The following is a 1153433-nucleotide window of genomic DNA, read 5'->3' as shown; positions in this document are numbered from 1 at the left end:
ATGTATGAGATATTAGATGAAATTAGGTGGTCACAATGCAGTTCTGATATAATAAAATGAATACCAAATTTAAAAGCAGAAGATCAACCTGGGTTTGTTACTAGGATACATTCTTTGCTATTTATGGAAGTCTCCCAACTTATGTAAGCTTTAGTCCTCATATCACAAAAAGGGGAGGGTTAACATATAATGCCTCCTTCACAACATTGTTTGAAGAATCAAAAATGATGTATTTTAAAATATTTTTGAACTATAAAATCTCTATATAACTGTTAGGGTTTTTTTGACATCCCCCCACCCAGCTCAGTTTCCCCTTGTTTTCTAAGAGGAACAGTCCTCTAGACAATCTTGAAATTCAACTTATGGCTTCAGTGATCACCCGTGTCCTGCTAACTCCCATATTTCCACTTCTTGTTTGAAATTCTGTCCCACTCCAAACCACCTGGCCACCACACATCTCTACTCTAGAGCCATTCTTTGCTTCTCCAAGATCCACCTGTCAAAATCAGAAATTCACTTTTCTCCCTCTTAACATCTGACAATTTTCTTAAATTCCCCTTCTCAGCTACCGGAACTTGGTGACCAAGTTCTCTTTACTCCATCATCTCTTATTGCTGCTCTTAAAATAAGCATCATTAGCTCAGTTGTTTGAAATATTTTAGTGACTTTTCAACAAATCAAAGAATAAGAAAGACAAATGCCTAGGAAAAATGTGCTTCGTCACATTTATTATTAATGTTCTCTTTACTCCATCATCTTTATCCAGCTGGTCACCAGCCTTGATAATTCTGTCATTAATACTGCCTGGTGCCATATTTTTATATCAATCACTATTGATATTGTTAAGGTTCAAACTTTCACCTCTTCTCTCCTCAATTGAGGGAAATATATTTCTAACTAATCTTCTTATTTTAGTATCCTCATTCCACCTACCTCATCCCTTAACAGTACTGCCAAAATTCTTTCACTAAAAACACCATCTGATTAGGTTATCCCTTGCTTAAAATCCTTTGTTAATCTGCAATCCTCTTGAGGGTGAAATTGGAATTCTTCCATGTGGACTTCCCAGATCTAGCTTCCTTCTAGAGCTATCTCCCCTCCAGCTCCTTATCATTCATACCCTAATTCCCAGTCATGGTGGAACTGGAAGTTCTCTAAATGTGCCTCAAGTTCCACTAAGCCTTTCCTTTCCACAGGCCTCTCCTTCTCCATGAAAGTACTTTATTCTCTGCCTCTCTTTCTTGAAGAATTATTAGATCCATGCTCTTGCAAGAAGCTCTGCCTCAGACTGAACTTAGGGTCCCACTCTATGCTGCCAGGTCACCTTTGTCATTCATAACACACTAACAATTTATAATATTTGCTTTGTTGTTTGTCTCTCTCAATTAAAACATTAAGTGTTAATTTTTCTTTTAATATCTAAATTACCAGTGTCATTCTTGCCCAAAACACAGTAGATGTTCAAGAAATGATTGCTGACGAAGCACATTTTTCCTAGGTATTTGTCTTTCTTATTCTTTGATTTGTTGAAAAGTCACTAAAATATTTCAAACAACTGAGATAATGATGCCTATTTTAAGAGCAGCAATAGTACCTACTTGCCTTCACATATCCCAAAACAAAATTTTGCCATTAAGTTCTCATATATTTATAGAGTTAGAAATTCCAATCCTAGGGAAATATGTTGAACTTTTTATCCAATTCTGTCATAGTGATTCCAGTTATAGGACCGCTATCTTATTTCCAGGACATGGAAATGAGAATTACTAAATAACTTTGTCTCATTCTGAGCAGCAGTAAAGGCTGAGAGGGCCTTTCTTTGAAGAAAGATGACTCAATGTACTAAAATCGAATCTGACATTGGAGATTTCTTCAATGCTTAAGAACATTTATCTTTCATCCATTAATCTTGCAAGTCTAAATGATGATAAATTTAAAATGTGATAAGGCCTCTCTTGTTTAAAAAGATGTGTTCCATACTAAATATGACTGTATTGTTTCATATATTTTCAGAATTTCTATACAAAAAAAAATGTGGTTTTTGTTTTGTTTTTTTTGGTTGGTGTCATAAATGGTGGTAATTTCTAACTAATTGTTTCAGAAAAGTGGGTCTATCATAAGGAAGATGCTTTTTAAAAGCAACTCCTTTACTCCGTCAAATGATATTCAGAAAAAAATAATAAAGTAAGGAAAAGGAAGCCAGATAGTATGGAAAATTCTTCTTCAGTGTCACAAACATGTCAGCCGTTACAGAAACAGGAAAGCAACACGTAATTAAAGTGGTTCACAAATTACGCTATAATTGACTTAAACAACTTGAGGTCAAAGCTCAAATTTACTGATTGTTTTCTATAAATGGTTTTCTTTATGTTTCTTCCTCCTTTTCATCCTATGACCACACCCACTTTACACTAACCAGATTTTCCTACTAAATTCTGCCCCCTCCAATGAAAACAAATATATTTATGCTAAAAATATATTTATGCTAATTCAATTTATTCTTTTTAAAGACTCTTTGGGAAAAAGTTCACTTTCTTTTCTTCTACCTTTAGAAAAATAAAAAATGTTTTAAATAAATTATTTTACTATCATCACATGTTCAGGGTTTTGTGCTCATGTAAAAAGCTAAACTCCATAATAACTTTTATTTTGTAGCAATAAAAGATAACATGGAATATGCTGAAGTTTTTTCAGTAATGTCTTTTAGGGAAAGTACAATTAACTGGGTTTTAGTAAAAATCTTTCCAAAGATCCTTTGGCACTCCTGTCACTAGACTTTTTATTAAATTCCCTGCTAGTTAAGCAATAAGCCAACAGCTAGATAGAAAATTGCTCATGTGCTAAAATAATCATCTAAAAGATTTTCTTATTAATAGTCAAAATGCCCTTTGAAGTGAGTTGTTGGTACTACCATTGCCAGTTAAAGATAAAGATATGGGTAATGACCCTAATCCCAAAATATTCAGAAAACTCAGTCCCCTACTTCTTAGTTAAAGATGTAATTATCTCAACAACACTTGCAAAATAAAATAGAATTGATACAATTGAGAAATAAGTCAGAGCATATACCTTTAAATATGTAATTTTTTCTGTAACATTTGTATACCAGCCCATTATTAATAAAAACAAGAATAAAAATATTCACAAAATAAACCTCAACTATAAACTTTTAATAAACACTGTTGTTTTTACACTGGGAATTATTTATGTATAAACTAATTCACTATCTTCATACGTTCAAGTGTTAGTGTTCATGTACAAAACTTACATTAATTGAGATTTTAAATTGCTGTGTTTGATAATGTGGACCTTTGGAGCTTCTGTGATATATGTTATCATAAGCATACAACACGACCTTAGAGAGATCTTGCAACACATCTCTATGATGGCAGAGGAGAAAGGTAGTATAATTCAGAAATGGAAAGAAAAAGAAAGACAGAGGGAAAGAGCAGCCTTAATTGTTTAGATCTCTTTGAAGTGAAAAGCTAAACTTATTCATTGCTTTTAAAGTGATTTGCAGAGAGAGAGCGAGAGCGAGAGCGAGCGAGCGAGAGAGAGAGAGAGAGAGAGAGAGAGAGAGAGAGAGAGAGAGAGAGAAAGAGAGAAATCATGACACAATAAAAACAGATACTGTAATTTCAATGACTCTGGCATTATAAACCCCCAAACACCTGCATATTCTTTGGACTGGAATAAAGGGCATGGCATTACACAGAAATCTAAATCTCTCATAAGATAGCCATTTACCGGAGATTAATTAAATTGCAATAGAAGTAAAAGTCTACTTGTTTACAGAATAGGTCTGATCTAACATCAGTTTCTTGGATTTAAAAATATATATATATTTTATGAGTCAAAGTAAGAAAAAACAAATATATTAGGAGTTAGTCTAAAATTTTTGTTGAAAAACAATCATCATTTTCTGGTAATGATAAACACATATCAGTGGTGCTCTTTCCCTTTTATTGATGAATTGATACATTCAGAATCTTCTTAAAATGTCCATAAGACACCCACAAACATTTATATTACATCTTCTCAAGGAAACATTCCCTGACCATCACATCTAAAATAGCCACCCTATCACCACACACTCTCACCTCACTCTTGTACTTCTTTCCTTTTTCTTATCACTATTTTAAATTTTCTTCTTTCTTTTAACCTGTTTATTTATCCATCTCCCATCCCACAAGAGTACACACACTATAAACCTGAGACAATATCTAACTTGGTAAATTTTGTATCCCAATTCCCTAGTATGTGCCTGCCATAGTAGCAACACAATGAGTTATTTAAATTTCTTTTTCACATATTCACTCACTAATTTAACATTTGTCTTTTGTTATAATATCATGATGAGTCTGTATAAAGTCAAATGTGTCTTCATGTCTGAATGTAAATTCAGACATACAAACCACGGTCCTTGAGTTCTTTTCATTCTTGGTGTTTTTCCTTTATGAAGGTTCTTCCGTGCTGCCTGGAATGAAATTCATTGGCTCCAACAGGCTCTCATGTGAGCCCCAGGTTCCTCCCAGTAGCCAACGGCCAGGCTGACCACTGGAGAGAGGCGTATGCACCGTCATGCATAGGAAAGTAGCTTGTAAACTTCTCCTACAATCAGCACTGAGAAGTGGCTGGGGCTGCTGTCTCCAGACTCCTTTACAGTGACTCTTTCTTCCCTCCTGATCTTAGGCCCCAAGAGAAACATGGAGAAAAAAGAGAGCAGAAGAAGGGGGAAGGAGGCGAGAAAACACAGCTGAGGAAAAAGGGTGTGGTAGCTTTCCCTAAACCATCAATTGCAAGTGTTTCTTTTGTCAGAGAGAAAAAGAAAAAGGGCCAGACTGTGCCTGCTTAAAGCTTAGGTACTTTTGCCCAGACTGAGGAGAACGATGGGATTAAATAAAAATGCCAGCGATAACAAAAAGGAAATCTTCCCAATAGTTTTCCTTGCTTGAAGGATGAACTGCTTGAGGCGCTGACCTCCCTGCCTGTCTCAATGAGGTCAAGAAACTGACTGTCACTCCTACAGTTATGATTAATAATCCTCCCACTGGTGACGTATTTCTAACCACAGTCTCTGGAGCGCAGTGAGACTCAGTTGCCTGGTGGTGTGTTGAGTCATTGCTCTGGCAAAAGATCTATTTGTTAGAGCTACAGGCTTAGCTTTCAACAAGCCACCCTCTTGATTCTTTGCTACAATATCCTATCATGAAAGAACAGAAAGCCCAGTACAAAGAATGACGACTAAGAAGGATAAAACATTAAATCAATTTTAAAAAAGCTTTTGTACTGAACGTCAAAATGCAGCATAATGAATAATTAAACAATTAATAATATAATCCTCTTAAAAGCACAGAACCACTATGCGAGAAGATTAAGTGTTTAACAGTTTCCAGTATAATGCAAATGGTAAGGATGAGCCTTTTTTTCCCCCCCCCACATTTTAGGGTAATAGAATTGAAAGCACATTTCCAGATTTTAATTAAATATTATTAAATTTTCAGTAATAAGCCAGCAACAACAGTGCCGTGATATGGAAGGATTATCAAATACAAAGGTAAGTACATAGTAGCAAGAAGCTAACATTTCTTGGTTCTTTTTATATAAGAGGAGTTTACTTGAAAGGGTGCAGTCTATTTCTAAGCTGCTATGGTGCATATCACCAAACCTCAAGTTAAACGCTAATCTGTGGTAATGACTCTAAGATTGGGATTTAGATTGGTGTATTTCAGTGACAGTCAAATCATGGAAAAAGAACTGGAAAAACAACAGAGAATAGTTGCAGAGCTATAAAACAAAGTCATTGATGCATCCAAATTCCATTTTGCTCTTACATTCTCAAATCTACAGTTAATACTCTCTATGACCTAGCACCTGTGCTCCTATGAGTATATTTTTACTATTTCTTAAAGTACCACAAGTGTGGATTATCTTAACTCAGTTTCCCCAGAAGAACTGCATAACAGGAAGATTCATGTGCAAGTGATTCATTAAGGAAGTACTTCCAGGAGAAATAGTGAGGCAGTTGGAGAAGGAGCCAAGCAATGTAGTTTTTAAATGAACCCCCAGCTCAGCCAGAGTCTTCAGGCAGCTCAGGAGCATAAATTACACCACAGACTCTGCCCTGGCCTCTGGCTAATTAATTGCAGCAGCCCAGGGTTGAAAGCTCCAAATAAGGAGCAGAACATTCAGAAGTGGCCCTGGGCAGTACAGGGGAGTCCAGGGGTCTAGGCGGAACACCAACAGTATCTCCACATAGTTGTACTAAAGAAACATCTTTGCTTATGATTATCCATGAACTAGTTTAAGTGTATAGTCAACTACACTCTAAATTTAAAATGCTGGTTAAGTGAGCCTTGATTCCTGTATTCCACGTGCTTCCACTCCCTATGGCTGAAACCAACATGAAGATTTATCCCCTGGATCCATTCAGACTTCAAGCAAAAAGGATTTTTGAAACTGGTAGTATTTTGCCTGACATTGTAGAATTTGGCCTCAAGTTACCATTCTGAGAACTGAGTGATAGTCCTAAAACTCAACCTTAACATTTCTTCTTTGTTTAGGGTGTATTGCATAGAACTCAGTCCTACTAAGAAGAGAGTTTCACTGCTACCATCTCTTCTCTGCACTCCGACCCTAGACTCTGGACTTATAATCTTACCACTTCCTATTTGGTTACTTTCCATAAAATCCCAGTGGATTTGGTCCACATATAAGTTCTCAAGAATGCAACATCCAAAATCATTGCTGCTCTCCGCTGGCACAGCCTCCAGCTATCAGGTCCAGATTCCAGATTCCTTTCCTCCTGTATCTGTAGCTGGAGCTATAGTTTTAGACCATTAAGTTAAGGCAAAATTCAGTCTTCAGCAGGTGTTTGAAGTCCAGAAAATGGTGGGCAAGATGAAAAAGCCTGATCATTGAGGCAAAAATAATCAAAAACATAGAAAGGACAAGATGCTTAAGAAGACCAATTTGATGGGAATTCATAGACTCTATGGGATAAATCAGGCAAAAAAACCCAGTGGGAACTGAGGAGACAGAAGTAGAGGCAGGAGGTTCTCAGCTGATTAGCATCTTTACAGCTGGAATTCTCTCCAGAACTCATTCCCCTCTAGGACGTGTTTTAAAGTTACAGCTCCCTGAGACCAATCCCCATGTGATGTAGCTGAGAGGTCTTAAACTTCAAATCAGAAAGATCTGCATCCTAATTCCAGTTATGACATTGTCAGCTGCATGAACCTTTCAAAATATTTATATTATTTGAATTGTAATGGGAAATATAATATTCCATTCTTAGAAATATTGTGAGGATTAAATAAAATAATGGAGGTCATGGCACATTGTTGGCTCTTCCTGTGTGCTGTTCCCTCCCTGCCCACTCACCCTTACAACACCTCTGGAGCCCTCTGGGTAGAAAGTATCTGGGTTTCATGTAGTGGTGGTAGGAGAAAACAGTCATATGATGGGAGGTGGGGGGTGTAAAGCCAGGTTGACCTGCTATTCTTCCTAACGTAGCAGGTACTCCAACCAGCTCCAACTCCAGCAGAGTCTGGTACCCACACTTATGAGCATGGAATCTTCCAAGGTCAGGTGAAGCAAAACCCATGATATACAAATTTGGAAAAGAAGAGAAAGAGGAGATATACAAAGCAATCAAGTCATTGAAGAAGTTAATATATATATATATATATATAATATATATATATATATATTATATATATATATGCCAGAGACTGTGCTGGATATTCTACATCTCATTTGATCCTCACAACTCCTGCAAAGTAAGTATTAATATGATCTTTTATAGATGAGGACATTGAGCTTCATAGAGGTAAAATGACTTGTCCAAATTACATAATGAATAAGTGATAATAAGAGGTTTGTTTATATCCACATCCCAGATCTCATCTGTGATTCATCGTGATTCTTGTTTGGACAGGTAGATGGAGCTGAAATGTTGTAAGGACTTTTTTTAACTTTAGAGAAACATTTGTATGTTTGTTTTTAATGGGTGATAGTAAATTTAAATCACTATGATATTTAGATTCCACTGGATACATTTAGAAGGCTGATGGAATGCATTTTAAAATGTCATGATTTAAAATGTACTGGAAATCACATTATTTACAATTGTTTAATCTTGTCATATGAAATTGTTAGATGTCAACTTAAAAATGTGCAAGGAGGTACATAATTTTTCAAAAGAGTATCCACTTCTCTACAACAGAAGTTCTTAACATGGGATGGACATCAGGAGTTTAAAAGTAGTTGTTACAGATGCAGACTTAAGAGCCAGTCTTGCTAATTGAGTGACATTGGGCAAGTGACTTAAATTCAGTCCAGTCTATTTATCTGAAGTGGGGATACCCAGTCTCAGTGGTTGTCAAACATTAGCATACACCAGAATGGCCTGGAGGTTTTATAAAAACTCATACTGCTTAGCCTCCACCCCCGGAGCTGCTGATTCTGAAGGTTTGAGCTGAGGCCCCCAAATTTCCGTTTGTAACAAGCTTCTGCATAATGCTGATGCTAACCACACTTTGAGAAACTTTGAGCTGTCTCATAAGGTCTTCGTGAGGATTTGAGAAGTTAGTACATAAAGTGCTTGGAACGACACACACTGGCACATGATAGGTGCTAATACAAATTAATTAATTAGTATTATCTGCTAGGATTGGATTCACTGTAACAGAAAATTATACTCCAGTGGGTTAAACAGAAAGGAGTTGATATATTTTGTTTAACAAGAGATTCTGAGTCGAATCATCTAGGGCTGGCACTGAAACAAAACAGGACCCTTTGGGGCTCCTGGGCACAGAAAACTTGCCGTGTCCCCCGTTTCTTATAGGGAACAGACTCCAGCCTCCATGATCTTCCCTGAGTTCCAAAGGACAGATTTCAATAGTTATTAACCTGGGAAGGGAAGGGATGCAAACACAAGGGAGGGGCAGCCAAGAAACAGCAGTGCAGTCTTGGGACAGGGTCCTGGTTCCACCTCAAGTGATACACATAATATGTCTTTAAGTTCTTTATAGAATTAAAACTCAAAAAGTGGAAGATGTCAACATTCTTCATTCCAGAGAACTACCTGAGGCCAGACTAAAGGAACCAGAGAAGTTCATCAAGATTACCTGAAACCATATTAGAGGAGTGCAGGCTCTGTGCACACTCTCATCTTGTCAGCAACCCCACCCTTAAACTAATGCTATAAAACGTTTCACTAAATCCTCCCAGGTTGGGACACATAGTTTTCAAAGGCAGAAGCCTGTTGTGTCCCCCTCTGCCTGGCAAAGCAATAAAGCTATTCTTTTCTACTTCACCCAAAACCCTGCCTCTGAGATTCAATTCAGCACCAGTGCACAGAGGCTGAGCTTTTGGCATTAGCACCACTGTTGAAAAATGTCATCAATTCCCTGTCTTCTTGCTCAATTATCTTTGTTCCATGGCTTTCATCATCATGTATACACAATAGCTTCTTCTCTTCCAAGAATCTTGTCTATAGATGCCTGTTGCTATACACTTTAGCCAAAGTTGCCAGGCTGTTTCTCAGTTCTACATTTGCATCTGGAAAATCTTTCCCATCTACCTTGTCCACCTAAGACAACTCTGACATTTGCTGCTTCATCATCTCATTTCCTGATCTCCTTTCTTAGGCAGAATAGAATAACTTACTGGTTTATTACAAAGGATATTAAAAGAAATGAATGAACAACCAGATAAAGAGTTTTTTAAGGTGAAGTCTGGAAAGGTCCTAAGTCCAGAAACTTCTGTCCCCATGAGTTTGGGATGCACCACCCTTCCAGCAAGTGGCTGCATTCTTGTTCACCAACCTGGAGGCTTCCATATAAGGACTTTGATATGGCCGTTACACTAAATGTATTCTTCTACAAGTGACCACAGATTTATCCTAGAATTATGATTGAGGATGCATAAATCCCTCCAAGTTTAACTATATAATGATGTATAATAAACACAACAGTGAACCAATTGGATGTTGGGAAAATATGGGAGAAAACTACCTGAGATATCATACATATGAACATAATGAGTACTTAAGCATCATAGAAATTCTCTGGATTTAGCATGGAGAGTATAGTCCTAGAGTAGGAGAAGTACTAAAAAGAAAAACAAAATTGGGTGGAGAAAGTGAAACCAAGTCCTCCTAAAGCGAAGTTTCCCTGCCGTCTTTATGATTAACTTCTCTATCCAAAACTTTGTCCCCACCCCTGTTCCCCTCAGTATTGAGGAATATCAATGAAGAGGGGGATTAAAACCAAGCAGGACCCTGCGGGACCGTACCAGGTACAAAAGCTCATCTGTATCTCAGTTCCTTGTCTGAAGAAAAAGGCTTTAGTCTCCCAGGCCTTCCCTCAGTTCCAAAAAGAAGACTGAAGCAGTTACTAATTAGAGAAGTGATGGAATTGCAGAAACAAAGAAAAAGCAGTAAAGCAAGATAGTTTGAACAATAGTTCAGTGATGAAACAGAGTCCTAGTAACATAACAGTCTTAGTCTTAGTAACATAATAATCTAATGCATATCTTTGAGCTGTTCTGCAGAAACTAAGACCCACACCCAGGTGGAGAATGGTGACTACAAGCTGATCACAAGCAGTAGATCCCAGACTGGCTGAAACCAGAAGATTCATGATCAAGATCCCAAAACATTATCCATTACCTCACCATCAACCAATCAGAAGAAGGTCCACAAGCTGCAACCCTCACCCCAAATGTTGCCTTTAAAAACCTTCCCCTGAAAGCTATCAGGGAGTTTGGGTCTTTTGAGCATGAGCTGCCCATTCTTCTTGCTTGGTGCCCTGCAAATAAAAATTGTACTTTCCTTCACTAAATGGTGTCTGTAGATTGGCTTTGCCACATGACAGGGGAGTTCTGTTGAATCCAAGTTCTGTTCAATAATAGAAGTAATTTCCAAAATTTTCAACCACGTTATTTTACCACAATATCTGGCGTATAATGCTGAAATCCTCTATCTTCATCCAAAGTTTCCAAAACAGTCTCAATCTCAATTTCTTTTTATTTTTTAAGGAAATGCAAGTCCAATTTCTAACGATAACTAGTAGAGAAAATTGATTTGCTTTTAAGGAACTATTTTTCCAACCAAGTTGTCTGACATTCATCTACACACTAATGAAACATAAAAGTTTGGTTCTCAACATTTAACTACCCCATGTTGACATTTGAAACCACTTTAAATGAAAAGAGTATCATATTTGAATGTGAAGAAAATTGAAACAGGTGTGAAAAGGTTAAGACCTCAGAGCCTCTTTTCTAGAAAATTAGCATTATTCTTTTTTTTTTTTTTTTTTTTTTTTTTTGCGGTACGCAGGCCTCTCACCATTGTGGCCTCTCCCGCTGCAGAGCAGAGGTTCCTGATGCACAGGCTCAGCAGCCATGGCTCATGGGTCCAGCCGCTCTGCGGCATGTGGGATCCTCCTGGACTGGGGCATGAACCCGTGTCCCCTGCATCGGCAGGCAGACTCTCAACCACTGCACCACCAGGGAAGCATTCACTATTTAAAGAATGAATGGCAGAGGACTGTTATGAAATGAAATTTGTACATCAGATGCCAGCAAGAGCTTTGAAGCCTTTCTAAGTAAACCAAATTTGAATGAGATAAGAAGTGGAAGAACCCAAATATCTGTTATTACATCTGGATTATCCCAGGCTTCCCAAAATTCAACCAAAGTAAGAAAGCCAGGAAATATTACCAGTAAAGGATGTGACTATTTTTGCCAGGTAGAGCTGATTAAATTCTTTCCCCGAGGAAAGACTGATATTGAGAGAAAGCTAACACTTTGAGGAACCTAACATAAATAACAAATTTATTCAAGTAACACTCTTTATTGGAGACTCTATTTGGTCTGTTTGCCCCAGTGCACACGTGTGGATGCACTCATGCATGGTCCCCTGGAAGCCAAACCATACAACAGTCCACCACACAGCAAGGCAGAGGAGTCATCCCAGGAGGGAGATAGCTGTGGAAGGAACAGCCAGAAGGAGAAAAGCCCATTGTTTCTCTCAATTCAGCTGCTACTCACTTTCCAAACCTAAACACAAAACTCACTTAATGGCTGTGGAACTCCCTTTTAAATGACAGAGTAGATACCTCAGTCTCAGCTAAATCTAATTTTATGTTCATTTCACTTTGCTGCGGCATTTTTCTCCTTCTATGCTGCATTTTTCTTGAACAATCACCAAACTGGCAGATTCTGACTAGCTTGTCAGAAAGGAAAAGAAATTTATGTTTCATACGAAATTAATCTAATCAGAACATTTATAAGAAGACCAAGCCAGACTAGTTTACAAATGAACAATACCTGAAGGCAAGAAATTTTAATCTGATTATAATATGACCTTCCAAAGCCTAGGACACAATTGTTTAATTCTTTGTTAACTCATTGTGTTTAAAGTTTACTGTGTCTTATCATTTTCAGGGAAAATAAGGAAGCTGAAAATCACCTTATTCCAATAAAATAGGAAGCGGGAGGTAAACCAATAATAACCTTTAATACTGTGACAAAAATAGCCTTCATAAAACAAGGATAAACATCATTGCAGTCTAATTTACCTCTGCATAAAATGTAAGCTAGAATTCAATGTGCAATAAAATATTAGTATCTTTACTGCCAGTATAATCTTAACTAATCATTTCTTATATTATTTCTGCAGTTACAGAAAGTCATCTGCATGAAATTTGACTGAATATTGTTAGCCAAACAATATAAAGGACATTACTGTGGTTTTCCCTCTCTTTCTGATTAAAAATATTTTTTTTCACTAACGTTCTCATGCATTCCTAAACTAGTCCCAAACAGGATCACCCTCTACTCTTTTCAGAATGTCACCAACCCAAAACAGTTTTCTTCTTAACAATCCCCTTCTTTGTGATACAAACCACATTGTTCAGGGGCACTGTAATTATCCAAAATGAGCTTCAGTACTGCAAATTACTTCAGCATCCCTATGATTTATCTTTAGTAAACACACTTTATAATATTTATGTTCCCATTAAAACTGCCACTAATAATGAATCGACAGCACGGAAACATTTATATGATACAACATGGACAAATACCGGATGCGCCAACAATAGTTACATTCCTTGCTCTTCCTATCATTGGGAGAACCAAACCTTGGCTTTTTGCCGTGTTTATAAAAATACCTTTGAAAATGGCTCAGCACATTGTACTTCACATTTGCAACCCTTTCCTTTAAAAAGATGGCATTCGTCTGTACTTACGAGGTCTGGGTTATTGCTTTTTCACATTATGCATCATTACTCCGAGTAGGTGTCTTATCAGCAGCTCCAGTTGCTGTGGAGAAGATTGGAATTAAGCACTAGAAGCTTTCTATTTATTTTACATGCTTCATTCGTACAAGATTTTCTGCATATAAGCTTCTTTGTTCAGCTGAGAATTGGCTACATTGCCAAGGCATTGTAAAATTTACATCTTGCTTTTTCTCCTGTATTCTTTCCAAAATTGGATTGAAAACAAAGTATAGTTTTTAATTAAAGCTCTGAATGACAATAGACATTTTTTCCCCTAAGCATTGGCATTTCTGATCAGTGGTGAGGTTTTATAAAAGTCTAATAGGAGATGCTCACAACTTAACTGCAATCAGCCTTCAAGCAGTTTAGGTGTCAGATAAAACCTATGGTATTCTTGACAATATTCATTTAAAAATAACCAAAACTAAAGTTGATCTAACGATGATTAACAAGGACATGAAGAAATCTGAAGTAAATTTACCTTCACCTTTTAACATCGTGTAATTCAGAGTGATTTTCCTGATGATTTTAACAGAGAAAAACTGAAAGAAATGTTTCAGTTCTTTTTCTTAAGCAATTTCAGAATAGACTCTTGATTACAATTTTATTACTTATTTTGAACTAAGATGGCCTATTTTATCTTGATGTGGAGTCCAAAAATCATCTTTTTGGTTTCCAAAATGTCTTAATGGCCTAAATGTCTTCAGTCAGGCCAATAGCCTGCTCATTTGAGCACAGATTTAAGAAACCCCAAGATCATAGTAAACATTGTTATCTGATTTGAAGCTAAGCTAGTCAAGAAAGAAGGAGGTCCATTCTCCCATTTGTAAAATAAAATTTGTAAACACTCATCTAATATGGAAAAAACTTTACTTTTCTCTTTGCAACTATCTGGTCTTTGACTTCTGTGGCACCATGAGTTTCTCCTCTTTCCCTGGGCTGTCTGCCTTCTGCACCCAAAATTTAGATATTAAAATTCCTCAGGACTCAGTCCTAGCTCTTTTTATTCTCTCATCATACTTTCCCCTGAGCTACTTTGGAAAGTACATTTAAGATTGGTCCAATTATCTTTATTTCTATTGCCACCAACCTATACAAAGGTGCCACTGCTCTTAAAACTTTCATGTCTATCGTCCATCAATTCCTACTCTGTACAATAACAAAAATGATCTTTTAAAAAATATAGTGAACTTGTCAACCTCCTATTTCAATCCTCCAAATGATTCTGCAATGTTACAAATAAAAGCCAAACTCATTGCCAAGACCTACGAATCCCTTCATGATCTGACCCCCTACCTATCTTGTCAAATTTCACTTTCTTTGCTCACTGCATTTCAACCATACTAGCTTTCTTCCTCTCCCAGAACAAGTCATCTAAAAAATAGCCTGAGGCTAAGCTATATCCTCTATCCAGAATACTTTATTTTCTACTCTTAGCCAGCATAGCTCCTCTGAGCTCCTCAACCTGAGCTCAGAACTCCTCTGAGATTCCTTTCCTAACCATTCGGTACGAAGTGGATGCAAACACCCCTCCCACTTTATTCTTCCTCACAATTTATTTTATCCTTTATAATAATTATGACAATTATGTTGCTTACATTTTTATTGTCTTGACATTTTCATTTTGTATTTTAAAGTTTCTTGATTTTATTGTTTAGTGTTCTATCCCTAATCCCTGACATGACATACAAAACTTATAAGTATTCAATGGACCTGCACATTTTTTTTGTTTTGTTTCATATTGTTTGGTTCATGAAATATGAAGAAGTTATTGGCAACCCCTGACGGTCATCAAAAAGTCCTGATTATTATTTCAGTAAAAGAAGTGTCTAAAGGAAAGCAAATAAGGCATTTTCATCAGGCAGAACAAAACTGGTGTCCAAAAATACCCCCAGAAAACAACAAGAAAAAGCTGAGGTGCAAGAAGAAATGAAGAACAAAAGAACAAATAAAAGTGGTAAAATTATAGGCATCTCTACATAAATGTTGACTGTATAAAAGATAAAAAATTAGAATACATGACAAATATATCAATTACCAAATTAAATGTAAAGAAATTAATAATAATTACCGAGAAAAGTAACAATTTAAAATAAGTATGCAATCAATAATGTGATCTCAAAATGTATAAATTTATTGAATAACAAACTACAAGGAGAAAGAGCCAAATAATAGTCAGTTGGAGATGGCACATATAAACTCCAGAAAGATATAGAGAAAAATATTTGACTCAGTGGATATCAGAGCACCCTACACTGTTCTTAAATTCTTCTGAGAAAAGTAGAACAATTATAAAAATGGAACAATATTTCATGCCATAAAGTAAGTGCCAGTAAACATGAAAGGTGATCATAGGTGTATGTTCTTTGACAACTATCAATAATTAAAATATAATTAGAAAATCCCTACATGTTTAGACATTATAAAAATATATGTCAGAGGAAATCAAGAGAAATAAGGAAATATAGTGAACTTACTGAAAATGAAAATATGACATATCAAATTCTGAAAAGTACAGCATGTAAAAGGAAATGTATAGCATACATTTAAAATGAAGAATGAAGAATGACTTAAATGTAATGTTTTAAGCATCCATCTTAAGAAATTATAGAAAGAACAGCAAAAAAGAAAATATAAATAGTGAAATATTAATAAAAAGAGCCAAATTAATGATAATGAAATAAAAGACTAAATATAATAAAGAAAAACAAAGCCAAATTAAAAAAAAATATATACATATGAGAAGATTGATCAAGAAAACAATAAAGAAGGGATAATTACCTTATGTCAGGAATAAAATTGGGAAGAGGGCATAAATAAGATCCTACATATATTAAAAAGATAACATGTATATCTTACAAACAACTTTATTCCCATAAATTTGTAATTTAGAATAAACCTCCTTGAAAACTCCTAGAAAGATACAACTTACAAATTTTCCAAAAGAAATAATAATTGAGATGAAACTGAACCAGTAAAAAATTTTTCTTCAAAACAAACTCCAGGCCCAAGTGGCTTTACTAACAAGTTCAAGGAGAAATTCATATGAATCTTCCACACTTCCAAAGAATCAAAAAATCGGATAAGTTCTAATCAATTTTATCAGGCTGGTGTTTCCTTGATATCAACACCCACTAAGGAACGTATAAGAGAAAAATTTAGCCCAATCTCATTTTGAACATAGGTGCAAAAATCTTTAAAAATCATTGGCAAATTGAAGCTGGCAATTGGCTAAAAAGGATAATTCATCATAATCAAGTTGCCTATACCAGAAATGCAAGGTTATTTTAACATTAGAAAAACAATGTAATTGGCCATATTAACAGATAAAAAGGAACAAAGAAACTGTAAAAGAAAAAGAGAAAAACAGAGAGAGAGGAAAATGACTAGGTCATTATATCCCAAAATGCAGTTAAGTGCAGATGATATTAATTATTTGTTATTACACGGTATATTTGCTTTTAATAACTTTCTTTGAATTATTGCAAATAATCTGGGTTTTATTTTTCATATATTATAATAATATTAGATTTCCATTTCTAATATGTTAATTTTAGTAAAAAAAAAAAGTTGATTTAGAAAAAGGTAGCAAATTAAAGGAAAATAATAGTACCAGTATAACAGACACAGACAGTGTAACTTGTGGTAAATTCTGAACAATGCAAAGAGGAAGAGAAAAAGAATCCCAGCTCTTAGGAAAGAGCTTAGCATGTAAGGAGAACTGAGAGGAGTCAGCAAGGACAAAGCTCTGAGGGAGAAAGGATAAGTGTTGGCAGAGGACATCAGTAAGTGAGAAGAGAAATGAAAAGGGAAGAATGTTTTGAGAAAATCTAATATGGAAGAGGTGGAGGAACAAATGGCAAGGAACTGAAAAGGGATTAACATGAAGGCAGAAGGAGACCAGGGTAGTACTACATCATTGCAGCCAAAGGAAAACATGTTTCAAGAAGAGATTGATCAGCTGTGTCCAACAGTGCTGAAAAGGCAAGATGAGAACCAAAGATTATCAATTAGATTTAACAACATCAATAACGTTCATGTCCTAAGCAAGAGAACTGATCATGTCTAAAGTCTCTGAAACATCTTTGGACTTTAGATGAATGAAAAAATAGGCTTTAGGCAGAAGATAGGCTTTAATCTCTCTCCAGTGTTATGGTTCAATTCTTCAGAGAAGTGTATTCTTCAAAATGTATTTCTCTGAAAATGGATTGCATAAAAGAATCATAATTTTTTATATATATTACTAATTATTCATGATTTCCTTTGACAGCAAAGTAACATCCCTTTACTAGATGTTTGATTCTGGGCAAGTTGTTGATCTGTCTGAAGTTCAGGTTCCTCTCTGCTAAGTAGGGGAAATTATACCTACAGTACATAATTTTTGCTAAGGTTAAGGATAATGTGCAACCAATGACTGACATAAAGCAGATATTACTAAATAGCTTGGATTCTCATTCTGTTCCAGTAGGACTCTTTTCTCTCACCACTGTGTCCCCTTCCCCTTCCCTAAACCATCAGGAGTAACTAAGTCTAAGGATTTCTCCTTCAACATCACATGCTTACCCATGGGGTTACACAATTAATTTCACATAGGATCAGTATTCGACTACAAAGCAGTCTGTTGCATGTCATAGATTTCTAAAAATAATCAATGCTCAATAAAATACCTTTAAAAACTATAGGCAAGTAGCTCACTTCTCCAAAAAGCAGATCCCTTAAAACACACTGCAACTCCATGAAACTCATGAAATTCTATTTCCTGAGATTAACATTCAACAGATGCTTGATATGCTGTAAACATTGTTTAGAATATTACAGTTACTTTAGCTTATGCTTTTTAGGAGAAATCACATTCACAGAAGCACATTTATAGAAGGCTGATTAAGACAATGTCATGTGTAATAAATAGAATTGTTGTTTTTGCTCTTGACAGTGAACACTTATTAAACACCCACTAAGTACTGGAGCTAATGGAAATAAATGTGAGTTAACACATTTCTTCTCTAAAAAGACATTTTTTCAACAACTTGATCTTTTCTAGTATTTGGGGTAGGCAAGGAAAACTGTATCACATAAGAGAACAATCAGTTATCAAATGTAATTTTTGCAACAGCCAACATTTTTAGATTATATGAACACACACACCACTCACAAACACACCACACACACACAAATACACACACACACACACACACACACACACAATAAAAACATCTGAAATAGGCAATCTTCTATTATTCTAAATGTGCTCCCTGACTGAGACCTGGTATGCCAGCCTGAAACAAATTATTATAGCCTAGATATTAACTCCTAAAAATAGAGAGCTAAAATGGAATCACTTGGAGGCTAAAGAGAGGGCAAAACTTCTGTCCCAATAATGGCCCAGCAATGAGACACATTTGTCCAGATTGCCATGTGATGGCAGGGTGGTGGTATGTGGCAGACATCCCTGACTGTGTCACCAACCTGGATTTCCGGTTTGTTTGTTTTTTTATTTTATTGTAAGTTTTAATGTTGTTTTTGTTGTTGTTGTTTTTAACAAGCCTCTTTTTCTGTTTCTTTCCCTTCTCTCCTCTCTGGCAAATTTCTCATGTTCCTTTGAGAGACTGTTCTTCTGAGGCTGTACCAAAGAAAAGGGTGGCAGCATTTGTTGAAGCAGAACCTACAAGTAAAAATTGCTAAAGTGATCTGAAATGAAAATGCCAGAACTGTGGCCCTTGGCAATTTTGCAGTTCTTGTGGAGTGACTATGTGTGAATGCACATTTCCTACTGCAACCTACTGGCTTCTGATCATTTGCCAGAGTCTAAAACTACTTTCTCTGAGTTTTTGCTCGGGCTATAATACATTGCCATCTAAATTTGTGTTGTAATTCAGCTGTTTGCTGTCTTGTAATTAGGTGTGTTAGTAGAATTTGTTTGTGTATTTATTAGACGTGCCTAAGACTTTAAGTAAATCTTTTTGTAGAGTTCAATATTGTTAAAAGAAATTAGTAAAAAATAAATAAATAAAATATCCTATTTAGCCTGAAGACTTCACACAGGTACAAATGGATAACTGCAAAATTCATTGGAAATCACAAAGTGAGGAGAAGGAATTGAGTGATCTAAAATGTGCCTCTATTTTAAATTCAGGTATAATTTTCATACAGTAAAGTACATATACATTAAATATTTAACCAATGGATACACTCAATTTTGTAACCCACAAGTCTATTATAATAAGAAATATTTCTATCATCCCAGCAAGTTCCTGCATACCCCTTCCCACTCAAGCCTCCCTAAACCTGTCCCCACTAGAGGCAACAAGTGTTCTGATATCTCTTACCATAGATCAATTTTGCCTGTTCTAAAATTACACTAATAAGTATGAATAAACACTTTTATAATTGACTTATTTCATTCAGCATAATGGTTTTCAAAGTAATCCATGTTTTTATGTGTACCAGTAGTTCTTTCATGTTACCACTAAGTAGTATTTTATTGTATAAATTCAAATTATTTAGCCATTCAATTGTTGATGAAAATTTGGGTTACTTCCAATTTGAGGCTATCATAAATAAAACTGCTATGAACATTCTTATACAAGGATTTTTGTCAATGTCTGTTTTTATTTCTTTTGGATAAATATTTAGGAGTGGAATTGCTGAGTCATACAGCAATTACAACTTTAAAAGATACTGCCAAGTGGTTTTCCAAATTAGTTGTATCATTTTTACACACCTATTTCCAATGTATTAGAGTTCCAATTGCTATAAACACTTGTCAATATTTAGTCATTTCAGCCTTTTAAAATTTAGTTATTCTAGTAAGTATATACTATCAACGCACTGTGAATTCAATTTTCATAAACTGATCTCAGGTGGCCCTGGCCTGCAGTGGCTTGAAGCAGAGTCTCGGTTCCAGGCCAGAGATTGAAGTCGGGCAGCAGCAGTGAGACCACCAATTCTTAGCCATTAGACAAGTGGTCAGTGACAAGGCCCTGGCCCTTTGGCTTTGCAGAAAAGAATTCCCACAAAGACGGAAAGTAGTGAAACAAGTAAAGCGTTTATTAGGGGGAAAAAAATGCAGTACCTATGGATAGACACACAGGTGGACTCAGAGAGAGAGTTGTGCTCTCATGGTAGTTTAAGTCACTTATATGGGGCATTTCTTCCAGGTTTTCTTTGGCCAATCATTTTGATTTTCCTGCTTCTGAGTCCGTATTTGGTATATCTGAGGAACCTCCCATGTGTGAATGTGCATCTCTTAGCCAAGATGGATTCCAGTGAAGAGGCCTATGGGTAGCTTGACATCACTCCCCTTTTGACCTCCAAGGAGCTTTTTAGCGGGAACGTCTCCTTGACTTCGAGAATGAGAAATATGTTGTCTTTTATGTCTTATCGGAGCAGGTCTTAGCCACTTCTCTCACTCCTGCTGTCTCCATCTTGGAATATTGGTCCACAGGGAACAAACTCCAGCTGCTCTCACCCTGGGACCTATCTCCTGCATCAAAGCCTAATGACTAATGATGATGAACATTTTTTCATGTGTTACTTGCTTATCTTCCTTTGTAAATGGCAGTTCAGTTCTTTTGCCCTTTTACTAAAAAGTGCCTATTTTTGGGGGGGCGAGGGAGGTTTTGGGGGTTCTTTGATTGATTTATAAAAGTTGTTTAGATAGTCTGATGTAAGTGCATTGTATTACAAATATGTTCTCCCAGTCTTAGGCTTTTGATGAGCAGAGATTTTTAGTATTTATGAGATAAAAATGATCAATTTTTTTTATTTTAGTTGTTGCATTTTTGAGTTTCAAATTTCCATTTTTTAAGTTTCTATTTCTCTACTGGGATTTCCCATCTGTGTATTCATCATGTTCATTCTTTCCTTTAATATTTTAAACATATTTAAATTACTGTTTTAAATTCTGCTTGCTAATTCCAACATCTCTGTAATCTCAGGGTCTGTCTCTACTATTCTTGTTCCCTTCATTATGGAACAAAAAATTTCTTGCTTCTATGCCTATGTAGTAATGTTTTATTTTAAGCTAAACATGGACGCTATATTGTTGAGAGTAAGGTTTTTTTTTTTTAATATTTCTTTAGAAAGCATAAAGCATTACTTTGGCAGAAAATTAATTAAATAGTGGATCTCCTTGATTGTTAAGATAGGGCTGTATTATTTTTTATTTACAGTAGTGGCCCACTCCTAATATATAAACTTTCAGAGATCTACATTGAATGCCATGGTGTTTAGCAAGGCTCTAGTTAGTCAAAACCCCTATGTCTCTCAGAAATATGTGACCTCCACAGTCTATATTTCCTTTCACAGTTCCCCAGCTTTTCCTGTGCACTCACAGCTTAATATTTTGTGAAAAACTTTAAAATGATTCCTTGGCAGATTTCTTTCTTTGAACGATTCCTTTTCCTCTGGTCCTCATTTCTACAAATTTCAACCTATTTAGTGGTCCTGAATTCCAATTTCTGTCTCCTAAACTCAGGAAGATCATCATGCTCTGATTGGGATCCCCTTCCCTTCTTTGTAATCTGGAAACTGCCTCTGAGAGAAAGTAATGGTGATTATGGGGTTCACTTGGTGTTTCTTTTCTCTCAGAGATCACAGTCTTGTGTTGCCTCTTGTTGAATGTCTAAAATAGTTGCTTCGTATATTGTGTCCTGTTTGATCACTGTTTATATTGAGTGGGCTAGCCCAGGGCCAGTTACTCTGTCTTGCTACAGTAGGAGTCCCCCAGATCTGTTATTTATGAAAGTTAATATGCATTGTTAATGTAAAGCACGGATACTTACTACTCAGTAAAAGTTAAGACATATATAAGGACTTCAAAGTTTTTAATAAAAACTTTATTTAAAAATCCCTGCTTCCATGAGACTAAATTCCTTGGTTTCATCAAGCCCAACACATAACAGATTCCAGCTGCATTATGCCTTTAAGCTAAGTGAATTTTCAAAGATAATGTAAGCAATTTTTAAAAAAGCCATTAGCAGTTAAGAATCAAATACATTGTATATGTATAAACTCTTAAGAAAAAATCATATGAAATGTGATGTTTGGAAATCAGATCTGAGATTAACTATATATGATATTTAATTTTATTTCTTTTCCTCCATGAGCAGAACAGTTCATGTATGAACATTGATGGATAGATGGATGGCTAGATAGATAGATAGATAGATAGATAGAGATATGAAGTCAAAGGTAGATTTTCTGGACTCTTGACCCTGAATAGCTTAAACTAGATATATGCCAAGTTTTCCTTCACTGAGATCAAGCTGTTTCGCATCCCCCTTCTATGTGTACTCACCGCTAACCCTTACCACACACACACACACACACACACACACACACACACACACACACAGATACACACAAATGGCCTTGTGAAGGCAGACCCACCCATCACTGTCTTTGCCAAGGATATAGATAGGCAATGTACATAACAAAATTTGGTTAAGTGCTACAGCCATTATCATGTTTGTCACAATTTCATCATGGTTTTATGTCAGCTGTTTTATATATTTTTTTATATATATATATAGAGAGAGAGAGAGAGAGACAGATGATAGAATTATCTCTGGACACAATTATCCTTCTGGATTTTGATATTTTTGGAATTTTTTCAAGGTCTTTTAAAATAAATAATCAGATCTTAACTTTCCATGAGTGCTGAGAGGGGTGAATTTGGGATCAGTGTTTCATTCAGTAATAAGTTTACAGAAATGTATTCTTGTTATTGGTACGGAGCAAACTCTGCTCCTGTACCTACAAACCTTGGTAATGGTAGCAGGTGAGGGAGGAGATAGACATAGGGAGCAACAGTGATTACAAAAGCATATAAAGCTTCCTGGACAGAGGACAAAGAAAAAAAATATGTAAAACTGGATCATGTTAGGGAAGAAAATAAATTCCAAATCTCTTTTACTAAGAAACCTTCAAAGGAAGAAATGAATAAACTAAAAGATGAGCAGAAGCCAAAGAACAGAATAGCAGAGAACAAGAAAAAGATAGGGAATGAGGAATCCCTTCATCTAGTTTAAAGTCAAAATGGCCCATTGGGGAGGAGACCTTTAAGTGTACAGCAGTGAACCAAACATATATGCATACGTGAGGAAAAAGAGACGGTGTACATGTCTCCTTAATTTTCACGTACGGTTAACTCAATAATGTAAGGCTGATCACCTACTTCAAATTGCTAGATTAAATACCTTGCCTTTTCTTTATCAGTCTGCAGTCTTTATTTCAGGTGATATACAGATATCCACTCCAGTCCTTGTTCCATGGTCTGTCCATGGTGCCTCCTGATGGTCTTTTATGCTGTCCAAGCAAGGTAAACAAATAACACACTATATATATGTGGACATATAATACACTAAAAAGCTGGTTAATGTCATTTATATCTCAATTTTAAAATAAATAGATAAACTTTTAGAAAAGAAAATTATAACAAGGGAAAGATTAAGAAATTGAGGCTAAAAGAATTTAAATAATCTCTCTATACTCACAGAGCAAGGAAGTGGCAGAGGCACAGTTCAGACCCAGGTCTTTCTGTTGTGCAAGGTCATATTCTTTCCATTGGTCTTATTCTCTTCCCTCATGTTCTGAATATTTTGGAATGGGAGTAGGTGGGTAGGTGACCCTTTCCAAAATTAAACATTGGCTTATGCTTGTACAAAATGTCATATATAACATGAGACAATGTCACATTTGTTATTCTGTAATAGCCTTTAGTCAAAAATGATGAAATCAAATGAAACTAAAGACGAAATCATATTATATCAATAAAATATCTAGTGCTTTATCTAGTATCCTCTTCAACAAGTGTCCAAAATCCTACAGAGCTTTTGTAAACTTATTAGTGAAAGAAATATTTTCCCCAAATTCACCCTTCTTAGGACTCAGAGAAAGTTAGGATCTGATTATTTATTTAAAGAGACCTTGAAAGAATTCCAAAAACATCAAAATTTAGAAGGATATGATTTATCACTGAGAAGGCAGTATAGTCTAAGAGGTGCCGTTGACCTAATTTTGTACTGAGGGGACCAGAATCTTGATGGTAATATTCACTAAGCATGCATCCAGGGCTGATGTTAGCCACTGTGCACTGTTATGATGGTACTGATTGTTTATTTAAATATTTACATTCTGATTGGTAAATATCAGCTGCAATAAACAGTAACATGAATTAATGATATAAATTCCAGCACATCTGGTTGATTTTAGAAATCCAATACAAACTGCAATCCCAAGACATTTTTCCTATGTCGGTCACTCTGCAAAGAGGTGAAGTCGTGCTCCAAAATCCTATCATTTATTTTATTTTATTTTAAAATTTATTTTATTTATTTTTTGCTGTGTTGGTTCTTCGTCGCCACTTGCGGGCTTTCTCTAGTTGCAGCGAGTGGGGGCTACTCTTTGTGGTGGTACGTAGGCTTCTCATTGCAGTGGCTTCTCGTTGCAGAGCACGGGCTCTAGGTACGTGGGCTTCGGTAGTTGTGGAACATGGGCTTTGGTAGTTGTGGCACATAGGCTCAGTAGTTATGTCTTGCGGGCTCCAGAGCATAGGCTCAGTAATTGTGGTGCACGGGCTTAGTTGCTCCACGGCACTTGGGATCTTCCGGGACTAGGGCTCAAACCCGTGTCCCCTGCATTGGCAGGCAGATTCTTAACCACTGTGCCACCAGGGAAGTCCCTATCATTTATTTTAAATATCAGGGAGCTGTATCATAGTAAAAGTGTTTTGGTGTGGATGTTTTGTAGTTTTTATGAGATGGTCAGTCAGGTGCAGCCACAAGAGGAGACAGAGAAGAGGCTCAGGAAAAACAAAGTTTATTGTACTATAGATCCTAGAGACAGAAGGCTTTGCATGTCATGCAGGGCCACATAGGAAAGCACCAGGGTAGTCAGGAGGCAGAAAATAGGAGTGAGGGGAAGGTTTAGATCAGAACTTTTATTGAGTTTCTGTGGGAAAGGCAGGGCAGAGCAGAGTAAATAGTTTAGGACTGGCTAGCTTGAGTATTTCTTCAAAGTGCTTTGGGCTAAAGGGCTGGTCCCTAGTTGCCTGACACCTAGCCCTGGGAGGATTAAGGCAGAAGGATTTTGCCTTCTGGGGTGTCAGAGCCACAAAAAAGAGGTGATGTGGATTGAGTAGTTTACATATCAACATGCACCTGGCTGGGGCCTTTCCCATCTTTAAGAATTGGCTCGCCCTGGGAGAGGCAGTCTTTTCACCAGCCAGAAAGGTTTTTTAAGATGTCAAAACACCATAATATACAAAAAAACAAAAAAATATTTACAATACAGTGAAAGAGAAGTCTACTGAGCCAAACTAAGGAGAACCTGTTTCATGAATCGCCACAAGAAATGGCAGCCCATAATCTTCCCAAGAGGAGAAGCAGGGGCTGTGCTCAGGGAATGAGTGGGGAGTCTACTGGGGTTACAGTGAAAGGCAAGTGCTGCAGTGGGGTCTCCAGTGGAATTTTTTAAAAGCACTGCATTTTTGACAACTTATTTTCTCTTGGGTAGTGGCCGTTCTTTTGAGTTATGAAAGGTCAACTGGGGGGTTATCCAAAAAACCTTTCAAAGCACATTTACTAGTTGGAAGAATAAACACTCCAGGGAGTGACAGTGAATCTCTAGATGTCACACTCTCCTAAATTTGTCTCAGATCGCTCCTGTTACAGAACTCAGGCTCGACTCTTGCTGCTAGAAAGCTAATACTTGTAAAGGAAAGCTAGCTTTAATCAGAAGGTCGGTAATCTGGGGAGAAAGCAGACTCGTGTCCTCAAAACTAACTCCAAAGATTCTGCTCAGTCATGACAGTTTTTAAAAAGAAAAGAGGAAAAGAATCTCAGTGAATCATCAAGGCAGGAGGTCAAGCTCTACGTCATTTTCCATTGTGTGCAGGTTGGCTGAGTCCTCACGATCTTTCTTCAGATGTTATCTCATCCACGGTGGTCTGCCTGCAGGATTGCTAAGGGAGCTGCTGGGAGTAGAGAGCTGGTCCTTCTTTAACTACTTAATTCTTCATTCCTACTTCTTTTAATCTAGGAAAAGAATCAACAGGTTAGGCAAGGCATTGTGTGCATTTAGTAGAGCATAAATCAGGAGTTAGGCTAAAAGGTTAAATGTTACTTAGTGATCTCAGTTTTATAATTAAAGTTTAAGGGGAACAGAAACCGGCAAACAGGAAAGGGACAAAAGAGCTTCTTACATCCCCTTCTCACTTCCTCTCCATGCCTGCCATTTCCCTTATTCCCGGGAATATTCCAAGCCTGCAGGGCTTCAGGCAAAATAGGCCCTCCACCTTGACCATTGGTAGCTGCAGTTTTCACTCTTCCTCTTTCTCTTCTTTCACCTTATATTTATGTCTCAGTTAGTAACTTGGCATCCATCAGTCACCACCTCACCGCTGGAACTAGATTCTCCTGATTCACTCACAGGGTCTACAGCTGTCTCATGCTCCTGGGGAGAAAAAAGGGAAAAAAGCCCAGGCTCCAAAACCCAGTATCAAACTGTTCCCTTGCGCTTCTTACTTGTTCACTCCCTCTTCTCTCTTTCTCCCTCTGGCTCATGTTATTTGAGCATTGTTTATTTGACTAACCTACAGAGAGAGAAATGAGAATAAAAAATGAAGGGGAGAATTGAGGAGCACTGTGGGGAGTGAAAGTTAACATGGGGAGGAGGCTCCATGTGTCTGAAAGGATTTGCAGCCACTGCATGATTATATAACTAAATGGGAAAATCACTGCACCAGATTGAAGCACGACTCTGTCATCATTTAACTAGTAACTATATAAACAAAAGATCGTGTCACAAATTACTATCTCCAAGACTACTTCTGGTATGTTTGCTTTGTCTGACAGTTGCCTCTAACCTCTGTGCTCTTGGTTTTATATATATATATATATATATATATATATATATATATATATATATATATATATATATATATATATATATGCCTTTGACAATAATTAGAGGAACATTTTCAACTCCCCTGATAGAAGCAATCAGTTTCTAATTAGGAATCAGTTTGAGAATCTATTTGGTGAGCTGCTGTGTTCTTGTCACTTGTTGAAGACACATTTGTCCCCTACCCATTAGCTATTTCTAGCCCTTTCCTCCCTAATGTCAAAGCCTTAAAACTCTGAGGGTGAAGAATCTTAATATACTTAATTTTCTATTTTTCCTGGAACCTACTATAGGCGCAAAAAGAAGTGTACTGGAGGGTGCCTGGAAACATTTTTCTCTCTGATGAAAGCATACCTGCTAAGATAAAAGCTTCAACACTCTCTCCCACCCCAATCTTCATCCTTGCTTCCTATTTTTGATACAGTGTAGCCTGAGAACTGAGGCTTGCAAATGCTATAGCTTCCTTAACCAGGAAGACAGACCAATGATGAACTATATAGATTACAAATAGAAAGAAAAAAGAGGCCTGGATCTTGAGCTGCTAAACCAACCAGAAACAAATTACCTACAGACTTCTTGTTACCTGAAACTATAAATTTCTTTTGTCTTCAATGCCCCCCTCCCCGCTTTTTTTCCCCATGATGTGTTGTCACTTGTAGGTGAAGGTATTCAAATTTAAACTTGAAAGTGTCTCATAAGGACCTAGGGCATGGTGAAGTATCCTATCTCCATGCATTCTGTCCTTAGCTTCTCTTAATAGACCATAAATAAGAGATAACAATTACCCCCGGAGTGAGCTGTGGAACTTGAAAGGATCATGGAAATTCAGGAATGACAGGGATTGTTCCCTCTCTTCGGCCTCATCAGCACTCTTTTCTACCATGTTGCTCCTGGGAAGTCACTGAGCTTATGTTCAAGCTTTCTCAAGACAGACAACTCATTACCTCATGAAGCAGCTCAGTTCTCCCTTTCAATTTTACTCAATTTCCCTACCAGACCATAGAGTAGTACATTATAAGAGAGAAAGAGGAATTTGGTGACATTGATTCTTTCATTAATGCACATTTGAAAAATGCACTGGTCTACAATGAAACCAGTTGAGACTTGGGTGAAGATAATGTATTGAACAATTTTATATTTTTTTTGTATTTTATAAATCATTAACACACTTTTTTAAAGATGTATTTATTTTATTTTATTTTTTAATTAATTAATTAATTGTTGGCTGTGTTGGGTCTTCGTTGCTGTGTACGGGCTTTCTCTAGTTGCGGTGAGCGGGGGCTACTCTTTGTTGCAGTGTGTGAGCTTTTCATTGTGGTGGTTTCTCTTGTTACAGAGCATAGGCTCTAGGCACACAGGCTTCAGTAGTTGTGGCACATGGGCTCAGTAGTTGTAGCTCATGCGCTCTAGAGTGCAAGCTCAATAGTTAAGTGCATGGGCTTAGTTGCTCCGCGGCACGTGGGATCTTTCCCAGACCAGGGATCGAACCTGCGTCCCCTACCTTGGCAGGCAGATTCTTAACCACTGCGCCACCAGGGAAGTTCCATTAACACATTTTTAATTGATTTGAAAGTAAAGAAAGTGAACCAAGATTAACATTAGATAGTAAATATAACAACTAATACAGTTAATGTTATTAGTAAAGCAGCCATGCTGCACTCAAATTGTTAATTAATAGGATGTTAACAATAGAAGACAAAAAGAAAACAAAAATAATTCATAAAAGGTAAACAAAATCACTATGAAGGAATTGGAGATAGACTGTTATAAAAAATATCAAGGAAGAAAACTGTGGGGGAAAAACTACATATTTAAAAATGTATATAACTAACATAATATTAAACATAAATATTTGTCTAAGTATCAGTTCAGAACTTGGCTTGGCCCAGAAATTTATGGTCTTAGAGGATTCATGCATTTATTTATTTTTCAAATGTTTTCCAATTTATTCTGACTCAAAATAATCAGAAGTTCAAAATAAAATTTGCTGAATTTCCTTTGTTATGGATTTTATTTTGATGTTTGCTCAAAAGGCCATTAAAATGTGTTCATCGATGGGCTGATTTGGAATTTCTTGTGTGCCTGTAAAGTCACATTGAGATATTGCATTATTCTAAGATTCCAAAAGTTTTTAACAAAACTTAATAGAACTATTCCAGTGTAATTCCATCAAGTAAGAGATCGCAAAATTGCAGTATATCTTTACACCATAGACATGAACCATACTGTATGAAAATAGAAAACAAGCTCAAGAATTGTATAGTATAGCCATTGATCTTACAAAAGCATCTGTCTGCCAGAGCAAAGCTGAACCCTGCACACCAAACAGCCTTATACTTATTTAGTACTCTCTCAATCTTCTAAGACACATGCACCTATCTTTTAAGTCTGGAATAAGACTGTGTCATTCTAGACGATAAAATTATCTCCAAAATACATATTGTAAATTACTTGTTTTGGCAAAGGAATAGACAAGATAACTTGTATTGCATTTTTCTTTGATTCTTTCCTTTTTATACAAAAACGTCCCATTGAATGGGGGAAAAATGCAAGCAACATATTCAAGGTCAAGTATCATTAATAAAAGTTTATTTTCTCAAAGAGATTGTACATGTAAACAAAGCCTTGGAATCCCACTAGTGTCCAGTAAGTACCACAAAATATATTAAGCCATCTGTTTTGCTTTATCTTTTTAGAACTAAAATTTCAAAGCTAAAATCTGCCTCTAGTATCCTCCAGTTGCAAGGCAACTGTTACCATGCTAAGGTTTAATGTGTCTACAATCTGTTTCATGACCTCACGGTTCACTTACATAGAAATGTACTGATTTGTCACAAACTGTGTTGTTAGCTTAGAATTTCCAAAAGTAACATCTGTAAAGTTTCATTTTATCATACGTTTTATGAGAATTTTCATTTTCAGAATTTTGCTTGCCATTATTCCAAACAAAATTAATAACCCCTGGAAAACATAAAGTGGAAAGCTAGGTGCCATGTGGTAGGCATTTTTTGCTCATTTTGTTGACCATACCATGAAAACAAAAAGGTTAAATTTGTGGCTAAGTACTGCCCAAACCAACTTTGAAAAATGTCACCTCCAGGAACATCACTTTTCTCTGGTTGATATCTCTTTACATTCTAATTTGAAAATCAAATGAGCATTTCTAGGCTAATGTGTGCCAGTAGGTTTATTTTTAATTGGAAAAAGAACTCCTCTTTCTTAAAAGTCAGGTAATGATTTCAATGTGTTTCTAAGCAAGATCTGAATAAAATATTAGACAATCATGCTCAAAAGCTATTAGTGGTTTTCTAATCTAATACACAGGGAGGTAGTATTGAAAGTAATTGGAGTTTTCTTTATTTGTAGCTGTAGAACTTGTGGGAAATTTACCAAGTATACCATTTTTTTGAAGTTTTCATTAGGCAAAGTGCTGAGTTTCAAGTTCTTTACATGTGAATAGGAAAAATATTCCGACGTATTAACTGATAAATATAACACATGAAAGATTCTGTAGAAATAAATACACAGTATTCATAAGATAAAATCTAGACCTGCAGAGAGGAGAGATATGCCTTTTTACTCTGTTTCATTTTTCAACTACTAATAATACTCTGTTATTCTAGGGCAGGATCTTATAATCATTTTTATATTTCTGGAGCCAAACTCAAAGGGTAGAATGCAATATGTTCTCAGGTAAAGAGATTTTAATTGAATTAATCAATGGAAGCATCAATTTGGAATGAAACTTAAATCTACACTTTTTCAACTTTGACCGAAAGTCTTCGCTAACCATGTGATTTTCTTGTCCATAGTACATAGCAAATGCTTGCATAGGAAATTACTAAACATGGAGAAATGGGTACGTTTTATGTAGAGAAAGAGCTGCCTGACTTAAACCAAAAAGCACAAACAATCGAACAATGTTGTGTGACAGAATGAGGCACTGTTTCTATCCTCTGAAACCGTAGTACCAAATGCTGAATTTCCTTGCGTATGTAGAGGGCAGAGTATGTTGGGTTCATGTTTTTAGTTGATAACTTTTGACATTTGTGTTAAGTTTTAGGATGAAGGACAAGAATCAGACAAAATGCCAAAACCCCAACTATCACAACCTTAGAAATAGGTCCCTGATCCCCCCAAAATAAGCCCTTTCAAGAATATAAATCCAACTGTACTCTCAAACTGTAGATTTTGCATGGTAGAGGCTCAATTAGGGGAGAATGACTAGGATTTATTTCCATTAGCATACAAAAACTCCATTTAAGGAACATTTAGATGGTGACAAAAGAATTGCTTCCCCACTACATCTTTAAAAGGGCACAGGCACAATATTTCTCGTCCTGCTGATAATCATTTTTTTTCTGCCTGCTGTTCATCCATTCCCTGCTTTTGAAAACTAAATTTTTTCTTTTAAGAAAAGAGATGGGAAATATTCAAATAAATCCTAATCACTTGACCTAGGGACAAATTATACTGACCACCATTTTAAATATCATAAACATAACCTAAAAAATAAGAACTTGATCCATTTTCAATATAAATTGATGTTGTATTTTTCAACACTTGCAAGATGCATTAAAATATGTTCTCCTTAAGAGATTTCAAATTCATTACCAGGCAGTTATGTTTTCACTTTAGTTTTAAAGGCAGAGCTGACAGTGCTCTGAATAAAAATGAAAAGTAAATTCCACAGTCAGAAAAATCTAGTAGATGTGAGCCCTTGTTCCATGGGACTTGAGATTATACATTAGACAAACAAATAGCCTGCTGATTCAGACTCAGTGAGTGCCAGGGTGGTTAAAATAAGAAAAAAAAATGCTAAAAATATAAAAATATATTGGGGTCTGGCTACCAAGAGTCTTATTAGCCAGATATAAAAATCAATATAAAGCTTTTGAATTCTCAATTTTGAGATTTTTAAAGAACCTATAAAGGGAATATTATTTGTCTTCCTGTTCACCTATTAAAATAAAATAGAGGCTGGAGCTCTCCTCCTCTTCTGGCTAAGAACAGTATAAGAATCACTTTAGATAAGGCAAATGCTGCTTCTTCGGATCCTTAATCTCTGAACAATTCTTCATTCATTACCATGTCACCCACTCAGTTAATGGTAAGATTATGTCTGAATTTCAGAACTAGAAAGGGTCTTGGAGATCATTTAATTAAATGCTTAATTTTATATTTGAGTAAAGTGAATCAACATTGTAAGTCAGCTATTTGGTTGGATAGCAGTCACAAGTAGAATTCAAATCTTGTGATTTTTGTGATTCTCCATCAGCAGTTTTTGGGTTTTTTGTTTTCCTGCCCATCCATCATACTTAATAGTAATGTTGTTTTGTAAACCAAAATCAGCAGGCTTCAAACATTTTTGATATAAGGTGAGAAATATATTTCACGTCAATACCACACATACACACACACACACACACACACACACACACACACACACACAAAGAATGGACAAAAGTTTCTTGAAACAATACTTACTACATATGATACATCAAGGAATTCTTGGTTCCTTTCTGTCATATGCTATTCTATTTATTTTTTAATGGTGATCAAGACCCAATAAAATAATCATTTCACTATTCACTAATGATTGACAGAAATTTTGAAACAGTAGCCGTAGTCTAACTTTTCTGTTTTCTTGTCTCCAAAGAGACAAAAGAACTTTACTTGTAACTTGAGGAATTTATGCCAACAGTCTAACAGGCACCAGAGTAGCGCACGTGCCCTCCAGGTGGAGGGAGACCCTCAGCAAAAGTGACTGTGCTGATTTTACTCATTATGCTGCTTCTCTCATATCAATATTCCCCCAGTACTGTTTGTTCAAGTAGCACTCTGGCCCTTCCAGTCAGGAAGAGGATGATCTGTAGAAGAAGGTTTATTTCCCTATAACTAACTGCTTCCACTTTCTCAATTCCCTTTTCCTGGGCAGAAACATTTACATTCCAACCACGAACAACAGAGATGTTGGAAAATCAGAAGTTTTCACTGTAATTTCTTTTCCTCTCACAAGTAAATTGGGTTTCCCACATTCAGCTGGATAGTTCTCTTTCAATAATCCTTGAATAGAAACCCATGTGTTTCTTTTATTTTGTTGCCCCATTCCATGGATCACGGGCAAGCCATTCTTCCACCTAATTCCTCTCTCTAAAGTGATGATGGGGAGCCCCATAGAATATGTACAAGTCCTTCAACTCTGTCTTGGTAGTCACTTGCCAGCTCCTTACCCACCCTGCTCCCTGCATCTCCTCCTGCATATTCCCATTCTCTCTCTGTCTCTCACACACTCATATTCTGTCTGCCTCACATGCAAACATACACATCCCCACAGGGGTACATGCCTGTATCTGTGCAAGCTGACTTGGCTCTTCAGGTAACACAGGTATGTTCACCACCACCGTCACCACATCCCCATTTGCCATACCTCTGAGCATACACATAAAGGCCCCCACGACCACCATGAGCCAGTCCAGAGATCAAGTGACCTTTACATACCTAATTCTTTCTATTGCCTACTTCCGTGATTCTGTTCATTTGCTTTCAACAAAAGCTTAAGCAAAAGCCTAATGTGAGAGTGAGGGAGAGGAGGAATCCTTCTGGTTTAGAGGATGCTGAATTCATAGATTGGTCTTGCGTCTTATCGGCCTACCCCCCTCGATCCTTCATCCTCCAGCACTACCAGGCTGCCTCAGATCCTTGGAATAGTTTAAAAACCTGAGGTCTCTCTCCAGTGCTCTCAGAGGCTACTAGAAAAAAATATACAATATTCTGATGATCTGAAATGGGGATAGAAAGAAGAAAATAAAAGGAAGAGAAGTAAAGGGAAATGAATTTCTCACTAGGTGTTGGATAACACCTGGAAGATCTAAGAACAAAGCTAATACTGAAGACTTTATCACAAATGTCATTGGCTGTTTGTTTTTATCCTCATATCAGATTGTTTTTGGTAGTAGTCACTCAAGTGGTGAAAGGGTCTTCGGAAAGAAAGTACTTTATTATGACAAATATCACTCATGGTTAAGCCATCTCTACAGCCCTGAAGCAGTCATAAGCCCTAAAAAGAACAAGACAAATTAAATTAAAAGGGATAAGCACACATTGGAACATGGTGCCCCTTGGCAAACAAGGCATCCTATCCTCCTTAGCTGAAATTACTTTTCATGCAGTAAGGGAGTAGACTGCTGTGAGGCTCTCTCTCTGCTCTGCACAGCAGTTATAGAGATCGCAGGTGATGATGCTATTCCAGCCTCTGAATGGTCAGAGAAGAATTTCTGCTTCTTCACATTTGACCTCATGAATCGATATCAGTGTAACTGCAGAATAAAAGCCGGTGGTCTCAAAGCTTTCCTACTGCTCCAACCATCCAGATGATCAACCGGGTAATCTTTTTTTTCTTTTTTTTTTTTTGCGGTACGCGGACCTCTCACTGTTGTGGCCTCTCCCGTTGCGGAGCACAGGCTCCGGACCCGCAGGCCCAGCGGCCATGGCTCACGGGCCCAGCTGCTCTGCGTCATGTGGGATCCTCCCAGACCGGGGCACGAACCTGTGTCCCCTGCATCGGCAGGCGGACTCTCAACCACTGTGCCACCAGAGAAGCCCTCAACTGGGTAATTTTGATTTTAGACACTCTAGACTTAAAGTAGCACAGCACCCATAGCTTCCTCCCCATAGTCGAAAGAACCTGTCTAACCCAGTTGTACAGTATTTAGCAAAGACTTACCATTGCTGTGAAAACTACATAAGCAAAGGTGTGGGCAGAAAGGTTTCTTGATAACATTCTTATCTCTCTTATATGCTTTTAGTTAAATATGGATGAAAATGTTTGCGGCAATTTACAATGTCAAGCCATTACCAGGATGGATTCTTCTCATTGAAGGTGGGTGAAAGTTTAAACAGTGAGAAATTTGGCAAGTCTTCTTGGCCAATCTCCTTCAACGATCTGTTTCAGAAGCCCTTCAGTTATCTGTGTTCTGCTTTCAGCCTCACCATTTATTTGAGGGTGGTGAGGCACAATTGTGACAGGTTAGATAAGGTGGCTGTCTGCACATTCCTCAGCTCAACTGAGGCAAAAAAACAGAACCAGTAATGTCTGTCAATCTGAGGTGCTGTAAATAAGTGACACAGAGTCATCTGTGCCCAGGCAGCAGAGATTTAATTTAGGCCTAGGAGCTCTTGGAGGAATGTTGAACAGTCTCCCAGATTCATAAATTGTTTTCTCTAGAATGATCCAGCCAAAGAATTTGAGCTTTTAACTATGGCTTCTTTAGTCCCCTTACCCAGGAAAGAAAGTGCCTTGGATTTGTTATAACAGCAAATTGGTATGTGCTAAACACCTTTAAAGACTTTTAAATATCAAAATCACTTCCACAAGACCAGCTACACTTTAAAGCCAAAGCTTTTATGCAAACACTTCAGAATGTGTGCATTTAGTGTGGCAAACATAATGCAATCACTGCATTTGAGAACAGCAATGTCATTTCCATTTCCCCCTTTAAAATGTGTGCTTTATGCATAGACAGTTCACATGAATATTTGTGAAAGGCTTGGTTCCTGAGCAATGACTTACTGAAAAGTAAACAATTGGTGTCTCGTTGCTTGTGGCATTTGTGGCTAAATCTAAACTCCTGAGCTGAGCAATGGTTGCCATTCTGTGTAGTGTGATAACGCAGATACAGAAGATAGCAACTACTTAGAACTGTCCCCATGCTGGTCTCCAGTGACGCAAATTCATTTCCTATAGGTATTGTATTAATCTGGGGTGGGGGTGGCAAGGGGTGTGGCAGCTTGAAGCAGGACTTCTTTCCTTGTCTTCTTTTCTTCTTTGAAGAAATAATTCAGCAAAGAGACAGAAATTGTGAAGGAGAAAAAGCATTTATTAGAAGCAAAGTATGTGTGGAAGAATACACAGGCAAACTCACAGAGTGAGTTGCACCCAGGGGGTGGCTTAGATTGCTTATATGGGGGCAGCCTTCTGGGTTGTCTCTGGCCAGTCATCTTGCTTGTGCCCCTATTTGGCCTGACTCAGGGCCCTCCCTGGTGAGTGTGTGAGCATCCCTCAGTCAAGATGGGTTCCAGCATGAAGGTTTCTGGGAGGTTGGCAGGACATATTATGGGTTGATAGCTCCTCCTTCTTTTGGCCCCTCTCTAGACTGAGGACCTTCTTTGTGTATTGTCTCAGGCTGGGAAACCCTCTTGACCACAAGAATGAGAAAAATGTGGTTGATTTGTCTTCCACCCAATCACTGTTCTGCTCCTGCTGGTCTCTTATCTCAAGGTGTCAGCAGGAGACTGGTTGCAGCTGCTCAGCCTGGGGTCCATCCATCTCCTACCTCAGTTATGATTCGGCATCACAGTAGAACGTGAAGACATTTATTCATTCAAGGAAAACTTATGGGTTTTCTTTGTTATTTAGTTGTACCACCAACTGTGAGATGGATTTCTCTTAGATGGAGTGAAAGTCAAGAGACACTGATGAAAAAGCGACCCTGGAAATTCCAACTACAGAGTTCTCAAGTTTTCTACTCAATATTTGATATATGTAAATGATAAGGAATTCCATGAATCATTTTCACAAAATAAATCCTTAAAACCAATAGAGAAAATTGTGCTTACCAGGGTTCATTTTAGGAAGAACTGTGTATTTGTTGGAAGAAATAGTTTGATAAGTAACTTGGGTTGAGGGTGATACCACAGGGCAAGTTCAGATAACAAAAGCTACAAAAGTCCAGGGTGAGAATTCATGACAAAATTGAAGAGAGGAATTCATGACACAACTGGGAGATGAAGACCAAGAAGGAAGGAGAAAGAAATAATATGGAGAGCACAGAGAAAGGAGGTGGTAGATTCTAAGTATAGCAATGAGTGACCATGTCATTTTTAAGTAAATTTGACAAATATCCTAAAAGGTTGGTGTGAGTGAATTTCTTTTTGAAACTACATGAGAAGCTGAATTCTACATTCTGTACTAATTTTGAGCAAAATATAAGTGCTAAGTCTGGACTCAGTAGCTGATATGTGAAATGTGATATGATTTGTTGACTCTGTGCCCAGGAAACCAGCAGGAATATTTTACCCAACTTGGAATCCTAAAAAATAAGAGCTCATGTCTAACACACCCAACAGAAATTAAAATCTAGTTAAGTTGAAGAACTCAATATAAAAAATTACTCCATTAAAAACTGATGAGAAATTAAGAAAATATTTTCTGATTACCAGGTGAAGAGAGAATATTTTGCAAAGCAAGGTGAAAGGAAAAATCTTATTAAGATGCTTGAAGTGTATGAATATTAAATATTTTTAAAGTTTAAAAGGTAAAAATTTAATTGGCAAAGATCACTATAAATATGACAAATAGTAAAAAATAATACTCAATAAAAGGGCTTCTGTAAATCAATATGATAAATGCTAACACTTTAATATAAACATGAGCAAAAATATCAATTCTAGAGAACACAAAAAAGAAAATAAGAGTGCGTAGTGAGTGTATAAATGCTGGAATCCTCAATGTGGTGAGAATGTGATGAGATGAGCAATCTCATAAACTGCTGGTAGGCCCATGAGTTGGTCTAGCTTTTCCTGAAGGCATATACATTCATAGTCTCCCAGTAAGCCTGTTCCTGTGATTCTATCTCACTGAGATTATTAGAAATATGAATATATGTTAGTATAAATATACCAGATATTATATTATTTATTATAGAAACAATTTCAAATTATTCCAGGTGTCCCGGAATGGTTAAATAATGATGTCACATACTCATGATGGAACATTATGCAGCTATTAAAATGATGATGCTTTCAAAGCATGATCAATGACATGATAAAAGGCCTATAATATACCATGAGGAGAAAAAATGTCAAATACAAAATTATGTATATACTAGAATTCCTATGGTCTCTCTTTCTTTGTTTATACTTAGATAAAGAAAACAGACAAGATATATATATAAAGAGAAACACAGGAAGCATAAATCACCATTATATGTGGATTCTTAGAATAAGAGGTTTTCATTTGCTTCTTCATACTTTTCCATATTTTTCAAACTTTCAAAATGAGCATTTATTTCTTTTGTGATTTTTACTTTTTTTTTTTTTTTGCGGTACGCGGGCCTCTCACTGCTGTGGCCTCTCCCGCTGCGGAGCACAGGCTCCGGACGCGCAGGCTCAGCAGCCATGGCCCACGGGCCCAGCCACTCCGCGGCATGTGGGATCTTCCCGGACCGGGGCACGGACCTGTGTCCCCTGCATCGGCAGGCGGACTCTCAACCACTGCGCCACCAGGGAAGCCCTGTGATTTTTACTTTTGATCGTTCTTTTACCAATTAAAAAACACTATCCTCTTAAAGCACAGAATAAATAGGAAAAATACTGAAAATTAAGAGATGCTAAAGTTGAGATGTACCTAAAGAATAAAGGCTTTTTTGATTTTCTGTAGAACCACCATACAGTGTGAGAAAAGAGCTGAAGATTGCTATTGTATATATGGTTGCATTAGAATAGAGACCCCACAAAGTTAAACTTCATCATTAAGTATGGAATGGCTTATAAAGTATATATAGCTAATATATATATTATATTATAAATATATATAATATATCTAAAATATATATTATATATAATTATTATTACAGTATATTATTATATATTATATATAATAGGTATTATATATAATATATAAATTTATGTATGTGTGTGTCTGTGTTGCCAAAAAGTACACTACTGGCTTTTAAGTGAATTGATACAATGGATTGAGCAAGACAAAATTATATTGGAGCCTCTTTGCAAGTTCCAAGTTCATTTGTAGTTACCTTACATTTGAAGCACAATTAACCTTAACTGATGGGGATCCTATCATCATAGGCCGTGCTTCTGCAGTTTCTGAAGCCCTAACAGCCTAAGGCTGTGTAGGTATAGAGTATAAAGCTACTGGCATAGTCAAAACCCCAGGCAGAATAAGCTGAGGTCACAATTGTTGGGACTGACATCAATCCAAACTAAGCCAGAAGAGTACAGTCTTCTAGCCTCTGAAAATGTTAAGCCGCAACTAAATCTGTTATTTCCCATCTCTGTTTTCCTCAGCCCATTCCCTCCACATTCTTCATGATTTTATTTAGACTATTAATTTTTTTCAAAGCTCTAACCTTTCACTCTTAAATTTCCCATCAGCAGTTAAGTGGGCTGAATTTTTCTCCCATAAAATCAATACAAAAAATAGTTAAATGCAAAGTCCTCTATTGACCTCACATGCCTTCCAGCAAACACTGGATCGCTTTGCATGCTTTCCAACAAAACATCTCCACAAACTTGTCTATAGTTCCTGTCTACATTTCACTTTCTCCCAATCACTCCTCCATCAAATGGCCTTCATGTGGTTAAATCCAAGAGATATTTTTAGTACTTATCTTCTTATATATTTACTCTTGACGCTCCCCTATCCTTCTTTCTTTTTTGGAAACACTCCCTGCCCTCAGCTTCCATAATTTTGGGCTAAGTTTCCTAAATTGAGCCATTCCTGCTGTCTCCTTTATATGATCAAACTTCTCTGCCAGATCTTTAAATGTTGGCTTGGGTCTGGATTCTTTGCTTTTTAAATATAAGAATCTGCCCTCTTCACCCTGTTGATTTGATTCATGTTGATGGCTGTAATCATTACCCTATTAGAATTTTACCAAATTTTCTCTCAAGATCTAGCCATTTCTCTGAGCTCCTATTTTAACAGGATGTTTAAAAGATGCCTCAGAACTACTCCAAATTCATGATCTATCACACTCACCACACTCACCACCACTACCCATAATTTCACTCTATTCTTAGGTTTTCTATCTCATTGAATGGTACCACCTCATTAAGTTGCACACACCATATATTTAAACATTATGCATAATAGATCCTTCATTATTTCCTTAACCGACCCAGTACCCAATCTGGCTGATTTTTGCCTCCTAAAATGCATCCATTTCTTCCCACGTTTACCATAGCTTGCCTGGTCTCTTTGCCCTCACCCTTGCCTCCCTCCAATCTGCTCTCCATTTTACAACCAAGATGATATTTCCAAAATGCAAGTTTGATCACATTATCCTCTGCTAGAAACCCTGAAAGGGATTTCCATTAGTTCGTTAGACATCTTTTATGTGTTCTAAGACACCATTCACATTCATAGCCCTTGCCTCTCTCTCCACTTCCTCTGTCACCATTTCTGTCAGCTTTCTGTACTCAAGATATGTTAACCTTCTTCTATATCTTAAAAATGACATGCTCCCCCATTTCATACTACATGCTGTTTCAACGCCTAACTGAAATGCCTTTCCAAGACACCTCGTTGCTATTATTTAATTCTTGCTCAACTTTTAAATCTTATCTATATATCATAAGATCTTACTTTCATATATCACTTATGTTGCCTTTTAAAACTAAATCTCCTCCAGCACAAACCAAGTCTCACAATACCCTCACCTTTCTTTCAGGGCATTTCTCACAGCTGTGATTTTAAATTATAGCTACAACCCTTTTATTGACTAAACATATTATGAATGAAGGTGTAAATAATTAATCAATTAATAAGTACTAGGTACTGGGGTGGCAACAGAGATTTTAAGATAAATAAATACAGGTTCCTGCTCTCCTTGCTGATGGGAAAGAAACCTAGACAAATAATTAAAGGCATAATGCAGCATGATAAGTATTATAATAAAAAATGTACCACACAAGTTTGTGGAGAGGAAGATCCAATTAACTTTATGTGGAAGGGACAGGGCAGGCAGGCCTCAAAGAAAAACTGACATCTGTGCTAGACTTTGAAGGATCATCTGGAGTTAGTGAGGTAAAGACATTGAGAAAAAGAGATCCTAGGCATAAAGAACAATATGAACAAAGTCTAAAAGGAACTGGCATGCATGTCAGGTACAAGGGAATTGGCATGAATGCTTCATTGTGTATGGAACATGTGGTGTTTGGAGGAAAGTGATGCAAGTTAAGTCAAAAAGATAGACTAGGATAAAACTGCCAAGGATCTGAAATGGTATGCAAAGGACCTGAGACTTCACTTTTTTTTAACACGGTTGCATCTCCTTCTCTCTCTCTTTCAGGTGATCTGAGGTATTTACAAAAGATAATGAATGGTAATGTGGGAAGTGAAGTGGAGAGGGATTGCAATATGAGAGGCAGAGAGACCAGTAGAAACCTACCACAACCATATGATGAAGTTGTAATTAAAGCAATAGCAATGGAATGGAGACAGTTTTGAAAGGGAGATAAATGTGATCTGGTGACCAACTGGAATGTACACCAGGGAAATGATGAAATAAAGGAAGAGTCAGAGATGTCTAGCTGGGTGACTAAGTGGATTATGAGAACACTTACTGAGACAGTGGACACATTAGGAGGAAAAAGTGTGGGGATGAGTGCCACATTTTTCTGCCTTTTTAGAGCATATAATCTAATAAAAGAGAGACACACTATCACAACCTATACCATGAAAAAAATATGCAGGAAAACCTTATTTTTCTTAGCAGCTGGAGAGAAAGACCATCTTAAGGAGAGCCCATCATTTGTTCATGAAGTGTTTTGATAAGTCTTCTTAGAATCTGGGCTGATAATTAAGATTTTCAGGCCTGGGAACAAACTACATGGAATTTTTATCCAACAGAGGAGGAATGTAGGAAGAAATTTAGATAATTTGGGGAGGTGGGGAAAGATTGAAAAAGAGGGGAACATAGTAACTGGCATCACAGAAAGATAGCCAGTGGATATGTGGAGGTGGAATGTTTGTGTTATTTGTTGGTACAGAACTTTTCCTCAGTTTCTCCTATGAATTCTTCAAAAAATTCCTCATTTCCCACTAATGCCTTGTGAAGTATGTTTTCTTTGGGGAGAATACAAAGAAATACTCAAGGTTGTTTCATGCTTGATGCATGGAGAAATCAGAGGATTTCAATGCAATTTAAAAATCCTAGACCATTACTCCAGGAGGTGGATCAAAGCAACTGACAAAGAATTAATCTCCAAAATATACAAACAGCTCATGCAGCTCAATATCAAAAAAAACAAACAATCCAATCAAAAAATGGGCAGAAGATCTAAATAGACATCTCTCCAAAGAAGACATACAAATGGCCAAAAAGCACATGAAAAGATGTTCAACATCACTAATTATTAGAGAAATGCAGATCAAAACTACAATGAGGTATCACTTCACACTGGTCAGAATAGCCATCATCAAAAAATCTACAAGCACTAAATGCTGGAGAGGCTGTGGAGAAAAGGAACCCTCCTACATTGTTGGTGGAAATGTAAATTGGTACAGCCACTATGGAGGACAGTATTGGAGATTACTTAAAAAACCAGAAATAGAACTACCACATGACCCTACAATCCCACTCCTGGGCATAAACCCAGAGAAAACCATAATTCAAAAAGACACATGCAGCCCAATGTTCATTGAAGCACTATTTACAATAGCCAGGACATGGAAGCAACCTAAATGTCCATCAACAGAGGAATGGATTAAGAGGATGTGCTACATATATGCAATGGAATATTACTTAGCAATAAAAAAGAACAAAATAAAGCCATTTACAGCAACATGGATTGACCTAGAGATTGTCATACTGAGTGAAGTAAGTCAGACACAGAAAGACAAATATCATATGATATTGCTTACATGTGGAATAAAAAAAAATGGGTACAAATAAACTTCTTTACAAAACAGAAGTAGAGTCACGGATGTAGAAAACAAACTTATGGTTACCAGAGGATAAGGGGTGAGGGATAACTTGGGAGATTGGGACTGACTTATACTCACTACTATATATAAAATAGATAACTAATAAGAACCTGCTGTATAGCACAGGGAGCTCTACTCAATATTATGTAATGGCCTATATGGGAAAAGAATCTAAAAAAAAAAAAAGAGTGGGTAGATGTATATGTATTAATATAACTGATTCACTTTGCTGTACACCTGAAACTAACACATTATAAATCAACTATATGCCAATATTTTTTTAAAAAATATGACCTTTAATAAATAAATAAATACCCTATAAAGTTTAAAGTAGTACATAGAAGCATAGAATAGGATAAAGTAGGAAAAGCTCCTATTGGATATTTCCTGAGATGGAAGAGGACTTTCTGTGGAAAGGGATATAGCATGAGCAAAGACACAGAGACCTAAAATGGTAAGTAGTCTGGGATGATTAGGGGTATAAAGCATAAAAGAAAGGGGAATACTGGGAAATTATTGAAATAATAGTTTCAGACCAAAATTTTCTTTTCAAAATAGAGTCTATATTCAATTTTTCCCAATAGTATTTAGGAGTGGATTTATGCTACTTCCTATCTAGTCCTTTTAAATATTTTAAAATAAATACTTACAAAAAAGTGTAAGGAAAAAAACGGTGACCACATATAAGGCAAACAGAAGTTCAACTGTTCTTCACCATTCTATTGTTGAAAAAATGTTTTGAATATGCTGTCTCTTATATTGACATATACCACTAAAGAAATGTTTTAAACAAGGCAAATAAGAAACAACCATGTATATGGTATCACCATGCCCTCCTGGCCTGCACACCACTGATTATTTCCTGTAATAGTCCCATGAAAAAAGACATGCTCTTGGTAAAATTCAATGCTTAATAATCAAAGTGAAAGCTCTGTCTCTAGGCTGAGGAAGAATTTGCAGAATCTGTAGTAAGAGTACTTGTGATCGTGGATTTCCTCTCCCTTTACTCAGAGTTGCTAATGCTGGTATATGCTTAATATGACTTTCTCCTTAGGGCCAAAGCGCAGTCTCCTTCACTTTACAGGGTAGATGAGTAATTATGTGTGACTAATTCTGCAAAGGTCTCATAAAAGATATAAAGTTTAGTATCATTACATTCCCATTATTCTTTAATAATTATTAAAACAAAGGAATATACGTATTGTAGATGGCTCAGTGGACCTTGTGTCTCCTTCCTCTGCATCTGTAATGAATTGAATAGATTTTATATTTTCAACAAATCAATTGCCTATCCCCTAATCTACATTACTGTTCTCGTAGAAAAGATGAAACGCTATATTTCTTCTGGGCAAAGTGTGAGATCACATTGAATAAGTACAGGGCTTTATGCAAATTATTCTACACTCAGGAAACAGAAACATATCACTTAATATCAAAGTTAAATTAGCCAAAAAAAATCATTATTTAAAAAAAATTTCTTCTCTCAATTTTAAAGCCCAAGATTATGAGTGCACTTATGAATATGGTTCTTCCTGCATACATAACATATTTAAGGCAAAAGTATTACTCCATCCACAAGTGTCTCAAAAAATATCTTTTTTACTCTTTTTCAAAACATCAAGGAATATGATATCAATTTTTCATCTTTTCTCTTCACGTTACAGGACTTCTTGGCTGCTGTACATATTTTGGCAATTCCAACACATTGAATCTAACGCCTTCCAAAAATCTTTAGTGAAAGTGAACAGTGACTGTGTAGGAGGTTTTTTTTCACATTTCATTTTGGACCTCTGCTAGCTCACAAAAGATAAGCTGGGTTTGAGAATCATTTTATTAACATTACTTAACCATGTTAAAGAAACTTTCTTTCAGAAAGAATTTAGTCCAACCACACCAAAACTCTGGGAAATCAGTTAGTTAACCTGTGAGACCAGGCTAATCATGGTTTTAAGTCCCTGTGGTCCTGTTTAAAACCTGCATCACTGAAAACAATCCACAACCCTACTATTAAACTTATAGCTGTCATGAGACTGGCTGCCTCAAATACCTGGCAGATACACGTGGAGCTCACAGCTCTCACCAATTATAAATTTATCCCACAGGTATAGCCAGACCACTACAAAGACCACATTAAAAAATAATACTAGAAAACCTTCTTGAATGATTATTAGTTATCCCTGCTACTATTTTTTTTACTTCTTTTAATAAACTTATTTTCATGGCCATGTCAAAATTTATGACTGCCAAGTGTAAAATATACCTGAAGTTAATGGTAGTGCTTTATTCAAGAAAATTATAGTCCTGATTCACACTGAGTTTGCATTAGTTCAGCAAATCTCTCCAAGCACAAATCTAGAAGCTGTTTTGATGCGGTGCCCTATTTCTCAGTAGTAATATGTCAGTTCTCATTACGCATATAACAAAGTGTATTGCAAGACATTTTAAGTCAGCAAGCATTTTGACATAACTTGGTATCAGGATGACAGCTGTTGTAAACAAATGATTCTTAAGGAAAATACAGATAAAATCAACCACTACTGAAAAAGAAAAAAAGAATTATAATATTTTAAAATATTAGCAGACATAAATATCACTGTGTTTATGCGTAGCTGTTAACTATTCTCTTTCCACAAATATTAACAAATCTCTGAGTGTAACGACCCATGTTCTAATAGTTAATGTTCCTTCAAATTCTCCTCCCATCACCTTCGGTAATAAATGTTTTCAGCCATCCAAAAAGCAGAGAAAATATTGACATATATTTTAATTATCATACAAAAATAAAAGCTGTGAAAAAAATAAATAAAAATTAAAACAGCCAGATACAAAAACTTCCAGCTTCTGAATAACTTTTCTTTAAAAAAAGCTTCCTATACTACTGCCCTTAACCCTTCATGTCCCCAAACCTGTTTGAATAAATGTAGCAAAAGACAGCTAAGCCACACAAAGTGTAAGAGAAAGTGTCCAACAAAAGAAAAAAAAAAACTAGAGGATGAAATGAAAATAAAAAGAGAGAACAAAGAGACATCATAGGTTATGTTCATAAAAACAACTGTGCTAATTAACCTTCAATAGATATCAACATTTGCAATTATTTTAAAATGCATGCTGTATAAAACAAAAGTTAAACTATAACTCTAAAAAATACTATTATGAAATTAATTCCTACAAATTTTTTGTTTTTAAAATAGCAACAAGGGCCTCAGGCCAAACAAACAACAGGGAGGGGACCCAGCCCCACCCATCAGCAGACAAATGGATTAAAGTTTTACTGAACTCTGCCCAGCCAAGCAACAGCCAGCTCTACCCACCACCAGTACCTCCCATCAGGAAACTTGCACAAGCCACGTAGGTAGCCTCATCCACCAGAGGGCAGACAGCAGAAGCAAGAACTACAATCCTGCAGCCTGTGAAACAAAACCACATTCACAGAAATATAGACAAGATGAAAAAACAGAGGGCTATGTACCAAATGAAGGAACAAGATAAAACCCCAGAAAAACAACTAAATGAAGTGCAGATAGGCAATCTTCCAGAAAAAGAATTCAGAATAATGATAGTGAACATGATCAAGGACCTAGGGAAAAGAATAGAGACAAAGATCGAGAAGATACAAGAAATGTTTAACAAAGACCTAGAAGAATTAAAAAACAAACAAATAAAGATGAACAACACAATAACTGAAATGAAAACTACACTAGAAGGAATAGCAGAATAACTGAGGCAGAAGAATGGATAAGTGACCTAGAAGACAGAATGGTGGAATTCACTGATGCAGAACAGAATAAAGAAAAAAGAATGAAAAGAAATGAGAACAGCCTAAGAGACTTCTGGGACAACATTAAATGCACCAACACTCGCATTATAGGGGTTCCAGAAGGAGAAGAAAGAGAAAAAGGACCAGAGAAAATATTTGAAGAGATTATAGTTGAAAACTTCCCTAACATGGGAAAGGAAATAGCCACCCAAGCCCAGGAAATGCAGAGAGTCCTATACAGGATAAACCCAAGGAGAAACACACTGAGAAATAGTAATCAAATTGGCAAAAATTAAAGGCAAAGAAAAATTATTGAAAGCAGCAAGGGAAAAATGACAAATAACATACAAGGGAACTCCCATAAGGTTAACAGCTTATTTCTCAGCAGAAACTCTACAAGCCAGAAGGGAGTGGCATGGTATACTTAAAGTGGTGAAAGGGAAGAACTACAAACAAGACTACTCTACCCGGCAAGAATCTCATAAAGATTCGAAGGAGAAATCAAAAGTTTTACAGACAGGCAAAAGCTAAGAGAATTCAGCACCACCAAACCAGCCCTAAAACAAATGCTAAAGGAACTTCCCTAAGTGGGAAACACAAGAGGAGAAAAGGACATACAAAAAACTCCCAGAACAATTAAGAAAATGGAAATAGGAACATACATATCAATAATTACCTTAAATGTGAATGGATTAAATGCTCCAACCAAAAGATACAAGCTTGCTGAATGGATACAAAAACAAGACTCATATATATGCTGTGTACAAGAGACCCACTTCAGACCTAGGGACACATACAGACTGAAAGTGAGGGGATAGAAAAAGATATTCCATGCAAATGGAAATCAAAAGAAAGCTGGAGTAGCAATAATCATATTAGATAAAATAGACTTTAAAATAAAGAATGTTAAAAGAGACAAGGAAGGACACTACATAATGATCAAGGGATCAATCCAAAAAGAAGATATAATAATTATAAATATATATGCACCCAACATAGGAGCACCTTAATACATAAGGCAACTGCTAATAACTATAAAAGAGGAAACCGACAGTAACACATTAATAGTGTAATAGTGGGGAAATTTAACACCTCACTTACACCAACGGACAGATCAGTCAAAAAGAAAATTAATAAGGAAACACAAACTTTAAATGACACAATAGACCAGATAGATTTCATTGATATTTATAGGACATTCCATCCCCAAACAGCAGATTACACTTTCTTCTCAAGTGTGAACCGAACATTCTCCAGGATAGATCACATCTTGGGTCACAAATCAAGCCTCAATAAATTTAAGAAAATTGAAATCATATCAGGCATCTTTTCTGACCACAACGCTATGAGATTGGAAATGAATTACAGGGGGAAAAACCTAAAAAACACAAATACATGTAGGCTAAACAATACATTACTAAATAACCAAGAGATCACTAAGACATTAAAGAGGAAATCAAAAAATACCTAGAGACAAATGACAATGAAAACACGAGGATCCAAAACCTATGGGATGAAGCAGAGGCATTTCTAAGAGGGATGTTTATAGCTATACAAGCCTACCTCAAGAAACAACAAAATCTCAAATAAACAATCTAACCTTACACCTAAGGGAACTAGAGAAAGAAAAATAAACAAAACCCAAAGTTAGGAGAAGGAAAGAAATCATAAAGATCAGAGCAGAAATAAACGAAATAGAAACAAAGAAAACAATAGCAAAGATCAATAAATCTAAAAGCTGGTTCTTTGAGAAGATAAAATTGATAAACCATTAGCCAGACTCATCAAGAAAAAGAGGGAGAGGACTCAAATCAATAAAATTAGAAATTAAAAAGGAGAAGTTACAACAGACACTGCAGAAATGCAAAGCATCCTAAGAGACTACTATAAGCAACTCTATGCCAATAAAATGGACAACCTGGAAGAAATGGACAAATTCTTAGGAAGGTATACCCTTCCAAGACTGAACTAGGAAGAAACAGAAAATATGAACAGACCAATCACAAGTAATGAAATTAAAACTCTGATTAAAAATCTTCCAACAAACAAAAGTCCAGGACCACATGGCTTCACAGGTGAATGCTATCAAACATTTAGAGAAGAGCTATCCCCCATCCCTCTCAAACTCTTCCAAAATATAGCAGAGGGAGGAACTTCCTAAACTCCTTCTATGAGGCCACCATCACTCTGATACCAAAACCAGACAAAGATACTACAAAAAAAGAAAACTACAGACCAATATCACTGATGAATATAGACGCAAAAAATCCTCAAAAAAATACTAGCAAGCGGAATCCAACAACACATTAAAAGGATAATGCACCATGATCAAGTGATTAATCCCAGGGATGCAAGGATTCTTCAATATATGCAAATCAATCAATGTGATACACCATATTAACAAACTGAAGAATAAAATCCATATGATCATCTCAGTAGCTGCAGAAAAAGCTTTTGACAAAATTCAACACTGATTTATGATAAAAACTCTCCCGAAAGTAGGGGTAGAAGTAACCTACCTCAACATAATAAAGGCCATATATGACAAACACACAGAAAACATCATTCTCAATAGTGAAAAACTGAAAGCATTTCCTCTAAGATCAGGAATGAGACAAGGATGTCCACTCTCACCACTATTATTCAACATAGTTTTGGAAGTCCTAGCCACAGCAATCAGAGAGGAAAAAGAAATAAAGGGAATACAAATTGGAAAAGAAGAAGTAAAACTGTCACTGTTTGCAGATGACATGATACTATACATAGAGAATCCTAAAAATGCCACCAGAAAACTATTAGAGCTAATCAATGAATTTGGTAAAGTTGAAGGATATAAAATTAATGCACAGAAATCTTGTGCATTCCTATATACTAATGATGAAATATCTGAAATAGAAATTATAGAAACACTCCCATTTACCATTGCAACTAAAAGAATAAAATGCCTAGGGATAAAACTATGTAGGGAGACAAAATACCTGTATGCAGAAAACTATAGGACACTGATGAAAGAAATTAAAGATGATACCAACAGATGGAGAGATATACCATGTCCTTGGATTGGAAGAATCAATATTGTGAAAATGACTGTAAAACCCAAAGTAATCTACAGATTCAATGCAATCACTATCAAATTATGAATGGCATTTTTTTAGGGAACTAGAACAAAAAAATCTTAAAATTTGTGTGGAGACACAAAAAACCCCAAATAGCCAAACAGTCTGGAGGGAAAAATAAAACGGATCTGAGGAATCAGACTCCCTGAGTTCAGACTATACTACAAAGCTACAGTAATCAAGACAATATGGTACTGGCACAAAAACAGAAGCATAGATCAATGGAAAAAGATAGAAAGCCCAGAGATGAACCCACACACGTATGGTCAACTAATCTATGACAAAGGAGGCAAGGATATACAATGGAGAAAGACAGTCTCTTCAGTAAGTGGTGCTTGGAAAACTGGGCAGCTACATGTAAAAGAAGGAAATTAGAACACTCCTTAACACCATACACAAAAATAAACTCAAAATGGATTAGAGAACTAAATGTAAGACCGGACACTATAAAACTCTTAGAGGAAAACATAGGAAGAACACTCTTTGACATAATTCACAGCAAGGTTTTATTTTTTTTTTTTTTGAGGTACGCAGGTCTCTCACTTTTGTGGCCTCTCTGTTGTGGATCACAGGCTCCGGACACACAGGTTCAGTGGCCATGGCTCGCAGGCCTAGCCGCTCTGTGGCATGTGAGATCTGCCGGGACCGGGGCATGAACGGGTGTCCCCTGCATCATCAGGCAGACTCTCAACCAATATGCCACCAGGGAAGCCCAGCAAGGTCTTTTTTGATCCACCTCCTAGAGTAATGGAAATAAAAGCAAAAATAAACAAATAGGACCTAATGAAACTTCAAAGCTTTTGCACAGCAAAGGAAACCATAAACAAGACGAAAGGACAACCCTCAAAATGGGAGAAATATTTGCAAACTAATCAATGGACAAAGGATTAATCTCCAAAATATATAAACAGCTCATGCAGCTCAATATTAAAAAAACAAACAACCTAATCAAAAAATGGGCAGAAGACCTAAATAGACATTTATCCAAAGAAGACATAGAGATGGCCAAGAAACACATGAAAGCTGCTCAACATCACTAATTATTAGAGAAATGCAAATCAAAACTACAATGAGGTATCACCTCACACCAGTTAGAATGGGCTTCATCAGAAAATCTACAAACAACAAATGCTGGAGAGGGTGGGGAGAAAAGGGAACCCTCTTGCACTGTTGTTGGGATTGTAAATTGACACAGCCACTATGGAGAACAGTATAGGGGTTCATTAAAAAACTAAAAATAGAATTACCATATGACCCAGGAATCCCACTACTGGGCTTATACGTAGAGAAAACCATAATTCAGAAAGACACGTGCATCCCAATGTTCACTGCAGCACTATATACAATAGTCAGGTCATGGAAGCAACCTAAGTTCCCATCAACAGATGAATGGATAAAGAAGATGTGGTACATATATACAATGGAATATTACTCAGCCATAAAAAGGAACGTGATTGAGTTATTCGTAGAGACGTGAATTGATGTAGAGACTGTCATACAGAATGAAGTAAGTCAGAAAGAGAAAAACAAATATCGTATATTAACGCATATGTGTGGAACCTAGAAAAATGGAACAGGTGAACCAGTTTGCAGGGCAGAAATTGAGACACAGATGTAGAGTACCAATGTATGGACACCAAGGGGGGAAAGCGGCGGGTGGGGAGGGGTAGTGGTGTGATGAATTGGGAGATTGGGATTGACATGTATACACTGATGTGTATAAAATGGATGACTAATAAGAACTTGCTGTAAAAAAAATAAATTAAATAAAATTCAAAAGTTAAAAGAAAATTCTTATAAAAAAATGATAACAAAACAAACAAAAAAATTTCTACAAGCTTTCTTACTGCTATAATTTTTCATTATACTCAAGTGACAGCCACACCTACTAAGACAGTCTCTTATTTATTCAGGAAGCATTTTTAAAAGCCTACTATGTGTCAGAATCTATTCCAGGCACTCTTATCAAAAGAAAATATCAACAGATACATATATCTTTTTCTGTAAGATTAAGTTTTGCGTATTTGATTTCCTAAAGAGGGCTCAAAATACATTAATGTGATATACACCAGAAACAGCATTTGCTGAGATAGGCATGTAATGCGTGGATTTATTCACTGTGAATAAGAAGTGAGGAGACCAGAGAAATATAAACCTGGCACCAAGAATCTATACTGGCTGAATGGACCACAAGACCACAAACACAAGCAGAATCAGGAAAGGAAACCGTTCTTAGGTAGCAACACCATACAAGAAAGAGACAGAGCAAAGTACATTTATAAGCATGAAGATACCATCATACTTCCAGCTGTGATAGGACTGTAATTATGGCTGTTTGGTTTAATGTTGTTTTAGGCTTTTCATCTCTTTGTGTGTGCTTCCAAAATTATAATATTAGAAAGTTGAGTCAAACACAAATCTATTGAACATCATTACAGTCATTGAGTAAAGTAGTTTTGCTTCTTCAACAACCACTAAGAACTCTCAAATATCATCTCAATGAATGTAACTATTAAAAGTTGGAGGTTTCTAACTCTCCTCCCCACTGGATATTTGACCACCTCACTTTATGCCCCATTCAATAACACATAACACATTACTGCACTTCTTCATAAATCTGTCTTGTTTAACATGCCATGATCATCTGGAGAGTAGGATCCTTGTCTTATGCAAATTAGTACCCACTATGCATGGCACACAATAGGATTTCCTAAATAAGAAATTTGTATTTGAATTTGATATTTAAGTGATCAAAGTCAGAAAAGCAAATAAGACAAGTATTAGTATATTTTGTTTCAGAAAAATCAAAGTTTGATTTAAAAATATGATATTTCTCATTAGTATGGCTATGGTTCTGTTGGCTAATGTTACAAAGTCTACACCTTTAAATTCTGCCTATATAATTAGTGTTCAGCATGATGCAAAACAAGTCACTCAAACTCTCTGTCCCTTAGCAGTGAAAAATATTCTAATTTACCTTACAGGAAGGTTGGGAAAAACCAACTATGAAGCAAATTATAATATAAAGTCTATATAACGATTAATGGGGAGGACTCTGACTTATAAAAAGTGATTATAATGAAATAAAATCATTCTGGATTCAACAGAAACTTAAAACAGAACAAAGCAGCTGTAGAAACAACTTCGAAGTTATTTCAATTACTATTTATCCTAATAGCATTATATCCAGATCATAGTTGATATTTATTCTTCTAGTTGCTGAATACATTTCTGAGATTACCTGTCTAATATGCCTTATGTTGTAATAATTAATAAATCTTTGAAGTTATTAAGCATATTATTTATTTTAAGATCTACAACTCTGAAACAAGACAATAAATTTATAAGCTAATGAAGAGATATTAGTTAAAGTGGGATATATTTGGAGAGCTATAAATATCCAAGGATCTTTGGTACAAATATCAAGTTTCCATAAAAATAGTACAATGAATACCATATTCCTTTTACCTACACTCACTAATCGTTTTAACATTTTGCCACAAGTACTCTATGTCTGCACACACACACACACACACACACACACACACACACACTTTTTTTTGCTGAGCCACTTGAAACTAAACTGTACATATTATAATATTCATCTCTAAATACTCCACCGTGTATTGTCTAAGAAATAGGAAATAAGAACATTCTCCTACATAGCCACACTACCACTAACACACTCAAGAAATAAATCATTGATACAACTTTAGATAATACAGTGTTTCTTAAGTTACTTGTGGAGAAGGATCAGTATTTCTTATTTCCAGTAAACTGAGAAACAAGAGTTTAATGAAATAAAATTTTAAAATTACGAAAAATTAGCAGGAACCTATATATAACAAAAATGTCAAATTACTATTGAAATTTCTAATTGCTTACTCAATTTTGTACTTATGTCCTTGTGGAACAATAAATATCAATTCACTGATTGGCACCTCCTTAAGGACCAGACTTTGAATAGCACTATTATGATATTGAGTAAATATTCAAATGTCCCCACGTACCCCACCAAGTACATTTATGATGTGACCCAGTCAAAAATCATGTATCTTTATTCTCCTTTAATCAAAGAAAGTGGCACTTCTTTTTCTTTCTCTCTTTTGACATTTATGAGAATGGTATTTAGAAACCAAGATCTGGGTGCTAGATGTGTTCATAGCTAGTGCATGTTATACTTTTCAGGTAAGCACAAAGGAGCTGACATTTTTTTAAATTCTCCTCTTACCACCCCAACAATTATATAAAATTGTTTCACACATGGAAATATCAAATATGAACTCTATTAGAAAACATTTACTAATGAGAAATTCTTTTTTTAATTTTTATTTCATATTGGAGTATAGTTGATTTACAATGTTATGTTAGTTTTAGGTATACAGCAAAGTGATTTAGTTATACATATACATATATCTATTCTTTTTCAAATTCTTTTCCCATATAGGTTATTACAGAGTATTGAATAGAGTTCCCTGTGCTATACAGTATACAGTAGGTCCTTGTTGATTATCTATTTTATATATAGTAGTGTGTATATGCTAATCCCAACCTCCTAATTGATCCCTCCCCCCAACCTTTCCCTTTTGGTAACCATAAGTTTGTTTTCTAAGTCTGTGAGTCTGTTTCTGTTTCATAAATAAGTTCATTTGTATCATTTTTTTAGATTCCACATATAAGTGATAGTGTCTGATAGTTGTCTTTCTCTGTCTAACTTACTTCACTTAGGATGATAATCTCTAGGTCCATCCATATTGCTGCAAATGGCATTATTTTGTTCTTTTTCATGGCTGAGTAATATTCCATTGTATATATGTACATCTTCCATTCATCTGTCGATAGACATTTAGGTTGCTTCCATATCTTGGCTATTGTAAATAGTGCTTCAATTAACATTGAGGTGCACATATCTTTTCAAATTATGTTTTTTTCTGGATATGCCCAGTAGTGAGATTACTGGATCATATGACAGCTCTATTTTTGGTTTGTTAAGGAATCTCCAATGCTGTTCTCCATAGTGGCTGTACCAATTCACATTCCTACAAATAGGAGGGTTCCTTTTTCTCCATACCCTCTCCAGCATTTATTATTTGTAGACCTTTTGATGATGGCCATTCTGACTGGTGTGAGATGATATCTCATTGTAGTTTTGACTTGCATTTCTCTAACAATGAGGGATGTTGAGCATCTTATCATGTGCTTTTTGGCCATCTGTAGGCCTTCTTTAGAGAAATGTCTATTTAGATCTTCTGCCCATTTTTTGATTGGGTTATTTGGGGGTTTTTTGATATTGAGCTGCATGAGCTGTTTTTATATTTTGGAGATTAATCCCTTGTTGGCCCCATCATTTGCAAATATTTTCTCCCATTCTGTGTGTTGTCTTTTTGTTTTGTTTATGGTTTCCTTTGCTGTGCAAAAGCTTTTAAGTTTAATTAGGTCCCTTTTTCTTTTAATTTTCATTATTCTAGGAGGTCGATCCAAGAAGATACTCCTGCAATTTATGTCAAAGAGTGTTCTGCCTAGGTTTTCCTCTAAGAGTTTTAAATGAAAATGTCATATGCACTTAAACACTTATAACTAGACCAACATTGCCATAGTTTTTGGAAATGAAGTTTATTATTCATAAAGATATACAATCTTGTATATATCTTTTCAGGAGTGATATTTTCACACTTTCCTAATCTCCCCAATAAGAAGTGATGGATCTCTCTTTCCTTACAACCCTAAGATGATGTTGTTTTGTAATATCTTATGATACATAGTACACTGTTTCTTAAGCTGTGAATATTTCTGGCTATTGTTCTTCTAACCTCTTATTTAATTTTCACCTTTGAAAAATATATTCCTTAATTTCTAAAAATATCCACATTCTATATGGAAATGGGAGTAACATTATTTTTTCATAGGATTGATGAAAGGATTGAATTTTCATGGACTAACCTTATAAACTATGACTTTAAGTTAAAAAAAAAAAGAGAAATATCCAAGATCTAGTTAGTGGTCTTTTCAATATCCATAAATGTTTGGGATTCTGAGAATACAGAATTCATTCAAGGTTAAAGGTTTTTAGCATAAGGCAGAAAACACATATCCTGTCAAGTTATGACCTTTAGTCCTACTAATGAAGATAGTTAAATATTCTAAGAGAAATTTAAAAAAATGCAAAATCCAATCCAATAAAGTGATCAACTTGGGAAAATTGGCAGACTTCCATGATTCCATCAAGACAGAAGTTAAATTGGAGATTTGTGTTACTTGACCACTGGATTTGTGAAATATAAAGCCTAGGATATAGTCTCTATTAATAAAAATACAGAGTATTTGATAGGGCAGTTAATACAAAGAACACCTTGGACATCTGAAACTCCAGGTTATACAATGGGCCAAATTCTCAGACACTAGGAAACTTCAGTTATCCAAGACAGTAATTTTCTTCCTGGCAGTAAACATCTTTCAAAAGGGATAGAATTGATATTAAATATGGACATGTTTAAAAGTAAATACAGCAGAGACTTCCATTCAGCTCCAATTCTATAAAGAAATGGGAAGTTATAGCTCCTGCACTTATAACAAGAAAACCTGGACAAACTGAGAATCAATTACTGTTCTTTGACCAATAAGAGAACTGAGATTATTGAATAAGCTGCCACCCTGAAATATGGAAAGACAGGCAAAGCATAAAGATACCATCAATTGAGAGCTGCATATCTAAGGTAGAAGCCAGTGGAGCCATAAAATGGTAGGCACTCATAAAGGGTAATTTTTAATGAATTGCAGGAGGTTGAGTGTTGACTGCAGTGAGAATGAGAAACTCTTGGTGGCCACAGTCATAGGAGGACATCCTCACTTTCACGGACTCATCCTCCAGGTGCTCCTCCAAGTTCCCAAAGTGTCTTGAGGCTCTGAGAGGGGAGAGAGGAAGAGTAATATTGTAAATCATTCCCAAAGCTTTCTCCATAAAAAAGCCTACTCTCCAGAGGTAAGAAATTTGCCAAAGCACAATTCTAAAGTTTTATCCCTGCTGGGGGAAAGGAATTCCTCCCTATTCCATGCCTCTTCAACCTTTTAATCTTAGTGAAGCAGGGAGAGAACACAGTCAGCAAGGAAAATATTAAAAGGCTGAAGCCAGGAGAAGAAGTAGGAGTTGGAGGTAGGGGTGGAGGGGCTGAAGGGAGTTACACCACTGGAGAAATGTTCATAAAAGTCACAGAGCCAAGACACAAGCACAGTAAAAAAAAAACTAAGATTGATCAGCTTTAGCTTAAATCATGCAGAAGAAAATAAATAATAAAAACTAGGGCAAAAATCAGTGAAATTGAGAGACAGAGTGGCCACAATGACAGAGTAGGAAGACCCTGAGCTAACCTCATCCTACAGGCACACCAAAATTACAACTATTGCAGAGTAACTATTGCAGCATTGTTTACAATAGCCAAGATATGGAAGCAGCCCAAATGACCATCAATAAATTAATGGGTAAAAAAGATATATATATATATATATATACATATATATCTTATTATATATATACACACACATATATACTTATATATATATAATGGAGTATTATTACTCAGCCATAATAAAGAATGAAATCTTGCCATTTGTGACAACATGGATGGACCTAGATAGTATTATGTTAAGTGAAATAAGTTTGACAGAGAAAAACAAATACTGTATGATTTCACTTATATGTGAAATCTAAAAAACAAAACAAATGAGCATACATAACAAAATGGAAACAGAGTTATAGACACAGAGACCAAACAAGTGGTTGCCAGAAAGGAGAGGTGTTGGTGGAGGAAATAAACAGGTGAAGGAGATTTAGAAGTACAAGCTTCCAGCAATCCTACTCCTGGGCATATATACAGATGTATATCTATAATATAGCACATATCTATAATTTGAAAAGATACTTGCACCTCTATGTTCAGAGAAGTACTATTTACAATAGCCAAGACATGGAAACAACCTAAATGCCTATCAACAGATCAATGGATAAAGAAGATGTGGTACATATGCACAATGGAATGTTACCCAGCCATAAAAAAGAATGAAATAATGCCCTTTGCAGCAACATGGATGGACCTAGTAAGCCAAAGACAAATACCATAAGGTATCACTTATATGCAGAATCTAAAATATGACACAAATGAGCTTATCTACTAAACAGAAACAGGCTCACAGACATAGAGAACAGACTTGTAGTTGCCAAGGTGGATGGGGGGTGGGGGAGGGGTGGATTGGGAGTTTGGGATTAGCAGATGCAAACTTTTATGTATAGAATGGGTAAACAAGGTCCTGCTATAAAGGACAGGGAACTATATTCAATATCCTATAATAAACTGTAATGTAAAAGAATATAGGGTGGGAAGGAGGCTCAAGAGGGAAGGGATATGGGGATATATGTATACATATACCTGATTAACCTTGTTGTGTGGCAGAAACTAACACAACATCATAAAGTGATTATACTCCAATAAAGATGTAAAAAAAAAGAATATGAAAAAGATTATATATATATGCATAACTGAGTCACTTTGCTGTACAGCAGAAATTAACACAACATTGTAAATCAACTATACTTTAATCAAATTAAAAAAAAAAAAAACTTCCAGTTGAAAAATAAGTGATTCATGGGTATGAAATGTACAGTGTGGGGAATATAGTATATAACTATGTAATATCTTTGGATGGTGACTTATCTTACCTAGACTTATCATGGTGATCATTTTGAAATGTATAGAAATACCAAATCACTATGTTGTGTAACAGGAACTTACATAGTGTTGTAGGTCAATTATATTTCAATAACAAATAAACAAACTCATAGAAAAAGAGATCAAATTTATGGTTACCTGAGGTGGTGTGTGGGGAGAGGAAGAACTGTATGAAGATAGTCAATTGTACAAGCTTCCATTTATAAGATAAATAGGTACTAGGGATGTAACGTACAATATGAGAAATATAATTAATAGCTACTGTATGTTACATATAAAAGTTGTAAAAATAGTAAATCCTAAGAGTTCTCTTTTTTTAGGAATATTTTTTTCTATTTCTTTAATTTTGTATCTATATGAGATGATAGACGTTCATGAAACTTACTATGGTAATCATTTCATTATGCATGTAAGTCAGATCATTATGCTATACACCTAAGCTCATACAATGCTATATATCAATTATATCTCAATAAAACTGGAAGAAAAGAGAAAATCTAAATTTTTTTAGATTAAAAAAGAAACGAAATTGAAAATAGGGAACCAATTTATAAAATTAACAAAACAAAATCTAGGTTTTTGAAAAGATCAGTAAAATTAATAAACCATTAGCCATGCTAATGAAGAATATAGAGAGAAGACATAAATTACAAATATAAGAAATGAAAAGGGAATTTAAATGGATAATAAAGTAACACTATGTACAAATCCAGGGCCACAAATTTTACTACTTAGTTGAAATGGACCAATTCTTTGAAAGATACAAAATACCAAAACTTACAAAAAAATTGATAACCTAAATAAGCACATATTCAACTGAGAATTAAATCAATAATTAATGACATTCCAAAAAAGAAAGTATCAAGCCTAGATGGTTTCACTCATTAAATCTACCAAATATTTAATAAAGAAATAATACCGGGGGTGCTGGGAAGATGGCGGAAGAGTAAGACGCGGAGATCACCTTCCTCCCCACAGATACACCAGAAATACATCTACACGTGGAGCAACTCCTACAGAACACCTACTGAATGCTGGCAGAAGACCTCAGACCTCCCAAAAGGCAAGAAACTCCCCACGTACCTGGGTAGGGCAAAAGAAAAACAAAAGAAGAAACAGAGACAAAAAAATAGGGATGGCACCTGCACCAGTGGGAGGGAGCTGTGAAGGAGGAAATGTTTCCACACACTAGGAAGCCCCTTCGCAGGTGGAGACTGCGGGAGGCGGAGAGGGGAGCTTCGGGGTGGCGGAGGAGAGCACAGCAACAGGGGTGCGGAGGGCAAGGCGGGAAATTCCCGCAAAGAGGATCGGTGCCGACCGGCACTCACCAGCCCTAGAGGCTTGTCTGCTCACCCGCCAGGGCGGGCGGGGCTGCGAGCTGAGCCTCGGGCTTTGGTCGGAGCACAGGGAGAGGACTGGGCTTGGCTGCGTGAACACAGCCTGAAGGGGTTAGTGCACCATGGCTAGCCGGGAGGGAGTCCGGGAAAAGGTCTGGAGCTGCCAAAGAGGCAAGAGACTTTTTCTTCCCTCTTTGTTTCCTGGTGCGCAAGGAAAGGGGTTTAAGAGCACTGCTTAAAGGAACTCCAGAGACGGGCGCGAGTCGCGGCTAAAAGCGCGGACCCCAGAGACGGGCGGGAGACGCTAAGGCTGCTGCTGCCGCCACCAAGGGGCCTGTGTGTGAGCACAGGTCACTATCCACACCCCTCTTCTGGGGAGCCTGTGCAGCCCGCCACTGCCAGGTTCTGGGATCCAGGGACAACTTCCCCGGGAGAACGCACGGCGGGCCTCACGCTGGCGCAACGTCACGCTGGCCTCTGCCGCCGCAGGCCTGCCCCGCATGCCGTGCCCCTCCCTCCCCCCCGGCCTGAGTGCGCCAGAGGCCCCGAATCAGCGGCTCCTTTAACCCCGTCCTGTCTGAGGAAAAAACAGACGCCCTCCAGTGACCTACACACAGAGGCGGGGCCAAATCCAAAGTTGAGCCCCTGTGAGTTATGAGAACAAAGAAGAAAAAGGGAAATCTCTCCCAGCAGCCTCAGAAACAGCGGAATAAAGCTCCACAATCAACCTGATGTACCCTGCATCTGCGGAATACATGAATAGACAACGAGTCATCCCAAATTGAGGAGGTGGACCTCGAGAGCAAGATCTATGATTTTTTCCCCTTTTCCTCTTTTTGTGAGTGTGTATGTGTATGCTTCTGTGTGAGATTTTGTCTGTATAGCTTTGCTTCCATTTGTCCTAGGGTTCTATCTGTCCATTGTTTCTTTTGGTGTTGTTTTTTAATTTTTTTCTTAATAATTAATTTTAATTTTAATAACTTTATTATACCTTACCTTTCTTTCTCTTTCTTTCTTTCTTTCTTTCTTTCTTTCTTTCCTTCCTTCCTTCCTTCCTTCCTTCCTTCCTTCCTTCCTTCCTTCCTTTAGACAACGAATCATCCCAAATTGAGGAGGTGGATTTTGAGAGCAAGATTTATGATTTTTTCCCCTTTTCCCCTTTTTGTGAGGGTGTATGTGTATGCTTCTGTGTAAGATTTTGTCTATATAGCTTTGCTTCCACCATTTGTCCTAAGGTTCTATCCGTCCCTTTTTTGTTTTTTCTAAATAATTATTTTTTAATTCAATAACTTTATTATACTCTATTTTATTTTACTGTATCTTCTTTCTTTCTTTCTTTTTTCCTTCCTTCCATCTTTCCTTCCTTCCTCCCTCTCTCCATCCCTCCCTCCTTTCTTTCCTTCTTTTCTTTCTTTCTTTCTTTCCTCCTTCCTTTTTTCCTTCCTTCCTTCCCTCCTTTCTTTCTTTCTTTCTTTCTTTCTTTCTTTCTTTCTTTCTTTCTTTCTTTCTTTCTTTCTTCCTACTTCTACTAATTCTCTCTACTTTTTCTCCCTTTTATTCAGAGCCGTGTGGATGAAAGGCTCTTGGTGCTTCAGTCAGGAGTCAGTGCTCTGCCTCTGAGGTGGGAGAGCCAACATCAGGAACTGGTCAACAAGAGACTTCCCAGCTACACATAATATCAAATGGTGAAAATCTCCCAGAGACCTCCATCTTAACACCAGCACCCAGCTTCACTCAACGACCAGCAAGCTACAGTGCTGGACAACCTATGCCAAACAACTAGCAAAACAAGAACACAGCCCCACCCATTAGCAGAGAGGCTGCCTAAAATCATAATAAGTCCACAGACACCCCAAAACACACCACCAGATGTGGACCTGCCCACTAGAGAGACAAGATCCAGCCCCATCCACCACAACACAGGCACTAGTCCCCTCCACAAGAAAGCCTACACAACCCACTGAACCAACCTTAGCCACTGGAGACAGACACCAAAAACAACGGGAACTACGAACCTGCAGCCTGCAAAAAGGAGACTCCAAACACAGTAAGATAAGCAAAATGAGAAGACAGAAAAACATACAGCAGATGAAGGAGCAAGATAAAAATGCACCAGACCTAACAAATGAAGAGGAAATAGGCAGTCTACCTGAAAAAGAATTCAGAATAATGATAGTAAAGATGATCCAAAATCTTGGAAATAGAATGGACAAAATTCAAGAAACATTTAACAAGGACCTAGAAGAAATAAAGGTGAAACAAGCAATGATGAACAACACAATAAATGAAATTAAAAATACTCTAGATGGGATCAATAGCAGAATAACTGAGGCAGAAGAACAAATAAGTGACCTGGAAGATAAAATAGTGGAAATAACTACTGCAGAGCAGAATAAAGAAAAAAGAATGAAAAGAACTAAGGACAGTCTCAGAGACCTCTGGGACAACATTAAACACACCAACATTCGAATTATAGGGGTTCCAGAAGAAGAAGAGATAAAGAAAGGGACTGAGAAAATATTTGAAGAGATTATAGTTGAAAACTTCCCTAATATGGGAAAGGAAATAGTTAATCAAGTCCAGGAAACACACAGAGTCCCATGCAGGATAAATGCAAGGAGAAATATGCCAAGACACATATTAATCAAACTGTTAAAAATTAAATGCAAAGAAAGCATATTAAAAGCAGCAAGGGAAAAACAACAAATAACACACAAGGGAATCCCCATAAGGTTAACAGCTGATCTTTCAGCAGAAACTCTGCAAGCCAGAAGTGAGTGGCAGGATATATTTAAAGTGATGAAGGAGAAAAACCTGCAACCAAGATTACTCTACCCAGCAAGGATCTCATTCAGATTTGATGGAGAAATGAAAACCTTTAGAGACAAGCAAAAGCTGAGAGAGTTCAGCACCACCAAACCAGCTCTACAACAAATGCTAAAGGAACTTCTCTCGGCAAGAAACACAAGAGAAGGAAAAGACCTATAATAACGAACCCAAAACAATTTAGAAAATGAGAATGGGAACATACATATCGATAATTACCTTAAATGTAAATGGACTAAATGCTCCCACCAAAAGACACAGATTGGCTGAATGGATACAAAAACAAGACCCATATATATGATGTCTACAAGAGACCCACTTCAGACCTAGAGACACATACAGACTGAAAGTAAGGGGATGGAAAAAGATATTCCATGCAAAAGGAAACCAAAAGAAAGCTGGAGTAGCAATTCTCATATCAGACAAAATAGACTTTAAAATAATGACTATTAGAAGAGACAAAGAAGGACACTACATAATGATCAAGGGATTGATCCAAGAAGAAGATATAACAATTATAAATATTTATGCATCCAACATAGGAGCACCTCAATACATAAGGCAAATACTAACAGCCATAAAAGGGGAAATTGACAGTAACGCATTCATATTAGGGGACTTTAACACCCCACTTGCACCAATGGACAGCTCATCCAAAATGAAAATAAAGAAGGAAACACAAGCTTTAAATGATACATTAAACAAGATGGACTTAATTGATATTTATAGGACACTCCATCCAAAAACAACAGAATACACATTTTTCTCAAGTGCTCATGGAACATTCTCCAGGCTAGATCATATCTTGGGTCACAAATCAAGCCTTGGTAAATTTAAGAAAATTGAAATTGTTTCAAGTACCTTTTCCGACCACAACACCATGAGACTAGATATCAATTACAGGAAAAGATCTTTAAAAAATACAAACACATGGAGGCTAAACAATACACTACTTAATAACGAAGTGATCACTGAAGAAATCAAAGAGGAAATTAAAAAAATACCTAGAAACAAATGACAATGGAGACACAATGACCCAAAACCTGTGGGATGCAGCAAAAGCAGTTCTAAGAGGGAAGTTTATAGCAATACAAGCCCACGTTAAGAAGCAGGAAACATCTCGAATAAACAACCTAACCTTGCACCTCAAGCAATTAGAGAAAGAAGAACAAAAAAAACCCAACGTTAGCAGAAGGAAAGAAATCATAAAAATCAGATCAGAAATAAATGAAAAAGAAATGAAGGAAACAATAGAAAAGATCAGTAAAACTAAGAGCTGGTTCTTTGAGAAGATAAACAAAATAGATAAACCATTAGCCAGACTCATCAAGAAAAAAAAGGAAGAAGACTCAAATCATTAGAATTAGAAATGAAAAAGGAGAACAACTGAAACTGCAGAAATACAAAAGATCATGAGAGATTACTACAAGCAACTCTAAGCCAATAAAATGGAAAACCTGGAAGAAATGGACAAATTCTTAGAAATGCACAAGCTGCCAAGACTGAACCAGGAAGAAATAGAAAATATGAACAGACCAATCACAAGCACTGAAATTGAAACTGTGATTCAAAATCTTCCAACAAACAAAAGCCCAGGACCAGATGGCTTCACAGGTGAATTCTATCAAACATTTAGAGAAGAACTAAGAACTATCCTTCTCAAACTCTTCCAAAATACAACAGAGGGAGGAACACTCCCAAATTCCTTCTACAAGGCCACCATCACCTTGATACCAAAACCAGACAAGGATGTCACAAAGAAAGAAAACTACAGACCAATATCACTGATGAACATAGATGCAAAAATCCTCAACAAAATACTAGCAAACAGAAGCCAACAGTACAGTAAAAGGATCATACACCATGATCAAGTGGGGTTTATTCCAGGAATGCAAGGATTCTTCAATATACGCAAATCTATCAGTGTGATACACCATATTAACAAATTGAAGGAGAAAAAACATATGATCATCTCAATAGATGCAGAGAAAGCTTTTGACAAAATTCAACACCAATTTATGATAAAATCCCTGCAGAAAGTAGGCATAGAGGGAACTTTCCTCAAATAATACAGGCCATATATGACAAGCCCACAGCCCACATCATCCTCAATGGTGAAAAACTGAAAGATCAGGAACAAGACAAGGTTGCCCACTCTCTCCACTCTTATTTGACATAGTTTTGGAAGTTTTAGCCACAGCAATCAGAGAAGAAAAGGAAATAAAAGAAATCCAAATCAGAAAAGCGGAAGTAAAGCTGTCACTGTTTGCAGATGACATGATACTATACATAGAGAATCCTAAAGATGCTACCAGAAAACTACTAGAGCTAATCAATGAATTTGGTAAAGTGGCAGGATACAAAATTAATGCACAGAAATCTCTGGCATTCCTATATACTAATGATGAAAAATCTGAAAGTGAAATCAAGAAAACTTTACCATTGCAACAAAAAGAATAAAATATCTAGGAATAAACCTACCTGAGGAGACAAAAGACCTGTATGCAGAAAATTATAAGACACTGATGAAAGAAATTAAAGATGATACAAATAGATAGAGAGATATACCATGTTCTTGGATTGGAAGAATCAACATTGTGAAAACGACTCTACTACCCAAAGCAATCTATAGATTTAATGCAATCCCTATCAAACTACCACTGGCATTTTTCACAGAACTAGAACAAAAATTTTTGCAATTTGTATGGAAACACAAAAGACCCCAAATAGCCAAAGCAATCTTGAGAATGAAAAAAGGAACTGGAGGAATCAGGCTCCCTGACTTCAGCCTATACTACAAAGCTACAGTTATCAAGACGGTATGGTACTGGCACAAAAACAGAAAGATAGATCAATGGAACAGGATAGAAAGCCCAGAGATAAACCCACGCACATATGGACACCTTATCTTTGATAAAGGTGGCAGGAATGTACAGTGGAGAAAGGACAGCCTCTTCAATAAGTGGTGCTGGGAAAACTGGACAGGTACATGTAAAAGTACGAGATTAGATCACTCCCTAACACCATACACAAAAATAAGCTCAAAATGGATTAAAGACCTAAATGTAAGGCCAGAAACTGTCAAACTCTTAGAGGAAAACATAGGCAGAACACTCTATGACATAAATCACAGCAAGATCCTTTCTGACCCACCTCCTAGAGTAATGGAAATAAAAACAAAAATAAACAAATGGGACCTAATGAAACTTCAAAGCTTTTGCACAGCAAAGGAAACCATAAACAAGACCAAAAGACAACCCTCAGAATGGGAGAAAATATTTGCAAATGAAGCAACCGACAAAGGATTAATCTCCAAAATTTACAAGCGGCTTATGCAGCTCAATAACAAAAAAAACAAACAACCCAATCCAAAAATGGGCAGAAGACCTAAATAGACATTTCTCCATAGAAGATATACAGACTGCCAACAAACACATGAAAGAATGCTCAACATCATTAATCATTAGAGAAATGCAAATCAAAACTACAATGAGATATCATCTCACACTGGTCAGAATGGCCATCATCAAAAAATCTAGAAACAATAAATGCTGGAGAGGGTGTGGAGAAAAGGGAACACTCTTGCACTGCTGGTGGGAATGTGAATTGGTTCAGCCACTGTGGAGAACAGTATGGAGGTTCCTTAAAAAACTACAAATAGAATTACCATATGACCCAGCAATCCCACTACTGGGCATATACCCTGAGAAAACCAAAATTCAAAAAGAGTCATGTACCAAAATGTTCATTGCAGCTCTATTTACAATAGCCTGGAGATGGAAACAACTGAAGTGTCCATCATCAGATGAATGGATAAAGAAGATGTGGCACATATATACAATGGAATATTACTCAGCCATAAAAAGAAACGAAATTTAGCTATTTGTAATGAGGTGGATAGACCTAGAGTCTGTCATACAAAGTGAAGTAAGTCAGAAGGAGAAAGACAAATACCGTATGCTAACACATATATATGGAATTTAAAGGAAAAAAAATGTCATGAAGAACCTAGGGGAAAGACAGGAATAAAGACACAAACTTACTCGAGAACAGACTTGAGGATATGGGGAGGGGGGAGGGGGGGCTGTGACAGGGCGAGAGAGAGGCATGGACATATATACACTAACAAACGTAAGATAGATAGCTAGTGGGAAGCAGCCGCATGGCACAGGGTAATCGGCTCAGTGCTTTGTGACCGCCTGGAGGGGTGGGATAGGGAGGGTGGGAGGGAGGGAGATGCGAGAGGGAAGAGATATGGGAACATATGTATATGTATAACTGATTCACTTTGTTATAAAGCAGAAACTAACACACCATTGTAAAGCAATTATACCCCAATAAAGATGTTAAAAAAAAAAAAAAGAAAGAAATAATACCACGTCTCCACAATCACCTCCAGAGGATAAAAATGGGCTAAATGCTCTCTAACTCATTCTATGAGGCCAGTATTACTTTAATACAAAATGAGATAAAAAACATTACAAGAAAAGAAAATTATAGACCAATATTTCTTATGAACATAGATAAATCCTCAAGGAAATATAAGCAAATCAAATCAAAGAAATTGATATATAAAAAGAATTATATACCATGACCAGGTGGGATTTATTCCAGGTATGCCAGGCTGGTTCAACATTTAAAAATCAGTCAATGTAGGGCTTCCCTGGTGGCGCAGTGGTTGGGAGTCCGCCTGCCGATGCAGGGGACACAGGTTCGTGCCCCGGTCTGGGAAGATCCCGCATGCCGCGGAGCGGCTGGGCCCGTGGGCCATGGCCGCTGGGCCTGCGCGTCCGGAACCTGTGCTCCGCAACAGGAGAGGCCGCAGCAGTGAGAGGCCCGCGTACCGAAAAAAAAAAAAAAAAATCAGTCAATGTAATCTTCATATCAATAAAATAAAGAAGAAAAATCATATGATCATATGAATTAATGCCAGCAAAAACACTTGACAAAACCCAACACCCGTTCATGATAAAAATATTCAGCAAACTATAAACAGGGGAAAATGTCCTCAACTTGATAAAGACCATCTACAAAACCTATATAGCTAACATAATACTTAATGGTGAGAAACAGGATAATTTTCTCCTAAGATTGGGAACAAGGCAAGGATGTCCTCTCTCTCTTCTATTATATCTCATGATGGTTTTAATATGCATTTCTCTAAAGGTTAGTATTGTTAAACATATTTTCATGTGTTTATTTGCCATTTATATGTCTTCTTGGATGAAGTGTTCTGTTCTTTCACCCACTTTCTAATCAGATTTTTTGGTTTTTTACTCTTGAGTTTAGAGAGTTTCATGTATATTCTTAAAGTAATTATTTACCAAATATATTATTTGAAAATATTTTCTCCCATTTGGTGGCTTGCCTTTTCATTGTCTTAACAGGGTCATTCACAGAGCAAAGGTTTTTAATTTTGAGGAAGTCCAATTTATCAATTTTTTTATGGATTATGCCTTTGATATCATGCCTAAGAATTTGTCAACTAACACGAAGTCATAAAGATTTTCTACTATATTGTCTTCTAAAAGTTTTGTAGTTTTTTCTCTTACACTTAGGTCATAATCATCCATTTTGAGTTCAGTTTTCCATAATATGTGAGGATAGGCCAAGTGTTATTCTTTTGGCTATTGACATCCAATTATTCCAACACCATTCCTTAAAAAGACTGTCTTTCCTCCATTGAATTACTTTGCATCTTTGTCAAAAACTGTAACTTCAGTTTAACATATAGAATCTTAATAAGTGTTCAATTTAAAATACAGGTCCAAAGCAAGTATGTGGCATATTGGAATATTCAAGAGAACTTTGGTTTGTTACATTTAAAAGAATATTTTCAGGGGGAGGGAAATTATATTTTTCTTACTTTTTTTCCTTTTCTTTTTTCCTTTTGTTCAGTTTTAGTGAGATACGTCATGTCCTATTAACAAACAGGAATTATAAACATTTAAGATGTACAACTTGATGATTTGATAGGTCCTAGAAAGTTTTGTTAATCAGTTAATTGACTAAAGGGAAATTAATCATATTAAATGTATAAATTCAGTTTAAAATGTTAAAAAGTGATTAACTAAATGTGTAAATGATACCAAATACTATTAAAGTCCCCTCAAAGTGATTGCTAAAATTTTCTAGACATATCAATAGAATATTCACAAAAGTTGTAATTACCTACTTAAAGATGAAGTTATGTCATTTGAATTTATAAGTTTGGTAAACTGAATTTTAAAAACAAAAGTAACATCTATTAGAACATCTAATATTAAAAAAAATTATGGCAGTACCAAATTCTCGAGATGATGCAGAGAAACTGAATTCTTCATATATTGCTATTGGGAATGTAAAATAATACAACCACTCTGGAGAAGAGCTTGGCAGTCACTTAAAAACTAAATATGCATTTACCATATGATGCAGCAATTCTACCCTTGCATGTTTATCCAAAAGAAATGAAAACTTAGGTTCATGTAAAAACTTGAATACAAATGCTCATAGCATGTTTATCTGTAGTAGCGAAAAACTGGAAACAATCCAAATGTCCTTCAACCGATGACTGGTTAAACAAGTTGTGATACATCCATACCATGGAATACTACCTAACATCAAAAAAGGAATGAACTATTGATAGATGCAACAACTTGGATGAATCTCAAGGGAATTTTGCTGAGTTTTAAAAAAAGCCAACCATAAAAGATTACATGTAGCAAACTTTCATTCATATAACATTATGGAAATGACAAAATTATAGAGATGTAGAACAGATTAGTAGTTGCCAAGAGTTAGGGACTGGGAGCATGAGTAGACAGGGAGACAATATAGGTGGCAGCATGGAGAATCCTTACAGTCTTGGAACTGTCTGTATCTTGAAGTGGTGGCAGTCACACAAATCAACACATGTGATACGACTGCATAGAACTATATACACACACATGCCAATGAGTGCATGTAAAACGTGAAATTTGAGTAAGATCAAAAGATTGTATCAATATCAACATCCTGTTGTCTTGTTGAATTCTAGATTTACAAGATGTTAAGACTGACAGAAACTGGGTGAAGTATACCCAGAATTTCTCTGTATTATTCCTTAGAAGTGCATGTGAATATACAATTAAAGTTTTAAAAATATAATTAAAAAGAAAAGTAAATCTCTGAATAGTCCCTTCTGTATACACACAAACACACATACACACAAAATCCCTTATGGGCATCAAAAGAAAAAAAAAAAAAAAACCCATACACTAGCATAAAAACTACAGAAATTATTTAGAACAATGGATGAAAATATATTATTCATGGGCTTCCCTGGTGGCGCAGTGGTTGAGAGTCCGCCTGCCGATGCAGGGGACACGGGTTCGTGCCCCGGTCCAGGAAGATCCCACATGCCGCGGAGTGGCTGGGTCCGTGAGCCATGGCCGCTGAGCCTGCGCGTCCGGAGCCTGTGCTCCGCAACGGGAGAAGCCACAATGGTAAGAGGCCCGCGTACCGCAAAAAAAAAAAAAGAAAAGAAAAGAAAAAAAATATATATATATATATATATTATTCATTTAATAGATTATATCCGCTACTGCTGTCACTGTTACTACTATTGCTGTAATGCCTGATACTCTTCCTTCAGATATCTTCATGGCTAACTTCCTCACTTTATTTAAGTATGAGGATTTTAACACAGAAAACATCACTTCTCTGACCAACCTATCTCAAATAACCCCGCCCTGTCTTTCCACCCTTTATTGTTCCCCATTCCATCCCTTTTTCCTGATTTACTTTTCTTCTTAGCACTTGTGATCAAATGAAATATTGCATATATATGTGTTTACTTGTTTATTCTCAATCCCCCTCCTCCTCCTACAGAAGGCAAGCTCTACAAGAGCAGGGTTTCATCTGGTTTTGCTCACTCTTGTGTTCCCAGTTCTTACAAAGTGCGTGATATGGTAGAGGCTCAGGGACTATTTATTATATAAGCAAATGTTGCAATAAACTGATGAGTGAATGCTGATGTTAAATATAATGATGCAAAAGTTAGTTTTTCTCTATTTTTAAGTAACAGCTTCTGATGTATGAGAATGCTAGAGAAGATGTCTTAGAAATCTCTTACCAAATTTTTATTAAAATACTCATAAAACTATTTGAAAAGAATCTCCTATGCACTTCAATGACAAAAAAAAATAAGGTAATGCTGCTTTCTTCTAGAATTTGACACAATTTTCCTTATGCCTTATTCATGAATTAGAACCCCTTTTGGAACCAGCTCTCTCTCCTTTTTTTTTTTTTTTTTTTTTTTTTTGCGGTACGTGGGTCTCTCACTGTTGTGGCCTCTCCCGTTGCGGAGCACAGGCTCTGGACGCGCAGGCTCAGTGGCCATGGCTCACGGGCCCAGCCGCTCTGCGGCATGTGGGATCTTCCTGGACCAGGGCACGAACCCGTGTCCCCTGAATTGGCAGGCGGACTCTCAACCACTGCACCACCAGGGAAGCCCAGGTCCTTTAATTTTAACAAACTGTCTCAAACTCAGAAATAGCATAGAGAAGCCTGATAGGTCCTAAATGGTCACTTCAATTTATTTTAGTCATTAAAAATAAACTTCTAAGTAATGAAAACAAGAAAAGGTAACTCAATCAGGAATTGAAACTTCAAGATCTTCTGGAGCCCCTACTACTTTTATGCCTTGGTCAGTGTACTTCCTGAGCTTCTGTTCCTTCATCTGAAATTGGAATAATAAATAATAGCTGTTTTACTTCTTCAACAGGATGGTATCATAAGCAGATAATTTGTTTACTACAAATATTATAGCAACATAAGCTAGCCTTATTATAACAATTGGATATTTCCTAAATAGAAACATTCCAATGTATTCTGTTTTCTTCTTAATATGTGTGAATTGCTTTGCTCTTGGAAATGGGTGGAATGATCAGTAGTGAAATAATCAGAAGTGAAAACCAAAGTCAAAATTTACTGTTACAACTGACTCATTCAGGCTTATCAGAATATCCACCAAGCATTAAAAAACAAAACAAAACAAATTACCTGTTAACATTTGAAAAAAAAAAAAGACAACTTGTGAGAGTTTTTCTTTTTTAACCAAAATTAGCAAACATGAGACGTAAGTTATCTGAAAACAAAAGCACCTCAAAGCTTTTCTTTTAATGAGCATAAAAGACATTGCTGGGGTTAGATACTTCAAAAACTATTGAAATGAGTTTAGTGTTAAAAGAAGTTTTTCTTTGAAGATTACTGCTTTTATTCAGATTCAGATGAAATTGTTTATTTTAGTTAGACAATGAATTTCTTCCTTAAGAGTAATTTCCCTGTGAAGTAATTTTTATCTGTGGCAATTTATACCTAATGTTAGAACAGAATGATAACAGAGGCAATTTGTTCTAAGTTTTCCTGGCGTGGTTCCCTCAAGCTGGGAGTCCTTGAATGCCCAATAAAGTGCTAGGGTAACTGAGGGCAGAAGAAGTAAAAGCTTGACCCCTGCTGCCTGCACCTCCATCCCTTTTCCATTTCCCTATCTCCCTCCCTCCCCATCTACTCCCTAATAGCGCTGCTCTAGGTACAGATATGAGCATTGCAGTAAGTGTTAAGGTGTGTAATTCTTCCTTGAGGATGAACCTCCATTCTGAGGGGTCTTCAATTCATTGGAGAGCAAATGTTTCTGGGCAAAGTGGCCTCTGGAGCTCCTTGCCTGTTAAAATCTCACTCCCCCACCCCCCCTGCCCCTTGGCACGTAGACCATTCAGTCAGCAAATAGATTTGCCTTGTTTACAGCGTTCACTCACAAGGCATCAGCCCTGCCTTTCCTGCGTTCTCATCTTGATTTACGCAGACATCTTTGTAAAACAGCATAACAAAACAAAGTAGAATTTTTATTCAGGTAGATTTAAACAAAGCAAATATTGAAAGCTGATAATGGTATACCCCCAAATATTTCCTAACAATATTTCCTAATAATGGGGAAATTATATTATATATAATATGTGTAAATATACATATACACACATACATATACCTATCTTTGGAAGATATATATATCTTCAGATAAAGATTAATAAAATAATTTTGAAATGAGAGTTAAATAACAATAGTATTAGCAATGAAGTATGATAGTTCAATTGAACATGAAAATGTTTAGAGTGGTTTTGACAGAATTATACAATTTTAGTATTAAAAAGTCATTCAAAATTATCATCACATCTTGCACATGAGGACCCTGAATGATGAAAATCAGAACAAGAGTTGAGGTCTCTTCACTCCTGGCCCATCGCCTGTATGTGTGTGTGTGTGTGTGTGTGTGTGTGTGTGTGTATGTGTGTGTGTATGTGTTTTACACAAGATCACACACCTCTTAGGTTTTATTATAAATCTTATTGGGAAATATTTGTTGAAATTGTCAATCTGAGACCTAACTGGGCCATTGTAACTCCCTTAAGAATCAAGAGAGATGAACAAGAGCAAAGGTGCCTGGTTCCTTCCTCCTGCTTACTGCATCTTCCCCATAGTATAACTGCTGACACCCATCTTGGTCCCTTCACCACCTCAGGAGTCTCGGCTCAGAGTTTTGACAGGAACTAGAGGACCCCATTTTCCCTTCAAGTTGTAGCACTAACTACTCTAGCCACTTAATTACTGGGTGTGCTTCACTGCTTTACTCCCTGTCCCTCAACCACTGTATCCCCTAAGTCTGGCTAAGCATGTAGGCCTTGGCCCCTGTGTTCTGGAATCAGCCAAATAAGTTTCTCCACAGAAAAAACAAACCTCAGCTTCTCATTAGTGGTCCCACTGCCATTCCCATACATAATGCAGCTTCTTAGAGTAACTGGGCCAGGTGCTACCTAAACACCATAATTGTCATCTCGCAGGGGCAGGGGACCTCTGTGCTGCTGCCCACATGTTGCTACTCTACCCAGGGATTGAGACACTCCTGGTACTTCAGGCTAGAGATACCCACTAAACAGGAAACTTTGGGTCCTGAGGGAGATTCATCTTTAAACCCTGAGGAGAAGCCCAAGTCTCCAAGGCAATTTGATTTTCCCTCCTGATATGAGAGACATGGCCCAATACAAAACAGAGGCCCTATGAAAGGCCATCACCCTGAGGGAACTTAAATTCTTCAACTCAGAATTCCACCTTACTCTTCTCCCCTCCCCCACCCACCTTCCGCTCAGCCCTGGAGCCCAAGGAATAGTCTAATAAATGAATATTTACAAATCTCTTTGTTCAACTAAGTTCTTCATGTGATAATGGTATAAAATTGGCTTCAGGAATAATAAACAGCCATTTTAAGTAAATTTTTTTTTCATTTATATGTCAGATGTATTTTGATATCTCTTTTCATTATTTACTTATGTATCCAGAAATTTTGCACAAATAATATAAAATTATACATTGGGAAAACTAAGAGAAATTAAACCTAAAACTATAACCACATTTAATTTGTTACCAGGGGAAATAAAGGAAATCAAGTCGTAGGAATAAAATCCCCAGAATTTAAACTCCAACTCTACCTAAACTTTGCTTGCTCTGTGACCTGGGCAAGCTATTTAACTTAACCGAACCTAGTTGTTGTCAAGTGTAAAGTGGAGATAATAATAGTACCTACTGCACGGAGTTGTTCTGTAAATAATTTGGTGCATGAAAAATACATAGCACACTATCTGGCATGCATGAGCTTGTAGAAAATGTGCACTACATTTCTAAAAAGAGCATGGAGGCGAGTATTTCAATTATAAAGAAAAGGCTGTTAACTAAACAATCCAAATGTCCTTCAGTGCTTGAATGACTTAAAAAGTTGTGGTCCATCATATGGAATACTACTCAGCAATAAAAAAGAATAAACTATTGATAGAAACAACAATGTGATTGATCTCGAAGGAATAATGCTGAGTAAAAATGCCAATCACATAGTCTTACATACTGTATGATTCCACTTACGTGACATTCTTGAAATGACAAAATAATAAAAATGGAGAAAAGACTAGAGCTTTCCAAAGGATAAGGGAGGACAAGGAAGTAAAGTGATTTTGGCTATAAAAAGATAGCAAAATAGATCCTTGTGATGTGAATATTCTGTATCTTGACTGTGGTGGTGGTCGCACAAATCTACAGATAAGATAAAACTGCGGAGAACTAAATACACACATTGTCACACAAATGAGTGCATGTAAGATTGATGAGATCTGAATAAGTTCTGTAGATTGTATCAATGTCAATTTCCTGGTTGCAATATTGTACCGTAATTATGCAAGACGTTGCCTTTGGGGGAAATTGAGTGAAAAGTCCATGGAGTCTTTGTATTATTTTGTTGAACTGTATGTGAATCTGCAGTTATCTCAAAACAAAAAGTTTAAAAAATGAAAAATGCTGGGCTTCCCTGGTGGCGCAGTGGATGAGAGTCTGCCTGCTGATGCAGGGGACACGGGTTCATGCCCCGGTCCGGGAGGATCCCACATGTCGCGGAGCGGCTGGGCCCGTGAGCCGTGGCCGCTGAGCCTGCACATCCGGAGCCTGTGCTCTGCAACGGGAAAGGCCACAACAGTGAGAGGCCCGCGTATCACACACACAAAAAAAATAATAAAATAAAATAAAAATGAAAAATGCTAAAATAATTTTCTGGGGCTCCCCTTTGGTCTTTTGTTATTCAAAAAGGACACCTAAGAAAAATCTCCAAATTAAAAAAAAAATGGATTGGTAAAAGTTTATTTTAAAGTTATTGAAAATCCTTTAAAAATATAAGCTTAGAAGTGATAGGTAAATAGATGACTTTGTCAACTATATTTTTCTTTTGAAAAGGAAGGAGTAAAATCAGTCTTTCATTGACAATTTACTTGCAATACTACATAGATTGAGTTTTGTTAGTTATTGCTGACTTTTCTTATTTTCGGCCACCAAGTCCAAAAATAGCACATCCTAGACTTCTCACATCTATTATCTAGGTGTCCAGGATCAGTTCTGCTTGGGAACTTTACACACACACACACACACACACACACACACACACACACACACACACACAAATAAAGGGAAGTCAGCCAGAAGTTAGGAGGAAGTGGGAGCAGGAAACAGATTTTGTTTGTAGATGTCTTTCCTGCCCTTCCCACCTCATTTACTTTTAATGTAATTTCTTCTTTGGCCTTCACTTCCCCAAGTTATTTACCAGTTTCTAAGCCTGGGTGGTGTAAGTCATCGGGGAAGGAAATGCTGACTACTGATGTTTACCTGAGTAGCATCAGCCAGGCTGAAGTAACATGTACCCCTGTCCTGTGAGTATTCTAGAGAGCCTGGCATTTGCCTCAGTGCTGTTTGCTGGACAACTTCTATTCCCTTGCTGCTGTGATGTTCTGCATTATTAAACATTCACCCATTTGTTTACAAGTTTTCCATCTCATCTATGACAACAGCAAAAGATCTCTGTATGTCCCTATCTCCCGCAAGTCCCTTATTCAAGCAGTCATAGACAGGCTGGTGCCATGAAACCCTCAAAGCCTCCACTGCCAACATCTCATAGACAATAACAAACTGTGTACATCACTGTTGAAAAACAGGAGGAAATGTGCTGTTAGTTTAGAAAGAAGAAATCACTGTCCTAACTTTTCAACTTTCAATTCGTGGAATTCAAAATGCCTACTAGAACAGGGTTTTTCAAATTACTTGAATTGAAGAACAACTTGCAGATCTGTAAAATTCAATAAAATAAATTATTGGAAAAGTGAAAAGGAAAAACATAAAGATATAAAAAAATACAGCCTCAAAATGTTACTACTAAATTAACCTAGACTTATTCTGTCAAATTGCTATAAAAATTCTCTCTCAATTTCTGTATTAATTTCAGTATAAATATTTTATAAGCCAGCACTGGTCCACCAACTACATTTTGAGTAGCACTGAACTAGAGGACATTCTGTCATCTGGTCATGCTTCCTCATTTCCTTAATCCTTTTCAATACTCACATTTAGACCACTCCTCTCCACTTTCTTTCCTCTGCTGCTGCTCTTGGCAAAGATAGACTATTTGAAAAAGCCCTCATATCTGCATGATCCTCCACATGTGCGTATTGTCTCACTTAGTAAAAAAAAATTGCAGGTCCGGATTTATTAAGCTTGATGTTTGACCTTTACTCTCTCAATGGTTAAAAGGACTCTGTAAGGCAGTAATTATTTCAGGGAAATCAAAGTAAGTCAACTTGTAAGTTGCAGGACCAGACATTGAATCCGAATTTTTTTTCAAAACCTGAATGTTTTCTACAACATATCCATCTTCTACTATCATGTTCTAAGATGATTACTGTGCCTATGTAAATCAATTTGATGTGCATTTTCTAGCATAAAGAGCTCAGTATTTTTTTAGAGTTCCTTCCATTGCTATTTAATTATTCATTTATGTATTTCTTTTCTCCCCCAGAGAAAGCATACTCTCTTCGAAGGCAGAGGTTTTGCCTATTAACTTTTCATATTGTCCACAGCATCTAGCACAAGACATAAATCAACATTCAGTCAATATGAAATAAGGAAACAAGCATTAGTTCTCTTATTGTTAGTTGAAAACATATGCATAATATAATATTTTCAGAGAGAACTGAAATAATACTTCAAAGCAAAAACAATATTTTAAATACAGAAAGAAAAATATGACAACATAATTTTAATTCTCTTTGATGATTAAAAAGGCCTTCCAACATCTTAGAAATCAGTTTTTATTGCCTTGGCAAAATATATGTACCAGAGCAATTACAGTTATTTGCTTTTTCCTTAATTTGGACTATCATAGTTATTTAACAAAGCATTCTGGAGGACCCTAAAGACAGAGCTGAATTACCCCTGGTTAATAAGGACCCTTAGTCAATAACAAGAATACCCGAGCTGTTAGACCAACCTCAAGAAGCAACTGATGACCCAAGTTGGATAGTTTTACAATGTACACTGCCATCTTGGACTTGCTTCTAAGTTGACAGAATCTCTATATCTGCTTTAAAAGCTTTCTACTTTTTATTTTGCCAAAGCCTCTTTAAATATTGCCTATGCGTACTGAAGCTTTTTCAAACAAATCAGAGCTTTTTATATCTTTAAAGCAGCTGTGAAGACTTTACATTTTCACAAAGGGAATAAAAGATGGAGGCTATAAAAAGTGGCTTATGGGAGTCTTTGTACTTACAAATAAAATGTCTTAATAAGCTTATTAATATATACAAAATAAGGGGAAATGATAAAAACCACAAAAAATAATTTACTATCTTGACCAGTGTACTTGTATCAATGAATTCTGTCTACTCCTGTGAAGAAAAAAAAATAAAATAATTAACACTAATGCTCTAAAATCTCACACATTAGAAAACGATATACTTATGTTCCTAATTTAGGTTCTAGGCACATTTTAATGGATCGGGTTGATATATAATTATATAATTTCAATTTTTTCTAATATTCTAGGCAAGCTTGAAAGTTACAAATTATAATATATACCAAAGGTAAGTAAGTTTGTAAAATTTATGATGAACCTATTATGTCTTATAAAACCCTCTTCATTCATAGTCTAAGTCCTGAATAATCATAAGGAACATATGTTTTTAAGAAAAGCGTGCTATTTTGCTAGATATTTAATTGCATGGTAGGTATTTGATCCCTACTCCCAACTTACCAATATTAATATTTATCAGCAAAAATTGACCATTACATTTTATGTTCTTGATGGGTATGAAAAACTCCTCATGACATAATGTATATGTTCAGGAAAAGTAAACATTTAAATCAATAACAAAATATAAGAAAATTCCTTAAAGGGCCCAAACTGTTCATTGACCATATCATGGTTAGATAGACCTTTATCAGTTCTGCATGTTCTACAGCTCTTTCCAGAGATAAATGAAACATTACCTTACTCTATTTCTTCTTATATGAAAGTGTATACCGTATGGCTAAATAGTACTTAATGAATCTCATGAGCGTTTATTGAATGAATGAATGAATGAATAGGTGAATGAAGGACTGAGTAAAAGTACAAATACAACTATGCCTAACCAGGACTCAGTAGAGTATTATGTAGCTTTTTTATTTTCTTGATATCTCTTTCTGTATCCAGCATGGTGATTTCCATACTCCAGGCATTAAATAAGAATTTATTATTTTTATCAAGCCAACATGGTTAACATTCCTTACCCTTCCAAAAAATACCATAAAGAATTTGCATTTGTTCATTTTATATTAGTAACGTTCCCCTGCATTCTCTATTTTTCACATCTATTGCCTGCTCAATTGGAAGGATTTTTAATTTCTTCCATAAGCTTTCATAAAGATCACCTCCATTATGCAATAAGTCTATTTTTCCCTCTTCATTTTACATGTTATAGTTTGAAAGGCTGTGTTTAACAAACAACAACAAACAGACAAATCAAAATAGGGCAAGCAAGTGTAAGTACAGGATTGAAGCCTGAATCCCTCCAAGGCTGTAACAGAAAATAAAGAGCCCAGAAAAGAACATCAACCCTATCACCCCTGGTCTGAACACAGAGGGTAGCACTGAACAGCATGGCTTCTGCTCTTGGACTCCCTGGATCTGAATCCCAGCCTCACCTCTTTCAGCTTTGTTTCAAAGGACAAATAACCTCTCTGTGCTTCAATATTTTCATAAGAGCCACGTGGAAAATAATAGCATCTACCCCATAAGCTTATCAAGAGAAACAAGAACATGCCTACAATAAGTAGTCAGTCAACATTCACTATTACTGTCACTACAGGAAATCCATACTCTTTCTGGGAAATAGACATTTTAAAATTACATGTATTTTTCCAGTATAATTTGCCCTAAAGTTGATTTGTGAATTAAGTACTTTTTCCTTTTCTAAAAGTAATGTAGATTATAATTTTGAATTTAATTCTTGTCGTAGCATTATTTTAGGCATGTCTGTGCAGGGTGAGGGTGGAAGGATTATTCCTAATGAAGATCCCTTCCTTGACAAAAAGGAGTCATTTATTTCAGATGGCAAGAAACTGGCATAGACACCCTTTCATTTGCCTTTTGTTCCGTCTTGCCATCCCTCCATCCTCCATTCCCCCTTCATGCAGGCTTTTCCTGTTCTCATGATGTTACTTCAATAAAAAAATGATTAAAATTGTCACTAAAGTATTATAGGTATGTGAAACTTCCCATAATGCTTGCATTTTAAAAGAAGGCTTTCTGTAACAGTCATAATTAATATATTGTGTACGCCTCAACTTCAGTGAAATTTCAGTCACTGAGGTATCAACTACAATACAAAGAGGTAATCTGAGAGTATATAGGGGCAAGTACACATTTGACAAAAAGCAAGAGACATGAACCTGAAAATGTTGCCCTGGTAAGTCTAATATCAACAGTAAAATAATAAAACAGGCCCAAAGAGATGAAATTTATCAAAATCTAGAGGATGATGGAATCATGAGCAATAAGCAGCATGGTTTTATAAAGGGCAAATCAGGCCCGACACAGTCAATAGCTCTTTTCAGCAGAATGACAAAATTAGACGATGAAGGGCATCAGGTAAATGTTGCCTCTTTGCACTGTCACAATGCATTTAAAATCATCCCTGCGAATTTTAAATTCAACTGTAGATAAAACTGATTCAGCTCTGAATGCTTTCTAAAAAGACCTGAAAAAAATGTAAAATGTCATAGATAATGACAATGGGGGCCATCGTGGGATGCTGGAGTTAATAAGGCTCATTCACTGCATTTCCCACACTGATGAAAGGGAAAAAATACATCAGAATTGTGCATAACATGCTAAGTGAATAGCAGATTTAATGGAACACAATTAAGAAGATTTTAAAATACAATGGGTAATCTAAAAGGATCCTAAGTGAGATCCAAGTAACAGCTATCTCTAAACTAAAATAAAACAGACTGAGCTAAGAGGAAAGCCCTCAGGACAAAGAATCAAGAAATCCTGAGTTGTGTCTCTTTCTACCTTCTCTAAGTGCAGCTTCCCTGACTCATTTACTGTCTGGCCTTCGTTCCCCAGCCTTGACTTCAGGACTGAATAGGATACAGCAGGAACCTGATCATGCCCACTGAGTACACTGACTCTGACCAGAACTTGATGGGACAAATTTATAGACACTTTCTCACTCAGACACCCCTGTTCTCAGTTAAGAACAAGTGCAGTCTTGGCTCAGAGATGCTCTCCTGGCTCACAGTCTGAACAGAGAAGGAGAGAGACAAGTAATAAATAACTACAGGGCAATGAAATAAGAGTCATAATGCAAATGTGTAGAAAGTTCTAGAGCAACTCAAATCAAATAATGAGACTATCAGAGGGAATTGGGTAAACATTCAAAGAGGCAACATTTGAACTGGGCCTGGAAGGCCAGGCAGAAGAGGGGCAGGGATTGACGTAAAGCCGCATAAAGGCACAGCAGACTTGGGAATTCTCCTCATGGATATAAAGGGAAGGATGACTGTTCAGTCTAGCACAGAACACTGCTTTGAAGATTAGATAGAATGGCCCACGTGACAGAATTTTGTAAAACATTATATAAATATAAAAATATTTAATTATATTATGAGCAGTTAAAAATTGCTTTGAAATATTACCCAGTAGGAAAAAGGGAGGTGAGGCTTAAGCCCAACACCACCATAAACATGGCAGCATTAGTATCACCCAGATCTAGCCACCTCTCCGACTGCTTCAAAATCCTGAGTAGGGCAGGGAGAGGCCTCATGCAGAGCGGAGCTGAGTTTTGTTATAGGTACACATCCTCCAAAACAGAGCATGACTCACATGTGGGACATGAAACCACCCACAGATTAGCATTGATTTACAGGCAGCAGTTGCCATCATCCTCCTCTGCAGTTATGTTCCCTGTGAAGAGGGGAAACAGTGTTCCCATCATCTAAGCTAAATGCTTGGAATCACCTTTGATGCCTCCTCTCTGTGCTGTGATTTCACAGTAGCTCATCATGTTTCTTTGTCCTCATCTTTTAATTTCCTTTCATTCCGGCACCAGTAAATCTACCATTGTACTTGAACAATTACAAGGTCCCTTACCTGGGGTCTTCTAGCCTCTCTCCCTTCTCCAGTCCATCCTCCACACCAACTTGGCATATAAAAATGCTGCTTTTGTCCTGTTGCATTCTTATTCATAATTCATCAACAACTCCCAATTGCTTACATCAGTGATTCTCAAATTTCATCTGCATGAAAATCATGTCTGAAATTTGCTTAAAATTAAGATTACAATATGCTCCTTCTCATTCTGATACAATAGTTCATTTTTTAGTGAATAAAAATTTAGTATTATGTTTTTAAAAGTTTTTTTAAATTATTATTTTTTTAATTGAAGTATAATTTACTTACAGTATTGTGTTTGTTTCAGGTATATAGCAGTTATTCAGACATATATATACTGTATATATATATATTCATGTATGTATTTTTTTTATTATTTTCCATTATATGTTATTGCAAGATATTGAATATAGTTCCCTGTGCTATGCAGTAGGTCCTTGTTGCTTATCTATTTTATATATAGTAGTTTGTATCTGCTAATCCTAAACTCCTAATTTATCCCTCCCTCCCTCTTCCCCTTTGATAACTATGTTTGTTTTCTATGTCTGTGGGTCTGTTTCTGTTTTGTAAATAAGTTCATTTGCATTGTTTTTTTCACATTCCACATATAAGTGATATCATCTGATATTTGTCTTTCTCTGTCTGACTTACCTCACTTAGTATGGTAATTCTAGGTCCATCCTAGTATTAGTTTTATTATTAAGTGCTTTGAGGACATGCTTATAAGAGAGATCAGCTCTTCTTAGGTGCTGGACCTGAACTTTAAATACCTGTTACCAGCTGTCATTTACCGTATTTTAAACATATTCACTTTATTTAGGCATAATTATAGAAAATAGGAATATAATATATAGTTTATCTGTGTTCATAATGCATATCTATCTATCCCTTTATCTATCTAAACTCATAGTACTATATGAATAAATTACTAGCTGAAATATCTTTCTGCTGCCCAAGGGGCTACTAACTGGTCCAAGAATATCTGTTGAAATGGTTCACGGATGTTAAATTCCATATAGTCATGTTCAAAGGAAGCTTGATTCATGGTCCTAGAATCTCACAGTTTAAATAAGTCTCCAAAATTAACTTTTCCTGCCAGGAAGGGAGGACTGTCTTCCTGAAGAGAATTAAGTCGTGAGATAACGATTTCTTTCCCCTTTCCTCACGTGCTGAGGTTGGTAGTGGCAGAACATTTAGCTTATTTCTCCCATCATGATGCTCTATGCATCAGTCCCCAAACTGGAGACTTGTCCATGCTTTCTGTCTGAAGGTGGCAAAGTAATCAAGCAGCAAATATACTCTGTGTGGCTGAGAAATTATCAGAAGAAAGAGAGTGAAATGGGAGACCTGTTACATGGGAATAGCTTACATTCCCAGAAATTAGCTCTCAAGTAGTCGTACATCTGACATGGTCAAAAGAATGCCACGTTAAGTACCTGGGACCTATATCAACTTCCCAGGCACAGCTGGAGTGAGAAGGGCCTAAATGCAAGGGTTTTAGGGACTATGCCATCTGTGGAAAAAAGGGAGGAGGCTGTATCTCGGTGAGTTCATCAGACCAGGTACTGAACCACCAAGGTCCCCAGAGAACCACCAAATGAACCTCATGAAAGATCTTGCCTTTGAGGGCCCACAGTCCAGAAAGAACCAAAGGCCACTTTGGTTAGACAGTTGTACGACAATTACCTAAATGGACTCCCCCTCCTGAGGCTACTAACAGAGACTGGGGCTGAGAGAGGCCTGACACTCTCCTAGGCCATCAGCTTTAACAATTTAAAATCAGCTTCTCCACAGTTTGTGGGATCTCTGCTTTGTCTCCTCGAGAGAAGGCATTGAATTAGAGAGATCATTAATACTATCTAAGTTGACTGACCCAAACTAGAAGTCCTAGAGTGTTACAGGATAAGAGTATCATTTATCAGAAGGGATATATGTATATGTATAATTGATTCACTTTGCTGTACACCTGAAACTAACACAACTTTGTAAATCAACTATGCTCCAATGAAAATTAAAAACAAAAAGAAAGTATGGAAATATAGTCAACTGGCAACCTTAAGTCTGAAACATATACATCTGTTTATGATAGTCTAGTTTTAAAAAAGGATCATAAACATAATATGAAATTAAAATAAGGCAAATATAATTCCAACGTATGTATTGATAACTCTTTTCATTTTTGAATTATTGTAAGTGCAGCATGGTATGAAGAAAAAAGCTTTGGATTGCAACCAAATAATTGAATTCTAGTGTCGACCAAAATATTTTTAAAAAACAAGGTGAGTGATGTAACCATTATGAGCCATAGTTATTTTTCTGTGAATTAAGAGCAGTAATTATTGTAGTATCTACCAAAAACAGGTTATTGAAACAAATGAGATATATAACATTATCATCCATAGTATTATTAGACTTTTCAAATTCACTATTCAAATCTCAATTTTTGGTAGAGATTTTTTTTTTTTTTTTTTTTGCGGTACGCGGACCTCTCACTGTTGTGGCCTCCCCCATCGCAGAGCACAGGCTCCAGACACGCAGGCTCAGTGGCCATGGCTCACAGGCACAGCCGCTCCGCTGCATGTGGGATCTTCCCATACCGGGGCACGAACCCGTGTCCCCTGCATCGGCAGGCAGACTCTCAACCACTGCGCCACCGGGGAAGCCCTCAATTTTTGGTAGAGATATTAAAAATGAAAATTGCATACAACACCAAATCTTATTTTACTCATTAAATGTTTTTGACAAGTTGATCTCTTTCACAATATTTTAGGGTATTTATCTAACACTTTAACCTAAAATTTCTTAACCAAATGAGGGAATTGAACTATATTATATGTTTTCTAAATTTCCCTTCAGCTCTTAAGATTTTTGTGATTCTATCTTTTCCCTTCACTCTTAGAATACCTTTTATTAGAACTGTTAACAGTATGAGCATAGTCTCATTTCAGTTTTCCTGGGCTAATGAAAAGTCAAAAAATAAAATGGAAATAAAAATCTAGAAAGGGGAGAAACAAGAGGGCAAAAATTTGAAGAGAAACAGTCTGAAAAATCAGCTAAAGAAGTAACCAAGAGTTACCTTTCTGTTCATCTTGACACAGTATTCTATAAGATATATTTCACATACGTGTTGGCTTACCTGAAACAAACAAAATTTAAAAAAATGATTACAGATGAAGCTGAAATGTTCATGGATAATAAGGCAGGGGGTGATTGTCACTTCCTGATTTAGATATTATATGAAGGAATCACCAGCCAGAGATAAGATAGTTACAGAACTTCACATTACCTTTTGTGAATTTGAACTGTCTAGAGAGAAATGATTCCTGGAAGTCAGTGTCTTTGCAACGTGGTGTTGTGGCATAAGGCATTCTCCACTTTTCACTTTTCCAGTAGGCTGAGCTGAAGCACTGCTGGAACAAATCATGACAGCAGAGCCTGATCCAGCATTTGTGATGCTCCATTCTCAGCAAGTTAGTGTGTCCCTTGGTTCAAGAACAGGTAATGGGTTACAAACACCTGGTATTGCAAGGGTTTTGATTTTGTCCACAAACACTAAATTACCTATGTATACAACCCAAATATTGATGTTAAATAACTTGTAAAGGAAGCATGGTAATGCAGAGATTGCTAAAGTAATCAGGCAGGAAGTGAGGTAGGCCAAACAGAGAATTTCACATCAGAAACCTGTTCACTTTTCCCACTGAAGCTAAAGTAACCACGAATCATTTTAATTAATCTGCCATAAATGTCACAGCCTAAATGAGTTCAAAGGATTTCAATTCAATCCATAGTCCATCACAAATACCACCATGAACCAGAGTCAATGCTGCAGCCTTAAATCTGAGAGACACGCAGATAAGAAGACAGGTGTATGCATAAAAGAATAAAGTATAGTAGAAACCAATTACAACAAAGTCATTTTTCTTCCATAAGAAAAAAATTTATTATAAAAAGAAAAATTACTACAATGAAGGGAACTGATTTCTCTAATGATTGAAGTATCTACATATTTTCTTGATGAAATGAATTTCACTCAGGGTGAATTATAAATAAATTGTCCAGCTTGCCATGAATATTATAGTTCTACAAAGAATTCTGCCACCTGCACTGAAAGATATATTCACCACCTCATGTCCTAAACAATCTGATGTAATTAATGGGGCAGTTATAATTAATATGATGTTTTCATATCTAAGATTAAATAAGCAGATGGTGACAAAAGTCTAGGGTACATCTGGTTCCAAACAAGAGCCTGACAAAGGCTTGCTTGCTTGATTTGTTACTTAAATATTTGACAGGGTACAGAGATCTAATATGTAATTTTGCATGTGAACATCACCACCCAGGTAATCCTACTGTGGATATCCTTATATTTCAAATCATAGTATTCTTTCTACCCTCAGCAGATTGCTTTGGGTGGCAGCTGAACACTTAGGAACAGCAAAGATGTATTATTAGCAAAAGTCTGGCTTATTATTCAATTATCAATGGCTGGTTGAACACTCAAAATAGACTAAGTATGGCTTTGATAAGTATGCAGAAGTTTTCAAAATGTTCTAAAATAGTAACATCACAAAATAAAGCTTTTCAGGATTTTTTTTTGTATGTGCTAAGATATATCTGTCTCTTTCTCATTCAACATAACTGAGACCATATTGTTCCAAAACGGACTTCAGTTTGTTGATATTTCAGGAGTGCTCATGTATTGTGGTTAAAATAAAAATGAGATGCGGTAGAAGACGAGTTTTTTCCTTTTAATTAAAAAATGTGCTAGACAATACATTGGTAGCTAGTATTTGACTCAACATTGTAGTTTATTATCATTACTATGAACTCAACATTAGCTGTATAACTGGGAAAACTCTTTAACTTCTCTGCCTTTCAGTTATGGTCACAGTGATAATAGTATTTCATAATATTTTATAATAATTAAATATGTCAGAGAGCCTAGTACAGTTGTGAACATAAGGCAGATATTCATTATGTTGGTTTTCTTTCTGCTTTGAGTAAACATTTCCTTCTTTCCTTCTTTGCCTTCTTTATCCTCCACTCCTTATTTTCCCTCTTCCTTCCTGACAATAAGTTTTAGACTTTCAGAAGGGCAAAAATAATTATAGAAATTTTTACATGTTTACATTCTTAGATCCTAGTACATTTAGAAGATGTAATAAACTAACAATAAGTACTTGAATAAATCAATATTGGGAATATACAATGTGATCTCTGCCCGTGAATACAGAACATATAAAAATATGACTTTACATAATTTTGTACAGATTACCAAATGCTTCCATGTACACACTCCATTCTTTTAATCTATGCAACAATCTTGAGGTATATGTTAACATGGCGAAAAACTCAAAAGACCTGTGCTCAAAACTTTGTCATTACCAGCCACCCGACCTAAAGCTATGACTCTGAGCCTGTCTTCTTATCTTCAAACAAGATTAATATCTATCCTGCCTCCCTGGTAAGGTTGTGGCGAGAATCAAGTGAGAGGCTGTACATCAAAATGCATGTGAACTTTAAGTATATACACATAAGAGGTGTCTACAAATTCTTACCCAAAAGATAGTTTACAAATAATTAGTTATGAGATGTCACCTTCACTTAACAATTAAAAAAAAAAACAATGACAAAAAGGCCTTATTTAGTACAGAGAAATGTGTAGGTAAGATTGAAATAATGGGAGTAGTTAGAGAAGAATGCCTGTAAGAAGTCATGAGGCATCTGAACCTTGAAGTCTGGTAGAAGCTGGATGGGAAACAAGTGAAAGGAAGGAAGTGGCTGGCAAGAACATTTGAAGAAAGGCTTAAAGTATAGCACAGGCAGATTATTTGGGGAAGAGGAAAAAGATTGTCCTTGTTGGAATTATCGGTATTGGGAAATAAGAGATGAAGTTGAAAAGCCAAAGAATTCAGAGTGTGGAGGACTTTGAATGTCATGGTAATTTTCAACTTTTGCATGTAAACAATAGTATATTTCATGTAGGACAAAACAGTATTTATGTAACAGATAATATGAAGCAACTTGAATTTTAGGAAAATAAACTCAATTATATCCATTGGATTAGAAATGGAAGATTATAGCACAGAGGTTGGTTAAAAGGCTATTAACGTGTAAATAATGGAAGGAAAGGAAAGTTACTGTGGTCTATTCAGAAATGAAGACCAATAAAAGACCTTAAGGAGTAAAGTGCTGATGGAAAGGGAGAGGAGTGATGAATTCAACATCATAAGTAAGGATGGTAGAGTTAATAGAAGTTTCAGATACATAGAGTATGGTCCTAGAACACAAGATTGAGACATGCTTAATTGGCCAGATGCATGGTGGTGAGTCTATGAGTCCTAGAGATGTTTAGGTCTTAGGAGGAGGCCCATGCTATCAAGCCCTTGTTTGGTATGAGTAAGTAAACATAAGTATAGCATTATAGAAGAGGAATTCAAACAGTCTTTGAGAACACAACTTTGGAAAATCAATAACTTATTTATATTTAAATAGTATGAACTTCATAATATTATACCTGAATATGAGAGCCAAATATGTAAGGCTTTATCCCTATAAATTAATATACCATAAGAAGAGTAAAGGGGTCCACATAAGGATAATGACCAATAGTAGGTTATCAACATTTTGCTCTAAAACTCTAAAGTCATTACTAGAGAATTGCTAGATCCTTAACTAATGAGGAGAAAAAAGAGGCTAAAGAATTTGCCAAAAGTTTTTGGAGGAAGCTGATTAACTGGATTTCTAACACCCAAAAGAGAAAAACACACACACAAAGAGAATGTAATGGTTAACTTTATATGTCAACTTGGCTGAGCCATGGTGCACAGATTTTTGGTAGAACATTATTTTGGGTGTTTATGTGAGAGTGTTTTGGGATGAGATTAACATTTAAATTAGCGGGCTTTGACTAAAGTAGATTGCTCTCCATGATGTGGTTGGGCCTCATCCAATCAGTTGAAGGACTGAATAGAACAAAAGACTGAACTCCCCCAAGCAAGAAGGACGTCTTCCAGCAGATGGCCTTTGAACTTGAACTGCAACATTGGCTCTTTCTAGATCTCCAGCCTGGCAGCCTACCCTTCAGATTTGTAACTTGCCAGTCTCCATAACTGCATAAACCAGCTCCTTAAAGTAAATCTCTTTCTAAGATATACATATTGACATAGATATATCCATCCTATTGATTATGTTTCTCTGGAGAACCCTGACTAACAGAGAAGGCAATACACACAGAAGAGCAACATCACCCCACTATTGAATATGCAGTGGGTAAGATATGTGAGCACTCAGCAAAGTGGATATTATGCAAATATTCAATAATGTTGTCTGTAAACAAAATTGAATATTTCTTGCTTGAAATTGACTCTAAGGCCTGAAATATTTTGTATAAAAGATATAAAATTCAACCAAAAGTCAGATATTCTCTTATTTTGGTATCTTATAACCTGTCATAGAAGAACATTGTAGGAAGTAAGAAAGATCATTCAATTCTGGAGTAAATCAAGGTAGTTTTTTAGATATTTAGTATCTCTCTACTTTTAAAATAATAGCATATATTAAAACAAATATTTGAAATTTTAATTAATAGAAGTCTTCATTTTCATAGTTTTACAGTTTACAAAACAAATAAGTGTTATGAATATTTATTGATATACATATATACCATCTCATACCTGTTAGGATGGTTATTATTAAAAACAAAACAAACAAAACATAAAACAACATGTTCTGGTGAGAATGTGGAGAAATTGGAACTCTTGTATACTGTTGGTGGGAATGCAAAATGGTGCAAGCTGCTATGGAAAACGGTATGGATTTTCCTCAAAATGTTAAAAATAGAATTACTCTGTGACCCAGCAATTTCAATTTGGGGTATATACCTCAAGAACTGAAAGCAGAGTCTTGAAGAGATATTTGTGCATCCATGTTCATAGTAGCATTGTTCACAGTAGTTAGAACATAAAAACAATCCAAGTATCCATCAACAAATGAATGGATACACAAAATGTGGTATATACATACAATGGAATATTATTCAGCCTTAACAAGGAAGGAAATTCTGCAATTTGCTTCAAATGGATAAAACTTGAGGACTTTATGCTAAGTGAAATAAGCCAGTCACAGAAAGACAAAAATTGTATGATTCCACTTATATAAGGTATTTAGAGTAGTCAAAATCATAAACACAGAAAGTAGAAGGGTGGTTGCCAGGGGCTGAAGGGAAGAGAGAATGGGGAGTAATTGTTTAATAGGTGAGTTTGCTTTACAAGATGCAAAGAGTTATAGGGATGAATAGTGGTGATCACTACACAATGATGTGAATGTATGTATTACCACTGAACTGTACACTTAAAAATGGTTAAGATGGTAGATATTATGTTACATATTTTAACACAATAAAAAAGTAAATAAAAGAGATGGGGGAAGGATTCCACCTGCTGTTAGAGGAACCTGAAAAGTCACACTGCTAAGGATATGGATATAAGAGGCAGGAGGGACTGAGGGATTCGGTGTTATTTTGCAATCTTTTTGTTAGATGTGGAGCACCTCAGGGCAGAAAGAGAAAAGTCCCAGCATACCCTCTTAGCCTAAGGACATAGCACACAGACAATTCTCCAACTCCCACTTTTTTTTACCCAGTCCTCTGTTTAAAGCGGTAAAAGTTTATGAGGCACTATGTTGGCAATCCTTGGGAGCTTCAGAGCTTGTGGAAAGTGGCCTCAATTTCGGTGTTTGGTTTTAAACAATGCATTTCATTCATATTTCTGGGACTCTACCTGTGGGGTATAGTTGCCAATTCTGAGGCAAAAGGAATACTCCCACTTCATATGCTATTATTATAGCATTATTATATCATTTAATCTGATTGCGTAGATAGAGTTGTAATTTAACTTTATTTATCAGATTGACCTTTGGAAGGATTAGGACCAGAATTCAAGGGCACACAGCTGGGAAGGGGTAGAGCGCACAACATAACACAGATCTTCTGATTCTAAGTCAGTGGCTCCAAAAATTTTATTCTTGAGAGGTATCCGATTGCCAGTCAGGTTGAGAGGAGGAACTAGCAGAGTTTTCTGAAACTTATATGTGCATAGCCTTTCACTAAGGCTGAAAAAACTCAATTGTCCACTTAAAAAATCGGTGGAGGAGACGAAGGAAATTATGAAGAGAGCTAACAACCACCTACTCCCACCAAGCCAATACTTGGTGATGCCTTTGCTCTGAATCTGATGCTTTTCCCACTATACAGCCCTACCTTTTGTAGTAGGTGGTACTGTGTTCTCCAAAACAATGTGTTGATTCCTAACCTGTGGTATCTGTGAATGTGACCTTATTTGGAAATAGAATCTTTACAGATGTAATCAAGTTAAGGACAAGGGTGGGCATTCATTTGAAAACTGGTGTCCTTATAAGATGGGGGAATTTTGGACACAAACAAAGAGACACACAGGGAAGAACATCATTTGACAACAAAGGCAGATTGGAGTGATGTATCTATGAGCCTAGGAATGCAGAGGACTGCCAGCAACCACCAGAAGCTAGAAAGAAGTAAAAAAGGATCATCCTCGAGAACCTTCAGGGAAAGCATAGCCCAGATGATACCTTGATTTCAGACTTCTAACCCCCAGAACTATGAGACAATAAATTGCTGTTGTTTGAAGTTACCCAATTTGTCGTAATTTGTTATAGCAGCCTTAAGATACACTTTTTAACTTCTTCCCAGTTTTTACAAACTTATTTCACGATAAATACCCTAGTACACACCTTGTATAAGCTAATGAAGAGAAAGAAGAATCACAGACAAGTCAGCATTTAATATTTCTGAGAGTGAAGAACAGAGGAGTCAGAAGGATGAGAGCTTTTGCTTTAGAATATGGATTTTTCTCTCCAGCTCTCACAAGGTCAGCCCCCTAACCAAAACAGCCACTTGAAGCTAATCTCAAAGCTTCCAGTATAATTGTACTTGACCTTTACCTAAAAGCCATCCCTACCAAGAAACTGATGGTTCCATCCCCTTGGGCTGTTACAAAAGGCAGCTTTCACAGTGTTCCTTTCATCGCTCTGCTTGGGAATCTAAAACCTGTTCCTCCTAAAAGAAACCAACCTGAAAGTGCCAAGCGAGACAATAACAAAACATATTTCATACACTTTTGAGAAAAAAATATGCAGGGAAGAAAAATGAAGAGGATAAAATAGTCTCCTTATCTGAAAACTATATTTTTTCATGCTAAGTACTATGCTTATGGAGCCAATACATCATGTCCACCAGTAAGTGGAAGTGAAGCATGTTTCTTCCACATGTTGTTTGACACAGCAAGTGAGTATTTTATCGGCATTGGGTAATTTAAACTCACACTCTGCTGTCTGGAGTATATTAGCAGCATACCATGCAAAGACTAGATTGTTTGGCAATTTGTGTACCACAGAGAATCAGTCCAATATAATTCAGGAGAGAGGCAAGGGCAAAAAGTGTGGAGAAGTTGCTTTATATCAGAAAAATATAGCTGTTATTAAGATGATATGGATAAAACCTAAGAAACCTGGCACACAGTTTGCTAAATACTAGTTTATATGGCAGCATTGCAGGCAATGATCTGGAAATACTGATTCAACCACACATGCAGAGCTAATACCTCCTCAGGTAATCTGTTGCATTTATTCTTCCTACTTTATCTCCCCTATAACAAACAACATGTGAAGGTACACACACACCACACTCCCACACACAAACATACACATGCAGATTTATTGCTATGAAAACCAGGGTGTATTGTGGTTTAAATTGTTGGCTCTGGAGTTAGACAACCTAGATTTGAATCCCAGGTTTACCATTTACTGTTGTGCAAGCTTTATTTGTGAAACAGAGATTATGTCGTTCAAATCTCATATATACTATCGTGACAAGGATTAAAAGGGATACTGCATACAAAACTCAGTCTGAGACACAGAGTAGGTAGTCAATAAATGTCAGATATCATCACCAACATCATCATCATCATCATTATCACCATCACTATTATTATAAACATGCATGCACGGTTATCAATGTTTATCTGTACAACCAAAATCATCTATAGGTTTGTATATAAATTTAAGGGCCTATGAGCTTAAGACAGGTTTAGAGGTTGAGGAGATTATATTAATTTCTCCTTTAAAAATATTGTGGTGGGCTTCCCTGGTGGCGCAGTGGTTAAGAGTCCGCCTGCCGATGCAGGGGACACGGGTTCGTGCCCCGGTCCGGGAAGATCCCACATGCCGCGGAGTGGCTGGGCCCGTGAGCCATGGCCGCTGAGCCTGTGCGTCTGGAGCCTGTGCTCCGCAACGGGAGAGGCCACAACAGTGGGAGGCCTGCGTACCGCAAAAAAAAAAAAAAAAAAAAAAAAAAAAAAATATATATATATATATATATATATATATATATTGTGGTGACAACACCAAATGCTGGCAAGGATGTGGAGCAATAGGAACTCTCATTCATTGCTGATGGGAATGCAAAGTGGTACAGCCATTTTGGAAGATAGTTTGGCAGTTTCTTACAAAACTAAACATTCTCTTACTATATGATCCAGCATTTGCTCTCCTTGGTATTTATTGAAAGAGTTGAAAACTTACATTCACACAAAAACCTGCATTTGGATGTTTACAGCAGCTTTATTCGCAATTGCCAAAAGTTGGAAGCAGCCAAGATGTCCTTCAGTAGGTGAATGGATAAATAAACTGTGATACATCCAGACAATGGAATATTACTCAGTGCTAAAAAGAAATGAGCTATAGTAAAGCATGAAAAGACATAGAGGAAACTTAAATGCATGTCACTAAGAGAAAGAAGCCCATCTGAAAAGGCTACATACAACTATGGAGACAGTAAAAAGATCAGTCATTGCGGGGGGTGGAGGAGAAGGGGGTGGATAATAGGCAGATCGCAGAGAATTTTTAGAGCAATGAAACTACTCTATATGGTACTGTAATGGTGGGTACATGCCATTATACATTTGCCAAACCCATAGAATGTCCAAAACCAAAATGAACCCTAAGGTAAGCTATGGACTTTGGGTGATCATAAAGTGTCAATGTAGGTTCATCAATTATAACAAATATACCATTCTGGTGGGGGATGTCAGTAATGGGGGCAACTGGACGTGTGGGGGAAGGGAATATATGGGAAATCTCTATATCTTCCATTCAGTTTTGCTGTAAACCTAAAACTGCTCCAAAAAAATAAAGTCCTAAAAATATATATTAGGAAATACAATTCAGGAAAATGTCCCAGAGCTCAAACTTTTTTTTAGTTTCTACTTATGGCTATGATTCATTACAGTGAATGACTACAAAGCAGGATCAATAAATGAAAAGGGCACATGGGGCCAAGTCTGGAGAGAGCAGGTGTGAGCTTCCAGAAATTCTATCCCGATGCTCTTGTACAAGACACGTTTATTCCTTCAACAGCAGCAACATGTGTGAAGAGTTGTGTGTCCAGGAAAGGTTTATTGGAGCCTAAGGGTCAGAGTTCAAACTTAATCAAATGGCCAGTTAATTAATAGAGAAAGTCTGCTCAATATTGATAAATGTTGTCAGCTACTCAACCTAGATAAAACAGCTTTGTCTCATCTACTCATTTATGAACAATTTGAATTACATTATGAAGGAAAGGATAATAGGATTAAAAACAAAAATTAACTAAAGCCAAAGGTATTGAGGGAGAGTAACAAATAGGTCAATTTGTCTGGCTCACCAGGTCATAATATAAAGCACAGTAGACCTGAGACAAATCCCAGCTTCTACTCTCTTACCTGCAGACGGACATCAGACTCCTCAGAGCTTCAGTGTTAGCCTGAATTTTCATTTCTGCTATAAGCAAATGTTTATGTGATATTAAGTGAGTAACTGTATGTCGAAGTCCTTTCTAAGATTCCTCAAAACTAGTAAATAATAATAATAGGATTTTTTATTAAACCCATTGTCAGAAATCACCTTAATATACAGTTTAAAAAATAAATAAAGCTAGAAATGCCAGTCTAGAGAAGGATTCCCCACTCCAGCCCATAGAAAGCCAGTAAAGAAATTTTTAAAAATGAGATGATCAGTGTTTCAAAGGGTTGATCTTGCAGCTGTGTATGGCCTTATTTTTATTAAGTCATGTTTTTCTTCTTGCAACTCAGATGGAATCACAAAAATATATTCTATAGAAAGTTTTTGGTCCTTAGAACATACTATAAAAAAATATACATCAAAAAAACAACTTGTGACATTTATAAACATGATTCCCTGGCTATCAATTGGCTTTATATTGCCACAAATGAAAACACTTAAAAGAACATGGTTTTAAAATCATATCAGAAATGGATTTTTTTCCACATAATACTATTTGGCTCTATTTTTTTTTTTTTTTTTTTTTTTTTTGTGGTACGCGAGCCTCTCACTGTTGTGGCTTCTCCCGTTGTGGAGCACAGGCTCTGGACGCGCAGGCTCAGCGGCCATGGCTCACGGGCCCAGCCGCTCCGCGGCGTGTGGGATCTTCCCGGAACGGGGCACGAACCTGTGTCCTCTGCAACAGCAAGCAGACTCTCAACCACTGCGCCACCAGGGAAGCCCGTATTTGCCTCTATTTTTAAAGAAACATGACACCTGTCCCGTTGATATAAGTGTGTTGCATTTGCTTTCTACCAGTGCTGTAGGCCATATTATTGTTCAAAATATTTGCTGTCTCGCCCAACCCTGTGGGTTGATTGAAGATTTGTTACTTCATTTATCTCTGTGATTTTCTTTGACCACTAAAATGTGAGTGGAAGTGACATGTCACTTCCATATAGAAACTATAAAAGCCTTCACATGGTTGCACACCATCTTCTCTTTTCTGAATGCCAAGAGAAAATGAAATAATAAAAGTTTCTCTATTCCTGGGAAAAAACTGTTCTGAAGCCATGGAATCAGTTAAATGCCAGAATTCTTTAAAACTATTTAATCAATCAATGGCAGGTCTACAGCCACTGTGACAATCACAACTGCTCGAGAACACCAGCCAAACAGTGGCAGCATTTTGCTTCTAAAAGTCATCCAGTGGGGAATGGACTTACAAAAGAAACATTCTCGAGAATGTCAATTAGTTAACAACAGTTTCACTGTAGTATCTATGCTTCTACAGGGCCTTAGGGTTAGGGTTAGGGTTAGGGTTAGGGTTAGGTCTATCCGTCCCAAAACCTCTGAAAAAGTCAGTTCCCTGGTTTGCTGTAAGAGTATATGCCTGATCCACGTAGCTTTCCCTCACTTAAATAAGCAATAAATTTAATGTTAAGGTTTTTGTTTTAGATGATGGTCTTATCCTTTGACACATGGGAAAAAATGACAAGATAGAGGCTACTCTGTCAGTTTGGGTCCTCCAATGAAAAGAACGTGGAACAGAGCCACCGTCAACCCATAATGGACACAAAACATGAGTGAGAACAGTTATTTATGAAAGCCATTGAGATTTTCAGGTAGTTTGTAAACACAGAATAACTTAGACTAAGCTGAATTATACAGTCTGTAAATTTAAGTTATGGTTGTAGGCCATTACACAAAGGAAACAGGCAGTTATAATTTATCTCCTTGCTCCAATAAAAGATGAGTTTTCCTCTACAGAACCAGACTTCTCGTCTCTCTTCTAATGTAATCATGATAGTTTTCATGCTTCAGGGCGAAATTTATGTTAAAAGCTTCATTATATTATTTCATTAGAAAATTATTTTTTTTCTGTCAAATATATGATTTTAAAAGATTTCTACTGTGCAAAAAGACTTGGCCAAAACAATAACAACGTCAACAACAACATGAGTAAAATTTATAAAGCAATATAAAAATACAGCAAAAGAAATATACTTCATAATACTTTATCTAGCCATAAATGTTCAATTCTTAAGCAATTTCCCCCACAGGACTCTGTATTCAATTTTAAAGTGAAAACAAATACAAAAATTAAATTTGCCTTTAAAACATGTTAAACTTTACTGGAATGTATCTATTACAAAGGGAAATAGTATGCCTATATTTGTATCTCATTTGGTATATAATTATTTTCAAATTTTATCATTTGGTTGTAACTCACATAACTTATTTTGAAGGACAGTTAATCATAAGAATTCAGTTATCATGAAAACCCAGTGAGTCATTTAACAAGTATGTGAGAACATATTATATGTAAAGTACAGAATTAAATGCTATTGGTGTTTAAAAGTTAATAATAAACAGAATTTACCTTCAGGTCTAAAAGTAGAAAACAGAAAATTTAATGTATAACCATGGTATAATGCGAGACTGATAAATGGCATCAGAAAGATATAGATGAAATTATATGCAAGATCTAAAGGATGAGAAATAACAATTGAGGAAAATCAGGGAAGGGTCATGGAGCAGGTGCATTTAAACTGGGCCTTAAAATATAAGTAGGAAATACTCTACACATATGAGTCTGGCTCTAATCCATATAAGCAAGAAGAAATCACTCATCTCTTCAATGTCGCCCTGACCTAGCAAGACAGAGCTTTTCTCCCAATAACAGGACTCATCATGTTCCTGATATGTACATACCACCAATACCCTCTGAGATCTGGCAGAAGGGAAAGAGGAAGGTTATGTTTTAGGTTCTACTCTCAAATTTTCCCCACTCACTTAGGCAGCAAAATTTAGCCCAACTACTTCTTTTAACAAATCTTTGTGAAGTAGAGATTTCAAAGCATACAGGTCATTGGAAATTAATTCAGGGTCTATGCATCTCTCTGAATTGTTGGCCTATGAAGTCCCTGTCTTGTCAAGATCTTGAGTCAGAATCTTTTTCAAAGTAGACTACCTCTCTAGACTTTATTTCTTCCATATGAGTCAGAGCTTTAATCCAAAGCACTGAACCCCAGCCTGGGATTAATAGTGGTGAAAATTGTTAGCTAACAAGATTCCATGGAGCAGCCAACTGATAAGCCTTGATTACAGGCCTCATAATTCACTGGGAAAAATTCATTAGTCAACAGCTTCCCTGACACTCCCTTTCTACTAATAGTCAAAGCACAATTCTATAGCCCTTTCCTACAACTACTTTTCTCACTTGAGAAATTCCGGGACGAAATGATTAAAAGAAAAGTAAATCCTTCACCCCACATGTCACCTACAAAAGTGGGCAGCAACACGATTTGGGGAAATTTCCTGAAGTTGTGATAAAATTTATAGCAGAACAAAAGCCACCTGGACCTATTATTTATTTTGCAAAGCAAAGTAAGACTTTTTTAAAAAAAACCTCATATTCAATTTTATTAAGCAATATTAAAAAGCAATAGCACTTCCAGGACACACTAAAATATAGTGCACATATCATTTATATGCAGTTGTGCATAAATCATTCCTCTTTTTTTCAGATGAATAGAATCAGAACTTCACGGCACTTGCCGAAAATACCCATTTAACTCTCAAGAATAACCCTATAAAAGAGTGCTTATCAAATTCCCCAGAATAAAAATCAGGCCTAAATATGAAGACTTTGCCATTATACAGATATTCTTCAACCCATGACTTAGTGAAGTTAATATCATTGCCATTGTTATTGCTTAAAATAAATGGAATAAGGGCCACCTCCTGGGAAAAACAGTAAATTAACTGACAGAGCCCATGAACGAAATGAAACTAAAATCTCAATGTTTAAAAAAAATGTTTTTAGTTCCCTGGCTAAAAACTATTGTCATCAGCAGCCACTTTTTTTGCGGTACGCGGGCCTCTCACTGTTGTGGCCTCTCCCGTTGTGGAGCACAGGCTCCGGACGCGCAGGCTCTGCGGCCATGGCTCACGGGCATAGCCGCTCCGCGGCAAGTGGGATCCTCGCGGACCGGGGCACGAACCCGTGTCCCCTGCATCGGCAGGCAGACTTTCAACCACTGCACCACCAGGGAAGCCCCTAGCAGCCACTTTTTAAAAAGAGAAAGAAAGCAGCCTTTCAACTACCCAGGTTAATTTCACTAATGAGTCAAACTAGAGGAAAAAATACTGGGCAATTATTCAAAGGACCTTGGCCACACACTCAGTTTACTGGTTGACATGAGGTGATTTTCTGTTCCTCAGTTTCTTCACCTGAAAAATCAAATCTAGGATTGTTCAAGCATCAAATTAAAAAATATAAGTAGGGCTTCCCTGGTGGCGCAGTGGTTGAGAGTCCGCCTGCCGATGCAGGGGACGCGGGTTTGTGCCCCGGTTCGGGACGATCCCACATGCCGCGGAGCGGCTGGGCCCATGAGCCATGGCCGCTGAGCCTGCGCGTCCGGAGCCTGTGCTCCGCAGTGGGAGAGGCCACAACAGTGAGAGGCCCGCGTACCGCAAAAAAAAAAAAAAAAAAAAAAAAAAAAAAAAAAATATATATATATATATATATATATATATATATATATGTAGAATCCTAGAAGTTTCCAAGCATCAATTTGAAAAACATATGTAGAAGCACTCTGTAAACTGTAAAATGGAAGAGGTCACTATTTTCCCACTTTTATCAAGTCTGTGTGACCTTGAGTTCCTGTATACAGGGCTCATCAATTGATCCCTTGGATATTTACTTCTAGACCATCTTGGCATTGACTTTCTTGGTACTTCTAGATGGGTCCTACCCTCTGTTTTCTCATTCTTCCCTCCCATAAATCTGAGTTGATCTCCACTAGTCACAAACATCTGTGAAACACATAAATGTTTCAAAAGTTCCCTGAGAGACTCAGAGCAAAAAGCAGACTGAAAATTCAAAGTTCTAGTAAGATTTCCATGATAATAAAGTATTACCACATCTCTCTAGAATTTGTAGGGCTTTTCTATCCTTAGGACACAAGCAGAATAAATTGGATGAGGGTTACTGGGTCCTTGAGAGCAGTTCCAGACAGCCACCTATGCACACAGACAGGGGCCAAAGCTGAATACAGAGCATCAGAATTTCATTATGAGACTGTTGGATGAGGCTATTTTTCCTACATACATAATGAATAAATTATATCAGGCTTCCAGACTCTTTTGAAACCAGACATATGACACTTAAATTTGGGGTAAGCAATTACTGACAAACTGACAATCTGCACCACTAACAAAAAAAGTTCAGAATGTTTTCTTCTGCAGACAGGTACATTTAACTGTGTGGAGAGAAGAGGAACTAATCTATGTTTCAATTAGTTCTCAGTGACTGCAGCAAGCTTTGATGGATTAATCAAATTCTGGCTTTTGGGGGGAAAGCATTACTTAAAATCAAATTGATCTGTTGTTCTCGTATTATCACTGCTAAATCTATATTTACTCTGCTTTAGGGCTTCTGAAGAGTAATAAATTGTCACCTCTCCTGCAGTCTGCCCAGTCTCAAGTCACACTTGAAATGAGTTTAATATTTAGAGCCCCTTTCAAAAGTACTGTTACTTGCAGACACTCAGTCGTAAACTTTCCAACAACAGAAAACACCATGGTAGAGGCAAGATTTCACGAAGCAGAGTAAGATTGTAAATTTTTTTCTTGACTTTTGGGGACAAGGAAGACAGTTGCACCAAACAAAAGCTAAATTCAAATAAAAGAGGGTGAAAATTGAGTGACGACTGTGCATCTACAGTGTGTGTGTGTGTGTGTGGTGGAGGGATGGGAGGTGTGAAGGGCGTCTAATTGCTTATCCACTATCACTCCCACTCGGGGGAGCATTCTTCCTAGGCTCTGCCTTTCTATTCTTCGATGGGCACTGATGACAGCCTCCCCTGTTCAGAATACATTCTGCAGGTGCTGCTGAGAAAAGCATGCACATCACTCAGTTTCCTTATCATCTTCAGGAGCTGTGGTTCTTTGTCCTTCACAGAGGCTCTGATAAAACTTCAAGGCTCTGAAGTTTAAATACAGATTCTCGCATTGAAAAAGCATCAGTGTGGGTTTTCTTGCCAAGAGAGCTGGACTGCTAATTTGACACATCAAATGAGCCTTTTGGACCATGAGGGGTTAACACAGTCCACCAGCCAAGCCGGGGGAAAGGCGCTGACTCCCAGATGTCAGTGCTAGCAAAATTAATCCTGGAGCTTAACATCTGTATGCTTCACCTGCCAGGCGGGCCCCAGTAGGTATTTTTCATCACTGGACCAGATTAAAAGAGAATGATGAGCAGAAGCGGTTCCGCACCACCAGTGACAGAAAGGAAAAAGGAAAAGATGTCCTCCACTGAAAGCGAGGCCCCGACTGCCTCCGAGTACTAATGTCCTGGAAACATTGGACAGGAGTGTGTGTTACCTTGTCCGGACACCACCTGAGCTGTCTGGTTGCTGGAAGAAGGCTCGGGAGCATCAGAAGCCACAGGGTAGGGCAGACTGAACAAGCCCAAGCTAGCTTCAGGGTGCCACTTTTCAAGTTTTCACCTGAGCAGACAGGATTTTTAAGTATGTTCTTTGGTTTCAGGCTGCTGGCAACATTTGTCAGGATACCCAGTCCCCAACCCCACCTGGCTTTTCTTTTCCCTGCCTTGTTTGCTTTGCACTTAACAGAAAATCAAACTTTCCTAAACCCATGTGTCCTCTTGATCTTCTCATCTTAAGAAATTTTTTAAAGTCCAAACTTCTCTTGTCTTCATAGGCATTTGTTTTTTTATATTTTCAAAATCTAGTATTTTTCATATGTTGTTTTTAAACATCAGAAATACAATTATATGGTCAGTGCTGGAAAAACACTACATTCCACACATCTAGACAAATTTGATGGGAGAGCAGAGGGCTAAAAAAGCAGGAAGGAGGGCCAGGAGGACAGAACTGATTTGCAGGGCAAGAACTTCAAAGAAATAATGAGGTCCCAGGAGAGGTGGAGCTCTGATGTAGGGAATTGAATCCTTTTCCAAAGCTTTCATAAGATGTATTTTTCTTTCTACTGCCAGATAAAGGTCTGTGTAGGGTAGAGGGGAAGAAAGAAGAAGGGAGAGGAAGCATTTGATGAAAAATAGAGTGGATGGTTCAGTGCTTTGCTTAGGTGTCAGGTAAAGTTTCCCTCAAAAGTACCATGAGCAATTTAAACAGTAGAAGTGTCTGGGAATTAAAGAATAAACCAGGATGGATGCATGCATTTCCAAGAGTCATTATGGGGGACAATATTGTTTCTATTTAACAAACACAGCTAAAAGTGGATGGCAAAATAGCACTTTATACATTAGATCTCTGAATATGAAGCCATATTTTCTAAGTTTATGAGCTAATATTTTTACAAATGTAATATCTAATCTTTCATGTAAATTTCTTGAATTTGTGTGTGTCCTCGAAAAGGAATAGCAGCAAGCCAAATCTCAAATTTCAGATTAGTGTTCTCATAGCAAGATAAAATAATTATTTCCAAATGTGAACATCAAAATGCTAATGGCTGGCTGGACCTAAGCATGGTAAGTTCACTCTTCTACAGAGGTAACTTTAAAAAAAATAAAATCAATCTATTCTATAAGGAAATGACACCCTCTGCAACTTCCTCACTCCTGCTCATTACTGTATGTGATTCTCTTACCATTTTAGAAATGATATCTCCCAGTTTGCCCAGGACAATCCCAGCTTATTCTTGTTATCTTGGTGAAATTATTAACAGCACCCCTTTTACTCCAAGCGTTTTGGTTTGGATGATAAATTATATTGTTTTCTTACTCAGAGCGGACGACAATGTTCTCATGTACATAGATTGAGGTCATCGGATGGGAAGGCTGGGGGCTGGCCAGAACAGCAGCCCTATGGTGAGGCAGGGACCCCAGCGTAGGGTCCACACTGGAGAGCCGAAATTGAGCTCAACCGGAACTAGGAAGCCGTAGCTACTGGTGTATCCCTTTCACATGCAGAAAAGTCTGCTGTCCTCAGCTGAGTCAGGCAGAATTAAACAAATGATCAGTGCCCACTTTGAGGCCTGACTGTAAAGAGATGAAAAACACCCCAAAGCCAGAGCTGTGACAAGAGATCAGTGAGAAATCACCAGAGAGGAAGGTTGCCACCTGTAAGGGTCTGTAGCTCTTCCGCCTGGAGCACACTTCCTGAGCTGCTGGCCTTAGAACGTCTGGCATTTGTTTTAGTAAAGAAATCAGTAAATTTTCTCATACTTCTACCAAAACCAAAACAAAAAAGTCAAGATAGAAAGAATGTTTGAGCATTCTGTAAAAGATACTATTCTCCCCCATTATATTCAAGAATGCCTAGATGTTTAAAACTGCAGCAAAGGAAGGAAACAAGAGTAAAACATTTATAATAAAAGAAACTTGACATTTACACTAGTGAGATAAGCAACAAGTGTAATCAGTGTAAAATAGTGTAGTAAGTATACACTAATTTAAATAATGAAGGTTAGAGGAAGTGATAAATAATCAAGAATAATTTTAGGACATTAACACTACTCAAAATAAATATATACAGCTGTGAAAACCTTAATTTATTTCTTGCTGGATTTTATAGAACTTACCTGAAAATCAAGAAGAAAAAATTTCATTACAGTCATTTGAAAGCAGGCTGACAAGTTATAAATGCACTCACTCAATGTACAAATATGCATAATACCATGCACAATGCACAATTCCTTAAATGGTGCTCAAACACATAACATCAGGGATGCTTAAACCTCATAGAAAACAGAAAACATACATGCATTCATAAGCTACTAACATTTCAATGTTATAACATATAAGGCTTTCCCACACCCTTTATTTTATTTGATCTTCTGGACAGCATATTTTATAGGTGAACAAAACCAAATTCAGAGATATTGAGTCATTCAAGATCAGACAGCTAAGTAAGAAACAAAGTAAAAACAAACAGACAAAAACCCCATAATTCTTAACCAAAGTTTCTTTGGCAATAGTTCTATTTCTTATAGGATCAGCTGCACACAGGAAAGAACATGATACAAGATTTCAATACAGCAGGAGGCAGACAAATAAATGAAATAAGGATTCCAGTCACAGGCCATGCTAATTTAGAAAAATTTGTTTAGTTTCTATTGCTTTCCTTGTGAAATAGTTTAAATCAGTGGTCCCCAACTTTTTGGCACCAGGGACTGGTTTTGTGGAAGACAATTTTTCCATGGACGGGGTTGGGGGGGGATGGTTCAGGTGGTAATCAGCAGGTGAAGCTTCACTCATTCTCCTGCCACTCACCTCCTGCTATGCAGCCCGGTTCCTAACAAGGCCATGGACCAGTACCGGTCTGAGGCCCAGGGGTGGGGAACCCCTGGATAGTTATAGTACTCCATGACTTACCTCCTTCATAGTATCCCACAATGAAATACTCTTGAAAACTCAGTAAGTGTTGCAAAATTTTACTCCCACTAAAAACTAGAAATAATTATTGATTCCATCAGTAATTTCAACTAAACAGGCATTTTTCCAAGGAAACATTCTAGGTCAGAGGCCAGGAGTACGTAGGAGATGCCTATACTGGTATGGTCATATGAGTTGGTAAAATTTTGAAATACTTCTCAGTTGATTGATTAATTACCACTTACTCTAGTCCCTCGAGTGCCCCACCCTTCCCCTGGCATCTTCCAGATCTCCCCATGAGTCAGAAAGTAAAGGATTATTATCAGCAGGTTCGTGCTTCAATGCTAAGGGTACCAGCCTTACTGGTACTTGACTTCTGTCCTTACCTCGTTGGAGACATTCCTGACCAATAAAGGGAAAACTCCAGCTATGTGTTTGCAGCTTGCTTTCTCATGTAGCCAGAGTCACGTTGCCAACATCTGCCTGTGTTCCTGTGATTAGTGCTCAAGTGAAAATAATATCACTTGTTCTACCTACTATTAGATAATAATTACTGTAAATATAAAAAAAAAATGTGGCTGGGATGAGATGTTTATCAAAATGTGATGCTTGACCTCCAGGGACATTAGTGCAGCTATAGAGAAGGTCTCAGCTTGAAAGATCTTGGAGGAGTGGGAATGTTGTTGATTGTTTATTCATTGTCTTTGGCAAAGGAAGAACTAAAGAGTGCTTCAATTACCCCGGAATTTATTCCCCAACTCACAGCAATGTAATGTAGTTGGACCAGGAAATGATCCCTCCCAAGCCAGCTTGACCGTATTACAGAAAGAACACCTAAACACCAGGAATTTTTTAACATCAACAACACTTGCCTCCAGTTAAAGTCTGAGACAGCTCCAACAGCTGTCAAATGGACAGTGAGTTTAACCCAAGAGAAACCACCAAAACTGTTTGCTGGAAAATATCATGGTAGGACTTACTCTGCTCATTCAGGGAAAGAAAATAATAAAACCAAAGAAAAATATGCATAGTACTTATGAAAATAGTCTACACTTTAAAAAGGAAGAGGACATAAGTACTAAAAATGCAAAAGAAAAATAAAACTTTTGAAAAAGAACTATTATAGGAAGTGGTAAAAAAAAAATGGTAGGTTTGTTTTTGCAGAAACCTGATTTTCATTCCCAGTGAAATTGAAGAAAACATGGACTCTATGAAATAATATAATGTTAACATTTAGATAGAACTGGAACTGACTGAATCAAGGAGCTAGAATTTTTTAAAAGAAGGAAAGACTGTAATGATAAAAAACTGCCATAAAATTAAATCATTCATTTAATATGTCTTTATGAAGAGAAAGGCAATATCAGGATAAAAAGATGAACAAGATATTAGAAGCGATATTATTGAAAACTAAATTCAATAGGCAACAAACTTAGGAAGCACTTCAAGAATGCAGAAGGTGTTGGTTCTAAAACTGGCTCCTGCACATGGAGGGAAAGCAGAGACCAAAGAAAGATGCAGGCCACTCCAGATTGGTCGGTGGTAGGTTTAATAAGCAAAGGATCTCATATATGAGGCTTATTATGGGAAGCTGCAAGGCAAGTAGATCTCCACACCCACCAAATCTTAAAAGTTTATATAAAGGCCTTAACTGGGTTTAGTCAGGTATACTGTCCAGATGGTCTCAACACCACATTGCTCTCTCAAGTCTGTGTGCTTGAAACAGCTCCTAGTGTGGGCATGGTGGACAGAATGTACATGCCAAGGACAGAGGAGGGGGGAGGAACCTCTGATTGCAGGGTCACAGGCAGTCATGTTTTCTCAACAGCCTCTTCCAACAGAAGGACAAGAGAAGAAAACTTATATGATTAAAGATGATTAAAATGGAAGACAGAAAGTAAAGACATAAGAAATGGATAATTGATTTCCTGAAAAAGAAAAACCAACAAATATGACATAATAAATAACAAATGATATAAAACAATGAAATTTCCTAATAAAGTAAAATGTTTTTATGTTTCTCTCAATAGATTAAAATGTTCCTAACGTTTCCCTAAGTTACATAAGGGAACTTCAAAAACATCTCAAGACCTAAGGCTTAGATTAAAAGGTCCTACCTTTTTCTCATCATATTATGGTGAAGCTGTTAATTCTAAGGGAAAAAGAAAAGAGCAAATTATGCATCTCTGAGACTGGGGGCAGGACACACAGAGGAAAACCTCTCTCAGGAGAAAACCTCTCTCAGAAGAAAATCTCTGAAGTTGTCCCTGGGCTTCTCTATAGCATTAAAAGCCAATTTTAAAAAGGTACAAAACAAAACAACTTAAAGGTATTTTGAAAAAAAGTTGCCACCAAACCCTGTATTCAACCAAGTTATCATTCCAGTAATGATAGGAGAAAATTATTCTTAGTAATGCACAGGCTCACAAAGGATATCTCCCAGAGTACTCCCCCAAAATGTTAACTGTTCAAAAGATCAATCTAAAAAACAGTCGAGCATCTATTGATGAACACTTATGTTGTTTCCATATCTTGGCAGTTGTAAATAATGCTGCTACTAACACTGGGGTGCATGTATCTCTTTGAATTAATGTTTTCATTTTCTTCGAATATATTGCTATATCATATGGTAGTTCTATTTTTAATATTTTGAGGAGCCTCCATGTTACTTTCTATAGTGGCTGCACCAATTTACATTCCCACCAACAGTGTACTAGGGTTCCTTTTTCTCCACATCCTCTCCAGCATTTATTATTTGTTGTCTTTTTGATGATAGCCAATATTTTGCCATTTGCAACAACATGAATGGAACTGAAGGGTATTATGCTTAGTTAGATAAGTCAAACAAAGAAAGACAATACTATATGGAAGCTAAAAAATATGTGGAAGCTAAAAAATAAAACAAAATAGAAACAGACTCATAGATAGAGAGAACAAACTAGTGGGAGACAGGTGAGGGGATGGGGCAAGATAGGAATAGGGGGTTAACAGGTACAAACTACTATATAGGATACAATGTACAGCACAGGGAATATAGGCATATATATATAATATAATGTTATAAATTTAAATGGAATATAATCTATAAAAATGTTGACTCACTACGTTGCACACCTGAAACTAATATAACACTGTAAATCAATTATACTTCAATTTAGAAATTAAAAAATGGGACTGCCAAAAAGTGAGCCTGTGTTGTAGGAGGATGCGCAGAAGGCATTAAATCACTTAAATGTAATAATAATTGTGAAACAAACAAAAAAATGATTTAGAAAGAAGAGTTATGTAATGTCAACATATGATAATTTAATAATATCATCAGAAATCTCATATCATATGAAAAACTTATGAAGCAGAAGGGGTGAATAAAAGTGGGCATGTGGTGGAGCAGGAGGGTGGCAACAGTTTCTGGTTCATTCATGACATTGATATTCAGCCATTTTTTAATTTTAAGGGTACCCCCCAGGACTTCCCTGGTGACGCAGTGGTTAAGAATCTGCCTGCCAATGCAGGGGACACGGGTTCGATCCCTGGTCCAGGAAGATCCCCACATGCCACAGAGCAACTAAGTCTGTGCACCACAACTACTGAGCCTGCACTCTAGAGCTCATGCTCCACAACAAGAGAAGCTACCGTGGTGAGAAGCCTGCGCACTGCAACGAAGAGTAGGCCCTGCCTTGCCGCAACTAGAGAAAGCCCACGTGCAGCAATGAAGACCCAAGACAGCCAAAAATAAATAAATAAAATAAATAAATTTATTTTAAAAAAAAGGTACCCTCTAAAATGTTGTTTTCAGTGATATTTTTCTTCCAAATTGTTAGGCAACAAAATTTTAAATGAACACATTTCATATGACAAAAAGAGCAAACAAAAAAAAAAAAACGTTTTGAGGGGCAAAACAACAGAAAACAAGTACAGAAATCTTCAAACAAAATGACAAAATAAAATCAAACATAACATTTATTGTAACAAACACCTCTGCTAAAAGATAACTGCTAGACTTATCTATAAAACAAAAGCTAGCCTCTCTAAAACAAAATAACAGAGAAATACTAAAAGTAAATATTTGGACAAAATGCAACAGTTAAACCCAAGGAAGAAGAAACATCCAAATTATATTAATAACAGAAAAATAGCCTTCAACAAAAATTAAAATATGTGTAATCTTATTTTTTATGAAGGTACAATCCATAATAATGATACTGGAGTCATAAACAATTATACTTTATAATTAATATAAAATACATGAAGCAAAAACTGTTAAAAATATGAGAAATAAACAGAAACCCAATAGGAGGTAGAGATTTTAGTACAACAGTCATAGGCTTTGGTAAATAAATAAGATTAAAAATTATATGAAAAATCTAAATACTTAACAGTGTTTATTTAACATATTTATATTGAACTCTATATGGAAAACATAAATACCTAAACTTTTTTCTCAAGTGTCCACGGAACTTTTGCAAAAATAGTTCTCCTATAAGGCCATCTTTAAAAAGTATAAATAAATTTAAAAGAAAACTCCAGAAATTCCATGCAGAGTCTTTGATACAAAACAAAACAAAACAAAACAAAACAAAAAAACCTACAAAGTAATATTAAAATGTTAAACAAAAATTTTCAAACGTTTGAAAAATGTGTCAACCTCATAAATTGCTGGTGTAAAAAAATAATTACGGAAAAATTTTAAAGTAACATCATGATAAAATTGCATACTAAACATCTGGGAAGTGGCCAAAGTTATTCAAAAGAGTATTCTTCTCAAACTTAAATGCTTTCATTATTAAAAAAAAAGAAAAGAAAAGAAAAAAAAGAGAAAAATGTTAACTAAACCTTTAATTATATAAATTGGAAAGAAAGCACAACAAAGCAATTTTAGGAAAAGCAAAAGAAACTAATTCTTTTTTAAATGCACAGAAATTAACATTTTAATGTGAAAGTTAAAAAGTAGAATTAATTAATCTAAGAATGGCCTCTTTGAAAATAAATCAATCAAAATAACTATTCTCCAAAAAAGAATAATTCTCCAAAAAAGAAATGCTAATATATAAATACAGTATAGAGGTGGTTAAAAATAATACCATTAATGTCATAATATTAAATATAATATTAATATATAATATTATATAATGTATTATATAATAATACCATGTATTAGTTTATGCTAAAACTTTGATAATATCAATGAAATATATTTTTTTCCTAGAAAATATAATTAGAAAAATTGACCCAGGAGAGGTAGAAATCATGGAAGGAATTTAAAAGTTAGTGAATCACTCAGCAAAAATGTGCCAACTTAAAACAAAGTATCATACTACATAAACCACTCTGGAAAACAAAAACAATTAGCTTTATTTTACAGTTTATCTTATAATGTTTTGCATAATTTAATACCTAAATATAAAAATAGGCAAAGTAAAAGTTCAGACCAACTTCACATATACGTGAACATTTGAAAAATTTAGGTAGACTCTTATGAAAGGTATTACAGAACTATATTTTAAAAATTGTTCACCCCAAGTGCATACAAATTATGCATACAAGATGCCATTGGCACACAGAGCATAGAACAGCTCATTCTGCTGGTTGGGACTCCAGAAGGATTTACACAGGAGGTGACAACTGAGAGAGGCTTTGACAAATAGGTTGATTTTACCAAGCTGAGCTGAAGAAGCTCATCCAGGGTAGGGAAGGGCCTGGGTAAAGGCAGTGAGGCTTAAAGGCAGATCAGAGAGGGGTCATTTTGGAGAAGGAACCAGGGACAGGACACAAGGCTGGAAAAGCTGGGAATGCTCTTTAGGGTCAGGAACCTCAGACAATGTTGACATGACTGAGGGAATCTGGGGCCTAAAGGGATTACAAAGGAGGCCGGCCACTTACCTGCTCTGTGCAAAGACACAGTCTGCCCCTAACCCTGCTTAATCTTCTCGGAGAACATTCTTTTCTTGTAGGGAGGGGACAGGGAAAGAGTGAACAGCTCACACAAATCTATTGCTCCTACAAGAAAAATAAGTAGAAGATACCTTACAGGTATCAGTCACCAATATCATCTTCAGACATAAATGACAAAACATTTTTATTATTGTTTTTCACCCTGCACACTTGAAATCTGAAAGGTCTGAGGTTAACTTGGACCATTATCCTGCTTGACCAGAGGATGATCTTTCTGCCACCTGATAATACCTTTTAATACCTCCTCAAGGTTTATGCTATTCTCTTCCTCCTTTTCAAAGTCTCCTGGGTATTTTTTAAGACAAGCTTTTGCCCCTAGAGCCTCCTTTCCAGCCAGTGTTTGGAGCCAAAATAATCACAATAACTGAGATCTCTCTTTTCTGGTAAATTTTCAACAACAACAAAAAAATTGTTCACCACAATTGCAAGATTGATTGATTGATTAACCAGATAGACCTCTTGCAATATTTATTATTGTAATGCCATAAAAGTTTATTTCATATTAAGAAATCTCTTAAGACATCAAATAATGGAAAAGAAGAAAAATAGTTATCAAAAAATTATCTCAGAATTTCAGAAGTCTCTAATATAAATTTGCTATATTGTGTCACTATATATACAGCTGCATTTTGAACTGAGACCCAACTGACAACTACAGAACCACTCTATTGCCTCTGTCAACTGAGGTTACTTGATCCAAACCAGAATCCTCATCTACATCCATAGAAAAACCTATTCTTATGAAAGCTTATTGAGATAATACTGTGGTTTGCTACCTAGATTCTCCTTCAAGGAAGAATGTGTTTCCCAGACAGATGCTAGTAGTGCTAGCAAAAGACAGCCTTCAGCTCTCAGTCTACTGGGGATTAACTCAAATGCAGAGAACTGCCTCAGACCTTCTCTAAGCTGGCCCACATTCAATGCAGGACTATAAAATGCTGGCCATCCTGACCCAACTCGGGACAACTCTGAAAGCCCACTCTTGCTCTGGAGCTCCTTTGAGATCAGCTAAGGCAACCATCAGGAATGTATTGCAGCTCAACCTCCTCCTCTGCTCAGTCCTGCTTTCCTCCCTTCCATTTCACGGGTGTTCACCCCAAAGGTACTCCTTAATAAACATCCTGCAAGCTAAACTCCATCTCAGAGCCTGTTTCCTAGGAAATACAACCTACAACATTATGACTTATAGTCATTTTATTTAGTGCCTGACCCTAACACTTGGGCCAGACATTAGCTCTTGGGCCAGGGACTTAGAAATGTGTCAAGAACACAGCCAGGGGTTGCTATCTCAGGTTCTATTTCTGAGGAATTGCTGAGAAATGAGATACTGAGCCTCAGTTTCTCATCTATAAAATGTAGAAATCTAGTGGATTTCTAGGCTCTTTTTCAATTCAAAAATGCCATATGATGAGATTTCCAAACATATATATATGATTTAGGACTTTAATATCCATATACCATTATGTTCTTTAGATAATTTTCTAAACAACATAACACTATAATCACTTGGTAAAAATAAGTTGTCAGATAATTTGAGGTTGAACCTAGAATAGTTATTTGGAAGCCAAAAGAATTAGGAGAAGTCATGAACATCATCTTCATTCATTCGTGTATCAACCTATTTCTTCATCAGCCACTTAGCAAGTAACTACTATGTGCTACACACTGTTGTATGATCCTACTCTTGAGAGCTCACACTTTAATGAAGAAAAGGGATACTAAATAACATAACAATAATCTACTAAGATAAGTTCAGTAATAAAATACAATGAGTTCTGTTGTACCATAGAGGGGTAGATAGATCATTTGGTAGCTGTGTAGACTAAGAAGAGTGGGCAATCCAAATAAGAATCTGTTCGGCTGTCCAAAAGAGGATTGATGAAGGCCCTAAATAAGGTAATGAAACAATGGGAAATATTCAAGAAATTTCAAAATTGGCAAGACTTGTGGTAATTAATTTTACAAGAGTGGGGTGAAAGATGTGGGTAAATTATGGAGGATTCCCATGTGTACCTCCACCACTAAAGAAGAGACCCCAGGACACACCACATGAGGAAGAGCCCTGAACACTGAAACACCATGAAGGTAGGCTTTTAGATGATAGTTTCTGTTTCTCCAGCTTGAGGTAAAACATGGGATGACTGTGTCTACCTATCCCATTCAAGTTTGTAAAATGGTAGCCTCCATGCAACACATCACCAGAAAGTCTTTCCTGCTGGGCCCTGGGCTCCTCCCTTCAGTGAGGAGGCCAAAAGCCCCAAGAGGGAGGGAGGGAGGGAGGGGAGGGTTTGCCTGGTGCCATCAGGACCGCGTGTCACCCTGAAGCTAAGGGCAGCAATTGCCACTGCCAGAATCATGCCCTCATTTCCCGGGAAGGTCACTCAAGAAGGCCTCCTCCTGTGTGTTTAGTGTGTCACCTTAACGGTGCTGTCAGGACCAGTCAACTGAGGAAAATGCCCAGGTGAGCCAACCTGCCTGAGAATGTGGCCTCCCTCCTTTAAGAAGCCAAAAATGTGCCCACTGCTCTTGTTGTTGTTGTTGTTAAAGAGTCTATGATAACTCTGTCTATAGGAATTCTTGGCAGTTTTATGTTCTGTATCATTTCTTTTTCTGTCATCGATTGAAAACTCCTTGGATCCTGTTAGCAGTTACAGATTCAAGAAGGCCAGTACTTCATAGGTTTTATCATGTATTTAGAAGGGGAATCACCATCAAGTTGCTGAAATGAGGACGAAGTGTCTTTCAGTCATGGAGATGGAAATAAATGGTGCTCTGCAGGGTGTGCAAGGATAGGCACCCAAGATTCCTTCACCCAGTCCTCCCTTTTCTCCCTCAATGTTTCCTGGAAAATTGACCCCCACACCCCCGCCGCATACACAAAGAGCAAAAAGGATTTAGTGAGAAAGACCAAATCTCTTGCCTACATATACAATAATAACAGCACTTTATTGCACTTATAAAAATGTTCTATTTCATTACACTTTACCAAGCATTTTTAGATTGTTTGACTAAACCCCAAAAATAAAATTATAAAACTGAGAAAGAGAATCATAATGAAGTCAAATTTTACTGGTGTTGTATAAAAGTGTTTAATCACAATTCTAAACCAGGGCACCAGGATGCGGGAAGGCACCTCCACTACCCAAGAGTCAAGTCACTGCATGGCCTGGGTACACCTCTCCATTCAACCAGCCATTATGTCCTCTCCATGACCTCCTCCAGCTGGACTTTAGCTTGGACAAACAACTCTCCCTGCCCCACTGTTGGTCCACCACTGGAAAAAATGATTACCATGTGGCTGGCAGGGTCTTGGTGTTCCAGCTTGGTGTCAGGCCTGAGCCTGTGAGGTGGGAGAGCCGAGTTCAGGACATTGGACCACCAGAGACCTCCCAGCACCACATAATATCAAACAGCAAAAATATCCCAGAGGTCTCCGTCTCAACGCCAAGACCCAGCTCCACCTAATAACCAGAAGGCCTCAGGGCTGGACACCCCATGTCAAAAAACTAGCAAGGCATGACCACAACCCCACCCATTAGCAGAGAGACTGACTAAAATCATAACTTCACAGACAACCCAAAACACATCACCAGACACAGTCCTGCCCATCAGAAAGACAAGATCCAGCCTCATCCACCAGAACACAGGCACCAGTCCCCTCCACCAAGAAACCTACACAACCCACTGAACCAACCTTACCCACTTGGGGAACACAACAAAAACAATGGGAACTATGAACCTGCAGCCTGCAAAATAGAGACCCCAAGCACAGTAAGTTAAGCAAAATGAGAAGACAGAGAACTATGGAGCAGATGAAGGAGCAAGGTAAAAACCCGCCAGACCAAAGAAATGAAGAGGAAATAGACAGTCTACCTGAAAAAGAATTCAGAGTAATGATACTAAAGATGATCCAAAATCTTGGAAATAGAATGGAGAAAATACAAGAAACATTTAACAAGGAACAAGAAGAACAAAAGAGCAAACAAACAGTGATGAACAGCACAATAAATGAAATTAAAAATTCTCTAGAAGGAATCAATAGCAGAATAACTGAGGCAGAAGAACAGATAAGTGACCTGGAAGATAAAATAGTGGAAATAACTAACACAGAGCAGAATGAAGAAAAAAGAACGAAAAGAATTGAGGACAGTCTCAGAGACCTCTGGGGCAACATTAAAAGCATCAAAATTGGAATTATAGGGGTCCCATAAAAAGAAGAGAAAAAGAAAGGATCTGAGAAAATATTTCAAGAGATTATAGTCAAAAACTCCCCTAACATGCAAAAGGAAATTGTCAATCAAGTCCAGGAAGCACAGAGTCCTATACAGGATGAACCCAAAGGGAAACACACCGAGACACATACTAATCAAACCATCAAAAATTAAATTCAAAGAAAAATTATTAAAAGCAGCAAGGGAAAAGCAACAAATAACATACAAGGGAATCCCCATAAGATTAACAGCTGATCTTTCGGCAGAAACTCTGCAAGCCAGAAGGGAGTGGCAGGACACATTTAAAGTGATAAAAGGGAAAAACCTACAACCAAGATTACTCTACACAGCAAAGGTCTCATTCAGATTTGACAGAGAAATCAAAATCTGTACAGACAAGCAAAAGCAAAGAGAATTCAGCACCACCAAACCAGCTTTACAAGAAATGCTAATGGAACTTCTCTAGGCAAGAAACACAAGAGAAGGAAAAGACCTACAAAAACAAACCCAAAACAATTAAGAAAATGGTAATAGGAACATACATATCAATAATTACCTTAAATGTAAATGGATTAAATGCTCCCACCAAAAGACATAGACTGGCTGAATGGATACAAAAACAAGACCCGTATATATGCAGGTCTACAAGAGACCCACTCAGACCTAGGAACACATACAGACTGAAAATGAGGGGATGGAAAAAGATATTCCATGCAAATGGAAGTCAAAAGAAAGATGGAGTAGCAATTCTCATATCAGACAAAATAGACTTTAAACTAAAGACTATTACAAGAGACAAAGAAGGACACTACATAATGATGAAGGGATCAATCCAAGAAGAAGATATAACAATTGTAAACATTTATGCACCCAACATAGGAGCACCTGAATACATAAGGCAAATGCTACCAGCCATAAAACAGGAAATCGACAGCAACACAATAATAGTAGGGGATTTTAACACCACATTTTCACCAAAGGAGAGATCAACCAAAATGAAAATAAATAAGAAAACACAAGCTATAAATGACTTATTAAACAAGATGGACTTAATTGATATTTATATGATAGTCCATCCAAAAACAACAGGATACACTTTCTTCTCAAGTGCACACGGAATATTCTCCAGGATAGATCATATCTTGGGTCACAAATCAAGCCTTGGTAAATTTAGGAAAATTGAAATTGTATCAAGTACTTTTCAGACCATTGCGCTATGAGACTAGATATCAGTTACAGGAGAAAATCTGTAAAAAATACAAACACAAAGAGGCTAAACAATACACTACTAAATAACCAAGAGATCACTGAAGAAATCAAAGAGGAGAGCAAAAAATATCTAGAAAAAAATGACAATGAAAATATGATGACCCAAAACCTATGGGATGTAGCAAAAGCAGTTTTAAGAGGGAAGTTTATAGCAATACAATCCTACCTCAAGAAACAAGAAAAATCTCAAATAAACAATCTAACTTTATACCTAAAGCAATTAGAGAAGGAAGAACAAAAGAAACCTGAAAGTTAGCAGAAGGAAAGAAATCAAAAAACTCAGATCAGAAATAAATGAAAAAGAAATGAAGGAAATGATAGCAAAGACCAATAAAACTAAAAGTTGGTACTTTGACAAGATAAACAAAATTGATAAACCATTAGCCAGACTCATCAAGAAAAAAAGAGAAAGACTCAAAACAACAGAATTAGAAATGAAAAAGGAGAAGTAACAACTGACACTGCAGAAATACAAAGGATCATGAGAGATTACTACAAGCAGCTATATGCCAATAAAATGGACAACCTGGAAGAAATGGACAAATTCTTAGAAAAGCACCACTTTCCGAGACCGAACCAGGAGGAAATAGAAAATATAAAGAGACCAATCACAAGCACGGAAATTGAGACTGTATTTAAAAATCTGCCAACAAACAAAAGCCCAGGACCAGATGGCTTCACAGTCAATTTTATCAAACATTTAGAGAGGAGTTAACACCTATCCTTCTCAAACTCTTCCAAAATACAGCAGAGGAAGGAACACTCCCAAATTCATTCTACTAGGCCACCATCACCCTGACACCAGAACTAGACAAAGATGTCACAAAAAAAGAAAACTACAGTTCAATATCACTGATGAATATAGATGCAAAAATCCTCAACAAAATACTAGCAAACAGAACCCAGCAGCACAGTAAAAGGATCATACACCTTGATCAAGTGGGGTTTATCCCAGGAATGCAAGGATTCCTCAATATATGCAGATAAATCACTGTAATACACCATATTAACAAACTGAACAGTAAAAGCCATATGATAATCTCAACAGGTGCAGAAAAAACTTTTGACAAAATTTACATCCATTTATGCTAAAAACCCTCCAGAAAGTAGGCATAGAGGGAACTTACCTCAACATAATAAAGGTCATATATGACAAATCCACAGCCAACATTGTTCTCAATAGTGAAAAACTGAAACCATTTCCACTAATATCAGGAGCAAGACAGGGTTGCCCACACTCACCACAATTATTCCACATAGTTTTGGAAGTTTTAGCCACAGCAATCAGAGAAGAAAAAGAAATAAATGAAACCCAAATCAGAAAAGAAGAAGTAAAGCTGTCACTGTTTGCAGATGACATGATACTATACATAGAGAATCCTAAAAATGCCACCAGAAAACTACTAGAGCTAATCAATGAATTTGGTAAAGTACCAGGATACAAAATGTGTGCACAGACATCTCTTGCATTCCTATACACTAATGATGAAAAATCTGAAAGACAAATTAAGGAAACACTCCCATTTACCATTGCAACCAAAAGAATAAAATACCTAGGAATAAACCTACCTAAGGAGACAAAAGATCTGAAGGCAGAAAGCTATAAGACACTGATGGAAGAAATTAAAGACGATACAAACAGATGGAGAGATATACCATGTTCTTGGATTGGAAGAATCAACATTGTGAAAATGACTATACTACCCAAAGCAATCTGCAGAGTCAATGTAATCCCTATCAAACTACCACTGGCATTTTTCACCAACTAGAACAAAAAATTGCACAATTTGTATAGAAACACAAAAGACCCCGAATAGCCAAAGCAATCTTGAGAAAGAAAAATGGAGTTGGAGGAATCAGGTTCCCTGACTTCAGACTATACTACAAAGCTACAGTAATCAAGACAGTATGGTACTGGCACAAAAACAGAAATATAGATCCATGGAACAGGATAGAAAGCCTAGAGATAAACCCACACACATATGGGCACCTTATCTTTGATAAAGGAGACAAGAATATACAATGGAGAAAAGACAGGTTCTTCAATAAGTGGTCCTGGGAAAACTGGACAGCTACACGTAAAAGAATGAAATTAGAACACTTCCTAACACCGTACACAAAAATAAACTCAAAATGGATTAAAAACCTAAATATATGGCCAGACACTATAAAATTCTTAGAGGAAAACATAGGCAGAACACTCTATTATATAAATCATAGCAAGATCCTTTTTGACCCACCTCCTAGAGAAATGGAAAAAAAAACCCAATAATAAACAAATGGGACCTTATGAAACTTAAAAGCTTTTGCACAGCAAAGGAACCCATAAACAAGACAAAAAGACAACCCTCAGAATGGGAGAAGATACTTGCAAATGAAGCAACTGACAAAGGATTAATCTCCAAAATATACAAGCAGCTCATGCAATTCAATATCAAAAAACAAAGAACTCAATCCAAAAATGGGCAGAAGACCTGAAGAGACATTTCTCCAAAGAAGGTATACAGACTGCCAACAAACACATGAAAGGATGCTCAACATCACTAATCATTAGAGAAATGCAAAACAAAACTACAATGAGGTGTCACCTCACACCGTTCAGAATGGCCATCATCAGAAAATGTACAAACAGTAAATGCTGGAGAGGGTGTGTAGAAAAGGGAATCCTCTTGCACTGTTGGTGGGAATGTAAATTGATAAGCCACTATGGAGAATAGTATGGAGCTTCCTTTAAAAACTAACAATAGAACTACCATATGACCCAGCAATCCCACTACTGGGCATATACCCTGAGAAAACCATAATTCAAAAAGAGTCATGTACCACAATGTTCATTGCAGAACTATTTACAATAGCCAGGTCATGGAAGCAACCTAAGTGTTCATCAACAGATGAGTCAATAAAGAAGATGTGGCCCATACATACAATGGAATATTACTCAGCCATAAAATGAAACAAAATTGAGTTATTGGTAGTGAGGCGGATGGATCTAGAGTCTGTCATACAGAGTAAAGTAAGTCAGAAAGAGAATAATAAATTCCATATGCTAACACATATATATGGAATCTTAAAAAAAAATGTTCTGAAGAAACTAGGGGTCAGACTGGAATAAAGATGCAGACGTAGAGAATGGACTTGAGGACACAGGGAAGGGGAAGGGTAAACTGGTACGAAGTGAGAGAGTGGCGTTGACATATATACACTACCAAATATAAAGTAGATAGCTAGTGGGAAGCAGCTGCATAGCACAGGGAGATCAGCTCATGCTTTTTGACCCCCTAGAGGGGTGTGATACGGAGGGTAGAAGAGAGCTGCAAGAGGGAGGAGATATGAGGATATATGCATATGTATAACTGATTCACTTTGTTATACAGCAGAAACTAACACAACATTGTAAAGCAATTATACTCCAATAAAGATGTGAAAAAAAAAATCTAAACCAAGATTAACTCAGAGTTTGGGGAACTAAAGATTATAAAATTTTGAGGGGTGTCTTTTTAAAAAGGAATGCAAAATTGGGTATAAAAATAAATTTTGTTAGGAAAAAATATAAATTACATGCTTTAACAATATGAAAATATCACAAACAAAACCCAGAAAATATAAGATATTTGTTAATTACTTGCTCAACGTCTTCCTATATACTTCTTCTCCCATGTAATTGGCTACATCCTTTTTGATCACCTCTTCATAAGACAAGATTTTATATCGTCTTCTATAGCAGGGTTACTCAGGTTCTGAAATCTTGGCACTACTGGCATTCTGAGCCGGCAATTCTTTGTTGGGAGCAGGTAGAGGAAAGAGGGGAGACAAGATATCCTATGCATTGTAGGAATTTTTGCAGCACCTCTGGCCTCTACCCACTAGATGCCAGTAGCATCCCCCAGTTGTGACCACCAAAAATGTTTTCCAAACATTGTCAAATATTCCCTGGGGGGAAAAAATCACACCCAGTTAAGAATCACTGTTTTGTAGCAAGAAGAAAAAGATAATGTCATAGTCGGCTCAGGCTGCCATAACAAAATACTATAGACTGAGTGGCTTAAACAACAGAAATTAATTTTCCCACAATTCTGGAGGCTAGGAAGCCTAAGATCAAGGTTCTGTCAGGTTCAGTTTCTGGTGAGGGCCCTCTACCTGACTTTCAGATTGCCATCTTCTCACTGAGTCATCACATGGCAGAGGGTGAGAGAGATAGAGGGAGAGGGGGAGAGAGAGAGAGAGAGAGAGAGAGAACAATCTCTTCTTATGAGGACACTAATCCTATTGACTCATGCTTATGACCTCGTTTTATCTTAATTACTTTCTTGTAGACCCTTTCTCCAAATACAGTCACATTGAAGGTTTGGGCTTCAACATACGAAATTGGGGGGAAACACAATTCAATCTATAGCAGATACATAACTGTCTTTATTATGGTTAGTCAAATTTTTTTTTTTAGTATTTTGGGAAAGTTTCTATATGTTTTACAACTCTTTATTGGTAATATGTAAATTTTTATAATTGTTGTCAAATTTGGGAAAATATCAAGTTTCTCTCCTAAATGGCCTCTAAGATTTTAGGACATTCTGAGTTTTCTGGAACAGTAATTAATTGTAAATGCTCTTTGAATTAATGACACGTGTTTACCAGTTTGTCACAGATGTCCTCATTGCAGTGGTATATTATGGGTTTTATATTAATGTTGTCAGTGTTAGATTTTCATGTCACATTAGCAAGAAATTAATAAGAAATATGCATAGGTTTAGTTGGGCAAAGGTATTTCAGAGAGAGGAAAGAGCATAAGCAAATGTATGTCTGAGCAATGACAGAGTCTGGGTAGAGTGAGACATAGGAAAGGCAGCAGCTTAAGATGAGAACATTAGAGAAAATACTCTGGAGTCAGGAGGAGAGCTGGGAAATACTGTTACATGCTGGCCAGCAACTAAGAATAGATGACCATGAATTGAACTTTGGGTTAAGGAATCAAAAGTTGGTTGATGGACCACGAAGCACATAAAAGACAGTATCGTGTGAAAATCATTAGCATCAGAGTCAGCCAAACCTCAGTTTAAACAAAGATCTGACACAAACTAGCTTGTGAAACTTTTCATTGCATCAGTTCACATCCTCTGCCAGGCAGACACCAAGATGGAAGTAGGTGTGCCAGAGACTGATTAAGGGGAATACCCTTGGAAGATAAAAAAGAGGGTGAACAGAAAATACAGAGAATCTTTCAAACGTGATGAAGATCTGACACCTGTGAGAAGAGAGAAGGAAAGAGAATTGGGTGGCAGGACCCTAAGACTGCAGAGCAGCTCTGAGAAAGCTGAAGCTCCAGGGCAAAGGTTGCCCATTCTGCACCAGGCAGGAATGGCCCAGCTCTAGAACTCTGGCCATGCTCAGTCATTGATTGAGAGCAGCCTAGGGAGAGTATGGTCGGTGTGATGCCCTGATGGATCTGAAGGTGTGTGGCTGGAGGCAGCATGCTGATATACTCTCTTGAAGGGAGGTCTCAGCTATGAACCTTCAAGACTGCTCCACTAGCCATGGCTTACTTCTAGAAGTAACTGCTAAACATGTAAATCCATTCCAATGTACCAAAGCTAAATGTATCTTATTCACATTCTCCTTGGCCAAATCCAAAAAACTGTCAGGGCCTACTGCAATGCCACCAGCCACAAGTGGAAATATGACAGAGTAGAACTCAGAGTGAAAAGACACAGTGGTTTGGTTCACTGGTTGAAGTTAAACTATCTTACTTTTGCACATTTACAAAATCATCTGTCTATGCCAACACATCGCAGGAGTCCCTGTCTGTGCATCAGAAGGGGCCCATGCAAATGAAAACCCCGAAACTTAAGATTCTTTACCTTCACATAAATCCACTTCTGGTTCTAGAGATGGTGATGATTTTTTATTGGACGTACACTAGCATCGATACCTAGTCCCACTCCTAAATCCCCAAAGCTCTCAGCTAACTAAAACTAGCATAGAGTGAGTACCTCTGGAAGAACAGAAGGGCTGCCCCCTCCTGGAATAAAAAATCACCAAGTTCAGTGGGGTCAGGGAGCTCTCATTTTTCAATTCTGGCCAGAGTCTATATCTAAGGGAGTCAATATTCAAGAGGGAAGGGCAAGTACATATGTGGTGAGGACATTCAAGGTGGGGGCAGCTCTCATTACGATGTGTAGGAGAGACCCAGGTAAGGGAAAACCTATAGGACAATGTAAAACAAAAAAGATCAAAAGTGGGATCCAAACCAGGTTAAGGAGCTGGCAATATCTAAAAGAGGGGCCCAGAGCCCTAGTCAGCAGTTAGGACTGACCTCTAGAGTTAGGGGACCGGGTAGAGGGTTGAGGGAAAGACCAGGAAGCCAGATTTCCTGGTCAGCCGACTGACTTTCTAGGTGTGTAGTGAGGATGGACAAGCTAGACTATGAATCCACTATCCCCAGAGGTCACTGGTGAGGAAGGACCTGCTGAAACCTTACCACAGCTTCCCCGTTACCTCAGGAACTGAGCGAGGTGAGACAGGTCTTTACCCACACACAGGCAGAGCAGGATGAGGAAGACAGGTAATGAATGGGGAATTACCTCCATGCTGGGCAAGACTCTATAAGGCATCCACGCCTCAGAGCTCTAAATGTTCTTCTCACCATCACCAAGCTGTCAAGATACAGTACTAACAAAAGGAAAGCCGGGCCAAGATGAGACCCTGAGAGGCACAGAGAAAGACTTACCAGAGGAGGATAAAAACAGCGATTGTGTTCACAATGGTGTGTAGACTTTACCGGTACGAAATGAGATGCAAGCAAGTCAAAATATTCCTGGAGAAGAAATCAAGGGAAAAGGCAAAATAATAAGAGAGACATGGCAAAGAGTTCCTCAGGAGGGTCACAGACAAATGGCCCTTTGCAATTACAGCATTTGTATAAAATCCAGGTGTAAACAGCAAAGCTGGCACATCCTTAAGTTTAAAAATCTCTTTCGGGGCTTCCCTGGTGGCGCAGTGGTTGAGAGTCCACCTGCCGATGCACGGGACGCAGGCTCGTGCCCCGGTCCGGGAGGATCTCACATGCCGCGGAGCGGCTGGGCCCATGAGCCATGGCTGCTGAGCCTGCGCGTCCGGAGCCTGTGCTCCGCAACGGGAGAGGCCACAACAGTGAGAGGCCCGCGTACCGCAAAAAAAAAAAAAAAAAAAAAATCTCTTTCTTAAACAGAGATAATTTGTGTCCCAAGTTTCTGGTTATTGGTCTCATGTTTCCCCTAAAAATATGATTTAGAACCTCTAAGTGGGTAGAGGGAATTAGGGATTCTCTTCAGCTATAAATTATTCATCACCTTACTCCACTCTCTTTACCTTCATTGGGATGCTTCCAAATTGACAAAGAAACCTATTTACTGTTAATTGATCACCACTCTAAATTCACTGAGATTGCAGCAGAAACAGGCATCTCAAGTATTGCAGCTGAGATTAGCTGTATCACATCACAGGAGAGGAGGCAGGATGTGGCTACAGCGGGTTGTCCTCACTGACAGCAGACTTCCAATTTCAAGTGCACATGCTTCGAAATTCAATACGACAGTCTGAGTTTGTCTGAAAGTCAAGCTAAAGTGCAGAGCCCCATCTTTGCAGCACAAATGATGGTCAATGGGAATTAAGTCGGGACAAAAGGATCCTTACTTGTTCCACTGCATGTTAAAACTTACTAAAAATAGGTAAAAACTCTTGATACCATATCTGTTGATAGCATTGGAAAAGGTTTTCATTTTTTACTCAGTTCTAGTTTCCCAAATATAATAAGCATTAAATTTTAAAGCAAATAAAATAAATGCAGGAGAATCTAGTGTTATATGGGCATAAGGAAAAATTCTACCAAAGAAATGAGCTCTAAAGAGATGCATTTTATTTCACAATATTTTTGCCAGAAATGACTTGTTCATAATATTATCCATTCAATTGTAAGGTTTTACTGTAGAAATTGCTATTCTCCAAAGTTGGGAATATTTCTTATCAAAGCCCGAGTCAATTATACTAAAGCCAGATGTTAGTGGTACAAGAGCAATCAAAGAAAAAGTAGTTAAAATTCTTATACTTAAGAACGTTGACCCAATCTATAAGAATGACAAGTTATATTACAAATATTAACATCAATTCATTCATTCAACAAATACAAATTGAGCTGCTAGTTCAAGTCAAACATTATTCTAAGCAAATCTGAGAAGTCTCTGTCCTCGTGGATTGTACATGGAAAGTGGGATGGAGGGTGTTGTGAGAAGAAAAATGAACAAATATATCCAATGTTATGAATGATGAATGCTGTGGAGAGAACTGAAGGATGGAGAGAGTGTTTCCATTTTATAATGAGTGGTCAAGAAAGACTTTCTGACAAGGTGATATTTTCGCAGAAATGTTAAAAAGAAATGGAATAATAAAATAAGCTATGTGCCTATCTGACAGAAGAGAGTTCCATGCAGAAAGAATAGGAAGTGTTTGCAGGTTTGGGGAACGAAAATGTGGCCAGGGTGGCTAGAGCCAAGAAGGTGTGGGAGACCGTGGCCCATCTTGTTGGCCATCATGTCAGAGCTCAAATCAAGCAGGGCGCGGGAAGCTGTTGTACAGACCTTGGATCCTACATTGTCAATGGACCAAAGAGGCTTGTCTGCAGACAGTGGGAGCAGGCAGATAAGGAGAAGCGAAGGCAGGAGGACCACTTAGGCAGCTGTTGGAGTACTTCAGGCAAAAGATGTTGTAGGAGATGACAGTGGAGGGTGTGACAATTTAAAGACAGGAGCAGCTGACATACATCCGGGTGCTGATCTCCATAGATCCTTTTCCATAGGGAAAGAGGAGTCAAGGATGGCTGAGGTTTATGTCCTGGAGTTGCCACTTATTAAGAAGAGGAAGACTGTAGGGGAAGGTGAGCAGATTTGAGACAGAGGAATTATTCTGATCGTATCGAAACTGAGATGACAGTTAGATATCCAAGGAGGGTGGGTGTGTGTCTTTCCCTGGTCATATTACTGAGAAAAATCATTATTGTTGCTAGTAAGGATTAAATCATGTATTAAAAAAAAATTCTCAAGAGGAGATGCCTGAGATACAGAAAGGCTCTGGAACTGGAAAAGCTAAAACGACGTTAGCTGAATGATCTCAGGGTGTCAGCCAACATTTCAGAGACTGGGAGATCTCTCACCTCTAAAAAAAAGAAATGTGACTAAATTCCATGAATGAATGACTCAGCTCTTACAAATTCAAAGAGTATATAAATCCTCCCAAGCCACTGCTCACAAATAGAGCTCTCGTGTCTACCCCAGGAGCAGAGGGGGAAAGGTTATTCTTTAGATGAGGACAATTTCCTCCTTTGGGACTCAGGACTTGTTTGAAGCCTTAGGAGCTAAAGTTCAGAAAGGCCTGCCTTTTGCAGAGGCTGCAATATCAAGAGGGAGAAATGTATAAGCATCACACCCAGGATGTTCCAATCCTGGCTCTTCTGGCAGGAGCTTGGTAACCTTGCTCAGATCTCTAGAATTCCGCCTAAGTTTCCTCATTTAGAAAAGAAACCAAATATAACACCGTTCTCACAGTGTTACTGTGAAGATGTAAGAATTAAAGAATTGAATACCATGTAATACGGTGTATAAGGTGGTATGATATGGACTATACCATATGATTTAGAATGTACCGTAATTCCTATGTATTCCGATCTCCCCACTACTTACTCCGCAGCTTGAGGGGAGCCTGACGAGAACAAGCCCTTTAGTGTCAGGGTCTGATTAGCCCTGTAGCTGAATGAGTGAACGACATGAATTAATTTACACGGTGGGGAGTCCGAGAGAATACATTTTTAGCATCTACTATATGCAAGGTATTTTGTAAACATTGCTCAAATTAATCTCCATAACAAACATATAAGGTAAATATTTTCATCCTATTTTGTAAATACGGAATCTGAGGGTCTGAAAGGTTAAGTAATTCAAGTAACTCGCACAAGATCATGCAACCAGTAATTGCTTCTCAGACACGCTTGATTCTGCAACCTCTTTTCACTCCATCACTTTGTCTCTCTTGATGCTGCTTCCCACCCTGCCTCGGTGGCCTAGTGAGGTTTTGAAACATGATGATGGGACCAGGTCTCCAGACTAAGAATAGCCTGTGAACATGACATGTCTAGACTTGTGCCTGTCTGTGCCTCTCTCTTCTCTGAATCCCACCTACCACTGTGCTCTGTCTGCACTTCAGTTTTTATGATCAAAGCCCCTCTTTAAATCAATGTTGCTCCTGATCAGTCATCCGGGCATGCCTTCAGACAGCAGGCTGGTCTGCAAAGCTACCAATAATCTCCTTTGACCACTGTTATTCAACTTTGAAGAAACCTACAAGCTGCCTTTAAGTTTTCCCTCTAAGTCACTCTTACTTTCAATCCATCACCAAGATCTGTTGTTTCTACAGTCAAAATATCTCTTGAATCTTCCCATAACCATCCTTCTCCTCCAGCTCACTGATCACCTCTTACCTGTATTTCTGCAATAACCCCAAAGTTCTCCCCATTTTCTCTCTTATCCAACCCCAATCTCTTCTCCACATAGCAAAGATTTTTAAAATAGAAATGGATTATGTGCTCCCCCCGCCACCCACCAAATAATGTCTGTAGCTTCCCATTGCACTTCAAATAGAATTGTCACCTTTAGGTACTGTGTACTACCCCTAAGCCTGCATGACTTACCTCTCACTCTCATCCCTGCTCCCCTGCACCAGTCGTAACATCTCTGTTCACTTCCAGGAGAGGCAAATCTCCTTCCTGTTTGAGGTGTCATGCTACTTCCCCACCTCCTCAAGCTCCCTACACCTTCTCCTCCCTCCAGTTTCTCCATTGCTTTATAACAATTCATAGTTGGCAATTTCAGACGGTTGGCTGCCAAGAGAAAGGAGAAGAGCCTTACAGGCAGAGGTAAGAGCAAATGCCAGCATGTGCAAGGCTTCTGATCAGAGATGGGAAAGAGCTACGTGTGTTTAAGAAGCTGAAATATTTTTTTTTTTTCAAAAGACAGCCTTTGTGTCTCTGTGTGAGACTGTAGACTCCGTGGTAGTAGGGCCTTAACTGTCTTATCCACTAGTTCACCTGGCCTGATACTTACAGAACTGACACAGAAAATTCACCCAGTACACATGTAGGACATGACTTATGGCCTTTGGAATCCAGTGTCACAGTCACTCTGGACATTACTTGATTTAATCTTTTTCTCAACAGTGCAGAAAATATGTGGTACTTTCCACAGAAACTTGTATCTAACTACCTCACATACACAGGTATATTTGTAGTCACTGATACTTACCTGTGCATAATTTTGTTATCTTGATTCAACCTTAACTATTTTTTAGTGAATCCATGACCCATTTTCTTCTCTTTGCTATGTCCTTCTGCCGACTCTGTTCTCCATAGGCTGTGGGTTGATCTCAAAGGTCTTGTGGCCTCATCTTGACTGACATGCAGCTCACAAAAATAAGCATCTTGGCATTTCTTCATCTGACCAGCTATGTTAACAGAGGCTTTATGAATATTTTATAAATATTTACTGATGATGTGATAAAAGAAACAAAAGATCTAGTAAGCCTGACTTTTGTTTAATGAAATTTACTTTAAAAGTCTGCACTTATTCAACCTAAAATTGTTATTTGTACAATGATATTTGTATTAATTTTCAAAAAGCCAAGGTAAAGAGATATTTTAAAGTGGTAAATAGTTCAGAATAAATCCAATGAATTTTAAAAAACAGTTATTGTACACCTATTTAGTGTTTATAATTGTGCTAAATTATTTCACATATATCTTCGGTCTTCTAAAGAAGATATTATTAGCCAGGTTTTACAAAAGAGAAAACTTAGACTTACCTAGGTTAGGAAAATTTTTCAACGGCAGAAGGCTGGTAAATGGCAGAACCACAACTGAAATCATAAACTGCAGTCAGTTTAATGAATGAAGATCTTAGTTTTCCAAGCAATTGTGTTTATGGGACCAGAATGTAAGTAAAGATACCTAGTTTTAAAACTAATCAGATTTATCACCTATCACTGCCCTAACGCTGCAGAAAAACAGCTCCAACATCTCAATGGCTTACAGCAATAAGCATTTGTATTTTTCATGCCTGGGTCTCTATGTCAACTACAGTTTGATTGATCTTGGCTGCTCTCACTTAGATTCCTTTGGGCTTGGCTGGTCTCCAGCTGAAGGTCAAATTCAGGTCTATTTCTACATTTCTTCATCAGCCTGAGGCAAGAACTATCTAGGGCAGGTGGCAGAAACAAAAAAGACTAAACCAAGTGGAAGCAAAGAGCAACACATTTAAAGCTTCTGCTTGCTTTCACATTTCATTGGCCAAAGCAAGTCACATGGCCTGGTCCAAAGTCAAGTAGGCAAGGAATTACGTTTCACCAAATGGACTATGTGAGGTACTACAAAGTTACATAGTAAAAGGCATGAATGTATAAACCCATAATACAAAGATAGTGAAAAATTGGGAATCATGATACAATCTACTACAGCATTCATACAACTGGTCTTTGAGTTCAAGGAGCAATCTTGGATCTAGTTACTTAAAGACAAAATAAAAGAAGTAGAGCAACCCTTTTAAAATAAATTTATTGTCAAAAATGCTTATTTTGAGATGTAAGTTTACATATAAACTTAAAGATAAGTGTATACAACTGTTTTAAGAATATTATTAAACAGAATGTTTCAGAAATAGAAGCTGGCAGTTCCAAAGTTCCCATATCCAAAGAAAAATTGATTATCAGCAAGAGTCATTTCTAAATCTGTCATATCAATAGCCATTAGCTACTAAAATTATCATAAGATGTTAGTTTACAGATCTCACCAGTAGAAAGATATTAAAAATCAATGCAAAAATAATAAAATGTGGGCTTCCCTGGTGGTGCAGTGGTTGAGAGTCCGCCTGCCGATGCAGGGGACACGGGTTCGTGCCCCGGTCTGGGAAGATCCCACATGCCGCGGAGCGGCTAGGCCCGTGAGCCATGACCGCTGAGCCTGCACGTCCGGAGCCTGTACTCTGAAACGGGAGAGGCCACAGCAGTGAGAGGGCTGTGTACTGCAAAAAAAAATAAAATAATAGAATTCTATTTAATATGTGGGCTCAAAGAAGGTATTCAAATTCATGAGTGTAGAAATAGGAAATATCTTGATAAGGTTGTTTATATTGCAGTGTTTCTGAAAAAAATAAGAAAGCTACAATTTATAAAAGATGGCCAAAGATCTTGGGTAAAAATTTTAAATGCTAGAAATAAAGTTAAAAAGAAGAAAACACATACACAAAACTACTTAACCATTTTCTTTACTACAGAGACATTACTATTTTTAAATACTAGGAAATTAGTTCAAATTTTTAAGAAGTTGGGATCATTATGCTGTTTAGCAACATGTATTCACTTTAGAAGCACACACCAATGCCATGCTATTAAAGATGAAGAAATTAGTCCACTTCCAATTCTTTCCACCTCCTGATTTTTTTTAATAGATCTTTATTGAGTATAATTGCTTCACAATACCGTGTTAGTTTCTGTTGCACAACAAAGCGAATCAGCCATATGCATATACATGTCCCCATATTCCCTTCCTCTTGAGCCTCCTTCCCATCCTCCCTATCCCACCCCTCTAGGTCATCGCAAAGCACCAAGCCTATCTCCCTGTGCTATGCTGCTGCTTCCCACCAGCCAACTATTTTACATTCAACAGTGTATATAGGTTGATGCTACTCTCACTTAGCCCCAGCTTCACCCTCCCACCCCATGTCATCAAGCCCATTCTCTATGTCAACCTATTTATTCCTGCCTTGAAACTACTAGGTTCATCAGTACCATTTGTTCTGTTTTGTTTTGTTTTAGATTACATATATATGTATTAGCATATGGTATTTGTTTTTCTCTTTCTGACTTACTTCACTCTGTATGACAGACTCTAGGTCCATCCACCTCACTACAAATAACTCAATTTCGTTCCTTTTAATGGCTGAGTAATATTCCATTGTATATATGTGCCACATCTTATTTATGCATTCATCTGTCGGTGGACACTTAGGTTGCTTCCATGTCCTGGCTATTGTAAATAGAGCTGCAATGAACATTGTGGTACATGACTCTTTTTGGATTATGGTTTTCTCAGGGTATATGCCCAGTAGTGGGATTGCTGGGTTGTATGGTAGTTCTATTTTTAGTTTTTTAAGGAATCTCCATACTGTTTTCCATAGTGGTTGTATCAGTCTACATTCTCACCAACAGTGTAGGAGAGATCCCTTTTCACCACACCCTTTCCAGCATTTACTGTTTCTAGCTTTTTTGATAATGGCCATTCTGACCTGTGTGAAGTGATACCTCATTGTAGTTTTGATTTGCATTTCTCTAATAATTAGTGATGTTGAGCATCTTTTCATGCATATCTTGGCCATCTCTATGTCTTCCTTGGTGAAATGTCTGTTTAGGTCTTCTACCCATTTTTTAACTGTATTTTTTGGGTTTTTTGATATTGAGCTCCATGAGCTGTTTGTTTATTTTGTAGGTTAATCCTTTGTCTGTTGCTTCATTTGCAAGTATCTTCTCCCATTCTGAGGGCTCTCTTTTTGTCTTGTTTATTATTTCCTTTGCTGTACAAAAGCTTTTAAGTTTAATTAAGTCCCACTTGTTTATTTTTGTTTTTATTTCTGTTACTCTAGGAGGGGGGTCAAAAAAGATCCTGCTGTGGTTTATGTCAAAGAGTGGTTTTCCTCTAAAAGTTTTATAGTGTCTGGTCTTACATTTAAGTCTATTCCATTTGGAGTTTATTTTTGTGTACGGTGTTATGTAGTGTTCTAATTTCATTCTTTTACACGTAGCTGTCCAGTTTTCCCAGCACCACTTATTGAAGAGGCTGTCTTTTCTCCATTGTTTGTTCTTGCCTCCTTTGTCGTAAATTAGGTGCCCATATGTGCATGGGTTTATCTCTGGGCATTCTATCCTGTACCATTGATCTATATTGCTGTTTTTGTGCCAGTACCATACTGTCTTGATTACTATAGCTTTGTGGTATAGTTTGACGTTGGGGAGCCTGATTCTTCCAACTCCATTTTTCTTTCTCAAGATTGCTTTGGCTATTCAGGGCCTTTTGTGTTTCCATACGAGTTGTAAGATTTTTTGTTCTAATTCTGTGAAGAATGCCATTGGTAGTTTGATAGGGATTGCGTTGAATCTGTAGATTGCTTTGGGTAGTATAGTCATTTTCACAATATTGATTCTTCCAATCTAAGAACATGGTATATTTCTCCATCTGTTTTTGTCATCTTTGATTTTTTTCATCAGTGTTTTATAGTTTTCTGAGTGCAAGTCTTTCACCTCCTTAGGCAGGTTTGTTCCTATCCACCTCCTGATTTTTAAAAAAATTGTATTCAATTACTTCTTTGTGCTATATAACATTTACATCTTCCTACCACCTCTCACACTGTCTCAAGTCAGCCATGCTGACCCTCTTATTATTTCTCATCCTTGCCAAGATCATCCCTGCCTTGGGTTCCTTTTACTTATTTCTCCCTCTTCCTAGCATACTCTTCCCCAAATATCTGCCAGGCTGGCATCTTCTCATTAGTCAGGTATCAGTTCAAACCTCACCCTCTCTGAGAGGCTTCCCTGACCACTGACCCTCAAGATACTCAACATATCACCATGTTTAATTTTCTTTAGAGCATTTATCACTCTCAGAAACTCCCTTGTTCAGCACTTTATTTTCTGTCTTCCCACAGAATCATGTAAATTCCATGATGGCAGGAATGTTTTGTTTACCACTTCTAGTCAGGACTGTGACACTTTAGAGGAAATCTGTTCTTCTCTCTAGATTGGAGAAGACTTGTGTCATATCCCAGCAGACTCTCTTGTCTCAAGCTAAGCCTGAAGGATTTTAGAGTTTTGTTTAATATTTTGCAGTTGGAGGTTGCTTCTTTATCCTCATTGCACTGATGACAGTTTTTAAATAGTTAACCTCTATTTTTCTTTTTTTTGCTATTCCAGGTTTTGATGCATGCCAAGAGAGGAAATTTAACTAAAATCCTTCCACATCAACATCACCAATTTGCATTCTGCAAACACCGTAAATATCTTAATTTTCCTCTTGAATTTGTTTGTATGAGACCAAACTTAAAAGGAAGAAATGATGATGAAAGCTAAATAGTGGGAACCACCACTGCCATCGTGAGTTGCAGATGCCTTTGGGAGTCTGATAAGAACAAATGACAGGCAGACCTTTATAGGCAGACTCATAAATGCTGTCACCTGAAAACCCGTTCATGGACTCCTTTAAGGACCACAGACCCCACATAATGTGGATTTCCGGTCAGATTTCTCTACATTAACATTTGAACTTCTCAACATATACATAATAAATTTTCCAATAATCTGAATTATTCAAGTCAAAATAAATTCTGCTGTACCCCGCCAGGAATCATCTATCTAATTGATAATATATTAATATTGGTAAAAGTATTAAGAATAGTTCCTGGCACATACAGAGCACCCTATTAGCATTTGATAAATATACTAAAGTAAAACTGTTTTGAACTAACCCCTACTCTCTTCTTAGCTGTTCAAAATATATTGCTGTTACATGGCATAATTACTAGTGAAACAAAATATATGTCCTGGCAACTATATTCCAAATGCATAAGACTATGATAAAAAGAGCATGAACTAAGCTGTCACAGAGTTGTGAGGGATTTTTATGCTGTGATGTCAAGGATGGGGAGAAACCCAACCAGCAACTACCTAGATGTTTCCAAACCCTTCTCAAGACTCCAAGAGTGTGAGCTTCTGCCGTTCTGAGTCCAGGGGGGTTTGATTTCTCTGCTTTAATTCCAGGCATTCATGGTGATAGTAAGTACCAGGGAGGTCAGGTGGTTATAGAGCAGTGACATGATAAGAGTAAGTGGAGTAGCAAGGGACCAGCAGTCCCTGGAGGCCCTCTTGTGCATGCAGCATGATTAATCAGTTTCTCTAAAAGTAATATTCTTTCCATCAATTACATACTATGTAGGACAAAAACCTCCCAAATTACTCCCAGACTTTCCCCAAAGTGAAGGTAATTGGGTACCCCCCTTTTTTAAAAGGTGCACATTTTGTTCCTAATTATAATGTCATTACCATAAGGTAAATGTCCTATTGCCAAGGCAACAGGAATGGGGTAACTTGCATCAGTGGGGAAACTTGGATTAAGAACTTGAACTCCATTTGGTCAGAGGACTTCTTGTATTGACTGCCTTCACACTTGGGTTAAAGTACTGCAAATCCTTCTGCAATGGAGCCATTCCTTCCTAGTCTTGTCTCTCATTCCTCCAAGTCTGGGGGACCTGCACAGATCTCCTCTGACCCACACTTCTTCAACATCTCTCCACTTTTTAAAGGAATTTCTAAAATTTTATCTTCTTATAAAAAAAAAATTTAGGCCCATTGTTGAGTTTTACCTTTAAAAAATTGCTTATTTCATTTTTTTCAATTTGTATACTGCTATTAGAATATAGTATTCTTGAAGAATAATGATACTCTCCTTTATCATAATTCTTATACAAAACTATAAAATGATGTCCAAATTTGGAATTTCTTCTCAATCTACACAGTGACATTCCCCTAACCTAACACAATTCCTGAATACAGAAGCACACCTTTTGACCACTGTAGATATCTTTATTTTTTTCTTTGTTCAATTGTTTCCCATGGGCAAAAAATCCTGAAGTTTCTTCCAAGATGGGTTAATGTATTCTCAGGTGGCAGCTAGGATGTTGACCATAGCACCAAGCCAAAGGAGCCTTTTCTATATATCCTTAGGTCATGAAGCTTCTATGTCTCTATGTGCCTATGCTATCCCTCTGATTGTCAGTCATTTGAGGTTACTGCATTAATATGCAATAGAGATATAAGAGGGATTTTTAACTGCCAGATGCACTAGAACTAGATTGTATCCCGGTCCAATTAATTCCCCCTTGAGCCCATCTTTATACGATAATATTTAACCTGTGTAATCCGTGTGAAATTCGGCAATACTGTCAATCTCTCTACCAGAGATGTTCCCATTACTAGTAGAGCACAGAAATAATGCAAAAGAAGCCACTATGTTTAGCTATACAAAACTCAGCAATGACCACACACTGCACCCACCACATATAAGTGCACTGTCTATATTCACAAAGACCCTACTACAGCATGGCAAAAGAATAGAGCTAAGGCACTGTTCGCATTTTTAAATGATCCATCCTACTCTTTTTATTCCTTCAAATACAGTGTTTTCTACCATATTTATTCAATTGTCACAGAAAACTAATGCAAGTATAAATGTAGCCAGCCATAAGAAATAAATAAATGCCCAACAGCCAATGTAGATTATGTATTAAGATGTGGGTTATATCAAGGCAGGTTATTTCTGCAGGGACTTCATTCCCACAAATCCTCAAGCATATATGGTGTTACACAACAGATTGCTCTGCCAGGGCTTCTGCCTCTGAATTCCAGGTGTGCTCGATTTTGCATCTGTTACTTCACAAACATTGGACTTGAGCAGCAAACCATATGGCTTCCCTTACTGGATCAACTTTTTATCACAAATATGCACCAATTACCAGTACAGAGGCTGTGCCATCTGAAAATGCCAAGAGTGAGTGGTGTTGGGTTGGGTGCATAGACATAACTCAACATGAGTTTACAGCAGCCCTGAATTTACTGTCTGGTGCTTCCCAGCTGACCCTGATCTATGGTATCTGGATAACAAATGTGCACATTTAGAATATTCTGTTCAGTTATAGCTCTGTGCTGGGAATCAAACAAGTTACAAATAGCCCCAAGTCCAAATACAGTAGTGACATGCAGTAATGGTGTCATTATCAGGCAATAATTCTATGCCTATTACTGACTCCTACTAGTGATAAAAAGGGTAGCCTGTAGCAAAGTGGCCACTCACAGACACTAGCAAGGGGATAGCAAATTACACTTAGGGTCATGATTCTATCCTCAATTAGCTCTGTGTATAAATGTGAGTCTGTGTGTGTGTGCCTGCATGTGTATGTGTATACATCTGCATGTGTGCATGTCTGTGTGAAAGTCATGTGTCTGGTCACTAATTCCCTGGCAAAGAAAAATTAAGTAAAACAAAAAGGGAATGTTCATTTTTAGAATCATTTTCTGGCATTGCCACATGACAAGTTATAATGAAGTGTGTTTTCACTGAACAACTCTTCTTTTCATAACACAGTTATGGATCTCCAAACATTCCCTCAGGACAAGATGCTTCTTGAGAAGGGAACTCTCTGAAAGCCAAAAATACGGAAATGTTCTTTTCTATATAGTTCTTCAAGCAATAGAAAGGTGTCTAGAGAAGAATATCTACTTGAAATTCCCAAGCAAGAAGAAAATAGAAATTTTTTGATCCTGCATATTTACAGCACCTTAAAAAAGACTTGTTAAGATCGTTATTATATCCCTCTTATCAAGAACTTATCATAAACTCTGCTTGAGGCAGTCTCAGATTATAAGGGTTTTACTATGCAAGGAAAACAAAAATTCCTGCTGTCCTACTGGTATTTTTATAAATTCCTCATTTATTTTACAGATCATAAAATGGTGACAGAGCAAACGTGTAAAAGACAGCCACAAATTTACATTTTTAACAACATTCAAAAATCAGTCTAATTTTATAATGATTTTAAAAGCTTACAAACATTTAATACAAAGGGAAACAAGAGATCTGAAAGTTCAAAACTGGAGCAAAAGCTAACACTGCTGAAAATGTTAGTTGTGTTGTTAATCTAAGCTTCCAAGTCCTTTGACTGGCATTGCAAGCTTGGTGCTAATCAAAGCAACAAATAACATAGCACCAAAGTTTGCTTGGATCACTTGGCTTTCTCTGTTTCTCTCTACTTCCTAGCGTGTGGTGAGGCTGGCTGTATCTCAATGTTATTTACTTATGTGTTATCAACTTAGGCAATGAATTATATAGTCAAGAGCATCATATGCTTTCTTTCTTTTAGCCAATTGTATTGATTTAGTTCTTTCTCATTGGCAGATAAATTCAGCTTATGTAGCAGCAGTTATCCAGAAGGAACGTTAATATGATCCACAAGATATAAGGAGCTTGCTTAAGCCTCCTGGACCATCCTTAAAATCTGACTTTGAGACTATTTTTTATTTGTCCAAGACAAAAATCTCACTGGCCTCACCTCGTTAATCTTGAATGCAATGTCACAATTTACAGTCTAGAGGTTTAACCTTAATAAGCACAGATCCAAACTTTATCAGAGAGACTTACATCATAAAAAAAATAGCTACTTATGTTTGAGGATCAAAGCCTTGACAGAGACTCATGACTCTCACCCAGGTAAACTCGTAAGGGGCAGCAGTGCTAGGACTCCTGAAACTGGAACTCCACCATAGGGAGCACATACAATATTGCTTTGTGACAAGTTGAGATGGTCTCAATATTAATTGATTCTATTTGATTGTCCCACCTCCTGTCAACTTACTAATTATCATTTATTATGCAGGAATAGAGTGAACAGAATAGACTCTGGCTGTGTGGTGACCAAAATAATGAGTTAAACCAAGGGTTAAAGGGAGGAATTTGCTGCCATATCCTTAATAATAGATATCACCAAAGTTATTCAGTCATTAGATTTAATAAATGTGTATTTACACCATGTCTTACTATTATCTTATTCCAAAATTTCTAAATTTACCATTCATTTACCAGAACAGACAAATTTTCTCTCTATTCACCTGACTTGGTCACTAATTCCTTCTAGCAAAGAGCTGGAGAATCATAAACATTCTGCTGCTTCCAACATAGCTGACTCTTCTGTTTCTAAATTAAAAGAGATATTATCTCACACAGGCATTTGAACTCCATGAAATCGATATAATACTGTATGTCTTTGGCATTCTCAATGGATACATCTTCAGAACTCTACGATCCTCAAAATTATGAACTCCATTAATTGAGATGGAGATGCTGGGAAGCTGGCTAGGCTTTCTAACCAGTAAATTGAATTCATCCAATTTCCAGGCTAGTAGCCATGTAACTCAAATTCACATTTTTGTTTTCAAGGAGTATATCATTTAATGTCTTCAGGAAGTAGGTATGTTTTTCCTTATTCCATCTATGGACATTTGGATCCCTTGAGGAATGTCAGAACTATAAATACTAAATTTACTAATGCCAACAATTGCAAAAATCCTAAACTTAATGTTTTTTGCTTTTGATAAGAGCAAATAGCATTTTTAATATTAAGGCAATAATAAATTAAACCTGATGTTATGTTTAATTAAATGTTGAGTAAAGTTTTATAGATTTCTATTGAATACCAAAATGTAATCCTTCATGTTTAACATGTGTATGTATGTAGATCCATATGGTATTTTTCTACAATGCTTTGGAATCTTTATTTATTTATTTTTTTGGCCTTGCCATGCAGCATGCAGAACTTCCTCAACCAGGGATCAAACCCGTGCCCCCAACATTGGAAGCACAGAGCCTTAACCACTGGACCACCAGGGAAGTCCACCTTGGAATTTTTTAAAATAATCTGCAAAGTAAGAAGTAAATAAGGGTCAACTATAAGTTACAGTGAAGTGGAATGAAACAGTTAATCACACGTAATTTTACCTACAGGTATGAAGTTAAAGGAAACAAAGAGAAAATAATCAAATAGATGATCATTAAAGAAATATAAAGGAAGGAAGAATTTTAGTGTAATATGTGCTAATAAATTGATCAGAAAATAAAAACAGATTTATCAAAGATAAAAGAACTGAACAAAAAAATTAATGCACTTAAAATTCCAACCATCAAATGATTAAATAATCAGGCTGTTATTGTTAAGAATCCAGCTTTTCAAATATGGTGATTCAGTCTTCAACAAGAAATGAAGATTTATGAGCTGATGCCCTTAGTAACAGTTTAGTATTTCCCAAAGTTCTGAGGCCAACAGTAGTTCTCATGTGAAGAATTAGCTGTACCTCAATAGCTGTTCTCTTCTTCTTCATTAATATTTCCTTCTTCCAAATTTTTTTTAAGTACCTGCCTGCCCAGATAATGTCATCCTTCTGGCCTCCCTTGTAGGTAGGTGTGACCATAGGCCTTCATCTTTCTGGCCTCCCTTGCAGGTAGGTGAGACCATAGGCCTATGGCACAGAAGTCAAATGGCAGTTTCCAAATGCTCTTTTAAAGAGTCATCTAATCTCACCATTTACCCTGTTTTTACTTCTTTCTTCTTGATGTTTTCTGGAGTGCTAATGTGATAACAGAAGCTGGACTAACCATTCTGGACAATAAGGTGACCTTAAGAATGAAAGATATGAATGGTAGAGCAAATCAGAAGAAATCCACCTCCTGGTACAATACCAGTCTTGAACCTCTAGGCTTAAAACTGTTGATAATTTGTTATTTGGATAGTGGTCTCAAGTAAGTGCATGAACATTGTTTAGGAAAAGAGGCCAGGCCTACAAAATTGGCTTTCTCATCAATATCTCTGCCTTCTATAAGAAATCCGTCTACCAGCCTGCACTTTTAGGCTCTCTTCCAGTGACTCATTCTGGTAAGAACCTGACTTGCTCTGGCCACGTTTACCTATTGGGTAGAATTAACATGAGGAGGATCTCTGTTCACTCATGGCCCAGTCTCTTGGCTCTGTCCACCTGAAAACAATGGACATCTACTCTCAACCTCCAGGCTCTGAAGAAAGAATAAGTCAGGCTCCTCCATCTTGCTCCTATAAATGGATAGACCAATTCAAGACAGTGTGGATGGAACAGAAAGACGCATTTTAGGCTCAGAGCCAAACCCAATTCTACAATTTAGCTAAACTATGTATGAATAGGGCAGTTACTTTAATCCCTATCCTGCCCTGTTGTTACTGTTATCAATTTTAGGCCTTGAGGAGAAGAGAGGTGAGTAATGAGACCACCCCAGCAATGATATTTTGAGCTTCTCCTCAGTGTATCAGTGCAAAGTCAAATCAGGAAGTGGTCCTTAATACTCCAGTTCTATATATTTGTCCATTTTAAGTAACAATGATTCTAAAAAATATTCCATAGAAATCATATGTTCTTTTTTTCTTCTCCCTCTTTGGGTCTGCGGTTTTAAAAAATATATCCAATAAAACAACACACACACACAAATCATCACCCCTCTATATATTAGTGATCTGAGCTTGAAAAAAAAAAGAATCACAATATTGTACCATTTTCAATCCACTGAGCAATGTCTTCAACAATGACAATAGGAATGTAATGCTCAAGGAAACAAGAGTAAATTCCAGGTATTTGGCATTTTTTTGTGTGTGGAATCTTAGATATTCCTAAGAAAAGTGCCAGGGAATAAGCTTTACACAACCAAGAGCAGTTAGATGTTATCATGCCCCAGTACATCTACTGCTCAGATAAGGAGGTCTGTACCATTGCGGCAGTATCATGCCAACCTATATCAGAGCCTGAGGCAAAGGAAAAAATCAGTTGTCCTGGGCTGTCTTTATTTAAAATTTTATTTAAAATCTAAAGTTTTGATATTTTGTTCATCGTGGATTTTTTTGTGCTACTTGTGGTTTAAATATTTTCTTGGGACATTATTTATCTCTGTTGCTCCTCCTTACATTTGGCACCCAAAACAAAACTGGATGAGGATAGATAAAAGGGTCTTGGGGTCTCATCCTAGTCCTAGCCCTGCATTTCAGAGTCCTGCACTGGCTATCTGTGTGACTTCTGCCAAGTTTATCTGCATTTCTGGACCTTAGAATATCTGAGATGAGTCACCAGCTGATGCTTCCTTGCTTCACGTTATTATTTGACAATAGGAAAAGCCTGTGCCATGCATGATGCCTGAAGAGTTGACATTAAACAACATAAAAACAGTCTTGCTGTTGTCCTCAAAAATACAAGCCCCTACCTGCATGAGGCAGGCTCATAACAGAGTTGGTCCAACCATCCTTGAGGTAGATGCCACATGGACATGTCAAAGAGCTGCAAATGGGGTGAATACTCAGTTGTGAACCCCTTTGGAGGATTTTTCTTCTTTTTAAAAAGAAGGTACACAGAACTACTAAAACCTGCAGATATTCAATAAGAACCAGTATCTCTGCTTTGCCTGCTTCCAATTACACAGCATCATCCTAGCGCCAGTCTGGGGTTTCTTACATGCACTGATGCTTAAAGCACAGCTATAGCAAAAGCTGGACTGACACTCTTCTTTGCCTCTAGCAATTGCTCAGTGTTTTTTATTTTATTTGGTTTTTGGTTGACCACACTACAAGCCCGTCCTGCAGCGACAGCAAACATGGTTCGCTTCCAGGAGACTCACAAGACCTCTCTAGCGATCTTCATACTCTCTGCCTGGTGGGGAACAAAGATGGGACAAACTTCTTACAAGGAGCCACCACAGACATACACTGAGAGGCACGTTCCTCCTCCCAGGCTGAGTGCCGTCTGCAATGCTGAGATTGTCGGCAAAGAACAACGGGTATCTTTAGAGATAAAAGCATTACCTAAATGCAAGATTTTGTCAGGTAATGACCTCACGATTTTCACCGTATCTCACAATTGCTGTCTGGTGGTGATTATAGGGTAGGGAGCAGTGTGTTTCTTGGAAAGATCCAGATTACGCCTGGGAGGGAGGTAAGTTGTCTGGCAGGACTGACATGCAATGAAAGATTATAAAAACCTGGTTTCTCCAGTCTGACAATGAGCATGGTTAGAAAGGAACTTAATTGCACCATTTAAGATTAGGAAAGGTACAAGGGGAACAAAGTTATCAATTCCAAGCTTAAAATGCCATCACACAATATGAGAATAAGTACTCATATGAATGGCACAGCAAGAAAATTTAAAAACCAATAAAATGAAATACTTCTGCACACAGTGGAATTCAGTGCTGCAGGAGATCAGAGAGTCAAATGCAGCAGCTGTATTTTAAAAGGAAGTTGAATAATTTTATGACCACTATAAAAGAGGAGACAGGCTTAAATTACTACAGGAGGTTAGAAATGAGGAAAAACTTCATAACTACAAAAGTCGTAAGATCTGTGTGTAGGCTTAGTCAGAGTATTTTGATTTGCCACATTTTCTTTAGCTTTACCAGGATTTGTCACTCCTATTAGCCAAACCAGAAACTGTTCAACCTCAAAGCCCATGACCTTTTGTTTTGCTCTGTGTGGCTCACCATCTTTTGTCTTCCCCATTTGTAACATTACCAAGGCATTTATCACAGACTCCCTGGTGATACCTCCCTGGAAACACGTGTCCACCAAAGTGACTGGCCAGATGCTGTTTACTTTGCACACAGATTTCTGAAAGCTACTTTACGCCTTCAGTCTCTCCTCTACTTCAAGTCACATTATAGCCCTGAGGAGATACTGGGAGCAGACTCCAAACTACACTGAGAAATGCCATTAGATTTCAAATCAGTTGCTTTAACCTCTTATGCACCACAGACCACAATAATCCATCAGACGATGCAGGTTTAACCACATTCTGCCTCTCCCCAGTAGCCAACAATAGGCTTTTAGATAAATTAGGATTTTCATTCTGTTGACTGTCTATTGTCTCACACTCCCTACGGGATCATTTCTTGGATGGTGGCACCCTGAAATAATCCCTTGCATTGGTGTAGCACTTCAGAAGTTACGGCATATTTCTGTATCCATATCATTTGATATGGAAGTCAGGGTAGGGCAAATATTAACATAGCCTGTTGAAAAATGAGAAATCAAGCTTCACTTCTGCTCAAGCGCTTATACTTTCTGATTCCTGGTCCTTTTCAATACAAAAGATGACTTACTACAGCTAAGAAAGCTGGCCATTTTATTCACAAATCTCCCTCCTTCCTCTGCCACTTTACTTAAATGCTCTACCACATCTAGAATGGTCTGCTGTTTCTTTCTAATAGTTTTAGTTTACTAAATGCAATTTACTCCATGAAAACAACCTTCATTCACTTAAAATATTCTCATACCCCAAGCAATTATCCCTAATACACACATTTCTCTAGGCCTCTTTCCCTAATCTTCTGAAAAATCATGTTTGCATCCATAAAATACCCAGGGACAGTTAAGGTGAATCAAATCCACAATGTTAGTCATTTTATATGCCTCACAAATTCAGGAACATCTTCCATATGAGTGTTCATATCTTCTTTCATTTATTCAATAAATATTTGAGCATTTTCTATGTACCAAGACACTGAGGATATGTAGCAGAGAATGAAACAGACTAACATTCCAGACCTTATTGAATTTAGAGTCTAGTGGGGAAGACAAACAGTAAACAAAGTAGCTAAGAAATTTATAGATGTGATAGAGTCTAAAAAATATAAATTTGGTAAAGAAGGAAAAAAGTGTCAGGATGGAGGCAAGTAGATAAAATTTTGAATAAGTGGATAAGGCTTCACTGAAAAGATGGACTTTTGAGTGAAAATCAATGAAGCAAAAGAGATAGCCATGTGACTATCTGAGGGAAGAGTATTTCATATAAAGGAACAGCAAGTGCAAAGGCCCTGAGGTGGAGGTCTGACTATGTGTTTCAAGCAAGAACAAAGAAGCCTGTGTGGTCAGAGTGGAATTAAGGAGGACATAGTGGTAGAAAGTAAAGTCAGAGAGACACTGGAATGATAATAATACAGGGCCTGGTAGGAGATGGAGACCATGTGTGAAGAGAATGATATGCACTAAGTTATACTTTACAAGATATCTATCTGATTGGTTGAAACTAGGCCAAAATGGGCAAGAGCAGAAGAAGGAAGATCAGTTAGGAGTCTATTGCATTAATGCAGGCAAGTGACTCAGGAGTCATAGTGAATGTGGTAGGAACGGGATAAATTTAAAATATATTTTGAAAGTAGAATCAGTTGATTTTATGACAAATTATACGTAGAATACCAGAGAATGAGTGGAGCCGGGGATAACACAAAGATTTTGGCTAGAACAGGTAGGCAGATGAATTTTCTATTAATGAAGATATGGAAGGCAAGTGTAAGAGCAGATTTGGAGGTGGGGAATATCAGCAGATCTACTTGAGAAACGTTAAGTGTGTGATGTCTATTAGACATTCCTGTGGAACCTCAAGTAAGCATTGTGTATATGGAATATTTGGATGCATTTGGATTTTGAAGTTCAGAGAAGAGGCCCAGGCAGGAGACATAAACACAGACATTAATAAGCATGTAGGTGGTAAAGATAATATTTAGAAATGAAACAGGATGAGATCCCCTGGGGAGTGGGAGAGAAGGGTTAGAAAAGAGAAAAAGTTTAAGGAGTGAGCCTTGCACATTTCAACATGTAGAAATTGGAGAGACAAAAAAAATGGTAAAGATATATCTAGAAAAGTAAAAGAAAATCTAGGTAAATGTGGCATCTTAGAAGTCAGGTGAAGAAAGTATTTCAAAGACAGAGTGATAATCTAAGTCAAATGCCTCTGATAGGTCAAGTGAAATGTGAGAAATAATCTTTAGATTTAGCAACAAGGAGATCATTGGTGACCTTGTTAAGAATGGTTTCACTGGTATAGTGGGGATTAAAGGATAATTTAAGTGAATTAAAAAGAGAGAGGAGAAGAGTAATTGGAAACAGAAAGTCAGCAAACATAGATAACTCTTTCAAGGGAAAATGGGATCATACCTAAAGGAGGAAGTAGGGACATGAGAGGGTATTGTTTTTTTTAATATTGGAAAAATAAGGACACAATTATAATCTAATTGGAATAATCCAATTTAAGGAGGTTTGCCGAGCTACAGAAAAAGGGGGAGAATTGCTGAAGTGTTGTCTCTGAGTAGGGAAGGCAGGATGGGGTCTAATCATTCATGGAGTGTTTAGCCTTAGCCAGGAATATGAAGTTCACTTACAGCAAAAGAAAGAAGGTAGAATTGAGATAAAGGTAGGTGATTAGAGCATGTGGACATTTCTTCTGATTGCTCTTATTTTACCACTGAAGTAAAAAGCAGCATTGTTAGGCCAGAGTTAGAATGGGATGGGGGTGCTTGGGATGATTGACAGAGAGGAAGTACATAGCACGCATCTAGGAGACTGGGAGAATGAATGGATTGGTAGGATGGCTGGCAGCCTTAAATTCTGCCTTGAAAGTAATGATCATGTGTCTAAAGTGAAAACAGTCATCGTGAGTTTGATTTTGTCTCACTTGTACCAGCTGCCTGGATTCAGTCACAGAAGTACTCAAAAGCTTGTTTTAACCAAGGTTGTGATTCAGCCAAGTATAACAAAGGGAAAGGGAACAAGGGAGTTGAGGGTACAGTAGGCCCTCCATATGCATGGGTTCTGCATCTGGGGATTCAACTGACTGCAGACTGAAAATTTTTCTTGTTTTAAATTCCAGAAAGTTCCAAAAAGCAAAACTTCAATTTGCTGTGTGCCAGCAACTACTTACATAACATTTACATTGTATTAGGTATTATGAGTAATCTACAGATGATTTAAAGATACAGGAGGATGTGTGCAGATTATATGGAAACACTACTCCATTTTACATAAGGAACTTGAGCATCACCAGATTTTGGTATCCCGGGGGGGTGAGGGGGGTTCTGGAACCAATCCCCTATGGATACTGGATTTTGACGGATGACTGTATTTGCAGATGACAAGCGAATGAGTATAATGATTGGCCATAGATTTCAAACTAGATAAGAGGTTAGGAGAGGAGGTTAGGGATTTAGAGAAAGTGAAAAAGTAGTAGGAACCGGGGGGTGGCGGGAGTGAAAAATGGTTGCAGTTGAGGTAACTGAGGAAGCAAACTGGGAAGAAGGGGCGGGGTTGGTAATCAGTTAATGAGATGATTGAGGTAAAATGTGTTTGGATAATAAAAAGATCAAGATTATAGCCATAGGAGTGGTTGGCTGAGGTCCAATGAAGGCTAAGAAACTGGGAGTGCAGAGGACTGACTGGAAAGGTGATTTGTGTGGACTTGTAATCACTAAGCATGTGACATGAGTGGTACTGGAGTGAGGAGTAGTAAGATAAATTCTCAAGGGATGCAGCATACTAGCCAAAGGGATGGATGGGACAGTGGATGGTGGCAACAAAAGGTGTAGCAGATGATACTGTAGTCTGATGACAGGGGAATAAAAGTTGAGTCTATTTAAGGAAGAGGAGGGTAGACAGAATGATCTGAAAGTGGTCAAAATGAAACAGCCTAATCCATCTCATCCTTTTTACGAGGAATGTGGGAGATAAATGCTATATTTGAGGGTCTCCAGGGGAAGTAAGCCAGGCTTTAGTTAGACAAGAAAAATGAAAGGAACTTTGACAGAAGAGGTTGAGAATATAGGGATGTTTTTGCAGTTGACCATTTGTTCCAGAAAAGTTAACATGGTTCAGGAGCTAAGAAGTGAGGCAATGAGGATGAGAGTCTGGAATGACTTGGGGTCCCTGGGCTTTTTGTGGTAACTGACCTGAACAGGGGTGAAAGGCATGGTGAGGTTAGTCCTCATGGCTTCAAGGCTGTGAGCTCTCTCATCCTTATAAGTGGGCTCTCATTCCAGCGAGCGAGCTCTTGTTCAGGAACTTCAAGAGTTCTAGACTCTTAATTGTGGAAATGTGGAAGTTGCAGAGGGGCAGTCTTATTCTTAAGGCACAGCTAATCTCCTAAACCCTGCTGCTGTGGCCTGCAGAGGAGTGGCTGTCCCTAGTGTTCTGACGCCTTCTTGACTTCTGTCAATAAGGCTCCGAGGCTGCAGAGACGGCAAAGGCAAGAGTGAGCCCTCCTTCTGGTGTCCACCTCCCACTACAGTGGTAGCCAAGGTCGTCCAAAGAGAGCAAAATAGCTGAGGCGGCTTGTGGAGAGTTTTAAGGAAAACCTTAACCATACATCCACATATATTCGTTTCATTAGAGTACATACATATATTTCATTCATTAGAGTATATGAAATATTTACCAAAAAAAAAATTTGGAAGGAAGGAATATTGAGAAGCCTACAGCTTCAAAGGAGATTTAGCTGGTCTCCTTTGGTTATTTTTTTTTTTTTTTCTGAGTGTTAACACATCAAGCTCAACCTGAGGAAACAAAGATTTGGTAGTAAATTCCATATGTTTCCCAGATAGGGTTGCTAGGTAAAATACAGGATAACCAACTAAATTTGGATTTTAGATAAGCTATGAATAATTTTTCAAAATATAAGTATGTCCCATGCAATATTTCTCTTTATTGTATTTTTATTTGCTATATTTGACAATCTTATCCCAAGGGAATTTTAGAAAATTAATAGAAATGTTCAGATGGCTAATGGTGGTCTGTCTTAGAGTAACAAGCCCTGAATGCATATGTCTCAGAAATAGTGGAAAAGTTTTAAAGCCTCCTTCTCCCAAGTTACCCATTCTAGGTTTCCTGTGTCACCAACTGAGTTTGGAAGTATACAGCTAAAGCTGAAATAAGCCAATAGTCACCTAAGGTGCTTCCTCTCTGTTTTGCCCAATACACTCCATTATTCCCAGCGTCCCCACAATTTCAAATGATGGTTTACAGAATGGAGAGAGAAACAGTACAAGAGATTGGATATGGTAACCATTAGAAGGTGGTTTCAACGAGATTCCATAGTCATGGGACAAAAAGGAGACATTCTTAGGGATGGTCCCCAGGGCAACAACCCTATCCTGTTTCAGGCCTTTCACAGGACTGGCCTCCCCTGTGGGGTCTCTGGCATAGCTCTGGATAAATAAATGTTCTACATCTTTCCACCCTAACAGGTTTTAAAGAAAAAGAAAAAAATGGAAGATGGAAAAAATCTTTTCTAATGAAATGTTTCAAAAATTCCCAATTTAAGTATAAAGAATTTAGAACAGCACATTAAGCTTGCCACCTGTGTTCTATTTACTTAGAGCAAAGATGATGTTCCCTGATTACTGAAGTTCATCAGTGACCAGAGCACACCCTGTGTTATACTACCTACCGGTGAAAGTCACATGGGTGGCTGAAACATGAAAGAAATGCATTATGTTAAAAATCTACTACCAATCCAGGAGGCAAGAGCCAGCTGGATAAATCAGAACAGATTTCAAATAATCACTCTGTATGAACCTGCAAATTTATCCACATCCTTATCTCAAAAGCTAACATATTTCAGGTTCTTTCTCATATTTAAATCTAGATAAGTGAATTTCCAATATCCTTTGAGGATGTAGCTGTTGTTTAACACTGTGATTTCATATTTATACAGCTCTTCTCATTGTAGGATCTTAGACCATTTTGCCAGCATAATTCAGTATTAATAACCGTGAAAAAAACAATAATTTCAGCTACGGTATTCTACTGGGCAACTAATCAGGAACACATTTATTTCCCTGGGCATTTGGAAGTTCCTGTTTTAACCTCAAGGAGAAAAAGCAGACAAATCTTCTGACCCCGCAGAGGAAAATAAAAATAATTAAGGCCAGCCAACAGGATGAAAGAGTGATGTTTCCGAACAAACTCCACTTGTGGGAACCTCTAGAAAACCATTTTATATGTTTCAGGAAAGAAGAAATTGGTTTGGTAATGTGGTGATATTTTTTGACAACATTTATGTAGGAAAGGAAACCAAGATTATTGCATGGATTATACTACTTGGATAAGATTGTATTTTTTGATTAACGTGGCAACTCCCCAAAATCTGACTATAAAAAATCAACTTGGAAATGTGTTTTTCTTGTGAATGAATGATTGGATGCAGCCTCTTCTATGAGCCCTGTACCTAGAATATTTTATCCTCTCCCTTCACTCCAAAATCTTACTCTACCCAACAATGTAGCCAGAATGGTTATTTGTATCACTGATAACTGATGCCTGATGCAGAGAATATTTGTTTCTAGAAACCTCAGTAACCTTTTCTCATCTCAATGGATAAATCCAATCCCATTTTATTTTTCTTACCTACACACCATTTACCTAATTCCATATCAAGCCAGCTTCCTCAGGTACTTACACAGCCTTTTTCCCAATATTTAAATATAGGACCATAAGTAAAAAGGGGTTAGCACAAAGTACTAGTTCCTGAGTCAGGGAATAACCATTGAGAATTTAGTTTAAAACTGATAGAAAGGGGCTTCCCTGGTGGCGCAGTGGTTGGAGGTCCGCCTGCCGATGCAGGGGACGTGGGTTCGTGCCCTGCTCCGGGAAGATCCCACATGCCGCGGAGCGGCTGGGCCCATGAGCCATGGCCGCAGAGCCTGCGCATCCGGAGCCTGTGCTCCGCAACGGGAGAGGCCACAGCAGTGAGAGGCCCGCGTACCGCAAAAAAAAAAAAAAAAAAAAAAAAAAAAAAAAAAAAACAAACAAACAAAAAAACGGATAGAAAGAGCTCCATGCAAGAAAACAAGCAAGTGTATCTATTCTGTCTTGTAACCAAGAAAACCATCCTGTGTGTGTGTGAAAATTAGCTGTAAAACTTGGCAGATTCTTACCAGATGCAGAGAATGATTTTTAAGCAGTTGAAATAACTAGGATAAACAGGCCTCTTTAAATGACATTGTGCATGTCACCACCTTACAGCACAGTTTATTTTAGTTGATTTGCATATCGAAATTCTTGGTACTGCATCATTTGTCCCATTTTAAAATGAAATCTCCTCTTCAAAGTTTCTTTTACTTTCTTTTTTTTTTCTTTTCTTTTTGAATCCTCCACACATCAGACTTCCTCCACCAAAACAGATGTCATTCACTCAAATCAGGTCACGAAACTGAAGAAGTAGCATGCTGGGAAGACAGACCGAGCCCTGGACATCATTAGGCAATGCGGGATTAAGTACCTCCAGAAAGGAATTGCATTTCCATGTCACAGTGGTCTGAGATGGATTTAGGACAAGACAAGGCAAGTAATAAGTATGTTTGTTGAATTTCATGAATCCTACTAAATCAATTAGTTGCTAAGATATAAGAAGATTTTTTCTATCCTCTTCCTCACCCCCAGTTCTACATAGCCCAGGAAGTTATCAAGCACAGGGGACTGGAGTGATCTGCCAGCGCTCAGCTGCTGCAGGGGGCTCCTAAATGGAAAATTACTCTGATTGTGGCAGTACAATTTCAGATGGCAAGCACTGTCCATGATAGTGAACCTCTCTGCTGAAGCTCAGAAAAAGGCCGAAGTGTTTATCCCATTTTAAAGACACAATTAGCTCAAGTTTTTATCTCCACATCTGAAGAGCCTAAATCAGACTAGTGCCCCGTGAGCATTTCTGATGGAGAAAAGGAGAACGCAGTCCCACACTGGGTTAGTTCCTTTTTCTTTCCATTAACTGACTTTTTGAATAAGCAGCAATTAATCACCCTCCTCTACCTACAAAGACAAAATTAGAACTTTGTATGCTAACTCTATTTGATGAGTATTTAGGGTAAAGAAATAGCAATATAGTCAGCATCTTCAACATCAGAATAAGAGCTTATGCAGAGTGTTGTGAACAAGCAATTTTTTTTTATCTCCACAGGAATTTTTCAGCACAAATCATTTTTTAAAAACCAGAAAGTTATTGAATCATCTTTGGAGGTGTATGAAGTACAAATGAATATATTTTTAGTGATTTCATAAAACAAGTGCAAAGAACACACAACAAAAATGCATTGCCCATTAGTGTTACTATAAGAGTTTACACTTAACCAAGCATTCTTCCGCTGCACTGGACCTTTTTGATGTTTTTTTAAATTTAAGTATTAGAGTACATTCACTAACTAAATATTTGTCCCTTGAGGCAGAATGTGATTTTTGAAAACTTTCAAAGCTCACATGGAAATTCTTCTCATCTGACGAATAAGAGCCCCCAAAGTGATCATGTTGAAAAACAATACTTCTTGGTAAGCACCATGTTTATCACATCTACTCAGTGAGGCAACATTTATGGACTGAGACATTGCCCTGTGTAAGGTGCCAAGATGGAGAGATACAAATAAGAACACATGTGCACCCTACCCATTAAGGAGCTTAAAGTCTATTGGGGAGAGAAAAATAGATAACCTTGACAATTGCAGAATGCCTTTAATGACTTACAGAGTGAGCTGAGAGGACCCACAAAGGAATTATTAATGAGAGGACTGGTTAAGAATGTTGAATTTGATCTGGGCCTTGAAAGATGAGTAAAATTTTAACAGAGGAAATTAGTAATGGATGGGAATGGAAGTTCGTGTTAAGCAAATGTGAGAGGAAAGCCACAATACACAAGAAAGAGCAGAGTGTGTTTATGGTGCCACAAGTATCCTGTTGTAAGTCAAGTCTTATATGAAAAATAAGAAGCTAGAAAAGTAGAAATGTGGTCATCAAAAAATGTACCACTGAATAGGACCTGAGAGAACATCTGATTCTACTCTCTTGCTTCATAAATGAAGAAACAAAAAGTAGCTAGCATAACTTGTAAGGTCCCAAGGATCACTAGATCTAGCCAGAACTGAACCCAAATCTTCTGCCAACCAGTTTCCTTTGCACCACTCCATGTGCAGGTTGGCATCACCTTCTGGGAAGTCTGTCTTGTAAGCAATAATGAGTGTGAAGTTGTTGAGCGGGAGAGTGACATGATCAGATATACATACATCAAGGAAAACTTTGAAAGCAGTTAGAAGAGACTGGAGGGAGAAAGATTGATGAAAAAGCTTCTATAGTCATCTAAGTTGGAGATTATGGCAGCCTGCACCAGACCTGTGATGACCGAAATAGAAAGGAAGCAGTGGATTCGAGTGTCATTTCAAGAATGAAATTGCTGCAACTTGGTGATGAGAGAGAAGAAGCTATTACAGATAATGATGAAGCTTTAGAGCTTCAGTGAAGGATATTACCCCATCACCTGAGAAAGGAAAAGGAGAATGAAGAAAAGACTTAGAGGGATAAAATAATTAACTCTGTGTTTTCCTATCTTGGTGAATGGCATTCAATTGCTCATTAGAAGCTAAGAAGTCTCTGTTCAGCTTTCTGGACCCTAGATCATACATGCAAACATCAGTGCACATGAGGCTAAAACATCAACTTTATTAGCAACCGGTGAAGAACAACAACGAAAAGTAAGGTTTGGGACACTGTATTGGAGATGTACCAGAAGAACTTTCCTTTTTTGCCTCAAGTCAAGTTTTGGGGAAAGAGTAGTATGTCCACAGGGCAGACCCTGAGTCAACTTCCCAGGCAGCGTTAAGGGCAGCTTCACCACCCAGATGGAGACAGGATGCAGAGGAGAAGCCCTCCCCATAAGAGCCAACAAAGAAAGGGGAGGTCTTCTGCCTGGCTCTTTATTTTGAGGACACTAGTCCCACCCTCTAATAAATGGTTGTCCAATGAGTATTAAACTCTGACCAAGCTGAACACCCCTCCTCAAAGGGAACAGAGAGAAGCAGAAGCTTCCTTCCCTGCAAAAGTCAAATTTCCAACAGAGTAAAAAGAACAGAGAACTTCCTTCCTCTATTTTCTAAGTCAGACACACGAGAGTCACCTTCAACAACATTCTCTTCTCCCATAGCAGTTGAGTGATGCTGAAGTCTGATCAGCTCTATCTCCTGAGCACAGCCCAACTCTGTCCTCATTTGCCTATCCCCACTGGTATTTTTTTCATATTTCCCCTAGACCAGTTCAGTAGCATCTCCCAAATGATGCCATAATCTGTGGCTTCACAACATTCCATTTCATTCTTTACAATACTGAGATATACTAAAATGCAATGTAATTCTCTCTCCTCTCACTTAAAGCCCTCCACATGCTCCCAGTCATTTGGAAAGCATCCAAATACTTGACAATGTTAAATTTATTGCAACTATTTGTCGTCGTATCCTATTATCCTACTAAATTCTGGGTTCTCTTATTCAGGAACATTGTCTAATTTATTTGTGTATTGTTTCAAAGCATAGCAATGTGCCTTAGTGTTCAAAAAAGTATTCTGACCTGTACAAAACCCTTCCATATCTGACCCTGCTTAGTTCTCCAACTTTGTGTCCTGTCACAGCCTCATCAATTCCTACCTACTTTTCATACAAGTTTTAATTCCAAGTATTCCAAACTATTTGCTGGTAACTGAATATTTTTTGCTCTTTCTCCTCACATTTGCACACAGTCTTTGCTCCCTTCCTTCTGTTCCTCTGTTCCTCTTAGATATATTCCTACATATTATCTATATTTCAAAATAACAGCTCATGCCTCCTTCCTGCAAATAGCCTTCCTAATATTATTTCTTCTCATGACAAAACTGGGCCAGGGTGAGTAGAAGACTCTTCCCATAGTATCTATGCATATTTCTAACTCTGCATTTATCAAACTGCTTTATAATGGTGATTTATCTTTTTTTCCTATATAGATGTGTGAATGAAAAATATTGCCTGCCATATCAGTAAACAAAGGATTTTGCAACCATCAAGCCATCACATTACAGCTGCCCTGATGGTGAGCCCTGAGGGAACCCAGGGTGAGAGAACACAGGATACTGGCCACAGATAGCCGAGGTGCATATTCAAAGGAATGATTTCAGTGAGCCCAGACTCTTGCAACTTCCCATAAATAGAAAAGCACTAAATTACTTAATTTGAGATATCTGGTTTTCTTTAATTAACAATAATCTTTTGATGTTCTGACTACCTGGTCTTTGTTGCAAAAACTCCTGTACATCCTGGCTCCCCTTCTTGCCTCTATGGAGAAGTCTCTCAGAGTTATCTGAGATGCTGTGTCCCAGGCTTAAGTCCTCAGATTTGTGCCCTGAATAAAACATAACTCTCAACTTTTAGATTGTGCCTTTTTTTTTCAGTTTGACAGTTGCTAAGTTTCCTATGCAGGCACAGGTCTTCATGTGAATGATATATACATAGATTCAGTAAGTGTTGAAGGATAAAAGGAAGGAAGGAAGGAAGAAAGGAAAGAAGAGAGGGAGGGAGGGAAATAAAGGAGAAAGCAAGGAAGGAAAAAACAAGTTCAGTATTTTACATATTAAGTTTTTCAACAGAATATTCATTGGGACATGTCCAACAGAACCACAAGGTGGAAAGTTGAGCCTCTATTCCTCTGTCTTCCTGCTAAATACTTTGTTTTACCAAACCTTCAGAAACAATTCAATAACTAGAGGGTTCATTTTAAATTGCATTTTAAGTTAGAAGACAGAGTAAAAACAAATCTTTTAGGAAAAGCCATGTTTTATTAAATATTTAACTTTCTCCTAAGACTTATGAAGTTATGCAAGTAAGAAAAGGTCTGCTCTTCAATTAAATGGTGCAACTATAAAAAGTAAATAAGGTCAAATTTGACTATGTTTATGAAGTATTTGACAATTCCCTCTACTACTAGAAGAGTATCACATCCCTCCAGTACATTGTCTGGTAGCTGCCTTCCCTCTGGGCAACTGCATTTCATGGCCATGGTGAGAATCATGAAAAACAACATTCCAAAAATTAAAATAGAGTCTACTTTTTCTCTGATGAAAGTCAAACGTCCTTCAAAAAATTCTTATAGGAATAAACAAGAACACATGAAATACTCTAAAAGGATAAACCCATTATAGTTAAATAAGTTATAGCAGCAGGAAGAGCTTAGGACAATAAGAGATATCAAGACCAATTTAAAGTACTATATAAGTAAGTTGTAAGAAAACAAGAAACTTTATTCTGCAAAGTTCTGCTTTTAGCACTTCTGCTTCTTTGGAGAAGAAAGAAGAACAAAGAAAATTAAGGTTCTTCTTAATGATAGCATATATGTAACGGGGCTGACACTTCCACTCAGCAGGTTTTGTCTTTTCCTTTTCTATTATCATTTTCATGACAAACCTATGTGACTAATGTTCTTCATTCAGCCAATAAATGTTTATTGCATGCCTATTACATAAACACAACGGTTAACAAAACTCAGTCCTTGCCCTGAAGCTCAGCAGGTAAATTAACCAAAGGCAAAATCAAGGTGTGATAAGGGCTAAATTGAGGAAGCAGGTAGAAAGAGAACATAATTTAGTCTGGGGGAGGGGCTAGAGTGTAGATTTCCAGGTGGAGGTAATTGCTAAACTGACATAATCAAGCAAAGAAGAGTGGCTTAGCAACAGGGAAAAGGAATCAGAGGACAGAGAGGATGTTCCTGTCTGAAGGAACAACATCTGCAAAAGAAAAAAAAAAAGAAAAAAAAAAGCATATTTGTAAAGGATTTACCAACATTTCAATGTTTGTAATTTATATTGTGGTGGAGGAAAAGATAGGAGATGAGGTTGAAAAGATAAACAGCAAAATCATGAAAAATCTGAAAGGACAAGTGAAGGAGTTGGATTTTATCCTGAGGACTGTGGGTTGCACCAGAGTTTTAATCACATAGTTTGGGTTTTAGAAAGACTGTAGGTCATTAGTGTGGGATAAGACAGGACTGGAGACAGTTTGGAGATGGTTCTGATAACCTAGGTAAGAGATGATGATGGCCTAATTCAAGAGAGCAGTGATGCTGTGGAAAGACATGGAGATACTGGGATGGTATTAGGAATGAAGAAGATGTGACTGAACTTGATATGTAGTCGTGGGAAGTTAAAACAGAAGAAATTGCTCTCTAGGCTTTTTATACCATGTCTTTTCCTTTTTTTTTTTTTACATGATCTATGAAAGCTAAGCACTAATGGTGGTTAAACACCCTATGAAGTCATGGAAGGCTGCAGTGTGGGCTGCATCCAGTTGTTTATATTGATGGCCTAGGAACAGTGATAAAAGAAATGAAACATTCTGCCCAGTTAACAGGAATTTTTTCACTGCTCTAGGAAAATGGACCATTCAACATTATGTTTAGGAAGATGAATGAAAAATACTTGAAAAGTAAGAAGAACAAGGACTGAGGTTTATAATCATTATTCTCCATATAAATTACTAGCAGTTTATAAACCATCCATAAATACCTCCATGAATCTGATGTGTTTCAGAATTTAGTTTTGCTGTTTCATAACAAAAGAAGTTTCTATGATTATTATTTCATATGAGTTCACATCCCATGTTTTTTTCTTTACCTACAGTTCAAACAAACCTCAAATCTAATCACAAGACTTTAGGTTTTTTCCTCTAAAATCTGGGAATATATTGAAATTCTTTTCACATTTGCATGAAATCTATATGGAAAGTATAGTTCCCTATTAAGAGCCTTCTCAGCCAAAGATAAATATAAGCAAATTTCAAAATGTTCCAATTACCATCAAGTCTGCTTTTTAAGCACATCAACCATGAGACAAAAAGAAGAAAAAAAAGAAAAAAGGAAAAAGTACTGTGTGCTTTGAGCAGAGAAGAATAACAGTGAAAATCTAAACAGACCACATTGATAGTCTCCTTTAAGGAAATAAAAGTAAACCAGACTCTGAGAAGGGAGAAGTGCCATGAGACACTAAAATGATCAGTTATATTGCAAGAAGGGAGAAGACGGAAGGGAGTTGTTCATAAGCAAAATTCTTCCCCAAACCCCACATAACAAACTAACCAACATAACACTCAAGGGAACTTTATTCTTTTACTGCTCCTTCTCTGAATGGTCAGAAGTAAAATCTAGTAAATACATGTTGATAGGTTTGTGTCTGGGAAAAACAGTATCCTAACATTACAACCCTTGGCTATAACCCAGCAAATATATGACCAAGCCAGAAATTTCTCCAACCATTACAATGGAACCACACAGCAAACACCAGGAATATTTTAAGTTCCTCTGAGTAGTATTTATTGTTACTACATCCCTTAAAAAAGAAATTGCCTTAAATTTTTGAGATGAAACTTTTTAATAAGTATTTTTAGAGATGTTAGAAATTAGACAAATACCTACCTTGATCTAACACCCTGCCTTGGGAAGATAAAGGCCCCTGAGAAGCTTACCTTATGTGGAAAAAGCATCTTGGCAGTTGTGATTAAGTTAAAAGTCTTGAGATGGGAAGATGATCCTGCAAAATCTGGGTGGGTCTTAAATGCCATCATGGTGTCTCTGCAGAGAGGCGACGAGGGAGATTTGACTCAGAAGAGGAGAAGTTGATATGACCACGGAGGCAAAGAATGTAGTGATGCAGCCAGAAGCCAAGGAACCCCTGAGTCACTAGGAGCTAGAATAGACTAGGAACAAGGCTCCCCTAGCGCCTCCAGAGGGACCAGGCCTTGCCAACATCAGTGATGCTGATTTTGGACCTCTGGCCTACAGAATTGTAAGAGAATAAATGTATCTTGTTTTAAGCCACAAGGTTTGTGATGACTTATCACAGCAGCTACAGGAAGTCCATACAGACATCTTGGGTATACTGGGGGATGGAGATGCTTCTCATCACTCACTTTTCCACTCAGCAGTTCTCCTACACAATGCACTCACGGCCTTGGGCATATTACCTCGTAAAGAGGCAGAGCTTTAACTGCTTTAACTGAAGAGAGTCTCCCGGGTATCCTCACACCAGAGGAAGTTGAGACTTCTGTGCAATCAGAACAGCCAAGCCCTACTCAGGAGCAGAGTTAGGCGGTGGGTAAGAGACTATATCCTTTTCAATGCACTCCTGCTGCCAGTTGCCCCTGGACCCATTCTGGTAGCAAGTCAGTTTGTATGACTCACCGACTCACCAGTAGGGAGAAATCAGAGGCCAAGTGTGGGGTGATGGGAAGCCTTCCAGAGAAGGAGGCCCTTGTCTCAGGTCCGGCATTCACAAGCAATGTGACTTTGGGCAAGTTGCTAACCTACTTCACAACAGTGTCATAGGGCAGCTTTGCGATTAATTTGGAAATGCCTTTTGGTCTACAGAAAATCCATTCTGCCTGTGAGATTTGTATCTCCCAGAGCTACTGATTTGCATACCATGCAGCTCTGCCAAGGAAACAAGCATCTGCCTGCAGTAAGTACCCATGCAGAGTTCTCTTACAAACACAGGTTCTCGGCACAATCCAAATAAAAACGAAAGAAAGGGAGAGGGAGTCTCTTCCATTTGTTTCAGTCCTACTGATGAAATCCTATTTGACAGATTCTGATTCTGTTTCACAAACAGGTATATTGGCAAGCGTTAACTTCCTTGAACCCTGTGAAGCTGTTGGCAAATTGTGTTCAAACGCTTTTGGATCCTCAGGAATAGGGCACTGTATAAATCCAGGGAACAATTATGTGAGAGAGACAGAGCCTTTATCTCCCAGTCTTAATAAAGAACTAAGCATAACGCCTATCAGACTTGTAGTTCTGACGCCAAATTGACCCCTCTGGGAGCTGGGAAAGTCTCAATCTCTTTCCTGCCTTATACAGCAGTGGTAATAAAAGAGCATACACTGAGGATTAACTAAAGTTCACATACTGCCTTGAAGAGAAAAGTCTTGATTTAAGTGCTGAAAATTTACATTAGTGGGAGGGGAAAGACTGGAGAATGGAAAAAAGAATGGAAAGTTCCAGAAAGTTATAATGAGAAATATAAATTGAAGCAGGTCTAAGGGAAAGATGAGAGATCAGATGCATCAAGGTAGGGGGTAGGAAAGACTGCCCCCCAAAAAAAGACTTTTCCTCCATCTGTGTTGGCTAAGGCAGGCTTTCCAGTCCTAAAGGGAAGTGTATCCTTTAGGCAACAAAAGAATAATGATTCCAAGTGTAGAAAAGAGAAAGTAGCAGTAGAGTACCAGGGCATAAGAAAAGGGAAAAGAAGACAAAGAACAAAAACGGTTAAGAGAGGGAAAGGGACATGATAAGACAATAGAGAATGAAATTCATGAAGTCCATAACAGGGTCTAAGAAAAGAGGCCTTTAGTCCCCAATCCATTTTAAGGGCAAGCATTGTTGTCCTGATTTTATGAAATCAGAGCTAGCCCATACTGTCACCTTCCTGCTACAAAAGCAATATGACCAAACCAAATAGAGAGATAGTCTAGCCTCTTAGCATATGGCAAAAAGAAATACTTTATTCACATTCAGAATTCCTAACGTAAAATACTCTGACCACCAAAGCTGTATTTGCACACAAAAAAGCAATTTGGCAGAATTTCATTAAAAAGTTGGATACAATTAAATTGGTTTCCAGGCTCCTATAATCAAGTAAATGGTTAGTTTTTTTGTTTATCTGTTTGTTTTTTAACCTAAGTTGACTAAGCTTTCCATAGATGTAGCTGACAATAGTGCCTACAAAAGGTAGCATTTTCAAATTTTCTCTAAATCGTTAGAAGCAAAGTATTATAATGCATTTTGATTTTGTACTGGATAATTCCAAAACCATCTTGTGGTTTTACAAAAAACTTGGCCAAATTCCATCAGATAATAGTCATGTCTCTCTTTGTGATATGAAGGGGAGTAGAGAGGGCAGGTGACAAAATTGGACTGCTCCACAGTCCAGAGAAAAGACATTTCCCCAGCTCATGAGTGAGCAGATCTCAGATTACATGACTACTCTGCCAGACTCTGTTTCTTCAGCAGCGCTCAGCCCTTTTACTCTGTTCCAAATAATTAAACCATATCATCTGTGTAGTATTTTAAGTTATAATGATCTTATTTTCCCAACAGCATCATTCATTTATTGGACAAAAGTATTGAATAGAATTCAGTTAAGGAATAGAAAGCAGACTAGTTATTTCAATCAAGGATGATTTATACAAGGAATGATTAAGTAGGTGTTAAAAAACTGGAAACATGGTTTTATCACAGGTAAGGTGGTATTGTCCAACATGGTAGCCACCAGCCACATTCGGCTTTTGAGAGCTTGAAACGTCATTATTCTGAATTGAGATGAACTGAAAGTGTAAAATACCAGATTTCAAAGACTAAGTGTGAATAAAGGAAGGTAAAGTATTTCATTAATAATTTTTATATTGATTACATGTTGAAATGATAATATTTTGGGATATGTTGGGTTAAATAACGTCATCTATTTATATTTACTTTTATACTGTGACTACAAGGAAACAAAATTTTACAAATGACTTGCATTTTCTTTCTACTGGGCAGTACTGGATTACAGGCTTAGGAGGCCCCCTGGAACTGGAGTCTTTTGAGAGGGCGCTGCAGGTTGGTGTTAATGTGTCTGAGAGAGAGTGATGGGGCTGGTTCTGGAGGCATGGAAGTCTGCAAATTGGAGCTGATTGTTGCTGAATCAAGTGTCACTGCCATGGTGAAGGAATGTTGGTGCAGGGATGCTGACAGGAATAACAGAAGAACAAGTAGGAGGAGGTCTCTTCTTTTCCAGCCTTGTAGTTTTCCTCTGTTGCCGCCAATCGGCAGAACCTAAGAGGAGCCCAACTCTGGGAGAGAAATGTGATTGGCAGGTTCCCAGCCCCAGCAGCACAAAGCACAACATTGAAAGGAGAGTTTGGTGTTGAGAGGCAAATCGCTTAATCACCAGCGTGACATATGCTCCTTGCTGTCAGGCATGGTTTTTAGATATTAGGGATGCAACCATGAACCAAAGTCCCTGGCCTCATACAACTTCCATTCCAGTGAGATAGGCAGACAATAATAAATACATAAATAAGATAATTTCAGAGTGATAGGTGTTACAGAAAGAAGAAAACAAGGTCATGGGTTAGAAGGTGACAAGGTGAAAGAATGAGTTGGGCACTGCTTTAGATAATGAGATCAGGAAATGTCTCTCTGAGAAGATGACATTGGAACTAAAGTCTGAATGGAGGGGTGGAGACGGGTAGGGGATAAGAAAGAGGAAGTATTCCAAGGCCAAAGGAATAAAACATGCATAATCTCTGAAAAGAGAATGACCTGAGATTGTAGCTCAGCAGTCCCCCAACCTTTTTGGCACCAGGGAATGGTTTCATGGAAGACAATTTTTCCACGGATGGGGGACAGGACGGGGGGGTGGCGGTGCTGGCAGGGGTGAATGGTTCAGGCTGTAATGCGAGCGATGGGGAGCTATGGGGAGCAGTGGGGAGCGAGCGGCAGATGAAGCTTCGCTCGCTCCACTGCCATTCACCTCCTTCTGTGCAGCCCGGTTCCTAACAGGCCGCATACCGGTCCGTGGCCCAGGGGTTGGGGACCCCTGTTGCAGCTGAAGCAAAGTTGCCAGGAGAAAAGATGATAAAGGGTGGTTGGGAGTGGATTATGTAGGGTCCCTGTAAATCATGGTAAGTAATAACGGATTTTAACTTAATTGCTATGGGAACCACTGCAGGATATTAAGCAGGAAAATGGTATGATTTGATTTACATTTGTAAAAGGTCATTCTGGCTGCTGTGTAGAGCACTGGGCTCTAGAGGGGCAAGCATACGACGGAGACCAGGAAGCTATCGCAATACCCAGGAAAAAGACGATGATGATGCCTGAGGCTGTGGTGGAAGCAGTGGAGATGTTGAAAAAGTGACTGTATTCAAGATATGGATTAGAGGTTTGAGCCAACAGTACCCATTAAGATCGGGGTGATTCATGTAATTCATTTGAGTAAATTTTCCAAAGAGCTGACACACTTTAAATGCTGAAATTTTAAGAAAATGTTCTTGTTTTTTTTCATGGAAATAATTCAAAATTGTACAAAACGTTTCTTGGCCTTGTTCTGTAGAAAATCTCAACCGAATTTACAAACTGTTATTTCTACTCAGGGGCCTGTTCTCCAATTTTGTCTGCCATCTGACACAGTCTCTGTCAATTTCTTGAGTTCCTCAACTCCAATTACTTAGACTCCATATGTTAAAACTCTGCTTGTTTTGAGGCAGATCTTAATTAGGATGAAAAGATGATTTTTCCAGCTAATCTAAGCCACACACTGACTATGCCATTGAGGTAGAAATTGCACCTGCCTGGCTCAGGTCAGCATCTGCTGCCCCAGTCTGTCCATAAAGCCTCTGCTTACAAAAGCCTTCATCTAACCAAAATTATCCTTGCTTCTGAGATATCAGTCATATTTAGCTGTTGTGACCCACCAAGGTCAAAATCAACATGATGTGTACTTATGAAAACTGAATAACCAATCATTCAGAAAAGCTTATTTCCATATTACTTTAAGTCCCAATTTCCAGTACTTGTCAGTTTTCCAGTGTTCCTAGCTGATTCATAACGTTGCTAGGGTTTTTAAGGGGCCAATAAATGATCTTTCTTTTTTCATCTGCCAAGATGTTAATGGGAGTCCAAACTGAAAATCAAATTATCATTTACTGATGGATCTAAACTAGAGACTGGCTTGGATTTAAGGCTAAATGACTTTGCTAATATGTCCTCCTAAATTAAACTTAACGCCCCATACTACAAACCCACTACCTTCAATGAAATGGTGAAGGTGACAATCAGATTAGAGTTGGGTGAAAAGCAAATAGAAGGTGAGATAGAAAATAAGGCTTGATGAATTCACAAAGGTAGGCTCCTGAAAGGAATGGAGAATTTGAGCTGTAGTTGATGGGGATGTCAGATCAATGAAACACTATATTTTAAGAAGGTAAGTAGTGGGACATGTTTACCTGTACATGGAAATAAGCGAGGGAAAGACTGAGGATGTAGGAAAGTGGATGTATATCAGGAAAGGTGATTGAGAGTCTGTGGATGGGATTCAGAGCAACAGTGCAGAGACTGGCCTCCATAGTAACAGGTGGGAACATAACAAACATGGGGGCAAATGAACTTAGGTTTCTAGATTTAGCTGTGGGCAGATGGAGTTTTCATTCTATGTTTTCTATTTTCTGAATGAAAAATGAAGTGAGGTATTCAGCTAAGAATGAGAGGGTGGGAAGTGTGAAAAGAAAGAGGGTTTGAAATTAAAATCTTGCTGGGGAGCAAAGTTACTGAGGAAACATTTCTGAGTGGTGGTGAAGGTCCATTTGAGGTGTGTGATAGTTCACAGGAAACCAGTCAGCTCAGACAGGTAACTTTCTCCAGCAGTATTTAGATGCTCAGGGATATCCAAGGAGAAGCTGGTCATGTGAACTCAAGTAAACAAGGTTATCACAGGTCAAGGAGGAGGAGAAATGGAGAGTCAAAGGAGTTGAAGACATTTGCAAGAGCATGATTATATTAATTTATTTAGCAATAATCTTCTAACTCCTAATATATGTCAAGAACTAATCAAAAATATATATACACTAATATGTATAAACTGGATAACTAATAAGAACCTGTTGTATAAAAAAATAAACTAAATAAAATCGAAATATTCAAAAAAAAAACACAGTGAGATATCACATTATACCTGTTAGAATGGCTAAAATTTAAAAAAAAAAAAAAAAAAAAAGAACTAATCAAAAATACCCAGCTAACTAATAGGTAGATATAGGTGCAGGCCACTATCTAGGGATTATACCAGAACTGGGTGCAGATTTTTTCTTTAACCTCTTTTTCTTCTTTTCATTTTTCTTAGGGAAAAAAAAAAAAAGGAAAACAACAAAAGACAACATATATTTAGTACTTACTATGTGTCAGGTACTCTACTAGGCACTTTTAAAAATTATCTTACTGCTTCCTATATCAATATTATGAAAAAAATCACTATTATTAGCCCCATTTGCAGATGAGGAAAAAGAGTATGAAGATATTAAGCAACCTATGCAGATAACCACAGCACATTCTGAACTACTGGCTTTAGAGCCCCTTGCTTCCACAGGTTGTCTTCATCACTTGTATTTTTACTTTAACACATAAGCAGTGGGTCCTTTATTTGGAGATCCATTTGGAAGAAGTAAGAACTTTAAACTCTGTTATAAACCGGAGTGAAATTATTATTCCAAATTTTCTGATTTTAAAAACTGAGCAGTCTTGCCATATAAGTAATTATTTTAAAACTTTACAAAGAGGTAAATAGCTACTCTAGTCTCCTTCCTTCCTAAACTCTCTTGTGGGTGATACATGCTGAAGAAAATATTTATGCTTTACCTAATGTTTTCAACTTAAAGGATACAATCTGAATTTCTAAATTTGGCCCTGAAAATAAACAGAACTGTCCCTCCTTAATTCCTCTTCCTTCCTTCCTTGCTAATCAAACCAAGATAATTGTTCTGCCCTAGAAAATGTTCAGTGAGTAACATACTATTGTTTTTTTTTTTTTCTATGCAAAGCCAAACTTAAATAGACACCCCATCCTATTCATCAACAATCACAAAATTAACGAGGAATGAAAGGACTCAGGCTTTAAAGCAAGGATTATGTAGGGGTGAAGGTCACTCACATTTTTAATGTGGAAAGTTTGACAGGGAAATAGGAGGTGTTCCTTTATTACCTAGAAAAAACACACAATTTCTAAAGCTGAATCATACAAAATTCCCTTTGACTATTTTTTAAGACTATGTCATATTTGAATGTATTCAACCATCACTGTCTGGAAAGACAAATCCAGGTCAGACAAACATTAAAAAATGAACACTTCTGAACAGCAAAACTAATTGGTCATGCATGACATTTAGCAAGGTTTGGTAATAGCTATCATTTGCTGAGGATGTACTGCATTCTAATCCAGAGATTCTCAATCTTGGTTACACATTAGAATCACTGGGGATTTTTTTTTAACTTTATTTTGAACTAATGTTAGACTTACGGAAAATTGCAAAAATAATAGAGTGAGTTCTCATATATCCCTCACCTGCTTCCTGTGACATTAACTCCTTACCCAGTACAAAGATCAGAGCCAAATTAACATTAGTACAGTATATTAACTCAATTAAAAATCTTATTAGAGTCTTTGAAGTTGTTCCACTCATGTCCTTTCGGATTTGTCTGGATTTGTTTTCTCATGATGAGAATGGAGTGATGATTTTTGTAAGAATACCCAGAAGTGATGGATCCTTCTCAGTGTATTATATCAAAGAGCTCATGATATCCATGTCTTTTTCCTGGTGATACTAACTTGGATAACTTCGTTGAAATCATGTCTACTGGATTTCTCCACTGTAAGGTTATTATGTCTCCCTTAGTATTTAATAAGTATCTTGATACTTTGAAACTATGCAAATAATGTTTCTCCTCAAACTTTTATCCATGAATTTTAACATTCATCAGTAGATCTTGTCTACAACAGTTATGACTGTGGTCTTATAAAGTGAGTTTTTATTTCTCTAGTTCCTTCTACATTTATTAACTGGAATTCCACCTGATACCGAGTCCCCATCACAGGTCAATTATATTAAAATATACTAAGCATATTATACCTGGTCCTCACAATGTGACTAATAACCAGATGTTATTATCTGCTTTGGGATATGAAGAAACTGATACTTGGAATGACAAAAACTTATATTTTTACAACCAATAAGTAACTGATCAGCTGTCTCCAAAATCCATGCTCTTTTCACTGTCCAATCTTCTTCCAAGTTCAGCTCACTGCTCTTGATGTCAAAATTTGTCCCATTTAAAGCCTACTCTCTCTACTAACTCTAATCATCTGTAATTTTTGCCTAGATCAGTCCAAGGTTGGACACATTTTTTTTTCCCAGAACCTTTTGACATCCACCTGCCTAAAGAGTAGGGAACAGTTGCCAGCTATGTTTTTTGCCTTTACCTGGACAACAGATCATCGCTGAACAATATGTGGGTGAACAAAAGGGTATGTCATATACATATCAAACCATTTATATATTTAGGCTAATAGGCAACCTTTTGAAGAAGTATAATCCAAATGCTCTCTGAAGGAATTAAACTCAGCAAGCATAGAAACCTATGTGTGTAGTGGTTAAGAGTGAGGTTTTGCTCCTACACTGTTGGTGGGAATGTAAATTGGTACAGACACTGTGGAAAACAGTATGGAGGTTCCTCAAAAAACTAAAAATAGAGCCATATAATCCAGCAATCCTACTCCTGGGCATATATCCAGACAAAACTATAATTTGAAAAGACACATGTATCCTTATGTTCATACTGTACTGTTTACAATAATCAAGACATGGAAACAGCTTAAATGTCCATCAACAGATGAATGTTTAAAGACGATGTGGTATGTATATGCAGTGGAATACTACTCAGCCATAAAAAAGAAAGAAATAATGCCATTTGCAGCAACATGGATGGACCTAGAGATTATCAAACTAAGTCAGAGAAAGACAAACACCATATGATATCACTTATACATGGAATCTAAAATATGACACAAATGAACTTTTCTACAAAACAGAAACAGGCTCACAGATGTAGAGAATAAACTTGTGGTTGCCAAGGGGGAGAAGCAGTGGGGAGGGATGTTTGGGAGTTTGGGGATTAGCAGATGCAAACTATTATATACAGAATGGATAAACAACAAGGTTCTACTCTATAGCACAGGGAACTGTATTCAATATCCTGTAATAAACCATAATGGAAAAGAATATGAAAAAGAATATATATATGTTTATATGTATGTATGTATGTATGTATATATACAACTGAATCACTTTACTGTACAGCAGAAAGTAGCACAACATTGTAAATCAAATATATTTCAATAAAATAAATTTAAAAAAACAAAGAGTGGGGTTTTGGAGCCAGGTAGACCTGAGTTAGAGTTTGGCGAATCACTCAATGAATATGTTTTTTAACTTTTTAATATTCAATTTCCTAACTGTTAAAATGCAAATATTAATACTGATTACATAAACTTCTTGTGAGGATTCAATAAGCTCTTAGTACAGGGGGATAAGCAATCAATAACTATGAACTTTAAAAAAAAACTCACTGTAACCAAATTGCCTAACACCTGACAAGAGATGAGTGCTTTTTAGAGGAATTTTTAGGTACAGCAGATAGAGGTAATTTTGGAAGAGACTGCCCTTTAAAAGAGAGCAGATGTTGTGGGCATGTACAGGTATTTTGGAACAGCCCGTGGGGTGCATAAGGATTCTGATGGAGAAAGGGATAAAAGGAAATGGAGAGTGTGAACTATCACCTTAACTCAGTTCCCTTGGTGGGGGTGACCATCAAGTCAAGAGCTAGATAAAAGGGTGGGCCAGGGGAAGAGTTGCCATAGCTGCCAATCTGGAATAGCAGGCAGTTAAAACATCACATGAAATGTAAAGAGAGAAGATTTTCCTCAGAATGTCTCTCAGGAAGGTAGACCTCTCCGGTATGCACCATATGTGTACACCATGGGGATGAGGAATTTTATCTATTTCAGTCACTTCGGTATTCTTGGTGCCTAGAACACTACCTACCATATAGTAACTGTTCAGCAGAATTATTAGACTACTGGATAATGAATGAATACACTAATAAATTCAAAAGTCTGATTAGGAAGCTTAGCTACTTATAGGTCTTCTCTGTTGCTAACAGGGGTAAAAGAAAATTAGGGGGATGGACTGATTTTTCAGGTCTATAGAAGAAAGCCTGGGTCCACCTACCAGCTGCTCTCCTTGTCTCCCTCTTCCTCATTAAGGGTTCAGGGTCTCTTCTAAATACTTGTTGAACAAATAAAGAACAATAATTTTTAAAAGGGTACCAAATTATAAACATGCTCAGGACATCTAAAAATCTGTTAGACTTTGGCTATATGTCACTGAAAATTACAACTGTACAAAGAGAAACAGTCATTTCTTGCCCAACTATGAAAATGTGAAATAAGATGCCGGTGGCAAAGATTTGAAGATGCTTTTCTCCCTTTCATGTTTAATAAGAGAGCCCTGGGAAATGTGCCTAGCTAAAGAACTTTATTTCCCAACCACATTTATAAATAGAGGTGGCCATTGAGATGTAAGTGATCTCCAGGGAAACTGCCTTGTCCGTTGGTCTTGTATTCCTGCCTGCAATAAAGTTATAATGATTAGAGCTCCAAGAGTTATCGTGTGATTTTGAGGATGATGAAGAGAAGGGTATAAGGAAACTGGGTCTCTGATGATTTTCTAGAGCTGCCATAACAGTGTCTATCTCCAGACTTGATTTGTATAGGAGAAAAACAAATTTCTATCCTGTTTAAGTGACTATAGTGATGTAAGTACCTAACACAGTTTTAGTGTTGTGCCCCATCAGATGAAGTGTGTGTTTAGTTGAAATGGTAGAAGAGAGAAAGAAAGCAAATAGAAGTTTTAATTGACAGTTTTAGTAATTATTAACAGGATGGAAGAAACTACAGTGCACAATTTAAATAAATACTTATTATGAGAGCACTGTTATCTACTACAGAATTAAATAACTGAGCTGTGTTTTTGTCAATAACGGGCACATGTGGTATTGAAAAGAATCATAAATCACCTAGTCCAATTACCTGTCTGATGCTCAATTCTTCTCTAGAATATTTAGGTAAGAAGTCATCCAGCTTATGCTTGGCTACATCAAGTGATGAATAACTCTCTACTTCCCACGCCAGCCCATTTTTATCTTTGGACAGTTCTGAAAGTTAGAATGTTGTTTCTTACATTGAGCTGAAAATCTGTTTTCCTTTAGCTTCCATCCACTCATTCTAGCTCTCATCTTTAGAGCCATAATCAGTACATCCAATCCCTGTCCTAAATGATAAGCCTTCAATTATCACACTCCTCTTGAGACAGATGCCCCTGTGAATTTTCATGCCACAAAATCATGCTGACCATGTTTCTGAATATATTGAAATCTGCTTTCCCAGAATCCAGGGAATATGTATGACTACTCTTTTCTTTCCTTGGCATCATATACCTTGAAAGGACATGGCCACATTCTTTCTAGTTTGTAACAACTTCTATTTTGCCAAAAATTTTCTCTGTTACTCAAACACAGATACAAAGTAATCATTATTCCCAGTTGTTTTCAATAACTCTGAGAGATACATTTTGAGACAAAGCAAGTAAAGAACTTGTCAGATGTTTTACTATTTGCTGAATGAGACTACCCCAATTATACTTCCCCCAATTTTTGAAATTCCCCTACTTACTGTGTTTTATATCTAGGCAACTTATATGACTTAAATCAGAAATAAATCATTTATTTCTTACATCAGGTCAAATGACATTTGGTACATTTCACCATAATATCACCTCTGTCCTTTCACCTTTCATACACACGCCAGTGATCTCCAATAAATTTCTGCTTTTAGGATTTTGGATTTCTAAGCAGGCATAAATGATATTGACACAGAGTACTATTGTGAATTTCTCCACTAAACAAAGTCTATTTCTATTCAATTGGATCTATTCTTCTATTACCATATTTCATACAGACCCCACCCACCAAACTTTGGTGACACCCTGAGATTTTTACCATCTGTGTAATAATATTTAATTCAATTGGTTACCTGCTTAATTCAATTGATTACCTGCTAAAATCAAATATATTGAGCTCACAAAATGTAATAATAGGCAAATAAATGTAACCTAAAAACTTATTTTTTAATTAAAAAAACTGAAACTTGACCAACTAACAAGGACATTGTAAATTTACTCTGGAACTAATCTCTGGGTTTGACACCTAAGGGCAGACATCCCATAAGGAACTTCTGCCGCTTTTCTCTGTTTCTACAACCGGTGTTATGTCAAACAGGCAAAATTAAAATGCTCAGGAACTGCAGTTACCCTGTACCTGGAGAGCAGAACTCATTTTTCAGGCTAGATTTTTAAGAGTGTAAAGCCAGGTTCACAGTTTAGGAGAAACATAGTTTCTCATTCACAATCTGTCGCCCAGTCAACCTATTCTACTACCGATATCAGAAAGGTACAGAGATAAAATATACTTTAAACTTTAAATCCCTCAAACCAGGCTGTCAGGGAGGGGAGAGGTCAGATGCTGACATGCTGGAAAAAAGGAAAGCTGATGATGACCACAGTGGTGATATCAGTTTTTCACCAGATAAGTATGAGTTGGGATGGGATCACGTTACGATGTTGACGTGAGAGACAGATGCGCCTAGAGAGGGTTAGGTAAGTGACAGGCGAAGCAATACATGCTCAAAATTGAGATAAATCATCGGCAATCTCTGGGAATCATTATGTTCCCTACTAAACGTAGAAGAGACTGTTTTTGAATTATATGCATCCTGAAAAAGTCTTTTCTTCTGGGCCCAGAAATTTCCTGCCCAAAGCGTAGGCGGGAAAGATGAGCTCAGTCCACAAGCTTACTCACGTCCTTCACTGGCTTTCACTTCAGCATGTATCTATTTTTCCTTCTCATTAAAAAAAGGCACTAAAATATGTTATCAGGATACCATTTGGAATTTTCATTCATATGGCATATTAGAAATAATTGCTTAAATTATACAATTATTATGTGGAAGACAACTTATTTTTATTATTAGCTTTATGGGTTGGTATTGACATTTTACATAAGAGTAAGGATAGGTTTCTTCTGTCTTCAAAGACTCTACAGCCTAGGAAAGAAGACAAGACATTCATAAATACCTAATACATAATTTAGACTGTAACATGTGCCTTAAGAGTGAGCTAGAGTCTTAGAGGTTTAGAGAAAGAAGAGATTAATTCTGAACTCAAGAACACCACTAGCAAAATGTGCTTTGAATGTTTATGTCTCCCTAAATTTGTATGTTGAAATCCTAATGCCTAATGGGATGGTATTAGAAGGAGGGGGTCTTTGTGGGGGGGGTGCTTAGGCCATGAGGGTGGAGCCCTCATAAAGAGGATTAGTGCCTTATAAAAGAGGCTCTGGTAAGATCCCTAGCCCATTCCACTATGTGAGGAAAGAGTGAGAAGGCAAAGGCTATGAACCAGGGTGAGGGCTCTCACCAGAAGGCGACCATGCTGGCACCTTGATCCTGACCTTTCCAGCCCTCAAAACTGTAAAAAGTAAAATTTTGTCATTTATAAGCCACTCAGACTGTGGTATTTCATTATAGGAGCTCAAACAGACTAAGACTATTGGTGAAAGGACAAGATTCAAACATGAGCACGGTGAGTGCTGATCTCAGTCTTACTGCCCTGCCTTGGCCACATCATTTTACTGTGCATTAGTTTCTTCAAACATTAAATGAGAAAGGAAAAACAGCATTCTTGCCCAAAGTACTCATATCCTCTGGAGACAACTCAGAGATGAACAGATCAATAGACAGATTCCAAACCAAGCAAAAACATCATATTGTTCATGGAAAGCTTCACAGCGCTCAGAATAGAGCAGCAGTGTCATCACTCCCCACTGCTGCCATCCTCCAAACTTTACATTCTTTAGGAACGTCCCACAAACCGAGGCTATATTGTCAAGCTGGAGTAAAACGAGATGTTCACATGCAGCCAATCTTAAAAGAAGGTTAATTTGTGTTAGCAAATTGTCAAATAACCTGTCATGCCTAATTATTTTTCTTTACCCACATCCTTTTTACCCCACATAGCATTAAATAGAAAAAAATAAAAAAGGTCTCCAGGATTGTGTGATAGCTGATCTTTCAAGGCTACTTTGTGGCTAGATAAATAAAAAGAAAAACAGAAACATTGCTATTCCAGGATTTTTTTTCTCTCTTTGAAGACACTGAAAAGCAATAATGATGATATAGATTCAAGGGCAAGTGCTTTATCCTTTATAAAGTTGAATTAGTAAGTTGATCCTCTTTATCCAGTATGTTTTTAATGCACAGAGAGATAACATTTGATAAGTTCATGAAAAAAATTACATTAGTACAACAAGTAAGAGAGTATAGGCAGTGAAAATTCATGAAACAAACCAAAATGCAAAGAAAGTGATTGAGTCCCTATTGTAGTACATAAATTACATTGTTAAAATGATGACTGATATTATAGCTTCTATTTCAAAGACTCCCTTTATATAACAGGTCTATTGTCAAAACTGATAATAAGAAAATACTTTCTCAAGAGCATACCTGCCCATAAATTATTCTTATAAAATTGTAGACATGAGAGAGTTATCTGAAATAATGGCACATCTAAATTGAGAGGTGGGGAGAGGAATTTAAAGGAAGAAATGACACTAAAATATATCACCTTAAAGTATTTTTTAAAAAATACACCACATAAAGTTTCTTCATAATTGTCAAAAAAGAGCATGCAGGATTACATTATTTAAATTTATGTAGCACTCCATATTTTTCAATCATCCTCCATGCATGAATTCGTAACAGTGTTCTTCTATAGTTATCTGATTATATATTAGAAAAGTCTCTCTCACTCTCTCTCTGTCTCTCTCTCTCCCTCTATCCCTCCAATGAAGAAATTGAGAAGGAAATGAGTCAAGTAACTTGCCTCAGCTCCTACTGAATAAAGACAAGTTTTTGAACATCTAATAAGAGAACTTTCAAATATGATAAGAGAGATCATGTCTGATCAACTTATCTAAAAAAGGAGAGTGAGAGAGAAAAAAAGCCCTCAATCAGGGCTGACCCCAAATTTGTTCTTTATACATTTATAGGTTGCAAGGAACAGAGGGGGATTTTGGCTATTGTCAAGTAATAGGGATCACTTTCAGTTTCCAGTCCAAGCTTGAGAAATAAAACCTTCTGGAGACCCAACCTTGGGGGTGCCCCCATCACTTGCATGAGTTTTACCTCCAGTAACACTACCAGGTTCTTACTGAGAAATCAGAGAAAAATCTCCTCAAGCTTCTGGAAGAGGAGGGGGAAAGTAACTGTTCTGAAATATAAATAGAACATTTTTTTTTCTCCTTAAAAAAGACTTCCTTTAAAGAAAATTGTTTTACCAGAGCCTAACAGATCTGGAGGAAGGGAAATGCACAACTCCAACCCCCTCTAGCCTTCCTGTCTCACCTAAGGGGGAAAACAGAACAAAACAAAACTGAGACTTAGACATAATCATAGGACTATGGAATGATTCCCTAATTCCCACATGTACCACATCAATAGGGGTCCTGAATAATAACAGGGGATTACAGCTAAAAATTACTGTATAGCTCAGACCTTATTTACAAAGCGGGCTTTAGGGAAACCCAAATACAAGAGAAGACCAAAGCCGGAGAGGACAAAAGACACGACAAAGTTTAGCCTGTGACATCTATAGCAAATAGTGAACAGCCTAACACCTAGCCAGATAAATTAAAAAACCTCATACTAAAGATCTCATTACCTCGGTTCCTTTTACCCAATACACATGTCAGCCTTCAACCAAAAATTACAAAGCATGCTAAAAGACAAAAAACAGTCTGAAGACATAGCAACCATTAGAAGAAGACACAGATCTAGCTGATATTTTGGAATTGTTAGACCTGGAATTTAACTATATCCTTAGGCTGCTAATGGAAAAGGGGACAACATGTAAGAACAGATGGGTAATGTAAGTAGAGAGATGGAAATTCTAAGAGAGAATTAAAAGGAAATGTTAGAAATCAAAAACACTGCAACAGGGTTTCCCTGGCGGTGCAGTGGTTGAGAGTCCACCTGCCGATGCAGGGGACACGGGTTTGTGCCCCGGTCTGGGAAGATCCCACATGCCGCGGAGTGGCTGGGCCTGTGAGCCATGGCCGCTGAGCCTGCACATCCAGAGTCTGTGCTCCGCAACGGGAGAGGCCACAACAGTGAGAGGCCCGCGTACCAGAAAAAAACCCCAAAAAACAAAAAGAAACACTGCAGCAGGAATGAATGTCTTTGATCCGCTCATCAGTAGACAGGATGAAGCCAAGGAAAGAATCAGTGAACTTGAAGATATGTCAATAGAAACTTCTCAAATTGAAAAGCAAAGAGATTTTTAAAAACTGGGGAAAAAAAGGAATGGAATATCCGAGAACTGTGGAACAAATACAAAGGTATAATATTTACCTAATAGGGATATCAGAATGAGAAGAAAGAGAGAAAAGGAGAAATGTTTAAAGTATTAATGAAGTGATGGCGATTTGTAGTGAGGATACAAGGGAAAATTAGGGAGTGCAGAAAACCACATTCAGCTGTCAAGGCAACAAGTTCCTAATCTAGCAGTAATCTAGCAGTCAATATCCTCACAGGTAAATTTTCTACTGTGAGTGGAAATGGTCTGTTTTCTGACTACTTTCTTCCTTCTCTTCCTCATGTCCTTTTTTACATGGCTTCTACCACCTCATGCCTGCTGTGTGTCTCTTAGCTTTGTGATCAATTTATTGTCCGTGTCCCTCTCTGGATGTCCCTATCACTAAGAGAAAATCTGACTGGGTTAATCACCCTCCAGCATCAGAACCTCTACGAGACAGGATTCCTTTATCAAACCACCTGACAGGATGTTGGCCAACCTATAAGATGACTATATGCAGCTCAGGTGCCCATTCCTAATCCAGTCATCTCTGAGCTAAGCAGAAGGATCATGTGATAAGATGAATGAAGAACCAGAAGCTGCCTCCTAGTTCATGTTTGGAAGGAACTGTTAGCAAGGTAGTCTCTCAGTATGTTACGAATTTATCTGAATTACCAGGCATTTTGGTAGCATGTTGCAAAAAGCAAACTAGGTACCCAAAGAAAATGGTAACTTTGATTCAATGTATCCTTTTCTCCTTGAGTTCTATTTCTGGTTTACACCATGTTACATATTCCCCACAACCACCAATGGGGGGACAGGGAGTATGAAAGGTAACACTGCTGATGACAGCTCCAAGGTAAACTCTGAGATTCATCAGAACCTGGACTAGGCTGCCCCTATGACTCAAAGCATTCTGGTGACAGACCAGGGCAGACAGCTACACAGAGAGTACAAATGTTGATCCGATGTCCCCAAGAACAGCTGTGCACAACTTGATGGTCCCGTTCTTTGAGTTATTTCACTGTGTCGCCTGTCCCAAATATTTTCAACCATCCTCTACTAAACGTGGCTGAAAGACATAGAGGAAAATGTGTGTGTGCTAAAACATAGGCATGTGTGTGTATGAAAATTTCCCCTCAAGAGCACACTATGTTTGAAAAGAATTATTTTCCACTTACCTGATTTCGATTTAGGATATTACTTTTCTAAAACAGATAAAATCAATGTAGGAAGAAAGCAGTGTTCTATCAGTAATGTTTAGTTTTCACTGGAATTCAAGTTAAATATGAATGTGCTTTCTCTTCACTAGCTTTCAAGAGATCGTATTCAACTAACTTCCCTATACACATAGGACACAGAGCAGTGAGGGAGAGGTACCAGACACCAGCATCATTCTCTTTAGTTCTTGACTGTGTCTGACTTTCAAGGACATTTTTCTCAGGGAGAGAAAGAGTGTTTTGCTCTACCTCCATGTAAAGTGCTGTGAGTGAGCAAAGGCTACAAGGTAGAAGGTGAGAACCCTGTTCCTGTTCAACTAACTCTCTCTGGCCTCAGAATCAAAAGAACTATCCTCATGCATCACATCCTTTCTATTATCTCTGTGCATACTGTTTCTTGGCAAAAAATATAGTGATACCTTGTGTTTTCCTAGTAGATATCTGTGTTTAAGAAATTGACACAAGGGCTTCCCTGGTGGCGCAGTGGTTGACAGTCTGCCTGCATCGGCCTGCCGATGCAGGGGATGTGGGTTCATGCCCCAGTCTGGGAAGATCCCACATGCCGCGGAGTGGCTGGGCCCATGAGCCATGGACACTGAGCCTGTGCGTCCGGAGCCTGTTGCTCCGCAACGGGGAGAGGCCACAACGAGAGGCCCGCGTACGGCAGAAAAAAAGAAAAAAGAAATTGACACAAAATGCACACCAGTACACTTTTCTCATTTTACCAGTTTTCTCTGATTCCACATACCTTATAGCCTGACTGTTGCATGGCTGTAAGCAGCACATTTTATCCTAATCTGTTTCTTATGATAGATTTTTAGGGGAGAAAAGGCAACTATTTTGAATATTTTTTCTTCATAACTCCTTTGTCTTTACCAAGAAAAAACAGTGGCCACAGTTGTCACTATTCAATTTGCAAAAGAAAATACCAAGGTGATTTATTCATTCATCAAAATATATTGAGTGCCCCCAAGACTCAAACAGCCTTTGTAACGTCTGTGGGAACTTAAATTTGTCAGATACTTTTCCTATTATAAAGATGAAGAAACTAAGTCACAGGGAGGTTAGACGATTTATCTAAACTAAGAAATGGAGTATAATTGCAAAAATGAAGTCATTTTTTAAGTCTGGCTTCATGATTGTCAGCCAAATCATTTCACTTACACTTTCACACACAATTGTTACAAATGTTACCATACATCAGGACCCATGAGATCTGTACTTCCTGTAATATACATGTCATGTAAAGTATATCTCATGTAACATTATGCAATTGTTTGTTTTTACCTGTTACATAAAATTTATGGTGAATTTACACTCAATGTTAATTGAAAAAATGTTCAGAGTCGACTTTTTCACTAGCAAAACAAAACAAAACAAAATAAAAAACGAGCATATCTCTTAAATTAAAAAAGAAAATTGACCAGCCTTACTTTGTTCCCTCTCCTAAGGGCCTCTTGTCCATGAATTAGCATTAATGAAGGGAGTGAGAGAAGTGAACTCCCCGTACCTGGAGAGCAAAGAAAGCCAGACACATATAGAGAGCTTAGTGTACATGCCGCATAATAGTATTTCTGAAGAGTAGTGAATTCTGTATTCAAACAGAGATCGGCAAATAAATCCAGAGTTCCTGAGAGTTTGATTTTTCCTTTTTAAAGACGAGATGCTCTGATGGTTGGAGGTTTTCATTTCCCAGCCCTAACACAGAGTAGTCACATATGCAAACACGGACACAATGCCTGCAGTCTCAATGTAGATTAATTATTTCTGGCTGCCAGGAACCATGAGTGGGCTATGCTGTTGTCATGATAAACCCCACCCCTCCCTCACTCAGAGACAAAAGAAACACACACATGAAAAGGCCAGAGCCTCAAACCATAGTTATGTCACCTTGAATAGACTTTCCAAATGAAGCCTTTCATTTTGCTTTCTATATTAAACATTGAAAACCAAAAAGGAATTTCAAATCTTGTTTCTTCATTCGTGTATCACAAACTGCTAATTAGAAAAGATTTCTTTTACTAAATGATTTAGTTCTTATGTCTTTTTTAACACTTGAAAGGTTACAGCTTCAGGAAAAGAGGAAAGAGGCTTAATTAAAGAATGAATTATTGAATATTCAGTTTTAATTGATGTTGCCCCAGTGCTATTATTTTGCATGTTTATAGATGTTTTATGTGATTCTGTTATCAGAATAACCAGAGAGAGACATCGACTACTGAGCCTAAAAAAGGGGGAGGGTTTCTGCCTGATCACATCCAGTCATTTAAGTTCAAGAATCATCTGAAGAGTGGTTTCCATGACAACGAGTCACTAATTGTGAACATAAAGTAAAAAATCAACCTTCCCTGAATTTGGCAGCTACATGGATGATGCTGAATTTTTTTTGTAAATAGTAAAATGGCACTTTTCCTTAGGCAATTCCTCAAGTCACTTTCCTGAAATGAAGAAGCCACTTCATTGTGGAGTTAACTCTGGTCTGGCAATGGTGTCAGATTAAAGCCATCCAGATCTGTCAGGCTTTGACTGCCAGCACCTAGCTTCTGCTACAGATATGGGGAGAAGGTTGCAATGAGGAGTGAGGGATTTTTGCATCTTAGAGCTGAGAGAGTTGCTGAGGACAATGAATAACCCAGTAAATGCTACCAAACACTGGATTTGAACATTCTCTAGACTGGGGAAAGAAAAACAATTGAGGGGGAAAAGTGAGTTAAAACCCCAAATCAGCCACTTTCCATGGGGTTAGTCATCCATGCTCAATCACTAGCAAAGGTTTCTGGTTTCTCTGTCTGTCAGATTAAAAAAAAAAAAAAAACAGAAAAACAAAAAAGTGAACTCTTTGAGACTTGGAAACCTGTTCAACCGACACAATCACACCATTGAATATTCACCAGTTGATGACTTGCAGCATATCATTTGTAAAAATTGCTTCAGCCTGAGTTACCTTTCACCAGCTCTGTAAGTCTACTCACTGGGTCACTAGGAGTGAGTAAGAACATTTTGATAAATTCTGTTTCCATGACGATGAATCAACCAGTGAAAATGGGGAGGTGGTGAAGGATCTGTATTCTGTAGAATACTCTCAGATGTTTGCCTGTTTTCATTTTTAGCCATTTAGTTCTCATGGCTTTGTTCCAGGACTCTTTAATTTGCCAGTAGCTGTTTTTCCTACACAGATTACGGGAGTAATTCATCAGTGAATGTTTCATTCAGTGGTCCTATCTAATGTAAGAAAACATAAAAAAGAATTTTTCCAATTATGACTTTCTGTTTGTTTAGAAAGAATGTAGTAAGCTTTTTTCCTTTCTTTTTTCACAATCTAGCTTTAGTGTTCTTACTCTCCCTTATTGACCATTACCTTACACAGACTATAACTGCAATTTGTAAGGTGCTGGGATCTGCTTTTAAATACCAATAAATCCCAAAAAGGCAATGATTTTTGAATTTACTGGACTGAAACCCCAGAGGGAGACATAAAGAGAAAACGAACATTAAAACATGTAGGCCCAGTACATGTTACAATGGAACAAAGTGTTTAGGAAAAATTAAGAAAGGAATAGAGCCTTTCCTTTACTAAATTACTTTAAACTGGCTTACTTATTTATATACAATGGAATGTGTTTATGTTATTTCAGCATTTACCCACTTCCTGAATTTAATGATAACACTACTATATCCTTGCAGGGGAGGAGGGGACAATTGATTCTGATGGTTTTGTTTTCCAAATGATGAAAAAAGCAAAAAGAACTCATCTATTTGTACCAGAAAAAAATAGATATGCAACTATTTTTTTCTGAGGTATGAAGTAAGAAAAATGTCTCCTCAAAACATGTATTTTCAATCTAAATTAATTTGTATCTCAACAAGTAACTAATTTATCTCATTTTAAAATCTAAGTTCAAATGGTAGGATTTTTTCCCTTGTCTTTCTTTTCACCTAAAACAAGGCAAATAACCAGTTTTCAATTTTCAACTGTTTATTCTGCCATTGTGTAGCCACAAATTTAAAGGATAATTACATTCTTTTCCAAACTCATTGATTTGCTCAGAGCAGGAAGAAATGTTATGCCTAGATGTTGTAGACTGCCAACAATGAACAAAATGATCAGATATCATCTTAATCTGAGACTAAAAGTGCAAAGGACCATGAGATTCACAGGAAGTAAAGCAGAAAACTATTTAACATTTATTATGCAAAGCTCTGCCAATCAAAACTACTTTTGAAACAATTTCAGTAAATAGTAATGCAATAATATATTTTTCTGTGAAGAACTTTCTTCAGGGTCATATTTGCTTTGAGAGCTTAATTTCTCTACCAAGAACAGAAAGAACTCTCACATTGAAAAGAATATGGTAATTTCCTTTTTCTACCTTTTTAACACATACATACCAAAAATATTATTAATATTAGTGGATCTCAGAGAATGTGCATGATTGGAAATCAAAGTAATTGTTTTAAATGAATAAACTCTAATTGTTGTGCTAATCTATAAACTATTAGAAAAGAAAACCATGCCACTCTAAAATCAGTGTTGGCAGCCCTGAATTTGTTCATCTTGATTTAAAATAGCAAGGGCAACAGTGTCAGTTGACTGGATATGGACAAGGGGAAGTCTAATGAGTTCTTTTGTTCACCTGCCATATGTAACTCCTTCCACTTCTTATGGGCAATGTGCATGGGTTCTGCTAGCAGTGCCATGCTTCCCTTCCTAGACCTAAGGTCGTAACGCAGGTAGCTGGTATTCAGTTCACATTGATGTTAATAGTGTGAGATCCCTCGGCCAGCTGTTGTCTGGGAAATAAAGATGGCATGGCCCACACAAGAGACAGCTGCCTCCACATCAGCGTGACCCGTAGCTGGCACCAGGCAGTGCAGGAGTCAGCTTGTTAATGCTAATGTCTCCGGTGAGATAGGAATAAACAGCCACTCTCTCAGTCCTGTAGATTGAAAGTGTCACAAAAATACTGCCAGTTTAGGCTGCTGATCATTAAAAACGAGTACAGATGAGAGGAATAATGGCTTGTTGATCCACCTGAGTCAAGTTTGACATCCTTGTGACACTATTTACAACTGTATAGAGTCTTTCAGGTATTAGTGGGAGAGATTTTGACAAAGAATATAAGCATGAAATTTCTTGAATTTTAGGTTAAAACTGGTTAATAACAGAGAAAGTATAAAAAGAATATGTATATTTATATATATATGTATAACTAAATCACTTTGCTGTACACCTGAAACTAACCCAACATTGTAAATCAACTATATTTCAATAAAATTTTTTTAAATAAAATAAAACTGGTCAATAACGAAACATACTATATACTCCGATAATTTCTTTTCACAATACACATTAAATGGTGTGCTTAACATCTATTTCATATGACGCATATGCCACAGAACATCTATTACTTAAAATTGTTTTTAGCACTGACAGGACACTACATAAATATTCAGGACAATGACATTTTCAAAGGCTTATTACTTTGCGTGTGAACATAATACATAAATAAATACATAGTATTTATCATAAATATGGTCACATTTAAAAAAAACAATGAAAAGAAATATTGAATGTATATTCATATAGCAATATAAGGATTAATAAGGAAATATATATTTATGAGTCTAAAGAACAGTATCTTCTAATATTTCCAATCTGTTCCTGAAAATGTATCTGAAATACTTTTTTAATCATATAGTATTTTACTTCACTGAGATCTCACTACTTAAATACATTTTGCAGTGAACCTGTTAGTAAAGCCAGAAATATATTTGCATTATGAAATCTATTCTCTCCACATCTGTTTTGCAACTTTATTTTTTTTATAGCTATGATTTTAAAATGATATGTTTAGGGACTTCCCTGGTGGCGCAGTGGTTGAGAGTCCGCCTGCCGATGCAGGGGACAGGGGTTCGTGCCCCGGTCCGGGAAGATCCCACATGCCGCAGAGCGGCTGGGCCCGTGAGCTATGGCCGCTGAGCCTGCGCGTCCGGAGCCTGTGCTCCGCGACAGGAGAGGCCACAACAGTGAGAGGCACGCGTACCGCAAAATAAATAAATAAAATGATGTGTTTAATATTAAAAGTTTAAAGCACATACATGCTTTTGTTGTTGGCATTTTTTCCCACTTTTAACCCCAGAAGTGATACTGAGAGATATAGCTTTAAGGGCAGCATTAAATCTCTTTGGAGCAAAGAGATTTGATCAAGAATGCTGGCCCAGGATCCAATATCCCACATGCCCAGAATCTAATCCCAGTGGCTACATACTGCTCCCTATGGTGCAAGAGGTTTATATATATAGTTGACAGCTTAGGATCTCTGCCCCAAGCCAAGAAAACATCTATTGAAGGATGTTTAGATGAAAGAAAGACATAGTGTTCTACTTAATGTATAAGTCAAGGCTAACCTCCATCGGTAAATAATATAAGATTTTTAACTGCATTGAAAGATTATTTTAAAAAGCCCTTTTAGTAGATTGCTACCAATTCAGTGAGCTAGCTGACACAGTTATTCACTCAACAAACATTTATGGAGTATTCACTATTTCTTTTCCCCATAGTTGGCTAGGTGTGCACATAAGATATATAGAGGTAGAGATAAAGAATCTAATGATTATAAAGCAATATGGAAGAGTAACCACAGAAACGCAACCAGAATAATTGTATTGGAGGATTGTGGGAAGGGAGAGAACAGTAAGGTTTAACAATGTGATAATTAGGGAAAAGGCATTCCATACAAAGGAACAGTTGAACAAAGAAAAGTGAAAATTAATCTATTACATATAGAAACCCACAAACAGCTCAGGGTTGCCTGAGTGCCCAGTCTAAGGCAGATGGTAGAAATGAAGAGTGACAGAGATAGAGAGGGGCCATATCAATGAGGTTCCATAGTCATTAACTACTTGCATGTTATCTTGTCCCAATGACCTTTTGGGAGGTGAAGGTAGCAGTTCTGATGAAAGATAATGACAATGATGGAAAATATTCGACAAGAAGATGAGTTGAAAATATGTTTAGGAAGTAGAATTAACAAACATTGGTGATTGATTGGGCATCTCATGAAGAGATGAGAGATTTCAAAATACTATATGATGCACAAGTTCTACCTGGAGCAACTGGCTGGATGGTGGTGCCAACCAACCGAGGGAAAAGAGCCAGCTTAGGGAAACTGTGTTAAAACAGAAGTGTCTATGGAACATTCTTGTAGAGATGCCCATGTAGTAACTGGGTAGATGAGTCTAGAGCTCAGAGCACAGGCCTAGATTTGGAATCCATTGGTAAATAATGTTATCTGAAACCAGGAGACTGAATAACGTTGTTCAAAAACTATAGAAAGTGAGGGGCTTCCCTGGTGGCACAGTGGTTAAGCATCTGTCTGCCAATGCAGGTGACGTGGGTTCGAGCCGTGGTTCGGGAAGATCCCACATGCCGCGGAGCAACTAAGCCAGTGTGCCGCAACTACTGAGCCTGTGCTCTAGAGCCTGTGAGCCACAACTACTGAGTCCGCGTGCCACAACTAATGAAGCCCATGTGCCTCGAGACCGTGCTCTGCAACAAGAGAAGCCACCGCAATGAGAAGCCTGCACACTGCAATGAAGAGTAACCCCTGTTACCCGCAACTAGAGAAAAAAAAACCTGCACGCAGCAACGAAGACCCAACGCAGCCAAAAAATAAATTAAAAAAAGTATATATATATATATATATAGAGAGAGAGAGAGAGAGAGAGCAAGTGAGATAAGTTATGAATTCAGGATCCAGCCCTGGGACACAACAATTATTTTAGCGATTTCCAAAAGAAAAGTAACCAAGAAAGGAAACAGCAAGGAGCTGACCAAAGGAGGAGAATCCATAATACATTAATATTATGGGAGCCCCAAAAGTGAAAAATGAAGCAGAAGGCTCCAGTAAGATAAAGATGGAAAAATACAAATTAATCTCCCTCTCTACCTCTCCCTACCTTAATACAAATCTACATCATTAAAAAAAAAAAGAACTTAGAAACCTAAAATGAAGAAACATTTGGAAAGGCCACAGTCTGCATACTCACATATTATTTAGGAGTTTTATAAGTTTATTCTATTTATTCATTCTCTACCTTATTCTCAAAGCACTACAAATTTCTTAGATAAAATTCCTAAATTCATTCTTCACAATTAAACTTGTAATAAATGTTAAGCAAAAGTCAGTTCAGTGTTATTCTCATTGACAAGTACCAAGAGTGCAGATTCTATCTCTTGCCAATTATGGGTGGAAACTTTGGCTTTAATGTCATGTTAAGAGTGCAATGGGTATTTTGTGAGAGATGAGAAGCCTCGCCCATCAATTGAGTCCTAATAGAAAAGCATAGCATTCTTCAATGCAGACAAGAGCAAGTTGTAAAATGAAAGGAAACTGGACTATAAAACCAGACAAAGTAAACTCACTGTAGACTCCTGGGTAGAGGACAGCAGAAATGCATTGGACTGTTGACTTCTTGGCATTGTTCACAGGAACAACCCTTCAACTGGAGACATAACTAACATGCCATCAAAGCTTTGTTGTCAGACACCATCAGATTCCAGTAACAGTTCAGCCTTTCCCAGCTGTGTGTCTTAGGCAAATACCTAATGTTCCTAAATTCTACTTTCCTCATTTGTACCTACCCCAGAAGCTTGTTGTGAAAATTAAGAGGTAACATGTAAAGCATTAGTCTAGTACAGCGGTTCTCAACACAGGGTGATTTTGCTCCCCAGAGGACATCTGGAAATGTCTGAAGACATTTTTGGTTATTAGGGCTGGGGAGGGGTTGGCTGTTACTGGATTCTAGTGGGGTAAGAGTTTGGGGATGCTGTTAAACATTCTATAAGACACAGGACAGCATCCAAGAATGAAGAATTATCTGACCCCAAATGTCAACAGTGCCAAGGATGAGAAATCCTGATCTAGTAGTTGTGCACACATTATAATAGCTGGTGTTTCCTGAGCCCTCACACCATGCTAAGGGTTATTTAAGTGATTGACATTATCTCATCTAACCTCACCCAAATACCATGAGATTAGTCCTAGTATTATCCCCTGTTTACAGAATAAGAAACTGACAGACAAAAAAGAAGTTAAGTAATGTACACAGAGTCACATAACTGGTAGTGGTAGAACCAGGATTTCATAAATGTTAACTATTATTACATTTCATAGAAAACTGAAAAATTACTCAGGTATTTTCAACTCTTAGCATCAGATAAGAAAGATTGTTTTTTTTTCAACTTCCATGCCAACATTAATATAAATCCAGGCAAAATTGATATGTTGCATGCTTTGACTTCCTTACTCAAGTTTTTCTTTAAATGTGGACAAAATGAAAATGGAGTAATGGTTAAAAGGGGGGAGGAGGGGAATCTAGCATTTCTTAAGAGCACCTTAAAAAGACAATTGCCAGAGTTCCTTTTAGAGAAATCTTAGTGTTAAAAATCAGTAAAACCTGACTTCAGTAACTGGCATTAGGTCTCCTCTAATGCTGAAGTCAATAGCTCCTCTTGTAATGGTGTTATGGTTTAAGCACTGCTTCAGGCCTATGTGAAACTTGAATGTGGGATCAAAGAGATAAAAGTGACCTGACTCTATCACTTTCACTTATAGCCTGAAATTCCTAGGATTTGTACATTTATGCAATTTTCAGTGATGTGTCATCGATTGTTTTTAAAAATCTTTTGCATCAATGTCTTTTGGAAGGTATTTTTCTCCTTTTTAAATCTCCCTTTAGGGAAGCTGAACTATAAGTTGTTGGGTATACATGTGTGTGGACCTGAAACCCTGAAAGGCAACAAATGCTGAAATGTGAGCATACATATGAGTATCTTGACAATTATAACAAAATGTTTATGGAAATTTGGGGATCCTGAATTTCCAAGATAATTGCATGTTGAGGGAAAACAGTATAGTATAAAGAAGGAAGCAATATGGCATAGTGGCTAAAAGTGCAAGATTTATCCTCTGGTCAGTATTCAAATCCCAACTGTATCATTTAATAATTATGTGATCTTGAAAATCGACTTGACTATTCTGAATCTCAGTTACCTTTCTTACTGAAGAAGGAAGACAGAAGGTTTGACCAACAGAGGTTGGTGTTCAGTGACTTATGAGTTGAATTTGAAAGGTAGCCAGGGATTAAGTAATGCAGAAATTTATATACCATAGTAGGATTTTGGATTTTATTCTGTGATGGGAAATCATTGGACATTTTTTAGTAGGGGAGTATCATGATGGCAATTTATGTTTTGAGAGGATCACTACGGGTCCTATGTGAAGAATAGACTCTAGGGAGCCAGGAGTAGATGCAGGACAACCAAGAAAAGACAATTGCAATAGTGCAGGCAAGATATGTTGGTGGCTTCAAATAGGAAGATGACACCCCACACCTGGCAGCAGCCAAAACCAATTAGATTCATGACTCAACATAACTTCTGATAGATTGAATATGAGTTGTGAGAAAGAAAATAAAAATGATGTCAAAGTTTTGGGTCTAAGTAACTGGATGAATGGAGACAGAATAAGGAACAGGTAAAAAAAGAAGGGGCATTATAGAGTTTAGTTAGAGATAGTAATTAAGCATCCATGTGGGAATATTCAGTCAACCATTGGATATAAAAGTGTTTGCGTTCAAGAAAGAGGTCAAGAATGGATCTTAAAATATAGGCATTAAAAGAGTAGAAATATATTTAAGCTATGAGAACTGAGTGAGATTGCTATAGGAATATGTTAAAATAGTAAAGAAAAGAGACTCTGGGTCTGATCTCTAGGGGTCTCCAATATTTAGAGGTCAAGAAAATAAGAAAAATGCAGGAAAATTATGGGAGGGGAGTTTCTTAGAGTCAAGCAAATAAAGTGCTTCAAGAAAAAGGAAATGACCTACTGTCATATGTTACAGAGGCACTGAGTGAGATGAAGGAAGAATTGACCATTGGCATTGTCAAGATAGAGGCCATCGGTGACCCCGAGAAGAAAACATTCAGTGGAGTGATGGGTCAAACACCTTATTTCATGAAGTGAGTTCAAGAAAGAATGAGAGGAGTAGAAATGGAGAAGGGAAAAGTAATTAACATATGTTTGTGAAAATCAAATAAGAAAATATATGGGAAGCATTTAGCTCAATTCTTGGCACTTTACAAAGTGACAATTGATAGCTACCGTCACTGTTTTTTATAATTTTTATGTAGTCATCCCCTATCATTTTATTAACTGTATCCACAGCCAGACCAAGAGAAATATATGTGTGTATTAATATATTAACATTTTTGTCAAGGTGTTCAATATATATGTATGTATAATTATCTTATTTTTTCCTTATAATATTCTGTGGAGAAAAAATATATAGTCATGTAAGTTTTTCACAGCTGACAATGTTTAGGCTCACAGCTTATGACTTACCTAAAGTCACATATAAACCCAGAGTGAAACCAAGATCTAATGACGCTTGACTCTTTTCTCTTTTCAGCAATAAAGAATAAAAGTTCAGTTATATCACCAAAGGGAAAAACAAAAAATATCAATGAGAATTAGACAATGTAAATACAAATATACCTTGTTTAGTGAGTTTTGCTTTATTGTACTTAGCAGATATTGTGTTTTTTACAAATTAAAGATTTATGGCAACTTTGCATTGAGCAATCTACTGGCATCATTTTGCCAACAGCTGTTGCTCACTCCATGTCTCTGTGTCACATTTTGATAATTCTTGCAGCATTTCAAGCTTCTTCATTATTATTATATTTGTTATGGTAATCTGTGATCAGTCATCTTTGATGTTACTATTGCAAAAAGACTACAACTCACCAAAGGCTCAGAAGATGGTTAACATTTTTTGGCAATAAAGTATTTTTAAGATATATTCATTTTTAAAAAACATAATGATATCATTAATAGACTACAATATAGTGTAAACATAAATTTCATATGCACTGGGAAACCAAAAACTTCATGTGATATTCTCTTTATTGCAGTGGTCTGGAACAAAACCCATAATATATCCAAGGTATACCTGTATCTGACTTGAATAATGAACACCCAAAAGATATTTTTAATTCATAAATCATTTGCACATGTTCTGTTAACCATCTGGTACGTTCTGTTCCTTTTAGACATGGTCAGATTATTCCATCAAGTGAGAAAATGTTCTGCCATAAAGACAGATTAAAGTGTTTTAGTCATAGAAATTATGTAAGGGAAGGTAGAAAAAAGCAAAACATTTCTTTAAGTATACACTTAATCAATCAAGAAACATCAATTTCTTGCAATTACCCGTGTTGGGTAGTTGGTTAGGTACTGGGCATACAAGAGGAAATAGCCAAGCATGATTTCTGCTCCCTTGACATCTATAGTCTAGTGAGATAGATAATAATCAGAGTTAAGAGACAGAGGAATATGTTCCAAGTAAAAGAAAAGGTAACCCCCAGAAAAAGAACTAAACAAAGTGGAGATAAGTAATCTACCTGATAAGGAGTTCAAAGTAATAATCATAAAGGTACTTAATAAATTCAGAAGACTGGATGAACACAGTAGAAGTTTAACAAAGAGTTAGAGGATATAAAAAAGAACCTAACAGAGCTGAAGAATATAATTACTGAACTAAAAAATACACTAGAAGGAATCAACAGTAGATTTGATGTTACAGAAGAATGGATCAGCAAACTGGAATACAGAGTGGTGGAAGTTATCCAAGTTGAACAGAAGAAGTAAAAAGAATTTTTTAAAATGAGGATAGTTTAAGATAACTCTTGGACAATATCAAGCATACTAACATTTGAATCAATGGGTCTTATAAAGACAAGAGAGGGAGAGAGAGAGGAAGGGGCAGGGAAATTATTTGAAGAAATAATAGTTGAAAACGTCCCTAATATGGGAAAGGAAACAAATGTCCAGCTCCAGGAAGCAAAGAGAGTCTCAAACAAGATCAATCCAAAGGGATCCACACCAAGGCACATTACAATTAAAATGGCAAAAGTTAAAAATAAAATAAAATCTTAAAAACAGAAAGAGAAAAGCAACTAGTTATGTACAAGGGAATTCCCATAAGACTATGAGCTGACTTTTCAGCAGAAACTTTGCAGGCCAGAAGGGAGAAACATGACATGTTCAAAGTGATGGGGGAGAAAAAAAAAAAACCTACAACCAAGAATACTCTACTTAGCAAGGGTATTATTCAAATTTGAAGGTAAGATAATGAGTTGTACATAAAAGTAAAAGCTAAAAGCATTCAGCATCACAAACCAGCTTTACAAGAAATGTTAAAAGGACTCCTCTAAGCAGAAAAGAAAAGACTACAACTATAAATATAAAAATTATGAAAGAAAAAATCTCATTAGCAAACATACATAAAGGTATGTTCAACCACTTATAAAGCTAGTAAGAAGGTTAAAAGACAAAAGTGGTAAAATCAACTATATCCACAACAAGCAGTTAAGGGAAACACAAAACAAAAAGATGTAAAATATAATTTCAAAAACATTAAAACATGAGGAGAGGGGAATAAAAATGGTAAAAATGTGGGGTTTTTAAGATGTGTTCAGACTTAAGAGAAAATCAACTTAAAATAATCATATCAATAATATATGCTGTTATATATGAACCTCATAGTAACACAAACCAACAACCACTAACATATATATATATACACACACAAAAGAGAGAAGAATCCAAACAGAGCACTAAAAATAGTCATCAAATTACAAGGGAAAAGAACAAAAGAAAAAGAAAGGAACAAAAGAAAAAGAAAGGAACAAAAGCAAATACAAAACAACCAGAAAATGACAAAATGACATTAAAGACATACCTATCGATAACATAATTACTTTAAATATAAATGGACTACATGCTCCAGTCAAAAGACACAGGGTAGCTAGTTGGATAAAATACCAAGACCATATATATGCTGCCTACAAGAGCCCAATTTAGATCTAAAAATACACAAAGACTGAAATTGAGGGAAGGAAAACAGTATTCCATGCAAATGGAAATCAGAAGAAAGCCAGGTAGCAATAATTATATCAGGTAAAATAGACTTTAAACAAAAGACTGTTGCAAGAGACAAAGAAAAACATTATATAATGATCAAGAGATCAATCCAGGAAGAAAATATAACAATTGTAAATATATATGCACTTAACATAGGACCACCTAAATACATAAGGAAAGTATTAACACATATAAAAGGAGAAACTGACAGTAACACAATAAAAGTAGGGGATTTAACACCCCACTTACATCAATAGATCAACCAGACAGAAATCAATAAGGAAACACTGGCCTTAAATAACACATTAGGCCAGATATACTTAATAAATATATGTTCCATTAAAAAGAAGCAGAATATACATTCTTTTCAAGTGCACATGGAACATTCTCCAGGATAGATCACATGTTAGGCCACAAAATGAGCCCTGGTAAATTTAAGATTGGAATCATATTAAGCATCTTTTTTGACCGCAACTGTATGAAACTAGAAATCAGCTACAAAAAAAAAATGCAAAACCCACAAACACATGCGGGATAAACAGTATGCTACCAAACAACCAATGGTTCACCAAAAAATTCAAAGAAGAAATTTAAAAATACCTGGAGACAAATGAAAATGAAAACACCACAATCCAAAATCTATGGTACACAATGAAAAGAGTTCTAAGAGGGAAGTTTATAGAGATACAAGCTTACCTCAGGAAACAAGAAAATTCTCAAATAAATACCTAACCTTACACCCAAAGGAGCTAGAAAAAGAAGAACAAACAAAATCCAAAGTTCATAGAAGGGAAGAAATCATAAAGAGCAGAAATAAATGAAATTGAGAAAAAAAAATAGAACAGATCACTGAAACTAAGAACTGGTTCTTTGAAAAGATAAACAAAATTGATAAACATTTAGCTAGACTCATAAAGAAAAAAAAAAGAGTGAGGGCTAGGTAAATAAAATCAGAAACAAAAGAGGAACAGTTGCAAAAACACCACAGAAATACAAAGGACTATGAGATTACTACAAATAATTATACAGCAATAAAATGAGCAACCTAAAAGAAACAAATAAATTCCTAGAAACATCCAATCTCCCAAGACTGAATCAGGAAGAAACAGAAAATATAAACAGATTAGCAGTAATGAAACTGAATCAGTAATAATAATAAAAAATAATTCCCAACTACTGAAAGTCCAGGACCAGAAGGCATCACAGGTGAATGCTACCAAATATTTAAAGAAGAGTTATCACCTTTCCTCAAATGATTCCAGAAAAATTTGAAGAGGAAGAAATTCATTCTATGAGCTTCCGTACTCAGTCTACAAGGCCAGTATCACCCTGATACCAAAACCAGACATTGACAACAAACACACACACACACACACACACACACACACACACAAATGGCATGCCAATATCATTGATGAACATAAATACAAAAATCCTAAACAAAATAGCAAACAAAATTCACAATACATTAAAAGAATTATTCACCATGATCAAGTGGGATTTATGACAGGGATACAAGGATGGTTCAAAATCTGCAAACCAACCAATGTGATATACCACATTAACAAATTGAAGAATAAAGTCTATATGATCATCTCAGTAAATGCAGAAAAAGCTTTTGACAAAATTCAACATCTATTTATGATAAGAACTCTCAACAAAGTGGTTATAGAGAGAACATACTTCAACATAACAAAGGCATATATGACAAACCTACATCCAACATCCTACTCAACATTGAAAAGCTGAAAGCATTTTCTCAAAGATCAGGAACAAGACAAGGATGCCCACTCTCACCACTTTTCCCCAACATAGTATTGGAAGTCCTAGCCACAGCAATAACACAAGAAAAAGAAATAGAAGAAATACAAATTGGAAAGGAAGAATAAAACTGTCACTGTTTGCAGATGACATGATACTATATAGAAAATTCTAAAGATGTCACCAAAAAAACTTTTAGAACTAATAAAAGAATTCAGTAAAGTTGTAAGGTACAAAATTAATATATTGCAAATCAGTTGCATTTCTACACACTAACAACAAACTGCCAGAGAGAAATTAAGAAAACAATCCCATTTACAATTACATCGAAAAGAATAAAATACTTTGGAATAAATCTAACCAAAGAAAGTTAATAATCTGTACTCAGAAAATTATAAGATATTGATGACAGCAAACAGGAATGGAAAGATGCACTGTGCTCATGAACTAGAAAAATTAATATTGTTAAAATGACCATCTTACTCAAGGCAGCCTACATATTCAACGCAATCCCTATCAAAATACCAATAGTAGTTTTCACAGAACTAGAACATATAATTCTAAAATTTGTATGGAAATACAAAAAACCCCAAATAGCCAAGACAATCTTGAGAAAGAAGAACAAAGCCTGGCTGTATCATGCTCCCTGGTTTCGAACTATACTACAAACCAGATTAATCAAAACAGTATGGTACTGGAACAAAAACAGACACATAGATTAATGGAATGGAATAGACAGTCCATAAATGAACCCACACTTATATGGACAACTTAACCTACGACAAAGAAAGCAAAAATATAAAATGAGGAAAAGACAGCCTTTTCAATAAATGGAGTGGAAAAACTGGATAGCTACATGCAAAAGAATCACACTGGACTATTTTCTCACATTTTACACAAAAATAAATGCAAAATGCATTAAAGACTTAAATGGAAGACCTGAAACCATGAAACTCCTAGAAGAAAACATAGGTAGTATGCTCTTTGACATCTGTCTTGGCAATATTTTTTTGGATCGGTCTCTTCAGGTAAAGGAACTAAAGCAAAAATAAACAAATGGGGCTACATCAAAGTAAAAAGCTTCTGCACAGTGAAGGAAACTATCAACAAAACGAAAAGGCAACCTACTGAATGGAAAAAGGTATTTGCAAACAATATATCTGTTAAGGGCTTAATATCCAAAATATAAACAAAAAACAAAACTCATTCAACTCAATACCAAAAAACAAACAACCTGATTAAAAAATGGGCAGAAGAACTGAATAGACATTTTTGTAAAGAGGACATACAGATGGCCAACAGGCACATAAAAAGATGCTCAAAATCACTAATCATTGAGGAAATGCAGATCAAAACCACAGTGAGACACAACCTCACACCTGTCAGGATGGCTATTATCAAAAAGGCAACAATTAACAAGTGTTGGCAAGGATGTAGAAAAAAGGGAACCGTTGTGCACTTCTGGAGAGACTGTAAATTGATGCATCCACTATGGAAAACAGTAAGGGGGTTTCTCAAAAAATTAAAAACAGAACTGCTATATGATCCAGCCGTTTCACTTCTGGGTATTTGCTGAATAAAACAAAAACACTAATTCAAAAAGAAGTATGCATTCTAATGTTCATTCCAGCATTATTTATGATAGCTGATACAAGGGTCCACTGATAGAATAATAGATAAAGAAGATATAATGGAATCATATATATAATGGAATAATAGTCATAAAAAAAAGAATGAAATGTTGCCATTTGTGATGACATGGATGGATCTAGAGGGTATTATTCTAAGTGAAATAACTCATACAAAGAAAGACAAATATTGCATGATGTCATTTAAATGCAGAGTCTAAAAAACAAAACAGACAAACAAAACAAAATGAAAACAGATTCATAGATACAGAGAACAAATGGTAGCTGCCAGAAGGAAGGAGGGTAGAAAACCCGGCGAAATAGTTGAAGGGGATTAAGAGGTTCAAACTTCCAGTTATATAATAAATAAGTAACAGGAATGTAATATACAGCATAAGAAATATGGTCAATAATGTTGTAATAACTTTGTATGGGTACAGATGGTTACTAGATTTATCACGGTTATCACTTAATGTATGCAAATGTTAAATCATTATTGAGTACACCTGAAACTAACATAATATTGTATGTCAACTGTATTTCAATTAAAAAAAGAAATAACAATTAAACCAGCAAAATATATTTCATTAGTAACAATAGATGCCAGAAGACAATAATATTTTTAAAGTTATAAAGGAACATCACTGTCAAGCTAGAATTCTATACCCAATTAACCTATTGTACAAAAGGAGAGAAAATAAAGATATTTTCAGAAACATAAAAAAGAAACATATATCATTTGTATGAAAGATAAGAAAATATCTGCATCCTTTCAGCAAACCATGTATAATCACTTCCAGAAGCTTGGAATGAAGAGACTCTCAAAAACTACATGCATTCAGTAAGGCACTTTGGTAAAAAATATAAAAGGGAAATTGGGTTGATTTTCTTTTAAGGAATCCATATTTCTTGTTTCCACATTAATGAAAATAGGGAGTAGTGTACTTCATTTACATATCCTTGTAAGAGACCACTGAAGCCAAGGTGAAACATTAATAGAAATAAGCATTAAACAATTCTGAAATGCTTCCAAAATGTGTGAGCTGCTCCCAAGTCTCCAGGTAATCAGTATGGAACGCTACTTACTGCTCCTACAAGGCCAAAGTTTTCAATCCACGAGAGACTAGGGTTTCTTTGGAGCTGCATCCAATCTAAGGTAATGCATACCTCCTGAGAAACATGCACTTCTCCATCAGTGAGAGAATGGCTAAGATAAATTACGTGTCACCCTTCAAATCAGCTACTTCACACTCCAGTCATCTTTGTTAGCAACCAAACTAATCCTTCTTGTTCACCCAGTCCTTTGACACCCAAACTGCTTGGTACATGTTCTCACCAATCCATGCCTCACTGCTACTGTCTCTCCAAAACCTTTCAACTGTGTTCTCTGGAATTCCAATCTGATTAACCCTTACATCTTTAAACTCTTCCTGAACAATGTCTTCCACCTTGGTTAAGAACTTGGAGCTTCTGATGTGAGGTCCATGAACTATGTTTCAAGGAGTCAGTGACATGCTTAAAAAGACAATTTTTAAGTTTTCTTTCTATTATTTTGAAATATGTCTTTGTTAAAAAAAATTGTCTCTGTATTATAAGGATACTGTGTTATTACAAAAGGTCTAGGTTGCTTAGTTTATATGATCAAGCAACGTGCAATCAACATTAAAACTTCTTATAATGTTTTGAAATGTTTTCTATTGACAAAAATTAAATAAAATGTCTCTGCCTTATGATTAAAGAGAACTATTAGTGTTTACTTTAAGCATAGATTAACTTGCAGAAAACTTCCAAGGAAATAAATTATAAGGATCGTTTTATATCCTTTGGTTTTAACTTTGAAAAGGAACACACAAGCCACAATAATTTTTGTATCAAAAGGTTTGCATGAATGGACACACAAAGCTAGCAAAAGGTTTGCCTTGAATTTGTGGACCTTTATACACACACACACACATACACACGCACCCATATACTTGGATTGGAAACACTGTAACATTACCAAAACCTTGCCAAGCCAGGAATCAAGTCCCATCCTGGACTCCTCACTGTCTTTCACTCTTCACCCCACATCTATTCACTTTCCAATGCCTATGGATTAAAACCCTTAAATATCTCTCAAATCCATCCACTTCTCTCCATACCCACAGCCATCACTCCTGTCCAAGCGAGGTCACCTATTACTACAATTACTGCAATCTTTTCTGTGCCTCTAGTGTTAGTCCTCACTTCCTTCAATTCTGCAGTCAACCAGGGTGATTCTTACATTGCAAGACAAGAGAAAGAGAGAAAACAGATACATCACTATGGTTGTTTTTGAAACTGAGACTTTTTGGAAATTCTGGGGGAAAGTTGTGATGAAGGGAAAATTATTGAGGTAGAAGAAAATCTTAAATAATCACTTTGTTTATTGAAGATTAAAGTCTTTGGGGTTAATTTGTACTATAATTGCAAGTAAAATAATATAATGAAATTAGAGGTTGCTTTTGGACAAATCAGAGTTTGTTGACTTTGTTGTTTTATTTTTAATACAGTAAAGGTTTATTTCTGTCTCAAAGTTTTCAGCCAACATTGGTTGCTGGGGGAGGGAAGGTCCTGCTCCCTCAGTTGTAGGGGGCAAGGCTGAGAGAAACTCCACTATAATGGTGATATATCATCTGAAGTTCATGCCTTCTTCAATTCCCCTCTGCAGGGAATGCATAGCACAAGGGTCTTTACACATTTTTTATCCTGCTTTGGTCTGGGAGTGATCCACTGATCAGAACTAGTTGGAAGTCCCTCTCTAAAAGCAATGGGCTTGGGAAACATGGTTTTCTATGTTCCCAGAATAGAGAACTGGATCATCTCTACAAAGTCTTTCTATTCACTTTATACTTCAGTCAATTTCTTTGTTGTGTAGAGAATTTTCTCACCCACCCACTAAGGGAAACAACCCCATAGTACACTAAACACAGAGCCAGGCTATTTCTTTTCTTATTCAGGTCACATATGGTCCTTTCCATCTCATTATGAGCAATAAAAACCAGGTCTCATCACTTTATCAGATGGCCACCAAGGACAGCTCCCTGGCTCATGGAATGATCTGGGTTTTGCTGCATTTTGGCTGGACCTGGGGAGGCCTTTTTGTATCTGATGATATGAAAGAGGAGCAGTTCCTCTGGGATCTGAAAGTGGAGATGGTAAAGAAAGATATCTGTGTGGACTTTACAGAAAAGCTTCCTGCCATTAAGAGAACATATGAAAAAACTGATGTGACTCCCATGTCCAGAATCAGTTTCATTCACAAATGTGCACATAATGTGTCATGATATAGGTTACTTCATGATCCTGACATGCTTCAAGAATTTTATTTAACCTCAAGGAAGCTGTGGATCATGTCAGTGATTTGTTTTTTTAATGTTAGGGTATGTTAACTTGTCACATGGTTAACCAGAGAAGGGAGTTATTCCTTTATGTTCTTTGGGATGGGATTCATGGGGTAGTTGAGGCTCAGGAAAGGCAGGAGGTGGGATAAGAGGCTCTGACCTGAGAAGGAACAGATCACAGATTGCATAAATCTGTAAGGATAGCTAGAGCCAAGGGAAGAAGTCAGCAAGGACCCCCCGTGACAGCTAATGACAAATGAACTGACTTCCAAGTTTCCTTTTTCTCCTCTGTAATCCTCTTATGAAAGCCACACATATTTAGAAAAGCATGTTAGTATAGCCTTGGAGAAGGAAATAAATAAGCTCTATTTATGCTTGTGGCAAAGCAGTATGGGAGAGGACAGCAGCTCACAGAGCAGTGATGGGAAGGCCAGGAGTGTACGTGAGGGGCCTCAAGCAGTAGTTAGGAGTGAGCAGTGAAGGGCAACAACTGGTAAAAACAGAAGCCTTCCTTTTCTGGAGATCCTCAGACAAAATTTTGTACTTAGAGCTGATGGAACATTTGTTCAACGAACTTATATTGTTAGTTAATAACACTCCTCTAGGCGCCAGGGATAAGAGAAGTGAACAAAACTACCACAGCCTAGGCCTTGTGGAACATAGGTCCCTGTGCAAGAGATGGATAATTTAAAAATACCCTAAATTATGTCCTATGGTTTTAAGAGCTGTGGAAGAAAGAAAGTGTGGTTGATGTGATTGCAGCAGCTGGGGAGGGCTCCATGCCATTTATAAGAGGAGATCAGGGGGACCTCCCGAAGAAGATGGCATTTGAGCAGAGAGCTGAAGGAGTTTGTGATTGATTTATACAGATGTCTGCAAGAGAATGTTCTATGTGAAAGGAACAAGTGAAAAAGACGAGACTCGAGTATGCATGATATTTTTGATAGCTTAGTAAAGAAAGGAACTCGTATGTCCATGTGACTCACTGCTATCCCCATTGGTATATATTGGCATCAAATCTTATTTTCCACTGAGAAAGTTATTAACTTCATCAGAAACCGAACATGACTGACCAGTTTTTCCTGAGGATTTAATCAAGAAATGAAAGCAGAATGTGAAAATATTAACTTTTATACTAGAATTTTCTGATCTTCCATAGGGCAAATCTGGAAGAATTTGATTAACCTCTGGGGAGATATTTCACTATTTGTTTTGGGAGTTTTGTTTTTCACTTTTTGTTTTTTGGAGGTTTTGGGGGGGCTTTGTTTTTTGTGGGTTTTTTGTTTGTTTTGTTTTGTTTTTGTTTTTGTTTTGTGGTACACAGGCCTCTCTGTTGTGGCCTTTCCCGTTGCGGAGCACAGGCTCCGGATGAGAAGGCTCAGAGGCCATGGCTCACAGGTCCAGCCACTCCGCGGCATGTGGGATCCTCCCGGACCGGGACACAAACCCGTGTTCCCTACATCAGCAGGCGGACTCTCAACCACTGCGCCACCAGGGAAGCCCGGGTTTTTTTGGTTTTTGTTTTTTGTTTTTTTGAGAGAGAGAGCAAAAAGGCCAGACAACTCTAATAGTTTTTCAGAACAGAGTTCATTCATGATTTGCCTTATTTGGAAGCCATGTTTGGCCACATTAATGTGATACATCTTTTTACTCAAGGTCTTCCATCATTGTCAGGGAGGTTATTACAAGAATATGTGCATTTGGGTCAAGCTGCTCACTTTTGAAGAGATTAGAGGTAGAGGACTATATAAATGTAATGTTAATGAAGTGTTTCCACAGTTTAAAATTAAGAGTGACAAAGCTTTAATGTCTCTGCAAGCAGAAAGCTGCAGATGCCTGGAAAAGAAAGAAAGAAAGAAAGAAAGAAAGAAAGAAAGAAAGAAAGAAAGAAAGAAAGAAAGAAAGAAAGAAAGAAAGAAAGAAAGAAAGAAAGAAAGAAAGAAAGAAAGAGAGAAAGAAAGAAAGAAAGAAAGGAAGGAAGGAAGGAAGGAAGGAAGGAAGGAAGGAAGGAAGGAAGAAGGAAGGAAGGAAGGAAGAAAGATGTAGTGTGCCTTTGATGTGGGAAAGGCCAAGGATTACTAAAACATTTATCTTTATTTTAATGCCAAGAAATATGGAACACTCTGACTTCAAAGGCTGAGGCAGGAAGTGGAACCAACCCTCTCCTAGTTCACCCTCAGATAACAGTGGGCTTGTGTGGGGAATTCCAGAGATCACCCAGTTCTCCAAGTTGAGTAGTTGAATTCAATGTAACATCATTTGAATGATGAGTGAATGTAACATCATTGAATGATGAATGAATGTAATATCATTTCCCTTGTCTTCAAACAAAAGAAGCTACCTTCAAGGACTATGACACAGACACTCTCAAGTGTCAGCAGGAAAATTATAATAATTCATACTTTGATTTTAAGGTCACCTAAGTAGAAGTAAACCGTAAAGAACTTAGTTTCCCTTCCTTCCTTCCTTCCTTCCTCCCCCCCTTCCTTCCTTCCTTCCTTCCTTCCTTTCTTTCTTTCTTTCTTTCTTTCTTTCTTTTCTTTCTTTTTTCCTTCCTGCCTTCCTTTCTTTTTTTTTTACATTTGCAGATATCTACAGCTTGCTTCCTTCCTCCCATCCTCTCTTTTCTTCCTTTCTTTCTCTTTCTTTTTTGTGAATAAAACTGAGCTTTCTCATTAAGCTTTAAAACACATTAAAATTTACTTTGCAATTATGTTAATTTTTTAGGAAATCCACCATTTGTTGTTGGCATGAAAAAGCAAAACCAAAAGATGCAATTATTTGTAGAGATTGATTTTACATTCTGTCTCTGAAAAGAAATCAATTTTCCATTCAACAGAATACCTTGTATGCAGTTCTTATGTATATGTGTGTTTATATGCAGTTTCCTAGGAACAAGTCTGTGGCTTTCATCAAATTCTCAAATGACTTTCAAAGGAATAAATACAAATTTAGAAATCCAAGGCCCACTGCCTTAAATCAAACCCTAGCTCTACTCTGGGAATAGTCCTTCTTTTCCTGTTCTCTCCAGCAGAGTCTGTTAATTTCCTCAAACTTCACAGATCTCAACACTTGAATATGGTCTCCACTACCATTTCCAAACCATTCCTCATCCACCATCTTGTATAATGTTTATCCTCACAGCATCACTGTCCTCCACCAACTTCCTTTTCATTGTCCCTCACTTACTAAAAACTTTATAACCTAATTCACAGTCTTCCTCTCCATTCCAGGTTCTACCAGCATTAACAGAAAGTTGACCATACAGGTGAACAATATATCCAAAACTGTCCTCAAACATTTCTTTATTTCTATAATTTCAATGACCTTCCCCAACATTCTAATTCTGTTACCCACATCCCATAGATAGGACCTCTTCCTTTGTCATCACTTGAAATGCTCATGTCTGATTTCCTAAATTTAAACATCCCAATCTAATAACCACAACTCCTAACTTTCCAATTCTTTCACTCAGCTACTTACATAATACCTGTAGCTGCAAAGCATCCCAATGGTTACAGCAAGAGCTCTGGAGCAGACACTCTGGGCTTAACAGCAGTTTTACTATGTTTAAGATGTATGAACATGAACAAGTTTCTTAACCTCTCTAAGCCTTTGTTTTTTCTTTTGTAAATAATCGTTGTTGTTGAGAAGATAACATAATCCATAACATTTAGCATGATGCTACTGAGGAAGCATGTAATAAATCATAGTCCTTTTTATTATTATTTGACATTAACAAGATCTCTAGTGACTTCCCTCCTTTAATTTCTTCTTTGTTAACTCACTTCTAAACCGACTTCCCTCTCTACCTATCTTAAAAAATTGTAGTCTTTCACTTTAGACATTCTCCTGCCAACACCCTCAATTCTTTTACCCCACTGTACTTCCATTGCACTCACTGTACAAAATGCCAGTCCTAGATTACCATTAAAAAATAAAAAGGCATATGACTTGGTATGCTGTCCTTGGGCTGGTATAGGTGTTCAGTGAATTATGAGTGAATTAATGAATGAATGCTACCATAAATTCAAGGCCTTCATAATACCTTCAGAATTTCCCAGTAGACTTATTTCTTAGTCATCTCTTTTCTTTTTTTTCAAAGAAGTTATTTCAAATATTCTCTACCCTTCTGTACACTACCACCTGATTTCTCAGGAATTGCAATCTATATATTTTCCTCTCACTCCTGGATCATATTCTTTTGGACCTTCTGCATCAGCATTGAATCACATATGAGTCTCTCTCCTGCCCAGATGCAAACAAAACTATATCTCAAAGTTAAATCCATCCTTCTTCATATTCTCTCCAGTTGTTGCCCTATTTCTCGGTTTTTCCCATCAAAAGTTCTTGAAAGAGTTGTCTAATATTCATGATCTATACTTTCTCACCTCCTGTTTACTCTTCAATATGATTTGAACCTCACCAGACAATTGGAACTCTTTCTGCCAATGTTATTTGTTGCAATAAAAGCTTGACATTTTGGCAGCAATTGACATTGCTAGATATTTTCCTTTGAATACTTTTTTCCCCTGAGGGTTTTTTTTTTTAAATAACAGCTTTATTGAGATGTTATTCACATACTATAAAGTTCACACTTTTCAAAAGTACAATTCAATGGTTTTTAGTGTATTTACAAAGTTGTTCATTGATCACCATGATCTAACTTCAGAATATTTTATCACCTCCAAAAAGCAACCCCATACCCAGTAACAGTCACTCCCTACTCTCTCCTCCCCAGGCAAACATAAATCTACTTTCTGACTCTCTGGATTTGCCTATTCTATTCATTTCATACGATGAAATCATATAATATGTGGGTTTGGCTTCTTTCAATTAGCATATTTTGAAGGTTCATCTACATCATAGCATGTATCAGAGCTTCATTCCTTTTTGTGGTTGAATAATATTCCATTGCATGAATATATCACATACATGTTGTTCATCCATTAATTAATTGATGTGTATTTGAGTTGTTTCCACTTTTTGGCTACTATGAACATTCCTGTGCAAGGTTTTGTGTGGATATGTTTTCAGTTCTCTTTGAGTGTATACCAAGGAGTGGAATTGTTGAGTTACATGGGCACTCTATATGTAATTTTTTGAGGAACCATCAAACTGTTTGCCAGAGTGGCTACACCAGCAACATAAGAGGGTTCCAATTTCTCCACATCCTTAACAACATTTGGTATTGTCTATCTTTTTAATTATAGCCACCCTAGTTGGTATGAAATGGTATCTCATTGTAGTTTAGATTTTCATTTCCCTAATGACTAATGATCTTATCTTTTCATTTGCTTCTTAGTCATTGTTTATTCTCTTTGGAGAAGTATCTATTTTTCCCTTCCCTCAGACTTCTCTGAGATCATACTTTACTGGTTTTCCTCCCTCTTATGTAGGTTCCTCTTCATCCACCCATATTTTAAATATTGATGTTTTTCATTACTCTGCTCCAGATCCTATCCCTAGGTGGCTTCGTTCATTCCAGGAATTCATTAAAATCTAAAGATCAAATATTCCTAAATCTCTACCTCTTGTTCAGTTCTCTTTCCTGATATCCAGATTTGGCTATCCAACTGTCTACTGGACATCTTCATCTGTATATTCTATAAACATCTCATACTGAACATGGTTAAACTTGAATTCACTGCTCTCCACCTAAACCTCAACCCATTCCTCCCAAGATGAAGCCATTCAGTAGATTACCCAATCCAACATTCTACCTATCTTACTCTTCCCTTTCCATTAACTCACACATGTAAAACATCCAAGTCCACCTTATTCCATCTCTTAAATTCTTGAAATAGGGTCCTTCACTATGTCCCTATTATCAGTGCCCTAGGTCAGCCCTGTTCATTAATTACCTGAACTAATCACAAATTAGAGTGGAAAATACAATAGACTGGCTCCCTTACCACCAGGTCAGCCAATCCTGCCAACATGAACAGAGACTGGCATGCTTAAGGACTACATTTCCCAATCTACCCTCAAGCTGGGCTTTCCACACTGAATTTTCAAGCAGAATTATGTTCCAGGCTAGAGGATAGAAGTAAGTATGATGAAATGGCAGTCATTCAGTTCTCTTGAAAGCACTGACAGGGAAGCAAATTTGTTATCCTGTGGCAGCTTTCCTGGAGATCCTTATGCAATGGTTCTTAAACTTGGCTGTGTACAAGCATCACCTGGAGAGGACTTTTTTTGTTTAATTTTTAATACTATGACTGGGCCCTGCTCCAGGTCAATTAAATACAGTCTCTGGAGGTGCAAGCCCGGCATCAGCACTTTGTTAAGCACTCCAAGGGATGCTGGTGGGAAGCCAAGTTAGGGAAAAATTACCTTGATGTCTAGCTGGTCCCTAACTTCCTGGTTGCCAAGCCCAAGCCATGGTAGCAGCCATTGCTCCTGATTCAACAGCTTTCCTGAGTGTGGCCAAGGCAGTGTGATTCACGAATGGGAGGTTGTGGCAGCAAACGCAGCAGTTCATTGGCCAGCCAGCATGGCAATGTGACTTGTGCAATTGTTTCTGGAAGCTCAGACTAGAGTTAGCTTCTCCAGCCCTTCCAACAAGTCTGTAAGCTGCTAAATACTCTGTAATAAATCCCTTTCTGCTGAAACTGGCTAGAGATTGTTCAGTTGTCTGCTACTGAAACTTGACCAATACAGCTACCTAAAATTCAAATCAAACCACATGACATTCCTGCTTTAAATAATTTACTGGTCTACCCTGTTTTTACATTTAATCTAAAATGCTTTTAAATGACTTACAAGATCTTTTGTGATATGACACCTGCCTTTTTTTAGGCATGTTAGAAACATGCATTAAAGTAATTTAGAAATGCATAGCTTCATTGAGGAAATTAATCTTGGAAGAATTTCTTGAAAGGAAAAATTTGGACATATGGGCAACACTAGCTGTACATGAATATACATCACTGAATCTTATATTATTATTTTTAAAAACTGTAACAATTCCATGGATATTATCAGTAGTAATGAAGTGAGACGTGTTTTGGTATACTCATAGGGTGAGTATTAGTTAAAAGAATCTCTGTGTGATAGTCTTGTGAGTGGTTTCTTTTTTTTAATTTTTATTTTATATTAGAATATAGTTGATTAACAATGTTGTGTTAGTTTCAGGTGTACACCAAAGTGATTCAGTTATACACATACATGTATCTTCTTTTTCAAATTCTTTTCCCATTTAGGTTATTACAGAATATTGAGCAGAGTTCCCTGTGCTATACAGTGGGTCCTTTTTGGTTATCTATTTTAAATATAGCATTTTGTACATGTCAACTCCAAATTCCCAATCTACACCTCTCTCCCACCTGTCCCCCTGGTAACCATAAGTTCATTCTCTAAGTCTGTGAGTCTGTTTCTGTTTTGTAAATAAGTTCATTTGTATCATTATTTTTAGATTGCATGTATAAGTGATAAATGATATTTGTCTTTCTCTGTCTGATTTACTTCACTCAGTATGACAGTCTCTAGGTCCATCCATGTTGCTGAAAATGGCATTATTTCATTCTTTTAATGACTGAGTAATATTCCATTGTATATATGTACCACATCTTCTTTATCCATTCATCTGTTGATGGACATTTAGGTTGCTTTCATGTCTTGGTTATTGTAAACAGTGTTGCGATGAATATTGGGGTGTATGTATCCTTTCAAACCGTGGTTTTCTCAGGATATATGTCAAGGAGTGGGATTCCTGGCTCATATGGTAGCTCTATTTTTAATTTCTTAAAAAACCTCCATACTGTTCTCCATAGTTGCTCTAACAATTTACATTCCCATCAACAGTGCAGGAGGGTTCCCTTTTCTCCACACACTCTCCAGCATTTATTATTTGTAGATTTTTTTGATGATGGCCATTCTGACTGGTGTGAGGTGATACCTCACTGTAGTTTTGATTTGCATATCTCTAATAATTAGCTGTGGTGAACATCTTTTCATATGCCTCTTGACCATCTGTGTGTCTTCTTTGAAGAAATGTCTACTTAGGTCTTCTGCCCATTTTTTGATTGTTTGTTTTATGATATTGAGCTACATGAACTGTTTGTAAATTTTGAAGACTAATCCTTTGTTTGTTGCATTGTTTGCAAACATTTTCTCCCATTCTGTGGGCTTTTTCATTTTCTTTATGGTTTTCTTTGCTGTACAAAAACTTTTAAGATTAATTAGGTCTCATTTGTATATTTTTGTTTTTATTTCCATTACTCTGGGAGGTGGATAGAAAAAGATACTGCTGAAATTTATGTCAGAAAGTGTTCTGCCTAGGTTTTCCTCTAAGAGTTTTATAGTATCCGGTCTTACATTTAGGTCTTTAATCCATTTTGAGTTTATGGCTGTGTATGGTGTTAAAGAGTGTTCTAATTTCATTTTTTACATGAAGCTGTCCAGTTTTCCCAGCACCACTTATTGAAGAGACTGTCTTTCCTCCATTGTATAGTCTTACCTCCTTTGTCATAGATTAGGTGACCATAGGTGCATGGGTTTATCTCTGGGCTCTCTATCCTGTTCCATTGATCTTTTTTTTTCTGTTTTTGTGCCAGTACCATACAGTCTTGACTACTGTAGCTTTTTGTTATATCTTCTTCTTGGATTGATTCCTTGATCATTATGAGGTGTCCTTCTTTGTCTCTTTAACAGTCTTTATTTTAAAGTCGATTTTTTCTGATATGAGTATTGCTACTCCAGCTTTCTTTTGATTTCCACTTGCAAGGAAAAATTTTTGCATCCCCTTAGTTTCAATCTGTATGTTCCCTAAATCAAAAGTGGGTCTCTTGTAGACAGCATGTATATGGGTCTTTTTGTATCCATTCAGGTAGTCTGTCTTTTGGTTGGGGTATTTAATTCGTTTACCTTTAAGGTAATTATCCATATGTGTCTTCCTATTGTCACTTTCTTAATTGTTTTGGATTGTTTTTGTAGGTCTTTTTTTCTTTCCTTCCTCTTTTCTTCTTTTTTCTTGTGATTTGATGACTAACTTTAGTGTTGTGTTTGGATCCGTTTTTCTTTTTTGTATGTGTATCTTTTGTAGATTTTCAGTTTGCAGTTACCATGAGGTTTTGATGTATCAGTCTGTATACAAACAAGATTGTTTTAAGTTGCTGGTCTTTTACTTTCAAATGCATTTCCAATATCCTGCATTTGTGCTCTCCTGTTCTCACAATTGCCAGTTTTGATATCATATTTTTGTGAGGATGATTTCCAACATTTACTCTATGTTTGCCTTTACCAGTGAGCCTTTCCATTCGTAGTTTTCTTGTTCTAGTTGTGGCCTTTTCTTTTCTGCTTAGAGAGTTTCCTTTAGTGACTGTTGTGAAGCTGATCTGGTCATGCTGAATTCTCTTAGCTTTTGCTTATCTGTAAGTTTTTTTTATTTCTCCATCAAATCTGACTGAGAGTCTTGCTCGGTACAGTATTCTTGGTTGTAGTTTCTTCCCTTTTATCACTTTAAATATATCATGCTACTCCCTTATGGCCTGCAGAGTTTCTGTTGAGAAATCATTTGATAACCTTATGGAGTTTCCTTGTATATTGTTTATTGCTTTTCCCTTGTTGCTTTTAATATTTTTCTTTGTTTATAATTTTTGTCAATTTAATTACTATGTGTCTTGGCATGTTCCTCCTTGGGTTTATCCTTCCTGGGACTCTCTGTGCTTCTGGACTTGGGTGACTGATTCCTTTCACATGTTAGGGAAATTTTCAGCTATTATATCTTCAAATATTTTCTCAGGTCCTTTCTCTCTCTTCTCCTTCTGGGACCTCTGTAATGCAAATGTTGTAGCATTTAATGTTGTCCCAGATGTCTCTTAAACTGTCTTCATTTTTTTTTTCATTCTTTTTTCTTTATTCTGTTCCATGGCAGTGATTTCCACCATTCTGTCTTCCAGGTCAATTATCTGTTCTTCTGTCTCAGTTATTCTGCTATTGATTCCTTCTAGTGTATTTTTCAATTCTGTTATTATATCATTCATTTCTGTTTGTTTGTTCTTTAACACTTCTAGGTCTTTTTAAAACATTTCTTGTACCTTCTCTATCCTTGCCTTCATTCTTTTTCTGAGATTCTGGATCATCTTCACTATCATTATTCTGAATTCTTTTTCTGGTAGGTTGCCTATCTCCATTTCACTTAGTTATTCTTCTGGGAGTTTATCTTGTTCCTTCATCTGGGACATATTTCTCTGCTGTGTCATTTTGTCTAACTTTCTGTGATTGCAGTTTCTGTTTCACAGGCTGCAGGACTGTAGTTTTCCCTGCTTCTGCTGTCTGCCCTCTGGTGGATGTGGCTATCTAAGAGGCTTGTGCAGGCTTCCTGATGGGAGGGATTGGTTCCTGCCCAGTGGTGGGTGGAGCTGGGTCTTTTCCCTGTGGTGGGCAGGGCCATGCTCTGGAAGACTTGAAGCCACTTGCCTGCTGATGGGTGGGGCTGTCTTCCCACCCTGTTGGTTTTTTGACCTGAGATATCCCAGCACTGGAGCCTACAGACTGTTGGGTGGGGCTAATGGCATCCTCCGGGAGGGTTCATGTCATTGAGTACTCCCTAGAACTGCTGCTGCCTGTGTTTTTGTCCCCACAGTAAGCCACAGCCACACCCCTGCCTCCACAGGAGACCCTGTAACACTAACAGGTACATCTGGCTCAGTCTCTTATGGGGTCACACTATCTCGTTGTGGCTTCTTCTTTGTCTTTGTATGTAGGGTATCTTTTTTGGTAGGTTCTAGCATTTTTTGTTGATGGTCGTTCTGCAGTTAATTGTGATTTTGGTGTTCTTGTAAGAATGGATGAGCTCACTTCCTTCTACTCTGCCATCTTGAGCTAATCTCCTGTTTTTGGTTTCTTATACTTTATTCTTATTTCACATTTTTTTTCAAAGAACATGTATACGTCCATCAGAAAAAAAAAATAAAGACAGTTTCACTATAGGAGGAGGAATTTTACATTTATAACAGACAAATCAAATCAAATAAGCAGCCCTCCTTACAGAGCAATGCCCTAACAAGTCAGAATTCTTTCTGGGTGACTTAATGGACACATGCTCTCCATTGACAGTCTCCTTTCATGCAAGCCACTTTGGTCATTGCTATGGCCTTTCCAGTGTAGAAAAGGTAATTGGAAATATTATAAGGACATGGAGATATTCAAATATCTTGTAAACTGTATTTATCTGCTTTGTCTGTGGGTTAAAAGTAAAAGAGTCTAAACAAAGAAGAAAGGTAAAAGCAGACCTCAGGAAATTAGGAGAAATCATCAATAATTCTGCTATCTGCTTCTGCTTCATCTCTTACATTAATAGCATGTGTTATACCAAAAGGGAACACAATTTGGTATTGACTAATGCACATACTGATAAAAAACATCATCAAAACATGTTCCCAGTCCCTAGCATGCACCAGGAGCCATGGGAAGAGCTTTAGAAAATGATAAATACCATTAAAATTTCATAGAGTATCTCATCTGGTTCCTACAATATCCCTGTGTGATGGGAATTCCTGCATCATCACGTTACAGGTAGGAAAACTGAGGTTCTGGAAAATTAAGTCCCTTGCTCAAGTAAGCATAATTCATAAGTAGAAGGCCAGGTTTCTTAGCTAGCTTTTACTATTCATTTAAGTTCTTTTTTATGCAGCTTACTTAATTTTATTAATTCTATTTTATTGTGGTAAGAACACTTTACATAATATTTACCCTAATCAAATTTTAAGTGTACAATACATATTGTTGACCATGGGTAAAATGTTGAAAAGCAGATCCCTAGAGCTTACACGTCTTGCTTACTTAAAACTTTATGCCTAGGGCTTCCCTGGTGGTTCAGTGGTTGAGAGTCTGCCTGCCACTGCAGGGGACCTGGGTTCGTGCCTCGGTCTGGGAGGACCCCACATGCTACAGAGCAGCTGTGCCCATGAGCCATGGCCACTGGGCCCGCGCATCCAGAGTCTGTGCTACGCAACGGGAGAGGCCACAACAGTGAGAGGCCCGCATACCGCCAAAAAAAAAAAAAAAAAAAAAAACCTTTATGCCCATTGATTAGTAACTTCCCATTTCCCCAGTCCCTGACAACCACATTTCTATTCTTTGATTCTGTTAATTTGACTATTTTGGATACCTCATATAAGTGGAATCACGTAATATTTGTCTTTCTGTGACTATCTTATTTCACTGAGCATAATGTCCTCAAGATTCATACATGTTGTCACATATTGCAGAATTTTCTTCTTTTGCAAGACTAAAATATACCACATTTCCTTTATCCATTCTCTGTCAATGGACACTTAGGTTGTTCCCACATCTTGGCTATTGTGAAGAGTGTTAAAATGACCATGAGAGTGCTAATATTTCTTTTTTTTAATTTTTGAAGTTTTAAAAATTTTTTTATACAGCAGGTTCTTATTACTCACCAATTTTATACACATTAGTGTACACAGGTCAATCCCAATCACCAAATACATCACACCACCACCCACAGCCTGCCATGGCTTTCCACCCTTGGTGTCCATACGTTTGTTCTCTACATCTGTGTCTCAATTTCTGCCCAGCAAACCGGTTCATCTGTACCATTTTTCTAGGTTCCAAATGTATGTGTTAATATATGATATTTGCTTTTCTCTTTCTGACTTACTTCACTCTGTATGACAGTCTCTAGATTATTCCATGTTTCAACAAATGACTCAATTTTGTTCCTTTTTATGGCTGAGTAATATTCCATTGTATATATGTACCACATCTTCTTTATCCATTCATCAGTCAAAGGGCATTTAGGTTGGTTCCATAACCTGTCTATTGTAAATAGTGCAGCAATGAACATTGGGGTGAATGTGTCTTTTTGGACTATGGTTTTCTCTGGGTATATGCCCAGTAGTGGACTTGATGGATCGTATGGTAATTCTATTTTTAGTTTTCTAAGGAACATCCATACTATTCTCCAGAGTGGCTGTATCAATTTACATTCCCAGCAACAGTGCAAGAGGGTTCCCTTTTCTCCACACCCTCTCCAGCATTTGTTCTTTGTAGATTTTCTGATGATGCCCATTCTAACTGGTGGGAGGTGATACCTCACTGTAGTTTTGATTTACCTTTCTCTAATAATTAGTCATGTTGAGTAGCTTTTCATGTGCTTCTTGCCCATCTGTATGTCTTCTTTGGATAAATGTCTATTTAGGTCTTCTGCCCATTTTTTGATTGGGTTGTTTGTTTATTTAATATTGAGCTGCATAAGCTATTTATATATTTTGGAGATTAATCCTTTGTTCATTGATTCATTTTCAAATATTTCCTCCAATTCTGAGGGTTATCTTTTCATCTTGTTTATGGTTTCCTTTGCTGTACAAAAGCTTTGAAGTTTCATTAGGTCCCATTTGTTTTTTTTTGTTTTTACTTCTATTACTCTAGGAGGTGGATCAAAAAAGATCTTGCTGTGATCTATGTCAAAGAATATTCTTCCTATATTTTCTTCTAAGAGTTTTATAGTGTCTGGTCTTAAATTTAGGTCTCTAAACCATTTTGAGTTTATTTTTGTGTATGGTGTTAGAGAGTGTTCTAATTTCATTCTTTTAAATGTAGCTGTCTAGTTTTCCCAGCACCATGTATTGAAGAGATTGTCTTTTCTCCATTGTATATCCTTGCCTCCTTTGTCATAGATTAGTTGACCATATATACGTGGGTTTACCTCTGGGCTTTCTATCTTGTTCCATTGATCTGTGTTTCTCTTTTTTCTGCCAGTACCATATTGTCTTGATTACTGTAGTATAGTCCTAAGTCAGGGAGTCTGATTCCTCCAGCTCCTTTTTTTTCCCTCAAGACTGCTTTGGCTATTTGGGGTCTTTTGTGTCTCATACAAATTTTAAGATTTTTTGCTCTAGTTCTGTAAAAAATGCCATTGATAATTTGATAGGGTTTGCATTGAATCTGTAGATTGCTTTGGATAGTAAAGTCATTTTCACAATATTGATTCTTCCAATCCAAGAACACAGTATATCTCTCAATCTGTTGGTATCATCTTCAATTTCTTTCATCAGTGTCTTATAGTTTTCTGCATACAGGTCTGTTGTCTCCATAGGTAGGTTTATTCCTAGGTATTTTATTATTTTTGTTGCAATGGTACATGGGAGTGTTTCCTTAATTTCTCTTTCAGATTTTTCATCATTAGTGTATAGGAATGCAAGAGATCTCTGTGTATTAATTTTGTGTCCTGAAACTTTACCAAATTCATTGATTAGCTCTAGTAGTTTTCTGGTGGCATCTTTAAGATTCTCTATGTTTAGTATCATGTCATCTGCAAACAGTGACAGTTTCACTTCTTTTCCAATTTGTATTCCTTTTATTTCTTTTTCTTCTCTGATTGTTGTGGTTAGGACTTCCAAAACTTTTTAAAATAATAGTGGTGAGACTGGACATCCTTGTCTTATTCCTGATCTTAAAAGAAATGCTTTCAGTTTTTCACCATTGAGAATGATGTTTGCTGTGGGTTTGTGGTATACGGCCTTTATTATGTTGAGGTAGGTTCCCTCTATGCCCATATTCTGGAGAGTTTTTATCATAAATGGGTGTTGAATTTTGTCAAAAGCTTTTAATGTATCTATTGAGATCATTGTATGGTTTTTGCTCTTCAACTTGTTAATATGGTGTATCACATTGATTGATTTGCATATATTGAAGAATCCTTGCATCCCTGGGTTAAATCCCACTTGATCATGTTGTATGATACTTTTAATGTGTTGTTGGGTTCTGTTACTAGTATTTTGTTGAGGATTTTTGCATCTATATTCATCAGTGATATTGGTCTGTAATTTTCTTTTTTTGTAGTATCTCTGTCTGGTTTTGGTATCAGGCTGATGGTGGCCTCATAGAATGAGTTTGGGAATGTTCCTTCATCTGCAATTTTTTGGAAGCGTTTGAGAAGGATGGGTATTAGCTCTTCTCTGAATGTTTGATACAATTCACCTGTGAAGCCATCTGGTCCTTGACTTTTGTTTGTTGGAAGATTTTTAATCAGAGATTCTATTTCATTACTTGTGATTGGTCTGTTCATATTTTCTATTTCTTCCTGGTTCAGTCTTGGAAGATTATAACTTTCTAAGAATTTGTCCATTTCTTCCAGCTTGTCTATTTTATTGGCAGGGTTGCTTGTAGTAGTCTCTTAGGATGCTTTGTATTTCTGCAGTGTCTGTTGTAACTTCTCCTTTTTCATTTCTAATTTTATTGACTTTAGTCCTCTCCCTCTTTTGCTTGATGAGTCTTGCTAAGGGTTTATCAATTTTGTTTATCTTCTCAAAGAACCAGCTTTTAGCTTTATTGATCTTTGCTATTGTTTTCTTTGTTTCTATTTCATTTAGTTCTGCTCTGATCTTTATGATTTCTTTTCTTCTGCTAACTTTGGGTTTTGTTTGTTCTTCTTTTTTTAGTTCCTTTAGGTGTAAGGTTAGATTGTTTATTTGATATTTTTTCTTTTTTCTTGAGGTAGGCTTGTATAGCTATAAACTTTCCTTTTAGAACTGCTTTTGCTGCATCCCATAGGTTTTGCATCGCCGTGTTTTCATTGCCATTTGTCTCTAGGTATTTTTTGATTTCCTCTTTGATTTATTCAGTGATCTCTTGGTTATTTAGTAACATATTTTTTAGCCTTAATGTGCTTGTGTTTTTTACGTTTTTTCCCCTGTAATTCATTTCTAATCCCATAGCATTGTGGTCAGAAAAGATGTTTGATATGATTTCAATTTTCTTAAATTTACTGAGGCTTGATTTGTGACCCAAGATGTGATCAATCCTAGAGAATGTTCTATGTGCACTTGAGAAGAAAGTGTAATCTGCTGTTTTGGATGGAATGTCCTATAAATATCAATTAAATCTATCTGGTCTATTGTGTCATTTAAAGCTTCCGTTTCCTTATTAATTTTCTGTCTGGATGATCTGTCCATTGGTGTAAATGAGGTGTTAAAGTCCCCCACTATTATTGTGTTACTGTTGATTTCCTCTTTTATAGCTGTTAGCAGTTCCCTTATGTATTGAGGTGCTCCTATATTGGGTGCATATATAATTATAATTGTTAGATCTTCTTCTTGGATTGATCCCTTGAACATTATGCAGTGTCCTCCCTTGTCTCTTGTAACGTTCTTTACTTAAAAGTCTATTTTATCTGATATGAGTATTGCTACTCCAGCTTTCTTTTGGTTTCCATTTGCATGGAATATCTTTTTCCATCCCCTCACTTTCAGTCTGTATGTGTACCTAGGTCTGAAGTGGGTCTCTTGTAGACAGCATATATATGGGTTTCATTTTTGTATCCATTCAGCAAGCCTGTGTCTTTGGGTTGGAGCATTTAATCCATTCACATTTAAGGTAATTATCGATATGTATGTTCTATGACCATTTTCTTAATTGTTTTGGGTTTGCTTTTGTAGGTCCTTTACTTTTCTTGTATTTCCCACTTAGAGAAGTTCCTTTAGCATTTTTTGTAGAGCTGGTTTGGTGGTGCTGAATTCTCTTAGCTTTTGCTTGTCTGTAAAGCTTTTGATTTCTCCATCGAATCTGAATGAGATCCTTGCTGGGTAGAGTAATCTTGGTTGTAGGTTCTTCCCTTTCATCACTTTAAGTATATCATGCCACTCCCTTCTGGCTTGTGAAGTTTCTGCTGAGAAACCAGCTGTTAACCTTATGGGAGTTCCCTTGTATGTTATTTTTCTTTTTTCCCTTGCTGCTTTCAATAATTTTTATTTGTCTTTAATTTTTGCCAATTTGATTACTATGTGTCTCGGTGTGTTTCTCCTTGGGTTTATCCTGTATGGGACTCGCTACACTTCCTGGACTTGGGTGACTATTTCCTTTCCCATGTTACGGAAGTTTTCAACTATAATCTCTTCAAATATTTTCTCTGGTCTTTCTCTCTCTTTTTCTCCTCTGGTACCCCTATAATGCAAATGTTGTTTTGTTTAATGTTGTCCCAGAGGTCTCTTAGGCTGTCTTCCTTTCTTTTCATTCTTTTTTCTTTATTCTGTTCCACAGCAGTGAATTCCACCATTCTTTACTCCAGGTCACTTATCCATTCTTCTGCCTCAGTTATTCTGCTATTGATTCCTTCTATTGTAGTTCTCATTTCATTATTGTATTGCTCATCCCTGTTTGTTTGTTCTTTAATTCTTCTAATTGTTTGTTAAACATTTCTTGCATCTTCTCAATCTCTGCCTCCATTCTTTTTCCAAGGTCCTGGATCATCTTCACTATCATTATTTTGAATTCTTTTTCTGGAAGGTTGCCTAACTCCCCTTCATTTAATTGTTTTTCTGGGGTTTTTTTCTTGTTCCTTCATCTGGCACACAGCCCTCTGCCTTTTCATCTTGTCTATCTTTCCGTGAATGTGGTTTTTGTTCCACAGGCTGCAGCATTGTAGTTCTTCTTGCTTCTGCTGTCTGCCCCCTGGTGGATGAGGCTATCTAAGAGGCTTGTGCAAGTTTCCTGATGGGAGGGACTGGTCGCTTATGTTTCTTTGAGATCTTGATTTCAATTCTTTTGGATAAATATTCAGAAGTAGGATTGCTGGATCATATGGTAGTTCTCTTTTTAATTTTCTGAAGAACTTCAATACTCTTTTCTAGGGCTGTTGCACTAGAGATGAAAGATTTGTGTATTGAAAACTACAAAATGTTGATGAAATAATTTAAAGAAGACACAAACAAATGGAAAGATATTCCACATTCATGAATTGGAAAACTTAATATTGTTATGATGCTCATTCTACTCAAAGCAATTTACAGATTCAACATAATCTCTATCAAAATTCCAATGGCACTCTTCACAGAAATAGAAAAAACAATTCTACAATACATATGGAATCAGAAAAGACAACAAGTTGCAAAATCTATGATGAGAAAGAAGAACAAAACTGGAGGCATCACACTTTCTGCTTTCTAATTATATTAAAAAGCTACATTAACCTAAGTTTTGAAAGGAAAATTCACAGAAACTATCCAGGTCTTAATGCCAGGTCTGCAAGTGGGAGGAGGATGGAGAAGCTGGGGGGCGAGGAAGGGCTGAGGGAAGAGAATAACAAAGGAAATTTTCAAGGAAGTGAGTAACATGGAAAAGAGGAGGCCCCACTCATCACTTCTTTACAAAAGAAAATTTGGAGAAACATGCCCTTTTGGGAAACAAATTTAGTGGTTAACACAATGTCTGTGTTGTGTACACATCCATTCCACAGAGAGAGGAAAAAACGCCTTCTCTTCTGTTGGTTCCAGGAAAGGCCATCCTAAACCGAGGGATCAGCAAGCATCACTGTGTCTTCTTCTTCCTGCCAGAGTGTGTGGAGCTCCCTATACTGCTCATTTTTAATTGAGAAATTCAACTTATAGTAAATTTCTACTTTAAAAACATGAAATGGTGCTGAAGTAAGTAAGAAATACAAGAAAAAGTAAATTCTCACCTCCAATTCCTTCCCCACTCTACCACCTGCATCTTTTCTCTAAAGGTGACTCTGTGGAACGGTAGCATTGTCCCTACACAGTTGAGGTTCCTGCCCAGAACAGAGCCTCCCTTCTGTACTTCCAGGAATTAATTTTAAAGAAACACACACAGGTACATCGTATACATGGATGTTCATTGTATCGTTGTTGATAACTATAAAAAATTGAGGAAAAGATGCCCATGAATAGGAGTATTAAATAAATTATGGAAGAGCCATACCATGGAACAATAAACAACAATTAAAAATAAGAAAGTGGACTTACAACAGGAATGTTTAGAAATAGCCTCCTAACAACCCTTCCTCATTAGGGTCCTGGTTCCTGTCTGGGAGGGAATTTAAGTTTGGGGGGTTCTGGGAGAAGCCTTTTTATCCTAAACAGCTAATAATAGTGCTCTTCAACCCTAAACATTAAAGGGAACTGAAAAAAGTGAAGTGACAGTACACATGACAATATAAAAAGTAAATGACCCACATGGATTGAAGGAGGCCAACACAATAAAACTCTGCTAGTAAGACATTTAAGTTATTTTTGCTACCGCCTCTACTATTTTGCTAGTGTTCCATCCAGGCATCCAAAATATTCATGCTCTCTCTCCCTTCCTGCTATCAGCTCAAAGGCTGATCTGAAATCAATCATTTACAGCTTAGTGGGAATGTGTTGCAGAGCCAATATAGGCCTGGCTGAATCACTCAGGGGCCTATTTCCAGAAGTTCCTGGGCTAGAGAAGTACATGTAGCTAAAGTATTTAAAATAATTGTGCAGTGGAATTGTTTTCTGCTATTTCCCCCATTTTTAATATTTTTATTACAAGTGTATGGTTTTCTGCTACAGAGGTCAGTTGTGTTTTTGAGGACTAACCTGACAAGAAAAGGATTATTTTCTAATATTGGTCAATGGGAGGATGTGACCAAAATTTCAAAATTCCTAACATTCACATTAGAAAGAAATCTGTTTCTAAATTTTGAACTACATGGATGCTAAATCAGAAATTAAAGGTGATTAAACACCACGAACTGCTCTCAAGTAGATATTTTTGCCTTTGGAGCAGGGGTCTGAGTGTCATTGCTGAAGATAATGGAAAACCACTGAGGTCATGAGGAAGAGTGACAAAATAAAAGTGACACAGAAACTCAATTTGTTAGTGGAGTGTAGAATGGACTCAAAAGGATAGAGGTGGAGGCAAGCAGATTAGAAAGCTCCCGTTGTGTACAAGTCACTAAAATGCATATTTTACACGTCTAACCTCATTTACTCATCACGACAATAATCTGCCATAGATATTTTGATACTTATTTTACAGATGAGAAGACTGAGACTCAAGGAAATAAAACAGCTCTCCTAGTATCACATTGTTATTAAATATCAGTGCCAATTTGAGGAAAGAGAGAATATAGAATAAATTTATAACCTCTTAAGGCCTGAGATCAGTTACGTTGATGATCCTCTCTCTAGAACAGTGCTTCCAAATTGGCTGAGCATTGCAATAACTTGAAGAACTTTTTAGAATACCTAGTCCAGCATTGCACACCAGAAAGATGCTGATTATCAGTCAAGTTTGGGAACCTCTGTTGTCACCCAGATGATCTTCTGGTCATTTTACTAAAAGAGAAACTAGCGCAAGGGATGACTAATTCAGCATTAGACCTATTAACTTTGAGATACTGGCAGGGCACCTAGTAGAATCTCTGCATAATTTAGTTGGAATCATGAGACTAGAGCTGGGAAGAAATATCAGGACTAGAGGAATACATTTTGGAATGATCTGCATGGAGGTGGTACTTGGAGTCATGAAAGGTCTCCCAGGAAGAAATGGAGGGGGGAAGAATAGATGCTGAGGACAGAGCTCTGATAAATAGCCACAGGGGTGGAATGGGAGGAGGAAGAAACAGATAGACACAACTGAGACATTCTTCTTTAGATAGAAGAAGAACCAGGAAGATAAAATGCCACAGGAGTCAAATGAGTGGAGTCCAATTCTATAATCATTAAAGGTAATAGTCATTAAGGAAAAATTTGGATTTAATAATTGAAAAGTTACTGACAAACCCTGAGATTATTATTTGGGATAGAAGGCAGGCAAAAAGGAGTTGATGAACTTGGTGAGAAAAGGAAGGAAGCAGATGTAGGGTTCAGGGATGTCTGGCTATGAAAGAAAGGGAAGAAAAAGTAGCAGCATCTGGACCACAAAACTCAATGGAAGGTGTTTTAATTGTTATTGTCACTGGAGTATTTGGTGCATGCTAAGTAAGTGTGAAAGCATAATATTAAATTTAACTATAAAACAATTTACCCAAACCCAGAGGAAGTATCTCCAGTTCTAAACAGGGCTTGGCCATGTTAACAACAAATATTTATTGAATTTGGTATGTTAAATTTGACTAAGAGGTTATCAACAGGATTCAGTTTAAAGTTCAAAAATAAAGTTTGGGATCATGTTGGGATCAAACCAGAGGAGAGGTAGTCCTGGGGTTCTGTATCTCATGTTTAATACTTCAAAGATATGTAAGTGCAGCAGTCTGCTTCAAAGGAGGGGAAAAAAGGCAGATAGCCTACCGTCTCACAAAACTGTTGACAAAAAGTAAAGTATGTATGTGAAAGTGTCCTATAAGCCGCAATAGCTGTTATTCATAAATTTGGTTTAAGCCTATGTGATGAGATATAAGACTAATGAGGGCAGAGAAAGTCTTTAATTCACAGCTCTAACCCCAGTGGGTAGAACAGCGCCTGGTATGTAGTAGACGCTCACTCGTTGCTTGTCAATGAATAAATGGTCATCTCTCATATTAAAATAAGTTAAATCAATAGAAAATTTTGTTGACTGATTTAATCCTACTCCTTGAAATGTCAGACTATCCTTAGAGGAATTTAATTTAAAGGTTCTGAAAGTAGGATAGAGTCACATATACAAAAGGGTATTTAAAAATTGAGATGGTAGAACACACAAATCAATCCTCTAAAGATAACCTCAAGACCTATGTCCATAGTTCATTGCCATTAATACTTGAAAATCAACTCAAGCATCATCTCCTCCAAAAAGCCAGCCTTGACTCCCCAGTCTGGGTTAAGTACTCACCACACCCCCGACACAGATCCACCACACCCGGAACTCCTGTAGTACTGTGGGAATATTTCTTTCATAGTACCTTTCCTATTGCTTTGAAAATCACTTCTCTCTTCCCCACCAGTCTTTAAGTCTCTTTAGGTCAATAGAATTGTCTTATTCTTCTTATAGTTGCTAATTCCTAACATAGTATCTGGCACTTAGTAGATGCTAAAAAAGTTTTCGCTGAAGTGAACTGAATTTGTAAAAGACCTTCATAGATGGTATCAGTTTTATAACCTGATTCACTCATGCATTAGCTTTCAGCCAGTTTTTCAGCTAATCCCTGTTCATACCTGGAAGGAATGATAACATATCACTTCATAAAGACTTTCAGGACCACTTTCAAGTTACCAAATGTCATTTTAAAAGAATTTTGATCAATACTAGTTTAAATTAGATATCAGAAAATCCAATGCATACGTAAGTGTTTGCAGTATTTATATAAAGCTAAATTCAACAATTTCATCCATTTCCTTTCCTCCATTTAGCCTGACATTTCAGCTGACATTCCTGAACTGCTGGGTAAAGCAAATGCATTTCAGTTAGAGCCAGTGTCTCCTGTGAGATTTTGCCAACAGGTGCTCCAGCTTCTTCATTCTATGTACTCTTTCCCTTTACTTGCTGGATTACTAGAACTAGAATTCTGTATTAAAGAATTTACTGTGATTGCTCTAAAGACTGATTTTTACAAATAAGCCTCTTTTGGATTACATGCAAAATGAAAATTTAAGGACCAACTGCACCCCCAGCATTGTATGAGAAGTGGTCAGTAGACAGTGTCCTGATGTTTTCTTTCCTACATCTTTCCTCAGTACTGAAATTCTGGGGGAAAAAAAGATATTCCAGGAATGCATCTTTATGTTCACAACTCTTACTATTCCAAACACATAGAAAATCCCACTCTAAGAAAATATAGCATAACCTTTCCCTTCTGAATATGACGTACCAGCCTAAATCCATATATTCCAAGTCTCTTTGGTAAATATACACTTTGTGTTACCCATCTGTGCAACTGCCATATATTTTTAAAGCCCACAGTTCACAGAAAACTGTCTTAGAGAAACAAACAATGGAAAAGTATAGAAATATCTGATTTATTTCTCTGAATAGGGACCTCCCCAGAAGAAAGTGTACTACAATATCTTCAAGGCATGTGGTTTATCTTTGGGGGAGGAGAGTGAGTGTGAAGAAGGCATCGATTTCCTGCAGTCTTAAATGGAATCTCTAGTTATATTTGCAAAGATAAAACGTATTTATGTTTCTCAAGATTTTTTGAAAGTTGGCTTTGACATGTACTAATTAACCTTGAACTCCCTGGATACTGCTTCATTCTTCTTTACCCAAGAAATTTGCATATAGGCTTCCCTGGCTAATTTCAATTGTTTCATTATCTCCTGTGCTTTTCCCTCTCTCACATCCCCTGCCTCAACAGAACAAACATTCTTGCACATTTTATTTTGTCTTATTCAGATGAACTTCCCCAACTATTATTACTCTGCAGCAGCCCCTGCTGGTAAAAGACATCATCCAATTTATCTGTCCCTTCTCAATCAGCTGTTTTTGTCAAGCCTGGTGGTTAAATCCCCAACGAGCTATGTCACAGTCTAACCCTGGTGACCCACAGGCTCAGGAGAGCCTGGAACAGGGCTGCCAACCATCTGCAGGGGAGCAAATGTGCCTTGTTTCCAGTGTGGAAAGAACGCCAGAGGAATGCATAATTTTTAGGTGTCTTTATTTCCCTTGTTTCTAGAGCACATAAGGAAAAAGGGGATTTGAAACTGTGTGTGACTAAATGATAAAGGAAAATCAATACAGCAAAAGAGACCACCAGAAAATCTTCAGTTGAAGCACAAGTTGTGACATGATGTCAAAGAGGCATTCTTTTCACAGAGAAGTCGTATTAAATTATGCGAGTGCTGACTGCTCTTCCAAGGACTGTTGATAGATACTTAGGAGAGGAAAATCTTCCTTTCTGGTTGACCTTAAAAGCTGTCTTATCTCAGGTCTTAAACGTTTCAATGTGAACATAAAACATTTTTTCATTGATCCTAGAAAAAAAAAATATTCTCAACCTGTCCTCTTTAGTTGTGGCTTATCAACTGTCCATGCATATAGAAAGACCTATGTGTGTATAGATAGGTAGATAAATGTATAGATATATTAATTCTCAGCTAAAGAATAAATACATTTATCATTCAGAATGATAGAATTAGAGTGGAAAACACCCAGGTGATTGCAATTTGTTTTGCCATGCGCCCATGAAAACTCCCTATAGCGGAAAAAAAAATAGAGCAGGCAGGTTATGATAATAGGATATATCTGTTTTTCCTCACATTTGTCATTATATTTAAGCCAATCTTCCCAAAAAGTGTAAAATGTATACATTCGTAATAGGGATACAATTCCCCCTGAGACTGAGATGCATGGGAAAAAATGCTGTGGAACTAATCTACAAGCACATGTAACAGAGCAAACAAGGTGTTGATTGGGAGAAATAAAAAAGAAGAGAACAATGCGAGACAGGAAACAGGACACAGAAGACAAACCGATTTAAAGATTTGGAGTATGTGGCTATTTTGGTATCAGGAAACCCAGCTTTAAAAGGAAGGGTGAATAAGCCTAAAACAATGGGAGATGCATTATTTTTGTGCGCAATCTCAACAGGAACAACATCCCTTCAAAAGAGACACCTCGGGGTTACTTCTAATTCAATAAGTTACTTTTATTTAATAGCAAATAACACCACCAGGTGTGCCAGTTACCAGGAGACTGTTAACCAAGCCAGGTAACCCAGATGGATGAGGCTTCTCAATTAGCACTATCACACAATGGGCACACCAGGGCCCCCAAGGCCAGCAAAGCATGATGGTTGAGAGTAGAATCTATTTGAATGAAATAGAATAATCCCAATGCTTTGTTCTTCTATTTGAAAACCAAAGTTGTCCCCAAAGAGCCAGCCTGATATAACAAAGCAGTGCAATCCAGGCTGAAATAACAGAAACCTCTTAGGCAAAGCTGCTAAACAGTTGTACTTTTTAAAGCAAACAGACAAAAAAAAAAAAATCCAAACAAAACACTGTATGTTCCCTCAATACAAAAGATAAACTATCAAGTTGTGACAAGGGGCTTTGACTTACGGCAAACCTTGACTTCAAGAATCAGTGTGCAGATGAGAAACTGTTAAGTCATCTGACCTTTGTCTGCACTCTGGTTGGCAGACACCCACAAAAATACTTCCCAAGAAATATCACTCCCATAAAGCAATGCAAAAAGTCACTAATGTATTACTGTATCTGGCAAGGGGAACACTCCAGAATTTATTCATTGTTAATGAATTACCAATAGGAGGAATATATGTATATGCCTTTGTGACTTGGGGGGAAAGGCCATGAGGGCCCAGCTTATTAAATTTTGTAAATCATAAGCCTTGTCTGAAAATGCAGAGCACTGTAGCTGATTTAGTTGTCGGCCTAGAAACAGTGCTGTTAGGACCATTAAACAGGTCTAGAGTTTAAGTTGCACAGTAAATTATACTCAAAAGAAACAGACAGAGATTTTGCCTCATGTTTTCTATCTGTGAAGCACAAACCAGCTGCACCGCAGTGGCCCTGTGAGATGGTATCAGATTTTTACATGAATATGTCAAGCTAGTGCACCTTGGTTGAGCTTACCTGAGAGGACTGCGGAGTCCTCCTGTGAATTTTAATGTCAAAAATGGAGAACCAAATTAAATTAAGCTTTTCCTATTTGAAACATTTTCACAGCTGGAATAGATACAGCCAATACTCTTTTTAGGTTATGCCAGCTTTTATAGTCACTTTCAACAAATAGCCATCATTAGAAATAGCAAGGACAATGCAGTTGATCGTTTAAAAATAAAAGGTTGTCATTTTGATTTTTTTCTTAAAAGAAATAATGAATTGCCTATAGCCACTATGACTGAAACACCCCTTTAGAGGCCACAAATAAATGAGGCCATAAAGAAAGCATAGTCATATGTCAAAGAAACCTGATCCAATTAATCATTCTTTGTAGTAATTCTGTCACAAAACTTTCTAACATTTTGTTTCTATTGAGATGTAAACCCTTAGCTGGTAGTTTGCAGCCTATTCAGTTACTTAATTTTATGTTCATTTTTCAAAATGAAAGATTATTTTCCATAAAAGACTAAAATTTTGAAAGTTCCTAATGGCCAAGTTATAAATAGCCAATTATTTCATAAAAAGTGGGAAACAATTATTTTCTGAAATGTAGAGACTAAAGGAAAATGCTTTGGAGTATATAATATAACATGAGTATTTATATTTTGAAAAGGATTACATTCTATAATTGTTGCATAAACATTTAATTGGCTAAGAATAAATATCAAAATTGACCCTGTTACATTCATATAATCTGGGAGTATGTTTTTCAATCATCATAGAAAGAAAACTATGCTATTCAACATCACTTTTAGAATGGAGCCCTACATACAGTAGACACTCAAAAATGTTGGTTGATGATAAACATGATTCTGCCCATTCTATAGACTTTTTAAACATAAAATTCTGACTTAGTTTTCCATGGTAAATTAGGTGAAACCAATCATCATTGGCAATTTATATCTACAAAGCTCTCTTCAGGGCAAAAGAAAATTAGTGTCAACCATTTATTGAGGTCTTCCTACCATCCCCAAGATTCTGTATACATAGAACTTCACAATGTAATACAACAGAACATTGCTTGCTTAAATTCATTAAAAAAAGTTTTTCCCACTCGGATACTTTTTATGTTAAGACACAAGAATCTAGTTTGGAAGATATGATTAAAATGTGGTTTGATATCAATAGAAGAAGGAAAGGGCAGAAATCAATAGTGCAGGAGCTAATAAAGACAAATGTTCTGTGATTCACCAGGGAAGAAATAATGGATGAAAAATTGAATATGATTCAGCAGTGTAACACTGTCACCAAAAGGCAAATGCTATATAGGATTGTATTAATAGACATATCATGTAAAACAAGCAAGGTAATTTTTCAGTAGCAGTAGTTCTCAACACTATAGGTTAGGCCAAAGTTAGAAAAGCGCCTGTTCTTTGACCACAATCATTGCACAAAGTGTTGTATACAGTACACAGGAGAACAAAAAACAAACACAAAGAAAAATAAATGAATTAATATGGATTGTTAGGGAGATAGATACATAGACAGACAAACTATCAGACACAAAGTTTAGAAAACCAGACTTGCTTTCAGAGATCAAGAGAATTAAGTCTATGTTCAGTCAAAAGCAAAGCCAAAACCAGCTAAGAGAGGACATAATTACTATAAAACCAAATACACAAAGGGAACAAGATCCAAAAAGAAGATAGGGACAAGTTGCTTTTATTAGGCAGTGATAGAACCAATAACAAATGGATTCCAGTTGTTTCAGACAATGATTTACATTAAACAGAAAGGAAAATCCCTAGCACATAAACAGGCATGCAATGATTCAATGGTATGCCTGGGATTCCAGTCATTGGAAGTATTCAAAATAATCAGGATACTCATTCATTCAAAAGTGATTTGGTTAATGAGTGCATGGCTGAACACACCTTCAAACATTTATAGTTGTTTTGTGTGCTAAATAATATGACATCTAGTCAGATTGCTTACCAATAGAGCAAAGTTGAAAGAAACAGCTGAGGAAATTCAACCTAAAGTTACAGATTCCAAGGATCACTGAATCCCCACTTTGTCAAAAATAATCTCAGAATAAAAAGATAAGGAAAATACTAGCTAATTTTATTGAAAATTACTATATACCAAGCCCTGTCCTGTATTTTGTACTTATAAAACCTCATTTAGTATACAATCATATATACTATTATTATCATATTACTATAATTATCTCCATTTACAAATGAGAAACTAAAGTATAGGGAGATTAGGTAATTTTGCCCACAAGTTCCCACAGTCAGAATTTTGAACACCATCAGTCTAGCTGCAGGGCCTAGAAGGCTATCCTGACCCTCAGTTACCTAGGAATATACCACAGACTCAAAAGCAATAAGTAGAATGGGCTAAGATGACAGCTAAGTAGAATGGGCTAGCATGACAGTATCAATAGGTAATGACAGTTGGAGACTAAAGAAATAAACTTACGATGAAGAAGAGAAAATTTAAATTAGGAATAAGAAAAAATTTACACTTAATGGATGACATTAAGATTAGAAAACACATTTTAGAAGGCTAAGGAATATTCTCTCTAGACTTTCTAAAATTCTAAGAAGTTTAGATTTTCTTTTAGTGACGATTTAGTGAAATTTCTTTTGGATGTAGAATATTACATTTAGTCCTCCCAAACTCTTTTATAACATATGATTTATGTAAATCATAACATTGCTTGGAAATATTACACTAGAGGACTTCTAAGGAAATATTTAATTTCTAATATAGATTAATTTAATATTTAATTTCTATCTAATATAGATTAATCTAATTAACAGAGACAGCTGGCTACATAACCATACCACCAAATTTTGCACCTCTTGGGTCCCATTGAAAGAACAGGCAGTTAAAAATGGGAATAGAAAAGCAATCTAGAACATAGTCATGATTATGACAATGACCTAAATTGTATCACTCATAGTGTAAGCATACCAAATTTGGAAACATTATTCAAAAATGTATTCATGATATAAGAAAGAATGTCTAGCTGCACAACAGACACTATATTAATGCTGCTTCTTATAAAAATCCAATGATTATAACTAGTTTCTTCTTGCCTTAGAGCTTCCAGGTATTTCAATACGCCTTGTTCTTCTGTTTCTTTTCTTTCTTTCCCCCTTCCCTGAACTGGTCTCATTGAAAGCATATTTCATTTCTGATCAAAACAATGAGCCTACAGGTGACATAGGACTTCCTCCTTCAACTCTGATCTCCATTACCACCTTGAACATGTACGCAGTAGCACCAGTTCTACTGGGAGGGTTTCCCCACCTGTCCCATTATTCTGTTCTTTCCCACTATCTAAGGGTCTTTAAGGGCATTTAGAACAACATTGTATTCTTTCATAATGGGTTCATTCATCTGTCCTGTGTGGATAAAATTACATAACTGATTTAGGAATTTTCTCAATAAAACTCTTATGTTGGAGATTAAAGCTTTCTGTCCAATACAATTTTTAATTCTCACATAAAATACTGGTGAATTCATGAATTGAACACTAGAGTCAAAAATAGCATGCTTCCTCTGGATCCTAAATCCTGAGCCTTCTCAAAAAAAAAAAAATCAGTAGCATTCTTCATAAAAAATGTTGGCTCTTCACTGTTCTTCATTGAATATCCACTAATTGACAAAACACTGTTTACACCTAGGAAGGTTTAGGACAGATAGGATTGGTTCAAATATTGGTTCTGCTACTTACTAGCTGTATAAATTGACAACTCTGCACCTATTTCAGCATGTTTAATGGGAATAACTTTATTACTTTACTTATGTTTCAGGATAACTGTGAAGATTAGAGATGAAATCAAATTACTATGATATCATGCATGTAGCAGATACACAATGAATGATAGTGTTTAAAATTATGTTTATAGTCTAATTACATGTTAAAGTGCATTAGAAAGCCAAAGAATATTCTAAAAGAAGGCAACGGATTTTTATACAGAAAATCTGAAAGTTGGGATTAGAAGTGTCCCTCCCAATCTTCCATTTCTGTGGACCTACCTTGTACCTCCATGAGCTGCAGGAGCACAGTCCTCTGACACTCAAGAAACAGCAGAAATGAGCTTTCAAGTCCTGAAAAGAGTCCTCATCCAAAGACAGAAGTGGTGTTGGGTGATACACACCCCAGCTCCTCACCTCTTGGTGGCAAGCAGTTGAGCCTCAGCTGTCCACCAAGATAATCTGCTGATAAACTACCTCTCCCTGACCCACTACCCTACTCCTCTACCTGTTTTTCTTGGGGTCACCTCCCAAATAAACTACTTACACTCAAATTTTGTCTCAGGATCTGCTTCTAGAAGAACTTGTCTGTCCTAGGCAACAAGTACATTACATAGTAGGTTAAAAGGGGATACACTCTATGATAAAGCACAGAACATATTAAGAAGGATCTGGATTAAAAGGCAAGGGACAAGGTGGTGGAAGGCATTTGAACAAAGACTTGAGGAGATAAAAGGGTAAACCATGGGGATAAAGGGAGGAAAGCTAATGCAGAGTCCCTGCAGCAGGAGTACGCCTGGTGCCTTCAGGACTTTGGAGGAGACCATTGTGACTGCAATGGAGTGTGTGAGGGAGGGAGTAGTAGAGTATGGGATATGAGTGAGGTAACAGCTGTAGGGAGGTATTAAAGATTTTATAAGCTCTTATAAAGACTTTGGGTGTTAGCCTAAGTAATAGAGTGATATGGAAGGATTTGAGTGGGGGAGTAACATAATCTGACATTTTAAAATCTTTTTAGTTACTGTGTTGAGAAAAGACTGTAGGAGGTAAAAGATAGAAGCAGGGAGAACAGTTGGACATCTATTACAAAAATACACACAAAAGTTCATCAACAGGGACTTCCCTGGTGATCCAGTAGTTAAGACTCGGTGCTCCCAAAGCAGGGGGCCCCAGGTTCGATCTCTGGTCAGGGAACTAGAGCCCGCAAGCCGCAACTAAAGATGCTGCATGCCGCAGCTAAGACCCAGCACAACAAAATAAATAAATAAATAAACATATTTAAAAAGAAGAGTCTATCAACAGGTGAATGGATATATAAATTGTGGTATTTACATACAATGGAATATTATTCAGCCATAAAAAGGTATGAAATACTGATACATACTACAAAGTAGGGTAAACCTCAAAAATATTATGCTAAATTTTAAAATGCCAGACACAAAAGGTTACATACCGTATGATTGCATTTATAAGAAATATCCAGAATAGGTAAATCCATAACGACAGAAACATACTAGTAGTTTCCAGGGGTTGGGGGAAGATGATTTGGGAAGTAATTTCCTAACGGGGACAGGGTTTTACTTTGAGGTGATGAAATTATTTTGGAACTAGATAGAGGTGGTGGTTGACAACATTGTCAATATACAAAATGCCACTAAATTATTCACTTTAAATGGTTAATTTTATGTTATGTGAATTTTATCTCAGTTTTAAAAAGAAAAATCTAAAAAGGGGGAAAAATATGTGCAAGTGGGCTTCCCTGGTGGCGCAGTGGTTGAGAGTCCACCTGCTGATGCAGGGGACGCGGGTTCGTGCCCCGGTCCGGGAAGATCCCACATGCTGCGGAGCGGCTGGGCCCATGAGCCATGGACGCTGAGCCTGCGCGTCCGGAGCCTGTGCTCCGCAATGGGAGAGGCCACAACGGTGAGAGGCCCGCGTACAGCAAAAAAAAAAAAAAAAAAAAAAAAAAAAAAAAAAAAATTATGTGCAAGAAATTATGATGGCTTGGACCAGAAGGCTAGTAACAGAGGTGTTGAGAGTGGTATGATTCTGGACATATTTTGTAGGTGAAGTCAAGACAATTTCAGGACCAAATGTCAGTGTGAAGAGTCAGAGATAACTCCAAATTTGGGGGCTTGAGCAACTATTAGTATAAAGTTGGCATTTATAGATACAGAAGGTTGCCATTGAAGCATGGTTAGGTTAGAAGATCAAGAGTCCAGTTCTGAATATGTTAAGTTTAAGAGGTCTGTAGATAGTCAAGTGGAGTTTGAGATTTCTAGCCTTATGGCAAAGATTTAGAATCATATCCATTGTATTATTATGTTCACTGAGCAATGAATCAGTAAACATTTGGTATTTTAAATATGTGTTGTGTTTAAGGGAATTCAGCTTATTGGAATAACACATCAGGCTTGTAATTCTGAGTCAAAATGTGTAACCAGAATTTAAATATATTGATGATTTTAAGTGGAAATTTTGGTTTTATATATCAGATCACTTAAAAAAACAAACTTTTTCATATTTGTAATTTTAATTTATTAGACTCTTAAGAAATAAAATTCGTGAAACTTGCCAATGATATCATTGACACAGTTAAAAAGAAAATATTAAATCTGCTAATGAAGTTTAAATGATTTAGAGGTATATACACTTGCAAACAGATCCAAATGTTATTCAAAGGCCTTTAAAAGTTATTGTAGGCTTACATAGTAAATTTTGTAAAATAAAACTAAAGGCTTAAGGAAGAACTAGGTTTTTAAATCTCTAACTTTAATAGGTTGACTATTATGCCTTAAAAGCAAGTTAACTACTGCATGCTTTTTTTTCTACACCTGAGGGCATCAACAAACACATTTAATAGCTTGCTCTGATGAAAAATGAAGAGGTTTGAATGTCTACTTTCTGAAGACCAAGGAAATTAAATGTGCTACATAAAATTTCAAAGCCTAAATTTCCAGATATTTCCTAATATTATTTATGTCTAAAGGGAGTCATGGTTTAATTGTGAGTTATTTTGGAAGTTTGGGCAATCTATGTTGCATGTCACGTTATTCAGGAAAATGCTTGGAGGCCCAACTTGTTAAGGTGTTTGATGCCTTTTATTACTGCTGTTGTCTTAACTATTCAACACAATGTGTCCAAAATTCCAATCCAATGTACTTTGTGACACAATAGCCCTGTGCATAGGAGAGAATGAAGTTGCCCAAAATGTCCCAATATGTCACAACCAAGGCAACAGCAGATACAGTCAGTGAGCAAAGGGAAGAAGTTACATCTGAACATGTGAAAGGTGCCACGTTCATTTTTTTCTAGTCCGTTAACATATCCAGATAGAGATCATAGCAGAAGTTTAAAATATTAAGAAGAATTTGTGGATACATATAAAACTGTGCTGATTAATTTTTTAAATTATTGTGTATAAGTAATACTGAGCTCTATTGGATTACAGCTATTTCTAAGTTTATAACAAGTGGAGTTTCACTGCGTTTACTCTTTATGGACTTATTTGAATAGTTTAAGTCATCTGAAATTTTGGGTTGCTCCCATAAGTAGAATTAATTTAGGTGGTTTGATAACTGATTATTTATGAGGCCAGTTGGAGGTGGAGTAGTGATATTAAAGTAGAAAATCAGTTTAAGCAGCTGAAGTTTCCAGCCAAGCTTTCCGAATTAGTTTAATTCATTAGGTAATTCCTCATTCCCCTCTGAATTTTATCTTTTGGGGACAGACTATCCCAGAATATTTTTAAAAACAAGAGTTAACCACAGAAGAGTAGAACATGCAATTTTGTAGAACTTAAGATATATGAAAAGATAACCTATTAAAAATTATCAGTCCTATCTGTCATTTCTTGTCCAACTCATTTGGTTTTATATTTAAAAATTTTACTAGTGTATTTCCAAATCTTAACTCTAAATATAAATGTTTATCTTTTAACTTTGTTTAAAAAAATTCTTGCCCATTTTACAAATTCATTTTTTGTAAAATTAGGAAAATACAAGAATGTTTCAAAAAGAAAATAAAAACTTCTCACAAATTTACTACCGAGACTCAACATTTTGATGTATTTCTTTCCAGGTTTCCTTCTGCATGTACATAAAGACTTTTTTTTTAAAATTTGGATTATATTTTTTATCCAGTTTAGCTTCTTTTCTTTCCTAGGTAACTTCACTTTGTGGACATTTTCCCAAACTTATAAAGATTCATGAGAAAAGTTTTTTAATGGTTATATAGTATTTCATTGTACAAATGTATCTTAATTTATTTAACCATTTCCCTATGGTTAAGTATTCTGATTACTTATTACTAAATAACAACCTAATTAATACTTGAAAACATGTGTGTGCCAACAGAATAAAAATTGACTAAAAATATATATTATAGGGAAGTTCCTAAAGAGTTAAAATATTATTTTTAAAAATCTGTTCTATTATCCTTCTCCTTGGAGATACATTTGATTGTATAATTTTAGTACTTATACCTATTCTTTGATTTTCTTCTTTTTGCTCATAATTGAATATACAGTCAGCTTAATTCTATGGGTCTAATGATTCTGAATTGGTGACATGCTAAGTTTTCATTTTTATCTCAGCTATATATCTACAAATGTTTGAGAGATTTACTTCTGATTACTTGTATCAGCATTTTGCTTTTTCTGTTTTCCAATATATTTTTTGGAAATAGTGAGGACAATCCAATGTGATATTCAAACAATTATACAAACACTGCTATTAACACAAACCTGTCATCACTATCAAAGCTGAAATGGTAGCTGGCATTTCATCTGTATATACCAGCAGCAGAAAGCAACTATAGCTCACCAGCCTAAGGAAAAAAAAATATTGGAAAAACATGAGGGCTTTCACAGGACCAAAGGGAAGTCAGGATGGAATCAGGAAGCAGGCAGCTCCACAGGGTCCCTGTGACAGGAAACACTAGAAGTTTGGCCCTGGCACTGCTGTGACTAGAATTAATAAAATCTTTTTTTCTTACATCGTCACACTCGAGGTTCAATTTTCCCAGAAGAAAGTGTCCAATTGGGCAAGTTGCCCTTGATAGTACTGGGGGTGAGAAGAAGGATCTGGAGGGAGGAGCCTACAAGGATGTTTTGGATTCTCTAGTGAGCAACCAGGCACATGGACTTACCTTTACTTTGTTGTCACGAGATGAAGGAGAAGGAATTCCTCAATGGGAATCAGGGTGCACTTAGGAAAAAGGGAAGTGAATTCTAGACTGCCAACTCCATGGGGCAGGAATCTTTAGGTTTCTTATCCACTGATGCTACACATAGTAGGTGCTTAATAAATATTTGTTGAATCAAATAGAACTGGGTAGGCAAAAAAAGAAGAAAAGAAAAGAAATGAGGGAGGAAGGAAGGAAGGGGGAGGGAGGGAAGAGAAAGAAAGAAAAAGGAAAGGAAAGGAAAGGAAAGGAAATGAGAAAAACTAAACTTAATTCAGGGTGAATACTTCCTTAATAAAATAAAGAGCTAAGCTAGATGACACTTTTGCTTTTCAATATGAATAAGGAGTGACTCTAAAGCAACGTGATTGATTTTCCTGGATGGCTTGCATATTGACTTTGAAGGCAATTTTCAAAGGGAAGCTCTAAAATGATCTTAAGCAATGGCAGTAATGTTGGTGTAATAGAGAGCTTCTCTATGGGGGCACTTTAAAGGACTCATTTAGATGTTTAAGTCCTGGTAGGTAGGCTTTTAAAAAATTCACTTGTGATTCCACATTGCACATTTTCTATAAACTAATTGGTTAAGGAAAGCAATATAAGGTAATAAGAAAACTAAGAGAGGAGCAGGAAGAATACTACTCTAAACATGGTAGGTTTAATAAGATTTACAGATCCAGTAAAATTTGGGGACCTAAATGATTTCTTAAACACATGTGTAAGACCTGCTAAAAGCTATACTAATAGTTACCATATATCTAATATTGACTAGGTATAAGGTACTTATACATTAAATTACACCTATACATTAAATTATCTATGATACTTATAACATCCACCCAGCTAAATAGATACCGTTGCTCCAATTTTACAGGTAAGGAAACTGAGGGTCAGAAATTTGAATTGTCCAAAGTCTTGCAGTAAAGAAAAACAAAGCTGTGATTTGAGCCAGTCTGTTCAGGGCCCCACCCTAAGTGTGACACTGAAAGCAACACTCTCCAAAAGCAACTGAGCAAATGAGGCAACATCCCCTGTTCTCCTTGAAGATATAAACTTATGAGCATATTTACTCCCTACCTGCATCTCCAAAACGTTCTCACACAAAACATTTAATATATTTTCTAAATGATGCTAAAGTCAAGCAAGCATTTAATGTTATCAAACCCATCTTTCCATTTTTTTTCTTTTCAACCCAAATTTATCTTTAAATTTATGTTTAGGTTTACAAATCTAATCATGTATTTAATATATAATACTAATTTTCAAAATCAAAGTGCCTGAAACATTACCAAATAGATGGATAGTGATGAACTTTCTCTTAAATGAGAACTTCAGCATATGATTTGCATTTGCACCAAATTCTTATTTTATGGAAAAAAAAGTACTGTTTTCTATAATGACCAAGGAATAGGCCTAGAGATATCCTTTGTAAAGACTCCTTGATGCCAGAGCATATCAGCATGAAAAAGTAATAAAAGAGAGCTCACAGAGATCTAAAAAGTTTATGGAAAGAACAACTACTTCATAATGAGAGTTTCCAGATCACAAAGTAGAAAGAAGAAATCCAACTATAAATCTATATTCAGAGTACAGCAGAGGAAATAGGATATGAGATAATTTTTGCCTTACTTTTTGAGCAGCATAGATCTTATGAACGGAGGTGGAAGCTATTAAATAACATTTATTGCGAGGCCTCGTTCAGTGCTTTCCACGGGTGGGCAGTCAATAAATCTTATCTGGAGATGATATTTATGCAATGATAATCAGTCTACCTCAGCATAGCAATTTGGGGGGAGAATATTGTCTGTAGCAAGGTTAAGCCTTGTGAAGTAAAATGATAAAAGTAAGGGCAAAGACCAGATGTGGAAAGTATTCAAAAAAGAAATTAAGGTTTATGCAATATTTGCGTAAGCATTGGCAACTACAATTTAGAAAAGTAAATGCATTTTCAGAAAAATTTGAAACACATTTTGGTAAATGTAGGGAAAGCATTAAAATTAGACATGATTCTCCACCCCCACCCCAAACTTCACCAACCAACACATATTTATTTCCTCATTCAAACAACGAAGACACAGACACAGAAGAAATTTGACCTTTGTTTCAGGGCAGAGTGGGATCAGTCATATACAACTGAGCCCTTTTATCTTTGTTTCTTGACTCTATGTAGACTAAATTAACAAGTTATAAACATGATCCCTAGGGTTTTGCCACACAAAATATCAAACTAAATAATTTCATACATTGACTTAATGGTTTGGTTCACCTGTAAAAAATAATTTAAACATAGAGTTTAAAATGGTTGATTTTAATTGAGAATCTTTATGTTCTTTGAATGAACTAAAATTCATTACCTCATTTCAACACACACACACACACATGCACAAGAGCACTCTCAGTGGACACTCAGGTGCTAGTATATGAGCTGGTCTCGTGTTTAGAAAAAAAAAAAAAATCCCAAGCCATGCTGACAGTTAATGTAGAAAAAAATCTATACTTTTTCCTTATGAAAAATTTATTTTTACATAATTTTGTATGGAATTTTAAAATAATAGAAATTTCAATTATTCTTTTTTTCTATCTAGTAAGAGAACTCTAGTTTGAGGAATGAGTTATGGTGAGAAATAAAATGAGGAGTAGAGAAGGAAAAAGCTGCTATGACAACGTTTTTCTAATTAGGTGGCACGTAGAGCTATTTCACTCCATTCACCATAAAGTTATACAACATGCATGTTTTAGAAGTTGTTAACGACTCAAAAATAATATGTAAGGTTAAAAATATAAATAATTGGAGCTGAATCTGTCACCTTAATAGTCTAATTTCTCATTTAATGTTTGTATGATTAGTAAGAAGGCAAGCTACATAGCAGACAGTACACTCCGTTACAAACCCAAAAAGGAAAAAGGTAATTGACTGCAAACTTCAGGTTACCCAACCACTCAAATCATTTCTATGTTAGGGTCTAATTTTAGTTTTCTTAGACGTGTCTATATCCTCCTTCTTTGCCTTGTTCATAAACCCAGTCTGAAGCTCTGTGGCTGGCATAAGTCCCCGAGATTTCAGCAGCCGGCTAGGAACAGTAACTTTTACCTGATCTTTTCTTTTTTTTTTTTTTTTTTGTGGTACGCGGCCTCTCACTGTTGTGGCCTCTTCCGTTGCGGAGCACAGGCTCCAGACGCGCAGGCTCAGCGGCCATGGCTCACGGGCCCAGCTGCTCCGCGGCATGTGGGATCTTCCCGGACCGGGGCACGAACCCGTGTCCCCTGCATCGGCAGGCGGACTCTCAACCACTGCACCACCAGGGAAGCCCTACCTGATCTTTTCTTATAGAGAATGTGGGGAAGAAGAAAACACAGGCTGTTCAGTTAGCAGAGACAATGAAACCTAAAACAGATCTCTTTTTCGTAGTTGGAGGGGATATGTAGATGGGGCAGGCAAGGGAAGTGTAAGAAGCAAACTTGTCCCCAGGAGCTGCCATCAGCCAAACAACCAGGAAGATAAACTGAAAATAAGAATAACTTCTTTTCACTGGGGCTTCTCATTTTCCACAAACTCCTCTCTGCATCCATATTGCAACTTCATCTCTGACTTCCTTCTGTAAGGAAGTCTGTTGTCACAATTCAAACGAACAAAGTTTACAGTAAATCTTTACAAAAAGACAGCTGAAGCCTTGGGAGCAAGTCGCTCTGAAAACCTGGAGAGGACAAAACTTCACAGTGCACAGAGACCAAATCAAATAAATTACATATTTGTGCCAGTACCTTTTGGAAACATATTGGACTTCACACACACACACACACACACACACAAATTAGAAAATTCTGAATGTGTCACACTTTCCTCATTAAGCCTGACATAAGAACATGTGTGCGCATACATGCATGTGTGTATGTAATGTGTGCGGGCAGGGGGGAGAGAAAGAGAAAGACAGAGAGAGAAGGAGAGAGACAGAAAGACAGAGAGAGAGACAGAACTGTAGCAAAACCCATAGAAAGAACCCAAAGGAGATGAAAAAAGTTTTTTTCCATTCTTTGTACTGTTCAAGTACTTAGGAATTACTATATCAGGATATACCCCATTCAGGCAAAAAAAATTTCATGTTAGAACTTCGGGGAAAATCTTTTGGAATAGGATTCTATATGAGTCTGGTTGAATTAGAGGTGGTCAAATAAGGAGCATAAATTAAACACCAGTCGAATTTAGGAACATTGGCTAAACAAGGTGCAGACAAATAAGGTGTACAGCAAGAATTTATTAAATATCCACTCTTTGTCCATTCAACTGTCATAAATATTTGTTGAGCACCTACAACATTCTAAATTCAACCTCTGCTTTCAGTGAGTTCACAGATAACCTTATCCAGGTGACCAAAGGTGACACTTCTGGGAGTCAGGCAGCAAGGATCAGAAATTCAGGCTAAAGAGAACAAAGAGAAAAATCAGATACCTGGGCAGAGGAACAAAGCCAAGAGAACCTGGGCCCTCAGACCAGTTGATCTGCCTTGATTAGCAGAGAGATGCTCAATCTCAATTCAGGAAGGCTCCTGAATCGCAGATGGGAAACTAAAGTTGACCCAAATCCTATACAGTCTTCTCTCCTCCCGTGTCAGTCCCCATATCCCCTATTATGACCCCCACCCTCACTTCCATCTTTGTACATTTCTGCTCAAACCCTGTATTTTAGTACAAAAAGACTGTTAAACGCATTCTTTCTGACCATCTCCTGCCTCTTCTCTGCTCTCACTCTTCACCCAGATGATGGAACCAATTTCAGATCTGCACATACAACACGCTCTTTCATACTTACACGCTTCTACCCAAGCCTCCATGTGACAAGTTCTCACATATGCTAGGCATTGTGCCAAGCGCTCAATGTGAATTGCTCATGTAATCCCCATGAAGAGGCTACGATGGTTATTATTCTCTCCCAAGGAAAGCCGACAAGGAAACCGAGACTTAAAGAGTTAACTTACACAATAATTCACAGCCATGAGTTGAGATGAGGTCTGAAGCCTTGAAACCTGCCTCCAAAGTCAATTTCATCATGAGTCAGACCATTTCACACTAACTCCTATCCCAAACAAACTTCCTCACTCCATCATTTGACTTCGATGCTGTTTTCTATATCCCCTAAATAACCTGTCATTTCTCTGTCACAGCACTTATCACACTCACCTTCATAGATCCATTTACTTGATTGTCTTTTCTCCAGTATCTAGAATAAGCCCACGAGCCCCTTACACTTGCAGAATTTAGCCCAATGCCTGGTATTTGAAAGGTAAACAATGAAAGTTGTTGACACTCAAGAATAAATAAATGTCATGAGGTTATGAAATCATGAGAATTGGAAGGATTAAAATATAAATTCATCTAATTTCCAAGCCATTCTTCTTCCAGTGTACCATACTGGCTCCCAGCTAATTGTGGATAAAAGTGGAAACAAAATTGTCCATTCTGTCATCTTTGAATTAAGAGTGGGAGAACCAGAGTTAAAATCTACTGTTTCTTATATCTGGCACACAACAGGAGCTCAATAAAAGTTTGTTGAATAAATAAGCCTGGTCCTGGTGTATAGGTAGCTGCTGACTCCTCACATAGGTTGACAGTGAATGTGTTACTCAGATTGTGATCTGTAGACCAGTAGGATTGGCAACAGCAGGGAGCTTGTCAGAAATACAGAATCCCAGGCCCTGCCCCAGATCTGCTAAAGCATAATTTGCACTTTATCAAGACCCCCAGGTGACTAGTATGCACGGTAAATTTGAGAAGCACTGCTCTAGAATGTATGCTGTGTATGGAGATGTGGTTCCCACCCAAGGGACTTGCAATTTAAGTTAGAGAGAAGAATTCTCCCAGACATAAAATACAGTAGATTAGCACCATAAAAACAATATTAATGTGAAGAAAGAACAGCATTGATGTAAACTGAAAATTATAGAGAAGAAAATAATGCAATATTTCAAGGAGCTCTTCTTAGGCAGAGGACACAGAGCTCTCAATACAGGTGCTGACTGCAAAATTTGGTAGTGAGCCTCCTGCCCAGCACACCTGCCTTTAAATCATAATGAAGACAGATCTCAGAAAACCCATGTGGTTGGCTTCATATTGCAACTCAAGAAGAAGACTTGTATAATGGACAAGGAAGCAGGATCTGGAGGCAAACAGTCTGGGTTCAAAACCCAGCTCAACCATTGACCAGCTCAACAATCTTGACATTGGGCACACTGGTTAAACCTCAGGACAATATGGGTACCTAACTCATAGAGTTGTGATGAGCCATGGGATGAAACGATCCCTGAAAAGCACTTAGCAGAATGTCTGACACAAATAAGCGCCCAATAAAAATAAGACGTAATTACATAAACAAGATAATTCTTGAAATACATAGGCAACTGGTTTGCTTTGGCATGGCTCCTCTGCCCTGATAGGCTTGATGGGTAGCCTGGGTTGTCCCATCCCTCCTTCCAGCTCCCCATCCCCAAATGTGGTCGCTTGGCTCCTAATCAGGGCCCATGAACTAAGGTGCAGTTGAACCCCTTAACCTTATACAAAAATGTTGCATACAGAAGTATTTGTGCATATTTCTTCAAAAAAGTTCATAGCTTTTACTAGATTTTCAAAGGCATTGATGGCCTCAAAAAGTCATTAATCACTATTCTAAATGAGGTGGGATAGCATGTCAAAAGCAGGTAATAATAACAGACATGAATTCGGTCCTGACTTCATGAGTTGAGTGACTTTTCTAAGGTATCGTCTCATCTTTAACGTGGGGATAATAACACCACCTTATTAATATCGTTTCCTGTGAGGGATTGTGTAACTGTCAAGTGAGATGCTGTATGAAATGGTACCCTAGCTGTAAAAGGCTTCCAGATGTTAGGGACAGCTGTTATTATTAGTGATTTCTCAAACATCTTCTCCCACTCACTCCAAGGAACTGTGTTCTCAGGAAACATCCCCCTTTGACAGCCACAAGTCAGGTAAGCTGGTTAGGAGGCTTCAGTGCCCACAGCTTGTGCCCCTGCGATGTTTATAAGGATGGAGATGGCTGAGTGAAGCAAGATGGAAACAGCAGCTGGGATGAGTGGTTACAATGAAATGTTGCTTAAGCAGGAAGAGGGGATGGTGGTAGCGTCTGGCTTGGCTGCCATGGGTTGCTATACTTTGATCTCTGGACAGATGTCTCAGGCAGACATGCCCAGATGTGTCTTCCAGCCAGCGCTGTTTTCTCTTCAGCAACACATCTCCAGGCAGCCTTGCTGTGACATTTCCATTTATCAACAACAAAAGTGAGTGGAATACAGAATGAAGAAATCAAAAGATTCTGCTTCTTTAATTAAAAGAGGTCAAAACAAAGCAGTATAGAGAAAGGGAAGGAAAACAAGCTACATGAGTAGATGGGGACATAAGCCTGGCTTTGAACCTAGACATTTCCACAGTAATCAAGTGGATTGTCAGGAAGCCATAAATGTATAGCTGAGGTGCAAGTGAAATGAGACTGCGAGGGGTGTGATAACAGTCCTACATCGACAAAAATTTCATCTCATAGGACTCTTGTACAGGACGCCGACAGTGGGCTAGCTCTGTGCTGAGCACAAAGACGGCTTCAGAGTTTTTAAAGATGTGTTACAGTCTTCGTCGTGTTCTTGAACAATTCATTCCAATCAACCAGTCTTTCCCAGCTAGCATTCCTTTTGAATTTCAGAAAGGAAAAGGCAGGTTCTCTGTCTTCCCTTTATTGATTTCAAATCAGAAATAAGGATATTAAATCAGTTAATGAAGAAATGACATAGGAGAGCCATGTTTTTTAAAATGTCATATCCTTGATAATATGGAAAAATAGGATGATGTTTGGAGTTTCCTGTCTCTAGGATTGAATCATGTTTGGGTCAGCCCATGACCATATATAACTGATGTCCATGGCCTGGCATTTGTTTGCACTTCTTCTCTCTGAGCTTTACTGCTTGAACAGTGCTAGTAATGAGAGGAAATGTATTTGTCTCTCATAACTGTCAGAGATGACACAGAGAAGCAAAAGGAATGTGGGCGGTGCTGTTTTGTTTCTAATTAATGAGGGTTTTCAAGCATTTGTGTAAAAAAAGAAGTTGACATTCAAAGGGTCGGAATCTATTGCCCTTTTCAATGTTTTCCTTTAAGGAAAAAGAAGACAAATTTTTATGTAAAGAAAATACTGTGTGTGCAATTCAATGGAAATGATAGGGACAGCCAGAAATGAAATACAAAAAAAAAAAAAAATCATCCAGGTACCATAAAGCAATGCATAGCTGAAGGTACCTTATTACTTTGTATCATACCTTCTCATTCTGAATAACTACTGTTATGTAATATGAATCATTGATGTTTAATAATAGAAATAACCACAGTCAGATGCCAAATTAAGGAGAAAAGATCTGCACTTTGAAAAAAAGAACTCTCTTAATATACATGCCACATAAACGTTCAGAGCTTGAGCTCTGAAAGGCATCCTGCAGTGGGGAGCTATTGAGAAAAGCAGTTCTGAGCTAAAGAAATGGGGGGGGAGGGGGTGGGTCGCAAATCTAGTTACAATTCTGGCTCTTTCCCAGTTGAAGTAAGTGACACTATGAAAGTACATCTAGGCCTAGCTCTGTGGGTGTGTATACCACCACACACAGACACCCTTTCTGGTTGCCTAGTAGCAGCTGGCAGAATTCAGTGGGCAGTGTGTCCATCCATCAAATATACCTACTGAAGTGTCTAATGAGAAGAGAGCTCTGTGTTACTCATCTTAAGGGAATAAAAAAACAAACAGGGCTTCCCTGGTGGCGCAGTGGTTAAGAATCTGCCTGCCAATGCAGGGGACACGGGTTCAATCCCTGGTCCGGGAAGATCCCACATGCCATGGAGCAACTAAGCCCATGAGCCACAACTACTGAGCCTGCGCTCTAGAGCCCATGAGCCACAACTACTGAAGCCCGCATGCCACAACTACTGAAGCCCGTGTGCCTAGAGCCCATGCTCTGCAACAAGAGAAGCCACCAGAATGAGAAGCCCGTGCACTGCAATGAATAGTAGCCCCCGCTTGCTGCAACTAGAGAAAGCCCACATGCAGCAACGAAGACCCAACGCAGCCAAAAATAAATTTAATTTAATTTAATTTAATTTAAATTTTTTTTTAAAATTTAAAAAAAACAAAAAAACTAGACTTTATATCTCAAAGACAAAAAGCAAAACATAAGAATATCTCTACAAGGTAACATAGCAACAAATAGAAGGTATTCATATTGCAAAGCGCAAAGTCAAGAAGTAAAGGGATGCCCAATACAGTGTTTAATAATTACCATAAAAAGAAAAGAATATACTTGTGATGCAGATGTGGGTTCAATCATTTATGTCTTCCTGAAAGAGGAGAGTTTTTAACAGACAAGGAGTGATGGATATCTATGAGAATTCACAGGTGAATGGAACATTCTGTTACCATACCCAGAATTTAACTAGCCACAAGTAACAAAAAATTGTGATGGACAGCAGTTCAAAGCAATGGGGATTTCTTTGTTTCACATAATAAAAAGCCTAGAGATAGGCAGCTGCTGGTATTAATTCTGCAGTCTCAAAAGATAAGAGCTAGAATTTCTGTGATTTGAGGGATCCTCCCTCTTGATCACAAGATAGCTGCTGCAGGTCCAGTCATTGTAATTTCATTCAAGGCAACAACAAAGCAAAGAAAGGATAAAAGGATGACAGAGGATGGGAGGGGAGGAAAGGAGGAATGACTAGTACTCATGGTATATGTAGTATATGCCACTTTTACAAGGAAAAGTAAAAGTTTTCCCCAAGCCCCCAACCCCCCTGCAGACTTCTATTTGTATCTTATTAGCTAGAAGTGTTTCTCAGGACAACACAGGGATTCTGACAATGTGAGCCTTGAGTTTTTCCAGTCTCCAGAATGGCTGGCAGAAAGAGCTGGGGAATGTCTAATGATCTACCAAAAATTGGTGCCTGCCACAATTGGACAGACAAATAAGAGAACATATACAGGTTATGGAGAGATTCACTTTCAGGACTGAAACTATCTAGATAGTATTTTGAAAGATTTTACAAAACACCCAAAGAAAGCATAAAAGTAAATTGTGGGTAGAAATAATATCTAGAATATCTTGCTTACAAAAATATTCACACCCTTATTATACACTTTCACACTTTTATGCACTGGAAAATTTCTATCCATGACAGAAGATCAGCCATCTCTGAAACAGGATATGGCAGTAATTGACCATGCTGCACACAGGAATTCTATGACACAGGTTAAACAAGAAAAGAGAAGCCACTTTCACCAGAGCGAAGCTACAAAAACGGGTTGTTAGAATAGAATATATCTACTTAAAGCATCTCCCACTGAAGTTCCACATTTCACCTCTCTTCTCTGGTCTGTTATCAAACAAGTGACCTCTGTTTTTTGTAGCACCTAGGCACTTTGTCTTGTTTGGGGATGTTTTATTTAATTGCAGACACATCCTGCTGGGTACCCTTGTCCTGTTACCTGAAATGAGGAGGAACTGTAGGGGGTTTTGCTCTCTGCTTACTCCCTGTCAATGAAGTCTTTATGCATTGGGACTTTTGAGGCTCTCCACAACCCCATGATTTGAAGTATTACTATCCCTATTTGAAAGTTGAGCAGCCTGAAGCTTAGAGAAGTAAAGTTAGATGACTGAGAAGGAACATCATAGAGCAGCAGCCTGGTGCCAAACCAAGACCGTCAGACCACAGAGCCTGCTGTGGTGCCTCCTGAGCACGCTCTGATTCTGGAAGTCTAAGAGACTAGCCAAGAACTAGCAAACTAGCAAAATTTCTGCATTATGTTAGATGTTGAGTAAGTGAATGAAACCAATTCTACTCTGGCCTCAAAAGAGAGAGTAAAAACAAATGAAATATTTTCCAACTTTGAGAGCACCAGGTCAGTTTGATTCAAGCCACTGTGGTCATCTGAAAGCCATTCTATGGTTCAGAGAAAGTAGCCATGGCATGCTGGGCATGCCAGTAGTTAGGCATGCTGGGAGGTCCCCGACTATTTGCAGGACATGAGGTAACAGAATCCCGTGGAAAGCGTGAGAACCAAACAGTTCTGAATGTAACTCCTCATTCTAAGTATCACTAGCCATTGTCCTCAGTTAATAGCTGAGTTCTCTGAGCCTGCTTTTCCTCTTGCGTACAATAGGGTTCATAATGTCTACCCAGTTGAAGTAATGTATGCAAAGCACCTTGCATAGTGCCTGACACAGACAGCTGGTGCTCTAGAAGGAGAGCAAACATGGGTGCTTGAGCCCTCTGTTAGCACCATGGTCTCCATGTGATGATACTCCACAGGCCAGGGACCCTTCAAGGTATGACCCCAAAGTGGATGAGGGAAACAGAGTCAGCAGGACAGTTCTCCATGCCCCTGCCAGCCCAGGACAGGGCAATCTAGGGCTCAGTGCTACCTAAAAAGCACATTAATATAGTATTGGGAGAGTTTGAGCACACAGGAATGTGATAGAGAGAAGATGTCAGAGATTAGGACTACTGAGAGATTGGAAGATGAAAGGGAGACCCAAGAGAACATAAGGCTTGCTAGCTGCATTGACCTTTTCCAAGTTACCTCGGTTTGGTTTCCTCATCTGTAAAATGGGGCTAATTGATAATAATATCTTCCTCATAGGGATGTTGTGAGCTTAAAATGAAGAAGCACTTAGAACAGTATGCAAGGGCTTCCCTGGTGGTACAGTGGTTAAGAATCCGCCTGCCAATGCAAGGGACATGGGTTCGAGCCCTGGTCTAGGAAGATCCCACATGCCACAGAGCAACTAAGCCCATGCGCCACAACTACTGAGCCTACGCTCTAGAGCCCGCGAGCCACAATTACTGAGCCCGTGCGCCCCAACTACTGAGGCCTGTGTGCCTAGAACCCGTGTTCTGCAACAAGAGAAGCCACCACAGTGAGAAGCCCACGCACCGCAATGAAGAGTAGCCCCAACTCGCCACAACTAGAGAAAGCCCGTGAGTGACAACAAAGACCCAACACAGCCATAAATAAATAAATAAATAAATTTTAAAAAATTAAAAAAACAAAACAAAATAACAGTATGCAAAAAAAGAAAAAAGATCTTCTACCAGGAAGATCAAATGCTCCACAATTAAAGAAGGTGAGGTTTTAAAGCCTTAGAATTTCATAAAATTATGTTACTCCCAACAGCAGAGTGGAGTGGAGTGGAATTGTTAGTGTGAACTAGGAAATGGGTCAGCAAGCAGTGAAAGCCTGGCAGTGGAAAGCCAGAGATGAGCCAGAGTTAGAATGGATACAAGGGTCAAGCCAAGTTTTGGAGGGGGTTGTTTTGGAACAGGGTTTTTTAACCTTGTCACTATTGCTATTTGGGGCTAGATAATTCTTTGTTGTGGGGCTGTTCTGTGCATTGCAGAATGTTTGGTAACATCTCTGTTCTCTACTCACTGGATGCCTGTAGCCCCTCTCACCCCCAAGTCTTGACAATCAAAATTGTCTCCACACTTTGCCATCTGCCTTCGAGGGCAGAGAAAGGAGAGAGGAAGGGGCTACAAAATCACTCAATTGAAAACCACTGCTTTCTAATGCAGAGACCACGTTATGTGTTAAACCACAAAGAAAGAAATATATAGTTTCCATTTCCTGTCATGTCAAGCTTTTCTGTTTCATATCAATATAGAGGAAAAATGCCAAAATTTCAAATGGTAACAGGAAAAGGAAAAATAGCAATGACTGTCAACTTGAAAGGATGGGAATCAGCAGGTTCTTTATTGCTGTTTTTCTATGCAATAGTGCAAGACAACTGGGGGAAAGTATTGAACTGTAATTTTATTTAATTTCAGGATATGACCAAATTAAGAATAAATAATCTCTATTTACAAAATAGAAAAATTTGTATTAGCTTGAAAACAAATTTCCAGTCAAGAGTTTTGAAAGAACTCAATTGGCTTACAGTACCCTTACTGTCTGGACAGAAAGAAGCAATGAATATGACAAGAAGTCCTGATAGCTTTAGTTTGTCTTTTGTTTTTTTCAGACATGATGCACTTAGAGTCTTTCAATTGCTCTTACCTCCCGGCTTTCTTTCAATATGAAAGCTTTAGCATTCAGTCATGAAATACTGCATCCCAGTTGTTCCTTTTTTTTTTTTTGGTTGTTGGGGGTAGGAGTTTATTAATTAATTAATTTATTTTTGCTGTGTTGCGTCTTCGTTTCTGAGCGAGGGCTTTCTCTAGCTGTGGCAAGCGGGGGCCACTCTTCATCGCGGTGCGCGGGCCTCTCACTATCGCGGCCTCTCTTGTTGCGGAGCACAGGTTCCAGACGCGCAGGCTCAGTAGTCGTGGCGCACGGGCTTAGTCGCTCCGCGGCATGTGGGATCCTCCCAGATCAGGGCTCAAACCCGTGTCCCCTGCATTAGCAGGCAGATTCCCAACCACTGCACCACCAGGGAAGCTCAGTTGTTCCTATTTTTAAAGAGATTCCGTAGAGTTGATATTTGTATAGTTTAATGTTTTAGGCAGAAGTTCAAAAAATAAATAATTCAACCCCATATCTTTACTTAGTCACATATTAAAGAAATATAATTTATAACAAACATCTGCTTTCCAGTAATAGAGTAACAGACGGCAAAGAAAATTGGGTGTGAGAAATGACATACACTCATGCATTTATGTAATTAAACCTTAAAAGAATAGCTGAGTGATATTTTTCTTCTAATGCCAATCCAAGAATTAATAACACTCAAGTTAGCGTCAGGTCTTATAAAAGTACCATCTTAAACATAATGACCTGGTCCAATGGTAACACCTGTTAGTTCTCTTCCTAGACAGCTCTCTGATGTACATGCTGAAGTGACACTACAGGGAAACAAAACAACTGGTCAGCTCAGAAGGGGGGAAATCAATACAATTGATTATTTGGCATTGTGAACACACCTCTCCAAAAAAGGTGATCACATTTAATTTTCACTTTCCAATTGTTTGCTTTAAATTGCTTTGATAAAAATTTACAGGAAATTACTATAGCGATTGCTCTGTGTTATCTTTATACAAAAATGTATGCTGTTTATATTTTCTTCTGCCTCTTATCAAGAAGAAATAATGGATATTTGAAAAAGTATTTGCTGGATTATCTGAAAAAGTCACCAAAGATAAGGACTTTAATTTTAAAAATAGCCATTAGGTTAAAACCAATAAACTCTGGTGTAGAGCATGTTGCAAATGAGGCCAAACTCTTGAGTTAATTCTGAAATAAGCTGTTTATTTTGGTTTTGTTCCATGACTATAGGTTGTAGCTTCCAACCAGGCCAGCCAAATCAAAACCACAGATGTTAATCCAAGACTACTCTGTAGTATAAACGAATCAATTCAAACCCGTGACCGTTACTGGAAAAACAACTCAAAATATACAGACCCACCCTAAAACATGACTCAGTAATGGGGAAAAAATCAACCAGTAGGCCTGGTTCTTATGGTTGATCAATAATGCTACCTTCATTTGGGGGAAGAAAACCAATATATTTTCCATTTTGAATTGCAATAAACAAAGGGAAGTTCTACAATTAGCTCAAACTCAACCAAAGATTACTAGTTACAAAGTATCTGTGCCTCTCTATGAATCAGCAAGGTCAATCTGCAGACATGGCCTATAGATTCGCAGTTAAGTTACAGCCGGCCTCAGTCACTCTTTTAAAACTGTTATTAAACAGGATTTGAAATGCCATTTGTTGAGAGATGACTTAGATTATAGGGTTCCAAATGGAAAGAAAGTTATAATAGAGTAGGAAGGTAGAGCATCCATATTCTACAGAATGAAGTTCCAAATGACCAAAAAAACCTTTACTGAAAACAGTGAAGATCAAAATTCCATTCTGTACCATAAACACTAAACCCAGAAATCTCACCCAAACACTTGAGTCTTAAAGCAAGCTGACAATACATAATGTTTTGAATGCTGCAAAAGGATGATGATAAAAACAGAAAAGAAGTTTTTAGTGTCGATTAGAAAACATCTTGGAAATGACTTCATCTGTTGTTGATAATTAATTTTGAAAAAAAAAAAAGACAACCATATTATCTCACCTTCGAATTCTTGCAAGTTGTTCATTCGTCACATTACTTTTCTGAAAACAAGATTAAATAACAAAAGCATATTCTGGTATTAGGGATTCCTTTATAAAAGCAATCTTAGCCTCCAAACAGTTTCAACCCACTTTCTCAACTTACTACAATTACATCTTTAATGTTCACCATAACTGTTGCTTAAAATATTAAACTCAAGGCAGTATAAGAGTCTGAAAAGTCAATTTGTGTTTCATATACCTTGTTTATGAAAGCATAAAATTAGAAAATACCTTTTCAAAAACATATTCAAAATGTATGATTGAAGCAAAGAAATAGAAGTTGGGATGATAGATAGGTAATCAGATGGCTTATGTTCAGCCATGCCAGAAAATTGAGCTGTGACCAAATATTTATTGTTCTGTTACAGAGCTCTTTTTAGTCAAGCTGTCTAAATTTGCTCTCCATCAGTGGTTCTCCACTTCTGTGTATATGTAGGAGGGGAAAGGATGAGGGGGCAGGGTAGGGGACTAATGGGGAGGACATGTCAAATGCCCAACTGCATAGTTCCTCTCAAATAGATCTGACTCTGTAAGTCTGAGGAGATCTTGTGTAGACCTGTATTATAAGTAACCCAGACGACTCTGATGTAAGTGGTCCATGAATAATACTTACATTAAGAAATATTGCAGCCTTCTGCTTAACACTTGAGAAGCCTTGCTTACATCCTTAATGCTCTCTACCAAACACTCTCAGGAAGGCACATTCCTCATAAAAGGTTCCTCCCTACTTCTTACCATTTCCTTGGGGTGTCTTTCCAGTCTTTGCCTCCCAAATCTCCTTGAATCTCTCCCTGCATCATTTCCTTCCACTTGAAACTTGATAATTTGGACTGTCCTTTACTTCCTGAAACTGCGCTTGCCTGATGTGAAGATTCTAGTTCCCCTGTAAATGCAATTTTCTGCAAGGTACAGACAGTTCTGTTCTTCTTTCAGCGTAGCTGCTATCACAAGTTTATGACATTCTTATTTTGAAAAAGGCAGAGTGGTGTAAGACAAACAACTGGGAAGCTGGAGTCCAGAAACTTAGGTTTGCATTTTGATGCATTTTGATGCTGCTAATTCTGACTTAGGATGTTGGGGAAGTCACTTTATGCTCTGAGCTTCAGTCTCCTCACCTGTAAAATAAATCAAATAATGCCTAACTCTTAGGATATAAGTTAGGGTTAAATGAGATACTGTCTGGAAAAAGTCCTTTGAAAATGGTAATTTCCTATAAATTTGGGAAATTTTTGCAAAGCAAGAGAAAGACCTGCCTATGATCATTTTGAAATCCTTGTCTTATGTGGAACAAAATATGGAACTTCTAGCTACTTTTTCATGAAGGGTAAAAAGCATAATCCCTTGATAATAATTTAGTTCTTTAGACATCAATAATGCTAACTCTTTAGCGATCCAGAAACCAACTGTTCTAGATATTTTCCATTTTTCACTTCCTTCCTTTCTTCCTCTGTCCTGCTTTGATGCTCAGGAGTTGGTTCCTGCAGACCACATCTCCTGGAATCTCTTGCTAGCTGCCTTCTGGGTGGTGTTGGCCAACAGAAGGACCAGCAGGAGATGGTTGGCAGGATAGAAGCTGGGCTGTTTCTTCCCTACTCATTCCGTTTTCATACCATATCTGTGGTGGCAACTGTATCCACTCACTATGACAGCAGCCCTCTCCCTCCACAATTCCAATGCTCACTGGGTTCCAGTTACATATTTCCTCCCCTCAGTCCCTCAGCCCGGGGTGTGAAATGGGTTCCTGCTTTCAGCCCCTGAGTGGAGCACCTGTTCATCCTTCATTCATTCTCATTTGATCCCAGCCACCACACCCCTAAAAGTATGCCTTTTATTAAAGTCTTCTCGTTTGAACCATCAGGAATTAATTCTGTTTCTTGCAGGGACCCTGACTGATACACCAGTATAGTAGTAAACCAACTACATGCATGGAATTTTTGAAGGACATGGATTTAAGTTCATTTTTATGATTAGGGTTTTTTGTTATTGTAGAGTATCTTCCATCCTCCTGTTCTTAGTCATAAACAGACATTACTATTAATATTGAATCATTTGCCTGGGCCAACATGGTGAAAAAGATTATTGCCCTAAAGCTAAATAGAAACAAATTCTCTCTCCTGAAGAATCTCTCTGAAGTTTCTATTACCATGGTGGTACTTTGGCTTTGGAATGTTTTTCTTTTCTTTCTTTGTTTTGTTTGAATGACAAAGAAATGGAAGTTTTCTATGGAGTGGTGGTATTTTTTCCTGTTACTAAGGTGGGGTGAGAAATGATCTCTTCTTTTTAAATAAATGTTTATAAGTTTTTATGTGCATTAAACTCCCTCAATATTTTTACGGAGAAAAAAAAATTAATGAAGAAGTTATTAACATTGGAAAATAAGCTATCTCAATTACACAGTAACTTTTTCTCAAAGGTTTTCTTAATATTTATATATTAACATCATAATGACTCAATACAATTTATACAATTTGCAGCCATTATTGTGAAAAAAGATCCCTTAAAATAATACCTCCACCTTATAGACAGATTTGACGTGCCATAGTGACTCACAGAGAGCCAAATGCAGGATTACATGATAAGCCAGAAGCTGTGTCATGGTCTACCAGGCCAGGTAAGTAATACACATTTCGTAAAGGAGCCAAGTAAATAGTTACAGAAACAGGAAAGTCTCTGTAGAGTAAATTGTGCTCAGGCAATTTTTAAAATATGGATTATGGAAGATTCTCTTCTCTCCTTTTCTCTAGGCTTACCTTTTTAATAAGAACAAAAGTAAAACAAATGTGTGTGCACAAAGACACAGAATACATTCTAATAACTTCAGGGACTCTGATTTAATCTACTGAAGATATAGTTCAGAGTAGAGAAATGACATCTTGAGACCCCTTCATTCTATCTGGGTGTTACAGCTGAGATGGGCCTGTGTGAACCAAGCTAAGAACAATATGTGCTGTTCTGATGCCTGAATATTATAGGTGCAGGAATAACTAGCTTGCAGAGCTTCAAAGAGCAGAGACGATTTCAACCTTAATAACCTCTGTGGCATTTTTCAATTTTCCAGGCTGCCAGTCAAATGAATGCATGTCTGGGGTCGGAGAGGAGACAAGAAAGGGAAGAGATTAACCTCTGAGATCCATGATATAAACTCCATTGGCTAAAACTGGTCATGTGTTAGAAACCAAACACGGATAGCGATAACCCTCTCTATACACTGAGCTCAGATGTTAGAACAAAGGTTCTAGGAGGGAAATTGGGATCTTCAGGGTTGCCTGGCTGAAATAATCATGGAATGTTAATCATTCTTATTTTCTTCTTCCCATAGATCGAAAGCAACCCCGCAGTCTCCTCCTGATCTTCAAGCTAATTAGTTCAAGAGATGGTTCTTAAAAAACCGTTGAACGTCTTTTCAAATGAGAAAGGCTTTCAGAAAACTCAGACCTGCCCCTGCCCAAACTCCTCTATCTCACCAAAGTGAGCAAACAAAACTCTTGGTCTGGCACCTTCCTCATACACAACCCTTCCTCAGCCTTGCTTTATCCGTCGGGAAATTAGAAACTCCCCCAAGAGGTGAAGATCTCCTAATTATGGATGCTCTAAGAAAGCTAAGATTGCTACTATTGCCAAAGAAATACAAATTATACGCAGAATGAACTTGCTCAAAAGAAGAAGCCATTGTGCAGATGTCTCACCACACCTTGACTTGTTTCTTACATTTTCTGGTATCAAACACTCTCAAGTTTTCTTTCAAAGTGTATCTTGAGGCTCTGCTTTTACATTCAGTGCTCCTCCCAGAACTTCTGTGCAAGCACTGGGCATTCCAAAAATAAGACGAGGAATCACCCACTTCTGGAATAAGGGTCCATGAAACTAGGGAAAAACCATGAGGAATAGTCTGTTGATTCTGTCAGAAATCACCAGTCCCAGCCCTTGAGTTTGGGATAGTGTCACCATGATACTGCCAAGGGGCTGCTGACTCCAGGGCTGACTTCACCTGAGCTGATCCTTTTTCATTAATTCATCTATTTATCTATTCATTTATTCAACTGTGAAATATGTAATTTGTAGATATGATGTACAGAATTCTGTGACAGACACTAAAGAGAAATAAAAGCAGTCCAAAACATATATATCTTGCTAAGGAGAGTCTGCCCCACATTAATCTACCTGTTTTTTTGTTTTTGTTTTGTTTTTTTTGGCCAGGCCTCACAGCATGAAGGATCTTAATTCCTAGACCAGGGATTTGAACCCATGCCCCCTGCAGTGGAAGCATGGAGTCTTAACCACTGGACCACCAGGGAAGTCCCGATGTAGCTTAGCTCTTGTCTGAATAACTATAAGAGTGTCACACCTAGCCTCCCTTACCCACCCAAGCACACTTCTAATCCATTCTCCACACTGTCCCCAGGCCAGTAGTATTTTCAAATGTAGCTCTGCTGTGTCTTACCCTCACTGCAAGATAAAGACTGCACAAGGTCCCTAGAAATCTTCAGCCTTATCTTGCACCATTGTTCCTTTACATATGAGCTTCTTCCATTCTGGCTTTCTTTTTTAAATAAACTTTTAATTTGGAATAATCATTGATTTGCAGAAAAGTTGCATAGGTAGTAGAGAGTTTCCATACACAACTCACTCAATTTCAGTTTCCCCTAATGTTACCATCTTATGTAACTATGATATGTTTGTCAAAACTTAGAAACTAACATTAGTACATTACTATCAACTAAACGCCATACATTATTTAGATTTCACCAGTTTTTCCATTAATGTTCTTTTTCTATTCCTGGGTCTAATCACCCTTCCCTTCTCTTAAATGCTTATCCCATCATACAGCCATTATGCATGTCATTGTATCACTTAAAATATTCTCTTACCCTCACTCTTCCCCCCAGCTCTCTTTGCTATGTGGTTTCTACTCATTGTTCAGATCTTAGCTCAAAAGTCACTTCTTCAGAGGACTCTCTCTAAAGTCTGAGTCTAGGGCTGGTTTCTGTGTAATGTGCCTTTATACAACTACGTGCCCTTCCTTTGTAGCACTTTTCTCTTTGATGTGATTATTTAATCTTGTCCCTATCTGCCACTAGGCTCTAAAGACCATGAAAGCAGAAAGCCTGTCTGTTTTTCCTAATCATTGTATTCCCCAAGTCTTAGCATGGTGTGTGGCATATCATATGGACTCAAAGAATGTACTGAATTAATAGATGGATAAAAGAATGAAAGAGAAGAGTTAAGTGATAATAGGAGGAAGCACATTATAGAACATCAAAATGAGTGACCCAGACAATACAGATGATCACAGAGCTTCAAAAGAGGGAAAGATCAAAGTGAGAGGCAGAATTACAAGAAAACTTCATGACAATAGAGAGTGGGACTTTACCTGGACCTTTTATTCATGCAATTAACAATTACTGAGTATTTACTAAGTGCCAAGCCCTCAAAGTGTTTTGTTCATTTTAAGCAAGGAAATGGTGTGATCAGTGTGACATGTTGTAAAAAACAATGGAGCAATATGGAGGATTGACTGAATAAGAAAGAACCCAGAAAGTTTTAAAAAACAGTTAAGATAATAATTCAGCTAAGAATTACTGAGATCTCAGACTAAGGCAAATGTGATGAAGAAAAGGAAATACTGAGGAGGTTAATTCAACAAGCACTTGGAGATAACAAATATTAGAAAAAGAAATTCCCAGCAGGTTAAATAGCAACAAGAATGAGTTACAAGTTAAAAATTAACATGGATATTTGGAATACAGTGAGAGTACTTCCAGGTTGAAGTAAAGGGCTCATGATGGAAGCTATGGAAGAGAGACTTGGATAGATAAATTCTGCTTTTGAAAAGTCAAGGAGATTGGACTTTATTCTATTAGTAATGAGTCATTAAGCAATAATGACATGATGAAAGTGAGATATAGGATGAAGAGAATTTAGACAAAGGAAGGCTCATTGAGAAGCTGCTGAAGAAATCTAAGCATTTGCTTTAGAGTGTTAGCGTTAGAAATAAAGAGGAAGTGGCATCCCTATAGCATTTTTTAAAAGAAGATTGATTTACAAGTACCTAAATCAGCATCCAGTGTATTGATAGTACCTAGGGCAGAGTATTTTATCCTCGTTTTATTTGACTTACTCTTCTTTATGGAGAAAACATCCTGGAAGACTAGTAGGTTTTGAATACCCATCAATATTCATTGAAAACCCTTTATATGACAAGAACATGGAGGATACAAAAAAAAAGTACATATGTGGTCTTCCTTTGAAGTATCTTTTTTACTCTTAGCTTTCAGGAGAAATGAATATATGTGATATACTTCTGTGGTCATGTTCGTCCAAGATGACCCCCATGATCTCCACCTCCTGGCATTCACACTCCATGTAGTCCCCTCCTGTGTTGTATTGGGCTTGGTCTGTGAGACCAGTGACCTAGAGCAGAAGTGATGGCTTAGCATTTCCCAGAGTACATATAAAAGACTGCATCTTCTGTCTTGGCTTTCTTTCTCTTTCTCAGATCACTCACTCTGGGGGAAGTCAGCTGCTGTGTCATGAAGACATTCAGGTCACCTGTGAAGATGCACGTGTGGTGGGAAGGGAAGCCTCTGGACAACAGCCAGTGAGGAACTGAGGCCTGCCAACAACCACATGAGTGAGCTTGGAACTGGATTCTCAGGCTCCAGTCAAGCCTTGATTCAACTGCAGCTTTTGCCAACAGCGTGACTGCAGCTTGAGAAAGTAAGCCTGAACCACCCAGCTAAGATGCTCCCTGTTTCCTGCCCCTGAGAAACTGTGAGAGACAATAAATGTTTGTTGTTTCAAGCTGCTAAATTTGGGGGTAACTTGTTACACAACAATAGATAACTAAGGCAACTTCATACTACTAAACATTGAAAACTAGCAAGGAAATCATGTTTCCATCTTTGTCCTCGCTGCTAAGAAATGTAAGCTAAATATGATTCTTGATTTTGGTTGCTTTTCTCAGTCTATAGTTATTGATTTATCTTCTTCCCCCCACCGCTTTATTTTTTGTTTCCTATCCTTTGTCTTCTGTCCACTGAATTTGGTTTTATTCTTCTTACTCCTTTATTGTAAAGCTCCTAAAGTCTTTTTGGAAATAGATGCAGGATAAAACAACAAAGTAAAAATAGCAGACATTAAGATAGGGTTCCAGCCGCCATCAGAGAGATCACAATCTCATGGGAGAGAAAAGAGACCAAGTAATGTGACACAGTCTATTACTAGTGTTCAACCACACAGAGATTGCTGTTAGAATTCCAAGGAAAGGGATACCAGAAAAGTTGTATTTTAGGTCAAGTTCCCCAGAAGCAGACCTTGAGATAGGATTTGCATTACAAAAGTGCCCTCAAAATAAACTGTTAAGGAAATGAAGAAAACAGGACAGGGAAAGGGAAAAAGCCAAGCCAGGAAAATTTTGAAAGTCTCATGGAAGATGGTTTCAACCTGATCCTATATGATAAGTCAGGAATATGAGAAAGGCTTAGAGAGAGAGTCCTGAGCTTCCGTACTTCTGTACCCATTGGCCAAGGGCCTCTGAAAGACAGGGAAGCTCCCAGGCACACCAGCTCCTGGTGGGACCCCTTGAACTGCAAAGAAGTGGCTGCAGTAGCCTGAGGGAAGTCCTCAAAAGACAGCTGCAGTTGTCAGCGGTCAGAAGAAAGAACACGCTGAAACCAAGTGAGAACACAGAAATGGTGAAGAGATCTGAGGTCATCTGCATAGAACACCAAGGTCTGCTCTATTAGGGAAAATTCCATTCAAGGAGAAGGCTCATCACCTGTAAGGAACCTTATGGGATAGCTAGAATTGGGATAGACACAAAGAAGAAATTATTTTACAGAATCTGAGATGACTAACCAATTATAAAACAGGTAGAACCTCTTGGGAACTCTAGAATGATTCAATATTATAACTTAGACACTTAATTCTATTTCTAATCCCAAGGCGGGATCTTAAGCCCACCTCTTTTGGGGGTTATTAAAACACAATCGTTTGTCTTTAGAAAAGAGCTGGTGAAAGGTTAGAAAAATCTCATGCTTCTTCTAAACCTTAGACATGCTATTTTTCACCCATTCTGTTTCTAAAGTACAAATACAGCATAAAACTCTGAGCTAGATCTTAAATAAGAAGAAAGCCTGGTGGAAGAGGATGAGAATCCTTAAAGTGTTTTAAGACTTCCTCTTCTATTATTATCATTATTCCTGGGCTGCTAAAATTTGGAGACCACTTCAAATACAAGCTATTTAATAATATGTCTCTCTCTCTTTCTCTCTCTCTTTCTTTTTTTCCAGAATTTATCACTAATAAATAAAGTGTTGTAATAGCTTTTCCTCCTATATACACTTTATGATATAGTCTAAATTTATCTGGAGTTGAGCATGAAGGCATAAATCACTAAGCCCCTGCTTGCCTGATCAAGAGCCTATCTTCTAGAAAAATCAGATCTCCAGGGGCTACTGTTCACAGAAACTCTATTTTCTGGCTCTCCGTCAGGGTTGCAGACACCTCTCCCCAAGGATTCATCAACTGCCAAACAAAGAGGAAGGCAGGTCAATGATACCAAAATCTGCAGCTTCAGGAGCTTCTGAAGTCCCTGACCAGAAAAAAAAATAATAATAAAGAGAGAGAGAGAGAGAAAGGAAAAACATTTTCAAAGGAACAAAAACACATGGTCTTAGAATTCATAGGCTATGTTCTGGAAAGGAGACTCTCAGAACCCCATAACAAGCAAGTTTCTGGGACTGTAATGATGGGTTACCAACCAGCCTAGGTAGGTACTGATCATTATTGTTTTATTAGATAGAGTCCAGTTTTGCATGCTATTCTATCATTTTGACAAAAGGATTTCTTCATGACATCTTTTGTCATGTTATCCTGACTTAAATGTGGATGAACCATACTGAATGATTCACATTTACAGAATGTAGGCTCTGCCTTCTAACCGAATATTTCTCTTTCAATTTGACCCCAGATACCCTTGTACTTTGGCAACACCAATTTATAGCACAAAATGTTAGAATTCCAACCCAAAACAGGAGCCATTGCATTGAGGGTTGTCACTTATATTATAGGTGAGAAAGCTGAGATTCAGAGAAGTCATATAAACCTGCTTAAGGCCAAGCAAAGCTTGTAGTAGAAGACCAGTTACTTGTCTCTCTAGCCAAAGCTCTTCCAGATATACCACAGTTCAACTAAGAAGGTTAGAGATCAATTTAAACTCCAAAGTGGTGCTGTATAAGGACTTAAAGAATCTTTTGAGGGCGAGACATAGTGCAATGAAAGCTGGATAGATGAGACAAAAAACAAACTCTATCACTTCAGCATCGAATGAGAGAAGGCTATCAGGCAAGGCCACTTAGCGGCTGGATAGAGGAAGAATGACAACAAGCTGGGGACAGAGGCAGGGTAAGTATGGCAAGTGGGGTGGGCTGAGCTAGGTTTTTCAAGCTTCCTGTGGATCAGCTAATTTGAATAATTCCGTGGGTTCCTGGGTATAGGGGCTGCCCTTGTTGTCTGGCATCTGGCTCTGGGGCAATTACAGTGGGTGCATATTAGCCCTGGAGTGTGGAAGCTCCATAAGGGAAATGGTTGGGATATGGACTTGACCAGTTCTGAGAAGGGGAACTGACCAGCCTTTAGCCATGGGTGAGCACAGCATCTCCAAAACAATTACAAGTGTTTATGAAAAAATAGAATTAGCCCTGGGCCAAACCACAGATACTCACAGAAGCAGCTATGAAAAAATAAACAGCACCGTTAAGAATCAAAAGACCTGGGTTTGAGTCCCTCTGTCACTCATTTGCTATGTGGCTTTAGGCAAGTTGTTTAACTTCCTCTGTATCCCAGGCTCTTCATCTGTGCATCAAGAATTCATATAATTCACCTTACAGGATTGTGGTGGAGATTAAATATAATAATGTACATCTAACAAATACACATATTTCGTATGTTTATATAAAATATAAGGTTGTAAACAAAGGGATTTTCACCCTAATCATAGATACCATTCAAATGTAATGATATTAAAATATTTTTTAACATCTTTATTGGAGTATAGTTTCTTTACAATGTTGTGTTAGTTTCTGCTGTATAACAAAGTGAATCAGCTATATGTATACATATATCCCCATATCCACTCCCTTTTACATCTCCCTCCCACCCTACATATCCCTTCCCTCTAGATGGTCACACAGCACTGAGCTGATCACCCTGTGCTATGTGGCTGCTTCCCACTAGCTTTCCATTTTACATTTGGTAGTGTATATATGTCCATGCCACTCTCTCACTTTGTCTCAGCTTACCCTTCCCCCTCCCGTGTCCTCAAGTCCATTCTCTACGTCTGCGTCTTTATTCCTGTCCTGCCCCTAGGTTTGTCAGAACTTTTTTTTTCTTTATTTTTATTTATTTATTTATTTATTTGGCGGTATGTGGGCCTCTCCCTGTTGTGGCCTCTCGCATCGTGGAGCACAGGCTCCGGACGCGCAGGCTCAACGGCCATGGCTCACGGGCCCAGCCGCTCCGCGGCATGCGGGATCCTCCCGGACCGGGGCACGAACCCGCGTCCCCTGCATCGGCAGGCGGACTCTCAACCACTGCGCCATCAGGGAAGCCCCTTTCTTTATTTTTAGATTCCATATATATGTTAGCATACAGTATTTGTTTTTCTCTTTCTGATTTATTTCACTCTGTATGACAGACTCTAGGTCCATCCACCTCACTACAAATAACTCAATTTCATTTCTTTCTATGGCTGAGTAATATTCCATTGTATATATGTGCCACATCTTCTTTATCCATTCATCTGTCGATGGACACTTAGGTTGCTTCTATGTTCTGGCTATTGTAAATAGTGCTGCAATGAACATTGTGGTACATGACTCTTTCTGAATTATGGTTTTCTCTGGGTATGTGCCCAATAGTGGGATTGCTGGGTCATATGGTAGTTCTATTTTTAGTTTTTTAAGGAAGCTCCACGCTGTTCTCCATAGTGACTGTATCAATTTACATTCCCACCAACAGTGCAAGATGGTTCCCTTTTCTCCACACCCTCTCCAGCATTTATTGTTTGTAGATTTTTTGAGGATGGCCATTCTGAGTGGTGTGAGGTGATACCTCATTGTAGTTTTGATTTGCATTTCTCTAATGATTAGTGATGTTGAGCATCCTTATAATGATATCAAAATATTTTAAAGGACCATATTCTTATCACTACATATACCTACAATCCTTCTAATTCTCAGAGAGTGTCTTTTTACTACCAAATAGACAGAAGTATAAATTGTAGATTCTTGATATAATAGATCAAGATAGCTCCTTCCAATGTGTTGTGTTCTATTGCCTCAAAATAATAAACTGACAAGACAATATCATGCATCATATTAGTGGCAGCTTATTCAGTGAAACTCCCAAGGAGAGGAATCTGCAGCTCACAGACAGACGCTAGGTTTCATCCTTTGTTAGCTCATCCTTCTTTGTAAACTCCTGAATTTCACAGAGTAAGAAAAATCTTAACTTATAATGATCAGAAAAAGGCATGATTCATGAAAACACTCCAAGTTCTTGGAAACACAAAACTATAAAATTATCAGGGGTAAAAGCAAGATAAAAATAAATCATTTTGAACTTAGAAGGACTAGTTTGGGGTAAAGATTTATAAGGGGTATCTAGGAATGGGAGTCTGACTATAAAACATTCAGAGTTCTTTTCCAGACTTCAGAAGTTCTCAATGATTCTCAGTTCATTTTTCTCAGGAAGCACAGTTCTTTTGATATCAATAAAAGAGACTCAAATTGACCTCACCGCTGAGTCTTTCTCATTAAAATTTCTTCCCTCATCAGAAATGGGTGGTAGAGCAGACCCCCAAGGAAGGAAACGGTCTGTCAGTTAAAACCCTTGTTCACATTCTCTCAAGAGCTAAAAAGTGTTTTCCAGGAAGACCTCAAACATTTCCAAGAGATAGAGCTTTTCTTTTGTGTCCTTTCTCCACAGAAACAAGACACTGGTGAATTACTCAACTGCATATATTTTCAAAGCATCATAGTGTGTGTACTTTTAAAATGCCTATAAAGCAATAGTCTGCGTAGTGCAGTTCCCAAAGAGTATCACTTCTAATGAAGTCCAGCCCAAACAGGAATTTCCAATCACTACTCACAAACCCCAAGTATTAACTGTATCTGCTTACAAGTGCATAAAACTTCTCATCATGTGTATACTTGTCTATTCTATAACCTTGAAACTCCTGGGAGCCTCCTGCTACCCTAGTCCAAGTTCATGTACTCTCTTACCACTCTCCTGTTTACGAAGAATTCTCCTCCTGTGTCAGTGGCCAGAATGAGGTCATATAATAGGAAAGAACATATCTGACTCCATATTAGATCTATTTCTTTTGCTTTAACGTTGGTATTCTATTGTTTTAGCTTTAGTTAAGAATGTTGCCTATACCCTGAAATGTACAGGATAGACTATTCTCAAGGCTCTGACCTTTAAGGGTGTAACACTTTTCCATTCATATAGAGATAACAAGTTGCAGAATAGCGAATAACATTTGTCTTGTTGGAGGTTTACAGGAACATCTGACCTGACCTACCTGGACAGCTATAAGAGCAAAGGATTCCAACACCAAGAAGTTTGTAACAATCAACCACACCCCCTCCCCTTTCGGCATAAAAGAAGCCTGAATTCTGACTTGGGTACGATGGCTCTCTAGGATGTTAGTGTGCCATCTTCTCAGACTTTCTGAATAAAGTCATTATTCCTTGCTCCAACACCTCATCTCCTGTTTTATTGGCCTGTTATGTGGCAAGCAGAACAAGCTTGGACTCACACATCCACTTCTGGTGACATATCCAGCCACTGGTGAGGGGAATTAGACTACCACACTTGGCTAGGACAAGTCAGGGTTTATTGCTGAATCATGTGGGAAGGGGTGGGCACTGAACACATTAAGTTCTAAAATGTCCATTGGTTAGGAACCCAGCAGGGTCTGTTAGCATTGTCATTTCCTGAGTACTGCATTTGGCATTTTAATACAATATTTTATTTTATCTTCAAATACTCATGAGCTATTTATTACTATTCTCATTTTACATATGAGAAAACAGTTGTGGAAAGAATCAATACTATGCCTAATAGATCAGTGATATGCCCAGTGTCACAGCATTTTTCATAGTGGAGCCAGAAACTACAGCTAAGTTTGATTCTAAAACCTTTACAATTACCTAGCGTGCTGAACTTTTCAGTAAAAACTTCAGCAGCTATGGTTTCTGTTGAATCATCATAATAAGTTGCTGTTGAATCATCAATTTGTTTTCCTTGGAAGTTCTTGGCAAATAACAGATGAAAGATACTGGGCTTGGACACTTCTTAGTTATCCCCAAACCAACCCAGTCAGATTCACCTATGTTGAGATTGTTCAACAAAACAGCCATATGAAAAAATAGAGAGAACCAGAGGCTTGCCATGAAGCTCTGAGAACAATAGAGTTATTAGGAAGAAATACCAAAATATCATTGATTCGCTGGAGAAAATGTTCCTGTTCTGATCCTCACATGCTGATACTACAGATGGACCCAGCTTAGCTGAGGCATGCTCTGTGCTTCAGCTGTTTACTTAAGCAGCACCAGGGTTCTCAGAAATAGTTGCCATGCCAACCAGCTCCAGGACTATATATACATTCATGACCAGGGCTTATTCTTAGGGCTTTGTTACCTCTCTTTCAAAAGTTTGAATCTCTTATTGCTAAACTGCTTGCATTCATGCATTACAGTCTCTGATAGTCAGGCGGTTTCCTTTTCTCCAGCAGGTGAAAAACCCAAGTGGAGGTTTGCAGCTTGTGCAGAGCAATCTTTTGACGCCACAGTTTTATAGTCAGGGACCAGACTGTACTTTTTGCCCAAGCCTCTGAAGATTTGGTGTTTAGATGATAAAGGGCAGTGCCTTTTGTCATCTATTATTAACTGTCACATGTGTGCATTACCACGGAAGTTCTCAAAGGGGAAGTAAAGTGTGATTTTGAGGTACTATGATCATCGTGCTTTTTAAATTTCTTTGCCGCATTTTTAATGAGGCACATTTCAGAATAGCATCAGCCAACAAATTTGGCCAATCAATCCAGCTCATGTCTCCTGCTACTGCTGCATTTAAATAAACCTGCAATGTTGAAAGCTGAAGAGAGAAAGCTCTTTAATTACCTTTTCTCCTGTTTATGTTACTTTGATGGTTTTGTTCAAATGCATCTGAATTTTCAGTCTGTTTATTTTCTAATTATTGGATGACTACATGCAGCACTGCCATTTCAATTAGATTTTGATGGCTGATAAAACCACTGTTGACAGGGAGTGCACAAATGAATTTGGGTAAACCAGATTAGTGATGTTTGTGTTGCTGCATTTAAATAAAACCAAATATCCTGGTAGCAATGTGATCAAATGTGAAAAAAAATTATAAAGAAAGAAAAAGCAGTACTGTGAGAAATCAAGTTTTCAACAGAGAAGCTGTTTCCTGTTGAGACATCATTTTAAATCCTCAAGTGTGCCGCCACTTCTTCAAACAGATTAAAACCCCCCAAAACAATCATATAATCTCTTCTAACAAGAGGTTTGTAGCTAGACAGATTGCTTTAAAGGAGAAAGAAGTAGAAAATCAAAATCTAAATATTGATAATACATGCTAAATCGATCTGAATTGATAAGGTAGAGAAAGCATGGTGATAAAGCTTAAGAGGTTAAGACTTTATGTTCACCCAAAAGATCAATACCTAGGGAGGAAGAAAGCTTGGAAACATTTCCATCTCCAACTAACAACTGAAATATACATAGCAGAGGAGGCAAAGAAGAAACAGACAGGCTATTTCCCCGGGAACAGACCCTGCCCCAGCGGGGCTCAGGCTTGCTTTGTTATCGATGTAATAACTGTGCGAATGATAATCTTGAAGTGCTAAAATATTTGCAAAAAGGAGTGGATATTTGCTGTTTCTCTCAAGTCATTAAAGCAAAGCCAGAGAGTTTAAACAAAACAGAACCATGTGTAGTTGGCCAAACTGAACAGAAACTAACATCCGTGCAGGGTGCGTCACCCGCCATGCCCGCTGCTCTGCGCTGTGCCATGAAGCAGCCTCCCAGCTTGGAACGTGTAGCCCACCTGGCTGCTCAAGGGAAGAGCTGGGATAAGAACCCAGGAGTGACTCCAATGCCTTTGCTCTTGGCCATTTGACAATGGCAGGTTATCTAGTTTGATTTCATCTTATAAAATATTCACTTATTATCTACTATTTGCTCTTCCTTTCCCTCCTCACTGAGTGGGATCTGAGATCTTCACCAGGAAAGCTCAGCCAGGATTGGAAGTGAGCGAGAAGTACTGCCTACCATCTACGTGTTCACAAACAAAGCCTGATGTTAAATGTCTGGGAGAACAAAACCCAGAATGGTTGGCTACACTTCTCACCTTTCAATCAGATGTTTTGATATAATAGACTAATAACAGCTAACAACTATATAGAGCTTTCTATATACCAGGCACTTTCTTAAGCCCTTTATAGAGAACTCTTAGCTACTAAGTAGAAGAGCCAGATTCTGACCTAGGCAGTCTTGCTCCAGAGTCCATGCTCCTGCCTGACAATATTTCCTGAGCCTGAGAGGATGACTGAGTGGGCATGTGATCTTGCATCATGCATATATAAGTGGTGCTTGCATCTAATTTTATATCTCTGGTCCGCTGAACAGTGAAACAAAATTGCTTTTCTATTACCTGTTGTTTTTCTTGATTACTGCTACTGATAGTTGGCCTGATAAAAATGTGTTTCTAATTGTTATAATGTATAGAATTTCTAACATTTCCATATGCCAAACTTATGAATAATATATTTATACCCTGCTTCACAAATAAATTGCCTATATTCTCTACTTTCACACTGAAGGAAACAGCTCTAAGAAACTAACATCTACTTGTAATGCATTCTATACCTACTGTTCAAATGTATACAGAATTTCATTTGGTCCTCACAGCAAGCCCATGAAGTAGCATAGGTGTTATTCTCTCAGAGTGAAAAGGCAAAGAACTAGGCATGGGTAAATGAAAGACAATAATCAATGGGATCCATTCTGAAAAATAAAAGAATACGATGGAAAAATGATAGATGCTGTGACTGAAGAAGTTGACTTGCCCATAATGTCTGTTGAATAAGTCAGACAAACTGCTTAAGATCCTAGGGAGGCTAGGCAGAGGCCTATTAGCCCAGAAATTACAATTATTGTTTTTTGAATACCATACCATGGACTGTGGGGAGTTAGATAAGGAGAACCGAAGTCTCTAACTTTAAACGACTTATAATTTGACAAAGAGATATGCACATAAGTCCATATAAATAAGAAAAAGATTTAACACAGCTTCTTCATTTTGGTTTTTGTTTTTTTTGCTGTGCAGCTTGTGGGATCTTAGTTCCCTGACCAGGGATCAAACCCAAGCCCCCTGCACTGGACCACCAGGAAATTCCCAACACAGCTCCACCTTAGCTCCCAATAAAATATTGATACTTGAAAAAAATAACTGTTTGCTAATCTAATATCCACTAGATTACTTACAGGATTATTGCAAAAGAAAGAATTAAAGTTATTATTGAGAAAAGAATAAAGAGCACAATGAAATCATTGAGTAGGATTCTTGAACAGATGGAGAGGATTTCATGTTGATGGGTAGGATAATGCTGTAGGTGGAGGAGCTGTTGTAACCCAATTTCTGCTGGAAGTTAGAAGTCACGTTAATAAAAATTTCCATTGTATGAACTCAGGACCAAGATCTGAAATGAGAGTAATGATGGAGTTTGAGTGTAGCACATTCTTATCCAGCCAGTCTAAGAAGTTGGAAGAGTAAGCACTGTACTCTCTTGGTTTCTTGTTCAGTAGTAAGGCTGTGTTGGAGAAAAGGAAAGTTTTATAATGATAAAAATTCTAAGGACTTCCCTGGTGGTTCTGTGGTTAGGAATCCGCCTGCCAGGGCAGGGGACATGAGTTCGAGCCCCGGTCCGGGAAGATCCCACATGTCGCGGAGCAATTAAGCCCTTGTGCCACAACTACTGAAGCCCGCACACCTAGAGGCCGTGCTCCACAACAAGAGAAGCCACCACAATAAGCCAGTACACTGCAACGAAGAGTAGCCCCTGCTTTCTGCAACTGGAGAAAGCCGGAGGACGGCAAAGAAGACCCAACATAGCCAAAAATAAATAAGTAAATAAAATAAATTTTAAAAAATATTCTATACTGTATGTCTAACATGAAGATTACTGCCTTTACCTGTTATGATCTTAGTTGCATGTTTTTATACTGGTGAAAGACAGAGCTTATTCATCTACTCTCTTATTTGACCCCTCCCTCTTACCTTCCCTCTCAATAAACATCACACATCTACGATAAAAAAAACAAAGCAAAACGAATCCCAATGGACTGGGTTAGGTTGTACATGCGAGAGCTGTCTGGGGAAAAGAAAGAAAGTTGGCTCTTATCAACATGTTATGACAGAACCAGGAAGACATCCCACCATAAGTACCCAGGAACTAGACCCAGAGGTTATTTCAGGGGTCACACTAAAATAGCTGCTTTTCTGCTTTTAATTTCAATTACATATGACAGTTTACCTCAACATAACCTACAGATAAATTGTGATTCAGAACCTAAGAAGGTATAAAATGTTACACATCTTATCAGAATTTTGTTTACTACAGACTTTATAGTCTTACTGTTAAGTAGTGTATGGCCTTAAGACACTATGCCAATTTCTCTGAATATCTTTTTCTTCATCTGTAAAAGATGGGATTGAATTGGGAAGAGATATAAATTCCAAAATCAGCTAAAACTGGAGTTCTAGGCACTGTGACATAATGATCTTGCAGCACATTGTATTACACTGATGTGCTTCACCCCAGCTCTTCTTTCATCGTGTGATAAAGGGATTCTGTCCAGTAAACAATACTACTGTGTAATACTTTAACTCATAAGCACTTATTTTTGTTGTATTATTACCAGCATTTTTTTAATATTTCTAAAAAATGCTTTTTTCCTTGTCATCAAATATAGTAGTTTCTTCACATTGAATTTTCAGAAGAAATAAAGATGGAGAGTTTTCAGAAAGGAGAAAGATACATTCTGTTTCAAGTCAGTTTCATCTTTTCAGTCTTGCATTGCATTTTAAGTCTCACATGACATATTGATAATCAAACTTCAAAGTATCTAGGAAAAATTCAAATCATCCCCTTTCTCTCCTCTTCTACTCTTCTATTAGAGGAAATGTAATAAAGGGAGGTGAGAAGAAAAGAGAAAAGGAAAGGAGAGGAAACTTTTCAAGATTTTGGACTGTCACTATCAAAATAAAAGTTCTTACAAACACCTTCCCTGTAAACAGAAGGAGTTGAGAGTCTAGCCCTTCTTGAGAACATGTTTCTTGCCCTTCCTCCTCTGTGCTGCTTGCTCTGTCCACAATTTTACCCCTGCTCTTCTCTCTGTAATCTCTCCACTCGGCTCTCTTTCCTTTGTGCTGTCCCTGCCCCCAGCATCTCTTCTGCTCTGGCCCCTTTGGCTGTCTCCAAGCTGCCTCTGCTCCTCCGTTACCCTATTCTATTTCAGTAGCCCTTTCCATGACCTCCTCTGCTCCCTCTGCCCTCCACTCACCCTTGTGAGTGAGCTTCTCCTATGATCACTCTCCTTGGTTTTTCTCTGATTTCTCTGCCCTCTCTGGCTTTCTCAACTTTGTTTAGAACTCAGAAAACCTTAAAAGGTTCAGAGATTAATTTCAGTTTGGATAAGCACCCAAACTTGTGAGTGCTTACGCTGATTCTTTACTAAAACTTTGGATCTAAAATCTCACTGGGAATGTCGGCCTTATAAAAGTTCAAGTTCTTAGAATTTTATCAAGAGAATAATTTCCCCTCAAACACTAGCCTTTCTGCTTCTAATTCTGGGTATGACGAAAAGAGGACCATTGTTTACTATGCACAATTTATCTTCTTTCATGGGAGGTGGACTCTATACATGATTAGAAATCCCAGTAGGGCACTGAGGAGAGACCCAAGCAAACATATTTTTATTCATTCAGTAAAGGTTTATTAAATGCCTGCTACATGATAGAAGTGCAGGAAACTGTGCTTTACTTCAATCTCAATGAAATAATCATAGACTTACTTTTCATAAATACATTTTATAGACTGTATACTTTGTGACCTTAAATTAGATTAGAAAGGTCAAAAATGTTACTGTGTAAGTCTCCCTACTACTCTTGCTTCACTGTCTAGAATTTAAAGATTAGATATTGTTATTTACTTTCTTTACCTTAAAATACATATTTCCATTATCTCTATCACAGAGCAGGTTAGGTGCTTTTAATCAAAAGTTTTCACTGATTCTGTTACCAAACAAAGTTTGTGTGCCCAATGTACAGTGAGGACAAACAAAGTGAAACATCAGATTTTGGAGCAGAGAAAGGTTTATTGTAGGGCCAAGCAAGGAGAAGAGGGGGGTGGCTCATGCTCAAAAACCCAAAGCTCTCTGATGGTTTAGGGGGCAGAAGTTTTTATAGGCAAAATGTGGGGTGAGGGCTGCAGGGTATGTGACTTTCTTCTGATTGATTGATGATGAGGTAATAGGGTGGTGCTCTAGGAATCTTGTGCTCAGCCTCAAGTTGCCATCCTCCACCTGGGTGGGGGCCTTAGTTCTGCAAAATAACTCAAAGGTATTATTATGTATATCCCTTGAGGGGGAACCAGAACCCTGCCCCAAAGCTGCACTACTGTTTCTTGACTTCTCCCTTGTCTCTGCCTCCCCTTACTTCCCTGATTAGCAATTGTTTGAACCTGCCCTTTGGAACTCAGGGAAGATCAAGGAGGCTGAATGAAGCCTATTTCCTACAAACAAGAAGCAAGGGACACAGAAAGGTTTTGACCTGGGAGCCTCACAGGGTCCTGCTCTGCTTCAATTCTCCCTTTCCTGGTCAAGTCCTTACCATAAAGAATGAAAAATGAATAGGATGAAATCATAATTCTTTTTGCTTGCTGTCTCCATCCACTATTTAGTATATTTCTTTGTTTAGCTTTTATTTTTACATTTTTTATGAAAGCTGGAAAACTGAATTTTTATAGTCAACATCAAGCTAGATTGCATAATCTGAAAATATCTGAAATGTTGAGCCAAAAGGTAAATTCTATCTTCTGTCCTACTTACATATGGACATTTGCTCCTGTATCCCTTTGTTATAGGAGTCCCAAACTGGAGATTCATCGGCCATGTCTGCCAAAAGATGTGTTGTATTTGCCTGTAAAATATTTTTTTAAATCTGAACATGAACTCTAGCAGACTGATAATCTCCACTTTGCCATAATCTCCAGTAATATCCAGTCATCTACTTGTGAAATCATGGACCTCAGATTGAGACTTGAACCCACGGGCCAAGACTTGAACCTAGGCAAAACCCAGATTGGGACTTGAACCCACCTTCTTTTAACTGAGATCACACACTTAGTCTCAGGTCTTAATGAAGTTCAGGTTCTTGATGTCTCATCGCAGAAAGAATTCAGTGAGAGACAAAGTGATACGTAAGAAGTGGATTTATTTAGAGAGAAATGCACTCCCCAGATACAGTGTAGGCCATCTCAGAAAGTGAGAGCAGCACCAAGGTATGGGGTTGTCAGTTTTTATAGGAGTGGGTAACTTCATAGGCTAAAGAGTGGGAGGAGTATTCCAGCTATTTTGGGGAAGGGGTGGGGATTTCCAGAAATTGGCTCACTGCCCACTTTTTGACCATTATGGTCAACTTTGGAACTGTCATGGCACCTGTGGGTGTGTCATTTAGCTCACTGATGTGTTATAATGGGCGTATACTGAGGCTCAAGGGCTAGTGGAAGTCAGTTCGTACCATCTTGGACCTATTTGGTCCTAATCAGTTTATGTCAGGTTATGTCATTCTTTTAAAGGTTGTGCCCTGCCCCCTTCCCTCCTGTTTTGCTTGTTCTAGTTCACACATTTATATTACTCACCTAGTTCCATATGCATTTGTATTTATGATTCGTAGCTGAGTGTAAAAAGGGAGGTGAGATATGGAGGGACATGAACTTTTGATAATAGCTCAATACATCCTAACAATAGGTTTGCTTGAAATGTAGTGAGAAAATGCAAACTTCAGGGCTCGTTCTCCCATACGTTCTCTGTATGGATGAAAAAATAAGGTGAACTAAAGAAAGGAAGCATTCTATTTTCTTGATAACTCCCAAGAGACTCTTCTACAGTGTTTGGGATGAGTGAGCCTGCATTCTTAGGCGAATTCTCTTTTAATAGAAGCTAGCAGGAATATTCACTTTCTCCCAAACAGGGGGATGTTGCTTTCCAGTGTTAAATTTTATTCAAGGATCAGGAAGATAATATTGATAAGTAAGTCCTTAAATAAAATTGAATAGATTATCAGGGTACCTTTTATGGTATGGTAAGGTAATGCCTGAGTACAAAAGGGCAGCGAGATTACAAGATTTTGTCCATTTCCTTAATTCTGGCAGAATTGTACCTACATAGAAAGTGTCACTGACAATTGCAATTTCCTTCAGAAATCAAGGAGCCAGAAATAAGTTGAACCTACACTGGATATGCTGCTTCTCAACTTGCTCTATATAGTCACCTCACTCGAATTCTGTATCAGGATCAAAATTATGTTTCTGTATGGAAGGAGGGCAGAGTAGTATACAGTATAGGATTAATTTAGCCCAGATTGAGGTTTGACCTTTGCCCTCAGCTCCTGGGAAGTAATCTCTACACCTTTAGAATGTCCACTGATAAGAGTGTCTTTGTTGGTGGTGGGGGTGGCGTGGCTGAGCCATGCTAGATAGTCTATACTAACGAAGTGACTTATGGTGGGGAGCTTTGTCCACATGGCATCAGCTCAGTCTCTGGATGGGCTGCAGACTAAGGTCAGCCACATGGACAGTCAACTATGTCTATATGACTGAGCCCCAGTAAAACTCTGGACATTAAAGATCAGGTAAGCTTCCCTGCTGGCAGTACTCCAGGTGTTGAGAGAAATAGGCACTGTCCACACAACTCCACTGGGAGAGGAAAACTGGGTGTTCCATTCCGTATCTTCTGAACCCTCCCTTTGCAACTCTTCCCTCTGCTGATTTCATCTGTATCTTTTCACTATAACAAACCCAAACCATGAGTATAACAGCTTTTCTGAGTTCTCCAAGTCTTTCTAGTGAATTATTGAACCTGTGGATGGTCTTGGGGACCCCTGAAATTGCAGGTGGAGAAGGTCAGAGGGATGGGGGAGAATCTGTAATGCTTTAGAAATTCTGCAGTAACTTTCTAAGGGTTCTAGCCCTATAAAGCCAACTATTGTCAGAAGACAGAGCTCCTCAGACTTTCAGCCCTTATCCAGCTCACAGAAATGGGGTCTAGGCATCCAAGAAGGGTAGCCTGAGCTTCTCAGCAACAACATATGGATTCTTCTTCCTCTTTCTAATGTAAGCCCCACCAAGAGAGAGAAAGAAAATCCAGCCAACTCACCTTTCCTTCATTCTCAGCATCTTATTCAATAAGTTTTCCTAAACCTGCTTCTCAATATCATCTGATTAAGGAAAAAGATAATTATGATATTAATGTCTTGCTTCCCAACACTGAGTGAAATCTCTAGCATTTAACTTCACACTTCAAAGAAATGGGTACCAGTGTAGCAGACACCTATTATTCAAATGCAAATCTCAGAGTGAGACTGAAAACTCAGTTTCTTTTCATTTCTGACTACAAAGAACAGATGGCATTTTCACTGAACTGATCTCAAATTGCCTGTGGGACTGGAGTAAAAACACAGGTATGTGTATAGATCCACCTTAGAAAGTAACAAATTATATTTGGAAAAATATACATCTAGACTAATTCACTCCTGATACTAATAACATGCTGCCAAACACTGGAAAAGTTTTCCCCTACCTATAATTTTCCTTCTTAGTATAAAGTTCTAAACCCTAGAGCAGAAATATAGGAAGCCCAATGGTGCACACCCAGGGTTTCCTCTCTCCTAGTATATCTTCCATACTATAAACATAGGGCAGGGCACAGCCAATGTGGAGCATGGTACAGACACCAGGGCTGCTACGACACCGACTCCTACTACTTACAGAACGGTTTTCAAGTTCCTGTCACTGCTGAGCACAGCCATTATCTTCTTCCATCCTCCCAACAGCCCTGGAGGGAGAAGGTGTTATTCTTCCCATTTTATAGAGATGAGGAATCCAAAGTTTAGAGAGGTTCAAGGGCCTGCCCAAGATCCCAAAGCTAGCAACTGCAAAATCAGCCTTCCACCTCAGTTCTGTCCACCTGAAAGCAGTTTTTTAATCGAAGCACATTCGGCGCCCTAGTTAATTAGAGACTGATGCTAGCCATTTATCTTACGGATCATTAATGGATTGCCAATATTCAAATAATTAAAGTATAGTAAAATACCCTTAAGATTAAAAGTACTCAAATTATACAGAATATAATGAAATTTTTCTTGGATGCTTCAGATGATACTTTAAGCCCTGCTAACGTCTCAGGTGCATCTTCCTGCAGAAGAGTGATTGTGCTAAAGAAGTGTAGGTCAGAAGAATAACAGATAAATCAGCTTCCACTTACATATAATCACTACCTTAATTCTCATAAATACTTTTGCAGAGTTCATAATGTAGTGATCTACTAACTTTTTTCAATTCAACTTAACAAATCTTTATCTAGCGCCTTCTTTGTGCCAAGCCCCATGGTAAGCTCTGTGCAGCCGTAATAAGTGTGATATAATGCCTGTCCTTAAGGAGGACACATTCTGACTTTGGAACAGTATATTATCCCCCTTGCAATAGAATTGCCTTATCAATATTTAATTGGCTGTAAGTGGAATATTAACAGCAACAGATCTACATTTTAAAAAATAACAATTGGTATGTCCACTGATTTGTAAAGTGGCTACTATTTTTCTCTTCTCCTCTCCTTTATGTTATCTATTTCAATGAGCTATAACTTTACCTCCTATGTCACCCAAGCTTATTTTGAAACTCTCTCTCGCTCTCTCTCTCTCTCCCTCTCTCTCTCTCTCTCTCTCTCACACACACACACACACACACACACACACACACACCTTACTAAATAAATCATTTGATGGTGGTATTTATGGTATTACCTAGCATCTATCACTGCTGCATATTCACAGGGATTTTGCAAAAATCTCTCTTATGACTCTTGGGAGGGAAAAGGAGCAGGGAACAAAGGCAGAAGAATGAGAGGAAAGAAGCATAACCTTCCCTTTGGCAGATGTCTGAGAAAAGGAGACCCTTTATGAGATCACTGCATCAAAGGGAAGTAAGAAGTTTCCAGGCTGCCAGTCACAAAGCCACCAAAACTCACTTTTAATGAAAAAAGAAACTGTTAACTCCTGCACTGTTGTAAAATACTTACCAAAGACACCTTCCCTGCTAAGTGCCATTCATTTCAGGAGTGAAATGCTGTAACAGAGAAAAATGCCCAGGGCAACTGGGAACGGGGAACTGTGTGGTTCAACTGTCCCTGTAGGGGAGGGAAAGCGTCTCTTTCCTTGACAGCTACCCCACTTAACTACTGTGCAGTCAGCTCTACTTGGCACCAGTGAAAATTCAGCCTTCCAGTAGATTCCCTGCCATCTGCCTTATGACTATCAGCCTACAGTCAACACACCTTGAATGCTTAAAATCCTCAATGACCCCAAGGGCTGCCTTTTGGGGGCAATTAGAAGATCCATGGGAAGAAAATCTTTACTTTGCCACTTGGCTTCAGTTTATGAATTTAATTGAAATTCTGGAAGACAACATTCAACTAAACATTATTTCCTGATTTTTTTTTTCTTCACCTTGGTGCTTTTTTGGTATCCACAGCCAGCAGCCATGGAAGCTGAGGGAGTGACAAATGGCCATCAGGAAGGCTTGAGTCTCCAGAAAATCAGCAGAGATTTTATTCAACTAACAAGGAGGAAAAAGGAGAAATGAAAACAGAAACAAAATAAGCTCAGCTTTTGGCCCCAGGGCTCTACCAGGTATGTGCCAATTTATTCACCCTGAAAGCTGAAGAGATTCCAGATGGAAACATTTTCATTTGTTTTTATTATTTCTTTACTTTATTGGGATTTTTAGTGGTCACTACTTAAAAGTTTCCTTTACAGGGCTAAGAAAGAAGCAAAACAATTACCCAAAATCTATGGAGGGAAGAGAAGTGTTTACTCACTTAGATCACTGGAGTATGGAGTATATGTCTCAGTAAAGCTTTTCCAAAATGCATTTTTCCACAAGAAAAAAAAAAGTTTATTTTTTTTTGTACAAAACACATGACTGGGCTTGAGTACAATCAAAACATGTTTTCCTTATGGGAACATACGTTTATGTATGACTGATTCACTTTGTTATAAAGCAGAAACTAACACACCATTGTAAAGCAATTATACCCCAATAAAGATGTTAAAAAAAAAAAATAATAAGCTACAAGGGGCTTCCCTGGTGGCGCAGTGGTTGAGAGTCCGCCTGCTGATGCAGAGGATGCGGGTTCGTGCCCCGGTCCTGGAGGATCCCACATGCCGCTGAGCGGCTGGGCCCGTGAGCCATGGCCGCTGAGCCTGTACATCCGGAGCCTGTGCTCTGCAACGGGAGAAACCACAACAGTGAGAGGCCCGCGTACCACATAAAGAAAGCTACAAGGATATATTGTATAATGTGGGGAATATAGCCAATATTTTATAATAACTATAAATGGAGTAGAACCTTTAAAATTTGTGAATCACCATATTGTACCCCTGTAACTTATATAATAATGTACATCAACTATAGTTTAATTTTTAAAAGAGAGAGAGAGAAAGAGAGGGAACTAGTTAAATTTTTAGAAACCCAGCAAGCAACAAAAATGAGGGCACTGCAGCCCAGGCACTGGGTTTGGAGCTATAGTGTTCCATAAACTCTTTTATTTCTACAGTTAACCAAAATATGAAATTTAAGTCCTTTGTTTCCTAACAGCCCAACATCCTTATTTTTCTTAGTGCATCTTATGAGGGTCTTTTACACCGTCTAGCAAGCAGTAAACACAAACCGTTTACAACCACAGTGCATGAAAGGATCTGAATTTTTACCGAATGATTGAAACCCAAAGGGACAGATCCCAAAACCAAGGTCATATGAGAACACCTGCCCGTACTGTCCTCATCTGACTTCGTCTGAGACTCAAAGACGTTCAAAAGCCCATCATCCTGGAATCTGATCTCACAGACGGCAGGATCAATGAGAGAGGCTTCAGGGCCGTGCAGTGCATTCTCTGTTCACACAGATTGGAGAATTCATTGGCAGCTGGTATAAAACCTGCAGGCCTGGGGAGCTGTGTCTTCGGAGCTACATGACCTAAGTAAGAAATGATTGCATTTCTCAGGAGTGGGAGTAATGGCCACATACCCCGCACATTCTTCTGCCATAACATGCCTTCAGAGTCATCAGCTTCTACTTGTACAACAGACAGCCAACAACCAAAGGCTTATCAGCCAAACACATACAGCACTTACAGTCCCAGGATATGGAAGCCTGACCTCTAGCTCCGAGACACCAACCTCTGATTCTTCAGCAAATCGATGCACACCTTCAGCCAGTCGGCCCAGAACAGGTTGGACATGTCATATCCAGGAATGGACAGGAAGAGATCCACCTGCACAAACACATGTTGTGCCCATCCACGCCGATGTCACCCTCCCTGTGTTCTCCCTGTCCCTTAGAGGCCTTCCGTGCCAAGTAAGGAGATGGCCACAAACTGTGGACATTCTCATAGCTGTGCCAGGGACTAGATGTCGTGACTAGGCATACACAAGACCCTTCCGATATCCCAAGCACGCCTCCGACAGAAACACTGGAGCTGCGTCCCACTGCTGCACTGCCCCACAGAAACACGGGTGTCCATTCCAGATGTGAGGCCCAAGTTGCTGCTTTAACATCAAATTAAGACTTGCACACCCATGTTCACAGCAGTATTATTCACAACAGCCAAATGGTGGAAACAACCCAAGTGTCCGTCAATGTAAGAATGGATAAGCAAAATGTGGCATATACAGGCAATAGAATATTATTCAGCTTTAAAAAGGAATGAAATTCTGACATGTGCTATAACAGGAAGAACTTTGAGATAACTTATGCTGAGTGAAATAAACCAGACACAAATGGACAAATGCTGTATGATCCCACTTATATGGGGTACCTAGAATAGGCAATATCATAGCGACAGAAAGTAGAGTAGTTCACCAGGGACTTGGAGGAGGGGAGAAATGAGGAGTTATTGTTTAGTGGGTACGAAGTTTCTATTTAGAATGATGGAAAAATTCTGGAAATAGATAGGAGCAATGGTTATACAATGTGAATGTACTTAATGCCACTGAATTGTACACTTAAAAATGATTAAAATAGTAAATTTTATGTTATGTATATAACAATTAAATTTTTTTAATCAAGATAAAATGTCACTGTGAATAGAAGTATCCCACTTAAAAATAAGCTATGCCTTATATACACTATTGATACTATGTATAAAATAGATAACTAATGAGAACCTACTGTATAGCTCAGGGAACACTACTCAGTGCTCTGTGGTGACCTAAATGGGAAGGAAATCCAAAAAAAGGGGGATATATGTATACATACAGCTGATTCACTTTGCTGTACAGTAGAAACTAACACATTGTAAAGCAACTATACTGCAAAAAAAAATAATTAAAACAAAAAGCTATGCCTTCAACACATATTCACTAAGTATCTATTATGTGCTCAATTTTGAACTAGGTCTTTTGGGGGATTCAAATTCTCAGAAATGGTCACTGCCCATAAGCCGTTGAAATAAACAAGAAATCAGCATGGGAAAAATTAAATAATAATGCTTATAGACATATAACAAAGTTTAAAATAACTAACATTTTTATTCTGTTTACTTAAGACTGTCTTATTTCACTTAATCCAAACAACGTGTGGCACGTGAACCAAGCTATGTGCTCAATAAAATGTGAGAAGCTGGTTAAAAAAAAAAAAAAAAAAAAAAAAAATGTCTTCCTGATCCATTTGAGTCCTAACTAAATGACCAATGCTAAATGACTATTCACCGGTTCAGTCCAGGACCTGAAAACTTAAATAATTGCTTGTAACTTCATAGTCTGTAAAGTCTTGTGAACAGTGGTATAGATGGTAGAAACAGTTTTTTAACCCAACTAGTATTGTCCTCCCCACGGTTATGTTTTTATCCCTGGTTATTTCTGTCTAGTTCCTCTCGTTGAATGATTCCTCTAGATTTGGATTAATAGACACCTTAAATTTCTTCAGTTTAGATCCACATTAATTAGATTCATAGCTCTACTCATTTTCCTATGCACATACTTAAAGAGGTCATAAGCCCAAATATAAATAATGCCTCTGAACAAATGCATTTTTCAATACTGTATTTAAAAATACACTAAAGCTGAAACAAAAGCTTCCCAGTTAAAGTAGAAAGTGGTGAAGTTTCAACCAAAAACATATTAACCATTTAACCATACTGCACCTGTGTTCCAAGGACAGTTTTTTTAGCTTCTTAAAGACATTTAAAAATGCAATTTAAATTATTTTGTAGCATCTTAACGTGGTTTTCAATCACTTCCATTTGGAATTAAACTTAGATTGACTTTACAATCAATACTCATCTTCCTTTTTTCCTAGATTTTTTTGGAGACAAGAAGTAATTCTCTATGTTGCAAAGAAGAGTTTTAGTTGCATTAAGAATTTCTGCTTTGAAGAGAAACACAAATACCCTATGATACATCTTATATGTGGAATCTAAAATATGACACAAATGAACTTATCTATGAAACAGAAACAGACTCACATACATAGAGAACAGACTCGTGGTTGCCAAGGGGGATGGGGTTGGGGGAAGGATGGAGTGGGAGGTTGAGGTTGGGGTTAGTAGATGTAAGCTATTACATATGGAATGGATAAACAACAAGGTCCTACTGTATAGCACAGGAATTATAGTCAATATCCTGTGATAAACCATAATGGATATATATAACTGAATCACTTTGTTGTGCAGCAGAAATTAACACAACATTATAAAACAACTATACTTGAATTTAAAAAAATTTTAAAAAAAGAAAAAGAATTTCTACTCTGTCAGAATCTGAATCAAAAAGAACAAGCATGGTACCTTTTTTTTTTAAACTGAAAAGTGAGTGAAAGATCCCAAGTGTATGGCTCACACATCTCAACCCTCAGGTCAGGGTCCTGGAAGAGCAAATGGTGTTTTTCCAGCCTCTAGATCCCTGTTGCATTTGCTGCGATTCTCTCATTAGCAGTTTATGGAAGCTGGAAGTGAGTTCCATAGCCATGACTGATGTTTTGAACTCAATAGGTTTCTTTGGGGTAAAATTTTACACCAGGGTTCCAATTAGAATCTAAGGCTGATTACTTACATTTATAGACCTCCGGTCTAAATCCAAGCTTTCCTCATCAATGAATCGATGTTTCTTCACTAGATGATTGATTGTGGGAGCATTTAGTGGTTCCTCCCCAGAAGTCTTCTTTCTATTGCTTTTGGGGAAGCTCCAATGGCTTTGCTTTAGCAAACAGAGAAACTGCCTACGAGGTAGCTCTGGAGCCTCCCTGCCTCCATTTATAACCCAACAGCACCACTTACCAGCATTGTCACATTGAGAAATTTGCTAATCCTCTCAAGGTCTTAGTTTCCTTATATATTAAATGTAAATACTTAACAATACTGGTCTTAAAGAGTTCCTTTGAAGATTAACTGTATAAAATATTACAGCACTATAGTAAGTACTCAAAATATGGGATATTGTAAGCTATTATTATATATGTTATATATGTATGTTATATATTATTAGGTTTTTTCTGGTTCACTGGAGCCTCACTGGGGTGTAACACAAATTACAGCATAACCTAACATGCCCTTGAAAATCTCCCTAAGGTAGTATGTACTCTTTTGGGTACAGAGCCTTGAAAAGACACAGCATCTATATCAAACACGGTTGGTGCCCTGTTGATATCCTTACTGCATGCAAACACCTGCCAACTCTCTGCTCAAGGACTTTTCATATGTCTGTGGGCCCACCCTCAGCCCATGTTTAGGGTCAGCCAGAAGTCTGGAGAGTTAATGCCTCTCAGAATCTTCAACAAATGACAAACAAGCAATTGATAGGTAAATGTCACTTATTCCTTGGCCATCAGTTGGGACAAATGAAATATGTTCACACTGTCCTCCAGAGTTCCCTTGAGGTGCTGAGCTCCAGATATCCTCAGAGATAACTGTTCAGAGGACACCTTTAATTGTCTTCATCTCCTTCCTTCACTTCTCTATTCTCCCAGTATTTCCTGGGATGACCTCCCATACACATCACTTACACTTGAATCTTTGTCTCTAAGTCAGCTCCTGGGAACCCAAGAAGAGCTCTCAATAAAACTGTTATATTTTCTTTCAATAAAATGTAGAAATAAATTGTTTCTTTTTGGTTGAGGACCTAGTAAAGTAATTGACTTGGCTTGAAGGCTATACATTACTTATATGTATTTATATTACTTATATGTATGTGTGTATTCTTAAAATTGAAATCATAGTGGAACTCAGCAGCGTGGTTCTGCCTTTCCACTCCAACTTCTAGAAGTTTCTCCATTCTTCTGAGAGTTTCCTTTAGAATATGGGTCTTGGCTCTCCTTTTTCTCTTCTATTCTTGAAAAATTGACCTCAAATCAGTAGCTGGGGCCAAACCAGATCCATAGCTTTGCATTTCTGGGGAAGGAGGGAAGGCAAAGCAGCATCAACAGAGGGGATATTAGAACTAAGTAGGAAGAGAAGAGTTGAGGGGTTGGGGAGGGGGCTTGGAGTGGCATGTTGGAACCTGAGTAGAGCATACATAGCATAAAGATCGGGGTTTCTAAACACTATTTGTTGCTAAAAGGAACAAGGGCTGATTCCAGGGCTGATTCCTGGCTTCTAGATGATCTTGTGCCAAGGACAAAAAGAAGTGCTCCAGGAATAATGGGGCTGTGTCAACAGGATACAGAGGTCATCTTGAAGGGGCTCCTACTTGTCAAATCTGGGACAATTTGAGCATCAATAGAAAACTATGTAGCAACAAATTATAACCATTCAACAAAATAGAAATCTGTGAGTTCATACTGATCTTAACTAATGAATTAAATTTGATGAAAAACAGGATATTTACAAAATCTTGAAGCACCTCCCACATAAAACACATCTTAATTACCAAGGGAAAAGGAGTGACATTACTGTGAAGAATCCTGGCAGACACCAACTAACTCAAATGTTCAAACTTAATATAACTAATAACGGATCAAATCAAAATTGTGCACCACCACGTGATAGAATGCAGTAAGAAGTTTACTGCTGTGATATTCCTGCTGAAGACACATAACATGAAAATAATCAGGAGGAACTATTAGTAAAAGGCAAAATAGAAGAACATTCCACAAAATATCTGACATTCAAAAATGTTAAGGTCATAAGTGTTGAGGTAGAACTGAGGAACTTTTCTAGACTGAAGGAGCCAAAGAGATATGACAGCAAAAGGCAACATATGAGACTGGCCTGGATTCTTCCCATAATGGACATTATGGGAAAATTTAAATGAGATCTGAAGGTTAAACAGCAGCAATCTTAATTTCCTGATTTTGGTGTACAATCTGGTTATATAGGGAAAAGTCCTTGTATACAGGAAATACACACAAAAGTACCACGTAGGCCACTTACTCTCATATGATACAGAAAAAGAAAAAGGGGGGGGGGTGTATATTCACTAGTCTTAAAATTTTTCTCTAAATTTGAAATTCTTTCTAATTTGGTAGCCAGAGAAAATACCTATAGATACCAATATTTAAAGATCCTTCCCCTGCCCCCCAAAATTCAGTTAACCAGAAGAAGACCTCAGTCAACAAACTCTATCAACAAAATGCAGATTTCATCAGGTTTTCAGTACCTCACCAAAGTGTGAATAATCAACCAAATATCATTAAACTCTTTAGGAAAGCTTACACCATGCCCAAACAAACCACCAAGGGACAAAGTAATCCAGACAAAAACACACATAAGAAAAAGAGAACATTGATTCATTTTTTTTTTTAAACAGTATCTGTGGGGCATTCACAAAGTCACCACATAAAATAGTGGAGGTTTTTTGAATGAGTTCTCCCATTTTCAACACAAAATTCAACTTTGCCCACATTCTTTTGACATACTCTCCCAGAATAGTTGAAATTTACTAAAGCAATCACTGATGGCTGTTTTAAAGAGAGCTGATGGAGCTGACAATCATTGAAACTCAAGTAGTAGTTTACTACCTAGGCTTTAGAATCAGACAGACTCTGGTTTGAATCATAAATCTGCCAATCATATTGGATGTTCTTCTTCCTGATTCTTCTTTTTTCATCTGCAAAATGAGGACAATAATACCTACCCTCACTGTATGGTTGTGAAGAGTAAATGAGATTATATTCACAACTTTGCACATTAAAAAGTACTCATCAAGTGACACTCTTGATAGTACTTTTATTACTCACCATTAGCTGTTCATAGTCTCAAGATAAATAGGTCTTCCTTCTGGAAGAAGCCCTGAGCTCATCATTTGTCTCAATCATGTTCTGTCAAAGAAATGTCCATGGCCAGTTTCTACTGATCACTCCACTCTCCTTGTGACACCCATTCCACCAATCAGTATGTATGTCCCAGTTTCCTAATTATTAAACTGTTGTCTCTCAGCGTCAGACCCTATTTTCTATACTCTGTTTGGCAACACAAGGGCTGAGACTCTAAAAACCTTCCTCTTCCTTTGCCAGCAGCTCCCTGTTAGGCTCTGACACAAGGGGATGCTAGAGGGAAGTTCTTCCTTCCTGTTTGCATCCTGCTTCCATTTTCGTTTTCTGTTGTTGCTTGACTTTCCTCTTCTGTGTCACTCTGACAGCTTTTCTTCACCCTGATGGTTGGTTCTAATGTAGTCGTTGATCTCAGTCTACAACACTCAGAGAACCAGCCTCAACACACGACTCAGAGGCTCTGCAGAGCCCCTCTCACAGCCACTCAGTGTTAATAATCCCAATCTCTTCCCTCTTCCTGCCGTCCTGGGGTTGTGCTTAGTGTTCCCTTTCGACCTTTTCATTTCTGCAGTACCTGGTAACAATAGGTATCGAATAGTTCTCTATTTTAAATTCTTTCTATTAAAATAATGGGTGTGTATTTTACCTCCTGAGTGGACTCTGAGTGATACACATGGGTTGTACATCCTTCTTAAAGTCCTCTTTAGACTCTATCCCAGGATCCCTTCTGGGAATAATCTTGAGCCATAAGCTTAGTCAGTTCTGCACCAACCTACTCAATATAGGCATTTCTCAAATAACTTTGATCTCCATGACTAACCATGGAGTTCAGGCTAACCATGGCTCTCTGTCAAAGTAACACTTGTCACTACATCTGATCTTTCCATTCACGTCCACTGGCCCCTTAGAGACAGACACATGTGTTTTACCTGAGTGCCACTAACCATTTCCCTTCACTTCCTACCTCCCACCGAGATCACCTGTAAACGGTTTTTGACTCAGGCTAGTAACGTAGCTGAGAAAATTGTTGAAACCAAAGGTAGCAGAGAAGGATAGACAGACCCATACGTATCATGTTTTTATCACATATTCTGCCTCTCTTCCATTTCTCCTACCTCCAGGTCACTCCAAAAAAGCCATCAGTATTTTCCTCAAACATCATTTTCATCTTAGCACTCTCTTCCTCAAGCAGGTACAATGACTCCCTATTGCCTACCAGATCAAGAAAAAACTCCTAAGTTAGACCCTGGGTGTCATTAAGGTGGCTTCAACCAATTAGACTGTAACAGTCTGTAGGTATTCCCACTGGGGAAATGGGATGTGTGGGAAGTGGGCCTGGGGTTCAGCCACTCTCAAAGCAAACACTCTGGAATGTGGTGTACTGGGGAAAGGACAGACGAGAAGCCATAATCTCCATGGAATGTGGTAAAGCCCAAGAGGGAATCCCTCCAGAAATGGAGCAAGTCTTTTGGAAGAGCTTGAAGTGCTCCTCACCTCAGTTACATGCTGTCAGGGGCCACAGACATCTTCAAGACTATTTGAGGGCCAGGAAAACTTCATTCTTTGACACCAGAGGTTGCTATGCCCCTTTGTAGAAGGCCATTTATGTATAGTAAATTGAGTCCTTTACCTGCATTAAAAGAATTTGAATATTTTACCTGTTTCAATGGGTGTTTCCATCAACCACACATATCCACCAGATAAATTTCTATGAAAAGACTGTTTAAAAAATGCTTATTAGGAAGACGAGGGGAAGATGGTGGAAGAGTAAGACGCGGAGATCACTTTCCTCCCCACAGATACACCAGAAATACATCTACATGTGGAACAACTCCTACAGAACACCTACTGAACGCTGTCAGAAGACCTCAGACTTCCCAAAAGGCAAGAAACTCCCCACGTACCTGGGCAGGGCAAAAGAAAAAAGAATAAACAGAGACAAAAGGATAGGGACGGGACCTGCACCAGTGGGAGGGAGCTGTGAAGGAGGAAAGGTCTCCACACACTAGGAAGCCCCTTCGCGGGCGGAGACTGTGGGTGGCGGGCGGGGGAAGCTTCGGAGATGCGGAGGAGAGCATAGCAACAGGGGTGCGGAGGGCAAAGCGGAGAGTTTCCCGCACAGAGGATCGGTGCCGACCAGCACTCACCAGCCCGAGAGCTTTGTCCGCTCACCCGCCGGGGCGGGCGGGGCTGGGAGCTGAGGCTCGGGCTTCGGTCGGAGCGCAGGGAGAGGACTGAGGTTGGCGGCATGAACACAGCCTGCAGGGGGTTAGTGCACCACGGCTAGCCGGGAGGGAGTCCGGTGAAAAGTCTGCAGCTGCCGAAGAGGCAAGAGACTTTTTCTTCCCTCATTGTTTCCTGTTGCGTGAGGAGAGGGGATTGGGAGCGCTGCTTAGAGGAGCTCCAGAGACGGGCGTGAGCCGCGGCTCAAAGCGCGGACCCCAGAGACGGGCATGAGACGCTAAGGCTGCTGCTGCCGCCACCAAGAAGCCTGTGTGCGAGCAGAGGTCACTATCCACACACCCCTTCCGGGGAGCCTGTGCAGCCCGCCACTGCCAGGGTCCCGGGATCCAGGGACAGCTTCCCCGGGAGAACGCACGGCGCGCCTCGGGCTGGTGCAACGTCACTCCGGCCTCTGTAGCCGCAGGCTCGCCCCGCACTCCGTACCCCTCCTTCCCCCCGGCCTGAGTGAGCCAGAGTCCCCAAAGCAGCTGCTCCTTTAACCCCGTCCTGTCTGAGCAAGGAACAGACGCCCTCCGGCGACCTACACGCAGAGGCGGGGCCAATCCAAAGCTGAGAACAAAGAAGAGAAACGGAAATCTCTCCCAGCAGCCTCAGAAGCAGCGGATTAAAGCTGCACAATCAACTTGATGTACCCTGCATCTGTGGAATACATGAATAGACAACGAATCATCCCCAACTGAGGAGGTGGACTTTGAGAGCAATATTTATGATTTTTCCCTTTTTCTTCTTTGTGTGTGTGTGTAAATGTATGCTTCTATGTGAGATTTTGTCTGTATAGCTTTGCTTCCACCATTTGTTCTAGGGTTCTATGCATCCGTTTTTTGGTTTTTTTTTTCTTTCTTTTAAAAAAATCTTTTTTTCGTAATAATTATTTTTTATTTTAATAACATTATTTTATTTTATCTTACTTTATTTTATTTTATTTTATCTTCTTTCTTTCTTTCCTTCCTTCCCTCCTTCCTTCCTTCCTCCCTCCCTCCCTCCCTTCTTTCTTTTCTTTCTTTCTTTCTTTCTTTCTTTCTTTCTTTCTTTCTTTCTTTCTTTCTTTCTTTCTTTCTTTCTTTCTTTCTTTCTTTCTTTCTTTTCTTTCTTCTTTTTCTCCCTTTTATTCTGAGCCATGTGGATGAAAAGCTCTTGGTGCTGCAGCCAAGAGTCAGTGCTGTGCCTCTGAGGTAGGAGAGCCAACTTCAGGACATTGGTCCAGAAGAGACCTCCCAGCACCACATAATATCAAACGGCGAAAATCTCCCAGAGATCTCCATCTCAACACCAGCACCAAGTTTCACTCAACGACCACCCAGCTACAGTGCTGGACATCCTATGCCAAACAACTAGCAAGACAGGAACACAACCCCAGCCATTAGCAGAGAGGCTGCCTAAAATCATAATAAGTCCAAAGACACCCCAAAACACACCACCAGACGTGGACCTGCCCACCAAAAAGACAAGATCTAGCCTAATCAACCAGAACACAGGCACTAGTCCCCTCCACCAGGAAGCCTACACAACCCACTGAAACAACTTTAGCCACTGGGGACAGACACCAAAAACAATGGGAACTACGAACGTGCAGCCTGCAAAAAGGAGACCCCAAACACAGTAAGATAAGCAAAATGAGAAAACAGAAAAACACACAGCAGATGAAGGAGCAAGATAAAACCACACCAGACCTAACAAATGAAGAGGAAATAGGCAGTCTACCTGAAAAAGAATTCAGAATAATGATAGAAAAGATTATCCAAAATCTTGGAAATAGAATAGACAAAATGCAAGAAACATTTAATAAGGACCTAGAAGAACTAAAGAGCAAACAAGCAATGATGAACAACACAATAAATGAAATTAAAAATACTCTAGATGGGATCAATAGCAGAATAACTGAGGCAGAAGAACAGATAAGTGACCTGGAAGATAAAATAGTGGAAATAACTACTGCAGAGCAGAATAAAGAAACAAGAATGAAAAGAACTGAGGACAGTCTCAGAGACCTCTGGGACAACATTAAATACACCAACATTCGAATTATAAAGGTCCCAGAAGAAGAAGAGAAAAAGAAAGGGACTGAGAAAATATTTGAAGAGATTATAGTTAAAAACTTCCCTAATATGGGAAAGGAAATAGTTAATCGAGTCCAGGAAGCACAGAGAGTCCCATACAGGATAAATCCAAGGAGAAATATGCCAAGACACATATTAATCAAACTGTCAAAAATTAAATACAAAGAAAACATATTAAAAGCAGCAAGGGAAAAACAACAAATAACACACAAGGGAATCCCCATAAGGTTAACAGCCGATCTTTCAGCAGAAACTCTGCAAGCCATAAGGGACTGGCAGGATATATTTAAAGTGATGAAGGAGAAAAACCTGCAACCAAGATTACTCTACCCAGCAAGGATCTCATTCAGATTTGATGGAGAAATTAAAAACTTTAAAGACAAGCAAAAGCTGAGAGAATTCAGCACCACCAAACCAGCTTTACAACAAATGCTAAAGGAACTTCTCTAGGCAAGAAACACAAGAGAAGGAAAAGACCTACAATAACGAACACAAAACAATTAAGAAAAAGGGAATAGGAACATATATATCGATATTTACCTTAAATGTAAATGGACTAAATGCTCCCACCAAAAGACACAGATTGGCTGATTGGATACGAAAACAAGACCCATATATATGCCTGAAGTGGAGACCCACTTCAGGCCTAGAGACACATACAGACTGAAAGTAAGGGGATGGAAAAAGATATTCCATGCAAAGGAAACCAAAAGAAAGCTGGAGTAGCAATTCTCATATCAGACAAAATAGACTTTAAAATAAAGACTATTAGAAGAGACAAAGAAGGACACTACATAATGATGAAGGGATTGATCCAAGAAGAAGATATAACAATTGTAAATATTTATGGAACCAACATAGGAGCACCTCAATACATAAGGAAAATACTAACAGCCATAAAAGGGGAAATCAGCAGTAACACATTCATAGTAGGGGACTTTAACACCCAACTTTCACCAATGGACAGATCATCCAAAATAAAAATACATAAGGAAACACAAGCTTTAAATGATACATTAAACAAGGTGGACCTAATTGATATTTATAGGACATTCCATCCAAAAACAACAGAATACACATTTTTCTCAAGTGTTCATGGAATATTCTCCAGGATAAATCATATCTTGGGTCACAAATCAAGCCTTGGTAAATTTAAGAAAATTGAAATTGTATCAAGCATCTTTTCCGACAACAATGCTATGAGACTAGATATCAATTACAGGAAAAGATCTGTAAAAAATACAAACACATCAAGGCTAAACAATACACTACTTAATAACGAAGTGATCACTGAAGAAATCAAAGAGGAAATCAAAAAATACCTAAAAACAAATGACAATGGAGACACGACGACCCAAAACCTATGGGATGCAGGAAAAGCAGTTCTAAGTGGGAAGTTTATAGCAATAGAATCCTACCTTAAGGAACAGGAAACATCTCGAATAAACAACCTAACCTTGCACCTAAAGCAATTAGAGATAGAAGAACAAAAAAACTCCAAAGTTAGCAGAAGGAAAGAAATCATAATAATCAGATCAGAAATAAATGAAAAAGAAATGACGGAAACAATAGCAAAGATCAATAAAACTAAAAGCTGGTTCTTTGAGAAGATAAACAAAATTGATAACCCATTAGCCAGACTCATCAAGAAAAAAAGGGAGAAGACTCAAATCAATAGAATTAGAAATGAAAAAGGAGAAGTAACAACTGACACTGCAGACATACAAAATATCATGAGAGATTACTACAAGCAACTCTATGCCAATAAAATGGACAACCTGGAAGAAATAGACAAATTCTTAGAAATGCACACCTGCCAAGAGTGAACCAGGAAGAAATAGAAAATATGAACAGACCAATCACAAGCACTGAAATTGAAACTGTGATTAAAAATCTTCCAACAAACAAAAGCCCAGGACCAGATGGCTTCACAGGCAAATTCTATCAAACATTTAGAGAAGAGCTAACACCTATCCTTCTCAAACTCTTCCAAAATATAACAGAGGGAGGAACCCTCCCAAACTCATTGTACGAGGCCACCATCACCCTGATATCAAAACCAGACAAGGATGTCACAAAGAAAGAAAACTACAGGCCAATATCACGGATGAACACAGATGCAAAAATCCCCAACAAAATACTAGCAAACAGAATCCAGGAGCACATTAAAAAGATCATACACCATGATCAAGTGGGGTTTATTCCAGGAATGCAAGGATTCTTCAATATACACAAATCAATCAATGTGATACACCATATTAACAAATTGAAGGAGAAAAACCATATGGTCATCTCAATAGATGCAGAGAAAGCTTTCGACACAATTCAACACCCATTTATGATAAAAACCCTGCAGAAAGTAGGCATAGAGGGAACCTTCCTCCACATAATAAAGACCATATATGACAAACCCACAGCCAACATCATCCTCAATGGTGAAAAGTGAAAGCATTTCCACTAAGATCAGGAACAAGACCAGGTTGTCCACTCTCACCATTCTTATTCAACATAGTTTTGGAAGTTTTAGCCACAGCAATCAGAGAAGAAAAGGAAATAAAAGAAATCCAAATCAGAAAAGAAGAAGTAAAGCTGTCACTGTTTGCAGATGACATGATACTATACATAGAGAATCCTAAAGATGCTACCAGAAAACTACTAGAGCTAATCAATGAATTTGGTAAAGTAGCAACATACAAAAGTAATGCACAAAATTCTCTGGCATTCCTATAAACTAATGATGAAAAATCTGAAAGTGAAATCAAGAAAACACTCCCATTTACCATTGCAACAAAAAGAATAAAATATCTAGGAATAAACCTACCTAAGGAGACAAAAGACCTGTAGGCAGAAAATTCTAAGACGCTGATGAAAGAAATTAAAGATGATACAAATAGATGGAGAGATATACCATGTTCTTGGATTGGAAGAATCAACCTTGTGAAAATGACTCTACTACCCAAAGCAATCTATAGATTCAATGCAATCCCTATCAAACTACCAATGGCATTTTTCACAGAACTAGAACAAAAAATTTCACAATTTGTATGGAAACACAAAAGACCCTGAATAGCCAAAGCAATTTTGAGAACGAAAAACGGAGCTGGAGGAATCAGGCTCCCTGACTTCAGACTATACAACAAAGCTACAGTAATCAAGACAGTATGGTACTGGCACAAAAACAGAAAGATAGATCAATGGAACAGGTTAGAAAGCCCAGAGATAAACCCATGCACATATGGACACCTTATCTTTGATAAAGGAGGCAGGAATGTACAGTGGAGAAAGGACAGCCTCTTCAATAAGTGGTGCTGGGAAAACTGGACAGGTGCATATAAAAGTATGAGATTAGATCACTCCCTAACACCATACACAAAAATAAGCTCAAAATGGATTAAAGAGCTAAATGTAAGGCCAGAAACTATCAAACTCTTAGAGGAAAACATAGGCAGAACACTCTATGCCATAAATCACAGCAAGATCCTTTTTGATCCACCTCCTACAGAAATGGAAGTAAAAACAAAAATAAACAAATGGGACCTAATGAAACTTCAAAGCTTTTGCACAACAAAGGAAACCATAAACAAGACCAAAAGACAACCCTCAGAATGGGAGAAAATATTTGCAAATGAAGCAACTGACAAAGGATTAATCTCCAAAATTTATAAGCAGCTCATGCAGCTCAATAACAATAAATCAAACAACCCAATCCAAAAATGGGCAGAAGACCTAAATAGACATTTCTCCAGAGAAGATATACAGACTGCCAAGAAACACATGAAAGAATGCTCAACATCATTAATCATTAGAGAAATGCAAATCAAAACTACAGTGAGATATCATCTCACACTAGTCAGAATGGCCATCATCAAAAAACCTAGAAACAATAAATGCTGGAGAGGGTGTGGAGAAAAGGGAACCCTCTTGCACTGCTGGTGGGAATGTGAATTGGTACAGCCACTATGGAGAACAGTATGGAGGTTCCTTAAAAAACTACAAATAGAACTACCATATGACCCAGCAATCCCACTACTGGGCATATACCCTGAGAAAACCATAATTCAAAAAGAGTCATGTACCACAATGTTCATTGCAGCTCTATTTACAATAGCCCGGAGATGGAAACAACCTAAGTGTCCATCATCAGATGAATGGATAAAGAAGATGTGGCACATATATACAATGGAATATTACTCAGTCATAGAAGGAAACGAAGTTGAACTATTTATAATGAGGTGGATGGACCTAGAGCCTGTCATACAAAGTGAAGTAAGTCATAAAGAGAAAGACAAATACCATATGCTAACACATATATATAGAATTTAAGAAAAAATAAATGTCATGAAGAACCTAGGGGTAAGACAGGAATAAAGACACAGACCTACTAGAGAATGGACTTGAGGATATGGGAAGGGGGAAGGGTACGCTGTGACAAAGCGAGAGAGTGGCATGGACATATATACACTACCAAACGTAAAATAGATAGCTAGTGGGAAGCAGCCACATAGTACAGGGAGATCAGCTAGGTGCTTTGTGACCACCTAGAGTGGTGGGATAGGGAGGGTGGGAGGGAGGGAGACGCAAGAGGGAAGAGATATGGGAACATATGTATATGTATAACTGATTCACTTTTTTATAAAGCAGAAACTAACACACAATTGTAAAGCAATTATATTCCAATAAAGATGTAAAAAAATGCTTATTAAATAAATCTATGATGGCTATCTTAAATAAATAAACAACTACAATCTTTAGTTCTTTGGGTGGTCACTCTTCTGGTTTTATTACATTATATAAGGTTGGCCAAAAAGTTCGTTCTGGTTTTTCCCTAAGATAATATGTTACCTACAAGGAAAATTATCTATGCCTAATTTATAAGTTTTAAAGAGATTGTTCAGGTTATTTCTATATGATTCTAAATAGCCAGCTAAAATTAGAAAATTCAGTCAAAAGTCTGCATTTCTGATCTACATGATATCAAACATCTAGATATTTAAAGATACCTGGATCATTGGCATATCTTATAGATCAGCCTAAGGAAGAAAGATAATTAGGACATGTAAAACACATTTCCATATTTTTAGTGCTCCTACTGAATTTTTACTTAGCTAATTATGATTTGGCTTTAATGTTAAATATTATGTTTGGGGTTTTTTTCTTATAAGTTGACTTGGTACTAAATTATCCTTATTTTGATGTGTCTGTCACGACTTTAAATATATTTACTGTCATTCATTTCACTCAATGTTTCTTCTCAGTTATGCTCTTGCCATTTACTCTGTTTTAGCTGTTTTGTGATTAGGATATGGCATATTTCAAGTTTTTTCACTCTATTTCTTGAGGATTTATAGTTTTAACAGCTTGATTTCTTAGTTAATGTTACAAATCTCTCTGATTTCAGGAATCTATAAAAATACTGAAGGCAAAATGAGGGATATAAGCACAAGAAAGTTTCTGTTACCTAATTTCACCAAAAAATGAAGATTTGATGAACAGGGTGGGGGTGGGTGGTACTGCCTATTTAAATCCATCCGTGGCCCACATTCTGAGCTTCACATGTGGCACATTACAAGATATTTTATATTTTTTGCTTATTTCCATGAAATAAAATATGTTTACTATACATATACTACTGAAACAAGTAGTTTATTCACACTTGAATGTAAAGAACATGCTTCTCTTGATGAGTCATCTGGAGGTGGTAAATGTAAGTAGCAATGTATTTATTTTTGTAAATGTCCTTTAACCCACACTGCTGGCCAAACTTCAGGTTCAGCCTCATTTGATAGGCTGCTTTAAGAAAAATAACTCTCACTTAAAAATAAATAAACATATGACCATCAATAACAATTTCTTCTATTTATATTTCCTTGGAATGCATCATATCTCATATAAATGAATTTAAATACATTCTCAGATTATAAAATGCCACTCATTCCAAAAGTCCTTTGGAACATGCCTACCCCAAGAATACCAAGATGCACTTAGAATAAAATCCAAACTCTTTAACCCTGACCGACAAGGCCTTGCCTGATCTGTCAATTGCTCATCAATTATTACTCCCTTATTTAATATATCCCAGCCATACCAATCTTCATGTTACATGACTTGCAATGCTCATTTTCCCCTCAGAACCCTTGCATTTGCTGTTCCCTCTACCATGAAGGTTGTTCCTCCAAGTCTTTGGATAACCAGTTCCTTCTTATTCAAGTCTTACCTCAAATGTCACATCCTCAAGAGGTCTGCTCTAAAATTCTAACTGCTCTCTACTCCATTTCCTTGGATCATAGCATTTATCTGTATCTGACATCAGGTATTTTCTTGTTGTCTGCCATAGGCTGAGTCTCTGAATAGCCTCATTCTTCCCTGGGGCTTCTCCTCCATTCTGACCATCTAAGTGTGGTCCTTAGATTCTCTCCAGGTTTCTGATTTGTTTTCCCACTCTCTGCTGGGACTGGGGGCTGCCTCAAATCTTGACATGTTTATGTTTGACCCTGATGCCTGTCTTCTTCCTACCAGCACCTTCTGTCTCAGAACTAGATGTGGCTCCCTGTACCCTCATGCCTTGTTTTCACAAAGGGACCTTCCTAAAAGTTATTATCTTTAAGCTACACTCACTAGATCAGAATCTTTGGCTTGGACCTAGGAACTTTGGTTGAATATTCACCTCCTTAAGAAACAGGCTGAACATGAAGACTGTTTTCTTACTCCTCCAACATTCCTTGAGATGGTAAATTTTCTTGACTCTCTCGTATTTCTTGACATTTACAGGAACTTCATTTCCGGAAATAAATGATTTCTCATTAATTTTATCAGGATGCCAAAATATGATTCATGCAGCTTAATGCAAGCAACACATGGTACAGTGAGGTGGCTAGTTGCATGAGTCTGGGTTCAAATCCTAGCTATACCATTTACTAGCGATGTGTACCTGGAGATATTTGTCAAGATCTCTGAGCCTTATCCTCCTAGGTATAAAATGGGGGTAATAAAACAGTCTTCCTGAAAAGGTTGTTGTGAGGATTCAGTGAGATAATGTGAAGTGTTTATATCTGTGCCACACACGCTCACACACTGTGGAGGTGCAGAATGATACAACCCTATGGAGAGGAATTTGCAATATGTAACAAAACCACATGTGTATTTTACCTTTTGGTCCAGCATTGCACCTACAAGTACACCTCCACAAGTAGAGTACAGCATAGACACAAGGTTACTTGTCAAGGCTTTGTTTGTGATAGCAAAGTATTGAAAAAAATCTAAATGTGCCACCGCAGAATGCTGATTGACACAATAGAGCACTATGCAGTTGTGAAAAGAGTGAGAAGTACTTGTATGAACTGATATCAAGGGATTTCTATGATGTACTAAGTGAAAAAAGCAAATGCAAAAGAATATTATGATATATATGTAAAACCTTCATCATAAGACAGAAAATCAGAAATATGTATGTATCTACATGCATATATAGAAACACATACATATACATATGCATGTATACCTATGCAAATATTGATACACATATTCATATGTAACTTATTTGCTCAACTTTTGCAAAATGAAATATAGGAAGAATAAACCAGAAACTAATAAAAACAACAACCCATAAGTGGTAGATGGAAATTGGGAGAAAGATAAAAATAAGGTTTCTCTGAATAGATTTTTTTTATGCAGTTTTGCCTTTTGAACCATATGTTTTACATATTCAAAAATTAAATTTAAATGAAAAAGGATTTACAAAAAGCAAGCTCTAAAATTGAATACAAACAGAAAAAAATGAACTTAACCATATATCAACTTGATGATATAACCACACAGAGAAGCAGAATGTTTTGAACACTGTAGTCTTGACAATACACTTGGTAGGACCTTATCAGGCAAATCCAGATTGTGGGACTTTCTATAGGGTGTCCGTCTTGGAATCTTCAAAAATATTAATGTTAAAACTGAAAAAAATAGGCAAGGGGGACTGTACTAGATGAACGAGGACCAAAGAGACAAGATAATGAAATATAATGTGTGATCCTTTCTTGGATCTTGAATTCAACCACAAAAAATAACCATAAAGGACATTATTGGGACAGTTGGGGGGAATTTGCATATGGACTGTAGGTTAAAATATATCATCATATCAACGTTAAGTTCCTTGGATATGATTATAATAAGATGTTTTTGTTCTTAGAAAATATATGCTGAAGTATTTATAGATGAACTGTCATGATTCTACATGAACCTTACTTTCAAACTTCAGGTAAAAAGAAAGACAGAGAGAGGGAAAGCAAACATGCAAAATGTTTATATTACTCTTTCAACTACTCTGTAGGTTTGAAATTTTTCAAAATAAAATTTTGGGAGGTAACCTCCAAAACAAACAAACTAAAAGTGATCTGTGCCTGCTAGCTATTACTATCTCTGATTCTCCCAATCTGGGAGGCTGTGAAAAGGAAACCTGGAATAAATACGTATGGCTGATAATAAAAAAGAAATCGTGTACTGGGATCTATTTTCAGCTTACTGAAGCATGTCAGTTGATACTTATTCATTTCCCATAACATTTGCCCAAACAAATAAAATTGCTCCAACTTTTAAAAAAGGAAGTGAGACTGTCTCCAAGCCTCCCTGGAAAGAAGCAGTTAAATCTTATCATTATTTTGCCTCCCTCTTATTTAGTGATGTGCTTTGGCGGAAACTCAAGGGGAGTATAGTTCCAGCCAGCCTCTGGGAAAAACGCAGACAACACTGTCTCTCGCCCCTGTGAATTACACTGGGGGACATGCCGCTGCTTCCAGCCTGCCCATCTCAATTATGATGACAAAGCATCAGGCCAAGAGGCAGACCCCTGGGTAGTTGGGTCTATATTATTTCAGATTTTAAATACTGAAAGCAAGACAGAAAACCTTTCTCCTAGATAGGGAGTGGGAAGTATAATTTACAATAGATTAAGCTCCCCTTATCTGGGGGCATTTAAAGATCTATAGGACCTTCCTTTTAAATTTCTGGTACACAATTGACCTAACAAAACACCTTTACACACTCCTAAATTACATACTTTTAAAAAGTCTTTTTCCCAGATATATAATATTTGCCCCACAAGATGATGAAATGACAATTTGCCACTGGCCTTCTATTTTTCTTTCTTTCAAGACTTAAAAGCCTGTTTCATTTCTATTGCAGGATTGTGTCCAGGTATGGAGAGACACCCTTTGTAACTGGTTAAAAGCTACAGAAAGGCTCTATTGAAACAAAATGCTGCTCATATCCCGATCCATGCCAGTAGGAATAAATCGCACAAAAGCACCTAAAGAAAACCGTTTTATAGTTACTACTGTGGTACATTAGCTGACAAGGGAGAGATGCTTACATTTATAGATTTTTTTTTCCTTTTGTAGAGGCAGAATCTATAAGCAGCTGAAGAATTGTGTATTATCACCGCTGGAATTTGAATTCAGCTAATGAGAACTAAGAGCAAAAGGAAGATGCCTTGTGAGGCTTCTTGGTCTTGGCCCTGTACATGGGCCATAAAATTAGGCTGCCTTGCTTCCCTTCGGGACTACAGCACCTCTCTGCAAATGTATTTCAAGATTCCATTTTCACATGCATAAAAATATTAAAATATGCACCTCCTTAAAGTGTGCATCCTAAGCTAATTATGAAGTTGAAGCCATCAATACCAAGGTAATCTTATGATATCTTATATTTACATAGTATTATGTACCTCTGTGCTTGAGAGCATAGTCACAGACATAATCTCACTTAATCCTGGGAACTCTGTGAGGTAGATTGAGTGGTTCGTCTTTCCATTATGCAGTTAAAGCAACGGAACAAGACATTCTCAATGCTGAAACTTTATGTCTACCATTTATCAGAACTGAAAAACTCTGACTTGAGAGAGAGAGGAAGAGAGAAATATTCAGCTCTTTCACTTACTAGTTGTGTGGCCCTAGACAAATGACCCAACTTCTCTGAGCTTCAGTTTCCTCAGCTGCAAAATAAGGGAAATAATACCTACCTCTTAAGAATGGTTTGATGGTTAAATAATTTATTTTTGAACTTACACTCAAAAATGATAGCTATTTATTTATTGACTCATTCAATAACTATTTTAGTGTTTTTAGCATTTGACAGACAAGAAAGATACAGATCTAGAGGAAGCAAGTAATATAACCATACTCTTAAGATACTGTGCTAGCCTTCATGAAACTCACAGACTTGAAGGTTGGTATACATTTAAATAAACCATTAGAATGTAGTGTGATATTATGGAAAGCCTGCAAAGGCCACCATGGACAGTGTGAAGGTTTTACACTGCACAATCCAGGGGGCAACATTCATGTCACAGTGTCTGTGAGTGATGACACTAGCGTTGTGTAATGTACCACCTGAGAAGCCATCCATAGCAATCCTGCTGGTAACAGAAAAAGGTTAATAATAGCTTCATAGAGGTAACATTTAATCTAGGCCATTCCAGAAAAGAGAAAAAGTGCATGAGAATATATGAAGTGAACATGGAATTGCAAGACCACCATTGCCAAAGTAGGTGGAGTACACATATGACCAAAATATGAAGTTGAAAAGATAAAAAGAGACCATGTGGTGAAAGACCTTGTAAACCATGCCAGATGCAGTTAACTCTCCCATAATGTGGGGATTAGGGGCGCCAACCTCCCACACAGTCAAAAATATGCATATAACTATAGTCAGCCCTCCATATCGTGTTCCACATCCTCAAATTCCATGAACCGCAGATCGTGTAGTACTGTAATATTTAGAACTGAAAAAAAAAAAAAGCTGCATATAAGTGGACCCACACAGTTCAAACCATGCTGTTCAAGGGTCAACTGTAATTTGTACTTTACTCTCAACAACAAAGAGCTTTAGTGTAAATATATGACTGCTGCCTTAGCGTAACTTCTCCATTTCCCATCAGCCTCCAATGTCCATTTGGAGATAGTTCCAGGGATTGTCCAAACAAAATGAAACCCAAAAATGTTATTGATAATGCTGAGACCACTGTACAGGATTCACTGTGGCTAAGAGGGAAGACAGCCTTAGAATGAAGCGGACACTCTGGCAGGTATACTGGAGTGAGAAGAAGAAACCAGGCTCCTGATGACTACATTGAATCCCTGGGTCCAGTCTTGTCTGAAGTCCACCTACTTTGGGATCTTTGGTGATGTGAACCAATAAAATTCTATTTATTACCTAAACCACTTTGAGTTTTGCTGTTTCTTTCCACCAAAAGATTTTAACTAATACAAGTGCCAACAAAAGACTCTAAGCAAAGAAGTAGCATAATTGTATATACATTTTATTAAAATATTACTGGGAAAAGAATGTACTAGAAGAGGCCAGAAGTCAATAGAATAGTCTTTCACCAAAGTCCAAGCAAAAAGGGAAGACAAAAGGATGAGCTGTATATCCTGTCATAAAAAAAAAATCTTCAAGGAATATTTTTCACAGTAAAACCAAATTGCAAAAAATTTTGTGTAATATAATCTTGTTTAATTTTTAAAACCTTCTTTATTTATGTGCTTATGTGTCACTTCACATTTTACTACTATATTCTGCCTGAATTTTTTTAAATGAGAACTCTTAGTTGTATAATTTAAAGAAAGAAAATTTAAGAAATAATGACCAAGTGACTCAACTCTGTGGCCTTGAATGGAAAGGATGAATTTGAAAGACATTTAGAAGTCAATCTATCTAAAGCCATCCTTTTAGGAAAAGTTCTAGCCCCACCTCATACATGACTCTTTTCTGGACTACCCCTTCCCAGGCTGATCTTTCTCCTTTTAACTCCTAATATTCTCACTCTCTAGATGATCATTCAGTCTTTCCCACATTCTGCCTTGTACTGAAGATTAACTTTTTATGAATGTATTGATATATCTTCCAAATGGTTATAATCTCCAAGAATCTTGGTTTATGCTATTTTTATAGCTCCACTACGCCTAGTCCTGTGCTTTGTATGTTGTAACTATTCAAATGTCTCCTGGTTTGCTGGGTGTTCTTTCACACCCAGTGTAGAGAGGGCACTACACTGCCCTCTCTATTCCGCATTCCCCTACCAAACTGCAAGCAACCCTTGACCAAACAGGCCTGGAAATCTCCTGAGAATGCTTCTGTCCTGCAACATTAGAACTCTTCCAGGTTCTAGTTTTAGCACTGCCTCTGTATTACCAAAAGGCCTTGGGAAAGTGTCAACTTCGGTGAGTCTCTTTCTGTCTTGTAAAAACCTTAACAGAAATATCTGGAGAGGCCAAGATTAAAGGTCAAGATACAGGGCTTCCCTGGTGGTGCAGTGGTTGAGAATATGCCTGCTAATGCAGGGGACACGGGTTCGAGCCCTGGTCTGGGAGGATCCCACATGCTGCGGAGCAACTAGGCCCGTGAGCCACAACTACTGAGCCTGCGCGTCTGGAGCCTGTGCTCCGCAACAAGAGAGGCCACGATAGTGAGAGGCCTGTGCACCGCGATGAAGAGTGGCCCCCGCTTGCCACAACTAGAGAAAGCCCTCGCACAGAAACTAAGACCCAACACAGCAAAAATAATAATTAATTAATTAATAAACTCCTACCCCCAGCATCAAAAAAATTTTCCATCAGGCAGGACAATCACATACTTTGCTAAATAGCTTTGGCTGGGTCTGTAACTAACCAACAACATCCCTTTAAAAAAAAAAAAAAAAGTCAAGATACATGGGACATCCTTGGTGGCACAGTGGTTAAGAATCTGCCTGCCAATGCAGGGGACAGGGGTTCGATGCCTGGTCCGGGAAGATCCCACATGCCATGGAGCAGCTAAGCCTGTGTGCCACCACTACTGAGCCTGTATTTTAGAGCCGGTATGCTGCAACTACTGAAGCTCACGTGCCTAGAGCCCATGCTCTACAACAAGTGAAGCCACAGCAATGAGAAGCCTGTGCACCACAACCAAGAGTAGCCCCTGCTCGCCACAACTGGAGAAAGCCCACAGCAACAAAATCCCAACGCAGCCAAAAGTAAAAATTAAATCAAATCTTAAAAATAAATAAATAAATTTTAAAAAACAGTGTACATACACCTTAATTAAAAGATACTTTATGAAAAAAAGTCAAGATACTCAGAACTTGTGAAGCACAGAAGGAAAAAGCTGGCTGGTACAGGAAGACAACATTGGAGAAGAAATAACGTATCTGAAGGAAGATAATTAAAGTACATTCTAGAGAAAGTACAACTGATAAAGACATCCATTTGAGAAAAGCAATAGGACGAGAGGACATAGCTAAAGGCTTTGCACCAGAACCCATGATCCAAGTAAATAAGTTGTCCTCAAATGACTACAACAAAATCACAAACAGATTTGATCTGGTTGTGTTTTGTTGTCAAGGTCATTTACTCAATGAGTTCATTTAGTTTCTATATTTATGAAGCACTGTGGTCAGTACTGAGAAGACAGTAATAAGATAAGCATGATCCTGCCCTCATGAAGCTTTAGTTCTAGTGAAGGATAAAGACAAGTAAACAATCAATTGCAATACAGTATGATGAGTGCAGTATTGGGAGGGCACCACTCACATTGTAGTCTGTGTACCTGGACATTTACATTTTTCCCTGAAGGACATTTTCACAAACCGCAATGTGGGTAGTGCTCTGGATAAGAAATATAATGGGTGTTATGGATTGAATGTTTGTGTCTCCCTGAAATTCATATGTAAAGCCCCAACCCCTAAGGTGATTATATTTAGAGACAGAGACTTTACGAAGGTAATTAAGGTAAAATGAGGTCACATGGTTGGAGCTTTCATCTGATGGGATTAGTGTCCTTGTAGGAAAAGACATGAGTGGAGAGAGCTCACAATCTTGCTCTCTCCTCACCATGTGAGGACACAGCACGAAGGTGGCTGTCTACAAGCCAGGGAGAGATCTCCCACCAGAAACCAATCCTGCTGGACCTTGGTCTGGGACTTCCAGCCTCCAGAAAATTTCTGTTCTTTAACCACCTAGTTTGTAGTATTTTGTGATGTCAGTTCTAGCAGACTGATTCAATAGGAAAATCACAGAGCATTATAGGAGCACCTAACCCAATCTTAAGGGTTTATAGAAGTCCTCCCAAGAGAAAATGAAATTTAATACCAGATCCAAGGAATGAGTAATAGTTAGTAAGTCAAAGGGAGAGTTGGTAGAGGGGCTGGGGGAAGGTGTCATGTGGAAATGTTTCCCAGGCAAAGAGAGGAGCAGATATAGAGAACAAGACACAGTCACGGTCCACACTGAGCGAGAGGGGTGCAGCTGTAAAAGGATTAGCAGGACACAGTCACACAGGTCTTTTATAAGCCTTCATAAGAAGTTTGGATTTTACGCACAGATCTATAAAAAAGCTATAATATTCCTAATATCATGAAAATTAACAATAATTGGAATCATTTGTTCTATGTAAAATAATTGGCAATCTGGAAGGAAATTTTCACTTCTCCAGTTTTTCAAACATTTGCTCAGCACCACATGGTTAGCCGTCAGTGACATTTGTTTAATAAATGATGGGTTTAGGCTTTTTCTGAGGTTATTATGATCCTCATCTTACCATTGCAATGTACCCACGGTTCCAAATCAAAGGGTTTTTTAATGACCTCTTATTGACATGGTAAAAAAGCCTTTCTCTAAAGAAACTCATGTAATAACTGCTTAAAATTCAGGCTTGCAGTCAGATTGCCTCCTAAAATTCAGCCCTGGCATCACCAGATCAGCCAACACAGTGCTGGATTTGGGAAGGTCAGGTTTAAACCATCCACTCTGGCCTCCAGAACAATTCTGTATTCTTACTCCTCCTGCAAGCTGCCGATCCTTGGATGAGTATTACCACTACCATTTTACATTTCTTATCCTTCCGGAAAACAATAGCTAAACATCGGAGCATGAAATAATATTTTGTTCTGGGGTCTGCTGAGCATGTCAGGTCAAATTCTCCTTTTTTTGGCCTTCAAGTTGTTTTGTGAACTCCCCGAATAGCATTGCACCATATTTCGTCTTCAGGAAAACAGACATTTTGAAAACAAGAGTTGATGGACCTTGACAGCCAGCTCCTTAGCATGGGAGATAGTTACACTCTGACGTTGGGGTCCTTGCCCTTCTCCAACTTCCTCCCACAGCACTGTGAACTCACAGCTGCTGGGAGTCCACTGCCTACTGGACATACCTTAGTCTCAGCATTTGGAGAAGATGGCCAGCTCTCAGAAATCTTGAAAATACTTTTTCATACTGCCCATTTTTTAGTGTGTATCTGATGCACATAAAAATCTCAATGTGATGAAACTAAGAATTGGAGCCATGGGATGAGGAAGCCATATAAACTCAGGTTAATAACGTGAGCAAACCCCCACCCCAATACAGTACCACTGCTGATTGAGCTGGCAGCAAGAAGTCATTTGGAGGAAAGGTGTTTCTGTGATCAATAATCTTTGAGCATCCTATTCAGAAATATCAGGCTTTAGAACTCAACAAAAGAGTCATCCTGAGAGAGCAATGAGACACCCAAATTGCTTCAGAAACAGAGATGTCACTCACCCTCCTGAAACTCTAGAGGAAGGTCAGCGAGTGCAGCTCACCTGAATTCTTCACCACTCTGTGTAAAGATGGCTTTGGCCAAGTCATTGGATCTATTTCACATAGAAATAATATTAACCACCTACTCTGCCTGAATAACTGTTCTCACCTCAGTGTGGGATTCACTCTTCTAGAATCCTTACAGGTGCTTTTCTTACCTCTGGGGCAGCTACCAGCCCCTTTACCACCAGTAATGGACAGCGTATCTATCGGTCACTTCTTTATTTTCACTTGTCTTTGTCTGCTTGTCTGTCTTAGGTCAGGTTTGCTGGAAACAGATCCTGAGACAGAGACTTGCACACAGTTTTATTGGGGCATGAAGTTAGGACCGACGTGCACACGGAAGTGAAGAACAGAAGTGAAGGAAAGGGGTTCGCGGTAAGAGGAAGGAGATGAATTGGGATGTAGTCACACTGGGGGCCAGACCTACAGAGAGCACTGAAGCTAGCATGGTCCTTCAGAGTTGTCCCAGTTACGGCAAGGGGGCTGGGGCTTTATATTCCTCAGTTGACAGGTTCTTAGGTGAGGGCTGCTCTAGGAAGTGATCCTGGCCTTGGGTAAGGCAGCTCCAGCAGATAGAGAGCGATTCCTGGGGAGGGGCTCAGCTGTGAGTCTTCAGCAGCAACACCCCCCAGAATCTGGGGGACTGATGTCTTTCACTGGAAGGGGGCATGGATGCTGCCCCACAGCATTGACCACACCCCCTCACCCGATAATTTGAGGAGCAGCGAGGGATGGAGAGAGTCTGGCTTAGGGTGATTAAGTCACATTTTCTCCCCTCTTATTTAGGTCAGCATCCCCTTTTCATTCCTCCTCCCTCCTAAACTCTGGTGGTATGTTAAGGAAATGCTCCAAGGGGGCTCTTGTTTCCACTCCTCCAAAAGGATCAGACTAAGGAAGGCAGCTTAGGCCAAGGGTCTTGTAGTTTTAAATTCTGCAGTGCTTAGATAGGTTTAAATACATTATGTAATATTTTTTACAAAAGGAAATTTCTAATACTCACTTCTAATTTTTCTTGCTAGCTTTGAAATGCAAAACGCACAGTATTTCCGCTACATTCTGGTCCAATGAATTTTTGTCCACCATCCAAGAAGGCTTACAGCCATTGTTTCTATGGGAAAATGTGTATTGAGTTCCAAGTACTCAGATCAAAAGAAGTCTTGGAACATTGCCAGCTGGGGACTGCCACACAGGTAGTGGCTGAAATGAGCACGTCATAATTGTCAAACCCTTCAAACACACAGAGGAAGAGCAACCAGCCGATTAGAAGCTGAAGTTGCTCAAACTCATGCTGGAGGGCCAAAATATAGTTCTCATCAATTTATTCCCAACAAATAAATCCAGTAACACACACTCCAAAACAAGGTAGGCTATCTCTAGAGCTCACACGTTTTAATGGAATCGCACTTCATTTCTGGAACAAGCACATCTTGCCCAAGCAGCTCAGCTCTCATTACCAACAGGGTCTGGTCACTGCTCCCTCCATCGCCAGCATGATCCCCGTCATACGAAGGAAGCTGGCGTGAGGAAGGATCAGGGCTGCAGCCTGCAGCTGGGAAGGCGGGCCTGCCCCTGCCCCAGCCTCCGCCTGGGACTCCCTCCGGGCTGCGGGGCCTGAAATGTCCCTTTAACTCTCTTTGGCTCTTTTACCTGTGAAACAGGCCGCAAACAGCCTTTTCCAGGAAGACTCAATGTTCATTCAACGTAATCAAAGAAAAACCCGCCCGCAAGGGAGACACAGAGCTCAGAGCAGTTCCTGAGGAATGACTTACTTTCCTCCTCAAAGGGGGTTAGTATTTCTGAGGTTCGAGGCCCTCTGATTCCTTTGACAGTGATGTTCATAATCGCCGGCTCTCCGCTGGCAGGGCGGCACCACCGAGGAAAGCCCGGTGTGAGATGTGCCCAGTGCAACGATGCCGGTTAAATAAGTACCCTTCATCATCTCCCAACAGTCAAGGAGTTTTAAATCCTGTCAATTCATCCCACGTGAGGGAGATTATGTGATTTCCATGTTCAAGTGCCCCTGTAGTTTGATTTGCATAAGCAAAGACTTTGGGGACATGGAAACAAAGGATCAGTGTGAAGGACTGGAGCGCTGTTAGCATAGAGCATTCTGATTTCCAGACAGCGGGTCCAGCAAATCACTGGCACCTTCCCCCACCCCCGCCCCCCACCCAATCAAATCTAGGATTTGAAGATTTCTCATCTACTATAAGGAGAGAGGTTACGGAGCTGAGGTTTACCAGGAAGGCTGTCTTCTTAAGCACAATAATTTCTTTCCTTAAAGGGCTCCCTTCCTCTCACCACCTCTTTCTCTTCTGATGTTCATTCCAAGGCACAAATATTCTGCCTGATAATACTGGGGGAGGCAGCCACAACCATTTCCAACACTGCAGAACACAGAGGGGAGCTCTGTCTTCATCAACACACACACACACACAAACACACAAATGTATTTATTTTTATCCTGTTTTTTCATCCACTCATGGAATATTGATCCAGCAACACCTAATAAAAAGGACATTGGTTAGGAAATTTGAAGACTTGGATTTGTCCTGACTTTGCCACATTAGTTATCTGGGCAACTCACCTATGTCCTCTGCAACCCAGTTTTCTCCTCTCTAAAATAGAAGGGATGGACCTGAAAACCCTTGGATTCCTTCCATCCCTAACATAAGAAAAATTAATAAGACAACCCAGTGCATGGTCATAGCAGACAGACTGAACAACTGGAATGTAGGGGCTGAAGGCCAAGGGGAGTATCCCAGAAGCCCCACCTTAAGTATGCTGTCACCTGTCACTTTAAGAGTTTGTCACCTACCATCCTTGAGCTAGTCTCTACTTCTTTGAAAGAATATCAACAAATGTGTCTTAGGAGTGTTGGGAAAGTTAAATATAGTACTTCTATGTGAAAAGCACTTTGCAAATTATAAATGCAATACACTGCTACTAATGTGTTAACTCAGGTGAAATTGAAATTCCAAGTACTAACAGCAGGATGTTGTCAAACAGTCCTTTAACCCATTGGTTTTCAGGGGAGTGGACTTGGGAGTGATTTTACCTCCCGGGAGATATTTGGTAATGCCTGGAGACATTTTTTGTTGTCACAGCCAGGAGCAGAGGAGAGGGGCTATTGGCATCAGCAGGACAGCGGCTGGGGATGCTTCTAAACATTCTGCAAGATCAGGACAGTCCTTCGCAACAAAAAATTATCCTGCTTAATAGTAGGCCTAATACTCCAAAATCATCCTAAACAGTGGCTGTCTGTTTTCCCGAGAAGGAAGATAAGTCCAGTCAGAATGGACCATCGATACTTAGATCCCGTGAATATACCTAGACTCCAACAGAGTCCTGTAGTCCCATGACAGAGCTTCAGCTAAAAGCAGTTTCCTTCAAAGATTTCATCACCAAGCTCTTAGCTACAAGAATTTGGATGGAGGTTGTCCTGTGGCCAAAACGTACCCTACATGGAAGGGCAGGAAAATCATGAGCATGTGAATAAGTATGGAAAACATAAGCTCTCTTTTTCATTGTGGTCAGGGGAAGAAAGTCAAATCTCTGTAACACATTTATTACATGTAATTAGGCAATGGGAGCTGGGGAAAGAATATATGCAGATTGGACAAGGCATCTGGTATACTGTGGGCTGAACTCACTGAGTAGCTCATTCTCTCTGGAAATCTACCAATCTAAAGGTCTGCTGTGAACAGACAATATAAGAGTTTAAAATATCTGCTATAATTGATATTTCTTTCAGTTACTTTTTTAAAAAGAGGTTTGATGACTAGCCAGGTGTTACAGAATTTGAAGCGTGAGTAGTTCTACTGAATGTCTGTTGAGCATTTGCACTAGAAACACTGCTTGCAACCCAGGCTGAACAGTGAACATGATTCTGTTGGATCTTTAGTGGGCTGGTAGTTTTAGTCTCCAACTGGTTCAACACCTCAGATGGAGAAAAATAAATAATGAAACCAGAAACTTTTATTCACATTTAAACAGCAATGTTTTTGTCCCAAAGAAAAAAATAATTTTAAATGCATTTGACTTATTTCTCACCATAATGCCTTAAGGAGGATGTTACCATAAATGGGGAAACAAAATTGTAAGGAATAAGAAAGCTTTGAAGGTAGGATTAGAACTCAAAACTTTTAAATCATTGAAACTCATGGCAACGGTTCTGAAAATGCAACAGTTACCTTCTCTATACCTTCTCCTTAAACTTGACATTTTCCCATTCCGTGTTACGCCAATATGTTCTCTAAAAGGCTTTTTTTTTTTTTTTTTTTTAATCACAGTGACTTGGTAGGTGAGGGTATTGCAGTGCTGGCCATTCCCTCTTGACTTGTCACGTTCAGACCAGATTTCAGTCCTTGGGCCTGGTGTTAAGGTCTCTGACACCTCTGACCACACTGAGAGTTCTTCCTTTACCCTCTTGAAATGTTGGTGCAGGCACTGGCACTGACTCTCTCCACAGAGATGAAGAACCTGGAAGTGAAATCGCATAGTGGAGGTGAACACCTTGTAAAACACAGAGCAAAGGCATGATGGTTTTAAGGTGAACCAAGGTCACTGCTCCTGGGAGTTTGGTGAGGTGACATTGACAACACCTTCAGAAGCCCTGGTTTTGTAGTACACTGGTCATTGAGGTCTCTTTGAGAGGAAGTAGCTGATTAAGATATATGCAGATAACATTCCAGATTTTTCCTGGGTCTGAATATAAACTTGGCTGGCCTTCTTGAAATGGCATAAAATCTGTCAAGTCACCAGGCTGCCATTTTTTAAATTCCTGCTACAAAGAACTAAGTGGCACCTCCCAGGATTTACCCCATGTTCAAAACTTGTTCTTTTAATTAAAGGATAAAACAACCTGATAAAACTCTAAGAATATAATTTAGGTTCTAGGAGACTCCAACTATTGGGGGTCTACTTTTGTCTCTGTACTTCCTTTAGGACCTAAGTGAACTCTTAAACTTTTTAATTAACAGTTTATTATAAGAAATTCGTAAAGGTATTATTCTCCTATCATCCTGTAACATGCACGCAAACATACACATTTTCTTTGTAGAGTTCACTTTTGAGGTTTCTGGTTAAAGACAATCCCAGCTTCTAAAAGGCCTTCTTTGGTTTGAGGCAAAGAGAGACGAACAGCTCAGGAGGTGCCTCTCAGAACCTGTAGATCATTTTTATTAAGGATGGGGAGACACAGGAATGGATGAAGGTAGAGGGAAGGAGATTATCTTCCATAGATGTGTATACGTTCAAACTGGAGGAGAAGTTCTCAGTGGCGCATAGGTTAAGGAATCTTAAATAAGTGTCCAAGGAGATTTCCCTGAGAAAGCAGTACTACCCCTGGTAGGATCACCTACACGGGCTGGTTTTGTCAGTACAATTGGAAAAGAAGAACCTCAAAGCCAATCCTCTGGGAGAACAATAGCCTGACAAAGAGATACAGGGAGAAAATTCTTCTTAGTGAAAATGATGTTTATTCAAAAATACTTCCAGAAGCTATCACACTTCAAGGAATAAAGACATTTTTTTTTCTTTCTATAAGGAGGAAATTGAACCAGTCGCACTGTTAGAGCAGTAGTAACAAAGGAAGCTCAGCCAGACCCAAGATGTGGGCAGGTACTTATAAGACCCTCAGGTGGAGGACCTTCAGGATGGCGGAGGAGTAAGACATGGAGATCATCTTCCTCCCCACAAATACATCAAAAATACATCTACATGTGGAAAAACTCCTACAGAACACCTACTGAAAGCTGGCAGAAGAAATCAGATGCCCCAAAAGGCAAGAAACTCCCCACATACCTGGCTGTGTGGCTGACAGGGTCTTGGTGCTTCAGTCGGGAGTCAAGTCTCTGAAGTGGAAGAGCCGAGTTCAGGACATTGGATCACCAGAGACCTCCCAGCCCTATGTAATATCAATCAGTGAGAGCTCTCTCAGAGATCTCCCTCTCAACGATGAGACCCAGCTCCACTCAACAATGAGCAAGCTTCAGTGATAGACACCCCATGCCAAACAACTAGTAAGAAAGGAAAACAACCTCAGCAATCAGCAGAGAGACGGCCTAAAATCATAATAAGATCACAGACACCCCAAAACACACCACTGGATGTGGTTCTGCCCACCAGAAAGACAAGATCCAGCCTCATCCACCAGAACACAGGCACTAGTCCCCTCCACCAGTAAACTTACACAACCCAGTGAACCAACCTTACCTACTGGAGGCAGACACCAAAAACAACAGGAATTATGAACCTGCAGCCTGCAAAAAGGAGACCCCAAACACAGTAAGTTAAGCAAAATGAGAAGACAGAGATATACGTATCAGATAAAGGAGCAGAGTAAAAACCCACCAGACCAAACAAATGAAGAGGAAATAGGCAGTCTACCTGAAAAAGAATTCAGTGTAATGATACTAAAGATGATCCAAAATCTTGGAAATAGAACGGAGAAAATACAAGAAACATTTAACAAGGACCTAGAAGAACTAAAGAGCAAACAAACAATGATGAACAACACAATAAATGAAATTTTAAATTCTCTAGAAGGAATCAATAGCAGAATAACTGAGGCAGAAGAACGGATAAGTGACCTGGAAGATAAAATAGTGGGAATAACTAACACAGAGCAGAATGAAGAAAAAAAATGAAAAGAATTGAGGACAGTCTGAGAGACCTCTGGGACAACATTAAATGCACCAACGTTTGAATTATAGGGGTCCCAGAAGAAGAATAGAAAAAGAAAGGGACTGAGAAAATATTTGACAAGATTATAGTTGAAAACTTCCCTAATATGGGAAGGAAATAGTCAATCAAATCCAGGGAGTGCAGAGAGTCCCATACAGGATTAATCAAAGGAGAAACATGCAAAGACACATATTAATCAAGCTATTAAAAATTAAATACAAAGAAAAAACATTAAAAGCAGCAAGGGAAAAGCAACAAATAACATACAAGGAAATCGCCATAAGGTTAACAGCTGATCTTTCAGCAGAAACTCTGCAAGCCAGAAGGGGGTGGCAGGACATATTTAAAGTGATGGTGATGAAAGGGAAGAACCTACAACCAAGATTACTCTACCCAGCAAGGATCTCATTCAGATTTGATGGAGAAATTAAAACATTTACAGGCAAGCAAAAGCTAAGAGAATTCAGCACCACCAAACCAGCTTTACAACAAATGCTAAAGGAACTTCTCTAGGAAGGAAACACAAGAAAAGGAAAAGACCTACAATAACAAATGCAAAAGAATTAAGAAAATGATAATAGGAACATACCTATTGATAATTACCTTAAATATAAATGGATTAAATGTTCCAACCAAAAGACATAGACTGACTGAATGGATATGAAAAAAAGACCCATATATATGCTGTCTACAAGAGACCCACTTCAGACCTAGGGACACATACAGACTGAAAGTGAGGGGATGGAAAAAGATATTCCATGCAAACGGAAATCAAAAGAAAGCTGGAGTAGCAATTCTCATATCAGACAATATAGACTTTAAAATGAAGATTATTACAAGAGAAAAAGAAGGACACTACATAATGATCAAGGGATTGATCCAAGAAGAAGATATAACAATTGCAAATATTTATACACCCAACATAGGAGCACCTCAATACATAAGACTAATGCTAAGAGCCATAAAAGGGGAAATGGACAGTAACACAATCATAGTAGGGGATTTTAACACCACAATTTCACCAATGAAGAGATCATCCAAAATGAAAATAAATAATGAAACACAAGCTTTAAATGACACATTAAACAAGATGAACTCAACTGATATTTATAGGACATTCCATCCAAAAACAACAGAATACACTTTCTTCTCAAGTGCTCATGGAACATGCTCCAGGATAGATCATATCTTGGGTCACAAATCAAGCCTTGGTAAATTTAAGAAAATTGAAATCGTATCAAGTATCTTTTCCGACCACAATGCTATGAGACTACATATCAAATACAGGGGAAAAAAACTGTAAAACATAAAAACACATGGATGCTAAACAATATGCTACTAAATAACCAAGAGATTACTGAAGAAGTCAAGGAAGGAAATCAAAAAATACCTAGAGACAAATTACAATGAAAACACGACGATCCAAAATCTATAGGATGCAGCTTAGCAGTTCTAAGAGGGAAGTTTATAACAATACAATCCTACCTCAAGAAACATGAAAAATCTCAAACAAACAACCTTACCTTACACCTAAAGCAATTAGAGAAAGAAGACCAAAAAAACCCAACTTAGCAGAAGGAAAGAAGTCATAAAGATCAGATCAGAAATAAATGAGAAAGAAATGAAGGAAACAATTGCAAAGATCAATAAAACTAAGAGCTGGTTCTTTCAGAAGATAAACAAAGTTGATAAACCATTAGCCAGACTTATCAAGAAAAAAAGGGAAAAGACTCAAATCAACAGAATTAGAGCTGAAAAAGGAGAAGTAACAACTGATACTGTAAAATACAAAGGTTCATGACAGATTACTACAAGCCACTATATGCCATTAAAATGGGCAACATGGAGGAAATGGACACATTCTTAGAAAAGCACAACCTTTCACAACTGAACCAGGAAGAAATAGAAAATGTAAACAGACCAATCACAAGCACTGAAAGTGAAACTGTGATTAAATCTCTTCCAACAAACAAAAGCCCAGGAACAGATGGCACCACAAGCAAATTCTATCAAACTTTTAGAGATGAGCTAACACCTACCCTTCTCAAACTTTTCCAAACTATAGCAGAGGGAAGAACATTCCCAAACTCATTCTACAAGGCCACCATCCCCCTGATACCAAAACTAGACAAAGATGTCACAAAAAAAGAATACTAAAGGACAATATCACTGATGAATATAGATGCAAAAATCCTCAACAAAATACTAGCAAACAGAATCCAACAGCACATTCAAAGGATCATACACCATGATCAAGTGGGGTTTATCCCAGGAATGCAAGGATTCTTCACTATATGCAAATCAATAATTGTGACACACCATACTAACAAATTAAAGTATAAAAACCATATGATCAACTTAATAGATGCAGAAAAAGCTTTTGAACAAAATTCAACATGCATTTATGATAAAAACCCTACAGAAAGTAGGCATAGACGGAACTTACCTCAACACAATAAAGGCCATATATGAGAAACTCACAGCCAACATCGTTCTCAATGGTTAGAAACTGAAACCATTTCCACTAAGAACAGGAAAAAGACAATGTTGCCCACTCTCACCACTATTATTCAACATAGTTTTGAAAGTTTTAGCCACAGCAATCAGAGATGAAAAGGAAACAAATGGAATTCAGATTGGAAAAGAAGAAATAAAACTGTCACTGTTTGCAGATGACGTGATACTATACATAGAGAATCCTAAAGATTCTCTCAGAAAACTATTAGAGCTAATCAATGAATTTGGTAAAGTAGCAGGATATAAAATTAATGTACAGAAATCTCTTGCATTCCTATACACTAATGATGAAAAATCTGAAAGAGAAATTAAGGAAACACTCCCAGATACACTGCAACAAAAAGAATAAAATATCTAGGAATAAACCTACCTAAGGAGACAAAAGACCTATATGCCAAAAACTATAAGACACTGATGAATGAAATCAAACACAATACAAACAGATGAAGAGATATATCGTGTTCTTGAATTGGAAGAATCAACGTTGTGAAAATTACTATACTACCCAAAGCAATCTACAGATTCAATGCAATCCCTATCAAACTACCAATGGCATTTTTCACAGAACTAGAACAAAAATATTCATGGTTTGTATGGAAACACAAGAGACCCCGAATAGCCAAAGCAATCTTGAGAAAGAAAAACAGAGCTGGAGTAATCAGGCTCCCAGACTTCAGACTATACTACAAAGCTACAGTAATCAAGGCAGTATGGTACCGACACAAAAACAGAAATATAGATCAGTGGAAGAGGATAGAAAGCCCAGAGATAAACCCACGCACCTATGGTCACCTTATCTTTGATAAAGGAGGCAAGAATATACAATGGAGAAAAGACAGCTTCTTCAATAAGTGGTGCTGGGAAAACTGGACAGCTACATGTAAAAGAATGAAATTGGAACACTCCCTAACACCATACACAAAAATAAACTCAATATGCATTAAAGACCTAAATGTAAAACCGGACACTATAAAACTCTTAGAGGATAGCTTAGGGAGAACACTCTATGACATAAATCACAGCAATACCTTTTTTGACCCACCTCCTAGAGAAATGGAAATATAAACAAAAATAAATAAATGGGACCTAATGAAACTTAAAAGCTTTTGCACAGCAAAGGAAACCATAAGCAAGACGAAAAGACATCCTCAGAATGGGAGAAAGTATTTGCCAATGAAGCAACTGATAAAGGATTAATCTCCAATATTTACAAGCAGCTCATGCATCTCAATATCAAAAAACAAACAACACAATACAAAAAATGGGCAGAAGACCTAAATAGACATTTCTCCAAAGAAGATATACAGATTGCCAACAAACACATGAAAGGATGCTCAACATCACTAATCATTAGAGAAATGCAAATCAAAACTACAATGAGGTATCACTTCACACTAGTCAGAATGGCCATCATCATAAAAAAATCTACAAACAATAATTGCTGGAGAGGATGTGGAGAAAAGGGAACCCACTTGCAGTGTTGGTGGGAATGTAAATTGATACAGCCACTATGGAGGACAGTATGGAGGTTCCCTAAAAAGCTAAAAATAGAGCTACCATGTGATCCAGCAATCCCACTACTGGGCATATACCCAGAGAAAACTATAATTCAAAGAGCCTGGTACCACAATGTTCATTGCAGCACTATTTACAATAGCCAGGACATGGAAGCAACCTAAGTGTCCATCGACAGATGAAAGGATAAAGAAGATGTGGCACTATATACAATGGAATATTACTCAGCCATAAAAAGAAAACAAATTGAATTATTTGTAGTGAGGTGGATGGACCTAGAGTCTGTCCTACAGAGTGAAGTAAGTCAGAAAGAGAAAAACAAATACTGTACACTAACACATATATATGGAATCTAAAAAAACCAAAATGGTTCTGAAGAACCTAGGGGCAGGACAGGAATAAAGATACAGATGTAGAAAATGGACTTGAGGATGGAGTGGGGGAAGGGTAAATTGGGATGAAGTGAGAGAGTGGCATGGACATATATACGCTACCAAATGTAAAATAGATAGCTAGTGGGAAGCAGCCGCGTAGCACAGGGAGATCAGCTCGGTGGTCTGTGACCACCTAGAGGGGTGGGATAGGGCAGGTGGGAGGGAGAAGCAAGAGAGAGGGTATATGGGAATATATGTATATGTATAGCTGATTCACTGTGTTATACAGCAGAAACTAACACAACAATGTAAAGCAATTATAGTCTAATAAATATGTTAAAAAAAAAAAAGCCAAAGACCCTCAGGTGTAGTTTGTGGTCTCTGCTGGAGAGTGAGGGATTCCAGGAAGACAGATGAAACAAACGTTCCTATAGTGTCTGTCTCAGAACAACAAGAAAACCTCCTGAGATCAGAGCATCCTGGAACATGCCACCTCACCCTTGCGCAGATTTTACATCGAAACTAATTATCAATATTCCATTTGACACAAAAGTGTTTTAAAATAGAATGAAACAAGCTTGATTAAATATGAAAAGGCAAGAAGGTATATGTAATTAACTTCTGTTCCCTTTGCTGATAACTTATCCTATGTGATTCCCTTTGTTCCTCAAATCTAAAATTGTCATATGGATCAAAACAAAGTCTTCTTTTAAAAAAGACTTTAAATAAATAAATGAAGAATCTGTTTAAAGAAATATATTCTGAGATACACTTTTTTAGTTTCCTCAGTCACTACCCTGATATTAAGTCAAAGTTACACATACTCTCCTAGTGAAATGCTTAAGATAAAACAAGGTTTAATAAATGTTTCAAGCTTATCGGTGAACAGTCACACTTCTCCCTCTGTCTTTTCATTTACTACATTTTTCCACATAAGGAACGCCATATCTGATCAACCATTTTAAAAATAAACAAAGCTCTGTGGGTGGCTGATCTCAGATTGTGTCTGAGATTCATCTTTGTATCGGTGCTAATCTGTGTTGTCGTCCAGTCTTGATGCTTCCCCAGCCTCCAGTGGAAGGCACTCACCTAGGAAACAGAAGATCCATTTTTCAATTGTCCCAGAAGGTTCTTTCTCAACATGAATGCTTCCATGAGTAGTTTATATCCCATTGACTATAACCCTATTACCTCTATTGGGAACAGATGTTGATATGTTGTAAAAAACTAATATTCATCACAAAAATTTCATTTAGATCATTGTACATGAACACATAGAGATAAATGCAGGGCTAAAGTAATAGAATTCAAGAACATGGAAAAATTCAGAAATAGCTTATTCTTGCTATGCACTTTATCTTCTGGAAGTAAAAGCAACAAACTGTGCCAAGAATTGATTGGGAATTAATTATAAAATTCTCTGACCTAAATCAAATTATAGATTATGTGAAAATAGAATTATTTCCATACATTGCAAAATTATACTTTCCTGAGTATATCTGTTTTACTATGTAGTATTACACACTTTTTCAATGGCACTCTATGCTAATCATTGTCATTTATTTTATACACATTTTTAGCTCAACTCTACTTATAAGGACACTTAGGATTCCAAACATGCACAGTTTTATGGAAAAATACCATTTTTGATATATTGCCCAGTAGACACTGATAATGTCAAATCTTTTGAGAAGCTTACCAGATAGTGGTAGATTTTTTAGTTATGATTAAAGTGAAACAGAATGCCTATTACATATTGACCAACAATGAGAGATTGTTGGAAGATTCCAGAACAGTGAGGTGCTACCAGAGGGTGTTCTTAGATGTCCACCAAAGGCCGTTCATTACTTAAGGCCAGGAAAGATTTATGAGGCTGCAAAAGGAACAGAGTGTAACAATTATTCAAAAAGGATATTTGAATTTAGGTATCAAAAATTTGAACAGCCTTAGTTACACGATATTTGACAAGGGAAATGTCACTGTCTTTATTTTTGAGTCCTTAGAAATGAGTTTGAAACTTGGAATAAGTATAAAATCATCAAAGAGGAGCTCAGCATCTCTTAGTAGGACTGTCCCGGTTCAGCCATGCTGTTATCCGTATGATGTTGTAAAAAATTCAAATAAAGATTGAAAATGTTTTTCCTCACCTGCTCCTGCCTGGTAAAAGTACTCACGAAGAACTTAAGTATCAGAGCCATGCTCAAGTGGTAGAGAATTATGTCACAGAAGTTAATTTTTTAGAATTGAAATGGGAACTAAGATATCTGAAACAACTCCCTTGTTTTACAGATGTAAATATTCACATTTGGAGAAGGTGAATATTTTTTCTAAGTACACGCGGTGAATCAGTGGGAGGCTGTTAAGCTTGAGGGTGGGTGCTCTGGAATTGTACTGCCTGCTGAGCATCCCCCTTCCATCACTTGGTGACTATGTGACCATAGCGTGTTTCTTTATTAATCTTTCTAGGTTTCTATTTCAATTTCTTCATCTGTAAAATAGACATAATAATAGCAGAGTGGAGGCCCTCTTATTCAATGTCATAAAGACAACAGTATTAAAATTTCATTGTAAGCAGTGATACATTAAAAAATACACAATAAATTATTTATTTTAACCTAAAACGTATTTATTTTATTTATCCATCTTTCATGTAGGGCCAAGGCCTTTTCTTTGAGTACAAGCCATCCTACTTTGTTTCCAGTCATCCATAAAGGTTCCATTCCTTGAAAGTACAGCAAGCATTTTAAAGACATTGTAAGTCCATCTAAGCACAGAACTCTTAGATTTTTACAGTTTCCAAATGTATAGCTGTTGTCTTACCTGTACCTAATTCAACACCTTTTTGAAAACTATATCATATTGATTGAATCCTCCCAGTACATTCAAGTTAGTTTTTATAAACATAACCTTCTTTTCTACTGGGATTCTTACTTCATTGAATTGTGTTATATTTAATAAAAATATGTTTTGTTGTAACAAATGCAACTGGTATAATCAGATTTGGGTCCAAATATCTCTGACTCGATAACATGTACCTTGATTTAGAGGAGCAATGGTGGTCAGCTTCCTGAAGATGTGCCTTAAGTATGTCAGTGTGTTTTACAGATGATATGGAGAAAGGTAAGTAGTCTTCTCAATCCAGGTGGCCAAGGAAACTTGTACTGAAAGTTCACAGAACAGTGCCAGTACATTAGCTATTCAAGTTTAGAACTCATTTCTCCTAACTTCTTGTCAAGTGTCAGGAAGGGGAAATTTCTCCCCTACTCCTCTTGAGTTCTTTTGGCTGGTCTAATAATTAAATTGATCAAGACAGATTAACAAGGGAAAAAGAATAATTTAATTCATATGCACAGAGCTCTCATAGAAATAGGGCCCCCGAAGTGACCAAAGTAGGCTGTTTATATATCATTTTTAGACAAAGAAATAAGTATTTATGCAAGGGGCTGTGCTTCGGGTAGCAGGCTAATGAAGAAATAACAAAGTCTGTTTATACAGCTTTCTTAGCCTTGAATTCCCTAACTTTGTTGATAAGAATGCTTTCTATCCTCCTGGTATAGGAAGGAGGCCTTCACATGGGAGATTTATTTCCTGCTTTTAGGGGAAAGTTGGGGGGTAAGAGTGTTTTTTACATATAATTTTTTTTTTTAACCAGCTGTTTCTCATTTAACTTTAATTCAAAATAATAAGTATGCCATTGAGGTATGTGTTGGGGCAGCCTGCCCTTGGCCCTAACACAGGAGATAGATTGATTCTTGTAGGTAAATATTCTTCTTTCCTTTCCACATTTTTTTTCACGTTGGCATTCAAAATTAACTTTGACTCTCTATTTAGTTACATTAATAAAAATTACTACTTGATTACATTATATATCCAAGGTTTGTTACAATAGTAAAGACTGGTGATTAACTCTAGAGTCATGCTAAATACAGTCCCCATAAGAAAAATGTTTTTATTTTTTTAAGAGTTAGTTTCTATTTTTCTCACAATTAAGATACATACAGTTTAAGAGTCAGATACCGTATGACACTGATTCAAGTCTGCACATTTACCCACATTTTAATATCTTGGAGATCTGGATGCCTTCTTGCTGTCCATGACATCTCATAATTACCATGGACCAGGTAGCAGTCATAACATATGACGCTGCCTGAACATTTACACTCCTTAAACGTATCAACATCAAAATGCAGAAGTGACAGCAACTTGGAAGAGAATCACAGAATCAATAGATCAGTCATTTGAGGAATCCCGTGTCACTAGTGATCTCAGTGGCCCAGAGAGCCATACAGTGGTATGGAAAAATACAAGCACTGACAGCTTTGAGCTGAAGTAATTCAAAAGAATTTGAAGTTTTAGGAATAATATCCAATTCATTTCACTTACATTTTTGTTTTACATGTATTCACAGGAGGGATGTATGATCAAAAAAATACTATGTCAAATAAATATAAATGAGCTCTTTCATTAATATTATATAAAGATGAAAATGATCCGGACAATAGTGCAGTAACTAGTACCAAAGTAGCACTCCCATCATAAATGAGTGTAATAACGGGGCAAATATATGAGGCAACTTGGTTCCGGTTCTGGACTACAAACAGTATATAAGGCTGTGCTCCCTGAAAAAGGAACTCAAGATGTGAGTCTCATTCGTAATAGCCCAGGTGTCTGACTAGGGACAAATTCTTGATTACAGTGCAGTGAGCTGGAGTCCAAGCAGATCAAGGCAATTTATCTGAGCTGAGGAGCCAGAGATCAGATTTGGGGCAACTGAAGCAGCTAGAATCTATAGGACCAGGACGCCAGAGGCAGAAGCTGCATGGAACTTTAAAAGTTTGAATGGGGTTTCCTCATGCACCACATGACAAAAGGCTGTGCTGTGCATGGTCAAAATGATATCACATGAGGCTTGCCAGAGAGCAGCTGCTACAGGGTTCAACCTGGAAAAGAGATATTAGTGGTCAAGCAGTGCTTGTTAAAATGTCACTAGCACTTTGGATATCCTCCAGGGCAAAAAAGACTGCCCTTTAGAAGTAAAGCCTCTGTCTTACTCCATACCCACCCAAACAAAACCTAAAACCAAACTCTGACAAGATCAGCTGGAAGACAGAGTGCAGAAATTGAGTCCCATCAAGAGGAGGTTGGAAAACACCTCCAAACACCTTTCCAAACATCTATCCTGACAAAGCATATAACTAAGGCTAAGGTTACAAAATGCAAGGTGATCAGCCAATAATTGAACTGACTGCTAAAATAAAATCAACATTTTCCAGAGTCTCAACAATGTACTATCAAAGATGATGGCTATAAAACCAAATCCAGGGACTTCCCTGGCCGACCAGTGGTTAAGACTTCACCTTCTAATGCAAGGAGTACGGGTTCGATCCCTGGTAGGGGAGCTAAGATCCCGCATGCCTCAGGGCCAAAAAAACAAAACATAAAACATAAGCAATATTGTAACAAATTCAATAAAGACTTTAAACAAACAAACAAACAAACAAATCCATAAAGAAACAAGAAAACGTGAGTCATAGTCAGTAAAAAAGCTGTCAAGGGCTTCCCTGGTGGCGCAGTGGTTGAGAGTCCGCCTGCCGGATGCAGGGGACACGGGTTTGTGCCCCGGGCCGGGAAGATCTCACATGCCACGGCCATGGCTCCGGAGCCTGTGCTCCGCAACGGGAGAGGCCGCAACAGTGGCAGGCCCGCGTACCGCAAAAAAAAAAAAAAAAGCTGTCAAAAAAAAACCATTCCCAAGATGACTCATATGTTTGATTTACCAAACAAAGACTTTAAAGCAGCGACTATAAATATGTTCAAAGAGTAAAGAAAAATTGTTTTAAAAGTAAAGGAAAATATGGTTGGTCGTAATAAGTAAATAGGTAGAAAATCTCAGAAGATAATTTAAAAAATTTTAAATATAAATTGTACAACTTAAAGTAGAACAACTAAAATGAGAAAATGGGGTTAACTGCATATTAGAGTTGGCAGAAGATTTAGTGATCTTCAAGATATATGAAGAGAGATAATCCAATCTGAAAATCAGAAAGAAGAAAATACTGAAGAAAAATGAACAGAGCCCCAAGAGGTCTCAAGTGTTACAATTGGAAAATGATAGATGATAGATATAGACAAAATAAAGAAAGGAAGGGAGAGAGGGAAGGAGGGAGAGAGGGAGGGAGGGAGGGAGGAGGCACATAAAGATTTGAAAAGAGAAATGGAGAAGCAGAATTATCTCTGTTTACAGACCATATGATTTTCTCTACATAAAATTCTTAAGGTATCTACAAATTTTTTTGAAATTAATATGTGAATTTAGCTAGCAAAATTTAATACACAAAAATCAATTGTATTTTTATACACCAACAACAAACTGGAAAGTTAAAATTAATTGAATAAATTTAATTTAAAAAGTACATGATCTCTATACTAAAAACTATACTGCATTATGGACAGACATTACAGTGGACTAACTGGAGAGATATACAATATTACAAGTTCAAGTTCATAAACTGGAAGGCTTGATATTATGATGTTCATTCTCCCCAAATTTGAACTACAGATTCAAGCAATCTCACTTAAAAGTCACAGCAGTAGAAATTAATAAGCTCATTCAAAAGCTGATATACAAATAAAAGAACCTAGAATAGTCAAAACAATTTTAAAATTAAAGAACAAGCTATAATAATTACACCATCTCATGGTAAGACTTACTAAAATTTACACTAGTCAAGACAATGCAATAATGGTGTAATGATAGACAAAAGTATCATAGAAATAGAATAGAGTCCAAAAACCGATATACATATATGTGGCCAATTGATTTTTTACAAAAGCCAAAATGTCATCAAATAAAGAAACATATTCACTTCATCAAGTGGTGCTGAAACTACTAGATACCTGTATGAAAAAAAAAAAAATGAATCTTGACCGCATCTGACACCATATACAAAATTAATTTGATAAAATTCGTACCTAAATTTAATAGAGAAGACAATAAAATTCCTAGAGGAAAACATAGGAGAAAATCTTTGTAAACTTGATATAGGTAAATATTTCATAAACAGAAGACAAAAAATAATTGATAAGTTGGACTTCATCAAAATTAAAAATCTCTGACAGAGCCGGGATCAGGGTGAGGCAAGAGCAGCCAAATCATGCACGTTCAGAGTCAGTCTCTGTCTTTATTTAAAAGTTTGATATTTTGTTCATCATGAACTTTTTATACTAGTTTTAATTTTTAAACTATGGGATTAAAATAGTATTTATCTTGATTACTTAGTTTTTTGGCATCCCTTTAAACTTGTGCTTGAGACAAGTGGCTTACTCTCCTCACACTAGTCCTGGCCCTGATCCTGTCCTTCCTAAATTTTGAACTCTGTATCCTCAAGTCAGTGGATCCACAGGCTTGCTTTTGGTTCCCCCTCCCTGCTGTGTAGCTGGAACACCCTTTCCAGTCAGTAAACTGGGTCAGTTACAGAAAATACCTCATTTGTTTTCCTTCTCCAGGAATCACTGTCCAAGTACCTATCTTCCAATGGGTGAACATCATTTTTTCATATGTTTTGTCCAGTTTTCTAGTAGTTTAAGAAGGGAGGGTAGTTCTGGTCCCTGTGTTCCATTATAGCTGGAAGAAGTACTTGCAAGAGTTTTGAAACGTATTTTTATCTCTAGTGTTTGTATGTTTAAAGTTCAGTGAATACGGCAAGCTCCTCAATATACCTCAATTTATACCGATTTAGAAGAGAGGGTTATCAAAAAATTTTTTAAGTATTATAATTTTTAATCTATATTAACATTTTGCAGGTGGCCTGGTGACCATTGATTTTTATAATGCTGACTTTATTTTTAAGTCTAAAAATATTTGGTAATTACTTGTAAGAATGCTGTGGGAAGTACACTGAACCAAAGTTATGGACAATGTGCAGGTGTGTGACACATGACTGTCTGTAACAGGATCCACAATGAAAGAACCAGAAGTTGCTGGGTTTCGTGACTGACATTGAAGTTATTTCTATCTCATATGTGGAGATGTATTCCATCTGCATGAGACAGGCTAGAAATAAAGAGAACTTTTATACTTGTCTCTAGTCCTATGAAACTTTGAAAGATGTTTTATCTTTCCTTCCCAAAACACGGATAAGGTATTAGTTCCAAGAATGTGGACTAGGCTCAGAGGAGGGAGGTCAGTTGCTCTCAAACTGCAGGTCTCTGGGCTAGAACCAGGAGAGGCAGGTGGGAATGGCCAAGAGGAAGAATGAAGTATTCAGGTTCCTAAGCTATGAAATGAAGACCAGAGAAACCAGCCACAGTAAGAAGGTCTGAATTCGAGAGCAGGAGGTTAGAGGTAGCAGCTTGTATATCCTCAGACCTGAGAGTGGATGGAACAGCTTGTAATCTAGCAATTTCTGTCCCTCCATTAGTGGGCATTAAATACTTCATCCAGAGGGACAGAGCATTTCATTCTGTTGTGATCAGCAGCACGCATTTACTAAGAGAGAGCAGTAATTATACAACAACAACAGAAAAGAAATTTGTGTGCATAAATTATCTCCCTAAGGCATAAGACATTATTTAGATTAGTTTAGATTAAGAAAATTATCTTTTTACTTCCTCTTACTGATCAGACATAGAACAAGTTTTGGCATCTTCTAGCACTGCTGCAACATGTTTACTGCAACAGAAATGTGAAAGAAACTGCCACTCTGCAAGGTGAAAGAGGCCCATTCATTATTTTTCTTTTTTTGATTTTTGAATTTTTATTCTGAGATTCGGAAAAGAAATTTACAATTGTCAGATTAATTTAGAGATTGTTGAAGTACTTAAAATCATGGTTAACATTACTTCTGTGATATTCCTTGTGCCATGGCAATTACTCAAGATGGTTTCTTAAAAGATTGAAATAGTACAGTATATCAATGAACTTTATTTTCTAATTCTTGAAACTTCAATGTAGACCTGTGGAGGAATGTACAGTCAGGCCCATGGATGCAGAGGGCCAATGACACTAGTTATTTTACATAAGGTACTTGAGAATCTCCGGATTTTGTTATCCACGGGGATGGGTGTTTGAGGGTGTCCTGGAACTGATCACCCGAGGATACTAAGGGACAACATAAAATTCACTCTCCTAGCATTTAGTTAACTGGCTTTTGGAATGCATCTAGCATAGTCTCTCCTGGTTGTGAAGTGTGGACAAAGGAACTAGACAGACTCGAGGGTGTTTGAGGGATGACCATGGACAAGCTCTTGGATCCCCGTGAGCCTCTGTTACTTCTGTAAAATGGAGATTACCTTCCTTACTTCTTAGGGTTGCTCAAGAAACATGTCATTGTCCGAGACTTTCCGGGGTGGCCAGCCTTCGGTTACAACAAAGTCTGCTGACCTAGTGGAGCTATGAAAAGACAGGGGGTCTGAGTATTCCTTTGTAGACTATAGTAATTTGAATCTACCACCAAAGTTAAGTTGGTATTTATCTTGGACTAATGGAAAAATTAGGCTTCAGTTTTGTAGACCAATAAGTCAGAAAATGTGCCTGGTTGCCTTTTTGTTCCTGTCTCTCCTCTTCGTTGAGCTTTGTGAAACTTCCTTTCCTCCCCATGACCAGACCATTGTTGACTTTTCTCTCTTATGTATGGGAGGTCCCACAAACTGCTTCTCGCAGTCTGCTGTTTATCTTCATTACTCTGTCTTTAGAGAGATCTTTCTTGTTGTTAGAATAATTGAGTGCAGAGAACTAGGAAGCCATTTTCAATACACAGTACTTTGAATGTGGTTCAAATAAATTGAGGCTCCTTGGTTGGCAGCTCTTTTTAATGTAAAAGAGCTTGAGACTGCAGTACTACATGGTAAATGTGACATGGGATCCATCTCTTCTGTATGATAATGACTCTTTTCATCTGTATCTCCACCCCAGATCCCTCTTTTGAACCTCGTATGTCCAACCTTGCAGGACACCTCCAACAGGTTAGCTTAAAGAATGACTGTATCCAATCCTTCCTGAAGGTCAAAGCAACTCATCATTTCTGACCCAGTACCCAGGGGAAAGCAGTAGCAGGTCGGCTATGAGGCACTGGAATCTGCAGGAACAAAGCCTTCCTTCCGAGGCCCATTCATTCTTAAAATCATTCCGTGTTCTCTTCTCCCTGCTGAGGCTGCCAGCCACCTGCCAATTGTGATGTATTTTATGATGTAGATGGAGGGAGCTAGACAAGGATCACCAATTAATTTCCTTCCCAACAAATGACAAAACGTATCATGAAACTGGTGACCACTGGGTCTTGGCTTCTACCCCAAAGGCAACAGTTTCTCCTCTTTGGCAACTACTTTAAACTTGGAATGAAATCAGCAGTTCTTGCCCCTATGGCCACAACTATCTAAGTCAGGTCTGTAAATAGAATGTTTGGAAAATATGGTAGAGATCCTCTGATCCAGGCCTCCCAGCTTAGACAAGCTAACTGAGGCCCAAGAAGTTATATGACTTATGCAAAATCAGCATAAATCAAAGATATGCAACTCACACATTTATCCAGTTATTATAGTCAGGGATACCTTTCTTACTTGCCTTACCCTGTCTACACAGTTTAAAGATAAGTCTATTTTTATTCAAATTATGAAACTAGTTTGCAAATATGTGGTCAGTCTTCTTTATAACCAGAGTAAACTAAAACTTTTAACTTAATAAACAATTAAATAAAATTCAATAGGTTGAATATTTTAAAAGATCAAGAAAAAATCAGGTACTAATTGCATTAACAAACACTTGAGTGTTTATAATATACAAGGTGCTGGGCTAAGTTCTAAGGAGGCTAATGGGGCAAATGCAAAGAAATTTAAGGTAACCTCCAGCATCAGCTATGTATTGCTGCCAAAAAAAACAAAACAAAACAAAAAATGAATCTGAGCAGGTTAAGACAACAATTTATTATATTTCAGGATTCTTTTTGAATTTTATTTTATTTCTTTTATATACAGCAGGTTCTTATTAGTTATCCACTTTATACATATTAGTGTATATATGTCAATCCCAATCTCCCAATTCATCCCACCACCACCGCCACCACCGCCACTTTCCCCCCTTGGTGGACTGACCAGGCAGTTCTGCTGATCTCAAGTGGACTCTGGGGCTGCAGTAGGCTGGTGGCTTGGCTGGCACTGGGTGCTCTGATGGCTTGGGGTCTAAGTGGGAATGTCTAAGGTAACGGAGATGGCTGGACCTCTCTCTACTTGATCCTTCATCCTGGGCTTCTTCACGTGATGGCAGAGCATTTCAAAGAAGCAAGAGCAAAACCAAAATCTGCAGTCTCCTTGAGACTTCCACAGCATCAAGTCTATTATGCTCTTCTGTACAAAAGGAGAAAAAGACCCACTCAGATGTAAGTGATGAGGAAAAAGAGGCTTCATCTCTTTGTGGAAAGAGCTGTGAAGGGTTGGTGATCATTTTTAATCCATCACTTCTCCCTATCTCAGGAACTTAGAATCTAGTTGCAGAAATCATAAGTATAAATTGCCACCAGACATAGCATTATTTTACTGGTATGTGTGAGGCAAGTTTCTAATGCCTTTATATGTATCATCTATCTTAGTATTCATTATAGTCCTATGAATTATTTTGAGTGATAATAGGTTTTATTAGTACACATGATGAAACCTTAGTACCTAAAAGGTTAAGTAACTTGACCAAGGTCATGCTGTTTGAAGGCATTGAAGCAGAATGCAGGCCCAAGCAGTCAAATCTAAATCCCATTCTCTTGAACACCACAGTTTGTGAAATGCTGTTAGGGTACTGCAGTAATTTTCTATTGCTGACATAACACATTGCCACAAAGATATTGACTTAAAACAATACAAATGTATTATTTCACAGTAGTGTAGGTCAGAAGCTTGGGTTGCCTTGGCTGGTTTCTCTGCTCCAGGTTTCACAAAACCAAAATAAAGGCTGGGCTCTATTTTTTTTTTTTTTTTTTTACGGTATGCGGGCCTCTCACTGTTGTGGCCTCTTCCGTTGCAGAGCACAGGTTCCAGACGCGCAGGCTCAGCGGCCATGGCTCAAGGGACCAGCCGCTCCGCGGCACGAGGGATCGTCCCGGACCAGGGCACGAACCCATGTCCCCTGCATCGGCAGGCGGACTCTCAACCACTGCACCACCAGGGAAGCCCTCTATTTTTTTTAAGCTCTTTTTTTTTGTTAATTGAAGTATAGTTGATTTACAATGATGTGTTAGTTTCAGGTGTGTACAACAAAGTGATTCAATTATATATTCTTTTCCAGATTCTTTTCCTTTTAGGTTATTACAAAATATTAAGTATAGTTTCCTGTGCTATATAATAGGTCCTTGTTGGTTATCTATTTTATATACAGTAGTGTGTATATGTTAATCCCAAACTCCTAATTTATTCCTCACCCCTTCCCCTTTGGTAACCATAAGTTTGTTTTCTATGTCTATGGATTTATTCATTTGTATTTTTTTTTAGATTCCACATATGAGTGATATCATATGATATTTGTCTTTGTCTGGCTTACTTCACTTAGTACGATTGTCTCTAGATCCATCCATTTTGCTGCAAATGGCATTATTTCATTCTTCTTTATGGGTGAGTAATATTCCATTGTATATACATATCACATCTTCTTTATCTATTCATCCATCAATGGACATTTAGGTTGCTTCCATGTTTTGGCTATTGTAAACAGTGATTCAATAAACATTGGGGTGCATGTATATTTCCAAATTATGGTTTTCTCTGGATATATGCCCAGGAGTGGGATTGCAGGATCATATGATAGCTCTATTTTTAGTTTTTTAAGGAACCTCCATACTGTTCTCCATAGGGGTTATACCAATTCACATTCCTACCAACAGTGTAAGAGGATTCCTATTTCTCCACACCCTCTCCAGCATTTGTTATTTGTAGACTTTTTGTTGATGGCCATTCTGACTGGTGTGAGGTGATACCTCACTGTAGTTTAGATTTGCATTTCTCTATTAATTAGCAATGTTGAACATCTTGTCACGTGCCTGTTGGCCACCTGTTTGTCTTCTTTGGATAAATATCTATTTAGGTCTTCTGCCCAGTTTTTGATTGGGTTATTTATTTTTTTAATATTGAACTCTATGAGCTATTTGTATAATCTAGAGATTAATCCCTCATCTGTCACGTCATTTGCAAATATTTTCTCTCATTCTATATGTTGTCTATGGCCATAGCATCCTGAATGCATCCAATTTCATTTGATCTCAAAAGCTAAGCAGGGTCAGGCCTGGTCAGTACTTGGAAGACTGGGCTCTTACTGGGAAGTTCTGGAAAGAATCTGTTTCCTAGTTCATCTGGGCTGTCGGAGGAATTCAGTTTCTTGCAGCTGAAGGACTGAAGTTTCATTCTCTTGATGGCTGTCAGCCTGGAGTCACTTAGCTCCTAGAAGCCTCTCTCCAGTCCTTCCATGTGGGCCCCTATATCTCAAAGCCAGCAACAGTACATGAAATAGTCCTCACACTTATATCTAACTTTTCCTTCTGCTGCATCTCACCTGGCTACTCTTCTGCCCCATCTCTCTTACTGCAGCCAGAGAAAGTTCTCTTCTTATAAGGGCTCATGTGATAAGATTAAGCCCTTATCAATCTTATTACAGGTGATAAGATTGGGTTATCCAGGATACCCTCCCTATTTTAAGGTCTGTAACTTTAGTTACACCTGCCAAATTCCTATTGCCCCATAAGGTCACACATCATGGATTCCAGGGATTAGTGTATGGACATCTTTGTAGGTTATTCTGCCTACCACAGGTATTAAGTACTACTGGAGTTCAGAGGAAAATGAGATAATGAAGACTGGGAGGTTGGAAAGTGTTCAGGGATATAAAACAGGAGTTGGCTTTTAAGAGGATGCATGAGACCTGCTCTTTGTGTTGGGGAGGAAGAAATAAATGCCCATGCGGGAGGCTATTCCAGTTAGTAACAAGAATTGCACAAGTAAGGACACTCAGGAAAGTATAAGGCATTTGTAGTAAATGATAATGATTAGAACAATGGATTTGTGGAAGCAATTAGTGGGAAGATATGTTAGAATACAGATTAAGGTCAGCTGGTGGGGAACCATTAATGCCACATAGAGGAATTTGAGTTTTATTCTACAGGCAGCAGGAAGTCATTATGTTTTTTAGAACGAGTGAATAATAAAATGATCTTCTGAATGAATCCAACCAGTGTATAGGAAAGATAGGACTGAGGAGGGCAAGAAGATGGCAGAGTAAATTAGGGGACTATTATAGTCATCCAGTTGTGCAATAATAAGTGTGGATAGAAAGGAAGGGAAATTGGCAAGAAGTCTCAGGAAGAAAGAAACAGCTGCACTCTGGGATTCATTGAAAGTTGCATGCAAAAGAGGAAACTGTGATCTTAGAGAAATGGTAGAGGGGTGGGACGGGATGAAATCTACTACAAAGAGGAAGGCTGAGTCAGGTTAAGCATTAAGTGTGATTCCAGTCTGGGAAGAACAGCTCTGCCCTAACAGGGAGGGGTTGGGGTCAGCATCCTGTTCAGCCTTCATGTCCATGCTTAGGGTAAGAAATGGACTCCCCACTAAGCGGGTACCCACCTGAGTTCCCCTGACTTCAAGAGCCACAGCTCCAGGCACAGAAATGCAGAGACACTTTTCCCCCTGAAAAGTTCCTTTCAATATTTGGAGTTATTTTCCAAACAGTGATTTAATTACTGTTTATAATTTCTGCACTTAATGAAAAATTTACAGCTCCACGTTTGCTTCTGAGGATTCTATGTATTTGTGAAAGAACTTTTTTCTTTCTTCCTATTTTTTTAATGCAAGATTTTTATAGACTCAAAATCTTCTGAACTTTAATCTTTGGGAGCATCTCTGCATCTCAGAATTGATGTATATAATAATAAAAAATATCCCCACTGTACTAGAGGATGGATTAAGAGATCACTCCTGAAGGCACTTCTTAATAGACATTCTTTGGCAGGCCTGAGATTTACAGGGGCCATCATCAAAGCAGCCATGTAAATGGGGACATATTGACAACTTCCCCAGTTAAAGAGAGAGCAAAAAGGATTTATATGCTTCAGCCACAGCTCTCTTGGGAACTCAACAAGGGACTTATTTTGTTTCTCTTTTAATAGCTCCTTTTGGGTACTTTATGGACCAGTTCTCTCATTGCAAGCATCCAATCCCAAGACATAAATTAATTTTAGATGCGCCTTTTATCCACCTTGTCTGCTAAGGCAATATTCACTATTTGTTTTGGTTGCCATGGAGATAATTGACTTCCTGGTGTGGCAGGAGTCTTATTTGGGGGTATTAAAGGGGTTTGGGTCCAAGGATTCTTTAATTTACACACAGTGAGGAAAGCCATTTCATCAATGGAGCATTTGTATATATCACCCACTTATAATTGGAATGATTTTTTTTATCACCTTGTGAAATTTCCCTTTTTATTTTCCATCACTTCCTTTTTTTAAGGTTTAACCTCTACTCTCCAAGGTGCTGACTAAAACCACAGCAAAGGGCAAACAGTCCATTTATTACTGTTGTGTAAGATGGTTGGACACAGCCTCCCAGAAGAATACTATTTGAAAAAACAGCTGAAGAATCTGAGAAAATAGTGGATTATAGAACCCTATTCAGGTGGATGAAGAGGCTACATTTTATTAAAGCAAGAAACACTTTGAATACCAATTCATAAAATCAATCTCCTAGTGATCAATTCGGGCTGCTAAAGATTGGTCCCTCTGGAGTTTATGTACCAGTTCTGAAATTTACAAAGGTGATTGTTGGATTCTGCTGTAAACTGTTAGAACAGGCAGTATGAAAGCCCTTTTCAAGTACAATGAGAAAAATTAAGAAATGGCAGTTTTGAAACACTCAAAGAGAGGTATACAAATAATAAAATGATAAAATATAACATTTTACACACATTCCCTCTTACCGTCCACATTTTGACTACAACTACAGATCATGAACATTTGCATAACAGATTATAAAAAGACCTTTAAAGGCACTTAAAAATATAACTACCAGAAACATACCATATTTATTGCACTCCACAAATTTGATGTTTGAAAATCATATGATTTACAGTATTTCTACACATATATTTACAACACCCAAAAAAGTCCCTTAACAATTATCCACAGGGCTAATATTTTTGCTAAAATAATTTTTTGTTGTAGTTCAAAAAGCTATTACCGAAAAAAAATTAAATCAATGATCAGCATGAGAATCCTTAGGAGCAATAACAGTGAACAAAACTCTAAGAACCCACTTCAGTTTTTAAGTGCACAGCACAAAATCAATTTGCTATGACCCTGAGAATCAGCCTTCTTCACCACATGACAACAAAAGAAATGGGGATGAAAACAAATTAAAGTATGTTCTTAAAAGTCTTTTTTGCCTTCCAAAGATTTCAGGGACTCTTTGAGCTGTGAAACTTTTAAAGGCAGCTCTTTGAATGTTTATCAATATCGTTATATATTCTTACAGTAATGGCTTTTAGGCTGACCCTAGAAACTCATGATTCACTTTCTGATTCCTCTTTCATTCTCATTATTGGCTTATTCCACAAATATTTTTTGAGGGTGTATCACGAACATAACACTGTACTAGTCAAAGGAGAGAAAGAAAAATAATTGATGCAATCTAGACATGCACTAAGGTAAGGATAACACAAGGCAGATAATTGGGTGTATGCATCCAGAAAAAAAAATGCCAAAGGAATCCAAAGTGGAGGGGACTGCTCCACTACACTGTTCCCATACATAAGCTCCTTTAACACTGCTGATTCCCAAAGGTATTTCACATGTGTAGGAGAGGAAAAGGCATTCCAAAGGGAAAAATGTACACATGGAGACTAGTATGCATGGAGACAAATAATCACTGAGTCTTACATGCACTCACTCGCTGCCCCAACACAGTCCTAAGTTCATTCTATATATTAACTTGTTTCATCTTCACAGTGACATCCTCATTCTTCAAGGAGAAAAGGTACTATTATCATTCCCTCTGTCTAAGGAGAGCTGGAAAAGCACCTTGTGGCCAGGCTGAGAAAGGCCTTCCTTCGATTGCCCTCTCTAGGCTCTGGGGAGCCATATTTTTCTTTCCTTTTTCTTTCCTTTTTTTTTTTTTTTCTTGAGCAGGGATAAGCTCAACTCAGCTTTGTGCTTTAGAAAGATAACCCTGAAGCAAAGAGGAACATGGATTGAAAGGGATAAAATTTGGAGGGACTTTTCTTTCAACAAAAACATATTTATAGATAACCCTGTGCACACATACATACCATTCACAAAACTCACATAATACACTGCACACCCACACACAGCACGTAAATGCACATATACCACATACTCCAAACACACACATGTACACATGCATACACATACACAACAAACACACACATGTACACACAAATACACATCACAGGCACATATATATGTACCACACACAGACATTCACACATATCCCACATATACATATATGTACATATACACTCAAACATAGCACAGAACACACCCACTAGCACCACATGCACACATACAACATGTAAACCACACATATATACATCACACACACTCACAACACCGACACACTGACACATACTCACATTCATTCTCTGGCTTCTATCATGAGGTAAATGAGCTCAAAAGGCAATGCTCATGAAAATTACTTTATATCACTTATTTTCTGTTCTCTGACAGACTGGACATTGTCAGCAATCCTGAGCCTGCAGCAAAGAAATGTTGCAAATCTCCTTCATCTTCTATTTCTAATGACCTGACATTAGAAAGACTTTGTGTTTCTGAGCTCAGTGTCCGTGCCAGGAGGGCTATCTGGAAAGGCAGCACAAGGGACTTTGGGCAGCACTGTCCTCAGCTACTGCAGATGATGTCCTGGCCGCTTATGTCGTAAATTAAGAAAAACCAATACATTTTGGTTTCCTAAGTTTCATCTGGTTTCTTTTTAGAAATTGTCTGTGTTAAACCTGGAGAAAGTCAGTATATAGACCAAGACAGTGACTCCAGCCTGCCAGGGGATCCCCCTGAGTACATATAGACTAACTTAAGCAGTTTTCTTTATGTCTCATTTTCTACATTTCTTTTTATAATTAACATAATATATAATTTCATCATTTATAAGAATAATATATCTGTATCTATAGAAAATAAAAACTTTTTTTTACTCAAAATAACGGCCACCTAGGTGGTAAATTATATTCATATTGTGATTCATACTTAAATTTCTTTAAGCCTTCAGGAAATTCTGGAAAGCAAAACATTTTTGAGTGCACGCGACTTAAGTTTCACTTAGGGACCATGAAAAACACATCCTTTAGAACACACGTAGAACATTTACAGGAAATATGGTCCATGAGATATGAAGCCTCTGTTTGGTCTGAATGGAAGATCACATTTTCATAGTTTTAGGTCAAATTACATCAGTTTCTTTCCAGTTAAAAAAAAAGTGTCATACTAGAATGTTAATATCTTTAAAACCTCTGAGATGCAATATTGTGATCTCTCAGGATAATTTACTGAAGTGAGACCAATAAACTGCAGCAGCTGTAAATACCCGGAGTTGTGCTTAGGAGAAAAGGATTTCCAGAATAAACCATTTGCAGGGAAAATAAAATCTAGCATCCTTTATTTTGAGAACCTACGTTTAGAGCGGAAGACAAAAACCTCCAATATATATCAGTGTAGAGTTTTCACACTTTATCATAAGTATGAATAATTCAAGTTGCTGCAGTAATTTAGGACTTAAGACCAATGTATGACTCTAGGAATAATTTCATTGAAAGAAACAACCAAAGTGATTTCTTTTAGTTTCTTCCCTTTCCTCCCTTTTTCCTATCTGTCAACTGTCCAGTATTATTATTTCTACAGAACTGCATGCAAAATATATACAAGAAGCATTTACTGAGCCCCCTACTCTGCTAGGTTCAGAATGAGACATAAAACTGCAGGAAGCTTTATATTTGCCCTAAGTGAGCCTGAAGTCCAGCAGGAGGGATAAGACACTCATGGGAACGCCTAAAAACAAAAGCCCAGTTACGAGGATGAGCAGGGCGGCGCAAACTGCTTTAGGAGCACAGAGCTTTAGGAGCACAGAGAATCACCAGACTGCAGGCTGAAGAAGACATATGCGTAATTCCAACAATGGGAGATGAAATTCCCATTTCAAGGACCTAAAGTTTAAGTCTGTTGAGGGACATTTTGACGGCAGCAGCAGATGTTTGAGACCCTGTGCTAGAAACAGGGAGAGTTAATGACTACAGGTGGTTATCATACCAAAATGACAAACAACAATAACAAAAAATCCATAACAACCAGAGTGGCTTCTGCTAGATGTGCTGGCATATTTTCAAACACTGAAAAGTGTTGCTCATCAATTATCTTTCAATTTGATTTCCTTTTTCTCTGTATGCTGGTGAAGTGCTTTAATGAACATTCACACCATCTCAGTGGAATTGGGAGATAGTGCTTTTTGGAAAAACAGGTGAGGTTGTTGCTCAAGGATGCCTGAGTGTTTCTGCCCAAGGGGTACAGCAGTGGACTCACAAAGCCCCTGCTGGGCCCAGGACAATCACAGCGACTATCAAAGCAAGAGGTTTTTGGTCCCTGGGGAGTTTTCGAAGTGGGATTTTATGGAAGACTCTGTCAGAGAGCCCTCGAGGCTCTTCGTGAGAGTTCACACACATCCCTCCTCTTCCTCCCCTTGGCACCTGCAACCTGAATTTCCCACACAGAATCACATCCAGATCTACAACGCAGAAGAGCCCATTCGATCAGAGGCATCCCTCCCTGCCCCACCAGTGGGGAAGAGCTCCACTGTTAATACTTCTGCTGAAGTCTGAGCAGCCCAGAGCCCATAGGTTAAGTAAATACATTATCAGAATTGCCAGCCTCCAGGGGAAACAGCAATCTGCCATTTGCAGAATGCCTATCGTGTTCCAGAGCCTTACATATTCTTTTTTCTCTAAACAATAATCCTGTAAGGTTAGTTACTATTATTCCTTTTTCATAGGCTTCAAAAGGCAAAATAATTTGCCCAAGACCCCATGACAGAGAGTGGTAAGACTTTCTGATCCCAGACCATTGCTCCTCTCTGTTCTGGAACTGGAAATATAACCCACAAGTGAATTATATATTGCAGTCTAAGCAGTGTAAAACCATGGTGATCAACTAGGTATAACTATATTGGGCTAACCCTGAGAGAAATTGAACAAAACCCCTGGAAAGCCCAGACCACATTATTCTAGGTTAGAAGAGGTTGAGGAAGGAGCTCAGACTGGGACATTGTAACCTTAACCAGATAAATGAATTCCCTGACCACAGGGGCCAGTGTAATGGAGCCTTGCCCTCTCTTTTATAAGACAGTATTTTCACAGACACGAAACCCTCTCAGAACCTTAAACTAGGGCTTGATGATTTGCTTGTTCACACATAGTGCCTACTGAAGTGTACTGGATGGAAATCTGAACCCAGGCAGGTTATAACTTCATGACTTTTCCCTATGAGTAGTTAATCTAAAAACCAGAGATTTCAACATGGACGTTCCAAGTTGCTGTGCCATCCCTTAGGAAATAAATGGTACTTATTCAAAAATTACTGAAATCTCATAGACTTGAAATGGGCTGACCCCAAGGCATAGGGATGAACAGAAATGAAAGATGAAAGGATCTGTCCTAAAGAACAATCATCTTATTCTCCTACTACCTGTGACTTGGAATGAAATAGATCCTAGATTAGGCAAGTTTTCCAGCGTCTCATAGACAGCATCCTTTCATTTCTCCTCTTCCTTTTCTTAATTGGCAGTGGTCTCTGTGGAGCGGTTGTGTTCATAGTAGGATGGGTGTTGAGGATTATGCGGAATGGAGAGAGATGAGAAAGAGGAGGAAGCAATTAATTCTTTTAATCATTCATTTCACAGTATCCGAGTACCACCTTTGTACAAGCTGGGTATATCATTTAGGAAAATAGTCAACACTCCCTGCCCTTGTGAAGATTCCATTCTAGTGAGGGGACAGATGAAAAAAGAACAAATAAATAAAATGTATTGCATGTTAAACAATAAGTGCTAAGGAGAAAAATAAAATAGAAGGGCATAAGAAGTGTCTGGGAATGCAATTTTACGAGGGGATAATTTAACATGGGAGCACATGTTACTACTCAAAGACTTCTAATTGATGGAATTGTCCTAACCCTGGTACAGTAGACTTAGTTGGTACATTAGTTTCCTAAGGCTGCTTTAACAAAGAACCACAAACTGGGTGAATTAAACAACAGAAATGTATTGCTTCACAGGTCTAGAGGCTAGAAGGCTGGGATCGAGGCATCAGCAGGGCTGGATCCTTCTGAGGGCTGTGAGAGAGAATTAGTTCCAGGCCTCTCTCCTGGCTTCTGGTAGCCACAGGTATTCCTTGGCTTGTAGATGGCATTCTCCCTGTGGCTTCACATGGTCCTCCTTCTGTAAGCATCTGCATGTGCATGTCTGTCTCTGTGTCCAAATTTCTCCTTTTAATGAGAACACCAGTTACATTGGATTAAGGCCCACCCTGATGACCTCATCTTAACTTGATGATCCTAAAGATCCTATTTCCAAATAGGGTTGAATTCACAGGTCCTGGAGTTTAAGAGTTCAATATCTTTGGGGGAGAGACATAATTCCAACCATAAAAATTGGTAAGAAATGCTTAAAAAAAATGTAAAGTCCTTACAATAGCACTTGGAGAGAGGAATCATTAAAGGGGTTGATTGCTCTCATCTGGGAATGGTGATGATGCCTGCTTCTATATTTAATAAAGGCTAGTTTCAGCCCTACAAACATTTGTAATGAATTATTTAATGTAAGCTGGCAAAAATATACCCATTGAACAAAGATGTTGTCTTCTGTTGCTATTGGATTTGTCTATAGAATAAGAAAGGAATTAGTGATCTCTAAGGGACTATAGCAACAGAAAAGGACAGGGAAAGGTCTCCTTAGCCAAATCATAGCAACTCAGCACACATTGGGTTAGTACTTGTGCTAGCAGCAGCTCAGCATTGCCTCCTGGGTTCCCTAATAAGCATATTCTCTGTTCACAAAGGGTAGAAAATATTATCAAGCTAAATTTTTCCCTCTGCCGACAGTTAGGGATAATGTGCACCATGTGAATCAAACTGATCACATAAATTAAGACTTTAAAGCACAATATCTGGACATTTCCCAACGGAACATTACTTTTCTGTATAAATTAAAAATGTCTAAAAGGGGGTTTATTAGAAGGAGACTATCAAAGCTTTTTATGAACATGCTTTCTCTTTTGATCTATATAATTTTCAAAAAGTGTTAGACATATCATGATTTCTAGCACAACTGGAATTTTAAATCTAAGAATCAGAAGGAAAAAATGCAAATAGAAAAGACATGATTTTGAAGCCATGTCTATTCTGCTGCAATTAGTCATTAAGCAGAGGAAATGAATTTCAGTAAAAAGCTTGCATTATCTAACACTTTATCAACCAGAAAGCTCCAGAAAAATAGCGTTTCTAATATCCCCCAACACAAATCTTCAATCTATTAACCACAGGATTACAAGAAGGTTATTATTTGCTTTCTTACTGGTTTAGGGAGGAGAGAGAAAATTACATCTTTGCATCAGTGAGCTTTTTCAAACAATGGAGATTTACATGTCAATCTCCTGATTATTAAATATTATCTATGTGATTTTCACATCCAATAGAAAAATAATTTTAGTCGCAGATGATATTTTAGAAATACTATGTACTTTGAACTTACATAGAGCCTTGGAGAAGATCAAAGTCCTTTCAAGGTATGCTTGTGGATCACTGAGCCAGAACAGATCTGAAGTGGTCATTTATTTCCTAGCCCTCTCTTCAAGCATGTCAATATTAAAATATCAAATATTAGCAGATTTTTCAGGTTCCATTCTTAAAGAACTCAATCCATGTAAGGCAAGTTAATAGTGCCTCCTTGTATTTGGGAGATTACTAAATAGTAAATATAGTGTTCATAATGAGTCCAGGTTGGTGGCCATGGGAGGTGATGGAAAAATAATCCTTGTTTGAGTGGCAACTAAGGAAAAGTAAAGTCCCTCTCTTTTGAAAGGTTAGTCCGTCAAGTTACTGCACCACAGAATACTCAAAGGATACAAAGTCAAGTATATTACTTTGCTAGGACTTCCATATAAAACCAGAGACTGGGTGGTTGAAACAACAGAAATTTATTTTCTAATAGTTCTGGAGGCTGGAAGTCCAAGATCAAGGTTCTGGCAGAGTTGATTTCCTCTGAGGGCCATAAAAGAAGGGTCTGTTCCAAGCCTTTCCCCTTGGCTTGCAGATAGCCACCTTCTCGCTGTGTCCTCACATGGTCTCTCCTCCTTGCATGAACACCCCTGGTGTCTCTCTCTGTGTCCTAGTCTCTTCTTATAAGGACATGAGTTACATTGAATAAGGCCCACCTTAACACCCTCATTTAACTGAACTACCTCTTTAAAGGTCCTATCTCCAAATAAAGTCATCTTTTGAGATATTGGGGAGTAGGACCTTAATGAATGAATTATGGGGGGAAACAATTCTGCCTGTAACAGCAAAAGATGGGGATCATCTATTGAGATCAGTGATCATGACTCTACTGTTCATAAAGTTTTGCACATTATTCTTGCTTGAAGGATGAATGCAGGCATCGTCTTTTTTTTTTCTTTCTTTCTCATTAGTCATCAGTTTTATACACATCAGTGCATACATGTCAATCCCTATCACCCAATTCAGCACACCACCACCCCCACTCCCCCACGGCTTTCCCCCCTTGGTGTCCATACGTTTGTTCTCTACATCTGTGTCTCAACTTCTGCCCTGCAAACTGGTTCATCTGTACCATTTTTCTAGGTTCCACATACATGCATTAATATACAATATTTGTTTTTCTCTTTCTGACTTACTTCACTCTGTATGACAGTCTCTAGATCCATCCATGTCTCAACAAATGACTCAATTTCATTCCTTTTTATGGCTGAGTAATATTCCATTCTATATATGTACCACATCTTCTTTATCCATTTGTCTGTCGATGGGCAGTTAGGTTGCTTCCATGACCTGGCTATTATAAATAGCTCTGCAAAGAACACTGGGGTGCATGTGTCTTTTTGAATTATGGTTTTCTCTGGGTATATGCCCAGTAGTGGGATTGCTGGGTCATATGGTAATTTTACTTTTAGTTTCTTAAGGAACCTCCATACTGTTCTCCATAGTGAATGTATCAATTTACATTCCCAAAAACAGTGCAAGAGGGTTCCCTTTTCTCCACATCCTCTCCAGCATTTGTTCTTTGTAGATTTTCTGATGATGCCCATTCTAACTGGTGTGAGGTGATACCTCATTGTAGTTTTGATTTGCATTTCTCTAATAATTAATGATGTTGAGCAGCTTTTCATGTGCTTCTCGGCCATCTGTATGTCTTCTTTGGAGAAATGTCTGTTTAGGTCTTCTGCCCATTTTTGGATTGGGTTGTTAGTTTCTTTAATATTGAGCTGCATGAGCTGTTTATATATTTTGGAGATTAATCCTTTGTCCATTGATTTGTTTGAAAATATTTTCTCCCAGTCTGAGGGCTGTCTTTTTGTCTTGTTTATTGTTTCCTTTGCTGTGCAAAAGCTTTGAAGTTTCATTAGGTCCCATTTGTTTATTTTTCTTTTTATTTCCATTACTCTACAAGGTGGATCAAAAAAGATCTTGATGTGATTGATGTCAAGAGTGTGCTTCCTATGTTTTCCTCTAAGAGTTTTACAGTGTCCAGTCTCACATTTAGGTCTCAAATCCATTTTGAGTATATTTTTGTGTATGGTGTTAGGAAGTGTTCTAATTTCATTCTTTTACAGGTAGCTGTCCAGTTTTCCCAGCACAACTTATTGAAGAGACTGTCTTTTCTCCATTGTATATCCTTCCCTCCTTTGTCATAGATTAGTTGACCATGGGTACATGGGATTATCTCCAGGCTTTCTAGCTTGTTCCATGATCTATGTTTCTGTTTTTGTGCCATATTGTCTTGATTACTGTAGTTTTGTAGTATAGTCTGAAGTCAGGGAGTCTGATTCCTCCAGCTCCATTTTTTCCCCTCAAGACTGCTTTGGCTATTCAGTGCCTTTTTTGTCTCCATACAAATTTTAAGATTTTTTGTTCTAGTTCCGTAAAAAAATGCCATTGGTAATTTGATAGGGATTGCATTGAATCTGTAGATTGCTTTGGGTAGTATAGTCATTTTCACAATATTGATTCTTCCAATACAAGAACATGGTATATCTCTCCATCTGTTGGTATCATCTTTAACTTCTTTCATCAGTGTCTTATAGTTTTCTGCATACATGTCTTTTGTCTCCCTAGGTAGGTTTATTCCTAGGTATTTTATTATTTTTGTTGCAATGGTAAATGGGAGTGTTTCCTTAATATCTATTTCAGATTTTTCATCATTAGTGTATAGGAATACAAGAGACTTCTGTGCATGAATTTTGTATCCTTCAACTTAACCAAATTCATTGATTAGCTCTAGTAGTTTTCTGGTGGCATTTTTAGGATTCTCTATGCATAGTATCATGTCATCTACAAACAGTGAAAGTTTTACTTCTTCTTTAACAGTTTATATTCCTTTTATTTCTTTTTCTTCTCTAATAGCCATGGCTAGGACTTCCAAAACTATGTTGAATAACAGTGGTGAGAGTGGATATCCTTCCCTTCCTCCTGATCTTAGAGGAAATGCTTTCAGTTTTTCACCATTGAGAATGATGTTTGCTGTGGGTTTGTTGTATATGGCCTTTATTATGTTGAGGTAGGTTCCCTCTATGCCCACTTATGGAGAGGTTTTTATAATAAATGGGTGTTGAATTTTGTCAAAATTTTTTCTGCATCTATTGAGATGCTCATATGGTCTTTATTCTTCAATTTGTTAATATGGTGTGTCACATTGATTGATTTTCATATATTGAAGAATGCTTGCATCCCTGGGATAAATCCCACTTGATCATGGTGTATGATCCTTCTAATGTGTTGTTGGATTCTGTTTGCTATTGTTTTGTTGAGGATTTTTGCATCTATATTCATCAGTGATATTGTTCTGTAATTTTCTTTTTTTGTAGTCTCTTTGTCTGGTTTTGGCATCAGGGTGATGGTGGCTTCATAGAATGAGTTTTGGAGGGTTTCTTCCTCTGCAATTTTTTGGAAGAGTTTGAGAAGGATGGGTGTTAGCTCTTCTCTAAATGTTTGATAGAATTCACCTGTGAAGCCATCTGGTCCTGGACTTTTGTTTGTTGGAAGATTTTTAATCACAGTTTCAATTTCATTACTTGTGATTGGTCTGTTCATATTTTCTCTTTCTTCCTGGTTCAGTCTTGGAAGTTTATACCTTTCTAATAATTTGTCCATTTCTTCCAGGTTACCCATTTTATTGGCATAGAGTTGCTTGTAGTAGTCTCTTATGATGCATTGTATTTCTGTGGTGTCTGTTGTAACTTCTCCTTTTTCATTTCTAATTTTATTGATTTGAGTCCTCTCCCTCTTTTTCTTGATGAGTCTGGCTAATTGTTTATCAATTTTCTTTATCTTCTCAAAGAACCAGCTTTTACTTTTATTGATCTTTGCTATTATTTTCTTGTTTCTATTTCATTTATTTCTGCTCTGATCTTTATGATTTCTTTCCTTCTGCTAACTTTGGGTTTTGTTTGTTCTTCTTTCTCTAGTTCCTTTAGGTGTAAGGTTAGATTGTTTATTTGATATTTTTCTTTTTTCTTGAGGTAGGCTTGTATAACTATAAACTTCCCTCTTAGAACTGCTTTTGCTGCATCCCATAGGTTTTGGATCATTGTGTTTTCATTGAAATTTGTCTCTAGGTATTTTTTGATTTCCCTTTGATTTCTTCAGTGATCTTTTGGTTATTTAGTAACGTATTGTTTAGCCTCCATGTGCTTGTGTTTTTTACATTTTTTCGCAGTAATTCATTTCCAATCTCATAGTGTTGTGGTCAGAAAAGATGCTTGATATAATTTCAATTTTCTTAAATTTACTGAGGTTGATTTGTGACCCAAGATGTGATCTATCCTGGAGAATGTTCTGTGCACACTTGAGAAGAAAGTGTAATCTGTTGTTTTGTGATGGAATGTCCTATAAATATCAATTAAATCTATCTGCTCTATTGTGTCATTTAAAGCTTGTGTTTCCTTATTAATTTCCTGTCTGGATGATCTGTCCATTTGTGTAAGTGAGGTGTTAAAGTCCCCCACTATTATTGTGTTACTGTCGATTTCCTCTTTTATAGCTGTTAGCAGTTGCCTTATGTATTGAGGTGCTCCTATGTTGGGTGCATTTATATTTATAATTGTTATATCTTCTTGGATTGATCCCTTGATCATTATGGAGTGTCCTTCCTTGTCTCTTGTAACATTCTTTATTTTAATGTCTATTTTAACTGATATGAGTATAGCTACTCCAGCTTTCTTTTAATTTCCATTTGCATGGAATATCTTTTTCCATCCCCTCACTTTCAGTCTGTATGTGTCCCTAGGTCTGAAGTGGGTTTCTTGTAGACAGCATATAGATGGGCCTTGTTTTTGTATCCATTCAGCAAGCCTATGTCTTTGGGTTGGAGCACTTAATCCATTCACGTTTAAGGTAATTATTAATATGTGTGTTCTTATGACCATTTCCTTAGTTGTTTTGCATTTGTTTCTGTAGGTCCTTTTCTTCTCTTGTGTTTCCCACTTAGAGAAGTTCCTTTAGCATTTGTTGTAGAGCTGGTTTCGTTGTGCTGAATTCTCTTAGCTTTTGCTTGTCTGTAAAGCTTTTGATTTCTCCAGTGAATCTGAATGAGATCCTTGCTGGTAGAGTAATCTTGGTTGTAGGTTCTTCCCTTTCATCACTTTAAGTATATCATGCCACTCCCTTCTGGATTGTAGAGTTTCTGCTGAGAAATCAGCTGTTAACTTTATGGGAGTTACCTGTATGTTATTTGTCTTTTTTCCCTTGCTGCTTTCAATAATTTTTATTTGTCTTTAATTTTTGCCAATTTGATTACTATGTGCCTCAGTGTGTTTCTCCTTGGGTTTATCCTGTATGGGACTCACAGCACTTCCTGGACTTGGGTGGTTATTTCCTTTCCCATATTAGGGAAGTTTTTGACTATAATCTCTTCAAATATTTTCTTGGGTCATTTCTCTCTCTCTTTTCCTTCTGGGACACCTATAATGTGAATGTTGTTGTGTTTAATGTTGTTTCAGAGGTCTCTTAGGCTGTCTTCATTTCTTTTCATTCTTGTTTTCTTTATTCTGTTCCACAGAAGTGAATTCCACCATTCTGTCTTCCAGGTCACTTATCCATTCTTCTGCCTGAGTTATTCTGCTGTTGATTCTTTCTAGTGTAATTTTCATTTCAGTTATTGTATTGCTCATCTCTGTTTGTTTGTTCTTTAATTCTTCTAGGTCTTTGTTAAACATTTCTTGCATCTTCTCGATCTTTGCCTCCATTCTTTTTCCAAGGTCCTGGATCATTTTCACTATCACTATTCTGAATTCTTTTTCTGGATGGTTGCCTATCTCCACTTCATTTAGTTGTTTTTCTCAGGTGTTATCTTGTTCCTTCATCTGGTACATAGCCCTCTGCCTTTTCATCTTGTCTCTCTTTCTGTGGATGTGTTTTTTGTTCCACAGGCTGCAGGATTGTAGTTCTTCTTATTTCTGCTGTCTGCCCTCAGGTGGAGTAGGCTATCTTAGACTCTTTTGTAAGTTTCCTGATGGGAGGGACTGGTGGTGGGTAGAGTTCCAGGCATCATCTTATCCAACTGCACAAGCTACAACTTTGATCTGCTTGACTAAAGAAGACTTAGCACAATATGGACAGTTAATGCAGCACTCCCCACTGCAGCACATGAAGCTCTCAGCCTCTCCCTTCTGCTCTTGAAATAAAGAAGAAATTCAGTGTGGATTATGAGAGTCAAGGCTTTAGAAACCTCAAAATAGAATACTGGGTCCATTGGGAGATTTTAAAGCCTTGTCTACCACAGTGTCTGATACAATCAGGAGCTATCTGAATAATGTATCTCTAAGTAAGCTGACCTCCATCATACTCCTTCTTGTTTGTATCTTTCAGCAGACATCAACCCCTGTCAGAGCAGAGATGTACCACATTCACTAGATTTCCCCAGTTCTAGTCATGGTAGTAGATACATAGTACTGTTGACCCTTGAACAGCACGAGGGTTAGGGACACTCAACCCTCCACACTGTGGAAAACATACAACTTACAGTTGGCCCTCTGTATAAACCTTTACCCATATCCACAGTTTCACACCTGTGGACCCAACCAACCATGGATCATGTAATTCTGCCATATTTATTACTGACAAAATCCACAAATAAGTTGACTTGCGAAGTCCAAACCCATGTTGTTCAAATGTCAACTCTAATTGAAGCCTGTTGATGAGTGAATATACCTTTTCCTTTAGGGGCAGCTCTAGGGCTACCACAGTCATAGGTGAGGCAAGTTTTAAGCTTCCTGAATCACTGCCTTTGGCTTTTCCAAGTAATCTGATTCAGATTGTCTGCCCATTCTTGATGAGAGAAAGGTAGTCTGAGCTTATCAGTCATTGGTTTTCACTTTTTTCCCCATTGCTCTATGTAGTCTCATTATCTAGCTGAAGGAGACAACTCTAAACAGGATTGACTTTCCATTGATTGGCTTTGCTTCTGGTTTGATTCATCTGAATGGCAATCAAGGAAGGGCCTTCACAAGAGTGCAGCTGGCAGTAAGGGTTTATGTGCTTTTATACTTTACATAATACAGGGTAAATTTTGTTTCTTCTAACTAAACATCTGACATTATCCATTTCACTAAATTTCTCACAAAGTGTCCTCCTAATGAACATGCACTCATTTACAATAAGTCACACAACTATGACTGAAAGGCAGCCATGTCCATGTGCATTTTTATCGTGGTCTATGCAAATTTAAAGTCTGCATGCCTGCTGGGTCCTGTTTCCTAGTGTGAGGACTCCTAGACACCCCTCATTTGCCAGCATTCCTGGGGAAGAAACGTGGACCGAGCATTAGAGACCTCTCCCAACTACAAGAGGAATCTCAGTACCAGCACTGCTTCCCCTGGCCCTCCCCTCTCCAGCTTCCTGGAAATGGAGGTCATTCCTCTTTTCTAGAAGACCAAGGGTCCCTGCCCTGCTCTGAGTGTCACAAGATAGAGAAGACAGAATAAGCAGCAAAATAAAAGATTGGATGCTGTTTCCAGGAATTCACTCCCATTCTCAGATTACAGATTATCTAAAGGGAAAATTTCACTCAACCAAAAAATCCGTTCAGCTCTGTGAAGCTGCAGATGTTATAAATGGACTCTTTCCTAAAGATCACCAAACCTTGAATTTTTCCTGCCAGAGAGGAGCTGATCTTCATGGATACCCATGTTATTACCAGACATTAAGAAGGAAGGTGAACTCTGTTCTCTCCTCACAAAAGACATTTTTTGCCTTTCCCTCTCCTCTTCCACTGAACCCACTATGTTTACAAGTACAAGCTACGACTCTGGAGATGGAAAATCTGATACTGTCAGCACAAGTGGAACAAAATGAAAAGGGAAAAAAACCTACATCCATCTGGACTTCCATATGTTCTGTAGCCAGGAGGCTAATATAATTCCTTGAATGTTGGTTATAAAGCAATGTGATATGGATAACTGCTATGCACTGAGCTTATTTAGACAAGTGTTCTTTCTACTCAATAAACCTTTGAAAGGATTAAAGTACAATCACTCCCAATTATCTACCCATAATTTCTTCCCTTCTATCAGAGTTTAGACCATACCCTACAACTGGTCCCTGTTTTTATCCCAGTCTGAGTCCCTGTCCACTGGACCAGGGGATAGAGTGTAACAAGATGCATGAATTCAGGGAAGGTTGAGAAGTTGAACATGACAAGGGTGCTGGGTGCACAGCCAGGCAGAGGGCTGATGACAGGTCTGCCTAATGAGTTAGGAGCCAGGCTGTACATAGCCTTATATGTTACGGAATGGATTTCATATCTGAGCAACAGGAATCCTTTGCAGTAATGTGATGCTTTTTGTTTGAAAGAAATAATCCTGGTGACAGTGTGGACAATATGCACAAGATGAGAAAAAAGATGAGGGGACAATTTGGTGGGATTGCCATGGTCCAGCAAAGAAATATGAAGGCTAAACTAAAGCAACTCCTGTAGGTATGGAGAGGAAAACCCAAGTTGAATGTTGTACTCAGAATTATACACTGTGAAAAGTTACTCTCCTCTTGTCAAAAAACAAAGCAAAAGTAGAACCCCCAAGGAATCCTTCTGGGGATTTTCACAGCCCCTATTATATAAAGAAGAATATTAGGAAGTCTTCACTCTTGTTGAAAAATACTGGGGAAAAAATTGGGGGAACCTTAAAATTATACACCTTATTTCTTTATCTTATAGGAGCGACAGTCATTAATATTTTATTTTCTCATCTTAACGTGTAAGTTGCCTCATGATTTCTAAAACTCATAGTTTTCTGTATTCTAATTTTATTCTGTTACACTGAGTATGAAAACACCTTTGGTGTTTCTTTCTTTTCATTTTTTTCTGATGACACCTCAGATTTCCACCTCCAAAAGCTCAGTAACAGCCTTGACCATGGGACCTTTAGTACACTTCATAATAAAATTAAAACTAAATAGATTTCAACTTAATGTTTCTACATCCTCTTTTATATATATATCCTTTAAAGTTGGAGACCACACAATGGTCTTTGTGCCAATTATTTTTTAAAAAGAGGGGAGTTATGCAAGATACATTTCCCCCTAAAAATTTAAATCTTCTGCTAAAATCTGGTCAAAATTATTGCTACATGAAAGAACTGAAAAGAGCCACGATTCAGTGTGGGTAGATGAATACTATTATAATATAATTTACAAAGATTGCACCATGCTAACCAAACTCTCTGTTGTTCTACACTTGGAATAATTGTGTATTCCAAAGGTTTTCACCTGTTAGGAAGGATGGGCCGGCTTAGCTGAACACTGTTTTGTAGGTCAGCAGGTTCAAGGTCACCCCTTAGAAGCACCTTCTGAAGAGCTCCAGAGCATGATGTGAATTAGATAACCATACCAACCTCAGCAGAGCTTGGCACTCAGATGCTCAGGGACCCACAGCCTGGATACAGAGGAGTCTGAGTCTTAGACGTTAGAAGTGGGTGGGATGACAGGATTGTGAGACATGTTTTAAAAGAATTAAGGATTCCGAAAGAGTGGGAGGAAATCGCCTCATCTCCTCACTGAAGCTTCTTGTGAAGCCTGGACACTAACCCACTGCATCAGAGAAGCAGATGTTTCTTATTTCTAGCTTTCTCTTTGTTATGAAAATAAGCACAGGTTAAAAGAGAACTGTGTTTGTTGGACCACGATTTGAAGCACGAATCCCACAGGTATGGGAGAGATGGGAGAAATGGCAGCAGAAGCCCTCACCTGTTTTCTGATGGGCTGTGCAGAAAGACAAGCTCTTGAGAAGTAAACAAGTTTGTCAGTTCACTAAGAAAGCAGCGAACCAGCTGTCACTCTGTTGCACAACACTTAGTCTTTCATTTTATCCCAAAGACACAAAAACAGACATCCAATACCACCTCTCCGTTCTCCTAAGTAATACAATGGAATTGAGATTCTCCAAGTCCACAGAGAAAAAATGTAATTGGAGTAACTAGAATAGGGAGAAAATAAACATATATATATATATATATATATATAAGGGAGAAGTAGTCATCAGCTGCTAACTTAGGATTGATTTTTCAGTGGATCTTCCTAATCCTGTCTGGAGTCTTTATAATAAAGGCAGCTTCCATTTTCACCAGTATAAGCCTATATTTCAAAAGCAAATTGGATACCTGCATGAACAAGCAGGCAGTTAGGCAGCTAATTACTGTTTGCAATTCAATTACCTAATTACTGTGGGCAAGTGTAGGGTGTTTGTGCAAGCAAACAGTGCCACCCACAAATATTGCAGATTTGATTAAGAAGGCTTAGGTGCAAAGATCCGTGTTCACTGCTAGTGCCTAATAGACTCAATAATTTTCCCTCTGGGCCCAGGAAAGTCCAGGTTAAACACTCTTCTAGGAATGGAGTGGGGAAAAGCCCACCTAAGCAGACCTCACAAGCTTCTCCCCATGTCAGGCTGATGCTAAGATGGAGCTCTGCCTCACTACTCAAAGTATGGTCCACCTCGCTACTCAAAGTATGGTCCACAGAGCAGCAGTATCAGCATCTTTTGGGAGCCTGTTTGAGAAACAGAACCTCGGGCCCCATCCCAGAACTACTGAATTAGAATTTGCATTATTGTAAGATGCCCAGGTGATTCATATGCCCCTGCGTGTTTGAAAAGCACCACCATAGATAGCTGCTCCAGAAACAAGGTTGGCCTTGGTTCTAAGTCTGCAGAGTTAGGTTGGGGGGTCGGGGGGGAAGTGGGGGGGGGAGTGTTATCCTTGGAGGTTTTCCTTTAAAATGAGAGCCAGGATGGTAGAAGGAGATGACCAGTGTTTATTCAGCCACAATGAGCAAGCTTGAAGCTTCAAGAGAAATCCTAAAGAGGAAACCTTTCAGGAATAAATCCTGAAAATGCTAATACTGAGAGTACTCAGCACATGCCCTGGGAGACAGTAAAGACGATGGAGCTCGTTACCCCACTAAAGGCTTTCACGTGTCATTCCATGAGCATTCTCCTCTCATCTAGGATCCGTTTGCCTGGTAATATTTATCTACATCTGGGACTACATGTTCAGCCACAAAATCATTCTGTGAATGTCCTCAGCCAGGACTTTGAGTCCAATTAATCAGTACAATCTGCCTCCACAGAAGAGCAATATAAGAGGACTCTATTTTGTGGTCTCTGCCAATCTCCACAGAGACCGACCACACTGATGCCTTTACCCAAACGTTGCTGAGACGATGGCCATGCAGCGTCAGGGAGAGGATTTTTCTACTCCCAGAGAGACTGCTTCAACCACCTCATCAATCTTGCTCACTTTGCATGGTGCTGGAACCTGAGAGCATGACATTTTAGGCAAAATGGTGTAGTTTGTCTTCATGATCTAGAGGAAAAGCACTGCACCAGAATCAGGGACCTGACCCCACCACTTAACAGCTGGGCAACCTCGGGTCTCATCATCCAGAAAATGAGGGGATTGAATTGGATGGTTTCATTAACTCCCTTTCCAGTTCCCACAATAATGTGTCTTCATCTCTCCATAATTGGGCTCACAGCTTCTATGCCTACCTCCAGATGCCCCATAGAGCACATGAGACCTTCCATTTCCCAGCGTGGGCCTTTTCAGCTATCTCCCACCTATACTTTCCTACCATGAATCTCATCCAGTTCAGAGCTTCCTTCAGCTATCTGTTCCATTGGACACCTTCCACAAAGCTGTACTCTAAAGTATTAGCAGCTAATTTAAATGTGTGAACTTTCCCATGGTGTATTTAGGCTTGAATGGAAAACTCTTGCCTTAGCGCAGAGGACTCAATTTCTAATGACGAAACTTTAAACTTGCTTCCTTGATAAAGAAACTATGGTGTGTCTACACATAGCCAAAGCACTGATCATGAGGCCAAAAAACACAATCTGGCTCTTTTTGTTCCAGCAACTGAGTCCCAGAGACATGAACTCACTTGCCCAGGGAGTTGTCAGGATTAGAATGAACATTTCCTGAATCTCAACACTGTAAGGAGGTTCATCTTTTTTATTGTTATTATTATTAAAGCAATTACAATTTGAGGTAAGTGCTGATCAATCAGCATGATCATTAACTTTGTATCTCAAAAGGTCAATGGGAGACCAGATCTCAGACAGGAAATGGTTTTCATCTCAGGACTTCTTCTGTAAAGGAAATGAGAAAGTATCTTTCACAATAATGCGTTACAGTAGTTATCCAAATGAAAGTTAGTGGGCTCTTAAAATCAGTCATTCAATAACCCAAAGGGAAAAGGCAACATTGCTGAGAGCACAGAGATTATTACAAGAGACCAAGACAGAGAAAAAGATGCAAGGAAACCTCTGACTGTCAGTCACTGAGGTCAATGACTTTGCATCTTTGTCTGGGGTTGGATTGGATGATCTCTACATTTTTCTCATACTCTGAAAGTATTTTGAAAAAAAGTGTAATAGGTAGGAATAATGAATCAAAAGCCCAAAATGAAGGTTAGTAGGAATAAATAAAAGGTCTGATATGTGGATCCATATAAGTAACTGTACAAGGACAGGATGAAGTGAAGCCATTGTTTAGCAGCTCTATGATTTTTTAAAAGTCACTGATACCAGTCAATCTCATATGACTTTGAAAGGGTTAAGTTCAAGCAACATTAATATATGTTCATTTGAATATAAATTAAGGAAAATTATAGTCCTCCTCTTCTTGGTTAGACCACATCTAGAGTTGCATTTCATTTTGATACTGCATTTAAGAAGCACGTGGATAACCAGAAGAAAGTGGCCAGAATGGTGAAGGGACTCTGAACTTTGTCCCGTGAGGAATGATAGAAAGATGCAGAATGTTTAGTCTGAGGGGAAAAAAGGCTCCATATGACCTGATGAATACTTGAAGGGCTATCATTTTCAGGAGGGGCTGGCATTATTCTGTGTAGTCCCAGTAAGTGGAGTCAGGGTCAGTGCAAAAGAGATGCAGAGGGAGGACTCTGAGAAGTCAGGGGCGTCCAAACTCAGAATGGGTCACCTCAGGAGGTCACTCACCAGAGCAGTCCAAGCCCTTCTGTTTGTTCTTCTTTGGAAAATATCCAAGCATCACATGAGTGGATGAGCAAGGGGACCCTTCCCAACTAAGGGTCTATGAAATGAAGAGAGAAGCTGGACAGAAAGAGAAAGCAGAGATGAGCACGTGCCAGGTGTTTATTACTGCTTTAAATGAAACCATTCCTGTCTAGGGAATAGCACTAAATCACTCATTTTCACAGGGGGATAATTTTAGTCTATTTTGCTAATAGACATAGAAGGCACTCCTACAGCATTACGACAATTAAGGCACTCTTGATGTCACTGATATAACAAGGCTATCACCTATTAGTAAGTTTTATTTTTCGCTAATGAGACACAAATATCTTGTGTTTATAACTAGAAAACTCATTTTTTCTGTACCTAATATGTGAATTCACTACGTGTGCCTTATTTAAGGTTGTCATATCTCATTAGCAAACTGTATTTTTACCTGACCAGTTGAAAACTCATCATGTTAATGGCAACTCTTATTACTTCATGAAGAAGTGTGTTGCCTTTGCTTTGTATTCATTCTAGGTTTCTTTGTTGCTGCCAGTGTAACTATAATTTATTAAGATGTGGCTGTCTTCAGTAGTGTCACCATCTGTGTTATTAATACAAAAGCAAAACAAAATCTGCTCCTTTTATCTTATATCTACCACTGCCCCCACCCCCAAACGCAATGATTGTCTTATTTTGACTTGGCCTAGAGGCATGAATTGTTTCCTGATTTTAAGAGCCTCCACTTGGAAAGTGTTTGAAGTTCACCTCTTCTCTATAGACACAAGAGAAATCACTAAAATTCTGACAATACACATCACAATCAAATGTGCAGATGTCTACAACTATTAATTAGCACAGATATTGAAATTATCAGAGAAAAACATTCCTCTGTGGTTTGTATCACTATAGTCTGTTTTGAAATTGTACTGTATTACTCCCAATAAAAGCTTGGAGACAGAGAAGAAAGATATATCAATTCATAAAAAAATGAGCATTTTTTATAATTAAAACAATAAGCTACTAATTCTTTTTGGGAAAAGGAAAAAAAGGGAGCAGTGACTTTTGGACAGCTAAGGGGTAAAATAAGGCCCCTGAATCCTAGAAAGTAAAGGAAAAGAACCTGTAAGAATGCTGGAGAAAGTACATAAGGGGATGTGAAGACACCAGAGGCCACTTTTTCCTGCTTTTTAGTTTTTCCTGGGTTATAGTGAAGCCAACTGCCAAAGAAAATAGTTATGTCAGCTTATATCTGGGCAGGAGGTAGAAACAGCCTCAAATAAGAGGAGCCCTGGGCCAGTAAGAGTCTCTCCTTTGTAAAGGCCTCTGAAGAGCTACACTATCCCTCGGTAACCCTCCAGAGCCTCCCAAGAAATGTTCTTTGAATGATCATTCTTGGGGAGTTCAGTCCATTAAATGACCTGGGATTTCAAGCTCATGTTTTTCTCTTGATCACCACTATTTTTACCAAGGTTCTGGCACATGTTAGAAGCCGGGGGAAGGAGCAGGAAAGCCCACAACAAACAGGCCACACAACAAGGTTCATGCTCCTAAGTCTTGGAAGCCACTGCCCTTCACTGGACCTCCTCCCCACCAATCATGGTTGTCAGAGAAACCAACCCTCTGTCCAGATCAGCCTGTTCTAACAGCCCACTGTCAGAGCGTTAGTGACCTTTGAAGAAAAGGGGAAAGAATTATTTGAAATAACCAGTATTTCTCAATGCTCTCTGGGGATAGAGGTTGGGGGGGTTATTTTTATATTTTTTATTTCATTTGATTTTTAATACACAACTATGAGTTAGCAAAAGTAAATATCACATTCTCCAATGGACCAATGAAGAAATCAAGGCAAGAAGAAATTGAAACTTTCCATGGTTGTCAGTGTCACTCAACTATGGCCAGTCATAAGGTCATATGGAGATAAACAAAATTAAGATTAGAACCCAGGTGCCCAAATCCCTAATTTAAAGCTCTTTGGTGAAATCAATTTCCCTCTTGCCAACACTATCTAATTCTCTTCAAAAAGAAAAGCTTTTAATTCTGCATGAGTTCCAGAAACTGTTCTAGATTCTGATGAATCAATTAAGTCCACAGAAACTCAAAACTTTTAAGTTAGACAAGTAAGTCAATAATTACATGATTAGTTCTGTGGATAGTAATATAAGCTCAAAGAAGATGCTACAGGAACACAGTAGAAAAAAATCTCAATTTTGTCTGAGGATGTCAAAGGTAGTAATGTTTGAGCTAGTTCTTAAAATGTAAGAGTTTCCAAAGTAGAAAAGAGGTAAGAAATGTCCTGGAAGAAAGCATAGGGTAAATAAAGGCAGAAAAATATACAGACCACAGGTATTCTAAAGGAATGGTCAATGGTTTAGAGCCACGACATTGGGACTGGGTTGGTAAGGGGCCTGTATGCTAGGTTAATGAACTGGCACTCAGTCCTGTGGTCCAAGGGAGCTATGGAAGGATCCTCTAAAACCAGTGAGTAACAACTGTTATCAACAACCTATTAGGAGCAGAGTTCCAGGTTGCAGACACCACTCTACTGGCATGCTGGCATGAATTGAGAACAGCAAGGGTCCTTTTGCTTACACTAACCTTCCTCCCCCAAGCTGATATCACCATTTCACCTCCCCTTCTACACCATCCAGGAGGCATCTCATGTAATTGAACCTCCATAGAAAGTTCTATGTTTGCAGTGAATGGAGTCATTCATCCAACTACAGGATCTTCACTATAATTGCAGGAAGCTCTCACTGTGGGCTGCATTAGGAGAGCATACTCAGGACTGGCACGAGGACAATGGGCTGGTAGAGCCAGCTGCTAATGTCATGTCCAGCTTTTATGCACAAAGTGAATGGGAGTTTAAAAAAAAGTCAACGTCCATTATCATTGTGATTCATCTTCTTCCCATCAGCACCAGGATGTCTCAGATTAGGTTATCTGGCATTTGGGGAAAAGATCTAGAGCCAGGCTGAAGGGAAGGGGTGTCACTGAAGAGGCAGGGTTTCCTCTGAGGCCCCAGCTGCAGACACCACGCACCAAGCTGAGAGTCGAGCCAAAGTTGGCCTGAACAAGGGCTGAAAAGGCCTTTATAAGACAGAACAGGGCTTCCCTGGTGGCGCAGTGGTTGAGAGTCCGCCTGCCGATGCAGGGGACACGGGTTCGTGCCCCGGTCCGGGAGGATCCCACATGCCGCGGAGCGGCTGGGCCCGTGAGCCATGGCCGCGGAGCCTGCGCGTCCAGAACCTGTGCTCCGCAACGGGAGAGGCCACAGCATTGAAAGGCCCGCGTACCGCAAAAAAAAAAAAAGAAAAAGAAAAACCAGGACGTGAACCCTGGAGCCTCCTGCTCCCAGTAAGAGGAGAATCAGGGAATGGTAGGAACTGACTGTAATTTTCTTTTTCTGTGGTAGCAGAGCAAGGAGAAGTGTCACTAACAGAAGGGAGAGGAAACAGGAGATCTTTATGCTGAGCCGCTAAATTCACTGGAATCTGAAAACCGCAATAGGTTAAGTTCACTTCCGACACCATTTGGCGTTTCACCTTGTGTGTTCAAGAACCTCGGGTGCAAGGATTTTAAAAATACAGCCGTCTCATCTGCAGACAGGGACAAATTGCCTGAAACCTTGGGACTAAACTATGAGGCTCTGAGTGCCTGTATCTGTGAGGGTCCAATCAGAAAAGCAATTTATTGTGCGGATTTGACTTACAAAATTGAGGGAGCTGGTAAATAGTCTCTGCAAAGCTGTTGTCTTTGCATCTGATGCTGGAGCCTGATGTGCAGAGGGCAGGCAGCCCAGAAGGGAAGGTGGATGTAAAGTGGGCAGTGAGGGGGGATGAGCTGGAATCTGGGGAGAGTCCCTCACAAGGACAAACTCACACTTGGCCAGGAGTTGGAGAAGCTGCAGAAGGATTCAGGAGAAGACAGAGCAGTTGTAGACCCAGCTGCTGCCCCTCACCCTGGCAGTGAATGAGCAGATGCTCACCTCTGTGTAGGAGTGACAAAAGGACCTGGTGACCCTTCCCGGTCTTCCAAGCATAAAAACAATAGGGTAGTTGCTGTTACAGTTGTGCCCCCTAAAGCTTGCACAAAAATATCTCTTGTACCTGCCTTGATTAGAAACATACAAGGAGGGGGATTCTGGGAAATGCAGCCCAGCCTGGTCAAGTCAACATGCTGCAGAGCAAGAACACGCTTTTAGAACTGACTTTGTGATTCTAACTGAACGTGGATGGTGTATAGGTGTTGTGTCCATTTCTTAGGGCTCCTGTAACAAAGTGTCACAATTTGGGCAGCTTAAAACAACAGAAATTTATTCTCTCACAGTACTAGAAGCTAGAATTCCAAAATCAAAGTGTCAGTAGGACTACATTTCCTTCAAAGGCTTTTCTGGAGCCCGGGGAAGAATCCTTTCTTGCTTCTAGTTTCTGGTGGTTGCCAGCAATCCTCAGTGTTTCTTGACTTGTGGCAGCATAACTCCAGTCTCTGCCTCTGTCTTAAATGACCTCTTCCCAGGTTCTCTGTGTGTCTTCTTCTCTTCTTCTAGGGACACAAGTCATGCTGGCTTTAGGCCCCACCTTAATTCAGTATGACCTGATCGTAATGTAACTAATTACATCTGCAGAGACATGGTTTCTAAATAAGGTCACATTCTAAGGTTCTGCATGGACATGAATTCTGTGGGGAACACTATTTAACACAGTACAAATGTCATAAGGGAGAATCTAGACCAGGAAATAAATGGAAATCTTAGAATAGAGAATTCAACCCAAGAAGAGCAGCCTCATTCCAAAGAATCATGTGTTCAGGAATGCAGTTAGGATCCCAGTTAGACACTAAATCTGTTGACCTTGGAATTCAGGCATATCTAGAAGACTGAAAGGCAAGCACTTACTGTTTTCTCATTTATCTCATTTATTTCCTCATAGGACATACCATATTCTTATTCAAATTAGAAAATCTAGGCTCAGAGAGATTAAATAATATGACCAATATACAACCAAGAAGCAGTAGTGTGGGATTTGAACCCGAGACTATCAGCTTCCGTAGGACATCTTCTTTCATTATCCACATTGTGTACCAGTAAATAATATTTACTGAGTAAATATTAAGAAACTTTTCTGGACCATCTCTTCCATGCTTACATCCTCTCTGCAGACTCCCCTAACTGCCCTGGATGGAGCGACTTCCTCCACTGATCTCCCACATTTTGATCACAGTTCCAAGACTGCACTCATTCCATTGTGCTGTAATTCTCTATTTGCATATCTGTTTCCTGTCTCCTGTGCCAGTTCTTATCATTGCAGTATTCCTGTGCCCAGCCCAGTGCCTGGCACATAATAGGAACTCAAATCTTAATTGATTAAAGTTCTTCAGAGAAGAAACACTACTTTCTAAAAATTTCTGGGAATGTTGTGTCTATATCCTCCCCCAATACACTATTTTCAGACTTTAGAGACTCTGAACTTTTCTCTTATGCCAAATGAAATACTTCTACTGCAATGCAAATTTTTACTTCTCTTCCCTTTTCTGAAAAGGTATAAAACAGCTAGTCTTCTGAAAAACTTCAGAAAAAGTAGCAAGTAATTTTATGTGTCCATTTTTCTTTTTCTGGTTAATAATCTTACTTCCACAACCTAATTTTATGATATTTTTTGAAAACCTGTTGCCTGTACTTATGAACACACATAAATATTTTTCATTTCATTTTTTGTTTTTAGGTCATTTCAGAAACTTAAAAAATCCACATTAATCCCAGCCATGCTTTGGGTTCTATTTCTTCCCATGCATCTTCTCTATTTCTTGCTACTTTGCTCATTTCTCTAGGAAAAAGCATCTGCCTTCATCAGACTCACTCACTTCCCAGGGAAACAGACCACCATGAAAACTATACCAAAGGGGGAAAAAAAGAGGCAAGCCAAGTTTTGCTCAGGGCCACCACCTAAATTTAGGCTCACTGATTCCCCTGGGCCTTGCAGCAACTAAATGTTATTTTTACTTATCTAGTAGCCTTCGGTTTACTCAGGCCTGTATTATCCACAATAGAGGCTACAAGTCAGAAAGGGTCAATTTATTTTAGCTCATGGCCAGCTCTCATTTCCTTAAGTATTTCAATCCATGCCTAGTGAGGTACTAGATCCTGGCTATCAACATGTGCTCCACAGACAGGCAGCAGCAGCATTTCCCAGCAGGCGATTAGAAATGCAGCATCTCTGGCCCCTCCTCAGACCTACTGTGTCAGAATCTACATTTTGACAAGTTTACCAGTTGATTCTTAATGTACATTAATTTTTGAGATGCATATCCCTAGATAATTGGAGGTAACTGTGAGTTAAAAGTAATACAAATAAATGGCATTAAAAAAAAAACAAAACACCTAGGCTGGAATCCTGGCTGTTCTATATTTCTTACCTATGTGACCTTTGGAAAATCACGTGGCATTTCTGACCCCCAGTTTCCTCAACTGTTTATAAACACTGTAAAGTAATCTAAGAGTCACTTGCATCAGAGTCTTCAGTCCTACTCTATAACCACTAAATCAGAATTTCTCAGAGATTTACATTTTAAAAAGCTTCCCAGGTTCTTATGCACATTATAATTTAATGGTCACTGTTGTCAATACATGTAGAGAATAATCTTTTCTATCTTGACATCAATGCTAGTGACATGAGGGAAGAGTACAGTGATTTGAATAATTCTCTCACTAAGTTTGTGTCTGTACTGTGTTTTATCTTCCTTCTTTAGTCTCCATCATAGGTGAAGAAGGGGTAGTCTTCCCTCAGACTGAATCATAGCAGGAAGATTGCTTTATGGAAGAACTCAAAGACTGACAGTCATTCGAAAACATTCCACCAAGACAAAGGCATGTGATGCTTAGTGAGTTATTGTTATTATCAGTGGCTATTCATTGCTCTTCTGATTTGTCTAATACTAAAAAGGTTTCCAGGGAGATGTGGCTTCCTACATTCTCCTTCACAAGATGTTTCTACACCTAGCAGTTAAATAAAACACAGAAAATCGAGCACTCCCTTCTCACTGCTATGCAAGCTTTCCAGATCAAAGAAATCCCTTCAACAGTCCTATACAATTAAGTTAGAGAGCCGTGATGGAAATCAATATTCGGTAAACCTCTCCTATATGCCAGGCACTGTGCTAGTTATCCTCCTATGGCCTCAGATTCAGAAAGAAAAAAACAAAAAAAAAAAAACCTGCAATCTTAAGAGCCAGGGGTTTATTTATTGCATTTTACAGATAATGATGAGAATAAGCATTTGGACACATTACATTCTGTTTTCATGCATAGGTTTGATTCTGAGCTTTAATTAGCTCATTAGAGTCTCAAAAAAAAAACAAAAACACAAAAACCTAAGAACTAATACTCCAGTGGTGCTTAACTTACAATTCATTCACCATCTAATCCTATTCACAGTTTTCACTCTCACAGTATCATGCAACTTAATTCATGAAATATTGTTTAGTGCTGGCTCTACTCCCTGGGCCCCTGATAGGCAAGGTGAGGGTTGGTTAAGTATGAAATGATGATGACACCTATGAAGACTGCCTTGCATCCTACTCTAGAATGGGATTGGTACAAACAAATGAGCTGATACCACATGAGTAAGAAACATTTAATCAGGGACAGACTCTGGAAACTTCCACTGGTATCTGGCTGAGGGGGACAGACCAGGCACAGGAAGGATCTTAACGTGCTGAGATGGAGGGTCGAGCATCGCAGGAGAAAGATCAGATAAGCAAAGGTTGGGCAGCAGGGCAGTTCAGGGTCTATTCAAGCAAACGGGAGTGGCCCCATTTGGTGGCAGCACAGCAGATATGCAGGAGAGACCTGGGAAGGCAGGATGATATCATGGAAAGCCTTGAATGTCAAGCCAAAGAGCGTGTCATATATTCAAAAGGTTTTGGAGCAGAAGAGCACTTGATTAGAGCTGCATTTTAAACATCACTCTGCCAGCTCTGTGTAGAGTGCTTGGAGGAGAAAAAGAGATAGAGGTAGGGAAGGAGGCTGTAGCCAAACCAAAGCCCCTGGTTTAGTGAGAATGGAAAGGGACAGCTGATATGAGAAACCTCCATGGAGCAGAATTGTATGCACCTTGCTGGGGACCGAGCATCAGTAGCAGCAGAAGGCAGGAAGGGCTGAGAGGAGGCCACCTGTGATCCTTGATGTCAGCTAGATCGGCATTTGTACCCCAACTCTGTTCAGCTACCAAAACTCTCTTGAGTCTGAAACCTTATTTGTAACAGGGAAAAATTAACCTTACAGGGCTGTGGTGAGGGGTGACTGAGAGAACTTGTTAAATATCTGGTCCAGAGTGAGCCTGATACCTTGGCTTCCTCCTTTCCCTGTATTCTTGTTATTTAAAGCACAGGGCATGTTGGGGGAGGGATGGAGTGGGGGGTTGGGGTTAGCAGACGTAAGCTATTATGTATAGGATGGGTAAACAACAAGGTCTTACTGCATAGCACAAGGATCTATATTCAATATCCTATGATAAACCATAATGGAAAAGGTAAAAAAGAATGTATATGTATGTATAACTGAATCACTTTGCTGTACAGCAGAAATTAACACAACATTGTAAATAAGCTCTACTTAAATTAAAAAAAAAAGAAAAAAAAACAGGGCATGGACCCGCAGCAGCAGTATCTAGAAACATGTTAGAAACGTAGACCCTCACTCCCCACCCTAGACCTGCTGAATCAGAATCTGCCCTTTGACATGATCCCCAAAGATTTTCATGCACATTAAAGTTTGAGAAGCATTACCCTATGCTTTCCATCCAGGTCCCCCAGCTTCTGTCTGACTTCTTAGCTTTGACTCCCCCATTCTTTCCTCCACCTCCCATTCTCCAAGAAAAACTGGGAAAATGAAGGGGAAAAATACCATAAAGCCTGGAAGAATGTCCTCCGACTCTAACGTAACAACATTAATTTTTCTCTTTTGTTAAAACTGTCACTAGAAGGCATTTTTTTTTAATTTCTAAGAAGTGAATTTCAACAATATTTGAAGAAAAATGACTTCCAAAGACAGATTTAGTTGGCAGTTTTTCTGCTGTGTTTGTGGGGAGTGGGGGCTGTCTCAATATTTCCCTGGTGGTGCAGTGGTTGGAATCCGCCTGCCAATGCAGGGGACACGGGTTCCAGCCCTGGTCTGGAAGGATCCCACATGCCGCGGAGCAGCTGGGCCCATGCACCACAGCTACTGAGCCTGCACTGTAGAGCCCGTGAGCCACAGCTACTGAGCCCGCGTGCCGCAACTACTGAAGCCCATGCGCCTGGAGCCTGTGCTCTGCAATGAGAGAAGCCACCGCAATGAGAAGTCCGCACACCACAACCATGAGTGGTCCCCGCTCGCCACAACTGGAGAAAAGCCCACATGCAGCAACGAAGAGCCAATGCAGCCATAAATATATACATACATACATACATAAAAGAAAAAAGCACACCTGCAGTGAAGTTTTTAGATGGGCTGATAAAGGAAAAGACAGTGCTCCAGTGACAGTACTAATCCAATTTTATAAGGTAACAAGCAGGACCTGTGGCTGAGAGACGAGAACCTTTGATTTTGTGGATTAAGGATCAAGCTCAGTCCTGAATGCCTGTACATTTGGCTACCATTCAAACCAAAGATTTTAGGCTCTCGACACTGAAGCAACAGCATGGTAAAGGATCAAAAGATGGAGATTTCTTCACAAGGGAGGGTTAGTTCAGGTTCTGCCAATGTAGGTATTCTCTGCATAACATCCACAAGCACGGGGAAGTGGCTAAGCTGGCAAGCCAGTGGCTCAAGGCAGCAAAAACAGACATTCTGACTCCAAACAGAGAGGACAGCACCGTGAGCTCTAAGCCCCATGCTTGCAAAGCTGTGTTCATGATGAGAACACAAAAACCACAAAACAAACAACCCTGGATCAACACCTCAGAAATTCACCAGCATGGATCCAGGACTCCTTACCAGAACAGTCCTCCAAATACTTCTCTGTAAATGGGAAAAACTTCTAGAATTTCCTAACCCTGATGAGAATCTGCAACTGAAAAAACATTCCCTGATTTTATTTCAGTCTAAATAAGTGAGGATGGCATGGATTAAAAAGTATATGCAGTTGACTGGATAGTCTACTACATTTAATATAATTTCTTATTATTAGTGACGGCACCATTATGATAGAGAACAAAGATCTAGGAAGGTGAGATTCTCCGCCACTTAGCTGAGTTCTTAAGCAAGTGGAAAGCCACCTTTTAAGTATCCATGTTGTTGTCAATAATGATTATAGTTAATTTCCATTTATAAAGCAACAGACTGTTCTTACAAAATGTTACTGTAAGGGTAGTAGATAATTCCTAAATGTTAAAAATGAGACAGAGAGAGGTTAATATCTTGTCCAAGGATATACAACTGATAAAACATGAACCTGCCCATTACATTTATATCTTTCTGACTCTCAAATCATATCTACTAATTCACATTGCCTCCACTAAGTCAGTACACCTTACTGTGCCTCACTTTCCTTACCTGTAAAATGAAGACTGTATGGTCTCCCATGTCATTTTCTACTCTGATATCTTTTTTTTAACAATTTTATTGAAGTATACTTCCTTTACAATTCTGTGTTAGTTTCTGCTGTATAAAAAAGTGAATCAGCCATACATATACATATATCCCCATATCTCCTCCCTCTTGCGACTCCCTCCCACCCTCCCTATCCCACCCCTCTAGGTGGTCACAAAGCACCAAGCCGATCTCCCTGTGCTCTGCGGCTGCTTCCCACTAGCTATCTATTTTACATTTGGTAGTGTATATATGTCTATGCCACTCTCTCACTTTGTCTCAACTTACCCTTCCCCCTCCCCATGTCCTCAAGTCCATTCTCTACGTCTGTGTCTTTATTCCTGTCCTGCCCCTAGGTTCTTCAGAACCATTTTTTTTTTTTAGATTCCATATATATGTGTTAGCATATGGTATTTGTTTTTCTTTCTTTGACTTCCTTCCCTCTGTATGACAGACTCTAGGACCATCCACCTCACTACATATAACTCAATTTCATTTCCTTTTATGGCTGAGTAATATTCCATTGTATATATATGCCACATCTTCTTTATCCATTCATCTGTCAATGGACATTAGGGGCGTTTCCATATCGTGGCTATTGTAAATAGAGCTGCAATGATCATTGTGGTACAAGACTCTTTTTGAATTATGGTTTTCTCAGGGTTTATAAGAAAGTATATTAAATAATTTTATTAAATAATAAGAATATATTAAATAATATAAATTTAATTAATAATTAAATGATATAAATTTAATTATATGACTAATTAAATATAAATTTTATAAATAATTTAAATAAATATAATAATTTATATTTAAATATATTTAATATTAATAAATTTATTTAAATATAAATAATTAAATAATATAACTTTAATTATATTATTTTTAAATATAAATTTAATTAATAATATAATTAAATATATTAAATAAGAAGAAATTATATTAAATGTGGTAGACTATTCAGTCAACTGCATATACTTTTTAATCCGTGCCATCCTCATTTATTTAGACTGAAATAAAATCAGGGAATGTTTTTTCAGTTGTCCAGTAGTGGGATTGCTGGGGCATATGGTAATTCTTTTTTTAGTTTTTTAAGGAACCTCCATACTGTTCTCCATAGTGGATGTATCAATTTACATTCCCACCAGCACTGCAAGAGGGTTCCCTTTTCTCCACACACTCTCAAGCATTTATTGTTTGTAGATTTTTTGTTGATGCCCATTCTGACTGGTGTGAGGTGATACCTCATTGTGGTTTTGATTTGCATTTCTCTAATGATTATTGACGTTGAGCATTCTTTCACGTATTTGTGAGCAATCTGTATGTCCTCTTTAGAGAAATGTCTATTTAGGTCTTCTGCCCATTTTTGTATTGGGTTGTTTGTTTTCTTGATATTGAGCTGCACGAGCTGCTTGTAAATTTTGGAGACTAATCCTTTGTCAGTTGCTTCATTTACAAATATTTTCTCCCATTCTGAGGGTTCTCTTTTCATCTTGTTTATGGTTTCCTTTGTTGTGCAAAAGTTTTTAAGATTTATTAGGTCCCATTTGTTTATTTTTGTTTTTATTTCCATTTCTCTAGGAGGTGGGTCAGAAAGGATCTTGCTGTGATTTGTCATAGAGTGTTCTGCCTATGTTTTCCTCTAAGAGTTTTACAGTGTCTGGCCTTACATTGAGGTCTATAATCCATTTTCAGTTTATTTTTGTGTATGCTGTTTGGGAGTGTTCTAATTTCATTCTTTTACATGTAGCTGTCCAGTTTTCCCAGCACCATTTATTGCAGAGGCTGTCTTTTCTCCATTGTATATTCTTGCCTCTTTTATCAAAGATAAGGTGAGCATATGTGCATGGGTTATCTCTGGGCTTTCTATCCTGTTCCATTGATCTATCTTTCTGTTTTTGTGCCAGTACCATACTGTCTTGATTACTGTAGTTTTGTAGTATAGTCTAAAGTCCAGGAGCCTGATACCTCCAGCTCCATTTTTCTTTCTTAAGATTACTTTGGCTATACGGGGTCTTTTATGTTTCCATACAAATTGTGAAATTTTTTGTTAGTTCTGTGAAAAATTAGTTAGTTCTGTGAAAAATGCCATTGGTAGTTTGATAGGGATTGCATTGAATCTGTAGATTGCTTTGGGTAGCAGAGTCATTTTCACAATGTTGATTCTTCCAATCCAAGAACATGGTATATCTCTCCATCCGTTTGTATTGTGTTTGATTTCATTCATCAGTGTCTTATAGTTTTCTGCCTACAGGCCTTTTGTCTCCTTAGGTAGGTTTATTCCTAGGTATTTTATTCTTTTTGTTGCAGTGTAACTGGGAGTGTTTCCTTAATTTCTCTTTCAGACTTTTCATCATTAGTGTATAGGAATGCAAGAGATTTCTGTGCATTAATTTTGTATCCTGCTACTTTACCAAATTCATTGATTAGCTCTAGTAGTTTTCTCAGAGCATCTTTAGGATTCTCTATGTATAGCATCATGTGATTTGTAAACAGTGACAGTTTTGCTTCTTCTTTTCTGATTTGGATTCCTTTATTTCTTTTTCTACTCTGATTGCTGTGGCTGAAACTTCCAAAACTATGTTGAATAATAGTGGTTAGAGTGGACAAATTTGTCTTGTTCCTGATCTTAGTGGAAATGCTTTCAGTTTTTCACCATTGAGAACTAGGCTGGCTGTGGGTTTGTCATATATGGCCTTTATTATGTTGAGGTAAGTTCCTTCTATACCTTTCTGGAGGGTTGTTACCATAAATGCGTGTTGAATTCTATAAAAAGTTTTTCTGCATGTATTGAGATGATCATATGGTTTTTATCCTTCAATTTGTTAATATGGTTTATCACATTGATTGATTTGAGTATACTGAAGAATCCTTGCATTCCTGGATAAACCCCACTTGATCATGGTGTAAGATCCTTTTAATGTGCTGTTGCATTCTGTTTGCTAGGATTTTGTTGACAATTTTTGCATGTATGTTGATTAGTGATATTTGCCTGTAGTTTTCTTTCTTAGTGACATCTTTGTCTGGTTTTGGTATCACAATGATGGTGGCCTCATAGAATGAGTTTGGAAGTGTTCCTCCCTCTGTTATATTTTGGAAGAGTTTGAGAAGGATTGATGTTAGCTCTTCTCTAAATGTTTGATAGAATTCACCTGTGAAGCCATCTGGTCCTGGGCTTTTGTTTGTTGGAAGATTTCCAATCACAGTCTCAATTTCAGTGCTTGTGATTGGTCTGTTTATATTTTCTATTTCTTCTTGGTTCAGTCTTGGAAGGTTGTGCTTTTCTAAGAATTTGTCCATTTCTTCTAGGTTGTCCATTTTATTGGCATATAGTTGCTTGAGGTAATCTCTCATGATCCCTTGTATTTCTGCAATGTCACTTGTTACTTCTCCTTTTTCATTTCTAATTCTATTGATTTGAGTCTTCTCCCTTTTTTTTTTTTTTTTTTGATGAGTCTAGCTAACGGTTTATCCATTTTATTTGTCTTCTCAAAGAACCAGCTTTTAGTTTTATTGATCTTTACTATCGTTTCCTTCATTTCTTTTTCATTTATTTCTGATCTGATCTTTATGATTTCTTTCCTTCTGCTAACTTTGGGGTTTTTGTTCTTCTTCCTCTAATTGCTTTAGGTGTAAGTTTAGGTTATTTATTTGGGATGTTTCTTATTTCATGAGGTAGTGTTGTATTGCTATAAACTTTCCACTTAGAACTGCTTTTCCTGCATCCCAAAGGTTTTGGGTCGTCATGTTTTCACTGTCATTTTTTCTAAGCATTTTTTGATTTCCTCTTTGACTTCTTCAGTAATCTCTTGGTTATTTAATAACATATTGTTTAGCCTCCATGTGTTTGTATTTTTTACAGTTTTTTTTTCCTGTATTTGATATGTAGCCTCATAGCATTGTGGTCTGAAAAGATATTTGATACGATTTCAATTTTCTTAAATTTACCAAGGCTTGATTTGTGACCCAAGATATGATCTATCCTGGAGCATGTTCCATGAGCACTTGAGAAGAAAGTGTATTCTGTTGTTTTTGGATGGAATGTCCTATAAATATCAGTTGAGTTCATCTTGTTTAATGTATCATTTAAAGCTTGTGTTTCCTTACTTATTTTCATTTTGGATGATCTGTCCATTGGTGAAAGTGGGGTGTTGAAGTCCCCTACTATGATTGTATTACTCTCTACTTCCCCTTTTATAGCTGTTTGCATTTGCCTTATGTATGGAGGTGCTCCTATGTTGGGTGCATAAATATTTACAATTGTTATATCTTATTCTTGGGTTGATCCCTTGATTATTATGTACTGTCCTTCTTTGTCTCTTGTAATAGTCTTTATTTTAAAGTCTATTTTGTCTGATATGAGAATTGCTACTCCAGCTTTATTTTGATTTCCATTTACATGGAATATCTTTTTCCATCCCTTCATTTTCAGTCTGTATGTGTCCCTAGGTCTGAATTGGATCTCTTGTAGACAGCATATATACACGATTTCTTTTTGTATCCATTCAGCCAGTCTCTGTCTTTTATTGGTAGCATTTAATCCACTTATATTTAAGGTAATTATCGATATGTATGTTCCTATTAACATTTTCTAAATCCTTTTGGGTTTGTTGTTGTAGGTCTTTTCCTTTTCTTGTGTTTCCTGCCTAGAGAAGTTCCTTTAGCCTTTGTTTTAGAGCTGATTTGGTGGTGCTGAATTCTCTTATCTTTTGCTTGTCTGTAAAGATTTAATTTCTCCATCGAATCTGAATGAGACCTTTGCTGTGTAGAGTAATCTTGGTTGTAAATTGTTCCCTTTCATCACTTTAAATGTGTCCTGCCACTCCCTTCTGGCTTACAGAGTTTCTGCTGAAAGATCAGCTGTTAATCTTATGGGGGTTCCTTTTGTATGTTATTTGTTGCTTTTCCCTTGCTGCTTTTAATATTTTTTTATTTGTATTTAATTTTTGATAGTTTGATTATATGTGTCTCAGTGTGTTTCTCTTTGGGTTTATCCTGTATGGGTCTCTCTGTGCTTTCTGGACTTGATTGACTATTTCCTTTCCTATATTAGAGAATTTTTCAACTATAATTTCGTCAAATATTTTCTCAGTCCCTTTTTTTTTCTCCTCTTCTTCTGGGACTCCTATAATTCAAATGTTGGTACGTTTAATGTTGTCCCAGATGTCTCTGAGACTGTCCTCAATTCTTTTCATTCTTTTTTATTTATTCTGCTCTGTGGTAGGTCTTTCCACTACTTTATCTTCCAGGTCACTTATCCGTTCTTCTGCCTCAGTTATTCTGCTCTTGATTCCTTCTAGTGAACTTTTAATTTCATGTATTGTGTTGTTCATCATTGTTTGTTTTCTCTTTAGCTCTTCTAGGTCCTTGTTAAACATTTCTTGCCTTTTTTCCATTCTATTTTGAAGATTTGGGATCTTCTTTACTATCATTACTCTGAATTCTTTTCCAGGTAGGCTGCCTATTTCCTCTTCATTTGTTTGGTCTGGTGGGTTTTTACCTTGCTCCTTCATCTGCTGCGTTTTCCTCTGTCTTCTCATTTTCCTTAACTTACTGTGTTTGAGGTCTCCTTTTTGCAGGCTGCAGGTTTGTAGTTCCCATTGTTTTTGATCTGCCCCCAGTGGCTGTTCCCAGTGGCTCAGGTTGGTTCAGTGGATTGTGTAGGCTTCCTGGTGGAGGGGACTAGTACCTGTGTCCTTGTGGATTACCCTGGATTTTGCCTTTCTGGTGGGCAGGACCACGTCCGGTGGTGTGTTTTGGGGTGCCTGTGACCTTATTATGATTTTAGGCAGCGTTTCTTCTAATGAGTGGAGTTGTGTTCCTGTCTTGCTAGTTGTTTGGCATGTGATGTCCAGCACTGTAACTTGCTGGTCATTGTGTAGAGCTGGGTTTTAGCATTGAGATGGAGATCTCTGGGAGAGGTTTCACCGTTTGATATTACATGGAGCCAGGAGGATTCTGGTGGACCAATGTCCTGAACTTGGCTCTCCCACCTCAGAGGCACAGGCCTGACACCTGGCCAGAACATCAAGACCCTGTGCCTTCTTTGTCTCCACCATCTTCTTGTGGTGCCGTCACCAGGGAGAGCTGTGTTGTTAAGCTAGGTCTCAGTGTCCTTACCCTGACATCTTTGATTCTCTGTGAGGTTAGGTTAGTCAATTCATATACTGTAAGGTATTGTGATGGTTAATTTTATGTGTCAACGTAGCTAGGCTATCGTGTCCACCTGTTTGGTCAAAACTAATCCAGATGATGTAGTGAAGATATTTTTTATAGATGTGATTAACACTTACAACCAGTTGGCTTTAAGTAAAGGAGGTTATCCTCAATAAGGTAAGTGGACCTTATTCAGTCATTTGAAGGCCTTAAGAGAAAAACTATGGTTTCTCAGAGAAAAAGTAATTTTGCCTCAAGACTATAACAGAGAAACCCTGCCTGAGTGTTCAGTCTTTTAGACCACCCTACCAGTTTTGGACTCAAGACTCCAATTCCTACCTGAGTTTTCAGTATACCAACCTGCCCTATTGATTTAAAGTTTGCCCCTACAATCTTATAAGACAGGTCCTTAAAAAAAAGAAAAAAGAAAAAAATATATATATATATATATGTTTCCTGAAGGTTCTAGTTCTCTGAAGAACCCTGACTAAGTGACAGGAAATAATTTGTAACTTTTAAATACAGTGTTTCTCAATCATTTGGCCTAGATGAAAGCACTAAACACAATCAAAATCAAGTATGTAGAAGAGTAACATCAGCAACATGAAAAAATTGATCTGGGGCTTCCCTGGTGGCGCAGTGGCTGAGAGTCCGACTGCCGATGCAGGGGACATGGGTTCGTGCCCCAGTCCAGGAAGATCCCACATGCTGCGGAGCAGCTGGGCCCATGAGCCATGGCTGCTGATCCTGCGTGTCCAGAGCCTGTGCTCTGCAACGGGAGAGGCCACGGCAGTGGTATAACTGGTATACCTATGGTATGCCTGTGGTATACACTAGCCTGCATACCACAACAAAACAAAACAAAACAAAACAAAAAAATTGATCTGCCCCCAGATTGATCTTGGACTTCTGAACCTTCCGAATTATGAGAAATAAATTCCTGTTGTTTATAAGCCACCCAGTCTGTGGCATTTTTTAATAGCAGCCTGAAAAGTCTAAGGTAAAAGACAAAGAACTACAAGACAGAAAACAATTAACAAAATGACAATAGTAAATCCTTTCCTATCAATAATTACTTTAAATGTAAATGGATTAAACTCGCCAATCAAAATACATAGAAAGGCTGAATTAATCAAAAAGCAACAAACAAAATCTTATGTGCTGTCTACAATGATTCATTCTACATTTAAGGATACACATTGGCTGCAAATGAAAGGATGGAAAACATATTATGTGCAAATGGTAACCAAAAGAAATCAAGAGTGGGCATAATTATATCAGACAAAATAGACTTTAAGTCAAAAACTGTCAAAAGAGACAAAGATAAAACATTATATAATGATAAAAGGGTCAATTCACAAGAAGATATAACAATTATAGCTCAACACCAGAGGTATATATACCTAAATACATAAAGCAAACATTGACAGAACTGGAGAGAGAAATAGACAGCAACACAATAATTGTAGGAGTTGTCCATACCCCACTTTCAATAATGGATAAAATATCCAAACAGTAGATGAATTAGGAAACAAAAGACTTGACTAAGACTAAAAGTCAAATTGTCCTGGGACTTCTCTGGTGGCACAGTGGTTAAGAATCTGCCTGCCAATGCAGGGGATGCAGGTTTGATCCCTGCTCTGGGAAGATCTCACATGCTATGGAGCAACTAAGCCTGTGTGCCACAACTACTGAGCCTGTGCTCTAGAGCCCACAAGCCACAACTACTGAGCCCATGTGCCACAACTACTGAAGCCCGCATGCCTAGAGCTCGTGCTCTGCAACAAGAGAAGGCACTGCAATGAGAAGCCTGTGCACCACAACAAAGAGTAGCCCACACCTGCTGCAACTAGAGAAAGCCCTCATGCAGCAACAAAGACCCAATGCAGCCAAAAATAAATAAATAAAATAAATAAATTTATTTTAAAAAGAAAAAATATATCAAATGCCCCTAACAGGTATATATAGAATGCTCCACCCAACAGCAGCAAAATACATGTTCTTCTCAAGCACACATGGAGCACTTCTAGGACAGATCACATGTTAGGTCACAAAACAAGTCTTAACAAATTTAAGAAAATTGAAATCATACCAAGTATCTTTCCAGCCACGATGGAAATCAATAACAGAAAGAAAACTGGAAAATTTGCCGTATGTGGAAATTAAACTACATACTCTTGCACAGTGGAACAAAGAAGAAATCAAAAGGGAAATTAGAAAATATCTCAAGACAAACAAAACACACAACATATCAAAACTTATGAGATGTAGCAAATGCAGTACTAAGAGGGAAGTTTATAGGGATAAAAGTCTATATTAAAAGAGAAAAAAAAATCTCAAGTAAACAACACAACTTTACAACTCAGAGAATTAGAAAAAGAAGAACAAACTGAGCCCAAAGTTGGCAGATGATAAGTAATACTAAAGATTAGAGCAGAAATGGAAAATGGAAAAACAACAGAAAAAGTCAACAAAAATGAGTCCACTTTTTGAAATGATGGACAAAATTGACAAACCTTTAGCTAAACTGCCCAAGAAAAAGAGAGACGATTCAAATAAATAAAATCAGAAATGAAAGAAGTTAATAACTGATGCCACAGAAATAAAAAGGATGATGAGACAACTATAAACAATTATACTCCATAAATTGGATGACCTTGAAGAAATGGTTAAATTCCTAGAAACATACAATCTACCAACACTGACTCATGAAGAAATAGAACATCAAATAGGCCCATAATTAGTAAGAAGATTGAATCAGTAATCAAGACCCTCCCATCAAAGAAAAGCCCAAGACCAGATGACTTCACTGGTAAATTCTACCAAACATTTAAAGAAGAATTAACACGAATTTTTCTCAAATTCTTCAAAAAAACTGAAGAGAAGGAAACACTTCTAAACTCATTTTATCAGGCCAGCTAATGCTGATACTAAAGCCAGAAAAAACACTATAAAGTCAATATTCCTGATGAATATAGGTTTAAAAAAATCCTCAACAAAATACTAGCATACAAAATCTAACACACCTTACAAGGATCATACATTATGACCAAGTAGGATTTATCCCTGGATGTTCATGTTCAACATATGAAAATAAATCTATGTGGGTGATACATCACATTAACAGAATAAAGAATAAAAATTACATGATCAGCTTTATAGACACAGAAGAAGTATTTGATAAAATTCAACACTCTTTCATCATGAAAAGACTCAACAAACTAGGAATAGAAAAATTGTACCTCAACATTATAAAGGCCATACATGAAAAACACACAGCTAACATCATACTCAACAATGAAAAGTTCAAAACTTTTCTTCTGAGATCAGGGACAAAACAAGGATTCCCACTCTCTCTGTTTCTATTCAACATAATACTGGAAGTCCTAGCTAAAACAATTAGTCAAGAAAAACAAATAAAAGGTAGTCAAATCAGAAAGGAAGAAGTAAATTTACCTCTGTTCACAGATGACATAATGTTATATGTAGAAAACCCTAAAGATTCCACACATACACACAAAAAGTAAGGACTAATAAATGAATACAGAAAACTTGTAAGCTACAAAATCAACAAATAAAAATCAATTGCGTTTCTATACACTAGCAATGCATAATCCAAAAGGAAATTAAGAAAACAATTCTATTAACAATAGCATCAAAATGAATAAAATACTTGGGAATAAACTTAAGCAAGGAGGTGGAAAAGCTGTACACTGAAACCTACAAAACATTGCTGAAATAAATTAAAGAAAACACAAATAAATCGAAAAGCCTCCCACGTTCATTGATTGGCAGATTTAACATTATTAAAATGTCCATACTACCCAAAGTGATCTACAGATTCAATTCAATCCCTATCAAAACCCAATAGTATTTTTTACAGAAATAGGAAGAAAAATCCTAAAATGCATATGAAACCACAAAAGACTCTAAATAGCCAAAATAATCTTAAGAAAGAGTAAAGCTGAAGGCCTCACACTTTTTGATTTCAAAACATATCACAAAGCTACAGTAATTAATACAATATGGTACTAGCAGATAGACAGACATATAGATGAATGGAACAGAATAGAGAGTCCAGAAATAAACCCATGCATATATGATCAACTGATCTTCAACAATGATGCCAAGAATACTCAATGGAGATTGCATTATTTCTTCAAATGGTGTTGAAAAAACTGGATAACCACACACAAAAGAATGAAATGGGACCTTTATCTTATACCATACACAAAAATCAATTCAAAACGGATTAAAGGCTTAAATGTAAGATCTAAACTCATAAAACTCCTAGAAGAAAACATAGGGGCAAACTTCTTGATGTTGGTCTTGGCAATGGATATGACACCAAAAACACAGAAAACAAAAGCAAAAATAAATAAGTGGGACTATATCAAACAAAAAAGCTCTGCTAAGTAAACAAAACAATCAAAAGGGTAAAAAGGCAATCTATGGAATGGAAGAAAATAATTGCAAACCGTATATCTCCAAAGGGATTAACACCCAAAATACTTGAAGAACTCCTGTAAGTCAATAGGAAAAAATAATAATAACCTGATTTAAAAATGGACAAAAGGGGCTTCCCTGGTGGCGCAGTGGTTGAGAGTCCGCCTGCCGATGCAGGGGACACGAGTTCGTGCCCCGGTCTGGGAAGATCCCACATGCCACGGAGCGGCTGGGCCCGTGAGCCATGGCCGCTGAGCCTGCGCGTCCGGAGCCTGTGCCCCGCAACAGGAGAGGCCACAACAGTGAGAGGACCACATACTGCAAAAAAAATAAATAAATAAATAAAAAAATAAATAAAAATGGACAAAAGATTTAAATTAAAAAAGACATACATATAGCTAACAGGTATATGAAAGATGTTCAACATTACTAATCATCAGAGAAATGCAAATCAAAACCACAATGAGATATCACTTCATACCTATTAGGATGGCCATTATAAAAATAAATAAATAAATAAAACAGAAAATAACAAGTATGAGTCAGGATGTGGAGAAATTGGAACCCCTACACATTGCAGTAGGAATGTAAAATGGTGTAGCCAATATGGAGAACAGTATGGATGTTCTTTAAAAAATTAAAAATAGAACTACTATATGATGCATCAACCACTTCTGGGCATTTATCCCCCACAAAGAAGCTAAAATCAGAATATCCAAGAGATGTATGCACTCCCATGTTTACTACAGCATTGTTTATAAACCTTCTAGCCAAGAGGTAGAAACAACCTAAATGTCCTTTGACTGATGAATGAATGAAGATAATGTGGTATATACATACAATGGAATATTATTCAGCCTTAAAAAGAAAGGAAATCCTGTCTTATGCTACAACATGGATGAAATTTGAGGACTTTATGCTAATTGAAATAAGCTCCAGAAGGATATATACTGCATGGTTCCACTTATATGAAGTATCTAAAGCAGTCAAACAAAGCAGAAAGTAGAATGGTGGTTTCAGGGCTGGGGGAAGAGGGAAACTGGGAATTGTTGTTCAATAAGTGTAATGTTTCAGTCATGCAAAATGAAAAAATTCTAGTGATCTGCTGTATAACATTGTGCTTATAATTACCAATACTGTAATGTACACTTAAAAATTTAAGATTACGTCTTGTGTATTTTTTACAATTTTTTTTAAAGGTAGGTATATGTTAAAATTGAAAGTAAAAGCGAACTAGTGAAAGGAATTATAAGAAGTGTAATTTTTGCCTCTAGACCTACGGCCAGCCACAGTCAAAACCATGTATAGTTTTGGTTTTTGAAATATATTCCATAATTTTCCAAGGCAACTCCCTCCTTTGTCCTTAGGAAATCTTTCTTTAAAATTCTTAACTCTGTCATGAGTTATGGCATTTGTGTCTTGCCCTAAGTCTAAATGTTTTATTCCATACTTGTCCATGCCCTTAGGATTCTCTGTGTGCCTTTTCCTCCCTGTACTATAAAATTTTTTAAATGACTCTGAGACTTTACCATGCTATAAACCACTAAAATTCCTTGGTATTGACCAACAGATTGACGATCCTTAAACGTCACTATGAAATAACCAACTCAGTCAGCAAGGTAGTTATCAGATTTTATTCTCTTGGCTACGCTTTTCACTTTGTTACCTAGCCCTTGCCTTTCAAAATGCCTAAAATTAGGTTTAGTTTACCTGTGCTAGCTACATGTGGCTAGTTATATCTAAATTTAAATGATCTAAAATTATATAAAATTGAAAATTCCATTTTCTAGTCACACTAGCCACATTTCAAGTGCTCAGTAGCCACATGTGGCTAGTTGCTACTGTGTTGAGCAGTGCAGATATAGAACATTATCATTACAGAAAGTTCTATTGGACGGTGCTGTTCTAGATCCTTTCCTCACCCTCCAAAAACCCCACCCTTAGTTGGCATATTAGCAGAACACTTAGCCTCTAAATAAAGTTCACTTGTCTCTGAAAAGTGAGAATAGCACTTTTCTGATTCAAGAAAGAGGACTGACCCAGATTATAGTGATGTTTCTTACTAGTCTGATAGTCTCGTTTCTGCAAACCCACTAAGACTTGACCCTTGGTCAAGAAAATAACCCCATTATAATAATGTTTCTCCGGAAAAAAATCAAATTTGAATTACATCATCTCAACTCACAGCCTCTTTGCCAAGAATATAACCTACTTAAGTGTAGGAACTGCATTCCAACTTCACGAATTCCTTATTCAGTCCAATATGGCAGGTGGTACTTAAATCGTATTTTTTCACACCCCAAAGGGCCTTGAAAACACTGTGATAAGAGAACCAGCCTCTCTATGAAGGGTCACAGCATCCCTATAAGAAGACATCTGGGAAGCAGAAAATTCATTTAAAAATGCAAACTACATAGTCCTGTAAGTAATTAATTGGGGAACATAAGTTGTATTTGAACTAAAATTGAACCTTTGATTACATTTAATGTCTGGTGGATGATTAATGTTTAAAGTGTTTGTTGTTTACTAAACAAGGAATTTGTCTTTTCTTACCATCTGAAAAATCTTGTTTAAAACACTTAGTTTCAGAGATATGATCATTTCTTTGGCACTTACTGGACTGTTAAATTGAATTCATGCTGTCCTTCCACATTTCCCAGCCTACGCAAGAAGTATGAAAATGGGAACGGATGAGCAAAGCCTGGACATGTTTCCATATCCACTGTGTTAACGTTTATTGATGCAAGTCAGCCCTGCACACAGATCTACCACCTGGACCAAGATAAATGGTGAACAGTGTACTTGTTGCTTGGGCAAATTCACTTCTACATCCAAAACAGAAGTTTCCTAACTTGGAATGTTATTCACTATCACTGCAAACTTTATTGAGATCATCATTTTATCTTAGAAACCATTTTATATCAAAAACCCAGATATGGTTGAAAGACAATAGTTCCCAGTGCAGGATATAATAGGAAAGGTTATCAAACCACCTTTCCTTCTTTGCCTCAAATAGTCATCTTTGCTCTAGGGTTTCCTGAGCAGGGAAAATGAACTGGGGGAGGACTGGGTAATTCTCTCCATCCTTCCATTAACCTTCCCAGTCTTCTATGGTGCCAACTCAACTTGTGTTATTCTTGGCTTCCTGCCCCCTGAAGAACCTGAAAAAAAAAAAAGCCCCTCTCTCATCCCCAAGTTTTAATAGTTGAAATGTGATCAATAAACGTGGATGATGGACTTCAAGTACTGAAAGATTGACCGGTGATGTTCAAAAGCTGATTGTAATAACACCCACCACTATTTGTTATGGGGCCAAGCGGTTTATACACATTCTTCTATTTAATATCAATAATCTTTCAGGTGGGTATGATTTACTGTATTATGAGATGAGGAAAATGAGACTCAAATTGGCTAAATATTGTGTTCAAGATAACAAAGCTAACACATTGCAGTGACAAAATTAGAGCCCAGGTCACTATGATTCAAAAAGCTTGTTCATTAATATTGCCCAGCTAGGAATGTCCTCCCAGACTCTAGGCATGGACTACCAATTCTCCCATCATGCTGCCTGAAACTGAAAAAGTGGCATATCTCATCATTCTTTGGGCAGGGCAAGATAAGGCTAATTTTAGAAGTCTAATGAGAAAGAATTAAGGTACATCCTGTTAGACAGTCAACATAAGTGGCTCTCAATAGCACAAGGAAAAACCAGTTTGTATGGTCAGCAAAGGAAGCAGCCTCAGCTTTCTTTTGTGATTCTCAGCTGGTTGCCCCTTTATGTAGCTTAGCCCACATAGTCACATTCATAGATCCTCTAAATCAAAACCTTTTTTAAAAACACCCATTATTTGGTAGTAATGATTCCTAACTACCAAAGAGTAAGACATACCCTCTCAGGAAAGAACACTGAAGAGGTTTCTCTGAATGCTGGTGAGTTTCAGCTTTTCAAGAGAAAGCCATCTAGAAGAGTGATTTTACAAAATTTGTGAATTTTATTAAATTCCAGCAAACTTTTATTGGCACCTGCTCTACATGGGAATTGTGCAAAATGCTGCAGAAGAAGCAGAGAGGTGTAGAATGAAATTGTTGTCCACTGGAGTTTCACGGTTCATTGAGAAAGACAGATACACACCCAATATGTATAATCTGGCAGACAGTAGTTAAGTTGCAAAATCGATCTCCAACTAAAATGCAAGAGGAGAGTAGGAGAGGAAAAGAGTGATTCTAATGATAGGCAGGGTAGAGACAAGTCTGAGAAGGGATTGTAGAGATGCAGGCTCTTTGGGTAAATAAAGGCAAGTAAGACATGGATAGGAACTAACATCCCAGAAGCATAGAAGAAAGCATGTATGCATCTGAGAAATAGTAATAGCCTGGGAAGGCCAAACAGTAGAGTGACTGTGGGGAATCAAGAATATTAAGGGCAATCAGCCTGGGAAGATGTTGGAAGCCAAATGTATTGCCATAATTGTCGGGCTCCTCCTGTAGACCCTTGCTACTCAGAGTCTGGTCGAGGGAATTCCTTGGAAGTACTGTGGTTAGGATTTGGCGCTTTCACTGCTGTGGCCCAGGTTCAACCCCTAGTCGAGGAACTAAGATCCAGTAAGCCGCCCAGAATGGCCAAAGGAAAAAAAAAAAAAAAAAAAAGAGTGCACTAGAAAGAACAGGAACATCTGGGAACTTGTTAGATGTGCAGAAGCCCAGGTCCCACCCAAGACCAATCACACCAGAATCTACAATTTTACAAGATCCCCAGGTGAATCTTTGCACATTATGGTTTCAAAAACACTGCTGAGGACAATGGGGGAGCCATTGACGGTTCCTTGGGAAGAGGAGTAGTCTGATCTTAGCTGTGCTTGGGAAATGCAACTTTGTGAAGTGGTATGGACGGCACACAAATTGGCCATTGGATGAGCAGTTATTCAATGATCACATTCTTTATAAAAATAAGACCAGTTGTCTTCTGGAATAATAATTACTAAGTGATACCCCAGTAGTCATAGCTCCATCACATTTAACTTTGAGGTAACTTGGATATTAATTTTTTTAATGAAATTTATTCATCGCATGGGAAGATGAAGGGAAATCTTCCTACTGCCAAAAGTAGACATATTTTTCACTTTAATTCATAGGTCTGGAATCTATGTAACCATGCTGTTTGATTTTAGATGGTTCAAATCTTTTAAAGCTATCTGAAATCTAATAGCCAAGGACCCTGTAATATGAGATAAAATTAATCAGGCAGGCTCAGCGCCCTAAATCCAGAATAGTCTGTAGCAACTCTTGGACCCTCCCACTTTCTCCAAACACCCGTTTTGAGATAGCCAGGATAATTTTCATTACCTGCCCAGACAGCTGTGGAGTGTTGTAATTCATTGTTAGATAACTGCAGCATTCCTCCTTAGAAAAGGATACTTATTGTCAAGGATGCAGTTATTCAAAGGTTTAGTATATTTCTTCAACAGTGATGTACCCACCATGTGCAGAAACAGCCTAGCCCTAGAAACCTCAAAGCCAGGCCACAGCTAACATGCTCATCCCTGCTTGGAGGTCGGTACTACAAATACCCTCCCTAGGTTGCTTGTAATCTCTGCTGCTTTAGCAAACAGTCTAAACCACTCCTGTTGGAAAATCCTCTGGACTCCTGAAAATAACTCCTTACTAGCTGAGCAAACCTTAACCCTCCCCTACAAGCAGATAAGAAAATGCCACACATCTAGAAGGCAAGAGGTAGCCAATTTTTATCTTTAACTATCTCCTCCTTCCACATCCACAGAACAGCCCTGCTATCTTATGATCTTTACTATGAAACTGCAGAGAGGAGAGAAGTGAAAGAGCTAAAAGAAGATAAAATCTCTCCACTCTACGTGTGCGTGCGTGTGTGCATGCATGCACACAGTCATGTGGGAGGGACGCAGAGACGACCACATAAAATTGAAAATCACCTCAGATGACAGCGAGGAGACAGGACTTGCAAGACTCTGGGGGCAGAGATAATTAGAGTGAGTAGGTGTGTTGGGTGAGGTCTAAGAGGTTAGACTATGTACTTAGATTACTTGGGAAATGTTGGACTTTAGGTCAAGGGAGATTCATTGCTACACCACTTCCTGTAATCTAGATATCACAAGTGACAAACAGGACAAATATGAGGGAAGCTTTTATACTCTAAAATCACTTTTTCTATGTTCATAATAACCTCTTATTTGGCACTATTTTCATTTTTTAAGACACCTTAGCATTGGCAAAATGTGTCCAGAGGCAATTAAATCCCTCTAGTTTCTTCTGTGAAATTGATGTTTAATAACTATTTGGGGAGTTTCTCCAAATAAAAAATTCCATTTTTCCCCATTTCTATTTTAAAATCTCTGACAATCAGTAAATTTAGTTTGACAAGTAATGCCACAAGTAAAGCTACTTCCTAACTTCATAAAATCAATCACAAACTATATCCCCTGTGGTAGAGAAGAGACAGTCTTTGTTCATTGGCACAGCCTGGAAGTACCCAGAAACCAGGCAGCAAAGCTCAGCTCGTCCGATGCAGTCAGAAACCTCTCTGAATCCCTATGAGTACCTACTGCAGATCAGGTGCTTTGTTAGGGAGAGGTTGAGAGAAGACAAATAAGGCATAAACCCTGTCTCACAAACCTTATATAATATGAGGGAGGCAATCAAGGAAAGGGTCATTGTAATCCAGGTTTATCACTATAAATCAATACGGGACAGCTACCCACAAAGGGATGGGAAAAGCTTCTTGACCAATTAGGGGGAAAATCTGTCCAAAATTTAGTTCTTAGAAATTCATTCTGATGGAGGATTTCAGTCGACCTGGAGATGCCCAGGCAGGGTTAACCAGCTCTGAGAGCAAAAAACAAATATCATATGATATCAGTTGTATGTGGAATCTAAAAAAAAAGATACAAATGAAATTATATACAAAACAGAAACAGGCTCACAGACATAGAAAACAAACTTATGGTTACCAAAGGGGATAGCAGGGGTGGAGGAGGGTTGGGAGAGACAAATTAGGAGTTTGACCTTAACATATACACACTACTATATATAAAATAGGTAAACAAGGACCTACTGTATTTTTTGTTTTGTTTTTTTTCCTTGATATCTCCAATTCCTACCTTTACTACTACTTTCAAATTTGTCTACCACTTATTAGGAATAGTAATACAGTGAAGATTTATTTGACTTAAGGAATAGGCAGGTAGCCAATTGGAGGAGAAAAAAACAATTAAGGGAAACTCAGCTATGCCCCTCAAAAACATATAAATAGCCTGGATAAGTGAGAATTATTTAGTCCATTGTTGCCTTCTCACTTTTTATTGTCTAAGTTATTTTGGTTTTGAGTCTAAGTTATTTTGGTTTTGAGTGTCTTTGATTGTTATCTCCCAGAGAAGAAATCTCTAGTTAGTGAGTTACTTAGTTAGTTAGTTTTTTGTGCATGATGGAGGGTTAAGTTTTATTTCCACAACCTTGAATATGACCATGGATGGATTGCTGACAGTAAAATCCTTTTTTCTTTTTTTTTGAATTTTATTTTATTTTATTAATACAGCATGTTCTTATAAGCTATCTGTTTTATACATATTAGTATATATATGTCAATCCCAATCTCCCAATTCATCCCACCACCACCACCCCACTGCACTTTCCCCCCTTGGTGTCCATACATTTGTTCTCTGCATATGTGTCTCTATTTCCACCTTGCAAACTGGTTCATCTGTACCATTTTTCTAGATTCCACATATATACGTTAATATATGATATTTCTTTTTCTCTTTCTGCTTACTTCACTCTGTATGACAGTCTCTAGGTCCATCAATGTCTCTAAAAATGACCCAATTTCATTCCTTTTAGTGGCTGAGTAATATTCCATTGCATATATGTACCACAACTTCTTTATCCATTCATCTATCGAGGGAAATTTAGCTTGCACCCATGACCTGGCTACTGTAAATAGTGCTGCAATGAACATTGGGATGCATGTGTCTTTTTAAATTATGGTTTTCTCTCGGTATATGCCCATTAGTGGGATTCCTGGGTTGTATGGTAATTATATTTTCAGTTTTTTAAGGAACCTCCATACTGTTCTCCACAGTGGCTGTATCAATTTACATTCCCACCAACAGGGCAAGAGGGTTCCCTTTTCTCCGCACCCTCTCCAGCATTTGTTGTTTGTAGATTTTCTGATGATGGCCATTCTGACCGGTGTGAGGTGATATCTCATCGTAGTTTTGACTTGCATTTCTCTAATAATTAGTGATGTTGAGCAGTTTTTCATGTGCCTCTTGGCCATCTGTATGTCTTCTTTGGAGAAATGTCTATTTAGGTCTTCTGCCCATTTTTGGATTGGGTTGTTTGTTTCTTTAATATTGTGCTGCATGAGCTGTTTATATATTTTGGAGATTAATCCTTTGTCCGTTTATTCATTTGCAAATATTTTCTCCCAGTCTGAGGGTTGTCTTTTTGTCTTGTTTATGGTTTCCTTTGCTGTGGAAAAGCTTTGAAATTTCATTAAGTCCCATGTGTTTATTTTTGTTTTTATTCCCATTACTCTAGAAGGTGGATCAAAAAAGATCTTGCTGTGATTTATGTCAAAGAGTGTTCTTCCTATGATTTTCTCTAAGAGTTTTATAGTGTCTGGTCTTACATTTAGGTCTCGAATCCATTTTGAGTATATTTTTGTGTATGGTGTTAGGGAGTGTTCTAATTTCATTCTTTTAAATGTAGCTGTCCAGTTTTCCCAGCACCACTGATTGAAGAGACTGTCTTTCCTCCATTGTATATTCTTGCCCCCTTTATCAAAGATAAGGTGACCATATATGCATGAGTTTATCTCTGGGCTTTCTATACTGTTCCATCAATCTATATTTCTGTTTTTGTGCCAGTACCATGCTGTCTTTATTACTGTAGCTTTGTAGTATAGTCTGAAGTCTAGGAGCCTGATTCCTCCAGCTCTGTTTTTCTTTCTGAAAACTGCTTTGGCTATTCAGGGTCTTTTATGTTTCCATACAAATTGTGAATTGTTTTGTTCTTGTTCTGTGAAAAATGCCATGGGTAATGTGATAGAGATTGCATTGAATCTGTAGATTGCTTTGGGTAGTATAGTCATTTTCACAATGTTGGTTCTTCCAATCCAAGAACATGGTATATCTCTCCATCTCTTTGTATAGTCTTTGATTTCTTTCATCTGTGTCTTATAGTTTTCTGAGTACAGGCCTTTTGCCTCCTAAGGTAGATTTATTCTTAGGTATTATATTCTTTCTGTTGCAGTAGTGAATGTGATTGTTTCCTTAATAGATGAAGAGATGAGCCTTCTAATGTGTTGTTGGATTCTGTTTGCTAGTATTTTGTTGAGGATATTTGCATCTATATTCATCAGTGATATTGGTCTGTAATTTTCTTTTCTTCTATTGTAGTCTCTTTGTCCGGTGTTGATATCAGGGAGATGATAGACTCATAGAATGAATTTGGGAGTGTTCCTTCCTCTGCAATTTTTTGGAAAAGTTTGAGAAGGATGAATCTTAGCTCTTCTCTAACTGTTTGATAGAATTCACCTTTGAAGCGATCTGGTCCTGGACTTTTTGTTGTTGGAAGATTTTTAATCATGGTTTCAATTTCATTACTTGTGATTGGTCTATTCATATTTTCTATTTCTTCCTAGTTCAGTCTTGGAAGGTTATACCTTTCTCCGAATTTGTCCATTTCTTCCAGGTTGTCTGTTTTATTGGCATAGAGTTGCTTGTAGTAGTCTCTTATGAGGCTTTGTATTTCTGCGGTGTCTGTTGTAACTTCTCAGTTTTCATTTCTAATTTTATTGATTTGAGTCCTCTCCCTCTTTTTCTTGATGAGTCTGGCTAAGGTTTATCAATTTTGCTATCTTCTCAAAGAACCAGCTTTTAGTTTTATTGATCTTTGCTATTGTTTTCTTTGTTTCTATTTCATTTATTTCTGCTCTGATCTTTATGATTTCTTTGCTTCTAGTAACTTTGGGTCTTGTGTATTCTTCTTTCTCTAGCTCCTTTAGGTGTAAAGTTAGATTGTTTATTTGAGATTTTTCTTCTTTCTTGGGGGAGGCTTGTATTGCTATAAACTTCCCTCTTAGAATTGCTTTTGCTGCATCCCATAGGTTTTGGATGGTCACGTTTTCATTGTCACTTGTCTCTAGGTATTTTTTGATTTCCTCTTTGATTTCTTCAGTGATCTCTTGGTTATTTAGTAACATATTGTTTAGATTCCATGTGTTTGTGTTCTTTATGTTTTTTTCCCTGCAATTTATTTCTAATCTCATAGTGTTGTGTTCGGAAAAGATGCTTGATATGATTTCAGTTTTCTTAAATGTACCAAGTGTTGATTTGTGACCCAGGATGTGATCTATCCTGGAGAATGTTCCATGTGCACTTGAGAAGAAAGTGTAATCTGCTGTCTTTGGATGGAATGTCCTATAAATATCAATTAAATCTATCTGGTCTATTGTGTCATTTAAAGCTTTTGTTTCCTTTTAATTTTCTGTCTGTATGACCTGTCCATTGGTGTAAGTGAGGTGTTAAATTCTCCCACTCTTTTTATGTTACTGTTGATTTCCTCTTTTATAACTGTTAGCATTTGCCTTATGTATTGAGGTGATACTATGTTGGGTGCATATATATTTATAATTGTTATGTCTTCTTGGATTGACCCATTGATCATTATGTAGTATCCTTCCTTGTCTCTTGTAACATTCTTTATTTTAAAATCTATTTTATCTGATATGAGTATTGACACTACAGCTTTCCTTTGATTTCCATTTGCATGGAGTATCTTTTTCCATCCCCTCACTTTTGGTCTGTATGTGCCCTAGGTCTGAAGTGGGTCTCTTGTGGACAGCACATATATGGGTCTTGTTTTTGTATCCATTCAACGAGCCTGTGTCTTTTGGTTGGAGCAATTAATCCATTCACATTTAAGGTAATTATCAATATATATGTTCCTATTACCATTTTCTTAATTGTTTTGGGTTTGTTTTTGTAGGTCCTTTTCTCCTCTTTTGTTTCCCACGTAGAGAAACTCCTTTAGTATTTGTTGTAGAGCTGGTTTGGTGGTGCTGAATTCTCTTAGCTTTTGCTTGTCCGTTAAGCTTGATTTCTCTGTCAAATCTGAATGAGATCCTTGCTGGGTAGAGTAATCTTTGTTGTAGGTTCTTCCCTTTCATCACTTTAAGTATATCATGCCACTCCCTCTGGCTTGTAGACCTTCTGCCGTGAACTCAGCTGTTATCCTTCTCAGAGTTCCCGTGTATGTTATTTGTCATTTTTCCCTTGTTGCTTTTAATAATTTTTCTTTGTCTTTAATTTTTGTCAATTTAATTCCTATGTCTAGTGTGTTTCCCCTTGGGTTTATCCTGCCTGGAACTCTCTGTGCTTCCTGGACTTGGATGGCCATTTCCTTTCCCATATTAGGGAAGTTTTCCACTATAATCTCTTCAAATATTTTCTTGGGTCCTTTCTCTCTCTCTCCTCCTTCTGGGACCCCTATAATGAGAATGTTGGTGTGTTTAATGTTGTCCCAGATGTCTCTTATGCTGTCTTCATTTCTTTTTATCCTTTTTTCTTTATTCTGTTCTGCAGCAGTGAATTCCACCTTTCTGTTTTCCGGCTCACTTATCTGTTCTTCTGCCTCAGTTATTCTGCTACTGATTTCTTCTACTGTATTTTTCATTTCAGTTATTGTATTGTTCATCTCTGTTTGTTTGTTCTTTAATTCTTCTAGGTCTTTTTTAAGCATTTCTTGCATCTTCTCGATCTGTGCCTCCATTCTTTTTCTGAGGTTCTGGATCATCTTCACTATCGTTATTCTGAATTCTTTTTCTGGAAGGTTGCCTATCTCCACTTCATTTGCCTATCTCCACTTCGTTTCTCTGCCTATCTTGTTGCTTCATCTGATACATAGTCCTCTGCCTTTTCATTTTGTCTATCTCTCTGTGAATGTGGTTTTCATTCCACAGGCTGCAGAATTGTAGTTCTTGCATGTGCTGTCTGCCCTCTGGTGGATGAGGCTATCTAAGAGGTTTGTGGAAGTTTCCTGATGGGAGGGACTGGTGGTGGGTAGAACTGGGTGTTGATCTGGGGGGCAAACTCAGTAAAACTTTAATCCGCTTGTCTGCTGATGGGTTGGGCTGAGTTCCTTCCCTACTGGTTTTTTGGCCTGAGGCAACCCAGCACTCGAGGCTACAGGTTCTTTGGTGGGGCTAACGGCAGACTCCAGAAGGGCTCATGCCAAGGAGTCCTTCCCAGAACTTCTGCTCCCAGTTTCCTTGTCCCCGTGGTGAGTCATATCCACCCTCCACCTCTGCAGGAGACGCTCCAACACTAGCAGGTAGGTCTGGTTCAGTCTCCTATGGGATCACTGCTCCTTCCCCTTGGGTCCTGTTGTGCACACTACTTTGTGTGTGCCCTACAAGAGTGGAGTCTCTGTTTCCCCCAGTCCTGTCAAAGTCCTGCAATCAAATCCCGCTAGCCTTCAAAGTTTGATTCTCTCGGAATTCCTGCTGCCATTGCTGGACCCCCAGGTTGGGAAGCCTGACATGAGGCTCAGTAGCTTCACTCCAGTGGATGGACTTCTGTAGTATAATTGTTCTCCATTTTGTGAGTCACCTACCCAGTGGTTATAGGATTTGATTTTATTGTGACTGTGCCCCACCTACCATCTCACTGAGGCATCTCCTTTGTCTTTGGATATGGAATATATTTTTTGGTGAGTTCCAATGTCTTCCTGTGGATGATTGTTCAGCAGTTAGTTGTGATTCCGGTGCTCTCACCAGAAGGAGTGAGTGCACATTCTTCTACTCCACCATTTTGAACCAATCTAGGGCCTATTGTGTAGCAAAGGGAACCATATTCAATATCTTGTAATAATGTATAATGGTAAAGAATCTGAAAAAGAATATTTGTATATATACATAAACTTGAATATGTATATGAAATTGAATCACTTTGCTGCACGCAGAAAACTAACATAGCATTGTAAATTAGCTATACTTCAATTTTATTTTTATTTTTTTTATTTTTGACTGCGTTGGGTCTTCATTGCTGCATGCAGGCTTTTCTCTGGTTGCAGCAAGCAGGGCTAGTCTTTGTTGTGGTGCATGGGCTTCTCATTGTGGTGACTTCTCTTGTTGTGGAGCATGGTCTCTAGGTGTACAGGCTTCCATAGTTGTGGCTCGCCGGCTGTAGAACACAGGCCCAGTAGTTGTGCTACACAGGCTTAGTTGCTCCGCTGCATGTGGGATCTTCCCAAACCAGGGCTCAAACCCATGTCGCCTGCATCGGCAGGCAGATTCTTAACCACTGCACCACCAGGGAAACCCTATACTTCAATTTTGAAAAAGCATTTAAAGTTAAACTATTGTGTTCTTGCACAAGATGAGCTACCCCAGCACCACATGCAGAATTCAAAATGGATTGAATCCCGTCGTCAGGATGACCCCTGAGCATCTGTAGAAAGTTCTTGTGTGCTAAATCTGTGGTTGGTTCACTGGGAAAGACTAGTTAGTCGGGGTTCACCACTATCAAGCACTTTAGAATGAGCAAGGACCACAGAGCTGAATGGACTGCCTGAGTTTGAACCTGGCTCCCCATTTACCACATATTGGACCTTCGGCTCAACCTCTCTGTGCCACAGTTTCCTCATCTGGGAAATGGGGATAATAATAGCACCTACTTCATAGGGTTGTTATGAGGAGTAAATGAGTTAATATATGTATAGTTTTCAGAATAGTGCTTGGCCCTTAGTAAGTGCTTTGAAAGGTTATGTTAAATAAAAGTCAGTATCATGAGCCCCTTCCCCATTCAATGCCTCTCAAGACAGGGTGGCGAACCATAATTCATTCCAGATAATATCTGCTTTTCTATAGATGAAATGACCTTTCTCTGGGGGAAAGAGAGCATCTGTCTGAAGCAGCCTTTCTCTCTACCAAAAAGATTCACTAGGATTATATTCAAATCATGTCCCCTTCCCTCCAGTGAATGAATGGCATACATTTTCCCAAGACACTGGCCATAGTGGGGCCCAACATCTCCTTCTTGTATGAAATAGATATTCAACCAAAAGTAAGAGGTGGTCTCAAGGGAACAGAGATCTCAAGATCTGATAACAAGTTAGCATTGAACTATAGTCAAATCCTTTATTCTTTCTTCTCTTAAATTCAACATTGAAATTAATTCCATTAATTGGCTTTTTTGTCTTAGATTATAAAATTAATTATCATAAATCTTCTGTTTTTCCTATTGTTCTCCACAGAAGCTGGCAAATAACCTTCCTTCTCTAGACCCCTCAAAAAAATTCTTTTTTAACAATTACACTTAGGCATACACATTATCCTCAGACTGACAGACTTCTACAAAACTAATTTCCCCATCGTCTTATCAGAGGTCTGCACTGAAGCAGCAGCCACATGGAAACTGTTTATAAGCTGCACAGGGCAAGTAAATGCCAGGAAGCAAAATTGGCTGCCTTTAAGATTTTACACAGACATTCCAAGTCCCAGAGCTATTTCTTTTCCAAAATTTTAATAATTAGTCTTTTTCTTAAGCTTCGACCCAAAAAAAGAAGAAGAAAGAACAAAAGCTTCCTTCAGAGGATATTAGGATTGTATTAGCCTTCTTTGTCTGGCAGCTTAATAAGCTTCCCACTGAGAGGGTCAGGAGCCACAGACACAGCCCCTCTCAGGCTCACTGCAGATAAAAACTCCACTGATACACAGTTGAGTCCCTGACCCGCAAGTTAACACTCCCTGTTTGTCCAGACGGCCATTCTCCCGAGTGCAGGCTGACAATCATGTCAAAGGAGGCTAGGACCTGACCACCAGCCTCATTTTCGATTGTGAGTAAAATCAGGGTTTGAAGCCAGGTCTCTGAAGATCTGGTGCAATGACATGAACTTGGTCCCCTAATAAATCACAGCTGAAATCACTGTGCAGGAGACCAAATGCTATATGATGCTGCTGGCAAGATGAATTCTATTATAGTCTCACTTGTCCCCTTTTGCCTTGGCTTAAAACTTTCAAAGAAGTTTAATCAGAGTTTCCAAAACTCCATGTTTATCCTTTGTTTAAAAGCAATTTTTTTGTTCTTTTGGGGAATCATCTTACAGATGACCTCAGGGGGAAAATTACATATTTGATATTTATCCTGAGGGCTGTGGTCTCTCACAGGAGCAGAGTTTAGAACAAAGACCATATGTGAATTTAGAAATTCTGAGTGAAGAAAGAACAAAAATTACACATCAAGCCATTTTTGAAAGAGCAAAAATTACATATCAAGTCATTTTGATTTATTTTTAACATTTTACATTTTCTATTAAGAAATGTTGAAAATAAATAATAATGCCTGAAAATTACTATTTACCTTCTGAATTCAGCTTCATTGGAGCAGGTGATACTTAAGAAAGCATTGCCAGTAAATATCGAAACATCACAGAAATATTGATGTCTTACCTCTGTTTTCTTCTCAGCAATTTTTAAATGGGCCAAGTGGTATAAATTCAGCATTAAACACGTAAAGCACAAATATTTTTTCTTGATTCTTAACGCAGAGATGTGTACTCACAAAGAAAAATCAATTTGGCAACCTTGTGTGTACATGACAGTTTTCATTTCCCCACTTGCTGAGAAGAAATGCAGACAATGGGCACTGCTGAATGAAGTGACATTTAGAGAATTGTGATTTTTTTTTCATTACCACCTTAGTCACACTTAAAATTTTTATTTCAATTACGTGAATAAACCTTTCCTACATATTTGAAATTCAACCAGTAAAATTCTTTGCAAGGAAGCAAAATTTTCACCTACTCAAATCACCGTTTTATGCTTATTGTCAAAATGATACATGTAATGGCATCAAAAGGCTGAACAAGTAGAAAACTCAGGCTCTTTGGGCAATATTTTACAAATTTATCCATGTCTTCACTTGCCCTAAACTGACTTCTTTTAACCTTAGACTCATGCCTTCTGGATCTAGCCCATCCTTAGTTTCATGACCACATGATTCTAACTGCTGAACTAGAAGCAGCTAATTTACAGTCTCACATCATAAAAGAATCAGTTTTCGTCTTTAAAAAGATAGTTAATCATTGATGGTTATGCCTTCTATACTTAGAATATTCTCTTAGTCATATCCTACAATTTGGAGAGTGAGTTTTGGGGGAAGTAGACTGTCTGCCCTGCTATTTTGCCAGATGAGCACTTTTTCCTAAAGTACCTTCATTTTCCTGAGTAAACCCATTTCTCAGCTTCCCTGATGTGGAGCAACAACAAATACCCCAGCCATCTGGCTTCACATGTTTCATACTCTGGGAAACAAAGGTCTTTTTCAACATCAGGCCCATTTAACATCCATGCCAGACCCTGATCATTATTTCATTTGTTTCTTCAAAATAGCCTTTCAGGATTGGTCATCTTATCATATTTTCTAGTTGAAAAAACAGAGTCAGAGAGGTTCAGAGGAGTTAGGCTCACTTAGCTATCAAGAATTTGAGTCTAAGTTGTATAGCCATGTGTAAATCAATGAAGTTAGACACACCCTCTCACCATACACAAAAATAAACTCAAAATTGCTTAAAGACTTAAACATAAGACATGATACCATAAAACTCCTAGAAGAGAACATAGACAAAACATTCTCTGACCTAAATCATACCAATGTTTTCTTAGGTCAGTTGCCCAAGGCAATAGAAATAAAAACAAAAATAAATAAGAGGGACCTAATCAAACTTACAAGTTTTTGCACAGCAAAGGAAACCATAAAACGAAAAAACAACCTACAGAATAGGAGAAAACATTTATAAACAATGCAACCGACAAGAGCTTAATTTCCAAAATATACAAATAGTTCATACAACTCAACAACAAAAAAACAAACAACCCAATCCAAAAATGGGCAGAAGACCTAAATAGACATTTCTCCAAAGAAGAAATTCAGAATAGCCAATAGGCATATGAAAAGATGCTCAACATCCCTAATTATTAGAGAAATGCAAATCAAAACTACAAGAGGTACCACCTCACACCAGGCAGAATGGCCATCATTAAAAAGTCTACAAATAACAAATGCTAGAGAGGGTGTGAAGAAAAGGGAACCCTCCTACACTGTTGGTGGGAATGTAAGTTGGTGCAGCCACTGTGGAAAACAGTATGGAAGTTCCTCAGAAAACTAAAAATAAAATTAACATATGATCCAGCAATCCCACGCATGAATATATATCTGGACAAAACTATAATTAAAAATGATAACTTGCACCCCTATGTTCATAGCAGCACTATTCACAATAGCCAAGACATAGAAACAACCTAAATGTCCGTCAACAGATGAATGGATAAAGAAGATGTGGTACATATGTACAATGGAATACTACTCAGCCATAAAAAAAGAATGAAATAATGCCATCTACAGCAACATGGATGCAACTAGAGATTATCATACTAAGTGAAGTAAGTCAGAAAGAGAAAGACAAATACCATATGATATCACTTATATGTGGAATCTAAAATATGAACCAAATGAACCTATCTATGAAATAGAAACAGAATCACGGCATAGAGAACAGACTGGTGGTTGCTGAGGCGAAGGGGGATGGGGGAGGGTTGGAGCGGGAGGATGGGGTTAGCAGATGTAAGCTTTTATATATAGAATGGATAAATGAAAATGTCCTACTGTATAGCACAGAGAACTATATTCAATATCCTATGATAAACTATAATGGAAAAGAATATTTTTTAAAAGTATGTTTATATAAGTATAACTGAATCACTTTACTATACAGCAGTAACTAACACAACATTGTAAATCAACTATACTTCAATTTAAAACAAAAAAGAATTTGAGTCAAAGGGTCTGCACTCAGAACTTGGATTCCAGTAAGGAGTCATTTTGCTTCTGTTTCTGGACACAAGCAAAATATAATGGTGAGGATTTGAAGCTTGTATTCAAATCCCACCTCTGCCCCTTCCCAGCTTGGAAAAGTGAAATAAGGCTAGAGATGGACAAGGCCCATAAGACGTTAGTTTGTGAAGTTTAGAGAGTATGTAAAAAGCACTTAGCACAGTGCTTCCCATGTAGCGAAGTGTTCAATAAGGAAGGGGTTATCAAAGCATGGCAAGTCCCAAACTGATTTAAGATACTCCAAGTCACAGTAAGTGTCTTCAAGACATCTCTAGAGTTAAGATACAATAGGCTTGGCCAGTTTTTTAGTCATCCAGGCTTTAATAATAATAATTAATAAAAATATCTTTTATTAAAAGCTTACTACAGCCAAGCACTGTGATTAGCACTTTCTATACAACATCTTCACTGATTCTCACAACCATGCAATAAGCTAGAAATTAAACTTGTTTTATAGATGACAAGCCAAGGACTTGGAGTGGTTCTATACATAGCCGGCTAGTTATGTGAAGGAGTGAAGCTATAAACCGAAGTTTTTACTATAGTTCTGTGAACTACCCTTTGATTATCTCTGTGGCAGGATATGTAGTTGTTTGTCTAAATGCTACTGTTTTATTGGCTTTTTTTTCTCTGCTACATTAAAAAGATGGAATGAAAACATTTCTACTCATCTCCTAGAAAATGTGAAGATTGAGCTCTCCCTGCCCTCCAAGAAAAAGAAGCTATCTTACCGATTGCTAACAATTTGGGTTCCAAAAATGCTGAACCCAATAATGGGTCATCCACTCTGCAAGAACATAGGAAAACAGGGTTTCAAGAGAGCTGAAGTCCCTCTAAGAAAGAAGGAGAGATCCCTCCAAAATGAAAGTAAGTCAGAAGGCAGCAACTTGGAAGGAGGAGGTGAAAAAAACAGTCACAGGAACAGGAGCCTCATCTCCAAAAGTAAGCCTTACCAAGGACAGCCCTGAGGGCCTGGGTGAAAGGCAAGAGCAGGAGTGGTGAAGAACATCATTCGGAAGCCAGCCTGCCTCTGAGCAAACCCCACTTCCACTTAACTTACTTGTGACTTTTGACAGGGGACTTATCCTCTCTGCTACTCAATAGCTACCTCAGTTTTCCCTTCTGTAAAATGGAGATAATATTACTATCTACGTTATAGGGTTCTGAGGATGAAATGTTAAGCCATTAGAACAGTGCCTGTCCCAGAGTGTGTGCTTAGTAAGTGTAAGTCATTATTTATACAATATTTGCAAGCTCTGGAGTTGTGTGGAGCTATGTCACCATATGACCAAAATAGAGCCTTTGCATGGACGGCACCCACACCCTATGCTCTCGCCAGCAAATTCTCCTGTTGGGGTTAGTTCATTCCTAAAGAAGGGGGACATTTTCCCCTCTACTCTTCTAGGTTCTTGGCTGAGATCCCCCATTGTAAAAGATAGATGAACAGGAGAAAAAAAACCCACAAGTTTAACAACATGTATACCTCCTGTATACATGGGAGAGACCCAGGAAAACTGAGCAATTCTCCAAAATGACCCAAGACACCACCTTAAATACCATCTCTAGCTAAAGACAAAAGATGTTGGGGAGTACGGGGAAGGCCAATTACAGGCCGTTACCAGGAAAAGTGCAGTAAACAAGGGCATGGTAGTTATGCCTTCTCCATTGATAAGAGTTTCTAGAGATCTGGTTATCCTCTTCTTCCTGGTACAGAAAGGAAAACACGCTTAGAAATGGACAGTTCCCTTATGCATGTAAATGTCTCTTAGAAAAGGGTAAGTGCTACTCAGTCTTCAGAGCTTCTCCGTTGTCTACTGTTTCTTAAAAATAATCAGCCTAAAATAATCTTTATGCCAAAAAGGAGTATTTGGGGGTAACAAATCCTGTTCTCCCTCAGATCCAAAAGTACCCCTGTGGTCTCCCAGCAGGAACAACTCTGCTCTGCCCCTTTCAAATGCCACATGGGGCCACTGTAATGCTGAGGTCAGAAAGCACAGTAAAGTCAGAGCCCAAATGACTAAGAACTGGAACCCCAGTTCCTGGTGCTTCTGCCTCCCTCGCCCCCGCCACCTACTACTTAGTTCTATTTTACTCATTTCCCTCATCTGTAAAACAAAAACACCACCCACCTCACAAGATTGTTATGAGTATTCACTGAGATAACAAATAAGAAGCAGTTAGCATAACACCTGACACATAGTAGGTTGTTTAAAAGATTTATTTCCTTTCTTCTTTCCTTAAGCTAAAGACAGCATTTTCTAAACACTGTTAAGGGACTAATAATTTAAGGTTAAAAGGCTAATGGGAAGCAGGGAATCAGTTCTAGCATTAAGACACTGCTGCCTATACAATATCTACTGATTTATTCCTTCCCCAAATATTTGTTTCTCATGATGTAGGTCAGAAAGAATGACTTCTATGTAGGAATAAAATGAGGATGACAATAATAATGATTATTAATAATATCTAACTTCAGATCATAGGCAAAGTGCCTTCTGTTTCTTTAATAGAAACATCTATGTTTTTCTCTTTAGGTCCCTAGAAAACGTAATCATAATTTACTCCTGTGTGTTAGGAGGAAATCAGCCCTGCTGCAGTCATTAAATTCATTTAAGTCCACACAACAGAAGGAGACACTCTGGAGGTCCTCTTTCATCGTTAAATGAGCACCTAGGTGGCGTGGACAGAAGTGAAGGAGATAAAGCCACTTTGAGTAATAAAAGAGAAAAGCACTGATTAATAAAAATTAATCCGATTTTACATATTAATGGATACAGACCCGCCATCTGTTTACTATACCCATTGTGTGACAATGCAAGGAAGGTAATGAGGAAAACTACTGGAAAGGCCCCACGGTTTAAAAGACCAGAAAAGACTAGAAAAAGACTAGAAACAGAGGCTCACTTGAAGGACCGATTATGATGCTACACCTAACTCCTCAGCAGGACAGCTAATTTCTCACACCAATCAGTCCATTGCTAGAAGTGCTGAAGAGGAAAAAAAGAAGTCCCTGCTGCACACTATCCTGTCTTTCCCCAGATTCTAAATCTTCACACACAAATAATTTGCAAGCACAGACATCTCTGAGATTCGGTGAATTGTCCCTCCCACCTCTCTTTGTTCCCTCAATCCTAGAAGAATGCTCCCAGCAGACAGGAAATGTGACCCAGAAGTGTGGCAGCATGTTTGTGTCTTGTTTCAGGAAGATGAGTGGTTCCCAGTCTCCTCCAGTTGAACTCACACGTTCCATCTTTGATGAAAAATTTAAACAGTCCTGGCTCATTTGGAGCTCTTTGTTCTCAGGACCAGTTTAGGAAACAGCCCTCAGGACACAGCCAGTAAACGGCTTGGTGGTACCCACTGTGCTCTGAGTATGTAACCTCAGGAATCAAGACAAGCTATGGATATTTTCATATTGTGGCTTTTTAGGCAGGATTCCTTGCTACCAACCAGTAATATCAATCCTGATCTAGGTTAGATTTCAAGAATCTATTTCAGTGGTCAAATGCTGGTTAATAGAGTGGATATAATATATGCCCATAGCCTTCTAATTAGTTCCAATGTTTCTCTCTGAGTATAAAATGTCATTGGAAGTATTCTTAAAGAAATAACTGGGAGATATGTAGATAACCCACACAAATATCTATATGTAGCTGGGCTTTACCCAAGTGAACCCAGACAGAAATTGTATCAATATTAACTAATAACAACAATCGTTCATTTACTCTCTTATTGTCATAGGATTGAAGGCTAGGGAAGTCAGGGTTGATTAAAGTAGAGGGTCTTGGGTTCAAACTGATACCAAGAGCACAAACATGCTGAGAGCTGCCACTAGCCAATACAGAAAATGTAGACGGATCCCTGCCCCAACCCTGAGCAGAGGCAGCCCTGTGGGCCCAGAGTTTGTTGAGCAGAAAAAGGGGGTCTGAATTTTAGATCCCACTTGTGACTTCAGTGGTTGTTGTATGTTTCACAAGCAGCACAGTCACAGAGAGCTGCAGCCTCCGTGTGCACGGGACACCTCCCACAGCAGAGTGAAAGAAGGCATCTGGATGGGTTGGTGCTGGTAATAGGGACTGTCCCACAGGTGAGTCTTCAAAAAGGTAGCCTCTGCCTCTTCCTGTGGTTATTCAAGTGAAAGTGAAAAGTTCTCCCATCCATGGCATAAAAGCAAGCAAAAAATAACCACCATATCTCTTGCCAACTTTGTCTCCTTGACCGGGGGGATTTTGAAGACAGAGGGAATGATCACTTGGTTCTTTGCATCTGTAGCAAACCAGCCTCTCCTTCACTGTTGGATTAATGGTTTGGGACACCTAGTGCTGCCACGAAAAGTGCTAGCACACCAAACACCTTGACACAAGCAGCTCGTGTAGGAATGGCTTTAGTTTACAATCAGATGTAAGACATGTACGATTATATTCTTTAAATACATGGGACATATTTTACCTTTTCAAATGAAAATTCCAACACATTACCGTTCATAAATGAAACGAACAAAAAAATCATAATCAGGAAAGAAGTTAGAACCCGCCCAAATAATTTCTTCTGAATTGTCTCTCTATCTGCTCCATTTCTCTTTTCCCCACCCTCCCAGAGTCTGTTGTTGCCAGCGAGGAAACATGAATGCTGAAGCAAGAACAAAAGGAAAACAGAAACATATATTTATGTAAACTTGTATTGATTCAACTAGGAAGAAACCCCACAGCTTTCAAGGTCTGAATCACAAATCATTATGACGAGAAATGCTGATGTACTAGGAATACGCAAGGACTTTTGCTTGTTATCATGGGTCAGGCCTGTTGCAGTGCTAGAGTTAAGCTGAAAAACATTAAATATAGTTTTAAGCCTCCATTTATCAGGCGATATTTTGGGAAAGGGAGGACACAGTGGCTGTGAGTCCAGGCTTGTATATTCAGCTCCACATGTAGTCACAGACAGATCCACATTCAGGAAAATCAGAGGGAGGTCGCATCACCTTTCCAAACATGAGAAAACTCTGTTCTTCCCAAGATGACCTGAAATGTTCTAATTATTGGTTATTCCCTCTGGTTGGTGATGCAGCCAACAAGCACGTAGAGTTCAGTGAACCCACAAGTGCACAGCTGTTATCTTTGACTTGTGGCCAAAGCAAAAATTGGAACAGAATTTACCCAGACAAGTATAAAGGCTTCTGTTTAAAGCAGCTATTTTCTAAGTCAGATAAACAGCTTTGAAATGGAGAAGAAATGAATTCTTTTGTAGAATGTCTGAATCAAAGTGAGGTCAACGTCTTGAAGACAAGATGTTAACACAGATTACCCACACAGGCTGCACAAGTCTCCCAAAGAATGAGGCAGCCTCCATGCCTCCAGGCCGCCTGTAGTTCTACCTGTTTCATCAACTTGTTTTTGTGTTTGGAAACAACCTTCTGCATTCAGGAAAGGTAGCTATGTTGATTTAGTTAGTTCATGATATAAAACAGCAAAGGACAGCAAACCACTGTGTTGAAAGCTTCCACGAGCTGGCAGTGGCATAGGCCAGTGACCTCTTTTTCCAGTAGCTTGAGAGGCTCTTATCTGGCAGTAGGAGGGCAGAAAGAAACAGAGTAGTTTCACTTTGGGCTTGCGTCAGTGATTCTGCCCTTTGAATTTCCACTAAGAAATGACATTAACAAATACCTCATTTTTTGTAGGAAGCAAAGGGACTGGTAAGAAATAGCTGGTGGGAGAAGCAGGGGAAAATCACCCTCCCTGTTCCTTACACAAACACCACATGCCTATGCTAATCTGGCAATCCATCTTGCAATCACCAAGCAGTACCCAGCAAGGAAGCAATTTGCACGGCAACAGTGGTCCTCAGAGCTTTTCATAGCTTGACGCCTATTGCGGCTGCTTATACTGGAGCAGCGGGTGGGTATAAAATAGCAGAATCTGAGCCTACAGAAGCAGCATCCCAGGGTAGAAGAAGAGATTTTTTTTTTCCAGTAGAGCGAATATGCGTATCAATGTACCTGAATGGAGAGCTGGGTCCTGGTGAGCTGTCATCATCAGCAAATCTGTCTGTACTTCCATCTCAAGTGGTCTATTTTGGTGATAACAATGCTTATGCAGCAAGGGTTTGAAAAGCCTGCTTCTCTTGAATCCAAAGGGGTTACGGACCATGTCTGCAGAGCAGACAGCCCTCAGCCTACTCTCAGCTTTCATTCATTCCCAAAATCTCCCTGCACTCTTCACTTGCAGCAGTAGTAAAATGGCACCATTTTCCAAGGCCTTTCAGCACAATGCATCCACACATGATAAGGAATGACCAAGCATCGTGGGCTGTTCTAAAACACTCTATTGTGAAGGTGGTCAGACGCATAATTGGTGTCGACTTCATACTAATTTGGTCAGGGATAGTTATCAGAAGTCCATTGAACAAATGGATGGGATGTTTCAAACCCATGAGCGTCAAGCTTCTCCAAAAAACAAGAAGTGACAGCTGAAGTCATGCTTAACAGAATTGGTTTTAAAATGTGAAGTGGGTTTTAAAAGCAGCCCTGCCTTCATATTGGGTGTGAATGAGGCTTAGCATGAAATATCAAAAGAGGAGAAATCCCTGTCAAGGCGGAGACTCTTACTTTGTTCTCTGTGGATGACAACAAGATACCTCTAGATAATACTTGAAAGGACTAAGTTGTGTGGGCAGCAGATGGGTGGGCGGCCAAGGCTGTGTGAAACAGCATTCCAAGAAAGCAGTTCAGCCAACTTCACAAGCAGCACATTAGGAACAAAGCCTGTAACAATTCCTGACCTGTTGTTTCTCTGGTAATTTGTTCACCAGAAGTCAGCAAGGGAAATTCTGCCTCCACCTTCCTTGGACTGCATGTGTCCTGCTGCTGGTTGTCTGGTTCTTTTACCCTACTTCTACTCGATTCATGGCTTTCTTGTAATTCTCGAACACTGGAGTTGGCAAACTTGTTCTGTAAAAGGGCAGATAGTGGAGATTGGTTCAAGATGGTGGAGTAGAAAGACATGCTCTCACTCCCTCTTTCGAGAACAACAGAATCACAACTAACTACTGAACAATCATCAACAGGAAAACACTGGAACTCACCAAGAAAGATACTGCACTTGCAAATACAAAGGAGAAGCCACAATGAGACGGTAGGAGGGGTGCTATCACAATAAAATCAAATCCCATAACTGCTGGGTGGGTGACTCACAAACTGGAGAACACTTATACCACAGAAGTCCACCCAGTGGAGTGAAGGCTCCAAGCCACACATCAGGCTTCCCAACCTGGGGGTCTGGCAACGGGAGGAGGAATTCCTAGAGAATCAGACTTTGAAGGCTAGCAGTATTTGATTGCAGGACTTTGGCAGGACTGGGAGAAACAGAGATTCCACTATTGGAGGGCACACACAAAGAAGTGTGCACATTGGGACCCAGGGGAAGGAGTAGTGACCCCATAGAAGACTGAACCAGACCTACCTGCTAGTGTTAAAGGGTCTCCTGCAGAGGTGGTGGGTGGCTGTGGCTCACCAAGGGATAAGGACACTGGCAGCAGAAGTTCTGGGAAGTACTCCTTGGCGTGAGCCCTCCCAGAGTATGCCATTAGCCCCACCAAAGAGGCCGGGTAGGCTCCAGTGTTGGGTTGTCTCAGTCAAAACAACCAACAGGGAGGGAACCCAGCCCCACCCATCACAGACAAGTGGATTAAAGTTTTACTGAGCTCTGCCCACCAGAGCAACACCCAGCTCTACCCACCACCAGTCCCTCCCATCAGGAAACTTCCACAAGCCTCTTAGATAGCCTCATCCACCACACTAGAGACAGCAGAAGCAAGAGCTACAATCCTGTAACCTGTGGGGGAAAAAACAAATTCACAGAAAGATAGAAAAGATGAAAAGTCAGAGGGCTATGTACCAGATGGAAGAACAAGATAAAACCCCAGAAAACAACTAAATGAAGTGGAGATAGGCAATCTTCCAGAAAAAAAATTCAGAATAAGGATAGAGCAGATGATCCAGAACCTCGGAAAAAGAGTGGAGGCAAAGATTGAGAAGATGCAAGAAATGTTTAACAAAGATCTAGAAGAATTAAAGAACAAACAGAGATGAACAATACAATAACTGAAATGAAATATACACTAGAAGGAATCAATAGCAGACTAACTGAGGCAGAAGAACAGATAAGTGACCTGGAAGACAGAATGGTGGAATTCACTGCTGTGGAACAGAATAAAGAAAAAAGAAGGAAAAGAAATGAAGACAGCCTAAGAGAGCTCTGGGACGACATTCACATTATAGGGCTGCTAGAAGGAGAAGAGAGACAAAGGACCCGAGAAAATATTTGAAGAGACTATAGTCAAAAACTTCCCTAAAATCGGAAAGGAAACAGCCATGAAAGTCCAGGAAGTGCAGAGAGTCTAATACAGGATAAACCCAAGGGGAAACACGCTGAGACACATAGTAATCAAACTGGCAAAAATTAAAGACAAAGAAAAATTATTGAAAGCAGCAAGGGAAAAATGACAAATAACATACAAGGGAACTCCCATAAGGTTAACAGCTGATTTCTCAGCAGAAACTCAACAAGCCAGAAGGGAGTGGCATCATATACTTAAAGTGATGAAAGGGAATAAACTACAACGAAGATTACTCTATCCAGCAAGGATCTCATTCAGATTTGATGGAGAAATCAAAGGCTTTACAGACAAGGAAAAGCTAAGAGAATTCAGCACCACCAAACCAGCTCTACAACAAATGCTAAAGGAACTTCTCTAAGTGGGAAACACAAGAGAAGAAAAGGACCTACAAAAACAAACCCAAAACAATTAAGAAAATGGTCATAGGAACATACATATCTATAATTACTTTAAACATGAATGGATTAAATGCTCCAACCAAAACACACAGGTTTGCTGAATGGATACAAAAACAAGACCCATATATATGCTGTCTACAAGAGACCCACTTCAGACCTAGGGACACATACAGACTGAAAGTGAGGGGATGGAAAAAGATATTCCATGCAAATGGAAATCAAAAGAAAGCTGGAGTAGCAATTCTCATATCACACAAAATAGACTTTAAAATAAAGACTACTGCAAGAGACAAAGAAGGACACTACATAATGATCAAGGGATCAATCCAAGAAGAAGATATAACAATTGTAAATACAAGCACCTCAATACATAAGGCAACTGCTAACAGCTCTAAAATAGGAAATTGACAGTAACACAATAATACCGGGGGACATTAACACCTCACTTACACCAATGGACAGATCAGATCATCCAAACAGGAAATTAATAAGGAAACACAAGCTTTAAATGACACAATAGAACAGATAGATTTAATTGATATTTATGGGACGTTCCATCCAAAAACAGCAGATTACACTTTCTTCTCAAGTGCACATGGAACATTCTCCAGGATAGATCACATATTGGGGCACAAATCAAGCCTCAGTAATTTCAGAAAATTGAAATCATATCAAGCATCTTTTCTGACCACAACACTCTGAGATTAGAAATCAATTACAAGCAAAAAAACGTAAAAAACACAAACACATGGAGACTAAACATACGTTACTAAATAACCAAGAGATCACTGAAGAAATCAAAGAGGACATCAAAAAATACCTAGAGACAAATGACAATGAATACACAATGATCCAAAACCTATGGGATGCAGCAAAAGCAGTTCTAAGAGGGAAGTTTATAGCTATACAAGCCTACCTCAAGAAACAAGAAAAATCTCAAATAAACAATCTAACATTACACGTAAAGGAAACAGAAAAGAGGAACAAACAAAACCCAAAGTTAGCAGGAGGAAAGAAATCATAAAGATCAGAGCAGAAATAAATGAAATAGAAACAAAGAAAACAATAGCAAAGATCAATAAAACTAAAAGCTGGTTCTTTGAGAAGGTAAACAAAATTGATAAACCATTAGCCAGACTCATCAAGAAAAAGAGGGAGAGGACTCAAATCAATAAAATTAGAAATGAAAACTGAGAAGTTACAACAGACACCGCAGAAATACAAAGCATCCTAAGAGACTACTACAAGCAACTCTATGCCAATAAAATGGACAACCTGGAAGAAATGGACAAATTCTTAGAAGAATGGACAAATTCTTAGAAGAATGGACAAATTCTTCCAAGACTGAACCAGGAAGAAATAGAAAATATGAATAGACCTATCAAAAGTAATGAAATTGAATCTGTGATTAAAAATCGTACAACAAACAAAAGTCCAGGACCACATGGCTTCAAAGGTGAATTCTATCAAACATTTAGAGAATAGCTAACACCCATCCTTCTCTAACTCTTCCAAAAAATTGCACAGGAATGCAACTCCCAAACTCATTCTATGAGGCCACCATCACCCTGATACCAAAACCAGACAAAGATATTACAAAAAAAGAAAATTACAGACCAATATCACTGATGAATATGGATGCCAAAATCCTCAACAAAACACTAGCAAACAGAATCCAACAACACATTAAAAGAATCATACACCATGATCAAGTGGGATTTATCCCAAGGATCCTTCAATACACGCAAATCAATCAATGTGATACACCATATTAACAAACTGAAGAATAAAAACCATATGATCACCTCAATAGATGCAGAAAAAGCTTTTGACAAAATTCAACATCGATTTATGATAAAAACTCTACAGAAAGTGGGCATAGGGGGAACCTACTTCAACATAATAAAGGCCATATATGACAAACCCTCAGCAAACATCATTCTCAATGGTGAAAAGATGAAAGCATTTCCTCTAAGATCAGGAACAAGGGAAGGATATCCACTCTCACCACTATTATTCAACATAGTTTTGGAAGTCCTAGCCACAGCAATCAGAGAAGAAAGAGAAATGAAAGGAATACAAATTGGAAAAGAAGAAGTAAAACTGTCACTGTTTGCAGATGACATGATACTATACATAGAGAATGCTAAAGATGCCACCAGAAAACTACTAGAGCTAATCAATGAATTTGGTACAGTTTCAGGATACAAAATTAATGCACAGAAATCTCTTTCATTCCTATACACTAATGATGAAAAATCTGAAAGGGAAATTAAGGAAACACTCCCATTTACTATTGCAACAAAAAGAACAAAATACCTAGGAATAAACCTACCTAGGGAGACAAAAGACCTGTATGCAGAAAACTATAAGATACTGTTGAAAGAAATTACATATGGTAACAACAGATGGAGCGATATACCATGATCTTGGATTGGAACAATCAATATTGTGAAAATGACTATGCTACCCAAAGCAATCTATAGATTCTATGCATTCCCTATCAAATTAGCAATGGCATTTTTTACAGAACTAGAACAAAAAATCTTAAAATTTCTATGGAGACACAAAAGATCCCGAATAGCCAAAGCAGTCTTGAGGGAAAAAAATGGAGCTGGAGGAATCAGACTCCCTGACTTCAGACTATACTACAAAGCTACAGTAATCAAGACAATAAGGTACTCGCACAAAAACAGAAATATAGATCAATGGAACAGGATAGAAAGCCCAGAGATAAACCCACACACCTATGGTCAACTAATCTATGACAGAGGAGGCAAGGATATACAGTGGAGAAAAGACAGTCTCTTCAATAAGTGGTGCTGGGAAAACTGGACAGCTACATGTAAAAGAATGAAATTAGAACAATCCTTAACACCATACACAAAAATAAACTCAAAATGGATTCAAGACCTAAATATAAGACCAGGCACTATAAAACTCTTAGAGGAAAACATAGGAAGAACACTCTTTGACATAAATCACAGCAAGATCTTTTTTGATCCACCTCCTAGAGTAATGGAAATAAAAACAAAAATAAACAAATGGGACCTAATGAAACTTCAAAGCTTTTGCGCAACAAAGGCAATCATAAGCAAGATGAAAAGACAACCCTCAGAATGCTAGAAAATATTTGCAAATGAATCATCGAAGGATTAATCTTCAAAATATATAAACAGCTCATGCAGCTCAATATTAGAAAAACAAACAACCCAATCCAAAAATGGGCAGAAGACCTAAATAGACATTTCTGCAAAGAAGACATACAGATGGCCAAGAAACACATGAAAACCTGCTCAATATCACTAATTATTAGAGAAATGCAAATCAAAACTACAATGAGGTATCACCTCACACCAGTTAGAAATGGCATCATCAGAAAATCTACAAACAATAAATGCTGGAGAGGGTGTGGAGAAAAGGGAACCCTCTTGCATTGTTGATGGGAATGTAAATTGATACAGCCACTATGGAGAACAACATGGAAGTTCCTTAAAGAACTTAAAATAGAGTTACCATATGATCCAGCAATCTCACTACTGGGCATATACCCAGAGAAACCCATAATTCAAAAAGACACATGCACCTTAATGTTCATTGCAGCACTATTTACAGTAGCTAGGTCATAGATGCAAGGTAAATTTCCCTCGACAGATGAATGGATAAAGAAGATGTGGTACATATATACAATGGAATATTACTCAGCCATAAAAAGGAACAAACTTGGGTCATATGTAGAGATGTGGATGCACCTAGAGACTGTCATACAGACTGAAGTAAGTCAGAAAGAGAAAAACAAATACCGTATATTAACGCATATATGTGGAACCTAGAAAATGGTACAGATGAACCGGTTTGCAGAGCAGAAATTGAGACACAGAAGTAGAGAAAAAAACGTATGGACACCAAGGGGGGAAAGAGGCAGGGGTTGGGTGTTGTGGTGTGATGAATCGGGCAGTTGGGATTGACATGTATACACTGATGTGTATAAAATGGATGACTAATAAGAAAAATAAATAAATAAAAAATAAACACTAAGAAAAAAAAAGGGCAGATAGTGAAAAGGTTAAAAGTCAATAGGCCATTCAGTCTCTGTCACAGCTACTTAACTCTGCCATTGTAGCAGGAAGCCAGCCAGCCACAGACCAGACACAAATGAATGAGTGTGGCTGGGTTCCAATAAAACTTTATTTACAAAAATAATTTGGGGGCCAGATTTAGCCCACAGCCATAGTTTGCAGACCCGCTTCTCTAAAATACTGTATCTTAAACAAAGTCAACCCTGGGAAATACTGTGAATTTTCAGTTCCTAGTCCACATTTCAATAACCTTCTATGGTAAATTGTTAGAGTAATGATTCCCTCCCCACGCCCAATCTCTTTGTGCCTTCCACTAGCCATGCCTCTGGGCAGTCTCCCCGCATAGTGACTGTTATGAGCTGAATTGTGTTTCTCCAAAACTCATATGTTAAAGTCTTAACCCCTGGTACCTAGAATGTAACCACATTTGGAGATCAGGCTTCTAGAGAGGTGATTATGTTAAAACGATTACGTTAGGGTGGAGCCCTTATCCAAATTGTCTGGGAAGAAGGGACACCAAGGAAGCACATGCAGAGAAAAGATCATGTGAAGAGGCAGCAGGAGGGAGGCCATCTGCAAGCCAAGGAGAGAGGCCTCAGAAGAAACCAAGCCTGCCAGCTCCTCGATCTTGAAGGTGCAGGCTCCAAAACTGTGAGAAAATACATTTCTGTGTTGAAAGCACCCAGTCTGTGGTGTTTTGTGAGTTGAAAAAACCCAGTCTGTGGTGTTTCGTGAGTTGAAAGCACCCAGTCTGTGGTGTTTTGTGAAGGCAGCCTGAGCAAACTAATATGCTGACTCTGGGCCACACATGTGACTCACCTGGGCCAGTGGGGCAGGACAAATATGACACAAGCAGAGACTGGAACAGTGTCTCTTGCTGCACTCGAGATCCCTGCCAGCAGCCCTGTGAACAAGTCTGGGTTACTCTGCTGGATGGTAAGAAACACACGGCCAGTCCTCTTGTCACCCCAGACCGCAAGTCAACCCAGAGGCAGCCGCCCACGAATGCAGCAGGGCCCAGCTGAGCTCAGTGGGAGAACCAAAGAACTGACCTGTGCTAACTGCTGACCCATGGGCAACTGTTGGTGTTTTCAGCCACTAAGTTTGGGGATAGTTGTTACACAGAATATATACCCACTGTGTCTCCATCACTTTCCATGTCTTTTCCACCCCACCACTCAGACCGACCCCCTTGCCTCCAGCTTACTTGGGCCGCTTCAAAGCTGCACTTCCCTCCCCCTCCACACTGCCCAGTAGTTCGGTCCATGCTCATCCGCGCAGGACATAGCTCTCTAGTAGGTGGGCGTATTCATTTTCTGTTGCTGTGATAACAAATTACCACAAACTTAGCAGCTCACAACCACACACCTTTATGATCTCACACTTCTGTAGGTCAGAAGTTTGACACAGGTCTCCAGGTTAACATTGAGGTGTCGGCATGGCTGTGCTCATTTATCGGAGCCCCCAGAGGAGACTATGTTTTCCTGCTCATTCAGATTGTTGGCAGAATTCAGTTCCTCGCTTCTAGAGGACTGACAACCTTGTTCCCTTGCTGGCTGTCAGCTAAGGGCCATTCCCAGCTTCTAGAGGCCACCTACATGTCTTAGCTCCTTCCTCCATCTTCAAAGCCAGCAAGGTGATGTCCCTCTCATACTTAGAATCTCTCCTGCATCTTTGTCCATCACATTTCTCTAACTCCAGGTGGAAAAGTTTTCTGTTTTTTAGTGTTCATGGGATTAGATTGGACCTACCCTGATAATCCAGGATAATCTCCCCATCTCCATAACTTTTATCAACTTCTGCAATCACATCTGCAGAAATTTCTTTTGCCACATAGCATAGCATATTGACAAATTCTGGGGATTAGGATGTAGACATCTTGGAGGAAGGTGGGGTCTGTTATTCTGCCTACCACAGTTAGCAACCTGTGGCAATGAAATCAGAGGCTGTAGTTCTTTACCAGCTCTCAGTTACAATGGGAATTTTTGAAAGGCTAACTTCAAACTCTCAATGTGGCCACCTCCCCACCATAACCACTATCACAGCCACTCCAGTGCTTCTACATCATTTATTTATTTTAGAGTAGTCTTAACCCACACCTCCTCCATCTATGTAGCTCTTATACACACTTAGTTGGAAATTAGGGTATATGGACCATGACTCCCTGAACACAAGGTTTTTAAGAATGTTGTCTGGATTCCCTTATGTCACTGTCTTGGGCAAATGAGCTCTAACAGGTAGTCGTTTTTCTAGCCAACTGCTTCAAACTCTATTAAGCTTACCTCTAAGGTTGTGTGCAGGAAAAATGCCAGTGTTATGAGCAATGTCACAAGTTCCTACCCCTCTCTACTTCAAATTTTGCAAACTGGTTTATTGCAGTCAATTAGAGCTACCAGAACCTGTTCTATATCAGTTAGGATGACTTCAGCTGCAAGAAAAAGAAACCCTGATTTAAACTGGCATACACAATATGAAAAATTACTATTTCATGTTACAAGAAGCACAGACACAGATCAGACTTCGGGGTTAGTTAATTCTGTGGCTCAAAAAAAATAATCGAGGTCAAATTTTGTTCTCTCTCTCTCCATCCTATCATTCTTGGTGTCATCAAGCTGGTAGCAAGGTGTCTGCTGCTCTTCCTGGCATCACATACAATTGTAACATCCAGAGGAAGAAGAGAGATCGCCTCTTCCTGCGTCTCTATCTTTGTTGTGAGGAAACGTTTTCCTACAGGTTCCCCAGTAGACTGCCCCCTGGTTTCATTAGCAGAACTGACCTCATTTTAAAGCAGGACATGGGAAGGAGAACATGTCACTTCATCAAGCCCTTCCCTGATCAGCCTTTTAAAATAACAACTGCTCCCCAGCACCATCTTCCTACATCCCCTTCTGGCCCTGCCGAGGCCCTATTTTCCTCCTTAGTCTTTATCACCATGTGTTTCGCACTGTTATTTGTACATTTTCTTTTCACACATACTATAACATCAACTTCATTGTGTCAGGGATCTGGAACTTCCTTACTTACCTAAAACAAGGCATGGCACATAAGTTTCCCTCAATATTTGTTAAACAAATGTGATACCCCTTGAACAAGTCAGGTCCTTGGAGCTGGAGGTAAGATCCACTTCCCCATTTGGCTGCAGTGGGGTGGGCAGGGTACTGAACAAAAGTGAGTTTGTGTTAAGAGTAGATAGGCAGTGAATGTTAGATAGGCAACTGACAGCCTCATTTTTAACCCCATTTCCTCACCAGCACCATCACCTATTGGCCTGGGGAACTTTGAAAAGACAGAGACTTTGGTCATAGTGAATCTTAAAGCGGTTTACTGGTTTCAGGTAATCTTCCAAGGAGCAAGGACCAGACTCATAGAAGCTTCTCTTCACAGATCCATTTGTCCTAGCATCCTAGCATCGTTTGGGGTAGAAGGGAAGATTACTGATGTTATCAAGTCCACTGACCTTTATTTAATCTTTTGCTACTTTAATATTTGGAACACTTTATATATTTTACCCATATAATTCTGAGGAAGCAATCAAACTAAAGTTTACATAGTAATAAGAAGGGGTTTTATCCTGGAAATAATCAGGATAATCTAAAGCAGTTAGTTGGGACAATAAAAGGAACTAAGGAAAGCCATTAGGCTGGTGTCTGGCTATTCAGACTATTCCACTGAGGGAAGCCTGAGCAGAGTTTGGAGAAAGGCAGCAGGTGAGCCTACTCCTTGCATGTGGCATAATTCATAATATTCCTCATCACATTCTGCTCTCGGAGGTCTTGAGAGCCACAAGGGAGGGAAACACCAGGTCTCTCAGGCCTCCTTCTGGAGGCCCCTCCCTCAGAGAGGAGCCAATATACTCACTGCAGAGAGATACCTGACAAGCACCTTGTGCATGCCAGTCCTGGAAACCCCTTCCCACTCTCATTCCCAAAATGTTTCTTTGTCCTTGCAAAGAAAACAAAGGGACTATGTGGTCTGTTTATCCAGAATCATTAGAGGGGGACAACCCTGCGACACTGTGACTCAACCTAACCCAGGCTCAGAGTCTTCTTCCCACCTGGACCTATTCTGCCTAAATAATGCCTCTTACCCCACTTAGCTCTTGCCATCACTGCCTCTCCCAAGGCTCTGCTCCTTCAGGGGGCTACTTCCCTCCCAAACCAAAGACAACTGTGCCCAATTTCCTCCCCTGGATCCTCAAGCTGCTTCTTGAAATTCCTTATGGTCTCTAGAACCAGCTCTTCTCAAAGACACCCTCTGAGGAAACCCTAATTATAATCAGTGTTTCCATTATTTATTTTCTTGCTCAAATTGTTCCAGCTTTGGGCATTAAGAGTCCCTTCAGGTTAACTCCTCCTATGTCCTTACAGCAAGCATGCTTCCTTTTTCTAGCACTTCCTTGTGCCGCAAGATGATCCTGGTTAATCTTGTGTTTTCCCTGCCCTACCCCTGGAATCAATCACTTCTTTATGAAGCTCTGGTTCCTTTTATTGAAGAACGGTGTTCAGAAACCAAGATCTGGACACCAGGCATACTCTGCTATTGCAGTGCCATTGCTTCTTAGGCCTTCTCAGCAGACAGAGCTAGGAAATACCTGTGTGTATACTAACCCATGCGTACACACATATCTGTATTTTTGTATCCATCTCTGTGTGTGTGTGTGAGTGAGTGTGATATATATATATATATATATATATGTGAGATATATATATATATATATATATATGTGAGATATGTATATATGTCCATGAGTTTATACTGATACCTCTGATTCCAGGCCAATCTTATAGGTTTTAGCCTTCCCCCTTCCTCCAATAATGATAAACCTGGTTTAATGTCTACTTTATTACTTATAAGTGAATATATGACCTCCTTTGTTCATCTCTAGTGTATACATGAAGTGTTTCAGGATTTCTAGCCCATGCCCCTGTTAGAAGCACATTTACTAACTAGATTACAGCATTTGTATACAGTTACTTTTGTCTTTAGTCTTCCAATATTCAGTCAGAATACTCTTTTACAAAGTTACTTAGGTTCACTCTTTTCTAGCAGTAAGATTCTTGACTGAAGGCTTCTTCAAGCAACCTGTGTCCCTTCTCATAGGCATGGAACCCTTTCTTCACTTACATATGACCTTAGAGCATTGGGTTTTGACATAATGATCCCTTTTCTTCTAGAGAGCAGGCACATTTAAACACACTTCTGAGGTCCTACTTTTAGATCCTTAGCCTAAACAAGTGTCAAATATATATTGCGCCAGATCTTTACATATCTTCTTTACAAGATTAAACCTCTTAATTAAAGATGGAGAATGGGCTTGAGTCTTGTGTATATTGCATTTATGCTTTATTATTTTTCTATACAATACTTTGGATGCCTGAAACGATCATTATAAATTTCTTTTTATTATTCTAAATTTGTATTATACCCTTAAGAGGTATATTGGATTGCTATAGTTCACAACCTCCAGCCATAAAATACAAAGCAATAAAATCTTCTAATTAATGCACACATATGCAAAGTTTATAATGAAATGCAAAGCTATAATTGGACCCAGTTCCCCATCTTACACAAAATAGCAATAGCTATGAACTAGGGGGGAAAAAGAGCTGGAATATTCAGCATTGAAGTTGAATGATTATTTACAGTAACTTAAAGAAAAAACATTATTCCAGATTTTAGAGAGAAGAAATAACCATAAAACCAAGAAGGAAAAATTTGTCTCAATTTATCATTACACAGGAGGATAAGGTCTACTATACTCATGACACACCAAGGTGGGGGAAGACTGTAGCCAATTTATAGATGTGGTAGCTAAGGAAATAAGCTCATCTACTGACTGTAATCTGCCCACATATACTCCTACATACAGCCAACACACACACACACACACACACACACACACACACACACACTCCTCTATGGGGAGCCTTAAATTCCCACTTCCTTTTGAGATTTTGTCCTACATATTTCTATACATATATTATGTCTCTTGCTGCAAACGCAGTTGTTCTATCTTTGACTACACGTTATCTCCAATCATGACTTCAAATGACCCACAAATACACTTTTCACAAATAATTTGTTTCCAAATTCTAAAAAACTGAAAATAATAATTTAGGAGTTCTGAACTTTACATGAAATGGAAAAAATCCCACATCATTATATTAATGTTAGGACCTAACTGACCAAAGTTGCTTCACCCTTAGTCTTCTGATTGAACACAAACTGTCACCACCATCCCTACAGTTGCCAAAGCCAGATCCTGGAAATCATCCATCATTCCTCACTCTCTCTGCCCTGGGGCACATTAATCCACCAATAAGTCCTATTAGTTCTATCTCCAAAATGCAGCATGAATTCTTCTACACGTTTCAGTCTCTACTGTCGCAATCCTAATCCAGCCTACTAACAGTGATTAGTTGAACCACTGAGGCTGTCCCTTAACTGTTATCCCAATATCCATTTTTCCCACCTTGAATCCATCCTCTGTACTGCAGTAAGTGAGTGACCTTTCACAAATATTAACTAATAATATTACTCCTTTGTTTAAAGAATGTTAAAAGTCTCCCATTTCCTTCTGGGGACTCATCTTGCCCCACACTTCACTCAGTCTCTGAACTCATGCCCATAACCACCCTTCAGTTCCATTCTGCCTTTACCCATCCCTCCCACTCTACACCTAGTTAGTTCCTACCCATCATTTGTATTTCAACTCAAATGTCACTTCCCCTAAAAACTCCTCCCTAACCTCACAGAGTAAGGCAGGGTACCTCTCATCTATTGTCAAAACACAATATGCTTTTTCTTCGTAACACTGATTATAACTGAAATTCTACATTTGTTTCAAAAATTATTTAATTACTCTCCTTCTACCCCCATTGGATTATCAAGAATTATGTCTACTTGGGTTCTCTCTAGCATCCTGAGCAACAAGGAGGGTGTCTGGCACTTAGCAGGTGGTCAATAAATATTTATTCAATGAATTCTGGAAAGAAAAGGAATAGCCTGAATATATAGAATTTTCACTTTTGTCTTATTTATCAACTGTCAACAGCAGGTGAAATAAAAACCCTGTCAGTGCATGTGAATCTCCTACTGTGATCCCTGAAGTTCTGCTGAGCTCAAGACAGATGGAAACCCTGCAGCAGCCTCATAGAAGGGCTCTCAGGTATGACCTGCATACAAAGTAGGGAGCAGGAAAACACTCCAGGGCAGAAAGCCAGCAGCCTGTTGACATCCATAAAATACAAGGCCAGCTCTGGCTTTGACCCTCTCGGGTCCAGTAAAACATGGTACAGATGGAGAAAAGGAATGGGCTGATTTCTTGGAGTTATTCCAGAAAAGCTGAAAATATGACCAATATTTGAATATATGACCATTTATCAGCCACTCTTGTATGACCTAATAATGTGCGATCATCTTTTTAGTCTCAAAAAGCAGGAGACTAAATGTTTCAACGGTGATTTTTCTTCTTTCTGCCATTTCCAGGTGACATATTTTAGTAAGATATTTAGTAAATATAAGGGTAATGCTTTCTGATCCTCTCTTTCCTTGCTCCCACAAAAATATCACATCCTGGCCTTGGAACATGGAGGCAGGAGAGTAACCCACCTGGAGAGGGGACACACCACCTCCAGGAAGGAGCCAAGAGCTCAGGAACACTGGCCCAGGGTGTGCAATGAAGGTTTGCCTACTCTGGAATGGAGCAACATGCAGGGGTCTGGTCCCAGGGGCCTGGCTGACACCACGAGGGATCTCCAGGTGGCAGAATTTCTGGGCATCAGGTGGTGCCTGAGACATGGACAGTGAAAGATGCTACAGGCAGGATTCAATGCAAAGAAAAGAGATAGTGGGAACCAGGCAGGTAGAATCAAGGTCCATGGCCAAGCAAATGGTTCATGATTGGGGGGGGAGAGAATTGAGAAACAAAGAGGATAAAGCTGACCAGGTTGACCCCTACCTTATCACGCTTCCTTGCCCTTGAATCTTCCTGAGATTCTATCTGCAGGCTCTTAATCAGTCATCTTCTGATCTTTGTCCCTTGGATGAACCTGCCAGGAAAACCTCCTCAATCAATTCACCCATCTACCTCTCTTTTCACATACTTGGTCTGACGACTGTATAACTCAGGATAAAATTGTCCTAACTGTGTAGAATGGTACAATTCCTAATTAACGAACCCCATCGCCACCCGTGCCCACAATCTGAGCTCCCGGTGCACCTAGTCACCTTTCTCCAGATGCCGTCCCAAAATGTTAACATCTGAGCAGGGTCTTTTGAACTGTCTCCGCTCCCATCAAATCCCATTCCCACCTTGACTCTCAGCCAACTACACCTCCTATTCTATGGAGAAAATAAAAGCCATAGGAAAAGAAACACCTCAACCTCCTCTCCCTACTTTCTGACCTCAAAAGGTGTCTGGATAATTGCTCTCTTCTTTTCCACCTCAGAAGGAGAGGTGGTTCTTCTGCTGCCGATGGTGAAGTCCCCCCCACCATGCGCTCAGGATCACATTTCGTCCAAGTCCTCACAGAGCCTGCTCCATCAGTTATGGCCTCCCTTCCCTTCCTCTGTCTGCACCTTCTCCTGTGCTACTCACTCTTGGCAGGTAAGTCTCTCCCTGCTTAAAAGAATTGTTATCCCTTTAACTCTTTCCTTCCCCACTTTCATAGGTGACTTAAAAGGCCTCTTTTATACTTAACAATTTGTACTTTGTCCCCTCTGATTCACCTGGCATAACTGAAACAGCTCTCACCAAATCAACAACAACCCAACGGACACTTTTCTGTCTGTCTCACTCACTGCATCTGACACAGTTGGCCACCTTCTCTTCTTGCAACTCCTATGACCCCAACCCTCAATCTCTCCATCCCTTTGTCGTCTCTCCTGCTGACTTCTCTTCTGCTCCCTTTCTTGTCTCAGCATCACATATTACTTACAAGAACTCACCCACCAGCCATTGCTGAACACTTATACACAGAGGACTTTCAAATAGCAATCCTGTTCTCCTTAGTTCCCAATCCCCCTGTCCATGAGTTTACTAAAAGCTTCTCTTTAGAAAGCCCAGAACTATGTCTAACTCATCACATCTCAAATTGAATAAAGCTTCCTCACAAAAAACATCTTGTCCCTGATGGCTTCTCAGTTCACCCCTAGTCACCCAAACCCAGAGCCTGAGAGGCCATCGAGATTCTTCCTATCCTTTGCCTTCACACCCAATCTTATTGACTGTCTCTCTTAAATACTTCTGCACAGCTCCACTCACATCCATCTCCACTTTCAATGCTATGGTTAGGCTCTGGTCATTACTTTCCTGAAATGTAGCACTGGACTCCTGATGTATTTCCTTGTGTCTCCTCTGCTCCCCCTTAAATATATCCTAAAGAGTTCTCCTCTGCTTTTGTCCCTTAAAATACATACTACAGGGAAAATAACAAAACTTCCTAGCATGTCATACAGATGATTCTCAGTCTGAAGAACACAGTTACCACCCCTATTAATAAGTATGTTATTTGGGAATTAATAATACCTACTGCCTAAGGTTTCTGTGAGGCATAATTGAGTTAGTACATATAAAATGGTCAGAAAAGTATCTCATACAAAGAGAGTACTCAGACAAATTAGAGAATATTACAGTAAGAATTCAATAAATGTTCAATAGATAAATAAATGACTGAGACACTCAGCAGAGGATTTGGTGGTTTGCATCCCAGTGTTCTGTAAGCACAGAAAACTAAATATGAGCACAGCAGACCTCAGATTCCAGGCTAAGGGGGAGGCAACTGCTACTATGATGCCAGTTAGGAACCTCGGTGGTCCAAAGACCACATTCCTGGGTTTTGCAGATCAATTTGAGATTAAAAAATCACATTAATTGTGAGATCTCTTTTTTGGTTTCTTATTTTTAGTTCCGTTGGGGATGATTCATTTGCACGTTCTTCTTTGCTTGTTCACTTCTTTGAAACCTTTGAGTATAGACACATACAGGGCAAGAACTATATTGCACACAGTGGAAACTCAACTTCTAACTGATGTTCCTTAGGTAACTGATGATGATAAGATGATCAAATGATGACAGTGTAGATGCTAATAAACAGTTTCTTCTCTTCCCCACCTATATTACCTAAGCTTGCCAAAAGAAGCCTCTAACCCCTGTAACCTTAAGGAAGATTTTACATAAAAACACAATTGTGGGCTTCGCTGGTGGTTGAGAGTCCGCTTGCTGATGCAGGGGACACGGGTTCATGCCCCGGTCCGGGAAGATCCCACAGGCTGCGGAGCGGCTGGACCTGTGAGCCATGGCCGCTGAGCCTGCACGTCCGGAGCCTGTGCTCCGCAATGGGAGAGGCCACAGCAGTGAGAGGCCCGTGAACCCCACCCCCCCAAAACAAACAAACAAAAAAAACACAATTTTTTGCAGGGTCCCAGGTGGCAGATCCTGTCTCTGTCTGAGTCACTGAAATTTATGCTGCAAAAGGATGTCTCTGTGCTCTTCCACATCAACCTTCAAGACACACCTGAACCTCCATTAATGCTCTGTCATTGTTATTTATCTAAACTAGGCCTGCAAGCTGTTTATGTGATTAGTATCCTCCACCATTTTTGGGCAGTGAGCTTCTCAAGTTCCAAGTTTACTTCTTTCCAGTTGAAAGAAGGTCATTCTGTGTACCTGGATTTGGGGGAAAAAAACAAAGGGCTGGGTGGAGGGAACTTCCTTTGTACTACTATGAGATATGATTTAAAAAATACTTAATGTTCCCAAAACCTTTCACTGGGGCAGGATGCAGCCACAACTTTCAACATGAAGACCACAAAACACTGCCAATAATGGAGAAACATATTTCACTTCAGTAATTACAGCCAGGAAAGTATGTTATTTTTAAGAGAAACTAGCTATTACATTTTAGATATTTTTATTCTTTTTACACTTTACAGTTCTAGGATTCAGAAAGGATCGTGTTATACAATTAAATTCTCTCTATAAATACACAAAGCAAATATAAGATGTTTAGTATGGTGCCTGGCACAGAATAATATAATACATGGTCATCATTGCTGTTGTTATTCTCATCATTTTGATCATTATCTCCCATAGTCTACTAGGGATATGACCAGAAAAGAGAGCCAATCATAACTTTATCTTCTACTTAGGTGATATAAATACAGACAGATACAGATGAAGGTCTTTTGCAGTCATCACATCACATTCACACAGTAGCCCTGTGAGGTAGGAAAGGTAACATAATTATCCTAATTTTACAATATAAGGAAGGTGACCCCGAAAGCAGATCAACACCCCCCCCACACTCGTGGCAGTCAGTGGAAGGTTTGAGCATGCAATTCTGCTTTTCAGACTCCTAGCTTCTTACTTTTTCTCTTTGAGGTTGAGAGGAGGGTGCAAAGGAGACTGGGGGACAGGGATGTGAGAGAGGTCAGGGGATGAGAGATAGTTATAAGGATGTTGTTTTCCATGTTACCTCTGTCCCTCAACCAATACAAGGTATAGAGTTGTCAATTGATTTCATTAGTGAGCATAGCTTATGAAATTTCTCTCTTTACTTCGTTATCATCCCCATAAACTGATTGTAAATAGACATTAGCCTACTTTCATGGTTTGTTGCTTCTTACACCAGCATGAAAAGTCGGAACACAGCACTATATCCTACAAAGGCTCAAACTTCTCTTTGAATTTATAATATTTGTTCTAAAGGAGAAGTGAGATTCTGACAATCATGGGTTGATTCCCCATCATGCTCCCTGGCTTCTTGGCTTGATAAGCTAGACCTTCAACAGTGCCAAGCATATGCTGACTGCCCTGGCTCACCCAAGGTATGCTGGAGGCCTTAGGAGACCATATGTTAGGCATCTGACATATGTTTAAAAAGGAGCTGGTCATATTTCTGAAGAGGTTTTCTATAATGTAGCTTCAGCACTGCTAGAACTAGCCCTGTAGCTCACCATGTTTAATTCATGCTTAATTACATTTGAATCCGTGAACTTTTCCACGAAGTCTTCACAATTGCACTCCCGTCATAGTAGTCTTAGTTGCTGAATTTTTCTGTGGTTTAAGCACAAATGTCAGTGCCTTGTGAAGTTTCACAGTTATGCTATTCACTGTCATTTCTCAACCAGCCATGAATCAACATAATTTGATGATAGCTGCACAATTATGAAAATACTGTCAAGTAGACATCACCCATGTGAACCTAGTGCTAAGCATTATTGTAATGAACTCAGGGAAAAGTCATGAAATTCCTAGCCAGCCTGAACTTAACAACATGAAGTCATTTAACTTAATTGAAAGTGTTAGCAATGAGTGTTTCTACTTCAGCAACAGAAATTCCACACAAATTAGAGCTGCTTAGGGAAGGACTGCCTTCTGGGTTGCCTTTCACACAGAGATGACAAAACGACCAGATTTACCCTGGCATTTCATATGCATTCAGCCTCCCTCTCCAGGTACCATTTGATAATCTCCTACTATCACGTTTAAATCAAGTCCTACAAAGTTCCGTATCAGAAAGTCGTGGAATCACAGCTGAAAGGAACTTCCAAGGTGACCTAATCCTTCACATTCATTTCACAGATGAGAAACTCAGACCCAGACTCCTAATATCACAGCTGTATAGCAGTAGCCTGGACCTGGAACTCAGGTTTTCTGACACCCTACCCAAGAAATAGTTTTAGACATGTACTAGAGCACATCTCAGAAATGGTAGCTGAGCGTTACGAGTGAAGACTGAAGCTTTGTTCCAACCTGAGCAATGGAACACCAAGGGCTCAAGTTTGGTGTTCTTCTCCACTCAGATCGACCAACCCTACTACTCTGGCTTTATGCCTGAAAACCTCACCATCAGAAGTTCTTCTTTGGATTTAAACCATTGGGTTCCAAGTAGAATCTTGTTTAAATGGAAATAATGCATTAGACAGCAGAGGCTGTCCCCTGAAATGGCCCAAGAAAGTGTGGATTTCCAGTCAGCAATCAGGGCCTGAACGAGTGGGACAGAAGACAGAGGTAACTGATGCAATGGGATGAGGGAGGATACCCTGGGCGCGGTACAGAGCCATGCTGGGTACGTGGAATCTGAAGGTCTGGATAGTAAACATGCCTCTGAGGGGCAGAGTGAGTATTTATAATAGGTGGGGAAATGGAGGGAAAGAGACTGAGAAAGAGCATTGGAGTAGGTGGGTGATTGATACCCACACACTAAGGACCCATGAATAATGACCAATGACCAGTACTTCCTTCTCTGGAGAAGAACTATATCTCCTAGCAGCATTTTACCTTTTCATTCCTTTCTTTCTCAGAAAAGGGAAGAAAATTTCTGCATCTCTCTTAGGCACTTTTGCCTAAGGTTTTCTCTAAGTATGTATGACACACAGGTGTTCAATCCCTTAGCTAGAAAGGCCACGGTTTGAGAAAATCTTCTGAGTTCAGGCAGCAGGGATAAGCCTCCCAAACAAACCATCCTCCTCCCATCCTTTTGCTACAAAGCTTCCTCGAGGTGGCCTTGGTCAGTTTTGAAGTCCACAAAATACAGGAAAAGAGCTGCAGCTATTGCCTAGCAGCACCTCTGCCTCCCTTCCCTTTTCTCCACCTGCATATCTTATACATGTAGGCTGGACACAGTAGTTATGGTAACACTTAAGGGCTCTGGGACCAATCCTGCCCTGCTTTAAACTGGGTGACGATATAATAAGGTAGGCAATTCCCATAGTAGGTAATCTCCACGAGGGTTGAGATGCAGGTCATTTTCTGGTGTGTATAAGTGAATCCACCAGCGAGGCCCTGTGCTAGTCAATGGAAGTAGAGAGCAAAACCCAGAAACACAGGCCCTATTCTCAAGAGCTTCCAATCCAGTGCAGGAGAGAGAGCATCTATGGAGAGAGATACCCAACAAAAATAACAAGATCAGGCAAAGGGAGGAAAGGGGAGAGGAAGGGAATGCAGAAGAGGCATGAGAGGGAAGGGAAGAAGTAAATGGATGAAAGAGAAGAACTGGGACATGCATCTTTGCGTAGATGATGATAACAGTTAAGTGAGCACTGTGTCCCCAGCATAGTGCTGTGATATATACATTACCTTAGTTGATGGTATTTGTGATTTTACATCTCCAGGAAGAAACTGGAATCATTAGTAGATTAGTACCTGTCTCCTAAGACTTACCTCTAGGAAAAGGAACGGAGCAAAAGTGCATCAGTTACGGATGACAAAGCAAAGCTGGGGCCTGTGGTTTGAGAGCAGTGAGTCAATGGCCGGAACTCTGCCTTAAAGCTCCTTCCTCTGGGCACATTATCTGCCATTTTACCAACTTGGCTTTGAGTGTCTCCTAATATCTGGCCCAGCACGCTGGACAGCACAGGTACCCAATGTTCATGTGTGGGTGTGCCTTGGATGGTAACTTCTTGCATCCTGAGTGACCCTGCATTGTTGTCATTAGTGAGGGACCAAATCCTTACCCTTCAGTTTGTCAGCAATTCAAGTTTCCAAAGTGCTTGACAGATCCAGACCCACTGTAGACCTTTGGCCGATCTATCCTGATATGCACAGCCATTAAAACTCTCCCTCCTGTTCCTGCACATGCCGGCCAGTTCCTCCAAGTGCCAAGTCACTCTCAAGTGCCAAGAGTGCAAGTGGAATTGAGAGATTAGTGATGCAGAGGTGGTCAAAAAGTGGCGGGGGACAAAGGAACAGCAGCACTTCATGCCAAGGACTTTTTCACCCAGAGCAGGCCAAGCCTTTGTCTGCCAGCTTGGAAAATGCTGGCCACAACTCACCCTGGGCTTGCCAGGGTCAGAGATTCTATTGTGAAACGCTCTCTAGGCCCAGGGAAATAATTATTAACTGTGGCTTCCACAGGCTGGGATTATGCCAGGTGGAAAAAACCCTGGACTTTAATCTTCCGATCTGAAATGTCAAATTGGGCCTAAATACTTCCTAGGGCTGTAAGTTCTGCTTAAGGCATCAAGCCAATCTCTTGATGTCTTAAGACCTTCTGTTCTCAACTCAGTCTTTTCTTTTGCATTTCCATGTTAATTAGAATTCTCTGCAAGGGAGAGAACAATTGTTCTGGCTATTATGTACTATCAACAGGCCATTTTCAAGCTTTTACTCAAAATTCAGTGATTAGACCTCAGTCATCATGCCTTCCAGTTACTCTCACTTAGCTCTTCACACTTGCTGAGTAGACAACAGTCAATCATGTGGTTCTGAGACTCGGAACATATTAGGCCTCCTTCCATTCTTTTTTTTTTTTCTTGTGGTACGCAGGCCTCTCGCTGTTGTGGCCTCTCCCGTTGTGGAGCACAGGCTCCGGATGCGCAGGCTCAATGGCCATGGCTCACGGGGGCATGTGGGATCCTCCCGGACCGGGGCACGAACCCGTGTCCCCTGCACCGGCAGGCAGACTCTCAACCACTGCGCCACCAGGGTAGACCCTCCTTCCACTCTTAATCTCATTGCCTACAGAGCTCTGAGGCGGGAGGGCCGAAGATGAGTCCTCCTCCTGGGACCAAAGCCTAGGGTAACTCACTTCCATAAAAGAGACAGAGAAAGCCCTTCAGAGGCTAGCGGAAAACAGGCCTGAAGCAACATCAGGCCGCATGAGGAAGCTGGTCACAGCCAGGCCGGCAACGCGGACTGTCAAGAACAAGGTGGGTGGGTTCGCACACAGCAGTAAAATGAGACCAGAGCAGAGGAGCGCGCTTCAGCCTCTGCAGATGGAGACCCGCGTGGGTGCCGCGTGCGCTGGCGAGCCAGCCTGACTCGTCACCCGCCATTCTTCGGCCATCAGGAGCGTGGTCGGCAGCCTGGGAGGTTACTAAAGCAACAGCAAACACAAAGTCATTGCCTTAGTGTGTCTCTTAGCTCCATCTACTCTTTGGAAGCCGGAGAATTATTTTCCCAGAGTAAAGAGGACCCGTGCAAACTAAGCTCTCAAGGAACAGCCAACATTTTGAAAGGACGAGTCAGACTCCACCTTTGATGTCTGGCTGCTGACAGCTCTCCAGGCGCCCCCATCCCCTTCCCCTGCCCCACATCCCAGCTAGCTGACGAGGAAGCCGTTGGCGCTCACAGCCAAGTTCAAACCACACAAGCCACAGTCCAGAGGTGGGGAACATCACCCCAACTCCTCCCCGGCCACAGCTCCCTAAGCACCCTAGAATCTCCCTTCTCTTCTCAAGCCTTTTTCAGACCAGCTCGGGAGCCTGCTTTGTTCTCCCCAGAGAGCCTCATTATGTGAGTAATAAACATTTTTACACCTTCTTGATGCCTGTGTAATGTCATCACGACCACAGTTGAGGTGGAGGTCCACCTGCCTCCCTGGATGGACCACAACGCCTTGTTCCAAATGCAGATGAGCAAATATTATTTAAAAACTTAACTTGGGGAAATTGCCAAGATGTATTCTTAAGCATAGAAAGCAATTTGTAAAACAAGGGTTGTATTATTCCATTTATATAAAAATAACTATTTGTATATCTATTTTATCTATAAACTAAAACCTGTTAAGCCTGGTCACTCCTAGGTAGGGGAGTGGAGACTAGAAAGAGATTGAAAGGTTAGCTTCTTTGTTTAATCTTTGCTTATGTAAGGCTTGAATCATTTACCATAGATGTATTACACTGTTTGTCTACGGCACTACCAAAAATTAAAATAAATCAAAATATTGAGACTAAAATAATTTTAAAACAAATTTTAAAATAGTTTTACTCATCAGACCAGCAAAAACTTTTTAATGGGGATATCTCACGTTGATGAGGATGTGAGGAAACAGGCACTCTATGAATTGCCAGTAAGCCAGGGAGAAAACTGATAGATAGATAGATACGTAAATAGATGATAGATAGATAGATAGATAGTAGATTGAGAATTATAGATCTATAGATATATATGTGGCCTTAAAATGATCAAGTCCTTTGATCCAGTAATTTTATTTCTAGTGATTAATCCTAAGGAAAAAATTAGAGCTATGCATAGTAATTTATATGAAAGAACCCCTATCGCATTATTTTGAAAGTTAATTTTTATTTCTATCGATGGAATGTATGCACATAGTTTAAACAGGAAGCGAGTTATAAGATTTATGGTGAACATAGCCACCCCTGCCCCCCTATTTCCCATCTCAGAGCCCATTCCATAGATTCCATCTCTTTCAACTCTTCGATAGGCTTCTTCTGATGTGTAACTCGTATTTTAAAATAACATGCCTATCCTGCTACCTCTTGATTCGTTAATTATAGACATAATATACTGATCTTATTATGGTAGCTGAGACTTCAGCTCTCCTGCATCATCCCCATCCCCACTCATCCTTACTTCCTGTCCCTTCCTCCTCCCAATATTATCTCACCATCTTTATTTTATATTATCATAGCTACATATATACTGTACTGAGTCAAGAAGTGTGCTACAATTACATTTCCTTTCTTGTACAACATTTTTCCTAAAGTTAATAGTTTCTCCTTTTCTCTATAACGCCCCCTAATATTTTTCGATTGTTTAACTAGATGTTGATCTAGATCAAGTAGTCAGCTCCTTCCCGCAAGCACATCTAGGGCTTCCCTTTCTTCCTTCTGATTTTAGATGGGTACCAATTTTTCTTGGTCTTCCTCTTTGTTTACTCCCTATTTTGCTGGAGCTCATCTTCCAGCTGCCTCCCAAGAAGGGAAGCAGGGAAGATCTTTTCTTTTTTTAAGTATTTTCATGTCTGGAAAATCTTTTATTATTTCTCTTATAATTTCCTCATCTTTGTCTTTATGTCTCTCTTACTAGTCTGATGTTAGACTTTCTGGATTGATTTTCTAATTTCCTTTTCTTTCTTCCATTTTCTGTCCCCTTTGGTTCTATTTTCTGAGAGTTCCTCAACTTCATCCTCTAGTCCTTTTATTGAATTTTGTATTCTACTACCATATTTCTAATTTTAAGGGCTCTTTCTAATCCGTTGATTTTTTTTTATAGCCTCTTGTGTTTGTTTTATAGATGTAGTATCTTTTATTGCTCTGAAGATATTAAATATAGATTTTTGTTTGTTTTCTTCTGCATTGTCTCTGTGTTTTATGGGACCTTTTTTACTTGTTTGTTTGTTTTTCTCTTTAATGTTGGATGCATTCCTCAAATATATAGTGATCCTTGGCTGAACATTCACATTTAAGGCTGACACTTTCCAAGTTGCTGATTAGAAGTTCAGTGTTCCCGAGTATGACTTGTCCGTCAGTCGAGTGTGGTGCACATGGGCATGACTTGTCCACTCATGAGCTAAACTGGTGATGTTTAGCTCTGAAGAAAACAAGGCTTTTGGTAAAAGAGAAATATCAGTATGTGGAGATCCCTTCTCTGGAAGAGTTGTGTTTCTTTAAAAATTCTCTAATCCCTCCCTGGGGGCAGGGGAATTTTGCGAAGAGGCATCATAAAACTGACTATTAGTGTTACCCAACCAAGCGTGGTTTCACTCGCAAGCACACCGTAAAGTCAATCTATTGACAGCGGGTTGTGGTAAAAGAAAATGCAGTGTTTATTACAAGGTATCACACAAGGAGCCCAGGACAACTAGTGCTCAAAAAGCCCAAACTTCCCTATGGCTTTCAGCAAAGCATTTTTAAAGACAAGATGAGGGAGGGACATCCCAGGGTATGTGATCAGCTCGTGTACAATTCTCTGATTGGTTGATGGTGGTGTCACAGGGGTTACCATTATCAATCCTAAGGCACCAGGAGGCCTGGGGGCTATGTGCTCATGGTCATCAAGTAGTTAATTTCTATTTGGTGGGGATTTTAGCATCTGTAAAACAACTCAGGAATTATGCATCAGATTCTAATATCTAGGTACTTCAGAGAGGAGCTAAAGCAGAGGATTTGGGAGAGAGGTTTGCCCTGGGAAGCCCCCATAGGGTCCTGTGTAGTTACATTTGCATTCTAGAAAAGCAGGGATTAGGGAGGACAGTGAACTGTGGAGGATTCCATAGATTAGTGCAGTTTAATGGCCCTGCTTCCAGCTCTCTGCCCCACCCACTGCAAGTACTATGATGCCTAGTGTTACTAGGAGAGGGGAGACAGACAAATTGACAAAAGAGCCAGGTAAAGTATAGAGTCTGAAGGAACTGATATGTTACTGGGATGGTATGCCATACTTCTCAGAATTCATGGGGCTGGAGACTTCTGCAAGACCAATGCAGTTTATTGACACTTAAGGTTTCCTAAAGATGAATCCTACTCTTAGGACTAACTCTGGCCAACATAAGGAGATAAAGTGTTGTAAGCTGGACAAAAAGTACCAAGCAGCAGCCTCCATAGAGCTATATTGCTAAAATAAATCTTCCTGCTAGCTGGTCTGAAGCTCACTGTTTCTGTGTATTGAATTTCAACCTATTTTTATAGTCATGCATTCCTATAAAGACGCTTATTACAGAATGCAAAGACCTGATTAGGAAGAGTAGCTACAGAAAATGAATTATGCAAAGAAAAGAGCTTGCATTCTTAATCAATATACTTGCTAACAAATATGCAGCAAAGAAACAACAGGCTAAGAGCCACTACCCTAGAAATAAATGCTTGTTATTCTAAGAAGAGTATCATTTAGAAATAAACCACATCATTTGGAAAACTTATGTGAATGACATCCTACAACTCAAGCAGATGAAAAGCAATTGCTCTTGTGCCATCACTGGGAGGTAATGAAAAGTCTCTCTGCTCTCTTCCTAAACTCTTGGTTCAAGTTACACTCATGTCAGGATAAAGAAAAAACTCACTTCTACAGCTTCCTTGGTACCTTGCTCAAAGGGATAAGAAGAAGCTTCCAAAAGAAATGTTCAAAGATGGCTTTGAAATGATCAGGAGAATTTGGGGTCCCTAATACTAGTCTCTCCCACCTTGAGGGTAGTGATTTCTTACTATGGAAAACTGAAATTTTCCTTCACTGAACTTCTCTGTATATGTGAGAAGTCTTATACTACCCCAGGGAGGTAGGCTTAGTACAGTCTCCAGTGGACACTATATAGCAACTCAAATATTTAATAGCTTTAATGCCACATATCTACCCATGCATATATCTACCATGTCTACCAATGCCTATATATTATTAGTTACCATAAGTGGTTAAATATCCTATGAAATGTCCTCCAATCCTCAAAGACTATAAACAGGTACTCCTACTGTATCCTGATATGTATACTTACTCAATCTTAGCAGTTACAATTGCCTATTGATACATCTATGTCCCTTCCAGACTCTTAGTTATGAAGGCATGCATGGGGCATCATCCAACATTACATACCCTGCCCAATGCCCAGCACAGTGCTGGGTACTTAGCAGATGTTCCTGCTGCATGAAGGAGTAGCTTACTATGTCTTTACTAAAAGCTCTTCATAGGGCTTCCCTGGTGGCACAGTGGTTGAGAGTCCGCCTGCCGATGCAGGGGACACGGGTTCGTGCCCCGGTCCGGGAGAATCCCACGTGCCGTGGAGCAGCTGGGCCCGTGAGCTGTGGCCGCTGAGCCTGCGCGTCCGGAGCCTGTGCTCCGCAAAGGGAGTGGCCACAGCAGTGAGAGGCCCGCGTACCACAACAACAACAAAAAAAAAGCTCTTCATAAACCTTGCCTCACTTCTACATTTCAGCTTCTAAATAATTGAGAGGTGGATATGGAGGTACAAGGGGAGAAAGCATGGAAAAGGATCAAATCGTCAAATGAATTCGACTCTTCACCTGTTTTTGGAACTCGAATTTTGTAAACCACAATTCCACCTAATTAAATGTTTTGAAAGAATGTAACTTGATGCAATCACCTTAGTAAGCAGTTTAGCACTATCCTTTAAAGTTGAATTAACATAGTCTACAACCCAGCAATTCCATTCCTACACTCTTTAAGGACTCTTGCATATGTGCACAAGGGGACATGCACATGAATGTTTATTGCAGCTTTGTTTACAACACCAGAGAAATGGACACACCTAAGCGTTGATTGAGGAGAGAATGTGAAAATAACGGAATGGCAAGTGAGCTGAAATGAACTAAAGCTACACAAAACAAGGGTGAATCTTAGAAACATGTGATGGTTAGTTTTACATGTCAACTTGGCTAAGTTATGGTGCCCAGTGGTTTGGTCAAACACTAGCCTAGTTGTTGCTGTGGAGATACTTTTCAGATGTGATCAAAATGTATAATCAGTAGACTTTAAATAAAGCAGATTATCCTTCATAATGTGGGTGGGCCCCAACCAATCTGTTGAAGGACTTAAAAGCAAAGACTGAGGTTTCTTTTTTTTTTTTTTTTTGTAATTTTCAACATCTGCTCCCCCCTTTCTTAGGCTTGAAGAGAATGGCAACATTTCTGTGACCCAGGAAATTAGGGAGAGCTTCTGTTCTTTTTTTTTTTTATCATCTTTATTGGAGTATAATTGCTTTACAATGTTGTGTTAGTTTCTGCTGTACAGCAAAGTGAATCAGCTATATGTATACCTATATCCCCATATCCCCTTCCCTCTTGAGCTTCCCTCCCACCTTCCCTATCCCACCCCTCTATGTGGTCACAAAGCACCGAGATGATCTCCCTGTGCTATGTGGCTGCTTCCCACTAGCTATCTATTTTACATTTGGTAGTATATATAAATCCATGCCACTCTCTCACTTCATCCCATCTTACCCTTCCCCCTCTCTGTGTCCTCAAGTCCATTCTCTACATCTGCATCTTTATTCCTGTCCTGCCCCTAGGATCTTCAGAACCATTTTTTTTTTTTTTTAGATTCCATATATATGTGTTAGCATACGGTATTTGTTTTTCTCTTTCTGACTTCACTCTGTATGACAGAGTCTAGGTCCATCCACCTCACTACAAATAACTCAATTTCATTCCTTTTTGTGGCTGAGTAATATTCCATTGTATATGTGTGCCACATCTTCTTTATCCATTCATCAGTCGATGGACATTTAGTTTGGTTCCATGTCCTGGCTAAGTGCTGCAATGAACATTGTGGTACACGTATCTTTTTTTTTTTTTTTATGGCTGCATTGGGTCTTCGTTGCTGCGCGCGGGCTTTCTCCAGTTGTGGTAAGCAGGGGCTACTCTTCCTTGTGGTGCACGAGCTTCTCACTGAGGTGGTTTCTCTTGTTGCAGAGCACAGGCCCTAGGTGTGCAGGCTCAGTAGTTGTGGCTTGCGGGCTCTCGAGTGAAGGCTCAGTGGTTGTGGTGACAGGCTTAGCTGCTCCATGGCATGTGGGATCTTCCTGGACCAGGGATCGAACCCATGTCCCCTGCATTGGGACCACTGTGCCACCAGGGAAGTCCCACATGTATCTTTTTGAATTATGGTTTTCTCAAGGTATATGCCCAGTAGTGGGATTGCTGGGTCATATGGTAGTTCTATTTGTAATATTTTAAGGAGCCTCCACACTGTTCTCCATAGTGGCTGCATCAATTTACATTCCCACCAACAGTGTAAGACGGTTCCCTTTTCTCCACACCCTCTCCAGCATTCACTGTTTCTAGATTTTTTTATGATGGCCATTCTGACCAATGTGAGGTGATACCTCATTGTGGGTTTTTTTTTCTTTTTCTTTCTTTAATGAACTATAGTTGCTGTACATTATATGTTACAGGTGTACAATATTGTGATTCACAATTTTTAAAGGTTATGGTCTGTAGTTATTATAAAATATTGGCTATATTCCCCATGTTGTACAACATATCCTGTGTATAGCTTATTTTATACATAATAGCTTGTAGCTCTTAATCCCCTAATCCTTTATTGCCCCTCCCACTTCCATCTCCCCACTGGTTGTTCCCTATATCTGTGAGTTTGCTTTTTTGTTATATTAACTAGTTTATTGTATTTCTTTTTAGAGTCCACATACAAGTGACATCATACAGCATTTGCCTTTCTCTGACTTATTTAATTTAGCATAATGCCTTCCAAATGCATCCAGGCTGCTGCAAATGCCACATCTTCTTTATCCATTCATCTGCTGATGGACACTTAGGTTGCTTCCACATCTTGACAATTGTAAATAATACTGCTATGAACACTGGGGTCCATGTATCTTTTCAAATTAGTGTTTTTCTTTTTCTCCAGGAGTGGAATTGGTGGTCATATGGTAGTTCTTTTAGCTTTTTAGAAACCTCCATACTGTTTTCCATAGTGGCTGTACTAATTTACATTTCCACCACCAGTGTGGGAAGGTTCCTTTTCTCCTAGGTGTGATATTCTTTATAGTCAGTGCCTTCACATACATTATTTCATTACAGTCCCTTAACAACCTTATAGGTCACACAGAGAAAACAAAGAAACTAGGAATCAGAGATGTAAGTTCTCACCAAGATCATACAGCTGTGGCAGAGGGAAGAATAAAACCCAGGTTTCCCAGCTCCGTTCTACACCTGACTGCATAATGTTTATATTTAGACAAGGGGACTCACTGAATCAATGCAGGAATCCTTAAAGGATTGTCAGAGTTCTCAAGACATAGTCCTCAGTTACTATCATTTGTCTCATTTTTTGGCTTAGACCACCAAGGTACCTGCTAAATCACTTGTAACCTTGCAAAGGGTTACAAGGAGCCACTTCATCTGTGACCCTCACCTTCTAACACCGATCACTCTCTGTTAGACTAGTTATGTTGTCACCTTGGGTGCTTCAAAGAGTGAGAGAAACACACTCCTTTATCAAGGTCTTGGGTAAGGGCAGTATGGGGGTCTATCACAAAGGAATACATTGGGGCTACATCAGAGGTAAGACCCCCAAAGACGGATGGTCAGAGAAGGACCCTGTTTTGAGGGAGGGCCAGGAGAGGGTAAATGCCACAGTGGAACCTCAGCGTTCTCTGTGATCTGTGAGCAGCCCTGTGGCAGAAAGTTCCAAAGTAAATTGTAGACCTCTCCCCATCCCCAGGGTCATGAGCATAAGTTCTCTAAATATTAAATTTTTATATTTAATTCTATTAGTTACTACCTATATTTGTGTGTATGTAAATAATATCTTCTTACAGAGGTAGCATCCAAGAAACAGAGAGGTTAAGTACCTTGCTCAGGTGCATTCAGCATATTCGGTGGTGTAGCAATAAGGACTTTTGTGCCTAGAAACATTATTTATTATAAGTTGTTTATATTATTATACTGTCTCCCCAGTGATATTGCCGGGTCTTTAATGCCAGGGTCTAGATCGTATGCATCTATCCCATACTGCCTCTTGGCTTTCATGTCACATCCACAACTCCTATCCTTAAATACAGCTTTGGGGCTTGACAACTAGAGTTGATTAGTTAAGTGGGTCGTAAGTTCCATCTTTAAATCATCCAGCTGTTCTCTTTACTCAAGAATAAAACCAACCCGGCTCGTAGGTGGGAGTTTCCCACTGTGACCCAGGAAGTCGAGGTCTGGAGACAGGTGTGGAGGGGAAAAGTGGAAGGGAAGAGGGAGCAGCGAGGGGGTGGCAGGGACCTAAACCTTCTCCTGGTCTACCAGAGCACTGTGGTGGGGCTGCTCACGGACAGGGGTGGAGGTGTCCCAAGTCATTATTTGGAAGGAAGCTTATTTCTTGCTGTGCTCTGCAGTCAGGTAGGAATGGAGGGTCAGGGCATAATAGGATCATTGAATGTTGGAGCTGGAAGAGGTCCCATGAACTGAATCTAATCATTTTGGAGATGATGAAGCTGAGGTCCACAGGGGGACATGCTTGGCCCATGGACACAACTGGAGCCTAGTTATTCCAACTCCACTGAGATCTCTTCTTTGTCTAATAACTCATTGTGGTTTTGATTCACATTTCTCTAATGATTAGTAATGTTGAGCATCTTTTCATGTGTTTGTTGGCAATCTGTATGTCTTCTTTGGAGAAATGTCTATTTACATCTTCCGTCCTTTTTTGGATTGGATTGTTTGTTTTTTTGATATTGAGCTGCATGAGCTGCTTGTATACTTTACAAGCAGCTTAATTAATTAAGAGATTAATCCTTTGTCAGTTGCTTCGTTTGCAAATATATTCTCCCATTCTGAGGGTTGTCTTTTCGTCTTGTTTATAGTTTCCTTTGCTGTGCAAAAGCTTTTAAATTTCATTAGGTCTCATTTATTTATTTTTGTTTTTATTTCCTTTACTCTAGGAGGTGGGTCAAAAAGGATCTTGCTGTGATTTATGTCATAGTGTGTTCCGCCTATGTTTTCTGCTAAGAGTTTTATAGTGTCCGGTCTTGCATTTAGTTTTTTAATCTATTTTTACTTTATTTATTTATTTATTTATTTATTTTCGGTATGCAGGCCTCTCACTGTTGTGGCCTCTCCCGTTGTGGATCACAGGCTCCGGAAGCGCAGGCTCATTGGCCATGGCTCATGGGCCCAGCCGCTCCACAGAATGTGGGATCTTCCTGGACCAGGACACGAACCCGTGTCCCCTGCATCGGCAGGTGGACTCTCAACCACTGTGCCACCAGGGAAGCCCTTGACTTTATTTCTGTGTATGGTGTTAGGAAGTGTTCTAATATCATTCTTTTACATGTAGCTGTCCAGTTTTCCTAACACCACTTATTGAAGAGATGGTCTTTTCTCCGTTGTATAGTCTTGCCTCCTTTGTCAAAGGTAAGGTGACCATATGTGTATGGGTTTATCTCTGGACTTTCTTTCCTGTCCCATTGATCTACATTTCTGTTTTTGTGGCAGTACCATACTGTCTTGATTACTGTTGCCTTGTATTACTGTACAATAGCCTGAAGTCAGGGAGCCTGAATCCTCCAGCTCCGTTTTTCTTTCTCAAGATTGTTTTGACTATTTGGGGTCTTTTGTGTTTCCATACAAATTGTAAAATTTTTTGTTCTAGTTCTGTGAAAAATGCCATTGGTAATTTGATAGAGATTGCATTGAATCTGTAGATTGCTTTGTAGTATAGTCATTTTCACAATGTTGATTCTTCCAATTCAAGAACATGGTATATCTCTCCATCTGTTTGTATAGTCTGATTTCTTTCATCAGTGTTTTACAGTTTTCTGCATACAGGTCTTTTGCCTCCTTTGGTAGGTTTATTCCTAGGTATTTTATTCTTTTTGTTGCAATGGTAAATGGGAGTGTTTCCTTAATTTCTCTTTCTGATCTTTCGTTGTTAGTGTATAGGAATGCAAGAGATTTCTGTCCATTAATTTTGTATCCTGCTACTTTACCAAATTCATTGATTAGTTCTAGAAGTTTTCCAGGGGGCTTCTTTAGGATTTTCTATGTATAGTATCATGTCATCTGCAAAGAGTGACAGTTCTACTTCTTCTTTTCCAGTTTGGATTCCTTTTCTTTCTTTTTTTTCTCTGATTGCCATGGAACCTTACAAAACTATGTTGAATAATAGTGGTGAGAGTGGGCACCCTTGTCTTGTTTCTGATCTTAGAGGAAATGCTTTCAGTTTTTCACCATTGAGAATGATGTTGGCTGTGGGTTTGTCATATATGGCTTTAGAAGGAATTCTGCCTCAAGACTGAAACATAGAGACCCTGCCTGAGTTTCCATTTCCAGCCTGGCAGCCTGGTCTACAGATTTCAGACTTGCCAGTCCCCACTATCATATGAGTCAATTCCTTAAAATAAATAAATATATATCTACCTCCCATTGGATCTGCCTCTCTGGAGAAACTTGACTAACACAATGCATAAACATCAGTGATAAAAGCATATAAAATAACATCCAGTGGTACTGTGTTACCATATTTATAAAGCTCAAAAAGAGAGAAAACCAACCAATATAATGTTTTGGGATATATACATATGTGGAAAAAATATTTTTACAAAGGAAAAGATAAGCCCCACACTGCATGATTCCACATAACCTCTGTGCAGGGAAGCAGGGGAGGGAGCTCAGGCTTCCCTTTTACAGGAAGTTGGTAATGTGCTAGTTCCTACATAGGGTGCTAGTGTTGTGAGTATTCATTTGATTACTACGTCTTACATTTTATATGTGTATTAAATGTAGAGTTTTTATGAAGCAAATATTTTATGCTTAAAACTTTTTTAATAACAAATCTTATAGACACCTATATAAAAGAACATGCTGCTGAGTTTCTTTTGTTGGCTTAGCCACTGTTTTTAACATAAAATATTTCTTCCTGGAAGCCTCTCTCTGTTCTTTTTTCTTTAGTAACACTCTTTCCTCTTTTTTCTTTGTCCCACTTATACTTTTCACAGCTTCTAATCCATTAACCACTCTGACATATGGATTTAAAAGCCCTTCTTATTACACACTCTGTTGGATTCAAGTTCTCCAAGTCTGATTTTCCCAACTCTTGTTTCATAATAGGTAGCTTTCCATTAACCTTGATTTTCAACCCCCCTCATCTGGTTGTACTGCCAGCTCCTTCATACTCACTGTGCCCAGGTTCTGAGCCCTGTCCAGGGAGAGTACCATATTCCCTGTTGACTCCTTGGGCTTTGATTATCTCTCCTCTTAACTTTGTTCTTTTGGTTAAATAATTTCTCTTAGCTAAAAGTTCACACTGTTCCTGTAAATTTCTTTCCTTCAATTCTCTCTTTGACCTTCTCTAATCCAGCTTTTACCCACTTCACTCCATTGAAACACAAAGCTTCCAATTACCTCCTCCAGGGGGCTCAGCCTCCTGACCTCTGCACCAGCCAGGCCCCCTTGGCCTCACAGCTCCCTTTGATCTTGTGAAACACTCTTCTTGGGTCCATTGATAACTCCTGCAAGGACCAGGCAGAATGTGTTCTTTTGCCCAGAATGCAGAACAGCATGCAGCTGACCCGCCATATTTTGCTTGCTACAAAGTAGCTCCCAGCTCAGAGAGAGAAGCCTTGACAGGAGAATCTTTTTCATTGAAAGTGTTGATTGTGCAGGCTGAAGTAACTTGAGGAAAGAAAAGAGCTGCCTATGATTAGAAAATGCAAATCTTCTTTCAAATAATTTTTCATCAACTTAACAAATAGTTGAATAAAATGAAAATTCTGAGGGAATTTGAATTGGGTCCAAAGTTCACTGTAATAACTTGTCTCCACTTTTTTTTTTTTTTAATTTTCTGAGCAGCATATTTGGGGTTTAGTTTTACAACTAAACATGTGAGCAGCATATTCCAATATTTTTGTTTGATTAGCGTTTATTTTGATTTAGAAAGAGCTAGAAATAATCTTTTCTTCTCTGAAATGATACTTTTAAAAAATCTTCCTTTATGGCCTTTATTGTAACATCATATATGAAGATAGGATGTATTACTTACAATATAGTTGTTTGGATTTGAGTTGATAATCTGTACTTGGACATTCAAGATAGATTCTCACAATATATCTCCAAATTACCATTATTGATTTATCTCTATAATCGTATACACCTAGCTAAACAGGACTCTTTTCTCCCTATGCCTTTATTTTTCTCCTCCATATCTCTGCTCCTGTGAAGTTTTTTTGTCTTTTGTTTTTGTTTGTTTGTTTCCTGGCTTAAAGACCTCCTTGCCCTCTCATTTCCTCTGGTCAAAATTCCTCCCATTATTTGACCAGCAGTAGTACTCAGATTATACCCTCTCTGACCTTATTTTGTTTTATGTATTTGCCATATTATATCTTTAACTTTTTATTTGGAAATAATTTCAAGCTCACAGAAAAGTTGCCAACATAATACAAAGCATAATACCTTTTACACAGATAAACAAATTTTAACATTGCAATATTTGTTGTATCTTTTCCTTTCTCTGTAGGCATGTGTTATGTCCAATATTTCCCTCATGAACTTCTTTCAGATGGGTGGTATTTATCATGCCCCTTTATCCCTTAGCATTTCAGTATGTATTTCCTAAGAATGAAGCTATTATTTTATGTGTCCTTGGTACAGTTATCAACTTCAGGAAATTTAATATAGATATGATACTTTTTATCTAAGCAGTCCATATTCCAATAATGTCAATTATTCTAATAAAGTCCTTTTTAATTTTTTTGTAACCTCTAACACAGGATCCAGTTTAAGATCACATAGTTCATTTAGATTGCATTTAATCAAAGTCATGTCATTTCTTTGAATTTATCATCACAGCTAATAAGCAAACTGGAGGTAGTCATATTAAGAATATATAAAAATCCTGCTTTTCATCACACTCTTCCCCCAAGATTTAGCATCCATTAATGATTCTTGCCCAAACAAATCTTTATTATGATAATTGGAAAATGGTGAATTTCCAAGTCCACTATTCCATCCACTTTTTTTTTTTTTTTTTTTTTTTTTGCGGTACACGGGCCTCTCACTGTTGTGGCCTCTCCCGTTGCGGAGCACAGGCTCCGGACGCGCAGGCCCAGCGGCCATGGCTCACGGGCCCAGCCGCTCCGCGGCATGTGGGATCTTCCCAGACCAGGGCACGAACCCGTGTCCCCTGCATCAGCAGGCGGACTCTCAACCACTGCGCCACCAGGGAAGCCCTTCCATCCACATTTATCTGTCTGAATTTATTCTTAAAGGAAGAACACTCCCTTTTCCAATTTTTTTTACTATATTAATATTATCGGTATAGACTCATAAATTACTATTTTATTCAGTGGGTTACTATCCTTATTTACTGTGATGCTTAAAATTGTCCCAGATTTGGCCAGCAAAACTTCTTCAAGCTGGCTTACCTATGCTTTTGTTATGTCCATGCATTTTTTTGATCACTTCCTTACTTCTGGCATAACAAGATGGTCCAGGCTCATCTTATACCTTCCTGTCCCAGCCCTACAATAAGCCATTTATCATTCATATCACAAACATTATTTTAGTACCTACATGTGCCAGGCATACTTCTAGTCTTCACAGATGAAGTTAACAAGAAGAGACCAACATTAGTCTTTTTCCCCGTATCTCACACCCATTCATCCTATTCTTTGTGGTGAAGTACATGAATTTCTCACAAGTTGGATTGCATATTTACTGAATGAGAATAGTTACTTTCTTAAGTTATTTTCTGCTTATCTCAAAGTTTCTCTCTTGTCTGAATCGCAGGCAGGGTGGTCCTGTGAGTCAGTAAGAAGTAACTACAAGTCTAGGGCTGTCTTCAGCCAGCAGGGAAGTTTGCTCTAGGGGCTTCATCCTGGGGTCAGAGCGCACCCCAGTGTCCCTGCTGGCCTGCTGTAGTGCCAGCCTGCTGGGGCCAAAGCTGGGCGGGAGGGCCTTGATGTCGGCTGTTGAGAACACAGAGCACTGGATCAACACTTTAAGGAGGAGGCACTGTAGCCAACTCAGAGATCTGGGTTAATCAAGAACAATATGGTATAGTCCCCCTTTATCCAAAATTTTGCTTTCTGTGGTTTCAGCCAGCCATGGTCTACAGTTTTCTGAAAATATTAAATGGAAAATTCCAGAAAGAAATACTTCATAAGTTTTAAATCGCCTGCTTTCTGAGTAGCTTGATGAGATCTCTGGCCTCAATCCCACAGGACCTGAATCATCCCTTTGCCTGGTGTGTCCACGCTGAACACACCACCTGCCCATTAGTATAAGAAAAAACAGTATATATAGGGCTCCGTATCATCCTCGGTTTCAGGCATCCACCAGGGGTTTTGGGACACATCCCTGCAGATAAGGGAGGGTGGCTACTGTATTGTTGAAGAGCCATATGATTCTCCACCTTGCTCCCTGTGCTTCAGCCACTCCACCTTGCTCCCTGTGCTTCAGCCACAGCGGCTTTCTCGCCATTCCTTGAAAAAGCCAAGCTCTGTCTCATCACAAGCTCTGGGTTCTCCACACTATCCCATCTCTTATCCTCCAAGACCCTTACTAACCCTGTTCATTTCTTTAACATTAACTTTACAGACTGCACAACAGATCCTTAAAGAACATGCTGAGGAGCTTGGATTTTTATTCAAGGGCAAGAGACTTTAAAAAAAAAACAACTATCATGACATTTAAGGTAATTGACTATAGACGTACATACCCTCTCACTTGAGCTAAGAAATGTAACAACCTAGATGAAAATGTTAGTACTCTCACCTCTATAATCTAGAAGACTTGTTTGCAATCTGAAAATTTTGAAATGAACAAATCACGGCACACAGATTCAGAAGAAATGAAATGTCCCATGGTGAGGCTTTAAGCGGAACCTCCTGCTTTATTTAGGGATGCAACTTCCTGCTTTGGTCATGCTGTTTGAAATTATTAGTGAACTGTTAGTTAGGTACACCTAAGGGACTTTTGAGAATGTAATTCAGAACATTTAATATAGATGAAATGGGAATGCTTTTCATACCCAGTTGTGCAAAGCTGAATGCAAAAGGGTAGTTGACTGAAAAAGTGTATTTGTGTTAGTAATGCTGAATTTTGAAGACCTTTCTCTCTATAACCCCATTACCTTTTTTTATTCATCTGGAAAGTGGTGGGAAGCAGGAAAATGTCCCAGAAGAAATGCTATTTTTAAGCATGTACATTTTGGGAATTTGAGGCTTTGAAAAATTATGTAACCAATCAATCTGGTAATTGGATGGCAAAATAATCAGATTATGATTGCTTTATTCACCAATAGATAAAATTATCCATAGTCAAGATTGGAGAGATTTGCTAAACAATTAGACATGAGAAAATATTGGTATAGTTTTTTAAAATTATTTTTCTGATTATAAAAGTAACATTAAAAAAGCTGAATGTCTTGAAATAAATGAAATAAATTTGTTGCAATCTCCTCATCCAAATACACTAAGAACTATTATTTTGATATGTCAGTGAATAAGTTGAGGTAGGTCACATGGTAAAGAGAATTCTATATTCTGACTTCTGCAATCATTTTCTATTCTATTTCTTCTTGTCCTTAAATAATCTTCAGTATATGATTTTGAGTGCCTGCATGTTATTCTGGCATGCACATATACCTAATTTATCCAACAACTTCCTTCTTTGGAGGAATATAGGTTGTTTCCGATTTTTAGTTATAATGAACAATATTTTGGATTTCTGGTTTGAAAAATGGCAGATTAACTACAAACACTTTGGCCCTCTCTTTTCCCAAACCCAGCTAAAATATACATATGTATATATAGTTATATATATATAGTTATATATAGAGAGTTATATATACATATAGTTATATAGTTATATATATAGTATATATGTTGGAAATCTTTAAACACATACAATTTATTGAGTCTTGGGAGAAACTATACATCTATTTATGTGACTTTTAAAGTAACCTGGCTTGCATCAGGAAGCTTAACAAAAGCTTCTGATGATAAAGTAAGTGGTTCTTATTATGTTCAAATCTGAGTGCTTGGTTTTTGACACTTTCCCTTGGTGTAGGTAACACCACACTTGAAGGCTTTCTACCTCCATGTGATCATAGCTCTTCTATTACTGCATTTATTACTTCACATTGTAACTATTTGTTCACAGACCTGTCTCACACACTAGCCTAAGAGGTCACAGAGGCCAGGAACCACATTTTCATTCCTTCAATACATATTTTTTGAGCACCTGTTACATATCACAGTGTGACAGGAACAGGAAAAACAATGATGAACAAGTAAACATGGCTTATTTCAGCAAATGCAATGTGGTCTGACCCCCAGACTGGTGCGTTAGTTAGTTAGTTCCACTGTGATGCTGCATAACAAACCACCCCAAAACTTGGAGGCTTACAAGAGTCAGCATGTGTTCTCCTGCCCACAGGTCTGCAGGTTCTCTGTAGTTTGCTCGATCCAGGCTGGGTTCCTGCAGACATTCTGCTTCAAGCCGAAGTTTGGCTGGGCCTCGCTCCTCCCTGTGAGTTGGGTTCTGGTCTAAGACACTTGTGTTCATTCTGGGACACAGACTTCTCAAAGCATGCTCCCCTCATGGTGGATTGCTGAAGCACAAAATGTCAAATGCATTAAAATCATCTGCTCCATGACATCCATTAACTTTCTATTGGCCAAGGCAATGGCCAATGTCAATGCAACCTCAGCATCAATGCAACAGGATGTGACCACTGTGGGAGGGCACTGCCAAGTTCCATAGTCTGCTTAACAGGGTGAATGTCAAGAATGGCAAACTATGATTCAATTTACTCTACTAGGTTACTTTTTTTTGTTACAGCTAACCATCGTACCCTGTACTGATCCTTTTTAATTATTCATTGCCCTTATAAATAATTTGTTCAGTATTTGTCTCCCTACTCATCTGTAAGCTCCATTAAGGTAGAGATCTTGCCTGTTTCACTCACTAGTCACCAAATTATCCTAAACACATAGAAAAGACTCAATAAATTAGTATTGAATTAAATTGAATTGGTGGTGAGTGTCATGATAGGGAAGGTCAGAGAAATAAGAGATCATATGGAACAGAGTTTCCTAGCATTGCCTGCTTATTAGTATCACCTGGAGAACTTTTAAAAACTCTCTCTGGCTTCCCTCGTGGCGCAGTGGTTGAGAGTCCGCCTGCTGATGCAGGGGACACGGGTTCGTGCCCCTGTCCGGGAAGATCCCACATGCCGCGGAGCGGCTGGGCCCGTGAGCCATGTCAGGTGAGCCTGCGCCTCCCGAGCCTGTGCTCCGCAGCAGGAGAGGCCACAACAGTAAGAGGCCCGTGTACCGCAAAAAAAAAAAAAAAAAACCTCTCTCTGTCTGTGCCTCACCCAGACCAATCAAAGCAGAGTGTTCTAGTTTTAATCTGAGAAAATGGAGATGGGGACTTGGCATGTTTCAAACGCATACCAGGTGTTTCTAACATGTAGCCAGGGATAAGACCCACTGATCTGGGGACACCTATCTTGGATTTGGGCAGCAAGGACTAGTCTGTGAAGAAAGTGTATTTAAGCAGAGACTACCCCAGAACTGATGAGTAGGTTTTGGCCCAGCAGGGAGAGGAGGTGGCCATGGAGGCGTTTAGCAGAGAAGTTGTATGTGCCAAGGCACTGAGGTAAGAGAGAGCTCCTTCACCTGGTATCTGGATCAGGGGGCAGTGAGGGACGTGGAACCCAACAAATGTCCCTCTGGGCAAAATTCTCAAAAAATGACTGGAAAACTTAGGATTTGGAGGAAAGCTTTCCAACCAGGAAGCAGAGGTTTCTCAGGAAGGGTTCTGCCTGGTCTGAGTAACTTCCCTCAGTGGCTTTCCAGGGTGAGGCTTTTGTTTAGTGCAGCTTTTGCCTGAGTGTATTTTTGTTGCTGCTGTTATAATGCTGAACTCTTTCCAGCTCTTCTTTGTTTATGTAACTCTAAGCAGCCATCTAATTTCGAGGATATGACGATCTTTCCATGCAGCATTTTTGTCCGTGGTGACTGCTGAGTTACGTCTTCATAATAGGCAAGCAAGTTTATTTTTGTTCACGTATCAGTATAAGAAATAATCATACCAAGAACATTTCGGCTTTAAAAAAAAATCCTCTTTAAGATAGACTTGATGTAGCTCAGTAGTCTCCTCCTGCAGATCCATATGATGAATCTATTTCAGATGTTTTTACCAGTGAAAGCTTGTTGCTTTTGTCAAAATGATTTACTTTCTTGTACTCAATAATGAAAAATATTTATCTGTTATGTTTTATTTCTTGTCTTAGGAAGCTTAGAGATAAAATTGCAGAATTCAATATTAGCCCAGGTTTGGGATATAATTCTCTTCCTGCCTATCATATTTTAATTCTTTCCTTTTATCTTTAGCAATTCTACTCTACATGTCTTCAGTGGTAATCTACATTCGATACTTTTTTGAAGCAAGAAGATTACAAATTACAGAACTCTTACTAGATGCTGTGGCAAAAAAAGGCATGTAAGACTCATTCACTGTCCAGGAATCTTCAACCTGCTAAATATTCAGAGAGGAATTTCTCTTCCAATAAGTATATTAATGAAAGGCTTGTAATTTTCTAGGCCTCAAATTATCTCGACAATAGGCTAAAACTAAAACTGTATTTCCTTGCATTCTAACTGAAAATTGAAGTTATAACCATTTTTAATTAAAATTCTTCCAACGGTATACAGGATATTCTTTTCTGCAAAGACATATATGTACAGATATACACACATATGAAAAGGCAGTAGTAGTTAAGACCAATGTATCATTGTGAAGGTTGGCAAATATGAAAAGCTTATTTGTAGGAGGTATATGGGCACTAACAATGAAATAGTAAATGCATAAATAATTGCTGCCTGCTGCCTTTTTTGCAGCTTTCCAGAGAAAAAATTATCCATTGAGATCAAGTAGTTTTAATCATTTTGCAACAGAGAAGATAATCTAAGAAAACTGAGTACCCTGTTCGAAGAAGTTAATGAAAACAGGATTCAATAAACCAACAAGTTGAGACCTTCCAAAGAAAATTAGGCCATTCCAGATCCCAACGCCAGGGTTGTCTTCTAATCTACCTCCTTTGAATAAAAAGAAAAATTTTTTTAAACCCTCTAAAAATTATTCCTTGCCACAGTTCTGCCTTCCAAATCCAATTAGCAATTTTTATTATCTCATTTTAGTAACATCTGTTAAGCTTAAAAATATATTACTGGCTCTCTATTGATCTCTTTCTGGTCTGTATTTATAAAGAAGAAAACTTCTTATTTCTATTTACCAACATGAAAGAAAAAGAGATTTAAGGCAAGACACTTCGCATAGAAACGTCATAAACTTCCACCTAAATAAGCAGTTACAGAAGAGCAGACGCGTCTTGATTGCTTTGGTAAACGGTGCTGTCATAGACCAGTCAATACAGTTAATGCTAACTGTAATGTACTGTTGTCAAAATTGTCCTTATTCCTAAACTTAATTTCTGATTTATGTCATTTTACATAAAGTAATTCTGAAAAGCTAAAGCTTTTTGCATTCATTCCTGCTGATGGGAGACCGACATGACAAATACCTTCTATCATGAGTATTTGAATATCAAGTTCAATATACCTTGTGGGTTCAGGATTGACTGGTGTCTGCTCAGTCATCCCCCACCTGCCCTGGACTTCTGGTAACACAGCTTGAAATACCAGTGAATCAAAATTGACAGGTCTTGGGACTTCCCTGGTGGCACAGTGGTTAAGAATCTGCCTGCCAGTGCAGGGGACACAGGTTTGATCCCTGGTCCAAGAAGATCCCACATGCCACAGAGCAACTAAGCCCGCGAGCCACAACTACTGAAGCCCAGGCGCCCTAGAGCCTGCGCGCTGCAACTACTGAGCTCATGCGCTGCAACTACTGAAACCCGTGCACCTAGAGCCCGTGCTCCGCAACAAGAGAAGCCCACGCACCGCAACAAAGAGTAGCCCCTGCTCGCCACAACTAGAGAAAGCCTGCACACAGCAACAAAGACCCAACACAACCAAATTTTTTTTTAAAAAAAGATTAACAAGTTTTGACCTGAGCTGTATTTATAGAAAACACCATGTTTGTCTCCAGAGGCAATATCCTTCACGAAGGCCTATAGAAATACTTACAATGCACTGTGGAGTGCCTTGGTCATTTTATTCAATAAGTGGTGCATTTCTAAAATGGGAGAAGAATGAAAATTCAAGTTTTTAATTTGATTACAAACGAGTCTCCAGTGAACTGTGGTTGTTCCTTACACATCAGTTCCTATTCCTTGGGGCAAACACAGGAACTGTAGGAGCCAGAGCCATCACATGTTGTTCTAAAGAAGCTGGAAAGTGTCAGAGCTCCTTGCTTCTATGGATGTAGAAAAATCTTGCCGGATCCTTCTCCTAGGCAGTATCATGTCAGAGAATTTGCGTAACACAAACTTGTGTTAAGCACTGCTTTCTCTTTCTCCAATCATCCCAATCTTTCGCTCTCTCTCTCTCCCCTCCCTGGCTCCCTTTCTTATTCTATTTATACTACCTGGTTCACATTTACCTTTATAGAAATTTCTGACTAGATAATTCACACCCTTTGTTGGGGGGCGGGGGGTAGGGGGGCAGGAACAGAGCAGAACGTCAGGTTCTATGCTAACACACTTAACAGAAGAGACTCTAATAATTTCCTACAGTTATTCTTCTCAGCGTAGTATGGAAATGCACTCATTAGTTTAATTTTTTTTCCTTCTGATTGCCAGAATTATTTATTGCTGAAAATTGAAAATTTGTATTATAGTTATTATTCATTTTGATTGGTTTAAAAATTCAGTTTGTTAGGAATCTTAAAGAAAAAAAAAAATCCCACAAAGTTTAAATGTGGTTCCAAAAGGCAGCAAAGGAATTTGAAGAGAACAGATCTGCTGAAAAAGAAAAATGTTTTAGCATTTTCAACTGACCAGAGTGGAATCAGTGAAAAGCAGGAAGTCTCAGAAGGAAACTACAGCAAAGTAAAAAGGGTTTATAAAAGAATAAATAGCCATTTTGAGAGTTGTGTTGGAAGGGATAAGGTGATTTTTTTTTTTTTAATCTGAGGCTATAATGAAAAGACCAGAATTACAGATTTGATGCCTCTATGGGAATCAAACTTTTCCATGACAAGAAATAGACTTTCATCCCCGGCTAAAAATCTTGAAAAGACCTAGAAATATGGACCTGATTATTTAGAGTTGATTCCATCACAATCTGTGGAGAAACAACGCATAATAAAGGATCAGGGTGATCATGTCAATTGAGGACAGTCCCATGAACTAATCTGAATGATTATTTGAGCTGGAGGTTTCTTAGGCTGCAACTACCTATAGACAAGAAATGAGTGGATTATGGCACAATCTTCATTGTTACTATCTGTGGAGATTGTTCTGCAATCACTTCTGCAGCTGTGATTGTTATCAACAGCCAAAGTGAACATGAGCAAACAGCGTGGTGCAGTGGGGGGACACACCCAAGGAATCGAGGTGAGGCTTGAGCCTCTTTTTTCTCTTCCGCTAACCAGCCACTTGATGTCCCATATGGGGAAGCCCTATAAACTCCTATCTCTTAGTTTCTTCAACTTTCAGATGGGAATAATATAATAATATTCACTTATCTACTACCCCACTGGGTTGTTATGAGTATCAAATTATATGAAAGAAGGAAAAGAACTTTAGAAAAGATTTAAACCATTGATAGATTTGTTGATCTATGGTACCAGAGATCATTCTTACACATCTGCTCAAAGCTCAAATTTCATTACAATTTATGGCATGCATATTAATTTTATTGTTTTTTAAACTTAGTCTTAACACATTCCTACTTAAAAACTAGTAGATGAGATGGTTTTTGCAAAGGGACTTGTCTTTTGTTTTGCTGTAAGTGGAAAAGTCCTATTGTAGAGACTCATTTTTTAGTACTTGGAAGACTTTGGAAAGAAGTCCAAATTCAGAGGCAAGTTTTAAATCCCCTTCCCAAGTATTTCTATGGTAATGGCAACAACAATATTAACACTAACTGCAGTGACAAAGCCCTTGATTTCCCCTTATGGTTATGCTGAATGCATACTGTAGTTTGAAAAAGATAAAGCAATACTTCCTGGGAAAAGCCAACTAGCCTCCGACAAGTTCGCACAGAGAAGGAGAGCCTTCATGTGGTTACCAGGGGTCTGGATCATGGATACTCAGGTTGGAAATTCAGTGGTCAGCGCATCCAGAGGTAACTGGGCTCAGAGACATACTCACACCAACCCAGCTCCCAAGTCTGATGTTAAGAATCCACAGCGCCAATTTATTCACTTATAGCAAAACTGTCCCTCTGCATGGGTAGATCCAGACACGGCAATGCTCACCAGAAGATTGCTTGATGGATATAGAGTCAGAAGCTTACTGCCTGACCTGAACATCTGCTGTGAGATACCTGCACTGCACAGGCCAGGACCTTGAGCTCATGGTTCAGGACACCCAGTCTTCCGGAGAAGGCTGGAGATGGAGAGCCCATCTTCGTCCCCTTTGACTGGCCCTATTATTGACCAATCAGCTTTCAGATTAAGACACTTTTTCCCTTTGCCACATGAATACCTTCCCTTCAATTTTAGCCTGGGAGGCGTTCTGCCTCTGTAAGGTAATCATATATCTTTGTTCTGATATATTAAGTGTTTGTTTCATAGAAACACTTGGAGGGTAATCTTTCCAGGTTCCTGGGCTGCACCTCACTGTGGCCCCAGGTCACGCATCACCAACAATTTTTCCTCACATTTCCCCAGCCTGCTCTGGGCCTTTGAGCGCGGTTCGGTCTGGAACATTCACCATATCCTGTGAAACTTCAGTACCATTTTAAAAGTCCATTCCTCTGTGCGCACTGGGTAGGCTAGTGTTCACTAAGAGAGCTACGTCACCAAACTCAGACTGTGGGGCATAAGTCATTTTGCTGGCATAGCCCTTCCCTCCAATGGAGAAAAATAGAGAAAGAGCATCCTCTGCATTTTGCAAGAATGACAATGTTGAAATCAGTCTTCAAAGAATCATTCTAGTTCCATGGGCCCATAGTAGCCATGGGATCTCCTCTTGACTAGGAAGATTTCACTTCATCAAATAAAAAAGCTGTATTTTGTCAAATAAAAAAAAAGTTGTCACTAATCACCGTAATACTTCCAGATTCAAGCAATTACTCCATAACTGAATCACTTTACTGTACACCTGAAACGAACACAACATTGTAAATCAACTATACTGCAATTAAAAAAAAAGATTCAAGCAACTACACCAGCCCTAGCTCCAACAGGCTACATGTGTAATCACAGCTAACATTTATTGAATGCTTTCTCTGTGCTAGGCAGAGTATTAGCATTTTGCATGGATTACTTCATTTAATCCTCACAATGACCTTATGATGTAGGTAGTTTAATTATCCCCATTTTATGGATGGGGAGACTGACAGTAAGAACAGACAGATGGTAGAATGTGGAGCCAGGACATAAACCTCCCGGTGAAATCTGAAACAGTGTGGTGACAAGAGTGTTCCATTACTGAAAGCCTTTGTTTTTCCCATGGTACTTGTCCCTATGGTATGCCTGTTCCCTACAACAAAGATGGATCTAGATATTTTGCAGTTGCTAACCATCTTGGCAAGAGCTGGGCAAATAAAAAGTCAAAAAGTGTAGAAACTTGTATTTTGTTGCTACAGAAATTGTGCCAGGCACTCCTCGGATCAGTTATGATTCCCAGCAGACAACTTTCTCAGCTGCCACAGAGCCATAAACACAGCTCTGGGATCTACTGATCAATGTTCTGAGCTGTCCAGGAGAATGTCACACACTGAGAAGTATTCAGATCTGAACTGAAAAAAGGGTTTTGTGCCCTACAAACCATAACTGAAAAAAAAATCGTCAAACGTTTTTGAAGGACTTACAGTTTTCACATAATTTCTAGAACATTAGACATTTGCTGGTTGTGTATATGCATCTTTTTTTTTACTTTCAGGCCTATGTGGTGATACAGTTTTCACCTGAGAGCCCCAAGGAGAGAAACTTCTGCCTCACCCAATACTCATAAGGTTAGAGACAGCAATTTTTTTTTCTTTCTAGAAAACCAATAAGGACTTCCCTCATAAATGGACCACAATCCCTGTATGTATTGCTATCTCTTCAACCACACTATTTGCTCCTCCAGAGGAAGCTATTGTATAGGCCACTGCAGGCCCCAGTGGGACTCCGCCAGAGGTGATATCTAAACACAACTGTGGCTCACAGTGGCCTTCCGACCACTCAGATCCATGAATTTGGCACCTACCATGTGCAGGCCACTTTGCTATCAACCTTCAGTGTTTTAAGTTTTATAAATGTACCCAAATGCTGAAAATTATTTGGCCAGTGTGAAAATTTTAGATCCATGCTTAATATGTATATGAAATGTCACTTAGCCCAGGGGTCCACAACCCCCAGGAACCGACCACACAGCAGAAGGTGAGCTGCGGGCAAGTGAGTGAAGCTTCATCTGCTGTTCCCCGCGGCTCCCATTACTGACTGAACCATCCCGCCCCCATCCCCCACCCCCGTTCTTGGAAAAATTGTCTTCCACAAAACTGGTCCCTCGTGCCAAAAAGGTCGGGGACCGCTGACTTAGTCAAATAAATTGTCCTGTTGTGTCATTTGGACCGGGACGCACGCCTTTTAGAATCAGAGGACACTCAACCTTCAAAGCTGGTCGATCCCACTTCCCTTCCTCACCCATCTTTCCCCCACACCCATCTCCAAGTCACCTCCTCTCATCCCCTACATACAAACACACACTTTTTCAAAACAAACCCATGGAGTAGCTATTCGCATGGCTACTCCATCATTAAGATCTATCACTTCCCAGCACCTTATGGCTGTAATAGAATTTCCCCCCTTTGATGAATGCTTGTTCAACAACTCTCACATTTGCCTACCCAAGAAACTCTTTCCTGCAGGAGGAAACAAAATTACACCCTCCTTTACAATGATCCAGCAGAGAAAATGAGATCACCCAACACATTACAGCTTCTATCAGCGGAGCCACATGCTCCCTCTTGAGAAAGGAAGGAAAATGAGCTGCCAGCTAAAAACTAAAGAGTGTCCCAATTACAACTTTTAATTGGTGCTCCTAGTGACGGTACCTCTGACCTAGAACAACTTAGACACACAGATGTACTCCTGAGTCTGCTCATTAGCCTAATGAGGATCAAGTCAGGCAAAGAGTTAATTTGACTAATTTAATCAGCAAGCCCTTCGACGTGTCTACTGGGAGAACGCCAAAGTGACGGAGACAAACAGAAACACACAGAGGAGAGGAATTTACTGAGCTGTGCTTGTGATTAGGCAGAGTCATAGCTTGAACACATAATAGGATAAAAGCTGGAAAAAGCCTTAATGATTGCTCACCCCGGCCACTTCATTTGTTAAGACCTAATGAGGTTAAGAAATCATTATAAAAATAAAACTTATTATAAAATGAGTAATACATGGGAAAGCATTTTCAAAACTGTAAACTGCTGTGCTTGTGCATACACAAAATATTATTAAATTGTTTTCCCAAACAACATAGAAGAAAAACTAAAGCAATGTATTCATTGTTACATATTTTCATAAAACAAATACTATAAATAAGTGTCTTCCCCTTCCCAACCCCCACCCCCAAAACCCTGATTCTTTAGCTGTGTGGACACACTTCACACTCAGTCATCTGATAAGGAAATAGTTTGAAATTATTATAAAAAATTTCCTCTAAACTTTTCTTACTCTTGAAGACTCTAGAAAAATAAAGCATTGATGAGTGTTATTTGATGACAAATGTAAATTTTAGTTCTACCAGACTTAGGGATTTTCAGTTAATATTTGGTGTAGGTGATTTATGTTTTTGATTAATAGTTTTCAATTTCTTTAAAGTTCTACCTTAAAATGAGCACTATAAAATGTCTATTTAATGTTGGCAGTACTCCTGACAATGTGCCTTGATCTTACAATTAGAGATTAAGCCACAATTGCTCATCAGATTCTGTAATTCTAAGAGACTTGATTGAGGGTTTTTTCCTGGACAACGGAATGTCATTTGCATTGATTATTTCATTATATTAATTTTCTCATCACTTTTTCTTTTCTTTTTTATTTTTTTTTGTTTTCATTTGAACACTATTAAGGAAGTTTTTTCCCAACAGGCTCAAGCCTAAGGGGATGAAAAAAAGGAAATGAATGAGTTCCTTCAGTTAAAAAACAAAGGAAAGGAAGAAAGAAAGGGTTTATGGGGATACTAAGCCATATAGCCTATAAATTGGTCCTTTTTCCTTTTATCCTTGATGATAGTTTGTAGAATTAAAAGAGGATGGGGAAATTTATATTTTGAGGGTGAGTCTTTTAAGAAATTAATCTTTTGTAATGTCCTTTCTATTTAATGATACTGCAACAGACAGGCCAGGCAATACATAATGTTCCTTTTCTGTAATTTTTCTTAAAAATAATTTTCCCTATTCAATTATTGATGGAGATTCTATTATGTATACTAGGTATAAAGTTTATATTCTTGTAAAAGAGATAGACATTAAATAAATAAACAAATAAATATGACCATAAAACATAAGTGCAATAAAGGAAAAGAATTGTGTTCCATGAGAGAAAAATGGGGATAACATTATTTATATGTGAGTGTGTCAGGGACGGACTCTCTGAGAGATGTAAAGAACAGATGCAAGTTTAGACTCATCAAGTAGAGGGAAGAGGGACCAGGCAAAGTAACAGAAAATGCAAAAGATCTGGAAACAGGAAAGACCTTGGTGGGTTCAAGGAATATCATCAAGGTCAGTGTAAATGGAGTAAAGGAGAAAGTGGTACAAAATGAGGCTGGAGATGAGGCCACTGTCCAGACTGGAGTGATTGAAGAGTGAATAGAGGAGTTGATATAGACTAGTAGTGAATTGAATGCAGGATTAAATTTCTTTGCTTCCTCCCCAAATTCATTATAAAATGACAAACAGAAAATAAATCTTTTATAAAAGGCATAAACCCCCAAGAACAAAGAAAGATGCAGAAGAGACAAACGGCATCAAAATTTTATAGTCTGAAAAGCATGTGAGCAAGTGGTAATTGATTTATCAACTCTGAGAAAGTCAGCAGTGGGGAAAGTGAAGAAGTTGCCCAGTTTACCAAGTTACCTCTAGACATGGGGTAAAGGTGAATATAAAAACAGAAGGATTGCTTGAAAGTCCATTCAAGAATCAGAGAAGGGCTTCCCTGGTGTTGCAGTGGTTGAGAGTCCGCCTACCAATGCAGGGGACACGGGTTCGTGCCCTGGTCCGGGAAGATCCCACATGCCCCGGAGCGGCTGGGCCCGTGAGCCACGGCCACTGAACCTGCGCGTCCGGAGCCTGTGCTCCGCAACGGGAGAAGCCACAGCGATGAGAGGCCCGCGTACCGCAAAAAAAAAAAAAGAATCAGAGAAACTCTGTACCAGTCAAGAAATGATTCAATACAGAGAATTAGCTGCTTACAAAACTGTTGGGAAAACTAGAGAAGTGCAGGTCAGAGAAAGCCATGGTTACTTCTCAGTTTCACTGTCAGTTTTCAGAAAATCAAGAAGTTGCAAAACTTCAGAAAACTGCCAAAGATGATCACAGCTGTCTGAAGCATCATAGCAGGTGATTTGCAAGAAAATACTCTGAGGCTGCTGTAAAATCTCATATATGCTGAAGTCCACAAAATTCCCTACAACTGCCAGAGGGCAATAAATAACATGGTTTCCACGTTTTTGATGCCTTCCATTCTTGTAGGTGTGTCTCTTATTGGCAGACTTGAATCCAGAACTTGGCCAGCAAATAATTCTGGGAATGTAGTTCCTGGGCTTCTAGCTCCTCCAATACAAGCAAGAGTTCAAAAGAGTCATGATAGCAGGGGGAACAGAAAGAGTACTGAAGCTGAGTTGCTACATCTGTTCAACACGGAGTCCCTCCCAGACCCCATTGCCCATTCGTGCAACTGAGCAATCACCCTTTCCTCTTGTGGGTAGAAGATGAGGGGTAGGACAGATCGTGTCTTGACTGGAGCACTAGAGTCAGCTGATGGCTGGGAGACCATTCTTAAAACTGGGGTGTTAGAAAAACTGAACATATTAAATGTTGAGATCACCCCCAGAACTCTTCTCCCATTTAACTCTAGGTTTAAGCCCCCAGGCCAGATATTGTAAGAGCCTTCCCTAGAAAACCTGACAAGCCCCAAAGAAAAGGCTACAGAGATACCTCTATCAAGGATTTCTCCCAGAAAAAGTCCTTGTCAGATTACTTTATAGAGAAGCCCACAGTGGCAAAAGCCAAGGATCACCAGCATTTGAGGAAGATAACAAATATGAAGATCAGAGCCCAAAATAAACAAATAAATAAAAAACACAAACACATGGAGGCTAAACAACGCACTACTTAATAATGAAGTGATCACTGAAGAAATCAAAGAGGAAATTAAAAAATACCTAGAAACAAATGACAATGGAGACACAACGATCCAAAACCTATGGGATGCAGCAAAAGAAGTTCTAAGGGGGAAGTTTATAGCAATACAAGCCCACCTTAAGAAGCAGGAAACATCTCAAATAAACCACCTAACCTTGCACCTCAAGCAATTAGAGAAAGAAGAACAAAAAATCCCCAAAGCTAGCAGAAGGAAAGAAATCATAAAAATCAGATCAGAAATAAATGAAAAAGAAATGAAGGAAACAATAGCAAAGATCAATAAAACTAAAAGCTGGTTCTTTGAGAAGATAAACAAAATTGATAAACCACTAGCCAGACTCATCAAGAAAAAAAGGGAGAAGACTCAAATCAATAGAATTAGAAATGAAAAAGGAGAAGCAACAACTGACACTGCAGAAATAAAAAAGATTATGAGAGATTACTACAAGCAACTCTATGCCAATAAAATGGACAATCTGGAAGAAATGGACAAATTCTTAGAAATGCACAACCTTCCAAGACTGAATCAGGAAGAAATAGAAAATATGAACAGACCAATCACAAGCACTGAAATTGAAAGTGTGATTAAAAATCTTCCAACAAACAAAAGCCCAGGACCAGATGGCATCACAGGCGAATTCTATCAAACATTTAGAGAAGAGCTAACACCTATCCTTCTCAAACTCTTCCAAAATATAGCAGAGGGAGAAACACTTCCAAATTCCTTCTACGAGGCCACCATCACCTTGATACCAAAACCAGACAAGGATGTCACAAAGAAAGAAAACTACAGGCCAATATCACTGATGAACATAGATGCAAAAATCCTCAACAAAATACTAGCAAACAGAATCCAACAGCACATTAAAAGGATCATACACCATGATCAAGTGGGGTTAATTCCAGGAATGCAAGGATTCTTCAATATACGCAAATCTATCAATGTGATAAACCATATTAGCAAATTGAAGGAGAAAAACCCTATGATCATCTCAATAGATGCAGAGAAAGCTTTTGACAAAATTCAACACCCATTTATGATAAAAACCCTGCAGAAAGTAGGCATAGAGGGAACTTTCCTCAACATAATAAAGACCATATATGACAAGCCCACAGCAAACATCATCCTCAATGGTGAAAAACTGAAAGCATTTCCACTAAGATCAGGAACAAGACAAGGTTGCCCACTCTCACCACTCTTATTCAACACAGTTTTGGAAGTTTTAGCCACAGCAATCAGAGAAGAAAAGGAAATAAAAGGAATCCAAATCGGAAAAGAAGAAGTAAAGCTGTCACTGTTTGCAGATGACATGATACTATACATAGAGAATCCTAAAGATGCTATCAGAAAACTACTAGAGCTAATCAATGAATTTGGTAAAGTAGCAGGATACAAAATGAATGCACAGAAATCTCTGGTGTTCCTATATACTAATGATGAAAAATCTGAAATTGAAATCAAGAAAACACTCCCATTTACCATTGCAACAAAAAGAATAAAATATCTAGGAATAAACCTACCTAAGGAGACAAAAGACCTGTATGCAGAAAATTATAAGACACTGATGAAAGAAATTAAAGATGATACAAATAGATGGAGACATATACCATGTTCTTGGATTGGAAGAATCAACATTGTGAAAATGACTCTACTGCCAAAAGCAATCTACAGGTTCAATGCAAACCCTATCAAACTACCACTGGCATTTTTCACAGAACTAGAACAAAAAAATTCAGAATTTGTATGGAACCACAAAAGACCCCGAATAGCCAAAGCAATCTTGAGAACGAAAAAAGGAGCGGGAGGAATCAGACTCCCTGACTTCAGACTATACTACAAAGCTACAGTAATCAAGACAGTATGGTACTGGCACAAAAACAGAAAGATAGATCAATGGAACAGGATAGAAAGCCCAGAGATAAACCCATGCACATATGGACACCTTATCTTTGATAAAGGTGGCAGGAATGTACAGTGGAGAAAGGACAGCCTCTTCAATAAGTGGTGCTGGGAAAACTGGACAGGTACATGTAAAAGTATGAGATTGGAACACTCCCTAACACCATACACAAAAATAAGCTCAGAATGGATTAAAGAGCTAAATGTAAGGCCAGAAACTATCAAACTCTTAGAGGAAAACATAGGCAGAACACTCTATGACATAAATCACAGCAAGATCCTTTTTGACCTACCTCCTAGAGAAATGGAAATAAAAACAAAAGTAAACAAATGGGACCTAATGAAACTTCAAAGCTTTTGCACAGCAAAGGAAACCATAAACAAGATCAAAAGCCAACCCTCAGAATGGGAGAAAATATTTGCAAATGAAGCAACTGACAAAGGATTAATCTCCAAAATTTACAAGCAGCTCATGCAGCTCAATAACAAAAAACCAAACAACCCAATCCAAAAATGGGCAGAAGACCTAAATAGACATTTCTCCAAAGAAGATATACAGACTGCCAACAAACACATGAAAGAATGCTCAACTTCATTAATCATTAGAGAAATGCAAATCAAAACTACAATGAGATATCATCTCACACCAGTCAGAATGGCCATCATCAAAAAATCTAGAAACAATAAATGCTGGAGAGGGTGTGGAGAAAAGGGAACACTCTTGCACTGCTGGTGGGAATGTGAATTGGTACAGCCACTATGGAGAACAATATGGAGGTTCCTTAAAAAACTACAAATAGAACTACCATATGACCTAGCAATCCCACTACTGGGCATATACCCTGAGAAAACCAAAATTCAAAAAGAGTCATGTACCAAAATGTTCATTGCAGCTCTATTTACAATAGCCCAGAGATGGAAACAACCTAAGTGCCCATCATCGGATGAATGGATAAAGAAGATGTGGCACATATATACAATGAAATATTACTCAGCCATAAAAAGAAAGGAAATTGAGCTATTTGTAATGAGGTGGATAGACCTAGAGTCTGTCATACAGAGTGAAGTAAGTCAGAAAGAAAAAGACAAATACCATATGCTAACACATATATATGGAATTTAAGAAAAAAAAATGTCATGAAGAACCTAGGGGTAAGACAGGAATAAAGACGCAGACCTACTGGAGAATGGACTTGAGGTTATGGGGAGGGGGAAGGGTGAGCTGTGACTGGGCAAGAGAGAGTCATGGACATATACACACTAACAAACGTAGTAAGGTAGATAGCTAGTGGGAAGCAGCCGCATGGCACAGGGATATTGGCTCGGTGCTTTGTGACAGACTGGAGGCGTGGGATAGGGAGGGTGGGAGGGAGGGAGACGCAAGACAGAAGACATATGGGAACATATGTATATGTATAACTGATTCACTTTGTTATAAAGCAGAAACTAACACACCATTGTAAAGCAATTATACCCCAATAAAGATGTTTAAAAAAAAAAAGAGCTGCAAAAATGTAAAAAAACAAAACAAAAAAAAACAAACAAAAAACATGGAAGACAGATGCTATAAAGGAAAGAGAAAAATGTCAAAAACAAAAACTATCATCAACTATCCTCAGAGACTAAGGAGGGTATATTGAAACGAGAACTGAAAAGTATTTTTTAATTGAAGTATGATAGCAGAACCAAAAAAGTTCTGCTTTTTAAAGTTTCTTAGTAGAAACTTTAGCAAATAGTTATAAAAATATCCCAGAAATTAGAGTAAAAAGACAAAGAGGTTTAAAAAAGATAAAAGGAGAGAAAATATAAAGGATGATCCACATAATAGAAGCTCCAAAAATAGAGAAATGAGGAAATTATAAAAGAAGGAGAAGAAAGTATAGTAGGGATAATTCAAGTTAATATACCAGAAATGAAGGACACTGTACTTAACACAATGAATGAACATGGACCAAGAAACATTAGAACACTGGGAACAAAATCTTACAAGCCTTTAAAGAGGAAACCAACATAGGACTTATATCAGGGATTGGCAAGCTTTTTCTGTAAAGAGCCAAATCATAAATGTTTTAGACTTTGCAAGCCATAATATCTCTGTCAAAACTATGCAGCTCTGCAGTTATAGTGTGAAAGCAGATATAGACAATATGCAAATGAATGTGCATGGCTGTGCTCCAATAAAAGTTTATTAAAAACAGGCAGTGTGTCATACTTTGCTAACCCCTAACTTACATAAAGAATCGAGAATCAAAATGGCATCAGACTTTGCAATCAACAGACTGAAGACTGCATGACAATTTTTCAATGTTGGTAAAATTCTGAAGGAAAAGTATTTGTCATGTAGAATTCTACTCCCAGCCAAATTATGAAATAAAAGTGAGGAGTGAATAATGTCTCAAAAATGTTATTTCCCACTGACCTCTTCTCAGGAAGCTAACCAACAGTGAGCTTCATCAAAATGAGAAAGAAAGTCAAGAAAGAAAAAGACATAGGATCCTGAAACCAGGAATTAGTTTCCATTTCTTAGAACTCAGATTGTGGTAAAGCAAAATACCAAGCCTGCAAGTCATACAGCACACAGGGCACCCACTCCAGACTGGAGCAGAGCACAAGGTTTTGGTAGAAATGGCTTCAGGAAGATGAGATTGAGAGAATATCAACTATGTTTATATGGATTCAGAAAACACACAACTACACAGAACTATCCAAATAAACAAAATGACTGTTATTAACTCCAAAAGGGACAAAAAGTTGTGCAGGAAAAAGAAAATAGTAATCATTGATCACTGTATGACTCAACTCTGATAATGGTCTCAAAGTCATAATAAACATTATACATTGATCTAATCAAATTATGATAGAGTAAATAAAAGCAAAAATTAAAATGGGACCTAATTAAAAGCTTTTCACAGCAAAGGAAACCATCGACAATACGAAAAGACAACATACTGAATGGGAGAAAATATTTGCAAATGATATGACTGATAAGGGATTAATATCAACGTATATAAACATTTCATGCAACTCAACATCAAAAAAACAAACAACCCAATTAAAAAATGTGCAGAAGAACTGAATAGACATTTTTCCAAAGAGGAAATGCAGATCACCAGCAGGCACATGAAAAGATGTTCAATGTCACTAATCCTCAGGGAAATGCAAATCAAAAACACAATGAGATATCACCTCACACCTGTGAGAATGGCCACCATCCAAGAACACAAATAACAAATGTTGGCGAGGATCTGGAGAAAAAGGAGCACTTGTACACTGTTGATGGGAAGGTAAATTGGTGTAGCCACTATGAAAAATGGCATGGAGGTTTCTCAAGAAACTAAAAATAGAACTACCATATGATCCAGCAATTCCACTCCTGTATATATATATCTGAAAAAAAAAAAAGACACTAATTCAGAAAGATACATGCACCCCAATGTTCATAGCAGCATTATTCACAAATGTCAAGATGTGGAAGCAACTTAAGTGTCCATCAACAGATGAATGGATAAAGCAGATGTGGTATATATGTACAATGGAATACTACTCAGCCATAAAAAAGAATGAAATTTTGCCATTTGCAGCAACATGGATGACCTTGGAGTGCGTTATGTTAAATGAAATAAGTCAGACAGAGAAAGACAAATATTGTATGATATCACTTATATGGGGAATCTAAAAAATACAACATAGTAGTGTACATATGTCAATCCCAATTTCCCAATTCATCCCACCCTCCCTTTCCCCTCTTCATATCCATATGTTTGTTCTCTATGTCTGATGTTTCTATTTCTGCTTTGCAAATAAGTTCATCTACAGTACTATGTATAAAATAGATAACTAATGAAAACCTACTGTATAGTCCAGGGAACTCTACTCAGTGCTCTGTGGTGACCTAAATGGGAAGGAAATCCAAAAAAGAGGGGATATACATATATGTATGGCTGATTCCCTTTGCTGTAAAGCAGAAACTAACAACATTGTAAAGCAACTATACTCCAATAAAAATTAATTTAAAAAAATAAAATAAATATTAGAGGATTTAGAAGCTAAAAAAATACAATAAACTAGTGAATACAACAAAAAAGAAGCAGACTCACAGATACAGGAATCAAACTAGTGGTGGGGGGAGAGGCAATAGAGGAGTGGGGGGAGTGAGAGGTACAAGTACTGGGTGTAAGATAGGCTCAAGTATGTATTGTACAACACAGGGAATATAGCCAATATTTTGTAATTACTATAAATGGAACGTAACCTTTAAATATTGCATAATTTTTTTAATTTTAATAAAAATTTAAAATATTATGATAGAACTACATATACTGAAAAGATGGAGGGTAAGAACCGCAGTGTGTGGGAGAGGTGGGTATTTGTGGAAAAGAGAGCTAAAACTGTCTCCGATAGCGGAAAATCAAATCATATGTAAAGCTTAAAGTCTAAAAATAAGTAGTGCTATAAACATTTAGAGTTTTAGAGGCAAATACCAAATGAATCAGCTGCAAAAGTTGAACATGGCTGTGTCAGGGTGTTCCGCATTAAGGGTGGCAAGAGTCATTTAAGAAGGCTTATGGAACAATGCGACCCTTTTAAACTCCGAGTGTATATAAAACTTAGATTTTTTTAAGTTAAATTTTAAGAATAATGAATATTTTTCCATCAGTAAGAAAATAACCAAATGGTAAATTTAATCGGTAGATTTTGTATAGCTCTTAACGTAATCAGATGGGACTCACGTTTTAAGGTGGATAAAGCTCAATAATAATGTGGAACAGAAAACAAAACAAAGCAAACTTCAGAAAGAGATGTGGAGTGTGATAGACATAAAAAGTTTAAAAGCATGGAAGACAGTACTGTGTTTTATTTATACATACATACATATGTACTAAAGAACAAAGACTTGTGTGGCAAAAATAAACAACAAATTCAGAATGTAGTGGTCTCTTGGAGGGAGGACGATGAGGTCAGAGAGCAGTGCCAGGAATGCCTTCACTCTAGAATGTTTTATTTCTCTAAAAATGTCTCCTAAGCAAACGAGGTGAAGTAATCCAGTTAGACAAATCAGGAAGACGTTAGAGATGCAAGAAAGAGAAGGATAAACATGAAGAGCAATCATAACTTTAAAATCAGAGCTGTGTTCCTTTTTCTGACAACACTTCACCCCTCCATGTAGGGTCTTCTTTCACTTCTCTTTTTTCCGTTTTGTTTTGTTGTTGTTGTTTTGAGTGTTGTCTGTGTGGTCTTTCCATCAGCATTCCAATGTGCCCTCGCAATGACTACACCTCCCTCCACTTAGAGTCCTGCTCCATCAAGCTTCCTATACACACATTTCCTTACCTCCCATCCACTCTTAAGGGTTTTCTTGTTTTTGAAGTAACTATGCCTCAGTAGGACTATATTCTGACTAAAATATAGTGTTATTAATTAAAATTGTTTTTTACCTCCTCCCATCCTGCCATCATATCTTTGGAGAGGGGAAGCTATAACTTAAAGCACTGTGAGATTTACAGCACAATTTCATCATTAAACATAACGCGAAATCAGGAAGTAGCAATTTCCAGGATTGGTTCAGTCTTGCAACACTGTCACCAGGAGCCAGGCTCCTTCTACACGGGCATCCTCAGAGCATTGGCTGGGTCAATCTGAGGAGATTTGCCCCTCGCAAATGTGGCCATGCGGATGCCACAGTCCCAGTATCAGCTTGAAGAAAAGAGTTGTTTCCTCAAATCCACCTCTTTTATTACAGAGGAAACCTACCTTAACAACTAAAGCAGACGTTCCTTTGGGTTGTATTCACCAGGGTGGGGGTACATGCTCATGCCATAAGTACAAAGTGGGATGGAAATGAGAATCTAGAATTTTCAGTCTCTAGAGTGGGAGGCAGGTTCTGCCAGCAAGCAAGTGGGGGGTTGGATAGGCAATCAACAGTGCCTACCACTTACCTTGGGTGGCTCAGAATATCCACCACCATACCCCACAGAGGGCACAGCAGTGCCAGTGGACAGAGCTATACTAGCAGAAGTAGCAACAATGCCTACCAAAGCAGTACCCAGATAGAAAGGCGGTACCAAATGGAAGCCACAGTGGTGCCAGCAGACACAATGGTGTCCGACAGAGAGAGCTGAGTCCAGCACAGGGACAGACTACAGTTGCATTGTTTGATATGGTCACCAATATCCACAGGTGGCTCTTAAACAAAAATTAAATTTAAAATTCGGTTCCTTGGTCACACTAGTCACATTTTAAGAGTGCAGTAGCCACGAGTTGCTACAGCTATTGCTACTGTATTGGACATCACAGATCAAGAACATTTTCATCTTTACAGAAAGTTTATTGTTTTAGCACTGGGCTAGAGCAAAGGAAGAACTTCTGAAGCGACAAATCCACATTACATAGGAATAAGATTAAATTACAGCTCATCTGCAGGCATCTCCAGGGATGCCTGGAGTTATGGTACAGACCGTTGGCCAAGATAGCAATGAAATGTTCTAGCTAATGATTTATGATGTGCTGTTTAAAGCCCCAAATTCCCCTGGAGATGCCCAGTGCCAGCTTGTCTGCATTGTTTAGTGACAATGTATAGATTGATGTTCCCCACCTGGTTTACCTGCTCACTCAGCCTGATTTTGGCTGTGTGATCAGTGAGGTATGAAAGATCTCCAAGCAAACTGGTGCCTTGTCTTCCCTGAAACAGATATCTCGTGCTCATATTGGTAGACCATGATCCTGAGATGGACCATATTCTGCACAACAGAGAAAGGACCCTGGAAGCTGTGCCCAGATGTTCCAGCCTCTGTAATGTTGCTTTGTGCTTTCTGGCTCCTGGTGCCTGTATCCTTTGCTTGTAATCAATCTTTCATGAGCATATACCTTGTTAGAGTCCTTCGAGTCCTTTCAATTATCTGACCCCAAGTAATTGGTGCATCCCATGGTGGCCCATCAGATTTGGTCATTAACACATACAAAACACCCTCTGGACACTGCCAGAAGTAACTAGGCTGAACTTTACAAGGCTCTGGAGGTCCCACTCTAGCAGGTGTAAGCAAGAAACACCATGATATATACAAGGTTTTGTTGTTTTCTTCACTCTTACATGTCAAAAGGGAGTCATCAATGAAGTGATATAGTTTGACGTGAATAATCAAAGAGATTATTTATGTTCAAATCCTTGGAAAGATCATTTTATTCCATAAACCTCAATTTTCTCTTCTGTAAAATGGAAACTATTACAGAATTCACATCATAGGACTGTTTGAGGCTGATTTGTATACCACATATAGTGAGTAAAATGCTGATCATAAAGTAAGAACCCCAGAAATGTGAGCTCTTGCTATAACTCTCCCCAAATAAAGATATCTGTTAATAATGAACATTCATAATAAACTGAGTAATGCATTACCTGAAGGATCTCATTGTCTGTCTTGGGTTTCTTTTTTTAAATTTTATCCAGTAGCATTGTCTCAATTACCTTCCAATTTTACATATGTTTTGTTTTCCTTTAAATATTTTACACAAACACACACTGTATCTGAATAGAGTGCTACATCTTCCAACCCCAAATAGCATAATATTTTCATATGCTCTGCTGATGAGCTTAGTTTTTATTAAAAATGCTATATTTTTATCCCATGCATGGCACTTGCTCAGTGGGAAAATTATGAATGTAATTGTTAGACCACTAACTCAGATTTCTTTCCCTGGTGGTTAATGATGGCTTCTAATCCCAGTGGTATAAATGCTTTCTAGCCGTCTGCTGGTATAATCTTTTCACTTCATAGTGAAATCTCACAGCTAGTAAATGGTAGAATTGGGACTCAAATCCAATCAGACCCATATAAATGTTGAAGTTGTAAGAATATTTGGATGATATGATACATTGGAGAGGATATCATTTATGATAGAAATAAGAGATTGTGAAGAGACAAAAATTTTTTTAAAGAAATTGCTTGAACCAATTTATAGGACAAAGCTGCAGGAGAGATAACAAAGTATAGGGTATTGTTCTTACTGTTAAAGAACCTAGACCCCTGATTGGACCTGTTCTACTCAAGTTTCTTTAAATCATATGAAACAGAAACCCATTCAAGAGAACTCAAATAAAATTGTGATTTATTGTAAGGCTATCTTAAACAAGAAAAGGAAATATGGCTGAGCCTCATGTAAACTAGATTGGAAATCAGAACGGTTCTAGGAATTGAGGCAGGGACTTACTCTCCCTCTTTTGATGATAAGATCTCTAAACTCTACCTTTCATGAATCCTTTACTCTGAATTACTTTCTGTCTTACCTGGTTTCCTCTGCTCACATATCTGAACATGGCCCAACACACCCTGACTCTGAACTCTAGGGCCCATTACCTCATGTGACCAGCATTGTGTCTGTCATTTCTGTCAGGTAGGATCCTCCTTACCATTATAGTCATTCTGCATTGCTTGCCCTTGACTCAGAAGCTCATCTGTTTATCAGTTTGGCTGGAGGTTTGTGAGCACCTAGAGCTTTATAGGACTGTGGAAAGTAAGCACCTCCAAATATATCCTTTTTACATATATATACATGCCATTCAAAGGCATTTAGGGCTACCCCAGTGGTGCCATGTAAGGTATATGCCAAATATATAGTAAAAAGGGAAGTGCTCCAACGTTTCCATGGTAGTAGATACCCATGTGGGTGGAAGCTCTGAGAAGCCTCAATAGAGGAGGTGAATAGTAAATGGTATCTTGAAGAATGGGTATATGATGACATGGAAAGAAGATTAAAGGGTGCTCCATTCAAGTAAAAGGGCATGAAGGTAGGAAATATTAAGGTGCATTCAAGGAGTAGAGTTTTTGAACTGAAGCAGAGTATTCATATACAAGTGTAATTTAAAAATAAGTTTATAAAAGGTAAATTGGTAATCGAGGAAGGTCCTGAAGTCTGTGTTACAGAGAATAGATTTCATTCTAGAGGAAAGTTTGGACAAGACATTGTTTCAAATATTGTCTTTTGGGGGTACATAAGGAGAAGTTTTGGTATTGGGGCTATTTGAAGATGGGTCTTGGGTGGTCCAGGACTGGAAAAAAGAGGAAATGTGATATAGCATACTCTACTTCTAAGCCTCCAACCTTAGGAAATTATAAAAGATAAAGACCAAGATTTTTGTACCAAAATATTCATGGTAGCACTACAAATAACAGAAAAACCTGGAAATGATTTAAATACCTAACAACAGGAGGTTCACTCATAAATTACGTATATCCAGATGCTATGTCATTAAAAAGAATGTTTCTGGGGAATATTTGGTGATGTGGGGGGAGGTGAGGTGGAGCTGCTCATTATATATTAAACATAAAATTCAAGGACAAAGCTAGTGTTTATGCATATGGTACTGCCTAAAACTTAAACATCAAATCTTCAAAATTGTTATAATTCACTCTCTACTTCTTAAATAGAAGATGCTAACATTATTGTTTACATGTTTGACAAAAGATATAGCAAGCGAATATTGGTATCTGCTATATGTGTTAAGGTAAATGCTAAGTTCCTGTAACAAAAAGACAGCAAAAATACAAAGGCTTCAATAAGACGGAGGTTTATTTCTCTCTCATGTACTCACCTGGGTGGTGTAGGCTTGTTGAGTAGCTTCCCTTTGAAAAGTCATTCAGGAAACCAGGTTTCTTCTATCTTGGTTCTTCACCTTCCACCAGCTTATCTTTTTTCTTGCATGATCAAAGCTGAGTTGGTGTCATGTTCCAGTTCTAGCCTAATGGAAGGAGGAAAGAGAACAAGTTCTACTTTATTTTTAAGGATGTGTGGCAAAGTGGCTTCTGCTCATATCCCAGCAGCCAAAATTTGGTCACATGGTTGCCCTCAGCTGTAAGGGAGGCTGGGAAATACAGTGGGAGGGGATGTGCTCTATGACTTGAAGGAAGGAGAGAAGAGATACTTGGGGACAATAAACTCTTCCACAACTGCTAGGTCCCCAGGGATCCTTTATTAACTGTTCCCTCCAAATCTAAGGGTTTTATTTTCCTTATGTCAGTAGTGGAAACACTCTGTGACTGTCAGTAAACCAGTTACCCACTTTAGTTTACTGTTCATTGAGCAAGTAGATAGTCAAATGGAGCAAAGGAGAAATCTAAGACCACAAACTTGGGTGGGAAAAAGTAACTGTATTCCTTTATTTTCTTTAACCTTAACTCCAAGCCCCATGCCATCTGGCTGGCAAGAAATTCACTCTTTGGCATTACTGGTCTCTTCTCCCAGGGTTGTATCAAAGTTTCCCCTGAGTTCCTGTGGTCACCACCTGTCATTGCACATCAGGTGCAGGTTTCCTCCAGGTGCCAGACTCCATGCTTTCTGGGCGGCGCAAAGAGCCCAGGAGTATTTCTGAGGCCACGTGTGCACAGCACAGGCCCTACCTCTGGGATCTTTCCACCATCATTTCCCAGCCCCACCCCAGCCCTGCCGGGGATTGGGTCCCAAAACTGCTGCAGTCAAGGCCTCCAGCTCTGCTTTGACTATCCCAGTTTTGTATAAACCTTTCTTCTCTCCCACAGTAACATTCAGGGAAATATTGTGAAAGCCTGAAGTTCAGACTAACATTACAAATGACAGAAAAGGCTCCAGCCTTCAGCACGCTTTGCTTTCCATCCTGCAAAATTTCTACCTGCTTAGAATGGAAGAGGAGGGGAAAACACAGCAAATACACACACAAAGAATCACTTATTTTGCCACCAACTTACTGGAATTGTGTGTAAAATCAGAATGAATGTACTTTGGTACATGGACTATCTGTTTTAAATTGGCAGGTTCTTTTCTGCTTGGTTCCTAGTTACTGGTCAGATTTTGGAGAGTTGGAAAGGTCAGCTAACCTGCACCTAAGTGATGTGTCCATGTCTGAGTCTTCTTTCATGTCTGAGAAGAAAAGGAGAGTGGCAAGAGGACACAATGAAAAAAGGAGAGGTTCCTCATTTAACTGTCGAACCCACAAAGTTTGCCCTGGTTTAAGATAAAGAACCTGGAGGCTGTCATAAAGCTTGAAGTGTTTATATTTATTACACAAACCCAGGCCAGCAGATGGACGTGGAATAGTGTTGGGAGCCCCGAGCAGAACAGAGAAGAGGCAAAGAGGGAAAAATATAAATTTCACTCAAATCACACCCAGGGCAGGTAAATGGGTCCCTTTCTTTCTTTAGGCTGCTTTCTATCCACATCCACCTCCTGAGAGAACAGAACTCTCTGGCTCAAAATCAGGTTTTTGAGAATCAAATCTCCTATTTCTCCGTTCTTGGCCTATCTGACTTCCCAAACATCAACATTTCAAATTTTTAGAAATATTTGACATTTCTCCTGTTGATTTAATACAAACCAGTGATTTTTTTTTTTTTTTAAGAAAACTCATTTTAACACAATGAAAACATGACAAGAAGCAGCATGCAGCCAGGTCCCTGCTAATGGTGTGGCCGCCTCTCAGCAGACACTTGGGAGGGCCTCAGAAGTCAAACAAGGAGAGGAGCTCAATATTTTATGTCAGGGAAAACTTCCTCTACATCTTCCCTTTTTCCTAAAGATGAAGAAGTGTTGTAGTGACTTTCTAAGGTGCTATGGTTGACATCTTTATTAATGATCTTGCAGAGACAGCAAATGGTACTTAAATGAAATTTGCAGATGACGCTAAATTAAGAGCTGTTGCTAATACCAGTGAAGACAACACAGTAATAAATAAACCTGCGATGGTTAAAAATACAGGGAAGCAAAAAGAAGGAAGAGATACAGAATATGCAATACAAATATGATAGCAATACAGAATACGTGTGTCTTGTAATGTTATGTGAGAGCTACCATGCCCCCGAAAAGGAGACCTATATTAGGGTAAATATGAAGGCACTGGCTCATGGAGAGAGGAAATTCCATGTCCCTTCCTTACAACTCTAATGGACCTGAACTTGGAACAGCATGTCTAATTTGGAACCCTGTATTCAATCTGAAAAAGCCTGAGAATAGAGAACAAAGCTGAATGGAGAATCACCAAGTGTGATGCAAATAAAAGAGTTAATGGGGAGAAATATTTATAATTTCAAGACTAAAGAAAAGTCTGCAATTATTTGGAAGGTGCAAACACCATGAATAACAATTATTTCGCCTGGCGAAAGGCTTGTAACTAGAAATAATGAAGTTAAGTATGGCATTATTTCAGAAATATCAGGAAACTTTTTTCCCATCCACAAAAGCTATTAGATCTAAGTGATAGGTGCAAAGAACATTCTTCCAGAACTTCCCATTCTGTGGGGAAGAGGAGAAGTAGTGGGAAGGATTGTAAGGTAGTTTAAGAGAAAACATTAGCCCACCAGTGAGCAAAGAGCAGGGAAATCAGGACCCTAGGGCTCAGTAGCACCAACACAGACCTCTGAGGGCCTTGAGATAGGGAGCTCTGGGCCAGGGTTATGCAGCTAAGAGAATGCATTACAAACAAATAAGGAAGACTTGTGATTTCCAGAACTCCTTCCAGTCCTGGAAAGGATGAGCAGAAAAGATTCCATTCACATATCAAAGGAAATGCTTAGAAGAGATCTCTGACCCATATTCCTGGGGTCCTCTAAGAATTAACTCTTCTGTAGTGGCAGGTAGGTTATTCATCCCAGCAGCAAGTGTACTAAGAACAGACAAAACTTTCAAGTGAATATTGATACATTCTGACAACAGTGAACTCACAGTTCAGTTATGACAAACTCTCAGGTCTGACAATTTCTCCTCTCATCTCTTCCGGATAGTTGTTGATAAAAGAATTACAGGATAGAGCAACACATCATTGGCAGGCCTCAGCTCTGCCACATAGTAGTATGATATCTTGATTAAGTTACTTGACTCTTATAAGCCTCAGTTTTCCCATCTATAAAAAATGGATATCATAATAATGTCTAGAAACTGTCATTTGCCTACAATTTCCAAGATCCAAGAATCTTCCTAGTCACTTAAATGAATGTTTCATAAATTATTAGTTTTGTAAATACTAGTTTTGTAAGATAGTAAGCGGGCAATGGATGATATCAGGCAGAGCTCTTGATTACATACAACAAAGCCAGCTCTGGTGATGAAATAAGAAGTTTTTAAAAGGGATATTTAACAGGGACAAAGATGTTGTAGAAAAATTGGCTATTCACATGCAAAAGAATAAGACTAGACCCTTCTATTACATTACTCACAAAAATTCACTCAAAACGATTACAGACTTAAATGTAAGGCCTGACACCATAAAACTCTTAGAAGAAACCACAGGGAAAAGCTTTTTAACATGGGTCTTGGCAATGATTTTTCGAATAAATTTAATCAGAGAAATGAAAAAATGAAGAAGCAAAGAAAAGCAGTCAAACAGGACAAAATAATAATAGTTTAGTTATTAAACAAAGTCAAGGACCTTTAGTTCCTCCTCAAGGGTTACAGATAATATTCTGAGCTGTATCCTTTGAGCTGTTTTGCAGATACTGAAACCCCCACCAGGTGGAAGAAGTTAACTGCATGATGAACAGAGTGCAGCCATGACATAAGTTGCTCCATCTTACATAATTCCAAGAACTGGCCTCAAAGAAATGGGATCAAACTGATCCTGGATCCAAAGATTAACTGTACTAACAACAATCAAGATGGCACTGATCAGACCACCACATGACTAATTTCAAGATGATTGCCAGAGCCGACTGTGCTATTCTGCATGTAGCCCCCTCCCTCTGCTTATACACCCCTAAAATCCTCCTTTAAAAGGTCTTGCTCCCTGATTGGCAGCAGGGAGTTGGCTTTTGTACATTAGTCCATCTTCTCCCCTGGTTGCTGACCTCCTGAATAAAGCAACTTTTGCATTCCTACCAACACTTGTCTCTCAGGTATTGGCTTTTGAGCTGTGAGCAGCCAAAACTGAGTTTGGTAACCCAAGGAGAGGAAGTAAACACTGTTAGAGTTATTTGGTGATAATAGTGAAATATGCCACTATTACCCACTTCCTTGGTTTCAGGACCCCTGCGTTCTGGCTGTGGAGGAAACGGCACCACATATTGGTCACTGGCTCAGGTCAAAACCACATCTTGGAAAATAACACACAGCCTGCACACAGAGCTGTCACCCAACCAGAGTGGTAACTGAGTCTTCATGGGCCATCCCACTGAGCTACCAGGCCAGCTGTTTCTGAACGTCAGGGTACACAGTAGGGCCAGTGAATCCTATGGCATGGGCACATTGGCTCATGTCTTTTGCTCTGAAATAAATTCTCTGTTCTGTAAATTCTGGCCCCAGCTAAGACCTTGGGAAACGGCAATCATCATACACTTCTCAAATGGGTAGCCACTTGGATCTTGCCGCCACAAAGTTCTCCCCTGACCCTTTTCCAGGCAGTTTAGGGGGTCAGGGAACATGATTCTCAAGATTCGTCAGGATCACATAGCAATCACAAGTAAGGTATTCCAGCCCAGCAGTATTCTGAGAGGCCAAGTTTATAGCAGTCTTGTATCTCCAGTCTCTCTACCTTCCCCTCTTTCCTCCTCTCCTCCTCTCGATTATCCTTCTCCTCCTCCCCCCTCCCTCCACCTCCCCCTCCTTCCTTTCTTTTAGCCTTTTTGCCATTATTCTTTTTTTCACTCTCCCTCTCTCTTTTCTCCTTCCTCCCTTTTTTCACTAATTCTTTCTTCTCCTCCTTCACCTTGGACATTTTTTATCATTTCTGTAGTTTCAGTCACCTAGTGTCTTTTCCAAATGGGGAGAAGCCCAATTCCTACCTAAATTTCCCAGGGCAACCTTTATCCCACTTGACCCCCAGGCATACTGTAACTTAGAACATTCAGAAAAAACAAATAAACAAACCTTAAGACTACTACACTAAATTATTCTTCCTAGCATAGAAACATTTCTCATTTGTCTTTATTTTAAAAGTTCAAGCTTTGATTCTTTCACTTAAAAAAATTATTCATTTAGATATCAGAGGAAGTGTTTGCAAATTCCTTAATACATTCTTTACAAATTTTCTCAGTTTCAATTTCTATCTAAGATAATTTTTCTTTCAAAATAAAAACCCTCTTTCACATCAATGGTCTCATTAGATAATTGTGTTTTAAACTGAGCATTTGATAGGCTTTTAATCTGTCTACATATTTCTATGTTTGTTTTACTGTGTTAGATTTAAGTACATATTTCCAAGAACAGTACTTTTAACCCCTTTAGATATTTTCTTATCTGTGTTGCTATTGTTATTTTACCCTTTTCTAACTTGTTTTGACAAATTTTATTTTGTGACTTTGATCTTTAGTAATAGATCCATGATAAAAGTAATCATTATTTCTGTTACCTGACATCTTTCAAAAACTTTGAGGCCCAAGTTTAAACATTGTCTATTGACTGTCAGACATCTGTTTTAACTAATAATACAGTTTTATGGAAAAGATAAAGAATTGCCTAAAATTTCAGTAAGGATTTTTCACTTGAGGCATAAATGGGAATGTATAAAAGAAAAAGCAAATTATTGCAAAAAGCATATGAGTAGAAATGGTCTAAAATAGAAGGAAATTTTCTAAGAATAAGAAAATGTAGTTGGAACATGCACACACAAACACACAGACACTCTTCTCTTAATCCTTTTGGGTCTTGGATTCCTTTGAGAATCTAAATAAAGCTATGGATTTATCCCCAGACAGAAATACATTGGCACACCAGGTCCATGGAGCCCAACTTAAGAACCCATCAACCTATCTCTAAGGAATAATATTAGATAATTAAGTCAAAATACCTTCTTGCTCCCCTTTTGCTCCAAAGCCCCATTGGTTGAAATTTAGTACAGTTGTCCCTTGGTACCTATGGAGTTTGATTCCAAGACTCTCATGGATACCAAAATCTGTGGATGCTAAAATCCCTTGTATAAAATGCCATAGTATTTGTGTATAAACTGGGCACAGCCTCCCATATACTTTATTTATTTTATTTGTGTTTGGATTTTTTTTTTTTTTTTTTTTTTGCAGTACGTGGACCTCTTACTGTTGTGGCCTCTCCCGTTCCGGAGCACAAGCTCCGGACGCGCAAGCTCAGTGGCCATGGCTCACGGGCCCAGACGCTCCGCAGCATGTGGGATCTTCCCGGACCGGGGCACGAACCCGTGTCCCCTGCATCGGCAGGCAGACTCTCAACCACTGCGCCACCAGGGAAGCCTGTGTTTGGATTTTTTTCCTTCCAGTTTTATTAAGGTATAATTGACATATAGCACTGTATAAGTTTAAGGTATACACTATAATGATTTGAGTTACATACATCATGAAATGATTACCACAGTAAATTTAGTGACCATCCATCACCTCATATAGATACAAAATAAAAGAAATAGAAAAAAAATTTTCTTCCTTGTGATGAGAACTCCTAGGATTTACTCTCTTAACAACTTTCATGTGTAACATACAGCAGCGTTAATTATATTTATCATGTTGTATTTTACATCTCTAATACTTATTTATCTTATAACTGGAAGTTTATACCTTTTAACCACTTTCATCCAATCCCCCTTCCCCTAACCCCCACCTCCAGTAACCACAAATCTGATCGGTTTTTCGATGAGTTTGTTTGTTGATTTTGAAGTATAATTGACCTACAACACTATTTTAGTTCCTAGTGTACAATATAGTGATTCAAAATTTCTATACATTTCAAAATGATCACCATGATAAGTCTAGTTACCATCTGTCACTATACAAAGATATGACATAATTATTGACTATATTCCCCACACTGTACATTTCATATTCATGACTCATTTATTCTATAACTGGAAAATTGTACTTCTTAATCACCCTCACTTAATTTCTCTCATGCCCCACCTCCACCCCCGACAACCACCTGTTTGTTCTCTGTATCTATAACTCTGTTTCTGTTTAGTTACATTTGCTTATTGTTTTGTTTTTTAGATTCCACATAGAAATGAAATCATACAGTATTTGTTTTTCTCTGACTTATTTCACTTAGTATAATACCCTCTAGGTCCATCTTGTTGCAAATGGCAAGATTTCATTCTTTTTTATGGCTGAGTAATATTCCATTGTATATATATATATATATATATATATATATATATATATATATATATATATATATACCATGTATTCTTTTTTTTTTTTAACATCTTTATTGGGGTATAATTACTTTACAATGGTGTGTTAGTTTCTGCTTTATAACAAAGTGAATCAGTTATACATATACATATGTTCCCATATCTCTTCCCTCTTGTATACCATGTATTCTTTATCCATTCATCTATTGATACCTGGGTTGCTTCCACATCTCAGCTATTGTAAATAATGCTGCAATGAGCATAAGTGTGCCTATATATTTCCTCTGTATACTTTAAGTCATTTCTAGATTACTTATAATGCCTAATACAATGTAAAACATATATAAATAGTTGTTAATACAATGTAAATGCTACATAAATAGTTGCTGGTATGCAGAAAATTCAAGTTTTGCTTTTTTAGAAATTTCTGGAATTTTTTTCAAATATTTTCAATCCACTGTTGGTTGAATCTATGGATGCAGAACCTGTAGATACAGAGGGCCTACTGTATTCATCCTGACATAGAAGTAAGGTCAGTACTACCTGTGATTTAACCTTATGTCCATTACGACAGAGCAGAAAAAGAAAGAAAGAATGAGTGAATGAAGCAAGCACAACTCATTGTGGGCGTGACTGTGAAAATACTGTGGGCCCAGGTTTGGAGAAAGTCATTCTAGGCAGAAGAGATTTTTCCGGGCAGAGCAAAGGGAGATGGTGTGAAACACCATGCTTTGTGTGGCAAATCACCAGTGAGAAGGGGCAGTGCAAGAGATGGGATCACTCCATGGGGTAGGGAGGGGGCTGGTGTATGTAATGACTGGCACCTAGACTTTACCCTGTGGAGAAAGGGTTTTGCACGGTAGATTAACTGGTCAGTTTTGAATGTCAGAGAGGTCACGCCGGCCAGAGTGTGGAGAGGGCATTTGAAGAGGACGAGACCAGAGTGCTGGAGGCAGAACCCCCACTAGGAGGTGGTGGTAGAAGTCCAGGACAAAGAGGACGAGAGACTGAACTAAGGCAGTGATGATAGATATAACAAGAAGAGAAAAAAAAATTGAAAAACATGTAGGAAATAAAAAACACAGGACTTGATAATGGAGTGGAGATTGGAAGTGATGGAAAAGTCAGTGTGCTATCCTTCTTAGGGGTACTGGTGTTTTACGGAGGATTTAAATTGTAGAATAAACAGCTCTAGCATCCCAAAACCACTCCACTGAGGGCTTTGTGTGGTCTCATGCTGAGAACACAGCCTCATCACGTGACATTTTCCTTCTACTAAATGACAGCCAAGACTGAAGTTAGGAAGCAGAAAAATTGAGGGGGATGAAGTAAAGAAAGGAGACTCACAAAGAAGTTTATACACCTATAAATGTCCTTGTAGTCTCCCACGTCACACACACACACACACACACACACACACTGAGCCCCCAAAACGGAGAGTGCTCCCCTATCAGTGCCACACACCTACAGTCTGTTTGACCAGGATTCTTGTGCTACATAGAATACAGTGCCATTGAGTGCCTAAAGTATGTTTTCTTTGATTTTCAGAATACATTCTTTCATATTGAAAAATTGCTCCCATAAGTGCTTACCCTAGTAAAATCACGGCTTATGATTCATGTCTGATTCTGCTTCACTGAATTTTGACTCTTTTTATAGCTGATATATTTGGGGGATATTTTCTAATTTCTGGAAAATTACCTCTTTCTCTCTTCTTCAGGTCACTGACCAATTGAAAAATAGAAGAACCACAATGGCAAAGGAAAGGAAAAGAGTGTGTGTATGAGAGGAATACGAACTACTGTTAACTCTTGATGGTTATATCAGGGCCCTTCACCCAACTGCCTTCTCTCCATCAAGCCTAGCATAGCGAGTGCCTCCTGAGAGGGTCTTGGCCCCCTAACACCCACTGATAATCTCCACTGGTGCTTCCCTTAAGCAATCCATATAAAAATACAATAAAAACATATATATAAGTAAAACAACGTGGTTTCATTTTTTCTTTAGCAAGCCCAATTATGAGCCTCTCAAGTTCCCATCTCCAACCCACTTGCTGTCCCTAAACCGTTTCTATTAGTTTGAACCATATTAAATAACCCTTTTTACATGTCAAGAATGGTTGCATGTCCACAGTTTCACATGGTTGAACTTAATATTGTAGAAATTCTAGAGCCACTGATATCTACAGTGTGTCCTTTCCTGAGATCATAGGGAAGAAAAACAATCTGAGCCATTCTTCCTGTGAATGTACCTGTTGCAACACCTCTGTGAATCCCCCATTCCTCCTACCCCACTTGAGGATTCTCCCTTCCACAGAATTTGTGTTGGGTTGAAGGAGTAATGACAGGTAGTCTGAAAAACTTAGGGGTTTGCTTGGAAAAGACCAATGGAAAGATATCTGCAGCCTAGCTTGTGTCAGAAACAGTGCAGTAGTGCAGAATTCTCCTCCAGCTTCCCAGGACCACCCCACCAAGGACCATGGTGGTCTTGTGCTGAGGACACAGTGCCAGCACATTGCAATATGAGAACCCATTTCCCTCCCACTAGACCCAAAGCACTGTCCTGGCCTCCTAAGAAAGATCCCTCCCTCCTGCATACAAAAGGAAAAAATATATAGATTTTATAAAATGTGGCCAACAGGAAAAAAACTAAAGAGTCAAAATTCTGAAGACCCTGCTGGAAAAATTCATATCTGACTTTAATAATCAATAGCATATGCTGGCATGTGGCTATCATAACACACGCTTGCTATACGCCTGCAGACTGTGATACAATCAAGCTTTCATGTATATTTATGTGACCAGGAGGACTTTGTATTTGACAATTTTAAAAGATGCATGGACTCGGCTCTGTTTAATTCTGACATATTGTTCTATTATCCATAGGAGGCCATTGGCTAAATTGTACTATTCACATGAGGGTCCATGATGGAAATTTATCAGAATGATAGGAAAATATTCAGATTTCAGTTTTCTTTAACAGTGAAATTTGAGAATATAAGCATATTGCGCCTCCAAACGGCCATCAGAACTAGATTTAAGAGGACCTCATTGTACAACAAATGCATTATTAAAATAGGTTTTTATGCATGCATTAAAAGAGAAGCAGCTTGACAACTGATGGAGCAGGAAAGACCAGATCCACAAAATTGTAGCAAATGAAACTACAGACTCAGGGAGTCAAATTCAGCAAGCCTGGAGGAAGCCCCTAACGGTGAAGGAAACTGGCATTTCAAAAAATAAGCAGTTATTTAAGTATTTATTTTGCTTCAATAATGCAATATTTACTTAACTTCCTCAATGCTAATTCCATCTAGACAAGTCATTTCGAGTTCTCTAGGCCCTTTCATTCATTCAGCATCTGCGGCTTGGATGTCTCAATGCGATAGTTATTGTAATAGACAGAAGTTTTCAAAGGGACTACTCATGGTCACTGCCCTTAGGAATCTGACAGTCTAGAGAGAAAATAGACAGAGATACTTGTTGACAGAACACTCTAGTTTGGTGTTCCTCTTGAAGGAGGTAAGAAGTAGCAGGAAATTCCTGGTTGCCAATGGGAATTTCAAGAGCATCAAAGAAAGGTGTTAGAGGGGCTGTGAGCCCCAGAGAGCATGTTCCCCTCTCAACATTATCCTTGTTTAATGGGGCCTTTTAAGGGGCAGGGTATGTGTCTGCCACTGTTTCAAGCAATGATGATGGGTTTGCAGTAAATCATTCTCGTGTGTGATCAATGACATGCATATTCAGGATGCTAGTCTTGGTGAGCCAAGATAATCAACTTATTACAAACAACGTGTGGGATTAAAAATGTATTAGACTTGGGGTCAGAAGACCTGGCACTGAGTCCCAGCTCTGCCACTACCGGCCTATGTGACCCTGAAAAAAATCACTCCAGTTGCAAGGAAATCTCAGCTGTGAAATGTTGTTGGAATATTGAAAGTCACTGGAGGCCTAAGTTTCTGTGGCTTAGTGGAACTGAGCCTTTGCCCAGCAAGCCTAACTAGACATCTTTAAATGAAGGCCACAATGGAGCATTTTGACTTTGTCTCAGAGCCACAGGTAGAATCCTGCCTTCACAAGGCCACATGATCATGCTGATGAAGTAGATTTTGTTGTCTTTAGACATTATCTATTAAGAACTAAAGATCGATGCATTCAGTGATTATATATTGAGCCTATACCATGGGCTCTGGGAAACAATGGGGATAAAACAGAGTCCCTTCCTCTCCCTGCATCAATAAGCAAGAAAAGCATTCTGGAATTTATCAAGGAGGTCAAATATCTTCTAGTAGCATGCATAGCTACTATCAGAACCCTACGTCTGACATGATCTTAGAGACCATACAGGAAAACATCCTCATTTTTCATTAGGGGAAATTAAGACCTAGACACATATCTTTCCCAAGTCACTCAGGGAGCTAATGACATTCTTCATTTATCAACAAATATTTGAGCTCTGGACGTTTTGCTGGATGCTGTGAAAACAACAGTAAACAAAGCACTCACAAATCTTTTTTTTTTTTTAAGGGGCAATCTTTCTTGAGTTTATTTAATTGAGGTTAAATAAACTCAAGAGTTAAGTACAATTGCTAACATATTCTCCTGTTTCTAATGACCGTGTGACATTCTCATACCTGCTAGCTGTGTTTGCTGATCAGATTAGCCTCACAAATCTTATAGTCTAATGGGAGAAAGATAAGTAAACATGATTTGATAAGCATTATGATCTGGAAACCCATTTTATAGGAGTGCCAGAGAGGGTTTGCTTGAGGGAATCAAGTCTAGGCAAAGCTCTAAAGGATGGGTAGGAGGCAAAGACCTAGGCCTGTGAACCCAAATTTAGAGTTCAACCCTCTTCTACCAGCCAGGACTACAGGAACCACCTGAGATTCACTGCTCAGTGGGGAGTGGGCAATGGTCCTGGAGGAGATTTACCTGCCTCCAGTCCTCTCTGACACACAATGTCCACTGGCTCCTGAGAACCTTAGTCTGGGTTCACTCTGCCCGTGCTTCAGTGAATGGTGGATAGGATAAATGTAGTAGAAAATGTACGTCCAGCTGAGTTGAGCAGACCTAGGTCAATCCCAACTCTGACAGTGACAACAGTTGTGACCTATGGGTCAACCCTCTCTGATTCCCACTTCCCAGCTGCACAATGGGGAAAATACCTCTTTAATAAAGTTATTTAGTCTTCAGTCAAATAATAAATATAAAATAGAGCCTCCAGCAGCCAGGCCAGATCAAGAGCCCACAAAGAGTAGCTTTGAAGGGTTAGGCAAGTGCAAACACCTGAACTTGCAGGCTTCTTGTCAGGGGTTACTAATAGAATTTGCAAAGGAAACAATAGATTCAAGGTCTCTATACACTTAAGAAACTATCTTCTGTTCTGCTCCTCTGCTTCCTCATTATCAATTAAAATTATTATAAAGTTTCTTGGTGCTTTACATCAAGGCCATTAAAAGATATCTCCATAAACCCTCCATCCCAAGCTCATTAACTACTATGGGCTTACTGAGAAAAGCACCAAAATTAAGTTCAAATGTACAGATTTACTGATTAGAATCAATTCAGTCAGACATGACATGTAAAAAGAAGCACAATTTCTGTTGTCTTGTTCTTCTGGCATAAATTAATTATAGCTTATCCAAAGGAATTTTTCATGAAGGACCTAACAAAATTGTAAATGGAGAACTGGGAATACTTTAAATAAAAGAAGCAAGGGCTTCCCTGGTGGTGCAGTGGTTGAGAGTCTGCCTGCCGATGCAGGGGACACGGGTTCGTGCCCCGGTCCGGGAAGATCCCACATGCCGCGGAGCGGCTAGGCCTGTGAGCCATGGCCACCGAGCCTGTGCATCCAGAGCCTCTGCTCCGCAACGGGAGAGGCCACAACAGTAAGAGGCCCGCGTACCGCAAAAAAAAAAAAGAAACAAGTAGTCCATCCCACTCCTGATTCAGAGGGGTTCTTCCAAGGTGGATAGAAATTTAGCTCCCCAAGTGATCCTCTTTGACTGGATACAGAACCAGGTGGGTGAATGGGTGACGTCCAGACACGTAGACTGTGCATTCCAATGCATAATTTCTCTGCAGGAAACTGGGAGTTCTAACTTCAGTGAGGACCACCCTAGCTGTTGGCCTCCCGGACTTTACTCCATATAATTTCCTTCTTACATCACCTTCAAATCTAGCTTCTCATCAGACTTTGCAAATAATGGAAATGACAAGTTGCAAACTAACCACACTGAGCCTGAATGAAAGGGGATGTGGAGGACCTGGAGGCTGATAATATGCCTGTAGGTCCTGACATAAAATTTCTACTCTGTCTTTTTAGATGCAATGATGACATCAATTCACTCTTTTCTACTCAAGGATGTTATGCAACATCAGCTCCCAGTCTCTGACTTACAATTTTAATGATCCCTAACCAATAGATCTTCTTCATTCTAGCTACAGAAATCCTAAGGATTTCTCTAACTGCTGTACAAGCAACTTGCAAGTTTTTTGTCTCCTTTATACACATATGCCAATGTTATCAACAAAAGTCAAACTTGTCACATGAGAAAAGGAGCATAGTGCAGTATTACTAACCCTGAGACAGCATCATTGTTTGAATTAATTAATCCAATTAGTGACCCTTGTACCCTTCCAGCTAATTGTAAACCTCTATCAATGGGTGATTACCCCATATAATTTTAATGAAAAGAGTCAAAATTTCATAAATAAGCAAGAGTGCTCATAAAGGGAATGTATGGTTATTCTAACCAATAAAAAAAAAAAACAATTCTAAGTTCTCAAACTCAGCGTGTGTCCTGATATCTCTCACAACTTCTGTGTCACTGTTATCACCAAACACACTGATAATCTAACAGCTATTGAAAGAGGCACTCTTCCTAGGGCTTTGATATCATGTCAGTTCTCTTGTTCCCTCTCATGTCCCAAGGTCCATACGCTAAGGCAGTGATCTGAGCAGGGATGGTCAAATGGGATACTCGTAGCCCTGGGAGTATAAAGGCTTTCTAAGGGGTATGGGAATTCCTACAGTTGTCTGGGCATTCCTTTTTTTAAAAATGAGGTATGACTGACAGAACATTACATTAGTTTCAGGTGTACAATGTAATGATTCCATATTTGTATCAAGATGCAAGATGATCATCACAATAAGTTCACTGGACATCCATCACCACATATAGTTACAAAAAACTCTTTTGTGATAAAAACTTTCATGATCCATTCTCCTAGCTACTTTCAAACATGCAATACAGTATTATTAACTGTAGTTGCCATACCTACCATGGTGGGGTTTATGACTAAATTGTGTCCCAGCCTCTCCTACGTGCTTTGAGCTATGTGGGCCTCCTCTCATTCGCCTGATGGGTAGGAGCCTGACGTGTAGCCAGTTTTTAGGTTTTATCCAGAGCAAGTTATTCTATATGTATCTGTAGATTTGGTGTGTTTGTGGGGGGAGATGAGTTCAGGATCCTCTTATGTCACCACCTTGAATCAGAATCCCCCTATAGATTTAAGAAAGTCAATTTCCAGATTCTCAGACTCCACTCATACCCTTTCCTAAGAAGGATTTGCCTGAGAATGCACCTGGATTCACCAAGAGCCCCTTTCTTGCTTTACAAAAAGTGAGCCACAGCTTCACTCCCCACCCCCACTGTAAGAATCATCAGGGGAGAGGACCTTCTTTCATGACTACGCAAGACACTCTAAGTTCTTACAGCTTCCAGTCGTTTCCTCTTTTTTATGTACTTCTGATAAGAATGAAGGCGGGCATTAAAAATGAAAAATGTTGGTCCCTGTTTGTATGTTCTAAAAGCACATATACAATAAAGTGGGGCTGATAATAAAATAAAATAATGTGGAAGTAACGATCATTTTTGCTTAATGACTTTACTTCTTTTATACTCAGATTATTACCAAAAGATTCATTATGCATGAGGGAGAATCTGTTGAGAGTAAGGCAAAAGGAGTATCTATGGGAAATATTGAAGTCTAAAAATGGTACCTTCTTTTTATGTATTTAAATATAAGCACTTCTTTTCAGCTATTCTCAGTGCTCATCCCTAAGACATGTTATTAGCTGGGAAAAAAGCAGCTTGCATCAGAAAAAAGAAAAGCACTTTCCATCAGCCAAAACAGTATGGGTTAGTGACATAGATCTTTTAAATGTAAGTGGAATGTTTCCTAGGTTTCCAAATTTTGCAAGATAGATTAGGTAAAACCCACATATAAACCTCTATAAGATTTCTTTCAGAAATTGGTGTGTATTATTAAATAAGGTAGTTAAAACTATTTTATCTAGTCATATCTTGAAATATTTATTCTAATCTTCATCTTATGAAAAGTTTAGTATTTCTACCTGCTATTAATAAAATAGAAAATTATGCTAGCTGCCAGACTGATTCATTTTCAGCAGTTTATATACCTTTCTCTTTTGTTTCATATGTAGGAACTTTGATCATAGTGTCAAACTAAAATAATGGAGTTATTACTAATGTGTATAGCTGCATATTATTTAATTATACTTAACAACCAGACACCAAAATATGATGTACACACACACACACCACGTATGCACACGTGCACACATATTTACCTAAGAAAAGTCATGACTTTTACTATAATCTCTAATTTTTTGGTGACATAATTTTACCTATACATTACACTACATTGTTACAAATTAAGTAATGAGAAACTATATATTGAATTATTTTGTTTTTATGTCTTAGTATAAATGGATAAATTAGATGTATTAAATCAAAAACATTTAAATGTTGATTTAACAGTTTTAGTAATCACTTTTATAAGATGTATTCTATAATTTCTTTCTTCAGAGTTTCCATTATATACTTCAAAACCCACTTTTTGATACATTTATTTAATTTAAAAATGAAGTCAGAGAGATCTCCAATTCTAGGAAAAGATGGAGTAGACACACTTCTCTATATTCCACCAACTAAGTACAACTTAAAACTCAGTACCTTATATAAAAAAACAAAAAAGAAGGCTCTGAAAGGAAGAAGTTGGACCAGTGAGGGACCTTGGGACCTATGGAACAGCACAGCAATAAGTTCCCTAGTTTTTCTGTTTGCCTTCTATATATTCTAGACTGGGCACCAGAGAAGCCAGAAACACCAACAGGTACAGGGGGGAAAAAATCCCCCCCAAAGCCTGCTTTCTCTAGCCAGAGGGCCAGGAAAGGGTTACCCAGCAACAAAGAAAAGTTTTAGACAATACTGCCCTACTCCAGCCACATACCATGAAAAAAGTCAAGGCCATACTCCCACTCCCAAGGTGTGCCTTCCTGCTGCCAGGGTGGTGTCAGACAAGGCTAAGCAGGGAGCCAGGACATTCACCACCACCCAGTGGTAAAAAGAGATCCCAGTGGAGGCTACATGAGGAGCTTAAACATCCACCCCTGTCCAACAGTAACAAAGGCACCCTCTCACAGAGTGTTCATGGAATCTGGACATCTACCTGCACCTGACAGCAACTGAGTGGTGTCCATCTTTGCCCACCAGCATGCTGTCAGAGGAAGTCTGCTAAAACAAAATATTTAAATAAAATCCAGAGTCTAATACACAATACTCAAAATATACAGGATATAATAAAAAAAATCACTCATCTTACCAAGAACCAGGAGAATCTTAACTCAAATGAGTGAAGATAATCAAACATACCCCAACATGGAGATGACACAGATGGTAGAATTATCTGAAGCAGCCATGATAAAAATGTTTCAGCAGCAATTACGAACATGATTTAAACAAATTTTAAGAAATAGGAAGGTTCAGGAAGGAAGTAGAAACCTCAGCAAAGAAATAGAAGATATAAAAAAAGAAAAACAAATGGAAATTTTAGAACCAAAAAAAGCAATAGCTGAAATTTTAAAACCTCAGTGTATGGGGTCAACACCAGAATAAGAGGACAGAGGAAAGAATCAGTTAACTAAAAGACAGAACAATAGAAATTACGCAGTCTAAGCAACAGAAAGAAAAATGAACTGAAAACAATTAACAGAGCCTTAAAGATTTGTGACTATAACAAAAGATCTAACATTCCTCGTTTTGATATGTAAGATGTAACCAGTGGGGGAAACTGAGTGAAGGGTACATGAGATCTCTCTCTACTGGTTTTGGAATTTTCTGTGAATCTATAATGATCTAAAAATGTTTAAATTTTTTTTCCAAATAAATGAAGTTAGACATCTTCTGAGATGAAGTTAAGTTAATCAGTTTGGCAATGTGCCTTTGCTTTTTAAGTAATCTCTATGTTAATCATTAATGAGCTAAATTTTCTACTCTAAGTTTTAGATGAAAAACTATTTAAACTACATGATAAAATAGAAGTATTTTATCAAAATATAATACTGGCAAAAGTGGAATAAAATTAACACTGTATTTAGTTTCCCTATCCTTTCTGAGTATACACTGGGTTTGAGTAAACAGGGTGCCTATAAGTTTTAAAATAATAGGTACAATTAATTGTCATTTGATAAGTCTGATAGAATCTTTTTGGCATACTTTGCTTTCCTGAAATCAGAAACTCAAGTTCAAGGAGACAGGGAAAATTATAAAAGTTTCTAAACTTAAGAGCAAAATATTTAAACTGGATGATAATGGATATTAAATCATTATGGGGGCTTCCCTGGTGGCGCAGTGGTTGAGAGTCCGCCTGCCGATGCAGGGGACATGGGTTCGTGCCCCAGTCCGGGAAGATCCCACATGCCGCTGAGCAGCTGGGCCCGTGAGCCATGGCCGCTGAGCCTGCACATCCGGAGCCTGTGCTCCGCAACGGGAGAGGCCACAACAGTGAGAGGCCCGCGTACCACAAAAAAAAAAAAAAAAAAAATCATGGTATTTAGATTCCACTGGATACATCTAAAAGGGTGATGTAACAGTTTCACACTTAAATGTCAATATTTAGAAAATACCAGAAATCTGCATCCCTTTGCAATTATCTAAACTTATGGTAAAAATTATTTGAGGTCATTTTAAAAATACATAGAAGGGCAAAAAAATGTTTGAAGACCATATCCATAAGCCCAGCATCTCTCAGACCTGACCTTCTTCCCAATGGTCCCAGACCACTCTGGGTGCTGACCATCTATCACCACCACATGGCTACATAACCACTCACACTGGATTTGTAGGATTCAACCCCTCTTCTATTTGCACTTCTATCATAGTCACTGCTGGATTCTTCCTAGGGCTAGTCTTAGAGTCAGGTGTTCTGGGTGTGGAGATAATAGACTTTCAATGCCAATCTAAACAAAAAGTGAATGAGACGATTAGTCAAGGAGGTTTGTGTCTCGAGCACATTTGACCTAGGACTGCTTCTGACCCATTTGATCTTTTTAATGCTTCTTTGTCAGTTCTTGGTCTCCTTTACAAGTTGTGTTTAGTTTATTTTAAGAAATATTTATAAAAATCTCCTATATACATGACACTGTACTTTGTGCATAGATAGATAGCTTATATATCATTGCATATATATTTTGAACATACATATTTATATTGTATGTACATTAAAAGGAAAATGTAAGTGAAATAAATTGATTAATATGCTCCTGAAATTTCTTCCAATTCAGTTTATCTTTTCAATATTACTTTTTGAGTCAGAGTTTTTCATGTTTATGTCTTTCAACACAGTGTAGGATTTTCTTTCAAGTTGCTGATACTCTTTCTGCAAGTATTTGCCCACTTTTTTCTTGACTTTATGGAGAAGTTGTCAACAAAAGATTTCAAACAAGATTCATTATCCTTCTTTGAAAGCCTTCCTTAAATAGTGTGTTTACAATGAGGGTGTACAGTTGTTCAGTCATGTTTCCATAAATAATAACCAACTTTAAGTATGTGCATAAAACAACAACTATGTTATAACTGCTGTCTGCCCGGCCACCAGTGATCAGAAGATACCAGCAAATATAAAGGCTCTCTGATTTCAGAAATGATAAGATGTAGGGGAAAAACTGTGTTTTAGATTTGATCTAATATGGTAATATAAAGGAAAGAATCATTAACTTTCTCTAGGATGGTCTGGGTTGATTCTCAGAGATCATACCTGAGTATGTTTTTGTTCAATTGTTGTCTTATTGCTGGATAGGCCTCCATCAGGCAGATATGAGAGGGGAAGAAGAAAACATGGAGACATGAAGCAACAGGGCACAGTGGGGTATAAATGAGTTGGTGAGAGCTTAAGGTGAGCCTGGAAGCCACAAGGAGCCTAGATCTCAAAATAAAAAGCTTAGACTCTGTTGGGAAGGTAACTATGAGCCACTGAAATTTTTTTTTTTTAATTAATTTATTTTATTTTTGGCTGCATTGGGTCTTCATTGCCATGTGCAGGTTTTTCTCTAGTTGCAGTGAGCGGGGGCTACTCTTCTCTGCGGTGTGCAGGGTTCTCATTGCGGTGCCTTCCCTTGTGGAGCATGGGCTCTAGGTGCACAGGCTTCAGTAGTTGCAGCACGCAGGCTCAGTAGTTGGAGCCACTGAAATTTTAAAGCAGTGTTAAGATATTAAAACCCACTCCAGTTGCACAGTAAAGGAGAAGATTAAGGGATCTATTTCCAGAGAGCAAGGAAAACAGGAAAGTCTATTAGGCAAGAGAAAAGTGCTGCTGAATCGAACCCCGCCCCAATTCAACCCAAGCATGCATTAAACCTTTAAAACCAAGAAAAGAGCTTTATAGGTACTCTCCAGTAGGAGGCCAGCAATAGGAACTAGATAAAGTTCTTGTTCTCCAGAAAATGTATTAAGAACTCAATAAACATTTGCTGACAGGAGGATAGAGAGAAAGAGAGAGAGAGAGAGAGAAAGAAGGAGGAGGAGGAGAGGTAGTAGTAGTAGAGGAAGGAGAAGGAAAAGGAGGAGGAATGCAGGGAAGGAAGGAAAAAAGAAAGAAGGAAGGCAGAAAAAGAAAGAGAGAGAACTTTTCAAAGAATCAACATTTCAAGTAAGAGATGCTATCTGCATTCTGAAAGTTTAGAAAGATTATAATAGATGATAGAGGAAGACATCTAAAAGAACTTTTTCCCAACCGGGCGAAGTTCTGGTAAATTTCTTCATGCCTCCTTCTACATCTTTACCCTATCTCTCTTTACTCATGTCAGGGTTAGAATTAGGATTTATTTCATTCTCGCCTCGGTTTCTGAGACTCCAGTTTTACATATGTTAGACTTTTTATATCATTCCATAGTACCTTGAGGCTCCATTCAATTTTTTCAATCTTTTTTCCTATGAATTCAGATTTGATCATTTTTATTAATCTATCTCAAGTTAACTGGTTTTCCTCTCTCATCTACAGTCGACTGCTAAGCTACAGTCTACTTCAGTAACTTTTTAAAATTTTAAGATATGGTATTTTTATTTCTATAGAATCCAAATGGTTTTTCATTATCTTTGTGGAGATTTTCTATATTTAATTCACTGCAAGCATATTTTTCTTTACATCCTTAAGCATAGTTAAATAGTTGCTTTAAAATCTTTGCCTGCTAATTCTAACATCTTGTCCACCTCAGAATTTGTCTTTTCTCTTGAGAACGGATCATATTTTCCTGGCTCTTTAAATGTCTAGTTATTCAGGATTGTATCCTCAACATTGTAAGTATTGTGTTTTAAAAACTGAATTCTTTTATATTCCTCTGAAGAGTGTAAATTTTCTGTTTTAGTAAACAATTATTTGGTTGGAGTCAAACTGAAAACACTGTCTCTTGGAAAATAGCTTAAAACTTAGTTCAGTTCTTTAATATTTGGCTGGAATCTGTCCCATGCATGGTTTGACATTTAGCCAGAGACTTGGGAAGATTTTATAACAGAATTTGGAGCTCTCCCTCTCAAAGTCTCTGGAATTTTCTCTTCATTTGTCAATACCTGTGGTTGCCCAAACTTGTGCTCTGGTTCTTTAGGCCAGAAAAATTGAAAATTTTCTTTTAGAGGTTTTTTGTTTGTTTGTTTGTTTGGTTGTTTGTTTGTTTTTTGAGGTACATGGGCCTCTCACTGTTGTGGCCTCTACCATTGCGGAGCACAGGCTCCGGACGCGCAGGCTCAGCGGCCATGGCTCACGGGCTTAGCCACTCCGCGGCATGTGGGATCTTCCTGGACCGGGACACGAACCCGTGTCCCCTGCAGCGGCAGGTGGACTCTCAACCACTGCACCACCAGGGAAGCCCCTCTTTTAGAGTTTTAGTGACATCTTGATGCCAACTTTGGCCTGCCCTCAGACTAAATACTATTGGAAAATGGGTAATTCATTCATGCAGTTCACTTTTTTAAAGTGTCAGCTTCTCTCCAGAATCTGCCTGCTTTTGTTCATTCTCTCATGCCTTTAGGTCACTGGTTTTTCAGTTTTGTCCAGAACTTATAGTTACCAGCAGGAGGGTAGGCTCAGTAGAGGTTACCCAAGCCACACTGGAAGGGGAGGTCAGATTATGACTAATCCTAATTATGATTTATACTTACTTACTGAGCCTTTGCTCAGTAAAGTAATTTGCTCAGTGATTAATAAATAGATAGATAGTTGGTAGATGATGATGATAGGTAGGTAGATAGGTAGATAAATAAATAATCTCATTTAATCCTACAAGAATCCCCGGGGGAGGAAATTGTTATTGTTTACATTTTACAGACACGGAAATGGAAGTGGAGAAAGGCCTGAGGTCACACTCCAGTAACAGATTCAAACCCAACTGTTTTAGAGTCCGAAGTCCAAATTCTTATTGCTTTAAGGAAGAAAATTAGCTCTCTCTACCAAAAGGTGCCCTGAGGCACCAAAGATGGCCCCAGGCAGGTTTCTTAATCAGAAACCAACTTTAAACTAGATGATTGCAGGTGCTTAGAAATTCATTTCCTTACTCACTTAAAGCAGTGTTCCCCAACTTGGCTTAACAGAAGGATCACCTGAGGGGAATCTCTGACTACAGATCAGAGACTTTTAATCAGTCTCCAGGGGCAGGGGATGAAAATCCAAATATTTAACAGGCTCTCCAGATGATTCAATGTTCTTCCCAGTTTGAAAACACTTACTTAGAGAAATGAGCACCTGGTACCCAAACACTTTATTCACAACTGTTTCCTGGTATAAATAATGATGATAATAAGAAATGCTAATTATCACCTAGAGCTTACCTCAGGCTCAGCAGGCTCTTTTCTAAATATTTTACATGTATTATCTCCTTTAATCCTCCCAGCAAACCTGTAAGTAAGTCACTACTGCTTTTATGAGGAAACTTGTCCACAATCATACCAGGAAGAAGAGGAGCAGAGTTTAACTAGGCTGTTTGATTCTACGACCACTCCTTCTATGACCATGCTATTTCATTTCCACTTGTCCAATCTGCCACAACTGAAACCGGAGGGAAGGGGGCAGGGCACAACATTTGAAAGAATGACGTAGCCCAAGGACATGACATAAACTGATTAGAACCAAATGAGTCCAAGATGGCAGAGAAGTCGACTTCCGGCAGACCTTGAGCCTCAGTATACACTCACTGTAACACATCAGCAAGCTAAATGACACACCCACCAACGTCATGACAGTTCCAAGGCCACCATAAGGATCAAAAAGTGGACAGTGGCCCAATTCCTTTAAATCCCCGCCCCTTCCCAAAATAGCTGGAATACTCCTCCCACTCATTAGCCTATGAAATTACCCACCCTTATAAAAACTGACAACCCCATACCCTGGTGCCTTTCTCGCCTTCTGAGGTGGCCCACACTCTGTCTGTGGAGCATGTTTCTCGCTAAATAAATCCACTTCAGGACTTCCCTGGTGGCACAGTGGTTAAGAATCTGCCTGCCAATGCAGGGAACATGGGTTTGATCCCTAGTCTGGGAATATCCCACATGCTGTGGAGCAACTAAGCCTGTGCACCACAACTACTGAACGTGCACTCTAAAGCCCACGTGCCACAACTACTGAAGCCCACGCGCCCTAGAGCCCGCACACCGCAACTACTGGGCCCAGGCACAGCAACTACTGAAGCCTGCACGTTCTGGGGCCCATGTGCCACAACTACTGAACCCGCATGCCACAACTACTGAAGCCCGTGTGCCTAGAGCCCATGCTCCACAACAAGAGAAGCCACCACAATGAGAAGCCCATGCACGTGACTGAAGCCTGTGACTATAGTCCTTGTGCAGGCAACGAAGAGTAGCCCCTGCTTGCCACAACTAGAGAAAGCCTGTGCGCAGCAACGGAGACCCAACGCAGCCCAAAAGGAAATTAATTAATTAATTAATTAAATCCACTTCTTACCTATCTCTTTGTCTCTCACTGAATTCTTTCTGCCATGAGACATTAAGAACTTGAGCTTCATTAAGTCCTGAAACCAGGTGTGTGATCTCAGTTGGAAGACTGTGGGTTTTGGCTGGGTTCGAGTCCTGGCACACGGGTTCAAGTCCCAATCTGAGGTGCATGGTTTCACAACCACTCCTAAAAAGAAGTTTGTGTAAACATGTGGCCACTATACATATTTCCCAAGGGCCAAGAATAAGATTCATAGCTCAGCCTGGAGAGAGTCCCTTTTCCTTGACTGAACTCATTGAAGCTTTGGGTCGTTCTCTGGGCAGTGTCAGAAGGTCCTGCTTCTTTGATTACTTTCAGCAGGAAGATAGAAGAAGAGTAGGAAAGAGCACCAGAGAGCACAGCCAACTGAATCACAACCTAGTTATTTCTACACACTTACAGTAGCAGCCCCTGCACTAGGTGTCAGTGTATAAACCAGATGAGGAGTTTACAGACTAAGGAAAGAGGAATACAACAAACACGATGCCAACTACTGCAAACTGACCTGTTGACCACATGCACAATTCTTAGGGTCTTTTATAGAAAATGGTGGCCACCAAAGAAGTTTCAAGTAGAGAGAGTCAGCCATTTCCTGACAATAAGTTATGCTTAAAACAAGTCAGACCAATAGATGTTTATTAACTAAAATTTTATTAGCAAAGCAAGTATTAAAAAAAAATTTCTTATGACTTCTGTAGACTGGAGAAGGCCTCCATTCTCTTCCCTTTCAGATGTTTTAACCACTAACTTGCATGAAAGGCTCATTTTAGGACAATGCCAAGTTTCCAGAGGCAGGATTCTGTCACCCTGATAGCCTGACAGAGTCTAGAGCTCATGGCTACAAACCAGACCTTTCAAGCGCAGTCCCTGAGGGTACAGTCACAAACCTTGCTGGATTCTTATACCCTATTTATGCTATTTGTTAAACATTCATTGGATATTAAATTCCTCAATTTAACAACTGACAGCTCATTTTCTAATGTTCCCCACATTAAACAACAGGCTGCATTTTATGCAAATAGAAACCTATTTCTGACATCAAATATGTTAATTAGAAACAATGTTGATGGAGATGTGGATAACTGGAGGGCCTGCGATAGCTACCTCTGGAGTGTGGTCCTTTCTGATAGAGTGCTTTCTGACCCTTCAGCTATACTTAATTAGCATCCTAGCTGACCAGTCTTGACCGTGCTTTCTAAATTAATCCCTGGATATGGGCTTAACCTAAATTTTACATCTTACAATATCAGATTGTAATCTTAAAGAACTTTAAAGATAATTCCACTAACAACGACAAGAAACTAGAAACTATGGTAAGCGCTATAAGGAAGCCAATTACAGGGCGTTTGATTGAGAATAAGAAGGGAAACCCATTTCCTCTCACCAGGGACCCAAGACTGGAGGAAGCAGGGAGACTCAGGAGTCAGGGATCTCCTTTCCTGCTTTTTTCTCCCAGTCTTACTGCCTCAGTTGTCCAGAAGTACAAGCAGGGCAGAGCGGAGAATGTTCGAGGGAGTGTAGATAATAGGAGTCGTTAACAGTGAGAAGGGACAGGTAACTTGCATGCCAGGGGTCAACAGGAAAGCTTCCTGAAAATACCCCAACTCTTACCTTCCCCCGCCACCAACAGAGCTGGTGTAGTCATCTCAGTGGACCTTAGGCACATGGATTCCTTCTTCTCAGAATGCAAGCAATTCTAGGCTCTCAGAGCCCTTTTCTGCACAGACCACCTCTAACTGTTGTGTCTGATGCCTCCTCCACCATTTCTCCTTAACTCCTTCCCCTCTGTTCAGCCTCATCCAACACTTCTCTATGAAAGCCATCTCTGGTCATTCATACTTTCCAGCACAGCTTTTCCTCTGCTTCCTAGTTCCTAAATGATGACAGAGAGTGGATTCTGTTCATTTTTATACTTCCACTGGTGGGGCTTTTTTTGTTTTAACAACAAAAAATGTTATGTTCTGTATACTCATTATACAAAGAAATCAAGCAGTATACAAAAGAATAAGGACTAAAGCAATAATCATGTTAAATCCTACAACCCAAAGAGAACTACAGTCAGTAAACAAACTTTCAAATATCTTACTACAAACAAATACACATAAATTTGTATAATTTTACATAAACAGGGCCTTATTATGCATGTTAATTTTATCATAGCCATGTTTTTTTAAACACATATTTTGGCTTGCTTCCACATTCATACATTCTAATATAATCAAACATGTACACATATAGGGATGAGTTGTTTTTAATGAAAACATATTATGAATTCTTCCTTTCATCTTGCTTTTATCACTTAACAATGCATTATGGAAAATCCTCTAAGACAGTGGTTTAAATTTCGTTCTTTTTAATGTCAACATAATATTCCATGAAATTACCAGGGTTTATTTAACCATTCTCTTAAGGAAGGACATTCACTTGTTTCTAGATATTGTTTGTTTGGGTTGTTTTGGGTTTTTGTGGGTTTTTTTGGCACTACAAACAATATATGAATACTTCTTTTACATATATATCCTTTATATATTGTCACTTTTACTTCTTTGACTATGTGTGAAAAATCTGCAGGCCATTAGGGATTGCTTTAAAATTTCTTACAACCACAAATAAGACTGCAACAAACATTCTAGTCTACACCTCTGATTGTTTCCTTAGGTTAAGTTCCAAAAAATTAAATTAGTAAATTAATGAGGTAGAACATCTTCTTAATGCACACTGCCAAATTTTTCTCCAGAAAGACTATGGTTGTAGCCTTTTCAATCTTTCTAGCAGTGTAAGAGTGCCTATTTTATAGCACCCTCCCTAGTACAAACTATTCTTCATTTCTTCATTAACGCTGTCTCATAAGAGCATCCCTAATCATAATCGTCACTCTGTGTGTCCACATCTCTTGCCAGATCCTGAAATTTTGATGTTCAAATGCCAGTGGTTTACTTTTTCTTTTCTTTTTTTTCCTAAGGTGGCACTCTCTGTGAAGTACCTTTAGTAACTTCTGGAGCAAAAGGAATTCCCTTTTACTCTGGGGCAGTTTTCACTATTGTTGATTACAATCTAGGTTATATCCCAAAACAACCAATAATTTTATCTTCCAAGAGACAACCTTTATTCCTTGAGGTTTCTAGCATAGATGAATATAAACTACAAGAATGAGGGTGTCTTCTTTTGTTTTTGCGGTACGCGGGCCTCTCACTGTTGTGGCCTCTCCCGTTGCGGAGCACAGGCTCCGGATGCACAGGCTCAGCAGCCATGGCTCACGGGTGCAGCCGCTCCGCGGCATGTGGGATCCTCCCGGACCGGGGCACGAACCCGTGTCCCCTGCATCGGCAGGTGGACTCTCAACCACTGAGCCACCAGGGAAGCCCACTTGCTCATCATTTTTATGGCTGTTCCCTGAAGGCCATTTTCAATTTCCACCCCACTCCTGTCCCCACCTCTGTTACTAAGAGGACATGAGGGGAAGGGGATGTGCCAACAGAAACCTTGAATGCATAACCTTGGGGGCTACTCCTCCAGGTCTTTAAAGTAACTTCACAGAAATCGGTAATTTTTTTCTCAGTTCTTTATGTTAAAAATTATAGTGTTACATGAAAGGGTAGAAAATATTTGTCACTTTCTTCATACTTATCCAAACATAATCAGTTGCATCTTTTGCAATATTTGGATATTTTGGACTAAATATCCATTCGTTTATTTAGTCCACAAATATTGAACACCTAGATGTGCCAGGCACTGTGAACACCGTATCTGGTGGATGTGGTATTAACTTTTGGTCAGGTCAACTTGTTTAGGCAGGTCCTAACCACCTGAGAATGTGGAAAATGTTTCCACAACTCCACCCACAGTATGGCCAAAAAGATAAAGTTTAGCCACCCACAAGTTATTTTAGCCTTTTCCAAATCTACTATGTTCATATAGAAATGAACCTAGATTATAATGAACCTTCCATTATCTACAAGGAGGTAATAATATTTTCTATTATTCAAGTTGGTATGTTATTTAAAATAATCATTTTTGTTTGTCTTTGAGGTGTGTTCTGAAACATGCATATTCGATTTAATGCTGTCATGGCAAGCACTGATTAGTCACAAACTATGTCTGAAACAATCTTCGTCCTCAAACGGTGGAAGGAGAGTGACAACTCTGTGGGTCTCTTTTATAAAAGCATGAATCCCATTCATGAGGGTTCCACCTCATGACTTAAGCACCTCAAAAAGGCCCCACCTCCTAATACCATCCACTGGGCATTAGGATTTCAACATATGAATTGGGGGAGAGAGGGACACAAGTGTTCTGTCGGTAGCAAAAACATTTTTCAAGGTTACTAGATGATTTCCCCCTGCCCTGACACTATTCTGTACTTTGAGGCAGCAAAAACTTGCATGGTAAACTGCATTGTGCATTCTCCATGTTATGCATTCTTGCACCATGCTTGTGGTGTTAGGACACAGGATGGTTATCAATGAGCCAGGAAGCACTCTTCTCAGGTTACCCTGTGTGGTGTGCTCTGCATATGAACTGTTTAATCCTCTTTCTACCAGTTATTCTGGCTTCTGATGAAAAGGTTTTGACTCCTAATGCCCAAAAAAGTGTATGCAAATAACGGTGCTGAACTTATCTCAAGGAAACAACAACAATAAAACCATCCCATGAAATGGGAAAATGCAACTTTCATGATAGCTTGAGTCTCCTTCAAGAAAATGACCATGGAAAAGGAAAGAAAAATCTGTAGACAATGAGCGATTGGTGCAAACACTTTAACCTAACAATAGGCTCCAGACATTACCTTAGCTGATGCCAGTCTGTGGCTTCCGAGAATTTGAAGAAAACGAGGAGGATTGATTTCCAATGTGCAATACCAAGTCCCCATTTCCTTCGGGGCTGTGCTAATCCTATCCTTTCTGATATTAATTCCATTCCTTCCAGGAACATATGGACCACACCCTGAGGGGAAGTGAGGCAGGAAGTGAGCTCAGAGGCAAGCCTTTGAACTTCACACCCTCCAAACTAATTTTGAAAGCTTATATGAACATTCCAAATATAGTACTAATGATTTAAATTCAACAGTACATTAAAATAATAATTCATTATCTCACCAAGCATAATTTCTTACAGTAAATTTGTTAATATAACATTTTAAACATCAAAATAAGTAGAAAATATAATAGTACATTCAGAAGAGATGTTTGATAAAAATTTATTCTTATTCTTAACTTTAAGGTCTCTAAAAATTAGGAATAGAAAACTATTTTCCTATAATGAATACCTATTTCAAACCAATTGGTAATATCATAGTCAATGGTAAAATACTGTACATATTTCTAGTAAAATCTGAATGAAGCAATAATGCCTACTACAATAATTATTACACAAAAATCCCTCTTCGTTATTCAAAAATATATATTAAGCACATACATTTTTCTTGGCCCTGGGGGTATAAAAATGAACAAAATAAAGTCTGTTGTCTTGAAAGTTCTCACCAAACAAAAAGATATAAAGATATAGCTATTGGAGGGGCTTCCTTGGTGGCACAGTGGTTGAGAGTCCGCCTGCCTGCCGATGCAGGGTACACGGGTTCGTGCCCCTGTCCGGGAAGATTCCACATGCCGCAGAGCGGCTGGGCCCGTGAGCCATGGCCACTGAGCCTGCGCGTCCGGAGCCTGTGCTCCGCAACGGGAGAGGCCACAACAGTGAGAGGCCCGTGTATTGCAAAAAAAGAAAAAAAAAAGATATAGCTATTGGAAAGGAGAAAGAAAATTATTGTTACTTACAAATCATGTAAGTTTATGTAGGCAGTAGTTTGTGTAGAAAATATCAGATAATAAACTGAAAATGAACTAGAATTAATAAGTGAAATTTAAAACATAAATGCCTCCAAATTAATATTGGGAGGAAATGTTATGCATAAAGTAATAAAAAGATAAAATAACTAAGTACCTTACCAAGGAATATGCAGACACCAGAATGAATGTGAAGAGTACTAGAATACGCCACCCCAAAATATGCCTCTTTGGCATATGGATTATTTGGGGCCAGACTACTGAGATCCAGCAAAGGCAGGGCAATCTATTTACCTCTCCCTAACTGCCTAAAAATAGACCACAGTTGACTCTTGAACAACTCAGGGGTCAGGGGCGCCAACCCTTCGAGCTGTGGAAAATCTGCGTATAAATTATAGTCTGCCCTCTGTATCCACAGTTCTGCATCCATGGATTCAACCAACCATGGATCATGTAGGACTGTAGTATTTACTATTGAAAATAATCCACATATAAGTCGATGCACACAGTTCAAACCATGTTGTTCAAGGGTCAACTGTAGAAACATCCCCTTTTATAAAGGAAATTTTCATTTGTAAAGGTGTCTCCACACCCAGAAGAGAGCTACCCCTGAGATAATCCTTATCACCTGAGACTCTTTCCTGCATAAGACAACACTTATTTAACATCTATTTTCTCCCCTCACCTTCCTATATAACTTGCCTCTTGGCCCTGAAGCCCCAAACCCCTTTTTCTTCATTAAGTGTCAGATGGTATAGAGCCTCAATCATCTGGCTACCAATTTGAGTCTCGTTTCTTTACAAAACTCTGGACATCAGTCATCATAAGTAATGAAAATTGTTTTTTCTCTCTTTAATGTCTTTACCAGTGTGAATCTCAGGCCCTATCCATTGAACCTATGAAGGCAGAGGAAGAGGGATTTTTCCTCCCCTACAAGTGAAACTATAAAGTCTACAGAAAGATCCCAAAGAAAATATGACTAAGTGGAAAGGCACACTAACTAATCTCAATTTCTTCAAAAATAATATATATAGCTTGAATACAATATCAATTAAAAGAGCAATGACTTTTAAAAAAATTTGACAGACATGATTCTAAATTTAATCTGAAAAATTAAAAAGCAAGACTACCTGAGAAAATCTTGAAAAAGATAAATGATAAAAGAGGGGTTTCTTTACCAGATATTTTAAATCTTCAGAGCTACAGTAATAATTTTTCAAGTGTCTAATTCTGAGAAAATATTCAGATGAAACAATAGAACTGCAAATTTATAGGATAAGGAATAAATTATTCAATAAATAATTTTGGTTACATCAACAATTTAGAAACAATCCATTTAGAACCTCATATTACAGATGAATTTAAAAAATTAAACATAAAAATAAGTTACTCAAAAAGTTAAAATATAATTATGCCAAGACCCAGAAACTATACTCTTAGGTATATAGCAAAATAATTAAAAGCAGATATTCAAACAAACACTTGTACACAAATGTTCACAACAACACTATTCACAATAGCCAGAAGTGGAAACAACACAAATGTATACCAATGGATGAATGGTTAAAAATATATGGTATATCATATAATGAAATACTATTCATACAAGGGATTGAAGTGGTTATGTTACCAGAGTTGCCACCAGACCCTTGCAAAACCCCTCCCTTGAAAAGGAGCTAACATATATTTTTAAGTCACAGGTCTGTACACAAAGAAAGGAAGCTATAGGAAGAACCAGACAGAACCAGCTAAAACCAAGATGGGATTAATCTGACCTCCAGCTGACCCTGAGTCTCATTCTACACTGATTTTACTACATTAGCTAACACACCTACAAGCACCACAATGGGAATTCAGTGACCAAAAAACCATTTCCAGGAAAGCCCTGCCTCTCTCCCAGAAAACTAATGCCTATGCCTCCCCATCATTAGTCTCACTCCTCCCCATAATGTCCTTAGTCCTTAAAATAAATTCCTCTCACCATTAAGGAGAGAAGTTGATTTGTGAAATAAATTCCCACTTCTCCAGTCTCTGGCCATTGAATAAAACTTGCATTGCTTCAATCTCAGTTTTGGTTTCATTTTTGGCTGCATGAACCCAACAGAAAAAGAAGGCAGAAGCCTAGAGCTCAAGCAGGGGTCCATATGACTTAATTTGGTAACAGTTATACATGCTCCAAGATGGATGAACCTAAAAAATATTTGTTGGGGAGGAAGAGTTTTTCCTCTACCCTTCTAGGGTCTTCTGGCTGGTCTAAGAATTAACTGACATGAGACGGATTTTCTCCTGTTGGAGAAAATCAAACAAAAGTTTAATAACATGCATACATGGGGGAGACCAAACTGAATAACTCCCCAAAACTAACTAACTCCCCAAAATGGCTGACACCCTCACCTTAAATACCATCTTTAGCTAAAAACAAAAGAGGTTGTTGGGCCTAGGGATTTGGGGCTTCCAAGGGAAGGAAAGCAATTCATGTGGAGATGAAAAAGCAAATGTTTGGTAAACAAATGTCTGCTGGGCTATTCAGAGACAGTGGGACAAAGAGAGTAATTTTAACAAATAGACTTTGCTGGGTTCCTCTCTGTCGACCACATCTATCTAGTTCATATTATCTATGGTGATGGCTCCCTTGGTGGAACAAGTCCTACATTCTTCTGGGCAGTTATGGAGAAGGTCAAAGGTTCTTCCTGAGTCTTTGGGGTCTTAAAAATAACCTGCCTAGATTAATCCTCATGCCAAAGAAACACATTTTGGGGTGGCAAGTTTTGCTCCATACACATTATACTAAGTCATATATTTTATAAATTAAATGGTTATTCATATATGTAAAATATATACATAATAAATTAAAATATATAATAAATATGTATAATAAAATGATTAGTTATGTGAATTTCACCTCAATAAAAATGTAAGTATATAAAATTACAGAAAAAAACATGGATGCATATGCTCTAAAATCTGGATTTGGAGGAGCTTTCTATATATAAAATCATGAAAGAAATCAAAGGAAAGGATGAATACATTTGATGGGTGAAAATATTTATAATTTGGTGAGTCAAACTAAATAAGAAAATGTACTATATAGATAGGATTCTGAAAAAATATGAGTCATTATGTCTCCAAACTTGCCTGCCCTTCCCCATTTATAACTCTTCTCTGGTTCTCTAACCTCTTGTTAATCTGATCTAAAGAACCAGTTGAAAGACTATCAGACATATACATAAAATTTGTTTCACACCTTGCCAACAGCATGAAATAAGCCTTAGTATAGGGTTTATGAAGACACTATTTATGCCCACAAAGTGTTGAATTTAAAAAGGAGCAGATCATAGCAAGATTTGTCACAAGTCTTACTTTGGTTCACCTATAAACAGATTTTATTAGATTTTTATTTAGATGCTCTGGGCAGATTGTTTAATTTTGAAATTAAGTTTCCAGGTTGGCAGTGGAGTTTTAAATACTCAAATTCTAGAAAGGCAGCAGCTTTTAACCTTTGTATTTCTCTTTTAAAAGCTAATTAGGAAATCAAACCCCAAAGGACTGAATCCATAAAATGTTGGCTTTGTAATACTGATGGAACAATTTAAGTCACCTGCTATTTTGGTGTCATCTGATTAGTCACTGGAATGAGATATTGAAAGAAATCTTAAAAGATTTTTAAAAATAATTTAGGAGCTCCACCGCCTTGGTTAATATTAGAAACTATTGCTTGGAAAATTAAATCTGAATAGAGAAGTATTTTAGACTTTCTTATCACTCCTGGCTAAATGTTTCCTTAATTTATTATGCACTTGATCAGTCGGTAAACTTTGGTGATAATTCCTAGCTGTGGTGTCAGCTGGAGCTCCAGAGCCTGCCCATTATCTCTGTGGGTGCCCTGGCGCCCCGTGGGCACTCACCACAAACAGCTGGAGTCCACTAAGGGGAAAAAAGAGCACTAAAGCTCTTTCTACCTCCAAAGGCATTTCCAGCCTGGGAGCACTTGAAATGCTCAGCGACATTCAAAATTCCCCTTTACTTCAACAGAAGGTTCCATTTACAGCTATGATCTTCGACCTCTTCAAATGAGTCTAAAATACCTCCTGACACTGAGGTAAGTTTTTCCCCTTTTATCTTAAATATGGCCAGGATCCTATGAAATCCCAATGTGCAGGGTGACCCAGGTATGTGTGCCTCAGGGATGAGCTTCCTAGGACTCCCCTGTCAGCATCTCCATTTGAATTTTCTTCTCTTAAATACCAATTGTGTAAAGCATATTTCTCGTTAATTTAATCCTCAAGAACAAACAGATTTTTTTTCCATTCGGCAAGTGGAACTACTGAAAGTGAGCAAAACCCTGTGGGGCCCTCCCAGTACAAATCTTTCGGTGTCTTCATTTTTTTATCTGTAGGAAATAGCCTTCATTCAACCTCCTTGACCTTCCCTGAGTTCCAAAGGGCAGGTTCAAACAGTTGCTAATCAGGGAAGGGAGAGGCAGCAGAGATAAGGGAGGAGCAGACAAGAAACAATAGTGCAGCAATGGGGAAAGTGTCCTAGTACCTCCTCAAAGAATGTACATAACAGTCTGCTACAGAGCTCTGAGTCACACAGGAACTAGGGCCTCCACCCACGTGTTGGATGGTAACTTCAGTGTGAGCACAAGCAGTGGAACCCAGACTAGTTGGAACCAGAAGGCTGATGATTGATATTCCTGGAGCACCGCCCTGTTACCTCACCACCAACCAATCAGAAAAAAGTCACACACCCTGCAGCCCTCTCCCCAGATTTTGCCCATAAAAGCTCTTCCCTGAAGACTAATAGAAATTTCGGGCTCCTAGAAGTGCTTAGGAGAGGTGTATGTGCCAAGGAGTAATTAAACAATATGTGTGGATGGCAAATGAGAAGCCCACAGGGGAAGAGTAGGCTTACAAAGGAGGGTGGGCTTCATTCTGCTTTGAGGTCCATGAGTCAGAGATGAAGTGGATCTTCAAAGGTAAAGGATTTTGCTTATAGAAGTGAAGAGGAAGAGAAGAAAGCATTCCTGACTGTGGCCACTAGTCTCCAAAGACCATCACCATCAATTCCCTCCCACCTCATACCCAAATGATGTTTGTTCCATCAAGAGTTGGATCTAATTTCCCAACCGTTGAATATGGGCCGATCTTAGTGACCCCTTCTAACTAGTAGAAAGGGGCAGAGGTACACTGTGTGACTTCCAAAACCAGATTTTAAAAGGCCATGCCACCTCTACCTAGTGTGTGTGAGGTGCTTGCTTTTGGTACCCAGACACTATATATTATGAGGAAGCCCAGGCCTCATGGGGGAGCCCGTGTGGACAGGAGCCAAGGACCCCAGCTGTCAGCCCTGGCTGAGCCCACAGCCACTATGAATTGCCACACCTCCAAATGAGGAAACCTTTGAGGTGACTCCAGCCCCAGCGACTGTCTGACTTCAGCCTCATGAGAGAACACAGGTGAGAATCACCTAGCTGAGCCCAGTCATCCTCTACCACCCTGAGTGAAAACAATTGTGTGTAAATGACTGTTGTTTTTAAGCCAGAGTATTTTGGGGTGGTTTGAAACAGGAAGGAAGGGGGCAGGGCACAACTTTTAAAAGAATGACATAGCCATAGGACATGAAAAAAACTGGTTAGAATAAACTAGGTCCAAGATGGCAGAAGATTCGACTTCCAGTAGACCTTGAGCTTCATTATACACTCATTGTAATGCATATCCATGCTAAATGACACACCCACAGGCACCATGACAGTTCTGAGGACAACCATAATAGGCCAAAAAGTGGGTAATAGCCCTATTTCTGGAAATCTCCACCTCTTCTCCAAAATAGCTGGAATACTCCTCCCACTCATTAGCCTATGAAATTACCCAGTCCATAAAAACTAACTACCCCATATTTTGGGGCCTCTCGTCTTCTGAGATGGCTCACACTCTGTCTGTGGAGTATGTTTCTCCCAGGGCCATTCTTACCTTTTGAGATGGACCACGTTCTGTCTATGGAATGTGTATCTCTCTAAAAGAAATCCACTTCTCACCTATCACTTTGTCTCTCACTGAATTCTTTCTGTGACAAGACATCAAGAACCTGTGCTTGGGCTTCCCTGGTGGCGCAGTGGTTGAGAGTCCACCTGCCGATGCAGGGGACACGAGTTCGTGCCCCGGTCCGGGAAGATCCCACATGCCGCGGAGCGGCTGGGCCCGTGAGCCATGGCCGCTGAGCCTGCGCGTCCCGTGCCTGTGCTCCGCTACGGGAGGGGCCCCAACAGTGAGAGGCCCGCGTACCGCAAAAACAGAAAAAAATAAAAAAGAACCTGTGCTTCATTAAGTCCTCAGACCAGGTGTGTGATCTCAATTAAGAGACAGTGGGTTCAAGTCCCAATCTGGGTTTTGTGTGGGTTTGAGTCTCAGCCCTTGGGTTTAAATTCCAATCTCGGTGTTGGCTGGGTTTGAGTCCCAGCTTGTGGGTTCCAGTCCCAATCTTAATTGTGCAGTTTCAGCTTCTTACATAGAAGTAGAAACTAGAGCACAAAGGAGGAAGCTGAAGTAACAGCACAGGGTCACTGAACAACAGCCTGACGTCGGGCATCACAGGCTCACTGAAGTTGAGGAAAGGGGATAGAAGGAAAGCATGGCATAAGGCTGCAGGGTCAGGCACAGGATATGGACAGTTGTTGATGCCATACCAAGGGGGGCAGTCTATTCTATGGGCAATGGGGAAGCCACTGAAGTGGTCTTAGAGGGGACGTGGGAGGTTAATATGATCAGATCTGAGACAGCCCTTCTAGCAGCAGTGTGCAGAAGCCCTGGGAATACTCCATTCATCCCAGTAGGGAGGGTGAGGGGCCCTGAAAGAAGGCCAGAAAGAGGAGGGATGGAGCATGGAGGGAAGATTTAAATGTGCTAGGGAAGATAATCTACAGGATTTGGAGGTTGCCTGCATTTGAGGTTGAGGGGAGGAGAAATTAAAGAAAACTTGTTCATTCATTAAATTCTGATTGACAGACTACTAAGTACTAAGCATGTTTCTGAGCCCTGAGGATAAAGCAATGAATAAGGCATTTGGTCCCTCATGAACTTATATTCTAGTGAGGAAGAAAAACAAATGGGTTTAAATGAGTTTAAGACAATTTCTAGTTCATGCCTTTTCTCTTAATCCATCTTCTCATATACCAGGCAGTATACAGGAGAAATGGACAATTTTCCAGAAAATAAGATGAACTCCTTAATTTAACATTCTGATGGTGATCCACGGGCAAATTATCTGGGTGCTGGAGAGAGTTCAGGACTTGTTCTTTGATATTGTTAGACCCTGTGTGGAAATCCAGAAACATGGAGGTAAAAGGAGTACCCTGGGTTGTCTCTTGTGGTCTTTGGTCCCAGAGACCACGGTCATGTGGCCAAAAGGAAGCATGAAGGACATGCTTGAGCCGGGGAGGAAGTGATTCTCATTCATTTTTCTATAGTCAGGTAGGCATTTGTTAATTCAGCAAATATCCATCATTCTGACTGCTGGGCATACTGTAGTGAAAAAGAGAAAGAAAACCCCTCAATTCATGGGGCTTACATTATATTAGGGAAGACAGATAATAAGAGGTAAAGAAACAACATAATATCTGTATAGTAGCTTCCTATTGTTGCTGTAACAAAATATCAGAAACTTAGCGGCTTAAAATGCCACAGATAAATTATCTTACAGTTCTGAAGTTTAGAAGTCTGAAAATGGATCTTATGGGTTAAAGTCAAAGTGTCAACAAGACCGCATTCTGAGAATCCATTTCCTTGCTTTTTGTAGCTTCTCGAGGCCACCTGCATTACTTGGCTCATTGCCCCCTTCCTACAACAGCCTCATTCTGACCTCTGTTTCCCCTGTTAATCTCCCTCCCTGACTCTGATCCTCCTGCCTCCCTCACATAAGTACTCTTGTCCCACGCAGACAATCCAGGATGATCTTGATATCCTTTACTTAATTACATCTGTAAAGTCCGTTTTTCTATCCCTTTTGCTATGTAAACTGACAAAATTAATGACAGATTCTGGGGATTAGGATGTGACATCTTTGGGGACCATTATTCATCCAACCACAGTCAAGTTCTGACTACTATGAAGAAAAATAAAGCAAGATAAGCAGATGGAAGGTATGACTGGGGAGAAAAGGAATGAAAGGAGAGGTCAAATTGGGGCCTGATTATGTAAGATTTTTAAACTGTGGTAAGGACTTGGGAGTTTATTTTCAGTGTGTAGGGAAAACTCTGGAGGATTGGCCAAGTGTGGCATGACTTGGTTTACAGTTTTGAAGGTTTACTTTTGATGCCATGTGGAGAAATTTTTAAGGAATTTCATTCCAAAGAATAACAGAAAAAAAGGACTGAAGGACAATGCATTGTCAAAGGAGGTGTTGTTGCTTTTGTTTTTATTCATTTTTTCACATTAGAGATATACCAGCAAGTCTATGTGCCTGTGGGAATAGTCTAGTGAAGGAGAAATGGGTGATACAGGAAGAGAAGGGAATAAAAGCAGAGGCAAAGTCCTTGACTGGGCAAGAAGGCAATAGGATCCAGTGCACAAGACGAGGGGTTAATGTACGATAGGAACAGAGACGATTCTTCCTTCATTAACAAGTGGGAAAGGTAGAACCAGAGGGAAGGGACAGACGTAGGGAGACCAGTACACTGCACCTATTTCCCTGGTGGAATAAGAAGCAGGGGCATTGCTAAATCCATGTGTGTGTGTGTTGGGGGGGGGGGTGTTACAGGAGAAAACTAAGCGTGAAATATTTGAGAGTGACAGAATGCTTTGACTATGGAAATGTTGTAGGTTTCCTGGGCAATATTGAGAGCCCCTTGAGGATTGTAGTCATTAATTTAAAGCCAGCAACATCGCCTGCATGCTTTGGTTTCAGCCATGATCAGCTGCTTGGGAACAGTAATGAAGAATATGAAAAGTTGGATTTGATCAAGATTAGAGTTTTGAATGTGAACACAGTGGAGAGAGAAGGGGAGAACGAATTTGAGGGTGTGTAAGGGAACAATTATAAATATGGACTCTGGCATTTAAATTATATAAAGGAGCAAAGTGAGGACATGGGGCATTGAAGGACAGCAGAAAGAGGTAGGGTCAATGGATAGAAGGTCTCAGGGGGATAAAAAATTATTGGTATGGGGCTATTAGTGTGAGATGGAAAAATAGGAGGTAATGATCAGAGAGGGATGCCTCAAATTGAGATTTTGAAAGAGATGTATGTAAGGGTAACAAAGCATACCATGGATTTGGATAACTAAGGTGCAATGGAAGACAAGAACATTAGAAGTAAAGACAACGTGTTGGACAAATTATCCATATAGATATAAAAGCACAAAGGATAATAATAGAATAGTGATAGGGAAACTTCCAGTGATCCAGGGCCTAAATTCTTCAACTAATTAAGGCAAAAGATTAGAAGGATGGTAAGTGATTATTAAAAAGAGGGGTACCAAATAGCATAGTCAAATCATTGGGTGGGGTCAGGGAGGCAGGGTAATGGTGGTCTGGAAGTGGGAATGAAGAGTGTTACCACTCTAGGTCCAGTGGTCTATGGGGTGGTGGGAAGGAAAACGGCCATCATTTGAGAAAGCCACAGGGAAAACACTGGCCTCAAGGGACAGCCAGATTTCCTTAGGAACGAGAAGGTGGAAGGCACTTTGAAGGATTTAGGGGATTTTGCTGATGACACTCAGTGAGTTCTAGAAAATACAGTTGCCAAGTTTAAGGCTCCGAGGTGTAGGAACTGGGGTCGGGAGAGAGCTGCATGGAGCCATGATGGGGATAATACCCTGAGCACTCATGGGATTAGTCGGATGTTCTCTCAGGGCAGGAGCCAGAGAACATTTTCTGTAAAGAGCCAGACGGGTTTTGTGGAACGTAAGTTCTCTGTCACGACGATCACTCAGCTCTGGCAGTGCAGCCTCAGATGTGCGTAAACGAATGAGGGTGGCTGAGTCCCAGTAAAACTTCATTAGAGGAAACTGGTAGTTAGCCGACCCCTGCCTGAGGTGGAGTTGATTGATGAGTTTTGGGGACTGTTAGTTGGGTAGTTGCAGGCATAAAGCAGGTTGAGGTCAGAGGAGGGTGGTGGGAATAGTATTCTCACGGAGAGTTTGTGTTATTCTAGGGCCCTGCATCCTGCCAGCAGGGTGAGAGCTGGGTATTCCCTGTGGCATCTGGACCTCTGCGGGCCCACTCAGACCCTGCTGTGGCCTCCTGGGTTTTAGCTAGACTAATGGGTAAATGGTGTGGTCACCTTCCAAAACACAAGTGAGGAAGAAGAGACACTTTTGAGGGAAAAATGTTGAGTTTCATTTATGATGTTGACTTTGTTATCCAAGTAGAGACGACCAATTGGATTAGGGTCTGGAGCTCACAAGATGTCTGGGTGGGACATATAAAGGCACCGTCCTTGGGTAAAGGATAAATTGAAGTCTCAGGCTTTAATTGAAGGCAATCCCCTTGGGAACATTTAAGGGCAGGCAGAAATGGTTTCCAGTTTTATATATTGATAAAATCAATCCCATGTTTTCTAAATCCCATCCTCATTTTGTGCTGGATGGGCACCAAGATTTTGAAAAGTATGAGATGGAAAGTTTCCACCGTTCACAGATCAGATAAATGCACTACTTGTTTGAGGTTGTATAACCGAGGAATGAGTGCATGAAAAAATGTCTTGAATCTCCTGCAATTATTTCAGTAGAGCACAATGATTAATGAGTTGAGGGTTGAAATATCCTCTTTCCTTTTGATGGCTCATTTTTCTGCCCATCATCACCTCTAGAAGAGGACAAAGAAATGAAATCATTTAACATTACTACCAATTAACAGCTTCTGTGGAAAAACTAATGGAAACTCTAGCATAAGTGGATGTTTTTAGGTTGTCTCTTTCTGTGCCCTGAGAACCCAGAAAATCAGTATGAGGTAGTGGAAATGTGGTCTGTGCTGAGAATCTGAAGACCTGAATTTGAGGTGGTTTAGGTACAAACAGGACATGTGACCTTGGGTTCCTCACTTAACCTCTCTGCCCTGCAGTGTTCTCACTTGTAAAGTGCCAACTACATGCCAAGTATATGCCAGACACCTTGCATACCCCTTGCTTCGTTTAATAATTCCTACCTGGGCTTCCCTGGTGGCGCAGTGGTTGAGAGTCCGCCTGCCGATGCAGGGGACACGGGTTTGTGCCCCGGTCCGGGAAGATCCCGCGTGCCGCGGAGCGGCTGGGCCCGTGAGCCATGGCCACTGAGCCTGCGCGTCTGGAGCCTGTGCTCCGCAACGGGAGAGGCCACAACAGTGAGAGGCCCGCGTACCGCAAAAACAAATAAATACATAAATAAATAATTCCTACCTAAAACAAGGTTGCTGTAAGAGCCACGGGAAATGGATATAAAAGCACCTTGTAAACCATAAAGCAATACACCACATAAGGGATTCTATAACACTAATCACGGGTTTTCAGTGGCCCTAATTGCCACAGAAATAGCAATCAGTTTGCCCATGTCTGAAAGCCTCATTTTGGGGTTCAGTTTTCTTTTGTGTTGTTGTTTTTCTTCCTTTTTTTTTTTTTTTTCTTTTTTGGATGTGCCCCACGGCATGTGGGATCCTTTTTCCCCCGAACCAGGGATCAAACCCATGCCCCCTGCATTGGAAGGACAGAGTCTTAACCACTGGACCACTAGGGAAGTCCCTGTGTTACTGTTTTTCATTATTGTTCTTAGGTTAAGGAACCAAATCTCCCATTCACTGCTTATGTTTTATACTAAAATTGCCAAACTCAGAAAAGGGAAGGTAAAGTTCTAAAATTCTTCAGTGACCCGAGGCCCAATCCTCTTACTAAATGTGCTGTGACTTTTATAAACCCCAATCTGCTGCCCTTTCTAAAGCTCCCCTTAGCAAAGTAAAGGGTTTGGAAAAGGAATCCACAGAGGTGCTCTTTTCTGGCCTGAGGAGGCAGTGCCATTAGGATATTATGGCATTCTTGCATTATAATTTACACCTGCATTTCATGCATTTTATTCACTGCCAATAATTATTGAATAATTACTGTGTTCTCCCACTGCGGCCTCTCTTTGTACTCCCACTTCTCCCTAGGGTTTCAGCTAGATTGTTGCCTCTTGAAAGTTTCTTTCCTTCTGAAAAGCAGGCAGGTGGCTTGTAATTGTTATTTTTGAGCCAAGCATTTAAATAGGCAAGCTTTCTACCCAGTACCCTATCTCCCCAGTTTCCGTGTGTACTGTTTACTGGAAGGATAACAGGAAGCAGCTTGTCCTAGGAAGTCACTGCTACTTAAAGACTTTAAAATTCACGTGTTTGTGACTCCCGCGTTACCTATTTTCATGTAGCATCTTCCAAATCTGCTAAGCTGATTTGAATTGAGATAAATTAGATCATTTGCAGCCCAACTTGCCTGCCAAATTCAAACTGGCACTTGAAGCACTTTATGTATGTTTGGGGGTTTGTTGGAAGACAAAATCATCAAGACTTAGCTATAGTGAAGGAGTTTGTTTGTTTTCCTGTATGGAAAACAAGTTAACTCCTGCTTCTTTTTGCTTTTTACTCCTTTGCTGCAAAAAAAAAAAATAATTCCCCAGTCACCTGGTTAGTCTGTCTCCACATACATCCTCTAACTCAGAGATTTCTATCTTCTTGCCAGTAAACAAAAACTTCAGAGATTATAGATAAGTCTAAAGTACTAGGTATAATCTGATTGCTTTACCTACATGATCTTTTAGTCATTTCAGTGTCACTGCTCCCGGGGAAAGTTTTGTTAAGACTGGAATCTTTACTCAACATTCCTTTCTGTTAAAAACCTATAATTACTCTTGGAACGAACTTAAACTTTTGTTACTTCCCAAAGAGTGCTTACGCTGAATCCTAAAGTGTTCATTAGGTTTTTGCCACCTACTTTACAACCACAATGAAACTCAATATATGATGGTTTAATAGACAAGTGTTTCTTGAGTCTGATTATTGAAAATGGAGACAAAAGCTGTTCTGGACTCCAAAGCTTTCACATAATTTATTATTCCACACATTTATTATTGTGTATTTCACAATAAATACACAAAGGCTGCTTTCTGTATTTATTCAGACTTAGAACTTGTAACCAAAATGACCCAAGCCCTGGTATCACAGGATAACTGAATACTTATTATTAGAAGGCAAATTTTACTGGATAAATACAGACATTGCTCAAATTGGTTGTACAGTGTAACACCCAGCACTTACTAAGGCAAAGTTGTTTACACTCATCTCTTAGTTAATCCTCACATCAAGGTCTCCCTAAAGTAGGTGGGTAGAAATTAGGAAATAATATGAGCCTCTGCGTTAGAGCACGAGAGTTGAGCTACTTGAAATTGGTTTGGAAATCTAAGCTCGGGACGCTCAGAATATCATCTTGTTCCCAGGAGCCTCCTCAGTTTCCAAGTGATTTTCCCATAAGAAAAGAGAAGATAATAAATAGAGTCATAGGAATGTTTGAAACTTCATTTTGTGTTGCTGTAAATAATACATTCCTTTAAATAATATCCCTTTGTAAGCTTATTTATCACCTCACCCAGCCGTCTCTATTATAAAAAACTCAGATTTGGGAGATGACAGATTGGCAATCCCAATGCCCCAATTGTTGTAAAATGTTTGATAAAGTTGAAGTCTGCCTTCATGTGTATTTTAGACATTGGTCAGTTTATTCATTTAATAAATTATTACTGAACATCTGTACATGTTAGATACCGCACTAAGGGCTGGTGATAAAACAAATACAGCATAGCCCCTGCTCTCCCTAGGACCCTCAATGATGCTAAGTGTAAAATCAGAATCAAAATCTAGGAGATGAGATTATTTAGATAGAGAAAGGACTGACCTCAAGAAATAATCTGTGCATGGCCAAGATGTTACAACACATAACCAGTGCACAATCACTTGTGTTGAGTCAGAGATATTAACTAATCCAAATACAGTAAATAGAAGAAGGTGAAATAATTCACTTACTCATATATCATGTATATGTCATTCGCATACCTTTCAGTGCCCTCACAGAACTTACAGCCCTTATTTACCAGTGTCTCCCTCAGTTTTCCCAGCTGTGAATATGTCCCCACATCCATTCAGTTGCCTAGACCAAATAGCAGGAATCAACCTTGATTCACCTCTTTCCTTCAACCTCAAACCTCCCCTGACCTCTCACCCCCAATTCAGAAGCAAACTTGGCCAACTCCAAAACACACTGAATGTACACCGTCTCACAGTCTGCAGTCACTGCTCTTGTCCAGCCCTGCCACCTCTCGTCTGGCCCTCGGTGGAGCCCTAACTGAGTTCCCTGCCTCTGTTCTGCCCTTCCAACCCCAGCACACACACCATCCATTTCCAACTCAGCAGCCAGAGTAAACTTCTTAAAATGGAAACCAGCTGTATGTCAATTACATCTCAATTTAAAAAAAAAAGGAAACCAGATTGTGCCACTTATCAGTGCAAAGTGGCTCCCCTTGAACGGAATAAAATTCAAACTCCTTTTTCGGGGCTATGAAAGCACATATGATCTAGTCCCTGTCTTTCTCTCCAAGCTCAACTCCTACTATGATGGCCCACTCCCAGCCATACTGGACTTTCTGTGCCTCATATTCACCAACTGCCTTCCCACTTTGAGCCTTTGTACAGGCTGGTCCTCCTAATCTTTCCGTGCCTGGTTCCCTCATCACTCAGATCACAGCATAGAGTTATAGCCTCAGACATCTTCTTTGAGCTCTCCCTTTACCACCATATCACCACCAGTTTAATTCTCCACATACCACTTATCACACTCTGGGGGTATCCCTTTTTATTGGTTTATTTGATTGTCGTTTGTCCACCACCATTAAAATGGAAGCTCCATGTCTATCTCGTTGGGCCTAAAACAGTGCCTGATAATGTACCCAATGCTCAATAAATATTTGTGGAATAAAAGGATGAATGATGTCAGCTAGAAAAGAGGGGAGGGGCAGAATGAGGAACTGGAGGGAGAGGAGGGGAGGAGACCAGGGTTTAACCTCAAATCTGTCACTCTGCAGTTTATGTGATCTAGCCGAAGTTATAAATGCTAAGCCATCATTTCCTCTTCTGTAAAGTAGGAATAATAACTGTGAGCATATAAACTGCTCAGCTTTCTTCCTGTTATGTGTGGATGCTAAATAAATATTCGTTTTAATGTGATATTATTAGGTGTGCTCTGTTATGGACCTGAACACTTCTAATATGTCACCCCACGAGTGGGATGAACTACACCTCCATAGCTTCCACCTCTTTCGATACGATTCTCTGCAAGTCAAGCAACTCTCTGATTATTAACTTGACCTCCTACATACCTGATTCATTAGTATCCTTGGCTGCCAATAAAAGCATATTTCCTGATGAATATTAATAAGATAACACCATGTTTACATTTAGTCTCTTTTGAGTTTTGTTAGCTTGAATCAGTCCCCTGAACTTATTCCTCTCTGGGAAAAACCAAACACAGAGGTGTGGGACCTCCAAGGCTGCTGTCCAGGCCCTGCCCAATGGCTGCACCAAAGGCCCAGGCCCAGGAGAGCAACCCCAGGCTGTCCTGGACAGCCGTTCCCAGTTGTGCACATGGACTCCCGTGCTTTGAATCTAATCACTCTTCCACATGATAACTCTTCCAATACTGAAAATTTTCTATTTTTCTTTTACCTCCCTCCCCCAAATCTTCCCTTGAAGATGGATATCTGCATAGAATGAGAAATCACTGGGGCCGTTTTATAGTTCTGAGCTTCAAATGGGTCAGGAGTGACACCGGCTGAGACATTTCATGTGTTATTCTTTTAATCTGTCTTTGGGGGAAAGAACTATATCTGTTATAGACTTAATATTTTTAGAAATTTAATGGGCTCATTTAGAAGTAAATATTTTAAATGGGCCACCCACTCATTGCCTTAACTGCACCTGACTGTGGCATTATCACAGAGGCTTCAAACCTCAGGGACCCAGAACCTTTTAACACTCTGTTTAGTAAACGATAAACTCTTGGTCGATGATCTGAGTTCACTCTCCCTTAGCGCAGATCAGGCTGCTGAGGCAGGTGATATTTCAGTCATTTGAATGTCAGTCTAAAAGGATGAACATCTCTGCCACACATCATCAGAGCCCCGGGTCATTTACACTTGTGGTTGTCTTACTTCACAGCCCAGAGCTTTCCCCGAGCTGCTGTCATTCTGACCCTGAGGCCGCCCTTCACAGCCTCCTGACTCCACTCCCCACATCCCCTTTCAAGCCGACACTGAGCAGAAGTTGACCTTGTCCCATCAACCACTTACCCACACAGACCCAATTAATCTTTGGTTGCCAGTCACTCTAACTCACTTTCCTCCTTGAATTCTATAGAATCTCACAGAAGGGAAGTTTCGGCTTCATTTTCTTCCATGTGGAATGAACTGTGGCTGAAACATAGATGGCTGCGCTATGGAAGGATTTGAGGACCCCTGGGGACCAAAGCCATCTTCTTGTCAGAGTGCCAGGGTGTGGGAACCTACCCCTACTCCTTTCTTTTGCTCCTTAGGGCTTCTTTCCAAGGATAAGAAATTCCTAGGCAAATAACCAATTGCTTCCAACCCGGGAGTCTGCTCTAAGACAGATTCCACACAAAAATAAAGGGAAACGGATGGAAAAGGGCACCAAAAAAGGCATTCTGAGTGTCTCAAGGTGTATGAGGGTGCTGGGTCCCCGTGCATAGTGGGTGCCCAAGTGAGTTTAACAATGACCAGACCTGCCTTCAGTCAAGAACACAAAAACATAAATCAGTTGTTATTTCAATAAATGTAGGGCAGAAGTCTATCATGAGGACTCGGTTCATCAGTAAGTGTTTAGAATATTCAAAATGCATTCAGACCACTTGTGAGATGATAACTATTGTCTACGTGAGATGCCTATATCGTCATTGACCTGGATTTGATGAGCTGCTCACACGAGTAGAGTGAAGATTTGATTTGGGGTGCAAGGACTGAAAAGAAAGACAGCATTGCCCATGGAATGAAAAACTCAAGCAGTGGGGAAGATCAGTGGTCCATCCCACATTCCAACACCAGGGAAAACATCCCATGGTGTCATCCTTGGAGTTGGTGAGGCCCACCCATTGTAACAACAGTTGGGGAATATACTTGGGTCCTGTGATAGGCAGAATAACAGCTCCCACCCCCAAAGTTGTTCATGTCCTAATCCCCAGAAGCTTTGCATATGTTAAATTACATAGTAAAGGAGAATTAAGGTTACAGATAGAATTGAGGTCTCAATCAGCTCACCTGGAGATAGGTGAGATTATCCTCAATTATCTGGGTAGGCCAAATGTAATCACAAAAATCTTTAAAAAGTAAAAGAGAGGGCTTCCCTGGTGGCGCAGTGGTTGAGAGTCTGCCTGCCGATGCAGGGGACACAGGTTTGTGCCCTGGTTCGGGAAGATCCCACACGCCGCGGAGCGGCTGCGCCCGTGAGCCATGGCCGCTGAGCCTGCACGTCCGGAGCCTGTGCTCCGCAACAGGAGAGGCCACAACAGTGAGAGGCTCACATACTGCAAAAAAAAAAAAAAAAGAAAAAAACAGTAAAAGAGGGAACCTGCAGAGGAGGTCAGAGTGATGATATAGGACGGACTTGACCCCTACTGCTGCTTTTGAAGATGGGAGAAGGGGGCCACGAGGAAAGAAATACAGACAGCAGGAAGAGTCAAGGACAGATTCTCTCCTAGAGCCTGGAGAAGGAACACAGCCCTGTGGGTACCCGTGAGACCCACATTGGACTTATAATCTATAGAACATGTAAGATAATACATGCGTGTTGTTTTAAGCCATTCAGTTTGTGATCACCTGTTACAACAGCCACAGAAAACTAATACAGGTCCCTTCTGAGGTGGAGATCCAGATGCCCTCCCACCAGGGATAATTTATCCAAAGTAGTGAATCATTTTTCAGTCTCTGTGGAGAGCACCTGCTCATCTTTTACCACAAGCTGAAAGCTTCCCAATTCCACTCTCTCTTGTGGCATATGCTATTCAGACCAGGTCCTCTGTGGCCATAGGCATTCATAAGCCCTGGGTGGGCAGCAGAATGCTAAGGGAAGAACATCCATTATTGGAAGTCAAAGTGAAACTTACCTTAGAACTTTTCAGCCTACTACTTCAAAAGAAGAGCTAAACTTGAAGGGCGTTGTTAGGGATCTGACTGTGCAGCTTTAGCAAAACAAATTCAGAGACAAAATGTGTCCTATATCTCTAGTTTACCTTTATTGTTCCAAAGAATAGCAGGGATCTTAGAAGACTGTCATCTTACAGCACAGTGTGTGGAGTTATAGATGGAGGGGCAGTACTAATGGAGCTGCCTTGCTATAGTAGGTTTAAGGAAAATCCTTGACATTATTTTCCTGCCGTTTTCTAAATTAAATTTATAAGAAATATTATGTATCCTGCTGTGTCATGTGAAAGCTATATTCCTGTAAAGGGCTTATAATCATATTTTAAAAGCTGGAGGGTGAAGTTTGTTCATGTCATCAAAGTCACAAAGTAAAAAATAGAGCCTTACCTTGTGCATTTTTATAATTGTAATACCTTTTGATATATATAACACCACAAAGTGCTTCCTTGATATTGTTTCATTAATCCTCAGAACATCCCCACTGGAGAGGTATATTTTTATCTCCACTTTGCATATGGGAAAACTGAGGCACAGTGAGTGTCAGCAATTTGCCTTGGCCTGCCAGGGGGTTGGCCTCACAGCTGGCACCGAAACACCAGGATCTTAGCCCGAAGACGATTCACGCCATTCATCAGACAACAGTCATCTTGCTAATCTACCTTTCTGCAGGTACGGAAATAACTCTAGGAGGACTTCTGCATTGCTCAAATTTTATCTTCAAGTTCCTCAAGAAAAAAACCCTATAAATAGATTTTCTGTTAATTCCACTACATCTGCTTAAAATAATTATGAACAGTCAGTAGTTTGGAGTGGGAGGGTTCACAGTGGGGGCATTTTGAAAATTTAGTGGGAAATGTGGATGTTCTGGGAAAATGCAACAGGGACTGAGTCTGGGGAGCCGGAACAGGACTGTCGGGGAAGCTGGAAGCTCCCACAGCCACCTGCCCACCGGAAGCACTCATCTCCTCTCAGACCAGGGAACTCCAGACCTTTCGGGACATCATGTTCCTGGGCAGAGAGGTTACTCCTCTTTTTCTACAGGCTTTGATTTTACCCTAGCTCTCAAGCCACTGCTTGACATGCTTTCAACCAATGATTATGCCCCAGGTTTGAACATCTCGATAGAAAACTACAGTAACCTAAAATCTTTACCCCTGCCCTGTGCCTTTGCAGGAGCAGGAGGTCCAAAATCTCCTCTCTGCTTGTTCCCTCAGTTGTGTTTCCCTGAGCAACATAGAACCAAAGTCTTGAGAATCTTACAAACAACAGAGGTGAATAAATGATGTTTTAAGCCCCACTATGTATAGGCATTAATCTCGCTATGTCACTCCAGCAGTCTCACTAGAATTAGGCTGCCCCTGTTGTTTAAGGGCGTTTTATCCTCAACACCCTTTGATAAAAATATTGGGACATTGTTCCTAGTTCTTCTCCCTGAGAACTTTTGTTCTTTTTTTTTTTTTTGCGGTACGCAGGCCTCTCACCGTTGTGGCCTTTACCGTTGCGGAGCACAGGCTCCGGACGGGCAGGCTCAGCGGCCATGGCTCACGGGCCCAGCCGCTCCGCGGCACGCGGGATCTTCCCGGACCGGGGCACGAACCCGTGTCCCCTGCATCGGCAGGCGGACTCTCAACCACTGCGCCACCAGGGAAGCCCCCTGAAAACTTATTTAAAACAAAGGTAGTGTATTTATTTGGATAATTAACATTTTCTATTCCTTTCTTCGTATGCCCATATGCTATATGTGTCACTGTGTTGCAAATGCTCAGTTGTTCTGTGAGTTATTTATACAAATAGTTGATTGACTATAGCTGCACAGAAGCACATTTTAGAGGAAAGTTTCCATTCCAGGATTAAGATTAACAATGGGGAGACAAAGGGCTTGCTCTTCCTGTTCCCTCCTGGACAGGGTAGGTGGTCTTACACAGTGTTGTTTCTCACACAGGGTGTGGGGTGCCAACTGGAGGGTTTCCCAGACCTGCCAGCCAAGCCCCAGCCATATCCTCTCACTTCAGATCATTCCAGTCTGTGCCAGTGGTTTAATGCTGCCAGCACCCCGGGTTCTAAGGGTTCCCTCTGGCCACAAGCATGCTCAGCCTGAGAGGAGGAAATGTCAGAGGCACTGGGGAGTGACCACCACTGGCGCAGCACTAACCAGATGTGAAATGGGATGAGTGGATCCGCGTTCCACCCTCCTGGCCTCTCAGGTGGAATACTTCTGAGGCATATTCTATACCATCTCTCAGACGCCCCTTAGAGGATGCAACCCAGTCACCCACAGAAGTAACCTGTCCTCTGAGCACCCTGTCTCGGCTTCCTTCAATTCCCAATCTCACTTCCCCACTCCCTGTTGTCCCCTCCTGGAATAATTTCCCAAATAAACTCAAGGTTGGCTTCTGGGGGTACCCAACCTAACTCACCCATGTTTCCTGGACTTCTGTCTTCCTACTGAATCATAGAGTTGCACGGGACCTTCTAAATCTTCTAGCTCCTGACAGACCTTTGGGGGTGGAGGAAGGGCAAGAAAGCAGGACTCTGGCCATTTTCTTCAGCTAGAGCAGGGGAATTTCTATATGTTTTACCTCTCATCTTCCAGGTAATATTCCACTTGAACTAAAGGATCTAAACCTTGAAAAAGTTGCTTGAAAACCATAGATCTAAGGAAACGTATTTCCCTATCCAGGAACCCCCTCTGTGTTAGTTTCCTATTGCTGCTGTAATAAATTACCACAAACTTTAAAACTACAGAAATTCATTTTTTCTGAACTACAGAAATTAAAGTTCTTGGGGACAGAAGTCTGAAATCAAGGTGTCAGCAAGGTCAGTTTGCTCCAGAGGCTCTGTGGGAGAGTCTTTCCTGCCTCTTCCAGTTTCTGGTGGCTTCAGGCATTCCTTGGTTTGTGACAGCATCACTCCAATCTCTGCCTCCATCTTCACATGGTCTTCTCCACTGGCTTTGCATCCTCTCACCTTTTGTCTTTCACAAGGACTGTTCTCATTGGATTTAGTGCCCACCCAGATAATCCAGGATGATCTTAACTTATTTATATCTGCAGAGATCCTTTTTCCAAATAAGGTCATATTCACAGGTCCTTGGGGTTAGGACATGGACAGATCTTTTGGGAGCCACCATTCAACCCACAGCATCATCCGTGGTGTCTCTGGCCATCACAGCACAAACCTGTAATGATTAGCAACTCCTTCCCTCACAAGGCAGGTGATTCCCTCTTTGCTAAATTCAAATTTCGTAAAGAGTCTTCTTACTGTGCCCAATATTGTGCCCAAATTGACGCTCTATAACTTTTCCCCATCAGTCCTGATTTTGCCTATGGAGATATCCAGGAGAAATTCAGTTCCTTTCCAATGAGATTAATGAATTCAGCTGAGCCTAAAAATTTGGGGTCAGAAAAATTTGGAAGTTTGTGACTTCAGGGCAATCTGGACAACTAATTCAACCTAATTCATCAAATATTATGTGTTTACTTTGTGCAATGTACTGTGGTGGATGGTGCAGAAGATTCTAAGATGGGTAAGAGAATCCAGGATGCAGTTTGTGAGCATCTAGCAGGGCCACAGGACATGCTCACACGTAACTATTACACAACTAACAATAAGACAAGGTAGAAGGTGATGGAGGTCATAAAAGAGGCTTAACAAAGTGCACTGGGAGTTAGATGACAGAGAATGTACCTTGCCATCCTCTCCAGTCTATTCTCCACACAGAAGCCAAAATAAGTTTTAAAAAATTCTGAGTATGTTCTTTCAGGCTCAAAACTATACAGTGGTTTTTCATGAAAAAAAAAAAATAATTGAACTCCTAGTATGGCCTTCAAATCTCCTTCTGACTGGGCCCCTGCCTGCCTCTCAACCTTGTCATGTACATATTCTTCCTTGCTTCCTGGAAAGGCACCAACCACATGAATCCACGTTTAGTTCCTCAGTTATGCCAAGCTCTGTCCTGGCCCAAGGCCACTTCCCCAGTTACTCCCCGAGCCTGGAACCCTCTCACCCCCAATTTTTTCACCAGTTAGGTCTCAGACTCAAAGAAGACTCTCTTGATTCTTTCATAGCACCATAACATTTCTTTATACCATTTATTACAGTTTGCCATCACACACGTAGGTGTGTAGTTGTTTGAAGTGGTTCTTTGCTAGTAAACAGCAAGTTCATCAGTGCTATTATTTCCCACAATGCCCGCATGGCCTATCACAGTGCCTGGATGATAGATGTTCAATAAAGGCATTTGCCAAACAAGTGATTCAATGATGAAAGAACAAGAGCAACCAGATGAAAGTTTCTGTAGGAGGTGACATTTGATGAGAATTTTGAAGAAATGGTAGAGTTGGGGCAGGAAAAACGTTCCAGAAGAGTGAAGAATGTATAAATGGGAAATTCAGGGCTTACTGTTTGGAACGTGGCAAATAACAGAGTTTAGTTTAATATAAGGATATGTCTAGGGCAGGGATCCACCAACTTATCCGTAAGGGGCTGAATAGCAAAGATTTTAGGCTTTCTGAGCCATGGAGTCTCTGTGGCAACTACTCAGCTCTGCCACTGCAGTGTGAAAGGTGACATAGATGGCATGTGAACAGGTGGGTGTGCTTGTGTTCTAACAAAACTTTATTTACAAAAATAGGTGATGAGGACTTCCCTGGTGGCGCAGTAGTTAAGAATCCACCTGCCAGTGCAGGGGACACAGGTTCAAGTCCTGGTCTAGGAAGATCGCACATGCCGCGGAGCCACTAAGCCCATGAGCCACAAATACTGACGCCCGCACGCCTAGAGCCCATGCTCTGCAACAAAGAGAAGCCAACACAGTGAGAAGCCTGTGCACCGCAACGAAGAGTAGCCCCTGCTCGCTGCAACTAGAGGAAGCCAGAGCGCAGCAATGAAGACCCAACGCAACCAAAAAATTAATTAATTAATTTAAAAAAATAGGTGATGGACCAAATTTGGCCAGTGGTTTGCAGTTTGCTGGCCCCTGGTCCAGGGAATAATGAGAGGGTTACCATTCATTTGAGGCTGGTACAGCACCCTGAATCCTAAACTGTGGATTCAATAAGTTACCAGACAGGTAATAGGCCCACATATGGCCCAAAAAGCCATAACAAGTTTTAGATAAAGAAGGTATGTGATTAAAGTGGTGTTTTTAGTATGGTTAATCTGGCAGCATCCTCTGATCCCTGAATCAGAGAGATTAGAGACACAGAGAGGAGCACTTGGGTGTCTATTGTAATAATAATAATCTAGGTAAGAGATGATAAGAACCTTACTTGAAAAGAATGAACATGAAGCAATAAGGGAAACTGAAATATTAAGTCTGAGGTCTTCATCCTGGGTATTAGAAAATGGTGCAAGGCTAGTAGGGAAGGAACAGGCAAGTGAGGGGGAAGGAGAGCTTTGGTGTTGAGGGAAAATGGCCAGCTGAGTTCCCACATGTGCAGTTTAGGTAAGAGGAGAACATACAATGGGATATATAACAGATGAGAGAAAATTTAGGGTTCAAGCTAGGAATTTGTGCTGTGGATGCAGACTTGGGTGAAAGCCTGAGCCAGTGGAGAGAGTGGGGGCATGGTGCCTGAAGACAGATGTTGGCGATGATCTTCACTGAGACACCGAGTGGAGGAAGAAAGTGTTAGTAAGTGACCCAGGATAGCAGAGGCCATGGGAAGCAAACAGGGAAGGTTCCACAAGGAGAGGTGAAATCAGGCCCAAACAAATTCCTGTCCAGAAAACCAACAAAAAACAAATCTGTTTCTGGAATTATTTTTTAAACTATATTCACAACATGGTGAATTAACCAGAAATGATGCACAAAAGTTAGCCAGAGTGAGCCTGGCCTTAAGGTTGGCACCATTCTGTTCTATTAAAGAATGAACATGAGGGGCGGAGTCAAGATAACGTCCTAGGAGGATGTGGAATTCGCATCTCCTCACAACTAGGGTAACTACCAGGCACCGGTTGGGGACCATGGACACCTAAGGGGACGGGAGAAATGCCCAGTTACCAGCTTGTGGGATCTTGGTTCCCAGGCCAGAGGTTGTAGCTGAGCTCCTGTGGTGGGAGCTCCAAGTGCAAACTGCTGGACTAACAGAGAACCTCAGACCCCAGGGAATATCAATTGGAATGAGGCCTCCCAGAGGTCCTAATCTCAGCACCAAGGCCCAGCTCTATCTAACTGCCTGCAAACTCCAGTGTTGGACATCTCAGGCCAAACAACCAGTAAGACTGGAATACAGCACCACCCATCAAAAAAAAAAAAAAAATGAAACGACAAAAAACATGTTACAGATGAAGGAGCAAGGTAAAAACCTACAAGACCAAATAAATGAAGACAAAATAGGCAACCTGCCTGAAAAAGAATTCAGAGTAATGATAGTAAAGATGATCCAAAATTTCGGAAACAGAATGGAGAAAATACAAGAAACATTTAACAAGGATCTAGAAGAACTAAAGAGCAAGCAAACAGTGATGAACAACACAATTACTGAAATTAAAAACACTCTAGAAGGAATCAATAACAGAATAACTGAGACAGAAGAACAGATAAGTGATCTGGAAGATAAAATAGTAGAAATAACTGCCAGGGAGCAGAATAAAGAAAAAATAATGAAAAGGACTGAGGACAGTCTCAGAGACCTCTGGGACAGTGTTAAAAGCACGGACATTCGAATTATAAGGGTCCCAGAAGAAGAAAAAAGAAAAGGTCTGAGAAAATATTTGAAGAGATTATAGTCAAAAACTTCCCTAACATGGGAAAGGAAATAGTCAGTCAAGTCCAGGAAACTCAGAGTGTACCATACAGGATAAACCCAAAGAGAAACACACTGAGATACATATTAATCAAACTATCAAAAAATAATACAAAGAAAAAATATTAAAAGCATCGAGGGAAAAGCAACAAATAACATACAAAGGAATACCCGTAAGATTAACAGCTGATTTTTCAGCAGAAACTCTGCAAGCCAGAAGAGAGTGGCAGGACATATTTAAACTGATGAAAGGCAAAAACCTACAACCAAGATTATTCTACCCAGCAAGGATCTCATTCAGCTTCAATGGAGAAATTAAAACTTTTACAGATAAGCAAAAGTTAAGAGAATTCAGCACCACCAAACCAGCTTTACAACAAACGCTAAAGGAACTTCTCTAGGCAGGAAACACAAGAGAAGGAAAAGACCTACAGAAACAAACCCAAAACAATTAAGAAAATGGTACTTGGAACATACATATCGATAATTACCTTAAATGTAAATGGATTAAAGGCTCCAACCAAAAGATAGACCAGCTGAATGGATACAAAAACAAGACCTGTACATATGCTGTCTACAAGAGACCCACTTCAGACCTAGGCACACATACAGACTGAAAGTGAGGGGATGGAGAAAGATATTCCATGCAAATGGAAATCAAAAGAAAGCTAGAGTAGCAATTCTCATATCAGAAAAAATAAACTTTAAAACAAAGACTATTACAAGAGACAAAGAAGGACACTACATAATGATCAAGGGATCAATCCAAGAAGATGATGTAACAATTGTAAATATTTATGTGCCCAACATAGGAGCACCTCAGTACATAAGGCAAATGCTACCAGCCATAAGATGGGAAATCAACAGTAACACAATCACAGTAAGGGACTTTAACACCCCACTGTCACCAATGAACAGATCATTCAAAATGAAAATAAATAAGGAAACACAAGCTATAATTGACACATTAAACAAGATGAACTTAATTGATATTTATAGAACATTCCATCCAAAAACAACAGACTACACTTTCTTCTCAAGTGCTCATGGAACATTCTCCAGGATAGACCATATCTTGGGTCACAAATCAAGCCTTGGTAAATTTAAGAAAATTGAAATTGTGTCAGATATCTTTTCCTACCACAGTGCCATGAGACTAGGTATCAATTACAGGAATAAAACTCTAAAAAATACAAACACATGGAGGCTAAACAATACACTACTAAATAACCAAGATATCACTGAAGAAATAAAAAAATACTTAGAAACAAATGAAGACATGATGACCCAAAACCTGTGGGATGCAACAAAAGTAGTTCTAAGAGGGAAGTTTACAGCAATACAATCCTACCTCAAGAAACAAGAAACATCTCAAATAAAAAACCTAACCTTACACCTAAAGCAATTAGAGAAATAACAAAAAAAACCCCTAAAGTTAGCAGAAAGAAAGAAATCATAAAGATCAGATTAGAAATAAATGAAAAAAAAAAGGAAACAATAGCAAAGATCAATAAAACTAAAAACTGGTTCTTTGAGAAGATAAACAAAATTGATAAACCATTAACCAGACTCATCAAGAAAAAAAGGGAGAAGACTCAAATCAACAGAATTAGAAATGAAAACTGAGAAGTAACAATTGACACTGCAAAAATACAAAGGATCATGAGAGATTATTACAAGCAACTCTATGCCAATAAAATGGACCACCTGGAAGAAATGGACAAATTCTTAGAAGAGCACAACCTTCCAAGACTGAACCAGGAAGAAATAGAAAATATAAACAGACCAATCACAAGTAATGAAATTTAAACTGTGATTAAAAATCTTCCAACAAACAAAAGCCCAGGACCAGATGGCTTCACAGGTGAATTCTGTCAAACATTTAGAGAAGAGCTAACACCTATCCTTCTCAAACTCTTCCAAAGTATAGCAGAGGAAGGAACACTCCCGAACACATTCTATGAGACAACTATCACCCTGACACCAAAACCAGACAAAAATGTCACAAAAAACGAAAACTACAGGCCAATATCTCTGATGAACATAGATGCAAAATCCTTAACAAAACACTAGTCAACGGAATCCAATAGAACATTAAAAGGATCATACACCATGATCAAGTGGGTTTTATCTCAGGAATGCAAGGATTCTTCAACACATGCAAATCAATCAATGTGATATTCCATATTAACAAATTGAAGGAGGAAAACTATATAATAATCACAATAGATGTAGAAAAAGGTTTGACAAAATTCAACACCCATTTATGATAAAAACTCTCCAGAAAGTAGGTATAGAGGGAACCTACCTCAACATAATAAAGGCCATATATAACAAACACACAGCCAACATCATTCTCAATGGTAAAAAACTGAAACCATTTCCTCTAAGATCAGGAACAATACAAGGTTGCCCACTCTCACCACTCTTATTCAACACAGTTTTGGAAGTTTTAGCCACAGCAATCAGATACAAAAAAGAAATCCAAATTGGAAAAGAAGAAGTAAAACTGTCACTCTTTGCAGATGACATGATACTATACAGAGAGAATCCTAAAGATGCTACCAGAAAACTATTAGAGCTAATCAATGAATTTGGTAGAGTAACAGGGTACAAAATTAATGCACAGAAATCTCTTGTATTCCTATACATTAATGATGAAAAATCTGAAAGAGAAATTAAGGAAACACTCCCATTTACCATTGCAACAAAAAGAATAAAACACCTAGGAATAAACCTACCTAAGGAGACAAACATGTATGTAGAAAACTATAGGACACTGATGAAAGAAATTAGAGGTGATACAAACAGATGTAGAGATATACCATGTTTTTGTATTGGAAGAATCAACATTGTGAAAATAACTATACTAACCAAAGCAATCTACAGATTCAATGCAATCCCTATCCAACTACCAATGACATTTTTCACAGAAATAGAACAAAAAAATTGCACAATTTGTATGGAAACACAAAAGACCCTGAATAACCAAAACAATCATGAGAAAGAAAAATGGAGCTGGAGGAATCAGGCTCCTGGACTTCAGACTATGCTACAAAGCTACAGTAATCAAGACAGTATGGTACTGGCACAAAAACAGAAATATAGGTCAATGGAACAGGATAGAAAGCCCAGAGATAAACCCATGCACATATGGTCACCTTATCTTTGATGAAGGAGGCAAGAGTATACAATGGAGAAAAGACAGCCTCTTCAATAAGTGGTGCTGGGAAAACTGGACAGCTACATGTAAAAGAATGAAATTAGTACACTTCCTAACACCATACACAAAAATAAACTCAAAGTTGATTAAAGACCTAAACGTAAGGCCAGACACTATAAAACTCTTAAACGCACTATGACATGAATTACAAGTTCCTTTTTGACTAACCTCCTAGAGAAATGGAAATAAAAACAAAAATAAACAAATGAGACCTAATGAAACTTAAAAGCTTTTGCACAGCAAAGGAAACCATAAACAAGATGAAAAGACAACCCTCAGAATGGGAGAAAATATTTGCAAATGAAGCAAATGACAAAGGATTAATCTCCAAAATATAAAAGCAGCTCATGCAGCTAAATATCAAAAAAAAAAAAACCCAATCCCAAAATGAGCAGAAGACCTAGACATTTCTCCGAAGAAGATATACATATTGCCAGCAAACACATGAAAAGACGCTCAAAATCGCTAATCATTAGAAAAATGCAAATCAAACTTACAATGAGGTATCACCTCACACTAGTCAAAATGGCCATCTTAAAAAATCTACAAACAGGGTTTCCCTGGTGGTGCAGTGGTTGAGAATCTGCCTGCTAATGCAGCGGACACGGGTTCGTGCCCCAGTCCGGGAGGATCCCACATGCCACGGAGCGGCTGGGCCCATGAGCCATGGCTGCTGATCCTGCGCGTCCGGAGCCTGTGCTCCGCAACGGGAGAGGCCACAACGGTGAGAGGTCCGCGTACTGCCAAAAAAAAAAAAAAAAAAATCTGCAAACAATAAATGCTGGAGAGGGTGTGGAGAAAAGAGCACCCTCTTGCACTGTTGGTGGGAATGTAAATTGTTACAGGCACTCTGGAGAACAGTATGGGGGTTCGTTAAAAAACTAAATATAGAATTACCATATGACACAGCCATCCCAGTACTAGGCATATATTGTGAGAAAACTATAATTTAAAAAGAGTCATATACCACAATGTTCATTGCAGCACTATTTACAATATCCAGGACATGGAAGCAACCTAAGTATCCATCAATAGATGAATGGGTAAAGAAGATGTGGCACATATAAACAATGGAATATTACTCAGCCATAAAAGGAAACAAAATTGAGTTATCCGTAGTGAGGTGGATGGATCTAGAGTCTGTCATATAGAGTGAAGTAAGTCAGAAAGAGAAAAAGATATACTGTATGCTAACACATATATATGGAATCTAAAAAAAAAAAATGGTTCTGATGAACCTAGGGGCAGGACAGGAATAAAGACACAGACATAGAAAATGGACTTGAGCACACGGGGAGGGGGAAGGGTAAGCTGGGACAAAGTGAGAGAGTATCATTGACATATACACACTACCAGATGTAAAATAGATAGCTAGTGGGAAGCAGCTGCATGGCACAGGGTAATCACCTTTGTGCTTTGTGACCACACAGAGGGGTGGCATAAGGAGGGTGGGAGGGAGACACAAGAGGGAGGGGATATGGGGATATACATATGCATATAGCTGATTCACTTTATTATACAGCAGAAAATACGCAACACTGTAATGCAATTACACTCCAATAAAGATGTTAAATTAATTAATTAATTTAAAAAATGCAGAGGTTAAAAAAAAAAAAAAGAACAAACGTGACACAGAAAAGCGACAGACCTATTTGCTTTCTTTATCCTAGGCAGGCTTGCATATGTCAAATGACCTGAAAAAATTCAATAATCTGTTCATTTGCTCGTCTCTCTCTGATACTCCATCGATGGGTGATTTATCAGTGCAGCCGGGGATTGCACAGGGGCATTCTCTGCATTTGCTTTGATACTCTGATGCCAAAGCACATTATCATGACCAAAGGCGGTTATTTCCACAGAAAACAATGGCTCGTGGTTAATACCACCCTGTTGGCATATAACAGGGGAGATGACTGGCGATAATGCGAGAGCAGAGAGTTCACTGCAGCTCACGTCTGTCCTTCAGCTGAAGCCTATTGACACTGTGCTATCACGCTGCCCTGCATCCCCAGGAAGAGTGGACTGTGTTTGTTCTTAGAACAAAGGCTCAGCATCCTTCTTGGTCCCAGCTAAAATCAGGAGGGGTGATGTCCATTGGCAGAGGACTGACAAAGGCTGATTTCAATGGATTTTTTACCTCTCACTCTCTAAGTCAAAGGCCTTTGACTGCAGATTCATGTGGTTAGGCCAGCAGAGAAATTAGCAAAAGGAGGAAAGCAATGATCCAAAATAAACTTTCCTGGAAAGGGCCCAATTTATCCTCACCTGCTGATCTCTGCACACTTTCCAGGTACTCTTGAATTTAAATGACTGTTTATTAGTTTCTTTGGTTTCTCCTTATGAAAGATTTACCATTCTGCATTTTTTGGAAGAAAAAATTAAAATCTTCTGCAGCGTCGCTGGGGATTTTACAATCAGAAAGTAGAAAACTGCATTTCAAATTTGAAGCTAATGAGAGCATGTCCTGTAATAGATGGAATGTAAGGCTCTGTGTATGCAGAGGGAAGGGATGGAGAAAACAGGTTATCTGCCTGCTGCTGTTCTCTGTCACCAGAAAAATCTCAACTTTACCATCTAACAAGAAAGGTTTGCAGCCTGGAACAAGTCATGCCTCAAGTGAAAAACAACTGTTACCAATTCAGGTAACAACGTATGTGATTTTCACAAAGTCATCTGGCTACATAATAATGAGTCAGTTATTTCTCTAGAATGACTTTCCATGGAGTTTGTGAATACATTTCAAATTTTAACACTACAGTGTTGCAGGTATAAAAGCTACCAGGCCGTAAATTAAGCTGTGCTGTCATTTGCCTTTGCCCCTACAGATCCATTTTCCCACCTTCTCTGTGCTGCAGGAGGCTGACATTTAAAAACCCTTTCACCAAATCTCCTTGTTCTCTGGTTTCTGATTGGGCTTGTCCAATAGGGGGCGCCAGCAGGAGATCAGAGGACAGGATGAGGGAGGCCAGGGTACCTGTCCTTTCCCTGTCAAAGTTTGAGCAGTGGCTGTGTTTTGCCATGTGACCCCTCCTGTGGGCTCGGGCCTCAGTGTCTCTTTCTTTGCCCCTGCAGACTCAGGGGCACTAAATGGCTTCCCACCCTTTGCCCCTGGTGCTTCCCCATGCTCTGCCATCTCTTTCATACCTGGCCACACCTCTGGAAGTAGTCCTTTCATTAACTTCTCTTCAGTGAAACCCTTTGAAGGTACCTTTGCTTTCTGACTGCTCCTTGAAGGAGACCACGGCAATATTTTAATGATACCCATTTAAAAATATGTAAAGGGAAGTATGGAAATAACTATGTATATCCTAGTCACAATTTTAACAGCACTATTGGGAAATCTGATAGAATAACTTGATAGAAACTGTTGTGGTCCGAGCATGGGTTGGAAATCTGGACATAAGGCAGAATGTAAGGAAGATAGAGTTTATTAAAGAGAAGGATGGCTGCAAGAACAGTGGCTGACTTCCTGGTAGCCAGGGAAAGTCGACAATGAGCATGGGTTGCTTGTCTGTTTTTATAGCCAGGGAAGCTGCAAGTCATCTGTTGACTGGGCAGAGTACGTATACTTTCAGTGTGCTGAGCGGGAGAAAAATGTGGCAAATTTCTTTCCTTATATAGGATGGGAAAGGGACAGGGCATGCTGCTTGGGAAGGCTCTGGGACATTGCAATGGTCACATTATGACAGTGATAGGAGTCCTGTAACTTTTTGTTCTGGCAATATTGGCCCTTTGAGCTTATCTTGTTCTTTGTCCTTGGAGCACACCAAAGAAACTTGATAGAATAAATCTGAATTTCATCTGGAAGAAAAAGTATTCAAGAACATAGTGCAAAATATTCTGAAAAAATATTTAAAAAGCAAAAGCAATGAAAGAGCTCTCAATTTAGCAGATATGTCAATTGATTTTAATATTTCACAAATTGAAACCAATTAACACTTGTGCAAGAGCAGAAGACAGATGAATTAAAGAGAACAGAGAGTCTAGAAATCCACACAAAAAAATGTGGGGAAAGTGTTCAGGAATGTATGAAAATGGTAGTATTTCCAATCATTAGGGAAAATAATGATTATTTAGTAAAAAGAGTTAGGGTAACTGGCCAGCCATTTGTAAAAAATAAAACACTGGATTCCCAACCTCATTACTTATATCACAACACATTGCAGAGAAATCAAAGATTTTAATGGGAAAAAAAACAAACAATAAAAATACTCAAAGAACATAATTTATAATCTTGGAGCAATTGTTTATGGTTGTTTCTAATCATGTCAAGAAAATATGAAATAATATAGTTTTCATTCTTGTTATGTAAAATACAAAATTCTGTATACTTAAAAAAGAACTCCACAGTATATATATGAGGAAAAAAATATTTTTTTAATTTTTTAATTTAATTTTATTTATATTTTTATGCAGAAGGTTCTTATTAGTCATCAATTTTATACACATCAGTGTATACATGTCAAACCCAATTGCCCAATTCATCACACTCCCACCCACACCCCACCACCACTTTCCCCCCTTGGTGTCCATATGTTTGTTCTCTACATCTGTGTATCAACTTCTGCCCTGCAAACTGGTTCATCTGTACCATTATTCAAGGTTCCACATACATGTGTTAATATATAATATTTGTTTTTCTTTCTGACTTACTTCACTCTGTATGACAGTCTCTAGATCCATCCATGTCTCAACAAATGACCCAATTTCATTCCTTTTTATGACTGAATAATATTCCATTGTATATATGTACCACATCTTCTTTATTCATTCATCAGTTGAGGGAAATTTACCTTGCATCCATGACCTGGCTACTGTAAATAGTGCTGCAATGATCATTGGGGTGCATGTGTCTTTTTGAATTATGGGTTTCGTTGGGTGGTATATGCCCAGTAGTGAGCTTGTTGGATCATATGGTAACTCTATTTTTAGTTCTTTAAGGAACTTCCATGCTGTTCTCCATAGTGGCTATATCAATTTACATTCCCATCAGCAGTGCAAGAGGGTTCCCTTTTCTCCACACCCTCTCCAGCATTTGTTCTTGATTTTCTGATGATGCCCATTCTAACTGGTGTGAGGTGATACCTCATTGTAGTTTTGATTTGCATTTCTCTAATAATTAGTGATGTTGAGCAGCTTTTCATGTGCCTCTTGGCCATCTGTATGTCTTCTTTGGAGAAATGTCTGTTTAGGTTTTCTACCCATTTTTGGATTTGGTTGTTTGTTTTTTTAATATTGAGCTGCATGAGCTGTTTATATATTTTGAGATTAATCCTTTGCCCGTTGATTCGTTTGCAAATATTTTCTCCCAGTCTGAGGGTTGTCTTTTCGTCTTGTTTATCATTTCCTTTGCTGTGCAAAAGCTTTGAAGTTTCATTAAGTCCCATGTGTTTATTTTTGTTTTTATTTCCATTACTCTAGGAGGTGGATCAAAAAAGATCTTGCTGTTATTTATGTCAAAGAGTGTTCTTCCTATGATTTTCTCTAAGAGTTTTAGTGTGTCTGGTCTTACATTTAAGTCTCAAATCCATTTTGAGTTTATTTTTGTGTATGGTGCTAGGGACTGTTCTAATTTCATTCTTTTACATGTAGCTGTCCAGTTTTCCCATCACCACTTATTGAAGAGACTGTCTTTTCTCCATTGTATATCCTTGCCTCCTTTGTCAGAGATTAGTTGACCATAGGTGCGTGAGTTTATCTCTGGGCTTTCTGTCTTGTTCCATTGATCTATGTTTCTGTTTTTGTGCCAGTACCATATTGTCTTGATTACTGTAGCTTTATAGTATAGTCTGAAGTCAGGGAGTCTGATTCCTCCAGCTCCATTTTTTTCCCTCAAGACTGCTTTGGCTATTCGGGGTCTTTTTTGTCTCCATACAAATTTTAAGATTTTTTTGTTCTAGTTCTGTAAAAAATGCCATTGGTAATTTGATAGGGATTGCATTGAATCTGTAGATTGCTTTGTGTAGTATAGTCATTTTCACAATATTGTTTCTTCCAATCCAAGAGCATGGTATATCTCTCCATCTGTTGTTATCATTTTTAATTTCTTTCAACAGTGTCTTATAATTTTCTGCATACATGTCTTTTGTCTCCCTAGGTAGGTTTATTCCTAGGTATTTTATTCTTTTTGTTGCGATGGTAAATGGGAGAGTTTCCTTAATTTGTCTATCAGATTTTTCATCATTAGTGTATAGGAATGCAAGAGATTTCTGTGCATTAATTTTGTATCCTGCAACTTTACCAAATTCATCGATTAGCTCTAGTAGTTGTCTGATGGATCTTTAGGATTCTCTATGTATAGAGAACTTACTGGCAGTATTGTGGAATACATAGCCTGAATTTTTTTTCTGCTGAAAACAACTAAAAATGCTGGATTAAAAATTGTTAAAGCTCTTTAAATATATTACTGAGCTGGGATAAAACTAAGGAGTTTCCAGAGGTCAAAAGTGTAATTGTAGTAGAACCCTGTGAGATAAGTGAGGACTGAAACAGTTTTCATTCTGAGAGTGTCTGCCAACCCTTATGACCCAGATCTTCTCTTTTTGTTGCTTCTACAAGGAGAAGGGGACAAGATAAAGCAAAGGCCTGACTGGGACCACTAAGGCTATACTTTTCCCTGTAAGAGTGAACAAGAACTAAGGCCTGTTGTGTAGAAGGAGAGAGCAGGGAAACTTGCCTGCCACTGCCTTGGCACTGCATGGACCAGTCCATTTCCACTGAATGGAAAAATCCTACCCTGAGGATTTGCCAGCCTTCCTGGGGTTCTGCACCCAGAATTCTCATTATCTGGTACAGTTAGTCCAAAAAGGTTCCTGCTGGCAGTGACCCCAGGCAACAGGCAGAAGCAAGTACAGATTCTCTCTGAAGGCATGAAAATTCAACCCAAGCCTCAAAGAACTCTTAGAGATAAGAGTCCAAAGAAAATAAGCTCATATTCAAAAATAAAGGAAACAAGGCACCAGAAGCAAGAGCCAGCAGATACAAACTTGCAAAATGTTTAGACATCAGCATTATCAGATATAAACTCTAAAATAATGTATTTAATATGTGTTGGTAAATAAAAGAGAATAAAAATATGAAAGGAGGGGCTTCCCTGGTGGCGCAGTGGTTGAGAGTCCGCCTGCCGATGCAGGGGACATGGGTTCGTGCTCCAGTCCGGGAAGATCCCACATGCCACGGAGCGGCTGGTCGCGTGAGCCATGGCCGATGAGCCTGTGCGTCCAGAGCCTGAGCATCCGGAGCCTGTGCTCCGTAACGGGAGAGGCCACAACAGTGAGAGGCCCGCGTACCGCAAATAATAATAATAATAATATGAAAGAAACAGCAGGGTACTAGATACACCAAGCAGACCAGAAAAAGAAGCAAACAGATTTCTAAAATGAACCATATAATAGTTAATGTTAGAAACAGTGGGTGGATTAAACCGAAGATTAACACCAGCTGGAGAGAAATTACTGTCCTGGAAGATAGATGGGAAGAAATTATCCAAAAGTACAGTTAAGAGACATGGAAGATAGACAACATCTTGGACATATCTAATTTTCCAAAAGATGATAGAACAAAAGAGAAAACATACCCAATGAGAAAACGGCCAGAAGTTTTCAGAATTGTGGAGAGACACCAAAGTTCAAATTCAGGAAATTAAATGAATCTTGGGGAGAATAAATAAAAACAAAGCCATACCTATATAGGTCATAGTGAAACTGCAGAACCTCAAAGATAAATATAAAAATATTCAGCAAGAAAAGCAAGATTAGCTCTAAAGAACAGTAGTTAGACTGACAACCAATATCACAATAGCAAAAATGCAATTTGTGGAATGATACCATCATTGTGCTCAAAGAAAATATGCGAACATAAAATACATCTTTCAAGAGTGAGAGTGAAATAAAGAGAACTTTTCAAAAATTGTTTACTACTGATAGATTCTTACTTAAGGAAATTCTGAAGGTAGATGCAAAATGATTCCAGAAGAGTTTGAAATAAAGAAGAAATGATACTGATAAATATAGTATAAATGAAAAAAATGTGTAAAACAGTGATAACACTAATTTATGGAGTTAAAAAGAAAGATTGTATGTAGTTTTGAAGGGTCTAGTTGATGTTAAAGTATTTAAGAAGTTGTATTATTTGGAAGAAGAGTTAAACAATGAAAAAAAAAATACATATATATATATACGTCTCTGCCCGTGGTTCCCGGCACAGACCCTTGTAATTTTCTGGGTGATGAGAGTGCAAGGAGCATCCCTTGTTCTAACATTTAGTCTTTCTTTGACCCTGTCCCTGACACAGGGCTCCTAAGCTCTTGTGAATTCCTAAGTGATAAGGGTGCTGGGAGCATCTTTAGTTCTAATGAGGTGACTCCATGTGGGTTCCTGGATGGAGGCTGATCACCAGAAAGACCACACCATGATGAGAAGCTTGGAATTTGCAGCCTCACCCCCCTTTCTCCAGAGAGAGGAGAAGGGCTGGAGATGGAGTCAATAATTGATCATGTCTACGTGAGGAAGCCTCCATGAAAATCCCAATAATTGGGGGTTTGGGGAGTCTCCTAGGTTTATGAGCTCATCCATGCTGGGAAGGTGACACACCCCAACTCCACAGAGACAGAAGGTCCTGTGCTCAGGACCCTCCCAGACCTTGCCCTATGTATCTCTTCATTCAGCTATTTGTCTGTATCTTTTATGATCATCTTTAATAAACTGGTAATAGTAAGCATTTCCCTGAGTTCTGTGAGTCGCTCTAGCAAATTAAGCAAACCCATGTAGGGGGTCATTGGAGCCTCTGATCTCTAGGTGGTTGGTCAGAAGAGCAGGTGATAACCTGGGCTTTGGATTGAGTTCTAAAGTGTGTATGTGTGTGTGTGTGTGTGTGTGTGTTTGGGAGGGTGGTAATTTGTGGGACTGAGCCCTCAACCTGTGGGATATGATGCTATCTCCAGGTCCAATTAAATTGGAGGACACCCAGCTGGTGTCTGAGACTTGCTTGTTGTTGTGGGAAAAACCCCACACATTTGGTGACCAGAAGTGTCAGAAGCGTCCTGTGTGAGTAGTAAATGAGAGTCACAGGAGGAAAACGCAAAAGTGAAAAATTGGGTTTTTCCCTGCATAGGAAGAAAAAAACTGAGTTTTTCAGTTACAAAGAATAATTAATTAACTTTTAAAGATAAAGCTATCAAAATAGGGAAACTACTAAAAGAATAGAGTGTAACTTTCAAACAGAGGAAAGAAATGAAGTGAGAAAAGTTGGGGGTAGAACAGGATTAAAATGCAATTTTTAGGAATATATACACATATGGAAAACCCACAGAGAAAGCTTGTGGAGACTGGACACAAAGTGTGGCCACTAGTCTGGGCTCAGTGGAGTTGCCAGCAGGATGGTCTTGGACTACCCAGGGCAGAGCTGGGGAGGAGGGCGCATGAGGACCAGTTATCAGCAGCACCTTCATCCCAAAATGTTAGTGGTGATGACTCTTAGTGAAATTTCAGGTATTTGTCAGTTTCTTCATATTTGTATTTATAATGTTTACATAAAAACTAAGATATGTATGAAACTAAATTTATCTGACTGCAGGACACAACAAAGGGAATTTTCCGTGTTTTGAAAGGGCCAATGTTTGTAATTCCCTAGAAGTCACCCTGAAAGTATATTTTTTGGAGTTTCTAATGTTCTAACTGAATTTCCTAAGGTGGGCTGTGCTTTATAAACTCTCAAGCCCCATCTATGCTACTGTTATCACTACCTTTCCTACATGGGTTAGTATTTAGCGATCATTCTTCTCTCAAGAGATCATTTTAATAAAACCACATTCATGCTGCGACACGAATGTGTCATCTAACCACATCTTTTTTTTTTTTTTTTTTTTTTTGCGGTACGCGGGCCTCTCACTGTTGTGGCCTCTCCCGTTGTGGAGCACAGGCACCGGACGCGCAGGCTCAGTGGCCATGGCTCACGGGCCCAGCCGCTCCGCGGCATGTGGGATCTTCCCGGACCGGGGCACGAACCCGCGTCCTCTGCATCGGCAGGCGGACTCTCAACCACTGCGCCACCAGGGAAGCCCTAACCACATCTTAAAACTATGTCATCTTACAACAGAGGACTCCCATATTGTGGGCCTTCTGTAATTATTAATACATGTAAATAATATTTTTTCGATCATTTTACCTGTTCTAACTACTATCCTGTTGTTTATTTTCTCCTCATTGCCAAAACGCCTCTACCCTCCATCCTTTTCAGCCCTCCCTCCCAACACTCACACATGCCCCGTCCCCTCCACACACGTGCACACTTCCCAGTTCTTTCATTTTCATCGATGGCACCATCATCGTTTCAATATCTTGGGCCAGGAGTCATGATTCTTCCCCTTCCTTTATACAAATAACTAGCTGTTCATATTAAATACAAATAAATTTCTCCAGGAAATAATATCCCTAAAGGCAGAAGGGAAGATCAGGGAAGCGGCTGTGGTGGAGATCATCCGTTTTCCCACTCTTCTTCCCTCCTTTGGGCGCACAGCCGCGGTACAGTTCTAAGCTTTCCCTGTAGTGAGGTGATTCGCTTCTCGTCACTGGGACGTGAACACAAATGGTGTCCGCTACTCCCAGGCCTGGCCAGGAAAACCTCTGGTGTCCCCTCCTTCATGGTCTTTTTCTCCTTAAGCTGCCTGCCCCCCACTCTCCCCACCTCCTCACCCGCAGCAACCCCAGAGCCAGATGCTGAAGTGGCAAAGCCACTGCCAGCCTGGGCTCTGAAAGACTTGTGGGGCATCCCGCCCCACCTGCAGGCCAGCCCTTAACCGCTCCGGGTTGTGAGGGGAGCAGGACGTGAACTGCCAGCGTCTTGAGCCCGGAGTCTTCGGGTCTCTTTGTTTGCACTGTCTTCCTACCCTAACTCAACGAGTGGCACATTCTCAAGAGTTGCTCCTAATAGCCTGAGAATGAAACTTCGTTCTCTAATGATTTTCTCTAAAGTTCTTTTCAGATGAATTCTTAAACACTGTGTGGTGTTTCACCCATGAATGTCAGATTTACCTCATTAGTTAATTTGATCTCCTGGGTGCGGAACTGTTCGTCTTTTCACTCAGTGTGGTACAGAGGCACACTCTGTGGGGTACATCTCAGATGCCAAAAGTTAAGCAGAGCGGTATTTTCCACTAGAACCATTTGGTTTGTTACAATTACGGATGGAAATGTGATCTGGAAGCTGAAGCCGCAGTTCTGAGAGTGCAAAAATAGCAGCAACAAGTCATATATTTACAGGAAACAAAAGGTTTAAAACTAGAATTATAACAGAAACTAAACGACATGGGCTGTTCTGGAACGGGATGCAGGAATTTCAGAAGAGTCGTCTCCTGTTTTGATGGCTCTTCTTGAGGCTGTCTCAGATGTTATCCAAGTATAGCTGAGCCGTTTATACACATCCCACAAATCTGACACCGGATGCCTTGAGAAATCATATGGATATTTCTTAAAGGTCTTTAGGAAGGAGCGCTGCAGGGCTTCAAACATGGTACACACAGAAAAATGCCTTCTGACGCCTCTTCACCCTCCATCTTCACCAGATACCTACAGTGGCTGCAAAAGCACCTCTCACTGTGGAAATCTCTACATTTTCCTCCTCTATCCTCTGCTGCCTTTTGCTCATCCCTCTCTGTTCTCTTCAGTGTAAATCCTGCTACCCTATTCTACAGATTCCCCAAATATCCACCCCTCACTCAGCTCCCTGATCTCCGTGGAAATATCCAAGCAAAGGGATGCGGGTTGGTAGGAAAGAGTGTGTGAGTGAATTCTTCCACATTAATTTTTTTGTCCCTATCATACTGATATGTGAGCTTTGTGGGATGGTATTGATCAGATGATTCTTTTCTATGCTCTTTCCACTTTTTAGGAAGAAGCTCTTAGTTCTCCAACAGACCCACAGCCCTTAACTAAATGAATTGGGAAGGTTTTAGGGAAGTGCAAGGCCCAGAAATTGAGGGTGAGGCTTTGATCTCTACCAATGTCAGCTGTAATTCTTAGTTACCAGTTTCGGAGGCTAATGCTCCAGGCCACTGACAGAAGGGGCTGGGAATTGTTCAGTTTATTTCCATTTTCCCCAGAACTCTCATTCTATGGAGGTCCTAAAAGTGAGGTTGTGTAAGGCTCATTTGTCCATCTTTATATGATCTTTGAGGACAGGTACCTCTTCAGGTTGTTTGCCTGAAGACTTAGAGAAATAAAGGAACAGGGTATTTCCTTGTCTGCAGACAAAAAGCAAACCGGTGGAAGCGCCTGTCTTAGCCCTCTGATGGCTGTGACTCTGTCCAAATTCTTGCTCTGCAACAGGGAATGATGGGGATTAACTAGCACTACCATTTCTAGCTCTCAGTGACCCTCAGGTCTGTGTCAAGCTGATTTCCATGAGCCAGTGAGAGCAGGAGATTAGAAGATATCCACCTTTTCTGTTTGGTCCCAGTCTGATGCTAGCAGTGTTCTCAGCTAGGAATGTCCACAGGACTTGTAGTGAGCCCCAGGGAACGCTCCCCTCTGCCACCAGGGCCAATGTGGTGGCTGGACCAGCCTCTGTGGTCCTTATGACTGCAGGATGCCCTCTAGTAACACATCGTCAGGGAAATTGAGGAATAAGATTTATTACTCACAAGTCCTGGTGGGTACACGGCACAGAGTGAGAGGGAAGGAATGTGGACCTGGGGGCTGACTTCATTAGGGTCCAAAGGTAGGGTGTCTAGGGTGTCAGGGGTTCACTTTATTGGCAAATTTAAAACATAAGATCACAGGAAGAGAGAAACAGGGTCCCCTAAGTGGTCAGTTATCTAGTTACGCAGGGCTTTCTCAAAGGAGAACTTCATGGGTGGGGCGGCCTGATTCCTTCCATACTTGTGTAGCTGGCAATATGTTAATTTGAGGTGGATGGTTGTGAAACGGATGCCCAGCAGGCAAAAGCTTACTGTCAGACACTTACAATACACTGACCGCACTGAAGACCTAGGAGCTGAGAATCCTAGCGTCAGACAACTCGCTTCATTTCACTTACTGGGGAAGAGGGCCACGAACTAGAATTTGGGGTTCTAGGGGGCTCATTTTTCTGTTGCCCTTTTCAATTGTCTTCGAGCCCTCACTGGCTGGCAGCCCGCCTGGCAACTCACTCCTGGAGGCTCTGCCTCGCATTCCGAGTGCGGGGTCCCGGCCTCGCTGACAACTTCATGTTTCCTACAATCATTTCCTTTGTGACCTTTACAGCTGTCAGATGAGCTTATGGTCTTTTTTTCCCTCTAGTGCTTTACCCTGAAGTGAAATAAAGCTACACATTAATCAGCTTGGGTTCCCAGACACTTTGCTCTGAGCGTCCTCTATAGTTCTCTGCCGTCTAGTAGAACATGCGTGTAGGAGCAAGGCTGGCCTGCCCTTTCAGAACACACTGTGCTCTCCAAGGCCGCGTGACAGAGCTTGTTTAGATAAAAGCGCCAGGCCTGTTTTGGTAGCTTCTGTTCGGTTTATTTGACTTTGGTGAGATCATATTAAAGTTTCATGCTTTCTGGGTGTGTAAAATTGATGAAGCATAAATTAGTTGGCTGATTTGTGCATTGTTGCTCTATTGTTCATAAATGACTATCTTTGGGAAGCTCCCTAGTGGATACAATCTTGTCTGCATGGATCTTAGATAAAACACCACTGTTAACATTTGTCAGAAAAGTATGCATCTGTGGAGAAAAAAAAAAATTTTTTTTCAGTTCTCTGAAAAATCAGACAAGATGCTTATTTCTACATATTCTTATTTTTCTTCCCATCATTTCTAAAGAATGTATGTCCCACAGTGATGTGGGTGATCTAATGGCATGTACCAGTAGTGTTAAAAATTAGAGTGACAGGGCTTCCCTGGTGGCGCAGTGATTAAGAATCCGCCTGCCAATGCAGGGGACACAGGTTCGACCCCTGGTCTGGGAAGATCCCACATGCCACGGAGCAACTAAGCCCGGGCGCCACAACTGCCGAGCCCGCGATCTAGAGCCCGTGAGCCACAACTACTGAAGCCTGTGTGCCTAGATCCTGTGCTCTGCAACAAGAGAAGCCACCGCAATGAGAAGCCCGTGCACTGCAACAAAGAGTAGCCCCCACTTGCCACAACTAGAGAAAGCCCGTGTGCAGCAACGAAGACCCAACACAGCCAAAAGTAATAAATGAATTAAATAAATAAATTTAAAAAAAATTAGAGTGACAGACAATCTCAAACGCTATGGTTATTTTCTAAAATAAACACAGGAAAGCATATACTGAAAATATATCAGGTAGGAAGGTGATATGCTTGCCTTAAATACCAAGATAATTTAGTACAGGCTAATTTTTGCCATAATTAATATAGTAACAGATGTTCACCTTGGAATACCTCAAATATAAATCTTGATGCATGTAAAATTAAAAATTTGAAGCCTCCTAATTTAGTTAGATTTTGCTTTTAGGAAGATGAAATAAAACTTAGGATGTTTGATACCATGAGTAATTGTTAGTTATTTTCCTTTTGTAGGTGGCTTAACAAAATTTATACAACCTCCTGTCAAATTAAAAAAAAAATTCTAATGGTTCAAGAAAAATATATGTCTGTGTGTTGTTATAGACAAAGTAGGATGCTGGCTTGGTTACCTGCCGCTCAACCTCAGACTTATTTTGTGTCCCCAAATGAAAATTTCATGCTGTTTCCATCTTCAGGGCCTCTGTCTATATTGTTCCCTCTACCTGGAGCTCTCTCTGCCTGCCTAGTTTACCATTCTCTCCACGTGAATTAAGTCACTACCCAGGAGAGCTTCCCTGACCCCCCATCAACACAGTTAGCCTCCCATTGTCCTAAAGCCTGTTTCCTAGACCATGCACACTTACTCTGTCTTCCTTGGTGACTTATACACCCCTCAATGGCAGAGGCTCTGTTTCTTGAGCCTTATGGCCCCAGTTTTTAGCAGAGTCCCTGGCATTACTGAATGAGTGGGTTTATAGTAAGGACTGATATCTGAACAGCTTATGATTGGCTCTTGCATCTAATTAATATTTTATATGCACAGCTGGACTTTAGCAAAACGGTCAGAGTTGTCCAAGAATAAACCAATATCATTCTCTAACAGATCCTTCAGTTTTCTTTCATTAAATGAATTGTTCATTAATTATTTGCAACACAGTTGAAGTAAATTTTATTAAGCTTTATGGTATCATGCAGGACACTGAAGATACGGTAATTAACAAAGCATAGAGCTTGTTTTCTGTAAGCAAGTCAGATACTGGAGACGTATGCCACTAGATTTGTGTGTAAGGATAATGTCAGCAACTCTTAACTTTAAAGGATTAAATTTGGGAACAAAAAGGATAGACAGATAGAAACTTTATACTGGAATGTTTTAGTAATAACAGGCAAGTTTGCTTTTCATTTAAGTTGTCTTTTAAAAATTCAATTATTTATTTGCTAGTATTGCTGACTAGAGAATGGAAAAAGCATACATATGGGAGGCCAATACCCAGTTCAGTTCATGTACAATAAATCTCTTATCTTCAGTATGATTGGAACATAAATTGCTGCTCATCCAAATAATGGAATTCAGAAACCTCTCAAAAAATGCTAATCCAAAATGCACAGCTTACTACTAATCGAAGGTATGAGAAATACCTTGATGACTGAACTGAAAACTTTAAAAACTTCACACATTCTGAATTTATTTTTTCAAAAACCCCAAGCTCGAATGTACTCAATTTTCTAGATACTATTAAAAGGCCTATTTTAAACAAAGTGATTGTTTTGGCAAAAAATAAGTCTTATCAAAGTTACAGCTTATGTACTGTACTTCCATTTCTCCCTAAATTCAGAAAGAAAAAGGGAAGCCAAGGGAAAAACAAAAATGATGTACATTTTTATTTTGCTGAGAGGCTAACAGTTTGCGAAGAACTCATCTTTTGTACATACCATACTAACAGAAATCTCACGAGTCTTCAAAACACGGAGGGCTTGACAAGCTGTTCATCTGTGCAGGAAAAGCATTCCCAGTGGGAGCAGTGTCTGCAAAGTCAACTAACCTCAGAGGACCCAACATTTCTGTCTTTGACCAACAATGGCAGCAAATGTTCATGTTTAAACTTAGTCACCTTATGTGTGATTATTTGACAATACTGTACTCAAAGAGAAGCACTGATGACAGGAATTCAAATGAGAAAATATTTTATAAAATTATCTATTTTCATCTTTGATATATAGGTATAGGAGATTCTGGGAAATCATAGCATTTTGAAACAAAATAATGAAGCTGAGTGGTGAGTCATCCCTAAGGGCAACTACAAAACTGTCTGCAAAACATGGAGCAGGCAGGGTGTTTGAGTCTTACATCTCCACTGTTTTTCTAGAAGGCATTTTAGAACCGCAAAAGGAGCCAGTATAGCTTAAGATCACAGGGTCTGGAGTTTTTGAATGCTTAGATTTTAATTATGAGTTCAATCCTTACTGGCTGATGACCATGGATAAATTATTTAACTTCTCTACTCATTCACTGGTAAAATGGGCTCCAAAAGCAACTCTTCTTCATGAGGGTGTTACACACATAAAGTGAGATAAGACACATAACATGCTTGGAACTGTGCTTAGCCCACATTAATGTTTTCCACATGCTGGGAATGAGTTGCTCTATTGCTTAGACCGAGGCAGCACACCAGCCCAGATCTTTAGCAGCTATGCTTTCCCACTAGGCTTTTTGCCTTTCCAGACCCCTTCTTTCTAGGATAGGGCTGATTTATTTCAGTTGCAAGACCTGGTGCAGGTACATGAATAAACCAGGACAGTTATCATGACCCTCAGATAAGCAAAGCGGAGTGTGTGATGGAGCGAAGGTGATAAGCCCAAGGCTAGGGTGCCCACTTATGATTTCATGAAGTCACAGAACACAAATTCTGAGAGTGATAAAATCCTCCAGGGCTCATATATGCTAACCTTCTACCTGAGTAATAGATTCCTTCATTACGTCCCAATCAAACAGAGACTGGCCTTTGCTTGCTGAAGTAAGTTGGTGAAGGAGGCTGTGTAATAAGGGCGGGGAGTACAAAGAGCAAGGAGACAGGGGCTCCGATGGGGGAGCAAGTCCGTTCATCCCTCAGATGAAGAATAAGGGGTTTGAATTAGGTGACCTCCAATGTCCCTCATAAGGACTTGTTTGAATTTTAAGTCTCGATGACTTCATAACCTTGAAGGACAGCCTCTCACTGGGCGGCTCTATGGTTAAAATACTTTCCCATATAGGCTGTTGGCCCCTGCTCTATCCTCTGGTGACACACAGGATACATTCATTATCTTTTCCATACTAATCTTTGAAGGATTTGAAGGCAGCTGGCCTGTCCTCTGAGTCCTCCCGTGCTCTGAACACAGACACACTGTGCGTCAGTATTGCTTCCAGCCCTCACCGTGGAGACCTCCCTTCTAGCACTGCTCAGCAAATCTCTTCTGATCTCGGTGACCTATTCTGCCCTCCTCCTAACTCCCCACATGTGTGCATGGCCTCTGTTCCCACCCACACCCTCCAGTCAGTGCACCATCCCAAACCCAAATCAACAAAGATGTCAGTCAACCCAGAGTCTGTATACATAGTTCAGGCAAGGCATGGTGTCTTGTTTCTGAGCTTTAGGGAAGGCCAAAATGCCGACAATCCCAATGGGTATGTGAGCCATAATTCTGGGAATGAATCTGGTTGCCATTCTGTAGGATATCCAAAGCTGTAAGAGGGCTGGGTTGTTCCTAAGAAATGGGCCACTAGACCCCTCCCTCATGTGCTGTCCTACCAGAGGACTGTGCCCACCAGCCAGCTTCTCCTCAAAATGGCATGGGGTGGGGTATGTGTTTGCTGTGGAGGATAACTATTGCTTATTCACTTGGATGCCTTTCTGTTTCTTCCTGCCTCAATCTATCCCTCTGCTTTTCTACTCAGAGCTCTGTGAAGTGTTTTCAAAATCCTATCTTGTCTCAACTCTTCAGGAGGATGGAGGAAAGGGACTCTTGTCCATGTTTTGACCACAGCATTAAAGGGGAATTGGCTCCCCTTGAAGACAAGAAGGTGGCGACAATGCTATTCGGACTGAAACAAGGGGAAGTTGGGATGCAGCGTTCCATTCAATGTGTGGGCGTAGATTCCCTCATTTTGTTGCTTCTCAGTTCTCCATCAGTAGACCTTCAACCCTTACAGGTCAGATGTAAAATGCATATGCCCTCAACGAAGGGTAACACTGCTGTTACTATACACTTTAAAGAACTCAAAGGAGGTTCAAGTATAGAGGAGGAGAAGCCATAAGGATGGCAGAAGCCCAGCTTCTCAGGAACACTGGGGCTTATCAAAATCAAACTTACCTTCCTCATGCTGTACCTGGGGCATGCCCAGAGAACGGTCATCCTGACCGAGGTCACCCTCCTGAACAGGGCATCTGGTCTCCACAGGCATGGCTGCCGTTCCCATGAGCCACTAATATCTTTATGCTTAACAGTGTCCTTGAAGTGTGCCTGTTCTTACGTAAGTGTGTTCTCCTCCGGCTCATCAGACGGAAGCTGTTAAGCTTCTCTGTAGAGTATGAGGAGAGCTATTACAACATATCAAAAAACTCCCGAAGTGGAATCATGAGAAAGTGCCTGAGAGGCAACACTTCCAAGTGACTGTCAGGATAAAGGAACTAATCGTTGAAAAAGTGGGTGGTACATTGGTGAACTTGGTGAATACATGTTTCCTATAACATCCCGAGACCCCAGAAGTTACTAAGGCATGAAGCTGCTGGACACTTCTCGGTGGACACTCTGGACACTTCTTTAATCTCTAAGAGACCTTCAGTATTCATTTCATAATGTGAGACATACATTTAATCGAATGGGGGCAGTAAATGTTCTGCAGAAAACATATGGAGTGAGTTCCAGGACATTTTAACTGACTTTCTTATAAAGTTAAAAAAAAAAAAATCAGATGTTGTCTTCGGGTCAGCACTCCTTTATTTGGGGGAGAGGCTGTGGAAGGAGGGGAGGGTAACGGATACAAGCTATAATTCAGGAGGGTGATACAAGGAAGGTCAGGCAGGACAGAATGATGTGTGAGATCATGTTAGAAATATCACCAGATTCCTTGGGGAGTTATAAAAGTGCCTTAATTCTTGTCCTTGCCAAACATCCTAGAATAGTACGACAAGATTTTATTTATTACCCCAAATTGGACTCTGACGCTCTGGGTGGGCCACAGGTGTGGGATGTCAGTCACGGCTCTCACAATCAGCAGAATGGCCCTTGTTAGGTCATTAAGGAAAGGAAAGGAGTCAAGATGAGACCCTCCAAAGAAATGCCGTTTTTTTTCAGGCTGGAGAGGCATTTGTTTGTTTTTATTAGGCAACTGCTTGGTTTTGCATGGAAAGGGCCATCTGTGCCTGATAGAAGGGAAGGGAAGAAATACTTCATTTAAAAATCAACCTTCCCTCAGAGGTCGGATACTTTAATAATGATGTCTAAATTTTGTTGCCAGATTGTGATATATTTTAACAGAGAATGCTTTACACATATTGAACTTTAAAATTATGACAAAGCATGTAAATAAAAATATCCATATTATTAATATATCTGTACAACAATAATTTGCCTTTATACATGTTATTAAGTATATTAAATTAAATATGCATGTTATTAAATATTTATGGTTAATATACCATAAATATTTGTTCTTTTATGCAAAGATAGACCTGTTCCACCAGGATCAGCCATGCCTGTGAAAACAGATACTTTGGGGAAAAATTAACTGGAATATACCCATCTGAGCACTTGGTCTCCCTCTCAAGAAATAATTCATCAGAATGCTTGATTCAATCTGTTTAATTAATTTATTCTGGCATCTTAATGTTTGACCATCAATCACACCCAGTCAGATTATATATAAAATATTAACATTAGATTGTCATTGGAGATTCATGTTTAAAATAAATATTTAATAACGCATAGTTAGAAAGCAAGGAAAAAGGAGAAATTTTTATAAATAGGTTTTTAATCCAAACATAACATGGAATAAAAATGCCAAGAAAAAATGTAAAGTCTCAAACTTCAGATACAATTAAAAAAAAAACTAAGGTAAATAATAGACTTACTAAAATATGTTAAAAGGCTGTTGTAAAAGAAAATGAATAGGCAGTCCTGAAGTGATAATCCAAAAATTCGGCTTCTAATTTCATCAACAGAATCCCTTTAAAAAAATTATATTTCAAATAGCTTAAAAAATGTATAACAACATAGATCTGCCAGAACCTGGAGCATGTTAGTGATATTCATTGGAAGGAGGCAATTTCTGGAATTTTCAAAACATTTTTTATCCAATGGTTGGAGTTTCAAAATGGATAGTAGAGGGGAAAAAAATCTATCATTTTAAGGTTTCCTGAAATAAATTAAGATTCCTTTTAAGTTCTTGTCTCTTGGAGATGCTGAAGGGAGAGTATGGTTGCAGACAAATGTGACACTCAACTCTAACTAGGTGAGTAGGAGTCGAAGAGCCTACCACAGCCAAACCCTAATTAGGGGCACAGCTAACTTTCATTCTAACTCAAACCCCATCCCCACCCTAGCTGTAACCTCTTCCTTCATACCTATTTTAAAAGGCAATGGTCTGGGCTTCCCTAGTGGCGCAGTGGTTGAGAGTCTGCCTGCCGATGCAGGGTACATGGGTTCGTACCTTGGTCTGGGAAGATCCCACACACCGTGGAGCGGCTGTGCCCCTGAGCCATGGCCGCTGAGCCTGCGCGTCTGGAGCCTGTGCTCCACAACGGGAGAGGCCACGACAGTGAGAGAGGCCTGCGTACCACACACACACAAAGAAGTCAATGGTCTATTTAGAAATAATGAATTTTTATGGTTTAAGGTTCCATTATTTTCATTTTATAGGGAGATTTGGATTCAGTACTGAAATGCCATCCAGTCTCTGTGGTTCTTTGGCAGCGCCACGTGTTTTGCTAAACAGTAGCTCTTGAGCAAAATGGTTGAACAGTTTGGCCCTAGGACGTATTTTAAGAACAGTCATGCCTGGCAAGGGCAGGTAACAGCTACCATTCAACAATTCACTAGACAAAAATGAGGACCGGGTCACTGCCAGCTACAATTCCTGGATCTCAAAATTTTTAATATGAAGAAAAAGACAATGAATGCCACTTTTAAAAATTTTCATTCATATTAGCAGTTTATATTAGGACCTACAACTTTCCAAAAGTTACATTCTGTACAAAAGGTTGTCACAAAACTAATCACCAAATATGCTCCCAGTGCACCCGTTTATCTATAAATGAAAGTTTAATTAATAAGATGAAATGTAGCACAGATATGTACATTATAGATTTAGTTTCTAACTAGTAAACTCAGATCTACATTGGATTATGATACTTTAAATGAGAACGAATCACCCAGGAAATAATCATTTGCGGCTAAACTAACATTTTGAAGTCATTAATAACTCCTGTTTTTGAATAATGGTTTTAGTTGTATGGTAACAACTAAAAGAGTTTTGGAGTTACTTGGTATAAATAATTGCATTTTCTAGATTTAGCAGAATTTTTTTCATATAAATTACTGAAATGTTTACTTCCTCATATAAACACTAGGTGTTTGGCACATTTTGTTTAACTATTCAAGTATGTTAACAAAAGGACATACATGCATATATGATTAGATTGCCCCCTTATTTTTAAATTACTTTAAATATTTGATTGGGAAACTTGTTAGCAACAAGTCTTTGCTTTTGGACCACTCAGTGATCACTTAGTGGTCTGTGTTCTTGCCAAATTCTCTCCCCTGATGTGAGAGAAAGGGGAAGGGAATCTATTCGGGGCTTGTCACTAGCCTGGATGGAACACCCTCATCAAGGCACCGACCAGTGTGCCTTTTATCCACTAATTCAAATGAACAAAATCTGTTTGCTCAGAAACACACCCTTGTACCGCAATGTCCGCCTTCAAATTAAAGGTCATCTCTACAGTTTCCATCTGTAGTTGACTAAAGGAATATTATGAATTTTAAAACCCTAATTATAACCCCCGTCTATTGTTGAAAGAAATATCTGCAACAGAAACCAATGTTTCTTGGTTGGCTCTTAACTCTGTCAACTCTTTGTTTTGTGTTTTCCTCCTCATAGCTATAGGCCTCCTATTCAGGCCTGTTCAGAAAAGGCTCCCTCAGCGAGGGCGAGGCAGTACAGGTGTGTACAGTTCCCGGCTACTGGCCCTCGCCTGAAGGTTGTCCTTCAGCCTCTGCAGACAGATGCTCTGGGGGCTGATTGCTCAGTTTCGGGACTTCCCTGCCTTCCTCTGCCCCTGGGAGGTTGTGTCATCATCACTTCCCTTTACTGGCCAGGCTGCTTCTCCCCTGTGTCTGCTCCCCGGCCCTAAGTTGACAGTATTTACCTGCCATCTGGTGTGTCCAAACTACTGGGTTGAATTTCAGTTTTATTTCTGAAAATCCCAAGTCTTTGCAAAATTATGTTAAGAACAGTCAGAATTCCTTCATTTAACTTCTTTCCTTGTGGTTAGGTCTTCCATCTGCTTAAATGTCCTTCACCTTTCCTGATTTTTAAGATTTGCTCTCAGGAAAACAGGAATTGCAACTGGAGGGCAAAATGCACATTTCAGCAATACAGATGAGAACAACTTATTCCCACCTTGGCTGTGGATAACACTCTGTTCCCCAATGTCTATAACCAGGGCCTGGCTCAGAGTTCTAATTAATTAACTTTATTAACTTGGAGCTGAAAGGAGGTGACAACTTAAACATGGAAATAAAAGGCAGTGGACCTCGCAGACTAGTTCCATGTAACTGCTTTTTAACTGGAGGTAAAAGAACAGTCACTTGCTTATCGTACGTCATAAAGCAGAAGAGATGCTTAGATAGACTGCAGAGCACAGTCTGTTTCCAGCTAATCCATGGAACATGGTAATTACAAAAAAACAGAAGCAATTATTTTCATTTAGTGCAAGTAACAAGTTTATTTTCTTTGATATAGAATTAACAGAGTTAATTTTATGCCCCCAGTGAGGAAAAATTGCAACATTTGCATAGGAAAGCTTTCCTTGAAACACTTCAGATCTTTGTTAAAGTTATTGATTGTCACATCAGAGAATCTGCAATTTCTAGTTTGTTCACAGAAATTAAAAAAATTCCTTACTTGGGAAGTTTCAAAATGGCAATTCGATCCTAGAGTCATAATTACCGGGTGGGGGGCGGGGTGGCGCGGGGGGAATGCTCTCCCGGCTAAGAGTTTCCACAGCACTGTAATACTGTGTACACCCACTTTATACAAAGGCATGTACATTTTGCAAAGAGAGCATATATTCCTATTTATCATTTTTGGAACTGTGTTCAATTGCTGTATAGTCTCCTACAGGGTCTAATTAACATGAATTCAACAATGATGATAATGAGCTTACCAATCATTTGGTCATAGATGTTATATTCAGTTTTATGTTTTCCGTGCTACGCTGATAGCATACAGATCCCAATTAAAGAGAAACCTGGGCCTATATAAATAACATAAACGAAATATACATGGGGTATGTAGCAAGACTTGAGGTTGATGATTTGATGTTCATTAATGTTGGAAAATACTAAAGTAAAAATTACGGTGACTTGGGAAGATGGTATTTTCTTAAGGACACACTGCTGAACACATGGCCACCTACCTGCTCTCTAAAGCATTATATGAAAATTCAACCACCAAATACAGAACACATGAACACCAGGAGACAAAAAAAGCATTAAAGCCCATTACAATCTTGAATAAGCCAAGACCTCAAGTACATAGGAAAACCACTACAATCATGTATTGAGTTTTATTTTTCTAATATATATCATAAATTAAAACCATATAAAGTCACTTATATAAGAAGCAATTTTTTCAAGTGGTATAGCTTAGAGCATGGCTTTATATTTGGCTTAATCATTTTTACCACTTTAATTTATAAAGCTCGTAATCTTGCCAGCAGGGCTTCAACTTCGGGAATGGATTCGTTTTTAGAAACAGAGCCAAGAAGTTCCATTTCCTTTTTTCTGTTGCTTTCTACATTACAGGCTTCCTTCTTCTCAGCTGCCTTGATCCTCTCGGTAGACGTGTGAGTGTCTAGATTATAATTAAGCTCCTTGGTGACTGCAGTCCTTGTGGAGCTGCAATTGATACTGTAGTGTGAATGTGACCCTTCTGTCAACTGCAACTTCTGATTTTCTACAGTAAGGAAGAAAGAAACATAAAACTTATCACTGTGATAAGAAAGCACTGTGCACATTATGAAACATTAAAGTAATTATTCTCAACAAACAAGTCCTCTTAGACAGACTAAACTAAATAATATTCAAAAGAGTAAGGTAGATTTAAAATAAACACGCAGAGGTTAAGAATAAGCTAAAAAATATAAATAGACAACTATTTCATTAGCAGACACAGATATGGAGAACAAACTAGGGGTTACCAGTGAGGAGAGGGAAGTGGGGAGGGGCAATATAGGGGTAGAGTATTAAGAGGTACAAATTATTAGGTATAAAATAAGCTAAAAGGATATATTGCATAACAGAAAATATAGCCAATATTTTATAACTATAAATGGAATATAACCTTTAAAAATTGTGAATCAGTATATTGTACACCTGTAACATATAATTTTGTATATCAACTATACTTCAATTAAAATTAATTAACTAATTTTAAAAGTAAATAAATTTCTAAAAATTTTAAAATAAATACTTGCTGAATTGGAAAAATAAATAAATAAAATAAACACACAGAGGTTAAGAATAAGCTAAAAATATAAATAGACAACAATTTCATTAGCATTAATACTTATTTCCTACTTCTTCTGTGCCTGAAATGCCCATCACTCAGTTATTAGCAAGGCTTAGTTCTGCATTTCATTTAGGTCCCTGCTCAAATGCTATCGAGAGAGGCCGTCTCTGACCATCCATCTAAGATAGCACTCACATTTTCATCGCTCTATCTTCTTACACTCATCTTTCCCTTCACAGAACTTATAACCACCAGACACATCATATACTTGTTTACTTGTCTGTTGTCTACCTCTTCACTAGAATGTAAGCTCCAAGATAGCAAGGACATTGTTCTAAATACTGCTGTAACGTCGGTGCCTAGGATGGCCGTGGAGCACAGTGGATGCTCAGTAAATATGCATTGGGCAAAGAATTTATTTCCACACTCTATGACCCAAGACAGGCATTAGTTTGAATAATAAAAGGATTAATTTCCTTTTTAAACAAATCTAAGGAGGAAAGTTTCTAATAGGAATTTTAAAATTCAATGCTTTCTTTTAAAAAAAAATACTGAATTTGGCAGGCAAATTGTTAAAACTTCCTAGCAAATCAAAATAATGTCATAATTTGCCAAATACGTACCCATATATTCATACAGACCTATAACCTATACACACATATATATTCTTTCATTGGTAAGTGACAGTGATCTGGACTTATCCAGGCTGTGAGGAGAGAGGTTTAATAGCTAACGGCTAAATGGTGCTAGCTGATTGACTTTCCCAAAGAGCAACAGATTTTCTTTTAATTAACTTGACTCTCACACTGCACAACCTTATGAGTGATCTCTCTCGTAGATCTCAAATTAAAAAAAAAAAAAAACAGACACCCTCAATATTCATGTAACCTTGAACAGAGCTTGAAAATGGCTTCAACAAACTTGACATGACATTTAAAGTTTTTTGGTTATTTGCAGAGAGATGTTCCATTATCCCAATAGTGATTACTTAGGAGCAGAAGCAGTCACTCATGACAGTGTGTTTTATGTGAGTGCTGAAAATTCCAACCGAAAACAGCTTGTACATTAAAAGGTGACTGCTGAAGATATTTACTGCACTGTCATTTCCTGACCAGGGGCTTCCGATGATGGATGAGTATTTTACACACTTTCCTGGACAATCTCAACAAGTTTTAGAAGTCTGATCACTTTTTAGCTCTTGGAAGAAAATAAATACACTTTTCCTATCATCACCTTCCCTATCAGGTGGGCAATTGTTACTCAAAAGTTACTAACAGTTCAGTGACTTTCTCTTAGAGCTGTTTATGCTCTATAGTTTATAATGTACATATCATGTTTGCAGTAAAAAAGCACAGCTGACACTCTATTCCTACAGTTTCCATGACCGCACAAATTTATTTATTTTCTAGCACCCACTCTCCTGCCCCAAGGTGTTTGAAAACTGCATTGTAGCTAAGTGCAAATTTTTAGTCAGCTTACTGCTCCTTCCCCAAAAACGTTCCTACCTTTTCTTGTCATTCGATTTCTTGTAAACAACTCCATCATGATGATATCTCCAACAAACTAGTTTATTCTGCCGCTGGGCGACTCTCATTACATTTTTGACAACAGAGAAGAGATTAAATTGGCTAAAATATGGGTCTGTAATATACATAAGTAAAGTATTCCATACTTTCCCTGGCTATAATGTATCAAGCCCAATTCCACATGTGGCAAAGTGAAAAGAGCATGGGATTTTAAGGTAAATCTGGGTTGAAATCCAACCCCTTGGCCCTAACAAGTTATCTAACCTCTTTGAGTCTCAGGTTCTAATAATCAATCTCCACCAGAACTAAAGGAAAGAATGTGGGTGACAACTCCTTTGAGGTACCTCCCTCCAAGCTTTCCAAGGGAGGCTTCTACCACCCAAGGCTTGTTCAGATGCTCTGACCTTTCTGACTTTCTGGTGACCATACCCATGAGAGCTGAAATGCCATTCTATTAATAGCTTGTATTTATGTAGCACCTTTATTTCTAAAGCATCTGTTGCACTTGAAACATTGCCACTGTCATTTTATAGATTGAGAGGTAAAAAGCAAAAGGAGGTTAAGTCATTTGCTTAGACTTAGTTACTAAGTAAATCAGTGGCAGAAGCCAAATGCTGTCTCTGGAGATAGTAAGGCTGTCTTAAAGAAATTTAAAAAGCTTTTTGCCAAGAAAAAGTGCTAAGTAATTCAAAGCTAAGTTTCATAATAAGGATATCCTGTACTTATACTTCAAAATGCTTTCTGACACATTTAATACGCCAAATAACTTTGTAAAGCAGATAGTATACCTATGTAAACTACCTCAGCACTGTATCTCCAAGGTCACACATGGACTCCTTTTCTCTCCCGGTATTACTTAAGTTCCTGACTGCGAACTTCAAGTTCGACCTTTATTCACTACAGTTCCCTAGCACTCACTGTCCATTCTCCTAGACAACCCTTTCAGCCCTTCTTCTCTCCCATCAAACGTCCAACCTGTTCTCCTTCACTCTCATTTCACTCACTCATAGAGGCAATCAGAAGAGAACCCCCATAAGCTTCCTGTGCCCCCGACACCTATATGCTGATTGCAGGCACGCCCACTTCTTCCCTCCTGGGGATCTCCTGTGCTCCCCTCTGAGGACAACCAACCCCTCAAGGTGGGTGCCAGCTTGTCCATCCCTCTGGCAGCTGTGCCCTCTCTCTACTGCGTCATAAAGGTTTCCTTCTTCATGCAATCATTCCCCTCAGCATGTAAATACTGTGTAGTAACAGTCCCAATCTTTAGAGAAAAAATCTCTATTTGATTCCACATCCTGCTCCATTTACTGCTTCCGTTGTTGACTGCCTTTGTAGCAAAACATCTCAGAAGAATTGCCCATACTACTGTCTCATTTCCTCTCTTCCCATTTTTCTCTTGAACTCACTCCAGTCATGCTTTTGACACTTTACTCTTCTGAAACAGTTCTTGTCAAGGTCACTAATAAACTAGTGTTGCCAAAAACAAGACCTGTATACACACTTGGATATTTTTGTCCTCCTTTACTTGACCTATACCAGATCCAAGGATGAAATGCCCAGCAGAGCCTGGGTTTTTCTTTACTGTTTGCTCTTTGAACTTCTTTGGATGCTTAGGGGGATAACAATGGGTGGCCAATGAAGGCAAAAGTGTTTCCACCCTATTGAGAAAACTCCAGATAGGTGTGGGCTAGCTTTAGGGACAAAATGATAAGAAGAAAACCCAAGCTGGCATGTAACTATTCTGTGGTTTTAGGTGGAGAATCTTTCATGAGAAGCAATAGACAAGATAGTATAAAACGGAAAGAGGTCATTCCTGAGACAACTGAAGAAATAAAAAAGAAAGTAAGGGGCTTATTTTAGAATGAGCTTATAGCTGTTAGAAATTCCTAGATAACACTTCTTCACTCCATCCCTCACATTTATCTCTCAGCATCTTAACAGCCCCTATCTGGGTCCCCAGCCTTGGGAGGCCCAAACTGTGGAACTCAGGGAGTCACACCCTAAACTGCGAAATGACAAATGAAGTTGGGTTGGAGAATGAATCTCCTGTCCCACTGCAAACTAGAGAAAATGTTTACAAGTAGAGAAAGCTCTCAAGTTGCAAGTTCACTTTTATACAGAAATTTTATTACAATGTTGGTTCAAGGCCAGGTGTCTTTTGCCATTACTATTATTTTGAGAGTCCACTATTGGTGGTTTCATGTGGGTTGAACTGGAGACCCAAATTCTACACAAAAACATGCACTTAGTTTATAAATAGTTCACTTCAAACATCAGGGGGATACCACAACCCTGCAAGTTGGCGAAAACTCTATATAGGTATTCAGAGGTATGAAATAAATTGTAATTGGAGGCCAGTGGGCTCATAACCTTTTTTATATGAAATTAGTTCCAAATACAAGATGACACACTTGGACACACGGACTCTTTCAGTGGAAGATAAGGCTGGATGTCAATAAAAAGAGAAGCATTTTCTATTTCCCCTCAAGTCAAATCCTTACCAATACACATTTTTAAATGGAAACAAAAAACATTAAGGCAAAGTAGAATGATTGCTTAACTCTCCAAAGATAGGAAGCTTGTGCTATTATTTTATGAATTGAATCCAAGGTTGTTTTTTGTTTTTGCCTTTAAGACACTATAATCGATGTCTGTGAAGAGAAGTATGATCTATCTAGGACTATTGCCAATATCCAGGCCCTTGGTGATTGGAGTACAGATGGGCAAGGACCAGCTGCCTTTCTTAGTGCTAGGTCAGTAAGGGAATCCAATCCACACATCTTGTATTTATGTTTCTGTGGAAATATTAAACAGGGTGAGAATACATGCTGTTTTCCTTTAAGATAGGAAAACTCACTTATTTCAATTTAATTCCTCATATGATTCTTACTATAAGAATTGATTCTGGAGTCCCACAACAGCTTTTTCCTGAAATTAAATGAAAAGTTGAAAATTGTTGAAAAGTTGAATGGCTCTCAAATACAGAGAACCCACTAGACTTAAAAGAGAGAGAGAGAGAGAGAGAGAGAGAGAGAGAGAGAGAGAGAGAATAAACGCCTTAAACCACATCGGGGCTGGATCCCATATGACCTTGGCAGACTACAGATTTGGATGACAAAGAAAGCTAAAAACAAACAAACAAACAAAAAACTACCCCCAAACCCACCATCCTGAGCTAACTTTTGCATTGTTTCTTTTTTTAAAAAAAAAAAAAATAAATTTATTTATTTATTTATGGCTGCATTGGGTCTTTGTTGCTGTGCACAGGCTTTCTCTAGTTGCAGCGAGCGGGGGCTCCTCTTCTTTGTGGTGCACGGGCTTCTCATTGTGGTGGCTTCTCTTGTTGTGGAGCATGGGCTCTAGGCGCGCAGGCTTCAGTAGTGGTGGCATGTGGGCTCAGTAGTTGCGGCTCGCAGGCTCTAGAGCGCAGGCTTCAGTAGTTGTGGCGCACGGGCTTAGTTGCTCTGCGGCATGTGGAATCTTCCCAGACCAGGGCTCGAATCCGTGTCCCCTGCACTGGCAGGCGGATTCTTAACCACTGCGCCACCAGGGAAGTCCCTGCATTGTTTCTTAAGTAACACAAAAGACATAGGAACCAGGAAAGTTGCTGACAAAAACGAAAATATAAACATATGCAACTTGGCATCTAAATGAGAAAATATTTCAGCCAACAGCTGTTATGCTTCCTGAGCTAAGAAGGCAAGGCTAAGGCCCTGGCTGACAGCCCTTGCGGAAAACCCTCTCTGCTACAGGAAATCTCAGTTATGGTTCAGAAAAAGGCATTATTCCCTTTAAGTCGGTATTGATCCTCCATCACATTGTGGTTCTAATGGGCACTGGCTTCTCAGAAGTGCCAACTCTCAGATGACATATAAAATTGAGCTCCTGCCTTTTGTGGTCAATGGTGAGGCTGTGGCAGCTTTGACAGGAGTAAGAATATAGAACTCTGGTGTTCTAAATTGACTGCATCTATTCAGTCTTCCTGAAATTTGATCTCTCCTTACAATTCTTTACCTTTTGCTCTTAACTATTACTTTGACCTACTAAGTAGCTGTTTATTTCACCCCAGCAATGCCATTACTTTGACAGGAGAAGAAAATGACCCATAAATATAATTTTTAAAGCACTACTGGGTCTACATGATAGTAAAATGTGTGACAAATATATGTTTTTAATCTATGCAATAACTGAAGTTAGTGCTGGCCACCAGCAGCCCATATCCCTGTGGTTTTTCTTACTGTTGATTTACTGATGCTATAAATAATTGTCTTCGCTTTCTTCATTTTGCTGTTTATTTTATCTTTTGTATTGAAAATATATAAAAATGATAAAAAGAGCAAAAAGGGCATTTTGTATATAGTTAAATTTTTTTAGGAGTGCCAAGAAACTCTTATTGAAACCAATTATGTAGAAACAAAAACAAAAAAACAAAGCAGTTACTCCCCTAATTCTAACAAAACAGACAAGACAGAGATGATAGATGCAAGTTATTTCTGAATAAAGGAGATAATTGACAATTAAATTAGAAGGTTTTTTGCATAAACTCGTCATATATACACTTCTATTCAGTCTTGGTCTATTTCACTGCCCTTTAAATAAAAATTTAAAGACAGCACTGCCATTTTACAATTTCCTATACTGGCCTTCCTAATTTGACACAGTGTGAGAAGGAACTAGAGATGCTGCAGGCTCCTGGGCACAGGACAACCAGGATAAATCCAGCTCTTTTCTCTAAAGGGAATAGTAATGCAAACCCTTCCAGTCAACTGCTTATCTTTCTGATTTGCAACATATTACCTGAATTGAATGTCTCACTCTATATTTGCTTCCCTTTCTCACCTTTCTACCCAGTTATTAGCAAATTCTAATTTGGCTTTCAACCATACCTCTCTGTTAAAACTGCTCCTTACAAGATTATCAGAAGCCTCAAAATCCCTCAACTCAATGGAATTTTTCCATGCCTCATTTTCTCTTACAGTTGCAACACTTCAGAGTGTGTGTAATAAAGAATTTGGTTAGTCTTTTCCCACTCCTGGGCCCCTCAGACCATGCCTAATAATTTATGCTAATGAGGTGACTCATGACGGGACCCTATTTAGTTTGTGGTAATGAGTGATTCAGAATGGGGGATGGCCAAATCAGAAAGACCAATCATGTGACTGGAGGGTTGGGAGGTGGAGACTGAGTTCAATCATGTGGCCAATCAATCATGCCCAAGTAATGAAGCCTCAGTACAAACTATGGGCACTGAGGATCAGGTGAGTTTTCTTGGTTGGCAATAAGTATTATCACACACTGACAATATGATGTATATTGTCACACACTGATGCGCTGGGGGGTGGAGGGTAATATATCCCTGAGGACAGCAGAAGTTTTATGTTTGGAACCTGTTTGGCTGGTTCTGGCTTGTGTCCTTTTGCTATAACAAAGCTGCAATAGTAAGTAGAGCATTTTCTTGAATTCTAGGAGTCATTCTAGTGAATTACTGAACCTGAGGAGATAGTGAAAACCCCTAAATTTGTACCCAGCTGGTCAGAAGTGTGGGAGGACTTGGGAGCCCTCAAACTTGCAGCAAGTGTATGAAGTAAGGGTAGTCTTTTAGAGGACTGTGACTTGTAAAGTTTGGTCTAACTCTGGACAGCTGGCGTCCAGCTGTAATAAGTAATTGTAATGTACAATTGTAATTGCAATGTAATAAGTCATTACATTACAGATACATTATATGTTATCTATAACTTAACATCAGTATCATCGCCTTACCTTTATGCATAGATATGCTATAGTTTGCAAGCAATTCCCCACGCATCTACTCATTTTACTCTTATAACACTCCTGTGAGATAAGTGACATGGATGTATTTACCTTGTTTTACATAGAGTTGAGGCAGCAGACATAACTTTCAGGCAGAGCCAGAGACAAAACTCAAGTCTTCAGACCCCTGGTTAGCACCTTCCATCATGACAAGGCCCTTTACCATGCTTACTCTTCCACTTATTGATGATTCATTCTTAGCCTTCTAATTTACTTTACCTTCTCAGACCTCCCAAACACAAGGATACCTCTCTTCGTGTGGCCATTTCTCATGATTAGATCCGTGGCTCATTTCTGTCCTTTCTACATTCTCTTTACCAAGATCTCACAGCTTCAACTATCTCCTCTAGGAAGGAGACACCCACATCTGCATCTCCAGCCCTAACGGGAGAGCTTTGGTACTGTGCCTACCTCAGCATTTCCATCTAAACGCCCTACCATAATCACACAACACATTTTTGAGTCAAACTTTCACATTCAAAGCAACTTCCTCTTTATACTAATATACCAAAACCAATGATAGCATCTGTTTACCAGTCCTGCTATCTGTCACTGACAGTTGTCTCGGCTACCAGGCACTTGTGGTCACCAGTGTGTGACTTAGTAGCTATTAAATAAATGGTTTCTAAAGTATGCAATTGCCTGTCAGCTAATAGATACCAGACAATAAATAATTTATTTATTTATAAATTATAAATAATCGGTTGGTCTGGTGGTTTATAAGGACAAGAAGGTAGGAAAATTACACAGGGATATGCTTTGGTATTACAGTTATTGAACACATACTATATATTAAACCCTCTACATGTTATTTAAAAGATTTTCCAACAACACTAAAATATAGGTATTATCAACTGTTTCATAAATGAGGAAATTGAGGCTTAGAGAAGTTCACAAACTGTCAAGGCCACACAGACTTTGATATTTGCTTCTGGGAAATCCAATACAAATCTTATTCCCCCATGCATGGCTCTGGGGGCACATGATAAAGCCATGGCAAAAAGATACTGTGAAAGGTAAAGAGCACTTTATATTTTGGGGTTTGAGGACAGGCCTATTCCCAGTGCTAATGACCAGGAAGGAAGCTGTTTTCCTGAAGCCATTTCTAAGTAGTATCTTACAGTGTGCTTTCAAGTATTTTTCTTTATTTTTTATATTTCCTAATTCAATATTTATTAGATATTTCGAATGTACAGATTTTTTTTTCTGAATGAGTAATGTATGCTATTTCAACTCCATTTCACTTTCATAGAATCATATAATATAGAATCATGTAATCTCAGGATTGGAAAGCCCTTAGTTACTTGGTAGAACCACCTATCCAATACTTGAATTCCATTCACTCAGCATTCTGTCAAGTGGCTGTCTAGCCTAAGTTTGAAGACCTCCAGTCATAGCCTCACAATCTCACAAGGCAATATATTCCTCTACTAATTAAATGTTTTACTTTATATTTATCTAGTGTTTGTTCCCCTGACATCTTAGTCACTAGTCCTACTGATTTTCCCACTAGGGCTATATTAAGAGTCTAATTTCTCTTCCACTCACCAGCCCTTCAAATACTTAAAGACAGCTATCACACTCCCCAAATCTTTGCCAGCCAAACAGCCATAATTTCTTCAACTGTCCCTCCAGAGATCATGAGCTGAAGTTATGGTTAAGTCAACTCAACCTGCTGTGTACTTATACACCATGCTAGGTGCTGAGTCCTTGAAACATTTAGGGTCCTGTCATTTCTATGAACATACAAAACCATATTCATTTAGTAGTTCAAAATTACGGAAAAAAAACAAATCCAACTAGTGTATCCAGTACTATAACACAAAAGAATAATTTGCTCAGAGAATCCTTTTGAATATAACCTTTAAAAATTTTCCATATAGACTTAATACTTGAAGTTGGACAGGAACCAAGATAGCAGAGTAGAAGGACGTGCTCTCGCCCCCTCTTGCGAGAAAACCAGAATCACAACTAACTGCTAGACAATCATTGACAGGAAGACACTGGAACTCACCAAAAAAGATACCCCACATCCAAAGACAAAGGAGAAGCCACAATGAGACAGTAGAAGGGGCGCAATCACAGTAAAATCAAATCCCATAACTGCTGGGTGGGTGACTCATAGACTGGGGAACATTTATATGACAGAAGTCCACCCACTGGAGTGAAGGTTCTGAGCCCCACGTCAGGCTTCCCAACCTGGGGGTCCGGCAATGGGAGGAGGAATTCCTAGAGAATCAGACTTTGAAGCCTAGTGGGAATTGACTGCAGGACTTCGACAGGACTGGGGGAAAGAGAGACTCCACTCTTGGAGGGCACACACAAAGTAGTGTGCACATCGGGACCCAGGGGAGAGATCGATGACCCCAGGGGAGACTGAACCAGACCTACCTGCTAGTGTTGGTGGGTCTCCTGCAGAGGCGGGGGGTGGCTGTGGCTCACTGTGGGGACAAGGTCACTGGCAGCAGAAGTTCTGGGAAGTAATCCTTGGTGTAAGCCCTCCCAAGTCTGTCATTAGCCCCACCAAAGAGCCCAGGTAGGCTCCAGTGTTGGGTTGCCTCAGGCCAAACAACCAACAGGGAGGGAACTCAGCCCCACCCATCAGCAGACAAGTGGTTTAAAGTTTTACTGAGCTCTGCCCACCAGAGCAAGAGCCAGCTCTACCCACTACAAATCCTTCCCATCAGGAAACTTACACAAGCCTCTTACACAGCCTCATCCACCAGAGGGCAGACAGAAAAAACAAGAAGAAATACAATCCAGCAGCCTGTGGAACAAAAACCACATTCATAGAAAGACAAGATTAAAGTCAGAGGGGTATGTAGCAGATGAAGGAACAAGATAAAACCCCAGAAAAACAATGAAGTGAAGTAGAGATAGGCAACCTTCCAGAAAAAGAATTCAGAATAATGATAGTGAAGATGATCCAGGACCTCGGAAAAAGAATGGAGGCAAAGATCGAGAAGATGCAAGAAATGTTTAACAAAGACCTAGAAGAATTAAAGAACAAACAAACAGAGATGAACAATACAATAACTGAAATGAAAACTACACTAGAAGGAATCAATAGCAGAATAACTGAGGCAGAAGAACGGATAAGTGACCTGGAAGACAGAATGGTGGAATTCACTGCTGCGGAACAGAATAAAGAAAAAAGAATGAAAAGAAATGAAGACAGCCTATGGGTTCTCTGGGATATCATTAAATGCAACAACATTTGCATTATGGGGGTCCCAGAAGGACAAGAGAGAGAGAAAGTAACAGAGAAAATATTTGAAGAGATTATAGTTGAAAACTTCCCTAACATGGGAAAGGAAATAGCCACCAAAGTCCAGGAAGCCCAGCGAGTCCCATACAGGATAAACAGAAGGAGAAACATGCTGAGACACATAGTAATCAAACTGGCAAAAATTAAAGACAAAGAAAAATTATTGAAAGCAGCAAGGGAAAAACGACGAATAACATACAAAGGAACTTCCATAAGTTTAACAGCTGATTTCTCAGCAGAAACTCTACAAGCCAGAAGGGAGTGGAATGATATACTTAAAGTGATGAAAGGGAAGAACCTACAACCAAGATTACTCTACCCGGCAAGAATCTCATAAAGATTCGAAGGAGAAATCAAAAGCTTTACAGACAAGCAAAAGCTAAGAGAATTCAGCACCACCAAACCAGCTCTACAAAAAATGCTAAAGGAACTTCTCTAAGTGGGAAACACAAGAGAAGAAAAGGACCTACAAAAACAAACCAAAAACAATTAAGAAAATGGTTATAGGAACATACATATCGATAATTACCTTAAATGTGAATGGATTAAATGCTCCGACCAAAAGACACAGGCTTGCTGAATGGATACAAAAACATGACCCATATATATGCTGTCTACAAGAGACCCACTTCAGACCTAGGTACACTAGAGATGGAAAGTGAGGGGATGGAAAAAGATATTCCATGCAAATGGAAATCAAAAGAAAGCTGGAGTAGCAATACTCATATCATATAAAATAGACTTTAAAATAAAGAATGTTACAAGAGACAAGGAAGGACACTACATAATGATCAAAGGATCAATCCAAGAAGAACATATAACAATTATAAATATATATGCACCCAACATAAGAACACCTAAGTACATAAGGCAACTGATAACAGCTCTAAAAGAGGAAATTGACAGTAACACAGTAATAGTGGGGGACTTTAACACTTCAATTACACCAACGGACAGATCATACAGACAGACAATTAATAAAGAAACACAAGCTTTAAATGACACAATAGACCAGATACATTTAATTGATATTTATAGGACATTTCATCCCCAAAAAGCAGATTACACTCTCTTCTCCAGTGCGCATGGAACATTCTCCAGGATAGATCACATCTTGGGTCACAAATCAAGCTCAGTAAATTTAAGAAAATTGAAATCATATCAGACATCTTTTCTGACCAAAATGCTATGAGATTAGAAATGAATTACAGGGAAAAGAAAACGTAAAAAACACAAACAAATGGAGGTTGAACAATATGTTACTAAATAACCAAGAGATCACTGAAGAAATCAAAGAGGAAATCAAAAAATACCTAGACACAAATGACAATGAAAACACGACAATCCAAAACCTGTGTGATGCAGCAAAAGCAGTTCTAAGAGGGAAGTTAATAGCTATACAAGCCTACCTCAAGAAACAAGGAAAATCTCAAATAAACAACCTAAACCTTACACCTAAAGGAACCAGAGAAAGAAGAGCAAACAAAATCCAAAGTTAGCAGAAGAGAAATCATAAAGATGAAATCATAAAGATGAAATCATAAAGATCATAAATGAAATAGAAACAAAGAAAACCATAGTAAAGATCAATAAAACTAAAAGCTGGTTCCTTGAGAAGATAAACAAAATTGATAAACCATTAGCCAGACTCATCAAGAAAAAGAGGGAGAGGACTCAAATCAATAAACCTAGAAATGAAAAAGGAGAAGTTACAACAGACACTGTAGAAATACAAAGCATCCTAAGAGACTACTACAAGCAGTTGCCAATAAAATGGACAACCTGGAAGAAATGGATAAATTCTCAGAAAGGTATAACCTTCCAAGACTGAACCAGGAAGAAGTAGAAAATATGAACAGACCAATCACAAGCAATGAAATTGAAACTGTGATGAAAAATCTTCCAACGAACAAAAGTCCAGGACCAGACGGCTTCACAGGCGAATTCTATCAAACATTTAGAGAAGAGCTAGGACTCATCCTTCTCAAACTCTTCCAAAAAATTGCAAAGGAAGGAACACTCCCAAACTCATTCTATGAGGCCACCATCAGCCTGATACCAAAGCCAGACAAAGAGACTACAAAAAAAGAAAATTACAGACCAATATCATGATGAATATAGATGAAAAAGTCCTCAACAAAATACTAGCAAACAGAATCCAACAACACATTAAAAGGCTCATACACCATGATCAAGTGGTATTTATCCCAGGGATGCAAGGATTCTTCAATATATGCAAATCAATCAATATGATACATCATATTAACAAATTGAAGAATTAAAACCATATCATCATCTCAATAGATCCAGAAAAAGCTTTTGACAAAATTCAACACCAATTTATAATAAACCTCTACAGAAAGTGGGCATAGGGGAAACCTACCTCAACATAATAAAGGCCATATACAACAAACTCACAGCAAACATCATTCTCAATGGTGAAAAACTGAAAGCATTTCCTCTAAGATCAGGAAGAAGACAAGGATGTCCACTCTCACCACTATTATTCAACATAGTTTTGGAAGTCCTAGCCATGGCAATCAGAGAAGAAAGAGAAATAAAAGGAATGCAAATTAGAAAAGAAGAAGTAAAACTGTCACTGTTTGCAGATGACATGATACTATACATAGAGAATCCTAAAGATGCCACCAGAAAACTACTAGAGCTAATCAATGAATTTGGTAAAGTTGCAGGATACAAAATCATTGCACAGCAATCTCTTGCATTCCTATACACTGATGAAAAATGTGAAAGAGAAATTAAGGAAACACTCCCATTTACCACTGCAACAAAAAGAATAAAATACCTAGGAATAAACCTAACTAGGGAGAAAAAAAGACCTGTATGCAGAAAACTATAAGACACTGTTGAAAGAAATGAAAGATGATACCAACAGATGGAGAGATATACCATGTTCTCATATTGGGAGAATCAATACTGTGAAAATAACTATACTACCCAAAGCAATCTAGAGATTCAATGCAATCCCTATTAAATTACCAATGGCAGTTTTTACAGGAGTAGAACAAAAAATCTTAAAACTTGTATGGAGACACAAAAGACCCCGAATAGCCAAAGCAGTCTTGAAGGAAAAAAAAGGAGCGGGAGGAATCAGACTCCCTGACTTCAGACTATACTACAAAGCTACAGTAATCAAGACAATATGGTACTGGCACAAAAACAGAAACATAGATCAACGGAACAAGATAGAAAGCCCAGAGACAAACCCAAGCACCTATGGTAACTAATCTATGAAAAAGGAGGCAAGCATATACAATGGAGAAAAGACAGTCTCTTCAATAAGTGGTGATGGGAATACTGGACAGCTACATGTAAAAGAATGAATTTAGAACACTCCCTGACACCATACACAAAAATAAACTCAAAATGGATTCGAGACCTAAATGTAAAACCAGACACTATAAAACTCTTAGAGGAAAACATAGGAAGAACACTCTTTGACATAAATCACAGCAAGATCTTTTTTGATCCACCTCCTAGAGTAATGGAAATAAAAACAAAAATAAACAAATGGGACCTAATGAAACTTAAAAGCTTTTGCATAACAAAGGAAACCATAAACAAGACGAAAAGACAACCCTCAGAATGGGAGAAAATATTTGCAAACGAATCAACAGGCAAAGGATTAATCTCAAAAATATAGAAACAGCTCATGCAGCACAATATTAAAGAAACAAACAACCCTATCCAAAAATGGGCAGAAGACCTAAATAGACATTTCTCCAAAGAAGACATACAGATGGACAAGAAGAACATGAAAAGCTGCTCAATATCACTAATTATTAGAGAAATGCAAATCAAAACTACAATGAAGTATCACCTCACACCAGTTAGAATGAACATCATCAGAAAATCTACAAAGAACAAATGCTGGAGAGGGTGTGGAGAAAAGGGAACCCTCTTGCACTGTTGGTGGGAATGCAAATTGATACAGCCACTCTGGAGAAGAGTATGAACGTTCCTTAAAAATCTAAAAATAGAATTACCATACGATCCAGCAATCCCACTACTGGGCATATACCCAGAGAAAACCGTAGCTCAAAAAGACACATGCACCCCAATGTTCATTGCAGCACCATTTACAATAGCCAGGTCTTGGAAGCAACCTAAATGCCCATCAAGAGACGAATGATTAAAGAAGTTGTGGTGCATATATACAATGGAATATTACCCAGCCATAAAAAGGAACGAAATTGGGTCATTTGTTGAGACATGGCTGGATCTAGAGACTGTCATACAGAGTGAAGTAAGTCAGAAAGAGAAAAACAAGTGTCGTATATTAACGCATGTATGTGGTACCTAGAAAAATGGTACAGATGAACCAGTTTGCAGGGCAGAAGTTGAGATGCAGATGTAGAGAACAAACGTATGGACACCAAGGGGGGGAAACTGCGGTGGGGTGGGGATGGTGGTGTTCTGAATTGGGCGATTGGGATTGACATGTATACACTGATGTGTATAAAATTGATGACTAATTAGAACCTGCTATAAAAAAATAAATAAAATAAAATTGAAAAATTAAAAAAAAAAGAAAAAACTTGAAGTTGATTTTCAGCCTAATAAAAGCTGCTTAAAACTATCTGTTTTTATTCATTAGAGAATTCAATCCTGGGATACATTTGTAATGAAGATGATTTTAAATGAAATAATTTTATGTATGACTTTATATATAGAAATGTTTCCTTACTTCTCCCTAGACTGTCACTAAATATAAATGTCACTAGCTATATCCAGGAGATAGTAATATGTTCAAGGAGCAAGAAAAACAAACTCATATCCATCTAATTCTGATCTAACTTGCTAGAATGTAAGCTCCACAAAGGCAAAAATCCTTGTTTTATTCACTTAGAATAAAACAGTACTTAGAATAGTGCCTGCTTTATAATGAGTGTTTAAAACATCATTTCTTGAGTGACTGAACCTAAGCATGGCATAATTTTACCACCTTGTTTCATATTAATCCTTCCCAAAGAAAACACTTCAGAATAACATTCCCTGAATAACAAACTGATTACATGTCATTTTTATTTAATGTATATTTTCGTGCTTTCTGGCCTCTTGAGGACCTAGACTTGAGTCTAGAATAGCGCTGTCCAATAGAAATATGAGTGTCAGGAAAGCGGGCTACATAAGCTACTTAAAATTTTCTAGTAGTCACATTAAATATTGGGAAAGAAAATCAGGTGTAACTAATTTTAACAATATATTTTACTTAACCAAATTTCAACTATTATTTCAATATGTAAGCAAAATAAAAAATGTATTAATGAAATCTTTAAGTTTTTTTTTTTGTACTAAGCCTTCAAAATCAAATATGTATTGTACACTTAGAGATCATCTTAATTCAGACTAGCCACATTTCGAGAGCTCAAGAGCCACATATGACTATTGGCTACTATATTGGTAGCATAGTAACATGGAGTTCCTACAGTGCTAATACCTATAAATTTTTGAGTCAGATATCTTCATAGAAAATTCCAGTGATGGGTAACAATCTCAGTTGGATTTTGTACTGTTAGAAAGCTAATAATTATTATTAAAAAGAATTTAGGAATTATAATTTTTTAAACTTTAGTTAGACGTTCAAATTGGAATAATTCATATCCTAGTGGAAATTAATATTGTTCATTTCCCCATATTTACTAAAAATACTTCTATAATTTGTTATAAGGCACCATATAGGGATGTATGGTTCACAGGGCTAAAGCAAAAATAAGTAATATCAAGATCACAGGCCCCAACCTTATATGGATATGCACTTTGGAACTTTTCTCCTCAGTATCAGGGATGCATTTATATCAGCAATTTATTTCCCTGTGTAATTCAGACTAGTAATCTTAGCTTCATTCTATGGTCACAGGTTGTATAATAATCATAATTAGTTACCAAATAAATATGTGCTGTTTGAATTACATAGGGAAATAAATGCAGATATAAATATAACCCTAATACTGAGGAAAAAAAAAAATCCCAAAATACATACCTTATTGAGATTAGGTCAATAAGTGAAAGATAACGTATGAATGGAATCAGTTATTACAGAAGTAAAATGCTTTTCAAACATTATTTTTTTAGCTACATGAAAAACAATCAAATGAAAGAATGCAATATTCCAAAATTTAGCATTTCACTGTGATTTTGTTTTATACAGAAAGGAAGACACAGTTGTACATTCCTAGGTAATTTGGATTTAGGTAGCTTCTGTGAATGGTAAAACAGACAATGGCTAAAGATTCAAAATGCAATCATGAAATTGATTGCTATAATGACATACCTACTGTTTCTACTATCTCTGTTTTGACATATGTTTATCTAGCCCCCAAGGCATAGGGAGACCAGGTTACCATTCAGACTCTTCTATTTTTACTTCATAGTTCTGTAGACATTTTAGTAAATCAGTGAAAATTAGAAGTATCTAACATATTAAATGTGACTCTCCTCCTTTCCAAAATGAGAATGACCTTTATTTCTTGTCACTCTCCTATTCAAATTGGAACAGGACCTACATTGGGGCCAGGTGCACAGGGGCGCCACTATTAAGGCTGAAAGACCTGCCTTTTTTGATTGTTCTATTCATAGCCCAGCAGCATTATTATGTATTGTATTAATGGTACCAAGTTTCATTATGAAATCTTAAACTACTTCTAAGATTTTGGTTTCTTGTATTTCTAGAAAATGAGTAAAAAAAAAATTTGGCACAAGTCATTGGCATTACCTTAGAGAGGAGTTCAGGCTAGTAAACTACTGCCTCCTACTGTCAGTTTGAGGAAATAAGTACCTCAGAGGACCTTCCTCAACCATATTCCTTTTTTACAGATTTACAGATTACTGGCCTTCTTCATCCAAAGTACAATTCTGCATACTATGCCCTTGGACTGGTAACCTAGGAAGACATGTTGATGTTTTCTGAATTTCTCTGAATTCTTTCCCTGACTACTACATATGTGACAAAAATCCAACAAATACTCTGAGTATAGATCTTATCCACTAAAAAAAAAAAAAAAAAAAAAAGGCTGCCTTTAACAATAATTCCCACATACATATCAGAAGGAAAAGGCAAGAAAAAAAACTATATTATTTTGAAATATTATAGATTTCTCCTAAATAAAAAATATTAACAAGTATGAGCTAAAATAATATAGTAGGACATAGAACAGAAATGTTTAAAAGCTTGAAGTTATGTTTCTAAAATATGGAAGGGGTACATGACAATTTAGGGTAAAAACTACTCATTTTTAGAACTAGCATATTTGGATCAATGACTTGGGTGCTGGATGTAGAGTCCCTTGTGCTCAGCCTGCAATCTGACTTCTGATGGTTTCGGCTGAGTCAAAGAATATTGATCTGCATTTTAAAGGTGAAATTTTTGATTGGCAAAATAAGTCAGGCAAAGAGGACCTTTCTTAGAAGCTGCTCCCTTTTAATGAGGAAACAGTAAAAGGAATAAGTCAATGTCACTTCAGTCATTTTCTTGCAAATAAAACCCTAAGCTTGGTTCCTATGAAACCTCACGCTGCATTGAGATCTCTGAAAAATTGGTTTCTGTAAACAACTCATTTTGAATGCAGCACAGGCTGGGCCTGCACTTCCTAAGACCCTGTGGACGCACAGTCGGATCTGCCCACATAATTCCCTCTTTCCATTTACTGCTATAGATTCCTGCCTCAGGCTTCGCTAGCCAGCAGGGACTGTTTCCTCAAAGACCCGCTTCTACCCATCTTCCCAGGGCTTTGGAGCACCTCCTGTCTCTATGGTAACACGAAACACAAAGCAGTAGAAATGTACTGTACAGCAGGCAGAAAAGAAAGAAATTAGAGTGCAGTACTCTTGGCAAGCTAAAGAAGGTGCTGACTGCAGGAAAATGGACAGAGGACAAGATGGAGCAATTGTTAGTTGTTCCATTTCTTGTATATTCTCCTAAAAGAGCTACAAGTGTTGGCACAGAAGAAGCCTTAAAGTATATGGAACTTTATAATCCACATGGTATTTGCAATTAAAAAAAAATGACTGCAGATCCACACTAGCCATATATGTCCAGCAATTTATAGTTCATTAAACTATTGAGATGAAAGTATTCAGTTAATTGAGATACCAAGTATGACAAGAAAAAAATTAAATCAAATATTCCAAAATGGTTTATGTTAAAGACAGGAAAATATGTTACTATCATACGGCAGAATGTTCTCATTTTTTATTATTCAGTCTTAAGATAATGTGAATTTTTTTAGTCTTTTTCAGTTTGGGGCACCATACTAAACGGAATATCTAAGTCTATTTAGTTCAGTGTTTTAGTATAATCAGTTCATCTCCCCAAATTGTTGGTCGATTCCAATCTGCTTCCTGTTTACAAACAGCATCCTTAACTTGTGATGAAGTATATAAGGAACGGTAATGCTATTCAACTTGAATCAGAAAATATTCACATAAACCTATAACATCTGCACATTATGAAAGACATATTATTCATATAGACATTTGATAGCTCTTCTAAAAAAATTTCGTGCAAACCTATAAAATAATGCTGAACATCGATGCTGGAAGCTTGCTATGAACTTCAGAATGTCTATTAAAAATGCTGTAGAGAAACCTGACTACTAGGCCTCAGGGCAGCATCTGCTGACACATTTCAAGCACCTGAACTCAGAGATTCACAAAGCTGGTTCTGGACTCTGTCCTTTGAGGCAGCACCCCAAAAATCAGAGCAGCAGAAATTCAGAGCAACTATAATTTCTAGTTATAAAATTTTCTATACACTCACTTGTATAACTCTATTATTAGGAGCTGAGATTTCTTTCCATAGTCTTAGTTTGTTGTTGTTTTTTTAACCCATCAACTGAGATGCAGCAATGAGCTATAGCCACTAGAGGTCAGACAGTTACACCTGTCACTGATCATTAAGTTGGTATTATAGCACTTTGAATAACTTTTAGTGACTTAAAAATATGGAACATAATACTTCTTTTACAACTGTTACAATATAGTAATAATATGTCTGCTAATTGACTATTCTATTTATAATGGACTTAGATTTTACAGTGGTACTAGCTTTCCATATGGGCTCTCACTTGATTGGAAGAGGAAAGAAACCACTGCAAATAATGGAATCCCACAACATAAAAAGGGTTCTTCTGGAGTATAACAGAGAAGTGCTGTGTTCTGCAGTTTTACCAAGTCCATTTGGTGACCCTAACATTCACGGCCCTTCCAACATGAATGACTTTATTTCTCTAATGTAATAGCTTGTGTTTGTTTTCTCCTGGGGTATACAAGCCTTATCATCTTATATCTTATCAGAGGAAAGAAGTAATTATAATGAAGGGGTGGGTCACTCCTCATCTGTCCAATGAGGTTTACTATGTGACAAACCAAAAATATTGGTTAAAAAAAACAACAACAAAATTTTCAACTATAACACAATCTGCGAAGATGGAACTCGGGTTTAGTTCTAACAAAAATATCGTCATTATCACCATCTTATTATAATGAATAAAATTACAATTAATAAAATAATTGTATGTAAGGTTCCCCCCCAACTTCAGGTTTTGTTTTATAAAACACTAATAATAAAAACAATACTAATGTGTTTGAGCACTTAAGTGCCCGTCTGCAAGAGGTGTTTTACATGAGTCATCATACAATCTAATGGAGTGTGACATTTATTCTCCCCGTTTCAAAGTTGAGGAAGGGATGCGTTGAGGGGTTAAGAAACTTGCCCAAGGTCAGGAGGAAAGTGAAGGTGGAGGGAGGATTCAAGCACAATTGGAGCCAGATTCAGCTCCAGGCTTCAAACTATAGCACTGTTATCTAACTGGAAAAAAAAAAAAAAAAAGCTACAAATGCTGAAGGAGAAGCAGACAGTATTCCTATATTAGCACAAGGAACCAAAAAGGAACTATGAGACACTTCACTTTTACCAATATTGTTTCTGACAAATACCTTAAAAATTTATTGAGCTCTCTAGTTGAAATGAACCAGGAATATACTTTTCCAGGGTTTTTGCTTGTATGGTATAAAGTACTGCCTGTACTTAAAACTGCAATATAACTAGTTATTCATAGAAGAAAAATCTATGGCTCAGATTCACTAGTACATTAGAAAATAGGTAAAGCTAGTTATTTTGACATTATTACATGTAATAACTTTACATTTTAATTGATACTACCCAAATTTGTACCAAGGAGAGTCCAGAGTTATAAAATTTTCTATTTTTTAAAAAAATAAAATGAACTAACCACAAATGCCTCAATTCTATCTTAAATTAGAAAATTTTTGCATATAGTTTTTCTCTTACTAGCAATCCATAATTGAGGAAATTACTATTCCTTAAACTAAGACATGCATTTTTTTAGCTGTACTTATGCAGTGAACTCTATATGCAATTCTTCTACCCATCTCTATTCCTCTGTCCTAAGCATTGCCTACAATAATCTATAATCCCTCGAGTCTCATCAAATGCTACCTCCTGATTTCTCAAAAGGTTGTGAAGTCCCTTGCCTTCTGCTGTACTTCTTTCATGTGTTACACATCCTGTTTGCTTAGTGTTATAGTTTTTTGTGTCCCTGCTACAGGCCAGAGTCGAGTGACAAGACCATAAAATACTGGGAGTAGGATCTGTGTTTTTCTAATCCCTCGTGGTGTTAGATGCAGTGCTTTATATGCAAATGTGTGTTGTATTTCATCATAAGAGTCAAGGGGGCAGAGTCTATGTTCCATCATTTTTGGGCATGATGTAGGATACAAGATGGACAACTGCTTTCACTCCTTTAGTCAAAAAACGCTGAGTATGTACAGTGGGCCACACTATGCTAAGTGTCAGGAATACAGCAGAGAATAAGCAGACATGGTTCCTGCCTTCAGGAAGCCTGCCATCTAACTGCCTTGACATATCTATATTTATAGAGATATTTCCTTATTATCTTCCATATATAGTAAAGAGAAATAGCAAGAACTGCTCAAAGTGTTCTGAGCTGTCAATTATGTCTCTCACTTTTTTAATGCATTATTGGATTTGGTATCTGTTACGGCTTTTAGCAAAACTAGGACCCATGCCTCTTAAATAATAAACACAAATGTTTAAGTCCTGTGGGTGTGTTAGATTTCAAAAGAGAATGCGTAGGGTGCAGGGGGATATATCACTTGTAGGAGATGATGAAGAAGGGAACAGAAGCAGTGTTGAAGGTAATAGGGCCTAATCAGAGAAAATCTAAGGAGAGCTAATGAACTAGGCTACTTGCAGGATGGATTGACAGGCAAGAGACAGGGAGGGAAAAAAAGAGCCTATGTAGAAATGCAGGTAAGGAGCTGATCAAATCAGGAATAGTTTATAAAAGGTGAATTGGGCAGGATTTGGGGAATACCACATGAAGAAGGAGATGGATTTGTAATCAGAAGTTCTGAGTTCGAGACACTTTTGCTCCAGATGTAGTTGAGAATGGTGGCTGCCTCCACTGTTCTTTCCTTGAGTTAAAGTCCTATTATTCTCCTTGTTGTCAACACTGTATTAAAAGGGAGAAGTATGACCCGAATTCATCATTCCACCTCGCCCACTCTTAAGACACTGGTGTTCTAGTTTTCCATTCTCTCCGGTCAGCCTGAAACCAGGTCAAAGTGCTTTGGCACAGGAAGCCACTCCCCCGGAAGCCTCCTTAACTCCTGCCCCTCCACCCCTGCTGTTCATTCTCACAGTTCTTTTCCTTCTGCACTTACTATAAACATGATGTGTTTGTGTAATTGCATATTTAATATCTGTTTTCTCCACTACATTCTACCAAAATCATCTCTCACCGGGTCTCAGCCAAATAGTAATGATGAAACTGCTACCATTTAGTATGCCTCTGTGTGCTAAACATGACTGGAGGGGTCTTTAATAACATTTCCCCAGGTCATTCTCACACACTCTGCGAAGATGTTTTTTTTTTTTTTTTTTTTTTTTTTTTTTTTTTTGCTGTACGCGGGCCTCTCACTGTTGTGGCCTCTCCCGTTGCGGAGCACAGGCTCCGGACGCGCAGGCTCAGCGGCCATGGCTCACGGGCCCAGCCGCTCCGCGGCATGTGGGATCTTCCCAGACCGGGGCACAGAACCCGTATCCCCTGCATCGGCAGGCGGACTCTCAACCACTGCGCCACCAGGGAAGCCCGAAGCTGTTGTTGATATCCCCATTATACAGGAAAAAAATCAAGGCCAAGAGGTCAGCCACTGATCTGTCAGACCATGACAATGCTCTTGGCTTTGCTGCTGTGACTCTTCCCTGTCTCCTGGAGAGGCTGTGATGATCTCCTCAGGCAGGTTAAAGGCCTTTTTGTGGGAGGCAAGTTTAGCTTTACTCCTTCCACTGCTGTCTCTACAGATTTGGTTTTAACTGAGCTTACCACCATGGAACAGCCTTTTTGTTTATCAAGCTGTATGCTCATTGATTTGTTTCTTTGGATTTATGTGAAAGAGAACCAACACCAATTTTCCCTGGCTCATCTGGCTAGCTGCAAACTCCACATTTGTGATAACTTGGGTCAGAAGGTGCTCTATTATGGGGTTAGTTTATATCTAAAAGGAAAAATTGTAAGGGTTTCTTTTTAGCACTATCATTCACTTTTTATATCCTGGAATGATTCTTTTAATCTCTGTTAACTTCAGCATCTTTCTTTGTTTACTGGCCCTGATTAAATAAGCCAAATCTACACAGGATATTTATGACAAAAACAATATGTATGAAAGCTCTTAGATGGACAGATCACCACACAAATGTACAGCATTGTAAGGGTCCACTCATCACAAATCTTGAAAGTGGCTGTGTTTCAGCCTCTTATCTGATGTTTACAGCATAAAGATTAGTAACGCATACTCCTGAAGTCATATAACTCTGAGTAAAAACAGAGGCATAGATGCTTTTGGAATAATTGATCAAGATATGTCTTTTAATGTAAAAAACAAAAATGAAAATTCATTTCTAATATTTTCAGCATAATCCATTTCATCAGCAAACTGGCTATACTTACATGTATCATTAAATTCGTGGTTAAAGTCATAAATCCACTCATGTGTATTTATGTGTTAATTTTCTGGGAATAGGTGGGTGGAAATCCAAATTCTGACTATATCTCATGAGAATGGAAGCTGCACTACTTATGAATTATAGCTCTTTGTCATTTAAAATAAGCTGGCAGCTTCCTCTTAAAGCATGATAACAGCAATACATTTAAGAATCAAATGTGAGGATTTCAGGGCCTCTACCTATTAAGAAAGAGATTATGAAAAGCTTTTTTTGGGGGGGTGTGTGGGGTAGAAAGGAGATTTTTCATCCGTAGAGCCAGATAAACAGTTCACATTTCTCTAAAATGTTGGTGCTTTTCTAAGTGATTTCCTTCTACTCTCATGTTCAACTAACCTGAAAGAGACATATCTGTGACTTTTTGTCTTTTTGAGTAGTAACTAACATTATATTCACGAATTAACTGGGAATGAGGAAACAGACTAAGAAGAACCATTGAAATCTCTAATTAAATATAAGCACCCTTGTTCTTATATTCTCACCTTTTCCAAGTGTCTTCCTCATTCTCCTTGGCTATCAAATACAGGTCTCAAAGAAGCAGGTGTGTGGACACATTAGCACACATGGCATCCATTTAATCCTCCTGTGAGGTGGTTATTGTTTATCTCCATTTACCGACAAGGAAATTGAGCCCAGACATTAAGTGGATTACTCCAGTGGCACAGTGAGGAAAAAGCAGAGGCAGAATGAACACTTAAAAGTCTCTCTGTCTTATGTGAGACCCTGCCATCGTCTTCTGGGTCACAGATTAGCTGTTTTGCTGAAGGAAGTGCTCTTTATTGTAGAAGTGGTTGGCTAATATGAACAGATATGGAAAAGTGGTATTGCTGGAGGTTGTGTAGGAAAAAAAAGAATATAGTGGAGTTTCAGGAGATCTAAGCAGCTATGAGCTTAAAGACTTTGTAGCAACAGAGCTTGAGTAAGAAAAAATGAGTTTTGTTGATCATAACTCTTGCTTTTATGTGGAATCTGTTTGGGGATCGATAGGTTTATTCTGAAATTCCCTTGTTTCTCTTATTTGCTTTTAATCTGAGATAAACAAAAATCTATATTCAAAGTTAACATTTCAATAGTTAAGAGTTGGAAATCCCCAAACGAAATGTGCCACTACCTGTGGCTTTATGACATTTAGGCTCAGCTTGGTCAGTGCCAAAAGGAACGCTTTTCTAAGATCCTTTTCCATTTTAAAGTTCTTTGATTCAATGAAGAAAATGATACTAAAAATAATGTGATAAATATTTGTTAGTAGAATCTCCTATATGAGAAAGAAGTAGATAAACCACAGAAAATGTGAAGCTCAGCCTTTTATCCTTTCTTCTGAAACAAAGGAGCATGCAGAATCCTAATTTCAGATGATAAGATGACAGACTATTTCTAAGACGTAAATTTGCCAGTTACTATTGGCTGGATTTAGTACCGTAGAGATATCACGTATACTTTTTATCTTACACTGTAAGAATAACATCACAAAGGCTATCTATTTACATCAATGTTCTACTAGGAAAAGAAAAAACAGTCACAGGTGGTTACCAGCAGGAGTACTCACAGGTTCTAAAAGAATAAACAGGAAAATGATGAAGCACTTTGGGCTCTTCAGGGAAAAGTTACTGCTATTTAAGAAATTCAAGGACCTTTTTCCCATTGAGATAACATAAAGAATGCTTTCACTGACAAAACAGGGCATTCATTTTTAACATACTTATATTTTGTAGACATTTACTTTGTTGTGCCACGTACAGTTTTCTGATCTGCTTTGGGTTAGAGGTGCAGAAAGTTTTGCAGGCTAATAAGCCTTTTGCCTGGTTGGTGCCAGAAGTTTATCACAGTTTATACACCCAGGGTGAGCACATTCTAAAGCAGATTCCATCATCACACATCCACATGTAAAACCATGTACACCAAAGCATTGCAGAAACAGCCTTCAGAAGTAGAACAGAGCAGTGGCACAACAATGAAAAACATTGCAGAGACCAGAACCTTTCATGATCTTTGACAAGTGATGGTACAGAAAACAGTAACAACTTCAGAGCCATGGAGGTGCTGGGGTTCATGTAAAAGCAACATCCCTTTCTCCTTGTCTGCTCTTAGTGGAGCCTCCCCAGAAAGAGTGAGTCTAGACCAAAAGGCAATATTAAAAACAAAAGGTTAGAGATTATCATGGGATATTAATTATGCAAAAGAAGGCAAACTGAATTTAATCAGAAGCAGCAGACTCGGGGCAGGAAGAATTTTCTCTTTTTGACAGAAGCAGTTAGGAAAACATTTATGGTAATACCACAGCATCTGCTGATTACAGTCAAAGCTGCAGGACACCAACGTTAAATCACTGAGCCATCCTGACAGCTCCTGGGTACTCAAGTCACATCAAACAGCAATTTACAGTGAAATTCATCCAAGTCTAAAAATCAGCCAACGTGTTTAAACCAGAGAGAAGTAACTTAGTTTGGACTTTTAAAAAACAATTATAAAAGGGAATTACAGCTGACAAAACTTTTGATCTAATATATGTCCTCGACAAGTACATATTTTTAAAGAACACATGAATTTTCAGATCTATTAGTGTACTTTGTGATCAATAAGGTTTTGAAATTTGTAGCAAGAAAGGACTTTATAAGGTCAAAAATGTAGGAAGTAGAGTGTTACCTCTTTTGACAAGTCAGGACAAAATCTCACATCTCAGTGCTTTGAAATGATACATCTAAAGGATTCAGAGCATAATTAATTAGAATGATAATTTTTTTTTTTTTTTTTTTTTTTTTTTTGCGGTACACCAGCCTCTCACTGTTGTGGCCTCTCCCCTTGCGGAGCACAGGCTCCGGAAGCGCAGGCTCAGTGGCCATGGCTCATGGGCCTAGGTGCTCCGCGGCATGTGGGATCCTCCTGGACCGGGGCACCAACCCGTGTCCCCTGCATCGGCAGGTGGACTCTCAACTACTGCGCCACCAGGGAAGCCCAGAATGATAATTTTTGAACAATTAACTTGGCTGCTAAGCAAATATGAGTAAAACAAAAAGCTCAGAGAAATAATGAACTGCAACATAGTATAACATTAGGATGATTATTCTATAAACTGCCTACAGAAGGACAGGTATTACCCATCTGGAAGTTGCTAAAATGGTAACTAAAAGAGTACTGAACTTCTATAGATACTAATAACTAAAACTGCCATACTTACATATTTCAGTGGGCTTTCTTATGGTCAAAAACACAAAGATTTAAATTTAAATCTTTGAATGACCCAAGAGACCAGAGAACAAAAGATTGTGCTCAAGTCTCCTGAGATTAAAATTCACAAAAGTAAATGTCTCATATTTTATCCAAAATCAACAGCAAAGATTTTCTTTCCCCAGTTGCTTTGGGAGTTCAACTAAGTATTATTCATTACATGAGAGATTAAAAGAAAAGGAAACACAAACTTTAAAATGACTGTTTTTGAAGGAAGCCATTGAAACTCTAGTCACAAGGGATGGCTCTATTGTTGTCTTTTTCTCAGCTAGATAAACTGCTTCAAAATATGTTTGCTACAGTTAATCACTAACACAATATTCATCTGCAATTTTAAAATCTGAACTTCTTCCCAAACACATTAAAAATGTCTCTAGACCTCTATTTATAGACATAACCTATTGATGGCAAAAATGCAACTGAGTAATCAAAAACACTGACAAAAAAACTAATAACTGAAAAGGTCAAAAAATGAATCTGCTGAAAACTTCAACTTAACAAATAAGTCAATATGTAATTGAATAATGAATCGATGAAGGTTTACAGTGCACCTACATGCATGAGCTACAGAGTTACATACTACCAAGAAGTTGAAGGTACTGTTGCTGGTCTGAAAGGGACCGTGGACAAAAGAAGTGCTTATTGGGCTCATTTTTTAGTGTTAGGGAAGTACCAGAGGAGTTGTGCACACAGCAAACGCACTAGGATTTCAGAGGAGTGAGGTGTACCTGGGGATAGTTTAAGTGAAGGCAGGCTTCACAATGGCAGGGACTCAGCTGAGCTTTGCAGTAAAAAGACACTTTTTACTTAGGACTTAAGACACTTCAGAAACAATTTGCAGGGCACCCCACTTAAGGGGAAGTTTACTAAAAAATGTTACAAAGGTCCGACCTAGTAGATCTTAAGGCTCAGGACAAGTGACACTCATGCAGATGAACGTATGAAGGCAATCAAGAAAACATAACATGGGTCATCAAATACTAGCATTTTTAATATCAAATTGTGTCAGGAATATCACACAGAAAACGTTTTTCTAATGGTGTTTGACCCAATAACGACTGTTTCCACAGAAGGGGTTACACGTTTATTACATACTATTGGACCCTCAGGCACAGAAGGAAAGCAATGACTGAGGGAGAGACAAATGTGAACCTCCTGTTACAGAAAGTTAGAAATTTCAAGAATTTACCAACTTCTTTCTTTTGTTCCAGGAAAGTCTCTTGAAAGGCCACAAATATTCTGGGGAAGCTTAAATATAGGGCAGAAAATGAAGAGGGTTTGGACAGACTGAGGATGGAAGCATTCCAGCCAGTCAGAGAGAAGGGGTTGAGCCTCCAGCATTTTGTTTGGAGGACAGCAGACCCCTGCTGATCCATCACACTCTGTCCCCTCTGGCACGCACACAAAATGAAGGAATGAATGAGCGGGGAAAGTGGGAAGCACAGGTGGCATGGTAAAAACAGACGAAGGAGCTAAAATGGCTTGCACTAAAATAAAAAACAAACAGAGTAGTCATTGGCAAACAGATGGCTCCTAATAGAGAAGAAAGTTGGATTAGACAGTTAGTTGGCGCATGTATCTACTGATCCAGAATCAATGGAGAAACTTTCTTCTTCCTGGGACAAACCAGAATTCTGGGTAAGGAACAAGAAGAGAGCTGTTCTTTAAGTTTGGGTGGAGACGCTATGTGACAGAAGTTAGTTTCTATGTAGATTCCCATGGCAGATGTTGGGGAACACATTGCTTTTAAGGTAGGCATATTCAGCACACTAAGGAAACAACTGCATAAAGCAGTAAAGATATAAAGTATGCAAAGTGGAGCTTGAAGCAAACCCATGACAGAAGAGCAAATTGAAGAAACTGAGAGCATATTTATTAGCCCTCCAGGACATTTTAAAATCCTACCAAAGTTACCACTCTGTCCAAATAATATTAAGGATAGACAACATTCAGAACTGGAAGGTCATCAACTCCAGTGTCACTTTGCCCAAGAGGAAGCTAAGGCCCAGAAAGCTTAACTCAAAGGTCCTAGAGCTGGACATTATGGAAGGAGGGTAACATGATGGTTGTCCAACTCCCAGCTTCGGGGGCAGGCCAAATGAGGTTTAAACCTCAGGTTTACTCCATTAAATGTTTATAATTCAGTTTAATTTCATTTGTCTGTAGGTACTTTATACCATGACACACATTGCATTTATACAGTGTTCCCCCTATATGTTTCAATATGTACTTATACCTTGCTCTTTCTTCAGGGGGAGCAGGCAAGAAATACCAAGCTGGGGGGAAAGATGTGGAAACTCAGGGATAGTCAAGTCAAGCAACTTATGAGGCAAGTTAGTGAGAGAAGCTTGGCCTATATGCAGCTCTTGTTGCTGGGTCACGTTACGCTTGCCCATCGGTATAATTTGCCCCGGAATTCAGTTTCTACACAGAAGAGGAATTTATTTACTTAATGTAATGAAAATACTGCACATTTGTACCACTGTTGCTTTCTGCTATTTTTCATTACAATTGCATAGTGTTTCAGCTACATTATGGGTTAAACAGACTCTTGAGGTCTAGCCTGGGAACCTACCCACCATTTGTAACATTTACAACATTGTTTCTGTGGGAAATTGCTTTGTGAGTTCCAAAACAACAGATTTAAAAATTAACTTTGGGAATATAAGTGGTTTCAAAGCAGAAGACTGTCCCTCAGACATTTCATATAATTGGTTACTTAATTCATGCATTGAAGAAACAGTAACAGATTGCCTACTACACACCTACCAGTCATGGTGCTGGGGCTGAGAATGCAAAGGTGAAGGAGGTCCTAGACCTTGAGGCACTCCTATCTAGCAGGGAAAAGCACATTATTAAAACAAATAAATTATAAATAAGTGCTAAAACAGAGTTATGGGGAAAAATGATGCTGGAGCAAAGAGGACAGAGGAACTAAGCCTCCAAAGGACTGATGGTGGAAGTAACATTTGTGTCGAGTCTTGACAAATGAGTTCAAGTCTATCACATAAAGAAAGGGAGGAGGGCATCTCAGGTAAGAGGAGCAGAAACAAAATACCAGATGTGAAAGGGTCTGGTGGGTTTGGGGAAATGATGGCAGGAATACTGGCAGAAGGAGTTGGGCTGTGAACTGTCAAGATGCTTTTCATTCATAAAAATTTAACTGCTGGAGAAAGGACTAATAAAGAAAATCATTCATCTGTCGATGAACATTTAGGTTGCTTCCATGTCTTGGCTACTGTAAATAGCACTACAACGAAGACTGGCGTGCATATATCCTTTCAAACCATGTTTTCCTCTGGATATATGCCCAGGAGTGGGATTGCTGGATCATATTGTTCCCTGTTTTTAGTTTTTTAAGCAACCTCCATACTGCTCTGCATAGTGGCTGTATCAATTTATATTCCCACCAACAGTGCAAAAGGGTTCCCTTTTCTCCACACCCTCTCCAGCATTTATTGTTTGTAGATTTTTTGATGATGGCCATTCTAACTGGGGTGAGGTTATATCTCACTGTAGTTTTGATTGGCATTTCTCTAATAATTAGTGATGTTGAGCAGCTTTTCATGTGCCTCTTGGCCATCTGTATGTTTCCTTTGGAGAAATGTCTATTTAGTTCTTCTGCCTATTTTTTTGATTGTGCTATTGGCCTTTTTGATATTGAGCTGAAGGAGCTGTATGAGCTGTTTATAAATTTTGGAGACTAATCCCTTGTCAGTCGCACTGTTTGCAAATATCTTCTCCCATTCTGTGGGTTGTCTTTTCTTTTTGTTTATGGTTTCCTTTACTGTACAAAAGCTTGTAAGTTTGATTAGGTCCTGTTTGTTTACTTTTGTTTTTATTTCCATTACTCTAGGAGATGGCTCAAAAAATATACTGCTGTAATTTATGTCAAAGAGTGTTCTGCCTATGTTTTCCTCTAAGAGTTTTATAGTATTCGGTCTTACATTTAGCTCTTTAATCCATTTTGAGTTTACTTTTGTGTATGGTGTTAAAGAATGTTCTAAATTTTTTCTTTTTTTTTTTTAACATGTAGCTGTCCAGTTTTCCCCACACCATTTATTGAAGAGACTATCTTTCCTCCATTGTATAGTCTTGCCTCCTCTGTCATAGATTAATTGACCATAGGTGCGTGGGTTTATTTCTGGGCTTTCTGTTCTGTTCCATTGAACTATATTTCTGTTTTTGTGCCAGTACCACACTGTTTTGATGACTGTAGTTTTGCAGTATAGTCTGAAGTCAGGGAGCCTGACTCCTCCAGCTCCATTTTTCTTTCTCAAGATTGCTTTGGCTATTTGTGGTCTTTTGTGTTTCCACACAAATTTTAAGACGTTTTGTTCTAGTTCTGTGAAAAATGCCATTGGTAATTCGACAGGGATTGCACTGACTCTGTAGATTGCCCTGGGGAGTTTAGTCATTTTGACAATATTGATTCTTCCAATCCAAAAATATGCTATATCTTTCCATCTCTTTGTGTCATCTTCAATTTCTTTCATCAGCATCTTACAGTTTTTGGAGTACAGGTCTTTTGTCTCCTTAGGTAGGTTTATTCCCTGGTATTTTATTCTTTTTGATGAGATGGTAAATGGGATTGTTTCCTTAATTTCTCTTTCTGATTTTTCATTGTTAGTGTATAGAAATGCAACAGATTACTGGGTATTAATTTTGCATCCTGCAACTTTACCAAATTCATTGTTGAGCTCTACTAGTTTTCTGGTAGCATCTTTAGGATTTTCTATGTATAGTATCATGTCACTTGCAAAAAGTGACAGTTTTACTTCTTCTTTTCCAATTTTGATTCCTCTTATTTCTTTTTCTTCTCTGATTGCTGTAGCTAGGACTTCCAAAACTATGCTGAATAAAAGTGGTGAGAGTGGACATCCTTGTCCACTGATCTGAGAGGAAATGCTTTCAACTTTTCACCATTGAGTATGATGTTAGCTGTAGTGCTGTCACATATGGCCTTTATTATGTTGAGGTAGGTTTCCTCTAAGCCCAATTTCTGGAGAGTTTTTATCATAAATCGGTGTAGAATTTTGTCAGAAGCTTTTTCTGCATCTATTGGGATGATCATATGGTTTTTATTCTTCAACTTGTTGATGTGGTGTATCACACTGATTGATTTGTGGATATTGAAAAATCTTTGCAACAAATGCTAAAGGAACTTCTCTAAGCAGAAAAGAAAAGGCTACAACTAGAGACAAGAAAATTATGATTGGAAAAGCTCACCAGTAAAAGCAAACATATAGTAAATGTAGGAAATCATCTAAACACAAACATGATATCAAAACAGCAATTGTGAGAAGAGGAGAGCACAAATGCAGGATATTGGAAATACATTTGAAATTAAAAGACCAGCAACGTAAAACAATCTTGTTTATATATAGGCTGCTATATCAAAACCTCATGGTAACCATAAACCAAAAATCTACAACAGATATGCACACAAAAAAGAAAAAGGAATCGAACAAAACACAACACTAAAGTCAGTCTTCAAATCACAAGAGAACAAAAGAGGAAGGGAAGGAAAAAACATACAAAAACAAATCCAAAACAATTAACAAAATGGGAATAAGAACAAACATATCAATAATTACCTTAAACGAAAATGGATTAGAGGCTCCAACCAAAAGACACAGACTGGCTGAATGAATACAAAAATAAGACCCATATATATGCTGTCTATAAGAGACCTACTTTAGATGTAGGGACACATACAGACTGAAAGTGAGGGGATGGAAAAAGATACTCCATGCAAATGCAAATCAAAAGAAAACTGGAGTAGCAATACTCATAGAAGACAAAATAGAGTTTAAAATAAAGTCTCTTCGCTTTGCTGTGCACCTGAAGCTATCACAACGTTGTTGATCAGCTATACTCCAACATATAATAAAAAGTTAAAAAAAAAATGAAGAAAAAACCACCCCCCCCAAAAAACCCCCACAGATTCCAATAATGTCTGGTGCTTCCAGCAGCTATTATACTGGAACTGTCTGTTAAAACTTTGTGTTGTGATGTTTATTTTTATGCTCACCCCAGAATATAATTGGATACTTAAAAAAAAAAAAAAAGACTTGAGGGAAATAAGGGAGTAAGTCATGTGGTTATCAAAAAATGAGTGCTCTGTATTTGTCAACAATGGAATCAAAATAGAAGGTTAGTGCTAGGTTAGTTTAAGGTCTGAAATATGGGGGGAAGATTCTAGCAACTAAATAAGAATAATGTTTTAAAAAAAAGAAAAGAAAGACTCTTACAAGAGACAAAGAAGGACACTACATAATGATCAAGGGATCAATCCAAGAAGAAGATATAACAATTGTAAATATATATGCACCCAACATAGGAGCACCTCAATATATAAGGCAAATACTAACAGCCATAAAAGGAGAAATCGACAGTAACACAATAATAATGGGGGACTTTAACACCCCACTTACACCAATGGAGAGATCATCCAGATAGAAAATCAGTAAGGAAACACAGGCTTTAAATGACACATTTAAACCAGATGGACTTAATTGATATTTATAGAGCATTCCATCCAAAAGCAGCAGAATACACGTTCTTCTCATGTGCACATGGAACATTCTCCAGGATTGATCACATGCTGGGCCACAAAGCGAGCCTTGGTAAATTTAAGAAAACTGAAATCATATCAAACATCTTTTCTGACCACAACGTTATGAGACTAGAAATCAACAAGAAAAACCCTGTCAAAAACACAAACATGTGGAGGCTAGACAATATGCTACTAAACAACCAATGGATCACTGAAGAAATCAAAGAGGAAATAAAAAAAATATCTAGAGAGAAATGAAAATGAAAGCACAAGGATCCAAAACCTATGGGATGCAGCAAAGGGGGTTCAAAGGGGAAGTTTGTAGCAATACAATTTACCCTCAGGAAACAAGAAAAATCACAAATAAAAACCTAACCTTATACCTAAGGCAACTAGAGAAAGAAGAACAAACAAAACCCAACGTTAGTAGAAGGAAAGAAATCATAAAGATCAGAGCAGAAATAAATGAAATAGAAATGAAGAAATCAATAGAAAAGATCAATGAAACTAAAAGCTGGTTCTTTGAAAAGATAAACAAAATTGACAAACCTTTAGCCAGACTCATTAAGAAAAAAAAGGGAGAGGGTAGTTTGTTTTTTTTTTTTTTGATATTGTGTTGTATGAGCTGTTTGTATATTCTGGAGATTAATCTCTTGTTGGTCACATTGTTTGCAAATATTTTCTTCCATTCTGTAGGTTGATATGGTATATTGACAAAATGGCATATTACTTAGCCATAAAAAAGAATGAAATAATGCCACTTGCAGCAACATAGATGGACCTAGAGATTATCATACTAAGTGAAGTAAGCCAGACAGAGAAAGACAAATATATGATATCGCTTATATATGGAATCTAAAAAAAAAAGTGATACAGATGAACTTATATACAAAACAGAACAGACACAGACCCACAGACATAGAAAACAAACTTACAGTTACCAAAGGGGAAAGGTGGAGGGGTGAAAGGAATAAATTAGGAGTTTGGGATTAAAATATACACACTACTATAAATAAAATAGATGATCAACAAGGACCTTTTTCTTGATACCAAGAAGAAAAAAACATATGGTAATCTGTGAAATGCAGACTATAAAATGTGCTTAAGGTGTGCAGGGAATAAGAAAGAAGCACAGGGAACTATACTCAATAATTTTTAATAACCTATAAGGCAAAAGAATCTGAAAAAGAATACACACACACACACACACACACACATATGCATAATTGAATCACTTTGCTGTACACTTGAAGCTAACACAACATTGTAAAGCAACTATACTTCTTAAAATACAGAGAAAAAAATTCACTCTCTAGCAAAAGTGAACCCCACCCCCACCCCCCAAAAAAGAAAGGATCAAAATTAGTGTATAAGCAAAATTGGTCCATATTGGGGCCTCTTGGACTATCTTATCATCTTGGATTTTCTAAAGGAAAGAGGATGGCTAGATCAAGAAAGTTAAATAGATCCCTGGCTTGCACAGAAGATGGAGATTTCTACCTACTCATTTCATTAGTATTGTTTTTAACTCCATGTGTTGTATTATTAACTGTGACCAATCTTTTGCTGAACTATATCAATCAAAGATGATAAAAGCTTGCCTAATGATATTTAGTGTTTTAGGAAATATGATAAAGGATCAGCATTTAAAATAAAAATTGGCATATTTTAACCATTTCCTTATGCTTCCTTCTGTTAAACTAATGTTCTTTATATGAGCAAAATTATAATCCTTTTCACTATATGAAACTGTCTCACTGTAAACACATGCTTCAGGAAAATTCAGAATAAAAGTTCATCCAACATTTCAGTCTGTACACAGATCAATTTTAGTTAATGCATATACGTAAACAAAAGAAAGGAAGCAAAGCTAGAGAAAGGTAAAGAAAGAAACAAAAAGGAAAGAATGTTTCAGCTCAAGTACCTTTTAAGTTTACAAGGAACTTTTTAATATTCAAGTACATGATCCATTTGCAGAGGGCTGAAGGAGAGTGTTTAGGACTAAGTAAACTATATTTCTTTCAAGTGTAATATAAACAAAAGGATACAGTCCACTGATCCATTGTAAACACTAGTTAAAAATAATCTTGACCCTTCAGTGTAACGCTTACACAAGGTACATGTTAGGACTTCATTGAGCCTAAGGCAAGTTAAAAAGCATTTTAAAAAGCCACTCACAGCATTTAGAATGTAGGATACCCCAGCTGTAGTGGTTAGTAATCTGTTCTATGTTTTTGGTAACTAAAAACAGAATGAAATTTTATGTTTTTCCCATCTTACTTGGTACAGATTCCTCATAGCTTTGAGAAATTACTGCCTTTCATGGCTATTTTCCCGAATCCTGAGAATTTATCAGTGAAATTTTGGTGACAGAAAGGAGGGTTGAGGTTTAGGACTAGTGTGCTAAGAAGGGGTGTGAATGATAAATAACTCATTGTAAATTTGGAGCCAAAGAGGTTATTAGTTTCTAGTTGTGTCCCTCCTCCAGCCCTTCTACATACCACCCTTCCTGCAAGAAGCTTTATATTCTTGGCTGTCTGGAATCCTTAGCATGATTCCCAACTATAACCCACCTTCTAGAAACCAAAGAGTACTAGAGCCCAAGCCTCACTCTATTCTGTTTGAGGCTGACAATATTATAGTCACGGAACTTTAGGTTTTCTTTTACTGACAAGGAAACTGAAGCCCAGAGTGGTCAAGAGACATGCCCCAATTGAACAGTCATGGTACACGCTTTCCATATAAAACACACCTACCACCAGCACCCCTTCCTCTTTGAGGCCTCTGAAAATCAGTCTGTGCACCTCAATGACACTACAGAGCTGCTCCTTGATTTTATGGTTTGCAGGCTGTGTGTTGTTCCCTAGGAAATATTTTGGTCTAATTTACCTGTCAAAAGTATGAAATACTGTATATAATAAAGTCTTTCCTCTGACTCCAACTCTTTCTTTAATCACAGAGCTTATATTCTATTGGGAGAGGCAGGCATTAAACAAATAATCCAACAAATATGTAATTATAATTTGTAAATGCAGTGAAGGAAAAGTAAAGGATGCGATTATGAAGTGTAACGGGGGACCTGACTTAAGTTTCAGAGACAAGGCAGTTATAGGAATGCTTCAGTGAGAAAATAATACTTGAGACCAGAAAGATAATTAAAGAGTTAGCGAGACAGGTTTAATGGGAGAACTGCATTCCAGGCAGAAGGATCTACATAAAGCCCTTGGGTGGAAGACTCTTGTGGTTAGAATGTAGTGACCAAAAGTAAGAGTGACTCACTCAACTGAGATTGCAGAGGTCTGGAATTTTATTCTAAGAACCATGGGATGCCACTAACAGATGTTAAGCAGGAGTGTGACCTATCCAGATGTGCATTTTTCTGATGGTCCTTGTCATAAAACTCAGGTTTGTTTTTTAACTTTTTATTTTATATTGGAGTATAGATGATTAACAATGTTGTGTTAGTTTCAGGTGTACAGCAAAGTGATTCAGTAATACATATACATATACATATTCTTTTTCCAATTCTTTTCCCATTTAGGTTGTTATATAATATTGAGCAGAGTTCCCTGTGTTATACAGTAGGTCCCTGTTGGTACACACCACTATATTTAAAATGGATAACCGACTAGAACTCAGCTTTTAAAGTATATGTCCTGAGTCCAAAGAATGAATAGAGTTAACAGTGCAAAGTCTTCTCTCCTATTTGTAAAAACAATTCAAGGCAAGTGCTCTTTTGATAGTCTTTATGTAGCATCATATAAAGTACCCTAGTGTTGCAATCTAACATGAAAACAAACTGCAGAACAAAAATAGCATACAACCCAATCTTAGAGAAAAGTAACAAAGCTTGTGCAAAATTCACAAAGTATGTGATATCTTCAAATAGTGAAAACTATATAGTGTTTTTTATTAAAAAACAAAGGAAATTGTTACAAAATTATATGACAAATTTGAGTATGAGTTGCAAAGTAAAACTGGAGGCATAATTTATATTGGAAATTGTATTTTCTTTTTTTAAATTTAATTTTTATTTTATATTGGAGTATAGTTGATTTACAATGTTGTGTTAGTTTCAAGTATACTGCAAAGTGATTCATTTTCATATATCTGCTCTGTTTCAAATTCTTTTCCCATATAGGTTATTACAGAAAATTGAGTAGAGTTCCCTGTGCTATACAGTAGGTCCTTGTTGATTATTTATTTTATATATAGTAGTGTGTATATGTTAATCCCAAACTCCTAATTTATCCCCCCCCACCTTTCCTCTTTGGTAAGCATAAGTTTGTTTTCGAAATCTGTGAGCCAGGAATCCCACTCGAAAAGATACATGCACCCCAATGTTCATTGCAGCACTACTTACAATAGCCAAGACATGGAAGCAACCTAAATGTCCATCAACAGAGGAACGGATAAAGAAGATGTGGTACATATATACAATCGAATATTACTCAGCCATAAAAAAAGAATGAAATGATGCCATTTGTAGCAATATGGTTGGATCTAGAGATTATCATACTAAGTAAAGTAAGTCAGACAGAAACAAATGTATGCTATCACTTATATGTGGAACCTAAAAAAATGATACAAATGAACTTAGTTACAAAACAGAAACAGACTCAGACTTCAGAAATTGTATTTTCTAGTCTGAATTTTAAAGCATCTTTATAATTCTTATTTTAAAAGGCCAAAAGTGAATTTTCAGTGAAATACTTTCTGAAATAAACTTTCTGAAATGACAATCTGTTTAGTATACAACATTCTAAATTCACCATAAAGAAAAATCCTTAGCAATATCCTGAAATGTGATTGTTCAAATAAGTGGCTTTGTTTTGCTGATCCTGAATTATTCCTGTGGTGCTATATATAAACCACAGGTGCCAAATACTCCACCTTCAATTTGCCTACCTTTGTAGAGAAAGACAGATATGAGACGCTATTAAATTTTTTGGCCTTGAAATTAATAACCAATAATCAACCTCAATAATACTAAAAAAAATAAGTTGGGACTTCCCTGGTGGTCTAGTGGTTAAGAATCGCCTTCCAATGCAGGGGACATGGGTTTGATCCCTGGTCGGGGAACTAAGATCCCACATGCAACTAAGCCCGCACCACAACTACTGAGCCTGCAAGCTGCAACTAGAGAGAAGCCTGCATGCTGCAACAAAGATCTCACGTGCTGCAACTAAGACCCGATGCAGCCAAATAAATAAATAAATAAACTAATTAAATTAAAAAAAAAGAAAAGTCTTTGAATGGATCTAATCAAGGTAAAACAAAATCAGAGACTGGCAAAAACTCAGAGAATTGTGTATGACCACCAACCTCCATAGGACACTCAAGATTTATTTGCTATAAGAATCAAGAATCTCTTCTCAGGTTAGGGTTTTTATTCTAGGAATAAGTTTATGAAGTTGATACATTTTGATTTTTGTCTAGCTTATGAGAAAGGAGGACATGTCATTTTTTATTTGTAGTACAATTCCTAACAGAAAAATGTAAAGCTCTACATCAAAAAGTTACATAATACATTGGAGGAAAGCATATTTTCATAGTTTCTAAAGTTAAATTTGTTTCTTAGTTGGGTACTTTAACAACCTAAGAACTGAAAACATCATAAACCAGCTGATATTTATAGCTTCTAAAATACCTGATTGTTAAATAAATAATGCTCTTGGGATACCTACGTTTCTGCTTAGTAAAGGAAATTAGCCTTAACATAGCTTCTTGGTGAATATAAGACTTCAGTAAATACTTGCTTAGTTTCCAATTTTTAGGAAAATTTTACTAAAAACAACAAAAAAAGTAAAAAAAAAGTTACAGTTCTAGAATGAAACAAACTTGTTTAGTCATCTGCAACATCTGGTACTGAATGTGGATTTCTTAATTATTGAGAGGGCCCTGAAATATAAATATTCACAGGTTCAAAAGAGTGCTGCCAAATAGGTTATCAAGCAAAAAATACGCAAGCACCTGGAGAACAAAATCCATCTGTCTGACTGAATTTAGTTGAAAATAATTTTTTAGACTTGTTAGTAAAACCCTCATGCAAAATTTATTTGATTGAATAATTTACCAAGAATATTTCCATAAGCATCATAAAGTACTACAGTGGATAAAAATGAATATACTAATCATCTTTCTAACTTTGAACCACTGCCATAGCGTCTAGTGAATATATTTTGTAGGTTTCTAGTTAGGTTTCATCGTGCACGCAGTCTCAACTTGAAGAACAGGACTCCCATAGATATGATGTGGCCAGTCCCATCTATAGGGAAAGGCAGGTAGGAGTTAATATTCCTGGGTGTAGCTGATGTTTACTTGAAGGTAAGCATGGGTGTCTCTCCCTCAGAGATGAGCACTGTGGGGCTTTCCTCATCTTCCCTGGTTCTGGAACTCAGGTGATGGCTAGAGTTAGGATGAGAAAAGCCAGGGGGAGTAATACTAAATCCTATATTCTCTCTCCTGGGGCTTGCTTTTGCAAATAAACTGTGTATTTGGAAATAAACCACTGTTTAATATGTTCGGATAATTCCCCCCTTCAAATATTTACAAGTTAAAAGGAGACTATTAAATGAGATAATAGAATGTATGTAAAGCATTAAGCATGGTACTTCTTATGTAAAAGTCACAAAACAAATATTTCCATCAGGTGCCCACTTGCCCCCTCCGCTAAGCATCAGAAAACTTAACAGTAAAGTTCCTAACAAAGAAGAGAGGTCAGCAATCAGGTAAATCATCTCCTATTAAGTGAACTGTCACAACACAATTAGATTCACGGTTCTGATACTAAAACGAGCATTTATTCTTTCTGAAGACTAAAAGATGTACTTAAGTTAGTACTAACCTTTTATAAGAGTAAGAGTATTCTAACAAAAGGACATTAAGTAGTAGGATAAAATGACCCTTATCTAAAAAAGAATGACAATTCAAGCTGAATCAAGCAATTAAAAAGATATGCACTGGTACATTTTCTTCTAATCTAACAGTATGGAAAAAATGGCTTTAAAAAAAATTCCTTGTTCCACCACCAAATCCTCTCAGTGTGGTTATCTTTAAAAACAAAACAAAAATCAGAGACTATGATATACTCTCATCTTCCAAACACAAGAAAACAGCAGCTTACTAAATCCTTACTGAAGCTTGAAAGGTAAGGATGCAGCAACTCTTGTCTTTCACTCAAAAGAATTTCCATTTTAGCTGTACCCAATCACATTCACTAGTTTCTATTCAGATGAGATGGTTACTTGATCTTATGCTTTTAGCCAGAGATCAATCAAGATAATCTACTAAAATCAAAATGGCATATTATTTAAATTAATAATCACTTTTGAGAAATAGTTCAAGGGATTTCATATCATCTAGATTGATTTTTAAACATTAAACAACATATGATTAGTAATGGTGGAATATTAGAATACAAAATTTGGGGCAATCTGAAAACCTGTCAGTCGATATGATTATCATTTGAGAACATGTGGAGTTATTTCTTAGAGACAATGCCATGTTCCCTTATGTCACAAACCTGTTACCATGATAGGGAGGACAAACGCCTGCCATATAGTGCTATGCATCCTGTTACAGTAGGTTCATTCAAATTTATAATACAATCTGTGATGTCGATGCAATCACTTTAGATCTCACTGTTATTTCAAACAAATCCATAACTGAGCAAAAAGGCAGGATGTTGACAAGAGTTAATGTGTGTTTTACACTGTTTACAATTGCTTTCTAATCTACTAAATGGCTGTGAAAATTGATGCACTGTTAGGGGTGCTTTTATATACTAGTACAGATAAAGAGCTGTTACATTGCTGTAATCTCTGTAATGCTAAATTGAATTTTCTACAGTGCTCTATGTTTTCTCTATTTGTATATGACAAGTAGGCTCCTGATTTCATGCCAACCCTTAATAAAGAAACCAAAAAATCTTCTCATTTTATTAGTTAAGATGTATTAATTGAGACGTACAGGCTTGTAATTCTATCCTATTGTAAAACAAAACTTTTAATTGTATTTCAAATAGATTAAGAAATCACATCCCAAGAGATCTGGATTATCTCATTCTAAATCTCTGAATCATTTAACTTGACTAGCATGTGGTATATTAAGGCTATATAACCCAATGATAGTTGTAAAAATTCAGACACATCAACGTGAAATATTATTAGTAATACCTCCTCATAGTACTCTACATTTTGACAGTAACAGGCAAGAGGGCAGAAAGGCTTTTGAAAGAAGGAATTGAGGTTCATGTACCAACATCGATAATTATGTGTGTGTGTGTGTGTATATATATATATATATATATATATATATATATACACACACACACACACACACACACACAGTATATTTAAATATCACCACAAACAGGCAATGTGTGAGTGCCCATTATTCATCATAGCTACTAGGAGACTATATTGCCTCTTTGGCTTCAACAGACATGTATTGTAAACGTGTGACATATCTAAGAATCATTCCTCCCTTTCATGACTGTGACTCCTGTTTCAGGCTTACCAATGGAACAATCTGGAATCTGAGTTTCACTTCCATACAAGCTATGAATAAAGACTACCTTTTGATTAAAGCAAAGAACGACAAGCGCTCATGATGTTTAAAAACAACTTTAAATCACCCAACTAATTATCAACTACTTGTTTATTACACTAACCTTTTTATATTTACAAGAAAGGGGTTAGAAATAGTGAATGATTAGGCTTTCATTGTCAGATGTTAATTGTGCTTGTATTATAAAATGGTTACTTCTATAAAAAATTTTGTTTAGAAATAAATAATGCCCCTGGCTTTTTTTTCTACTAATATTTTAGGTGCTGGTAGTCAAAGAAAGGAAAATTCTGTTATGTGTTGGTAAGAATTAAACACCTAGGGAAGTTCAATAAAGTACATTTGCCCAAATATGCATAAAACAAAGAAAGCTTATTTTACGACTATTGAAACAGGGGCAGCATCTTTCAAAGATCTGTCTTCTTCCTTTTTATAATTATCAATATATTTCATACCCTTACTATTTTTCTCTCTACAAGTTATTGCATTGACATTTATAAAGTGCATCGTTAAGAAAATTAAATAATTGGTTATCTGATTACAATTTCACTCTGAGCTTAATATGGGGTTTTAAAGTCTTTTCCCGTCTGCTGTCTCTGATTCCCCGTGGTAAAGTGGTCTTTTCAAGGACTTAAAATAACTTAAAGTGATGTCTTTCTAATGAAGGAACACAGGACTATTTTACTGCCTCAAAACAACTAATAAAAGAAAAGGAGAAAAAACAAAAGTACTAACAACAAACTTTCTATGACAACCTGATACATCTGGAAATCGGAACTTTAGAACACAGCAGTTATTGAAGCAACTTGACTATGAAAATAATATTTAATGATACTAAAGATAACAAAGCACCAACAAATATTCCTTTCATCCGTCTTTCTAAAATTTGTCTTGAAAACATTATGGAATGAATATGCAAAAAACAAGTGTTGCTAAATTAGTACATAAAAAAGTATTGTAATTGTATATTTTGACAAAAAGAATAGCACAATAAGCCCTATTCCTGCTTTCCTTAAAAGTAGGAAGTAAGCAATATTCTTATTTCCTTAAATCAGCTTGAAGCAATTTATTTCCTATGAACAACACAAATACTACACGGCAAGGATTAATAGGTCTAAGAGAATTAGGATGGCATGGTTAAGAGGTCCTCAACAGTGCTCGCAAGTATTCACTGAGGCAAAGTGACAAAAATAATGATTCCTGAAGCTAAATTCATATAAATGTAAAATTACCATATGTCCTTTTCTTGGGGGTGTTAAAATATTCTTATTAAAAGTGAAATATATGTGTAACAGAGAAAGACAAATATTATATGATATCACTTATATGTGGAATCTAAAAAATAATACAAATGAATCTATATACAAAACAGAAACAGACACAGAAAACAAACTTATGGTTACCAAAGGGGAAGGTGGGACGGAGGGGAGGGTAAATTAGGAATTTGGGATTAACAGATACAAACTACTATACATAAAATAGGTAAGCAACAAGAATTTACTGAATGGCATAGGGAACCATATTCAATATCCTGTAATAACCTATAATGGAAAATAATCTGAAAAATAAAATATATAACTAAATCACTTTGCTGTATAGCTGGAACTAACACATTATAAATCAACTACATTTCAATTAAAAAAAATGAAATATAGGTGACTACAAAGGATCATTTTTCTATCCATTCATTCATTCAACAGTTAGTAACTAAACTCCTATTATTGGTCAGGCTCTGTTCTAGAAAGAACAGACAGCAAAACTGAAAAGGTTCCTGCCCTCATGGACCTTGAATTCTGGGGGAAGGCAGTAGGTAGGCTCATAAGACACAAACAAAACAAGTAAATGTATCATATGTCAGAGGGTGGTTGGCATAATGGAGAAAAAGGGCAAAGTAAATGCACTGAGGGCTGGGGTGGCTATTTTATAAAGAACGGTCAGAATAACTTTCTCAGATCAAGAGAAAATGGAGTGGTGATCTGCAGGAAAACTGGATGAGCATGCATAATTTTGGAAGGAAAAACATTCTGGGCAGAAGGAACAGCAGGTACAGACTAACGTGTTCTAGGGGTGGCAAGGTGGCTGGGTCAGCTAACAAGTAAGCCAGGGCAGAAGCAGCAGAAATGAGGTCAGAGACATGAGGAGGGTGGATGGTTTGGCCTTGTACGTCTCTTATCCCACTGGAAGGTTTTCAGATGAAGAGCATCCAGTCTGACCTACACTTGAACAAGCTCACCCTGGTTGCTGTGTTCAGAACAGACCAGAGGAGGACGAGGGTGGAGACCAGGAAGCCAGTTAAGAGGTGATTCCAATAATCCACGTGACAGATGATGTGACTAGATTTGCTCTCCTTCCTAAGAGGTCCAGAGAAAACACGAGATGTCGATTCAACAGCAATTTTTAATAGACTTTTAAATTTATTTCCCAGCATCCCACTCTTTTGAGGAATTCTTTTAGGCAGAGACTGGTCTTAATTCCAGGTTTTTGTTAGAAAGCGATTTCAGTCATCCACTCCATCACAATCTGTAGCTGGACTTTCTCCAGGGAAGCAGAGCCCGCTGGGCAGTTAGTGACCTTGCACTGACTGCTGGAGCGGAATTAGCATGATGGCCTCACTTGGATTTTCTTTTCTTTTTTTTTTTTTAAGATTTTCTTTTTTGATGTGGACCATTTTTTAAAGTCTTTATTGAATTTGTTACATTATTGCTTCTGTTTTATGTTTTAGTTTTTTGGCCATGAAGCACGTGGGATCTTAGCTCCCCGACCAGGGATCGAACCTGCACCCCCTGCATTGGAAGGCGAAGTCTTCACCCCTGGACCACTGGGAATTCCCTCACTTGGATTTTCTAATCTCTAAATTGGAAGGAAAGAGCTATTCTTTTTCTTCCTTTTCCTTCCAAACTTCTTGTTATATCCTTGCTGCCCCTAAAGTCATATGGCTTCTTCACTTCTTTTACCATGTGATCCTCTGAGATCCAACCTCACATTCTCTCTGTCAACTTTAAATGTTGGCACTTTCTTCTAGAGAGCTCACCTATGCCCATGGTTTCAACTATAGGTTTTTGGCTCCAAACTTTACACCTCTATGCTAAACACTTTTCTGAGTTGCAGATCTCAGTTTCTATCTGTGTATAGAATGCCACCTTCTTCAAATTCCTCATGTCTAAAAGCAGACTTATTTTCTCCCTGGGAGAAACACCTGCTCTTCTTCCTTACCTTGACATTTTTGTTTAGTGGTACTGCCATTTTCCTGCTTAGTCCCTTGCAGTAGTTCTGTCCTGGGGAAGGACAAAGGGGAGGAAACAGGAATTCTAACAGCATATTTCTCTACAACAAATTGTCCGCTTCCCTTTCATCCAGCAATCACTCAGGTAGAACTCTTTGTAATAGTAGCCAGATATTTTTCTGGCAGGAGCTTCTTGTTTTGGAGAACCCTAGAAAAGAGGGAGCCATGTGTGTGTGTAGGGGTGCACACACAGGTACACACAAATTCCTTTGTTAGGCCACAGTGATATTTTGGCCAACAACTGTCCACAAAGAATGTAGTATTGGAAGGTGTGGCAGATACAGTGCTCACCAAATATTCCATGTGCATTCCTACATTCCCCAGAATGCTCTGCAATTATGTTGGGGTCATGTGACTAGTTCTGGTCTCTGAGTATGAGTTGAAGTAATGTGTGTCACATTGGGGATGAGGCAATTAAGAGCCAAAGTGTCTCCTCCTTTCCTCCTTCCCTTTGGCAGAGACTGTGGTCTTCCAGAGAGTGTAGCTACGTGATGGAAGGAGGTCTCCTAACCTATGCTGGACCTCATGTGGGAGAGAAATAAACTTGTACTGTGTTAAGTCAGTGAGATTCCAGGGTTTGTTTGCTATGACAGTTAAGCCATCATTACCCTGACTAATAAAGATTGGGTACCCTTGGTAAGTCAACGTTAAAGGTGAAATAGATTATTTAAGTACTCGTGTCATTCTAAAATTTCTCTAAAATCTTAATTTCCATTAATATTTGCTTCTGGTATCATCTTTAGGATAATGAGTCCAGAAATTTCTTTACTTAGTAAAGGAAGTTACCCAGATCAAGTTTCAAGGCTATATATCTTTTATTCTAGTATTGAGGGATTTGGTAAGTAAGTCTTTGCTAACATTACATTGACTCTCTCGTTTTCTCAAATGTGCGTGTGTGTGTGTATGTGTGTGTGTGTGTGTGTGTGTGTGTATACACATGTTACTTAGCCTCTGCCTTCTAGTCCAAAAATATCACACTTAAAAATTGCTCTTGTCCTTCTGTTCATATTAGTTGCTTTATTCCATTGAACCTATCTTGAGGTGTATCAGACCTAGAGATACTAAATGTTTGCAATATAGCTATAATAAATTTCTGTTTCTGGACTTTTTTGGGTGAAATTTTGACTGAAGGTAACCCCTGGATATCAATTAGATGTCCCCTCACAGCCATCTCTGAAATCTCCGTTTCTCCTCTAACGTCTGAATTAGGTGCCTCTCCAGGGTCTCTTACAGTCCTTTAGCATGGGGATGGGAACAGTTATCACATTACAGCACAAATGCTTGATTGTCTATCTCTGTCCCAAAATTGTAACCTATGTGAGGTCAGATACCAAGTTTGTCTTTCCAGTACTTAATATAGGGCCAAGATTATAACTGAAGCTCAATAAATATTTGCTCCCACACTGAATAGATTAAGGAAAATTATTTTTGAATTTTTAAGCTAGTTCAAGACCACCACCTTGGAACATGACTTCTTACTGTGGGGATTATTAGCTTTTTCCTAAGGAGAAGATTCATAACTTTAATCAGATTTTCAGAGGAATCTGGGTACTCTTCAAAAAGGGAAAAAGCCACTGCCTTAAAGCCACGCACACACACACACACACACACACACACACACACACACACGCACACATACACAGGACTCTCGATGACCAGCTCTGTGTTGTTGCATTTGCCCATTTCAACACTCACTGCCCACCTCCACAGAACTGCCTGGGCCTCCCTGAGGACACTCACCAATTTATTGACTCTTTCCTACTGGAAAGTTTTGCGTTCTCTAAAACCTCTGATATTTGACCAAGAACTGTCTTTCTCCAGATTATTTATAAAAGCGTTAAGTAAGCCTAGAGCTAATATCAATCCCTGAAGAGACCTAGTCCTTAAACTTCTCAACCTTTTCTTCTTACCTTTTGTTTTCCTTGTCTAAGAAAGTTCCTTTACCATAATTAAGCCTCTCATTCAACCTCAGCAAATGAAGATTCATATTTATTTTCCCATCTTGGCTATAAGAATTACATACTTACACCTCTTTGAGCAGGAAGACAATATATAACACTCAGGCATCATTCATTTTAATATCTTCATTTGTCAGGAGAAGAAATGCCTTATCCTTCTAACCAGGTATCTTCCTGTCCCCTAACATACAATATACTGAAGAATAAGCTATTTATAATTTAAAAAATCCATGCTTAACTAATTGAAAGTGGTTATTTTCAATCTTTAAAATAGAAAACAAAACGTAAGAATTTAAAAAATGAATAACTATATTGATTTTCTTGCTAGTTATTACATTCACTGTGGAAAAGTTGTTATTTAAAAAAACTTATGCTAACAAGGCTTGATCATATCCTAGGGACTAGGGGAAAAGGATTTCTGAAAGTCAACCTGAAAACAAACACACGCTTTCCCTGACTCTTCACACTGCACATTTAGTGGCACACTTATGATGCTATCACATGATTACCAGTCAGTTACTCTTAGGAAGTATTTTTTTAATTAACAACAGAAGAAAAAACAAAGCCAATTTTTAAGGCTTAAGATTTCCCCCACCCCTTAATATTGTAAAACTTAATGAACAGAAACCTCACTTAAAATTGAGTTGGGAGGCCAAAGGGGAAGCTCTCACACCCTATGACGATAGCAGAGCTCAATAATAAGAAGAAAGACTACCTTTCTTGCCTGGTAAGGACTCAGACACTGAGAGGAATCTGGGTACTCTTTTTTTACCAGCAGCAGTTTTTTACCACAGCAGTTGTTTTATCACAACTCAGCCAAGGAAAAGCCACTATACCTCAAATTCTCAAATCCTCAAATCCTCACATAGACTCTTTGTTTACTATAGCCCTCCCAGTTTCCTTTCCCTTTTTAAAAGAGGCCTCTCCTTGCTGTGTGGGAACTGCACACGGCTTGCCATGGTTGCAAATCCTGAATTACAATTCTTTATTGATCCCGAGCAAACCCATTTTTGGTGGAGAAATAACTGGCAGTCTATTTATTTTAGATCAACAATACGAAGTGAGTAAACAAAACATAAAAATGTAAACATAAGGCATATGTCAGAAATATTATGGGTTTGGTTCCAGACTACTGCAGTAAAGCAATAAAGGAAGTCACACAATTCTTTTGGTTTCTCAGTGCATATAAAAATTATGTTTATACTATACTGTAGTCTATTTAAATGTGTGATAGCATTATGTCTTAAAAATGCACATACCTTAATTTAAAAATACAACATTGCTAAAAAATCATCATCTGAGCCTTCAAGTGAGTAGCAGTAACATCAAAGACCACTGATCACAGATCACCATAACAAATAGAATCATAGTGAAAAGTTTGAAATACTGAGAGAATTACCAAATGTGACACAGAGACATGAAGTGAGCAAATGGTGCCAATAGGTTTGTTCTATGCACGGTTGCCACAAACTTTCAATTGGTAAAAAAAAACAAACCCAAAACCAAAAAACCAAAGACACACAAAAACACAGTGTTCGTGAAGCACAATAAAATGATAAACTTTAAAAAGTCTATCAAGGCTTCAAAGCCTTACATGCTCGGCCCCCCTTTGCTTCTCTGACCCTAAATCTTCTCTCTCCCAGATAATCCCTCCATCACATACTAGGCCCCTTGATGTTTTTTTAAAAAATGCCAGCATATTCCAGCCTCATGACCCTGCCTTCAATCTTCTTGTTTTCTCCATCTGCAAAAGCCACCTACTCCTTCATCTCCTTCATGTCTATCCTCAAATATTGCTCTTAGGGAGGCCTTCCCTCATTTCTTTCTTTAAAACCATATACCTCCTCATGTCCCCACTACCAATATTTAGCATTCTCGATCGCTTTTCCTACCTAATCTTCAAAAAAATATTGCTTCTGACTCCTTTCCTCTCCTCCTTCTGGGGTTCTAATTACACACATGTAAACCTGAGCTGCCAGTATGGCAGCCACAGCCACATGTGACAGCCACATGGAGAGTCTAGAATGAGATGTGGCCAAGTGTAAAACACACATTGATTTCAAAGACTTTGCATGAATAAAAGAAAGTGAAGTGTCTGATTAACAATATCTTCATATTAATTACATGTTGAAATAATATTTTACTAAATAATGGGTCAAATAAAATATATTTTTAACATTTTTTTTTTTTTTTTTTTTGCGGTACGCGGGCCTCTCACTGTTGTGGCCTCTCCCATTGCAGAGCACAGGCTCCGGATGCACAGGCTCAGCGGCCATGGCTCACGGGCCCAGCCATTCCGCGGCATGTGGGATCTTCCAGGACCCGGGCACAAACCCGTGTCCCCTACATCGGTAGGCGGACTCTCAACCACTGCGCCACCAGGGAAGCCCTAAAATATATTTTTTAATTAATTTCAACTCTTTAAGTTAATATGTATTCCGCCATCTTATGTCTATTGGACAGTGCTGTTAAACATTTTTGGATGTCTCATGTTTATTACATTTTTTCTCCTTTTTTTTCCTCTCTGTGTTCCTGATTGGATATTTTCTAATGACCTGTCTTCTAGTTCACCAATTCTGTTTTGTCTGTATTGACATTTCAACCATCATTTTACCCATCAACTTGTTTTCATATTCTGTATTTTTCAACTCTAGAATTTCCATTGAATTCTTTTTATAGATTCTAATTCTTCAGCAAAACACTCCATCTTCTTATCTATTTTTCTTTTCCTTTATTTTCTTGAATATTTTAATCTCATTTAAAGTCTTTGTCTAATAACTCTAATGTCTGGATCATCTGTGTATCTATTTCTAGTGTGAGTGTGTTCATACGTCCTTATCTCTTGTCATAACTAGAAACATTTTATTGCAATCTTTATGTTAAGTATATACTTATGCCCTGATGATAATGCTTCTCCCTGAGGGTTCACACTCTCCTCTCCTAGGAAGAATGAGTGAGTGACTACCTTAGGATTCACTCAATCAGGGACTGAACTGACCCCAGCCTAAGCTGTAGTTTTAGTAAGACTCAGTCTACTCTGATTTCCCCAGTTCCTAGGGCATTGCCCTCTAGAGTTTTTGAATGACAGCCTGGCAGGTTGTGATGTCCTCAACAAGGTATTTTCTGCTTAGACTTTTAGTCTCCTGCAACTCCTGACCTTCCACAGCTTCGGAATACAGTAAACATCACAAAGGGGAAGCTGGCTCTGTGCTGAGGACCTTCCAGGCTCCTTTTCTGCCAGTCCAGCACCACACAACTGCCAGAACTTGGCTGGTTTTGCTGCTCTGAAGTAGCCACCCTCTTTCTGGGGCCAAGGCAAGATTCCCAGCCTCCAGTCTCCAGCCTTAGGGATGATGACCTGCCACCAGCTCCACCCTCACTCAGAAGCAGAGGTTTGCTTTATTATTTTTTCCAGAGCACACTTCACCATCTAACACACTATGTATTCTATTTTCTTAGTTTATCACCTTCTCGCTTCAGTAGAACGTATCCTCCAGGAGAACTGGAGTTTTGTCCGTTGTTTTACATCTGCATCTTCAGTTCTCAAAATACATGGAAAGAATAAAAGAATGAATTTGTGACCACTGCATTCGTAAGATAAGAGAAGCCTGAATAAAAGTGATTCTTAGGTAAAGACGAACCAATTTACCCCTCCAAGAAATATTCATCCTACCAAAAAAACAAAATGTACTTTCTTGGCATGACAAGAGAGCAACCATGAATCTTTAAACCTCTAAGGACCCTGATTAACAACTCCTTCAAAAGTTTCTGTGGGAAGTTATACTCTCACTCCCTTGATGTCCCTCTGATTCTGCTCAGAACAATCTGTCAATTTTTTTATAACGGCCTTCAGGGCCAGCAGCTTCTTAATTTTCAATGGTGGCAAAACATTTTCCCCTTGAAAGTAGGCTTGGCTTTAGAAAAAAAAAATAGAATCCCTTTGGAGTGAGGTTTGATGAAAAAGGAAACTCATAAAATCATTTCTGATCAGTGAAGGGAAGACTGTGTGGTAAACGGGAATTCTTTTTTTTTTTTTTTTTTTGGAGTTAAGTTTTATTTGGGGCAAAATGAGTACAGCAGCCCGGGAGACAGTGTTTCAGATAGCTCTGAAAAACTGCTCCTGGGAATTCTTGTATGGTTTGTAAACTGGCTCTGAAGGTAATTTCAAGAAACTGGAAAATACATAAGAGTGAAAATACTGTTGAAATAAGTATTTTAGTGTTTTGTTTCATTAGTTTAGTCCTATGGTTAAACATATAATTTTCAAAGTATACAATGCCCATTGGAAGGTAAGAATTAAGAATACATGGAAGAACTAAAATATTAAGAATACAGAGAAGTCTAGGAATTGTTATGGTAGATGAAATTTTTTTTTTTTTTTTTTTTGCGGTACGCGGGCCTCCCACTGCTGTGGCCTCTCCCATTGCAGAGCACAGGCTCCGGACGCGCAGGCCCAGCGGCCATGGCTCACGGGCACAGCCGCTCTGCGGCATGTGGGATCCTCCCGGACCGGGGCACGAGCCCGTGTCCCCTGCATCGGCAGGCGGACTCTCAACCACTGCGCCACCAGGGAAGCCCTAGATGAAATTATTTAGAGTTTACAAAGCCTTTACTAGATATCATGGTGATCATTTCACAATGTATGCAAATGTCAAATCGTTGTGCAGTTCACCTGAAACTAACATAATATTTTATATCGACTATATTTCAACCAAAAAAAAAGGATTGAGCAAAACAAATAAACAAACCAAACACCCCACAAAAAAAAAACAAACAAAGTCTGTATGTCCCAGCTTAGAATGCAACACTTTGCTGTGCTAGTGTCACTAAGCAGGTCTCTAACAATTCTGTGTTTCATGAGACTGAACTGTGTCCATACTGTTCACAGGTTTCCTTACTGTTGATATCTTTGTTATCCACTTAGATACAAGTCTGCATGTATTTTTTACATCTTACAATTCTGAATCACCCTCAAAGTTAAACAATAATACATATTAAAAAAAAAAGTAAGGAAATAAAGCCACCTCTTCCCAACTTCAGTTGAGGAGTCAGTAGATCAAACAGAGAAGAAGAAATGAGAATCATTAAGAACATGAGTAAAATACAAACTATGAAGCTGAAAGTTGGCTGCAAATAATGGTGCTTAAGTTAATTCAATATATTTTCTTAATATACTTTGAAGAATGTCCTGATATTTTAATTTATAAACTATGAGAAGACCCAAAACAAAGAGATACTCAAAAGTGTCCAAAGCCACACACTACCACTTTAAGAGGCTATTTCTTTTGTTACCTAGATTCTTGAACAAAATAAGCTTTAGCTGTGAGAGATCTGTTACTAATACCAGGAAATAAAGTAGTCCCCTGAGAGGTCACCTCTCTTCCTTCTCCTCCTTCTCTCTCCTGTTAGTCATTCGCAGATTACTATCGATAATTTAGGTTAGTCATATGAGCATTTTTGGACAGTAAGAGAGTTAAAATTGATTTCTTCAAATTGAAACTACCAACAAAAATATTAATATTTTATATTAATAACATATTTTCTATGGGAATATTTTGATTGAGAAGAATTGACACATACATATAAATGGAAGGAAGTAATTATGATTCTATTATTAGCAGTTATTGTGGAAATAATTTCAGAAAATGGTTATATCCATCTGTCTGAGAAAACAGACTTTAACACAAAATGAAGTCATATTCATTACATGAAAAAAATGATCAGAACCTAGTAGTAAAGCCAGCTAAGTGTGTTTCTACCAAGCTCATAGTTTAAGTTTTCATGCATTTTTAAATGTTTCTGGTCTCAAAACATTGAACAGCTGACAATTTCCCCCAAGAGAACAATACCTTGAGGAGAAAGGCAATTAGAATATGGATTGACCAGCAATCAGTAATCATTACTTGGTACATTAAATGTAGTACACTGGCACCTGGTAATTTAGAAACTGGTTAAATATCTGGAAAACAGGGCTTTCTCAAGTTAACTGTGAAAGCTCAGAGAAATAAAATGGACTTTCTCAGTTACAACATATCAGGAAGAAAACTGCTGAATAAGGCTTTAGAAAGTTAAAATTGGGTGAACATATTAAAGGCAATTGGACTCAAAGGGATTGAAGTAAAAATCTGTTATTTCTGGAAAGTTTAAATCCCCCACAGTTTACAACTTAAAAGAGTGGATGATACATTTCATATCAAGGTTCAATATTTCCATGAAGGTAGTTTATATGAACTGTACAATTCAGAAAAAGCTTTTCATAAAATTCTTAAACTAGAAGAGAAGAAATGAAAATTACTTATAAACCAGTGAGACAAGAACTTCCAGAAACTCCCTTCACTGGTGACATCTTTCCACCCACCTCACTGTCTCACACACTCTACCTTCCCTCCCATTTCCACCCATGAACTGTCCGAGCTCTAACAGGGCCAACGCATCCCCTGCAACCCAGACCGCACAGCTTCTCTTTCAAGGACAAGACTCCAGTGACCCACTCACCATTTTCTAACACCATCAATTTCTCCCCACGTCATTGGATTCTTCTCTTTAGCAAACAAACGTGCCACTGTTTCTCTCATCTTAGACAAATGCCCTTTCCTGGACCCCAATTCCTCCTCAAACTACCAACCCATTTTTCTCCTTCCTTTTATAGCAAACTTCCTAGAAAAAGTTATTTATAATCTCAGTTTCTAGTTCCCCTTATTCCCTTTTGAACCCATTTCAATCAGGTATCCGTCCTACCCACTGCACAGTCACCTCCATGATAATAAATCCAACCGTCACTTCTCAGTTCTCACCTTACTTGACCCCTCGTCAGTAGAGGACACAGGCATCACTGCCTCCTTCCTGAGATCACCGTCCTTTGGCTTCCAGGACATCAGAATGCTTCGTCTTCCTGCTCCGTGTTCTGATGTGTCTCCTGCTCATCCTGAGACCTTAATATTAGCCAGTCCCAGCGCTCAGGACCTGAACATTATCTTTCTGCCCACACTTACTTCCAAAGTCAGCTACTCAGTCTCACTGTTTAAATACCATTTGCCTACTGAGAATTCCCAAATTTATACCTCCACAGGCCTGACCTATATTTGGTATGCATGTTCTGAATATTTTAAAGATGTATTGTTTTTATAATCTCCCCCCACCTCCCATGCTGCCTTTCTTCCAGAGTAAAAAAAAAAAAAAAAAAAAAAAAAAAAGGACTCTATTTATTGTGGACAATCAAAAACTAATTTAGGGCTTCTCTGGTGATGCAGTGGTTAAGAATCTGCCTCACAATGCAGGGGACACGGGGTCGATCCCTGGTCAGGGAAGACCCCACATGCCGCGGAGCAACTAAGCCCGTGCACCACAACTACTGAGATTGTGCTCTAGAGCCCATGAGCCATAACTACTGAGCCCGCACACCACAACTACCGAAGCCTGTGCACCTAGAGCCCATGCTCCACAAGAGAAGCTACCGCAATGAGAAGCCCCTGCAATAAGAAGTCCGCACACTGCAAAGAAGAGTAGCCCCCGCTCACCGCAACTAGAAAAAGACCAGGTGCAGCAATGAAGACCCAACGTAGCCAAAAGTAAGTAAATAAAATAAATAAATTTATTAAAAAAAAACTAATTTAAAAGTGCATTCATTCAAAAAACCTTTATTGACATGTATGATTTTCTTAACTGCTAGGTATGAGGGCTATAAAAATGAATAAATCACCTGTTCTCCCAAAACCTAGGTCTAACTATATTCATACACATACAAATTCATTAAAGTCTATGAAGAAATAAAGAGGATCTATGCCCATTTGAAACAAAATAGTAACTGATAAAATGTTTTTAAATGGGCACATAATTTTGTGCTCTTTCATATTTTTATTGAATAACTTTTATTTCTGAGTGAGCCTGTAATTTTATAGAAGCATTAGTTTAACATGATTCACTTTTATTAAGTTGGTCTTTCTGAAAAATAACAGATGGATGACAGAAAATTTGTGCTTTAAAAAATTACAGTATATCTGCAAACATCTTATTACAGACTTCAAGGAAAAAAAATCCTTCATTATTGTTATTTCAAATGTATTCTCTACATTTAAAGTTAGTTTAAAAAATGACACAACACATGATAATCAAAACTGCAATTTGAAAAAGGCATGCAATTTAAAACATGGAAGGAGATTGGGGATGTAATAATAAAATGGTGATTCAACTCTCAAAAAAGTATACAATCCAACTTCTACTGAATTTGAACTCAATCCTTATCCAATTATTGCTAAACAAACAGGGTGAAGGAATAATAAAGAACATGTTCAACTAACAACATGGTTAAAAACATGGGGTGTGATTGCTGGCTCTGTCTCTTCCAAGTTGTGTGAGCATGGGGCAGTCTAAGTTTTAGTTTCTTTATCTGTAAAACGAAGATAAGGCTGGCTCTCATCTCATGACAGTGATTACTAAGTAACATAATACACGTAAATACCTTAGCACAGTGCCTGATCTATAAACTAAGGACTTAACAAATATTAGCTATTATTACCATTATATTTAATTTCTTAAATTTGTTTACTACACCTTGTTTTTTTTCCTAAGAAGTTTTTTTTTCACCAGAGCTATTCAAATGAACAAGTAACAAAAATAATTAAAACAAAGAGAATATTCACACTGAGCTCTGAATTCTGCCTGAAAGTTTTTAAGCAATACAGTTCATTACAGAGAACAAAGCTATACTTTGAAATCAGTTTGTTCTGTCAAAAAGACAAAATGCTCAGAGGATGTAACTGAATGACCATAATGCACCCTGGCCAAGAAGTGGGGCTTTAACTTGCTCTTTAAAGCACATGCAGGTGAGTACTGTTCTTTCCATTTTAATATAGACTTCCCCCCCATCTGAAGTAGATAATTGTTGTACACTTTTAAGTCACTTTGTCAGTGTTCTTGAACTGTGAAAGTAATTCCGTGTTGAACTCATAAAATATACTCTCCAAGGTCCAAGTTTAAGTGAGCACAGTGATTTGTTTCTTAACAATAGAGCCCAACTAAATTTAAAAACTCCTTTGTACTGGACAGTCCTTGAAGCTTTGAGCACCTTTCTTATCCACAGCTCTTCTGAGCAAAGCAGCCAAGGGCAGTGGTTTCCCTTTAGATACTTTGTGCCTGTAACCAACTATCACCACCCCCTCACCTCTCATGATCAAAGTCTCTACCCTTGCCTCCATTCCCACCACATGTTCCCACTGCCTCAACGATTCCCTTTCCTGCTATCACGGCCACCGTCATTACCCTTATACCCCTCCTCATGATCGATATGAATAAATTAAGCCCTTTACTTACATTATTCCATTTAATCCTCACAACAACTTGAGATGTGTTGTTTTATAGATGAGGAAATCAAGGCACAGAGAACTTAAGAATCGTTTTTGGCCTATGTTCATGTATTTGGTGAATGAGAAAGCCAGAATTTAGATCAAAGTTTTAATAACTACAAAGCACATGTTCTTACCATGGCCTAGTGTATCACTGGCACAGAGCTAATGCTAAAAAATTATTTGTTGCATGAATGGATAAATAAAAGTTGCCGCGCTTTGGGTCATGAAGCAGTGGTAATGGTTCACTGGACAACTGGCAGGAGATGCTGACTGACAGGATATTCTAGACTTGATATTATCTAGCTCACCCTGTAAATTCCTTTTGTGGGACAATGAAACACATAGAGAGGGGCACACATAGTATAGGAACACTAAAAGGACAAGAGAGAAGGCAATGGGTTAGAGTCATAAAGTCAAGAAAATCGGTGTAAACATAAGCCAAAAAGGTAAAAAGCATTATATCTGCTGGTAGTAACAACAGCGGCAGAGACAGAGGACACATCATTTGGATGGCACAGCACCCTTGAGGCAATGGCAATAACCTGAACATCACTCTGTACTCCAAGTGGCTGACTGATGCGGAGGCTGCCAACGTGCTCTTTTAAACTCTTTCTGGTTCCTCTTTTGCCATCCAAGCACCAATCCTTTTCTCAGAATACAACAGTTTCATCCATCTGCTCAAGTCACATGTTTATTCCCCACATACAATCCCGTATCGTGTTCTGTATTTTCTCTCTATCCTCACTGCTTCAGTTCTGGTCGAGCCCACCACCATCTCCTGTCTGGATCACGGCAAGTTCCAGCCAATCTCCATCCATTCTCCACATGGCTGGCCTTCCAGCCCCACCTTCTGCACTTGGCTAGGACTTACTCATCTCTCATTTAAAATACTTTCTTTGGGGAAGCTCACCCTCAGAGTGGGGTTGGTCCTCCTGTTAGTGAGTCTTTTGACACTCGCTATTTTTCTAACACTTGTCACACTGACTTAGAATTACTTGTTCAATTTAACAAGTCTCTGTTTCTAGATCACAGGCTCCTTGAAGACAATACTGTGTTTGTTTTGTTCAATCCTATACTCCAAGTACAGTGCCTGACCCAGAAGGAGTATACAATAAAGATTTGCTTAATAAATACTGATGACTATTTCTTCACATAACACATCATCTGCAGTATCCTGAAGGTCTCTGTTTCTAGAAACCTAAAAAAAAACAAACACTCAAGGTATGATCTGAAAGTGTTTACAAACAGAACTAGAAACTAGCCCACCTCCATGGAGGACTGACATCATACATGTACTGTGCAGAGTGATCTGGGATGGGGAAGGGGTGGGAGGTAGACTTCCTTCAGTATCTAAAGGGGAACCACTGACAATCTTTAAGTGGTAGAATGACCTGATCAGATCTGTGCTTTAGGTAGAAAAATTTGGTGGCAGTGGATGGACTAAGGAGTGTTAAGACTTGAAGAAGGAAGAGCAGGGGTGCAATTAGAACGCTACACGTGAGAGCCTTTTTTAATGGCAGAGACAGCCTCCCATATGGCCATGTGTTTTAGTTCTGACAGAGAAGTCAGTTAAAGGATTGTCAGGAAAGATTTTTCCTTCCTGAAAGCAGAGACTCAAAAGAAGAGATCCCTTTCCCAGACCCTGACATCTCTGGACATGGCTGTGTGTGGCTGTGATGCCAGTTACCTTGCAAGCATAAATTGACGAGCCCAAGAAAAAACAGCCATGGAGAGCAAAGAGGAAGGTTAAAAAGAGTCCAAATCCTTGATGACATTGTTGAAGCCTTTATAAAGATCAAAATAAAAATAAGTTTTACTTAAAAAAAAAAAAGTCGAGATCTTAAACCTGTCCCTCTTCCTCCAATAAGATGTCATATTCTCAACTGTGAAGGTAAAGTTTACCTTCACAGGGCTTTTTCCACTCATCCCATCCAAATAAGTTAGCATGCTCCAACTTTAAGAGACACATTACTTATTAAAGTGACTTAAATAAGAGGTGTATTTATTATCTCAGTTATCAAGAAATCTCAGCTTTCTTGGCTTCATGAGATGGCTGACTGGGGCTCTCAGGGAGCTGGCTGGGGTATGGAGAGCACGAAATCCCATTTTCTAACATGTAACATACAGCTCTATTTTATATGAAAAGTGAACATAAATAAGTATTCTACCCATCAAAAAAACTCTCCAATTAAATTCTCCCTCCCCCAAATACAATAAGAAAACAGGGAGACAAATGAGGAGGGACAGTACTGAAATAATTTTCTTTCTTTTAATGAAAATTTCTTATAAACTGAGATGCTTATGTACCAGCAAGTAGGATAGACCCTATTTCCCCCTTTATCTATCTATATGAGGCATATGGTTGTTTTCCTTCCTTTCATCTATCCAATATTTGCTACTGTTCATCATATAACCATCTATTACTTAGATGTTAGTAAGAGCACATCATTTTCTCTGTCCTCAAAGAATTATTCAGAATTCACCTTAAGAAGACATCACAAATTACCTGCTTAGCAAAGTTCCCAGCACATGGTAGGCAATCAAATATTTGTTTAATGCATCTGTTCTCTAGTATAATATTTGTGAGAGTTCTGAAACTTTGTGAAGGTAAAATCTTCAGGATACAGCATCTGATTAGAGGAGGGGGTGAGGAAATAAATCACTAGAAGGTACAATTTTGAGCTTTGGAAGGTCTTTATTAGATACAAAACCCAGTCCTTCATATAAACCTCAATTTCTTCATAACATTCCTGCCAAACAACAATTCTGCCTGTGCTTGAATCTTACAACTGGTAAAGAGGTCGTTCCGTGCTAAGGGAGGTCAGCCTGGCATTATACAGTCCTGACTGTTAACATGATCTCCTTTAGAGTGAGACAAAATCTGTTCCCCAGTTAACAGAGAGGAAATTCCCATAGCCTGTCCCAATTATGGCCCTTTAAAGAAAAGTAGTGGAGGTTTGATGGAATTAAGAGTGACCTAGTGACACAAGACGAGGTAAAACTTTGAACAAGTCCTATAAACAATCTGAGACTGATGTTCTCTTTATCTAAGACGAGAATGACAATCTTCACCTGCCACATTCATTGTAAAAAATAAATGAGATAACATAAGTGAGCACACACAGTGCTTGCTGGCACGTAAGCATTTTTTTTTTTTTTTTTTTTGCCGTACGCGGGCCTCTCACTGTTGTGGCCCCTCCCGCCGCGGAGCACAGGCTCCGGACGCACAGGCCCAGCGGCCATGGCCCACGGGCCCAGCCGCTCCGCGTCATGTGGGATCCTCCCGTACCGGGGCACGAACCCGTGTCCCCTAAATTGGCAGGCGGACTCTCAACCACTGCGCCACCGGGGAAGCCCCACGTAAGCATTTTTTAAGGTGTGCACGAAGATGACACCACTGAGCACTTCTAAAGATCACCCTTTGCAAAAGGATGAGAGTAAGTGTTCAAAAACTACACTGTAAAGTGGACCAGCCATATTAATATCAATTAGATTAAAAATCTTAATGCACAGATATGTCATTTAACAAATAACCTGTTATATATGGGTTATAATGTCTAGAGCCGTATTAGTCTCTTGATGAAAATTTTTATATTGAAATGCATAAATATTCATGATTCCACTTTTCTTACATTCACAGGAATAATGCTGGACTTGGACATCCAAGAAATGTTAATTCAAAAGCGATGATAATGAAGATGATGCCGACAACAAAAATACAGGTACCTCTCATGGAGAAGTGCTCTGTGCCAGGCAACATACCAAAGTCTTCACATCTAAATAGCTTTACGTGCTCACAGAAACCTTCTGAAGTAGATATTATTATTAACATTTCCATTTTATAAATATGATACTGAACCTAAGATAGCTTAATTTACTCAAATAAGGTCACACTATAAGTGGCTAAGGCTGAATTTGAAACCTGGTCTTTGATGTTATATTCCCTCTATTGGTTCCTTAACACATAAAATAAGTGGGTCTGAGAGAATTATTATAAAATATATTCACTCACTGCACTGAATTCTGTTTTAAATGAGATTATCTACCAATAGGGGAATATGTGACTATTTCACATTATTACATCATCTCTTCTTTATGATGACTGTGACTAGTGACTGGTATGCCTATTAAAAAAATAAAAGGTAATACTAATAAAAACATTCTAATTTAATTTTTTAAAAAAATTTTGTACACTGGAGTAACTCTCACAAAATGCACCCAGAACGGTATATATCAAGCACGAATGTAATATTTTCAAAACCACTGACAAGATATATTCAAAAGCTCTGCAACGTAACAGTCCAGGAGTGTTGACATTTTAAATAGTAATCAAAATATAGGATCAATAAGGGTTGGTATAATTTTAGAAAAACACTGCTTAGAACTACTCTGAGTTCGCTGTGAAACAATTAAAACCCTTAACCATCATTTAAATGTTAAAAGTTTATAATATATGGGGTACAATGTTTAAATTTTCAATTTTTAATCTATATGCATTTATATAAGCTGCAAGCACTTTCTTAGGGGCCTACTTTACAGTTTGCACAGAGGGTAGCCATCTGCCAGCCAGCCACCTTCAGTGCCATCCAGTGATCCATGGTGGAAGGAACTTGTGGTCTCTGTTGCTTCATCTAATTCCAAGTCCTGCATTAATTTGTCACCCAACAGCTCACTCCTCCTGGTCCAACCAAGGCCAAGTCTGACTACTCACTTAGACCCTTTGGGACAAATCTTACTTTTTGGCCATGTACTTAATAATAAATATTATATAACGAAAATACTATCTTTATAGAACTAAACCCCCCACAAAACCCAAAATGGTTACATTATGTTTCCAGTTACCTATGCAAGAGAAACATTGGTAACTTTTCCCTATAACCATAAACCCACCTCAATATTACCACCATTGAGTTGATAGTAATGAAGAGAATTATAGTATAGAAGGATAAATCTTCCAAAGTGCTAGCCTCTGAGTTCCAAGGGTAGAAACAAAACAAAACAGAACAAAAAAAACAATTATTAAAATAGACAGTCCTATATGTCACTAATCATATTGAACTTTTAATCTCTAATCCATCTCTACAGAGAACACTAAACCACAACAGGGAAATTTAACAGCAGAAAGAAAAATCAATAATTACTGAACTGGCATATACCAGGCACTAGCCAGGTCCCTTATATATTCATTTTCAGACTCATAACAATCTTTTATGGTTGGAATTGTTATTTCAGTGTTATGGTGAGCAAACAGGCTTAAAGGTCAAGGTTATGTTGTTGGCTCCCTTCCTGACACGATGTTGCCTGTGGTGAGGAAAAACTCACACTAAACTTTCCTCCCTTTAAAAAGAATATTATTGAACATAAACCACTCTAACAAGGTCCTAAAACTTTAGAGAAGGTACTGTGATAAGTCCTTGTAATTACAAAGCTAAATTCCTCTTGTTCTATATTCTATGTTTGAATAGCTCAAAAGGAAAATCAAAGCTGTCTAGCACTTGACAATCCATCCAAATTTTCAGAAACACAGATAGTGTTTTATTCAGGGAAAAGCATTATAAATTATAAACACCAGAGTATTCCTGGCCTAAATAAAACAGACTACCTAATCCTATTCACAGTTACTGAATGTGAAGTGCTAAAATAATTAGCTTAATGCCATGAGACTGTTAAGATGATACCAGGAAGAAAGGAGATCACCATAACCAAGTTTCCAAAGTCAGATGGTACTGTCTTCTAATAATATCTCTTAAAGACAAACTCTGCATGTACTATACAGTATGTGTAATTGAGACATCTTTGATAGTGAAATGTTGAGAAAGGCAGAAAAAAGTAATATCTATTTTAAAAAAGTAATGATTATTTGTTAAATCCTTTCGGTAGACTGTAATCCAATACAGTAACCCTTGGAGCTGTTTTTTTTTGTGGGGGGCGGGTGGAGGGGGAAGGGTAAGCTGGGACGAAGTGAGAGAGAGGCATGGACATATGTACACTACGAAATGTAAAATAGCTAGTGGGAAGCAGCCACATAGAACAGGGAGACCAGCTCGGTGCACTGTGAACACCTAGAGGGGTGGGATAGGGAGGGTGGGAGGGAGACGCAAGAGGGAGGAGATATGGGGATATATGTATATGTATAGCTGATTCACTTTGTTACACAGCAGAAAATAACACAACATTCTAAAGCAATTATAATCCAATAAAGTTGTGAAAAGAAAAAGATAATTTTGTTTAGTTCTAACAGAAGTGAGAGAAAGTGTGGCCAGCTTTTCTTGAGATGCTTTCAGCATACAAAGCATTTTGATTTCTCCCAGATTAAAGTCTACATATTTGGTCTTGTAGTGTCTAATATGATTGCTTTTTTAAAATTTAATTTATTTTTTTAAACAGAAGGTTCTTATTAGTCATCAATTTTATACACATCAGTGTATACATGTCAATCCCAATTGCCCAATTCATCACACCACCACCCCCAATCCCCCGTGGCTTTCCCCCCTTGGTGTCCATAAGTTTGTTCTCTACATCTGTGTCTCAGTTTCTGCCCTGCAAACTGGTTCATCTGTACCATTTTTCTAGGTTCCACATATATGCGTTAATATACAATACTTGTTTTTCTCTTTCTGACTTACTTCACTCTGTATGACAGTCCCTAGATCTATCCACATCTCAACATATGACCCAATTTCGTTCATTTTTATGGCTGAGTAATATTCCACTGTATGTATGTACCACATCTTCTTTATCCATTCGTCTGTCGATGGGCATATAGGTTGTTTCCATGACCTGGCTATTGTAAATAGTGCTGCAATGAACATTGGGGTGCATGTGTCTTTTTGAATTATGGTTTTCTCTGGGTACATGCCCAGGGCTGGGATTGCTGGATCATATGCTAATTCTATTTTTACTTTTTTAAGGAGCCTTCATACTGTTCTCCATAGTGGCTGTATCAATTTACATTCCCACCAACAGTGCAAGAGGGTTCCCTTTTCTCCAAACCCTCTCCAGCATTTGTTGTTTGTAGATTTTCTGATGCTGCCCATTCTAACTGGTGTGAGGTGAAACCTCATTGTAGTTTTGGTTTGCATTTCTCTAATAATTAGTGATGTTGAGCAGCTTTTCATGCGCTTCTTGGCCATCTGTATGTCTTCTTTGGAAAAATGTCTATTTAGGTTTTCTGCCCATTTTTGGATTGGGTTTCTTGTTTTTTTAATATTGAGCTGCATGAGCTGTTTATATATTTTGGAGATTAATCCTTTGTCCGTTGATTCGTTTGCAAATGTTTTCTCCCATTCTGAGGGTTGTCTTTTCGTCTTGTTTATGGTTTCCTTTGTTGTGCAAAAAAGTTGAAGTTTCATTAGGTCCCACTTGTTTATTTTTGTTTTCATTTCCATTACTCTAGGAGATGGATCAAAAAATATCTTGCTGTGATTTATGTCAAAGAGTGTTCCTCCTATGTTTTCCTCTAAGAGTTTTACAGTGTCCGGTCTTACATTTAGGTCTCAAATCCATTTTGAGTTTATTTTTGTGTATGGTGTTAGGGAGTGTTCTAATTTCATTCTTTTAAATGTAGCTGTCCAGTTTTCCCAGTACCACTTGCTGAAGAGGCTGTCTTTTCTCCATTGTATATCCTTCCCTCCTTTGTCATAGATTAGTTGACCATAGGTGTGTGGGTTTTTCTCTGGGCTTTCTATCTTGTTCCATTGATCTATGTTTCTGTTTTTGTGCCAGCACTGTATTGTCTTGATTACTGTAGCTTTGTAGTATAGTCTGAAGTCAGGGAGTCTGATTCCTCCAGCTCCGTTTTTTTCCCTCAAGACTGCTTTGGCTATTCGGGGTCTTTTGTGTCTCCATACAAATTTTAAGATTTTTTGTTCTAGTTCCGTATAAAATGCCATTGTTAATTTGATAGGGATTGCACTGAATCTGTAGATTGCTTTGGGTAGTAGAGTCATTTTCACAATATTGATTCTTCCAATACAAGAACATGGTATATCCCTCCATCTGTTTGTACCATCTTTAATTTCTTTCATCAGTGTCTTATAGTTTTCTGCATACAGGTCTTTTGTCTCCTTAGGTAGGTTTATTCCTAGGTATTTTATTCTATTTGTTGCAGTGGTAAATGGGAGTGTTTCCTTAATTTCTCTTACAGATTTTTCATCATTAATGTATAGGAATGAAAGAGATTTCTGTGCATTAATTTTCTATCCTGCAACTTTACCAAATTCATTGATTAGCTCTGCTAGTTTTCTGGTGGCATCTTTAGGATTCTCTATGTATAGTATCATGTCATCTTCAAACAGTGACAGTTTTACTTCTTCTTTTCCAATTTGTATTCCTTTTATTTCTTTTTCTTCTCTGATTCCCCAAATCAGAGAAGACTTCCAAAACTATGTCGAATAATAGTGGTGAGAGTGGACATCCTTGTCTTGCTCTTGATCTTAGAGGAAATGCTTTCAGTTTTTTACCATTGAGAATGATGTTTGCTGTGGATTTGTCATATATGGCCTTTATTATGTTGAGGTAGGTTCCCTCTATGCACACTTTCTGTAGAGTTTTTATCATAAATTGGTGTTGAATTATGTCAAAAGCTTTTACTGCATCTATTGAGATGATCGTACGGTTTTTATTCTTCAGTTTGTTAATATGGTGTATCACATTGATTGATTTGTGTATATTGAAGAATCCTTGCATCCCTGGGATAAATCCCACTTGATCATGGTGTATGATACTTTTAATGTGCTGTTGGATTCTGTTTGCTAGTATTTTGTTGAGGATTTTTGCATCTATATTCAACAGTGATATTGGTCTATAATTTCCTTTTTTTGTAGTATCTTTGTCTGGTTTTGGTATCATGGTGATGGTGGCCTCATAGAATGAGTTTGGGAGTGTTCCTTCCTCTGCAATTTTTTGGAAGAGTTTGAGAAGGATGGGTGTTAGCTCTTCTCTAAATGTTTGATAGAATTCACCTTGAAGCCATCTGGTCCTGGACTTTTGTTTGTTGGAAGCTTTTTAATCAGAGTTTCAGTTTCATTACGTGTGATTGGTCTGTTCATATTTTTTATTGTATTTTTATTTATTTATTTTTTGCGGTACGCGGGCCTCTCCTGTTGTGGAGCACAGGCTCCTGAGGTGCAGGCTCAGTGGCCATAGCTCACGGGCCTAGGTGCTCTGCAGCATGTGGGATCTTCCCGGACCGGGGCATGAACCTGTGTCCCCTGCATCGGCAGGTGGACTCTCAACCACTGCGCCATCAGGGAAGCCCCTGGTCATATTTTCTATCTTTCCTGGTTCAGTCTTGGAAGGTTATACCTTTCTAAGAATTTGTCCATTTCTTCCAGGTTGTCCATTTTAGCAGCATAGAGTTGCCTGTAGTAGTCTCTTAGGATGCTTTGTATTTCTGTGGTGTCGCTGTATGTTCTCTTTTTTCATTTCTAATTTTACTGATTTGAGTCCTCTCCCTCTTTTTCTTGATGAGTCTACCTAATGGTTTATCAAGTTTGTTTATCTTCTCAAAGAACCAGCTTTTAGTTTTATTGATCTTTGCTATTGTTTCTTTGTTTCTATTTCATTTATTTCTGCTCTGATCTTTATGTTTTCTTTCCGTTTGCTAACTTTGGGTTTTGTTTGTTCACTTTCTCTAGTCCCTTCAGGTGTAAGGTTAGATTGTTTATTTGAGAGTTTTCTTGTTTTTTGAGGTAGGCTTGTATAGCTATAAACTTCCTTCTAAGAACTGCTTTTGCTGCATCCCATAGGTTTTGGATCGTCGTGTTTTCATTGTCATTTGTCTCTAGGTATTTTTTGATTTCCTCTTTGATTTCTTCAGTAATCTCTTGGTTATTTATTAACATATTGTTTAGCCTCCATGTCTATGTGTTTTATATGTTTTTTTCCCTGTATTTCATTTCTAATCTCATAGTGTTGTGGTCAGAAAAGATGCTTGATATGATTTCAGTTTTATTAAGTTTACTGAGGTTTGACTTGTGACCCAAGATGTGATCTATCCTGGAGAATGTTCCATGCTCAATTGAGAAGAAAGTGTAATCTGCTGGTTTGGATGGAATGTCCTGTAAATATCAGTTAAATCTATCTGGTCTATTGTGTCATTTAAAACTTCTGTTTCCTTATTTATTTTCATTTTGAATGATCTGTCCATTCGAGTAAGTGAGGTGTTAATGTCCCCCACTGTTATTGTGTTACTGTCGATTTCCTCTTTTAGAGCTGTTAGCAGTTGCCTTATGTACTGAGGTGCTCCTATGTTGGGTGCATATATATGTATAATTGTTATATCTTCTTCTTGGATTGATCCCTTGATCATTATGTAGTGTTCTTCCTTGTCTCTTGTAACATTCTTTATTTTAAAGGGTATTTTTTTTTTTTTTTTTTTGCTTTACGCGGGCCTCTCATTGTGGTGGCCTCTCCCGTTGCAGAGCACAGGCTCCGGACGCGCAGGCTCAGCGGCCATGGCTCATGGGCCCAGATGCTCTGCGGCATGTGGGATCTTCCCGGACCGGGGCACGAACCCGTGTCTCCTGCATCGGCAGGCAGACTCTCAACCACTGCACCACCAGGGAAGCCCCTAAAGTCTATTTTATCGGATATGAGTATTGCTACTCCATGTTTCTTTTGATTTCCATTTGCATGAAATATCTTTTTCCAACCCCTCACTTTCAGTCTGTATGTGTCCCTAGGTCTGAAGTGGGTCTCTTGTAGACAGCATATAGATTGGTCTTGTTTTTGTTTCCATTCAGCAAGCCTGTGTGCTTTGTTTGGAGCATTTAATCCATTCACGTTTAAGGTAATTATCAATATGTATGTTCCTGTGACAAATTTTCTTAATTGTTTTGGGTTTGTTTGTGTAGATTCTTTTCTTCTCTTGTGTTTCCCACTTAGAGAAGCTCCTTTAGCATTTGTTGTAGAGCTGGTTTGGTGGTGCTGAATTCTCTTAGCTTTTGCTTGTCTGTAAAACTTTTGATTTCTCCATCAAATCTTTATGAGATTCTTGCCGGGTAGAGTAATCTTGGTTGTAGGTCTTCCCTTTCATCACTTTAAGTATATCATGTCACTCCCTTCTGGCTTGTAGAGCTTCTGCTGAGAAATTAGCTGTTAACCTTATGGGAGTTCTCTTGTATACTATTTGTCGTTCTTCTGTTGCTCTTTCAATAATTTTTCTTTGTCTTTAATTTTTGCCAATTTGATTACTATGTATCTCGGCATGTTTCTCCTTGGGTTTATCCTGCCTGGGACTCGCTGCGCTTCCTGGACTTTGGTGGCTATTTCCTTTCCCATGTTAGAGAAGTTTTCAACTATAATCTCTTCAAATATTTTCTCTGGTCCTTTCTCTCTCTCTTGTCCTTTTGGGACCCCTACAATGCAAATGTTGTTGTGTTTAATGTTGTCCCAGAGCTCTCTTAGGCTGTCTTCATTTCTTTTCATTCTTTTTTCTTTATTCTGTTCCACAGCAGTGAATTCCACCATTCTGTCTTCCAGGTCACTTACCCGTTCTTCTGCCTCAGTTATTCTGCTATTGATTCCTTCTAGTGTAGTTTTCATTTTAGTTATTGTATTGTTTATCTCTCTGTTTGTTTTTATTCTTCTAGGTCTTTGTTAAACATTTCTTGCATCTTCTCAATCTTTGCCTCCATTCTTTTTCCGAGTTCCTGGATCATCTTCACTATCAGTATTCTGAATTCTTTTTCTGGAAGGTTGCCTATCTCCACTTCATTTAGTTGTGTTTCTGGGATTTTTTCTTGTTCCATCATCTGGTACATAGCCCTCTGCCTTTTCATCCTGTCTATGTTTCTGTGAATGTGGTTTTTGTTCCAGAGGCTGCAGGATTGTAGTTCTTCTTGCTTCTGCTGTCTGCCCTCTGGTGGATGTGGCTATCTAAGAGGCTTGTGCAAGTTTCCTGATGGCAGGGACTGGTGGTGGGTAGAGCTGGCTCTGAGCTGGTTTTTAATTTTCAATAAAATTAGAGAGGAAACGAAACCCTTATCTCAAGGAGATATCCGTACTCTCATGTTCATTACAGCATTATTCACGATAGCCAAGGTATGGAAACAACCTAAGTGCTCATCAATGAATGAATGGATCAAGAAAATGTGGTGTGTATATATACGTATACAATATGTAATGGAATATTTTTCAGCCTTAAAAATAAGGAAATCCTGCCATTTCATCCTGGCAACATGGATGAATCTTGAGTGCATTACACTAAGTGAAAGAAGCTAGGCAGAAATTACCACATGGAATTACTTCTCTGTGGAATCTAAAAAAGAAAAAAAAAAAAAAGAAACTCATGGAAACAGAGTAAAAATGTGGTTCCAGGAGTAGGAGGTGGGGGTGGGGGAAACAGGGAAGGATTGGTAAAAGGGCACAAACTTTCATTAATAAAATGAATAAGGTCAGGGGATCTAATGTATAACATGGTGACTACAGTTGGTAACACTGCATTGTATAATCGTAATTTGCTAAGAAAGCAAACCTTAAATGTTTTTGCCAAAAAAGAAAGAAAGATGAATATGTGAAAGATGTGAGGTGATGGATGCATGAATTAACTCAATGGGGGTGCTGTCGCAATGTATACGTATGTCAAATCATTACGTTGTACACTTTAGACATCTTACAGTTTTATATGTCAACTGTAACTCATAAAAGCTGAAAAAAGACTGGAGAATAGTTTTCCATATAATTTATTACAGCTTCTGTGAGAAGTAACAGATACCTCACATTCATATACTTTAATGAGAGTGCCACCTCATAAAAAGCTTTTCCCCCCCGCCAACTCTACTGATAATTTATAGAAAGTATATTCAGAATCCAAATCTGAAACAAGTATACTGTGACAACCACTGATAGTGCATCTCTTAACCTGAGATTTAGCTCATGGTCTGCCTCTGATAAGAATCACATCTTTCTAAAAAGTCCTTAGTTTTCTTTAGTACAAAAAACAGTAGGCTGCTTTTTCTGTAACACCCCATATAATGCCTTCCTTCTAGAATATTTTTCCCCTTGAAATTAAGCCATGAAATAAAATGTCCTGCTCGAAAAACAGTGTATAAGTGAAATGGGACCCGGGTACTTATGTAATTTGGGCTGAACTGTAGAATGAATAAAGAGCAATATTCTTACTTAGGGAAAATATTTATCAAATACAGCATTTAGTATCAGTTCCATGTCACATTTCTAGGTAAAATTTCAGTTTACAAATAAGATACTATGATTTGATGAAGAATGTATTAACAAACTATGATACATGTAAGTTATTTAAAAAGGTTGGTCCTAAACAAAAAAGTAAAATATGTGAAGTCTGCCTTTGGCCACTGCTGTCTCTGGTGATGTTCCGTTCCAGGGAATACTTTCTCTCAAGCTGCTCATGTCCTATCTGCTACAGGCATTTCTTTCACATGGGTACCCTGTGAGCTAAACTCCTCTTCTTCATGTTGGGGAAAGCTGTTTATAGAGCCATGACTTTTGGCTCTTATTGACTTCTTTCTCCTCCCTGGAATACAGAAATGACATGGCATTCCACTAGCCAAACTGGACCAGGGGCAGCCTCCAGACTAAAAGCTAAAGGTTAAAGATGGTAAGCATCAAGACCGAAGGAGATAATCCCTCACCCTCATCCTTTCCAACCTGGGCCTGGAAGAACGACTCCTGCAAAGAAGGGTGGCAAGAAGAGGGACTGCCATCAATGAAGTGGTGACCAGAGAATATACCATCAACATTCACAAGCACATCCATGGACTGGGGTTCAAGATGCCTGCCCCTCAGACACTCAAAAAAATTAGAAGTTCTCCATGAAGGAGATGGGAACTCCAGATGTGCACATTGACATCAGGCTCAACAAAGCTGTCTGGGCCAAAGGAATCAGAATGTCCCATACTGGATCCATGTGTGGTTGTTTAGAAAACGTAAAGAGGATGAAGACTCACCAAACAAGCTCTATATGTTGGTTATTAATGTTCCTGTCATCACCTTCAAAAATCTACAGTCAGTGTGGATAAGAGCTAACCACTGTCAAATAAAGTTATAAAACTACAAACAAAAAAGACAGGAGTCCAAGTCCCTGATGACATTGTGGAACTTCCATATAAGCATCTTTGAATTTCTCTAACTGAAGTATTTAAGTCAATGATATTTGAGTTTTCTCTTATATGCACCTGAACCTAATCTTAACCAATATGCATTTTTGCTGGGGAGGGGGAAACTGGCTGGTTGGAGGACAAAGGGGAGGGGGATTGTTCATTGCATCTTCTTTTGAAATTCTCAGTTTGAACCATGTGAATGTTTTACTTAGCAAAAATTAAAATTAATTAAAATATAGATTCTAAAAATATTAATAAAATACTATGTCTGAAATATTACAAACTATTAACATTTAATGAAAACATTTAGGTTTATTCTATGAAAAAAGTTCATAAAAATCTGGAAATAACTTATTTTAATAAATATGGGCAATGTATAATAATATAAACCTCAATAGTTTCTTCTGTAAAACACGGAAGTACATCAGGCCAGGAAACACTGTGTCACCTTTGTAACAAAGGCAGGTTCCACATGTGGTTGGTGCTCAAAAATGCTGGTTGAACGAATAAAATGCCATAAAATATATCACCAACGCAAGGGTTCTCCTCTGTATGTGCCTGTCAGTTATCTATAAAGCTGAATGTATGAGAAAGACTTTAGGCAAACAGAGAGGAAAATGACTAGAATTTTCGAAGCTTAGCAGAATACAGTTCTTGGTAGTTATTTAAGCTAGTAAGTAAATATTTTAAGCTCATTTATTTATCTGCCCCAATAACTCATTTTCATTGACTGACTAGCATATGTAACAATCCCAAATGAAAGTTTAAGAAGTATTTATGTGGGGTGAGGCATACAGTTGCTATTAAAGAAGTATTGTAGGAACTTAGCCCTAATTCCCATGACTTTTATTTTTCTAAGATTTTTACCCTATTAAAGCAATCCAAAATAATGCAACTTACTAAATGTATACTTGGCTGAATTTTCATGTTGAAAAATTCCACAAATAACTCTCTAAACATTACATAAGTCAAGATTTTTGAATTATATTTTACATTTATACCAGAGCACATCTTTTTTTGTTCTATTTAAGAAAAAAAATCATCCGTTTTCCCACAAGGGATTGTTAACAATTATAACCAACTTATACGAAAATTTGATTAGAAAAGCTCAAGTGGAATTTGCAAGTATGGCCTTTTTACTGAAAGAATCCATGAAACTTGCAAAAGATTGATAGTAATGTATAACTTACTTTGTCAGTTTCATTTTTTTTCATGTCTTGGTAATAAATATTATTTTGATAAATAAAGATGATTTTTATTGCATTTATTGCACTGTGATTTTTATACAACAATGGCTCCTCAAGTAATATAAAAGGAGGAACCATACTTCAGTACTCAAGCTGTTAACTCATGTTTCTTTTAAAGTTATTTGTCAACATTTCCACAACTGTATAAGAACCAGGTGAATCAATGATGTGGGTTTCTCTAATTCCTACCAAATGAAAATCCAGTCCTGTAAATAGCCCTGTAAGTATTTCTGGACTATCACTAATTCTACTCTATTTGCCTCTCACTATTGCCTTAGGAACCTTTTCGCTTTGGGTCTATTTGAAAAAATAATGGTTAATGACAGAGAAAAGAGGATGTACAATAAACCAAAGAAAACTTGGGTGGATTTGCGTATGCCCCACTTGGCATCAATCCAGCCATAACAGTAGGTGAAAAGGGAAGGAATTCCAGTCCCATCAGGTTACTTGCTTGTGTCTGGAGGAACCAAAACAGAAACAAGGTAGATTAGTTCTGAGAACAGTTTCTGAGCACCATCAAAGTAACGGCCAGAATGGTGCTGGCAGCTCATGCCCTTTCAGGAGCATCAGAAGCAAGGCAAACACTTCTGAATAAAGATACAACCATATAAAGAAGCTTTTACGTTTGACATAAAACTGTTGTCAGAACATTGTACATAAGACATGTCATTACCCCTGTCAAAGATTCTGTGTTCAAAGCCCTTAGGAATTCAAGGTCAGAAAAAAAAAACTTGCCACTGTTCAAGAATTGGTATATGACCTTACAGACAGAAATACTAATGATCTAACTTACAGAAGGTCCTCAGAAACATTTTCCAAAAAGCATCTGACAGCCTTATGACATGGTCTTTATTGATTTTTCCCTTCTGTAGGGGACAGATTAATTAATAAGATGTGACGATTACTTGTAAACAAGGTTATGGAGAACTGACAGTCAACGTCCATTTTAACCACCTACTACAGTGCCTTCCTGTATTATACTGGCTGGAAAGCTAAGAACCATCTCAAAGATCCCCTCGCAGTTTGGATATGATTTGGTTTGGCTAGTCTCCAAACTGCTCAAGGCTTAGAAAGGTGGAAGTAAAGTAGAGGCCGTGTTTTTGCTGGTTTTGCTCACAAATGTGACTTTGGAAGCATCAGCAAGTTCCCAGTATCTGGTCACTAGCTTTGTGGGTGCTGAAAGGGAAGATGGGTATCTGCTATGTTGGGGTAGACAGCAAGGGCCCTGTGCAGTTCTGTAGCTGGCAGTAATGATGGTAGCTTCCAGATCACAGGGACTTTGTGTCAGGAGTGGCAGTGAGGTTCTAGAGCAGCAGCTTCCCAATTGAGCAGGCAGTTCTGTCTCACAGAGGAGGGAGCAATTGCCTTGATGGCCTGTGTCCTGGCTTTGGATATTATTCATAAAACTCAATCTAGAGTGCTTCTTCATTTCTCCCAATGATACTGCAATCCATTTAATATGCCATTATCAGTACTTCTCTGCTTAAACTGAATTCTGGTCTCAAGCTGAAACTTGACCTAAACACGTGCCAGCACATACATACTCCTTTCAAGAAATAAATTTCCAGTTTGTAGTGGAGAGGAAGAGGAATACAGGGTTCAAAGTCTATAGGGAAGGGAGCACTTCAAAATAATGTTCAGGGACTAAAGGATGCTACTCAGCTCTCCCTCACTCAGAATCTTTTGTGCTCTTGGTGACACTGACATGTGTTCAAGGATGAGAGGCCAATGTTTAAAACAGTTCCTTGATGCAAAGTGTCCAGATTGTTAGTAGAAGTACTTCCAGAATAATATCCAAGATTTAAAACCCCAAGGATAAAAGAACAGTAAGTACAATAAGGACTAAACTTTTCAGAGTCAGTGAGACCCTACTTCCCAGGACTGTGTTCCTGAAGCTGCAGGCCCCTATCAGTTTCCGGAGGCAATGGGGTATTGAGATACGCTATACACACTCCCACCATGCAGACATCCAACTTCCCATAAGATGCTATCTCTCTGGCAATTTTAACTGGAAGCTTAATTTAACCGTACTCTGTGTGTGTGTGTGTTCTTTCCCCACCAATCCACAGCTCACTTGAAATAGCCCTTTGATAAAGCTTCCTTTTTGGGTTGATTATCATGTACGGCTTAAAGCTCTCCTTGCTAGAAAATAATGGTTTTTCTATCTATCACCATCAATATCTCAACAAAGGTTAAAAGAAGGAAAAAAAAGACTAAGTTTTTGTGATAAAGGGACAGTTCCCTATTATAGTTTGTGAGGCTTAGCCTGCAGGCTGTGGGTAGGGTTGCCAGATTTAGGACAAAAATTTGAATTTCAGGTTAACAATTGTTTCAGATAAATAACAAACAATATCTTTAGTATCAGTATGTCCCATATAATATTTGGGATATATTTATATAATATTTTTAAAGTATTTATGGGAAATACTGATATTAAAAAAGTATTCATTGTTTATCGGAATTCAAATTTAACTGACCATCTGTGTTTTATCTGGCAATCCTACTTGTGCAAAACCCCTTGCATGCACTACCACTGCAGAGTGATCTTATTCTGTACCAAGCTTAGGGGTCCGAGATTGTCTAAAGGATTTAAGACACCTCCAGATAAAATGAAAGAGCTCAGTGTGGATAATTCATGGCATTTTAAATAATGGGGAATAAAGACTAAATTAAACTCTCCATTGGCCTTAGACCCTTGGTATTTCCTGGGTTTTGTTTCCTTGAACCTAGATTCAAGTATTCTCTTGCCCAGAGGATACAGCCCAAGTTTTGGTACTCTAGAACCAGCTCTGCCTCCTTTCTTCCCACTGGCTGTCAGGAAGCTCAGAAATAAATCACAGTACTGACTTTTCAGTTACTTCTCCATGCTTTAAATAGACAAGGTAACTTAAAATCTTTTAAAAAAGAGAGGGACCATAAAATGCTCACTGAATCAAATGAGCTGGCTTTCCTTTATGGTAGTCATGGATAATCAGTGATAGAAACAGCTCTAAAAATTACAGACGACAGTAGTCACCTTCCTAATTTTTCCACCTGTGGGGAATAAAACATAATTATTTCCTTTACTTTAATAGCTATATGTTAGAAATTTGGCTATACAAGCTTTAAAAGAGGGTAGTGTCCTATACTATTGCTGCTGTGATGAACGTACAGAGCAGAAAAGCTATTCCAGAGTTTCAACTTTTATTTACTAAGGCATGTACTGGATAACACAGAGAAGAGAGCAGTATATCAAGAAATTTTGTGTTTTTATTTCTTAAAAGTATTCTGTTGCTAAAGTATGAGAAGTGAAAATGTGGTTAAACTTTGAAATGTAATATATATCTGGAATATAAAATAATTTGCAGCATAGTTAAGTTTTGCTCAAGTCTGGAGAGATAACATGAAAAATTCTCAGACTAGCAGTTTGCTGACTAGAAAATCACTGTATTTTCAATCAGCCTAATATGGCAGTTGTTTTTCATAGGCAGAGAAAAGCTAAAGGGAGACTTACAGCCTGTAGATATTCGGCCTAGCTTCGCAAAATTTAGCTGCTCGTTTCTTCTTATCCTTGTTATATGTTTTCCATATGAGACTTATTATTATCAACGAGAAATAATAGAAGCAAACAGAAGCAAGAGGAAAGGTCCAGACTGGCATGCATTAACTGCTTGTCAACTATGGTTTTCCTAATGAATTGCCCTGTTGCTCTGTATCTCACTGATTACAGTACAACAGCTTTCATTAGTCACTGCAAATAAGACTTGGTGCCACCTTATTTACATCCTATTGCAAATAATTAGCATTTCATATTAGAATCATCCGAGGCACTTCTGAACTTACAGCAAGACTATTTGACATCATCCAATACTTTTTTCCACCCTGAACAAGCTTAAAAACAGATTCTGTGCTTTTTAGTTACAATGGTGTCACCAATGAATTCTACCATGGCTTAAATTCCTGCCAATATTGTAGCTGGGGATATCAAAACGCTGCAGTAATTAGACCTTGCAAGCCTGACTTCCCTAGTGGTAGAACTGTCACAGAAGGGGGGAATTGATATTCAAAGTTTATAATAACTCAAACCTCTACAATTATTGCTAGAACACGAATACTACCATTTTCAATGGCAGAAAGTGACTTATGAAAAATGGCTTATTACAAAGATAAAAGACAGGAAAAAAATAGCATCATACGCTTTGCCGACCAATGTCTTTTCTCTGCTAAAATTTTACAATTACTTATTAAAACTCAAACCTTGATTATTATTAACTTGGGGAGAAAGTATTTCTTTTGAAAACATAGCTGCCATATTTAACAGATTACGAGGTCCATTCTATCACATAAACTAGAACTTCACTTTACAAGTGTTGTATTCTAGAATTAAATGTATAGATTTACATATATTATTTCATATAACCAAATTGATAGAAAGAATGTTGTACAAAGCCAGTTATTTCCACCCCTATATAAATAATAACTGTGTGTGCATGTATATGTATGGACCTACATATGTATACACATATGTAATTCTTTATATGTAACTGATGTTTTCTCCAGCATGCACATACAATAAGACAGGAATCAATGAATCAAATGATTCTGAATTTCTGTGAATATGTTGTTCACAGATAGAACTAGCTAATCTAAACATAACACCTCGGGATAGGGTAACCATCACCCCCAGGCAGTGGTGGGGTCCATTTGCCTGCTCTCATTTCTCTGACCTCGCCATCGCTGGGCTCTGTACTATGTGTATAGATCCTTATATCTACTTCAGGGCCTCATGAGATAATTGAGCCTCCTGGTCCAGCTAACCAACTAAGGAATCCCCAACCCTTTCTGTATTTCTTCCAATTCACTGAGGCACAGATCTAGTGTGAGAGTCTTCAGATGGCTGATCTCGCGACCCCTCACTCATAAGAGTGTTGATCTTTTGGACTCTTCCTGTCTCAGAGTTAACTATCCTCACTAGACATTTGAGAAAAACAGGCAAGTGGGTGTTAAAATGCAATTTACTAATAATGATGGTAATAATAATAAAATTAGCCTTAGGTAATACAGAGAAGTAAACACAAACACATTAAAAATAATAATGTATGACTTTTGGCTAAGAGCTCCCAATGAATGTATAAGAGATTAGAGGCTAGAAATCAACGATGATAATAAAATGTACTCAGTTGATAAAGGAATTTCATACAAATTATCTTTTCTACAAAAAGACTGAAGACCTTCAAAGAAAGAGGGTCTCTTTTTCACATTAAATATTTTATTCTTTACCGTGTCTCTCAATGGAGGCAGTGAATTAATTCTATCTAAAGAAGCCTCTTCAAAAACAAAGCCAACCTCTGTTGATTTCTTATAAGGTCAGTGTGACCTGCAGGAACAAAGTGGTGTTTATTTCCCCCTGGCAACAGCTAGGTGCTCAAATCCTTAGGGGTATAGGTTGTTGTTTAAGAAACTGGGATAATAATTAGGTCTTATATCCTTAAGGTCACATAAAGCATAGTAAACAATTATTTAATATTCAGGGAAGAGGACTATTAGAACTTGTCTGGGCTGACACACAGTCAGCCTCTTTCTCAAATGTTTGCCTGAAATGAACCGGGGAATTTGGAACTCTTTCCCATAGGAGTCCTTATACTCATTCATCCATTTTTCTCAAGTAAAGAATATGGACAAATGCATGGGTTTGAATCCCACCTCGGACACCTACTAGTTATTTAAACTTGAGCAAGTTATTTAACAACTTTCTGTGAAGTCCCTCTTTTATATATATATACACACACACACACACACACACACACACACACACACACACAAATATAAATATCTATGCCTTATGGGATTTTTGTGATGATGGAATGAGTTACTACATGTAAGGGCAAAACACTACCTAGCTATAGTAAGAGCTACATAAATGTTGGCTGTTATTTCTATTGTTAGGAAGATGTGATGTAGAGAAAATAAACCATCGTGAACTTACGCACTTAAAAAAGGAATATCTTGTCTAGTCTATTATTAAAGTGGCCTGGTTATGGTCTTATGCAGCCAGTCTACCACCATATATAGTTGTCACTTGGTATCCAAGGATACCAGGAACCCTGGGCTCCAGGAACCCTGTGGATACCAAAATCCATGGATGCTCAAGTCCCTTATATATAATGGCGTAGTATTTACATATAACTTACGTAATCCTGGAACATCCTCCAACATCCTCTGTATACTTTAACTCATCTCTAGATTACTTAAAATACCTGAACCAATGTAAATGCTATGCAAATAGTTGTAAATACAATGTAAATGCTATATAAATAGGTGCTAGCCTGCTGCAAATTCAAGTTTTGTTTTCTGGAACTTTCTGGAATTTTAAAAATATTTTCTTTCTGGAACTGGGTTGAATCCGTGGATATGGAGGGCCAATTGTACATAATTTGACGTGCAAAATGTTCACATTTTGGTCTCTAACAGTCTTCTCCATTAAAGAAAGTGATTCCAAGTTCTACAGCAGGGAAAAAAAATACTCAAAATGAGCCTGGAGCATCTTGTTGCCAAAATGTAAGGACACATTAAAAAAAGCCTGGGTCAGTGTTAAAAGGATACAGAAACTTGAAGACGGTTCTTACTGGACAAGTCTGACAATTTGGGCATCAAAAAGAAAACAGAGAAATTAGTCTTTTGGGAGTTGAAATATATTCTCTGAGTTTCTTGTTGTTGCTTTGTGTCATAATATCTGGTAAGGCTAGACCTCCACTGGCCTCTCTCTCTCTCTCTCCCTTTTTTTTTTTTTAAATATTTTTTCTAGTTTTTGCTTCTTTGTTTTTCCATTTGAATTTTAGAATTAGCTTATCTATTTCTAAAAAAAATTCAATGGATAATTTTATTGTAAATGACTTAATGTTGACTGATACCTTTATGAACTAATACATAAAGAATTCCTAGAAAAAAGTAGGAAAAAGACCAAATAACACAACAAAAATGGGAAAAGGATATAAAGAGATGTAAGATATATAAAAATTAAAAGAGAGAAAAGATACTAGTAACATTAGTTGACTCTGAAAAGAAACTGTGTATAAAGGACAGGGGTGGGAGTGAAAGTTTTATAAAGTTTTAATTTTGGACCATAAGAGTGTACTATCTATTAAAAATGAAATTAATTATAAAATAAATACAATCATGGCTTAGTAGAATAAGTTAAGTATGTATAAACAGTAGTCAATTGTGACAATTAAAATGGAAAATTAATATATAGGACATGAAGTAATACAAAAACAGGTGACTATAATAAGATATATAAATTTTTACTAATTTAATACATAAGGAAGTTTTTTGTTGTTGACTTGTAATGTGTCTTTAATGTAATCACAACTATATTCTAAGGATGGAGGTGTGATCTCAATTTGTATGGATGCACACCGCTTTCTCATTTGAGAACATCATTAGTGTGTTGTACACACCTTGTTGAAATGGGAATCTGCCCTGTGGAAATTTAATGCTCTTAATGTAACCAAAAAACATTAATTGTGACAGAAGGGACTGGGTTGAGTCAGATCAGGCATACAACCGAATGCCCTGATTTTCAGCGGTCAATACCAAAGATTCTAAATTCTGTCCCTGACTGAGAACAATACAATGCACTCTCTTCTGAACGTTGATGTTAAAGGGAGGCCCAGCCACCAACTGCAGTGACAACACAAACCACGTGTCTGGGATGGGGTGTTCGGGAGTCATCTTACATCTCTTGTATATATGATTTATAAACTGGATTTGATCCTTGTTCCATAGGGAAGTATTTATACCTAATGAAAAAAAGCCAATACACTTATGTAGGTGAATTTTTCTCCACCTGTATAAAATAGAGAAGCATCTATTTAGGGCACTATAAGTAAGGAACATAGTTCCACAAAGACAGGATATATTGCAAGAAGTAGGAAGAGTTCCAAAGAAGGGCTGCAAGAGGTCAGATAAACCAGTGTTTTGGCAGGAGAGTAGACTCTGCTCACTGAACTGCTCTTAGCTCCAGGGAGCTGAAATCTCTGGAGGACGTCACTAATCATGAGATACTCAGAAGGCACAATAATGCACTTGGTGGAGTAAGTTGGAACAGCTTGTGACCAAAACATTCACATGGTGAAGAAAAAAGCACCAGGTTTGCTGGCAAGGTGTGGACTTTAGAATTTCCACCAATACAGAATGCTGCTGCAAGAGAAGGTGAACTTTGTAAGGTCCATAATGGCAAAAATAGCTAGAGCCCCAGCATCTACGACAGATGCTACCCGGAGCTGCACAATGAACATCTATCTATTGAGTGAGTTCTCAGCATTCGACTACAAAACATTGACGAAGAAACTGTAGAATTTTGTCCAACAGCAAATCATATTTCAAGCTTAAATGTTTAATGCTAATTAATGTCTCATAAAGTTCAAAAGAAAATCCAATCATGTAATTATATTAAAAGAGAACATTTGGAACACTGAGACAAACAAAGCACAACAACAAAAAACAGTGCCATTTTGAAAAATATTAAGCAATCTAATTAGACAGCCACCATACCTACTTCTGTATAACACTTTTGACCTACAAATTGTACCTTCACACAATACAGGCAGCTCTGTAATTACAATGATCACCACAGTTAAAAAGCTTAGAAAGAGAATGAGCTAGTAAATCAATGCAAAAGATGTTAATTGCCATATTCAAAGACCATGCAAGCCTGCTTGTTATCTATAGTTCAATATAATTATTCCAAAAAAAAAAAAAAAAAGGAAAACAGCAAGAAGAACCAAAAAGTCAGGTTGCTTGCCTTTTCTTAGCTGAAATGAAAATGTTTGTACCTAAATTTAGAAAGATTTCTAGCTTATTTTCTGCTTGTTTTACTTGAATTTGAAGACTTTTAACATCTAGATAGTCTTTACTGATCATCTGTCAGAATCCTGGTGTCTACGTCACTGAAAATATTTTAAAAGTCTATTATTATGAGAACATTGATCTGATCAATGTTCTGATCATTGTGCTAAACTACGCTGAACTTTGTAGGATATTAGAGTAATTTAGAACCACAACAGTGAGTTAACAATCTCCAACTTTGACCCTCATTGTTCTGTAAAATTTGATTTGTCATGTTTTCTTTATCTGTACAGAATGCTATTAAAACATCTTTCCTAAGCAGTCCTTTTCCAGAAAAAAAAAATTACCTTTCTCTACGCCTTCAAACTTTAGTTCAAATAACATTTTCTTTATAAAGTTTTTTAGTCTATCCATATGCTTTCTCGTTAGTATAATCTAAGTATTTATAATTTTATTTGTTATAATCTGATATTAAGAAGGTTGGTTGTTAATGATGTAATATATACAATTGTGTTTGTCCTGTTTACATTTCAGTCTATACATTCCTTGAAGGCCTGGAGCTCAATTTCTCTTACATTTTAACAGGAGACTGTGGGGTTTGCATTAACTTTTCTTTATAATTAATTAATTAATTATTGGCTGCATTGGGTCTTTGTTGCCGCGTGCAGGGGCTACTCTTCGTTGCGGTGCGCGGGCTTCTCATTGTGGTGGTTTCTCTTGTTGAGGAGCACAGGCACTAGGTGTGTGAGCTTCAGTAGTTGTGGCACGTGGGCTCAGTAGTTGTGGCTCACAGACTCTAGAGCACAGGCTCAGTAGTTATGGCGTACGGGCTTAGTTTTTCCGCGGCGTGTGGGTTCTCCCCGGACCAGGGTACGAACCTGTGTCCTCTGCATTGGCAGGCGGATCCTTAACCACTGCGCTATCAGGGCAGTCCTAACTTATTAATATAATTAATTTTTTTTTTTTTTACAGAGTACCTCTCAGTTTGGGCTTTAGTGTCTTAATCAGTAAAATGAGAGAATAAAATTAGAAAAGTATTTTCTAAAATATCAGGTTTCTATCCATCAAGACTGGTGCGACATATTTTATTTTATTTTATTATTATTATTATTATTTTTTGCGGTACGCGGGCCTCTCACCGTTGTGGCCTCTCCCGTTGCGGAGCAACAGGCTCCGGACGCACAGGCTCAGCGGCCATGGCTCACGGGCACAGCCGCTCCGCCTCATGTGGGATCTTCCCGGACCGGGGCACGAACCCGTGTCCCCTGCATCGGCAGGCGGACTCCCAACCACTGCGCCACCATGGAAGCCCCCATATTTTACTTTTAATGAAATACAGTAGATTAGAAGAGATTGGATTAGAAAAGAAAATAGACTACATCACAATGAAGTAAAGGTAAAAACTGAACTTTTTGTTTTCTGGTTTTAAATAGGTGTGTGTGCATGTATATATAGTGGGTCTTGTATTATGTTTTTCTAAGTGTGGGTTTAAGTCAAAAAAGTTCCAAAGTCACTGGGGATAGAAGATCTTTAGGTTCCTTCAGTATCTACATTCTGTAATTTCTAAGGCATTCACTTAGGTGTTAATCTTTTTTCTTACATCACTGCTCATTAAGAACTATTCCCGAATTAGATGTAACTTTGTCCAGAGGAGACTATTTAAAAAATTCGAATAGATAAGTACATTAATGAATAAAAAAATGTTCATTACTGAGTAAAACTTGAAAGAAATAGATTCCTTGCAATTCCTTTTTTTCAAAACAAAGCCAGAACTTAATTTCCATAAAAATTTTCAATTTAAAACACCATAATCTAGTATAACTACTGAGAAGAAAATAATAAAAGCTACTATTGAAAAAGTAGTGTATAACTAGCGTGTTCCATCATTTTATTCTTAAGTTTAAAATAAAAATATCCTGAAAGGTTTCTGGAAGACATCCTTATAAAACAAAAATATATGGTCCGGGAAGGTCCCACATGCTACGGAGCAACTAAGCCTGTGCACCATAACTACCGAGCCTGAGCTCTAGAGTCCACGAGTCACAACTACTGAGCCTGCGTGCCACAACTACTGAACCCCACGTGCCTAGAGCCCATGCTCTGCAACAAAGAGAAGCCACTGCTATGAGAAGCCCGTGCACCGCAAGGAAGAGTAGCCCCTGCTCGCCGCAACTAGAGAAAGCCAACGTGCAGCAACGAAAACCCAACACAGCCAAAGATAAATAAATAAATAAATTTATATTAAAAAAGAGTTAAATATAAATTAGAAAAAGAAAAATATATCACCTCTGATGAATTCATTGCAGATAAAATTTGAAGAATGATATCCAAGATATGGTGGTTTAATTATATTTAATTTAAGTCTTCTGTGCCTGCAGTATCAGTGGTCTCTTAGATTTCTGACATACGTTTACTTAGGAAAAGAAAACTCCAAACAAATATTCACCCCAATCTCTTTCCACTATTAACCTCAACAGGTCGAAGGTGCATCCAGAGAGGGCAAATGTTTCCCTTCCCTATTCAGCATCCACCACAGACATCACTAAATGAGCACAATGTTCTTTCCAACTGAGCCTTTCCCAACCCAGTGCTCCAGGAAATGACTGCCAATCAATAGGTTGTTGAGAGGAAACATTTTCCACATCTGGCCCAGATCATAATCCACGTATGTCTGAAAACTTTGGCATGGAAACTAGGTTGTCAACACACATGCACACACATACACACACACACACCTGTATGTTTGCCCAACTGACTGATAACATACATGCCTTCAGAAATCTGTTTTCATTCAGACAATGAGGCAGATATAGTCAGTAATTCAAACCTTCTACTGTGTTTAGTTCCTGAAGTTGCTTTATTCAAGGAAACTCAACTTATTTATATTCTTCAAATTCAGGAATCAAGGTCATATATGAAGGTAGATATCTGGTCCATATTACCTCCCTTTCTTTGCTCCCCATTAAAGCACACATTCCCATCAAATGGCTTAGTAATGGAAGTGATATATAATACATGATGTTCTGCATTAAAACAAATATAGTAAGCATTACTTATAGGTAACAGAGTCTTGGGGTAAAAAGAAAAACATGAAAGGCTAGTCTAACCCAACAAAAAGCACCATAAAGTCTGTCAAAAACAAAAACCTAATTTTCTCTTTTTGCTCATCAACATCATCTCATATCAAAAGTTAAAGTTTGCGGGCTTCCCTGGTGGCACAGTGGTTGAGAGTCCGCCTGCCAATGCAGGGGACATGGGTTCGTGCCCCGGTCCGGGAGGATCCCACATGCCGCGGAGCGGCTGTGCCCGTGAGCCATGGCCGCTGAGCCTGCGCGTTCGGAGCCTGTGCTCCGCAACGGGAGAGGCCACAAGAGTGAGAGGCCCGCGTACCGCAAAAAAAAAAAAAGTTAAAGTTTGTGTATTATTGAATTGGTGAGTAAATTTGCCCCTCTAGATCATCTGACTTTGCCTCTGAGGGCTCGTGTCACCTCCTCTTCATGTCAATGTCTTGCATGGCTGAGTTGCCACAATCTGCTTTGGTCACTAAAGCTCAAGTCATTCGGAGCCATCAAATCAATTATAACAGCCATTGCTGTCTGACACGGCCAACCAGTGATTGATAACAAAACCTGTCTGCTTTCAGTTCTCATCTGACAGCAACAAACCAGTCCCAGCCTGCTCTTACTGGAATTTGTCATAAATCAATAGCAATTCCACCAGGCAGAAAGGTGCTGGCAACTCTCTTTAGTCCATCTGGCCTCATTTTCTTTTCAAATTTAAAAAATATATAACTATTAAGGTAGATTAATGCCCAAAGTTTATTTCTTGAAGTGTCTAATATTACATGAAAGTAATCTCATAATTTAACACCACATAATGTTCTTATTCTTTAATTTGATTTTTAAGGTGAATGACTAAAACACCACTAAAACTTTGCAAGAGGAAATTTTAGATTCAAATGCTACAATTTTATGTATAATAGAGACAAATGACATTTCCTTTTAGATTATTTCAGATCTGACATCATGTATTTAAATGACTATTTAAGAAATATTTCAACAAAATCTCCCCAAACCAGATTTTTTTTTTTACTATTTAGCTATGACATTATAAAATGCACTAAACATTTAAATACAATATTATAAGCAAATATCAGTCAATAAGCATTGAATATTAATTGCTTGTGGAAGACTGTACTTTGCAGATATGCATACATAATTTTTTCTGCAAAAGTTATTACTTATGGACTAAGACTAGTGCCCTTTAAATATTTTGTGAAGTTGAATAACACTGAGTTATTTGAAGGAAAAGAAAACAACCCTGATTGAATTTGTAGAACTTGGAGAACACTTTGAGAATTTGTGACACCTCACTATGCAATTTTCAACATCAAAAAATACCTAATAAAAAACCTGGATACATCTGGCATTGCTTAGGTAGCAAGCTCATTTAAGCGGGAATGAATGATTCTTGCAGGAATCTTGCACAATAAAAGTAAAACAAAGATCATTCATAATAACAGAAGCATTTATATAAGGGGAGAGGACAAGGAAAGGGAAGAAACATTAAGGACGTATTTTACATAAGGCACTGATAGGGCCTTTATATACATGATTTCATTGGCTCCTCAAACACCTAAGGTAGACATTTTTATTCCAATTTTCAAAAAAGGACATAGGGGCATGTCAAACTGAATTTGAAGTCAGTTCAACCTGATTTCAATGCCTATATTCTTTGTATGTTCATTTATCATTTACTTACTACTAATTGAGAACCTATTATGTGCTCTATGCTAAACTAAGCATCAGACATAGAAAAATGAATAAAACACAGGCACGGGGACTACAGGTAAACAAAACAGACACCAAACCAGAGAGGTTGTAGCAGCCATGGTTATAAAAAGAGAGCATCGCAGTGAGTAAGGCAGTAACAGTTCTACCAGCTCCAAACTCCAACATGTATGTACTCACAAAGCTTGATTTAAATCTCAGTTCAGCTAACTAGATACATGATCTGGGATAAGCCACTCTCCTAGCTTGCCTTTTTCTCATCTATAAAAATGGATTTACCTCAAAAAGGTTGATTTGAGTTTGAAATGAATTAACCTATTCAAGAAAACACTGGGCATTTGATAGTTGCTCATTAAATATTACTTTCACTTCCCCTTTATACACAAATCCTCACCTTCAAACACCTTCCAAGTTTAGTTGCCAATCCTCAGAAACGTACAAGACCTACCTTCTTCACTTAAAATGTAAAATTACCTGATTTATAGAATTCCCTGACCAAAACTTGTACCCGTGGTAACAATGGTTTGAGGTCATTTAAATAAAGATCTTCGTCAAGAAGGTAGCCTGCGAAAGTACAGGGACCACAGCAGTAAGAGGGTGAAGAATGGGGTCTCAGCACCTGGAGTGGCTGCTGAAGAAGTAGGAAGGGCTCAGCAGAGCTGCCTCCAGAGGGACTGTGCTCTACATGTTGGCCAGACCCAGAAGATGCGGACTTGCCAAAGCAGTATCTAAGGCGCTTAAGACTTGTCGTGTTCCCTTCAGTGCACTTCCTCTCTCCTTCTGCTGGAAAGGGAAGGGGCTGTTATGTTAGGCAGCCCCCAACTGGTAAAGATTTGCCAGACTGTCAAATACTATGACTACCAAGAAGAAAATATGCACAAGAGACTATATTCCTCAACATTGTATAATTAAAACCTATAATTCCACTAACCCATGAAGATAGTTTTAAGTGCCATAAGGGAATTCTGTAGATCAAGTCAGTTCTGCATCTGTTACAATAACAGTTACAGATTGACCTGAATTTCTCTTACTAAATTTTAGTTAGTCAGTCAACAATTGAACATTATTACCTATGTCTCTTTTATACTGAAATATTTTTACCAATACATCATCTGTCCACAAAAACTTGACTGTGTTCACAACCAATGGCTTTCCCACTTCTGGAAGTTTTTTTCTTTCCTTGTTTTTTGGTCAAACAGCAGTGAAGCAATTCAATTTCAGATTAAGAACATTTAAGAACATTTCAGGGGTGAAGTTTAAATTCTCTCCTTACTGGCCTTCCATTTCTCCTGACCATGCTTTAAGGATCTATCTCCCTCATGCTTAGGTCCAAAGTATCAAAACTGACCACTGTTAATAGAGGGATTATTAAAGGGATTTGAAGTTTTGAATCTGCATTTTGTTAAGAAGGTGATCCTCTAGAATAACGTGCTGTATGAAAATAAACTAATGACATTTCATCTACTGAATTGTAATTTGAATCTTGAATGTATTTGACATTCTAATACAGAACTACTGGAAGCTGCAAGGTATAGTAGAAAACCCACATTAGATGCAAGAATTAGAAATTCTTTATTCTCTATGTACCCATGTGAGATAGTTAACTACTCCGGGTACCCATTTTCTCATTTATTAACTGGGAATACTAATATCAGCATGTGTGGCTCCTGGTGCTGTTCAGAGGACCAATGACAATACCACCAGTGCCAGTAGCATCAGAAGTACAATGCCATCTACGGTTTTTCAGGTCTGTAAGTATCATCTGGACCAAGCATTCTGTGAAAAGCTTTGAAACACAGAATTTAATTAATACCTACAGCAATCTACAAAATACATGCATTTTATGGATTTTAAAGACGAGGATCCTTGAGGCATAGAGAGAGTAAACATTAAGTAAATATCAAAGCTGGGATTTGAACCCCGGTCTGCTTATCCCAATGCATATCCTCTTACCACAGTGCTACATTGACTCCTGTTAAGCACTACAAAAATGCAACCAAGGGCACTGGAAAATACACAAGAGTGTACGTACTTACATGCCAATCATGGAAGTTTAGCAGACATGCACCATGCACCTTTTTGATACCGTGTATGCACCCTTCTCACCTACTTATTCAAGGTTAGGTTGCAGAATCATCTCAGAATATTCTTTCTTTGTTTCCTTTGAAAACATACTCTTGTCTAAGAACAATTAAGGGACACTTTAAGCACAGAACTCAAGAGATACCTACTTTGGAGTCAGAAAGATCCAAGTTCCAATCCATCCCTACCATACTCTACCTATGAGACCATATATTAATGATTTCACCACTCTTTACCTTGGAAATAGGAATAGTCTGACTTGCTTCACAGCATCATTGTAAGAGTTAAGATAAGTAAGTACACAGTGCCTGTCACATAGAGAACGCTCAGTAAACGGTGCCTTCTAATATTAATTACAATGATAGTACTAATGACATTTAATTAGCCTGTGTACTGGGATTTCCCACATGCTATGTCTAACACCCTGGACCAAGGCCTTCTAGAAACTGTAAAATTAGCAAACGATGAACATCTAAGAAGTAATAAAAATGTCATGGAAGAAAGTGAAAGCAAGTTAAATTCTAGCTTTGGTATCTTGAGAAAAATGTCATCAAGTTGTATGTAAAGGTTCAAGAAACTTTTAACGAGCTTGAATTAGATAACTTATCTATCTTTCCTTTATAAGTTAGAATCATTTGATCTATATTAGAGAAACAATATATTTACTCCTCCTCTCATATTTTTCACACTATAAGGGAAGAGGAGAAGGGGATAGTGGAACAAGAAGATGAATAGAGAAGGTGTAGCCCAAAAGCATGGAGGGCATTTTCTCTGAGCTGGTGAATAGTGGAGTAGCTCTAGGTATCCACAACTAAGGCCGGGAAGGGAAAAGGAACAATGGGGATGGTGAGCAAACTGGGGTGAGGTTAAGAGGTGACCTGGAATTGTAGGGGAGCAAGGGGGCTAGTTATTTCCTGTGCCCCACTCTAGCCATTAACAGGTCATTTTTACAGTTTAACCACCTGTCATCCCTGACAAGACAAACATGATCACCGTAAAGAAAAATTTAAAATCAAGCAGGTGCTATTTAAAAGAAAGATAATAGGTAAAAGGGATAGGGTAATTAGGAAAGAAGAAATTCACAGAGAAGTTGTTTTTTTCTCCTTGAATTTCCTCCCATTACAGGGATATTTTAGGAGTACGTGCATGGAAGACAAAAACACAAAGAGAAAATGTGAGTAAATATAAAGGGAAAAGAAAAAATTCTAATAGTCCTTATGCTATTATACTACTTACTTGAATTTCTCATATCTGCATAATACTACAAATTTAATATTACAGACTTAAGAGTATTTTAGAAAGAAGAATACCAATGAAAGGAATTGCTAGTAATCAGGGAACTGTAAGTATTGCTAGCAATTAGAGACAGGGTTGCAAAATGTTACTTATTTAGATATATATTCCACTCTATAACGCTAAATTATTTACATAATCTTAAATAAATTAAAAATGATTAGCTAGACTGATAAAGATTTCATACAAGAGTAAAATCTTTAGCCCAATTCAAATATAGCTAATATGCCTAGAGTAAAAGTTTATAAAATAAAGTCTCTTCAATTCCAAAATTGGACCTTTGAATATTATTCAATATAACATGATTTATAAATAGAAGAAAAGAAGTCTGTGGAAATTACTGGGGAAATTATTCATGGTTTCTTATTTGATTTTTTGTCATGAGCACTACCTTAAATTGACATAAGAATATTTTTCAGCCTCCTCTATGTAGTTTCAACAAAATAATGCTAAATCAAATTCATGTAGTGTAAAGTAAAAAATATATGAACAACAAAAAATTTTCAAATATTTACATTTTGTTCTTTTTTGACAGTTTGCACTTTAAAGTTAGGAATTGTAAAAATTTGGGATTAAGAGCAAAATATGTTTTTGTATGCAGATCTGGTATTAATGTTACAAGAAAAGTGGGAAGAATTAAAAGTATTATTGTTTAAAATATATGCATAGGATGTGGAGCTAAGGCTTACTGAGTAGAGAGAGAGTTTAGTTGGAGAAGACTGAAAAGTTCTGAAGATGGAGAGTGGTGATGTTTGCACAACAATATGAATGCATTTAATGCCAAAGAGCTGTACACTTAAAAATGGTTAAAATGATTAATTATTTTATATTTAAATATAAAATGATTAATATATTTTACTACAGTAAAAAATACATATATGAGAAAAAGGATGAAAAATACAAGATAAAGATGTAAATAAAAGGAATACAAAATAGAAGATTAAAGACTTCATATTCTGAATAGTAGCATTAAATATAGGAGATTAAAAAAAATCTTTTTAAAAAAGCTTTTAGAAGAAAATAACATTTATGACCTTGAGGTAGGCAAGATTTCTTAAACAGGACACTAAAAGTGTTAACCATAAAGAAAGGTTCAATTAATTGGACTACATTAAAATTAAGGTCTTTTTGTTTTAAAAAAATGAAAAAGTGAAAAAGACAAGCTACAGGGTGGAAGAAGATATTTGTATTACATATATCCACCAGAGGACTTGGGTCCAGAATATATCCAGAACTTCTCAAATTAATAGGAAAAAGACAACTTAATAGAAAAAGGGACAAAGACTTAATCAGGCATTTCATGAAAGAGGTTACAAAATTAAAGGAAATACAAGTTAAAGCCCCAATGTAACACCAATACACACCAGTAGAATGGTTAAAATAAAAAAGAACTTTAAAAGACTGGCAACACCAAGTGTTGCTGAGAATATGAGGCAACTGTAATTTCATTCACTGCTGATCGAAGTATAAATTAGTAAGATTTATTTGGAAAATCTTCTGGTAGTGTTCGTGAAAGCTAAACATTAGCGTACACTATTATCCAGCAATTCTACTCCTAGGTGTTTACTTGATAGGAATGCATATATCTGTGCACCAAAAGGCATGTTTGAGGATGTTCATAGTAGTACTATTCAGAATAGCTCCAAACTGGAAACCAACCAAAGGTACTTCAACAGCAGAATGGACAAGTTATAGACCATTCAAATAATGGAACATTAGCAGTAAGAATTAGCAAACAGTTGTTCTGTGTAACATCACGATTGACTATAATAGACATGTTGAGTGGAAGAAGGCAAATTCCAAAAAGAACAGACTAATACTCCATTTATACGATGTTCAAAAAGAAGCAACAGTACCCAATAGTCTTAGAAGGCACAGAATGGTTATCCTTGAGAGGGGATGGTGGGGGGGAGGGAGCAGAGGAGTTAGGGACTGGAAGGGTCTAGTAATGAGGCTTCTGGGGGTATTGGTGATGCTCTGTTCCTTGGTATGAGTGGGGTTACATGGCATGTTTATTTTGAGAAAATATACTGAGCTATATACTTCTACAATTTGTACCTTTTTCTGCATGTATGTAATATTTCAGTAAAAAGTTCAAAAATGAAACAGCACATTAAAACTTAAAGTAGAAAACAGTTAATGACAATGTAAAAAAATCCTCAATTTTCAATGAAATAATGGAAAGAATCATAATGCACTAAAAGGCTTATCTGTAAAACACTGAAATGGAGGATGCTAATTGCTGACACATACCCCTGCAGATTTTCAGCAAACACAAATTCTCTAAATTTAAGTTTCAGAGTCCTGAACAGTATTTGATTCAAAAGCCAAATGAAGAAATGGCTGGGGCAAAGGAGAGACAAGTCAGACACCACAATACAGTACAGAATGTGGGCTTGAAGGAGAAATAATGGTGACATACCACCTTCCTAGCCAAGGGAGACAGTTACAGGCAAAGCAGTGACAACACTAGGTTCCAAGACAAAAAGCCTGTGACATAAGAAGCATTACCACAAGCCACAACTACCTGGACACTGAAAAGCAAGAGAAGACCCAGGGCAATAAGAAAATATTTGAAGAGATTTGAATCTCAGCCTGAGACTACACGAACTCACTGTCACCACCCACCCATCTCAATCCCTCCTCATACTATTTCCAGCAATCCACAAATGAGTAGTAATCTAAAAAGAGCAGCATGTGATTTGAATACAGATCCTGCTAAAAGGAGGGAAAAAAAGAGAAAAAGAACAGATCAAGACATGTCTACTCAACACAGTAGGTCATGTTTTTACTTTATTTTATCATATTTTATGTTTATATTGAAGCAGCTTTGACAATTCACCCTTCATGAATTATGACAAGATTCTTCAGAATTGAAGAAATGATAGACTTTGAAGGTGGCAGTGCTCAGAGTGGGAGTTCACATTTTTAATCTTAATGAAATGTTGAATGTGAAATACAGAGGCACCATTCCGAGAACAGGAAGAAACTGCACAAGTTGAAAAGTTTGGGTCACACTGGGAACTGCAAATGGCTCAAGTATAGCCAAGTGGTGGAGTCCGGTGATGGAGCGCAGAAAGGTGAGGCTGGGGAGGTACAGGCAGGATCATGTGAGGGGTTACATTCTGAACCACTCGCATTTACACAGAGCATGAAAATGTCTGTATTTTTGGATGATCTCTTTAGTAGTAGTAGTGCAGAGGAGTGAAGTGGATGGGAGGAAACCTGGAGGGAAGGAGAGTAATGGGGATACTATAATAAAACCAACCATCTAGAAATGAGGATGGATGGGAAGAAGGCAGTGGTGTTCAAAGAGAGGGAAGGCCAGGTGTGAGCAACCTCATGGAAGTGGGATAAACTGTACTTGGTGACGAATGCTGTGTACATGTGGTAGTGGAGGTGACAAAGCAAGGGAGGAGGTTTCCATCATAGGGATGGTAATAAAGGTTGGGTTAGCAGGAGTTAGGATGTAGGATAAGAGGCTCCAGATGCACCATGTGGTGGAGGTGCCTGAGGAATGACTCCCCACGGAGAGAACTCTCTCATCCTAGCCTCAACACTTACAGGTCTGCATGACAGCCCAGACTGAGGACTGTCCTGAAAAAGTATGAAATTTCCTTTTCTGAACATTTTAAAGAGAAAGTGGCCAATTATCTTTCTGTAATGGCTACTCATAGATCTACTGGAGGGTCTCTTGTAGCCTTTTGATTCTGTGACAACTGCTCTTTTCATAGGGATGCTTGGGGAATTAATGGGATATTTGTAAAACATTTTCATTTCCTTTAAAGTTTTTATTTACAATCCATTTACATACATTTAAATGCAGCTAGAAAAACACATTTAAATTCAATTTCCTTTGAAATTGCCAAGGGAATGCAAAAGGGAGAATTTAAAAAGCACTTTAATAGAGGGAAAAACTACACACTACAGGTATCACTGTCACTTCCTTGTCTCAAAACATACACACACACACACACACACACACAAAATCAAGTAAACCGGTGGCAAACCATTTCTTACACTAAGTTTGTATTAGAATCAATTCTTTAAGTTTCTATACTGCTGAAAAACCATACGGGTGCTGGTTACATGGTGAGTTCATTTTGAGGAAATACACTGAACTCATGATTTGTGCATCTTCTGCACGTATGAAAAATTAAATAAGAAAATTGCAGCAACTAAAACTAAAACCTCAACTTTTAAAATGATTAAAAGTGTGATACTCCATGAAGATGTAATATCCAATATCTGGATTCTGATACCAGTCAATTATCCGAAAAATTATGATCTAGAGACAAATTACATTATGGGTAGAAATAATAATAACCATTAAGGTCACTTAATACATGTATCTTCTGGGCACTCTGCTAAGTATTAGGGAATGGGAAATGAAGACGATGGTCCCCGCCCTCCAGGAGTTCATACTCCAGTAAGAATGACAACTGCATCGACAAATAACCAGGTGGCACAGGGAGCAGCACAGAGCAGCTGGGATTATTTTTCTTTGACCAGGAGTGGGATGGGAGGTGGGCCTGGAAGGTAACATCTGAAAGAGAGTTTTGAAACGATGAATGTGCCTGACAAGGGAGAAAATGAATCTCAGGGAGTAAGATGTGGAGCGAATAAAGTATTTTAGTTAGGGACGAGTAGAGTCGAGTTGATGGACAACTTGTAAAACTCAGGGCATTTTTGTTCCAGAAAGGTTTCTTGCTGCACTTGCTTTCATAAGACCTGACAACTTTAGCCTGCCTGGAAGTAAGTATTTTAAAACTTAGTTACTTTTTTGTCTTTCTTTTTCCTCTGGCTTTAACACACAGCCTGAGGTTTGTCAGCATGTTAAACAAGAACAAAGCAAGAGAAAAAAAAAGATGGCGAAATAGAAGGGAGAAAGGACCAAAACTCAACATGGCAGGGGCCAGTACTATTTCAAGTGTGAATATTGTTTAACCTAGGGGTTAACTATCTTTTAAAAACAGAATGCAAAAGGTTTTAGCAATTCTTCTGCTATATCTGGAGGGTGATCCTTCCAATACTAGAGGAGCACTTGGAATAAGTATTTCAGATAAATAGTTCAAGGATACTGAGTTCTCTTATAATTTTAGTGGGTAAAGGGAAGAAATGGTAAAGGGAAATGGTAAATGGTAAAGCCATTCACTAATGGCTGGTGTGGAAGGAAACTCACAATGGAGACAGTATTGCTAAGCGAACTCTCTAAGATGGAGGCCAGAAGCCATTGAGGAAGCGTAGCTTACACATGTCCCAGTCTGCATGGAATCTCATCTTTTTACCACTTACTGTCCTAATTAAGGCATCCAGAACATTAGCCAGAAACTCAAAATACTTATCAGACTCTTGTCCTGAAAGAACTTGGGACAGCCATTCCTCAAGGACAAATATTTCCTTTCTTGTGTCAGAGTACCGCTTCACGGCTATTGCTTTATAAACCCAACTATTGCTCTTCCCTGAATCTGTGTCTCCCAAATTATAATTCTTAAGACCCCATATAAACTCTTTTCTTACTTGCAGGCTTCTGTGCTTTCTTTTCTTTTTTCTTTTTCAGTTGACACTGGTGTGTGCAATAGAGATATTCCTTGTTCAACTGAGAATTACCTGTGAGCCAATGGTTACCAGTTCCCAAGTGTATGTAATATATGAGGCAAAACGAGGTTGCGAATTGATTAGTATTTATCCAGTGCTGGTACTCTAAAAGACAAGCTCTGCATTGTCTGGATTATGGAAAGCCTTGGTTCCCTTACCTCTAAGAACCATAATCAGCTGAGAGGGATCTGAAACCATGACTCCTCGGATTCTCCATTGAGGATGAAGACTTGGTGTTGTAGATTGGTTCAAGATGGCGGAGTAGAAGGATGAGTGCTCACTCCCTCTTGCGAGAGCACTGGAATCACAACTAACTGCTTAAACAGTCATAGAAAGGAAGACACTGGAACTGACCAAAAAAGATATCCACATCCAAAGACAAAGGAGAAGCCACAGTGAGGTGGTAGGAGGGGCGCAATCAAAATAAAATCAAATCCCATAACTGCTGGGTGGGTGACGCACAAACTGGAGAACACTTATAACACAGAAGCCCACCCACTGGAGTGAAGGTTCTGAGCCCCACATCAGGCTTCCCAACCTGGGGGTCCGGCAATGGGAGGAGGAATTCCTAGAGAATCAGACTTTGAAGGTTAGCGGGATTTGATTGCAAGACTTCCACAGGACTGGGGGAAACAGAGACTCCACTCCTGGAAGGCACACACAAAGTAGTGTGCGCATCGGGACCCAGGTGAAGGAGCAGTGACCCCAAAGGAGACTGAACCAGACCTACCTGCTAGTGTTGGAGGGGCTCCTGCAGAGGCAAGGGGGTGGCTGTGGCTCACCGTGTGTACAAGGACCCTGGCAGCAGAAGTTCTGGGAAGTACTCCTTGGTGTGAGCCCTCCCAGAGTCTGCCATTAGCCCCACCAAAGAGCCTGGTAGGCTCCAGTGTTGGGTTGACTTAGGCCAAACAAGCAACAGGGAGAGAAACCAGCCCCACCCATCAGCAGAAAAGCAGATTAAAGTTTTACTGAGCTCTTCCCAGCAGAGCAACACCCAGCTCTATGCACCACCATCCCTCCTATCAGGAAACTTGCACAAGCCTCTTAGATAGCCTCATCCACCAGAGTAGACACAGCAGAAGCAAGAATAACTACAATCCTGTAGCCTGTGGAACAAAAAACACATTTACAGAAAGACAGACAAGAAAAGGCAGAGGGCTTTGTACCAGATGAAGGAACAAGATAAAAACCCAGAAAAACAACTAAGTGAAGTGGAGGTAAGCAATCTTCCAGAAAAAGAATTCAAAATAATGATAGTGAAGATGATACAGGACCTCAGAAAAAGAATGGAGGCAAAGATCGAGAAGATGCAAGAAATGTTTAACAAAGACCTAGAAGAGTTAAAGAACAAACACCTAGAAGAATTAAAGAACAAACAAACAGAGATGAACAATACAATAAATGAATTGAAAAATACACTAGAAGGAATCAATAGCAGAATAACTGAGGCAGAAGACGGATAAGTGACCTGGAAGACAGAATGGTGTAATTCACTGCTGCAGAACAAAATAAAGAAAAAAGGATGAAAACAAATGAGGACAGCCAAAGAGACCTTTGGGACATTAAACGCAACAACATTCGCATTATAGGGGTGCCAGAAGGAGAAGAAAGAGAGAAAGGATCCGAGAAAATATTTCAAGAGATTATAGTTGAAAACTTCCCTAACATGGGAAAAGAAATTGCCACCCAAGTCCAGGAAGTGCAGAGAGTCCCAGGCAGCATAAACCCAAGGAGAAACGTGCTGAGAAACACAGTAATCAAACTGACAAACATTAAAGACAAAGAAAAATTACTGAAAGCAACAAGGGAAAAACGACAAATAACATACAAGGGAAGTCCCATGAGGTTAAAAGCTGATTTCTCAGTAGAAACTCTACAAGTCAGAAGGGAGTGGCATGATATATTTAAAGTGATGAAAGGGAAGAACCTAGAACCACGATTACTCTAACCGGCAAGGATCTCATTCAGATTCCACAGAGAAATCAAAAGCTTTACGGACAAGCAAAAGCTAAGAGAATTCAGCACCACCAAACCAGCTCTACAAAAGATGCTAAAGGAACTTCTCTAAGTGGGAAACACAAGAGAAGAAAAGGACCTACAGAAACAAACCCATAACAATTAAGAAAATGGTAATAGGAACATACATATCGATAATTACCTTAACCGTGAATGGATTAAATGCTCCAACCAAAAGACACAGGCTTGCTGGATGGACACAAAAACAAGACCCATATAAATGCTGTCTACAAGAGGTCCACTTGAGACTTAGGGACTGAAAGTGCACAGACTGAAAGTGAGGGGATGGAAAAGGATATTCCATGCAAATAGAAACCAAAAGAAAGCTGGAGTAGCAATACTCATATCAGATAAAATAGACTTTAAAGTACAGAATGTTACAAGAGGCAAGGAAGGACACTACACAAAGATCAAGGGATCAATCCAAGAAGAAGATATGAAAATTATAAATATATATGCACCCAACATAGGAGCACTACAATATATAAGGCAACTGCTAACAGCTATAAAAGTGGAAATAGACAGTAACACAATATTAGTGGGGGACTTTAACACCTCACATACACCAATGGACAGATCATCAAGACAGAAAATTAATAAGGAAACACAAGCTTTAAATGACACAATTGACCAGACAGATTTAACTGATATTTATAGGACATTCCATCCCAAAACAGCAGATTACACTTTCTTCTCAAGTGCACACAGAACATTCTCCAGGAAAGATCATATCTTGAATCACAAATCAAGCCTCAGTAAATTTAAGAAAATTGAAATCATATCAGGCATCTTTTCTGACCACAACACTATGAGATTAGAAATCAATTACAGGGAAAAAAAAACATAAAAAACACAAACAAGTGGAGGCTAAACATTACGTTACAAAATAACTAAGAGATCACTGAAGAAATCAAAGAGGAAATCAAAAAATACCTAGAGACAAATGACAACGAAAATATGACGATCCAAAACCTATGGGATGCAGCAAAAGCAGTTCTAAGAGGGAAGTTTATAGCAATACAAGGCTACCTCAAGAAAGAAGAAAAATCTCAAATAAACAATCTAAACTTACACTTAAAGGAACTAGGGAAAGAACAACAAACAAAACCCAAAGTTAGGAGAAGGAAAGAAATCATAAAGATCAGAGCAGAATTGAATGCAATAGAAACAAAGAAAACAATAGCAAAGATCAATAAAACTAAAAGCTGGTTCTCTGAGAAGATAAACAAAATTGATAAACCATTAGCCAGACTCATTAAAAAAAGAGGGTAAGGGCTTCCCTGGTGGCGCAGTGGTTGAGAGTCCGCCTGCCGATGCAGGGGACACGGGTTCGTGGCTCGGTCTGGGATGATCCCACATGCCGCAGGGCGGCTGGGTCCGTGAGCCATGGCCGCAGAGCCTGCGCATCCGGAGCCTGTGCTCCACAACGGGAAAGGTCACAAGAGTGAGAGGCCCGTGTACCAAAAAAAAAAAAAAAAAAAAAAAAGAAAAAGAGGGTGAGGACTCAAATCAATAAAAATTAGAAATGAAAAAGGAGAAGTTAAAACAGACACCGCAGAAATACAAAGCATCCTTAGAGACTACTACAAGCAACTCTATTCCAATAAAATGGACAACCTGGAAGAAATGGAAAAAATTCTTAAAAAGGTATAACCTTCCAAGACTGAAACCGGAAGAAAGAAAATATGAACAGAACAATCACAAGTAATGAAATTGAAACTGTGGTTAAAAATCTACCAACAAACAAAAGTCCAGAACTAGATGGTTTCACAGGTGAATTCTACCAACATTTATAGACGAGCTAACACCCATCCTTCTCAAACTCTTCCAAAAAATTGCAGAGAAAGGAAAAGTCCCAAACTCATTCTATGAGGTCACCGTCACCCTGATACCAAAACCAGACAAAGACACTACAAAAAAATAAAATTACAGAACAATATCACTGATGAATATACATGCAAAAATCCTCAACGAAATACTAGCAAATACAATTCAATAGCACATTAAAAGGATCATACACCACGATCAAGTGGGATTTATGCCAGGGATGCAAGGATTCTTCAATATATGCAAATCAGTCAATGTGATCCACCATATTAACAAGTTAAAGAAAAAAATATATGATCATTTCAAAAGATGCAGAAAAAGCTTTTGACAAAATTCAACACCCATTTACAATAAAAACTCTCCAGAAAGTGGGCATAGGGGGAACCTACCTCAACATAATAAGGCCATATATGACAAACCCACAGCAAACATCATTCTCAATGGTGAAAAACTGAAAATATTTCCTCTAAGATCAGGAACAAGACAAGGATGTCCACTCTCGCCACTATTATTCAACATAGTTTTGAAAGTCTTCTCTGATTTTGGGAATCAGAGAAGAAAAATAAATAAAAGGAATACAAATTGGAAAAGAAGAAGTAAAAGTGTCACTGTTTGAAGATGACATGACACTATACACAGATAATCCTAAAGATGCCACCAGAAAACTAGCAGAGCTAATCAATGAATTTGGTAAAGTTGCAGGATAGAAAATTAATGCACAGAAATCTCTTTCATTCCTATACATTAATGATGAAAAATCTGTAAGAGAAATTAAGGAAACACTCCCATTTACCACTGCAACAAAAGGAATAAAATACCTAGGAATAAACCTACCTAGGGAGACAAAAGACCTGTATGCAGAAAACTGTGAGACACTAATGAAAGAAATTAAAGATGATGCAAACAGATGGGAAGATATACCATGTTCTCATATTGGAAGAATCAATATTGTGAAAATGTGTATACTACCCAAAGCAATCTACAGATTCAATGCAATCTCTATCAAATTACCAATGGCATTTTTTACAGACCTAGAACAAAAAATCTTAAAATTTGAATGGAGACATGAAAGACCCCGAATAGCCAAAGCAGTCCTGAGGGAAAAAAACGGAGCTGGAGGAATCAGACTCCCTGACTTCTGACTATACTACAAAGCTACAGTAATCAAGACAATATGGTACTGGCACAAAAACAGAAATATAGATCAATGGAACAGGATATAAAACCCAGAGATAAACTCATGCACCTATGGTCAACTAATGTATGACAAAGGAGGCAAGGATATACAATGGAGAAAAGAAAGTCTCTTCCGTAAGTGGTGCTGGGAAAACTGGACAGCTACATGTAAAAGAATGAAATTAGAACAGTCCCTAACACCATACACAAAAATAAACTCAAAATGGATTTGAGACCGGCCACTATAAAACTCTTAGAGGAGAACATAGGAAGAACACTCTTTGATGTAAATCACAGCAAGATCTTGTTTGATCCACCTCCTAGAGTAATGGAAATTAAAACAAAAATAAGCAAATGGGACCTAATGAAACTTAAATGCTTTTGCAAAGCAAAGGAAACTACAAAGAAGATGAAAAGACAACCCTCAGAATGGGAGAAAATATTTACAAACGAATCAACGGACAAAGGATTAATCTCCAAAATATATAAACAGCTCATGCAGCTCAATATTAAAAAAACAAACAACCCAATTGAAAAATGTTCAGAAGACCTAGACATTTCTCCAAAGAAGACATACAGATGGCCAAGAAGCACATGAAAAGCTGCTCAACATCACTAATTATTAGAGAAATGCAAATCAAAACTACAATGAGGCATCATCACCTCACACCAGTTAGAATGGGTATCATCATAAAATCTACAAACAACAAATGCTGGAGAGGGTGTGGAGAAAAGGGAACCCTCTTGCAGTGTTGCTGGGAATATAATTTGATACAGCCACTAGGGAAAACACTATGGAGGTTCCTTAAAAAAACTAAAAATAGAATTACCATATGATCCAGCAATCCCACTACTGGGCATATACCCAGAGAAAACCATAATTCAAAAAGACACATGCACCCCAATGTTCACTGCAGCACTATTTACAATGGCCAGGTCATGGAAGCAATCTAAATGCCCATCGACAGGTCAATGGATAAAGAAGATGTGGTACACATATACAATGGAACATTACTCAGCCATAAAAAGGAATGAAATTGGGTCATTTGTAGAGATGTGGATGGATCTAGAGACTGTCATACAGAGTGAAGTAAGTCAGAAAGACAAAAACAAATATCATATATTCACACATATATGTGAACATAGAAAAATGGTACAGATGAACTAGTTTGCACGGCAGAAATAGAGATACAGATGTAGATAACAAACATATGGATGCCAAGGGGGAAAAGTGGCGGGGTAGGGGTGGTGATGTGATGAACTGGGAGATTGGGATTGACATATATACACTAATATGTATAAAATGGATAATTAATAAGAGCCTGCTGTAAAAAAAATAAATAAAATTCAAAAAAAAACCAAAAATGAGGTTGCACCTACGTATAAGTATAGATTAAGTTGTCACTCAGTATAGTCCCATTCCCAATAGCCCAGACTTTGTTGAAACAATGAGCTGCTAATAGCTCGGAAACTGCAGGCTGGACCTAGAGTCGTCCTTCTCAGCTCTAGGTGAACTGTCACTAGCAAACTGACTAAAAATGAATGCATATAATCAATGCACACTTTAGGGTTTTCTAAAAATTATTTTTTAAACGAAGAAATTTTCTAATGAAATTTCAGCCAATTATGTCTGTTGTGTTTGTTTGGCAGTTTCCGCTAATGTTGAAAGTATGTTTCAAGCTAGTCTAAGTAAATAGTCTGGAAGGATATGGATTGAAAATGAATCTTTTCAATCTATTGGTTCATGCAGTCACAATTATTTTTTTTTGTACTCTGGGGTGTGTTTTTTTTTGTTTTGTTTTGTTTTTTTGCGGTACGCGGGACTCTCACTGCTGTGGCCTCTCCCGCTGTGGAGCACAGGCTCCGGACGTGCAGGCCCAGCGGCCATGGCTCACGGGCCCAGCTGCTCCGTGGCATGTGGGATCTTCCCGGATCGGGGCACGAATCCGTGTCCCCTGCATCGGCAGGCAGACCCTCAACCACTGCGCCACCAGGGAAGCCCTGGGGTGTGCTTTTTAAAGAACTTTTTATACCTTAAAAACAGCAATTCTGTCCATGTTCTGTATTGCTAAAAATTTATTTCCAGTCAATAAGACTTACATTACCTATTTAACATCGTTTTTTAATTTTATATATGTTATAATCAGATATTGGAAATATTTTCATTTTAAAGAAAAACAAACATCAAAAAAGAACCAAAATGAAAAATATGAGCCAGTTAGTTTTGAATATTTCTGGAATTGACATCAACATTTTAAGACTTTTTTTCACATTGAATCCTGATATTAAAAGGTGAGAGAGATTACCCCCAGACCATTTTTTCCAAAATGTTCTTTCTCCAACTAGGGGTATCTTACGAACACAATAATCATCTTAGAAATTTGTTTAAAAACAGAGAACCTACCCCCAGAGGCTCTGCTTCAGTGGGTCTGGAATGAGGCTTCCCAATGATTATGACACACAGCAAGGTTTGGAACCACTGATAGTTTTTCTCATTATGTATAATTTATAGAGTGCTAGTTTCTGGCTTTTGACTAATCATTTTCATGTAATGACTGACAAGGAGAAAAATGAGTCTAACTTTAAAAAATTTAACCTTGAACTATCATCCAAAAGTTATAAAATCATGCTAAGTTTCAAAAAAGAAAAAAGAATATATAATTAGTAGGTGGAATCATTAATTTTCCACCAATTTTCTTAGGAGCAAATGCTGGGCACAATGAAAAAGAATGTTGAACTGTGAATAAGACATGTTTGGCTAAAAATAATTGAGAAATAACTGTAAAAATGAGCCAAACTGTAAACCACAAAACTACTAAAAAATATCTAACAGGTTGCTACGGTGATCCATGTTACCAATTACCAATACATAAAAAACAAAAAACAAAAAACACCACCGTTATTCAGGACTGTCAGTGAGGTGTATGTACTTAAGGAATGGACTTCCCGATAATGTCCTTGGAAGACTTGACTGTGGCATAGATCAAGAATCTTCTAATAAATATCCATATGAGGTACAGATTTTGCAGCTACATTTTTAAGTCAGGCTGCCTCCATCTATGTATTGCTAGAATGGTTCATCAGTCTTCCAGGGAGAATCACAGTGGGACATACCTTCTTTGAGCCTCCTTGATTTAAAAGGAGGGACAAGGAGTGAGTGCTTTGAGCTGGGGTTAAAAACGAATTTTAAAATTTAGGTCACTCATTCCCTCATTTTCCCAGTGGGGTGGTTCTTTTAAGCCATCAGGCTCTGTCTTCCCTGCTGACGCCCACCCTCCTCAGAAGAAATCTCAAGCTGAAATGGAGGGCCACCTAACTTCATGACTGCTCAGACACATCTATCTCCTCTTGGGTTTCCTGACACGCACCCTAGCAGGCGCTCTCTCTTCAAGAGGCCAACTATCTCACATGTGACCTATCATTTCAGGAAGTGATTATCCTGTCACCCACACCAGACTGAGGCCAGGAGAAGCAGCTTGGGCCCTGGATTCCGTCTCCTCATAGTCAACTCCTCCTTCCCAGGTGATAGTCCTTGTAAGACTCACTCCAATCAAGGAACCTGATTCTAAAAGCCTGTGTACTGTCACGTCCACTAGAAGTTGTTTGGAAATGCTTTGGTTTGTTTGGCCCAAGTGAGCAAGATGTTGGCATGCTGTATCGCTAAAAGCAAAGGCCTACAGAGAACCCAATAAGACAAGCTGGGCTGCAGGTTTCTACACAGGGAGGCTCTGGAACACAGCCTCAGCAGTGGTCTGGGTCTGCCCCTGGAAGAAAGTTGGTGGGGGCTCTAGGTACCACAAAGAGCTGGCTTTCCGGATGAGGTTTAACATTCATACGATGTGCTTTCAGAACACTGCTTGATATCAGAGCACTCCTCATCCCATATTCAGATTTTAGGACTTTCATCTCTCTGGTCATTGAGAAAGAACTTTGGTTGAGTGAGGATGGATGGTCTACTCTGATTTCTCCAGAGGGCTACTGTAGACCAATCGTGATGGAAATCTACCGTGCCGTTTATCATCCAGTCCACTGCTAAGCTATATGTTAACATAAATTCTCTCTACCAAAAAAATAAAAGAAAAAAAATGGATGTGCAGCCTCATGGTAAGGTTAGACTTCATTTATTCTCTGAACACTATGGGAGAAGTCATGATTGGTAGTAAATTTGACAGTAAGGAACTTCGTTAACTGAGGAATTAAGAGGAATTAAGAGCATTAATAACAAATAAGCTCTCTTCTCATTTATTATACTGAGAATGCAGTGTTTTAGAAGTACAACCAAATATTTTAAAGTTGAGGATTTAGTAAAAATAACCTTTAAAAGAATATTCCAAAAAAACTTATTAAGGAATATCTGAGATACCTTACATATAAAATTCACAAAAAAGATATATACATTTAAAAAATAGTATTTATGGGCTTCCCTGGTGGCGCAGTGGTTGAGAGTCCTCCTGCCGATGCAGGGGACACAGGTTCGTGCCCCGGTCCAGGAGGATCCCACATGCCGCGGAGCGGCTGGGCCCGCAAACCATGGCCGCTGGAGCCTGTGTTACGCAACGGGAGAGGCCACAATGGTGAGAGGCCCGCGTACCGCAAAAAAAAAAAAAAAAAAAAATAGTATTTATTATATAGTTTATAGGTATTTTCTTGTCTTAATTAAAAATTATTAAAAGAAGAAAATAGTACATCTTAGAAAATTTCAACAAGTAAATTTCAAGTCTTTCCTCCTTGGAATTTATGGACTGAATATCTAACCAGTGGGATGGGACTAATTTGTTTAGTGTTTGAAGCACACAAATGACTTACTATGATCACTATCATAGGACACTAATTTCTTTCAGGGCACTGAATGATATTCAGGTAGTTGCCTCCCTGGAAAGAGCAGGACAAGCAATAAAATTATTAAATACACATAGAGTTCTTTCAAGGAAAAAAAAAAACAACATTGAATTGAAAGGCCTTCTTTCCCTACTTGCCAGTAAAAAGAGGAATCTGTAGTTATGATAGAGCTATCTTTATACCAATTCTGACCATCTCAATACAAACAAATATAAAGCTATAGTGAGGAATAGCTTGCTAAAACAAGCCTATGATACTAGTTCCTCTACATTTTAAGGACATTTCAGCCAGGATGTACCTTTAGTCTATTCAATTGAGAGACACATACGTTAAATTTATACCTAAAAAAATACTTTGAAATTTATTACTATGTTTACACAGTAGCTGCTTTTAAAAATCTCATGAACTTGACTATTTTTAAGGATCAATACACTTTTAAAGGGAAGATATAATAGTATAATTGTGCCTCACATGTTTTCTCTTACATTATAATATTTTTTTCTTCCCCAAGTACCTATAACAATTAGGCTTTACAATGAATCATGAGCCAGGTTAATAACATTTTCTCAAATTAAAGTAGCACGATAGACCACACAATTGGTAGATATCACTTGGTCATTTATTTTTCAAAAGGGGTCTGTTCTCATTTATGTTGAGTTGATTTTCAGTTTCAACACATTTCTGGCAACTAAATCATAAGTCTCTAAAAATAAGGTTTTATAAAGAGAGGGGGGAGTTACCAGTATTAACTGAATCTAATACCTATATGAATTACAATTGGTTGGTTCTAGACAAATGAATTATTTTACCTTAGGCCACAGTACTGCAGTTTCAGATGGAAATAAAAGGAAGAACCATTGATCTGTCTCCTACAGCCTCTGGGCATTCCAGTACTGCATTTAGCCCAGATAAACAGTTGTTATGATATGCCTACCACCTACCTCTGAGGGACTGGTGTCAAATTAATCTCCATGTCATCAGTACCTTCTCAACAGGTTTTAAACAGTCTTCTCTTTTTCTCTAAGTCCCAGATCAACAGTTGTCAGGGTCTGAGTCAAGCTGTGCTTCTGCCCACAGTGGCACTGTCAGCACTGTCAGCTACTCAAATAATTTTTTAAGCAGAGCAGCCGGTTGCCTTCAGCAGCAATGCTTTTGGGGGCACTTCGTGCTGTTCACCCAGAGTCTCTGGCTGCTCTACAACTGTGCTAGTTAAGGGATCGACAGAAGGAACAACAAATGGCTACAATTAGCATTCGCCCTGCTCTCGCAAAAGAATTTCATTGCTATGGCAACGGGAGTTGCCCAGACAACATAGGGCTTTGGCTGAGAATAGTGTACTGCATTATACCAAGTACAGAACAAAATAGCCAGAGTTCAGGCTCTCGCTTCACGGCACAAAGATCTCTGCCACCATATTTAAGTTTAATTAACGCGAGCTGATTTCTTAATTTTGTAAGACAAGGTTCTGGCTGCTAATAGCCTGAAACAAAATATCATTATTGATCCATTCTTTTAAAACTCCAGTAAAATAATTAGAGTGATCACATTAGGTGATCACATTAGATTTGTCTTAACTTGATTTTTCTATTTCCTACCTTAAGAGTAGGAAATACTCCTACCTTCCTACTTATATTGCTGTTAACAGTGTTATTTACAAACTCATTTTTCCCTCAATCAGTTGCTATGATAGAAATGTATACAATGTTTGAAAAATTAACAGGAGCTTCCTTTCACCTGGATATTCAACCAAGCCTTAGCTGTGTGTAATTTTAGGAAGGAACAACAATATCTAAGCAATTTATATCAAGAGCTACAATCGTACAGTTATAGAAAATCATTTAAAATCAAACAGAAGCCTGTTTATCACTGTTTTTAAAGTAAACTTTTAAAGCAGAAAGCTGAAAATATCTTGAAATTGGTTTGGTAGTAATACAAGTAAAATGGAAAAAATTAATCTAAATGACACAGAAATAAGCTACCTTGGCTACCATTAAATGGCTCTGCATTCAAGCTACATAATTGAATCAGCCCCACTCATAGTCATGTAAACCATTCCGTGGATATGATCCAGGAGCACTTTTTAATGAGCCATGAAGGGGAGGATGTGCAGGCAGCACGGGACAATGAGGCTAGTTGCTATTATTTGGCAGATGACGATCCTCTTTTCTAAAATTTCCAAAACTCAAATATTTCCCCCTCCCAAACCAACATTCCTGTCAGCACGGGACCAAATATTATCAATAATAACAGTGAACATTTATTGAATGCACAGTGTTTTGTATGGCTTGTTAAATTCAGTTTTCACAATTACCCTATAAGGTGGGCATAGTTTCCACCCACTGACATATGATGAAACCAAGGTGCAAAGAGATTCAGTAACTGCCAGCATATAAGCAGAAAAGCTGAAATTCAAAACTAGTTCTATCCTATAGTATTCTCTTTATCTCAGCTATATTGTGTTACACCACAACTACTAATGTAGTAATTTTAAAGCTTCAGTCTTTTTTGAGAACAACAGTAAGTACAAATTCTAAAATGGGAAAAGTCTAAATGAAAACAAAATTAGCAGTACATATAATAAGCATAATGATGCTCAATTTAGTCAGATTTCTTAATTATCTGGGGCTATGGATTAGTCGGTGTGAAGAGAGAGAGAAATGAACTCTCACTGAGCATATTAGCTACTGGTTTTGGTACAAAATGTCTGAAAACATACAAACAATCTGACCAGAAATTATAACCCTTAACTTATATAGACATTTATTTTCATTTTATAAAAGATCATTTTTAAATTTATTATTTATTTATTTACTTTTGGCTGCGTTGGGTCTTTGTTGCTGCGTGCGGGCTTTCTCTAGTTGTGGCGAGCGGGGGGTACTCTTTATTGTGGTGTGTGGGCTTCTCATTGCGGTGGCTTCTCTTGTTGCAGAGCACAGGCTCTAGAGTGCAGGCTCAGTAGTTGTGGCGCACGAGCTTAGTTGCTCCGCGGCATGTGGGATCTTCCCGGACCAGGGCTCGAACCCGTGTCCCCTGCAATGGCAGGCGGATTCTTAACCACTGTGCCACCAGGGAAGCCCATAAAAGATTATTTTAAAAAGTAAACACTTTATTAGTAGTAAATAGCTATTAATGAAAAGTAAGATTATTTTATTGTCTGGTAGAAATAATCCTGCTTTATAGTTTTTAAATGATACCTCCAGAGTTCAGGTCATACAGTATTACTTAGCACTTCAGTTAATGCCAGGTCAAAGAACAAAAACAAATAATTTTAGAGTTAAAAACATTGTTTATATATGTAGATAAATAAACTTGACTAAGTCTAATTTTAGTCCAATCTAATGGTAAGGGGCAAATATTAGAAGACTTTCCAGGAAATTCAGCTTCTACTTTCATGAGTCACTAGATATTTATTTATGTAATTCTAATTTAAGAAAACAAGAGTTTTTGTAAATAATTAAACTTCAGACAAAATGCAGTACAAAGTGCTCTTTTTTTATAGTCATAAAAAATGCTATAGTAATGGAAGTCTGAAAAATATAGTTTTTTATCAAACTCATATTTTGGGACTCAAAACTGTATTACATAGGGAAAATTTCTTCATTTTGAACATGTTTGAGCAGTGGCAGTATTGAGATTTTTGAGATAGAAAAACAATGTGTAAAATGACAGGGGAGAAAAGCAAGATCCTCCATGACACTGCCTGATGGCCACTATTTTCCAAATAATACCTACGTTAATTTGACCATAATTAAACGTCATTTATAACGAAATAAACACATTAAAAAGGTACTGCAAAGAAACTCAGTGCAGTTGTAGCTTCCATTCAATTTGGTATAAATGTTTCTTGTACTTACGGATATTTTAGGATAATAGAAGCAAAATTGTAAAAGTGCCCACCAATACAAGATAAAAAAATTAAAGGAATGTATGTGAAAGCCCTCTGAAAACTGTAAATGTGACATAAAAATGTGTGTTTCACCAAAAATGTGTTAGCTTTCAAAAGCTCAAAGAAATCACTCTTGATGTTTACTTATTTTAAGTAAATCAGTGGAGAAAAGAAGATGAAGTACATAAATTGCCTCCGCTTCTAACCCACCCCTTCCAATCTATCTCTATTTCTAAAACCCTCATCTAAGCCATCTCCAGCCTTCTTCTCCTGGGACACCTTCACTTTTTAGCTATTTTTAAACAATTTAAATACATGCTAAACTCAAGACAAAATTCCTCAGTTGACTGTTCCAATTTACTCTGTCACAAAACAGGAAGTAAACACAACTTTTGTCTCCACCTTATCTTTCTGTACCCTAAATCATATTTTTGAGTGCATCTTCTATTCTAGAAAAAAGTAATCTGATTCTGTTCAAGGATGGGCAGTTTATTGAAGTGATTCAAAGAATGGAATTTGCTGTCACATATCTGGGTTCAATTCCTAGCTCTGCCATTTATCAGCTTTATGATTTGGGGCAAGGATTACTTAACCTTTTTAAGCCTCTGAATGAGACAATGCAAATAATGTACTCAACAATGTCTAACACGTAGTAAGTGGTCAAATACTGGCTGCTTCATTCTTTATGGAATCTTATTTTTTGAAATAGATTCTCACTCCCCTCACCCTTTATGTCTGGGGCAATCTATTCTCTCTGTTTCTACCATTTAGCAATTAGCATCTTGTAGACAGAAGTCCTGAGTTTGAATCCTGGCTCTGCCACTCAGTAGTTATAATTATCTGCAAAAGAACCCTTTCCAATAATAAACATAGCACACTGAGAATGAAAATCTAAACTATTTGCTTACATAAAAACATGCTTAAACTTGTAAAAACCAAAAGTTCCAGATTAGGGACAGATCCCAGACCAATCATCTCTGTGTCACTTAAATTGTTAACGATCAGTCTTGTCAAACCAAACCTTAAATACCTTCCACTATCAATTCCTCAATTAATTGATTCTTAATCATTACTATTTCTTTGAACTGTTGCTATGTATTAGGCTGTGCTGAGAATCTTCCATGCATTATCTGACACAAATTTTTACAACAAACCAAGGCAGGAATGATTAGAATCACATTTTATGGATGACAAAACTGAGGCACAAGGAGCAAGTAACTTGCTCAAGGTTACACAACTAATAAGAGGCAGATGGTACTCTTGACCTCTATTCTCTACAGCCAGTTAGTGTCACAACATTCACCTGACCAATGAACTGTAGATTCAATGTTCAATTTTTGTGTTTAAATGCTTATATGTCCTGTGTTGTTCATGCAGCTCATGTTACATACACATTCTCCTTAGAGTTAAAACTACATAGAGTCAGATTCAGCACTTATTTTCAACTATTTAGAAGTCATGGAACTTGATTCAATAACACACAACCTGTAAGCACTAAATAAATGTTCACTGATAATGAAGAAAATGTGCACGGCCAGGGCAAAGTCAAGGTAGCATCACACGCACGCTAGAAATAATTTGCAATAAAATTATAAAATATTAAAACTTAATGAGTACAACCTCAATTAGGAAATTGAAAATCTGCTCATTAAACTGGCAGATGATACTTAGTTGGGCAGGGGTTAAACACTTTCGAAGAAAGAAATACAATTTAAAATGACCTTGATAGATTAGAGAAATAGTTCATCAAAAACAGATAAAGTTCAATTAAGATAAGAACAAAATGGCATACTTAAGAACCAAAAGCATACCACACAGATAAAAATGGGAATGAGTAGCTAGGCAAATTGATGGGGGGGGGGGGAACCCAAGCCACAAATGAAACAACCTGATTATCTGTTGGCAATATGGGCTATTCTTCTCTCTACCTATCAGTGTCTTACAACTCTGGCTGCACTTTGGAATCACAAGGAAAGTTTTAAAAAATATTGTTCATCATGGACCAATTAAATCAGAATCCGTGGAAATAAGGTTCTATATTGGTGTTATTTAAAAACTCTCTAGGTGTATTTAATGTAGCCAAGGTTCAAAATGACTGGAAATTATAACCAATCATATCCTTTATATCCATATGAAGAGGCTTATGAAAATAATAACATAGCTGTTATGTGTGATTAGATAGTGAGATATATGTTCACAAATAGAAACTATTTAATAAAAAAATCTAATATTAATCAATCATGATTCCAAATACTCAAGAAACATGATGATAGAAGATCTGTGGTTCTCCAAGTGTAGTTCCTGGATGAGCTGCCTCTGGGAATTTATGAGAAATGCAAATTCTCATGCCCACCACAAACCTCCTGAATCCGTAACTCTGGGGTAGACCTAGCAACCTGTGTTTGGTTAAGCCTCTCAAGGGATTCTGATAGATGCTAAAGTTGAGAACCAAAGCTGTAAGCTAAGGAGTCAACTTTCTTGTTTTCTTACAGTGTCTGTTTTCTCTTATAATTACAATTAGGATTGTTATATGCTTTCTTTTGAAAGCCATCCCAAATTCTTCCTAGAAGTAAGTAAGGTATATAAATTATAAATTTTTAAAAACTCACATTTTAGCCAAGTGCTCATAATGTATAATGCCTTCATTACTGAAATACCTTTTATTAAAAGGATTCATGTGATAAATTCAGTGGAAAAAAAAATCTGTTAATATTGCTGCCAAAATTGTCCCGAAGCAGTTTGTTGGTTGGCTCAGTTTCTTTACCTTTCAACTGGCTCTGCTGGCATCAAGTAGACTGTTTAGTCACAAGCATCTATACAGATCTATTAGCTGCTGCCTAATGACCCAAAACCCCCAGGGAAGGAGGTGTGAGTCCCCCTGAGATTTTAGCTTTCCCTTTACCACTTATGTGCCACTGGGATTTAGGTCTGTCTCTGATTTCCATCCCTCTATCTCTACCTCATTACTCCAATAAATCAAGAGATGGTTATATGTATTGTTATTAACAACCAAAATGTAAAAAAAAAACCTACTCCTGGACTAGCAGCATTGAAAAACATCACAAATAAACAGTAATAATAACTCTTCCTAGCTGAGAAATAAGACAGAAGAGATAACAACATTAAAATGTATGGTTTTTCCTTAATGGATGACATATTTTGAAAAGAAATACTGAGAAAGTTTCTTTCCTCCTCCTCTGTTTCTGATCTCCCTGCCCCTCACATTTTGTCAGTTATAATAAAAGACAAAAAGATATAATTTAATTGCTAATTAAAAATGCAAAACAATGAGATACTATTTTGTCTAATTGCTGAAAATTGTGAAACACATCTAGTGCTGTTGAAGGTTTGAGGAATGGACACAGTCACTGGATGCTGGTAGGAGTATAAATTAGTATAATCTCTTCACCATTCCCACATCAGTGTGGCAATATGAATAACAAAGCCTTAAAATTGTTCATATCTGTTAACTTGTCCTGAATAAATAGTGCTGTTTATTAAACAGTAAAAATTTTTAAACCATGTAAAGGTAAAACCCTAAAGAAGCTGGTTAAAAATGTAGGGCCCATCCTTACTATGGGATAGTCTAATACCACATTTTATAGAGAAGGAAGCATGGTAAGTAATGAACTTAAGAACACATACTTAGTAAACTACATATCATTTTCCCCCTTCCATAAATTAGAATCAACATTTAAAAACTAAGAGTATGGTTCAACTGCTATGGAAAACAGTATGGTGGTTTCTCAAAAAATTAAAAATAGAACTGCCATATGATCCAGCAATCCCATTTCTGGGTATATATCCAAAAGAATCGAAAGCAGGATCTTGAAGAGATATTTGCACTCTTGTGTTCATCGAAGCGCTATTCACAATAGCCAAGAAGTGGAAGCAACCCAAAGGTTCATCAACAGATAAATGGATAAACAAAATGTTGTACATATATACTATGGAATATTATTCAGCCTTAAAAAGGAAGGAAATCCTGACGCATGCTACAACATGGATGAACCTTAAGGACATTATGCTAAGTGAAATAAGCCAGTCACAAAAAGACAGATGCTGTATGATTCCACTTATATGAGTACCTATAGTAATTAAGTTCATAAAAACAGAAAAGTAGAATGGTGGTTGCCAGGGGCTGAGGGAAGGTGGAAATGGAGAGTCATTGTTTAATGAGTTATAGAGCTTGAGTTTTGCAAGATGAAAATGTCCTGGAGATCTGTTTGTGCAACAATGTGAATATACTTAACACTACTGACCTATACACTTAGAAATTATTAAGATAGTAAATTTTATGTGTTTTTTTAACCACAATTTTAAAAAAAATTAATAAAAAAGTAAATAAAAACTAAGAGTAGCTTCTACTTCATATTTATTCTGTATCAGTTTAAAACTACCTTAATTAATATGTTGATATTTGACCTTGGAAGATATGATACATTTTTTTGTGACATATAAATGACAGTGATCTTCTAGGAGAAATGTATACATTCATTCACTTAATCTGGATCTAACTCATCAATAGTAGAATCATGTGCATTGAACTGAATTTTTTCTTTGGTAATAGACTATGTATTCAAAAATAGTTTTTAAAAAAAGCTATTCAAATTTTATCATAAAATTAAATCTAAATGCATCACAAGTTTGTTACTTTGAGAGTTCACCTCTGATACACGTTTGTGAGTTACAAGTTGAGGACAAGGTTTTATGGCAATAGTTTACCATACTCAATATTTCCTGATTAATAGTAAATATTAGGGCATAATGGAATTTATATCAAGATTAGCATTGGAAGGCCCAACTTCAAGACCCAGTTATGCCATCATGTGTTTATTCTTTCTTCCATGTATTCACATATTCACTCATGTATTCACTCATTCACTCATTTATTCATTCATTCATTTTACAAATGGTTTTCTGAAGTTTTACCATGACATAGCTTTTCTAGAATAATGTTCTTGTAGTGTCCCCAGTTCAGTCAGAAAAGCTAGAGGGGCCCTGAATTGCTCTCACATGACAACAAGGAGGAAAAGACAATGGACAGGTACACCAAAGGGAATTTAACAGAACAGGGTAAATAGGCAGCAGAGTCTACAACATGCTTGCTCTTTTAACATATATTGACCAGACCTGTCATTCTAAGGTCTCTCACTAGAACATCTGAGTGATACAGAATATTATATTACTAAAAAGTAACACAGTCTTTCCTTTAATGGGCAGTTTGACATAAGTGTTACGATGGAGTTCTAAGTTGTACCAAAATCTATTTATTCTCAATATGAAAAACACCTACAAGCCAATAGAAAAATATGCAAAAGACTTGAATAGGCACTTCACATAATAAGATATTCAAAAAGACAAAAGAACATGGAATGGTATTCAAGTTACTCATGAGGGAAAGGCAAATCAAAACCACAATGAGCTATCCTACCAGAATTGCTGAAATGAAAACTCTCATACACTGCTGATGGAAGTATAAACTGGTACAATCGTTTTAGAAAACTGTTGGTCAGCATCTACTAAAGCTGAAGATACGCTTATCCACTGAAACAGCAATTACACATCTAGGTATATTTCCTTTTTTTTTTTTTGGAGTATAATTGCTTTACAATGTGGTGTTAGTTTCTGCTGTACAGTGAAGTGAATCAGCTATATGTATACATATATCCCCTCCCTCGTGGACATCCCCCACCCCACACACACACATCCCACCCATGTAGGTCATCACAGAGCACCGAGCTTAGCTCCCGGTGCTATACCACAGGTTCCCACTAGCTATCTATTTTACACATGGTAGTGTATTTATGTCAAACCTATTCTCCCAGTTCATCCCACCCTCCCGTTCCCCCCTGTGTCCACATGTCCATTCTCTAGTTCTGTGTTTCTATTCCTGCCATACAAATACGTTCATCTGTACCATTTTTCTAGATTCTACATGTATGTGTTAATATACAATATTTGTTTTCCTCTTTCTGACTTACTTCACTCTGTATGACAGACTCTAGGCCCATCCACATCTCTACAAATGACCCAATTCCATTTCTTTTTATGGCTGAATAAATTGCATTATATATATGTACCACATCTTCTTTATCCATTCATCTGTCGATGGACATTTAAGTTGTTTCCACGTCCTGGCTATTGTAAATAGTACTGCAATGAACATTGGGGTACATGTGTTTTTTTGAATTATGGCTTTCTCAGGGTATATGCCCAGTAGTGGGATTGCTGGGTCATATGGTAGTTCTATTTGTAGTTTTTTAAGGAGCCTCCATACTCTTCTCCATAGTGACTGTACCAATTCACATTCCCACCAACAGTGCAAGAGGATTCCCTTTTCTCCACACCCTCTCCAGCATTTATTGTTTGTAGGGCACAAAAACAGAAACATAGATCAATGGTACAGGATAGAAAGCCCAGAGACAAACTCATGCCCCTATGGTCAACTAATCTATGACAAAGGAGGCAAGAATATAAAATGGAGAAAAGACAGCCTCTTCAATAAATGGTGCTGGGAAAACTGGACAACTACACGTAAAAGAATGAAATTAGAACACTCCTTAACACCATACAAAAAAATAAACTCAAAATGGATTAAATACCTAAACGTAAGACCAGACACTATAAAACTCTTAGAGGAAAACATAAGAAAAACACTCTGACATAAATCACAGCAAGATCTTTTATGACACACCTCCTAGAGTAATGAAAATAAAAACAAAAATAGGCAAATGGGACCTAATGAAACTTAAAAGCTTTTGCACAGAAAAGGAAACCATAAATAAGACAAAAAGACAACCCACAGAATGGGAGAAAATATTTGCAAATGAAGCAACAGACAAAGGATTAATTTCCAAAATATACAAACAGCTCATGCAGATCAATAGGTATATTTCTGACAGAGCCAGAAGACATGTATAAGAATGTTCTTAGCAGCACTATTTGTAATAGCCCAAATCTAGAAACAATATAAATATCCACGAACAAAAGAAAAAAAATTCACATATTCAGAGTGGAATGCTAAATAACCATTAGAACAAACAAATTACAACCTCACACAACAACATGGATACAAAGCGTAAGGTTGTATTTATAAAAAGGACAAAGTAAGTCTAGTTACTGCTGTCACAGTCAGGATATGTGTGGGATGCGAGGTTATGAAAGGGAGAATCTGGAAGGGGCTCTGTGTTTCTAATAATGTTGTTTCTTGATCTGGGTATTGGTTACATAGGTAAGCTTACTTTATGAGCATTCATCAAGCCAGGTACTCAGGAAGTGTGTACTTTTCTATATGTTATTCTTCTATATACAGTATACATTTAAAATGCAGTAAGAAGTATAAGATAAGAAATGTTTAAACAAAACTAAATAATACTTCCCAGTGCAGTGAAATGCATAGTGCCAAGTACTTTACTGAAACAAGGAGAGGGCTTTGCTGAGGCAACAATTTGTACATTTATAAATCTTTTATTCCTGATTTTGAAATACTAATAAGAACAGATACTACACTTGATCTTAGGCAAAAGGCTGAGAAGCGATAACGGAATCACTTTACTGTACACCTGAAACTAACACAACATTTTAAATTAACTATACTCCCATATAAAATAAAAATTAAATTAAAAATTTTTTCAAATAATAAAGAATAATTTTACTTAAAAAAAAGAAAGTAGAAATAGTATTCGGTATTTCTTGAAAGAGGACAGTGAAGGGTTAAAGAAGATCTTAGTGTAAAACTATAAAGACATTCTAGGTAGGACTACAGATCTGTTTAGAAGAGGAACACGTGACTAACCCTATAGGTCTACAACATGGAAACAAATAAATCACATTTTTCAAAACAGATAGGCCTGGACCCAGGGGCAGAGAAACTACCACAAAGAGAGCATACCAGCAAGACATGAAAACTCATCACAAAGTAATAATTAAAAACATTACTCTCAAAACCTTCCCTTTTCCTGGCTTTAAAACAAACAAATATGTAGAAGACACAGAGTTAATTTCTAGGAAACATTACAAGTTACTATGACATAGTACCTAGGGTTACTGACTCTGCCTACTTAGTTCCATTACTGAATATATTTATCTCTCACCCTGAGCAGATCATGTCTTTTTATATTTAGGTGAGGAAAGGGAATGGGGATCAGTGAATGAAGAGAAAGGAGGTTAATAGAATGGAGAGTAATAGGCCTTGTCCAGTTTCCAGCAAATGAGTAGCAAACAGACAGAGCAGTGTTCAGGAAGTGATGAAAACCTTGAGACTTATTAGAGAGGATACTGCTGCCAACGGCTGCAAGTGTAGCACGGATCCCAGGGGCTCTCTTGGGCGGTGCTTCTCTCTGCCTGGGAGACTGTACTAGTTACCTCTTCACGCCCTATGCCCTTCATTTATTTCTGTCTGCACGTTCAAAAATAGAGCCTCATCATCATTATTTGAGAAGTTGCCTCATGACAGGTCACAATGAATTTTAAAAGATACTTTTCTCTTTTTTTCTCCTCCTTTGGGACATGGGGAAGACTAAGACAAAGGGATGAAGTTATACTTTTCACCCAATGATAAAATATAGTTTGGATTAAATAAAACCCTGCTCATGGTTTAACAAACATCAGCTTAAGAATCCCTTAGCCTAACTATATTAACAAGAATAAGAAATAAAAGGACTAATAATAAAAGTTTCTTGGTTGTGTCTTATACTTGTAACCTTAAAATTCTATGGATTTGGAGTTATTAGCTTGTCAGTATCAAAGTACAAGGTGTTATTAACATTTTTAATGCTTAATCTAAACAGTGTTTTTTGGTTCATCTTTCAATATGGGTATGAGAATTTTGTTTTCATTTGCATATTAGCACTTTTCTGCTGCATACATGCTTTAATGGGAAAAGTATGAACATATAATTTAACGGCCTAATCATATTTCAAAATAAAAAGAATTGCCAGAATCTTTTAACCTTGAGGCTACGATAATGCACTGGGTGAGGGTAAATGAAGTCGATATATGAGGTAAACGGTGATGCGCTAACACTTTCTTTAGCATACTTCAATGTTCCTTTATTTCATTATTCCTCTAGAAATCGGGATTAGGCAGCTCCTCTAATTAACCCAAAGATGTTTGACTAATAGAAGGAGATTGCGAGCATAATTAGTTAAATGATAATGTACATAGCATTTAATGATCATTGTCATTTATTCTAATATCAGAGCTAATAAATGGTGAAACTGTTTAAGCCAAATGCTATCATATCACAATAACGTACATCATGGTTAACACTAATAATTTCTAATTTATTTGGGAATCAATGGGACATGCAGCTTTCCTAATGCATGTGAATGCTTTCTTAAATAAATTTATAGACCCTCATAAAGTAGAAAAATATTTACCTCCTTACCTAGACTGCATAACAAGTAGTCATACCACCATTCCCCTCCAAAGCACAAATAGTTCTTCTAGCTACATTAGCTACATCCTTGGCTTTCATGAGGCCAGTGTAATGTATTAAGACACTAATTTACAAACACTCACTCAATAACTGTAACTAATATGAATTCCAAATGCAAATCTCATCCCGTTCTCTTGTTTCCTAAGGAGTCAGTGAATACAGATTAGCCATCAAGTTCTTATGCAGCACCGGAAGGCTACTTTTGCTCTAAAAGGCAAAAAAAGAAAGAAAAAAAAAAGAAAAAAAATAGAGTCGTGCTTGATTTTCTCTATTATGCATTTCCATCATTTTCTCTCACATTAAGAATTACAAAGGACAAATATATTCAGATATGTGCTGCAAAATCACTGGCCAATGCTATCTACAGGACACAAAAAAAGTGGGAAGACTGTATGATTTATATGGAGAAGCACAGTCATTATCCTGAGCTAGAGGTACCACCGTAACTCACTCTCATCACCCATATCATCACTCTTTAAGAATGCATAGTGAAGAGCACTTTAGTCTCTGGATCACATAAAAATGAAAAGCTGAAAGCTAGAACAGAGAGAAGTCTCCTTTATACACAGTTATTAGAAGAGAGAAAGTGAAAAAGAAAAATGAAAAATAAAAGTAAAATCTGTGTATTTTAGTAAAGAAGGAGATAAACAACTTACGAGAGATTTTAGCTTCTGGTTATTCTCAATAGAGATAAACTGAGTCATTAGGTGTTTCGCCATCCTGACTGCCCACCTGTTGCCCATTTAGATGTTTCATACTTCTAACTTTAACTTTCTTTAAAGTTAATGGTTACTTTATGAAGAAATCCAAAACGCTGCCAATGAAACACAGCAGTCCACTGTCCCTGACTCTCTTCCTTATTGATGCTTCTCCTGCTATCTCTTGATTCATCAATTATAGACATTACTTATTGATTTTCTATTGTGATAGATTGAAGCTTAATATCCTCACAGCTTGGGTCTCTCCATAGGGCTGCTCACAACATAGCTTCTCCCAGAACCAAGAAACGGGGAGACACAGCACCCAAGACGAAAGTCACAGTATCTTTTGTAACCTAATCTCAGACGTGACATACTATCATTTCTACCCCATTCCGCTGGTTATACAGACTAATGCTGGAAAATGTTTGGGGGGTGGGTTACATGAGAAAGAACAACAGGAGGCAGCGATCACCGAGGGCCATCTTGGAATCTGCCTACCACAGTGCTTTTACTATTATGACTGTAAAATAGCATACAAGGCTATGCCAAATTCCAGTAGTGTACCATGATTATACAGTTGACCCCTGTACAGCACGGGGATAGGGGCCCCGACCCTCCACGCATTTGAAACTCTGCATAGGATTTATAGTCAGCCCTCCATACACGAGGTTCCTCCCAACTGTGGTTCCACATTCATGGACTCAACCAACAGCAGATCGTGTAGTATTATAATGTTTACTACTGAAAAAAAAATGTGCATATAAGTGAACCCATATAGTTCAAACTCATGTTGTTCAAGGGTCAACTGTACATCACTTTTTTCTAGAATTAACAATTGCTTCTTATTTTCCTAGTGCCTATCACTCTTTCCATACTTGTCCCCAAAGCTTTATAATACAATTATACAATTGTACACAGTCGTATACAGTTATACAAATATAATAAAAATTGTACAGTCAGATATATCAGATTATCTGTAAATTCTACATTTTCCCCCTTATCTTCCCTAGAACTCTGTATGTTTATGCTTTTCAAAATACTGTACTGTTTTTTTCTGCTACTATATTTTTCATATCCAAAAGATTTTTGTTTCTAATCCTTTTATACATATATATCTTATATATATGACATATATCATCCTATTCTTTTCATCATTGAAATATTTGACATCTTTGCAATTATTATGGTGTTATTCTCTGTTTACTAAGAGTTCCTCTGGTTTGTTTCCCTTCTTTTTTCATGTTGAATGTTCTCCTCAAATGTCAGCTGATGAGTCCTTGGGCCAAATTAATATTTCAGAGAAAATAATTTGTGTGAGTAGGCTTGTTAACTAGTGGGCTTCTCTGTGGAATGCTCTTGCAGTAAGTTAGCATTTTTTGAGGGAAGGGGGCCCATAATGCCAGTATCTGAAGGCCTTTTCTCAAGACTGTTCATTATCTCCAGAAAAATCTTCTGTCATCTGCTTGGAGTATAAGCTTGGCTTCCACTGAGTGGTGGCTGGGGCCAGAAGAGGACTGTGCTATTCACGTCTCCTCTTTTCTCCTGGAGATCCACCTCTGTGTTCAGGGAACCCCTGTTTCCAGTGCAGCACCTCACCTCTGGCTTGCACCCCATTTATAGTTTCCAGCACAATTTTTCCAAACAACATCTGTACCTCCCACCTCCTGGAGGGGAGGAGGAAAGGAAGGGAGGGAAGTGCAGCCGGAGGGTCACAAGTCTGGACTTGGGAGCCATGCTGCCTGGATGGAGGTTGCCCTGCTCCTTTGCCATCACCCCCACTTTCAGCTGGGTGTCTCATTCCTCTTGTCAGTGGTTCCTGGCACCCATGACTCCTGAGCCCTTATGTGATGCTGTGAGGAGCACATCAGTCTGTTTCTCATTGGGATCCCCCACTGTTGGGGATTGGCCAGTGTCACCCAAAATTTATGTTGAAGTCCTAACACCTGGTACCTGTGAAAGTGACCTTATTTGGAAATAGGGCTTTTGCAGATGTAATCAAGCTAAGGTGGGGTCACACTAGATTAGGGTGAGCCCTAACCAAATGATTCGTGGCCATATAAGAAGGGCATGTGAAGACACAGAGACACACAGGGAGGCCATGAGAAGACGGAGTCTGAGATGAGAGTGACGCAGCCACAAGCCCAGGAACATCGAGGACTGCCGGCCACCTCCAGAAATGAGAGAGGGGGAATGGGTCCTCCCTCGGAGCCTCCAGGAAGAACCAACACTGCCAACACCTTGATTTCGGACTTCTAGCCTCTGGAATTGTGAGAGAACAATTTTCTGTTGTTTTAAGGCCCCCAGTTTGCGGTAATTTGTTTGGTAGCCTTGGAAATGAATACACCTGGATTCCAATTTCCTCTCTCCCGCAATATCTGCTTCCCTGTCTTTATATGCAGTTGTTCCAGGTTAAACATGTCTTGACTTCATAGAAGTTGACACTGGTTTTCATTACTCCTTTTCCTTGTGGCTTTGTGGTGACTCCCATGGGGAAAAGGAGGTAAAAATACCTTTATTATTTTATTTTAAAACCAAAAGTCTCTATAGACTTTTAATTTTTTGTCTTTTTCTTTTCTAAACTAATTCATACCAATTAATGCACTTTAAGTGCAGTATAGGACCTATTCATAGTAACAGAATTAATTTCAATCTCTCCAATTAGCACACCCATTCTGCATACTACTGTCACTTTGCTCAAGAATTTATAATCTTTCTATTGACACATGCATCATGGAAGGTACGCAGAGAAGGGGAAGAATGAGGAGGAACTAACATCTATTGAATTTATTAGCTATCTACTCAACTGTAGGTACTTTAGTATAGTCCCTATTTAATCTTCCAAATAGTTTATGAAGCACATAGTGTAATTTCTCTTACAGCTGAGGAAAAGGAAATCCAAAGGTTAAATAAGCTGCTAGGGTCACCCTTTTATTAAGTCAAGAAGTCAAACCAAGGCCTGTCTGCCTCTAAAGCCCGAGCCTGACTCCATGCTGTTTTCAAGTCATACTGTTTGACCAGATCACCCAAGGCTTCTATAAGCAGGATTCAAGAATCTGGCTAGTTTTATGCTTTCACAAATAGTCAGTGAGTAAGAACAGCTATTGCTATTTTTTAAGTAACTACAATACCTGACAGGCACTTGGCAAAACCTTTTATTTCTGATACTGATGACAATCTTGAAAAGTGGTTTCTGTATCTGTGGCTACTCCAGACTGAACTTTAATGAGTGGCAAATAAAATAAAATATAAAAGTAAATCTAGTAGTGCCTTAGAAATATTGAGTTTAACACCAAGCGTTGTTTTTGTAGGAAAAGATCTCAGACACATGATGTAGTTGGCACATGCCTGGAGGAAAACCAGCTGCATTAGGGTCCCCACCATCCCTGCTAGAGTGCCTTCCTCATATGTAGCACGACACCCAAACAATGCTTAAACACACTGTTTCAGCATTGTGTTTAGATGGCATAGATGTTCCAACAGAGTGTCCATTATTTTCCTAATTAAGTACTACGCTATTTTAAAACATGAAATACCTTATCCGCTAAAAAAGGGATGACTCTGCTTGGCTGGTGCTCTAAAGCAGCAGTCCCCAACCTTTTTGGCACCAGGGACCAGTTTCATGGAAGACAATTTTTCCAGGGACGGTGGGTGGGGGTGTGGTTCAGGCGGCAATGAGAGCATGGGGAGCGGCAGATGAAGCTTCGCTCGCTTGCCCGCTGCTCACCTCCTGCTGTGCCGGTTCCTAACAGTCCGCGGGCCGGTACCGGTCCGTGGCCTGAGGGTTGGGGACTCCTGCTCTAAAGCACACTCAGTTGGCCTACTGCCAAACTGACCCCTATGGTTACATCTGGAGATTAACCTTTAGAACTTTTAGGCAGTTGGAGAACAAAATGCCCTTTGTCACAGGGCCTGTGAAGCACCTGGGCTACTTTTCTTTCCCTCAGACTTTACGGACAGCCATTATTACACAAGTAATAGCCTCTTTTTTCAGCTGGGCCATTGATGCAAAAATTATCTTGCATCTCCCTGAGCAGTAACCTCTCACAATCCATCTAGGAGACATGCCGTCCTCCACTGCCCTTGCCTTCCTTCCTCACCCAGAGACTGTCACTTTCAGGAGGAGACCTTATATCCTAGTTCTCAGAGAAAAGACTTCATCACGTGAGACCTCCAAACTCCCTTACTCAATATTTGTATCCACTTCTCTCCATATATCCTTTCTTTCCACCGTCCAGGTGCTCTCCCATCCCATCCCCCAGCAACCTCACCCTCAATACTGCCCCACCAAACACTCATCCCTCCCTTCCGGAGCTCCTTCCCTTCAGAATACAGACAGTAAAGCCAGAGCCACACGAAAGGCAAAGAAACACAACCCCTTCATTGAACTACAACCTGTTCTAGTTCCAGCTATTTCCCTTCTGTTTCATTCTTTCATAGCCAGGCTTTTAGAAAGGACAGCCTCCACTACTCTAACCAACACTGTCTGGCTTCAGTCTCTACTATTCTACCACAACTGCTCTTCCAGAGGTGAACAGTGACACCTGTGTCCTTCAATCCAATCTGTGCCTGGGCGCTCCTCCATCCTTTCCTTACCTGGCCTTTCTGAAGCCTATGGCTTTGCTGACTGCTCCTTCTCTTGGCCTCTGGGAGACTGCTCTTTCCCAGCTGCATAACCCAGTGAGCCCTGCACACATACCTTCCTGCCTGGGAGATCCAGCAAGACTAATGACAGTCCTGGGTACAGGTGATGTCTTCCCCTCCCTGCCTCCTGAGTGAACCTCCACAGTAGCACAAGTTCACTGGACCTTAACTGTTTATCCGAAACAATTTATTTGTCACTAAAATTGTAGATCCACCAACCATTTGATATGTTTTCCACATTTGTGATTATGTCAATGAAAGTTTAGTTTTCAAATGACAAAAAAATAACAGTAAAAGTCATTTGAGAACTAGACTCTTATTGACGTAGTCACAAATGGGGAAAACACGTCATGTATATATGCATAAAAATGTAACATGTAAAAATAGAGAAAATTTGTAAAAAACCAGTAATAAAACAATAAAATAATTATTTTTTATTCTTTGGAGAATTTGATAAAATCAACAGATCCTTTGAGCAGGAAAAAAAATATGCCCAAGCACAAAATCTAAAATGAAAGTACAGAGTTAAAGGAGCTTCTAGAGTCTATCCATTGACTCCTTATAAATCCAGACTCTGAACCTATGCTATAAGAAAAGGAGAGATTTAGAATGGGCCCCAAAATTTAAAGATAACAATTATAGTCCACTGTGTAACACAAATAGAACAAGAGACATATTAATCATAACAACTATTTCAGAGAAGTCAAGGACATAACTTTTCTTATACAATAGTTCTTTATCTCCTTTCACTCAATTTAGTCTCAGCCTTCAACTTACATCTGTGAGTACTCATTAAATGAGAGGCATTTGCTATTTCTTGCATAAATGTCCTTTTAAAACAACTTGAGGTCCTCACTACTTGAGAACTTTCTAACCTGTTCATGCTTAAGAGTCTGTTTGATAATGACTAGCCAAAAGGTTGTCCTGCCCTGACTATAAATTAGAAAGGCCTTTCTGTCTACCCACAGGGCATCCTTACACAGGCAGGAGCCCTGCTGAGTTTGTTCTTCCTTTTGCTTGACTACATAGTAAATAGCAGAGACTGGTGTTTGAATAAAATGTGAAATCACCCAAATTGTTTTATATTCTTGGGCTAGAAAAGTCTCCTTAAAAAATGTTTAAGTCTTTTGACACTTACAGGTAGTACTTAATTCTGCTTGAAAGCCCAAGTGTAAGGGTGTCAAAAACAATTAGTATTTTAATAGTTCCCTTCCTTAGGCAGGCACAAATTCATCAGAAAGAGAACAAAAAAAGATTCTCAAGAAATTAAGCCAATGACATTTAGCAAAATCATATAATTTGACTATATTATTCTTTATGGTCTTTCTACTTTAAAATAGGATACAGTTAAAAAAATGGAAATGGTAGTTGTCACCATTTACTACTTTGATAGATAAGGTTTTCTAGACAAAGACTGGTTTGGTGTCGTCCTCACTGTTTTCAGAAAAGCCTTATGGTAGTTAGTGCTCAATAGACACCACTGAAAACCTTACAAATTTCATAATTCTGCCTCAAGACAAATTCTTGCTGTTTCGGAAAAAGGTAGGTCAAGAAATAAGGGGACCCAAGGCTGAGTGAAGCAGGGAGGGGGGATGGTTGTGTGTGAAGTTTTAATATATCAACAACAAAGCCTGTCTTGTGCGCCCCCCTTAGTGTTATTTTGTGGGAAATCATGCCAATTCAAAGATATCTACCTAGCTTCACATTTAATTCTGACTTCCAGTCTTGGAGTGGCAGAGCAGCTGTGTCTGGAGGCAATACAATCTTACTTCTATAAAAATCTCTCAAAGCTCCATACATAAGTGGAAGAGTCAAAATAGATAATCAAATCCAAATTAAGCCTATTAAGAATTGATTTGGTGTAAAGATAATATAGCAAGATTTTGTTTAGGTTATGGATGCTCACTGAAAATGTGTAATCCTTGTTTGCCTAAAATTTTGATTATGTTTTATCTTATTTTGTCACAGTTAAATAGTTTTATCATTAGGGATTTTAATTGCATATAGTTTATAGAATTCTTTCTGATTACTCTATATCCAGTTAATTAAAAAAAAAAAATCCCACCGTACCACTTAATGAAAAGAGAACCATCTAATGAGATGCAATCAAACTGCAGGCAGATGCACCATAAGGTGTGGCCGAACAATTCATATTTGTGAAAGCTTTGTCACAAACATTTTACAGAGTCTACAAGGGAAAAGAAGTCCCTGAAGAGAGTAGAAATCACTGTACCTTGAAAAACACTAGTCACTCAGTGGTAATACCACTCAGTTTTATAAAGAAAAAAAGAAAGAAACAACCAAAGAAAAAGAAATGGGAGTCATACCAAGTCATTTCAAGGACATGGAGTCATACGAAGTCCTTGAAAGTCTTCTTTCAACCTTCATAATGTGGGCTCCACTATTATGCAATCCTTCCCATCTTCATCCTTTTTCTGTCTCTCACTCACTCTGTTACTCACCTGTGTCCATTCCTAAGGCTCAGTCCTTGACTTGCATTCTCTAGCTTTGAAGATTTCCTGCAGGTAACTCATCTGCTTATGCAGTGTTAGCAAGTCTTTGTGAGGGTATCAACACAGAGCTCTAGACTTGGCTTCTCCCCTCGTACCTTGATCAGCTCTCTAACTCTCCCCATTCCTTGCAGCCAAACCATGTCGGCTCAAAGCGGCTACAAAGTCCTTTCGATTCTTTCTTCTCTCTAACATTTGTCACTTTGATTCCATACAAACTGCTCAGACCTGTCATTTTCCTGCTCAAAAACCTCAGTAGTCCAAGTTCTTGGTCTGGCATCAGACTCTCAATATACTTATTCCCTATCTGGTCCTTTATTTTTAACCAGGCCAGGTGATTCACTAACACTGATTCACCAACACCCAAATATGGTATGATTTTATTAAAATGCGTTAATAAATATTTTGATTATCTTGACTTACTATTTTCTACAAACTATAGAAAATCTTTAGATTTCAAATGCACTGTATTAAGTAAAGAAATGAGATAATGCCCTGTACTCATTAGCAGATGCTTTCATTTATTTACTGTTGTTAAACTTTGCTTGATTAAGCAAGGGAAAGAAATCTAATTAATAAGTAACTCTCCACTGCTAAGGAGTAAATAATCCAATCAAGATTGAGCCTAACCCTTCACATCTAATGCAACAACCTTCAAACCTGTGACGATCAAATATCTCCTTTTGATGACAGATAACATATTAGGGAGAAGATGAGAAGGATAACTCCTAGCTACAGATAGAGCTTTAGCAATTGGCATACTAAGTCCTACTTATTTGGGTGACAACCGCAGACCCGATTTTGCTCAATGTACACTAATTGTTCTATGCAAGCCTAAACATAAGCATGTCTGTTCATTCAACACATTCTTACTAAATATCCATGTGTCGGGCACCAACCCATGGAAGAACTGGGGTTACGGCAGTAAACAAGCCAGAAACCCTCCTTTATTGTCTTGTCTGCACCCTGATGGGACTCAGGAGTAGTGTGGCAGACACTGAATAAGAACATTTTAAGGCAAATGTGTGTTGCATAATAGGAAAAACCAGGGTGCTAGTAAGAGCATATAGGTGCTTATAAGAGCATACAGTTTTACAGGGTTCAGACTAAGGTTCAGAAAAGACCTCCTGCGAAAGTGTGCATGCTGCTTCTGCTTCTTCGCTCACGCTTGCCCTCAGGGTTTTGCCTCATTTCTACTTATCCTTCAAAACTTAGCTTTGATTTCAGGTCCTTCTAGAAGCCAAGTTTGAATTGTCCTCATAAAGTCTGGATTGGTCTTTCAGACTTCTTGGTGTTCCAAAAGCTCTGTGCATTACCGCTATCTTGGCATTAATTAGATATATGAGAATTGTTGCTCATCTGTCTCCCAACTAGATAGTGGATTCTTAGAGGGAATCACTACATATTAAGTGCCCAGCAAGTGCTTAATACATTTTGCTAAATAAATGAATGAGTGAAGGTTTAGCAAGGAAAAATACCAAATACTTAATTTCTTCCTAGGTCTTAACAGACAAAGCAAAAGATAAAACAGGGAAAGGTTTTAACAAAAGTATTTTGGGTAGAGATTTGGAGCACAACACAAGGGCTGAATTATTCAGTGTGTACAATTTCTGGAGTTAGAATATTGTACTTTTGAGGTCATCTTTTGCCAAAATATATTCCGTGATATTTTAGCCCCAAGGTCTCACAGGATACTTTATCAGGATTTTCTCATTCTGCAATAAAAGATGATCTCTGTCTCTCTCTCTACACACACACGCACACACACACATATATAGTCTAAGTCTATATTTATAATCTATATATAATCTAAAATTTCCATGATCTTTCTAACAGAGTATAAACTTATTAGATTAATTTAGATCTTTTAATAGAGAGTTTATTAAAAGAAATAAATAGTGGTCCTCATTCAAGAAGGTGGTTTATCCTTGTAATCCAAGCCTCAGATAAAGAAAAGAATGCTATCTAGTGGTTCAATCTGAGAACAAGGGAGAAGATAGACCAGAGGCTAGAAAACCTCTGAGAGGGTGTGAGGGTGTATCTCAATAGCTCGAACTTATGTCACAAGAGAAAAAAATGTACACATGTGGTTCACCCAGATGATGGGAAGAGGAAAAGATAGGGATTCAAGCAGTTGTATTCAGAGCACGATGTGGGAGAGAGATTAAGAGCTTGGACTCAAAAGTCAGATGGACCTGGGTTTGAAATTTGGTCATAGGACTGGATACAAACTATCAGACCTGTTCAATCCTTGGTTATTTTTGACTATAAAATAGAGATAAAAACATTGACTATCTAATAGGATTATTAAGAAGATTAAATGGCATATGTATAAAGCATTTCAACATATTGCTTGGCTTTTAACTTAAATAACTCAAGCAAAGTAACAGTAAATATTAACTTTATTATTACTATTAATATTATTATTTTATTTAGGATGCAAACAAATTTAAAATAATTGTAGAAAGTCTCATATATCTTTTAAAACTAATGAGATAATATCAACTACTATATATTTTTAGAAAATATAAATATCAGGTGTTAGTTTTGTTTAAGTACATGAAAGCAAATTAAAAAATAAACGGGGTTTCCATGTTACATTTCAGTTGCATAGTTCAGTTGTAGGGTTAGTACTTTCAGTGAAAACACACTAATTTTTAGAAAAAGATTTCAAAATGAACTCTGAAATGTCACCTTTTTCTAAAAAATATGCATGATGCTTGTTGCAATGTCCTTAACCAAATTCTGCATTTTTCAATGTCTAGTCGGATAAATCTATCTTTATACATACAATCCTTAAAGATTAGTCTGGTGGTTTGAATTTTTTTCACTTGGTTAGAAGTATAAAGGGAAAACAAAAGAAATATCAATGAAAATAAGTTTTTAAAATATTTTAATCCACTACATTTTTATTAGAACAGAGAATTTGATCTTTAGGGTATATCTCCTTTGGTTTGCTGTATAATCTACTTGCTTAATTATCACAAAAGCCTTAGAACTTACGATAGTACATTGGCCTTGGTAGAGATAGAAATGTAATGCTCACCTGCTTTTTCCATCTGGACCAGAAGTATCACAATTTACAATTATAGATGAACCTTTGTAGCCTGGACACTTTACTAACATTACAGTCACAGAAGGACTGTGTTTCTCAAGGCCAGTACACAAACTTATCTTAAATAATTTCCCCCTACAAAATGGCCAAAATATTTATTTTAAATTAAACACAGCATGGGTATATGTATGCCATTATAATCATATCATATCATGGCTGTGGGTCTTTTCTTTAATGACTTACAATGGGGGCTGAGTTGTTTATTTCATATATTGTATTGATAATAATAATTAAAAAATCTAAGTACCTATATTCAATCAAACAAGAAACATGATGGAAATCAAAACTATATTACGGTTGTGTCACTAAAAAGCTCTGTACTCTAAGAAAGTTTTCAGCCTCTCTGAGTTTCTCTGTCCTCTACAGTTTTTGCCATTATTTAGTATATCACAATGACTCTAAATAATAACCCAAAGCTAGGGATTAATTATCCACAATGAATTTTTCTGACTTATTACAATTTTTTCTTCCTATTGTTAGACTAGGAAAAGGCAAAACAATAAAAACATACTATTGAAAAAAGTCAAAAGATCTATTTAAAATTTTGGTGTAGATTTTTACCTTTTCTCTCATTTATTAAGCATGTATTATGTATACTTTACCTTGAGCAGTCAGGATCTACACAGCTATTAAAAGATCATTACATCCATGTCTTTTTCTTATTTACCGCATACTCTTTTTTATGTTATCCTAGAAATTCTACTTAAGTTTCTCTACTCAGTCAGATATTAATACTTCTAGAACGTAATTCATCTGTACCCAAAACAACTCTCGAAAAAAATCTGTCAAGTATCTTTTCATTTCTAAATCTGGTAAACTTTGGTAACAATCTCACTGAATAAACGGCAATCACGATGGATGAATTTGACTTTGACCATGAAAGGTAAGCAGAACCCTGTAATACATAACAGTGAGGGAAAGGGAACCAAAGTAAACAAAACCCAATCAACACAAAATGGCATCTTGAAGACAGGAAGAGGGCTCCATGAGGTTGCGTGTTCAGGAGCCAGTTAGAGATGTCTGAAAGGAGTCAGTCTCAGATAAATATCGGAGACTAAGTTAACTCACCTTCTTTTTAGTGATTCTAGCACATCCCGCCACAATAATATCACATGAAGCTCACCTGTATTAAAGATTTTGCCAAAATGCTGGTCACAGTGTTTCACACTGTACTGGCAAATACGGTACAGTAAAACAGGTAACAATTCAATATTTCAAATTGTATCTTAATGTAAAGCAAATCCACTACTTAAAATAGTTCTAAGAAAGCACAATGCTTTTGAAAGGATACACTGGACAACACTGATCAGAATGTGTGAGCTAACTTCAAATAATAATATTAAAAGTAAAACATGCACTTGAGACCTGAAAGAAGAATCCTCGACACTACCTCAAGGCAATAATGGAAGGATGGAAAATATGAGTGCACAATCGCATCGCAAATATGTACATCCACACATTTTTACTATTTTAGTCATACTGAAACTCGAGAACTTCACAGCAACCTACTAAAATCACAGATCAAGAGGATAAAAGTAGATAAGGAGAATGTGCAATTTATGAATACAGTTTATTACCATGGTTACAAACTTTCAGAACAGGCTGAGACGCTGGACTGAGACTTCGCCGAATATCTGTTAAAAAATATATATAAAAGAATCTTAATATAGAGGTCTGTTCATCTCAGGAAGTATAACAGTATTCGACGTATTTCCAAGGTTAAGTATTTCTGGAAGCAAAGCAATGCTTCAATACCCTGAAATACTTGAAGCAATAATGTTATGACTTTTACTTCTCATTTAATTATGCTACTGTGAACTCCACTGGGATAAGGTACATATGGTTCTTTAGATGAGACCTGTCACACTAATCAGGCTTTTCCAGGTTCAGTGCATTGATTTGTTAATGCGCTACTGACACTGGCCAACTGGAACGCTTCTCTCTCTGACACTTGCAAGGGAAGGATTAAACAAACTTATAAAACTTCTGAAGAGTTTTTGCCCACAGCTCTGCATTCTTGACACATGACTTTAAAAGAATTACAAAAAGTGGGGGCGGGGGGGATGTTGGCGCGCGCGGGGTGCTGGGGGGGGGGTTGTTCTTTGTGATAGTCCCCTAGAAAGGAACAGGAAACAAGTGTAACGTTCACCTTTCGGCTTCGGTGTCCTTTTCCTTCGGTCGCGGAAGGCAGCCCCCGACTGCAAGGCCTCCAGCAGACTATCCATCACTCCTGTCTCATCACCCTCTGTGAAAAGAGATGCAGGGAATTCCATCAGCCCTCGGGGTTACCATAGCAATGTCAAAGCATGCGCAGAAACTGGTGATGGTATGGTAGGGGGAAAAAAGATCAGATGCCAGGACTAAGCCAGCAATTTCAAAATATGATATGACTTAACTCTCTCATAAATCAAATATCTTTTAATGAAATCTGTCTCATTAGTGTCCGTGTTACTGTCCACTAAAGAGAACCGAGTTCAACTGATTCACTTCAGAGCACTGCTTTTATAGTCTGGTGGCAAAATAACTTTAAATGGAAGGTGGTTCTAGTCATATCTGTGTCTCAGGTTATCATAAATCACATTTCCCTTGTAGAAATGGGTTATTTTCAAGGCATCGGCTCCTTTTCTAAAATCGACCAGGTGTGGGAGAGTATTTCTGTTGTCGTTATTGAGATTCTGCTGTCTAAACTTATACAAAATTATATTTCCAGGCTAATTTCTGTGAACGTGCTCCCAACAATTGATTCTTCATATCAGGATAATTGTCCCCAGACTTTAGGTGACACAGAACAATCACTGCAAACTTTTACAGAATGTATGAAAAGTTTGTCTTCTACAATGGAAAATAAACCAAAAGAGGCTCTCAAAAATCTAAATGATTATATCACATTATGATTAGTTTAAATTGATATTCTGTATATAATTGATGAAGATGTGGTTATAGAGTCATTTCTCTCTATCTGGTTATCTTGTAATAATCTATAGCTATTTACAGTTGTCAATGATGTTATTTAAAGGAAGTGGTTAAAAAAAAAAAAGCTTCAAAGAAACTATTGGATCAACCTAAATTCATGAAAATGCCAAAGATTTTTTTTGTCCCTTAGAGAGAAGTTATTTTCAGGCATTCTCTATGAAATTGTATGTCTGGTATACCATCATGTGTAAAGTACTAGAAAACTATTTTCCTCTGGACTTTTTATTTCTTTTTTTGAAACGCAATCCCTTTATAGGGAACAGATGACAAATGAATGCAGTAGAGTACAAATAACACATTCATTTACAGTTTATAAACAGATATGTGAATATAAACATGTGTCAGCCCTTTTCAATCTGGTTCTGTTTCATTTTTAGAGAAGTACTAAACCTCGTAGGTATAATCCAAAAACAGGTGGGTGAGAAACAGAGTATTTGGAGGTTGTTAACTTACACGTAAATTTAATTCTAAAGTGGCTTGATGGCTATTTTAATTAAAATATGTCAAATATTTCAGACACTTTAATTAGTAACTATCTTTGAAAATTTACACTCAAACTCAACTATATTTTTTCTAAAAAGAACTCCAGGTAAAGCTAAATATTTAAGGTTGTGAATATATTTCATTAGTAAAAGGAAACACTGAACATTCTTTAGTAAGTTTGCTGTTGTTAGTGGTACTGATGACGTGATTGTGAAAGTATTACATGTGTATTATAAGCCTGAGCAGATGGGTAAACATGCTGATGCTGTTGGCAACAGGGATGCTTGCTGTGGGATGTGAGATACAAATATGGAGTGGGAGAAGGAGAGGAAGAACCATGAAGTGCTGGATTGGATCTAAAGGTATCATAGAAGATCAAGCTTTAAGAAAAATGCTTTTTCTAGCTTCGTGGCCCAAAAGAGCCTAGAAGTAATGACACTACAGTAGCAATGAGCACAGCTGGCCCTCAGATCTTGGTTTCTAAATATTATTACTCACTAATAGGAACCGGAATACTTAGAAAAATGGCTGATTCTAGGACTGAGATCAAGAAAGTATGAAATGAGTTGAGAAAATATTACTGTGCCAGAAAATAAGAAAGTGCTCAAAGACAGATAGGGATATATCAAAAGGGCAGAGGAGCCAGACTGAAGGATAGCCTTGGCCAAATTTAGGACAATTTGAGCACTGAATGGGTAATGATGGGAACGGATTATTACACACTGGAAAAAAGAATCATGCATCCATACTGATGCTGAAAATTTAAAAATTTATTAAATATCGGGGAAGAAAAAGCTCTGCTTTAAATAAGAATGTGAACCAATAGATGTCAAAGATATAAAGAGGACCGAGTTCCATTAATATAAGAGATAGATAAGGGAAACAGAAAATTCACCATATCACAACCCACACAGTAAGAATTAATTAGGCAGAAATCATCAATGGTTACAAAACCCATTGTATGTAAGGTTATGGAGGAACATGGTATGGAGAAATCTCAAAGATATCACCTTACCCAACTAATCAAATTTGATATCACCAGTAATGGGGCACACTGACAATAATTGTCTCCTGAAGTGATGCACTGAGATGGACACAATATAAACTGTGTAAAAATATTTAACCTGGGAATTCCCTGGAGGTCCAATGGTTAGGACTATGCACTTCCATTGCTGGGGGCACAGGTTTGATCCCTGGCTGGGGAACTAGGATCCCACAAGCCGTGCGGCATGGCCAAAATAAATAAATAAATAAATAAAAGCTTAAAACCATCTTTAACAGAAACAACAAACAACAAAAAAATTTAACCTGCATCTAAACATAAGGAAACCATCTTACAAATCCAAAGTGAGTCACATTCTGTGAAACAACTGGTCTGGTTTCTTAAAAATCATCAATATCATGAAAGACCAAGCAAGAGAAAGAGAGAAAAGCTTAGGGAAGCAGCATTCTAGCTTAGAGGAGATTAAATAGACATGGCAATTAAATGCAACACACAATCTTCCATTAGCTCTCGGATTGTAAAAAAGTCACAGATGACATTATTGGGATAATTAGACAAATTTTAAATTTGCTCGGTATTAAGTAATTATATTGTACCAATGTTGGTTACCTGAGTTTGATAATTATATTATGATCAGGGAGGATAATGTCACTGTTCTTAGGAGATAGATGCTGACATGTTCAGGCTCACTAAACAACTTACATCACAGTTCCACGTTCCCAATTTCACACCTTTGATCATGCTGTTTTGTTTACACAGAACATCCTTCCCACTTTCTTCACCAATCTAACTCCTTCTCCTTCAAGATAGATAACTGAGAATCCTTTCCTGAGCTGTGTGTGCTGAACTGGTTGCCCCTCTGTGTCCTAATGACTTGTGGTACATATAGCAATAAATCCTTTACAATATTGTTTACTTGATGGTTTCTACCACAGAGAGTTTGTCGAGGGCAGGGATTGTGGTTTCCATTTATCTTTAACACCTAGCAAAGAAAGTGTTCATTAACGTATGTTGACTATATTAACAAATGAAGCACTAGCGTGGTCAGCTGGAAGGAGTCACCAAGTAGAAGAATAAAGGTCACGATGGGGAGGGAACCAGCGGGAGCACATTCCCACCACCACTGTAAACAGCACAGCTTTGTTCCCTCCTTTCCCTGGGCTCACACAACCATTCAGTTGCCAAACCTTGCTCATGTACATGCCAGTATCCCAAGAAGTGATCCATTGTTTCCTTTTCTGACTAAACTTAATGTTGGTGGTCCAGAACTGAATTATTTTTCACCTGAAATATCGCATGAGTTGCCTAAAATGATGTTGCTTCTCGTTTCTCCCTAATTCTAATTCATCCCATAGAGCACTGAAGCGGAATTATGATCCCCTGGTCACAAATTTTCAATATCACTCACTTCCCACAACATAAAGTCCCAACCCTTTCTCTTGGCCCTGACACTGACTCCAACTGCTTTCTAAATCTTATCTCTGGTTTCCAACATCACAATCTGTTCTTCAGCTAAAGGCAACTGCCTGTGATTCTCCACAAACATTTTCTCTCCCATCCATCAGTCTCTACCTGGAACTTCTATCCTTGGTCTTGTCCCTCAGAGCTAATGGCTTTGCTTGGCCTTCATTCCCCACTCCCGCAATGGAAAGAATAGTGTATCAGAGAAAGAAGATCTGCATTCTAGTCTGAGCTGTCAACTGGCTACATGTTCCTACATGTTCCTGACATGTGTAATAGAGATAATACCTATCTAGAGTTGATGAGAGGATCAAATGAGGTCATACAAATGAAAGCAGTGGTAAATTGCTAAGAGATAAAAAATGTAGGGAAATAAATTCATAAATGAACTCCATAGTGCACTATAGGAAGTTTATGTAATATCTGATTAGGTTTTCAGCATTGTTTTAGATCCATTATAAATTAAATAACTCTTTAATAGCATATGTGATTAATAACATCATTTCTAAGGGAAGCTCTGATCAGAAATACAGGTAGACTCTTAAAACAATCCAATGTGTAAGATGGAGACATAAAATGAAGATGTTTTTCCAAACGCTGAAAATGCATTTAGAATATTCATTTGACACATGTTTATTGAGGGCTATGATGCGCCAGAACATTACTAGGCATGAAGGACATCTAGATCCCAAGAATTAACAAGAAATGTTTTCAGCTCTCCAGAAGTAGAACAGTGTGCTAGGTATGGGAGGGTTCTATCGGAGATGTAAGTTTTCCTAGTGAATTATGACCTGGTGAACAAGCAGGAGTTGACCATGGCAGGGACTGGGGAGGGAACAGCATACCTGGCAGAAGAGATAGCAGGTTCAAAGGCAAAAGTTATAAATAAAAACAAAAGTGAGGTACAATAAAGTATTGAAAGGACTCATATTTACATTATTCTAATATAAACCAGAGAAATAAAAACTAGCCATTTTTATTGCAGACTAGAATTCAACTTCTTTAACTACAAGTCAATTGATATTCAAAATATTTATTATAGTCTCTCTCCTGCTGTTAAAACTCTTTTAAATAAACAGACTAACTGCAATAGTCAAAGCTGTGCTTTGTGTGAATAACATATCACCTTGTTTAATTTGTAAATCGTATTTTAAGAAGTCACACAGCATCAAGGGAAATGGAGAAGGGAGAGGTAGGGATGAGATATTTTTAAAGGAGAATCAAGAGGATGTGAGGACAGGCAGAGGGGGATCTGCTAAGGAGATCACATGGGAGACAACTGGGCCATAGGAGAGAACAGTGGCTGAGAAACTAAAAGCAAATCTGCTGGGTTGACCATTTGGAAAAAGGATTGTTCCTTATTTCACAGACCTGTCAGAGAGCTTGGATAAAACAGTGACAGGTATATATACACAAATACCCAGCACATTTAAAAAAAAAATATTAGTATAAACCTAGAAATAATATTGTTGTCCAATAGGAAGTAATCATGGCATGCTAACTGGAGGGGTGAGGAATATTTACACCATTGAACTATTATAAACACTGGCTATTCGTCTGACCATCAGGTATGATAAAATTATAATGTGAAGACAGCAGAGGTAAAGGAGAAGGGGTATACGAGGAAAGTATAAGCGGGGAGAGGGTATAAGGGAACTAAACCTTCTACCACTTAGGAACTCAATGACTAAAATGAAAAACTGACAAATAATAATCTAAGTACATTATCTAGAAATAAGGAAGAGGTAAATATCAGAAAAAAAACCCCACTAAGAATTAAAAGTGGTTGCCTCTGGGAAAGGGGAGGAAGTTGAGATGGTGAAGGAGAGTGTATTTTATTTTGCCATAAGCCTACTGTATTTCATTTAGGAATGTGCAGAAATCACACTGATACACACAAAGAAACTAAAAAATTCCTGACAGGAAGAGGCAACCAAGAAGGAGGAAGAGGAGAGAAAGAGGTTGCTTCTTGACCTTAACGTGCTTTCCTATGACAAGGGGAAGAAGACAGGTAACAAATGGTCCAATATACAATGATGAGCATTGTGATGGAGATCTCCACCCAGGAAGGACACCTGGCATAGGGCAGAAGGAGAAGGGAAAACCGTCACAGAAGGCCTCCTGAAGATGTAAGACTTAAAGGAGTCTTTACATTTGCCAGAGCTTCCTGAAGAGGGAAGGCCCTGCAGAGTTCACAGAACAGCTGTACGGGGGACATGAAACACTTGGAAGAATTCTCATGTCCATGGGAATGGAGGGCAGGTTACAGTAGGGGTTACTGAGAGGTGATGCTGAGGAGACAGGTAGTGGCCAAATCACCAAGCGCTGAAGAACATGCCAGACTGTGGAGTTTGGAAGGGAGCCATTAACTTATTTTAAATGAAGAATTAACATGGTCAAATTTCTACTTTACAAAGATCACTCTGAGAAGAGACAAGACAAAGGGCAAGGAAAATAAGGAGAAGGCAGGTTTCCTGGTTTAAGTCCAGGCAAAATGCGATTGTGGGAATCAGGTAAAGAAGAGGAGTGGTGAAAAAGGAAAAGAGAAAGGAGGAAAAACAGAAAAATCTTGGTCTGCGTGGATGTGAGTACTAAAAAATGAAGTCGAGGCTAATTTCCAAGTATCCGGTTAGGCCAGTTGGATATATGTTGGTATTATTCACCAAGTACTGAATTATTTTTGTTTCATGGTAGAATGGGGCTGAGACAAGAGAAGAATTCAGTTTGGATATGTTGAGATCTTCATGAGATATCCAACTGCAGGTGATTAAAGGTGTCTAGAAGGATGATGGTTTCACAGGTTTAAAACTTGGGGGAGAGGAATTAATTATACTAACAAGTTGAACTTAGAAGCATACTGGTCGTACTGGAAGCTACAGAAAAGAACATAAACATAGTGAAATGGTAATGAACACAAGTTTTGAATTTAGACAACCTGTATTTAAATTCTGGCTTTCCAATTAGAAATCAGTGTGGCTTTGGGAAAATTACTTAACCTTACTAACCTCCATTATTTTTTCCTCAACTTTGATGTGTGATTAATAATAGCGCCTACTTCACAATATTATTGGGAGGATTAAAGGAGATAAATCATGTGTAACACTCAGCAGAGTGCCTGGCACATCATAAGAACTTAATAACAGTTAATCTTTGCTGTGGTCATTACTGATGTTATGGCAGAGCATGAGTTCTGTTAGGAAGGGTGTGTGTAGACATAAGGAAAGAGCTGAGGGGAAGCCACATGGCAAGCTAATATGCAAAGGGGATTTTAGGAGGAACCAACTGTTCTCAACCTGTGACCATTTTCCATTGTGTTCACTTTGCACGTGCTTCCAGAGCTCCCCTTTTCACTCCCACAGTCTCTGGCACACTTTCTTTAAGTCTCATCACATTTGATATGACTTTAGTAGTAGTAAGACATATAATAACCACCTGGAATTTGGCAAGAGGATAGGGAAGGAAAGCTCAGTTTCTCCAAAGAATTGTTGAAAGTGTGCAGCTGATACTCAAAATTCAGAGACTCAGAATTTAACCCACCTCTTTCTAAAAGAAACACAAGACAGTTGCCCCAACAAAATTACATGAATTTACTGTTCATGCTGCTAGTTACAGACCTTCTGGGGACAAAGCTGTATTTGATTTACTTGCTAACCTAGTTCAGTCTTTAACCTTCTAGAACAAAGCTCAAAATACTACTTAACCCAGACAGCAAAAAGACAGGAATAACACAAAACAACATCTTCGAACATGTCTTAATCTAGATGTGAAACTGAAAATTTATTTGAGTCAAGGGAATTAGCCAATTTTCATTGGGATTTAACTGATAAAATGATAATTAGAACAGTTCTCTTGTATATTATAATGACTGACTCAACCATGAGAAGTGGAATTTTATATTTAGAAACCCAATACTTTAGTATTTCTGGTTTTATTCACTATTCTTCATTATTTGCATATCTTGAATTAAATATATTTCCTGTTACAAGTTAGAAGGAAAAATGTAGAATCTTTTACAATGAAGTAAGGTTGTTTTCCTTTTTTCCAAAAGAAACTTAAGAGCAAAGTCAAGGAGCCAAAGTGTTGGGCTTAAATCTTGGCTCTTGCCAGCTGTGTGCCCCTTAAAGACCATCTTGTGCCTCCCTATTTCCTCCTCTATAAGATGGGGATAATAATAGTACGCTTCTCAAAAGGCTGTTGTGAGGATTAAGTGAGCTAATACATGTAAAGAGCTTAGGATAATGCCTCACACACAGTAAGGCTTCAATAAATATTACTATTATTTTTAATATTATGATGACTCTTCTTTTTCACTAATATGGCACACATTGCTGAATGGCCAGTGCAACACATCCATTCCCTACCCTCTCTTTGTCTGCTTCCACTACAGAAGCTGGAAAAGTTAAAACCTCATTTTCCAAAGCTTCCTTGTAGTGAAGCTGAGGGTGGCCCTATGATGCATTTCTGACTGATAAAGTGTAAGTGATCACCTGTATGGTGCTGCTAGAAACAGAAGAGGCAGATGCTGATAGCCACTCTCCCCCTTCCTCCTATCTTGAATATCTACCGGAGCTGTGACAGCTGTGGCTGCCATCGCACATTGCTACCCCTTCTCGCTACCTTGAATATGCTTGGACATGTGACAGTCATCATAACTCTGAGCACAGACCACGGGGCCATTCTTTTAGTTGCTCTGGATAAAATATAAGGCTATATTTTTCAAAGCTTCAGTGAAAACTATTTTGCAGATACATTTGAATGTGTAAACCATAATTATTATACTATTACATTGTATTCAGACTGGAATCTAAATGATTTCATGTCTTATAGTAAGTAGAGTTATAGAGATATTTGTAAAATAAAGAATTTTTCTTATATGAACTCTCCAGTCTCAAAAAGAAAAAAAAATCCATTACTGGATGTCATATATAAAGCATGGTTCTATTCTAATTACACAAACCACCAAGAAAAAGCGGTAAAATAAATATACTCATATATAAATCAAAGTGTATTGTTATTAACTTTTAATCTCCAAATTTCTTATGATCTAGATTCTGTTGTAAGAAAGTGATTTTGGCATCATAGTCATTCAGCTTAACTCCTGAAGATATCTAATTTACCTTCTTCTGGAATTTTTTATGAAAGTTCTTTCATTTTAAAAACTAATATAAACAATTGACCAAATTCCAGAAAAATAAGTTACTTGTCTGCTCACTTAATTCTCCTCTCAAATAAAAAGGGCATAACCACTTTTGGAATGTAAGCACACTTAAGGCACAAAATTTAAAGAAACCATATAGTCAATGAATGAGTTTGTCATTACGAAATATTATAGCAAAAACTTAGTTGTGCTGTATTAAATAGACATCCAACATTAAAAAAAAACAAAACACCAAAACACAACTTCAATCAGACAGACAGAATTTCCCAAAATGTGTACCACAGAACGCTAGACCCATGAGAAGCTCTGTGTGTGTGTCCATGTGTGTGTACTGTGGGGGAAGTAGGGCGGTTCTGCTGTCAGATATGCTTGGAAAATAATGTATAGTATATATTGCTCTTGGCAATTCATATTGAGTATTGAAACGAAATTCATGGTTGAATTTCACATTGACTAAGAAAACTCAATTCATGATTCATGATAAATGTGGCGTTTCAAATCAGTAGAGGATAAGAAAAGATTCAATAACTACTATGATGGTAGTTTATTTGGATCCCACCCTGCTATTTATACCAACTATTTCAACATGAAAAAATTAAATTGCAAAATATAGCAGACAGTATAGAAAAGTATATTTTTCATTGGTTCTGAAAGGAGACGATTTTCCTGGGAAAAATCTGAATACCCAAATGTCATATAGTTTGTACTATAATAAATGTCTATAAATCACAAGAACAATAAGAACAAAGTCTACACATAAACAATGAAAGGAGAAACCAGGGGAAAAAAAAAATTGAAAACAGGTATTCCCTAAAACTGATTTTCTTGAAATAAAGAACATTATGACTCAGGAAAAAAAAAAAAATCAACAATCAATAAAAAAATAACAATAAATCAGGCAAATAATATGTTCAGGGAATCCATCATAAAGACAAACAAATAGGGCTTTTATATAGAGGATATAATCCACAACGTCATTCATAATTAAAGATTTTCCAAGTACATCAATGAGAGATCATTTTTACCTATCAGCATGGCAATAATAACAACTGAGGATAATTGGTAAAGGTTGGAAAACAGATCATTCCACACATTATTGGTGGAAATATAAAACGAATGCAACCTCTTGGGAATGCAATTTGGCAATCTGTATCAGAAATAAAACTGCACATACCATTTGATGAAATGATTTTTTTCTAAGAAAATTATCTTACTTATAACTCATGAGTGCAAGGGCATATGTACAAGGATGTTTATTACAATGTTTATAATAACAAGTGATTGAAAATGACCTAAATGCTCATCTGCAAGAGACAGACTTAATAAACTATGACATTCATATACTAAAATATGCTGAGATGAGGAAAAAATAATGAAGCATATTTAAATTGTTGATATGGACCATATCCAAAACATAGTAAGTGAAAAAAGCCAATCACTTATCAATGAGGACATTGAGTACAGACCTTTCTATGATCACTCACGGCTATTAGCTACAAAGCAGAGGATAAATTTCCTGACTTCCTGCTTAGCAATTACTCCACCACATGATGTTGAAGAAAGGCACTAACTAATCATTCTTTCTGTGTTAAGTGTTTGTTAAAATATCTCCCATGTAAGTATCCAAGTGACCAACTCTGATTAGCTTGTTCACAGTGACCTTTTCTAACAATTACTAAAGAAAACAAAATTTAAAACCAGTATTGTCTCCCTGGCAAAAAGAACATTGCCAAAGTTGTGTGTTGTACAGGGCTGAGTGTGCTGAACAGAGGTCTTCAGATGCAAAAGTACAGAGTGTCTGGGGAAAAATAATGTATCTATTTACATACATATGTAGACGTGAAATGATAATGACATTTAACAAGATGTGACTATCACTCACAGTGAACACCCATGACCCTATAATCACAGAGTAACCCAGAGAGGAAAAGGTTAATTACACGGTAGAACACCACCATTCTAAGCAGAAGCTTAACTTGTCACCCACAAGAGCTTCATTTTATTCTGAGAAATTAGTCTGACAGTGCTTAAGCTCGGCAATTGCTTACTTCCTGTTGAAAATATATTAGATGTATTTTAAACTTGTTTTAATATTTTCATATATTAGAAAAATCTGAAAAGACTTTTCAATGGCTTTGTTCCTCATGAAGTTTTTGAACAAAGAATGAAATGATTTCAGATAGAGAAAATAAAAATGCTTATTCAATACCAAGAATCAAGGGGAGGCTAAGCTAGGGAATAGAGGTGATTTTGCAGGAATTTTCTTTCAGGAGAAGCTGGGACAAACGGACTTGAGGCCATGAGAGGCCACTCTCAACCAGCGGTACCTGGAAGAGTGAATGGGGCCCAGAGGGAACCACCAGTCATACTGTGACAGCAGCATATGGTGCATACTGGAAGAAGGGGAAAATAAGGTCAGGAAGGGAGGCTGAAGGAGCTTGGATTCAAGGCTGAAGAACTGCCATAGAATGTTTTTGAAAGGTGTGAAATAATCAAAATTGGACTTCACTGTGATTAAAGCTGGCACAGTGTGAAGGTGTCAAGCCTGGGTGACTGGGAAAACAGTGGTATCATTAACCCAAAATGAGAACATAAAAATCAGGTTTTATGTGGAACATGACAAGTTAGGTTTTAGATGAACTGATTTTGAGGTGCTGGCAGAACAGTCAAACTCTTTTGTCCAGGAAGTAGTTGGAAATATAAAACTATAAAGTCTGTAGTTCAATTCAATCTTACAAATGTGCACCAAGGAATATGTGGCAGGCACTGAAACCAGGCCCTGCCCTGTTCTCATGGGACTTGCAGTCTTAGGGCAATTTCAACACATAATTCGTCACTACCTGTATGACAAATGTTCCAAAAAAGAAAGCCAAGTGGTATGAAATTGCTTAATACAGAGGCAATAGGTTAGAGGTATAGCTATGGCTGCCCAGTGATGATTTCAGAGGTTATTCTTTGGTACCTGTACTTGTATTTGCACTTAAATTTCTGAAGATAGGTTTTATTTGTACTTTAAAACACATGACCCTATAGATAGCACAGTAAACAGTGGAAATTTGTGTATTTGTATTTTGGGTGCCAAGAATGTAGTCAAGTGCCACCTCACTACTGCCAATCCTGCCCAAAGTAATTTTACTAGATTCAGGTTCTAGGTTCATTTCGAATATGAATTTGTGGTTCAAGTATTAAGTATTCATTATTTTTTCAGTTCATTTCAAAGGAGAAATACAGATTTCTTCTGCACAAATATAGTATTCCTTCCCCAATCAGATGCAGGAATTATGACATTAATATTACAAACTGAAGATATTTTAAAATCCTAATCAGGTTAACAGCAACATATTTTTGAAAGAAAGGAAGTCAGAAAAGACAATAAGGCAAGTCTGAATGAGTGGAAAGTGAGGAGGAAAAGGAATTGACATATGCTTTGAGAAAGCAAATAACACAGAAAAGAAAAGAAAATGGGAGACAACTGAACTTCTGATTAACTCATTAACGACTGCAAAGAAACTGGAGGCAAAAATGTGCTAAACTCTCTCAATAGAACAATGGAAGTTTTTCCCTCAGCTACAGAAAGCTGACAAAATGAATACAGAAGCCCCTAAATAAAAATTGATACTAGGTAAGTTTGAGAACAATTTTATTTAGAAAAGAAAAAATGCATAACAAAAAGAACATAAACTAAATGTGAGTTAGATATATGAGGAAACATCATTGAATGCCCATGTACTAGGATCTGTGTGGAGCATTTTACCTAGATTTTCTGATATAAGTCTCCAGCCCTGCAAGGTAGCTATTGTCAGATCCATTTTAAAGCCAGGGAACCTGAAGCCCGCAGAGGTAAAGTAATGCACCAAAAGCCCTACAACAGGTAGGTAGCAAAGGGGAGGTTTGAACCAAAATCTTTTGATTCTGAAACTGACATTCTTTCCGTTACACTCACTTTTCTTGACCCTCTGTATTGTGACACACTGATACTATGATCCTCTAGATACTCTGCATCTGCGTTGTGTGATAACTGAGAAGTACTCAGACCCTCAGCTTTGTTGAGCTGTACTTAGAGTTGCTTTAGGAAATGCCTCAGGGCACAAAGAGACAGTGGCTTTCATAGCTGGGAACTCAACCAACAAGCACAGATTAGGCCTCCCCAAATTCACTGGGAGCCAGGCACTTTTCTCCAGAATCAGGTGATAAGTGAGATGCAGGTCACTGATGACTCCTTCCTTATAGGGAAAGGCCAGAGACATCGTCCTTCTCCCAGGACCAGGAGTACCTGGACATACTAGAATCAGTCCAGTCTGCAGTGGCCTCCTGGTCCCTCCCTACAAGCCACCTACTGGACAACTGCTACAGTTGGATTAAAACCTTGAGGCCAGTCAAACCACTATCATTCTCAGTTACTCCATCTAAGAGATAAGTTCTTTCTGATCCCTATTTCTTCCAGTATTTATTAACATAAGCAACTTCTCTACTATCTTGATGTCTTCAATGAACACTCCTTTCACTGCAACTGGAAAACTGGAGGGATGATCTCCCTGCCCCCTTCTAGCTGACATTGCTCATCCTCTCATACTTCCTTGTCATCTGACTTTGTCACCTGATTCAGTCTTCCTCTGCCAGTCAAGTCTTGCCATCATCCTGCATGAATTCAACTCCATGTGAACTACTAATCCAACAGCAAATGAGTTCCTTGACCTCCCTCATCTCCAGGGACGAATCCTTTCTCCCTACTTTCCGTCACCCACCCTCACATCCATAATCTGAACTTTACTACCATCCACAACTATTTTATTTCTATTAATTTGGATTCATACAAGCCATCTGTCCTTATTTTCTCTCTCTTTGTCCCTCTCCCTCCCCCTAACCCTCGTCCTGTCATCTATCCACGGAAATCTCCTACACCCTGGCCCCACTGTCTTCACTTCCTTGCCTATCCGTGGTTCATCACTTTGACCACGGTTCACTGGCCAATATCTTATTTTCCTCCTCCATTACGGTCCTTTCTCAGACTACTGGTGAAACTTAAATGAACTGAAAATTCTATCTTCTTGGCACTACACACTAGCTGCTGAATAACTGTGGTGAAAAATAATACTGCAGGATCAGGGCTGGTACATAATCACAGCTACCAACCTCAACTGGATTCTTAGTACTATCCAACACACCATCTATGTTTTACCTGGAGGCTCTCACTCCCACTCCCTGAGAGGGGCTGTTTCAATGCTTCTTTCAAGGCTTTCAACCGACTACCCTTCCTCAGCAGAGCACTTGCTCTATTTCATATATAAAATAGAAACTACTTGATGAAAAAAACCTTAACTTCCTACCATCAAATCTACAAATGTATCTGCACCTGGGCCCAGCTTTTTCTCCTTCCCACTCATCACATTAGCAGAGCATGTCACTTTCCAAGACAACTTCCTCCACCTGTGCTGATATCTCATCCTCCACACTCTTTCCAGCTGCCCTCAGGACCTTGCTCTATTGAGTATCATTCTTCCCCAACCTACTTTCCTTCCTCATCTTCCCCAACCTACAATTAAACAAATTCAAACACATGCTTTGCCCTCTCGACACCAAACCCCTCTAGCTACTACATTTCTTACATCTCAGTCTCCCTTCCCATACTCATTTATCAACCCTCTCCTCTCTCCTTAGAGCTGATGTCAATGGGACAATTGTCAGTCTGTTTATTCTATGGTCTCTTGGCAGCATTTGACAATATTGACTACCCTTTCTCCTTTGAAATGGTCTCTTCCCTGGGCTTCATGATACCAGAATTTCTTAGTTCCCCTCCCACCTCCACGGCGACTCCTTCTCACACTCTCTTCCTGGCTCCTCTTCCTCTGCCTACATGTACACCATTCCTCACAGTCTCCACTGGCATTTTAACTCCCACAGCTTTGCATGTTGAGAACTCCAAGTTTCCATCACCAGAGCACAAGCTCTACTCCTGAGCTCTGGCTACAGTGACCAACAATCCCCATTTGCCAAAGACTAAGGGGTTTCCTGGAATACAGGGCTTACAGTGCTAAAACTGGGAAAGGCTCAGGCAAACTGGGATGAGTTGGGCACCCTAGACCATACCCAATCATTCACTAGACATGGTAACTCAGGTGTCCTACAGATACTTCATCACCATTTCCCCCAAACTTCATCTTGTCCTGGTGTTCCTTATGTCAGTGAAAGGCACCACCTGTTAAAGTCAGATGGCAGCTGTTGAAGACAGGTATACGTAGAAGGATCTCTCTATGTCAAAGCACTGAGTTCCCAGTCTCTTTTCTCACTGGGGAAATATCCAATAAGTTTCCTATAGAACCTGTTAGCACTTACAAATTCTCCCCAATGAAAAAACAACAAAAACTAATGTATCTTTTATCTGAAAAGTTACAGATCTACTGGAAAGCTCCAGTGGGGCAACATTTCTTTCCTCGATGCCGGTGCCACGTTCTTTTGCCATTCATGTTCTTGACACTAATTCTATAAATTATAAAATTATAAAATTTATAAAATTTCTTCTTTAAACTCCTTTGGATATTTCTAACATGCTGTTATGGAATGGTTAATTTTCCTCTTCAATAAGCTAAAATAAAGCAATGTTTCTTGAGTAAGGAAACTCTGGGAAACAGCTTGTATTAACTTATGAATATCTCAGCCTGAAGACATGGTACATATCCTGCAGGTCACTGGGAAGCAAAATGGTTGCCCTTCACAGCTTATTCTGTAAATCTGGGGTCCCCAACCCCTGGGCCACGGACCGATACCAGTCCATGGTCTGTTAGGAACCGGGCCGCACAGCAGGAGGTGAGCCGAGGGCGAGTGAGAGAAGCTTCATCTGTATTTACAGCCACTCCCCATTGCTCACATTACCACCTGAGCTTCGCCTCTTGTCAGGTCAGCGGCAGAATTAGATTCTCATAGGAGCATAAACCCTATTGTAAACTGCTCATGTGAGGGATCTAGGTGGTGTGCTCCTTATGAGAATCTAATGCCTGATGACCTGAGGTGGAGCTGAGGCGGTGATGCTAGCGCTGGGGAGCAGCTGCAAATACAGATTATCATTAGCAGAGAGGTTTGACTGCACAGAGACCATAATAAATCAATTGCCTGCAGACTCACATCAAAACCCTATCAGTGAGTGGCAACCCTCTCCTCTCTCCTTAGAGCTGCAGACTCATATCAAAACCCTATCAGTGAGTGGCAAGTGACAATTAAGCTGCATCTTATGGAGTAGACTAGACATAAGCAACAGACTTCGGGTGTCACCCTCTCCCATCACCTCCAGATGGGACCATCTAGTTACAGGAAAACAAGCTCAGGGCTCCCACTGACTCTGCATTATGGTGAGTTGTATAACTATTTCATTATATATTACAGTGTAATAATAATAGAAATAAAGTGCACAATAAATGTAGTACACCTGAATCATCCTGAAACCATCCCCCCACCCCCCTTCCGTGGAAAAACTGTCTTCCATGAAACTGGTCCCTGGTGCCAGAAAGGTTGGGGAGCACTGCTGTAAATGGTCTGTGGACCTCAGTTATCTCCACATGACTCCTGACTCTGGGTGTGCTCAATCAAACAATGCCTTTAAACTGCTTGGACAAGTAAAATACAGCCCAGTGCACAAAGGAGAATGAAGAAAAGTTTCAGATTAAGAACCTACAAGAGAAGAGCAAGATCTAAGACTCTTTAGACTGAAGAAAATAAGGGAAATAAATAACTTCATGGTACTCAACTTATCATATTTACATCTCCTCATCTTAATTCAGCACCAGACAATAAAGAGGCTTAAGTTACAATGAAAACTTGAGACCAAATTACAGAGTTATTGGAAAAGAAACAATTAACACAGGATCAGACTGCCTGATGGGAAAGGGAAATGGTGTCCTTTCCTTTTTCTCAAATTTAAGAAGATATTCTCTTCTATTTCTGGGAGTTTAGGTATAACATTGTTGAAATGGGAGCCTTGCTGTGCTTTCACAACTTGAAACCTCTTACTAGACACACAGCTACAAACGTATATGATGATTTTCCATGCTCCATATATTCATCTAAGCGTGAACTTCCCATTTTCATCCTCTTGCCAGCCATCTTGTGATCACATTTGTACATATTAGTGCTTTCACCAGGGGGTATATGCATCAGTAAGAGGAGAAGCTGAAATAAGATTAGTTAATTTGCTACTTCATTAACAGCTGTGGTAAAAAGTCCAAAGAGAAAGGAGCTTGAAACTAGCTAAAATGAGGGGTTTGCATTGTAAGCGAATCTAAATTATCTATGTCCCCTACTCCTGCGGATAACTGGGAGTCAGCTGTGCACACATCTGTGGGTGTTTATAAACATTCACCATCTGTGAGAAGCTTATGGGTTGTAAATGGTGAGCTAATTAGTGAAATGTTAGTCATTCCTAATGACAGTTTTTATGGATAAAGGTTTTACCCAGGTTAAATTGATCTCGGAACCTTGTTGATCACTGGAGGCTACTCTACGTTTTATTACAAGACTGAGGACCTACACTACGCTGTATAAGTCACACATTAAAGATGCATTATAACTAGATCAGGCTGCTAGTTTATGCATGTTAATGAGTTCTGCTCTTAACAGACTGAAGTGCTGATTGAGTATTTGTCAGGCAAGATGAGAAGTTGTCAATCTGTAAAAAGGTCAACCGATTCTATAATAAATGGCATTTTCATTTCTGTTCTACATACATACTAACCACGTTCTATTCAGAAAATTAAGATAGCATAGAAGCAAACTAGTAATTGACATGAGACAATTCATTACTGAAAAGGTTTGTCCATATACATACATACATACATACATATCTGCATATATACGTATTTCCCTAAGTTCCCCATATCAGTAACTTTTTCTAAACTCAGGTCTCTCTTTTACTGATCAAAAATGTGGAGAAAACATTCGAAACAGGTTAACTTTCAAATACATTTGTCCTATAACCAAATGGGAAGCAAAACAAAAACAATACACTGCACATGGAGAGAAGACTCCTATTTACTGCCAAATGGAAAGAGTCTTACCATAATAGAGTTTGTATTTTAATAGAGGACAGTGTTGTAGAATGAGTGAGTGGAGAACTAAACTAAGTTTGATTGCCTGGGCTCTAACAAGGCTCGTTTTTTTACTTAAAAATTAATTTGCAGAATATAAATGAGATTTCAGAGGCCAGAGGAACCTTATTTTATGGATAAGAAGACTTCTGTTCTGGGAAGCTACTTGGTCTGCAAACCTGGTCACGCTGACCACTAGGCTGGGCCACTCAGCACTGTACCAGGCTGCTCATAGTCCAAGGGGATAACAGCACTGTCCACAACATGGTGAACTGGGGCAAATTAAAAAAACTACCCTATATAAAATGTTACTCCTTCCCACGCTTCCAGTCCCCACAACCCTGCTCTATTTTATTCTCCTCAGAACTTACTGACTTCTAACACTATAGTATATTTATCTTAAACACTGTCTTCTCCACCAGGATACAAGCCCTCAAGTGGCAGGGATGTTTGCTCATTTTATAGTGCCGTGACATAATATGTGTTCAATAAATATTTGTTAAATGAAGGCAACATTTTGATAGGAAGGATATTTTTCACCATTACAGTAATAATTCTGTTAATGAAGGAAGGCACTCCACTGCCAATTTTTATAAATTTTTGGTCAGAAATTTAAAACCACAAGAGCAAATCACACAGGAACCTTAGGAATGCCTTTTGTTATGCTAGATAAGGTGTGATTAATGCTTTAAAAAAATCACAAAATACTGAAACATCGCATATGCCAGGTAAATAAACAAGAAAACAAATTTTAATACTGAGAATCCCAGAGCCTTGGAACTGAATATCTGAGCTGATACCAGCTGAAGTGGAAGGAGGAGGAGTGACCCATTTTCCTTCAAAGGGGAGAATGGGGCACATTCTCTGTCTTACTTTACCGGCATCCCAAGCCTCTGTCAGACTCCAGGGGAAGGGTGCCCCCAGCTTATCCTTATGATCTAACATGATTTGTTTTTAAATGTTCTTGGTTAGTGTAGTTACTAAAACACCTAAACTGTCTTTGTTAACAAAGAAGTTTGTTTCTTTCCTCTAAGAAAGAAGCTAACATTTATGTGCAGTTGTTGTGTTTCATAATCTATGCCAGGCCCTTTCAGGTAAAATTACCCCCCAAATAAAAAGGCTTTAAATTGGAGATGCAAACTCAACATGTCCTAAAGCTAGTATAGGCATAATCCACCCTGTTGTGGAAGTTTCTCCCTGCTTCCCTACACCCAATCAGCGACACAGGCCTATTGGTACTACCTCTAACTGCCTTTCCAATCTATCTTGTCTTCCCGTTTTCAGTACTTTCTAGTTTGGGCCTTTGGCATTTAACTCCTGCAAAATTGCAACAGATTCCTAACTGGTCTCAGTCTTTCTACTCCCTCTACATATACTCATCCATCTGCCTTTTTGCCATGAGATCCATCTCTCTAAAAGAAGACAATGCCCTTGGAGGATGAAGCAGAAACCCAAAACAGCACACTCCCCAGTCTTCCAATTTAGCTTCATCTTTCCCCACAGCTCTACTCAACGATCATTCCAGGCCTGCTACACTGTTTATTGCTGTCCAAATATGAATTTGATGCCTCTGTGTCTTAATTTAGCCCATGGATTCCAAGGCTTATTGGAAGGCTCAGTGGAAGCCCTGACTTATTTCAGTTTGTGTTCACTTGGTATCCACCTAATTCAAGATTCTGGATTTCTAAGTATGAGTAGAGGTCTGACCACTACTGCTCAGATGTCAGCCCACCTCCCTTCTTCCACCATAATGTGGAAGCCAAAAGGACCTTTAAAATATAGGGCCTATCCACATAAGAGAGGACGCAAACCACATACTTGGGTTTTTTTTTTTTTTTGGTCACGTGGCACACGGGATCTTAGTTCCCTGACCAGGGATCAAACCCACACCCCTTGCATTGGAAGCGTGGAGTCTTAACCACTGGACTACCAGGGAAGTCCCCATACTTGGGTTATAAATGAAAAAGATGCCCCCATCTTCTGGGAGAGAGACTAGAAAATGAGGAGAGTCCATGCAGCATAGGATCCCAGCACACTGCTCCTCATTCCAGAAGGATATGGGACTAAAGGGCAGAATTTCCCATGGAGTCACAGAGAGTGGAATCCAAGAGTGGAAGCATCTTGTGTCCAACGAGCAGATCTGGGAGAGCAGCGGATCCAGGGAAGCATCGTGCGGATGCACCGTGTGCTCCCGAGAGGTGGCCCGGGAACAAGTCTAGGCACAAGAGGGCTGCAGAAGCCCCCCTAGGACTTGAGAGCTGTGGGAGGAACACAGGAACTCCCTATGGGCACTGGCTGGGGAGAAAGGAAGTTAGAGAGAAAGTCCAACCACAGAACACAGATATACTCCTGAGAATCACCAATGTCAGGGAGCAAAGGAGGTAGGTATCTATGAGCAATCTGACAGATCTCCGGCATCACCATTCAAGAGCAAAACAGACATCACCTTTACCAAAAGCAGGCAGGAGAAATTATGTGGAAGTAGGGAGGGTGTTCTGGGCCCAGACAGAACAGAACCAAGAAGAATGCACATTCTTAGATGTGTACCTCAAGCCGACTTTCAAGCTTGGGGTCCCCTTTAGGGAGAGAGCTTGGCAGGGAATTTCAAACATGAATAACTGAATTCTACACTGGAATTACTGAGCTAAAACACACAGAGACAGAGAATTGACTAAGTTGTTTACCATTAGGCAGGCTGGTGGTTCAGAGTCAGAAATTAAACTGTATTTATAGAAATATTACATCTTTGCGTGTAATATTTCTATTACATCTATAGAAATATTACACATGGATTTGTTCTCTTGACTGAAATACCTATTTGCTACCAATACTATAAAAGCAACAAAACAAAACAAACATGACAGATGTCATATCTCATCCTAGGATTGGGTCAATTTACCTTTAAGTGAGTCTGCTCAAATAGAATATGTACAATTGAGGAATTTTTGTCCTGCAGCCATGAATTCCATAAATATTTTAAAAGTGCTTATTGAATACCTGCTAGGGAAACATACTATATTAGAAACAGAAACTCACTTTGAAAGGCTTATTGTTTTTTTAAACATGACTAATTTTGTATGAAAGAATTTTATTTTTGTGAGATTTCTTGAGAAATAATAGTATGTTTGATTTTCATGTATAAAGAAGCAGATTTTTTATAGCTAAATCAGAACATTAATTGAAGTATCATTCCAAATAACTATAGCAAATGTTTCATGTCATTTTCTTCTTTTTTCACATTTTATAGAAGATAAATATCTAATTAGTGAAATGAGATAAACCTTTTACTCCAAAGAGGCCTCTGATAAGTTTTTAGGAGGAATACAACAAATTCTCAAATTTTTTGATTTTTATTTTCATAATTAACTGACCTCAGATTGGAGAAGGCTAAAAGCATGCACACACACACAGGCCTCCCTTAGCTAAGCTGTAATTCTCAGATGGAAATTTTTCTACCTTGAAGAGTTCCTCAGATTCTAACAATGTAAACACTGTTGCAGATATTTCTCCCTTCTCTTCTTACCTTTCTCTTTTTAAAGTTGATAGATGGCAACTGAGTTGGTATTCCATTTCTATTCCACCAAAGTGCACTGCTTTAGGAATAGGATGGTGCCAAACATAAAATGGGAATTTCCTCCCCGGGAGGAGGAAAGATTGGAAAAACAACACTCCTTCCCAAGCTCTCCCTTATGACATGAGTGCAGTAGTTCTGAACAAAGCTTGATGTCATTTGGGCTCTTCTAATTTTCCAGGCAGAGAAGAAATAGTTCATAAACTCCCTACTATGCCTCCAAATATAACATGAAGCCATTTTATGTTCAATCCCAGCAGATGATTTAGGAAACATCACTTCCTCAGACTGCAATGCTGGGCACAGAAAAGTGAAATGGGAAAATCAGTTAGGACACAGTATAACCCCAACCCCATGTTTCCTTGGACCAAGTTCCTTGAGCATCCCATGGAAAAGTTCTCCAAGGGCTGCAGTCTACAGGGAAGGTGAGCAACATTAGGGTCTTTCTTGAAAGGATGAAAGGTGCTTCCAATGATCATAAATGATATTTTCATCTACCAAAGTTGAAATCAGAGGATAATGATAGAGGCACAGCAAAATGGTAGAATCATCTATTAAAACATTTAATAGATCTATTTATTTACTTACTGATTTAATATCTATCTAATAAAAATACTCCACGCAAACAAGAAATAGTGAGCGACTACTATCAAAAGTTGCCATGTTTTTTTGAGAGCTTAACATTGTTCCATTTAAAATAAATAATGGAGGGCAAAGAAAATGAAAAGAAAGTACTTTTATTCACTCATGAAACCAACAGAAAATATAATCTAATTAGCATTGAGAATATCCACTGGAAACGAGCTAATAACTGCAATTCAGCACTAACACAATCAATAGTTATAAAATATATCTGAAGTGCAATAGAAAAACCCCCTTTTTCTTAATTCTTAGCTTTTGAATACAGAGAGTCCCTTTTGTTCACCAATCTCCTTGACTTTATGACATTTGAAGGCTATTCTGAGTTAACTTAAAAAAGAGGAACTGTTGCACATTTAGAAGCTTAGAACTAACGGCAAGTCAAAGAATCAGAGTGGGAATGGCTTTGGAGGGAAACTATCCAGCCTCCTAATGCTGTATTTCCTTTACACAACCCTCTTGAAAGTTAGTGATGGAGCCTCTGACTCAACACTAATTTGACAAACAATGTTTCCACTTTGCAAGAGTTGCTGCATGAATACCACTAATAGTTTAAAAATGAACATTCAAAGGATTATATTACTAAAATTACTGTCACTTTTATCCATTAATGATAATTACTGGTGACAGTTCTACGGTGACACAATTTATTCTAGCCAGTAATGTCTCCCAAGAGTTGCTTGTTCCAAAAACAGTCAGTCATCTGTTTTCTGTATTACACTAGTCTGTCAAATTCTTCCTGCCTTGGGGCATCCTCTCCTGTGTTAAGGCTGCCCTCGATGTTGACTTCGTTAATATTATGCTGCTTCTAATTTTCTTGAAGAACATTGGGTACCTGAGGAAGGAAGCTATTCAGGAAACAATATTTTAAAATCCTATCACAAAATAATGTCTAATTTCATCTAAACACTAATGCCTATTTATACCACTTTCAAGTAACACATAAATATTCAATTTCTCTGCTTAATTTTCCCAGTCTGCCCTAGGGTATACTTATTTACCATCAAAAGCCAAATACTATTGAGTTCCTCTTTTACTCAGCAAGATAATCACTTCAGACTTTGAGCAACCTTCATGACCAAGTTCAACACCACTGAATGGATTTCCTTCAACTTTAAGGATTTAATGTCAAAATGACCAAAAATAGGAAGAGAAAAGAGACAGCCTATTAATAAAGAAAAAGCTGGCTCCCCCTATGACCTTTTGACACATTGATATTTTCATCTCAAAAGATATACAAACAATAGTACAGAAATACTGGGGACAAAAGCTGGGATAAAAGGATAGGAGCACAATGGTTGTGCTAGGTTGGTTACTGGAACAATTGACAGCCCAGGCTCTTGTTAGCATTTCAAAAGTTCAAGTGCACAACTTTCCATTTCAAATTAACAGAATCTAAAAGTCAGGTAATTTTTCTGCTGTTGGAAATGTGTTGAAAGATTAAGTTTTCCCTAACAATTACCATGATTTGTGTCAATATTTTTACTCATTTAACTACTAGATCCTCGTTTTGCAACACAGATCAGCCATTTTGCAAATGCATGCTTTGGCTATAGGAAGATAAGAAAAAAGTTAACAGAACAATTTTTTTACTCTGTGTCATAAAACTCAAAAGAATAGTCTCTATAGATTATTTATATTAGGAGTTGGCAAACTTCTTCTGTAAAGGACCAGATAGCAAATATGGGACAAATGGTCTGTGTCCCAATTACTCAACTCTGCACTTGTAGCAAAAAGGCAGCCACAGACAATAGGTAAAGAAATGAGTGTGTCTATTTTCCAACAAAACTTTACTTATAAAAAGAGGTGCAGGCTGATTTGGCTCAAGGGCTGTAGTTTGATCTACATTTTTACTTTACATATAAATAACAATATGCTCAACTGAACACAAAATGGAAGAGATGTCTTTCAGCCAATTAAATATGTATCATTTGTTTGGCAAATCTTCTGACTGCCTTCCATGGTATTTACTACGTGCACACAGTGTGCTAAGTCCTACGAGAAGAACGCATAAGGCCATATTCTTGAAAAATGCACAAACTATTAGAAGCACAGGACTAAAGCAAACAAAATGAGGATAACCAAATATTCTACACATAATTTATATGGCAAGACTATAATGGTTTATAAAAAATAGACTATTATCAAGAGCAAATGTTAGGAGAAGACTTTTTGGAGAATGCAAGAATTGTTAAATCACATTTTGTTAGATTCAGTCAGTTAAGAATTAGAGAAAAGGTATTTATGGGAGACAGAACATCAGAAATAAATTCAGAGAAGTAGGAATAACTATGCCAGAGGTACACTGGATAGTATAACCAGTTCAACAGAGACAGAGGACAGTCACTGAGAATTTCAAGTTCATGGTCTCTTATCTGTAACCTCTTCAGTCAGATATCTCAGAATTGAAGTTTTTCTGACTGCAGAAAGGTCAAAAAGGTGTATATGCCGTAAAATCATAATACACCCAGAGCAACTTAGAGCAGCATCCTCTAATTAAAAATTTTATTATTTCTGCAGCATGAATATTCACATTTGATGGAACCTCTTATCAGTTCAGGTCAGATTTGGCATCAGATCAGTTTGGACACTAAAGTTACTTTAAAAATTTTGGTTTTCAGAGCATCCTGCATTTTTGAATTATAAAAGGGGATGTAGACATATTTAACTGCTTGAAGGACCTAAGAAATTCTGTTTTGGTTGCAATTTTGTCTGATTGTTTGCTATAGTTTTTTTGACTAGCATACACACACACACACACACACACACACACACACACACATATATAACAATTGGAAAAAAGGTAAAATTTATACCATCCCTGGTACGTGTGTGTGTGTATATATATATATTACACACACACACACGTATGTATATACATACACACATATACATACATATACGTGTATACATATGTATGTACATACATATGTGCATATATATATGTGTGTGTGTGTATATATATATAGTGTAAAGTGTTGGGTTGGACTCTATTAAGGTAACAACCAGGTTCAAAAGTCTATCTTCTATGGATCTAAAACAATTGGAGGTTTATGGAGGCCTCTGTTTCTCAGGGTAAATGCTAAAAACAGAGGTTTAAAAAATGTTTAAAGGGAATACATTAGATTACAGAAACAAGATAAGTCTGTTAAAAGACAAAGAGATTTGTGATTATGTCTGAAATAAGATAACATTCAATGTCTATCTCTGAAATTGAAGAGAACAACTTCCCATCAAATACAAATAATAATTCCACTCAGAACTGGCAATCTGACTTGGAAGGGCTCATGGTGACAACAATCCACTGGCTTGGAAAGTGTACACTGTGTAAATAACTACTGATTAGGGAGACAGTTATCTAAGGAGTACTCAATGTTATACACAAAGAAGATGCTACTGTGATTGAGTTCTCAATTATAGTACAATAAGTGTAACTGATGTTATCAAAGTTATAGCATCTCCATATTGTAATAAGATCAGAATTACTGATTGATATGATTTCTGCCTAGAATATAAACAGGGTGAATCTAGGCTTAGTAACACAAAAATTTATGAATAAGTGATGTTAATATAAAGATTTCTTTGGTAAAATTCGTAAAAGAAATCTGTGCTATAAAGATTTAAATGATTTTCCCCCGATGATTGGCATTTAATCTCTCACTCCAAAACAAACCTAAACAACAAAAAACGGAGTCTATTTTCTACTTGGCATGTAGTTAATATTATATAATATTCATAAAAAGGGCAATGCAAATGATTTTTATTCATTTATTTATTTTTTGCGGTACGAGGGCCTCTCACTGTTGTGGCCTCTCCCGTTGCGGAGCACAGGCTCTGGACGCACAGGCTCAGCGGCCATGGCTCACGGGCCTAGCCGCTCCGCAGCATGTGGGATCTTCCCGGACCGGGGCACGAACCCGTGTCCCCTGCATCGGCAGGCGGACTCTCCACCACTGCGCCACCAGGGAAGCCCTGGTTTTTAAATATTGGATGAGCAGTAAACCAATCAGTGTGAGGATGTACCATAATGATGTTTAACAAAGAACTACACACATAGCTCAAAGTTAAAAAAAAAAAAAAAAAGAATCAAGGTTTCAAGATATGTTGTGCTAGAGAAGTCTGAGAGCCTCCTCTCCTAATTTCTCTTCTCTGGGGCATTTTGGAAGGAGAGAAAATGGTATGTGAGCCTTGCACAGCTACACAGAGAAGCCATCTATGAGTGCACACAAAAGCTATTCTCTAAATGAGTTTCCACAAATTGAAGCTGTGTTTTCCAGTGAGAGACTCCTGCACACAAATGAAAACCTGTATAACTATTAGTGAGACTCTCTAGGAAAAGTCTCCCACCAGACACCCCTTGATACTATTCATGGGGTCTCAGTCTCTTAATACCATCAGAAAAAGAAAATGTCACATGGTAGAGATGGGGGGTGGAGACGGGGTGTCTCAGGGCATTTGTGCTCCAGTAAAGCACACTAAGGTGTTTGTGCCCTTTCAAAAATACTATACTGCAAGTTCCCTGGGTCCTTAACTTCTAACGTGGGTCAAACAGTGAAAATACTGAAGACAGTTTCACCCCTTTCAGAGCTGTTGAGCTCTGGGCCCAGAACTATTTAGACTATTGAAAAATCCCTCCTTCAAGAGGGGCAGGGTGGGGCAGAAGACCTAAATAGACATTTCTCCAAAGAAGACATACAGATGGCTAAGAGGCGTATGAAAATATGCTCAACGTCACTAATTATTAGAGAAATGCAAATCAAAACTACAATGAGGTATCACCTCACACTGGTCAGAATGGGCATCATCAGAAAATCTACAAACAACAAATGCTGGAGAGGGTTTAGAGAAAAGGGAACCCTCTTGCACTGTTGGTGGGAATGTAAATTGATACAGCCACTATGGAGAACAGTATGGAGGTTCTTTAAAAAGCTAAAAATAGAATTACCATATGACCCAGCAATCCCACTACTGGGCATATACCCAGAGAAAACCATAATTCAAAAAGACACACATGCCCCAATGTTCACTGCAGCACTATTTACAATAGCCAGGTCATGGAAGCAACCTAAATGCCCATTGACAGATGAATGGATAAAGAAGATGTGGTATATATATACAATGGAATATTACTCAGCCATAAAAAGGAACGAAATTGGATCATTTGCAGAGACGTGGATGGACCTAGAGACTGTCATACAGAGTGAAGTAATTCAGAAAGAGAAAAACAAATATATTAATGCATGTATGTGGAATCTAGAAAAATGGTACAGATGAACCAGTTTGCAAGGCAGAAATAGAGTCAAAGATGTAGAGAACAAATGTATGGATGCAAAGGGGGGAAAGTGGGGTGAGGGTGGGGGGATAAATTGGGAGATTGGGATTGACATATATACACTAATATGTATAAAATAGATAACTAATAAGAACCTACTATGTAAAAAAATAAATAAAATAAAATTCAAAAAGAAAAAGATACAAATGAACTTATTTACAAAATCGAAACAGACTCACAGACTTCAAAAACAAGCTATGGTTACAAAGGGGAAATGTGGGGTGGGGGGAGGGATAAATTAGTAATTTGGGATTATATATACACACTACCGTATATAAAATAGATAATCAACAAGGACCTACTGTATGGCACAGGGAGCTCTAGTCAATATTCTGTAATAACCTATATGGGAAAAGAATCTGAAAAATAATGGATATATGTATATGTATAACTGAATCACCTTGTTGTACACCTGAAACTAACACAACATTATAAATCAACTATACTCCAATATAAAATAAAAATTAAAAAAATTAAACCTCTTGTAAATCATGTATACTTCAATAAAAAAATTAAAAAGAAAAAGTGGGGCAGGGAGGTGCTAGTTCTAGGCATTGGGATATACAAATCTTTGGATAAGCGGAAGAATCAAAGTAGAATCTGAAGCATTTGGGAAGCATTCCTAATTTGGCAATTCTCTCAAAACTTCCCAAGACAGAGGAAGAGGCTATCTAGTTTAAAACCATTGATATGGCACTAAAGAGATAGTTGTCCCTCTCACAGGTTTTAAGGGAAGACAATTCTCAACAAACGTATACAATACATAGGTATAGTCTAGTGCCAGTCACCAATTACCAAAATTGTTTTGGTCCCTATTTTCTACATTATGGTTAAGTCATCAGTGGTAAAGGAATAACAGCACAATAGTTAAAATACGACTTCTGGGACTATCACATTAAGTGAAGTAAGTCAGATGGAGAGAGAAAAGTATATCACTTAGAGATGAAATCTAAAAAAATAATATAAATCAACTTATTTACAAAACAGAAACAAACTCACAGACATAGAAAACAAACTTATCATTACCACAGGGGAAAGGAGAAGGGGGAGGGATAAATTAGCATTATGGAACTAACAGCTACACACCACTATATATAAAATAGATAAATAATAAGGATTTACTGTATAGCACAGGGAACTATATTCAATATCTTGTATTAACCTATCATGAAAAAGAATCTAAAGCTGTACACCTGAAATAACACAATATTGTAAATCAACCATAGTTCAATTAAAAAAATTTAAAGAACTAAAAATAAAAACATGACCTCTGGTCAGAAAACATGAGTCTTGGCTTCACTTCTTGCTAAAACTGTGACCATGTACAAAAGGAATTAACTGACTCTTTGATAAAAATAGTCTTCTAAGATCACTGCAACTATTACATGCAATAATGAACACATACAGAGCCTGGCAAATATGTGATACATAAAATGGTGGTGGTAGTGGTAATGATAGCAGTAGTAGTGGGTGTTGTTGCTTTTATTATTATTATTATTATTATTCCTTAAAAGATGAAGGTAAGAAAAGAGAAATAATCAATGCCAATGCAATCTAATTTATTTATTCTTCTAAGTAGAGAAATAATTAAAACTGTTTGACATGCATAAATGGCCAAAAGATGCTAAAAAACTGAAAACACTACTCTATAAAACTAGAATGTATGCAATTATGGAAAATAATCTAAGTTTTACGATATATGTAGAGGACACGGTAATTGTCAAGCCTTTGAAAGCAAGTACACACATTAATTGCATAACTTTGAGACTGGCAGAGACATTCCCAAGTAGTATTTCTGTAATATGTACTTCCTCTAAAATGGAGGCCTAATTGCTTAGTTATTCTAAATTGCAGAATGGAAAACAAAGGAGCAGTTTTGGCCATGTAGGTAAACAACAGATTTCTAAAAGCTAATTATCTCTTTATTTAATAGACTGAAGTTGTACCAAATGAGACATTTAAGTCTAATAAATAATAAACAAATTGTAACCTAAAGACTAAAATATAGAAGCTGCTCATACAGTTTTTATTGCTCCATTAAATAAGCTCTTATTTACTTCCTTCACAAAACATAATTATACAACACTGGGTCCATTTCAAGACCATTCTGATGTGCTATTTAAAAATTAAGTGAATCAACTTACATACTCAGGAAGTCTTAAAGCATAATATTTGAATTCTATTATCAAACACCCTATTCATTTCCATGATTAAGAAACAGAAGTGCAGCTTTGAAAAAGTTGTACATAATCACATAAAATCACTATTTGTCTTACTAGAAATGATCACACATAAGGATAGCTACACACTTTAAATAAATTTCACTGTCTACACTTTAATTTCTACATCAGATGTTTAATACTTTCAGTATCTTCTAAATAAAAATAATTCAAATTTAAACATCAACCTCAGAGAATGTATTCAAAATTCAACCAATTAAACAAGGACATCATGAAAATGTAGTTAATTTGCTTGTTTGTTTAATGTAATACCAAATCATTCAACAGAAATAACCACAACTGCGTATGTGAATATTTAAGAGACCTCCAGGCTCATCATTTTTAAAGAAAACAAAAATGAGACAAATGACCTTTTAATGCCATTACATAATACAAGATGCTGTGCTTCTTAGTTTTGCTGCTCAAAAGGATTTTTAATGCTTCATTTTTCTTCTTAGGGAAACAGCCCACCATCCCATGTTTATTTTCATTCTACTAACAAAAATAAGATTCTGAAATGATAGTGATAATAAATAGTAGACTTGAAAATAGTTGCTTGCTGTCTTGCCAAGGGCAAGTAGTGATTTATGATGGATAAGAAAAGCAGGGATTGAATTTACTCTACTGCCTCGGGTGATGGTACAAGAGTTTGTACATCTGTGAAAAAACACAGTTCTTATTTGCATGGTGAAAATACTAAAGTCATGAAAATATACGGAAGGAAGCTTCCTGTGGGTTTAGGGTAGGGTTATGTGAAGATTTTTCTCCTTCTCTATCATTCAGGGGTATGTGTTCTACATACAGAAATAAGAAAAAACAAGAAGTTCCTGGTCCAGAGAGGTGGCAAAACACTACTATATGTATATATATAACGGATTCATTTTGTTGTGAAGCTGAAACTAACATACCATTGTAAAGCAATTATACTCCAATAAAGATAAAAAAAATAAAATAAATAAATAAATTGAACAATTTGCCCTTCTACATTCTTTTGAAAAAAGGAAAGCCAGGGCAACAACTTCTACAAAGATTAGAGCAATACCATATTCTGTATGAAAATATAACACCCAGAAAGAAAAATAATATAAAGTTTTAGCTGATCCTCACAATAAGATGTTTAAAAAATTCCTACTATTAGCATATATAGCATAGTAAATATACAGGAGACTGGTTATCCTATCAGTTTATAAGGAGTTTTAAAACCAATATTTTAAATGAATAAGTTTGATATACATTAATATTCTCTTTAGTTCTGAAGACCAAATTTCATCTCCAGCACACACCAACACAGCCAGTCTCTATTTTCATCTCATTATCCTGTCTTACCTTACTTCTCATAACTTTTTATAATCTGAAATTATCTTACATATGTGGTTGTCTGATTCACTCATTATAATTATAAACTTCATCACAGCAGAAACCTTATTTATCCTTATTTACCACTGCAATCACAGCACATAGGAAAAAAAAACTGTTGATGAATGAAAGAAACAAAAGTGGCCTAGCTATTAATTTTTTCTATACCAATAAAATAATAATGGAAGACCATAGCAATTATATTTTTCATAATAATACAATGTATTGACGAAAAGCATGTTCTACATCTAATATGGAAAGGAAAAGGTGACTTCATATTTGTACTATTTTTAAATATGAAAAAAGGTATCAACAAATAGTAATAATATATTTGATTCTTATATGACTTACTTGGCTATAACCACTACATTAATACTGAGACTGAATATTTTGTTTTTCTATGCTAATAATCATGTTATGGTTAAAGGAAAATTAAAGACCATTCAGAATAATCATCATTTACTGGGATTTTAGAAGAGGTCTTTTACTTCGGTGAGAAAATTATATATTTAGGTGCTACGAAATTTGGGATATAGCCCTAAATTCTTTAAAATTCTACAGTACAGGAAAATAATTCAAAGTTGATTTCCAAAATTTTCAAAAGAACTGCATCATAGCTTTCTGTTGTATCAAATGCTATATGATCTTTTATCAAATGATTGATTAAATCTATTAAAATATTCACATAATATATAGTATTAAAGTATTTATTTAATATTGTTTATATAAATCAATGTTAGCCAGACTATCCTTTGAAGAATACTCTCCCGGAAAATGTCAAAATGTATGGTACATATGGACCTCTGCATATAAAGGCTTTGGGAGCTCCCATCAAGTGAGAGCCTTACATTTATTTGAAACCCATCTACGATAATTTCCAGACCATGTTTGGGAAGAGATAGTATAGAAAAATCTCATAAAATAATCCAATAGGTCGAATAAGATGAGCTCCAATTTACAAAAGATGTAACAGAAAACTTTCCTTAAATTTATTTGAAAAATCAAAAATATTCAAATTTATTTTAATAATTAAGAATAGAAAAGTAACAACCTCAACATAAAATTACCTATCTGAAAACAAAATAAACCAGCTATTAGCCATAATTGATCATCAAATTTTAGAACAGTTTTGATAGAATTCAGAAACAGACCCTGGTAAATTAAAAATTATACATCAAATATATGAATGATTAAGAAAGAATTACAAGTAAATGGAGCAGAATAGTATTATGAATAACTTAAACTAAAAAAAGATTGAAGCAGAATATGAAATTGCTGAAGGGATGATTTTCTAAACCTAAAGGTGATAGAAAAAAATCACAAAAACAACGATTATAATAAAACATTACATAAAAAGGAACACATGTCAAGATATAAAAATAAAAAGCCAAATTGAGAAAATCTATTTAAAAGGTAAATATTGATGCATAATAAACTAACACATAAATCAATTAGGAAAAAGACTAAGACAACACAATTCACCAAGGAGGATATACAAATGCACCATAAACACTGAAAAAATGTCCAGATTCAGTAATATTCAAAGAAATGCAACTGAAGATAATAAAATACAACTTTTTAATCTATTAAATTAACAAAAACCTTAAAAAATGAGAATACTCAACTAAGACACATTCGTAAACTAACTAAATGTTAAAAGTTGGTGAAATTAGAATAATACTTCTGGAAATCAATTTGGTAACATGCACCAAAAGTCTTAAAAATATTTACCCTTTTCTATTCCATATTCTAATAATTACAAATATTTTCAATTAGTTATAAATAAATAAATATCACACTGAAAAGTTGGAAATAACTATTGTTCTATGACCTCACATTGACAAATGCAACATGGTATATCCAGTGGAGGCAACGACATAGATATTACAAATTAAAAATTAAAAATCACAAGTTATGTAAAACATGAAACATTCAGGAAGTTCAGCAAGGTAATGTGAGACACTAAACTCACGTTGTTAAAAGGTACAAGCTTTTAAAACTGAAGGAAAAATGTGTCAAAATATTAACAGTGATTCTTTGGATTATGGATAATGGTCTTTGATCCAATACTTTTTAGGTGATTTTCTATAACATGAAAATATTATTTTCAAATTGGAAAATAAAATAAACTTAATTATCTTTAAAAATGAAAACTTCCTTCAGGAGAAATAGAAATTTAAATAAAAACATTATTAAGATTACATTGGATGTGAGGTTTCATTAAAATTTTTGCTTCCTGTCAGGTTTCAACTTTCCAGACTGATTGCTAAAAAGGCTCTGTGTGACAGACCCCTAGGTAAAACCCACAAACAGTACACAGCCAATCTGCCATCAAGTAACCCATCTAGATGACTTGTTAACCAACACAAAATGAGCTAATGTTCAAATATCAGAATGTCTGGTAAATTAGGCAGTAATACATTATTTTAAAAAGGTGTCCAGAAGTTTCTTTTAAAAATCAGTGCTAAGTTTTCCTGATCTCCATTTTGTTAACACTTTAAGATACTTCTGAGAACACTTCCTGAATTTCAAATGTACTCCTGTGAACAAGAAATTGTGCTTGGATAATTTTTTCCCCTAGAAGAAACATGTACAATACATTAAGATACTCAGCTTGCTTTATTAAAGATAAAATATGCCTGTAAAAGTGAAAGTAAAGAAGGCAAAAAAGGCATCTCGGTTTACCCCAGGGAAACCTTAGGTGAATTTGCAGCCCTGAGTTGTAAACTATGGTAATTGAGCAGTGAAGTTGATGGATTTTTAAAGTTTTCTGCAATCCTTAGTGGCTTGGAGGTGGAAGAGACAGAATTTTGAGAGGGTAAAAATATAACTACAATTTACTTAATTCTTTTGCTTCTAACTTAGTGGTAACTTTTAGCTTTAGAAAATATACATATACGTCTCTGTAAAACAGTAGTTTTTCTACGTTTTCTTTTAAATTTTTAAAAGAACTTTTTTTTTTTTTTTTTTTTTTTTGCTGTATGCGGGTCTCTCACTGTTGTGGCCTCTCCCGTTGTGGAGCACAGGCTCCGGACGCACAGGCTCAGCGGCCATGGCTCACGGGCCCAGCCGCTCCGCGGCATGTGGGATCCTCCCAGACCGGGGCACGAACCCGTGTGCCCTGCATCAGCAGTAGGACTCCCAACCACTGCACCACCAGAGAAGCCCCCAAGAACGTTTTAATAAAGAAAATTTCAGGGACTGCCCTGGTGGCGCAGTGGATAAGAATCCACCTGCCAATGCAGGGGACACAGGTTCAATCCCTAGTCCAGGAAGATCCCACATGCCACACAGCAACTAAGCCAGTGCGCCACAACTACTCAGCCTGCACGCTAGAGCCCGTGAGCCACAACTACTGAGCTCATGTACCACAACTACTGAAGCCCGCGTGCCTAGAGCCCGTGCTCCACAACAAGAGAAGCCACCGCACTGCAACGAAGAATAGCCCCCACTCGCAGCAACTAGAGAAAGTCTGTGCGCAGCAACAAAGACCCAACACAGCCAAAAATAAATAAACAAAATAATTTAAAAAAAAAACAGAAAATTTCAAAATACAAAGGTAGAGAAAATGGTATAGTGAACACATCCAACCCTCCAAGTACCCATCACCCAACTTTACCATGTAATATTTACAGCCAATCTTGTGTCATCTATACACCTGCCTACTTTCCAGTCATGCTAGGCTATTTTGACTGAAATCCCAGATATAATATCTTTTCATCTATAAACTTTCAGTACGAGTCTCTAAAAGAGACTTTAAAACATATTCACAACAAAGTTGTCACGTCTACAAGAAAAAATAAAGTATTGAAATTTTTCAGACTACTTTTTTCTACATTTGTTTGGATCAGAGTATATACAAGTTTCATTTATTACAATTAGTCGATATGTCTCTTTAAGTCTCTTTTAATCAGTAAGTTTCCCCTCCATCATATTTTCCCCTTCCTTAAGAGTATTTTGTTAAAGAAAACAGGTTACTTGTCCCAGAGAATTTCCCACAGTTTCCTATAGTTAATTTATTCACTGACATAAATTCTTGCAGATTGGTTATTTAAGTAGTAGCCAAAGAACTGGTTATTTAAGTAGTTGCCAAAGAACTGCTAATATAATGGAACTACAATAGTACACCAGAGGACAAAAATCACCTATGACCAATATCAGAATTAAAACACTACTTGTTAGTAAACTAAAGTGGGGAAAGCCCATAAAAGAAAGAATTGCTCTACTGTTTAGCTATACAAATAAGCAATCTTGTCTTCCTTTTTCACAGAAGTATATTAAACTGCTGATAAAGTAAGCCATATTAATCTTGGTGTACACAGTATAAATAGCAAATTTGATAGTACTCACCAGTCTTCATTTCTAATAGGCGCTTTTTCTTTCGTTGGCGTTCAAGTCTTTCCTTCTCTGCCAATTCTTTGGCTATCCTGGCACGTTTTTCTTTTTCCTCTGCTTCTCTTTTTTTGAAATTGTCCTTCATTGCTTGCTATTACAAACAAATTTTGGAAAATGATCAATATTAACCACAGGGATTCCACAAAGAAAATGGAAAATTATTAATCTGTAGAATTGTGATTAAATGTCCTTTAAGTAATGGCTACTTCTTATATTAGTAACACAATCTTTTAAAATATTAGCACATGAACCTTTGTTAAATGTGTTATGTATGTAAAAATACAACTGTTATGTTTAAAACACCTGCATGTTAGTGAAATCAACTAAGAGAAGGAAGACAGAAACTAAAGATAAAAGAGCATTTAATTTACAAATCAAAACCGTTTTCCTATACATACTTCCAAAAGAGTGTCTAGAATATGTATTAGTCTCCCGTACCTCCTCTGCTAATTAAACTATTGAGTACGAGAAAAATAATCACGGAAGAAATGATAGAAAAGAGCTGAAATTTTGTAATGGCTACCTTATATTACAAACCATTATATAACAATTTCTTTCATACAGAGAGAAGTGTCATAAGGATGACTAAAGAAATATTTAGCATTTCAAAGTCAGGTCCTGTGACTGTTCATCAAAACCAATAATGACATGTGAACCATAAGAAGATCTCAATAGATATGTGATTAGTTACTTTCTTATTTTTTTAATTTTTATGCAAATCAAGAAATGCCACTCATGTGGCATTTGTGGGAATTAGCAGGTAATCACAGATTTTTCAAAGTGCCAACAAACAGCATGGCATAATATTACACTCTCCTGTGGAGACCATATTCTCAGGACCAATGAATCCAAACAGGTTATCTAATTGCTAGTTTATCACTAATAGAATTAAGTAGAAAAGTATATAATTAAACTTTAGCAAGTAGGTGGAATGTTATTTTGGGGGGAGGCTTTAATTTCTTCTTTACTATAATATTCTTCTTTTTTCTTTACCCTAGGGATAATGCAAGTTTTTCTTTAGAAATAAAATAAAAAACAAAATAAAGTATTATTGATCAAAACAATAAAAGGAAAATTGCAAAGAAAAAAGGAGGAATAAAAAGCACAGAATAAAGGGAATATTAAACTCATCCATTCATCCATCCATGCAATAAACATTTACTGAGAGACTGAAGAGTAAATGGTACTAACCTAAAGACTTGGGAAATAGAGATATAGTTCTAAAACAAGTTTACATTCTGTGTGATAGGGTGGGACAGGAGGCAAAGACAGATGATAAACAATTAAAATCTTTAATAAATATAGTACTACAAAAAAAAATTAAAAGAATGATGTGATAGAATGCCTGGACAGTTAACTTACATTAGTGGTCACATAAGGTCTCCCTTTCTGATTTGATTCAAGCTCAAAGTCAAGGACCTACCCAGATAATGATCTGGGAAAAAACAAATGCAAAGGCTGTTGGTGGGTTGGAGAGAAAAGAAAGAGGCCAGTATGGTGGTGTTAGATGAGGTCAGAAGATATGCTGGGGCCTGATCATTTAGGATCTTCTAGAACAAGATAGGGGGTTAGAGTTTCTTTCAAGGAAGTAGGAAACAACTAAAGACTTTCAAGTAAGAGAGTGCGAAACTAAGTACTCTAAGATACAAGTACTAATGAAGCACCTTTGTTCCACACTATTTTTTCAAAGATATTTATATAGTGAACACTCTTGGTAGAGGTAGTGTCTACCTCTTAAGCAAATGGATTTGTTTACTGTCCAGTATGATAAACTGGAGCAAAGGTCAAATAGTCTTACTAATTCTGAAAAACGACTGGGTTCCCTAAATTCAGGATTTCCTTCCAGTAATACAAAGCACTATGTGTGTAGGTATTAAACCCAGCCCTCTTCACATTGCCCTGTGGGAACCTGAGATCAGTAATCTATGAAAATATTTACTCTAGCTATGACCAGTGCTGTAATAAACCATTCTTTGTTTCTGACCCCATGGTCTTTTGTCTTTACCAACATCTACGAAACTATGGAAATCATGAAACTTTGATAAATTCTCAGATTCTTCACAGTTCGTGACATATAGTAACACTAAATATTATTGCTAAGCTACGAAATACCAGCTGCAATAATACATATTTTAATATGCAATCCCTCCTTTCCTCAAAATGGAATCTGCATCCTCCATTCTGACTCAGAATGATTGTGTGCTTGTTCACTACACTGAAAGTAAGAGGCAGAAGCAAGACTTGAAAGCTATCTACAGTTTATATTTTTTCCACCATGTGGCTTCATATTGATGCAGCATACGTTAAGCACCAGCTATAAGACGACAGCTGCTAAAAAGTCAACATAAGTTAGGAAAAGTGAAGGCAACCTATAAAATGGACAACCACGAATAAATGGACAAATTCTTAGAAAGGTATAATTTCCTAAGACTGAAGCAGGAAGAATTAAAAAATATAAGCAGACCTATCACAAGTAATGAAATTGAAACCATAATTAAAAATCTTCCAACAAACAAAAGTCCAGGACCAGATGGCTTCACAGGCAAATTCTATCAAACTTTTAGAGAAGACCTAACACCGATCCTTCTCAAACTCTTCCGAAAAACTGCAGATGGAGAAACACTCCCAAATCCATTCTACAAAGCCACCATCACTCTGATACCAAAACCAGAAAAAGAAATCACAAAAAAAGAAAATTATAGAACAATATCACTGATGAACATAGATGCAAAAATTCTGAACAAAATACTAGCAAAAAGCACATTAAAAGGATCATACATCATGATCAAGTGGGATTTATCCCAGGGATGCAAGGATTCTTCAATATATGCAAATCAATCAAAGTGATATACCACATTAACAAATTAAGGAATAAAAACCGTATGATCATCTCAATAGATGCAGAAAAAGCTTTTGACAAAATTCAACACCCATTTATGATAAAAACTCTCCAGAAAGTGGGCATAGAGGGAACCTATCTAAATATAATAAAGGTCATATATGACAAACAAGCATCATACTCAATGGTGAAAAACTGAAAGCATTTCCTCTAAGATCAGGAAGAAGACAAGGATGTCCACTCTCACCACTATTATTCAACATCGTTTTGGAAGTCCGAGCCATGGCAATCAGAGAAGAAAAATAAATAAAAGGAAGACAAATTGGGAAAGAAGAAGTAAGACTATCACTGTTTGCCGATGACATGATATTATACATAGAAAATCCTAAAGATGACACCAGAAAACTACTAGAACTAATCAATGAATTTGGTAAGGTTGCAGGATACTAAATTAATGCACAAAATCTCTGGCATTTCTATACACCAACAACGAAAAATCAGAAAGTGAAATTAAGGAAACACTCCCATTTACCATTACAACAAAAAGAATACAATATCTAGGAATAAACCTGCCTAAGGAGGCGAAAGACTTGTACTCAGAAAACTATAAAACACTGATGAAAGAAATCAAAGATGACATAAACAGATGGAGAAATATACCATGTTCTTGGACTGGAAGAATCAATATTGTGAAAATGACTATACTACCCAAAGCAATCTACAGATTCAATGCAATTCCTATCAAACTACTAATGGCATTCTTCACAAAATTAGAACAAAAAATTTTACAGTTCATGTGGAAACGCAAAAGACCCCTAATAGCCAAAGCAATCTTGAGAAAGAAAAATGGAGCTGGAGGAATCAAGCTCCCCAACTTCAAACTATACCACAAAGCTACAGTAATACAGAATGGTACTGCTACAAAAACAGACATATAAATCAATGGTACAGCATAGAATGCCCAGAGATAAACCCACGCACATATGGGCACCTAATCTATGACAAAGGAGGCAAGAAAATACAATGGAGAAAAGACAGCCTCTTCAATAAGTGGTGCTGGGAAAACTGGACAGCTACACGTAAAAGAATGAAATTATAGCACTACATAACACCATACACAAAAATAAACTCCAAATGGATTAAAGACTTAAATGTAAGACCAGACACTATAAAACTCTTAGAGGAAAAACACTCTTTGACATAAACCACAGCAAGATCTTTTTTGACCCACCTCCTAGAGTAATGGAAATAAAAAGAAAAATAAACATATGGGACTTAATTAAGCTTAAAAGCGTTTGCACAGCAAAGGAAACCAAAAACAAGACAAAAAGACAACCCTCAGAATGGGAGAAAATATTTGCAAATGAAATAAGAGACAAATGATTAAACTCCAAAATATACAAATAGCTCATGGAGCTCAATATCAAAAAAACAAACAATCCAGTTAAAAAATGGGCAGAAGACCTAAATAGACATTTCACCAACAAAGACATACAGTTGGCCAAGAGGCACATGAAAAGATGTTCAACATCACTAATTATTAGAGAAATGCAAATCAAAACTACAATGAGGTATCAACCTATGCAGGTCAGAACTGCCATTATCAAAAAATCTAGAAACAATAAATGCTGGAAAGGGTGTGGTGAAAAGGGAACCCTCTTGCACTGTTGGTGGGAATGTAAATTGATACAACCACTATGGAAAACATTATGGAGGTTCCTTAAAAAACTAAAAATAGAACTACCATATGACCCAGCAATCCCAGTACTGGGCACATATCCTGAGAAAACCATAATTCAAAAAGAGACATGTACCACAATGTTCATTGAATCACTATTTACAATAGCCAGGACATGGAAGCAACCTAAGTGTCCATCGACAGATGAATGGATAAAGAAGATGTGGCATATATATATATATACAAGGGAATATTACTCAGCCATAAAAAGAAATGAAATTGAGTTATTTGTAGTGAGGTGGATGGACCTAGAGTCTGCCATACAGAGTGAAGTAAGTCAGAGAGAGAAAAACAAATACTGTAGGCTAACACATATATATGGAATCTAAAAAACAAACAAACAATAAAACATGGTATTGATGAACCTAATAGTAAGGCAGCAATAAAGAGGTAAACATAGAAAAAGGACTTGAGGACATGGGGTGGGAGGGTGAAGCTGGAGCGAAGTGAGAGTAGCATAGACATATATACACTACCGAATGGAAAACAGTTGGCTGGTGGAAAGCAGCAGCATAGCACAGGGAGATAGGCTCAGCTCGGTGCTTTGTGATGACCTAGAGGGAGGAGCGGAGGGAGGCTTAAGAGGGAGGGGATATGGGGACATGTATATGCATATGGCTGATTAGTTTTGTTGTGCAACAGAAACTAACACAGTATTGTGAAGCAATTATATTCCAATAAAGATCTATTAAAAAAAAAAGACATGTGGTTTCACAGACAAGTGTGTATATCTGTATGTGTGTGTGCATGTGCACCTGTGTATGTATGTATAAGGGAGATGGGAAAGGAAAGGTGGATTGTGGAGGACAAAGGTTAGGCAAATATTTGGGAATCAAAGCTTATTTCTTGTTTGAGGGAAATGAGTAAGAGGAACGGGTAATAGATAAAAAATATATCATGTAGCTTATTTTTCAAACTTATTAAAGCATACAATTTCCAGATGTGAATTTTCTACTTTAATGACTGGATGCATTTCAATGAGAACATTGAATAGATCACCTATTACCAGATATAATTGCCACACCCTTTTAATATTCCATTGGGCAATAAAAAGTCAAATTTACTTCTTAGGATCTAGAAAAATAATGTTTCCCTTTAGAAATAAGGTCTGAAGTAGTTCTTAAAGCTATTCTGTTTTATGGAAAATGCACTATAGAGTTTCATTTAAAAGCCTATCTCATTGAAAACATATCTTATTCTAACATAACTATTAGAAGAATTTTAGCTGGAAAAATACCAACAGACAGCACAGAAATAGGCAGTTAGTCTGAAAATACTATCTCAGTTCAATTAGTAATTTGGAGTTTTCTTTTATTCTAAATTTTGAGAAGTAAAAGCAGCCTAAAACAGAAAAGTTTAGAAAACCGCATTATTCTAGATATAATTGCCTCTTAGTTACTTCAATTCTAAAATTTGAAGCCAGAAAGGAAAGTTACGGGTGAACCATATACATAGTTATCTATAAGACAACAATTTCTTTTTTAATCAACTTATTCTTGACCTGGTTTTCCATATAGTCAGTTGGTAAATAAATTGCCCTGCCACTAAGTACTTTCATCTATGTAAAGCCAAAAGAAATTCTTTGAGTGCTTGCAGAACTTCCAGACACACCCTGGTACATGCTCTTGTCTGAAAGATCTATGGGCTTACCAGTCTAGAGGATTTTAAAACGTCAGTCACATTTTGACTGTTCACTTCAAAGGTATAACCAATAATTTACCTGGGTTCCTAAGGCTCACGTGCTTTTTATGGTAATAGAAAATTCTAAAATATCTCTAAAAAATACAGAGGTATATTAATAAATGTACATACAAAAATATATAGATATATGTTAACAAATACACATGTGTCTGTATGTGTTCATGTCTGTGTATTTTGGAAGAAAATAAAATACACCAGTTCACAATTGTTTTCCTCCTATAGTTTGTTTTCTACATAACTAAATGTAATAACAAGAACTTTCCCACAACTAGTTTAAATACACATTATAGCATTATACAACACATTTTCTCTCAGAGAAAGCAAAATAAACCAAAGTCAGTAAATTTAAATGAATGTGTGTATGTGTATGTATGTAAAATTTAGAAGTCTAAAATTTAGAGTATAATCCTCCAGAAATCGTGGCTATTATCATAAATGTTATCTTTGAGTTTTTTATATTTGCATTATCCTTTATTATAAACTTCTATGACTTGCTTTTTTCACTCTACATTTCTAAGATTCATCCATATTTTTATGTATAACTTGTGTTTTATTATTTATTCTCCTATCAGTGGGATTTGGGTTGTTTCCAATTTGGGGCTATGATGAACCATGCAGTTACAAACATTTTTGTATGTTTCCCTGTGTATATGTGTAAGAGTTTTTCTTAATGGCAGGTCTCATTGGCTCTTAGATCTGTTTAGAAATTGTTGAAAGATACTCTTTAAGTGAAAGAGAACAGAACATTTTAGAACATAACATAAGCAGTGAGGATAAGTATTGCTTGTTTCTGTTCAAAAAAATATATAAATATAAGAGTTCTGGGTCCCATTATAAAATATTATTTTACAATGTGGGTTAGGGTCAAATACTTTGAAAGCCACTGCTTTCTAGGATAGGAGCACAACTGATGAATGAAAGGATAGGGTTGTCTTCAGTCTCACTAGGTGATGTGAAAGTGTTTTCAAAGTGCTTGAGCCAAAGTACACCCCCACTGTCAGTACATAATCAAAGCCTACATACTCACCAAGACTGTTATCATCAGTTTTTACCTATATGGAAGGTATATAATAGTATCACATCATGCTTTTAACTTGTATATCTATGTTATTAATTTAAGTATTTTCTCACATGTTTATAAAATATTTGTATTTCCTATTCTATGAAATGCCTATTCCTATCGCTTATCCACTGTTCCATTTGGTTATCATTTTCTTAATGACTGTAGTTCTTTAAATATTTTGGATACTAATCTTTTGTTAGCTTTATAAATATGTCCTGGATTGTAAATGTCATTGTACTTTATGTATGTTGTCTTGCAGTAAACAGAAGTTCTCAAATTTATGTAGTAGTCAAAAATCTCTTTTCCCTTATTGTTGATACCTTTAATATATTATTTAAGAAATCCTTCCCTACATCAAAGACAACAATATTCCTCCATATTTTCTTCTTAAAATTTTAAATGATGCTCACATTTCAGTACCTACTTTATTTAACTGGGATCAACATTTGTGAATACAGTTGTGAATAAAATGAGCTGGGAATCCAATTTAATTTTTTCATATGAAAAATGAGTTGACCCATAACAATTTCACAAGTAGCCTATCCTTTCCCCCACTGATCTACAAAGCCATCTCTTCTGGATTTAAAGTGTCCATATACATGTTGATGTTTTGGGGCTGTTTTAATACATTTGATCAATGTATTCATGTTTGCACCAATAACACTCTGTCTTAATTATGATAGCTTATATATTCTTCTTCTTCTTCCTTTTCTTCTTTAGAAATGACTGCACTATTCTTGGGCCTTTGCTTTGTCATCTATATTTCAGAATAGACTTATTAAGAGTTTTGAAGAAGCTTATTAGGATTTTGAACAGAATTGCTGATTCTGTAGATTGAGAATTGATATCTTTATATCAATATCTTTATATCAATATTGAATCTTTCTATTTATGAACATGATGTGGCTCTCCATTAAGTTTCATCTTTTAAAAGTCTATTGAAAAAAACTTAGAATTTACCCCATTCAGGTCTTGGACATCTTTTGTTAGATTTATTGTCTGTATCTTCTCTTCCTATTTCTTATAAATGATGTATTTTTTTTAAAATTATGATTTTTCAATATTTTGTAACTAATGTGTAAAAATGTATTTGATTCTATACATTCCATTGATAAAATTTCTTATTTTTAATAATTTTCCTATAGGTTCATTTTTGCATTATTCCTACGAATTATTCCTATGAATAATGCAAAAAGGAACCTACAGGAAAATTATTAAAATTATTAAAAATAAGAAATACATAATGGACGATTAGTTTCTTCCTTTTCAGTTTTTATACTTTTCATTCTTGTCTTATTGTACTGTAGTAGCTAAAAGTTAAATTTCCATTATTAGGTAAAGAAGGTTCCCTTTGTCCTACATTTCATATTTAGGGATAGAGGGTTCAACCAGTTTATTGTTCTTGCTTTAAAAGATGAACAACGGTTGAATTTTATCAAATGTTTTCTCAATCTATTGAAACTCTTAATGTAGTGACATGGATATTCTAATACTAAACCACACTTCCATTTCTGAGATAAGCTCAACTTGGACATGAAGAATTTACCTTTTTGAACATTTGGTCATAATTTTTTTTACACTCTATTAGTTTGGAATAATCGTTTAATTAAAATTTGGGAAAACTCATTTGTAAAACTTTCTGGGCCAAGTATTTAATTTGTTGGAAGATTTTAAGTCATTAAATTAAAAATTAGTCATAGACCTATTCAAGCTTTCTATTTCTTTTAAAGTCAGTTTCAATATGTAATTTTTTTCCTAGGAACTTATCCATTTCATCGACCTTTCCAATTCTGGCCTACAAATTTTTACAATATGCTCTTTTTATTAGCATCTTCTATATCTATAGTTATATTCCTTACATTCTCAATATTGTTTCTCTTTTTTCTTGATTAATCTCTTCAGAAATTTATCTAATTAACTTGTCTTATTGAAATAAGCACATTTTGGTTCTTAAAAATTCTCTAAAGTCATTTTTTCCCCTTCATTTCCTTCCATTTTTTCTGGATTATATAATTGTTTTTAAATTTCTGAAGTCCAGATGCTTACCTTATTAACTTTGTCTTTCTGATTTTTTTTTTTTTTTTGGCCGTACGTGGGCCTCTCACTGTTGTGGCCTCTCCCGTTGCGAAGCACAGGCTTCGGACACGCAGGCTCAGCGGCCGTGGCTTACGGGTCCAGCCGCTCTGCGGCATGTGGGATCTTCCTGGACTGGGGCACGAACCCGTGTCCCCTGCATCGGCAGGCGGACTCTCAACCACTGTGCCACCAGGGAAACCCTGTCTTTCTGATTTTTTAATATAAAGACTTAGGGTATAAATTTCTTTACACGACTATTATTTTGGCCCACAAATTCTGATGTATTTTCAGTACTTTCAGGTCTGTTTGTTTCTATGATTTCTTCCTTGATACATGAATTATTTAGTATGTTTTTAGAATTTTTTAAAAAGGTTTTAAAAGGTCACCCTTTTAAAATTTTATTTCTAACTTCATGTTATTGTGGTCAATGAATAAACCTGAAACTTACAAATTTATCAAGATTTGTTTCACAATCTCTAGTATGTGATTAACTTGACAAAAGGTCTACCTGTGATTGAGAAGAATATGTGTTCTTTAATTGCTGGGTTGGGTTCTATACACATGTATCAAATCAAATCAATTAATTGAATTGCTTAAAGCTCCCATATCTTTGGCAATATTTTTATGCTTGACACATGAATAAGTTAGAGAACTTTGTTGAAGTTTTCCAATATAATGCTGTCAACTTATTCCTATAGTTTACTATAATTTACATGTTTATTTTGATGCCATGTTATAATGCACATGTAAATTTTTGAATCATATCTTTCTGGTGAATTAAGCTTTTTATCATGAAATAATATTCCCTTAAGTCTATTTTATCTGTTATTAACATAGTTTCCCTTTTTCTTTTAATTAATATTTGCCTTGTATTTCATTAACTGTTTTGTTACTTCAAACTTTTCCATATCCTTGGGTTATTGGTTAGTTTCTTATAAACAGCATAAGACTATATTTTGTTTTTTGTCCAATCTTATGGTCTTTTAAAATGTTATTATAATTTATAAAATATTTGTGTCCACAACTTACATTATTTCTTCTATTCTGTTTAATCTATCCTCCTTTTACATGTAGTTTTTGTCTGTTTGTTTTACTTCATATGTCTTTCTTAGTCCATTTCTCACTCTATAGTTTGGAACTTATACTATTTTTTATTGACTATACTTGTAATTTTATCACACAAATTAATGATGTTTAAAGTTAATTGATATCTTGACCTCCCTTTCTCCCCTTTGAACAATACAGAGAATATAAAATACCTGAACTCTAAACATATCATTCAATTTACTTAACAATTTGTCCAATAGTTAAGCTCTGTCTCCCCTTCTCTGCAAAACAAGCTACACATTGTTTTATTGTATACTTCATTTCTATACATTTAGTTTCACGGTAGGTATGCCTTCTTGTCGCTCAACTTTTTCTTTAAGTAAAAATTCTGCTTCTTTAAATGCATCCTTCAGAGCAGGAGTGAGTAAACTACAATACTTGTTCGGCCACCTATTTTTGTACATGGAGTTTTACTGGAACATAGCTGCACCCATTCATTTACCTACTGACCGTGGCTGATTTTGCATGGCTATAGCAGAGCTAAGTAGTTGCAACAGAGGCTGCATATATTTAATATCTGGCCCATTGAAAAGTCTGCCAATCTCTGCTTTAGAAGGTCTTTTAACAAAGGGATATTCACAGAAAACACCTTTATTATCTGTTTACATGAAATTAGTTTAATTTTGCCCTTGTTCTATAAAGAGCTTATGCTGAATACCCCAAATTAAGAGAACAGTAATTTTTTTTCAACACTTGCAAATATCTCACTTTCTTCTATTTTCCATTTTTGCTAATGAGAAGTCATCTGTATCTAACTGTCGTTGCATTAGTGATTGTATCTTTCTCTTTGGCTGCTTTTAAGATTTTGTCTTGTAGTGTTCTACAGTTTCACTACAATATTTGTTAAGTGAATTTCATTTTATTCATCTGGCTTGGTATAGGCTGTACTTCCTATTCTATGGATTCTTGATCTGGAAAACTCACAGCCGTCATTCTGAATATTGTCTTTCATTCATTCCTTCGAGTCTATCTTTCTGAGACTCTCATGGTACAAGGGGTAGCCCTTCTCACCCTGTCCTCCATGTTTCTTAACATGTCTTTTACACTTCTTATCTTATTGTCTCCCTGGATTGCACTGGACAATTTCTTTAGATCTACTGTCTAATTCACCATTTCTTTCTTCAGCTGAATGTAGTCTGCTGTTTAATACATGTTTATGTTCAACCATCATGCTTCCATTTCCTTAAATTCTATCTTAATTCTTTTTCAAACCTACTTCGTCATTTTTGGTAATTTCCTGTTTCTTTCTCTCTCTTTAATCTCATCTGTTATTTACTTCAACATCAAAAATTGTTATTCAATATCTAGAGTCTTGGGGGTTTATATCTATTGTTCTGTTCTATCATGATCATTTCACCATACAACGCCTTGTTTCTTTGTGTGTTTGTTGATTGCGATTAAGTGCTCTTATTTGATTAAACTTAATTTGCAAGAATCTAGAGGATCAAAATTGTAATTGCCTCTTGCACAGAGTTTTTAATTTGCTTCTGTAAATAATCAGGTATCATTTGTAACCTGTATAAGTTTAATTTCCTTTGTCCTAGGCTTGGCATATAAATCTTATGCAGTGTACCTAACCTGCATTTAGCCCTGGTCTTAATCTTGGCATCCCAGGGCAAGCTTGGCTTTCCCCCTTGTGTACCTATGTTATGTTCAACATGTAAGTTTCAGCTTTGTCCTTTTCTCTTTAACCCTTTTCACCCTCAGAGATCTCCCTTGCTTTCACACAAAACAGCCATGTTTTAAAATGCTTTGTTGTATTGCAGTGGGATGGATATTTAAGAATCCATATTAACAGATCAATGGGACAGGATAGAAAGCCCAGAGATAAACCCACACACATATGGTCACCTTATCTTTGAAAAAGGAGGCAAGAATATACAATGGAGAAAAGACAGCCTCTTCAATACGTGGTGCTGGGAAAACTGGACAGCTACATGTAAAAGAATGAAATTAGAACACTCCTTGACACCATACACAAAAGTAAACTGTAAATGGATTAAAGACCTAAATGTAAGGCCAGACACATTTTTTTAGAGGAAAACACAGGCAGAACACTCTATGACATAAATCACAGCAAGATCCTTTGTGACCCACCTCCTAGAGAAATGGAAATAAAAACAAAAATAAACAAATGGGACCTAATGAAACTTAAAAGCTCTTGCACAGTAAAGGAAACAATGAGCAAGGTGAAAAGACAACCCTCAGAATGGGAGGAAATATTTGCAAATGAAGCAACTAACAAAGGATTAATCTCCAAAATATACAAGCAGCTCATGCAACTCAATATCGATAAAACAACCCAATCCAAAAATGGGCAGAAGACCTAAATAGACATTTCTCCAAAGAAGATATACAGATTGCCAACAAACATATGAAAGGATGCTCAACATCGCTAATCATTAGAGAAATGCAAATCAAAACTACAATGAGGTATCATCTCACACTGGTCAGAATGACCATCATCAAAAAATCTACAAACAATAAATGCTGGAGAAGGTGTGGAGAAAAGGGAACCCTCTTGCACTGTTGGTGGGAATGTAAATTGATACAGCCACTATGGAGAACAGTATGGAGGTTCCTTAAAAAATGAAAAATAGAACTACCATATGACCCAGCAACCCCACTACTGGGCATCTACCCTGAGAAAACCATAATTCAAAAAGAGTCACGTACCACAATGTTCATTGCAGTACTATTTACAATAGCTAGGACATGGAAGCAACCTAAGTGTCCATCAACAGGTGAATGGATAAAGAAGATGTGGCACATATATACAATGGAATATTACTCAGCCATAAAAAGAAACGAAATTGAGTTATTTGTAGTGAGGTAGATGGAACTAGAGTCTGTCATACAGAGTGAAGTAAGTCAGAAAGAGAAAAACAAATACTGTATGCTAACACATATATATGGAATCTAAAAAGTTTTTTAAAAATGGTTATGAAGAACCTAGGGGCAGGACAGGAATAAAGACGCAGACGTAGAGAATCGACTTGAGGACACAGGGAGGGGGAAGGGTAATCTGGGACAAAGGGAGAGAGTGGCATGGACTTACATATACTACCAAACATAAAATAGATAGCTAGTGGGAAGCAGCCACATAGCACAGGGAGATCAGCTTAGTGCTGTGTGACCACCTAGAGTGGTGGGATGGGGAGGGTGGGAGGGAGATGCAAAAGGGAGGTGATATGGGGATATATGTATATGTATAGATGATTCACTTTATCATAAAGCAGCAACTAACACAACAATGTAAAGCAATTATACTCCAATAAAGATGTTAAAAAAAAAAAGGAATTCCTATTAACATATTGTGAAAAGCAAAGTCCTCAAAAGTTTGTTCTTATAGAAGGTTGACCAACACATAATCTTTATTTCTTAAATACTTTCGTAGGGACTTCCCTGGTGGTGCAGTGGTTAAGAATCCGCTTGCCAATGCTGGTGACACGGGTTCGATCCCTGGTCCGGGAAGATCCCACCCGCTGTGGAGCAATTAAGCCCATGCGCCTCAATTACTGAGCCGGCATGCCCAAACTACTGAGGCTCGCGTGCCTGGAGCCCTGGCTCCGCAACGAGAGAGGCCACCTCAATGAGAAGTCCGCACACTGCAACGAAGAATAGCCCCGGTTCACAGCAACTAGAGAAAGCCTGCGTGCAGCAATGAAAGACCCAACGCAACCAAAAATAAATAAATTTAAAAATAAATAAATAAGATGAAAAATAAATCTTTAAATACTTTTGTATAATGTGGCAGTTCTTATACACTGTATATTTCTCCCTGGGTACATTATACATGTATGTTTTATAATCTAAAGGTAAACAATTTAACATTGCACAGCCATATAAAGTCAGTCCTAGGCAGGCACTCAAAACAGTTTGCTGAATGAAAAGAATGTCTTAAAAAATACAGTAAATATGACCTTTCACTGCTTTCAGAAATTATTTTTAAAAATCTATCTGAGCTTATTACTGTATATTAGAAAGAGCATACTGGTTAGAAGGAGGAAATCTGAAGTCATATTGCCTTTGTTTGAATCTCCACCTGACACTAAATAGCTGTGTGACTTGTATCTCAGTTTCCTCTTCAGTAAAATGGGTAAAATAATACTTACTTTATGAGGATATTTTAAGAATTAAATAAATTAATGCATGAAAATGGCTTACAGAAGTGCCTGGCACATAGTAGGACCTATATAAATGTTAGCAATTATTAATATTATTAGTAGTAATATTATATTATTACAAACTTATAAAATTATTTTCATTATTACTATGTCATTAACCAAATACCTCAAACACACAATTATTTATCCAGTAACAAATCAATGAAGAGCCATTTCTAGCTTACATCATTTATATGTTTCTATCAAGAAAAAGGGGGGATGCCAATTTTCACAGATCTTATGAGAATATAAATTCCTTCCATCCAGAGACGTTGGAATATGATTGTACATGGAGTTGATAGGAAGTACCAAAGCATGCATCCAATACAGCTAGATTACTTGGCAGGGAAGATAAAGAGATGAACTAAACATGGAAGCTAGGTGTACTCTTGACCTGAAGTCTAGCTATTTACTGCTAAAACTTTAACATATATATATATGAATTATGTATAAATGTACACATACACAGCTTATAGGGATATTTTAAGAATTAAACGACCTAATACATGTAAATGGCTTACAGAAGTGCCTGGCATACACACACACACATTGTTTTTAATACTCTGGTAAACTTTAAGAGATTTTTTCTGGAAAAGAGTTTAGTTTCCTGTGTTCTTCCCCTCGATAAATTCCTCACTTGAAATTTGACTTTTCTGATAAACTTAAAATATTGCCCAATTATACAACAGTCGTTTTATTTTCCCCAAAAGTAAAATTTTAAAAAATCAATGTGCATATTACCCCCTCCCAAAAAAGCCTAAGAAATAGTCTATATTCCAACTACGCCTTTACTTGACAAATATATTAGCCTTAAGTTATAAGATAAAATTGTAGTAAAATAAAATTTTGAGTATAAGACACAAGCAGACTTCCACAGATCCTGACTTTTTATTTTTTAAAGAAGATGGTGGGGGTAGGAGTTTATTAGTTTATTTATTTTTGCTGTGTTGGGCCTTCGTTTCTGTGCGAGGGCTTTCTCTAGCTGTGGCAAGTGGGGGCCACTCTTCATCGCGGTGCGCGGGCCTCTCACTATCGCGGCCTCTCTTGTTGCAGAGCACAGGCTCCAGACGCGCAGGGTCAGTAGTTGTGGCTCACGGGCCTAGTTGCTCCGCGGCATGTGGGATCCTCCCAGACCAGGGCTCGAACCCGTGTCCTCTGCATTAACAGGCAGATTCTCAACCACTGTGCCACCAGGGAAGCCCGATCCTCACTTTTTGATTGCATTTCTCCATTTGATTCTTAGCCTATTTAAATAGTTTAATCTGTCCAACTCAACATTTTTCAACATATGATAATGTCTTATATATTTTTGTAACAGAAAATTTTGGCAATTTTATTAAATGAAAAAAATATTAAGTTTATAAGTATCTTCTTGTTCAGAGTTATATTTCTTTCACCATTAATGGATATTTAACCTATGTCAGCCAGGGATCTCTTAGTACAGTTTTTACTAAACTCAAAAATCTTTTCTTCTTGCCTAAGTATTCAATTTTGTCTCAAGTCCCTAAAATGAGATTAGACAAACTGAATTTAAATCTGCATGCCTTCCAAAGAGATGGATGTTAGGACTATGAAGACATAGGCTAATTCTCTCAAAGTAAACAACCACATAAGAGTCCAGCACATTCCCACTAAATGCTTGTTAGGACTTTACCTAACCTTAAGAGGCAACACTCAGCCATATGGAATGACTGCTTCCCAGAAATTCCTGATGACTACTTTAAAAACGCATTCCTGTACTCCTGTATATACACAACATGAAAGAAAAAACATTTAGATAATTAATACCAGTCATAAGTCTCTAAGCATGTAAAAGGTATGTGATCTACTTATCAGTTTTCCATCAAAATTACTTTTTTAACTAAATAGATTATAACTACTTCATGGAAAATACGTTTATTCTTAGAAACCTTTATTTGCAATAATTATAAGGTAGATGCTTTAGAAAGGAATCTAGAATGACAGTTAAAATTAATCAGATTATTTTCTCTGGTATTACCAAACCCAATTAAAAAATGCTATCAGTGAGAACAGGAAAGCATGATATACTATACACCGGCACCAACGCTTCATCACCTTAACATTCAAGACAAAGTGTTTTTAGTTGAACTTTCTACGACCCGAGAAACTTATGAAAATGGAAAACTATCCTTTGAGAATGTCCCAAAGGATGTGCAGGTGCTGATGATTAAACAGTTTTAGCTTCAAGTTGCTCTTTATTGTAAAGTCAGCCTCAGATGAAACACCAAATTACTTATTAGCCCATCAGGGACTTAACATTACTGGCCCTTCATAATTATGCCATGAGTTTGTTTGTAATTCGTCCAAGTACTTTGCAAAATTTTCAAGCAAATGAGATTTTTCAAACTATTAAACAATGTCTTTAATAAATAAAGTATGAAATGTTCACAATTAAGGTTTTCCCAAAGTAGAACTTGATTTTTCCATTAAATATGTTCTCTTCTCTTGTGTTCTGAAGTGATATACTATAAAAATATTCTTTTTCTTTTTATCTGCCAATCATGAGGCTAAATAAAGGCACGATTAGGCACAAGACAGCAGCCATGAAGAATGGTGCTTAAAGATAGGCCTGTTGATAGGACAGCATGGTTTTTTTTTTTTTTTTTTAGCTATTGCTAATCAGCTCCTCAAGGAAAACATCCAACCAAAGTCCAACAATATTCCATATAAACATGGTAATATTTAAACATAACATAAAAAGTAGCCTTAAGCCAATAGTGTTTTTTCTGTCCTTCTCTCTTTTTTTTTTTTTTTTCGGTACACGGGCCTCTCACTGTTGTGGCCTCTTCCGTTGCGGAGCACAGGCTCCAGACACGCAGGCTCAGCGGCCATGGCTCACGGGCCCAGCCGCTCTGCGGCATGTGGGATCTTCCCGGACCGGGGCACAAACCCGTGTCCCCTGCATCGGCAGGCAGACTCTCAACCACTGCGCCACCAGGGAAGCCCCTGTCCTCTCCTGTTCAGGACATGGAAGACCAGTATATCTGATGTACAAAGAATATGCCGTTTTATTCATTTTCATTTGTGGTATCCTCGTTTAGTGCTATCTTTCCAATTACATGGGTTAATATACTTATTATGCTGTATCAGTTATGTAGTTGATTTCTTTTTTCTCCATTATCAATTGTTGTTCTTATTACAGTATTAAAATAATTCAGTCTTTACTTTTTGCTATATTATTTCCATATACAAAATACTTAAAATGTAAAAGGGATATACAAATCACCAGTCATTTAGTCATACAGAAATCTGTCAGTCAAATGCATTTATTATCCCACTAAGCAATGCATACTAAGAATAAATCTTATCAGTAAAGAGAAAAATTAAGCCAAGTAATCTAGGTGTGTTTTTATTGTGAAAAGCCTAAAGAACAAAGATTAGAAGAACCAAACAGAATTCATTTTCAAGGCTGCAAACCCAAATATTCAGCACCTGGAATTGATCTAGTTCTTTAAATAAACAGATGCTAACAGGTAAGAAGAAAAGAAGATTCTATAGTTAGAATATTTATTTTGTTCTAGGTTTGGAGCTTTATACCTCTAAGCTTTATACCTCTAAGTACGATCTCAGAATAACAATGGTGCCAGTGAAGATAATTTTCAAGTCGTAACCTCACCCAAATCAGCAAGGATAGAAGATACTTCCTATTATAATTACATAAGCTGGCTCAACATCCAATCACAGGACTTTTACATGATTTTCTTTTCTCTGACAGTGTATAATGAGTCCATCTACAAGATTTAAGGAGCATACAGAAAATGCTTAATGCCTTGGAGTTCCTGCTGGTCACCCAGTTGGTCTATATAGTAATCATCAGAAATGACATTTAGAGTTGAGAAGCATCAAACTGGGGTAATTTAAATGATTCGGCAAAATGAGTTTTGTTCTAGCTGTACTCTATATGAAAAAAATTTACACTAAAAATACCCTCTCATTGGATGATTTCATTTTTGTTTGGCAAATCACTACTTTAGTCTGAGTATTCACTAGAAGGATAAATTGTATTTGATCAACACATGCAGCAAGACAAAATGAGTTATAACTGATTTTATATTTGTTTACTACACGGTATCTTTCAATTGTGTGAACCAAAAATCAACTTAAAGTCTGCAAACAGCATGAATGATAAATCTTTAACTAGATGAAACATAACTTTAACAAAACTGTAGACATAATCTAAAGAAAAAGCTATTGATGGAAAATAGATAGCCATTTATTTCAGAGTATTTTATATGGAAGCATAAAATTAAAAAGAGATAAAATCCTTAAACTATAGATCTTATTAAAATGAAATGGGAAAGGTAAAAATTAATTCTATTCTATGTAGAGAGATCACTTATTTTGAGGGTATATGAACATTATGTTATTTGATCTTCAAACTGTAACATCCTTAAGAAACACATGCTGTTATTAATGGGGAGCTGAGACTCAGGAGGTTAAGTAATCTGCCTAAGTCATAACACCCAAGGCACTCGGATGCCAAAGCCTGCACTCCCAGCCACTGCTGTCTCCCCAGTAGTGACGTGGACAGGAAAAACATCACTATTTAAAACAAACAAAGTGTGAGGCTTATCATAGGCAGAATTCAGCAATCATTTAAAATGTGAAGAAATCAGAGGAAATTATTTTTCTTTGACTGTCATCACACAATTCAGATGGGAGGTATATATGTGGAAAACAAAATTTAGGGAGAAACAAACTGGACTTTATAGACTTTAATAACTGCAAATTTCAGCACATATATCTAAACCCAGTGCAAAAAAAAAAAAAAATACAAGGCACCCCCACCTTTTGTGTATGCAACAGTAATCCCTTTTAAGGCAGGGATTGCTTTCTGCTATCCTCAAAATCCTAACGCTAAAGTGGGGTGTCCAGATATGCAGGGTCTTTGAACCTATTAATAAAGAAGGATGTCTAGTGACTTTTCTAGTACTTCAACATCCCAACAGAGAATGTTTATGTGCTCAGGATAAAAGCTACGTGAACAAAAAAGTTTGACTTCTTTAAGTGTAATCACATCAATTCTATACACGAATATATAATATTGTAAACTCAAAGGGTCTACATAGTTACATATGTCTAATTAAAACAGAAAAATGACATATTCTTAATAAGTAAAACTTATTAGAAAATTTGTTTTCAAACATGTTACTTATAAGAAGACAAATAACAAAGGAATCCTAAGCATTCGGAAGTATTTCTCTAAGATGAGATGTTAAGTAAAATAAATGAGGTGTCAGGTGAAATTTGCTCAAGGAGTTAAGAGTGTTGTTGTACTGTGCTAATAATTCTGGGTAAAGAAAGAAAATAGCAAAAGACCTTCCAATGGTAAAAAAGAAGCATCATCAGGATAAGACGTGAGTGTGTTGAAGAAGAAACCATGTAATTTGGGCCCAAGGGAGTAAAAGCAGTTTGAGCAGACTATGTAATATAAAGATGAGTGGGAGGTGGGACCAGGACATACATATGCTTCAAAGCCACAGTGACCAACGAGAGACACAAAAATTAGTTTTAAACTCAAATGACAAACATGAGCCTGCTACAGCTGTTGGATAAGATAAAGGGAAGTAAGTCAGAAAAAGAAAAACAAATATCGTATGCTAACACATATATATGGAATCTAAAAAAAAAAAAAAATGGTTCTGAAGAACCTAGGGTCAGGACAGGAATAAAGACACAGACGTAGTGAATGGATTTGAGGGCATGGGGAGTGGAAAGGGTAAGCTGGGACGAAGTGAGAGAGTGGCATGGACATATATATACTACCAAATGTAAAATAGGTAGCTAGTGGGAAGCAGCCACATAACACAGGGAGACCAGCTCGGTGCTCTGTGACCACCTAGCGGGGTGGGATAGGGAGGGTGGGAGGGAGACGCAAGAGGGAGGAGATATGGGGATATAGTGTTATAAAGCAGAAACTAACACCATTGAAAGTAATTATACTCCAATAAAGATGTTAAAATATATATATAAAGGGGGACAAGAGGGTCTTTGTAAGATCCAACCAAAATTCCATAATGAGCTCAATTCATCCTGGAGAAGCATGTTATCTCTTTTAATAACAGGTGCATTGGTAATGGCATATAACAATGAGTCTAAAACCAGACCACAGTGGAAAACGATGATTTCTATGTAACACTACACCACTGAAGGCACGAATTTCATTTGGTGAAGTTTGATTCCTGGTGGGTCACCAATTTGCTCAGCCTATAGTGTGAGGCCAAACATTTCCACCTAGTACCTCCAATTTGAACTTTATGCCTCACATGAGTCCTATGGGAAATAAAAATCTATTACAGAGAGGTGCTGACTCTGTACCGCTCACCTTAACCCTCATCCCAGCCACAAGGCTTTGCATTAATAGGCCTATAATTTTAAAAGTGAACATTTTATGCTTTGAAATAGAACCAGACCTGCAAACATTTTTCTATCGTGAGCTCATCAATGTAAACAGAAAGTTATTCTATCAAGGGGTGAGGAAATAAGGTGAGCCTTGTGCTGATTCCCTCTAGTAAGTTATAAAAAACCTTAAAAATTACATTTTGATTGTTCTTACAAACTCTCTGAGAGCAATGTACTTGGAAATGGTAAAAAAAAAAAAAAAAGTACAGGCTTTGGAGTCAGGCAGTCAGGCCTCCATTTAATCCTGCCCCTGCCAATTCTGAAGTGCGTCTGCCAAGGCATGGATTTTCTTTCTCTGGCCTGTAGTTCCCTCCAGGTAACATTCTGTATCTCATAAAAATGTTGTGAAGACTAAGTGGGATGACACATGAAGAGCACCTAGCACAGGGTCTTAGCAATTCCATCAGTGGCAGCTGTATTTGGTTGAAGATGATAGAAAAGGGGTAAGTTAAACTGTCACAATGAACAGCTGTTCCTCAGAGGAAGCCACAAGATCATGAAAGCTTCCCCCCTTGGTCTACTGGGCTTGAGGCAGCAGACTGAAACAGATGTTCCTTTGTTACCTATTGTAAAAAGTCTCTCAGGGAGACAAAAGGAAGGAGGGAAGGAAGGAAGGAAGGAAGGAGGGAAGGAGGGAAGGAAGGAAGGAAGGAAGGGAGGAAGGAAGGAAGGAAGGAAGGAAGGAAGGAAGGAAGGAAGGAAGGAAGGAAGGAAGGAAGGAAGGGAAGATGCTGAACAGCTCTATCTATGCAAATTAGTTGAGAGATCCTAGTTAACACTGGTGAGACTCCCTGGCTTAGCATCTCCGTTCAGTCACCTGCTAGCTGTCACTATCTATCTAAGCCTCAGTTTCCTCATTTGTAAAATGGGAATAATCCAGTACACATACCACATCTGTTTGTTGTTGTAACGACAAAATGAATGAGAACACCTGGCACTTGGTTGGCAGTATATGTGTTAGCTATTAGAGAATGCCACCCACTGTAGATGGGGGCATCTGATACTAGATGAAGGAAATTCTGAGCACAGATTAGAAGTGCGAGTACAATAATATAGCCCGGCAAAATATGGAGGGAGTGTGCCAGGCATAGGGAACAATGAGCAGAGTGGCCAGAACTTGAGAGAAAACATTCCATAGTAAGCTGCTGTAGTGGAGGGCAGGTGTAGAATGAGGACAGTGCTCCAACTTCTTATGTGTAATACAAAACGGACCTCCAATTTACCGGAACGTTTGCTGCTCATTCATGACCAGGGATCATGAATGTCAGTGGATGAAGTAATAGTGTAAACATAGTTTAATGTATCAACTATACTTAACAATGTAAACATATCTTAAGTGTATCTTAAAGAGAAAATATATTTTTTGCCTATTGTATTAATGTGGCTTTCCAGAACAAACCTTCAACATATTAAAGGTCCACATCTATCCCCAATATTTTCACACTAACTCATTGAAATTAGCCTGGTTTCCACAATTGAATTGTATGGAATTAAATAGCAACCTAAGAGATCAGAAGACATTGACAAATAGACATCTATTTGTCAGTAATTTCTATCAGTCTTGACGCTGTGGTCTTTTTAAAGATACAGTGTCCAAAATTCAAGGAGTATAACTATAAAGAAAGGAAGAAAAAATTTGTGTGTGAAATTATACTTCCCTTACAGTCTTCTTTATGCTTATTTTTATTCTAAAGAAAATTCCCTCTCCAGATTACTTATTTAGATAAAGTGTTTTATACTTAGCTCTAATGATTTTAATTTAGTACAATGTGTATATGAGTGTGTGTGTGTGTCTGTGTCTATATGTATGTGTGTGTGATAGCAGCTACTTCTAGGACCATGTAAACTGTGAAATAGGCAAAGTATAGCTGTCACTCTATGACCCTCCACCTTGAATCCTTCTCCATTCAAACACTTTCTCTCTCTGCCCATCACCTAGTAACAGAAATGCCAAGTCACCCAGAGAACTCCTACCAGATCTCAGGAAGATGTGGAATTAGATCTGGTTTCAAAACCAGACAATACGGCCTTGGTCTCTTTCTTCATTTGCCAAAGGGGGATAGAAACAACGAAAAGATACAGAATTATCATGAAGATTGACTGAGGTAATATATGTTAGGCATTTGGAAAAATGTCTGGTTCATACAAAATACTCAATATCTGATGGGTATTGTTATTTTATATATGCATTTTATAATTTTATGCATAATTGTGTCATGGGTCTCCAAGACCACCCTCAGGCTTGATAATTTGTTGGAAGGACTCACAGAACTCAGAAAAGTTGTTACACTCACTGTTAACAGTTTCTTACAGTGAAAGGATATAGATTAAAATCACAGTTGTCTTCTTCCAGTGGAGTTTCATTATTCCAGCAACAATGTGTGACAACACGTGTGATGTACTGCCAACCAGGGAAGCTTACCCAAGCCTTGATGTCAAGAGTTACTGAGGGGACTTCCCTGGTGGTCCAGTTGTAAAGAATACACCTTCCAATGCAGGGGACATGGGTTCGATCCCTGGTTGGGGAACTAAGATCCCATATGCCTCAGGACAACTAAGCCAACTACTGAGCTCGGGTGCCTCTACTAGAGAGCCCGCATGCCAAAAATACAGAGCCCACTCACCCTGGAGCCTGCGCGCCACAACTAGAGAAGGGAAAACCTGCATGCCACAACTAGAGAGAAGCCCATGCACCACAACAAAAGATCCCACGTGCCGCAACTAAGACACAATGCAGCCAAAAAAATAAATAAAATTTAAATAAATAAATAAATAATAAGAGTTATTGAGGTCAGTCATGCAGGCATGAATATAGACTCCCTGCATGAATGACCTTGGCTACTCAGTCTCCAGCACCCCACAGACGACGAACTGACAGTGTGGCCCAAGGCCCCTGGTGAACAAAAGTAGGTGTTCACCGTAAATCACATTTTTTGCATAAACTATCTAGCTTGGCCCAAGGCCCCAGGTATACAAAGAAGGCCATACCGGGCAGGATATTCCAAGGCTCACAGCTGCTCTGTCCAGAGCCAGTCAAGGGCCACTACTTTCTCTAAAATGTACAGGGTTTGAGTACCTTAAGCCCACTGAGTTAACCCTTTACTGCATAATAATTTATTAAGCAACTACCATGCACCAGGAGCTATGACACTTAATATATATTATCTCATTTAATATTTAAATACTCTCATGAGAAAGGAATTAACATCCCCTTTTACAAATATGGAAACTGAGGCTCGAGAAAGTTAAAAGGAATCATAGTCATATATTAACTAGTGTGGAATCCAAACCTTGCTCTCTCAAACTGCAAAGCCTTTGCTACTTCCACTAAGCCATGTTGTCTCATAAAATATTATAAAAATTAAAGTAGTATATTATACGTCACGAATATAGGCACATAATAAATATATTTAATAGATTCATTTCTGGTAGTGAAAAAATAATTTAAAAAATCACTTTGAATTTGTGGAAGAAATAAACTAGAGCTGTGAGCAAATGTGCACTTATTGTAGACCAGTTTTCATTTAAAATATTGAGTTTTTATTGAAAGGGTATCTAGTCACAACCAGGTGATTATAATCAAGTCCAATAAATTCAGCAATAAAGTTTTCCTGAGATTAAAAAGAAATTCAACCTTCTTTAAATTCAACCTTCTTTTTCTTTACACCTCAAAACTTTTTAATCCCCACAAACATTTGCTGAAACACAAAAGTGACTCACCCATCTATTAAGAATAACGTAATTTTTTGTTGTAGAAATGTATTACCAGTTTCCCTAGAGGAAACAATGCTTTCTCACTTTAATACGTGTGTGGTTTTCTCCCCCATCTAATCAGCTAATACTTTTCAAAAGATCTTTTTAATGCCTAAATGAAAGGATTCCACATCAGAGACCTGACCTCCCTATTAAAGTATCTAAAGGAAACCCTAGGAATGTAAAATCCATTCAAAGGTAAATCGCAGGTAGCTTATTATACAATGCATTAAGAAAAGGGGAAAAAAGCTTCATAAGAACTGCACAGAATTTGGTAAAATTATACCACAAAAATACAAATTGATCTTAAGTATAAAGAAACAAATTCATAGCCAAAAGCTTACTACAAAAGTGCTTTGTAGTCAGCCAGGAGGGGAGTCTTTACGAAAAGCTTCAGAATTTGTCACTTTTTCAATCAAAATTTCTGATTACAGCTTAATGTTGGGAAGGCCAAAAAAAGGACAAAACACATTTTTCAATAGATTTAAAAATCTGAAATTTTTAAAGCTAACTTTCAATATCAGAAAAGGTAGATTTTACTACAGACAACAGGAGTAGAATGAAGTAATAAGAGTAATAATAGATAGTAATATATTACATTATATATATAATATAATATATAATTATAATATGTAATATAGTAATATATTATAGTAATATAATAATAGTAATATAGATACAAATACTTTTAAAAAACAAATTAAGATTTTTAACATACCATGAACATGGTTCTGAAGTTATTCAAATCAGTCAAAAAGTCTTCCACAGACACCTTCTTCACATCGATGGCATAGTACCCCATTATACTCTGGTATAACTTGTCCATGTTTTCATGTAATTTTGAAAGTTTCTCATAGTGTTCTTTTGCACTGATAACAAAGCTGTATATTACAGTTAAGGTATTCTGAAATTTACAAAGTAATGCTTTAGGGGAAAAAAAATCCTATAAGTCCAACGTTTTAATTTAATTGTTAGTCATTATTACATATCTCCAAAATGCCAAAATTAGCTCTAATAGTTAACCATTCTTACAATTCAATCTACACTGTACAGTGATGAAATCTTAAGTGTGCTTCCTAATTAACACTGGTGAAGTTATCAGAAAAGTTATTTATATATTTAATATTTCTCTTTTACAATTAAGTTCAAGGAAATTTTTCTTCAAATTTGCCTATCTTATCAGATCATGCAATATGATTTAAAATTATAGTTCAGTAGTTTCAATGATACTGAAATCAATAACATAGGCATTTTGCATAGTAGTTACACTGGACAACCTGGGGTCGATTTCTAGCTCCTGCACTTGGTAGTATTGTGCCTGTGGACAAATGCCTTCATTTCTCTGTGCCACAATTTTGTCACCTGTAAAATGGGAATAATAATAATAACATCACTTATAGGGCTGTTGTGAGGACTAATGAGTTAATACATACAAAGTTCTTAGAAAAATGGCATTTCATAATACATATAAATACTTGGTCTTATTATTGCCCACTTATTCAATTTAAGCTCTACTTAAGGTTCTAAAAGCAATAAATTTTTTGAGTTACATTAAAAACTTCTTATATTGTATAAGTAAATTCATGTTTTAACTTCTTTGGAAAATTGGTATACAATTTCTTCTATGAATTACATGATTTAAAATTATGATTACACACACACACAGAAATGTTCTTTTCTCACTTATTTATGACAATTAGTTGAAAGCACACTGAGACTGAGAACACTAACTTTCTGTGAATGTGGTGGTGGCATTAGAACACATTTTCTAAACAAACAATAGAATTTCCTTTGTGGTGTGACAGATTGCTGTGGTAGCCAGATAAAAAATCTCCATACCACATTCTGAAAAGGCGACTCCGCTACAGCATCAGTCATAATTATCTATGGCTCTTTTAAACTGGGACATTAAACTTACTGAAGTCATTATATTGTCTCTAACACAAAAGGATAAACAGATATTAACACATTTTTTCAGAAGTCAGAAAATAAGAATAACTAGACTCAGACTGGGAGAACAAAATAAAAAAATGGAATGTTTATGTCTAAAAAGAAAAATTGTCCACAATTTCAAAAAGATATGGTTCCTCTGGTCAGAGCATTCTCCAGTACAGGATGAAATAAGGAAAATGATCCAGGCCCTCTGTTTTGAGAAAAAGAATGAAAGAAAGAGGTAGCACTGTTGCCAGATATGTGGTGAACCTGGGGCAGAGAAGAATGCTGCTCCCACAAGGAAACAAGGCATCCCCATCAATCACCTGTACCCATGTCTACGGTCAATCCACAGATTACATACTGCCCTTCCATGCTTGTTTTTGTTTGTTTGTTTTTTAATACTATGCTCTGCTTAATTAAATATATAGTATTTTAGAAGAACAGACTAGAATGTAAGGAGTCTAGATTCTAATGCAATAGGTTAAATTGAGTTTTTTTTTTTTCTAATGAGCTTAGAAAATCTATGGATCTTTCTTTGGCCAGTTTAAACAGCAAAATGCCTCCTCATACTTTCTAAGAATCTAAATCATAATAGTACCAGTGGTCGATGCATTTATATGTAGCATCATTTTTTAATCCTTGGATGAACAAAAGATTTTGTATTAGTGACATCACAAAATCATAAGAAATTATTATACAGTCACAAGTTTCCATATACTTTGTCTCGTGAAACATCCATATTTGTGAAATGCTGTAAGTAAAGTAAATTTATGTAAATAAAAATCACACTTGAAATGCATTCAGAAACTATCATTAAATGGAACATATGGTGATTGATTTGTAATGTGCAGTAAGTATCCCTTCATTTACCTAGCAAATTGAGAAATCAACATTGGTTTATATATTCCATCTATAAACTCTCACCTAAAATTTATGTCCCAGATAGAGACTATATCCACATGGATTATTTATATATCCTTAACTCCTGCCTAAAAGAGGAATCATTTTCTGCCTTTGCTTGTCCAAACCTATCATTCCAAGTTTGGTTCAATTCTTCCTCTTCCATGAAGCCACCTTCTCTAATCTCTGCAACTGTGAGTGATCATTTCTTCCACTGAATATATAGCACTTTTAGTCCAGGTATCTATGTAATGAAGTTCTCTGTTTTCCCTTCTAGTACAATCCCCTAGTAGTGTTTTGTTTTTGCCATGTGATCACCTGTGATTATTAACCCTTTTTCTAGATGCTGTATTAAGTCTAATCATCTGCAGCTACATTGGTGCCAATGACTTATTTCACCCTACTGTCATCACTCAAACTTCGGTGGGAAGAGTAGCAGGCCTCCTCAAAAGTCTGATGTAAGTCAAGGAACTTCTCTTCATAAAATTGCACATATACACATTCACACACACACACGAACACATACAATTTGGATGTAATGTTAAGAGCTAACAGAGTTCCTAAAAAGTAGTTACCCTGGACAACAGGTTGCACTACTATGATGGGTGTTTCTAATTGTATGGTTCTACAGCTACTCCTTTTTTGCCCTTATCACTGCTTATAAGGCTTTGAGTTTTAATAAATATGAGTAATTTTATTCTAATACCTGGGAATATGCCCATTCACAGGAATCAGTTTGGCAAATAGGTTAAAATAAAGCTCTATTACTCAATAACACTTCTTAGATTGTAGGTTAAGAATCAAAAGTTAATGACATATCAGAAATATGCTTGAGCATACTTAAATAAAACAGTAAAATTCTATTAAATGATGTGATAGGAAAGAAGACCAAGAGCCAGAACGATGGAAATTACATGGTCTTGTTTTAACAGCTAGAGCGTTTTATAAGTTAACTTTCTTATCATTTTTATCTACAAAACAATTTGCTCCCAAAGGAAAGTAAGTAGAGCTTTAAATAAGTGGAATTATCCACAAAGACGGTAAAATTGTGATTGAACTGAAATAATTCTGGAAATAGCCAAATAAATTCTCAGAAGTTTAAAATGACTATTTGATAGAATGGAATAAATGGTTACCTTAATGAGGCACTCTACATCATTACTGCTGGGTACTTTCTCATTAACAGATGAGGGAACATTCACATAAAAAATCATCATTATCCAAAAGACAAAAACAAACACAGATGTTCTTGTACCAACTGTTAAACTCCAGCTAGAAGTTAATGCCCATATCCATAGTAGTCATAAGGCTTTATTTTCTTCCCCAGAAAGTTCTATATTTGTAAAGAGCTTGAGAAAAATAGGTGAGCTATACAACAAAATTAAACTCTGATAAAATTCATTACAGAAATATTGATATATATCCAACTACTTGATATTTTTGTAAAACCTATTTTCTTTTCCTTTACCAGGACTAAGGCCAAATTCTGATTAACTTCTACTTGAACAAGTATAATTTTCCCATATGAAGGTACATGACAACCAGAACTGTGTTCACACACATTGAACCAAAAATGTTTAGTGTTGGCCAACTAAGTAGTCAGAATGAGATGTGGGATTTAACTCCTGGTTAGCAAGTACTGTTCATTCCCAAGCCACCCAGCCACCCAGCATAAATTTATTCTAAATGTAAATCTACATTTATTCTCATGTTTTGCCCCCATTATTGCACCTTCCCCACCAAGGATGTCTATTACTTCCATTAAACATCTTACAAGGACCAGCTTCAATCAGTCCTACAATGTTTATAGTCTAAAAAATTTTTTTTTTTTTTTTTTTTTTTTGCGGTACGCGGGCCTCTCACTGTTGTGGCCTCTCCCGTTGCGGAGCACAGGCTCCGGACGCACAGGCTCAGCGGCCATGGCTCACGGGCCCAGCCGTTCCGCGGCATGTGGGATCTTCCCGGACCGGGGCATGAACCCGTGTCCCCTGCATCGGCAGGCGTACTCTCAACCACTGCACCACCAGGGAAGCCCTACATCTAAAACATTTTATAGATCTTCTTCAGTACCCGGGATCTGGCCAGCCAGCCAGCCAGGTTGGCAGCCAATCTATAAGTAGTCACTAAACACCACTAAGTACCACTCTTCTAGACATGAGGAAAACGAGTAGTTAACAAGGTAAACGAAGTCCCTGCTTTCATGAAACATGAATTCTAGAGTGTGGTGAACAGGTAATAAAGAAGAAAATTAATGAGATATTCAGACAATAATAAGCATGATGAAGAAAACAAAAGTTTGTGTGTGATATTGTATACAGTGACAGAGGCTAACTTATGCTGCGTAGTCAGGGAAGTCCTGGCAGAGAAGGTGACAGTGACTGAAGCATGACTGTCAAGAAGCCGTGAACACGACGTTATAAATGTAGTAAGATTTCTGAGAAGAAAGAGATCATCATAGACTTGAGGATTCATAAAGGATGAGAAGTATATACAATTTTTTAACATATTTATTGGAGTATAATTGCTTTACAATGGTGTGTTAGTTTCTGATGTATAACAAAGTGAATCAGCTATACATGTACATATATCCCCATATCTCCTGCCTCTTGCATCTCCCTCCCACCCTCCCTAACCCACCCCTCTAGGTGGTCAAAAAGCACCAAGCCTATCTCCCTGTGCTATATGGCTGCTTCCCACTAGCTATCTATTTTAAATTTGGTAGTATATATATGTCCATGCCACTCTCTCACTTCGTCCCAGCTTACCCTTCCCCCTCCCCATATCCTCAAGTCCATTCTCTACGTCTGCACCTTTATTCCTGTCCTGCCCCTAGAGTTTTCAGAACCATTTTTTTTAGATTCCATATATATGTGTTAGCATACACTATTTGTTTTTCTCTTTCTGACTTACTTCCCTCTGTATGACAAATTCTAGGTGATCCACCTCACTACAAATAACTCAATTTCGTTTCTTTTTATGGATAACATTCCATTGTATATATGTGCCACATCTTGTTTATCAATTCATCTGTCGATGGACACTTAGGTTGCTTCCATGTCCTAGTTATTGTAAATAGAGCTGCAATAAACATTGTGGTACATGTCTCTTTTTGAATTATGGTTTTCTCAGGGTATATGCCCAGTAGTGGGATTGCTGGGTCATATGGTAGTTCTATTTTTAGGTTTTTAAGGAACTTCTATACTGTTCTACATAGTGGCTGTATCAATTTACATTCCCATCAACAGCGCTAGAGGGTTCCCTTTTCTCCACACACCCCCGAGCATTTACTGCTTGTGGATTTTTTTTTTTTTTTAACATCTTTACCGGAGTATAATTGCCTTACAATGGTGTGTTAGTTTCTGCTTTACAACAAACTGAACCAGCTATGCATATACATATATCCCCATATCTCCTCCCTCTTGTGTTTTCCTCCTACCCTCCCTATCCCACCCCTCTAGGTGGTCACAAAGCACCGAGCTGATCTACCTGTGCTATATGGCTGCTTCCCACTATCTACTTTACATTAGGTAGTATATATATGTGCATGCCACTCTCTCACTTTGTCCCAGCTTACTCTTCCCCCTCAAGGCCATTCTCTATGTTTGCATCTTTAACCCTGTCCTGCCTCTTTGTTCTTCAAAGCAATATATATATATTTTTTACATTCCATATATATGTGTTAGCATACGGTATTTGTTTTTCTCTTTCTGACTTACTTCACTCTGTATGACAGACTGTAGGTCCATCCACCTCAGTACAAATAACTCAATTTCATTTCCTTTTATGGCTGAGTAATATTCCATTGTATATATATGCCACATATTGCTTAACCAGTCATCTGTCGATGGACACTTAGGCTGCTTCCATGTCTGGACTATTGTAAATAGTGCTGCAATGAACATTGTGGTAGATGACTCTTTTTGAATTATGGTTTTCTCAGGGTATATGCCCAGTAGTGGGGTTGCTGGGTCACATGGTAGTTCTATTTTTAGTTTTTTAAGGAACCTCCATACTGTTCTCCAAAGTGGCTCTATCAATCTACGTTCCCATCAAGAGCGCAATAGGGTTCCCTTTTCTCCACACCCTCTCCGGCATTTATTGTTTGTAGATTTTTTGATGATGGCCATTCTGACTGGTGTGAGGTGATACCTCACTGTAATTGTTATTTGCATTTCTCTAATGATTAATGATGTTGAGCATTCTTTCATGTGTTTGTTGGCAGTCTGTACATCTTCTTTGGAGACATGTCTATTTAGGTCTTCTGCCCATTTTTGGATTGGGTTGTTTGTTTTACTGATATTGAGTTGCATGAGCTGCTTGTATATTTTGGAGATTAATCCTTTGTCAGTTGTTTCATTTGCAAATACTGTCTGCCATTCAGAGGGTTGTCTTTTCATCTTGTTTATGGTTACCTTTGCTGTGTAAAAGCTTTTAAGTTTCATTAGGTCCCATTAGTTTGTTTTTATTTCCATTTCTCTAGGAGGTGGTTCAAAAAGGAACTTCCTGTGATTTATGTCAGAGTGTTCAGCCTATTTTTCCTCTAAGAGTATTATAGTGTCTGGCCTTACATTTAGGTCTTTAATCCATTTTGAGTTTACTTTTGTGTGTGGTGTTAGGGAGTGTTCTAATTTCATTCTTTTACATGTAGCTGTACAGTTTTCCCAACACCACTTATTGAAGAGGCTGTCTTTTCTCCATTGTATATTATTGCCTTCTTTGTAATAGATAAGGTGACCATATGTGTGTGGGTTTATCTCTGGGCTTTCTATCTTGTTCCATTGATCTATATTTCTGTTTTGTGCCACTACCATACTGTCTTGATTACTGTAGCTTTGTAGTATAATCTGAAGTACAGGAGCCTGATTCCTCCAGCTCTATTTTTCCTTCTCAAGATTGCCTTGGTTATTCGGGGTCTTTTGTGTTTCCATACAAATTGTGAAATTTCTTGTTCTAGTTTTGTGAAAAATGCCATTGCTAGTTTGATAGGGACTGCACTGAATCTGTAACTTGCTTTGGGTAGTATAGTCTTTTCACAATGTTGATTCTTCCAATCCAAGAACATGGTATACCTCTCCATCTGTTGGTATCATCCTTAATTTCTTTCATCAGTATCTTATAGTTTTCTACATGCAGGTCTTTTGTCTCCCTAGGTAGGTTTATTCCTAGGTATTTTATTCTTTTTGTTGCAGTGGTGTATGGGAGTGTTTCCTTAACTTCTCTTTCAGATTTTTCGTCATTAGTGTATAGGAATGCAAGATATTTCTGTGCATTAATTTTGTATCCTGCTGCTTTACCAAATTCATTGATTAGCTCTAGTAGTTTTCTGGTAGCATCTTTAGGATTCTCTATGTATATTATCATGTTATCTGCAAACACTGACAGCTTTACTTCTTCTTTTCCGATTTGGATTCCTTTTATTTCTTTTTCTTCTCTGATTGTTGTGGCTAAAACTTCCAAAACTATGTTGAATAACAGTCGTGAGAGTGGACAACCTTGTCTTCTTCCTGATCTTAAGAGGAAATGGTTTTAGTTTCTCACCACTGAAAAGATGTTGGCTATGGCTTGTTATATATGCCCTTTATTATGTTGAGGTAATTTCCCTATATGCCTACTTTCTGGAGCATTTTTATCATAAATTGGTGTTCAATTTTGTTGAAAGCTTTTCTGCATCTATTAAGATGATCATATTTTTTTTCCTTCAATTTGTTTATATGGTTTATAACACTGATTGATTTGCATATACTGAAAACTCCTTGCATTTCTGGGATTAACCCCACTTGATCAGGGTGTATGACCCTTTTAATGTGCTGTTGGATTCTGTCTGCTAGTATTTTGTTGAGAATTTTTGCATATATGTTCATACGTGATACTGACCTGTAGTTATCTTTCTTTGTGACATCTCTGTTGGTTTAGGTATCAGGGTGATGGTCACCTTGTACAACGAGTTAGGGAGTGTTCCCCCCTCTGATATATTTTGGATGAATTTGAGAAGGATAAGTGTTAGCTCTTCTCTAAATGCTTGATAGAATTCACCTGTGAAGCCATCTGGTCCTGGGCTTTTGTTTGTTGGAGAACTTTTAATCACAGTCTCAATTTCAGTGCTTGTGATTGGTCTGTTTATATTTTCTATTTCTATTTGTCTGTTTCTATTTTCTATTTCTTCCTGGTTCAGTCTTCGAAGGTTGTGCTTTTCTAAGAATTTGTCCATGTCTTCCAGGTTGTGCATTTTATTGGCATATAGTTGCCCGCTGCAATCTCTCATGATCCTTTGTATTACTGCAGTGTGAGTTGTTACTTCTCCTTTTTCACTTGTAATTCTATTGATTTGCGTCTTCTCCCTTTTTTTTCTTGATGAGTCTGGCTAATGGTTTATAAATCTTTTTTGTCTTCTCAAAAAAACAGCTTTTAGTTTTATTGATGTTTGCTATTGTTTCCTTCATTTCTTTTTCATTTATTTCTGATCTGATCTCTATGCTTTCTTTCCTTCTGCTAACTTCGGGTTTTTTTTTTTTGTTCTTCAGTCTCTAATTGCTTTAGGTGTAAGGTTAGGTTGTTTAATTGAGATGTTTCTTGTTTCTTGAGGTAGGATTGAATTGCTATAAACTTCCTTCTTAGAACTGCTTTTGCTGCATCCCATAGGTTTTGGTCATCGTGTTTCCACTGTCATATGTTTCTAGGTATTCTTTGATTTCCTCAGTGATCTCTTGGTTATTTAGGAGTGTATTGTTTAGCCTCCATGTGTCTGTATTCGTTCCAGATTTTTTTCCTGTTATTGATATCTTGTCTCACAGCATTGTGGTCAGAAAAGATACTTGATACGAGTTCAATTTTCTTAAATTTACCAAGGCTTGATTTGTGACCCAAGATATGATCTCTCCTGGAAAATGTTCCATGAACTCTTGAGAAGAAAGTGTATTCTGTGGTTTGTGGATGGAATGTCCTATAAGTATCAATTAAGTCCATCTTGTTTAATGTGTCAATTAAAGCCTGTGTTTCCTTATTTTCATTTTGGATGATCTGTCCATTGGTGAACGTGGGGTGTTAAAGCACCCTACTATGATTGTGTTACTGTTGATTTCCCCTACTATGGCTGTTAGCATTTGCCTTGTGTATTGACGTGCACCTATGTTGGGGGCATAAATATTTACAATTGTTATATCTTCTTCTTGGATTGATCCCTTGATCATTACGTAGTGTCCTTGTCTCTAGAAATAGTCTTTAAAGTCTAGTTTGTCTGATATGAGAATTGCTACTGCAGTATTCCTTTGATTTCCATTTGCATGAAATATCTTTTTCCATCCCCTCACTTTCAATCTGTATGTGTCCCTAGGTCTGAAGTGGGTCTCTTCTAGACAGCATATATACGGGTCTTGTTTTTGTATCCATTCAGCCAGTCTATGTCTTTTGGTTGGAGCATTTAATCCATTTACATTTAAGGTAGTTATCAATATGTACGTTCCGAGTACCATTTTCTTATTTGTTTTGAGTTTGTTATTGTAGGTCTTTTCCTTCTCCTGTGTTTCCTACATAGAGAAGTTCATTTAACATTTGTTGTAAAGCTGGTTTGGTGCTGCTGAATTCTCTTAGCCTTTGCTTGTCTGTAAAGGTTTTGATTTCTCTGTGGAATCTGAATGAGATCCTTGCTGGGTAGAGTAGTCTTGGTTGTAGGTTCTTCCCTTTTATCACTTTAAATATGTCTTGCCTCTCCCTTCTGGCTTGCAGAGTTTCTGCTGAAAGATCAGCTATTAACCTTATGGGGATTCTGGTGTATGTTATTTGTTGTTTTACTGTTGCTGCTTTTAATATTTTTTCTTTGCATTTAATTTTTCATAGTTTGATTTATATGTATTTTGGCATGTTTCTCCTTGGATTTATCCTGTTTGGGAAACTCTGTGCTTCCTTAACTTAACTGACTATTCCCTATTCCATATTAGGGACGTTTTTAACTATAATCTCTTCTAATATTTTCTCAGTCCCTTTCTTTTTCTCTTCTTTTCTGGGACCCCTATCATTCAAATGTTGGTGTGTTTAATGTTGTCCCAGAAGTCTCTAAGACTGTCCTCAATTCTTTTCATTCTTTTCTCTTTATTCTGCTCTGTGGTAGTTATTTTCACTATTTTATCTTGCAGGTCACTTATCCGTTCTCTGCCTCAGTTGTTATGCTATTGATTCCTTCTAGAGAATTTTAAATTTCATTTAGTGTGTTGTTCATCATTGTTTGTTTGCTCTTTAGTTCTTCTAGGTCCTTGTTAAAGATTTCTTGTTTATTCTCCATTCTATTTCCAAGACTTTGGATCATCTCTACTATCATTACCCTGAATTCTTTTTCAGGTAGACTGCGTATTTCCTCTTCATTTGTTTGGTTTGGTGGGTTTTTACCTTGCTCCTTCATCTGCTGTGTTTCTTTGTCTTCTCATTTCGCTTAACCTACTGTGTTTGGGGGTCTCCTTTTCACAGGCTGCAGGTTCATAGTTCCTGTTGCATTTGGTGTCTGTCCCCAGTGGCTAAGGTTGGTTCAGTGGGTTGTGTAGGCTTCCTGGTGGAGGGTCTGGTGCCTGTGCTCTGGTGATGAGGCTGGACCTTGTCTTTCTGGTGGGCAGGACCACATCCAGTGGTGTGTTTTGGGGTGTCTGTTAAGTATTTTGCCTTTAGGCAGCCTCTCTGCTAATGGGTGGGGTTGTGTTCTTGTCTTGCTAGCTGTTTGGCATAGAGTGGCCAGCACTGTAGCTTGCTGGTCATTGAGTGGAGCTGGGTCTTAGAGTTGAGATGGAGATCTCTGGGAGAGCTTTCGCTGTTTGACATTACATGGAGCCGGAAGGTCTCTGGTGGACCAATGCCCTGAACTCAGATCTCCCACCTTAAGAGGCACAAGCCTGACACCTGGCTGGAGCACCAAGACCCTGTCAGCCACACGGCTCAGAAGAAAAGGGAAAAAGAGAAGAAAAGAAAGAAAAAGAGAAAGAAAGAAAGAGCGAGAGAGAGAAAGAAAGAAAAGAAAGAAAAGAAAGTTATTAAAATAAAGATTAAAAAAATTAAAATGTAATAAAGAAAGAAAGAAAGAAAAAAAAGACAGAAAGAAAGAAGAGAGCAACCAAACCAAAAAACAAAGCCATAAATGATAACCAGCACTAAAAAAAAAAAAAAAAAGGACAGACAGAACCCTAGGATTTATGGTAAAAGCAAAGCTATACAGACAAAAATCACACAAAGAAGCATACACATACACACTCACAAAAAGAGAAAAAGTAAAAAGTGTGTGTGTGTGTGTATATATATATATATATATATACACACATACATATATATATTAAAAAAAAAAGGAAGAGAACAACCAAATCAATAAAGAAATCTACCAATGATAATATAGGGTAAATACTAAAGTAAGGTAAACATAAAACCAAAAACAAATTAGATGCAGAAAGCAAACCCTAAGTCTACAGTTGCTCCAAAAGTCCACTGCCTCAATTTTGGGATGATTCGTTGTCTATTCAGGTATTCGAGAGATGCTGGGTACATTGAGTTGATTGTGGGGATTTAATCTGCTGCTCCTGAGGCTGCTGGCAGATCCTTCTCTTCTTTGTTCACTCAGCTCTTGGGGTTCAGCTTTGGATTTGGCCCTGCCTCTGCCTGTAGGTTGTCTGAGGGCATCTGTTCTTCGCTCAGACAGGACGGGGTTAAAGGAGCAGATGATTCGGGGTCTCTGACTCACTCAGGCCATGGGGAGGGAAGGGTACGGAGTGTGGAGCGAGCCTGTGGCGGCAGAGGCCACCATGACGTTGCAACAGCCTGAGGTGCACCGTGTGTTCTCCTGGGGAAGTTGTCCCTGGATCACGGGACCCTGGCAGTGGCAGGCTGCACAGGCTCCCAGGAGGGGAGGTGTGGATAGTGACCTGTGCTTGCACAGAGGCTTCTTGGTGGCTGCAGCAGCAGCCTTAGCGTCTCATGCCTGTCTCTGGTGTTTGTGCTGATAGTCGCGGCTCGTGCCATCTCTGGAGCTCGTTTAGGCCGTGTTCTTTTTTTTTTTTTTGCGGTACGTGGGCCTCTTACTGTTGTGGGCTCTCCTGTTGCGCCACCTGGGAAGCCCTAGGCGGTGCTCTTAATCCCCTCTCCTCGCGCACCCTGAAAGAATGACTCTTGCCTCATAGGCAGTTCCAGACTTTTCCCGGACTCCCTCCCGGCACACTAGCCCCCTTCAGGCTGTGTTTACGTAGCCAACCCCAGTCCTCTCCCTGGAAACCGAACTCCGAAGCCCGAGCCTCAGCTCCCAGCCCCCACCCGCCCCGGCGGGTGAGCAGACAAGCCTCTCGGGCTGGTGAGTGCTGGTCGGCACCGATCCTCTGTGCGGGAATCTCTCCACTTTGCCCTCTGCATCCCTGTTGCTGCACTCTCCTCCGTGGCTCTGAAGCTTCCCCTCTGCCCACCCCCTGTCTCCACCAGCGAAGGGGCTTCTTAGTGTGTGGAAACATTTCCTCCTTCACAGCTCCCTCCCAGAGGTGCAGGTCCCGTCCCTATTGTTTTGTCTCTGTTTTTTCTTTTTTCTTTTGCCCTACACAGGTACGTGGTGAGTTTCTTGCCTTTTGGGAAGTCTGAGGTCTTCTGGCAGCGTTCAGTAGGTGTTTTGTAGGAGTTGTTCCACATGTACATGTATTTCTGATGTATTTGTGGGGAGGAAGGTGATCTCCACGTCTTACTCCTCTGTCATCTTGAAGGGCTCTTGAGCAGGATATTTTAATCTGAGACTTAAAAGTTTATTAAGAATGGGTTAAATGGAAAACAGGTGAGAGAGAAAACAGGCAAGGGAGGAAAGAAGACTAATTCAAAAGAAAAACTCTCCTCTTACAAATCACTCAATTACGCAACTTCCCACTCTTGCAAATGGACCATGTATTATACTAGTTTACATCTCACCCATTCTACTCTTCTATTTTACTCCTAACCACAGTTCAATTAAATAAAAATGTACTGAATTCATTTACCTGAAAAATGCTGTGCTTTATGCAGTGTGGAATATAGATATAAGTAAGATGTAAGTCTTTCTCTCAGTTTTAGCATCTACATAGTAATTTGAGGAGCATCCAAAATATTGCTATACAGTGTAATAACAAAAAAGAAAGTGAAAATAAAGTGCGATAACAATGAAGAAATTTAAAGACTATAAAATGGAGAAGAGTTGAATAACGTGTCACGTAAGTTGTGTGACAAATACAAAAATATAGAAATGTCTAGCAAAATGATTTTTTCTAAGAGACTTGGGAGAGGGGGTAGGATGAGGAGAAAAGAGAAAGGTAAAGCCTTGTGCAAGGAGAATTTCAAGGGTGATGCTCTAGGATCTATTTGTTATTTTCCTCAAAATAACATATATTCCAGAATGTAAAGTTCAGAAGAAATGCAAAAGCATCGCATGACACCAATCCTGGCATTTTCCTAATTTTCTCACTGATAAAGAATTTAATAAATGTGTATACCTCACATATAATACTTTATATATAACAATATTGGTGACCCTACCACAAAACACATTACACATTTTCAAGCAAATATTTACAGTGAAACTACTCTACTCTAATTATACTTTTGACCAGGCTTTGCAATCGAAAAGTAACATAATTATTACTAAAAAGTCAATGTGATATATATGAAATAATTGTGCCTGCCTTTTAAAGAATGTACTAAATTTGTATTTTTTAATATTAAGAAGTGTATGTAAAGAAAGCAAGTACTCGCAGAATAAAAATACAGTATACTATAGTTGAGTGCTATTCGTGAAATTTCATTTCGTAAAATTATAACAAAATTGTACACTATAGTTTAAAACAATTCAGTTAACAGATTAAAAGCTCACTAAATCATGATTGTTTAACGTAAATATCTATTTGCAAAAATGCATCCTTAACAACTTAGGTAACACACATATGCTTTCAGAATTTGTTGATGATCCAAACATTTGATATGTGCTTTAGCTAATAAGCACTAATACTTAAAACATAAAATTCCAGTGTTAACAACCCAAACTTTAAACACATTTTTATTCATTGTGCATTTAGTTTCCAAATTCTTCCAGTTTCTAAGATGTAAGAAGCTCACAATTTGCCATTTTAATAAGGTCTGTATAAATGCATTTAATATTCAAAATCTGACTTGTTGTCAGTCCTAATTAAAGTAAACAAAGCTTTGCAATGAATGAATTTAATTACTTTGAAACTAGTATGTCTAACTAAGATGAAAAGCAAACGAGTACAATCTAATCTCAGCAAAGAATATTTATGATTATAAGCTTTGTCAATAGCAAAGTGCACCAACTGTTCATATATCTGACTTCCAAGAAATACATGAATGCTAATCAGTTCATTAGAGGCTTCTAGGTTGTGATATTTAGCGACAGGATGTAGAAGCTTTCTTGTCCATGGAGTGTAATTGTACTCAGAATGAAAAATTGTTTCCAGCAAAGCTTCATCCTTCCCACTTCTGATTTCCTGCTCGTTGCTTTTTATGAGCTACATACCTTTCAAGAAGCTGACATCATTCAGCTTCTGTGTCATATGAACACAAGTATGCATAGGTCCTGAGATCACCTGCTGAGCAGGATTCTACCACCTGTATTCTAAGCTCAGGAATTTATCTCAGGTCCTATGTTCCAGGTAACTGAGCTTCATAATTAGTACACATACAGTATATTACCAGAAACTGTATGCAAGCAAAACCTTTTATAAAATGCTTTCTATCTATAGGGAACAATAAAAAGTGCTTCAGTGAACAGTTCTTAATGATTATAATAAATTGTCACATATGAATATTTTAATATGATAAAATTGGGGGGGAAGCTAAGAATGATGAATCTGATACAATTCTACAATAACAAATTTTGTTTAAAAAGCATACTTTGCCAAATTAGAAGGTGTGGCAAATATATATTTGATGGATAAACACAGATTTTAGTTTTAAAAAAACAACCTTCTCAAATGTAGTGATAAAGGCATCCTGCCTAATAAAAGAAGAAACTGGGTGGATAGGAAACATATGAAAGGAAACAAACACATTAGCCTGAATTGATTGTTGCTGGAGTGCATTTTTATGATATCTCCCAAAAGAGACAGTGAAGAAAGCTAAAATTGAACTAATTAACAATTAAGCTGAAAGTATATAATACAATAAAATCTATGACAAGCCAGGTAATAATTTTGTGATTTGACAAATCTCAGGGGAGAAGAGATAGAAAGAGGAAAAGTAGTTACTTTATTTCAAGTATCTCAGTTTAAAATAAAATATTAGGAGTATCTATTTATAAGAGCTCGTTTAGAAGTGGGTTATCCTTTCATATAGAATTCTGAAGTTCATATGGAATTTTGATAATGCATAGTAGTAATACTTTATTAGAAGGCAAAAGACATCTAATTTCACAGAATGGTTTGGAAAGCAACTCAACATTAGTTTCTGGAAATAAAAAAAAAAGTTTACTACTTCAATCACTCATTAGAGATTAACTGACAAACTTAGTAAAACCGAAGATAATTGAATATCAAGGAACCTTAAATTAAGCAGGACACAATCCTAATGCTATTAGTTTTTATGTATATATGTATATCCACACACACACTTCCACATAAACATACACACACACATATTTTGTCAATGTTATTTTGGGTCTAGAGAATACCTACACCAGTAGTGACTGGGATAGGTTCGGTTCTGATTTTGGAACCATGTCGTATTTCTAAAGGAGATTTTAAAGCTTCTTGAATATGAGTTAATTTTTAATATATAACAACTCTTGAAATTAAGCTGACTAGTCACAACAGTTTATAAAGTCTTCATCTGCTTCCTAAAACATTTCAAAAGTATCTAAATCACAACATGACATTAGATTCAAACTTTCTCAAATTGAGTTTTCCTATCCTTTCAGTTTACCATGAACATCAGAAGGAAATAGGGCATATGGAAGGAAAAAGATGAGACAACATATTATTCATATTAATAAAAAGGAAAAAAAGGATTGAAATCAATAAACTTCTATATTATTCTTGATAGGTAAAAGCCTTGATAAATTTCCTTGCAAGAAGGCAAAGGTTAAACCTTCTATAATTTGGCTCTTGGCTCTGTAGGGTGATCTCTGGTTATGCAAGTATACTTAAAATGTTAAGTAAATCGTACTCCTAATTGACTAGTGACTTAAGCTATTTAGATATCAAAGGATATGGACATCTTTGTCACAAACTTATCATGCAAGTCCTCAGGAGGGGGAAAGATTTTCAAATCTTTCTCAAGCTGTTGAAGCTGCCTTCCCATCTGCTTCAAATTCTTTTCCAGCGTTTCTACAGAAACTAAGAGAGAGAATATTATACGCATTAGAAGGACAAAATTATAATATAAAAAAGTAAAACACTCTAGAAACAAAACATTTGTGAAAAACCTTAAAATAATAATGGAAATCCACTAAAATAAATGAAAGGTAAATTTCATTTAAATTTTTTGATTTTTAAATCCAGAAATGAAGAAAATTTAATAAAAGATTATTTAAAACAGAAGATGAAATTTAGGAAAAGCTCACATGTACAAACCACATTCAAGAAATACTTTTTGTTGAAAATCAGAGTCCTTGACCTCTACAAACAAAACAAAATAAACAGTCTATTCAGAAAAAGAAGGCAAAGAAAGACAATTGTTTTTAAAATTAAAACTATTTCAATATAATTTTAGCATTTTTCAAAATCATGATCTTTTGAGAGGGAAAAATAAAATATACATGGAAAACATGGAGAAAGTATGCTCTTCTGTTCAAGGTCTCCCATGACAGGAATGAAAAGGTATCAGGGGTTATCTGAATAACATGTGAAACAAATGTCAAACTTTCTTTAGTGGTACTATGAGGACAATCTGTGTTTATTAACTAATAAAGATTTTTTTTTGTGTACATTCTTGCCCAGTGCAAATCACAAGTGATTTCACATACAGCTAAACCCAGGATGGATGGATAGATGGCTGGATGGAAGAGAGATATACTATAATTTTTAATTAACATTTAAATTGAATGTGTTAGCACACCATTGGACAAAATCACATACTTAAAACATTATAATTAAGTTTGCTGATCAAATTTTATTACACACACACATCAAATTTGGGAAACACCTAGTGAAAAGACAAATAAAATCTGAGGAACTCCCATGTAACAAAACGCACAAGGCAAACACTGGGAAGGAACATAGGTGGATTATTTGTTTTTTTCTGACACCTAATACTTCATTCCAATAGCTACCAATTCTCCAACGCCAACTGGGTGTCTCCCAATTCACTTCAATTCTGACATGCATTGCCTGGAGTTAGCCCAGAACCCACAGGTTTAAGGACTTAGTCCCACAAGACTGCCCTCACTTCACAGGACAGTCACAAGTCCCAGGGATCACCCATACTTCTAACCAATGATAAATTCAAGGGTTCCCATGCCCTCCCCACCAACCCATTTATTTTTTAGAATGTGAAAAATTATAATGTGAGTTCCCTCACAGAACTCAGGGAAGTACTTACTATACTTGCTACTACAGTTTTTATTATAAAGGATATAACTCAGGAATAGCCAAATGGAAGACATGCATAGGGCAAGGAATGGGGAGGGAGGGGGTAGCACAGTCTCCATGCTCTCTCCAGGTACGCTGCCCTCCCAGCATGTCCCTATGCTCACTACAGCAGAAGCTCCCTTAGCTTCGTCATTTCAGTCTCATCGCAGCTTCATGACACAGGCACGATTGAGTACATCACTGGCGATTGGTGACTGAACTGGAGCTCAGAGGGTGGGCTGAAAGTTCTAACCCTCTAATCACATGGTTGGTACCTCTGTCAACCAGTGCCCCCATTCTGAAGTTCCCTAAGCTGGCCCTCCTCCCCATCTGCCTTGAGTCATCTCAGTAGCATACAAAATACACTCTCATCATTTAAGAAAGATTTTAGGAATCAGGAATAAGACCCAATATATAGTTTTTACTCTCCCGCATGGACACTGAAGTGCATGTCTGGTCAGAAGGCAGAACTCCAGTACCTGTGAGGAGGTATAAGATGAGTACGTTTTTGATTTATGAGTTGTCACCCTCAGAGCTGCCTAACAGCCTGGGCAGCCCTCAGAGGAGACCAGCTGCTTGTAATTGAACATAAAGCTATCCCAGTGAGTGAGTGCTTCTCAGTGGGAAGAGAGAAGGGCTTCAGGTTCAGATGAAAGGCTTATTAGGGGATCCTCTGAGCCTCTTCCAACTCATTGGTAGCAGTGGGTCAGGGACTACATTCTATCACTGTGATATGAAGCAACTTCTCACTGGCTCAATTTCCACATGAGTGAAATAGGAAGAATCTCGCCTCATACCTTTACCTCACTGCTATTTCATAAAGATCAAATGCTATGATATAGGATGAAGAATTTTTTTTTAAATAAAATGGATTATGAGATGTTACTCTTATTCTTAGAACTCAGTAAGACATGAAGACCTTAAAGATTAAAGTCAGTAATATTAGAATCTAAGGAAACTTAAAAAAAAAATCGTCATCATCACCATCATCATCAACATGCCAGGAACAGTGTTGTAGAACTCAGGCTAAAAAGAAAAGTTGCTAATTTCAAGAGCAAAATGTTTGGGATGTTAGGAAGCTTTGGGGCATATTCAAACATTTAAGGTTGACATCATAAGGAGTAAGCAGGTTGTCTTAAAAAATGGTTCTGTGGCTACTCTACAGATAGAAATCCCATTAAGCCATTACTTAAGCTTCATCAGCACTATCTGATTACATTTATGTATTATAGTTAAGAGAATTTAAGTGTGATTGATCAACTTTTAGTGAAACCAGCAGTGCTGGTTTTTAAATGAAGACCAAAGCACAACTGAAAGAAAGAAATGTGTGTGCAAGTTCTAGGAGAATAAAATACAATCCAATGTTTGGGGCCATCTGATGGGTAAAACTAAAGAGTATTTAAGAATTTCTTTGGTGTTTTTCTTTTTCAGCAATTATGTTTACAAAGATAGCACCTTTATACATCCGTGAACATCATTTAGCCACACTTTTCTCATGTGTCAAGTTTTTTGAGGTCAGTGACTATAATTTTTTGTATTAGAAATCCCAACTGGAGCAGAGAATTTTAAATTGTACACCCTCAAAGAAGTGTTAATTTACTGGTGTCTCTGTATCTGACCTGTGTATGAATTTTATCTTTCAACTTTGTCACATTTCTTGACCAAGAAATTAATCTTATTTTTTATTTTTAATTCCTTTTCATTATTTAGAAGTAACAAAACATAGCCATCATCAAACAGAATTCACTAGATTTTTTTAAGGCAATTTCAATTTTTGCATTTTACTCAATATTCAATCAGATGGGATGTCACCTCAGATACCATGTATCTCTGTCCCCAGCTAACTGCCCATCTGTAATCTCCACACGTTAGTGGGCAGCAGAACCATAAATTCTGTTTCCTGTGCTAGAAACCTGCTAGTCTTGACCCTTCCCTCTCCTGAACCCTCAGATCCAAAGGATCGTGACATTCCTCACATTTTACTTGACAAATAGGACCTACTTCCTTGCTAGGTTGAACACTATTCAAGGCATCTGGAACACTTTTCTCTGCCCTCTTGTCTCCTACTGTTTCTCTCAGAGCCATATCCACACTGTACATGGAAGTTTCCAGACAAACATTAATTTAAAGATGTCCCTTCCCTGCTTAAAAACCAGACAATAAACTGTTTACATGACAACATCGGAGTTCCACCCACAACTTGGCTCTACCTCCTAATCAGCCACACTTTACTCCCAAGTCAACAGTCCTGCTCGTAGCTCCCTTCCTCCCAAACCCTTTCATCTATTCCGTACCTGATGATGGAAGTACCGTGTCTATTTGCCTTGCCCACTCCACCCAAGCCATTCTTATTCATACTCTACAATATGAGTCCAAAACCCCGGTCAGGCCCCTGGTGACATGCCTTCCCTACGTGTCATACCTGGTAATTATCTCTATCTTTGCAATTACTACACTCTATTACTTTTATCGTTTTATGTGTCTTCCTCTCCCAACTAACTGGGGATTCCTAAGGGAAGAGAGCCATATTTTATTCATCTTTGTACCTGGGGTTACATAACATAGTGCAGATACTCAAATGTTTGTTGAAGGAATGGATTTTGTATTTAATTTTAACCTCTTGAGATAAAAGCATTAAAAATGGGAAAATATAACAGATTAAATATCTAAAACCTTAAAATCCAAGACACAGACTTTTCTCCAAGTGCCTAGTTATTATGATAATTATACACTAGAGGTATTAGAAAAGTTCTGAATAAAAGTCAAAATCACAACCATAAATATTTAGATTTACAGAAATCATGAATATAGGCTCTCTGTAATATGATGCCCTCTATGATTTACCACGTTAAGATTTCAAATAAAAAAGGAGAAATTATATACATTTAAGTAATCTCTGTAATTAAATAATAATTGTCTATGAATATCTCATGGAGGTATTGGTCATTATTTTATAACAAGCTTACTAAGAAATGTCACAGTCATTCTTACATAGCATGATACATTTCAGGGAAGTTGATTCCTTTAAAGAATGCTTAAACAGCAACTTATTAACAAAAAACTGTAAACATTCAAACTAAATTACCCTCCCTATGCTCCTAGACACAATTGTTTTGTGAGAGAAACTAGAGCCTATAGCATTTCAAGCTTTCAACATAGTGATTTTTCCTAGACGATTGTAATAATAAAGGTATTAATAAAGCTGTAAGAATATTTCACAAATGCACATTAAAAATAATAAAATGAATGGACAAGATGGACAAAAACCTCAGTACCATTAAAAGAAATCCCTAACATTAAATAGGCCTAGAACAAAATCTAAGATCTACAGTATCATTATAACATTCATTATGTTGATGGAAAAGCATAAAACTGAAATAAGATGGTAAAAAAAGCAGAAACTCAAAATAAATTGCAGCTTGGTTTATAACAGGCAAAGGTGTAAACTGAAAGAAGCAATGCTAAGTGACTGGCCAGTCACCCTCAGCTTGTCTTCTGCTCAGCTTTTCCTTCTTCCCATTGTTCTGATTCTTGATGGAACTCCACATAATAATACATTATAATTTGCATCCCCTAATTAACTTATTATATTGGGTTGGCCAAAAAGCTCGTTTGGGTTTTTCCATAAGATGTTACAGAAAAATCCGAATGAACTTTTTGTCCAACCCAGTACTACAGAGGACCCCTGACTTACATTCCACTTAACAATTTTTCAACTTTACGACGGTGGGGAGAGCTATGCATTCAATAGAAACCATACTTCATATACTGAATGCTGACCTTTTCCCAGGATAGCAATATGTGGTACACACTTTTGTGATGATGGACAGCAAGCCGTAGTTCCTAGTCAGCCATGCAAGAGTAAACAATCGATACGCTTACAAACCATTCTGTACCCAAAGAACCATTCTGGTTTTCACTTTCAGCACAGTATTCAATAAATTACATGAGCTATTCAACACCTTATTATAAATTAGGCTTAGTGTTAGATGATTTTACCTAACTATAGGTTAATGTAAGTGTTCTGAACACGTGTAAGTTAGGCCAGGCTAAGCTATGAACTTTGGTAGGTTAGGTGTATTCAATGAATTTTCAACTTATGGTATTTTCAACTTGCAATGGGTTTATCTGGATGTAACATCATCATAAGTCAAGGAAGATCTATACATGCAATGACGGTTTTGCTGTTACCTTTTTTATATACATCACACTGCAAAGGAATTGCCTATATTTGTTATGGAGTCTGGAGAGAGGACAGGTAGGCAGAAGGCAAGCAGAGGAAATGACAAGCACAACCAGTGAAAGGGCTCCAGTCGGTTCTGCTGACCCATTTTCCCCACTCTGGGCAGAAAAGAGGCAGCTTTGTCCTCTCTGACTATAAAGAAGGTGTTAAAGGCATAACAACCTTTTTACAAGAGAAAACAATATTAGTGGGAGAAGCCTATCTAATGGAAAATCATGTTTACCTATAAGAATTTGAAAACTCCTTTTTGCAAATAAGATGTTCAAGAAAATGGTAAATATTAAAGAAAAGAGGCCCGTAATAGAGATGTTCGTAACAATATTCAAAATATTCCCTCAAGATAATGGTTTTGTGTGCATGTTTGTGGGAGGGAGGTGTGGCTGCTTTTAATGTGGCCCATGATAAATATAGACTAACTGACATGCAAATTATGAGATGAGTTTTCATGTATGGATATTGGAGACCATGCAGCCTAACAAGCCCTGGACTGCATGCATATCTCTAAATTTGAAAAATTCCAGATTTTTTCTCCTGCTTAGATCTTTCCCCTGAACTCCAACTGCCCATTGAGTATCTTTACTTAATATTTAATAGGCATCTTAAACTCACATTTTCAAATTGGAACTTATCTTCCTTCTGGAATCTGCTCCTGCACCTCAGTAAATGATTGGTGTTATGACTCCTCTCTTTCCCTCATACCCCACACACCCAATCACAGAGTAAATGCTGTTGATTTCTACCTTCAGTGTAGGTGCATTGCCTAAGTCCTTCTCACCTCCCTTGCTACAACCTCTTGGTCCCAGCCAACATGCTCTCTCCCCTGGATTATTCTTACAGCATCAAACTGGTTTCACTGCATCTGCCCATTGTTCCTCTACATTTTTCCCCAAAGAAGCAGCCAAAGCAATCCTTTGAAAATGCAAGCCAGATGTCACTCTTTTGCTCAAAGCCCTTCCAATGGCTCCCCATCTCAGAGCAAAGTCAAAATCCTTATAATGGCCAATAACGTCCTATTGGATCTGCTACCTTTCTGACCGTATCTCCCATTACGCCCTCCCCCCCCCCACCCCCGCCTCCCTCTGATCCAGTCTCACATCCATTTCTAGGGCTTAGGCACCTGCTCTTCCCTCTGCCTAGAGTGCTTCTCTCACACACCTTGTCATGCCTCCTCACTCCTCTGTCAGGCTTTCACGCAAAGGCCTTCTCTATGGGGCCTTCTCTGACCTCCCAACCTACATTCCAAAAAACAAACAAAAAGACACCGGGCCTAGGATTCCACAGCTAACCACCTGACATAATATACATTGACTTCTTTCTTTGTTCTGTATCCACTACCTAAAATGTAAATTTCAAGAGAGTAGAGACTTTTTCCTTTGTGTTCATATACTACTCTATCCAGTACCCCAAATGGAACCTGAGACAGAAGAGGCATTCAGAAAACAACTCACGAAATACTGAATGAATGAATCTTATGTAAGCCACTGTTACTTTTTTTTCTGTCACTCAAAGTCAGTCTAATCCTTATTCTTTTTTGTTTGGTTGGTTTTTTTTTTGTGTGTTTGTCTAATCCTTATTAATACAAGTGCCTAGGACAGTGTCTACCATGCAGCAAGAGTTCGATAAACTTTTTGGAAAGAATTCTTTCCTTATAGGGTCAAAACATCAAAAACTATTAATGAGCACTAGCTCTTTTTTCCGTAAAATATGTAGTTTGACAGACAGCTACTGAGAAGCTGCCATCCAGGTGACAGACATATTTACATGACACAAGGGTCTCCCAACGGATCAGTTTTAAATCTTTGCTTCTGAGGACAGAGGGGAAGATTAACTAAAAAGACATTTTCTTTAGGTTTTCCTATGAAGGAGAGTAAACATCTGTTTCGATGTTTCTATTACTTCTATCATCTATGTTCAGTATTAGTTCATATTTCCATATGGCATTCCTCAATATTTCTGGGCTGATAAATTTGATTTTACATAACATGCAAACACCTCCAGGAAAAAAATAACTATAAGTTGTTGAAGAGTTGCTGGAGACTAGTTGTTTTCAAAGGTTGTTTAGTAGTAGGAACCCTTTTTCAAAAGAAATTTTATATCAAAGTTCAAAATATGAATTAATAATAGTGTCAGGCTGAAGCACAGAAGAGTAAATAGAATTTTCCATATTCCATTCCTTATGCTATTATGTCCAATTGGAGAAAATGCATTGAGCTGTACATTTATGATTTGTACAATTTCCTCTATGTATATTATTATCTAATTTTTAGAAAGTACAACAGTTTTTCAATAACACAAATCTACAGAATTCTTGGCCTTTGTACTCTAAAGCTTGCATGATTTTTAGGCAAGACAGTTGGAATCCGTTCAAACAATTTTCGAGAATATATATTAAAATTCTATAATATTATATTATATCCATGCTTACCTGCATCATTAATAACAGCATAGGCAGATGTGTGTAAACAAGGGGCAAGACGGGAATAAAGACGCAGACCTACTAGAAAATGGACTTGAGGATACGGGGAGGGAGAAGGGTAAGCTGTGACAAAGTGAGAGAGTGGCATGGACACATATACTCTACCAAATGTAAAACAGATAGCTAGCGGGAAGCAGCCGCATAGCACAGGGAAATCAGCTTGGTGCTTTGTGACCACCTAGAGGGTGGGATAGGGAGGGTGGGAGGGAGACAGATTCAAGAGGGAAGAGATATGGGGACATATGTATATGTATAGCTGATTCACTTTGTTATAAAGCAGAAACTAACACACCATTGTAAAGCAATTATACTCCAATAAAGATGTTAAAAAAAAAAAGAAAGAACCACTGAAAAACAACTACAACAAATGTAGAGAATATTTACATAGTGCTTACTAGGTGCTACATACAAGCTTTATAAATATGTACACATACAAACCTATTTAATCCTCACACCAAACCTCTAAATTAATACTACTATTATCCCCATTTTATATACAAGAAAACTGAGTCCTAGAGAGGATAAGAAACTCATCCAAGGTTATTCCTCTGGCAATGGGCAGAGTTGGGGTTTGAACCCCAGGTGTCTAGCTCCAGAGTCCATGACTGTAATAACAGCCTCTCCTATAATATAATGCCTCTATCACGTTTTTATTTCACCCACTGAAATCATTTATTGGAATTACTGTAATTGTCACTGCCTGTCAATAAAAACTCCTTAAATTCAGTGGCATATTATGAATTTCAGCTTTAACTGCTTCAGTATTTGCATATGATGATATAAGAAAAAGGTATTTCGAAGCTCATCATCAACAATAACCCTTAAACACCAAAACATTTCACAATATAAACGCTTTCTATATATAAAGCTAGCAGTGCAGTTACCCTTAACTATTTCATAATACTCAGAGATGATGGTGCTGCCTCCATGCACTTATAGGAGTGATGACAAGGATGACTGGAGTGGGTTGAAGAGTGTCCCCCAAACTCCATGTCCACCCAGAACATCAGAAAGTGACTTATTTTGAAACAGGGTCTTGCAAAGAGAATTAGTTAAAGATCTCAAGATGAAACCATCCTGGATCTAGGGTGGGCCCTAAATCAAGTGATTGCTTTCATTAAAAAGAGATGTGAGGATACAAAGACATGGAGAAGAAAGCAATATAAAAATAGAGGCACAGAGATGCCAAGGATTGCTGGCAGCCACTAGAAGCTTAGAGAGAGGCATTGGATGGTTTCTCCCGAGAGACTACAGAAGAAACCAATCCTACCGACACCTTGATTTCAGATTTCTGTATTCCTGAACAGTTAGAGAATAAATTTATGTTGTTTAAAGTGACCTGGTATGTGGTGATAGTTTATGGCAGCCCTAGGAAACTAAAACTACTAATTCAAGATTTTGCAAGCTATATAAACACAGTCTGGTTTTGGGAAGCAGTTGGCAATTCTACCTTCGGCATCTTATCAGCTCCATGCCTCTTCACCCAGTTGGTAACATGTCAGTTTTGTGAGCAATGAGATTCAACAGACAGCCATAACTGTGTTTGCTCCATCCACTGCTTAGGTTTCTTTATAGTATACAAATTTGTTATGTTAAGCTATCCTTCAAAATGCTGGAAAATTTTCTTTCATCTACCTGGTTTGTAATTTCTCACTTCATGTTGCAAAACTGAAGTGCAGTAAATACTGCTTCCCAGCCAGCAGTCTAAGAATAAGACCTTGGTCATCACTGTTGATCCTGTCCTGTTACTTGATGTTAGCTATGGCTCATAGGTGACACTGATAGAACTATCCAAATAGCTATTTCAAATCTGTAGCTGGCCAAAAATCTGCAAACACTGTAAACTGTTAGTTTCTTGAAAAGATTAATGCTGTATTGATGCCACTTTCAGTCTGCTAACCTCCAAAAAAGATACAGAGGTCTTCCTGGTGTGGTTTTCTTCTTCATCATCATCTATCAGCCCAAGCAGCAGCCAATTCAGGAAATGTTCCTAGCTCAGTATCTTAAAAAGCAATCTTTAGCTGCAAGTAGTTCCTCCATGTCAGTGTTCTTCAACGTCACTCTAAAGAATCCTTAATCCTTCTAGAGATTCTGGCCATGTTCTGTCTATATTCCTTTCTGCTGCCTTCCAAAATAGTTTACATTTGCACCATAAAATAGTGTAATACAACCTTATCACACTCAGGTCTCCAATTTAAACTTTTGATGCCAATCTACATAGATAATCCTTGGAAATAAACTGGCAGGACTTAAATAAAATGTTGCTCATCAAACAACTTGGACCTAGTGGCTCTTTACCAGTACACTGCACTCCCAGTACACTAGAAATATTTTTCATAAATCCTGCAATTACCTTGTGAATGGTTCAGTTATATTTCATCATAACTTTTTATGTTAAAAGTATTAATTTGCTGAATGTAAAATTTTATATATATAGTCCTTTTAGTAAGTATATGGAAACCTACATATGAATTGCCTTTTAAAAATAAATTTATTTTTAAATTATATTTAGCTTGTAGTAATATTAAAATTGTTTTACAGTCCCTGAGTATATGTATTAGATGGCTACAGACAGTCAAAGTAGTTGAGATATAACTACACAGGAGTCATAAACTAGCTTTCCAGACATAGCTTCTTACTCTTCATCTATATGTGGAATCAATGGTACACAAGTAGGAGACATCGAATACTTTCACTATTTCCACAGGACAATGAAAAAAAAAAAGGTAAAACCATCTATTCATACCTCACATTTAGAAAACTGTCAACAGATAGTTCAGAGTGTTACTAGTCTTTGTTAGCTACTTGCTTATAAGAAAATTACAACTATTAAAGTAGCAAAACAGGGAGAAGTGGTAAAGAAATATATGTAGGGATATAATGAGTAAAAGACATGATAACACAAACAAAAAATTAGTACACTTAGTTCAGTGTAAATGAATGAATTTTAAAATAAGATCCAGGATGCCACAGATCTCACCCTGAAAATTAAATGTAAATGCTCATGAATATATTTATTTAGAATGCCTCAATATTTCCTCATACATGTACTAATTTATGTGTCTATTCAAAAAAAGTAATTGAGGCATACTTGGAATTATTTAAAATCATGTGATAATTCATGGTTTGTGTAAGAACCTTTGCTATTCCTAAATTGATTACTAGTGAACATCCAACACAGCAGGTCTAGGGCTGTTTCTTCAAATTATCTGATAAAGTAAAAAATCATGCAGTATAGGCCACTCTATTCTAAAGCCAAAAAACTAAGCAAGAAGAATGTCTTAAATTATTGGATTAGTTTGCTAGGGCTGCCATCACAAAATGCCACAGACTGGGTGGCTTAAACAATAGAATTTATTTTCTCACAGTTCAAAATGTTGGTAAGTTTGATTTCTTCTGAAACATCTCTCCTTGGCTTGCAGGTAGCCACCTTTTCTCTGTGTCCTCACATGGCTGGTCTGGTATGCACACTCCTGATGTCTCTCTGGGTCTAAATTTCCTCTTCTTATAAGCACATAGGTCAGATTGTACTAGGGCTCACCCTATGGGTCCCATTTTAACTTAAGCACCACTTTAAAGACCCTCTCTCCATATACAGTCACATTCTGAGGTACCAGGGGTCAGGGTTTCAACAAACAAAGGGCTTCAATATATGGGGACAGAATTCAGCCCATAACAGAATATATTTTGTGCTCTTTATTGACAATTAAAGCAATATCCTACATGGTTGTCTTCTGTAACTAAATTATCTTACTATAAATGCCCCCACCAACAACAATGTGTCCTGTCAAATTATTTCATTGTATTGTCAGAAATATACATTAAGAATGTGTATTTTCATAAAACTCTTAATACTTTACAATTGGTTTAAAATACCAAAAGAATTTATTTATCTTGCAAAATTATGAGGCCCCAACTTTAATCTCCATGACTTAATGGTTCCGACTAACACCATGTTGGTTGTGTTGTTAATTTTGTTGCATAATAAACATTTTTATATATTTACAATATACACTTAAAATATAAAATGCAGTTGAATTAATAACTAATACTGAATATCTAAAATACATATCCAACTTGCTAATACATTTTAATTGGCATTTTTGGAAGTCTATAGTATAAGGAGGTTAATGGAAGCCTTTGAAAATGCTTTTTGCTTGTTACAGCAGATGAATTTGAAATTTTCAAACACTCTGCATTTCCAGGTGACAGCCACCTGGAAATTAAGCGTTCTAAGTGCTCACAGTAGGTGAATAAAAGACAAGCATTCAGTATTTAGTAAGGCATTTATCATAAAATGTTGGAAAGTCATGAGGAATTGAAAACCAGGAGATGTATTTGACTAGACAAATATTTGGGCCAGACCAAGGTATTACTAGCTAAAAGCAAACAAACAGTCTTAAAAGCAGAGAGGTCTATAAAACAGAGCAAACAAAAACTCAAATATAAAACATCAAAGAATGCTCCTGAAAGGTGAAAATGTGGAAATGGTAAAAGTGAAAAAAATTTATAATGGGCAATCATTAAATCCACTCTGATAATACACTGAATATTGTCCTTTCTCAAGAAGCTAATTTCATTCCCAGCAGTTCCAGGAATAGTCTCTAATCTAGAGTAGTAGTTCTTGAATAGTGGTCTAAGATTTTCTGGAAAACCTATGAATTTATCATTAAAGAAAGATTGGAATACACAGAAACTTAGGTGAGGTTCCCAGCAAGCATCAGGAAAAAGTACCAAAGGGAAAGGGACATTTGCTTTAAGGTACCTGACAAAGGAGAGACCTAGACAACATTCTAGGCCACAGCTGCCACTTCCCACAGAACCTACCACACAGCTCTCAGCTGACGTGCTGAAGGCTAGAGGCAGGGGAAATGAGAAAAAGGAAATCAGAAGAAAGTGAGCCAAAAAGGACATTTCTCAAGTAAATAAAATCTGGGGAGGACAGAGTAAGGGAGTAGGAATCAAGAGCCATATTTTTTTTTTTTTTTTTTTGGTGGTATGCAGGCCTCTCACTGTTGTGGCCTCTCCTGTTGCAGAGCACAGGCTCCGGACGCGCAGGCTCAGAGGCCATGGCTCACGGGCCCAGCCGCTCCGCGGCATGTGGGATCTTCTCGGACCGGGGCACGAACCCGTGTCCCCTGCATCGGCAGGCGGACTTTCAACCACTGCGCCACCAGGGAAGCCCCAAGAGCCACATTTTACAGCACATCATGATCTACACACTGAAGTGTAGCTGGAGATGGCAAGTAAGATGTTGGATATGCAAGTGTGGAGCTCAGAAGGAAGTCTGGGATATAAATCTGTAAGTCATTAATGTAACGATGCTATTTAAGCCCTTGGAGACTAAAGAGATCACCTAAGGAGAAGCAACAGAGAGAAAAAAGAGAAGGACTCAGTATTAGGCTAATAATATAAGCAATACTTAGAGGGTGCATAGAAAAAGGGGAGGAAGTTGCGTATATAAAGAGAGGAGACAGTTGGGACAGAAGTCAGGTGTGAGTGAGGTAACCAGGGCTGCACCAAGACACAGAAACCACACCTTGGACAAGCAGCAAGACAGAGCACAGTTTCTGACACAGTAATCACACAACACATGCTTCTTAAATGAATGAGTGAACAAGTGAGTTACAGATTAGACTAGCATGGTATCTCTAGAATTCAGAGTTAACTATTTAGGGAAAAATGGAAATATATGGAAGAGCTATAATACCTTAAAAAAGACATGGGCTGAACAAGGTGACACTGTAAATTTACCTTGGTTTTATTTTAATACACTCCAAACCCCCCCAAAGTTTGGTCATATTTTCTATTCATTAATAAAATACCATTCCAAATTAATATGAAACAGGTTATTGTGAATAATCAATAAAACCATCATAGATTAGGGTTCATTAATTTCAACTGTTTAGACAAGGGAAAAATGTATTCAACCCTTAGAAGTCCATAAAGGAAAGAAATATTACAATGGTATACAGAAATACAATAATGATCAAAAAATATTTTCACTGAAATACAACAGAAAAGCTGTAAGCCGTTATCTTTTAGCAAAGAAGCAGCCCTAATGAAGTAGATTCTTGAAAACTGTCATACGGGTAAGCTCATTAGTTACAATGAAAGCTCCCCCTGCTGATCCAGGAGTACCTAATGGCCAGGATATGTTATGTCTCAAAAACAAAGGTACTTTTAAATTCATGTGATAGCTCACTGAGGAGATTTCAAATCTGGAAACTTTCAAATGATGATGTATAATATAAGAGCACCGAAATTTTCCAAAGAAAACAAAGACTTATTTCATCCAAGACTACATTAATTCCTCTAAAATCTCATCCATTAATAGGGTAATAAACTCATGAAAAGAAATCTAGCTCAACAATCACCTACACAGTAAAAAAAAAATCTCTCAGTGATGGCTTTTCTATTTCAAATATGAAGTTGGCTACTCCCTGTGAAACACATTCTCAGTATCTGCTGGCCCATACACATATGCATGCCTCCGCTATAAAAGATGGAAACTAAAACCCCTAAAGGCCCCAAAATGCCCCCCAGAAACACCAAGAAAGAAAACAAACAGAAGAATATCATTACCAAGTTACAACTCTGCAAGCAAACTCATATGAAAGTTACATACTTTTCAAAAGCAAAATATTGTAATATTTATACAGAATTTTAAGTACAATCAAATGAGTCAAAATAGATAAATGACATTTATCTTAATTCATAGCAAAAACTGCTAGAAAATGTATTATACAATAAAAAATACATCTGAAAGAGAAGTATGTTCCAGCTTACTATTTTGTTTAAGAACTAGTAGGAAAAATAGTAAAGTGACCAGAAATTCAAACTGCTATTATGAGAAAATGCCCACATTGATTTTATTTTTGCTAAAAACCTAATGCTGATGTAAGCTATTAACTACTCAACCATCTTTTACCCAGAAAAAGAAATTGCTCTATATTTCAAGGCACTTGAAGGTAGCACTTCTTCACCTAATACTCTGTTGCTTATCAAGCTTAATATTCATCAAGAACACGCATTTTCAATTCTTTTTCATCCCATTTACTTAAATTTTATTCCAGAATTCCAGAAATCTCATTATAAGAAAGGTGCCTTCCTTGAGTTAATGAACTAATCACGTAAAAGCTATTGCGAGTATCTGTGAGTTATTTATTTATTTATTTATTTGGTATGTGGGCCTCTCACTGTTGTGGCCTCTCCCATTGCAGAGCACAGGCTCAGGACTCACAGGCTCAGCGGCCATGGCTCACGGGCCCAGCCACTCCGCGGCATGTGGGATCTTTCCGGACCGGGGCATGAACCCGTGTCCCCTGCATTGGCAGGCGGACCATCAACCTCTGTGCACCAGGGAAGCCCTCTGTGAGTTATTTTTAATGTTCTTTTCCTCTGTGCCTTTTTGTCCAGTCTCACATTGTTTAATATGAGAAGATGATTTGGATTATTTTCCCTTCTTAAATTCCCTTAAAACACTTACAACTATACATAGGGACATTATCTTCTTATGCCATGAACATTTTAAGGTACACAAGGGCAAAGTAAGGAGTAATCCATTAGAACATTAGGATGCAAGAGTGAAAAGTTAAAAGACTTATTTTTGGCTTAAAAATCCATATTAATTGTTTCCAATTTTTTTTTCAACAGACTATATGAGATATACACTTCAAACAAACATATATCTCAGGAAAAAGTGTGAAAGAACATCTCATCCAATCACATGCCTCTCTGCAAAAAAAACGTGCTACAATCCCCACTTTATAGAAGAAACAATTTAAACAGGGTATGAGGACAGCAGAAGCAAGAAGAACTACAATCCTGCAGCCGGTGGAACAAAAACTACATTCACAGAAAGACAGACAAGATGAAAAGGCAGAGGGCTACGTACCAGATGAAAGAACAAGATAAAACCCCAGAAAAAACAACTAAATGAAGTGGAGATAGGCAACCTGCCAGAAAAAGAATTCAGAATAATGATAGTGAAGATGATCCAGGACCTTGGAAAAAGAATGGAGGCAAAGATTGAGATGATGCAAGAAATGTTTAACAAAGACCTAGAAGAATTAAAGAACAAACAAACAGAGATGAAAAATACAATAACTGAAATGAAAACTATACTAGAAGGAATCAATAGCAGAATAACTGAGGCAGAAGAACAGAAAAGTGACCTGGAGGAAAGAATGGTGGATTCACTGCCACAGAACGGAATAAAGAAAAAAGAAAGAAAAGAAATTGAAGACAGCCTAAGAGACCTCTAGGACAACATTAAACGCAATGACATTCGCATCACAGGGGTCCCAAAAGGAAAAGAGAAAGAGAAAGAGAAAGGACCAGAGAAAATATGTGAAGAGATTAAAGTCGAAAACTTCCCTAACATGGGAAAATAAACAGCCAAGCAAGTCCAGGAAGTGCAGAGTCCCATACAGGATAGACCCAAGGAGAAACACGCCGAGACACATAGTAATCAAATTGGCAAAAATTAAAGACAAAGAAAAATTATGGAAAGCAGCAAGGGAAAAACGACAAATAACATACAAGGGAACTCCCATAAGGTTAACAGCTGATTTCTCAGCAGAAACTCTACAAGCCAGAAGGGAGCAGCATGATATACTTAAAGTGATGAAAGGGAAAAAACCTACAACCAAGATTATTCTAGTCAGCAAGGATCTCATTCAGATTCGATGGAGAAATCAAAAGCTTTACAGAAAAGCAAAAGCTAAGAGAATTCAGCACCACCAAACCAGATCTACAACAAATGCTAAAGGAATTTCTCTAAGTGGGAAACAAAAGAGAAGAAAAGGACCTACAAAAACAAACCCAAAACAATTAAGAAAATGGTCATAGGAACATACATATTGATAATTACCTTAAACGTGAATGGACTAAATGCTCCAACCAAAAGACACAGGCTGCTGAATGGATACAAAAACAAGACCCATATATATGCTGTCTACAAGAGACCCACTTAAAACCTAAGGACACATACAGACTGAAAGTGAGGGGATGGAAAAAGATATTCCATGCAAATGGAATTCAAAAGAAAGCTGGAGTAGCAATACTTGTATCAGATAAAACAGACTTTAAAATAAAGAATGTTACAAGAGACAAGGAACAACACTACATAATGATCAAGGGATCAATCCAAGAAGAAGATATAACAATTATAAAAATATATGCACCCAACATAGGATCACCTCAATACATAAGGCAACTGTTAACAGCTATAAAAGAGGAAATCGACATTAACACAATAATAGGGGGGGACTTTAACACCTCACTTACACCAATGGACAGATCATCCAAACAAAAAATTAATAAGGAAACACGAGCTTTAAATGACACAATAGACCGGGTATATTTACTGATGTTTACAGGACATTCCATCCAAAAACAGCAGATTTCACTTTCTTCTCAAGTGTGTACAGAACATTCTCCAGGAGAGATTACATCTTGGGTCACAATTCAAGTCTCAGTAAATTTAAGAAAACTGAAATCATATCAAGCATCTTTTCTGACCACAACACTATGAGATTAGATATCAATTACAGGGAAAAAAACGTGAAAAACACAAACACATGGAAGCTAAATAATACATTACTAAATAACCAAGAGATCACTGAAGAAATCAAAGAGGAAATCAGAAAATACCTAGAGACTAATGACAATGAAAACACGACGATCCAAAACCTATGCAATGCAGCAAAAGCAGTTCTAAGAGGGAAGTTTATAGCTATACAAGCCTACCTCAAGAAACAAGAAAAATCTCAAATAAACAATCTAACCTTACACCTAAAGGGACTAGAGAAAGAAGAACAAACAAAACACAAAGTTAGCAGAAGGAAAGAAATCATAAATATCAGAGCAGAAATAAATGAAATAAAAACAAAGAAAACAATAGCAAAGAACAATAAAAATAAAAGCTGGTTCTTTGAGAAGATAAACAAAATTGATAAACCATTAGCCAGACTCATCAAGAAAAAGAGGGAGAGGACTCAAATCAATAAAATTAGAAATGGAAAAGGAGAAGTTACAACAGACAATGTAGAAATACAAAGCATCCTAGAGACTACTACAAGCAACTCTATGCCAATAAAATGGACAACCTGGAAGAAATGAACAAATTCTTAGAAAGGTATAACCATCCAAGACTGAACCAGGAGGAAAAAACAAAATATGAACAGACAAAACACAAGTAATGAAATGGAAACAGTGACTAAAAATCTTCCAACAAACAAAAGTCCAGGACCAGATGGCTTCACAGGTGAATTCTATCAATCATTTAGAGAAGAGCTAACACCCATCTTTCTCAAACTCTTCCAAAAAATTGCAGAGGAAGAAACCCTCTGAAACTCATTCTACGAGGCCACCATCACCATGATACCAACACCAGACAAAGATACTACAAAAAAAGAAAAAAAATTACAGACCAATATCACTGATCAATATAGATGCAAAAATCCTCAACAAAATACTAGCAAACAGAATGCAACAACACATTAAAAGGGTCATACACCATGATCAAGTGGGATTTATCCCAGGGAAGCAAGCATTCTTCAATGTATGCAAATCAATCAATGTGATACACCATATTAACAAACTGAAGAAAAAAAACCATATGATCATCTCAATAGATGCAGAAAAAGCTTCTGACAAAATTCAACACCCATTTACGATAAAAACTCTCCGGAGACTGGGCATAGCGGGAACCTACTTCAGCATAATAAAGGCCATATACGACAAACACACAGCAAACATCATTCTCAATGGTGAAAAACTGAAAACATTTCCTGTAAGATCAGGAACAAGACAAGGATGTCCACACTCACCACTATTATTCAACATAGTTTTGGCAGTCCTAGCCACGGCACTCAGAAGAAAAAGAAATAAAAGGAATACAAATTGGAAAAGAAGGAGTAAAACTATCACTGTTTGTAGATGACATGATACTATAAATAGAGAATCCTAAAGATGCCACCAGAAAACTAGCAGAGCTAATCAATGAATTCAGTAATGTTGCAGGATACAAAATTAATGCACAGAAATCTCATGCATTGTTATACACTAATGACGAATAATCTGAAAGAGAAATTATGGAAACACTCCCATCTACCACTGCAACAAAAAGAATAAAATACCTAGGAATAAACCTACCTAGGGAGACAAAAGACCTGCATGTAGAAAACTATAAGATACTAATGAAAGAAATTAAGGATGATACCAACAGATGGAGAGGTATACCATGTTCTTGGATTGGAAGAATCAATATTGTGAAAATGACTATACTACCCAAAGCAATCTACAGATCCAGTGTAAACCCTATCAAATTATCAATGGCATTTTTTATGGAACTAGAACAAAAAATCTTAAAATTTGTATGGAGACACAAAAGACCCCAAATAGCCAAAGCAGTCTTGAGGGGAAATAATGGAGCTGGAGGAATCAGACTCCCTGACTTCTGACTATACTACAAAGCTACAGTAATCAATACAATATGGTACTGGCACAAAAACAGAAACATAGATCAATGGAACAAGATAGAAAGCCCAGCGATAAACCCACACACCTATGGTCAACTAATGTATGACAAAGGAGGCAAGGATATACAATGGAGAAAAGACAGTCTCTTCAATAAGTGTTGCTGGGAAAACTGGACAGCTACACGTAAAAGTATGAAATTACAACACCCCCTAACACCATACACAAAAATAAACTCAAAAGGGATTAGAGACCTAAATTTAAGACCGGACACTATTAAACCTTTAGAGGAAAACATAGGAAGAACACTCTTTGACATAAATCACAGCAAGATGTTTTTTGACCCATGTCCTAGAGTAATGCAAATAAAAGCAAAAATAAACAAATGGGACCTAATGAAACTTCAAAGCTTTTGCACAGCAAAGGAAACCACAAACAAGACGAAAAGACAGCCCTCAGACTGGGAGAAATATTTGGAAATGAATCAACGGACAAAGGATAAATCTCCAAAATATATAAACAGCTCATGCAGCTCAATATTAAAAAAACAAACAACCCAATCCAAAAATGGGTAGAAGACCTAAATAGACATTTCTCTAAAGAAGACATACAGATGGCAAAGAAGCACATGAAAAGCTGCTCAACATCACTAATTATTAGAGAAATGCAAATCAAAACTACAGTGAAGTATCACCTCACACCAGTTCGAATGGGCATCATCAGAAAATCTACAAACAACAAATGCTGGAGAGGGTGTGGAGAAAAGGGAACCCTCTTGCACTGTTGCTGGGAATGTAAATTGATACAGCCACTCTGGAGAACAGTATGGAGGTTCCTTAAAAAACTAAAAATAGTATTACCATATGATCCAGCAATCCCACTACTGGGCATATACCCAGAGAAAACCATAATTCAAAAAGACACATGCACCCCAATGTCCATTGCAGCACTATTTACAATAGCGAGGTCATGGAAGGCAACCTATATGCCCATTGACAGATGAATGGATAAAGATGTGGTACATATATACAATGGAATATTACTTAGACATAAAAAGGAACCAAACTGGGTCATTTTTTGAGACGTGGATGGATCTAGAGACTGTCATACAGAGTGAAGTAAGTCAGAAAGAGAAAAACAAATATTGTACATTAACGCATATATGTGGAACCTAGATAAACGTACAGATGAAGCGGTTTGCAGGGCAGAAATTGAGACAGAGACATAGAGAACAAACGTATGGACATCAAGGGGGGAAGCGGTGGGCGTTGGGGTTGGTGGTGCGATGAATTGTGAGATTGAGATTGACATGTATACACTGATGTGTATAAAATTGATGGCTAATAACATCCTGTTGTATAAAAAAATAAATAAAATTCAAAAAAAAAACAGGGTATGAAATGATAAAAGTGATTTTTTTAATTTAAAAGAAAAATTCACTATAATACCGGAAAAAAGTATCTTTCTTTAAGTTGACAAATGACCATTGGTCTGTACAAAAAGAATAGAGATACTCTCCCAGACCAAATGAGATGTCTTCCAAAATGTATATCTATACATTTGTATATATTCACACAAATGTGTATTCGTAAATTCATTATTTTTTGAGGCAAGTAAAGTTTTTTTCCCACAGAACTGATGTGATATATAACCTGGATGCTTCAGATGTTCAAAAAACTGCATAAGTCATATTCAAACCAAATATAAATAATAGGACTATCTTTTCTCTGACCCTTTCTGTAACCAGATCTAAGCCCACAGCAGGGGCTAAGAAGGAGCTTAGAAACTGAGCTATTAGGAAGGAGTGACTGGAATCTATGGCAGTTTGGTGCCTACTGGGGCAAAGGAAGCAGGCTCTACTTGCAAGGTAGGCAGATGGAGATTCAGAATCAGGCCAAGGGGGACACTGACTACAGGTGCTTGGCTCAGATGCATAATCATCCCAGGTGCTTATGAATGACTCATCTAAAGAGAACTGCACTGGACACAGTGGAAGTGGCTTAGCAGCAGAGGGTGGGGCTGGCAGGTATTCAGAAGGTTTAAACTGCAAAACTTCCCATGCAAGAACATGGTATATCTCTTCATCTGTTTGTGTCCTCTTTAATTTCTATTTCTTTCATCAGTGTCTCATAGTTTTCTGCATACAGGTCTTTTGTCTCCTTAGGTAGGTTTATTCCTAAGTATTTTATTCTTTTTGTTACAATGGTAAATGGGTGTGTTTCCTTAACTTCTCTTTCTGATTTTTCATGACTAGTGTATAGGAATGCACGAGATTTTTGTGCATTAATTTTGTATCCTGCAACTTTACCAAATTCATTGATTAGCTCGAGTAGTTTTCTGGTAACATCTTTAGTTTTCTCTATGTATAGTATCATGTCACCTGCAAACAGTGACAGTTTTACTTCTTCTTTTCTGATTTGGATTCCTTTTATTTCTTTTTCTCCTCTGATTGCTGTGGCTAAAACTTCCAAAACGATGCTGAATAGGAGTGGTGAGAGTGGGCAACCTTGTCTTGTTCCTGATCTTAGTGGAAATGGTTTCAGTTTTTCACCATTGAGAAAGATGTTGGCTGTGGGTTTGTCATATATGGCCTTTATGATGTTGAGGTAAGTTCCCTCTATGTCTACTTTCTGGAGAGTTTTTATCATAAATGGGTGTTGAATTTTGCCAAAAGCTTTTCTGCATCTATTGAGATGATCATATTGTTTTTCTCCTTCAATTTGTTAATATGGAGAGATATACCATGCTCTTGGATTGAAAGAATCAACATTGTGAAAATGACTATACTGCCCATAGCAATCTACAGATTCAGTGCAATTCCTATCAAACTACCAATGGCATTTTTCACAGAACTAGAATAGAAAATTGCACAATTTGTATGGAAACACAAAAGACCCCGAACAGCCAAAGCAATCTTGGGAAAGAAAAACGGAGCTGGAGGAATAAGGCTCCCATACTTCAGACTATATTATAAGCTACAGTAATCAAGACAGTATGATAAAGGCAGAAAAACAGAAATATAGATCAATGGAACAAGATAGAAAGCCCAGACATAAACTCACACACATATGGTCACCTTATCTTTGATAAAGGAGGCAAGAATATACAATGGAGAAAAGACAGCTTCTTCGATAAGTGGTGCTGGGAAAACTGGACAGCTACATGTAAAATAAATAAAATTAGAACACTCCCTAACACCATACACAAAAACAAACTCAAAATGGATTAAAGACCTAAATGTAAGACCAGACACTACCAAACTCTTAGAGGAAAACATAGGCAGAACACTCTATGACATAAATCACAGCAAGATCCTTTTTGACCCACCTTCTAGAGAAATGGAAATAAAAACAAACAAATGGGACCTAATGAAACTTAAAAACTTTTGCACAGCAAAGGACACCATAAGCAAGATGAAAAGACAACCCTCAGAATAGGAGAAATGGGAGAAATTTGTGTCCTTTAGGTAATATTTGCAAACGAAGCAACTGACAAAGGATTAATCTCCAAAATATACAAGCAGCTTATGCAGCTCAATGTCAAAAAAACAAACAACCCAATCCAAAAATGGGCAGAAGACCTAAATAGACATTTCTCTAAAGAATATATACAGATTGCCAACAAACACATGAAAGGATGCTCAACATCGCCAATCATTAGAGAAATACAAATCAAAACTACAATGAGGTATCACCTCACACTGGTCAGAATGGCCATCATCAGAAAATCTACAAACAATAAATGCTGGAGAAGGTGTGGAGAAAAGGGAACCCTCTTGCACTGTTGGTGGGAATGTAAATTGATACAGCCACTATGGAGAACAGTATGGAGCTTCCTTAAAAAACTAAAAATAGAGCTACCATATTACCCAGCAACCCCACTATTGGGCATATACCCTGAGAAAACCATAATTCAAAAAGCAACATACACCACCATGTTCATTGCAGTACTATTTACAATAGCCAGGCCATGGAAGCAACCTAAGTGTCCATCGACAGGTGAATGGATAAAGAAGATGTGGCACATATACACAATGGAATATTAATCAGCCATAGAAAGAAACAAAATTGAGTTATTTGTAGTGAGGTGGATGGACCTAGAGTCTGTCATACAGAGTGAAGTAAGTCAGAAAGAGAAAAACAAATACCATATGCTAACACATATATATGGAATCTAAAAAAAAAAAAAAAAAATGGTTATGAAGAACCTAGGGGCAGGACAGGAATAAAAACCCAGAGGTAGAGAATGGACTTGAGGACATGGGGAGGGGGAAGGGTAAGCTGGGGCAAAGTGAGAGAGTGGCATGGACATATATACACTACCAAATATAAAATAGATAGCTAATGGGAAGCAGCCATAGAGCACAGGGAGATCAGCTCGGTGCTTTGTGACCACCTAGAGGGGTGGGATAGGGAGGGTGGGAGGGAGATGCAAGAGGGAGGAGATATGGTGTTATATGTATAGATATAGCTGATTCACTTTGTTATACAGCAGCAACTAACATGACATTATAAAGCAATTATACTCCGGTAAAGATGTTAAAAAAAAAAAAAAAAAAAACTGCAAACCTATATGTTTTTGTGTATAGGGCCTCACTATCCAGTCAAAAAATTAAAGTCATAGCTCCAATAATGACAATTGATAAAGTAAATGTCCTACAACTTTCTATTTTTAAAATGGCATATTCAGTATGAAAACACAGTGACAAAGTGGCAAGTATGTTCAAATAAAAGACATTATTTTCTGTACCAACTGAAGACCCAGAGCACGAAAATCTTTTCTGTAAAAGTACAAACCTTTACTAGCTTTGTCCAAATGTTCCAAATCATTCACAAAATTGAGGATATCAGGGTAGTTTTCTTCACATATTTGCACAAGAAAATGTAGTAGTGTTGTTTTCTGATCTGCTGATTTTGTGTCCTTTAGCTAAACAGAATGAGAGGGAGAAAAAATACAGAGTCAAAAATATGTTGATAGTCTCCCTACTTAAATAATGTTAATACTGTTTTTTACAGATAAGAAATAAATGAGCTGTAAAATTAGTTAATGCTATTTTTGAAAAGCCACTATTTAAACACTTGAAAAGCTACTCTTCATATACTGTTGTTTGGTCTAAGTCATTAATATTTACTGTAAAGAAGGAATAAGCTTAATTCAATCTAGTATGCAATGTTTCATGGGGAAAAAAAAATATGGTGAAATGCCCAGGAAAACAGGACAACCTGGGAACGTATATAATATCAACACTTAAAACAATCCCACATGCTTGCTCAGTTTTTCATTTGGCACAGATTTATAGAATGCCTACTAGGTACGGCAGGAGTCGGAGACGCAACACCAGTAAGTCATTCCTCAAGAAGCCATTTAGTGGGGCGGGGGGGAAACCCCAGAAAATATGCATTTCCCCTGTGTGACAAAGAGTATAGTAAAAATAATCATACAGTATGCCTAGGAGGACAGGGCACCTGAACTGAACACCAGCAGGCAGGAAGTTGTATGGGTTGAGGAAGGGAAGGAAAAAACTCAAAGGCACAGTTTGAAAAAGACCGTAGATGAGGAAGAAAGTGGCACTTTAGAGGAGTCCAAGTGACTCCAAAATAAAAGTACATGTTGCGGGGAGGGGGAAGTAGGGAGAGTAGAAAGAAATATGAGGAGAAGGCCAGAAAATTAAAAGAAAGGCAGACCATGCTATGGATATAGGATTCTGATCCCTAAGAACTGGGAAGTTTTAAACTAGATGAGAGCTAATCAGACGTACATTTTAGAAAGCTCCTTGTAGCACAGTGTGGATAAAAGATTAGAGCAAGGGTAAAAACAGAGCAGGAAGAATAATTGTAAAAGCTGTAGCAATAATCCAGGCAGGGAAAGAAAACAGCCTTGAGATGAGGTAATGCCTTAGGCATGAGATAATGGGACAGGGTGGGCATGGAAACCCACATGATGACATCTATTGAAACGGGACAGAAAGAATGAGAAAAAGATTTGGGTGGGGTGGAGAAAAAAGAATTGTTTCAGTTTGGGACAAGTGAACTTGAAGTTTTTGAATAACATCTAAGTGGAGACGCTGGGAAAGGATATAGATATATATAGGTGTAGAACAGTGTTCTCAACCTTTATTTCATTATTGCTGGCTAAGTTTTTTTAGGCGTATTTTTCCGAATCATTTGCACCTATGAAATTTTAAAATGATACATATACTATATACCTGTTTATGTACTGCATGTACATCTGTGCTTTACACATAAAAACACAGGCAGATAGGAAAGATATTTTTGCTCCCCGAGAACCAATTTTCCATCCCTTGAGGGTGATAAACTGTAGAGAATACATAGTGAGAACTTATTCTAGGATTATCGGTTTGTGAGCTCTTAGCCTCCAAAGCTAAAACGTTGACCAAATAAACACAAATAAGTACACAGCATAAAAGAAAGGAGAACAGAGGCTTGAAGAGAAGGCCAGGATGGACCAATCCTAATCTGAAAAGGCCGAGGAATGAATTAGAAGGGAGAAAGGCTAGGCTACAACCTAGGTACAAATAGAGGTCAGCTTAGCTTTTGTGAGTGATGGGGGTAGGGGGTGTTGGGTGTGAACACAGGGCAAATACATAATCTGATAGTGTTCCCTACAAATGAGTAATCATCCAGATCAGATACACATATAAGGGGAGAAAAAATCACTCTTTTCACACCAGGATTTAATTTAGAGTTGGAAATTCTTGGTATACTTAACTGTGCACAACCTTATTGCTTCCTTTCCAACAATTTCCTACCTTAAAATAAGTGTATACACACACATACACATATATATCCATATGTATTTTTTTCAAACTCTATGTCACTAAGTATTATATCACTATCAGAAAAATATCAAATGAAAGTTACTATCCGATTGTAGCAGAAGGAGATATTCTGTGCCATCACAAATATTAACAAATATTAACATGACTTATTAATGCAAAAACTATCTTGTCCCTGGAAACACAGAGCTACCCTACTATAGACAGCCAGGCTTTCACATGATTACTCTTATAACAGGTTCAAATGCTGCACTGGCCTATTCGGCATGCAAACCATTCAGCAGCAATTGTTCCTGGCACTTTAAAAACTGACTGATATGAACAGAGTCCATTATTTGATGCCTCTTAAAAGGAACATAAATCACAACATTCATCTGGGTGTTCTGAAAAATTATTCCTCAAAAACTGACTCTGATCACTAGCTAGACTGATTGCCACTAACGTGTGAACGACCAGCTAAAACATAACACTAAAACTGGCCTTTAACTAGCTATGCCACCTTGGGCAAGTTACTGGACCTCAGATTCACATAAATAAAGTGAGAATATGGAACTGGACAGGAAAAGGAAACGCTAAATTCACTTTCCACTCCAAAAATATTAAATATACTTTACAGTGGACTTGTGTTAGTAGACATTGCAAAATCTATTTTTAAAAAATACTAGAATAAAAATGAAGAAACCTAGTTATAATCTCAGTCCAGAAGTTATTTTTGCATGCTTGGGTCAGTTAAAATCTTTCAGTTTCAGCTTTCACATACACTGAGAATGTTAATCCGATTTATAAAAGTTACCTTTCAACTCTACAATTTCATTCGTACTATCATCTTTAATGGATAAGGCTAGGGTAAAAGTAGCAAACTTTCACAAATATAATAGTTTTCCCTGGTACAACCATCAGTCAGTATAAAAACTGTCCTTTGATTTTAATTTTGCTATTTTTTTAAAGCACTCTAATGGTTAACTCTTCTGTTCCCCCACCTCCCTCTTTATAGCAATGACTAGAGAATACCGTTCCTTCGGTGGACTCCCAGTTCCTGACTGTCACCAATTTACACCTTTCTTATCATGCTCCGTTCATGTGAAACTAGACACATGTCCTGTGTGGAATGTTGATTAAGACAAGCACCTGGAAAGAGCTTTCCAGGGCGCTATTTGTGATATAGCTAAATGGCCAGCAATTGCTAGGATTAATATATCAAGAAATCTCTATGATCCAACAATAAGCAACTGGATCAATCTTGATCTTTATTCATGAGCAATAAGAATTCAGAATTAGAATTCTATAACCTATATAGCATCTACCAATTTAATAAATGTTAAGGATGCAGGTCAAACACAGATTCAAATATTTAGAGACAATCATAAAGCTAAACACTAACTTATGGAGGAGGTTGCTATCCTGGCTGTACTATTGAAAACATCAACTGGTTAGCAACTCACATACTGGTCACAGTCTAATATTTAAAATATACTCACTGAATAATAAATAGAAGTCTCCCATCCCTCCAGAACAGAATCTATATTTAGCAACCAGGAGACTTAAAAAAAAAACACTCAAATTCCCAAATAAATAAATCTGAAAATATACCTAATAAAAGATAAGAAGTTAAGAAACACAGAGAGTGACTATTTGTTGACAATGCACGGGTACTTACAAACTACTAGTTGCTCTAAATTCCAGGACAGAGATTCTTCATTCAGTTCCTAACGTTCTCAGGAAAAACTGCACAGTGCTGGGAAGGTATTCTTCCTGCCTCAATTACTCTATGCCCTTCCTTCCTTCTTTCCTTCCCCCAAATCACTTTAAAAAAAAAAAAAAAACCCCAAACAAAAACCAAACAAAAAAACCCTCCCAGAAAGCACATGAAAATATATGAAAGCAGAGCAAAATATATTTATCACAGTCTTCATTTACTTGCTCAATATTTTTTCACCTTTTGATAAACATTAACAACAAAAAGGGCACACTCTATTTCTACTAATTATTCATATCATACATAATCAGCAATTGAGCTAGAACAAGGAAAGCTTGAGAGATGGTGCTAATTTTGTTGAAGAGAAAAAACAACTTGAGCATACTCTGTAGTGCTAACTCTTGGAAAGAAAATGAAGCTAAAATATCTGGCTTAAAAATTTATTCTTAAGTTTAAAAAATATGCTTTTTAAAAATTTTCACCGACATTGCTTGACAGGATTCCTTTGGTATCACTGTCAAGAGATTTATCTTACTAATGAGTAATCGTCACTGTTAAGGAGAATTTCTTGTTTATATATTGTTTCTTTAAGGAACATTTAATGTGGCATAGATGTCAAATAAACAAAAAGATGGATGGAGTTTCTTCAACCGCTCTTTTCATTCTAGACAAAATAATGTTAAAAGCAGATCCTGTAATAAATCATGGCCTAGTTGTCAGTCTGGATAGAACTCCTTTGTAGCTACAATGCAAGGTTTGGGAATATTTTTAATCTATTCAGCATGAACTTGGATGACATTTAAAGAAAATTCCATTGTTTTAGTCACAAGAAAGAAAATTCCTAAAATAAAAACTAAGTATCGTCTTGGTGATTTTCAGAATCCAAAGAACTACAACCCCTTACACTCTGAATAATAAAACTTTATCTTAAGAATATTGTTAAACTAGTAGCTGTTCCCCATTATCATGTTCCTATACTTCAATTACGTTATCCAGACAGCACTGACTCTTTGGATGTTGTAGACATTGCTGAACACCAGAAAAATGACAAAATTATGAGGGTCTGTAATGGCTCCATGAACATTCTAGAAGACCCTACCTTGTAAACAGTATGAATGCTGAGGACAACAGCAGCCACTCTTATTTGTGTGGCACTTCCTAAGAGACAGGGATTGGCCAAATAATACAAACTTGTTAAGTGCTTGAAACACACACCATCCTTATGAGGAAGGAACTGGTACTAAGAGGGCAAAAGAGATGTGAAACATCATGTAGCATACCCCAGATCACATAGCTACTATCCAGTAGAGCCAAGATTTATTTGAACCCACTTCTGTGTGAATCCAAAGCTCTTAACCACTATAAAATGCAGTTCCTCTACAAAATCTTTATTTAATATAGATTATTATGCATCAAAAGAAACAAAATTCTCAAAAACACAGTGGATAAAAATAGTAGTAAAACAGTAAAATAGTGTTCATTAATGCAATTTAAAACACTGAAGCCCTATAACCTGCTAATTCTAGCCTGGAAAGCCTCTACACCCCTATCCTGAGGTCACTTCTAGTTCTAAAAGCATGGCATTCTTTCTATTGTTTTATCTATACAATTAATAAAATGCTACCTGAATCTTACCTCAAATGCAAAGTCTTTCCATATTGCTAATAGATCAGTGCTCACAAAATATGATAAAAATATGGTTGAATGACACTGTAAAGTTTCATCTTTAACAGACCCAACCAAGTATATCTACTAACATCATACTCCATCTTAAATCATTTGCAGAATAAGGTGCTTTGTATATGTTTGAAACATCTCTAAGTGTAAGTTACATGTATCCACATGAAAATGGATGTGTGAATATGAACTGCCAAAGAATATATCATAATTGCTCAGATATGAAGCTCAAAAAGTCAATGCGTAGGTTCAAATTCACTAGTGAAACCAACTACAACTATAGAATGAACTGTTTCCTGATATATATAAATACATTTTTAAAAATCAATCATTGTGCTGATTAAATTTTTAAAAATACTGTGTATCCCTCCAAAATGAATGGAAATTTAAAATCTTAACATAAATTAAACAATATGCTTTGCATCATCTATGTCACTGCCGTCACTATTAATACCTATAATAAAACTTTCATAGTGATTTTAAAGATAGGTAGCGATAAACTAATATTAGGTAAAATAGATATTAGATAAATTTATAGCATTCACATATTAAAAAACATATTTATTGCTTAGTTTTCATTTTAAAATGATGAGAGTTGAAACATTAAATAAGGAAGAAAATGCTTTAAATGATGTCAGCTTCTATAATTAAACTGACTTCTACTATATCTCCATAGACACACTATCTCTGAATTATATTTTAAACATATTTCTCTTGGATTTCAGTGAGCACTTCAGCATGAAAAGCATTTTTGCATTTTAGTAAAATTTTATCTTGTTGCATTATTATATTGTTCAATGTTCTATTATTTACACTATTCCCTTATTTCACAAGAGATTTAAAATAACTCAGTGTTCTTTAGTTAATATAAATGGCTCAAATACATTAATTTTAAATTAAATGGTTTTTATACTCCTTAATTTTTTTAATTAACAGACTTTATATTCTAGAGCAGTTTCACTTTAGGACAAATAGAGCAGAAAAGACAGATTCCCATATACTCTCCCCTCCACATACACAAATTCCCCTATCAGTAACATTTTGCATTAATGTGTTACATTTGTTAAAATTTATGTACCTTTATTGATGATATTGATACATTATTATTAATTATTAACCTTAGTTTACTTTTGGGTTCACTCTGTGTTCTAAAGTTGTATGGGTTTTGCCAAATGCATAATGTCACATATCTACCATTACTGAGTCATAGGGCATAGTTTCAACATCCTGAAAAATCCCCTGTCCTCCACCTATTCATCTCTTCCTTCTTCCCCCTCCCCCCAAACCTCCAGAAACCACTGAATTTTTTACTATCTCTATAATTTTGTCCTTTCCAGAATGTCATATAGTTGGAATCAGAGTATGGAGGCTTTTCAGATTGGCTTCTTTCACTTAGTATTATGCATTTCTCCATGTCTTTTCTTGGTTTAAGAGATTTTCTTTTTATGACTGATTTAATAGTCTATTGCAGGGGTCCCCAACGCTCAGGCCACAGACCAGTATGGGTCCACAGCCTGTTAGGAACCTGGCCGCACAGCAGGAGGTGAGCAGCAGGGAGGTGAGCAAGCGAAGCTTCATCTGCCACCCCCTGTCGTTCCCCATCGCTGGTCTATTGTATGACTATATGTATGACTATATCAGTGGGTTTTATCCATTCAGCTATTGAAGGACTTCTCGAGTTGCTTCCAAATTTTGGCAACCACGAATAAAACTGCTACTTGTATGCAGGCTTTTTACTCCTTGGGGTAAACAGGAATGTGATAACTGAATCCTATGTTAAATCTATGTTTAGCTTTGTAACTGCCAGTCTTCTAAAGATGCTGTACTATCTTGCATTCCTTTCATCAGTGAATGAGTGATCCTGTTGTACCACATCCTCAGTAGCATTTGGTGCTGTCAGTGATTTGGATTTTAGCCATTCTAATAGATGTGTAATGGTGTCTCATTTTTTTTAATTTGCAATTCCCTCACGACATATGATGTTGAGTATATTTTCATACAGTTATTTGTCATTTGTAAATCTTCAGTAAGATGTCTGTTCAGGCCTTTCTAAAAAAATTGGGTTGTTTCCTTATTGTTGAGTTTTAGAGTTCTTTGTATATTTTGGATACAAGTCTTTTGTCAGATAGGTGTTTTGCAAAGATTTTATCCCACTCTATGGACTGTCTTTTCACTTCACAGAGCAGAAGTTTTTAAATTCAAATAATGGCTAACTTATAAATGTCCAGTTTTTCCAGCATCATTTCTTTAAAAAACGATTCTTTTCCATTGAATTACCTGTGCTGCTTTGTCCAGGATCAGTTGACTATACCTGTGTGGGTCTATTTCTGGGCTCTCTATTCTGTCCCACTGACTATATCTTTTTCCCCCCAATACCACAGTTTTGATTACTGTAATTTTATAGTAAGTCTTGAAGTCAGTCCTTCCCCTTCCTCCTCCTCCTTTTCTTCCTCCTTCTTCAGTGTTGTATTGACTATTCTGAGTCTTTCACATATCCATAAAAAATTTAGAATCAATCTGTCAATACCCACAAAATTACTTGCTGAGATTGTGATTGGAATTTCATTGACTACATGGATCAAGCTGGGAAGAGCTGACACCTTAACAATATTGAATATTCCTTTCCATGAACATGGGATATCTATTTCTTTATCAGATTTTTTTTTATTTCTTTCATCAAAGTTTTGTCATCTTCCTCATACAAATATTGTAGAAAATTTTTGGTGCTAAAGTAAATGATATTCCATTTTTTATTTCAAATTCTAATTTTTCATTGCTGATATTAAAAAAGTAGTCAACATTTTAATGCCAATCTCATATCCAGAAACTTTGTTCTAATTGCTTATTAAGTTCCAGAAAGTGTTTTTCTTTCTTTCCTTTTTTTTTGATCAATTTTGGGGGATTTTCTACATAGGCAATCATTTTACTTATGAGCAAAGACAATTTTATTTATTCCTTCCCAATCTGTATACTTTTATGTCCTTTTCTTGTCTTGTTGCATTAAGCCAGGACCTCCAGTACAATGCTGAATAGAAATGGTGAGAAGGGACATGTTTCCTTGTTCCTGATCTTAGGGGAAAAATATTTAGTTTCTTATCATTAAGTATGATGCTCTCTGTAGTTTTTATAGATGTTCTTTATCAACTTAAGGAAATTCCCCTGTATTTCTAGTTTGTTGAAAGTTTTTGTCATGAATGGGTATTGTACTTGATTAGCTGTCTTTTCTCCATATATTGATATGGTCAAATGGTTTTTCTCCTTTAGAGCCTGTTGATTTGATAAATTACATTAATTGATTTTCAAATGTTAAACCAGCCTTCCATACCTGGAATATATCCCTCTTGGTCATGGTATCTAATTCTTTTTTGCATATTGTTGGCTTTGATTTATAATATTTTGTTGAGGATTTTTGCATCTATGTTCATAAGAGATATTGGTCTATAAGTTCCCTTTCTTATAATGTCTTTGTCTGGTTTTGGTGTGCACTCATTTCATCATCAGACTCTTCCCTGCTACATAAGCACATATGTTCACAAATACTATTGGCTAAGTATTACTATACAGATAATAGTGTTGTATGTTTTATCTCTGATCCAGACCTTTGATAAAAGAAAGTCTCCTAGAGTATCAGGAATGGGGTATCTTGTTTAATTTTTTATTTTCATTTATAAAATGTGTAAAAACAGGAGACTAGATTGAACCAAAGATGGCTGGTAAGATTCATTACTACCTCTGATGGGTAGTAGCTATCTCTAAGCATGGTGTTAAGGAGGATTCTGAGGCTGTCTGCTTCAGGGAAAGGAAGTTTGACAGATTAGCAATGCTGGTTTTGAGAGTGGTGAGACGACAGCACATAAGCAGTGCATTTGCTGTTCATGAGCAAAGCCACTTATCTTTTATAATTTGATTAAAGGAATAATTCTAATTTACAATGTTTAATAGTAACTGAAAAAACAAAGGTAATGTGAATAAATTTACCAAAAACACTACTTAGTAAAGCTAATTAAATAATTCCTGGAAAATGCTATAGACTAAATGTGTTAACGAATGAGTCAAAGAGGGTTAAGGACTCTAAAAAGTTTCACATTGCTTTGGAAGTCAGTATTTTTCAGTGATTTAATTGGCTGGATGTAAAATAAGAATGGCATTTGTTATCTGTAAGTCTTTGGCCAAAAACTGCTTTATTTTCGAAGGGTGCCAAAACTTACTAGGGTGGTTTTCCAATCTGATAAAGAATAAAAAGCCCTCTAAAATCCTTATAAAACAGTAAATGCAGATGGAACAATGGATTTGTTTGGGAGAAGTCTTTCTTAAAAATAACTTCATGGAGTAAAGGAAAAGGTGATATACAAGAATCAAAATTTCACAAAGATTCACAGTGGCAACCCACGTGACTGTGACAGGCTTATGAAATAGAAACTGTCTGTGACAGGCAGAGGGATTTGCCTCCTGCTTTTCATAATCACTGAAACTCTACTTTCCAAGGTCAAGTCCTGCAAAATAACTCAGAACACTGACCATCAACTTATTTCAGTTCCACCACGTGCCTGAGATTCATACTCCTTTCACTCCCTTTCTTCCTTTCAGAATAATGTCCAGCGTGGCATGAAAGAAAAGCAGCAGTTTTGGAAATATTTTCACCGCTCATCCTTAAGTGAGGAAGTAGAGTTGTTTCATTTCTGATTTTGTTCTTGTGTTGGTTAGGTTTTGCTTTTGTGTGTTTGTTGGTTGGTTGGTTCCAGGCCACCAATTTGGTTTTCATTCTGGGATAAGTAAGCAGGGCAGAAGACAGACAAAGTGATTTTCAGTTCAGTCTGTGCATTAAAATCACCTGGGGGAGCTTTTTAAAAATGCCACTAAACAGGATCCACATGCATACATGCTGAAGTAATTGATCTGACGTGAGGCTGATGCATCAGTATTTTTTAAAGGGCACTGTGGGTTGAGAATTGATGTCCCACAAGGAGAGCTGTTCACAACTTTAAGAAATCACTCACTAGAGTTGGTGACAGCATTAAAGAATGAGGAAACTAAACATTTTTTCTAAAAAATCTTCCCCATCACAGCTTTGGTGAAGTTATTCTACTTTTGGTTAGCCTGTGCTCGTGAAAGAAATATACAGACCAGATAAGAATTTCATGCACTAGAAAAGATAACTTAGACAAAAATCAATCTGACCTGCCACCACTGCCTTTTATCACCTAACTCCCAACACCAACAGCCCCATTACTATGTATCCTTTGATAATTTCAACTTTGAGAGGAACTAATTGCATATTCTACTGATAACAGAAAATTTCCTACAAAGTAATGATATGGATAAATTTATAGAGGAAATCAATAGTGAATTTTTCTGCAATTTCCCCCCAAATAACAGCATAAACTGATAGAAATAAGTTATTACAATTGGTAAACTCTTTCAAAATTTATATTTACTATCCCAATACAGGTAGTCACTTTATTTAGTTATACAGAACAAAGAGCTACAATTTACAGCTCCATCATCCAGTTGTATTGATTGAGATGATTTGTTACTCAGGAATCAAACATTTCAGTAGACATTAGTAAACATTATCAAACACATGTTATAGTCATTGTGCATGGATAAATAACGTCTGCTTTTTAAATAACAAGTTAAAATCATCTCATATATTTAATATGGTGTTGAACTTTGATGGCTGAGTCAACTCATTTTTTGCTAGAATGCTGATCTACTTGGCTCTACGCACAGATTCACTAAAATTACTAATTTCAACACTAATGACATAAAATTTTTCTAGGTGGGCATTCTGGTCAGGCAAGCACCTACTATTTGCTGCTTGTATTTCTAAGGATACAAATTAACCAATACAGGTCCTGAAAAAAGAATATAATCTCAAACTGCTTATTATCCAAATTTATCTAAAGTTTAGTAATATCTTTGGAGGATTTTATGAATGACAAGCAGTCTGTCCATTCTTCTATATAGTCTGAGGTTTATCCTTTTAAAAAGCCAAGTCGCCAGAAAGCAAGGTATTGAATACTTACACCATTTTGATTAAACTAGGGATAGCATTACTGTAACTGAAAAATACATATGTATCTTACTATGAGGGTTCTCTTGGAGTGCTACCTCATAAGAGGATCTGAGTACATATCTGTCAGGGGAGGGGAGGGGAGGGGAAGATGGAGGAGACAAGGGGAGGTGGTTCTAAAAGAAAGAACCTCATGAAATGGATTTTTTCACTTGCTGTTTAAAGGAACACTGCTCAACACTGTATTTTCCCTTTATAATGACACAAACGCAAAATTTCTCGTGAAGTTCAGCTTTGGCTAATAAGAGAAACCACAATTTTTAGCTCATGAAAAGTTTCATGACCATGCTTTGCACTTCACTTTTTCCATCCGAAAACCTCAAACCTATACGTCTACTTTAATTTATGTTTACATCTTAATACATTCTAGTCTATGGTTACTTTATATCTCATATTTAACATTTATATTTATTTATCACAGACCCTATCGAATCTTTAAGTAAAAGAAAGTAAAATCTTTTCTCTCTGAACTCATTTATTGTAGTTAGTCATCTCAATTACAAATGTATACAAATATATAATATAAACCCTAAAACCAAACTACAATGCATACAGGATTCATGACTCATGTATTTATTTCTAAACAACGCAAAGTTAACAATTTAATATGAATTTTCACACACTGTTCATACTTAAGCTAAATTTATAAAGGGCATTTAAAAGTAAAGATTTTGGATATAGAATAGTAAATGTCATATAATTACCCAGCATGTTCGAACAGATTAAAATATTACCCTGTCTTTCTACTGTCAAATAAATATGGAATTCCCTGTGTGTGGGCTTATTATCAAACCAAATGCTTTACACTCGGTGTGAAATTCACAATCGTCAACAATCAAGCTGCTACTTCTGATGACAAACATGATGAGATATCATCTTGTTCAATATAGGCTTATATAGCCTACTTGACATGTAGGCTAATAAAAAAATATGAAGTTGTAGTATTTATTTTGTTTCTTGTACAACATAAGGCTCCTTATAGGGATGATCAAACTAGCCAGTACCATTGACTGAAAATACAGTCAACTCTATTACCTGGAGACAGATTAACTGGTTTGCAGCATGACTATAGTGAAATCGTAGCAGCATGCATTGTATTTGTAAGAGGTTTTAAATCACTATGCATCAGTGACTGTATATAAACATGAGAGGATTTCTATTTTCAGCTACATAATAACATTGTCTCTACACAACACTGTATGTACTGCATTGTGTCCACTGCACTGTTATCCATTCAACAGCTATTTGTTCAGTATTTACTATGTACCAAGTACTGTATTAGGGAATTCTACCTCATTAATCAGACCTAATCTCTTGTCTACACTTCTCTTTCAAGGCAGAAATAAGGGAGGGTATGTGGTCAACTTCTTGTGAGTTGGCTGTAGTTCTGAGATGCAAAATCTAAAGAGGAACAGACACTTGGCACTATGAAACAAACTCCAGTAGGTCTGTACGTGTGGAATTAACTTCTCCCCCACCTCGCTCCTCATCCTGTTTTTCTTCCTTTGCTTCCCTTCTTAGAGAAAGCCTGAACCTGGCAGTCTTACTTGCCTCCTTATCCTTCAGCCTCCAAGTTAATAATCACCATGCCCTGACAATAACTAGATGTTCCTTAAATGTGTACACTTCCCTCCATCCCCTTTCCCCTTCAACGCCTTTACCACTACCTTAGCTCAGACCTCCAACATCTCAAAGCACAGTGACAGTTTCATAGTGGACACTCAAATATTTGGTAAAACATTTGAATAAGGCAGCTTCAGTCAGATGCCTTCTAAGACACTGAGGTAAGCTAGGAGAAGGACACACCAAAATCAGCCTGAACTCTTTTCTCTTTTGAGCAACTACTTCAAACATGTCAGTAGCAAGGAGTTATCTTTGACCCCTCCCTTTTTCCTTCACCATTCCCATCTATCTTCTCAGCTCCATTTCCTCTGGCATCCTCCCAGGTCACATGACACAGGTCAGCCAATCACCGAGTCTCTCCCCACTATAACCCCCACCCCCAACCCAGTGCTGTCCAATAGAACTTCCAGCAATGATGAAATGTGCCATATTTGCTGCCAGCATGTATGGACACTGACTCACTTGAAACATGGTAAATGTGAGGAATTAAATTTTTAATTTTATTTAAATAGTAATTGATTTAAATTTAAATATGTATGGCTAATGGTGACAGTACTGGGAAGTGCAGCTTACCTTTCTTCCATACTGCTGTTAGAATTATCTTCCTGGAAGACAGATGATAATATCACTTGACTTACAGAAGTAACATGTCTCCATAAAACCTTCAGTATAAGGTGTGACATTTGAAGCTCTTCACCATCTAGACCCATTTACTATCACATTTCCATTTTCTCCACTCCTCTTCCATCCAGGCTCCAACTGTGCCATGATATAACCCTTAATGTGAACTGTTGACACTTGCTTAGAATGCCCTTTCCTCTCAGGGAACATCCACTCGTCCTTCCAGATCCAGCTCAAATTCCTGATCCTCTCTGAGTGTGAAACTGCCCTTCCTTAGCCAAGCTAGCCACTCTCTCTTAACTCTGCTGCCATAACTTTAGTATAGAGCGCCATTAAAATATCTAAGCATAATTAATGGTTTACATGTGAAAAATATGAGTCCCATTATCCCAGGTAAATATTAATCACATACATTAAATGAGATGATCAGGTCAAGCATTTGGCACAGGGGTGAGTAAGCACTCTGTAAATGTGCAGTCTTATGAATCACATCATAATACTTGCTAGGAATCTTAACTGGACACAGCAGGCTATGAAAAGCAAGCAGAGGAAAATAAAAAGATGGAGATGGGAGAGGGGAAAAGCTCACAAGTCACCGATACCAACAGAAAGCATAAGCCAGGGAAATTGTGTAAGAAAAGCCATGAAAGCACGAAGAGATCAACTGTTCAGTAAACCCATAGCTAAAGCTGAACTTGTTTCTCACCTTCCAATCTAACCGGTAATCGCAATAATCAAATTCCTTAATCAGGGAGCGTAGATGTTACAAGGTCAAGAACAAGAGAAAGCTTTTCTTGTGATGTGTAACTGAGAAGAATTTGTTGTAAGCTGATCAATAAAGCACTGTTACTATGGCCCACTTCTTAAGACAGAGAGCTCTGTTATATACAACACTGAATACATTTGCTGTAAGAAAATTTAAACTATGGAAGAACCTGGAAGAAAAAAAATCTCTAAACTTACTCAATTTTCATCTCCTCTAAAATTATATTTAGATAGAAACATTTCAAAATAATTAATAACATCTGAGTTATGTGTATTCCTAATATAATGATTTTCCCTTTATATAAAGCAGTCTCACTTTTCTCTCCCTTTAGTCAGCTTTCAAAAAAGAAAAATGCAAAGAGATACTTAAATAGTTAAAGGTAAAGATTTTCGTGGCAATTCCAAGTAATGCTCAATATATATACTGTCATATGCACGTATTTATATTGAATGAATATTAGATTTAAATAATATTTTGATGTTCCATTTCATCAGTTCGAGAAAGCACAGGTTTACAACATAATTTTGCAGTTAAACAAAATTCTTCAGTTGAATTTGCAAATCAGAGAAAATTAACATTTGGATTTAGTTCAGAGGCTGAGTTGAGCTCAGTTCACTCTGGGTTTGGGTTGATGGTTCAGTTTAAGTTCTTGACAATGAGCACATCAAAATAAAAAATACGTAATGTAATCAGGGCTGACATTTAAGAATAAGTGTTCAGGCAAATTATATGTTCTGAAAAAACAAACTCACTTTACAGAGAGAGCTAAGGTTAAATCCGAAGGTTTGAGCATTCCGGGAGCCAGCATTCATGTAGTTTCCCATTAGCAACACAAGTTCCAGCAACTTGCTAAAGCTCCTGCTCTTCTTTATCTCTTCGCAGGCAGTACTGACAGCCATGATGTCAGGTTTGATGTTGTTCACCTGCTCTTCAAACTGAAGCTTAAAGAGAATAGCACTGAGCCGTGGCCGTAGTCTCTTCACATTGCTCATCTGATTGAAAAGAAAATAGCAGATTTCCTTTAAAATGCATGGTATACTTTAGTACTGTGCGGCTGCAAGTAATCTGGGATGATTTATTGGTATGACAGTATGGAAAAAGCAATATGTCCCCTGAAACTGATAGCAGGAAGAGAGAAAAGCCCTGCGTGTTTTTGTGAGGAATCCTGAGTCATCACTCAAAGAAAACATTAAAAATTTAGATGCTCGATGAAAAGAGAGCTTTACTTAAATGACAAAGTTTAAGAAATAAAGTACATATATCTTTTTTTTTAAAAAACTGAATTTTTAAAAGGTAACAGGATACAGAGGCAACAAATTACAAAGCATTCATAGCACTGCTTTAATTTTTGTTCAATACTGAAATATGCTGGGTCATGTTTAAAACATATTCAGAAAGGTCTAAAGAGGGTTTGTTTCTTCAAATAGCAATTGATGTCCACAGGAGCCCTGCTGACTAACAGTATGTGTTAGATTGAAGGAGAGTAAATAGGTCCCAATTTGTACTAAATTGACTTTCTTCAGAAACACAGGACAGCAGAATGACTCCTGACACATGCTAAATTAGCAGAGTCAGAGTTAGAAAACATGGGCAGAGCAGGAGACAGAAGCGGTGCAAAGCCACAGGTCTACCACGTGCCAGGTTAGCCCCGTTTGGGACTCTGTGTTTCCTTACTGGGTATAAAGGGGGTTGAAAGTGTTGAAAGAACAAAAGGGCTAGAGGGTCAGCAACTTCTTGCCTTAAATTTACCCCCGAACCATGTGCTAGCAACACACGTGAGGGGGTAGAGCCTGAAGGCTGGAGACATACCACATTTAAGTTACGTGTGAATTCCTTGACCAAACATGTTAGGAATTTGAGACTTAAAACAGATTGATGGGGCAGCAGTGGTAAAACAGGTGAACTTCAACAACGATTATAAACATCAAAAGCACTTTGAGGCAAGGTCAGAAAAAAAAAAAACAGTGACAGAACATGATAGGATCAAAATAGGGAATAGTTCTGTTAATCACTGACCCTCAAGGAAAAGCTAAAAAACAATGCCACATGAAGCTTATAGGATTTCTGTTAAAAACTATCTGCTCATAATATAACGATTGTTATTTAAAATAAACTGTACCATACAAAAGCCTGAACTTATTAGATTCCAATAGGATACTACAGGCACTGCTTTAATGACTTAACAACATAACCCAGTTTACTCATCTAACAAAATCGGAGCAATAAAGAGCTCTCAGTAGATACCTCTGAGAGAATATCTTCAGAGGAACCAAGTTCTTACAGTCACTAAATAGTTTCTCAGCAAATAATATATCTAATTTACATAAAGCATTCTCCCCAGCAACTTGACGTGTTAAATGCTTATGTGTATGCAACCAAGACTCTAAGAGCTCAACTAATATAATTAGTAAGAAGTCTCCTCTACAAGTATTCTAAGGAATGTCTTAAAATTCCTTGAATTCAAGAAACGTCTTCAAAATCCCATCTAGAGAAAATAAATTTTTTTCTCCTAGAAGAGAGTAAAGAAACTGTAAGCTCAAAAATGACATTTTTTTAAAGTACAAAGAAACATTACTAATGATGGTTTTATAAAATATATTTTAGTAATATAAAAATTTATGAAAGACAAAGTGAGACCTTATTAGAATACCAATTCTTAGTGGGCATGAATCATTGTTTGGACATTGTATGTCTAGCACACAAAGTAGAGGTAAGCAGTGATTACTTCTGATAAAGTCATTTTATTTGTTTTAAAATGCTCCCAAATGGACTCACTTACCTGGAACTTGTACCCTTACTTAAATATTACAAATGTAATATTTACACACATTCATATTATACTGGACCAAGGCTGTACCATGCTCTGTTACATTTAATTTATCCTTTAGAATACTAAGACATATAAGGGAACACTCACATGAGCTCATACAGTTATGGCCATTCAGAAGGTGTATGATGGGCCCACAGCATCTCTGCTTTCAGCCTATGCCCTCAATCATGATTATGAAATCAGGTATTTGGTACTTTGCAATAACAAGAGAAGAATTCTCCAGTACCCTATGCAAAACATTAGTATTGCGAAATATATTAATTTTAACATATATTAATGTACCACTTCATGTGCAAAGAGAAAAAAGACTACTTAAATGTCTACATTAAACTACCCTGGGGCTTCCCTGGTGGTGCAGTGGTTGAGAGTCTGCCTGCCGATGCAGGGGACCCGGGTTCGTGTCCCGGTCTGGGAAGATCCCACATGCCGTGGAGCGGCTAGGCCCGTGAGCCACGGCCGCTGAGCCTGCGTGTCCAGAGCCTGTGCTCCGCAACGGGAGAGGCCACAACAGTGAGAGGCCCGCGTACAGCAAAAAAAACAAACAAACAAACAAAAAAAAACAAAAAAAAAACTACCCTGAAGTATGTTAAAGCTTTCCTGCTGACAAGCTAGCCATATGTAGCCAGTACAAAGTAATTAATTTTCCTAGAAAAATATAACCTAGATTTGTATGAGTAATGAGTCTACCTGGCACGAGGGACAGGTACCTTGAAAAAATAGAGTAAGTCTGTGATGTAATGCAGAACAAAGTGCTGAGTTTATCAAATACCCTGACAAAGCCAAGTCAGGAAGGGTAACCTAAACAGATCTTTGAACACCTTTTTAAATTAGATGTCCTTTTCATATTGTTCTTTCTTCCAAATTTTGAAAAAGTGAGTATTTTGGCTGATAAGAAACAAATGCATTTTAGTGAACAAAATTACTGCACTGGAAAGGAATTTGAGAGATCACCAGAACTAGATCCTGTCCAGGGTCTACCATTTAGCCTACGCTAATCTCCTAGGCCAAACGGCTGCCCCTTTTATTTTAAAAATAACAACAACAGGGCTTCCCTGGTGGCGCAGTGGTTGAGAGTCCGCCTGCCGATGCAGGTGACACGGGTTCGTGCCCCGGTCTGGGAAGATCCCACATGCCGCGTAGCGGCTGGGCCCGTGAGCCATGGCCGCTGAGCCTGCGTGTCCGGAGCCTGTGCTCTGCAACGGGAGAGGCCACAATGATGAGAGGCCAGCGTACCACAAAAAAAAAAAACAAAAAAAAAAAAACAAAAAAAAGTCAATGAAAGTTAATGTTCTAAGATCTAAATCTTGTAATCTATGAAGGTAATAGCAGAGTTATTTTTCTCACTGGGCAAATCAAACTCTATTTCTTCAGATGGGATCAAAGAAAAAAGGTAAAAAAAGGGAAAATATTATATATTTTTTAAATCCTGAAGAATGTTTCTTCACCCCCTCACATATTCTATCAACACTAGACATTTGCTGGGACTTCCCTGGTGGTCCAGTGGTTAAGAGTCGGCCTTCCAATGCAGGGGACGTGGGTTTGATCCCTGATCAGGGAACTGGGATCCCAAGTGCCGCAGGGCAACTAAGCCTGTGCACTGTGGAGCCCGCGTGCCACAACTGGGGAGCCCACGCCTCTGGAGTCCATGTGCCACAACTAAGACCCGATGCAGCCAAATGAATAAATATTTAAAAAACAAAAACACTGGACATTTGCATTCTGTTTGCTTGCCCAAGAATCTAGAACTATGACTTGTCTGTCAAAGACTAGACTGAATGCATAAATGGAGAGCTATGATGCTCAAATAATATTCTCAATTGTAACAGAAAGTCATTAAAAAAGAGATAAAGAAGGGAAGGGTTACTGCAAAAGTTTAACTGTAAGATAGTTAATAATTAGAATGTTAGAAGAAATTAGAATTCATTTTTACAGAGGTATCCTTTACATTTATTAGTACAGAGTCCTAGCAATGTAAACACATAGCACCAAAATCTGACAATAATGAGTTATAGTCTGAAGACCAACCTAAAGGCATAAAAAAGAAAGTTAAAATATTTTGGTTTTATTACTATTTTTTGAAAGCAGGCAGCAGTACTCCGGCAACCACCCCATCACACCACCGCAGATGTCATGGGCCTGAATGAAAACACCTTAAGAACAGTGACTGGATAAAATCAACAAACAATATCCAGAACACTAAGGGTAATTTTTATTTCAAAATTTTGTTTGTTGGCAATATACACATTGTTGGAGCAGGTACAAAGTAAGATGAAAAGACCTTGAGAAAATCTGTGAACCAAAAAGCATTGACTGGGTGCCCACTCAGTGTTGCAAAAGGCACAGAAGTGGTGGTTGCTGCCCTTGTATCACTGAATTCTTTCCATCTGTCTTAAAGGGCAAAAAGGAGAAAAAGTCTTCAGGGAGATGTACTCTCCCATAATCTCACTATGGTTATCTTTTTCTCATATAATTTTAAGTTTATCCATTATTTCACAGGGGGAAAAAACAGAATCCATCTGACATTTTTATACCAACTACATTTAACACTATATCCTCTTTATTCAGTTTCTTTTATAAATATGAGATTTTCAGGAGCCAACTTATTCAAAACTTGTTGGGTTTTCCCCCACTTCTTGCCTGCAGCCTTGTGTAGGCGCACCTCAAAAGAAATTTGAGAACATCCTCTATATCTTCATTATTCTTCCCTAAAGTTGTGGTAAGACTAATTAATCATTCAACTTTCCTTCTAATACAAGTAACCTGCTGATTGAAAAGCTACTAGCTTGAGTCTTAATTGATTTACTACTCTAAACCTTTACGTTATACATGTTGTAAATACATAATTATAAGGAATAATGGGACGGCATTTCTGTAAGGTTAAATGACTCCTTCAAGGGCACAGGGACAGTAGGGCATGAGCCTAGAGCTAACTTGCTGCCAACTAACTGTGCATGCCACTCAGAGAATCACAATGTGGAAATTAATAACCGCAACTTAAAAGCCACCTGATACTCAAACTATCAATACTTCTACTATGTTTTCCTATGAGTAGGAAGAGACTTTAATTTCCCCATGGTAGTTATCAGACAAATCACTATGGAGACAGGTTGACCCTGCTGTGAGCTCTGCCTGCTACTACTTCATATTTCTTTCCTTTCTTCTTGGTATACCTAACTACCCCTGTATGTTTCCAGATCCACTTTTGTTGTCCCATTACACTGCACTCTCCACTCTTATTTCCATATTTGCTAATTCTTCCACTCCCCGTAAGAGAGGTGTGAGAAGCAAGGAGACTGAAAAAACGAGTGCATCTTTGTGAAAGACAAAACTAGAGAAAACAACAAAGGGTTGAGGGAGAAAAGTGACATCTGAGAAAGGAAGGTGATCTAACAACAGACTTAAGACACTTAGGAAAAAGTTTTGAACTTGATTTTTCTAATTAAACTATATGAAAAATGTCTTCCCTTTACTGTTAGCTGGCCAATATTTTCATAATCTCCAGAATTCTCAGAAAAAAAAGTTCATTTCACTTTAGGAAAGGCATCAAAAACATAGCTATTCAAGTGCCTTATGCCTGGGTAGTGCTTAGAATATCAAGAGTATTTTTAAAATAAATGTGCTCTTATGATAATAAAACTCATAAGCTAAAATTATTTTTTTTAAAACTACACAACAGCAAAGTACATTTTTTGTACTTTGCTATGGCAAAGTCACTTTTTTTTTTTTTTTTTTTTTTGTGGTACACGGGCCTCTCACTGCTGTGGCCTCTCCCGTTGCAGAGCACAGGCTCCGGACGCGCAGGCTCAGCAGCCATGGCTCACAGGCCCAGTCACACCGCGGCATATGGGATCCTCCCGGACAGGGGCACGAACCCGTGTCCCCTGCATCAGCAGGCAGACTCTCAACCACTGCGCCACCAGCGAAGCCCCAAAGTCGCATTTTTTACATTTTTCCAAAGGAGCAAGGTAAAGCCAAGAATTATACAAAAAGAAAAAAAAAAAAAAAGGATAAAATGTATATTCCTCCAGGTAGTCAAGAAATAGACAATTAGCTATAGACATCAGATATGCTTTCTCTTTGTCTACAAATGCTTATCAATTCTGGACCACGAAGGATTTCACAGGAGGTCCAAATGAGTTCCACAGATACTCAGGATCTGAAAGTGGTAAAGTTAGAGAGTGAGAGACTTCTTATTTAATTTGGCAGTCTTAGCAAACACTCAACACATAAGTTTCATATCTGATGAATTAAAAAGCTGGCATAAAACCCAGAAACTTTCTGGTGTCTTAAATTCATTCATGTCTGCTTCCAGACGATCCCCACCCTAACATAGGAAACCAGTGTTTTGATTGCTATCACTATAACTAAGTTTTGCCTGTTCTTGAAATTTATATAAATGAAACTTTCAGGAAACACTATTGGTGTCTGGCTTCTTTCACTCAATAAAATGACTTTGAGATTCACACACATGTTAGTATGATTGAGTACTGTGTTCCTTTTTATTAATATTTCATTGCAAGAATGAGCAATATTTCATTGCAAGAATACACCAAAATTTGTTTAGCCTCTTTCCTAAACCAAAAAGTTGATGGACTTTTTGGTTTCTTCCCAGTTTGGCGCTGTGTAGTGGGTTGGAATGAATAGGCATTGGAAGGATAAATCCTAAACCAGGTACCTGTGAAGGTGACCTTATGTAGAAATAGGGTATTTACAGATGTAATTAAGTTAAAGATTTCCAGGTGAGATCATGCAGGATTCAGGGAGATCCCTAAATCTAATGCCATGTCATTTTACAAGAAAGGAGAGAGAAAGTCACACACAGGAGGAGGCAACATGAAGACTGTGAAGATGGAGGCAGAGACTGGAGTGATACTAAAAGTCAAGAAATACCAAAGGCTACAAGCAGCTACCAGATGCTAAGGGAGAGGCATGGAACAGATTCTTCCTCAGAGTCTCCAGAAGGAACCAACCCTGCCAACAGCTTGATGTAGGACTTTTGGTCTCCAGAAATATGACAGAATAAATTACTGTTGTTTTAAATCACTAACGTTGTGGACATTTGTTATGGCAGCCCAGGGAAACTAATACAGGATATTATGAATATTCTCGTATGAGTCTTTTCATTTCCACTAAATAGTATAGTGTAAATGCATACTTAACCTTACAAGAAATTGTCAAACTTTTTACAAAGTGGCTTATGACACTTTACGCCCCCTTTGCCAATGTTATGCTTTATTCTTGAAGCTTTTATCTTTGAACATTTAGGTCTATATTCCATCCCTCATTAACTGTTCTGCGTGGTGTGATGAAGGAGTTGAGATTCATTTTAGTCAATAGAATATCCAAGTTTCGCAGCATCATTTGGTACAAAGAAGTTCCTTTCTCTACTCACTAGCCTTAAAGTCTTTGTTGAAAAATCAATTGATGGTATCTTTGTAAATCTATCTCTATACTTTTGAGAAAAACATTTATATATCCTTAAACCAAAACCTTACTGTCCTGATATCAAATCAGTAGTCTAGGTCCTCCAAGTTTGTTTTTCAAAATTGATTTTGTCCATTCCAGGTCCTTTGCATGCCATATGAATTTTTGTGATATCTTGTCAGTTACTATTATAAGACCTGCTGGGATTGATTGAGGATGTGTATCGTATGTGTATTACGAATCTATAGATCATTTGAGGGAAAAATGAGGTCTTAACAAATTGAGTCTTCCACTCCAGGAGCACGGTATGTATCACCATTTATTTACAACTTCTTCAAGTTCCCTCACCAATAATTTGTAGTTTGCAGTGTAGAAAATTTGCGTATGTTCAGGGAAACGCATCCTTAAGTATTTCACATTTTTTGATGCTATTGAAAACAGTACTATTTTATTGTGCTTTCCGATATATCATTGCTTATAGAGAAAAATACAACTGATTTTGGTACAGTGACTATTTTGTGACCTTCTAACAAAGTTTACTACAGATTCCTTATGTATTTACATAGATAATAAGTTCACTTACATCATTTCCAATGTACAGGCCTTTTATCTCATTTTTTTTTATTACACAAGTTAGAACATATATTATAATGCAGAAAAGTGATAAAAATAGATATCCTTGCCTGGTTTCCAATCATAAATGACAAAGAATTTAATCTTTCCCAACTAAGTATGAGGATAGCTCCGTGTCTTCCATAGATGTCCTTTATCAGGTTGAGAAACTTTCCTTCTTTTTCTACTTGCTAAGAGTTTTTATATATCATAAACAAGATACAATTCTGTCAAATGCTTTTTATTTTGTATCTAGATAATTATATGATTTTTCTCCCTATTTTCTGATAATATGGTCAACTACCTTAATTTTCAAATGTTAAACCAACCTTGCACAGCTTGGTAATGACACACTCTCCTTTTTAGGCATTGCACTATTTGATACAAAAATATTTTGACAATTTTTGTATATATGTTTATGTATGATATGGGTCTCTAATTTTCTGTAGTAGATTCCGTTCTTTGATTCCTGATGGAAATATGAGAATTTAGTTTTCTTTTTCAGTGCTTTCATTTTCATTAGGTTTAAAATTATTTCTTCTTTGACCCATAAATAATTTAAAACTATGTTATCCAATTTTCAAACAGTGAGAGATGTTCTATTATTGTTGTCCAATTTAATTCCAATTTACATAGAAAACATACTCTACAAGATTTCAGTCTTTTGAAAATTACTGAGACTTATTTTATGTTCCCATATAGTCTACCTTGGTGAATGTTCCATGTGTATTTGAAACGAATGTATATTCTGCAGTTATATGGGCAATGTTCTATAAATACCAATTAGAACAAGCTGGTTGATAGAACTGTCTTGATTTTCTAATTATTTACTGATTTGTTTCTTGATCTACTTTTTCTAGAATTTACTGAAAGGGGGCATTAAGGTCTCATTATGATTGTGAAGTTATCTATTTCTCCATTTAATTCTACAGGTTTTGCTTCATGAATTTTAATGTTCTTTATTAGGTGCATGCATATTTAAGATGACTTTCTTGTAAATTACTCCTTGTATCCTTGTGTAATGCCTCTATTTCTTATAATATGATTTGTCTTGAAATATACATTTTTCTGAAATATACAAAGCTATGCTACTTTTCTTATTGTCTAGTATCTGTTTTCCATTTGTCCTTTCTGCGTTTTACCTCTCTTTTATCCCTTCCTGCTTTTGTGTTTATCAAGCAATTTTTAGTATTCCATTTTATTTCTTCTACTGGCTTCTTAACTATATCTCTTTACTATATTTCCCTGGCTGCTCTAGGACTACCAATATGCCTCTTTATGTAGTCTACTTAGAGTGACTATTAAGTCAGTATTGTGCCTGTTCGTAGGTTTCATTTCCTGCCTCCCCCTTCCAGTATTTCACTCACACTTCCCACCTTCTGGTTCATTTCATGTGTGGTATAATGTTACAACAGCATAATTCCATTTGTCCTACCCAATCATTTGTGCTACTATCATATATTTTACTTCTATATACATATAAACCTCATCCTGCAATGTTATTTTTTTAATTATTAGTTTTAAGTAAATTATGAGAAGAAAGAAAACATAGTTCGTTGATTATTTCACATGGTCTCCATTCCTTTTTGTGGATATCACTTTTCATTTAGTATCATTTCCACTTGGCCTGCAGGACAACTTTCGCATTTCTTGTAGGGCAGGTCTGATGGTCACAAACTCTGTTTTCACAGAACTAAAAATGTATTTATTTTACCCTATTTTGGGAAGACTATCTACTAAAGAGATAATTTTGAGTTTACAGTTTCTTTATTTCAACATTTAAAATACACCCTAATGTTGACTTCTGCTTTCCATTATTTCTGCAAGGGCAGCTAAATCTCTCTCCTCGTTTTCTTACATGTTTTCCCCTCCTCAAATCACTTTCATGACTTTGTCTTTGTCTTTCAGCAGTTTGACTAGAATGTGCCAAAATGTTTTTCTCTTTATATTTATCCTGACTGGGTTTTGCTGAGGTTCTTGAACCATAAGTTTATATTTTCCACTCAATTTGGCATTTCTTGGCCCATATTTCTTCAAATATTTTGCCAGCCACAATCTCACTTTCTTCTTTTGGGACTACAATTACAGGTGTTTTATACTGTTTATCTCCAATATACTATTAACCCATATACTGAATATTTTAATTCAGTTATTGAACTTTTCAGTTTGAGAATTCCCATATGGCAAATTTTTATAGTTTTCATTTCCCTGCAAAAATTCCTTAATTAAGATCATGTTTTCCTTCAATTCTTAAAAGATAATTTGCTTTAGTTCTTTGAACATATTTATAATATGCACATTAAAGTCTTTGCATTTGAAATCTAAAACCTGGGCTGTCTTGTTTATTTGACTGTTTTTTACAATACATCCCATTTTATTAATCTTTACTTCTTAATGAAATGATGAAATGTTACAACCACTCTTGAGTTGTAATATTCCTTTGAAGAATGTTCCTTCTTGTTTTAGCAGGCAAATCAGTCATTGGGTGATCACCTTAAATTTCTCAGTAGGCTTATTTAGAGGCTTAATAGGCTTGAGCTCACACTTTGTTAGTGTGGCTCTGTGGAAAGTGGGAGTTGTTTCTCTAGCCCCTCTAACTTGGTAGGACTCATTCTTCCCAGAGAAGCCTGTAGACTTGATTTTAGGTTTTCTTAGGGTGAGTCTAGAGTAGGTACTCCTTTAGGATGTTGGTCTTCTTTCCTAAGGTATAACCTTTCCAGTTGTTTGAGTGAATACCAAGTAAGTTAATGAGGTGTCAAGAAGCTATCTCTATTCTGGCAGGGCCAGAACTCCAACGCCTCCTAGGAATGTGGACCCCTAGTATCTCTCTTCTACTCTCACTGTGCAGCAGGTGCTATCTGGCAAATCTTGCTCAGTATATGAACAGCTCAGCCTCCAGGCACAGACTCCAGGGAGACTCCCACAAGGAAAACTGGAGTCCCTTTCTGCACAGTTCATTCCCCTATAATGGCCTGCCCTGTTTCAACTGCTATAAAGTCTGATCCCTGCTTCCAAGCTCCAGAGAAAACCATACTTTCTGCTCAAACCCCAGCTCTCTGTGCTATTATCGGAAAACTTTCGCCAGACCAAAAGCTGGGCATTCACAAGTTCATGCAGTTTCTATTCTCCCAAAGCTTGCAGTTTTCTTCTACTTGTTGTCTATGGCCTTAAAATGGAGGACCTGAATATTTTATCCATTTTATCATTGTTAGTGGTTTACCCAGCTTTTTAAAAATGTATTCCTAAGTATTTTATAGTTTTGTTACTGTAAATGGAATTTTAAAACCTTTTTATTACAATTTCAGTTTTAAGAATACAAAAAACTCTTTAACCAAGTGTTTCCATTTTGTATCATTTGCTCCATCATATTCTCTCTCTTCCTCTTCACATATATGTATTATAAAGGAAATACATATGTGTATATATACTATAATATAATACATAAATATTTAGCTAAGGTTATGTCCACCAGTTTTTCCAATCAATGTAAAGTTACAACATATTCCCTATATAATTAACGTTACTTATAGGAAGATGCTTTGAGACTATATAAATATAGTATGCATACAACTTATTCTCATCAAATTTTCACCTTTGTGTTAATGGGGAGAGCCATTAAGTAGAATACTGGTTATAGTATTTACTGAACTTTATTAAAAATGCACTTTACAGACCTTTCCAGATGGCGTCAAGAATGAGATATAAAATAAGCCAGTCTATATCTACAACAATTACACCTTAAGCCACCACTGTGATAAAACTGCCTAACTCTATAGTAACTTAGTTTCATTAGTCCAGTCTCCCTTTTCCATTATGTTTCCAAAGTCGTCTTAGAAGAGAATATCGAGACCTGTATGATGAGATTTGCAGAATACAGGAAATGCTTCTCAGGCACTAGATGATACTCAGATCTAAAAAGCAACCTTAAAACAATGTTGTTTGCAAAGTGATGAATCATAAGAGACCTTTTTGCTTACAACTACAAAATGCTTTAGGCTTTATTTCAAATGAATGATGCATGGCTAGTAATTAGTATGTGACTATAATGATGTTTTGTTTCATTTTTGCAAATGAAACACATTAAGCAGATTGTGCCATAAAATTTCAATACTACATAGATGGTCTAACTAGAAAGCATCATGTTTCTATACCAAAAAACAACCATAATTCCTATTATGGACTCAAATGCCCCACTTTTTTTTTTTTTTTTTTCGGTACGCGGGCCTCTCACTGTTGTGGCCTCTCCCGTTGCGGAGGACAGGCTCCAGACGCGCAGGCTCAGCGGCCATGGCTCACGGGCCCAGCCGCTCCACGGCATGTGGGATCCTCCGGGACCGGGGCACGAACCCGCATCCCCTGCATCGGCAGGCGTACTCTCAACCACTGCACCACCAGGGAAGCCCAATGCCCCACTTTTTAGTTGCCTATTTAGAAGATTTAAAATCCCAAACAAGAAAAAGGAGTAACTGACAAAATTTCCTAAAACTTAATTTCAAGTTCAACAACCCAATAATTTAAGCTCCTACATAAACATACTAAGTAATTTGTACTTATTATTAACTCAAGTTAATCTTTAAATATCAAAAATAAATTTTCTCCAGTGATGAAGCATACAGAAACCAGTGCTAAAAGCAACTTCGAGTACAGTGGGCACCTACAGCAAACAAACACACAAGAGTGACTGCCACCATAAAATATGAAAGACATCCTTTAATGTCATAAAACTATGGTTGACAGCTGAGCTGTACTAGTTACTAGTTGAGTGAACAAGTTGCCTCAGCTCTGAAATGGTAATGCCTATTTCTGGAGTTATGTGAGAGTCAGATATAATTACTCATTTATTTATGTATCAGAGTATTTACTGAATACTTATTATGTACCAAACTCTGTTTAAGGCCTTGGGGAATCACACTGAAAATAAGATGACAGGGACCTGGTCCAAATGGCTGTACTAAAGTAAACAGATGGAGAAAGGGAGAGAAAAAGACAGAAAAACAATAAAACAAATAGACAGGATCACTGTAGTTAAGGATAAGTGCTTATGAATAAGTAGGATGATGGTGGGGGGGACACCAGGATGATGAGCCCTACCACAGGAAAGTGGCACCTGGGCTGAAGCAGAGGTTGCAGCAGGAGTAAGTGCAAATCTGAGGTGGGAGCAAAAAACGAATGTGGCTGAGACACAGCGGACAATGAAGGCAGTGGTAAAATATGAGACTGGGGCTTCCCTGGTGGCGCAGTGGTTGAGAGTCTGCCTGCCGATGCAGGGGACACGGGTTTGTGCCCTGGTCCGGGAAGATCTCACATGCCGCGGAGCGGCTGGGCCCACGAGCCATGGCCACTGAGCCTGCGCATCCAGAGCCTGTGCTCCGCAACGGGAGAGGCCACAACAGTGAGAGGCCCGCATACCGCAAAAAAAAAAAAAAAAAAAAAATATGAGACTGAAGAAACAGACACAAGATTATCTTACAAATTATAATGAAAGTAGAAACCATTAGAATGACCAGAAGGAAATTCCCCTTCTGGCCAAAGATGGAAAAACAGGGACTGGACTTATCTCCCTTCCCCCTGCTGCCCTGAGGCAACAGTTTTCAGGCACTGACTCCAGGCAGTGTGGGATGGTGGTGCCTGAGAAAGGCGAAACAGGTGTGCCCTGTGACCGTCCCAGCTTACTGTTTAGAAAGAGTTTCCAAACTGCAGCACAGGAAGAAGGAACCCAGGTGGAGCAGGAGGTGTCCATGATTGAGAAGGAGGTGAGAGTCTGGGAATGCCAAGGCAGCTAGAGTTCTCAGGACAGAGTATCAGAAAGGAAAGAGTAGCACAGACAGAAAGCTCCAGAGATCTCAAGAGTTTTCCGCTCATGTCTTTAACTGTAGTATCCACCACATACATGTGAGAAAACTACTGAAGGCTGGGGAAAGAATCAGTCAAAAGCACTGGAGGTAATAGTGCCCGATTCTCAGACAAAGCTGGGAACACTTATTTGTTCTCAACAGGCAGAGTGGAAAAACCTCATAATTCATGGGACATTGAGTAGGGTACTCAGAAGGGTATTGCCTTAGTTGTGGGGAAAAATAAGGTCTAGTCTCAAGGCTACTCTGATACCATGTAACAAAGTTTAAAAACAAGCCATAAAAGTCTGAAACGGTTTCCAAGTAATTTAACTGCCTCCTAAAACAAAGTTCAAGAATATTTATAAGAATACAAAGGTATCTAGAGTACAACATGGTAAAATTTTTGTTTGGAGCCCAAAGGATCAGGAAAATACAAACAATGAGGAAAAAATTTGATAAAAACAGACCTACAAATGCACAGATGATAGAAATACTAGACAGCAAAGTTTAAAGTTATTATATTTCATATGTTTGAGAAGGTTGAGGAAAGATCAAGGATTTTAAGCTGAGACATGAGAGGTATTTTTTCAAAAATACCTGAACTGAATTTCTAGAATAGAAAGCTATGATATCTGAGCTGACTAAATAGGAAAAACAGCAAATTAAACACCATAAAAGAAAAGATTAGTGAACTGGAATGCATGTCCAAAATGAAAAAAGAGGAAAAAGAAAATAAAAAGGGCATCAATGAGCTGTGGAACAAGTTTAAGAAGCCTAACATATATGTAATAATAGAATAATACATGTGTAACTTAAGTCTCTGATATAGAGGTGAGAAGGGAGGTATAGAAAAGATATCTGACAAACATAATGGCTAAAGAAATTCCAAATTTAAAGAGAATTATAAACCAACAGATCCAAGAAACTCAATGAAACCCAAGGACAAAAATATGACGAAAACTACACCCGAGGTACATCATAATCAAATTATTCAAAACAAGCGATAAAGAAAATCTTCAAAAACAACCAGAGAAAAAAAGAAACATGTACAGAGGAACAAAGTTAAGGGTGATGGCAGATTTCCTGCCCAAATAATTCAAACAAGAAGACAGTGCAGTAACATACTTAAAGTGCTGAAAGAAAGAACTATCAACTTGGAATTTCATACCCATGAAAACACTTCAGAATGAAGGTTAAAAAAGACTTCCTCAGACATATAAAAACTGAAAGAATTCATTAGCACTGGAAGAAATGTTACAGGCAATTTTTCAGGCAGAAGAAAGATGATTCCAGATGGAAGATGTACACAACAGAGTGAAGAATGCTGGAGTATGTACATAAAAAAGACAACTGATTTGCTGAAAGTAAAAATAACAAAATGTTATGAGTTTAAACATACGCCAAGGTAAGATGTGTGATAACAAGTGCACACAGCCCAAAATGGGAGAACATTGTTGTGAGGTTTCACACCACACTTAAGGTGGTATCATATCCTTTGAAGGTAGTTAAAAATATATTATGTAAACCCTAAAGCAACCATAAATAAAACAAAAAGTAATAACTAATTAACCAACAGAAAAATAAAGTTATTAAAATACTCAATCCAAGAGAAAAAGAATACCAAAGAATAGATGAGATAAATAGAAAATAAATAACAAGATGGGAGATTCAAATCCCACCATATTAATAACCACATTAACAGAAAATGGTCCCTCTAGTTAAAAAAGAGAAATCATCACACTGGATTTAAAAAAAAAAAAAAAAAAAGCAATACTCAACTAATATGCTGCCTGTAACAACAGTAGGTTAAAAGGAAAAGGACAAAAATTAGTTATCACTAATCAAAATAAAGCTGGACTGGCTATATTAATATAACACAAAGTAAACTTCAGACCATTAGAGTATTTTAAGCTTGGAAGTGACATAATCACATCTACTTTTAAGACTCTGCCCCTCACCGCTGTGGCCTCTCCCGCCGCAGAGCACAGGCTCCAGACGCGCAGGCCCAGCAGCCACGGCCCACGGGCCCAGCCGCTCCGCGGCACGCAGGATCCTCCTGGACCGGGGCACGAAACCGCGTCCCCTGCATCGGCGGGTGGACTCTCAACCACTGCACCACCAGGGAAGCACACATTTACTTTTATACTAAAAGATCTCTAGCTGCTATGTGGAAAAGGACAGAGCATTCAAAACATGAGGCATAGGGCCTGAAACACAATAGGTTATCAACAAATGGCAAACACAAAAATATATACAGTTATGATGGGCTGACCCAGCATTACCACCCCTGAGATTTTATCCTTTCTCAACAATATTATTCTAAAATGAATACCCATGCTTTATTCTACTTTAAATTTGTCTTCCCGTTGCCATTCATTAACATGTATGAAACAAAAGCACCTTAGGCGTGGCAACCCCTGCCTGACTTTCAGAATTTCATTTAACAAAAGAGGGATTATGAGAAATCATTAAAATACCATAAACAAGATACTTACATTCAAGAGGCACTTTGGCTAAATCCCCTAAACTCACAAGTGGTTAATTAATTACATGTTCAAGATTAATCAGTGGACCAGGTAAAGGTTAGTCACAGAGTAAAAGGGAAAGTTGGAGCTGGGCATCAAAAAGTCGAACTCGGATCCTTGGATGCGATGCCAGCCAGCTGACCCTTTTATCTCTATCTCCAGAAGCTGACCTCACTAGCGGGCACTAAAGTTTGGGGTGGTACTTCAGGGTGGCAGGGTCAGGGTAGTGGAAGTAAGAGAAAGTGACACAGGAAAAACTATGGCATAGATTAGCTTACTCAAAAGTAATAAAGAATAAGAGGGCCTTTTCCGGTAACATTTGTTATCTGAGTCATATTTTAAAATAATAACTGTCCTCAAAATACCCTTAAATGATCTACTCTTTGCCTCGACTTTATTTTTTCCTATGCCATTTTACAAATTCTTGCTCCTTCTCTAATACCAGAATATTAATGGCAAAGCTTTTTCTGTATTTATTCCAAACTGAAACCCATTAGGAATGACACCTTGCTGCATTTCTTAGTATTGATTGCTTGCAGTTTTTATTCTGTTTCTACATTAGGACAAATACAGTTCATTCAGGGGCTTCTAAAAGCAAATCAATGGCCTTTCAGAAATTCATTCAGTGTTTGGGTTCATGCTTCAGTTCAAGCCATTGATTTGGTGGGTGCGTTTTGGGAGTGTTCAAATCAAATCACCCTGATACATTTTTCAGGCAACTCTTTTGTCCTTCAGTAATAAAGTATGTCTATTGCTTTGTCTGAAGATGCCAGAGGGCCCAGGTCTGTGATCTGCACTTCAGGCAAAATGGGAGAATTATGTGGATACTGACTAAGGTGTGGTAAGACAAAGGAAAGTGTGAAGGCAGGATTTAGACAAGGCACATAACTAACAAAGGATTAGGCTACAGCTAAGACCCGTGGTTAGAAAAAAATAGATGGAAACCTGAATTTTGGGGTGGTTAAAGTTGAGGGGAAAAAGTAGTCTTCAACTGGCAAAAGAGGTAATTACTAAAGCCAACAGTCAGAATGAGAGTTCCAAAGGAGGTTATAAAAATCCACTAAGAAATAAGAGGCTAAGAACAAGCAAAGCAAAAAAAAAAAAAAAAAAAAGGCAAAAAGAGTGCATAAAGTAATAGAATGAGAACAGAATAGCAAACAGACAATTAAGCAATAAAGGAAAGGACTGTCATGAAGCTAACTGAACTAGTTTCTTCTTAATTGCATTCAAAATATAGAATGCCTCGGGATTCCCTGGTGGCGCAGTGGTTGAGAGTCCGCCTGCCAATGCAGGGGACATGGGTTTGTGCCCCGGTCCGGGAAGATCCCAGATGCCGTGCAGCGGCTGGGCCCGTGAGCCATGGCTGCTGAGCCTGCGCGTCTGGAGCCTGTGCTCCGCAATGGGAGAGGCCACAACAGTGAGAGGCCCCGCCTACTGACAAAAAAAAATATATATATATATATAGAGAGAGAGAGAGAGAGAATGCCTCAAAAAATTCTGGGTCAGAAATTAGAAAAAGCATAAATAACGATAGTGTCAAGGAAACCCATAATACAAAGCTACTGGAACCTTAAATCCTTTCAGAATATACCAGCATTCAATTGATCAGAATGACTGAGGTGCTTTACTGTGGTGAGCAGTTCCAAGTGGAGCTACTTACAAAGTAAACACTGATAAAAGAGGACTGAAAGACTACTTGCCCATAGCACAAAACTTCAGTAAAGCAGGGACGGGACTAGTCCTGAGCAAAAATGCAATGTAGGCTAAAGTCTACCTTTAAAAACCTTCCCTTTGCATTCATTAGCCTTTCCCACCTCTCGTATATATACAATTCTTTACCAATAGATCAGGAACCTTGTATTTAGAAGCAACACGGTATGGAGGAAACAAAATAAAATATGGAAATGTGGACTCAAAAATCCTGAATTTCTTTCTACAGGAAGAAACCCATAATGTGACACCAATGAACAAAACATTGACAGAATACTAGTCCAATCAGTTTCAGCATAAAGCCACAAACTATGAGAACTCAAACATATTAAAATTTATACTGAATTGACTATTTAATATATTAATGTAAGTCAGTGGTGGTCAATAACGTTAAGTCAATAAGTGGTACAGTACACATACACACACTCAGAATTAGATATTTCTAGCAGATGGGAATTCGGACAAAAATAAAAGTCAAATGATTTGGTAGCAGTGATATTGGTGGTATGGAAGTTAACCTTAGCTTTTCACTAAAGGGGAAAAGAATTACTTTGTTCCCCATCTTATTCCTTAAATAAATGTGTCAACTTGGATACAAAATTGGCATTCTTGGTAAAGAAAGAAAAATAGCATTAATAACGGATAATAGCTAAGTTTCAGGACAAGAAACTTGACCCAATGTTAGAGAAAAGAAAACAAATACATTTATCCTTTCAAAAGAGCCAAGTCTGGTATGGAAGATAAGGATGTTTAATGAAACATACAATTTAATACAAAATAAAAATATAAGCAAAGAGGGAAAAGAACCAAAAAGCAACAACAAAAAAAGTTTTTGAAGCCCAGACAAGTGTGTAAAGAACCAAATAAACACAGGACTGAAACACCGCCATCCGCTGTGCCAGGAGCCACAAGCAAATTAAAATGAATAAAACTTACGCAGTTGAGGTTCTGGGTATCCCAAAGATATTTTCAAGGGCTCTTAACACCAATTCCCTGTCAACTAGGGGACAGAAAATGAGGAGAAGGCTTCTCAAGTGATGTGAGTGCTCACAGAGTGATGGAGCCAGATAAGGCAGTTTATATTCCAGGCTCTTCAAGGAAGGACAGAAGATTTCCCTCCCATTTGGGCCCTGAGTTTCTAAAGATAAAAAATGGTTAGCATTTAGTTTCTACAAAGAAAAGCAGGGATGGGACTAGTCCTGAGCACAAGTATAATGTAGGCTAAAGTCTACCTTTAAAAACCTTCCCTTTGCATTCATTAGCCTTTCCCACCTCTCGTATATATACAATTCTTTACCAATAGATCAGGAACCTTGTATTTAGAAGCAACATGGTATGGTGGAAACAAAATAAAATATGGAAATGTGGAGTCAGAAATCCTGAGTCTGAATCCTTCTCTTCTGTTTATGAGGTGGGGGGGAGGGTTCTGGGTTGTCACCTCTTCTATATGAGTTTCAGTTCTTATAAGCCTAAGAGGCTGTCGTATCAGAGGGATAGATCTACCAGGTCAATGTATACAAATATACCTTGTGAACTGTGCATCACTAAAGCCAAATAATATAATTGTCATGTAATTACTTGACTGTGGTATAGTTGCTAATTTGATACAATACCTATGTCACTGACCTGAAACTCCAAAATTAATCTCTCTCCTTGCTCCTATTATCCAAACTCTCGTCTTCTAAGTGTAATAAGTCTCAGAAACCATATTAAAAAATAATCAGACTAAACTAATGTAGAGTAAGTTTTTAATCTCCTCTAGCTCTCCTATTGCATGACATGATTTACAAGCGGAAGGTTAACCTGCTATATTATAATATCTCAGATAATTAAAATGAATTTGGGAGTATTTTTTGGTCCTTGAGCACACCTTCTATAATAACCATCAAGCTATTATTGTATGCAACTGGGTGATTTTAATTTCAGGAGATTCCTAAGGCAGAGACCCTCAGTTGGATATACCTAGTCAGAGAGCTAGAGGTTATTTCTGGCTCCAACACGTGTCACTAATACGAGACGTTCATCCTAATCAGGTTTTCAGTAATTTGAATTGTCCCCCTGAAAACTGGTCCCACGAACAGAAAATAAATACTCCAGCACCATATCTCATCATGAGACCTGGAAGTCATGATAGCTGATCATAACTGAGATGGTTCATGAGTCAGAATTGGCCTTTAGGCCACACTCCTAACCCATGACCTTTGCTGCTTTGGACATTAAATTGTGTATATTTAAAAGTCAAAGTACAAAAAAGTCTGGGAGATCTAAAAAAATGGTCAAAGAGAGTTATTAGAAAACAACTGTGGAGTGAATAAAATCATTGAGAAAGAGGAGGGTATGAAACAGCTAACAGAATTGAGCACTTATTATTCACTATTGAATCCACACATGCACGCTCTCCCTTAAATCTCACTACAACCTAATGAGATAGGCTCTAAATTCACATACATTTTACATATAAAGAAAATTAAATTGAGGGGTATTAAGAAACTTCCCCCAAATTTTATAGCCAGTATATGGTACTTTAAGAATTCAAACCCAAGTCTGTCTAATTAGACTAGAAATGCAATGGAGGATATTTGAAGGAACCTGGAATACCAAGACAAAGTCATTTTAACCCAGATTTGTGTTTCAGTACTAGGAACATGTGGCAAGGCAAGTCTCAGTAAGTAAGCCAAGAGCTAAATGGTTTTAGTTTTTCAGTATTTAAAATAAACCATAAAGCACCTTAGGGAAAGTTATTTATCCATCTATCAGATATTTATTAGTGATTATTACATGCCAGGTATTGTTCAAGGCATTAGAAATTCACCAGTAGGTGTCTAAGAGAATGATTCCTGCCATGATCACGGTCATTCTTATGATAAACTAATAGACAGATTAATGGACAGAACTTAATATAGTAAATGAGAAGGTAATGAGTGCTTGAGGGAAAGATAAAGCAGGGAAGAGGAAAAGAAGTGTTATGGGCAATTTCAAATAGGGTACTCAGAGAAGACCTCCAAAAGTTGACATAGGAAGAAAGATCAAAAGGACATGAGGAAGCAAGCTATTTGGATATATGTAGGAAATAAGTCCAAGGAGAATAAACAGCCAATGTAAACCTCCCAAGAATGTGACTGGCATGTTTGAAGAACAGTACAGAGGCCACGTGGTTAAAGCTGAGTTAGGGGAGAGTGGTAGAAAATGAGGCACGAAACAGCGAGGCAGGGGCACATATGCAGAACCTTGTCAACTATAGCAAGGATTTAGGCTCCTCCTCTGAGGTGGGAAGCCAGTATAAGGTTACAGGTAGAGACAGAACATTATCTGCCTTATGTCACTAGCTGCTGTGTTAAGAACAGACTGTGATATAGATAAGTTGACATAGATATCACTTAATATTATCAAATTATTTCACAACATTTTACATTTTACTTTCATGTTAGATAGAACACAAACAAAATTGCGTACCTTTTGCCACCACATGAAAAAAGGGGTAAGATCAATATAAATCACAATTGAAAATTCAGTTTTTGAGAAACTCACTAGAGTTGGCAACTCAATGAAATAGCATATCATTCTGATCATGCTGTGTTTTTATTCATTCTAATAAATTAAAGAATTGCAAAGTTATTTAATATAGCTGACATTCTACTAATTTCAGGGGAACAAAGGTAACAAAAGCTCATAAGAGAATTCATTCAGAGTTCAATTCCACTTATCCTCCCACTCTACAGAGAGCACAATTGGTAGTATGTAAGTGATTTTTTTCCATTAATGGCAGGATTTGATATTACTATTTTGATGTAGATTTGAACTAAATGAACTCAATCCCTTGATTAAGACTTTATCACAGAATATGCCTGCACACTTTTGGCATTTTAACTTTATCTTAGTTCATAATATAGGCGCTATACATTTATTATTATGATATATTAGAGATCATTCCATTTTCTTTCATATGAGAGCAAAATCTAGAGGCAAAAGTAGTCTTTTCTTCCTTTCCACAGATATACATTCTCATGACCACTAGCTTCTTTCCAAAGGTCCCTGATGAATTATATTCCACAAATGCCAAACAGCCCTCTCACCCTTCCTCATGCTTAGTTTTTGAAACAAACTGCAATAGTGTCACATTATAAAATCACCTTGTACAATTCCCTAGACCATGGATTGCAATTTTCCTCAGAGAGGTGGTAACCAGCAGCAAAAACAAACAAAACCTTGCTGACGATGAGTCTCTCTCAAAGGAGAAGATTGAGAAAACCAGTAAGTTTTGCATATTTTGCCTTACCCTTCACTGTCTCCTGTGTTACATTTCTAATTCACTCCCTGGCTGATCTCATCCAGTCCCACAGCTTTAAATTCCACATGTACATGACTGGCTCCCAAATTTATGCCTCCAGCCCTGAACTCCCAGCTTACATCCTAACTACATATTTCATAGGTCCACTTAGATGTCTATAGGTGTTTTAAGTGATCTTCCCTCCCAAAGTCTGTCTCTCTTACAAGTCTTTTCCTCTTCTCTGTAAACAGGATCTCCTATCTTTCAAATTATACAGGCCAAGCACCTTGGGAGTCATCCTTGGCTCCCTCTCATACCCTAAATCCAATCTGTCAGAAATCCCGGCTTCCCTACTTACAAAATACATATGGAATCTGCCCTTCTCACCAGAGACACTGCCATCAAGCCTGTCAAGCCACCACTATGTCTCACCTTAATCATTGTCATAACATGTTAACTGGCCACTGCCTTCAATTTACGCCCCAGCCCGCAATCTGTTCCTCACACAGCTGCCAGAATAATCAATCTGATCTAAATCTAAAGCACAGATAGGATAATTTCACTTCTTTGTTTAAAACTCTCCAATGGCTTTCTCAGGATAATGTCCACGGGCCTCACAACATGGCTGCAAGGTCCTGGTGGCATCTCTCTGATGTCCCCTCCTATTCCCACACCCCCTCATTCACTTTGCCACAGCCCCGGCCTCAGCTGTGTCACACTCACATATCCCTCAAAGCCTGGCGCTTGTGGTCTCCTCTGTCTATAACATGCTTCCCCAAGACAGCCACACAGGCTTCTGCTCAGATGGGAGAGGCCTTCCCCAGCCATGTTAATCTCACACGTATGCACCGCCCTCATGCCACCACTTCCTGAGGAGTACTTAGTATTACTTGATATTACATCACGTTTTTGTTTCTGTGTATATTGTTACTATACTCAACCAAAATGTAAGACCAAGAAGGAGTAAGAGACATGTTCACTGCAACAAACTCAGAGTCCAGAGCAATGCCCAGCACACAGTAGGTGTTCAATAAATATTTGCCAAATAAATGAACAAACGAATGAATCATTGCTGAACCAAGGAGACGGGTATTGAAATAAAACACATGAGACAGCAGTACAGTTACCAATATAATCTCAAGGTCTAAATTCATCCATAAAACACCTGGTAATCCAGACCCCTGTAACACCAAAAGGCTGAGGCAACACTAATGGACCCGAAGCTATTTCCTCAGAAGCATCTAATGAGAACTCAGATCAATACCAGAGATGTTCTTAAATATACTCAATCTATCAGCAGTGAAGCTATGTTAAGTTCCACCATAAAAAAGCCTCTAATTTTCTGTGAATTTCAGTATATTTGCCTAAATCGATAAATCTGTTACACATTTTATACTACCTGTTAAACATGTAAAGAAAAAGGTGTAAATGGCCTTTTAAGAGTTCTGTCAACATGTACCCCCATTGTGTCATATGTAGGCAGAATTAAGAAGAAATCTGTGAGAGAAAAGATCTTCAGAGAAAATACTACGATGGGCCAGACAGATATTAGCTGACAACTGATGTTTAACTACTTAAACCAACAGACATTAGCTGACAACTGATGTTTAACTACTTAAACCAACAGAATTTCTATAAGTTTCACTAAAAATTCAAATGGCACTGTGATCATTTTGACTTAGACTGCTAAAGGAGATGAAAAGCAGAAATCAGATCATAAGGAAAATGACAGAAGTATTACATGTCTGAAGAATTTCAGGCTACAGATCAATGACAATTGAAAGCAAGCTAAATTAATAAGCCCTAAACTAGGTGGAAGAAAAGCCATCTGCGCTAGTGAGCCTATATTAAGTCCTGGATCCTGGTAGAAGCATGTCAAGAAGGTTGCAAAGCAAAGTGACAAGAATAACTGAACAACAGCTGAACGTTTGTGATCTTAAGAGAAGCAGACCTCTAAGATTTAAATAGCTATGGATAGAGTTATAACAGTTTATTATTCTAAACAAATGTCCTCCTGGGTAGATTTGCAGATGAGACTGCCAGAGTGCTATCTAGAACATCATGGAATATGAAGGACCTGGGACAACTGGACAGGTACCAAAAAGCAGCAACTGAAGACAAACAGAACTTCGTATTTTCCAGGAGGAGAGACTGGCAAGATTTATGCCACTGACAGACAAGACTGAAGATGAATTATTAAAGAGTAAAGGAAATAGTAATTATAAGAAGCCAAAGTGGGTCCTTGAAGAAGACACTGTATTACACTAATTCCATGTCTTTTGTTAAGTTTTAAAGTGATAATTCTGTGAAACATGAATGATTTTTTGTCTGGACATTTGCAAAGCACTCAAAATAATCAGCACTTGAGGAATGAGAGAGATGGATATTTTAAATATGGGAAAGCGATGGCTCAGTGGACATCTTCTTTCAGGTCCCTCACCAATCTTGATCAGTCTTTTCTTAAATTGTTTCAATAAGCTGTGATTCTTATACCAAATCGCAATTTCCTCAACACTTTTTAGAATATACAACCACTGAGTACCTGAGTATTGACAGACTTAAACACCATGGCCTTCTGAGTTAAAGAAGGATCAGGAAAAGGTCCAACGTAGGTGTGGTACCAGGAGAAAAGTGGAATACTGTGACAAGTTTACAAGTTAGGTGGCAGAATCATATAGGGTGATTATATTCTGTTTTGAAAAAAAGTGTGAAATTATACTTTTATGCCCAAAAGTGTTGGGTACTTGGTCTACTTTTGAATTAACCCATTCTTACCCAGAGAAATAATTGTCTGGAGACCCATTTTAACAAAAATTAAAATAACTATCTCAGGGCTTCCCTGGTGGCGCAGTGGTTGAGAGTCCGCCTGCCGATGCAGGGGACGCAGGTTCGTGCCCCGGTCCGGGAAGATCCCACATGCCGCGGAGCGGCTAGGCCCGTGAGCCATGGCCACTGAGCCTGCATGTCGGGAACCTGTGCTCCGCAACAGGAGAGGCCTGCGTACCACAAAAAACAAAAACAAAAACAAAAAAACTATCTCAAAACTATCTAACATTTTCATTTCAAAATGTGATTAAAAAAAAATACTCTGTATTATACCATAATGATGGATACATGTCATTATATATTTGTCCAAATCCACAGAATGCACAACACCAAGAGTGAACCCTATAGGGAGGGTGGAAGGGAGACACAAGAGGGAGGAGATATGGAGATATATGTATATGTATAGCTGATTCAATTTGTTATAAAGCAGAAACTAACACACCATTGTAAACCAATTATACTCCAATAAAGATGTTAAAAAAAAGAGTGAACCCTAAGGTAATCTATGGACTTTGGACAATTATGATGTGTCTGTGTAGTATACCATGTCAAAAAGTTCCAAGCATACATGAATACTATGACTATATTCCAGGGTAATAAGAACCATTTAGATATATACACTGGGCATTATGGTAGCAAAGAGGCAGGATCCTGAATTCTACAGGGAATAACAGAAATGCTAGGGAAAGAATTCCAGAAAGGGCTTCCTCAAAGCAAAAAGAAAGGAAAAGCAGCCTATTGACAGCCCTGAGTGTGGTGCCTTGAGAGCACAGCAAGTTGTGGAGGAAAGACAAAGCACAAGGAGAAAGTAAGACAGCAGACGGGGCAGGAATTGCCTCCTTAAAGACCTAATGCTGGGTGACTGGGTGGCTAGGAAGGAAGGGATTATGGAGAAGTCTGAGGAAACACTTGGGGGTGATCGGTATGTTCATTATCTTAATTATGGTGATGGTTTCATGAGTGTACTTATGTCAAAATTAATCAAATTTTGCAAATTTTAAATATGTGCATTTTACTGTATGTCAATTATAGCTCAATGAAGTTTTGTTGGTTTGTTTGTTTTTAAAACTTTAATGCTATTCTAAAAATTTTAGACATCCATGTAAAAGTTATGGGAAGCAACTGAAGCAGTTTAGGGAGCTAGTGAGGGATGGTCAGTGGCATTTCATTGCTTATTTCACAACTTTACAAGATGTTCCACACAATCAAACGAAAGACTTAATCAACTGCTATTTTATCACGTTCCTATTATGTGCAAAGAACCAAGCTTCTCCCAAAACACAGAACGTTCCTTTAGGTAAGTAATGTGGATCTTCAATTCACGCATGTGAATTACAGATGTATTCTATTTAAATAAACACTCAAATTTGATACAATCGATAAAGTCACTAAGGTTGTTTGCATTATATAATCAACTTTAATTCCAAACAAGAATTATGTAAAATAGTAAACAAACAAAATGCAGCTTACCTGGACATCTGTGTTTGTTTACATTATTTCTCTTTGGTAGAAAGGCAGTGTTCAAAAGTAACACATCCAAAATGCTAATAACCAATGTCAATTAAAGACCAAATAGAATATATAAAATATAACATGTAAATGAGAAATATGTTTTACTTTTGTCATGTATTACTTACATACAACTATCCAGGGTTCTACGTCCTATAGAGTTTGGTATACAAATATAGTATTCAGAAATATGTGAATATCCATTAAATTGTACGTCCTTGAAGCTTTCTTTCAACTATCCTTCATTAAGGGAATAGTTACAGAAAAAGTCATAGTAGGGACCATGAAATACCACATAGGAATTTCAAAACAACACATTATAAAACTAAAAGCCTCCAAAACATATTTCACGGTGAAAACGTTCAGAACAATGTGCATATGAACATGCATACATTTGTAAATACAAAGAAATAGGATCGGAAAGTCAACAAAATGTTAAAAATGATCATTTATATGGAATGCAGTGGGTAGTGAGAAACAAGGAGCTTCTACATTGTATTCAATATTTTTATATGCTATTTAAATATTTTATAACACGAATATTTAGGTGTATTTTAAAATGAGGCATTTTTAATGCAGGGAAATTTGCATGAACTTCCTACAACATTTTTTGATTAAAAAAAAAAACAAAACAGGAGGTCTCTACTGCACAAAGTTTAAAAGTCCTGCCCTGCAGTGACACCAAATGGTAGTAGATCAAAATACAGTACACAAAAAGAACATTGTTTAATTCAATTTCCTATAAACATTATGATTCCTTTGAAGAACTGGCAGCTTAACAGAACTAAATAATGTGGAAACAAATACTCAAAAACCTAGCATTTTTAATCAAAGAAAGTCTAGTACACCAAGTTTCAAATGCAAATTGTAGGCCTCTTTCTAAACTTCAGCTAAATCTTGTGATCCCACTGAATATTTACATATCTTATTTCTCACACAGTTAACCATGCTACTGTGAGCACAGTGATTTTACCTAATGGCTTATTGATCAGAAGATCACTGCTAATATAAAAATACAGTCACGTAACTAAAATCAGGTTCTACACAATGGGAACCAACTTTTGGTAAGTAGGCAATATTTTGGGGAAATAAATGAGAAGGTTCTGGGGCTAAAGAGGGAAGGGAAGAATCCAAGAAAAGAGACAGGTAACTGATCCAATGAGTGAGAGTTTCTAGAAAGAATATTTTCATTTCTAAATCTTATTGATAGAAAATTAAGTTGAATAAAGCATGAGGCAAGGACATGCCAAATATGAACCAATTTCTCAGCAAAAAGTTGTGTCCTGGACTATCCAGGGAAAAGAATATTTCAACTTCAGCACATCAGTTAGTACTCAGTGTCTTCTGCCCAAAACCTAAACCAACAAATAAAATTAGCATGTAAACGGTCTCATTCATTTCAAGTCACACAGAAAGATATAGAGATGAACCACCTCCCAGAACGCTCCTCTAAAATAACAAAATACCATTTGACTAGAACACTTAGTCTCTCAACATTAAATGACAGCTTGTTCAGACTTTTTGATGGGTTATTGTTTTTCTTATGCCAAAATCCCCTGGAAAACAAAGGACATATAAATACACTATCAGCCACAAAACAAGTCAATAATAGCATTAAACTACTAGGTCCTGAATTCACAGCACTGGATATCAGTTCTAAAAGGTACCAGCCACCACCATGTCAACACCACTACTAGACTACAAGGCATAGACAGGGCCAGCTCTGGAACAAATGAGAACTGTCCTGCTCAAACTGGCCAATGCCCGAGTCAGAAGGGCTGCAGGGAGAATTAGTTCAGGGAGATACCTTAAGATTCTGAGTTACCAGTAATAACAGATGAGTGACTAAACCCTTAGAACCATAGAAGTACCCAGGTCTACTACACCTGCATTAAGACTGCTTTTTAAAGAATAGAGATAATATCAGGATTAAAGAATTTTGCTTCCAATTTCAAGGGAGAAATAAATAAAAGTGGATATGAAACTCTGTATTACAGGAAACCTGGAAAGAATATAGACATAGCAAATGGTTTAGTGGTTGAAAGAAAGCTTAAAGGATGTACAACTTAATGGATATTCACATATTTCTGAATACTATATTTGTATACCATACTCTATAGGACATAGAACCCTGGATAGCTGTATGTAATACATGACAAAAGTAGAACATATTTCTAATTTATATGTTATATTTTATACATTCTATTTGGTCTTTAATTGACATTCGTTATTAGCATTTTAGATGTGTTACTTTTGAACACTGCTTTTCTACCAAAGAGAAATAATGTAAACAAACACAGATGTCCAGGTAAGCTGCATTTTGTTTGTTTACTATTTTACATAATTCTTGTTTGGAATTAAAGTTGATTATATAATGCAAACAACCTTAGTGACTTTATCGATTGTATCAAATTTGAGTGTTTATTTAAAAAGAATACTTCTGTAATTCACATGAGTCAAATTAATGAATTTACATAACTGGATAAAAGAAAAATGTAAACTGACTGGCAAGTAACATAACTGCAGGGTTTTAACTGATTTTTGTTAACATGAAAACAATGCTAGAAATCACAATATCAGTGTATAGAACCTGAAGATGAAACAGAGCTAACAGCAAGTCTATCTATAGTGAAAACAAATAAAAAGGCAAGCTTTGGCCCTATTTGGGTGCAAAGGCTATCCCAACCTTTGACTCTTCCTTGTTTATGACTCTGTGATGATTTTTCATCTAGAAATGATTAGCACTGTAGGTTTAGTCAATAAGTAAAGGCTTTTCTACAAGAGAAAAGTCTTGTAGGAATCTGCAGTTTAGCTTACCTCAAGATAACAGCCCGTCTTTGACATATACACAATTACATTAAGCATATAACTTTTAAAATAAAACAGGGCTTCCCTGGTGGCGCAGTGGTTGAGGGTCCGCCGGCCGACGCGGGGGGCGCGGTTTCGTTCCCCGGTGTGGGAGGATCCCGCATGCCGCAGAGCGGCTGGGCCAGTGAGCCATGGCCGCTGGGCCTGTGCGTCCGGAGCCTGTGCTCCGTAACGGGAGAGGCCACGGCAGTGAGACACCCGCGTACCGCAAAAAAAATAATAATAAAAATAAAAATAAAACAGCATTATGGGAATCTTTAAAAATGTACCTGGTAATTATAATCAGTTTCCTAAAACCACCAAATTTATATCATTTATACAATGTTGATAAATTGAAAACACATCACTCTTTAATGAATTAGTGAACTTATTGAGCTTTTAATCCAGAAAGGAGAACAGAAAACTTCAAGGCATTCCATGCTGTTCGTCATTTTTTGGGTAACTCTCAAGTATTGTTGAGAACTCTAAGCAAATTTTCCTGTCTTTTGGGGGATGGGCGGGAGTTTGAGAAGTAGGGAGAGCCAGATTGGAAATGGTGAATAATTGATATGGAAAAAAAGGTGAAGTTGAAGAACATTACCATTTGTCACCCCCTCTCCCAAAAAAGAGTATATAGAAAGTTTTCATTTTTTCTTCAACTGTCTTTCTGCTTTCTTCACCAAGACAATTATATTTTACAATGTTAGTACAACACAAACCAGAACTTGAAACAATATTTTTAGGAATATTCATAATCAACAGGTAATGAAGCTCTGTTTATATTTCCATAGCAGATGGTTTTCAACAGCGTCACTCCTTTCTCATTATATTCCATTTGTAGTCAGGTATGATCCAGCATGGAATGTGGAGAGTCAAGGTCAAGTTTGTGTTGACATGTCCTGAAATGGAAGCGATCCATTTCTGTCTTAAAATCAAAACTATAACCTCTAGCCCTGGTATCTGGGAATATAATTGTTTTAACTTTCTGATCCCTCTGAGCACATTGCTTGTAAATCATATCTCTTTGATGTGAACTCTCGTTTTCAAAGGCGGGCATAACCTGGCTATTTAAATAAACCTGAAATATCTGCAAGTCTGAGTTCATTCTTCTGTGACAATCACTAGAAAGAACATGGGAATAGTTTTAAATCTCTGTGATGATATGCAACATAAAAGGTTACTCATTAAATAGACATTTTCACATAAGTTTGTATGTGTTTCAGGCTTAATGTGGATGGGAATATTTCAAAATTATAATTTTACATGTTATGCTTTTCATTCAAGAGTCAAAAAAGATGGGCAAAAATCAAAACTCTAAGTAGTCTGTGGTTAAAAATGTAATGCAAATTCTCCTGTGTCTCATATGGAAGATATTATGCCAAACAGGGATCAAGAGAACGACAGAGTGACCAGGTGAAAGAAAATAAATAAGGAAATAAAAAAAAAAAAGAAAAGAGAAAAACAAGATGAGGAGGAAAGAGTACTCTGGAGAATTGGGTAAAAAAAAAAAGCATTTTTCTAAAGATAATAAATTTAAAAGTTTCATAATAAAAATTATAAGGCTGTGAACAGGAAAAAGGTGCTTTTTTTTCTTCTGAGTTTGTGAACTTTGGGTTCAGGATGGAGGGTGAGGGAGGAGGGGAGGTGCTGTAGGAAGGGCTGAGTAGAATGGGTTCATGAAGACACAGGAAGGAGTTTAAGAGCAAACGTCGACAGCATGCCAAATATAGTATGTAGACGTAGTCCTTTAGTTATCCAATCCAAATTTTCAAAATTATATCAAATACAATTCCATCATGTCCCTGGAAGTTGGTAATAATATAGCTGAAGGCTGCAGGAAAAAAATAATCTTATATATTAAAAAAAATGAAATACTACTTTAAAATATCATCATGATGGCTGAGTGTAACCAATCTCAAAATGATAATTTAATGGTAGAAGGAAAGAGCAGGAGAAAAGAAAGCTTGATAAAAAATCTTAAAGTTACAATATCACTAATATATAACACTGGAAAGTCTTTTTTCACCTCTTTAGACCCCAACTTCTATAAAGTAGGAAGCCGGAACAAGGTGATTATCAAGGTGTCTTGAAGATTTTCTAAAATGTATTCATTTTTCACCCTCATTGCCAAGAAAGAGACTATATTTCTAATTTCAGAGTCTAAAATATGAGATGAACTGACGTGAATGATTAGAACGAAAAACTGAAGCTACTCTTGCAATATGTTGGAATACACAGCACTAGAATAAATCACAAATATACTCTCTAGTCTTAGGAGTACAGGTTTCATTTTATATTTTGACATTAAAAAGAGAACTTAAAAAAAATCATGTTTATGCTTTTGAAAAAAATCCTTGGACTTCATTTATGGCTAGAATTTCAATATATAGTTTAAAATCAAGATAATTTCCCATAAATATCCTCAGGTTTAAAAAAAAATGCAAGATGGACATTAAATGTTTTTGAGCAATGATGATGTGAAAAGCCTTACATTTCCTTTTCTCTGTTTTTGCACAGTATAAAAATCCCCTCCAAAGAGAGCTGACACTGAGAGACAGTACTTACCACAACAGCAAACTGCTCGGGTTCACATAAGTTGTTATAGTCACTCTTGAACTGAGACAGTGAATTTAACTGTTCTTGATCAGGAAGATGCTTCATTAAGTTCTAAAAATTAAAACCAAAAGAAAATATCTTCACTAAATTTGCTTCTTAAATTCTAGGAAAAATTTTTAATAAACTATGGGAAGGAAATCATTGAAGAAGTTAATCTTTAGTTTTATTTCTAGGTAACCTCCCTAATACTAAACCTTAAGCTACATTCTCTGCATCTTGAAAGCAACCAATTTTCCTCTTCTCTATCCAGGGTTATTATATATTCAAATCAAGTACTACTGAATGTTTATTTGATTAGCTATATATTGGAGAAAGAAGAATTCAACCTACACCAAAGGAACAGCTTTCTCACCTGGATAAATGTGATCAATTACATTTCAGCTTTAGGGAATTAAATGTCATAAATTTCAGGCAAAGCCAAACATATTTTAGCACTTCACTCACAGGGATAAAAGAAATCATCATATTGCTATTAATAGGCAAGGTAAAGAATGGAAAAGAAATCAAGGGAATTGTAATGACAGCATTTGCAAGATTTAACCAACATGATTACAGTTTTAATAATAAAAATGAAGACATCTCTAAAACAAAGTAACTTTTCTGATGCAAAAGAAAATTTGAAAAGGCATTGAAGACACAGGATGATACACCTTGCAGATGAAAGCATATAGAGAGAACTTAAGTGCCATGGCTGTAACAGCCCTTTGCCTATATCATCTGCAGCCCAGAAACCACAGGTTCATTTGGTTGTTCTGGCTCCTTTGTCCACGCACAGCCACAGAAATGGATCACTTCCATTTCAGGACATGTCAACATGTCACAAGCCACACACTTAGACAACAGAAACACTCCCAATGGAGAAAGACCAAGGGAATACATATAATTATGCTTCTCTGTTAAACCATCCCTTAGACAAAGTCTATATAGATCCTCTGTATCAAAATATAATCAAAATATAATCGACTATAATAGTATTATAGCGAGTTAGTATACGGATATTAAAATTAAGAAAGAAAAGAGTGGTTGGTGCTCACAATTCCAAATTACACCATCTATAAACTCTGTACAAGCCCAAAGTCAAGTACAAATTATAATTAACCCTACATCATGCTGAATATATTTAAGGAGGAAAAAAAAACCCCAAAGGTGTTATTAGTTAAAAAATAATGTTAGAGAATGTTACATATCAAAGAGTTAGATCAAAGAACAAGTTTTTGACTCACTGTGTACCTTTGGACATAAACTTGATTGACTGGCCAAAAACAAACAAAAAAGTGGCAATTTAAGATCATCCCTAAAGAAAGTATTCACCATTAATACTATCAAACTGAATAAAAACAATAAAGGTATATGATTTTCCCATATAAACAGAAGCTTCCCTTAGTAGAATTGCCTGAGATCAAAACACCTGGTTATTAATATTTTCTTTTAATCATTCTAGTTGACATCTGATCTATTTATTACATTGGGCTTCTGAATTTCTTCAGCATCCTTTCAGATAATCATCATATCCCCTTAAGTATTTTTAGTTAATATATACTTAAGTTTTCATCTTTCATCACAAATTCATTAATTTTTCACTTCATTATTTTTGCTTTCTAAAGTAATGAAACTATTGTGATTTATAAGAGTACAGGCCCGACCTTCCTTTGTCTCTCCCTTTATCATATTTCCCATCCTAAGCTCCTATCGAACTAAATTCTTCAGTTGCCCCCACACACCCAGCTTTTCCCTCACAGGATCCCTCTGCTCTTTTCTACATACATGCCATATTCAACCTTTAAGGACACTTACACACAGATACGCACACTTAGCACATTACCTAGTTCTATCAACACAGCCATGTTTATCCTGTATTATAGTTATATATAAATGCCATCTCCCTTGCCACTCCAGAAAGGTAAAGTCTATGTCCGATTGAGCCTAACACCATGCCCTGCACATGGTGAGCACCATGAAATACGTGCTAAATTAATTAATTAATTAAAGACTGACGGGACAAAGGTAAATGGGTAACAATGAGGTGGAAAAATAACATGCAAAGATGACATCAATACTGACATCTTGTTATATATGAATAAATAACTAGATATGCCATAATAAGATCATGACAATGAACAAAGCCTACCAAAATAATGATTATTACAAAGTAATGCTTTTTCCATGCCCTGTTCAAAACAGGCAAGTTCTTCACTTTACAATTAGAAAGTATTTTTAAAATTAAAAACAAAACTTCAAATAGCATAAAATTCTTATTGTTAATGAATATTTGAAGACTTTGCATATGTCCAAACTAAATTTTTAGATTTTAAATTCATAAGATTGGTTTTATATTTAGCAAGTGTGATAACCAGAATAATGCCCCAATCCCACTAAAATGTTCACACCTAATCCCCAGAACCTGTGAAATATTAGGTTACATGACAAAGGGAATTAGGGTTTGGGATGGAATTAAAGTTGCTATCAGCTGACCCTAAACTAGAGAGATTATCCTGGATTATCCAATGTGCCCAATGTAATCACAAAGGTCATTAAAAGTGGAAGAGGGAGAGAATAACAGAGTAAGAGGAAGATATGACTATATAAGACAGGAACAGAGAGCTGCAACATTGCTGGCTTCGAAATTAAAGGGAGGCATCGACCAGCCAAGGAATGCGGGCAACCATGAGGAGCTGGAAAAGACAAAGAAATGAACTCTCCTCTGAAGCCTTTGGAAAGGAATGCAAGTCTGCTGACACCTGGACTTTGGCACGGTAAGGCCCACACCAGACTTCTGTTCTACAAAAATGTAATACATTTGTTTTATAGTAAGCCACTAGATTTGTGGTAAATTGTTAAAGCAGTAATAGTAAACTAATATATTAATAAATTATATGGAACTGAATGTTCTTAGGACATGAATTTTAAAATGCAAACTTTTTTCCATCTCAAACAACAAAAGCCACATGATCATCCAAAATATTCATATAATCAACTTAAAAGCTACTCTGTAAATATTTAACAAATACATTGTAAAAATTACATATGCATTAAGTAGAAATATTTTATTGAAGGGACTTGGAAATCTACTCTCAAGAACAAAGCACATTCATGATCAACAGGAATAAAGACAAAATGTAGTAAAGAGAAACTACTAGAGGAAAAAACAAATGCTTGAAAAAGGTTTGTTGAATTAGGTAGTTTATGAGTCTGAGACTCAGCACAAATCACTGATGGGATTATATATTACCACCACACTTAGAAGATGGGACAGACAAAACCAAGAACTTCCAAGGATACCACTTACTGATGGATTAAAACATCTAGAATATTTTTAATCAGTTGTTAACAATGGATTAAAACATCTAGAATATTTTTAATCAGTTTTTAAAATAACTAATAAGAATAAAAGACAGCAAACTGAAGATATTATTCTCTCACTGTATGATTTGTGGTCTGCTTCTCCAACTTTAAATTCTGTCAAGACATGCATTACTGTACCTTATGTATAGAATTCAGCAAGTAATTCTGAAACCATACTAGCATTCGTTAAATAATCCTGTGAGTAGAAAATATTTTAAAAATCTTCCAGCCTTCTGAATGATTCAGAATACCATGCAAACAAATTTCTAGAATTCATGGGAACACAAATGACTCAAGTAAGGGTTGTTAATCAAGGTAACTCTAAATAAAGAGAAAATTCCCTCAGTCTTCTATACCAAACAATAATATACCTTTATAAGACATATAAGCCCAAGAAAAATACATTCTATAAGGATTATACAAATAAATTTAAATTAGCATATTACTAGTCTTAACTGTAACATAAACGTACATATAAAAGTAAACAATTTGCCTTTCAAAAACAGTCATTTGAAATAATTGAAATGTAATCGTTTGATAGCATTATATTTAGTTTGCAGTTAAGAGAAGATGCAGAGCTTTATCTCCTGGCAATGCAGAAGTTATGCTCAAACTAATTATGCAGCAATGATTTTCCAGTTGAATGATTTAGTTTAAGAATTTTGCTTCACTTACAGATTTCTATTTAATGAGAAGCTTGCAATGAAATATTGGAATTTAAGTTCTCTGCCTGTTTGTTTACCTGAATCATAGATTCTCCCAACTGTGTTTCATCCACTTCCAATATCATCATTTTGATTTCCTCATATGGCACCCGAAAAGAACTCAGGAAGATTGCTAAGAGGAAGAGGAAAAAAAAGGTTAATAATGAAGAAGGTAAGAAAACAATTTGAGATGTAGTTCTATATATAAAATCAAAAATAATTCATAAAGTGAGAGATTTTAATTATTTAATATAATTACTGTGGGGGAAACTTTCATTAGCACATTTTATACCCTTCTCCAGTTTTAGAACTAGTGTTTAAACAACAGTCCTATATTATTATGCTGGTTCTGAGGTTGATTTTTAATGCTTAGTTATTAGCCTAACATAGGAATGGTGCCAATTTTGATGTGATTTTAGAAAACTGAAATATGTTTAGAACACTATAGAGATATCACATTGTAATGAAAAGAACCATAAAACCTCAATATGTACATGTAATATTTATCTACACATGTGTGTTATTAGCCTGCATAATGTCTTCTGGCCTTACTAAATAGTTCAGAAAAAAATTTTTTTTAAGAAAACTGCTAAGCAGTGCATTAACACTTTTCCAAGTTATAATAGCACTTCACTGTTCAGAAATATTGTAGACAATATGCCAGAGAAATACCTTTTTTATGTAACTAAAGCTTAAATATGCAATATTAGAACACAAATTTCAATGGAAAACTGTCCAAATGGACTAGATGGGATAATATGTTATTACTGAGAATTTCAACATTATTTCCATTTTTATACCTCATACATCTTATGTTAAAACACAATGATTTCAAAAGTATATAAGAATATTTTCATAGCATTAGATTTAATGCTTTTACTGTTTCCCCCCTTATTTGACTAGTATTATTGTTTCTTCTGTCCAGTGACAGATGTCACTTCTTGAACACACACAGACCTTGCTACCACTACCTACTACTTTGTTTTATATACCAAACATATCATTTCACTTGTAGGTATTTTCATATAAAAACACTATTTTACATAAGACAGAGAAAACATGATCTTTCTTGGAGTAAGGCTGTATTCCTGAGGATACCATGGATCAATTGCAGACGAACAACGAGAGCACCATCTGTGTTCTTATTATCAGCTTCATTCACACATTTTGAACTCACACATAAATGTGGGATAATAGTGCTAGAAATTATAAATGTGTATAACCCTCAATATCCCAAGCATAAGATGGAACAAAGGAGCTAAATGATATTGTAAAAGATAGAGATTAGTGGAATTATAAAAGGATAACCCCATTATAGACATTAGAAAGCACAAAAATATAATATATATATATATGATCTCAAAGAGATAATCAATGAATAATTGATAGGGAATAAAATCTAAATCTGTACATCATGTATAAAACAAGTTGCATATGATTGTAGGATTAAATATAAATATTAACAAATAGGAATACTAAAAGAAATTTAGCATGGCAAATTAGCTCATTTATGGTTAGAGAAGAACTTCTTAATCATAAAAATCAGTGAAAAACATATGAAAAGATTGATATCTGACAAAATAAAAAGAAAACACTAAAACAATTAAAAGCGCTTAAAACAATTAGAAAGCAAGGAAATTGAGGGGATGAACCTGCCTCAAAATTCAGAGGGCTTTCTCCCACTTCATTTAGAAAACAGTGAGGTCCAAATAGGAAAATGAGAAAAATGTATGAAAACGCAAAGGAATAAGAAAAAAGTTACAAAAAAATAATAAATAATATGTTAAACATCAGAAGTAAGCAAATTGAGAAGGCAAATTGTTAAGATAGTACCTGTATTGCAAACTTAGAAAGATAGTAAGATTAATCAGAATCCTTAAAATTCCCTTTGAGAGACAGTAAATTCTACTCAAGAAACCTAACCATGGACACAATAACAAAACGTAGAAAAGGTTATAATGTTAAATAGCAAGATTAAAAGGAAAGAATTATACCAAGGCATAATATAGTAATTGAGAGAAAGAAATTATAGTTTTGTATTTCAGGCAGCATGGCAAAGTAGACAGAGAACCTTGAAATATTTCTTAAAAGTTATTTTTTATCTTAATCTTAAATCTATTTCTGAGCTGTTAGTGAAAGAAAGGAAAATAGAAATCCTGGAGAAAATGAAATAATTACTTAAAGAAATGAAAGAAAAGTTTGAAACACTGGACAGGAAAGAAAAGAACATTATGAAAGAGAAACAAAGATTTGAGGGAGAAAAAAACTTTAAAAATAAAAACATATATATTTAGCTACTGAAATGGAAAACTCACATGGATTAGACATCAGATAAAGAGAAAATTGGTGACATAGGCAGAGAAGCTACCCAAAACACAAAGACAAAGAGATGGAAAAGTACTAGGTTAAGAGACATAGAAGATGAGTAAGGACACCTAAAAATGTCTTCCTGGAGTTCCAAAAGGAACACATGCACATACACAGACGCATGCACGCGCGTGCGTGCGCACACGCACACGCACGCACACACACACACACACACACACCAGGGAAGAAGGATATTTAAAGAGAAAATGTCATTTTCCAGAATTTTAGAGAGAGACAAATCATCAGAACAAGGAGGCTCAACAAGTCCTAAACATAATTTTTTCTTTAAAGCTACATTAGCTTCTTGTAAAACACCAAGCATGGGAGAGTTTGTACAGTGGGAACACTCAAGCTTTGATACTGGAAGAGAAAATTGGTACGAATGCAGAACAGGTATATATACTTAGGGTAGAGGTATACTTAGAGAAAAGCCAAACTTTTTCTGTAAACGGCTACATGGTAAATATTTTAGGTTTGTCACAACTACACAACTCTGCTATTGCAGAGTCTGTCTGCAACTACTCAACTCTGCTATTGCAGCCCCCAAAGCAGCCATAGATAATATGTAAAAGACAGCCCTGGCTAAGTTCCAATAAAACCTGTTTAAAAAAGCAGGCAATGGACGACATTTAGCCTGAGAACTATAGTATGCCACACCCTTAATATCATCAAAAGTAGGAAACAACCCAGAGGTCGAATGAAATAAAGTATAATATTCAAAGAATGTTATACACACTAAACTGCAATGAAAATGAATACACTACAGCTAGATGAATTAACATGGTATGATTTTATACATGTAATATTCAATATTAGTCAAAACCAACAACTTATTGTTTAGGAACATGTATGTGGTTGGTAAAACTGTAGAGAAAAAAGGAAGGGAATATTTAACTCAAGATTCAGGTTAAGGTTACTTCTCACAGGAAGGGGGATAAGATTAGAGAGGGTCATATATAAGTCCCTAAGTATCAGTAATGTTCCATTTCTTTAGGTATGAATGTTTGATTTATATATCATGCATTTCATATATTCTCTCGTATGTATAATACATCATAACAATATATTTAAAACAAATTTAAATGAATAATATGAAAACAAAATGCATCTGGTGGAAAATGGTGACATACTGTGTGGTAAAGGATTAAGTTTACCCAAGTAAGGTCTGGCTCCTATGAGGTATTCTGTAAGCCCTAATGCCCTGTGCGAAAAAAGTGTCTTTGTTTACTGGGGGCATTCACTGGACCACACCAGACAGTTTATGCTAATAATGTGATTTATGGTGGGGGCTTTGGGTCACACAATATTAGCCTGAACTGTGGAGGGGCTGGGAACTAAGGCCATCATATGGGGGTTCAGCTATAATCAAGACCCAGTAAAAACTCTGAACACCAAGGCTAGGGTGAGCATCTCTATTGGCAATAATCTGTGAGAACTGTCACACATCATTGCTGGGAGAAGCTACTACTGTCCATGGCTCCACTGGGAGAGGACAGCTACAAACTTTATGCTTACAACTCTCCTGGACTCTGCCCCACATGCCTCTTCCCTTTGCCAATTTTAATCTGTACCATTTTGCTCTAATAAACTATAACCATGAGTAAAACAGCTTTCAGTCAATTCTGTGAGTCCTTCTAACAAATTATCAAACTTAAGAGTGGTCTTGGGGACCCCCAAATTTGCAACTGGTGTCAGAAGTGAAGGTAGTCTTGGGGACCCCCTAACTTTGCAAATAAAACAACTATATGATCTCACTTATACAATTACGTAACTATATAAACATAAATAACATAATGTACAATTAATAATACATGTTTAACAACATACAATTATACATGAAAGAAAAAATTAAATGTGAATAGAAAAATCTACTTTGCAGACAGACGTAACTTATTCCTTAACTTTCTTCTATATTTGTAATTCATCCACTACTTTCAGGTATTATTCCATAATTAACATATATATTAAACAGATATATTTATAAAGATTGAACTATGTTTTTTTTATAGTTTATGAATAAGTTTTGGGGAAAACATTTGCTATAACTAAGGGCAAATAAACTACAGAAGAGTTGAAAATGGCCTAATGCATAACACAAATCAGAAAATAAGCATAGACCTTTAAAAAAATTTTTAAGTTATTGAGAATAATGAGATACTCATTTAAAGCTTAAAAAATATCCATTAAACTGAATCTTTGTACTAGCATGCATTTTATCCTTCAAAATGTGATTATATTGACCCCAGTGGGAAGCTTTGAATGCAGTGAAGGAGTGTAAAGTGTGCAGATTTTGGAACCAGGCACACATGTTTTTTGCAAGGGAACTTACAAATATGTAAACCTTTACATTAAGTCCTAGGTTTCAGGGTTCCTCCCTTTATAGCTCTACTACCCACTCCAAAAAATCTGGTAAAGCATATGAACCTTGTAAAACTCCTGAGCCATCTCTTGATCCTAGAATGGCTAGAATTCTATCTTTTAAACTGAGCCCAGAGTCTGCCAAAACCTTTACAAACTCAAAATATAGGGACCCCAACCCACCTTTAAATAAATAGGTAAATAAATCTGTGGATTTTAGATCCTTTCTGCAAAACTCTGTGAAATATTTCAGTTAAGGGAAATCTAAGAGAAAGTATCTTAGATTTCTAAGTGATATGATAGAGTCTTGTCACCATCACAAGACTCTTCTCAGAATTCAGTATCTCAGAAGACTCTGAATTTCCTAGACAAAAACCAGCTGTGAATCAGACTATAATTACAGTAAAGATTATAGGCTGCTAAAGCTTCTTAAAGCTTAAATCATAACACTTGCTACAATCAGAGAGGGTAAGAATAATCTGAGATGGATTACCTCATAATATGATGACCTGGTATGAATTCTGACCTTTTGATCTTATACATTAAAACATGTATAACAATTAAATGAATGAATACATATGCCCTAGATACAGCAACCCAGACAACAATATCCTTCTTTATGATAATATAATTTTGTTATCTCTAAACAGGAATAAATATGCCCTATACCTACTGGCCATTTTCAAAATCAGCAATCTTTTTCAAGTCACTGAACTGCTACACCCACCAGATACCCTACTTACAATGTCAATACTACTACCTACATGATGAGACTGTAGTAAAGGTTAAAGAGCTAAATACAGAACTAGCACACCAGCTATTACAATTAAATTTGAAATCCCATTTAGCACATGTGTGTAATATGTAAGTAGAACCCTATTCAACAAGTCAAGTATTCAACTTTGAGATGGCTATTTAGGCTATCTTATCATGGCTAACCCATCTAAAAAGAATTATACTCAAAATGATATTTCTTTAGGACACCTACCTAACAAGACAATTTGTAACGCAGGTCATAAACATTTTTCAAGACAAAAATCAACTTTCAAATCACAGAGTATAGAACTTTTTGACATTATCTAAGTTACTAATGCTTTTAACAGAGACAATGTTCCTTTAAGAGGGAAATGCCCTGAAATATCTGTATCACATAACAAACCCCAAAATTTCACTGGTCTAACCTCCCCTGCAAAACATATTTCTAATTCAGACTACATGTCCATCACACACCAGGAAGACAGGCTCTTTTACTTATCATCCTCATATCAGGATGATGAACACCACTCTGGGTGCGGAGCAGAGAGCATTGCTCCCATCAGCAATTAACGCTTCCACACATAAGTTACCTCATCCCCATTGATATTTTCATTGGCCCAAGCAGGTCACATGGTACCACCTAACTTGAAAGGGGCAGGTATGTGCCCAGAAATAGAAAATTGTGTATTGGCCAATAGCACTAATGTCTGCACACTGCCCGTGGGGATTCTGTCAGGCTTACACTGCAGACAAGAGATGGCCCTCTGCCATAATGAGTTGCAAAACAAGAGGGTTCCAAACATTTCACAAAAGGAATGTCAACTCTGCCTTCTCTGTACACTAACTTAACTCCCTCTTTAATCAATAGCATGGATCTTTATCCTCTCATCAAGAATTGTTTTGTCCCAATACTTGCAAAAAGCTCACTTGAGGAATGTAATAATTGAAAAGCAGACTAAAAGCCATGTTAGCTCTTCATGCCTCTAGATTCTCCACATTTTATCCCTCTTATAGCATCAGAAAAGTAATATATCCAGATCATACTATCTCAGTTCCAAATAGAACTATCTTTGATGCATTTAAGATGCAGTTAGAAATCAGTCAAAAGCAAAACTATTTGCCCTCTTCTCCCACAATAATTCAGTCAGGAAAACAATTCAATACTAAGAATTTAGCTCCTGTAACAATAATTAAATCTAAAATATTTCCAGTCAGTACTTTTGAGGAAAGGCTTTGAACTGCTCAGTTGGGATAACAGAATTCATTTTAATCATCATCCTTATTTCCATTAACATTCCAACCTCCTTTGTGTGTGATCAAGTATCACAAATAATAGAGATTCAGCGGTATACAAGAAATAATCCACCACCAATATTTTTCAAAATATTATGTCATCACCTAAATTCCATAATTCTTTACTGTTATACTTAAAAGAAAGACTTTAAAGGGTAGGTCTCTTTTCAGTTACGGGAAATATATTTCCCTTTCTTAGTTTTATCTTCTAATATGCATTAATCTTTTGAAGAATTTAACTCATAATTTACCTAAAGAAAAGGAAAATTATCTTTGAATTTATTATAAATAATAATAAAATTAACATAAAATGAAAAGCAAGTCAAAAAGATAATGAAATAATTTAAACGAACCAGTGTGTTCAGTGGTGTGTTTCACTAATTTAATTGTATTGAAATCTGATACTTACAAAGGTTCTGGGCAACTTTAGAATCTAGAAATTTAAGTTCTTTAATTCTTCTCTTAATAGCTTTCTTCTCTTCAAAATCTTCTTCTCTTCTCTCTGTAAAATCAAGGACAGATCCATGTTAAGGGTGGTAGGCACTCAATTGCCAAAAGACAGGATATGAACTTTGTAATAAAAGAATCTAAAAAAAGATATAAATCATTTAAATCAGTTATAAAAATAATAGAATAATAGATATCCCAAGACCTAAACTATTTCAGATAGGGAGTGGCGGCTCTTTCCCTAGAAAAACTACTAAGAGTAAATATTTAGAGGTCTAAACAGCAAAAACAAAAACAAAGCTGATGTGCACTATGGAAACCAATGCTATCAGGTGAAGAATAAGTACAGTTAGCTCCTTTGAACAATGTACAGTACACAATTATAAAAGTAAATGTATTACACTTAGGATAGGTTAAGGAGTTAGCTCTAAGACCGCTAAACAAAGACAAACACCTAGCTGTTTTACGTTTGATATACCTTGTTCATTTAAAAAGACAGCTCATGTAAAACTTGAAGAGTAGAATGTTTACAATTCGTTTTCCAAATCTTAGAAAAATATTCAAATTTTGATAATCAACCTACTGTATCTGAGCTTTTAAAACTCAGCAAATGCACTTAACCTCTCTGTCTTTGCTAAAAAATAAGTAAGAGAATAAATACATCATGCTAAACAACAATATATGAACTGTGATTATAGCACAGCACGTGAGAGTCAAGGTTAACAGCTGTAACCTATAAAGCGATCCTGTCATCTTTCCTCTCGTCTCTTTTGCATACGTTGACAGCACTTCTGATGAACGTAAGTCATCTTTACAAAATTAGGATCTTGATAACAAAGAACACGGATCAAACTGTTTAGTTAGATACGTACAAATAAATCACAAATGTTGAGGAAGAATAACTTCGAAAACAATCTTCACATACAAGATAGCACATTATAATTAAATTCTTTGTATATCAGAAAAGCATTATAATTACATGTTTAGGTACACAGTGTGAAATAGGGATCAAATTTTATACTTTTCAAAATGTTTATTAACTAATTATCTCTATGATTTTATGAATAATCAACCATCTTTCTCAACTGATTTTATATTACACTTTTAGTCTATGTGTTTTCCTGGACTTCTAATTCTGCTCCACTGTTCCATGTACTACTCTTGTGCTATTATCATTCTGTCTTAAGCACTATAGGATTTATGATATATCTTACTATATAATTGGCTGTTCAAATTACTTTTCTTCCTTTTCTAAACTTGCTTCACTTTTCTCATTTATTTTTCCACAGGAACCTTAGAGTAATTCCGAAGTTCCAAAAATAAAATCCACTTGAATTGTATTTGAATTGCAAGGCATTTGTAAACAGATTCAGGCAAATTTGATACGTTGACAATTTCTAAACTTCCTAATCATGAACATGACATGTGTCTATAACTTTTTAACTTAACACAGTACTCTGCGTAGGCATCCTGTACATTTATTGTTAGTGTTAGGTATCCTAAGTATGTCTATTACACTCCTATTATACTCCTGGGGGTACTGATTAATTCTACATTTCCCCACTATACTTTGCAACTAGTTACTGCTGGAATACAGAAACTGTTGAATTTTACATATATGTTTTATAATCATTCACTTTACTTATTTATTCTTTCATTCAAGTAAGAAGTATTTATTAAGCACCAACTAAAAAAGACCATGCTAGACAAAATGGAGATGTCTTGACCTCAAAGAATTTAAGGACCAATAGAGAGGACTGCAAAGTAAATGGCAATTACAGTACATAGATATATCTTCAGTGTTTGGGTAAGAACCACAGGATATTAAAGAAAATTAACCTATACTTGCCAGAGACAGTCTTCATGGAATGAATGATATCTAAGCAACAGCTAGAAAGCGAAAAGAAGTTAGTCAGGTGAGAAAGTTTTAGGGTGCGGGAAGGAAGGACACAGACAGATAACGGAAAGATAGTGTTTCAGGTTCTGCAAGAACTTGAAGGGCACAGAAAGAATTAAGAATAATAAGAGCTGGGGTCTTCCCTGGGGGGCGCAGTGGTTGAGAGTCCGCCTGCCGATGCAGGGGACACGGGTTCATGCCCCAGTCCGGGAAGACCCCACATGCCGCGGAGCGGCTGGGCCCATGAGCCATGGCCGCTGAGCCTGCGCATCCGGAGCCTGTGAACGGGAGAGGCCACAACAGTGAGAGGCCCGCGTACCACAAAAAAAAAAAAAAAAAAAAAAAAAAAAGAATAATAAGAGCTGAACTTCCTTGGCAGCGCAGTGGTTAAGAATCTGCCTACAAATGCAGGGGACACGGCTTTGATCCCTGGTCCAGGAAGATCCCACATGCCACGGAGCAACTAAGTGCATGCGCCACAGCTACTGAGCCTGTGCTCTAGAAACCGCAAGCCACAACTACTGAGCCTGCGTGCCACAACTACTGAAGCCCACGTGCCTATAGCCCATGCTCCACAATAAGAGAAGCCACCGCAATGAGAAGCCCGCACGCCACAACAAAGAGTAGCACCAGTTCACCGCAACTAGAGAAAGCCCGTGCGCGCAACGAAGACCCAACGCAGCCAAAAATAAATAAATTAATTAATTAATTAAAGAAGAAGAACAAAGAATATTGGGTGTAAATAAATGACACCAGAAATTAATCAGACATCAGATCATGCAAGACCTTTTAAGCCATGATAAGAATTCTGGCTTTTATCCTCCGAGCAACATGGAGCCGGTGAAGGCTTAAGCATGAGAGAGACATCAAAAGAACTGAATTATAGAAAAAACTCAGCTTACTGAAGGTGTATTGAAAGAGTGGCAAAAATAATTGTAGAAGGGCAAGACAGAAGGGAGTTGTAGTAATCCAAATGAGAAAAAAATGGGACCTCACCCAGACCACCAGGATGGAGAGAATAGATGAGCCCTCAAAGCAGAATCCAGTCCAGACCCATCTCTTGAGTTCCAACTTGACTATCCAACTGCCTAGTCTCACACCTCTACTTGGATGTCTAATGGGCACCTTCAACTTCACGTGTCCAAAACCCACATTCACACACCTCCATGCTGCTCTTCCTGGAATTTTCCTCATCTTAGAAATGGGAATGCTCTTATTGCAATTGCTCAAGTCACAAAGCTTGAAGTCATCCTCTTTCCATTAACCCAAAACTACATTTAGTCCATCAGTGAACCCCATCAATTCTAACTCTAAAATATTCACTAAAATTTAGTGTTAAATTTAAAATTTAATATTCACTAAAATAAGCAGGGGCTACTATACTCCCCTGCTTGTGGCTACCATCCTTTCTCACCTGGATCACAATTGCTTTCTAACTAGTCTCCCCATTTCCAAGTTTAACCAACTGCAGTCTCTTCACCACAACGCAGCAAAAGACTCCTGTTAAACCTTAACAGAAAAGGTTTACTTCTCTCACTTCCTTATACAGAATAGCACCCCAACCCCCGCCCAGTATTTTCTATCAACATCACTCTGCCTTTTTTCTCCTCCAAAGCACTTACTCCTCACATATCATAAATCTGATACTGTCTCTCTTCTCCCATTAGAAAGCAAGTTGCTAGAGGCAGGAACTTTGTTCACCGTTGTATGCTGAGCATCAAGCCTGGAACATAACAGAAGCTCAGTAAATGTCTGTAGGTATGTACGTACCTGCAGACTAAAGGAGAAAGAAGGATTTAAGTAACCAGGCAGATGATGATGGTGCTGTTTATTTAATTCAGCAACAAATGAGGAACAGTTTTGACCTAGTCCAGTTTTAAACATGTGTAGTTTGAGGAGCTCTTTTATCTCCACATAGTCATGTACAAGAGGCAGCTGAATGTACAGAAGAGAAACCTGAAACAGTGATACAGGTATCAGTCCTAATAATTATTCTACTGACTGTCACAGGTTCTCCAGGTATCAGCAAATAATGACACATTTGTCTCCTTATTCCTAGTATTGAAATCTTTTCCTTGTCTTGTTATACTGGTTAAAATTTTTAGATGAAGGTGAGTAAAAATTTTATTAGTGAACTTCCTTTCCTCAACCTGACCAAATGGCAATCCTTTACTCGTTAGAAAATGTATACATTTTATTTTCCTATCTTTATCCTCAAGAAAAAGGCTGATTCTAAGTTTTTAAAAATCAGTTTATTTCTCAACAGCAGTAACCTGCCACATTCTGAAACATTTTCTGGTCTACATAAAGAAAAAAGTCAAAGAAACGAATAACCTTAAATTTTAAATAATATTGACTGAACATCTACTAGGCATTGCACTGAACACTTTCTGTTGCACTTGCTTATATAATTCTCATAAGAGTAATACTATTTCTGTGACTACTATCATCATCATCATAATCATGATGAGAAAGATAATGCTTAAGGTAAGTAGCTTTAAAAGCAACAGATCTGATAAAAGAATAAGGGTCACTACACTTTGACTCTAATATTCTTTCCACTAGTTGTAAAATATGTTAGGTGTCACATTAAAAAAAAGAAAAAAGTTTATCTAGCAATCTTGACCACTTTAACCTGCAAATCAGAAACTGAAGCAATTTTAACCAATTCGGCTTTTTTATAAAAACGACAAATTAGACTCTTATTGAGTTTAATGTATCAGCATACCCATAATGCAATGAAATCATGGCTTTCTCCTCTCTTATCTGCTCCATATAGTCAAAGGATGGCTGGGGAAAGATGGAATGGAAATAGGGTAAAGGGGGGAAGAAGCAGAGTTTTCTAAGACAGAAAACAAGATTCAAAAAAAAAAAAAAAAAGGTAGAAATATGCTTATGTAGATATGAAACCAGATAATCAGTTTATTATCCAAACAGACTGATTTGGTTAAAATCTTTCATACTGAGAAATAATGAAAAGTACTGCTGGGGAAAAAACACAGCCAGATAATGGACTGCCTCAAATCAGAGTAAAACCAGTGAAAATGTTTATGCAAATGTCACTGATAAAGCAGAAAATACATGTTGACAACAACAGGGATGCATTAAAGAGGAATAAGAATAAAGGAGGCTGTTTAGCGGGAATGAAATTTTTTCACAAAATCCTGTTTCAGTTTCCCATGCTGACAGTATCTCTGTGGAATACTAGCCAGGAGAATGCAGGGTCCTGCAGGGAACTCAGGCTTGGAATCTCAATGCCACGTTCTGCCATCCTGGCCCCACAGAGTACCAGACACAGTCCACTGTGGCTTACATCCCTCACCTGGAGACACTGGCCCTCTAAGGACTTGTGAGAATGAAGTGAAATGATCTTTACCTTCCTGAAACCATCCCCTACCTCAGCAGTGACAGAGAAAAAAGGGATAAGAAACAGAGTGCCTGACCACAGCTCAGGAGCCCAGAGGCGAGCACATTTTAGATTCATCCCATCCACTGGTGGAGCTCCTATTCTAAACCCAGTACCAACACATTTTCACTAAAAGACTAGCTCTCCTCAAGTATGAGTCATAAAGTCAGATTATTAGTGCCATCTGTACTTGTGATCTAGCTTTTCTGCCATTAGAAGTCCGTGTTTAACCTTACTTCCTAGAGATGTTGAGTAAGGCTACATTCTTCCGAGAGAAGATTAATCCTGTTCAAGAATGGTTCTGATCACTAACACAGCATATGCCGCATTTCATGAGGGTTTTATGTCAGAAAGAAGTCAAAGATGGCAAAACTCTTTGTTGCCGAGAGCTATGAACTGAAAAAGTCTTTTTTAATTACATTTTCTCTTTATTCTTTTCCTATTTTCAAAGTTTCAAAAATAGCAGCAAAATTATATAAAGAATCTCCTTTCAAAATCTTTTCTTTCATACTAAATTTTCCATTAAATATCACAGTTCCATGGTACATGGTTATACATCTTACTCTAGTTCATTTTCCATTATTTTCTAATCAGATTGATTAAAAATGTGACCTTTTTCTAGGAATAGGATTCCACATAAATTTTACAGTACATTATTTAACCACTGCAAACAATTCTAGAATATGCACAATTCTAGAATATGCACAATTCTCACAATTCTAAACGTGTGAGTACCTAGTAGAAGCACAAAATGTAATAAATACTATAGTTTCTCTTTCCACAGTTGAGTATTTTAAATCAGTAAATGTGAATAATAATTTTTTATTCTATTTTTGTCAGAGCTTCCTGGGTAACTATCTTATGACAACGTTTTTAAAATACTAAGCATTTTAATTTTTTCTGGTTTTCATTTAGTACAAGTGCTATTAAATTTTACATGTTGTATGTTTAAAATAAATTACCTTTTTTTTGTTCATTAGATTATTATAGCACTAGCCTTCAGAGGATAAAAGGAAGTGACTGAATGATTAAATAACCATTCTCTATGACACTGAAAGAAGCCAATAAAAATCATCTCAACTACAGAAATAAAGCGAACATAAATCATATGATTAGGAAATGAAAACTGAGGCCTACCACAACCTTCAAATAGGGTGAAAGGTGGGGGCAGGGAGAGAGCTATAAACTAGAGATTATTTGCACAATTGTGGTTGTTTTTCTTCCTGACTTTTCTAACTACTGAGGTTCTAAGAGGCCAATAAAGAGTATCAAAAATTTATTGGGCCGAAATTTAGAAGCAAACAGCCCTTGAATATGAAGTTTAACTACCTCATCTATCAGTGAGGAAACCTAAGTAGAGAAAATATGAGTTACTTGCACGAAGTCACACAAAGGCCTCAGCTGTCACCAGATCCCAGACAAGAACACTGACCACTGCATCACAGGCCCAGAGCAGCTCTGGGACAGGGAATCTGCAGCAGGAAAACAGTCTGCAACCAAGCTCATAAGAGAAAGTTAACTCCCCAAGTGTTGCTTTTTCAGGTAATGGAATTTTCCCTTGCTGCACATGTTTACTGGGAGAGCAGGTGAGGCAGTGAGTGGACCCGGGGAAGGAAGAGAAATGCTTGGTCTCCTGAACACAATGAACAGAATTTAAAGTTATGGAAAAAAACTATACTTCCAAAGGGAAAGTTGAGAATTCACCATCACTACTCTCACATGGTGGCTCCCTTTGGACGAGGCTCAGTTATTCAGCTATGTGGGGTAAACGGAATGGAAGTCTTAGGGGTGGTATTGAGAACAGGTGAATGGTTGAGAAAAGAAAGCAGATTTCTGAGAGTTAGTACTGCTGGAGTTGTGATAGGACGATATGGTTTCAAGGAAGGTTTAGGCAGCTCGAAGATAGAAGATACATACAAAATCCATAGAAAAAAGTGAAAACTTGGAATAAATTAGCATTTTTTAAGTTGGCACTATCCCCTTGGCAAAATATCAAAGTAAACACTTTGGTACTGAAAACTATAATTGTATAAATAGCTTTAGTCATATCTGTCAATGGTTTGATCTGTCAAACCCAGTTTTAATATTTCTAGGCACAAAAATAAATGGCTATGTGCCTAACTGCAAAGAAAATAAATAGGGCAGAAACAGATTTTTTTTTACTCAAATATTAATATATGACTGCCATAACTAATCAGAGCATTTTACTAGCAAAAAGATATCTGTTTGGCAACCCAAGGCTAAGAATTATATAGTATATAAGAAGACTAGTTGAACCACTAAATAAAATCTTATGGAATAGATGATTTCAACATCAGTAACGATCAAAAGTATAGCAAATAAATGCACATTTCTCTATACAATTAGAAGACAAGGGTATAAAACAACTTTTCTTGAAGGACTTTTTCTCTATAACTCAAGTCCTATATGGATAAGGGAGAAGGATTTCACTACTTAACAAGCCTTGAACTAGAGGTGTAGGTAGATTTTTTTTTTAAACGATGTACAAAAGGATTATTAAGGCATTGAGAATACACTTTATAAAAAACTTAAAACATACACTTCAAAGTGATCACATGATTTCTACATACTTAACTAAAAGCACTTTGTTTTCTATGTCTCTTTTTCCTTTATGAAAAAACAAGCTGATCAAAACAAACTGTTATAGAAACTACTTCATCTCTAAGGACCTTTGCAACCACAGAAATAACCAATATTGCTCATCTCAAAAGTATTACCACTACAAACTAAAAGAACCACTTTCTTCAGGTTCCCTTGTGTGAACACCCCTTCATGACCAAAGACTTAAATAGCAAAAAAACAGGAGTTCAAACCAAATAAAATTATCAACACCCTTCAAAATCACATATTCAACAACTTTTTTTAACTCAACAAGCTTTGCTGGGGTGAAAAATAACCCTAGGACAGTTAAGCCTATTTATCATGTATATCTTAGTGTTAATTGTTTTAATTAAATTAGTTACAAATTGAGATGAGTTCTGATTGCATAAACCACAGGTATGAGGGAAGAAAGTAAAAGGAATCACTCAGCTACCAGAGAATGAAGCCCATTCTCACATGATCTTTCTTGGCTCATCACAACTTCTTATAAAAACATCCCTAAATTGTATCCTCAAAATCTCCGCACTATAAGGAATGTTTCTAGAACCTACCCCTATGAATTATTTCTGAATGTTGCTGTTTCCCATTCATAGAATAATATGTGTATTCATAAAAAATAATTTTTCTAACTATTGTTTTTGCCAGTACAAGCTACTCCCATATATCCTCTGATGATATTACAAAGTAGAAATATACCTCTGCTAAAGAAATTACAAAGCAAAGAATAAAAGTTAATGTATGACATGCTAATGCATACACAAGAGAATCAACTGAAGGGGAAAAGAACCTTATTATGAAAAGAATGAGAACTCAGTGTACATTCCTAATTTAAAAGAAGGATTAAGTCCAAATGAGGACACAGGTAATTCAGGATATCTAGCATGCTGTAGAATGGAAAGATTTAATAAGCCAACTTATTAGTATTTGTACACACAGTGCTAAGTAACCTGGGAACAGAAAAAGTAACAATAAATTATATTAACTGACAGATATAAAGCCATGCCATATTAAATAGGGAGAAGGTCGATGCTCTCACTCCCTCTTTCGAGAACACCGGAATCACAACTAACTGCTGAACAATCATCGACAGGAAGACACTGGAACTCACCAAAAAAGACACCCCACATGGAAAGACAAAGGAGAAGCCGCAATGAGATTGTAGGAAGGGCACTTTCAAAATAAAATCAAATCCCATAACTGCTGGGCGGGTGACTCACAAATTGGAGAAAACTTAGACCACAGAAGTCCACCCACTGGAGTGAAGGTTCTGAGCCACACGTCATGCTTCTGAACCTGGGAGTCTGGCAACGGGAGGAGGAATTCCTAGAGAATAAGACTTTGAAGGCTAGTGGGATTTGATTGCAGGATTTCGGCACAACTAGGGGAAACAAAGACTCCGCTCAGGGCACACAAAATGTAGTGAGCGCATCAGGACCCAGAGGAAGGAGCAGTGACTCCATAGGAGACTGCACCAGACCTACCTGCTAGTGTTAGAGGGTCTCCTGCAGAGGCGGGGGTGGATGTGGCTCACCAAAGGACAAGAAAACTGGCAGCAGAAGTTCTGGGAAATACTCCTTGGCGTGAGCCCTCCCAGAGTCCACCATTAGCCACAACAAAGAGCCCAGGTAGGCTACAGTGCTGGGTAGCCTCAGGCCAAACAATCAACAGGGAAGGAACGCTGCCGCACCCATCAGCACACAAGCAGATAACAGTTTTACTGAGCTCTGCCCACCAGAGCAACAGACAGCTCTACCCACCACCAGTCCCTCCCATCAGGAAACTTCCAAAAGCCTCTTAGATAGCCTCATCCACCAGAGGGCAGACAGCAGAAGCAAGAACTACAATCCTGCAGCCTCTGGAACAAAAACCACATTCACAGAAAGATAGACAAGATGAAGAGGCAGAGGGCTATGTACCAGATGAAGGAACAAGATAAAACCCTAGAAAAACAACTAAATGAAATGGAGATAGGCAATCTTCCAGAAAAAGAATTCAGAATAATGATAGTGAAGATGAGGCACTATGGAAAAGAATGGAGGCAAAGATCGAAAAGATGCAAGAATTGTTTAACAAAGATCTGGAAGAATTAAAGAACAAACAAACAGAGATGAACAATACAATAAACGAAATGAAAAATACCCTAGGAGAAATCGATGGCAGAATAACTGAGGCAGAAGAATGGATAAGTGACCTGGAAGACAGAATGGTGGAATTCACTGCTGTGGAACAGAACAAAGAAAAAAGAATGAAAAGACATGAAGATAGCCTAAGAGACTTCTGGGGCAACATTAAGTGAAACAACATTCACAATATAGGGCTCCCAGAGGGAGAAGACAGAGAGAAAGGACCCGAGAAAATATTTGAAGAGATTATAGTCAAAAACTTACCTAACATGGGAAAGGAAATAGTCACCCAAGTCAAGGAAGTGCAGAGAGTCCCATACAGGTTAAACCCAAGGAGAAACATGCCGAGACACATAGTAATCAAACTAGCAAAAATTAAAGACAAAGAAAAATTATGGAAAGCAGCAAGGGAAAAACGACAAATAACATACAAGAGAAATCACATAAGGTTAACAGCTGATTTCTGAGCAGAAACTCTACAAGCCAGAAAGGAGTGGCATGATATACTTAAAGTGATGAAAGGGAAGAAACTATAACCAAGATTACTCTACCCAGCAAGGTTCTCATTCAGATTCGATGGAGAAATCAAAAGCTTTAGAGACAAACAAAAGCTAAGAGAATTCAGCACCACCAAACCAGCTCTACAACAAATGCTAAAGGAACTTCTCTAAGTGGGAAACACAAGAGAAGAAAAGGACCTACAAAAACAAACGCAAAACAATTAAGAAAATGGTCATAGGAACATACATATGGATAATTACCTTACACGTGAATGGATTAAATGCTCCAACCAAAAGACACAGGCTTGCTGAATGGACACAAAAACAAGAACCCTATAAATGCAGGTTACAATGGACACACTTCAGACCTAGGGACACATACAGACTGAAAGTGAGGGGATGGAAAAGGATATTCCATGCAAATGGAAATCATAAGAAAACTAGAGTAGCAATACTCATATCAGATAAAATAGACTTTAAAATAAAGAATCTTACAAGAGACAAGGAAGGACACTATGTAATGATCAAGGGATCAATCCAAGAAGAAGATATAACAATTATAAATATATATGCACCCAACATAGGAGCACCTCAATAGATAAGGCCACTGCTAACAGCTCTAAAAAAGGAAATCGTCAGTAACACAATAATAGTGGGGAACTTTAACACCTCACTTACACAAATGGACAGATCATCAAAACAGAAAATTAACAAGGAAACACAAGCTTTAAATGACACAATAGACCGATAGATTTAATTGATATTTATAGGACATTACATCCAAAAACAGCAGATTACACTTTCTTCTCAAGTGTGCACGGAACATTCTCCAGGATAGATCACATCTTGGGTCACAAATCAAGTCTCAGTAAATGTAAGAAAACTGAAAAAATATCAAGCATCTTTTCTGACCACAACACTATGAGATTAGATATCAATTACAGGGAAAAAAACATAAAATATACAAACACATGGAGGCTAAAAAATACGTTACTAAATAACCAAGAAATCACTGAAGAAATGAAAGAGGAAATCACAAAATACCTAGAGACTAATGACAATGAAAACACGACGATCCAAAACCTATGCAATGCAGCAAAAGCAGTTCTAAGAGGGAAGGTTATAGCTATACAAGCCAACCTCAAGAAACAAGAAAAATCTCAAATAAACAATCTAACCTTACACCTAAAGGAACTAGAGAAAGAAGAACAAACAAAACCCAAAGGTAGCAGAAGGAAAGAAATCATAAAGATCAGAGCAGAAATAAATGCAATAGAAACAAAGAAAACAATAACAAAGATCAATAAAACTAAAAGCTGGTTCTTTGAGAACATAAACAAAATTGATAAACCATTAGCCAGATTCATCAAGAAAAGAGAGAGATGACTCAATTCAATAAAATTAGAAATGAAAAAGGAGAAGTTACAACAGATACCACAGAAATACAAAGCATCCTAAGAGACTACTACAAGCAACTCTATGCCAATAAAATGGACAACCTAGAAGAAATGGACAAATTTGTAGAAAGGTATAAGCTTCCATGACTGAACCAGGAAGAAACAGAAAATATGAACAGACCAATCACAAGTAATGAAATTGAAACTGTGATTAAAAATCTTCCAACAAACAAAAGTCCAGGACCAGATGGCTTCACAGGTGAATTCTATCAAACATTTAAAAAAGAGCTAACACCCATCCTTCTCAAACTCTTCCAAAAAACTGTAGAGGAACACTCCCAAACTCATTCTATGAGGTCACCGTCACCCTAATACCAAAACCAGACAAAGATACTACAAAAAAAGAAAATTACAGACGAATATCATTGCTGAATATGGATGCAAAAATCCCCAACAAAACACAAGCAAACAGAATCCAACAACACATTAAAAGGATCATACACCATGATCAAGTTGGATTCATCCTAGAGATGCAAGGATTATTCAATATACGCAAATCAATCAATGTGATACACCATATTAACAAACTGAAGAATAAAAACCATACAATCATCTCAATAGATGCAGGAAGAGATTTTGACAAAATTCACCACCCATTTAACATAAAAACTCTCCAGAAAGTGGGCATAGAGGGAACCTATTTCAACATAACAAGGTCATATATGACAAACCCACAGAAAACATCATACTCAATGGCGAAAAACTGAAAGCATTTCCTGTAAGATCAAAAACAAGACAAGGATGCCCACTCTCACCACTATTATTCAACATAGTTTTGGACGTCCTAGGCATGGCAATCAGAGAAGAAAAAGAAAAAAGAGGAATACAAGTTGGAAAAGAAGAAGTAAAACTGTCACTGTTTGCAGATGACATGATACTATACATAAAGAATCCTAAAGATGCCACCAGAAAAATACTAGAGCTAATCAATGAATTTGGTAATGTTGCAGGATACAAAATTAATGCACAGAAATCTCTTGCATTCCTATACACTAATGATGAAAAATCTGAAAGAGAAATTAAAGACACACTCCCATTTACCACTGCAACAAAAATAATAAAATACCTCAGAAAAAACCTACCTAGGGAGACAAAAGACCTGTATGCAGAAAACTATAAGACACTGATGGGAGAGAGGGGGAAGATGCCGGAAGAGTAAGACGCGGAGATCACCTTCCTCCCCACAGATACATCAGAAATACATCTACACGTGGATCAACTCCTACAGAACACCTACTGAATGCTGGCAGAAGAACTCAGACCTCCCAAAAGGCAAGAAACTCCCCACGTACCTGGGCAGGGCAAAAGAAAAAAGAATAAACAGAGACAAAAGAATAGGGACGGGACCTGCACCAGTGGGAGGGAGTCGTGAAGGAGGAAAGGTTTCCACACACCAGAAGCCCCTTCGCGGGCGCAAACTACGAATGGTGGAAGGGGGAAGCTTCGGAGCCGTGGAGGAGAGCACAGCAACAGAGGTGCAGAGGGCAAAGCGGAGAAATTTCCGCACAGAGGATCAGTGCCGACCAGCACTCACCAGCCCAAGAGGCTTGTCTGTTCGCCGGCGGGGGCGGGCGGGGCTGGGAGCTGAGGCTCGGGCTACGGGCTTCAGTTGGAGCACAGGAAGAGGACTGGTGGCGTGAACACAGCATGAAGGGGTTAGTGCACCATGGCTAGCCAGAAGGAAGTCCTGGAAAAAGTCTGGACCTGGCGAAGACGGAAGAGACCTTTTCTTCCCTATTTGCTTCCTGGTGCATGAGGAGAGGGGATTAAGGAGCTCCAAAGACGGGTGCAATCCGCAGCTAACAGCGCCGACCCCAGAGACAGGCGTGAGACGCTAAGGATGCTGCTGCCGCCACCAAGAAGCCTGCGTGCAAGCACAGGTCACTCTCCACACCTCCCTTCCGGGGAGCCTGTGCAGCCCGCCACTGCCAGGGTCCCCTGGTCCAGGGACAACTTACCAGGGAGAATGCAGGCCGCGCCTCAGGCTGGTGAAACGTCACGCCAGCCTCTGCAGCAGCAGGCTCGCCCCGCACTCCGTGCCCCTCCTTCCTCCCAGCCTGAGTGAGCCGCAGCCCCCGAATCACCGGCTCCTTTAACCCCGTCCTGTATGAGCGAAGAACAGACGCCCTCCTGCGACCGACACGCAGAGGCGGAGCCAAATCCAAAGCTGAGGCCCTGGGAGCTCTGAGAACAAAGAAGACAAAGGGAAATCTCTCCCAACAGCCTTAGGAGCAGCGGATTAAAGCTCCACAATCAACTTGATGTACCCTGCATCTGTGGAATACCTGAATAGACAAGGAATCATCCCAAATTGAGGAGGTGGACTTTGAGAGCAAGATTTATGGTTTTTTCCCTTTTCCTCTTTTTGTGAGTGTGTATGTGTATGCTTCTGTGTGAGATTTTGTCTGTTTAGCTTTGCTTTCACCATTTGTCCTAGGGTTCTCTCCGTCCGTTTTTTTTTTTTCTTCTTTTTTTTTCTACTTTAAAAATTTTTTTTTTGCTTAATAATTACTTTTTTTATTTTAATAACTTTATTTTAACCTTACTTTATTTTATTTTCTTTTATCCTCTTTCTTTCTTTATTTCTACTTTTTCTGCCTTTTATGCTGAGCCGTGTGGATGAAAGGCTCTTGGTGCTACAGCCAGGAGTCACTGCTGTGCCTCTGAGGTGGGAGAGCCAACTTCAGGACACTGGTACACAAGAGACCTCCCAACTCCACGTAATATCAAACGGCGAAAATCTCCCAGAGATCTCCATCTAAACACCAACACCCAGCTTCACTCAACGACCAGCATGCTACAGTGCTGGACACCCTTTGCCAAACAACTAGCAAGACAGGAACACAACACCACCCATTAGAAGAGAGGCTGCCTAAAATCATAAGTCCACAGACACTGCAAAACACACCACCAGATGTGGACCTGCCCACCAGAAAGACAAGATCCAGCCTCATCCACAAGAACACAAGCACTAGTACCCTCCACCAGGAAGCCTACACAACCCACTGAACCAACCTTAGCCACTGGGGACAGACACCAAAAACAACGGGAACCACGAACCTGCAGCCTGCAAAAAGGAGACCCCAAACACAGTAAGATAAGCAAAATGAGAAGACAGAAAAACACACAGCAGATGAAGGAGCACGATAAAAACCCACCAGACCTAACAAATGAACAGGAAATAGGAAGTCTACCTGAAAAAGAATTCAGAATAATGATAGTAAAGATGATCCAAAATCTTGGAAACAGAATAGAGAAAATGCAAGAAACATTTAACAAGGACCTAGAAGAACTACAGATGAAACAAGCAATAATGAACAACACAATAAATGAAATGAAAAATACTCTAGATGGGATCAATAGCAGAATAACTGAGGCAGAAGAACGGATAAGTGACATGGAAGATAAAGTAGTGGAAATACCTACTGCAGAGTAGAACAAAGAAAAAAGAATGAAAAGAACTGGGGACAGTCTCAGAGACCTCTGGGACAACATAAAACCCACCAACATTCGAATTATAGGGGTTCCAGAAGAAGAAGAGAAAAAGAAAGGGACTGAGAAAATATTTGAAGAGATTATAGTTGAAAACTTCCCTAACATGGGAAAGGAAATACTTAATCAAGTCCAGGAAGCACAGAGAGTCCCATAAAGGATAAATCCAAGGAGAAATACTCCAAGACACATATTAATAAAACTGTCAAAAATTAAATACAAAGAAAGCATATTAAAAGCAGCAAGGGAAAAACAACAAATAACACACAAGGGAATCCCCATAAGATTAACAGCTGATCTCTCAGCAGAAACCCTACAAGCCAGAAGGGAGTGGCAGGACATACTGAAAGTGATGAAGGAGAAAAACCTGCAACCAAGACTACTCTACCCAGCAAGGATCTCATTCAGATTTCATGGAGAAATTAAAACCTTAACAGACAAGCAAAAGCTGAAAGAGTTCAGCACCACCAAACCAGCTCTACAACAAATGCTAAAGGATTTTCTCTAGGCAAGAAACACAAGATAAGGAAAAGAACTACAATAATAAACATAAAACAATTAAGAAAATGGGAACAGGAACATACATATCGATAATTACCTTAATTATAAATGGATTAAATGCTCCCACGAAAAGACACAGACTGGCTGAATGGATACAAAAACAAGATCCATATATATGCTGTCTACAAGAGACCCACTTCAGACCTAGAGACACATACAGACTGAAAGTGAGGGGCTAGAAAAAGATATTCCATGTAAATGGAAACCAAAAGAAAGCTGGGAGGCTTCCCTGGTGGCACAGTGGTTGAGAGTCCGCCTGCCAATGCAGGGCACACGGGTTCGTGTCCTGGTCCGGGAGGATCCCACATGCCACAGTGGGGCTGGGCCCGTGAGCCAAGGCTGCTGAGCCTGCACGTCTGGAGCCTGTGCTCCGCAGCGGGAGAGGCCACAATAGTGAGAGGCCTGTGTACCGCAAAAAAAAAAAAAAAAAAAAAAAAAAGAAAAGAAAGCTGGAGTAGCAATTCTCATATCAGACAAAATAGACTTTAAAATAAAGACTATTGGAAGAGACAAAGAAGGACACTACATAATGATCAAGGGATCGATCCAAGAAGAAGATATAACAATTGTAAATCTTTATGCACCCAACACAGGAGCACCTCAATACATAAGGCAAATACTAACAGCCATAAAAGGGGAAATCGACAGTAACACATTCATAGTAGAGGACTTTAACACCCCACTTTCACCAATGGACAGATCATCTAAAATGAAAATAAATAAGGAAACACAAGCTTTAAATGATACATTAAACAAGATGGACTTAATTGATATTTATAGGTTATTCCATCCAAGAAAAACAGAATACATATCTTTCTCAACTGCTCATAGAACATTCTCCAGGATAGATCATATCTTGGGTCACAAATCAAGCCTTGGTAAATTTAAGAAAATTGAAATTGTATCAAGTATCCTAGCCGACCACAACACTCTGAGACTAGATATCAATTACAGGAAAAGATCTGTAAAAAATACAAACACATGGAGGCTAAACAATACACTGCTTAATAACGAAGTGATCACTGAAGAAATCAAAGAGGAAATGAAAAATTACCTAGAAACAAATGACAATGGAGACACGACAAACCAAAACCTATGGGATGCAGCAAAAGCAGTTCTAACAGGGAAGTTTATAGCAATACAATCCTACCTTAAGAAACAGGAAACATCTCGAATACACAACCTAACTGTGTACCTAAAGCAATTAGAGAAAGAAGAACAAAAAAAACCCAAAGTTAGCAGAAGGAAAGAAATCATAAAGATAAGATCAGAAACAAATGAAAAAGAAATGAAGGAAATGATAGCAAAGACCAATAAAACTAAAAGCTGGTTCTTTGAGAAGATAAACAAAATTGATAAACCATTAGCCAGACTCATCAAGAAAACAAGGGAGAAGACTCATATCAACAGAATTAGAAATGAAAAAGGAGAAGTAAAAACTGACACTGCAGAAATAAAAAAGATCATGAGAGATTACTACAAGCAACTCTATGTCAAAAAAATGGACAACCTGGAAGAAATGGACAAATTCTTAGAAATGCACAACGAGCCAAGACTGAATCAGGAAGAAATAGAAAATATGAACAGACCAATCACAAGCACTGAAATTGAAACTGTCATTAAAAGTCTTCCAACAAACAAAAGCCCAGGACCAGATGGCTTCACAGGCGAATTCTATCAAACATTTAGAGAAGAGCTAACACCTATCCTTCTCAAACTCTTCCAAAATATAGCAGAGGGAGGAACACTCCCAAATTCATTCTACGAGGCCACCATCACCGTGATACCAAAAAGAGACAAGGATGTCACAAAGAAAGAAAACTACAGGCCAATATCACTGATGAACATAGATGCAAAAATCCTCAACAAAATGCTAGCAAACGGAATACAACAGCACATTAAAAGGAACATACACCATGATCAAGTTGGGATTATTCCAGGAATGCAAGGATTCTTCAATATACACAAATCAATCAATGTGATACACCATACTAACAAATTGAAGGAGAAAAAATACATGGTCATCTCAATAGATGCAGAGAAAGCTTTCGACAAAATTCAACACCCATTTATGATAAAAACCCTGCAGAAAGTAGGCATAGAGGGAACTTTCCTCAACATAATAAAGGCCATATATGACAAACCCACAGCCAACATCGTCCTCAATTGTGAAAAACTGAAAGCATTTCCACTAAGATCAGGAACAAGACAAAGTTGCCCACTCTCAACACTCTTATTCAACATCGTTTTGGAAGTTTAAGCCACAGCAATCAGAGAAGAAAAGGAAATAAAAGGAATCCAAATTGGAAAAGAAGAAGTAAAGCTGTCACTGTTTGCAGATTACATGATACTATACAGAGAGAATCCTAAAGATGCTACTAGAAAACTACTCGAGCTAATCAATGAATTTGGTAAAGTTGCAGGATACAAAATTAATGCACAGAAATCTCTGGCATTCCTATATGCTAATGATGAAAAATCTGAAAGTGAAATCAAGAAAACACTCCCATTTACCATTGCAACAAAAAGAATAAAATATCTAAGAATAAACCTACCTAAGGAGACAAAAGACCTGTATGCAGAAAATTATAAGACACTGATGAAAGAAAATAAAGATGATACAAATAGATGGAGAGATATACTATGTTCTTGGATTGGAAGAATCAACATTGTGAAAATGACTCTACTACCCAAAGTAATCTACAGATTCAATGCAATCCCTATCAAACTACCAATGGCATTTTTCACAGAACTAGAACATTATATTTTGCAATTTGTATGGAAACACAAAAGACCCCAAATAGCAAAAGCAATCTTGAGAACAAAAAACGGAGCTGGAGGAATAAGGCTCTCTGACTTCAGACTATACTACAAAGCTACAGTAATCAAGATAGTATGGTACTGACACAAAAACAGAAATATAGATCAATGGAACAGGATAGAAAGCCCAGAGATAAACCCACGCACATATGGTCACCTTATCTTGGATAAAGGAGGCAGGAATGGACAGTGGAGAAAGGACAGTCTCTTCAATAAGTGGTGATAGGAAAACTGGACAGGTACATGTAAAAGTATGAGATTAGATCACTCACTAATACCATACACAAAAATAAGCTCAAAATGGATTAAAGAGCTAAATGTAAGGCCAGAAACTATCAAACTCTTAGAGGAAAACATTGGCAGAACACTCTATGACATAAATCACAGCAAGATCCTTTTTGACCCACCTCCTAGAGAAATGGAAATAAAAACAAACAAACAAAAAAAAACGAATGGGACCTAATGCAACTTAAAAACTTTTGCACCACAAAGGAAACCATAAACAAGACCAAAAGACAACCCTCAGAATGGGAGAAAATATTTGCAAATGAAGCAACTGACAAAGGATTAATCTCCAAAATTTACAAGCAGCTCATGCAGCTCAATAACAAAAAAACAAAGAACCCAATCCAAAAATGGGCAGAAGACCTAAATAGACATTTCTCCAAAGAAGATATACAGACTGCCAACAAACACATGAAAGAATGCTCAACATCATTAATCATTAGAGAAATGCAAATCAAAACTACAATGATATATCATCTAACACCAGTCAGAATGGCCATCACCAAAATATCTAGAAAGAATAAATGCTGGAGAGGGTGTGGAGAAAAGGGAACACTCTTGCACTGCTGGTGGGAATGTGAATTGGTACAGCCACTATGGAGAACAGTATGGAGGTTCCTTAAAAACTACAAATAGAACTACCATATGACCCAGCAATCCCACTACTGGGCATATACCCTGAGAAAACCATGATTCAAACAGGGTCACGTACCAAAATGTTCATTGCAGCTCTATTTACAATAGCACGGAGGTGGAAACAACCTAAGTGTCCATCATCGGATGAATGGATAAAGAAGATGTGGCACATACATACAATGGAATAGTACTCAGCCATAAAAAGAAACAAAATTGAGCTATTTATAATGAGGTGGATGGACCTAGAGTCTGTCATACAGAGTGAAGTAAGTCAGAAAGAGAAAGACAAATACCGTATGCTAACACATATATATGAAACTTAACGGGAAAAAAAATGTCATGAAGAACCTAGGGGTAAGAAAGGAATAAAGACACAGAACTACTAGAGAATGGACTTGAGGACATGGGGAGGGGGAAGGGTAAGCTGTGACAAAGTGAGAGAGTGGCATGGACATATATACACTACCAAACGTAAAACAGATAGATAGTGGGAAGCAGCCACATAGCAGAGGGGGATCAGTTCAGTGTTTTGTGACCACCTAGAGGGGTGGGATAGGGAGGGTGTGGGGGAGGAAGATGCAAGAGAGAAGAGATATGGGAATCTATGTATATGTATAACTGATTCACTTTGTTATAAAGCAGAAAGTAACACACCATTGTAAAGCAATTATACTCCAATAAAGATGTAAAAAAAAAAAAGACACTGATGAAAGAAATTAAGGATGATACCAAGAGATGAGAGATATTCCATGTTCTTGGATTGGAAGAATCAATATTGTGAAAATGACTATACTACCCAAAGCAATCTACAGATTCAATGCAATCTCTATCAAATTACCAATGGCACTTTTTACAGAACTAGAACAAAAAGTCTTAAAATTTGTATGGAGACACAAAAGACCTCGAATAGCCAAAGCAGTCTTGAGGGAAAAAAGCGGAGCTTGAGGAATCAGACTCCCTGACTTCAGACTATACTACAAAGCTATAGTAATCAAGACAATATGGTAATGGCACAAAAACAGAAATACAGATCAATGGAAAAGGATAAAAAGCCCAGGGATAAATCCACGCACCTATGGTCAACTAATCTATGACAAAGGAGGCAAGGATATACAATGGAGAAAAGACAGTCTCTTCAATAAGTGTTGCTGGGAAAACTGGACAGGTACATGTAAAAGTATGAAATTACAACACCCCCTAACACCATACACAAAAATAAACTCAAAAGGGATTAGAGACCTAAATGTAAGTCCGGGCACTATAAACCCCTTAGAGGTAAACATAGGAAAAACACTCTTTGACATATATCACAGCAAGATCTTTTTTGATCCACCTCCTAGAGTAATGTAAATAAAAACAAAAAGAAAGAAACGGGACCTAACGCAACTTAAAAGCTTTTGCACAGCAAAGGAAACCATAAACAAGACGAAAAGACAACCCTCAAAATGGGAGGAAATATTTGCAAATGAATCATTGGACAAAGGATTAATCTCCAAAATATATAAACAGCTCATTTAGCTCAATTTAAAAAAAAAACAAGCACCCAATCCAGAAATGGGCAGAAGACCTAAATAGATATTTCTCCAAAGAACACATACAGATGGCCAAGAAGCACATGAAAAGCTGTTCAACATCACTAATTATTAGAGAAATGCAAATCAAAACTGTAATGAGGTATCACTTCACACCAGTTAGAATGGGCATCATCAGAAAATCTACAAACAACAAATGCTGGAGAGGGTGTAGAGAAAAGGGAACCCTCTTGCACTGTTGGTGGGAATGTAAATTGATACATCCACTATGGAGAACAGTATGGAGGTTCTTTAAAAAACTAAAAATAAAATTACCATATGACCCAGCAATCCCACTACTGGGCATATACCCAGAGAAACCCATAATTCAAAAAGACACATGCACGCCAATGTTCATTGCAGCACTATTTACAATAGCCAGGTCATGGAAGCAACCTAAGTGTCTATCGACAGACGAATGGATAAAGAAGATGTGGCACATATATACAATGGAATATTACTCAGCCATAAAAAGGAACGAAATTGGGTCATTTGTAGAGATGTGGATGGACCTAGAGACTGTCATACAGAGTGAAGTAAGTCTGAAGGAGAAAAACAAATATCGTATATTAACGCATATATGTGGAACCTAGAAAATGGAACAGATGAACTGGTTTGCCAAGCAGAAATTGAGACACAGATGTAGAGAACAAACATATGGACACCAAGGGGAGAAAGTGGCAGGGGCTGTGGGTGGGGGTGTGATGACTTCGGAGATTGGGATTGACATGTATACACTGATGTGTATAAAATGCATACGTAATAAGAAAAAAAATTAGAAGTAAGCATTAAAAAAGAAAAGAAAAACAGTAATATAAATAAATAAATAAATAGGGAGCAGGTCATCCCTGATGTATCAGTGTGTGGGGAAAACAATACAGAGTTTCATCAGAGTGGCCTGCAAGACTATCCAAAGCTTGGTAGGAGAAATGTGATCAGACATTAAAATGACCATTATTCCAAAATACTGAGAAAGAATTTCAGGTTTAAGAAGCAGTGGGCTTCCCTGGTGGCGCAGTGGTTGAGAGTCTGCCTGCCGATGCAGGGGACGCGGGTTTTTGCCCCGGTCCGGGAAGATCCCACATGCCGCATAGCGGCTGCGCCTGTCAGCCATGGCCGCTGAGCCTGCGCGTCTGGAGCCTGTTGCTCCGCAACGGGAGAGGCCACAACAGTGAGAGGCCCACGTACCGCAATTTTACAATGAACATAATTCTATTCAATGACAGCATGCTTACATTCTTCAGGATCTTGTATTTTTGCAAAAAACTAATCAGAGTGTGGAGGATACACACAAATTTCACATTAACATTTTAGTGTTAGGAAAAGAAAAATGAAGCTCTGGTACTCTATCATAAAAACCTTGGACTTTTCTACAACTATGGGCTTGGCATTGCCCTGGGAAAGGGGTATATATGTCGTCTCTGATCAAAAAGATGCCGTAGTGTGTGTGTGTGTGTGTGTGTGTGTGTGTGTGTGTGTGTGTGTGTGTGTGTGTGTGTGTGTGTTGTGTGCACAGGAGCCAGTATAGGGAAGAAGAGATGGAGACAATGCCTGGATGTTTATTCAATTCAATTCAACCTTAATTATACAGCCTTTCTGATAAGTAGTTATCCTGTCCCTCTGATTTTATATTCCTGTCTCCGATAGCTCCGTTAAAAATTCAAGTTATTTGCCTGATTTCTCAGTTATTGAATCTTTATTCCTCTGTGTTCCAGGATACTGCCCATGTTCTAGACCATTCTGGTCTCCAGGTGTTCTACCTAAAATGGAGCTCCATTATTTGTCTGGGCTATTTTCTAGAATCAACTATTATGTGCTAATTTCCTTCCCATAACCACCTGAACTTTGGCTCATGTACACACCTGTTTTCCGTGCATCACCTTCCTTTGATGCAACCCAAGTGTTCCATATGTACCTTTCCACTATAGGGAAGTGGTTAAGGGAGCACTAGGAGGGTACATGTTATACTGTGACTGGGAAACTGTTCTAAAAATGATCTTTATTTGGCAGACAAGAAATTGGGGAGTTAATGCTTGATGGTTACAGAGTGTCAGTTGGAGAAGATGAAAAAGTTCTAGTGATGGATGGTGGTAATGGCTGTGCAACAATGTGAATGTATTTAATGCCATAGAACTGTGCTTCAAAATAATTTAAATTGTAAAATTCTGTTATGTAAATTAACCACAATTTTCAAAAATAGGAAAACTATTTATTAAGGCTAGATTTCAAACCATTTTTTTAATAATATTAATTTGACCTCTTCTTGATTTGGAAATATATGTAGGAATGAGTACAAACTTTTTTTTAAATAGAAGAAACAGAAATCTAAGTGATTCCAAAATTCTTGAACCAGACCAAGCTGGGATCACTTAAAATGCGTATGGTTTTTCCCACTTTCCCAAGAAGTGGTGAGGCCAAGATGGTACTTACTCTGCACAATATCCCCACACATATACAGTGGTTTGACTACTTCTCTGATGACACAGAAAATACTGCTACAAAAGAATCCTTCCTCTCTTACCCTTCACCCTGGATTATCTCTTCAAATTGTACAAGGAATTTAATTCTTGGGCGATTCAGTGTTTTAAGTACCTAATCATATTTCCATTTTCTTGAATGTCACAACCCAGCTCTCAGATTTCTAAGAATATGGTAGCCTATGTCAACTACTCTGCAATTAGAGATGACAAGTGAGAAAACAAGGGTGGATTTTTATACAAAAGGAGATCTAATTCCTCTTCTCACTTCTTCTTATCCCTCCACTTTAAGAGGTTAGGCACACAGTGTAGTCCTCCCGCCTTTTAATTCCCTCCTTGCTTAAGAGTTGGTACAGGTAAGACAGCCTGACATTTTCTAGCACTGGAATTGACCCTCTCATCTCCTTGGTTGCTGCTCCATCTAGGCAGCTGCTACATGGGTTCTTAGCCTCAAACCACTTACCTGAGGCCAGAGAGTCCTATTTAGCATATTCAGACAAAAGCCACTGTAATAAAATGGTTTTATCTTCCTGTGCTGTGGATCCCTACGGGTATATCTTAGTACATAAAAAGGAGAAAGGAGAGCTGATCCAAGACTGGATTCAGAAACCCCTGATGCTTTATAATCTCCAAGCCCAACAAAAATTCCTCAGAATTTAAGAGGAACATAATTTCCACCTCCTTCCAAATGTCTATATTTAGAGTTACTGGTTTTTAAATCATAATTTCCCAATGTCTTCCAGCCTGCCTCCTGAAAACCATCTTACCTTTAGTAGACTAACCAAATGTGCTATTAGAAGGAAAAAAGAAACTACTTAACAGACCCTTCTGTGAAAGGGGAAGGGAAGAAACCTTTCATTAATGGGAATGCAGTGGCTTAAATTTTATTAGAGAATCTCACTTTAAACTCAATTACTTCACAATTATGTAGGGCCACCTGACAATTGAGCAGAGAAGCATTAACATCTTAGTGGGGAAGAATCTACAGGAACTGAAACATCACTCACTTACTGTAAACTATCTAAACTTACTAATTAAAAACTATCTCTAGTTTAAATGCTGTATGAAAATCTCAGACATTATAAGTTAATGAACAAAAGACATATACCAACAAGCCAATGCAGAACAGGAAATGAAATATTAAACAAAACAACAATTTTGACATCTAGGAACACCTATTAATTGGGGTTCTCTGGTGCATGCCAAAATTCCTAACCTTTAAAATGTTTTAATATATTGTATTTCTATTCTTAAGACTATTCTACTTCATGCTAGAAACATCAACTCCATATATCAAATGATTACTTGAATTTCTGAAAGCTTCAAATCCTTCTTTCCCCCAATTAAAATGGATAGTAAAAAAATCATCTAATAAAAATCTCAATTTACAACAAGAAAACTAAAGCAGAGTGAGGCTAAGAGTCTGACAAATGCACATCAGGATTCCGGACTCCTGTTTCTTGTGCTTATTCCACTGGAAATTTTACCATCCTGGCCACTTGAAACCTATCTAGTCTACCTATCAGTAGAAACTGCAAATGTGATGATGTGAGAAGTGAACAGAATTAAAGGCGGGGAGTCATTCTACCCTGCAGAGAAAGTAGAGCCAGATAATAACTGGAGATGATACCTGAAGATTAATTTTTTTTCTTTGCTGAGATTTTTCCCACAGCCTTGCCATTTCAGGATCAATGGCATTTATTTCCTCTGGGGTAAAGATAACACTTAGAATAAGAGGTCATCCCTCAACACTGAGTATAAAATTAGATTACTGTTAATATCTACAGTGAGACAAAAGTCTTGAAAGCTAGTGGTTCAATTGCAAGAATTGAGTACTTAGAGGGAAAAAAATTTTAATGCATTTGCAGAATTTTCCTTTAACTACATAAAACTGAGGACAGGATCCCACGAGCAGTGGAAAGGAAAGATGCAGAATGTAAGGGAAGCACGAAGTCTTAGACACAGGGAAGACAAAAAAACCCTTCTTGGGCCAATGGAGAATTTGTAGGGGATCAGATTTTAGACCCAACTGTGGAGGGTGTGTTCCCCTCCTCCTGCCACAGATGGAAGTGGGCTGGGGGAGAGGCCTGGGGAGTAAAGAGACACCAAAGAGGGTTTGGAAACCTCAGAGCAGACTGTCTCTCAGTGGCCTTTTACCAACACAGGGCAAGCTCTGGAGAAGAATGGCGCCCACACATTTAGACAGTGAGGGCGCCTGTAAGAGTATCTTGCTCTGTAAACAGGGGCGTGCAAGTGCTAAAGCATCAGTAGACATATTTTCAGAAATATGTGCTCTACTACATTAGACTTCTCAAATAATGATTGAGAAACTCACACTGGATGTAAATTCCCCTGCAATTCTAATAGGAAAACAATCTATACTAGCAGTAAATATTATATTCTAAACTTTAAAGACTAAGTCGGTGAGAGAAACTGCAAAAAAATATTTCTTCCCAATGTACATACAAATGCCCCAAAGTAAAGTAACATGTAAAATATAATTTTCTATTGACACATAAAACTTGACCTCAAATTATCAAATTTAAAATCTTATCCCAATACTTAGTCCTCCTAGGTTACTTGAATACTCACAATGCTTTCTCAGCTTTTCACAAACTGCTCCTTCTAAGCCTGAGGAAGATATATGCAACTTTTCACTTCATCAACTACTTCTGTCCTCACAGGTGAGCAAACATTCTTCAGGAATAACCATTACACAGATTCCCTGTATTACAAATGGGTGTCTCTTTTGATCACTGGCACCATTTGGAATAATTAACTATCAAATATATTGCCTTCTGAATGCAGTTTACTGAATTAATGGAACCTTGTGTATGTAATATACTTGAAAAAATTTCTTCCACTTCAGAAACCTAAGGTCATTCCTAAGCTGTGACTGTTTAAAAATAAAACAAACGACTTACATATCTTGTTACAAGTTTGGGGATTCATTTACATTGACTAAGGCAAAGTCACCCTTTTACCTTCTGGTTAAACAATACACATATAAAATATATAAGAATTTTTTTTAAAAAAAGACTGAACATAAAAATTCCAGCTAATTGCCAAATTATTCTGGAATTGTTCTCTAGGAAAAAGAAATTAATTTTAAAATTCATTATAAAACAATTCAAACAGTATAAAAGTACATAAAGTGAAGGTTCCTTTACACGTTACTATAAATATTCCCCAAAGATAATGAGTACTGGTAATGATAGTTACTGGTAACAAAAACTGCTACTGGTAGTCTTCTAAAAGGCTACACATAAAATGGGTATGAGTATAAACACAAACAGATGTATATTACGTGCATACCAAACTACATTTTAGGTTTTTTTTTCTTTTTAACCAAATTAGCTTTTACCATATATAATATTTTATATTTTACTTGTTTCACAAAGCAATAAACCCTTAATATTTTTCTATATTCATATTTATGGATTGACCACATTCTTTTTAACAGCTTCATAGTATATCTCCTAGGTACCATAATTCAACAATATCATAATTTAACTATTTTCCTTATTGGTGAGTATTTAAGTTGTTTCTAAACTTTTGCTATCAAAAATGTCATTACAGTGAACATCCTTATACATATATTTTTTCCTATGTGTATAAGCTTTTTTGTGTCTGCTTTTAACTGTGCCTAAGTGATAATCTCATTCCCTTATATGAAAAAAAGAAGTATGGTCAATTTATCACTATTAGCACAGTTCTTCTGCTACCTGGATAAAACAGATTTTTTAAAATTTATTTTGGTAGCTTATAAATATTAAACTAAAATTAACTCTGATTTTACTGATATGTAACTGAGGCCAGGAGAACTAACCTTTCTAAGGCCATACAACTACCTAGTGGTAGATTCAAGACAAGAATCCAGCTTGATTCTAGGCCATTCTCACTGTACCATACTCCACTTCCTGGAAGAGGACATCCAGGGCAGAGAGCCCTGTCAGAGCAGTGATGATGTGAGAAGTGAACAGAATTAAAGGCGGGGAGTCATTCTACCCTGCAGAGAAAGTAGAGCCAGATAATAACTGGAGATGATACCTGAAGATTAATTTTTTTTCTTTGCTGTACCTGTAATGGTTGTCAGTATGGAGCTCCCCAAGGATGCCTTTGCCACTATAAAGACAATCTTAAGTTTCACTCACTCACTCACTCACTCAGAAGGCACTGAGGCTATCCACAGAAGAACTGGGAAAGTAAAACAGTTCCTGTCCTTAAAGAATTTTAGTTAAAGTTGGAGCAATAAGATGGGCAGAGATAAAATTATAGAATAATACAATCACTTACATAAAGTGGAAAGTTTTAGAGAAGTCAGCATCATTTGATACATAACCAATCAAAAGCCCAGAAAAAGAGTTTATTGAAAAATTAGTAAAATTTTGAATGACTAAAAGAAATGAGGCCAATCAAGAAAAAGATGCATGGAGGTTCAGAGAAGCAAAAAGAATAACATATGGCCAGACTGATCAGGGAAATCTTCATGGAGCAAGGGGTATCAGATGTGGGCCTTAAAAGATGAATAGACAGGACTAGAATGCATTCATTTTCTCTCACCCCCATAAATAGTCGCTTTCTGTATATAAATATATGAATTTGTATATACACACAATATAGTAAAATATAGTCCTGAATAAGTTTTCTATAGAATGTAGAAGGAAAGTTGAGTAAGAAACAAATCCAAAGGGCAAGAGCTTCGGTTGTTTCCAGTCTTATTCCACTTAAGGCAGCTGCAGAACAGGAGGGTTTAATTTAAGAGTTATCATCATACATGAACTCCTCGTGAATCTCTGAGACAAAAGAGAAACCAATCCTTACAGGAAAGCACAACTAAAGCAATGGACACCATGATTGGTATGCAATGGGATTTTTGATAGTTTATTTATTTAAATATATTTATTTATTAATGCAGAGTTGACTCAAATACTAATTAGTTTCAACCAAACTTTTCTGTGTGTTAGAAATAAAGGGGCTATAGACCTTTTCACCTCTTTTAAGAGAGGCAAAGCCTCTAAAAAGAACTTGCCGTTAGCATCAATCTTTCTAGGCTCGTAGCAGGCCACTTCCTAGCTTTGTAACACCACCACCATCCAACCTGGCCAGCAATGCCATCATCATCACCATCTACCTTCCTATGCCTAAGTTAGCAGGCATTTCAATAGTGTGTCAGTTCTTCCTCTGCCCCCACCATTCCTTCTGCAGGAACAGCGTTCTCCTTCCTCCCTGCTTTCAAAAATCATAGTCATCCTTCAGAACAACTCAGATTCTCCAAACAGTCCAGGCTTCAGACTTCATCTCCTGCCATTTTCCACTTCACATAATGTGCCCAAGCCATACTGAACTTGACGGATCCTAGGTTACAGATTCTTTCCAACCTGAGGAACTCTGAACGTGCGATTTCCTGCATCTGGAGATCTTGTCCCTTGATCCCTTGCCTGGCAAATTCCTACTTCTTTTTGAGTCTCCATTTAAATGTCATGACCTCAGAGGCTTTCCATGACCATCCTCTCCAATCCAGCACCTATCACAACTTGCTCATTACTTTCAGAGCACATTCAAAAACTATGGTTATTTTTCTTTATCTACCTATTCATTTTCTATCTTCTCCATTTGAAAATACACTACACGAAGGCAGGATCTGTATCTGTCTTGCTCAGCACTGCATCTCAGGAGATAGCACAGTACCTTTTATAGGGGAGACATCCAATATTATTTGTTGTTTGGCTGAATGGTTGTTTGGTCAGCTGGCTGGTCGACTGAGCTGCATGATTTGCCATGATTTATTCAATAACCAAAACCAGAGCCATTGCTTGCTGATGGCAGATAACTGCAATCCTAGTCACAGAATTAAGAAGTAGCTAGCCCTGAGGGAGTATGATTTGTATATCCAATTTCACTCACTGACAGAAAAAAAGCCACAGGAGCGCGAAAACTTAAGCACTTAATACAATAAGGATTACAGAGCTCTGAGGAGAAATAGTCCTTAAGCACAAAGCTGTTGGGCTAGAGATAAGAAGGCCCCTCTTCTGCAGAGGAGTATCGATCCGCAGAATAGATGTGGGAACAAGTGCCAAGAGGTACGGGTGGGTATTCCTGTCCTGTTTCTTTCAGAACTCAGGGTGTGTGCATGAGTATTTTCTATAATAATCATGAATTAATTTTTATTTAAACCTATAAATTAAATTTTTAAAAGCAAGTTTTACACATTAAAAATATGCTTATATAAAAAAATTAAGAATAACCTTCTGGGTTATTATTAAAATCTCTTACATTAAGTAGGCAATGAATTATAGAGAATATAAAAAAGAAAGAAAATATTTCTCAGTGATCAACAAATAACCCAAATGCATCCAATGACGGTTCTATTGGCAAAGGCTTTAAGTCTACTATGTTTAGCCATCAAATTTTTCACCTATTAAATGATAAAATGATCACTATAGATCCTATTAACTTTACCAGTTAATGTTTATTTAACAAACATTCCTACTTTTTCTGTTACAAGATGCAAAGCACTATGATCGTTATGGGTGGTCCTTTTGGCTAAAAAGGTTAAAAACAAATATCTGTATAACGTTTTACACTTTACAAAGCATAGTTTCCAGTTGGAACATCAAGTTCTAGTTTATCAGTAATGAAGAAAATGATGAGGAAACAAAAGCCCTATCAACACTACTTCATATTGTTCCTTATACTGTCATTTCTTTAAAAAAAAAAAAAGTACAGTTCTTGTTCAATATATAGCATATGAAATGCAATGTTCGCAAAGATCAACCCGAAAGATTCCAAAAGAATATATACACAGCTAATTTTAATTAGTACACAAATAACAAAATACAGGCAAACAGACACAAAGGAAAGGACATGTTGCTGATGAATATTGGCCCAGGCTTATCAACATGAACAGCTACTGGATACAATAATTTGATCATACTTAAATTTGCAGTTATTAGTCTAAAAAAACATAAGTACATAATAGACATGTTGAAAAATTTGAAAAATGTTGAAAAATTTGTTAAACGACAAATTTTTTTTTTTATTTTTTTATTACCACCACTGCCAGGCACATCTTTAAAATAATGTGTAATATAAAATGAGAGAATGTGAAAATCTAGTACAATAGAAAAAAATGGAAATTATAAAATAAAACTGATGGCTGAAGTGTGGTGCTGCACTGGGGGTCAACAACACTGTGTCTATTGTTCAGCTGAAACACACAATCTGCCTTTATATACCACTATAATGTTCAATCAAAAACTGTCAATCAGCACCATTTGTTTGTAATTCCTCATCAGAACCCATTGCCTCAGTCTGAACATTCACAGGAAAGAATGCAGAGAGCATATCTGCAACCACTTAACCTTCATCAACCAACATTCATGCACACTCATTAACATTTTTTTCATACCACTTTCAAGCATGACACAGCTCATACCAGAATAATAATTCGCTGATAATTGTTCAAGACAACAGCTGGACAGGCAGAGTGCAGAGGTGAACACTCTCATAGATTATGGGGTACAGCAATGCATTACAATTAGTATAAAAACTCATATGCTCATGTTCAATAGTTTTCAAAAACAGTTAAGAAAATGTCATTAGCAAAAACAGTGATCCTAACTTTAACTCTGCATGGCCCACTGTCTGGTTCTTTTAACACTTTACTGTTTCGAAATAAACCAGTGGCAGCCATCGACCCCAGTTACTGCACCATTGCATTAACAGAAGCAATAATTTTGATGCAGTACCATCTGACATAATCTAAACCTATGATCTAAGTTAAAGACTATCAAGAGGGAAGGAAGAGTTTCACATCTTTCTAATAACATTGTTTTGTAATAAATCTCATAAGATTATTCTTTATTTAAAAAAGTGGGACTAAATACTATGCTTTAAAAATGTGAATTCAGGGCTTCCCTGGTGGCGCAGTGGTTGAGAGTCCGCCTGCCGATGCAGGGGACACGGGTTCGTGACCCAGTCCGGGAAGATCCCACATGCCGCGGAGCGGCTGGGCCTGTGAGCCATGGCCACTGAGCCTGCGCGTCCGGAGCCTGTGCTCCGCAACAGGAGAGGCCACAGCAGTGAAAGGCCCGCGTATGGCAAAAAAAAAAGTGAATTCAGAGAAATTAATACCACTGAAGAAACCTGGAATGATATCAATAAAAAAGAAATCCTAGATATAGAAGGAAACTTAGAGAATATCCAGTCCAATGTCCCATTAATAAAAGCTTCAACAGCTACTCTACTTCTTTGCCATGATGCAATACAAATAAAATGAAATTAATATAATGATAAATTAGTTGCCAGTTATGAAGTAATGTGAATCAGGTATCATGCTAGGTATTCAATAGACATAGTCTCTTAATAATACTTTAAGAAGCTATTAACCTTCTTTTTCAAATGAGAAAATTGAAGTTAATCTGAAAAAGAGTGAAAATGTATCCAAAGTCAAAGAAAACCCAAACAAACAGAAAAAAAAAAAAACAGAGATAGGATTCCAATCAGGCAGTCTGATTCAAAAACTGAAGGTTTTCACTGTTAATTTCTGCATTCGAATCTTGTTTCTATTTCCATTATTTCATTTTAACATTCTGGCTGCACGATTGTTAGAATTAGACCTATCTCTGCAAGGTTTTTATAGTAAGTCCCCTACGAGCTCCGTTCTGAGAGCTCATTCTTAAGTCCAATTTGTTCGTTAAGTCCAACAAAGCTGGCCTAGGTACCCAACTAACACAATTGGCTACACAGTACTGTACTGTAATAGGTTTATAATACTTTTCACACAAATAATATATAAAAAACAAACACAAAAAATGAAACATTTTTAATCTTACAGTACCTTGAAAAGTACAGTAGTACAGTACAACAGCTGGCATACAGGAGCTGGCATTGAGCGAACAGGCAAGAAGAGTTACTGACTGGAGGAGGGAGAGGAGGTGGGAGATGGTAGAGCTGAAGGATCATCAGCAATAGGAGACGGAGGGCAAGCTGCGATTTCACTCACGCCTGACATTGATGGCACAGGTTCTGGTTCCTTGCTGGAACAAGATGCACGTTCACATCTTTGAAAGTTCACAACGTTAAGGTTTGTATGTAGGGGACTTAACTGCATTCCAAGACACTGCATTTAATGTTCCACAGTTTTCTACTCTTCTCATGTCCAAGAAACCTGCTCTTAGCATTCATAAAATCTCTAACCCTGTAATTCTACCTAGTTTCCCTCTGACACTCCACCAGCCTTTATTTCTTTCACCACCCACCTTAGATTTCCAGATCAAACTTCTTAAGGTAGCTCCTACTATGTCTTTTCCGTCTTGCTTATTTGACATTTAACCACAAATGTCTGGGAGGTGGATCACCAAACCTAAGTAAATACAATGTCTGTTTCTGCAGTCCTATTTCCAATTAGTGATCCTTGTTGAAGGAAATCACATAACCTACATTGGGAACCACTATGCTTTAATAATATTCAATATGATATAAAATAAGACCTCAGTAACATAATCCAGGGATCAGCAAACTATAGGCCCATGGGCTAAGGCCCATCTGCCACTTGTTTTGTAAACAAATTATTAACTGGAACACAGCCATGACCAATAGTTAAAATAGAGTCTGTGGCTACTTCTGTACTACAACAGCACAGGGGCATAAGTATGACAGAAGGTATAAGCCCACAAAGACTAAAATAGTTACTATTTTGCCTTTTATAGAAAAGCTTTGCCACCCTATGCTGGAGATCCATAACAGCATCTCAAGTCAACTGGATAAAAACCCATTTGTCTTCAGCCTAGAATCTATAGACACCAGCCTAATTCATGCTATAAACCTAAATTACCCCATGGTTCTACAATTCTTTCCAAAGTCCATCAGCTAATGATTATCTAAACTTGGTTGATTATACATCCACAAATCTCTCTCCTATGTATGCATTCCCATGGAAGTATCCTAGATTCAGGACTTCATCACCAATCCCCTGGTAATTAAATTAGTCTCTTAACTGATATTCCAGCCCCTGGACTTTCTACTATGTCACAGAGCAACTCGATACTGAATTTTCATGCCAAAGCATAGATTATATCATGTTATACATTTATTCAAAACAGTCTAAGCTTTGTGATAGAATTTAATATATTTAATATTTTAAATTATTAACTTAATATATATAAATGAGTGACATGAACCTCTTTCCAGGTTCATCTTCCAGGTTCATCATTGCCCCATCCATCTCCCCATCCCCACAGAGACTGAAGTACACTCCATCAGTACTCTTAACTTCCAAGCCTACATATTTGCCAAACGTGCCCAGCAAACATGTTCACAGTTTCAGCTCCCTCTCCTTGTGTGTTCATTCACTCATCCATCCGACTGGCTTATAAAGCACAATTAACATCAGACACTGGCCTGAGTAAAGGGAATGTAGTAGGGAGAAGACATGTATCTGCGCATGGAAAGATTACAATCTAATAGGAAAAGAAACATTAAATAAACAAACAGATATGAATTTTACTTGAATCACAAACCAGTGTAATGAATGAAAAACAAAGGGCAATGTGGGACTGAATTACAAAGAGATCTACCCTAATCTGGGAAGTTAGAGAAGGCATATCTCTAAGAAAATGACACATAAGTCAAGAAATGAATTATGTATGGAGTCAGCAAGGTGAAGCTACCTCCTTCATAAGGTCTTTTCTAATTACCCCAGTGTAAATCAACGATTTTTAAATATGTCTAATAGTTGTGATATAATGACTTGATGTAATACGGTCAGTCAAGATATGATAAAAGCTACTTAGCATAGAAAGTATGTATGAAAGTAACAAAAAATTATACTGCATATACAAATGTTGAAAGGATAAAAGGAAATACAGTCAAATCCTATAATTAATTCAAGTAAGGTAGTAGAGTTTAGGGTAGTATTTTTTCTTTCAGCCACTTCTAAATTTTCTCTAACATAATAGTTTTATAGCCGTTTAAATAGTTAAGTGAATTATCTTTACATAATTTTAATAAAAACGTAAGTAATATTTTGTTGCTTGATTACTAACACACATATAATACTTTATAGTTATAATACAGAATAACCCATAAAACATTTATCTTTCATGTAAAATTGCAAGCTTCCCAGTTATAATACCTTTGAATCCTATACCACATTTCACTCAATAAATTTGTTATATTTAAATATTATTTGTATCCAAAAAAAAAAAGAAAAAGAAATATTAGCAAGGATGTGGAGAAACTGGAACCCCTGTATGTTGCTGGTGGGAATATAAAGTAATTCAGTTGCTTTGGAAAATAGCTGGCAGTTCCTCAAAAAACTAAACATAGAATTACCATAGGATACAGCAATTCCACTCAAAAAAATCAACCCAAAAGGGTTGAAATCAGGTACTCAAACAAATACACGTACAAAAATGTTCAGAGCAGCACTATTCACAATAGCCAAAAGGAGGAAACAGCACAAATCCATCAAAGAAAGAATGGATAAACAAATCATGGTATAATACATACAAGGGAATATTATGCAGCCATTAAAAGGAATGTAGTAGTGATATATGTTACAATGTGGACGATTCTCAAAACTGATAGCTGAAAGAAGCCAGATACAAAAGGCCACGTATGGCATGATCCCATCTAAATCAAACACCCAGCTTAGATCAATTCAGAGACAGAAAACAGACTGGTGGTTGCCAGGGCTGGAGGGAAGAGACAATGGGGAGAAACTGGTTAATGGTACAGGGTTTTACTTTGGACTGATGCAAATCATCTGTAACTAGATAGAGGGGGTGGTGGCACATGTGCTACATGTCACTGAATTGTATACTTTGGTTAATTTTATGTGATGTGAATTGCACCTCAATTAACAACAACTATAAAAAAATCAATACTCAACAAAGGAGCAATTTTAAGGAAAAAAAAAACTATGAACAATAAAATGTGTTACAATCTGTTTGCTAACAGTTATTCCTGGGGTTTGTAGACATCAAATCAAGGTCCATCCAACGATAACAGAATTTACCTAAACTTATTCCTCCTTCTTATACAGATTCTTGCTGCTAAAACAGGAAAAAAAAGGTGAAGCATTTTAGCATCTAGATTCTGAACTTACCCGACTCTCAACCACCTTCATTATTCTCTGAATTTTTTACCTAATTTAGCCCATTATTCACTTAGAGCTAAAGTCATCAGTGGTAGAGTTAATTGGAATCTAGATCATTTAAATAATTCTACTCTCCTTCCAAAATTCCTATTTGCTTAAAATGAAAAAAGACAGTTTGCTTGAGGAGGTTGAAATTATTATATTTCTGCTTTAAAGGAATAAAAAAACATTAATTTCAGCCAACATTAATTTGGTGCCCACTAGGTGCCAGGCAGTTCCCTAGGTACTTAGGACGAAACAAAGATCCCTCTCCTAAAGGAGTTTAAATTCCAATTGGTGCGGAGAGAGAAAAAGACAAATGCATACCTACTAAATAAGTAATAAACAATATGTTAGAAGGTGATAAATGGTATTTTAAAAAAAGAAAAACAAGGTAGGGAGAGTTGGGTTGGAGAGGTTGTGGGTGAACACAGGCAGTGTGGCAGTACTAAACTGGGGGTAAGTACAGGAGCCTCATTGAGAAGGTGACATTTAAATCAAGACTTGGAGGTGGTAAGGGGCTGACTCGAGCAGACACCTGGAATAACAGTGTTCCAGGCAGGAAAGAGCCCAAGGCAGGAGTCTACCTGGTATGTCTGAGGTGAATCAAAGAGGCTCTCCAGTGTGACTGCAGTGAAAGAACTGAGACGAAGGTTGTAGCAGAGGAAGTGAGAAAGCAGAGGAGCAGGAGTGAGAGTGGTTTCCAAAGCTTCAGCCCTCTCCCAGCAGAAAGGGCTGGCCCACGTAACGGCAGACGGGACGGCTGCACAGAGGTGGAGGCCAGGCAGGCTCTCCAGTGCTAACCTGGTGAAGGACACATCGGCAGCAAGGCAGCAGAGGCTCCCATGGGGAATTTTCCTAGGAGATAAAGAATGGGTAGGGACTGCAAATTAAAACATTCAGAGTAAGTGATGACACAGAGAGAGGCAATGCAATGCATGGTCAAATTTAATGGAAAAAGTAGACCAAATTTACCGGAGAATGGTATGTAGAATAGAAAAATAGCAAGAAGTATACAGCTAAAAATACAATTTGGACCTGAATGCAGAAGGCTACAAATGCCAGACAGGGAAGGCCTTTTTTCTTTTAATCCCTTAGAATGAATGCACATGTGGGAGACCTGTAGGGACGATAAATCTGAAGACAGTTTATATTACTGTCTTAAAAACAGAAAGACTATGAGAAAACAATACAAAAAAAAAAAGATTTGAAGAAAGTACATAATGAGTGAAATGGCTATCATGGCTTCTAAAGTTTAAAGGACCAAAACAGAAGATACGTCATTATGCTGCACTGTTAGTCACGGTAGCTGGTCTCAAGGTCATTTCCACACCGATGCGTATCGACTTCCACCCAGGCTCCCCCCAACATGCTCCCACGCCTTTCCCTCCCTCCTTTTCTCTAGTGTCCCAACAGGAGACAGAGGAACGAACGTGAGGCATGAAGTTAAGAAGTAAACCCTTGACTTTCAACTTCTTTCTAATGATGCGACCTTGAGGATTAGATTTTTAACTTCTCCAGGCAACAGCTTCTCACACTAACTCTTATAATGTGAAGACCAGGCCCAGTTAGGAGCTGAGCAAACACCCACTTCTCCTTTACTTTGTAAGTCAGTTCCTTTCTCTTATTCTTGTTTGCTTCCACCAGCTGTTCTGGCCTTCTTATAACTCTAGAATAATCAAGAATAATGAGAAATTTTGATTTACTGAGATTGTAGGTTATGCTTATTCATCAAGAACACACTGACGAAAATGGCTCTTTTGACAAAGCACACCTCAGAGATACAAAAGTGGGCATGGGACCATCATGTCAGTTTCATTCTCTGCACTCAACAATCCTGCTGAGGAAAAATGATAGCTAAAAAAGAAAAAACCAGTAATCCACTGATTAGTCATTTTTGGATGCCTAGTCTACAGAACAGTATTCTTTCAGATATATACATATATGTGTACATATACATATATGTATGTATACACACATATAGAGTAAATTCTATTACAAAAGTACAGTTACCACACTGAAGTTGATACAAACTGCTGTTTTCCTTGCTATTGGTATTAAAAGCAGATAAATCTGCTTAAGTTTAATGGAAATACAAATGACTGGTCAATTTTAAAAACTCATATTCACTTTTACAGATAGATAAGATTTTAAATGAAGTTAAATAAAACTTGGGAAAATTAAAAAATATTATTCAGAAAAAGGATAATTTTTAAACAAAAACTTAAAAGCTCTAAAAACTAATGTCCATCATTTAAAAACAAACACAATTATCCCACTGGCTATTTCAACGCTTCTGGGTTGAATCTTACACTAACGGGACCAAGAATGCCAAACTATCCCATTGTGACCTGTGAAACCCTCAAAAATAATTGGTTCTCTAATTGAAAAAGAAAAGAAGATTAAAGAAGGGAGAAGAGCCCTGCTTCAGGAGGAAAAAGTCTCAGACAATACGATGACAGAAGAGTAGACTGGCAAGTAACTGAGCCAACAATTAAATTAAAATAAATTGCTTAGTTCGTGTGAAATGTGGTTGTATTAGATCTTTTGATAAATGTGATATCCCTCAGTGGTGAAATTTTTCCAATTAAAATAAACTTTTTATATATTGTATTTAAATTATCCAGTGAAATATGCAATTATAATAACATTTCCCAGCCTGTAATGAAACTGTATGTTCATATTAGGTCTGAGTAATATTTGGACTAGGAAAAGGTCCCTCTTCCAGAAGTCCCTATTATATAAATATTATATAAATAGTTATAAATATATAAATATTACATAAATATAATAAATGATTCAGATAAAAATATGTTGTGAAACTTCATAAAACAAGAGTAACAATCTGTATTTTAAAATATAATTAAACTTTAAGGTGAGGGAATTAAGTTTTTCAACAAGGCAATATAGAAACAGTCATCTCCCATAAGTTTATAATGTATAAAATATAACACATTTCTTTTTCTAAATTAGAACCAGTCTTTCTTTCTTCCTTACGTAGTAACAAGTGAAAGTCAAGAACCAATTTGTTTTTAAATAACAGTGGTTCTTTACCCTAGCTTTTTGAAGGGTATTTCTGGCTTGGAAAAAAAAAAAATTAAGTAAAAACATATATACAGAATTTACTAACATCTTAGAAAAAATGAAATTAATAGTATACATTACAAACTGGAAAATATACAGTAGTCTGTGATACCTTTTCACATTAATTTAATATAGTATATTTAAATAAAGAAGAGGAAAAATCATTCCTGGCACTTAGACATATGAGGATTTTTCCTAAAACTCCGGAAAGGCACTTGGCTGTGGTAACAAAAACATATGTTGGTGTGATTAGTAAAGATCCAAAGCTCAATAAACATTTAGTGAACAGAACAAATGATTTAAACAGTTAAGCCAAAATGCCCCAGGACCCAAAAATGACATTCCTATAAAGGGAATGCAGGGCTAAAGGAGACTGGCATAATTTTAATGAGCGGAATCAACAGGGCCAAGTACCTTGTGAAATGCTGCAATTTTATGGCATCCAGTTATCCCAAACCCCGTCCTCTGTCAGAAGTGTCCACGTCCTAATCCTTGGAGTCTGTGAATATCTTACCTTACATGGAAAAGGGAACTTTGCCAGTGTGGTTAAGGTTAAAGACCCTGAGATTAGGAGAGTCTCCTGGACGATCCAGATGGGCCCAATTTAATCACATGAGTCTTTAAAGAACCTCTCCTGACATAGGTCAGAATCTGAGAAGCATGTACTCAAGGAAATCAGGTGGGGAAGACTCAGCTCACTGCTGCTGGTTTTGAAGAATCTAGAAGGAGGCCACAGACTGAGGAATGTGGGCAGCCTCTGGAAGCTGGAAAAGGCAAGGGACAGATTCTCCTGAGAGCCTCCAGAACATAGCCCTTGATTTTAACCCAGTGAGACTAACCTACAGAACTGTAAGATGGTAAATTTGCGTTATTTAAGCTGCTAAATTTGGAGTAATTTGTTATAGCAGCAATAAAAAACTAAGACAAAGCCCCACCTGTGAGCATAATAATTCTTCCCACCTTTGCCAGCTAAACTATGCTGAAACTGGAGGGAAAGAGAGGAAAACGGATGAGAAGCCAATTGAGAGTCCTGACATCACTGGGATACTGAACTTAACTAACTCTGGGACTACCAACCACCAGACTTCCCTTTTAAATCACTTTTAACTGGGTACTGTCTCCCGCAGGCAAACTTTCTCACAGAGTCACCAGAAAAGATTGATTTACATACACTAATGCAGCATGTAAGTTTCTAAGTTCATCATCCAATCTTAGATTTGGGGGCTGTGAGTCATTCTGAGATAAACACTTTTCACTTCAAGAGTTTTGCCTCCCCTATCTATTACTAGACAGGCTGTCAGAGAAGAAGAAATACCAACACCCATTTTCAATTAAGTTCCAGACATCTGTTCATGTATTTCCTTAATTTGTCACCAGTTCAGGAAACAAGAGTTAGGCTAAACCATATGTATAAAATACAATTGTATACAGTTGACCTAAATAATTTCTTTAGCTTACATCACAGAGCTGGAGGAGTAACCTATTCTTGAGAAATTATCACTCCTGTGAACATCATGCTAACACTCTATGAAACGAAGAAAATGAACAGTTATCATCCTTTCTGCAAACCCTGGGGGGAATTTAGGCCATCAGCTCTACTTGGTACTCTTATTTGCCTATCAACTAAAGGTTCCCTACACCTTAATGCACCCCAGTTCCACAATGACATTAAGCCGTCCGTACCATCCTCATTAGGTTGAAACTGTAAATAAGTGTCAAAAATAATGAATTATTGGGCTTCCCTGGTGGCACAGTGGTTGGGAGTCCACCTGCCAATGCAGGGGACGCGGGTTTGTGCCCCGGTCCGGGAAGATACCACATGCCGTGGAGCGGCTGGGCCCGTGAGCCATGGCCGCTGAGCCTGCGAGTCCGGAGCCTGTGCTCTGCAACGGGAGAGGCCACAACAGTGAGAGGCCCACGTATCGCAAAAAAAAAAAAAAAAAAAAAAAGGAATTATTGACACGATCCAGTAAGGTTTTATAAAGAACTGAATGAGCTTTCCAAGATCACTCTCGAATCATCAGCTCAATGCTCTAAAACAGAATCACACCAAGAAAAACAAAGTTAAATTTTTCAATTTTTAAAGTTCATGAAATTACACACCAGCTCCATTAATGGGCACCAGCTCCATTAACGACATAAATTGAAAGAAAGAAAAAACATCACAGAAAAACTTTTAAAAAAAGAGGGAAATAAAATCCCAAACAGGTCTTTACATTTATTCCTGATTCAACAGATCCTTCTCTACAGAAACTTAATAAAGCATTTGACAGTTAAGATGTACACAAAAATGCAAGAAACAAGAGGTATAGACCAGTATTCTAAAAGTCTTCCTAAGTGGCTATTAACATAGGTCCATTAACAGAGCAGTTTCATGGTTTAGAAAGCTTCATTTGGAAATAAGGCCAGGGACTTCCCTGGTGGCACAGTGGTTAAGAATCCACCTGCCAGTGAAGGGGACAAGGGTTTGAGGCCTGGTCCGGGAAGATCCCACATGCCACGGAGCAACTAAGCCTGTGCGCCACAACTACTGAGCCTGCACTCTAGAGCCTGCGAGCCACAACTGCTGCTACAATGAACTGGGCATTGCAAAATATGTTTTAAAATATTCATCATATAATCCTCACAATAAACTTATGAGCTGGATCTTAACTCCCCCATTTTAGAGAGGAAAGACCTACAGCTGTAAGGGCTGGGGTCGCACACTTGTAGGTGGATTCCACAGTGCCTCACTTCTCCTGCAGACTCCACAGCGTGATGTTAGTATTTACAGTTCAAATACTTACAGAAGTAAAGAGAGGTACCAAATGATGAAAGATGGTCTTAATAAAAAACGGCAGGTTTTTAAAGCCTTTAATATAAATTGTGGGATGAGGATGAACTGCTGTGGGGCAGTGGTAAGGTGGCAGGAGATGAGAGGAAAATTATTTTAAATCAAAGAAGAGCACTTTAAATAAAACATAATAGGATTTCTTTTAATCAGAGAAGCAGCATGGCATAGCAGAAGGAGCAATGGCTTTACACTCATATCTGTATTCCATTCACAGTGGCGGCTCCTTTTAGCTGAACTTCACTTGAAGAGCACAACTTTTTCTTACTGATAAAATGTATACAACATTTGCCTGGGGCCCTTTGCAGAACTGTTTTGAGGAGCAAATAAAACGATATAAATGAAGTAAACATAACTGCTAAAAAGAAAGACACATTATTAATACTGTTGTTTTATTACTGTCTAATTAGGGAATAAGTTTTCTATTTTTTTTCCATTTTTGATATATGCTTTTATTAACAAATGCATTATGGCCTGTTAACATGGATTTAAAAAATGGATGGCCAGATGTTGGAACCACCATAAAAACTTATTCTAAGCTGGATAAAATATCTCATTACAAATAACACACTAGCCCTTTAAATTACAAAACAAACCCAAAAACCACATACCTGTGAATAGGCAGCAGTTGAGGCGAGGCCCCTGACCTCCACCTCACTCCCACCTCTACATGCTGCAGCAGGGTCCTTAACCTTTTTTGCCATGGAGCTCCACGGGCAATCAGAGAAGTGGACCCCTTCTCAGAATAATTTTTAAATGTATAATTTAAATACATAAGATTTCAAAGGAAGCAAATTGTTCTCGAACGCAGTTATTAAAATGCACTGTTTATGGACTGGTAACAAACATGTATGGCAACCATGGAGATGGACTGCTCAGATCTCCCTTTAGGAAAGAACTTTCCACTCGGTTACAAAGGAACACACTTAGCTGACAGGCTCCAAGCCATGAGCACCCTCAGGACCCTCCTCAGTTTTGGAGCCCCAGCCAAGGACTGAGCACGGCAGAAGTAACCAGGCCTGGCCATCACGGCCCAACCTGGGACTCCTCTGACAGGCATTCTGGGCTCCAGCACTCCCTCCCAGCTGCGCTGGCTGAGAAGATTTCTCAGATTTGCATCACAGTCCCAGGTTCTTCCTGTCTAGTCCTGCTCTCAACTGCCTTTACCTTTCACATACATAACCCATCCCTTGCCCCTTAAAAAAACCCTCCTGCACTTCAACATCTCAGCATCTGCTTCCTGGAGGACCCAACAGACAAAATATGCTTCTTTATTAATGTCTTAAGTAACAAGGTCTAGCTGCAGGTCTAATAATTACTCTAATTTTGAAGTAGTGATGAGTTTCAATGATATTTCAATGTACCTGAAGCAATTCTCATGTGATATGAAAGTACGTATGAACCTTACAGGTAGAAACGACATAGGTACTGCTGTGTTTGTTGCCTATATTTATCATTGAAGGAAAAACTAAATTTCAGTTAGAGGTTAATGAAAGTGATGATGCTAAATTTTTTTTTTCTTAGCCAAGTTCATAGGCCTCAAGTTAAGAACTCCTGGTGTAGTGTGTGTCTGACTTTGAAATATCCATTCTTTTAAGGCACAGACACCTACTCAGACAAGTCAGAGCTGTGATAAGCAAAGGTCTCTAAACTGGCATTCTCCTCAGATGCCATGACAGCCATGAAAGCTTGTGGTAAACACAGAACATGTTCAAGGTATCAGAGCATATGCCCAAATGACCTAACCTTGAGGGACCAAGAAAACAACAACAACACCCAGCTTACCTAAACACATGAATATATAATCACCTCCAAACCTAAGTTATGAAATTCAAAGTTATAAAATTACCATAAAGTTATTTCCACAGAAAGTTTTTTTTTCTGTTACAAAAGAATTTACTACACTGTTTATTTAATATCGAATTCCTATAGCATGGAATCCAGCAAGAAGCGCTTATCTCCTTATGACTCTCCTACCACGATCCCACTCCCTCCTTGTGCTCCAGGGATGGATCCAGGTACAGTGCTAACTCCATGTGATTCTCTCTCTTCCAAGCCTGGCAAGTGGTGTGTGTGGAGGAGGGCATGGGGGTCAGAGAGAGTAGAGAAGAGAGGAAGTGAATGGCCAGATTTACAAAATATTACTTTAAGATTAAAATAGCACATTCAGAAGGAGGAGCCTCATTTATATTTTCAGAAGAACAATGGTGTGCACTAACTATGAGTGGGAGTCCTGAGTGATAGAACATACTGCAGACAAGGCAGTCGAAAAATGCACTTTGAGCAATCAGAGGGCAACAAGAGATGCCAGGGTAAATGGGGAAGAAGACAGAAGAAGGAAATGCAGGAAATGGAAGAGAAATCCTAAGAGACAAAATCCTAAGCGATGACAATGGCATGTAATGACCTTACAATTTTGTTAAGGTTTGACAGCTACAGGCGCACCACTGAAAACTGCTACCAGAATTAAAATACCACGATGAGCTACTTGTAATACGGAAGGGAGACAGCATCCCCCAATCTACCACTAGTCAAGTGACACTAGTTGAATCCAGTGCCCTAATACCATTCTTTTCTCCAGTGGAAGAAGAAAAAAAGAGAATAGAAAAAAGGAAAGAAAAAAAGCCATGTTTATGGGCATACCCCCCCCAATACAATACATACAAGTCCAAGCCTCCTCCTTTTCTGTTTATAGCATCAGTACAATATATAAGAAACATGCCTATTTACAGGGACCTTTAAACCTTCTATCACACCATGCCAAAGATATGCTGGGTAACTAAGTGTGTAACTGAAGCATTTTGTGGACTTGAAAGTTGCCTGTGGCTCCAACCTAAATAACCCCTTTCTTTAAGCTCTCTCTATAGGTTTTATTTCTCTAAAGCTTTCAGAATAAATTTCTGTTTCTTTTGCAACCCAACAGAGAATATAATTGGTAACAATGAGATACTCTCTAATGGTGAAACAAGCAAAACATTCCTGACCTATCTCATAATTTCCTTAAGTTCTTTCCAGATTCAGCCACAGACAAGAACCAAAATAAATCCCTAGAGGAATATTTAATTTGCCACTGACTTCCTCCCCAATCTTCCCAAACTAGTGTTTGTCAAATGTCTTTTCAGAAACCTTTAAGATGTTGAAGATATGTTACATTCATTTTGGCATCATCTCTATATTAACATGCTCTCAAGAACCATACTTCTGTTATAAATTATATTGTTCACCTTAATGTAGGCTTCTGAGGTAGTTCAGGATTTTTTATACACTTTGGTTCATACAGAGGAATAAATTGTGTTTCAGATACAAAGCAACAAACTGAACACAGCCAAGTCACAGGGATACTCCATGGTTTATCACTTCCTACCCCAATACTTTGTCCACGGAACTATGATGTCAGAAATCGAAGCTTGATTTGTTTTTAAGTACATAATCCATTAACTGTTTCCATATGCCATAACTGTTCAGTTGAGAAATTATTTATAAACCAGTTTATTGGCCCTATCTGGCAAATATGATGCACCTGTTATAAAATTTGATTACTTCAGAAAGCTAACAATTGTGGAACCACATTTTCATAATAAATCAGTCTATGAGAATTAGACTATTCATATACTTTCAGAAAGCCCTTTAATCCCTATTAAGTTAACAGTTTGTGAATAATGAAAGTAATTAATATTAATTTTAGTCGATAAATCCAACACCAATAACCCGTTAGTATACGTTAATCCATTTTCCAACAGCCTGTAAAAATTAACCAACAGATGCTTCCACTCTGGTAAAAAATATGCAGGCCATTAGCATTATTTTTATGATACCAAATGTTCAATATAGTATATGAACATTGTGATTAAATTTCTGAGAGATATACAAACAATGTTCTTTTATAACCTTGTTAAGTCTTAACAGAAGCCAGAGACAGTAAAACATGGCAGTCTTTTCTACAATCAAGATCAGTACTGGTTGTCCCACTCCTTGTTCTTAGACTTCACCTGCGAACTTGACTGCGCTTCACCAAGGCCACAGAGTAACATGAGTACAGGGCCCCTCACCACAGTGTCCCCAGTGCTAAACACAAGGCCTCACATTCAATGTGTCCCCTGTAAATACTTGTCGACTTGAACAATGGTAGCCAAATAGGATAAAGAGAAAAAGCAGAAGAAATTAAAGAGGCAGATGAGAAAAATAAAAGAAAAAGATGATCAGGAAAAATGTCTACATGTTATTTTCAAAAGAATCTAAACTATGGAAAGCTAAGATGTATCTCAAAAGTTCAGGATGGAGAGAAGCAAGGAAAACAAAGTGAGATACTTAATAGGGAAATAAAGTATAAAAAAGAAAATGATACTACTGAATCAGAAAAAAAATGTTGATTTCATAGGAAATGGCTTAGAGGGGGGTTTCCGTACTCCTTAAGATATGACACAAGGGGGCTTCCCTGGTGGCGCAGTGGTTGTGAGTCCACCTGCCGATGCAGGGGACACGGGTTCGTGCCCCAGTCCGGGAAGATCCCACGTGCCACGGAGCTGCTAGGCCCGTGAGCCATGGCCGCTGAGCCTGCGCGTCCGGAGCCTATGCTCCGCAAAAAAAAAAAAAAAAAAAAAAGATATGCCGTGAGGCACGCTTCATTGAAGCAATGCTATAAAAGTCACAGGGAGGGGATTAGTTTAGAAAGCAAAGTAAGTAAAATCTAACTGGAAAAAAAGGAAGAAATATAATAAAGGGCAATATGAGTTAAGAGGGAACGTCCAACTCGCTTACCAGTAACATCTTGCTCCATCTATGAGTCAGTGGGGCAGGGTGCTATTGTGGGGAGTTAGAACTGTTTTGCAATCGTAGACCAAGAGAAAAACCTCAGCAGAGATGTGGTAAAGTTTAAACAAAGTCACATGAAGAAGACCCAGCTCAGGGCTGGTATACCACAGGTACTCAATAGGGATTATTATTAGTTCCTCTTCCTCTTCCAACTCCCAGGTTATGAGACCTCTGAAACCCAACAATCTTAACCTAAACGTCTCATAAACCTAAAGCAGTGTAAAATAAATAGCCATACTTAGGACAAAAAATAAAGAACATGAGAGAAAATCCCAAGGTTCTTTTTAGATTATTGGATTCAGTTCCTTTCTTTCTTTTTCCTTTCTGCCAATTTCAAATGCTTAGGAAGCACAAAGATTGGCATCTTCCATTTAAAATGCCTGGAATGGAACATTCAACTATGTCAGAGAAAGAGCCCTGGTTCTTAGTCCAAACAGGTACTTCAATTAAAAAAAAAGTAAAAAAAAATATTTTCTCTAAAAATCCACAAGTCTTCAGTAATCTGAATTCTTTGTCCTTCCCTGCCAAGTTGTGATGCAAGCCAATGATGACAATCAACTAGTAGCCCGTGCCTCTATCTCCCCCTGCCTGCTAGAGAGTGGAGAGCAACTACATTTCTACCTGGAACTCAACAATGAATAATAGGTTTAATTTTGAATTCTGCAGAAATGACAAAATTGATTCAAAGTAACCTTTGGTGTCACGTGAAACAGGCAAATATTCGCAGCCAGGCCACGAATAAAGAGACAAGGAGCAACCTATCCACCAGCCCTCTGTCTTGTCCAAGTTTTCTAAGCACCTTTCTCTTACCTTCCTTTCTGACCTTTCCTATAAAATATCTACTGAAATCCTGTCTTTCTGAAAGCAGCAATGAATAGCCTTTTCTAATGAAATACTAATAATGCCAAAAAGAACACTTAAGGCTCCTCAAATAATGCTTTCTAGGAATTATTCTTTAAAATCCGAACCAAAAATAGTCACCTTCTCAGCTCGCCACCTGTTGGCATTGTGAAATGTTGGCACTGCCCCGCGTTACAACCCTGGGCTTCCCTATCTTTCTGTTGATTATGGAAATATCATCTACTGGTCCCAGAAAAGAGGAAGCAGCATTTGAGCTGAGAGAAAAGAAGTCATAGCCTCTGCCAGCCTCTAAGTCAAACCAAGGAGAGATTCAGGGCAGTGTGGATGCATGCACCAATCCAGAGAGGCACTAATATATGGAATATTCAGAAAAGGATCATTATTTCCTCACCTTAACCTTTACAACTAGTATTAGATTGAGCAAATATGTTGATTTTTTTCAACCTTAAATCGTAAGACTAAAGTTAGATGACAAGAATTTTTTAAAGGTCCAATTATTTCATTTAGGGCTAACACTACAGCTAAATTAAAGACATGCTAACAAGTTTCCCTTTTGAGCCTCATTAATTAAGAAAGTAATCAGAGTAAAGAGGGAAAAAAAATAGAGAAGCTGGATCCCAGAATTACTTAAATAGCTTTTAGGTACCACCCTTTCTACCTACTAGAAAAGCAGAGGGAAAACTAATCAATTCCAGATTATAAAATCTGAAATTCTGAAGTATTTTACATGTAAATACACACTTTAACTGCCATATATTTTCCCTGATTGCCTGAAGAGTGCACTAATCTTATTCAAAGAAAATTTTGATTCTCCATAATCAAAAGATAAAATTAAGATCTGCTTACTTCACAAGTTTTCCTATGGTAAGCTTGCTAAGAAAATGCCCCTGTTTTTCAAAGATCAAAATATATCATTTTTACTATTTTGGTCAAGACCAATGGTGTTCCAAAATATCTGATAAAGCCTTTGGATTTAACACAAATTCTAGAAATATAATTTACAATTACCTTTTAGAGTTTCTAACTTACAATTATTTTTTTTAAGTTTTTAATTTATATTTTAGAAAGCATTTCAAAGGAAAGCAAATGATTTTTTTGCTATCTGCCAACATCCCTTGGTTGCTGTGATGATCAAGTTAAATCACGTATATAAAGCATCTAGCATGGTGCCTAGTACACGGTGGGCACTTTAAGAAATCAATTCTTCTGTCTATACCAAGCCTTCCCATCTCCATCCAGATGGAGAAAAGCCCGCGCACAGCAAAGAAGACCCAACGCAGCCAAAAATTAAAAAACTAATAATTTTAAAAAATAATTAAAACAAACAAAAAAAGATAACGACTGACCTAAGTGCCTTGTACTACAAACCTAAAATGTGTTACTTAAAAATGAACTGAACAGTATATGTGCATATCAGCCCTGAAACATAAGTGGTAGGCCCATGACACTGGATGAGAAAAAATCAAATTTCAGACAAGAGTAATTCCTAAATATAATTGTTAAAAAGAGAAAAATCACACTGCACAGGTAAAAGCTATCTGTGATGGCTTTTGAAAATGAATTCCATTGCATTTAATGAAAAGATGTTATAATCTACTCATAGACTCTATTTCAAACTAATTTTCAAGATGCTCTATAAATTTGATATTTCTATCCCATGTGAGTCATACTAATTAATTATGTGATAGCCACTATAACATTAAAGGGTGGGAAAATTCTGACTAGAGGAAGAGTTACATTTTGTTTTCATTTTTCTATTTCTCATTGACTACAGGGAATTTTCACACCAAAATTTTCTCTGAAAATACCCTCCTTTACGAAAGTCTAATTTAGAATATCTTCAAAGAAGGTATTATAAAGAAATTTTTTTAAGTTTTGTATTAAATCATTTGTATTTTATTTTATTTTTTTTTAACATCTTTATTGGGGTATAATTACTTTACAATGGTGTGTTAGTTTCTGCTTTATAACAAAGTGAATCAGTTATACATATACATATGTTCCCATATCTCCTCCCTCTTGCGTCTCCCTCCCTCCCACCCTCCCTATCCCACCCCTCCAGCCTGTCACAAAGCACCGAGCCAATATCCCTTATTTTAAAAATTGTTCAGTTGATACTCTATATAAAAAATTAACTTCAGATTATTCATTGGATTATTCATTTATCCATTAGTAACATAAAAAAATACCATTTATATGACACAAATAATACTTTCTAAAGGTAAGCATATAAAAAGTTACAATATTAAAATACTAAGAGTAACAAATAACCAAGATATTAAACTTACCTTTTGGTTGGCAACAAAACATATTCTCAAGTTTACAAAGCAAATCCACATTTTCATACTTATTTTCATTTGCTTTTACCCAGAAACAGTCTTCAGTCATTTCCTGAGGTCTGATCTGCAGCCAGAGAGAAGACAGATTCACACACAGTTGAGTGTTTCATCTGTCCCCCACACCCAATCACCATGTATACACCCAGTGCCCCAGACCTGCCAGTAGATGTTTATGAAGTAATCTCTGTAAGATTTTTTCCCCAAAGTATGTTCAATGAAATACAAGTTCTGCAGGAAGTTAATGTGTTATTAGGGAGAAAAAAAAAAAAAAAAAAAAAGGTTCGGCTCTCAAATAGTTGGGAATTTGAAGTTGAATGAAATGAAGTTTGTTTCTTCTCAATTATACTTCTCCTAGTCTTTAGCAATGCTCAATTTATGTGACCATGGAACCATCATTCTGCAGGATTCAGAATTCCTATGTCTCAACTAACCACTTCTGACAAGTAGTAATACTTTTCCCAATAGCTATCAATATAAAAAAGTTCCTAAGAATACTATTTTTTTTGTACTTTTGAAAAACACTTCAAAATACAGAGTATAACCACAATAATGTTGAATTGGCAATTTAATTACAATCAAATCCCATTGTAACAACTAACATCAATTCCTACCCAATTTATAAACCAGAGATCTTTAGTCAATAGCAAAGGGCTTTGACTCAACATTTTTATTTAAAATAATGCCTGTTTATTTAATGTCATTTTGAATAGGGATCCCATTGGAAACTAAATACAATTATATTTAAGTTTTAATCTAGGTAACAGTATTATTTCTCTATTTATTTCTGTTTTACCTTTAACCAATTCAATCTTCTCATGCTGGTCTCCGGTTTAAATTCTTTCTTTGGTTTTAACCCAAAAGGCAGGGTTGGTGGTGGGGGAGAGGTTCGTCCACAGAGAAATCCCAGGGGAGGTGGTGGAGGCACAGGACCACCACCAAATGGCATGGGCATTCCTGGAAGGGGAAGGGGTGCAGGTGGGGGGGGAGGGGGTGCAGGTGGTGGGGGAGGGGGCAAGCCTCCACAAGAGGGCAGTGGCTGCGGTGGAGGAAGTGCTGCGTGGCCAGTTCCATTTTCTTTTGAAGAAGGCAAATAGGTACCCGGTGGCAAGGCACCAAACTATAGGGGAAAGAAAAAGAAATATGACAAAGAACTCTCTATAAAACATGTTAAAGTACACTTTTCTCAAAAATAAGGTATTATTTTAAAACAAAAACAACTGAATTTCAGTAACGTCATGTGGTTTAACCTAAAAACAAAATTTCAAAGATTTTTTTCCCAATTTAAGAATATTATAGCTTTTGTTTTCATAAAAATGTAATTGTCAGAAATATTACTCCCCGTTTTGAGGTAGTTATGGCCAACCAGGTGGAGATGTCCAGGAGGCAAATGGCAACACGGGCCTAAAAGATCTGAAAGTCAGCAGTCTCTACAGGACAGCTGAAGAAGGCATGGGTGTAGATATGTTCACCCAGAGTATGCAGCATGAGGAAAGGTTTGTATACAGAATTCTACAGGACACCAGCATTTAAGTGGTAAGTAAAAAAAAAATAAGATCCAGAAAAAGAGAGGTAAATAATATTGCCACATCGTGCCTTTGCCCTTGAGAAAAAAAATCTAAGATTCTTAGTAGGACCTTCAGAGCATCTCACGATCTGGTCCCTGTGACCACTAGGCACTTCTGTCCTTATGTTTCCATGGCATAATAACAATAGATGCATTTTTACTATCATAAAGGTGATCTGGGTTGATAAATAATTTTTTGTGATATGGTTATTTCCTGAAATTACTAACTTCAACTCTGAGCCATATAGCTATAGGAGTATTAATAAATCATTTAAAAGTTTTATGGCACAATTATGGAAAACAGATCATGTATAAAGGCTTGAAATCGATATCCAAGGTCAGCACAAAGAAAAAGTATTTAAGAGAAGTTGAAACCACAGTCAAAAAACATGCCTTATCAAAAACATTAAGTATAAAGAAGAATCACTTTAGTGTTATGCTGGGTTGCTGTGATCATGAATAGCACAGCCCTCTCAATGTTAAGGATGTATGTACATTATACTCACACTCAGTATACATTTATGGTTAACAATTAATGTCTTAAAACAAAGGTATGGTTGAATTTCTGCTCTAGATTTTGATGGGTGTGAAAGACTTATCACTGATGGGGCCAGACACTGTGACCACCTTGCCCCCCATTCTATCCCCAGCACCTAACAGTACTTGGCTGTTAAGTGACTGAAGGAATGAAGTCACAGATAATAAAACATATTTTATTCATAACCTTTATAATCAGCATAGCTTTGATCAAAGAGAAGTATATTAAGACAAATGCATAGATTTCATGAGAAATACAAACTTATCCAAAGGAAGTATTTGTCAGTTGTTATTCAAAAATGAATAATTGTGGCCAGTGTCAAGTCTCTAATTACAGGCTTTCCTCTAATAGACATAAACAAAGGTCATCACTGTACACAATTTAAAACAACACAGGAGATTCCTTGATTTAATCTGCTTCAAAATGTAAATATATTCCCATTTTACATAAAAGCACATGCAGCAATAACATATCCAAAGATGGTGAATATGTTTTCTATAAATTGAAATTTTCTAGAGTAGATTTACGAGTAATTCTTCAACTGGGAAAAATTAAAAAGAAAGGAAAGTCTAAATTTATACTAGCCCAGACCAGGAAAAACTTTTCATGAATATTTCAGTCATTGTCTATAACTCAATCTGAAATTAAAAAACACAAATGTTTTTTTAATATGAGAGACAAGGAGCCACATAAGAAAGATGAAAACTTTCAATAAATTGTGGTACCTTCTCTTGCAGCACTAAAGAAAGATGATCAGTGAGAATTTTCTTGTAGATAGATTCTATTTTTTTTTTTTCCAAAACTGAACACTAACATATAGCTCTTAGGGTATCTTCAGACAGACTCTGCAACAAAACTATACACTAAAGTATAAAAGAAAACAAACTCTCAAAATAACATAAGAAATAGTATACCTAAGACTATTTCAACATAACCAGAAATTAGGATGAAAGGAAAACAGCAAAACTATACTTATTGCTCATCATCTTATGTGTAAATCTACATGAAAAAATTTAGCTGTGAAAATTCTACTTCCTTACTTTCATCCATTTAAAACATGCAGATGATATATTTCTTGCTACCTAAATGCTTTATGTGTAGAGAGCGTATGTGAGTGTATGTATTATCTGCTCCATAATCCAGATTTGCTCTCTTTTTTGTCATGTTTTAAATGTTTACTTTTGGAAATTGAAAAATTATCAGAAAATGTTCTCATTCAGCTAGAGGTTATCTTTCACTGCAAGGTACCCATAGGCTGAAGGTTTTCAAAAAATAAATAGCTTGAGCAATAATTTTCTGTAGTGGGATAAAGATCAGTGATGAATGACAAGTCTAAGAATAAAAGACTTTCTTACCCTTAACGCTTAATTACCTAGCAAACACGTGACATCAGGTACAAAACCCAACCGAAACATAAGGAAATAGATTAGTAAAAGTTTAGACGTTCTTAAAAATGCAAGCAGAAAAAAAGGGGCAAAATCATTTTAAAAATAAACACAGCGGAATAGAAATACATATAAACAATAATATGAAAACATACAAGGGAAATTAAAGTTTCAACATTTTGATGCTATGAAGATATGATACGACCTTTGTTCCCCTGGTGAGCTTTCAATACCCAAATTCACTCCAGGTAGATGGTATTTTACCTGTGATTTAAAAGCTTGTAACTCTGCTTGAAGCTCGTTAATCTGCGCCTCTTTTTTCTGCAATTGAGCCTGAGTTTCTTGGTGGTCGGTAAACTCTTTTTCAAACTGAAAAGGAAAAAAGAAAAAGAAACAAAAACACACAAGAAAGAGAGTAAGATGAAAATACAAAGCACTATTCTTCATCTAGAAATTTGATTCTAATGATCTGTTGGTAGAACATAAACTTTTATGAAAGGAGTGATAGATTTTTGCTAAGTCACCCACAGCTTTTCTCTAGGTCCCTCTAGGTCCCACCAAAATCATTCATTTGCAAAGGAGCAGACAAAGCCAGAAATGAAATCTGTGACCATCTCCTCTCAGCAGAACAAACTGGGCCCACAGTTATCCGGAACCCTGGCATTTTTCTTAAAAGTCCCTAAATATCATTGCAACTTTGTGTAAAATAATAGAGAGCTAGGCATTGTACTGAATTCCCTGACCCCTACCTGCAAAAACTTATACTTGAAACTTGTCTGAAGTTTATCAACATGATTTAAAAGAATTCCACTTTAATATTTATTTATTAATAAATAACTCCACTTTGTAAATGCATCAATTACTTTCTTTTTTCTTACTACAACATCATGAGGTTTAAGGACCTGATGCAGGCTCTAACCTTCAACAACATTTTAAGAGGATAAAGTCCATTTTATTTATCATTAATCTTTGGGAAATTAATGATAAATTAGTCTTTCAAAGTCCTTAGTGCAACACTTTGTGGGAGGAAGGCAAATAATAAAATTTGGTGAATCGAATGAGTTTTCTAATTGATACAGCCACTCATCACAAGTTACCATCCTGTATTCAAACACCTTCACCTCGCCATCATCATGACTAAAAACCTCTACTAGCAGGAGTGAATTCAAATAGAGTACTGCTCATAATCAAGAACAAGTATTTGACTGCCTTTTAAAAATAAAAAATAATAATAATCATTTAAGAAAATACAAATATTTCACAAATGTAGCCTTGAGAGAGTTAGGGTTGGGCTCAGGGTTAGGATTAGGGACTCCATACACTGACGGCTTCCAAGTCCCTACCACCAGCTCAGCTTCACATCTGCACTCCAAAATGTAAACCAGTCTATAAATATATTTCCAACTTAATGAACATTTTTCAAGACTAAGAAAGCATTCCAGTATTTTCAAAGCCAATATTATCATCTTCTCTACAAACTTCGATTTTTGAATACTGCTGTTCCATCTAAAGTATAGCGCATATATCATGACTCCTTTGCTCTTAAACCTTTAGTGGCTTCATTATAAAAGCCACACTCATTACCCTAATATCTAAGTATCCCCTGATATCTGGTCCCATACCATCATTTTCCTTTATTCAATAAATATCTAATAGCATGACTATTATGTGTTTCTCAGAGTAGCAGGGACTAGGGGTACAGAGTTTAAGAGAGTATGATCACTGTGTTTAGTAAGCATAGTGTCTGGTGGCAAAGTCAAAGCAAACTAACCACCCAAAATCTATGAAAATTACCAGCAATAAAGAGAGAAAGACTGGAGGCATGTGCATCATTCCTGGAGGAATGATGCTTGATCTCAGGTTTAAAGAACTTGAGTCATTAGCTGAGAAGTGTAGCTTGCATTTCAAATAGAGTGACTAGCACAGGGTGTACATGAATGACAAGCCATCCCCTGTAAGGGGCACAAAAGGAGGTATGAGAACAAACTGCACAGGATGAAGCTGGAGGTAGACAGGAGTGAAACTGTTGAAAGGAATTTCACAATAAACCAAGAAGCTTTTTCTTTTTTGTAAAACCTAAAAACTGTAGAGAGCTATTAGAGTATTTATCATAAGAAAACAACATAATCAAATTTGCACTTTGGAAAACCCAACCAGCAGCAGTGTGGACAATGGACTGAAAGATAAATACTAGAGGCACAGAAATGAGTGTAGAGCTACTGAAGTTATCCAAGCAAGAACCGAAGCCCTTCCTAAATGAAGGTAGAAAATAGGGTAACGGAAAGAAAAGAAAAAAATATGTATTTTATATATATATATATATAAACACAATCCAAAATATTAGTGTCTGACTGAACAAAGGAAATGAGTGAGGGGAATATACCTAAGATCACGACATTGTTCTGTTGCTTTGCAAGCCAGCAACAAAGTACTATAATTTGAGGGAATGACATACTTATGGGCAAAAACGATGAATTTGGTTTTGAAGGTATTAAGCTTCAGATACTTATGGGAAATTCAAAATAAATTTATATATGCCTCCACGACTTCCTTGGTGACGGAGTGGTTAAGAATCCGCCTGCGAATGCAGGGGCATGGGTTCAAGCCCTGGTCCAGGAAGATCCCACATGCCACAGAGCAACTAAGCCCGTGTGCCACAACTACTGAGCCTGCACAATAGAGCTTACATGCCACAACTACTGAGCCCACGTGCCACAACTACTGAAGTCCACGTGCCTAGAGCCTGTGCTCCGCGACAAGAGAAGCCACTGCAATGAGAAGGCTGTGCACTGCAACGAAGAGCAGCCCCCACTCTCCGCAACCAGAGAAAGCCCGCGCACAGCAACAAAGACCCAATGCAGCCAAAAATAAAAATAAAAAAATAAATTTATTAAAAAGAAAAAATTTATATATGCCTCCTCCTTGGCCATCTCACCTTGTTGCCTCACACTAATACATCAGGGCTCACATTAGCTCTTACTTCCTTGGGTAAGTCTTCCCTGGCCACACAAGATCTATAGGCTTACAAACCACATAGGGTTTTCCTACCACAACAATTATCACACTGTAATACAAAATTATCAAAATGTAGTATCACACACCTCAATAATACCCACCAACCTGGAAGCTCACTAATAGTGAGAACCTTTTCTATTTTATTCACCACCTTTCCAAAGCTTTATACTTATAATTAAACTCAATAAATATTCGTTGAGTGAAGTCATGAGACTGTTTCTGTCACACCTTCCTTTATATGTTGTATAACCACGTCAATATCATATATACCTTTAGGTCCTCAATCTCCCAGCCTCAAAAATCTTTGAGAGGTCATTTTCTCTACTCTCCTTTATACAACTGCTCAGCCAATGTTTACTGCTACTTAGCAAGAAATAAAAAACTAAATTCTTAGGAGATTAAGAATGAAGAAGTCTTTTTCACAATATCAATATGTACACTATCCTATCTTATAGGCCTTACAATAAGATGCAAAAGGAAAAAGAATTATTTATAGGAATAAAAATAAAACTATAAAAACAACCAGTCATAATTAGTACACTCAAAGAAAACTTATTAAAATTAACTTGACCATACTGAGAGTATCTGTATTACTTACCAAAGAGATAAATTTCTACATCTTCCCCTATAAAACGATCGGACGAAATATAAAGTGTGCTTTAGCATTTTTATATCTATAGTCAAATCACAGTAGCCTTGGGGATAAAATGAATCTCCATTAAAGACGTACTTTATAAAAACTGATATGATAGCCTTCTTCTCCAAAAGAGTTAGCAGAGCAGTATTATGCTTACAAAATTACATGCAAAAATGTCAAGAAACACAGTTAAGGTTGAAGCTCTGCTTAATTTCATTCCCTAGGGTAAATGTATTAGTGCATCTGTACAAGAAGGTGGATAACTCAATATACTCTATGTACTTTCTGACATTTCTGGTCTTCATTTTTCAAATTTATGCACTAAAATAAAGAATGTGTCTAGCAACCATGATAGCTTCCTGCTTAAAGCAAAGTATTTACATGTGTCCTTATAAAGCTATCAGAAAAAAATTCTTGCTGACACATACAAAATGATGTGGCAATAGAAATCTTCTATGGAGCAAAAAATATTTTCTGAATATACCTAACACATATAACTGCTGACTAAAAGGAGACAACTAACCTTGAACAAGTTCTTTCTTCTATTTACATGAAAAGCATACAATTTTAAAACAATGTCTTAAGAAAGATATCAAGTTTAACACCAGTCATATATGAATACTGTATACATAAAAATGATTATAAAAGCAAACGTAGGGGAGACCTTCAAGATGGCAGAGGAGTAAGACTTGGAGATCACCTTCCTCCCCCCAAATACATCAGAAATACATCTACATGTGGAACAACTTCTAGAAAACACCTACTGAATGCTGTCAGAAGACCTCAGACATCCCAAAGGCAAGAAACTCCCCAGGTACCTGGGTAGGGCAAAAGAAAAAACAGAGACAAAAGAATAGGGACAGTACCTGCACCTCTGGGAGGGAGGTGTGAAGGAGGAAAAGTTCTCACACACTGCGAAGCCCCTTCACTGGTGGAGACGGGGAGTGGCGGGGGGAAAGCTTCGGAGCCACGGAGGAGAGCGCAGCAACAGGGATGCAGAGGGCAAAGTGGAGAGACTCCCGCACAGAGGATCGGTACCGACCAGCACTCACCAGCCCGAAAGGCTTGTCTGCTCATACTCCCGCACAGAGGATCGGTACCGACCAGCACTCACCAGCCCGAAAGGCTTGTCTGCTCATACTCCCGCACAGAGGATCGGTACCGACCAGCACTCACCAGCCCGAAAGGCTTGTCTGCTCAAACTCCCGCACAGAGGATCGGTACCGACCAGCACTCACCAGCCCGAAAGGCTTGTCTGCTCATCCACCGGGGCAGGTAGGGGCTGGGAGCTGAGGCTCAGGCTTCGGAGGTCAGATCCCAGGGAGAGGACGGATTGGCTGCGTGAACACAGCCTGAAGGGGGCTAGGGGGCCACAGTGAGCCAGGAAGGAGTCCAGGAAAAAGTCTGGACCTGCCTAAGAGGCAAGACATTGTTTCTGGGTGCATGAGGAGAGGGGATTCAGAGCACCACCTAAACAAGCTCCAGAGATAGGCACAAGCCACGGCTATCAGCACGAACACCAGAGACAAGCATGAAACGCTAAGGCTGCTGCTGCAGCCACCAAGAAGCCTGTGTGCACGCACAGGTCACTATCCACACCTCCCCTCCCGGGAGTCTGTGCAGCCCACCACTGCCAGGGTCCCATGATCCAGGGACAACCTCCCCGGGAGAACACACGGCTCGCCTCAAGCTGTTGCAACATCCCCAGCCCTCTGCAGCTGCAGGCTCTGCGCGCATTCCGTACCCCTCCCTCCTCCCGGCCTGAGTGAGCGAGAGCCCACGAATCAGCTGCTACTTTAACCTTTCCTGTCTGAGCGAAGAACTGACGCCAGAGGCTGACCTACACGCAGAGGCGGAGCTAATCCAAAACTGAACCCCAGGAGCTGTGCAAACAACGAACAGAAAGGGAAATTTCTCCCAGCAGCCTCAGGAGCAGCAGATTATATCTTCACAATCAACTTGATGTAGGCTGCATCTGTGGAATACCTGAATAGAAAACGAATCATCCCAAAATTGAGGCAGTGAACTTTGGGAGCAAATGTAGACTTGGGGTTTGCTTTCTGCATCTAATTTGTTCCTGGTTTTACGTTTATATTAGTTTAGTATTTAGAGTTTATTATCATTGGTAGATTTGTTTATTGATTTGGTTTCACTCTTCCTCCTTTTTTTTCTTTTTTTCATATATAGATATATATATTTTTTTCGTTTTTCTCTTATTTTTAGTGTGTATGTGTATGCTTCTTTGTGGGATTTTGTCTGTATAGCTTTGCTTTTACCATTTCTACTAGAGTTCTGTCTGTCCATTTTTTTTTTTTAAGTATAGCTTTTAGCGCTTGTTATCATTGGTGGATTTGTTTTTTGGTTTGGTTACTCTCTCTTTCTTCTTTCTATTACTTTTTAACTTTTTTTATTTTTAATCATTTTTTTTAATTATTTGATTTGATTTGATTTGATTTTTCTCTATTTTTCTCCCTTTGCTTCTGAGCCGTGTGGATGACAGGGTCTTGGTGCTCCAGCCAGGTGTCAGGCCTGTGCCTCTAAAATGGGAAAGCCGAGTTCAGGACATCGGTCCACCAGAGAACTCCCGTCTCCATGTAATATCAAACAGCGAAAGCTCTCCTGGAGATCTCCATCTGAACGTTAAAACCCAGGTCCAGTCAACAACCAGCAAGCTACAGTAGTGGACACCCTATGCCAAACAACTAGCAAGACAGGAACACAACCCCACTAATTAGCAGAGAAGCTGCCTAAAATCATAATAAGGTCACAGACACCCCAAAACACACCACCAGAGGCAGTCCTGCAAGACAGAAAGACAAGATCCAGCCTCATCCACCAGAAAACAGGCAGTAGTCCCCTCCACCAGGAAGCCTACACAACCCACTGAAACAACCTTAGCCACTGGGGGCAGGAACCAAAAACAACGGGAACTACGAACCTGCAGCCTGCGAAAAGAAGACCCCAAACACAGTAAATTAAGCAAAATAAGAAGACAGAGAAACACACAGCAGATGAAGGAGCAAGGTAAAAATCCATCAGGCCATACAAATGAAGAGGAAATAGGCACTCTACCTGAAAAAGAATTCAGAGTAATGACAGTAAAGGTAATCCAAAATCTTGGAAATAGAATGGAGAAAATACAAGAAATGTTTAACAAGGACCAAGAAGAACTAAAGAGCAAACAACAACGATGAACAACTCAATAAATGAAATTAAAAATTCTCTAGAAGGAAGCAATAGCAGAATAACTGAGGCAGAAGAATGCAGAAGTGACCTGGAATACGAAATAGTGGAAATAACTACTGAAGAACAGAAAGAAGAAAAAAGAATGAAGAGAATTGAGGACAACCTCAGAGACCTCTGGGACAACATTAAATGGACCAATGTTCGAATTATACGGGTCCAAGAAGAAGAAAAGAAAAAGAAAGGGTCTGAGAAAATATTTGAAGAGATTATAGTTGAAAATTTCACTAATAGGGGAAAGGAAATAGTCCAGGAAGCACAGAGAGTCCCATACAGGATAAATCCAAGGAGAAACATGCCAAGACACATACTAAACTATCAACTATTAAATACAAAGAACAAATATTAAAAGCAGCAAGGGAAAAACAACAAATAACACACAAGGGAATGCCCATAAGGTTAATAGCTGATCTCTCAGCAGAAACTCTGCAAGACAGAAGGGAGTGGCAGGACACATTTAAAGTGATGAAAGGGAAAAACCTAAAACCAAGATTACTCTACCCAGCAAAGATCTGAATCAGATTCGATGCAGAAATTAAAACCTTTATAGATAAGCAAAGGCTAAGAGAATTCAGCACCACCAAATCAGCTTCACAACAAATGCTAAAGGAACTTCTCTAGGCAGGAAACACAAGAGAAGGAAAAGACCTACAATAACAAACCCAATTCAATTAATAAAATGGTAATAGGAACATGCATATCGATAATTACCTTAAATGTAAATGGATTAAATGCTCCAACCAAAACACAGACTGGCTGAATGGATACAAAACAAGACCCGTATAGATGCTGTCTAAAAGAGACCCACTTCAGACCTAGGGACACATAAAGACTGAAAGTGAGGGGATGGAAAAGATACTCCATGCAAATGGAAATCAAAAGAAAGCTGGAGTACCAATTTTCATATCAGACAAACGGACTTTAAAATAAAGACTATTATAAAAGACAAAGAAGGACATTACATAATGATTAAGGGATCAATCCAAGAAGAAGATATAACAATTGTAAATATTTATGCACCCAACATGAGAGCACCTCAATACATAAGGAAAATGCTAACAGCCATAAAAGGAGAAATGGACAGTAACACACTCATAGTAGGGAAGTTGAAAATTTCCCCACTTTCACCAATGGATAGATCATCCAAAATGAAACTAAATAATGAAACGCAAGCTTTATATGATACATTAAACAAGATGGACTTAATTGATATTTATAGGACATTCCATCCAAAAACAACACAATGCACATTCTTCTCAAGTGCTCATGGAACATTTTCCAGGATAGATCATACCCTGGGTCACAAATCAAGCCTTGGTAAATTTAAGAAAATTGAAACCGCATCAAACATCTTTTCCGATCACAACGCTATGAGACTACATATCAATTACAGGAAAAAATCTGTAAAAATACAAACACATGGAGGCTAAACAATACACTCCTTAATAATAAACAAGAGATCACTGAAGAAATCAGAAAGGAAATCAAAAATACCTAGAAACAAAGGAAAATGAAAACACGCCAACCCAACACCTGTGGGATGCAGCAAAAGCAGTTCTGAGAGGAAAGTTTATAGCAATACAATTCTACCTCAAGAAACAAGAAATATCTCAATTAAACAACCTAAACTTACCCCTAAAGCAATTAGAGAAAGAAGAACAAAAAACCCTCAAAGTTAGCAGAAGGAAAGAAATCATAAGGATCAGATCAGAAATAAACGAAAAAGAAATGAAAGAAACAATAGAAAAGATCAATAAAACTAAAAGCTGGTTCCTTAAGAAGATAAACAAAATTGATAAACCATTAGCCAGACTCATCAAGAAAAAAAGGGATAAGACTCAAATCAATAGAATTAGAAAGAAAAAAGGAGAAGTAACAACTCACAATGCAGAAATACAAAGGATCATGAGAGATTACTACAAGCAGCTATATGCCGATAAAATGGACAACCTGGAAGAAATGGACAAATTCTTAGAAAAGTACAACCTTCCGAGACTGAACCAGGAAGAAATAGAAAATATAAACACACCAGTCACAAGCACTGAAATTGAGACTGTGATAAAAAATCCTCCAACAAACAAAAGCCCACAACCAGAGGGCTTCACAGGTGAATTCTATCAAGAATTTAGAGAGCTAACACCTATCCTTCTAAAACTCCTCCAAAATACAGCAGAGGGAGGAACACTCCCAAACTCATTCTACTAGGCCACCATCACCCTGACACCAAAACCAGACAAAGATGTCACAAAGAAAGAAAACTACAGGCCAGTATCACTGATGAACATAGATGTAAAAATCCTCAACAAAATACTAGCAAACAGAATTCAACAGGATGTTAAAAGGATCATACACCATGATCAAGTGGCGTTTATCCCAGGAATGCAAGAATTCTTCAATATACGCAAATCAATCAATGTGATAAACCATATTAACAAACTGAAGGAGGAAAACCATATGATCATCGCAACAGATACAGACAAAGCTTTTGACAAAATTCAACACCGATTTATGATAAAAACTCTCCGGAAAGTAGGCACAGAGGGAACCTACCTCAACATAATAAACACCATATATGACAAACCCACCGCAAGTAGCATACTCAATTGTGAAAAACTGAAAGTACTTCCACTAAGATCAGGAACGAGACAAGGATGTTCACTCACGCCACTCTTATTTAACATAGTTTTGGAAGTCCTAGCCACAGCAAGCAGAGAAGAAAAATAAATAAAAGGAATACAAATTGGAAAAGAAGAAGTAAAACTGTCACTGTTTCAGATGACATGATACTATACATAGAGAATCCTAAAGATGCCACCAGAAAACTACTAGAACTAATCAATGAATTTGGTAAGGTTGCAGGATACAAAATTAATGCACAAAATCTCTGGCATTCCTATACACCTACAACGAAAAATCAGTTAGTGAAATTAAGGAAACAATCCCATTTACCACTGCAACAAAAAGAATAAAATACGTAGGAATAAACCTACCTAAGGAGACAAAAGACCTCTATGCAGAAAACTATAAGACACTGATGAAAGAAATTAAAGATGATACAAACAGATGGAGAGATATACTATGTTCTTGGATTGGAAGAAGCAACATTGTCAAAATGATGATACTACCAACAAAAAATTTCACAATTTATATGGAAACACAAAAGTCCCCGAATAGCCAAAGCAATCTTGAGAAAGAAAAACGGAGCTGGAGGAATCAGGCTTCCTGACTTCAGACTATACTCAAAGCTACAGTAATCAAGACAGTATGGTATTGGCAGAAAAACAGAAATATAGATCAATGCAACAGGATAGAAAGCCCAGACATAAACTCCCGTACATATGGTCACCTTATTTTTGATAAAGGAGGCAAGAATATACAATGGAGAAAAGACAGCCTCTTCAATAAGTGGTGCTGGGAAAACTGGACAGCTACATGTAAAAGAATGAAATTAGAACACTCCCTAACACCATACACAAAAATAAACTCAAAATTGATTCAAGACCTAAATGTAAGGCCAAACACTATAAAACTCTTAGAGGAAAACATAGGCAGAACACTCTATGACAGAAATCACAGCAAGATCCTTTTTGATGCACCTCCTACAGAAATGGAAATACAAACAAAAATAAACAAATGGGACCTAATGCAACTTAAAAGCTTTTGCAGAGCAAAGGAAACCATAAACAAGACAAAAAGACAACCCTCAGAATGGGAGAAAATATTTGCAAATGAAGCAACTGGCAAAGGATAAATTTCCAAAATATACAAACAGCTCATGGAGCTCAATATCAAAAAAATGAACAACCCAATCCAAAAATGGTCAGAAGACCTAAATAGACATTTCTCCAAAAAAGATATATAGATTGCCAACAAACACGTGAAAGAATGCTCAACATCACTAATCATTAGAGAAATGTAAATCAGAACTACAATGAGGTATCACCTCACACTGGTCAGAATGGCCATCATCAGAAAATCTACAAACAATAAATGCTGGAGGTGGTGTGGAGAAAAGGGAACTCTGTTGCACTGTTGGTGGAAATGTAAATTGATACAGCCACTATGGAGAACAGTATGGAGATTCCTAAAACACTAAAAATAGAACTACCATGTGACCCAGCAATCCCACTCCTGGGCATATACCCTGAGAAAACCATAATTCAAAAAGAGTCATGTACCAGTGTTCACTGCAGCTCTATTTACAATAGCCAGGACATGGAAGCAACCTAAGTGTCCATCGACAGATGAATGGATAAAGAAGATGTGGCACATATATACGGTGGAATATTACTCATCCATAAAAAGAAACGAAATTGAGTTATTTGTAGTGAGGTGGATGAACCTATATTCTGTCATACAGAGTGAAGTCAGAAAGAGAAAAACAAATACCATATGCTAACACATATATATGGAATCTAAAAAAAAATAATAATGGTCATGAAGAACCTAGGGGCAAGATGGGAATAAAGACACAGACTTACTAGAGAATGGACTTGAGGACATGGGGAGGGGGAAGGGTAAGCTGGGATGAAGTGAGAGATTGGCATGGACTTACATATACTACCAAATGTAAAATAGATAGCTAGTGGGAAGCAGCCGCATAGCACAGGGAGATCAGCTCGGTGCTTTGTGACCACCTAGAGGGGTGGGATAGGGAGGGTGGGAGGGAGACACAAGAGGCAGGAGATATGGGGATATATGTATATGTATAGCTGATTCACTTTGTTATAAAGCAGAAACTAACACACCATTGTAAAGCAATTATACTCCATAAAGATGTTTTTAAAAAAAGGAAATTTAAACTATCTGGGATGCATTCAAATCAAACACTTGAAAGTTTGCTACTACTTTCCCACGATGAATTGAAGTATTTACTGAGCTTGGAATACAGAGTCAGTGGGGTGAAAGGTCACCATACAACACAAACATTTATCAACTGGAACACTTATGACACTTAATTTAAAGGATCTAATAATTTGTTTCCCCCTGTAAACTAAGTTGCTTCGCAGCAATGGTGATATATCCACAGCTGTAATCCAAGCTTACAGCCAAAGGCCTGGGAGATAATATCCTCTCACTAAGTATTTGATGTAACTTAGGACTTCTTGGACAGGATACTTACAAAGTTCTTCATAAGTTACAAATAACTTATGAAAGTGTCTACCATTTGCAAGTTATGTTTTATCTTAAAAGTCTATAAAAAATGTACAATTCTCTCAAGATTCATTTAGGGCCTGACACATCAAAAATGTAGACTCTCTGGAATAGTGCCTAACTCAGTGTAAATGTTCCTTTTGTATGTGTTCATTGAGGTGGTGGTAGCAGTAATTACCATGATTCTTTGAATGTGAGGAACCAGCCCTAAGAATTCAAATCAGAATGACTACTTAAAATGTAAAGAATCCAACAACAACAAAAAATAATAAAATTTAAAAGTAAAATTTTAAAAACAGAAAAAGTCCAATAGATACCCATTAAGTAGAGATAAAAGCACAAAACAGTACCTTAAAGAAAAGTGGGGAATGGCTAGATGGTCAGCAGTACTATTGGCCAGAAACAAATGAAACTGCTGACATTCAATATTTTTTATCTATGAAAATGATAAGTTTATGTGGTTCCTCTTAGTCTAATGAAGTAACTTTAATCAAAACAGAAAGCAAGTTAAACTTTTTCTCTTAAAATTTTTAGACATAATTTCAATCTTAAGGGCCTGAATTTATATGATGTCTTGAGAAATACTTCAATCTTAAAATGCTGACTCTATACATTGTCAATCATTTATTCATTCAACTCATTCAAAGAATATGTTTTAGTTCTCAGTCCAGGAATTGTTCTAGGTGCCAGGATAGTGAATAAAGCAAACACAAATCCCTCATAAAGTTTATTCCAGAGGGAGAAATAAACAAGACATTCCCATATACACACACAGATACCTGAATTGTGCAACATATCAGATAGTGATAAATACAACAGTAGAAAAACAAGAAAAGAAGCACAGGGAGGGTCAGAGATGGGAGTGGGGAGTTTAAATGTTTAAATATAATGGTCCAGGAAGTCCTCCTCAGAGAATGGCATTTGTGCAAATACCTGAAGGAGGTAAAGAAGGAAGTGAGAAGAAGGCACAGAGTCCATGAGGCAGAAGCAGAGCTGCAGGAGCCCCCATATAGTCTTGCAAAGTTAGTCAAATTACTTACTTTCTTGTTAAGTTCTGATGCTTTCTCTTCAAACTCTTCTAGTTTCACCTGATACATGCAAATATCTAAAATTGCAATGACAAAATTTTTATTAAATTCATTGTTACTTTAAAAGTTTAAAAAGAAAAAAAACAGAAAAATTAGAAATAGTGTCAGTAATAAAATCAACAAAATGGTGAAACATATAATGTTGGAATGGAGGATTTTCTAAGCATGATACCAAGGTCACAAAATTTAAGGAGAAAGATAAACCAAATTACAATTCTAACCTTGTATTAGGCAAAAGGAGAAGGGAGTTCAACTGTAACATACAATACTAAAAGGTTGCTATCCTCAATTCATAAATATTTTGAAAAAAGAGAAGAGGATAGTCAATACCAACTAGGAAAATGTGCAATAGTAATGAGCAGAAAATTAGGAATAAAAAAATTAAAAATTGCTAAATCATAAGAACAGATACTTGATTTTCCCTAGTAATATGAAAATATAAAAAAGTTTTAATGAGAAATAAGCAAAGATTAAATGATCCCTAATGTCAAGTATTGGAGATAGCACAGGGAACCCTACTCTCCTAAAAACAGTGGAAGTATAATTAAGGAACTTTGCTGATGAGAAACGATGCAATATGTACTAAAACTTAAAATTAATATTTTCTTTCACCCAGTAATGTATTTCTAGGACTTCGCCTTTAAGCAAGAATATTCATTAAAATATTATGTTAGCAAAAAACTGCAAATAACTTAAATGTCCACCAATAATAGATTGACTAATAAGCTCTGATATGTATCCACATGATGGGATACTTGGCAGGAGAAGTAATTCATATTATGAATGAATTCATTATGGATGTCTCATGAATGTACTGTATCCCTTCTTTCTTTTTTTAATGAAAGTAATAATGAACATGGTTTAAGAAAATATACCACAGAACAAGTTAGAAGAAGCAAAAGTCAACCAAATCATTGCATCCAAAACTCAGTCCCACTTCCTAAATGCTTCCTCTTACAGCTCTGGTGGTTAGCTTCCTAACTCAAAATAAAGTGTGTACACCATTATTTTCTGATTTAACTATTTAGGACATTGTAGATAATTTCCTACTATGAAATAAGAAAACACTGTTTCCCAACTAATCCCAATTTTTGATAATTTTACTTTCATTTTGCTGGCTCTGTAACACTAAATTAATACTTAATCTTCTGATTCCTGTTGCACAGACAGCATCTTTTGAATCCCTCTTTTAATATATGGAGTTATCTGTGCCCTATACTTTCCAATATCTGTCTCCCCTACTGTCCTCTCTCACCTAAGCGTGTAAATACAGGGACACTCTCTTCTGTACTTAAGTCTTCTGCATTGTGTCTATAAGTTTATTCTAAACATTTACAATAAATAAACACAATGGACTTATTATAACTATGTAACATGTTTCACTTATATAGCCAAGAAGTATTCAAAGATTATATAGTATTTCCTTCTCAAGAATTCAATGTCAAAACCTCTCACCTACTCAAGAAAAAATATTCCTAATGTCCAGGTAGAAAAAGTTTTCTCTTCAGACACTATTCAGAATCATTCCACATTTTAGTTTGCTACATATTTAGAGCATATTTTTCTTCATTTCTATGTCCCTCCCACCCCCAAGAACTCCTAATTTCTTCTCTCCTGCAGAGAGAAACAAGTATTCACTTTATCAGTCTCACTAGTATTATCTACTCCTTTCTCATTCTATACATTCCACACTTCTTCCTGAACTCAAATATTATATGAAGAAAAAACAACTTCATGCAAATAATAGATATTCCTTTTTAATGCTAAACCAAGATTTGACATACGGTAACTTCTTAAACATTAGTTACAATGTGGAATCGCGTATGATGTCAATGACCATTTTGTACTGTTACTTTTAAATCATTTAGTCACATCAAGCCCTGGTCATTTGGGAAAGAGTGGTTTGCAGAGTCATGCAGATCCTCCAAATGGTGACACATCTCATCATACAATATCAAAATAAACAGATAGGGTAATACCACCACTGATCTCATCAGAAAAAAATTTAGGACCGCAAAGCTGCCAAGATGATGGTAGCAAGTACAAGTTTTCCAAAACTCAAATATTTACCTGAATATTCCAATTTTATCATTGGTAACATATTCTATCATTTTCATTGAAGTTACAGACACATTTTATTTCATTTTTAGGAAAGTGTGTGCCAAACACTCACATCTGAGTAGCCACAATTTGTATGACGATCCTTTTTTCAAAGTTAAAAAAAAAAAGCAGGCATTTCAGCTGGCAGCTCAGACGATTACACAAGTATTTCCAATTGGACTCTGGTTTGCAGCACAAGTGATTCACACACACAATATATTGAATATTGAATATATTCACACAGAATATTGAAATGATGTGTGTGCAAAGGTAGATATTTAATAAAATTAACTTTTTTTAGTTCTTTATCAAGGACATTCTTAAATAAAAAATGGCACTTTTTTTGTTTCATTTCTTTTGTTTTACTGAGAATAAAGAATCCCATGGCTACTAATACTGCTTGGTGCCACTGCCTTGATTCACAACAAAGTACCAGCAGTTTTCCCAATATTGCTCTGAAAATACCAACAGAGTAAAAATGCCAAATAACTGTCTCAGTATTGTTATGAAAATAATTTTGACTATTAGGACCTCCTGAAAAGGTATCCAGGACCCTCTGGAGTCTACAGCCCACACTGTGAGAAACAACACTCTAGCACTAACCCATGGGTAAGGGACATAAGGTATTTTCATTTAAATAACAGAGAAACACTCACCAACAAACTGACTTAAATCTAAGTCTAGTCTTTTTCGATATGTGAAGTCTGGATCCATCCCATCTCTATGCAGTACAATCTGGGATACACACTCATCAATTAATTTGAAGTACTGTTGCCTAGAACCAAGGAAAAGAATAAATGTACACTCTATTAGTGTAACTTTACATCAAAACATTTCAGTAGCTTGATTTCTACTTCAATAATATACAACTGTATAGTTCAACAGTTGACATATAGATTTAACATGAGAGTGAGAGTAAATACAACTGCCACTTTCCTTCTAATGATTTTAACACACTACATTTTTTATGATCTTTTAGCTATAAATACAGTGTGCTTTAAAGATCATTTTCTTGCAAAAGTCAGAATCTTGACTTAATTAGTAGGTAGTAAGAAATAGAATATTAAAATGAAGTGATATGTACTTAAAAGCAGTCCTCAGCAGAGATCATCAACCTATCACTGTACCATACTGAAAGAGCTACCATTAATTCATTTTATTAATACAAACCAAAAGATATATTTTCTAAAAAATTATCTGGAAGGTTCTTAAAAACATACAGTTCACTGTTTTTAGAATGTTTGTGATACTGTGAATTATAAACAATATCAAATGAATGTTCCTTACTCAGAAGAAAGCTAGAAAACTTCAGTATAACAATTTTTGTCCAAAATTTAAATTTAATTAAAATCCCCAAATAGCCTTCATGTGTTAGTACAATTAAGTTCAATCCACCTGTGTTAGTAATAAGTTAAAATACATCCCTTAAAACTCAAGCCAACAAACGTGAAAGAAATATCCAGAAGATTTTACAAACAAAACCAAACTACAGTGATAGAGACAGTGATAGAGAGGGTGGGTAATATTCTAATGAATACAGTCCTCCATCCGAACCACCACCTAGGACTATTTCTTCTCAATGACTTTTTGCACAGTTTTCCTCTCCAACCCCTTCTCACCACGTATGTGATGATGCCTCCAGCTACTTGAGACTTCCTTCCCTGTATACTATGACCTACTGCCCTGGACCTATTTACCTGGTACCTAATAAACCATCCATTATGCTGAATAAAATTCACTACAGCTTAACATTAGCAAATAAGACAATGTTCATTAATTGTCATAGAGTAAAAATATTCAAGACCTAGTGTTCTTGGATACCAATTAAAGCAAGAAGGTATTATCAATGCTTTCATCAATTTTCTCAACTTCTTTCAATGAAATAATCTCCCATTCCCTAATATTTTAGCTATAATAACCACATTTACACTTGAGGTACATAAATTGCACACACGTTTCTAGCTATCACATTTAAAAACTGAGATGACACACTCTGTCCCTTTTTTACTCTTTTTAATGTTATCTTGATGTTGTTTTAATAAAAACATGGCTTAAATTAACACCAGCTATTGTGTATAATGTTTTTAAAAAACATAGTCATTAAGTGTTTTCTCACTTCCACAACCCTAAATTATGAGCTCATTTATAATGTAGCTGAAAATTCATGCAAAAACTCTTACAGTAAGGCAATACTAGTAAAGAACAACGTACGTCTGGAATTCAGAAATGTAAATCTAGAAAATAATCTCTATGAGTGATATTGGTAAGGTAGTGAATATGTCAAAGGAATATGTAAACAACCTAATTAAGGGATAAACATAAATGTCATTACTTCATTAATAAAAGTCATTTTTGTTGGAGAATATTTTGAAATCACCTTCACTTTCTCTGCAGTTTTTTTTTTTACCAAATATCAGAAATTATCTCCCATGCACATTCAACTAACATGCTATTCTGCACACAATAAGCCATTAGTAATTTGTTACAGAATTGAATTTGATCTTCTATCCACCTTCCAATTATCTTACTGCATTTGATTTTTCTTGGGGACCTTTGATGTACATTCTCCAATCAAGTTCCATTTCAGTAAAATTTCCTTTTGTTCCAGATGTGAAAGTAAGCAAAGATTTTAATTTTCCTATCCACTAATTCTTTTAAATGACAATATTTTGCATTCTACAATGAAAATTAACTTATAAAAAACTTCAAAATTTGTATTTATTAATGTCAATATTAATTTTAAATGTTCATCAGTCAAAAATGTTCAGATAACTGAATATTTCTGAAAGGCGAAATCTAGGTCCATTCGAGATAGTAAAACCGAAAAATGAAGGTAAAACCAAAAGAACAAGATTTATGAATCTTGGACCACACAGCAAAAAGAGTAAAATTTACTGTATGTTAATTAAAAGGATGAATATATAATAAAAATATTATGTAAGTGACCACAATTCTGACTCTATCTTGTAATAAATGTATACTCACTATAAGAATCAACAACAACAATAATAGTAATAAATAACTGAGAATTTTGGAACATAGGAAAGAATCGATGGGATCATCTTCACTACGGCCGTCATGGGAAGAATTCTGCCTTCATAGCAACCATATCTGGAACAAAGACCAAGGGCCTCGGGCTTAAAGAGCCAAGAAAGAAGGCAACATAGACGAGTATCAAACTTAAAAGGTACTACTCAAAAAATGACCAAACTAGATGAACTTCTATGCCTCACTAATGTCACTTTGGTAATGCTACAATGTAATATTTCTTTAGACTCTTGATTCCACTAAAGTGAAAGGCTCGCCTGAGTGTGCCCCACTACAGTTGTGCTTTTTAATCTGTTTTGAAGTTAGACACAACCACATGCTCCCTGGAACACAGATGAAGGGATTAAATAACTCCCTTTGTAACACTGTAGACACATTCAACGCTTCAAAAGCAAACAGCAGTCTTAAATTCTTGGAAATTCAAGCGGCAAAAAATCAGAGGTTGACAGGACCAACCACACAGGTATCAAGAAAAGGATGGGGCTACTTTAGAATAAATGGAAGTTCCAAGTTTATTTTTAGGTAAATCTTCAGGAGAGTATAGTATTACAATTAGTGGGGTACCTATGATACTTAAAAATATTATTAATCAAGTATTAGTATTTTTTATCTAGCATTTATAGAGTGGTTAAATATTTAAAGTGTCTTATTTTAATAAAATATGAGAAAGAAGCAAATGAAGTCTCAAAACAGGTTCCTGAACCCTATTTTAGAATATCACTGGGACTTCCAAATTCTACAAAGGAAAGAGGTAGGGTGGATGATCTGTGCTCATCTCGAAGAACCTAAAGTTTTACCACGTTTAGACTTTTATTCTATTCACTTGTTAGGTACATCAAAAACATAAATTGCACCCTCTGACATCACCTAGAGGACACAGCCTGAATGAGACTGTCTAGCAACTCCTTCTACTTGAAATTAGAGTAAGAAAAGACATACTACCCATAGTATTTGAGAATGAATTTCAGCAAAATTAAATTAAAGGTGACCAAAGTGGTTTTATATTCAAAGATCTCAGCTTCCTTCATAAAACAGTAATAAAAGATTTAAGAGGGTATAGAGGACATTTATTGAGCATACACCATATGCCAGATATTTGGCTAGGAGTCTCACTCATGTTACCATTTTAATCTTCATAACAGTCCAGCAGCTTAAGTGTTACTATCCATATATAACTACAGATAAACATGGATAAACAATTATTTTCTTTAAACAATTTGTTACGCTCAAGATGTCTAGGATATAATCAAACTTGAGAAGTCATTTGTCTAGCTTTCTGATACATTAGCAACATTAAACACAACTGTATTATTAAGGAACTTGATAGCTACTTAAACACTAATAAAAGTGATGTTTAGTATCTGCCATTCCTACTGCCTAGGGACTAACCAGAAAACATTATTCATCCGCAGTAAACTAGTAATTTGTTGCTAGTTTGCATTTTTATTCAGCTGAAAAGTTGTAACCAAGAATCTGCTGGAGCTTAGAAAGTAATAGTAATATCATTTTATACCATTTTCTACCTAAATATATGCCCAGAGGAAACAGTGCATTCTATGAATCAATATTACGAAAGAAATACAAAACTTAAAAATATTTGCTTGCCCAAATCAAACATCAGGTGAATTTCACAATTAATAGAATTTTATTAATGAAAGAAAATATTAGAATATAGCTTCCTCTTACCTTATAAAATAATCATTTCGAATCAGCAAAAGATGCTGCAGAATTGAAATGAAATATCCCTCTGCTCTGGTTTCCTTAACTGTGTTCCACACCATGTTGTGAAGATCATTCGCTTCAGTAAACTGATTAAGGAATATGTGGATTTATTTATCCTCTATACCGAACAACTGCAATAATGTGACACGGAATCTGCTCTGTAAGGCTTCGAAAGATTACTGTGTATCTTAACCTAAAATAGACATCATATATACTCAGCATATAATAAAACACATGTAGTTAGGAATGAGAATAGAGGGAAAACTATGTGCAAATGACAACCTGACCTGACACTTCCTGGCTTCTCCTCCACAATCAACTCCAACCAATATTCCTCTCTTGAGCCAAGATACTGCTGGCAGAAAGAGTAGTGGGCAGCTGGTTGTGAATGAAGTCTTTGGGTTCTGGGGGAGCCCTGACCAAGAGGGCTGGTGCCAGGCATTACCTACCGTGGAGCAGCCCCAGTGGAAGACAGAAAGGTGGCAGATCTCTGGACAAGCACAGACATCTGCAGATGCACAGAATTAACAAAGGCCCGTATGAGGATACACCCAAGGTACAGGGTAGGAACTAACCAGCAGGCTAAGGGCACCTATTCCTAATGATGAAGGGACTAGGGGGAGGGGAGGTGCCAAACAAAAAGAACAGATTGTACATGTATACATAAGAGGCTTGTCTAAAAAGCATCCATTTGTAGATTGTAACATCCATTTGCATATGCATGTATTCACAAAAACGCACATAAACTAATAAAATAAAAAAGGTTTATACAAACATCCTTCTGATTCAATAAAGGTTTGATTTTATATCATTTATCTAGAAATGGCTTCAGAAGTTTAATATTTTATGGGGTGGGGGCTGTTTAAGCAGTAATTACTGTTTAAGCAGTAATTTTACATATTTGATTAGACTTCAGAACAAAAGGATATTCAAGTTCAGCTCTAACATCTTCGAGGCGATGGAAGAACTCAATCAAATCCTCTTCCTTATGCTCGTCAAAGACTTTAAGTTGGATATCCAGGCCATCATTCTTAATACGCTTTAAATTCTAGAGATATTAAATAGGAGTTATAAGGAACAGTTTTGTTTTTAACGATGCAAAAAATTAATGAAAAACATAAACAATAAACCAACCATTCAACTTGATTTACAGCATTCAAACACTTAAAGTGTTAAATAATACTCAAACCTTATCATCTATTTCAAAAATAGATTTTATACTCAAGCCTTTTTTCCCACAGATAAATTATTCTTGAAGGTAATTTATCTAAATTTCCCCCTACTCAAGTACTTCTCTAATTTAAATATTAATAAGGAGTCTGCAGGGCACTTACTGGCAATATCTCTTTCAATCCACAACGCATAAATTCATTTCTGATGTGAAGCCTGAAGTCCAAATCATCAGGAGATGTAACAAGGGCATTGATAAGCTGCATACATGCTACCTACAATAAATTACACAGCAAGACTTAGACTTGGATTCTGACATTAAAGGAGTAATAGAACTGAAACATCAAGGCTGTGTTCCAAGTATTATCAAATATCTTCCTTCACAGGTGAGTCTATTAAAACGATAATTTGTATGTAAAATATTTTAGTCAATTATAAATTAGACAAGAAATATAGTTTCAGGGGAATTTTTAATTCACTCCATCCAAAAGTTAAGTTCTTCTCCAAAAATATCATTCCATACACATAAGACATAAATTGAACACACACTAGTTGAAAAACTATAAATATCCTTAGATAGATCCTATCCTAAAATAGGATGATAAAATAATTTCTCATTCATCAAGAGAAACCCAAAGACTTTAAGTCAATGAGAGTTAGCAAAGGCCTGAAACTAGTTAATGGGGTTGTTATAACCAAAAATTATATTATGAACATTACACAGCTAATTACTAGAAGTTAACTTATCAGGCAATGGTTCCTACACTTTGACAAAAATTCAGCTTACTGTGTGTTACGCTTATTAAGAAGACATAAAGAAATAACATAGCTAACTAAATGCTTTAGTTTATAACTTAAATGATGAAAATTAAAAATCGCTGTATTTTCCCATTCATATTTAACACTCCAAATTTCAACCTGGATCTCCTTTTTTTTTAATCCCTGGCTGAATTATATCTTTCATTATCCAAAATCTATATAATGGAAGCAAAAGAGGTTGCTTCTAGAGAAGCAAAGAATTCTCTGCTGTTGTTGATGATGTTATTTTTCTAAGTCCACATTCTACCAAAATCTAACAAGAAAGACCAGCTTACTGATCAATGTGTTTAACCTCATGCTGTTCCCTAAATTGTCCTTTTTCCATCCCTTAAGGCAAGGTTTATATGAATTTAAAATGCCATTTTGGGATTAAGACACCAACAGGGGTCTCAGTTCCTGCTGGTTGAAATATATTATAATTGTTCTATTTGATATCTAAACACTAAAATCTGGCCAGCATGCCTCTACTGTCAAAACTTGAAAGAGAGGGAAAAGGAAAACATATTTAAAAGAAAAAAAGAAAAAACTTAAAACAGCGTCTACCTTTCCAGTACACGTTCACTCAGCTGTAACCAGTTCATGTCAGAAAGTCAAGTTTAAAATGCTTTCTTTCCACTTCCTTGCCAGTCATTACCCAATACCACAAATGTTTTTTTCAGCATTTTAAAAGATCTCAAACAGCATACAAATATTTAAATTAGCATACTAATTTAATTTCTCTACGTTCAGAGAAATTAAATTAGTATTAGCCACCAGGTTTCCAGGAAAAGATGCAAATTATAGACAACTCAAAGAAAGAAGCAAAAATAAACAACATAAAAATTAGCAGCAAATATCACCTAAATGGAAAGTTGATATGTGTAGAATAATATTAGCATGAAATTGAGGAGAAAGAAGGGAAAAGAATCATCCAAATTATTCCCAGGAAACATTTTAAAAGGCAATTTTTCATAAAAAGAAAACTAGGAACTGACTTAAGCCGAAAGAATGAATTTAATTCTTTAGGATCCCTTCCCAACTGTAACAGTAATTTGCCACTATCATGACCTACAACCACTCTTTGATTAATTTATATCATGTAAACATATGTCTACATACAGTAAAATGTATTGATTTACATCCTTACAGATAAAAAATTCTATAATCAAGATAAAGACCAAAGAGTTCCTTCTAGGTTTCTAATACATATATTGAGACATTTAGACCTTTTTTATCACATGATTTCACACTGGTATAGCATACCAGCATAAGTGGGAGCCAATCTGGCATCTATCCCATATAACTCAATTCCTAGAGACAGTAGAAAAGGCTCAGGAACTAAAAAGGTAAAATAGGACATGTTGCCTCCCCTAGTGAAGATAAGCAGGTTCAGTAACACAAATATACTATGTACTGTAAGAGATGTGCTCAGTATATGATGAGAATGTGGAGACAGTAAATAAAAACAAGGAAAGCTGAGGAACAGTACTGACTCTTAAGGATTAATAGGGAGACAGCCAGATGAAAAGGAGGACCAAGATGTTTAAAGCAGAGCAGTTTACATGTTCAAAGATCTGGGCTCTTTTGCTGAGTTACAAGGAATTCAGATTTCCTGAGCAGTTTGTAAGGCGGAAAGTGGGAGAACAGGGGAAGGACCCAATAAAGATGAAGCCAGACAGAGGAGGCACAGCTTCATGTGCCGAATCGGAACTTTCTGACTCAGCTGGAAATAGGGGAAATTATAAAGGATTTTATGCAGGAGCGGCGATAATAGAGGTAATAGATTCAAGTTAAGAAGTTATCATACAGGTAGCTTCGTTGAGCGATGAGGAGGTCTTGAACAACATTTGAAAAACATTTGATGGCTGGGTGAACATGTGGTTGAGGCAAAAGAAAAGAATTTACAAGTCCTCCCACCTTTGTTGTTCAACTAGATAGGAGGTGGGACCATTAACGGAGACATAAAATGCAAGGAAAGAAACAAATTTCACAGGAGAATAGGATAAATCCTGCTTCTAAAATTCTGAGATTGAAATGTACATTAGGAATCATACATTCATTTAAGAAATTAGTGAATGCTGGAATATTAACAGAAGCTCAAGAAAATAATGAAATTGTGCTATTCATCATAAAGAATTAATCACCATGTTCTGTTTGATGTTCCCAAAATGTAGCATATATGATCTCCATTAATTTGCACTAATTATGCCATACTAACAGTTTCAACAGCAGGCAAAAGCCACCTTCCTCTGGAACTGACGAGGGTAAGAAAACAAGAGTTTCTGCCCTCCTGGGAGCATCCTAACTTATCTGAAGGTTCTATCTTTGGGCACCAGACCTTCTCTGTTTACTAGCTCATGCATTTCATTCCTTCCAAGCCTGTTAATGATGTCTACTAAGCACTTCTTGGTGCTAGGGATGCAGCTATGAAATGAAAAAGACAGAAATCACTACTATAGAAAGAGAGGAGGCAAGATTGAATCCACAGTTTGAATTGCCTGGGCAATTCAAAGGCTGACATTTATTAAGCTAGAAAAAAAATCAGCATAAACAGAGGAAACAGGCTTGGGAAGAAAGATCAGGACTTAAGTTTTGGAGATGTTAAGTTGGAAATATTGTCTATTATTGATCCTCATCGAAAAAACTAGAAAAGGAAATTGGATATAGGAGACTCCAGTTGGAGAAAGAGATTACCATAGCATTTGTATGTAAAAACCAAGACCTTAGATGGAATCACCGAGAGAGTAGTAAAGAGAGAGAGAAGAGGAGGTACAAGAACTGGTTGGGACATTTCAATTGTAGGTTTTGATTTGAAGGTTGAGGAAATGAGTTAAAGAAAAGTAAAAAGCTGTCAACGTGGTAGAAGATAAATGAAGAGATTGTGGTGTCCTGGAAGAATGGGAGAAAAGTGTGTCAACAGGGAGAGTGATCAACTGTGTCAAATGCTCTAATAGGTCAAATAAGATAATTACCACTGCATCTGGCAAATTGGTGACTTGACGAGAAGTTTCTACAAAGGGACAGAACTGCTGCTGCACATGGAAAACATTTTCTTCTCACATGTACCATATGCAACCAGTAAATGAAAGCATACAATTAAAATTGGCTCTAAAATATTCTCCTTGCTCCAAATGTACCTTTATACTTTAGAAATACTGCTCATTAACCTTTGGTTTAAACAAGGCTTATAAGTTCGACACATCTTTAGGTGTTAGATATGTACTCAGTTCTAATGATATGGAAAGTAAATGCTGTAACCTCATTTGTTATTCTTGCCCCAATTATCAAAAAGGAGCCTTACATGAGAAAAGGTATTTTTAACATAACTTCTAGCTATAAAGATGTGTCTGCACACAGAGGCACACACATATCCAGCTAGAATTCGGAACAGTTGAGGATTTCCTCAAGAACAGCAACAGACAGAAAATGTCCTACAAAAGCTGAGACCAGCAAACCCCACATAGCCAAGGATTAGGAAAATAAGCAGACAAAACAGTAATTACAAATAGTGGGACAAATGTCAGCAATGTTGTAAACTAGAGGGGCAAAGACATATAACAGGGGACAAAGTAGATAAACTGTAAGCAAAAATCTCAAAGATATTCAATATGAGGGATAGAGCTTGTCAAAGGCAATCTTAAGAACAAGGCAAATGATCAAAGGAAAATCTTTAGAAGTAGAAAGAGGTTAAACAGCAAGACAAAGACACATGCTGGAATTGACATCACTTAATCATCAAAGCAGCTTTCTGCCCTTGAAAATGAAGTGAGAAGGTTTCTTCACATGTGAATATGCATCACCTAAAGTTCCTCTAGCACACAATTTAATTTACTGCTGTCTATCACTATGTGCAACACAAACAGGAGAAAAAATAAACACTTTATGCATCTTTAACCTTTGGTTTCCAACCCTTTTCAGACAAACAAGTTTAAGTACAAAATGCCAGGTATACTAACAGCAGTGATGCTTGAGCCTCGAACACAGGCCTGTCCAGGTTTTGCAAAGACCACCAACACAGATGCTTTCTCCACGATTATGTGGAAGGAATTGAAAAGGTATCCAACAAACAGCAAAAGCAAACATTCTTTAGAAAGTTCACACTTGGTCAACATATTCATCCTGAATATAACATGTTTTCACATGTAAAATGATGGCTATACTACACTGAAAACATATCAGCTTCCAAAGCTAAATTCAGACTGGAAACAAGCACCAGTAAAGTACTTAAATAAAAATCCTATCAGAATCTGTGAATACTTACTATCTGGGCCTGGAAGACACAGGTCAGACCGCTATTCATCTTCTCTACCCCATAGCAGAAATCATCTGTCTCTCTTTGCACAATCAAATTCTACATTATCAAGTTAAAATGAGTAAATGATGCTTATAGAGAAATATCTTGCCTCCAGTGCAACTAAAGAAACTCCAAAGAATTTTAAAATCTCATGTGTTAATTCAGAATATAAACTAAAATAGACTACTACATTATGTAGACAAACACAGAAAGAGTGAAGTATATCAGCATATATAAAGTCCTATAATTTTACTTATATTTCCAATTAAATATTCGGTAAATGAACACAGTAAGAGGACAAGTCAGAGCTTGAGGTAACTGCATATATCTCATACAGATGCAGAGAAATAAACTGAAGGATTCAAGAGGCCCTAATTTATATGAACAGGAACAGTTGGATTCAAGACAGAACTTGGATTTTTAAAGGTTTATTCAGACACTCCCCCTGAGACATCATGAATTTCTTCTGTGTTCTCCCATTTTGTTGAAACTCCTAGTATCGCAATTTTCATATGAAACATTAGCCAGCTATAAATTCCTGAGTATAAGCTTCTTAAGGACTTAAGCAGTGTATTTCATTCATCTTTATAGTTCTAATATCTAGCAGAACCCTGAACGGCAATCTCTGAATAATTAACTAATTGACTGGTTAATTATGAAATTTTGCAGTTACCTTGAGTCATGAATTAAGTGTATCTTTTTGGTGGTCTATTGTAGCAGAAGTGAAAAAATGTATTACACAGACTCAGAAAATTGGCAGTATACTCTAGGACAAAACTGTTTTTTTTAGTTTAGTAGGTGTGTGCTCCACATGACAATATGAGTTCACGTTGGTGTATTATTTTACTGTTTCTTTAATGTTTATTAGCTTAATGGCATATTATTTACTAGTCCATTTTAATATGTTTAACAGTTTGATTCATATAGATACAGTAACCAAACTGCTGCAAACCTCAATAAAAGTAGTGGTAAAAAAAGAGAGGAATTAAAATAAATTGATCTCTGCATCCTTCTGGAATGCCCCAACAGTGATCCTAAAGATAAACATTCTACTACACTCTGTATCCTTCATTAAATGTGCGAACGACTTACTTGATATTAAAAATAACTCTAGTTAACATTGACTTTTGTGAGGGGGTAGGAGATACTTGAAACAAAAAGAAACAGTAAATCAAGATATGACTATTCATTATAGGAAGACCTTCGTTTGGTCTCGTGCAAAATTAAACTTGGGTACATTTTGAGCATTTAAGGGGTAAGGGAAACAAAACAAACAGAAGCTAATAAACTTGGCTAAATTCAAAAAGGCATTGTAACTGATTTGTTTCAATGTCGTATTTGTCGATTATTGCCAAGTAACATATTTCAAAGTACAGAGTACTTTGTACTACTACTCTGTAATATCATATGAACCGAAATTAGTGAAGGTTTTGTTCCATTCACTCAACATCAAGGTACAACAAACGCACACCTTTGTGTATACAGGAACAACACCAGGAGCATCAGGCTGAAGGAAAAGAAGCCAAAAAGGTGACAGAAGGAGGTGCAACGGTCTGCTCTCTGCTGCCAGGCAATTCTCTCTGTGTCTCTGCATGTATTGCAAGTAGAGGTACAGATGGTTTTCTTCTGCAAGACCTTGACAAGGATGTCTGTATAGCAAACCATCTTGGAAGACAGAGACAGCATCTCCCCTCCAGAGCAAAAGGGAAGGCAGACCCACAGCCCATTCTGAAAGATCTGTGTTCTCCAAGCTCCTGTAACACGACCTGCCATTGCAGCCATGTCTTCAGACAGTCCCTCCAAAATAAAGACTGAACTCAATTATTTCCTGAACTGAGAACCCAAAAATTTATCAGCTGGCTGGGAGGCCTTGTTGAAAGCACTGTCACCTGGTAGCCCCAACTGATAGAGATCCCAATTGGGGGTCCCCAACAACTATAAACAACATGTTCCTTCCAGGAACACCATATGCACCTTCAAAACTATGTATCTTGTGGGGAAGCCAGGCATTAACATGCCTCTCTCTCCGAAAACACCATGACTTACACCACAGAGGTGCTCATAAGAGATGCTCAGGTGTGTGAGGAAACAGTATCAGCACACGTACAGCCTCAGACAACTGTGGCCATCTCTCCACACCCAGGCGAACTTTGGTTATTCTGGGGAGTTTCCTGGAGAGAACACTGATCACTACATACGTGCACCTGCAGACAGTTATCCCTACGATGAGTCACTGAATTAGAACAGATGATACGAAATGTGTCCCTGGTTTTAGCTGAAGTAATCAGTGACACTGCAGCAGCCTTGCAAGGCACTCAGGTCAGCTTTCACTCACTGGCAGGGTTGTTACAGTTGAAAGAGTTGCCCCAGATGTCCTCCTTGCTGAACAAAGAGAAGTCTGTGCAATCATTAATACCTCAGGCCGAGTGAAAGAGCAACAGAAGAAGATAAGAAAGCCTCCTGGTGTCCTAAGATAGACCCTGACGGTTTACAGGATTTGTTCAGCTGATGGGATCTGGGACCTGGAAGGCATGCCTGAGGTCAGTACTGCAGGGCAGCCTCAACCTGCTGCTTGGAGCACTGCTGACCAGCAGGCTTAATTAAATACTCTGGGAGACAAATGGAATGGAGCTCATCACAGCCTGTATCAGTCAGAGTAACTGCTGCCCATGATACCAGACTTGGATTCTCTAAGCTCAGGGTGTCGTCCCTATAACACAACCCACTGAAACTGGAAACTGGGGTTGACAAAGCTGATACCTGAGCTACTGCTATGGCTGTGGGTAACTGAAGTCCTTTGTTTTTGACCTAGGAGTTTGTGTATTTTGACAGCAGCACCCATACAAGTGTGGCAGACTAACACAGTAGTTTACAAGTAGCATAAAACCACAGATTCTTTGTGTTCTTGACACTCCAGGAGTCCAGGAAGACACCATAGGAAGGGAAGGTACAGCGTGCCGTCACTGAGGACACAGATGCAGAGGAAAAGTCAAATAGCCAACCCCAAAAACTCCAGGATTCCCACACTTTGATTCCTTTCCTGACAAAAATCTACCACAATCCCATCAGCCCTATGCCCAACAACATGGGTTTGAACAAACTCTTTAGGATCTAGATAATGCTTCAGACACTCTAGCAAAGTATGGCTCTAACAAGAGAAGAAAGAAGACACACATAGAAAGAAAAAATAATAATAAGAGGATAGAAATGAAAATAACAATGAAAATCAAAGTGTGACAGATACTAGAGATTGGTGCACTCACATTATTCCAACCCTCTTCTAAGGAAGACCCAGGCAACACAAGGAGCTAATCACACACACGAAGACTGGACCCTATCAGAATCAGAGGTAGTCACATTATCTTCATCATTATTATTAGCAGACTTAAGTAAATGTAACAATCCTCCCTTAAAAAGTACTTTGAAATAAATATACTTTGCACTAAGAGAAAAATGAGGAATTTTTTAATTTTACTATCTCCCATTTTCTCCAATTTAAAAGCAAACAATTGGTTTCTATTTTATTCAGAGACAAACAAACAAGTTTTATTTTTAATTTCATTTGCTAATATCACCCCTGACTAGTACATTTTAATAAATGCAACTTAAATAGCTAATGGAATAAAATGGGTACTTAGAGCAATAGCTTTATGGGAAAATTGATAATCAGCTAGTTCTAAAATATTTTTTTTATTTTTGTTAACTTTAGAAACACCCAGAGAGAAAAGTATTTAGATATTACTAAAGTACTGCTTGATCATTTTAAAGGAAATAGAATTAGCAACCCCAGAAAAGAGAATCTACTTACTTTTTTCCCCCTAAGTTAGCTATCAGGAAAACAATAACTTTACTCTTAACTTAAGCTTGCTACCTGCTAGCTATTTCATACATTTGACTTAACAGGAAGAAGAAACATCCATTAGCGTATAAACACACAACAAAATGGTTTAGTAGGGAATATTAGAATTGAGAACAATTCTTTGAATTGTTCAATTGAGAACAATTCACAAGAAATGAATTTAAATGATGCTAAAATGACCTTTCACTTCTCACTGAAAATTAAACTTTAAAAACTATATCAAGAAATTATAGTGTTTATAGGACATCAAAAAATAATGACACTACTAAGTGTGACAGAAAATATACTTAATTACAACTTAAGCAATTAGTTTCATAAAAACTAATATAATCAGCCACCTGTATCCTGATAAAAATTCTTCAAGCAATTTCCACAGCTGTCCAGAAAGAGGCTGCTGCTAGCCCCTCCTCTCCACCCTTAATGCCTTAACACTAAATATGGCAAATAAGCCGTCATTAAGAAAGAAATCATCCCCACAAATATTCACAGTAGCATTGTTCACAATAACCAAAAAGTTTAAAACAGCCCACATGCCCACCACCTGACAACTGATAAACGAAATGCCGGATACCATACAGCAGCATCATATATGGCATCAACAACAACCACAACAAAATGAGGCTCTGATACATCCTACAGCATGGATGAACCTTGAAAATACTATGCTAAGTGAAAGAAGGAAGAAAAGACCACATACTCTGTGATTTCACTGATACCAAACATCTGGAATACAAAACTCTATAGAGGGAGAAAGTAGAGTATTGGCTGCCTACAGCTAGAGATAATGAGGGCACCGAGGGGTGACGGCCAAGGCATGAGGGCTTTCTTTTGGGGATGATGAAAATGTACTAAAATTGATTGTGGTGAAAATTGTACCATTCTGAATATGCATAAAAACATGGAATTGTACACTTTAAATGAATAAATTTTATCTCAATAAAACTGTTAAAAAAATCATTTCAAAATTATATCAATTCTCTAGACGAATATATTTTCATTTCTTCAAGTCTTACTGTCTTCTATGGAATAGTAATCTTAATTTATAGTTTTTAATTAATAGTTCTTTTTATCATATTTTATCGTAACTATAAAGTTATTTTTCCATAACTTAGCACCTTCAGTAAAATCAGACTAACTACCCATAATAGAAATGAATAAATTTACCCAAGAATTTTTTTGACTCATGTAGTTTGCCTTCAAGTTCATACAGTAATCAGGATTTTAAAAGACCAGATAGATTTAGTTTAATGTCTGGTAGCCAAAACAAATTTAATATGCCAAATAACCAAGAATTTCAAGGTTGCAATAGTCAAACTTTCCAATTAGAGTCAATCCTGTCATTTACCTAGGCAAAACTTGACTTTGTTCTTAAAGAGCCCTTCTTTATCCTTTCCCTCACAGCTTTCAAACATCAAATGATGTAATAATGTTGTAAAAAAAGTTGGAACCCCAATTTTATCAAGATTTTTTAAACTTTTATTTTGAAGTAATTATAGATTCATTGGAAATTGCAAAAAAAAAAAAAAAATACGTACAGGTTGGTCCTGAGTACTCGTCACACAATTCCTCCCATTGGTAACATCCTGCATCATTATAGTACAATACCAAAACCAAGAAGTTGAAATTGGTACAATCCACAGAGCTTTTTCAGATTTTACCAGCTTTACACTCATCTGTGTATGCATGTACAGTTCTATGCAATTTCATCACATGTATAGATTTGTGTAACCATCACCACAATCAAGATACAGAACTGCTTTAATTGCACGACACTCCTTCCTGCTATTTATTTACAGCCACACCCAACACTTTCCCGGACCCCAATCCAAATCTTTGGCAACCAGTAAAGCAGTAAACTGTTCTTAGAGAACTGTTCTCTATAATCTGGTTATTTCAAGAACGTTATATAGGGCTTCCCTGGTGGCGCAGTGGTTGAGAGTCCCCCTGCCGATGCAGGGGACGCGGGTTCGTGCCCCGGTCCAGGAGGATCCCACATGCCGCGGAGCGGCTGGGCCCGTGAGCCATGGCCACTGAGCTTGCGGGTCCGGAGCCTGTGCTCCGCAACGGGAGAGGCCACAACAGTGAGAGGCCCGCGTACGGCAAAAAAAAAAAAAAAAGAAGAATGTTATATAAATGAAACCACACTGGGCAACCTTTTAGGACTGGCATTTTTCAACAGTGTGTAACCTTTTAGGACTGGCATTTTTCAATCTGCATAATTCTCTGAAGATTCACGCAAGTTGCGTTAAGTCAGTAGTTCATTCCTCTTTGATGTGGAATAGTATTATATGTACGGTGTACCACAGTGTAACCATTCACCTGTTGAGGGACACGGGGTTGTTCCCAGTGTGGGGCTATGACAAATAAACCTGTTATAAAAATTTGTGCATGCATTTTTGTGTGAACATAAGTTTTCATTAGCAAGTTTTCATTAAATGCTGGGTTGTATAGTAAAGTATCAATTTTAATATCAACACTGGTAATGTTTCTTTAAAAAGTGAAGATCACATTTAATCTCCACTGACTTTATTTTTTTAATTTACCAAAATTACTTTTTAAAGCTAGCATTTACTGAACGTTTCTGCTAATGAACCAAGCAGCGTACTAAGCATTTAAACCTATATCCTATGTAATCCTTGCATCAACAGTGAGCTAGGTACTGAGATTATTGCCATCTTACAACTGCGAAAACTGAAGTATAGAAAAGATTTGGGAACTGATCCAGAGTCACTAAAGCTACGATGTGAAGAGCTGGGACTCAAATTCAAGCCTGCCTGACTCAGAACTCTATTGTTTTCATCATTCCTGTAACATGTGTGTCATTAAATACAAAAAGTATGCATTAGAACCAAAAGGTCTTTACTTAGGGAATAAACTTTACATGGGACTATTACATTTCATAGTGAGATTTTTAAACTAGACATAATTTCTAATAAGCTGCACAAATTACCAAAATTAATCTAATAACCTAATGGTATTTGCACAAACACTGTGCAAGTAAAAGTTACATGAGTACTAGAGGAAAACCCAGATAAAGTAATTGTTCAGCTTTTCTCTACACAGTTTCTTTTAGGCTCACTCTTCATTAGTCCTGTGGTGAACAGGAAATCTGGGGCCAATGAGAAATGAGAAGGAAAGGGAAATGAGGGTAATGGTAAATGGATTAACAGACCCCAGCCCACCGAGGAACTGAAGGAGCAGGGTTGAGGTCAGCGGTGGACACAAAGCCCAGGCCCCCACTCCCAGATGTGGAAGGAGGAGCTCTTTTCCAGAAGCTCCAGGAACTGGACCCACGCAATAGTGACCATACACGTACTCAGATCTTCAAGTCTGCATACTGTCCCGAGAAACCAGTCACACAGGGTTCCTCACCACCATTCACAAACACTGTCACCAGAAGCAGATTCACAAAATACCGTCTTCAGAAATGTCATAATAAATTATTAATATGACAGTCCCTAACATTTTCTGATTTTTCATCAAATACCATGTTTATTTTTTATTAACTTAACACTAAGATCTGGCTTTTCCATTCCTACCACAATGAGAAACAATTAAATGGCTAAAGTACACAGAGCTTTCAAGTAAAAATTAAAACTATAATATTTTACTATTAAGTGTGAAACAGATTTACTTCATAGCTATTAGCACCTTGGTTTCCAAATTTTATTGCACATTAGAATCACCTGAGGATCTTTCAAAAATCCCAATAGCCAGGTCCCAACCACACCAATTATTGTTTTTTTTAATTTGAAGGTAGGAATCAGTCATTGATAATTCCTTAAAAATACTTAGGTTTGATTAGCAATGATTGTAACAATAGTTCCAGCAATAAAATTCTTGTGTCTTTAAAAAAAAGGGAGAAATTAAATGAATATTAGACATGCAGCTTGGGTATTATAGTGTTTCAAGTCTAAATGTGACTTTTTGGGAGTGCTTAAAAATCTTTGAAAGAAAAAAAAATCTTTGAAAGGATTTTTCTAAGTGTATCTTGGTCTTTTTACTCATGGACACTCTCAACTTTTCAGATATAAAACTAATACAACGAAAAGCCACAATTCACTCAATTGCCTAGACTTCTTAAAAAATTATAAAAATCAACAATTGAGATAACAATTCATGGACTATGATTATATATTTCACAGAGAAATCTAGTAAGTCAACTTCTAGGAACCTAAGGAAATAATTATAGGTGTACATAAATTTGTATCTATAAGATAAATTATGATATGTTAGAATTCTGTATTTATTTAAAATGCTATAAAATATTAAATGGCATGTGGGGTTTCATACTACAGTATTAAATATAAGTCAATCAGGAAACAGTTACAAAAAACAGTATGAATGATAAACATGAAACCTACTTGCAATTGAACTGAATTGTGCCGAAGACCTTCCACAATAGAAGAAAATCTGTCAATTTTTCTTTCTTCTCCAGATGATGTTAAAGCTTCTAAAACTTCTTCAAGGCTATTGGAAAATTTGAAATTATAAAGTAAATTACAAACAGCAAATAACCCAATACAATAGCTTAATCTACTAAACTCCAGAGTGACTACTCCTAGGCAACCAATAACATTTTAAAAGTAGCTTACTGATCATATAGCACATATCAAGCATGACCTATGTTACATGTTTTAATTCATTTATTCCTCATAATAACCCTATGATCATGTTTATTTACCAAGCATTTATATAGTACTTACTACACATCAGGCACTATTTAAACCGGTTTACAAATATTAACCATTTTTAATGTATATAATTCTATGAACTCTATAATATGGGATAATTATTTTTATCCCATATTATAGGATAGGAAACTGAGGAAGAAAAAGGTTAAGCCATTTGTCTAGGGTCTCAGGTCTACTAAATGATAAACCTGTGTAGTGAGCACTATATAAATGCTCTTAACCACTATAACCCTACTCTGTCTTGAGTATAAATAAATGAAGCTCTGGTGCCCAAAAACATATAGTACTAAGGAATTACAGTCAAATATAAAGAATAATGGTTATGCAAGAAGTATACTTGCTACTTCTTTAAAGAATGCTTATGCTAACAGCACCCAGCATACTGTAAAAGCTCACACAGTTTGTGGACGTAGACACTTTAGTCCTAAGAGTTATTTACTCATTTTGATGACCTATCCTGAAGTCAAGAAATAATAAAAATAATATGGAAGTGGAGGAGGAGGAGTAGAAGAGGGAGGAGGAAAAAGAGGAAGAGGATTAAGAAAGAGAAGGTAAAGGAGAAGGACAAGAAGAAAGGAAAGGAGGGAGGAAGGGATAGGGAAGGAAAAGGGAAGAAGAGAAAAGAGAAGAAACAAGAAGTAAGGGAGAGAGGGGGGAAGAGGAAGGAGGGAAGCCAAGGGAGGAGGATGGAGGAGGAGCAGAAAGGAGTTGGGGGAGAACAGGAAGTATCTTATGTGTCGACATTAAACTCACACTTAGGTTTCTGCACCAAAATTAACATGGCCTTTTTAAAATGGGAAAGTGCAGAAGCTGTACGCCTGGCTTTGCAGCTGGGACTGCAGCAGGCACGGCCTCATCCAGGGATACACACTATAGCTACATATGGGGGCAGAGGGCCGGGGCTGAGTGTTGCCTGTTGACTCTCCAACTAAGTCCAAACTGAGCGGCGCAACAGTCATCGGCCCCACAGGACCTCTACATGGACAATTTTTAAATGTGTGCAGGAGGTTTCACTTACAGGGCTCTGCCTACCCTTATAGGAGGGAGGGCCATTTCTGTTTGTTCTTTTGGTTGTTCAGCTTGTATATCTTTATCATTTATAAAAAGTATTTTAAATAAATTTTAAATGCTTTCTTGTAATAAGAACACTAATCTTCCTTAAAAAGAAAAACAGGTTTATTTTTATTTATCTTTTAATATGTATATAATGGTCTTTTAGTTACAGCTCTAGCAATTGTGGATAATGTCTTTAAAGTTAAAACTTTAGTATGTACTTTACTGTCAAGGACCTTGCACCCTCAACCATTACATTATCAATTACACACTTATTATTGAATTAATTCTATCCAATAAATAAATAAGAAACAGAACCAATTTGTATATTTTTCAAAGTCTCCATTTAGAATATTTATTTAGGTTTTGAGTTCAGAACAGTTTAAATATAATGAAGAAATCCACTTTTCATAGAAACATGTTAGCCCATAACTACTATATTGATTAAGAGAAAAAAATTACTACTCAAACATTTCCGTTCAGCCAATATAAATCTAAATCACCTGCTTAAGTATAGTTCATTTTTTTAAAGTAAATTCTAGACTAAAATAGAATAATGAAAACATTATATGACTCAAACTGTATTAAATTATTATGTAATGAGAGAAATAAGCTGAGAAGACTTACATGCTTTCCTCCCCTACAATGCACACTGCAGAAAGGAGTTTAACCACATCCGTCATCATACTGGGCTTCTCAGGATCAATGGCTCTGGCTAACAAAGAAAGACTCCTCTCTTCACTCATAATTCTTTCCAAGCCATACTACAACATTTTGGAAATAAGAGGTTAAATTTTAGTGGTTAGTTGAAAAAATAGTGCCCTGAAGGAAATGTAGTTATTTTTAAAATGTTTATAAGATAATATACGTGTACATGTAGTAAAGCCAGAAAATATAAAGAATGCATAACATCCTAAAAAAATTCATAGAAGTATTCCCTTTACATTAAGAACTATGAGAATCAATCAAATATAGATAACCCCTCAAAGGTAATTTTATAGCAATATGACTGATAATTACTAAGATAGATAAGTGGCCAACTAGAGAAAGAGAGAAGCAGTGAGGAATACTGAGATTCCCAACAGGAACACACAAAATGAACAGACTGATACTGAACCAGACACTGAGGCCGTGAGGAGCTCTACTGGGAAGGAAGGTTGGTAAGAGGTACCACAAATAAACGCACAGATCACTGTCCCAGAGAAATATAATGTGAACCACATGTGCAATGTAAAATTTCAAACAAAAAGTAAAACTGATTTTAATAGAATTATTCCGATATACCCAAAATATTATCATTTTAACATATAATCAATATAGAACATTTATTGATGAGATATTTTTACTTTTTTTCTTCCTAAGTATTCAAAATCTAGTGTGTATTGTACACTTACAGCACATCTCAGTTCAGACTAGCCACATTTCAAGGGCTCAGTAGCCACATGTGGCAACCACATTACACAGTGCGGGCCTAGATAGTAACACTTAGTTCATAAACAGGCAAAAGCTGAAGGGTGATTCGGGCTGATACCATGTAGAAACTGCCATAAGAACATGTGTATTCTGATCTGAACGATATTTTGTTATCAGAAAGACAATGCAGTTGTAAACACATTATATAAATGGAATGATTTTGAATGAGGCCAAAGTTTGCTACTGCCAGGATGTCACATTCAATTGGAAGATGGGAGTTATGTTAATGACTTAGTGTTTTGATTTAAGGATGTATACATCTCTTAGGGTCTACTCACAATTTATGGAAGATAAGTATCAAATAACAGAGGATGAATAGAAGCAATAAAACAGTACTATTTATCTACCATACATCCCAGAGGATCCTTTTAAAGAGTGAGAATTTAGTTGATTAGAATTACTACTAAGCACTAAAAAGGAACTTAATCTCAATTACAGACCTACGAACTCAAAATTAGCACTAGGTATTGGTATCAAAGTAAAATCTATAACAAGCTTAAATCCAAATGCTTTGAATGTTATGAATGTTATGAAAACTTATTTATAAGTTTCCTGTCTTGTATATCGCATTTACGTAAAGAAGCTTCACACACTGTGGTGAAATATTGCACTTGCTTTAAACCACTATCTAAAGAACACAGGTACAAAGGAGGAAGTACAAACAGAAGGGTCAAGGGCCCCAGGGTATGATTTTTGAAGGGACTTCTCTGTCCTGTTGGTGACAGGGAAACGTTTACAAGGAAACAGCTAAACCAACCAGGAAATGCTCACTTTTGTGGTACTCTGGGCTGTTTCATAACTGGAAACAAAGAAAAGCAGGCATGGGGCCAAAGACTACAATATGCCTCGACAATCATTCCAGGGAATTGTCAGAGTTTTGTAATGTACCACTTAGACCCAATTCAAAAAGTCAATCACCCAATGATTACCAAGTACCAAAGGGCTACCTCTGTCCTAATAAACCTGAGACTGAGTAAAGCTTGCCTTCAGCACTTCCTCCTTCACTTCCCCCACTCTGGGCTGGCATGAGCCAGCACCTGCCCTTCTGGAATCAGAATCCTGTGGCTCCTCCAGCCATTCAAAGCAACTCATACTGATTTCCTCTAAGGGATACCACCTACCTTCTCTGTCAGGCCCTCTGACCCTAAACCATGTGTCAAGAGTGGAACAGGAGCATTCTCTGATCTCCTAGTTTCGACCAGTGTCCTGTGAACTCAAAGCTGCATCACTGGCAATATTCTCTGACTTCACTAATGGAAAATTGTACGGTGCTCATTTTGAGACTGGAATGAGGCCAGGTTACCACTACTGTATCTAGAATTAAAGACTGAACTGCTGCCTACTTGTATAAAATTAATCATTCAATTATTTAAAAAAACAAAGCAAAACTAAACCCGTTGACTCTGTGAGAGAAATAGTCAACTTACCAGTGCTGGCACTTAAAGTGCATTAAATGAAGGCTATTACAAGGTTAGAGAGATAGTGACCAATTTTGGAAGGTCTGTCTCTCCACTGAATGTCAAGGATCCACTCCAGAGTTTAGGAAAACTCAAATTTTCTAAACTGAGGACCAGTGATAGGTTCCCTTTGCATTCTACTTGAGGCCTATTATTACCTCATAGAACTACAGGCCACTGAAGGTGTGTTAGGCAGGGAAAGGTGAATACCCTAAATCCCTGTGTCAGATGCCCTACATGAACATTGGTGCTGAATGACTACCCACGTTGAGTTAATACCAGCAGCAGAGATAACGTAGGGAGGGGGCTGGCTTCAGGAAAAAGGCACCCTCGCTGGGGGTACACACCTTAACATAAAAGGTTAACTGGCCAAAAAGAAACCCCTGTTTTGACTACCTCTCAATTTAAAGGTATTTAACTTTTCATCTTAACTTTTATTTTCTTCCTAATAAATACTCAAAATCTTCTTCTATTTAAACACTATTATAAAGTTCAATTTAGTATTATAAAAAAATTCAATTTCATACAATGATATAAGATTCACTCATAATATCAATTATATGATTAATTACTAGTACCAAATAAGGTACTAGTACATACATTTTTTTCTCTTAAAGCCTATATTTTTCATCATTCAATGAACTTTTATAAAGACTGCACAGTAAGGTAGAGGAAAAACCATCAACCAATCCTGGAAAAAATATATTTACCAAAAAATTTCACATATAATTATGTTTAGAATTCAGACATTATAATTCCAAGTATCAGTAACTTTTTATTCATAGCAGCATGACAGTAATAAATGCAAATGGAATATATTCCAGCTCCACATAAACTATAAACAAAATAATCCATTATTTAACAATAAATCACATTATATTAATTAGAATATAAACACATAAAGTTTACTCCCTTTCCAATTCAGTCTTAAACCAAGTAGGAATATTATCTTCTATATACCACTTCACTTTAACCATGACATTCTTAAATTCAAATTATGATCCAAATACCCCGTGCCCCTTTGTTTTGGAAAAATGTTCCTGGGTTTTCGCTGCTCTTAGCCTTCCCATCACCAGTGAAATTTCCAGTTGCTATATTCTTATTTTAGAAGCCCCCCACTCCACCTGAAAGCAAGTGTTATATACTCAGTGTGAAAAGATGTCTCCCTATGAGCAATTTGATTCCTTTATTCACTCACTCTTAAAACATACTCTACAAAGGTTACATAATATATCTAAAATCGAATTCTCACAAAACAGTGAGTTCAGTACAGAAAGTACTTGTGATTTCTACATCAGATATTTTCCCTGAAAATCGTATCTGATTGGAGGAAGCAGGGAGGTGAAAAATATTTCATTGGTTAAAAATAGAAAACTCCAGAAAATGATGAAAAATCCATAAATAATTCAATTAAAAAATAATTATAAAATATAAATATTTGCTGAATTTAATAAAAAGAAATGTAAATGTCAATAATTTAAGTACAAGTACTTAAATACGAAGTTCTCTAAAAGTTTATTTTAAAAATGAGGATAGGGTTTCCCTGGTGGCGCAGTGGTTGAGAATCTCCCTGCTAATGCAGGGGACACGGGTTCCAGCCCTGGTCTGGGAGGATCCCGCATGCCGCGGATCAACTAGGCCTGTGAGCCACAACTACTGAGCCTGCGCGTCTGGAGCCTGTGCTCCGCAAAAAGAGAGGCCGCGATAGTGAGAGGCCCGCGCACCACGATGAAGAGTGGCCCCTGCTTGCCACAACTGGAGAAAGCCCTCGCACAGAAACGAAGACCCAACACAGCAAAAATAAATTAATTAATTAATTAACTCCTACCCCCAACATCTTCAAAAAATAAATAAATAAGGATAAGGCAAAAATATTAAAAATTAAAATTAATCAGAAATACAGTTTTGCTATAAAACACAAATCATCACCCAACATAGATAAAAGTTCCTCTCCCGCTGTCTAATGAATGAAAACACCTATCATTACTGCACACATCATGAGATAGATATGATTAGATGTTAGAGCTAGAGACATGGCATGGAATAGAGCTAATTTCTGCAATTAACAGTATGAAAAAAAGGAAACACAGTTTGATAAACCCAGCTTCAGTGCAGAGCATAAACCATTTCTCTCTTCTAATATATCTTCTTTAAATATTCAAACTGCAGACCTGTCATATTATATTTGGTTTCAATATTACAGTTGGCTCTTGAACATCACAGGGGTTAGGGGCACCAACTCCTCATGCAGTCAAAAATCCGAGTATAATTTCTGACTCCCCCAAGACTTAACTACAAATAGCCTACTCTTGACCAGAAGTCTTACCAATAACCCAGAGTTGATTAACACGTATTTTGTATGTTATATGTATTATATACTATATTCTTACAATAAAGGTAGAGAAAAGGTTATTTTAAAAAAGCAGAAGGAAGAAATAATACACTTACAGTACAAATATGTATTTATTTTTAAAAATCCACATATAAGTGAACCAGTGCAGTTCAAACACATATTGTTCAAGGGTCAACTGTACTTGCATTAAGCATCATTGTTCCTCCACCTCTGGGACCTGTTCATATCTGTTCACATTAATTTCATTAAAAATTTAAATCTCTAGACTATAAAAATGAAGTCTTTCCAACTTAATTCTTTGGTAATAAGTATTACTGCAGACCACATTTAATAATCGTTTATGATTTCAAAGCTGATTCATGCTATACTTCTGAAAATTAAAAGAGAAGAGGGAAGGGAGAAAGAGAAGGGAAAAAAAAGAGGACAGATAAGGATGTAGAGAGGTAGGGAGGAAGGACAGGAGGAAAAGAAAATTAATCTGCGCATGAAGGGTTAAGCACCAGAAGAGGATCTATTCATCCCCAAGTTTCTCCTGTTGAGAGAGTTGATTTGACAGAAAACTAGAAATCAATACTTCAATATTTTTTCCATTGTATACTGAAGAGCTTATCAAAGCAATGCATCACTTTAGTGCAAATTCTATATTACATAACTCTTCTTTCATAAGAATTTCTGTAAGAACTGATAAAGAACAACTACAATTACCTATGTACATACCTGGGTGTTCATCAAGGCCTTTAGACACTGTATGACTTTGTGCTGATTCTTCTTTATCATTTTTTCTTGTCTGCATAAAAGATATCAATGTTGGAATCATCACTGGACATGCAAATGTAGCTTAATTAGAAATAATGATTAGCAATACTTACATTTTGCCACTAATCAGCTTTTCCAAAATGTCCAGTAATAATCCAAGCCCCTCATGTCCAAAGCTCTCCACCCAACTGAAAAACAGAAGAAAGGGTAGTCATATATTAAGTCAGTATTCTAGTTTGGAATATCACAATAACGCTATATACTCACAAATATTTTGCACTTGTTATATTCTAGTCATAAATACAATAAAAGAATAACACTATGTGTAAAATCATTCATGATTCATAATCTTTGTGAAAAAAGGAGCGATGATGTGATAAGCCAGTGATGTGCTGAACCCAGCTTGCACTTGGCTTGTGAGAGCTGAGTGTGCCCAGCTCTTCCATGCCCCATGTCCATTGACATCATGTTAGTAGCTTAAAACCTGCCATGTTGGAAGTATTGACACTACAGAAATCAGCAAATGCTGCCAATCAGAGTATCCCCTCACCCAGAGCTGGCTGTTAAACATTTAACAGCACACCACTGGATAAGCCTCACTCTGGACTATTCCAAAGAGCAGAAATTGGGCAAGGGAGCAATATTTAAAGAGAAAAGATTCCGGTCTACATAAAGAAAAAGATTACTGGAAAAATTAGTCAAAATATTGTAAAAGCATGTTCTAGGAGAATTTTCCAAACCACTAAAATACATCTTTATAAATGTTAACAATTTATTAAATTTCAACGTTCAGTTGCACTTTTAAAAACAGCTTTATCATTATTTTTATTTATTATTTATTTATATTTTTTTGCGGTACACGGGCCTCTCGCTGTTGTGGCCTCTCCCGTTGCAGAGCACAGGCTCCAGACGCGCAGGCTCAGCGGCCATGGCTCACAGGCCCAGCCGCTCCGCGGCATGTGGGATCTTCCCGGACCGGGGCACAAACCCGTGTCTCCTGCATTGGCAGGTGGACTCTCAACCACTGTGCCACCAGGGAAGCCCTATCATTATTTTTAAATAAATATTTTCATCTTGACCCAACCACCTCTATTCCATTAAACCCATTAATATAATCAAAGTATGTATGCAATTAGGATAGCAGTGCCAATAGACAACAGCTCACCTTGATTATAGGAAAACCACCTTAGGACAAATCAGTGTTGATTTGGAAAGCCTAGCACAATAAATAAAATAATGTTAACAATAAGTCTTCCAAAAAGTAGAGGAAAGAAAAAGATATAATATGCTATATATGTGTATTTCTTTGTATATATGTGCTTGTATACATATTTGTTTGTATGTATGATTTTATGTGTGTATGTGTGTCTGTGTGTAGCCTTTGAAAAATGGAATATTAATAACAAACTTTCATCCAATAATCAAAAGCAGGATGTTATATAAAGAATAAAAAATTTAAGTCACATACCAGCTTATAATGCCATTTTCTTACTTAAGACACAATATTAATTCCTTAGAAAATAAGAGTAAACACCAAATGTAATATATCTGCATGAAAAATAAAAATATTATTTTAAAAATTCCAGGGACTTCCCTGGTGGTCCAGTGGTTAAGACTCGGCACTTCCATTGCAGGGGGCGCAGGTTTGATCCCTGGTTGTGGAACTAAGAGCCCACATTTTTGGCATGGTGTGGCCAAAAATTAAAAAAAAAAAAATTCCCTCTTCTTCACTTGTACACTTCTGTGAACATGGCTTAATCACCTACAAACAGTCAGAGTTTCTGATTTTAACCACCCTCCCACAAAGAAAAGAATTTGCCATTTAGATTGGCAGACTCATCTCAGACTATTTTACTCATCTCTTCTCTATGAAAACCACAGAATAACTAATTCAAGAATGCACTTAAACAGGAAAGATACTCCATGTAAAAGAAAAGACTGAAGATCACTATTATAGCTAAGGTGAAGAAAAAAGTTCAATATAAGTTGGTGTTTTCAAACCAGGATGCTACTTCAAAAGTTAAGAGTTCACTCTCCACTATCAGCATCGCACAGATTACTTGTAGGCATTTCAAATCTTGCTTTCATATTTCATGTAAACGCCTACAGCATCCCACTTAACTGTTTGCCTTGTTGACATCCAATTCTGTATTTATTCTTATTTCACTTGCAACAGCGAAGCTTGAAATCAAACATGCAAGGAGTAATTTGAACGTTTTGGTGGGCTGGAACTGAGATGTGTGGACCGACTGTTCATCAGACCCTCCTGTCTTAGTACCTCACAGTAAGACTTCAGTATTTTGTTTGAAGTGTTTCTCAACAATCTCTATATTCAAAAGTATATCCATTAAGATATCGTAAAGCTAATATAAATGGTTTAGGATTCTTCATACTGCTATCACCTTCAATCATCATACAGAATAAAGTTACTATTCCTAAAACTGCCTTATAACAAAATACACAAAGTATTTTAAAATTATGTTAATGTAACAAAAAGATTTTCTTGCACATGATATGCTCATGTTGGAGCCCACTATAAAATTCAGGAAGCATATCAATCCAGGTAAATCAAGTCTGAGTAATAAATAATAGAACACAGCTATTTTGAAGATTTATCACCCTATTATAACAACTATTTAACTACACAATACTGAGATCCACAGAATTTCTCAAATCAACTATTTCTGGACCCACTAAATAACTCTCTTCTACAATGCAGAACATGAGTCATTAAAGTAAAACTTATGTCCACTCATGCATATTACATATGAACTAATTCTCTATAAAAGAAACTTACTAAGGTTGAATGTAAAGAAGCATTATACCCAGTTACTTTACACTACAACCTTTTAACTCACGGTGGGAATTAATTTCTTGACAATGATAATATCAGAGAGATTGGCAACAGCCTTCTGAAAGCCAGACTATACTTTACATCATAAAACATATCAATAACAAGGAAAGTCAGACAGGGTGCAGGGAAAGGAAGATAAGATTCTTGATAACAAAAGAAACACTAATATGTAAACATAAAAAGAAAGCTGATGAAAATACTTACTGAAAAGGTAATATTATAATACAAACTAAATGTGCATAAAAAGTTTCCGTGTTTTTCTTAAAAATTTGCAAGGCCAACATATTCTTGTATTAACAAGTTATCATTCACAAACCCATTCTCTCAAAACCCTTGCCCTCACCCCTATTATTTTCAGCAATGTGATTTTTAAGAATAGGAGCAAATATCATTTCCTATCTCTTCTGGAAAAGATGTTCAAGATAAAAAAGTGATATTGAGTAGACAGGTCTGCAGTGCTGAGAGAGGTTTATTAAAATCGATAGCTTTCTACAGAAGTGAAAAATTTCTCATCATCAATGTAAGAAGCAACCTGGAAAAAAATTATCAACTGATCTATAAATGATCAATATTCAGGAAACAAAATCTATGCTATTTATTCTGTGCATGACAGCATAGTGCCATAGGGCATTATGTGGTTTAACTAAAACACCTGCATTCATGGATGAATAAGCACTGGGCAAATGTTTTTTTATTTGTGAATAGAAATGACAGAGATTAGTATGACGTGTAATGGAAAAAAAAAAAAACGCTTTAAAACATCAGAAAGTAATGTGCTAAGTACTAATTTAACACAAAATCTACCTCTTAAAATTCCATAACGGGAGAAGGTGAGATTTCCACTATTGAGAAACAACGGAAATGAGCTACAGCTGCTCACTGGAGAACTGAAAGATCGAGATACAGAGCTCAATGATATGGGTGCAGTACATCAGACACAACTTCTTTCACAGGAAGAGGATCGGCAGAAAGCGTTGACTTTGGAAGAATGTTGCAGCAAATTAGAAGGAAACTTTATGTCTTGATTCCATCAAGGACGAATCTGAGAAATGAAAACTGACAACAACTCTCTCGGACACCTTAACCGGACAGCAGCTACTATTAGAAGCCCTCTTTTTGAAGAGAGAGGGATGCCTACCGTCCCCATTCCTCAGAGAGGGTGATCACAGAGAGGACATTCAGATGTTAATCCTGTGGTTTGTGAGCAACTTGTATTTTCTAGAGATTTCACAATGGAACTATCCATTAAAAAACTACTGCTAGGGTGGACCTTCAAAATGGTGGAGAAGTAAGACGTGGAGACCACTTTCCTCCCCACAAGTACATGAAAAATACATCTATGTGTGGAACAACTCCTACAGAACACCTACAGAACGCTGGCAAAGGACCTCAAACGTCCCAAAGGGTAAGAAAATCCCCACGTACCTGGCCATGTGACTGACAGGGTCTTGGTGCTCCAGCCTGGTGTGAGGCATGAGCCTCTGAGGTAGGAGAGTGGAGTTCAGGACACTGGACCACCAGAGACCTCCTGGCCCGATGTAATATCAATCGGTGAGAGCTCTCCCAGAGACCTAAGACCCAACTCCACCCAATGGCCAGCAAGCTCCAGTGCTGGATGCCCCAAGCCAAACAACTAGCAAGAAAACAAACAATCCTTTAGGCAGAGGGAATCCCTAAAATCGTAATAAGTTAACAGACATCACAAAACACACCATGTGACACAGCCCTGCCCACCAGAAAGACAAGATGCAGCCACACCCACCAGAACACAGGCACCAGTCCCCTCCACCAGGAAGCCTACACAAGCCACTGAACCAACCTTACCCACTGGGTGCAGACACCAAAAGCAACAGGAACTATGAACCTGAAGCCTGCAAAAAGGAGACCTCAAACACAGTAAGTTAAGCAAAATGGGAAGACAGAGAAATATGCAGCAGATGAAGGAGCAAGAAAAAAACCCACCAGACCAAACAAATGAAGAGGAAATAGGCAGTCTACCTGAAAAAAGAATTCAGAGTAATGATAGTAAAGATGATCCAAAATGTTGGAAATAGAATGGAGAAAATACAAGAAACACTTAACAAGGACACAGAAGAACTAAAGAGCAAACAAACAATGATGAACAACATAACAAGTGAAATTAAAAATTCTCTAGAAGGAACCAATAGAAGAATAACTGAGGCAGAAAAAAATGGATAAGCAAAGTGGAAGATAAAATAGTGGAAATAACTACCACAGAGCAGAATAAAGAAATAAGAATGAAAAGAATTGAGGGCAGTCTCAGAGACTTCTGGGACAACATTAAATGCACCAACATTCGAATTATAGGGGTCCAAGAAGAAGAAGAGAAAAAGAAAGGGTCTGAGAAATATTTGAAGAGATTATAGTTGAAAATTTCCCTAACATGGGAAAGGAAATAGTTAAGTCTAGGAAGCGCAGAGAGTCCCACACAGGATAATTCCAAGGAGTAACACACAAAGACACATATTAATTGAACTGTCAAAAATTAAATACAAAGAAAAAATATTAAAAGCAGCAAGGGAAAAACAACAAATAACATACAAAGGAATCCCCATAAGGTTTAAGGTTAACAACTATTCTTTCAGCAGAAACTCTGCAAGCCAGAAGGGAGTGGCAGGACATATTTAAAGTGATGAAAGGGAAAAACCTACAACCAAGATTACTCTACCCAGCAAGGATCTCATTCAGATTTGACAGAGAAATTAAAACATTTACAGACAAGCAAAAGCTAAGAATATTCAGCACCACCAAACCAGCTTTACAACAAATGCTAAAGGAACTTCTCTAGGCAGTAAGCACAAAAAAAGGAAAAGACCCACAAAAACAAACCCAAAACAATTAAGAAAGTGGTAATAGGAACATACATATCAATAATTACCTTAAATGAAAATGGAGTAAATGTCCCAACCAAAAGATATAGATAGACTGGCTGAATGAATGCAAAAACAAGACCCATATATATGCTGTCTACAAGAGACCCACTTCAGACCTAGGGACACATACAGACTGAAAGTAAGAGGATGGAAAAAGATATTCCATGAAATGGAAATCAAAAGAAAGCCGGAGTAGCAATTCTCATCAGACAAAATAGACTTTAAAATAAACATTATTACAAGAGACAAAGAAGGACACTACATAATGATCAAGGGATCAATCCAAGGAGATATAACAATTGTAAATATTTATGTACCCAACATAGGAGCACCTCAATACATAATGCAAATGCTGACAGCCAAAAAAGGGGAAATTGACAGTAACACAATAATAGTAGGGGACTTTAACACCCCATTTCACCAATGGACACATCATCCAAAATGAAAATAGATAAGGAAACACAACCTTTAAAAGACACATTCAACAAGATGGACTTAACTGATATTTATAGGACATTCCACCCAAAAACAACAGAATACACTTTCTTCTCAAGTGCTCATGGAATATTCTCCAGGATAGATCATATCTTCGGTCACAGATCAAGCCTTGGTAAATTTAAGAAAATTGAAATCATATCAAGTGTCTTTTCCCACCACAACTCTATAAGACTAGATATCAATTACAGGGGAAAAAAACTGTAAAAAACATAAACACATGGAGGGTAAACAATACAGTACTAAATAACCAAGAGATCACTGAAGAAATCAAAGAGAACATTAAAAAATACCTAGAAACAAATAAACAACCTAACCTTACACCTAAAGCAATTAGAGAAAGAAGAAACAAAAAACCCCAAAGTTAGCAGAAGGAAAGAACTCATAAAGATCAGATCAGAAATAAATGGAAAAGAAATGAAGAACACAATAGCAAAGATCAATAAAACTAAAAGCTGGTTCTTTGAGAAGAAAAACAAAATTGATAAACCACTAGCCAGACTCATCAAGAAAAAAAGGGAGAAGACTCAAGTCAATAGAATTAGAAATGAAAAGAGAGAAGTAACAACTGACACTACATAAATACAAAGGATCATGAGAGATTACTACAAGCAACTCTATGCCAATAGAATCGACAACCTGGAAGAACTGGACAAATTCTTAGAAAGGCACAACCTTCCAAAACTGAACTAGGAAGAAATGGAAAATATGGACAGACCAATCACAAGTAATGAAATTGAAACTGTGATTAAAAATTTTCCAACAGGGCTTTGCTGGTGGCGCACTGGGTGAGAAGCCACCTGCCAATGCAGGGGAAACAGCTTCAATCCCTGGTCCAGGAAGATCCCACATGCCACGTGTGGCATAACTACTAAGCCTATGCTCTAGAGCCCGTCAGCCACAACTACTGAGCCAACGCACCTAGAACCCGTGCCCCACAGGAAGAGAAGCCACCGCAACAAGAAGCCTGTAGGCGGCATGAAAGACCCAAAACAGCCAAAAATAAATAAATTGATTTTTTAAAAAAATCTTCCAAAAAACAAAAGCCCAGGACCAGATGCCTTTACAGGCGAATTCTATCAAACTTTTAGAGAAGAGCTAACAGCTATCCTACTCAAACTCTTCCAAAATATAGCAGAGGGAGGAACACTCCCATAATCATTCTACGAGGCGACCATCACCCAGATACCAAAACCAAACAAAGATGTCACAAAAAAGGAAAACTACAAACCAATATCACTGTTGAACATAGATGCAAAAATCCTCACCAAAATACTAGCAAACAGAATCCAACAGCACATTAAAAAGATCATACACCATGACCAAGTGAGGTTTATCACATGGATGAGAGGATTCTACAATATACGCAAATCTATCAATGTGATACACCATATTAACAAACTGAAGGATAAAAACCATACAATAATCTCAATAGATGCAGAAAAAGCTCTTGACGAAATTCAACACCTATTTATGATAAAAACTCTCCAGAAAGTAGGCATAAAGGGAACTTACTTCAACATAATAAAGGCCTTATATGGCAAACCCACAGCCAACATCGTTCTCAATGGTGAAAAACTGAAACCATTTTCTCTAACATCAGGAACAAGACAAGGATGCCCACTCTCACCACTATTATTCAACATAGTTTTGGAAGTTTTAGCCACAGCAATCAGAGAAGAAAAAGAAATAAAAGGAATCCAAATCGGAAAAGAAGAACTAAAACTGTCACTGTTTGCAGATGACATGATACTGTACATAGAGAATCCTAAAGATGCTACCAGGAAACTACTAGAGCTAATCAATGAATCTGGTAAAGTAGCAGGATAAAAAATTAATGCACAGAAATCTCTTGCATTCCTATATACTAATGAGGAAAAAAATCTGAAAAGAAATTAAGGAAACACTGCCATTTACCATTGCAACAAAAAGAAAAAATACCAAGGAATAAACCTACCTAAGGAGAAAAAAGACCTGTATGCAGAAAACTATAAGACACTGATGAATGAAACCAAACACAATACAAACAGATGGAGAGATATACCATATTTTTGGATTGGAAGAATCAACATTGTGAAAATGACTATACTACCCAAAGCAATCTACAGATTCAATGCAATCCCTATCAAACTACCACTAGCATTTTTCACAGAACTAGAACAAAAACTTTCACAATTTGTATGTAAACACAAAAGACCCCGAATAGCCAAAGCAATCTTGAGAAAGAAAAACAGAGCTGAAGGAATCAGGCTCCCTGAATTCAGATTATACTACAAAGCTACAGTAATCAAGACAGTATGGTACTGGCACAAAAACAGAAATATAGATCAATGGAACAGGATAGAAAGCCCAGACATAAACCCATGCATATATGGTCACCTTATCTTTGACAAAGGAGGCAGCAAAGTACAACGCAGAAAAGACAGCGCCCTTAATAAGTGGTGCTGGGAAAACTGGACAGCTACATACAAAAGAATAAAATTAGAACATTTTGTAACACCATACACAGAAATAAACTCAAAATGGATTAAAGACCTAAATGTAAGGCCAGACACTGTCAAACTCTTTAGAGAAAAAGCTACGAGGAACACTCTTTGACATAAATCACAGCAAGATCCTTTTTGACCCACCTCCTAGAGAAATGGAAATAAAAACAAAAGTAAACAAATGGGACCTAATGAAACTTAAAAGCTTTTGCACAGCCAAAGAAACCATAAACAAGACGAAAAGACAACCCTCAGAATGGGAGAAAATATTTGCAAAAGAAGCAACTGACAAAGGATTAATCTCCAAAATATACAAGCAGCTCATGCAGCTCAATATCAAAAAAGCAAACAACTCAATCCAAAAATGGGCAGAAGATCTAAATAAACACTTCTCCAAAAAAGATATACAGATTGCCAACAAACACGTGAAAGAATGCTCAATATCACTGATCATTAGAGAAATGCAAATCAAAACTACAATGAAGTATCACCTCACACCAGTAAAAATGGCCATCATAAAAAAATCTACAAACAATAAATGCTGGAGAGGGTGTGGAGAAAAGGGAACCTTCTTGCACTGTTGTTGTGAATGTAAATTGATATAGCCACTATGGAGAACAGTATGGAGGTTCCTTAATTAACTAAAAATAGAACTACCATATGACCCACCAATCCCACTACTGGGCATATACCCTGAGAAAACCATAATTCAAAAAGACACATGCACGCCAATGTTCATTGCAGCACTATTTACAATAGCCAGGACATGGAAGCAACCTAAGTGTCTATCGACAGACGAATGGATAAAGAAGATGTGGCACATATATACAATGGAATATTACTCAGCCATAAAAAGAAATTAAATTGAGTTATTTGTAGTGAGGTGGAGGGACCTAGAGCCTGTCATACAGAGTGAAGTAAGTCAGAAAGAGAAAATCAAATACAACATTCTAACACATATATATGGAATCTAAAGAAAAAAAAAATTGTTCTGACGAACCTAGGGGCAGAACAGGAGTAAAGATGCAGACATAGAGGATGGACATGAGGACACGGGGAGGGGGAAGGGTAAGCTGGGACGAAGTGAGAGAGCAGCACTGACATATATACACTACCAAATGTAAAATAGATAGCTAGTGGGAAGCACCTGCATCTCACAAGGAGATCAGCTTGGTGCTTTGTGACCCCCTAGAAAAGTGGCCTAGGGAGGGTGGGAGGGAGATGCAAGAGGGAGCGGATATGGGGATATATGTATATGTATAGCTGATTCACTTTGTTATACAGCAGAAACTAACACACCAGTGTAAAGTAATTATACTCCAATAAAGATGTTTAAAAAAAAAAGTTCCATAACTGGAAATACCAAACCCTTCTCTTTTAATTGCTTCAAGAAAAACTAAGTGTATTACCATTTAGCACTTCCTAGTAGGGGTCTCAATGTAGGAGAAAAAAAGAGGTGAAAAGGTGACAGAAGAAATAAAAAGAGGGAGAGGGGCAACTGGTCTCTAGGATTAAATGTTCAAACCACCTTCAAATGTTCAAAGCAGCTTAGGATTGGAAATTGTTATTGCTTCCAGAGACAGAGGACGAAATCAAAAGTGCAGAGTGGTTTACAGTGTAATTTTGGGTTTATGAAGCAAATACAGTCACTTCATAAAGCAGAAATGGTAATCAGGTCTCAAATTTACTTCCTGGCCAAAGGAACAAATCACCATCTATATGTTTCCCATAGACTAAAGTTAAAGTTATTACCTCTCTTCCCAAGTGTGCTCTAAGGAAGAGAAAGACAAATGCATCATGGATTGTCAGAGTTGGAATAAACCTACCAGATCATAAGGGCAACCTCACCTGTTACATACACCTGCAGGACAGGGACTATTTCTTATTTGTCTTTAAATCCCAGCACCTAGCACATATTAAGCACCAAAATAGTTTTGGAATGAAAGTGAAACTCCTTCCACTTTTATATACAGTTGACCCTTGAACAACACAGGGCTTAAGGCCACTGACCCTCCATTTAGTCAAAAATCGGTGTATAACTTATAGTAAGCCCTCCACATCTGTATCTGCAGTACCTCCATATCCGCGGTTCAGCATCCTCAGATTCAACCAACCTCAGATTGTGTAGTATAGTAGTATCTACAATTGAAAGAAATCTGCTTATAAGTGGACCCATGTAGTTCAAACCTATGTTGTTCAAGGGTCAACTGTATAAGGAAAGGGACACAGAGAGAAGTTAAGGTCGCTTAGAAATAGCACTAAGTCTGCCGATGCATGCCCTGGCTCATGACCTTAACTTTATATATTTAGAAAAAGGCACCAAGTGATGACGCATTCCACGCAACATCACTGACACTGTTTCAATCTTCATGCCAGAAACATCAATTCTGATTCTAGAACTGGTACTTATACATACTGAACCAAGAAGGATAAATCTGAGTCCCTGTCCTACATCACACTTTAGGACTTGACTGACTGCTGCTCAAAGGATGATGTTTCACCACTACTAAAACAAATGCTCATTAACTAAGTCAGTCAGCCTTTAGTAGGGGCGCACTGTGTGCTCGATACTGCACTAGGGATGAGAAATACAAAGCTGAATAAAACATGTTCTCTGCCCTTGAAAAAATTCACAGACTACTGGTTGAAACAAATGTCGAGCAAAATTATTTCCATAATGTAAGACATGCTATAATCATGGTGCTAAGGGAACAGAAAGAAGGTGCAGCACCTACCTCTCCTGGGAACAAAGCAGCTGATGTCTGCCCTCAGTCTTGATGGATAAGTCACAGAAAGAAAGAGAAGTCGCTAAGCCAGAGGGAATACATGTAAAACATTAAATATGAAAGGCATGGCCTGTGCTAAGCACAAGTGGCTGTATCTGAGATAAAAAACCAAACAGGTAGGAAGGAGCTTGTGAAAAACCTATATACAGTCAGCACTCCATATCCATGGGATCAACAAATTGCAGATCAAAAACATTTGAAAAAAAGAAAATTCCAAAAAGTTCAAAAGGCAAAAGTTGAACTTGCTACACACCAGCAACTATTTACATAGCATTTCTGTTGTATTTACAACTATTTGCCTAGCCTTTACATTATTAGGTATTATAAGTAATCTAGAGATGATTTAAAGTATACAGGAGAATGTACATAGGTTATATGCAAATACTATACTATTTTATGTAAGGAACTTGCGCATCCTCAGATTTTGGTACTGATCCCCCACAGATACCAAGGGATGACTGAACAATGCCATGGGCAATAAGAAGCCACTACAGGGTTAGGCATACGTGGTAGACAGAGTAATCCCACCCCTACCCCTCAAAGATGGCCACGTCTCAACATCAGAACCTATGAATACCCTACATAGAAAAGGGGGAATTAAAAACGGAATTAAGGTTGCTACCAGATGATTTTAAAATAGGGAGATTACTCTAGATTATCCAGATGGACCAAATCTAATTACGTAATTCATTAAAGCTGAGACCCTTTCCCAGGTGGGTTAGAGAGATGAAATGGAAGAAAGGAGATTCAAAGCATGAGATGGACTCAACCTGCCTTTACAGGCTTTAAAGATGGAGGAAGGGGAATATGAACCAAGGAATGTGGGTGGAATCTAAAAAGCTGAGACAACCCTAAACTGACAGCTAGCAAGGAAACAGGATGCCAGTCTCACGAATGCAGGGAATTGAATTCTGCTAATAACCCAAATGATCAAGCAAACAGGGTTGAGTCTCCTCATTCTTGAACACACAACATGTCTCCATTTATTAAGACCTTCTTTGATTTCCTTCACCATGATTTTGTAGTTTTCAGCATAAAAGTCCTATACACAATTTGTTTAGACTTACACCAGAGTATTTTGTTTGTTTGTTTGTTTTGGAGCAGTGGTAAATAGTGTTGTTTTCCAAAAGTCATTGCTAGAATATAGAAATACAATTGATCGTTTTGTTCAGGTAAAAAACAGATAATATAAATTTACCCTCTGAATATTTAAGTGTTCAGTACAGTACTGTCAACTGCATTCCCACTGTTGTACAACAGAGCTCTAAAACGTTTCGTCTTGTGAAACACAATTGATTTTTGTTTATCCTGAATCCTGAAATCTTGCTGAACTCAGTGATTAGTTCTAGTTCAAAAAGTTCTTTGAACTTTTCTGTGTAAACAACTATGTCACCTGTAAATACGGACAGTTTTATTTCTTCCTTTCTGATTCGTATGTGTTTTATTTCATTGTGGCCTCATTGCTCTGGCGAGAACTTCTAGCACTGTGTTAAGAGTGTTAAGAGGGAAAGTCCCTGCTTTGTTCCCAGTCAGAGGGGAAAAGCATTCAGTATTTCACCACTATATACCATAGTAGCTACAGGATTTTTGTAGGTTCATGTTATCAAGTTAAAGTACCCCTCTGTATTAGTTTCCTAGGGTTGCTATAACAAAGTATCACACAGTGGGTGACTTAAAACAACAAACTTATTCTCATAGCTCTGGAGTCTGGAAGCTCAAAATTAAACTGTCAGCAGAATCAGGCTCCCACTGAGGCTATGGATAGAATCTTTCTTTGCCTCCTCTTAGCTTCTGGTGGTAGCTGTTAATCTAGGATTCCCATACCTCTGTCATCACGTTGTGTGCTCCCGATGTCTCTTTTCTTCTTATAAGGACACCTGTTATATCAGATTAAGAGTCCATTCTACTCCCTATGATCCCATCTTAATTAATCTGCAATAAAGTCACATTTCTAAGGTGCAAGTTAGGACTTAAACATATCTTTCTGGGGAACACAATTCAATCCATAACATCTATTCTTATTTTTATGACAGTTTTTATCATGAAATAGGGGTTAAGTTTTATCAAATGCTTTGTCTGCATCAATTGATATGATCAGGCGACTGTTCTTCTCTAGCCTTGTCCATATAGTATATTACAATAAGTTTTTTTGTCTATATTCATGATGGACATTGCTCTGTAAAGGTGGAGCTTTCAGGTTTGTTTTTGTTTTGTCTTGTTATTGTTTTTGTCTGGTTTTGCTATCTGTACAAGCTTCATAAATTGCAAACTGTTCCCTGCTCTTGTATTTTCTGGAAGAGACTGTGTAGAATTGATATTATTTTTCTTCAAATATTTGGTAAAATTCTCTAGTGAAATCATCTGTACTTGATCTTTCAAGGAGTTTCAAATTAGTAATTCAATTTCCTTAATAGAGGACTATTCAAATTTTCTATCTCATATTGGGAATGTTGTAGTACTTTATGCTTTTCAAAGAATTGGTCTTTTTCATCTAAGTTGTCAATTTTGTGTGTTTACAGTTGTTTGTAGCATTTCCTTATTACCCTCTTGATGTAGGGTCTATAGTGATATTCTCTGTTTCATTCCTGATATTGGTAACTTGTGTCTTCTCTTTTTTTCCTCATCAATATTAACAAAGGCTTGTCAATTTTATTAATCTCTCCAAAGAGCCAGCTCCTTGTTTCACTGATTTACTCTATTGTTGTTCTGGTTTCAATTTAATTGATTTCTGCTGTTTATTATTTCCCTCCTTCTGCTTGCTTTGGGCTTACTTTCTTTTCTTTTTTTTTTAAGATTCTTTTTTTTTGGCGGCACCACACAGCTTGCGGGATCGTAGTTCCCTGACCAGGGATTGAACCCAAGGCCTTGGCAGTGAGAGCACGGAGTCCTAACCACTGGACCGCCAGGGAATTCCCTATTTTTTTTAGATTCTTAAGGTGATAACTGAAATTACTAATGTGAGCCTTTTCCTCTTTTCTAATGTATGTGTTTAGTGCTATAGTACTGCTTTAGATGTGTCCCACAAATTTTGAAATGTGGTATTCTCATTTTCATTATGCTTGGTATATTTTTTGTTTCTTTCGAGACTTCTTCTTTGACCCAAGGACTAGATAGAAGTGTGTTGTTTACTTTCCAAATGTTCAGAAGTCTTCCTGTTATCTTTCTGTTAGTGATTTCTAGTTTGAGTCCATTTTGGTGAGAGAACACATTTAGTATGATTTCAATTCTTTTAAATTTGATGAGGTTTGCTCTGTAGCCCAGGATATGGTCTGTCTCGGTATATGTTCTGTGGTAATAAGAAAAGAATGTGTATTCTTTTATCATTGGATGGATTCTTCTATAAATATATGCTTTTGCTTGATGGTGGTGTTGAATTTTTTATACCCTTTTTGATTTTCTGTCCACATGTTGTATCAATTGTTGACTTAGTTGTTAAGTCTCCATATCTAATTGTGGATTTATCTATTTTTCCTTTCAGTTCTATTATTTCTTGTTTCATGTGTTTTGCATATCTGTGATTTGACACATACACATTTAGGATTGAGCTTTTGGTGGTTTGACTCTTATTATATAGAATCAATCTCTTTTACTTCTTTACTCTGAGGTCTAAATTATATTAAAAATAGCCACAACTGCTTTCTTTTGATTAACATTTGTATATATGTCTATTAAGCTTTTACTTTCCATTTGCCTATATCAATATATTTGAAGTAAATTTCTAATAGAAAATATATAACTAGTGATATTTTTAATCCAGTCTGCAAATCTCCTTTAATTAGCATATAACCATTTACACCTAATGTAATTATTAATATGTTAAGGTTTCAGTCAACCTTTTTTTTTTTTGGTTTTTGTTTGTTCACTTTATCTTCTTTTTCCTGACTTCCCATGGTTTACTTCAACATGTTTTAGAATTCCATTTTGATTTACCTAATGTGTTTTTCATGTATATCTCTTTGTATGGCCTATTCAGTGTTTGTTCTAGATATTATGTCATAATATGTCACAGTTTATTGGTGTCACCATTTCACAAGTTTGAGTGATTTATAGAAATTTTGCCTCCTGTTACGGACTGAAAAGTATTCCTCAAAATTCATATGTCGAAACCCAAACCCACAATGTGACTATATTTGTAGATACGGCCTTTAAAGTGTTAATTAAGGTTAACTGAGGTCATAAGAGTAGGGCCCTGATCCAGTATGACGAGTGTCCTTACAAGAGTAGGAGACACCAGGGATGCAGAGAAAAGGCCAAGTGTGGACACAGTAAGACAGTGGCCGTCTACACGTCTAGGAAAGAGGCCTCAGAAGAAACCAACCCTGCTGGCACCTTGATCTTAAGGTTTCAAGCCTCCAGAACTGTGAGAAAATAAATTTCTGTTGTTTAAGTCATCCAGTCTGTAGTATATTGTTATGACAGCTCTCCCTTTACTCTTCCCATTTATAGAATCATTGTTTTTTAAGTATTTCTTCTACATGGATTCAGAACTACATCAGACAGCATTATAAATTTTGCTTCCACCATCAAACATAATTTACAGAAATCATGAGAAGGAAAGTATATTGTATATACCCTTATCTTTACTTACAGTGTTCTTTTTTTCTTCCTAATATTCCAAGGTTCCTTCTTTTATCTTTTCCTCTGTTTAGAAAATGTTCTTTAGTCATTCTTTTAGGTTAAGTTTACCGGCTACAAATTCTCTTGGTTTTCTTTCATCTAAGTATGTCTTGATTTACCCTTCATTCCTGAAGGATATTTTCACAGTATGTAAGAGTCTGAGCTGACTGTTCTTTTTTTTCTTCATTTGAAAACTTTTAATGAGGCTTTTGGCCTCCATAGTTTGATGAGAAATCCAATGTCATTCAAATTGCTTTTTCACATAACTAAAGTGTCATTTCTTGCTGCTTGTAAGATTTTTCTCTCTAAAAAATCTTAGCTTTCAGAAGTTTTACTATGATTTGTCTTAGCGTGAATTTCTTTGGGTTTATCCTGTTTGTGGTTCATTCAGGTTTCTTGAATCTGTAGGTTGATGTCTTTTGCCAAATTTGGGGAGTGTGCAGCCATTGTTTCTTCAAATAATTTAATATCCTGCTCTCTTTCTCAAATCCTTCCAGGACTCTGAAGACAGCAATGTTAGATCTTTAGTTATAGTACCATAGGCCCCTAAGGCTCTGTTCTTTTTTTTTTTTTTTTATGTTCTCTCTATTGTTCAGATTAGGTAATTTTTAATTTTTATTATTCTATACTGCAGTTTACCAATCCTTTCCTCTCATTCCTACATTTTGCTATTGAGCCCCCTTCAGTAAGTTTTTTTTTTTTAATTTCAGTTGCCATATTTTTCACTTCTACAATTTCCATTTGGATCTTTAAAGAAGAATACAGGAAAAAAAAAAAGAAGAAGAATAAAGTTTCTCCTATTTCCTTGCTGAAGCTTTCTATTTTCTCTTTTGTTTCAGCATATGCATAATTGCTCATTAGAATAGTTTTATGATGGCTGCTTTAAAAATCCTTGTCAGATAATTCTAATATCTACATCATCTCAATACTGGCATCTATTAATTATCTTTTTTATCTTATCAGTTTGAGATCTTCCTGCTTCTTGGGATGACAGGTTTTTATATTGACTCCTGGAAATTTTGGGTACCAAGCTAGGAGACTTTGGACCTATTTAAATCTCTTATTTTTAAGCTGGCTTCTTGTGATACTGCTCCAGTAGAGGAGGGAGAGGCAGCACATCAAGACTGCAAGGTGGGAACAGAAGTCCAGGTTCTGCACCTGGCCTCCACTCACATCTCTGAGGAGAGGTTCCCTGTTACTGTGGACATGGTGGGTGTGTGGGCTCCCCACCTGGCCACCATGGTACCTCCCTGGCAGGGAAAGATAGGACTGCCTCATTATGCTCACCATGGAACTTCCACTGGCACCAACAAGGGAGGTAGGGAGGAGGGTTATCTTGTTAACCAATGGATTGTGGTGCAAGTTTTGACTCTCTACTTGGTGCCCTATGACACCATCGCAGTGGGGAGAGGGAAGAGCTCCTCGCTATTGCTGTCTGGGGGTCTAAGTCCAGGCTCCCTACTAGGCTTTGATGGTGAGGGTGGGGATGGGGCACTATTTTTCTTCTGTGGTATTTGGTAGGCATACACTGGTTACTGTCACAGTTTTCTGTCTTGCTGGCTGCCCCTTTCATGGTCCCCTGGCTTAAGAGTAGTAGTAGCCTTTTATTGGGATTTTGTCTACGCTTATTAGTATTTCTAGGTTGCTGACTTCTTTAGGTCCAAATCTGGGATCGAAGAGGCAAAAAGAAAATTCACAGAACTCACCACCATGTTGTTCCTTGGGTCCCAAGTTCCCTAGCCTACGTGCCATTTTGTATTTATTTCATATACAATGTCTTATTTTTTTAGTTGTGCTTAGTGAGGAATAGGTAAAAGTACGTCTACTTCATCTTCTTAGAAACACAAGTTTGAAACATTTACAGTTAACATGTGAGAATCGGCAGAAACTCCCAACCAAGGCACCTGAGAAAAGGCAGTGAAGATGACATCAAATCTTAAGGAATACACCAGAAACTAATACAACGTTGTAAATCAATACTTCATAAATAAATAATTTTTTAAAAAAAACAAATCATAAGAAGAGAGAAAATAGATAAGAGTCAAGGGCCAACTGCTGAAGTGAGGTCAAATAAAAACTGAAAAGAACCATTAAAAGCTGAATTCAAGACCAGTTTATAAATAACTCTGTAATAGTAAAATTCTGATTGCAGAAGAATTAAAAAAAGAAAAAGGGTGATTAGAATAGGCATAATAAATGTAATAGGGGATAAAGATTTGATGGGAAAAATCTGAAGGAGAAACAAGAAGAGGTAAACAAACGAATAATTAAAATAGGGTATAACAAGCATTAGGACAAACGTAAGCAAAGGATGCTAAAGAAGCAGGTAAGGTAAGTACCTAATGTGGCAGGGGCTAGAAAAAAATCCTCAATCAAAGAAAATTTTATGCCTACAATTTTCACATGGAAAGATGCTAACATATCTTCAGTTTAAAAAGCAGATATGGTAATATGGTAATTTCTACTTTTTTTCAAAAATATGTGTTTTTTTTCCTTTATAGGAAATGTGTCACGTATGCGGAGCTATACACATTCTTAATTATCTCCTACCTAATCAGCTCACTCATTTACCTGCTGGTTTCCAATCCATGTATGAAACACTGGCTAACATCCATTGCAAAATGAGCATTCCAGGCAAGTGTTCTACTCTCTCATACATCCACATGCTTCTGCTCCCACCAAGAATCAGATGGATTGGTTTCCAAATCCATTTTTGCCAGTTGTACTTATTGCTATAATTACGTAATTTAAACTACATAAACAGACAACATATCATTGGGAAAAGTGTTGTTGTTCCTATGAAAATTAAGTCTAATGCTTTGGAAACATTTTTTAAAAGATGACATTTAAACAGTGCTATAGAAGTAGATGTAGACGCAAGCGTAAATATATTGAGAGATCATCAAAAAGACTTTTTTTAAAAGAGTAAGAATTCTATTCTCAGGTTACTTTGTAGAGCCCCCACTTTCCTGTTCCCCAGTAAAACACCATCATGAGGGCGACAACGCATCATGACTATGGTTTATGCAGTCAGCCTTTGTCTCCTCCAAGAACAGCTCTGGGTTCCACATCGAATATCTACAGAAAAAAATGGATGTTTATGTTTTGAACTTTTAAAAAAAAAGGGTATATGTGAATCATTTAGTTTATGATTCCCTGCTTTAACCAACTTTTTTCAAATAAATAACAATAGAGGTAAACAAGAGAACCTCCTCACACACACCCACTCCTACCCAAGAAGTTACAGTGTCCAAGTAGGTGATGCTATTCATTTCTCCTTCATTTTGCTTTTGTGTATTGTTTATTTTCCTGCCATGAATTTATATTTTTAATAGTAAGACAGCATTTTTTAATTACGAAAAACAATAATTTTACATGAACGCCTAGGGAAGCACAAAGTTATTTTGCTAAAAATCAACATAAGGAGCTTCTTGAAAGAGGAAAAAATACATCACCGGTCACATGTGACAAAGTAACAAATTTCAGACCTTAAACTTAGAAGGTCAGCTTTAATATGTATAATATCCAGATCCAATTTACATTCCCATGTCAGAGCAATATATCACCAATGCCGAATATAATTATAGCTTATTTTAAGCTTTCATTTTTACCTACTCTTAGCAAGGTGACTAATTACTTAAGATGAAGAGTTCTGGGGAGAGTACAAAGCAATTAACATGCTCTGTAGGGCAAAACAAACATACACCTACATCCCATTCAACAGGCCATCCACAAAAATGACACTAAATTATACAGGCGGATAGGGAATTTAGGAACTAAATAATGTTCTGATTGTAAAATCTACCAAACTTCAAAATACAACCATTAACGTATATTTTCTAGGAATTGACTTTTAAAGAAATTATGTATTTAAAACTAGCTATTTATTCCCCCCTCTAATATTAGATGAAATAATGAAGTAACAAACTGAATAATCCGTTCTCATAGTTACTTTTTAGCTACAACATATTCAAGGGTATAAAATGTCTACAGAAAGTATTCCAAATAAAATGTAAAGAAAACCAGATGAACTGCAATGACGAAAAACAAAGCACTTTATACAAGAAACATGAGTTCTTTATCTTTAGATAAAAAGATAGTAGGAGAACTACAGATTTAAAATAACATAATCACTATGCACTCTAATGAAAACTTAAGCCTACTATTAAAAGTAACACATTGCAGAAATTGAAACAGTTTAAAACTATTAAATAGTTTAAGTATTAGTAAGCAAATTTCTTAGTATCAAATGCATCATTACTTTAGGAAAGCGTTAACTGAATTATTCATTTTAGTATTAGTAAGCAAATTTCTTAGTATCAAATGCATCATTACTTTAGAAAGCATTAACTGAATTATTCATTTTAAATACAGACTAATTTGACAGCCAACAAATGGGGAAAGAAAAATTGTCATCACACTTTAGGCCTTCCACCATCTGTTCCCACCCTAAATACTTGCTACTACTGCCCAATACTAGTCCAACAGATCAGATCAGTCCATAAATTTAATTATTAAGTCCATAATCTGCCCTTAATTCTGTCAAGTTCATTCCTAGCTGCACTCATAATGCTCCCCTGCACAGAATTACCTCTTCTCTAACCAATGAAACGATTTCATCTTTCAAGGGCCAGTTCAAGTTTCCTCCTTGTTTGAACTCTCACTAATTTAAGTTTCTCCATTTGCTCAAAGGGTTTCATTCTCGTGATCCCAGATATTCCTCCAGTTACTGTCCATTTATTTCTCTCCTTTCTTTTATAGCAGAAGGTCTCAAATGATTTCATCACAGGTGTAATCAGTACATCTTCATCCATTCACTCCATCTCACTTCAATCTGGCTTCTGCCACGCAGACTCCACAAAATTACTTTTCTCAAAGGTCACTAACAGCCCTCCCCTTGCTAATTCCCACTGTATTACCTTGCCCTACCTCAGCAGCATTCTATGTGGTTTGCCACCCCCTTCTTTTGAAACACTCTTCCTCTCTTAGGTTCAGGAAATCAGCCTCCTGGTTTTTCCTCCTCCCCACCAGCCAGAGCTCAATCTGTTTTCCTGGCTTCTCCTCCCTTTCTGGGCCACAAATAATTGCTGAGTTCCTCAGAGCTTCTTCCAGGAACTCTTCTGTACCTTGCTCTCTTTCCAGATGCATGTGCACAGATACACACACCCCAGCCCTGGATCTCTGCCATTCTCAGAGCTTTATGTACAATCCACATATAAACAACAGTACATATCTCCACTCTACAGTTCTCCACTGAGCTGCAGACTCACATATCTGGCTCCTTGCCCGATATCTCAAATTGTGAAACTCTTGGACATATCAAACTTAACATGTTTAAAAGAGATATTTGATTTTCTTCTCCAAAATGCATGGAATCAGTAACAATCATTTTCCTCTCTCCCAGCATGGATGACGAATGTCGCCTGCCATGCACAAAGGATGTTGTAGACATCAGCCTCTGTAGCCACCCCCAATGGTGCACCTTGAGGGGATTCAGGATGGAGAAAAACATGATACTGGCCCTGGATAGTTAAGGTGCATATCAAAGAACAATTTCGACAAGCCCAGACTCTTGCATCTTCCCGTACACAGAAAACTGCTAAATTCATTAACTTGAGATGTCTGGTTTTCTTTAATTAGCAGTAATTTTTAGATATTCTGACTACCTAGGTTTTTTTTTTTTTTTTTTTTACAAAAGCTCCTATATATCCTGGCTCCTCCCTTACCTCTTCCGAACAGTCCCTCAGAGCTATCTGAGAGGCTGTCTCCTGGGCTTAAGTCCTCAGTAAGTCTGCTAAATAAAACATAACTCTCAACTTTTAGGTTGTGCAATTTTTTTTCAGTCAACACCAGTTAACAGCACTGCTATCGACCTCTTTGCTCAAGTCAAAAATCCAGGTTTTGGGTTCTCCTTTTCATTCACAGCCTACATCCAATCCATCAACATGTCCTACTGTTTCTACTTCACTTTATCTGCAAAATCCACCCAGCTCCTCGCCCACTACTACAATCCTTATCCAAGTCCCCTCATCCCTCCTGTGGCTACTTCCACAGCCTCCCTTCTGCTTTCCCTGTCCACTCTGTCCCATCTTGAATCTATTCTCTCCACAGAGCAGGAGTGATCTTTTTAAACAGGTAAGTTAGAATACATCACTTCCTGCTTTAAGCTCCTTAATAGCCTCCCACTTACTTAGAATAAAAATCCAATTTCCCTACCATGACTTTAAGACCCTCATGACCTGGCCACTGCCTACCTCTCTGACGGCCCCATCCGCCTGCCACTGTTTCTCCACCTCAGGTCTCTGCTGCCCAGGAGATGCTCCAGGACCAGCACCAATGCCTAAGCTTCTCTTATCTAGTTCCTTGTCCTCCTGATCTCTTAAACTTCACCATCTCAGACTTTCTCTGACCAGCTTGCATCTAAAAGCTCTCTATGCTTTACTGTTGGTCCCATACATTTTCTTGACTGAACTGATGATATCTTTTATTTACTTCTATTTTCTATGACTTTCCCCAGTATGCCTCTTGTTACTGTGGTACCTCACACAGGTAGAATATTACACCCTCGGCTGTACTCTAGTGGCATGTTATCCATGACACATACTTAAGGACTTAATTAGATAAGAGCTGGTGGTACATTTATTCTTTAGTGTTTGTTAGGCATTTCTCTCCAAATGGAATCTGAGCAATGTGAGGACCAGGAGAAGTGCTTGCACCTCTTCTAGTTTTGTAACAGGGAGGTCCATATAGGCACTAAAGTACCTGGCCTTCTACCCTGAAGAATGAGGAAGACAGGCTCATGCATATCACTTCATTTCATGCTTTAAGTTCCCTATTCTCTCCTTACTATTTAAGTTCATTTAACCTGCACTCTGATATTCTCTTCTGAGCCCCATATTAAGGTTCTACAACAACAGAACATTTTGTCCCCCTCCTCAGAAATTCACAGCATGACAGAGGAAGCAGTCATACCTAGACTCAAGAGTGAAAAGGCTCAAAACAAATGCACAAGGAAAATTACATGAATTTCTGATCTCTACAACTGTGTTATCCAATAGGTAGCCACTAGCGACGTGTGTATACTTAAATTAATTAAAATTTGATTGCTCAGTCACAGTAGCCACATTTCAAGTGCTTCATAGCCACCTGTGATGAGTTCGAAACACCATAGACACAGAGCATTTCCATCGCTGTACAAAGTTACTGGACTTCTGTTCAAATGAGCCTAATTTCTCTTTGGCCCTGCAGAGACACTCCAGGTGACCTTCCTGGTTCTAAGCTTAATGTGAGTGTTTCTTTTCTGTTACCTTTTATAAATTTTAACATACAAAAGATGTTTAACATATGAAAAGTATACCTATTTCTTTCTGATGTACATTACACCTGTAACAAAATAAACAGAAATCTGTGGCCAGTATAAAATTGAGTTTTACTCTATACGATTTTCTGAATCTAAGAAATTAAAACTTCCTTCTATTGCCAATATATTGTGCCTCCTTTAATATTAAGGCCTTTCTTTATTTATAGTTCTATATTTCTCTATGTAGAGTTATGTCAGAGAATATCAAGACAAGGATCAACTTACTTAAATTCTTTACTTAACCCACTCAGCAATATACTCAACACATAATGTCAAGACCAAAAAATTAGTCTCAGAATTAAACTATATAAATTTTCGTTTGTAGGATACCAAATAACTAGAAGCTTTAGTGCCTGCAGTACAAATAATTTTTCCACTGAAAATATTTATCTTTACCAAAGAAACCAAAGTATTCAGTAAATAACATCATACTGATAGCTATTATAGATTTGAACACAGAAGGTTTACATTTCTGAAAATGCAGACAATTATCACCGAAAAGAAGAAAGTTTCTTATATTTTGCCTTTACATCCATAAAAAATTGTTTAAGATTAACAGCAGTTTTTTTTCCCAAATTGCAGTAATCGAATCTTTTCAAATAGTTTTCATTCATATATTCTCCCTTTTATGCCTGAATATCAAACTACTCTATTTTAAAAGCAAAAATTTGCGACTCTATGTTACATTGTAACTGACTTTATATTTGAATAGGATTTTTTTTAATTAATCTTGGCTATTCAAACAGCAATTTATATTTCACTTTGAATAGACTGGGAGACATATATTTTAAAATAGATTGGCAGCACTTTACAATTCTAGGACTTTTCATGTCAAGTATAAACTGAGCTATATAGCTCTTATTCACCATTTGCAGAAAATATGTATTTCTCTGTTAAAAGCAATTACTCTATTTTCGATGTACTCTACTTTTATTGTTAACCTTGCATTCAAAGTCAAAGCTTTAAGATACAGGTAAAGTTAACTTTGAAACCAAATAATTATAATACATTTTAATATATCTATGAGCCAAAGCCAAGCTACAGTATGAATGACAATACACAAAGGAGAAAGCCTCCCAACTAGTGGGGAACATTCAACCTTCTAGAGAATCTCTCAGAAAAATGACACCAGCTTTGGAGCTGTTGTGAAAAATGCATTGGAAAGTAATGGCTTGCCCTTCAAAAATATCAAGTTAGTATTCACTTGAAAACATTAATAACTATTTTCTTCCAGGGCATGTTTTATTAATATTTCATTCATTTAAAGCACTTTGGAAAGAACAGCAAGCAAAATGGCCTAAAATTAGAGGTAATTCTCAACAAATATTTCTTTAATAAGCAATACTGTCATAAAAGTTACAAATCCTGAATGATAATTTACACATAAATAATGCAAGGCATATCCCAAGATATATGGCAATGTCTAAAGAGGTAAAGAAGAATATTAACATCCTACCTTACGCTTTGACTTCTTACTGGAAAACAACCTGGAAAAAATGCTTGTAAGAGGTAAAAGTAAGCACATCTCTGAGGAAATTTCTGTTTAAAAAAACCACGAACCTCACTAATATTTTTACTCTACCAAAGGGGATGTTTCTATGATGTGCCATATTGCCTATTTCCTCATCCTGACCACAGGTAGCCAAAGTGAAGGCCACCATGGACCAAAGCTATAGCACTCTGTCAGACCAGCCTCTCCTTTCCTTTCCTACTTTTTATAGTTGGTATGAAGCCCACTCCCTTAGCCTTATCCCACCAAGACTACAGTCCCTGCCATAGGCAGCCTCCCTTAGATCACTCTTTGATTCTCTTGATATGAATGTCTACTCATCCTTGGAGGTTTTAAAATATAAGCTTTAGTCTTTAAGACTTTAACTTCATATGTATTCTCATAGTCTTGAATATAACTTTGAGAAAATAATAATCATGCAATAAATATATCAAAGAAATATGCAGCTACTCAGAAGAACCAAGGCATTGAAGCAGCACTGTATAATAAAATATAACAGAAATGGTATGTATGTGTTGTCCAATATGGTAGCCACAGCCACATGTGTCTACTGAGCATGTGAAATGTTGCCCTTTTTTTCATTAAACTTTAATTAATTAAATTTAAATAGCCACAAGTGACTAGTAGCTACTGTATTGAGCAGCACAGGAAAGAAAACACAGAGTCATCTACATTACTAACCTTCCTGACATCATTACTGAAGAGAAAGAAAGAGAAAGAAAGGAAAGGAAAAGGAAAGATGAAAACTACAAGAATGTACATTACCAAGGAACACCTTTACTCCTCTTGCCCATTCAGAAATTATCACTGTAAATATGTATAAACTGCTAGTTTTTCTAAGGCTGATTTTCAAAAAAAAACTTTTTATCTCATGTCTTAATTTAAATTCCAAAACACCACGAGAATAAAAATAAACTGGAGCATATTATTAAAGAACATTATCCTCCTTCCCTCATTTCTACAAAGGGAGAGGTCTCCTACTATATTCCCCATAAAGCAACATTGGGGGTTACTTCTGGTCACTCCCTCTACCTCGTTATTGGAATATCCCCCAGGAAAAATTACTTTATCCAATTGGTGAAAGCGGAGAAAAAAACAGAACGCTCCTACCTGCATAGGAACCTGGCCTGCAGTTACCTATTCTCTCTACCTATTACTACATGATAAGTGATTCAGTGGGAAGAAGAAGTATATTTCACCTTCAAGCCCCAGTTTTGCTTTTCACTCTAGCTTTTCCAGCAGTACAGCTGATTTTGTTTCTTACCCTGCTTCTGTATCTACTTTTTAAATGTATTTCAGAATGCAAAAGCAAAAAGACGGTGTAATTAGCATCACCATAAAACCCAGTATTTTGCATGTATACATGTCAAACAGGACAGAAGTTGAATTACAGGAAACTGAATAAATGGTAACAGGTCTCTTTTTTGTGGGATTTAGGGGTGAGTCATAGAGAAAGAAGACTTTGGGAGGCCAAGCAAAAGAAAGATACTGAAAAAGTGCTGAAGCAAATGCAGGACCTGAGAGATGACTGTTTATTTCACTTGACCAAGTTGACTGTGTTTAAGTAGAGGTCGTTTCAAGAAATTCAGAGCAGGGTAATCCTTTGTATCTTAGAAAGTTTTTGACCTGATTCAAGTCCTGAGGCACACTATAAAAGCACTTTTGTTTACATTTTCTAATACTAAAATAAAGAACCTAAGTGTCCAATGAAACTAAAAACTGGAAGAAACAAAAATTTAACACTTATTGACCTATTATGTATCCCAATAAATAATGCACTGGTACTCAGCCCATTTCTTCTCACTCCCCTTCCCCACCTCTATTCTGTTCTGTTCTTGTCTCAAAGGGGCTGAACCTGCAGGCTGCAGTTCCCAGGCTTTGTAATCAACTGCTCTCTGCTAGGTTTGACCAGAGGGAAGGTGAAGAAAGAATAACAAGGCCTCTCTCTCTCCTTTGGCAGTTTCTCTGCAACAGTTGCATCTTCCCCATGGATCCAGTTTCTTCCACTCAACACCAGGTTGTGAGCTTCCAGAGCATTGCCTTTCCCTCCAGCACAGGGGTGGAGCAACTTCCGGCTGTTGCGAACCTCCACTACCTCACTGCTCCCTATTTGGTTTCTCAGTCTTTCCATCACCCATTTAACCAATTTCTGGCATTAACTTCTTTTTTAAAAAGCGTATAGCATGCGCTCTGGTTCCTGTTTTCCTCTCAGGACCCTGACAACATGTATAATACACACATATACATATATGTGCATTACAGTTTGATTCCGATTTCATCTCCAACTTCTTCCTAGGAAAGCATCTTTGGTAAGAACAAGGAAAGGAACAGAAACTCTTTAAGAATCATAATATGGTATAATAAAGCTTTAAGAAGAGAAACGTTTGACTTGTAGATGTTTTAGTTTGAGTGCTCTAAAGAGCCTGCACCACCCTTACCCCACCACAATGTCATTGATAGAATCCACTGACCAAGACGAGGGACTCTGCAGGCACGGTTGAAGGATGTGAAGGCCTGCGGGGATTGGCAGTGATAATAAAGGAGGGACAAGAAGCCTTCCTCACTCAAGTAACACCCAATCTCTACATCATATTCATTGTCCCTTCCCTCAACTATGGGAGGGAAAGGGGATGTAGGAAACCCAGACTTTTACCGGGTTCACTCTCTCCATGAATTTCTTGGATGTTTCTGAGGAATATTAACACACCCACAAATGTCTAATGTCAAAGTATGATTTTCAGAAAGATAAAAACACTGCTCACCCCAATAAAGCCAGCAGTGTCAAATACTTACCACATTAATGAGAGAACCAGCAAGATGGTGAGGCTGGTTCAAAAAGAATTGGAAAAACATCAGAAGATATATAATGACTTAAAGAAAGGATAGTAGAAGAAGAACAATAATTTAAATATAAAACTAATTAATATCCTGCAGGGCAATAAACCTGCAACTTCTGGGGTTTATCTTTAAAAAATAAAAATTTAAAAAGCAAGCAACAGTAAGGTAAAATAACATAATACTAACATATGCATTAAAAATTTAGGGCAAAGGCACACAAGACCCTATTAACAGTTCACCACTGAGCAGCAGGCTTTGACAATCAAATGACAAAAGAGATGAAGACTTTTTCTTTTCTGGTTATACCCGTCTAAGAAATTCAGATTTTTGACATAAGAATACAATGCCTTTATAATTTAAAATTTCTTATCCAACTTTCTTTTTCCTGGTATTAAACTAGATATCCATGACCACCCTTCCAACAACAGTCACTGAGACATGATTTTAAAATTGTGTCTGAGGTGACAAGAAAGTACAGTCTCCTCAAAAGCAAAATTTAAAGAGAGAGAGAGAGGAATTTAGACAGGTAAGCCTGCCTCAAGCCTCATCTGCTCTGGGGGACAAACATGAAGCCCTGGAAACCCAACATCTCCTTTGTGGTAGCTGAGCAGAGCGAATAGAACAAGTGTTACAGCCTGAAGCCTGAGAAACGCCGGCAAAAAGCAAGGCTCTCAAAGGGCCACACCTTAAGTAAGAAGGTGACCTAGCAATAAACCTGCCCCGTAAAGGAGGACATCAAGGCAAATTTCTTCTGATAATTCATAACCCAGTCACACACATATGTGGAGGAAAAAAAAACGAAAAAACAAAAACCTCAAACTGGTCATTTTAGTTTAAGGCAGCCCTGGATCATTACGTTCCTAGTAGTAGAAAAGCATTAATTCATTCTAGCAAAATATCTTCAAAATAAATCTCAAAGAAAAAGTTCCAAGGAATAGGAGGTCACACTCTAAAATTACAAAACACACAAAGAAACAAGAAATGAGTAAAGGTGAAAACAGTAAATAAACAAATAACCACCACCAGGAGTAGGCCTAGGAAACCTTTATTTACTAAAATTACAGAGAATATAAAATATTTAATATGTTTAGAGAAATAATAAACAGGATAAAAATAAGCAAGGAGGGGCTTCCCTGGTGGCGCAGTGGTTGAGAGTACACCTGCCGATGCAGGGGACATGGGTTTGTGCCCCGGTCCGGGAAGATCCCACATGCCGCGGAGCGGCTGGGCCTGTGAGCCATGGCCGCTGAGCCTGCGCGTCTGGACCCTGTGCTCCGCAACGGGAGAGGCCACAACAGTGAGGTGCCCGCATACCAAAAAAATAAAATAATAAAATAAAATAAGCAAGGAGTATTATGAAAAATCATGAAAAAAGATAAGGAGTTTTGAAACAGCCAAAAATATTATGAGGATGAAATTATAATAATGGAAATTTAAAATACAACTTATAAATTAAATAGCAGATTAGACAATGGTGAAGAATTAGGAAACTAGAAGATATTACAAAGTATTCCCAGAATACAGTACAGAGAGACAAACAGATGGAAACTTCAAAGAGATTAGGAAATAATGGTGTATGGAGTAAGAAGCTCTAACACATACAAAACTGAGAGAGGGGGGAATCAATATTCAAAGAGTTAATGGCTGAAATTTTCACAGAACTTATGAAAGACACTAATCATATTCAGGAAGTCCAAAAAAATCCCTAGTAAAAACAAATAAGAAAGAAATTCCACCTAGACACATAGAACACACTATAGAACACCAAAAACAAAACATAATAAAACCAGAGAGAAAAGGCAGATTACCTAGAAGAGCATGAGTTTTATATAAAAGAGCCTACCTCTCAAAAACAGCAATGTAAGACAGAAGAAAAAATAATATCTTCAATGGACTAAGAAAAGATATCAGAAAACCTTAATTTCATGCCCTTAGGAAAACTATTCTTCAAAAGTAAAGGTAAATAAAGTCGCTTTCAAACAAATAAAACAAAGTTTTACCATCAAAGGACCCTCACTACAGGAATGTAATGATATACTTGAGCTAAAAGTAAAATCAGAAAAAAATGTGCAAGAACCAAAAAAGGATGAGTATGTATGTGTATAAACACATATACATAAATACATATTGTAGTATATCTCAGTAGTAACAATAGCTAATTTACAATACAAAAAAAGAAAAAAGAGAAAATTAAAATATCACACAGAACTAGCATACAAATCAAGAGAGGATGATTGGTGTTAACGTATTTTAGGTTCAGAGGAAGAGAGACTGCTTTTTTGTGTCCCTTTTAAGTACACGCATGTACAGTTTCCTTTTTAAGCGTGTGCATGATAAATTTCTCTTCTGTTTTAAGATCAAAGAGAATGTCTTCCAAATTAGTAAATGAGGAAAAATGAAATGAGAAATTTAAAATCTATCAAAAGAATTTGAGGAAGAAGAAGGAAGAATACAGAAAAGAATGGGGGAGGGGTGAGCAGGAGGAGGAGGAAGAGGAACATGGAAAAGCAGCATAAACTGAAAATTTTAAATGGAATGTCATATAAATCCCAATATATTTCTACAATTGAGATGAACAAAGATTATCAGACAAGATTTTTTTTAAAAGCATCCATGTACTATTTACAATGGATGTTCCTAAAATATAAGAACAAGGTATGAAAAATGATTAATTGTGATAAAATGTGAGTAGCTGCACACAGCATACATAAATATATGAAATACTGAGAGGAAAATGCAAGTCTTCAAAGAGCACATAGAAGATGATGCCATTTAAATAATGTTCAAAAAGATATAAAACCAAGCAATATATTAGGAATACATATATGGTAATCTATAATGCAAAGAAATCCAAAATTCATGACAGTGGTCACCACGGAATAGTGCAAGAAAAGGACACTGAATTAAGGAGGGAGGCATAGAAGCTTCAGAGTTATAGGCAGTAATCTATATGCTAGCCTCATTAGTAGGTGAGTGGGCACTTATTTCACTATAATGACAAACAGCCTTTTTTTATATGTTTAACAGTTTATAAAAATAATTTTTATAGTAAGTCAAACTATTAGTAACTTCAAATTTTTGTCTTGACTTTTTCTCTTCAGATCAGGTTGACATCAAGGAATACAGTGATCTCGTTGCTTGCCACAAGCCTCCTGTCTCTATCCTCATGTGCAGTACGTGGCACAAAACATTCAGCAATCCAAAGATAAGCTCTCCTACCAGCTTTATGTTTTCAAGCCCAGAAATGCAGGAAAACTACACTCTAAACATAGCACTGATTAAATGGAATAATGACACATACAGGCTGCTTACTTGCTCTGCAGTAAACATATATTTTACTGCAAAATTTTCTAAAGTGATCTTCTAGAAGTTACAGTTAACTTAATCAAATCTAGTTCCAAAACCTCCTTAGAAATCTTCTAACAAAATGATAAATTGTAAAATATCTCTTGTACACTTCAAAATGCACACATTAAGCATGGGTAAAGGAAGATAATGCCTAGGGCTTCCCTGGTGGCGCAGTGGTTGAGAATCTGCCTGCCAATGCAGGGGACACGGGTTCGAGCACTGGTCTGGGAAGATCCCACATGCCGCGGAGCAACTAGCCCCGTGAGCCACAATTACTGAGCCTGCGCGTCCGGAGCCTGTGCTCCGCAACAAGAGAGGCTGCGATAGTGAGAGGCCCGCGCACCGCGATGAGGAGTGGCCCCCACTTGCCGCAACTAGAGAAAGCCCACGCACAGAAACGAAGACCCAACACAGCAAAAATAAATAAATAAATAATTTTTTTAAAAAAGATAATGCCTAATATCACAAAACACAAAAATCTAAGAAGACTGGTATTTCTGAGACAGAAACCTTATCCTTGACGACCACATCAACTTGAGCAAATGAAGATGCATTCTATAACTAATTTGCTATATGCAAAGATGAGTAATGGACTAAAACGCTTAATATCAATCATAATGATGTTAGTGTCTACCTTTTTATGTTTCTACCTCCACGTATTTGAAAGCTCAAACATAACTGTTGACTGTGTTGAGATCCACTAAAAGTTATGTTTGATAATTTGAAGAAATTGGTCTTTTCACTTGTGTTCCAAAAATAAAGCTTCTATGTCTTTAAGCTCAAAACTGTCCTTGATGTTGAATAATCAATAAAACTTCAAACAGAAGAACTATGTGATCTTCAAATCAAGTCTTTATAAAACAAGGCCAATAATTTGGCATTTAAAGTGCTGGTTTTCACATAATTCACTATGCAGATAGTCAAAGGATGACATGTCTCATAATCGTTACGCAGACTTTCAGAGGTTGGTGAATGGTTCTAAAATACTGCATATCAGGGATGGGGTGGTGCAGGGGTGCTCTACTTTTTCCTTGATTTTTTTTTTGGGGGGGTACGCAGGCCTCTCACTGCTGTGGTCTCTCCCGTTGCGGAGCACAGGCTCCGGACGCGCAGGCTCAGCAGCCATGGCTCACGGGCCCAGCTGTTCCGCGGCATGTGGGATCTTCCCGGACCAGGGCACGAACCCGTGTCCCCTGCATCGGCAGCCGGACTCTCAACCACTGCGCCACCAGGGAAGCCCTCCTTGATTTTTGATTTAAATAAATCCTGATCCCAAACCAGCACTGGAGAACTGTCATTAATTAGTTCACTTGCTTCTTTTTCAATTGTATTCACAGACATTAAAGAATTTCACTCTGATTTTCTCAATAATACTACAGATCTAATAATAATCTCAAAAGCTTACAAAAAGTTGGAATTCCTTCTCTCTTGAAATTTAGTCACATACTGTACATAAAAAAGAAAATATGAAAACTGACTTTATCAGCAGACACATCATAACTAACTGCAAAGTCCAAAGATTTGATCAGAAATAGCTTCAAGTTTTACATGTTCAGCTAAGTCATTCCTCTAATTGGAGCACTGGGCACAGAAATACTCATGTCTCAATTTTCTATCTACATAAAGTGCCATGATTTCAGAAAAATTTCTCCAATGACATGGTTTTCTATTCTTTCCAATTAAAAAGACTACTTCGTAGGAAACAGCAACACTTGTGAATTGCTGATAATATATTCTATTGTACGTATATTGGCTCAATAGAACTGGCCACTCTCAGGGAAATAATTCCACAAATTATTATTTTTGAAATATTTATTCTTTCAAATGAAAGAAACATACAGCATTATTTCCCACTGTCTTTATATGGAATCACAATAAATAACTGTATCCATTGTAATATGCCTGAATTCATACATAAAATCCTCTCACAGTTTTTCTTTCACTATCATGTTCATCTACTCAAAATATGAAAAATTAGAAGAGGTAATGGCAGGGTCTATTTCTTATTATACTGAAATTCCATGGTTATTTCCAGTGTCCAGTAGCTGCCGGATAAACTGAAAAATGACTGTAGCTCCCCAGTTGACCCTAAAATACCCTCTTCCTACATTTAAACTCCACAGGAACAGGGCCTGGACCTGCTTTGCTATTTACTCAAGCCCCACGTCTAAGATGGTACTTGGAAACAAAACATTGGTACTTGGAAAACAGCAAGTGCTCAATAACCATTTTTTAAATGAAAACATTTAATAGGTAAAGATTAAGATGGAGACCAGAGCTCTTCATGTATGACTATACCTGTCAAATAAACAAACTCCTAATTCAACTTAGTTTCTAGCAATAGCCAACATAAAACTGAAGAAGGTTAAAATTGTTTCAATCAAATCTTCACTGAGCACTTTCTATGTGCTAAAAGCACTGTGCCTGGTAAAGAGAGGTATATAAGACATATGAAATCCCTGGTCTCATGCCCACCATTAATTTACAGCCTAGAGAACACACTGAAAGTGGTAAAATATGGAAAAATAAAGATAAAATTGAAATAATAGAGATTCTTTGTTTACTCTTCATGCTCCTTACTTAAACCTCACTTTCATGTCTCTCAGCAGGTAGGGTCTTTTTATTTCAAATACTTATACTGTCAAGGATCTTTATCATACTGTAGCCAAACTTCAGAAACATTCGGAATATCAGAATACCAAAAAAAGTCTTTTATATATCATTAACCTCCAATCATAGTTTTTCATTCTGGCCCTCTAGCCCTTTGTCTATATTTTATACACACACACACACATATATGCATATATATATATATACGTATATAAAGAGAGGGCTAGAAAATATTCATATATATTTATGCAGAAATAAGCATTCATTATACAATAAGAAATCAAAACTAATCTACCATAGACTCTTGCAGCTCAGAAATTCTGATTCTATGACTGTTCAGACATTTTATAACAATTCCTACTTAAAATTTTTCAAGAATATGCTGGACTAAAAGGTCTAAAAACTGATTTATCAAGATATCTATTGTAGTGTGGCTAGATACAGGGCACCCAGTTAAACGTGGAATTCTGGAAAAACAACAAATAATTTTTTAGCGTAACTACGTCTAAAACCCAGATTTTACTGGGCGTCCTATATTTTTATTTGCTAAGTCTGACAACGCTAACCTCCTATGGGCTCCTACAAAGATACCAATTCCAATAAAGGAAATAATAAATTAATGGTATTTCTTGTATATCAAACAGGAATGAGCCAATATATATGTACAATACCAAAATTCAGAGTGAAACTCAGCCCCATTAAATTGACAGTTTCTGATGACTGTTCTCTTTTGAAAAACGCCTCAAGTTTTTAAAAATTCTAAGAAAAAAAAAAAGAATGACTTTTTTAAAAGTCCACAGGCTACATATCACTCAGTAATAAACACAAAAGGTACTATTGAGACTGTATTTCCACATGCATATAAAAATTATGTATTCAATTTTTACCTTGAGAAGTTGTTGAGGTAGACCACCTATTTACTCACAGGCACCATGAAGTACTGCATAAAAGTGGCAGATCATGGCATCTGTTTAATTCAGTAATATGCCCTCATGTTCAGAAAGACGAATTACCTCACGGGATTACTCGTCAAAGACACGCGGAGGGATTCCAGGCACGTGAAGAGCCTTTCATCTGCAGACTCCATCTTCAGTTCATGGATGAATTCCTGAGGTGAGATCTGTCGACTACTCTTAACACTTCCCTGTAAAATAAGTTAAAAATTTTTAATTCATGTTGTGTGAAGATTATCCATTAAAATAGTAACTACATTAATCCCACCTTTCATATTAACAGCAGCACACAACTACTCTGAGTAGCATTACTTTGAGAGGATGATTTCCTTACTTCTGCCCATAAATTTATAAATTCATAATCCATGGTATCCACAAAAGATAGCAACATAATATCAAAAGGTTTTCAAATTAAAATAATTGCTTTGTCAAATCCAGACTATCGTGGAAAACATAGGAAATATCTGAAAATATACCAATGTGTTTTAGGCACATGTAAAATAAAAACCAAAACTTAATACAAGAATGACCCTATTAAAATTAATATTCCAAGCAACACAGAAAAAGCTGTAAATCTTTAAGCACCTAGTTCTAGGCAATACAGACACAGAGATTATCAAAACCTAAGTCTGGAAGGAGAAACGCAAGCAAGGAAACAGTACTATTCAGAGCAGTCTAATTCCTCTAACATGCCACCAAGGGACCAAAGGAGGAACACCCAACTTGGCAGAACAGACAAGGGAAGCCAAGGGGAAGGTAAGTAAGAGGGAGGCAAAGACTTAGACAAGAATACCTTTCAGGCTAAAACATCACACAAAAGCACACACCCAAAAAGAAAAACAAAAGCACATAGCACATATAACTGAGGATAGACGCCAGGTCCTGGAGTGGTAAAGCACTACCACACAAACAGCTTTTCCAGGGGGGTTGGAAGGATCACACTGGCAGCAGTATGAAATACATATGAGAAGAGCTGGAGTTCATTCATTATTCAACAAACATTAATTCCCTACTAAGTGCCTGTCGCTGTGCTAAGTGCTGAAAAAAGACCAGTTAACAAGAGACGAAGATACCTACCTGCACGGAGCTTTATTCTCCACAGGGAAGAATAAAGAATGACAGACAATAAATGTAAAATAATTAACATACATCTCACTGTAGTGTTAAGTGCTATAGAGAAAAATAAAAACAGGAGGAGGAATAAGCATCATTAGGAGGTGGGATGCAATTTCAAAGAGGGTGGTCGAAGAAAAAATAAAGTCTCACAGAAAAGACTCTGAAGGCCTCAAACCTGAATGTTAGAATAAAGGTTTGAAGGAGGTGAGAGCTCTAAACATGCAGATATCTGGAAAAAATTTGTGATGGAGGGGACTGCAGTCCTTACAGGCCACCAAAGAACTTGACTTTTACTCTGAGATCAGAAGCATCAGAAGCAGAAAGACCTGTTGAGAAGGTATGTGTATAGTCCAGATGGGAAATGATGAGGATGCCCAACTAATAATAAACTCCAGAATTATATCTATTTAAATTACAGATTACAAATCTAATGGGAAGAAAAGGAACTGTACATGCCCAAAAGCAGCTAAGTTGAGATGGTAGGAAATTAGATGTATTTTTTCATTTCTTTTTGTTTTTATTAATTTGCTACAGCATTGCACAAGGAAACATTCCCAATAATGCAAAACAAATTAGTCCTGGGAAACAGGTGATTTTCATAAATAGCAAGTCATAATTTACTAAAGAAAAATATGCCATTCCATGAAATGGGAGCTAACTGAATCCACATTCTATGGGATCCTTACAGCAAAGTTCCTAAAGAGATGAGTTCAGGCATCCAAAAACCCTAACAATAATTTGCCTTAATGACCCAGAATACGGCACTTAATGAACAGTATGTCCCTATTAGTAAAGTCTTCCAGCTATTATAACTTCCATGTTGGTCAAATCAACATGTTGGTCCCCCTAAAATTGGGAACAAGAGAAGAAATGTCAGCTCTCACCATTCCTATTCAGTATTGTAGTGAAGGTCTTAGATAGTGCAGTAATGTAGTAGCAACAACAGACACACAGATTAGAAAGCAAGAAGTAGATATGTCTATTAGCAAATGAGATGATTATGTACATGAATTTAGCAAACTCACAGAATAAAATTCAATATAGAAAAACAATTTTTTTCTAACTACTACCAGCAATTAGAAAATAAAACTTTTAAATATATCGTTTTCTAACAGCATCAAAAAAATACAAAATCATTAGGAAAATTTTTAACAAAAGAAGGGAAATAGCTATACACTGAAAACTATAAAACATTGTGGAGAGAAAAACGACCTAAATAAATGAAGATGCTATACCATGTTCCTGGACCAGATGACTCAATATCAAGAAATCCATTAATAAATACATTTAAAAAATAATAATTTATAGATTCAATATAATCACCATCAATGTTCCAGCAAGCTTTTCTGAAGAAATTGAGAAGCAGGTTCTAAAATTAATATGGAAATGCAGAGAACCTACAATAGAACAATTTTGAAAAAGAATAAAGTTAGGGGCTTACTTTATCTGTTTTCAAGATTTACTGAAAAGCTACAGTAATCAAAGTAGAATTAATGGAACATTAACAGAACAGAAGAGAGTACAGAAATATATTGAATCTATGTAGTCAATGATTCTCAACAAAGATCTCAATGTAATTCAATGGGGTAAGAAGAATCTTTTCAACAACTGGTGTTAGAATAATTGAATATCCACATGAAAGAATGTGAACCTAAATGCTAGACCTAAATGTAAAAGCTAAAATTATAAAATGTCTAGAAGAACACATAGTGAAAATCTTCACTACCCTGAGGAAGGCAAAGGTTTCTTAGGATACAAAAGCACTAACTATAAAGTTGGATTTCATCAAAATGTAAACCTTCCACTTTTCAAAAACCTCTTTTTTTATTAAGATAGCTTCATTAAGAAAATGAAAGGTAAGCCACAGACTGAGAAAACACTGCAATATGTGTCAAGAATTGTACAGAGGCTGAGATTTTACCCTACATACAAGCTAAGTTAGCCTGTTACTATTTCATGAATTCTGACAGAAAACACAGGACTCCTCAGTTAGAGACAAAAGGACTCTATTATACATGTTGGTTCCCTAACCCACCAACCCACAGGGATGATGCAGAGATCCCTGATGAATGACGGATACCTACACACACAGTGGACTGTATAACAAGGGAAGAACACTGAGCTTCGGGCAATCACCACTTTTATAGTGAACAGTAACAAACCCACTCATTATCCACAGAGATACAACTTCATCTCTAAAGTTGCTTCACTGTAAATGCAGTCCTGAGAAATGACTTGGATAAAGAATGGTCAGGCCTTGCATGTTGGCATAACCAGAAAGAATATACAGGGATATCCAGGGCCCATGGTAGACTGGCTCTCCCAACGATAAATATATCTCATAAACAGCAGTCCCCAACCTTTTTGGCGCCAGGGACCAGTTTCGTGGAAGACAATTTTTCCACAGACAGAGGGGCTTGGGGGGATGGTTCAGGCAGTAATGCAAGTGATGGGGAGCGGCAGATGAAACCATTTAATGAACTCCTACAATTCAATAGTAATAAGACAAACAGTCCATTTAAAAACATGAATAACAGACTTTGCAAAAGAAGATGTATGAATGGCCAATAAGCACATGAAATGATGTTCAAGATCATTTGTCATCAGGGAAATGCAAAATAAAACCAAAAACAAAATAATGCTACATACCTCCTGGAATGCTGAGGGTGTGAAGCACCTGGAACTCTCCTACACAACTAGTGGAGATGTAAAACAGTACCGCCACTTATAAAACAGTTTAGAGATTTCTTTTAAAGTTAAATATACACTGACTCAGCAAGTGCACAACTAGGTGTTAAGCAGGAGGGGAAAAAATCCATACAACATTCAGAACAGCTTTATTCATAAAAGCCAAAGACTGGGAACAATGCAAGCCATCATCAACAAGTTGTTGTGTATCCATACAATGGAATACTATGCAACAATAAAAAACTTCACTGCTGATAATGCAACAAGATAGATGAATCCAAAAAACTATGCTGAGTTAAAGAAGTCAAAACAAAAAATAGAGCATAATGTATGGTTCCCTTTATAGGAAAGACCGAGACCAATCTGTCAATCTTTTCTCTGGGGCCACTCTGGTTCAAGACATAGAAGCTGAGCTGTTAATTATCTGTGTGTTTGATTAGAGAATGAAGGTAAACGCAGACAACATCTTAAATGGGGCAACAAGTAGTTTCCCAATAAACACTGGGAAAAAAAGAATAAACTTACTGGCAAAAAATAATTCTTTATTTCAACCATATTAGGTTTTTCCAGTTTGAAACATTTACTGTGTAAAGGTCTCTGCATTTTCACCTGAGATTCCTGCCTTAACACCCTCCCCTCTTACCCAAACCCGCAGCATCACTACTATGCAGGTTCCTCGTGCTGGCTACTCGCAGACATCAGTTAGATCTGGGCCAAAACTAACTTCCCGGAAGGATTTTTTTATAAGCCACACAAACTGAGTCCCCCCCACCCCATCTATGGATTTCTTTTTCAAAACACTCACCACTCTGTATTGTAATAACTTTAATTGCTATTTATTGCTTAAAGGATATATTGAGTACCTACTGTGTGCCGACATTGTTTATATGATGTGGCTACACTGGTGAAATAAAAGTCAAAGATGACTCCTAGGTTTAGGGCCTAAGCCAAAATGTAGTGCTAACTACTTAAATGGGAAAGGTGGAAGAAAAAGAATGAGTAATAGAGGAAGCAGCTATTTAAAAGTCATAAGTTTGATCAAATGACATTTTTTTCTGTCTAGGAAAATAAAATCAGAGCAGAGACCAAAATAAAGAAAAGCAGGGAACATGGGCATTCTGGAAGAAGGGTATTTCAAGCAAATAGAAAAGCAAATACAAAGCCCTAAGGTAGGAATGAACTTGGCATATTTGAAGGACAGCAAGAAAATTCATCTAAATCCCAGTGAGTGTGACAAAGAGTTATAGATGACAAGGACAGATAAGACAGGCAGACATCTAATCCTGGAAGCAGGGGACTGACAAACCACAGCCAAATGTTTTTGTATGACTTGAGCTAAGAATGGTTTTCACATTTTGAAAGCTTGTAAAAAAGAAGAAGAAGAGGAGGAGAAGGCGGAGAAAGAAGAGAAAGAAACAGCAGCAGAAACAACTGAAAGCATACATAACACCCTAGCCTAAAATGTTTACGATCTGGCCATTTAAGAAAAAGTTTACTGGCCCCTGATAAGGTCTTAAAAACCATGGTAGAGACTTTAGCTTGTGTTCTAAGTGGATGGAAAAACATGCATAGAAATTATAAGATAGAGCAAACATTTTTAGAAGATTATTCTAGCTACTGTGTGGCACCAAACTCTAAGTGGCAAAATGTGAAACAAGGAAACAAATTAGAAGCCTTCTACATTGTCTGGTCAAGAGTTGACAGCAGGGCTTCCCTGGTGGCGCAGTGGTTGAGAGTCCGCCTGCCGATGCAGGGGACACGGGTTCGTGCCCCGGTCCGGGAAGATCCCACATGCCGCGGAGCGGCTGGGCCCGTGAGCCATGGCCGCTGAGCCTGCGCGTCTGGAGCCTGTGCTCCGCAATGGCAGAGGCCACAACAGTGAGAGGCCTGCGTACCGCAAAAAAAGAAAACAAAAAAAGAGTTGACAGCAGCCTAGTATATGACGTCAGTGATGGAAGGCACAGATTTGCTCAGTATGAAGGAAGATCAGATCAGACTTACTGATAGTTTGGATGTGAGGAGTGAGGTGTGATAGAATTAAAATTCAAAGATGATGACAAAGCTTTTGTTCTCAACAACTAAGGGAATGGTGTCACCATCTTCTGATTACTGTGACCCTGACAAGAGCAGCTTGAATGGTGGATTGGAGATAAGCCTGAACAGAAATTCAAGGGAGAAAGCAAGAAGAAGAATGGACAACTCTTGAGAAGATTCTGTAAATGGGAGCAAAGAACAAGGGCAGTAGCTAGAAAGGAACCTGCAGTGTGATTTGGGGTGTTGGGGGGAAAACCACAACATGTTTGCATGCTGATGGGAATAACCAAGCAAAGAGGAAGAAACTGATGATGAAAAGCATAGGTATAGATGCAGGAAAACAAACAAGTGAACAACAACAAAAAACCCTTAAGTAGGTGACAGAGGATGTGACCTACTATACAAGAGGAAGGATTGACCTTACACAATTGCAGGGAAAGTGGATCATTCTAAGAAGAGCAAAAGCAGAATCTAAGGGAACAGATTCAGGTAGCTTGTTAGATCTGGTGACTAGGAAGTAAGGTACGGCAGTTCTATTCTGATTACATCAACAGTCTCGGTGATAGAAGCGGCAATATAACCAGCTAAAAGTGAGGATGCAGAGCTAAAGGTATGAGAGGAGATATGAAATCATTTTCAGAAAGTAAAAAAGCACACTGACAAAGGCCATGTGGTAGAATATCTGTTAACGTAATCTGTTAAAGGCTCGCTTTGCCAACTGTGGTCATTCAGAAAACACTAGTCAGTGTGGCTGTGTGCTTCCTCCCAGATGTATGCTGTGCTGACGTGCAAGTGCAGAGGAAGTGGGAAGTTCCATTTAACCAAGGGCAGAGGTTATATGAACAGAGAGGCAAATGAACTGAAAATTTATGTAAGATAACAAAGGACTGTGTGTCTAAGGTCAATAAGACAAGAAGTAAGAGCATGGTGAGGGTGGAGAGGAGATGGACATGAAAAAATGGTAGAGTCAACAGATTAGCAGTTCTAAAAGGATTATAGAATTCTTAACGTGGGAATGTTAAGTAAGTAAGTAGGTCAGGAAAGGAAGATTGTAAACCATATTTAGAGGTGGTATTTTATCAATATTATCCAAGGAAATGGGTGGGTGAGATTGGGGGGAAAAACAAAGATTGTTGGGAGTGATAAAGTCAAGGAGATAAGAGGATGAAGTATTAGATTGATCATCTATGTGAATGATCAAGTCAGGAAGGATGATGACAGTGGAGGGAGCAGGAAGAAAAGCAATAAGCTAGGTCAGCAAACCTCCTGGGAATAGTCAGCACCTCTGTGTGGTATCATCTTCTCCATTAGAACACATCTACTAGGGCAGCGTCTGCTTCTGGGAGCCTAATTCAGCACTGTGTCATCAGTCCCTGGTAAAGTGCCTAGCATTCAATGAATGAATGAGGTTATAAAATGGAAGGCACACATGGACTAAGGATTACAACAAGAAAGGAGAGGCAGATAAGTCACACCAAAAAAAAATTCTGAAGAATGAATGCTTAGCTAGAAAGGACTATTTCAATGTAAAGACATAGGAAATAGACCAGATAATTGGGAGATTAGTTTTCAGCACCATTTCCCCCCTTTTATTATATTACTATCAAAATACAGGTACAAAAGAAAGGAAATTGAGGGGAGAAAATATTATGTTACATGAGTAATCAGAAATATTCCTTTCAAACAAAGCCCTTCCAGTGTTTCTTTCATTTTACATAACTTCAAAGGAAGCAGGCAGCCAGGAAGAGGAGGATACTCACGTCTGCCTATCTCTAAGTCCATTAGCCATGAAAATGAAAATACTTAGAAAGCTTTATCCCGTGGCATCAAAACACATTAACGAGAGAAGGATGTCCGCCTGACATCACAAAAATTAGAATGATATTTATCCAACATAGTTTTTAAACCTTTTTTAATCCCTTAGTAAATTTTACTCTAAAATACCATATGCAGGATAAAAAGAAAAGTACATACACTACTCTTGTCATTTTTTATTAAAAAATATTCTAAGGTACAAAAAGTAATATACCCTTTCACAACTTATTTCCCTTACCTGTTCTATTTCTCTAAAATCAAACATTCATTCTTTTGCTATGTAACTATTAAAGGTAATAGTAACCATTTCCTTTGACCTGTCTTAGAACAGATTCATTTGTACCTGCCTCGATGCCTGCATTTCATCTCAGTTTAGGGGTAAGACTTATTCAGCATATTTCTTCATTATTCTGTCTCATTTATTTGTTTGGAGAGTAATTTGGAATACCATTTCTATGACAAATTAAAAATACTGTATTGTATTTTGTTTTGTTGTATTTCTGAGTTACTAGTGAAAAGTACTAAAGAGCTTTCTTTCCTTTTTCAAATAACTGAATTATTTCTATACAACCATGGTGAATCCACCACTTAATGATGACCTGATTTTTAAAATAATAAAAGGAAAAAGCTAAATCTAGAAAGTCTGCATGCTCTGCAGGAAGCTGACACAGCATAATGCCCATGTGGGTGAGGACAATGGCCTTTTAGTCCCTAGTAGAGTGTTTAACACATGGTAGGTTGCTTTAAGCAAAACTTTGCCTACATTATCTGAGACATCACAGAATTCAGGAACTGTATCCTTAAAATACTATTCCAATCACTGTAAACTATTGCTCAACTTGTTAAATCATATCTTATTCCTCTCAGAAAGTAGGTAGCCTATACCAAAATTCACCGTGCAGCATCTCCAACTGCAGGGAATTGTTCAGTTTTTTTATTATACCTAAACCTATCAAGAAAAATCAGCATTTCTTAACATGAAGACCCAAAATATAGTCTCTAGAGATTAAAAAATTAAAATATTGGGGGACTGTAAGAATAGACTGAAGATTTAAGTGCTTTTTGTATGAAGATATGAAGAGTTACTAGACTCAAGATCCTTCTCCATGATATTCACTTTGTAATTTTCAGCAGGTTAACTTCAGAATACAGAAAAATTCCATAAACAAAAAGCCAAGATAGTCAAAACACCTAAGTTCTCATAGTATTGAGTATGTGTACTCTTGCATGGGTGTGTATATGTCTATCTCTATGTCTGTTTATTTATGTCAGTAACAAATTAACTGCCTCAGATTCTCTTTAGCATTGCAATTCCCAAATTCCTGGTACCTATTCAGATGATGAGACTTGTGAAGATAAATAAGATAATATGAAATATGGAGAGTATTTAAAGAAAAAGTTTGCATTGATAATGACATTTTAAGAAAACAGCAGAGTCACCACTGTACAAAAAAGGGGTGGCACAGTTGCTGCCAAGCAGGTAATTAAAATCTAAATTACTATCATGTATATTGCTATTAAAATGCATTGTGACAATTTCCTTGCATTTTTCAAATGATTTCTAGCATCTCTAATGTTACTGATCAAAAGAAACACCAACCTGTCACTGCAGTATGAATTACTTGTTTTCAGAACATTTGTGATCCCAATAGATCTCCACTGCCAATAAAACCTGTCATTCAGAGATGATATTGTGCTATTATGCTATATTATGATATTAAGATATTGTTTCATAGTAGAAACAATGAGCGATGAAAAGTACTGCAGAAAGGAGCATTCACTAACAAAATTAAGTTTAGCAAAGAACTCCCTTAACGAGTTATTTTTTTCCATAAGCATTTAATGAACACCATTATGAACCAAAAATTCTGCCTATAATTTTGAAAGCTGCTTTTAGTGTACAGTAAAAATAACATATGTTAAAAGTTTAGAATTACCAAGTACATTTTACAAAGGAACATGATAAAATATAGAAAATCTACTGCTCTTCCCCCTGTCAGTTTCTAAAATATCTTTATAGAGGAAAAAAAAAAAAAACTGATTGACCCCATACTAATTTTAGTCACTAAGAAGTTAACTTGAATAAATAATAAAAGAAATTCAACACACTATATTTCTCTTATTATCCATCAATACCTAACTAGCATCCATTTCCCTTCCATTCACAAGGAAAGCTTTCCTTTGCTGGCCCATTGCCTTCAAAAGACACTCGACTATTTAGACAATTTTATGTATTTAAAAAGTGTTGCTCCAACTGCTGAATGCATTATAACATTTCCACCTGCTTACCATGACCAGAACTAAGGTGTTCTTTAGCTTTTAAGCCTCAAAAAGGATATACCATAACAGTTAACAGTCAGCTGCTTCTACCAGAGAATAGTTACTGAATAAACCACGGTGAGCCATACCCCACAAACACACCGCAAAAACTATAGCACCACACACCGTGAACACATAGCATGAAATACAACATGCAGTTATAAAGAATGAAGATATCACTATGAACTGACATGGCATGCTTATCAGAACATATTTTGAAGTGGAAAAATTATAAAAGAATATCTGTAGTATAATACTTTGTATATTATAAAAGAGAAATAAGAAAATATACATATATCTGTTTATTTGTACAGGAAGACACAGGAAGGAATAACCAGGAACTAATGAGACTATCCCTTCCAGGGGTGAAAGGGAACATAGATAAGATGGGAGAGTAGGACACCTAAGAGAAAGGACAGTAAGTGACAAGTCTCAGAATATACCTTTTTGTATAGTTCAGATTTTTGGAACTATGGTGATGTTTCATATACTCATAAAGAAAAAAATCAAGAACAATGGGAAGAAAATCCTAAAATGAAATGAATCCAAATACAAATGGATTTCAAATGGATAATAATGGCAGAGAAATAAGCAAGAATATGAAATTTGAAGGTGTGGTTTTGGGAGGGGGGTATTTAGATAGATACAGAGACAGAGAGATACATAAATAGATAAAGATAGAGAATGAAATATATGTAAGATCCATGTCTGTATACACATATCATGTGTATTCCACATATGGATATACATATATTATATATGTACACATTATACATACATATATGCAATATCCAAATATGCACACTATATATACGTGTCATACATACAAGCATATACATGTATGTATGTATGTCTACATGCACATACATACACATGTTTATGTCCTAGCTCTGTCTGAAGGGCCTAGAAGTAAAGCCATCCTATTAGTAGAAGACCTAGAACCCAGATAATGGTTTTTAAATTGCATTCTCCACAAAAAGGATAAGGGCTAGGACAGAACAAGATGATCTTGGAAGATTTTATGCAAGACAGTAAGGAAGTGCTCAAAGAATGAAGGGGATATGCCGAAGGACAGAAGAACCAGCTTGAAAGGGTTTCTACTGGTCAAATATAAAGGGGGGGGTAGGGGATGTAGAGTGACTGCTTAAAGGACATGTGGTCTCCTTTGGGGTTGATGAAAATGTTCTGGAACTAGATGGTAGCAATGGTTCCACAACACTGTGAAGATAATAAATGCCAATGAATTGTACACTATAAAATGGTTAAAATGATGAATTTTATATCACCACAAGAAACTTTTTAAAAATTTATAAAACAGAAAAAAATAAATTTGTTGTGTTAGAAGTCAGAACAGGAAATATCTTGGGGAGGAGGAAGGGGAATGACTGGGACACTGGAGCTTGCTAGTGCAGTCCTAGTTCTCCAGCTGAGTCCTGATTACATGGGTGCATTTACTCTGTAATAGTTTATCTAGCACTAGACTAAAGATATGTGGACTTTATGAATGTAGAGTACTAAAAAGCCATTTTCAAATTTGCTAAGTTTGATGCCTTATGCTATTTCTAAGGTTAGACAGGTACATGCAAATAGAATTCCTTTTAAATCTTTAATTTACATTTAAAAATCATGCCATTTAGGAGGAGCTTCAAGATGGCGGAAGAGTAAGACGTGGAGATCACCTTCCTCCCCACAAATACATCAAACATACATCTACATGTGGAACAACACCTACAGAACACCTACTGAATGCTGGCAGAAGACCTCAGACCTCCCAAAAGGCAAGAAACTCCCCACATACCTGGATAGGGCAAAAGGAAAAACAGAGACAAAAGGATAGGGAAGGGGGCTTCCCTGGTGGCGCAGTGGTTGGGAGTCCGCCTGCCGATGCAGGGCACACGGGTTCGTGCCCCGGTCCAGGAGGATCCCACATGCCACGGAGCAGCTGGGCCCCTGGGCCATGGCCGCTGGGCCTGTGTATCCGGAGCCTGTGCTCCGCAACGGGAGAGGCTGCAACGGTGAGAGGCCCGTGTACCGCAAAAATAAAATAAAATAAAATATGGACGGGACCTGCACCCGTGGAAGGGAGCTGTTAAGGAGGAAAGGTTTCTACACAATAGGAAGCCACTTTGCAGGCGGAGACTGCGGTGGTGGAAGGGGGAACCTTCGAAGCCACAGAGGAGAGCGCAACAACAGGGGTGCAGAGGGCAAAGTGGAGAGATTACCACACAGAGGATCGGTGCCGACCAGCATTCACCAGCCGAAGAGGCTTGTCTGCTCACCGGCCAAGATGGGTGGGGGCTGGGAGCTGAGGCTTGGGCTTCGGAGGTCAGATCCCAGGGAGAAAACTAGGGTTGGCTGCCTGAACACAGCATGAAGGGGGCTACTGTGCCACAGCTAGCCAGGACAGAGTCCGGGAAAAAGTCTGGAGCTGCCGAAGAGGCAAGACACTTTTTCCTCCCTCTTTGTTTCCTGGTGCACGAGGAGAGGAGATTAAGAGCATGAACCCCAGAGACGGGCATGGGACGCTAAGGCTGCTGCTGCTGCCACCAAGAAGCCTGTGTGCAAGCACAGGTCACTACCCACACCTACCCTCCCAGGAGCCTGTGCAGCCGACCACTGCCAGGGTCCCGTGATCCACGGACAACTTCCCCAGGAGAACACACAGCGTGCCTCACACTGGTGCAACGTCACGCTGGCCTCTGCCACCGCAGGCTCGCCCCACATCCGTACCCCTCCCTCCCCACGGCCTGAGTGAGAGAGAGCCCCAGAAACAGCTGCTCCTTTAACCCCATCCTGTCTGAATGAAGAACACACGGCCTCAGGTGACCTACACACAGACGCAGGTCCAAATCCAAAGCTGAACCTCAGGTGTTGTGCGACCAAAGAAGAGAAAGGGAAATCTCTCCCAGCAGCATCAGGAGCAGCGGATTAAATCTGCAGAATCAACTTGAGGTACGCCGCATCTGTGGAATACCTGAATAGACAATGAATCATCTCAAATTGAGGAGGTAGACTTTGGGAGCAACGATATATATACTTTTTCCCTTTTCCTCTTTTTGTGAGTGTGTATCTGTATGCTTCTGTGTGATTTTGTCTGTATAGCTTTGCTATTACCATTTCTCCTACGGTTCTGTCTCTCCGTTTTTATTTTAATTACTTTTTTAAAATATTTTTTAATAATTATGTTTTTTTACTTTAATAACTTTATTTTATTTTATTTCATTTTATCTTCTCTTCCTTTCTTTCTTTCTTTTTCTCCCTTTTATTCTGAGCCGAGGGGATGACAGGCTCTTGGTGCTCCAGCCAGGCATCAGGGCTGTGCCTCTGAGGTGGCAGAGTCAAGTTCAGGACACTGGTCCACAAGAGACCGCCCAGCTCCACGTAATATCAAACGGGGAAAATCTCCCAGAGATCTCCATCTCAACACCAAGACGCAGCTCCACGCAACAACCAGCAAGCTACAGTGCTGGACACCCTATACCAAACAACTACCAAGACAGGAACACAACCCCACCCATTAGCAGAGAGGCTGCCTAAAATCATAATAAGGCCACAGACACCCCAAAACACACCACCAGATGTGGACCTGCCCACTACAAAGACAATATCCACCCTCATCCACCAGAAAACAGGCACTAGCCCCTGCCACCAGGAAGCCTACAACACCCACTGAACCAAATTAACCTACTGGGGACAGACACCAAAAACAACGGGAACTATAAACCTGCAGCCTGTGAAGAGGAGACACCAAACACAGTAAGTTAAGCAAAATGAGAAGACAAAGAAACACACAGCAGATGAAGGAGCAAGGCGAAAACACACCAGACCTAACAAATGAAGAGGAAATAGGCAGTCTACCTGAAAAAGAATTCAGAATACTGATAATAAAGATGATCCAAAATCGTGGAAATAGAACGGAGAAAATATAAGAAACGTTTAATGAGGACCTAGAAGAACTAAAGAGCAAACAAACAGTTATGAACAACACAATAAATGAAATTTAAAATTCTCTAGAAGGGATCAATAGCAGAATAACTGAGGCAGAAGAACAGATAAGTGACCTGGAAGATAAAATAGTGGAAATATCTACTGCAGAGCAGAATAAAGAAAAAAGAATGAAAAGAACTGAGGACAGTCTCAGAGACCTCTGGGACAACATTAAACGCACCAACATTCGAATTATAGGGGTCCCAGAAGAAGAAGAGAAAAAGAAAGGGACTGAGAAAATATTTGAAGAGATTATAGTTGAAAACTTGCCTAATATGGGAAAGGAAACAGTTAATCAAGTCCAGGAAGCACAGAGACTCCCATACAAGATAAATCCAAGGAGAAACACTCCAGGACACATACTAATCAAACTATCAAAAATGAAATACAAAGAAAAAATATTAAAAGCAGCAAGGGAAAAACAACAAATAACACATAAGGGAATCCCCATAACGTTAACAGCTGATGTTTCAGCAGAAACTCTGCAAGCCAGAAGGGAATGGCAGGACATATTTAAAGTGATGAAGGAAAAAGACCTACAACCAAGATTACTTTACCCAGCAAGGATCTCATTCAGACTTGACGGAAAAATTAAAACCTTTACAGACAAGCAAAAGCTAAAAGAATACAGCACCAGCTCTACAACAAATGCTAAAGGAACTTCTCTAGGCAGGAAACACAAGAGAAGGAAAAGACCTACAATAACAAACCCAAAACAATTAAGAAAATGGGAATAGGAACATACATATCGATAATTACCTTAAATGTAAATGGATCAAATGCTTCAACCAAAAGACATAGACTGGCTGAATGGATACAAAAACAAGACCCATATATATGCTGTCTATGAGGGACCCACTTCAGACCTAGGGACACATACAGACTGAAAGTGAGGGGATGGAAAAAGATATTCCATGCAAATGGAAATCAAAAGAAAGCTGGAGTAGCAATTCTCATATCAAACAAAATAGACTTTAAAACAAAGACTATTACAAGAGACAAAGAAGAACACTACATAATGATCAAGGGATCAATCCAAGAAGAAGATATAACAATTATAAATATTTATGCATCCAACATAGGAGCACCTCAACACATAAGGCAAATACTAACAGCCATAAATGGTGAAATCGACAGTAACACAATTATAGTAGGGGACTCTAACACCCCACTTTCACCGATGGACATATCAACCAAAATGAAAATAAATAAGGAAATACAAGCTTAAAATGATACATAAAACAAGATGGACTTAACTGATATTTATAGGACATTCCATCTAAAAACAACAGAATATACATTCTTGTCAAGTGCTCATGGAACATTCTCCAGGATAGATCACATCTTGGGTCACAAATCAAGCCTCGGAAAATTTAAGAAAATTGAAATTGTATCAAGTATCTTTTCCGACCACAATGCTATAAGACTAGATATCAATTACAGGGAAAAATCGGTAAAAAAAAATACAAACACATGGAGGTTAACAATACACTACTTAATAACCAAAAGATCACTGAAGAAATCAAAGAGGCAAGCAAAAAATACCTAGAAACAAATGACAATGAAAACACAACAACCCAAAACCTATGGGATGCAGCAAAAGCAGTTCTAAGAGGGAAGTTTATAGCAATACAATTCTACCTTAAGAAACAAGAAACATCTCAAATGAACAACCTAAACTTACACCTAAAAAATTAGAGAAAGAAGAAACAAAAAACCCCAAAGTTAGCAGAAGGAAAGAAATCATAAAGATCGGATCAGAAATAAATGAAAAAGAAATGAAGGAAACGATAGCAAAAATCAATAAAACTAAAAGCTGGTTCTTTAAGAGGATAAACAAAATTGATAAGCCATTAGCCAGATTCATCAAGAAAAAAGGAAGAAGACTTAAATCAACAAAATTAGAAATGAAAAAGAAGTAACAACTGACATTGCAGAAATAAAAAGGATCATGAGAGATTACTACAAGCAACTCTATGCCAAAAAAATGGACAACCTGGAAGAAATTGACAAATTCATAGAATTGCACAACCTTCTCAGATTGAACCAGGAAGAAACAGAAAATATGAACAGACCAATCACAAGCAAAGAAATTGAAGCTGTGATTTAAAATCTTGCAACAAACAAAAGCCCAGGACCAGACAGCTTCACAGGTGAATTCTATCAAACATTTACAGAAGAGCTAACACCTATCCTTCTCAAACTCTTCCAAAATATAGCAGAGGGAGGAACACTCCCAAATTCATTCTACGAGGCCACCATCACCCTGAAACCACAACCAGACAAAGATGTCACAAAGAAGAAAACTACAGGTCAATATCACTGATGAACATAGATGCAAAAATCCTCAACAAAACACTTAGCAAACAGAATCCAACAGCACATTAAAAGGATCATACACCATAATCAAGTGGGGTTTATCCCAGGAATGCAAGGATTCTTCAATATATGCATATCAATCAATGTGATACACCATATTAACAAATTGAAGGAGAAAAACCATATGATCATCTCAATAGATGCAAAGAAAGCTTTTGATAAAATTCAACACCTATTTATGATAAAAACCCTCCAGGAAGTAGGCATAGAGGGAACTTTCCTCAACATAATAAAGGCCATATATGACAAACCCACAGTCAACATCATCCTCAATGGTGAAAAACTGAAACCATTTCCACTAATGTCAGGAACAAGACAAGGTTGCCCACTCTCACCACTATTATTCAACATCATTTTGGAAGTTTTAGCCACAGCAATCAGAGAAGAAAAGGAAATAAAAGGAATCCAAAACACAAAAGAAGAAGTAAAGCTGTCACTGTTTGCAGATGACATGATACTATATAGAGAGAATCCTAAAGATGCTACCAGAAAACTGCTAGAGCTAATCAATGAATTTGGTAAAGTAGCAGGATACAAAATTAATGCACAGAAATCTCTTGCATTCCTATACACTAATGATGAAAAATCTGAAAGTGAAATCAAGAAAACACTCCCATTTACCATTGCAACAAAAAGAATAAAATACCTAGGAATAAACCTACCTAAGGAGACAAAAGACCTGTATGCAGAAAATTATAAGACACTGATGAACGAAATTAAAGATGATACAAATAGAGATATACCATGGTCTTGGATTGGAAGAATCAACACTGTGAAAATGATTATACTACCCAAAGCAATCTACAGATTCAATGCAATCCCTATCAAACTACCACTGGCATTTTTCACAGAACTACAACAAGAAATTTCACAATTTGTATGGAAACACAAAAGACCCTGAATAGCCAAAGCAATCTTGAGAAAGAAAAACAGAGCTGGAGGAATCAGGCTCCCTGACTTCAGACTCTACTACAAAGCTACAGTAATCAAGACAGTATGGTAGTGGCACAAAAACAGAAATATAGATCAATGGAACAGGATGGAAAGCCCAGAGATAAACTCACGCACATATGGGCACCTTATCTTTGATAAAGGAGGCAAGAATATACAGTGGAGTTAAGACCACCTCTTCAATAAGTGGTGCTGGGAAAACTGGACAGCTACATGTTAAAGAATGAAATTAGAACACTCCCTAACACCATACACAAAAATAAACTCAAAACGGATTAAAGACCTAAATGTAAGGCCAGACACTATAAAACTCTTAGAGGAAAATATAGGCAGAACACTTTATGACATAAATCACAGCAAGATCCTTTTTGACCCACCTCCTAGAGAAATGGAAATAAAAACAAAAATAAACAAATGGGACCTAATAAAACTTAAAAGCTTTTGCACAGCAAAGGAAACCATAAACAAAACAAAAAGACAACCCTTAGAATGGGAGAAAATATTTGCAAATGAAGCAACTGACAAAGCATTAATCTCATTTACAAGCAGCTCATGCAGCTCAATATCAAAAAATCAAACAACCCAATCCAAAAATGGGCAGAAAACCTAAATAGACATTTCTCCAAAAAGATATACAGATTGCCAATAAACACATGAAAGGATGCTCAACATCACTAATCATTAGAGAAATGCAAATCAAAACTACAATGAGGTATCACCTCACACTGGTCAGAATGGTCATCATCAAAAAATGTAAAACAATAAATGTTGGAGAGGGCGTGGAGAAAAGGGAACCCTCTTGCACTGTTGGTGGGAATGTAAATTGATACAGCCACTCTGGAGAATAGTATGGAGGTTCCTTATAAAACTAAAAATAGAACTACCATATGACCCAGCAATCCCACTCCTGGGCATATACCCTGAGAAAACCATAATTCAAAAAGAGTCATGTACCAAAATGTTCACTGCAGCTCTATTTAGCCAGGACATGGAAGCAACCTAAGTGTCCATCAACAGATGAATGGATAAAGAAGATGTGGCACATATATACAATGGAATATTAGCCATAAAAAGAAAGAAAATTGAGTTATTTGTAGTGAGGTGGATGGACCTAGATTCTGTCATACAGAGTAAAGTCAGAAAGAGAAAAACAAATACTGTATGCTAACACATATATATGGAATATAAAAATAATAATAATGGTCATGAAGAACCTAGGGGCAAGATGGGAATAAAGACACAGACTTACTAGAGAATGGACTTGAGGACACGGGGAGGGGAAGGGTAAGCTGGGACCAAGTGAGAGAGTGGCATGGATACATATACACTACCAAACTTAAAACAGATAGCTAGTGGGAAGCAGCCACATAGCACAGGGAGATCAGATTGGTGGTTTGTGACCACCTAGAGGGTGGGATAGGGAGGGTGGGAGGGAGGGAGACGCAAGAGGGAAGAGATATGGGGACATATGTATATGTATAGCTGATTAATTTTGTTATAAAGCAGAAAGTAACACACCATTGTAAAGCAATTATACTCCAATAAAGATGTTAAAAAAATGCCATTTAAAATATTTTAAACAGAATATAGTATATTTCCCTGCTAAAACATTAAATTAAATGAAAAAAGTTACACTAAGTCAAATAAGGCCAACTTGTTTTTATTTAGCATCTTCAGTATATTTTTTGGAACTGGGGGGAAAAAAGCCCAAATTTGGGGGTGGACGGAGCTGATTAAATAAACATGGATGTTCTAATTTGTTCTCTATTTGATGGTTCAATGAAGGATAAAGATTTATTTGGCATATCTGAACAGAAAGAAAAAAATGTGCTGATGTTCTTAGTCATTGGTTCCTTATCTTCTTTACTGTGTTGATTATGTTTATGTAGAAAGAAAAAACACAACAAAACTTCATTGGGCATTTACCGAAAACGGTTGTAGTGGGGTGAGGGGTTAGAAAACACCAGCTGTTCCAGTCTTTAAAATTAGGCAATTTGTTTTTCCACCCCTCCAGGTAATTACACAATTATTTGCCTCCACAATTCTGAATACTACTTTCAAGTGTCACTGTCACATTTATAGTGTAAGCCCATCTTCCTTTGTTTCTTCTTTCTTTTTCTTGATTTATAGAAGAAAACCACCCTGCCTCTTCATATATACATGCTAGCCTACAAATCTAATCTGTTTATGTTAGTAAAAAGCTCAAAAACATATAACAGCACAAAATCTAATACACTTCTGAGATTATTCTTCTTATAAATAACATTAACAGCTAAATATAGGATAAAAATAAATAGCAGAGATGAAGAAACAAGATCTTTGCATCAGAATCACATTCCACCGTGACCTATGATTTCCTCGGTGTAAAATATTTACAGTGCTTATAGAGTGGAGGAAGCTGTGCAACTGAAACACACTTGAAATATACCTGTATTATCTGATTTTGTCATAATAAACAAATATTCCCTTCTCTTAAATTAAGTTTTAAAGCTGTGCAGTATATACAGATCAAAGCAAAGGAAAGGAAGGAAGGACTCACATTCTGTAGGGTGGGTGAGAGAAGGAGCCACATGAACTAATGAATTCATCAAAATGAGGAGAAACAACTCAAGTCCAGAAGGGGTTAGATGTTCACCCTCCTTGAAACTAAGTATATAGATATGAAAAGGCTGAAACTGTCTCAAATTTCTTAGTATTTCCCAGAATCCCTGGCCTTATTATGTTCTAAGCAGATACTATATAAATGCTTCTTAAATAAATGAGAAAATAAAGAGGGTAATGGATCTGAATTGACTGAGCAACTTCTGTGCTCCTGCTAACAACATCCAAAAAAGGTTAAAAACTTTGATAGTAGCACGGTAACAATTTTACAAGTTTATAATTTCTAGGATGTTCTATAAAACCTATCTATCCATCTAAGAATTGATTCAATAATAACCATCTGTATCTTTTATGTACCAACCATTATTATGAACACTGAGACTCAAAATCAAGTTAGGAGAAAATCCTGTCCATGAGGTGCTCGTCATCAGGCAAGAAAGAGCATCTAAACAGTTGTAAGATGGGGGAGGCTGGATATGAATCCATTCTCAATAAGCAGAAGGGAGGATGTCCCAAGTGTCATGTGGATAATCAGGGAAGGCTGCCTATTAGAGATAATTCAAGAACCAAATCTTAAAGGATGGGGAATGCAAAGTAGAATAACACAGACAACAGTTAGGTGAAAGAGCCAGTGCCTTTCAGGAACTACATGTCTACATACATCACTGGTGGTGTAGGGAGGAGAGAGAATGCAGTCAGAAAATACACAGGAACCAGAACACACAAGGTGCCTACTTCACACCAAGGAAAGCAGACTTTCACCCACATATAATAGGAAGTCACTGCAGAATTGGAAATAAAATACTAAGCTGTATGTTAGACAGATACTCTGGCAATAGTGAGGAAGGCAGAAATGTGAGCCTCTAGAACGCTTATAAGGTTAGAGAGACAAGGCCAGTTCAGAACTTGTAAGATAGAACTCATCTTCTCAGCTCTATTATAACCTTAAAAAGAAGAGGCAGACAGACAGACAGAAAAGCAGAGAGAAGGAGAGAGAGGGAAGGATGGAGGGATGAATGAATGAGTTACTAGAGTTGGTCACAAAAGTGGGTTCACCTCACATTAAGGAGACCTAACACGTTCGGTCTCCAAGGCACTTGAGACAAAATACAGGAAGAATCGTTTCTCCTGTAATTAGACACAAAGGACTTTCTCTCTAAACATCCCACTCTTCTCAAAAATATTCAATGCTCTACCAAAGAAAAAATATATATATTTTTCCAAGCCTACCTTTTCAACCCCATATCCCACTGTTCTCTTTCATAGGAACTTCACCGAAGACAAAAGAACAAATTCCCATCCACATGTGCACATCACAGTTTTCCCCACATACATGCATCTTTGCCGGTGTGTTTCCTACAGCTATGTTTATATGCATCCCAGAAAACAGGAACTCAAACCATTTAAGAAATTTAAAAATCTTACCTTCATCAAAACTATTAATACATTAGGGCAGTTGGTTAAAACAATAGTTACACACATTCATTCATTCAAAAATATTTGCAGAGCATCTATTACATGCAGGCAGTGTTCTATATGTTAAAAATGGTGAAATGAACAAAACCATCAAAACTTCCTATTAAGTTTTGGAAATATACTCTTGAGATTTTTACCTATTTGGTAGGTAATTCTTTCCTTCCCAGAGTAGTTCCAGTATCACTACTACTTAGACAGTGATTCAGCATATTTCCTTTCAATTACCTCCTAAACCTTTCCTTCAGGTATCTACCAAGCACTGCCCCTCATGAACCTTATGGATAAATAAGAATATCTGTCCTGGTAGAAAGGATAAACATGTCAGATTCTCAAACTCTGTGGTAGTCTGGAAGAATATGAACATAAATACTACTAGTAAAAAATAATTAATACAAGTTCCTCGTGTTCTCAGACCCGACCTTATATTACATATTTATTGATTATCTGTCTCCTCTATTAAAGTACAGGCTACGTGAGAGCAGGGATATGGTCAGCTTTGTTCATCACAATAACCCTACTGCCTAGAACAGTGCCGGGCACAGAGCAGTATTTCTTTAAAGAAAAAAGAAAATGAATTAATGAATGGACGAATGAATGAGAGTTAAACATCTCTATTATCCTAAGAGATACACTGGTACTATAATGACTCAAAATAAAGATCATGACTTGGAGACCAGCCCTGTGTCAATCCATCAACATTTTTCATCTCTGGACTGGATCTTAAAAAACAATTTTCGGGGCTTCCCTTGTGGCACAGTGGTTAAGAATCCGCCTGCCAATACAGGGGACACGGGTTCGATCCCTGGTCCAGGAAGATCCCACATGCCGTGGTGCAACTAAGCCCTCATGCCACAACTACTGAGCCTGTGCTCTAGAGCCTGCGAGCCACAACTATTGAGCCTGCATGCCACAACTACTGAGGCCCACACATCTAGGCCCCATGCTCCACAACGGGAGAAACCACCACAATGAGAAGCCCATGGGCACCGCAACAAAGAGAAGCCCCTGCTCGTTGAAACTAGAGAAAGCCCACACAGCAACGAGGACCCAATGCAGCCAAAAATAAATTAATTAAATAATTTTTTTTCAAAAATCCCCTGGGTGGTTTATAAATAGGCCACCTTCCCAGCCCCTGTCATTAACTTGTACTGTCATCACTGCTAACACAAGAGAAGGGTAAATCCACTCATCATAGCTTTGAGCAACAAAACACAGTGCTCCATAAAGAACTGTACACATTCACGTATAGGAAGGAGATAAGGTAATTAAGTATCTAATTTGTCAACAGAAAACCAATGAGAAAATACAGTGGTCCTGAAAAGGCATTATTTAATCACTGCTTTGATTGATATATTTCAGAATGATGAATAATGCTCACGATCTGTAGAAACTTATACATTCCCTACAAATTATTACTAAATAGCAAAATAAAATATGACTTTTAATAAAACATATTTCTTGATAAACAGGCTAAGAAAATTCAAGTAGATAATATTAATTTACAGGAATATAATTTTAATGCCATTTCCATTCACTGATATGTATCATAAGCATAGGTCACTTACTAAGCATAAACTGGGATTATCATTGAAGTACTACCACACCCAAATGTATTAATGGAAAAGCAATAAATTCACACTTGAATTTTTAAGTAAGAATGCATAAAACAAAATTATAAAGTTTTAAGTATAAGAAAAGCAAATATCCTGTATGTTATAAACATGTTACACTTGAATTCCTGATAAAAAAACTAAATTCTGGAATATATAATTGGTTTTCCCTTTTTTACAGCTACCACCTCACAGGTCATGACTTATAATTAAATACAGTGACGTTGCTGGTAAATGTTTTACAACCATCTCTCAGGGAAAGAAAAACAACTTATTGGTAGTATTTGCCAATGTATGGGATGTAAGTACTCCCAAATGGCCGATTACAAGCAACAAATGCAATGCCACCAAATGTGACAGAGAAACTGGCTCTAGACCACCAGTGAAAAATACACTGTGCTAGACTAATTTGTGTTTGGCACATACTGTACTTATAAATCATGGATTTATTCATCAGTAACTTACTGTACATGGAGGCATGATAAAAATTACACAATTCCTGCCTTCAGTGAAATTAGAGTTCTTGTGAAAATCGGAATGGCACAATGGCATGTAATTTCAAATTACTTAAAAATCTAAAACAAACATATTTCTTTCATCTTCACATTTGCAACAGCTAATATTCATTTTAGGTTGCTCAACCACCAATCTCACTTCATCCTGTCTCAATATTAAGTAACAAGTTAACCTAAATATAGCAAAGTGACAATGAATTAAAGATTTCTTCCTAAGAGTTTTATGCTTATTACATGTATGTAATCAGTACTCTAAATTATATTTTTTTAATTATTTTCTTTCTAAAAGTCTGATTCTCTTTTAATTTGCATCTTCCAATACATTTACTCAACCAGTATTATTAAGCATTTTATATATGGGGTGGGGGAGGGGGAGCATGAGCATGCCTGGTGTGTGTGTGTGTGTGTGTGTGTTTGTGTGTGTGTGTGTGTGAGAGAGAGAGAGAGAGAGAGAGAGAGAGAGAGAGACAGAGAGAGAGATTCATTAGGCATATACATTTCTGTGCCACCAGGGAAGCCCGGCATACACATTCCTTTATTCAACATTTATTAAATGCCAGATATACATATATACACTGATAGCAGACCCCTTGCTAGGATAAGAAGATACAAAAGTGATTAAGATATATCACTGCCTCAAGTTTATTTCCTTCACAGTAAATCTATTAGTCATCTTCAATTTATGCCCAAAGATCAGGGTCTTCAATGTTTCTCAACTTCTTTAATTTGAGTAGTGGGATTTAAAACATAGCATTCTCAGAAGGAACTGGGGGGTGGGGGTGGGTAGGTGAAGGGGATTAAGAGTACAAACCCCCAGTGTTATTATTATATAATAAATAAGTCATGGGGATGTGATACACAGCATAAAGAATATGGACAATAATTTGTAATAACTTTGCATGGGTACAGATGGTTATTAGACTTATCATGGTGATCATTTCATAATGTATGCAAATGTAAGTCATTATGTAGTATACCTGAAATACAATATTGTACATCAACTATATTTCAATGTAAAACATGTTATTGATAAATGTGACATTCTGTAATCCTTTAGTATAATTTCTGAGTATAACCAAACCTGTATTGCCGTCTTGATAAGGTTTTCATAATTTTTAAAACTCTTAATTTCTTTATTCATGTGTGTGTGTATACACATATATATAAAACTTCTCATAAATCCATAAAAGTGAAATTTTTTACCTAGCTGCTCTTTCCCCACCTTCCCATTGTAAGGTAACCCATGTAAAAAGCCTGGTATATATAACCTTCCATATTTTAACCCAGGCTCACATAATTTCATACATATATACATACATACACACACACACACACACACACACACACACACACACACACACACACAGAACTATACAGGTAGAAAGTTTATTTATTTATTTTTTTTGCGGTACACGGGCCTCTCACTGTTGTGGCCTCTCCCGTTGTGGAGCAGAGGCTCTGGACGCGCAGGCTCGGTGGCCATGGCTCACAGGCCTAGCCGCTCCGCGGCATGTGGGATCTTCCCAGACCGGGGCACGAACCCGTGTCCCCTGCATCGGCAGGCGGACTCTCAACCACTGCGCCACCAGGGAAGCCCAGAAAGTTTATTTTTTAATGTTATCATCTTACATAATTTTCTTTTCAGTTATTGTCTTGTTCATCTCTGTTTGTTTGTGCTTTAGTTCTTCTAGGTCCTTGTTAAACTTTTCTTGTTATCTTCTCAATCCATGCCTCCATTCTTTTCCCAAAATCTTGAATCATCTTTACTTCGGAATTCTTTTTCAGATTGATTATCTCCTTTTCATTTAGTTGTTCTTGTAGGTTTTTATCTTACTCCTTTGTCTGCAGCATATTTCTTTATCAACTCATTTTGTCAAACTTTACTGTGTTTGTGGTCTCCTTTCCACAGGCTGCAGGACTGCAGCTCCTCTTGCTTCTGGTGTCTGCCCCCTGGTGGGTGAGGTTGGTCCAGAGGCTTGTGCTGTTATCCCCTTGACAGGGGGTTTTTGTTGTGGTGACCAGAGCCTGCCCTAGAGATTGAGTGGGACCTCCCCTTTGTTCTGTGGTTGTCACTGTCAGGGGCAGGGGCTGCTCCCTAGTTGCTGCAGTTGAGGCCCCCGGATCTGTTTCTCAGCTGTGATTCTGATCTACGGTGTGAGGTAAGTGGGACTGGAGCACTCCCACTAGGAGAGAAGCTACTGAGTTTTCTCCCTTTGGAGCTGTTCACCTGTGAATGCGCTCTGTTGTGTCCGCTTTCACCTGTTGCGCAGGCTCACAAAGTACACTGGTGTTGGCACTGCTCTCAGTCCTGCCTTAACTGGGGTTAGGCCGGCAATTGGCCCTGGTGACCCTCAGGAGTTGTTTTCACTCGGCCACCAGCACAGGTCCACTGAGGTCAGGTCCCAGTGCCGCACTAGTCATGCACCTGGACCCGCTGTGGGAGCTATGGAGGCCACTTGAACTCTGGCCTGGCCCAACCCCCACGTGTACGCGCCCACAGAGCCCACAGCTGCTAAAGCCAGACCCGTCCCAGCTGCAGGAGCACTTGTCCTTTCGGATGTTTCACAGCCGCTGAATTTAGGAAGCCATCAGCAGCGGTGTAACTCTGCAGTTCATGCAGCCACAAGGAGAGATTTCAGCTCTTTTTCCTTAGTCACATAGCCCCTGGGGCTCAGCTGTGGTTTCAGCCCCTCTTCTGGGCAAATTTCCTAGTGGGGGCACCTATCCGCACCCTCCCGGGCCAGCAGGGCAGGTCCCAGCACCCACTGAAAGATTTCCTAGTAGGGAGAGCTATCTGTGCCTCATGTTACATAATTTTCTGCATCTTGCTTTTCTGTGATTTAAACCTCATGGAAGTTTCTCAAATTATCTAGTATAACTTTAATTCATTGTTTTTAATATTGGCATAATACTCCCCAGTATGGCTACCCATAATTTATTTAGCCATTGCCTTTTGTTTCCAGGTTTTTAACTTAGTAAATAATAATGAAAGAAGCATCCTTGTGCATATGTCCTCATCTATTAGTGCTTTTGCTCCTTCTTCACAGATTCCCAGGAGTGGAATCCCTGGGTCAAAGAGCATGTATATTTTCCTTTTTTCATAAATATTTAAGATAGCTTTCCAAAAATGCTGTATTCATTTTACAGCTCCACCAGCAACATATGAAGGTACTTTTTCCCCACACTCCCACTTAAACAGTAAATATCTGATGGATATAGTTACTTTAATTTGAATATCCATAACTACAAATCTTTACATATGTATTTATCTTCTTGGATTTGTTCTTCTTAAATTGTCCTTAGCCCATTTTTCTATTGGATTTTTTTCTAGTCAACTCATGAAAGCTCACCGTAGGGTAACAGATATTAGCCCTTTGTCAAAATCATTAGTAATATTTTTTACTACATCTATTGTCTTTTACCTATGCTTAGTTTGCTATACAAATTCTTCTTTGAACACTTGATTATGCCTATGTTTTCTTTTAGTTTCAAGGTTTCCATTTCTGGGGGAAAGCTGTTCTGTAGTCAGAAGACAACACCAATGTTCAGAGGCCAAGGGGAAAGGGAAGAGAAGGTCCTGGCATTAGATCTTCATTTTAGCCATCCCTTCTCTTCCAGGTAGGAGTCAATAAATCAGTAAATTGCCTTTTTTGCTCAAGTTAGTTCAAGGTAAGCTTCTATCACTGACAACTAAAATAGATTTGATTAATACTGCAATGTTCTTACCCAAATGAACTGCTAAGTTTGACACAATGTGGGTTTTATGACAGTACCAGAAAATCAGTACTATATCAATTATTTCCTATTCTCATTACCCATGTCAATGTTCCTAAGTCTCCACATATTTATAAAGAGAAAATATCACTACATGGTTTAAGAAAAATGAATCTAATTATTTCTTAATGCACAACAGCTAAAGCTTTTGAAATTTATATATAATTGACAGTATTATTTAAATTACCCTTAAGAACTACAGTAAAAGTACACTCAGAGTTTCCATTTGAAAAATGTGTCTTTTTCTTAGCACACAATTTCACATAATTTTTATCCTTTGAATCTTATCTTTTTATACCATAAGTGAAGTAAGCTTCATTTCCAGATACTGGGCTAGAAAGTTATGGATATGACGCCTAATCCTTAATTTTAGAAAGTACAATTTTACATGGCTGTTCTCATTTTAAAACTTAAGATTCCTGAAGGCCTTGTTCCTATATATATAATTCTACAATTCTTCCTCTTAACAATTAGAGGAAGATGAGAAAAGAAACTTGGGCTACATAATAACCATTTAATAACAACCACATAAGGCAAAATTTATGTCAACACTTTGCTGCCCCAAATACCCAGCGCTGAGATCCTCTCGTGCTGGGAGGAAAGGAGTGAGAATTCAGACACGCAGGCTCAGCACACAGGAGCTCTGAATCTGGGCAAAAACAGAGCCATGAACCCTTATCAAGATCTCCAGGATGTTTTAATAAAGCCCACACTGCATTTACACAACTTGATGGGCTATTGCAAGGCCTTCCCTGAGCTTTACAAGCCACATTTCAAGGCAGCAGCAGACTCACGGAAGCACTGAGCGCTGTTTGTAGCACCCACGCAAGGGGATATTGAGGAAGCCTCCAGACACCTCCTCTCAACAATGGCCAAACATAAATCCAAAAGCAACATTTGTCTTTAGTCCCCAGACCTCATTCCCAACACCAACACCACACTCAGACTTATCCATACCCAGTGGTATCACAAAGATGGGATGACGGCCAGTCACTCAGTACTGACCTCATCCGTTATACTGTTTCTGCACAACTTCCCTTTGACTCCCAGACTTCTGGAAGCACTTGCTTAACATGAACCCCTCAGAACCACATGTTGCTTCCTTCTTTGGATGATTTCCTAGGCATGTATTCTAGCTTCTTACTTGAACTTCTGGTATTTACTTGCTCCTCAGCCTGGCCTTAACCTGGGAGTCACTTGAATTGGTGCTATTTGCCGGATCAGAATTGTTTTGGCCCATTTGTAGTCAAAGGGAAGATGATATCAAGGTTCTAATTTATCATCTTCCTTTACTGTGCCTTCTACTTGTCCCCTATCAGGACAGGCTATGTTAGTCTATACTGTATCCCCTGGAACTCTAGGCTTCTGTAGATGTGGTCAGAGTTGACCACAGGAGGGTTAACCATGGCCTCTAAGGCCCACTACTCTTTTTCAACAGAACAGATCCACTTTTATTTTTGAGATATGATGGGGGAGTAGTGAGGGAGCTATATAAGACTATATAGTCACAAAAAGGTTCTTACACTAAAGAGAATTTTCATTAGTATTTGTTTATATTTTCCAACCTCACATGGGCCCTCAAGAAGCTTTCAGATATTTTTATTCATATTCCATTCCTTCAATACCTGTTTAAATCCCATCGGCTCTTTTCAAAGCTCTATCCCTGTCTCTGCCCTATTCTTAGCGTTATGACTTTCCCCTTAATTCACTAAGAACAGTGAAACTAGGCAGTTGACTCAACTTTCCTCTTCCATCAAGGAAACAGTTTTCTTCTATCTTTACCAGACTCCCTGCCCAGAAAAACATGTGTGCTTCTTTATTCTTATGACTTTTAACATTAAACCAGCAGTCTAATCCCAGTCCTTATTTCCCTCTTTCTCTGTAGTGATTCCTTTTCTACAAACCTTTCAACCAGACCCACCCTCTCACCCAAACCTCCCTCAATTCTGCTTCCCCTCAGGCTACTAATTCATTTCTTTTTTTCTATCACCACTAAAACACTGACAAGTATGGTGTGTATTCACTTTCCCCCCTTCCTCAATATGCATTCACTTCTTAAGCCTTCATAGATTTGCTTACCTCTGCCCGCATCAGCCCTCTCCCAGAGTTTCTCTTACAAATGACCATCGGGGAACTCCTAATCCATGTCTCTTTTCGGTCCCCCTCTGCTAGTCTCCCTGAAGCAAAACGTTTTTTGTATTTTCCGATCTGAGCCCTCCTCTCCCTAGACTATCCCTTCTAATTCTTCTCTAGCTGTCTATATCATATCTCTAGATGAAGATACAGCTGTAGCACCTTTCCAGAATCTCCTCCTCTATCCACTTAACAGAAGCTTTCACAATGGTTCCATCATTTGTCTCTTCTAAGTTAACTTCATTGAGAAGTTTTCAACCATGTCTTTTTACCAAGAAACATGAAAACTAATCTCTGGCATGACCAATTTCTGACATGCCATGACCAATTTCATGAATTTCAGGAAAAAATATGTACTTCTTGAACTTCTATATACACAAACACTAAAATTTTCTTGAAATGGGACATTGGATAATGCCAAAAAACACTTAGAGGACAAATGTATTTTTTACAAAGAGTATCTTATACTACTTACTATAAATTACAGTTACTATGGGTCTCTAACCAGTCTCAGAACAAAAGGAGTTGGAACATAATTAGGACAACATTAAAAGAAAAAAAAGAAAAACATCAGAAATAATGCTGACACTTTAGAAAACAAAGAATATACCTTTCATTAGTACTACTAGATGCTTTACCTAACATATATGCCAGATACCATGTGTGTGGTAATAACACTCCGTATTTCATTCTTCCCACAACTACATCTTGAGGTTGGTATTCTCAACCACATTTTCCATTCTGAATAAAAGTAACCAAAAATGTTTAACAACAGTTATCTCTAGTGAAGAAATTGTGGATGGTTTTCATTTTTTCCTTTTTGGTTTATATGTATTTTCTGCAATGATTATATATTACTTTTGAAACATATTAAGATGAAGACATCAAGTTTTTGAAAGCAGGAAATCTAACTGAGAAACATTTCCTGGTAAAGGAAGGAATCAAAGAATTTTCAGAAATGAAAAGTAACTTAGATGTTATCAGATCTATCCCCCTAATTTTTCATATTGAAAAAAAATCAATTTTAGTAATACTTAATAAATTCTAAGGCAGACAGAAAAATCACATGAAATACTTCAAGTATAAATAATTATTTTCATATATTTTAATGTAGTAATACACCTCTTATGAGTCAAGTCTCCAAGGTTTCCTATATTTTTCATTTATTATGGTATTTGCATCATCCAGCATTGTCACACATAGGTAAGTGCTTAATAAACACTATTTGGCAATGATCACAAACTGAACATTTAAATTATTCATAGATTTATCCAGATGTTTCCAAAACGTAAGTTCTGTAAATAAAAGTGATTATTAAATGAGTGCCAATTTACTACAAGAATGTAAAATGAATCTGTGTGCTATTCCAAGTTACATTTAAAAGCTCTGCAAACAGCATACTATTAGCTCTGCTGATTTGTTTTTATTTTCCTAATTGAAATGTGGTCCGTGTTATCAGGCCATCTGCGCCATGGCAAAATGACTTGGTAAACAAGATAAAAATGGTATTTTCTGTTAGCAACAACATCAGATTTTGTTTCTGCTAAGAAAATATTATTCTAAAAAGACAGTTTCTGGTACCAGTACCGAAAACTTGGATAAAGGAAGCCGCAGTAGGAGCAGCCCGTAGGAGACTGCGGAGAGTCCAGGGTCTCCCCACTAACCCTCCCAAGACAGAGTATGAGGCCTTCTCAACATGGCTGCAGGCAACAATCCAGCACTTTAACATGCACTTAGGGCCCATGTATTCCACTGTACTCGTTTCACCTGCCGATACACTTTGTCTCTACTAAACTGTGAGCTCCTTGATGTACTTGAGACCTTGTCTTAACTGACATTAGCTTCTCCAAGTTTCTCGCATGTAGTAGAAGAAAGACCAGATCACTACAGCTTAAAATCAAGGAGCAAGCACTTGGCAACATGCAACAGTCTGATATAATCTGGTAGACGGTTGTCCCACTCTTCCCCCCATATCATCCTCTTTGCTTTTTGTCCAAAAAAAAGCCCTGTTCATCTTGAGAAATACACAAAAACATCAAAAAACAGGTCACCCATAATTCCACTACTCCTTTTTGTTTGAATATGAGAGGAAATGGGAATTCTTTCCTCAGTTTCTCCAATTCTAGGCCAAAATGACAGACAACTGTGAGTGTTTTAACAAGTTTGGTTAGAATACATAGAGTTTTCCTTTAAATGAATAAATACACACAGGTACCAACTCATTCACATATACATGTACATCCTCACACAACTTTCTTCAAACAAAAAGTGGTTCATACTATACATGTGCTTCTATACCATTTTCTATATCAGCTAACTTTCCAAATCATAAACTCATTCATTTTAATAGCTGTATTATCGATCACTACATGAATGTGCTATAAATTACTTAATCATTTCTCCATTGATGGTTATTTTGGTTATTTTAAATTTCTTTGACATTTTACCCAGTGCTACAAGGGACAACCTCATACATAGATCTTTATATATTAAAGATATTGATAAAAGCAGACTCAAAATCTGGGACTGTTAGATCAGTAGGGTATGCAAGTTTTTTATTTTGAAAGATACTGCCAAATTATACTCCCAAAAGGTTGAATTGCTTTATATTTCTACACCCTCACCAAACACTTACTGTCAGCACTCTTTTTTAGCTTTTCTATTTTGACAGATGAAAAATGCTCTCCATACCTATTTTAATTTACATATTGAGATTGAACATCTTTTCAAGTGGCTGCTTGCCATTTGTATTTTCCTTGGGCAAATTGCTTACTCATACTAAGTAAAAAATTTCCTATTGGGTTATTCATCTTTTTCCTAATGATTTGTAGGTGTTCTTTACACGTTAGTGATACGTTAGCAACTATTTTCTTCCAGTTTTTTATGTCTTCTAACTTTGTTTACTCCCTCCCTCTCCCTGTCACTGCCCATATAGAATTTTTGAGTTATTATATTAACAAATGTACCCATCTTTTCCTATACAATTTCTGGATTTAAACTTGCTTAAAAACACTGTCTCACTCCAAGATTATTTTTAGTAATATCACCCCAGAATGATATTCCACATTTCATATAACTTACCCAGCCTAGCAAAGATGAGTTTTTCTTACTGAAGAGATAGGTCTAATCTTAAAACTTCAATCTTAACTAACTTAAAGTTCCCCTTTCCTCAGTGTGGCCCTCACTCGGACTAGGAAATCTATAATATTGGACAGGGCTGTGGATCTTCACTATCTTCCCACCTTGTCCTTCAATTCCATCATCGCTACTCACGTTTCCTCCAACACCTTCAGGGTTGAAAAGAGAGAGAGTAGGGAGGAAAGAAAGTTAAGATGTAGAAAACTGCTGTAATCAGGTATCACTGTCACACGCTGGTGCCACTGTCCTCTGGATATGGCTGATAGGCAAATGCTGCCTCCTTCTGTGGGATGCGCATGTGGGTTACTCAGACTCCCTTGCTGAGACTTGGCAGTCCACTCCACATAGACTCTCTCTGTTGGGGGTCATTGCATGTGCAGGTGGGCCCCTTGGGCAAAACTCCTTCCAAGACAACTCAAAGTCAACTCCCTTCGGAGAGATCCACATCCAGTCAATGTTCTGGTACAAGTTCAACTTGTTCCAACAATAGGTCTAAGCCGTTCTCCTCGCTCTGCCACCAAAGCACTTCACATAGCCCTTACCTTTAGAGCCAGTTTCTAATTCCTATGTCCTTAAATTGGAAAGGATACAGTCAGCTTCTCTCAAATGTCCACTCATTTGGTTCTACTCCCTTAAAAGGTGTCGGAGATAATGCCATAGCTGACACCTGTATCTCCAAAGAAAGCCTCTATCAATCTTCTATTTTTTACATATTTGTTAACCTATTCTTATAGAGCCTGGATTTGAATGAGCTAATGGTAGCACAATCCATTTCACAATCACTTTTCATGGCCACACTGCTCTGGTATCTGCTATCATTAGCCCACTTGCTATCCTTGGCCTTTGTACTTCTGCCAAAATGCTAACACAGTAGAAGTCACATTAAATATTTCTGCTATAGAAACCTTAGTTTTACTGTTATAATAATTCCTTTTTAGACTTTTTCAGAATCAAAACAGCCTTAATACTGTAGCTGAATGCCTTATCTTGGGTTGATAGATTTTTTTTCTTTCCTTCTTTATAATGTCTTATACTTCCTAAATATTCTGTAACAATGCATTATTTTTGAAATAAGAAAAAAAAGATTGTTAAAATTGTTACAGTTTAAGTACCTTTATTCAGTCCATTCCCCATTAGTCACATTCTTAACTTAGATTTTGTTATTAACTTTAAATAAGCTTTATACAAAAGTAAATAATTGCTTACAGCCATTCTATTCATTCATTTATTTATTTCTATTTTGTTTTAAGATGATATTTGAATTCTGATCACATCTCACAAGAAAACCAGGCCTCTACAGAACTTTTAATGTGAAAAGTATTTAGAAATCATATACTTTTCTCAGTAAGGAAGAACAGACAAAACAACAGGATAGTACCATATGGGTTGAAGACTACCTCATTAAGTGATACTCTGTAGCTTTTTAAGATGTATCTTTGATTTTAATAATTTAAAATTTGAGCATCTGAATAAATGAATGACACTTAAAATGTTACTTGATTACTAAATAAGTTGATCTTAGAATTTCTAATCATTTTGATTATTTAAACAGCCTTTGTCTCCTAAGAAATTTTTTTTAAATGACAGGGGGAAATATATAAAGATCAGAAGCTATAAAAATAAAAATTCTTAGTGAAAGAGTAAAATGAGGACACCAGTTCCTGTCACTTTCTCCTCTAAAAGGAGTTAAGAAGTGAACCTCAAGGGAGGTACATTTTACCAACTGTTAAGATACCCCCATATCTTAAATTACAACTGACTTCAGATAATGAATTACGAAAAATCAAAATATAACAGATAATTAGCCTCATATTAAAATGACCCAAGAGATTACACATGTGCATCAAGATCAAGAATTTATTTTAATTACAATAAAAAGTATGGCCTCCAGAATTGCAGGGTACTCTAACAGTGGTGAGTATGTGCTATAAGAGGAAGCAGTCTGCAGGCCTACCTGCAGACATGTCCAGAGACCCAGAGTTCTTCAGAGAGCCCCACTAAGACTCCCCAGGAAAAGGGGTGCCAGAAATATTAACACAATCATCTAATTTGTGCTGCATCATGTATTCCCTGCCTTCATGGGGTTTCTAGTCCATCACATTAACTCAACTAATTTAATTTATACATGAAGTATGAGGACAGTTCAGATAGGAAAAGCATATGATGCTATGGGCACACACCCCATTATCCTCATAGTGGATCATCGACAAACCAAGTAAGCAACTCTCTGTCATTTGGCATCCAATATAGACTAGCCTAAAAAGAGAGAAGAAAATATAAGAATTTTCTCCTTAATAATAGTATTTCTGATTACGGATTGTTAAAGTGATATTTGGATTTTAATACATCAGTCCCTATTAGCTTAGATTGTATATCTGCCCACAAAATACATACTGAGTCTTAGAATGTTGACCAGTCAAGTTTGTGAGGCTTCAAAATCCATCACCTGTAGACAGTCATGAATTCACAAAGGTAATACTGTCACAAAGGAATCTACCTTGTCCAGATAACTCATGAGCTCGATGCATGTCTCTCGTCTGTCTTTTTCCTCCAAGTACAATACACAAAGGCAGAGCCAGGGCACGTTGTACCTTCTCTGGGCCCTCAAGCACTAACCAAGTTGGCAAAGAGAGTTGCAGTACTGAGGTCAAAACAGCACAAACTGAGTCTTTAATTAAATGTGGCTAAGTGGAGGATGGGAGTTAGATAGCGGTACAAGAATAGAGGAACTGGTACAGGCAAGAACAAAAAAGGGTTGATGTGGACAAGATGGAAGTCAACAGGAACTTCGGGGAACAAAGGTTTCCCCATGAACAAAGGTTACTGCAGGTTTGGACATGCTCCCAGAACATTCCTGAATGGCTATGATAGATTCCATTATAAGAGGATGAATATAATGGGTAACTAAATTTAAAAGGAGATTTAAAATTGGGGGTTAGAGTATAATTTTTAGAAAACTGATAAAAAAAAAATTTTTAAGTTAAAAGTTTACTTTTAAAAAGGCACCAAGCCCAGAAACTTGTATAGTTCTTGAAAATAACAAGTCATCAAGTAATTTGTAGGTTGTGCAAAAATATGTGAGTAGGGAAAAAAGGCATATTTATCTGTTTGTCATGAATCTAGTATAGTTAAAGTGTGATAAAAAATAAACAAAAGGGCTTCCCTGGTGGTGCAGTGGTTGAGAGTCCACCTGCCGATGCAGGGGACACGGGTTCGTGCCCAGGTCCAGGAAGATCCCACATGCCGCGGAGCGGCTGGGCCCGTGAGCCATGGCCTCTGAACCTGCGCGTCCGGAGCCTGTGGTCCGCAACGGGAGAGGCCACAACAGTGAGAGGCCCACGTATCGCAAAAAAAAAAAAAAAAAACTAAACAAAAAAAGAAAAACCAAATGGGTTTGTGAATGAGGCAAAATTTTCTAATGAATTATTAAAACTTTGATTTATAAATCTTAATGATATCTTCAATTCATATTATATATTAGGGATAAAATATTAATACATTAATTTATATTACTAAGTCCCCTACATACGAACCTTCAAGTTGTGAACTTTCAAAGATGCAAATGTGCGTTCGCATGTCCAATCACGTAAGGTGTGAGTGAAATTGCAGCTTTCCCTCCGTCTCCTATTGCTGACAATCCTTCAGCTCTACCATCTCCCACCTCCTTCCCCTCCTCTAGTCAGTAAATCTTCTTGCCTGTTCACTTGATGCCAGCCCCTGTATGCCAGCTATTGTACTGTACCACTGTACTTTTCAAGGTACTGTACTGTAAGATTAAAAATGTTTTCTTTATTTGTTGTGTTTGTTTTTTAATGTATTATTTGTGTGGAAAGTATTATAAGCCTACTATAGTAGAATACTATATAGCCGATTGTGTTAGCTGGGTACCTAGGCTAACTTTGTTGGACTTACAAACAAATTGGACTCTTACGAATGCACTCTCCGAACAGAACTCAATCATATGTAGGGGACTTACTGTAATATATATGAAGTATTAATACAATGGACATGTTTATAATAAACATTTATTGGCTTAGTGGCATATATGATCGGCTTTTTTTAAATTGATAGGGTAAGTGATCAAAAAATTTTGGAGACTACTGACCTAAAATACAGGAAACAAGCCAGAAGCTTCTGTTAACCATCTAGATATACCATGGAAAGAACCTGCGTGAATAAAGCCAAGACATAGCGAAACAGTGCTAAGAGATACGGAAGACCGAGTCCTTACGTCACCTGAGAACTTAGATCCAGGCCGGCCTGAAGCCAGCATATCCCAGGGCTTCCCAGATGCAGGAACCAACATGTTCCTGTTTTTCTGAGTCACTTGGAGCTGAGTCAGTCACTTCTAACAGAGGGTAGAACATTCACATAGGGTAACAAATAAAACGAGTTACAGAAAATTGTATTTTTACGACCCCACTGGAGAGATAAAGGGAAGAAAAAAATAAAGTTCACCGGAGTGTGACTTGTTTAAGGTGCTAGAGACAGACATCCAGTATCAGGCTTTCCACTAGTCTGTAATAGAGTGATTGATGCCCAAAGTATGCTGTAGGCGACACAGTTACTCCTATGAATCAAATTCTGTAAATACCAAGAAGTGATTTTTTTAAATAAACCCCAAACTGTTTATGAAGTATGATAATATCATTCTTGTTAATGTAATAATATACAAGAATGAAAAGAGTTGTTTCTGTAACAAATTAATGCTTAGAAACATCAAGATTAGGCTGAGTTGCTTTAAAAAAAATTTGTTTTCAAATTAGGTATGATCAAGAGAACTGAAAAGATCTCACTGTAAAAATCATACAAATTCTCATAGGTCTGAACTTAGACTGTTTTTACAAGTATAAATTCTTGGCTGAATTAAAATACACAAGTGGTGATCACAGATGATGCTTCATGCTTTATGTAGGAAAAATCAAAGTAGGAACAACTCCTACTCAAAGAAAAGGGCTTGGCTCTGTATTCAAATACTGAGATGTGAATATATAATTTTATGCTCTAAGTAGAAAAAAGATTGTATTTTTTTATGATGACCAGTTTTAATAATTTGAATTTAACTTTTTATTCCAATATAATCAGATTTAAGAATGCTTCATCTGTAGCATTCACACAGTCCCATTTTACACTTTAAACTTTGATAAGATGACTTATCAAGAGATTTAAGATAAAGATAACATAAGAGACTTTATTTAATCATTGCCCTACTTCTCATACCATAATTCTCATAAAAACACTCCTAAATTTTATTATTTGGTAAACTAAGTTTTCAAGAGGCATAATGAATTTTCTGAAATCACAAAGCTAGAAGTAGCAAAGCTGGATTCTCAACTCCTAAAAACAAAGTATAGTGTGCCGTGATGAATAAAATAACCTTTTATAAAATATTGTAGAACACAGCTTTAATTCACACTATCCCGAAAAAAATATAATGTATTCTTTGTTCCTATTTCAAATCATTAATATTACTATACTATTTCAGTAATTTTCTTAGTATTTAAAAATAGTATCTAAATATACTCACCATTTTTGTAATTTATTTTACTACTATATATATAATAAAGTCCTAATGTCCATAACATTTTACAATGTGTTACAGAAATTGATGAGTTTAATTACTTAATGTGCACAGATCAATTTGAAATAAATTGAAAATGAGCATGCCATACACTCTACTTAATCTTGTTACAAACTTGTTTCAAAATTCACTTCCTAATTTGCAACCCAGTAGGTTATATTTTAAAATAATAAATAGAAAACTTTCTTTTACATCTCAGCAATTTAAAGCCAAAGCAACTAAAGGTAACAAGAGTCCTACTAGTCAAAAGATCTGACCTCAAGGGGAAAAAAAGTCCTATGCTTTTATTATCTAAACCAACACATCCGGCTTGTTATACTCTTTTTCTTCTTAAAAATGCAAATGAAATAACATTATATTTCCTTCTCTGTCTATAGAATAATTTTCAAATGAATTACAGGCATAAAAGGTAGAAAAATTGGTAGACAAATGGAATAACGAAGGAAAATAATCATTCAAAGTCAATTCTAGTTGGTTAAGGATGGCACGGAAGTACATACGTAAGATGAATAATACATTTTCATTCTAAGTAATATAGGTATCTGCATAAGGGGTCACACATCACTTCTCACATTGCTAAACCATTTTAAAGCACAAGGTGATAGAAACTCTCAGATGCCTATGAACTCCATTTACATGGAGTACATCACTATAATTTTTTAAATGCATTCATATTCAAATCTGAGAAACATGATTCTGAGGCTCATCAGTCCTGCTTAATTGCACCAACATCTGCAATCAATTTAAATTCTTTAAGATAGTCTTTCAGCACTTGAAGTGATTTCATGCTGTGATAGATTTAACACACTCACTAATTTATAGACACACACAAGCAGATGAGACCTATTTTTCCAGGGGTGGGGTTAAAGTACTGAAGGGCAGTCTGAATTTCCCAACTATCAGTGGGATATAAGAAAGAATGCATTTTGCATAACTTATTTAAATTATATAAGATGATAGCACTGCACAAACATAATATAGAAATTAAGACTAAAACTAGTGTTTTATTTAATTCTATTTGTAGGTCATGGACCATTAAGAGGTTTGATGACAGTTTACCGGTAAAATAAACAGCAAAATCTAGAGCTATCATTTGACATTATATAGGAAAAAGTCATGAATTAATATATCATCATTTTCTCCACTGAAAGTCAAGAGGGGCTGGGGGAGAGCAAGAGGAAGAATACCAACAATCCAGAAATGGTTTTTTAACCAAACATATAAACTGACCTAAAATGAGGAAAATAATTCAAAAATCAGAAGACTAAAGGACCTGGGCAGATGGCAGCAGGAGCATAGTTTCTGAAAGTGCCTGGATCTCCACAGAAAAAGAAACAAAACAACTAAATAGCAAAACCAAAACCTAACAATATTGAGCAATAAGGTATCTCCATGATCCTCAAAATACAAGCAGCTGGAGAGAAACCACTAACAGTCACAAGATCTGCACAGCATCACAGTCTGTGTGGAAAGAAGCAGAGAAATAAACAAGATGTCTGATGATGTGAAAACAGGAGAATTCTAAAGTAGCCCAGAGGTATTCTTTAGCAATTTGAGAACAGCAGCTGAAAATGATTGGGGTTTGGCCCACACCAGCTGTGGGTGAGCGCAGGAAGCAGAAAAGAGCTGAAGAGACTGGAACTGTCAATGTCCTCTGAGTCCCAACACTGAGGTCAGGGCTCCCTTCCAGGACAGGACCCCACAATGTGGAGAAAGTGTTGAGAGTGAAATCAACAAGGAGCTAAACATTCCTACTGACCACAAAAACATAACCATAAAACACAGCAAACTGTCACTTACGATTTCAAAATGAACTAAGAGACATTTAAAAAATATATAAAACATGAAAACAAATACCTAAAGCAGAATTAGAAAAACTCAGACAAGTGAGGAGAGCAAACTCAGGAAAAAGAATGGAAATAAATCACTTCAGAAATGAAGCTTGAACTAGAAGAAATATAAGAACAAAAAATAATAAATCATATTATAAGAGATTTAGAAATGAAATACAGAATTTTTTTTCAAAAAAAATCAAAAAGAAATGAATAAGGTAAAAGGATTTGGGAAAAAGTGGCATATTGAAGATATATAAAAATCCAACATACCAATAATAGGATCCATGAGGAAGAAAACCAAAGTAAGTACATAATGAAAGGGTATCTGCATATTTTATAATCCCAAGTCAGACATATAAATAAAGAGAGCTAGTAATCTATAGGGAATGAAAATTAGTTATCTGCAGACCTTTTAAGAGCAATAGACAACCCTCAGAATGGGAGAAAATATTTGCAAATGAAGCAACTGACAAAGGATTAATCTCCAAAATTTATAAGCAGCTCATGTAGCTTAATAACAAAAGAACAAACAACCCAATCCAAAAATGGGCAGAAGACCTAAATAGACATTTCTCCAAAGAAGATATACAGAGTGCCAACAAACACATGAAAGAATGCTCAACATCACTAATCATTAGAGAAATGCAAATCAAAACTACAATGAGATATCATCTCACACCAGTCAGAATGGCCATCATCAAAAAAATCTAGAAACAATAAATGCTGGAGAGGGTGTGGAGAAAAGGGAACCCTCTTACACTGTTGGTGGGAATGTAAATTGATACAGCCACTGTGGAGAACAGTATGGAGGTTCCTTAAAAAGCTACAAATAGAACTACCATATGACCCAGCAATCCCACTACTGGGCATATACCCTGAGAAAACCATAATTCAAAAAGAGTCATGTACCAAAATGTTCATTGCAGCTTTATTTACAATAGCCCAGAGATGGAAACAACCTAAGTGTCCATCATCGGATGAATGGATAAAGAAGATGTGGCACATATATACAATGGAGTATTACTCAGCCATAAAAAGAGACGAAATTGAGCTATTTGTAATGAGGTGGATAGACCTAGAGTCTGTCATACAGAGTGAAGTAAGTCAGAAAGAGAGAGACAAATACCGTATGCTAACACATATACATGGAATTTAAGAAAAAAAAAATGTCATGAAAAACCTAGGGGTGAAACAGGAATAAAGACACAGACTTACTAGAGAATGGACTTGAGGCTATGGGGAGGGGGAAGGGTAAACGGTGACAAAGCAATAAAGAGGCATGGACATGTATACACTACCAAACGTAAGGTAGATAGCTAGTGGGAAGCAGCCGCATAGCACAGGGAGATCAGCTCGGTGCTGTGTGACCGCCTGGAGGGGTGGGATAGGGAGGGTGGGAGGGAGGGTGACGCAAGCGGGAAGAGATATGGGAACATATGTATATATATAACTGATTCATTTTGTTGTGAAGCTGAAACTAACATACCATTGTAAAGCAATTATGCTCCAATAAAGATGTTAAAAAAAAAAAAAAAAAAAAAAAAGCAATGCTGTCATGCTTTATGCTAGAAAAATTTTTAAATTGTGGGACTTCCCTGGCAGTCCAGTGGTTAAGAATCTGCGCTTCCACTGCAGGGGGCATGTGTTCAATCCCTGGTCAGGGAACTAAGGTCCCACATGCCACAAGGCCAAAAATAAAAATAAAATTTAAAAAAAAAGAAAAGGGAAAAAAATTGTAAATTTAAGATCCTACAGGAAAAAAACATGTGAGCCAAAGTTTTTATATCCAGTAAAACTGTCTAAACAATAATGGGCAAATACTGTTATCAACATGAAAAACTCAAGGAATACTGTTTCCATGACCTCTTCAGACAAATCTACTAAAGAACAAACTTCAGACAAACAAAATGACTAAGAGAAATATTAACAAAAGGACTGGTTGTGAGCATTAAAATACAGTTATTCAGAGAATTAAAGACTAAATAGGGGTTAAACACAGTTAGTAAATGCTAAAGGAGTATAAAATGTAATGGCTATATGCTCCATTAGTACAAAAAGAAAAACAACAGCTGGAGATGTGGGCAGCACATGCGAAAGAAAAAAATTTTAAATACATACACATAAATACATACGCATACTTTTTTCATTTGCTCTCTCTCCACTGAAAAGGCCTACAAACAGTGATTAACCCAATAGCAATAAGTATCCTTGACCCCCAGATTGTTCTTGAAATATCATTTCCCACTAAAAGAAATGACAGATTCCAGGTCTAGTGTGGGAAAAGAGGGGAGTCTGCGTAATCTTACCTTACCAGATAGAAATAAAACAATGTAAAATAACAGGGCCATGACAATCAAAATGACTAGAAGCCAACTGGACAAGGAACCACTGGTTGCAGATGGGACAATTTAAGCTTCACTAAGAATAATAATATTAACAATAATATATCACCTTTAGAGGATGATAGGGAACCAATTCAATATCTTGAAAACTGGCAAATAAAAGAATCAAGCATTTATCCTAAATTTCCTATATCATAAGGTAATCAGTATTTGTGAGAAAATGTCTCTTTTTAAATATATTCTAACTAATAAATGAAAATAAAATTACAGAATTTTAATGATAAACTGGATATGAAGTACTCCCTAATATAGAACATACCTCCTACGGTCTTACCAAAGGGATCAAACCTGAGTCTGATCAAGCCTCTGGATCTAGCTGCGGCTTTGCAGGAAATGCAAAGGAAAGAGAAACATGTTAACTCTACCACGAGTATGCAATCGGCAAAATACAGACTGCCTTAGATAAAATAAAGGGAACCTGAAGATTAAAAAAAGTTAAAGATATTCCAATTTTAAAATATAAGCAACAATAAACTATGATGTCTAGTGGTATAATTTTGGGAGATAAAATTAAAGAAAGTCAAGGAAGTAGTTCCTATAAAAGTCAAGGTAGTGATTTAGGAAAAAAGCAAGATTTGAGACAGGGTAGATGGAGGGCTTTCTAAGTTGGCTGACAAGGTTCTCTTTATTGATCTGGGTGGTGTTCTTATGAAAACTTATTAAGCTACATATTTATTTGTTGGTGTTTTCTATAACTGTGTTTCATTTTGTAAATCAAAAGTTAAAAAAATCAGAAACCCTGGTTTCTAGTCCTAGCTACTAACTGGGGGCTGTTGCACACTTCATTTGCAAAATGTAGAGATGCTCTAAGATAATTCCAGACCTAATATAAATTAAAAAACACCTCAGGGCTTCCCTGGTGGCGCAGTGGTTGAGAGTCCGCCTGCCGATGCAGGGGACACGGGTTCGTGCCCCTCTCCGGGAAGATCCCACATGCCGCGAGGAGGCTGGGCCCGTGAGCCATGGCCACTGAGCCTGCGCGTCCGGAGCCTGTGCTCCGCAGCGGGAGAGGCCACAACAGTGAGAAGCCCGCGTACCGCAAAAAAAAAAAAAAACCCACCTCAGTAACTACAAAAATCTCTACTAAATGAAAGAGTATAACAAAGCCATCCTTAACAAAAAAAAGCCAGAAGATGATTTTTAACTCACCAAAACAATGCAATACAGCTTTCCCAAAGGCTACCAAAGAAAAAAGAAAAAAAATCTAGCGTAACAGTAATAATATACAAGGAGTAGACAAAACCTAAGACTGCCTGAAGTTTCTTTTGGACAATTTTATTTTCATACCTCAAAGAATCCCAAGGGCAGGGTTCCCAGTTTATGTAAACTACCCTGGAAAACTTCTGACAGTAAAAGAATTTGAAATAATTTTTACATTGAGGGTAAGAAGCTATACCAACCACACTTATTTTCTTGAGGGTGGGGGAGAAACCATTATATTGTACCAGTTAGGAAATGGTAGTAAATCAGGGAAGCATGAAATTAGGAATGAATACCTTTTGTACATCAAGATGATTAACCCATTATGGATTTTTAAAGTATGTATAGAATTTATTCTCTTTAGGAATAAGAACTGAAAGGATGTCTCTCAAGTACAAACCAAAATAAAGAGGGGTTTAAGTTTACTGCCACCATTAAAGCTTTAAAACCAGACACACTCTTCTCCTCCTTGTTCATACATCTTCTACTGGGCATCCTTTTCCAAAAAAGACCAAGTTCTTCCATCTGTTACAGTAGATAACCTTCCCCCCTTTGATGATTTTTACAAGAGGCCAAGTGTCGGAGAATTTCTTCGTAGCTACAGTATGCCCTTTGAACACTCATTTTGACGTTATGCACGTGCAAACTAGCGTGGAACCCACAATGGCTTGATAACAGTTTTATGAGTAATGTTCACCATGTTCAGCCTTTCAATCCTATTAACTTCTAGTCTTTGGCTCAATTAACGTTACACTAAAAGACTCTCATCTTGTCCAGCCCAGTTCTCATCCTTGACTGTACCCTAGAAACACCGAGAGAACATTACTAAATACTGATGCCTGGGGCCCACCTGACTTAATTGTAAATGACAGCACCCAGATATCAAGATTTTTAAAGCTCCCCAGATGATTCTAATGGATATCAAGGTTGAGCGCTACTGTTCCTGGCAACTTTTTTTCCTATTTCTTCAATTACCTAATAGAAGAAATTTTCACATATTGAGGTACGGGGACATTATTCTGGTTTATACATGAGTTAATTTGTATTTTATGCTGACTAAAACAGTCTGTTTGTGGCCTATCAAACATACATTGTACAATTGCTTTAATCATTAAAGGAAAGTGTGCACTGACCAGGAGTAAAGAATGTCCATGTTAAAAATAAAGATTAAATGCCTCCCTACCTGGGAGGCCAATGCTGATACTCCTTAAATGATAAGACTCCCTCCCCAGATGCCAAGGCCATACTGTGTACATGCTGATCTGTGTTTTGGGTATTTTTTTGAAACCCTGAAGGAATATATCCCTGACTTGTTTGATGTTCTTTGTTCTGACGAGACATAAAACTGTGCTGAAAACCATGCTTCTCCAGAGCAGTTCCTCAGAGTTATCTGAGAGGTTGTCTCCCAAGCTATAGTCTTCAGTTTGGCTCAAATAAAACTCTTTTCTATTTCCATTATAGATCATTTATTGATTATTTCCACTGACATACCTTTTCCATAAATTCACTGAAAAACAACTGTACATAATACATAGCATTTTTCTCAATTTTTCACTTATTCCTTCAGAACTGTTCCTTCTTTCAAAAGGTTCATTCCATATGGATATTTGCTCTTCACTTTCATCTCCATTATAATCACATGCCTCTTCTTTCTGGAACTTTCAAAGTTTTCACTACTTTTGCAGTTATCAGAAATAAGCTTAATTATATTCATTAAAGTCTAAAAAGTAAGCATGAACATAGAAAAATATCTTAGATTAAGAAACAACTCAATAACCAAGATGAAAACAACCTCAGATGACCTCTAATGCCGCAACTGGTATAAGCACCACTGGCCCTCTCAGGCTCTAAAATTCTAGTAAATTTTACTAGTAACTAACAATGTTTCTATATCTGGCGAATCTTTTAAAAAGTGCTATAATGAAAGAAAAGATGTCTTAACGAGCCATAACATTTTTAAAAGACCCAAAATACACAATTCTAGTTTGAACCTAATATAATTTCATCCTATATAAAAAAAGAAAAGATGACTGCTTTCTTCATATTCATCTCCTGCCTAAACAAAAACACAATGCAGTAACATCAGAGAACACTATACACCACTGGTGCTGCTCAGAACGACGTGTAAGAAAGCTGGATGAATCTGAGCTGTTAGAAGATAATTTTAATTGTACATAAATAAAACCTGTCCTATATAGGCACAAATGGAAATTAAAATGCCAGACAGATTAGGAAATACTCTCAAGAAGAAGTTGGTTCATTGCCCTGAGGCTCTGAAATTTTCTCCTAGTCAGCAAGCAAGACGTGGAGACAAACAGGCAAAGTATTGTAAGGGTACTGATGATAAACAGGTAAGTGTCTAATACTGAGCTCCAGCCCCTTTTACCAAGTTTTTATGTGGCAGGGATGCTTTGATCAAATCCCTAACCTGAAATGTAAGCCAAAAAATAACCCGTGTTTATTTTACCAAGAATGTGTAACTATTTATGGTTCATCTAAGTTTCTAGTGGTTAAAATATATAAGCTTTTTAAATAACAACGATGACAAAAAATAGAGGAAATAAAACAAGGACAACAACAACTTGATTTACCTGTATCTGACAATGTTTCCAAAATTTACATATGAAACTGAAATCTAAAAAATAAAACACACACTGAAAGTTATGAAAACACCCTCAATCAAGTCTAGATTTTCTACTTGGAGAAAACGTTCATACATACAAATGAACACACAACTAATATTTTCTCAAAACACAGTTCTCTTCTGATCAAAATATGCCTAGAAGGCTGATACTGCAGAAAACTCTGTCCTCCATGTTTGAGAACACCACGACCTACTGAGCTAGAACAAGTGATGATACCTTTCAAAATACTTTTAACACTACATCTACACACCTACATACATACACATATGTGAAAGTCTATAATCCTGCACTTACGAACTCAATTTACACTCAGTCATTTCATCATGAGAAACTTTTGTTACAATCTTTCTATGTGCCTTTTAAAATTATGTTCTATAATACTTGTTATTTAACTTTATTTTTTGTTAAAGAAGACTAAGCAAGAACTACAGAAATACTTAAGAAAGGATTCAAGGAGTAAAGCTAAACGCCATCCAAACTTTTCTAACAAATGCCTCGGAGGAGCCCTTGAAGTCACTTGACTGCAGTCTAGATTGACTAGGAAAGAAAAAAATTAGAAACAAAGTCAAAGCAAGCTAGTAAACTTCCAGGAGCACTTATAAAAGAGGATTTCTGCTTCATTCCCTGGAAAAAGAAATCAAAAAGGAAAAAACTAAATACAAATAGGGAATAAAGGATGGATGTTATAATTATGCACCTTAGAAATGTGAGATTAGGCCTTTTTTATTTCATGTCAGCCCACCTAAAATGAGCTTGTTACTTGCAGCTGGGATACAGTTTCCTATGACATATTGGGGGGCGGCGGGGGATGTCAAGGAGCCTGTAAGAACTTTGGATTCCAACCTAGTGCAATCCTCGGGAACTAGAAGTATGCATTTTGAAGAGAGATTTTTAAAGCATTATATCCACACCTAATGGTACAGCCAAAAAAGACCATGTGCTGATAAGTCATAGTTGTAGTGGTTGTAGTCTGTAAAGAAGTAAACTTCCTGGACAGTGTCGTCATCTCAATGTATAAAAATAAATTAGGAAAAAAAGAAGATGAATGGTTCTTAGAGACATAATCGTTCTTAAAGACATCATAAAGGTGTTATACTACACAGCATAAAACAAAATGTCCCTCAAAACTCTTTAAATGTCTCTCTCTCTCTCCCCCTGAAACTCCACCTCCCCACAGAGGACCAGATATCTTTCTGGTTCTCCTGTCCTATCGCTCAAACACGCCTGGCTGATTCTCCTCTTCCTCCTTTCACTTTCTGGGATATAGGTTTTGGCCTCTCTAAGTTGTCTCTAGTTTTGAATTGCCACGCATCACCCTGAAAAAGCCTAGAAGTGGAACAGCAAATTTTTTCTTCTCAACAAACAGAAAAGAGATTTTATTTTTACTAATCCTTTGCAATGCGTTGGGGTGGGAGTAGGGGGGTGTAGGCAACTCATTGATCTAAATCCTACTCTCTACAGCTATCCTCTTTAACACATTCTTTAGTTGCATATAAATTAATCCATGGTTTCCTGTTAACCCTGTCATGGGAGACTTCCATATTACCCAGACAAAATACACCCAGAAAATGAACACAACATATACACTGATGTCACAGATAAGGGGTATGGTACACCTAAACAAAGAAGAAATAAGAAAAGGAAAACTTGGTGAAGGCAGCAACTCTATTAGGATATATCTCCCAAGCTTGGTTGGTTCCACTCAAAAGAATCTTGACTACAAAAATCATCACTTAATATCTGAAGGGGGCTTTAAAATATGTTTAAGGAAAAAAAGGATTAAAAATAATTGAGCCACACGTAATAAAAGAGAATTATACTCACAGTTGGGATAAGCATAATTAAATACATTTATATGGTAGATTTGTATTTTAAATTCTAGCTCACTTCCATTTAGAAAATAGGAAAATTCTTTGGCAACTGTGGTTTAAGAGATCCTCTCTTCTTCTAGAATTTTCTTCATCCTACCTTGTTCAGGAACTGTGGGTTCTCTTCCATTTGGACTATCATGTCACATCCTACTTATAAGGTCCTTACCACTAATTGCAGAATAGTCTTACCCTCCAGCAAGTCATAGTACATAGGTAAAATCTGTATCGTTCTTTCTTGAAAGAAGTTTTCTCCAATAAACTTGCTGCTAAGCACAAGTCATTTACCAAGGGATGGGCACCTGGCCTTGTAGTGCCTCCCCATCTATGCTCTGAGTATACTGGGTGAGGGGAGGATCTTTTAAGATACTCCTTTGGATGGAAAAAGAAATTTCCAGAGTGAATTAAAGAAATAGCCCACGTAGGCCAAAATGTATCTGGATGGTCTATCAGGATGTTTACAGCAGTAAAGCAAAAACCCAGCTTAAAGCAGCTTCAATAAGAACTGGCATCACCTCATATAATGGAAGAGTTGGGAGGCAGGACTGCACTGGGCCAGAGCAGCAGCTCCATGACGTCAGGCGTCAAGCACCCCACACCCCCTCACAGCCACGACAAGTAGCAGGGAATGGCAGCTTTCCTGCTCTGGACCCTTTTATGAGGGAGAGAAACCTTTCTCAGAAGCCCCCACCAGACCTGGCCATCAGACTGTACTGGCCAAACCTGGATCACATACCCATGCCCTAGGAACTTAGAAACACGTGAATCTGGCATTTTTAGCCTCAAGTATGATATTTGCTTAGTAAATTTTAATAATCTTTCCTAACTGAAGAAATTCAGTCTTACTATTTGGCCACCTAAACTGAAACCTACTAAGATCTTGGAAACAACCTAGTTTGATCGATGGTTTTTATTGTTTTTTTGTTTTTTTCTATTTTAAAACCAAGCTGATCTACTTTAGGGCTAGTTTGAATGTTAACATTTCAGAAGTGTTTTCAAAAAATCAACTGTAGGCATCAATACTATTTTCCAAAAAATAATATTAATGCTTACCCACAAAAGAGAATCTCAAAGCAAATTCTAAGGCTAAAATGTTAACATCTGACAAAGTCCCCACATCCTCTCTAGAACAACCTATCTATGAACTTTGTTTTTCTCAGAGAAACTTTTTCAGTACTCATTGACCTAAATATACTGGCATAACAAAGTCCATATCCTAGAGTTAATAAAATGTGTTTTTACTTCCAGAGCAAAAACAGATGACTGGTCAGTTTGAACTTTCTACAATGTTAACCATTTGCTGAATTATTCAGAACCCTCCTAGGAAAAGCCATGACTCTCCACACACCAATTAAATGCTTGAATCATACTTTAGATAACTAATCTATTTCAATCCTGATAACCTAATTACTTAATTCTAGTAAATAAATTCCAGCCCAAGTCCAAAATAGAGTATTAAACTTTAAAATCAGTGAATGTAAGCTGAAACAGATCCACTGTGAAGAAGTTCAAAATGTTTTATTCTATAAAAAAGTCTGTTTATCTGAAATTCCAGAATTAAACTGCACTATTATGCTAGGGTTTTCTATACCAGTTCTAACTAATGTATTATCTCTTGTAATTATATTAAGTGGATTCACGCTTGTTGGATTTAAAATTCCCTAACAGGAGACTCTGCCCTGATGACTCTACATAAAACAGGTACACCATCTCCACTCCCCCTGCATTTTTTTCCCCACATCACATTTCACCTCCCATTACATGTGTTTGTGTGTTTCTGTCATGTGTGTCTCATTGCTCCATAGGAAATAATGACACACTATCTTGGTGCTCAGTCGCCGGGGCCTTAAATACAGACACTTTTATTAAGTGCCCGACATACAGACGCTTAATAAATGTGTTGAGTGAACAAATGAACGTCTTAGAAATGTAGACTCACTAATAAGAAATTTGTATTTTTACTAAGGTACATTTACTTATATTTTTAATTGTGGTGTAATGATTTCAACAGTAAGAATTTCAACAGTAAATCACAAAGAAAAATAAAAAACAAACAATTGCTACTACAACCACTGCTACCACAAGAGGCAGCCACCAGTTAAAAATCTGTTACGTTCTAATCACAGAATAAACAATTTAATTCTAACAACAAGCCTATGGTGTACGTATTAGCCCCATCTTATGGACGAGGGGGTTGAGGATCAGAAAGATAAAATAAGATGTCCAAGATCAAACAGAGAATAAACAGTCAATCCAAAACACGGAGCTCTGACTCCTAAATCCCCACTGTTAATTTGTGATGGCCAAGTATCATCAAGGGACAAAAGCAATTCACATCTCAATGGTAAGATACAGAGCCCATAGAAAGAACTGGGAAAAGCACAGTACTCAGTGAATTCTACACCTGAACATCAGGCAGCCAAAAAATGAGACATGTTTAAAAATTAAACATCACTTGAGTCTTTCCTCCAAAAGAAATACCTCAGAATCACTGACTGGTCTAGTAGATAAATGGAGTTAAAGTATAAATAACTTACATTCTTAAAAGCTGCCCTTGGGTTAAAGTATCCAGTGAAAACTACAGTGTGTTTAGTTATTTTTCTCAAATCCAATTCTATTTTATGTTCAGCCAAAAGCATTTTCTACTGTCTTTCTACCGAGCCTTGCTTCTTCATTAGCTTCCATCTTATATTTTTCATCCAATCCACTTAGTCGTAATTTTTTTTATGACAACAAAGCTCATTTGTTGTTCCATGAAATAAATATAATTGATTCTGTGTGCTGGTCATGTTTCTCAGACATTTAGTTATTACTTCCACCCACATATTTCATGTTTCCCTAGAAAAGTGGCAGCCACGTGGATTCTTAATGCTCCTTGCAGTGTCTACATTTATAATTTGTTACAAGCTAATTTTATCCACAGGGAAACTCACATTAAAGATAGGCCTCTAAGCCACTATTATGTATCCTGATTTAGGTAGTTAGAGTAAAATCAGTCTCACTTTTCTACAATACAAGTATTATCCCAGTTTATAAGTGACATTAGAAATCAATACCCATCTTAATTCACTAACAAGGAGGGGTGTCCTAGAGTGAGTGGACCAAGCAACCACAGTGCTTCTTAACAGTGTGAGTGGCCAAACAGCAAAAGCAGTTTAAAAGTTATAAGGTGAGAAATACTTTCAAATTAAACAAACTTATTATAATACTTGTACCTTTAATTATACATACAAAAGCTCTATGATTACAGTTGCCCGCAAACTTAGGCACTTCATTAGGCTAATGTATTGTTTTCCATACCACAACATGCTTCAGCAGTACTTCTCAACTTGACAGTTTTACTTACTGTCTTGGAAGCAGTATTAATGTACTGCATCACCATTTCTTTTTTGATACTGAAGTCCTTTTCCCGCAATGGTGCCTTTTTATCTTCATTTAAATTCATATCTTCCTGGAAAACACAATTAAAAAGCCTCGTTTTAGAATCTAAGTAGAGCAACAGTTCTACATACACAATGAACAGAAAATCAATACTTTGTGACTAAAGCAGCATTAACTGTTTTGGAATGATTTACATGTAGCTCTGCCAGGAGAAAAAAGAGAAAGGACCTGGAGATACAGAGAACAGAGTATTCTAGATCATTTTAGCAGGTAAAACACTTACCAGAAAAACTTTTTAAATTCACAGCAGGCTAGTAAAATTACATTCACATCACTATAGATAATTAGACAGTTGAAGATTTCTGCCTTCCATAAGCTTATTAGGATTCACAATTTATATATAATTGTGAAATATATATATTACATATAAAAATATATTTATCTATATATATTATAGTCAATATATAATATTTATAATTTATATAAATATATTTTAAAATATAAACATATTTTTACAGCAGCTGTACCTGAAGCCATCTTGCACCATTCTGAAAGCGCTCCTCCATATATCATAAGAATTAAAAGGTAAATAAGCCAATCGCTTTTCAGATTCTGATAAGCTACAAGCACATACCAAATACCTAATACTGATCCTAGCAAAAGGTGAAGCATCCTACAGTTTTAACTGTCTCTTCTCCACCCCTATCAAAAATATTCATTAATTAATTTATTGCATGTTCTAAATCACATAAAAGTGGCACTCATAAAAAGAAGTACCACCTAAAAACCTAACATTTCTCAACAGCACCAATCAAAATAAAGGTTTAGGTAAGCTAGATCTTGCTACAGACCTAATTCTGACTAAAAACTGCAAGTCAATAATATCCACATAAAGATATGAATTGCGACCAGAATCCATCAGCTCAGTTGACAAAGGAAGGGAGGCTGAGGTAAGACAAAAATGGCTGAAGGAGAGGGCAGCTCAAATGGATTTCCTCCTGATCTTAGCCTTGGGTCATCTGTGTGCAATGTAGGACATCTTAATGTATATAAACTACATATCCACTCAGAAACGTGCCCATAAGAATCAGGACTTTGGATCACCCAGGGAGCCCAGAAAGTTAAATTTCTTCTAAGTTTTATAAGGGTTCTACAATTCAGACACTGTAGTTTATGCCTTTAGCTGACTCAGTTTTTGGCTACCAAAACTGTGAAGCAATTAAAAGTCAAAATTCCCTTCATTTCACCTTGATACAAAATTTAAGATCTTAGAAGTTGTCCCGTTTGATACTCCAATAAAAGGTAGCAATTAGTAATGTCACTCTTGGCTATTCTGGTTAGAAATATCCTATTATGTGAATAATGGTTTAGTTTGTTTCTTTTTTTTTTCTCTAAGCCAGTGATTTTCAATACACCTTAACACCACTTAGGAAGCATTCCGGAAATGTCTCGGGGCATTTTGGTTGTCATGGTGACTGAGGTGATGCTACCAGCATTTACAGGGGAAAGGTGTGCTAGACATTCTGCAACACATGAGCTAATCCTACACAATAAGAAACTGTCCTGTGTCCCACAGAGAGATACACAGAGAGAACGAGAGAGGGAAAATCATAATTATCTACGCCTAGACTCTAATTCAATGAAATTAGATGTACAACAGAAGTTGTAAATTGTTACATATTTAATACTTTATATATTATGTAACTTAATATACATTGAATTTTCCAAGAATCCAACTACTCTGTAAATTATAGTTGCACTGTTTTTGTTTTAAGCTTTACCATCATTTGTGTTCCATTTCTGAAATTTAGGTATCCCAGGACAATGCTGCTTGTGGTATCTGAATCAACAGAACAACACACCTATATCAACCTACATCGTAGCTGTTGTACTCACAGTGGCATGAGGCAAAGACTCCAGAATGTGACTTTATTGTGCCTTCTTGAGTAGTCGATGGCCAACTGTTTACAATGAAATACATACTGTTTTATTATATAGTACAGTAGGCATTATATGTTGATTTTTTTAAAATTATGAGTGGAGATAGTTTATATAATCTATAAAGAATTGAACTAAGAAAAAGTAATGAGGAAGTTAAGGAGCAATTGCTATAAAAGGTGTGTGTGAGGGGCACCTAAGAGCACAGAGAACATCTGTTTTAAATTATTCACTGTATTTTTTATTTTCTGTCTAATGGCCAAATGTGACCCAGCCTCTTTAACCAGCAAATTAAAATACTTAACAGATATAGAAAACTAAAAAACAGAAAACCCATTAGCTGTGGCTGAAATCAAAATAAAATTTTAAGGTGGAGAGTTGTAAGAAAGAAAAGACTACTGCTTTCTTTCTGGAAAGGCATCTTCACGATAACATGAGCTTATACACAAAAGTTGTATGTTTGGAATTAAGGAAGAAACCCAGAGTTCTCCCAACTTCTTTGCTCTGGCTTACCCCACCTCTCTTGTCTAAATATGACACTCAACTCCATAACGAAAGTTTAATGACAGTGGCTGCTTAAAAACAAGAGGAAACAAAGAAGAAATGATACTACAGAGAAGTTTGGAATCACCTACATAATCGCACAAACCTTCCAGGATCACTCACTAGGTACGTAACTTCATCTAACAGATGGTCCTTCTCTTTACATCCAGGAAGAAATGGCACTCGAAAGAGTAAGAAAAGTTCTGCCCTTTACAAAAGGAAAAAGAGAAATAAGGGAGTGATGGAAAGAAAAAAAAAATGTACGTATCTATGGAATAGGGTACAGGATTTTTAGAATGGATTTTGAATCTTTATCAGTGGAGAACAGGGCTAAAAAAGAAGAAAACTCTACAAGACGCTGGCACTGAACCTCTGAGGGTCACAGAGTCCTAGTGAAATGTATTGGAAGCTTCTTCCCAGAAAATGCACATCCATATTTTATGTTATAGTTCCAATTCAAGTTAAGCTGAACATCTTCCAAGGCTATCCAAGAACCTGGAGGTCGGCGGCAATGCGGGAGCCAAGCATCTCTATTTAATAAGCCCCTGCCTTAAGGCAAAACCTTCAGCATGAGATTTTGAATATCACATAGTCTAAACTCCATGTATGTATTACACAACAGAAAATACAGGCTCAGAGAAATGAAATGACTTTTCAGAGTTATCTAGTTGTTAGAAGCTTGAGAACTGGAGCCCAGACACCCAGTCTAGTGCAGTTTCCAGATAACTGTAAAGGGTCTCTTGTGAGCAAGTCATCAGTTTTCACATTAGTGAGTTCACAGCTGGTTAGTATGATCATATCGCATTTCCGTTGTCTTAGGGCACGTTCCCTAGAGGCAGACCTGGGACAGGGATGCAGGTGCAGGTGATTAATGAGGGGGATGCTCTCAGGAAAAGGGGACTGAGACAGGGACATTCGAAAATGTGGCCTCAGCTGGATTCTCGCTTCAGCCTGAAGTGCACAGCAGTAGATAGTACCTGGAGGGAGAGGCCAGCCTTGACACCACCCAAGTCAGTCAGCCATTAGCTGCAGGACCCCAGTTCCCTGAGGCCAAATCTCTGGATTAAGAGGGCAGATGTGAACCACCAGGAGCCAACACTCACACCTGGGTACGCCCGTAACCAGCCTGGTGAAGGGGGTCTTGGAGGGGCACCAACAGTGTCCACTACAGCATTTGAAAATAACTTACTTTATATTATAATAAGGCTTCTTTCTAAGCAGAACTGAATAATACAGAAACCCACATTTATGGCCTACACAAGCAATATAAACCTCTGTGTGTTGACCAGTTCTTCCATTCAAACACAGGTCAGGACATGTAGTACACTGTATGGATATGGAATGATACTGTAGCTACAGATTTTATAACAGCCCTGAAAAACAGCTTACTTCAATATATATATCTATACATTGATATATATGTAACTCAATAAATATCTGTAATAAATAAAATAATAAACAGCAAATACATAGAACACATAACTGTACAAGGCCTGAGGAATGATTTGAATGAGGCTAATATTTCAGTGGGTATGAGATAAGTTCTATTTCTTTAAATGGAAAAACCTTATCAGTTGGCTATTTAACTGAATATAGCTCATTTAAAAATATTTTTTGAGTAGTCATCAATCAAAACTTTAGTGTCTGTCAATCTGAAGAGTAATTATTGGTTTTGTTGTGAAAGTTCTATTAATACCTTAGCAACATACATAATGAATTAACTCACTTATAGCACTACCTTCATATACATGCTTAAACACAGTTTTTTGCCTGGGGAAATTGGGAGTCGCAGCATCAAAAAGTAATTTTCCTCTAGTTAATTACTTTCTAATTAAAAACTATACTTAAATTGAATCACTGTGCTACTTCACTATGTGAGTCTGACTGGCACTAGGGGCAGATTTCAGAAATACAGGGAGGAAATACTGAAGAAAAAAAAAATTAAGGGGCATGCTAATAAATAAGCAGGATTCTTGGAAAGTGTCAAGGTCATGAGAGATGAGGAAGTACTACTGATCAGGAGATGAAAGAAACATGGCAAACCAAACATAAGATGTGATGCTGGGCTGTAACCTAGAACAGGAAAAGCACATCAGTGAGAAAACTGCTAAAATCTGAATAAAGTCTGTGGTTTGGTAACTACTGTACCAACATTAATTTCTTAGTATTAATAATTGCACTAAAGTTATATAAGATGCTGGCATTAGAGGAAGTTGGGTGAAGGGTATAAAAGAATTCTCTGTACTATTTTTGCAACTCTTCTGTAAGTCTAAGATTATTTCAAAATAAAGTTTTTTAAAAACTAAATTAAAATATTCATAAAACTTCTGCTTTAAAAAACTAATTTGAAAAGAACAAGAAAAATGGAACATCTTACATTCTTTAAAAATACAGTAGTTTTTTAAACGTCCACTAAGTAAATGTTTGTAGTGTATTGGCCGCAATAAATACACACAAACTTGATGGAGGGGAGGGAAGTAAAGAAACCACTATCAAGACAAATCTGAGGCTACCGAGAGGAAGAGTTAAGACACAGGTAACAGAAGCCCATTCAAAATCTTTTAAAGGTCAGGCATCCTTCGGAATTTTCCAAAACACAAAGTTCAAGTTGCTCACATGTCTTCCCAATTTCATTCCAAATCTACTCTCTGAACCATCCTTCTCATTCATTCTCGAAGCAACACTTGCTACACCTTTTCACAAGGACCTGGTATTTCTATAATCTTAAATAACGGTTAAGTCTGAGCCAGGCATTGTGCTAAAATACTTATAAGCACAATTCATTTAATACTCAGTAATAACCCTTTGAGGTATGTACTATCCTCTCTTTATTGATGAGAGAACTAAAACTTAGGGAAATCCTGTAAGTTGGCCACAGTCCTGTAGCTTAGATTTGTCTCTCCATTCTTATTTCCATATTATTTATCTTCATTATCTAAAATCCCACTTCCGGGCTTCCCTGGTGGCGCAGTGGTTGATAGTCCGCCTGCCGATGCAGGGGACACGGGTTCGTGCCCCGGTCCGGGAGGATCCCACATGCTGCGGAGCGGCTGGGCCCATGAGCCATGGCCGCTGAGCCTGCGCGTCCAGAGCCTGTGCTCTGCAACGGGAGAGGCCACAACAGTGAGAGGCCCGTGTACCGCAAAAAATTAAAATAAAAATAAAATAAATAAAATCCTACTTCCTCTGGGCCTAATGCCATCTGACATGCTCGGCAGCCAACACCTTGTGTTGACTCCTCTGCCAGTCCATGCCTTCACACCCACAACCAGCAATCTTCATTTCCACTTTCCTCAGCCTCGGTCTTCATGACCACACCTGGGCCTTTTCATTAGCTAAAAACTGTTCCACCTCTAGTATCATCATAATCCCCAAGATCCTTTTCTCTGACCTCAATCTTCTATCTTTTCACTTCTCCCACTCCCAAGCCACCTATTTTTTGACCTCAATAAAACCTCCAGTGTCGTGACCCCCTCCATTTTCTCCCAATTAGTCTCTTATGGTCCATCACTTCCTACAACATTGATGGAAAATCCTAGTGGTCTCTCCTCACATTCCCTAGAGTACTCATTTCAAACTTGCCATTTCCAGGAGCTATGAAACCATTGCTTCTACCTACCATTTTCAGTAAGCAAATTTTAATTTCCTCCATGAAAAGGAACCTATAATTCAATTTCCTGTTTCCTCTATTACCAATTTATTTGCACGCTAATTTTTCTATGCCAACTCTTGCCTCTATCCAAAGATAATCCCATTCATTTATGCTCTGGATCCTCTTTCCTTTCACCTCCTAAAAGGGCACTGCACATCAGTTACCCTGTTTTAATCCCGTTTCACTAAATTCTTCTCAGTTCGTTGGGTCTCAGTATATAAACATGTTAATCCTTAATGGATTAAAAATTAAAAGAAAAAAGCCTCCCCTCAACCCTAGCTCTCCTTTGTATATGCCTTTCTTTTTCCTCCTTCACAAATAATTTTTAAAAGAACTTTTTTCTACACTTGCTGTCTCTTTTACATTGCATATACTTTTTAGATATTTGTCAAATGAGATATAACAAAACTTCCCAAATAGAATTTGCTAATCCTATTTTGGAACAAACATGAAATGCAGGTAATTTTCTGGGAAATGGAGATGGAGCCAGAGATAACACTCACAGCCCCAGCCTTGAAGAGTAATGGAAACAAAGTCCAGCTCCAGAGGCAGGGTCTCCAGGCAGTGGCACTGGCACGGGTAAAACTGGCCAAGCTAAAATCCATCATGTCTTCAGGGAGCACTAGCAGAACCACACACAACCTCTGTGACCTGGAACCGTCAGTGTGTGGTTGAGCTGTGCAAAGCAGCACCTGCTTGAGAGGTGAATAGCACTGAGATCCTACCAAGACTTCACTCACCAGGCTGTGTGACTTTGTGTGGTGTTGTGTCCTCTCAGAGGAAAGAAGGTGTACACATTTTTCTAACTTGCACAAGGACACCAGATGGGTAGCTGTGGCCCTGACCTGGAAACCAGGTCAATGACATGTAGTCAAGCCAGCAGCTTTTAAGATGCTCCAAAGGATTTTTCCTATGTGTCAGATGGGGCCAGAAGTTCTCACAAACCAGGAAAATCCAAGTTTGCTACTATCTTTAGACACCTTGACTCCATCCTAGGCTGATAAAATACCAACACAAAATAAATACCTTCTACTTCTTCTCTGGCAAAACTGAGAGAGAAAAAAAGATGTAATCTTAATACTCATGCACATACATGCAACTAGTGAGCACCAAGGTGTAATCAAGCAGAGAATGGCAAACAGAGAGTGGACATTTTTTCAACTGAATTACAAACATTAGACTCACTATTTTCATTCATGGATGTGGATTTTACAAGACAGAATGTTCATTAAATTTACATACATCAAGTTGAGTGGGATAGTTAATGCCATGGAGAGTCAGACTAAATTTAAAATGATTGACTTATTTGGAGAATTAAGTGAATATACAAGCAGCAAATTGAAGATGGTCAGGTGTGAGGAAATTTACCCAGAAAGGAAAAACACTACAGACAGGCAGAAGCACGACTAGAGTTATAAAACAGATCCTGGAAAAACAGTACAATAATGGATCAAAACATTCATAAGGATCAATAAGCATAATATTAAAAGGTAAAAATTCGAAGCACAGCAATATCAAAACCAAACATTCTTATTGTCAACAGCTATCATTTCATTTCAGTAGTGTTCAATGCTTTGTTTCATGGGTTAAAGCCAAAATAATTGTTCTTGGTAGCAGTTTTGCTAATGTTTTTTTTCACTACAGCCACAAATTGGTTATACGTTTTAAGAGGTCCACAGTGATCCCCTAATTACTTCTCCTGGGACCTCAGAGCTCAACATCCTACAAGAGCAATTTTACCCATACTTCTTCTAAAAGTATAATTCTGTCCTTAACCACACTGGAATTCATCTTCCATATCACACAATGTCAAAAGGTCTTGCTGATGTGTATCACTACTGAGGAATGTTCTTACTACCATGAGTGGTTTAGTGCCAAATAAAAACATCAAAGATTTCATGATCTCATTCCAGGTAATTATATACTCCAAATAGTTCACATTAACTGAATCTCATGTAGTTCTGCAATTTAATATATTGTATTCTTAGATTAGGCTTAAGTAAAATTAGAAAACCTGTAAAATATAAATACAACCAAAACCCTGGAACTTGGAATTAACTTTATTACTACTATTTTTTTAATAAATTTATTTTTTGTTTGTTTGTTTTATTTATTTTCCGCTGCATTGGGTCTTCATTGCTGCGCGTGGGCTTTCTCTAGTTGCAGGGAGCGGGGGCTACTCTTCGTTGCGGTGCACGGGCTTCTCATGTTGCAGAGCATGGGCTCTAGGTGCACGGGCTTCAGCAGTTGTGGCACACGGGCTCAGTAGTTGCGGTTCACGGGCTCTAGAGCGCAGGCTCAGTAGTTGTGACGCACGGTCTTAATTGCTCCGTGGCATGTGGGATCTTCCCAGACCAGGGCTCGAACCCGTGTCCCCTACATTGGCAGGCGGATTCTTAACCACTGCGCCACCAGGGAAGCCCTATTACGACTTTATATTGAAGATGCCCATAAATATGCTAAAGCTATAAAACAGCTTATCTTTCTTTGTCCATCATTTTTACTATGTTCTTATATTAACCTTTATATAATCGTTTCATTTCCTTTACATAACTTTGATTATAAAGAGGTCAGATTTTTTTGGTTTCACCAATAGTGGCGTTGGATTCACTGTTCTATCCACAATGTCCTTACTCAATCCCAATTAAAATTAACAGGAAATCAGATAGCTAGCTCATTAACAGGACAGTAGCCATAAAATAGCATTTACCCAGAGATTGACAACAAACTCATAAACGTTGTTATTCGACCGAATATTCTAACTGGAGCTTATAGAAAGAGTGCAAACTATTTCAATTTGAAACCAAATTACAATTTAACCTAATGCCAGTATCAGGGAATAAACAAACAGAGAAGAAACTTAAATATCACTTTTTTTCTCACATGTTATAAATTTTAGCAGAATAGACAAGAAATGAGATGAATATGCAGCATGCTGCACAACTCTACTTTGGAATTATAATCTGGCTGAAACTGTTCAAGTTTATGCATAAGCACCTACAATCACAGGCAACTGTTACGTAATCCAGCAGAAAAGAACACTGCTGCTTATAAAAAGGGCTTCATTCACTTATTTGCTTTTCAACTTTTCTAAACAAATGGCCATTCCTTCATAAATTACATAAAGGATAAAATGGTTATTTCACAAAGCACAAAGGCTGACTTTTCTAGAGAAGAAAATAAGAATTAAAAAAAGCCTTCATCGTTTGTAAAGGTTGTACCTGCACACTTCCTAATTAGTGAAAGAGCAAGCTTAAACATTAACATAACCTTTATCCTTTTAAAACTCTCCTTTCTAATCATTTGACTGGTTCCACGAACTCCCACCAGGCAAAATCTAAGGTTCCTAAATCATTTATTTTCTCATTTATCTGGATCTAGAAGAAACAACGAGGCACTGACATTATCCCCCTGACAAACACAACCCATGAATCAAGTTGACAATAGCCTTACACTTCTATCCTCTCTTCCTCCTCCTCCATTTGGATTATTATTTGGATTGCTTTTAAACAACCTTTCCCTGAATTTTTCAATTTCTACCTGAAGGAGAGGGAGATGGGTGACAACTAATAGATCAGAACAAAGCATTACCATAGAACCTCTCTCGTTTTATCTGGTCAACCCAAAATATACTTTTATAGTTTATAAGAAATAAAAAACACCCATGATACGGAAAAGTAGATTTGTAAAAAATTCTAATACTTGAAATGAGCGAACTGCTAGTAGGAATCTATAGCAGTCAATTAGCCCTTAAAGACCTAACACAAACGAGTTTTCCTTGGTGTTTCATTCAGACTCCTGGTGACCCTTAAGACATCACTTACACATCCAACACAATAGGTGTTCATTTGTCTGACTGAAGAAATAGCTATGCATAAATCTTTAACACCAACAATGAAAGCGGAAAAAAAGATTTAAAAAGAAAAAAGAAAAATTATCTTTAGCGTGTACCCAAAGAGTGGCAATGTGGAATAAAGATAGCAGTAAGAACCCTCCTCCCACCAACTGTACCAAAAAGAATCAAATTCAATTTTATCAGTTCACTTGAGCTCTTCTTTCTTCCTCTGGACCTTAGTTTCAAAGATATCTGAGTTGACTACAAAGCAAAGAACACAAAGACATCTCAGTATTTAACTCTATGTGTACTAATTTATATCTTTTCTTGCTTAGACATGGTATTCACCAAAGCAGAAGAAACAGACTAACTCATTCAACAATACATGAAGTATGCACTGTGAAGACATGAAGGGAACAAAGATGAATAAAGTTAAATGTTCATAGTCCAATAAAATAAAGTTCTTATGAAAAGATTAGAAAACTGATCTAATGACATAATAAATAAAAGAAAACAGAAATGTATCATACATAGTCACTCATTTAATCAGTAATGGAGGATATACTCAGTTTAAAGGATAAAAATTAGCAGAACTACACGTCAACCTCATTGGAAGGTGAGTCTAGTGAAGGGCTAGCCAACTTAATACAAATAACTGAAATGTAAAATGAAAAAAAGGCCTTTACCAAATACTTCAGGAACAGGAAAAAAAAAAATAATAACTCTTTTCTGGGGTTTTCTACTCCAGAAGGAGTAGAAAGGAAAAAGAAAGGAATAAGAATAGGAAAAGATACAAAAATTAGTCACAGATATTCTGATTACATACATAGAAAACTATGAGGAACTCTACAAAGAATAAAAACTGAGAATTCAATAAGATTACTGAATACCAAAAGCAACACACAAATTAATAATCTTAGTAAAAATGTTAATTTTTTTTAAATACTAGTTATATTTTAGAAATAAACCAAGGAATAAAGCTCATAAAAGATGTACACGACCTCTAGGGAGAAAATTATAAACTTTACAGTTCAGGAACAGAGAAAATCGAAATAAATAAATAGATATAAGATATCCAACGTTCACAGAAAAATTTAATATCACAAAGGCATTTATCCTGTCTAAATCAATAAATTTATTGCTATTCCAGTCAAGATCCCAACAGGGTTTATAATAAAACTTAACTAATTGATTGTAAAATTAATATAAAATCACAAAGGGGCCAAGAAGAGCCAGGACAGTTTTGAAGAAGGGAAGGGGGTCCTAGATATGAAGGCTTATTATACAGTTATATTAATTAAGACAGTGGATATAAATGCAGAGCTAGACAAACAGACCAATGGACAAAATCAAACCTCAGAAACAAACCTACATATGAGCAATACCTTGATGTATAACAGTGGTGTTATTACAAATGATGGACAAGAATGGCTATTCAATAAATTCTGCTAGAAAAACTAGTTATCCATGTAGGAAAAGTATTGGATCCAATCTCTCACGTCAGACATAAAGATATCATAATTCTAACAATTTTAGGAATGTAGAAGAACAGATCTATAATGTCAGGATAGAGAAGGATTTCTTAAATAATATACTTATGACATATTTAAGACCGTTCAAAAATCAAAATGGAGCAACTATGGCTCAGGCATCCAAAATGGAGCCAGACCATTGTTGATGTGGTTTCAGACACATTCCTGCATCTCTAAGAACTTGAATTTTCTCTGAACTGTATCAAATTCAAGAACAGGACCAGCCATTTCAAAACAATATCTCCTAGTATCTGCTAGCTGCACCCTTGTAGTTTTCTAACAGAGAAGAACAAACCTGACTCCATATTGTATCTATTCCTTTAGCTCTAACCTCTGTGCTCTGTTGCCTTGCTTAGTCATGCTGACTGTGCACCTTTGTAAAAGAAGTTGCCTATAGCCTGAAATATACATGATAGCCCATTCTTAAGGGTCTGCCTCCCAGGCTTGACCTTTAAGGTATAAAACTTTCATTCCTACAGAGATAAAAAGTTCCGGAACAGAAATAACATTTGTCTTGTTGAAGATTTACAGGAACATTGTGATCAGACCTAAGTGGACAGCTGCAAGAACAAGGGATTCCTGCACCAAGAAGTTTGCAAAACCAGCCACACCTCCACCTTTTTTAGTATAGAAGCCTGAATTCTAACTCGGGTAAGATGGTTCTTTGGGACCCTAGTACACCATCTTCTAGGTCTGCTGGCTTTCTGAATAAAGTCACTATTCTTTGCCCCAGCACCTCAGTCTCTCCATTTATTGGCCTGTCATGCAAGGAGCAAGTTAGCAGCTTGGACTCCGTAACAGTTTCAAAGTCTGTCCCCCTTCACAGTTATGTAATCAGTTCAGACCCCAGCCAATCCCTGATTAACAAGCACCCTTACTTCTTTCTAACTCCAGTCCTAATTCTTGACAGACAACTTATGTAAATAACCTTGCAGGTTTTTTGCCTTTATAACCCTCCCCAATTTTGTGGTCCAAAGGAACACAATTCAAATGGTCCTTGAATCTTTATCTCCTGGGCTGCAATCCTAACAAACCCTAAATAAACACCTGTTTATTCAATCAGGTCTCTGTTTCTGAAATTTTGGTTAACAATACAAAAAGCAGAAACCATAAAAGGATTTATAAATCTGGCCACATTGATTTTTACATTTCTATACTTTCATCCATCCTACCACCCCCAAAAGGAAGTAAAAAGACAAGACTCAGACTGGGACAAGATACTTACAACTCACATAAACTGACACGAGCATTAAGGATATGTGATGAATTCTACAAATCAATAGGAAAAAGAAAAAAACCTCAACGGAAAAAACTGGCAAAAGATATGAACAAGAAATTCACAGAAGAGTAAACCAAAGGGCCAATAAGTGTGTCAAGAAATGTTCAACCTCACTTATGATCAAAGAAAAAAAATGTTTAAAGTATTAGGTAACCTGTTTATATCCAACAGACTTTCAAAACTTAAAAAGCCTTATTATACCACTGCAAACTCAGTGACATTCTACAAATTAATTCCAATCACTTGGAATCTTCAAGTGTCAAATTCATAAGATACAAGATTAAGGACCTCTTCTAGACTGAGGAGATTTTAAAACATGACAACTGAATACAACACACAGTTCTGAACAGGATTCTTTTGCTATAAAGAGCACTGCTGGTACTACTGGTAAAACTTAAGAGCGTGAGGATTAGTTGACAGAAATTGATCAGTGTTAGCCTCCTGATGGTGGTGGTTATATTGTGGTTAAGTAGGAGGATGTCCTTTTTTGTAGACTAATACTAAAATATTAAGGGATTATGAGGCATTGAGTCAGCAACTTACCAGCAAGTAGTTCAGAAAAAAAGTCTTTTCCTGTACATTTATCATTAAGACACAGAAAATTTTTTTTTTTAACATATAGGAATAAAACCAACAGATTCAGGGTATTGTTCACCTTCAGGAATTAAAGAAGAATGTGATTGAAAGGAGTACACAAAGTATTTCAATTAATTATATATGTTCTATCCTTTTTTGTATACCTCACATACCCTATTTAAAAATACCACTGAACAAAAATAGATTCAACTTGAAAGTACATACTGAAAATTGTTTCAAAATTAACTTTTGAATGCCTTTAGGATTATCTATACTATGTTTCCCCACACTAAAAGCTAAAATATGTATTAAATAGTAGGTCATCTAAGCTCTTAATGCCAATAAACACTTCAAACACATGCTTAAGAGATAATGCTGATGGCATTTTATAAATGTGCTCCCTCCTACAGTAAACATCTTCCCAAGAAAAGATTAGATCATTACTATTCATACTTAAGTATTCGTGCAACTTTATTAGACCATTTCTTCCATGCTTACAAATGATGACAGGAAGTCCAGAATTTAAATAATTTTTGTTAGAGTAATTCTGTCATCATTGGCATTCATTTAATGCCTGTTGATGATCACATCTTGATAGATGACCTTTCTTGCAGCTTTCGTTCTCTCAACAGATAGTGAAAGTGAGAAAACAAAAAAAAAAGATATGAATGCATGAAATCTCTCTTCCTATTCATTATTTTAACATTTTTGTGTTATTTAGCAAACTGGCAATTAAAGCTAATTTCCACCTAAACACAGTATTGAAGGTGAAAAGAAATGTAAAGTCTTAGAAATCTTAAAAGTTAGAAAGATGCACCTAATTCAACAGGCAGTTATTTGCAATGATAAACCAGTTGGATGATGCTGCATGGATTTAATCTAGCAGAGAGACATATCAAAATAATAAATAAAGGATAAATTACACAAGGGATTTATACACAAGCAGCTCTGAGGGGTGAAAGATCTGTACACTGAACACTGTAAGTCACTGATGAAAAAAGCTGCAGAAGACACAAATAAAAGGAAAAATGTTCTGTGTTCTTGGGTTGGAAGAATTAGTATTGTTAAAATGTTCATCCTACTCAAAGCCATCTATATATTCAATGCAATCCCTATCAAGATTCCAATGGCATTTTTATAGAAACAGTCCTACAATTTGTATGGAACCACCAAAAACCATGAATAACCAAAGCAATCTTGAAAAAGAACAAAGCTGGAGACATCACACTTCTCAATTTCAAACTATATTACAAAGCTACAGTAATCAAAACATTATGGTACTGGTATGAAAACAAACACAAAGAACAACAGAACAGAATCAAGAGTTCAGAAATAAACCCATGCATATATGGTCAACTAATATTTGAAATGGGAGCCAACAATACTCAATGGGGAGAGATAGTCTCCTCAATAAAGGAGGAAAAACTGGATAATCACATGCAAAAAAAAAAAGAAAGAAAGAAAGAAAAGAAAGAAACTGGACTCCACCTTATACCACTAACAAAAATTAACTCAAAATGGATTAAAGACTTAAATTTAAGACCTGAAACTCTAAAACTCCTAGAAGAAAACATAGAGGAAAAGCTCCTTCATGTTGGTTTTGGCAATGAGTTTTTTGAACATGACACCAAAAGCACAAGCAACAAAAACAAAAATAAACGTGAAGGATTTCATCAAATCAAACAGCTTCTGCACAGCAAAAAAAAAAAAAAAATCAACAAAATTAAAAGGCAACTTATGAAATGGGAGAAAATATTTGCAAACCACATATCTGGTAAGAAGTTAATATCCAAAATACATAAGGAACACATATAACTCAAAAGCAAAGAAACAAAATCTGATTAAAAATGGGAAGAACTAAATAAACATTTTTCCAAAAAGGTTAAACACATGGCCAATAGGTACATGAAAAGGGACTCAACGTCATTAATCATCAGGGAAATGAAAATCAGAACCACAATGGTTATATCACCTCACATAGTCAGAATGGCTGTTTTCAAAAATATATATATCAAGTGCTGGGGAGGATGTGAAAAAAATAACCCTTATGCATTGCTGGTGGAGTGTAAATTGTTATAACCACTATGGAAAATAGTACAGAGGTTCCTCAAAAAATTAAAAATAGAACTATCATATGATCCAACAATTCCACTTCAAAGGATACAAATTTACAGTTATAAAATGAATAAATTGTCAGGATGTAATGTACAGAATGGTGACTCTAGTTTAAAAAAATATTATATAGTTGAAATTTGCTAAGAGAGTAAACCTTAAAGTTCTCACCACAGGGAAAAAAATGATAATTATGTGAGGTGATGGACGTGTTAACTGACCTTACTGTGGCAATCATCTTAAAAAATATACCTCTATCAAATCATCACATTGTATACTTTAAGTTTACACAATGTTAAATGCCAATTTTATCTCAATGAAACTGGAAAAAATAAGAAAATAAGTTCAGTTTCTGGTTTGTTGAGGTTTAACATCTCTTAGAGAGCTTGATTATAGCTGCTCTTTGTAGAAGACACAGCAAAGGGTCAGAATATAGGGAATATTCTACAGTATGAAAGGGCTCCAATCCCCTAGAAGGAGTGTGTAGGGAACAATTGATAAAGAAAAGACAAGAGGGACAGAGGCAACACTCAGAGGAAATAAAAAGAAGAGGAGGCATGGAAAGTAAACTGGTATGAATTGGCTAGAGAGGAGAAAAATCAGGAAATGGAAAAAAGTGTCACGGTACCCAAAGGAAAAAGAGAAACACAAACAAGAGGTCAGCTGTGCTGTGTTACATGTTGCAAACAGGATCTGATTATTGGAAAGCCACTTACAGTTAGAGGGGTAAACATCTACAGCAAAACAACAGCAAAAATGAAAAGCTATTGGTAGAAAGAGCCAGAGTAAACTATTCTTTGTGGAGGACAGGCTCTGAATGGAACAAGATAAAGGACAGGAGCTGTGGTAAAGGACACATGAGCTTCCCATGGACAGGATATGGATCCCAGGGAGAAGCAGGCCCGGGCCATCTAAGAGATACTGCATCCCAAAGGTAACCCCACCAGAGGAATGGTTTCATGGAAGCCTGGGGCAGAAGGCCAAAGGAGACATCACCAGTGACAAGGGAATTATAGGTCAGACTGGGAGCAGGGGAGCCATGAAAATACCATAGGAGAAAGGAATCCACATTTGTAATCCCCTAACCTCTGACAGGCAAAATGGTCCCCCAAAGATATCCATGCCCTAAGCCCTGGCTTCTGTAAATACGTCAAATGACATGGCAAAAGGGACTCTGCAGATGTAATTAAGGTTACAAACTTTAAAACAGGGAAATTATTTTGGATTTTCTGGGTGAGCCCAAGCTAATACATAAACCCTAAAAAGCAGAGGACTTTCTCCAGATGGAGGCAAGAGATGCCGCAGAAGGGGAATTCAGAGAAATTCTAAGTGTGAGATGGATGTGATGTATCTGAGATGTAAGGGCCCATGTGAAGGATAGGAAAGAGGCCTCTCAAAGCTAAGGCAGCCCCCAGAGGACAATCAGGGAGAAAACTGGGACCTCAGTCCTACAACATCAGGGAACTGGACTCTGCCAACAAAATGAAATCAGAAGAGGATTCTCCCCAAAGCCTCTGATAAGAGCCTCTGACACCGACTTCAGCCTTGTCAGCCTACAGAAACCAGCTAAGTCGACCTGGACTTCAGCCTACAGAACTATGAGACAATACAATGGTGTGGTTTTAGCCACCAAATCTGTGGCAATTTGTCACGGCCAGCAATAAAACTAACACAACATCCCACGGCACCAGCGCTAGATTATAAATACCCTCAGCCAGCAAATTATTTTTATTCCTCCTCCCCTCATCTCCAATGTCATCCTGGAGGAGATAGGTTCAGTCTGGAGAGCAGGAAAGAAGGGAACTGCAGTGTGGGGAAACAGAGCAGAGCCCACCAGAGCCCCAAGCACGGCCCCAAGCATGGCCCCAAGCATGGCCCCAAGCACGGCCACAACCACGGCCACAAGCACAGCCACTACCACAGCCCCAAGCACGGGCCTGACCACAGCCCCAAGCACGGCCACGACCATGACCACAGCCTGCACTGGAGGCTTTAAGTGGAGCAGCCTTGAAAGAGGGAAAGTGAGAGGCTTTCTCTGGATAAAAGTTAACTTATTTAAATTAAACTAGGGTTTTCATTATCTGAAAGCAAACAGAAAACTCTGGGACCTACGGTGAATTTTATCCAGGGGCAGGAAAGAACAAGCTGAAAGAGCTGGTTTAAAGGGGCAATGGCTGGAACAAACAAGTCACTTTCAATCTGTACCTACCATGTTCACCTCGGTCAAAAAGCCAGCTACACAGATCTACTGTGAGTTCAAGAGCAACCACTGAAATTTGACGTCCATAAATCAAAGCTGTATACACAGCAATGCTCACACAACTATTTCACATATCTAAGATCTAAAGAGAAACCAAGATGAGCTTTCAGATAAAAACTCTGCTTTCACTGGATGACAAACAGGAAAAAAAGCCCTTAAGAAGTAGCATAACTAAAAATTCATCACTACTTTTAAAAAGTGCACTGAAAATGTTACCCAGCGACCAACTAAATTAATTTCCTAAATAAAAGTGAAATGAGTACAAATGTTGAAGGATTACACTGTACTTCGCATTCATTAAGTAATCAAGTCAACACACTGTCTTTCAAAGGACCGTCTTGAGGAGGGAAAAGAGGTGTTCTTCAAAACAAAGATTTTACTTCATGTAAAAAATCATCTAAGTACCTTTGATAACGTTAAACAAGATTTTTTTAAACTGTACAATGCCAAAACAAAGAATCTAGATACAACTTCTAAATGAAACCTCATTTTGGCAAATGCCAAAAAATGAAAATGGCAGATTATTCAATGTTGCTTCCTCAAAAGAATTTTTATTAATAAAAATGGTACAGATAGGTGCAAGCCAAAAATAAAACCCAACCTAAATCTAGCATCCTCCCCAGATATAAAAACAGCTTTAAATTTGTCAAAGATGTGGTATCCCACCTGACAAGCCTGAGAAATATCACTAGTCCACATTTAAGGAGAAAGACCCTTCTCAGCTTTAGAATCTCCAGCAGGTTTTCCCTGCATTGACCACTGTGATATGGTCAAGGTATCAGAAAGGGAGAAAAAAAAAAAAAAAAAAACCTTTATTTTTTTTAAAGTCTTTAGTTGTGACAAACTCACTCATTAGCAAATTGGGCAGCCCTGAGAAAGCAATCATTCATTTTACTTCTGCTGAGTAAAGTGAGTTTGACTGCAAAAGGTCTTCTGCCAACAAGGAGACTTGTTTAAGCTTTAACAAGTGGGGCTTCCCTGGTAGTGCAGTGGTTAGGAATCCACCTGACAATGCAGGGAACACAGGTTTAAGCCCTGGTCCAGGAAGATCCCACATGCCACGGAGCAACTAAGCCCATGCACCACAACTACTGAGCCTGCGCTCTAGAGCCCGCAAGCCACAACTACTGAAGCCCGCGTGCCTAGAGCCCGTGCTCCACAACAAGAGAAGTCACTGCAATGAGAAGCCCGCACACTGCAACGAAGAGTGGCCCCCGCTCACCGCAACTAGAGAAAGCCCGTGGGCAGCAACAAAGACCCAACACAGCCAAAAATAAATAAATAAAATTAATTAATTAATGTAAAATTTTTTAAAAAAAGATTTTAGCAAGTGATCTGACCCAGTTATTAAAATGTGTAAACACTTCAAAAATGCCAAAATCCATCTGCCCTGTTCATACAATTAAAATTGATACTCTTAGCTAGGAGAAGGGTAAGAAAGACTAAGAGAAACATACTTCTAAAGTCATCATGTTCAGAACAGAATACCATCAACTATGTTCTGTACTTCCTAGGTAGTTGTACTTTAACAACTACTAGCTGCGGTAAGCCTGCATAAATGTCTAACATCACTGGCCTACTTGCTTTACTTACTCAGATGACACCAGCAACTATGAACCAAAAGAAAAATTTTTCTTAACAAGGTAGTCACAAGTGAACCAAAAAAGTACCATTCCAGAATCTCACAGATAATTTAGGTAGTGCTTCCACATATGATACGTGAATGAGGGGGCACTTTATTATCGTGAGTCCTCAAAGGTAGTCTTGAAAAAATCTACCTTATACAAGTCTCATTGACAGATGCAAAGGCTAGCAAAAATGGTTACGTTCTTTTGTTCTAGACTGAAATTATATCAACTTGTGGTGATAAAAGAATTACAAAGGCACACCCCAAATTCAGTGAGTTCAAGTGCAGATTTAACTGTTGCAGTACTATGCAAACCTGGTTATCGTGAGAACTGAGAAAGGACTCAAACAAGGTCCAAAAATCAGCACACTTAACAATGCACACAGCAGAGAGCTGTGACCGTCATTCTTAAATGCAACCGACCCAGACAGACCACTTAGATAATCCATTTAAGGCAAAAAGTATATCATTTGATACTTTAGAGGTTTACGTTTTTATGTATTTCTGTGTAAAACAACTGGTATGACATTTTTCTTCGGATTCTTAATTTTGTAATCCTAAAACTCTCTATGCCTTAAGTACTATCTTAGTGACATCAGAAATCACCTATGGAACCTGAGTTTCAGACATGTGTGGTTCCATTAACATGAGCCGAAGCAAAGGTTTTTTTTTACATCAAACGTTATATAAGGAATCAAAATTCTTACCATCATCTTTTCAAATAGCTCTAAGATTTCCTTCTCTGACAGTGGCTTTGGAATGTTTTCATTCATCTCTGAAGAGCAATCATTGCTTGAAAATGCAGTCTTCAGGTTGGAAAGTGGAGTCCTTTCTTTCTTGCTCCCTGGAATTCTTATGCTGGCAAATCTGTCCAGCTATGAAGAAAGATAAAATAAATAGCACACACGTAAGTATTCTCTTCTCCAACATTATTTACCTAATTCCCAAAATGAAAAAACAAACAGGGTCAATTACATTATCACTGTGATTTCATCAGGAGGCTTTCAATTAATTCAGCACTTAATCTTTAAAATTAAAAGAAATAATAAATATAAAAATAAGAGTCTTCATAACCATCCTGTCTAAAGGCAGAAGAGATATACAACCTCAAAAGATTCCTTCTAATCTTAAGATTATAGAATTAAGAGTCTAATGAGTGACGTTTGCTTTACAGATTAACAAATTAAGCATTTTTACAAAGGTAACTTAGCTAATTTAGTGGTTGGCATTCTAACTAGTACTCAGTGTCCTGCCCCCCAGCCCCTCATCCAGTGTCCTTTTCATAGTACAGACTATGGGGTGGGGAGGTGGGGGAGCAGGGCATGATTTAGGCATTTTAAAAATTGACTTTTACTTACACCTCCATAACTTGTTGGCCTGATAGACATCACATTTCTCTTTATTCAGGTTGGTCTGTATTTGAACTTCATGAACAACTATAGAGTAGCTAAAGCCTCGGGAAATAAAACTGGATTTTTGCTGCAATGAGATTTCTTCTACAATTATATCATCAAATAGTCCACGGATATTTGAAAATGCATAGACTAGTTTACAAAGTTAATTGTTCATTCATTGAAAATTGCTTGAATTTCACAAGTTCTATTCCTAACAGAGAATCCAGACACATACAGTGTTTCAAGTGGTAACCAGCAAAAAAGGTAAAGAAGTGTGTACTTAAAAAGCACAATGATTCTGGAATTGTTCAGCATAACTGTACACACATTAAGCTACTATTTTCACCATATATATGTGTAGTACATAGTCCTGTACTATTCATTGTAGTAGCTACTAGCTATGTGTGGTTATTTAAATGTAAATTAAATTTTTTAATTCAGCTCCTTAGTTGCCCTAGTCACATACCAAGTGCTCAAGAACCACAAGAGACTAGTGGTTCCCGTATTGGCCAAAGCACACAAAGTACTTTTCTATCGTGACAGAAGGTTCTACTGGATAGGGCTACTACAGCCCATTAAAGAAATATAACACTTAAAATTCTGTTTAAAAGGACAGTAAGTCACAGTATTGATTATTCACTTCACTAAAGAAATAGGACTTTTTTCAAATAATGATATGCAAAGATAATAATGTTTATCTTTCAAAATAGGTCTTGAAGTTCACTTTGGAGATAATCCCTAGGAAAAACACCATGTACTATACACTCACACATGGTCCATCTAACATGAACTAAACATTAAAGTACTAACAATATGACAGCTTCTGGCAGGATTACAAAGTAGTCACAAAACACCACTGCTCTCATCCTAACAACAAAAGAAGCCAGATACCCTACAAAATTGTACTTGCTACTGTTTTCAACCCATCAGGAAGCTGAGGAAACAAGAAAACCTGTGAGAACTAAATACTGGGACGTGACAAACTGCTTTTATCCCTGACGAACAGCTGAAGAAAAATAAAGGTAAAGAAAAACCAGCCAAGTCTTTTTTATGAACTTTGACAGCTGCATGGGTACTGGCATGAGAGATTAGAATTCCAAGGGCCTCGGTCATGAAGCCCCAACCATGGAGCAAGTCTGCACCCTCCTACCAACTCTTTCCCTCAAGTCTTCACCAGCTACACGGGGTAGGAGGCCAATGGCTGGGGGCAGAGCAGGAAAGCTGAGCGGGATGCTTGCTCCCTGAAGCATGAAAGGTCTCTCCCAATGCAAAGGAGCTGCTCTCCGAAGGCTCTGGACCAGACAGAAGACCTGAGAGAAATCTAGGCCTTCTGAGAGCACACAACAGCTGAGCACAGCTGACAGAGAGCACACGAAGGCTGGGAGCAGGATAACAGGTCTCTCTGAAGAAACAGAGAGACAGCAATGGAACTGAAAACAAAAAAGAGAATGCTACAGTAACCCTAAAGATGGGCATCAGGACTTTAAAGCAGAAAGAAATATTCCACGGTTTTCAAAGCTAAAGTTCAGTTGTAATGTCAAAAAGCAGATTTCCAGAATCTCATTAGCACTCAGATCCTAAGCCCTCAAAACATCTGAGGCCACAGATGAGCTGAATAAAAAACCGAAGCAGCAGGAAACCAAATGCAGCTCAACTAGAGATCACAGTGACTCAGACCCCATTCCAACAGCCTGAAAGAAGGGCATGCCCTTTCTTGGAAGCAAATATTATTTAATTTCTACTGTAATTAAATAAAATGTCCACCATACAATCAAATATTGCTAGACACACAAAGGAGCGAGAAATGCGCCCATAGTCAAAAGAAATCACCTAGAGATGGCCCAGAGGGTAGAATTACTAAACAGACTACTTAAAATAAGATTTATAAAAATATGCTAAAGGATATAATGAAGAGTGGCCATCATGCATGAAGGATGGAGAATTTCAGCAGCAAACCATGGATACTATTTTTTTTTAACTATTAGAATGAAAAATGTATCAGAAATGAAGAGTTCATTAGATGGCCTGAACATTGCTGAGGAAAGAATTGGTGAACCTAAACACATATCAATAGAAAGAATCTAAACTGAAACAAAAAGGAAAAAAAAAATGGGAAAAGGGAAAAAAAAGAATAGAGTAACTACAATCCGTGATACAATATTAAATGTTGTAACACAAGTGTAACTGGGGTCCAGAAGCAGAAGAGAGAGGATAGATAGATAGACAGACAGACATATACATATATCAATTCACAGATCCAAGAAGCTCAGCAAATCCCAGAAAGAATACTAAAATAACAAACAAAAACCAAACAAACAAAAACAGCTAGGAGCCTCATAGTCAAACTGCTGAAAATTAAAAATAAATGGCAAACCACAAAAGTACAGCCAGAGAAAAGAAGACATTATATATAAAACAAAAATGATACAAATGAAAATTTCTCACCAGAAACAATGCCAGCAAAAGACAATGGAATGGCATCTTTGAGGTACTGAAAGAAAAATACCCTTATCCTAGAATTCTATGTTTAGTAAAAATACTTTTCATAAATAGAAGCAAAAGAAAGGCATTTCCACACAGACAAAAGCTAGAGAATCTGTCGGCAGCAGATCTCCTCTACAAAAAGTGTCAAAAGAAGCTTTTCAGACAGAATTGATGGAAATGGAATCCCATATTTACAAAAAGAAATGAAGAGCAATGGAGAGGTTGCTCTATTAGAAGTTGGCGATACAAAGATAAATGAGCTATTTAGAACGTAAATAACAAGTAACAGTCCAGTGGAGGAGACAAGCACATAGACAGGTAATTATAAAGCTATGTAGACAATGTAGCAAGAAGTGTATACAGTGTATCACAGTAGCAAAGAAGAGGGCCCTCTAACTCACCAACATAAACTTTCCCTGCTTTGAAATAACCCGGAAACATAAAATTATATCCACATGAATATATGTCCAGAAGTTATGTCTCTATGTACATCAGTACTCCAATCCTTGATACTTGTTTTAAAAAACTAGGGACACCCAACAGCTGTTTTAAGAAATGGGGCTGGTTCCTCTGTCTGTCTTCTGAATCACTACTTCATTGCCATCATTTCTATACATGTAACATCAATTCTTGAGTGTAGAAACTACGCTAACTCCTCTTCACACACACACACAAAAAAAGTTAATTAATATGCTAAACTTATAATGAAGTGAAATTAAGCAAAACATCATTAATGCAACATCAATATTATAAATGTAAACATGTCAATGAATGGGAATAGTAAGTTTAAGCAATTCACAAGCTAATTTGTGAATACTTAACTTCCAACAGTGTAGAAGAATTCAAAATTTTAGTTTTCACCAAGTCACAATTTTTTTAAATAAAAATCTCTGAAAGTCATAAAAATAACAATGACTAATATTTATTGAGCCCCTTCTATATCGACACACTGTGCTAAGAGCTTGAAATGAAGCATCAGGTTGAATGTATTTGTTTAATCCTTCAATGAGGAAACTATATGTTTAAATAACAAAGAACAAGCTCCAAAACACTTTTAAACATAAAAATGCCATAGTATTTAGCATAAAAAATAGCATAAAGAAAAAAAAAATCAACCCCTTATGTTTTTAGATGTAGGACTGCATTTGTATCAATAAACAATACCAGAATTTGTACAATAATACAAAATCAGCACACCTCCCCCACATGCTTAGCACCTAAACTCTGCAGGAGGGTTGCCTTCTATCCAAGTGTTAAAACAAATGTGCACTGGACCACTAGCCTAGCTAGATAAAGGCAAGATAGGAAAAATTAGCATATTCCTTTTCTAACTTCTAACTCTATAAAGATGAAAAAAATCAGTGTTTCATAATTTCAATGCTTTTATTTATTTTCCCTGATTAGAAAGGAATGAAAGACAAAATAAGGAAGGAGCCGTGGGAGAAAAATAAATACAATCCGTCTATATTAGAACAGTAAACTGAATTTGTTGAATACCTCGGGCTTAAAGTAAAAGCATTCCCAGGTATGTGATGCTCTATTGAGCACTACAAGTAGTTTCCAAATAATCTGGGCACTATTACAAGCTAGGTACAGAGTGAACATTACTATCAAATCAGTGTAAATGTTCTAAAGAAGTTTCATTTATTTTAAGGGATGATACTATGACTCCACACATAAATGGGGGGGAAAAAAACCACTCCTAATTTATCTTTCATGGAATTACACATACAATTTGCTTAAACACGACACAAGAGAACATAAAAGCAAACTTTTAAAACACTTTTGTACATAAAAACACGATAGAAATCCCCATCATACTAACTGTAAGTCGATTGTTATTTAATTTGGCAATTTCACTGCACGTGTATGTGTTTTACAATGTGCACTTGGACTGCTGCTCCTAATTTCACCTGAAATTCTCTTAAAGTTCAGCTAGAAACACAACCCAAGCAGGTGAAGTACACAATCTGCCTTTGTTGAAGAACTGGTTAAATACACAGAAGACTCGGGGAATCCTATTATAATGCTGTTTGGAGGTGGTACACAACACAATTAATATGGCTTCAGCTGTGTCTGGGGTGTACTGGGTTTTGTAAATTAATATCACTTATCTTCAGGGGAAGGTAAATGAGCACTCTACTGAGTATTATCTCATACTGATAATCAGTAATGACAGTTTTAAAAAATTTAAAACTCTATCTGGATGTTTAGCTATTGTATAACACTGTAAGAGTGAAAAAACAGTTTTTACTGTTACAATGTTTTAAATGCTAACAGAGCAGTAATTATTTTTAATTTAAAAACAAAAGGCAGGGGAGGAGCTTCAAGATGGCAGAAAGTAAGACGTGGAGATCACCTTCCTCCCCACAAATACCTCAGAAATACATCTACATGTGGAACAACTGCTACAAAACACCTATTGAACGCTGGCAGAAGACCTCAGACCTCCCAAAAGGCAAGAAACTCCCCCACGTACCTGGGCAGGGCAAAAGAAAAAAAGAACAGAGACAAAAAGAATAGGGACGGGACCTGCACCAGTGGGAGGGAGCTATGAAGGAGGAAAGGTTTCCACACGCTAGGAAGCCCCTTCACGGGCGGAGACTGCGGGTGGCAGAGGGGGAAAGCTTCGGAGCCGCGGAGGAGAGCACAGCAACAGGGGTGCGGAGGGCAAAGCGGAGAGATTCCCACACAGAGGATAGGTGCCGACCAGCACTCACCAGCCCGAGAGGCTTGTCTGCTCACCCACCGGGGCGGGTGGGGGCTGGGAGCTGAGGCTTGGGCTTCGGTCCGATCGCTGGGAGAGAACTGGGGTTGGCTGTGTGAAAGCCTGAAGGGGACTAGTGCGCCCTAGGTAGCCAGGAGGGAGTCCGGGAAAGTCTGGAGCTGCCGAAGGGGCAAGAGACTTTTTCTTGCCTCTTTGTTTCCTGGTATGCAAGGAGAGGGGATTAAGAGCGCCACTTAAAGGAGCTCAGGAGACGGGTGCGAGCCGCGGCTAGCAGCGCGGACCCCAGGAACGGGCATGAGACGCTAAGGCGGCTGCTGCTGCTGCCACCAAGAAGCCTGTGTGCAAGCACAGGTCACTATCCACACAGCCCCTCCCGGGAGCCTGTGCAGCCCGCCTCTGCCAGGGTCCCGAGATCCAAGGACAACTTCCCCGGGAGAACACATGGCACACCTCAGGCTAGTGCAATGTCACGATGGCTCTGCCACCGCAGGCTCGCCCTGCAACCGTACCCCTCCCTCCCCTAGGCCTGAGTGAGACAGAACCCCCGAATCAGCTGCTCCTTTAACCCCATCCTGTCTGAGCAAAGAACAGACGCCTGCAGGAGATCTACACACAGAGGCGGGGCCAAACCCAAACCTGAACTCCGGGAGCTGTGCGAACAAAAAGGGAAATTTCTCCCAGCAGCCTCAGAAGCAGTGGATTAAATCTCCACAATCAACTTGATTTACCCCGCATCTGTGTAAAACCTGAATGGACAAGGAACCATCCGAAATTGAGGAGGTGGACTTTGGGAGCAACGATGTATATATATATTTTTCCCTTTTTCTATTTTTGTGAGTGTGTATGTGTATGCTTCTGTGTGTGATTTTGTCTGTATAGCTTTGCTTTTACCATTTGACCTAGGGTGCTGTCTGTCCGTTTTTTCGTTGTTCTTATATTTTTTAATTAAAAATTTATCTTCTTAATTATTTTTTGTTTAAATAACTTTATTTTATTTTAATCTTCTTCTTTCTTTCTTATTTTTTCTCCCTTTTATTCTGAGCCATGTGGATGGAAAGGCTCTTGGTGCTCCAGCCAGGCATCACAGTGGGGCCACTAGGTGTGAAAGCCAAGTTCAGGACACTGCTCCACAACAGACCTCCCAGATGCACATAATATCAAACAGCAAAAATCTCTCTGACATCTCCATCTCAAGGCCAAGACCCAGCTTCACTCAACGACCAGCAAGCTACACTGCTGGACACCCTATGCCAAACAACTAGCAAGACAGGAACACAACACCATCCATTAGCAGAGAGGCTGCCTAAAATCATAATAAGGCCACAGACACCCCAAACATACCACCAGATGTGGACCTGCCACCAGAAAGACAAGATCCAGCCTCATCCACCAGAACACAGGCACCATTCCCCTCCACAAGGAAGCCTACACAACACACTGAACCAACCTTAGCCACTGGGGACAGACACCAAAAACAACGGGAACTACGAACCTGCAGCCTACAAAAAGGAGACCCCAAACACAGTAAGATAAGCAAAATAAGAAGACAGAAAAACACACAGCAGATGAAGGAGCAAGGTAAAAACCCACCAGACCTAACAAATGAAGAGGAAATAGGCAGTCTACCTGAAAAAGAATTCAGAATACTGATAATAAAGATGATCCAAAATCTTGGAAATAGAATAGAGAAAATACAAAAATCGTTTAACAAGGACCTAGAAGAACTAAAGAGCAAACAAACAATGATGAACAACACAATAAATGAAATTTAAAATTCTCTAGAAGGGATCAATAGCAGAATAACTGAGGCAGAAAAATGGATAAGTGACCTAGAAAATAAAACAGTGGAAATAACTACTGCAGAGCACAATAAAGAAAAAGGAATGAAAAGAATTGAGGACAGTCTCAGAGACCTCTGGGACAACATTAAACACACCAACATTCGAATTATAGGGGTTCCAGAAGAAGAAGAGAAAACGAAAGGGACTGAGAAAATATTTGAAGAGATTATAGTTGAAAACTTCCCTAGTATGGGAAAGGAAATAGTTAATCAAGTCCAGGAAGCACAGAGAGTCCCATACAAGATAAATCCAAGGAGAAACATGCCAAGACACATATTAATCAAACTATCAAAAATTAACCAAAAAGAGGGCTTCCCTGGTGGCGCAGTGGTTGGGAGTCCGCCTGCCGATGCAGGGGACACGGGTTCGTGCCCCGGTTCGGGAGGGTCCCACATGCTGCGGAGCGGCTGGGCCTGTGAGCTGTGGCCGCTGGGCCTGCGCGTCCGGAGCCTGTGCTCCGCAACGGGAGAGGCCACAACAGTGAGAGCCCTGTGTACCGCAAAAAAAAAAAAAAAAAAAAAAAAAAAAATTAACTAAAAAGAAAAAATATTAAAAGCAGCAATGGAAAAACAACACGTAAGGGAATCCGCATAAGGTTAACAGCTGATCTTTCAGCAGAAATTCTGCAAGCCAGAAGGGAGTGGCAGGACATATTTAAGTGATGAAGGAGAAAAACCTACAACCAAGACTACTCTACCCAGCAAGGATCTCGTTCAGATTTGATGGAGAAATTAAAACTTTTACAGACAAGCAAAAGCTAAGAGAATTCAGCATCACCGAACCAGCTTTGCAACAAATGCTATAGGAACTTCTCTAGGCAAGAAACACAAGAGAAGGAAAAGACCTACAATAATAAACACAAAACAATTAAGAACATGGTAATAGGAACATACATATCGATAATTACCTTATATGTAAATGGATTAAATACTCCAACCAAAAGACACAGATTGGCTGAATGGATACAAAAACAAGACCCATATATATGCTGTCTACAAGAGACCCACTTCAGACCTGGGACACATACAGACTGAAAGTGAGGGGATGGAAAAAGATATCCCATGCAAATGGAAATCAAAAGAAAGCTGGAGTAGCAATTCTCATATCAGACAAAATAGACTTTAAAACAAAGACTATTACAAGAGACAAAGAAGGACACTACATAATGATCAAGGGATCAATCCAAGAAGAAGATATAACAATTGTAAATATTTATGCACCCAACATGGGAGCACCTCAATACATAAGGCAAATACTAACGGCCATAAGAGGGGAAAACCACAGTAACACAATCGTAGTAGGGGACTTTACCACCCCACTTTCACCAATGGACAGATCATCCAAAATGAAAATATATGAGGAAATACAAGCTTTAAATGATACATTAAACAAGACAGACTTAATTGATATTTATAGGATATTCCATCGAAAAACAAAAGAATACACATTCTTGTGAAGTGCTCATGGAACATTCTCCAGGATAGATCCTATCTTGGGTCACAAATCAAGCCTTGGTAAATTTAAGAAAATTGAAATTGTATCAAGTATCTTTTCCAACCACACTATGAGACTATATATCAATTACAGAAAAAAAAATCTGTAAGAAATACAAACACATGGAGGCTAAACAACACACTACTTAATAACCAAGAGATCACTCTAGAAATCAAACAGGACATCAAAAAATACCTAGAAACAAATGACAATGAAAACACAGTGGCCCAAAAGCTATGGGATGCAGCAAAAGCAGTTCTAAGCGGGAACTTTATAGCTATACAATCCTACCTTAAGAAATAAGAAACATCTCAATTAAACAATCTAACCTTAAACATAAAGCAATTAGAGAAAGAAGACCAAAACCCCCCCCAAAGTTAGCAGAAGGAAAGAAATCATAAAGATCAGATCAGAAATAAATGAAAAAGAAATGAAGGAAACGATAGCAAAGATCAATAAAACTAAAAGCTGGTTCTGGGCTTCCCTGGTGGCGCAGTGCTTGAGAGTCCACCTGCCGATGCAGGGGACACGGGTTCATGCCCTGGTCCAGGAAGATCCCACATGCCGCGGAGCGGCTGGGCCCATGAGCCATGGCCGCTGAGCCTGGGCGTCCAGAGCCTGTGCTCCGCAATGGGAGAGGCCACAACAATGAGAGGCCCACGTACCGCAAAAAAAAAAAAAAAAAAAAAAATCCTTAGTAAAAAGTTGGTTCTTTGAGAAGATAAACAATTGATAAACCATTAGCCAGACTTACCAAGAAAAACAGGGAGAAGACTCAAAACAATAGAATTAGAAATGAAAAAGGAGAAGTAACAACTGACACTGCAGAAATACAAATGATCATGAGAGATTACTACGAGCAACTCTATGCCAATAAAATGGACAACCTGGAAGAAATTGACAAATTCTTAGAAATGCATAACCTTCTGACACTGAACCAGGAAGAAATACAAAGTATGAACAGACCAATCACAAGCACTGAAATTGAAACTGTGATTGAAAATCTTCCAACACACAAAAGTCCAGGACCAGATGGCTTCACAGGGGAATTCTATCAAACATTTAGAGAAGAGCTAACACCTATCCTTCTCAAACTCTTCCAAAATATAGCAGAGGGAGGAACACTCCAAAACTCATTCTACGAGGCCACCATCACTCTGATACCAAAACCAGACAAAGATGTCACAAAGAAAGAAAACTACAGGCCAATATCACTGATGAACATAGATGCAAAAACCTCAACAAAAAACTAGCAAAGAGAACCCAACAGCGTATTAAAAGGATCATATACTATGATCAAGTGGGGTTTACCCTAGGAATGCAAGGATTCTTCAATATACACAAAACAATCAATGTGATACACCATATTAACAAACTGAAGAAGAAAAACCATATGATCATATCAATAGATGCAGAAAAAGCTTTCGACAAAATTCAACACCTACTTATGATAAAAAAAAAAAACCCTCCAGAAAGTAGGCATACAGGGAAATTTCCTCAACATAATAAAGGCCATATATGACAAACCCACAGCCAACATCATTCTCAATGGTGAATAACTGAAACCATTTCCACAAAGATCAGGAACAAGACAAGGGTGCCCACTCTCACCACTATTATTCAACATAGTTTTGGAAATTTTAGCCACAGCAATCAGAGAAGAAAAAGAAATAAAAGGAATCCAAAACACAAAAGAAGAAGTAAAGCTGTCACTGTTTGCAGGTGACATGACACTATACATAGAGAATCCTAAAGATGCCACCACAAAACTACTAGAGCTAATCAATGAATTTGGTAAAGTAGCAGGACACAAAATTAATGCACAGAAATCTCTTGCATTCCTATACACTAATGATGAAAAATCTGAAAGTGAAATTAAGAAAACACTCCCATCACCACTGCAACAAAAAGAATAAAATACCTAGGAATGAACCTACCTAAGGAGACAAAAGACCTGTATGCAAAAAATTATAAGACACTGATGAAAGCAATTAAAGATGATACAAATAGATGGAGAGATATACCATGTTCTTGGATTGGAAGAATCAAAATTGTGAAAATGAGTCTACTACCCAAAGCAATCTACAGATTCAGTGCAATCCGTATCAAACCACCACTGGCATTTTTCACAGAACTAAAACAAAAAATTTCACAATTTGTATGGAAACACAAAAGACCTGGAATAGCCAAAGCAATCTTGAGAAAGAAAAACGGAGCTGGAGGAATCAGGCTCCCTGACTTCAGACTATACTACAAAGCAACAGAAACCTAGAGAGTATGGTACCGGCACAAAAACAGAAATATAGATCAATGGAACAGGATAGAAAGCCTAGAGATAACCGCACACACAGATGGTCACCTTATCTTTGATAAAGGAGGCAAGAATATACAGTGAAGAAAAGACTGCCTCTTCAATAAGTGGTGCTGGGAAAACTGGACAGCTACATGTAAAAGAATGAAATTAGAACACTCCCTAACACCATACACAAAAATAATCTCAAAATGGATTAAAGATCTACATGTAAGGCCAGATACCATCAAACTCTTAGAGGAAAACACAGGCAGAACACTCTATGACATAAATCACAGCAAGATCCTTTTTCAGCCACCTCCTAGAAAAATGGAAATAAAAACAAAAAGAAACAAATGGGACCTAATGAAACTTAAAAGGTTTTGCACAGCAAAGGAAACCATAAACAAGATGAAAAGACAACCCTCAGAATGGGAGAAAATATTTGCAAATGAAGCAACTGACAAAGCATTAATCTCCAAAACATACAAGCAACACATGCAGCTCAATATCAAAAAAACAAATAACCCATGGGCTCCCTGGTGGCACAGTGGTTGAGAGTCTGCCTGCTGATGCAGGGGGGTTCGTGCCCCGGTCTGGGAAGATCCCACATGCCGCAGAGCGGCTGGGCCCATGAGCCATGGCCGCTGAGCCTGCACGTCCAGAGCCTGTGCTCCACAATGGGAGAGGCCACAACAGTGAGAGGCCCGCGTACCGCAAAAAAATAAAAATAAAAAAAAATAACCCAATCCAAAAATGGGCAGAAGACCTAAATAGACATTTCTCCAAAGAAGATATACAGACTGCCAACAAACACATGAAAGAATGCTCAACATCATTAAACATTAGAGAAATGCAAATCAAAACTACCATGAGATATCATCTCACACCAGTCAGAATGGCCATCATCAAAAAATCTACAAACAATAAATGCTGGAGAGGGTGTGGAGAAAAGGGAACCCTCTTGCACTGTTTGTGGGTATGTAAATTGATACAGCCACTCTGGAGAACAGTATGGAGGTTCCTTGAAAAACTGAAAATAGAACTACCATACGACCCAGCAATCCCACTACTGGGCATATACCCTGAGAAAACCATAATTCAAAAAGAGTCATGTACCACAATGTTCATTGCAGCTCTATTTACAGTAGCCAGGACATGGAAGCAACCTAAGTGTCCATCAACAGATGAATGGATAAAGAAGACGTGGCACATATATACAATAGAATATTACTCAGCCATAAAAAGGAACGAAACTGAGTTATTTGTAGTGAGGTGGATGGACCTAGAGACTGTCATACAGAGTAAAGTAAGTCAGAAAGAGGAAAACAAATACCGTATGCTAACACATATATATGGAATCTAAAAAAAAGGAAAAAAATGGTCAGAAGAACCTAGGGGCAAGATGGGAATAAAGATGCAGACCTACTAGAGAATGGACTTGAGTATACGGGGAGGGGGAAGGGTAAGCTGGAACAAAGTGAGAGAGTGGCATGAACATATATACACTACCAAACTTAAAATAGATAGCTAGTGGGAAGCAGCCGCATAGCACAGGGAGATCAGCTTGGTGTTTTGTGACCAACCTAGAGGGGTGGGATAGGGAGGGTGGGAGGGAGGGAGATGCAAGAGGGAAGAGATATGGGGACATATGTATATAATTGATTCACTTTGTTATAAAGCAGAAATTAACACACCATTGTAAAGCAATTATACTCTAATAAAGATGTTAAAAAAAAGGAAGATATGTAATTATTAGTCATCTTAGAATTTGAAAAGTCAGAAAAACTATTTGTGATCATAAACATACTTCCTTAGAACCCAGAAGGGATTATTTTCATGCAACGCAGGAGAATTATTAAGCAAATAACAGTTCATTTTAAGTAATGAATTAATTCTATTTGAGGGACTTCCCTGGTGGCGAAGCAGTTAAGACTCTGTGCTCCCAATGCAGGGGGCCTGGGTTCGATCCCTGGTCAGTGAACTAGATCCCACATGCATGCCTCAACTAAGAGTTTGCATGCCACAACTAAGGAGCCGGCGATCCACAACTAAGACCGGGTACGACCAAGTAAATAAATAAATAAATAAATATTTTTTTAAAGTTCTATTTGAACACATATACCTGAAATCCAGAAAAATATATCAATTAAAATTATCAATTTTCATGCAATCTTGTACTACATTTAAGAGAAGGAAAAACCTTAACAGCTAAAATAACTTGGCTTTTTAATTATCTTTATTACTAACCAGGCAACTTGCTGATTAAAAACATGGCTCCAGAGTCTGACTTCTGAATCCTGCCCAGCCCCTTGCTTGCTGGGTTACCCTAACCAAACTACTTAAAATTTCCACGATAGTATCTTTGGTGAAGAACTGGTTAGATATACAGAAGACTGAGGGAATTCTATTATAGTGCTATTCGGAGGTGGTACACCATACTTAATTAATATGGCAGTGAGTTGTTAATAGGAAATAAAACTACTTCTCACCTTTCAGCTTCGGGTTAAAAGGCTGACCACTCTATCTAAAGTAGAACATGAGCTCACCCACTCCCCTTTCTCTGTCACAGCACACGGTTTATTTCCTTCATACGTCCTGACATATGACTTACGAAAACCTATAATTTTCATATATTTTGTAATTGTTGACTCTGCCTCTTTCCCACCAAAATGTAAGTTCCATGCTAGACAAACCATCAACTGTCTTAGTTGTGGTGGCCAGTCTCTAGGACAGCCCCCAGTGATCCCCTGACTTGTGTAACCAACAGCACACTGTGAAAATTATGGAGTGTCATCTCCAAGACTAGGTCATAAGAGACATTACAGCTTTTGTCTTGCTCCCTCTTGGATCACTCACTCTAAGATATGCCAGCTGCCAGATCACAAGGACACTGAAGAAGACCTAGGGGGAGGCCCAAAGGGCAAAGAACTGAGCTAAAGAAGCCAGAGAAGCAGGGAGGCATCTTGCCGACAGCCATGTGCTTAAGCCATCCCAGAAGCCCCAGTCAAACCTTCAGATATGAGAGCTCTAGACAACCTCTTCACCGAAACCTCCTGAGACACCAAATCAGAACCACCCAGCTAAGCAAATTCCAAACTCCTGACCTACAGAAACAATATGAGATAATAAATGTTTGCTGTTTTGGCTTAGTTTGTTACAGAGCAGCAGGTAACTGTTACAGCCACTGTTGTGTGTTCAGCCTATGGAACAGTTGCTGGCAGAAAGCTAGCAGTCAATAAGTACTTGAAGGTATGGATAAATAAGCAATTACTAGAGATAAAACACATAAAACATAGTGCCATCCCACAAATGTTTACCACTTAAGGGAAAAATATAATAACAAATTACAAATAAAGTATTGTAAATGCCCTCAAGAAAATCATAAGTAAATTAGCAACAGATAGAGACCAGCGATTAATTCTGGGGTTGAGAAGGAACCTCAAGAGAGGCTTTGGAAAGGGGATACACAGGGAATCTGGTGAGGCTGATATGAGAATTACAGGAGATGGTGCATGTTACGAGCTAAGCAGTATACCTGCGTTGTTCCATGGTCTTTACTAAAATGCAAGTGACATCACTATTACAGAGAGACATCGTCGTGGGGAGGAAAACTGGCCGTTCATTGTTTCAGGTGTGATAAGCTAACCACCCCAGTCATAGGTTCACCCAATAACAATTCCCGCAAACCCACCAACTACCTCATTCTACCTTCAATGTTCCTAAATATTACAAATGGGCATTTCCCACTTTTAACTTGTATTATTGAAATTTATGAAAAGGTCTTTAGCCAGACGCTTCTTTGAAAAGATGAAAAAGTACCACCCCCCCAAAAAATCCTAAATATTACAAATGGGCATTTCCCACTTTTAACTTGTATTATTGAAATTTATGAAAAGGTCTTTAGCCAGACGCTTCTTTGAAAAGATGAAAAAGTACCACCCCCCCAAAAAATTAACTACTTACAATGATTTGCTCACATTTAGATTTCATATAGTATTTTAATATTATTAAATGAAAAACATTATATTATTGAAATTCCTTTAAATTTCTTGAAAATAAGTTACCACATGCAATACGAATTCCACAGCCAAGTGCCATGTGCAGAGCAGCCAATGGAAATGCCCACGTAGGGAAGAACGAAGGCCTCAGTCTTTCTTTATCTGTGATAAAGTCACAAGTCCAATCCTAGCGTGCATGTGTTCGGTTGCTCATTTGTTTTTATGTTTTGCCTATGTTTATAATTTTTTTAAATACTAAGTTTCACTTAAAGGTTAATTAAAAAGATTTAATCCTTTCCATTAAGTTCAATAACACCATGAATTCTACCACAGACCCCTTGGTAGTCCATAGACCACAGGTTAAGAGTCCCTGGTAGGTAGATATGGAATAATAACAGAAATAGTGGTGGAAAAGAAAGCAACTCAAGTTCTAATGCTTGCAGTGAATCAATGGGAGGGACTAGATGACCTACAGTTGAGACCAACATGGAGAAATGAAATAAAAATGCTCAAGAAGAGCTGGAAGTTTTTGAATGAAGAGCTACCAGGAAAATAAAGTCCTCAAATAACCCCTAGGTTTCAAGTAGAGCAAGAGGAAAGCAAACATTCAAAGATAACAGGCTTTGAGTTCCAAAGAACAAAGTAGGAGGGTTTTCGAAGGCTGGAGAAGTTGGGAGATACTGTCAGATTAGAAAAATAAACAGACCTGGATGAGGGAGAAGCACATAGGTGCTTAGTGAAGATGTGGATTGATTATGACTTCTGATGTTGACTCTGGTCAGTAGAAAAGTGATTTTAATTGTAATAATTTTAATGAAAATTAACTAGGAAACATAAATCAAACCATGTGGACTGTATCTTCTCAATTTATCTTCTCTCTGCCCTCTGCCCCTACTGCCACTACCCTAGTTCAGGCCACCTGGGCAATTGCTGCAGCCTCCTAACTTGTCCCTGTGTCTTCACTGCCCCCTACCTCTACCCCTCCCCGAGCTACTCCCTGCACTGATGTCAATTTGATCTTACCGAAACGCAAATCAAATCATGTCCCTCACTCCGGTGCTTAAAACCTTCAGCCTTTGTAACCCCATTACTCAGAGGATGACCCTCAAATATCTTACCATGGCTCAAAGGTCCACTTTAATCTAAATCTTACTTCCTCTCCAGACAATCTCTTCACTACTCCACCACCCTTATATGATCTAGATGTAATGAATAACCTAGAGTCTTCTACACATGCACAAGCTATCCCTCATGCCTAGAACCTATCCACACCCACAACTCCTATCCCATCCCCTTTATCTGGCTAATTTCAACTCAATCTTTAGCTTTCAGTTTGAACTACATCTCACATAGGAGCCTTTCTGACACCTCAAGACTGGATTAGATGCCCACAGACCTAGTGCTTTCCATTATATTATATGTATACTACTCTGAAACTGCCTTTCATCATACATATGTTTACTCAACAAACCTTTAACTCCTTGAGAACAAGAATTGTTATTTTATTCACTAAATGTTCCTGGAACTTGGCATGGTCCTAAGCATGTAGTGGGTGTTCTATTAATATTTGTTAACTGGGTTAATTAATGAAGAGCTTCCTACCTTCCATGCCCAGGACACAAGCTACTGCATCTTACACTTCTAAATCCTTCTCAACGATATTTTAAATAAGGAATAATTAACACAGCATATCACGGAGAATGCCAGACATTATGCCTTTTATATATTAAATTTAAAAACCCAGACTCTTCCCAACACTGTTATTTCAAAGTGCAGTCCCCTACACTAAAAACAAGTATGAATTTCTGTAATTTAATACCATGGTATAAGATAGTAAGGAAAATACCCACTCAAAGGAAAAGAGCACAAATACATTTTAAAAGAATTTAATATTCAAAATACCTCAAAGTTATATATACCCACATCTACTCAAATAGTTTCTAATTGCATATATTCAAATATTATAATACTATATGCTTGAAAGGAAATATAAATTAGCTCTGTAAATAAGTATCAGACTATTTTTAAGACATAGACCAATACTACCCATACACAAAAATTATCTGAAGACATCAACAATGGCTTTCTACTTGCCAACCTGACACTTCCACTAGGAATCCATTCCACTGATATCCAGGAAGTAAAATTATTACAGGGTAAAAAAATTACTACCACTCCTGCCAGCCTGTATTCCAACCTGTCCTTTAAAACTCAGCTGAAAAGTCACCTTCTCTATGAAGTCTTCTCAAAGACCAAAGTTGACCACACCACTGTGCCATTCCAGCCCATATCACTGCACTACAACTGTACACTGGTTGTGTACACATCTGTTTCCCCACTGTTCCCAGAGGGCAGAGACAGATTATTCATTTCTGTATTCCTATACTAGTACTAAGCCCTCAATAAAGGCTTCATGAATGAATGGATAAAAGGATGAATAAACAAGTCTGCATACCCTACTACATCTTAGCATATTCAACTCTGAGAGCTCTTGATCTTATTCCCAAGTTTCTACTGATTTGAAGAGGAGCTCTCTAAACCAGTCCATAAATATTTAAAAAGTCCAAGATAGCACTTAAGTGTTACTACTGAAAATCTAAGTACAGGAAGCTCTAATTAACTCATATTAATGGACTCAGAAAGGCCCACCCAACTTAGTAAATAGTTTAAGTTTTATAGAACTTATTTTCATGTATATTCAGTTGTCCCAGTCCATGCTGGTATACCTACTTCAGACAGAATATTTTTAATATATAGTTTTACAGAAAAGCTATTGAATATATTATCATACTTTTTGCTTTATCATTCGTTTTTAACTTAAAAAGGAAAAATAAGAATAAAAATGCAAAATAAACAAATTATAGTACAGAAAGCTTTATATCTTACTAGGCCAATATAATTATTTTAAATTATTCTTTTCCATTGAGCATTTTTTGTAAAGTTAATGATTTAGGTCCCGTGACCGTACTTGCGAGTTAGACACAAATTCAGATAATCAAAATCATTTTATTTTCTTTCATAAGTATGACATCTAATTTAACATATATCCCACAAGACACAGCACATCTAGGTAGGCACAGGAATACTCTGCAGGTAGACAAAATCCAAGCCTGTCAGGCACATCCATCTGGAAACTCATCTTCGAGTGAACCAGTCTCACAGAAAACACCCAGGAATATGCTGGAGTGGTCTGGCAGCAGTTAGTTATACTGAGTGAGTCTGAAGGCCCATGGAGAACAGAGAAATCTCAAAGCACCCATCAGAATGCACACCCAGACCATGAACCCCTCAGCGTCTCTAAGACCCCATTCCCAAGGGGAACCAGGAAAGCCTGCACGTATACCTGGCAGCAGGCTGCCATTGTTGCTAGATCTGTGATTTCCATACAGAAGTTTTTCTACGCCCTTTGCAATTAAGAAACCTTATATCCTTTACCTGTTGCCATCTCTCAGTCACACATATCATTATTCCTTTCGGACAGACCTTTTTCAGTTTTGTTTACTAGAAATATTCAAAACAGTTCATTTCTTATCACAGAAAAATTCTTAGATACACTATGTCTTTACAATTATAATTTTCTCAGGATTAAGATCGATGGCTATGATACAACTTTCCCTTGTCAGTTTCAAGGTCAGAGTCTCATATGGGTGGCTGCAAGAGAAAAGCAGAAAATAAGGAGATATATTGAATACGTCTAGATTTTACACTGGCACTCTGAGTGGAGAAAGGGATAGGACTTAAGTGGCAGTATAACTCTCTTGGTAAAGATCATGTTCTCTGGGGCCAGTCTGCCAGTTTTCCCAGCTGCCTCATGTGACTTTGAACAAGTTACCTATACTATCTCTTGCCTCAGTTTCTCTGTATTTGAAAAAGGGAATAATAATAATGCCCACTCAGAGGCTTGTTGTGAAAACTGAATGTGTTTATAAAGCTAACATTTGGAATGCTACTTGGCACATAGCTAGTAATTAACTGTCCTTACCATCACATAACACTCCTTTTTCCAATCAGCAGCTGTGTTTCTACATTCTCTAAGTAAATTCTCCAGCAACTTATCTTACATCTTTCTATTCCCTGGAAGATTCTTGCATGTTGACTGAGAGACGTATACCAAGTTAGAGAAGCAGGGTTCTACCATGGAGGCCTTATGTGCCACGTCAAAAAGCTTTAGGCTTGACCTATAGATAACAGGTGCAATTAAGCAGTTTCAAATAGGATAAAATATGGTCAGACATGCAATTTAGATAGGTCATTCTGGTTTCTGTGCAGGAAGTTGGCTTTTTAGGAAGCAATAGAAAGTTGTGAGAGTCCTGACGAGATAATAAAGGGACTAGTGCTGTCATAGAAGACTTGAGAGAAGAGAATATATTCAAGAAATAATCAGAAACACTGGAAGGGTGAAGTTACCGTCTATGAAAATATAGGAATAGAAATGTGTTTAAGAGGGAAGTAAAGCGTTTAATTTGGGGCACACAGAGTTTCAAGTACAAATGAGACATCCATGTGAAGGTATTCTAGGTCAATGCATGAATGTCTCAACTTGAGGGAAAGATCATAGACAGAGATATACACAAAGATATACCAAGTCAAGTACTATATACACAGGAAAGGAGCAATGGCTTCAGGAAAGCAACCTGAGAAATGACAATAGTTTTAAGATAGGCAAAGGAAAAACACACACAATACAGATAGAAAAGGAAAAATCAGAGGGATATGAAAACCTATAGTTTGGTGCCACAGAAGCCAAGAAATCTTTGTTTTTCAAAGAGGAAGGAAATAACTGTATCAGGCAGAGCAGAGAAATCCATTAAACTTCCAAAGACTAAAAAGTAATGAATATCACTGGGGATAAAAAGGATTATTTTATAATGATAAATTGAAACAACAATCCAAAATGTATATGCACTCAGTTGCAGAGCTTCATAAAACATGAAGCAAAAGCTGAAAGAACTAAAAAGAAAAATTAAAAAATCCAAAATTATACTTGGAGATTTCAACACTCCTCAATAATTTTTAGAAAAAGCAGACGGAAAATCAGAATATAGAAGATGTGAACAACACTATCGACCAACTTGGCCTATTAACTATTTATGGACCAATTCTAACAAAAGCAGAATATACATGGAACATCCACCAGGACAGACCACATTCTGGGACAGAAAGCAAGACTCAAATTGAAAAAGACTGAAATCACACAAAGTATGGTCACTGGCCACAAGGGAATTAAATTACAAATCAGTAACATAAAGATATCAGGAAAATCTTCAAATATTTAAAAATTAAACAACATATACCTAAATAATCAATGGGCAAAAGAAGAAATCAACAGGAAATTTAAAACTCTTTTGAATATTCAGAAGATTAGCAGCTAAAGCAGCTCTCAGAAGGAAATTAATAGCATAAAATTCTTATTAGAAAACAAAGTTCTCAATTATTTAAGCTTCCACCTTAAGAAGCCAGAAAAAGAATAAAGCAAAAGTATAGAAATGATAAAGATTAACAAATAAATGAAAATAAAATAAAGAAAATCAGTGAAACCAAAACCTGGTTCTTTGAAAATATCAATAAAATTGACAAACCTCTAGACAAACTAATCAGGGGAAAAACAGAAGACAAATTATCAATATCAGAATTGGAAAAGGGGGAAATAAATACAGATCCTACATTAAAAAGATAAGGAAATATCACAAATAATTCATAATTCAACAACATAGATAATATGGAAAAGAATTCCTTAAAAGACAAACTACCAGGTCTCACTCAAGAAGAAACAGAAAATTTGAATAGTCCTATATTTAGTAATAGACATTTCATTTCAAACAAGATAAGAATGGCAAATAAACACATGAAAAGATGCCCAACATAATTAGTCACTGAAGGAAACAATTTGTCAGTGTCTTATAAAGTTAAAACCACATGACTCGCCCTCCAAAATGAAAACATATGTCCAAAAACAACTGCACTCAAATGTTCATAGCAGTTTTTCCTAACAGCCAAAAACTGCAAACAACCCAAACTGTTGAATATATAAACCAACTTTAGTATTATCAAACAAGGGAATACTATTCAGTAACAAAAAGAACAAATTTCTGATACACCCAATCACTAGATGAGTCTCAAAAGCATTATGCTAAGTAAAAGAAGCCAGACACAATGGCAAAATACAATGTAATGCCATTTATATGAAATTCTAGAAAATGAACTACTGTATAGTTCAGAAAACTGATCAGTATTTTCCAAGAGCTGGAAGGGGGAAGAGAACTGACTGCAAAGGACACAGCGGAAACTTTCTGAGGTGATGGAAATGTTTTATATAACTGTAGTGTATGCATGATTGTATACATTTGTCAAAATTCAGACTGCACTTTTAAAATTAATACATTATATTATATGTAAATCATACCTCAATTTTTAAAAGTGCATATTACTAATCACTAATATTGTGAATGCATGGTTTACCAAGCATTTTAGTATATATTACTTAATTTAGCTCTTATAAAAACCTCTGTAAACAAGGATGCCAAGGCTCAAAAGCTAAATGACATTCAAAGCTAGTACATGGCAGAGCTGGCACCCGAACCCCGCTCCCCTACATTCACCTACGTGTAATGAAGAGCAGACACTAATGGAGATCTCAGAACTTCCTCTAGTTGCTGTATAGGACGATGTCTGTTTTGCTAGCTGTAATTGTGGACTATCTGGTGTCTTGAAGTCAATTTAGTGGAATGGATCACCTTTCTTTTTTTTCATGCAATGGAGAGGAGTAAAAAGGAGTGGAAAGGGGCTTCCCTGGTGGCACAGTGGTTGAGAGTCCGCCTGCTGATTCAGGGGACACGTGTTCGTGACCCGGTCCAGGAGGATCCCACATGCCGCGGAGCAGCTGGGCCCGTGAGCCACAGCCGCTGAGCCTGCGCGTCCGGAGCCTGTGCTCCGCAACAGGAGGGGCCACAACAGTGAGAGGCCCACGTACCGCAAAACAAACAAACAAACAAACAAACAAAGGAGTAGAAAGGAAGGAAAAGAAAATGATTAGAGTTCATTATGCTTAGAAACATTAAATATTGGTTCTTAAAAAAACTTTCGTTTTGACAGAGAGAATTTCTGTATGTGTGCTGGGCTACAAAATAAAGTGTGTTTCTCACTGTGGGTCCTAGTCAAAAAAGCTTGAAAACCATCGCTGCAGGCCACACAAGGGATTACGACAGTAACGTTGGCTGCAGAGAGATGAAAGGAGAGATGAAGATCAGCAGGAGCGCTGTACTTTAGGCAAATAGTTGTGAGGAACAAGGGAGAAAAAAGCAGGTCAAAAATAACGCCTGCCCCACAGAAACACCCAGTGGACACTTTGATGGAAAACTCAGCATTGTGACATCCACATTCAATTTTGTCCAGCTTACCTTTTCACACATGCCCCCCTTCACTGTCCTCCTCCCAACCTTTTTGCCTCTACAAGGAAAGCTTTCCTTTCAACCCAGGTATAAACAATGAAGCGTTGTAAGCTAAATGATTTTTTTCACCTTTATATTACCCTAGCACCTTGGACAGCACTTTATACCTAGCGGGTGCCCAAATATTCGTAGAGCAAACGCTGTTTAAAGTATATTAAATCTGCCTAGGGGCCTCAAGGCTACAGTAATACTTCATTCCTTTAACCCAACAATGTCCTATGAAATTAAATTCTGACAGTAATTTAAGAAATAACCTTGAAATGTGAAGTACTTTTGCAGGCCTTTAACAAAGCAACCTAAAGAGATGGGTTTCTAACATTAATGTTTCCCAGGATGTTTCAATTTAATGTTTTTAAAATACTGTTATTCAAACATATGACTACAGCAGATGCCATTCTTACATTTCTTCTCTCAAGTCCTGCCCAAAAAAGGCTATTCACTTTAGGAAGTTCTAAATTAAAAGCACACATGCAACACATGTTGCAGGGGTGGCAAACTTTAATTACAAAACATATCGCTAGCACACATCAAAGCATAATGGCAAATGTTTCCCTGCGCTCTGACTCACCAGAAATAGTTTAAAGAGCCCTCAAAATATCCAGCTATCCTCTCCCTCCTCAAATCTCTGCATTGCTCTGTAACACACATACCCTGTAAGGGTCAACTGCAAATAAGTCAGTCACACCACCCCTCTGTCCATACATCGGGAAGTATTTTTTAAAGGGGGTAAAAATGGACAGAACTGAATGCAGTAGTCAAGATACTTGAGCTTAAATGAGACTCACCAAAACCCTGTGAGGAAGGCAGAGAAGGCATAAAATTAGTCCTGCTTCACTGACAAGTGAACAATCTAATAATTGATCTGCCAAGGTCACAGAGCTAAGAAGTGGTGAAGTTCTGTCTTCCAACGAGAGTCTTCTGATTCCAAGTCCAATTCTCTTTCCACACGGCATCAATCAACAATGACCAAGAAAGAACTGAGTTGTCAGTGTCTCCTGTTCAAGAGAGCCGTGCTTATTCTCTGACCTCCACAACAATGGGCCAGCTGCCTAAACTAGACTGCCTGCTCAATCTTTCCCTGGAAGGAGAGGGTAGCAAGGAATCCAGGACAGTCAATCATGTGAACATCTAAGATGAAGGTAGGTCAAGGCAACAGTCAGAAATCCAGCCAGGTGGTCAGAAAGGCTGACATCAGGTCCTGGTCAAAGCTTCTCTACTCTGTGCAAAGGCAAGACTCCATCTCCAGGAAGCTTGACCAGAACCAAGCCAGGCCCAGATCCCAGGAAACCACAATACCAGGCAGGTTATCAAAAAAGAGACTCGTTCTTTCATTTGTTGAACTAATTTATGAAAATGCTTAACATGTGCCAGACAACATGCCTGGAAGTATTAATAACAACTCACTGTCTCTGTGTTCAAACGGTTTAAACCAGTGAGAAAGACAGACCATAGACCAACATCAAAAAAATCTACAGGGCTTCCCTGGTGGCGCAGTGGTTGAGAGCCCGCCTGCCGATGCAGGGGACACGGGTTCGTGCCCCAGTCCGGGAAGATCCCACATGCCGTGGAGCGGCTGGGCCCGTGAGCCATGGCCGCTGAGCCTGCGCGTCTGGAGCCTGTGCTCAGCAACGGGAGTGGCCACAACAGTGAGAGGCCCGAGTACCGCAAAAAAAAAAAAAAAAATCTACAAACAAATAGATGCTGGAAAGGGTATGGAGAAAAGGGAACCCTCCTACTCTGTAAATTGGGAATGTAAATTGGTATAACCATTATGAAGACCAGTATGGAGGTTCCTTAAAAAACTAAATATAGAGCTACCATATGATCTAGCAATCCCACTCTTGGGCATATATCTGGAGAAAACCATAATTCGAAAAGATACATGCACCCCAATGTTCACTGCAGCACTATTCACAATAGACAAGACATGGAAGCAACCTAAATGTCCATCGACAGAGGAAAGGATAAAGAAGACGTTGTACATATATACAATGGAATTTTACTCAGCCATAAAAAAGAACTAAATAATGCCATTTGCAGCAACATGGTTGGACCTAGAGATTATCATACAAGGTGAAGTAAGTCAGACAGAGAAAGACAAATATTATATGATATTATATGTGGAATCTAATAAAAAATGATACAAAGGAACTTATTTACAAAACAAAAACTGACTCACAGATCTGGAAGTCAAACTTATGGCTACCAAAGGGGAAATATGGCAGGAAGCGATAAATTAGGAGATTGGGATTAACATATACACACTACTATATAAAACAGATAACTAATAAGGACCTACTGTATAGCACAGGGAACTCTACTCAATATTCTGTAATAACCTATATGGGAAAAGAATCTGAAAAAGAATGGATATATGTATATATATAACTGATTCACTTTGCTGTATATCTGAAATTAACACAACATTGTAAGTCACCTATACTCCAATAAAAATTTTAAAAAAAAGACAGACCATAAATCATGTACTGCTTTGATAAAAATATGCACAGGGCACTATGGTAAAACCCAAAAGTTCTGACCCTACCAAGCCCAGGGGCAAGGATGAGGGGAGAGGCAAGGAATGGAGACAGGATGGACAGAGAAAGTCTTCACTGAGGAGGAACCCATTTACTAATGTAAGATCAGAGCACGATGGCTTCCAGAGTGGCCCACTGAAGCCACTCCACAACATGAGTCTGTTTCTAGAACTTGGAATAGAGATTATGTGTTGGCAAAGTGCAGAGACAGAGTCATGAAACAAAGGTAAGGGTGGGATCTGAATGAAAAGAGGAAAAAAAAAACTGTAGAGTGCCCACAAAATATGAACAAACCTCAAGAATATCATAACATAGAATACTATTCAGCAACAGAAAGGAAGCACTCACACACACCACAACATGGATGAACCTTGAAAACATCATGCCAAGTAGAGGAATTCAGTCACAAAAGCACACGTAAGACTCCATTTATATAAAATGTCCAGAAGAGGCAAATCTATAGACAGAAAGTGGACTGGACATTGCCTAGGGCTGAGCGAGTTGGGAATAATTCGGGAGAGACTATTCACAGGCATAGTATATTTCATATAAAAATTCTATATAGTATATTCTATATAAAAAGAATATATATATATATTCTTTTTGGGTAATGAAAATGTTCTTAAATTGATTGTGGTGATGGTTCTACAACTCTGCAAGTATACTAAAAACCATTGAATCATACACTTTAAATGGGTGAACTACATGCTATGTGAATTATACCTCAATAAGGCTTTGCAAATATACCACTGTAGATTCTCATAAAAGTTAATACTTAATAATTGCACATGGTTTTATTATTGGCCTTAGGAGCCATCTGAAGGCTAAGTCAGCACAGCAAGTGTGTGGGTTTGGAGCTACATGGAACAAGACTCAAGCCACAGCTACACCACTTGAGAGCTGTGCATACTTGGGTAAGCTACCTACTTAGGCTGCCTGAGCCCCGATGCACTCCGCACTACAATAAGTACATCACCCACCTTGCAGGGTGAGAAGTTATATACATAATCTGCATAAGTGCTCAATATTACTACCATTTCTGAATATTATCCTATGAGAAATAAATGTTATCCAGAAAAGTTTACATAAATATCCTTTTCTTAGATACTATCCAGAGGAATAAAACACAGCGTTCTGATTCAATTTTTTAAATTGTGCATGTCCAGATCTACATCTCATTCATCTTTTTATGCCCACCTAAACCACGTGCCTAAGATGTTACTTTGGATATTGGGGGTGCTAAACACTTTTTGAGCGCTCAGTGAGTTCTAGACACTGTTTCATATTTGACATAAAGTGAAGCTGAATTCAAATCCTAGTTATCGAAGTGCTGTGCTTGGTCCTCCTTATCATGCTTCTGTGTTTTTGGTGCTACTGTTTATTTGGGTCTTGTTGTTATTCTCATTGTTATTTTTTACCGTTAACCAAGAGTTACATTCAAAAATATACTTCTCAGAAAAATTCATTTGAATATATAAGAATTTGTAACAGTGATATAAAATGTTAAGTACTTATAAGAAAGCTGATTATTTTCAGCATGCAGAATATAGGATAAGGCATGCTTAGTTCTCTCGTTTTTAAACAAAACTTTTAAAAACTATATGTGTGATATTTTAGTCTGGTTTACTTTAATTAGCAACTACATATTTTTGAAAAGCTGACACGTCTTTAGCTATCCTTTGTACCTCTTTTTGAAGTGTGCGATTCACCCTCAAAGAAAGAGAGATGATTTGAATGATTCCAAGTTGACTAACAACTTGTGATTAAACAAAATTTTTAAATGAACATATTGACTAGTCCCTTTTACTATTTGAAAGCAACAATCTAATGTATTTCACAACCAGTTCTACCTCTTACTTTAGCACTATAAAGAGAGTCCCATTTCCAAAACATGCAGTTTGTAGCAATTTCAAAGGTGTTAGTGCAGCACACCATCAACATTACATGGTTAGTTAAGATTCACAACAAAGGAAATATCAAGGATAATCTTACCATATCATCTGTCAGTGTCCTAATATTTAAATGCTGCAAATGAAAGAAACCAATCATATCAGTAATTTATAACAGCTTTTTTAATATTAGTTAATAGAGTACATTTAAAATTCTACAACGCTAAGTTGAATGTAATTCAATTTCTGACAGTCTGATAAAAATGCATTATATATTGTTTTAATCACTTTCTCAAAAAGATGGACAAAAGTTACCTTGAATGTGATAGTCTCCTAAAATTTCTTGTCTTTGTAAACCTCACAAACTAGAAACCTCACTGTAGAACAATAAATATATTCTCCCAAATAACAGTATTAGCTACCATACAGACTTAGAATGCAATGGATATACGGGTTTAAATAAGATTTTCAGAAAAGTGTTCAAATTATAAAAGTGAAACTTTAAATCTACCATTAGTATGCAGCATAATAGATAATGAAGTACTTTGCTGGCTAATTAACTTAAACAATTCTAATAAAAGAGAAGAGAGTACTAGAATGACTATTTGCATCTTTAACATTGGTTTGATTTATCACCAGTTATTGACAGTAGACACTTTTCAATTTCATTGCTACTTCTTTGAGAACCCTTTTGCCAATTTCCTTGCTAGACATACACAAGGCCACTTTAGAAAGTGAATAAATTAGTTTCCTGCAAAGTGGAGTTGAAAGCAAAATTAAGCATTTGGGGGGAAAAACAATCCAAGTTTTTATAAATTCTGGAGCTGGGGAAGATTTTGTATTTAAGTAGCTGGAATCAATTTCCAATTCTCCTTCTTCTTATTCATTGTAGCATTAGACCTTTAAAAGGGCAGAGAAAGTGTCAAGCACATTTCCTAAACAGGAAATTAGGTCAGGTCTATGAAAAGTATAAAAGGATATGTGTTAGCAATCATCATCTAATGGAATAAGTGGCAAATAGGTATCAATAAATTCAATATTTATTGACAGAATGAAATTTATCATTCATGCTTGTAACTAGAATGCACTTTTTTTTTAACATCTTTATTGGAGTATAATTGCTTTACACTGGTGTGATAGTTTCTGCTTTAAAACAAAGTGAATCAGTTATACATATACATATATCCCCATATCTACACCCCCTTGCGTCTCCCTCCCACCCTCCTTATCCCACCCCTCTAGGTGGTCACAAAGCACCGAGCTGATCTCCCTGTGCTATGCGGCTGCTTCCCACTAGCTATCTATTTTACATGTGGTAGTGTATATATGTCCATGCCACTCTCTCACTTTGTCCCAGCTTACCCTTCCCCCTCCCCGTATACTCAAGTCCATTCTCTAGTAGGTCTGCGTCTTTATTCCAGTCTTGACCCTGGGTTCTTCATGACCTTTTTTTTCCTTTTTCTTAGATTCCATATATATGTGTTAGCATATGGTATTTGTTTTTCTCTTTCTGACTTACTTCACTCTGTAGGACAGCCTCTAGGTCCATCCACCTCACTACAAATAACTCAGTTTCGTTTCTTTTTATGGCTAAGTAATATTCCATTGTATATATGTGCCACATCTTCTTTATCCCTTCATCTGTCGATGGACACTTAGGTTGCTTCTACGTCCTGGCTATTGTAAATAGAGCTGCAATGAACATTGTGGTACATGACTCTTTTTGAATTATGGTTTTCTCAGGGTATATGCCCAGTAGTGGGATTGCTGGGTCATATGGTAGTTCTATTGAGGAACCTCCATACTGTTCTCCATAGTGGCTGTATCAATTCACATTCCCACCAGCAGTGCAGGAGGGCTCCCCTTTCTCCACACCCTCTCCAGCATTTGTTTGTAGATTTTTTGATGATGGCACTTTTATGCTCATGAATCTACCTCGATGATGATCCAGGTTAAAAATTTGTACAGTGTAAATCACTATCCCAGATTCTCCACCCTTTCAGAGAAGATGTTCCTTCTTCTACGGCAGGAAAAACAGTAACTGGAGGGACACAGCATGAGCTTTGCTTATACTAAAGAGAATGCAGCTGGATAAGTGATCATGCCAGTTCTAGACTGAATTACGTGATCAGTAGACCACATATGCTGACCTAGGAGCAAAGAAATAATAATACTGGATTAACAAAGTTTAATGTTGAATCCTGGGTTGTAAAATTTACTTTTAATCACTATTAACTTCAGCAGTTGAAATTAACAAGTATGCACAGAGGCCCGTGAGAGTGGGTGTGATCCTGAGGCACTTAGGGTCACAATCTCATCCCAGAGACCATGACTAGAATTGAACCCAAACCCACATGGCTACTGTCTGTGTGCTTTCCCACTAGTAGAGATTTCCAGTCCACTGCATTTGGTTAACCACATTGCTCTCTCCCTCTCCAACCAGAGGTATCGCCCCAGTCACAACTCACATCACACCTGAAAGGGATAATTTCAAGTTCCTCTGACAAGGAAAAAGGAATAGAGCCAACTTCTGACACAACAGCATTCTAAGTGGCCTAATGCTTGAAAAGTAAGGCTAATGAAAAAGTATCATGCAGAAATCCTACTTGGAATAGTATGCCACAATAAAGCGAAAACATGTACTAACACAAGTGAAATATTCCAAAATGCCAGTTTGAGTTGCCTTGAGGAAAATGCCATAAAGTGATGTTAAAGAAGAGAAAAGAAACAATGAAAGCAGACAAACAATTTTAAGAGAAATGACACTAGGGCCTATGTAAGATTTATGAACTAAAAACTGCATAGAAGATACAGAAAGTATTATACAGAAAACATAGGGAATGTAGGTTACATGATGTAAAATTCAGAAGATGTAAATAACCAAGAGGAACATTTTTATTTACCTTCAATGGCCTAAAATAGGACAGGCTTTTAAATTAGAGTTGGACTCATAACTTACAGAAAAAGAGTAGTCACTCGAGTAGAAACAAGACACATAAGGATTCATTTTTTTGGTCATAGTATTTTTTTAATTTTTTTTTAATATCCTTAAACTATTTCATTGAGGATCTAGCAACTCAATTAATTTGTTAAATGCTTGGCCTGTTTTTTAAACACTATATAGGCATGCATGTAAGTCCAATTACAAGCTATATTATTATAACAATCTTTCACAAAAAAGAACACGCAATGAATTACAACAGAATTATAATGCTTACATAGAAAAATAAGAAAACTCAAAGGGATGTAAGCATGGGAAGTTTAACAGTCTGAGAGACAAGCAAGAAGTTAAGGTCAGGTTCACTATTCCTTCTCTTCTGGGAAACACTTATCTATCAATTCTTACCACCAGCAAGATAAGCCAGTAGGGCATGATGACAGCAAATTCAAGGGCCCATGACAGAACTAGAGATGTTGACTAACAGAGTAAACAGCTGGAAAACTCATCTAAAAATGTTGGTTTCTATATCCAAACAGTAGAGACAGAATAAGTTTCAATTCAAGATTCAGCTTTCAGAAAACAGAGATTACATAGGTATTTGTTTACCCACATGCAATCTGAAAGAAACCACTAAACACAAGCTAGCATTAAAAAATTTGAGTAGATCTAAGTGTGAGTAATTTCCCCTACAAACTTAAATGTCTAATCACAGTCCACTTCAAATATGATTGGGAAAAATAAGAAAGAAACACTAAATATTTAGTGAAAAAATGTAAAGGTTAGATCAAGTGGCATCCTTTTGTAGGATCTTTGAATGTTAATATTAATTCAAGTTTATTGTAAAGTTTACATTATCTCAAAGTCCTACCTGTTTAGATTACAGACTTCTAAAAAGTGGAGGGAAAGGGAGAAGAGAACGACTGACATAAAATCCTCAGATAACTCTGTGGGATTTTGGTCTTGGTTTTGGAGATACAAAACTACAAGGGTGACATCCTTAATGTATAAAAGAAAAAAAACTTTATTATAAAAAAGTATTGCTTTTATACTAGTACTTGAAATACTGTTCAAATGTCTGGTTAACTAAGACACTTAAAAAAATGAAGTATTTCTGTTTTATAGCTACCAGCATGCTCTTTACTATATGGTCTGGTTGGGGAAAACAGAAACTGCCCATATCAATCCAGTTCATGGGTAGAATTTGCTAACATTCATACCAAGTAGGAAACAGAATCATAAAACCACTATTAAATGGAATCAAATAGGAACACTCTTAAAAATAACAACCTGATAGCAACATTAGGGTTATATTTGCCAGGGGGGAGAAAAGTTAAAAGTATACAATTTTAGATATATTAAAACACTTACACCTAGATGTGACTTTGTGACCTTTAGTTACATTATCTGGCCTATGACTCTATAGTGTTAATGCTTTATGACAATGAGATAGAATAAAAGTGGTGATAATATCAAAATATAAACAACTCTGAACACAGGACCACTGGTAATTAATTGGCTAAGGTGTGGTACTAAAGCACACTGGGGCTCTTTTCCCAAGCCAAACCTCACCCTTCTTCCTGTGGTCCTATGTTTCTCAAACTGCTAATTCTATTTCTCCCTAAAAAGAAAGCAGCTCTACATGTAGACAGGTTTTGTGCTAATGACAGTTCCTAGGATGAATGGTCAAGAGGATCACTCTGGAATTGAAAGAGAGAACAAGTCTTTATAGATTTTTCTTCAAAAGAACATAGAATCAAAAAAGGGGGGGGGCAGTTTTGACAGAAACACAGAACATCGTCCTCTATATTCCCATTTAAGCAAGGCATCAAAACCTTTATTGAAGACAGTACATAATGTCAAAAAATAGATCCAGAGCTTACAGAGCACTGTGCAAAATGCTGTCAATATCGAGGTATGGAGAACACCACCACCAACTTAGTTGACAAATAAGTAACAAAGACCAAATAAATTATATAATACAAAGCAACATACAAACCCCTGAGGTTCACATGCAATGAAAAAAAGATTCCAAGCTGTAACCTAAGCGTTTTAGCAAATTTTACATTTTCTTTCATTGGTTGGCACATGTGGATTAGCAGACAGCAAAGGCTCTGTCCACTGATGTCCTTAGACATGTGAAGGCCCACCAGGCATCAAGCTAGCAGGCTCGGATCACTGTCAGCAGAGGCAATACACAGTAATATTTTAGAATAATCTTTAGCTGTTGCAATTTAATTCTATTAAGTTTACACCACTTAACTGGGTCATTATGAGAAATTAGCAACAAGAGGAAAAATTAAAAAGATTAAAGCCTCCAAACACAAGTGACTTGGACCCAATTCTCATAAACTAGACCCTCCAAACCAAGTGGTTTTCAGCTTATTAGTGTGCACAAGAAAAACACCAAGACTTTCTTTGTAAAAGTAGATGGCAGGACCTCAGCTTCCCAAGATCCTGGTGCAGTAGGTCTAAGGTGGGGCTTAGGAACCTGTACACTTAAGGGGCTCGAGGGCACTGCTGCTGCAGCGAGTCTGGGACCACACTCCACCACTATCAGCATTAAACATCCCCTGGGCTGCACACAGACCAACGTCTGTCACGTGCCTCATTTAAAATCTATGTCGCAGAAACAAATGAAAACAAGGGTGCAGACAGGAAGCACAGAGGATTTTAAAGAAGTGAGAGACAGGGAGCTGGTACGGTTGGGACAGGCTTTAGTGCCCTGAAGTGACTGGCACCAATTAGCACTGATTTAAGAAAATTCAACGATCTCTGAGTGCAGGATGAATCACCAATTGCATCACTTATTCAAATACTTAGTCTCTCTCTAAGGTACAATAATTCAATCTCATAAGCATATATTTAGTACTTAAGTATCAAAAATTGTTCATTATCTCAAACCACGACATGACACTATTTGCTTGAAAAAACGGGTGACAGGTTCTGATCAACAGAACACAGTTACACCTTAAGGAGAAAGGGCCAGGCTCAGTCCTCTCTTAATCGTAATCTGTTTAATCAGAATTATAATCTGCTCAAAGTTTTGTTTTAAAGTCCAGCTTATTCCCTTCCACTAATACACTTATAAATATGTGTTTTAATCTAGTAACATTTCTTATCCACACACCTGTCTTTATTTTAATATCAATGCCAATTATAAAGATTGTAGCAATGTGAAATAATACTACTAGCAACTGTGACACTAAACACACCTGTGGATGGGTCGAAGAGGTATCTCCCCAGCACCCACACAACACACCTAGATCTGAAAATATTGTTCTTCAAGGGCTCCAGATTTAACAGCTCAGGAGGGTCCAAAAATAATACTGAAGCTTTCCCAGCTCTGAGGACAAGAGTAGAGCTGGCTCTTTGATACTATAAAGTAAAGCTTTTAAGCTGCCTCGCTCTTCATGTGGTCATTTTTTTAGTTTGAGGTGGAGAAAAGTGAGAGAGATGTTACGAACAGGTGAGAATCAGAAAAAGCTCACCAGCATCTTTTAATCTGTTCATTTACTCAAAATTGTAATCCTGCCCATCTTAGGATGATAAACACCTGTCCACTACCCATTTTCCAAGGCTTATGCACCTTAGCATCCAAGAATCCAGACCTGCCTTCTCCATGACTCCTTCTTTGTGAAAGACCAGGTTTCAGAAGGAGGCATCATTCAACCATTTACAGACGTGAAAAGATTCATTTCTAAGAGGGCACAAGGTTTTCAAAAGGATCAAAAGTCTACCACATAACTGCTCGAAAACAACCACCTCTCCAGAAAAACCAATTCTCAAATTGCTACTTGTAACTCTCACCTGAATTACACATCACAGGGGCTGAACACCTAACAAGTCATTTTTTATTCTAGCAGAACTCTAGTGTTCCTTTTCTTTCAAAGAGAAAACATAATGACTAATCCTAGTAACACAGCCTTCATACCTATTTTAAGATATTCTCTTCAGCTGTTCCAGTTTCTTTCACTAAATTACCAGATCAAAAACGCTTCTCCAACGGGTCCAGGAAAAGACAATTCAAATCCCTGAACCCCTTTACAAGTTAGGTCTGGTTCGAGGTCATCAGAACCCAAGACCTTTTTCATTATCTGGAGAAGGCTGAAAAGTAAGATATTAGCTGTAGACGGATTTTAAATGGTCCCAGAGCTTCCAAAATCACCCTGAAGTTTATCTAATTACTATGTTATTTCTGAGAGTGCCTCAGCCTCTTAGATGTCATGTCTAAGACACGAATTTAGACTGGATATTCCTGAGACTTATATAGTACCACGCATCACACTGCTCTATATTTGAGAAGGGTTTTGTTTACATTTTAGCATCACCATAAGGAAATAAATCTGGTGAAACCTTCTGAGAGAACAATTTGGTGAAACAAATCCTATGTTCAACCTAGTAATTCTACTAGTAATTACTCTTTAACCTAGTAATTCTATTTGTAGAATCTATACTTAGGAAATAAGAAATACAATCAAGTATTCTTATACATAGATATATACCACTACAGCATTATTTTAAATAGCTAGAATTGTAATCAACCTAAAACTTCCCAGAATACGTGCAAGATTAAATTACAGTCTTACCATAGCAAAAATGCTTACAATATAATGTTACATGAAACAAAGCTGTATTTAAAATTGCATTTGCAATATAATTCTAACTTCATTAATATACACATTTATGGAAAAAAAACAGACAGGAACCACTGTTAATTTTATATATCTGGATTGTGGGATTTGAAACAATTTTTTTTTACATTTTTCTGTATTTTCTTAGCTGTCTGGAATGAGCATATTTATTTTTATAATGAGAAAAGTTTCTTTTAATTACTATGGATATTACTTTTTACACTAAACAGAAAATATAGATTTGTTCCTTTTCAAATAAAAATGTATGTATGAGACAGTAAAAGAAATAAAAATCTAAAAAATCTAATAAATACTGTGAACAGAGACTTTTTAATAGGCTGGATTTTTAATGCATATTTTCAAATACGTCAGAATACATTAAGCACGTTATTCATTTGTTTTCTAATCCACATATATAAATTAACCAATCTCAAAAGTCTCCTTGGTTTTGTGAATTATTGATGTTGTCACCTGCTAGAGACTTAATTCCAAGAAAACTATATGAATCACTACATCACAAGCACAAATCCTTTTGACACAAATTCAATTTCTGTGGCAACAATAATATATTGACTTAGCTTTATTTTTCTACTTTGACACTTATTAATGTCAGAAATAAAAGAAATCTATCATTTTTCCTTATTATAAATGTAAACTATCTCATGCCATCTTAAGAAAGCTAAGGTAGGGCTTCCCTGGTGGCGCAGTGGTTGAGAATCTGCCTGCCAATGCAGGGGACGTGGGTTCGAGCCCTGGTCTGGGAGGATCCCAGATGCATGCCGCGGAGCAACTGGGCCCGTGAGCCACAGCTGCTGAGCCTGCGTGTCTGGAGCCCATGCTCCCAACAGGAGAGGCCGCGATAGTGAGAGGCCCACGCACCACGATGGAGTGGCCCCCGCTTGCTGCAACTGGAGAAAGCCCTTGTACAGAAACGAAGACCCAACACAGCCAAAAATAAATAAATAAATTGAAAAAAGAAAGCTAAGGTAAATACCACTCACTTGATAACTCAATGCAAATGAAGACATGATAACAAAGTATAAGAAATAAGACATGATTGTTCAAGTAAGACCTAGTCTCATAATCCTTTTTTTCTTTTTTCTTTTATTTTTTTATTTGTTTGTTTGTTTATTTGGCTGTGTTGGGTCTTAGTTGTGGTACGCAGGCTCTTTCGTTGCGGCATGCGGAATTCTCTCTAGTTGGGGTGCGGGGGCTCAGTAGTTGCAACACACAGGCTTAGTTGCCCTGCGGCATGTGGAATCTTAGTTCCCCGACCAGGGATCGAACCCACGTCCCCTGCATTGGAAGGCGGATTCTTAACCACTGGACCACCAGAGAAGTCCCTCATAACCCTATTTTTCTACTACGCAATACAATTAGGCTGCCAACATGTGCAAGACACTATATTAAATACAAAGAAGACCCACCCAGTGGTTAAGAATCCACCTTCCAATGCAGGGGACGCAGGTTCGATCTCTGGTCAGGGAATTAAGATCCACATGCTGCAGGGCAACTAAGACCACGTGCTGCAACTACTGAGCCTGCGTGCCACAACTAGAGAGTCCACATGCTGCAACTACAGAGCCCAATCGCTCTGAGCCTACACGCCACAACTACTGAGCCTATGCACTCTGGAGCCCACGTGCCACAGCTAGAGAGCTCACACGCTGCAACTACTGAGCCCGTGTGCTCTGGAGCCCGAGCACCACAACTAGAGAGAAGCCTGCGCACCACACCTAGAGAGAAGCCACACGCCACAACTAGAGAGAAGCCCACACACCGCAACAAAGAGCCTGCATACCACAACTAGAGAGAAGCCACATGCCACAACTAGAGAACTCACGTGCCACAACTACTGAGGCCATGCACTCTGGAGCCTGAGCGCCATAACTAGAGAGAAGCCCACGCACCACAACTAGAGAAAAGCCACGCACCACAACTAGAGACAAGCCCACATGCTGCAACAAAGAGCCTGCGCACCACAGCTAGAGAGAAGGCATGTGCCACAACTAGAAAGCTCATGTGCCGTAACTACTGAGCCCGTGCACTCCGGAGTTTGAGCGCCACAACTAGAGAGATGCCCGCACGCCACAACAAAGAGTCCACACACTGCAACAAAAGATCCCACGTGCCAGAACTAAGACCTGCTGCAGCCAATAAATAAATAAATAAATAAATTTTAAAAGAAAAAAAGAAGAAGAGTGCTAGGAGGTAGAGTCAGAGACAAAAGGGATGGGGGGGTGTCTAGGGCCAAAAAAAAAAAAATATATATATATATATATATATAAAGAGGACCCAGTCCCTGCTCTTATGAGCTTACAACCAAAGGAGCAGCAAGACAAGTAGCTGAATAACCAAAATGCAAGACAGTGGGATAAGCACCATAACAGAGGTATTTAATGCTGACAGGAAGAAAAGGCAGCATTTTTAATCATATGTGCATAAATACTTGCTAAGGAACATGCAAACATTATAGCAATGATCTAAAACTAAAGTCAAATTAAGCCATGATTTAGGTAAAACTGGTAGTACAGAATTTGTCCTTTTTACACAATGACAGATTCCTAAAACATTCATTCATTCAACAAATATTAAACATTTCTATGTATTGACAAGGGAACCATCAGTAAATAAAACAAAGATTCCTGTCCTAAAGAAGCTTACCTTCTATTGGGGAACAGACAACAAACACATTAATAAGTTATAGAGGATGTTAGAAGGTGATGAGAGCTCTGCTAAAAATGAAAATTAGCACAAAGTAAGGCAGGCCCAGAAAGCAGGGTTGCAATTTAAAACGTGGGAATTGGGGTAGGCATAAGTCTGAATGGGAAGGTGGCATCTGAGCAGACTGGAGTGGACTAAGGAATCAGGGAAAGTGTTTCAGATAAAAGAGCAGGGAGAACAAAGGCCATTAGGAAAGAGCACCTCTAGGGTTCAAGGAAGGAGGAAGCCAGTGTGGCAACAGCAACATGAAACAAATCAAAGAGGAAGGAGGGGCAGATCCATCCCAGGCCATCTTAAGGACATGGGCTTTTATTCTTCTAACAGAACAGTCACAAATGTTTATGTATAAAAACATGTTATAAGTAATCAACTTAACTAGTAAATAACAGTTGAATCCACTTTGCCAGCAGCTCTGCTTTGCTGGGTGTCAGTTGTATTGGACCACCCTCCTTTCAGCTGCTGGGGCCTCTCACATGCTGTGATTTTTCTTTGGGGCTGAGAACTCCAAGCAGTGGCAGTTTCCCAGCACCATCCCTACAGCCAGCATGTTGCCTGGGCCTCAGGAGACTGACAGCTAAAGGGGAGAATACAATGTGAGGGAAGAAAACAGACTGAGTAGGTATTGCACATATAAATTTACAGTAAGGGTGGGTGAACGTTCAGTATCATCAAGAAATGAAGATCCCAATTCTGTCCCCCATAGCCCTTTTGTTTACAGTTCCTTGGCCCTGGTCCAGGAAGATCCCACACGATCTTCCCGCGGAGCAACTGAGCCCGTGCACCACAACTACTGAGCCCGCACTCTGGAGCCCGTGCTCCACAACAAGAGAAGCCACCGCAATGAGAAGCCCGGGCACTGCAACGAAGAGTAGCCCCCGCTCGCCACAACTAGATAAAGCTCACATGCAGCAACAAAGATCCAACGCAGCCAAAAATAAAATAAATAAATAAAAGTTACCCAAAAAAAGGAGTTGACCCACTGAGTCCCTCTTATTCCTTTCAGGTGGTAATGGGGAAGCTGGTCATGTAGGTAAGAGACCCCCAGCATGAACAGACTTGGGGCATCCTGGTACCAAAATGCTTTGCATGTATGCTGGTGGTGGTTCAAGACCTGTGGACAGCACGTGTCCTGTGTGTCAGCCTATGCCTGAGATCGCCAGACCCCTTTCACTGCATATCCTTCTGCTATTGCTGTGCTATATCCCTATCCTGTAATAAAAATGTTCTGTGTATATAAAAAAAAAATTCCTTTGGGTCATTGATCACTCACTGTCTTGCAGTTTGTGGGTTTGTCTTTTTTTTCTTCTTTCCTTTTTTTTAAAAGTGGCAGGGACCTTGTTTCCTTTATCTTTGAACTCCTAGACATACCACAGCGCAGGGAACATTTAGGCCAGTGGTTTTTCAATCTGAATATGAGAATCACCTGAAGAGCTTTTGTTTTCTTTTCCTAATACAAATACCTGAGTAATATCCCAAACCAACTGAATCAGAATACCCAAAGATAGGGCCTGCCATAAGTACTTAAGCTACCCCCATGGTGACTCTAATATACAGCCAGGGTTAGAAACAACTAAATTGGGCAAGCTCAGTCTTCCAGTGCCTAGCATCACCAAAGTCCCACATGTGCAGATATGGCAGACACCTGTTGGGTTTATCTGTCTCGTGCACACAATCCCTTCTCTATGTCATAGGGGTGGGACCAGCAATCTTCATCATTCTTTGTGAGCCAGCCCTGCCACAGCTGAGGTGAGCAGAGCTCAACACTTAAATCCAAGCAAAGCCAATTAAATCCTCACTCTCCCAGAAATGTGGACTTGGGATTCAGAGATGAGAATCAGGACCAAGAACATATATGTATACCTGGAACTGTGAGACTCTGGGCTTGGCTGTGTGAAAATCAAGGTAGCAGAAGCGATACAATGCAGAGATACAACAGTGGAGCAATGCCTGGTAAGAAGCACCACAAAAATGTATGATCCCAGAAAAGGGAATGAGACAAGCTGCCCGTTTTCAGTTCTCCGCTCCAATCCAAGTGAAGCAGCTAAACTCACTGTGCTTGATCCCAGGAGATAGCCCTGTGCATCTTTACAACTGCCCTTTCTAAGGTTAAACTAGATATTGTTATGTTCCTTTAAGCCAAAAGAGGCCTTGACTGACACAGAACCCGAGACTGCAAAATAGATCCCTAGGTACCCATATCATATAGCCCACATCATCACCATTTCCACCGTCACCTATTGAGCATTACCATAGTTACTAATACACCCAACAATCCTAAACATCAGCCATTATCCCATCTTACCGATCAGTAAATTGAGTGTCACAAAAGTGATCTGCCAGAGCGGATGAGTGGCCGGGCTGGGAATGGAACCTTGGTCACTGTGACCCCAAACCCAGGCTCAATTTCCTTCCCTTCCCTTCCCTTCCCTTCCCTCAGTCCTCGCCACTCCGTGGGACAGCAGCTGTTTCAAACCTAGGGAGGAAGACTTACAGTAGAAATGAAGCAGTTTCTGAGTTGTTTATGAGGCAAAGGAATTGGAAATGAAATCTTAACAAGAAAGGTAAGCATAGGGCTTCCCTGGTGGTGCAGTGGTTAAGAAGCCACCTGCCAAGGAAGGAGACACAGGTTCAAGCCCTGGTCCGGGAAGATGCCACATGCCATGGAGCAACTAAGCCCGTGAGCCACGACTACTGAGCCTGTGCTCTATAGCCCACGAGCCACAACTACTGAAGCCTATGCACCTAGAGCCCGTGCTCCGCAACAAGAGAAGCCACCACAATGAGAAGCCCACTCACCACAACAAAGAGTAGCCCCCACTCACCACGCGCAGCAGTGAAGACCCAACACAGCCCAAAAAAATAAATAAAATAAAATAATAAAATAAATAAAAAGAAAGATAAGTATAATTCCAATTGAACGGTTATTAAGTGTTATAACACTGAGTACAAAGTCTTATCTTAAAAGTTGAGGTGATAAGAAGCTGGGGGGATTGTAATTTCTGAAAACTGACTAACACAAAAATATATGTTTTGCTAGGGAGTTTCCCCCTTTATTTTTTTTAAAATTGCTTAAGTGTAAAATAGAAATGTAATCAATAGTTTTTATATTTTTATTTGTAGAATTTAAGCGTTAGTACATGCCACAAGCCTTATACACCATGTCCTTCCAAATCAGACTAAACATGAGCCACAAAAATATCCACATTTCAAAATCTCATTCAAAAAAACACACACACATACTTGTCAGAAATTAATTACAGGGCAAAAGCTAAATAAAGAAAATTTAATTTTTAAATTATTGATGTTTAAACTCTTTTTTAAATAATTAAATCACCACTAAGTTTTCCTGCATAATTTGATTACTACTTTTTATTACTACCCTCTAAATTGGTTTGTCACTTAAGTCAAAAAGGTGATTGCATATTTACAAATTTAATATCTGAAAAAGGAGGAAAAAGAGCACAATTCCAGCTCTTACATGCAGTCCCAGTGCTATACATAAAATGTGGTTATGTTTTACATCTCTTAGAAATACTAACCAAGCCAGATATCATTATTGAGCATCTAAGCTAACAAAACATCATGCCCGGCCTGGTATATAAAGAACTATAAAACACAGCACCTGCCCTGAAGGAGTTTACAATTCAATAGGTTCTAGAGGAAAACATAAATAACTTGGGTCACTTATTTTCCCTTTTCAGTGATTCAAAAATAATGTAACATAAGTAACCATCATGCCACTGCTACACACACAGAAATACATGGGTTCCTCACCTTAATACTTTTCATTGCACTTCTCACCCAAAGAAATTTGGGGAATTTGGAGAGAAAAATCCTTGAATGGGGTTACATACAGAGCAGTCCAATACTATATCAAACTTACACTATGTCACACGATGACATAGTGAAATTCCAACACATAAAATTCTATCTCACAACTTAGGTTTTGAACACACCAATTTCTGTAGTCAAGCTGCAGGCTCAAGAAACTACAGCCTAAACTGCCCTTGGCAATCTTCCAACAACACCAAGGAGACTTCAGTGATGACTCTCTAGTAATAACCCAAGTATATTTGTAAAGGACTTCTGAAAACACAGTTTCATATTGATTCATATTCATAATTTCACATTTCATATTGATCATCGCACGATTCAAACACACTAATAAAATGAGTCAACAAGGTTTATGGGGAAGTCAGCAGCTGACAGCAAGAGGCACGGGAAGGCCCCCAGTGATCCTAATAACCTATTGCAAATGACCAAGGACTGCGGGTATAACTTACATATAACATTGTGTAAGTTAAAGACATACAACGTGTTGATCTGACACATTTATATTTTGCAATATGATTGCCACAGTAGCTTTAGCTAACCACCTCTATCACTTCACATAATTATCATTTCTTTTTTGTGTGGAGAACACTTAAGATCTAGTCTCTTAGCAACTCGGAAGTTTATGATACAGTATGGTTGACTATAATCACTATGCTATACATTAGATCTCCAGAACTTATCTTCTGGTTGTAAGTTTATACCCTTTAACTCATCTCCCCAAAGTTCATCTCCCTTAACACATTCCCCCACCCTTCTTTTTCAGATTCCACATATAGGTAATATCATATAGTATTTGTCTTTCTCCCTCTGGCTTATCTCACTTAGCATAATGCCCTCAAGGTCCAACCATGTTGTCACAAATGGCAGAATGTCTTTCTTTCTCACAGGTGAATAAACATTCTATTGTGTGTGTGTGTGTGTATATATATATATATATATACCATATCTTCTTTATCCATTCAACTGTTGATGGACACTTAGGTTGCTTCCATATCTTGGCTATTGTGAATAATACTGCAATAAACATGGGAGTCCAGATACCTTTTAGAGGTCCAGTTTTCGTTTCCTTTGGATATATACCCAGAACTAGGATTGATGAGTCATATGACAGTTCTGTTTTTAATTTCTGGAAAACCTCCATACTGTTTTCCATAGTGGCTGAACCAGTTTACATTCCCACCAACAGCGCACAAGGGTTGCCTTTTCTCCACATTCTCACCAACACTTGTTCTCTCTTCTTGATGACAGCCATTCTAACAGGTGTGATCCCATGCCTGTTTCTGTCATTGTTGATGTCGTTTTGCTCATAAATCCATCATTGAGGGTAGCTTCAGAGGCTAAGAAAGCGTATCATCTTTGCCTGAACAAGATGTACAAGTTATCCAGCAGGAATAAACTGTCACATCATTGGAAGGCAGTCTGACCTGTAGATGGCCTGTGCCTGAGGCCACAGGCAGTCCATTTAAACATGACTGTGGGCCAAAGTCTAGCATTAGCCACTAGCCACATATGGCTATTTCAAAAGTTAATTCAAATTAAAAAGTCAGCCCTTTGGTAGTATTAGCCACATATGACTAGTGAATATCAAATCGGACACAGCAGAACACAACATTTCCATCATCACAGAAAGTTGTACTTAACAGCACTGATCTAGGTGGTAGTAAAAGCTAATGAAATGAATGAGCTCATGCTGGAAGGAGGTATCAAGTAAAAAAAGTAAAAGATCAAAGAGACAGTACTTGGGAACACTAAGAGGGTAGGAAGAGGGATGAGCAAAGATTAGAAGAGAAGAATAAGTTACATCAAAGGTTTGAAGAAGTGAGGGATCAGTGCTAATACCTTGACGTCTAGTAAGACGAAGCTTGAAAATCGGCCACTGGGTTGGCAGTTGTTGACCTGCCAAAGCAATTTCAGTGGAATGACAGAAGCAAAGACAGGTTGAGGAGCCTATGGGAGGTGTCTGAATCCCTCCCTTATGAGCGCACCCTACCCTTGGCCGATGCCATCATGACAGCAGCAGCAAGCTAAGAGCTATTTAGTACTTACATGTTAACCCCCATTATAACACATTGAAACATCATGTCTAACCTATAATACGGGTACTACTGTTCCCACATCATAGATGAAGAAACAAACAACAACAAAAGTAATTTCCCAGGGTCACACAGCTACCAATTTCAGAGCCAGGACTTAAACCCAGGTTAACTTCAGGGCCCGAGTTCTTTAAAATTACACAATATGGACTCCCTGGTAATACCACACACTTGGTCTGTACCACTATTCTCCATGCCAGACTAAATGGGAGCCTCTTGAAGTCAAGAACCAAACTGTACCCACCTGTGCTATGCTTGGTATTAAAGGCCATTCAAATATTTACAGAATAAATGAAAACAGCTAATTCACAGAATTTGGCTATAAGGGAAGGAAACAGCATGGTATTGAGTGGGTCACAGGGTCATGGGAAAGTTGGAGAGGGAGGTTGTTTGGTTTTGCTTCTGCTTTTTCTTTCAGAATGGAAGATATCTGAGCATTCTTACGGGATGGAGCCTGTGAAGAGTGAAACAGCTTCATGGAATGGGACTGGATCAAGATCAGTGGCAAAGGGATTAACCTTGAATAGAAAAACAGACACTTCTTCTGTGGATATTGGAAGAGAAAGGATGAAGAGTTGCAGATATAGAAGATTACAGCAGCAGTAGCAGGAAATTGAGCCAGTTCAAGCAGTACGGCCTTTATTTTCTCTCTGAAGAATGTGTCAAGGTGAGTGTGAAGAGTCAGGAGAAACCATCTCTAAGATCATTTCAGCAAATGCTGTGGCATGTTCCTGTGCAGTATCAAGTGGGAGCTTCACACACACAGAGAATATCATTAAAGGATCCAAAAGAAAATAATAAAAGTCATCATTGCCTCTGTATGGGGAAAATCTGAACTGGTGGTCTAGGATGTAAGGGAGTCTTAGTGAATTTCACTCTGAACTCATACACTGTTGGGCTTTTTAAGAGTTTCACACATTACTTTTTCAATTTAAAAAACGATTTACAACAAAAAGGAATCAGGCCCATAGAGAAGGTAAAAAGAGTGAATACATACAGTCTCAGCATAAATGCTGAGAGAAGTAAAAAAGGACGTAACCAAAAAGCTAGTTCAAAGCCAGGGCTCTGGCCCAGCCTGGCTGCTTTCACATCCATCATTCCCTGTTCCCAGCTGCAGCACCTCAGGACCATCCCCAAACCTCTCTCCCTGCCTCAGTTCCATCAAGTGTAACACAAGGGTACCTACTTCAAAGCATTGTATTAGGACTAAGTGATTAAAAGAGTATCCAGCCCACCAAGAGAGCTGAATAAGCATAGCTATCATGATGATGACTGTGATCAACATCTCTGAAGACCCTGCTAATCAGTGAGTCTGTAGATTCCTGATGTCTAAGGGCGTCAGTTCACAGAGCTGGAGGGGTTTCCACCAGGATGCAGCAGCACGGGTCAGCCACAGAGAAGCCTATCAGGTTGTTCCAGGCTTGGAGATAGGAGGCAAGTGGACAAGAAGGCCAGAGCTGCTTTATTTATTTATATTCTACCTTATGGCAGGTTTGAGGAGGCGAGGAACGTAAAGGCATCCTAGTTCAAAAGGAAGCCCTGGGTTACTTTCATAGGGTGTGGGTTTAGTGTAGAGCAAGTGTTGTCAGCAGGAGGCTGACAGAGAAAGAAAGAGAGGCAAGGTCAAGGGATGGAGGTCTAGATGAAACAGAAAGGAGGGGATATATGGCCAGGGACCAAGCCTCTTGGCATGTTCCCCACTGGAATTAAGGTCAGGTCCCTGGACACAATGCAGGTGTCCAGCCGGAATGGAGGAAGGAGGAGGGAAGGGGGAAGCAGAAGAAAGGTCAAAATACTGTCAATAACTGAGATCATGTCACATGCCCTTCAAGATGACCAGCCTGAGAGAATTCAACACTACAGAGGTGGAATCTCCCCTATTTTGGGGTTCAGGAACCAAAAGAATAAAACTACAGTCTCCCACTTACAAAGTTGCAACTTTACGATGATGTGAAAACTATACTCATTCAATAGAAACTGCACTTCAAATTTTAAATTTTGATCCTTTCCTAGGCTAGTGATAGATAGATGGTAGGATACTCCCTCGTGATGCTGGGCAGACAGCAGCCGCAGCTCCCATCAGCCATGCGATCACGAGAGAAACAATCACTCTGGACCCACACAACCAGTCTGTTTTTCACTTTCAGTACAGTATTCAATACATGAGATATTCAACACTTTATTATAAAATAGGCTTTGTGTTAGATGAGTTTGCTTGACCATAGGCCAATGTTAAGTTTTCCAAGCACGTTTAAAGTAGCCTAGGCTAAGCTGTAATGTTCAGTAAGTTAGGCATATTCCATGCATTTTTGATTATATTTTCAACTTACAACAGGTTTACTGGGTCCCAACCACATGGTAAATCCAGAAAGATCTGGAATAACAGCTGTCATGTATTAACTGTTAGGCTCTGTGCCCAAGCTATTGTAACATGCATTACCTCAACTAATCGTCACAATACTACGATTATCTATTCCATTTTACAGATAGGATAACTGAGGCACAGAAGTTAATTTTCCCAAGGACATACAGCCATATTTGAATCCAGCCCAAGCCCTCTTTATCACAGTGGTGATAAACCACTGTGATAAACCCCCAGTTGGAGGGGGTGTTCTAAAGCCACGCTGCCAGGCCCCTGGAGGAGCTTGAGTCGGCAGGTTCAGTTCTCCAATGACCCAGATGTTTCTGGTAGTCTTTACATGCCCTCACCCACCACCACTGCAATCTTTTTTAAAAATAAAATAGACATTTAGGGTATATCAATATTATTTAAATTAAAATTAATCATGAATAGATTAATGAACCAGGTGGTGTAAGGTTACAAGAGTAGTTTTGCATAGATTTTCAATTAGCCAAGTGTTCACATCATAAGCTCAAGCCTATATCAGGTAGCACCATGAGAGAAAGTGACTTCCAAAAGCTTACAAACATATGCATACAGCAACTGAAAGCAGGCTCGAGATAACATATCAATAAGAGCAAAATGATACCCTCAGAAGATAGGATGAGTGCAGTTAGAACATGGTTTTAATGAAGACCATCACCTTTTATAAAGAAATGAAACTGTCATACTGAGTTTCTGAATGTAGATTATGTGCATTCTATTTTTCATGTTCATTTCTCGGGCTGTCAATTTTTCATTAGAAATGAATTGTAATTGTCTTTATGAAGTGCATTCTATCCAATGTTTTGATAAACAAAAACAGTTTAATACTACAGTACAGTCCACAATCAATGTCACCAATTTGTAAATCCTGGTTAAAAACTGAATGTTACAAAGTTTCATTTTTATGACACCCAAATAAACAGCCTGCCTCAGGAAAATGCAGCAATTATAGGATAAACTCCCCCGCATCTTGGGAAGACACCTCACAATAAAATTAGCTAAAGAAATGTAACATTACAGATCTTACAATTAGATTAATCCATGTATCTTACTGAGAGTTTCAAGAAATTCTACACCTTAACCCCAGAAAAGGCATATACTTTTTTTTTTCTTTTAACATCTAGAATGACCTAGAATTAGCAATAATTTCCTTGGAGAGCTTTGAGCAGGTTATTTAGCCATCTTTAATCCATGAAGGTTTGACGTAGACCACAGCTACTTGGGTATACCCCAAGGCCCTCAGCACACAGGATGCTCTTAGTACATGTTTGATACATTAAATCCCAGTGCCCCCTTTATTTCTGGTATTTAAGATGGGCTATGATGCTCAAAGATAGAGAGATTAGAAAGTTATTGGATATTAATTCCATTCATGGATCTATTTTTAGGGAAAAATACCCTTTTTTTCTGGTATTTAAGATGGGCTATGATGCTAAAAGATGGAGGGATTAGAAGGTTATTAGGTATTAATTCCATTCATGTATCTATTTTCACGGAAAAGAGAGAGAGATATATTGGAAACCCCCACAACAACAACAAAAATACTAATCAAAATTTTTTAAAAATTAAATCCTGTAAGCCCTTACTTCAAAGAAATGAAGAGTAAATATTATAAGGAGATATAAATAGAAAGGGAAGAAATGAACATTTCAATAGAATTTATGATGTTTCATTTCTGAAGCTTACTGGTGAGCAGTTACACTGTGTTCTGTATCTCTTTTGTATGATAAAGTATATTGTTTAAAGATTGCAAGGGAAATGTTGACCCTTAGAAAAGCACTTAGAGGTAAACTGTTTTAAAGCACATTGTATGCATCCTTCACTACTGATAAATACTTACTAATCACTTTTCGCTTTTCACGAAACAAAAGACTAAACAAAGGTGCAAAACCTCTGCCTGCTCAAGGACTCTCCTAACGTCTTGTCTTACGGCATCTCCAGGTTCCTCAAACTGAGGTCTGCAGGGCCCTTCCACAGACTCTCCGATTCTATCAGACTTTTGAAACTTTGTATTTTTCCAAGATTATATTAAACGTTAGAAATAAAGCAAGCACGTTCTGTACAATCTGAATGACCCCTCTAGAACCACGTTCCATCAGGCACTTTTGGTGACCATGCCTGCATCTGTGTGCTCTACCAATATGGTATCAGCAGGCCCAACAACATGGACATCATGCCACGTACAGTTCACAAGCTCCTGCACTTAAGAAGAATTCAGTTTCGAAAAGTTCTAATTCCAAAATGACACTATTCAAGGAACGATATACCCAAAGCTATGGAAAGTTAAATTTCAAGAGAAAAATGAATATAGAGGCTGGTGGTCTTGGCTCCAATTCTTTCTGCTCTTTATCAACAGTTTCATATAATTTACTAAAAAAAAAAAAAAAAAATTTACATATGGCTCTTTTCTTTTTATCATAAGAGTTCATTACTTCACCCAGAACCTCAAGTCCAGACCTTGTGAAAATAACAGGGATGTTAGATAACAGGCCTCCACCAACAGTGTGCAGCCAGATCTTTGGAGCCATCAGTCTGTGCTTAGCCTCCTCAGCTCTGGAATTCCATTTCTGTCCAAGAGTCAAGTTGACAAAAAGGAAAACAGCAAACCACACACATAACTTTCCCGTATTAAATCCAACAATGATGACTTAATTTCAACAAAAATAATTATCAATCACATTAATGTTGTTAATTTAAATTTTATGGGTTTGATACCTTTGTTTTGGATTTTATATGTAAATCTGTTTTGTAAAAGAGCCATAAGCATAAAGAGTTATACTTGGTTTTATATCGATACATATATAAGTAACATTTTTACTATCATTCAATCCACAATGGAGTATCACAAGAATTTTTTTTTTCTAAGTTTGAGGTCATTTCCTTTGCCAGTTTCTTTTTGTAAGTTTCGTTGGTACCTAAGTTTCATAGTTGCATAAAGCTCGTTTTACAAATAAGAACATACCCCTCAGAAAGCTCCAGAAACTTGCTCTGACCTTTCAGTAATAAGAATCAGAAGTCTGCATCAATGCACATGTCACCACCTGACCTGCCAGGATAAGACCTGGGAACAGAATGCCTCCGCCTCAACATGAGGAAAAAGTCTGCTCCAATTAAGATTTCCCAGTATAAGAAAGTTATTCCAATATCCAATGTAACATCCCCAATGCCCTAAAATCTAGACCAAAATTGTACTACTACTACTATTACTACTAATGATGACAACAACAAACCTATAAACGGTAAATATTTAGAGGTTACAGTGCTGTTACAGGTCCTGTTCTCCGCCCATCACATTAACTTTTAATCTTCCCAACAACCCCATTTTACACATGAGGAAACAGGCACAGAGAGAGGCTAAGTTCACCCAAGTTCACACAGCTAATATGTGACATAGCTGGAATCGAAGCCCTAAAAATGGTACAAGTCACTGCTTGTAAACATCATTCATAATGCCTCTTCTACAAAAAACTGTGAGAAAGGTTGGCAGTGGGTCCTTTGAAGAATAAAATCTATGGCAAAGCATTTCCGAGTACTTTTCATTAATTAGATAGAAACTTGAATACTCCAGCACCAAAACTTAACTTACTGAAACTCTTAAATTCTCCTCTAAGTTAATAATGATTATGTGATTTGCTATTTGAGAAAATTACTCCCAATGGTAAGGTATTTCAATGCCACCCTGCTGCTATTGAGAGAAAGTTACCTTTGTAGATCCTGTTCAAAGAAAGCTGGTGTTTTGATCCTTAATATCTCATAAAGTAAAAGGTTATGCTTAATCTATATTTTATAGACCTAAAAGTCAAATTAGTTTCTGGGATAAACAAGCAGAGTGTGATGGTAAGCATATTCTGTAGCATTCATTTCATTCCTAGTTTGGAGAATACTATGTGCTGAGTTAAAGACAATTACATTAGTGTAATACATAGCAGTTTTTTCTTGTATTATTCTGCAAGCATAAACAAGTTACACACAGGTTAATTTGCATTCTATGTAAAAAGCCAATTTTAAATCCAATCTATAAGGCAGTAAATATATAAAGATTCTAGGACACAGCAATAAAGTTATGCCGTATAGTAGAGTTAATTTAAGACAACAATAAAAACATGACAAATTTTCACATTCTACTAACTGCGCAAAGGTATTTCAGGTAACATCTGTTCAGAAGCAATTGTTACAAGACAGACTAGATGAGATGCAAGGTTTCACAGTGCAATAAATGTATGTCAGTTTGCTTCTTCATAATTAAAGACCCAAGTCTTTGAAAAAAGCAATTAAGCCTTGCTCTAAATCTAAGACAATTATCCCTGCTCCCACCCCTTTTTACTCACAAAGAAAAGATCCAGAGTGATCCAGAAGTAATAAATACCATATATTATCTATTTTCAGCAGCTAAATATACTCCCCAAAAGCCACTTGATATATTTTGTTCTCTTGATAAATCATCTATTAACAAATAAAAGTAAACTTATTTTTCCTGTTAGAAGGATAGAAGAAAAGAAAGTCTGGGATGATTCAGAGCAATTTACATTCAGCGCTCTGTATCCGCAGGTTCTGAATCTGACTAGTCAACCAAACACAGATCAAAAATATTTGGGGAAAAAAAGTTCCAGGCAGTTCCAAAAAGCAAAACTTGAATTTGCCGCACACTAGCAACTATTTACATAGCATTTACATTGTATTAGGTATTATAAGTAATCTAGAAATGATTTACTGGAGAATGTGCATAGGTTATATGCAAACACTATGCCATTTTATGTAGGGGACTTGAGCATCCATGGATTTTAGTATCCAAGGAGGGTCCTGGAGCCAACCCCCCATGGATAACGAAGGACGACTATACTTAGAAGACTGGACTGAATAAAGTGATTTTTACCTTATGAAGGTTTCAGTGCCTGCTAGGTTAGGTGGAATTTTGACATGAATAAAACTCAGGTGCCTAAAGCCTTCAACTAAGAACACCATCTCCAATTCTTGACAGTGTAACTCTAGGACAACTGAGAGCAATCACTTTAACTGAGGACTCAATGAAGAAATAAATTCAAAAAGAGCACATAGAAATCACCTGTATCATTATCATAGTTGCTTTATGATAATGATACAGCACAGCAAGATGAATGAAGGTTCTAGTCATTATTCCAGGAAACCAAACTGTGGTTATCTAATATTCGCTCAAATCACAAATCTTCCAAAATAAACGATACCACAGGAAGAGATTTAAATGAATCTGACGGTTCTCCTAAAACATACATTTATAAACTGTGAAACCAAAACTTTCAATGTGGTCATCCTCATAACTGCTGTTAGTTTCCTGTGGCTGCCGTAACAAATTACCACAAACCTGATGGCTTAAAACAGCAGAAATGTGTTCAACTGGGCTAAAATCAAGGTGTCAGCAGGGCCGATCTCCCGATACGGGAGAAGGGTTCCTTGCCTCTTCCAGTGTCTGATGGCTGCCAGCATTCTTTGGCATGTGGCTGCAACCCCAATCTCTCTGCCTTGTAGTCACCTCACCTTCTCCCTTTCTGTAGTCAAATCTTCCTCTGCCTCCTTCTCATAAGGAAGTGTGTTTGCATTTAGGGTCCACCCTGATAATCCAGGAAAATATCCCCATTTTTTAAAACTTAACTTAATCATGCCTGCAATGTCCTTTTTTTGTCATAAGGTAACGTTCACAGGTTCCAGGAATTAACGTGAATGTTAAGACGTGAATAACTTTGGGGGATCATTATTCAGCCTACCACACCTGCCTCCAAATAAGCCCAAGGAAATAAGGCGAGCAGGCACTATTCTCACCAAGCCCACTACGATTTCAACTCTCAAGTTCCCAGAACAATAAGCAAAAGTTCTCCAACCTGATACCTCTTCCCACCTCACAATCTGCCTATAATCAGGAAATCACTAATTCTATATTCATGAAAGGCATTACTAACTATTGTTAATGGTTCCTGAATGAAAAAAGAAGCAGTAAAACAGTAAAAGTAAAACTCCCACTAGCATGGGAGAGTAATACAGGATAGGGATTAAGGATGTGTACTCTGAAGCCAGCTTGCCTAGGTTCAAATCCCAGCCTCACCCACTGGCAGCTGTGCAACCAAAGGCAATTTAACCTCTGTTCCTCAGCTTCCCCTTCTAGCAAACAAGGCTAATTAATACTATCCACCTCATAGGCTTGTTATAAGGATTAAAGCACTTGAAAGTTATGAAACACCTAGAACAGTGCTCGGCTCACTAAGGTTAACTGTTATTGCTAACAATGACCAAACATAGTAGACATACAGATATTAATGGACATGGTGAAAAACCTCTCACAACCAAAACTGATGGTACTGTAATGACATAACTGGACAGTAACAATCTATACAATGGAAACCATGATTAGATAGATGCCAGATTTACACTAAAGTCTGTGAGAACTTAAAGGATATTCCTAATTGAAAAAGAAGAGCTACTCTTCCAGCTTGGATCATGGAATTTACTGGCCCCCTTTCAAAGGGCTGGCACATATCCTAGGGACGGAAACTTCTCCAGAAGCCACAAGTCCTGCTCTCACTCTGGATCTGGTAGCCACCACTGTGCGTACTGTGTGTTTCTAATAGTGGGAGGTAAGAATGGAATGCCCAGAATCACTGACAGGCTTTTCATGACGAGTAAGAAACTGTTTTGTTTTGTTCTAGAAGGGAAATAGGACTCGGGTCCAGGTACTGACGCTGTGACCTAGGGCAGGTACAAGTTTAATGATCCTACTGAATTCTATTCACCTTCACAGTCTTCACCCAGGTTCTTGCACTGTCCTTCCAGCCTCCACTGGTTGCAAGCCATCTCCCAGTAACTATCCCAGTAACTTAATATACAAACACTGCTTGCCATATTCCCTGCTGAAACCAAGTTGGTTAGTTCGCAAGCAGCCCAAAAGAAGTTGATTCATTACGCAGCCAAACTATCCTACGTTTATAATAGACAGACTTCTACTATTTACACACATCTATGGGGAGAAGTTCTATGCTAGAGATGTTTATAAACAATTCAGAAGTAACTTGAGGCCCACAACCAAACATGCAGTAGAAAACAAGGATTTGTTTGTCTGCTTTATCCAGGTTCAAAGTAAAACAGGATTTTTACACTTTTACACTTTTACCTTCTTACACTAAGACAGGAGTCAGTGGCCAGGCTAGCCCTGAGTTCCACTACCAGTCTGTAGCTTTGTGGTTGCAAACACCAAGCACCTACATTATCCCTACTCCTGTCCCATCACCAACCCGCACTACTTGTTCCAGTCAAAAGCAGCTGCCCCAGGCAACTACAGGACCTAATGACTAGGTGACCTGAAGAGATTCAGGCTAGCTAGCATCACTTCATCCCAAATCAAGAGAAAGCCAAGAACCAACTTGATGTCTGGCAATACAGCAGACTGAACAACCGAACAATCATTTTTTGAGGCATTGCAGAGATCTCATGAGGAAGAGGTGGTCTCCAAAGATCACCCTCCAACCCATTAACAAGTGTTACTGGAGTGGGACTGAGAACAGTGAGAAGTAGGCAGACTGGGAAGGGCTGCTCAGAAGGTAACCTTGAGATTGGGATACTGAGCCTAGGCCAGGACAGAGTTAGAGCTGAGCCTGGAACCCCAGGCCCTCTAAGAGTCCAGTTCAATAGGGAGGTGGCACCCCCAGGCTCCTGGTGGAAACAGACTCAGATCATCTCCAGAGAAAACCCTCCCCGGTTAGGCCTCCTAGAAGACAGGTTTAAGACAAAGCAATGAAATTATTGAATTTGAAATTATTGAAATACAAAGTTTAACAAGCGCAGAGGGAGAGACCAAGCTACCATGGGTGCAAGTCAATGTCAGACAGTTCAAAGATGCACATACCAGAATTCCAAATAAAGAATAAAAAGAGTAAAGTAGGAATTGTCTAAAGAAATAAAGGAATATGAAACAAGGAATATCAGGAATACAGTAACCAGGCAGATTGGAAAAAGAAGCAAATGGAACTTACAGAAATAAAAAATAATTGATAACACACATATTCACAACTTAAATAGATTAGACAGAGCTGATAACAAAATTAGTGAAATGTAAAATACCAAGAAATTACCATGTAAGCAAGAATCTAAATTAGTTTGTGAGATTACAAAGAATCCAAATTACTTCTAAATTAATTTAAAGTTTTGATTCAAATCAGACCCCTATCTAAAAACACACACAGTATTTTAGATGTGTTTATTAAATTTAAGGCTTAAAAGTGTTGTCTTCAGACATTTTTTTCATCTTTACAAAATACCTAAGAAATGAAAAACAGCACAGACCCTAGAACTCACATCACCTGATACTTTTCTCAAGGAAACTAAACTTAAATATTATCTTAGGTTCTGTTTTCATGACCTCCGTTCTGGAATGAGTCACAGCAAATTACACTTCATGTATTCCAGAGCACAGAAGTCGGAGACAAAATGGAATGACAACATTAACCCAGATGGTAAACTGTAAAAGGAAGAAAAGTCATTGCCCAGTGGATTCTTCTCATATGGGATAGAATCTTTCATTGCCAGTCTAACCCTATCTTATTTATTCCTCAGCTCTGTCAAGATAACAATCAACAACATAGTTGATCCTCCTGTGAAATTTCACCATTCCTATGGCCATGTTGATACTTAATTTTGTGTAATTAATCCATGTTGTCCCTCATTTTCAGTATTCTGATACATCTCTTAGCTCTGCTCTCAGTTTTATTCATCTATCATTTTTAATTGTTATATGTAGCTACTCACTCCTCCTCCAGAAGACTTTATTCCCTTAATTTGTGTATCCTGACTTACATTCCTAACAACTTTCATTTGTTCACAGAAGGCACATGCTGTGCTGTAAAATTTCACCTATGACTAAAATGTTTTTCCATATTCCTAAGTAAAATGGAGGGGTTAGTATTAAATTTTCAATTCCGTTGGTCCCACCCCAAATGTATCCACTCTCTATGTGATTAATTTGTGATTTATTTACACACACACAACAAAACAATCTTCACTGTCTATTCTTTCACTAGTTGATGCCAACAGAAAGATTTACAAGGCGCTAATCATGACACTTCCTTTGACTGTTGAAGTGAGTCAGAGAAGCAACCAGAACAGCAGGTTTCAAATACTTAGACTTCTTTCCAAACTAAACAAAACATTCTTTAGCAGTGACCACATGACCCGCCAATTTTAAACGAGCTGTTTCAACTTGGAAAATCATTATCTACTTTTTAAAATTCTTCTTGGAATTTAAATATTAAGCAGAAAAAGAAATACTATCACCTAAAAGTTCACTTTGATATATCTCATACCCTCAGATGCTGGGGGGGAAAGGAAAAGTTTAACTTAAAAAAATGTGAAGTCCATAATGACGTCAATATTCAGACATTTGAACTGCTTCTCACGTCAGCCTTAAAAACTCTGGGGCAACACACTGATCAGGGTATTTGTCAAAGGATCCAAATAGAATTGGACCCTGCCGTCATAAGTCTACGAAGAGATTGGCAGCTCTGACAATCTAGAACAAAATGTAGCCCCCAATTAGGCCCTGTGGTCCCACCCACGCTGTCAGTCAGGTCAGAGCTGAATGACATTGAAGGACCCGGGACCGAGCCGCAGCCTACCGGCACTGTGGGAGCTGCCCCACCCCCCAGCTTCAGGCCTAACTTACAAACTTAGGGCGTTTCTCTCCAGGCTCCTCGGGGCCTCCGGGCGGCGGAGGGTGCTGGAGGCCCTTCCTGCGCGGCATCTTGCTGTCCCGGCAGCTGCGGAACGAGGCGGAGGAGGGATAGGGGGCTCCGGCGGCCGAGCCCTGCGCCGCGGGGTGCTGCCGTGGCCGGTACCGATCCATGCTTCCCCGCAGCTCCGGCGGAGTAGGAGAAGAAAGAAGGCGGGAGCTCTACAAGCCACAGGCGGGAGCCCAGGGGTCTGCGGCGCACTCGCCTTCCCGGTTCCGCCCCCCACGCCGCCAGTTGGGTTCAGCCCAACCGCTGCCTCCCGGGCCACATCCAACACATCCGAAAATTCCCGCCGCCGCTGACCGCCCGGGAGCCGCCAATCGCGCGCTGCGCGGTCAGTGACGGTCCCGGGAGCCGCCCCTTCCGGGAAAAAATAAACGTGATTGGCTGTTCCGCCCGTTCTTTTCGCTGTTCAAGCTTCTGTTGGTCCAGGCAGCCCACCTTAAGGGAACTGGGCGGGATTGGGTTTGCGGAAGTGTGGAGAATTTATGGGGAAGTCTCTTGTCTGGGTGTATTTGGAATTTGGAGAATGGGTTCTTGCTAATCTGGGAGTCTGGCGAGACCCGCCCTACACCACCATATGAACAACGCTGGGATGTGAAATCATCTGCTAACCTTCTCTGCAAGTCTCGGGAGGTCTCGGTGCGATGGCCACTGAGAAAAGTAGTTCTGGGTCCCGTACTTGAAGGGGTGCTAAGCGGGAGAGAACCACAGCGCCCACGGCGCTCCATAAGGATGCTTTCTCAACAGATTGTCAAAATGCCTGCTGAGTGCCGGAGTACTGCGAGCCCGCTCAGGGTGGCAGAGACGGCCACCAAATATCAGCGCTGGGCCACGCCCTTAGGGAGCTCGCAGTCTAATGTCCTTCACAAATCCTTACACAAATAACAAAATAATGTAAATGTTATAGCAGTTATTTTAAAAGTTCATTGAGAACAAAAGGGAGAGGAATTGACATTAATTCTGAAGGAGGGGATTTGGAAAGACGAAAGGAAGGATGCCTAGATTTTCTCTGAACAGAAAAGAGTGGCAGGACTTTCAGATAAAAGACGTTCCAGGCAGGAGCAAGGCCAAGAGGAGTGAAGATCAAAGAGTTGAAAAAACTTCAAGGGCATGTAATGAAGGGCCTCGAGCGAAACCATTCCGAAGAGTTTATTCTGTATAGCCAAGGTCGAGATACAAGGCCAAAGCGGTTTTCCCACACATAAGCGTGTTTTCTTTCCCCTTTAAAAGCAATCTCTCCCTTTGAACTATTTCCTTAAGCTACCCATCTTCTGACTCCATGGTGGTGGTGTGGGTAAACATGCAGTACTGATTTGGGTACAAGAAACAACTCTAAGAACTCAGGAGATTAGCACAGAGGTTGAGAAAATGGGCCTTAGTTTCAAGTAAGTCTTCACACTACAGTTTTTTTTTTTGGGGGGGGGGGGTTGTTTGTTTGTTTTATGTTTATTTGTTTTTATATTTGTTTACTGTACCAAACTTTCTGTCCCAGTCTCTGTCCTCAAAAATCACCTTATTTTTAGGGGAAAGTCCAGGAGAACAGAAAGTTCAGGAGAACTGCAAGTCGTTCCTATGTATTGGTGACCGTTAGACCCAGATGCAAATTTTATTCCCGTTATTTACTAGCTATGTGATGTTGGAGGTGATGTTAAAATTTCTTTCTGTTGCCTTTCCATATGCAAAAGGGGACGATAATAATACCTAACAAGCAGTGTTGTCAGGCTTAAATGAGGTAGCATATGTAAAGTTCTTAGAAATGTCTGTGAAAGCCTCTCCCACCAAAGACCACCAGGAGGAACATGTGTAGTTGAACCAGTGGAGTTTGTTACTCATAAAGAATGAGGACATGCACTATGGGATGGGGTTTCTCAGTAAGAGTCCAGAAAAAGAATGAGAAGGGTTACTCTGAATTTCAGCGCTGTCAGGGATTGGGGACAGTTCGATGAGTGTGTAGCTTAGTAAATCTTATCTAGAAGGATGGCAGGCTAAAGAATGAGGCTAAAGCTGTAACTGACAAAGGAGGAGCAGTCATTGATAGTCTCGAGAGGTTTGGTATTTAGTGATTTGCCCACTGACCTTATTCTGTATGATGGGTTATTTCCTTGAGAAGAACAACAGGGCCTATCTGTGAGTGTCAGGCCAGCTTCTAAAAACACTGAGGCCCAGCTGGAAGTGGCAACTAGTTCCCTCATGTCAAGGGCTGGTTTTTTCTTTCTCAGGTCCTTGGCATGTAGATGGAACTAAATATAAATAAGCAGGAGCTGTTATAATTGATTTTCAGGCTTTACATAGAGCACTCTGACATTTTTCTCATAGAAATTCTTTGCAACCACAATGCACCTGTGAAAATAATACATTTGTCTAAATTTCACATTTTTAAAGTGCATTTTATATGTGTTTATTATTTAGACATCGCAACAGCATGCACTGCCCCTCATTCTGATGCCCCAACAAGAAGGATATGATATACCCTACTGAGTCAACAATTTTGGAAGTGCTACCTTGTGCCAGCCTTGGTACCCAGGGCTGGGACAAAGTTGAATGGCACCAAAGGCAGACCTGGAGAAGCTTGGAATCCAGGAATATGTTTCTTTCCTTTATCATGTCTGTTCATTCTAAACATCTAGACAATTAGTAATGCAATCCTTGTGAGGGTTCACTCTTAATGACTATATAAGAGAGAAAGTTGTGAAAAGTTGAGGGAAGGGATGGATCATTCCCATTCAAAATTTTTTTTTAGTGACAAACAATTTTATGAGATACCATTTTACCCTCATCAGACTGGCAAATATTACAAAGTTCCACATCACCAAGTTTTGACCAAGATGTAGGGATTTCTTCGTAGATGATAAGAGTGCAAAACTGGTACAGCCAGTTTGGGCAGCAACTTGGAAACACCTAGTAATGGTGAAGGTACATGTACCTATGACCCAGCAATTCCATGTCTAAAGTCTCCCTGGAGAAGGCCAAAGATACCGCACAAAGGTATTTCCTGAACATCTGTAAGAGCAAAAAAGGGTAGAGCATTTAGCCATCCTGCAGTCAGGGAATATCTGGATAAATCTCAAAAATAAAGAGGAAAATCAAGTGGCAAAATATATATATATACACACACATATATATATATATAAATGTAATGTGTATGTGCGTTATAACACTGAAAAAACACGAGGGAAATTAACACAACAACGTCATCTAGTTCCAAAGAGGAAAGGAAGAAAGAAGAAGGAAGGAATTAAAGCTGAAATGTTATAGCTGAAGTATCGGTAAATGTTTTTATCTATTAAAAGTGAAACATCTGAAGTAAATCTAGAAGAATATTAACACATTTAATCTCAATGGTGGGTATATTTGCGTCTATTTTATTTTTTATTATTTTCTGTAATTTTCTGTTTATTGGAAATGTTTCATATTAAGGGTTTTTGGGGGGTTGAAAATAAGTTTTTTATATATAAGGTTTTTAACAAAATACATAAGCTAACAGAAATAAAGTAACTTTAGAAATAGCTCCCTTAACTCTTCCTATTCCTTCAGAAAATTTTAGTTTGTTGGCATTGAGACCACAATGAGCTATTAAGTTCATGTAAGGAAAAATTAATTTTCTTTTAGGATGACTTTAATTTTTTTTTTAATTTTGAGTAATCAGTCATATTTCCTCCTCCACCTGCCTTTCCACTTTTTTTTCTGTCTTCTCTTCTCACGTGAATTTCCCTTCTCTCCCTTAAATTAGCACAGAGGTGGAGAGCTAGGGAACAAGGAAAACTGCTACATTTCCCTCTTTCAGTTAAACTACAAGTTCAGTTCTTTGCCATGAATACTTTCCAAGTGGTCAGTGCATTAAAACAAGAACCACTTAATAACAAGCCTAATTCAAGCCTAAGTAATTTAACTTTATCATTTTCATCATTGCTTTACCACCTGACTACAGTGGAGGAATGCCTCACTGTACCTAAATTCTGTAGCATTTTGTGCTTAATGACAGTGTATTCAAATAATTGTCTGGCCATTAGCACCGACTTTGCGCTTTCATTCCGAACCCTCAATGACAAGATAAAACAGTGTTGCCTCCTGGACGGGATATGAGGCATGGCTTCTTCCACACTTTCCACATGCTTGTCCGTCTTGGTTAAAATTGCTTCTGTTTTACAATAGAATGTTAGATGAGAAAAAAGCAAATCACATCCTCAGAATGACCACTGATACAGTTATATGATGTATGTGTCTACACCAGTGTTTCTCAGCCTCGGCACTATTAACTTCTGGAGCTGGATAACTCCGTGTTATGGGAGGGACTGTCCTATATACTGTAGGATGTGTAGCAGCATTCCTGACTTTTACCCACTAGTTGTCACCAAAAATTTCCCCAAGCATGGCCAAGTATCCCTGAAGGGCTGAGGAATATTTCACTGTATGGATATAGCACATTTTGTTTATCCATTCATCAGTTGATGGTCATTTGGATTTTTTTCTACCTTTTGACTTATGAATAATGCTGCTATAAATATTCATGTACAGGTTTTTGTGTGGACAAAAGTATTTCTTCTCTTGGATACATGCACAGGAGAGAAATCGCTGGGTCATATGCTAACAGTTTAAGGAACTGTCAGACTTTTCCAAAGTAGCTGCACCATCCTACATTCCCATCAGCAGGGATGGTTCCAATTTCCCCACATCCTTGCCAACAATTTTTTTTTTTTTACCTGACTTTTTGAACTTAGCTATGCTAGTGTGTGTGGAGTGGTATCTCATTGTAATTTTGATATGCTGCTTATTTTTGTAAAAAAAATGTTACTGAAATACAACTATGCCTGTTCTTTTACGTATTGTCTATAGCTGCTTTTGCTCTACAACTGTAGCATACTTGGGACAGAGACCATATGGCCTGCAAAGCCTAAAATGTTACTATCTGGCCCTTTACAGAAAAATATTTTCTGACCCCTGCTAAATTATTTTTCCCCCTTGGTGTATCACAATTTGTTTTGTTCGGTTATTTATTTTTCTTCAATGAGAGTAGTATTCCAGTAAGAAGCAAATATTAATTTTGGACAAATGTTCATGATAGAGCCACATTCTTCCCTTTGCCGTATTACACATTTACACAGGCTTTAACAGTTTTTTTTTAAGTCTGTTTAGCAAGGCCAAGAAGATCTTGCTACCAAAATGAGTCACTGTGGAGAACAGTTGATTCAAGGTAGGTGTGAAAAGGAAAGTTATTATATAGATATGTGATTCTTCTTAAAACACATTTAAGTAATTTGTGCTCTGCTAAGTTTTCTCCAGGGCCTTATGCTGTAAGTTCAGATAGAAATTTTTCATAGGGAATATAGTTAATATATTAACACAGTTTAATGTCATGCTTAATAGTTTCCTGGGATTAGAAACTATCAGATTTTGATTAGAAAATTAATTTACCCATGTTTGTAGATGATAGAGCCATTTAAAAGGGAACAGGAATATTCCTTAATATTAACTAACTTACATTAACTAATATTAACATTTAACTAAGGTTCAGTTGAAAGTGTTAGATGTCACTACCAGATCACACTCCCAATATTTGAAATAAGTAGCAAAAAGGAATTAAGAAATCATTAAGACTGTTGTAAGATTACAGTTTAATTCTTTCATATTAAAACACAATTACTAACACCCACATATAATTTGTTGAGTCACTTGGATAATAATTTGTCTAACAATAGCAAATAGTAACTACGTAACTCAAAGCTAAAAATACATGTAAAATAAGCTAGAATTCTATGGTACCCTATAGAGATTTTCAAATATTCTTTTTCTTTCATTAATGTCTCTTTCTCATCACCATATATGTTTTTCTTTTTTTAACCTCAGATGAATTTCTGTGTTTTGGACATTCTGTAAAATCAAATGTACATAAAGCCTGTCTTTATTGAGCTCTCTCCTGAAGGCATTCTTTTGTGTGTATTATTTGCTTTGGTTCTAATTCTTTAGCTGAGCCCATCCTAATACAATAGAATAAATACAGTTTTGTCAGTTTGCCGTGATTAATCTATTGATGTCTCTATCTGGTCATGAGAGGGTATTGTATAATTAGTTGCAATGGTTAGCAAAGTTAGCATCCTTAGGTTTTTTGCCTATGATGTCTGAAATATGTACAATTTCCTGTGAAATCAAGCTCTGCCTGCACACTGTTCTGAAACTGCAGTCACAAGTGACCACAAAATTTTATGCTGTCAGGTCTCAATCCTTGATCACCTCTCCATTTGCTGCCATTGATAACAGCATTCTCTTTATTTTTCTTTTTTGACATATAATGTTGTATTAGTTTCAGGTATACAATATAATAATTTGATTTTGTACATATATATATATATTTTTATTTTTTTGGCTGTGCCACGTGGCTTGTGGGATCTTAGTTCCCTAACCAAGGATTGAACCCGGGCCCTTGGCAGTGAGAGCAGAGTCCTAACCACTGACCACCAGGGAATCCCCTGTATATATTTTGAAATGATTCCACAATAAGTCTACTTAACATCTGTCACTTTATACAGTTACAAAAAAAATTTTTTTCTTGTGATGAGTATCCTTCTTCAACATCTCTACTCGCTTATTTCTCTCATCATCTCTCTAAACATTCTTTCCCTGACCTTTGCTCGGGATAGCATCTCACCCTATAGTATGCCTCAAGGTAGAAAACCTAATTCAGTTCCACTTTTTGCAGAGCCTCCAAATAACAAATGACTGGTGGAATTCATGCTTCTGCGGTACATGCATGCCTCAGTTTACTCATCTGAAAAATGAAGAGGTTAAATTGTTCTTCAGATATTCCAACTAAGATGCTCAGAGCTCTAATCTTTCATATCAGTACCTCCAGGGCCACCACAGAAGGGGAGGGAAAAGGAAATGGAATGATTCTGGGCCCTCTCCCAAGAGACATTTAAACCAACACTGCTTTTACTTGTACATAGAATTCTTCAACAAGAGGTTTCATGTGGAACAAAAAAGGATTTGGAAAAAAGTAAAAAAAATTATTAAATGAAATGGAGTCTAAATCAGTTTTTCTCAATCTTTTTTTTATTATCTTTCCCTTAAGGAGCCTTCGTAGACATTTTTCCTAATTGCCTCCCAGTAAAATTTTAATACTTTAGATATGCCATGTATTTATCAGTGCTTTAGACATAAAGAGAGACCTTTTTTTGCCCCCTAAGAACCAGTTTTCATACCTTTGACATGAGGTACCAAGGGTGATATCGGCTCCCTTCCCATCCTCTAAATGCTCTAAATAATCCACTACATAACTAACTGGGTCACTTTGAGCTACTTACTATCCTCTGAGAATCTCTATTTCCATTTACAAAACAGGAGAAATAATTTACAAGCATATTATCAAGATTAATTGAAGTAACATACACAAAAGTGTTTTAGCAAAGTGCTAGGTACATATTATATATTCAATGTTATTTTTCCTTCTCCTTGAAAGTCCCATCCATGTTGACATTCTATGATATCTCAATTCTAGTATATTCCCAATTTAGGCATATAACAAAACTGAACCTCTCACAATCTCCACCCCAGTTGTTAATGTTTGCCAGCACCACTGCTGTTCTTCAATATTCCAGACAGCAATCCTGAAAGTTCTCTTTGACGTTTCTTCTCTTTGACAAATTACACCCAAGTCACGGTGGTACAGGGTGAACAGTGAGCACCACCCCAAAATCTGAAAAGGAGGAATGTTTGCCCTTCTGATAATCAAACTAATTAAATTAACATATAATCAGAAATTGTTGGGTTTTTTCCTACGTTAAAGGACTGATAACTTTGACTTCCATGTAAAGAAAAATATTCATCAGAAGGCGGGCAGTCAGAACTGGAGAGGGGAAAAAATGAGACTATCCCATAGACACCTAAAATCCAACACATACAAAAGTGAAATCAACATCTTTGTCTCTTTACCTGCCTCTCACCCAGTCAAGTCACCTCAGCAGATAGCAACACGGCCTACCCACTTACCTTAGCAGAAACCTGCTCCCTTTGGCATCCAGTCTCTAAATCCTGTCAATTCCTAGCCCTTAACACGCCTCAAATCCATTCTCTCCACACCATTGCCCTGCCTCAGACACTATTCTCCTGCAGGGCTGAACCAACCTCTGACTGCCTTCTCAGACTCTGCTCTGGTCCCACCAGTGTATCCTAGAGGCTGCTGCACAGAGCTCTCTCTGAAAAGGTTATCTGATTGCCTAATTTCTCCTCGGGTTTAAAATCCAGCTCCTCCAGCTATCACAACTCTCTGATACCTCAGAAGAATAAGACTGGAAACCTCTCAAGCAGAAACTGCCATAAACCAATGTGGCATACGCATTGCCTTGACTGGAGAATGGGCAGCTGAAAAACATTTTAACTAGTTTCCTGATATGAAACATCTACCTTCTCTTGACCTTAAAAGAAAACTTGGGGGCTTCCGGGGTGGCGCAGTGCTTGAGAGTCCGCCTGCCGATGCAGGTGACATGGGTTCGTGTCCCGGTCCGGGAAGATCCCACATGCCGTGGAGCGGCTGGGTCCGTGAGCCATGGCCGCTGAGCCTGCGGGTCCGGAGCCTGTGCTCCGCAACAGGAGAGGCCACAACAGTGAGAGGCCCGCGTACCGACAAAAAAAAAAAAAGAAAAAGAAAAAAAAATTTCTTCGGGAACTCTGTTCAATTTCTCAGTACTATTCTACTCTTTCTATCATTAGGAAGCCTGATTCATAGCTCTGTGTCGTTTATATTACTATTTTTCCTTTACTTATTTTCCTAGTTTTAATTTTACTGTAAAATCTCTTCAAGATTCTGCAATTTAGACTCATAATGTCATCTCTCTTTCTTCTATTTTCCGATAAATCTTTACCTTTACCCCAGGTTACGTCTTCATAAATAAGTTTCCAAGATTTTTCTTTTCTTAAAGGCAAATGCTGGAGGCTAATTATCATCTCACCGTATGGTTTCTCTTCTCTTCTTTATTCCTCAAAACTATCACGCAGTTCTCCTGCGATTGCTATCGAAATTCATCTGACCTCTTCCCATTATATTTGTACACCTCTAAACTTACCATCTGTTATTGTCCTTCAGATGGTTACTAAATCCTGAATTCATTTTAAGGTCCTGCCATTTCTCTAACTCTATTTTCACCTCTCTCAGTTATGTGATTCCCTAGACCTAATTTTCACTTCTTACTACCAGGAGGGAGTGAACTGTTGTAAGCAAAATAAAACATCCTCTCTTCATTTACACTATGACAAGGAAGAGCTGCACCTCACCCATTTCCTGAAAAGTGGTCTTGAGCAAGGACAAATTAGGCTGGCAAAGGAAGAAATGAGGAGAGCTCAGAAGGAGGCTGAACAGACAGCTGGGTACACCAGGCCCTCTTAAAGTCTTCAGGTGGGATGGACACACAGGGGACTCCAGCCCAGAAATTTTTTTTCTCCTAATTTTTATATTTTTGACAGATAAAACCACAGGGCTATGGAAACATGTGTTAGCCCTCCACCAAACCTGTGTTAAACCTTAGTGTTCAGTCTTAGTCTGTTTACTTTTAGTAACCACATGTTTCTCTGTCCTTAATAAATTTGCTCAAATGCTTTTTGAAATTAAGTAGTACTTCTAGTTCAACCTAACTTTCTAAACTGAGGTTTTAGAAGACAGGACCTCATTTTAATATTTCGGAATGTAAAGCACATGTTCTTTTTGATCTAATTCATATATATGATTTCGTGTATTTTGACCATGTCCTCTCTTAGTTTTCTCTCTTCCACTTGAAAGAATTCCTGTCTTTGAGTTCTTGTCTCAGTACAGCAGCACCCAACCCCTTCAGCTGTTTTGGTTGATCATAGATGAATTTTTCCCTACTTGTCCAAATCTTTACTAACTTATAATTACCAGTACCACAAACTGAATTTCAGATGTAGGTAAACCATGCTTCTGTAAGGCAGTGGATACAATTTTTATTTGTTTTTAAAATACTAAAATGCAAAATAATTTACCTATCAATAGGCCCAGTAGCTCTATTCAAAATAGAGAACTTCTTATAGTAATATGTTATATGTATAAACATTTTATAAGTTGAAAATCACTCTAAAGTATATATATATTATAATTTTCCCTGGCATGTATTTGCCACATGCTATATAGGTATCAGATATGCTTTTTTTAAAATATATTTTAAGTATTTATATTTTATATAAATGAAACATATATATTTTTAGGAGTTGTTAACATTAGTTTTCATTCCATGGACTATCAAATTGATGTTTTGAAGCTAGCTGAAAGCATGACAGATGGCCAGAAAACAGCACTTAGTGTTAAAACTGTGTCATAAATCATTCATAAGTGAGTACCTTACCCTTCACATATGATCAAGGGTTGATGGTATCACAACCTGAAGACTGATAGAAAGTGCAGGTTTGAAGGTATGTTTGTCACAACTGTTTCCGTTGCAAGTCACCAATTCTCAGCTCAGACTAGCTGAAGCACAGAAGGGCATGTCTTTTCGTATAACAAAAAAATACTAAGGAAGTTCACATAATAAAAAGAACTAGATCTCAGAAGCTGGGCCTGGAGATCAGGATTGGCTACATAATTTGCATAATGAAAAAGCAAGATGCCCTGTTTAAAAATTATTAAGAATTTCAAGATGACTACAGCAGAGCAGTCAACATTATGTGTGAGGCCCTTCCAAGTTCAGAATCCTGTGTGACATGCAGGTTGTATGCCCATGAAGATGGTGTGCTAGAGATTCAAGTCAACCAGGACCTTCCTTCTCTCTTTCTCCCTGACATCTCTCACATTCACTTTTCTTTGTTTCTTTTTTCATGTTTTCCTCATTCTTTCCTACTGCAATGACTGAGCCAGTCTTCTTTGCTAATTCAAGCAAATAATGTTTAGAGAGGTTTCCGACTGGTCATATCTGAGTGAAATGCCTAGGTTTGTTGAGGGGGCCCAGCAGGGGAGAGGTGGAGTTACCCAAGTGAGAGAATGGGGTGGGCAGATGCATTCAAATCACAAGGAATTGTTGTGGAGTTCCTTAAAGAAAATTGGGATGCTTGCACTAATAAAGATGAGATGGAACAGTATCCTGAGTAGGCAAAACTGAAATATCCACAATGGGTTTTAAAACCCATTGGGTTTGACTTGTCATCCTTATTGTTTGTAGTTTTTTAATCTTTCTGATCCACAGTGTAAAGATTATGTGAGATGATTAATACTATAGTATGGACATTCAGTAAATATTAGTTTATTTTACATTCTCTAATGTAAGTGTGCATCACAGGGTATAAAATGTCATCATTAATTTGGGATAGTGGTACAGTTTTTGGATTTATATATAAAAAGATAAACTGCACAGTGAGTCTGGCTGGCTCTAAACCTTTTCTGCAAAACTCACATAAGAAATGGTTGAGGGGCTTCCCTGGTGGCTTAGTGGTTAAGAATCCACCTGCCAATACAGGGGACATGGATTCGAGCCCTGGTCTGGGAAGATCCCACATGCCGCGGAGCAACTAAGCCCGTGCACCACAACTACTGAGCCTGCGCTCTAGAGCCCGCGAGCCACAACTACTGACCCCATGTGCCACAACTACTGAAGCCCGTGTGCCTAGAGTCCATGCTCCACAACAAGAGAAGCCACCACAATGAGAAGCCCGCGCACCGCAACGAAGAGTAGCCCCCACTCGCCGCAACTAGAGAAAGCCCGCGCACAGCAACGAAGACCCAATGAGGCCAAAAATAAACTAAATAAATTTAAAAAAAAACAACAAAAAGAAACGGTTGAGAGAAAGCTGGAGAACAAATGGAAGGGCAGTGACAAGAAACTTGTGTTTACAATGTGAAGACTATTACTCTTCTCCAGAGCAGGTTTCATAAGTAGAGCCAGTGCACATTATTTGTAAAGATTTGATCTGTCCCTTAATTCCCCTCAGTACGGATGGACAGTCTGCCATGATAAACAAATCTCTTCTGAAGATTTGGAAATAACAAGAGGGAATTTTTAAAATTTACCAAGTATAACTTTCCTAAGAATCCTAAGAATCTCTTTTATAGACATTCCCTACCTGCCATTACCTATTCAGGTATCCAGACTGTTTCATTTCTTTGCCTTTTTCATTCAGCTCTTGAACTATATAGAGTTTCCTTTCTTTTACACATGGGTATACTGGCTACACCTTTGTCCATGCATTATTGAAAGTTTATGAAGAATAGAAAGAGGCTCTTCACACTCTCAGAGAGCAAGGAATTAAGTTTAATTTCTAGAAAGAGCTGAATAGGGAATTTATTATAGACAAGAGAATTAATAAAAGAAAAACATAAAGGTAGAATCAACATTTTGTTTTTGTTACATAGTCAGGATAACAAGGAGAACTGCACAATCACTAATGTAAATAGCCAGTCATCTTAAAAGCTAAACATTTTGAAAATTATCTATTTAACTAACTTGATTCTTTTCTCTGCTTTACTTTTGTTAATATGGACTATATCTTGAGAACTAAACTAAGAAGGAAAAAAATTTCAATCATGGTAGGTGATTAGTAGGTTTGTGTGTGTGTGGTTGCAAAATAAATCATATAATTGAAAATATAGAGTTTTATATGCACTGGTTCATGGAACCTCCTCTGTATATATTTACTCCTTTATTTTTTCATGAAGAAATCATGCTAAATGTTACATATATAACCAACCTCTCTCTCTCTCTCTCTCTCAAACTCTGAGGAGTCAACGCTTTTGTAATAGTTCTGGAAAAGCAACAGTCATAGCTGCAAGATGGATTTTCACATGCATTCAGAGATAGCTGGGACCAACCAAGCAAATAGTCTATTTGCCTTAATTGTCATGTATAAGATTAGACAACAGATGTTTTCTTACATGTGGTTTGCTAATTTATTTCATTCTTTCTGTCCATTTACACGATCCATTCTGAAAATGAGTATTGAGAAAGTGTAACTGAATCTTCTGCTCCTCTTTTTTTTTTTTGCGGTACACGGGCCTCTCACTGTTGTGGCCTCTCCCATTGCGGAGCACAGGCTCTGGACGCGCAGGCTCAGCACCCATGGCTCACGGGCCCAGCCGCTCCGCGGCATGTGGGATCTTCCTGGACCGGGACATGAACCCGTGTCCCCTGCATCAGCAGGCTGACTCTCAACCACTGCGCCACCAGGGAAGCCCTCTTCTGCTCCTCTTGAAAAACAAAATCTAATTTCTCACATTAATATGTCATCTTTCAATGCCAAAACTTAGGGAGAAGAATGTTTGTTACCAACCACAACTTTATATCATGCACAAATAAAAAATCTTTATTCTTTAGCTCTATACAGAAATACCAACACACACCCTTCAAAGAACAGCAGCAGCAAAGCAAAAAAACACAGCTGCTATCACACTATCATGCTCTCCAAGGTATTTAACATCTATAAAAGTTTATCTTATTTTTACTCATAAATTCTGGCAAATTCAGTCACTCTCCCAACCCCCACCATATTCATGCATATTCACACATTCTCTGGAAGTCTGGAAATTTGCCCACAATTATGTTTAAAGCCATGATTTAAATGTGACTAGTTTTGAATGAAATGAATGACTTCTACTAAAATTACTCAACATCAAGCATGTTTTAGAAAACCTTTTAGATCAGGACCCATTTTTCTGTTATGTCTGCCCAATAGTAGTAATGCTAAAGTTCCTTGATCCACTTAATGAGGAAACTGACACGGTTTTCCATTATATAGTAGAGCTGACCATAGAATATTTAAATTGGTTTCAAATTTTAGGTTAATGTTCTTACTGCTGTCCTGCTACTTACCTTAATTTATCTTAGAATTTTATGGTGTTGGACATTACTGTCTGCATAATGATCACAGAAGTTTTAGATGTAGTGCCTCCTCTCTCCTCATTAATGCTGCTACTAAACTTCACTTCTTAAGAAAAAATGATTATATTATATACATATTTCAAAACAGATAATTACGCAGTTGAATGATTACTGCCGTGTGTGGTACTTTAATTCTTATGTGGTGTGTAACTTGATGGTAATCACCCAAAGCATATGTACTCAGTTTACCATTTTTTTAAGCTATAAAAATAAAATAAATATGGTAATAAAAAAATCCAGTTTACAGAAGATTATAAAGCACAAAGCAAAAATCTCCCATTCTTTACTCCTACTTCTGTTTAGCAGAGATAACCACATTTAACTGTTTTTATTTCAAGTTCCTTTGGTCATTACTTTTGTTATACTGAATATTACACTTACATCTTGTTTTCGCAATTTATAAGTACTCAACAGTATCAACTGACTCTATTATGAAAGATGAGAAAATTAGCTTACCCCTACCCCTTCTGCTACCTCCTCACTCCAAGGTTTGCTAATTTAACTTTTATTTCTGTTTAATTAGTTACCTTTATTTTTATTTACATATATACACAAATATTTTTACATTTATAATACATAAATGTGATAATATAGTATATCTTTTATCTTAGTGCAGTTTTTTCTTTCTTTTTTTTTTTTTGCCTAATTTTCCCTCCCTTTATTCAGAAACACAGTCCCTTTCCATTAACAAATGTTTACAGCCTATAAAGAATCTTTTGATATTTCTTCATGATTTTATAATCATGTAAAACATACACATTGCTCAATGGATATAGAGTTTCAGTTTTGCAAGAAGAAAAATTTCTGGAGATCTATTGTATAATAATGTGGATATGCTTAACACTACTGAACTACACACTTAAAATGGTTGGAATAGGTAAATTTTATGTTATGTGTTTTTACCAAAATTTAGAAATTTTAAAAATACATGGTTATATAATCATACACATATGTTCATATATAGGAAGTCTTCACTTTGCACAGTTCCTACATAAACAAATTTCACTTACCACAGTTCAATTGAATAACACCAGTCTCCCAAGAACATGGTTTAAATTTCAGTTGCCACAGTATATTAACTGTGAATGATTGCATAAAGTACAAACTTCAGGACTTCCCGGGTGGTGCAGTGGTTAAGAATCCGCCTGCCAATGCAGGGGACACAGGTCCGAGCCCTGGTATGGGAAGACCCCACATGCCAGGGAGCAACTAAGCCCATGTGCCGCAACTACTGAGCCTGTACTCTAGAGCCCATGAGCCACAACTACTGAGCCTGCATGCCACGACTACTGAAGCCCACACGCCTAGAGCCCATGCTCTGCAACAAGAGAAGCCACCACAATGAGAAGCCTGCACACTGCAACAAAGAGTAACCCCCTCTTACTACAACTAGGGAAAGCCCGCGAGCAGCAACGAAGACCTAACGCAGCCAAAAATAAATAATTTTATATAAAAAAAAGTACAAAGTTCACTGCTAACTTGTCAGTCTACAAACCATCTTGTAAATAACAAATGTACACCATGATCATAACCAGTCATGGCACTTTTTTCAAAATCTGTTGATTGATTGGTCACTGCACGTCTTTTATTCAGGTCATGCACAGACAGCAAAGCATGTAGTGTGTTGTGTCCTTGTCTCCCCATGATAAAACTACACGACATTTTACAAAATGAATAATCAAAAATGGAAATGGGCAACAAAGATCAAAGTGCAGCCATAAAAGGAAAAGTCATAATGCTGGTAGTGAAATTCCAACTGAACATAAATCGAGTTATGAAAGAAATAACTGGCCATGGAAATGCTGACACTGCTGCCATTCAAGAGACTCTAGCTGTGCAGCCAGAAGGACTTAGTGAAGATGAACTTATCAACATAAATAAGGAAAGTGATTGTAATAAAAAGAATGATATCCCTGAGGAAGTGATGCCAATAAAAAAAACTTCACGTTAAAAGCATTTCTGGAGATATTTCACAACACTGAAAGGATAAAATGTCAGAAGCTGACTCAATCTTAAAAAGAAGAATGATGTGAGTTCCCTGGTGGCCTACTGGCATGGCCCGGGTTCAATCCCTGTTTAGGGAACTGAGATAGGACAAGCAGCACGGCATGGCCAAAAGAAAAAAATTCAAAAAAAAGAAGAATGATAATTTGCTAAGGCATAGAAAAGATACTTACTCCATATAGTAAGTTATCCAATGGAGAAGGCAGTAGTCTTCCCATCATCCTTGATAAGTTTGTTTTATAAGTTTTTTACAATGAAATAAAACGATTTAATTCTTAATGCTCCTAATGTTTTAACTTACAGTGTACTAAATATATCGTTTTACATTTGCTAATTTCTCTATACCTAATTGACAGTAAGAGCAATTTTAATGTTTTGACTAAACTTGTTAAGGGTTTCAGAACAATCTTAGTTTTCTCTGTTGATTATTAAACCAATGCGTATGGTTTCAGCTTGCACAGTCATTTTTTATGGTCTTACTCTACATGCAAAGAGATGATACTGTAGAAGTTCTTTTGGTCATTGTTTATTTTACAAAATTGAGATCATGTTACCTACACTTTTCGGCATTTTCGTCTTCTCACTCATTTTTTTTTGTGGAAATATCTTTAAATTGATTAGTATAATTGTAAGAGATTCTTTTTAAATAGTTGAAAATTTCATAATATACATGTACTATGATTTCTTGAACCATGCCTTTACTAATGGTCATGAAAAACGTTTTTAGCTTTCTGCCACAATGATCATTGCTGAATAAACATTTTGTAGAAATAGTCTTAAGTACTATTTGATTTATTTCTATGATATAGATTCCCAAGAGTGGAATTGCTAGGTCAAATGTATACTCTTAGATATCGAGATAGCTTCACCAAAGGCCATAACAATGCATATTTCAGTCCCTTGTCACTAAGGTAAGTATTCTTTTACTTTGCATTCTCACTGGAAATAGAAATTAGAACTCTTAAATTGTTGTCAGTCAGATAAGGTAAGGTTATATCTTATTGTTAATTTAATTGACTACTATTGAATATTGGAGAGTTTTATGTTTGTTGGTCATTTGAATTTGCTATTTGTAAATAAACTTTTTTTGTGTTCTTTGGTCATTTAAAAAATTGAGGTGTCTTTTTCTTGTCCATCTTGAGCTCTTTGTACATTATATTTTGACTAGCCAAAAAATGTAGAAAGAAAAGCAATTTGGATGGGGTCAGAACTTGCTTTACTAATTAGCTAGAATGTGCATTCAGCAAATCAGTAAGATATTGGTTGGTATAGGAAGAAACAAATAGATCTGCATAACAGAATAGCCTTCAAAAACAAATCCAAGTACATATGATAATTGATTAAATTTATTTTATTTGTTTACATAAGTGGCAAAATGATGGATTATTTAATAAATTTTTCTGGTAAAACTGACTAGGCATACAGGAAAAGTCAAATTGGAAACTCTTCTAGACAAAAAATAAATTTCATATGAATTAAAGTTATAGCTGTAAAACTAAAAAAACATTCTTACACAAAAACCTTCGATACTCTATGTATAATCTATGGATAAGAAAATAAAATTTCTGGCAAAAAGGATGAGATCTATTTGACTATACAAAAATTAAAATTTTTCCTGTGGTTGCAGTCAAATTACCAACCAGGACATCAGTGTTGTCTGAAGGTTCACTGATGGGGAAAGGATCACTTGCAGGACTTTTTACCACATTGTCTCACAACCTGGCAGCTGAGCAATCCAAGGAAGCACTCAGGGTTAAAATCACATTCTTTTTTTAATAATCTATCTCAAATTCACATCCTGTCATTTCTGCTGTATTCTATTAGAAGTTAATCAATAACCCTAGCCCACACTCAAGGTTAGGAGATAACACAAAGATGTGAATACCAGGAAATAGGGATTACTGGGGCTACTTAGAGGTTGCCTACCACAATATATTACATTCATAATTTTAAATAATATGCATACTTAAATCTTGTTTCTTATTTCAGCATCTTTAGATGACATCTCTCAACTACCGTAAAACGAGGAAATTAGCTCCTTCCACCTCTCCCAGCAGCGCCCCGCCCTGCCGTTTCTATCATTTAGACTACTGTCTTTACATTGTCAACATTTATAACATTTACCTGACAAATATAATTACATCTATTGACTCTCTTCACTTTAAGGGAAAGAATAGGCAGGGAGTCCTCTTCTCTCCCATGTTTCAGTCTGAGGGAGGCTTATTCTGGTGGATAATCCCCACACTAGATCCTTAGCCCTCCTTTGGCAGGTTACCCCATTTATTTTTAACCTAGAGATGCAAATGAGGAAAATTGCACAGCTGTTCTATAGACTTTGCTTCACATAATCACCTTGATTTCCGTCTCACTTTATTTTTAAACTGTCCAATACAGAATCTGAAGTCTCCCATTACTTAGCAGGAAATAACCATACTCATTCCCCCTATAAGATTTCCTGTGCAGGTATTGGTCTGTAGATTCTTCCAGTCCAGATTACTCATAAATATGCTCCAAACTGCTCTCTGTCTTCTCAACTCTCTTATCTGTTGATGTTCCCACTCTTCTTTTTGATTCTTTAATGAATGTATTCTCCTATTTGCTTCTTTACTAATATTTCAATAGAATTCTGGGAAGAATAGGAGCTAAATCCCTTTACCCAGTTGGTCACAGTGGAACAGAACCAACCCTATCTATCTACAAGACAGTTAATGGATGCTTGTAGAATAACTAAATTAATTAATACATTAATGGTTGGAGGTGAATGTGATTGTATTAGTTTCCTATTGTTATCACACAAATTACCACAAACTAAGCTTAAAACAACAGAAATTTATTATCTTACAGTTCTGGAAGTCAGTTCAAAATAGGTCTCACTAAGCTGAAATTAAGGTGTCAACAGAGCCCATTCTTTTCTGGAAGCTCTAGAGGAGAAGGCATGTCTAGACTCATGCAAATTGTTAGCAAAATTCATGTCTTTCTGTTGCAGACTGAGATTCCCATTTCTTCCTGGCTGTCAACTGAAGGTTGGTCCCAGCTTCTAGAGACGACTCACATGCCTCAGCTCATGGCCTTCTCCCTCCATCTTAAACCCAGTAACTGCAGATCAAGTCCCACTCATGCTTCAGATCTCACCTGCCTCTTCATGTGTCATCACATCTGTCATGTGCAGTCATGTGACTCTTTAGTCTTGTCCTCTGTTTTTAAGGATTCACCCCAATTATTAAGTATAATCTCATTATTTTAAGGTCAGCTGATTAGCAACTTTAACTTCATCCGCACCCTGAATTTTCTTTTGCCCTGTAAATTTACATATTCACAGATTCCAGAGATTACAACATTGACATCTTTGTGGGGCCATTATTCTGCCTTCCACAATGGTCAATACCCATTGCCATTTATCAGGAAAGGCAATTGTACAATTCTACAGTTTTGGAAAAAGTTTATGGAAGTGTGATAGTGATTTCGTATGCACACAAGCAACAGGGAGCAGTAGCTGGAAACAAGATCTTAGTTCCCGGACCAGGAATCCTAACCACTAAACCACAGAGGCCAGCGACTAGGACCTGGATCCCCAGTTCTTGCCTGCCTTGTCAAGAAAAAATTCAGGCAAGGAGGCAGAAGGTAAAGAGAAAAGTAAAAAGTTTATTGGAAAAGCAAAGTACATGCAGAAAGACACACAGGCGAACTTAGAGAGTCGCGCCTTTGGGAAGTTTAAATCCTTTATAAGGGGGCAGTTTTCCGGGTCATTGTCTTCCTTCTGGCCAATCATCTTGATTTGTCTCCCCTGCCTAGTCTGTCTCAGGACCCTTCCCTTAGGTGCACATGCACTTCTCAGCCAAGATGGATCTCAATGCAAAGGAGTCTGGGGGAAGCAAGACTCGTTATGGCCTGGTGTTGTCCCCTGACTTTTGACCCCCGAGGAGCCTTTCTGAGCATATGTAGTGCTTCCCTTGCCCCAAGGAGGGGGGAAGCGGAGAGCCCTTGATCCTTTACTCAAACAAGGTTTTGCCTCCTCTTTGTTCTTACCATGACTGTTATATTAAGGCATCCATAAGAGACAAAGCCTGGCTATTTACCCTGTCTCTGTTGCTTCCATTTCAGAGAGTAAATTGGAGGCTGATTTTAAATGTTTAACCTGGAGACCATCTATCTCCTGTCTCAGGAAATGCAAACAGGAGACTAGTTGTAAGTGTCTGGCCTGAAGTCCACTTTTTCCTGCCCCATGAAATATAAGCAGAAGGGCAGTTGTAAATGTCTAACCTGGGGCCCATCTATCTCCTGCCTCAATATGATTTCAGTAAGGCGGTGAAGAAGGTGAGGAATATACTTGACCAAGCAGAGCAAGGTATTATGTAGGTGGCAATGAAAATGAAAGCATAGAACATTAATTCTTAATCATAGAGGTAGAATAAATAACTGGGGACAGGATGTCCTATGTCTCGCATATTTTACTTATAAGTAACTAAAATATTCTTATAGCAGAATTTATAAATTTGTCTCATTTACAAATTAAGGCAGATAGTTACCTCAAAGAAATGTATACTACTAGGACTAAAAGTAGGCATGGAAAAAATTAATTTGGTAAGCTTTGCAAAGATATTTCTGGTTAAACTGAATATATGAACCCTGAGATTTCAAATATGTTTCCTTAGAGAGTCAATATATGTATGAAGATAGTGAAAATAACAGTTTACTGGAGTATATTGAAAATGATAATTTTGTTATACAAAATTAACCATCCCCTAAAATCATAAAATCCTTATTTCCACATTTGCAGTATGATAAAGCCAAGTGTCATATTCTGTGAAGTGGTGAATATCATTTTCTCCGTCGTAAGGGAAAAAGACATTTTTCCACAGAAAAATACCTCCACTAACAAATTTTGAGAATTTCATTGCTAATACATACAGCACAGAATGGAAGGAAACTTGGCAAATGAAATTTCATAATGGTCTGTAGATGAATTTTTCTATTTTACATGGCATAGGGAAAAATATAATTTTAAAATGTCCATTTATTGTTGTTATACTATCATTTGTGTTAGTAAATAAGTTTGCAGTTATATTACATATTTCCAACTCTGTATAAACTGTTTCACTAATCAATTCTTGCTTCTAATGCCAGGTAAAGTAAAGCTAAAGGATAGGTTCAGACTTTCATTTAAAGGTTGACCATCTGCCAATGCTACTGTACCATGCAGACAAAAACAAATAAATAAGCATGTTCTGTATTTTACTGATGAGCATATAGGTGAATAAAATTCACCCGTAGTGCTAAGTTCACTATATATAGTGCCTACTGAGGTGTCACATTGCTAAGAAATGTACCTTTAACGTGTTTAAATACACTCATAAACATTGAAAGCTGATCTGAATATAAGTTTGTTAGTATTTCCTACAAATTGCAGATCTCAAGATGTAATCAAAATAAAAAGTGATTGTACCTCACCAGGTTGAAATATGTACTTAATACTCATATTTACAGTTCACAATCATAAAAGTTACTCAAAGTAGATTTCAAACATCTTTAGGAATGCTAATTTTATTTAATAAAATTCTTCTGTGTAATTTCTTTGTTCAGATGGAATTTCTAGGTAATATTACTTTTTAATGACTATAATATCATCCTGACATCAAAAGATGGTTGTGGGTTTATGAGCATTTTTATAATGTCAGAATTTTAATATTTTAATTGTGAATCCTTAATAACATGAATTCATTCTTCTGTGCTAACTCTGACATCTTTTCTTTTACAAGGGAATATGTAATTTTATTTTAAGCAGAACAGAGTCAGTATTTATTCTCTTAAAATTACCATTTGTTTCATTTTTGTGCCTCTTATAAAGAGTGTTAGATAAATTGAGAAAACTCTGTTTGTTCTAGGACTTTATCAGAAAGAGAATAATGACTAAGACTCTCTCCTTTTTTCTTTCTACCTACATTTTTTGAAGACTTCTCTTATGTGCCATCTAAAAAAAATAACAAAATTAAAATCCTGTGAGAAATCTCATTCTTTTTTGTTTTATAACCTTAGATTTTCAACTGTAGTGGACCCTCACTATATCTTTGCAAATTGCTCTATTTCTAAAAACCACCTTTATGCATAATTTGTACCAGAAAATGAATATATAAATCACTGCACACAAATGTTTTGTGTTTATGAATCACTTTGTGGGTGGCCCTGAAAGTTGCTAAACACAAGGCTGATTTAAATGTGTATGTGGGTTGGTAAGCTAGCCTTACTTACTTGCTAAGGGACAGCTACATTGTAAGACAAAGAACTAAAAATAACACCTGCAGCAAAATGACAAATTATTATATGACATGCAAATTTGAGGTCATTCATAATTAGTGATAAGTGAAAAAGTCAAATGTGTGAATGCTTGAGAATAATTTATTAGGCGTAATTTCCCAACATAAAAGTTTATAACTGTCAATACTATTTGTAAAATCTAAAGAGAAGTCAAGTGAAATGGGAAAGAATTAAGTAGAAGGGAGGGAGCTGGGAAATTTGGGTCAGTTAGAGAAATGTAGTGGTATAATGTGATATACCAGGAAGGTCCTGGGATCTATTAGAGATTAGACAAAAGTTCTAATTCTTCCACATCACATCTTCTCTTAAGCCTCATTAATCCTTTCATTAAATGAAATGTTGTACTCAACCCTTTTGTACCACATCCCTGACAGAACCTTAATGAACTAAGAGCCCAAGACAAGAGCAGGAGAGTGTCAATCCTAGAATGAGACTTAAGGACTCATGCATTTAAAGTTTGGGAAGAAGAACTAGGTCTTGAAATATCCTAGCCATTTCTGTTAGCTTGTTTTTTGTGTTAAGCTCTCTTTTTATTACTCTGACTGCCTTTCTGCTCTGTCTCCTTCAGAACACACCTCCTCTGACTTTCGACTTTGCCTGTTCTCAAAGCCACCACACATAGAAGATGTATTTCATGGCTACTGGTGTGTTGTCTGTGTTAATATCTTCTATTCACCCATCCAGGTCTACTCATCACCCTTCTCTACCCAGCCCTGTGCCCTAGGAGGGTGACCTGCATAAACTATATCTGTGAACTCGTCTGTCCCCTGGCTTTCAGTTGTTTTCAGCTAAGGGGAGATTTACTGTGAGAATGGACAGAAGGGGGAGGATGAGCTTGAAATACTGATCCTCCCATGTGTCCCCCATAGCACAAATTCTCCACAGAGGCAATAATAACCTTGTAGAGGGTGAAAATTGGTACATAAGGGCAAAAAAGTATTTAACTAGTTACAATGGTTTGTGGCTGTCTAAATGACCACAGTATAGAAACAGATATACACTAAATCTGTACTACTAAACTTTCATGTGGGAGAAGTGATTAGGTATAAAATGTATGTAAAGGATCTTTGGGGCAGGGAAAGTGACACCCTGTCCTATACAGTCAGTATACCCTGGCTGCATTCTCCAGCTCGAGGTAACAGCTGTTCTGAGACATGGGCTAGGTAGAAAAGAGAGATAGTGGGAGAGAATAGAGAAGGTCTCTTAATTAACTTTAACTACTGAGAAGAGAAAAAAAGAGAACTAAGTCTTCAAAAGAAGAAGGGAAAGCCTCTCTTTTTCCTTGTTTCTCTAACCTCAGTAACTAACACCTAATCTTATTTTAATGTGTACACTTTCCCCCAGAACAAACCTTTACCTATAAATCAATTAACATCAGATTTCCTGATCCCTTACATAAACAATGAGGGAGTGTTAATAAAACTTAATTTATGTAGAATGTGTTGCAACTTACATAGCTCTTTCAATAACGTGTGCTTATTTTATTCTCAAAATTACTTCATATTAACATTTATAGATGAAGACTAGACACAGATCACTTATGTAACCCAACCAAGATAATAGTTAGTAAATTGCAGTACTAAGACTCAAACATTTTTTTAAATAGATTTTGTGATTTTTCCATTTCAACAGTTTAAATCCAAATAATCCTCAGATGCATCATTATGTTCTTAAATTAGTTCTTTATCTTAAATTTTAGATTCTTAAGGTGTTACAGAAGAGATGGAGGACAATGCCTGTCTTTTCAGGAATTTTTAAAAGATATACTGTTGTTGAAATATAAGTATTTTATACAACATTATGGATATAAAAGCAGATACGAGTAGAGAAAATTAACAACTCCAGTATAACAGTAGAGACTTGACTATATAATAATTCATGAAAAAAAATACCCAACTAATCCAAGTGCAGAGAAAAAAATATGTTAAAATCAAGAGGTGTGAAGGAAATGTTCAATCTAAGAGATTTTAATGAAAACCCAGCTTAACATTTAACTCCTTAAGGAATAAGAACTCTATAGAACAAGTGGCTTGAGCACATACCACTAAAAGATTTTGACGAATGAAATCTATTTGGGAAATGAGATGACAAGGAAGCAAAGTAAACACATAAGGAGACAATTTTAGTTGAAAAGATATATGTTTGCAAGCAAGCAAAATATTCTAATAATATAAAGGATTAACACTAATCAGCAGGGTGTTAACAAATATATCGGGGGAAGGAATTACAAAGAAAGGAAGCAAGCTTACTAATAAATGAGGACAAGCATGAAATCAATTATGTCCTATGACACTGAAATTGTTTTTTTTTAATTTTTCTTTAACAAGGAAAATGAAGAGGAATTTTTGCAATTTAGAAATAATGAAGTAACAAGTGATAACAAGTATGAAACAAAGTAACAAGTGATAACAAGCATGATAAGGAATTTAGGTATTCTGGACACATATAAATCAGCAGCCAAAAATGACTGGCTGGTCAGAGGTGAAAAGCAATTAGACAGAATTTGTTGAGTTCCTTGCAAACCTCATTGTTAAAAGCTAGTGGATAGGGCTTCCCTGGTGGCGCAGTGGTTGAGAGTCTGCCTGCTGAGGCAGGGGATACGGGTTTGTGCCCCGGTCCGGGAAGATCCCACATGCCGCGGAGCGGCTGGGCCCATGAGCCATGGCTGCTGAGCCTGCGCGTCCGGAGCCTGTGCTCCACAATGGGAGAGGTCACAACAGTGAGAGGCCCGCGTACTGCAAAAAAAAAAAAAAAAAGCTAGTGGATATCTTTGGAAAGAATTTGTTGAAAAGAATTTTTCACTGCTGAAGAGAAAGGTCAAAGAACCAGAGCAGGGGAAATGACCATCTGGGAGATATATTGTTAACTATTAACAAAATAATGGTTTCACCACTACAGGAGGAAAACTATGTATTAGAAAAAAATGGTTCCAAGAAAAATGAATAACAGCACATTATCAAGATAAAAAAAATCCCATTCAGAATTATCTTTTCTTTCTATAGAATTATCTAGAAAATGTCTGGTATTTCAACATTCATAGTATTTCCATGCAGCCTTCCTGAACGTTTTATTGGACAAAATGAGTTTGATTTAGATGGAATGTGGCCAAGAGAAATCAAAGCTTTCTGAATGTCTGTAGTAAAGATTATAAGATGAAAATATATCAGATAGTTTTCATACAAACTATTTGAATTTATCAGTGGAAAAAACATACTACTCAATTTTTAACCAAGCTGTTTTAGCAAAATTAAATTAAAGATTTCTAGTATTGAAGATAGAAATTAGATTAGAAATTCAATTAGATTGAATTAGAAATATTCAATATAATAGTTTCTGAGTCAAAGTTATTTTTTTAAAAATAAGTGCAATTTGTTTCCATTCACAGCTTGACAATTCTTGAATATGTTTATCAGCTGGCTGAAGTATGTTTCAATTGTTAGACGTACATGAGGGAAAAAGTTCAACAAGTATGAATTTTAAATTTATGTTCATTCTTTTTAATAGCTATGTAATATTCTACAGTATCGTTTACTTAGTTATTTTAAGTAGGGACATGTAAGTTATCTGGAACATAATTATAGTAGTATTTATTTAGATAATTGTTTATTCATATCAGTTCATCAAGACTGTCTTTGAAGGAGTTACTGATATTTGAAAAAAAATCCCATGTCAAAACACTTTTATCTATAAAACAATTACATGCTTGAATTTCTCTCTTTACTACTTGCATCTCCCCAACATACACACAGACACACACAAACTCACTCACATACACAAACCTCAGAGAACCAAGGGCAACAGTGTGTTAAAATATCAAGAAATAGAAAGAGAAAGAGAAAGGGGCAGAGAACTTATTTGAATAAACAATAGCTGAAAACTTTCCTAAACTGGGAAAGGAAACAAGATCCAGGTCCAAGAAGCACAGAGAATCCCAAATAAGATAAACCCAAAGAAGTCCACAACAAGACATTCTAATTAAAATGACAAAAGTTAAAGATCAAGAGAGAATCTTAAAAGCAGCAAGAGAAAGCAACTATTTTGGTAAAGTGGAACTCCCATAAGACTATCAGCTGACTTTTGAGGAGAAATTTTTCAGGCCAGAAGGCAGTGGAATAATATAATAAAAGTAATGAAAGAAAAAAAATCTATAAGAAGAATGTTCTACTCAGCAAGGCCATCATACAGCTCTGAAGAAAAGGAAGAATTTTACAGACAAACAAAAGTTAAAACAGCTCAGCTCCATTAAACTGGATTGACAAGAGTGTTAAAGGAACTTCGCTGAACATAAACAACTGCAACTAGAAATGTGAAAATTATGAAAAGAAAAAAATCTCACTGGCAAACATATAATAAAGGTAGTAGAAAAACCACTTAGGAAGCTAGTAGAAGAGTTAAAAGACAAAGTATTAACAGCAAAATCATCTAAATCGGGCTTCCCTGGTGGCGCAGTGGTTGAGAGTCTGCCTGCCGAGGCAGGGGACATGGGTTCGTGCCCCGGTCCGGGAAGATCCCACATGCCGCAGAGCGGCTGGGCCCGTGAGCCATGGCCGCTGAGCCTGTGCATCTGGAGCCTGTGCTCTGCAATGGGAGAGGCCACAACAGTGAGAGGCCTGTGTACCGTAAAAAAAAAAAAAAAAAAAAAAATCATCTAAATCCACAATAAGTAGTTAAGGGATACACAAAACATTAAAATCTGAACTAAAAAACATTAAACATAGGGAGGTGGAGAGTAAAAATGCAGGGTTGTTAGAGTTTGTTCAACCTTAAGAAATAACTACCTGAAAATAATCAAGTATATATAATTATATATAATTTACATATATAATTATATATAAGGAGTAAATTGTATATAATTTATATACATAATTATATATATAATCTATATATATTATATAGATTATATATATAATTTCTGAAGCATTTATACATTTTTATGTATAAATTATGTATAATAAAGTAAATTACATATTATAATATAATTTAACTTATAATATATTATAAATAATATGAAGTATTACATATAACTATATGTAATATATATTTTAATGTAATAATATATATTATATATATTATACATATTGCATAATGTCATAGATGTTATATATTATGTACATTATAATGTAATAATTATATATTATATATTAATATATTATATTATAAATATTAATAATACAAATAATAAAAATTAAATATACACTAAAATTAGATATTATATCTTAATAGATATTATATATACTATAACATATATTATATATATTATATATAATTATATATTGTAATATATAATATATATCATAATATATAACATAATAATATTATACAATATTGTATATTATGAAATATAATATGTAAACATTATATTTATAATATATTATATAATAATATATTAATAAATAATATACTTAATATATAATATTTATATAATATTATATATTTTATTTTATTTATTTATTTATTTATTTTTTGCGGTATGCGGGCTTCTCACTGTTGTGGCCTCTCCCATTGCGGAGCACAGGCTCCGGACGCACAGGCTCAGTGGCCATGGCTCACGGGCCCAGCCGCTCCACAGCATGTGGGATCTTCCTGGACCGGGGCATGAACCCATGTCCCCTGCATCGGCAGGCGGACTCTCAACCACTGCACCACCAGGGAAGCCCAATACTATATATTTTAAAAACTGTATTACCTACAGTATATTATATATAATACATAATAATGTATAATATAATATATAATATATATAATATATTATACAAAACATATTGTATATATAATATTTATATATAAGTATGCATTATATATAAAATATTTATGTATGTGTAATATATATTTAATATTATGCTATATATATTATATAACATTAAAATTATATATTATATTTAATATATATGATATATATAATTATACATAAAATAATATAATTATATTGTATAACATATAATAATATATAATCATATATTATATGAATATCTAATGTTATATATAATATATATAATTATGTAATTAAAATGATATTATTTTTGTATATATAGTATACTATTATTTTAATATATATAGTATAGTATATAATTATAAATAATATATTATAATAATATATTATAAATAATATGTAATATATTATTCATATATTATATATATAATATAATTGCATATAATAAAAATATATGTAAATATAAATTAATATATATCATATATGTATATATAAAATATACATATAAAATATACATAATATGTGTATATAATATATTATGTACATAATAATATTGACATATGCATAATATATATTATATATAATTGTATAATACAATTATGTATATATATGCATAATTTTTTTAAGTTGATGATATACATATACACACACACACGCACATATATGCTTGTATATATGAATGTCATGGTAACCACAAACCTATAACAGATACACAAAAGAATACAAACATAGCACTAAAGAAAGTCATCAAATCACAATGGGAGAGATGAAGAGAAGCTAGAAACAGAGAAGAACTCCAAAAGCAACCAGAAAACAAGTAACAAAATGAAAATAAGTACATACCTAATGAATAATTAAATGTAAATGGATTAAATACTCCAATCCAAAGATATAGGGTAGCTGAATGGCTACAAAAACTAGACCCATATATGTGCTACCAGAGACTCTCTTCAATCTAAAGACACACAGGAGACTTCCCTGGCCATCCAGTGGTTAAGAATCCACACTTCCAATGCAGGAAGCACAGGGTCGGGGAATTAAGATCCTACCTGCTATGTGGCATGACTAAAGGAAAAAAAAAGACACACAGACTGCAAGTGAAGGATGGAAAATGGTATTCCATGCAAAAGGAAAGGAAAGAAAGCTAGGGTAGGAATATTGATAATAGGCAAAATAGACTTTAAAAAAGAAAGATTATAAGACACAAAAGACATTACATAATGTTAACTGTTTTACATATATATAATAAACAATGATATATATATATATGTGTGTGTGTGTGTGTGTGTGTGTGTGTGTGTATACTTTTGCAGGCTAAATAATACATGACTAAACAACAAATCAGTCACTGAAGAAATCAAAAAGGAAATAAAAAATACCTAGAGATGAATAAAAACAAAAACATAATGATCCAAAATCTGTGGGATGCAGCAAAAGCACGTAAGAGAGAAGGTTATCATGATACAAGCCTACTACAAGAAACAAGAAAAATCTCAAATAAACTAAGTTTACACCTAAAGGAAGAAAGAAAAAAACAAATATAAGTTAATAGAAGGAAAGAAGTCATAAAGAGCAGAATTAAATGAAATAGCAACTAAAAAAAAATAGAGGGACTTACCTGGCAGTCCAGTTGTTGAGACTTTGCTTTCCAATACAAGGGGTGTGGGTTCAATCCTTGATTGGGGAGCTAAGGTCCCACAAGCCTTGCAGCCAAAAACCCAAAACATAAAACAAGCAATATTATAACGAATCAATAAAGACTTAAAAAAATAGAAAAGATCAAGGAAACTAATAGCTGTTTCTTTGAAAAGATAAACAAAACTGATAAACTTTTAGCCAGACTCATCAAGAAAAAAAGATTGAGAACCCAAATACAATTAGAAATGAAAGAGAAGTTACAACCAACACCACAGAAATACAAAGTATCATAAGAGATTACAACAAACAGTTATATGCCAATAAAGTGGATAACCAAGAAGAAATAGATAAATTCTTACAAATCTTCTAAGACTGAGTCAGTAATAAATACACAATATGAACAGAATTAAACTGAGTTAGAAAATAAAACAAAAAAACCTCCCAACAAATGAAAGCCCAGGACCAGAAAGTATCACAGGTGAATTCTACCAAACATTTAAAGAAAAGTTAACACTTATCCTTCTCAAACTATTCCAAAAAAATTGCAGAGGAAGGAAAACTTCTGAACTCATTCTACCAGGCCAGAATTTACATCTTATCTGATAACAAAACCGGACAAAGACACTACACCCACACACCCACACACACAAATTACAGACCAACATCACTGATAAATACAGATACAAAAATCTTCAACAAAATATTAGCAAACTGAATTCAACAATATATTAAAAGAATTATACACCATAATCAGGTGGGGATTTATCCCAGGGATACAGGTATAGTTCAACATCTACATATTGATTGATGTGATACACCAAATTAACAAACTGAAGGATAATAATCATATGATCATTTTAATAGATGCAGAGAAAGCTTCTGACAAAATTCAAAATTTCTCAAAAATTCTCAACAAAGTGGGTATAGAGGGAACACATCTCAAAATAATAAAGGCCACAGTTAACATCATGCTCAATAGTGAAAAGCTGAAAGCATTTTCTCTAAGATCAGAAACAAGACAAAGATGGCCACTCTCACAGCTTTTATTCAACATAGCTTTGGAAGTCATAGCCACAGCAATCAGATAAGAAAAGGAAATAAAAGGAATCCGAACTGGAAAGGAAGATGTAAAACTGTCACTGTTTGCAGATGGCATGATACTATATATAGAAATTCCTACAGACACCACCAAAAACTATTAGAACTAATAAATGAATTCACCAAATTTACAGGATATAAAATTAATATACAGAAATTTATTGCATTCTATACACTAACAATGAATTATCAGAAAGAGAAATTGGGAAAGCAATCCCATTTACAATTGCATGAAGTACAGTAAAATACCTAAGAATAAATCTAACAAAGGGGGTAACAGACATATACTTGGAAAACTGTAAGATGTTGAAAATGTGTTCATGGTCGATTAATATTGTTAAATTGACCATACTACCTAAAGCAAAATACAGATTCAATGCAATATCTCTCAAAATACCAAACTCATTTTTTCACAGAACTAGAACAAATAATTCTAAAATTTTATGGAAACAAGAATAGAGAAAGAAGAACAAAGCTAGAGGAATCATGCTTCCTGATTTTAAACTATTGTACAAAGACACAGTAGTCAAAACAGTATGGTGCTGGCATAAAAATAGACATATAGAACAATGGAACGGGATAGAGAGCCCAGAAATAAACCAATGCTTATATGGTCAATTAGTCTACGACAAAGGAGGCAGGAATATACAATGTGGAAAAGACAACTTCTTCAATAATGACATTGGTAAAACTGGATAGCTACAAGCAAAAGTATCAAACTGGATTACTTTCTCACACCATATCCAAAAATAAACTCAAAATGAAAGAAAGAATTAAATGTAAGTCTTGAAACTATAAATCTCTTGGAAGAAAACATAGCTGTATGCTCTTTGACATTGGTCTTAGCAATTTTTTTTCAGTCTATCTCCTCAGGCAAAGGAAACAAAAGCAAACACACACACACACACATACATACACACACAGAGACACAAAACCCCAAAAGACAGAAAACAAATGAAAAACCCAAATGGAACTGTATCAAACTAAAAAGCTTTTGTACAATGAAGGAAACGCTCAACAAAACAAACAGACCACGTACTGAGTGGAAGAAGACGTTTGCAAACAATATATCTGATAACAGGTTAGTATCCAAAATATACAAAGAACTCATAACTCAACATAAAAAAAAGCAAGCAATCTGATTAAAAAATGGGAAGAAGATCCAGACAGACATTTTTCCAAAGAAAACAAACAGGTGGCCAACAGACACATGAAAAGATGCTCAACACCACTCATTATCAGAGAAATGTAAATCAAAACCACAATGAGATATCATCTCACACCTTTCAGAATAGCTATTATCAAAAAGACAACGAGGGCTTCCCTGGTGGCGCAGTGGTTGAGAGTCCACCTGTCAATGCAGGGGACACAGGTTCGTGCTCCGGTCTGGGAAGATCCCACATGCCGTGGAGCTGCTAGGCCCACGAGCCATGGCCGCTGAGCCTGCACATCCAGAGCCTGTGCTCCACAATGCGAGAGGCCACAATAGTGAGAGGCCCGCTACTGCAAAAGAAAAAAAAAAAAAAAAAAAGACAATGAATAACAAGTGTTGGAGAGGATGTGGAGAAAAGGGAACCCTCATGCACTTTTAGTGGGAATGTAAATTGGTACAGTCACTATGGAAAAAAAATGTAGTGTATATATATAATAAATAAATAATATTCCATATATATGTAATATTTCACTCAGCATAAAAAAGAATGAAATCTTGTCACTTGCAACAACATAGGTGGATGTAGATAATATTATGCTAAGTGAAGTAAGTCAGGCAGAGAAAGACAAATAGCATATGATTTCACTTCTATGTGGAATCTAAAAAGCAAAACAAATGAACAAGTGAATCAAAACAGAACCAGACTCATAGATACAGAGGACAAACTGTCAGAGGGGAGAAGGGTAGGGGGTTGAGTGAAATAGGTGAGAGATATTAAGAGGTACAAACTTCCAGCTATAAAATAAATAAGTCATAGGGATATAGTATACAGCATAGGGAATATAGTCAATGGTATTGTAATAATTTTGTATGGTGACATGGTAACTGGACATTAGCATGGTGATCATTTTAGAAATATATAAAAATATCAAATCACTCTGTTGTACACCTGACACTAATATAATATGGTATGTCAATTATAATTAAATTTTTAAAAGTAAGTAATAGTAAGATTGGAGACCTAAATGCAACTGTGTCAAATAAATAAATAAATAAATATTCTCTGGGGGGAAAAAAAGGAAAAGTTTTTATTTCTAAATGTTCCTGCCTAATCCATTCAGATATCACATTCTGCAAATCACAAACAGTACTAAAATTAAAAGCTGAAGTACTAGCTAAATCAGAACATTTAAAAGAATGACTGACATACTTGACAATCTCATGGGGGCAGAGAAACCATAAAAGTAAACTGAAAAGTAAAAATAAATACAAGGAAAAAAATAAGTGACAAGCATGGGGAAAACTGTTGTGATGGCATGTAAAGGATTATATGAAGAAGGCAATGTAAAAAAATGAACCGAGGATATGATTGATGAATCTAGAGAAGGAATAAAAATGACCAGTAAATATTTAATCTAATAATCAAAGACATACAAAGTAAAATAACAATTTGATATTATTGTTGATCCATTGTGCATAAAGAAAAATTATTAACTCCTGTGATTGGACAGAGCGTGGATAAACTAGGACTCTCATACACTTGGGTATACACAAAAGAAAAATTGGTACAATGAAAGGGACAATTCATTTTTACTTCCACCATAAAAGAAAATCAATTTGGTAACAAGTTTCCAAGTGTAAAATGTGCATACACTTTGACCTAGAAAATCTGTTCCTAAGGCTTTTTTTTTTAAATAAATGATTTCATAACTGATCAGAATTCATTTCTGCGTTTTTAAAATATATTTATTTGTTTATTTATTTGTTTGGCTGTGCCGGGTCTTAGTCATGGAAGATGGGATTTTCAATCTTAGTTGCGGCATGTAGGATCTTTAGTTGTGGCATGTGGGATCTTTAGTTGAGACATGCAGGACCTTTAGTTGCAGCATACTAACTCTTAGTTGTGGCATGTGGGACCTATTTCCCTGACCAGGGATCACACCCGGGCCCCCTGCATTGGGAACACAGAGTTTTAGCCACTGGACCACCAGGGAAGTCCCTGCATTTTTATATTAATAAACACTTGGCAACAATCAAACTGTCCATCAAAAGGGAATTAGGTAAATAAATTCCAGAGTAACCATATAATAGAGAATATTCTACTATCATTAAAAATATTGATGGATGACAGAAGAATGGATAAAGAAGATGTGGTACATATATACAATGGAATACTACTCAGCCATAAAAAAGAATGAAATAATGCCATTTGCAGCAACAAGGATGCACCTAGAGATTATCATACTAAGTAAGTCAGAAAGAGAAAGACAAATACCTTATTCTATCACTTACATGTGGAATCTAAAATATGACACAAACGAGCCTATCTATGAAACAGGAACAGAATCAAAGACATAGAGAACAGATGGGTGGTTGTGAAGGGGGAGGGGGTTATGGGAGGGATGGAGTGAGAGGCTGGGTTTAGCAGATGTAAGCTTTTATATATAGAATGGATAAACATCAAGTTCCTACTGTATAACACAGATAACTATATTCAATATCCTATGATAAACCATAATGGAAAAGAATATTTTAAAAAAGAATATATATACTATATATATATTTTATATATATATATATATAGTGTATATATATATATATATATATATATATATATATAAACTGAATCACTTTGCTGTATGGCAGTAATTAACACAACATTGTAAATCAACTATAGTTCAATAAAAAAAATGTTGATGGAGGTTTATATGAACAGAGTTAAATTATGGTTATATTAACCCAGGTTCTCTCTCCACCTATCATTGAAGCAATGCATTTAGTGGCTCAGGAGGAGGGCAAATATAACATAATACATATGTATGTGAATGAAATTTTAAACTTAAATCAAGAAGTTTAGGTTTTAGAATATGTGGTACACATATACAATGGAATATTACTCAGCCATAAAAAGAAATGAAACTGAGTTATTTGTAGTGAGGAGGATGGACCTAGAGACTGTTATACAGAGTGAAATAAATCAGAAAGAGAAAAACAAATACTATATGCTAACATATATATATGGAGTCTTAAGAAAAAAAAGTGGTTCTGAAGAACCTAGGAGCAGGACAGGAATAAAGATGCAGACATAGAGAATGGATTAGAGGACACGGGGAAGGGGAAGGGGAAGCTGGGACAAAGTGAGAGAGTGGCATGGACATATATACACTACCAAATATAAAATAGATAGCTAGTGGGAAGCAGCCACATAGCACAGGGAGATCAGCTCGGTGGGATAGGGAGGGTGGAAGGGAGACGCAAGAGGGAGGAGATATATGTTTATGTATAGCTGATTCACTTTGTTATACAGCAGAAACTAACACAGCATTGTAAAGCAATTATACACCAATAAAGATGTTTAAAATAAAATAAAGGAAAAAAATAAAAGTTTAGGTTTTTAAGAGCTGGAGTTTGTGAGAGAATGATGTTTAGTTTGAAAAGTTTGGCTTTGCATATTAGAAGCCAAAGCTCTGAAGTGTTCAAAGAAATGATAGATTTGGATGATTGTCCGGTGAGTTTCTTCTCCTTTCTGGGCAAAGAAACAAGTTTATTTTTCACAGACATAGAGTAGAGTAGTAAACTTGGCTGCTATCAGTGGTCTCTGAGAAGGAATATAGTTCTCTGCATTCCTGTTGACTAAGCTTTGAAAGTGGGATGAGTGGGGAGAATAGAAATCCAATTTCACTTAAGGTGCACCAATGAAGAGGGTACCTAGGTTTTACTTCTCTAAGTACACCCCAGGGACACTGCAGGTCTTTTAAAGAAACTCTATGTTTAGTGCGTGTATTAGTTTCAAATTGCTGCTATAACAAATTACCAGAAACTTGATGACTTAAAACAATACAATTTATTACCTCATAATTCTAGAGGTCAGAAGAACAAAATTAGTCTCAGTGTGCTAAAATCAAGGTTGTTGGGAAGGCTACATTCCTTCTGAAGTCTTTAAGGGAGAATCTATCTCTTGCCTCTTCTAGATTCTAGAGGCTACCTACATTCATGCGCTCAAGACCCCTTTCTCATCTCTAAAGCCAGCAGTGTAGCATCTTCCAGCCTCTCCCTCTCTCTGCTTCTATTATTATATCTCCTTTTCAGCTTCTGATCTTCCTGCTTCCCTTTTATAAGGGTCTTATGATTATGTTGGGCCTACCAAGAGAATCCAATATCATCTCTGTTTGTAAAGATCTTTAACTTAATCACACCTGTGAAGTCCTTTTTACCATGTAAAGTAACATAATAACAAGTTCTGATGATGAGAATATGAATATCTTTGGGGGCCATTATAACATGGTACACTAGCAGTAGAATAGAAATGACTGTATTAGATGTGTCAGCAGGTGGTCCCAAGGGTAATGTCAGTTTGGCATTGGGAAAAGCTGACAGGGCACAGGTGATGTTAAGCAGTGGATGTTTGTGTCCCTTCGAAATTCATCTGTGAAATCATAACCCCGGAAGGTGATAGTATTAGGAGGTGGGGCCTTTGAGAGGTAATTAGGTTATGAGGGTGGAGCCCTCATAAATGGTATTAGTGCCCTTATAAAGAAGGCTCCAGAAAGCTGCCTTGCCCCTTCTACCATGTGAGGACACAGTGAGAAGACAGCTGTCTATGAACAAGAAGTGGGCTCTTGACAGACACTGAATCTACTGGCACCTTGATCTTGGACTTCCCGGCCTCCAGAACTGTGAAAAATAAATGTTTATTGTTTAAGCCACTCAGTCTATAGTATATTCAGATATAGCAGGCTAAGGAAGATGGGTTGGTGGGCAGACTTGAAGAGACCTTGTGTTTGGTATAAAGTGGATGGAGAATGTACAATCTGACAGCCAGATGTCAAGGAATGATTCCAACCCTTTGACCAGATGTGACAAGAATGAAAACTGCTGCCTAAAGGGCAGATAAAAGGCAGCATAAGACAGAGGAGGATCATTAAGGATCTAACCTTGGTTTTCTTCTGCCAAGATGATTCATAGCCCTTGACCATTAACCAAAAAATCACCCTAGGTGAAGTGAAGGAGAAAAAAAAAAATCCTGAAGTTCTGTGACTATGTCAAACCATGAGTAACCAAGAAAACAGTGGACTGAGTCCACCATGAATTGCCAAGTTTGACTTTTCTACTAGCTGTGGGTCTTCAGAATAAATTAAGCAGTATTTTACTGTAAGTTTCATACACTTCAGTAAATATTTTGAAATTAATAACTAAAACTTACCTTTATTAATATGTAAATAAAGCTATAATTTATTATATGAGAAAACACACTATAAAAATATGTTATCTTATTTTAATTGCTATATTGTATTTACATGTGTTTATGCATAGAAAAACATTTAAAGTTTATGCTCCTAATTAATTTAAACATGGGTCTTTCTGGCTGATTGGAGGATGTGATTTTTCTGTACTCTTTTTCTTTACACCTATCCAATTTTAGATCTGCAATGCGCATGTATTATTTGAATAATCAGCAAAAATAACAAAGCTGTTTCCATTTTGCAAAAAGCTATGGTAAAAATACTATCATTTATTTTAGATAATGAGACGGTGTGGATAGAACACTAAACTAGCTGCTGGCAAAATGAGATCAAGTGTCAGTTTTCCAGTATGCTAGTCATGTGACCTTGAATAAGCCACCTACAGTTTAGGGGCCCCATCTGGAAACTGGGGACAATGATGCTAGCTATACTACCTCACAGTGGTACCATGTGGAATGCATTGGGCTTGACGTTTAATGTGTTATCTAACCCTCAAAACAACTCTTGATGTGTCTATTTTTTTTTTTTTAATTTTATTTTTTTGCGGTACGCGGGCCTCTCTCTGTTGTGGCCTCTGCCGTTGCGGAGCACAGGCTCCGGACGCGCAGGCTCAGCGGCCATGGGTCACGGGCCCAGCTGCTCCGCGGCATGTGGGATCCTCCCGGACCGGGGCACAAACCCGTGTCCCCTGCATCGGCAGGCGGACTCTCAACCACTGCACCACCAGGGAAGCCCCTGTGTCTATTATTACCCTCATTATACAAAATCAAATATAGAAAATACATATTACAGTTCTTTGAAAAACATAATATAAACCTAAGCTATTCCTGCAATATAATCAAGAAGAAATGCTTGCAGTGCTAAGTGTAGATGTGGATGTCACATAGAAGCTCTTTAAACAATATACAGATAGATTGATTTCCAGTATGACGATCAAATTCCTTTAAGGTATTCAGCAATTTGAAGAGAGATCTGGGAGTTCTCCGCCTGAAGATAGCCTCTTTAAAACCAGACATTTCAGTGGTATCCTATCACTGCCAGGGTTCTTGATTTAAGCTTTGCTTCTGAGAAATAGATTGTTGATTGAAAGTATCAATTATAAACCTGTGTTTACTAAATTTGAAGTGATTTCCATAGCAGTTCTGTGTGTGTATTTGAAAACACATAAACATATATCTGTTTTATATATGTATATACACATATTATCATGTTAAGTGCTTAGCTATCATTAATTACCTAGTATTCCAGTTAAGATGAGATATGTTATGGATACAGATGAGGAAACTAGAATCAGGAATATGGACCAAGTATATTGCCATATGAAATAAAAGTGTCTAGAATAATTCTGTATAACCGAATTAGAAAAATGAGTACATACTTCCTTATCTAAAAGCTTTGAGGTTACAAGTATTTTAGAATTCAGAGATTTTTGAGTTTCAGAAGGTAATTAAATGCATATAACTTATGTAATGTGCTGATATGTAATATAATCTCTCCAACAGGTCTGTGCCCTATAATCAACCGTATTGTTATTTCTGCAGAAAACTGAATGAATAATCATACTATAAGTAGGATAAATAGTCTTTAAACAGTCTTATATCAGTTCAGGCTTTGCTGCCAAGTGAGTTTGCAGCAAGTTTCGGAAGAACTTTTCAGTTCAATTAAATGAGGTGCTTCCATTTCCAACTTGTTTTCAGGTTTTCATTTGCTCTTCATTTTCCTGCTCTTGCTGATGTGCTGAGAAGGGCTCACAGTTGTAGAAAGAGATAATGTGAAGACACTGTGTTAACAGAAGATTCATCACTGATGGTGATAAGAAAGTTGTCTACAGGGAAGGAAGTGCTTGTTTCACAGCATCAATGTGTACTCCATAGATGAATAAAGCATATCCATGTCACTGGATGGAAAGAGCTGATAAACAGTTTCCTATGCTAAAGATTTTAGAAGCCTTTAGTTTGTATGAAAACCTAACTAACTCTTGACCTCTGCTTTATGGGCTCTTGCTGGTGATAATGCTTATTATCAATTTCAAGTTCTGACGACCTAGTTGAAGTTATTGGCAATGTTGATATGCTTAGGACTGTAGATACTTTCATAATTTGATGATTATGTGAGTAAGGTGAATAAAGGGTATATTTTTCCTGGACTTTGGGTAGAATATTTCCATTAGCAATAGGTCAAAAATAAATGGTGACTTTTGAGGAAAGTCACCTCTATGGTTGAGGAAAGTTCCCTCTATGCCTACTTTCTGCAGGGTTTTTATCATAAATGGGTGTTGAATTTGTCGAAAGCTTTCTCTGCATCAATTGAGATGATCATATGGTTTTTCTCCTTCAATTTGTTAATATGGTGTATCACATTGATTGATTTGCATATATTGAAGAATCCTTGCATTCCTGGGATAAACCCCACTTGATCATGGTGTATGATCCTTTTAATGTGCTGTTGGCTTCTGTTTGCTAGTATTTTGTTGAGGATTTTGCATCTATGTTCATCAGTGATACTGGCCTGTAGTTTTCTTTCTTTGTGAATCTTTGTCTAGTTTTGGTTTCAGGGTGATGGTGGCCTCGTAGAATGATTTTGGGAGTGTTCCTCCCTCTGCTATATTTTGGAAGAGTTTGAGAAGGAGAGGTGTTAGCTCGTCTCTAAATGTTTGATAGAATACATCTGTGGAGCCACCTGGTCCTGGGCTTTTGTGTGTTGGAAGATTTTTTTTTTTTATTTATTTATGGCTGTGTTGGGTCTTCATTTCTATGCGAGGGCTTTCTCTAGTTGCAGCGAGTGGGGGCCACTCTTCATCGCGGTGCGCAGGCCTCTCACTATCGCGGCCTCTCTAGTTGCCGAGCACAGGCTCCAGACGCACAGGCTCAGTAGTTGTGGCTCACGGGCCCAGTCGCTCCGCGGCATGTGGGATCCTCCCAGACCAGGGCTCGAACCCGTGTCCCCTGCATTAGCAGGCAGACTCTCAACCACTGCGCCACCAGGGAAGCCCTGTTGGAAGATTTTTAATCACAGTTTCAATTTCAGTGCTTGTGATATGTCTGTTCATATTTTCTATTTCTTCTTGGTTCAGTCTCAGAAGGTTGTGCACTTCTAAGAATTTGTCCATTTCTTCCAGGTTGTCCATTTTATTGGCATAGAGTTGCTTGTAGTAATCTCTCATGATCCTTTGTATTTCTGCAGTGTCAGTTGCTACTTCTCCTTTTTCATTTCTAATTCTATTGATTTGAGTCTTTTCCCTTTTTTTCTTGATGAGTCTGGCTAATGGTTTATCAATTTTGTTTGTCTTCTCAAAGAACCAGCTTTTAGTTTTATTGATCTTTGCTATCGTTTCCTTCATTTCTTTTTCATTTATTTCTGATCTGATCTTTATGATTTCTTTCCTTCTGCTGACTTTGGGGTTCTTTTGGTTCTTCTTTCTCTAATTGCTTTAGGTGTAAGGTTAGGTTGTTTATTTGAGATATTTCTTGTTTCTTAAGGTAGGATTGTATTGCTATAAACTTCAGTCTTAGAACTGCTTTTGCTGCATCCCATAGGTTTTGGGTCATCGTGTTTTCATTGTCATTTGTTTCTAGGTATTTTTTGATTTCCTCTTTGATTTCTTCAGTGATATCTTGGTTATTAAGTAGTGTATTCTTTAGCCTCCATGTGCTTATATTTTTAATAGATTTTTTTCCTGTAATTGATATCTAGTCTCATAGCATTGTGGTTGGAAAAGATACTTGATATGATTTCAGTTTTCTTAAATTTACCAAGGGTTGATTTGTGACCCAAGATATGATCTATCCTGGAGAATGTTCCATGAGCACTTGACAAGAATGTGTATTCTATTGTTTTTGGATGGAATGTCCTATAAATATCAGTTAAGTCCATCTTGTTTAATGTATCATTTTAAGCTTGTGTTTCCTTATTTATTTTCATTTTAGATGATCTGTCCATCAGAGAAAGTGGGGTGTTAAAGTCCCCTACTATGATTGTGTTACTGTGGTTTTCCCCTCTTATGGCTGTTAGTATTTGCCTTATGTATTGAGGTTCTCCTATGTTGGGTGCATATTTACAATTGTTATGTCTTCTTCTTGGATTGATCCCTTGATCATTATGTAGTGTCCTTCCTTGTCTCTTGCAACATTCTTTGTTTTAAAGTGTATTTTTCTGATATGAGTATTGCTACTCCAACTTTCTTTTGATTTCCATTTGCATGGAATATCTTTTTCTATCCCCTCACTTTCAGTCTGTATGTGTCCGTAGGTCTGAAGTGGGTCTCTTGTAGACAGCATATACACGGGTCTTGTTTTTCTATCCGTTCAGCCAGTCTATGTCTTTTGGTTGGAGCATTTAATCCATTTACATTTAGGGTAATTATCGATATGTATGTTCCTATTCCCATTTTCTTAATTGTTTTGGGTTTGTTATTGTAGGTTTTTTCCTTCTTTTGTGTTTCCTGCTTAGAGAAGTTCCTTTAGCATTTGTTGTAAAGGTGGTTTGGAGGTGCTGAATTCTCTTAGCTTTTGCTTACCTGTAAAGGTTTTAATTTCTGCCTCAAATCTGAATGAGATCCTTGCTGGGTAGAGTAATCATGGTTGTAGGTTTTTCACTTTCATCACTTTAAATATGTCCTGCCACTCCCTTCTGGCTTGCAGAGTTTCTGCTGAAAGATCAGCGGTTAACCTTATGGGAATTCCCTTGTGTGTTATTTGTTGTTTTTCCTTTGTTGCTTTTAATATTTTTTCTTTGTATTTAATTTTTGATAGTTTGATTAATATATGTCTTGGCATGTTTCTCCTTGGATTTATCCTGTATGGGACTCTCTGTGCTTCCTGGACTTGATTAACTATTTCATTTCCCATATTAGGGACGTTTTCAACTATACTCTCTTCAAATATTTTCTCAGTCCCTTTCTTTTTCCCTTCCTCTGTTGGCACCCATAGAATTCAAACGTTGGTGCATTTATTGTTGTCCCAGAGGTCTCTGAGACTGTCTCAGTTCTTTTCATCCTTTTTTCTTTATTCTGCTCTGCAGTAGTTATTTCCACTATTTCATCTTCCAGGTCACTTATCCGTTCTTCTGCCTCAGTTATTCTGCTATTGATCCCTTCTAGAGAATTTTTAATTTCATTTATTGTGTTGTTCATCATTGTTTGTTTGCTCTTTGGTTCTTCTAGGTCCTTGTTTAACGATTCTTGTATTTTCTCTATTATATTTCCAAGATTTTGGATTACCTTCACTATCATTATTCTGAATTCTTTTTCAGGTAGACTGCCTATTTCCTCTTCATTTGTTAAGTCTTGTGGGTTTTTACCTTGCTCCTTCATCTGCTGTGTGTTTTACTGTCTTCTTATTTTGCTTAACTTACTGTGTTTGGGGTCTCCTTTTCACAGGCTACAGGTTCATAGTTCCCGTTGTTTTTGGTGTCTGTCCCCAGTGGCTAAGGTTGGTTCAGTGGATTGTGTAGGCTTCCTGGTGGAGGGAACTAGTGCCTGTGTTCTGGTGGATAGGGTGGATCTTGTCTTTCTGGTGGGCTGGTCCATGTCTGGTGGTTTGTTTGGGGTGTCTGTGCCCTTATTATGATTTTAGGCAGCCTCTCTGCTAATGGATGGATTTGTGTTCCTGTCTTGGTAGTTTTTTGGCTTAGGCTGGTCAGCACTGTAGCTTGCTGGTCATTGAGTGAAGCTGGCTCTTGGTGTTGAGATGGGGATCTCTGGGAGATTTTCGCCATTTGATATTACATGGAGCTGGGAGGTGTCTTGTGGACCAGTGTCCTGAAGTTGGCTCTCCCATCTCAGAGGCACAGCACTGACTCCTGGCTGGAGCACCAAGAGCCTTTCATCCACACAGTTCAGAATAAAAGGGAGAAAAAATAGAAAGAAAGAAAGAAAGAAAGAAAGAAAGAAAGAAAGAAAGAAAGAAAGAAAGAAAGAAAGAAAGAAGATAAAATAAAATAAAGTTATTAAAATGAAAAATAATTATTAAGAAAAAAAATGTTTAAGTAAAAAATTAAAAAAATGGACCAACAGAACCCTAGGACAAATGGTAAAAGCAAAGCTATCTAGACAAAATCACACACAGAAGCATACACATACACGCTCACAAAAAGAGAAAAAGGGAAAAAAAAAATCTTTGCTCCCAAAGTCCACGTCCTCAATTTGGGATGATTCGTTGTCTATTCAGGTATTCCACAGATGCAGGGTACATCAAGTTGATTGTGGAGATTTAATCCATTGCTCCTGAGGCTGCTTGGAGAAATTTCCCTTTCTCTTCTTTGTTTGCACGGCTCCCGGGGTTCAGGTTTCGATTTGGCCCCGCCTCTGCGAGTAGGTCACCTGAGGGCGTCTGTTCTTCGCTCAGGACAGGACGGGGTTAAAGGAGCAGCTGATTCGGGGGCTCTGGCTCACTCAGGCCTGGGGGAGGGAGGGGTACGGCTGCGGGTTGAGCCTGAGGCGGCAGAGGTCAGCGTGACGTTGCACCAGCCTAAGGCGCGCAGTGCGTTCTCCCGGGGGAGTTGTCCCTGGATCCCGGGACCCTGGCAGTGGCGGGCTGCACAGGTTCCCGGGAGGGGAGGTGTGGATAGTGACCTGTGCTTGCACACAGGCTTCTTGGTGGCGGCAGCAGCAGCCTTGGTGTCTCATGCCGTCTCTGGGGTCCGTGCTGATAGCCGCCACCTGCGCCAGTCTCTGGAGCTCCTCTAAGCAGCGCTGTTAATCTCCTCTCCTCACGCACCAGGAAACAAAGAAGCGAGAAAAAGTCTCTTGCCTCTTTGGCAGCTCCAGACTTTTTCCCAGACTCCCTCCCGGCTAGTTGTGGTGCACTAGCCCCCTTCAGGCCATGTTCACGCAGCTAATCCCAGTCCTTTCCCTGCGACGTGACCGAAGCCCGAGCCTCAGCTCCCAGCCCCCGCCCACCCCGGCGGGTGAGCAGACAAGTCTCTCGGGCTGGTGAGTGCTGGTCGGCACCGATCCTCTGTGCGGGAATCTCCCCGCTTTGCCCTCCGCACCCCTGTTGCTGCCCTCTCCTCCGTGGCTCTCAAGCTTCCCCTCCGCCACCCGCAGTCTCCACCCGTGAAGGGGCTTCCTAGTGTGTGGAAACCTTTCCTCCTTCGCAGCTCCCTCCCACTGGTGCAGGTCCCGTCCCTATTCTTTTGTCTCTGTTTTTTCTATTTTCTTTTGCCCTACCCAGGTACATGCGGAGTTTCTTGCCTTTTGGGAGGTCTGAGTTCTTCTGCCAGCATTCAGTAGGTGTTCTATAGGAGCTGCTCCACATGTAGATGTATTTCTGATGTATTTGTGGAGAGGAAGGTCTATCTCCGTGTCTTACTCTTCCGCTGTCTTGAAGCTCCTCGTGACTTAAGGTTGGAGAAAAGTCTTCCAGCAGTGACTCACACACTTGTCTGCTTCAAAAAGAAGCGGGTATCTATGTATTAATGTCAACACTTCGGATCTAGTAATGGATAGGATATCCATGAAAGATATAATAATAAGAGGAAAGGCTACAGAAACAGTCTTTAATTAAACTCCTTCCCAAATCTTCCAACCATTCTGTCAAACTAGATCCAGCTGTGACTGAAGACAATAGACTGCTGGTATTTATTGGTCTCTAAGGAAGGTGCCTCACCACTGCAGGTTAATGTAGAAAAGTCAATCTGGGCAATTCATGGTGGACTCAGTCAGTCCAGTGTTTTCTTGGTTACTCATGGTTTGCCCTAGACACAGCACTTTTTTTCTCTCTTTTCTCCTTCCCTTCACCCAGGGTGATTTTTCAGTTAATGGGCAAGGACTATGAATCATCTGGACAGCAGAGAGGACAGGGTTTTTTCCTTGATGATGCTCCTTGGTCCTATGCTGCTGCCCTTTGGACAGTGTCCTCTCTTCTTGCAACATCTGCTAAGATGGCTGGAGCAAAAGTTTGGTAGAACCTCTCAACAATCTTGAAAGAGTCATCATCCTACTATGAATGGGGAAACTGAGACCCAGAGAGGTTAGGTACTTTGTACAAGGATCACATAGACATAAATGATAGAGCTTGCAGCCTTGTATAGTTCAAAAAATGGAATGAGAATGATAACTTAGGGATAAAAAGTAGAATTTTATTTAATACATTGTCTAGCAAGCTTCTAGAGATAGCTATACTTTATTAAATTGCACATAAAAATATGTGGGGATACTTCTTCAAGGAATAAAATGTATACGAATAGCATCAATTTATGATCACAAGAAATGGACCAAAGAGGAGTGAAAAACCCAAGAATGATGAAAACACCTTCCATATATTCAGCATGTGTATTATTTCTATAGGTTTGGAATGAAAAGACATTGTATAACAGTCTGTGTGCTCATCTAAAATGACAAGAGAGTAGGAGATAAAAATCTCCTAACACAAACAGCAGTTTTGTTTCCAATGACAGTGCAAAGAGCCAAGCAAAATCTACACTAGGTAGTTTAAATTACTTTCTTGAGGCTGACTTTAAGAGTGATTTGATTCCTACTTTGTGCTAGCAAAAATACATCTTTGAGCCTCTGTGTGTTTTATTCCCTTTTCCTTCATTTAAACTCACACACCCACAATCCACTCACCCTCAGACACACACACATAACCCCCACAAAATATATATAGATTAAGTCTTCTCTAAATCTAATCACAAATAATACATTTCTAATGGGGGATGTCCAGGCATTGTGATAGGCTTATAAGGAATGATATTTTAGCTAAAAATCCTTTAAGCAGACCTTATGCCAACTGGCCTTCTTAATCAAATGCTTGACACTATAGGAGACTCATCAAATCCTCTTCATTAGTTTTTCATTAGAATAGTGAACAGACATAATTTTTCAAGGTACTTATTGGTTAAATTGGTTCTCATTTTGATGTTTTCCTGGGGTAAAAAAAGTTGGGGAAGTTGAATTAGATGCTGAACTGAGCCTGTAGGCATGATACTCAGTAAGTCAGACTCACTAAATGGAACCAACAGCAAGAAATCAGAGGGAGGATAAAACCTTATGGGTTGGGTATGTCTGATATATGTGCCTGGCTTGGCATAGTAAAAACAAATAAATATTCAAGAAAATAAATTTTAAAAAATTGGCTTGGGCATCAAGGAATCTAAATTTATTTTTAATTAGATTTGTGACCTCCTGTTTTCCCCATTAAATATGGAATACTTTTGCATGCCAACAGGATAAAGTTGTGAGAAAATTACTGTAAGCAGAAGTGCTTCTAAAACCTGATTTATCCTCCCTGTGCCTAAAATACTTTAACATTTCTGGATGATGAAAAATTAGTAGATTAAAATATAATGTTCTGAGGGTTACTACTCTAAAAGCTCATTAAAATTGATAAGAAAAACACTGAGACCCCAATATAAAAATGAGCAAAGGATATGAACAAACAGGACATACCAACAGAGATAATTAGCAAGCAAACATATGGGAAAATGTTTAACCTTGTTAGTTACCAAAGAAATTCCAGTTAAAATAACATTGTGTTAATACCGTACCATTTAAATGTGTCAAGGAAATTATATACTGGTGGATTCTACCAAACATTTAAAGGAGAATTAACATCAATCCTTTACAAACCCTTCTAAAAAATAGAAGAGGAGGGAACCCTTTCTTACTCATTCTATGAGGCCAGTATGACCCTGATACCAAAACCAGACAAAAACATCACAAGAAAACTACAGACCAATATGTTTTATAAATACAGATGCAAAAATCTTCAACAAGATACTAGCAAACGAAATCCTGCAACATATAAAAATATAATACACCATGACCAAGTAGGTTTTATCTCAAAAAATCATGGGTAAATATAACATACCACATTAATGCAATGAAGGGAAAAAACAACATATCATCTCAATAGATGCAGAAAAAGCATTTGATGAAATCCAGTACCCTTTCACGAAAAAAACACTCAATAAACTGAAAGTAGAAGGGAACTCCCTCAACCTAATACAGGTCATCTCTAAAAATCCACAGCTAACATCATACTTAATGATGGAAAACTAGATCCCCCAAGATCAGGAATAATAAAAGAATATCTGCTTTTACCACGTCTACTCAATATTGTACTAGAAGTACTAGTTAGAGCAAGTAGGCAAGAAAATGAAATAAAAGTAATTCAAATTGGAAAGGCTCTCTATTCTGTTCTATTGATCTATGTGCCTATTTTTAATGCCAATATATGATTATATCTTTTAAATTATTTTTATATATATACAAGGATGGACAAAGAACATGGACACAGGAAACCAAGTGATTCACTAACATGGTATAATCGTTGGTATCCCACTCCTCCTCATAATTGCATTAATTATGAAGATTATGAATCAACCACAATGTTCCTTAGTATTGTGATGTCTTTATATCTAAAACATTTTGAAAATACTTGAAGGAGGATTTCTGAGTGTTCCTTTGGATATGTCTAGCATATAAAGAAAGATGTGTGGATAGTCAGTCTAGAAAATGATTCTGACCAGGATCATAGCAACACTGAAAGATGTAGCCAAGTGCAGTGAGGTGGGGTGCCTACATCCTCTGCAGAGCAGCCTGGCCAAGATTGTCTCCTGGAGGTGCAGCCAGACCGGGGGGGTGAGATGTGGGCCTTCCCACTGACCGAGGCTAGGACAACAGACTGTGTACTATGGAAAGGAAATTTATAATTACAGGAATAGTGGCCTTGAGGAATGCTCCTTATATGAATCAGAGACTGGAGCACATCACTGGATCTTTAAACAGAAGTTTTTAAGATATAACATGTTTTTACAATTTTTAATATTACAGCATATTGCATACATATTTACATATAGAAAAGTACACAACTCAAGCCTACAACTAGGTGGATATTTACATAAGTATAAGTTAATTTTGCCACTGCCCAGATCAAGACAGAACTTTTCTGGCAGTACCAGCAGGCTCTTGGTGCCCACTCACAGTTGATAACCCAGCCAAAGGCAACCACTATCAGACCTGTATCACCATAGACTTAGGTTTGCTGCATTTGAACTTGACAAATACGGGATTATTCAGGATGTACTCTTTTGTGCTCCCTTCTCTTGCTCAGTATTACATCTGGGAGATTCCTCCATGATATGCATGTATCTAGAATCCATTCTGTTTCAGTGCTGTGTAGTATTGTCAATTTACAATGTGGATTTACAATTCCTGTAATCTGCCTCCTGCAGAATGTAGAAAGGCTAACGAATTTCCTTTTATTTAAATTTCACTCTGATGTTAAACACATGCATGATTAAATAAACTATCTTAAGAGGAGGAAGTTTAAAATAATATAAAAAGAATTTCCCTAAGACTATTTGGTCTTGATAAGACGTCAGATGTAGTCAGCTGGAGAGCTGTTGCTTCTGAATAAATAAAATGGGCAGATGGGGCTTCCCTGGTGGCGCAGTGGTTGAGAGTCCACCTGCCGATGCAGGGGACGCGCGTTCGTGCCCTGGTCCGGAAGGATCCCACGTGCCGCGGAGCGGCTGGGCCCGTGAGCCATGGTCGCTGGGCCTGCGCGTCCAGAGCCTGTGCTCTGCAACGGGAGAGGCCACAGCAGTGAGAGGCCCGCGTACCGCAAAATAAATAAATAAATAAATAAATAAAAATAAAAGCAGGAAAAGTAAGAAGCAGGAACAACAAGCTCTGTCTTAAAAAAAAAAAAAAGGACAGATGTTTGGGAACATCTGTAGCATTGTATGATAATCCTGTGGAGAGGGTAGGCAGAACCATGAAGTAGAGGGATTGACCAGTTGGCCAAAGTGGTAAACAAGGGAAATTTGCAAGTCTAGGAGGGTTTGCAGGGAGCACACAGTGATCACACGGCCCTTTGGAGTTGTGGGTTTGAGGCACATGCAGTGTGACTCCAGTGGTCTGTTCTGTCCTATTGTACAGCCATCTTGCCTGTTTCAGGCAGAAGATTAGATTAGGTTCAAATAGAAGTGATGAGGAAAAGGTTTCATTTCAGTCTTAGCTGTCAGTAAGCTGCTGTTTTCAAACACCAGGCTTTCAGACTACAGCTAACAGACGTAGGCTGGAAAAGGAGAATCAATTCCTAAGAGCTATAAACCACATTTCGGAGCTTGCTCTGGGAGGACATCAGAGGTTAGATTATGTTAAATAGTAATAGTAGTAATAATATTAGTGTGTAAGTGTGTTCTTATTTAATGGGGAGATTGGGGCATGTGTTTTCTGTACCTACAGCTGGTGACCTTCTCAGTGGGTCCTCTCGCCTCTGCATTCTCTTCTTCTCAGAACTTGGTGTACAGAATCTTTATTTCCTAGAAAGGCAAAGTAATTGTTGACTTGTGAATCTGTAGAAGCTGGCATGTAAGCTTGTTGGCTGCTCACCAATCCAGCTTTCTACTGACAGAGAAAATTTCTTTGTTTGTCATAACTAAACATATTAAGATGTATAGAACATATTTTGAATGTTCTAACATAAGTTGGCACTCACTAAGGTCTGTGTGACCTTGGGGAAATTAGATCTTGGAGTCTGAGTTTCCTCAACTGTAAAACTATGATTTTAAATTGAGAACGCTAAAGTGCATGTTTAAATGCTGATATAATTTATTTCTAATTCAAGCCATGTAGAGAATCTCAAAAAAGAAAAAAAATTCCCCTTAGATGTTAGGCTTAGCCTTACAACAGCATTGACTCCAGGAACCAAACATTTGATTTTGAATAACCTTGAATTATATTCTGCTTGAATCTGGGTGCTACATTTGGAGCTCACAATGTACCCCACTGAGGCGGCAGAGAAGCACCAGGAGGCAAAAGAACAATTACTTCTTGAAAAAGAGTGATGACCCTGACAATAGAGTGGTCTTTTTGGGATAGATAGAGAAAGTGCCAAATGTCAGATAACATTAGATTAATTTGAGATCCAGAGAACATTTAGGTCAGACTAACAAATTTATCTTTATTTGTGCTCTTAGCAACCTGTGTACCAGGTGTTTATTACTCTTGGACAAGAGCCTTCTGCTTATCTGGGAAGAGTTCATTGAGACATGAGTGTCCATTACGTAGGTGTGACATTAAGTGATAGGAAGTTGGCATGCCAAGCCCATGTTGTAAGGGACCATGTTTTATGAGGAGGAAATGTTCATGATTAAGAATTTCTTAGACAAAATTAGGCTCATGTTTAAATTATCCTGAGTTATAAGATGATCACCAGAGAAAATGTGCAGTCATCCTCCATGGAATTGTGCTTATTTCAGGCAAAATTATTCCTAATGCCCATCCCTCCTTTTAGTGTCCAATATACAGCTGTCAAGTGCTGATGCAAGGCATGAAAATTCCATTTTTCTTTTCTTCTATAAAAAACACGAAAATCCTCCCATGCAATCTTCTAGGCTACTGTCATACAGTATGATTTATGTATTTCTTATATGTTTCTTTCTTTTCAAACCTGGAAGTATATTCTTTTGTTTTATTGGGCTATTTATTCTCTTGACATCCTTGGATGTGAGTTAATGGAACCATGATAAAAGGATAGAGAAGTAGAACAAATAAGCCTGATTGTATAGATTAGGACTTCCTGACAGATTAGGGGTGGCAAGGATAGGAACAAAAGATAAAAATCACCTGATTCATGTGCACTGGGATGGTCCAAATAAACCAGTGCTTGAAGGTTTTGCTATACTGTGACTCTGAAAAATAAATGCAGGAAAGATTGGGTTATGACTGTGGAGACTAAGGAAAGATGTTTGCTTTCCTTTAAAAAAATTAATTTTGATACATAAAATGTAAATGCTTAGTCTAAGAGCCTAGCACAATGCTTTGCATTAAATGAACATCTAATAGATATTTGTTAAAGTCAGGGAAAGGAGTTGATGCATGTGGGACTAAGGAGATGGAGTAGGCAGACATCTATTAGTTTGTCTTCCCAGAAGAGTTCCCATCCCCTTTCTGGCCAGGCCCCATTCATGTGGCTAAGATTGGAACATGCCACCATCTGACAGGTCCTGCTGATTCTGATTGGTGTAGGGATGGAAACCCAAAGTAAAATAATCCTGGTGCCTTCTCTCCACAGTGATTGGCCCAGAGAAGTACCCTTAACAAAATCTGAGCCAATTGGAAGGCCTCCCCAGGATTTTTCAAATTGGAAACATGGAAAATCATGGTAAAGCTGGAAGAACGTAAGAGTGAAAATTGCTGGTTGTTACTCTTCCATACTCAGGAGGAAATAAGTCTGACGTGGAGAAGTCAACCCACAGATGATAGAAACAAGAGAGGGAGAAAAGTCCTGACCACATTTGTCCCTGGTTCTAGCTGTTCCCATGGCCCAGTTTTATCCTTGGCCCTTGTGAGATTTGGTCACTTGAGCCAACCCTGCCCCCTTCACCAAAGCTCAAAGAGTCCTAACTAATACAAGGGACACTTAAAGTAGAAGTAGAACTGGACTGATTTGGAAGTAACTAGATTCTGAGCAATGTGAGGTCAAGGATCATGTCTTTCATCTTTATAATCGCAGTGCGTGAAGTAGTGCTTGGTACTGTTGGTAATCAATAACTGCAGAGTCATTCCAAATACATTTATTAAGTATCCAGGAAACATGCTTAGTGCTGGGAATAAAACAGTGAGCAAGACAATTGCAGTCCTTGCCCTTAAGAAGCTTTCATTCCAGAGAGAGCACAGATATAACCCGGCAATGGTAATAAAAAGTGATGCTTGATAGAGGAGTATTTAATTAGGGTTATTAGGTGACAAATAGCGTAGCTAATCTAAGCAAAGAAGGGAATTATTAACTAACGGGCTATTTCACAGAACCCAAGGGAAAGAATGCAGCCTAGCCTTAGTGAGGACAGGGACAAGAACTGGAGAGACATTGTCCACCCAGTAGTGCTCTTTCTGACTCTCCTCTCTGCTTCTCTTTATCTTTTCCCAAAGACTGCCCCCCAGTTTGAGTGCTACTCTAAAGCACTGGTCACAGTTATAAAGCTGGTCACAGCTTCCAAGAACAAACCTGTCTGAGGAAGATAATCAAACTGACCAGAATTCCTCTGAGGAGGAATATCTAGTTTGAAATCATCCTTGGATAAGTTGGTAGGCTGAGTGGGTGAGCCCTCAGGGCATGCTCGAGTTGCACAAGCTAATTGCTGTCAACTCTATGCATAAAACAAGAAGAATGGGTGTGACCCAGGAGAGACAGTTAGGAAGGAGAGGGTTTAGAGAAGAGACTGAATGACCTCTCTACCCTTCACCTCATTAACAACAAAGACTACAAAAGTTAAAAGATACTCAATGACCAGATACTTGTAATGGAAATGGTGATAGAGAGCTGAGTTCTGTCTGGGTTGGAGCAAAACGAGACAGTCCATGAATAGGCAAGAGGAAGACAGCCAAGTTACACAAGTTAGTGGCCCAGCCACCTGGAGAGACTCATTCTCTTTGCTCCTATTTCATGTTGCCAGAAAAGAAACTCTGATTGGCTGATCTTGGGACTGGTCTGTCTGATAGGTATGTTCAAAATGACTGTTGGGTCCACAAGGGGGTAGATGAGATAGTTAAGGGGATTCTTGTGAACTGGTCAGATGTTCTAAAAAGCATTTAATACAGGGAAGAAATGGGTGTCAAGGGAACATATAAGCGAGGTGTCTAATTCATGCTAAATATTCTTTGAATAAAAGAATGAGTAAACTAGATTTTCTTGTATGGTTTGTCAAAAGCTGTGATATATACAGAAGGAAGACAAAGCCATGAGGCAGTCAAAGTCAAGAGTAAGAAAAAGCCATGAGGTAGGAAGAGAGTAAGTAGAATACGTGGTTGCAAGAGAAGTAGACGCTGAGACAGAGACTCCAGAGGCTTTGCTGATGTGGGGGAGGGCAGATGATGAGATGCGACCCAGCGAGTAGACGAGCGAGCGCTGTTCCTGTTCTCCTCAAGGTCTGACTCTGTGAAAGGAAGGCTATTATTCCCAAGACCTGGTAGTTTAAATGCTGGACTTGTCCCTTTTTTTCTTATTTCCTTATTTTCTCCAGTATTCTTACAAGTAACTACCATAGTTGAGATGCCCTGAGCACATTTATGTTCCTGAGAATCTGAAAGAGCTTAATAACAAAACAAGGAAGGAAGGAAGGAAGGAAGGGAGGGAGGGAGGGAGGGAGGGAGGGAGGGAAGGAGAAAGAAATGAGCAGGATCACGGCTAGCACGTGCATGTTTATAATTGAGTAAGAGTTTCGTTCTCCCCTTCAACCCGGTTCCTTTCTCACAGTTTCTGTTTTCCTCTCCATCCCTACTTCTTTATTCCCTATAAATTCCCTCTCTCAGCCTCCAAATAAAAAACCTATTCTACCCATCTTTCTCCTTTCCCTTTCTATTTAGTTACACATAATGTTGTACAGATGTTCACTGGGTTGCTCAACACTCAACTTATGCAAATTTGACTTTATACAAATTATTACATAAGGCACATAATAAAATTTTAGAGACACAGAAAATTTTGCATTATGTGTGGAAATGAAAAGCATTTTAGTGCATAGATGAATGCTAAGAAGCAAGGCCTAAAGTAGCCCCTACGAGGAAAAGGACAATTGCTCTTCCTCTTCTGCTGTCTCTTAATCCCTGCATTGATGGAGTCACACTCCTCCTCCATCTCCTTTGACTCCACTGTGGTAGGATCTGCAGTGAAGTGCTCAGAACTGGGATCCCACTGCTAGGGGTGTCACATCCTTTTTTTAGCTGAGTGACCTTGGGTAAATCATATAATCTCTCTAAATCTCAATTTCCTACTCTACAAAGTAGAGATAATAAGGTTTCCTTCCTTGGAGTTGTTATAAGAAACAAATCAGATAACCTTTGCATAATACCCAGCCTGTAATGAATATCCTTGCCTGATATTACTCACCCCAGTAACAGGCTTCTTTCTTTCCTGACCTACAACTTAAGTCCTTTTCAACTTCTGAGTCATGAAAAAAACATAAGAGATCAATAGCACAAACTGGGGAGCATCAGTAGTAGAAAATGTGGTCCTGTGGGGCTTCAGATCAAAAACTAATCTTTTTTTTTTTTTTTTTTCAAAGTGAGTTGGATGGATCTGAATTCATACAGCGATGAAGTGAGCTGGAGGTTCCTCTAAAATGCTTTTCCAGGTGTTTGAAAGGGCTCTCAATTCCTTCTTTCCTGATCCCTTTCTTTCATTCCAGGTTCTCCTGCATAAATAAATGTGGGGGGAAAAGCACTTAAATCAGATTTGGAGGAGGAGAAGGTGGGGAGAGTAATAGTCAAGGTTTGTAACCTAAATATTCTCCCTATGAAAACAACTTCCTACAGAAACTCAGGTCACATGCCTTTAAACTGCAGTACAGTGGAATAAAACGGTTCTCAGCTCTTATTGAATGGGGAATTTATCGGGCTGCCTTTTAAAAAAATCTCCTTTTGTGGAACCAGTGAGAGTCTCTCATATCCATAATAATGAAGCCAGATAAGGGTGAACGACTCAGATTCTGCCCATCAAACCATCCAAGCACCATGTGAAAAGTTTTGATAAGGCCCCAGGAAGACAGTTTATGCAGTCCATTTGTCATTGAATATGGTCTCATCCTTAGCACAACATTTTTAAACAGTTTGATTTTTAAAAAAAATCAATAGTCCTAGAGTAAGAATGATATCAGGACAACAATCTTCAATTTAATATTGAGGGCTTTTTTCACATCTCTTTTAGCTTTAAACCAACTGGCTTGTATCATAGTCTAAATTCCAACAATGACGTTCCAATGCTTCCAGATTAATTCTTTCTTACTTTTGTCATGTAACACAGGTACAGACTCTTTTCTTGCTTACCAGTGGTTTCTGACTTGACTTTTGAGCTGAGGAAACTCTTTTATCAAATAAAACCCTACTCAGAACTCAACAGCCGAAAGGAACTGCTCAGGAAGCATCTGCTATCAGGAAGATCATTGGAAAACCACTACCCTATGCTAAGAATGCTTTGTTTGACTGGCAGATTTCATAGCCAGAATAGAGAAGCAATCAAAATGTAATTTGCTCAAAGTATGGAAATTTGTTAAGTAGCACATAAATAGAACATAATAAAATATAATAGCTATATTTATGAAAAAGTTGCATTACAGTGTTATGCCTTGCCACTAGGAATAGAAATGGCTGCAGGTTCAAGACTGCATTTTCCAGTCTGCATTCTCTACTTTCCCTCAGGTGTGACGGGCTGGAGCTCTGGAACAGCCCATGATAACATAAGCAGTAGGCTCTCTTGCCTCTCTCCTGAGTGAGCATCCCCCCAGTAGTCAGAATTTGTACATGTCCTAGGACCAAGCCTTTCAATCCAGGTGACTGATCACTGGAAATGTGGTTCCAGATTATGGCCCATCTGGAAGGAACCTCTAGCAGAGATGGTACAAAGACATTTTCCTAAACTGCTCTGACTTTGACATAAAACTGGGGAGAATGGAACTTTTCCTCAACCCAAGGATGTTAAATCTTATTTCGTTAAAAGGAGCTTTGATCCTAGAGGCATTACTTTATAATAACAACCCCCTGTATTATTTTTGAGAAAATTAACCATCTTTATGATGAGCTCCCATTTTCCAACTCCAGAGTGGGATCCTTGGTTTTTATAAACCTAGAGGGGAAATTTTTTCAAGTTTCTAAACAAAGTTACCCAGCAGACTAGTGGAGTAGGGCAGATACAGTAGCATGGTCCTACGTGTGCAGCACAAAACTCGATATGTCAAAGCATCAAGAATTTTTCAGAGGGTAAGACAGTCATGATAATGTATCTTACTCTTGAACCCTTGCATCGAAAAGCTCCTTTTCCTCAGTCTTGCATTTCCTCTGCCATTGTTCCTTCAATGCAGGCAGCCACCATCCCTCCAAGCTGCTGCTAGTCCTATCAATAAGGAAGTTTTGCTTCAGGTCTGTCTCCTCATAACCTACTCCTTTTCACTAAGGGTAGTAAGGAGTAGGGTTGTCCTGGAGCTCTCTCACAAAGGCTCATTAGGGCTGACTGTTAAATTTTCAAAATTTTTGCAAGCCACTCTTAAAAATTAAATTGTGCAAACTTAGAACTAAGCAATTTTTTTTAAACGAATAAACACTCAAAATTCATCACTTACTAGTTATTTTACAACTACCTGTACTTTTATGCATTCATTGTATGCGTATGGTGGAAATTTCATAGACAGTTATGCTATTTTGTGACTCTTTCCCATTCTACATTCAGTGATGTCAGGTTGGCAACTTGAAATCAATCATGGTAAGAACATTTATACCATGGAAATTGTTGAACACAACAAAATTAGGGCTTTTTAAATTTTCTGGATAGCTAGTTGTTAAATGTTTGCCATCACATTCTTGGCAAAGACAGTATGAATGGATGTCTATTCCTTTGCAGATGCCCAACAAAACACTGAGTTAAATTTACATGACTAGCTAGTGGGACATTTCACCATCAACTAGCTATTTTTATAATGCTGTGAACTCCGATAGTCACAAGTGGAGTCCCTTGTTCTCTCTTTTTCACCAATGAACACTGTAAATCAGTAGCAGTAAAGAATTAAGTTAGGTTTCAACGAGAAATAAAAACTACACCAATCAACTGTGTGGGTAGCACCTTATACTGTTAGAAAAGTGGTAAAGATATGAAACTCATAAATCTGTTGCGTGAATATATCAGACAGAGATGGAGAAGAAGCTATCACAAGAGGAAGGACATAAATTGTGTTGTGTGAAAGGAAAGGAATGTATTAAAAGAAAGAAATGTACTGCATGGGTTCATAATTTGGTAATAATGTGAACTCATTAGCTAGAGTCTGGGATATTTTTGCTGGGCAGTAAACAGTTTGTCATAGGTAGAAAGAAGACTTTACTGAAGTTAGAAGGGTTAGATCATAAAAGAATGATTTAGTGGACATCTAATGGCTATTATCATATGTGCTCACATTCAAAGCCAGGCCCATTTGTATGTGGGGGGATGGGTTCTTTGTGGGTGCCTTTCTGTATAGTGTCCTTCTAGGGATGGAATTGAGCGTTTCTGCTTTCCTGGAATCCAAGCTCTTCACACCTCTGAATCCCAGACAGTGTCCATCTCTGCCTAAGTCCATAATGTATCCCTATTCCCCAGTGCTTTTCTAGAATTAACTTCTTTCCTGGATGATTAATCCTAACAACATTTTCCTTGGTAGATAAGGTGTGTCTGTTTCAAATAGGGCTGGGACTAGGCTGAGGCAAGTGGACTTGCGTCTGGTGCAAAATTTAAGGGGCAAGAAAAAACTTCAAAATACTTCATAATCAAGATAAATAATATTTTAATGCAATGTTTCAAGGTATCAAAATTAATGCAAAAATCCATAATTTATGAAATATCCAAATTTTAAATAATGACAGCATTATTGTTTAGTAAGAAGAGTGGGTGTTCTCACTTGTAAACCAGTCTTCCAAGTGGACAGCTCTTGTTCCCATTTTCATGTCTCTCGTGAGAATTTGCCCAGTTAGCTATTTCCTCTCTCTCCTAGATCTTCAGCTTCCTCTTAAGGAAGATTTGCTCCCCAAAGCCAACAAACTGCTTAAGTGTCAACTACCTTTAAAATAAAAACAAAGCTAAGACTGCCTCACCTCAATTGCCTTGACTCCGCTACAGCTGGCACCTCCCTGATCTTCCCTTTACACCAAAGTTTCTTTTTCTTTTTTAATATTGATTTTGAAACTCTTTTTTCTTTTTTTTAAATATTTATTTATTTATTTGGTTGCGCTGGATCTTAGTCGTGGCAGGCGGGCTCCTTAGCTGCAGCATGTGAACTCTTAGTTGTGGCATGCATGTGGGATCTAGTTCCCCGACCAGGGATCAAACCCAATGCAGGGCCCCCTGTATTGGGAGCACAGAATTTTATTCACTGCACCACCAGGGAAGTCCCTATACCAAAGTTTCTTGAAAAAGAGTCTATGCTCAATGTCTTTGTGTTCTCACCTCCCATTGGCATTTGCTCACTGGACAATGTTGATTATTCCTGTCTTCTTGAGGAATCTCTTCTCCTTTGACTTCTATGATGCCACAATCCCCCTCCTGCTTTCCAACTTTCCTTCTCAGACTTGTTTGCAGGCTCATTTATTCCTGCCCTGTCTTAAAATGTTGATAATCCTCGAGGTCTGACACCAGCACTCACTCTCCTCTCCTCCCTCCCTCGGTGACCACATAACTCCCCTGAGATCACTATCACTAATAAGCACATGACTCTCCTTTCCAGCTCTGAAGTCTTTCCTGAGCTACAGATTCCTACGTAAACCACCCACTCACTCTCTTGGCTGTCCCCTAGAAACCTCAAACTCAAAATATCCAAATTGAAATCATTTGCCATCTTCCCAGTCTGCTTTTCCTATATTATATATCTGGTTGAATGGCACTAAAATCCAACAAAGAAGGAGAAGTCACCCTTGAGTCTTCCCTTTCAATGGCCTAGGGCTCTGGAGCCCCATGTTCTTTAGGAGATGCCACCTTCACCATCAATGGAGCTGCCAGCAGAGGCCCCCAGGGATCCCCTTCAATATCTGTGCACAGACCCATAGAACTCCTGTGCTCCTGCAAGGACATCTCACGATGATCTGCCCAGGTCATCCCACTCTTCCTCTCTGCCCTCATCTGCTGCCTCTCTCCACTTCACTCCCTCTGTGCCAGAAATACTAGCCTTCTTATTTCCACCAGACCTTTCTTCCCCCAGATGCTCACATGACTCCCCACTTTCCTTCCCTCAGCTCTCTGCTGATACAAAAATCATCAGAAAGGCCATCCCTGTTCACCTGACATAAAATCAGCAACTCACTCCCCTGCTATCCTCTAGTGCCCTATCCTGCTTCATTTTTCGTCACACCACTTATATACACCTGACTTATACTTATTTGTCTGTTTACTGTACCTGCCCCATCAGAATGTACATTTCCTGAGAGCAGAGTCTGTTTTATAAACTCTATATCCTTATCACCTAGAAGTGTCTGACATTTAGTAGATGCATAGTAAATATTTGTTAAATAAATGAATGATTAATTCCTGTCACGTCTACTTTAACATGTATTGTCTCTATTAGTTTCCCCTTTCACACATTCTATAAATGTTGACTCAGGCCCTCGTCTGAGCCCTGCACAGTGCTGGTGTTCACCCATCTGCTGCTCCAGACCTCACTCTCTCTGGCCTGGACTCTTGCACATTTCCCCTCACTGGTCTCCTTGCTTGCAGTCAAGCCTCCCTTTTAACTGTTCATCATGCTGTTGCTAGATTATCTTTCCAACAGAGCTCAAATTGATAGTTTCTCTGTGAAAGCTTTTTCAATAATTTCAGGGGAATTGCTGGACCTTCCCTGTGTCCCAGTGTATCTTGTACAGGTGGTTATCATGACACGTATACCACAGCACTTTTCTACACGTATTTACACAACCATCACACTCTACTTGACTGCAAGTCCATTGAGGGCAGATGCTGTCATTTATTTGTCCCTAAGTCTTATTCATCTTCACTACTTAACAGTGCCAGGGGTATCATGAAAGCTTGGTAAATATTTTTGAATAATAATATAATTTTGAATAAGTGAAATAATAGTGTATTCAGTGAGTTATTTGCCTTTATGCCAGAGTCCAAAGCACTTATTCACAAATCACAGTGTGTTTGTCTAACTTTAGAAATGATGCTACCACACACCTCTATATAATATGTAAAAAGCAGGTAGTGTTATCTCCTTCTAACAGAAGGAAGATTGGATTTTTATCTGTTTCCTAGGATTAGTTTGCACCCAAAACCGGATTGATAGCATCAAGTCCAGTGTGCAGATTATTAAATTAGATGTTAAGGGATTATCAAAGAAAAGTAGAAACATTCTCTGCCTTCAAGGATTATCTTACTTCAAGGACAGGATGACATGCATAGAAAATATATGTTCATCAAACTCCTTTTAACAACCCTAAAAGTGGACCACCCAAATATTAGGACAGAAAAAGGCCTCTTCCAGCCAAGCTGAAACTCCTTCCGCGGGAGATCAGCGTCTTTGTTCAGATGACAGCTGCCTACCTAGTGAGCGGAACTCCAAGCAGGGAACAAGTTGCCTCTTCTAAGCCTGCAGTGCTCCCTAATGGCCAGCTGTCCAGGGCATGCCTCAGAATCACAGCATTCTGACCGTTCAAGTCTCAGCATCACTTCCACAATTCACCTGGAGGGATGAAGCAGCTGGAGCAGAATGCACAGGGAAATGACGATGAATTCCTAAAGACTATTTTACAATAGGTTATCTATCACTGACAAGTCAATAGGTAGATGCTTCCATTTTGAAGGAAGCTGCTAAAAGAAAAAAATAGACTACGACTATGTTTCTACAACTGAATCAAAACTACAGTTATTCAACTTCAAAATTGTGATATTCTGGTTTTCTGTGTAAAAAGAAAATGAGGCAGAAAAATAAAGTAATTTATAGGCACCTTTCATGTATTTTGAACTGTTCTTTCAAACCCTGTCCCTCAATTAATCCTCACAACAATACTGCAAGGTAAATATTTCTAGCCCTATTTTTATAGAAGAAGATATTGTGGGGAAAAAAGGTCCACATAAAAATATTAATGATTTCTTTCTCTCAGTATGGATCATGGTATTTTATTTTCTTCTATAGGTTATATTCTATTAGTCTCATTATTTATTTTGTGGCTTTCCCGAGCTTTGGTCAGGGGAGCTCCCTCAAGTGAACTCTTGTGTCTTTTTCACATGCCCCCATCAGTTTTGGGGCACTTCCTCACTCTCTGGCACCACAATATATACTTCAGGCTCCTCTTGCATTTTTCTTGCCTCCTCAGTCCTGGAATCAGCCAGGAATATGCACGCTGCTTTTATTGGACAATGGTTTAAAAACGAAACCAAGATCTGAGTGCCAGGTGGGCTCACTGCTGAGATGTCACTGTTTCTAGGCTCTTGTAGGGATAAAAGATAAGGAATACATGTGTGCCTAACACATACATTCCACACACATTCCTCTACCTTTCTCTCTCTCTAAATATATTAAAAACTGTGAATTCACACTGATACCTCTGATTCCAAATCCCTAGCCTGCCTCATTTCTTTCTCCAGCAGTGAGAAAACAGACTCTCATTATCCACAACATATTTATTTATTTAATCAATTCTGGAAGGCATGTAAAGAAGTTATTGAATTGCTAACCAATACCTCAGTGAAAAACTAATTTAGTAACAATATTTACTATTGTTCAGTTCTTTGTAGTTAACCTTACAATACATAGTCCAAACACTGTTTTCCAAATTTTTGCTGTGTGTACTTTGAGTTTCCTCTACTCCCTGATTCATTTTAACTATTTATTGAGTATAACTTACATTTAGAATTACCATGATGCCAAAAGTCAAAGCTTTAAAAAAAAACCAAAAAACGTTACACCCAGAGCAGTGTCATTCTTCCCTCAGCCTTTCCTCTGTCCGCATTTTCCTATTCTTTCCATCTAGGCCCACCCACCTCCTTTAGGTGACCAAATTAATTAGTTCTTGTTTATGCTTCCTGTGTTTCTGTTTGCACGAATGAGACAATATGGGAATATTTCTCACACTATATTATACATACTATGACACTGTTTTGCACCTGGCCTTTTCACTTAAAAGTATATCCTGGAGACGGCAGATAGCAGAAGCAAGAAGCACTACAATCCTGCAGCCTGTGGAAAAAAAACCACATTCACAGAAAGATAGACAAGATGAAAAGGCAGAGAGCTATGTACCAGATGAAGGAAAAATGTAAAACCCCAGAAAAACAACTAAATGTAGTGGAGATAGGCAACCTTCCAGAAAAAGAATTCATAATAAAGGTAGTGAAGATGATTCAGGACCTCGGAAAAAGAATGGAGGCAAAGATTGAGAAGGTGCAAGAAATGTTTAACAAAGACCTAGAAGAATTAAAGAACAAACAAACAGAGATGAACAATACAATAAATTAAATGAAAACTACACTAGAAGGAATCAATAGCAGAATAACTGAGGCAGAAGAACGGATAAGTGACCTGGAAGACAGAATGGTGGAATTCACTGCCACAGAACAGAATAAAGAAAAAAGAATGAAAAGAAATGAAAACAGTCTAACAGACCTCTGGGACAACATTAAATGCAACAACATTTGCATTAGAGGGGTCCCAGAAGGAGAAGAGAGAGAAAAAGGACCCAAGCAAATATTTGAAGAGATTATAGTCAAAAACTTCCCTAACATGGGAAAGGAAATAGCCACCCAAGTCCAGAAAGCACAGAGAGTCCCATACAGGATAAACCCAAGGAGAAACACGCCGATACACATAGTAATCAAATTGGCAAAAATTAAAGACAAAGAAAAATTATGGAAAACAGCAAGGGAAAAATGACAAATAACATAGAAGGGAACTCCCATAAGGTTTACAGCTGATTTATCAGCAGAAACTCTACAAGCCAGAAGGGAGTGGCATGATATACTTAAAGTGATGAAAGGGAAGAATGTACAACGAAGATTACTCTACCCAACAAGGATCTCATTCAGATTCGATGGAGAAATCAAAAGCTTTACAGACAAGCAAAAGCTAAGAGAATTCAGCACCACCAAACCAGCTCTACAACAAATGCTAAAGGAACTTTTCTAAGTGGGAAACACAAGAGAAGAAAAGGACCTACCAAAAAAAAAACCCAAAACAATTAAGAAAATGGTCATAGGAACATACATATAAATAATTACCTTAAACGTGAATGGATTAAATGCTCCAGCCAAAAGAGAGAGGCTTGCTGAATGGATACAAAAACAAGACGCATATATATGCTGTCTACAAGAGACCCACTTCAGACCTAGGTACACATACAAACTGAAAGTGGGGGGATGGAAAAAGATATTCCATGCAAATGGAGATCTAAAGAAAGCTGGAGCAGCAATACTCATATTAGATAAAATAGACTTTAAAATAAAGAATGTTACAAGAGACAAGGAAGGACACTACATAATGATCAAGGAATCAATCCAAGAAGAAGATATAACAATTGTAAATACATATGCACCCAACATAGGAGCACCTCAATACATAAGGCAACTGCTAACAGCTATAAAAGAGGAAATCGACAGTGACACAATAATAGTGAGGGACTTTAACACCTCACTTACACCAATTGACAGATCATCCAAACAGAATATTAATAAGGAAACACAAGCTTTAAATGACACAATAGACAAGATAGATTTAATTGATATTTACAGGACATTCCATCCAAAAACAGCAGATTAAACTTTCTTGTCAAGTGCTCATGGAACATTCTCCAGGATAGATCCCATCTTGGGTCACACATCAAGCCTCGGTAAATTTAAGACAATTGAAATCATATCAAGCATCTTTTCTGACCACAATGCTATGAGATTATAAATGAATTACAGGGAGAAAAATGTAAAAATCACAAACACATGGAGGCTAAACAATACATTACTAAATAACCAAGAGATCACTGAAGAAATCAAAGAGGAAATCAAAAAATACCTAGTGACAAATGACAATGAAAACATGAAGATCCAAAACCTATGGGATGCAGCAAAAGCAGTTCTAAGAAGGAAGTCTATAGCTATACAAGCCTACCTCAAGAAACAAGAAAAATCTCAAATAAACAATCTAATCTCATTCCTAAGGAACTAGAGAAAGAAGAACAGACAAAATACAAAGTTAGGAGAAGGAAAGAAATCATAAAGCTCAGACCAGAAATAAATGAAATAGAAACAAAGAAAACAATTGCAAACATCAATAAAACTAAAAGCTGGTTCTTTGAGAAGATAAACAAAATTGATAAACCATTAGCCAGATTTATCAAGAAAAAAGAGTGAGAGGACTCAAATCAATAAAATTAGAAGTGAAAAAGGAGAAGTTACAACAGACACCACAGAAATACAAAGCATCCTAGAGACTACTACAAGCAACTCTATGCCAATAAAATGGACAACCTGGAAGAAGTGAACAAACTCTCAGAAGTGCACAACCTTCTGAGACTGAACCAGGAAGAAATAGAAAATATGAACAGACAAATCACAAGTAATGAAATTGAGAGGGGTGGGATAGGGAGGGTGGGAGGGAGGGAGAGGCAAGAGGGAAGAGATATGGGAACATATGTATGTGTATAATTGATTCACTTTGTTAAAAAGCAGAAACTAACACACCATTGTAAAGCAATTATACTCCAATAAAGATGTTAAAAAAAAAATCTTCCAACAAATAAAAGCCCAGGACCAGATGGCTTCACAGGTGAATTCTATCAAACATTTAGAGAAGAGCTAACACCCATCCTTCTCACACTCTTCCAAAAAATTGTGGAGGAAGAAACACTCCCAAATTCATTCTATGAGGCCATCACCCTGATACCAAAACCAGACAAAGATACTACAGAAAAAGGAAATTATAGACCAATATCACTGATCAATATAGATGCAAAAATCCTCAACAAAATACTAGCAAACAGAATCCAGCAACACATTGAAAGGATTATACACCATGATCAAGTGGGATTTATCCCAGGGATGAAAGGATTCTTCAATATACGCAAACCAATTAATGTGATATACCTATTAACAAATTGAAGAATAAAAACCATATGATCATCTCAATAGATGCAGAAAAATCTTTTGAAAATATTCAACACCCATTTATGATAAAAATTCTCCAGACAGTGAGCATAGAGGGAACCTACTTCAACATAATAAGGCCATATATGACAAACCCACAGCAAACATCATTCTCAAAGGCAAAAAACTGAAAGCATTTCCACTAAGATCAAGAACAAGACAAGGATGTCCACTCTCACCAGTATTATTCAGTAGGTATTGTCTTTTTTTGTGTGTGTGTGTTACACGGACCTCCCACTGTTGTGGCCTCTCCCGTTGCGGAGCACAAGCTCCGGACCCGCAGGCTCAGCGGCCATGGCTCACGGGCCCAGCCGCTCTGCTACATGTGGGATCTTCCCTGACAGGGGCACGAACCCATGTCCCCTGCATCGGCAGGCGGACTCTCAACCACTGCACCACCAGGGAAGCCCTCGCCAGTATTATTCAGCATAGTTTTGGAAGTTTTAGCCACAGCAATCAGAGAAGAAAAAGAAATAAAAGGAATACAAATTGGAAAAGAAGAAGTAAAACTGTCACTGTTTACAGATGACATGATACTATACGTAGAGAATCCTAACGATGCCACCAGAAAACTACAAGAGCTAATCGATGAATTTGGTAAACTTGCAGGATACAAAATTAATTCACAGAAATCTTTTTTATTCCTATACACTAATGATGAAAAATCTCACAGAGAAATTAAGGAAACACTCCCATTTACCATTGTAACAAAAAGAATAAAATACCTAGGAATAAACTTATCTAGGGAGACAAAAGACCCGTATGCAGAAAACTGTAAGACACTGTTGAAAGAAATTACAGATGGTAACAACAGATGGAGAGATATACCATGTTCTTCGATTGGAACAATCAATATTGTGAAAATGACTATACTACCCAAAGCAATCTACAGATTCGATGTAATCCCTATCAAATTACCAATGGCATTTTTTACAGAACTAGAACAAAAAATCTTAAAATTTGTATGGAGACACAAAAGACCCCAAATAGCCAAAGCAGTCTTGAGGGAAAAAATGGAGCTGGAGGAATCAGACTCCCTGACTTCAGACTATACTACAAAGCTACAGTAATTAAGACAATATGGTACTGGAACAAAAACAGAAATATAAATCAATGGAACAGGATAGAAAGCCCAGGGATACACCCACGCACCTATGGTCAACTAATCTCTGAGAAAGGAGGCAAGGATATACAATGGAGAAAAGACAGTCTCTTCAATAAGTGGTGCTGGGAAAACTGGACAGCTACATGTAAAAGAATGAAATTAGAACACTCCCTACCACTATACACAAAAATAAACTCAAAATGGATTAGAGACCTAAATGTAAGACCGGACACCATAAAACTGTTAGAGAAAAACATAGGAAGAACACTCTTTGTCATAAATCACAGCCTGATCCTTTTTGATCCACCTCCTAGAGTAATGGAAATAAAAACAAAAATAAACAAATGGGTCTTAATGAAACTTGAAAGCTTTTGCAAAGCAAAGGAAACTACACACAAGACAAAAATACAACTCTTAGAATGGGAAAAAGTATTTGCAAACAAATCAATGGAAAAAAACTCCAAAATATGTAAACAGCTCATGGAGCTCAATATTAAAAAAACAAACAACCCAATCCAAAATGGGCTGAAAACCTTTATAGACATTTCTCCAAAGAGGATATACAAATGGCCAAGAAGTACATGAAAAGCTGCTCAACATCACTAATTATTAGAGAAATGCAAATCAAAAGTACCATGAGGTAACATCTCACACCAGTTAGAATGGGCATCATCAGAAAATGTACAAAGAACAAATGCTGGAGAGGGTGTGGAGAAAAGGGAACCCTCTTGCAGTGTTGGTGGGAATATAAATTGATACAGCCACTATGGAGAACAGTATGGAGGTTCCTGAAAAAACTAAAAATAGAATTACCATATGACCCAGCAATCCCACTACTGGGCATATACCCAGAGAAAACCATAATTCAGAAAGACACATGAACCCCAATGTTCATTGCAGCACTGTTTACAATAGCCAGGTCATGGAAGCAACCTAAATGCCCATCGACAGAGGAATGGATAAAGAAGATGTGGTACATTTATACAATGGAATATTACTCAGCCATAAAAAGGAACAAAATTGGGTCATTTGTAGAGATGTGGATGAATCTAGAGATTGTCATACAGAGTGAAGTAAGTCACAAAGAGAAAAACAAATATCGCATATTAACGCATATATGTGGAACCTAGAAAAATGGTCGAGATAAATCAGTTTTCAGGGCAAAAATTGAGACACAGATGTAGAGAACAAACGTATGGACACCAAGGGGGAAAAGCAGTGGCAGGTGGTGGTGGTGGTGTGATGAGTTGGGAGATTGGGATTGACATGTATACACTGATGTGTATAAAATGGATGACCTAATAAGAACCTGCTGTATAAAAAAATAAATAAAATTAAATTTAAAAAAAGTATATCCTGGAAACTAATCCATATCAGTCAATAAAGATCCTCCTCGTTTTTTTTTTTTACAGCTGCATAGTACTTCACTGTGTGGCTATACCATACTTATTCAACCACCCTTTGGTGTGTGGACACATAAGTTGTTTCAAATATTTTGCAGTTAAAAATAATGCTGAAGTTAATAGCTGTGTGAGTATACTTTTTCATATTATTGGAGATATATCATCAGGGTAAATTCCTAGACGTGGGATTATCAGGTCAAAAAGTAAGCATATATATGATTTTGTTAGAAATTGCCAAATTCCCCCCAAAATGGTTGTACTAGTTTAATTTCTCCCAGCAATGTATGAGAGTTCCTATTTCTCCATAGCTAGGCCAACAAAATATGTTGTCATACTTTTTTTTTTAATTTAATTTTTTTTGTCATATTTCTAATTTAATTTTATTTTTTGGTCATACTTTTTTTTTTTTTTTTTTTTTTTGCGGTACTTGGACCTCTCACTGTTGTGGCCTCTCCCATTGCGGAGCACAGGTTCCAGACGTGCAGGCTCAGCGGCCATGGCTCAAGGGCCCAGCCGCTCCGCGGCATGTGGGATCTTCCCGGACCAGGGCACGAACCCGTGTCCCCTGCATCGGCAGGCGGACTCTCAACCACTGCGCCACCAGGGAAGCCCGGTCATACTTTTTAATATCACCAATTACATAAGTGAGAACTTGTATCTCAAGTGCTGTTTTAATTTGAATTTCTCTAATTATGAGGAAAACAATTAATTAATATTTATAATATCATTATATTTTTATTGAACTTATTTTCATATACTATGAACCATTTTTATATCTTTTTGGTGAATTGTGTTTGTGTCTTTTCTCCATTTTTCTACAAAGTTCTTAGTCCTTTATTCCTCAATTTTCAAAGGGGAAATTTAGGCTTCTTTCTATAGGTGTGTCATTTGAAATTCTGTACACATTCTGATGCTTATGTGATAAACTTTCATTTATCTTATATAGTTTTATTTAACTTATATAATCCATATTTTCCCTTAGAAGGAATTTAGAGCAGCACTTTGCATATTTTTTTGTAGTTATACTGTTTGCATTTTACAAACACATTTTGATCACAATGTGGCTAAATGACAACAGCAGAATCAAAGAAACAAATTCATGCACGACTCTCTCATGCAATGCCTTCATGAGATATTTACTTAGTGAGAACAAATGAAAAATTATTTTTAAGGAAGAAGGTATATCAACTTGTCCATTCTATAATTCTGACACTCATTCTTATAAAAAGCAGGAGAAAGCCTCAGAAATCATTGCACTCAAGGTAATAAATAAAATAAGTGGAAAACATGAAGCAATGGTGAAAAGTACCAAAATGGAGAAGTACCTAGAGATTAAACAGCTTTACTAAGATCGCATACAGAGTCAAAGACTGAGCTGTGAAAATTCTGGTTACTATTTAAAAGGTTTCATTTAATATTCTTATTAGTTTTATGAGAGAATAAATAAAGAATTTATTAAACTTTGCAGATTGTACTAAATGAGATGTTTTCAACAGAGGAAAGAATAGAACATGGTACATATGGAACAAACAAGGTTAGAAACGTGTGGGTAAACAATCATGACGTGATTAATCTTGGGAAAACACCAACTAATGTTCATTGTGGGAAAACATTAGTATTTCAAGTGTAAAGAAATCCAAGTGGATAAAATTCTACAGGGCTTGGGAGTGACAAATAGACCTATTAATAACTAATACCATAAAATCACAGATATTTAAGCTGAAGAAGCTTGAGAAATAAATGAATAATAATAATCAACTGCATTAAGGAGCATTCATCACTTACACAAACAGCTCACAAGTTGTGCCTGGGCAATTCAGTCAACATGTTTTGTTGGGTCCATTACATTTTTTAGAAAACTGCATTTGAATTCACTTAGGTCCTGCCACTCATTCCTTCTTGTTTACATTAAGCACTTGTGTTCATTAAGTCTTTTGTGTACTACAATATCCCTCCCCTCTTTTTAATGCAGTTTATTTCTTGAAGAAACTTGGGTAGAATGTGCCACAGTCTGGATTTGGCTGATTGCGTCATTGTTGTACCATTTTAACTTGATCTTATATCCACTGTATTTCCTGAAAATTGTAAGATAGATCTGGAGCAGGGGTTGGCAAACTTCTTCTGGAAAGGGCCAGATAGTAAACATTTTAGGCTTTATGGGCTACAAAGCTCTGTCACAACTACTCGACTCTGTCACTGTAGGGAAAAAGCAGCAGTAGACAATGTTTAAATGAATGAGCATGGCTGTGTTTCAATACAACTTAAATTTACAAAAACCAGTAATACAGTGTCAGTTGGGGTAGAAGGAGTAACGAGACCTGGAGATGAGTGAGAACGTGTCTTTCTTCCTTTCAAATTTCAATCTGTCCCAAATCTTTTTGGTGAGTCCCCACTGGATTGGAAATTCTTTCTCCTCAGTCACTCCTCCCATCATCAGTAGTAAGTCTGGCCGAGTGTTCCTGGTCATTCAGGTAACAGGCTTCTGCTTTTCTCCCCAATTTCACTGCTGTCAAAGGCTCAGTTCTACCAAAGAGCTGATCTCCTCAGGATCCCAACTTCTATGGAGGTGGTGTTTGTCTCTCTTCTATTTTTGTTCTTCTGAAGAGACCTCAAGCCTACAGGTCTCTCTTAGGATTTAGACAGCACTGTCCCTAGGATATGGCAAAGCCAGGAACATCTCTGATTCCAGTCACTCGTGGGGTCAGTGCTGCTTCAGAGGCCACATCACTAGGGTAATGTGTGGAGAAATGAAAAGGAATCCACCAGATAGGGCTTCCCTGGTGGTGCAGTGGGAGAGAGCAAGGGACATGCCTGCCAATGCAAGGGACATGGGTTCGAGCCCTGGTCCAGGAGGACCCCACATGCCGCGGAGCAACTAGGCCCGTGTGCTATAACTACTGAACCCGTGCTCTAGAGCCTGCGAGCCACAACTACTGGACCCACGTGCCGCAACTACTGAAGCCCATGTGCCTAGAGCCTGTGCTCCTCAACAAGAGAAGCCACCGCAATGAGAAGTCAGCGCACCGTAACCAAGAGTAACTCCCACTCGCTGCAACTGGAGAAAGCCCGCACAGCAACGAAGACCCAACGCAGCCATAACTAACTAACTAACTAACTAACTAACTAACTAAATAAATAAATAAATTTAAGAATCCGCCAGATAAAGGTCTGGACATGGAAACAGTATGTAAACAGAAAGGCACTGGCCTGGGGCCAGCTTCACCTCCTCTTACACTCCTCCCTCCCTCCCTCTCACACCGCCTGTTGCCTCTTTGCACCATCTCTACCTCTTCTTTCCCCTTTCAAAGCAACTCTAATGTCAATTTTGTCTGCTTTCCTCTGGATGCCAGTGTTAGAGACTGGAATTAGTTCTTCTCTCCAAGGTTTCCCCTTACCCGAGAAGGTCACTTGATAACAAACTTTCCAAACGAATTGTTTCCCACACACCTTTTCAAACACTCAACTAGCCTTGGCTTTTGTAGGTTGCTGTTTCTGGAATGGCTTTCTATGCCTTCTCTTCCTGGAGAGCTCAGCTCAGGTGATAAAGACATCCCTTCCTCTGTCACAGTGTCCCGGGCTCATTTCTCCCTGAAACTCAGCAGAATGAGTTCATGCTTCTCTCTGCTCCTCCGTCTCCCCACATAGGCCCTATGATAGCATTTCCCACTTTCTGTTACTACGTTGTAATTAGGTGTTTGCCATTCTGTCTCCCTGACTAGACCTTGACTGCTCGAGGCCTGACATGTTATGTCATATTCCCCTTTGTGCTTCCAGAGCTTTGCAGTATCTGCTGCATGGTGGGTGCTGAGTAATGTTTAAATGATTTCATGAATTATACTTCTTTGTCTCACATGCACATTTAGCACAAATATCGAAAAGGTACAAACACTAAGAGATTTCACACATTCTGCTAATGCAAGACGGGAAACTAAAGCTCAATAGCTAAGTGAGAAGTTTCTGTTTTTCAGCTGTGGAGTATGAAGTATTGCCTCCCTGAAATGGAGAGGGGCACTGAATGAAATGGACAGTTGAGGAAGTTCCACTCTGTATCAATCTACCCCTTGCCTGGTCACTAAGGTTTCAGAACTCAAGGAGGGGTTGGCTTATGGGATGTCTCTTCCTCTTCTAGGGGACAAACTAATAATTTAGGTCTCTCACCGGATTGCATCTCAACCATGCAACTGACTATGAACGTGATCTTTCAGTTACCAAAATCCTGCTGACCTAGGATTCCTCAGAATCCTCAACTCAAGAAAATAGCATGTGCCAGGAGAGAGAATTTAAAACATAATAAAATAAAACAAAGGAAATCCGATACCCAGCTATGTTGGTATCTTTCTAAAGCCTTACTAGCACCATAGTAAGGCTTTCTGCTTCTGTTTCATTATGTGACAGGCAGGGACTGTAAACACTGTCGGTGGCAGAGAAAACAGTATCTAGAAACAAATAAGAAAAACTAAAGCTGAAACTGGGAATATGTGCAGAGCTTATGCTTTGGTATTCTGTGGTCATGACAGTTTTTGCTCTTATGAAAGTACTGTGTGTGGTGTTCTTTTTCTCAGTAATGATTTCTGAAACTGTGTGACTTGTGGAATTCGCTTTTAAAAAAATGCGTGAGTGTTTAATCGTTCCGGGTGTGAGTAACCACATTCTGTTCGAGTGTGCTTCCAGCCCTCACTTTGCTCCTTATCAGCGACAGTACTCCAA

General features: G+C 37.7%; 1 protein-coding gene and 1 pseudogene across 5 annotated transcripts; one reads left to right on the top strand and one right to left on the bottom strand.

Moving 5' to 3' along the window:
• Positions 1–532144: 532144 nt before the first annotated feature.
• Positions 532145–1081721, bottom strand: DIAPH3 (diaphanous related formin 3; the record flags this gene model as incomplete). 4 transcript variants are annotated; one of them, XM_082675745.1, is made up of 28 exons in its annotated part: positions 532145–532407; positions 663218–663274; positions 663790–663885; positions 699260–699395; positions 724889–725051; positions 741197–741323; positions 765556–765685; positions 780764–781003; positions 812961–813062; positions 817096–817190; positions 824241–824333; positions 874143–874257; positions 874987–875310; positions 877945–878049; positions 890770–890834; positions 893574–893692; positions 897652–897773; positions 898622–898735; positions 899022–899132; positions 912173–912278; positions 914183–914319; positions 919556–919625; positions 919708–919782; positions 954406–954536; positions 1005759–1005863; positions 1025855–1026022; positions 1053357–1053389; positions 1081542–1081721. In XM_082675745.1, 28 exons carry the CDS (start codon positions 1081719–1081721, stop codon positions 532145–532147), a joined length of 3582 nt encoding a protein of 1193 aa, XP_082531871.1. The 4 variants fall into 4 exon arrangements, with proteins under 4 accessions (XP_082531871.1, XP_082531872.1, XP_082531873.1 ...); XM_082675746.1 differs by lacking the exon at positions 1053357–1053389; XM_082675747.1 differs by lacking the exons at positions 1005759–1005863; positions 1053357–1053389.
• On the top strand, positions 592959–603599 carry LOC309835729 (large ribosomal subunit protein eL31-like; annotated as a pseudogene). Its single transcript has 2 exons — positions 592959–593007; positions 603155–603599. The product of its transcript is annotated as a large ribosomal subunit protein eL31-like (transcript).
• Positions 1081722–1153433: the final 71712 nt, after the last annotated feature.

This window comes from Grampus griseus (assembly GCF_964374135.1).
Source record: "Grampus griseus genome assembly, chromosome: 18".
Taxonomy (NCBI): Eukaryota; Metazoa; Chordata; class Mammalia; order Artiodactyla; family Delphinidae; genus Grampus; species Grampus griseus.
The sequence above is the reverse complement of the archived record's forward strand: the minus strand, read 5'-3'. Positions and strand labels throughout refer to the sequence as shown.